This window comes from Bos indicus x Bos taurus, chromosome 16 (assembly GCF_003369695.1).
Source record: "Bos indicus x Bos taurus breed Angus x Brahman F1 hybrid chromosome 16, Bos_hybrid_MaternalHap_v2.0, whole genome shotgun sequence".
Lineage (NCBI taxonomy): Eukaryota > Metazoa > Chordata > Mammalia > Artiodactyla > Bovidae > Bos > Bos indicus x Bos taurus.
In genome coordinates, this window is record NC_040091.1 from 55,730,850 (window position 1) to 56,884,282 (window position 1,153,433).

Below are 1,153,433 nucleotides of genomic sequence, written 5' to 3' on the forward strand. Positions count from 1 at the left end.
ATTTGAAATAGCTCAGCTGGAATTCTATCACCTCCACTAGCTTTATTCATAGTGATGCTTCCTAAGGCCCACTTGACTTCACACTCTGGGATGTCTGGCTCTAGGTGAGTGATCACACCATCGTGGTCATCTGGGACAGTAAGATCTTTTTTGTATAGTTCTGTGTCTTCTTGCCATCTCTTCTTAATATCTTCTGCTTCTGTTAGGTCCATACCAGTTCTGTCCTTTATTGTGCCCATCTTTGCATGAAATGTTCCCTTGGTATCTCTAATTTTCTTGAAGATAGCTCTAGTCTTTTGCAAGATTCTCAGTGCTTAATTGATCATTTAGCTCCCTATTCTCAGTCTTTATCCATTATTATATAAAGATGTGGGTATATTACCATCCATATAACTCTAGGGCTTCTCAGGTGGCTCAGTGGTAAAGAATCCCACTGCCAATGCAGGAGCTGCAGGAGACATGGGTTAAATCCCTACATCGGGATGATCCCCTGGAGAAGGAAATAGCAACCCGCTTCTGGTAGTCTTGTAGTGGCTCAGAAGGTAAAGAATTTGCCTGCAATGTAGGAGACCCAGGTTCGATCCTGGATTGGGAAGATCCTCTGGAAAAGGGAATGGCAATCTACTCTAGTATTCTTGGCTGAAGAATCCCATGGACAGAGGAGGCTGCCTGGATACAGTCCATAGGGGCACAAAGAGTCAGACACAACTGAATGACTTTCACTTTCACTTTCCAGTGTCTTGCCTGGAGAATTCCAAGGACAGAGGAGCCTGGTGGGCTACAGTTCATGGGGTTGCAAAGAGTCAGACACAACTGAGTGACTGAGTGTGCACGCATGAATGCACATATGACTCTATCCATCTCCCCTTATGGCCCACCTAACTCTTAGGGCTTTACTTTTAGAATAGTCATAATTGCTAATATTTGTTGAGCATTTACTATGTGTTAGGCAGTCTGCCATACTCATTGCATGCTTCTGTTTTGTGTAATTTCCCACAATTCTATGTGGTAATTACCATTATTAAGTTTACATTTTGGATGAGGAAAATTCAGTTAAACTTAATTTCATCCAAGGTCACATGGCTAGGAAGTAGTGAACCCAGGACACAGATCTTTCTAACTCCAAATCCAGTGTTCTCATAACCACCTTGCCACACTGAGCCAGGAGATGTGGATAGCTGGTAAATATACAGACATTTTTCCAGGCAATGACTCCCTCCCTACTCCCTGTTTAAGCAAAGACGATTGTTCAAGTTCCAGAAATCAATCATCTACATCACTGATTGAATTTTTCCTACTTGTAGAGTTCTGTGCTTGATACAGTGGGCATGGAGAGGTTAAAAGAAAATTAACAGAGCACCAGAGTAAAAGCAGTCTAGCAGACCCGAGTTTCCACCCCAGCACCATCACAGAGTGGCTTGGCTACCCCATTAAACTTCTTTGGGCAGCAAATAATTTCTTTGTAAAGTGAGCGGGTGGGATCAGATGAACTCAGAGGCCTCTGCCAGTTGTCTGTCCCCCACCTTTGCACCAGACATGGCACATAGAATAAATGCCAGATGCCATCTCTGGCCTCAAGGATCACGAGACAGAAACCTTTAAACACGTGAAACAATTAGAGGACAGTGGAGATGGAAATTGTCTACCTTGGGCTATAAGTAATCACTGGATGTGCACTTACTTGAATCTCTTATGATGCATCAGTTTTAGGAATAAAAGACATAGGTCATAATTTGTGCCCTTAATAAGTGCACAAATTAGTTGGGAAACAGGACATAAGCACCTAGAGCAATGACTAGTACAAGAAATTAGGTAATTAAGTGCTAAATTGTGAGGTGCAGTCATCGTATGATGGTGGTTAAACCACATTTACTGAGTTCTTAGTTGAGTGGCAAGAGTTAAGGTATACCTCCCAAAGGTCCCTCAATAGTCAAGATAAATAATTATTTAATGCAATATTTAAAAAAATAAAAAAATGTGAAAAATTAATGCCCAACATAAAATATCAAGATTTTAAAAAAGACGGGCTCAGTAGTACTGATTTTTCCTTTTGCCTCAGGCTCAAGTACAGCTGTAGCTTCCCCGATGGCTCAGAGGGTAAAGAATCCCCCAGCAATGCAGGAGACACAGGAGACACGGGTTTGATCCTTGAGTTATTAAGATCCCCTGGAGGAAGAAATGACAACCGACTCCAATATTCTTTCCTGAAAAATCCTGTGAACAGAGGAGCCTGGTGGGCTATCATCCAAAGAGTCAGACATGACTGAGAGACTGAGCACACAAGGAGAACTCAGCAAAGCACTGCAAACTAGTGACTACTTATTGCTTTCTGTTCCTTGTTTTATTTAATGCTCACAATGATCTCTATGATTAGATTCTACTGTTAGCATCATGTTAAGGATGAGGAAGCTGAGGCTTGGAGAAGTGGTAAAGGGCAGGGATGGAACTTGAACCCAGGTCTCTGGCTTTATAATTCAGGCTTTGAAACACTGCCTATGTGTTCTTATAAATATGCAGACAGAGCTCACTGCCCCAGTAGAAGGCTGTACCCAGTGTTGCTGAGCTGAGGGGCAGGCTCTTCCTGGGGCAACTCTGTGGTCCTCCTGGCTGGGTGCCCAGTGCAGCTGCATTTCTCACACCTGTTGCCTACTGGCTGCTGGCACCCCTGTGTGCCTCCTCTTTCTCTACCTACTTTGAGGGTTCCTTCAGGCTGGAAAGCCCTTTGGAAGGTGGCACGCCACCTAATTTCATCCAGAAGTAGGAAATACAGAGTGAAGTCCATCCAAATTGTGCTTTCTGCCTGATCCCACCAAAAAAAAGTTTCTCTAGTGTTTAGCAAGATCTCAGCAAAGGAAGCCATGCTGAACTCAGAACCTATATCAGAAGTGTTTGTCATCTCAGGCCTCATCTGCAGCACCCAGCTCTGTTTCCGGGCAGGAAATGAAACCACAGAGGACAAGGCAAATATTGATTTTCAAGTCACTGCTCTAGGGACAGCAATCATTTTCTTACTGATTTACTTCTGGTGCACATTTGCCCAAAACGAGGGGCAAAAACACTGATCAGATGGTCCCATGGGGCATTTCATATGATCTGTGCTGTTTGGGTCAAGGATTCACCTGCGTGCCTTTGGGACTAGGGGTTAGACTTCTGCTGTCCAGGACAAGTGGTTATTAGTATAGATAGTGGCTTGGGATAACTGGATGTGGTAAAAAGAGAAGTCAGAATTGTGAACTGTCAGAATAGGACTTTGGAGGTTATTTGATCCAGATCTTCATTTTGCAAGGGAGGGATTAGAAACTTAAAAAAATTATGTGACCTTTGGAAAGGAGACATAACCCTTCTGTAGCAGACCTGGGACACAAAATTGGGTAGATAACATTTTGAAGTGACAATTTTAATGCAAGCATAGAGCCATTTTGATGGTGCCTAAAAGCACTATTTTTAACAGTACAAGGGATGCTTCAACCTCCCCTTATCTCAGGTTCAGTGGGAAAACATACTGAGATCACTTAGTGATGCCTGCTGTGGACATAGCAGCTCTTTCTGTAGCCTAAATAAGATGATCTGTAATGGCTCAAAACCCTAGGGTGCCAAGAGTCTCTCCACAAATTGGCACATCTTGTCTTCAAAAATTTTTTTCTTGATGGCAAACTTTTTATTTTTATATTGCAAAATAACCTAAGGCTTAGGTTTCACAATGTACAGGACTGATTCATGTACTACTCACAGTTCTAGCATATTTTTGACAATTCGAGAATGTTGATTTCTCCAGGATGTTGGGTTATTTTCTTGGGCCATTGAGATCTCCATGCTGGGAAGCTGTGTCCCTCGATCCTTCAGTCTCTCTTCCTTTGCATTCCTCCAGAATCTTCATCACTGTGGGTGGCCTATCTCATATAAATTTAGCAACCTATGAGGAGTAAGGCATAGGTGACTGAGGGCCATTTAACAACCTCCACATGTTTAGTTTAAAAATGTTAGGCAGACTGATGAATTCATGGCATAGGGAGTGTAAATTCATGGTACCTGTATCAACAAAATTGGAATAATTATTTGCTGCCAATTTCACAAGGATAGGAAGATATGTATATACTATGCATGTGAGATAGTATATATATGTACACTATGTATGACTTATAAAAGTCCCAATTCTCAGGAAACTGTTGCAATTCCCTGAGTTCACTTGCATCTTTAGTCTTTGGACCTTCATCCAGGGGTTTCCCTGCTCTGCTTGCCTTTACCATCAGTTGGCATGAAAAGCATATTATCTTTTAAGGTCTAGCTCAGTTGTTACCACCTCTGAGGAATAGTTCTTTAATCCTGCAGGTTAAATGGACCACTGCTTCTTTGTGCCTCCATGTGTCCTTGTATATACCCCAAGTATAGCCAGTCACTCTCCACTCGTGGTTCAGACAGTAAAGTGTCTGTCTACAGTGTGGGAGACCTGGGTTCGATCCCTGGGTTGGGAAGATCCCCTGGAGAAGGAAATGGCAATCCACTCCAGTACTCTTGCCTGGAAAATCCCATGGACAGAGGAGCCTGGTAGGCTATAGTCCATGGGGTAGCAAAGAGTCAGACACGACTGAGCGACTTCACTTTATGCCTACCCCTGCTCTTGAGGACAGGAATCTGGATCCGTCATCTTAGTGTCCCTGAGCCCGGCATGGTACCAGGAATGCAGTAAAACTCAATAAACATTTGTTATATAAACCATGTCTTTGAGATGATGATGTTCCAGGAAGTGTTTGTTTGAATCGGTGCTTCAGTCATGGGTGTGTATGATGTTTAGGTCTCCTGCTCCCTGGGTCATGTAGAAGAAGGTAGCCACAGTTGTGAATACACACACACCCGCCTAAATATGTGAAATATTTTTGCTTCCAGTTTAGCAATTTTGCCAATGAGATGCCAGCATTTTGGGTACTCTGCCTCTCGGTATTCATATAAACTTGTGGCTGTAAAAGAAAACCTGATTTTTTTCCTGAACGATTTCCAGTTTCCTTTACTGTAGCTTATAAAAATAAAATACTTATTGAAGTATAGTCATTATCCTGTGCTGATTCCAAATTACCTTTTTATGCTGTTATCTCTTTCCATCTCTGTGATTTTTATGATCTGACAATGCATTTGCCAGTCAACAAGTATTGACTGAGAGCCCTGCAGGGTTTCTAATGTAACATTTTTTACACGTATCATACTTTTCTTGGGTATTCTCTTGGCGTTATAACTTTAGTTTTTAATACAGTTTAAATGAGAAAAAATACTTCACCTGAAGGTATTTTGAAATTCATAATCCAGAGATTGGTGCCTTTGATGGGGAGAGAAATGGTCATAATTTATTGGCCTACTGTGTGCCAGGCATTGTGATCCACAATTTACATATAATATCTTATTTAATTCTCATTCCTGCCATGTGGCTAAGTGGTCTGATATTGCATTTTACAGCCATGGAAACAAATTAGGTGACAGACTCCTATAACTAACAAAGGGTCAAGCTAGGCTTGAACTCAGGCCTATTTGAAGCAACAACCCTTGCTCCTTCCTGTGCATTATTTCCTTACTACATTAAACTGCTTTAAAGGCAAGTGTTTGGAATGACTACAATGGAAAGTGGATTGTAAATTCCTTCAGGCTGGGGCTGTGCATAAAGCTGAAATGTGCTGTTTGATGATTTGATGTGTCTTTGTGTCTCTTCGTGACAGATAAGACTTACACTGGGATTCTTCTCTGAGTAGCTGGAAATGACGCGTTGATTTCTCACCGTTCCTTCTCCCATTGGTACTAAAGAACAATTCAAAGGACCTGACACTAAACTTATTAATAAAAGCTGTACAGTGATGTTCATGATTCCAACCACGTATTCGTTCTTCCCTGTGTGTGCTGCTGCTACACAGGGCTCTTCCTCCTAAGTTATAGGTTTTGTATATTTTTCTGTTCTTCTCTCTCTCTCTTTGTAAAAGGTCCTGGAGTGAAGCTAAAAAGTAACCTACGTTGTATAATTTACAAGGTATTTCAAGGTCATTCATTCATTTGTTCAGTCCATAGGTTGAATGCCTTGTTTATCAATCAACATGAACTCTGATGTGTCTAAAGCATGTGTGAAAAATGTACCATCCCCAACCTTGAGGCACTCTCAGGCAAGCATGCACACTGTCCTGTGAACAGAAGTCTAAGGGACTTTAGGAGAATAAGGAATGAATTATTTGGGCGTTGGGCGATGGGGGGGTGGGGGGGGGAAGGATGAGAAAAAAGGAGGACAAAAAGCCCCAAGAAAGCAGGAGTCATGTGAGCTGGATAGTCAGCTGTTCCACAAACATATTTTTTTAAATTGGGGTAGAGTGGCCTTACAATGTTGTGTTAGTTTCTGCTGTACAATGTACATACATATATCCCCTCCCTCTTAGCCCCTTCCGCTACTCCCCCATCTCGTGCCTATAGTTACCACAGAGTATCAAACCGAACTCCCTGTGCTATACAGCTGGTTCCCACTAGCTAGCTATCTTGTACATGGTGGTGTATATATGTCAGTCCTAATCTCCCAGTTTATCCCAACCCCTTTCCCCCCATCATGTCCACTTGACTATTCTCGACATCTGCATCTCTATTCCTGCTCTGCAAATAGGTTCACCTGTACCATTTTTCTAGATTCCACATGTATGTGTTAATATACAATATTTGTTTTGTCGACAGACATCTAGGTTGCTTCCACGTCCTGGCTACTGTACTAGTGCTGCAGTGAACATTTTCAATTATCAACCTAAAGTGTTTTTATACGATAGGCCTTTGGAAAACCATGGAAAGCTTTTTAAACAAGGGAATGACATCATCAAAATGGCATTTGAGTATATTTTTATCAATGTTATAAATGGAAGTAAATATTAGAGATATTACTTTGCTGACAAAGGTCCTCTAGTCAAAGCTATGGTTTTTTCAGTAGTCATGTATGGATGTGAGAGTTGGACTATAAAGAAAGCTGAGTGCCAAAGAACTAATGCTTTTGAACTGTGGTCTTGGAGAAGACTTTTGAGAGTCCCTTGGACTGCAAGGAGATCCAATCAGCCCATCCTAAGGAAATCAGTCCTGAATATTCATTGGAAGGAATGATGCTGAAGCTGAAACTGTAATACTTTGGCCGCCTGATTCGAAGAACTGAGTCATTGGAAAAGACCCTGATGCTGGAAAAGATTGAAGACAAGAGGAAAAGACAATGACAGAGGATGAGATGGTTGGATGGTATCACCAACTTGATGGATGTGAGTTTGAATAAGCTCGAGGAGTTGATGAAGGACAGGGAAGCCTGGTGTGCTGCAGTTCATGGGGTCGTAAAGAGTTGGACATGACTGAGCGACTGAACTGAAATATTAGAAAGTGAAAATTTGACATTATTTTTCATGTGTATTACTAAAGATGTTATAAAGCATTTATAATTATACAGTAAAATGAAAAAAATTATTGCAAATGAATAGAATTTTTAATTTTTAGATAATTATAGATTCACATAAGAAATAATACAGAGACTCCACATATCCTTTACCTGGTTTCTCCAATGATATTATCTTATAAAACTAGAACACATTTTCACAACCAGGGTATTGAAATTGATAGCTAAGATAAAGAACATTTCTACCACCACAAGAATCCCTCATGTTGCCCTTTTATAGCCACACACTTCTCTCTCCTGCTCACTTCTTAATCCCTGGAAATTTATCATTTTTTCCTATTTTGAGTGGTGCTTTTGATGTCAAGTCTAAAAATTCTTTGCCTAGCACTAGATTCTAAAGATTTTCTCCAATTTTTCTATAAGTTTATAGTTTTGTATTTTACATTTAAGTTTATGATCCATTTGGAGTTAAACTTGAGATGTAAAATTTAGGTCAAATTTCCCTTTTTTTTGCCTATGGAGACCATAAAGAAGGCTGAACACTGAAGAGTTGATCCTTTTGAGCTGTGGTGTTGGAGAAGACTCTTGAGAGTCTCTTGGACTGGGGGGAGATCAAACCAGTCAATCCTAAAGGAAACCAGTCCTAAATATTCATTGGAAGGACTGATGCTGAAGCTGAAGCTCCAATACTTTGGGCACCTGATGCAAAGAGCCAACTCATTAGAAAAGACCCCGATCCTGGGGAAGGTTGAAGGCAGGAGAAGAAGGGATGACAGAGGAGGAGATGGTTGGATGGCATCACTGACTCAATGGACATGAGTTTGAGCATGAGATGGTGAAGGACAGGGAAGTCTGGCTTGCTGCAGTCTATGGGGCCACAAAGAGTTGGACACAACTGAGTGACTGAACAACAGCAATAACAAACCAATTATGTCAGCATCCTTTATTGAAAAATTCCTCTGTTGAATTGCTTTTGCATATTTGTCAGAAATCAGTTGGGCATACTTGTGTGGGCCTGTATCTGGGTTCTCTATCCTATCCATCGATCTGAGAGTCTATCTCTCCACTGGTGTCACAGTCTTAGTAATTGTAGCTACATCATAAGTCTTGGAATAGAGTAGATTGGTTCCTTCTACTTTAATCCTTTATTTCAAAATGGTTTTAGTGGGACTTCACTTGTGGTCCAGTGGTTAAGACTCCATTCTCCCAATGCAGGAAGCCCTGGAGATCCCACATGCCACAGCTAAGACCCAGTGCTGCACCACCCTACACCTCCCCAAAAAAGTATCTTTAGCTATTCAAGTTGTTTTACCTTTCTAAATAAATTTGAGAAGAATCTTCATATCTATAAAAAGTCTTGCCCATATACTGACAGAAATTGTGTTAAACCTGTGTAACAATTTGGGGAGAATTGACATCTTTATTAGTTTGAGTCTTCTAATCCATGAACATGATATGTTTATTTAGATCTTCTTTGATTTTCTTAATTAGCATTGTGTAGTTTTCAGCATACAAGTCCTGTACATGTTTCGTTAGGTTTGCACCCATTTGTTTTCTATGTTGATTGTAAACAGTTTTGTATTTTTAATTAAGATGGCTATGCATTTAGTGCTGCTGCTGCTAAGTTGCTTCAGTTGTGTCCAACTCTGTGCGACCCCATAGACAGCAGCCCACCAGGCTCCCCCGTCCCTGGGATTCTCCAGGCAAGAACACTGGAGTGGGTTGCCATTTCCTTCTCCAAATGCATTTAGTGCTAGTCTATATAAAAACAATGGGTTTTTGCACATTTATCTTAAATCCTGTAACCTTTCTAAATTCACTTATTTGTTCTAGGAGTTTTGACTATACGGACTTTTGTCAGCAAAGTGATGTGTCTGCTTCTTAAAACATTGTATAAGTTTGTCATAGCTTTCCTTCCAAGCAACAAGTCTCTTTTAATTTCATGGCTGCAATCACCATCTGCAGTGATTTTGGAGCCCAAGAAAATAAAATCTATCACTGTTTCCATTGTTCCCCCTTCTATTTGTCATGAAGTGATGGGATGGGATGCCATGATCTTAGTTGTTTGAATGTTGAGTTTTAAGCCAGCTTTTTCATTCTCCTCTTTCACTTTCATCAAAAGGTTCTTTAGTTCCTTTTCACTTTCTGCCATAAGGGTGGTGTCATCTGCGTATCTGAGGTTATTAATGTTTCTCCCAGCAGCCTTGATTCCAGCTTGTGATTCATCCAGTTTGGCATTTGTCATGATGTTCTCTCCATATAAGTTAAATAAGCAGGGTGACAATATATAGCCTTGACATACTCCTTTCCCAATTTGGAACCAGTCTGTTGTTCCATGTCTGGTTCTAACGGTTGCTTCTTAACCAGCATACAGGTTTCACAGGAGGCAGGTAAGGTGGTCTGGTATTCCCATCTCTTTAAGAATTTTCCAGTTTATTGTCATCCACACAGTCAAAGGCTTTAGTGTAGTCAATGAAACAGAAAAAGATTTTTTTTTTTTTCTGGAATCCCCTTGCTTTCTCTATGACCCAATAAATGTAGGTAATTTGATCTTTGGTTCCTTTGTGTTTTCTAAATCCAGCTTGTACATCTGGAATTTCTTGGTTAACATACATGTCATCTAGAAATAGGGACAATTTTGTTTCATATTTTAATGTTTTCTCATCTGTATACCTTTTATTTCCTTTGCATTATTGCACTGGCTAAAAATTTTGGCCCTATGTTGAGTAAGAGTGGTGAGGGAAGACATCCTTGCCTTGTTTTAGATCTTAGGGGAAAACCATTTAGAGTTTCACCACTGAGTATAATGTTAGCTGTAGGTTTTTATAGATTCTTTTTATCACATTGGGGTAGTTCCTTCTATTCCTATTTTTCTGAGACTTTGTTTCATGAATGAATACTGAATTTTGTCAAAAGTGTTTTTAGCACCAGTTAATATAATCATGTGATTTTCTTTATTTGATTTGTAGACTAGTGGATTACAATTGCTTTTCAAGTACTGAACCAGCTTTGCATCCCTGAAATAAACCCCACTTGTGTCATGGTATATAATTCTTTTTTCATATGGGTGAATTCTACTTGTTAATATTTTGTTAAGTATTTTTGTGTCTAAATTCACAAGGGATATTGGTCTATAGCTTTCTTTTTAGGTACTGTTTTTGTCTGGTTTTGGTATCAAGTAATACTAGTTGCATAAAATAAGTGGGGGAAAGTTCCCTCTTCTATTTTCTGGAAGAGATTGTGTAGAATTGGTGTTAATTCTTCATTAAATATTTGATAGAATTCCCCAGTGAAACCATATGGTCCTAGAGATTTCTCTTTGGGGAGTTTTTAAGTTAAAAACCCAACTTCCTTAATAGTTATGTGGTTATTTAAATAACCTATTTAATATTGGGTGAATTGTGGTAGTTTTTATTTTGCAAGTGAAATTTCAAAATTTTTCAAAGAGAACTTCAAAATTTTTCAAGTTTTTGTTTTTATTTTTCATTATCCATTTGTCAAATGTAGGTCTGTAGGGTTGTTTGTAGTATTCACTTATATTCCTTTTAAGATCTGCAGAGGTTATAGCAATACCCACTGTTTATAGCAATACCATTCCCAATATTGGTAATTCATGTCCTCTCTGTCCTTCTTTCTCTCTCTCTTCCCCTTTTTGTCAGTCTTGATATGGTATTGCCAATTTTGTCTTTTCAAAGATTCTATTTTTTGTTTCATTGATTTTTCTATGTTATCAGTTTCATTGATTTCTGTTTGTATCATTGTTATTTCTTTCTTTTTACTTTGGGTTTGCTTTTCATTTTCTAGGTTCTTGATTATTTGGGAGCTTGGATTATTTATTTGAGACTTCTCATTTCTAACATATGCATTTAGTGTTATAAATTTACCTCTCAATCCTGATTTACCCATGTTTCACAAATTTTGATATGTTATATTTTTATTTTCTTCCTTTCTGATAAGTTTAAAAAATTTCCTTCAGACTTCTTTAACCATGGATTATTTAGAAGTGTGTTGTTTAAGTGTCCAAGAGTTTGGAGATATTCCTGTTATTGTTCTGTTATTGATTTTCAGTTTGAGTTCCCAAAACATATACTGCATAATTTAAATTATTTTACATTTGTTGAGATATGTTTTATGGCCCAGTCTATGGTGTTTCCTGGTATATGTTTTGTGGGCAATTGAAAGGAATATGTATTCTGCTGTTGTTAAGTGGAATATCCTATAAATGTTGATTATTACTGTTGGTTGATGATGGATTCCTCTGTATCTTTGGTGACTTTATGTCTGGTTATTCTAACAATCATTGAGGGCAGTGTAAAGTCTCCAACTATACTTGTAGATTTATCTATTTCTTCTTTCAATTCTATCTGTTTTGTCTTCACATATTTTGCAGCCCCATTGTTTGGTGCATACACATTTAGAATTACTATGTCTTCTTGGTGGATTGACCCTTCCCCTGTTATAGAACATCTCCCTCTGGGTCTGGTAATTTTCTTGCTTTGAAATCTACTTTATCTAATATTAATATAGTCATTCCTGCTTCCCTTTTATTAATGTTTGCATTATATATCTCTTTCTACCCTTTTACTTTTATCCTGCTTATACTGTCGTGTTTAAAGTGAATTTCTTATAGACAATATATCTTTGGGTCATGTTTTTTAATCCACTCTCCCAATACTGTCTTTTAATTGATGTATTTTGATCATATATATTTAATATAGGCTTCCTTGTGGCTCAGCTGGTAAAGAATTGCCTGATGTGGGAGACCTGGGTTCAATCCCTGGGTTAGGAAGATCCCCTGGAGAAGGGAAAGGCTACCCTCTCCAGTATTCTGGCTTGGAGAATTCCATGAACTGGAATGGGGTCGCAAAGAGTCGAACACAGCTGAGCGACTTTCGATTTCACATTTAATGTAATTATTGATGAGGTTGAAATATGCCATTTCCTTTTCCCCTTATTCTTCTCATTTTTTTTCATTTCTGTTTTATTTTTCTTGTCTTCCTGTGGGTTACTTAAATAGTCTTTAGAATTGCGTTTGGTTTATAGTATTTTTGAGTGTATTTCTTTGTATAGCTATTTAAATAGTTGTTCTGGGAATTACATAATAAAAGTTTTATTTACTTGTGTGTGTGTGTGTGTGTGTATAGATATATATAGATATAGATAGATATTGGAGAAGGCAATGGCACCCCACTCCAGTACTCTTGCCTGGAAAATCCCATGGACGGAGGAGCCTGGTAGGCTGCAGTCCATGGGGTCGCTAGGGGTTGGACACGACTGAGCGACTTCACTTTCTCTTTCCACTTTCATGCATTGGAGAAGGAAATGGCAACCCACTCCAGTGTTCTTGCCTGGAGAATCCCAGGGACGGGGGAGCCTGGTGGGCTGCCGTCTATGGGGTCGCACAGAGTCGAACACGACTGACCCGACTTAGCAGCAGCAGCAGCAGTAGCATATATATATATATATATATATATATATATATATATATATATCTTATCACAGTCTATTGGTATTATGAATTTACCAGCTTGAGTGAAATAATAAAAGCTTTACCTCCCTTAAATCCCATTACTTCCCCATTTATTATATAATAGTCTTTAATTTTCCTCTACATATACTTAGAATCATATCAGAAAGTGTTGTCATTTTTGCTTCAACCATTAAAAATAATTTAGAAACTCAAGAAGAGAAAGCCTATTGTATGTACCTATATTTTTGCATACATATTTCTTTTTTTCCCTCTTTTCTTTTATTTTTCCTTTTCTATTTAGAAAACTTCCTCTAGCTAGTCTCTTAGGGTAGGTCTTCTGGTGACAAATCATCTTGGTTTTCCTTCATTTGAAAATATCTTGATTTCTCCTTTATTCCTAGATAAAATTTTTGCTAGGTATAATTCTGGGTTTACAACTCTTTTCTTTCAGCACTTGAAAAATATTGTAAAATATTTTTACTTGAGAAAAAATTCTTCTGACCTCTCTGGTTTCTAAAGAGAAATCCACTGTCATTCAAATTGTTTTTCTCCTATAGGCAAGGTGTCTTTCCATGACTTTTTCAAGTTTTTTTCTCTTTGTCTTGATTTTCAGAAGTTTAATTATGATACATCTGAGCATGGATTTCTTTGTGTATAACCTGTTTGGGGTTTGCTGATGCTGTTGCTGCTACTTCGCTTCAGTCGTGTCCGACTCTGTGTGACCCCACAGACGGCAGCCCACCAGGCTCCCCTGTCCCTGGGATTCTCCAGGCAAGAACACTGGAGTGGGTTGCCATTTCCTCCTCCAAAGCATGAAAGTGAAAAGGGAAAGTGAAGTCGCTCAGTCGTTCCCGACTCTTAGCGACCCCATGGACCACAGCCTACCAGGCTCCTCCGTCCATGGGATTTTCCAGGCAAGAGTACTGTGGGGTTTGCTAAGCTTCTTTAATCTATATATATCTCTTGTCAAATTTGGGAGGTTTTCAGCTGTTATTTCTTTGAGTATTTCTTCAGCTCCACCTTCTCTCTCTTTTACAACTGCCTTAATGTGAATATTAGAACTCTTGTTATGGTTCCATAAGTCTCTGAGTCACCATTAATTTTTTAATTACAATTTGTATAATTAAAAATTTTTTAAATTAATTTATTTTTACTTTGTTTTTTACTTTGGGTGGCTGCTTGTCGGCTTTCTCTAGTCGTGGTGAGCAGGGGCTACTTTTCCTTGTGGTGCACAGGCTTCATTGCTTGACTTCTCAGGCTCTAGGGCTTCTATAGTTGTGGTGCATGGGCTTAGTTGCTCCAAGGCATGTGGAATCTTCCCAGACCAGGGATCAAACCCATGTGCCCTGCACTGGCAGGTGGATTCTTCTGCCAAGGGGAGTCCACCATTAATTTTTTTTCCAATCTATTTTCCCTGTTGTTCGGATTGAGCCATGCCTATTGTTCTATCATTCAGCTCACTGTTGAGTCCATCCACTGAGCGTTTATTTTGGTTATTGTTTTTTAGTTCTAGTTTCCATTTGGTTCTCTTTTATATCTTTGTTGGCACTTTCTACTTCTTTGCTGAAACTATGTTTTTTCTTTGTTTCATGCATGTTCTTAATTGTTCATTGAAGCACTTTTAACATGGCTGCTTTAAAATCTTTGTCAGATTATTCTAACGTCTTTTTTATCTCAATGTTGGCATCTATTAATTGTCTTTTCCCGTTCAGTTTGAGATTTTTCTGGTTGTTGGTATGAAAAGTGATTTTTAATTGACATTGTTTTTATTTATTTATTTTGTTGTGGATTTCCCAGGTGGCACAGTGGTAAAGAATCCACCTGCCAATGCAGGAGATGAGGGTTCAGTCCCTGAGTTGGAAAGGTCCCATGGAGGAAGAAATGGCATCCCACTCCAGTATTCTTGCCTGGACGATCCCATGGATGGAGAGGTGACTGGCGGGCCACAGTCGATGGGGTCACAAAGAGTGGGACACAATTGAGTGACTGAGCACACACGCACATTAATTTTTTTGTACCTCTCTGTCAGGAGAAGGGGAGGCATTGCTCCATCACTGCAAAATAGAAGCAGACATCCAAGTTATCCACTTGTTCTGACCCCGAGGGTCTGACCCCAAGTTATCCACTTGACAGCTGACCCCGAGGGAGTTGCTCGGGTGGAGGTGAGAGTTCCAGTTCCCCACGTGGTCTCCACTGACTCTGCATTTAGAGTGACCTTGCTGCCACTGGCCATTGGTGAAAGTCCTGACTCTCCAGTAGGCTGCCTCTGACAGAACCGGAGAGAGGATTGAGGGACAGAGGCTCTTCGTTATGGCTTCATGGGGTACAAGTTCGAGCTGTCAGTGTGTTCTCCACTGAACCGTGGCCTGGGGGGAGCTCATTACCAGTGGTGAGGATGAAAGTCTGGCCACCCTACATGACCTTCCCTGATACCACTGAGGGTGTTGAAGCACCTAATTACAGTCTTATGCACGCGGGGATGTCTAGGCTCCCACTTGAAATTTGCTGTGGGTGGCAAGGGTGGGAATGGGGCCACAGATGTTTTCTATGGGGTTTGGCTGGAGTAGAGTTGTTATAGTCTAAAAAGTATAGTATATAGTTGTTTCTGTCTGCTAGGCTGCCCTTGTCCTATTTCTTTGTCTAGAGAGAGAAGGCTTTCGTTGGGGCTTGTTTTGTGTGTCTGTCAGTGTTTCTAGGCTGCTGGGTTGTTCAGCTTTAAGTCTGGGATGCACGAGGCAAAAAGAAAACCCAGGAACTCATCACTCTGCCATTCCTTGGGTTCTGAAGTCTCTTGTCAGTCTGCCTTCTTCTCTTTGTTTCAGAGACTTATCTCTTTTTTTATGTATAATGTCCAGGATTTTTAGAGAAAGAAATAGCTATATCTAAATACATCTACTCAATCTTCCTTGAAAAAGTATTGACTGTATTTTAAATAAACCTGAAATGTAATATGATTTTTCTTGAACTTTAATTAAATATTTTAAAGTGTTTGTATGAAAACAAAACCATTTACAGTTTAGCATTCAGCATTCTTCTAGTTACCAGTAAAAATGCTGATACCATGCTTCAACCATATACACAAATTTAAGGGTGATATGGTTTGTTTAATATTGCATAATGTTCCTCAGCTGCTACCTGCATCTGTTGCAAATACTGTGATCATTTGTGATTACTTCTGGAACCTTAAATTAGAATACAAAGAGACAGAAGAAAGCAGACACCTGGCACTTGCTAGGAAACAATCATTTGGTATGCAAGAAGTATCTCGTTTATGCCAAGAGGAAGAGTTTGACAAGCTAATCTGTCTCTTCTCTTATACTTCAGTGCTTCTGTCGCTTGAATCCTCCCTATGGTTCAATATCTGCAGGACAAAACCTACAGACATTTGTGGCATCCAGACCCAGCCGCCTTCTGTTTTGAGGACATGGGCAGGAGATGTGAAGTATTCTCTAGGGCCATGAAGGGCGCTGGAAGCAAGAGTGGATCTTTGGGATTGTGGGTCACTCTGCACCACCTCTGAGCACCAGATGCCAAGTGACAGAACTGTTCACATGATCATCTCTGTGTGTGTGTGTTTACGTCTGCTGTGAGATATGTGCATGCATGCTAAGTTGCTTCAGTGGTGTCCAACTCTTTGTGACCCTGTGGACCATAGCCCACCAGGCTTCTCTGTCCATAGGATTTTCCAGGCATGGCTACTGGAGTGGGTTGACGTGCCCTCCTCAAGGTGACCTTCCCAACCCACGAATTGAACCCATGTCTCTTACGTCTCCTGCATTGGCAGGCAGGTTCTTTATCACTAGCGCTACCTGGGAAGAACTGTGAGATACGGGAGCCCTTCTAACACTTAAGTCCAGGCCAGGGGCCCTCTTGCCTGGAGCTTAAGTATAATATTGTCTTCCACAGGGCAAGTTCAGCTAAGACTTTTAAACCATTTGCCACATTCTAGACATCTTTTTTCTCATCTGTTTCCTCATAATCTAGTGTAAGACTATTAACAATGTAAATGAGACAAAACTAAACATTTCCACATTCATTTGAGTATTAATATGAGGTAAACACAGATCAGGAGATGGTGAGCATTCTTTCTCTATAATTTATGATATAATTTTAATGGCACTGCGCAGCTCTGTCTACATGTAGAGACACTATGTGGGCAGACATGATGTTTCTCTTTCTGAATTATGGGGGAAAGAGATGAAGGTTTCTTTCTTTTTTTTTTTTTACAGTCAATTTCATTTTTTTCTAACTAGAGTCACACACTTGATATGATAATTAAAAATACATCAAGTCATCCAGAACCGTAGCAGTTGTATGTTTGGTTAGATGGTGGGATAATTGCCAGCCCTTATCTTCAATTTTCAGACTTAAATCTCTTTCCTGTTTTGCTTTAATTGGCTCTAGGCTTCCATCCATCCTTAACTTTGGGTTCATTTGTTGCAGTTGTTTTATCTGTGCTAAGTTGTTCTCCAGTGAATACAATAAATCTATGTATCTGATTCATCTTTGTTTTTATGGTTAATATTTTAAGATTATAAAACCAGACTCTTCAGAATGTGAAATGCAGGAGTAAGTGTCTGCATTTCAGAATCACTTTATCGGTGTCTCTGAAAAGGCATTAGCTGTTAGGCACTAGCTTATTGAATCACATTTACAAAAATTCTCTGTAAAAAATAAGAATTTGTATTTTCATTTTCCCTGCTCTTAACTCCTGTTGATTTTTTTTTTTTACAACTCTCATAGCAGCTATTTAGGAAAAGTTACTTTAAAAAAAATAATGATTTATTCTCTTTCCCAAACTTCCAATTAAATAGTGACCTGGTTTAAGGCTTGCTTATCATCTGAGGCTGCATTGTTGCTACAGAGCTCTGCTCTCTAGGTACCTGATAAATGGCTAAAACCTTTGGGGGGAATATCTTATTAAAGTTATAAAGCCTCTCTTCAGAAAAAGGCATATAGTTCTAGGGATTCGTGGATGTTCTGAACTTCTGCCTAGCTTCCTAAGGGGTTCCTAGACCCCAGGTTAAGCCTTTTGATTTAGACCACTTGATGGCAAAGGCAACCGGTAAAGTCAAAACATCATTTATACAATTTACAGAGTGCTGATGCTGTTTAGGGTGGGGGAAGGGGTGGAAGTAAGGAGGGGGAGGGGTGCAAGATCCAAGGAAGTAAGTCTATTTCTTCAGCCATGAATGGAACTGGAAGCTCTCAGACCAAAAAATAGCCAGCCGCAAACGCTACAAATAATGGAGTGAGCTTGCAGAATGAAATGGAAGAAATTTCTTTTGCTTCCTTATGAATTACAATTTCATTGGCAAAACAGAGCAAAAGCACCATTTAAAGCAAGTGTCTTCTGAAGCTGGCCCTGCTAGAAGAGTCCAGTGGTTTTGCTTCCATGGCACACCTAGACTGGCTTTGGATGAGAAGCAGGGGAGGGAACTCCAGTTCTCTGAGCCGGGAGTTGGGGAATCCCTGGGGGAGCGAGGGAGAGAGGGAGCCAAGGCGATTCACATTCAGGCATGGCCTGTGAGAAATCCCTAGAGGATGTTCAAGAAATGGGACAGCTGGTATCAGATGTTAGGTCGTTTGCTGTGTGGTGAGAAAATGTAACCCATTCCTCATGACCTACAAACCATCAATAAACATTCAGTTAACGTCTGATGCTTGTAAAAATGATTGCTTTTGGGTGAGAGGACAGGGTTGGGAGAAAAAAGTGCAGAATTATGGAGAGCAGAAAATGAGAATTCAGTAAGGGCAGGAAATTGGAGCCAGAGGTGAGAGAAGGATATAGGTTCCCTTGCAATTTGCAGAAATCTCAAGGCAGGCAGTAGATTTTTTTCCCCCTAGGATATAAAATGGGGGTTTGAACCAAATAGATCTATATTTTAAGAAGCATAGTAACCCCCTTGACCTTTCAGTAACATCTATTTGGAGAGGTTATGTTTCTGTTAATAGAGCATCTTTAGATTCACATTGTCTGTTCCCTGATCCTGGGTTCACAGGTGCAATGGGGTTTCCTGCAGGGCTGGCAGGTGCGGGCCTTCTTAGTCTCCTGAGGCTGGCAGGTGCCTGAGAAGGAGGAAGGGACTGAGGGAAAGTGCGAGGAGTCTTTGAGTTCATCTGGGGAGGGAGGGATTACCACAGCTCTGAGAGTCAAAGCACAGTGCTGGTGGGCGCTTATCATTTGCAAAGCATTGGCAGAGCTTCGTTACAAGCTTCCCAGCTCAGTTATATCTAGTTCCCAGGGGTGAGGGGCCCAGGGGTGTCACTCTCCTCTTTTCTGGAGGAGAGGTCCTACAGGAGCCTGCTGGCCTGCTGGCCTGGTCTCTCACAGGACCTTGGGGCAGGGGAGGAGCCGGGGAGGGGCTGTGATCACCCCCTCTTTTTGTTCAGTTGTTGACTGACACTTCAGGCTCTGGGAAAAAAATCTGATATGCTGACTGGTACCATCTCAGAAAAGAAAATGAGTTCACCCACCTCCCTTGCTGATTAGTGTGCCTTGTGTTCTAATTGACTCTGCACAGGAATTCCTTCCTGAGGAAATCTTCCATGCTCAGTGAATGGACTCTGGGGCCTGGCGGGGAGAGGGGGCAGGAAGGGGGAAGGGGCAGGCTGCGTGGATGCCATAAAAGGGAGAGTCAGGGAAGCAGGGCCTGGAGGTAAGGCTGACTAGGGGCTGATTTGTTTCATTTGCTCACAGCGACCTGCATTCCCAGCCCTTTCCTCTAAGAATTTCAGATAATGTGGTCTCTGGAGACGCAGTATGTCTTCTTTTAGGGTGGGTGAGGCCGCACCTTTGGGTGGTGGTGATACTGCCTGAAATTGCATCAGGGGTGCTTGCAGGCCTGGAGAGGGGTGTGGAGGTGTGGGAGAGAGGAAGTGGGGGCCATGTTGATGATTCAGCACTGGCCCACGCACTGGGACATCATAAAGGGCTCATTTTACAGGCAGTGATTCATTCAACAAGTATTTGCTGGATACAGGTAATGTGTCAGGTGATGGGGAGGCAGGGATGAAAATATGTAGCCCTGCTATCGTGCAGCTTATCGTGGTTTCTATTGCAGCTTCTGCTGCTAAGTCGCTTCAGTCGTTTCCGACTCCATGTGACTCCACAGATGGCAGCCCACCAGGCCCTGCGATCCCTGGGATTCTCCAGGCAAGAACACTGGAGTGGGTTGCCATTGCCTTCTCCAATGCATGAAAGTGAAAAGTGAAAGTGAAGTCGCTCAGTTGTGTCTGACTCTTAGCAACCCCATGGACTGTACCCTACCAGGCTCCTCCGTCCATGGGATTTTCCAGGCAAGAGTACTGGAGTGGGGTGCCATTGGTGGGTCCCAAGTTCTAGCAGTGGCTTATAAGGCCCCACAGGACAGGCCCTGGTCATCCCTTTACTCTGTGCTCTCTCTCGATGGCCCAGCCATGCTTGGCTGTTCTTGCAGGCATCAGCCACACTCCCACGTTAGGCCCTTTGCGCTGTCTGTCCCCTCTGCTTGAAAGTTTCTCCTCCCTCACCTCTTTCATGTTCCACTTAATGTCACCACATTTGCACCACAGTATTAAAAGCGCCACAAGCCCTCTTCCCAGGACTCCCGACCTCCCTTCCCTTCTTCCACATTTCCTTTCTAAAGCATTTCTCTCTCTCCACCATACCATATGACTGAAGTATTTATTATGCTTTTATTATTTGTTACCTTTTCACCAGCTAGAATATAAACCCTGTGAGGACAGAAATTGCCGATGCCTCCCAATTCTATTGAATGAATTAATCAAATTACAATAGACTTATTGGAAGGCTTCCTTGGTGGCTCAGATGGTAAAGAATTTGCCTGCAATGTGGGAGATCTGAGTTCGATCCCTGAGTTGGAAAGATCCCCAGGAGGAGGGCACGACTACCCACTCCAGTATTCTTGCCTGGAGAATCCCCATGGACAGAGGAGCCTGGTAGGCTACAGTCCATGGGGTCACAGAGTTGGACACAATTGAGTTACTAAGCAGCAGCAGCAGCACCAGGCTTATTGGAAAGTCATCCTGCCCATCCCTCTACTTATGCCAGGCCTTTCTTGGCCTTTATGTGAGCGGAGTTCTCTACCCAGCTCTCCCATCTCACTCTTGGCATTGTGTCAGGAGATTCGTCAGGTCCTCTAAGCAAGCTTGGCCACGTGAGGTCCCTCCTTCTGGTGATGCCTGCTGCTGCTGGTGCTAAGTCGCTTCAGTCGTGTCTGACTCTGTGCGACCCCATAGACAACAGCCCACCAGTCTCCCCCGTCCGTGGGATTCTCCAGGCAAGAACACTGGAGTGGGTTGCCATTTCCTTCTCCAACTGGTGATGCCTGAGGAGGGGCAACATAGCCAAGTGGAAGAGGCGACACACTGCTGTTCTGGTAAGTGCTTCCAGAAACTTAATTGTTGCAGCTTTGAGATACTTTAACCAAGGAAGTTCTTGAGAGAAGGCTTTGCATTTTGTTTTGGAGATCCAAATCAGTTCTTCTAAGTATGATCTAAACCTCATCCATCCGTTCAGTTCTACTTCTCTTTTAAGAGATTTTCTGGCCATCAGCCATCACCACTGTTAATATCAGCTGTTATGGTCTGAGTCCCCACCCTGCATGTTTCAGTAATTCTGTCCTTTCCCCTAGTCAAGGAGTTCCCCACACATCCCTCAAGTAATCCAGGCTTCTCCCAGCTCTGTTTGACTTCAGCTTGCCCTGTTCATTACCTTGGGCTTGTTGCAACCACATCTATAGTGCTCCCCGTGATCTAGGCCCCCAAACAAGAACGCAGCCTGGACTTGATTGCTCTGAAACAGCTCATTGAAAGCTATAGCTATTTGATAGAATTTTCCAAAGGACCTGATGCTGCCACAAGAAAATTATAACCCAGAAAAGGGAAGCTTAATGCTCAAGGTCAATCATCAGTGCTTCTAGAGTCCATGGTCATGCTTCTTCATATTTGGAGGCTCCCTCATCACCACCTCCCTCTTTGGACTCCAGCCTGCTACGGTGTTCCAGGACTCACTTATCTCCTTTGCAAAAGCTTTTCCTCTTGACAGTCCTTCTTCTCCTGAATTTGAGTCCCTAACCCCAACTCTGAAGTCAGCTCAACTGTCCCACTGGCTTTTTATATGTAATTCCTAAGAGTCAAATGTGTACCCAACTTTGGGTCTTGTGTTTGGTGTCTTCCCACCTGGCAGGCTCTTCCATCACTCTCCATGTGCTGCACTCCTCGTCTTTCAGGCCTCAGCCCACAGGAGGACACGTTCATGGAGAAACTTCCCTGACCTCTCAGTCTCCAGAGTACTCTTACTCTTCCTCCTACCCCCTTGGTATATTTTCTTCCTGGTCCCTGGCATTGCCTGCAAGGATCCTTTTTACCCCTGCTCTGCACATGGTTACTTGCCCTCCTCAAGCCTGTTTCTATGTCTTCAACATAAAATAGAATGCAGTCTCCCCAGAAGCTGGATTCTCAACTGTCTTGTCCAAGATTTAACTTGTATCTGCAGGATTATTTGTCCTACCAGCTAGCAGCTTGAGGTGACTGCCTTCAACTCACACAGATTCTATCCAGGTTTTCTTGGAGGGAGGATCTGGGAAGACTAGGACCTTCAAGGGCAAAAAGGTGAGAGAGGAGAGATTCCTTTTCTCTGTTAAGGGAGGGATAGGAGGGTCAGAGAGCCTCTCAAAGAGGGAGAACCCCTACTTCTCTCCCTGATGGGAAGCTGGCAAGATTTTGAAGGGGGTGGTACTCCTAGGTGGGCAAGACCCTGGCTCCAGGGGGAATGGGCTTGCAGTCCCCCACAGTCCCCATCTAAAGCTGCAGGAAAGTCACAAGGAGGTTAGATTTCAAGGGGAGGTACAGTGCAGTCACCAGTGTGCACTGGAGGCGCCTCACCAATATTTTGAGCTCAAAAACATCCCTTGGGTCCTTTGCATAGCCTTAAGATATGGGAATGACTGGGTTGAATTTCCCACTAGACTGGAGGGTAGAGGACTCTGAGTCAAATTCAAAATACAAATCCATATGACATTTCCCGAACAATCAAGTTTGTGGACCAATACTCTTCTCTATTCCTTGATATTTTGTTTTTGCCAAAGTGGGGAAGGCAGGTGGGAAGGATTTAGGGGACAAATTTAACTCCCAGCTTCACACTAGCACAGGCTCCTCATCCTAGGGGTCCTTTGGAGGTTCTTGGGTGCCTTCTTGTCATCCTTTGACAGCATCTCCCAGATATGTGTCTTGGTTTCAGCCCCTGCACCCCCACACAGAGTGAGTTGCTCCCCAACTGTGTTCCCTAGGAATTTGCAATCACAGCGTTTGCCACATGTGTGGTTAAGGTGTCAGAGACCTCTTACCGTCTAGATGCGGGACAATCAGTGCTAAATTTATAGCATCCTTTGCCTGTTTCTTCAACACCACTGGCTTGCGAAGGGGAATCCCTCTGCTCTTCTGGCTCAGTCCTTTTTTGGAAGAGAGGAAAACCCTTCCTGAACCTTTTCATGCTGTAAACACCCTTCTCCTGCCCAATCTCCCTGTCCCTCAACCCTCCCTAGAGAATGACCTGCAGAGAAGGAAACCAGCTGGCTCGAGGCTGGAGGACAGGATGAGACTTAGTGTGGAAGAATGTTCCGCCAAGGGGAGCCAGCTGCTGGCGGTGGTATTGCTGTTACCCTCCAGGAAGCAGCATTTCTCTCTCACCATTTAAAGGGGCAGGTGCACCATCCATGTCACATGCTCTCCACCCTTCTGGTTCCGTCCACAGAAATCCCAGACCACCTGGGAGTTAAGGCTGCAGAACTTAGCATGGGTGTGGGGTCGCCCCTGTGCTGGAATGTTGCCTGCTTCCCGATGGAGGTGAGCGTACATAGCACAGGGCAAAAATTCCCAACTCTGTCTCTCTCTGAGGGCTGGCAAAATATAAAACACACAATCTGCTTGAGCAGCGGAGGGAAAATATCCCCAGGCTTATTCTTGTTTGTGCCTTCACCACAGCTCACCCTTCTTATCTCACCCCTTCTACTTGGACAAGTGAAGGAGACATGGAGAGAGGAAGGGAGGGAGCGGGAGAGAGAAAGAGGGAGGGGCGTTGGGGAGAGAGAGAGAAGCAAGGATTGGAGGGGAACCCAGAGGCTGGGTTTGAAAGTGGCTTGACCAGGAAATAGGCATGAGATTAGGAGGATGCTCTCAAGGGCACCTGTATAACTGCCGTAGGGAGACCTGAGGCCTGGTCATATCAGTCACGAATTATCATAAAGGGTGTACTGCATCCACCCCTGGAATTCAGACATGTTTGGGCATCTCTGGGAAATTGGTCCAGTGATCCAGCCGGGGGCTCAGGAGCCTCCCAGAAGGTTCCTTGGCCTGTGGAAGCTGGGACCAAGCACTGCCATCTTGGTCTGGTAACAGGGTACTGGGTTTCTAAGGAGTGAAGTGATGAAGTGAACCCAGCTCTGTCACGCAAACCTGTCCAAGCCCTGGGACAGGGCTACCCTAGGGGAGAGGGAACTGGCTGCAAGAAGACATGCAGAGGTCTTGTAAACACCACAAGACCCTGGGCAGGGGCGTCCTGCTTCAGGAGTCTGAGAAACTGGTTACCCTATGTAGGGGGGAGGGGAAATGCGCTCGTCCATATCTTGCCATTGGGCACTGATGTCTGGTGGGACGTGGAGGATGCTATGGGAAGTGCTTCACCAGAGCCACAAGGCAGCTGGTCCAAATGTTGGCAGAATACGTGTAAGACAGCCCCTCAGGGCGCCAGCAAACAGTCAGTGGAACTTGGCACGGTGGGCCCCTGGGATTTTACATCAACAGGATGACAACAGCTACAGAAATAATTCCACCTTGCATTTAAGTACTGGGATAGACTTCACAGAAAGTTTCACATGCATGTTCTGATTTGCTTCTCACAGCTTCCCACAGTTAGAAGCAAGTGTAATAATCCTCTTAAGTGCCAAGAGGGGTTGGACTCCCAAGCTCAAGGCCACTCCAGGGTCCTTAGGAGATATCCAAGGGCCCAGGGTGGGCTGTTCCTTGTGTAGACACTTCAGAAGCTAAGTCAAGATATGAGTATTGCCTGGGGGCCTCTTCACTGCTAAGGGTTCTAAACAGGAAACAAAAGAGTAAGAACGGAGAAAAAATTTTTTCTTTATTACTGATAGAGGCTAAGTTGGAAGATGCCGCTTATAATGAGAATCAACTGACCCTGCTAACAAGGGCAGAGTTGGACAGACTTAGCTACCCTGCCATAGTCGCAGCTGGACATTTTTTCAGGTAAGACTTAGAGCGTGAAAAGGTAGAGAGGAATGGGAAGAAGACAAAGAAGGTGGTTTTTCCATTTAACTCACCAACCAGCTGAGTGAGGCATGGTGGATTGAGGGTCAGCTGTCCCTCCATGTGGAAGAAATATTAAGGCTTGGAAAAAAGTGTTCCTGTATGAATAATTATACTTGAATAGACATGCCATATCCACTGGGGCCAGGCCTTCTGTACTAGCAAGAGTTGCTTAGTTTTCCAGCCTGTCCAGAGCTGATTGCTGTATTAGCGGAGGTTCTCTAGGGGCACTCTGAAATCAGTAGTGTGTGTGTAAGCGTACACGTGGGTTTCCCAGGTGGCTCAGTGGTAAAGAATCTGCCTGCAATGTAGAAGACGCAGTTTTGATCCCTGGGTCGGGAAGATCCCCTGGAGAAGGAAATCCTGACCCTCTCCAGTATTCTTGCCTGGGAGATCCCAGGGACAGAGGAGCCTGGCAGGCTGCAGTCCATGAGGTTGCAAAAGACTTGGCCAAACAACTCTATGACTAAACAAAAAGAAAACCATCTGACATCTGCGAAACCAACGCCTGAACCATGACACTTCTTAATTTTGTGTGTGTGTGTATTGAAAAGCATAAGAATGATTTTCATCTTGATTCAGTAAGTAGCAAACAAGTGTCGAGTGTCTGCTAGGTCCTGTATTTTGGGAGACACAAAGGGAATGACATGTAAGGTTTGTTTTCTAGGAGCTCAAGGTTAAGCGGAGAGTGGCAAAGCATAATATGCATGCAATTAAGAAGATATAGGCAAATTACTATTATGGTTCAAGGTAGGATTAATTCTGACTCAGGTCTGAAGAAGACTCTGCAGAAAAGGAGACGTTTAAATTGTACCCTGAAGAATAAACAGACTTTTGACAAGCAGAGATCAAGGCAAAGGATCTTCTAGGCTGTGATGTATTTGAGGAATGTTGCTAAGTCTGGTCTTGTTGGAGTATTCTGGATGTATATGTGTGTGGGCTGGGGTGGGGGAGAGGGTGGGAGGTGACTGTAGGGGGTTGCTAGGGGCTAGAGGGCAGGGAGAAAAAGGAAAGATAGGTTATGTTAGTAAAGGCACCAAATGCTAGAGATAAGACTTCATACAGAAGGTCGTAGGAGGTCATAGGAGGCTGTTGAATACTTTAAAGGAGAGAGGGGACTTTAGAAAAATCCTGGCAGTGCATTTGGATTGAAAGATGTTCTGCAGCTGGTGTGCGAGTCTTGGTGGGAGCTGGAGAGGGCAGAACCATCGCAGAGGTGATGGCAATGGGTGCGAGGGGACGCATCTGAGCCTGTTGAAGCAGGACCTGATGCCAGAAATAGGTTTGCCTGCTGTGGGAGGAAGTCAATCACGTGCTGACCCACGGGTCTCTGTTTTCACAGGACATTCTTCCTGGGTCAGAGGCTCTTCTGTGTCTCCTGCCTCCCTCTGGGCTGGAGGTTCTTTGGAAGCACAGAGTCAGGCTTCTCATCTTTGTCCCCCTCAGCCTGCAGCTCAGAGCTCTGACCACACGAAGGTAATATATAAATGTCTGTGGCAGTGAAGTGACCCCAGGAGGATAGGCTGCGGCATGCAAATTCACAGGAGAGGTTCTATTTGTTGCTCTGTGGGTGTGATGCCTGGTACCTGAAGTGAAACTCTCTCGTTAAAGAACACATGTGGCACCAGGGAACTTGTGTGGGAATCCCCGCCTGACATCCCTGAATGGTCACCTCATGGGGCCCCCTGAACAGTTGTGGGAGTCCTGATCAATAACAGGACGTGGAGGTGGGTCCCGCCACTGTCCTGTCCTGGGCAGGGGAAACACTTCAACTCAGAAGTCAGGCTGGTCGGGATGCCTGCTGTGGGGTTGGCAGGCCCTGGCTACTCACCAGCCTAGGAATCACCACCTATGACCATCACAGGAGCCACAAGAGCACCCAGAAGTTGTCTGTGGTTGTGGGTTCCCAGGGTCACCCACAGGGGCACTTGCTGGCAGGGTAAGAGATCTGGTGAGGGATGTGAATTTTCTTCAATTTACTTTTTTTATTTTTTGGAAAAAAAGTGATGCATGTTCATTGTAGGAAATATAAAGACAAGCAAATTGATAAATAAAATGACCCATTTATTCAACAGTAAAGGTAGCTGGTGCCACATTTTTATGATGTATGGCAGTCTATTCTCTCTTTATATGGAGTTATCTTACCACATATATGGTGTACCATGCACTATACCGTGTATGTATCCGTTCTCGAACATGTGATTCTCTTGATTTCCCCAGCTAATCACTAGGGTCCTTATCTGTCCTTATATTCCGGAAGTGCAGGAACTCATCTTAAGGCCCCTCCCTCTCCCACCGACCGTGAAGACCAAGGGCTCATTCAGTCCAAAGGGATCCAGAGATACCTTCAAACACCGGGAGATGATGAGGTGGTGTCTGATTGCTCCTGTGCAGCTTGTTTTTCTCGCTGCTGTGTGGCTCCACTGTTAACAACCATTTATAGCTCTGTGATGTCTTCACAGATGTAGACTCTTATCACTACCATTTCACTGAGGAGCCTCATGCTTGGGCTCTGAAGTCACAGCTCTCTAAGCCATGGGCCCTAGAACTGCAGTGTGAGGACTCACTTGTGCTCAGCCCCTGTTCTCCCAGAACTGGCCAAGCCCCATGAACCTCAGGCTCCTGGGGTGAGCCAGAGACCCCAGCGTGGCATCTTTGCCCTTCCTGTTTTGGGGACCTTTGGAATCTCCTCCTGCCAATAAAACAAGGTGAGGGCTACCAATTTTCCTCCTAATTTTAAATCTTGAAGGAAACATGTAGGGGTCCAGGTTACTTCCTTCTTAGAAGATCCTGGGGTTCCTTAGGCAAATTGATCCTTCTCTGCCCAGAAGCTAGTTCTACCTACCAAGGAATATTGATCAGGCTTCAAAAAATGTAATTACTTTGTTCTCCAAGGAACATGTCACAAAACTCAAATTTCCTTCAAGATGGCAAATATGAAAAACTCAGTGGATATCTGTATGATTGTTGTTTGATCTGGCTGCCTAGACAGAGAACCAACAGGCAACCCTGGCACATGGTTACATGAAGCTTTCCTTTGGGACCCAATTTTATTAAATCCACTCATCTCCCACCTGAGAGCTGTCCAATAGCTGTGGCAACCCTCCTACATCAGGGGGCACTGATGGAGTACCCTGATGGAATTCAAACTACCACACAACTGCACTCGTCTCACACACTAGCAAAGTAATGCTCAAAATTCTCCAAGCCAGGGTTCAATAGTACGTGAACCATGAACTTCCAGATGTTGAAGTTGGACTTAGAAAAGGCAGAGGAACCAGAGATCAAATTGCCAACATCTTCTGGATCATCAAAAAAAAACCAAAAACAAAAACAGGAGAGGTCCAGAAAAATATCTACTTCTGCTTTATTGACTATGCTAAAGCCTTTGACTGTGTGGATCACAATAAACTGCAGAAAATTCTGAAAGAGATGGGAATACCAGACCACCTGACCTACCTCTTGAGAAATCTGTATGCAGGTTAAGAAGCAACAATTAGAACTGGACATGGAACAACAGATTGGTTCCAAATTGGGAAAGGAGTATGTCAAGGTTGTATATTGTCACCCTGCTTCTTTAACTTATATGCAGAGTACATCATGCAAAATTCTGGGCCGGATGAAGCACAAGCTGGAATCAAGATTGCCGGGAGAAATATCAGTAACCTCAGATATGCAGATGACACCACCCTTATGGCAGAAAGTGAGGAAGAACTAAAGAGCCTTTTGATGAAAGTGAAAGAGGAGAGTGAAAAATCTGGCTTAAAACTCAACATTCAGAAAACTAAGATCATGGCAACAGGTCCCATCAGTTCATGGCAGATAGATGGGGAAACAGTGGAAACAGTGAGAGACTTTATGTTTTGTGGCTCCAAAATCACTGCAAATTGTGACTGCTGCCATGAAATTAAAAGACACTCCTTGGAAGAAAAGCTATGACCAACCTAGACAGCATTTTCAAAAGCAGAGACTTTACTTTACTGACAAAGGTCCATCTAGTCAAAGCTATGGTTTTTCCAGTAGTCATGTATGGAGGTGAGAGTTGGACTATAAAGAAAGTTGAATGCCGAAGAACTGATGCTTTTGAACTGTGGTGTTGGAGAAGACTCTTGAGAGTCCCTTGGATAGCAAGGAGATCCAACCAGTCCATCCTAAAGGAAATCAGTCCTGAATATTCTTTGGAAGGACTGATGCTGAAGCTGAAACTCCAATACTTTAGCCACCTGATGGGAAGAGCTGACTCATTGGAAAAGACCCTGATGCTGGGAAAGATTGAAAGCAGGAGGAGAAGAGGACGACAGAGGATGAGATGGTTGGATGGCACCACTGACTCAATGGACATGAGTTTGAGTAAACTCCGGGAGTTGTTGATGGACAGGAAAGCCTGGCGTGCTGCAGTCCGTGGGTTCACAAACAGTCACACATGACTGAGCAACTGAACTGAACTGATGGAGTACCCAGCTCAGCATTTTTAATCATCAGTTTAAAAAAATGAAAATGCTTCCAAATCTCAGAGCTGAGGAACTGGATCTGCATAATAATTATGTGTGTGTAATTGAGACACTCTACCTTCAAATCACATCCCATGTCTTATCACGTCCTCCCACTCAAGTTCGAGCTACTCTCACTGCTCTTCTAGACAGGTGTGGTCATCTCTCAACCCGTCTCTCTGCTTCCACGTGGTCCCCTCTAGAGTCTGTTTCTCACGTGGCAGGCCAGAGTGTGCTGCTCGCAGTCCCCCAGCACCTTCCCACAGCATGCTGGAACATCCACTCTCTCCACTTTGGTGTGAAGGCTCCACCCCGTGACCCCCGTGCACCTGCCCAGCCTCCCCTCCCCCTCCTCTCCAGCCACAGTGCCTTTCGCTCTACCGTGAATAGCCCTAACCTCTTTCTTCCTCAGGACCTTTACATGTGCTTTCTGTTCCTCCTGGAACATTCTTCCTCTGTTTCTCCATTCAGCCCCCTCCCTTGATTCATTCAAGTCTTTGCTCAAAAGTCACTTTTTCAGAGAGGTCTTTAAAAATAGACACTGCTCCCTACCACACCCCACCTCCCTTCATCCTGCTCCATCTCTGGATCTCATGTAGTTTTTCTTCATAATTCTTACTATGAAGCCCTCATTTTTATATCTTACTGATTTGTTTTCTTATTTCTTGCCTGGTTTCCTGGCCAAAGTTCCTTCAGAGCAGGCAGTCCCATGTCTGCCCTTTCTGTATGGAATCCATTGGCCCTAGAATAGCACTTGGCACACAAGAGATGCTTCATGGACATGTGTTTTACAAATGCCCAGAAACTAGTTCTTTGAGCGCAGGGAGGCTCAAAGCAACAGAATGGCTCTAGGGTGGGAAGATGAGATTTATGGAGATAGAACATAAGTAGTGAAATGGTTTGTCTGCATGGAGGATGCTAAGCCCAGGGATGCACATTTACAGACACAGACATGAGCAATGAAATGGTAGACAGAAATATACTTATATTTCTTTCCTGAAACTAAAAACTGATTTGGGTCTGTGCTCAGCAGAATCTGCTCTACCTTTGGGTGTTCTGGTCCTAACAGGGCTAAGTTATTCTTTGCCAACTGCACAGGCAGACTCTTTAGGAGAAATTAGTCTGTGAGAAAGAAGTCTTGTTTCTTTCTTTTCTTATTTTGATTTTGGAATAGAGTTGCTTTACACTGCTGTGTCAGTTTCTGCTATATAGCAAAGTGAATCAGCTATACGTGCGTGCGTGTGTGTGTGTATCTATATAGCGTTATTTTGCTAGTTGCTCAGTCATGTCTGACTCTTTGTGATCCCATGGACTGCAGCATGCCTGGCTTCCCCATCCTTCATTGTTTCCCGGAATATGCTCAAACTCATGTCTGTTGCGTCGATGGTGCCATCCAACCATCTCATCCTTTGTCGCCCCCTTTTCTTCCTGCCCTCAATCTCTCCCAGCATGAGGGTATATATCCCTTGTTTTTCTGGATCTCCTTCCCATTTAGATCACCACGGAGCACTGAGCAGAGTTAGTTCCCTGTGCTGTACAGCAGTCTCATTAGTCATCTATTTTATACATAGGAGTGTATATATGTCGATCCCACTCTCCCAATTCATCCCCAGTCTGGTTTCTGGGTGACCTACCTTGCTTAGTGGAGCCTCCTGAAGGGCTCTAACTTTTTGGATTTAAAAACAGGCTTGGTAAGAAATTTGCATAGGTTTTAACCAGATAATTTTGTCCAATGTGACACTGGCTGGGGTCATTCACTTGTCTGTAGCCAGCTGATATCTAACATGGGCTGGAAAGACTTTGAAGGCTTCACTCACATGCCTGGTTTCTTGATCCTGCTCTTCGTGTGGCTGCCTGGGCTTCCTCACAGCATGGTGGCCTCCAGCTATTTGGAGGGAGCAGCAGTCCCAGCACTGCATTCTAATTGTGACTCTGTTACTTACTAGCTTTGGAACCCTGGGCAAATCATTTCAATTCCCTCAGCTTAAACTTCCTCATCTGTGAAACGAGGATGATAATACATGTCTTAGAACATTGCTGTGGGGATTTAAAGTGACACACGTATCCCAGGAAAATAGAATCCCAGAACTCCAGGATCCAGGCATTTGTAAGGACACAGAGAGAATAGCTTTTCTTTTCCTTTCCTTTCTACTTATGGAACAGTGATCTTAGACCAGATGTGTGATCTGGTGCTCGTGCAAGAAAAATTGCTATTTCAAAGCTTTGATGATTCTTTGTGTTGTTTGGGAGTAGAGCCCAGGGCGGAAGCTCACATAAAGAGCCCTCTGTGGTTGTTGAAGGCAATGTACAGGGGAGTGAGGCAGAGCACCAAGGGGACCCGGAAATACCCTGTGTAATAACACAAGAGAACATGTCTGTTTCCCGGCCCTGGAATGCAGAGGAAAGAGATAAGGGAAGGCTCACAAGGGGAGGCTGAGATCACAGACGCGTGGAGGGTTAGCAAGAGAGGCTGTCTGGCCTGATGTGTGATATTCCACTTCAGTCTGCTCTCCGATCGGTGACTGCCTCCATGAACACAGACTTTCGGGAAAAGCTTTCTGTCAGTGCTGTGTGGAGGCCTAAGGAGAAGGGGCCATGTCCACTCAACACTGGAAAAGGAGAGAGGACAGCATCTCAGGAGGTGGATGGTGAAAGAGGCCAAGAAATGAGCGGATAACAGGAGTCTGAAGAGTTGCCTCCACCTGGGAAATTCTGGAAAAGATAACTAGATTTCTCTAACTTAGTATGGCTAGGTACAAGCTCAGATTGTTACACTGGGGGAAGCTGAGCCAGGAAGCTCGTAGAGTTGGGGATATTCTGGTTATGTACATAAAGAACTCGACCCACAGATGACTTCCCTTCATTGGTGACTTCTCTTACACGGCATTCTAGTAACTTGCTAAGGGAAATAAAGCTTGGCCTGACAACTGCCATTCATACCCAGGTCTAAGTCTAAGGTCTTCAGTTTTACACCATTCAGCCTTTCCTTCAAGTACTGTATATTTGTGACTTTTTTTTTTTTTTAGAATTCTAGAGCTAAATTAAAGACACAGTGGCAGCTTATAGCTAAGTTGAATGGTGACTCACTCTAGGTCACCAGAGGCAAGGCAGGGCATTCTTAGGGCTGGCTGAGGATTGCCCAAGTACACTTTCACTTGAGGTCAAGTCTCCAGTGATTAGCAGGCTCTAAAATCCTTCTCTGTTCCAGCTATTTTAAAATCTTGTTTATATGCTAATCTTACTCCATCCTTAACTGACCTTCTATCATCTGTCAGGTAAATAAGTGACCATAATGGGAAAATAACCCAGAAATGTAAATGAAAAAAGACAGAGTGTGAGTGAGCAGAAACCAGCTTAGCAGAAACATAAATTCCTGTTCAGAGCCACCTTGTCTAGTATCTAAGCTCACACCTTTATTTTTTATTTACTCTGGCATGAGAAGGTTTTCTTGCATTAGTAATGATACTGTTAATGTTTTATAGGATGTGTTAATAGAAGTCATGGTCACATTGAAATCTTTATTCATTAGATGGAGAACTCTTAGACTTATTGCCACGTCCCCTAAGTTTAAGCCAGACTACTTTCTACCCCTACCAAGGACTGGAGAATTCTCTGAGTGTGTTTAACTCCCTTCCTGCTGTTAACATACACTATTCTATGTCCCTAAAGAGGTTTCAGAAAAGTCCTCAACCTTCTTGTCTTAACTGACACCCGGGATCTCCTCAAAATCTCAACTTCCTCTGCAATCCCCACTCACAGAGGCTGCTCATCCTTCGATATTCCATGCTGCAACCTCCCAGGAAAATAGTTGCACTTCTCCTGACTTTTACCTCACATTTCAAGGTTAATTCCTTCACTTGTGCTCTTAATCCTGTTGCTTCCTGCCTTTTCTGGGACTTCATCACATCATTCATCCCCCTCCATCCTGTCTCTTCTACTTCTCTCTATCAACTTGCTCAAGTTATTTCTGATATCAGAAGCTTCTTTTGAATCCACATCTTCTTGCTCTCAACAACCTCTTCTTCCTTACTCATGCAAACTCTTTAGGGTAGGCTGGATTTTGTCTCTACTTCTTCATGTCCCCTCCCCCCTCCCCCCCCCTTTTTTTAACATCTTTCAACTTCCATCATTTCATTAAAATAATCAAGTTAAAATGATTGAACTATTTCAAATCCTAAAAGATGATGCTGTGAAAGTGCTGCACTCAATATGCCAGCAAATTTGGAAAACTCAGCAGTGGCCAGAGGACTGGCAAAGGTCAGTTTTCATTCCAATCTCAAAGAAAGGCAATGCCAAAGAATGCTCAAACTACCGCACAATGGCACTCATCTCACACGCTAGCAAAGTAATGCTCAAAATTGTCCAAGCCAGGCTTCAACAGTATGTGAACTGTGAACTTCCAGATGTTCAAGCTGGATTTAGAAAAGGCAGAGGAACAAGAGATCAAATTGCCAACATCCACTGGATTATCAAAAAAGCAAGAGAGTTCCAGAAAAGCATCTGCTTTATTGACTATGCTAAAGCCTTTGACTGTGTGGATCACAATAAACTGTGGAAAATTCTGAAAGAGATGGGAATACCAGACCACCTGACCTACATCCTGAGAAATCTGTGTGCAGGTCAAGAAGCAACAATTAGAACTGGACATAGAACAACAGATGGGTTCCAAATCAGGAAAGGAGTATGTCAAGGCTGTATATTGTCACCCTGCATCATGAGAAATACTGGGCTGGATGAAGTGCAAGCTGGAATCAAGATTGTTGGGAGAAATATCAATAACCTCAGATATGCAGATAATATCACCATTATAGCAGAAAACAAAGAACTAAAGAGCCTCTTGACAAAAGTGAAAGAGGAGAGTGAAAAGGTTGACTTAAAACTCAACTTTCAGAAAACTAAGATCATGGCCTCTGGTCCTATCTTCATGGCAAATAGATGGGGAAACAATGGAAACAGTGAGAGACTTTATTTATTTATTTTTTTTGGCTCCAACATCACTGCAGATGGTGACTGCTGCCATGAAATTAAAAGATACCTACTCCTTGGAAGAAAAGTTATGACCAACTTAGGCAGTGTATTCAAAAGCAGAGACATTACTTTGCTGACAAAGGTCTGTCTATTTAAAGCTATGGTTTTTCCAGTAGTCATGTATGGATGTAAGAGTTGGACTATAAAGAAAGCTGCTGCTGCTAAGTTGCTTCAGTCGTGTCTGACTCTGTGCGACACCAGAGACGGCAGCCCACCAGGCTCCCCCAACTCTGGGATTCTCCAGGCAAGAACACCGGAGTGGGTTGCCATTTCCTTCTCCAATGCATGAAAGTGAAAAGTGAAAGTGAAGTCGCTCAGTCATGTCCGACTCGTAGCGACCCCATGGACAGCAGCCTACCAGGCTCCTCCGTCCATGGGATTTTCCAGGCAAGAGTACTGGAGTGGGTTGCCATTGCCTTCTTCGAAAGAAAGCTGAGTGCTGAAGAATTGATTTTTGAAGGGACTCTTGAAAGTCCCTTGGACAGCAAAGAGATCCAACCAGTCCATCTTAAAGGAAATCAGTCCTGAATATTCACTGAAAGGACTGATGCTGAAGCTGAAACTCCAATACTTTGGCCACCTGATGCGAAGAACTGACTCACTGGAAAAGACCCTGATGCTGGGAAAGATCGAAAGTAAGAGTAAAAGGGGACGACAGAGGATGAGTTGGTTAGATGGCATCATCGACTCAATGGACATGAGTTTGGGTAAACTCTGGGAGTTGGTGATGCACAGGGAAGTCTGGCATGCTGCAGTCCATGGGGTCACAAAGAGTCGGACATGACTGAGCGACTGAACTGAAAATGACCAGTGGCCTCTTAACCACTATATTCAATGAGATGTTTAAGATCTTGTGTTTTGCTGTACTTCTATTGCATTTGATGTAGGCTTTTGAATTTCTTCCCTCTTTTGGCTTTCATGTAGTCTCACTCTTCTGGTTCTTCTTTGTGACACTTCCTCTAGATCTCCTGTGGATGGACACTCCTCTCTCTTCTTGCCCTTTGTATTTCAGTGTTCCTTAAAGGTTTCATCGCTAGTTCAGCTCCCTTTTCATTTTACATAGTTCTCAGAGTCAGTGCACCCATTTTATGGTTTACACTATCACCTTGCTGCTGATAATTCCTAAATCTCAGACTTCTTACCTGACTTTCAGATCCTTCTGTTGAATTGACTTGCTGGAAGCCTACACTGGGATGGTACTTAGACCCATTAAACCTAACACGGCTGTGCTGAAGTCATCATCTTTCTTACCAAACTTCCTCCTATGTTCTTTAGCTAGATTGGTGGCCCGACCATTTATTATACTAGTCACTTAAGTAAGACATTTTAGGGCCATCCTGAACATCTTCCTTTCTTTGCTTCTCATTCAATCTCCCTCCAAATGTGGCTTTGCCTCCCATAGAGTTCTCTTCCTGTCCCATCCCCCAGCCGCTTCCCGACTCTCTCCTAATCACAGCAATGATTCCTAACTGCTCTTCCTACAGCCATTGTTTACCTCCCCCAACTCATCTTCCAGACCTGGCAGATGATTGGACTTTATAATTAAGTTTGACGATAATATGCCCTTGACTGAATTCTGTCCGTGGTTCCCCAGTTTTTATTACAGGATGAAGTGCATATTCCTTAACATAGCACGCACTGTTCGTGAGCGACCCCTGCTGGCTTCTCCAGGCTTATTTGCTGGTGTCCTCCTCAACAATAAGTTGTTTTTGTTCCCTAGGCATGGCATGTTACTCCTGAACACACGCGCACACACACACACAAACACACCCACACCACCTTCTCTAAGTTGAATGCCATTTCTTTATTCTATCCGAAGACTGCCATCTCTACCATTACAGTGTGTGTGTGTGTGTGCGCGCGCGTGCGCGTGTGTGTGCACGCTTAGTTGTTCAGTCGTGTCAGACTCTGCGACCCCATGGACTGCAGCATACCAGGCTTCCCTGTCCTTCACTCAGAGTTTGCTCAAACTCATGTCTATTTAGTCGGGAGGCTATGAAACCATTTCATCCTCTGTCGCCCCCTTCTGGAGCAGGTTACCATTTCCTCCTCCAGAAAATCTTTTTGATAAAGGGATGGAAGAACCCAGGTCTCCTGCACTGGCTGGTGGATTCTTTACCACTGAGCTACTGGGAAGCCCACCACTACAGCTCACCACATCATGTTGTGATTTTCAGTTTTTTGACCGACAAGAGCAGTGTTTTAATACCTGCGTGGCCATGACCAGCCCCTAGTAGGTATTTCTAGCTTATACTACAGATTGCTTAGTATTTGTTGAATGAATGAAGGGATGAGTAAACATATTCTCTAAGGAGTTAGTCTTCTGGATCCTGGGCCTCTCTGTAGCTTCAATTCAGAACATGAAGAGTGAACTGACAACTGTGCCTGCAGATACCCCTGGGACCACCTTGTCACTGTTCCTGCATTTTACATCCTATTGTAATTCTCAAGTTGTTTTGTCGCTGCTTTGGTGTTTGAGTAATAGGAGGGTTTCTCCACGGATCTACATGCTGGAAACAGTAAAACCAACTTACATTTCTGGAATTACTTGCATAAAATTAACATATACATAAATAATACAGAAATAAATAAATCAATGTACAGGTTACCTCAGAACATATTGGTTGCTAATTTTCTTTCCTTTTTTTTTTTTTTTTTTTATACCTCCTTATTCTCCTACTCAGTTGCTGGGTGGGAAGAGAGGAAATTCCTTGTCAAGAGAGGAAATTCTTGGAGCTGGAGGAGGGTGAGAGGCACTGCAAACCTTTCTTCTTCCTGGATTTTATAGAGTATTGAGTTAGGAGGAGTATCTTCTAGTTTAGAAATGTTTGTCTCTCTGTGTCTCCTACTCTTCCACAACCATCCTCCTCCCTACAGCCCCCGATATCCACTTGGGACCCGCCCGGCCCTCCACCCACCTGAACATTAGTGAAAATTTTAGAGCAAAGTTAGTCCTGGGCAAACTGAGGGAGATGTGAATTTGGATGCACTGTCTGTGTTCTTTCCCTCCCTGCAACAAGAAAGGGAAACTAATTTCCCTCCCATCAGCAAAATTAGTAGCAGAATTTCAGGCCAGAGAGGGGAAAATGTACGAGGTAGGCAGACCTTTTGTTGATTAATGTCTTCAGACCACATTACAGAAGCAATTGCTTACTTGACCTATTAATCAAGAGAGGGAAACATTTGTCTTTGAGCACTAAGTTTTAAGATTCTTCAGACTTCCTGTATATTCCTTAGCTTCTTCCAATCACAAAGATTGCTCAAAGAAAACTGAGGGGCAGGGGCAGTAGTGATAAAATTATAGTTTTTTTGTTTGGTACCCAGGAAATTCTAAATGCAGGCTGGTCCTGAGGTTACGAGACAATTCTAAACTGAGAAATACAGCGTGTGAGGACAAGGACAGCAGGGACACTTGCTAATAAGTGGCAGGCTCTGTTCTTCCTCTTGTCATATGCTGTAGAAACATGAATCATGACCAGATCAGGGAGGGCCTCAGAGTGCCCCATAGATGCTCCCATGCCTGCTAACATACGCCTCGTCAGAAGGCCTGAGTGTGACTGTGAGCTGTCCAAATGCTCCTTCTCTATTTTGAGGGCACTGAAATGGAAAAAAAAGAAAAAAGAACACCAAGAATGTCCTGCAATGGAACCTAGGACTCTTAGGCTGCATTTCTTTAGCTACTTGATACAAAATAAAAGAAGTTGGAAGGATGCTAATGGACATTTCATGGATGCAGGTATTGAAAGACAAACATGGATTGTGGATACATGAGATTTTCTCTTATATTTCAGGGTAGGAGACAGTGAGGGATGGAGTGGGAAATCTGAGGGCATATTCCCCCTTCTCCGTTCTTCCATCTTATCCTCAGCCTGCTCAAAAGATACCAGAAAGATGCAAACATAGAGGTATATTTCATCTAAAAAAATTATTTTGTTTTTGGTTTTAGTTAGTTATGATCCTTCAAATAGGATGATCTTGTAAAAAGTGTTCAAAATATAGTGGAACCACAGAGTGTGACCCACAAAATTCTTCATTTAGGAGATCCACAGATTTTAAAATAATTGATCAAGCTTCCCAGTTCATTTTATGAAGCAATCATAATTTTAATCTCCAGATCTTCACTGAGAACTAAATTAAAACAAAAAGTTTAGATTGTCTGTATTTATAAATATAGGTATGTTAGGACTTTCCTGGTGGCTCAGAAGGTAAAGAATCTGCCTGCAGTGCAGGAGACCCAGGTTCGATCCCTGGATTGGGAAGATTCCCTGGAGTAGGAAATGGCAACACACTTCAGTATTCTTGCCAGGAGAATTCCATGACAGAGGAGCCTGGCAGGCTACAGTCCATGGGGTTGCAAAGAGTCAAACACAATAAATAAAAGTACAGGAATAAAATAAATAAATAAAAAATAAATATAGGTAGAGGAATTTTAAATAAAATATTATTAGTTAGAGAGACTAGTTTGCAAATTCAGCTGATGGAGTCGTAAAAGGGGGAGAAAAAGGAAGAGGTGAATAAAAGATCCTAAAGAGAAGCTCTATTCATGTCATTATTTGGACCAGAGAAAGTCCTGGTGAATTAATTACATCAAGGGATGAAAAATAAGAAGGCTGCAGAATACAATGAAGCTATATTGTCAAAATAATACATAGTAGTAGGTAACAGAAGTGAATTTGTAACCCAAATACTGATATATTTTTATGTCTACCATCCTATATGAAAATGAAAGCTGGTTGAACCAAGTATGAAAATGAATCAGTAGCATTTAAGGGTAGTGTGGTACAGCTTTAGTAATTAAAAGACTGGAGATCCAATCCAACTCAGTTACTAATTTGCCATGAGACCTTAGAGAAGTCACTTGACTTCATTGTGAAATGAGGTAGTTGATTTAAATCAGCACTTCTCAAACTTTGATATGCATATGAATCACCCAAGAATCTTGTTTAATGTGGACTCTGGTTCAGTAGGTCTAGGGCTGGCCTGAGAGCCTGCATTTCTAAAAAGCCTCTAGCAGCCAGTGTTGCTAATCTGCAGACCACGCTTTGAGTAGCAAGATGACCACTATGTCTCTTCCAGTTCAATTGGACATGGCTTTATGATATGCTCTCTAACAGGCAATTAGCTAAAAGCTTTCTGAATTATAGGAGCGAAGGTAAACCAGAACCAATGTAGTCAATAAGAACAAATTGAATGATGTGGGCATACCATTAGGATGAACCTAGCAGTGAAGTTTGACTTGGTGAGTAAGAGAGACACAGCCAAGTTATAATCAGAGAATGAATCCCAGTCTGAAAGATGTGACCAGAGAGAGAAAGAGCCCTGGAGAAAGGTAGCCAAGAATCTTGTGAGAGGTAAAAGTGCTTGATGAAACAGCTCTCATGTTGCAAAGAAACAAAAGTGGTCAAATCACTGTTAGTTCCCTCTGAGTCTCCTCACCTTCACTGGGATCACTGTGATCCCTGACACCCACTTCCTCATCCAATAGGTTCACTGAGATGAAAAGACAGACAGTGGGTTCAATGTGTGCGTTATAGTGAATTCTGAAAACACCCCCAGATGCTGGCTGACAGACATCCTGGTCCACGGCTCAGGGTCAGGCACCAGGAGGGGAGGACTCACAAAACATGTTTCAGGTTTGTTTGAGACCTGGGGAGGAGAGGGAAGTCATGGGGAGGACCCAGCAAGAGGAATACTCAACATGCCTTCAAAACCAGAAATCTTCCCTATTGTATTTATTCATTGGAAAATGACTTCAGCTTAATGGCAATAATGATTTAGTAAGCCATTTATAGTAAGAAAAATTCCAAGAAGTAGATAGAGGCAGGCATTGTTAATTGCTGCTGCTGCTGCTGCTAAGTCGCTTCAGTCGTGTCCGACTCTGTGCGACCCCATAGACAGCAGCCCACCAGGCTCCCCTGTCCCTGGGATTCTCCAGGCAAGAACACTGAAGTATGTTGCCATTTCCTTTTCCAATGCATGAAAGTGAAAGATGAAAGTGAAGCCGCTCAGTCGTATCCAACTCTTAGTGACCCCATGGACTGTAGCCCACCAGTCTCCTCCGTCTGTGGGATTTTCCAGGCAAGAATACTGGAGTGCGGTGCCATCGATTTCTCCCATTGTTAACTAGTATGACAAAGAAAGAAGTCAATATTAGAAACGTTACAACCATCCACTAGTTCATAGAACTCAGGTCTCTTTACTTCCAGTTAGTGGAGTTCCCTCTACAGTGTTGTATGTCTAGCACCACACATATTTAGTCATATTGGACTTTGACATTTCTCTCATACTCTGGGTGGAGAAGGCGATGGCACCCCACTCCAGTACTCTTGCCTGGAAAATGCCACGGACGGAGGAGTCTGGTAGGCTGCAGTCCATGGGGTCGCGAAGAGTTGGACGTGACTGAGTGGCTTCCCTTTCACTTTTCACTTTAATGCACTGGAGAAGGAAATGGCAACCCACTTCAGTGTTCTTGCCTGGAGAATCCCAGGGACGGAGGAGCCTGGTGGGCTGCTGTCTATGGGATCACACAGAGTCAGACACAACTGAAGTGACTTAGCAACATACTCTGGTAGCCTTATATATCAATTATAGTTAGAAAATTACCAGATGTTTTGTTTCAGTATTTGATAGCAGGATGTTTTAGAAAACGGTCTGCCATATTGATGGAGTGACACCTGGTCTCAACCCCAGAGCATTCTTCTGTTCTTCTTTGCTGACAAATTTTATTTACTTTTCTCTGAGAATCCATTTTGTTCAGCAGAGACTGGGCACTTTCCTAGCCTTACTGCACTGAATCTTGACTGGTAAGCCAATCAAGATGGTGCCACTTGGCAAGTGATAGGCAAGTTAAGATAGGGCATATGATGAAATTATGACCAATGAAGTGTGAAGGGCAGTTGCCTCTGCTTTTTAAAAAGGGACATGTAATAGAGATAGTCATTTTTCTGTGTCTGGATTTTGTCTAAACAGGTGATGCCTAGGATTGTGGTAGCATTTTAAAACCATGAGGGGAAGACATTTGACCTAATAGAGATAGTAAAGAAGAAAAGTGGAAAAATCTGGGTTCTTGATGTCACTGAAGCACTGAATCAATTGCCCTTTTTTTGGATTTTTAGCTGAGATTTCTTTTATTTTCAGCTATAAGCACTTTAATGCATATGGAGAGAATGGGGTAATTCTGTAACAATTGTCATCAAATGACCAGATGGGAAAACAATGGAAACAGTGACAGACTTCATTTTTATGGGCTCCAAAAATCAGTGCACATGGTGACTGCAGCCATGAAAAAAAAAAGACTCTTGCTCCTTGGAAGAAAAGTTATGACCAACCTAGACAGCATATTCAAAAGCAGAGACATTATTTTGCCAGCAAAGATCCGTCTGGTCAAAGCTATGGTTTTTCCAGTAGTCATGTATGGATGTGAGAGTTGGACTATAAAGAAAGCTGGGTGCTGAAGAATTGATGCTTTTGAACTGTGGTGGGGGAGAAGACTCTTGAGAGTCTCTTGGACTGCAAGGAGATCCAACCAGTCCATCCTAAAGGAAATCAGTCTTGAATATTCATTGGAAGGACTGATGCTGAAGCTGAAACTGTAATACTTTGGCCACCTGATGTGAAGAACTGGCTCATTGGAAAAGACTCTGATGCTGGGAAAGATTGAAGGTGGGAGAAGAAGGGGATGACAGAGGATGAGATGATTGGATGGCATCACCGACTGAATGGGCATGAGTTTGGGTAAACTCTGGGAGATGGTGATGGACAGGGAGGCCTGGTGTGCTGCATTCCATGGGGTTGCAAAGAGTCAGACACAACTGAGCAACTGAACTGAACTGAACTGACCAGAGTTGGAATTTCAGCTGTGTCACCAACTAGCTTTGTGGCCATGGACAATCACTTTCTCTACAAGAGCCTAACTCCATGTAAAAATGGAGATAATAAAATATTTCTCAGGTATTTCACAAGTTGTAATGTAAATTGTGAAAGCACCTGAAACTTGTTGCTGTTATTATTGCTGTCATCTTTATTAATGTTATGTGATGTAAATAATAACAGCATCATAATCAGACTCCATCATAAGCAATCTGCAATGAGAATGCGTAGAAGTGTTTCGCTCTTTTTAGAAAAATCACTGCATCCTGAGATATTTGTACTTTCCTTTTCTTCCCTTCTCTTAAGGGGAAAAAGCCAAGCTGTTCCTGTTAGGGGTAGGGGCCTTAATGGATTAGGAGGTTACATCTCAGGGTTAGCAAATGGATGCTTATCAGACTGCTTTGGAAGGAGCGCTCCATGAGCATGTTTCCAGTGATTTCAATGCATATGTGGGGCTACAACACACACCAGGTAATTTTTCTCTTCACTTTCCTTCTCATTAAGAAGTGAAAAGCTCCACAAATTTCAAGTGAAAGGTCATGTCTCTTATGTATGGAAGAGAAATAAATCTGGGATTTGTTTTGTATTATAAGAACACTAGTTACCCAAGTAGAAGTTTGCCTTCTTCCATTCCATTGTTTCCACCCTCCCCCAAATCTCTGCCCCAACAAAATCACTTTTTTGGTGATTTACTATGTTTATTTTAATTTCATATTAGTTACTGTACAATATTATAAAAGTTTCGCAATATGGTGATTCACAATTTTGAAAGGTTATACTTTATTTATAGTTATAAAATATTGGCTATATTCCCTGTGTTGTACAGTATATCCTTGTAGTTTATTTTGTACCTAATGGTTTGTGCCTCTTACTCCTCTACCCCTTTTTTGCCCCTCCTCTCTTCCCTCTCCCCGGGGGTAACCACTAGTTTGTCGTTTACATTGTATTTACTAGTTTGTTGTGGTTTCTAAGATTCCAAATATAAGTGACATCATATGGTATTTGACTTTCTTTGAATGACTTATTTTACTTAGCATAATGTCCTCCAAGTCCATCTATGTGCTACGAATGGCAACATTTTGTTCTTTTTATGGCTGAGTAGGATTCCATTGAGTGTGTGTGTGTATGTATATATATATATATATATATATATATATATATTGTAAGTAATGCTGCTATGAACACTGGGGTATGTGAATCTTCTAGAATTAGTGTTTTTGATTTTCTTCAGATATATACCCAGGAGTGGAATTGCTGGGTCATACGGTAGTTCTGTTTTTAATTTTTTGAGAAACTTTCATATTGTTTTCAACAGAATCTGTATCAATTCCACTCCAGTGTTCTTGCCTGGAGAATCCCAGGGATGGGGGAGCCTGGTGGGCTTCCATCTATGGGGTCGCACAGAATCGGACACGACTGATGTGACTTAGCAGCAGCAGCAGCAAGAGTGTACTAGGATTCCTTTTTCTCCACATCCTCGTTGACATTTGTTATTGACAAATATTGACAGGCGGATTCTTTACCATTGAGCCACCAGGGGAGCCCATTGGTAATGTTGTTGATATCATTGGTGATATTGGCCTGTAATTTTCTTTCTTGTGTGATATCTTTGTCTGCTTTTGGTATCAGAGTCATGGTGGCCTTGCAGAATGAGTTTGGAAGTTTTCCTTCCTCTGCAATTTTTTTTGAATAGTTTCAGAAGGAGGTGTTACCTCTTCTCTAAATGTTTGGTAGAACCCACCTGTGAAGCCACCTGGTCCTGGACTTTTGTTTGTTGGGAGTTTTAAAATTACTGGTTTAATTTCATTTTTGGTAAATTTTCTGTTTCTTCCTATTTCAGGCTTGGGAGATTGTACCTTTCTCAGAATTTGTCCATTTCTTCTAGGTTGTCCATTTTATCAGCATACCAACAAAATCATTTTTAAGCAGTCCTCAAACACTGAAAGAGCGGCTTGGTTTATAGCTTTAGTCATTTTATTCTCCTTTTTTTTTTTTTAACAAGAGTAAGGGCCAGAGAAGCTCTGCATTTTGTGTGTATTTATGTTGGAGATGACCTTTTGTTTCTGTTTGAAAATAGTAATGTGATTCTGATGAGTATGTCACCTGGGGGGACACTTTCAGAAATGTTTGCTATTGAAACTCTGGAGAGGAGAAGAACTAGGCTTGGATGCTTGTAATGAGGAGGAGTAACCCATGGGATGGTTGCTTGGCCCAGTTCCAGCCCAGAACCCACTATTTTTCATGGAAGGTCAAGAAATTAGGAGTTAAGCCTATGGACATCTGCCTGGAGTGGTATTTCCAAATTGGTGTTTCTCCTCTGGAGGTTCAGTTTCAAATTTAATTAGCTAGCTAATGATAGTAAATTACTATAATTAATTGATGAATGCTAAAGTGCTTTGACTAAAAAGCAGTATGCATAATTTTGAGGGCAGTTAATTTCTTGTCTAACTTTGAGAACTAATCTAGGAGAGAGACTTTTATAATAATAATAATAATATTTTTCATGGTTTGCACTGAAACTCCTGGTCTGGAACCCTGCCTTAGGGAAGCGTCTCATATAGTCTCTCATTTTCCACTTAGTTAAAAGAAATGTTCTTTTGCCAGAGGTATCCCTGGAGGAAGAAGGCCTTGTGAGAGACCCATTAGTATGTCTTTAAAGTCCAGTGGGTAAGAATGGAAAAGTAAATAAGCAGATATTATCCAGGAAGATAAATGCTGTGGTGAGCAGATATCCAGGGAGCTATAGGGTCACAGGAAAGTGTCTGAGAAGTGTGCTGGTGGAGGTGAGAGCTCCTAGTGAAGGATGAACAGGAGTTCCTTGGCAGAGGTAGGGGAAGGGAGAGTCAGAAAGCTAATCTAACAGGGAGAGTAACATGAAAATATGTGTATGTGTATGTGTATGTGTGAGAGAAAAAGCACATTTGAAGAACTACAAGTAGAGTGGCTTTGGAAGAGCAGCAAGAGGTATAATTAAAAGGCTAGGGGCTTTTATTTAAGGAAGGTAAATTGAACAGATATATTATATTTCCCCCTGACAAAATTAAAAGATGTTTTAAAAGATGACAATGGGATTTTTATAAATATGTAAACCATAAAACAACAGGGAAAACAAACAGGGAAAACACAAGTGTAACAAAACTTTAGAAGCTAGATAATAGATGGAAGAGTGGTAATTGATCAACATACTAGAGAAAGTGGAACCCTAGTGTTAAGTACGGAGAAGGCAATGGCACCCCACTCCAGTACTCTTGCCTGGAAAATCCCATGGATGGAGGAGCCTGGTAGGCTGCTGTCCATGGGGTTGCTACGAGTCGGACACGACTGAGCGACTTCACTTTCACTTTTCACTTTCATGCATTGGAGAAGGAAATGGCAACCCACTCAGTGTTCTTGCCTGGAGAATCCCAGGGAAGGGGGAGCCTGGTGGGCTGCCATCTATGGGGTCGCACAGAGTCGGACACGACTGAAGCAACTTAGCAGCAGCAGCAGTGTTAAGTAAGCAGTGGGGACAACTATGAATAAATAGGAAGCCAATCTGAATCAGAGATTGTCCCCCAAAGTCTCAGGAATCAAAGGTAACAGACACTCTGGAAGTAGAAGTAAAGGAGGATAGAAAATGAGGAGAAGTGGTTCAATTTACTTTAAAGAGTTAGACCCCCCACATCATCTCCCTGTCTATATAAGAAAATGACTTCCCACTTCCACTCTGACAGAAGACTAGAGAGTTGTTCTCTTTAGAGAATAAAATGGACACCACATTGAATCAAGTATGGGAATTTCATATTGAAAATACAGTGAGTTAGTAAAAGTTGACATACTGAGATTGAGACATCCTCAGTCTTCAGCTTTTACCAGGCTCTCAGAATTTTGAAAACCACATCTTTATCCTTCAAGAAAGAGATGAAAAGAGCCTTCTCTGGAAATATGACCAACTCAAGAAAAATGATCTAAAGACACTGACATAAGGGCTTCCACAGGGAGCCTGGTGAGATATCAACAATGAAGTTTATCTATAGGCAGTTTCTTTAAGGAAGTAAAATTGATAAGAGGCCTAATACATCAAGGATGTTTATATAATTGGACAAGAGTTTGGAGATGAATTAGTGATGATTACATGAAAAAAAGAATTAAGGTTTTGTTTACAGAAATCTAAGTGAATAAACAAACAAGCAAAAGACCACAATTATTTCCAGGGAAAACAGAAAATTGTTCAGGAAAGGAAAGGTCATTAGAGCATATTATATGGCTCAGTTATTAAATGTGTTTACATAGTTATAATAATATAAATAGAATATCCTACAAAAATTCTAAATTGTAAGTAAGATGGATGGAAAGTGTATGTTGGGAACAGGAGTGTGTGTGAGAGAGAACATCCCATCTTTATCTTGCATAGTAGTTAATGGATTATGTCTAAAGATAGAAAAATCAGGAAGCAGTAATATAGTGGTGGTCTTCATCAAACTAAGAAACACAGAAGAGGAATTATGAGAGAAGGCAACAGATTTGTTATTGACATGTGGTATCTGTGAAACAGCCACGTGGAGCTGTCTCCTAAGCAGCTGGCTCTAGGAGTCCAATGCTATCCAGCTTCAGTAAAGCTGAATAGCATTATTATTCATCATCATTATTATTATTACATTATTTAATGTAATATTAAATATTATTATTTAATATTTATTTAAATGTTCAAATATTTATTTAAAATTATTATTACATTATTATAACTATGTAAGCCTGACAGGATATGATTTGAGTAACTGTTTTCTCAGTTCTCATCCAGGATGGTTGTTACCTACTCCCATTCTAGATACATAGAAGTTAATTAATTATATACAATGGATGCACGAGAGCTTCATGCCCTTACAGAAGTCAACTGAGAAGGGCTGGGAGGTATGGTGGGAAATGAGAGTTTGGAGTCCTTGCGAGAAAAGTAGATTAAATTGGCAAAGGACCAAGATTACCACTAGAGGACATTAACAGGTTCAGGATGGACAGGGCAAGAGATGGCTGCTAGGAAACTAAGAAAGAGGAACTAGAATGGAAATAAGAAGAAATTCAGAAACTAAAAAAATAAGAGATTTGAAGAATCAGGTACATGGGAGGTGATAAAAGTTGTGGAAAGATTAAGTAAAATAAGGGTTATGAGGGGGCTGTTGATTTTACCCATAAGGAAGTTGTCAGTGACCTTAGTTGGAGCAGTTTTATTGGAGTAGGTGATGTTCAGAAGCCAGATTGCAGTGTGCTTGGAGCCTAGGAATCAGTCAGTGGAAACTAGTTATTTCTTAATGCCCATCTCTAACCCAAGCTAAAACTCCATTCATGCTCCAAGTCATATCCCCTAGGAGGGAGCTATGTGTTCACCCTGGAGACCACTTAGACACACAACATTGGGTTTCTACAATGACTTTGTGAGAATATTTCTAGGGATTCATGGGCCCTGCCCAATCCTGTTATCGCACTCTTTAGATATTTTTATGTTTTTAAAATGTGAAACCTTAAATGGGAGGAAGTACTGAAACTGACCAGGGGAAGAGTGTGTTGAATTACCTTGTCCTTCAAGTAATTTCCCAGCATGAGCCAAGAACTCTTCAACTGGAAAGGTATAAATTTTCCTGTAATATGAATGGGTTTGTCAGTGTGTCACTGAAATCTCTGGTGGTTTAGCATTTCTGCTCCAATATCCCCCCACCCTCTCTCTCTTGCCGGGGTCCAGCCCCGGTGGATCCAGGGAATTCGAAGCGAGGACAGCGTCGGCGAGGATCAGGAAACAATTGCTTAATCAAACGTTAATTAAGGATATAAAGAGTGGTTAAATAAGGATAGCTCAGTGAGGAAATTCAGTGGAGAAAAGAGGCTGAATAATTCAGCCAGAAGGTGAGAGAAAGAACAACATGGGGAGACCAAGTTTTGGTGAACAAGGCCCGCACTTTATTTTCCAAAGTAGTTTTTGTACCTTAAATTATGCATAGAGGATAATGGGGGAAGGGGTAGAGTCATGCAGTAAGCCAGGCTTTCTTTCTGCAAACTTATCATATGCAAAAGTTTAGGTGATTTGCATCATCTTCTGGCCCAGAGGCCTGTTAACATTTTAAGACCCTTTCTTCAGAATACATTTTTCTCTAAAGGTGATTAGTCAGGAGCCACCCTCCAAAAGTGTTAGATAAAGTTGGATTCCTACAGGGCAAAGGTGTGGTGGGCTATAACAAGAAAAAGAATTAACTCAAGGGTCCAAGGTTACAAACATTAAAGCTACTACTTACACCAATTATATTAATCAATACACTGCCAGGGACACAGCAGGTAAGGGATATGGAAACTTAGCAGCAAACATTGGCCCAACAAGTGAAAAACCCTTCACCAATACAATTTCTAATCAATCTTTTAACTGCTCAAAGGAATCTGTATTTAGACAGTTTAGAACATCTCATGCCTTTCACAGTGGGAGGCTCTGAGCAATCACATGTGGCCGGAAAAACCTATTCAGGCAGGCTAGAGGACTTCCAAAGGAGTTTGTAGGTTGAAACACTATCACACCCAGGAATTATTAACTGGAGCTGTAAGTTAATTCTTTTTTTTTTTTTTCAGAGAGAGGTAGTGGGGGACAGCCCCCTGTAAAATCAGAGGTGTAGGTGAGAGCACAAAGCAGAAAGTAGGCAGACTCTGGTTTTGGGGGTAGATGCCCGAGAATTTCCAGGGGAACTCCTGAGGCTCGATCCTGCCTTTGCGTATGCTGAGCCTCCTTCCTCATGTCCTTTGCCACGGCGGAGTGCCTCACGCTGGCTCCCAGCACTCTCTTCCTTACTTCCTCCCTCTCTCCCTCCCTTCTTCTCTCCTTCTCTCCCTCTCTCCCTCCCTACCAATATTTACCATTATCCTTGGAGTTACAGAGATAAAACCAGAGAGTGGATATGGATTGTGCTCTTAAGATTACAATAGCAGCAAAGGAATGATTTGTGCACCCAAATAGGACTGGTACAAGATCAGTTCAGTCACTCAGTCATGTCTGACTCTTTACAACCCCATGGACTACAGCACGCCAGGCTTCCCTGTCCATTACCAATTCCCAGAGCTTACTCAAACTCATGTCCATCGAGTCGGTGATGCCACCCAATCATCTCATCCTTTATCGTCCCTTCTCCTCCTGCCTTCAATCTTTCCCAGCATCAGGGTCTTTTCCAATGAGTCAGTTCTTCGCATCAGGTGGCCAAAGTATTGGAGTTTCAGCTTCAGCGTCAGTCCTTCCAATGAATATTCAGGACTGATTTCCATTAGGATTGACTGGTTTGATGTCGTGTATACAGCCAGATGGCCTATTGGCCTCTGGAACTCTTCTTCCTCTGGTCAGTTAGGAGATGCTCTTTCTCTTCTGACTAGCTCTTTCAGAAGAGTTTTGGACAGCAGAGCTATTGAACCTCAGTGATGTTGTCTTTCTTTGCCCCACAGCCCATGTTTTCCCTGAGTGGACAGTTCATCTAGGAGGGGTTTGGCTTCTGCCTGGTGTCAGGTTTCATATCATACTTTGCTTTTCCAAATCCCAGGCTCATTCCACCACTAACCTCCGTTTTCCCTTTGTTTTACTGTTGGACTCCCAGAATACCAGGGCTGTTCTTGGGCAGCTGTTTTAGGGTCATTGAATATTTCCTGGAAGTTGAAAATTTCCTTAAAAATGCTCAGGTCTCTCAAGAACTTCTTAGGGAAGACATAGCTTAACTTCACCACACTGAGCTGACCAGCTGAGTGCATTTCCCAGTTAGGGGAAGGGTAGGAGAAGGGATACATTTTCATTTCAGTATTGTGGAAACCAATAGAATTTTCTTTAAAAATACAAGCTGTACAGAGAAGTGTTGAAGGGCTACTTGGAGCTGGGGTGATGAGGTGGACATGCAAAAATACATGAGAGGTTTGGGTTGGAACATTCAAACCTGAGTCATTGCCAGAAGCTCCATAGGTGTGAGTGAGTTTGGCTCTTTAAATAACATGCTCTTATAGCTTGCTGCAGTCTCAGCTGTTTGTGGATAAGTCTCTGATACTCTTCATCTTGCTGTAAAATTTGTAATATGTAGAGGGGATGGTTGGAGAAAGCAATGGCACCCCACTCCAGTACTCTTGCCTGGAGAATCCCATGGACGGAGGAGCCTGCTGGGCTGCAGTCCACGGGGTCGTAAAGAGTAGGACATGACTGAGAGACTTCACTTTCACTTTTTACTTTCATGCATTGGAGAAGGCAATGGCAACCCACTCCGGTGTTCTTGCCTGGAGAATCCCAGGGACAGGGGAGCCTGGTGGGCTGCCGTCTATGGGGTCACACAGAGTCAGACATGACTGAAGTGACTTAGCAGCAGCAGCAGCAGCAGCAGCAGCAGCAGCAGCAGCAGCAGAGGGGATGGTAAGTGTAGATTGTGAGAAGATGGGAGAACAAAGTATAATTGAATGTGAAGCAAGAGAGGTGTAGGGGATGGAACCACTTGGGAGGAGAGGCCGTTTGTCATTAATTTTGGCTTCCTACCCACCCTCCCTCCCCACTTTAGCTTTGAGACATTCTCTACCTGGACAGAGCACAAAGTCTTGCACTCTGTAGAAGCCAGGTACTCACCATTCCAGCTTTCCTTATAGCTAGACCATGCTCTGGAGAAGGCAATGGCACCCCACTCCAGTACTCTTGCGTGGAAAATCCCATGGATGGAGGAGCCTGGTAGGCTGCTGTCCATGGGGTCGCCACGAGTCAGACACGACTGAGCAGCTTCACTTTCACTTTTCACTTTTATGCTTTGGAGAAGGCAGTGGCAACCCACTTCAGTGTTCTTGCCTGGAGAATCCCAGGGACGGGGGAGCCTGGTGGGCTGCCGTCTATGGGGTCGCACAGAGTTGGACACGACTGAAGCAACTTAGCAGCAGCAGGAGGAACAGACCACGGTCATATGGCTAACAATTCATGAGTCGGATTCACCCAGGGTGGACTTTGACTTGGAAGCTATGAATCCAAAAGACCATTGGCTGTGTAGACATCATCTTGGCGAGGCTAATGGTGCTAGTGGAAGCTAGATCCAGTTTCCAGAGTCCATGGTGGTAACAGTTTTAGCCCAGACACCAGTGTCCAGGATCAGGGTTGTCAGTGGAAGAAGCAATTGGTCTGTGTCCAGGAGAAGCAACAATTAAGTCTTCACAGGATCAGTTCTGCAAGAGAATTTTGGGTGCTTTTCTGGAATGGGTGACATTTAAGTCTGATTCTGATCCTCCTGGAGCCTCCATGGGCAACTCAATGCCTTTTTTGTTTTTAAACATTTTATTTTGTATTTGGATATAGCTGATTAACAATGCTATGATGGTTTCAGGTGAATTCAGTATTTTTTCAGTATCATTATTCCCTTTCTGCTTCAATCATCCAGCTTGCAACTATGAACCTTGACACCCAAACAAGCAAATAAACAAAATTTATTTTTTTTGAGGCAAAAATAGTTTATTATGATATAGTTTATGTTAAGTTAAAAGTTAAAGTGAAGTCACTCAGTCGTGTCTGACTCTTTGCAGCCCCATGGACTATAGCCCACCAGACTCTTCCCTCCATGGGATTCTCCAGGCAAGAATACTGGAGTGGGTTGCCATTTCCTTCTCCAGGGGATCTTCCCGACCCAGGGATTGAACCTGGGTCTCCTGCATTGCAGGCAGATGCTTTACCCTCTAAGCCACCAGGGAAGTCCTTAAGTTTAGAGCGCTGAAACCTGGCTTATATACATAAATATTTACAGTAGAAATGATTAGCTCAGTTCAGTTCAGTCACTCTATCGTGTCTGACTCTTTGTTACCCCATGGACTGCAGCACACCGGGCTTCCCTGTTCATCACCAACTCCTGGAGCCTACTCAAACTCAAGTGCATTGCATCAGTGATGCCATGGAAATCTAGCATGTCACACAAAGGAATAAACGTTTTAACAAAGTAACACTTCAGCTGTAGTGAACAGTTGATCAGAAATTTTTTACTGTTTAGTTTGAGGCTCTTTTTAAAAAACAAAACAAAATTTAGAGGACAGAAGATTTGAAAAGATGAAGAAAAGACACCTTAATCCTGTCACTTTAACACAACCATGATGATACCTAAATTCTCCTCGGGACACGTTCCCAGAGTGTTTCCATGGAACACTAGATAGGCAGGAAAAAAAAGTTTTCATCAAATGATTTTGGAAATTTGGAATATGTTTGGATAATACAGTTCTCTTTACTTCAATGTGTAACTCCTCAGAATATGCAAGTACAGTTACAGGTGATTCAAGAAAGAGACAGACAAGTATATTTCCCACTCCCTGTAACACTGCAAGGGTCTTGAGGAATATATGCTGCAAAATGCTGCCCTGTGCTTTTTCCTCACATGCAAGTGATACACACAGAGGTAGTCACAGGGTAATTTTGTGCCCTGCTTTCTTCTAAATTGTATCATAGAGGCTTGGAGGGCAAGACTTTGCATGGAAGAAGCTTCTCTCCTTTTGTCTCTGGGGTCTCTAAGTATGAACCTGAGATCATGCAGCACATTAAAAGATGGGAACCGCCTCCTCTAGCTTGCAGACCGTATCTTGTGACTTAATGTCTGCTCATGTGTATTCTGGTAGAATCAGTTTGTCAGCACTTGAAATTAGGGTGAAGACCGTCTAATCCTGAAATAAACTGGCTTTATTTGGGCATTTCCAACTCACTAAACTGCATATCCAACTTCCCATTCACTCCCCAGACCTAAGGGTGAGACCTGGCTCAGTGACTTGACATAGACTATAAAGGACAAAAGAAAATCTGATTTTCCTCAAAGGAAGAAACTCCAAGTGCAACGGACTGACTGCAGCAGGGTTTGTCATGCAAATGACTCAGTGTATCCTTGTTGCTCCCAATTATGCTCACTGTGGAAAGGGCTGAGATTTAAGAAAACTGAACTCAGAGGAAAGAAAAATAATGGCTCATCCATGCAGCAATGGCTGTTTAAGAAAAAAGGGGAAAAAAACCCTTCTTTTCACTTTATTATTTTTTTACACCTGCTGAGCTGGCCCCAGGAAATATGACACTCACTGATAGCTCTATCTCAACTGTGCTATATAACTCTGCTGGTTAGAACATGGTGCTGAGAAAGGCACAGGCATGAATCTCCATTTGAATTTATATTCAATGAGGGTGGAGACTTGGTTTTTTCACTTCTGTATCCTCAGGATGTAGATTAGTTGCACTATAAATATTTGTAGAATTAATGAAATCTGTCTCCTCATAGAAGAGCTAGTTCTGCTGGATCCACAGACAGAGGTTGAACCTCTAATCCCCACTAGCCTGAAACATCTAGTTTGGTATATATTATTAAAAAAGGCAATTATCATCATATTTCTCTAAGTTCCCTTTGAAAAATTGTCAAGGTACAGATCTCCACATTGTCCTGTTTAGTAGGAATTCACTCTGAATTATTTCCTTGCTATAGACCTGCACATTTAGAAAATATATAGCTCTGCTTCTGGTAATATAATGACTAGGTATCTGGAACAATCTTCCTGCTAATAACTATGAAAAATGTTAGTTAATGTATATTTTTAAAATCTTCTTAAAAGCATTGAAGAACTGGTAAAATATATCAGCAAGGATTTATCCATCCAACATCTAAGGGAAGGCAGGAAGCTAGAGAAGTAAGCAAAGTTTTTACCCCGAGGGCTGTTGCTGAACCTAATGAACTTGTGCTTCAACTTTCAGTTTTTTAGGACAAGTGCCTGGTATGCGTGTGTGTGTGAGAGAGAGAGAGAGAGAGAGAGAGACAGAGACAGAGAAAGAGAAAGAGAGAGAGAGAAAGAGAGAGAGAGTAGGGAGCAGGGAGAAAGCAAACTCCAGTGACTGTTCCCAATCCTGGAACCCCAATGGGTCACATGCTAAGTGTCAGTGTGAGCCAGAATGAAACCCAGCTATGCCCCTTCCACACACAGGAAATTTCAAGGTAACATGCCTAAGCATCAGACAAAGCAGGTAATAGTAGTTATGGTGGTGGAACAATGGAGTTTAGTTCCTAAGTCACGTCTGACTCTTGCAACCCCATGGCCTATGGACTGTAGCCTTCCAGTCTTCTCTGTCCCTGGGATTTCCCAGGCAAAATACTGGAGCGGGTTGCCATTTCCTTCTCCAGGGGATCTTCCCAACCCAGGGAAAAAAACCTGTGTCTCCTGCATTGCAAGCAGATTCTTTACCACTGAGCCACCCAGGAAGACCTCATAGTAGTAATAATAATATTAACAATTCTTCCTGATGATTAAAAATTTAAGCTGACATTTGTGTGGACATGTAAATCAAATTCATATGACCCAGGTGGTAAGAAAAACTTCACGTCAGATTTTAAGATATTTCCAGAATGGCAATGCCCCAACCATCTGGTAAAAATAAGCACAAAGCCTCTCTGAGGGAAACTGCTTCCATCCAAGACCTCAAGAATTCTCCTCCCTCCACAAAGGAAAAGGAGCAGCTAACAATGAATAATTACTAAATATGTGAACAGAAGAAATAGATCTGTATAGACATTAGTCAGTCAGTTCAGTCACTCAGTCATGTCCGACTCTTTGCCACCCCATAGACTTCAACACGCCAGGCTTCCCTGTCCATCATCAACTCCTGGAGCTTGCTCAAACTCATGTCCATCAAGTTGGTGATGCCATCCAACCATCTCATCCACAGTTGTCATCTTCTCCCGCCTTCAATCTTTCCCAGTATCAGGGTCTTTTCCAATGAGTCGGTTCTTTGCATCAGGTGGGCAAAGTATTGGAGTTTCAGCTTCAGCATCGGTTCTTCCAATGAATATTCAGGACTGATTTCCTTTAGGATGGACTGGTTGGATCTTCTTGCAGTCCAAGGGACCCTCAAGAGTCTTGTCCAACACCACAGTTCAAAAGCATCAATTCTTCGGTGCTCAGCTTTCTTTATAGTCCAACTCTCACATCCATACATGACCACTGGAAAAACTATAGCTTTGACCAGACGGACTTTTGTTGGCAAAGTAATGTCTCTGCTTTTGAATATGCTATCTAGGTTGGTCATAACTTTCCTTCCAAGGAGTAAGTGTCTTTTAATTTCATGGCTGCAGTCACCATCTGCAGTGATTTTGGAACCCCCAAAAATAAAATCTGTCACTGTTTCCATTGTTTCCCCATCTATTTGCCATGAAGTGATGGGACAAGATGCCATGATCTTAGTTTTCTGAATGTTGAGCTTTAAGCCAACTTTTTCACTCTCCTCTTTCACTTTCATCAAGAGGCTTTTTAGTTCCTCTTCACTTTCTGTCATAAGGGTGGTGTCATCTGCATATCTGAGGTTATTGATATTTCTCCCAGCAATCTTGATTTCAGCTTGTGCTTCTTCCAGCCCAGCATTTCTTATGATGTACTCTGCATATAAATTAAATAAGCAGGGTGACAATATACAGCCTTGATGTACTCCTTTCCCGATTTGGAACCAGCCTGTTGTTCCATGTCCAGTTCTAACTGTTGCTTCCTGAGCTGCATACAGATTTTTCAAGAGGCAGGTCAGGTGGTCTGGTATTCCTATCTCTTGAAGAATTTTCCACAGTTTGTTGTGATCCACACAGTCAAAGGCTTTGACGTAGTCAATAAAGCAAAAGTAGATGTTTTTTTTCTGGGACTCTCTTGCTTTTTCTATGATCCAGCAGATGTTGGCAATTTGATCTCTGGTTCCTCTGCCTTTTCTAAAACCAGCTTGAACACCTGGAAGTTCACGGTTCACGTACTGTTGAAGCCTGGCTTGGAGAATTTTGAGCATTATTTTGCTAGCGTGTGACATGAGTGCAATTGTGCAATAGTCTGAGCATTCTTTGGCATTGCCTTTCTTTGGGATTGGAATGAAAACTGACCTTTTTCAGTCCTGTGGCCACTGCTGAGTTTTCTAGATTTGCTGGCATATTTACTGCAGCACTTTCACGGCATCATCTTTTAGGATTTGAAATAGTTCAACTGGAATTCCATCACCTCCACTAGCTTTGTTCTTGGTGATGCTTCCTAAGGCCCACTTGACTTCACATTCCAGGATGTCTGAGTCTAGATGAGTGACCACACCATCATGGTTATCTGGGTCATGAAGATCTGTTTTGTATAGTTTTTCTGTGTATTCTTGCCACCTCTTCTTAATACCTTCTGCCTTTGTTAGGCCCATACCATTTCTGTCCTTTATTGTGCTCATCTTTGTATAAACTGTTCCCTTGTTATCTCTAATTTTCTTGAAGAGATCTCTAGTCTTTCCCATTCTATTGTTTTCCTTTATTTCTTTGCATTGATCACTGAGGAAGGCTTTCTTATCTCTCCTTACTATTCTTTGGAACTCTGCATACAAATGGATATATCTTTTCTTTTCTCCTTTGCCTTCAGCTTTGCTTCTTTTCACAGCTATTTGTAAGGCCTCACCAGAGGCCTAAATTTCTTTTTCTTGGGGATGGTCTTGATCACTACCTCCTGTACAATGTCAGCAACCTCTGTCCATAGTTCTTCAGGCACTCTGTCTGTCAGATCTAATACCTTGAATCTATTTCTCACGTCTACTGTATAATCATAAGGGATTTGATTTAGGTCATACCTGAATGGTCTGGTGGTTTTCCCTACTTTCTTCAATTTCAGTCTGAATTTGGCAATAAGGAGTTCATGATCTGAGCCACAATCAGCTCCCAGTCTTGTTTTTGCTGCCTGTATAGAGCTTCTCCATCTTTAGCTGCAAAGAATATAATCAGTCTGATTTTAGTATTGACCATCTGGTGATGTCCATGTGTAGAGTCTTCTCTTGTTGTTGGAAGAGGGTGTTTGCTATGACCAGTGTGTTCTCTTGGCAAAACTCTGTTAGCCTTTGACATGCTTCATTTTGTACTCCAAGGCCAAATCTGCCTGTTACTCCAGGTAGCTCTTGACTTCCTACTTTTGCGTTCCAGTCCCTTATAATGAAGAGGACATTTTTTGGGGGTGTTAGTTCTAGAAGGTCTTGTAGGTCTTCATAGAACTGTTCAACTTCAGCTTCTTCAGCATTACTGGTTGGGGCATAGATGGGGATTACTGTGATATTGAATGGTTTGCCTTGGAAATGAACAGAGATCATTCTGTCATTTTTGAGATTGCATAGACATCAGATACTGCAATTATCAATCTCGTGATCCAAAATAAATGATTATCTTACTTAAAGAATTAAAAGACAAGTTTAAAATGTCTGTAGAAAACACAAAACTAATGAGGGTCTAAGCAGATGTTAAAATCTAAATTGAGGCATATTATGAATTTAAGTGATTTATTTAAGCAAAAATCTACTCAAATAAGGCAGTGCCAAACTGGAAATGGTTAGGAGCATTCTGCCAAGAGGAGTAGGAAAAAGACTTCTACAGAGAAAGTGGGGAAAAAAAAAAGAAAATTATTTGATTGACTACAGCTTAAAGCCTAACTGGCTGTTTGTGACAGGTTGTTCTTAGTGTTTTGATTTCAGAACCTTGAGGCTTTTTACAGGTTTAGATTTTGGTTTGATTCCATAGGCTGCCATGTCATTAAAGCCACCTCAGTGTCATGAACTTCTTGTGTAATTAATTTAATGCAGATTTGAAGAAAAGCCAGATATGATTTATTGAAATGAAAATTATAATAATACAAATTGAAAACCAATGAATGAGTTTAACATAAAATTAGATGGAGGTGAAGAGAGAATGGGTGAACTAGAAGATAGGTCAGATAAGTTATTTAGAATGTAGAGACACACAAGATGGAAAATGTGCCAGAGATCTCCAGAGACTTAGAGCACAAAATGTAAAGAACTACCAAAAATGCTAATTGGCGTTCAGAGGAGTGGTGAGAATGGGACGGGGAAAATGTTCAGAGAGAGAGGAGCTGGGAATTTTTGATAACTGTTAAGGACATCAACTATATTTTTAAACTGAAGTGCAGTTGATTTACATTCCTGTATTTGTTTTGGGGTGTACAACACAGTGATTCAATATTTTTATGAAATAAACTCTATTTAAAGGTATCACACACACAAAAAAAGATGAAAATACACAGATTCAACAATTCTCACAAATCCTAGGAAGAGAAAAAATAAATGTGCATCTGGGCACATCACAGTGAAACTTCAGGACATGAACAACAAAGAGAAATCTGAAGAGGGTACATTTACCAGAAGGTAAAATATATGTTACCTTTAAAGAACAACAGAAAGTTGAGTTTTTCAGAAGAAATAATAGAAACCCAGAATCAGATCTTCAGGGTGCTGAGGAAAAAAAAAAAACAAAAAAAACACACTAACCTGGAATTCTGTACCCAGAGAAAATATATTTCAAGGATAAGAATAAAATTAAAAAACCCCAAAACCAAGAAAACTTGCTTCCAGGGGAACCACTCAAAAGGAAATTCTAAAGGATGAACTGCATGCAAAAAGAAAGCAATCCCAGATGGAAGGCTTACAGTCAAAGAAGAAATGAAGAGTGAAAGGATGGTAAATACATGGGTAAATTTAAATCCTCATAAACAATACCAATAACATCTTGTGTGGGGTTTTACTTTTTTAAATATGATGAAAGTATGGCACCCCACTCCAGTACTCTTGCCTGGAAAATCCCATGGATGGAGGAGCCTGGAAGGCTGCAGTCCATGGGGTCGCTGAGGGTCGGACATGACTGAGCGACTTCACTTTCACTTTTCACTTTCATGTATTGGAGAAGGAAATGGCAACCCACTCCAGCGTTCTTGCCTGGAGAATCCCAGGGACGGGGCATCCCGGTGGGCTGCCCTCTGTGGGGTCGCACAGAGTCGGACACGACTAAAGTGACTCAGCAGCAGCAAACTACTTTAATTGAAACGGTAAATCTAGAGGATGATAAATGGTATTAAGGTGTTATAAAATATTTGTATTGTCTAGATGAAGAGTAAAGATACTGTTTAAATTTAGACTTTGATGAGAGTTAGGGGAGAAACATAATACAACATGCAGAAAGCACAAAATAAAGTGGAGTGCATACAGAAATATATCAGTAATCTCATTAAATATAAAAGGAATAAGTGAAAATATACAAAGAACACTTAAAATTCAATGATAAGAAAAATAAGTTAAAAAATAGGCAAAAGATCTGAATGGATACCTAAACAATGAATTTAGTTGGCGAATAAGCATTTGAAAAAGATCCTCAATATTTTGTCATTCAGTTCAGTTCAGTTCAGTTGCTCAGTCGTGTCCGACTATGCGACCCCATGAATCGCAGCACACCAGGCCTCCCTGTCCATCACCAACTCCTGGAGTTCACTCAAACTCATGTCCATCGAGTCGTGATGCCATCCAGCCATCTCATCCTCTGTCGTCCCCTTCTCCTCCTGCCCCCAATCCCTCCCAGCATCAAAGTCTTTTCCAATGAGACAACTCTTCACACGAGGTGGCCAAAGTATTATAGTTTCAGCTTTACCATCATTCCTTCCAATGAACACCCAGGACTGATTTCCTTTAGAGTGTACTGGTTGGATCTCCTTGCAGTCCAAGGGACTCTCAAGAGTCTTCTCCAACACCACAGTTCAAAAGCATCAATTCTTCGGTGCTCAGCTTTCTTTATAGTCCAACTCTCACATCCATACATGACCACTGGAAAAACCATAGCCTTGACTAGATGGACCTTTGTTGGCAAAGTAATGTCTCTGCTTTTTAATATGCTGTCTAAGTTGATCATAACTTTCCTTTCAAGGGGTAAGTGTCTTTTAATTTCATGGCTGCAGTCACCATCTGCAGTGATTTTGGAGCCCAAAAAAATAAAGTCTGACACTGTTTCCATTGTTTCCCCATCTATTTGCCATGAAGTGATGGGACCAGATTCCATGATCTTCGTTTTCTGAATGTTGAGCTTTAAGCCAACTTTTTCACTCTCCTCTTTCACTTTCATCAAGAGGCTCTTTAGTTCCTCTTCACTTTCTGCCATAAGGGTGGTATCATCTGCATATCTGAGGTTATTGATATTTCTCCCAGCAATCTTGATTCCAGCTTGTGCTTTTTCTAGCCCTGCGTTTCTTATGATGTACTCTACATATAAGTTAAATAAGCAGGGTGACAATATACAGCCTTGATGTACTCCTTTTCCTATTTGGAACCAGCCTGTTGTACCATGTCCAGTTCTAACTGTTGCTTCCTCACCTGCATTTGGGTTTCTCAAGAGGCAGGTCAGGTGGTCTGGTATTCCCGTCTGTTTCAGAATTTTCCACAGTTTATTGTGATCAACACAGTCAAAGGCTTTGGCATAGTCAATAAAGCAGAAATAGATGTTTTTTCTGGAACTCTCTTGCTTTTTCAATTATCCAGCAGATGTTGGCAGTTTGATCTCTGGTTCCTCTGTCTTTTCTAAAATCAGCTTGAACATCTGGAAGTTCACTGTTCACATATTGCTGAAGCCTAGCTTGGAGAATTTTGAGCAAAGTATGTTTTAGGGGATTTCAAATTAGAGCAACAATGAGATATAACCACATATATCAATGAAAATGACCAAATCCAAAGAAATTGACAATATCATATACTAGCTAAGATGCAGAGGAACAGGAGCTCTCATTAACTGCTGGGAATGAAAATGGTACAGCCAATTTGGAAGACAGTTGGGCAGTTTCTAAAGAAGTTAAATATTTACCATATTATAGCAGTCACATTCCTATGTATTCACCAATTGAGTTAAAAACTTTTGTCTATTACCCAACAGTGAAAGCAACGGAAATGTGCCTCAGCAGGTGAATGTATAAAATGTACATATGGTACATCCATGCAATAGAATATTATTAATATTTAGTAATAAAAATAAATGAGCTATAAAGTCACAAAAGACAGAAAACTCTAAATGCACACTGCTACATAAAAGAACTCAGTCTTAAAAGGCTACATACTGTATGATTCTAAGTATATGACACCCTGCTTATTTAACTTATATGCAGAGTACATCATGAGAAATGCTGGTTTGGATGAAGCACAAGCTGCAATCAAGATTGCTGGGAGAAATATCAATCACCTCAGATATGCAGATGACACCACCCTTATGGCAGAAAATGAAGAAGAACTAAAAAGGCTCTTGATGAAAGTAAAGAGGAGAGTGAAAAAGTTGGCTTAAAGCTCAACATTCAGAAAACGAAGATCATGGCATCTTGTCCTATCACTTCATGGCAAATAGATGGGGAAACAGTGGAAACAGTGGCTAACTTTTGGAGAAGAAAATGGCAACCCACACCAGTATTCTTGCCTGGAGAATCCTGTGGACAGAGAAGCCTGGTGTGCTGCCGTCTATAGGGTCGCACAGAGTCGAACACGACTGAAGCGACTTAGCATGCATGCATGCATGCATTGGAGAAGGAAATGGCAACCCATTCCAGTGTTCTTGCCTGAAGAATCTCAGGGACAGAGGAACCTGGTGGGCTGCCAGAGTTGGACACGACTATGGGGTGGGTCGCACAGAGTTGGACACAACTGAAGCGACTTAGCAGCAGCAGTGGCTAACTTTTTTTGGGGGGGCTCCAAAATCACTGCAGATGGTGACTGCAGCCATGAAATTAAAAGGTGCTTACTCCATGGAAGGAAAGTTATGACCAACCTAGACAGCATATTCAAAAGCAGAGACATTACTTTGCCAACAAAGGTCCATCTGGTCAAAGGTATGGTTTTTCCAGTCGTCATGTATGGATGTGAGAATTGGACTATAAAGAAAGCTGAGCACTGAACAATTGATGCTTTTGAACTGTGGTGTTGGAGAAGACTCTTGAGAGTCCCTTGGACTGCAAGGAGGTCCAACCAACCTAACCTAAAGGAGATCAGTCCTGGGTGTTCACTGGAAGGAATGATGTTGAAGCTGAAACTCCAATACTTTGGCCACCCAATGCAAAGAGCTGACTCATTGGAAAAGACCCTGAATGCTGGGAAAGATTGAGGGCAGGAGAAGGGGGTGACAGAGCATGAGATGGTTGGATGGCATCACCAATTCAATGGACATGAGTTTGGATAAACTCCAGGAGTTGGTGATGGACAGGGAGGCCTGGGGTGCTGCAGCCCATGGGGTCGCAAAGAGTTGGACACAACTGAGCAACTGAACTGAACTGAACTATATGACTTTTGAAAAAGGTAGAACTCTTGAAACCAGTAAAAAGATCAGTGGTTGCCAAGGGATTAGGAGGAGAGTGAGGGAATAGGTGAAGCCCAGAGAATTTTTTAGGTAAGTAAAACTATCTGTATGACACTGAAATGGTGGATAAATAACCTTGTGCATTTATCCAAAACCGTAGAACTTAATAACATAAGAACTGAACTTCAATGCATGCAAATTAAAAAAAAATTATTTAGGAGTCTGGGGGATCCCAGGAAAGAATCCAAACTATGGCAATAGAATCTATATCACAGGGGTATTTAAAAAGATTTCATTGAACAGGATGGAGGGCTTCTCTGGTGGATCAGATGGTAAAGAATCTTCCCACAGTGCGGGAGACCTGGGATCAATTCTTGGGATGGGAAGATCCCTTGGAGGAGGAAATGGCAACCCACTCCAGTATTCTTGGCCAGAGAATCCCAAGGACAGAGGAGACAGGCGGGTTACAGTCCATGGGATTGCAGAGTCAGAAGTAACTTAGCACACACAGACGAGACACTGGAAAATGTGCTGACCTAGGTCACTTTGGAAATGAGTGCAATCTATAAGGCAAAAGCAACTGAACATAAGCATTGTGTTTTAGTTGATAAAGTTGCTTCCCATGGAGATACATGTTAGAAATTCCGATACTGCTCTATGTGCATGCTGGAATTGAAGAATTAAGTAAATGACAGCAGATGGTAGGAGCCTAGTTTCTCACTGTTGGAATGGGAATTTACCGGTAAGCTTAGGGACGAGGCTAGAATCATTCACTTGGTAATGAGTTGGAGACACGAAAAAGAACTCATTTCTAACCTAATATAAAAACAGCTGGTGACATACCATTAATACCGGTTGATATACACCCATATATGGTGTATTTCTTTGTTTTATCAGCTGAAAGGGCTTAAAAGAAGTGACACCTCAGTAGTAGTGAGCATACCTAGTGCCCAGATTTGGTTTGTAATGCTGTTAATCTGATAAAAGGAACCAGACCCCTTGGAGAAATGGCTGGGGCATGAAATACACAAGATCAGCCATGGACATCTTACAGTGCCATAAAGAAAGGAAATGCTAAAAAAGAAATGGACAAGCAAACAGACACCTCATACTGATGTAGGTAGATCAAAGGGGCCATTGAGTCAACCCAAAGAGTCCCCAGTGGCCAAAGCTGGAGCAATTCAAGCAAGAAATAAAGTCATATTGGTTTATATGCCAAACTAGAAACAAATATCCATGAGTCTGTATTGATATAAATAAATAAATGGAGTAGAAAGAGAGATTTCTCCTCTGCGGAAACATTTCAAGTATATTACATGCATAGTCTGCGCTCAAGGAGGTGACACATGAGTTTCTACTCCTTAAGCATGGGTGGCACATGGTGACTTCCTTCCAAAGACTAGAGTATGGGGGGTGGGGGTGGGGAAGACTAACTTTACAATAGAGAAACCTAATAAAAATGATCTCAGTCAAGTGATCAAGGTCAATATCAACGGTGATAATACATGTTGATAGCATGTACACTTGATCTGACGTGATGAAAATGGCACTTTATCTCTATGGTATTCCTCTCCAAAACATGTCAGTTAATAATGATGTATCAATATTGGTTCATCAAGTAGAGCAAGTGTCCTGTATGAATGTAAAAACGTTAACAGTAGGGGAAATTGGATGTGGGAAATATGAAAACTCTCTAAAGAATCTTTGCAATTTTTCTATAAATCTAAAACTGTTCTTAAAAATAAAGTCTATCAATAACAAAAAGGAATAAATGCCACAGTTAAGAGAAAGAAAGATGATCTGATTTGGTGAAATACAAAATTAACTATGTGCTATTAATAAAAGAAACATATAACAAGATGTAGAAAGAGTGCACAGAAGAAAATAAGTGAAAAAAGATGTATCAGAAAAAATCTAACCAAAAGGAAGCTGGTGCAATTACTTTTTCCCCAAATTTATTTATTTCTGGCTGTGCTCGGTCTTCAGAGTGGTGCATAGGCTTTCTCTAGGTGCAGAGCACAGGCTCTAGAACCAGTGGACTCGGTAATTGCAGTGTGCAGGTTCTCCGGTTGTGGTGCGTGTGTGGGCTCTAGAGCACGCAGGCTTAGTTGCTCTGTGGCATGTGGGATCTCAGTTCCCCGACAAGAGATCAAACCTTCACCATCTGCATTGGAAGGTGGGTTCTTAACCACTGGACCACCAGGAAAGTCCCCAAGTGCAATTATTTTAAGATCAGAAAATATAGACGTTAAGGCCAAATTTTTTCTAGTGACAGGGAGGACCACTTCAATAAAAAGTTAAATTCTCCAAAAGGATATAATTTAAAATCATATGTACCTTAGTAACAAAACTTCTAGATCTCTAGCCAAGTAATGATAACTACAAGGAGAAAAGAAAATCTACAGTCACAATGGGTCATTTTAATACTCTTTTCTCAGTAATTATTGAACAAGTAGATAAAAAACATCAGTAGGAATATAGAATATTTGAACAACATGATGAAAAAAACCTTGATTTAATGGATATGTATAATTGACTTGACTGGGAAATGCATTTTTTTCAAAATTCACAGAATATTTCCAAAGTTTTTCTGTATGCTGAGCCATAAAGCAAAACCTAACAAATTTTAAAAGGCTGAATAACATAGATTGGGTATTCTCAGCTCAATCCAATTAGGAAGGAATCAATGATAAAATGGTAATTTAAAAAGTATGTTTAGAATTGGAATGCACACTGCTAAATAATCAGTTCAAAGAAGAAGTGTTTAGAGAAATTACAGATTACTTTAAATGGAATGATAATAAAAAATACTGCCAATTAAAATGTGTGCAATGAGGTTAAAGCAGTACTTTGAGAGTTTATACTTCAAATGCCAACATAAGCATAAAGAAAGGCCAATCAAATTTAACAGTGTATAAAAATGACAAAGTCAAGTTTATCTCAATAAAACAAGGTTTTAACATTAGAAAATTAAATTTGTTTTAATATTACTAGATGAATGGAGGGAAATCATGCAATAATTTTATAGATACAGAAAAATGTGGTCCATTTATTATAATTGCTCAGAAACTTGGAAATAGAAAGGAATTTTTTAATTTAATAAAGGGTTTTGGCAGAAGTAGGGGAAGAGAACTAGAGAAAGCATGATCTAAAATGGTGAAACATCAAAAGCTTTGTCTTTGAGCTAAAGAATAAGAGTACCGTCATCTGTTGCCTCAGCATTACTCTAGTTTAGCCAGTGAAATAAAGCAGGGAAAAAAAGAATAAAAGATGCAAAGTTTGAATCAAAAGAAACATTTCATTACTCAAAATATCACTTTATTTATAAACTCCTATAACATCCAAGGAGAAGTTATTAGAATTAATGAATTTATTAAGATTATTAGAGGGCTTCCCTTATTGCTCAGTTGGTAAAGAATCTACCTGCAATGCAGGAGATCCAGGTTTGATTCCTGGGTCAGGATGATCCCCTTGAGAAGGAAATGGCAACCCATTCCCATATTCTTGCCTGGAGAATCCCGTGGACAGAGGAGTCTGGTGGGCTACAGTCCATGAGGGCGCAAGATTCAGCCATGACTTAGCACCTAAACTGCCAAGATTATTAGATAATAAATTAATGTGAAAAATTCAATGATATTTCTCTGTATCAGCAACAGACAAAAAAGCTTGACATTTTTACAAGGTTCTGGGAAATACTGTTGGGAGATCCTCCTCCAGGAGTCTTTCATATGCCTGCATGTTTTATTGGATATGTCAAGAGCTCATGGTCCTGACAACTCTTACATGACTCAGATCGTAAGGTTGTTTTGGCACTGAGAGTTCTTGAGGGATGAAATAATGTCTTCCTCTGGGACAAAGAGCAAGCTTGCTTATTGCTCGCGATAAAATAATCGGTTTCTCATGCTCAGTGATCCTTACCCATAAAGCAAACCCACTACGTGGACAGATTCGGTACATCTGGGCTCCTTTGTGGGACTCGAATCAAGGAAAACCAATGCATATGCTTCTTACTGGGAGTAATAAGAGTTTTCTTTTCTGCAGGAGTCTCCTGTCTTCTGCCAGCATTCGTGAAACAATAATAGGCCAACATTAGCTTGTAAATACAGTGAAATCAAATCTCAAAGCCAAAATGTAGCTGGCAGGAAATCTAGTGACAGATGTGTAAGACCTCTTAGAAGAAAATTATAATCCTGAGAGACATTAAAGAAGACACGGTAAATTGAGAGATATTCTGTGTTCACTGATGAGATGATTCAACCTGTGAGGAGGCCTGTTTTTCCAAATTAATGTGTAGGATCAATATAATGTCAAGAAAAATACCACATTTTTTTGGTGGAAATTAACAAACTGATTCTAAAATTTATTTGGAAGTTAAAAAAGACAGGAATAGTCAAACTCTATTGAAGAAAAGGAATAAGGTAAGAGGTCTTGCTCTACAGATATCAAGTTATTTTAAAGCCAGAATAATTGAGATGATGTGGTATTGGGTCTGGGATAGTAAAAAAGAAAGGTGGCATTGAAGATCAGTGGGCAAGGATAGATTTTTAAATACACAGTACTGGGAAGATTTTTATTCATATGGAAAAAAATGAAAATATGTCCCTGCCCATATCATACATTGTGTTGAGCTATAGAAAACTATTATCTTACAGGCCCAAAACAGTCAAATAAGGCAACTTCATATAATTCTACCTAATAAAAAATTCTAGGTAGGTTAAAAAGCTAAATGTAAAAGATAAAACCACAAATACCACAAGAGAATATATTCATGTCTCAAAAAACAAGACCAACAAACCCTGACCACTAAGGGAAAGATTGATAAACCCGATTACATTGAAATCAGAAACTCTCTTTATCAAAGACACCATAAAAGGGTGGAAAAACAAGCAACTGAGTGAAAAAAGATATTTGAAGTACACACATAACTGACAAATGCTTTCTATCTAGAATACATAAAAATAACTTCTAAGATCAATAGGAAAATGACATAGAAAACATAACTATAATAGAAAAACCATTCAATGAGTTATGTAGATATTTCAAATTTGATGTATTCTGTTACACAAAATCAAACAATCACATCTTTAAACATCACTACCGATCTCATCAGCAATTTTCTTAAGATTCTTGAAGCTGTCAAGCTTAGCATGGTGGATACAAGTTTTTCAAAATTCTAATTTTCTCTTGAGAGCTCAATTTTTTATCACTAGCTGCAAATACTGTCAATTGTTTTCCTCAAAATGACAGGCTCACTTGGCTCATTTTTAAGAAAAGTTCTACCAAAGTCTGAAAATCTGTAGTTAGTCTGTCAGTTGTTCTTTCAAGTAAAAATGGCATTCCATGAAAATAAAAAAACCAACTGGTTCAGCTGGTGACTCAAACAATTGCATAAATTCTTCTCTTTGAGATAATTATTGTACTTGGGTATGCCACAAAAGTCCTTTAAGAATTCTCCCCATTTAGCCACACAGAATTAAAAAGACATGCACTGAAGATCAAGATGCAATAAAATTAATAATTTTTATTTTTTTCATCAAGGACATTCTTAAGGGAAAATGACTTTTTTTTTTAGTGCTAGTTAAAAATACTGCTATGTGTCTAGTTAGTTGCCATTGCTTTGATTTGTCCTGAGGTGCCTGAAGTTTTACCATGATTGATGCAAATGTCAATGTAATGAAAAAGGTAAATTTTATCTTATTATCCTTATAAAGGTGTTTGGATTTTTAGGGTACCCTGAAAATGGACCCTGTGGACTACAGTTTTTGACAACAGCTGCGCTAGCTGGGTTAATTTCCCAGTGTCATCACAAAACAATAATATAAATGTCTAGATAGTATATTAAAAAGCTGAGACATCACTTTGCCTAAGAAGGTTCATATAGTCAAAGTTATGGCTTTTCCAGTAGTCATGTGTGGATGTGAGAGTTGGACCACAGAGAAGGCTGAGTGCCAAAGAATTAATGCTTATGAACCGTGGTGCTGGAGAAGACTCTTGAGAGTCCCTTGGACAGCAAGGAGATTAAACCAGTCAATCCTAAAGGAAATCAACCCTGAATATTCATTGGAAGGACTAATGATGAAGCTGAAGCTCCAGTACTCCAATACCTGATGCAAAGAATCGACTCATTGGAAAAAACCCTGACTGTGGGAAAGATTGAAGGCGAAAGGAGAAGGGGTGGCAGAGGATGAGATGGTTGAATGGTATCACCGACTCAATGGACTTGGGTTTGAGCAAACTCCAGAAGATATAGGAAAGCCTGGCATGCTTCAATCCATGGGGTAGTGATTAGTTGGAGATGACCGAGCTACTAAACAACAACAAACATCTAGAATTTAATTTCTGGTTAACTTTTCCTTTCTTCTATATATATAGGGTATCTTGGGACCATTCTGGATGAGCTAGGAATCGAGGATATGTTGATGGGGGATATCTGATGGAACTCTTTTGACATTATCCATTTAAGTATGCAACTGACATGACTTTGAGGATGGTTGTGGTGAAGGTCAAGGTTGGAAAGAGGCAATGTCAACTTCTCTTAATTTGTTTTTTTCAAAACTGGAAGTTATTGGTAGGTATTCTTTAGACTGAGTCAAAAATTTCCTGGGGCCTACATATCATGAACCTACTTACTGTATTTTATAGGTTAAGATTCTTTTAGTATCAAATAACAGAAAACCCAACTGAAACTGTCTGAAACAAAAAAAGAGGATGTTTTCACAAATCTAGGTCAGACTGGATTCTGAAGCTTAACTATGTAATCAGAACCCAGTTTCTTTCAGCATCTCTGTTTAGCCTCATGTGGTGTTAGGTTCATTTTGAACCTGACATTTTTCATGAAAAGAAATAGGGTACACTGGTTCTAAGTGTTTCACCCATAAACCCCAAAATTTAGAGGCAGTGGGAGTTTTATTCTTGGAACCTGCTAAAAAATGTTTGTCTCAATTTTCTGGAACTAATTTGGGACTTTGTTCACCTTGAACCACTAACTGTGGGCTGGGTTAGGATTTTCTTGCTTGGCTTAGGCCTGAACCACTGTGCCCTGTCCTCAGAGGGGTGGTTTTCAAAGGGCAGGGCATGATTTTTCCCCCAGGGGACAGTTTTGTTTGTCAAAACTCGGGTGCGTGTGCATGTGTGTGCAGCTGGTATCTGGTGGTAGAGGCCAGGGCTGGGCTTCCCAGGTGGTGCTCGTGGTTAAGAACCCATCTGCCAATGCAGGAGGCATAAGAGACATGAGTTCCATCCCTGGGTCAGGAAGATCCCCTGGAGGAGGATATGGCAACCCACTCCAGCATTCTTATCTGGAGAATCCCAATAGACAGAGGAGCCTGGCAGGCTACAGTCCATGGGGTGGCAAAGAGTCGGACACAACTGAATGACTAACACTTTCATTTTCACCATGATATAAAGTCCATGAGGGCAGATATTTTTGTCTCTTTTGTTCTCTGCTATATCCCCAGTGCATAGACCAATGCCTGAAACACACCAAGTTCTCCATATATTTGTGTGATGAACAAAACGAATCCATGTCTGCAGCTTCAGTTATTCTCAGTATCCTTCTTGATATCATATGTGTTCAGGACCAGCTCTACAATTTACTGGACTTTCTGAAAAATAAAAATGTGGATCACTTTATTCAGAATTTCAAGATAATAGCTGCAGAACATTAGACCAGTGGAGCTCTTCTAAGTGTGGGGCCTTGTGTGACTGTCCAGGTCACATGTCCATGAAACTCACTCTGTATGTGATCCCCAGGTGTCTCTGACTCATGCCCTTCCTTTAACTTCAGACCTGTACGTGCAACTGCCCTCTTACTTGGATATCTCAGAGTGCCTCTATCTGACATGTGAAATGGAGTTTCCTGCCTTTGGTTCTTACCTAGTGCCTGCGACTTCCTGCATGGCCACTGTCCATAGAGTCATGCGACCGAGAATCTTACAGGCCATCTTGTGACCACAGTGTTGCTCATCCACATGTTCGAGTTCTGTCGATTTACACCCTAAACATCTCTTGACTATGCTTATCTCCCCAACTCTGCTAAAACCACTTGATTTCTCATCTGAACCACTCCTGACTTGCCCCCCCAGCCACATCTTGTGCATCCCCTAGTCATTTGTATGAGAGCCAGAGTCAACTCTTTTAAATGCATGTATAATCATCTCGCTCCTTTTTAGAATCTGCTCACTCATCTCGTGGCTTCCCACTACTCTTAAATTGGGTCAGAATTCACATGTGTCTAGCAAGGCCCTGTCTGATGAGGTCCTGCCCTCCTTCATGGGTGCTTCTGTATTACCCACTCACCATCCATCTGCGCTCGAGTGGCCCTGGCTTTCTATCAGTTCTTTGCACAGTGAGGACAGACAGGGGGTGTTCAGTGACTCTTTGTTGAGTGAGTGAATGAATGAATGTACAAACAAATGAAAAATGAGTGAATGGATTCTCTAGGTCAGGAATACTTGAGGGGCTCAGATGAGAAGTTATATTGAAGGACGTCTTCCTCCCTGCCCTGTGGCGCCTTTTTGGCAGCGGGCTCTTTGTGCAGGGAGAAACGCTCTTGCTTTCAGTATTCAGTACTGTGCCTTGATGAGGCTTCCCTGCTGGCTCAGATGGTAAAGAATCTGCCTGCAATGTTGGAAACCTGGGTTCGATCCCTGGGTCAGGAAGATCCCCTGGAGAAGGGAAAGGCAACCCACTCCAGTATTCTTGCCTGGAGAATCCCAATAGACAGAGGAGCCTGGCAGGCTACAGTCCATGGGGTTGCAAAGAGCTGGACATGACTGAATGACTAACACTTTCATGTCACACTTTTACCATGCCTTGACGGGGGAAAACAGCACCAGAGGGGCTCTAGTGCCCAGCACATCTGTCCAGTCCATGTGACACTACCAGAGTGAAAACACTGGCTCGATGAACCGCAAATTTGTCTATGCCCCTGGGTGTAAGTGGGAGCTGAGGACTCATGTGAAGGTGATAATTTCTGTTCCTCTTCTTTTCTTAGGTCAGGACCTGGGACAGATGAATAGCTCTGAAGGTGGCTATGAGCCTTTTGCCCCCTGTAGCACCAGGCAGAATCAGAGCTGGGTTGTGCAAAGCTATGGTCCCAATGTCATAGCTGGAGGGGGACAGATGAGTGCTCAGCTCTGGAGTGGGATCAGGGCCTTCTCTGAGAGACCAAGCTTCTGTCAGTAGGAAGTTTGGGGTCCATTCTGAGGAGCAGAAAGGCTTCCCATGTGGCTCAGTGGTAAAGAATCTGCCTGCCAATGCAAGAGACACAGATTCCATTGCTGGGTCGGGAAAATCCCCTGGAGAAGGGAATGGCAACCACTCCAGCATTCTTCCCTGGAGAATCCCATGCACAAAGGAGCTTGGTGGGCTACAATCTATGGAGTCTCAGAGTCAGACACAACTGAGCGACTGAGCACATACACACTGAGGAGCAGAAAAAGACACTCTTATGTGGGGCTTAGCAAAGTTGGAGGGCAAGCCTGGGTTGAGACATGGGCATCCAGAACAATGGCCCTTTCAAATGAATATTCTTCCAACGTGTTTCATATTCATGTAGAAGTGAGGGTAAGGATCTGAGCCTCATATCGGGAGAATATAAGAGGGCTGATGGCAGTGTTTGGGCTCTCTGTCCCTTGAGCATCTGGGCTATAGCCCCAGATGCTGCACTTAACATAACTGAAGCCCACAGTTTCTCAGAAGCCAGATGGGAGCCCTCACAGTAGAAGTTGTCATCTGTGCTGGTGAAGCATGCCCTTTGGGGGCCTAAAGCCTGAGCCCAGCAGACTTCAACCACAACCAGGTGTGGTCTGTGAGGAGTTTTGATAAATACAGATCTAAGGGAGGATCTCATCCACGAATCTGAAAGAGGGCTGTTAAGAGTCTCTGGTGGCTGCCAGGGTCTCTCTGGTCCTGATTCAGTGTCCCAGGGAAGGGTCTGGTTGGGGGATGAGCTGGAACCAGGCTGTCCTTAGACAGTAGCTCTGGACCATATTGGATTGGCTTTCAACACTGCCTGTTCCCCTTCACCTCTCTTCACCAAAAGAGTCACTGGTGGGCAGACCTCCGCTGGGCCTGCTTTGTTCCACTCTTGTGTCCCCTGTTCCTTGTTCTCTGGCTTCTCATCTTTTTGCCCCCTCCTGTTCTCAGGTAGCCATTGGCTGACCCATGATAGCAAGCTGAGGCTCTTATTTTGCCCAGGGCATTTTTTAAGGCAGTAAGTTGCTTTAGGGAACTAGGTTGGTGAAATTTTAGCTCATAACACTGCTGGGAAGGTAGTTGCGGTTTAAGCATGATTTTCAACATTTTTATACCTTCAGCAGGTTAGCACATTTGCAGTAGTGAGAACACTTACTTGAAAACATTTTCTGCGCATTTTAATGTCTGCCTCTCACGGTAGTCTGTGAAGTAGGAAGTATGGCTACTCTTGTTCCCATTTTAGAGGTGAAGACGTTAAGCTTCAGAGAGGCAAAAGGACTTACCCTGGGGAGTGTTACCAGTAAGTGGTAGAAATGGTTCCATTACATATACCTCTGACCAAATAGCCAGGATTCTTTCCTCTCTTCCTCAAATAAGTCTCAGAGTGTGCTATTTTAGAGCTCTATTTGAACTTTAGCGTAATTAATGTTGTTTACTGAATCTCTTTTGTAGATGTGAAATAGGATTAATTTGATTCAGTTTACATCAATTCTGTATTGAGTCCCTACAGAGGGCTGGGTTGAATTTTAGGAATAGAAATGGAAAACCCAGCCTCATCCCCCAAGGAGCTCACAGATGAGGGGAATACTCTTCTCTCTGGTACTTTCCCAATCCCCCCCACCCAAGCCTTTGGAAAGAAAATACACCCTCTCCAGTCCACCAAACTGGAGGACTGACTCTTCCGAGGGGTTTAGTCTTGGAAGAGAAACAAATGGTCTAGAAATCTGATAAAGCCAGACCCCAATCAGAGAGGGTCGGCTCTCATTGATCTGGAAGAAAATTCTGTGGTGGAAAAGACCGTGATGGAAAGCACCACATCTCTTATGGCACCAAGTTGTGAATCCCACATTTTTCTCCCTTGCTGTGAGCTCTGTGACTGTGCACATCCCTACAGGAAAGGGATCTCATCAGAAGTTTTTGAGAGACTGAACCAGACCTGTCCCATCTGACCAAGAGAGCTGTCCGTCACACTGGCATGTGGATCCTCCCCTGATCCCAAATAACCTTTACAGGTAACATAACTTTACAGATGATCTACTATGGTAATGTATTTTTCTAAGGACAAAACTAGGCCAAGTGGCCCCACAGGCATGGCTGGGACACTAGGAAAGAAAAATCAGCCTGGTGACTCCTCTGAAAAATGGCATCTCTCCCTGCATCCCCCTTCCTGTTGTGGAAGAGCTTGTTTGGGCGGGTGAGCTGGGGAAAGGGGTTTAATGGTAGGTGTGCTTCTCTGTCACGTGTTGCAGTAGATTTCTTTCACGGACAGCTATCTATTTTCCCGTTTTGCTCCATTTCTATTTTTGTGACCCAATTAAAAAGTTCTCCCTGGTTGGGGGTCTGGTTAGCTTGTTGCTTTCCCCAGCATCACAGAGGACCCTCTTAGGCAAGTAACTTGGATGTGCACTTTCTCCTGGGGAACACAGGCACTGATGTTGGTTCTCCTTGCTTATTGGATCAGAATCCTGGACCTAAGTAGAGTTTTCTGGCTCCAGTCTTTGTTACCCAACTCTCCCTTGATTTCTCTTTTCTTGAGCAACCTTCAGGACATATGAAATTGTGCAGTATCTAGGGATCTTAGACAATCGATACCATTTATTATTGTCCATCAGATGAAGCAACAGAGCCAAAGGTCTAATTTCCCAGTGACCCTAGGTTTGAGACTTAATTGATTCCTGGAGAGCCATGACAAATGGAACCATTTGTAAGTCAAACTCTCATTTTCAGTAAGCACCATCTGATAAATTCTACTTTCTGCCTTGGAATCTAATCTTATATCGCAAAAGTACCCAGAGTAATTCCAACAAAATGAAACTAAAAAAAGCACAGATAGATTCTTTTCAAACTTTTATAAATTATATAAAAAGAAATTCAATAGAAAAGCTACAGCAGCGTTCAGTTTGGGCGACTCTTTTGTCTTTTGGACTGACAGGGACCGGCTGAAGCTTCTGAAAAGGTTGCTTCAGTGAGGTTGGTATTGAAGTCGTCTTCTTTAGTGATGTCTCCTTAGACGGTGGTTGTTATTTTGCTCCTTAGGGGGCATTTGGCAATGTCTGCAGGTATTTTTGACTGGTGAGGGGGTGATCCCACTGGAGTTTGGTGAGTAGAGACCAGTGACACTGCTAAATATTCTACAATGTGTAAGACAGTTTCCCGCAACAAAGAATTATCTTACCAAAATGTCCATCGTACTGCTGTATTGACACCCTGGCCTCTAGCAAGCATGGTAATTCAAACTCAGTTAAAATTCAATCATTTCTTGGGTGGAGGACAGAAATGGTGAAAAGTAGATTTACATAAATGTCTCAGAGTCTCTAAAGGGTACAGGGTGGGGTTGGGGGAGGGGGAGGGCAGGTGGTTGCACCTTGACCTCCCTGGTGATCCTTCTCTCATTTAAGTCAGTAAGTCAGCTGAGTTGCCTTTAAAAGCAATCCAGGCTGTCATTGCTGCTCATTGTTTCAGGGTAGCTTTGGTTGTAAATACGAGTTTTGGTTATTACTCTGTGGGTTTTATTTTTGTGGGGCAGAAAAGTCATAAAAAGTGAGTGTGGGTCACAAATCACACCAGGTATTGCTTGCACCCAGAGGTAATTTACGCATTCCCTCAGAGTTCTCTCTGTTTTCCTTGGATCTTTAAATTTCCTGTACAGCTAGCATATTGAATTTTCATAATTGCCACTGCATTTCTTGTAATTTATACTCATTTCCCAGAAACCTCTAAAGGGCTTATTGTTTGTCAGGAAGAGCAGACCCAAAGCTTTTACACAAGCTATGAATGTGTGTTTAGTGGTCATCTCTGGGCATAGCAATTCTTATGTAAGGCATTAAAGGCCATCCACATCCCAAAGCACCAGAACAACATCTTCTGATGCCATCCCCCCGACCCCCTGCCTCCCAAGAAAGATTGTATAGGAATCAGTCATTTGAGAAGGTTCTGTTAGCTTTTTGGATTCAAGTATTTCCCTGATTGCCACATTTCTTAGTGCCTGAAGTGTTTTAAATGTGTCTGAGTTAAAAAAGCAGACCAAAGAAACCAACTGTCGATATTGAAAGGACAACCCTTATCCTAGCTGATTGAATTCTTTTACTGTACATCTCTTTCCAGTTCCTCATGAACACATAAACACAAATTTGGAAAACTTGCTCTATTTAACTTTAAAAGTTTTGAAGCGAGGCTCTTTACTCACATATGTATGGAATATTAATTGGGGAATAGGGAGTTTGGTATCAGTGGATGGAAATAGAAAGAGGCAAAAAGAAGCTAAAGTTCTGCCGGTGGGAGGCAGCCCTTTAATCTCTGCACGTCCAGGGCCAGGTCTGGTCCATAGCAGGTGCTGTGTCAGCAAATTTGGAAAACTCAGCAGTGGCCACAGTTTTCATTCCAATCCCAAAGAAAGGCAATGCCAAAGAATGCTCAAACTACCGCACAATTGCACTCGTCTCACACGCTAGCAAAGTAATCCTCAAAATTCTCCAAGCCAGGCTTCAGCAATATGCGAACAGCGAACTTCCAGATGTTCAAGCTGGTTTTAGAAAAGACAGAGGAACCAGAGATCAAATTGCCAACATTCGCTGGATCATCAAAAAAACAAGAGAGTTCCAGAAAAACATCTATTTCTGCTTTATTGACTATGCCAAAGCCTTTGACTGTGTGGATCACAATAAACTGTGGAAAATTCTGAAACAGACGGGAATACCAGACCATCTGCCCTGCCTCTTGAGAAACCTGTATGCAGGTAAGGAAGCAACAGTTAGAACTGGACATGGAACAACAGACTGGTTTCAAATAGGAAAAGGAGTACGTCAAGGCTGTATACTGTCACCCTGCTTATTTAACTTATATGCAGAGTACATCATGAGAAATGCTGGGCTGGAAGAAGCACAAGCTGGAATCAAGATTTCCGGGAGAAATATCAATAACCTCAGATATGCAGATGACACCACCCTTATGGCAGAAAGTGAAGAGGAACTAAAAAGCCTCTTGATGAAAGTGAAAGAGGAGAGTGAAAAAGTTGGCTTAAAGCTCAACATTCAGAAAACTAACATCATGGCATCCGGTCCCATCACTTCATGGCAAATAGATGGGGAAACAGTGGAAACAGTGGCTGACTTTATTTTTTGGGGCTCCAAAATCACTGCAGAGCCATGAAATTAAAAGACGCTTACTCCTTGAAAGGAAAGTTGTGACCAACCTAGACATATTAAAAAGCAGAGATATTACTTTGTCAACAAAGGTCCGTCTAGTCAAGGCTATGGTTTTTCCAGTAGTCATGTATGGATGTGAGAGTTGGACTATAAAGAAAGCTGAGCACCGAAGAATTGATGCTTTTGAACTGTGGTGTTGGAGAAGACTCTTGAGAGTCCCTTGAACTGCAAGGAGATCCAATCAGTCCATCTTAAAGGAAATCAGTCCTGGGTGTTCATTGGAAGGACTGATGTCAAAGCTGAAACTGCAATATTTTGGCCACCTGATGCGAAGAGCTGACTCATTTGAAAAGACCCTGATGTTGGGAAAGATTGAAGGCAGGAGGAGAAGGGGACAACAGAAGATGAGATGGTTAGATGCCTTCAGTGACTCAATGGACATGAGTTTGGGTAAACTCCAGGAGTTGGTGATGGTCAGGGAGGCCTGGAGTGCTACAGTTAATGGGGTGGCAAAGAGTCGGACATGACTGAGCGACTGAACTGAACTGAACTGAACTGAAATCCTGGGCAATGGAGACTCTTGTACATTTCACACGTGAGGTGAGATACGGACCCCTTGGGCTCTTACTCCACCCTGATGTGCCTTACTGCTGCCTGGCAAAGAGATCACTGCTGGGATCATTAGCGGGGAGAAGATGCTACTGGCTTTAGGTCATGTTTTTGGTAATTGCACCGATTACTAATGTTGCCAACATTTCTCTTGCTTAATAACCCACTTTTAAATTTCACCCATGGCAGTTCTTCATTCCCACAACACAGCAGTGATTAAATCTGTGTTCAGATGGTTGTCAATGTACCCAGAGGTCTTAAGCAATCAGTGAATTATGCTCATTTAAGCTAGAACATAGCTTTGCATTCAGCCTCTTCAGGAATAAATACAAATTCTTGAGATGCCTTTGATTTCCACTGTATCCCTTTATCCCTATATCTCTTTGGTCTCTTTTTCCCAGATAACATTCAGAATGAGATTTCATGGATGGGTTTTATCCAAATACTATAAAGATCCCTCCTCTGGTAACATAATTCTGACATATGGATTTGGGGAGTGGCTTATTTAAAATAGGATCCAGAAATGTGGCTTATTTAAAAAGGGGCCTCTCTTGTCTGATATTACAGAAATCTGATTTTTAGGAAATGAGGCACAGGGAAAGGCTAAGAAAAGTGCTCTGTCCTCTCTGTAGGGTGTCTGCCTTCCTGCATCTGTGCTCAGTCGTGCCTAACTCTTTGGGACCCCTTCTGCCAATGGAATTTCCCAGGCAAGAATACTGGAGTGGGTTGCCACCATCCAGGGCAAATTGTCATGTGATTGGAAGCTGGGATTTTGTTCCTGTTTCTCACATGGCCCCAGGGTTGAGGACAGGCCTGCTGGTACCTGGAAAAGGCTAGGAGAAATAAACATTTAAAAAAAAATTATTATTATTTCCAAGGCTGGGAATCTGTCCCCCTTTTAACGTCCACTCTGTGTCTCCCTTTTAATATGGAGATGTGGAGAAAAGCCTCTGCCTGTTGGCCTTGGGATCTCACAGTGCTCTGTCTGTCCCTGTGAGCAACTCTGTCGCCACACCCCTGCCCAGAGCCCCAGGGAGCCAGGCCAACGTGACTGCTCACCACTCTTGGTCCTGTTCACACAGGTTGCGCTGTTTCATGCCCTCAGACTCTCCTTCTAACTGCTCCCTCCTTGTCTTTCCTTTAGCGAGTTCCTGTTGTCCTGAGACCCAGCCCTCCAGGTAGACCTCCCTGTCCAGCTGGGGAGGAACCTATCTGGGTTTATGGCACCTACACGCTGTCACAGTCCTCTCTGTATTTCCTGGCTCTGCGTGCCTGCAGAACTGAACTGGATGGAAGTTTTCGTCATGACCCTGCTCCTGGGGCTGTTACTTGTCTTGTTGTGGTTTAGTTGCTAAGTCGCGTCCAGCTCTTTTTCGACCCCATGGACTGCAGCCAGGCAGTCTGTCTATGTGATTTCCCAGGCAAGAATACTGGAGTGGGTTGCCTTCTCCAGGGGATCTTCCCCACCCAGGGATCAGACCCACATCTCCTGCATTGGCAGGAGGATTCTTTACCACAGAGCCACCAGGGGAAGCCCTGTTGCTCAGCCAGCTCTCACCTAATGTTACCTGGATATTAGAATTGATCTGACCCTGGGCACCGGGTCTGTTCTCAAGGGAGAGAAAGGGAAAATGTTATTCTAGGTGACAAGTCTGAGAAGCAGGAGCTGGAGACTGACTGAGCCTAAGGTAGGCAGCTTGGCAGGCTGTGCCTGTTAGACATTCTCCATTGGTGCCCATAGATGGCACTAGAGCCTCGGCGATCTGGCTACCACTGGGCACTCCAGGCTTGGAGGAACTGGACAATGAGTCAGTCTTTGTGGCTGATCAAGAACTCAAAATCATAGACAGGACCAGTCTGGGTGATGCTGGGGCATCCAGCAGAGGCTGTCACCCAGCAGTGACCTTTCCTGATGGTAAACACAAAAGGTGAGATGGAGAATTCAGAGAGAGTGGGAGATGCAGAAGGAAGAGAGAGAAAGATGAAGAAAGAAGAGAGGAGGAGAAGGAGGTGGAGAGAAGAAGGAGAGGATAGAAATAACGAGGACATGATGAGAGAATGGGGAAACAGGAGGCAAGGGACACAGATGCAGTAGCAAGGCACTGAGCGTGAGATCAGCCTGGCTATGTTACTGTGGTTTATAATAAATATATATTTGTCTCCATCCATCTGTCCTGCTTACCATTCCCCAAACCCTTGGGATTTCCTGAAAGTTGAGAAGTGATAAAGTTGTCTGGTTAGGTGAATGAGGTGACTTTTGGAAACACCTAAGGATGGGGGCTCGGAGAAGGCAATGGCAACCTACTCCAGTACTCTTGCCTCAAAAGTCCCATGGGTGGAGGAGTCTGGTAGGCTGCAGTCCATGGGGTCTCAAAGAGTCAGACACGACTGAGTGACTTCACTTTCACGTTTCACTTTCATGCACTGGAGAAGGAAATGGCAACCCACTCCAGTGTTCTTGCCTGGAGAATCCCAGGGACGGGGGAGCCTGGTGGGCTGCCGTCTATGGGGTCACATAGAGTTGGACACGACTGAAGCGACGCAGCAGCAGCAGCAAGGATGGGGGCTAGTTGCTAGGAGAACCAACCACCTGATTAGACTGTTAGAACTTTCAGCCCCACCCCCTGACCTCCAGGGAAGGAAGAGAGAGAGACTGGAGGTTGGAACAATCACCAAATGGCCAATGATTTAATCAATCACATAATACCTGATAAAAACCTATAAGGACAGGGTTCAGAGAGCTTCCAGGTTGATGAACAGGTGGAACTGTTCCTGAGGATATATATATATAGCCTCAGGATATATCCTGAGATATAGCCTGTTATGACAGACCAATGATCCACTGAGGAAAATGATTCTCTGAATTCTGTGAGCTATGCTGGCAAATCAGTCACTGGAACCTCCAGTTTGGAGCCCATTGGTCAGAAGCACGGGTAGCAATCTGGGCTTGTGACTGGGGTCTGAAGTGGAGGGTGGTCCTGTGAGACTGAGCCCTTTACCTGACTCTCTTTTTTCCCACACCAAGCAATCTGCAGGATCTTAGTTCCCTGACCAGGGATCGAACCTTGGAGCCCGGCAGTGGAAGCCTGACATCCTAACCACTGGCCCACCAGGGAAGGCACCTGTACTCACAGTGTTGGAGAATCATTTGTTGGTGTGGGGGAGCACCCCCCAACCCACACACGATGGAACTGGGTCTAGCAACCCTTCCACCACCCAAAACGGTGATTCTGGGAAGATGCTTTGGTGAAAGTGATGGGTGAGCCTGAGGGGTGGGGGATGGGGCCTGGGCAGAGGCAAAGCCAGCCTCCTGGGAAGAAAGATGCGTCTCCAGGATTCCCCACAGGACTCCACAAAAGCATGTCATTCCTTCAGGATCTTTTATTAACGTATAGAAAATGTGTTTTAAAAAAGGAACTATACAGAGGCTAAAAGCAACCAGGACTAAAAATACTAGTTAACAATGGTTAACAAGCAGAGATTCCAGTCTTTGAGCTACAGTGCCATGGAAGGATGGGGGAAGTTGGTTTGTCCTCTCCCTTCCTCTGTCTGTATTTATTTTTATTTTAGCTCACTTAACACCTGAGGAGTATGTACTCCATGTGTTCTTGTTTTTTTCCTTTCTTCCATCTAGTCTTTCTAGTCTTTAAGTAAATGCTTTTCCAGGCACAGTGTAGCTACAAAGTGAGTAAATCGATCTTTGTTATTTTTTACCTGAAAAGGCTGTTAAAGGTTAAAACAACAAACTCAAATTTGGAGGGACTGGAGGATTTGGTGTTTGTGATTTCTCAGAACAACAGTCTAGAGACCACTGGGGTGGGTTCCAGCTGCCGAGCCCCAGGTAACAGCTCCTTCAAGATCACGGTGACTTGCTTAGGGTAGCTGGGAATTCCTAGGGCCTGGAGTGTCTTTGAGGTTGGAATGATAGGAAAGGGAAGTCTGTGTGTTAACGGTAGCTCGTATGGATTCTAAACCTTGCTCTGTGTGGCCGTGGTGTGAGTTCAGCAACAGAGAGGGCACGGGTGGGGACAGAGGGTTGGCAGGGCAGCACTTCCCTGGCTGACATTTTTTGTAAGCCATGATGTCTGCTGCGTCTAACACAGAGATGTCACTGCTGCCCAAGCAGCCCCAACATGGGAGAGGACCAGGATGCAGAGATCTCTCCCAGGACATCTATTCCTTACATATGAATGTTGTTCAAATAAGAGAAAGGGGCTCATGTCTGGAGTTCGGGCCAGGCAGTGAAAAATACAAGTTGCCAAGTACTGATTTCCCTGTAAATCCCCCAAAGTAGCCAAGAGAGCTGAGATTATAGCCACAGTCCTCTGAGCCCCTCTGCCCACTGGGAGGGGAAAGCAGGTAGGGAGACGGGTAAAGAAATCAGGGAATAAACAAAAGTAATTTGTCTCCTGCCTTTTTCTAGCCTCATTCCTCAAAAATTTTCACTGATTTGTCCCTGCAAGGAACCATGAAGGTCCTAGTAACCCTGAGAGTTTGGAAGGAGGGAGCCCAAATCAGTGTTTAACTTACAGGCTTTAGCCTAAACATTTTCAGCATTTCTGCATTTGATACCAACTGCATTGGTTTGAATACATGAATAATACAGTCCTTCCTCTCCCAAATTCAAGAGTAAAGCTGACACTCTAGGAGCACGTGCCATGCTTATTCTGGGGTATCCCCCTTCTCAATCCTGGCTTTGTCTCCTGCCTCAGTTTGAGAAAAATGACCCTGGAATTGCCCCCTCTTCTAATGTTGGCTGAGACAGAGGCTTCATATTGTCCAAGGAGTGGGGTGGGCGAACCAGTGTTTGTGTTCTGGTTCTTATCTTCTCCTCCCAACCCACTGTGACCCTCTCCTTCATTTCCCAAATTTAAAAAAAAAGGAAAAAAGGAAAAAGTTGCCGGGATGTTTCTTAACTTCTGATGGTGAGGTTGAAGGTCCCCTGGAGTAGTGGCAAAAAAAAAAAAAAGCAAGAATTCCCTTTTCTTAAAAGACAGAGAGGAGAGAGGAAGTTGCCCCTTTGTGAGGACATTAGCAAATCCAAGATGGTGGCCACATGGCTAAATAAATATAAAGGGCAGCAGCCTCATGAAGCCGCAAAAGCATGGACTTTAGAATTAGAGAGCTTCCCGTTATGGTTCTCCTTGGCAGCTGTGTGACTTTGTGCGTGTTACTTAATCTTCCTGTTCTTCTATTCACTCATCTGTAAGATGATTAAACTTGAGTCAAGATGTGGTGAAAATTTAACAAAGTAATAGATGTCAAGCTTCTAACACAGTATCTGGAAAATAAAATGTTTATAACCAATACCGTTTCTCTTAGTCTTCATTTGGGGAGAGAAAAGTTTAAGAGCCTATGCCAGATCTAATCTCACCTCTGTTACTAATTAGCTGTGTGAACTTGGGCAAGTTGCCTAACCTCTCTGGGCCTCAGTTTCCTGGAAAATGAAATGAGAGGAATGGCTTAGATGAGCTTCAAAGACCCTTCCAGCTCTGAAGGTTCCCAACACTTGCTGTTTGGAAGCTGTGTTGAGCACATTACTGAACAACACAGGGTCTTCCTGGGGGCTGCCAAACCAGTGATGGGAAGAAAACAATGTGATCATCCATGCATTCGCCTCCTGGCCATGCATCTGGATCCAAACCCTCTCTCAAGGCTTCGGTGTTCCAGGCCTCCTGGGGTGTCTGCACCGCCTCCCATGAACCCTGGTGCCAACGAGCCAATGCGAGTACCTGGGAGAGTGGGACCTGTGAGACCAGAAGGGTTAAATGAATTGGAAATTTAGCACCAGCCCAGCCTCACTGCCGACAATGAGGAGCTGTTTTAGGAAATAAACAGCAGACAGGGGTTTTTCTGAGGAACAGGAGCTGTGATCTTTGGATGCTCTGCCGTAGCCTTATTAAGCTTGGGGAAGGAGCAAGAATTTCCGGTGGGGAGGAAGTGCAACTCTGTCCAAAGATGGCGAGGTTTGCCAAGGACATTTGGACAATGAAGTGCTGCAGGTGCAATGAAGTCATGCTTCAGGCAAGGGGTGACCTTGAAAAATTAATCAGAAATGCTGGGGATGGCAAATCGGGTTTGTGGCTGCTGTGAAGAAAAAGCAAAGTCCAGGCAGACAGGTGGAGCAAGCAAAGAAAGCCGCTTTGCTTCTCATTTCTGTGGTGTGAAGACCTCTGGTGCCTTCGCTCCTCCTCTTGTGAAGCGGGTGAACTGATGGGAGCTCTGGTGGGGGCCAGGACTCAAAGGACTAATGCTGGTCCCTTTTCCAGGCCTCCTCACTCGGGTCTCTGTTTTGTTTGTTTGTTTATTTGCTATTCTTACTGTGGGGCCATCTGTAAAAAGCTTGCTTTTAGTCTCCAATGACCCATCAGCTTCTTTTTTATGTTATTTTGTGTTTTGCATTTAATTTTTCCTTCCCAGTTGTTTCTCAAAGCTTGATGCGTCCAGAGTAGACCAGTAAATCCAGCCTGCATACAGTTAGGACGAACTCGAGCCATTCTTTCATATTGGGCCTATACCAGCACACCCATTTTCCTGGAGTTTTTTCCTTATTTGTTTTTAAGAGTTTTCCTTTAGCCTGTGGGTGCTCATTTGGCCTGGTAGTGACAGAATGCCCCAGAATTGCTGAGGAAAACTTTGTCCCATCTGTGTGGGGTTGGTGGTAGGAGCAACAAAGGTTTAGGGATGCATTTAGTCACAGATCTTCAGGGTCTTGGCCAAGGGACCCTGAGGTAGAACCAGAGGAAGGCTAGAGGCAGTGCGGCAGTGAGGCAGCTGGCCCCATAACTCGTCCTTAGAGCAAAGAACGTCTCTGTCACTGTTACTGGGAGGAAAACATGCCACCCAGGGAGGCTGAATCAGCAGCTCTCGGTATCTGGAGATTTGTGCAAGAAGCAAGACTCCTAAACTTCCCAGATTCTCTACAGGCCTCTGGGGTCCCAAGGCTCTTCTTACAGCTGTGGCAAGTTTGAGACAAGTGAAAGCAGATTACCCCACCCTCTTGGGATTATTGAAACTGAAGTGTGAATCTTTCTGAGGTTCCTTATCAATGTTTTAAGAATGGACAGTGAGATGCAAATATAGTTCTCCCTTTTGTTGCTGTTCAGTCACTCAGCCATGTCCGACTCTTTGCAACCCCATGGACTACAGCAAGCCAGGTTTCCCCTTCCTTCACTATCTCCCAGAGTTTGCTCAGACTCATGTCCATTGAGTCAATGATGCCATCCAACCAGCTCATCCTCTGTCGCCCCCATCTCCTCCTGCCCTCAATCTTTCCCAGCATCAGGGTCTTTTCCAATGAATTGGCTCTTCCCAGAAGCCCACTAGGCTCCTCTGTCCATGGAATTTCCCAGGCAAGAATACTGGAGTGGGTTGCCATTTCCTCCTCCAGTGGATCTTCCCAACCCAGGGATCAAACCCACGTCTCCTGCACTGGCAGGCAGATTCCTTACCACTGAGCCACCTGGGATGCCCTCGTGTCCCCCTTGGAGGGAAAGAAATGGAAGTAAGGGATTAGATTGAATAGGAGTCTGGTGATAAGAAAGCAAATCATAGAAAAGCACATATCCTGAGTAAGTGGTTCCACCTTCCCTGAAGTTCTGAGTGGATGGTAAAAAAAGAAAAAGAAAAATGTTTGCATGCCCCAGGAGTATTTGCAAATCCAAGCCACTAGCTAGTCTATTTCAACCCCCTCAGCTTGTTGTACCCACTGTTCTCACAGATCCCATTTATCCTCCAGAAGAGAGGACAAAGAGGAAGTCATAAACCCGCTCTCAAATGGTGCTTTTAAAAGGGCTCTTTGAGAAGATTCCATAATGACCTGTTGTCCCTTAATCTATGGCTCGGTTCTGGGACTGGATTTTGAAAGTATAAATGTGATTAAAGATTGCTTGGTTTGGCACTGAACTCATTGGCAACCTTGGTTCTTCACATTTGTCTTTGAAATAACAGCTTCACTGTGCAGAGAGCTGCTGGCTTCCCAGGTGGGAGGGCATAGGTGCTGGGTGTCTTACATACTCCATGAGTAGTGGAGTGGGGATCTGGTAGATGAAGGGTAGGGTGGATTAAACTATTACTGGGATTTTGCTTTGCATTTTCTTGCTACCATTTTTGTTGTTTCTTTTACAGATCAGTCAGCTAGTTTTCCTGGGTCCTGGTCTGGTATGAGTTCTGAAAACCTGGAGGCACTGTGTCCTCAACCCCATCATCAGAAAGTGACTGGGAGGTGTCAACGCCACCTTGTGGTCATGCTTAGCAAGTTTCCCGCCTCCAGTTGAAAGTGAAAGTTGCTCACTGGTTTCTGACTTTTTGCGACCCCATGTACTCTTGCCTGGAAAATCCCATGGACGGAGGAGCCCGGTGGGCTGAAGTCCATGGGGTAGCTAAGAGTCAGACACGACTGAGAGACTTCACTTTCACGCATTGGAGAAGGAAATGGCAACCCACTCCAGTGTTCTTGCCTGGAGAATCCCAGGGATGGGGGAGCCTGGTGGGCTGCCGTCTATGAGGTTGTAGAGTTGGACAAGACTGAAGTGAAGTACAGCAGCAGCAGTACTTACTATACAGTCCATGGAATTCTCCAGGCCAGAATATTGGAGTGGGGAGCCTTTTCCTTCTCCAGGGGATCTTCCCAACCCAGGGATCAAACCCAGGTCTCCTGCATTGCAGGTGGATTCTTTACCAGCAGAGCCACAAGGAAGTCTCAAGGCCGGCAGGAGTTTTCCACAAATTTGTCATCTCTTCGCTACCTCTGCCCCTTCACCTTCCAGAAATAAACCTGGAGAAAGTGTTTACTGCGTTCGAAGTTATCTGATGGGGAGATGCAAGAAGAAGAAACTGTTCGGGTCTCGGGTCTAGGCGGTGAGCCTATTGAGGTCATCGGTAGGGTGTTTTCTTTTCTTTTTCTATAAGCACATATCCTGATGTGTCTGCTGTTAAACTGCTTCTGAGCAGAGTCCACCTCTATTTCTTCTGAGTCCCTTGAATGAAACTGTGGTGTGTGAGGGTGAGCTCTTTGCGACTATTGTTTCCTGGATCCATCTTTGGAAAGAGCACAGGTGCTTGGAGGAACAGGATAAGCAGGAATCCATGAGTCATGTTATGATGCTTTGAGTCCAGTTGACCATGGGCCTTGGGGAGATATTGAGGTACAGTGTCTCTTAAAAATGGTGACTTGTGAGAAAATCACTCTACCTAATAAAAGGAATCTATAAATCCTTTTTTTAGGAAGTTAGGTGAGCTAGTGTTTGAAGTTCCTTTCTTTGCTTTGAAATTCTTTAACAGGAATCTAGGCAATGCTGCTGATATTATTTATAAAAATGTTCCACAGGGTAAAATGGTTCCAGTAGAAGACAGATTTTGATTCCCACTGATGTTTCTTGGCTTTCACCTGAATTGACAACATGAGGGCCCATCATCTTTTCCCGTCTCAGTTCCCTTGATGAGGTGGGCTGTATTCGTACCACCCAGGACCCCGGTTCTGCTTTTATGGATAAAATGAGTCCAGCCACTTCCTTGGCACAGTCTTCTCTGCAATGTTTTCGTGTGTGTGTGTGTGTCTATGTACATGTGTATATGTTTACTGATGACTCCAGAATCAGCTTTTCTTTTTCTCTGTCTTTCATAAAGCAGGGCTTCTAGTGAATTTTCATTACTTAGTTCTGCTCGCTCACCAATGCCAGTTTCCATGTTCAGATCAGAGACTAGCCTAACTGACCGTCAGAACCGAAAGGGAAGTTAGAAGCCATTTTAGTCTCATCCAACCAGATGAGGAAACTGAAACCCCAAGAGGTGAAACAACCTTCCCGAAGTCATAGCGCCAAAACGCGGCAGAGCTGGGCCCACCCCTGAGACCCCAGGTTCCTCATCTAACAAGCTTCCTGCTGTTCACTGGGCTCCCACTCTCTAGCTAAATCTTAATTAACGGGTTTCTTGAAAGACTTGTTTCTGTTTCTTCTTCCTTCCCCCTAGTTTTTTGAAGCCCATGGGGAACTGAGAAATGGGAATGTCACCTCCATTTCCGCCACTGGTCTGACAGTCACACGCACACCATGGCAGCGGGCAGTGAGCAAGACCTTGAAGATCTACTGAAGGGAGAGGGCAAGGGGCAGCTGACTCCATACTCGTTACATCAGAAACGTGGTTGCCAGCCTGACAGACTGTCCTTCCCTGCTTAATAGAGCTCAGTTACATTGGGCATGTTTCCTTTAGAAAACTGCCAGCTCTCAGGCTCGTCCAGTGATTGGCTAGGAAAGGCCCAGGATGCCTCAGTTTGACTAAAGGTGGATATTACAAAGAAAAAAACCCAAACCTGAGGCCTTAAGGAAAGAGAGAGAGGAGGAAACAAGTGGCTGGGGAGATGGGCATGAATTTTGGCAGACCCCACAGGAATGTTTGTAGCTGACATTTGGCTGGAGAAGTTGAAGGGTCATGGCTTTAGAGCCTCCAGCTCTCTTGGGTGTAAAAATCAAATCATGCTAGCGAAGAGAGCACATCTCATAAAACGGGAGGTAGGCCTATACTTCTCCCCTATTCACCTTTGGATTTTTAGATGTAATTTCCTCTGGCACTTTTCATTTTTCCTCTCAAAGGCAGAATAATAAAAGAAGATGGAGAAAGGCTTCTCATGAGCTCACCTCATTAAGGGGGTCATTCCTGTTTCTCACTGGACCAAAAGAAAGAGGAGAAAACTGAAACCCAAACCCTGAAATTCCACCTCTTCCCAGAGATTATCAGTCAGGGGAATGGCTGGCTGGTCATATAACTTCTCCTGACTCTTATTAAGCCACTTGCCTTAAGGAGACCCTGGCTGAAATGAGAGCCTCAGAACTGAGACTTTAGTTTGCAATTCAGGGAAAAAGAATCATGACAAATAGGAGCAGAAATAGAGAAAATGCAGCTGGGTGGGATCTATGCTCCCCAGGGCACCTGTGATCTCAATGGCAGGTTCCGAGGGGAGCCCAGATCTGCTGCTTCTGTCTTTCCCCTCAGTGTCTGACCCCAAAGTGCTGTGAACCATAGCTCTCTCCCTCTTCCAGCTTCAAAGAAAGTTGACCTGAGGGAGGGGGCAGGGATTTATGACCCTCAGGCACACGGCTGCTGTGCAGCCCAGGCCAGGTGCAAGCAACACCTTGGGAACTAGACTCCAAAACAGTGGCTGGGCTTGTGAGGCCACAGGGGATCTTAAGGTAGGATGGAAGTGGGCAAAGGATGGGTTGGCTGGAAAATAGGAGGTGACAGAGGACACTTGGCTGGTAAGACTAAGAATGTTTGATGAGAATCTTTGGCCCATTACAAAGGACTTGGGTTGCTGGGACAGGATGAGGTTAATCTGTTTCCTTTTAAGGGGACTTGTTGGCAAAGCTCTCTTGCTGGAGCTTCTCTCTCTCTTCTCGGGGCTGGTGTGAGAACCCGGCCACCGAAGGCAGTGACCAGAGCTCGGTTCCTGGAAGTTAAGGGTATCTCAGAAGGAGGGCAGGAAAGAAGGCACATGCCTGTCACCGATCTGACTCCACGATCTGGTTTTGAGTTGGTCTTTTAAGAAAATGTCTCACTGTTCCTCCTTGGTGGGAAAAAAGGGGATGGTTAAGGATGGCTGGGTAGGAGGGAGCATGGAGACTGAAGGGCAGGCACGGGGGCAGCAGAAACCATGAGCTGCTGATTCTCAACTGATTCCTGCTACATCCCGCTTCCTTCAAACACTCTTAACATGTTGCAAAGCACATTACTATGTCCCCCACCCCTTGTTTCATATTATAAAGTACAAACAAATGACAGAAAAGGTCAGTTGGCTCGCAGCCGCCCACTGCTTAGAACTGCAAGGACCGCCGTTTTCTCCCCGCCACGAGACGGTGGCTGTATGGGCGCATCTTCATCTCCACGAAGGGGATGGAGAACTCGTGGCCTTTCCAGTGGTACCAGTTGATCCCCTGGGAAGGAGAAAGATGAGCATGTCAGATCACCTTTCCCCACTCAAGTGAACTCCCAGCCTGAAAAGAAAGAGGGTGCTGAGAGCGGGGAATCCAAGATGAACATTTAGCCCTTTTCCATTAACTTGAAGCTTTGTGGCTGAGTTCCCTCCCCCCAAAAAAAGGGGCCAAAAAAACAGAGATTTTTTTTTTTTCCTAGCTTTTCTCTTTAGGCATGCTTGTGGTCTGGGCCTATAATAGGAATGTGTAGCAGGTCTTTCCTTATCACTGGCTTTCTGGTTTGGGCTTTCAGGATTTGCATGCACCAGTAAATTTGAATTTCAGATTCCCAACAGTATAGAAGCATTTTGAAGAGCGTAACTGTGTTTGACTGCTCACTCCTGATGGGAGTGTTAAGTGGTTTCCATCTATCACGTGACCAACCATCTTGGTTTGCCCAGGACTAAGGGGTGCCCCTGGCTGCTGGCCTTTCCTGTGCTAAAACCAGAGAGGTCCCAGTTGGTCACCCAATCGCCCGGCCCAGCTGATGGATGTGTAGTCTCCAATGGGGAGACATGGTCTCTTTTACACTGCTATTTCTGCTCTCTCCCTTCCTAGGATACTTCTTTGGATGAAGCCAAGCCGAACCTTCTTTGGATGAAGCTGTCCCTGAACTTGATAAGCTCTTCACGGGATATCCTAGAGGAGGAAATGAAATGGGACTTGACTGGTCATCAAGGTTTCTCTGGGTGAGTTCTAGCTCCCGGATCCGGGTGTGTTCCCCTTTTCTTCCTCTGGCTTTGACTCTGTCCTGTTCTTATCTCAGTGTCTGCATTATTTTCCTCTTTATAATAATCCGTTCTCAACACTCTGAGTGTATCTTTTTAAAAAGGAAATGCAAGGCCCACCTGTGCGCTTAGAAGGATGAAGCTAAGGCACGTGGGCTGCACGGCTCTGGCTCATCTATGCAGCGGCAGAGTTTCACCCACCTGACTGTGCCTGGACTCGCCGTATTTCCCGTTGAGGTTGGTCCGGTGGCAGTTCTTATACCACCAAGCCCCCTTGTACGACATGGCACAGTTGGTAACTGCTATGTCATTGTCTCTGTCCTCCGTGGAGAATGGGCGGCCCTGATGGTAGCTGAGAGAGTCCCCTGGGAAAAAAACACATGCTTGAAGCTGTCCAATTTGTCATTCTTTCGTCTCAACGTTCTGGACATTTGACCCAGGCCCAACAAACCTGGCTTCTGCTTCAGAGACCTTCCACTTACCTCTCTGTGTCTATTCAGCTTCGGCCTGGCTACACTGAGCTCTTTCTCCACGTGCTCCTGGGGTCCCCTACATTGTGCTGCTCTCTCCAACTCAGTTCCTCATTCCCTTGACCTTCTGCTCAGAATGTGTTCACTCAGCTCCCCCTCTCCACCATTGCCTGTTTCCTCCAGGCCAGCACTGGGACACAGGCACGGACGGCTCCTTGTGTCTCAGAGGAGACAGTGATGAGTCATGTTGCCCTGGGTAATCCGGGTCACCACTGTGCAGCCTGGCTTTCCCCACGGCTCATCAGGCCTTGGTCACGTCAATATCTGCTCGTTCAGAACTTGGGTCCACATGTGAAGAAGGACATTACCTAACTAGAGTTTCTGTCTGTAGGAAGCAAGATGATAAGAAAATCCTAATCATATTAGAGGAGAAGTGATTGGGAAAACCAGGGCTGTATCTTGGGGAAAAGCAGACTTGTAAGGGGAGACAAGGTTCTAGATCACTGACTCCAAATATTTGATGGGTTATTTAGTAAACAAACAGAACTCCACCAAACACTCTTTGGAGAAGAATGAAGATCAGTAGGTAGAGACTGTGAAGTTAGAGCTATTGATAAATGGGATAGACTACTTGGAAATATGGGGATATCTCTATTTTTAGAAGCTGGGGGTTTTCTTGTTGGCATATTGTGCAGGCCACACATATGAACTGAGTATTTAAGTAAGGTATTAAATCGTAATTAATTTATAACTATTGGCCAAACCTCTGGCCTCTGGCAGAACTTGTGGTTAGAGATGTTGTGAAGGGGCTCATGCTATTGAATGAGTGTTGTTTAAGATGTTTCCGAGGCCACTTTAAGCCGGGGAAACTCATGGCTCTGATCCTGTGGCTTCCTGAGTCCACACTCACAGTGGCCACTCAATGCCTCCAAGTGCTTCTGGTCACAATTTAATTCTTAGGAGGATGGTCTTTCTTTTATAGGGAAGCCTGGTCCATTCAGGCCAGCTTGGTCCCTAAGTCCATATGTTATTATTTCTATGCCATCGTTTTTATCTCCCTCTCTAAACAAACCAGGCTTTATCTCCACCCAGAGCTAATCCCACCGACCTACAACTCATTCTTTCTCATCTCTTCCAGGTCCTGGAGAAGGCAGAAAGAGTTCTTACTTTTTTTCCTTTTTTCATATAGATACAGATAGAGATAGATATATATTGATATTTTAGCATTTTCATCTCTTCTCACCCTAACTCATACTCAATCCCTGTGTCTTAAAAAATCCTGGCTTAATCCTACTTTCTAGAGACTCTTTCTTTACCATCAGTCCCCTATTTTGTCTCTACCCACGTTTCTATATTCTCATCTTCTGCTTATCTCTCTAACCTAGAAGCTGCCCTCCCTGGGAACTATTCCCTCCTGCTTCCACTTTGGATGTTGCCTGCTGCTGTCTCACATATGATCCTGATGTTGGTCTTTGTCTCCTCCCTAGATCCCGTTCCTAGTTCATAAATCCACCTCATACGTTCAGTCCATCTATTATCTAAGTCTTGGTTTTTCTCTCTCAAACTGCTGTTTGGATTTATGCTTTTCTCTTAACTCCTAAGATCAGCCAAGGCCCTTGTGACCTCCTACCAAGATTAATGCAGCAGCTCCAGCTGGTCTCTGGTCTTCACTCAGGTTTGCTTTATCCTATTTAAGGCTGACACTCGGATCTTCCTAAAACTCCACATCCACTATGTCACTCAGGACCCACCATGGCTCCCCACTGCCCACCGTATTAAGACAGAACTCCTCTGTCCCCTTGGCCTTAAGGCCCTTCAGGGTCTGACTCCACCCTACTCCACCTGCTTCCTTTCTATTCTTTCTGAACTCACACCTTGTCCTGGGCAGCCAGGTCCTCTGCACTTGCCCTCCCTCCACACTAACTGCTCCTTCTGTGATTTTCCCCCAGGATTTTCTTTCCCTGGAATGTTTCTTTCCCCCTGGGATCCCAGCCAAATGCTGCTGCTTTCATGAAGCCTTCTTCAACCTCTAAGACCCCCCTTCTCCAAACGCACATTAAACTGGAAGTGAGTACCCTTCATTGTGTGGTGAGTTGCTTCCAAACTGTTTCTTTTTCAGATAAAAGTTTAGTTCTTGCAGAGGTCATGCCTTATGCTCCTTATGAGTCCTCACAATTCACACGATGAACTTTTAGAGGTTGCTCAACAACCTTTTCGCCATAATTTGACTTGTAATGTTCAGCTCCAATTCAATTAAGAGTCCTGGTTAGAGACTTGGATTTTTGCAGGCTCGAGAACAATGGAGATGGGAGAAGGGACCAAACTTGGCATTGAAGGCCACAGAGGCCACTGTTCTAGTGGGGCCAATAAAGATGAGCAACATGCAAGATAAAGGCCAGGGGACTTGGGCAATAGTAAATGCCAGAGACAGGACGGCTCCTCCTCCCTGGAGACCTTCCAGTCTGGAAAGAACCACCATTGTGTGAAGTTGTCCAGAGAAGGGGCCTACATAAGCCTAGCTTCTCATCGTTTGAAGAAGATGAACTGAATATTTGACCTACGAGGTCAGACTGCAATTCATTTTTGATGATTGGCAAAACTGTTGGTGGGACTTGCCTCTGAATCATGAGAGTAGAGCTCAGTCCAACAGCTACGACCTTCACGGGGTCCAGCAGTGAGACAGAGCTACACAGAGACTGCGGAGGTTGGGCCCAAGTTCAACAGGCAAGAGCACAGCCTGGGGCCACTGAGGAGGAGGGAGGGGGCTCGGCCAGGTGAGGAAGTGGGAGGGCTTGCTTGTCTTTCTGTGGGAGAAATAAGGACGGATTTCTGCAGGCACGATTCTAATCTTAGGGAGTGGTTGGTATCAGGTTATTTCTGAAATGGTTTGGTCTGACATTTTGTGTAATACACTCCATTTCAAATGACTATTTTACATCCAAAGTGTGGGTAAATTGGATCTTTTATTGGGGCACTTCGGGCAGGTCTGACTGCCATGGGGCATGATCTCTCATGTGAACAACAAGGGAAAGCATGTCTTCTCTTTGGAGAAAAGACACCTGGCTGAGCAGAGAAACGGCTGAGCAGATGCAGTCATTGGAGAGGCAACACTTTGATGGTCTTAACTCCAAGAGCCTTGAACATGCTGCTAAATTTATACCCTCGCATTTAGCCATATAATTGGAGTTAATGAAAGGACCAATAACTCCATATACCAAATAGTGGAATATTTGGCAAAACAGGTTTTAGGATATGTACTGGAAGGGAACCTAGGAAATAGATTGGCAGAGCCTAAGAATCAGACTGGGATACGATATCCTGATAAAACTCTTAATGCAACAGAGCTTATAGAGACGCTTGTTGTACTTAGTGGAAGTGTCATAAAATCTACAGAAAACGTGCCTGTATGGGTTCTTGTGGAGGACTGAAAAGACATGTGGCCTGTGGGGGGACGTGTAGAGCTGTTGTTTGTTCCCTGATGGAGGTGTGATGAAGACTGCTGTTAGAGGAGGGCCAGCTCAGAATGGGGGCATCTGTCTTATTTTCATTAGTTCAAAGATGATTTTCCTAGCTGTCATTGCAGGGGAGATTTCTATCCAGACAATAGATGATTATGCTTTCACTGGATGAGAGCCCATATTGACTAATCTAGACAAGAAAAATAATCCTTCACCCTCGCATGGTACTTTTTTTTAACTTCAAAAAGCACTTTCACTCTATTTATCACATTATTTTTTCTGTCTCCTCTGCGAACTAGGGCAGGCATCGTTATTAAGATTTTCCAGATGAGGAAACTGAAGTCCTTGAGAAAGTGATTGCAGGTCACCTGAGTGGTGAGGAGCTTGCGTGCGTGCCAAAGTCCCTTCAGTCGTGTCTGACTCTTAGAAACCTTATGGACTGTAACCCGCCAGGTTCCTCTGTCCATGGGATGCTCCAGGCATGAATACTGGAGTGCGTTGTCATGCCCTCCTCCAGGGGACTGTTTCAACCCAGGTGGGGGGCAGCCTGGACCAGAGCCAGCGCTTCCAGCCCTCCACCCTCCTCCTTGGCCAGCAGGGACTTCACCAGCTCTGTGGGTGCTGCTGTCACTGCCCAGTGCAGCTCGGCCTGGAGTGTGGGCCCTACTGCACGTCCACCACCATCGGGGGCTTCTTGGGGGCCAGGGTACCTGCGGTGCCGTTGTAACCTCCTAGGCGGAGTTTGTACAGGCTTCTGTTGTCCTCAACAGAGAACCTGTCATAGGAGGCAAAGGCGGTCTCCTGCCCATCACGCATGTCCACGCGCAGCTCGTAGCGGCCCTGGGACGTGATCCTGTGTATGTTGTCCAGCCCTGTGAAGAAGAGGCAAGAAAGCAGTGAGCCTGGCTGCAGTGGCTTCAGACATGGGTGGCAGAATGCGACTATGGCCTCAAAACAGATGTTCTGGGAAAGAGGAGGAATACTGGGTTGCTTTAGCTTTTAGACCTTCCCAGCTGGTTATCTAACAGACCCTTGTTGTTGTTGTTGAGTTGCTAGGTCATGTCTGACTCTGTGACCCCATGGACTGTAGCCCACCAGGTTCCTCTGTCCACGGGATTTCCCAGGCAAGAATACTGGAATGGGTTGCCATTTCCTACTCCAGGGGATCTTCCTGACCCCAAGATTGAACTTGCATCTCTCCTGCACTGGCAGGCGGATTCCTTACCACTGAGCCACCAAGGAAGCCCAATCAGACCTTACCAGACCCCAGATTTCCTCCTACAAAAAAGCCACCCAGTTCTGCTGGTGAGTTCCCACTGCAGGTCAGCTCAGGGGTCCTGCCATCAAGTACTGACCCAGTAACTGACAAGCTCTGAGCCATAGGATTCCTGGCCTAGGCCTGCCCCCTGCCTCCCCTCCACCTCCCACTCCAAACCACAGTGTGGGTTGAAAATGATGAGCACCATCATGGTGTGACTCCTTTGGTGTGAGTGATAGGAAGCAGGAGGTAGGAGCATTGACCAGGGGAACTCAGAGTGGACCCTCAGGGTCCAGAGGATCTGGACATCCTACCCAATAGCCTGGGAGGGGGTTCCATCCACCTTTAATTACACTGCCTTTCCTGTTCTCTGCCTCAGCCCTCCTGAGGCTCCCATAACTGGGTCAGAGAATATTGTCCCCTGTCTCCTGACGCCAGCTCCTGTCTCTTGGATCTACCTGTTATATCTTTGCACTGCCACCTCTGCACTCATCTATCTGGTCAGTCATGTACCCTCACCCCCCGGCCCACCCTCTTGGCCCTCCCACCACTGTCTCCTTGGCCTCTAAGCTTCCTAGCCTTTGATCTAATAGGTGCAAACCCCAGAGGTCCAGAGTTAGGCAGAGCCCAGATCCTTCTTGGTGATATTTTCTCATATTTTATTGTCTCTTTGCTCTGGCTGGCTGTGCTCTGGATCTTTCTGATTCTGACCTCCCTGCCCAGACTTTGAACCGCCCCCACCCCCACATTGCTGGTGATCTTGGAGTCCTCCTGATTTCTACCTGCTTGCTGAACTGGGGTCCTCTTGCTTTGCTGTGACATTTGATATTTTTCAGAGTACACCATGATTTAGAATTGAAAATATTGCAGATAGAAGGGAATTTAGAGATTACTTAGGCTAGTTTCTTTGTTTTGTTGAAAACGTGGCTGAAGTCCAGAGAGGTGATATGGCTGATGGAGGGTCACCTGGATCTTTCTGTTTCCCTGTCCTGTTTGACAGTTAAAGCCTTATGTTAATTATATATTACATGTTATATAACTGTTTGCTGTTTGCTGGGTTACTGGTACCCTACACTTGGCTTGTGATGTGGTGGATCCTGGTGGTGCCCTACCCAGATGCCCTTTAACTGGTCAGTGGACATAACCTCAGCTGCTAACAACACACAGGTTTATTACTCAAACAGGAGTTGCTTCACTCTGGAAATTACCCTCTCCCTCCCCTATGCCTTGGGGCAGAGCCCCATCAATGCCTGATGTAGGGGGTGGGTAGTCCCAAATCCCAGCCCCCTTGCCCCACTGGGGACCAACTCTGAGGAGCAGTTCATGCTCCAGAGCTTCCCTGGGGATCAGACCAATGCTAATCTCCCACCAAGATCACACTGTTAAACTCCTCCCTGCTCTATCCTGTTTCCCCCACCCACTTCTGAGAGCACTCGCCCGATAAATGGCTTGAACAAGAATCCCAGTGTCAGACTTTGCTTCTAGGGAACCCAGCTGACAACATAAACCATGGTCAGAGTATTACCCCTCACCTGAGTACTGCTACCAGGCTGTGCTTCTACTTAAGAGCCCTCCCTGGCTCCCTATTACGTATGGCATTAAGTCAAAGCTTCCCTTCCTCACTTGAGGGATGTAACATGTCTTTGTTCAACCCACCTCACCTCATTTTCTTCTTTCCCTGAGCTGCATCTTTGCTCTAGTTGGATGGTTTTTCATTTTCCCATGTGCTCATGTCAACAGGATCCCTGCCTTCCCTCTTTTCTTATCCCCCTCCCTCCTTCATCCTTTTTACTCATCTCTCAATGCCTTCTGCAGGAAGCTGACTCTTCCTTCTCTGAATATCTGTGGCCTAGCTCATAGATGAGTACAGTGTTTCTGAGTGTGAGAGGGCATCTCTGATGATACGAGAAGTAATTGGGGAATGTGCTTAGTCATGTCTGACTCTTTGTGACCCCATGGACTATAGCCCGCCAGATTCCTCTGTCCATGGGATATTCCTGGCAAGAATACTGGGGTGGGTTGCCATTTCCTCCTCCAGGGGATTTGCCTGATCTAGGGATTGAATCCGTGTCTCCTGAACCTCCTGCATTGGCAGGTGGATTCTTTACCACTGAACCACCCAGGAAGCCATTTTTGGAGTAAGGACTAAATAACTTTATATGTGTAGGGAGAAAGGTATTTCCAAATTCTCCGTAGATGGAGGGGAAGTCTTAATCCTGATTCTAACTGTTCCTCTCAGTCTGGATCTAGTAGTCTGTGCGTATTCATTGGAAGGACTGATATTGAAGCTGAAGCTCCAATACTTTGGCCACCTGATGTGAAGAGCTGACTCATTGGAAAAGACCCTGATGCTGGGAAAGATGGAAGGCAGGAGGAGAAGGGGATGACAGAGGATGAGATGGTTGGATGGCATCATCAACTCGATGGACATGAACTTGAGCAGACTCCAGGAGATAGTGAAGGACAGGGGAGCCTGGCGTGCTGCAGTTCATGAAGTTTCGAAGAGTCAAACATGACTTAGCGGCTGAACAGCAGCAACAACAAAAACTTTGTGGTTTAACACTCAACACTTTCTAATCTCCATTTTTAACACCACCAGCACCAGCAACAACTGGCATTTAGTATTTTTGCTGTTTTCATTGCATTTATTTTTAAGATTCCCTTTTATTTATGGCACATGATGACTCGCTTTCTGTTTTTGGCAATGCTGTGATGTTTCTTTCACGAAAGAATAGATTTCATTTATTAAAAGTGATACATAGGGACTTTTCTGGCGGTCCAGTGGGCCAGACCCCAAGCTTCCAATGCAAGGGGCCAGGGTTCAGTCCCTCGTCAGGAAACTGGATCCCACATGCTACAACTGAGGATCCCATGCGCCACACCTGGGACCCAGCACAGCCAAATAAATAATTTTTTTGAAAAGTGATATATAGAAAATTCAAGCGTGCGACAGTTCAGATGTTTCCCAGAAGTGACTGTGGCGTCCAGTGGCTGAGGCTGGGGAAGCATGAGCACTGTCTGCTGTGGGCACATCGATTTCTGTGCTTTACACTTACCTCCCAAGCTGACTGCAAACTCTTAGAAGGCAAGGATACTTTCCTATTCACTTCTCTTTCCTTTTTTACCTTCTATTTTTATTACATTCATCAGCAAATACAGATCTGGGCATCTAGTAGGCATTCAATAAATTCTTATCAATTGAGTGATTGATTGGTATCTACACTTTAGGTACCTACTATCCTCAGCCACTGTGACAGGTAACGAGGTTGAAAATGAATATGGTTAGGTCCCAGGCCTGAAAGAAGTTTACATAGTATAGTCAAGAGAAACAGAAAGGAAAACAGACCCTGATTTCGGCCACAAAAGAGAGAGACTGCTCCTGCAGGCAAAATTAGAGAAAAATGGTTAGGACAGGTCCTACTGGGGAAGAGGAGGTGAGCTGAGGCTTTGAATATGCAGCGAAGCACAGCAAGGTGTATCGGGGTGGGGAGAGTTGATAGGCAGAGGTCCCTTGCAAAGGAAACAGTGATTCTAAGGCTTTGGAGTATGGGGAAAGGGAGGGATGAATTGGGAATTGGGAGTTAACAGATATACATTACTATATACAAATACTGTATTGGCTCAAAAGTTTGTTTGGGTTTTTCCATACTACCTTCCACAAAAATCCGAAAAAACATTTTGACCAACCCAATAGATAAACAATAGGACTTACTGTATATAGCACAGGGAACTATATTCAATATCTTATAATAACTGATAATGGAAAAGAATCTGAAAAAGGGTATATGTATTTATGTGTGTATGTATAACTGCATCATTTTGCAGTTATACATACTTGAAACTATGCCAATCAACTATGCCAATATGCAATTATACTTGAAACACTGCCAATCAACTATACTTCAATAAGAAAATATTTGGAGTTTGGTGTCGGTTGGAGGGTGCAGGGAAGGGGAATGGGGCTCTTGGTGGTGGGGAGCAGGCCCAAGAGGAGGGCCTTGTACCATAGCTAAGGTGCTGGTGATGGGGACTCATTTAAAAGTTCTACAAATGGGGCTAGCCATTGCTCAGATTTTGGCATGAGGGAGATAGTTCTAGTGGCCATGTAGACAATGGTTGATCCAGGAGGCAGGAAGGCCAGTTACGGGGTTCTAATAGGAACATCCAAGAGAAGGATGGTGAGGCTGAGCGGGAGATAGAGAGGAGACCACAGATATAGAAGACAATTATTGCCTTTCTTTGGCCTCCCTTCATGATCACTGTGAAAATCTAACAGGGAGATGCAGGGAATAATAAATGTACTGCTTTCTGGAACTGGCTCCTCTGCCATCTGCCTGGGTCGGGTTCTGTTTACCTTCTCACACCAGTTCGGTTCTCAATCTACACCTCCCGCTTGTGTTAGACCTCTAGGAAATTGCCGGTCACCTCTAATGTCATTTTCATTTTTTCCTTTTCCATCCCAAGTCAGGTAATAATATTCCTCCAAGGAACAAGGTCTGAGCGACTGTCTCATTTTCCTCCTGGCCTGCAGGCTGGCTGGCTGATGCCTGGCTTCTGAGAGATGACCCGCCAGCCTATTGCTCCCCCTGCCCCCTTCCCCCACCAGGCAGCTCACTCCCTTTGTAAAAGTTGCCTCACGTCAAGACCCATCAGCATAAGAGACTATTAATGAGGATGGGAAGAGACAGAGCAAAGAGGAAAACACCACCACAAGATAAAAACAGATCAATAGTGGAGCCAAACAGAGCAAGAGGTACTGAAAGCAATTCACGAGCTGTCAACTTCTCAACAGACCCAGGGTTTCTGATAATCCCAGATGGACACAGAACAGAGAGAGACGGACAAAAAGCCGGAGTAGCATTCCAAGGGAAACAAAAAAGGAGGCGTTACCCAGCCAAAACTCATCCTCCAGGTTCCCAAAGCCAACACGGTACTCAGCCCATTTCCGGAAAAAATCAGTTTGGCCATTCTGCCGCCTCTGGAATACCTGTGAAGAGAGAGGGGGACAAATGAAAAAAAATGAATAAAACTACTGTAACAGAGTTTTATATCTGCAGTGACAGAGACACTCAGGTAAGCACCACTGCAGTAGAGAGCTCGGTATGTGCACAGCGGTCATGGCAGGAGACGCTCGGAGCCCTTCTCTGAAGCCCAGGGGCCCTTGATGAATAGGCTGGGGTGTGATGTTGACACTAATTTGCACCCCTGCCATGTAGAAAGGATTCAGGATACATATCAAACCCCTGATAGTCAAGGGAAATAGGCTAGGCTCTCAAATTCATCTTTTCACACCATGGCATGCAGCAGAAAGCATTTTTCACCAAAAGAATGGGACCCATTTCAGATCAGCCAGTAACGTCATCATCTTGTTTCAGGCAAAGTAAGTGTGTATCATTCACTTTCTGAGCTGTTTAAGTGCTAATTTCATTTAACCTCCAATACATCAGCCTCGACTTCAACTTCCGATTATGCTTTAAGAAGAAGGCACAAATATCTCAGAAACATAAAAGAAGACATGTCCCAAGAGTTTGACTCCATTCAACAACTATCCATTTGGCACTGTGAAAAATCCAGCATGGTGTGTTGGTGCTGGAGGCGGGATCCTCAGGAGGAAGTAGGGTGAAGGGGTAGGGTTTCCATCTGCAACTGACTCAGCTAATGCTGGGCTGCTTTCGGGCCAGGCTGCCAGAACTCCCCCACCTGCATAGTGGCCTGCAGTGATGTGTGAGGCCATTCGCCAGGCTGCCCATTCTCTTCTCTCTGTACTGCCCTATTGGACATGGGAGGAGCGTGATAGGAAATGGAGTCTCTCTTTTCCCTACCACTTCTGCTCCCTGAAGACTATTGGGGAAGAACCGGAGAGGCCAGGAGAGGATGGAGACAGGGGTGGCCTTTGTACATAGAGGTGGCGATCCACTTTCTGCACCTTAACTGCTCCGCCATATGTGATTCTCCAACAGAAAGATACTGATCACTTCCCCATAGAGACTTCCCTCCTCCTGCGAGGGACTCACCTCCTCTACTCCTTATCATAGATGCAGTTTTCAGCAGGGAAGACCCCTGGGCCTCTCTGAGCTACTTCTCTCTTTTCCTGGCACCCTCCTGCATGAACTATCCCCCCAGAAGGAGCCATTTTCCTGGGTCCCCCTTTCTTGGCTGGACCACTACAGCCTCATATTCTTATTCCTTCCTCTGCCTGTTCAAACCTGTGATAGGGCTGCTGAACAAGGGCCCTGAGGACGATGCAGAGTTACAGAGTGGACCTGTGGGGTGAGGGTGGAGGGGTGGGGAGAGTGGATGGAAAAATGGCCAAAGGATGGTGAAGTATGGATGGATGGGTGCCGAGCCAGGTGGATGGAGGCACCAAGGTCGCTGGCGTGCCTGCAGAACAGCCATAGATACTTACAATCCAACCACCCCCATCGGTGGTCATGTCGCAGTACACCTGTAACTTCTGGCTTAGTTCTCCGTTGAGGAAGATGGTGTAAACCCCGCTCAGAGTGTCTCCATTCATCAAATGCTGGGCACAGTCTTGAGGATGAGGGAAGACCCGGCCCCCTGCACAGGAAAAGAGGCAGTTTCCATAGTGGGGTAGGGACCTCCCACTATGCATGAGAGCCCCTTGGACTGTAAAACATTTTAGAGAATCTGACAGTGCTTCATCAAGAGCGATAAGGAATCCTCAGTGAATCTTCAACTGATGTTGGGTTTATCAGACAGTATACAGCTTTATGGGATCTGAAGACCAAAGAGCTGGGTTCACTGTGTGACTCCCCCACTCCCCCACTTGTTTAGCTTAGGCAAATAGCCTGACTTCCTGGCATCCGTCTTCTCATCAGAAAGATGAGGATAATAAAAATATTCCTCTAGCAAGGGTGAAAGTATGTTAATACAGAGAGTGATGGGTTACTTAGGCGATGATTACAGATACATGGGCCACAATAAATCACCGCAGAGCCCACATCTCAAAAGAATGAGAGGGATTTAAGCATAGCCGTCCACCATTTTCACAGCAACCCGTAAGTAATGCCCCAAACAGGCTTAGTATTAGCAAGAAGATGGATATCTATTTCTCATGCAAAATAATTTCCTGATTGGACTAAACAATCAAATGGCCATGTTTTACAGTTCAGTTTAAGTTTAAGGAGAGGGCAGAGGAAATAAATTGCTGCTCATCTTTCAGAGAGAACAGCCCAATTTGTAGAACAATATCTAATTAGCTGAAAGAGAAGCTTAAATCATGTGTCTTGAAGAGCTTGGCTTCAGGGCAGATTTTAATGCTCAACAGGCAAGCCAGAAAGCAGAAGTCCCGAAGGAGGAGCTTTACTGGACTGCAGGAGCTTATGGGAGCTAGTTAAAGGCAGAGCTTTCCACGGGAGGAAAAGTGCCTTGGGTACCCTGTAAATATATGATCTCTGGGTTCAATGGAAAGGGTGGTGCGCTGCTGTGGTTCTGCATCCTGCGAACTGTAGCAGAATCATGAAGAGAGGTGAGGTAGGGACCTCATGGGAACCTATAGCGGCCCCTAGTGGCAGAACCGGTGCACTGCAGGTACAACAGAGGGCCACTTGAAGAGTCACCCAGTGGGCCGGAGCAAGCAGCAGCACAATGCCAGACAAGGGAGGTAACATAGCAACCTCAACGACGCATCTGTGCTAGTAAGAGCTTCTGGTGGTTTGGTAGGCTTTATGCAAGACCCCTATTGGAGATGTGTTAACTCCTCCTGCATAAGGCCTGTGCAGCGTGCTGCCACACCACGGATTAGGTTCCCTTCCATTTAAGGTAGTGTGGAACAAGCCACCACCTGCTTCAGGCATGTTCTGCCAGGGAATACAAAATAGTCCTATAGAACTAGTACTTTACCAAGTGTGCATTTATTTCCATGTAATTCTTGCAAGAAACATGAGAGGAAGACATTGTTATAGGTTGAAGACTTATTTTACAGAGAAGGAAACTAGCTCAGAAAGATCACGTGACTTCCTCCGTTCATTTGAACTTAGGTTTTCAGACTCCAGGTCAAGTGCTCCTTACACTACTAAAATGGGGACTATAACCTATGATACAGTTAACTGGATCTACATCTATTCAGACAGCAAATGATTAACGAACATCATATAGGTCTCCCAGGTGGCACAGTGGTAAAGAATCTGCCTGCCAAGCAGGAGACCCAGGTTCAATCCCTGGCGGGGAAGATCCCCTGGAGAAAGGGAGTGGCAACCCACTCCAGTATTCTTGTCTGGGAAATCCCACGGACAGAAGAACCTGGTGGGCTACAGTCCATGGGGTCGCAAGAGTCGTATGTGACTTAGAAAGTAAACCACAACAAATATTTATCTTATAAGCATATAAGGCCCCAAAGATTAAAGTTAGCTCAAAGTTCTTTGTTCACATTAAATATCTTAACCCTCCAAAATGTATTTCCTTGATAGCTATAGAAAAGCTCTCAACTTGCATCTCCGGCCTGTCCAAGAGCTCGTTAGAGTACCTGATCCCACCTGTTCCTAGAGGGTCCAGTTACATTTCAGGGACAAGTGTGAGTAAGCACCTCCCCCCCACCCCCCTTGCCACCTTGGGAGCACAGTGATTATTTCCTGGCTTCCAGGATATTCTCTAGCTGGTCTTTAGAGCAACTGGCTTGTCTGCCTTCCTTTTTCCTTTATTTTCTCACTGCTTGAGTTTCTCATTTTAGATCAACATAAAACATGCTTGTCTTCAGCTCACTTCTGCCTTATGCACTAATAACCCTTTCCCCTGAATCTGCCTCAGTTCCTTAAAGGGGCCAGAACCCCACATTTCTTCCCAATACACATATAACTCCAGGCCAAACTTTAGAACAGACAAATAAATGATCATATATAGGCTCCTTCACATTGATAATGTTGATTATTTAATATTTCTGTTTATATCCTTTCAAAAGGCTCAAAGATATTAGTTGTTTTAAAGGTAGAACTACCAAAAACAAATATAGGACAATGAGATAACTTGTTCTGGAGGAGAGAAGCTTTTACATATCTAAAGGCTGTCATATAAAAAAGGGATGCATTTTTATAAAGTCAGAAAACAGGGATAAAATCAAATTAAGAAAAAGTGGACCTAAGGAGTGTCCTGGGTCAGGAAGATCCCCTGGAGAAGGGACAGGCTACCCACTCCAATATTCTTGGGCTTCCCTTGTGGCTCAGCTGGTAAAGAATCCACCTGTAATGTGGGAGGCCTGGGTTTGATCCCTGAGTTGGGAAGATCCCCTGGAGAAAGGAAAGGCTACCCACTCCAGTATTCTGGCCTGGAAAACTCCATGGGCTGTATAGTCCACGGAGTTGCAAAGAATCAGACATGACTGAGTGACTTTCACTTTTACTTTCAAGGACTGTATAAGTTTGGATGGGATGAAGGTTCCAGACTGCACCCTGGGAGAGGAAGGAGCATGGTCTCCTCCTTCTGGGCCCCCACTGGTTAGTGGAGGACTGGTTAGTGGAGGACTGGTTAGTGGAGGCGCTCATCAAACATGTGCAGGGCTGATGCATAGTTGCCGGATGCACTTGCCTTACCTTTGACAAACGGCAAGTCCACCAGGTGGCTTAGAGATTCCACTTACTATAATTTAGTCTGTAGCATTAATGGAAAGAATCAAAAGCATTTTGCTTGTACAGACTATCTGGGGCAGCAATATTCACATCTTGGGAGCTTGAAGGAGACATTTACTATGAAACCACTCCTCTTTACCCTACTCCAGCTTTCAAGATTGTCAAAGTTTTACCTCCCACCACCAGTCCATGATCAAATTATTATTCTTTTTCAGCTGTGGAGAGGAAGCAGACTCATTAATTGTTCCCAAACCAGAGACTATTAAAATTGAGTTCCCTGGGTTTTGCAGCAGATCTGCTTAATCAGAATGCTGGGGCAGGGGTGGGGGGAGGGGGCTGGGTGTCAGGAATCAGTATTAAACCAAAGCTCTTCAGATGAGCCTGAAGACCAGCTGGATTTGAACTCCACAGTTCCTCTAGTATGTTCTCCTCTTCTTAAAGAGTCCAGAGGTGGAATTGGTTAGCTATACTGTGCTCTAAGGGGTGCAATGATCTGCTTTCTCTGTTGAGATCCACATGGCAGAGTGGATAAACACCTCCCCTCTTTCCTTCTTTTCTTTCCCATTTTCTCTTTCCTTCTCTCTCTCTTTCCCAGTGGGCATGTCTTGAGTAGGCTGGTCCCAAGATGTGTAGATTGAGCGAGAGGGATAAGAGACTCTGATTATCCTTGAGTTTAAGCCTTGTGTCCCAGTTTTTACCATTAAATTCTCCTGTGGGGTTATTGGGCCCTGGTTTAGTTAATAATATATAATACACTGGTTCCCAATGTGCTTTGTTCATTGAGTGTACACTGTGGCTTCATATGTTTTTAGGAGATGATCAGAGCATTTTGGGGGGCATCCTTAGGTCTCTGGATGTTATACATCTAAAATACCAAAAACTCACCTTTAATCCTAACGTAGATCATCACAGTAGTTTTTCCAAGGCAGAAATTTTAGAATGAAGACCAAAACTGGAAGGCTTTCCTTCTCTTCCCCTTCGATACAATTACTAGGACCTGGCCTGACAAAGAGGCTTTTTTTTTTCCATTTTCTTTCTTTTTTTTTTTAAAAGCACAGGCTGTTGTGATTACCAAGTTGAGAGGAAAGGAATGCCAAGCGATCGGTACACTGAAATGTCTTACGGCTAAGTGTTTCTAGATGTAATTGGGAGATCAACAGGATCGGGTCATTCACTGGAAGAATGGCTCAGAAATTGGTTTCTGTTGGGCATCTGGAGGCTGAATGCTGAGTAGAGGGAAGTGAGCTCTGTGATAAGCAGTGCAAACAGAGTGCCCCCAGTCGGCTGGGAGTGAGAGGAGAGACCCTGTCCCTGCTCTGTCCCTTACTTGCTTTGTGTTATTGAAGTGGTCTTTAAAATGGTCAGAGTTAACGGCTTTGGAGAGTGTCTGCCCAATCTAATGGCCTTAGCATCAGAACTGAACTATGATATCAGTATTTATCTCTGAGAACAACCTCAGAAAGTCTCTGCAACTGCAGACAAAAGGTGCCGTTTCATATTAGCACAGGTGAGACCACCTCTGGCCACCCACTCTTACACTTTTTTCTCAGAAGTGTGTTTGTGGGTAGCAAAGTTTGGGGAACCAGTCTGAGGCTGTGGACAGGGAAAAGTTATCTGTTTAGCCCACATGGGCTGTCAAACCTACCACCTTGGCCTCCTTCACAGTATCTTCCAATTGATTTATGTGTTTATTCTTTTGTGTATTCATTCAGCAAACATATAGGAAGTGTCTATTGGGTTCTAAATATTGGGATAGGAGATTGAAATATAGGGAAGCAAAAGACACAGTCTTATTTTTCAGGTTGCTCACACTCTGGTGGGAGAAAAAAAACAAATATAACCCCAAGTTCTGAGTACTCTGGAGAAGAGATAAACAGGAGTATGTTAAGGCTGTATATTGTCACCTTGTTTATTTAACCTATATGCAGAGTACATCATGCAAAATGCTGGACTGGATAAAGCACAAGCTGGAATCAAGATTCCAGGAGAAATAACAACCTCAGATATGCAGATGACACCACCCTTATGGCAGAAAGCAAAGAGGAAAGTGATGAAAATGAAAGAGGAGAGTGAAAAAGCTGGCTTAAAAATCAACATCCAGAAAACTAAGATCATGGCATCTGGTCCCATCACTTCATGGCAAACAGATGGGGAAACAGTGGAAAGAGTGGCTGACTTTATTTTCTTGGGCTCCAAAATCACTGCAGATGATGACTGTAGCCATGAAATTAAAAGATGCTTGCTCCTTGGAAGAAAAGCTATGACCAACCTAGACAGTGTATTAAAAAGCAAAGACATTACTTTGCTGACAGAGGTCCATCTAAGTCAGGGCTATGGCTTTTCCAGTGGTCATGCATGGGTATGAGAGTTGGACCATAAAGAAGGCTGAGCACCGAAGAATTGATGCTTTTGAACTGTGGTGTTGGAGAAGATTCTTGAGAGTCCCTTGCACTGCAAGGAGATCAAACCAATCTATCCTAAAGGATATCAGTCCTGAATATTCATTGGAAGGACTGATGCTGAAGCCGAAGCTCCAATACTTTGGCCACCTGATGCGAAGAACTGACTCATTTGAAAAGACTCTGATGCTGGGAAAGATTGAAGGCAGGAGGAGAAGGGTATGACAGAGGGTGAGATGGTTGGATGGTATCACTGACTCAATGGACAAGAGTTTGAGTAGGCTCTGGGAGTTGGTGATGGACAGGGACGCCTGGCATTCTGCAGTCCATGGGGGTCACGAAGAGTTGAACATGACTGAATGACTGAGCTGAACTGAACAAGGAGCTATCAAAACATGAAGTGCACATGTAGTGAATCCTGTGGCTGGTGAGGGTAGGGTGAGTGCTGGAGTATGGGACAGGGGTTAGCAAGTGCTAATCAGAAAGTGCTTCTTATTTTAGGAACCAAAGTAGAAATTAGTCACAAATTGATGGAAGAGGAATATTCTAGGTCTGTGCAAAATGTGGTCTATCTGGGAAACTGCAGGTTTCAGCCAGGAAACAAGAGAAAGAGCTGGATTGAGTGGGTGAAAGAAAGACTTGGGGAAATAAGAGGGACTGGATCATGACATTTAAGGAGTTGGAACTTCTCCTAAAGGAAATAAGATGAAGAGCTCATTAATGGACTTTAAGCTCAAGTTTTTAAAATAGCATTTTCCCTGTAGTGTGGAGAATGAATTAGATGGGGGTGAGAGTGGAGGTGAGACCTCATTTGGGAGGTGGCAGTAGGAATCAAGGTAGAGAGGTAACAAGAGCCTTCAAGGAGCCAATGGGAGCATAGAATTAACTGTGCAGTCAACAGCTTGGATGGCTTTATCTTAAGCAGAGTTTCTGAGGAAGGTCTTTAAGCTCTGAAGACCACTTGCCTTCTACCTACCAAGGGCTAACATAACAGGCTTCTAAATCTTCCCTTTGAAGATCAACTAAAGGCACCCTAACAGCAAAGAAATGTTCTGACATAATTTACTATTCCTTAGATTTACTAATATGAGGAGATCCCATTCTATGGCAGATTAATTGATCATAGACAGGCAGCTTCCAGCCTGGACCTTCTCTGTGGCTTTTGATTTAATATCGCAAGGAAAGGCCTCCTACCTAGTCTCTTCCTGCCATCCTGGCCCCACTTGCATCTATTCTCTATATTTTAACCAGGGTAATATTTTTTATAATGTAAAAGTGATACTATCTCATCCTTTCTCTCACTTGCTGAGACCTTCCAAAAGCTTCTCCAATCAGTGGCTCTGATTGTAATGGCTTCTTGCAATTAGAAAAAAATCTAAAATCCTTAACACATCCTATAAATTCCTGCATGCTCTGCCTCTGCCTTGTATCCTTCCCTGTTTCCATTGGCTTTCTTTTAATCTGAATATGCCAAACTTATTCCTCCCTCGAGGTGTAGTAATTACTCTTCTCTAGGCTTGGAATGCTCTTCTGTGTGATTCATTCTCATCATTCAAGTCCTGGCTCAAATGGCTCAGGTCAAAGAGAGGTCTTTCCTGACCACCCTTGTTGAGGCCAGAGTCTGGGATGTGGGAAATAGTGCAAGTGAGTTCCAGTGCAGAGGAGATAATTTGAAAGAAGCCTGGGTCAGACCCACTTGCTTATCTTGGAGAGCCCCTCAAAGAGGCAGAAGGTAACTGGGATGCCCCCTGGGGACACAGATGCTGGTGACAGTGATTTTCGGGAGTCTGTCCTACCACAAGGACACTGGTACTGGCAAGTGCTATTTTGAAATCCTTTCTCTATCCTATTAGCACAAAGCATTTACCCACTCATCCAGCATCAGCCTCAGACCCCCTGGACCACACAGCTAGCCTTGTCAGAATCTGGCACTGTCCATCATGGGCCAGCAGCTGCCACTTGGCTCAGAGCCTGGCAGCCAACCAGGCCAGGGGCCAGCACCACCTGCCAGCATACCCACAAGAGTCAGTCCCCTTACAACAGAAGGACCCACAGAGCCCACACAGGGAACACTCCTAGAGTATATTACTCTGTGAGCAGAGGCAAGTGTACTGCTCGGCTCCATAGGATGTTCCTACATAAGGCTACTAATCTGAGATGAGGAAACATAACTGACCTACTCAATACACAGAAATAAAAAGAGAATGAGACAGAATGAGAAGACATAGGAATATGTTCCAATGAAGAAATATGACAAAACTTCAAAAGAACTAAACAAAGTGGAGATAAGCAATCTATCCAATAGAGTTCAAGGTAACAGTCATAAGGATGCCTGATGAACTCAGGAGGAGAATGAATGAACACAGAGAGGAGTTTAACAAAGAGTTGGAAAATACAAAGAAGAACCAAACAGAGCTAAAGAAAACAATAACTTGTTAAAAAAAACTACATTAAGAGAAGTCAACAGTGGATTAGATGATACAGAGGAATAGATCAGAGAACTGGAAGACAGACTGGAAATTACCCAAACTGAACAGAAAAAAAAAAAAAAAGACTTGAAACTTGAGGATAGTTTAAGAGACCTCTTGAACAACATCAAGTGTACTAGCTTCCCATTATTGGGGTCCCAGAAGGAGAAGAGAGAGAAAAGAGGGCAAAGAACTCGTTTGAAGAAATAATAGCTGAAACTTTCCGTAACCTGGGAAAGGAAACAGACTTCCATGTCCAGGAAGCAGAGTCCCAAACAAGAGGCATCCAGAGGTCCGTGTCAAGATGCTTTATGATTAAAATGGCAAAAATTAAAGGTAAAGAGTCTTAAAGGACTTCCTTGGTGGTCCAGTGATTAAGAATCCACCTGCCATTGCAGGGGACATGGGTTTAATCGCTGGTCCAGGAAGATAAAGAAAGCTGAGTGCCGAAGAATGGATGCTTTTGCACCGTGGTGTTGGAGAAGACTTTTTTCTTTTTTTAAATTTATTTTAATTGGAGGCTAATTACTTTACAATGTTGTAGTGGTTTTTGCCATACATTCACATGAATCAGCCATGGGTGTACACGTGTTCCCCATCCTGATCCTCCCTTCCACCTCCCTCCCTATCCCATCCCTCAGGGTCATCCCAGTGCACCAGCCCTGAGCACCCTGTCTCATGCATCGAACCTGGACTGGCGAACTATTTCACATATGCTAATATACATGTTTCAATGCTATTCTCTCAAATCATCCCACTCTTGCCTTCTCCCATAGAATTCAAAAGTCTGTTCTTTATATCTGTGTCTCTTTTGCTGTCTCACATATAGGGTCATCATTACCATCTTTCTAAATTCCATATATATGTGTTAATATACTATATTGGTATTTTCCTTTCTGACTTACTTCACTCTGTATAACAGGTGGAGAAGACTCTTGAGAGTCCCTTGAATAGCAAGGAGATCAAACCAGTCCATCCTAAAGGATATCAGTCCTGAATATTCATTGGAAGGACTGATGCTGAAGCTGAAGCTCCAGTACTTTGCCCACCTGATGCAAAGAACTGACTCATTTGAAAAGACCCTGATGCTGGGAAAGATTGAAGGCAGGAGGAGAAGGGTATGACAGAGGGTGAGATGGTTGGATGACATCACTGACTTGATGGACCTAAGTTTGAGCAAGCTCTGGGAGTTGGTGATGGACAGGGAGGCCTGGCGTGCTGCAGTCCATGGGGTCACAAAGATTCGGACACGACTGAGTGACTGAACTGAACCGAGGGGCAACTAAGCCCATGTTGAAGTCTGAGTGCCTAGAACCCAAGCTCCATAACAAGAGAAGTCACTGCTATGAGAAGCCCCTCACAGTGTAACATAAAGTAGCCCCTGCCCCCTGCAACTAGAGAAAGCCTGCACACAGCAACAAAGACCCAGCACAGCCAAAATTAAATAGATTAATTAATTAAAAAAGAATCTTAAAAGCAGCAAGAAAAAAGCAACTAGTTTCATACAAGGGGACTCCCATAAGACTTTTCACTGACTTTTTAGCAGAAGCTTTGCAGGCCGGAGGGAATAGCATGATATATTCAAAGTGATAAAAGGAAAGAACCTACAACCATACTCCACCCAGAAAGCCTACCTTTCCAATTTGAAGGAGAGAGAAAGAATTTTACAGACAAAAAAGCTAAAAGGGTTCAGCACCACTAAATTGGCATTAGAGGAAACGGTAAAGAGACTTCTTCAAGCAGAAAAGACTATTATTAGAAACATGAAAATTACAAAAGGAACACTTGCATTGAGGCAAATGTGCAGTAAAGATAGTAGATCAACCAATTATAAAGCTGGTAGGGAGTTTAAAAGACAACAGCAGTAAAATCACCTATATCCACAATAAGTAGTTAAGGGATACACAAAGAAGAATGATGTCAAAAACATTAAATATGGTGGCAGGGGTGGTTAAAAAAACACAATGTAGTGTTTGGAAAAGAACAGATCAATAGAGCATGGAATAGAATAGGGAGTTCAGAGTTCAGAGACAAATCCATGTATATATGGGACTTAATAAACAATATAGCACCACGAATCAATTGGTTATTCAGTAAAAGAGGGGTTATTCAGTAAAAGATGGATTATTCAGTAAAAGATGGATTATTCAGTAAAAGATGCTGGGGAAATTGGCTCACTGTGTCCCTATCTAATTTGTTGTTATTGTTTAGTTGCTCAGTTGTGTCGACTTCTTTTGCAACCACATGGACTGTAGCCCCTGAGGCTCCTCTGTCCATAGGATTTCCCAGGCTAGAATACTGGAGTGGGTTGCCATTTCCTTCTCCAGGAAATCTTCCCAACACAGGGATTGAACCTGCATCTTCTACATTGGCAGGTAGATTCTTTACCACTGAGCCACCTGGGAAACCCATCCCTACCTTATACTGTAAATAAAATTGAGACTAGATATAACAATACATCCAGAAAGTTAATAGAAGAACATGTAGAAAAATACATTTGTGTTCTACAGGCAGGGTGAGATTTTTTAAAGAAAGACTTCCAAAGTTCAGATAAATATAGCTAATACTTAACTAGCACAGGAACCCGATGGAAAGACAGACAAACTATATGAACAGGTAATTTACAATAAAAGGAAACTCAAAAATCTAACAAGCATTTGAAGAGACATTTAAAAAAACAAACATTATTTAATGAAATTCAACTAGAACAGTGAGATATCAATCACGCCTATTAGACTGTCAAGAATTACAAAGCTGGATCATGTCAAGTAATTAGGAATGATGTATATCATTAGGAAATAGGATCCTTTGTGCACTGTTGGAGGCTGTGTAGACCAGTACAACCATTCAGGAGAGCAGTACTTAGTTAAACCATATAAACACATACCCTAAGACCCAACAATTCTCTTCTGGATACATATATCCCAAAGGTATTGCCTCAGTGATTTATATGTGGACATGTGAAACATCTATTTCTGCTTTATTGACTATGCCAAAGCCTTTGACTGTGTGGATCATAATAAACTGTGGAAAATTCTGAAAGAGATGGGAATCCCAGACCACCTGACCTGCCTCTTGAGAAACTCGTATGCAGGTCAGGAAGCAACATTTAGAACTGAATATGGAATAACTGACTAGTTCCAAATAGGAAAAGGAGTACATCAAGGCTGTATATTGTCACCCTGCTTATTTAACTTATATTCAGAGTACTTCATGAGAAACACTGGGCTAGAAGAAGCACAAGCTGGAATCAAGATTGCTGGGAGAAATATCAATAACCTCAGATATGCAGATGACACCACCCTTATGGCAGAAAGTGAAGAGGAACTAAAAAGCCTCTTGATGAAAGTGAAAGAGGAGAGTGAAAAAGTTGGCTTAAAGCTCAACATTCAGAAAACTAAGAATTTAGAAAGATGGTAACGATAACCCTGTAAGTGAGACAGCAAAAGAGACACAGATGTATAGAACAGTCTTTCAGACTCTGTGGGAGAGGGAGAGGGTGGGATGATTAGGGAGAATGGCATTGAAACATGTATAATATCATATATGAAACGAATCGCCAGTCCAGGTTTGATGCAGGATACTGGATGCTTGGGGCTGGTGCACTGGGATGACCCAGAGGGATGGTATGGGAAGGGTGGTGGGAGGGGGTTTGGGATGGGGAACACATGTACACCTGTGGCAGATTCATGTTGATGTATGGCAAAACCAATACAATATTGTAAAGTAATTAACCTCCAATTAAAATAAATAAATTTATTTTAAAAAATTTAAAAAAAACCAAAACAACAACAAAAAAAGAAAACTAAGATCATGGCATCTGGTCCCATCACTTTATGGCAAATAGATGGGGAAACAGTGGAAACAGTGGCTGACTTTATGTTTTTGAGCTCCAAAATTACTGTAAATGGTGATTGCAGCCATGAAATTAGAAGACATTTACTCCTTGGAAGGAAAGTTATGACCAACCTAGACAGGATATTAAAAAGCAGAGACATTACTTTGTCAACAAAGTTCTGTCTAGTCAAGGCTATGGTTTTTCCAGTAGTTATGTATGGATGTGAGAGTTGGACTATAAAGAAAGCTGAGCACCGAAGAATTAATGTTTTTGAACTGTGGTGTTGGAGGAGACTCTTGACAGTCCCTTGGAGTGCAAGGAGATCCAACCAGTCCATCCTAAAGGAGATCAGTCCTGGGTGTTCATTGGAAGGACTGATGTTGAAGCTGAAACTGTAATACTTTGGCCACCTCATGCGAGGAGCTGACTCATTGGAAAAGACCCTGATGCTGGGAAAGATTGAGGGCACGAGGAGAAGGGGATGACAGAGGATGAGATGGTTGGATGGCATCACCGACTCAACAGACATGAGTTTGGGTAAACTCCAGGAGTTGGTGATGGACAAGGAGGCCTCGTGTGCTGCCGTTCATGGGGTTGCAAAGAGTCGGACATGACTGAGTGACTGAACTGAACTGATGAGGTATTTACTATAGTATCATTTATGGTGGAGGGATACCGGAGACAAAGTGATGTTCATCTTCAGGAAAATGAAGACATAAAACGTGATGTGTGCACACCGTGCAATATTTTACAATGGTTGGAAGCAAATGATTTTATACATGTATAACAGTGTGTGCAAGACCAGGGTTAGTCATGTCCAACTCTCTGTGACCCCATGGACTGTAGCCCGGCAGGCTCCTCTGTCCATGGAATTCTCCAGGCAAGACTACTGGAGTGGGTTGCCATTTCCTTCTCCAGGGGATCTTCCCAACCCAGGAATTGAACCAGGGTCTCCTGCATTGCAGGCAGATTCTTTACCAGATGTCTGAGCCACCAGGGAAGCCATTATAACAACATAGATGGATCTTAAAAATGGTGCTGAGCAAAAAATAGAATAGGGAATGAGTTATGCAATCTAATAACATTTACATACACTTAAAGTATACTTAAGGCAACTTTTCAAAAATACATTTAAAAAAACACAACAAAAGTTTACAAATTTAGCACATCAAAATGGCTGCATATGGAAGGTGGAAGAAAAGATGGGAGGTAAACAGAAATAAATGAATAAACAGAGAGGGACCTTGTTGGAGACTGACACTGGGCATATGTGATAAACCGAGTGGTATGATTAATTCAGACCTCTCATCTGACACCCATCCATCTCCCATGGTGGGCAGGCATGGGAATGGCTTGTTCAGATGGGATGTTTAGAGCCCTACCACCTTCCTCAAATGCAGGTCCCAAAGAAAGGAGAATGTGGGCCTCTCCTTTTAGGGGTCTGCTCGTTTCAGCAGCAAGAAGTCAAGCTGTTTCTAAGTAGTGGAGAGGAGAGAAGCCCCTTCAGTGTCCTACTTAGGTGTGGGGAAATATGGCATAGATAGGAATAGATTGCAATCAATAGTGGTCATGCTCTCCTTCCCCACTGATAACGACGTGGACTTGCATGACCCACGGTCTGTTGTCCCAGAACCCAGGGTTTGCCCACCTTCCTTAATTTTCACAACCTCAGAAAATGAAGCTCATGTTAGATCACACTCTAGGAGTTTTCTTGAAAAGCCCCAGAGAGCAGCTCACTCTGGCTGCTGGGAGAGCAGGGACGGAGCAAAGGCAATAAAGAAAACTTCTCATTACCTATCTCTGGGTGCCTCCGAAAATGATTGTCTTCGCTTAACCTCAAGGTCAAGACAACCTATTTTATAGTGTTCACTGTCTCCGAGGACAAGCTTTAGTGAGCACCATGTTTGCTTCTTATAGTATTAAAATAGACAATGAAATCTGCTTCTCAGAAGATCATTTCACCAAGTCCCTGTTGCTCTGTGGGGAATATTTGTTTCCTCATTTATATTCATGTCTCTAAAAGACAAGTAGACCTTGGATGAAATTTCAGGCGACAGTAAATTATAAATAATGTATCCATATTTTTTTTTCTCTTCCATACTACTTGTATTTAATTCCCCCCAGAGTCTTGTGCAAACACCAGAGACAAGAGGACAGGAAGCTATTAACATGATGGAAACAATGAAATGGGCTTATATTATATAGCAGGAATGCAATGAGAAGAGACATCTTGATCAAAGGAATTTTTTGAGGTTTTGTGGGAGCCAGTTCTTTTCTTTTTTCCTCTCTCGTATTATTTTTTTAACATCTCAACTTTTTCCTAAACCATTAAATTGGCATCTGCATGTAATGAGTTCTCTTTGCTTGGCCCACCCAGGATAAGATGAGGGTTTGTCAGTGGATGGAGGCCACTCTGGGGTCCAGCCTTAGACTCTTTTGTTCCTTAAGACATGACATGATGCTGCTGCTGCTAAGTCGCTTAAGTTGTGTCCAACTCTGTGTGACCCCATAGACGGCAGCCCACCAGGCTCCCCCATCCCTGGGATTCTCCAGGCAAGAACACTGGAGTGGGTTGCCATTTCCTTCTCCAATGCATGAAAGTGAAAAGTGAAAGTGAAGTCACTCAGTCGTGTCTGACTCGTAGTGACCCCATGGACTGCAGCCCACCAGGCTCCTCCGTCCGTGGGATTTTCTAGGCAAGAGTACTGGAGTGGGGTGCCATCGCCTTCTCCAAAGACATGACATAAAAAACACTTAGAACAATCAGCTGAGATCAGTCTAAGAATAGGATACTGCTAAGTGGAAGTTCAGGTACTGTTAGTGAAGTCAGAAAGGGTGTCGGTTACTAGAATGAAATTGGCTTCTAAGTCCATCATCCCTGGTGTTCCTCAGATCTCTTGCTCAGCAGGAGTGATTCATGGGGTTCAGGAGGGCAGCCCTTCAATCTTTTGAGTAAGTGAAGATAACGCTGCTCTTTGTTTTTGTTTCTTTCTCTCCTCTCTCTTTCTCTCTCTCTTTTTTAAAGGATGCTGCAGATGGAAAATCCCATGGACGGAGGAGCCTGGTAGGCTGCAGTCCATGGGGTCACTAAGAGTAGGACACGACTAAGCGACTTCACTTTCACGCATCGAAGAAGGAAATGGCAACCCACTCCAGTGTTCTTGCTTGGAGAATCCCAGGGACGGGGGAGCCTGGTGGGCTGCCATCTCTGGGGTCGCACTGAGTTGGACATGACTGAAGCGACTTAGCAGCAGCAGCAGAAGCAGATGGAGCTTGCAGGGTGCTGCATGTGGCTTCAAGGGCGTGAGGGGAGTATGCTCTGGTCCTGAGGGAGGGGCAGGGAAAGGATGGATTAGAATGTGCTGAGTGTCGGCAGAGGGTGGGGAACTCAGAGAATTGCAGAATCAGGCCCGAGGCACTGCTGCTCCAACCACTTTTCCCTGAGGAAGCCCACTCTCAGGGGATGTCAGGAGATATCCAGGGCAGACAGGGAACTTCTGGGATGAGAAACACCTGGATGCCCAGGTGCCCAGTGAAAGTGAAAGTCACTCAGTCATGTCTGACTCTTTGCGACCCCATGGACTATACATTCCATGGAATTCTCCAGGCCAGAATACTGGAGTGGTTAGCTGTTCCCTTCTCCAGGGGATCTTTGGAGGTCTCTTTTTCTCCCCCAGACTCTTCCTCAGGAGTCTAGCTCATGTCATCTGTGAAGTAAACTCCAGTCCTTCTCTTCTTGATAACATCTGCACCCCTACACTCAGGAAGGTCATACACTTGTATTCTCTTCATCTCTAAGAAAATTTGCTTTTTTGGTGAGGGATTTAGGAGAAGGGAGAGGGCATGGCACAGGCAATGAGGACTCATTAATACTGACATGCATATTTTCAAATTATAGTTTTCTCCAGGTGGAAAGGTTCCTTTTCCCCGACACCCTCTTCAGCATTTATTGCTTGTATTTTTTGATGATTGCCATTCTGACCATGTGAGGTGATACCTCATTATAGTTTTGATTTGATTTGCACTTCTCTGATAAGTAGTGATGTTGAGCATCTTTTTATGTGCCTTTTGGCCATCTGTATATCTTCTTTGGAGAAATGTCTATTTAGATCTTCTGCCCATTTCTTGATTGGATTTTTTTAAAAAATATAATAAGCTGCATGAGCTGTTTGTATATTTTGGAGATTAATCCCTTGTTGGTTGCTTCATTTACAAATATTTTCTCCCATTCTGTGGGTTGTCTTTTCATTTTATTTATGGTTTATTTTTCTGTGCAAAAGCCTTTAAGTTTAATTAGGTCCCATTTCATGTACCCCAGTGTCCATTGCAGCACTGTTTACAATAGCCAGGCATGGAAGCAACCTAAATGTCCATCAGTGGAGGAATGGAGAAAGAAGGTGTGGGAGACATATATCTACCTCGAATGGAATATTATTAAGCCATAAAAAAGAACAAAATAATGCCATTTGCAGTGACATGGATGGGCTAGAGATTGTCATGTTGAGTGAAGTAAGTCAGACAAAGACAAATATCACATGATATCGCTTATATGTGGAATCCAAAAAAATGGTACCAATGAACATATTTACAAAACAGAAATAGAGTCACAGATATAGAAAACAAACTTATGGTTAACAAGGGGGAGAGAAGGGGAGGGATGAATTTGGAGATTGGGATTGACATATACACACTACGTGTGTTAGTCACTCAGTTGTGTCTGACTCTTTGCAATCCTATGGACTGTAGCCCACCAGGCTCCTCTGTCCATGGGGTTTCCCAGGCAAGAACACTGGAGTGGGTTAGAATACTGGAGTGGGTTGCCATTTGATAACTAATAAGAACTAACAATAATAGCACAGGGAACTCTACTCAATATTCTGTAATGACCTCTACGGGAAAAGAATCTAAGAGTAGATATATGTGTATGTATAAATGATTTGCTTTGCGGAAACTAACACAACATTGTAAATCAACTGCACTCCAATAAAAATTAATTAAAAATATTATCAAACCTTTATGGTCACTGTGTCCTTTGTGTTTGCATTTTGTTCAGAGCCTGTTGTTATGTAAACAATAAAATTTACTGTGTCAGTTGCTTTGAATCTTAAAAAAAGTATTGACATGCAAATGACTCTGTAAGCTCTGTGTAATTCATTTGAGGAAATCTGCATGTGAGGTGGCCGAAAGAGCCTGCAATCAGAGAGACACGTGCATCATACTCTGTATGCAGTCCCTCTTTGCATGGGCTGTCCCGGTAAAGGGTATTAAAAATCTTCTCCCCCTACAGCTTCTCATCAGAAACCCCTCTTCCCAGGCTCTGCACCTGGGGTTTAACTGCTCCTCTCAACCCCCATTTATTACGTCTGCGATGTGCCCAGCTTTGTGCGAGGTGATGTCTCGTGCATTGCTTCTGTCCCTGGATTGTCACTATGCCACTGGTCATTTCAGTGGGTTTGGGATGCATCAGTGATTGAGATTTAAATTTGAGCTTTCCAGGGAAACTCTGTGAAAACTTCTAGACATAGACCCCTCTTTGCCATGAACCACTGTAGTTGTAGTGGTAAGTCCGTCTCTGGTTCCCCAAACTGCATGGAACAACTTGGGTAGTAATCACACTGCTGTTACAGGCAAGTGGGCTCTTCAGTGCTCTCCTTTTCACGGGGGTTACTGGTCATGCTGCGGGGGCTCAGTGTCAACTGAAGTCTCACAAAAAGAACAAACACCTAAATACATCTTGATGGTCCCCCTGTGCTGTCCACGGAACAAAGCCACTACCCTGGGCTCCGTCCCAGATTTCCACAAATTGTCAACCCTCTGTTTACTGGACCTTACTGGGCCCCCAGCTGGATTTGGGATTCTAGACTCAAACTATTGCACACCCTTTGGGGGTGACTTCATCTAACAGAGGCCAGCGGAGGGCTCGGAATCTGGCATGCTGTTACAATCCAGGCGGATATGGAGCAAGGCACAGCTGCAAGATACTACAGAAACCCCAGGCATATTGTCATCCTGCCCACCACCACTAGCTGTGGTGTTACTAGGATGGGAATTGAAAGCTCATACTACACTGAGCAAGCAGTGAAACCCATGCATTTGGGGAATGAAATGAGTAGTTTAGACATAATAAATATGCAGATCAGGGGCTTTGTTTATGTTTCTGTCATCTGTGTCCTTTTTAGGGGAAGGAAAATTTTAATTCAGTGAAAAGCTCCAATCCCTGGGTCTTGGGTGGTGGCTTGAGAAGGGAAACCCTGGAGGACCTTTTAATTAACCTGTGAATGTGCAGGGAAGGGCTTGAGAAAGATGGTGACACCTTGGTTCTGAGGTGAGACACCTCTAGAAAGTCATGGAGCTTGAGCTTACTTGACTTCAGCCCTATAAAAGAGATCAAGTGTCCTCCAAATTCTACTTGTCAAAGACCCGTCTTGGATACATGTCTTCATTGAGTGACCAAAGTTTATTTTTATGTTTTAATTAAAAATCGTTTTTCTGATTATCATGCTCATTGTCAACACTTTGAAAGATATTGAAAAGTATAAAAAGGAAGGAAAAGGGAGACTCAGTCATAATTTCACTACTGTACGGAATCACTAGTGACATTTGGGTGTATTTGAGCCAGTGCCCTGCTTTGTCTATGGGGTCGCACAGAGTCGGACACGACTGAAGCGACTTAGCAGCAGCAGTGGGGGAGGCGGAGAAGGCAATGGCAACCCACTCTAGTACACGTGCCTGGAAAATCCCATGGGAGGAGCCTGGTAGGCTGCAGTCCATGGGGTCATTACGAGTCAGACACGACTGAGTGACTTCACTTTCACTTTTCACTTTCATGCATTGGAGAAGGAAATGGCAACCCACTCCTGTGTTCTTGCCTGGAGAATCCCAGAGACAGGGGAGCCTTGTGGGCTGCCATCTATGGGGTAGCACAGAGTCGGACACAACTGAAGCGACTTAGCAGCAGCAGCAGCAGCAGCAGTGGGGGAGGCACCTGGGTAGATGGGTGACTTTCTGTCACCTCTCTCCAGTGATAGGAGGATGGGCTCTGGGGGTGGACAGGAATCCAGTCACCCTGGTGCTCTGAGATGACAACAGAAGTGTGTCTACAGATAATGAACATGGCTTCACTTGCCCTGCTGGCTCAGATGATAAAGAATCAGTCTGCCAATGCAGGAGCTGCAAGAGCTATGGTTTTGATCCCTGGGTCAGCAAGATCCCCTGGAGAAGGAAATGGCAACCCACTCCAGTATTCTTGCCTGGAGAATCCCGTGGACAGAGGAGCCTGGTGGGCTACCATCCATGGGTTTGCAAAGAGTTGGACACGACTGAGCAACTAACAGTACACTTGCCCCACATGGCGTACAGCCACCCTCCTCTAAATATGGGGTGGGGAGAGGATACAGTCTGGACAGGGCAGCACCACGTTACAGATGGCAGAGAGGCACCTTGGAAAGTGGCGGGAAGGGTTGTTAACACAGACCACAGAGCTAGCACACCTGGGGTCAATCCAGCTGTCCTACCTGAGAGCTATGGGGTCTTGGGTGAGTTACCTCATCTCTCTTTGGCCCCGTTTCCATATCTGTAAATAAGGATACTAGAACATACCTCATAGACTGCCATGGGGATTAAGTTAGAATACATAATACTGTTGTAACAGTGCCTGTCAAACAGCCCTCAAATATCAGGTGTTAGTTTATTTCCTGTTGTACACATTAGACCAACCTTACCCCTTAAGGTGGGGTTCCCTGGTGACTCAGACAGTAATGATTCTGCCTGCGATGCAGGAGACTCAGGTTCTATCCCTGGATCAGGACGATCCCCTGGAGAAGGGAATGGCAACCCACTCCAGTCTTCCTGCCTGGAGAATTCCATGGACAGAGGAGTGTGTAGACTGCAGTCCATGGGGTCGCAAAGAGTCAGACATGACTGAATGACTAACAATTTCACTTCACTTTTCACCCTTTAAGGGTATTTCCAGTATCTTCTTCTGATATTGGGTTAGCCAAAAAGTTCATTTGGGTTTTTCTGTACAATTAGATGGAAAAACCTGAAGAAACTTTATGACCAACCCAATACTTAGATGAAGGAAGGCAGAAGGAATGCTGGATTTAGAAGTGGAAGACCTTGGTTCAAGTTCTGACCCAGAACTTACTACCATGTAAGTCATTTGATTTCCAGGCACCTAAGTTTCATCATCTGAGGTGAATGGGGATAATAACACCCTTCTCACCAGTTGTTGTAAAAGAATGGGTTGAGACCATAGAAATGCAGAAGTGCTTTGTGGATGGAGAACTGCAGACTTCATACTGGGGCTTTATTTGTGGGACTTTTACAGGCAGCAGAGGCAGGAAGGAGGGAAGGACAAACCGTGCTGGAAAAGCCCTTGCAGAAAATCTGCACAGGAGCCTGCTCTCTTACTTGGTGCACTTAGTTGGTGCAGGAGGACCAGGAATTTGTGTTGCTGGTTCCTATGGTTGCCTTGGTAGTGAAAGGTTCCTGACAGGGCCATGGCAGTTGGGGAAGGCAGGAGTAGGGGAAAATAATTATTTTTCTTTGCAAGAAGAGGCAATTGAGCTTCTCTGGTGGGCTCCTCCCTGGCCAAGTCTCAGCAGAGGCTGCTGAGGAGCCAAATGCCATGCAGGGGAGGAGGAGATGGCAGGGTGGAGGTACCTCTCTCACCTGTGACAAAGGCAGTGGAAGTGATGCTGCTCCGCTCCGTGTCCTGGGCCGCCTGCAGGAGCACCGTGTAGTCTGTGCTCTCCGACAGACCTTCCAGTCGGATCCACGTGTCCTCTGCATCCACAATCAGCTCCTGCAGGATGAACCAGGGGAGGGAAGTGGAGGTTGGTGAGCAGAGGGCTCACCATGGAGGAGAGCAGGGAAGGGGAAGTCCAGACCCCGTGGTCAGTATTACAGTGACCATTTTTATTCTCTCATCCCACATCACGTAAGGAGAAGATGTTCCAATAAGCAGAGAGAACATGTTCTATGTGGGACTGAGGCCTGCTCCCCTCCCATGGATGCACACTGGACAAGCTTAGCTGTGGGTTATTGAACTCTGTGGTTTTCAGATCACACGGGGTCTCCTGGAGGTGTGACGAAGGGGGAACTTAGGCCTCCCTCTTCCACACCCGCAGACTAGCTCTACTGAAACCTATTCTGTATATTTGGTTTCTGTATAAGATTTCACATTGTAAAAAAAAAAGGATTCCACTGTTAACAAACATTTGACAACCAGTGCTATAGGTAGCCTGTTTCAACTGTCCACCTAAAACATAAATTTGTGATGTCTTTGCTGTGGGCTGTATAGATGGAGCCTTTATTGTGCTTATCGAGAGGCACATGAGACTGTCGAATGTGGTATCCAGCTCATGTTTGCATGGCCCTGTTACCGAAAATTCATTCCAATACCATGTACTTATTAATTGGCTTGGAAGCTGGTATTGGCAGCATCAACCACAACTGAGTGAAGTTGCAGGGTAGATGCCCCTATTACCTAGAGAAGAAACTGAGACTCAGAGAGGTTGAGTGTTTTGCCTCAACTTGCACAGAGAGTAAGAGTAGAGGCAAGACTAACACAAATGTCTGGCTTGCAGATGAGTGCTCTTTCCTCAACAGCCTGCTATGTATCCGTAACGGCAAACCTAGCTTACTCCCTGTGGGTTGCTTCCAGAAAAATCTCACCTTGCGGCTTCCATCAGTGGATTTGTAGGTCAAGATGTAGTTTTCAATCTCTGCTCTGGGAGGCTGCCAGGAGATCAGGGCACTTTGTCTGGTGACTTCACTAGCTGTCAGATTTGCAGGGGCATCCAGGACTGCAAAGAAGAGAAAATGTGAGGAGTGGGCACCCCTCCAGCTCCTCCATCTTTGATGCCAGGCATGTGGACCAATTTGTCCACCTATGGGATCTCTGGGCTGCTCACATGGTGACCCCAGTTCTCACTTGGACAGGAGCATAAAGGACACTCCTGGGCAGAAGGTAATCATTCAGCATCACGATCATCCCTGAAGCTATTCCCTCTTCCCTCACCTGGTCCTCTGGGCCTGGATGTGGCATCGTCCAATCTGAAATCATGACCTTGTTAATCCTGCACGTCTGTGAGTTCACTCTTGAATTTACATCATTCCCACAAGTATACTTTTGTCTACTGTTCTCCTGGCCATGACTGCACCTGGCAATTCTCTCCCAGATAATAAGCCCTTTAGTATCCATCAGACTTTAATGGGCCAGATGCATTCCCAATACCAGCCTCTCTTGACCTGGTTCTACTGCTCTCAGCCAGACTCAGGAAGAGAGTTGCAGCCCACTTTCACTGGCGTTTGGGCTGCAGTTAACTAAAATAATACCTCGTAACTGCATTGTCCAAAACCTATAGAGTCTAATCTAGTCTAGCCCTTGGAAACTGATCATTTTCAGGATCCATAAAGGCCTCCCGGGATATTGACATGGAGCTGACCACTCAAGTACTCACGGGTAGAGAAGTTGGTACTGACGGTACCACTGGTGAGAGGCCCGCTGGTGGCATACATGGTGACCGTGTAGTGGGTCCTAGGAAGCAGGTCAACAAGCTGGAATTCCTCACTGTCTCCATCAACCAGGATGGTCTCTCCAGCAACTAAAATCAGATGGATATGGATAAGGATTGAACAAGACTATTCAACTTAGGAAAGACTTATCCAGTCCAACGATACTCCTTAAAAAAAAATGCACTATTAGAGTATTTTGGAAAAAGTCCTCTAGAGGTTATTTAACTTGGCATTATATTCCATACAAAGCTCCCCTCTCATCTTATTTTTCATCATAATTGAGAGATTATTTGGAGGCCAAATAGTCTTTCATATAACATCTATTTGGGTCTCTGGAGTTAGAATAAACCAAATCTGTTGTTTCATGACCCCTTCCTGCCCTTCACTCTTCCTAATCAGGTTTTCTCTCCTCTAGACTAAGAGCATTCAGCCCAACCCCCATTACATGTATGAAAGTGAAAGAAAGTGAAGTCTCTTAGTCATGTCCAACTCTTTTTGACCCCATGGACTGTAGCCTGCCAGGCTCCTCCGTCCGTGGGATTTTCCAGGCAAGAATACTGGAGTGCGTTGCCATTGCCTTCTCCAGAGGATCTTATGAGATGATTCTAAAACTGTCACATTCCTGGCCACCTTTCTCTAAACAAGGAATGGTTTATCAGTGTCGCTGCTGAAATGCAAAACTCAGAAGAGAATCGAGAATGATAATTGAGATGAGCTGACAATGAAAGAAATAGGGTAAGACTCTGCTTTTATTTGTGCCAAGTATGTATATTAATCCTGGTCCTAGGGTGGAAAATTCTGAAAGAGATGGGAATACCAGACCGCCTGATCTGCCTCTTGAGAAATTTGTATGCAGGTCAGGAAGCAACACTTAGAACCGGACATGGAACAACAGACTGGTTCCAAATAGGAAAAGGAGTTCGTCAAGGCTGTATATTGTCACCCTGTTTATTTAACTTATATGCAGAGTACATCATGAGAAACGCTGGACTGGAAGAAACACAAACTGGAATCAAGATCACTGGGAGAAATATCAATAACCTCAGATATGCAGATGACAGCACCCTTATGGCAGAAAGTGAAGAGGAACTGAAAAGCCTCTTGATGAAAGTGAAAGTGGAGGGTGAAAAAGTTGGCTTAAAGCTCAACATTCAGAAAACGAAGACCATGGCATCTGGTCCCACCACTTCATGGGAAATAGATGGGGAAACAGTGGAAACAGTGTCAGACTTTATTTTTCTGGGCTCCAAAATCACTACAGATGGTGACTGCAGCCATGAAATTAAAAGACGCTTACTCCTTGGAAGTAAAGTTATGACCAACCTAGATAGCATATTCAAAAGCAGAGACATTACTTTGCCAACAAAGGTTCGTCTAGTCAAGGCTATGGTTTTTCCTGTGGTCATGTATGGATGTGAGAGTTGGACTGTGAAGAAGGCTGAGCGCCGAAGAATTGATGCTTTTGAACTGTGGTGTTGGAGAAGACTCTTGAGAGTCCCTTGGACTGCAAGGAGATCCAACCAGTCCATTCTGAAGGAGATCAGCCCTGGGATTTCTTTGGAAGGAATGATGCTAAAGCTGAAACTCCAGTACTTTGGCCACCTCATGCAAAGAGTTGACTCATTGGAAAAGACTCTGATGCTGGGAGGGATTGGGGTCAGGAGGAGAAGGGGATGCCAGAGGATGAGATGACTGGGTGGCATCACTGACTCGATGGACGTGAGTCTGAGTGAACTCTGGGAGTTGGTGATGGACAGGGAGGCCTGGCGTGCTGCGATTCATGGGGTCGCAAAGAGTCGGACATGACTGAGCGGCTGATCTGATCTGAGGATATTGTTATCATAGGTTGAGATTAAAAATCATCAAAGATCATGTTTATTACCCCCTCCCAACCTTACCTTGTGTAGTTGATTTTTTGCACCCATGGGAAGGGATTTGCATTCATTTCTACTGCATTTTTCCTTGTTGACTAAGTGTGGGGCTACCGTTTCAGTTTACTAAAATATATCTGAATTTGGATTCTAATGATCACAGTTTTGTTTGAAACATAAATTTCGTATTCATATCTTTTCTATATTCATTCAAGCTGTTGATAAAACTGTTCATTAGATCAAGGCCAAGCCTCTTATTGTGTCTTGAGAATACTTCTGAGTCATTCAGCATTTAATAGAGTTTACTGGGCACTTCTCCAAACAATGGCAGGGCTGAAGTTTCCATTTTTTGTGGTCTAATGACATAGAAAAGCATGCAAACAAGTTAAAATATAAACTAGGCTTTTGAAAGAGCTCATATAATGGCTCTAGCTTTTTAATATCCTCCTTTACCACATGGTGCCAACAGTTAGTGCTCCAGCCACATCTATGGCAGTTCCTGAGACTCTCCAAGCTTTCTCTCTAAATGCACCACAGGCTGCTCTTTTTCTTGGAATTCACGTCTTTCTCCTATTCTCTTTTTCTTTTTCTCTTTTTCTCAGATCTAAGATCTGCCTTCTTTCTTCCCCTCCACACCCTCACTCCAAATCATAGTGGCCCATCAGGTGTGGCAGACTGGTGTTTTGTATTTGCTCACATCATGTATTTGCCCACATACTTGTCTGCATCTTTACTAGAAGTGAATTCTTCAAAGATAAGAACTCGTGTTTTGCTTTGAATCATTGTAGTCTCAGAGAGTGCATGGCACTTTGGAGGAAAAGCAAAAGTAGCTGTTGAATGAATGGAAATTGCTATGGTGGAACTCTGTGCTTCATATCCGTGAGCAGGTGCACCTAACTGCCTTAAGGGAATAATGAGAGCTTTGATCTAGGAGATTGTGTTGGAACTGAGACTTAAAGGATGAGTTTAGTAGGTAGATAAGTGGGGAAAGAGTTTCCTGGTACAGGAAAGAACATGTGCAAATGCATGTTGGCTTGAGAAGGCAGGTGAGAATTTAGAAATGCAGGGTCATAATGTGTAGGGAGGGGCGGTAGGGTTGACGTGGCTTGCGCATGCACATAGCAGGGTTAGGATGTATCCACAGTAATGATGTTCATTCTCTGGGGAGGGTAAGTCATTCAGTCAGCTATGTAACTCCAAATGTGATCCATCTTGCAGTTTTCCATCTAAATGGGAGGTGGGCCTTCTAATGCCTTGCTGAGATACTGATGTGCTAGCAGATTTTCTAGTGAAAAAAAGGGGGGCAAAAAGTGGTTTGGGCAAAACTCATACTTTGTGAACCTGTGCTGGTATGTAGTAATCATTAATTCCTTTCCAATTTATTTAATAGTCTGTTTTGGTTTCTTTCCCAAGCTTTGACAATCAGTTTACTTTGCAGCTTACAGAATTAACTTAATCTGTCATTTTTGAAAATCAAGACATCTGCCTGCCTTCTGTCTTCTGGTATCTTTGTTCTCTGGATTCCTGCCTATAACCCACAATGTTCTGTGAGTACATGTATAATTTAGGCAGATAAATAATTTCCTAGGCCTAGACACTTGAACTACTCAAAAGCATTCTGCTTTGGGCTTCTCTATTCAACTTCAAATAGCATTAAGGTGAGTAAGTATGGCAAAGAAGACATTAAAACTCAAGATCTCATGTTGGCTCAACCTTTGAGATATCGGTAGAGAAGATCAAAGCGACAGAAGAATTTAGTAGTTCTGAATCCTCTGTCACCTGTTATCATGGATGGTCCTTTAGTGTTTTCCTCACGTCGTAAAATATCTAGAAAAGTCAGCTTTCTTGCCCATAGCATTCTGGGGCAAGTTCTGAGTTTTGTCTTTCAAGTGCTACTTCTGTTTCTGTATTGGTTACATGCCCTTTTTGTACTTTTTAGATTTAACTTTCTCAACTCCCATAGTTGATACAGTTCACAGAGTTTGGGGGCTATCTTGAGGGCTTTATGGTGAAATTAAAGCAGGGAAATTTCTAATTTTCTTTCAGATTAAAAAGATTTTTAAAAAAAAATTTTCATACTAGTCTTCAGCCCCAATCCCCACCATTCCCACCTGCCTAATGCAATGACCTGCAGACACCCACCTGCAAAGTGGGTGAGAACAATGACATAGTTCTCTACTTCGCTCATGGGCGCCTTCCACTGCAGCAGGGCTTCGGTTGGGGTGATGTTGGTAGCAGTCAGGTCTGCAGGATTGTCCATGGCTGAAACAACATGGGAAAATACCAGGGAGAGGTAAGAGGAACTGCAGGATGGAAGAGGAGAGAACTGTCTCCTGTGGTTTCACCTAGAATGCATGTCTGCTGCTGTGTGACACAAAATAATGGAGTGAGTGAAGACCTCTTTTCTTTCTCCCCTTCTGATTCCATCAGCCCCTTCCTCTTCTCCCATTTCTCCTTCCTCTCAAGCACCCAGCACTCCCTTAATTACTCTCAGATCTTTTAAAAAATCGATTCATTAACTTCTTCTGTGCAGAGCAGTCGGGTATTATGGGGGAGTCCAAGGTATGACTCTTGTGCTTTAGACATTTAAACCTAGATAGAGAAACTTAAGAACATATCAAAACTGTTATATTTTTGTAGCTGATGAGCTAATATGCTTCCCAGGCTCTTTTTACTTGCATAAATGTTGATAGAAGGGGCATGCCATGTGAAACAGTCTCTGTTGAAGAACTGCAGGAAGTGTGGTGGGAGTTCCCTGAAGTCAGGGAGTAACCCCAGCACCTAGAACTTAGACGTTGCTCAGTAAATACTTGTGGAATGAGGAATGGGACTCAAGTTGGCTTTAAAGTCATATCTGCTCATTGAATGCTTGCTTTGCTACTCACAAGGCTGACTCTGTACTGAGTCCTGGGCTCTTTTTTGGCATAGAGAGTCAAGGGACTTGGTCCAGGCTTAAAGCCAGGAGTGCCTGTTGAGGAACAGAGTTTGTTCATCATAGCACCATATTCTTATTCTCTCTCGCCCATGTGATTTAGTTGCTTCAGTGGTGTCTGACTCTTTGCGACACTATGGACTGTAGCCCACCAGACTCCTCTGTCCATGGGATTCTCCAGGCAAGAATACTGGAGTGGGTGGTCATTTCCTTCTCCAAGGGACCTTTCCAACCCAGGGATCGAAGCCTCATCTCTTAAACTGCAGGTGGATTCTTTACTGCTCCTGTTCCCTGCCTCATTTCCTTACTGTACCTCTCTTTCATAAAGTTGGGATTTATCTTAGAAATGCAGGTTATTACAGTAGTTTAGGTATCAGCTCAACCTATGTGTCATGTAATTTAATTTTGGGGACCCAGATATACTATTGATCTCTCCCTCTTCTCTAACTGAAGGCTCTTATTGCTTGTCTATGTCCTTTATTTCAAAGAAACAACCATTTACAATTTTAACATCTGAATTGTGTCTATAATCTATGCCTTGAACAAGGTCTTCAAATGCAACCTTCCAAAAAGAAATAAAGAAGAAAAATCTTAAGAGACTACATTTAGCTTGACCTCTCTGAGACCTACCAGGAGACCTTGAGGAGTAATCAGTCAAAAGTTATAAAATCATAGACCTCACACTAAAGCAACAGCAACAGCAAAAGAACAAAATAAAACATTTCTGTGAGTAATCTAGTTGTTGGGAGTTGCTGAAATAGCTCTGCCTGAACTTGAAGAAGGGAAGCTGGGTCGGTGCATTACTGAATATATGCTTTAGAGATACTTGCTTATGACCAATGGAGAAGGAAATGGCAACCCACTCCAGTACTCTTGCCTGGAGAATCCCATGGATGGAAGAGCCTGGTAGGCTGCAGTCCACGGAGTTGCAAGGTGTCAGACAAAACTGAGCAACTTCACTTTCACTTTTCACTTTCATGCATTGGAGAAGGAAATGGCAAACCACTCCTGCCTGGAGAATCCCAGGGACGGGGGAGCCTGGTGGGCTGCCATCTAAAAGGGGTCGCACAGAGTCAGATACGACTGAAGCAACTTAGCAGCAGCAGCTTATGACCAAGAACCCAAGGAGTGAGTTTTTGACCTAAGTTGTTCTCTTATACTTTTGGGTTTGGAGGCTCGTGAAGTCCATTTTATTGTCCTCACTGAGAAAAACCCTAATTTCTTTAATGTGAATTTCTAAGACTTAGAGAAATGGACGAGGAGGGCTTCTTTATACTCACTGGGCATCCCTTCAGGTCAACATGTGTTGATACTTTAATGGTCATAGACATCTTGATAGGAAGGGTAAGACTGAACCAAAAACATGGCTGTGCTATATGTAGTCACAGGCATGGAAGGACAGTAGGGAAGATGGGAACATCCTATGATGTCCTCAGGCGAATAATTTTTTGAGTTTCTGAAGGAATATTTCTTTGGCCATGGCCTTAGAGATGCTCCTTCTGGGCTGGTGAGCGAATCTACAAGAGCAGTGAGGAATTCCAAGTTGCTCTCATTCATGAAGTACCGTTCATTCCCTGAGGGAAGTAAACAGCCTCAGGAAATCCAGGTGTTCTCTTAATGAGGCAAGCTGGATGTCTTCTTATGTGCTGGGTCAGTGCACTCCTGAATATATGCTTCAATATACAGGAACTATATTGTCACTGATAGTTGCGTCTGGGGTTGGAACCGAAAGCTTTCACTGTTCCCTCTCATGTTTTCTGTGGAAAACCTGTCTAGTTCTACATGATGAGCTGGCTGAGGAGTCGGAAAAGAAGAGCAGGTAGGGTCTGTCAGAGCCCTGTTCTCAAGCCCATCATTTTTTCCAGAGAAAAGCACCTCCTTCCTCCTCCCTGGATGATAAAGCAAAAGCAAATGTAGTTACTTGGTGGTTCTGGTCATGTAGAATGAGCGGTTTCATGATTCTAAGGGTCGTTACTGGAATAACAGACCCCTTTTGTTTTTTCTCTAAGGTAAAGCTTCCCTGTCAGAGTCTTTTAAAAAATTAGATGGGATGAATCACATGTCTGTTCTGGAATTCACTTCTGTCATGAGTCTTTGGAGGGTTACTTTTCATATTGGAAATGCCATGAAAATGTCTGACCTAAACCAGTAAGACTCTTAGAGGGTGACTCTCTAAACTCCTAGTGTTACAGAGGCGCTCCAAGGGAGGAACTTTGCAAACTGCTTCAAATTGTGAGTCCAAGGAACAACCTGGAGGGCAACCTCCCATCCCCAACCCAGAACCAGTGTCCTATGAGTTAGCCAGGATAACTTCTGTTGGTCCCAGGTCCTCAGCTGGGGTCCCACCTTGTCCCCTCACGGGGAGGCGTGCCCACCTGTGTGCACAAGAGTGCAGATCCGCTCACTCTCCTCCCTGCCCCGAACACTGTTGAGGCTGATTTCATATTCTGTAGCTGGGTACAGCTTGGTGATGGTGAATTCTGTCACCGTGTTGGGCACCACTGAGCTGTCCAGTCGTCCCACTAAGAAAGAGCAGAAGCCACAGGTCAAGTTCCATGGATCTCACATCAATGCAGCTCATGATACAGGATCTCCCAGGGGCACCTTGTCATGCAGCCTCGATAGATGAGCACAAGGGTCAGCACCCAGTTGGGAGAGAGGGGGCTGGGAATGTTGGACTTTGAAGATACCTTGCATGCTGATCCCACTCCCATACTGTATAGGATCCCAGGAACAAAGTGGGGGGGGGGGGCGACTATTTATTAGGTGGTTTTCTAACAAGCTGGTCTTCAAGTAGTATAGAAAGCATGGCTGCAGACCGGCCCATGCAGCCCAGAGATCCGGTAGTCTGGAAAATTATGCCCCCAGCTCACTGGAAGTAAGCGTACCCTCTACTTCCTTAATAATTCCACATGCAGCAGCAAGAGCTGGCAGGATGCAAGTGAGGTCTGGCCCTGTTTCTTCTGACTCATAACTTGGATGGAGCAGCAGTAACAGGACCACCATCACTGTAGTTTCCTCCATATGACTCTGTGGTATCTTCAGGCATCCCCCAGGGGTTTTAGTCTTGGACTTTAATTCTCTCAGTCGTGTCCAACTCTTTGCAACTTCCCTGGTGGCTAAGACGGTAAAGCGTCTGCCTGCAATGTGGGAGACGTGGGTTTGATCCCTGGGTCGGGAAGATCCCTGGAGAAGGAAATGGTAACCCACTCCAGTATCCTTGCCTGGAGAATCCCATGGACGGAGGAGCCTGGTAGGCTACATACAGTCCACGGGGGCCGCAAAGAGTAAGACACAATTGAGCTACTTCACTTTCACTTTAATTCTCTCAGAGAAGTGAGTGTGACCTTGGCTCTTGGCAGATTCTTTTAGAGTTCTTTGTTTCTCACTACGCTGTCTGGATAGTGGTGACTGATTATCATGGTTCACTCTACCTGTAAAGGGCCTGCTTCCTGTGTGAATATAATCAAGCCTTTTGTGGGAGGAGCTGGTATGTTCTGGGTTCCTTGGCTACTCCTCATTACCCACTCTCATTCTGATGCAGTGTGCTACAGAGAGGAGGAAATTACAGGCAGGGGGGTGATATCCCCTGGGATATGCTAATTCTGCCATAATAGTCTTCATCCAGTTCCAAATTCTATTCATCTTTGAGAAATCAAGTAACTTTATTACCTTGTGTTGGCCGATAGGATACTCGGTAGTAATCAAAAGATGCAACAGGAGGGCTCCAGGAGACCATAACTGAGTCCTTGGTCACATTGCTAATTGTGATGTCTTTGGGAGGATCAATTCCTACAAGGATGGTCGTGGGGAAAAGACAGAAAGCATAATATGAGAAACAATTTCCTATTTTTGGTTTTATGTGGACCAAGAGCTATTGGTGTTCCAGAGGCAATCAAGACCTTACACTTTATACTAAGGAAACCTTAAAACCATGATCAGGCTGAAGTCTCACTTGAAACCTCATAGATATGGCCAGAGCCATGCACCTAGAGAGTATTTTAACAACATGAAATCAAGCTGTCAAGGTCTATGCCTCTGTAGCGACTCTTACCTATCTGAAGGCCAATGGGAAAATATCCTTCAAGTTTGTTGTTTTGTTTTGAACTAGGAATAATGGTCATTTTCTTTGGGGCAGCTTCTTTTGAACAAACCCAACTCTCTCTCTCTCTCTCTCTCTCTTTTTTGTATCAACCACCTTTGGTCAATTTGGAAAAATTGCTATTGACTGTACAGGGATTTCAGAGTGCAAGTCCAGAACAAATCCACTTTCCTAAACTGTTTTTTTATTTATACTGTATGCTCTATTTATTTTTTTTTTTAGTACTAGCAGGTTACATGGCCAAAACCAGCTGAGTGTTTAATCCACTTCTTCATTTCTTGTAAGTATATAAGAAATCACCCAAACAGACGTCCTCACCCACATCACACTCATATTTGTGACTGTATGTAAGAAGGATGAGATGCAAGTGATTCAGTGCATCTCAGAGTAGCTGTGTTTTTCAGACAACATGCAGATCAACCTGATTCTCAGAGTACCAGGTCCCTATATGGTTGCATGCCAGTCTCATATGATTCTGGGGAAACATCATTCACAAATTGAACTGACTGGGCAGTCAAGAGATAGCTCTCCAGAAGAGGAACAGATGTCTCCTCACTGTAGAAGGGTCTCCTCTTGGACACTAGCTCTCTCCAGAGTTTTCTTCTAAGTTGATAGAAGGAGGACCTCTGGATCAATGCATTAAAGCCCTGGCCTCCTTAAGACATCAAGTCCATCCTATCTTCTAAGTGGAAGCTTCCTATCTTATACATTTTGTGCAGCCCTGGAAGAGGTGACTGTTTAAGAACAACTCATAGACCCTCTCTGGATAAACAAGGTGGTCCCCTACTCCTTGGGTGTTTCTCTTTGTAAATTTCATAAAGGTTACCATGGGAATCCCCATTATCACCTGCTGCCAAGTCCTCCAGCCCCACCTGTGGTGATGGAGCCCACGATGGGCTCAGAGGTCACTGTGCCATGGACTGCCACCAGATTCACAATGTACTCGGTAGCTGGCTGCAGGCCCATCAGGACAGCATGCCTCTTGGTGGCATCCAGGGAGACCTCCATCATTTCTTCCTCTTCATCCCGTGGGCTGTAGTTGAGAATGAGTCTGTCTGCCGGAGGGGATGGGTCACTCCAGGTGATGTTCACGCTGGAGGAGGTCACGTGAGAAAAGTGCAAATGGGAGATGGGGCGGAAGCCTGAAAACAGAGGAAATGAATGGTTCTGGAATCCACATAAAGTGGTGGGACCACTGGGGTAAAGGAGATATCTGACCAAAGAGGTCTGCTTTCCCTGCTAGTAAGGACTTACACCTGCACTTGTTAACCACCACGCTGCTATCTCATCCACTCTCCTTTCTCCAAGCCAGATACTGTAAAATGAATGCCCTCAGCAGCATAAAAACAGCATCACCTCTGTGAATTATTCATAATACTGATGGAGGATTTAAAACTTATATCCTGGAAGGAATTGAACACGATCCCATGGATCCTCTGAATGCCCACTGACTTAGTGAAGGCAGAAAATGAACGGAATTAACTACTCTGACCAGCCTATAGGAAACCGGACATAATTTCAGGCGTGCAGGTAGCCTTGTTCATCTCTCCCCTTCGCCTCCAGCCATTCTCTCTTAGGCTTCCCAGATGACTCAATGGTAAAGAGTCTGCCTGCCAATGCAGGAGACACACAGGAGATACAGGTTCAGTCCTTGGGTTGGAAAGATCCCCTGGGGTAGGAAATGGCAACCAACTCCAATATTTTTGCCTGTAAAATTTCATGAACAGAGGAGCCTGTTGGGCTACAATTCATGGGTTTGTAAAGAGTCAGACACAACTGAGTGACTAAGCACACACATACACATTCTTTCTTGAGGTATTTATTAATTTCTTCTCTGTCTCTTCTTTCTCTACCTTTCTCTAGAATTCTTCCTTTCTCTAGAGGCAACGGGGTTTTGGAAGAGTGGGTGGCCTAGATGATCTTCTCATCCTAAGATCCACTGATCCCTGAACCCAGCTGAGATTTCTGCTACCCGGGTACCTGTGAAGGCATCCACAGTGGACTCCAGGCTCTGCTGCCGGCCCCTCTCAGCTGTGATTGAAATGATGTACTCTGCCCCGGGCTCTAGATCTGTCAGTGTATACGAGGTCCTGTCCTTGGGCACAGTGACTTCAGAGGCGATCCCAGAGGACGGGGTAAAGGTAATTCGGTAGTGGTCAATGGGGCCGCTGGCCTTGGTCCAGATGAGGGAGATGGAGGTTTCCGAGGAGGCTGTCACCATGAGGTCTCGAGGACTGTCGAGTTCTGTGGATCAAAATAACCAGCCTATTTTACGTAAGTTCCACACGAGGGCCAGTATTTATTAGAATTAGGCCCCCAGTGGATTTCTAAGCTATCAGCAGGTCTGCTGACCATGAAGATTGGCTTGTCATTGCTGACACTAATCTCACACTTTGTTAAGCACCTTCCCTTTGAAAGATGTCTAGGGGCTTGGCATATAGATGAATAATCTGCAGGAAGGCATAAGTAACTCAAGACACTCACCTGTGGGACAAAGCTGGCTGCTGATTTTTAAGCTCTCCATTTTCTCCCAGCCATTCTCAGTAAGCCAACCAGGGCAAAACAGGTGTCACAAGCAAGTACAGATATGCTGCTCCTGGCAACCCTGACTACCTCTGTTCCTGCTGCCATTCTGACCGACCTGGCCACAGGTGTGTAGGCAATAAGATCTGAGGACTCCTGGGGACCCATGTCTTGAGGTTCTCTAGAGAGGTTGTCTATGCTCGACAACCTTGGGACAGGGATTGGTTCAGACCAGCCCAGCCCAGGCTGCTACCAGTTACTAAAGTGACTTTGGAATTTGCCTGGGATTTGAAACCAAAATTGTTGGATCCAGAATAGCAAGAATCTCAGTGGACTTCTCCTTTCTCCAAGCTCAAATGGATTGTTTCCAAGTCTAGACCTTCAGCCTGTGGCCTTTCTGAAGGTTCTGTCCTATGGGGTGAGAAGTATCACATTCTGCCTGCTGTGAGATGATTTAGAAGGAAATATGACTTGCTACAACACTGGCTTTTATGGGGTTTTACACCTCTGCTCTGCATAGCAGTGGGCAGCCCTTCAGACCATTGGGTGCCAAGTGTGCAGAGAGGGTGGGACTCCATCCTGCATGTCAGATGCCAGAGGGTAGGCACAGGGAATCAAAGAGCTACAGGTAGACGGTGTTCCTAGGCCAATAATCCTCACCCAGGGACCTGTTCGCTAGGGGGAATTGCCATCTGACCAGTCCTTGATGGCCCTCAGGTCAGAGTGTCCTGGTCTCTTTCCACACCAGTCTTCCTACTCACCAGTCCTGGCATTCATGGTGGCTGGTACGCTTTGCTGTGAGTTCATGATGGCAGATATTCCAATTCCATACTCAGTGCCAGGCACCAGATCTGTTGGTAGATGCAGAAACAAATGTTATCCCACGTATGTCAGGGATGGGGAAGGCTGAATTGGGATGGGGTGGAGCAAATGACCTTAAGATCCTGTTCAGATCTCGTGTTTAATTCCCTCCTAATTTTATCCATTTGCATTGCATGTGCGCACAGTCATGTCTGACTCCTTGTGACCCCATGGACTTAGCTTGCCAGGATCCTCTGTCCATACAATTTTCCGGGCAAGGATACTGGAGTGGGTTACCATTTCCTCATTTTACCTATTAGGAAATCCTAATTTCACCACATAGGAAATCCACACCAAGTCAAGAGGATGAACTGGTCAGTGTAGAGCTTCCTTTTTGCTGCCGGTCTCCTTGGGAGGGCAGTGGTGCTATCCTGGTCAGTGACATTCAGAACTGTGCTCTGCTGTGGAAGTCTTCTTGAGGCACTTAGAGTCTCAGGTTGGCTACAACTGGTGAGATTTCTTGCTTACACTGCATTGGGGAAGTGTGTAATTGAGGACCGTATGGACATAAGCCTGTAAAGCATTTGTTGAACGTTGTGGATGAAGAACAAGCTGCACCTATTATAGACAGGGACTGAGGCCGTATGGATGCCATATGTCTGCATCCTTTCTGGGGAGCAACTGTAGATGCACTGTCTCACTGAGCTCAAGGCTGTAGGGTCTTTAATGTAAGGGGATGTAGTGCCCTGTAGTAGCTACCAAGGGCACTTCAATGTGAGGATGACTTCTGGGGGACCCTAGGGAGCTGGAGAAAATGGAAAAAAACTTCCCAACTATCAAGGGAAATTCTTTAGGGTTCAATACAAAGGATCACTGGGGATCTCCTAGAATATCTAGAATTATCTGGGGTGTCTCCCTATCCTCTTACCCACATTCATTTTCAGTTCAACCAGTTTGACAGATATATTACTTTCCTATTTATGTTGCAGCAAATTACCACAGTTTAGTGGTTCAAAACAATACATCTATTATTTTACAGTTCAGGAGTTTGGCAGGGCAGTATTCTTTCTGGAGACTCTAGGAAAGAATTTATTTCTTTACCATTTCTAGCTTCTACAGGTCGCCGGCATCCCTTGGCTTGTGGTCTCATAATCCATCTTGAAAGTCAGAGGTATAACATTTTTTCAAATCTGTTTTTTTCTCTGAGCTCTTCTTCCATGATTCCATCTTCTACTCTGATCTCTCTGAATCCTTTTAAAAAGGATCCTTGAGATTACACTGGTCTTGATTAGCATGGGATAGTCTTCCCATCTTAAGATTCTTAACCTAATTACATCTATAACTTCCTTTTGTCAGTGTAAGACGACATAGTCACACATTCCAGGGATTACAATGCAGACATCTTTGGGGGCCTTTATTCTAGCACCAAACTAGCATCAAACTCACCCTCATTAATTAAGACTGAAATTGTAAAAAAAATACAACAAGATCAAATCATCATCTGTGGGTCCCTTGTTGTCAGTCTGAATCCTTTTGGGTATCTCTTTGTGTAGGCTCAACTAGAACCAAGATTGATGATCATGCTGTTCTGCATTTATATAATAACACTTGTTCTTTTCAAACTACCTGTTTTTTGAAAAAAAATTTTTTTTATAGGAATACAGTTGCTTTACAGTGTTGTATTAGTTTTTGTGTACAGCAAAGTGAATCAGCTATACATGTACATATATTCCATCTTTTTTGGATTTCCTTCCCATTTAGGTTCCTCAGTGCTCTGGTGATCTGACTGTGTTTTGACCTTTACCACAACCTCATGAGGAATGTGAGATGGGGAGTCTTTTCCCCATCTGCATTAGTTCCCCTCATGACCTAGTCATCTCCCAAAGGCTCCATCTCCTAATATCATCACGCTGGAATGAGGATTACAATAGATGAATTCTGGGGGGACACAAACATTTTGGGCTTCCCTGGTGGCTCAGTCAGTAAAGAATCCGCCTGCAATGTGGGAGACCTGGGTGGCTGCCACGACAAAGGATCACAAACTTGGTGGCTTAAAACAACAGAAATGTATTCTCTCCCAGTTCTGGTGTCTAGAGGGCCAAAATCAAGGTGTGGGTAGACCCATGCTCCTTCCAAAGGCTTTAAACAGGGAGTATTCTTGGCTCTTCCTAACTTCCAGTAGCTGCTGGGAATGCTTAGTAGCTGCTGGGAATGCTTGGTGGTATGCCTTGGCTTCCAGCTGCAGCACTCCAGTCTCCATCTCTGTTGGCCCATGGTGTCTTCGTCTGCTTAGGCTGCAATGGGCTGGTGACTCAAACAACAAACATGTGTTTCTCACAGTTATGGAGGCTAAGAAGTTCAAGATCAAGGCACCAGCAGATTTGATGTCTGGTGAGCTCCTGCTTCCTGGTTCATAGACCATCTTCTCACTGTGTTCTCATACAGCAAAAAACCAAGAAAACTCTCTGAGGTCTCTTTTACGAGATCACTAGTCCCATTCGTGAGGACTCTACCCTCATGACCTAGTCATCTCTCAAAGGCTCCTTCTTCTAATACCATCACACTGGAATGTGGCGGGGACACAAACATTTCAGACTTCCCTGGTGGCTCAGGTGGTAAAGAATCTGTCTGTAATGTGGGAGACCTGGGGTCAGTCCCTGGGTCGGGAAGATCCTCTGGAGGAGGCCATGGCAACCCACTTCAGTCTTCTTGCCTGGAGAATCCCATGGTCAGAGGAGCCTGGCGGGCTACAGTCCAAAGGGTCACAAAAGAGTCGGACATGACTGAGCGACTAAGCGCACACACAAGCCAAAGAGTAAGTCTGCAACCAGCTGGAGATGACCCTTGGCTTCTGGCCTCAGGGGTCAGGGTTTTTAGGACTGAATGCCTTACTCTTCCCTTCAGTTCCTCCCCTCCCCAGAGCAGTTGTGATCTCCCAGGAGCCTTGAAGGAAGAGGGACGATTTTGACAGGAAATGCATCAAGCAACCCTTCCTTAACAAGGGCTTGGTTTCAGGAAGGTGAATGATGTGTGGGAGCCAGAGGGTTCTGCACTGCCTCCTCAGTGTCATTTTAGTACAGCCTGTGCAGTGAGCCCCTCCATGCCCAGGTAAGGCAGAACCTACCAGGCCTTACTGACCAGGCTCTCAGGTCAGAAAGTGTTAGAATCAGCCCCTTTCTTCCTCTTCTCAAACCCGCTCCAGTCAGTTCCTTACCTTTAGTTCTTTCTTTCTCTAAAGTGTCAACATTGGGACTTCCTTAGTGGTCCATTGGTTAAGAATTGCCTTCCAATGCAGGAGATGTGGGTTCGATCCCTGGTTGGGGAACTAAGATTCCACATGTCAATGGGGAACTAAGCCTGTGAGTCACAGCTACTGAGCCCACACACTCCAGAGCCTGCGCACTGCCGACAGAAGATCCCACGTGAAGCAGCAGAGATCCTGCATGCTACAACTGAGACCTGGCTCAGTCAAACATAAAAAATGAACAAATACTAAAAAAAATAAAGTGTCAACACTGGTGGAGGTGAACTTTGAGGTCTGCTGGACATTAATATTTAGGTTCTGCCACTTTCTATTAGGTTGGTTCAAATGTAATTGTGGGGGTTTTGGACTGTAAATTTTAAATCACTGTAACTCATTTCAAACACATCTTGATTAATCAAAATAGGAACCATTACAATTAACACAGTTTTGCCAATGAGAAATAAGCTTGCTTATTCCTATAGTGTAAAAATCCATGCTTCGGAATTTAACAAACTCTTGGAAAGCATTTTCTGTCTCCTGGTGGTTGTGGAAGTGTTTTCCCTGAAAAAAGTTGTCCACATGCTTGAAGAAGTGGTAGATGGTTGGCAAGTAGTGACATGAATATGGTGGATGAGGCAAAACTTTGTAGCCCAATTTGTCCAACTTTTGAAGCGTTGGTTGTGTGGCCTGCGGTTGGGCATTGTTGTGGAGAAGAACTGGGCACTTTCTGTTGACCAGTGCCAGCTGCAGGCATTGTAGTTTTTGGTGCATCTCATTGATTTGCTGAGCATACTTCTCAGATGTAATGGTTTCCCTGGGATTCAGAATTGAATCCCACTGTAGTGGATCAGACGGGCAGTAGACTACCAAACAGTGGCCATGACCTTTCATTGGTGCTTTCAAGTTTTGCTCTGGGAAGTGCTTTAGAACTGCTTAGTCCAACCACTGAGCTGGTCATTGTCAGTTGTCATATAAAATCCACTTTTCATCACACATCACAATCCGATCAAGTAATGGTTTCTTGTTGCACAGAATAAGAGAAGATGACACTTCCAAATGACATTTTTTTTTTAACTTTTGGTCAGCTCACAAGGCATCCACTTATTGAACTTTTTCACCTTTTCAGTTTGTTTCAAATGTTGAACGACCATAAAATGGTCGATGTTGAGTTCTCCAGCAACTTCTCACATAGTTGTAAGAGGGTCAGCTTTGATGATTGCTCTCAATTGCTGTCAACTTCTGATGGCCAGCCACTATGCTCCTCATCTTCAAGGCTCTCATCTTTTTTGCAAAACTTCTTGAACCACCACTGCACTGTACGTTCATTAGCAGTTCCTGAGCCAAATGGGTTGTTGATTTGGAAGTTATCTCTGTTGCTTTACAACCCGTTTTGAACTCAAATAAGAAAATCACTCAAATTTGATTTTTGTCTAATATCACTTCCATAGTCTAAAATACATATAAAATACACAGCAAGTAATGTCATTAGCAAAAAACCTAAAGTGAGAAATATGCATTAAAATGATGTATAACATAACCACATTTATTTAAGAATGTATTCCAATATTGAATGGCAAAGTCCAACAGTGCAAAACCTCAATACTTTTGCGCCGACCAAACATACGTGTGTAACTCTGATTCCTTCGTATCTTTGAGCTTTATTCTCTGTAAAATGGTAAGAGTAATAGTGTCTATCTCAGAGGGTCCTGGAGATTAAATGAGCCAATGTAGAGAAAGCACAGTACCTGGTGCATCGTAAGAGTAGCCCATAGCATTATTACCTGGCTCAGAGAACTATTCCAGAATTTGGAGTCATTTTTTGGTGTGCCCCAGACAGATACAGGTTGGTCCTTGGCACACCTGTTGTCAGTTTGCTGAAGCTTAGCCCACTGATGAAACCAGGGATTTAGGGAGTCCAGGTGTCAGCAAGGAGCTGGCCCCTGGCTGGGCTGGTACCTGTCACTGGATTGAGTTGGGCTATTGCAACACCCCCAGATCTGTTCAAAGCACATATTTATCTCCACCAGTATGTTCGCAAGTCCCAGGTACATACTTGGCTGGAGAAATTAGATTACCTTTGGGACATAAACTACTCTCAGACAACTGATTGAGACCTTCAATTGCCTATAATGAAGTAGAAATTTTCCGACGTAGATGAAGGGTGACAGATTGAGGAAGGAAGACAGAAATTATATGTTGCCAAACGGATCCAACATGTACCGTTTTCATCTGAGTTTCTTATTTATGAAGCTTAAATGAAATGTTCAATAATTTACAACGGAATCATCTTCTCCCAGAAAAGTGTAGAGTAGAATTTAAAGTGCTCTTTTTCCAAGCTTTCTGTCTAGGGGATGGGGAAATGGGACTCGCTTATAGGTTCCTGCCTGCTGCTTTTCTTTGATTTTCAGCAGCTTTCTTCCTGTGCTGCAAGTGAATTGTTGCTCTTTGCCAGCAGGTAAAATACACTTTCTGCTGGAAAAGGAAATGCATACCCAAGGCATAGCAGGTACACTTATATATCAGCACTTGGAAGACTCCTAGGGATTTCTCACTTTTTAAAGACCCCATTGCTGTCTATCAATGCTCCCTTTATCTTTCTGTCCAACTCCTGCAAGTAGTAGCATATGAATGGCTCTGCTCTCTTTTTAACACTAGCTCAGAAAATTCATCCCATGGGAAACCACCACTCTTCCATCTCTTATAGAACTTCATTGGTTCAACTCAGGGGATGACACTTCCCTCAACTCTTTCCCTGCATATCCATTCTTCTTTGAACACTCAAAGCACACAGTTCATGCACTCAGCAAACATGACTGATGGTCTCCTTTGTGCTGGGCACAGGGTTGTGTACTTGATACAAGGGTGAGCTGAATGGAATCACCCTTGTCCTTAAAGAGATACAAAGAAATCTGTACTGAAAAGGATATTCATTACTTATTGAGCACCCATATATACCTTGAATATATCACTGGAAGGACTGATGCCGAACCTGAAGCTCCAATACTTTGGTCACCTGATGCAAAGAGCTGACTCATTGGAAAAGACCCTGATGCTGGGAAAGGTTGAAGGAGAGAAGAAGGGGAGGACAGAGGATGAAATGGTTGGATGGCATCATGGACTCAACAGAGTTTAACTCAATGAGTTTAAGCAAACTCCAGGAGATAGTAAAGGACAGAGAAGCCTGGTGCACTGCAGTCCATGGGGTCTCAAAGAGTTGGATATGACTTAGTGACTGAATAACAAGAATATACCAAGTACTGAGCTGCAGGCACTGGGTAATCTACAAGAATAATAAAAAAGAAAGAGAGGGAATAAAGGAGGGATAAAAATCAAGAGAACTTTGAGTGCCTGGTAGCCAAGAGGTCCATTATTGATTGACTAGTTTCTTAGAGATTCATACACGATATCTTATTTTCCACTCTGCTGGGAGGGCATTACTTATGGGTAAACAGAGGACTGGAGAAGTCCATTTCTCAAACCAAGGTCACAATGGTAATACGCAATGAAACAGGGTTTGGAATCCAGGTTCATTGTTCTTTCTGATACATCACTGCATGGTCCCTAAGAGTCTTACAGGCTGGGAGAGGAAAATGGAGTAAGCAAATTGGAATTTGAAGGTGATTTGGTACCACTCCATGGGAAGCTAACTAAGAAAACAATTTCAGAGTGGGGATGAAATCAGCATGGGCTGGGCTGGAGTAGCCAGAGAAGACTTTTCTAGAGAAGGGACTTGAATTGAATCTTGAAAGCTAGCCAAGATTAGGAAAGGTTGAGGGGTGGAGATATGGAATTCTCCAGTGGGCAGGATGGGACATGGTGAACAGGAAGAGATTAATTAGAGCCAGAGAGCAACTAGCTCTAATTGTGAGCTCAATGAGCCCAACTAGCTCAATGAGCAGATTCTCACCTGCACTGCAAGGACCGTGGGTGGGTGATAAAGGCAGGATGACTCACTTCCCTCTGTCTAGGAGGCCTGTTCTTCATGCTTCCTGCTGCTGGCAGGAAAGTAGTGGGAGAAGGAGGCCCAAGAAACTGAGATTGCTGTGTCTTGCCAGCAAAAGCATGAATAAGACTCCTGGGGTCTGCAGGCTTGGTTAGGTTCACATGGGCATTCAGAAATATGGAACCTTTCCATCTCTAAATCCCTGGGTTCATCTCCAGAATATCTGTGAAGTTCAAGCCTACCAAACTGGGGTTGGGGATTTAGTTCGCTGAAGCATCACTACAAACAAAGCTAATGGAGGTGATGGAATTCCAGTTGAGCTATTTCAAATCCTAAAAGATGATGCTGTGAAAGTGCTGCACTCATTATGCCAGCAAATTTGGAAAACTCAGCAGTGGCCACAGGAAAAGGTCAATTTTCATTCCAATCTTAAAGAAAGGCAATGCCAAAGAATGCTCAAACTACCACACAATTGCACTTATCTCACACGCTAGCAAAGTAATGCTCAAAATTCTCCAAGCCAGGCTTCAACAGTACGTGAACTGTGAACTTCCAGATGTTTAAATTGGATTTAGAAAAGGCAGAGGAACCAGAGATCAAATTGACAACATCAGTTAGATCATCAAAAAAGCAAGAGAATACCAGAAAAACATCTATTTCTGCTTTAGTGACTATGCCAAAGCCTTTGACTGTGTGGGTCACAACAAACTATGGAAAATTCTTAAAGAGATGGGAATACTAGACCACCTGACCTGCCTCCTGAGAAATCTGTATGTAGGTCAAGGAGCAACAGTTAGAACTGGACATGGTACAACAGACTGGTTCCAAATCGGGAAAGGAGTACGTCAAGGCTGTATATTGTCACTCTGCTTATTTAATTTATATGCAGAGTACATCATGAGAAATGCTGGGCTGGATGAAGCACAAGCTGGAATCAAGATTGCCAGGAGAAATATCAATAACCTCAGATATGCAGATGACACCACCCTTATGGCAGAAAGTGAAGAAGAACTCAAGAGCCTCTTGATGAAAGAGGAGAGTGAAAAAGTTGGCTTAAAGCTCAACATTCAGAAAACTAAGATCATGGCATCTGGTCCCATCACTTCATGGCAAATAGATGGGGAAACAATGGAAACAGTGAGAGACTATTTTTTTGGGCTCCAAAGTCACTGCAGATGGTGACTGCAACCATGAAATTAAAAGATGCTTGCTTCTTGGAGGAAAAGCTATCATCAACCTAGACAGCATATTAAAAAGCAGAGACATTACTTTGCCAACAAACGTCTGTCTAGTCAAAGCTATGGTTTTTCCAGTAGTCATGTATGGATGTGAGAGTTGGACTATAAAGAAAGCTGAGTGCCTAAGAATTGATGCTTCTGAACTGTGGTGTTGGAGAAGACTCTTGAGAGCCTTTGCACTGCAAGGAGATCCAACCAGTCCATCCTAAAGGAAATCAGTCCTGAATATTCATTGGAAGGACTGATGCTGAAGTTGAAACTGCAATACTTTGGCCGCCTGATGTGAAGAACTGACTCATTTGAAAAGACCCGGATGCTGGGAAAGATTGGGGGCAGGAGGAGAAGGGGACGACAAAGGATGAGATGGTTGGATGGCATCACCGACTCTATGGACAGACATGAGTCTGAGTAAGCTCTGGGAGTTGGTGATGGACAGGGTAGCCTGGTGTGCTGCAGTCCATGAGGTCGCAAAGAGTCTGACATGACTGAGGGACTGAACTGAACTGAGTGCATTAAAAGATGTCTGCCTTTGGACTTCCCTGGTGGTCCAGTGGTTAGGAATCCGCCTGCCAATACAGGGGATGCGGGTTTGATCCCTGACCCGGGAAGATCCAACATGCCCCGGGTACCACAACTACTGAAATAGCACCACTAAGCCCGTGTGCCACAACTACTGAAGCCCACGCACCTAGAGCAGGTGCTCCCACCAAGAGAAGCCACCACAGTGGGAAGCCTGCGTGCTGCAGCTCGAGAGTAGCCCCCTCACTGCAACGAGAGAAAGCCTGCACACAGCAACAAAGACCCAGTGCAGTAAAAAGTAAATAAATGTTAAAAATCAAAACCTTTAAAGGAAAAGAAAGACATCTGCCTTTAAAGGGAGGGGCAAACCAGGGACCCTCCCCAGGGAGTTCGCAGTTACTCTCTTAGTTTTCCTAACAACCATGCTGCTATGTTGTTATTGTTAGTTTTCTTGTTAGTCTCCTTACTATACTCTTAGGTCTTTGTGTCAAGCGACTTGATTTTTTTTTTTAATATTTTAATTCAGTATGTAGTATAGTGAAAAAAGGTATAATGCGTAGAAGCAGCATGGGAGGGGCAACAGTGATGCTGGGAAGACTTCTATGAGAGAATATCTGAGCTGAGTTTGAATGATCAGGTGATATTTGGTTGGGGAAAGGGCATTGCAGGCTGAGGGAATAACACAGGCAAATGTGTATCTGGTAAAAGAATTCATGAAAACCAAGGACCCAATATAGGGCTTCTCACAGGGAAATCTCCAGCAGGGGATTTCATAGATGGTTTCACGGATGGGGGGATATTTGGAGACAGAGGATCTTCTGGGAACCCCTGAAATCATGCCAGGTAGGCAACAATCTACTTTTTGCTGTTCTGGGCCTAACCTCTCAGGCTTCCCCCTTCTGATCTTGTTGAGGGGAATGGTAGATGCTTCTCCAGGGTTCCCTGAATGAGAAAGGCTTTGGAGGACACCTCCCTGATTTGAGGGTGTGGATGATGTTCAAGCATCAAGAGAAGACTCCATGCTGACTTAAGGAAGGGACTGGTCCTACAAACTTATGTTTGAAACAGAAAATCATCACCAAGGACTGTTCTCATATACAGCTTTTTTGTTGCCAGTGGGATTAATGAGGAACATGGGTCATCACCCTCTGTCCTACAAGAACATCCCACCTGTGGGTCTTTGCTGTAAACAAGCATTCCCTGCTGAAGAAGTCAAAGCAGAAACAGAAAAATTCCCACCTGGCTTGACTCCTGGTCCCCTCGTATCAGCCCCTTAGTGCAAATAGGGAGCAGAGGCCCAGAGGCGCCAGCTGTGAGGACCGCGTGGAAGCCTCCGCTCTTTCTGTCCTTTCTTCTGTTTGGGTCTCTGCAGCCCCTGGGAGTTGGAGCCATGCTCAGAGGGTGCCTTACCAAAGTGACCACTTGGGGTCACTGTGACTTCGCCCAAAGTAGGTTGAGCACCATCTGGCCCCGGCCCCAGGCCCATTGCCCAGCTCCTCCTCCCCAGAAGAGCCTGCAGGGTGTTGAAGGTCTGGCGCTGGGTCTGGGGCCTGTGCCCTGGCATGTCAGGGAGTGCAGACAGGATGAAGTGAACATCAAGTGCCTCCATCGGCACTGATTTGCCAGCTGGACTCCTTTAAGGGGGTCTTGGGTTTCTCCGTGGAAAGTCCTCCTGTGGACAAGCACCTCTAGGAGCCCTTCTTCTCACCACGAGACCTCCACTGGGGCCCCAAGGAAACAAAGTGGGCTCTGGTCGAGGCCTCGCTTTTCTTTCCCCAGCCACCAGAAGCCTGGAGGGCGGCAACTCGTAGGGCTGACTGGGGCATGCTTGTAGACATCAGCCCTGTACTGGTGTGTTTGTATGTGTGTGAGTGTGTGAGGATGTCGTGTGTGGCTGGCTGCAGGTCTTTGTTTTCTTGCGGTCTGGTGTTACACCATGAGGTCTGTAGGAATCTCTAAGCCCCTGGATTTCCTAACCCTGTGGATGATTTTTCTGATTAGCAGCTTGTGGACTGGAGATCCAGGTGGTTGCCATGCAGAGGCAGCTGGTGAGGAGGTGCCATCAAGAGGTGTTCAGGGGCTGCCCCATGGAGACGAGGTGACAGCCAGGTCCCCAGAGCTGGGTTACAGCCTAGGGCTCACTTGGCCCTACGGGCCAGCTCCTTTCGCCCTTCTCCTGACCACAGGGGTCCTCAAATGTGGGCTCCTGTTCCTGAGGGCGACCAGGCAAGACTCTTCATGGCTGAAGACACCCCCTTCCCCTGTCCACAGAACACTGCAGCCACAGGCTCTTCAGAGCGCAGGGTATAGAGTCCCCCTCAGACACAGGCCAGAGCAGTGTTTATAATCTGCATATAATCTGCATCGATCTCAGGCAGGGTTTTATTGTTGTTGTTTTGTTTTTTTAAACAAAGTCCATTCAAACAATGAGGATCTCCTTCCTTCCCCACCCCCACTTCCTCACTTCCTCCCACTCTCCCTCCACTAGGAGTTTTCTGTATGGTTTATGGTTTGTCACTGCTTTACAGAAAACAGTGGTGGTGCCAGTCCCTGGTACCTGCTGCCAGATCTAACCTAGAGGGAAGTCAGTGAGTGGTGAGCCTATATAACACTCAGGGACCCCTTTGGGACTCCAGGTATGGAACACAGGCCAAGCAGACGTGGCCCAGGCTGAGTGCGTGAGTGCTAAGTAGCCTCAGGTGTGTTTGACTCTTTGCGACCCCTTGGACTGTAGCCTGCCAGGCTCCTCTGTCCATGGGATTCTCTAGGCAAGAATACTAGAGTGGGTTGCCATGCCCTCCTCCAGGGGGTCTTCCCAACCCAGGGATCGAACCCCCATTTCTTATGTCTCCTGCACTGGCAGGCGGGTTCTTTATCACTAGTGCCACCTGGGAAGCCCCCAGGCTGAGAGGCTGAGCCTACAAAAAAAGACTTATCATTAAAGATATAGAAGCTACCAGAGCAGAGAGAAAAATCATTGTAGTCATGGAGTCTGTCGCTGAGAAACAAATCCATACTCCTGGGCATCGCCTGGAGAGACCAATGGAGAAGAAAGGTTTGGTATTCTGTGCCCCAGCCTGGCCTCTGCATTGCAAAGTGGGGGTGGGGGGAGGCGGTTATATGATGGGGGAGGTGGGGTGGGGTGGGGAGGTGCTGTGAGGTCTCTGTGTGACTTTGAGCCCTGGGGTCAGGAAGGGCCTGTGTTCCACAGTAAAGGGGTACGAGGTGGCTGCAGAGACCAGGGCTTCTGCAAAGAATATCCAGTACAGGTGCCATAGAACTTGAGGGACTTGGAGTCACCTAACTCTGAGAATAAAGGGCGTGTGAACTTGTGCCTGGCAGAGGCCAGGTTGCAAGGGACCCAGGCTGAGCTTTGTAGGGATTAAAAACTATAAAAGGTTAAATTACTACTGAATGTTTGTTATGTGCCAGTGCTCAGATACATAAATAAATATGATTTCATTGAATCCTCAAAACAACCTGTGAGGTAGACCTGATGTCCTTCGGGCCAGGAAGCAGAAACACAGAAATTGAAGCAATTTGCCAAAGACACACATCAATGAAGTTGGTCTCAAGCCTAAGTGGGCAATTTCAAAAGCCATGCTCTAGGTATTCCTTTTTATGGCTGAGTAATAGTCCATTGTTATATGCACCACATATTCTTTATCCATTCCTTTACATAAAGCTGGTTCACTTTGCTATACAGTAGAAAGTAACACAACATTATAAAGCAACTATACTCCAATAAAAATTAAAACATAAAAAGGCAGTGATGAAAATTTGGTAATCTAAAAAAAAAAAGAAGAAGCCATGCTCAAACTTGGTGCTTCTTGCCCATTAATGTGCACACAGATCCCCAAGGAGCTTTTAAAATGCAGACTCTGATTCTATAGATCTAGGTGGAGAGGATTCTGCCCATTGCCACAGGTCCCCCCACACACCCCACTTTGAGAAGCTGGGAATCTGCTCTGTTCCGTACTTATACAGGGTGTCAATTCAAACCATCTCTTAGCTCATAGACCTCCTCCTCTGTGTCCTTATTCATCATCATCATTGTCATCATCTGAGTATTGAGTACTTTGCTATGTTAGAAGAATGGCCTTAAATTCATTAAGTTCATGATCTCACTAAAGCCCCATCAAATGCTATGAGGCAGGTGGCAACATTCCCCTTTTACATATGATGAAACAGAAGCTTAGAAAGGTCATATCAATGGCTCCAAACCACACAGGATGTAGTTGAGCCTAGATGTAGAGTCTTAGGACTTCCCTGGTGGCTTAGATGGGAAAGAATTTGCCTGTAATGTAGGAGACCTGGGTTCAATCCCTGGGTTGGGAAGATCCACTGGAGAAGGGAATGGCTACCCACTTCAATATTCTTGGCTGGAGAATCCCATGGACGGAGGAGCCTGGTGGGCTACAGTCCATGGGTTGCGAAGAGTTGGATATGACTGTGCAACTAACACACACACAGAGTTTAGAGTCTTGGCTCTTAACGTGTCCCATGGGACTGAGCATTCAAATAAAATGGGGCAGGAGAGATGGTACCTTCTGTTATGGTTGCAGTTGTTTTTGACTAAGGGATAGGGAGGGTGGGGATAGGCAGAGCTGAAGTTTCTAGTCCTTCCTGCGCTTTCTGGCCAGGAAGGAATTGCTTCAGATGAGCCTGGAATTGTCCTTCCCACCGTGCCCAGAGTCCTGTTTTATATATACAAGCAAATAATTTGCTGGGAACCCAAAACAAACAAATTGAACAAGAACAACAACAAAAAAATCCCAAAACAAGTCTTGGGAGCTGAAAAACTCTCCTTTTTAGCATCCAGGTAGGACAGTGAGGGAGAAAACACAACTATTAAGAGCTGGGATCAAACTTCTCCCTCTTTTTGCCTTGCCTCCAGCAGGGTCCTTCCTTCTCTTTCCCTAGACACCACAGTAAGAGCGCCAGTGATCCTTGTAATCGGCATCTCAGCAAGTACAGACATACTTGATTTCCTTACATGCCTATAATCCCTTTTTAAATCACATAAGGCTATTTGCCTTTATAAATCTTCCCAGCAGTGAGCTCCCTGGGATAATTATATGTAATATATATTTATAGTTTTATTTCATAAGCCCAACTCAAATAAAAAAACCAATATCTCTGAGTTCACTCCTCGATAATAATCTTCCCATTCCTTGGAAGTCTGCAACATTTAAAATTTGACCCTTCCTTTGCTGTTGCTTCTTTAGTAAGAGCAGCTGTGAAAATGGATGGGAGCTTTTGACTAGGCTTCACAACTGCCTTTCATGGCTCCCTTGGTAGTTTTGGGGACACGGGCAAGTTTCCAAACTCTCTGAGCCTCAGTTTCCTTATCTGTAAAATGGGGATGATGACTGGGGTGGCTGTGATGCGATGGCTGATGGCACCTTAGTTGACTGATATGGCAGGCAATATTTTCGTTCTCATGTCCCTCGTGAGTCTTGTTGTTGTGAAGATGAAATAAGCTAAAACTATGTGAAGCTCCCTGGGATAACAGTTGACCAATGAATGTAGAATCTTCTTTTTTTCCACTAACGGGAAATAATAACTAGGATGTGAGTGAATTCTTCTCTATATCCCATGATTTTATAGCGTATCCTCCATCCGAACATCAAGCCATCATCTTTGTAAAGCTGGTAATTGCCAAAGCAGCCTGCGGCTCTGGGCAGGGATACGCTGTGCCTAGAACCAGTTCCCTCTTGTATCATTGCAGGTTTTTTTGTTTAGCTTAATTTTTGTGAATGTCTCCAGCTCTCTGGAAAGGCCCTATGCCAGCTGGTCTGTTCCTGCTATGTTTAATTCACCCCCATTAACCTGCTTGGTCAGCATATCTTTCCATCTCTTTTCTGTGTTTTCAGGAGTACGTCTGTCTGGAAAAAGCATTTATTATATTTACTTTAACTAGCCTCATTTGGCAAGGCAGTCTGGGATTTCAGTTCAGGAGGAAAACAGCTTTGATTATCCTGCCCTTGTTTACTCTACGCAGTCTTTGCTGTGGATCCCTGGTCTATCGAGATGACAAATGCTTTTGCGAGAAGCCAAGACACAGGATAAACAAAGTCTCTGTCAGCACACCACCGGCCTCTGGTCCATAGCTGTTTTGTACAGTCTCCATCTAAAAACTGTACCCCCATTTCCAGCCATCTACCTTTCAGCAAAGCCTAGAGGTAGGTTTTCCTGGATGGGTGTGTCTAAGGCCCAGGAAGAGCACTAGCTGGGCTCCACATCCACATGGGGACACAGAATGCTCCCCAGACAAGCACCATGGTGACCTGGAGCATCGTGTTAGTTCACTCCACCATTATCTCTCCCTGACTCCAAACAGCCTCCTGACCACTGTCTGCCTCTGACCTTGCCCGCCTCCTGTCTGATCTCCACTGTAGCTGTACAGATCTGCACTGCATCATCTATTTAAGACCTTTCAACAACTCCTCACTCACACGCTTTACAGGGTGCAGAAGGCATGACCAGGCTCTTAATTTATCAGCTTATCACTGGCTTCTTGTAGCTTGTGTGCAGTTGTTCTCATTCATTCATGCATGCATTTATCCATTCATTCACCACTTATCCAGGACCTAGGAAGTGCTAGATGTTGTGCTAGATGCTGGGGAATCATGGTGATCAAAACCAGACATGAGCCCCCTTTCACAGAGCTTCAGTCTAAGCTGGAGATCAACAACCCAATAATCATACCCACAAGCGCACAAGGATAACTTGAGAAGTGCTGTGAGGTGAGGGGTCATCAGCAAGATGACATTGCCAGGCAGGATGACCTGACCTCACCTAGGAACCAGCCAGGGTTCCAGAGAAGTGACAGGTGAACTGAGAGCTGGAAGGGAAGCTGCCATCATGAGGTGAAGCGAGTTGTGGGGGGAGAGAGCCTGATAAGCAGAGGGAATGGCATGTGCCAAGCCCTGGGGCAGGAGAGTGTTTGAGGAACTAAAAAAAAGTAGGCCTGTGGGCCTGGAACACTGGGAGCACCAGGAGATATGGGAGATGGAAAAGACTGGAGAAGATGGTAGGGAAACCAAGGCCATGGGAGGGTTTGGAGTTTATCACAAAAGCAATTGAAGTCCTTGAAATGGATGCACAATAGGATGGCATAGTTAGAAATGTACTTTGAAAAGATCACCGATGGAGTGAAGAGGACAGTGGAGGGGCCAGGAGAGAATGGGGGGTTATTGCAGTGGTGGAGACAAGAAGTGATAGTAGCTTACACCAGGGGATGGCAGTGCGATGGAGAACAGTAGATACATGCCATAGGTACTTGGTGGATTATATCAGAGGGATTTGGCAACGGTTGGATGTGGGCATGCAGCGCTGGGAAGAGGGCTGGGAGGAGCTCAGGAACTGCCGTGCCCCCAGGAGCCAGGGCTTACTCACCGGTGAGTGTGGCTCTGCTGGTTGGTCCGATGGTTTTGGGGACCAGCAGCTCATGGTACTGCTCGCCCGCCAAGGTGCTGTACTCAACCTTGTACTCCTGAACCTCTGCTTCACTGTTGTCCCACTCGAGCTCAAGGCTGGTTGCTGTGCGGGAACCAACCCGCAGGTTCTTGGGGGCATCAATCTCTTAAAAAAAAAAAGACATCACCAACATCACACAGGATAATGTGCATTTGCCATGCATCTTGAACTTGAATAGGCTTTGCAGTGACAGCCCACATCTCACCCTCTGCCTTTTGTTTGAGTGAACCCCAGGGGTTGCCCCTTAGCTTTTGGTCTGCCAGGTTGGCCATGACAGATTCCATGGGCAGGCTGGAGAGTTTTATTTGGTAGTTAGACATCAATACACTTTACACATTCCCCATTCCCATTCAGAAGTTCTAGTGGTGTTCTAGAAATTGAAAAATGAACTAGTTAGTATCTTAAGCCTGAGACTAAGGGAATTCCCGGAAGGAGGAAATCAGAGATGGCACTCAATTGAGATGAAAGAGTGTAATTTCAAATTTGATCACCAAGCAGCAAAACAGAGGATTGGTTGCAAGATTTTGAAGTATAAGATGTCTTCCCTTGGATTTACTTGCATAGACATGCTGAAAGGTTTGTACAGAGAGACGGGATGTGATATAGTGGAAATCAGTCAGCTCTGGAGTCAGGTCTCAGTTTGACCTCCACTTCTAATTCTAAATGTAATGGGGCCATAGGCAAGCCTTCTTCTGGCTGGGCCTTGATGGTTACATCTGTAAGATGGGCTAAGAATACTGCTTTTCTAGTTGTAAAGATGAGACAATGCATGTGGAAGTGTACAGTTTGGGGACTGGTACAAAATTAGGTGTCTAAACCCTGGGTTGACTTACTGGTGCTTCCACAATTCTCCCTGAGGTCTAACAACCTGGCACCCCCATGCCTGCTCCTTGGAGTTCCAAGAACTCCACAGTAATGAAAAGACCTCTGGCATTGGGGTCTCTCCCTCAACTGTGGGGGGCTGGTTCTCTCTCCCAGGACTGGTCATTCTGGCAGGCTTATTTGGGCAGAAACAACATAAAACAACTTACAGGGTAAAAAGGTGCTGTCTTGACAAACTGCCACTTAAAAAGTTCTAAATAGGTCTTGACTTTGAGACTTGAATTTAACTTTGGAGTGGACCAGCCATTTGTTCTGGGAAAACCTCAAGTGGACTGTTTTACTTTGTAAATGCCAGGCAAGTCTCCACCGATTGTTCTTTCGGAAGATGGGATGTTGTGAATCAGTCTGAGCGCAGCTGCTGCAGAGTGAGAAGTGTTCTGTTTAGGGATGTAAATTGGGTGAATCTCTTAGCAGATTTATGCCTCTGCAGCTTATTTTTCTGAGAAATGTTTCCTTACTCAGTGTGGGTTTGGCATGCGGGAAACCGTGCATTCTGCACGAGCTGTGTGTGTAATTTCTCCAGCAATTGTATGGTGAGAGGAGCTTAAGTAGAGGGGCATGTGGGAGGAATGCTCTGGACTACAGGTCTCTAAATCTCACATCCCTCAATCTTTCTGGCAATGGGGAGGGGTGTGGGGGAAGAGAGGCTGGCAAACGACTGGGTGGGGCTTGGGGGTGTGTTCTGAATGGAACTGGAGCAAAAAAAAAAAAAAAATCACTTAGGGTCCAGGTTGAGTCTCCTATTTACCTACTGCTCTTCACAACTAAAGACCTTGGAAATGGTAGACTGTAGTTTTTTTGGAAATGGTAAACTATGGTTTTCTTTTCTGCATTTTGGGGCCTTAGGGTCTACACCCTGTGGACAGGCAGCAGTGTTTCTTCTGAAGGGACCGGACATTTCCAATGTCAGTGATCCCCAAAGAGATAAATCCTGGGAATGAGAACTGGGTAAGGCAGGTGTCTTAGGACTAGGCTGGAGTGAAATGATTTGCTCCCTCTAGGTCTTGGAGCCTGACCTCCAGGACGGCCAGCTGAAGGGCCCCCTGGCAAGTGGGAGCTGGGCTAGTCTCTACAACACACCAGCAAGCCAGGAGCAAGGCAAAATCAGATGCCCAGTGGAGGCCCTGGGGAGGGGCTGGGACTGTGGACTCTCAACTTGAAACATAAATTAGATCAAGCACTTCGCCTGAAAATTTTCCATTGCTTCCTATTTCAAGCTCCTAATGGTAGCCCATCATTAGTTGGTGATGGACAGGGAAGCCTGGCATGCTGTAGTCCACGGGGTCGCAAAAAGCTGGACACGACTGAGTGACTGAACTGAACTTCAAGGTGGCCCACAGGGCTCGGCATGGTCTGGCCCTGCCTGCTTCTCCGGTGGCACCTGGGAGCATTCTTCCCTTATTCATTGTGCTCCAGCTGCACTGCCTTTTTCCTACTCCTGACTCATTCAAGCTTATTCTCACCTCTGGGCTCTGCACTGACTGCTTCTTTTGCAGAGAATGCTCTTCCCAGACCCTCACATGGCTGAGGTCACTTTGCTGTTGGTGTTTAGTCACTAAGTCATGTCTGACTCTTTGGCAACCCCATGGACTATAACCCACCAGGCTCCTCTGTCTATGGGATTTCCCAGGCAAGAATACCGGAGTGGGTTGCCGTTTCTTCCTCCAGGGGATTGAAGCCGAGTCTGTCAGGCAGATTCTTTACCACCGAGCCACCTGGGAAGCCCCCATGAGGTCACTTAGGTCTTGATTCAAACCTCAGCCCCTCAGAGAGACCTTTCTGACTACTCCCTCTGTATCATTAATTTCATTTTTTAGCATGGTCCTCGTAATTGAGACGGTCCCATATAGTCATATGTTCCTTTCTTTTTTCCTTGTCCAGTTCCCCTCACTGGAATACAACTCACATGAACTGGTATCTTGTCTATCTTGTTTATTCTGCAGCCTTACTACCTAGGACAGTGCTTGGCACCTCTAGGTATTCTTTAAACACAGGAGAAACAAATACTGTCCATTCTCTGTCTTGTCTGCTCCTTCAAAACCCTCGAGAAAGTCTTGTTAAATATTCTGGCTGGGGACTGTGAGGATGCTCAGAGTGAGGGGGTGCAGGAAGAACAACAGCTTTGACTGAGGGCAGCTGGTCCTGGCTGGCTGACAAGCACCATCAGGGTTGAACTTGTGGAGGCATTTCCTGGGGAATCCCAGAGCATACTCCCTGCCCAGCAGGTGGGAGCTCCAACTGTTGTGGGGCCTTTAAATGAGTTTCCAGGACTGCTGCAGCCAAGGGCCACAGACTGGTTGGGCTTACACAACAGAAACATTGTCTCACAAACTGGAAGTCTGAGATCAAGGTGTTGGCTCCCTTCTGAGGGCTGTGAGGGAGAATCTACCAGAAGAGGAGCTTCCCTGGTGGTCCAAGGGTTAAGAGTTCCCCTTCCAATACAGGGGTCGATCCCTGATCTGGAAGCTAAGTACATGTCTTGTGGCCAAAACACCAAAACATAAAACAGAAGCAATATTGCAATGCGCCTTCTCACTTAGTCGTGTCTGACTCTTTGAGACCCTTTGGGCTGTAGCCCGCCAGCCTCCTCTGTCCATGGGGTTTTCCCAGGCAACAATACTGGAGTGGGTTGCCATTTCCTTCTCCAGAGGATCTTCCTGACTCAGGGATCAAATCTGTGTCTCTTGTATTGCAGGCAGATCCTTTATCTGCTGAGCCTTCTGGGAATTCAATAAAAAAAAAAAAAATTCACCAGGAGAGTCCTAGGAATTCCCCTATGAGGGCAACTGCAACCAGAGCTACGTACGGAGAGTGGCGAAGTTTGTGAGACTGGCCTCCGGATCTTCCTGGACCCTTTCTCTCTAACCACTGGCTTTGGTGGGCTTCCATCAATGCCCTCCTTTTTCTGAGCGGCAATAAGACCCAGGCAGATACCCTGCTCACCACTCGGGAAGCAAATCTCTGTTTTAATTGCCTGTGCAATTAGTGCGCTCCTAGTGTCGAAGCCATCACCTGGAAAAGCACTTTGGCTAATTTGAATTTAAGCGGAGTTCTAAAATGACTGAAGGCCCTGCTGTGAGGGTCCAGGCACCTTCTCATCATTCAGCACAGCACCTGTCAACTCCGGGCCTTGAGAGCTGGTGAGCAAGTCTGTCCACAGCTCCCCGCCCCCATGGCCCCCTCACCCCTCACCTCCCACCCCCTCGAGCAGAGCAGGGCAGGTTGCAGGTACAGGCTGCTGCTGCGTGCAGGAAGCAGGCACCTAACAGCTGCCCATGCACGAAGCAACCAGAAACAGAGAATCACGCCAAGAACGGAAACTCATGGTGGGGAGTGGGGGCTTCTAGGAGGCAGAATGCAATTGTCTTGATTGAAATTTTCCTGGGCCACCAGCCAGTCCTGCTTCCATCTCGTCAACCTAAACATCAAGAATTCCCTTTTCGTGCTTCCACCTGAAAGCTCTCGTCTCCTTTTCAGCCTCTTCAAACTGCTTATCTGAGCACAGCCACAAAGAAACCACTTTTCACACAAAAACTATCTTGAAATTGAAAAAGAATGCAGGACTTGTGGCTCTCAGGAGGTCCCACCACCTGAGAAGGTCCTGCTGTGGGTGCTAAGGTTGGGGGTGGGCAGGACTGACCTTGAATTCACCAGGAAGGGACCTTGTGTGAGGCTCCGAGCAGCTTTGGCTGAGTGAGGGAAAAGAAGGCAAGAGAAATGGGCAGAATGTAGTTCCTTTGTTCTAAAGATACACAGTCACAGGGGAACCCAACATGTATTTAGTAGAAAATCAGACCAGGGACCCCAGGCTGGGCTAGAGTCTAGCACAGGGACAGGAGAGAAAGCCTGAGAGGGTCTCTTTCAGAATCAACTGTCTTCTCCATTTCCTCAGTGTTCACACTTGGTCTCTTCAATAGGGAAATCTTCTCCCTAACCCAATGTTTCCTTTGGGGTGGAGGGAAAGCTGTTATGAGATTCTCAGCCTTTTTCTTCCATGGGGAAGATGGACTCACCTCAATGGTAATTTTTGTAGTGAGACTGGGCACAACCATTCTGGTTCCCCTCTCAAGGGAGCCCTCTGACCATGGGGATCAGCCTCTGCTTGTTCCTCTGTGCTATAAGCCCTAACCTCAGTAGCCCCCAGCTTCTATGACATGGGAGTCTTGCCCAGACTCACAGGGGCCATCAGTTGGCAAGCCCATTCGATTCTAACACTAAGCTACCTGTTCTAATCTAGGGGATATTTTGGCCTCCATCTGTCTTACTCTTTGCTATATTTATCAGCTGATTTTAAACACAAGCAGAGGGTAATGGAGCCTCCCTGAAGCCCTTGGCTGACTTGCCCCATCCTGTAACAGGCTCGTAGGCCACCACTTAATGTGGGATGCTTTGATTAGTGATTCTCCTACTTCATTCTGATGGAAGATGCTGGTTCTTAGATCTTACAGATGCCTGCAGTTCCCTTTGACTGCTGTGCCACCTTGGGAGCTGGCAGAGACATTCCTTGACCTGTGACCTCCAGAGGGCAGATAGGCAGAGACACGGAGTCTGGATTAGATAGAGACTCACTCTTGGATCTCAGCACCCGCTGACCCAGGAAGAGCACTGGCGAGCCTGCATCTGCTTGTGACTGACCTACTTGTCCACTAGTTGGCCGGCCGGATGGGCTCCAAGAGAACCAGGGAGCAGGTCATGAGGTCTGGCTTTTCCCAAGGCTCTTTAAAAGTCCTGACTGCCTTGGGAAGTGGGTGGCCGGTCATCCCAGCTGGGGAGGAGGCATTGACATGGGCTTCATTCAGCCTGCCCTCCGTGGGAGCCAGGTCTATGTTAGCCCTCTTGCAAGTGCTCACAAGGACGAGTAAAACATTCTCAGGCAGAAGGCCTGCTTCGACACGGATGGGCTTTGCCCAACTCCAAGGTGCACCATGGTGCTGGTAAAGTCGCTGTGGATCTATGGAATCATTACCACTGTTTCCAGCAAATAGCAATGAAGTGTCACCAGGAAGGGTCACTGAACTCTCACAAAATTGCCCTTTGGGTTAGCAATGGGGATGTGTCAATGACTTCAGGACAAACGTTTCATTTTATAAAGGAAAGATGTGAGACCGGAGGGGAAGAGTTATGTCAGGTCACAGACCTGGCTGGCAGCAGAAGCAAGACAGGTACCCAGCTCTCCCCTCCACAGGTGGCCGGCGCTCCTCCATTCTGTGATGCAACCGCACCGGGAGGCCCGGAAACCTCTCGCTTCCCTCTGGCAGTGCACGGGATATTTGTGGATGCAGGCGCACACACCATCTCTCTCCCTGGATGCCCCCTGCCCCGACGATACCTGCTGGCGCCGCGCCCTCTCCCCTCCCCAGGCCCGCCCCCGCTCGCAGCCTCACCTGTTGTGAACTGGGTGGCGGTGGCCTCGCTCTCGTTGGTTCCGCGGACCGCGCTGACCCACACCTCGTATCGGGATCCCGGCCGCAGGGCCTGTACCGAGTACTGGCTCAGGGGAGGCTGCAGCCGGAAGGTGGTCTTCCCACCTTCCCCGCCCACCAGGCCGTACTTCAAGAGAATGAAATCGACTTTGGCTCGAGGTGGGGTCCACTCCACGAAGGCCACGGTGTCGGAGACATCTCGAACTAGGATATGCGTGGGCCCATCAATGACTAAATGAGGAAGAGCCGATAGAAAAAAAAAAAGTTTGAGAAGTGAGCCTTGGACTTTAGTAAGCGCTTTCCTTTCCTTTCCTCCTTACATTAGCCTGGTCTGTTAGAGAGAGGATGTGTATTGTTATCCCATTTTACAGATGGGGATAATGAGACAGTGAGATGGACTCTTTCCTGAGGACACATGGTTTGGCAATGGGTGAATGGACACTGGATCTCAGGTCCCCTGAGGCTGTGATTTTTTTCAGGACTGGCACTTCCCAGTTTGGGTGGAGGAAGGGCACTTAATGGCTTGAGAGGGCTAGCCCTGCTCTGTCAGGAGCTTATGAGACAAAGGACAGAGAACCGTGCTTCTTGTGTGTGCCCAGCTGTCCAGCCTTCACCTTCTTTGAGCCCCAAGGAAAGATCTATGAATTAGCATCCTGTCTAAACATCTGAGACTTCCAACTTGGTTGCCAGTGAGGGCATCATGAATATCCAAAAGGTGTCCCTGCTCAGCCATACCAACAGCTCAGTCAACCAGTTGCTAAGATGCTCAAAAACCCAACAGACATTTGTATTTGTGTATATGAAATATGCCTTCTGGGAAAACTTGCTCTTCTGTTGAAAAAAAAAAAAAGATATCAATCTTGGAACAGCCTCTTGTGAGCTATTTTTTCCCCACTGGTTCTTGCATATTCCTGAGCCAGAGGGCACTGCATCACACCCAGTCCTTCTGGGCTTCCAGATATTCAGCACGTATCCCTCACAAGTCCTGGCCCTGGCACTGAGCAGCCAGGGGAAACCACTGTGCAATGGCCTTATCTAGAAAAAACTGGTTGATTTCCTAGGGGGCCCACTATCAATGGTTCTGATATCCATCTAGGGTCCTGTTCATATTGAATTAAATGATGGTGGAGGTGGGGCAAGGTGAGAGAATGTAGAAGGGAACTAGAAAGGCCTTAGTGAGTAGAGTAGAAAATGGTGTTCTCAATTCCTCATGGCATGTCTACATGGCTAACATGCCCTCTTTTAATTACTCATTATCTTCTAGAAAGAGCTGACTCGGCTTCCATGTTTTTATTTATTACAGATGACACCCTTCTAGCTGGGGCTGATTAATGTTAATATTAATATTCTTCAAGGATTAGGAACTGGAACCACAGGCTCTGGCTCTCTGATTAGTTGGTGAGCCAGGACTAGGGTGGGCATTCTCTACCATCCTCACACATAAATAGAAAACATCTGATCTGGATGGAGCAGAGAGGGAGAGAGAGGGAAAGAGAGAGAGAGATAAAGGGGAAAAGGAGGGAGGGAGAGACAGAGAGGAAGGGGGAGGGAAGAGGGCAAAGGGAAAAATGTGATTTATAGTAAATACCTATTTGGACTTCCCTTCTTGGCACAGAGCTCCTAAAACCCTTGATATTTTCTAAGTCATCAAAGTGGTAAAGTTGTCTCTTGTTGAATGGACTTGTGGACAAAGCGGGGGATGAGAGGGTGGGACAAATTGAGAGGCTAGCATTGACATATATACACTACCATGTGTAAAACAGATAGCCACTGGGAGGCTGCTGTATCATACAGGGAGCCCAGGCTGGTGCTCTGTGATGACCTAGAGGGGCTAGAAGGGAGGTGCAAGAGGGATGGGATATATACATAGTTATGACTGATTCCCGTTTTTGTATGGCAGAAACCAGCACTACATTATAAAGCAATTATCCTCCAATTAAAAAAAAAAAAAAGAAACATGATCAAGCTTTCCCCATTTAAAAAAACAAAAAACACCACCAATTTCCTTTTCCTCTCTGTAAAAAAGTTGTCTGTCTCTTGTTATGTTAATGAATCGAGTTTGGAAGCCTGTTGTCAAGGGACCCAACTAGGTGATTAGAGGGTTGGAACTTGCAGTCTCACTCATGACATCTGGTCAGTCCACCACTCATGCTCAAGTAATGAAACTTCCATAAAACCCCAAAAGGATTGGGTTCAGAGAGCTCCCAGTTTAGGGAACCAGAATGCTTCCATGTACCGCTATGACAGGACCCCAGTTCCATGGGGGCAGAGGCTCCTTTGTTCAGGACCTCTCCTGTGTATCTCTTCATATGGCTGTTGATTTGTGTCCTTAAATATCCTTTGTGATAAACCAGTAATTTGGTGAGAACATGGGTTTCCCGAGTTCAGTGAGCTGCTCTAGCAAATTGCTGAAACCCAGAGAGGGAGTCGTAGAACCTGTAATCTGTAGCCGGTCAGTCAGAAGGACAGGTGACAACACCTGGGTTTGTTTTGGCCTCTGAAGTGGAGGATGGTCTTAAAGGAGGCTTCAACCTGCGGAGTCTGATGCTCTCAGATGGTAGATGGTGTCAGAACTGAGTTGAATGGTAGGATACGTAGCTGGGAAACAGAATTGCTTGGTGTGGGAGATCCCTCCCCCAAACACATACACACTGGACCTGGGTGCAGAATTTTAGGAGCAAACGAAGAGAGAGAAGCAGAAATGAGCGGCCGTGTGGCACTTCTAGAAAGATATAGAGAATAACTTGATTCTTGACTTTCCATTTCCTGGTTCAAGTCTTCTGTGAGACTCAGATGCATTTCAGGCCCTGGGGTTCCATGAGATACTCTGTGTCCTTCCAGTAAATTCTCTTTTTTGCTTCAGCTACTTTATGACCATTTTTCTTCCATATTACCAGAGTGTCTTGACTAAGATTGTGTTTTTTTTTTTAAACAGTCCTCACCGGATCACAGTCTCGATTGTCTCCAGGATGGTGTCCCCCTCAGGACTGTCTCAGCCTGACTTTGAGCCTCTCAGTCTTTCTGAGTTGGGCCTTTCCCTGGGCACCCCACCCTCTCTTTGTGGGTCTAGCCTAGTCCTGTTCTCTATTAAACAGCTTTGGATTTGGGGTCTGGCACCAGCCAAAATAAAAATCACCAGATCATTTGGTTTTGGTGCCACCTGGTTTGGAGTTAAAGTGTTCTGGTTTTCATATTTGGAGTAATAATGAGATCTAACAGAATACATCCAGATGTTTTCTTTCCTTCATGCTGTATTTCATGGTTTTAGATAATTTGGGCTTTTAAATTTCATTTAATTTAATAATGAGATGGGGGAGATGTTCTCCGAGCAGCTGAATAAGCATAATACTTGAAACATAGTAGACACTCAGTACATGGGTGCTGAGTAAATGAAATAAAGAGATGATTCTCAACAGTCATAAGAAAGAAAAGGAAGCATTTCAATAAACTGGAGCTTCTTGGGAAAAAAAAAAAAAAAGTCACAAAAACTCTAATGACCATGTCAGGCTTTTTCCATCAGCTCTTTAAATCCCCCAATCCTAGTCATAATGCTTGCTTGTATTAGAGTGTCATTGTGAGGCAAGCGCCAAGGCCTCTGGCTGCAGGAGGTCTTGTAATTTGAATTCCCAAAATGGCCCGACTGGAAGAAGCCAGCTTGCGTGCCCGACAAGGACTCAGAGCTTTGCAGGAGAGGGTTGGTGTGGATCAGACCTTAGCAGAAGGAATTAATTAAACAATGGTTTCTTAAAAACAGCAGATGGGGCTGAGAGCCAACCATCTTTTCTGCACCCACCCTTGGATTCGGCCCTTCAGTTGGCCACTGGGTAGCCATGTCCCATTCCGGTCAAGAAGGTATCAGTTTGCTTTCAATTTAGGCCCTAATTTTTAAACAAACACACATCCTCCTCAAAAGGTAAACTGGAATAAATATTTTTCTTTCCATTTCTTTGTGATTCTGTACACAATCTCAAAATATGAACTAGGACATTTTTTTCCTAATTGGAAAAAAAAAATTGGCCTGGCTTTACCACAGATGACAAGATCAGGAGCTTTTCATTTTAATCTTAAGAAAATTCCAAATTAAAAAAAAAAAAGACTGCCAATTTTGTCAAAATGTGGTGTAGGTAGAAGCCTAAAGCAGAGTCTGTCTCTTCTAAGCGTGTCAGTGTTTTGGAAGAAAGGCATCCTATGTCTGTAACGTTCTTCTCTGCGCTTTTATGTACCATCTTCTTCTAGCTTTTTGTTTTCTGCTAATACTTTCTTGGTATCAAATCTCAGAAATGATTTAGGGACCTGAAACATTCCAAATCAGAAGAGGAGAATGAATTACCTAACCAACTCTTAAGGGTTCAGCATAACCTTGGGAAGCAAAACTGGGGGATAACTCTGGCCACTGGAGAGAGTCCTACAGAGCACGTTTAGTTTTATGGCTATAGTTTTTTCTAAAACATATTTGGGTTTAAAGCCTTTTGGGGAGGAGGGGGGGGTCATATTCTTTTTTTAAAAGAAGAAAATCTTAAATGATTGTACAAAATATAAAAGAGATGAAAGGGGAACTAACTGCCTTGGTGGGAAGGTGGGAGGGACATGGGAGTGGGAGTAATAAGAGGCCGGGATCTCTACTTCCTCCTTGCCTTGAGGAGCTGTCACGGAACCCTGGGGCTCTAATGAAGCATAATCTGGTGCCACAATAGTTTTAAACCAATGTTTTCTTGACTGAGCACAAACCTCAGCACCTGAGGCTGTTTAGTTTGGATCCAGTTAACAAAGTATGAATCACTAATCCATAAACATGGGCTCATTATATAGTGTTGTCGTTCCCTTTTCTGGCCAACCTGGCCTTCGCCCTGGACTCATGACTGGTTTTCTTAGGTGTCAGTTTCTGTTTATAAAAAAATAAAGCTCTCCCAATATTCGCCTAACTCAGTCTCTGTTACAGGGAGTGTTGCTTAACCTTTGAGTCTCAGCTCCTCCATCAATAAAATGAGAACCAAAAGTGATACCAGAAGCTATTTATAACTTTTGAGAAATCCTTGGTTGAGGGCGCACACACACATTATATTTGTTAATTTACAGCTCTGAGGTTGAACATCCTTTTTTAGCTAAGGAAACAATAAAGCAAAATGTGATACAGTTAATGACTCAAACATAGAAATATAATGATCTTGCATGAGAGGAACTGTGGAGATGAAATAATAATCTACTTAAGTTGTCACCTTGAACAGTGACCCAACCTACACTTACTGGTTTGGAATGATGTGTTTCCTCCGGCTCTGTCACTTCGAAAGGTGTTCTCTGAGTGAATGTATAAACACTGTCATCAACTCAGTGCTAATCACTTTGTGTGCTTTATCTGATTTAATCCTCATGTCATTTCTTTGAAGAAGGTATTATCGTTCATCATTGTCAAATGGATCGAGGTTTGGGAAGCGTCTTAGGACTTTCTGCACGCCTCACAATAAGCAAGAGTGTATTAGCTCTTGCTGGTTCCAAAGCTCAAGATATTAGGGGCTGACAAATGAAGTCTCTTAATGAGTAAGATCAGAATACAGACACACTGGAGATCTGAACAAAGAATTTCTCATAGAATACTCTCCTGGGTTTCTGGGTTTGCAAGAATAAGGAAGATGTTCACCTAAGCATCTAGTGGAATAAGCTCCATCTCCAGGCACCAAAATTAATTTCAGCTGTGGGAGAAGTCCTAGCATCCCTTTGTCTCTCTTGATTGAGTCTGCAGTTCTTCCTGAGTGAACCTTGGGTTGTCAGAGGGAGAAAGGTTGGAGGCACTCACCAGTGGAGACGCTGGCTGAGGTAGGGGGGCTCCGGGCTTGCTCTTTCAAAGCCACCACATTGACAATGTATTCCTCCCCAGGCTTTAGTCCCGTCTGGTTGAAGGATGTGACGTCACTGGGGAGCTGGGCAATCACCCCTCCTTCATTGTTCTGGTGGAAGGAAGGGAGAAGCAGAGAAACCAGAAGAGGAAATCAATAGGAGGGGAAAGGATGGGACCCTGATTGTGAGTTAAAGATGAGAAATGCTTCTCTGCCCTCTAGGCTGACAGCTGAGTGTCTGGGGCCAGGAATGGCTCCCAGCAGGCTCAAGAAGAATGCCACCACTCTATGAGGATTTGGCAAAGGGAGAACCAATTTTCAAGAACATTTCTTTGGCTTCCCCTGCTTCTACTGAGTTTGCCAATAAAAATTAGTCATGAGGTGATGTAGACATTTTTGCCAAAAATGAAATGTTTGATACTTACCACCTATCAGATTTTTTTTTTTTTTTGGCATTTATCATGGTGAGCATGCCTTTGGCTATTTAGAAGAGTCTAGTTGTGTGTGTATGTGTGTAAACATCTTTATGTACATGACAACATATTTCAAACTGAGATGTTCTGAGTTTTTTAATGAGCTGGAGCTATTATTTTGCTGTGTCTGGAGTTTCTCATAGTGTTACCCTGGCTGCACATCTGTCATTGTCTTGTTTCCCTTTTACCCAGATGAGTTAGGAACCAGTGATACAACCATGGAGTACAAAGAAGAGGAAAAGCGTAGAACAAAGAATAATACAAAGGAGAGAAGAAAGAGACACACTGGTGAAAGAGGAAGCGAAAAAGATCAACATGATGTTGAGTCCAGGGTTTAGCGTCTCTCTGCCCACCTGTCTGTCTGTTGGCCTGTTCTTATACGTTTTCTCTTTGTGTCTCTGGAAGTGGAGGTGACAAGAGGGCTATTTTTTGTGGCACAGTCCTTTTCTTATAATCTTTGGTCTCTGTTCATGTCACCTGGAGTGCCCTATATGTATTTTATATCCATACTCTTATAAATCAATGTGACAAGTGCCTCCCACTAGCCACAACCTACAGAGCATACAGTTATTGTATGTGGCTGTATATTTGACCTAGGTAAGCCCTGGCTAGCCCCACTCTCATTTGGAATTTACATATTAGATGTAAAACAGGCAATCCTGGCATTGTTTTGTCTTGCCTGAGCAGCAGAGCGGCATGATTCTCTCTGCTCTGTTATGAATCCAATTGCCCACCATACTTCTTTGGCCATTTTAATGCAGATAAAACATATAAGAAACTACATATATAGAATATCTGCTTAGATGTAGTTCGCCTGGCATGTCATGACTATATCCCCACAAGAGAAAGAGGTATCTTGTCCAGTTCAGAGGACAGAGCCCTGGAATAAGAAGTGGAGATCAGGTTCTTGTTTTAAGCCTGCCACCAACCAGCTGTCTGATATCGTTTAAGTTCACTGAGTCTTATTCTCTATAAACTAAACAAACTAGATGTAAAATGAAGGGTCATTCTCTGTGAATCTGAAAGTCTTTTGTAGTTTCAACAATCCATGCCTCTAAGAATTTTGAAGTAAAAGGAATGGTAAAATCACAGTCTTATGAGCCAAAAATGTGTCATCTGTCATTAAGTCTGATGAATGATTTGAAAAAATGCCCTTTGATATTGAAAGATGAAGACAAAGGAAAGGAATGTGATTAAACATTTTATGTATATGTATGTATATATATATATATATATGCCCTCATGAGTGATATAGCTAGGGAAAACATCAGTCGCATTAATAACTCCTAGAAAATTAGAACTAGTCAGGCACCTCTGGCAACTTAGATACGTTAATTTTCAGATTAATAAAATAAAATACCACTTTGATGAATGGAAAGAAATCTTAAGATCCTTTTCAGCTCAAAATGTTTAAGGAACATTTTTCTCAATGACTAGGTTATGCATGGTGTTTTTGTGTTACATCTCTGACTTTCAGAGCCTGAAACCACGTAGGCCGACTTCTGGGGCCTCTGCCTGCACAGAATGAAGCTGTGGGTTGACTATGAGACTGATTGGCTTTAGCTTTTCTTGTGTCCTAGAGAGAAGCCCCAACTTTTTGAAAGTCTAGGTTTTCAGACTCACTGAAGTTGCAACTTGCTAAAAATGTAAAGCCTTTTGAGCAGAGAGCTGGGCCATGGCTGCTCCCTCATTCTCCTGTCATCCAAGGCCTGGGTACCAGGCTTGGGGCCATTCTTGTTAATCAGTCATTACCACGCCTTTGTGAAAGAAATGTTCTGTAGCCCGCCAAGTGCCCCCTTGTGTCCTTAATGGCATGGAGAGAGAGACAGAGATTGTGTGTGTGTGTGGGGGGAGGGTGGCTTTTTTGCTGCCCCAATCCTAAGTCGAGGGTGTGGGTATGCCACATCAGGCTGTTTGGCCATCTGACAGGTGGGGGTTACCTTTGGAATGAAGCTGATCTCCCACCCATCGAAGGAGAATGAGAAGGGCTCCCACTGCACCTCCACGGTGGTCTCTGTGATCGTCTTGAATCGGAGCCCTTGAGGCGTGGAGAGATCTGGAACACAGCAATGTGGGTGATGGTGTCATGGCTAGCCCTGGCAGGGGCAGAGAGCAGTACCTGGGCTCCCTCCACGCCATGGATGCCGTGGCGTGTGATGGGCTATCCCAACCTCATTACAGAAGCGCTGGATTCCAGGCAAGGGGTGGGCCCAGGCACTGTGGTGTCGGCGCTCAGTGTGAGCAAATAGAGGAGTAACCCTAATGAACACCTAAGAAGTACTTTTTATGCTTTCTGTTCCATAATAGGTTGATGTTAAAATCCAAAAGTCACACTTCCCTTTCCTTACTAAGGTGTTGAGTCTTGGCATTTAACATAATGCCTTTTTCAGAGAAACCAAAGGCCATCTTTGGAGGCTTTAAGGGTTTCCGAGAGGCGGTGTGAAGGTTAATGTCACTGTTCCTTCTCACACCCGGGAGAAGGGGGCACAGAGAGAATTAGCAAGCCAACTTCAGAACAGAGACTGGAACGCTTTTCTCCATCTCATACTGTGCACTAAGAATATCTTGTTTAGCTCAAATCGCCACCTCTAGGATGGCCTGAAATTTCCATTTTGTATAGCAAAATGTGTAGCCAAGCCAAGCAAGGGTGTAAATAAGGGACAGTAACAGATACTGGAGTTTCTGCTTTCGCTCCACGAGTTCCTGCTTTTCTTTCTCCAGCTTTTGCTTGGTTCTCTCTTCCCTCTCTCCCTCACTCACCTTCACCTCAATCTTGTTTTTAGTTCCTCTCCTGATTCCCTGTCTTTCCACTCCCCACACCCTCCCACCCCTCCCGCCCCCAAACACACACATGCGCACACAGGTGGAAGTAGACTGGTCCTAATGGAGTTCCAATTACCAGCCCTGAAATACGACGGCACGACTTTTCTCACTTCTCCAGGGAGCCTGATCCCATTTTTAGCTGCACCTCTCCTGGGACCCTCCCATTGGAAGATGGACAGATTCTCCTCCTTCCTGTTTGAAAGCTTCCTTCTTGGTGAAAGGCAGGGCGGCTCCTGAACCCACTTGAAGGTGCATCAGGTGAGTTTACATGATTCTGTCCTTGTCACCTGGGAGCTTGCCCGAGGGGATGCCCTGAATCGGCAGAATAAACGCCACGGGAGATGGAAACCTCACCACGGCGCGTGGTGCACGCGGATCAGAGCAGAGAGGCCTGGGAGTCGGGCCAGGCTCTCGCTGTGGTGACTCATCCCAGAGCAACGTGGGGAAAGTAGCAGATGGTGACCTGCCTCTCTACGCGATCACTGCAGATATTTTAAACTGGTTCTCAGGCACCAGAGGAATTGAAGAAGAAAAAAAAAAAAAAAAGGTCAGATATAAACAGAGATAATTATAGGCATATTTAAAAAAAGTCAGCATTCAGAGGGGGGAGTCCAATATTCTAACAGGATCTTTGTCACCTGAGAAGCAAGGGGACAAAATGACTTCTTAAATCCTTTCCCCTCTGCCTGCCCTATGCTTGCAGCACAACTCAAGACCCTGGCCTCCACGAAGCCTACCAAGCCAACTCTTTCTCCTTGGTGCGTGTGTGCTCAGTCGCTTCAGTCGCGTCTGACTCTTTTCGACCCTATGGACTGTAGCCCTCCAGGATTCTCCGATCATGGGATTTCCCAGGCAAGAATACTGGAGTGGGTTGCCATGAGCTCCTCCAGGGGATCTTCCTGACCCAGGGACCCAGCCCCCATCTCTTATGTCTCCTGCATTGACAGGCGGGTTCTTAACCATGAGCTGCTGCTGCTGCTAAGTCACGTCAGTTGTGTCCGACTCTGTGCGACCCCATAGACGGCAGCCCACCAGGCTCCCCCATCCCTGGGATTCTCCAGGCAAGAACACTGGAGTGGGTTGCCATTTCCTTCTCCAATGCATGAAAGTGAAAAGTGAAAGTGAAGTCGTTCAGTCGTGCCTGACTCTTAGCGACCCCATGGACTGCAGCCTACCAGGCTCCTCCGTCCATGGGATTTTCCAGGCTAGAGTACTGGAGTGGGTTGCCATTGCCTTCTCCAACCATCAACACCACCTTCCTACTTCAACCTCTTCTTATTCTGAACTTTCTTGGCATTTGTTACCCAAATACCATCTTGTCATTTGAGACCTACACCAAATGGACTTGGATCACTCATCCCATATTTGGTGATAAGTCTCATTTACCAACCCAGGGGCTGATATTTCATGGTCACATCTTGTTCTGGTTTCCTGCCACTACTAAAATCTCTGTGATGTAATAAAAAAAAAGTATTTGGTCTTTGTCCTAACACAACAGCTCCTAAAACCCTAGGAATCCCCAGAGGGAAAAGAGTATCTTTTGTATGATTATGAGATACCTGGTAGCCCGGGCCTCCTAGATAGCTGGTTTGAAGAAAAACCCAAGAGTGATTTAGGGAGAGGTTTGGAACTTCTGCCCCCAACCTCCAGTGAGGGGAAAGGGGCTGACTTGAGTTAATCACCAATGGCTAGGGGTTTTACCAATCATGCCTGCATAATGAAACCTCCATAAAGGCCCTAAGCAATGGGGTTCTGAGAGCTCCTGGGTTGGTGAACACGTGGAGTTACTGAGAGTTACTGTGCAGAGAGAACATGGAAACCCTACACGCCATACTTTGCCCTATGTATATCTTCCATTTGGCTGTTCTTGACTTGCATCCTTTCTAAGAAATTGGTTATAGAGAGCAAAGTGCTTTCTTGAGCTCTGTGAGTTCTAAGGAGTTACCAAATTAAGGAGGGGTTGTGGGAACCCCTTAAATGTAGAGCTGGCTATTCAGAGGACCTGTGACAACCTGGGACCCGTGGCTGAAAACCGATGTGGAAGCAGCCCTGAGAGACTGAGATTTTTAGCTTGTTGGATCTGATGCTAACTCCAGGTGGATAGATATTGAGTTGAATTGAATTGTACAATGCCCAGCTGGCATTTGAGAGCTGGAGAAGTGGGGTTGGAAAGACAATTGAAGAATTCCGAAGTATATAAAGAAAACTAAATAAAAGCCCTTTCCTATCTCTTTCTTATTCTGCTCTTTGATGTAACTAATGTTAATAGTTGATATGCAATCTTTTAAAACGTTTCTGTTCTTAAATAAGCATGCAAAATATAGATACATACCTATAGCAGTTCCTCTGTTATAAATAAAAAAGAGAAACTTCCATTTCTCATAGAAAAGGGTTTAGCATGCTCTGTGTCTCTCTTTTGCCCATTGACTCTTCCTAAATGATGCTTTAGAGATTCAATGTTTATAATCGAAATGGACCATCAGGGTATTTTACTAAACAAAAGATTACAAAGACATAATGCCACCTCTCTCTGAGGAGAAGTGGGTGTTTTCAGTTGTGGTTTTAAATAAGATTTTTTTTCCCACTGTGCTATACACTCGCCATCTGTGATATACCATTTAGCACTTGCTTATTATATGTCCTATTTCATATCTGCTGGTTTTGAATCTCTAACTAGATTCAAAGTCTGTGTAAGTCTCATACTTTCCTTGACTTCTAATCAGACTCAAGCTTATAACAAGTCAAAACTCAACAATTACAGTACTTTTTGTCCTTTTGGCTCTATAATAGATAGGGGCTGTCTGGGCTGTGGAAACTCTGCTCTTTTGGAAGTGTCTTTTTAATGATGTGCCCTTTCCTAAGTGGGTCACATTGGAAGCCCTTCCCCTTGAGAGCAATGATAACTGCAGGCATCCCTGAAGAATTAAGAAAAGACACTACCATCATGAATGCCCATGATCTCATGTAGGAGAAAAGAAAAATGAAGCAGGAGGGGGAAATGGTACGTACGGGTGGCCACCTTGGCAGTGATGGGAAGGCTGAGGATGTTGCTAATGACAGCGTAGACGCTGATGTTGTAGGTGAGACCTGGCTCCAGCTCTGAGATGGTGACGCCACTCCAATCTCCAGGCACCCGCTGCTGGAGCTGGAGGCCCCCCAGGGCCGTCGGCTGGTAAGAGATCACATATTCCGTCACTGCCATCGGCCCGTCCCATTCCAGCTCAATGGACCTGTCGCTGATACCAGCCACTCGCAAGTCCTCTGGAGGGGCAACTACCAGGAGGCAATACACAGATAGCATGAGCTCAGAGGTCTGCCTTCCCCACGCTGGACTCAACTTCCTCACCTCTCACCCCACGTGCCCTGTCTGTGTGCTCTCAGCCCACTGACTTGGAGTGATCAGGAAGTCCCTTGGCAGGCAGGTTCTTGTCTTTTCTGTGCTCAGTACTCTCATCTCTACAGGGCCCTGAGTTAGTAGTGGGCTGGAGCCTGCTCCTACTGGCTTGGAAAAGTTAGTTGTCAAATTTTGCAAGACATTTTTAAATAGTCATTGTGAAACATGAAATTGTCTAAACTTAGAATTAGATAATTACCTTAAGAACAAAAGTAATAAATACTCCAGACTCATCACTGGCAAACGACTTCACTGCATTATACTATTATCTGTGCCCTTAAGGCAATTCACCTGTGTTGTATGTCTTTGGTAGAAATAGTGCATGCATGCTCAGTTGCTAAGTCGTGTCCGACTTTTTGCGATCCCATAGACTGTAGCCAATCAGGCTCCTCTGCCCATGGGACTTCCAGGCAACAATACTGGAACAGGTTGCTGTTTCCTCCTCCAGGAGATCTTCCTAACCCAGGGATCGAACCCATGTCTTCTGCATTACAGGCGGGTTCTTTACCACTGAGCCACTGGGGAAGAAATATTTGGCCAAAAATTTCGTTCGGGTTTTCCATGAACTGGGTGGACAACCCAAATGAATTTTTTCGCCAACCCAGTACTATTTGATTGTATTCTAGTGCACAGCTGTTCCCAGCTCAACATTTAGTGACTTCATGCTGGTACTTTGAAACTGGCTATGGTGGGAGTATTTATACCATGGGAGCTGGCAAATGCTACAAAGTGGAGCTTGTTATTTTTTCCCTCAGAGAGCTAGTTGTTAGATATTTAACAGCATATGTTAGCTAATATTTTTGGTAGTTTAATACATAATTGTTATCAGATTACTCTGGAAATGTAACTTGTGTTACACAAATTTTTATTAACCTTGACATAGGGGATGATGACAAAGGAGCATTCCTGTTCTACTTCTCAAAGACTATTCAATAGCCTTCATGTATGGTTCCCTGGGGAAGTGAAGATTCAGTGGTAGTGGGGGTATGAAACAATTGAAACTTAAAGACCAATTAGGAAGTTAATACCAGTGTGCCTGTAATTGGACCTGCCTGTAGATGAAATCAAAGATCAGGCCAGTATTTAAGTAGTCATAATTAACTTATAAAGTTATATGTAGTGGAGGCTTTGTTTAGCTTAAGTGTTGTCATTGGTGTTGAATTTTCTGAGAATTCTCACTCTTTTCCCTTTACACAAGCAGAGGACTGAGGACTGCTAGTCACGGGGCCATGTGAGTGGAAAGTGCCTGCTCTCTATGCTGCTCAACCTCAAATCCTCATCAGAGGCAGAAATGAAGACTCATATGATGGGCATTTGGAACATATATTTGCAGTACTGGGCATTTGCTTCAGGAACTATTCATGGTTTGAAACAGTCTAGATAGCAGAACTTCTTGTGATTTAAGAAGTCATATGTTGACCAAAACAAACAAAATTAACATTATTTTTAACAATTTATATAGCTAGATGGATGTAAATGAAATTTAAATAAAGTTTCAAATAGCTTGTAAGCTTGTATTGTTTCTAACTCTGACATGATTGAGCTATGAATTCCACTAAGATCTTTGGGTTAGCCTGTATAATGTATACCGAATGACTCTTGGACCAAAGAAGGAACAGTTGATATATAGAACCAACAGTATTTTGCATGATTATATTAATTATTTATTATGCACCAAGCACTAGGCTAAACATTCTGACATGGATTTTCTCATCTCATCCTCTCACCAACACTATGGGATCAGTATTATTTTTACCCCTGTTTTACAGAGAAGAAAACTGGGTCACACAATCGAATACAGAAGCTAGGATTTGAACCCAGGTGCAATGATTTTAGGAACTCTAAGTCAGTGTGCAATACAACTTACATTTGCATAGCATCTTGGTCTATGAAGCACCATCTAACTAGAATTTTTTTTTAAAAATCTTTTAATAGCAGCTTTATGAGGTAGATTGGGAAGATATAATTATTTCAACTTTACAAATGCAGAAACAGACCCCGGCAAAAGGACTTGCCCAAAGTAAGGGAGTTGGGTCATAGCTGAACTGATCATCAAGCGAAGGTCTTCTACACTCAGTCTACACTTTTCTACCCTGGATGTTCTTCCCCCTACAATTTGTAGGATGGGTTATGGATTGTGCCAAATGCTTTCTTTCATTTGTACAGAGCCTCAAAAATAAACTACATCAGCAAATAATTCAGACTATCTTTTAGGATGGAAATTCCAGACTGGTGCTTATCCTAGTGGTCAGAAACCTCTTTTAAGAAGGATTCTCTAGTGCCTGCCTTTTGTGATTCAACACATTAATTCCAAGTTTCCAATGTGGGACTCCTCCTGTCATGGTGACAGAAATGGCCATTCCAAATTCCGTCACCAACAATTCTTAGGCATTCAGAACAAGTCGGTGAATTCATTTTTTGTTCCTTTCTCCAGAAAATAAAGCTAATCATGACAATAGAAAATGATCCAAACAGCACATTTGAGGATTTTAAAGTTTAAAAGGCTGCAGAAAGATTTTCTCATCTTGACAACTTAGCTTGGCAAATTTTTAATCTTGAGACCTGAGCCTGGATGGTGGGAAAAACAACCTTCATGCCTGATGAGAAAGAAGCAATAATGTCCATGGTGGAAGAAGCATTCTTGAGAGCAGTGGCTCAGCAGAAGAGACCATCAACACTCACCCTATAATTTAGCAGATGCTGTATACACTGGGTGTCAATAATTCTTATAAAATTAAATGATATTGAACTAGAAAGCAAACTATAAAAGAGCCGTATGCCTTGATTCAAGGAATTTAGTGGGGCTAATGCAAAATATTCTTTTATTTATTTATTCTTGGCTGCACTGGTTCTTCTTTGCTGCATGAAGGCTTTCTCTAGTTGCTGTGGACGGGGGCTTCTCTTTGTTGCAGTGGGCAGGCTTCTCATTGCGGTGGCTTCCCTTGTTGCAGAGCATGGGCCCTGGGCACATGGGCTTCAGTAGTTGTGGCACACTGGCTTAGTTGCCCCACGGCATATGGAATCTTCCCAGAGCAGGGATCTCACCTGTATGCCCTGCATTGGCAGGCAGATTCTTAACCATTGGACCAAAGGAAAACCACACAAAGTATTTTTAGTCTTGCTTTATTTGGGGCTCCAACTTGGAAACTTATGGATGAGCAGGCAGTTAAAAAGAATTAACTGTAGCTTGAGGAACTGGAGTTGCTTATCTGCAAAGATGCCATGCTGTTTACTTTTTAGATCTGGCATCAATTTTGCATATATGTGGTGAGAGCAGTTGGAATTAGTTCCATGAAGTGTCTTGCTCAGAGGAGTGAGTGAGGTTGGGTGCCAAAGTTGGGACTGGCTGCAGTGCTGGCCAACACAGAGGCTGATGGTGATGAATCTCTGCATGTCTGACCAAAGTCCAAGGAATGGCTTTCTAGATTGTTTCAAGCCCCAACTCTGGTGGTTCTTTCACCCTGCTTCTTCACAGGGACTTGTGACCAGTTCACTGGCCTCCTCCCACACTAACCTCCTTCACTGGGGGCACATGCGTACAAATGGTTGAACAAGCACCCCTATCCTGTCTCCAACACTTAATATTTTTTTATCACCTGACAGAGCTCAGCTTTCATATCAAAAGACTATTTCTTTATGCATGTGGCTTTTACCATTTTTATTTTCCAATTCCACTCTACTTAGCATCCTAGGGAGGATTCAAGAGTGCTAGAAGTTGGTAGGAGACCAGAGTTCTTATTCTTGTTCTGCCATTAATTAGCTGTCTGGCTCTGGAAAAATCTTCCTGTCTCCCAGGACTGCTGCTTTTTCAGTTTGTAAAATGAGAAGCCCCGAGTAGCTTCTTTCTAAGGCCTGGTTTAAGTGTTCATATTCTTTTTGTTGTTCTATTATCTTTACCCGGCCAGAGAGTAGAGGCAGAAAGGTTGAGATCTGGTCTCATGGCCCACTGTGAGAAAGACCAAGGCTGGGAGTCAAGTAGAGTGGTCTTGTCAACTCTATTCAATTGCATTCAAGCTCTAGCAGGCTAAGGGATCTCAGAATGAAGTCCGCACAATGGGCCTCCATTCTCCATACCCTTGCCAGAGAGAAAGGAAAGTCAGGAAGTGTGTTATGGCTCTCCTCGGTTTCACCTTCCCACTCTCCTCTCTCCTCCTCTTCCTGCTGTTGGTGAGACGAATAGTAATACTGGCTTGTGCGCATCTGGCCAGAAATGTCAAACAGCCGGTAAACAGCCCCTCTCCTGGAGCCTTCTCACCAAGAGCAGGCGAAGTAGCACTTTAGATAATGACCTAGATACTTCTCTGGAAGAGACCCATGGCATTTGGTTTAAAAGACAAGCATTGAGAGCAGCACCTCCAGCAATGAGTGGTGGCTCCATGGTTGCTATAGAAACAGATGGAAATTATGCAACTGTCCCTCCTCACGTGCTTTGGGAACCTATAAAGTAATTTATCTGGTTGTCCAAAAGTCTTCCGCAATCAAACGGCACAGAGGTAACGTGTTGGAGGTAACATGTGGCTCATGGATTGAGTTCAGCCTAGTTGTAGTTACGCTAGCAGCTGCTGAGTCTTCCCCACGTGACCAGAAGGGTCATCTCCAGCTCAGTTTGTACTCTGGATCCGATTAAGTTTCCATTTGCAAATGAACCCATCCTGGTGGAAAAGGAGGGTCAGGAAGAACATGACAGGTATGTACAACCCAACAGAGATAAGTTTTATTAAGAAGAATGTGAACTATGCAGCAGCCACACATAAAGAAGGGCCCAGAAGAACCCTTAGTGTCCTCTGATGGGGCCTCATAGAGCCTTGTCCTGTGAGTGAGAGCTGGGATCATGCTTCAGCGTCCCCTTTCCAGCAATTACTAGTGACCTTGGGTTTGTAAATGATGCAGCTTAATTTCTGCTTGAATTTTCCTTCTGAACAATTGGTATAATGACTATATTTTCAGAAAGATATTCAGTAAACAAAAGTGTGAGGCTGCATGAAACCATTGACTATGGGGAAAATGGAGAAACATTTTTTTCCTAAGCAGTGAATTGTTTTTTTTTCTTTACCTTGTTGCATTCATCTTTCAAAAGAAATTTAAGTTGCAGGTGCAGAAGACGTGTCTGACTGCTCTGGTACGTAGGTGGGAATCACTGCTGATGCTCAAGAATAAAAGACCTGACCTCCCAGAATCTCCCGCTTAAACTGAGGTCAGAAATCTGATCAGAAAAATTCCTAGAATCAACTCATCAGAAGATTTAATAATGTTTGTTTCTTGTTATTTTTTATTTTAAATCTTCCCAATGAGCCCTCTGAGCCGACTGTTACAGATTGTACTATGAATGAGAAGGATGAAGATCAATCACTCAATCTGTATTGTTTAAAATACAAATTTATCAGAGACAGTCACTGATTTAGAAGATGACGAGCAGTCACAGTGAGATAATGAAAAATAATCTGATTTTAGGCAAAAGAAAATGATCTCCAATGAAATATTGGTATGTTCTCACTGATGGACTTGGGGCCTCCTTTCGGGACATCACCCTTGTGTTGGTTTCATGATGTAGACACATGTGGGATTGATTCCAGTTTGTTATATGTCTTTTGGAACAAACTGAATCATAGCGTTCTAGTTAGACTGTGAGTTCTTGCTTAATGGAGGTCTTTAGTAATTTATTCCTGTTTACACGTAATTCCTTGCCTGTAAATACTTTCATCCATGTGGATTCTAGATCATTTCATAAATTAATAACTTTGCCATATGGAAGCTCCCAAAATAACCAGAGTGCCCAGTGAGTCTGATTATCACAGACTATGCCCCATCTCATAAACTAGCATTGTGAAAGGAGTGTCCTCAGAATATGGCAACAGGAAAGGGGAATATTTCAGAGTGGGTGGAGCTCTGGGAAGTCCGCTGAGTTAGAGAGGGGTCCCTTGCCTAAGGGGTCCCTTGACTCTTCGCTTTCTTCCATCTTAAGGACAGTGAAATGCTGTCTCCATTATTACCATTGACTTTGTTCCAGCCTCGGGGTAAGATTCAGCTTTCATCCCAAACTTGACCTTTTCTGGTTTCCACTCTTCTCCCCGTAAACCCATGTTGTCAACTGTGATCGACTCAAGACATCACCTCTCTCGGAAAGCAGAGGAGCACGACCCATTTGGCAATTCTTTGGCCTAAATTCACTTTCCCTCCTATATCTCTTCCCGCCTCCTGCTAGCTGGCTGGACCGCCCTTGCCAACGGCCCCGCGGAGCCCCCCTCCCTACCTGCTGAGCAGTCAGGGCCCTGGAAGCCCTCTTCACAGAGGCACAGCCCCTCCTGGCAGTGTCCTCGGCCGCTGCAGGCATTTGGACACCGCCGCTGGCCGCAGTCCTCACCGACGTAGCCTTCCTGGCACAGGCAGGTACCGTTGGCACAGATCCCCTTCCCCGAACAGTCCCCGGGACACCTCAGCTCGCTGCAGTCCTCGCCCGTGTAGGCCTCTTCGCAGACGCATTCCCCGTCCACGCACAGCCCCCGGGAGCTGCAGTCGGTTGGGCACCGGAGTTCTGAGCAGTCGTCCCCGCTGTACTCGCTGTCACAGACGCACTGGCCGTCCACACACACGCCCCGACTGGAGCAGCCCAGGGGGCAGTAGGGCTCCGAGCAGTTCTTGCCAAACCAGCCTTGATCGCAGATGCAGCCACAGGACTCCAGGCTAAAGTTGCCATGGCCACTGCATTGAGGGATATAGTCCAGTTGTCCTGGAATGGCCAAGGAGAAGGTCAAAGGGCAGCTGTGAAACCTCCTGGCAGTGGGGTACGGGGAGGGGGGCAGGCCAAGACCTCGGCTTGCTCACTGACCAAATTTGTGTTGCTGAGAGAGAAGCTCAAGCTAGCTTGGCATGTCAACAGCTTCATGAATCTTTTTACCTAATGTGGGTTGTGTATGTCTGGCATAGTGTTGAGGGTAAGGATGAGTGAGATTGGGTCCCTTGTCCTTTAGGAGCTCACCTGCAGTGTGTCTTGGCTTGGATTCCCTAGTGACTAATTGGGAGGTGCTCCCAGGAAAAAACTGGTTGGGGAGAAGGGGAGACCAGGGAGGGAGGAGCCCAAGCCAAGCATATTATCAGGCAAAGGCCCAGGGAGGGTGACTTGGGTTCAGTCCTGCAGGGTCTTCTGGCCACAGGGCAAGCCACACCTCAACTGGGTTGAAGGGCTGTCCCTGGAGGGTGTCGATCCTTAGGCTCGTCCGTTCTCTACCCTGAGCAGGTCAAGGAGGTTCTCAGAGCCTGGGAGCAGTCCCTGACCAACACGCCCAGGTGCTGGCACTGGGGACTGAAGGGGACCAAGGGGATGGAGGCTGAGAATCAGGCCTGTGAGGCAGGTCAAGATCACATGTGCTGCAGATGCTTCCTATTCCTCTCCTTCCCACCATCTAACTAACTGCTCATCCTTCACAGCTCAGCTCCAGGGTCACTTCAAAGGTTTCCCAGAATTTGTCTCATTTGGTGACTGTTTGCTGTGATCTTTTTAGGATTCTACGCGTATCTCCGGCCCTAGGCTTTATCATGCAATAACTAGAGTGGTTAATTTATCTGTCCAGCATGAATCAAACAAACTTATTAAACGAACACCATAGCAGTACTTGCTTGGCATCCTTCTCGGCACTTGGCCTTGGGGATAGGAAGTCAAGTAAGTTATGTCCTTGTTTAATTTTGCCACTTCATGCACCCCCTCCCCCCATGGCCTGAAAGGATACTATACTGACATTGGTTAACATAGATCTTCCTTATAGATCTTTTCACATCTTCCCAGGGAACCTGGTGGGAAGCTGGTTAAAAAAAAAAAAAAAAAAAGCCCACTTACAGAAGCCACCAGCTTCCCAGGCATTGAAGACCCATGTCCATGGACACCTGTGTCTTTCCTGTATTCCCCAACTCCACTGAAAAAGTGAACTCACTGAGGAAGGAGAGTTTGAACACCTGGACTTTGTCCTCAGTTTCAGATTGTTTATAGTTTTGGTTATAAGGAGGAAGAGGTGAGAAAACCCCAGAAATATTTCTCTTCTCAAAGACTACCCCCAGTCTTGGTGTCTCAGAATGAATGTGTTGGACATCTCTCTGGACATGTGGGCCATTTCTCCCTATTAAAATGCCATTCCTGACACCTCTTTCATCCTTGGGCAAGGCTTGAGATATTAGACCCTAGAGAGGTAAGAGCTTGAACCCAAGATAGTAAGACATAGTCCTTTTCTCATTACAGACTGAATCAAATGGGTAGAAGGTACTGTTTTGGGTGAGAGAAGCTGGGCACAAAAGGGAACACACTTTCTGCTCATGGGGATCTGCTGATAATAACTACTGAATATGAAGTGCCTACCAGAGGCCGGGCTTTCATCTGAGTGGAGGTTTTTATATTTAATAGCTCCTTGTTGTTCTAGTCTGTCGAGGGGAAAAGGAACGCATGGGTTAAGCAACTTGTTCAAGTCACAGGCTAGCAAATAGCAGAGATAGGACATGAAGTCAGGAAGTCTGGCCCTGAAGATGAGCTGACTTCTCCCAGAGAGGTCAAGAGTCATTCATAAGTGTTAGTAGTTAGGATGTGGGTGAGGCTAGATATCCAAGTTCCGGATTGGATTGGGGAGAGGCTTGTAAGAAGCTCTGTGAGTGCGTGTGCACGCACATGCATGCACAGACCCGTGTTTTGGTGGAGGGGGCAGGGGCTGAAACTTCCAGCTTGCCGGAGAAGATGGGGCCAGGTCCTCTGAGGTTTTAATGACTGTAATTTTCTCAGACTGGAGAAAGGCTGAGATGGAGTGAACAGAGCGCCTGCATTCTTTAGTCCCTCCGGTTAACATGGATAGATATCAATTCAACAGCCTGTGAAAACCAAAGATGAATGAAGACAGACATCAAATTCCCTGCTTGCCACAGCAGTTGCTGTGCTGAACCGATGTACCATTCCCTGACTCATCCCCCCCAAATTAGGTTAATGTATTTCAGACTGGCTAAGCGCTGTAGAGAGTCCCTATGCCGAATCCCCTGGGGAAGGACCATACTTAGATCTTAGAGGCATATTAACAGACAGCTGCAGACCAGGGCACTTTTTTTTTTCCCCTCTGTGTGAAGAGGTGCCAGATTTCTCAGGCACTGGTGTAATCACCCAGATTCCCTCTCCCCGTCTGCTCAGCACCCTCCCTCCCCTGCGGAGACTGGCTGTAAGCTCCAGAACTCTACCTGTGGCCGCACTCTCTGGGCAGCAGTTGCTGGTACATTGGTCCCGCAGCACAGACACCTCCCTCTCCAGCATCTCAATTCGGCTCAGCAGCTCCTGTAGCACCTGGGCCGAGCTGGCACACGGGCAGGCCTTCTTGGGGAGGTTGATCCTGTGCGTGAAGGTGACCTGGCTCTCGTGGTCTGAGGTCTGGCCCGTGTACTCCGTCAGCACCTCGTCTTCGGTGCTCACCTCATGCTCGGCCGAGGCCTCCAGCCCTGAGGAGCAGAGGCTATCCAGGGGCACATTGATGTTGTACACGTGGTTGAAGACCACCGGCTGCTCCTTGCCAGATGCGTTGTAGCTGGCAGCGCCTCCTTCCTCCTCCACCGCTGGTCTCTGGACCCTTCCCATGGTGACCTCCAGCTGACACTCCGAGGGCTTGAGCAAGGAGCCCAGAAGGATCAGGTTGATGCCAATGAGCACGTTCTTCAAGACCACTGTCTCCCTGTCTGCCCCCATCCTCTCAGTAGAGCTCCGGGTTCAAGACTAGCCTGCAGCAGAAAGCATGGAATATGCAAGAGAAACCAGGGGATGAAAGAGATGGCCTCTGAGACCTGCCCCTGGGCACAGTGCAGTGCACAGTCCCACAAAACTAAAGGATAGCAGTGAAGCTTTTTAAGGGGATGTTTGGGAAGTGACTACCAGGGTCATGAAAGCCCAGGGCCTTTTGTCTTCTAGAGAAATCCCTGAGAATGGACGCTGCTTCTGCAGTAAGGCATTTTGATTTTCCAAAAGGTTTATCTAGAACGTATGAGTCTGGCCCCTCATTGGGCAGGTGGTTCCAACAAAGAGGACCTGCAAGGACTCGAGACAGGGGCTCTGTGGTTAGGAGAACTCAGAGCTTCATTTCACTTCTGGGTGAGAATTAGGATGCTGGGTACCATGAAGACAGGCATACCCTCATATTTCCCCAGATGTGTATTAGGATGGGGCCCCGCCAGCCACTTCAAAATAACTTGTAAACTCAAATACAAGTTGACTTTAGAATAACCAAGCAGGCAGATAATCTTGTTCCAGGTAATTGTGGTTGTTAATAATCCTTGGGTACATTTGTGATTATCTGGAACTGTGTAAGCTGAACTTTTTTTTAATCTTCTCATTAGTACAGTCCCAGCGCTTCGTGACCGCAGGGTGCCTTTCTTCCGAGGTCCTGTTTGAATTGCTAAAATAATGAATTAGCTCCTCTGCTGGTTACCTAGTCACCAAGAACCAGGAAGCATGATAAATTTACTACAATGCAAATCAGTTTTACAGAAATTATATTTCTTTTGTACTCCCTATGTAACAGAGAAAAGAGGCTTACAGACTTCGGTTCTAAAGGTAACGTTAGAGCTAAGAAGATTAAGGACAAAGGAGCAGAGTGAAAGTATATATATGAGTTTGGGAAGAAGGCAATGAATGACAGCTAACATCAACTGAATGTATACTGCGTACAGACTGTGCTGTGCACCTCACGTGGGATCTTACTGGACCCTCAAAACAACCTTATGATTGAATGTTATGATTGTCTCCATCTTGTAATGGAGTGAATTCTGCCTAGAAAGCTTAAGATTTGAATGCAGATCTGACTCCAAAACCTGTGTTCTTAATGGCTATGCTCCAGTGCTTTTCCTGAAAAGAATGTTCAGTTTTCTCTAGTCTCTGATGGAAATTGCGTTAGTTCTGGGATCTTCCCGAGAACATTGAGATTAGAAAGTTTTGCTAGGACTAGAGCCAGTTTCTTCCTCCACGAAGCATTCTGCTCTCACCTTTTTATTCCTGTTCCATTAGGAAGCTAAGGAGCATCCCCAGCACCGGCTAAGTTCATCCCCAACTCCTTAGAAACCCTCTCTGAGAGCATTTACCACACTAGACCATGAGTTTCCTTTGCTTCTGCCCCTGCCAGCCCCACCTCCTACCTCCTCCCACTGGACCCAAACTGCTTAGTCAATTTAGGTCAGACCACATCTTATCCATAGACTTCCCAGGTGACTCAGTGGATAAAAAATCCATCTGCCAATGCAGGAGACACAGGAGACGGGGTTTGATCCCTGGGTCAGGAAGATCTCCTGGAGAAGGAAATGGTAATCCACTCCAGTACTCTTGCCTGGAGAATCCCATGGAGAAAGGAGCCTGGCAGGCTGCAGTCCATGGGGTCACATGACTGAGTGAGCACGCAGCACACATTTTAGCCACAGTATTTAATATGTGTGTAAGACAGCAAAAGTGCTTAATGCCATGGTTGTTGAATGAATAAGTGGGTGGATACATGGATGGATGGATAAACAGGTGAATTAGTGAGTAAATGCCCGGTGAGAAAAGGCTGAATCATTCTCCAAGTCACTTGATATCTTTGCATTATCCTCAAGTTATTCACTATTCTCTTCAATTTCGGTTCAACTGGACAATTTCTGAGGGTTGATTTTATTAAGAGTAATCTATATTAGTGACAATTATGAAAACCATTTCCAATATTACATTTCCTATGTTACATATTAGACTAAAATCTTCATTTCCAATATGAAGAGGAAGCAGAGCAGAGTAGAGCTATTACCATTCCAGACTCTAGAGCCAGACGGCCCGGTTCTTCCCCTATCCAAGGACTCCCTTGAAATCACTGGAACATGTGAGAAATCCCCTCCATCATTTGACAGCAGAAAGTTCAACCTTACCATGCCCTGGTTCAAAGAAGTGTGAGGTTCCTGGAATGATGGGAGAGGTGGCTATCCCCTGGTTACATCAGATGAGGTGAGTTAACCTTAAGGATAGATGGAGTGACATGTCTGAACCAAACTGCCCTCATGACTCAAAGCTCTTTCCAAGCCCTTCTATCTGAGGCATTACTAGGCTTCCCATTTTCAGATGCTCTAGGCATTGCATCCTTGGAGTGGCATCTGCCCTTATATCATTGAAAGCTTCTGATAAAAGTAATTTAACTTACATTTACACTTACATTTACACGTAAGGCTAAGAGTCTTAGCTACCTCATTTGCTAAACTAGAGTTGGATTGTCTGATCCATGTTGATATAGCTGAACAGCTTTTTTTCCTAAGAATTGTAATTATCATGTAACACCCATAGCACTTAACATAGCTTTTTGCACAGAGCAGACACTCAATAAGTAAGTGAAAGAAATGAAAAGGAAGATCAGTGACAGGAAAATTAAAAGGGAAAAACGTTAGGTGCCACACCTAAGTCTAAAGCAACAGCTACAAAATTATATGTAGAGAGAAAAGTATAGCTTTAACTGTGAAAAACGCAAGACTTTCATCAATAACCAAACTGACTATGAATTAGTCAACAGTGTGATTTTTTGTTACTTCCAAAACCTTATTTAGACTCAGGCTTTATTTATTTATTTGTGTATATATTTATTTACTTACTTATTGAGGTATAGTTGATTTATAGAGTCAGGCTTCATTAATTGCAATACAGACTATGGGACTTTCTTGATGCCTAAGTGGGTAAAGAATTTGCTTGCAGTGCAGGAGACACGGGAGACACAAGAACCCGGTTCTATCCCTGGTCAGGAAGATCCCCTGGAGGAGGAAAGTGGCAACCCACTCTGGGATTCTTGCCTGAAAATCCCAAGGACAGAGGAGCCTGGCAGGCTGCAGTCAAAGGGTTGCAAAGAGTCCAGTGAGCAAGCACAGATGGACTAGGCTGTTGTTGTTTAGTCATTAGGTTGTGTCTGACTCTTTTGCCACTCTATGGACTATAGCCCACCAGGCTCCTTTGTTCATGGGATTTTCCAGGTAAGAATACTGGAGTGGGTTGCCATTTCCTTCCCCAAGTGATCTTCCCAACCCAGGGATCGAACTTGCATCTCCTGCTTGGCAGGTAGATTCTTTACCACTTAGCCTCCTGGGAAGGCCAGACTAGGCCGAGCAGGGGGCTGTTTTGTTCTGTCCTGCACTCACTGTTGATGACTTCTGGGTGGTGAGGTTGCTCAGTTCAGTTTAGTTCAGTCGCTCAGTCGTGTCCGACTCTTTGCGACCCCATGAATCGCAGCACGCCAGGCCTCCCTGTCCATCACCAACTCCCGGAGTTCACCCAGACTCACGTCCATCGAGTCAGTGATGCCATCCAGCCATCTCATCCTCTGTCGTCCCCTTCTCCTCCTGCCCCCAATCCCTCCCAGCATCAGAGTCTTTTCCAATGAGTCAACTCTTCGCATGAGGTGAGGTTGCTGAAGGTACTCAAATTCCTGTCATAGGAGAGGGAGGAGTTTAGCATTCTTGTCCAGGGAAGTGATAGCTCCGGAGATATTGTTCTTTTATCATTCATTCCTTTGACAGATATTTATTGAGGACCTACTATTGCACTGGTTCTTTATTCACAGAAGTTATATTTAAGTGTGTGTGTAGGGGGAAGGAGTGGTAGGGGGAGGGCAAACAACACATAAATACCTACAGTTATATTGTGTATTGTATGTAATATATGATACAGTGCATATTATATGATACTTTAATACATGATGATGTAACATTCATCATGACACTGTGCTATGTCAGCAAGTGGTAACTGCAGTGGAGGAAAAGGAGAGAAGAAGGCAGAGGAGGCACCAGGGCAGTAGAGCCACATGGATATCTTATAACGCCTGGCCAGGGAAGGCTGGTCCCAGGAGGTGACTGCTCAGCAGAGACCTGAAGGAAGCGAGTAATGAGCTTAGCAGACGGCTGAGGAAGAGCGTTCCAGGCAAAGGGAATATCAAGGATGAGGGCTCTGATGCAGGAGCTGGCCTGGTGAGTTTGAGTGACAGTGAAACTGGAGGCCAGTGAATGAGCAAGCAGCTGGGGGGTGGGGTCAGAGAAGGAGTCGGGGCCAGATCAGAGAAGGCCTTGTGAACCATCGCAAGGACCTGGGCTCTTACTGTGGGGATATATGGTCGTTGTTCTCAAATGCATTTACATACCAGTGTTCTGATGACCTAGTCCCTGTCTTTGAGAAACAACTGGCCTTGTGAAAGAGATGGAAAGACAAGAAAATATAATGCCAAGGCAGTGTGATCATTATCATGACCAACAAACACACAAAATGCCCCTGAGAAGGCTGGAAGTGACACAGCAACTCTGCCTGGGGCTTAGGGGGAAGCTGAGCAGAGGGTGGTGGGTGACAGGCAGCGACAGTTGCCAAGTACTTCTGGCCTGCCTTTTCCAGACACGTGGTAGGACTAATCCTTCCAGGCCTGTGTTTTCCCGCCCCCTGTTGGTAAGGTGAGGCCATGTCACTAGTACTGGCCAATGGTTGTGAGAGGAGCTCACGGGGATCACTTCTTTGGCAGGGGGTCATTAATTGCTGACCTGTGGCTTCCCAGGTGGCTCTGTGGTGAAGAATCCACCTGTGAGTGTAGGAGACACAAGAGACTTGGGTTCAATCTCTGGGTCATGAAGATCCCCTGGAGAAGGAAATGACAACCCACTCCAGTATTCTTGCCTGGGAAATCACATGAACAGAGGAGCCTGGTCAGCTATAGTCCATGGAATCATGGCAAAGAGTTGGACATGACTAAGCAACTGACCGCTACCCTCTAGAGCTTTCTTCTTTGCATTGATGATGCCTGGCAATGTTCAAGATGGTGACTGCTTTCTCCATCTGAATGACTATGATAAAGGGTGTCCTGGCTGGGCACAGTGGATATTCAGTGCATAAGAGAGAAATACACCTTTGGTTTCTGAAGCACAGATTTTGGTATGACTTTTCCTTACAGCATAACTTGGTCTATCAGATGATAATGTGGAACTGGAATTTAATAGCTGACTCTTTAGGTGGGGAAGACAGAAATTCATTATAGACAAAAGAAATTGCATTTGCCGAAACTGATAAGTGCACAAATATGACTTATTCAAGAAACGCAAATATTTGAAGGGCTGTTCAATGCTTCAGCATTGGGCTTTTACAAAGCAAAAGGTCCAAGGGAGGTAACTTCCCCCAGATGGGAGAATCTACAGGAAAAAGATTTGGGCTCCATGTAAAGAACAATTTTTCTAATACTTGGAGCTATTGGGTTTTCAGGAGAGGGAGTGAGTCCCTGGTCACTGGAGGTGTTCTAATACAAGCCCCAAGACTGCTCAGTGAGAATGCTGAAGATGAGCTTTCAAGCATCACATGAGCGATTGGACTAAAATGAATGTTAAAGACTTCTGTTTCCTGATGTTTTATGAATTCATGGTCTTATCATCCTTTGAGAAGTCTACCCATGATAATACTGTATTAGTTTCTTAGCTGTCATAACAAATCACCACAAACTTGGTAGCCTGAAGCCATAGAACTTCGTTCTCTCACAGTTCTGGAGACTAGAAGGCCAGAATGAAGATGTCATCAGGGTTAGTCCCCTCTGAGGCTCCGAGGGAAAGTCTATTTCATGCCTCTCTCCTAGCTTCTGGTGATGGCGGGCAGTGCTTGGCATTCCTCAGGGAGTAGATACATCACTCCAGTCTCTGCCTCCATCCTCACTTTGCTGTCTGCCTGCATCTCTGTGTCATCATGGGGCCATCTTCTTTCAAGGACATCAGTCATCTTGGATTAGGGACTCATCACTCCAGTATAACCTCATCCTAACTAATTACATCCCCAATGACCCTATTTCCAGCTAAGGTCACATTCTGAGGTACTGGGGTCAGAACTGCAACATTATCTTATTTGTGGGACACATTTCAACCCATAATACATACCAGTAATGAACTGAGCATTTACCAGGCACTAACTTAATCATTTTCCTTATATTATGTCATTCATTCCTTACAACAACCCTATATGCTAAGAGGGGTGACATTTAGGAGTTATTTAGCAACTGGCATGGCTCAGGCTTCCCAGGAGGTGCTAGTGGTAAAGAATCCACCTGCCAATTCAGGAGATGCAAAAGATGAGGGCTTGATCCCTGGATCAGGAAGATCCCCTGGAGTAGGAAATAGCAACACACTCCAGTAATCTTGCCTGGAAAATTCCATGGGCAGAGGAGCCTGGCAGGCTACAGTGCAAGGGGTTGCAGAGAGTCAGACACAACTGACGCAGAGCCCATGGCTCAGGCAACAACCCATCCAAAGGGGGCACCCATCATCAGACCCGCTCTAAACGGGTTGCAGAGCAGGGCACTGTGTTGATTTCAGCATGGTGGTAGGTCCTCTTTCAAGTTCCATTATTGGAGATGAGGAAAATGAGCTTCAGGAAAGGCCAAAGAATGTGACCAAGATTTCACAGCTAATGAGCACAGGAGCCAAGGCTGAACCCAGATCTTGCTGACCATGGTTTGTACTCTTAGCTGCTGTTTCTTTCAGGCAGCTTTAATTAGCAGCCGCATAGCACTCTCATGAAAAGACTGAGAGCTCTTACAAATCAACACTCTCTTCTCCCAGGATCAGATTTAGGACTTACTGACAGCGATGACTTTTCGCTTAATGTTTTCTCCACCCAGTCCAGGCTACTACCCCCAGAAATTGCCTTAGCTTCTCCCCCTGGAGGGAAAGCTTGTCTGCTGGCTCTTTATTTAAAAGAGCCCAGCCTCCGTACTGTCTCAAAGAATCAAGAGCACTGCTAGCTAAGCCAGTAAACCTTGATCCTAGAGGGGTCGGGAGACATTTTTTGCACTCACCCTTTCCCAGGACAGTTCCCACCAGCCATCAGTTACAGAAACCCAGGGCTTGCCCTGGCCCCCTCTGGCTTTACTCACTTCTCTGAGCTCTCTCTGGCTGGTCCCCAGCCCGCTCAGTCACAAGCTATTGTTAACTACCCTGAGGACCTCTCTGCTTCCTCTTGTGTCTCTATTTGCATTTGACTGAGAATGCTTTCTGAGGGCAGGCAGAGAGAGGGGGTGGGATGGATGGAATGGGAAGCTTCACTTTTTCTCATTTCTTCTGAAGCCTGCTGGAGGTGGGAGGGGAATGAATCTTATGCTTATATAAAGCTTACTTAATAAATGTGCCCTAAGTTTTGCTAAGCTCATTTCACTTAATAATTATTTCAAAGTGGCTTTCCTTTCTTGTGTCCCTGAAAGCTTCCCTTTCTGGCTTCCTTCTCTACCTTCATCTCCGTTTCCTCTGGAGCACAAGGAAAGTTGACCGTTCTGCACGTGGTCTCTTTCCATAGCACTCCTTAGCGATGCTGCTGGGCAGATTTTTGCAACTAACTTCCTACGAGGAAGGCCTGGCCTAATCCTGTGGTGTATCCAAGAATGCCACGTTCCATGTGTTGGTCTCATTTAGAGGGGTTCTGCCTGCTCTCCTGTGGTCTGGCTTTGGTGTGAGGTGGTGGCTGTACCTCTAAGCTAGATGCAGAATCTCTGTCACCACAAGCAGCTGAGGAGACTGGAGGCAACCAGCAGAGCCCCTCAGGGGCTCCCTCACTCTCTTCCTATCTCTCAGGTGAGTCATCCCACTACAGCTGTAAGACTCCAGGATACAAGCAAAACCAGTCAGAGGATGAAGTGGTGGGAGTGGCGGGGAGGGGAAGAGGTGGAAAGCAGAGAAGATGGGGAAGACGAAATAGCAGAGTGCCAAGCTGGAGAGAGAAGCAGAGAGAGTTCTACAGGTAGCGGGAGAAAATGTCAACCTGAGGGACAAGATAATACATTTGGGGTTCGAAGATGCGCTAACACTTGTAAGCAAGACAGGTAGCTAAGGACTCCCCAGATGAGAGTGCAAGCGAGTATTGCAGCTATTCAATAGCTCCACACCCAAGAAATCCATGTGATGCCATTGATTTATTTCCTCCACTCCAGCCTCCTTATCAGTATAATTATCATGGAGCACCAGAGGTGTTTCTGGGTCATGTGTAAGAGGTGATATGGTCCTGGATGGTCCTCTAGGCCCAGGGGATACCATGTTACTGGGGTGTGCCCTCCTCTCTGGGTGGCATGTAGGGAGAGCTTGGGTCACCCGGGCTTGGCTAACTCTTACCCTAGCTAAAATTTTTCTTAAGTAGCTTTTCTTTCCCTTGGCCTCCTCCAATGCCTTCTCCCGGCTTTACTTCTTCACATTGAAGAACTTTGCTACTGTTACAGAAAAATATTCCAGGAGCCATCACCTTTACTCAGGCTCAGAGGAGAAAACCGGTCTCAAGAAGGTGGGATGTAGGGTGGGAGGAAGGTGGAGGAGGTGATGACGAGGGAGAGAAAAAGCCACAAGTCACTCACGTGGAAGCTATGCCTTTGAGTTTTTTCATTTTTATTTCCTTCTAGAACCACAGAGGAAGTGAAAGAGACAAACTCAGGTTGAGAAACTTCAGAAAAAATAGGAGTGTGTAGGTTGTTGGGCAGGTAAGGAGAAGTGATCTTCTGGGGATTGGCGGCCAGTGCTCTGTTTAGATTTTCTAGCTTCCTCCAACGTTAGTCTCCATGCTGTCCCTGGGAGTGATTTATAAACCAGAACCATATCTGTGAAAAAATGACAGTCTTTTTTGTGCTCTTTTTTTTTTTTTAGTTAGTTAGAATTAGTTTAAAAATAGTTTCCTGCCTGCCTTTGGGATGTTCTGTCACTTGGAGGAAGAGGGTAATTATGAAAGACGAGGGTGTAATGTGATTACAGCCGGCCCCATTGTGTCAGTGGAGGAAGCGTCAGGGCTGCTGGGAGGACCGGGCCCGCTTGTCTCCATCAGCACCGGGCCTTTACTGGGCTTGTCAGCTTTCTGAAAAGAACCTGAGGGCAGAAAATTCCCCGCAGACAGGACTCTGTGGCTGGCCCAGAGCTGTCAGGAAGGACAGGTGCAAGGCCAGGTGTGGGTGTCGTCTCCCACCAGCACTGGCCACCCCACCCCAGCTCCTGAACCACTTTCCCTGATGGACCCCCTTGAGGGGTCTGCAGGATGGGTCCTTGGTTCAGAATGTGATACAGCCACATTCGTTTTCTGGCACAAATGGACAGTCTAGCATATTTGTGTATGTGCGTCCCTGGGGGATAGAGAAACTGCACTGCTGGATTGAGAAATCTGGCTTCTAGTCTTGTCCTCAGCTCTGTCTTATACCATCTGTGATCATTCCAAGTGACCTGGCCTCTCAGAGTGGTTCCTTCTTCATCTGGAAAATGGGGTCCTGAATATCCAGGAAGATAGTGACAAAGTCCACCGACCGGAAGCGAATGTGAGGCCATCCTGGTTTGAATCCCTGCTTTACAATGCAAGGGGCAAGGCTGGGTGAGTTTTACCCCTGGGGGAGCCCCTGGTCAGCTGCTCCCAAAAGGAAACAGGGGCTCCCCCAGGGGTAAAACTTTCCCAGCCTTGCCCCTTGCATTGTAAAGCAGGGATTCAAACCAGGATGGCCTCACATTCGCTGATGGTGGAGAAGGCAATGACACCCCACTCCAGTACTCTTGCCTGGAGAATCCCATGGATGGAGGAGCCTGGTAGGCTGCAGACCATGGGGTCGCTAAGAGTCAGAAATGACTGAGCGACTTCACTTTCACTTTTCACTTTCATGCATTGGAGAAGGAAATGGCAACCCACTCCAGTGTTCTTGCCTGGAGAATCCCAGGGACGGCGGAGCCTGGTGGGCTGCCGTCTATGGGGTCACACAGGGTCAGACATGACTGAAGCGACTTAGCAGCAGCAAGGCTGATGGTATGCCTTCCAGGTTTTCCCATGATTTTTGGTAAATAGAGATCCCATTTAGGTGAAAATTTATTCAATTTTTATGGATCTCAGAGAATTCTAAGCATCTGTAGAACATTCAACTACATACATACATACATATATATATTCACACACACACACACACACACACACACACACACACATATGGAGAAGGGCAAGGCAACCCACTCCAGTATTCTTGCCTGGAAAATTCCACAGACAGAGGAGCCTGATGGGCTACAGTCCATAGGATCACAAGGAGTCAGACATGACTGAAGTGACTCAGCATGCATGCACAGGTGTATACACACACACACATCTATATACATATGGCTTCCCATGTGGCTCAGTGGTAAAGAATCCACCTGCTAATGCAGGAGATGCAGGGGTTGAGGGTTTGATCCCTGGGTCAGGAAGATCCCCTGGAGAAGGAAATGGCAACCCACTCCAGTATTCTTACCTGGAAAATCCCATGGACAGAGGAGCCTGGTGGGCTACAGTCCATGGAGTAGCAAAGAGTCAGACACAACTGAGCATGTGTGTGTGTGTGTGTGTGTGTATATATATATATATATTTATATATGTAAAATAGTGTCCCATTTAATCCTCAAGACAAGCAATAGGATTATTCCAGTTTTATAGACCAGCTCAAAGTATGGGAGTGATTTGCCCAGTTACACACAATGAGTTAGAACCGAGTTAAATGCTGAGTCACATTTCCAGACTCTCAGTTCAGTCATAGATGCCACAGTCTCCCTCCGCCAGCCACCTTTGTCCTTTGGAAATAGGTAGGATATAAATAATGAATTCCCAATTAATCTCCACCATTTTGGTTTGGAAATTCTTCCAAGAGCCTGACCTTTTGCTATCATTAATATCTATTTTTCATTTGTGTTTCTCGAGCTGGGAGAACAGCATGTCACCATTTGCTGATCAATTATTCTTCTTGAACAGTCATCATCCTGCTTTTCATCTTTCTCTTCTTTCCATTTAATAAAACTGCAACGCAAAGTCTCGTGTAAGAAAGATGACCACTCAGACTGCAGCCCAAACCGATACTTTTTTTTTTCTTGCCCAAGATACCCCTTAAAACAGATGGAGAAATTGGTTTAGAATATAAAAAGTGGTCTCTGGCCTCATGGGGTTTATAATCTAGTTGAGAAGACTAGGCTTATACATGTGAAACTGAAGAACAAGGCAAGGCTGTTCACTGGTACTGTTGGTCACTTACAGTTTAATATATGCTCCTCACAGTGTGGGAGAGGCAGTGGCCCAGGCTGCACAGAAGGGTGGTGTTGGAAAGTGGATGAGTTGTGGGGAGTGAGTGGGGAAGGGAGCAAAGTGCACAGCACAAGCAGAGTTGATTGAAGTCTCAAGGCTAAATGTAAGGAAGTTCTACCTCTGAAGGGACTATCTTCAGTCTGCAGGAAGGTTTAAAATCAATTAAAACTATATTTTGAAAACGTATGACAATAATCCTTCCATGTTCTGTGTGTGCCTGAGAATGAGGGAGTGCACATGTCCCCTGTCTCAGTAGTGCTTCCAGGGCCAGATATTCAGGTGGTCAATTCAGGGCCAGGCTAATTTATGAACGTGTGCTCAGAACATCTTTTTTCCCCCCCTATTAAACGTTTTATTTTGTATTAGGGTATAGCCAATTAACAATGTTGTGATAGTTTCACAGGTGAACAGTGAAGAGATTTAGCCACACATATACGTGTATCCTTTCTCCCATGAACTCCCCTCCCATCCAGGCTGCCATATAACACTGAGCAGAGTTCCATGTGCTATACTGTGGATCCTTATTGGTTATCCATTTTAAATATAGCTGTGTGGGCACATCCATCCAAAACTCCCTCACTACCCCTTCTTCCCAGCCTTCCTCCCCGGCAACCATAAGTTCGTCCTCTAAGTCTGTGAGTCTCTTTTACTCTTTTGTAAGTTCATTTGTATCACTTCTTTTTAGATTCCACATATAAGGGATGTCATGCAATATTTTTCTTCTCTGTCTGACTTACTTCACTCAATATGACACTCTCTAGGGCCAACCATGTTGCTGCAAATGGTATTATTTCTTTCTTTTTAATGGCCGAGTAATATTCCATTGTATATATGTACCACATCTTCTTTATCCATTCCTCTGTTGATGGGCATTTAGGTTGCTTCCATGTCTTGGCTATTGTAAACAGTGCTGCAATGAACATTGGGGTGCCTGTTTCCTTTCAGATCATGTTTTTCTCTGGATATATGCCCAGGAGTGGAATTGCTGGATCACATGGTAACTCTATATTTAGTTTTTAAGGAACCTCCATACTGTTCTCCGTCGTAGCTGTACCAATTTACATTCCCACAAACAGTGTTGGATGGTTCCCTTCTCTTCACACCTTCTCTGGCATTTATTGTTTGTGAATTTCTTGACACTAGCCATTCTGGCTGATATGAGGTGATATCTCATTGTAGTTTTGATTTGCATTCCTTCAATAATTAGTCATGTCGAACATCTGTTCGTGTGCCTCCTGGCCATTTGTATGTCTTCTTTGGAGAAACGTCTGTTTAGGTCTTCTGCCCATTTGTTGATTGGGTTGTTTGTTTAGATGCTGTTAAGTGTCAAGATTGCTGGGAGAAATATCAATAACCTCAGATACGCAGATGACACCACCCTTATGACAGAAAACGAAGAAGAACTAAAGAACCTCTTAATGAAAGTGAAAGAGGAGAGTGAAAAAGTTGGCTTAAAACTCAACATTCAGAAAACTAAGATCATGGCATCCAGTCCCATCACTTCATGGCAAATAGATGGGGAAACAGTGGAAACAGTGACAGACTTTATTTTGGGGGGCTCCAAAATCACTGCAAATGGTGACTTCAGCCATGAAATTAAAAGATGCTTGCTCCTTGGAAGAAAAGCTATGACCAACTTAGACAGCATATTCAAAAGCAGAGACATTACTTTGCCAACAAAGGTCCATCTAGTCAAAGCTATGATTTTTCCAGTAGTCATGTATGGATGTGAGAGTTGGACTATAAAGAAAGCTGAGCGTCAACGAATTGATGTTTTTGAATGTGGTATTGGAGAAGACTCTTGAGAGTCCCTTGCACTGCAAGGAGATCCAACCAGTAAATCCTAAAGGAAATAAGTCCTGAATATTCATCAGAAGGACTGATGCTGAAGCTGAAACTGCAATACTTGCCACCTGATGCAAAGAGCTGACTCATTTGAAAAGACCCTGATGCTGGGATAGATTGAAGGCAGGAGGAGAGGTGGACGACAGAAGATGAGATGGTTGGTTGGCATCACTGACTCGATGGACATGAGTTTGAGCAAGGTCTGAGAGTTGGTGATGGACAGGAACCCCGGTCTGCTGCAGTCCATAGGGTTGCAAAGAGTTGGACACGACTGAGAGACTGAAGTGAAGTGTCATGAGCTGTTTGTAAGAATTATAATTATAAATGTAAGAGTTATTTGTTTTAATGCTTGGACATTGAAACCACTTAGAAACAAGCAGATCTTAGGAGTAGTTACTTGGAGAAGTTATACTCACCCACATCCAAAAAGACCAGATAATTCATCTCCTCAAAAAATACCTAATGACAGATTCAAATATCAAATCATGCTGTTTCCAATTATATGACATAACTACACTGGAACTGATCCTTCTATCAGGAACTGAATATTGCTTAAAGCTTAGATATCCATTAATTTATCCAGATGACATGTGTGTTGAAGGTGGCAGCTTATTAAAGTTTAGCTCTAGAGGTCTGAAGGAGTTACTTACTTTTAGTGTGCAAATTATATATTTTCGACCATGAAAAAGCACCATTCTGACCCAAAGACTACACACAGGTGAATTCTGTCTTCTAGTGCATGAAATAACATTTTCTAACTGAAATTCGAGGAAACTCTGAGGGTACTAGTATATGGAGCACAACCTACTTAATTAAATTCAGTTGCACACTGATTGCATGCCAGAAACTGGGCTAGGTTTCATCCAAGACATCAGGGGTGAGTTAGAGAAACTTCAGGTAATTCCCTGTGTAACTAGGATGAAGGTATTTATATAACAAGAATAAATAGCAAACCATAATAAGCACCATATCTGAGATATGAAGAAATACTTCTGGGAGCCCAGCAGAAGGAACCATTTCAACTGAAAGACTAGAGAAATCTCAATGGAAAAGGCATCCTTTTAGCTGGATCTTGAAGAATTAGAAAGATTTTGAAAGCATAAGCCAGGGGCAAGGGCAGAAGAGGGCATAGTTCCTAGGGTGGTGGTATAGGGAGTGCTTGTGTATGTTCAGAGTTGAGGGGACTAAGAAGATGTCACAGAGCCTGGATTGGCATCTTAGGATATTTCCTCTGTATTCTGTAGGCTGGTTGAGCCTCAGTGTTTTTTAAGCAGTGCATGACATGATTAAAGAAATCCTTTCACCTCTTCTGTTGCAATTGGCTCCAGAGATGAATTCTAATCTGAAAAACTCAAAAAAGATTTTTTTTTTTGGCTTGTCGTTTATCTTATTTTGCAGCTATTTAGTTGGTAAGGCCTGGATTAGCCTTGCTCATTACTTTAGAGAGTGGTTTTTCAGGGTACATAATTTCTTAAATTCCTTTTCTCTCATTCTCTGTCTTGACAAAATGCATTTTGCTCTCCATTAAGTTAGACTGCATCATCTTTGTTCATTACAGTTAAAAGGGGGCTCCAATGGAATTCACACGTTGTTTTATTAACTGCTAAATCCAGGATATGCATTGCAAGATATTGGACTTTTAAAATGTTTTCAATTTGAATAAAGATAAGAATTGAGCATTTAGCTCCAAGCAGCTGCCTTTCTGACAAATTAAGAATGCAGATGGCATGGAGTTGGCTCTGAGTGTAGCCAGGCTTTGGTAAGCAAAACACAGTTTTGTGGGTTCCCAAAGTCTGTGTATGGACTTCCCTGGTGGCTCAGTGGTAAAGAATCCACTTACCAATGCAGGAGACACTGATTCGATCTCTGGGTCTGGAAGATCCCCTGCAGAAGGAAACGGCAACCCACTCTAGTATTCTTGCCAGGGAAATCCCATGGACAGAGGAGCCTGGCAGGCTACCATCCATAGGGTCACAAAAGAGTCAGACAGAACTTATCGACTAAACAACGGCAACAAAGTCCATGTATGATCCACTTAAGGTACAGAAAAATCTCATAAGAAGATGCAGAATGTCCCTGGTGGGCTGGGGTTGATGACAGAAATAATTTGTGCATGGTGTCCCTTTCTCTTTAATGGGAGTTCTCCTTCCCCAGAGCAACTTCCCTTTCCCCCCAGCCTCTGTGCACATGCCTGGGCCTGCCTTCCTCTTCTGCACACATAATTCTGGCATTCTCTCGTTTGCCCCTCCAGACCATCTCTCCACTGTTCTCTTCCTGGATCTGATCTTTTTTCCTATAGAGCTTCCCGTTCAGCTAAAGGGGCTCCCCAGTAGGGAGCCTCCACTAAAGCCAGGGGTGCAGGAAGTGCGGTCCTGACTTCCTCCCTGGGAGGGCGTGCGTGCATGTGTCCTAAGTCACTTCAGTCGTGTCTGATTCTTTGTGACCCTATGGACTATAGCCTGCCAGGCTCCTCTGTCCATGGGATTCTCCAGGCAAGAATACTGGAGTGGATTGCCGTTTCGGGAAGTCACCTGCTGACCATGTCCCTCAGCTGAAGGGCATTGGGTCTCTCAAGGTGACCTTCTCTGTGGGACTGACTCTCTTTCCAGGTCCTGGTAACCTCTTTGCCAAGTTCACTCACCTCTTTGGGGACTTAAGGAGGCTAAGAGTTCAGCTTCTACTAATCCCAGATGGTCTGGGTATAGTGTCCTCACTGAGTGACCTGTGGTTATCTGATGCTTGTCTCTCCAGGTCCCCACAGAGTCCTGCCTTCCTGGGAAGGGCTATTTACCCCAGGCATTTCCTCCTGGCTCCAAACCTGCTTAAAACTTACCTGTCCTCTGCGCCTCATTCCCTCAGTAGTCAAATGCCAAAGTAATACAAGATACAGTGTTGGCAATAAATTAATACCTTCTAGAAACCTATTTGGAAGCACGTAGGCCTTAAACCATAAATAACAGTGACATTTTCATTTTAACAACAGCCTTCAACTAACCTAACAGTGGACATGGTTCAGTGTGGTTTCATACTGTAGCAGAGAATAAGATTCATTGCCTGTAAAAGGTTTCAACATTTTTTTTTCTCACACTGATCTTTCTACCTTTCCTCTGTTGAAAAGCACTAAAATGAGTCAGAATGGAACACCTGGCATCTGTGGAGCTCATTACAGTTTTCAAGATGCTTTCATAAGCATCAAACTATGTTTTCAGTTGATCGCTCTATGAATTTTATATGTAAGGTGGGTATGCTGTCCCATGTTACAGATGAGAAAACTAATGCTTATTCCTATGAATAACATGCCATAAGGCTGATATTAAGAAATTATGTTTTCTGAGGAAAACTTGACAAATTTACCTCTGACAACTTTACAGTGTGAAAAGAAATTTGACTCCCATCTTCTTGGGTTTGTTTTCCTGCTGGGGAAACTGGAAAAGTATAGTGATGTTGCGTGCATGCGTGCTCAGTCACTCAGTCGTGTCCGACTCTTTGCGACACCGTGGCCTGCCAGGCTCCTTTGTCCATGGGGATTTTCCAGGCAAGAACACTGGAGTGGGTTGCCATGCCCTCCTCCAGGGGATCTTTCCGACCCAGGGATAGGACCCATGTCTCCTGCATCTCCTGCTTTGGCAGGCTAATTAATAATAATAATAAAGTCACGGGTTTATTTATTCCTCAGAGAGAATATATTCTCTGAGTTAAAAAGTAGTTCCAGCCTTATACCTTTTCAACTCTTTGTCCATTTATAGGTGCTGTAGTGAGCAGTTGCCTTGAGTAGGGGTCTTGGGGTGGGAGGTGGGTTGTCATTGATTTTTGGCTGCATGGCTGGGGCAGTGGGGAGGGCCTGGCAGCCAAGGGTGAGAAGAGAATGAGTGGAGGAGCCCACAATGGTTGGGGCAGAGGAAACCTGTTTCTCTCTGGATTTACTCAACAACTCTCCTACTTGAGGGCTGGAGGACTATACCATGAGAGGCTCTTAGATTCCTTAGTGACAACTCAAAAGTGGATCCATTCTCTGGAGTTTGTGATGGGAAAAACCTACCCCTTTGATCCTACTTTGCATTATCACACAGGCTTCCTGCAGGGAAATCATTGTGAAGGAGATCCCCCTGCTGAGCCAAGCGCCAGCCTGATTCAATGGGAAGCCCAGCATTGGCGCACTGTTTCCTAAGCCAGCTCTGAGGATTTTCTATGCTTTATTCCTGTGTGTGAAGATAATGATGAAGTAGGCATTGGCATGCCTTTCTACCATTCTGTAATATTATATTTTCATTAGTCTAGACTCATAAATGTGTCTAGAATGATCCAAACTTTTGATTAACACGATGAGTCCACAGTATTTAAATCATTGATAGGTATTGTCTTTCTGGACTTTTCCAAACGTTTGATCAGCACGATGGGTCCAGAGTATTTAAATCAGTGATGGATATTTATTGCCTTTCTGGACTTTTCTTTGAAGACCGAGGATGTGGGACTGGTGGCTGGGTTTGTCCAAACCAGCTGCTTTTGGTTAGGAAGGGAAAATCCTCACTACCCTCACCTTCACATATAAATGCACAACATCAACCCAGGATGTGTGCCTTCAACTGCACTGGGATATATGGGCAGAACTGTTATGAAAAGAAAGGGAGGGCTTTCTCTAACTGGCACCTACATATTTCAGACATATGCCAGGTATTCACGCAAGGGCATTACATATTAACTCCCTTAACCCTCACACCAACCATACAAACTACCATGATTGTCCCCATTTTACAGATGAGGAAACTGAGTCAGAGAGAGTTTAAAGTGACTTGTCGAAAACCACAAAGCATTTTAAAAAAGGCACCAAGATTCAATTTTTTTTTTTTTTTTTTTTGTCGAGGGATGTATCCAGTGGGTCTGGAAGCCTTTGCGTGAGAGGGAATTTGTGACAATTAATCTCCCTTTCTGAGCTCAAGCAGAACTTATTGTTATACCTATCACAATAGTTACCTGCAAAGTTGTTCCCCTCCCTCCCCTCCACTCCTTGCCTCCAGCCAACAGAGGGTTGGAGGGCAGGTCTATAAACTAGTTCTCTTTGGTCCCAGCATATAGCATGATTCCTGGAGTCTAGTAGATTCTCTCTCTCTCTCTCTCTCTCAATACCTATATACACAAACACATGATGTGGTTCCAGCCATCCTTACCCACTCAGGTGTCTGCATGTCCCTACAATCTGGTTTTTCCTACTGCCAAAGTTTCTAACATGTTCCTCTCTGCAGTGTCAGCCAGAAGAACTGCTACTGGGAGTGTGTGAGATGACCCCGAGGGGGCCAAGGACACGTTTGCTGCTGGCCATCAGCAGTTTATTGTTCAGGTAATAAATGTGCTGCCCTCCCCTTCCAGGCTCCCTCGCTGATAGCTCCAGGATTGTAGGGCTTCCCCTCACACTTATTTTGATTACTGCTGCCTGTCACATTGTTTCTTATTATTGACCTTGGTGCCTGTCAGACCATTCACACCCCCTAATTGTCTTTACCTGCCACTTGTCCGTCTTCACTGAAAGCCTGGTTTCTCTGATTACTCAGGCCCTAACAGCTTCTCGTGGAGTTACTTGACTCTTCTCAGAAGTGAAGGAGTGCTGTGTGGCCTTCTTAGCCATTGGACTTGATGAAGGTTGTCGGCTGTGAGTCGGATCATAGACGGTCCTCTCCAGAGGGCCACCTTAGGGAGCTTTTAGAGAGGGGTCATGGCCTAAGTGGGGGGGAAGCTGCCTTGAAGACAACATCTTTCTGACTTTCCTGCATTTTCATTTACTGGCTTTCTGAGCTTGAGCAAGCCATGTGGCTGCTCTCAGTCTCAGTGTTCTTATCTGTTAAGTGGGAATTATTTATAGTAAGAATCAAGTCTATGTGGAAATACTGCTATGTCCAAACGAATCTTCTAGGTAGAGCTCTCAACTTTTTAGAGGGGTTTAAGAATTGTGTGCTGGCCTCCCCGGTGGCTCAGCGGTAAAGAATCCACCTGCAATGCAGGAGCCACAGGAGATGTGGGTTTAATCCCTGGATCAGGAAGATCCCCTGGAGAAGGGAATGGCAACCCACTCCAGGATTCTTGCCTGGAAAACCCCATGGACAGAGAAGTCTGGTGGGCTACAGTTCATAGGGTTGCAAAGAGTCGGATACAACTGAAGTGACTTAGCACACATGCAAGAATTGTGTGCTACATAGAGAACACACCTGTGGCTGCCAAGGGGGAAGAGAAGCAGGGGAGGGATGGATTGGGAGTTTGGCATTAGCAGATGCAAACTATTATATATATAAGGGATAAATAACCAAGTCCTACTATATAGCACAGGAAATTATATTCAATATCCTGTGATAAACCATAATGGAAAGAATATGAAAAAGAATGTATGTGAATCACAAAAGAATATATCTGACTCACTTTGCTATACAGCAGAAATTAACACAACATTGTAACTCAACTATACTTCAATTAAAAAAAAATTGTGTCCTGGGTTGGAGAAGTATTGTATCAACTCTGAAGTAAACAGTGGGAAGCTGTTAGCATCAATAACATACAACAAATAAAAAAGCACCTGGTCACCATTTCTGCACAGACCAGAGATTCATTATTGACCTACAGCCATGGAATTGTGTTTCGTCCTCAGTTGTCCCTCAGCCCCAGCATTTAGAAGGGGCACCAGCAGGATAGTGGGTCCTCCCCAGGTGCTCAATTAGTCATTGCTGGATTGAGTGGAACTGAGGATGCTCAGATGGCAGCGAGTGATAAATCCCCTGGCAGCATGCATGGTGCATCTTCTTGACCCACAAGTATAGAGAAGGACCATCACTTCATGAAGATGATCAACAACCTCCAGGGAACGGTCTGCTCTCCAGAGTGGGCTTAATTAGGATGTAAAAAGAGAACTCAATTGCCTAGGAATTATAAGGATTCCTGGATGATTCCATGGCTATTCCTGGGCTAAATTTCATCCCTGAAACTGGACTTTAAGAAACCAGAGGGACACCAGAGGTCAGAAGCTATTCACCCGGTTACAGCAACCAGACAGGAGGCCTGGGAGGCCAACTTTGGGGGCCGAGGCCAAGGTGGGGCTGTCTTGAGATGGAAAAGCCTGGGGTAGACAAGATGGTGTATCCAGGACATAGTTAGGGTCAACTGAAAGTCACAGAGTTGGATCAAAGCCACTAGAATCAGAAACTAAAGGAGAGGAGATGCATCAACAGAACTAGGTTACAAATTCTAGGTGTCACAGGGCTAGAGTGGGGTATATGCCAGCTAGACACCATAAGCCTTGGGAGTTACAATACCCACACTGATGGCCTAAAGCTAAGCAACGAGTCTGTACTAAAGAAAATTTTTTTCTGATTAAAAGGAAATTGCATATTCATTATAAACTAATCAGAACAGATAATAAGGTTGAATTTTTAATAACTCCACCCAGTAAAAGTCACTAGTATTTTTAGAATATTTTTCCCTAATTTTTTTCTCTGCATGTATTTATATAATTGAAATTGCGTACTATTTGAATAGACACTTTAAGCCAATATATGTCTTGGGCTTGCTATCTTTAGGGATGCACCCCCTGCTGACAGTTCAGGCAGGCCAAGAAGGTAGGTCTAAGGCTGACCAGGGTCCATATCAGCTGCCAAGCTGCAGGGTCATGCAGGTAAGGCAGGTGCCAGGCATGGCCAGGTAGTGGGGGGACTGAGCAGATCCCATCCAGGGGGCAACTACTGTGTTTTTTCCTCCTCCCCGGCACAGAGCACGTTTCTCTGTCTACTGGGAGACTGGGCAAGTGTTGATGGGGTGACTAGCTTCCTCTGCACACTTCTCATTAACATGTGTGTGTCTGAATGCGTGGCTGTTGTGAGGGACATTGCATTTTGGTCCTGATTAGAGTGATGAACAAGGTCTCTTTGAGAGTCTTGAGAAAGATCAGGGTCAGCCCACTCCCAACACTGATTTCTGCTCAATCTGAACAGTAGAGCTCACGGGAGGTGGACCTGAAGCCCTGGAAAAGTTTCAGCAGGGGTGGGCACGCTGGGAGCACAGAGCAGGCACGATGGGTGGGGGTGAAGTCATGAAGTCCTTGGGTTCCCACATGCCACCCTGCACCACTCCCACTATTGGAGGGAGCTAGGAAGGGCCAGTGGCCAAGTTTGAGCGGAAGACAGAAGCTGCTAGCCAAGACAGAAGTGTGCTCAGAGACAGCTTCGGGTGCTTTACTGAAACCTGTGATGTCAGTTCTGGAAGCAGGGTCCTGATTGGCTATGAGAATAGCCTTTGGTGACAATCACTGGGCAGGATAAAGAGCAGATAGTAGCAGCTAGATGTGTCTGCATCCTTTCTGCTTATACATTGCCCACAGCCACTGCCTGTGAATTTGCAGATAAGCTTTTCATCAGCACCCCCTTGGACTGGGGCCTGGGAACACAGGACCCCTCTGACTCTTGGAGCGGAGCTGGGGTCAAGCAGCTGTTATGATGCAAGGAGCTACAGCTTACAAAGGTTCTGTGGCTTTGCAGCACTGGGGTGAGGTCAGGACAGCCCCGGGGTGGACCCCAGTGTCGGCCACCAATGAGGTTGTTCCAACCACAGCTCATCACTGAGCTGTTGTGGGGTCTTCAATCAACCTGATGCTGGTCTTTGACCCCCCAGAAAGTGCTGCCTAGGGAGCCGGCTGAGATGACCGAGGCCCAGCCTCTGGAAAGTGCAGGGGGCTGCATTTTCTGATTTATTTACCTGGAGGGAAGAGGTCTTTGTGTTTTGGATTCCCTGACTAGCCTGGAGAGGAAACCTCCCCCATCATGCAGGGATGGGCTGAAGGAAAGAGCAGACCTCGCTGGATAAATTAGTAACACGAGGTCTAATTCGCCTTTGAGTGGGCATTGCTTCCTGCTCCTCGGGGCCCTGTTTGCCTCCTGCCTTCATCTGCCTGGACCCCAGGAACCCTTGGAGTCGCCGGGCAGCACTTAGCTGCTTTCTCCTCAGGGCTCTGTATACTTACATGACTCACAGAGATGGTTAAAGAACAGTGTAGGTGCCCTTCTCTAGCTTTACAACAGCATCAAGAGAGGCTGCCAGGTTCCCATGTGCAGAACTTAAAAGCCGTAGCACTGACCTGACTCATCTCTGAATCTCCCTGGTTGGATACAAATTGTATAGCCTTTGTTTTTATACTGGAACATTCTGACCCGAGGAAGTACTGTCTCATCATGGGCAATTCAGAAAAGGGGTGTTGAAACACTTTTTTACTCTATTGGCAGTAAAAAAAATATTTCTAACCTTGTAACTCAATACATCATATGTAAATCCTATATATGTATAGAACTGAAACCAAATTTCACAAAACAATACTTCTATTTTGACTATGTTTCCATCTACTCTATTATAGAATATATATTCTATCCTTCTTCATTAAGGAAGAATAGGTTGTAACCCACTAAACTGGTTTCATGCTCTATTAATACATCACAACCCACAATTTTGAAATTACTGCTTTACAGCAGCACCGTCCAATAACGGTATAGGGCAAGTCACTAATGCAAGGGTTGTATGTAATTTAAAATTTTCTAGTTAGCCACACTAAAAAGGCAAAGATAAACAGGTGAAATTAATTTTAATAATATGTTTATATAGCTAAAATATTATGATTTCAACATGTAATCAGTATTAAAAATGATGAATGAGCTATTTTCCTTTTTTATACCAAGCTTTTGAAATCTATAGGTATTTTACACTCACAGCACGTCTCAGATTGGACTAGGCACATCTCAACAAGTGCTCAATAAGGAGTCATATGGGGCCGGTGACTCCCCTTTTGGCCAAGTTTAGAGGATACTTCAGGGAGGAAGAATCAAGTGCTTATCCTGGTGTTTCTACAGATGTGTGTGATCCTGGCAATACGTTTATCTTGCTGAGGCTGCATTTTCTTGGCACCTCTGCTCCAGCACCAAGAGATACGTTAGAGCAAAATGGACTTGGAGTTGGTATCTGGATTTGTTGTTAGAAAGCCTATCTTTTCTGTAGCTTTGGGGGAACATTCAAGGAGAATGGTAAGGGGAACATTATTCTACCTCCTAAGTAAACCTTAAGATGTAGAAGTTGGCTGAATTCACCAAACTGTCATTGAACAGTTACTGTGTATCGACTGTAAACCAAGGTCTCAACATCTAAGTGATTTTGGTGGGGGGCTGTTTTCCTCTGAGCCAGAGGGTGATTTGCTTAGGGATTTCCCCTGCTTTGTCCCTAATGGCCTTTCTTTGAACTCTTTCTGTACTGGGGGTTTTTTCCTCCCTATAAGTCTGCTATTGACCAGCATTTCCTACTCCGGGCATGACTGGGGTGAAGACCTGGCCAAGAGATCCGGTGTAAGCTGGAAGACTGGGCTTCAGATCCAACGAAGTTAATTATTGTTGGTGATGACAGCATCTCCAGCTGACGTTGATATCAGCCTTTAAGATGAACGCTCACAACTACACCATCTGATTTAATTTTCACAGCCACCCTGGAAACTGAAATCATTATTATCAGCTCCATTTGATATATGAGCAAACCAAGGCTCAGGCAGGCTAAGCAAAGAGGGGGGAAATGTATCTGTTGGGGGCTTCTTGTGTCAGATTACTTTAGAAATCGCTTAATTAAACAGAGTTAAATAGACTTCTTTACAGAAGAAATTTTAAGAGCCTTTAATATGCTAATGTGATTTGTGAGTCATGAAGATAGGTATAGATTTACAGTACATGTGTAAAGATACACATTATAAAGATAGATATAGAAATTGGAGGCAGCATGATGTAATGGTTAAAAGAATGTATTCTAGATTTGGATTGCCAGATGGAAATTTGGCTCCTCTTGTTGTATGACCTCTCTTGCCTCAGTTTTCCTCATCTGTAGAATGGGCATCATGAGAAGGTCACTGTGAGGATTAACTTAACTGATACATGCAAAGCTGTTAGAGCAAAATTTCTGACATGATGAATGCTCGAGAACTCCTCAATGAAAACGTTAGCTATATTTAGCATGCAGCATTTCCCAAATGTCAGATATACAGGGATACTCTTCGTAAAATGCATCTCAAGGACTTAGAGCACAGGTTGGAACTGGAGAAACTTGGTAGGATGTAGCTATGTTGTAGAATGTGGAATGAGACTGCTGTATGATATTGCTGGTTGAGAGAGATGTTGTCACTGGAGGAATGGGGTCCTCTCCATTGTAGTTTCATTTTCATGAAGGCACAGGTTGGTCATCCAAGAGCCTGGCACACAGGCTCAGCAAATAAGTGCCATGTATGTCATTACTTCTGCCATCTCCCCTCATGGAGACATTGCTAATGACCATGAAGCTCTCTCCTGCCAACTTTCTCAACTCAGCCCTTCATGCAACTCTACAAGAAGGGTGGAAACTGCATGTGAGATAAAACCTGCTTTCTAGCCCTGAGTCAGTCATCATTTGGTGATGAGGAAAGTAGCAGTTCTTCAACACCTCAGCAACACAAACATTGCTAAAACCCTTGATATGTGGGTCAAACAACTAATTCTACTGAGACACGAACTTTTCAGCCAACTTTGTTTAAAGTTGGCTCTGAACAGAGGCTGAGGAAGTTAACGAACAACCAAAGTCATGGTAGTCATGAAAGTGAAAGTGTTAGTCACTCAGTCATGTCTGACTCTACAACCCCGCAGACTGTGAGCCCCCAGGCTCCTCTGTCCGTGGGGATTCTCCAGGCAAGAATACTGGAATGGGTTGCCATGCCCTCCTCCAGGAAATCTTCCCAACGTGGGACTGAGCCTGGGTCTCCCGCATTGCAGGCAAATTCTTTACGATCTGAGTCGCCAAGGAAGCCTCTTACATGAGAGTTGTTTATCTACTATGAAATACCATGGAAGAGGAACCTGGCAGGCTACAGTTTATGGGGTCCTGACGGGTTGGACACAACTTAGTGACTAAACAGCAACAAAAGCAACAGAGAAGAGGACCCAGTGAGATCTCATTATTAAAGGAAATTTTTACTGCAATAATGAGTTCTTTCGTACTTTGGAGTAAAACACATTTTTTTTCAATGAAGAGAAGGAAAGTTTTGCTTTGGTGCTACTCCAAGTATTTTGGAGTCTCTCTTGGGCCCAATGTGGGCATCTTGTTTTGCAGGTTCATTTGTAGGAATGAACTGGGGGAGATATTTGACCTCATCATCTGCCTTTCCTCATATGAGTACCTATTCCAGGAATGGAATCTTTCACAGCTCCCCACAGAGTCTGGGGAGCAGCCTGCATTTTTGCATAATCATCTGCATGACATTCAGCCTCGGACATCCTCAAAACTGCCTTTTCACTTGGGGGCTGTACCAAATGGACATGTAGGGAGGAATGAATCAGTTGGGAGAAAAAAATGGAACCTGAACCCTTTCCAAGGAAGTTTTTCATATTAACTAGTTCTTTGGAAAAAAATTTAAAGTGTGTGTCTCAGCACATGGAGCTGAGAAAATAGACATGTTCTCATATAATTATTTGGAGAAGGCAATGGCACCCAACTCCAGTACTCTTGCCTGGAAAATCCCATGGATGGAGGAGCCTGGTGGGCTGCAGTCCATGGGGTTGCTAAGAGTTGGACACGACTGAATGACTTCACTTTCATGCATTGGAGAAGGAAATGGCAACCCACTCCAGTGTTCTTGCCTGGAGAATCCCAGGGACGGGGGAGCCTGGTGGGCTGCTGTCTATGGGGTTGCACAGAGTTGGACACGACTGACGCGACTTAGCAGCAGCAGCAGGGTCCTCTCTTCCTCATGTGATTACAGCCTAACTGCCACCGAGACTGCTGGACTCCACCCAGTTTTCATTACCCTCTTTTAGTGAAAAACATGGTGTTATATGGGGCCACATTGCATCCAACCAAAAGACTACATTTCCCAGTCTTTCCTGCTAGAGTGGCCAGGTAAGCAGGTAGGGTAGTGAGACGTAAGCAGAGTGTTATGTGGGGGATTCTGGGAAAGTTGCCCACAGGAAGCTGACCCACTGAGAGCTGCAGCCTTCTTGCCCTTTTACATTCCTCCTCCCATTGATTGGAGCATGGACATAATGGCTGGAGCTCCTGAAATCATTTTGGACCATGCAATGAACTTGAGGATAGAATCTACACAATAAGAAGAGTAGAGAAAAGATATAAGGAGTCTGGGTTCATGATGGCACTGTGCATCTACTATACCAGCCTTGGACTGAATGTCTCTGGACTTTTTACATTTGAGAGAGAAATACATTTTTAAGTTGTTTAAGTCATTGTTATTTCCAGTCTCTCTCCTACAGCTGAAATCAATCCTAAATGATCCACTAACCTCACCCAAAACTGTTTCCCATACTCCACTATCCCTTCCTGGGTCATTGGCCCTCTGTCTTCACTATCAGGTAGGACAGGAGGCTTTGAGGAGCAGTCTGGTCATCCTCGCATTAGATGACTCATCACAGGGAACGGAGTATCCCTGGCTCAGTGCTCCATCCAACAAAGCCTTCATAGGCACAATGTAGAACTTCAAGGAGTGTGGAGTGTGGAGCTGCAGCAGCTGAAGGCTTGAGTCCCTTGTACCCACGGCATAGTGTCCTAGAGAAATGTCTCATGGAGAAGCAAAGGCAATCTGTCTGAGGCTGTCAGCTGTCCAAGATCCCGGACAGGGCAACAATTTATGAGGTGCCATAAGACACTGAATGTAAGAGAGGGCTTCATCAAGCAGATTTTGCTGGCTGTGTTGTATATACATTCACAAAGTAATTTACAGTTCCCTTGGAAACATGAAATAGTTTGGATCTAAATTTAGAGTGTTCATTCTGAGCTGTTGTAATGAGCTCAAAGAATATTCAGAGTGAAGGAACAGAAGGAAGAGATGTGGGACAATTCACCCATCAGTCTAAGCGCCAGCCCATCCACTGGGTCACAGGGGCCGGGGTTGCTCCCGCAGTAGGCCAGTGCCCCTCCCATCCCTCCCAGCCAAGGGGCAGAGGGGAGGTGACCACTTCCTTGTCTGCTCTAGGAACTCTGGTCCTAGCGCTTTGTTTCCTGGTTTACTCCCTTGCCTTCTCTGTTGTGTGAGGCCCCACGACATTTGCCATCTGTTTTCTGTTAAATTTTCTTGCAAAGTGTCTCAGTGTGTGGTCCTAGAGAATCAGCATGTGAAACTCCCAGGATGCAACCAGATTGAATTTTCAAGATTTATCTACATGCTGGGTTCCCAGGAAGGTTCTGGCAGCCTGCGAGGGTAGCACACATCCATTTCCAGAGAGCAGGTGTGACATGAAGCCCTGGGAGAGGAGTGAAGACTCTGGATAAGCTCTACCTTTTATGATCACGACATATGGGTGTCGGCCGTCTCTGGGAACACTGTTCCTTCCCTGGGCTCAATAATTTATCATCTCATGCCTAAATTGGAATATGAGTCCTCCAGCTGATCTTTCACTGCTTCCTGTGTGTCTCCCTCCCACCCATCCTCCATCCTGCCTGGGAGGTGATCCAACTTGGATTGTACTCCACTCCTCCATGCACTATAGCTGCCCACTGACCTCCCTGCTGGGCCGTAACTGTGGCTGCGGAACCATTTGCCCAACAGTTGGCACATTGCCTATATTAATTCCAAAGAATTTTATTGAGTTCCTGAGTGAATAGCACCATATACCTTTGCATATAACCTTGAAATATCTCCCTGTCATCTACGTCCCAAGCTTATTAACTTGGCTTTGAAGTGCTTCATGATATGACTCTCTTTAGGTCTTCAGCCTCATCTCTAACCAATCCTGGTTTCTTGGTTTATGCTTAGGAATGTGTTTCTACTATTCTGGTTCCGAACATGTACTGACATGCACCCCGGAGAAGGAAATGGTTACCCACTCCAGTATTCTTTCCTGGGGATCCAATGGACAAAGGAGACTGGTAGGCTACAGTCGATGGGGTTGCAAAGAGTCACACATCAGACTGGCTTGCAGCACATTTTCTGAATTCTCTGAATTTGCTCCAACTGACCCTCTGCTTAAAACCTCTTGACAGTTCTCCCTATTCCTTGCTCTCTCTCTCTCCACCAATGCATCTCACCTAGCTGACTCCTCCTTAATTTTAAGATTCTGATTATCACCTCGTCCAAGAAGTTTTCTATAATCTTTCTCAATTTGGAGTAGTAATTGTATCTCATTTTTGCTTCCAGAGTTTTCTGTCATTGTCTTTCTACATTGCCTGTGAGTGAATTTTTATATCTCTGTCTGTTCTGCTGGACTATGAGCTCTTTAAGGGCACGGTGTGTGTGTGTGTGTGTGCTAAGTCACTTCAGTCATGTCCAACTCTGTGCGATCCTATGGACTATAGCTTGCCAGGTTCCTCTGTCCATGGTATTCTCCAGTCAAGAATACTGGAGTGGGTTGCCATTTCATCCTCCAGGGGATCTTCCCAATCCAGAGATTGAACTCTTGTCTCCTATGTCTCCTGCTTTGGCAGGTGGATTCTTTACCACTAGTTCCACCTAGGAAGCAAGGCCAAGGACCAAGCTTTTAATTCTGTTCACTAATATGTATTTATTGAGTATCTAGTATATTTTAAGTAATAAGGATATTGCAATGAACAAAATAGCTACCAAGGAACTTACAGCTTAGTGGTGGAAGAGAGATAATAGGCATATAAACAGAATATAGCAAGTAGATGAGTGCCATAAAGAAAGCTCAAACAGAATAAACATGGCTAGCAAAGTGATGCTTGGGGGTCTAAGGACACCTCTGATGAGAAATATTTAAGCCGAGACTTGGAGGAAGTGGGAGAACAAGCCATGCAGATATCTAGAGGAGAAACATTCTAGTCAGAGAGACCAGCAAGTGCAAAGGCCCTGAGGTTGGATTATATTTGAGATTTTCCGAGAATAGTACGAAGGCATGTGAGAGGAAGGGTGACGTGAGGTAAAGTCAGAGGCGCTGAAGGCAGTGTCCATTATGCAGGGCCTTGGAAGCCTTGATTAGGACTGCAGTTATTTTTCTGAGTAGGATGGGGAACCATTGGAGGTTTATGAGCAGAGGTGTGACATGATGTGACTTATGTGACATTATGAAGGAGGAAATGATGAAGTTTGCTGATGGATTGACTATGGTAGGTGAGAGAAATAAAGAATGAAAGATAACACCAAGATCTTTGGTCTAAGCAAATAGAAGAAAGGCAATGCAATTAACAAGATGGGAAAGACCAGGGAGGACCAGGTTTTTGAGCACAGAGGTTTCAAATGGGGATGAATAAAGTTTATGGTAACTATTAGAACTCCAAGAGGTCATATTGAGGAGGAAGTTGGACATAAGGATCTATGATTCAAGGAAGATGTTGGGCTAGAGATATATTTTTTGAAAGTTATTGGTGAATAACTTTCATGGAAATGGATGGAGTGAGTGTAGGAGGAGGACAGAAGGATTCCAAGAATTAACTTATATGAGGAACCAGAATAGATGAATGAGAATGGAGCACCTACTGAGTCATGAAGAGAATCAAGAGAGAGTGGATTCATCAATACCAACAGAAGACAGTATTTCAAGGAGGAGAGAGGATTTAATTGTATTAGAAGCAGTGAATCAGTCCACTAAGATGAGGACTGAGAATTGACCATTGGATTTGGGAATGTGGAAGTCATAAGTGACTTTAGAGCAAAGGAAAATAGGTGATGCAGAATAGAGAGGATGTTCAGTGAGTAGGTGTCCTTAAGTGGTCAAGAGAGGTTGGGATCCAGTATTCAAATGGAGAGTAAAAGTGAAGTTTCTCGGTCGTGTCTGACTCTTTTCGACCACATGGATTGTAGCCTACCAGGCTCGTTCATCCACGGGATTTTCCAGGCAAGGATACTGGAGTGGATTGCCATTTCCTTCTCCAGGAGGTCTTCCTGACCCAGGGATTGAGCCCAGTCTCCGCATTGTAGGCAGACGCTTTACCATCTGAGCCACTATTCAAATGGAGAGGGGTAGCTTAAATAAGAGCCTAGTCACTGAAGGGAAGGCAGAGTAAAAGCCAAGTGGGTTGGCAAATGGGAAAGTGGGAGTGGATAGAATTTCTCTTCTGATTGCTTCCATTTCTCAAAGTGAGAAGCCAGGTCATCAGCTGAGAATGAAGGTAAGGGCATGTGTCTTATTCACTTCTGGGTCCCCAGCAATGAACATGCTGCCTGGCACATGGTTGGTATTACCACATGGTGGATTAATTAACCTCATCCAGTGGCTTGGCATTTTCTGCTTGTTTAGGAAATGAAACATCACTCTAGATTTGTGTTGTTTGCTCAGAACTCTTGCTGTATTAGTACAAGATGAGAAGATAGAATACTATGGGAGAAAAAAATGCTTTGTGATAAAAAAAATTAGCGTGCATATTCATCTACTATATATAAATATATATATGTTACATTTATGTTACAATACAAACTTAAACCAATTCAAACAGATATTATCAATTACAATGTATTAGATAAACCCATCTTAGATCATTGTTCTTCCTTGTAAGGGACATGAGCAACATTCTGCCAGCTGTAGAAATACACTGACTTTCAAAAGATTATGGGAAGGCTAGCAGAGGAGCTATGGTGGGAGAAAGGAGCCTTGAGGTAGCCCTTTGAGCTATACTAGAGGGCTTCCCAGGTGACACAGTGGTAAAGAATCCACCTGCTGATTCAGGAGATGCGAGAGACGCAGATTTGATCCCTGGGTCAGAAAGATGCCCTGGAGGAGGAAGTGAGAACCCACTCCAGTATTCTTGCCTGGAAAATTCCATGGACAGAGGAGCCTGGCAAACCACAGTCCATGGGGTTGCAAAGAGTCAGACATGACTGAGCGCACACACACACACACACATACACACGCAAATCACTACATCTCATCCACCAGCCCTAACCCTGGCTGGGGGAGGACCTGGCCTCCCATCCTAGCTGATGATTGCCAGCCAGCTACTTCTTAGTGACTTGGTCCAGATACTCCCAACACACTATCATCCTGCCAAAGAAGAATATAAAGAAGCTCTTTTAAAAAGAATTGAAAAACCAAGGTGGGGGTTAGATAAGTGAGGAAAGGGAGTGTGAATGACTAAAAGAACAGAATTGAAAAGTTATGTCTAAATGTGACATGCTTTGCATTTGGAAACCTTCCCAGTCCAGAACTAACTAAGGTGGGAACAGAGGGGCACAGCCTGACATCTGTTGCTGACGGTGGTTCCTCAGGGATGCTGTGACTTCAGCCGACAGAGAGGTAGCATGTCTTTGCTCTCCAGAGTGGGAGCTCTGGAGGAATCTATGAGGTAAAGCCGTGGGGTAACTTTTCATTTGCCTCACTGACCTACCTTTTTTTGCATCTTATTTTTCTCTTGTTAACCCCCCCACCACCTTCTCCAACCAGTTCACAGAATTCACTGTGAATAGCAAGCAGCTAGCATCATAAATTAGGACAGGAGGACTCACATCAGCTTGACTGAGAACCACAGAAGTGACAGGAGACTTAAGCAGAAACAAGATGAAGGTGAATGAAGATAGACTAGCTCAGGGGTCACGCCTGATGAGAGGCTGTCAGATGGGAGAGAGCTGGGTTGAAACATTGATTTTGAATCCCAAACTCCGAAATTATATTGGCTGGATCATTAGCACATTCAAAGTGAGAGGGTGGTCTCAGAGATGACTCCAGAAGTGAAGAGAGATTGCATTTGGAATCCCTGGACCATAACTCAATGTATCGTCGCCTATCAAGAGAGACACATACCGAAGGAACTGAGAGAAGACACAAAAGCTTTCACCCACCTGCTTCCAGACATAACTCAGCCATTAGCTCTTCTGTTTCCAAGTGTTAAACTACAATAAATATGAAAAGTCCTCTCAACTGCCCCAAACCACATTTATTCAAATCAGCCCAAAGAAGCTTTCAAAAGTAAATGTCAACATAACAGAAAGATGCAGGGGATCTGGGAAAAAGAAGTCCTTAAAAAAAAAAAAAAAAAAAAAAAAACCTCCCAAATACATTCTCACACTCTGACAATTGGTTTAATTCCAGGATCAACAAATTTACACTGTATACTTTGTTGTAAAATACCCATACCTTTCCAAGTACTCAGTGATCCTTTGGTTTCAGAAGGCTGAAGGAAGTGGGAAATGAGTTGTAAAGATAGTAACATATTCACCCATGTATATTTACAACACATTCCTTCCGGCAACTTGTAGCTCAATGCAGCATTTACTCTGTAGCATAATCATTCAAAAATATTACATGCATTAATAAAGGTAATTTAGAAAAAGCCTCATAAAGTCATTTGACTTTTTTGCCAATTGCCACAGTAATAAAATGCCTTAACATTATGCTGCCGTAGAAAAGCTCTGCCCTTTTGCCTGATTAAGTCCCTTCCACATTTACAACTGGATATTTGTGTGTCACGTTATTGCCATCTTATTTTAATCTGAACTATGGGTTTCCTGGCTCTGGGTGACACTGCCCTTCTAGTTTTGGAGAAGGGAACTCTCACTCCACACACTAGGGGCATCGAGGTCATGAATGCTAGCTTAGAATGTTCTATCACCGTCAAGGGTCCATGATATTTATACCTTACCCCCAGGATTCCCAGGTCAACCAGGGCCTCCAGTCAATGCTCAGCAAGTGTTTACTCTCACTGACGAAGTGCTCAGCACGTTGAAAGAGACGATGGAGGATGTTGAGGCAAAATCATAAGCTGAAGGAAGACATTTTAAAAAGGCTTTGCCTCCTTGAGCCTGGAGTGGAGGCTGAGACACCCCTAATACATACACATTCAGATTCCATGCACAATCACCACATTTCTCTGCCAGAGTCAAGGAGAATTGTTTTGGCTCCAAGAAAGTGGGGTGGGGGGTGGCGAGGAAGGAGAGACAGGAATTAAAAGAAGGGAGGACAGAGTCTGGATGGAGTAGTCGGGAAGGACTCGAGCAGAAGGGAATGCAAAAAGATGGGTTCTGAGATTGATTGCTCCAGGAACTGAAATATGATTTCCTTCTTTGTAGCTTCCAAAACCCTTGGGAGATTTTACCATCCTGACAAATGTTCTGTTTGGGGTTTGATGTTTTGAGGGAAGGGCCTCTTCAAAGCATCTGCATTGGATAGCTGAATCGCAGCGTGAGGCAGAAGGAGTCATGAAACGACAAGCCCATGGGAGAGCAACTGGGATTCATCTGGCCATGAACTTGGCAGGGGTAGGGATGGGGTCTGTGTCCACTAAATCAGTACAGAGAGGCACCAGAATCACAGACTCTGCTCGAAATACTCACAATCTGATAGGAGAATCACAACCAGCATGCAAAGCCAAGGTGCCTGATAGAGACAGAACACAGTTAAATGGCGAATTGAGAGGGCCGTGGTTGTTAGAGGGAGAGGAAGGAGCCCTGTAACATGAAGAAGGTTTTTAAGGAATCTCTTGATATTCCGGCCAAGGAACCTAGGACATTTTTAAAGGAGGAAGTGAACTTAATGGGCTTAGAGGAGCTAACAATGGGCAGAAGGGAATTTGGGTGCATGCCAAAAGAGGGGCCCACATAGACAGGTGCAGTGGGGGAACAGGAAGTGCAGCTGGTCCCCCCATGTGCCTCCCCTGTTGGTCTGTGGGCAGAGCTTCCCGGCCCCTCATCCCTGTCACTGTGTCATAGGTCCCGACTCAAATACACCCTTTTATACATTATATCCAAAAAATAACGGACAGCAACAAATTGCATGGTTAACCCACCCATCTGTTCATTCAGTCATTAAGTGCATGGAAGATAGTATTCTTGTTGCTAGGATTACAGTGGTAAATAATACAGACACAATCTCTGCCACTCTGTCCCCTGGGAGAGACAGAGGCCTGGCGCATAAACCCACAACCAAATGATTCTAAATTATGAACAGTGACCTGGAGGACATCAACAGGGTGCTGAGATGAATATTGTTGGGCAAGCAGAAACTACTTGAGAAAAGACATTTAGGGAACACCTTGCTGAAAAGGTGATATATTTCTCTCCACCCCCCCTTTCCCCCCCCCCTTTTTTTTAGCAAAAAAAACTAATTTTTTTAATTGACAAAAGATTCTAACAGACACGTCACCCCTACTGTGCAGCACAGGGAACTCTGCTTAATATTATGTAACAACCTAATTGGGAAAAGAATTTGAAAAAGAATAGACACCTGTATATGAATAACTGAATCGCTTTGTTGTAGACCTGAAACCAACACAACATTGTTAATCAACTATGTGCCAGTATAAAATATAAAGTTAAAAAAAGAAGATATGCAAATAGCTTATAATCATATAAAAAGGTGTTCAATATCATTAGTAAAATACAAATGATATTGCAAGAGAGCCTATTACAAAGGCTGAAAATTTAAAACCCAACAGTAACCAGTGATCACAATGATACATGGAACAGCTGAACTCTGATACAGTGCTGGTTGGAAGGGAGGATGGTACAACCAACTTGAAAAACAGTTTGGCAGTTTCTTATACATTTAAACATGGATTTGTCTTATGACCCAGCAATCCCAAGGAGGTGATAGTTAAATTGGAACTTGTAGAATGAGAGAAAGTCAGGCAGAGAGTGTGGGGGTGGAGACAAATGACTCAGGGGGAGGGAAAGCATGTGCAAAGGTCCTGAGTTGGAAAAGAACTTAGCACCTTCAAAGATTCCTGAAGCAGAAGATACCTGATGTGGTTAGTCAGGAAGTGATGGACACGACCCAGAGTTGGGGAGCCAATTCAACCAGACCACGGGAGGCCTTATAAACCCAACAAAAGAGTCTACATTCTCTTCTGATTTCAATGAGAACTCATCAAAAGATTTTGAGCAGATGTTTTAAACCCATTTAAGGCTGTTTTCATTTCTTGGTCTTTGTAAACACTTTCAATAACAAATTCTCAATACTTTACTGGGGCAGATATGACCCACTCTCTGTGCTATAGAAGGTGGCATGAACCTCCTGAGGTTTACTCATTACAGGTCTCTGAACAACCAACGGATGGATAATAACATTTAGTCACTGTGGACCAGTAATTACAGTATATATTTAAAGAAGAAATAGCTACATTTCCTGCTTCAAGCTCTCTCTTATGAAGTGGAGAACCAATATCTTCCAAATTGTATACCAGAGACACAATCCATAGTTCTCAGGACTGATTGAAACCTCCCCAAGGTTAATAATTCATGCATGACCTGTGATTGCAGTGCTCCATTTTATCTGTTTTCATTAGATGTTCTCCTTTATTGAGTTTTCACAGCGTACATCAGTCGCCTCTGTGTGCCCCTGTTTGAAATAAGCTGCCTGCTTTTAAAATGTTCTGGACAATATAATTTCATCTGAACCATTATGGGGAACACATGGTTCCTGTGTGTCTGGCTTTCTAAATCTTTTCACATGGGTCTCTAAGACTGTAGTGGGTTGTTGATCTCAAGCTTGTGCGGGTCTAAAGAGTTGTGGCTCTCACTGTCTTAGGGATCAAGGTGCCCCTCCTGCTACCCAAGGCAGAGCTCTCTGATCCTGAGAGGAGGGTTTCTAACTCAGGGCATTTTGCAAAAGGCACTGCAATACTTGGAAATGAACAAAGTCTTGGGTCTGCAAGCAGCAGGGAGAGGATGACATCTCGGCTCTCCTGGGCCTGACATTGGCACCCCACCGCAGCATCAGAACCAGAGCTCACAGTCTGGCCTGGTCTACATGACATCCTTGGGTCAGAAGCTGGGCTTCATCCCTTCTTTACCCCAAGGCACATTCTTCCAGTCACAAGGTGGCTATGAATTTTCCTTTATTTTTCTGGGACTATACAGAAATTCCTGAATTAATGTTAGCTTTGTAATTACTTGTGACATAGTGTAACTTATGGCTATAGTCCTTCTCAATCTAATTGTAAAGTGAAAAGAAAGTGAAAGTTGCTCAGTCATGTCTGACTCTTTGTGACTCCATGGACTATATAGTTCATGGAATTCTCCAGGCCAGAATACTAGAGTGGGTAGCCATTCCCTTCTCCAGGGGATCTTCCCGACCCAGGGATTGAACCCAGGTCTCCCACATTCCAAGCGGATTCTTTACCAGCTGAACCCCAGGGAAGCCCAAGAATATTGGAGTGGGTAGCCTATCCCTTCACCAACTGGAAACTATTTTGCTATAAAAATATACCTAATTTGTATAGATCTATATATAGACATGTGCATACACACCAGTTATTAATAGTGGCCATCTCTGGATGGCAGGATTTTAACTTTTTCCTTTTGCTCATCTGTATTTTCTTTTTTGCCATGGAAAGGTTATTCAGGTTACATTATCTTGAATTATTTATCCAATAAAAAAGTATAGAAAGAAAAAACACTTGCTGGGTCTTGGTGCCCAGAACAAGAGACCTGGCCATCACATTGAGCCAGGGGAAGGAGAGAAATGACAGCCCCTAAGACATCCTGCAGGACCACCCCCCACCCAGGCACTCAAGGTGTGTGGGTGCCCCCGACATCTGCCATGTGTCTGTGTGCTGTGCGTGTGTGCCTGTCCCAGAGACTCAGAGCCTCCCTCTGCTGCTCCCTGCAATGTAAACCCAGGAAACACTTGGCTCAAGTTTCTTGCATCTTCTGGAGGTAGTGGTGGCATGGAGGGGGTCCAGAGAGGTGCTGAGAGGGTGGGGAAGAGAGAGTCCTGGCTTCTCTAGGAGACCCATACCAACAGTGAACCTGGCTCCTCTCCTTTCTGGTCTTCCCCTGCTTCTCTGTAGATTGTCCTCTTCTACTCCCTCCTCCCCCTTCCATATCTCCCCCTCCTTTTATTTTTATTCTTGCTCCTTTTTTTTTTTTTTTCTTTTTTTGACTGGGTCTGGAGAAGGTGTAGTTCTTAAACCATTCATCATCTGCCTTCTCCCCAGTCCCTGTTGTTGGCGGACACTTTTAGTATCCAGTCCCTCCCTACTCTGACTCTTCATAATCAAAGTCAAAGTTCTGGAATGTAGAAAATATCTTCTCTATGAAACACCAAATCAAAAAGCCCCAGTTCTTTTGTCCATCAAAACCCCTGGGACTTCAAGACCATGGTCTCTGATGTGACTCTTATAATGCTTATTTGGAGACACAATCAATTTCTGTGTTTTCTCTGTTTTTTTTTTTTTTCCTGTTGTTATTGTTGCTATTCATTGGTTGCTTTTTGTTTTTGATTTTTGTATTCATCCCCAATATTTGTGGGCAAGACATAGCTTCTGAGGCAATGAAGGCTTTGACTTCACATGGGGAGGGAGGTATGTCGTGCTCAACAAGGGAAAATTTCTTAGTTAACATCACCAAATTTTATTTCAACACACATAATGTGGGACCAATTATGTACCTCTCTCTTAAAGTTGTTATGAGGAGTTATCAAGCTAATCCATGAGAACTTTCAACACACTGGCTGGTAGTAAGGCATAGGAAGGGCTCAATTAATGTCATCTATTATTATTATTGCTGATACTATCAGCTGCTAATTACTTCCCATTGGGAAAAGACAGCAGATGCCTGCATCGCTTTCCCCAAGGTATGAATGGGGTGGTTTGGAGCCACATAGGAGCTCCAGTGAACCACACCTGGCTTCCCCGCCCCAGGTAGGCTCCTGAGTCCTGGCACAGAGGCTCTACCTTTATCTCCCACATCCTGCTCTAAGGGGCTTTGGGGGGGTCTTGCTGGCTTCCCATTCTGGTGTCAATGGCCCACTGCACTACCTTGTCTGCCCCTGAGGCCAAGGTGGACCCTGGGTGGGTTTTTTTTTTTTTTTTTTTCTGAAAGAGTAGAGACCACTTGAAGTAGGAAACACTGTGGCAACTGCTGCCTCCCAGGCAGCCTGACTGCATGGCACCTCTAGACTGCCGCAGACCTGGCTGGTGGAACCACCAGTTCCCCAGGGAGCCCTGCTACTGCCTTCTCACACATGGGAGCACATTCAGCCACACACCTGCACACACAATGCACAGGCACATGCACACATACAGAAGCACACACACATGCAGGCACGCACACACAAAGGCATGCGTGCACACACACACGGACACACACATGGCCACAGCAATGTCCAGGGCGCTTGCACATCCCCAATACCTCAGGAGCGGGCTGGTCCTGCAGGATGTCTTAAGGGACATCACTTCTCCCCACTTCCCCTTCTTTGCTCCTCTGCAAATGCTAGATTCTTGAAAATATTGAGTGGTTGTGCAGGCCAGTTAGGAGACATTTACATTTTGTGCTGGGCCAGTTGTTAAATGAAAGGCCCTGGAGATCAGATACTTGTGGATGCCATCTGTCCTGACATGGCATTTGTGAAGATTAAGGTGAAGAATAGACAAAAAAGATGGCACTCTAAGCAAATGCTGAGGATTTACTAATGTCTCAGAGGAGATTGGGTCTCCACTGACCTGGGCTGAATTTGGAGGGATTCTCTCTCATCTGCACACATAGAAAAGGGGCCTTTGAGTTCTGGGGCCCATGGAAACTCTGCCACTTTTCATCAGAGATTTGGAAGCCTCCCTCCTCAAGGCTTCCTTCTTTTATAGCCCAGAGAGCCTTCACGTTTCTGCCCGACACAGGTCAGCTTCACTGCAGTCTCATTGCCTACCTTCAGCACACTCGTGCTTTGCTTCTGCAACACTGGTTTGCCCTCCCATGCTGACTCACTGGTCCCTCATGCCCCCATTTTCTCCTGGGCCTGCCCCCTCCTGGTGCTCCTTCCTTCTCTCCATCTGATTCCTGACCTGTCACATAGACCTCTCTATTGGCAAGTCCAGCTCTCTTACTCTCTTGTCCATCTACTGCAACTCCTGGAATAATCTCAAACACTCCATTGATGGAACCCTCCACCTTGCCAGGGAGAAAACCTATCTCCCAACCTTGTCACTTCGTGTCATTAAAGATTTATGACCAAGCGAGTCTTCATCATCCCTCTCTCTGTCCCTCCATCAGACCCTCAACTCCTCTTCCCAAGCCCCCTGGTACCACTGTCACTCCACAGTCCCTTGCAACTTTGAGCTGCTTTTAACCTTTAGCAAGACAAAAATAGAAACATTTAGGTAGAATCTTCCAAGATAAGCTCAGGTGTCACCTCCTCCAGGGAGACCTCCCTGATAGCAGAGTACTCCTCCCAACTCTGGGTTAAGTTCTCCGCTCTGGGCTCCTATAGCAGCTTGTGCTTCTCTTCTCCACAGCACTTATCACATCTGAGTGCTGTGGCTTGTTCGTGCTGTTTACTTGCCTCTCTGAATGGGGAGCTCCTGGAGAACAAGGACCTTATCCTGCATCTCTATATCTAGAGTGCCTGGCACAAAGTAAGTGCTCAAGACACTTTTGTTTGATGAATGAATAAATGAATGAATGAAGCCTACCCTTCACAGAAACGTGGACCCTGACCAGGCAGATTGCATGGTACAGAGTAGTCAAGGCCAGGGGTTCCCCCTCAAAGGGACCTGTGGAAATCCAAGGGGTACCAAGAAACCGTCTGCAGCATGGAGATCTGAAAGCACAGCCAGTTGCATCCTCATAATAATGAGAAAGCTGTTTTCATCAACTGGCATTCTGTCGATTTTTAGCTGATCATTTTCAGGGGCAGGGGAGTAATTTATTTTCCTGCTCTTCTTTTCCTCAAAGATAAATTCAGCCTTGGCTTAGAGTCCTGAAGTAGACTGTGAGCTGGGGCAAGGCAGAATGTGAAGAGGATACAAGCAGCATTTGGTCACGCCCTCCCATCGAGAGATGTCCCAGAGAGACGTCGTCACATCTCTCTGCAGCTTCTTGCTGCACCTGGCTTACAATGTCCATGGCCCTGTAGACCATCTGGCTCAATTATTTGCTTTTGCACTTTGTGGAACTGGGGCCCAAAGGGGTTAGTTCAAAGACTTGTCAACGCCACCTAGTTAGTAAAATAGGTGGATCTGGGAGCCAGGCCTCCAAGCTTCCAGCCTGTGTCTGAGTTCCCACGCAACATCCTTCTAGCAGGTCTTGGTTATGTCGTCTCTCCAGTGGCAGACATTATCCCTGCAGTGCTAGGATAGGCCATCCGGCTGTAGCCCCCACCACCCAAGGATGGGAGCCTCTGATAGCTCCTAAGAGCAGCTGTGTGGGACCCACCAAGCGCAGGATGGTGGCTGGCAGCCTCTGCACCTTTGACGGAGCCACCTATCTCAGCAGCAGGTAGAGCTATCTGTTCCTGGCTTGGCAGGACTGTAGCTCTTAGTGATGGAAGAGGAAGCAAGCCAAGCCTGAAAAATGACTTAGCAGTCTAACGTTGAGGAGACACAGACTAATGGGTCTCTCCTTGTCTATATTAGGTGGTACGGTGACGTAGGGGCACGCCTATGAAGAATGGCACTGGCCGGACCCAGCCAGATTTCCCCTGTCACCTCCGAGGAGTGGACATGTGCCCGGGGTTTACTGTGCCAAGTGTGCCCTGCCATGCCATATGCTCGTCTGACCAGGGCTCCCACTTGGAGGCAGCCAAAGCAGCCCCTGAAGGAAGAGTTCGCAGCAGAGGTGGGATGTAACAGGAACCAGCATTGTGTGCCCCAAGTCCTCCTTCTGTCAGCACTGTTCAGAGTCCTGTGACTCCTCTGTACCCCTATACTTCCATGCAGCACTGTCAGATCCGACTTTTGGGTATATTCATTCCACAAAAAAGGAGTACTCTCTGTGTGCCAGGCCCTGTCTGGGCTCTGGGGTTCAGCAGTGAGTGAGACAGCCTGCTCTATGGTCTAGAGTGGGGAGAAGGCAGGATGTTATGTGGTGTCAGGGTGCAACTGTTTGGGAGCAAACAAGCTAGAAGCAGGGCCTGGTGACTGGATGGGCACTGGGCTACTGCAACTCACCTGCCCAAGGAAGAGGAAGGCCTGAATGAAAAGAAGGAGCTGGCCTCTCTTGAGTCTGGGGGAAGCGTTCCATGTAGGGGGAAGAACATGTGCAAAGGGCCACATGAGGACAGGCTTGCTGAGGTTCAGAAATGAACTGAACAGAAGGCTGGTACAGGACTTCCCTGGCAGTCCAGTGGTTAAGACTCCGTGCCTCCAATGCAGAGGGCACAGGTTCGATCCCTGGTAAGGAAGATCCCCCATGCTGTATGGCATGGCCAAAAAGTTTTAAAAAAAAGAAGAAGACTTACGACTGGAGCCTGGTGAGCTCGGAGAAGAGAGAACAGGGGGTGAACCTACAGGAAATAGTGGACAAAGAAAAGAAGTTTGGATTTCATTCTTAGCATAAAGCTTTGGAGAACTTGAAGGGAGTGGAGAGTGACAGGAACTGATTTGTGTTTTGAAAAAGATGATCCTCTCCGCCAGCCTTTATAGCAACATTAGTCTCAATAGCCAAAAGGAGGGAAACAACTCACATGTCCATCTACTAATGAGTAAATAAACAAAGTATGGCCTATCCATGCAGTGGAATATCATTCAGCGTTAAAAGGAAAGGAGTTCCACATGTAACAGGATGCATAAACCTTGAAGACACTGCCACAGGAAATAAGCCAGACACAAAGGACAGACACCATATGGTTTCATTTACGTGAGGGGCCTGGAGAGAGATACCTATGGTCCCAGAGAGCTCAGATTCAGAGACAGAAAGTAGAATGGTGGTCCCCAGAGGCTGGCGTGGAGGGGAGGATGGGTAGTCATTGTTCAATGGGTAGAGAGTTTCAATTTGATGAAAAATTTCTGGGGATGGATGCTGGTGATGGTTACATGACAATGTGAATGTCCTTCATATTACTGAATTGTACACAAGGTAACAGTTTAAATGATAGATGTTACATTATGCATGTCTTATTAAAATTAAGAAAAAGACAAAAAAGAACAAACAAAACCCAAATAAAGACCACCGGGCTTGCACAAGCATTGAAGCAGAAAACAAACAATAAATAATAGCTGAGGCAAATGTAACAACCCAGATGATGGTGATATGGATGGAAGTGGATATTTTGGAAGGAATGGAGGGAAAAAAAAAAAGGAGGAAGGTAACTTCAGACTTAGAAAAAAGGGGCAAAAAATAGGACAGAAATTCCAAGTAACTCTTTACCTAGGTGATCAGTGGAGTAGCTTGGAAATTAAGTTGAGTCAGACTTGACGATGGACCAGCCTGAGGGCTGGAAAGAGAGAAACTTATAGCCCATTGCTGCACTTCAGGAAGTTAGGTGTGAGGGGCAGAAATCAAGTCATAGACCATTAAGTACCAGCCAACAAAGGCAGGGCCCAGAGAAGGGAGGCAAGCTCTCCTGGGACACGTGGCCAATACACGGCAGAGCCAGGATGTGAGCTCAGGTCTTCGATCTGCAGTTTTGAATCAAGGGTGAAAGCACTTTCATTATAGCCACGTTTCACCTTTATGAAAAGGTCAGGGAGGAGTGCGCAGAGTCAGATTCTTAGAGATGGACCCTGACTCCCTGCTCTCAGGCTCCTGTTATCCTTACAGGGAGAGGAAGGTGAGCTGAGGCCTGTTAACTACTGAAGCTACCAGACCGTTGCACAGTTCCTGCATCTTCTAAATGAGTCTAGCAATCTGTCTGTTGGGGCTGGGTATGGGAGTACAAGAACATTTCTTTCTGTTAAAAGGGTTTTAGTAGACAGAGTTCTACCCGAAATCTCTCCCCGCACCCCTGAGTGTCTTCCATATCTCTTGCCATGGGGACTGAACTCCCAGTGGTAAAGCCATTCCTTGGGATTGCAAGGAGAGGTCAGAAAACACTCAGAAGCAGCTGGTCATGCAGCATTCATTCATTCATAATGTGTCCAACTATGCCAAGCACAGATGGACAGCACTGAGACGTTCTCTTTTCCCCACCATGGGCATCTGGTATTGTGGAAAGAACATGTGCTTTGCAGACAGACAGCGCACTTGGAGTACCAGCTCCATGGTGCTTTAGCTATGTGATATTGAACAAGTAGGCCTCACTCTGAGTCTTGGTTCCTTCATCTGCACCATCGGAACCATGGCAGTTGTAAAACATGGCTGAGTCCCCATAGATGATAGCTTTTTGGAGTTTGTTTCTTATTTTGATCCATAGTCCACTTCCTAAATCTGTCTTCTAAATTATGCTTTCTATTAGACGTTGGTCAGGGTGGATAACTCCCTTCACAGAGGATAGCTAACCAGAGACAGTTTCTTTCTTTGATGTCATAGACTGTCTATATAAGATGTTGCTTTGGGAATGTGTGTTAGTTGCTCAGTTGTGTCCAATTCTTTGTGATCCCATGGACTATAACCCCCAAGGTTCCTCTGTCTGTGGGATTTCCCAGGCAAGAATACTGGAGTGGGTAGTCATTTCCTTCTCCAGGGGATCTTCCAGCCCAGAGACTGAACCCAGGTCTCCTGCATTGCAGGCAGATTCTTTACCATCTAAGCCGCCAGGGAAATCCTGACTACAACTTTGGGAATAGCTGTTGTCATTTGAGGGACCTTTGTTGTGTGCATGAGACTTTGGCCATCAGGGATTCAGGTAGGAATGAAAACAGTCAAGGAGGCACTGAGGGAGAAAGAAGTCTTACCACCCTGTGGCTCACCGTTACCAGAATATTCTAAAAGTCGTGTTCACAGGCTAGTTTGTGACTTACAAAGCAACAGCAGTTAAGGTGCATCAGGACCTGGGTTCTCTTTCTTTAATATCTGTCCCCCTGACATCCGTGAAATGGTGTGAAGTTGAAGACAGGCCTGTAGTGTGCCCATCTGGGAGAATGGAGCAGCTGTCAGCGTCGAGATGCTGGCTCACCCTGGACTCAGGTCTCTGGCCGGGTCTGACTCTGAAACCTCAGTGCCCTCTCCTTGGCCTCCATGCTCAGTCCCGTGTATTGAGAGGTGGGCTTTCCAGGTGGCTCTGTGGTAAACAACCCTCTTGCCAAGGCAGGAGACACAAGAGATGTGGGTTCAATCCCTGGGTCAGGAAGATCCCGTAGAGTAGGAAATGGCAACCCGCTCCAGTATTCTTGCCTGGAGAATCCCATGGGCAGAGGAGCCTGGTGGGCTACAGTCTATGGAGCCGCAAAGAGTTGGACATGAGTGGGTGACTGAGCACAGCACAGCAGCACATTGAGAGGTAGGGTCTGTGGCTCCTCCCCTTGAATCTGGTCAGACTGTGAATAGGATATGGTGGGAGTGATGCTATGTGAGGCCTGAGCCTAGGTCATAAAGGCCAGGAAGCCTTCTCCCCGTTCTCCAGAACACTGAGCCACCATATAAGCCACCATCCCAGAGAGACCGTAAGTAGCCAGTCCAGCCTGTGAGTCACCCCAGAGCCTGGGCCAGACAAGCAAGTGATAAAACCATCTGGCAGATGGATCGTCCAGCCCTGGCTCTTCTAGCCTCTGACCATTCGACTCTAATCAGAGACTGGCGGTGCCCACTATGCTTTGTGCCAGTTCCTGGCCCACAGAATCCATGGGCATGATGAAATGGCTGTTATTTTGTAGCCCTAGGTTTGGGATGGTTTGTTAGGTAGAAAACCAGAGCTGTTCTACATCCCTGAGGATTACTGTCTTCTTTAAATGGAAAATAAAGAAAGTGTACAAAGTCAGTGCCCTACCTTAGTGCCCTTCCATTTAGGATGTGTAACAAAACACCATGGGCCTGGGTGGCTTATTTATTCCTCAGTTCTGGAGACTAGAAGTCTGAGGTCAGGCTGATGGCATGGTCAGCTGAAGGCCTTCTTCCAGGTACCAGATTTCTCGTTACATCTTCCTGTGATGGAAGGGGCTAGGAAGCTCTATGGGGTTCCTTTTTTTGGGGGGGTCTTCTTTTATAAGAGCACTAATCCCATTTCATGACCTCATCACCTCTCAAAGACCCCACCCTCTAAAGCCATCACCTTGGGGGTTATGATTCAACACATAAACTCTAGCAGGGACAGAAACATCCACAGATCATAGCAAGAGGGTGCTTCCCAGAGCTTCCCATGAAGGGCTTCCCTGGTGTCTCAGATGGTAAAGTCTACCTGCAATGCAGGAGAACCGGGTTCAATCCCTGGGTCAGGAAGATCCCCTGGAGAAGGGAATGGCAACCCATTCTAGTATTCTTGCCTGGAAAATCCTGTGGACGAAGGAGCCTGGTGGGCTACACCCCATGGGGCAGCAGAGTCAGACACGACTGAGCGACTAACACACACGTAGCACAAGGGCCCCAATAAATATGTTTCCCTTTTCAAATGAAAGATCCTCACTCTTTAGCAATAAAAATCAACTAATAACTAAATAGGCTGTGTAAACATTGTAATAGGTATGAAAACAAAGCGCAGAAAAAGCAATCAAGGAGCTATTTAACTTTGTGAGGGGGCCTTGGGGCTGTGTCGGGGATAACTTCAGAAGGAGGAGACATTGCAGTCAGTCTAGAACGACAGGCAGGTTGTTTGAGGCTCACCGACCAGACTAAGTGTGAGAGGGACGTTCTAAGAAGAGAGGTTATTCCCTTTTCTGCCCATCATTGGCCTGCTCCAAACAGCCAGTGAGTCCTTGGCGATGTAAGTCAGGTTCTGTCCCTTTACCACCTGCCTTGGGTTCTATTTGGATCAAAGTCCTAATGGTTGCCCATAAGGAGAGTGACCATCTGATTTATCATCTAAACTGGGGCACTTTGAGAAGGAACAGGGACATTATTAATAATTCTGCCAAGGCAGGGGGGTGGGAGGAAGGCTCGGGAAGGGAGGGATATGTGCATACGTATAGCTGACTCACTTTCTTATACAGTAGAAACTAACACAACATTGTAAAGCAATTATCCTCCCAAACAAAAAGTAATCATAAAAAATAGTAATTCTTCCAGGACAACAGGTAGAATACAAGACTGTTCCAGGAAATTGGGATATGTAGTCACCCTGCCTACTTCTCTAGCCCTGCTGCTCACCCCAGGCCAGCCATGCTAGCTTTCCTAATGATCCTCAAATGCACAGGAAAAATTCCAGCCTCAGCCTCACTGCATCTCCTGGTCTCTGCCTACAATGCTCTTCTTCCTCTGGATGGTTACATGGCTCATTCTCCCACTTCAAGCCTTTGCTCAAATGTCACCTCTTAAAAGGCCTGTCCCTGCCTACCCTATTGAAAACGGACTCTCTCGATAGCCTTTTCGTCTTCCTTGCTTTATTACATAGCACTCATCACTTTCTAATATACCATGAAAAGTGAAAGTGTTAGTCACTCAATCATGTCCAACTCTTTGCAACCCTATAGACTGTAGCCCATCAGGCTCCCCTGTTCACGGGATTCTCTAGGCAAGAATACTGGAGTGGGTTGCCATGCCCTCCTCCAGGGGATCTTCCTGACCCAGGGATCAAACCCAGGTGTCCTGCAGGCAGATTGCAGGCAGACTCTTTATCATCTGAGCCACCAGGGAAGCCTATATAACAATATTTATTTTGTTAGCATTTTTGTCTTCCCTCATCAGAATGCAAGTTCCAGAAAGCCAAGGTTATCTGGCTGTTTCATCTGCTCCTGCACCCCTAAATGTCTAGAACAATACCTGACACTTAGTAGACACATGATAAATATCCAGGAAAAGATTTCCTAAGCAAAAGCAGTTGACTGGTCTCCTTAAAGAAATACAGTCTAACCACGGATAATTCAGGCTATTTGATCTGAGGATACCGAAGAATGTTTTGCATGAGAGATGTTTTTTTAAAGTTAATAGCTTTTGAAAACTAGCCAAGAGCCACATCTAAAACAAAATGTATGGCCCACATTCAGCACGATTTTCTGTTATAAAGTTTCCCTCCACATCTCTTAGTATCATAAATTATTATAGCTGGGAGAAATCAGCTCTAAAATTCTATGTTTCTAAGTGAAAAACTCTATTACAACTCAAAAAAAATTGAAATGATATTTTTTTTCTGGATAGTAAAGAAAGCTGAAGGTCAGGGTAATAAGGGGAAACTGAGGATCTGAGCAATTTATGAGTCAATGTCTTGGGTTGGCAGACCATTGGGATTTCTCCCAGTTGCTGTGGGGGTATTTCAATCCTGTCTCTAGCTGCTGGAATAGAATTTCCTCTATTTCTCTAGCTCCCCATGAAAGTCTGCAGATTCTGGTAGATAAATTGTCAGCAGTTCTTCCCATTTCTGAGGCATTAAGTTTAAATCCTGTTAAGGTTCCTCATATATTAAAAATAAAACTTCTATTAACTTTTCCCCTGTCAGTGCAATCAGAGTTAAATTAATTTTTAACACTTGGGTAAAGCAGCACAAGAGAGATATGTCCCCAGAGCTGCTGCACGTGGGCTGCTGGGAGTGTGGGTCAGGAGGCCTGGACGGGCTGACTCCCCGTGGAAGCTGCCCCATGGTACCAACTGGTTGAATTGAGAGGGGCTCCGTCTCCATAGACAGTGTTCCTGGCAGTATAATAAGATGTTAATGGGATCCCGGGTCATTGACTTACGATGTCTTACAAAGACATTGACTTTGTAAGACAGGCGCTAGACCCCTGAGACGGCCCATCCAACTGACCTGACTGACTTTTCACTGATTTCATCAGGTGGCGTCATCACCCTTGGAGATCCCCCATGAGTCACCTTCAGTGCCCAGAGAAAGCTCATTTTTGAGGCTGATCATATGATACATGAGAGCATGGGCTTTTATGTAGTTGATGTATAACCATAGATAAAGTTGAACCCCTGATTTCATCACTTGAAAACTATAAGACCTGAAGCTGAAAGATAAAGGAAGGAAAGAAAAAGAGAGACCACAGATTGAACACCTACTTTGTTTTGGGCCCTGAGCAAAGGTGTGTGTGTGTAAAACTTATGATAGTATCATATTAACTACATAGTACATACGTTATCACATCTATTAAATATATATTATATGTATTGCAAGAAAAGTCATTTAACTGTTAAATGAAAGAGTTCTTATTTGAACCTAGGTCTATTGAAACCCAAAGCTAGGACTTTTACAGTTTTAGTATAAATTATTGAAACTCCCTGTTCCTCAGTTTCCCTTCTGTAAAATGGGGAAATAGTACCCACTCCATATGCTCACTGTGAAGATTAAAGGAGATAATGTGTGTGGAAAGCTTAACACAGAGCCTGGTATAATGCTCAGCATGCTATCTACTACTGCAGTAGTAATAGTAGTAATTAAATTTCCTCTTTCTTGCAAAGGCAGAAAAGATCCTTATGCTCAAATTAATTTCTTGACTGTTGTATGCACCATTATGCTATGTATTTGGTGGGGAAAATGATAAAACCTTCATTCACTCATTCATTCATTTGTTCAACGTATGTCTACTTAAAAGATATGGGATTTAAGAAACACAAGTCTTACCCCATCTTCAAGGAAGTTCACAATCTGGTTGAGATGGACAGACATATACACAAGGTCAAATAAATAATAAAGGCAATAAGTGAGCTAAGCCAGAGAAGTAAGGTTTGAGGAGCAGAGTCACTGTGGGCTACACGAAATTGGACAGGATTCAGAGAAGGGGTGTTATGGATACTTGAAACAGGAGCAAACTCTTTGAAATGAAGTATCCTGTTTCTTAATGAAAATTCTTTTGAATATGGAGATTATATCATCACACTCTACCATAATCCCCAGACTGCCACCGCCACCGCCACCTTACCCGTCGTCATGATTATCGTCACCTCTGCGTATCCCTCGACTATTATCATCCGCTCTGCCACCACCACCCTCATCACCTGCATCACGTAAACAGCACCACACCATCCCCATGACCACCACCACGGTCACCAATGTTATCACCTCCACCATCACCTCCACCATCACCTCCACCACCTCCATCATTGCTTCCCCTATCACTACTGCCACTCTTACCACCACCACCCCACCAGGCGAACCGCCCAACTCCGAGCCAAGAGATTAGGAAAATGAGGGGACTTCACTAAAGGTTCACATCGGTCTAAATGGAGTGAGAGGTTTTGTCTTCTGTTCCCTCATATGAGACAAGGGAGGGACTGATCCTGGCCCCAGACAGAACTTTCCACCTCGCTATCATTTGGTAAAGCTGATGTTACAAAGCAAATGCACCGAAAAGTTACTTGCCTTACTCTGAACCGAGCTAAGAGTAACTCCTCCAAGTGTGCCTGGAGAGCTGAAGAGAGATCCAGTTGTTCACAGTTCCAGGAGGTGGGGAGATGGTGGCGGCCATGGAGAGGGGAGCCTGAGAAAGCCTGGCAGACAGGAAGAGTTTCCTTCCCACTTGAAGCAGCCCACCCCCTTCAGGCAATAGACAGGTCTGACTTCAAACCCTAGTCGGGGATACTGCTGCATGAGTAATGCCCAGAAAGATTCTATAAATGGTTTCTTTCATCTCCTATTGAAATGAAAGAACAAGAGAGAGCGAGAGTTGAAATGAATTGTATTCCTGCTGCAGAGAGCTCATTTGATAAATAATGCATACAGAGTTTGCAGTAATAACTGCTCTTTTCCGATTCAGCATGTGCGGGTGAGTTTTGACATATATTCTCTGTATTTCTAACAGACAGTGAATGACTGGTGTCTGGATTGGCATTATGAAAGGCAGGGCAGACTGTTAACATTTGCTGTGGTGTCAGAAAGGTTAATCTGGCTTTTTCCCTTGAGCCAGGGGCAAGGCATCTTCGCCTCTCAGTGGAGATGTAGGAGAAGAAGCAGGAGACAGATGGAGAATTCTTCCCCTGGGCTCCTGGGAAGTGGCGGCAAGGAGGTGATACATGCCACCAAGGTGGAAAGGATCCAGGATCCAGGTGGACAGGGAGATAAGTATCTTGAGAGTTTTGCTCTGCTGCCTCCTGTGAGCTTCTTTCTGTTAGCATCCAAGAGACACACTGGGTGCTGGCGAGGCTGCGGAGACACACAGCCGAGCTTTCCCTGTGGACTTCCCTGGAGGCTGGGGTGGGTGGGGGCCTTGCTCCTACCAAGACAGAAGACGCACTGGGATATTGAAAAAGTCCCCAATTCTGCCAGCCCTTGGATTTCCAGGAGACAAACACCGGACTCAAGGTGAAAAATTAGTCATTTGATCATCATTATATTATCTTCCATTTTGCCTCTAAACAAGTTAGAATCCATGTTTTCATGATGTGTTTTGCCTTACAAAGTATCCTCACATATCTTATCTCATTTGGTCCTCACAACAGTGGGGCAGGAATTATTACTCCCATTTTATGATGAAGAAACTAAGGCTGCTGCTGCTGCTAAGTCGCTTCAGTCGTGTCCGACTCTGTGCAGCCCCATAGACAGCAGCCCACTAGGCTCCCCCGTCCCTAGGATTGGGTTCGGTAACTTGTTCACGGTGGCAAAGCAGGTAAGAGGAGAATTACTCAAAATATTCTCCGAGTTAGGTTTTCTGACTCTAAGCTCAGTGATTTTATTACTCAAGGTTTTCTCTCTAGAGTCATTTCTGCAGTGACTTTACTGTGCTTTGTATGTGTGTATGTGGGGGGAGCACACGTGTGGCACATGTGTGCATGTGTATATACGTGCTCAGGTGCACACGCATAACTGCATACACACATGCCTTGTGTGCACAAAGGACACACATACACACACACCATATATGTGCACACACATACACACTCAGATGTATACACATGTGCAGGTACACACACACACCACACATGTGCACGCTTGGGTGCGTGTGCACACACATACACACTTAGATGTATACACATGTGCAGGCTCACACACACACACACACACACACACGCACTCACATGTGTGAAACACATGATTTCACAGCTGAAGCCACAGGAGCGTTCCCAGCAGGGCAGGCTTTCTACTATTCAGCTTATTTCCCTTCCCTTCAGTGAGAAATCACTCAAAACCTCAAGAATCACTCTTCACAACCCCAGATGGATGGGTGGAGCACCCTAGGAGCCCCAGAAATAGTTCGCACCCTGCAGGGGTCTGCAATTCTGTAGAATCATGATCCACGGCTTCTTTTACTGACCTCTGGTCGGGGTTTGTAGCAGCTGGTGGCTGCAATTTGCTGGGACTAAGATTTATAATGCTCAGTGTTCAAGAAGATGTAATTTACCTCCCAGGAGGGACAACTTTTGCTCCCAAGAAAATGTTTTCCCTCCCCTGGCTCACCTTTACATTTAAGAAATAACTCTGAGAGGTGAAAGAGTGCCTAAAATTTTAAATATTAGTTTCCTTTCCACAAAGATTAGATAACATTAATGTCAGAGCTGACTTGTTTTTCCTCAAAGGTTCTTTTCTCGATTTTCCACTCAAGTAACCTACAAGTGACTTTGCATGAAATAGCAGGAAACAAACTCTCTACATCTACCATGTTTCCCCCTATAATGCTTCTTTCTTCCCATCTTTTGCTTTGATTTCTTTCTGCAACATCTCTTGGGAAATCTTCTTATTTTCAAGAGTTTGCTGCTTCTGCTCATACTTTTTTTTCCTGTCAGTTTTTAGGTTTCTCTTTTTCCAGTGAGACTGTTTCCTTCCACTCCCATGAATTCTTAATGGTTTCCTTCACATGGTCACTTATTTCTGCAGTTCTTTAGCTTTTCCCTTCCTTGTGCCCTGGGTCTTGTCCTCAACTTCGCCTTATGTTTCCTCCTCCATCTTTGCAGGGAGGGGGTCATAGGCAGAGTGATGCTTTGGGATTGGGATGGGCATAAGTTTGACACCAGACTCTTCCCCTTCAATAGCCTCATGAACTTGGTCAGCCACTTTTCCAGTTCTCAGAGGCTTGGCTTCTATATTTGAAATGTAGGGTATTGATATCTATAATGCAGAGTTGTTTTGAGAATTAAGTGAGATCTTAAGGGAAGTACCTCTCCCAGGACCTGATACATAACAGGTAGCCCCAGAATATCCAGCTCTTTGATTCCTTAGCTAACCTGGATTAAGTTACATGGGTTAACCGGACACATCAAGGTAGAAATGTCCTTAATTTGGTGTATGTGAATGATCCCAAATAAGACAGGTTTGTTTTGAAGCCAATAAAAATGAAAACGCAGAAGCAAAGCAAACAGTGAAGGAAATTGTGAGGCTGAAATGCATCAAAGGGTCGGTTCCCTCACTCTATGTTTGCACTGAGAACATTTTGATAAATGAGGAAGAAGAAAAATCAAAAAAAGTGCTCTTTGGTTCAAACGGGCTGTCACGGCTTGCAAGATAAAGATGTACTCGTCCAGGGACGTCAGTTTCTAGACACACACCATCATTATGCACAGTTTAATAATATACACAGACATTCTCCCGAGTTCTTATTTGGCAGTGGCCGACACTCTAAAAGCTGATCTTACTAATTTTGTGTATTTGGATTCTGCAGTAAAACAAGCAGTCTCAATATTTGGGTTCACTGGGAACGGGTTCTGCAATTGTAATGATGATTAAGTAGGGGAACGTCTCTTAAAACGTAGTTAATTCACACTGACATGATGAGCTTGAGAATCTGTGTAAATAGCACCACCCCTACTGAGAATAACAACACGCCTCCACCACCTCAAACAATAACAACGGCCAGCAAGACAAGGATAACTGGTCAAAGAATGTGCACAGTGGTTGAAAGGTAGGAGAGGGGCAAAAATTTGCACCCTGGAGGGGTAGGGTTGTGTGTATGTGTGAATAATGAACTTTGCCAACAAGACAGTTTTCATTCTTTTGACAGAGTGATAGACCATTTTAGAAACTGTTTCTGTAAAAATGTAGAATTGTATTACTGTACTTTTATTAGAGGTGGAAACAGGCCAACAATATAACTTTCTAGAAGTCAGGGGCCAGAGCAGAAGGGCAAGTTTTCTGTGAATCACAGTGAAGAAGCTCTGCCTTAAAAGATTTTGTATCTGTTTTCATCTTTAAAGAGCCTAGAGTCCAAAGCAAGAGTCCTGGAGGGAGCAGGCAGCCTTTAGGTAGGGCTTCCTTAAATTCACTTATATCACCTGCTTGAAGGTTTCAACAGGAGCTTCTAATTCCGCTATGTTTCCCAAAGATTTCAGCCCTTTCCTGCTTCTATTTCAGAAACTCCATTATGTGAGCTCTAGTCAGCACCCCTAGTCTTTCCTCTTTTACCATCCTTTCAGTGTATACACTTGTCCAAAGCCAAAGCATGAGCAAAGCCAGCTTACTTAGTAGCTCAATTTATCATCAAGGAATTAGGTTATTTCTGCTTTCTTGCACTGATGTTCCCATCATGTTGGCTTTTGTTGGCAGGCTAGACTCCTCTTGATCTCAAAATAGTTGCCTCAGCTCCAGTTATCACATCCTTACCCAGAAACGTCCAAAGTTTGGAAGTGGGTAAGAGGGACATTCCCATTCTTGTACCTCTGTTTTAAAGTGAGAAAAATCCTTTAAAGCTGTCTCACAGTTCATTGGCCAGAATTGTGCATGTACCCATTTACATGACAGTTCCTTGCAAGGAAGAACTGAATTACCTTCGTTGATCAAGACCCACTCTCCTCTCCGGGGGGTTAGAGAAGGAACAATCCTAAACTGATTGTTATCAGACACTTGAATGAAATTAGGATGATGCTTACAAAGAAGAAAGGCCTTCCCAGGAGGCACTAGTTGTAAAGAAGCCCTCTGCCAATGCAGGAGACTTAAAAGACGTGATTTTGATCTCTGGGTTGGGAAGACGCCCTGGAGTAGGAAATGGCAACCCACTCCAGTATTCTTGCCTGGAGAATCCCACGGATAGAGGAGCCTGGAGGGCTATGGTCCATAGGGTTGCAAGAAATCAGACTGAAGTGACTTTGCATGAGCACAACGAATAAATGAGAGAAGGCTGCGAGGTAGATACCCATAGAATATATACTTCCCAGTGGAGTTGGTAACATAATCCAGGAGTATACAAAGCAGAGGGCTTCCAAGGAATGACATTCCCTTCTTCTCTGGTCTGACTTGCCTGAGGGCTTGTGAATCTGAAGCACAGGTACACTGAAGGAAAGGATGTGTAGCTATCACATAGGCCTCTTCACTCTGAATAACTGGTCTCTTGATCTCCCTTCACAAGATCTAAGCCACAAATCTGCTCTCCCCAGCGCTTGATAGAAAGCCTTGAGCTCAAAAGGGAATAATCAAAGAAAAGAATTATTTAATAATAAGACAAATCCCAACTGCATTGAACTCAGCACTTTGGAGTGAGGGGCAAATCCGTTTTGCTCACCAGGTTAAACAGATGTGGGTTAACCTTTGCCAAGGAGCCCTAAGACTTCAGAAATCCAATATCCAGATTTCAAGTATTTAACAAAATGTAAGCAATCCTGAAAAAGAGCAAGACTCCCATTAATAAAGACTATAGATGGTACCGAGCTGGAAGACATTGCCAGTATCAAGGAAGATGAGAGGTTAGCCAAAGGGACTAGACACGGAGAACCAGGGAACACGGAGAACCAGGGACAAGCAATGAGAAGGTCAGGAGTTGCTGGGAAAGCCACACACTTCAGACATAATAGCACCCAGAATGCAGGCATTCAAGCACCTGGGAAATTTCTGGATTGTACACTGGATCATTCCCCATCAATGGGCTGAGCAAATGTTACAAACTGAAAGGATACATGGGAACAACAGTTCATGTGAGCTAAGGTCATTTTCTAAAGCAAGAAAGCAGCCCTTTTGAGACTTTCCACTGTCATCTTACATTCAGAGAGGCTAGAAAATGCTCATTGTGCTAGATATCATTTATTTTTTCATTGTCTTCTACCCTATCAATTGACTTTTATAAATTTCCCTGTTTAAATAGTATAGACAGGGCACTAAAAATGAGGACAATTATTCAGATACAGGGTTTGAGAAACCTAGCCACCAGGTTGCTGCTGGAGAGTGGGCTTTGCCTCCTAGAGGGCTCTGCCTCTCCTGAAGCAGGGAGAGGGCAGAGGGCTGTTAGCCTTCAAGGCACTGGATTTGCCCTGCTCCTACCCAGGTGGGACCTGAGTCTGGCCAGACCTGGAAAGCCAGTATGCAGATTAGACCTTTTGTTTCTTCTTTAAAAATAATTATTTATTTATTTTTGGCTGTAGTGGGGACTCTAGTTGTGGTGAGCGGGGGCTACTCTCCGGTTGCAGTGCGGGGGCTTCTCATTGCTGTGGCTTCTCTTGTTTCAGAGCATGGGCTCTAGGGCCCACGGGCTTTAGTAATTGGGGCACGTGGTCTCAGTAGTTTTGGCTCCCAGGCTTTAGACCACAGGCTTAATAGTTTTGGTGCATGGGCTTAGTTGCTGCTCCACACCATGTGGGATCTTCCCGGACCAGGGATCAAACCCATGTCTCCTGCATTGACAGGCTTTACCTGAGCCACCAGGGAAGCCCCTTGACCATTTGTTTCTAGTCTTCCACAGACCGATAGGAGAGACATCAATGCATTGCAGGCCCACACGCCAGGTGGCAGTCAGATATCCTGGAGGAATGAGCAAGGGCCCTCTTGGCCTTGGACGGTGGATACTATGACAGGCTGCTGCTGCTGCTGCTAAGTCGCTTCAGTCATGTCCGACTCTGTGCGACCCCAGAGACGGCAGCCCACTAGGCTCCTCTGTCCCTGGGATTCTCCAGGCAAGAATACTGGAGTGGGGTGCCATTGCCTTCTCCGGGATACTATGACGTATGACTGTTCAAAAACGAGCTGGCCTTAATGGAAATCCCAGCTTTCCTCCTCTCTTACTGTAAGACCCTGGGCCAGTTTTTTTCCTTCTTTTAGCCTCTATTTCCTGATCTATAAAAGAGGGCTAGTAGTCCTGCTGAAGCTCCTAGATCAGGGTGTTTAAAATAAATAATCCGTCTAAACTTTTTAGCAGGCGTGTCATAAAAAATTTTTTTATTTGGTTAGTCTGACTCTTTGCCACCCCATCAACTGTAGTCCTCCAGGCTCCTTTATTTATGGGATTTCTCACCAAGAATACTGGAGTGGGTTGCCATTCCCTTCTCCAGGGTCTCTTCTTGACCTAGGGATCAAACATGGGTCTCTAGCATTGCAGGCAGATTCTTTACCCTGTGAGCCACCAGTGAAGCTCTAAGTACTGGATAAATGCCAGCTGTTATTTTGTATAAGTCAGTGTAATAAAATGAGACTTGATGACAAATGCTTAAGTAGATTTCAAAGCATATTGATTACACATCAGCTCAGTGCCCTTATGTGATTTTTTAAAAGAGCTTTTTAAAAAACTTAGACCGCACTGGCTTTCCCCTCGGTGTGGGTATAGTCTAGTTGCTGGTCTATGTACCCCTGTAGGTTCAGCTCTGTGTGAGGTCCTAGGCTCAAGCTTCCAATGCCTGGCACATAGTAGGGGACACAGAAATAGATATTTAAAGAAAGAAGCAGGGATGAAGAAGTAAAGAAGCAGCCAAGAGCTGCACCTTGTACTTGCTCTGAAGCAGCCATGTTCATGGCCCAGACCAACCTCTGGAGCGGGCACTGCCCCCCTGAACTGGTTGCTCACATCTCTCCACTGCTGATCCCTTGAGGCCTCCCAATAAGCAGACCTGCTGGCTGTGGGGTGGCTTAAGACAACTCTATCTTGGTCCCCACCTTTTCATACTCCTGTTTCACCAACTTGGACTCTGCCTCTGCAACCTTGACCTCAGCTCTGCCCCTGGTCTCTTAAACATGCTGTGTGGAAGTGGCCTTTCCACCATTACAGCATTTTTATTACTTAAGCCCTTACTTGTCACCTATGGCATCATATTGGACCTTGGCACCCCACTCCAGTACTCTCGCCTGGCAAATCCCATGGACGGAGGAGCCTGGTAGGCTACAGTCCACGGGATCATGAAGAGTCGGACACGGCTGAACTACTTCACCTTCACTTTTCACTTTCATGCCCTGGAGAAGGAAATTGCAACCCTCTCCAGTATTCTTGCCTAGAGAATCCCAGGGATGGGAGCCTGGTGGGCTGCTGTCTATGGGGTCACACAGAGTTGGACACGACTGATGTGACTTAGCAGCAGCAGCATGCCCTTTAATCATAAAAAAAAAAAAAAAAATCCTGGGAGTTAAATTCTTTAAACCTTATGCGATAGATTGGGAAATTGAGGTTCAGAGAGGTGAAGAACCTAGCTCAGGGACACACAGCTAATAATCAAATACCAGTCTCTGGCTTCAAAGCTCATTAAGCCATTCAAAGGTGATTCTTCAGCCTTGGCTCTCCTAGTGGATGCCAGCTTGGCTCTCTGAGTTTTGAGGCCTCAGAAAAGACTCCCATGGAACCCAGCTGGTCACCTGGCTGCTGTCTCAGCTAGATTCCTTTCACAGTTCCTCAATCTCCCAGGAAGTACACTCCTGACCTCATCTTTCCAGGCTTGGACTACAGGATGTGAGTCCTCTCCTGAAGATCTGCCCAGTGACAAGGCCCTGCCACCACAACCATGTCTTCCTGAGCTAGGCAGGGCATCTCCCAGCTTCTTGTGTGGGGCTCCCATCTTTGATCTGCTGTGTCAGGAAATCTTGTTTCTTATCCCAGATGACTGGTGCCCACCACTTGTTGTAACAACAGTCATTGTCTGGCCCTTGGATAACTTGTTCAATATGACAGAGTGCCCATTTAGCTCCTACAACTGTATCTACATGTCACCATCCCACCCAAATGGTCCACACTCAGCAGACAAAAAGCTGGGTTAGGGGTCTCAGCTATCCTTCCATACTGGGTTCCCCGGCCATATACAAGCTGCCAAGACCCACACTGGGGACAGGGCACAGTACCCAAACTCCTTGGCCTTTGGTCTCTGGGGTGGGAGAAATAGGTCCTAACCCCTGAATCCTCAGAAGAAGGAGGCTGGAATTCCAGGGCCTGGAAGATGATTAATAGGCCTGCCATATTAGATTCGACCCATCCGGGCAACATTAAATGTGATTTATGACTTTGGTTTTAATTGAGATTTTACTGAATTATTATTCGATGCAGAGAGCAGACCTGGACCCATATTCCTAAGTGTGCCAGGCGTCCTGTGCTCATAGCTGGGCAAATATGTTCTGCCCAAGGGTGATGTCCATGCTCCCCCAGAGTGGGGCTCCAACCCTCCGCCTCCCAGCTAGAGAGGCTCCATCTTGGAAGAGCCACAGAGGCAGAGTACTTTGTCTCTGCCCCTTCCTGCTTCATCCATAATGCTTTCAAACCCAAGGTCAAACTACAGAATGAACTGGTTCACAAAATGAAACCATGAACTCCATGAAGTGAAGGTGTAAATGACTTCATGGAGCATTTCCATTCTAAAAGAGAACAGAAGAGCTGGGCAATGTTTACCTCAGAGGGATGACCTTTCCAGGGGTGGAGTTTCAGGCCACTGGGGAGAAGCTTGAAGGTCTTGTCCACAGGCAGATATCAAGGGACAGCCACGAGCTTTGGAGGCAGGGGGGACAATGACATGGCGGCCTTGGGGCCCCCTTGACCCACAGTGCTTGTAACTGTGGCTGTCATGCTGGCCGGTAGCGATGGCCATTCTGAGCATACCACTATCTGTGGGCATGATGGATGGTAAGGGCAGGGAGGAGAGCCAGGAAATATGTGGGAACTTTCTCCCCACCCCCATGAGGCTGCTTTCTGACCTACAAGTGGGAAAATTGGGCTTAAACGACATTTATTGAATTTTGAACTGCATAGGGCCAAGAAAATTACTCGTTAATATATAAAGCACTGCATTTCCCATAATGTGAGTTCCAGTGAAAAATGGATTCATGCTTGCTTCATAGAGAGAAGCTTGCCTTTAAAGTAGTAACGTAAATGTGTCCTTAGGGAGAGAGGGAACAGCAAATTAGATAGAAGCTTGCAATATGATATGGCAGCGAGGAAGCTTGTGCACGGCTCTGCGCCTGCAGACATCAGAGCTCAAGGAGGAGGTAGGTAGTGTAGCAGGAGCAGTATCTTGATCTCCAGGAAGTTGGGCCCCTACTTTCCTTCCCGAACACCTTCTGAAGGAGAGAGAGCTTGCAGTTGCGGGTCAAGTAATGGAGCTTGCACAGTGTGGAGGGAAGGGCATGGTTACAGAGGAGTAGGTGTGGGTTGGAATCTCTCATGGTCGTCTCTGGGCAAGTTGCTTACCCTCTCTGAACTTTAGCTTCCTCGATGGTATACAGATGGAGGCAAAATACTTGCCAAGTGGAGTTCATGTGAGACTTCCTTTAGATACTGCACACAGAGTATCTGGCTTCTAACAGCAGTCCTTTCCTTTACCTTTAGACATTCCTTTGGCAAAATATTCTCATTTATGCCACATTTGTTGAGTTCCTAACCTGCACAACATGGCTGGTGACTCCAAGGAGTGTGGGATATTGTGGTAGGTGCAATGAATGACATGCAGAAAGAAGTATGAAAATATGGAGGAGGTGAAATTAATCCAATGTGAGGATGTGGGGGGAAATCTGAGACAGGTGCCGGCTTTGGTCTTAAGTATGAGCAGGAACAGCCAAGGAAAGGGGCATTCTGGGCAGAGGGTGAGCAGGGGCCAAGGCATGGTGGTGGGAATGGCATGGTTCATTTAGGGCTTCAGTGTGGCCAGAGCATGAGGTGTAGTCAGGGACAGAAGCAGGTGACTCTGGAGGGTCCATACTGAGCAGGTGGACTTTTTTTGAGTGATGAAAGGTAACCATTGAAGCGCTGTCATCAAGGAGGGGACTGTGAATCTGGCAGTCTGTGCAGCCTGGCCTGGGGTGACTGGGGCAGAGTGGCTGATTGGGAGGTTCTTGCTGCAGCCAATAAAGTTGATAGTCACTGAAGGTCAGAAATGGAGTGTTGGAGTTGGAGTTGGGGATGGGCAGAGGGCAGAAACGAGACATTTTTAGGAGGTAAAATGGGCAGAAAACAGGCTTGAGGAAAGAGTCACAGTGGTCTTTGGTTTGGAGATTGCTACCAACTGAGAGAGAATTCAGAAAGAGGAGCAGATGGTGAAGAAATCACTGAGCTGGGTTTCAGACTTGTTGAGTTGGATGGACCTATGGGGCTGCTGGTTGGAGATGACCAGCAAGTGTGCGGCCACAGAGGGCAGGATGGTGGATATACCCTGGCTTTCTGCTAGATGTTCTGGGTCTTCTGCAGCAAAGAAGGCATGGTCTCCGCCACTGAGGAGTTCGTGGTCCTTACAGGAGGGTTCACTGCCAAGAGAACACAGCTCAAAGGGCAATTGACTATGTGTGGTTGAGTCAGAGGAAGTTCAGAGAGCAAGAGAGTTTTGAGATGGACCCTAAAGGATGAGTAGAAATGTACCAAGTCAGGGGTTGAGGTTGGCATGGGGGCTGGGGCTTCCCCATTGACAGGAAAAATACATAAAGACATAGAGGAGCCTGAATGATGGGGATGAGGAGGGTTGCAAGGCCTCTTCCAGCTGGACTGGGGCTTACATTGGTAAGAGAGGGAGCAGGAGCTGAGAGAGTGAAGAAATTCTAGATTGTGAGAGTGCCTGGAGGGCAGGCTCAGGGGCCTCCAGCGGCGTGACTCTAGAAGTGGGATCTGACAGTTTTAAGAATAGCAGACCTGGGCTTTGGACAAATTTCAGTATGCTGCATAAACTGGAGTGTAGAGACACCAAGGATGAAAATGTGGAGACCAGCCTAGAGACAACTGTCGTGATCCAGGTAGAACATGTTGAGGGCATCACACAGGGCAAACGAGCAGGACATAAAGGGCAATAACATGAGCCCCTTCAGAGGGCAAATGTGCAGTGACAACCCCTAGGCTGGGGTGGGGCAGGCGGGGAAGAGGCAAGGATGCCTGTGAGACTTCTATCTGGGATGATGGTGTGGAATAATTGACTGTGAAAAGGAATTGTAACAAGAGTAGAATATGGAGAGGTGGGTGTACAGAGAATGAGTTCAGATTTGGAAAGGTTGCATTTTAGGGATCATCTACGTAGAAATCAAATAAGCAGCTGCTATGTGGATCTAGAGCTCAGGAGAAAGATTCAGATTTAAGACTCACCAGCGTAAACATGATAGCTGCCTCCTTGGGAATGGGAATGGATTGGATCATTCGAAGAAAAGGAGCAGGGTGAAAAGAAAAGAAGACAGAAGATGAAGCAGGGGGAGCCTCAACATGGAACGGGCTGGCAGAGGAGGATGTCTGTAGAGAGAGCAGAGTCACAGTGATGAATCTCCCCAAAGAGAATCAACCTAAAGTCAAGGCTCAGCTCTCGGAGAGAAGAAACGCGCCTCCTTTAGGCTCCCCTCCACCCCAGTATTCCTAGTCCCCTTTGAACACAGCCTGTATCTCTGTACTTTGTAACTGTTTACTCACTTGCTTTTTCATTAGCCCTTTGGTGAGGTTGTCCAGCATCACTGGCAGCTGAACACTTGGCACAGGGCTGGCGCTAGGTGGGGATGCGCCAAATCTTTGAGTAAGAGGTCAATGCTACCAAACAAGTGGCAAGTCAGATAAAATGAAGAAATGCAGGTAACTAGATGGCACTAGCAACTTGAGCAGTTTCCATGTGGTCGTGGGATGGATGGACCACTGGGGTGGGGTTGAGGGGCGGAAGCCAGTGTGCACTGTCAAGACCAGGAATCTCATAGCTAATGAACATCTGAATCAGACACTGCAGAGAGAAGAGCAATAAGTGCACTGCAATTAGTGAAACACAAGGAATGTCTTACGAGTCATCATAAGACGGAAGTTGATACATCGGTCTGAGTAATAAATTCACTCATGTCCTTCCCCTCTTGTCTCTGTACTTGTTGCATCCCAGCTTGTCAACATCTTTATTTGTGATCCTGGACAGAACCAGTGATCGTGTCAGTCTGTGCCTGTTGCAGTATTAATAATCTGGGCTGTGTGTTGATTTGCAAGGATTGGTAGAGCTGTTAAGTTGGGAAGGGATGATGTTTTAGAGGAAGTGAGTATCTGGTTGTTTGTGTCCTTTTGGGTCACTTGAGTCTCTCTTGACTCTTCTAACCTTTACCACCATCAGTTAAACCAATGATGAGTCATGCTGTCATCTGCTCTTCTAAACCAGTACCTGATGGACACCCCTGGAGTCCATGTCACAGACCATCTTCATGCTGAAGATTAAGAACCTCTAGATTTTGAGAGTTATACCCAGGTACAGGTTAAGCCAGGGTATAAGAAGTACGGGTGGGAGGGTCTGGAGTTGGGTGGGAGATAGAAGAGTGATAAGAGAGGTGACTGTTTTAAAATAAGTGGTGGTCCTGGAAGAAGTTATTTTTCTGGCAGTATTAGCTCTTAGCTCCTAAGTAAGCCCTACTCACTCCTCTTGAATTATTACATTTTAGCAGACAGAAGTCATAGTAAGGATTATCCAACTCTGCAGACAAGTACTAACTCCATCTCTGGGTCTAGTAAACCCAAGACATATGATTTCTTCCTAACACTTCTTTCCCAGCTGCCAAACACATTTTCCTCCTCTTTTCTTTAAACATCTGGTTTCTGTCCACGTCAATAAGGTAACACAAACATGTGTGTACACACTCGTTAATCACTAGCAGACCTCAAAGGTACCCCTGGCCCTCATCTCGAATTACACTGTCCCCTTGATGAAGAAAGAAACATGATTTTGGACATGCCTCCAGCCAAACTATTGTTTCTAAAACATGAAACAACTCAGACCTCTCCTGGGGATCAGAAGCTCCAGGTTGGAAAGAGAATCTAGTAAACCAGCAGTGACCTCCCAAGCCTGGGGTACAGCCAGTTGGGTGGGCAGAGCAGATGGCCATGTCCCATATGTCTAAAAAGCTTTGGAAACGAGATTTGGGTTGTCTCCTACTCCTCGCCTGATTCTGCCCACTCGACCCCTATGGGTAGCCATAGTGACGCTGGAAGGATAAGGCTGAAGCACTTTACCTTTATTCTTGCTTCCCTTTTATGTATGAGCAGCTAACAGACTGAGAAAGTACACTCTTTAATGTACAATCTACCCAGAAAGATCAATGGCAGCTTAACATGCATTTCTGTCTAATATTCACTTTGGCAGGTCTTTGTAATAAAATGCTGGTTTTAATGAAGTGCATTAAAATGAGAAGATTCATGGCTAGCCTCTGTGCTTTTATCACCACTGCCTCCCCTTGAGCTGTCAGAGCACCAGCCACTCTGTGGGAAGGAGGGAAAGGGATGTCATTTTAGGAATCACAGACACAAAAAATTCCCTGCTTCTGGAACGATCCATGTTACATGCATACATTTTAACTTAATTCACTTTATTTCTATAATATGAAAGTGAAAGTGTTAGTTGCTCAGTCGTGTCTGACTGTTTGTGACCCCATGGACTGTAACTCACCAGGCTGTTCTGTCAATGAGACCCTTCAGGCAAGAACACTGGAGTGGGTAGCCATTCCCCTCTCTGTGGATCTTCCTGATCCAGGGACCAAACCTAGGTCTCCTGCATTGCAGGCAGATTCTTTACCATCTGAGCCATCAGGGAGGTGGCTCTATAATATGAGCCACCTATGTATTATAGCCATCTATAATATGATGTCTTTCCAAAGATGTGTCTTTGGGAGGACGTTGAGCTGTGGGCCAGGCAGCCAGAGGTGATGGGGAGGAGAGTCATATTATGGGCTATGTTGTTTCCATCCAAAATTCGTATGAAGTCCTAACCCCTAGAACTTCAGAATATGACCATGTTTAGAGAAAAGATCATTAAAGGGGTGATCAAGTTAAAATGAGACTGATATACGTGCACTTATTCAATGTGGCTAGTGTCCTTGAAAGAAGAGATTAGGACACAGAGCTACCGGGGCAGAGAAAAGACTACATGAAGCAACAGCAAGAAGGTCACCATCTACAAGCTAAGGAGAGAGGCTCAGAGGAACCCAAGCCTTCTGGCCCCTTAACCTTGGGCTTCCAGACTCCACACTGGGAGAAAATAGATTTCTGCTGTTTGAGCTGCCCAGTTCATGATATTTTATTATGGCAGCTGTAGCAACTAATATAAGACCCACAGCTTGGGACTGGAGCACTGGGCTATGAGTTTATTCTTCAGAAGAAGAAAGTGATCCAAGGACGTGAGAGGATAGCCCATAGCCAGGTATTCCCTGGAGTGTCAATGGGAACATCTGGAAACTTCTGGAAACCACAGAATGATGGTTTCAGTAGTAGTGTCAATCTCTGTCTCTGAATGCCTGTGAGGCTGCCCCTGGTGAAAAAGAATACACTTAGAGCAAGCAGCACAAGGGTAGTGTGCTTACAATAGCGGGTAAAGAGTTTCAGATATACGGGGGTAGACAGGTGTTCAATATTTATTGAACATTATAGAATTAACTGAGAGAGGGCACAGCAGAGGTGCTAGAAGCAAGACACTGAGACCACATCTCCACCACACACCAGCTACGTGACTGCTCCACGCTTCGACTTTTCTGTCTGTGAAGTGAGAGTAACAGTGGTTCCTACCTCATGGGCTGCTGCTGCTGCTGCTGCAAGTCGCTTCAGTCGTGTCCGACTCTGTGCGACCCCAGAGATGGCAGCTCACCAGGCTCCCCCGTCCCTGGGATTCTCGGAGGATGGAATTAGTTAATACTTTTTAACATGCTTAGAGCAATGCCAGTCACCTGGACAGTGTGCCATCTTTGTTAAGTGAGTGAGTGATTTGGGCACAACTTGAGAAGGTCCATACAACAGTCACTCTCATAACAGGATGCCCGGGGGTGTGAGCTCTTTATCTCCAAGTCACCAAATCCCATCTGCAGCCTCAGAGTCCCCAAACCCCTCATCTCCATTCCCCTCTCCACTTTCCTTCAAGTTCTCACTGACACATCTATTAGTAGACTCCCCCTAACCTCTTCTATCAACTTTCCTTGCCCAAACCATCTTCTCCTCCCATTTCCCTTCCACTATTCTGCCGAAAGTGAAAATGAAGTCACTCAGTCATGTCCAACTCTTTGTGGCCCCACGGGCTGTGGCCTACGAGGTTCCTCCATCCATGGAATTTTATAGGCAAGAGTACTGAAGGGTGTTGCCATTTGCTTCTCCAGGGGATCTTCCCAACCCAGGGATTGAACTCAGGTCTCCCACATTGCAAGCAGATGCTTTTACCGTCTGAGCCACCAGGGACACTTTATTCTGCCAAAGCAGAAGTTTAAAAAAATCATGGCACCTTTTATATCTTTATCTGCTTATCTCCATCACCTAAGGGCTTGGGGAGAAGGTATGGGGAGGCTGGTATGAGTTGGTTAAGGAACTGAAGGAAGTGATGTTAACTATTGTGGATATACTACCTTTTCAGGGGTGAGAGGGATAAAATCAAGCTCTTTGGCACAAAAAGGGTCTTCTCTGGTATGATCTTTGGTATACTCCTCTGGCTTTATTTCCTGTTCAGTTCAGTTGCTCAGTCATGTCCAGCTCTTTGCGACCCTACGGACTGCAGCACACCAGGCTTCCCTGTCCATCACCAGCTCCTGGAGCTTGCTCAAACTCATGTCCATTGAGTTGGTGATGCTGTCCAACAATCTCATCCTCTGTTGTCCCCTCCTCCTGCCTTCAATCTTTCCCAGCATCAGGGTATTTCCCAATGAGTCAGTTCTTCGCATCAGGTGGCCAGAGTATTGGAGTTTCAGCTTCAGCATCAGCATATCTCCTGTTACTCACCGTTTATGCTACACAAATGCAGAATACTTACTGTCCTAGGAATACATGGTTCTGGGTTAACGCTTCTGTGCCTTGGCACATGCTCTGCCCTGTGTATTCTATGTGCCCTGGAATACCCTTTTCCTCCCCCGCCCCAATATCTATTGAATTATGTTCATCCTTCCAAGTACAGATGGCCTCCTTCAGAAAAGTGCCCCTGATTACTGTCCAAATAGAATCCAGAGCTCCTGAATCATCCTGCTCTTATCCTGGATAAGAAAAGAAAAATTGTTTCTTTCCAGTGTATTTAGTATCAATAAATAAATATCAGGAGGAGAATTCAAGAAGTAATTAGGAATTTGAAATCATCTGGCATTTCTTCCAGAGTATCTGGCTGCATCTCAAAACTTCGACAGTCCTATGATATTGAATAAAATGGCATTTTAAGAAGCAAGCCAGCTCTGCAGTGAAGGGGGCGAGGCATTAGAGTCAGAAGAGTAAAGAGTAAAGCTCTACGGTGATAAAAGAGAGCCGGACAGGAAGACCCCATGTAGCCCAAGTGGGCAAGTGAAAGGAATGTCATGTTGGTTGCCATCCTAAAGGCCACGAATCTATCGACACACCTATACCTGCGGTCCTGGTCTCACTCCACTCCATCTTGGGACACCTGAAACAACAGGAGAGATCCTTGGTGACCATAGGACTATCTCCCAGGTCTTAGAATGAAGCTTGCATATGCCATGATGACAAGACAGGGAGACCTCATGAAAACCACCGTCTCTCTGAGCCATCAGTTTATACCTCTCTACAATAGTCTGACTTAGAAAACCGCCCAGAGGAGATGATGATGAACGTCAAAAGGATTTTCTAGCTCAGAACACTGTACAGATTAGGTTTTGCTTTGGGTAGAACTGCTTAACAGTGGTTTGGGTGTTCCCTGTTCCCTGGATCCACAGTCCCCTGTGTCCCAAGGCCTGCCTCTGAGGCCCTCTGGGCCTCCCCTCTTTGGAGATGGCTGAAACAATGCACTCCACATCCCCTCTCTAGTTCCCCAAGGGCACATCTCTCAAGGAAAAAAACAGTGGTCTCTACTTAACAATCCTTTCTGGGTTCACTGGAAAGTGGATTAATGAATCTACTAAGTAATTTTTGCAAATGCATTAGCAGATAATAACAACTTGGTGTGCAACTCAGAGTAATAGAAGCCTATCATCTAATATTCTCCTTGGACCCCAGATGGTGACCCTGGGGAGCTGGAACTGCATGGAAGCTCAGGATGGAGTTTGGGGGAAGCAAACGCAGGACCTGAGACTCATAGCGCTAAGGGGGCACCCAATCTCTAGGCTGATGAATAAACTGCCAGATCCCATAATGGGGTTAGCACTTCTTCCCCTAAGTACATTTTAAGAGTGTAATGGAAAGGTAGGCCTGCGTGGGAAAGGAGAGCCAAAGAACTGACTCTTAAATGTGTCTATATTTTGGTAATATGCTAGGAAAATATAAGTGAAAAAAAAAACTGCAAGGATAAATGAGATAATAATAACCATGGATCACTTTTAGTTCCTGGGAAGAAAAACACCATATAGATTTGAGGTGTTATTATTTTGCATATAATATATATATATAGACACTGTATATTTATTCACAGTGAAGCTCACATATGTCATTCCCACTAATAACATTTTCTTTTCTAGCTCCGGCGTAAAAGGGGATATGCCATTTTCATATGTTCCACACATACTCAGAGGAACCTGCTTAGAATATTTTGGCTGATGAAATTTTCTGGATTGTAACATTTATCTTTTTGAAGAGCTCGCTTCCCACAACCCCACGTGGAGGGTTGTGCTTTTACCTCTCATTGCAATGCCATCTACATGGGGATTTTTGTGTCAACTGCTTATCTCAGGCATTAACCAATTTCGTGTCTGTTTGTATTGTTTATAAAGTGCCGGACATTCTCAGTGCATCTCCGAAGCGTGGGGACCCGGCTCCCTGCCCTGTGGCGAGCAGCATCTAATGAAAACAGACAAGCCCAGCATACTGGAAATCATACAAATACAAGACCCAGAAAGATGCTGCTGGCTTGGGAGTTGGAAAAGGCTAGCTGGGGCTTAGAGGATCTAGAGAAAGAGACAGAAGTATTTGCAGGAAGATTAGGCGAAGGTTGAGTTCACTGTGGCACACACACCTAGCACACACAGTGAGTTCTTACACCAACACGGAGTTGGAAAGAACCTTCAGAAATTATCTGTCCCCTCTCCTGTTTCTCTCCCTCTTCCTGTGTGTCCCTTGGCCATCTGTAGTGGTGGGGATGGGCCATTTAAGTGCAGATCTCTGCAGAACAAGTGTTTAATCTCCAACTGGCTTCTTCTGCCACCCAGCATGCTTCTGGGTGGCCCGCTGCCTCTGCTGTCACTGGCTGGGTGCTCAAAGAATGCAGATTCATTTGAATATTAGTGAGAGCAAGGCGCAATAGAGAAATGTGTTGCAAAGAGAAAAAAACTTTCACGCTCACATGAAAAATAAACCATTTGGGGTTATGTGTAATTGCTCTCTTGGACTTTTCACTTCATTGGGAATTCTCTTTGGAGCGGATAATTGGAAACTCCCAGTTTAATTTATACACACAGTCCTACACAGTTTCGGGTGAGAAAACTTGTACCAGCTTTCAAGATGTGTACATGTTTTGCCCACATGGAGCGACATGTGTATGAGTGGATGAGAGGAAGAGAAGGATGGGGAATGGAGCAGGCAGGATCTGGCTATGTAAATTTAGAAAGAATGCAGAGTGCAACAGTGAGCAGAAGTGGGGTCCCCTGCAAACACTGATTCCTGGTCACACCTTGTGCAAGTCTCTTGATGTCTCTGTGCTTGATGTCTGTCCATCTGCTTCTGCACTTTGTAAGCACTAGAATCCCTTTCTGGTGTGGCTCCAGAGGTGGAGTAGAGCTAACCCTGGGGCTCATCTTGGTATCTGTGAATTAATTCTATCCAGACCAGCATCCTTCGGGAACACCTATCTACCCTCCATCAAACAGACAGCAAACAAACAGAAAACTCTACTATCTGCACTTTTCCTTCAAGGAGCCACCAGAGCAGATGACGTAAGAAAGGGTGGAGGGAGATCAGCACGCAGCTCGAAGTGCCCTCCACTCCACTGGGGAAAAGGACATCGAGGGACTGTATTTGTACGGGGTTATGTGGCCACCTCCCTATAGTAGGACCTGCTCTTGTTTCTCCAGAAATTGTGCTTAAGCTGTCAGTTTCCTCTTGTTAAATTCTCCTTATGACTGTTGGCAATTAGGCCACTGGGGCTCATACTGTACAAATGCAGGCATTAAAAGGAAATAGGACTCTACACTATGGTTACAGGCTGGTAAATCCTAGGGCATATGGGTTATATTAGCCTTACCCTTCGAGCATTTATCTTGTGCCAAGCCTTTTATGAATGTTATTTCATTCTATCTTAATTGTAACTTGACATTATGATCCTCATTTGACAGGTGAGAAAATTAAGATTCAAAAGAGTTTTAAAAAATTGTTCAAGATTATACACACTGTAGAGCAGGGATTCAAACTCCAGACAATCAACCACTGGCAAGAGTTCACCCCATGTTGACTCTCTGATTCACCAACTGGCTGCCCAACCGCCCCTGTTTGCAGTAGAAAGGACCCCCCTCTCCATGGATGGTACAGTCATTCATTGGTATAGGAGGGGAGTTGGTTCCAGGTCACCCTTGGACTCAGAACCCAGAGATATGGAGGGTTGACTGGATAACTCTTTGGTTTTCTTGACAAATTCGGGGCCACTATTTTTCTAGCACTGGACTGGAATATATGCAGAAGGCCCCTCCAGGGAATACCCACTGAAGAAGTTCCCCCTCTACTAACAAGTCAGTATCCCCAAGGTGGAACCCATTTTGTTTCAATCTCTTCTAAGTCCAGTGATTAGGCTACTCAGGTGGGGACTCTTCAAGTCGGTAAAACGCTCATCTTCTTCTCCCTAAAACTTTTAAAAAATTAATGAATTTATTTATTTTTGGCTGTGCTGGGTCTTTGATGCTATACGAAGGCTTCCTCTAGTTGCAGCGAGTTGGGGCTGCTCTTCGTTGCGGTGCACAGGCTTCTCATTGCCGTGGCTTCTCTTGTTGCAGAGCACTGGCTCTAGGCGCATGGACTTCAGTAATTGCAACATGTGGGCTTAGTAGCTGCGGCTCCCAGGCCCTAGAGCATGCAGGCTTCAGGAGTTGTGGCCTACGGACTCAATAGTTGGGTGCATGGCTTAGCTGCTCCATGGTATGTGGAAGCTTCCCAGAACAGGGATCAAACCCATGTCCCCTGCATTGGCAGGAGAATTCTTATCCACTGTACCACCAGGGAAGTCCCTCCATAAAACTTTTAATCCTGGTGATCTGGTAACCTCAGGCTCAGCCCTCTAATTTCTCTAAGCTCTCTGTGGGCCCATCGGCTCCTGTCATACATGGGTCTGTTGGTTGGACATGGCAGCCAGAGTCCTGAGGTTGGTGTTCAGTTTCACCCCATATACCATCCTTAATGCCAGACTAAAATAACAACAGGCCTTGGCTCCTCATGGCTTACTGCCTCATCAAGATCTGAGCCCCGGATCTGAGATGTGGATTTTAAAGGACCTCATGGCATCCTTCTGTTATGCTTTGTGGCCAGTTGGTTCCTTTGAAAACCCTCCCAGCTGCTGTGGATAGCTGCATTTTCCTGTTACTTCTGAGCCAAGCTAATGAGGCATGCTAATTTTGGAAGATGCATAACCATGGACAAATCTACTTCAAATCTGATTTTAGAAAAAAGTTAAGGCCTTTGAGACCTCCAGGAAGTGGCTCCTGTGTTCATGTTGCTCAGAAGGGTCATTGATGAGTAGTGACACTAGCCAAGTAGGAGAAGGGGCAGAGGGGGACAGGCCAGCCCTGGCCACAGAGACCCGTCTGCACATGTGTGCAAAGTTCCATAGCGTCTCCACCAAGCCTTTTCCTCAGCCTACTCACGGCAGCTGCGGGCCTGACAGCAACCCCAGGGCTCCTTCTGCCAGTCTCTGGGCTGATGATCCTTGGAGCCCTGTCCAGCGGTGAGGTCAGATGCTGAGACTCACCCAGGGCTGCTCACTGAAAGAGATCTGCCCAGAGGAGGTGATGGGCAGAGGGAAGGGCTGGACTTAGTCACTCTGTGAGTAGTAGTTTGTCCCCTCTGCCTCCACAGCCTCCTCCTTCCTCCCCTCTAGTCATAATGATAAATGTTTACTGAACACTTATTCAGTGCTTGGCACTGTGCTAAGTACTTTACATGAAAACAACTTAATTCCTACCACTGTTATGTGAGGAATTGGGAGGGAGGTGTAGAGAGGTTAAGAAGCCCACCAGAGGGGAGTTCCCTGGTGGCCTAGTGGTTAGGATTCCAGGATTTCACTGCTGTGATCTGGGTTCAATCCCTGGTTGGGGAACTGAGATCCTACAAGCTCTGCAGTGCAGCAAAAAAGAAAAAAAGACAAACCAATGACAACAAGAACAAAAGCTCAAACAGTGAAAACAAAAACAAACTGAAAAGCCCACCTGAAATCCAAAGCTAGTAAATGAGAGAGGATTTGAACGGAGAACTCGTCCCCCAAAGGCATTAGTTACGCTACTTTTCTCTGACTTCCCTCTTTTCTCAAGATGCCTAATGTCTTCAATTCTCTTTCTCAAACCTTTTGAGTCTCATTTCACTACTCTATCTAGTCGCATATCCTAGACCACTTCTCATTCTTTTATTAATCCACACATATTGGTATTTATTCACCTCAAGTATTCTTTCTGATAGAATAACCTAATTTCTGCTAAAGTGTTAATGACTACCAAGGAGTAATATGTTACCTTAAACAGAAAACCTACTGCATTGTCACAGTGGAGTATGATGCCTAAATACCAAGGGGAGAGGAATTTGTAAATCTCTGGCTCCGCATCTGGACCAGTGAGAGAAAATTCTAGGTTAGGGGAAGGAGAGGGGGGCATTCATTCTTGCACCCTTTGAGTCACATTGTCTTACTGGCTTAACATATAGTACATTCAATAAGTGTTTACTGAAAAATGACTGGATGAATGAATGAGTGAACAAATGAATGAATGAATGAAAATACCTAGACAAGATTTAAGTATGTGGTAATACTAGGTCTGGACAGTAGAGGCCACTGTTAACATTTTTCCAACATCTGTGCTGGTACTAATCATTGAAGGGAAAGCCCCAGGCATGAAAAATTCTGGTTCCCTAAATGATTCTGGGGATAAGAATCTCAGATGAATTTTAAGGTGCTCCCTTCCCTCACTAAGCCCTTCGTCAGATGGATTTTAGGTATGAACAAGGGATTGTTCTGTTTCTTGGAGAGAAGGTAAGGCCCTTCCCCAGCCCTAGGGTGACCCATGCTGTTAGGGTGTCCCCCTGAGACACAGCCCCACTAGGATGATCAGAGAAAATACCTATCCTATCAGACTTTTCTCTTGTGGGTGGCTCTGGGGAAGAGGATGATGGTTGGGGATGGACCACTGGCTAAATATTACTTTCTGGTTTTTGGTGTATCATTCCAATTGGAGCACTACCAGAAGCCGATTTTCCAGATGACTCTCTAGTTCACTCTGGTAACCCAGATAGGAGTCTGGGGAATCTTGTGGACCCAGAACTTTTCTCTAGGAACAGACATATTCTTCTGTGCAGAAAGCCTTGACCCAGTGTGTCCTGTTGGAGTATGTGTTAGTTGCTCAGTTGTGTCTGACTCTTTGCGACCCCATGGACTGTAGACCCCACCAGACTCCTCTGTCCATGGAATTCTCCAGGTTAGAATACTGGAGTGGGTAGCCATTCCCTTTTCCAGGGGATCTTCCCAATTCAGGGATTGAACCTGGGTCTCCTGCATTGTAGGCAGATTCTTTACTGTCTAAGGCATCAGGGAAGGCCCCTATTGTGAGTGGCGGTTGGGATTCCTCTGTACCAGAGCCATCGGAATAATGCCCAGGGGTCACCTCCTCTGCAGGGCCTCCCTGATAAGCTCTGCCTCCCCAGCCACAGCCCTGCCCACTAGATGTACCAATATCTAGTGGTAAGTTCACTGTCGTTTTCCAGGTATGACCCTATGAATTCTTTAAAGGCAGAAACAGTTTTCATTCATCGTTAGATTCTAAAAGAGTGAATGACTGAAGTCCACTAGACTGCACTGTGCTGATCCAAATCAGCTACTAGGATGACCAGCTTCACTACTTTAACTGTCATGTTATTTATGTCGCATGGACACAGGAAGGGGAAGGAAATGGAACTACCTCTTCCTGACTTTGCCTTTGCGGCCCTTACTATGATGACTGCAAGGGATAACACTTTTCTTGCTGAACATAATGAACCAGAGTTAATTTTATCCATGTTTATTTTCAGTTCTGCATGCACAACAGGAGACCCTTAATGACCATCCAACTTGTGTCTTATTAAATTTAAAAAGATAAAATGAATTGCATGAACCATAAGCTTATATGCTACTGTAATCTAATGAGGAAATAACTGATTAAAGTTTACTCAGTGCAGAACAGTAACAGTCTGTATCCTGAGCATATCAAAATAAACATACCAAGAGGATATGCTCAGAAGGTAAATATCTAGCCCTGTTGTTGTTGTTTAGTCACTCAGTCGTGTCCAAGTCTTTTGCAACCCCACAGACTGTAGCCTGCCTGGCTCCTCTGTCCATGGAATTTCCCAGGCAAGTATGCGGGAGTGGGTGGCCATTCCCTTCTCCAGGGGACCTTTGCGACCTAGGGCCCTATGTTTTATAATAATTAGTTGAATGTATGAATGAATTAACCAGTAAGAACAATGCAATAAATGAAGAAGTTCAGAGCTCTCTTTTCCCTTCATGATTGATTATAGGAGCCAAACCCACTGAAACTCCTCTAGGATTCTCTAAAATGGGAAGTTAGCATCAAGAGCTGAAATTCAATCCTGCACTTTCCCCAGGCCATGTTGGTGCCCTCACACAAGGTCTCACCAGATGGAGACCCCAGTTAATGAACGGTCTCCCATGGGGCACCCCAAAGTTCTGTTTTGCAGATGAAAACTTGTCTCAAGTGAGAGGAAAGGTTGACCAATCATTCCAAACTGAATTAGGGGCCATTTGCAGCTCATTTCACTGGGGACTTCTTTCAAGTCAGCTCCCCAAATTTCTTTCAAGTCAGCTCCCCAGCTCTACCAGATTTTGTGTAGGTAAGAATCTATGCCAGGTACCAGTAGTAAAGATGAATGAGCAGGCTACCATCCCTGCCTTGCCGTCTCCCAGAGGAGACAGACATGTCAAGAGATGATTAAAACATTGTGGTCAGTTCCACCAGAAAGCTGCAGTGGGAGCCTAAGGGAGGGGACACCTGGTCACACTGCTTAGAGGGAAAGTTAGAGGGCCAGTGATCTTTAAGAGGGGGAAGAACCTGGGCTGAGTCTTGGGATGAGTTCAATATGAGGTCAAGCACAGTAAGGTTGGGGGCTGGGCAAATACAGGGAACAAGCCCCAGGAAAAGGAGGCTTATCTGTAAAAGAATGAAGGCCCATTCACGCAACTTCAGGTACTTCACTGAGGCCGGAACACAGTGGGAATAAGAGAGATGGAGCATAAACAGGCCAGATGGAGGAGGGAATGGAGGCCTGGATGCTAGGAGTTTGGATTTGATCCTGAAGGGACTATTGAGCCACTGAAGGATTTCCTAATACATATGAAAGGAGGCTGCTATTGGCTTTGAACCTCTGCACTTAGCTTAGAGATGAGTTGTCAGAATGTGGGAGTTTGATGGAGGTGAAATCAGACCCAGAAGCAGCTGGATGCAGGGGGCTGGAAACCAGGAGCTTGGGCCCCCAGTTCAGGCTCTGTCACTGAACCCCTCTGAAGCTGGAGGCTCTTGGTGGCCAGCCTCTGGGCTTGCATTACCCTACCTGGTCCACAAGGCTGTCACGAGCCTCTTGTGCTGGCTCCCATGACCCCTGAATGTTGTAACTCTCATCCCCCGAGGCCGCCCTTGTTGGTTCACTTGTCCACATGCCCCCACGGACTGTGAGCTCCTAGAGAGCAAGGACCTTGTTCGGTTCAACATGGTGTCCCTAGTGCCCAGCACAGAACAGCCACATAGAAGGTGCTTAACAAATACTGTTCAGTGACCTAATGAGTGAATGAATGCACGGATAAACTGTCATAACCTCTCTGAGCCTTTACCTTATATAGTGTGAAAGTGTTAGTCGCTCAGTCGTGTCCGACTCTTTGCGACCCCATGGACTGTAGCCCACCAAGTTCCTCCGTCCATGGGATTCTCCAGGTAAGAATCCTGGAGTGGGTAAACATTCCCTTCTTCGGGGGATCATCCCTTGACCCAGGGATGGAACCTGGGTCTCCTGCATTGCAGGCAGATCCTTTACCATTTGAGCCACCAAGGAAGCCCCCATTTATTTTATATCAGTTCAGTTCAGTTCAGTCACTCAGTCGTGTCCGACTCTTTGTGACCCCATGAACTGCAGCATGCCAGGCCTCCCTGTCCATCACCAACTCCCGGAGTTCACTCAAACTCACGTCCATCGAGTTGGTGATGTCATCCAGCCATCTGTCGTCCCCTTTTCCTCCTGCCCCCAATCCCTCCCAGCATCAGAGTCTTTTCCAATGAGTCAACTCTTCACATGAGGGGGCCAAAGTACTGGAGTTTCAGCTTTAGCATCATTCCTTCCAAAGAACACCGAGGACTGATCTCCTTTAGAATGGACTGGTTGGATCTCCTTGCAGTCCAAGGGACTCTCAAGAGTCTTCTCCAAAACCAGAGTTCAAAAGCATCAATTCTTCAGCACTCAGCTTTCTTCACAGTCCAACTCTCACATCCATACGTGACCACAGGAAAAACCATAGCCTTGACTAGACAGACCTTTGTTGGCAAAGTAATGTCTCTGCTTTTGAATATGCTATCTAGATTGGTCATAACTTTCCTTCCAAGGAGTAAGCGTCTTTTAATTTCACGGCTGCAGTCACCATCTGCAGTGATTTTGGAGCCCAGAAAAATAAAGTCTGGCACTGTTTCCACTGTTTCCCCATCTATTTGCCATGAACTGGTGGGACCAGATGCCATGATCTTCGTTTTCTGAATGTTGAGCTTTAAGCCAACTTTTTCACTCTCCGCTTGCACTTTTTCAAGAGGCTTTTGAGTTCCTCTTCACTTTCTGCCATAAGGGTGGTGTCATCTGCATATCTGAGGTTATTGGTATTCTCCCGGCAATCTTGATTCCAGCTTGTGCTTCTTCCAGCCCAGCATTTCTCATGATGTATTCTGCATATAAGTTAAGTAAGCAGGATGACAATATACAGCCTTTTCCTATTTGGAACCAGTCTGTTGTTCCACGTCCAGTTCTAACTGTTGCTTCCTGACCTGCATATAGATTTCTCAAGAGGCAGGTCAGGTGGTCTCATATTCCCATCTCTTTCAGAATTTTCCATAGTTTATTGTGATACACACTTTATATACTTATTGGCAAAATTAAAGCTATCTCAGAGGAATTCCCTGATTAGGGCTCTGCTCACTCTGGGGAGGGCCTGGGTTTAATCTCTGGGTGGGGGGTGGGGTCTTAAGATCCCACAAACCATGCAGTCAAAAAAACAGGAAACCATCTCTGTGCTCCCGTGAATCCCTTCATTCTAACCACCTCTAATCTCTGCATTCACTGCTTTTGCTGTCTCCCACGGTCTTCCACCTTCTTGCTCCCTTCTTCCTGGCATTGGCTCTTGCCAGTTTCTCTTCTAGGAGTCCTGGGGGCACCGTGTGTGTTCCTGTGTCCTGTGCTCAGGTGTGGTGCTCCAGTCCTTCACTTGACCTTGGCTTCTGTATTCGATCTGTCCCCTCCTTTGTCCTCCCCACTCTCTGCCTCTGCAGCCCACATACCCCTTGCCTACTCTGCTTTCCTCTCTCTCTCCCTCTCTGACCCTTGCCTGTTTATTTCCACTGAGTCCTCCTTTGCTTCCCCAGTAGTTCTCATCCTCATGAAATTTCTACTAACCCAATTTCCTGTTTGGCTTCTGCTCCTGGCACTTGGTTCTAACTGACCTCCAGACTCTTTTCTCCATTTATTCTGAGCAGAACAAATTGGTGATGATAATGGTACAGATGCTATTTCAAGAAAGGAATAAAGAAGGGGAAGATGTCTTTGAAGGGACTGGCAGGTCAGCTGTGGAAGGAAGGAGGACCACCACTGGCTCCATCACTGAGCATACCTTGTCCTTGGATGGAGCTTCAGAGAATCTGGGAGCATATCATGAGCATCTGGAACTGTTCCTTCCACAAAATAATCTATCAGAATGCAGAAAAATAATTGTTTCCCTCAATGATCCCGGCAAAGATGTTTGCTCTCCTGAAGGACCTCGAGGCACTCATAAAACTAGGAAAACTGAGTTAAGTGCTTTTTATTAAACCATTAAGAGTTTTTATTCAGCTAAGACAAATGTCTTCACTGAAGGATACAGAGTTTGATAGTATAGAAAATACCCAGATGAAAACTTGTCTGAATAAATTAGACTGATGCATGTGGCATTTCGGGCTCTGACTGTCTGATTCCCTCCTTCATTTGATTCCCTTCTTCAGCCCTAACCTGCCAACCAAGAAAATATTCTCTAATGATGGACTCACGGAGTCTGGGGAGGAGGAGGGGAGCAGGCATGAGAGAGAGGTCTTGACTGCATGGAAGAGTCCCAAACTGCAAACGGCTTTGTAAGAGCCTTACCTCTAAGACAGAGGTAGCAAGGAACCCATTTTCCTTCCTCCATAGCCAAGGGCTCCCAGACCTTTGTGGCCTCATCCACTTTGCCAGCTCCAGGGAGGCTGAATGGCAGACCAAGGAGACTGGAACTTTGGAAATGAGGAAGGGCAGGCAGAAATGCAGAACTCACATCCAGTTTCAGGGCACTCAAATCTTTCGTCTGCCATGAAATATATGAGGGTGTAGACTCAGAGAAAGTGAAAGTGTTAGTGGCTCGGTTGTGTCCGACTCTTTGCGACTCCATGGACTGTAGCCTGCCAGGCTCCTCTGCACATGGAATTCTCCAGGCAAAAATATTAGAGTGGGTTGCCATGCCCTGCTCCAGGGGATCTTCCCAACCCAGGGATGGAACCTGGGTTTCCTGCATTGCAGGCGGATTCTTTTACCATTTTTGAGGCTCAGCGAAGACACATTTAAAGATTCTTACTCCCAGCTTTCCTGTCGCACCTGCCAGATCCTTTGTGACCCTAGAACAGATTCTTTGGGGGGACCTCATATCTCTGCCTTCAGCTGTTTTCCCACTTTTCCAAAATGGAAAAAGTACTGGTGATGAGCATCTTGTGTGCCAAGAGATTTAGTACAATAATGTTTATTTATAAGGAGTAAAACTGAGCCCGCACTGTGAGTTTGCAATGGCTCAGAGTTAATAATAGTAATAGCTAATATTTATTGGGTATTGACCATGTCCCAGGCACCAAGCCAAGCGTTTTACATACAACGTCTTCTTTTGTCCTCACAACAGCTCTCGGGGGAATATGCTGTCATCCCCATCCTTTTGATGATGTACCCAGGGTTCAAAAGGTGCTTTAACTTACTCAAGGCCACTGTAAGACTCATCCAGTTGAAGGTCTTCCCAGCATCCTTTTCCCTGTGGAACTGACTAGCTTCCTTCCTTCCTCTTCCCCTTGCCCTCCATCTACTCACGTGGCTACTGAGGGAGCTGCTATGGTTTCCTGTGATCCTCCCCTGCCAGTCATTCCTTCCCCAAAGCATTTTTGAAGCTGGGAAGAGTGACTGTGATCAATCTGAAGTTCTCATGTGTGATGGTAGCCACATTACCTGGCATGTGACCTGGGAGAGGAAGCAGAGAGTCAGGAATGACCACACACACTCCCAGGCACACTGATGATCTTTAAGTCCTTGGCCCCAGTTGCTCCTGAGGCCCAATTTGCATTCTTGGGTTCCACCAGCCACCCTTGGGGTGCTTATAAGAAAGACTCTCCTTTGCTTTAGCTACTTCAAATTGGTCTCAGGAAAGCAGTGTCATGCAGTGGAGACATGCATGGCCTTTGGCATCAGGCAACCTAAGCATAAACCCAAGTTCATCAATTTCTGGTTGTGTGATCTTGAGCAAATGGCTCACTACCTCTTGCCTCAACTTCCTCTGAAAAATGGGAATAATAATAGTACCTACTGCAGAAGGTTTTGGGGGGATTATAATGCAGGTACGTACTTAGCGCCATACCTGATATAGGATGAGGTTCCAAAAAAAAAAAAAAGTGACCTTTATTTAATACAAATTTTAATTGTAATTTGAGTTATTATCATAAACATTATTTCTCCTGATGATCTGTAGAGTCACAGTGTTCTAGTTAAGGTTTTCTGGTGGTATTGGGGATTTTGAGCTGACCACCCAAATTTCCAAAATTGCTCTGTGCAGAGAGGGTGGAGTTGGGTGTGTGGATGGCTGTGAATATTCCTGTGAGGGTCTTAGCTGAGGGCATTGAGCTGGTGCTTTCCTGCAGGACTGGGGGCAGTTCCAAAAATAAGAGTTAATAATATCTTCAGGAGACTGCCCTTCTGTGCAAATCATGAGGTGGGGGTGCAGGAAAGCAGAGAGTCAGATTGATTTTTAAAAGGCTGAACTTCCAGGCTGTTGTAAGAAGCAGCCAGCAAATGAGAGATCTATAGACTCTGTGAACACACAGCGCATCACCGCGAGTGGTCTGGGAGATGGATTAGGCATTGAGGAGGAGTATCTGCAGAACAAAAGTTTTTATATGATGTCAGAATGTGAAAGTTCCCAGAACTGCTTTTTTTTTTTTTTTTTTTTTATGGGCAAAGTTGGGTGGGGAGAGAAGAGTGGAGAAGGAAATTAAATTTCTTAAAATGATCACTGCTGAGGATTAAATGCTGGTTGGAAGAAAGTGCTAGAAGCCAGATGTGATTTGGGAATGCACTGAAGGGCAATGGAGGGGAATAGATTCAATACAATCCTGCCTGGTTTTTCTGCTGGACTGGGAAATTGATTTAAGGTGAGCTGGGCAGAGCATCCTCAGAGACCCTGTAAAGTTGGGCAGATTTGTTACTGGGTCCAGCTTTACAGGCTTTCTGGGCAACTCTCTCCAAGAAAGTCACTTGGGTGAGAGCACTCGTTATCCATCCCCAGCTGCCACCAAAGTTTGAGCATGGTCCAGTGCAGATGCCACTCACGGAAATGTGAGAAGATGAAACTCCCAGGATCCTCCTACCACCACGAAAACCTGACAGATCGCGTGAGGGACGGGAGACGAGAAGCAAAGATTATTTGCTGGTCCCAGAAGGATGGATGGGGTAAGGGTTGTGTAGGGTAGTTGGGGAGGGAAGGGTGCTTGCTCTCCAAGGAACACCCAGAAAGGATGGAAATTTGGGGGTAAAGGAATAGGAATCTGAGCACAAAAGAATGTTGAGAGTTGAAGGGATTTGAACCTGCAAGTGATTTGAAAGTTTTCCAGGGATGGTCAGACAAAAGTCACGGTATGCAGTAGTGAATATGTCACAGCCCTAGAACTTCAATTCCCTGAGCAACTTATGCATTTATTTGTTGCCATTTTCACACACATTTACTTTATCTTTTCATTGACTATATTTCTTGTGCTGTACATTACATCCCTGCAATGTACTTATTTTATAACTGGGAAATGTGTGCCCTTTAATCCCCTTTACCTATTTTATTCAATCCCCCTCCCCTTCTAGTGAGCACAAGTTTGTTAGGAATGAGGCTTTACATATGTGAATTTTCTATGTAATTATATCATTCCTTTGAGTATCAACACTTTTAAAAATGTTATTCACACACATTTTAGATCCCTGTCAACACAATAAGGATGAAAGGAGGTGATATGGTTATCCTGAATCTATGGGCAAATGGAGCCACCCCAGAAAAGCTGAGTGATCCAAGGATACGCAGGATGAGCCAGAAACAGCCCAGATTCACCTGAATTCCGGCTCAATGTCCTTCCCTTCTGCCTTCCTCACAAAGGCCAGGTCTACTTCTCAGTGGTGCATGTGGTCCCCAGGGAGTCTGCCATCCCACATAAAGAGGCCTATTGCACCCCACAGATGGAGATCACATGGGGGTCACAGCTGCCTTCCTTGCTGGGGAAAAGTTGGGGATGTCTAGTCCCCTTCAGAGTTTGTGCAGAGTATTCTTGTCCCAGCTTCATGTAAATCATGTTTGCTGAGTGGAGCTGAACGGTATCTTGGCACTTATTTTGGAGGGGCTAAGATGGAAGTCAATGGCACCCCACTCCAGTATTTTTGCTTAGAAAATCCCGTGGACTGAGGAGCCTGGTAGGCTGCAGTCCATGGGGTCGCTAGAGTCGGACATGACTGAGCGACTTCCCTTTCACTTTTCACTTTCATGCATTGGAGAAGGAAATGGCAACCCACTCCAGTGTTCTTGCCTGGAGAATCCCAGGGACGGGGGAGCCTGGTGGGCTGCCGTCTATGGGGTAGCATGGAGTCAGACACGACTGAAGCAACTTAGCAACAGCAAGATGGAAGTAAGGGCTTCCCTAGTGGCTCAGATGGTAAAGAATCTGCCTACAATGCAGAAGACCTGGGTTCGGTCACTAGGTTTGGAAGATCCCCTGGAGGAGGGGGTGGCAACCCACTCCAATGTTATTGCCTGGAGAATCCCCATGGACAGAGAAGCCTGGTGGGCTATGGTCCATGGGGTTGCAAAGAGTCGGACACCATTGACCGACTAAGCACAGCACAGCACAGGGGCTTCCCAAGTGGTGCAGTGGTAAAGAATTTGCCTGTCAATGTATGAGACACAGGTTCGATCCTTGGGTTGGTAAGATCCCCTGGAGGAGGAAATGACAACCTGCTCCAGTTATTCTTGTCTGGAAAATTCCATGGACAGAGGAGCCGGCAGGCTACAGTCCATCGGGTTGCAAAAGAGTCAGACATGACTGAGTGACTGAGTACATACATACACACACACACAGAGAAGATGGAGGAGAGATAGTACCTTCTTGGGGAGACCAGGTAACCTCATCGTCCCTGTAGTCTCATCTCCCTGGGAGACCTGAATGCACAGAAGCTCAGAGTAACATTAATTATTTGATGTTGTGAACATTCATATGAGACCATTGATCATGGGTGAGTGGCCTCTGTGCTTGGCAATATTTGCTTTTTAACAATGCTCACCATTCAGAGTCTGATCATTCTATTTCTCCAAGAGCTTTATATCTATCATCACTTGTGTTTTATAAAAAGTTGAAATTCAAAAAGTTGAATATATATTTTCTAACTTTAACCAAAAGAACTACACACTTTCAGTCTGAATATGAGTTCCTTATAAACATAATACATTCAAATATTAATTTATTTCTTATTCTTTTCACAACGCTATTCTAGCATTTCATCTCCTGAATTCTTTGCCTACTTACCAGTGAGGGAGACTGAACTATGATAATGTACTCTCATCCACAAATGAGAAATCAGAATCCCAGAGTGGTGAAGTAATTGCTTCAGGATCATATAAGTTAGAGGAAGCATCCAGACCTCCTGAGTTTAAATAATAGATTTCATACTATGGCATAAAAATTGATGTAATTATTTCTATTTCTAAATTCCCAGGTCCAGGTTTTTAGCCATAAACTTTTTCATTGCTGGTTCCACAGATTACTTAAAAGTTGCACAGAAAAAGGTCACTCACTGTGGGCCAATGGCCATTGATGGCAATCATATGATGGGTCCAAATTCAGGCCTCCCAGTAACCATTTTCAGAACCAAGTTGGTTTCCTTGCTCAGTGAACAGATTTAATCAAATTGGGGGTCGGGAGGGTATTATTTGAGGGGTTAGTCTCTGGAGAAAGCCCAGGTTTGTTTTGTCTGTTGCTGTTGAATACTGCATGTGGTACCATCACTTAACAAGAGTCATTTGATGATCAGATTGCCTGTCTCCCTCGTTTAGATGGCTCTGCAGATGGATCGGCATTTGCTCACACACAGCTGTGCGCATCTGGCATGCAGGTGTGTTTTCTGATAGGTGACTTGCTTACAAAATGATTTCTTCTGGGAACGAAGACAAGAAATCGCCCAAGGCCTTAGACAAAACTGTCCATGAGTTGGGGCACTGATTTGTTTCTAACAACGGCTTTCTGAGATGGATCATCTGGCCTAGAGCATGAAATACCCATGCTAAAACACTGAGCTGGGTCACAGGATCTCCATCCTCAAAGGCAGGCGTGTGCCAAGGCCTGAGCTGCTTTCTGAGGCTTGACACAGTCTGGAAGGTTAGCGGTTGAGTCCAACTACTCCCATGAAGATTTATGGATGAAATTACATGAACGATTAGAATTTCTTTAAAAAAAAAAAAAAATCCCACGTGGGTGTGGGGGTGTGGGGAGTGAGGGTTATGGATGGAACAAGAGAGGTGGAGAGTTGGTGATTTTTATAGCTGAGTGATTGGTACATAGAGCTCTTTATTTTGACAACTCTTTTTATTTTTATGAATTTAAAAAATTTTCTGTAATAAAAAGTTAAAAAACAAAATCTGTTCCTACATATGGGCCCTCAGAAGTCCAATTCATATTATGAGGCTTTTTATGAAGTTCAGGGAGCAGATGACTGTTGGAGTGCAGGAATGGACATAGGCCGTTGGAGCAGCAGGGGTGGGTTGATGGTCACTCCCAGAGCAAGGAGGACAGGAGGACAAGAGAGAGGCTGAGATGGAGAAGAAAGTGACAATGGACGGAGAGAGGGAGAATGAACTTGACATGTTATTCTCCACCAGCAACACCCACCCCCCATAGAAAGCAGGAGCCTCATCCTCATCCCGGTGGCTGTGCCCTCCCTCCGTCCCCCCAGACTTGCCAGTATCTCCAAGGAAGGGAGCTTGGGGCTCCTTAGGGCCTACAAATATGACCAGTAAAAGGGCTGGTAGAAATTAATGTGTATTGGAGCTACATTCAGTCAAAGATCCAACCCTGATCTCTAAGGTGTAACCTAAGAAGAGGAGAAAGGTGAAAGACACACGTGACAGAGTAAACAGAAAACCAAGGCTGTATTAGGAGGAGTGTTCCTTTTCTGGGGAAGGCTTCCCCAGCCAGCCAGCAGCCTGCTTATTCAAGAGGCAGGCGCCTGGAAGGGTGAGCCTGTGTGATTCAGGCATCCGAGGAGGCCTGGCCCCTCTGATCAGCTGGCTCTGTCCTCACCAGGTGAAGGCCATGGCTGACTTTTACAGTCTTAACAGAAGAAGTGATGGCTACCCTTTCAGCCAGGACAGCCCCCTTTCTGAGCCTTCTAAAGTCACAAATACTCTGAACTAACCTTGTGGATGACCCTTATCCCATTGTCAGCTCCCAGTCGGGTTCCAGGGCTGCCCTCCCTCCTGTCTACTTAAGAAGACAGGCTTGGGGTTGAAGCCCTGGTGTCGGGCGGGCCTGGGGACCAAGCCATGGGGGGCGGGGGGCCAGTGCCTGGCAGGAGCTGAGATCATGTTGTCCTCCGAGGGGTCCATATGGCTGCGTGGCCACAAATAGCTGCACCAACTTGCAGGAGACACCCACTCCTCTGAAACCGGCTCCGCATGCTAGAGTCAGACACATGCTGTCTGTTTCTCCATCCTGACAGGATGATGTTCAGTCCAGCCCAGGGGACCTACAGCCTCTCTTCTGGGAGGTTTGCCTGCTAACCTCAGTTTCTCTTGGTCCCCAGGCTCTCTTCCTGACTCTTCCTCCCTCCTTCCTCTGGGTCTGGGCCTCCCCCTCCTAATTCCTTCTCCTCCACCCCTCCCTCCAGCCCGCCCCTCCTCCCTCCATCCATCCGCAGCTGGACTCTCCCCCAGGGGAGGCGCTTGCTTGTTTGGGCCGCAGTTCTCTGGCCAGGTGGCACTGGCAGATGCGAGTTCTTTCCATTCATGCGGGTAAACAGTAAACACTATGTTAAAATATTCATCACGGGGCCTCTGCTTGAATGTTAATCTGGGGTGGGAGCTAATTCCTCATCCTCAGCTGGCTGGACAGTGTTGCTGGAACTGGGTGGAGGGAACTGGGTGCTGGAACTGCTGGAGCAGGGTGGTCAGAAAAGGTCGACCCCAGTGGAAAAGTGTGGATTTTGCATTGGCTCTGGGGGAGGACAGACGGTGGAGCTTTCTGGCCTGTGGGCCTGGGAAGAACACTTTGGATAGGGCATCATTGCCGCTGAGCAACGGCTGGCTGCCACCCATCCCCAGACCTGCAGAACAAGCCTGTATCTGACACTGGTCTCCTGGCGCCTGTTTATCACCTTTGTATTTATCTGTCTGGCTCTGTACTGAATGCTAACAAGTCCTGGGGCTCTTTACACACCTGCTGGTGATCCATTTGGTCTCTGCTGTTAAGGATTACACGCCATGTATCTGCTCTACCTTTGCTGTTGAAGCCACGGTATCCTAATGGGTCTGGACAATGCCTCAGTGGCTTCAGACAGAGGGAAACCTAGCCTCTTTCTAAAGGATAAATTATTAGAGGATTGGACACACTGTTCCCAGTGTCTAAACATTTCAGCAAGTTCCTGCTTGTAATGTATCTAAATCCTCCTACTTTGGAGGACTAAAAACCAGTGGGACATGAGGCTCCAGGTGCGTATCTTCATGGCTTTGACACTCTTAGGTCACAATCATTTCTGCGGGCACGGCTACATGCGTCCTTGCACCCTTCCTTTCTTCTGAACCCTTGCGTGCATTTGCTCATCTCTGCAGTGTCTGTTTATGGATTGCCTGCTTGGTGACACACACTGGGCCAGGCTGGGGGGAAGATGAGTCGTCTTCCCTGCCTGCCCTTGACAATTCACAGACCAGTGCAGAGAGAGACAACTACAGCATGTACTATGCTAATTAGTCTGGTCAGAGAGCTATCGGAACGCAGAGGAGGGAGTGACAACATCGCCGAGAACAGATGACGTTCTAAGTGATATTTGAGTGGAAATAACATTTCATAAGATGCAATACTTATCCAGCACTTACCAAATACAAAGTACTCTTTGAAACACTTTCCAGACGTTAATGTAATTATTGCACATGGCTGCTCTATTTGGTTCGTACTATTATTATCCCCATTTTATAAAGGGAAGAATTGAGGCACAGGATAAATGACTTGGCTAAGAATCGCACTAGTAAGTGTCTGAACTTGGATTTGAGTGCGGGCAGGCTGGCTTTTAACCATGTGCCTCTGGATTCCCATGGTATAACTGGGGGCCCCACGAATGACTCAGTATAGCTGGGGTCTATTGATTATGTGTAAGAGTGGTTGTCAAGCTGGAGATGGAGTGGGGCCAGATTATAAATATCTCAACATTATATCACATGTTGAGATCTCATCCTATAGGAAATGGGGAGCCAATGGGGACTATTTTCTTCCAAATAGCTCTACGCCCTGCAGACTCAGCACTGTTCTTAATCGTCAGTTCTCAGTGGCTCTTGGCTGAGTCCTCTGTACACTTTCCACACTCCTCGCTGGGGAAAGTGCCTATGATGTGTGACTCTAGAGAAGGACTCTCGACAATGCTGACCGCCTAAAGAGAGAACAACATTCTCCCTGTTCCCAGAGTCTACTCTTTTCCATGCACCCAGGAATGGCACTCATCCTTTGTAGCAGTCAGCCTGTGCTGCCAGAACCAAATATCACAGACTCAGTGGCTTAAATAACAGAAATTGATTTTCTCCCAGTGCTGGAGGTTCAAGATCAAGGTTCCAGTCTGGTTGGTTTCTGGTGAGAGCTCTCTCTTAGAGTTGTAGATGGCTGCCTGCTTGATATGTGTGCATGTGACTTCTCTGTGTGAACAGGGAAGGGAGTGTGGTACACATGCCTGTCTAGTATCTCTTCTCATAAGGGCACTAATCCCATCATGAGGACCCCATCCCCATGACCTCGTCTAACCCTGGTCATATCCCAAAGGCCCCATCTAATGTCATTGCATTGGAGGCTGGTGCTTCAATATATAAATTTTGAGAAGACACATTAAGTCCATTACAGACCCATTACCTGTATCAGCCAGTTGAAGAAAAGCTCTACATTGCTGAAGCAAAGGCTAGCAAATTCCTGAATGGCCTGCAGTTTCCCAGTTTATCAATCACTCCTCCCATTCTTCCTCTGCTCCCCCTCCTACTCCTCCTCTTCCTTCTCTCTCGACCACCACCCCCATCTCTCACACACATATAAGGACATTTGATTTCAAGAAAACGATCATACAAGCAAACTTCCTTTCATCAGTCTTTATACAGGTCAAGGTAATCTCATTATTTAGTGCTTCTGAACCTACCTTCTGTTTAACCCCTCAGCACACACAAAACATTACTGAATATGTGTCTTTTGTCTGCCTTTCTGGCTGGACTATGAGCTTCTCAAGGGCAAAGATCCCATCATACTCATATTTTTAAATATAGAGCCTGCACAGTGCCTGGCTCATCGCTAAGTGCTGTTGAGATATTTATTGAGTGAATGAGTGAAGTTATTCTTAGGCCACAAATATGTGAAAGATGATTCCTGCTATCCAGGAGCTTAGACTCATTGTAAGTAAAATATAGAGAACATAAAACTATGGAGTCACTGAGGATGCTCCTCAACACTGAATCAGGACCGGTCTGCTGCCACCTCCATGACACACTCCATGACCTCTACATGCTGGCTAACTGAACTCAGATATAGAGACCATGTAATGATCAAAATGTGGGTCTCCAGGTGGTGCAGTGGTAAAGAAACCACCTGCCAATGCAGGAGACGCAGGAGATGATCCCTGGGTCAGGAAGATTCCCTGGAGGAGGAAATGGCAACCCATTCCACTATTCTTGCCTGGAAAATTCCATGGACAGAAGAGCCTGGTGGGCTACAGTCAATGGGGTTGCACTGAATTGAACGCGACTGAGCGCGAGCACGAATGAGCACAATAGCGTGTGCGCCATTATGCCGACCGCGACCCGGGTCCAGCCTCAGGCATTTTATGTAGTAGTGATGTTAATCCTCACACACCTAAACTGCCTTTGTAAAACACATTCAGGAAGAGGAACAGAATCAAGAAATCTTGCTACAGTCCCTGAGTATTACCTATGTCACTTCCCCGGATCCCATCGATGTACCGCAGAGAGACACTGGATTATACTTCGGGGAGAGTGGAGGGTTGATTGATAGGATGCTGGCTGGTGTCTAACATCCTACCCTCTCGAGGCATTTGGGAATTGATTTCAGGAAGTCCTTTCATTGTTTTTCTGCATGGAGAACTTCACGTTCTTGTGTATTTTCCTCTTATTAAACTAGAAAGGCTCATCACTCTTATTTTCTAAGTGCCTGACTCACAGATTCCTATGTCTCTGTGCTGTTTTAATTCTCTGGTCTATTTGCCACTGAGTCTGCTGGAGCCAGATCCATCTCACTTGTTTAAATACCTTTCACTAGGTATTCCCTCACTTCTCCTTGTTTTCCCACCCTGCCAATCTGTGTGGATGTGCTGCGTATGTCTCTCTAATAACCTGGGTGGGAGCTCAGCGTGCACATGGCTCCTTATTCTGTGAAATCAGGAAAAATTAAAGTGCTGGCTGGCACACACTTTTCTCGGTGACTCGGGGCTGCCGTATGCAACGGGAGCTTCCCTGGCACTGTTTACCGACGTCTCTCATTTTCTGTCTTGCTGGGACCTGGGAATACTTTAAACACTCAGCCCGAGGTAGCACTTAGCATTTATTAACTGCCAGTTCTGTGCCAGGCGCCCGTCAAGCACATCCACAGTGCCATCTCAGCTAATCTCGCCACCTGTGAGATGCTTTTGTGAGGCCATGAAACGAGCCTCATTTTACCAACAAGAAACGGAGGTTCAGGATTTAAACGAAGGGGCTCAAGGTCTCCTATTTAAGAGGGGAACAGAGCTTTTCACTGAGCTTTTAAATTTTATTCACATCTGCGCAGGGCTTACTGTGTTCTAGGTGCCACTCTAAACATCTTATAAAGGGTAATGTATTTAATCCTCACCACATCCCTTCAGGTAGCTACTGACATTAAAATGTAAGGAAACTGAGGCACAGAGGGGCTAAGTAAAGTGCCTGCATTTATCCCACTGGTAAGCAATGGACCCACAGCATCTGCTGCCTCACAGAGCTCTTGGACTTCAGGTCAAGCTTGATCAAGTTCAGGGTTTTAGGTGGGAAACTCTAATAGAGTCAAGTCCACCAGAAGGACTTCCCTCCCTCGACTTCTTAATTGTGACCCTAATTACACATTGCCTAGGCTTTCTCCTTTTCCTCCTTGGTTCCTTTCAATAGAACTTCAGGGGAAAATATAGTGGTTAAAATCAAATTTTCAGGCCACACACTTGACAGCCAGCCCTCCATCTCCTCTCCCTCTGCCTCGCCTCATTTTGGGCCTGTGAGAACTGAAGGCACTAACTCCTGGAACCATGGACTCCTCCACTTGCCAGCTCACCCTCTCTCTCACCATCAATTTCAGTGAATGTCATTAATTTGAAAGGCAAGGAACCAGGAAGAATGGATTTTGAATTTACTAGTTCAGATAATCTGATGTTTCCACTGGAGCATGACAGGGTATCCAGTTAGCTGGGGAACAATTGCTTCCAATTGTGTGTTCTCTTGGATAAACCAATATCTGCTTAGCAAGGTTTTGATGTAAAGAACGATCAAATAGGCATGGACTGAGATTCTGAAGCTGGATCCGGCTTCCTCAGGGTGCTGCTGCTGAAGGGGGTGGCGGGGGGGGGGGGGCACGTCTTATGGAGAAATAGACTTCCTCTTTATGTAAGAGTGAGAATACATGCTTCTGGAGCTCACGTGTGTTCTCTGCCCGAGTTCCTGGTCAGTACCATTAGCTCATCCCTCTGAATCTTCAGTGCTTGTGTTAGGGAATAATCACTAGTGCTTAAATCAGACAGATCCCACTTGAGTCCTGCCAAATGCTTTGTAACAGAGATGCATGCCTCATATGCATGCATCATAAGTCGCTTCAGCTGTGTCCGACTCTTTGTGACCCTATGGTCTCTGGATCCCCAGGCTTCTCTGTCCATGGGGATTCTCCAGGCAAGAATACTAGAGTGGGTTGCCATGCCCTCCTCCAGGGGATCTTCCTGGCCCAGGGATTGAACCCGAATCTCTTATGCCTCTTGCATTGGGAGGAGGTTCTTTACCACTAGCACCACCTGGGAAGCCCAACAGAGATGCCAACTACCCACCAAAAACATACACAACCCTTGTGAGGAGCAGCTGCCTTTCCTTCTCCCTCACCCGTGATGAGTTCTCAATGACGGGATATGAGCCTGAGTCACGTCTGTTGCTTCTAGACCTAAGAGGGTGTGTAGGTGTGTCTTCCCCTCGTCTTCTCTCTCTGGGTCCAGAGAACCCTGAGGACCAAAGGATGATGGAGCGGTGAGATGAAGGATCCTCAGTCACCCAAGGAGGAAAACTTTCCCCTGATGAGGAACTGGCTGCTAAGAGAGTATGAAATAGACTTCTATTGTGGGGTGTCTGTTTCAGCAGCTCATGTCACCCTGACTTGTGTATCCTATTCAGTCCTTCTTAAGTTTTTCTCCCTCATTAAGGCAGAGAAGTTGCATGCCCTCATTTGCATCTAGGCAGAGAGGGGAGATGATCTCAGAGAAATCACCACAGAGGGGGGTGTATAGATGCTGGTGGGCCAGCAGAGTGCGGGAGGAAGGGACTGAAATGCCAGCTACATTCAAGTCATCCTCTGAGTAGTAATCTAAGTTCACTGCCTATCTGGTGGTGACCATGTAGCACCTATAATTCATAGCAGCAGCATCTATCAATAATATGGGCTATAAGAACGTGGCCATAGGTTGCATTTGATTACAGCATTAAAATCTGTTTGCCCAACCTTCCACTGCTCTGTTTGAGCCACACTTTATACAACAAGATCATTTGATCATAACTGAGAAGAAAAACAACAGCAGAGGAAACACAAACCAGAAACAAAGCCAGCATTCCGCTGGCCCATGCCTAGGACTCTGGCTCCTTGGAGGTTTGAACTGTGTCGAATCTCTCCAAGCACAGGTTTCATTTCTGTATTTTTGTTTCATTTTGGGGGGCTGATTTTTCCTTTCCAAATATATACAATAGAGGCAGAAAAATGATTTCACTGGAGTAGAAATGGGGAATGACACTGTCCTCCCCTCCAATTAAAAATAACAAAGAAAAGCATGTCTCATGAGTAGTAACAATAATTACGGTAACAATAACTGACATTTTGGAGTGGTTAATAGGGGCCTGGCATAGCTTTGAGAGCTACACTTGTCAAATGCAGGTTGGTGGAGGCGTGCTATTCCTGCCGGGACCATGGAAGCTGAAGGGTGATGCTGACCCATCGTCTCCCTGATCCCTGGCCTGTCTCCTGTGTTTCCTCTGTTCCCCTAGCTGATATTAAAACCTGGTCTGTTTTGTATTCGATGCCCCCGTTTGCCTCCCTTCACACACTCCCTTCTGGGAGCCCTCAAGCCCAGTGCCCTAGTCTCAGCTGGCATGGTTAGCTTCCCTCACATCCCCGTGGCCTGTGCCCTGAGGGGCTTCCTCCATGCTAAGCTCTTCTGGGGAGAAATGAGCTAGTCAACTAATCCCTCTCCCCCACAGTTGGTTACTCCAAGTGTTTCCTCTTCCTGCATGCATCACATGGCTTCAGTGTCCTGGTTAATGTGCTCTCAGAGTCCTTGGAAGTGGGGGGATAAAGATGTGGAGTTAGGGTGAAGGAGGAACCCACATCTTTTTGTAAGCATGCCTATGTTACTTCCCACCTCCCACTTCCACTACAAAGCTATTGTGACCATATTTTTTTTTTTTTTTTTAAGTAGGTATTGATTTTTGGCTGTACCAGGTCTTAGTTGCAGCATGTGGGAACATTTTTTTTATTTTTTAGTTATGGCATGTGAATTCTTAGTTGTGGCATGTAGAATCTAGTTCCCCGATCAGGGATCAAACCTGGGCCTCCTGCCATGGGAGCATGGAGTCTTAGCCACTAGACCACCAGAGAAGTCCCTGTGACCATATTTTTAGAACTAAGGTTGCATTGGTTTGACAAATACAATTATGGTACAACACAAAAGAATGATTGAAAGTGAAAACATCACAGAAAATACATAATACCGATGGTCATGGTCACCATGAGGCAACCAGAACCTTTTCTACCATCTGCAGAGAGGTTTGACTGCACAAATGACTCAGCACATTTCTCTCCTGCCCCCCACATGGTGATGATGTTTGCTCCATGATAGCCTCAATCTTACTGAGACTTGAACCCAATGGGAACAACAGCAGAATCAGAACAACAGCCCTGGTGGAGCTCAAAGGCTGAGTTCTCAACACTGGGGCCACATGAAGGAGTCAATACTTCCTGGAGGATTGGGGAGGGGGTTGCAGTTTAGTTTTTGAGACACACCAGTCACTTGGGTTTCTGGACATGGAATATTGAGCCCGAGGAGTTGCAGGCAGGTTCTTCACTTGCCAGGGAGAAAGCTGAAAAGTAGAGCTCAAGCCTCACAAGTCACATTCTCCTTTTCTGTTTCTGTTTTCTTGAGATGGATGTAGAATTTCTGAGTTGATCTGGGGTTTAGAGGGCCTCCGAAGCCCAGTGGCCCTGACCTAGCTGTAGATTCCATAAGCCCGGGAACCTGTAATAGGCCCAGGTGAATTGAAATTGTGTATTGGCAACAAAGGATTCTGGGAGGAGGCAGGAGAGAACCAAGCCCGTGCTGTTGCCAGGTGACCTTGGGGACAAGCATGCATTTGACTTCTATGCTTCTCTGCCAGAGTTTGTTTTAAAACCAGAACCAGATGCTGCCTCTGAGATCAGCTTCAGGGCTGAAAATAAATTAGGAAAAGAGGGTTCCATGCAGGGAGACAGCAGGGCAAGGAAGACAGCATGGCCTAGAAAAGCCTGATTAAGACCATGGCGCAGAAAGGGAGTCGCCTTATTCAAAGGGGTTGGACAGAAGAGGCATGGGGCAGAAGGCTCTCTAGCCCCTTACCTGGCTTTCCCCTTTTAGCAGTCGTGCTGCTAGTTAAATGAGGTCTTGGCGAAGAAATAGTTGTCCAGTCCTGATGGGCAAGGAAGAAAAGCAGGGCCAGGCAGGCTGGAGATGGCTTGTGTTCCAGTGTACTAGGCAGGGTTCCAAAGTAGCCTTCAGCCTCCCCATCCTCTGGTGCAATGCACACTGGGAACTGCTGGTATAGGGAATTCTGGGATACCCTGTTCAGATATCCTTCTTCAGGGCAGACACATTGAACTCCCACACTGGGAGTATTGGTTGCTGAAGGCTCACACCTGTATCCCTCACTGAGAATTGCCCTGGCCCCCAGGGAACTTCCATACCCGAGGGATCCTGTTATCAGGGAGAGAAAGGCCTGGCCTCAACTTGGGACAACTCTCAGGGATCACCCCAGCTCTAGAGCTCCCAGGAGGTTTGATTGGAAGTCTCAGTTAGAACCACACTGTCAGTCACCTGCTCCCACTGCTCAAGCCTACCTTCCTCACCCCCTGATAGATCTACTTCCCAAGAGCTCTCCCTGGTGAACCTTCCCCATGCAACTCCCCTGCCCTTACTCCCAGTCAGTTTACTCTCTGGTTCAGAGACTTTTTTGGTAAGACTAATCTAAAGCCATGGATGTGCTGTGCTGTGCTTAGTCTCTCAGTTGTGTCCAATTCTTTGTAACCCCATGGACTATATAGCCTGCCAGGCTCCTCTGTTCATGGGGATTCCCCAGGCAAGAATACTGGAGTGGGTTGCCATGCCCTTCTCCAAGGGATCTTCCTGACCCAGGGATCAAACCCAGGTCTCTCACATTTAAGGTGGATTCTTTACCATTTGAGCCACCAGGGAAGCCCAAGAATACTGGAGTGGGTAGCCTATCCTTTCTCCAGGGAATCCTCCTGACCCAGGAGTCGAACCAGGGTCTCCTGCATTGCAGCCAGATTCTTTATCAGCTGAGCTACCAGGGAAGCCCAAAGCCACAGATGACAGCACAACAGGCGTTCTGCATCACCGATCATCAGCGAAACACAAATCGAAACCATGAAGTATCACCTCACATCTCTTAGGATGGCTATTACCAAAAAGACAGGAGATAACAAGTGCTGGCAAAGACTTTGAAGAGTTGAAGGTGGCAAAGGGTAAAAGAGGGGAATGGAAGACATGATCAAAGATACCCTTGATGAAGATTACTGAGGCTCAGGATGCATTGGACCTACTGGACCTACTTACTGGATGAGTCATCCCACTCATCCATGGGGTAGAGTGACCGCCTGAGAGGGTTAGAGAGAGCAGGGTGCCCTTCCACAGCTGTGCATGAGTGAACACGGGGCCCTTAGGAGCAGGCTCAGTCACTTTGCTCAGGATGACTGGGAGACCAGAGCCCTGGACAGAGACACTGGGTCCATGGCTGAAGAAATGGATGGCTCTCCAAGAGGAGAAGAGATAGCTCAAGGGGCATCAGCAGGCTGCTTTCCAACAGTACGGGCCACAAGGACAGATCCCAACCAAATACAGGGCCTATGCCTACAGCACTCAATGTGTAAGGAACTGGCCCACCCATGCTCTTTCTCTGTAATGGATTGTAATAGCTCTGTTCATATGGAAGGAGTCAATATATTCCTAGAGCATTATATTATCATATATTATCTATAAATTAGGTAATATATATGAGAGCACTTGGTAAATGGAAAAAGAGCTGTACAGATGAAAGGTATTCTGTCTTCTTCTGTGGTATTTATGTAAATGAGCTGACAGGGATGACTGTGTTCTGGAAACTGTAAATCCCTCTACAGTCAAGGAGCCGCGCCATGTGTCTCACGGGGTACGCGTGGGCCTGGGGCAGGCGTGCCCTGGCTTCCCTCCTGCAAGGGCAGCTCTCCCACAGTGGAACGCCCGCAAGCGTGCAGAGCGAGTGGGCCGAGGTCTCATGACGCTCCGTTCACAGAGCCCTGGAATAACAGTCTTCAAGCTGAGCAATTTGCAGAGAGTAAATTAAGGGGAATAAAATTCCTGTAACAGATCCTAAGAGGAGGGAGGAGACGAGAAGGAAGGAGGAGGCAGAAATTTTTAGCGATGCCTGCCATTTGCTATAGTTCATGCATGATGAAAGGCTTATTGGAAATCGGAACCAGGTAGAATCGGGCCCATGCAGAGTGCCCTTCTGGATGGTGTGTCAGAGTGCCAAATTGACAAGGGGCTTCTAGTTTCAAAAGAGCCTTATCCTAAGGTGTAGCCCTAATGGCCAATGCTGTGATGGGCCAGAGGTAGCATGTACTGAGAGGGCTGATGCCCAGAAACTCTTTAAACATTCATGCTTGCTTTGCCCAGGGTGAGGCTGGTCCTGGAAGACTTTGGGGTTTGAAGGGGGTCTCTTGCTGGGGTGAAAAATCTCCCTTGGGTTGGTGATTCAACAGGTGCCTTTAACATCTCATATTATTATTATTGTGATTATGGCTGTCACTTTCCATTTGACCAGTGCTGCATAACTGGCCCTTTAACAGGCCCTGTGCTAGATACTGTACATGCATCGCCTCTTTATCTCTTCCTCACTAAAGTAGGTGCTGCTGATACCTGTTTTATAGATGCAGGCACTGAGGCTTCAAGGGAGTGGGTAACTTGTCCAACCAAGAGGATACAGCTCAGGTCTGCTGTGAACACAGCTCATCAGAATCAACACCGTATACAGCTGCCACCGTCTTGCAGCCCCTGATCCTACCTGCTGGCCCCTCTGCTGTGACTCCAGTGCTCACTCATGCCTCACTCTGAGTTTGAGCACCGGCTCTGGCCTTGGCTACTGGTCTGCAAGTCTATTCAAGATCTGGAGAGTACAGCATGGATGCAGACAGTGGAACCCCAGGTCCTGTGGGTCAGGCCCTACTCCCCCCAGCCAGGTCAAGTGAGCCAGACCTGGGGACTCCCACTCCTTAGAAAGGAGAAGGTTCTGTCAGGGGAGTTTTCAAGCTTCTCTGAAGCTGTCAGGGTTGTGGGGACTGACCTGTGTCCTTCCAAGAATTCATATGGAGGGGGTGCATTGAAGTTCACAGCCCACCGCCTCAGAATGTGACTGTTATTGGAGATAAGATCGTCAAAGAAATGACCAAATTCAAATGAGGTCAGGGTGCATGCTCAGTCACTTCAGTCATGTCCAACTCTTTGCAACCCCATGGACTATTGCCAGCCAGGCTCCTCTGTCCATGGAATTCTTCAGGCAAGAATACTGGAGTGGGTGGCCATGTCCTTCTCCAGGGGATCTTCCCAACTCAGGGATCAAACCCGCATCTCCTGCATTGCAGGCAGATTCTTTACTGCTGAGCCGCTGGAGAAGTCAAATGAGGAAATTAAAATGAGGTCAGGAGCTGGACTCTAATCCAATATGGCTGGTGTCCTTAGAAGAAGAAGATGTTCGAACACAGACCTGTACAAAGGAAGACAGTATGGAGACCCAGGGAGAAAACGGCCGTCCGTAAGCTGAGGAGAGAGGCCTGGAGCAGACCCTTTCCTCAGACGCCTCAGAAAGAATCGACCCCGCTGACATCTTGGTCTTGGAGCTCCAGCCTGCAGGACAGTGAGAAGATGAATCTCTGCGTTGAAGCCACGCAGAGTGTGGTGTTCTGTTTCAGAGGCCCCAGCTGACTAATACCAGCGTCACCGCCAGCCCGCCCCCACTGTTCTGCCATCCCCACCGCAACTCACATTCCCTCTCTGCCTCTGCACCTTTGGCTGATGGGCTGGATCCTTGCTCCCTGTCACAGAGGAGTCTCCCCCTCCAGAAGTCTTGCCTGCTGTGTTACATCTAGTGTCTCCAGGCAAGAGGAGGGACTGACTGACAGGCAGCTGAGTGGTCCCAAATGCAAAGAGGTGTCAGGGCATTCTTGGGCTGCCACAGAAATTTAGATACAGTAAAGGTGACACCCACACCAGGGTGGGCAGTGTGCTGTGGTGAAAATGCCTGGGTTTGAATCGGGCTCTGCCATTAATAGGCTGTGTGAGTTTAGGTGAGTTACTTAACTTCTCTGGACCCAGTTTTTCCCATCTGTAAAAATTCCAATTTCTGCCTAATAGGATTGTTGTGGAGAGCATGTTAAGAAACAACAGGCGAAATGTGTCCTGTAAACGATGGGTGAGATAACCAGCTCCTGGTAAGATGGGATGGAGGCTGTGCTTACTGAAGCCAGGCTTCCCTGGAAGGATGGTCCTACGCAGGGATACTGAGTGATGAAACTTTTTCTGACTTTCTGAATAAGCCTCAAAACTCCAAAAACTTTTTAAAAAGGAGCTGAGTCTAGAGTGTCCATCTGTAAGATTGGTTCAGAAACCAACACTTAGTTTTCTCCATGTTCCTTCCAAACCATGGATGGTGACCCTGAGCACTTCAGTGGCATTCTATTCTAGGAAACATTCTAAATACTCGTATTAGCTCATTTAATCCTGAATGGACTGAATTGTGTCCTCACCTTCAAATTTGTAGGTTGAAGCCCTAAGCCCCAGTGCCTCAGAATGTGACTGTATTTGGAGAATTGGCCATGAAAAAGCTAAGTTAAAATGAAGACACTGGGGCGGATTCTAATCCAATCTGACTGGTGTCCTTATAAAGAAAGGAGATAAGGATGCACACAGAGACACCAGGAGTGCATGTGGACATAGAGAAGACCGTAGGAGACAGTGAGAATGTGGCCATCTGCAAGCCAAGGAGAGAGGCCTCTGAGGACACCAGCCTGCCAACACCTTGATCTTGGGCCTCCAGCTTTCCAAAGTGTGAGAAAATAGAGTTCTTTTGTTCGAGTCACCCAAGGTGTGGTCACTTGTTACGGCAGCCCTGGCGAACCAATGCAATCCTCACAACAATCAATGAGCTAGGAAATATCATCAGCCTCACTGTCATTCACTTGCTTATTTGATGCAGATCTTCCAATTGCCCACTCTGCCCAGGACGGGTTAGGTGCCATAGGTGCAGTAGAGAATGAGACACAGTCTCTGACCTTGGAAAGCTTAAGGACAGGTGGACCTGTCTGAGAAAGAGACAGACAAGTCAGCAAACCATCACAGCACATCGGGGGTGTATGTGTCGCAAGATGGGGTATGTGTAGCCCATAGGACCCTCATGGTACTAATGGGGTTGGAGCCAAGTCTGAATGGGATAAATGTAAAGTCTCCATGTAGATCCACTACTCTGTGGCTGCAAAGACCTCACCAGGGCTTCGTGGACAAGGACAGCCACGTGAGCTGAGCAGTGGCCTCCTCTGCAGTGGCAGGGGTGCCCTAGTGAGAGAGGGTAGGGCCGGTGTGTGGGAACGCAAGCCAGTGAGGATGGACATGCTAAGGCTGATGTCCATGTGTCCAAGTGTCACAGGAGCTTCAGTGGGTTGCCTGGGAATCCTGCTTTCAAGGATTCTGAAAATTAACTCACCTGCAGGCCAGATGAAAGGTGATCCTCACCCTTTCTGTTTTCTAAGATATGAAGTCCTCCACATTGCCACCAGACTTTCTAAAATGGAACCACAACTGGTGGTATCTGAGCACTGCTATGTGCCAGGAAGGCTAGGTGAGTTATCGTATATCAGCACCTAATGGAATCTGAGAGTATCTTCTGAGAGTAACTTCTTACAGAATCTGAGGTCACTGGCAGTCTTTCTCTGCCTGTCTGTCCAGCCTCATGTCTGGCCCCTACCTTTTCTCTTTTGGACCCCTTTTTCCCCTCACTTATACACATCCCATGCCTCAGGCCTGTACAACTTCCACCTGGCCCACGCCCTTTCTTGCCTCTATACTGTTCCTTAGTCTCAAATGTTTTCTCCACCTATCCAGCATAATGAACTCCTACACATCCTTCAAGACCCAATTCCTGGCCTTTGTTCTCCTGTAGTACTAGGTCCGTACCTCTATTAAAATACATATCACAGTGTGTCACCTCTAATGTGTCTGCCTGTCTCTCCATCATCAGCCTGAGTGATAAGGAGGGACCATGTATTCATTTTGTATCCCCAGCACTTAGCATATCAGTGATGCAAAGTGGGTGCTGAACAAATGTCCATGTAGATTTCTTTTTCAATTCTGGTATACTTGTTGGATAAACGATTATAGTCTGATCCTTTATTTTAAATAAAAGATTCTGTATCTTGAAATAAGATGAGCTAAAACTATATTTTCTCCACTGCCTCAAGGCTAAGTGTTGCTCTCTATACATTCTCTTCACAGGAAATATATGGCTGTGTTCCAGATCAGATCATTTCAGATCAGTCGCTCAGTCGTGTCCAACTCTTTGCGACCCCATGAATCACAGCATGCCAGGCCTCCCTGTCCATCACCAACTCCCGGAGTTCACTGAGACTCATGTCCATCAACTCAGCGATGCCATCCAGCCATCTCATCCTCTGTCGTCCCCTTCTCTTCCTGCCCCCAATCCCTCCCAGCATCACAGTCTTTTCCAATGAGTCAACTCTTCGCATGAGGTGGCCAAAGAACTGGAGTTTCAGCTTTAGCATCATTCCTTCCAAAGAAATCCCAGGGCTGATCTCCTTCAGAATGGACTGGTTGGATCTCCTTGCAGTCCAAGGGACTCTCAAGAGTCTTCTCCAACACCACAGTTCAAAAGCATCAATTCTTCCGCACTCAGCCTTCTTCACAGTCCAACTCTCACATCCATACATGACCACAGGAAAAACCATAGCCTTGACTAGATGAACCTTTGCTGACAAAGTAATGTCTCTGCTTTTGAATATGCTATCTAGGTTGGTCATAATTTTCCTTCCAAGGAGTAAGCATCTTTTAATTTCATGGCTGCAGTCACCATCTGTAGTGATTTTGGAGCCAGAAAAATAAAGTCTGACACTGTTTCCACTGTTTCCCCATCTATTTGCCATGAAGTGGTGGGACCAGATGCCATGGTCTTCGTTTTCTGAATGTTGAGCTTTAAGCCAACTTTTACACTCTCCACTTTCACTTTCATCAAGAGGCTTTTGAGTTCCTCTTCACTTTCTGCCATAAGGGTGGTGTCATCTGCATATCTGAGGTTATTGATATTTATCCCGGCAATCTTGATTCCAGTTTGTGTTTCTTCCAGTCCAGTGTTTCTCATGATGTACTCTGCATATAAGTTAAATAAACAGGGTGACAATATACAGCCTTGACTAACTCCTTTTCCTATTTGGAACCAGTCTGTTGTTCCATGTCCAGTTCTAACTGTTGCTTCCTGACCTGCATACAGATTTCTCAAGAGGCAGATCAAGTGGTCTGGGATTCCCATCTCTTTCAGAATTTTCCACAGTTTATTGTGATCCACACAGTCAAAGGCTTTGGCATAGTCAATAAAGCAGAAATAGATGTTTTTCTGGACTTCTCTTGCTTTTTCTATGATCCAGCGGATGTTGGCAATTTGATCTCTGGTTCCTCTGCCTTTTCTAAAACCAGCTTGAACATCATGAAGTTCACAGTTCACATATTACTGAAGTCTGGCTTGGAGAATTTTGAGCATTACTTTACTAGCCTGTGAGATGAGTGCAATTGTGCAGTAGTTTGAGCATTCTTTGGAATTGCCTTTCTTTGGGATTGGAATGAAAACTGACCTTTTCCAGTCCTAGCCTGATCTTATTCTTATCCCCAAAGCCATGGCTTTTTCCTTTCTCATCTTTTCTCATGCCATTTCCCCCTAGTTGGAAGGTCCTCCACACCTACCCAAAACCTTCTCATCTCTCAAGGTTCATAAGCTTTGCTATTCAAAGTGTGCTCTGTGGTTAGCATCAGCATCACTTGGGAGCTTGTTAGAAATGCAGAGCCCCAAGCCCCACTCAGAAACCACATTTTGAATCAGAAACCACATTTTAACAAGATCTTCCGATGATTCATGTGTATATCAGTCACTCAGTCGTGTCCAGCTCTTTGTGACCCCATAGACTATAGCCCGCCAGACTCCTCTATCCACGGAATTCTCCAGGCAAGAATACTAGAATGGGTTGCCATGCCCTTCTCCAGGAGATCTTCCCAACCCACGGACTGAACCCAGGTATCCTGCATTGCAGGCAGATTCTTTACCACCTGAACCACTAGGGAAGCCCTGTGATGATTCATACGCACATGCATTTTGAGAAGTACTCATTTAGAGTAGGGCTCAGCAGAACTTTTCTGTAAAGGTTCAGACAGTGAATACTCTAAGCCTGCAGACTATAGGGTCTTTGTCCCAACGACTCAACTCTGCAATTGGTGGCACAAACGCAGCCAGAGACCATAGGTAAACAAATGGGTATGTTGTGGGCCAATGCTACTGCTAAGTCACTTCAGTCATGTCCGACTCTGTGCGACCCCATAGACGGCAGCCCACCGGGCTCCCCCATCCCTGGGATTCTCCAGGCAAGAACACTGGAGTGGGTTGCCATTTCCTTCTCCAGTGCATGAAAGGGAAAAATGAAAGTGAAGTCGCTCAGTCATATCCGACTCTTAGCGATCCCATGACTGCAGCCTACCAGGCTCCTCCATCCATGGGATTTTCCAGGCAAGAGTACTGGAGTGGGGTGCCATTGCCTAAAACTTTATTTACAAAAGTTTGTGACAGGCCCTCTAGTTGTAGTTTATTGAAACCCTTCTAGAGTTCAACACCTTGGCTTACTGTAGTGGAAAGCCTTTGGGTAGCCACCTGTGACGCCACCTCCTGGTGTTCACACCCTTGGGTAATTCCCTCCCCTGGAATACGCACTGGATTTCTTGACCCACTTGTAGCAAACAGAATATGGCAGTAGTGATGGTGTGTCGGCTCCAAGGTTAGGTCATAAAAAGTCTGTGGCTTTTGTCTTGGGGCTTTCTCTCTCTTTCTCTCTTGCTCTGTCTCTCATATTGCTAGCTCTGGCAGAGCCAGCTGCCACGTTGGAAAGCACCCCGTGGAGAGGCCCACATGACTTCCGATGACCACGTGGTAAACAGAAGCATGTCCTCCAGTGAGACCTTGAGCTGACTGTGCCAAAGCTGAAAGCTCAATTGCAACCTCACAAGAGACCCTGAATGTAAACCAAGAAACTAAGCTGATTCCAGATTCCAGACCCTCAGCAACTATGAGACAATAAACGATTCTGTGTTCAGTCCCTACATTTGGGGTAACCTGTTATCAGCAATAGATAATTAGCACTGTTTATGTGTTCCTGGAAAATCCCATGGACAGAGAAGCCTGGTAGAGTACAGTCCATGAGATTGCAAAGAGTCGGACATGACTGAGCGACTTCACTCACTTAATGTGTTCCAAACTGCTCTCTCGTATCTCTCCCTTCTAAGTCCTACAGCATCATTTTGGTGAGTCCTTGAGGAGAAATCATCTTATATTGTTTCCTAATGACATGAGTCAGTCCAGAAGTAGATTACAGATTCTTTAAAGGTAGGGACTGTATCTTTTAAAGTAACTAGACATTTTTCACAGAGTATTTATTGAACTAACTTCATAGAGTTTTTCTTGTTTTCTGTTGGAAAGGCAGGAGCCATTACTTGTTGGAGCAGTTGTTTCTGTTCCCTGACATCTAGTTTTCTTTGACCCTGCATAGGAACTATGATTTTTCCTTCTACTAGTACAGTTTTTATTTGACAACAGTAAAAAAAAAAAAAAATTAAAAAAGTTAACCAAACACCTGAAAGCTTTTTTCAATTACCCAGTAAGTTTACTTAAGCTGAACTTTGCTGTAGAACTGATCCTTTTCACTTTTTAAATTCCTGGATGGAAGAGGAAATGGTCTTTGGACGATAAAGCCTGTTCCCAGGTTATCTTTGAGAAAAATGTAATCCACTGTATTCTTTTGCTTTCAGTTTTTCTCCTACCTCTTGATTTTGTTGGCTCTTATCTCCTTTTTGTTATTTCACAGTTTCCTGGGCACTTAAAGAACTTCTGCCCCCATCACTCCCATTTTCAAAAGCCTGTTCATGGTACCTCCACACTGCCTCACCTCTGCTGACTGACTTTGGGAGTAAGAAAATGGTGGGCACAGAGGGCAAGCTTTTAGAAAGGGATCTTTTCCAGTTGATTCAATGACTTGGCCCAACAGTAACCTCAAAGAGCAAATAATTCAATGTCTAATGTTGGCTTGAAAAAACTCTGGATCAATGTAGAGATCCCTGGATCAGGGCCCATCTTATACTGCATTTTTTAATTTTCTAATTTTTCCTATGAATGGAATTAAAGCTTTCCAAATAGGGGACACAGGCTCTATGATGTGTATGCATGTATGTGTGAAATTTCTTTTGAAAATGTGTTTAGCTTTTCTCCCCTAAGTCCACTTTCTTTATTTTATCTATAAATTGTATCCTCATCTCCAAAATGCACTTTATCCTAACAACTCTGAAGACCTTTGTCACAAAACTAAAAAGATACAAGTTACCATCCATACATGCAAGTCAGATATTATTATTTTTGGTCATGATCCATAACCTGTTCACAACATCTGTCCTGTGATAACTTTTACCTGCCCATGGTGGTCATCCACATCACCAAATCCCCATTCTGGCATAGAGGTCATTGTGCTAGGTTAGTGGTCATAGAAAGCAAGCAATAACTGTAGTCACATACAGTTTCTATAACTATAAACTGATGGGAAACTCTTAATTGGATCTACAAATTACTGATCCAGGAAGCTGTAAAAAGAGGAAATTGGTTTAATATCTAGGACTCCAAATTAAAACCCATATTATTTGGTCATTCCAAGTCATTTATTCTATAAATCTAGGGGTTGGCACGCTTTTCATCAATGGCCAGATAGTAACTTAATAAACATTATCTATGACTTAGTTTCCCCCCTGAACTGTTAGTATTAGCATCTGAGAACTAGAAGACCAATTTTCTAGAAAGTTTAGGAAGGGATGGTGTTTACAATGCACTCAAAAAATTGTTCAGCTTAGAATTTATATAGAATGAACATTGAGACTGATTTAGGATTACTAAAAGTAACTTTCTATGGCAAAAATGTCACCAGGGTAGAGGTGAATATCTCACCCTTGCTTTGCAAGAGCAAATATGTAGGCTTCCCCGGTGGTCCAGTGGTTAAGAATCTGCCTTGCAATGCGGGGGATGCTGGTTTGATCCCTGGTCTGGGAAGATCTCGCATGCTGCTGAGCAAATAAGCCCAAGTGCCACAACTACTGAAGCCTGTGTGCCTAGAGTCTATGCTCTACAACAAGAGAAGCCACCGCAGTGAGAAGCCAGTGCACTGCGACAAGGAGTAGCCCCCGCTCGCCACAGCTAGAGAAGCCCACACACAGCAACAAAGGCCCACCACAGCCAAAACATAAAATAAATAAGTGAGTCTTTAAAAAAATGAAAGAGTGAATATGAGACTTTTGTTAAAACAACTTTCTACCCAAACCCAGCCAATTTTTAGTGCCAGTGGAACCAGAGTGTGGGCCTGTGGGACCCTTAGAATTGGGTCCCCTTGGATCCCACAACTTCTGTTTCTTCACCAGCAAGTCTCAGAGCCCAGTACAGTTGACATATAATGTGGCAAAGCTCGCCTGCTATCAAAACAGAGCACGCAGAGAAAATTAATTTAAATAAAGTATGACAAATATTTGCTTCAATTTAAATTCATAAAATGCCATTTCATTACATCGTGTTTTCATGTATGTCGTGCCAAAGCTATTTTTTTAATTACTTTAGAAGTTAGAACATGTAGGAAAATACATTTTTTAAATAAACTACACTGTCATGATATAGATATTTGAAGCTTGTAATATGGATTTCATGGCAGAATGATGAATCTGAAGTCTAAGAATTTTTTAAACTGCAATTAAAGTAAACATTCATGAGGGGTACCTACGCCCTCCCCCCTGTGATGACCCTACAACTGCCAGGTGGCACTTCTGAGAAGTAACACTTCTTGTTCTCATGACTCAAGCACATCTTGGAGTGAAGGGTATGGATTTGAATAGACTGACACAGAGAAGGAAAGCCATGCCCTTAGAAGGAAAAGAAGGTGCCTTTCTCCTAAGGGAAAGGAGGCCTGGGGGAAAACTTATCTTGTGAGCCATGGGGCCACCAGCCCTGACTCCTGGGCCTGCTTCTCACACAGTTCTCTGACAGTTTCCCTTTCCTTCCTCACAACTCCCATTGATGTGATCATGAACTCTCCTCCCAGAAGAGCACAGCAAACCTGACTTTTGGAGGTGTCTCCTGGCATCATTTCCTGGCATATGTTGCTATCTCTTTAAGCATGATATTTTTATATTACTCTTTGAAGAATGATGACTCTCATTCATTCCTAAAGTCAATAAAGACATATTGAGTAGTCACTCTGAGCCAGGCACTGTAATAGACTCTACAGATAGAGGATAAAGAAGATGAAATCATAACACTGAAGATTTTGTGGTCTGGTAGGTAGACATGTTCATAGGCAATAATGACAACATAAGTGGATCTGGAAGTCCCTCCTAGAAAAGGTCTTCTGGGAGAAGAACCCTCTTCACAAGAAGGGAGCTTGAGGAAGGGCTCTGAACTATCTGGGGAAGTGCACTCACTTAGAATGAGAAGCATCCTCTCCAAAGGAGTTAAGATCTCTGACCATTTCCAGTAAGAGGGGAGTCATCATCCTGAGGATTTCATTGGAAGTGAACATGTTAGTCACTCAGTCATGTCTGACTCTTTGTAACCCCATGGACTGTAGCCCACCAGGCTCCTCTGTCCATGAATTCTCCAGGCAAGAATACTGGGGTGGGTAGCCATTCCCTTCTCCAGGGGATCTTCCCAACCCAGGGATCAAACCTGGGTCTCTTGCATTGCAGGCAGAGATTCTTTATCATCTGAGCCACCAAGGAAGCCCTGGTGGATTTCACTAGTACTGGCTGTATATTGTCACCCTGTTTATTTAACTTATACACAGAGTACATCATGAGAAATGCTGGACTGAAAGAAACACAAGCTGGAATCAAGATTGCTGGGAGAAATATCAATAACCTCAGATATGCAGATGACATCACCCTTATGGCAGAAAGTGAAGAGGAACTTGATGAAAGCCTCTTGATGAAAGTGAAAGTGGGGAGTGAAAAAGTTGGCTTAAAGCTCAACATTCAGAAAACAAAGATCACGGCATCTGGTCCCATCACTTCATGGGAAATAGATGGGGAAACAGTGGAAACAGTGTCAGACTTTATTTTTCTGGGCTCCAAAATCACTACAGATGGTGACTGCAGCCATGAAATTAAAAGACGCTTACTCCTTGGAAGGAAAATTATGACCAACCTAGATAGCATATTCAAAAGCAGAGACATTACTTTGTCAGCAAAGGTTCATCTAGTCAAGGCTATGGTTTTTCCTGTGGTCATGTATGGATGTGAGAGTTGGACTGTGAAGAAGGCTGAGTGTGGAAGAATTGATGCTTTTGAACTGTGGTGTTGGAGAAGACTCTTGAGAGTCCCTTGGACTGCAAGGAGATCCACCTGTCCATTCTGAAGGAGATCAGCCCTGGGATTTCTTTGGAAGGAATGATGCTAAAGCTGAAACTCCAGTACTTTGGCCACCTCATGCGAAGAGTTGACTCATTGGAAAACACTGTGATGCTGGGAGGGATTGGGGGCAGGAAGAGAAGGGGATGACAGAGGATGAGATGGCTGGATGGCATCACTGACTCGATGGACGTGAGTTTGAGTGAACTCCGGGAGTTGGTGATGGACAGGGAGGCCTGGCGTGCTGCGATTCATGGGGTCGCAAAGAGTCGGACACGACTGAGCGACTGATCTGATCTGATCTGATCTGATATTTCCGTGAGGTTGACTCTAAATATAAATTCAAAATATTGTTAAAAAAATTATCAGACACCCAAATCAAAAAGGTTTTCTATTTTTTTATTGGGCTGACCAAAAGGTTTGTTCAGGTTTTTCCTGAAAGATCTTATGGAAAAAGTGAACAAACCTTTTGGCTAACCCAGTATTTGAGGGAGGGATTATTGAGGGACTACAAAAAAAAAAAAAAAAAGATATGGGATAGCAGCTTTCTGTAGATTCTACTGTGTATCTACGAAGCTTGCAATGACTTCTTCTGTCTGAGAATTGTCCTCCCTCCACAGTATCCCTACAAAAATGGAGAGATGAGCCCTATGACTTCAAGCTGCTGTACCCAGTGTGGGTAGCTGACCTGACTTGAGTCAGTCAGATTCTCTCTCCTAGGGATTTATCACTGGGACTAAAAGAGAGCCAATTGGTCTGCAGTGTCCAGGGACAAAGGACTTTCAGGAGTTGTGGGGAGTCTGTCTTCTGCTCGCCTGATACATACTTGCAAACACAGAGAGAAGATGCCATTTGTCACAGAGAGAAGCAGAAATGAGGAAGGAAAAGAAAGCACTAACAGGTGCCTGAAGGTGTCTAGTTCCTGGGCCTTTTTCTCTTGAGTTCAATAAGACACCATGGTCCTGAGACACATTCCCTCTTCTGGGTAAGCCAGCTCAAGTTGGTTTCTGTAACCCATAACCAAAGGGGTCTTGCCTACACTTATTCTCTCTGGTTTAGGTAGAGTCCTGCCTAAGTGACTGAAAGCTTCTCTTGCTTATGTGCTGTGAGGATTCCAGGTTTGTGACTCCCAAGCCCCACATTATACCCATTGAATCTTGTCCTCTAGGGTGAGATCCAGGAATCTACACTTTATAACAGACTATTATGCCATTCTGATGGGTTACCAGGTTGTGAAACTGTGGGATAACATGATGCTCCTTGTAACTGAACTGTGTTGTACCACATATGCTATAGCACTTTCCTCACCATGACCCTGTGACATAGGCATTATTTATTATGGGGAATATTGAGTCCCTCTTCTAATGTTTCCTTCCATGTGGGGGCAGCTCTACTGGCTGGAACACTTCTGTCTAATCCCTAGCCCCTTACTCACTGGTGACCTAGCTGGATGCTGAGTGTTTAGAAGGAGAAAACAGACATGTGTAGCCCAGCTTCTTGCTTTTTCTTGTTTTGGGGTGCTGGCCTGCCTGCAGAGAGCATGTGCTCTCAGATGCCTGCTCCTTGCTGAAGATCCTCCTACATAAGCTCTGCCCCTGCAACAGGGGCTGTGGTGAGGGAGACCCTCCCCAGTCTAATGCAGCCGTGATGGGGTGGGAAATTCTCCTCATCATTATGAGATTCAATGCTCTATCTGCAGATAAAACTCTATGACCAGATTCTGGCTTACCAATGTGCTGTTTTGGCTCCCATCTGGCCCCACTTTTATGTCTTATGTGTCTGTTCATTCAGAGCTCTATCTAACAGGGAAGGGGAGTTTTTAATGGGATCCTCAAGATTCCTCTATAATTACATACATGGTTCCAGATAAAACCAACTGTCTGTCCAACCCCAAGTCCAAGTGCCTCTCTCGGCCTCATGGGGAACTTCTGGAGTGATGCCTCTCAGTATAGATAAGCTATATATTCCCCTGGGAGTTGGTGAAAAATGTAGATTATTTTTCTGAAGGTCTTAGGATAGGGCTTGTGAGTCTGCATTTCTAACAAGCTTTCAGGTGACACCAATGCTCTTGGTGGGAAGTTCACACTGGATCCACACAATTATATAAAGGATAATTTCCGGAGGCCCAGAGCCATACAAATGTAGCAGGCAGTATGACAACCCTCCCCGCCCCCCAACCTCCAAAGATATCATGCCTGAATCCTTGGAACCTGAGTATATGTTACTTTATATAGCAAAGGGAAATTAAGGTTACAGATGAAGGGAAGGTTGCTGATGAACTGTCCTTAAAATAGGGAGATTATCCTGGACTTGTGAGATGAGCCTAGTATTATCATGAGGGTCTGTAAAACTGGAAGAGGGAACCTGAAGAGGAGGCCAGAGGGATATGATATGAGAAGGACTCTACCAGCTATGGCTGCCTTATAAGATGGAGGGAGGGAGCATGAACCAAGGGGTGTGGGCAGCCTCTAGGAGGTGGAAAAAACAAGGAAACAGATTCTCTGCTCAAACTTCCAAAAGGAATACAACTCTGCTGCCTCTTTGATTTTAGCCCAATAAAACGCATGTCAGACTTCTGACCAACAGAACTGTAAGATAATAAACGTACTGTTTTAAGCTTCCAAGTCTGCTGTCATTCATCATGGCATCCATAGGAAACGAATGCACAGATAGTTCCTTCATGGCAGTCTCATCCCTAAGGCTGAGGTATTCCAACCAGGGAACCAGCCTGAGAGGTTTATAAGAGATGCTTGTTAAAAATATATATATACATGTCCCTTGATGACAAATTCTAAACTTTTAAATGCCAAAACTACCAGACTGAGTGAATAGGACTGACTAATGCTCTGAACAGGCTTGATTTTAAGTTAAGTGAGCATGACGAGCACGATGTTAAAAACTCAAACCTGATTAAATCTCTGATGAAGCACAGCTTGATAAATGCCAGGCGACCACAGCTCTGTGAAAGCAAACGCAGAGTGCAGAGCCAGGAGATTTCCTGTGGGGGCTGGAAGCCTGGGCCCAGAGAAGGCGGCGTGGGTCACCACGAGGTTCGTCCCGACGGTGCTGTCCTGCCACAGGGAGGCGTCCTACCCACGCCGTGGAGTCTCTTTTTTTCAGGTATTTACTGAAGAGTGGGAGGATGAAGAAGTTGTGATGGGATCACTCGCTGTAGGGAAACTCACTTGTTCTGGGCCAAATCTTCACTGACTGAATTTCAGATTACAAAAATAAACTTTTCAAACACTTCTGCCCAGAGTTGGTAAATGGAAGTGTGGCTTCTAGAACTCGTATAAATCGTGTCATTGGGTTTATTCATTTGTTCAGCCATGAAGTCATTTATTTTATCACTGGTCCATTCATTCACCAAATATTTATTCTATATCTACCATATGCCCCGCCTTGAAAATGCAAGGTTAAATACTATGGAGTCACGATGTAGGTCTAGTTGGAGAGACAGACTTGTGCTTTCAACTATTATTGTGATGCCATGTTCATCAAGCTGTGCTCCCGGGTGCTAAGGAAACATGGGGGAAGGGCACTTAACTTAGTCTGGGACTGGACCAGAGAAGGACTGAGGAGGTGGCACCACTCAAGATAAATTGTAAAAGGTGAGGATTAGGTTGGAGGAGAAACTCTGATGGGAGAAACAGCATGGTGCTATGAAAGGGCATAGAACTTTCAGAAGCGGTGAGAACTTGGGTGCTGGAATTCAGGATGTGTTCCTATAGGGAACAACAGGAGAAGAGCTGGAAAGATAGCCAGGGGCCTGGTTATGAAGTCTCATGTAACGTGCTGAGAAGAGGAGGATGGTGAAAATGAGTGGAGGATGAGACGCAGGAATATGACGTAGTCAGATTTGCATTTAGGGAAGAGCGCCTGGCAGCTCTGAGGAGAGTGTCCTGGAGGGGACGCAGGCTAGATGCAGATGGGACGGGAGGAAGCCAGAGAAGATGAGCTTAACATCTGAATGGGGCTATGGACAAAGATGCTCTTTTTCTTTTCATTTTTTAAATCGAAGTGTGGTTGCTGCGGGCTTCCCTGGTGGCTCAGGGGTAAAGAATCTGCCTGCAGTGCAGAAGACGCACATTCAATCCCTCAGTCAGGAAGATCCTCAGGAGAAGGAAATAGCAACCCACTCCAGTATTCTTGCTTGGAAAATCCCATGGAGAGAGGAGCCTGGTGAGGTTGCAAAAGAGTCACACAACTTAGTGACTAAACAACAACAATAGTTGCTGTACGATATTATGTGTTACAGGGGGACAATATATTGATACACAGTTTTAAAGTTTATACTCCATTTATCATTATAAAATATGGGCTATATTCCCCATGTTGCACAATATAACCTTGAACCTTACTTTCTACCTAGAAGTTTGTACCTCTTAATCCCCTACCTCTATATTGCCTTTCCCCGCTCTTCTCTCCTGACTTGGCCACCACTGGTTTGTTGTCTATGAAAGATGCTCTTTTGAAGAACAGACTAGCTTTGGGGAAAAACTAAGGTTGATTTTAAGTTGCGTGACAGCATTTCATAAATTCAGAATTTATTCAGTTCACCTGAAAAAAGTGTTAAGGAAATATTAGGAAAGCAGCAAACGTGGAAGGCTGTTGGTGGTGGCCGCAACATGTTCTCCTGGCTCCAAAAGAGTTTGTGGACTGAGAATAGATGGAGGCTAAGACTGCATTTAATATGCAGTTTTGTATTGTTGTCATCTGCTGTGATTATAGGCTTGGCTCCTGGTTTTTCATTCAGAGCCATTTATTCAGAAAATCTCTTATTCAGAATTTGAGTTCATTCCTCGTTAATTCACTGGCAATTTTCTGTAGCCCAGTGATTGAATTACCTAATCGCACCTGCCTGAATGATTAACATAAGAGGAAGCCATGGGGTTGTATTTGATATAAATGATTTGTGTCCTGAAGTTGTAATTTTATTAAAGGGGGACCCAGTGAACCACCTTTTCAAACAAAGGCGAGGTCCTGGCTTCTGGGAGGTTAATGAATGATTAGCAGCTGACAAATGGCAATATGAGGGGGTATGGAGGTGAGGCTTAAGGAGGATGGAGGCAATCCTCAGGTGGTAGATCAGCAGCCCTAGGAAAGTGGATAAGGGAGAGAGAGAGAGAAGTGTGGAGAAGACCCACGTGGGGCTCAGGAACTCATATTCCAACTCAGCCTCAATCCTACTGCTTGGGTTATTCCCAAGTTGATCTAGTAGTGGTGAAAGTGAAAGTCGCTCAGTTGTGTCCAACTGTTTGCAACCCCATGGACTATACAGTTCATTGGATTCTCCAGGCCAGAATACTGGAGTGGGTAGCCTTTCCCTTCTCCAGGGGATCTTCCTAACCCAGGGATCAAACCCAGGTCTCCCGCATTGCAGGTGGATTCTTTATCAGCTGAGCCACAAGGGAAGCCCAAGAATACTGGAGTGGGTAGCCTATCCCTTCTCCAGTGGATCTTCCAACCCAGGAATCAAACCAGGGTCTCCTGCATTGCATGTGGATTCTTTACCAGCTGAGCTATCAGGGAAGCCTTAGTAGAGGGGAAACTCCACTAACTCCCCTAAGGGGAGTTGGGATGATGCTCTCGGTTTCTGAGACAGTCAGGCAAGGTGGTGCTAACAGGACCTGAGGTTTTCTTCTCAAGTGAACTGTGGCCTTTGTACTAGGATCTTTCAGTAACTTTAAGAGTTACTGGTCTCTTTAAGAGCCAAACAGGAAGAAGGAGGAGATGGACTACTGTGAAATATCATTTCGTTTTGTTCAGCAATTGGGGAAAAAGCGCATGTTCTTTATCAGTCATTGTTTACTCGTTATACCCACTTTCTAATGTAGGTTTAGTGAAGACAAGTATACACTCACAATTTACATGCCATTTAAGGACAGAAATAATTTGTCCTTCTCCAAATATAAGTTGAATATTTTCATGGTATTGATGCTTTTTAATCCCAGAGAATCCTGGGATGGTCTACCGAGGGCCGGTGAGGGCAGACCTTCAAAAGACAGCACGGTGGTGCCAACCCTCATCCCTAGATCACACTTATTCCCATAGAAACATCTTTTCTGGACATTTTCCTTTCTCCTTCCTTCTGCTTCCCTCACAAATACTTCAGTTCCTGTGCTGCTTTATTCCTTCTGAAGTGAAAGTGAAAGTGTTAGTCTCTCAGTCATATACAACTCTTTGGACGATAATCCACCAGGCTTCTCTGTCTGTAGAATTCTCCAAGCAAGAATACTGGAGTGGGTGGCCATTCCCTTCTCCAGGGGAATCTTCCCAGCCCAGGGATTGAACCCACATCTCCTGCATTGCAGGCAGATTGTTTACCGTCTGACACATCAGGGAAACCCTGCTTTATGCCTTCTATTCTAGAGGAAATTGGGTTTCGGTGGCTCAATGCTGCCCGTCACCAGACTGCCATTCTAGGAGTCCTCTCCTGGGACACTCATAAGTCACTTATGTGACTGCTCATTGAGAGACAGGTACATGTGCAGGTAGAGGGGCAGGCAGGTGAAGGATAATTTTCTATTGAGAAGAAAAGGCTTCTAAGTGCTACTCAAATCCCACTGTTAGGACAAGTGTACTGAAAAGAATGGTTTGGTCTCCACTCATGAAATAAGCTTTCCCCACCTCTGACCTAACCTTCTCCATATAAGGTCGGTTGGCTGACACTAAGGGTGCCTACACCAGACACATGGGAGACTTTCTGGGGAGTTTCTACAGTACAGATTCACTGGCTCCACCCCTCGCCAACAGAAGTCCATTCCCCATGAGGCTGTAGGAGATTCCCAGTGGTTTGGATGTAGTTGGTCTGAGAGGTGGTCCCTCCCCTTTCCTTCTGCCCCCACCCCCCCACCGCCTCCCTTCTGACCTTCTGGGCTGAAGGAAGTTCACCCTGGCCCCGCAGCCCTGGCCACTAGAGCCCAGACTTGCACCCTGCGTGCCTCCATACCCACGGTTCCTTGGAGGGAACCCCACTGCAGTTCTGCGTGTGCAGGCTCTGGGTCAGAGCAGAGAACTGGGCAAGGCCTGGGAAGGGGGTTCAGCTTCCACCCAAAGCCCTTCAGAGACCTGCCCTGTTGGCCTCTACCTTGGGACCCTTGGAGTCACTTTGCTAAGCTGACTGGTGGGGGCAGGGATGTCATAAGAGGACGCATTTCATGAACAGAGAATATTCTAGAGAGCAGAGGTCTATTCAGGGACCTGTGGGACTTCTACTTCTGGTGAGATCCTGGGCTGAGTCAAGTGGGTACCAGAGGCAGAGCAGAGAGACCCGTGTCTGTGGGTTTCCTTGTATAGACGATGAGTCCACGTGTCTGTCTCTGCTCTGCTCAGGGGCTCCACATCTTGGCCAGGTCCCCTAATCCTTAATGGGTCTGGGACCATCTGTTTGTTTTCAGGTACACTGTCTGCACTCTGCGTACATCTCAAGGCTGCTTGATGCGGAAATAATAGCAGCATTGGGAGGCCTTTGGCCAGTTCCCAGGTTCCTTCGCAGAGCCCATGTCAGGACCTTCCTGATCAGAACATCAGTACAAGTGACTTTAGACTCTCTTCCCGACTAAAGGTCCCTAAAGTTAAACAGTGAGCTCAGAGGATTAATTTCCCACTTCCCCACTTGGAAGCAGCATCCATGGCTACAAATGTAAAAAAGAAATAAGTAATCCTCTGTATAAATTCACTTCTGCTGCAAACTCATGCGTTTCCCAGACATTTTGTTTACACATCTGCTCATGGAACTACTATATCAGAGCTAGGGTGCTGGCATGCCTAATTTAAGAACAAAATTTAGATTGTAAGCTGGAATTGTTGCTGCAGCCATATCTGTTCATCCTGAACTTGCTTCACACACACGACAAATGCCTTGTACAAGCAGGAGCAGCTGCACTAAAGCCAAATAACCCACAGGGACATTCTAGTGAATAGCCCTCAGTAACCTCAGTCTAGGGACATACAGGTATGTACGTGTACCCTGGGCCACCCTGAGTCCCACCCCGCTTCCTCCTCTGGTCTCTCTCACTAAATAGATCATTTAAAATACCATCACAAGGCTCCTGATTTTCCTGGCCATCATCATTTTTTCCATTAACATCATTATCCTATTCCAGGGCCCATTAGAACTCCTACTGTAATGAGAACTTTGGGTGTAGCTGTTCATTACGTCCCTGGTCACCCACAGCTCCCTCCAGCTGCCGTGATGAATGCGCTGCATACAATTCTCACCTGTTTCACATTGTCCCTCTTGCTTCCATTAAGATGATCATCTTCTCCCCCTCCCCACTCTGTAGTCATCACCTCATTACAACTCCATTACCTTTTAGCATCATCTACATTATAACTCCATTACCTTTCCCATCACCACCATTACCTGCCTTATCACCCCCTCCACATTTCGGTTGCCCTCACCTTCTCCTTTACAGCCACCAGCTTTTCAATTACAGGTCCATTATCTTTATTATTACCTCGGTTACAATCATAATTGTCCCCATAACAATTTCCATGTCTTTCGCCACCCTTCTGCAATGCAAGACCCTGGCCACCTTTGAAAAAGCTATTACATACTAGACACTCCAACATCTCCACAAATGTTAGAAGCCCCTTCCTTTCCTCCATCAGATCGCCTGTGATAATGTTAAACACAAAAGATCTGCTCCTTTTCCATGGCGATCTCACTAGTGCCTTTGTCCCTCTTATTTACAGCTCACAGCTCCATCCTCATTTCTCTTTTGGGAACTGCCAAATGGTAATAATCCTCCTCTGAAAGAGACACCAACATCTCATCTGTTCAGCCCTCAGTTACATTGCTTCTCTCCCATCAAAGTACTAACCAGGCCTGACCCTGCTTAGCTTCTGAGATCAGATGAGATCCGGCACATTCAGGGTGGTAGGGCTGTAGACTGTAGTTGCCTCTCTGACTCCACGGATCCTAACTACCAATTTCTTCTTCAAAGTAATTCGAGGCACTATTAACATAACCAGCCAGGCATATTGCATTTCTGATATCCCAGTGTGTGTATTTGGGGGCGGTCAAGTTGTTTACTTTTGTTTTATCCATTCAATGGTAAGCTCACAGTGGACTAGACCTCATTTCCTTTCCGGAGCACACAGCAGCTGGTCAGAGGTAGCATTCAAGAGAGCGTGGTTGATCGAATGGCTCTTCTTTTATCTTTACACCCAGAGTCTATTGCTGTCACATTGATCACTATCAAAACCTCATCAATACACTCCTTATGGTTTCATTACCTCAAGCTCCTCCTCTTTGAGAACAACTACATTTGCTCTTCCAGATCTGGCCATTATCTCAGTAATTATCATGGCTTCAATGGCAGTAGCTCCATTACAACTCCATTACCTCTTCTTGATCGTGGAGAGATAGGTCACTCCACCACGGTGCCCTGTGCCCCTTCTAGAACAGCCCTCAGCCCCTCAAGAAATTACCGAGTCTGTGCAGCCTGTCTCCCCAGTAGTCATCCATCACTGCACAAGCTATACAGTCTTGCCTGAATGTGCCAAGGTTTAAATGACAGAAGGTGGCTTTTCCTTCCTGGTGTCTTGCTGTGTGATTTCAGACACATCTTTCAGGGTAGTGCTTATGTGAGGAACTCTGGATTCAGACTCCCTGGGTTCAAACCCCTAGTCTGCCACTTACTAAGTTGTTTGACCTTGTGTGTGTGTTAGTCTCTCAGTGGTGTCCGACTCTGGGACCCCATGGACTATAGCCTGGCTGTCCATGGAATTCTCCAGGCAAGAATACTGGAGTGGGTTGCCATTTCCTTCTCCAGGGGATTTTCCCGACCCAGGGATCAAACACATGTCTCCCGCACTGCAGGCAGATTCTTTACCGTCCTAGCCACCAGGGAAGCCCTATTGTTTGACCCTGGGTAACTTAATTTAGCTTTCCTGTAGCTCAATTTCCTTATTTGTAGAATGGAGTTACTAACAATACCACAAGAACTGTGGTGCTGGAGAAGATTCTTGATAGTCCCTTGGACAGCAAGGAGATCAAACCAGTCAATCTTAAAGGAAATCAACCCTGAATACTCATTGGAAGGACTGATGCTGAAGCTGAAGCTCCAATACTTTGGCCACGTGATGCCAAGAGCCGACTCACTGGAAAAGTCCTCGATGCTGGAAAAGATTGAGGGCAGGAGGAGAAGGGGGCGACAGAGGATGAGATGGTTGGATGGTATCATCAGCTCAATGGACATGAGTCTGAGCAAACTCCAGGAGATTATGAAGGACAGGGAAGCCTGGCATGCTGCAGCCCATGGTGTCACCAAGAGTTGGATACAACTGAGCAACTCAGCATAAATAGCAACAACAATGCCTATTATTACTGGCTGTTAGTAACAATACCTATTTATTAGGAGTAAATGAGTTAATGCCTAGAAAGTAATCAAAACAGCACTTAGCAGATAGAAAGCACTTCATAAATCTTAATTCTTCTCAGGGCTCCATTTTCTCCTCGCCAGAAGAAGAAGGTTAGACTACAATAATCTCTAAAGTCCTATACTGAACATTTGATGTGTCTGTGTTTCTGGTACCAGATCATCAGAGTCCTTGCAGAGTTTCAGCATCATGGTTCTTCAATCATTTCCCAGCTTTGCTGTTATCTGCTGACTCGTCTGGGGAGCGTGGCGCTCCCTTGGCCCACGGCCACAGTTGCTCTGCAAGTGGAGTGATCTCTAGGCATTTTCTTCTCTGTGCTTAATGAAAGACTTGTTGCGGTTTTGCTGTGGCTGAACTAGACTTAGCTGCACACACATAGGTTCAGCTACATGGCCTCCCAAGCCGCCCTGCCTGCTAGTCTTGTCCTCCTGTCTGTCTCTCTCCTCTTTAATCTCCTAAGCAATGGTGAGAGTTCACAGATGGTACCTGGATGCACCCGTCTTTTGCGTGGGAACTCTCTAATTAGCATGGGCTTCTCCAGGCCACACCACGAAGGAGACAAAGTTTGCTTCTAGCTTTGTTCCATCATGATTTTCTCTCTGTCTCTCTCCTTCTGGCTCGATTCTCTCCCCCTCCTCTGCTCATCAGCTAGCCAGACCATCTGCTGCTTGCATGGGATACCCTCCTCAATCCTGCCTTTCCTAGCAGGGCCCTGTGTTCTAAAATTATTTTTTCATCTTCTTCCACCATCATTTCTCCTTCTCTGCTCTGTACTTCCCTCCTTTAGTGACTTTTAGATAGAACACATGCCTTGGGACACATGCCTTTCAGAAGGGACATTTGAGAAATGCTGTGCCTTAAGACTATATCTTAGATGGTAGAATTTCAGACACATGGCAGAACTGAGGATTTTATATTTCATTTTATATTCTTAAAATCTGAGATGGGGTGAAGGTAGGGTTGGAGAGTGATTTTCATGGCAAGGAGATTTCACAGTGCCAGTTAAAATAAATTTTGTGGGCAATTTCTGCTCTCTCTCTCAAACCCACTTGAAATGCATCCAATAAATTATACTTAATTTACCAAGCTCTTTATTTCTCAGAGCCTACTGGAACATTCAGCTAATGAAGCCATCTTGTCTCTCATGAAGTTCGGTGGGTTCTTTACACCCTATTGTTAGTAATGTGAGAATTCAGTTGTCAAGGATCAGTCTGAAGTGTGAGAGGCTTTCTGTGTAAACAACATTCCTCTCAAGCAAACACAGGGAAAAAGATGCTTCACTTTGTGATTACAGAGACAACAAAAATTGGCTGGCTCTAGTCCAATTCTATAGAGACGTCTGGGATTACATAAACGTGTTCTGCCTCTAAATCATTGGTCTTTGGCCAAGGCAATCCAAAGGTTGGCGCAGGTACCCAGAGAGATGTGAAACAGCTGTGATAGCTCTGCCGTCACCATCAGCAGCAACTTTCACTTCTCCTGTTCTCTTTTTCCCTCTTCTCTTGGTCTGACTTTTTTCCCTAGTCCAAGGAGTCACGTTTATTCTGACTCCTGGCTTTGAACCACCTTTACTTAAGACTAAACTTAAGGACTTCCTGGTGGTACAGTGGATAAGAATCCACTTGCCAATGCAGGGGATGTGGGTTCACTCCCTGGTCCAAGAAGATTCCACATGACTTGGGACAACTAATCCTATGAGCCTCAACTACTGAGCTTGTGCCCCAGGGCCTGCGCTGTGCAGCTGGAGAAGCACCATAATGAGAAGCCCAAGCACCACAGCTGGAGAGTAGCTTACATTCACTGCAATTAGAGAAAAGCCCAGTTTGCATTCCCACCAACAGTGCAAGAGGGCTCTCTTTTCTCCACACCCTCTTGGGCATTTATTGTTGGTAGATATTTTGGTGATGGCCATGGGGACTTCTGTGAGGTGATACCTCATTGTAGTTTTGATTTGGATTTCTCTAACAATGAGTGATGTTGAGCAGTTTTCCATGTGTTTATCAGCCATCTGTATGTCTTCTTTGGAGAAATGTCTGTTGAGGTCTTCTGCTCATTTTTTGATTGGGCTGTTTGTTTTTTCTGATAGTGAGCTGTATGAGCCCACACACAGCAAAGAAAACCCAGTACAGCCAAAAAAAAATAAAAGTAAAATTTGCTTAAAAAGACAGCCCAAAGCCCGCTACCTCTTCCATGAGGTCTTCTTTGGCCATCTCCACTTGCCTGAGTGCTGTGACACTCATTCTCTCTTGGTTCTCAGTAACTAATACAGTCGATGCCAGGGTGTTCTATTTAGCACTTGCTTATATTGCTGTGCCTTGGTGTTTCACTGGTTTTCTGAGTTTAGAACTGTCCTCCTGACTCAATCCCAAAGAGCTGGAGGGTGGGAACCAGTATAGCTGCTTTTGTGTGGCCCTTCTGCATATTTTTATACTTGACACACACACACACAGATTACTCAGTAAAAAATCACTAACTGGGTCTTCTGACCCTTTCTCTTTTTTCCTTATCTTCCTGGCTTGTCCTCTTAGCCACCGCATTTCACTTCTGTTTTTCCCAACTGCCTAAGTGCCCCAGGCTGGTGGTGCTTGCACCACTGTGTAAGTATGTTGGATATATCCAGGTTTGGGAGATTTCTGATTCCTAGTTTCCTAGGAGCTGTGTGTGCTCTGTGCTCAGTAGCTTCAGTCGTGTCCAACTCTTTGTGACCCTCGTGGACCATAACCCACCAGGCTCCTCTGTCCATGGGATTCTCCAAGCCAGAATACTGGAGTAGGTTGCCATGCCCTCCTCCAGGGGATCTTCCTGACCTTGGAATCGAACTCATGTCTCCTGCATTGCAGGCATATTCTTTACTGCTGAGTCACTAGGGAAGCCCTCCTAGGAGCCAGGAATTTACTGGGTGACCATCTGGATACCATACCTGATAGCACTAACTCTGGGCCAGTCTGAATCCTTTGGTTTGATGTGAGATGGCAAGAAAGAGGAGCTAATCTCTGGGTTATAAAAAGTTGCCCCAGCAAAAGCTGCTATGGGGCCAATCAGATCCACACATAAAAAATTCAATCACAAAATCCTAAGTGCTGGTTAACTTCCTACAACATAGCTGTTAACAGTACTGTTGATGCTTTCATTTGGGGAGAAATCTGAACCATTTAAATGTGCTTTGATGACATACCAAAGGGTAACTTTACATAAATGTTTTCACTATAAATATGGGTCCTGCTTAGGATCAATTCTCATCAGTATGTTGGAAAGCAATCTCAGTAAGTACTTTGCTTAATCAATTCCTATCTACTCATTGACCTTCGGGATTCTGTGCAGGTCTCTTCATGCAGTGTGCTCTGCAATTCTCTGTCTCTTCAGATGGCATATTTCACCATATTTGTTCATGGCTTTGATACTCAATCAGTGCAATCATCTGTTCCCTCCTTTCAACTGCTTCCCTTGCCTGGGGAGGTGAGGGCCGAGTGGCACCTCTGCCACATGTGTGTTAGAGAACACTTGTTTACTATATCCCTAAAAATCCAGAGAACGAAGAAGACAGCGGGCATTCTGGGATAATAAAAATAATGAGGAAAAAAATTATCAGCTTGTTTATACAATTATGTAAATGATGGGCACTTATACATGGCTGATTCCTCAATTATTCATGGTTTGAAGCTCTTGAAAATTCAATTAAACTAAATAACCTTTTCTTCAGCAGTTATTCTGGGCAAGGTAGTGTAATTTGAGGAAGGGGAGACAAAGGCACAATTTGAAAAGGAAAAGCAGAGAAATACACGGATGACTGTAGCAGAAGTTGAGTGAGGACAATAAGAAAAGCACAGTAGGTGCCCTGAGGGTTTTAAGCAGGAAGAGCGAACATCTGTTTGGGTGGATCCAAAATGGGATTCGTGGAGGACGGAGGACCTTGTGCTAGCATCTCTCCTCCATCCCCAGAGCCGCTCTTTAAGTTCAGGTCTCTCTCCTGCTTCTCTGGATGATGAGAGCAGCTTCATGTCTGATTTTCCCCTTCTAATTGCTGCTTCCAGTGATCTTCCTAAAGGGCAGTCTGAGTCTACATCACTCCCTGGCTTCCACCCCAGCATGGTCCACAAGAAAGGGTTGCAGTTTCTCAGGATCGCACATCTAAGACTAAGTGTCTGTCACGCTCTGTAGCCTCAACACAGAGCGTGTCTGGCTGCTGTCTACCTGTCGCACTGCCTCAGTGGCTTCAGTGACCTTGCCCATGGTACTCCTTCTATCCGGACGGTCCCCCACTTTTCTCATTTTCTCTTCTCCCTGCCTGGACTCCTCATTTGTCTAGAGAGCTCCTATGGCACACTCTTTTCCACTCCCTGCCCCCAAGACCTGGCTGATGATTCCCATCCCGCCTGACTGTGGTACCCAGCACTTTTACACACTTTGTGATTTGGCAGGGAGGGTTAGCCTGTTTGCCTGCCTTGTAAGAGTGTGTCCTTCTTGTGGTCAGGATCCAGACTGGGTGTGGCACATAGTATGTGCTCCATGCTCATTTACTGAATTCACTTGAATCTGTTGCATGGGTGGGTAGGATGCACCAGTTTCCATGAGATTAAAGAGTGACAGTATGGTGAGATGTGAAGGTAGAACATTTTTTTCACAGAGTGTGGGATAAAAGAAAAAGATAATCATGGAATCAAGGAAGAGCTGCCTTTGTTTGTTTGTTTGCTGGTTTGACTGCAGACCAAGTCTGGTTTATAAGCAGAAGGGGAAGAACTGGCAGAAAGTGAGAGGGAATATGATTGATATGATTGAGGCAATGACTGGATGAAGGCTCTGGAGGAGGTGGTGGAAGGGGACTAAGTGTTCCATGGAAGAGTTAGCCTTGGCAAGGAGCAAGGACACTCTCTGTCCAGAGACACAGGACAAAGCAAGTCAGGGAGGATGACCTGCAGAGGCCTTCTAGGAAGGAGAGGAGCAAAAGCAAGTGATGCTCTTTTTATGTGGCCCCAGGATTAACATGGGTCCACATGTATGGATGTGAGAGTTGGACCATAAAGAAGACTAAGCACCGAAGAATTGATGCTTTTGAACTGTGTTGCTGAAGAAGACTCTTGAGAGTCCCCCTGGACAGTAAGGAGATCAAACCGGTCAGTCCTAAAGGATATCAACTCTGAATATTCATTGGATGGACTGATGCTGAAGCTGATGCTCCAATATTTTGGCCATGTGATGAGAAGAGCCGACTCATTGGAAAAGACCCTGGTGCTGGGAAAGATTGAGAGCAAGAAGACAAGGGGGCAGCAGAAGATGAGATGTTTGGATGGCATCACTGATATGATGGACATGAGTTCGAGCAAACTCCGGGAGATGGTGAAGGATAGAGAAACCTGGCGTGGTACAGTCCATGAGGTTGCAAAGAACTGGACATGACTCAGCAGCTGAACAACAACAGGACCCTTAGCAAAAGGAGAGGTGAGCTGGAGGGTAAACAGCCAGTGGACACACCCAACATCAGTACATTTTGCCCAAGTAAACTGCAAGACTTTGAGAGAAAACACAAGTATTCAAAGTACGTTAATGAACAGTGGCCTTTTAGATACTATGCTCTTTATGAAAGTTTATCACCATTGGATGGGGTGCTTAGTTTGCTCTGGAGCAGGACTGAAGTGGAGGCTCAGTGGTGACTCCTCTGACATGACACTCTGCCCTCTCCTAGGTAGAGAGCATGGAAGCCCAGGTGAGCTCTGTCCTGCATGAGGTTGATCCAAGGTTTAGAGAGAAATACATGCCTGGAGCTCTACTTAGCTGCTCCTTTTCATCTGCATTTTGATGAGGCAGTTGGAGCAGCCATTTGTGTTCAAACTGGAGTTTCTGTTTGAATCCATTCAAGCCACAGTTTACATGGATTACAGATCTTTTCCTCCTGAAACTCCCTCATGGCCCCTAAAGGCTGGGTGAGTTTGGGATTCTTAGGACCTGAGCTGGAGAAGTGGGTGAACCCACGGCTGTGGCTGGGCACAGGTTCTTGCATCCACTCTTAGCTGGCCCTTTGAAATTCTTAGCTTCACTTGGGAAATGTGTGTGTCTGTGCTAAGTTGCTTCAGTCATGTCCAACTCTTTGCAACCCCATGGACTATATAGCCCACCAGGCTCCTCTGTCCATGGAATTCTCCAGCCAAGAATACTGGAGTGGGTTGCCATGCCCTCCTCCAGGGGATCTTCCCAACTCAGGGATCAAACCCACATCTCTTATGTGTCCTGCATTGGCAGGTGGATTCTTTACCACTAGCACCACCAGGGAAGCCCTCAGGGAAACATGGAAGAAGGTTTTTTCCCACTGGAATGCAAATGCAAGGTTTAAGCTCAAGGTTTGGCTTCTTTAGAAAGGCCATAAGAACAGAAGGAAGCTTACATTCAGGCACTTCTGGGTTGACTACCTCTATTAAAAGTGCAAGCTGTGATTTTAAGAGCCTCCAGCTTTTATCCTAAGGCCACCCATGGGTCTGGTTTGGTTGGGGAAAGATGAGTGGGAGAAGACAACTCAGTTGTTGTTTATCTGTTTGTAAGAATACATTTATCTCAGGACTTCCCTAGTGGGCCAATGGCAGGGACTCCAATCTCCCAGTGCAGGGGGCCCAGGGTTTGATCCCTGCTCAGGGAAATAAGAGCTAACATGTCGCAGCTAAAGATCCTGTATGCCACAACTAAAAAGAAAGAAAGAAAGAAAAAGATCCCTAGTGCTGCAGTTAAGACCCTGCACAACCACCTAAATAAATAAATATTTTTTTTAAAAAAAGAAGAATACAATTATTTCAACACAGAGCCATCTGTTCCTGTTCACCTTGGGTTGGTTTCCCACTTCACCCGCTCCCATTCTGTTTTTAACTTTTTCTGTAACTTACAAAAGAGTGTTAAATTGGAAGGCAATCATATCCTTCCCAGAGCTAAACCCACTTAAGAGAGTTACGGGGACATGAGAACCAAGATGAAATACTTATACCTCTGACCATTTTATGTTAGTCTCAGCAGAAAGTCAGGTATTAACATCAGTATTGAATTAAATGGCCAAATAGTATTTCCTCAATAAAGCTTTGTTACCTGGAATTGGAAGCTGTCAAAGATCCCATGGAAGAGGGCATGGCAACTCACTCGAGTATTCTGGCCTGGAGAATCCCCACGGACAGAGGAGCCTGGCGGGCTACGGTCCATAGGGTCACACAGAGTCAGACTAATCACAGCACAAGTCCCTAACTCTCCTTTCCTTGAAAATGCACAATCATGGACACGCATCTGCACACAGAATCCTAGACTTTTAGAGATGAAAGAGACCTCACAGATGCATGTGGACATGTGGGATCTTAGTTCCCTGGACAGGGATTGAACCTGAGTCCCCTGAATTGGAAGGCGGGTTTCTTAACCACTGGACCACCAGGGAAGTCCCCCATTTATACAGCTGACCTCACAGGAGAGCATGGATTGTCCAGATTAGCCTCACAACCCAAGATCAGTTTGCCAGAAAACAGGGGAGAATGTGGTTCTTCAAATCCCGACTGCGGTCGGGAGCCGTCATGAAGCTGGAAGCTCAGTTCCCCAAATATCACATTTATCTCAATTTGGTGAGAAGCTGAAAGCCTATCTGGGGCCATTTAAATTCTAATGTTATTAAGGGCTCATCTAATCAGCTTTTAAAATAAGCTTCTTTCAAATGCATGGGGAATGAAGGTGGGGCAGCCGTAGGCTGAGTAAGACAGTTCTCATCAGCCTGGTGAAGGCACCTCTGTTCCAGCTGACCTTCCTGCTTGGTAACTTCAGCAATTCCAACACCAAACCGTGCTGGTGAGCAGCTATTTGGAAGTATATGGGGGAGGGGGCTAATCTGGACAATCCATGCTCTCCTGTGAGGTCAGTCGTATAAATGGGGGACTTCCCTGGTGGTCCAGTGGTTAAGAAATCCAATGCAGGGGACTCAGGTTCGATCCCTGTTCAGGGAACTAAGATCCCACACGCCCATATGGGGGCCACTAAGCCCTTGGGTACCACTGAGCCCACACACCACAACTAGAGAGAAGCCTGGGTGCCGCAACAAAAATTCTGCGTGCTGCGACTAAGACCCGATTCAGCCAAATAAATGCATAAATAAATATTTTAAAACTCAAATACATGTAACAAGTCTTGGCAGAGAGAGACTGGCCTCTGTGTCAGGAGACCACTTTCAGATTTAATCAACAGAGCAGCCGGTCTTCTGAGAACTACCTCTGGATACTGCTTCCCGTAGACTTCTGAGAAGTCCCACCCTCAGGGTCCAGTAGGATCCAACTCCTCTGCCTGGAACCATTGCACTTAGTTGGCCCTCACACCCAGCTGTGGCTTGACTCTCCCTGAACCTGGGAGAAACTGGGTTTAACCCTGCATGTTTATGGCTCTGATGTAGTTTGGGATTACAGTTCTGATTCTGACACCAATTGTGATGTGTGGTTTCTCTCCCCACCCCCATACACCAAGGAGTTCTCTGTGACACCAGCTGGGTGTCCTTCTATTCAACTCAATTCCCACTCCATCTATTCAGAGAGAGCATCAGAGTCCACAGCATGAGGGCTCAGTTCCACAGGACTACCCTCCACTTCAGATGCTAATCACAAATCCAGGTTGTCATCTGTGCTTCTGACCTACTGCTACAAATTGGAGATTCCCACACATCCTCCTCCGGTTCTATTAACTTGCTATTAGAATGACTCATGGAACTTGGGAAACCACTTGACTCACTAGATTACTGGTTTATTATGAAGGATATTGAAGGATACAAATGCATCAACAGCCAGATGAAGGGATACACAGGGGAGGTTCTGAACAAAGAGTTTCAAAGGAGCTTCTTCCCTAGCATGGTGGCACATGGAAGCATCCTAGTTCACCAACCCAGAAGATCCCAGACCCGCTCCTGGTGGGTTTTTATGGAGGCTTCTTTACACAGGCTTGACTGAATCATTGGCCATTGGTGACTGAACTCAGTCTCCAGTCCCTCTCCTCTCCCCTCCCCAGAGGTTGTGCAGGGTGGGACTGAAAGTTCCAACCCTCTAATCACATGATTGGTTGCCCTGGCAACCAGCCCCCATCCTTAGAAGATTTTCAAAAATCACCTCTTTTAACAAACTCGAGTGTGACTGAAACCAAGAAACACGTATTTCACTCTTAGAGCCTGGGAAAGTTTTAGGAGTTTTGTGCCAGAAGTGGCATGAAAACCAAATATATATTAATATTTCTTGTTATAAATCACACTATTACAGGAATCATCCCCAGGCCCTGCTTTAAACTTCAGTCTTATCCTTGCTTTTCCTGAATATTCTCTGATTTCGTAGAGTTCTCCTTGCTGCAGTAAGGCTGCCTCCAGACAGGATGTTTGTCTCCGTTCCCTCTCCCACAATCCTGCACACAGGCTTCTCAGATCCCCCACAGAGTCTCATTCAGGCTGGTAAGATCCTGGGCTCCCTCTTTCACCCCTCCAACCCTTCCATCAGATATCATCATCAGATATCAGGAATGAATGAAAATATGTGCCTGTTCTTGCCAAGCTCATAATTTGTCTCACCTTTAAACCAATATTCTTTCAAAATTTATTCAACATCGATTTAGAGGAGGACACCATCCCAGATTCTACTGAAGCCACGTTATTCAGAAGTCAGTTCAGAGACCACCTATTTTGATTTAAGCAATTTTCTTTGACAGAGGATGGGGGTTGGGAGAGTTTAATCTTTAATTGCAAATAGTTCATCAAATGTTCTATACAAAAACTGTCTCCAAATAGAGAGCTGGTAATTTTTAAAGTCTTCATCTTAATAGTTGCCCCTCTTTGCTGTCCAGATGGTCCACCTATTCCAGCTCTGCTTAGTTGCAGAGAACTTGATCTCAACCAGCCGTTAGCCTAAGAGCATCAAATTAACCAGTTCACTCTTAAGTGTGAATGGCTGATAGCCCGCTTAGTGCAATGATGTCTCTTGTGAGTTTGTACATCCAAAGGTGTTTTAAATGGCCTGAGGTACTTTGTGGTCAAGTGTGCCCTAATAAGGCAAGATGTCACTGAGGATATGCTGGGTTAATTCTAATGCAGGGCTTCATAAAAGATGTGTCTTGCCACTGTAGAGTCCCATGATAGATAATGAGAGCATCATGAATCTGAGGAATGAAATGAGTTTTTCCTGAACAAACCTTAGCAGTTTTGTGAACGAATAGAGAAGAGAAGGCAAGTGGGTATATTGTCATTATTTTGTATAATAAAAAAAAAAAAAACAGCCACCCCTCTTTGAAAAGTTCCCAGTTCGGAGTACCAAGTCTGAGTGCCAAGAAAAGTTATTAAAGGAGCGAAATATTCATCGTGCCTGTCAACTCGGTGAATCCTGAGAGCCTTCTCCCATGGACCATTTTTTAGAGGTTATTATTTCAACCTGAAAATTCTTTAGACATATATATGTGGTATGAAAAAGGAATTAGGAAAGCTTTTAAATTAAAAGAAATAAAACGACAGATTTTTCCTCTAAGCTATATAAATAGTTATGGATAGAGATAAAGAGATGGATATTCTTTCATAATACTTTATTAGAGGTTTTGGAACTCCAAAATTTTAGAGTCAGGCTGGTGAATAATTTAGCACTGATTCCTGCAGGCTTAGAGTATGCATGGCTAGGTTGGGGAGCAAGTCTAGCCTCTTGGAGGGGCTGTGTGCAGTCGCACACTTTTATGACCAACTGTGTTTGAAATGCATTTCTGAAATATTTTATAAGATGTCAAAACCTTGGTGCCCAGTTTCTCCAGCTTTTTCTGAGGTAGCATAAAGCCCAGGGGAGCTGGTGCTCTTGACCACCTCATGGCAGGGAGTCTGTCCCTGAGGCTGTTGTTGCAGTGACAAAGAGTCTCAAATCCCGGGAATACACATACGCAGTCACAACTGAAAGCCTCAGACTGGCCATTGCAATGATGGATGGTTAAAGGTTCACAGAAAACGGTACCTTTAGTGATGGCGTCCTCGGTGTTTTCTCTTTTCCACACGTTCTTTAATCCTAATGCCCAAAGAGACCTGGTCTGTGCAGTAATGATGATACGGCCACCTGAAACAGAGACGGGGAAGGAAGAAATATGTTTATGGCTTTAAAATAAGGAATTTGTGTTTCCCTTTCCATCTCAACTGCCACATCTCCATTTCAAAAAACTTGGAGGTATAATGTGGATTTCTAAAGAAAACTGTTATTTATTGTTATTTTTTTCCTCTTCAGAGAGTTCGCTTTACATCATTAGTTTTCTTTCTTTCTTTTTTTTTTTTCATTAGTTTTCTTTCATTCAATCTCAGAGCTTTGCAAGGAAGTAGCGAATATTTAAGGTCAAAATTCTACAGAAGGATTATATATCCAGCTCAAACTACCACACAATTGTACTCATCTCACACGCTAGTAAAGTAATGCTCAAAATTCTCCAAGCCAGGCTTCAGCAATATGTGAACCGTGAACTTCCTGATGTTCAAGCTGGTTTTAGAAAAGGCAGAGGAACCAGAGACCAAATTGCCAACATCCACTGGATCATGGAAAAAGCAAGAGAGTTCCAGAAAAACATCTACCTCTGCTTTATTGACTATGCCAAAGCCTTTGACTGTGTGGATCACCAGAAACTGTGGAAAATTCTGAAAGAGATGGGAATACCAGACCACCTGATCTGCCTCTTGAGAAATCTGTATACAGGTCAGGAAGCAACAGTAAGAACTGGACATGGAACAACAGACTGGTTCCAAATAGGAAAAGGAGTTCGTCAAGGCTGTATATTGTCACCCTGCTTATGTAACTTATATGCAGAGTACATCATGAGAAACGCTCGACTGGAAGAAGCACAAGCTGGAATCAAGACTGCTGGGAGAAATATCAATAACCTCAGATATGCAGATGACACCACCCTTATGGCAGAAAGTGAAGAGGAACTCAAAAGCCTCTTGATGAAAGTGAAAGTGGAGAGTGAAAATGTTGGCTTAAAGCTGAACATTCAGAAAACGAAGATCATGGCATCCGGTCCCACCACTTCATGGCAAATAGATGGGGAAACAGTGTCAGACTTTATTTTTCTGGACTCCAAAATCACTGCAGATGGTGACTGCAGCCATGAAATTAAAAGACGCTTACTCCTTGGAAGGAAAGTTATGACCAACCTAGATAGCACATTCAAAAGCAGAGACATTACTTTGCCAACAAAGGTCCCTCTAATCCAGGCTATGGTTTTTCCTGTGGTCATGTATGGATGTGAGAGTTGGACTGTGAAGAAGGCTGAGCACTGAAGAATTGATGCTTTTGAACTGTGGTATTGGAGAAGACTCTTGAGAGTCCCTTGCACTGCAAGGAGATCCAACCAGTCCATTCTGAAGGAGATCAGCCCTGGGACTTCTTTGGAAGGAATGATGCTAAAGCTGAAACTCCAGTACTTTGGCCACCTCATGCGAAGAGTTGACTCATTGGAAAAGACTCTGAAGCTGGGAGGGATTGGGGGCAGGAGGAGAAGGGGACAACAGAGGATGAGATGGCTGGATGGCATCACTGACTCGATGGATGTGAGTCTCAGTGAACTCTGGGAGTTGGTGATGGATAGGGAGGCCTGGCGTGCTGCGATTCATGGGGTCACAAAGAGTCTGATCTGATGTGTTTTATTTAGCAAATCCCTTCTGAGATCTTTAAAGGTGGCTGTGGTTACATACTTAGATGATCTGATTATGACAAATGTTTGACACTTCCTCTAGAAAACCTCTCATCCCCCCTAAGCCGGAGCCCCTCTCATGTTCTTCAAGTCCAGGACACTCAGCGTCTTGCTAGGTCACAGAAGTCACCCATCATTAATTTGTGTTGTTCTCACTCTGAACTCTCAAATCCTCAAGGGCAAATTCTCTGTCCCTATCACAAAGCTAGCACACACTTTCAATAAGTACTCTTTAAGGAAATGAATGCATAACAGCCATTTTCTCAGGCTGGAACCACAACCAATAGAGCAGCAACACCTCTTGCAAGTGGGAAGCTTCTGTGTCAGCAATTTGTCAGTTTCTTTCAACAGGGTTGGGGGAATTCCCTAGGGGTCCAGTGGTTAAGACTGTGCTCTCACTGCCAGGGGCCTGGGTTCAATTCTTGGTTGGAGAATTAAAGTCCCACAAGTTGTATTGCACAGTCAAAATTTTTTTTTTAATTTAATTAAAAAAATAAACAGATTCCCTCTGCAAAACTTAGAGCAGTCACTCCCTGCCCCCTACACAGTCCCAGCATCATCCCGCAGTCTGTCAGTTCAGTTCATTTGCTCAGTCACGTCCGGCTCTTTGTGATCCTATGGACGGCAGCACGCCAGGCTTCCCTGTCCATTGCCAACTCCCGGAGTTCACTCAAACTCATGTTCATTGAGTCAGTGATGCCATCCAGCAATCTCATCCTCTGTCATCCCCTTCTCCGCCCACCCTCAATCTTTCCCAGCATCAGGGTCTTTTCCAGTGAGTCAACTCTTCACATGAGGTAGCCAAAGTATTGGAGTTTCAGCTTCAGCATCAGTCCTTCCAATGAATATTCAGGACTGATTTCCTTTAGGATGGACTGGTTGGATCTCCTTGCAGTCCAAGGGACTCTCAAGAGTCTCCTCCAACACCACAGTTCAAAAGCATCAATTCTTCAGCACTCAGCTTTCTTTATAGTCCAACTCTCACATCCGTGCATGACTACTGGAAAAACCGTAGCTTCGACTAGGTGGACCTTTGTCGGCAAAGTAATGTCTCTGCTTTTTAATATGCTACCTAGGTTGGTCATAACTTTCCTTCCAAGGAGCAAGCGTCTTTTAATTTCATGGCTGCTGTCACTATCTGCAGTGATTTTGGAGCCCCCAAAATAAAGTCTGTCACTGTTCCTATTGTTTCCCCACCTATTTGCCATGAAGTTATGGGACTGGATGCCATGATCTTCGTTTTCTGAATGTTGAGTTTTAAGCCAATTTTTAGGGTGGTGTCATCTGCATATCTGAGGTTACTGATGTTTCTCACAGCAATCTTGATTCCAGCTTGTGCTTCATCCAGTCCAGTGTTTCTCTGCATATACTTATGTACCCCGCATAGAAGTTAAATAAGCAGGGTGACAATATACAGCCTTGACATAATCCTTTCCCAATTTGGAACCAGTCTGTTGTTCCATGTCCAGTTCTAACTGTTGCTTCCTGACCTGCATATAGGTTTCTCAAGAGGCAGGTCAGGTGGTCTGGTATTACCATCTCTTCAAGAATTTGTCACAGTTTGTTGTGATCCACACAGTCAAAGGCTTTGGCATAGTCAATGAAGCAGAATTAGATGTATTTCTGGAATTCTCTTGCTTTTTTGATGATCTGAGGGATGTTGGCAATTTGATCTCTGGTTCTTCTGCCTTTTCTAAATCCAGCTTGAACATCTGGAAGCTCATGGTTCATGTACTGTTGAAGCCTAGCTTGCAGAATTTTGAGCATTACTTTGCTAGTGTGTGAAATGAGTGCAATTGTGTGGTAGTTTGAGCATTCTTTGGCATTGCCTTTCTTTGGAATTGAAATGAAAACTAATCTTTTCCTGTGGCCACCACTGAGTTTTCCAAATTTGATGGCATATTGAGTGCAGCACTTTCACAGCATCGTCTTTCAGGATTTGAAATAGCTCAACTGGAATTCCATCACATCTACTAGCTTTGTTCATAGTGATGCTTCCTAAGACCCACTTGACTTTGCATTCCAGGATGTCTAGCTCTAGGTGAGTGATCACACCATCATGGTTATCTGAGTCATGAAATATTTTTTGTATAATTCTTCTGTGTATTCTTGCCACCTCTTCTTAATATTTTCTGCTTCTGTTAGGTCCATACCATTTCTGTCCTTTATCAAGCTCATCTTTGCATGAAATGTTCCCTTGGTATCTCTAATTTTCTTGAAGAGATCTCTAGTCTTTCCCATTCTATTGTTTTTCTCTATTTCTTTGCACTGATTGCTGAGGAAGGCTTTCTTACCTCTCCTTGCTATTCTTTCAAACTCTGCATTCACATGTTTATATCTTTCCTTTTCTCCTTTGCTTTTCGCTTCTCTTCCTTTCACAGCTATTTGTAAGGCCTCCTCAGACAGCCATTTTGCTTTTTTGCATTTCTTTTTCTTGGGGATGGTCTTGATCCCTGCCTCCTGTACAACGTCAGGAACCTTCATCCATAGTTCATCAGGCACTCTGTCTATCAGATCTAGTCCCTTAAATCTATTTCTCACTTCCACTGTTTAATCATAAGGGATTTGATTTAGGTCATACCTGAATGGTCTAGTGGTTTTCCCTACTTTCTTCAATTTCAGCCTGGTTTTGGTAATAAGAAGTTCATGATCTGAGCCACATTCAGCTCCTAGTCTTGTTTTTGCTGACTGTATAGAGCCTTTCCATCTTTCGCTGCAAAGAATATAATCAATCTGATTTCAGTATTGACCATCTGGTGATGTCCATGTGTAGAGTCATCTCTACACATGGTTGGAAGAGGGTGTTTGCTATGACCAGTGCGTTCTCTTGGCAAAACTCTATTAGCCTTAGTCCTGCTTCATTCCGCACTCCAAGGCCAAATTTGCCTATTACTCCAGGTAATTCTTGACTTCCTACTTTTGCATTCCAGTCCTCTATTATGAAAAGGACATCTTTTTTGGGTGTTAGTTCTAGAAGGTCTTGTAGCCACAGTCCATAGCCAGATGATTATGCCTTCAAGGACATGCTTCCCACAAAACCCTTCTGAGCCTTCTCCAAAATGGACACTGAGCTTCCAGGATTTCATTTACAGGCACTTAAAGAGACTACTTCTGCAGTCCATGGGGTCGCTAGGAGTCGGACATGACTGAGCGACTTCACTTTCACTTTTCACTTTCATGCATTGGAGAAGGAAATGGCAACCCACTCCAGTGTTCTTGCCTGGAGAATCTCAGGGATGGGGAGCCTGGTGGGCTGCCGTCTATGGGGTCATGCAGAGTCCAACACGACTGAAGTGACTTAGCAGCAGCAACAGCAGAGACTAATTAAAAATCAAGTAGCACTGGGGGAGGAAGGAGCAGACCTTTGACTAAGGTGTAGGCTTGCTCATCCAAGTTGCTCCTGAATGAATGAACCTTCTCTGGATGACCCCGTGAAGCTTTAGAATTGGAGGAAAGATCATTTAGCTCTGGAAGGCCAGAAAGGTTTCATCTCTGGAGAATCCTCCAGAATATCAGCAGGGAAGTGGCTGCCTGGAGAGTGGAGCTGGGATGGATTCTGAGCTGCATCACTGGGAAAAATAGTGGTCATCAAGAGATCACCAGTGCCCAGGGTGGGGAACTCTTGGAGGTGACATGAATACCAGGTACTTTTCTTCCTCTGATTCAAATTAGCTGCTCACCAAATGGAAGCATTGCAGATCCTTAGGACAGGGTAATTTGGACAGTGACTGTTCTAAATCCTAAAGGAGATCAGTCCTAGGTGTTCATTGGAAGGACTGATGTTGAAGCTGAAACTCCAATACTTTGGCCACCTGATGCGAAGAGCTGACTCATTTGAAAAGACCCTGATGTTGGGAAAGATTGAGGGCAGGAGAAGAAGGGGATGACAGAGAATGAGATGGTTGGATGGCATCACCAATTCAATGGACATGAGTTTGGGTAAACTCTGGGAGTTGGTGATGTACAGGGAGGCCTGGTGTGCTGTGGTTCACAGAATCGCAAAGAGTCAAACATGACTGAGTGACTGAACTGTCCCATATGTGCAGGCTATTTCATTGGCAGATAGCTCTGATGTTAAAAAAATCTCTGCTTCCATGGAATTAAACTCTCTCTCCTTTTTACTTCTACCCTTTGACTCTTTATTTCTCATCCTATCTGTGAGGTGGTGATGTCACTCTCAGAAGGAATACAGTCTCTTTTGAACCAACTGTGTCAAAAGTCATGATAAGTGTTGGCGAAATCCTCTTCAGTCTGCTTCATTTACCTTGATATCTTCAATTCAGCTTCCATTTTATCAATATTATTATTTCTCGACTAGATACAGGCACATTCATTCATACAACTCACATATATTTGTTTATTGTATTTTAAATATCTTTATTTGTGATTCTTGAAATTATGAAGATGGTAATTGCTCATTGTAATAAGTGAATCCATATAAAGATGTATACAGAGAAAGTTAATAATTTACCCCTAGCTTCAGCCCCCTAATGTAACATATTATTTTATTTTTTTTAAGTTTTTTCTTTTTAAAAAAATTTATTTTTTAATTAAAGGATAATTGCTTTACAGAATTTTGTTGTTTTCTGCCAAATCTCAACATGAATCAGCCATAGGTATACATATATCCCCTCCCTTTTGAACCTCCTTCCCATCTCCCTCCCCATCCCACCCCTCTAGGTTGATACAGAGCCCCTGTTTGAGTTTCCTGAGCCACACAGCAAATTCCCATCTTCTATTGAAGTTCATTTGACTTACCATGTTTCAGGTGTATAGCAAAGTAATTCAATTATACATATATGTGTGTATATATATAGATATATATCTTTCAGATTATTTTTCATTATAGGTTATTACATGATATTAAATATAGTTCCCTGTGCTAAAAGTAGGTCATTGTTTTTTATCTACTTTATATATAGTAGTATGTATCTATTAATCCCAAATTCCAAGTCTATCTCTCCCTCATTTTTCCCCTTTGATAACCATGTTTGTTTTCTATGTCTGTGAGCCAGTTTCTGTTTTGTAAATAAGTGCATTTGTATCATCGCTTTAGATTCCACGAATAAGTGATATCATATGATATCTGTCTTTGTCTGACTTACTTCACTTAGTATGGTCCTCTCTAGGTCTACCCGTGTGGCTACAAATGGCACCATTTCTTGATGTAACCTTTTAATAGACTAGCACATATCCTTCCGCACTGTCATTAGTCCAGTTTCCAGAAAACAGGCTGAGACAGGATAAACACTCTGCAGTTTTATCGGGGCAACTCTTATGGGGAGCACAGGAAGTCGAATTGGCCAGAGGGACCTCTGGAGCTGTCCTGTATTGAGAAGGAACAGGCCTTTGGGCCCAACGGGTCTTTGGAGGGGGACGGCTCCCAGGGAGAGGGCAGGCACAACCTTGGGCAGAGCAGCTCCCTTTGGGGGAGGTCACGGCTGGAGAGGAACTCAGCTGTGAGCCGTCAGCAGCCAAGGCTCCCATCAGCTGCTGGGCTGAGTGTTTCAGCTGGGTGATGCCTCGCAGCACCCACAATATACATCTTCCCTGTGCTTATTTAATCACAATTATGCATATTCATACAGACAGATGGGATGCTTTTGTTTATAGTTTTTAACTGAAATACTCTGCAACTTGTTTTGACTTAAGAAGATCATCAGTTCCCCCCTAATTTATGCACACATATAGGTCCCTGGTGGCTCAGACAGTAAAAGTATCTGCCTACAACTCAGGAGACCTGGGTTTGATCCCTGGGTCAGGAGGATCCCTGGGAGAAGGAAATGGCAACCCATTCTAATACTCTTGCCTTGAAAATCCCATGGACGGAGGAGCCTGGTAGGCTACAGTCCATGGAGTCGTAAAGAGTCAGACACGACTGAGCGACTCCACTTCACTTTATAGGTACTTCTACAAAAAGTTCTTAGTCTACATCTAGCTTTTTAGTGCAGTCCCCTTAGTTTTTCCCTCAGTTCTTTACCTCTCTCCACCTCTTTTTCTTCCCCCACTGTCCATACTACCTCACCCCCTAGGCTGACAGCGTGGAATGTAGACTTTTGTGCTTTTCTTCATGTGTGTAACCACATGTACACATGTGTGAATAGGGACAGATGGGCTGATGTGGTGTTTTGGTCATTGGCAGCAACTATTTATTAAGAGCCTTCTGGGAACTTCCCCGGTGGTCCAGTGGTTAAGAATCTTCCTGCCAGTGCAGGGTACATGGGTTTGATCCCTAGTCCAGAAAGATCCCACATGCCTCAGGGTTACTAAGCTCATGTGCTTTAGTAATCATGAGTACTGAAGCCCACGCACCTACAGCCCACGCTTCAAAGCAAGAGAAGCCATTGCGATGAGATGCCTTTGCACTGCAACGAAGAGCAGCAACTAAGACCCAGAGCAGCCAAAACTAAATTTAAAAAAAACAAAAACAAAAAAAAACGGAGCCTTCTGAATGCCTGGGCCTGCACCAGGCCCTGGAGATATAAGGGGACAGATCCTCTGCTCTCAAAAAGGTCCTGCCCATCGGGGACAGAGACCCAGAACTGTCGGTTACAACAAAGGAGAGTTCACTTATGGAGACAGGCACTAATCACACAGAGTTATCTGGAGAATTAGAACTAGAAGGTGGGGCTCCTATGTTCTAGTCCCATGTTCTTTTCCTTTTAAAAAATGGCACTTAAAAAAAAATGTTTTAAACTGTGGGCTGAGCAATGGCCACATTGAATTCCAGCCAGTGAGTGCTGATCTTCCTGAAGTCGTGTCAAAACCTGCTCTGTTGAAGAAGCTCTAGTGAGCCTAACATATTGGCTCCTTTGATGGAATTATATATGACCTCACAAATAGATCCATTTAATTTGATTGACGAGTGGTACAGCCCTGAAGAGATCGAACAAAGACCTTACTTTGGAGTAGATTTTCATATAACTGGGGATAAGAAAAAGGATTCTTATAACAGAAATACATGCTGGCGTGTCGCCACGTGGACCATCATTCCTGTGCTCACAGGTTGCAGAGACAAAGCTGTGAACAGAGACAATTATCCAGCACAGGGTTCATGGTCCCAGTTCCTTTGTCTACACACTTCCAAGAAGGCCTGAGGACAGAGGTGGTGGAACCACAGGAGACGCATGGAAGACAAAAGAGCACGATGACCTGCCCGTGCTGGGAGCACTGCACTGGGAGCACGGTGGCCATGGGGACAGCCACTTCAGCAAACTGATGTGTTCTTCTTGCCCATTCTCTCTGCCCATCATTCACCTGCACTTACCCTCTTAGCACCCAGCATTTCTCCCACAGCCATTCTCTGAGGTCAACTTGTAACAGCTCATCTTTGAAAAAACAACAACAAATTTTTCCTATGAAATATGTCCCAAACTGTGCATTATATAGAATTTTCCTCCTCAAATTCTGACCCCTCTGACACTCAATGTGAGTCCAGGAACCCAAGAAGCTAGGCTTTGACTTTATCTCGTGGGCTCCAGCCCCTGATGGTACAGTCAGGACCTGTGGGCCAGACAGTCCAGAGAGTGCAGCTAGGAGACCCTGTTGACCCCAATCACAGACTTTTCCCAAAGCCCCGTGTTTTTCCCCTTTTGGCAGAGGTGAATCACGGGCAGAAGGAAGATATCACCAAGCCAGGTGAGACAGAGTTCCAAAACCTGCAGAGGTTTCAGACTTCACAGCAAAAGTCCATTTTGTTTTATTTATTTATTTGTTTGACTGTGCCGGGTCTTAGTTGCAGCATGTGGGATCTAGTTCCCTGACCAGGGATTGAACCAGGACCCCCTGCACTGGAGTCTTAACCACTGGACGACCAGGGAAATCCCCAAAAGTCCATTTTGATATTCAGCATAAACCCTCTTACTTGAATGGTTTTGGTTTGTTTATTGCAGATTGCTGGAGATGTTCCAGGAATAGCCACGAAATTACAAGGATGCTGATCAGCTCTAGACAGACTGTCCAATATGCTAAAGCACTGTTAGTTCATGTCTTTTCTCAATTCTCACAACAGTCAGTTGCTGAAAATGGATCAGATTATGACAGACCAACAAACTGTTCTTAGTCATTTTAATGAGAAAATGGGAAATTTGGGCAACTAATGGTGATCTGTGTGTGTGCTAAGTCACTTCAGTTGAGTCCGACTTTTTGCGGCTTCATGGACCGTGGATTGCCAGGCTCCTCTGTCCATGGGCTTCTCCAGGTAAGAATAATGGAGTGGGTTGCCATGCCTTCCAGGAGGGGATCCTCCCAACCCAAGGATCGAACCCACATCTCTGGTATTGAAGGTAGACTCTTTACTGCTGAGCCACCAAGAAGCCCATTGGCAATCTGAACTATATTTAACTCTTAAACTCACAAGGTCCCCTAACAGAAGGCACCTTGAATGACTATAATTTGGGGCTCTTACATTCAGGCATACAAATGTGAATATTTCTTAGAAGGACTTTTCTGGCCCATTGTTAATGGCAAATTCAGTGAGATGTGAAAAGTTCATGCATGCTTAATTCATTGTCTATTACTGCATAACAAATTACCCCAAATTCAGTGGCTGAAAAACAATAAACATTTACTATCTTTTGGTTTCAGTGGATCAGGAACTCAGAAGTGATTTATCTGGCTTGTTCTGGCCCAGAGTCTTCATGAAGCTTCCTTTAGGATGTTGACCAGGGCTGTAGTCATCTGAAGACTCGCTGGGGCTAGAGGACTGGATTCTAAGATGGTTCACATATGTGATCTGCTTGTTGCAGAAGGCCTCCCTACTGAAGCATCTGCTGGGCTGCTTGAGTATCCTCACAACATGGTGGCTAGCTTCCCCCAGACCAAGCTACCCGAGAGAAAGCCAAGTGGGAGGAGCAGGGTCTTTGATGACCTGCCTTATTAGCATTTCTGCAACATCCCACTATTTACATGGATCAGCCCTATTTAATGTGGGAGGAGACAACACATGGGTTATGAATGCTAGAAAGCAAGGATTAATTGGGGGCCATCCTGAAGATTAGCAACCACAAATGCCTTTTGCCTTCATTATGGTAAAGACCTGGAAGCAAACAATTCTGTTTCTTAGGACTTCCCTGGTGGTACAGTGGTTAGGAATGCACCTGCCAATGCAGAAGATATGGGTTTGGTCCCTGGTCTGGGAAGACTGCACATGCCTTGGGGCAACTAACTCCATTTGCTACAACGACTGAATCCACGTGCCACAACTCTACTGAAGCCCTTGAGCCCGTTCTCTGCAGCAAGAGAAGCCACGCCAATGAGAAGTCAGCTTACTACAGCAAAGAGCCCTGCTCTCTGCAACTAGAGAAAGTCCGCTCACAGCAACAAAGACCCAGCACAGCCAAAAATAAATACATACATTTTTTTTTTAAAGCATTACAATTTTTTTGTATGTCTTGTATCTCCACAGAACAACAAATGAAAGGGCATGAAATTCAGCTTAAATTCTAGCTCTCACCTGCTCCACACTTTTGGAAAAGATATGTGTATAATCCCTCTAAGCACACTTTTTCTGATCTGTAAAATGGGAATAATGATATTCCCCGCTGTGAGGATTAACATAGATAATATGTGTCAAGGGCTGAGCTTGGAGGAATTCAAAACTTATTCTCATTCTTGCTTTCCCCCTTATCCTCTCTCCCAGGGCTCTCATGTACCACCTGAACGATGTGATTAAATGATTCCATCTCAGAGTCAGCCGTCTCGCCCCCAACCCCCTTGCATCCATGGTTTCCAAACCAAAGAAGGGGCTGGAGGTTTCTTCTTCCCGGAGGAAGATTTGCTGAGGTTTCATAAAGTCAGGATGTATGAGAGACACTGCAGTTCTTTCATATCTTAATTAGCAATTAATTAAGTGGAGGTGCGGGTGTCTGGAATATCTGACAGACAGGCTCCATAATTATCTTTTATCATTATTACTAATGGAAAATATGGTCAGGGTGGTTCAAGTTTCCCCAGAATTTCAGGTTTAATTGAATGACCCAGTGGAGAATCGAAATGAACAAGCTGCCCTTTCCACATTGTTTTATTAAGAACATTTTGAAATTTGGCAGTGCCTTGCACTCAGGAGCTTTGCTGGCCTGTTATCTTGGGCTGTGATCTTTAACTAGGCTTAGAGGAAGGAGGGTGTGCCCCCTCAGGGTTGCAGGGTCCCTGCAGGGAAGCACACAATCGCATTCTCAAAACTATGCAGGTAGCCTTTCGTTAAGACCCTCCTCTCCTCCCGTAGGGAAGGTCTCTGTTTGAAAGTCAGAAAAGGATGCTGGTCTAAGGACTGAGCTGGAGAAGAGAAGAGAGATGCTTTTCTAAGAGAACCTCTAGAGATATTGACCCCAGGGTCCCAAAGGCTCCACCTAAGAGGGACTGCAAGACCCTAATTTGGTGATGCTGTCACAACCTCATGGTCACATAGGAGGGCTGGCAAGTCGGGCAACCAGAAACTGGTCACTGCTTGGAGGGCTCATGGGGCTGAGTTCTCTGGGAGACCTTGGAAAAAGTAAGCTAAGGCCTGGCTTCCTCTGTGTTCTGACCCCACACATGGTTGATTCTCCATGGGTATAGTTTTCACCAAGTCTAGGCAAGCCATTCCAAGGCTTCAGTCTTCTAGGGTTAACCTGGGACAGCTGGACGTGTGTCAGGCTATTCTTTCACCCCAGAGAGAGCTGGGCGGCATTGCTACAGGGCATCATCTGAGGCGACAGAACATCCTTCTCTGGCCACACGTGTGTGTTTCTGTGGATTGTGTAATATCTCCTAGATTCAGTGCCATCTCATTATCATTATTTCTCAATAAGCTGTTTGGTTGAGCCCTTGAGCTCTGCCTGCATGTGTCAGGGATCTGATCTGAACATCTGGCAGCTTTTGAGTAGAGTCGGTTGGTATCCTTCATCAAGTGGGTAATTTCCATTACAATTCACGGTTCTGACGTGAGATAATTCATCAGGTCTAACAAGAGATCTGAGATCAGTGGGACAGCTCCTCTGAGTGGGGCTGGAAGGTTCTAGCATGTCCTCTTAGCTCCCAGGGCCCCCAGCTCTGTTTCTTGATACGTCGCTCTATCTTTGGGTGATTGTGCTGCAGAGATCAAGGGCTCCTTTGCCATCACTGGGCTTCATATAGTTTCTGGACTGCAACTGTGATGCTTTGGGTTGTTTCTTTACTGACCATTCAGTTATTAGACTGAGTGAAATAGCAGTCTAGTAACTCTAGGTGGGGCAGATTCAGCTCTCGAAACATGGATTAGCAATGAGTTCCACTGTCTTGAAAGTCAAATTACTGGGACTTTCCTGGTGGTCCAGTGGTTGAGAATCCACCTTTCAATATAGGGGATGTGGGTTTGATCCCTGATTGGGGAGCTGAGATTCCACATGTCTTGGGGCAACTAAGCCTGGGCATCTCAAGCACTGAGCCCACGCACCACAAATAGAGAGAGAAGCCCAGGCTCTTCAACGAAGCTTCTGTGTGCCACAACCAAGACCCACTGCAGCCAAAATAAAATAATTAATTAATTTGAAAAAAAACAAAAAAAGTCAAACTACTACATCAAGTATTTGATCTCTGGGTCATATTTTTAAATGTCCTCTGTCTTTTTGCATTTTATCTATATTTCTTAACTTCTCAACTATGGTTACATTTTTCTTTGGTAATGAGAAAAGCAATGTTATTTCAAAATTTTAGAAAGTATGCATATAACTTACTTGATCAAGTGTTACAGGAATGGTTCTTAGCCTGGGGTCCACAGAGAGTCCATGTAACTTAGATGGAAAGAAATTACCTCTTTATTTCCACCAACTGCTAGCAAAAATGTAATGATTCCTCTAATTTTGAATGTAGGCAACCAGTCACAGCAGCACTAACAGTAGCTGTAGTTTTGTCACCAATAGAAATCACAGACTTTTTTGTATCTCATTACAGTTGTTGCAGATATGTTGAAATATTGTTTAGGCTTCTTACTACTTCAAAATTACAATAGTTATTTGACTTGCCAGCAGATCTTGTTATTTACTGTGTTAATAAAGATGCACATATATTACCATACAGCAAATTTGTTTTTTTAGTATTTTGATAACTGCATTTCAATAAAAATGCAGTTTCCTCCATAATCCTATGTATTTTATCTTCTACAGTTAGACCATAATTCTGAGAAGGAGTTCATATGCATCACCAGACTGCCAAGGAGGTCTATGACCAAAAAATAGAAAATAAAAAAGATGTTAATTAGCCCAGGCTTAGAAGCAGAACTGGGAAACTGGTTTGCATTGAGATCACTGTGGTCCAGGCCTAGGGCTTTCTGTGCATTGCCTACTGAATTTTCCCTAAAAGCCTATGATACCCATTTTACAGACAGGAAATTGCGAAATTAAGAGGTAACTGACTTGCTTAAGGTCTCTCAGCTTTTAAGTGGCAGAGCCGATTTGAGTTCAGAAAAGCAGGATGTACCTGACCGTCTTTACCTTGCCTCAGTTGCCCCAGTGGGTCCATATTGAAGGCACTACCTCCTGTGTTTGTGTGCCCTTCCCCCCACAACCGAGCCAAATGGAAATTTGTTGCCTGGAAGGTTGATAAGGTGTGTTTGATCTTCCCTACTACAGTGCAAATACCTCAAGGGCAGGGGCAGGGTCACTTTATTTATTCCTCCAAAGTCCCCAGGGTAATGGAATTAAAGAATAATATTCCAGGGACTTCTCTGGTGTTCCAGTGATTAAGACTCTGTACTTCCACTGTAGGGGGCCCTCCTGGTCAAAAAATTGAAAAAAAAAAAAAAAATTCCAAGCAGTGAATTGATTAGCAAATACAAATATTATAGAATTACAGCCATTGAAGGCAACCAGTGCCCCTCAACTCATGTTGCAACCTCACTCGGTAGTTGTTGTTTAGTTGCTAAGTTGTGTCTGACTCTTCTGTGACCCCATGTACTGTAACCAACCAGGTTCCTCTGTCCATGGAATTTCCCAGGCAAGAATACTGGAGTGGGTTGCCATTTCCTTCTCCAGGGGATCTTCCTGACCCAGGGATAAAACTCACATCTTCTACCTTGGCAGGTGGATTCTTTACCATGGAGCCGCCAGGGAAGCCCATAACCATGGCATGTCCTTGGCCAAGCTGGCTGTTCTTGTTCTGAGGTCCCCTCTCCAGCATATGCTCTGCCTCTTCCCTGCTCTACCTTCCATCCCCACCTCTTCTGCATCATAAGGGCACTGGAAGTTCCGTTGCTCAAAGCCTGACAGAGACAAATGCTTCATTACCCGGAGGACCCAAATGCATGGTCATTAAGTGATCACCAAACTTGGAATGCCACACTGGAAGGGTGCCCCTTGGAGAATGCTTAACTAGGACCTAATTGCATTTTCTAGACATCAATCACCAGGGTAATTTCCTGTCTTAAGACATGTGCTCTCCTCCGCAAAAGAAACCAAAAATGGGGTCAATAAAGGAAAGAGAAAGTTTTAGATCTAAGGGGAGCCCTGGCCCTTTCTTCACCTGATAGATAGCACTGCCTAGCCTGGGTATGAAAAGAGGTGAATATTTCTTCTCTCCTCTAAATGGCTCCTGTGGGACAGGTAATTGGCTATGCTGGTGCTTGGCAGGCAAAGGCCGAACACTCAGGGCCAGAGGCTGAGTGTATTTTTTCTGATGGCGGGCAGCTCTCAGGTCATCCTCAAAGATCACCAGTTTCCTCTCAAAGGACCTGACCCCAGGGACACATCTTCACATCCAGCCCAGGAATCCCTGTCTTCTCTGTACGTGTTCAGTTTTAATTTGGTCGATACCATCATCTCCCTTGGATCTGCAGTTAAGGGGGATTGGTTGCTAGAGCTATAAAAGATCAATTTCACAGGCATTTGATGAAGGGCTCTCCTCTAGGTCTGGTTGGGCTGCAAGCCAAACCCCAGAGGCTTCCCCATCAGCCAACACGAGTGAGGAGGGCACAGACTCAGACTCTGAGTAGAAGACACAGCTGGTACCCAAGTCTCTCTCCCAGGGCAGGGACACAGTCAGGCATCTCAGTGGACAAGGGCCAGCTGCTACAGCCTGTGTAATGGGCAGGGGAGCAGCTGGGGAATCACCCAGTCAGACAGGAAGTGGATTAAACCAAGGGTCAGTGTAAATCCGGTAAAGACATCATTGTCATTTGGGGTGGGATAATCGTTTTGGCTGGGGCAAGGGGTGAAACTGTCCAAGGTCACAATCTGGAGAAGTAGAATATTTAAGAAATCTGTGCCAGAGCGAAATAGGGGAGGCAAAGCCAGAGGTCAACAGCTTAGCACATGCAGAAACAACCCAGGAGGTGGGTACAAGGCCAGAACAATGCAAATGGGACCCATGGGGCCACATGGGGCAGGAGTGTCCAATCTTGCCGTGCTCAGATGCTGGTCCTGTGGGAACTGGAAAGAGGGCTATAGAATTGGAGCAGTGTGTGTGATGACTAGGCCACTGTCCCTTGTAGCTTGCATAGAATCTCCACCTTAGCATGACCTGTAGAGGTAATGTGGTTTAAACCAGTATAGAGGAATCTTAATGGTGGGTTAACATGAGGTGGTGGTGGTTTAGTCTCTAAGTCATGTCCAACCCTTTGCGACCCCATGGACTGTAGCCTGCCAGGCTCCTCTGTCCATGGGATTCTTCAGGCAAGAATACTGGAGTGGGTTGCCATTTCCTTCTCCAGGGAATCTTCCTAACCCAGGGATTGAACCCAGATCTCCTGTACTGCAGGCAGACTCTTTACCAACTGAGCTACAAGGGAAGCCCTGGAAAATGAAGGTTTCTTTCCTTTCATTGGCATCTGAGTCTTCAAAACATAAACTTCTATCCTGGTACAACCAAAGGTCATTGTCTAGTTGGAGCACACTGCTACCATTTTGGATTAGTGGATTCTTCTTTGGGTGAGACTGTCCATGGTACTGCAGCCTCCGTGCAACCCCAGCCTCCATGCACCCCCAGCCTCTCTGCACCCCCAGCCTCCATGCACCCTAAGTTGGCATGCCCTCCACCCAGAACTGTGACCACCAGACACACAGTTCCAAAAATCCCTGAGATAGAAGGGATAGGAAGCAGGAAAGCATAGGCAGGACCACTTCTGGTTAACCCAGTTTCTCTGGGCCAGCAGGGAGGTTACCGATCTCTGAGATGTTGGACTTATACTCAAAAGCCTGAGGCAAAGTCTTGGGAGCCTCCTCGAACCCTCAGATTTCAGCTTCGTCAGAGCTGGCCCATCCCAAGTTGTGTTTTTCAAGGCAAGGCCATTTTCATGGGCTAAGAGAAAGGAATGTTTTCATCATGGTCAGCCACTAACATCTATGTTCGAACTGACACTGAGATCCTTGAAGGCACAAAGAGTGGCTTCTTCATCTCATCTCCCAAAGGAGGGCCTAGGAATATGATGGTCTAGCTTTAAGAAAGCGAGGGAAATGCTCCCAAACAAAATCCCATTTAGCTTTCCACATTGTACTCATCTTGCACCCTGCCTTGTGAAAAGAAAAAAAAAGAATTACTGATCATTTATTATCTGCCAGAATTAAAAGTCACTGAATAAGAAATGGTTCCTGCTTTCCAGAAAGGGGCTCACAGTCCATGGGGGAGACACACTCGTGCATATAAAGAGATATTCCCACAGGGCTTCCGTGTCTGGAGTCTAAAGGAGGCATGCACCGGAGCAAAGCACCCAGGTACCGCAAGCACCAAGTCAGAGGAGGCTCACAGCCAAGAGGAATCAGATGAAGATGGGAGCACCAAGCCTCAGAAATGGGAAAGAGCATCCCTTTCTGGAAACGGAGAACCAGTCGTTTGGAGACCCGGTGCCTCCTAAATCTTTGCGTGAGATCCATTTCCTCAGAGTGAGGCTGAAGAGAAACACAGGTCCTCTCAAACTCACACCACTGAAGTCTTATAGAAACCTCACAGTTCTTTCAGAATGTGTCAGAGCCAAAAAGGCCCATCCTTAGGCTGGGCAGTTGTTTATTAAATATGATTGGGAAGTCTTCACAAAACCCTCCCTATTTCCCAAACTCAGATTTCCACCACTAGATTGATACCATTGTGTTATGATTTGCTCTTCCTCAGAGATATCAGCACTTCAAATGAGAGCATAAGTCACTCACATTATAGTATGGTCCAGGACACCAACAGAAGAAAGACCTAAAGATTGCCATGCGTGCCAGGTACTTAGTTGTCAGTCACGTCCGACTCTTTGTGACTCCATGAACTGTAGCCTGCCAGGCTCCTCTGACAATGGGGATTCTCCAGGCAAGAATATTGGAATGGGTTGCCATGCCCTCCTCCAGGGGATCTTCCCAACCCAGGGATTGAACCCAGGTCTCCTGCACTGCATGCAGATTCTTTACCACCTGAGCCACCAGGGAAGCCCAAAGATTACCACAGAGGACATTAAAAGGATAACAGGAGTATGTCAAGGCCATCAAAGGCAGAGACAAAGGACAGAAATGACATCTACTTTGCACTTTCTGTGCTTTGATAAAAAGGACAGCAAAGGAGGCACCATCTGGTGAATGGATCTCTTACACAGAGTGGGGAAGGAGCAGGACCTGCTTGGTTTTTGTTTTTTGCTTTTGTGGTCAGAGCACATTATTGCCATGGCAATTTCCTCATCATCTAGGCCTCCTCCTCATCACACTGAGCAGTGCCACCTTGATAACAGAGGCTCCGTGTGGCCTTACTCATGCAGAAGGTGGGGGCCATTCCAGACAGTCTGTGGAAGAAATCTCAGGTGGTCTTCACCTCTCCCTGCACAGGGGTTGCCCTTCTGAGGCATCATGAATCACATCCCTGTATTGCAGGAAGGAGGACCCCTTCCAGGGTCTGAGAGTGGGCTCTTGTCTGACCCTCGGAAACGCATTGTCTGAGGAGACACACGTGGTGACAAAGCCAGAGCTTTTATTAGGAAGGGGTGGAGAGTAGTAGGTTACTGGAAACCAGAGGACTGCTCTGCCATGTCACTCACAGCCTCACGTTTTACGGTGATGGGCTTAGTTTCCAGGTTGTCTCTGGTCAATCATTCTGACTCGGAGACCTTCCTGTTGGCATGTGCATCTCTCAGCCAAGATGGAGTCCAGTGCAAGGGTTTCTGGGAGGTTGGCAGGACATATTGTCTCTCCTCCTTCCTCCTTTTGGCCCCTTCCAAATTCTGCTGGGTTCGTTTTAGTCATACAATGGACTGGCACGTCCTCACTCCTTCTGGGCCCTCCCAAATTCTCCCGGTTTGTTTTTGGTGAAAGTACCACATTCTTTATTGGTACTTCCCTCCTATTGTGAGGCAACTCAGACAAGCGATTATCATCATGCCTGGCCAAGGTGGGTGGTTTTTTTTTTTCACCAGTAGTTCTCTAATTGGAGAAGGCAATGGCACCCCACTCCAGTACTCTGGAAAATCCCATGGACGGAGGAGCCTGGTGGGCTACAGTCCATGGGGTCACGAAGAGTCCGACACCACTGAGTGACTTCACTTTCACTTTACACTTTCATGTACTGGAGAAGGAAAGGGCAACCCACTTCAGTGTTCTTGCCTGTAGAATCCAGGGATGGCAGAGCCTGGTGGGCTGCTGTCTATGGCGTTGCACAGAGTCAGACATGACGGAAGCGACTTAGCAGCAGCAGCAGCAGCAGCAGCAGCAGCAGCAGTTCTCCAACACTTGGACAAAATTAATGGGAATGGTAATCTTTTAGAATCATTCAGCTCCAGGGGTTGACTGAAATCTTTGAATGGTGATGCCAGAATCTAGGGGTAAAAGATGTTCAGTTTCTTACAGTGGTCCAGATCACTGTCAAATTACCCAAAGCAGGTCGTACTGGCCTCAAGAGAGCTGATGGCTCAGAACAGAGCCTAGCTCTTAGCACTGTCTGCTGGGATAGCTGATCCTGCCTGCCAATGGCACCAGCGTGGAGTCACAGCGTTTAGTCTCTTTGGATGACAAGCAAGTGCCTCAGCCTAGCCCTGAAAATGCGAAACTGGAAATTCATCTTCTGTACCTTTCTTTACCACATCTTCGTTCTGGTCCAGCAATCACTTCGATCCACTGTTTCTCCCCGTCCCCATAGCTACTCACTTTGCCCAGGGTCCTAGCATCATTTGCATTTTTTCCCTCCTTCCTCTTCTCCTCTCCTCCTCCTTCTCCATCCTCTTCCTCCAACACTTTCTCCCCTCCCCTTCACCCTTTCTTCATCATCATTTGGTTTCCTGCCACCGCTCTCAGCCTGCTTCCAATCCATTCTTCATTCTGTTCTTAGGATGTTTCTGCATGCATGCTAAGTCCTTTCAGTCACGTCTGACTCTTTGTGACCCCGTGGACTGTAGCCCACCAGCCTCCTCTGTCCATAGAATTCTCCAGGCAAGAATACTGAAGATCCTCTGCCCTCCTCCAGGGGATCTTCTCAACCCAGGGATTGAACCCACATCTCTTAGATTTCCTGTAGTGGCAGGTGGGTTCTTTACCACTAGAGCGACCTGGGAAGCCCCAGGATGTTTCTAAAGTAAAACTACCCAGGTTTTTTCCCTTGTTAAACTTTTCAAGGTTTAAGGTATGCCCAGGGTGTTTCACGGAGAAGGCAATGGCACCCCACTCCAGTACTCTTGCCTGGAAAATCCCATGGATGGAGGAGCCTGGTAGGCTGCAGTCCCTGCGGTCACGAAGAGTCGGACACAACTGAGCGACTTCACTGTCACTTTTCACTTTCATTCATTGGAGAAGGAAATGGCAACTCACTCCAGTGTTCTTGCCTGGAGAATCCCAGGGATGGCGGAGCCTGGTAGGCTGCCTTCTATGGGGTCGCACAGAATTGGACACGACTGAAGTGACTTAGCAGCAGCAGCAGCAGCAGCAAGGTGTTTCATGATCTGATCCCGCCCTGACCTCTACTCTTGTTACCACCCTCCTCTGCCTGCTCCCTGTCCTCCAACCAAGCTCGACTACTTGCACTCTCCCAATTTCCAAGCTCTCACTCTCTGGGCCTTTGCATCTATTCGTCCACCTGCATGGTTAATAGTTATCTTCCTGGATCATCTCCTCCAGGAAGACCTCCCGACACTCCAGGGATGGTTTAGGTAACATTCCATCCATCTCCTCTCCCCTATACCATGAACGCGCATAATAATCTTTACATATAAGTTGGCATGTTCTCAGCACCTGGCTTTGTGCTTGGTGTGCAGAGGAGGATCAGTTAGCATCAAACCACAGTGTGAACCCTCAGAGGTCCCTACACCTACAGCTGTAGCTCCCTGCACCTACAGCTTGGAGAGCTCGATTCACTAAGTAAAGGGGAAATGCCCATGTTAAACACTGCTGTATGCTGCTAGAAACTGCATGCAGAGGGAAAACAAACAAGTGATTAAGTAGTGGCAGGCAAGTGTTTCACTAAGAGTCCTATCCAAATAAAATAACAGGAAAAGTGCTTTTCAGTACCGATTAACCGCAGCTGAGAATTAAAGATCATTTGTAACAAATCATTACAGTCAACTGATTAAAAATGAATGAGTTTGTACAACGAACCATTACTGAATCTGAAAACAAAACAAAACAAAACAAAACACACAGTTAAAGCACATTAACTCAAGACTTCCAACCTGTGTGTTGCTGCCCAAGGCTGATTTGCTATTTACACCAAAGTGGCACCAAACGTGGAGAAAGAGCAGGAATCTGAGTGTGAGTTCACAAACCCCACACCTGGCTCTGTGAGGTCGGTAAAATCTCTCTGAACTTCTGGTTTGGCTACTGAGGAAATGGAGATGATTAGACCATAGCGTGTGCTGTGAAACTGAACCATATGAAATTGCCAATAGCTGGCTGTATTTAACCCACGGAAAGGGCAATTTCATAAGGTTCAACCTATTACTTTTGTGAGGATCAAAATGAAATAAATGGGAAGATGGTCTACACATGCAAGGTTTGCTGGAAGGGTCTCCCAGCTCTAGTGCAGGACTGTGAGAGCTGGCAGTAGCGTGATGTTCACCTGGAGCAAATCCCAGAAACAGGGAGCCTGCTTGTTTGCATTAATAGCATTAGGTTGGAGAAAGAGGGAAGAGAAAGACTGAAAGAGATGAAAAAACTCCTCCAACTCCCAACCCAGGCCTTCCCTTCCTCCCACAAGGACACTATGCCCCATCCCTGCTATTATTTTATTTGGAAGTGTAAGCTTTATTTCACTGTAAGTTTACAGTGAGTGCAGAGAAGGCTGCTGTGTGATATTTGATGCGGCTAGCTGTCAGTCTCCAAAGCTAATCCCCTGTTTCCCAGGTGGCGCTAGCGGTAAAGAACCCGCCTACCAATGTAGGAGACATAGGAGATGTGGATTTGGTCCCTGGGTCATGAAGATCCCCTGGAGGAAGGCACGGCAAACCCACTCCAGTGTTCTCCCCTGGGGAATCCCATGGACAGAAAAGTCTGGCAGGATACAGTCCATAGGGTCGCAAAGAGTTAGACATGACTGAAGCGAATTAGTATGCAGGTCCTTGTATTGGGGAAACCTCTGTACCTAAGTCATGGACAAGAAAAGGGTCCTAACAGATGTTTAGTTGAGTAAACAGTTGAACAAATGAATGAGTTCTCAAAGCCCACCAGGCCTATTGCCTGTCCGTCTGTCATCTCTGGCAGAGCCCTAGTGGAAGGTGTGAAATAAAATTCATATTTTATGGTGAGACAAGAAAACTTTCTCTGCCCTTTGGTCTGCTCTCTCCCCACGCTGTGCATTGTGTATCTGCAGGATGCATTGATCCAACCACCCCCATGAGCAGGAAAACCTGCTCAATCATAAACAGCAGCATTCTCCTAGCATCAAGAAGACAACTCCTTCAAGATAACATTCCTTCTTGATCTTGTATGGGGTCACGTAACCTACCATGATGACCCTTAAATCTGGATCATGTAGACTGTCAGTAATACGTCATTTGATGTACAGTCCTGTCTCAAAAAAGATTTATATAACTGTGCTTTGACTTCTAATGAGAAAAACAGTTTTCTGAGATGCTCTTTCTTTCAGGGTTGTAATCCTTAAATTTGGCTCAAATAAAATTTCCCATTTCTTCCTTAGATGGACTGATTAATTTTTTGTCGACTAAGATAAAGGCACTCAGTGCTCACACCCCAAAGCCAAGGAATTAACATCACTCTACATCTCCTGAATTGATGCAAACAATGACAAGCAATTTCTTCATAATTACAAAGTGCTTCTAATGAGATAGCTTATTCTTACTTTTAAAAATAACTTCTACATGGCATTGGGCCAAACCCTTTACTTAACCAAATCATCATATATATTAATCACACACACACACATACACGATTTTTAAAATGCCCTTTTTCAACTGCATTAATTAAAGGCCTTATTCAGAATTAATTTATCTTACCAGATTGTGTCTAATGCTTTTGTCCTCATGCAGGCAAAAATGCATTCTCTCTTCACCCTTGCTAATTCATTTTCCTAAAGAATTGGTATGTTCCTACCTTGACCTCTGACATGTGACTTCTGCTTGGACTGGGATGTATTGCTGAAGTCCAGCTTCCTGAACATGAGAACCATGTGAGTGCTTAGAAGGCACCAGTGCTTGACTTACTGCTATGCTGTCACCATTGTGAATTCCTTAATCACGTTGGGACAAGGAATCCCACATATTCATTTTGCATTGGGTCCTGCAAAGTCCTTAGCTAGTCTTGGTGGGGATGCACAGGCAGCAGTGAGGAAACACCGGAGACAGGAAGAATGACAACGTAATCCAGGTGTGGAGGCTCCCGGAAAGTCTCAGGAGTGCCTAAACTGGCCAGAGGGGGCGTTTCTCCGTGGAAAGCTGGAGACCAGGGGGTTCACCTGCAGAGGAGCCTTGTTAGATGGAGAGACAGGCTCTGAGAAGGGGAGGTTTGCTAAGGAATTCTCTGGGGTTAGAACAATCAGATTCATGCTAGGGAAACTGCCTGAGAGACCATATTTAACACAAAGGCAGCAACGAGGCAATAACACTGGACTGGATTGCCATTTCCTACTCCAGGGGATCTTCCCAACTCAGGGATTGAACCCAGGTCTTCCACATTGCGGGCAGACTCTTTAACCACTGAATCACCATGGAAGTCCAGAAGATCATTGGCCCTGCTCATTTCAAGTGGGAAGAGTGGACTCCTTTGATTTCTTGATATCAGGCTTGGACCACATGACTCACTTTGGCCAATGGCACATGAGGAAAGGTGAGGCACACAACATCCAAGCAGAGGATTTAGGAGTCACTATGTGGTTTGTCTGTTCCCTCCACCTGGACCCCCGAAGGAAGAATAAACAAGAGCAGGGTTACATTCAACCCTCAGCTGCTGCAGGCTGTGAGCAGAAAGGAGACATTTATGAGTGTAAACTACTGAGATTTGGGCATTATTACCTTAGTGTAACATAGCAAAAGCTGACTGTTAAAACCAGAAAAGAAGAGTGTCTCAGAAATGAAAGAAACACTTCAAGAAAAAGTGAGTGGTCAAGATGGTCAAAAGTGACAGAGAGGTAATTAGAAATAACAAGAGGGAGGTTATGGGTGATCTTGGTGAGAACACTGTTAGTGGTGTGGCAGGAGCTGAAGCCAGATGGCTATGGATTGATCCCTGAACGGGAGGTGAGGAGGTGAAGATTCTAAGTGTAGATTACTCAGTTAATGATGTTGACTAAAGGGAAGGAAAGAGAGAGAGAAACAGCTTAAGGTAGAGACAGAGTGGGAGGAGAGTTTTATTTAGGATAGAGGGGATTTGAAACTGTTTGCAGACTGAGGAGGAAGATTTGCTGGAAATGGAGAGATTGAGGATGTAAGTATAGCCAGCTGTCTGGATACACAGGTTCTGCGTCTGAGTATTCAACCAACTGCAGGTCAAAATTATTTAGGAAAAAAATTCCAGATGTTCCCCAAAGAAAAATTGAATTTGCTGCTCATCAGCAACTACTTACAAAGCATTTACATTGTATTAAATAAGTAGTCGGAGAAGGCAATGGCAACCCACTCTAGTACTCTAGCCTGGAAAATCCCATGGACAGAGGAGCCTGGTAGGCTGCAGTCCATGGGGTCGCTAAGAGTCGGACACGACTGAGTGACTTCACTTTCACTTTTCACTTTCACGCATTGGAGAAGGAAAGGACAACCCACTCCAGTGTTCTTGCCTGGAGAATCCCAGGGACAGGGGAGCCTGGTGGGTCGCACAGAGTCGGACACAACTGAAGTGACTTAGCAGCAGCAGCAGCAAATAAGTAGTCTAGAGATTATATAAAGTGTATGGGAGGGTGTACTTAGGATATATTCAAACACCAGGGCATTTTATATAATGGAATTGAGGTTCTGAAACAACCCTCCTTCCCCCGAGTCATGGATACTGATGGGCAACTGTATTAAGGCTATATGCCTAAAAATATATGTATCTGTGACTACCCCATAGTATTAAAAACAATAATAACAAACACTTAGATGGTGCTCACCAAGTGCTCAGCACAGTTTTGAATGTCTTGTATGTATTAATCTGCAAGGCAACTCTATGAGGGAGGTAGTGTTATTATCATTCCCATTATATAGTTGAGTAAACTGAGGCATGAAGATTTTTATTAACTCACTGCAGTTAGCATAGCTAATAAAGTGGCAGAGCCAGGGTTCAAACTAAGGCCATCCATCTCCAGGAGGGAGGGTCCTTAACCCCCATGCTGTATCGTCTCTCATGGAGGAACAGAAGGATTTTAAGCTGTAAGCTCTGCTGGGAAGATGATGTGCCAGAGAGGGCCATATATATCGTGAATGAGGGATACGGCAGAGACATATACAGGAGAGGGGCTGAAAAGGAGAAAACTCTGGTTTCTCAGAGAGTAGAATTGGAAAGTTATGGGCACCAGTTGAGTGGGGGTACCAGCCTGGTCTTTTTACAGGCTCTGCCAGCCTGACTGTGATTGGGTTGTGAGAAAAGATGAAAAAGAAGAGGGAAAATTAGGTAAAAGAAGAGCAGAAGCGTCAAGAGAAGGAGAGGAAGCCAAGTTCTCTTTTGTGGTGCACTCAGTACTATGTGCCAAGCTCTGTTTTGGGCTGGGGTTTCCAAAAGGAAGACATGGTCCTTTCTCCAAGGAACTCCCCCAGATAATGGAAGGACAGACATTAGAGGTTTCTCTGACTCTGGGGTGAGGCTCAGTGTGATGTGTGCAAAAAGCTAAAGAAGAGCAGGCTATGAGGGACAGAATCCCTGGGCACAGACTCCATCAAGCAGGAAGCAGAATTGCTAGTCATCTCTCATCCTAAGGATACCCGTCCTTTAGTGGGCTCTTTGTGAATATCAGGGCATGGCTGGCTAATGGAATGTGGAACTCCCCTCCAACCTGGACTAAAGGCATAAAGGCCACAAGGGCAGTGTTGCTATCAGAGTTCAAAGTTGGAGAAATCTAAAACGGTACCCCACATCTAAGTACCCCAGCTCAGCGGGCCTTTTAGGAGGCATTTCAAAGTGTGAGTGGCCTTTCATCACTATGGAGTTGGCAGGATGTGTTGTGAGTTGTCAGGTCACGCTGTGTCACCTCAGTGTGTGGCGGATGCTCTGAACTGGAGAGGATTCCTCTGGACTCTTGGGAAGTCTGGAGTCTTTCCTCGGTAAGTGCGCACAGGGAAGCAAGTGAGTTTCCCAAGATGGCAGTGTGGGCAAATGGGCAGGGGTTCATTTCAAGTCATGGCATGTTTCCCAAATCAGTGAAATTGACCTGCAGTGACATGGGAAACTGGCTCTGCTCTGCAAAGTTTGCCCTTCTCTCCCTTCCTTCCATTGCACTGTACTTTGTCTTCCTAGTTCATCCCTGATTCTTTTTAAGAGCAACTACTATCCAAATAGACACACCACAAATATTAGCTGTCTTATGTGTGCCAGGAGACTTCTGTCTCCCAGGTAAGTCAACCTGCCTTCTACAAATCTGCTTTGCAGAGTCCTGACCCTGGAGCACCTCATACAGCCCATTTGAGCATCTCTGATACCAGTTCTACCCGGCATCCTCTCCAACAGACTGACACTTCCCACAGGAATCATGTTAAAGTCACCTGTCCCTGAATTTTTTTCATGTGGGTTTCATCATCTTTGAGGGAGTCCACAATTCTGCCAACCCCTCACCTGCAACTTTGAGCCTACATAATCTTTACTTCTCCTTTAAAATTGTTTATTACATTTTAATGAATTTTTATTGGAGTATAGTTTCTTTATAATGTTGTGTTAGTTTCTGCTGTACAGCAAAATGCATCAGCCCTGCATATACACACATCCTCTCCCTTTTGGACTTCCTTTCCATTCAGGTCACCCCAGTGCATTAAGAAGAGTTCCTTGCGCTATACAGTGTATTCTCATTAGTTATGTTTATACATAGTATCAATGGTGGACATGTGCCAAGCCATCTCCCAATTCCTTCCACCTACCTGTTTCCCCCTTGGTATCCATATATTTGCTCACTATGTCTCTATTTCTGCTTTGCAAATAAGATAATCTATATCATATTTGGGGCTTCCCTGGTGACTCAGACAGTAAAGGAGCTGCCTGCAATGCAAGAGAACCAGGTTCAATCCCTGGTTTCAGAAGATCCCCTGAAGAACAGAATGGCAACTCACCCCAGTATTCTTGTCTGCAGAATCCCCATGGACAGAGGAGACTGGTGGGCTATAGTCCATGGGGGTCACAAAGAGTCAAACATGACTGAAGTGACTTAGCAGCACGCATGCATTTTTCTAGATTCCACATATAGGCATTAAATACAATATTTGTTTTTCCCTTTCTGACTTACTTCACTCTGCATGAGACTTCCTAGGTCCATCCACGTTTCTAAAATTGACCCATTCCATTCCTTTTTATGGCTGAGTAATATTCCACTGTACATATGTACCACTTTATCCCTTCCTGTGGATGGAAATTTACGTTGCTTTCATGTCTTGGCGAAGGTAAACAGTGCTGCAGTGAACACTGGGGAGCATGCATCTTTTTGAATTATGGTTTCCTCTGGGTGTATGCCCAGTAATAGGATTACTGGGTCAGATGCTAGGTCTAGTTTCAGTTTTTGAAAGAACCTCCATACTGTTTTCTAAAGTGGCTGTATCAATTTACACTTCTACCAACAGGTCATGAGGGTTTACTTCTCCTTAATTAAATGGTTAGCTTCTTAATTAACTCTCCTGATCCTTGTGTCCCTTGAAGTGGAAAAGATGAAGTACAAATCAGTGGTAAGAACTTCAGAGAAAGTGAAATTGGGGCTGGTACTTTAAGGACAATTAACAGCCTCTTTGGACAAATAGATACAGAAGGGGAGTGTGCTCTAGGTAGAAAGAACAGAGGATATGCAGAAGCCCCAAAGTGGGACAGGACAGAGTGAGTTCAGGGAAAGGGGCAGTTCAGTGGGGTTAAAGTGCATACATATGTGTGGAGTGCGGCAGCTACAGATGACACTATTGAAACATGTAAAGAGCATTGACTATACTGCTAAGAAATCTGGCTTTGGGCTTGGCTCTGTAGATAACTGAAGTCCACCAAGAGTTTTTTAGCAGAAGACACGTATTTGATTCCTGGGTTGGGAAGATCCCTTGGAGAAGGAAATGACAACCCACTCCAGTATTCTTGCCTGGGTAATCCCAAGGACAGAAAAGCCTGGGAAGGCTACAGTCCATGGGGTCACAAAGACTTAAACAGCAACAACAACGGATTTTTAAGTAGGGAATCCAACATGGTTAGACTGGGGTTTTAGAAATCTGAGAGTAGCTATTTGAAAGGTCAATCTGAGGGGCAAAGACTTGAGACAGAGAGACTTTCCCATCTGTAGCCACTAAACCTCTACCACCCGAGGGGCACCACGCCAGGCACCACAGGCCAGGTTCTCAGCATTGATCTCCATAGTAGACCAGGCACAACCAAGGCAGGGACTCAGCCTTTTTGCAGGGTGCCATCTCATATCCTCTGTGGGTTATAGTCTCAGAGCCGTGTCTCTCTACCCCTCCCTTCCACATGAAGGTAGAGAATGTAGATTTTCTGAAAGGGAAGCCCAGAGACCCTTGCTAGGAATGAAGCCTGGCTGAATGGGTAGAGAGCAAGGTCTGTCTTGCTGTCACTACGTTCAGTAGCAGCAAGGGAAGCATCTCTGTAAATTTCCTCCAAACATTGCACACATCTTCCTGGCTTGCTGATGCCCAGTTGGCTATAATGAGAAATGCAGCACGTCAGGAAGATACTGAAATCAGACTATTTTTCACCTTGTCAATCGCTCTATCTATTTCTGCTTCCTCACTTTCTCTCTTCTTTCCCTTTAGTCTAAGATCAAATTGTGTGTGACCTTTTCATCCTTTTTGGGCCCCTTCTCCCTGCTGGTTACCTGCCAGGGGCTCTCCCACCAATTTCACTCTAAGCTAAAATTAAGGGGAAAAAAAAGAAAAAGTGAGATGAGAGGTGAGCCTCTTCATGAGGGAGTGCCTGACAGTGAAGGTTAGGAGACATGAGGCTAATGAACTACAGAATATTGGTTACATCTCACTTGATTACACTCAGAAAATGTAAAACCATCTTTTAGTCATGACTGGTCATTTATCTGCTGAAATGTTCACAGCAACACCCCCACTCACATTTATCTCCTCCTTCCACTTCTAGTCAAGGTTTCTAGAAATCAGTGATTCATCACTGAATACAACAACTACCATGGGATCTACCAGGCCAGGAAAAATCACCTCTTCCCTGTGCCAAGGTGCCAACCTCTCATTGGTAATATCTTCATGCAGTTGGGTACTCCTGGGGCACAGCGAAGCACGTGTCAGAACAGCACCCTCATCCTAGTGTGCATATCTGGACCACTGAGGATAGATCAGAACCACAGCTCTTAGGCTGCCTTCCAGGGTCCTGATTAGCTTCACTTTGAAATGGAGGGTGGGAGTCCACTCAGAGTCAGCTTTGGGTTCCTAGGCACATGAGGCTCGTTCATTCGGATGAAAGGAGAAAGGCTCACTCTTCCTGAGCCATAACTCAAGAGGGCACCATTCACATGTGAAAAGCTAGGGGTCAAGTCTGCTGTTGGCTCTAGAACATGGATATTAGCCTTTATACAGTAACAATGTGTTAATGGAGACATACAAGACTTCTAATTAAACTTACATAATAAAAAACGTACATAATTATTTCTGTTCCCTCCTAAAAAGTCTCACCACAGTAGGCAGAATTCTAATATGGCTCCCAAGATTTCCAATCCCTGGTATATATGCCTTGCCTGATTTCTGGGACTGTGCACATGAGATTTTACTCTTGTTTCTAGGTATGTTATATGGAACAGTTGAACTTATGATAGGGAAATTGTCTAGATGAGCCTGTCCTGAGAACATGAGCCATTTAAAGGCTTTGCGGGTGGAAGTGGGTGGGTGGGGGAGCTGATTACAAAAAGGGAAGGCAGAGAGATTTGAAACACAAGAGGAATTCAATGCAAGTGAGATTCCCTACTGCTGCATTGGAGGAGGTCCCATGGCAAGGACCTGAGACTCGTCAACAGCCAGAGAAACAATGCAGACCTCAGACCTGCAATGGCAAAGAGATAAATTCTGCCAACAACCTCATACTACTTGGAAGTGGGTCTTTTCCTGGTCAAGGTTCCAGATGAGGATGAAGCTGTCCAACATTGCTATTTCAGCATTATGGGATCCTGGACCAAAGACTCAGCCAAAATATGTTGAATACCTGAGACACAAAAACTGTGAGATAATAAATTTGTGTTGTTTTTAGCAGCTACATTTGTGGTAGTTCATTATGTAACAATGGAAAACTAATACACTCTCTTAAAGGAATAAAGATTTAAACCCATCAACGGGGCACTTGGAGAAGGCAATGGCAACCCACTCCAGTACTCTTGCCTGGAAAATCCCATGGACGGAGGAGCCTGGTAGGCTGCAGTCCACGGGGTCGACTGAAGCCACTTAGCAGCAGCAGCAGCAGCAGGGGGCACTTAGAGCAAGGAAGTGGCAAGCAAGTTGTGAAAGGCCAGAAGCAGGTGGACTTAGGTCACCAATTTAGAAGAGCAGAGAAAGTATTAATACCTGCAGAAGAGGAAGCCCAAAAGTCGTAATCTGATTTGGAACTCAGGAAGGACTCTGAAAGTAGATATACAGGTGTCTTTGAAGACTGAAGTACAAGAAGCACAGCAAACATGAAGACTGGGTGAGAGCCCACATAAGGAGCTGACAGACATCCCCAGATTCTCTCTCCTCCCCCACCAATCAGACAGCTCTCCTACTTTCAACTCTATCGAAGGAAGGCAAGAGGTTTAATTTCTGCAGACACTGAACCATGTAGGCTGTGAACTTGACACTAGTCACAACTGATAGCAGATGAAAGTGAAGGTATTAAGATTCATATACTGAACCGTAAGACTGTCCCTACTCCCTAGTTCTTTCCCTGTATCACTTAAGCATGTATTACTCTCAGCCGCTGAAAAGGAGACAGGAAACATGTTCCTGGAGGAATGAAATGTCTCTTAATTAAGTGACTCAGACTAACTGACTGCTCTAATTAGTCCATAGTCATATAGGCACCCCTCCCACAGTATATGTGCACATACATATGTGGATGCTTATAACATCTAATTAGGTTTCTAGTGGCTCATTTGTATTTCAGATATGAATAGACGAAAAAGAATTAGCAGACATTTGAGAAAAGACTCGAGTATAGAAAAGATAAAAACAAGAAATAGAGATTCAAATGGAATAGAAAATGCAAGGAACAAAAAGAAAAAAACCTGATGAAACAATATTTCAACCATGAAGCAACAAGATAATATCCTATTTACAAAGAGACATTCAGAAAATAAGAAAAAATACTCACGCATATTGAAGATTAAGAAAACAGAAAATAATTTAAAAATCAAAAGAATATGTAGAAGGTTAAAAAGTGAGGCAATCTCCCAGACAATAGTACCCAAAAAGTTGGATTAAAGCTCAACATTCAGAAAATGAAGATCATGGCATCCAGTCCCATCACTTAATGGCAAATAGATGGGGAAACAGTGGCTAACTTTATTTTGTGGGGCTCCAAAATCACTGCAGATGATGACAGCAGCCATGAAATTAAAAGATGCTTACTCCTTGGAAGGAAAGTTATGACCAACCTAGACAGCATATTAAAAAACAGAGACATTACTTTGTCAACAAAGGTCTGTCTAGTCAAGGCTATGGTTTCTCCAGTGGTCATGTATGGATGTGAGAGTTGGACTATAAAGAAAGCTGAGCACTGAAGAATTGATGCTTTTGAATTGTGATGTTGGAGAAGACTTTTGAGAGTCCCTTGGACTGCAAGGAGATCCAACCATTTCATCCTAAAGGAGATCAGTCCTTTGTGTTCACTGAAAGGACTGATGTTGAAGCTGAAACTCCAATACTTTGGCCACGTTATACAAAGAGCTAACTCATTTGAAAAGACCCTGATGCTGCAAAAGATTGAGGTCAGGAGGAGAAGGGGATGATGAGATGGTTGGATGGTATCACCGACTCAATGGACATGAGTTTGGGTGAACTCCGGGAGTTGGTGATGGACAGGGAGGCCTGGTGTGCTGAGGTTCATGGGGTCACAAAGAGTCAGAGACAACTGAGTGACTGAACTGAAATGATAGAAACTAGGAAAGAAAATATAAGAAAATTAGGTGATTCATTCCTGGATGTACAACTTCTAACTGACAGGAGTCAGGCAAAGAGAGAACAAGGAAAATAGAGGAATGAAAATTACTATGGAAGTATATAAGAAACATTTCTTCTTTTGAAAGACATAACTTTACAGATTGAAAGGACTTATTAAGTGCTTAGTACAGCAAAGGAAAATAAGGACCACATCAAGGCATGCTGTCGTAAAATTTCACATCAGGGAGAAGGAGATCTTAATATCTCTTTTAAAAGAATTTAGAGATAAAAAGGCAAGTGACATGCAAGATATCAGAAATCAGAATGGCATCAGCTTTCTAAGAGCAAAACCAGATTCTAAAAGACAATGGAGTTGTTTCTTCAGAATTTCAGGGTAAAAATCATTCTCAACCCAAAATTTTATACCAAGTCAAATTGCCAACCAAGTATGAGGGAAGAACAAATGCATTTTCATACATCTAAATTTTCAGTCTCAATTTATCTCTGATGCACTGTTTCTTAGGAAAGTAGTAAAAGACATATGCCACAAAACAAAGGAGTAAGTCAAAAAAGCAGAAGATATTGCATTGGGTGCAGGAAACAGAGGATCTTACAGAGAAGTGAGTAAAAAGGAATTCCTAAGATCCAAGTGAAGGAAGATCCATGAGGACCAGTCTGTTGAAGAGCTGGAGGCCACCAGTCAATAGGGCAAGAAGACTGAAGCCTCTAGAAGGAGTACCTCCCAGGAAAACATAGAAATGACACCACATTTGATGTGCCTGTCTGTTTTATGTCTTATGGATCTGTCAAAGAGTTTGCTAAGAATTGTAATTAGTCACAAAGATGAAAAGTTGAACTCAATGGACAACTAAGATGTGCAAGAGATTGGCTGTGATAATCCTATACTTACACCAGCTGTGTTGTGAATAATATTTACAAAGGCAAAATAATGTAAATACTAAATATTGTGATTTTAGTGATTGTGATATGTGATTACATATGCAAAATAATGTAAATACTAAACAACAATTGTGATAAACTACATTGGAAGGATGGGTTGAGGACATGTTTGTGTGCGTATATAGTAGGTGGAATGGGGCCAGGGCTGTACAAGAGCTAAATCCTTAACTTCCATGAGAGTAAATCAATATATGATTTCTAAAATTTCAAATAAAAAATAGTCCCAAGAAATAGTGCTCTAAATGTGTGGTCTAAATTTATTGAGGTAAATACAAAAATAAATGGCTAAAAGTAGTTTCCTCTGAAGAAGAGCCCCAGTGTTGGGACGAAGTAGCCAAGAAATTGCTTTTTTTGTGATAAGTCTCATAGTATTGTTTGAGTTTTTAAGCTCTGTGTCAGCAAGCAAAAGCCCATAGAAAACCTCTTTTAGCTTACATAGTACCTGGGCAATATAAATATTCTTTTATGCCATGATTGGGGTGAGAGGTGGAAAAGGATTATTTCTGATAACTTTAACCTGGCTTGAAAACCAGGTTTTTGTATATGAGGATATATTCCTGTACAAACCTGAGTTTTGAATGACAAAGTCTATCTGTCTAGTGTTGAGACTGAAATATAACCATGCCTATTAACAATACAGTGTTGTTGAGTCTACAAAGCCACGGCACACCTATACCTTTGCTTGATCCTAGTAGCAATCTCGTGAGGTAGTCAGGGCAGGGAACAGTATACAGGCAAGGGAACTGAAATTCAGAGACGTTGGGTGACTTTCCATGGTCACACAGCCTAGATTCGAAAGCAGCTTTCTCTGCAGCCCTGCTGAAGCCATTCATCTAAAGCAAGGGGAAATATAGCATAATTTTGGAATAAGTCATTATCTATCTCTGGTCCTTTGTCTGTCTTCGGACTCCTAATTTAGGGACGTTGAGTCATTCTATTCTTTACTTTCCCTGTCTTTCCACCATGCCAGTTCCTAATTTTTTCCTTCCCATTCCTGAGTTGCTCATTTTTTGTTTGTTTTTCTTTTTTAAAGATTTCTTTTTTATTTATTTTTGGCTGTGCTGGGGCTCCATTGCTGCATGTGGGCTTTCTCTAGTTGCAGTGAACGGGGGCTACTCTTCATTGGGGTGTGTAGGCTTCTCATTGCTGTGGCTTCTCTCGTTGCAGAGCACGGGCTCTAGGTGTACAGATTTCAGTAGTTGTGCTCTAAGGCTCTGGAGCACAGGATCAGTAGTTGCTGTGCACGGGGTTAGTTGCTTCAGGGCTTTTGGGATCTTCCCAGACCAACGACTAAACCCATGTCCCCTGCACTGGCAGGTGGATTCTTAATCACTAGACCACCAGGGAAGCCCCCTGAGTTGCTCTTATTCAATTGCTTGGATCTTCAATTGCCCTGCTCCTTTCTTTTTGCCTCCAGATTTAATTCTTGGCTTTGGGAATCGAAACATCTGAAACACTGAGAGTGACTAGATACATCATGATCGTCATCATACTACCTTCATGGTTAAAGGTAGCCAGGAGAGCCTGTCCCAGCCTTGGAATCTGGATTAAACCTGGAGTTCATCTGATGAAAACCACAAGGCACCCAGCTCATCACATGTTATCTCCTCCACACTCTGCTCATCTAAAGGTTCAGCTTTCCACAAACACAGTGGTCTTGACATATGGATTAGACCTCAAAAGATGGTCTTTCAGTCTTTTGATTTATTTCTCAAGCACGCACGCAGTTCGAGGCTAAAGAAATGGTGAAAAAAATGAGAGAGAGAAAGTGGCAGGGGTAGAAGAAAGATTTGCATGTCTCTGCCCACTATCAATGTCAGCTGAGTTATGATAAGGTAGTTGAAGAGGTGCCTGTTTAAGCCACCAATACTTTTTCTGCCCTCAGATTCCTTGGAGATCTCTTGATCCTGTTTTGTGTTTGAGGTAGATAGGATCACAGCTTCCAGTGTTATGGCTGCAGGCGTAATTCCAACATCTGAGAGCATTTTCCTCCCAGATATTTAATTTCCCCTTCCAGCCGTTTTTACCACTGGGGCCCTAGACATACTTCACAACTCTATCTACCACATCATCTTAGCCTCTTTTGCAAGTCTTTTAATATCCATCAGAAAATAATGCTGTCTTTGATTCTGAGGCAAATCCCTAACACTTCTTCCCTTGTTTCTAATTAGCAAGATTTCTGTGGTAATTAAGACAAGAGCAATTCCTCACTTCTGCAGCATTTTTGATTCAGAGAGAAAGAAAAATACAACAATAACACAGAGTGGGTTTAAGACTGACTCCATTAGCTGACTTGACTATTTTAAATAATTTCAGCACCTTGGTGCATGTGTGTGTGGACGCACACAAACATACATGTCTATAAACACACATGCACAGTCTGTGGTATGCATGCATCTACACATACTTGCTCACATGCATACACACACATACACACACACACTCATGTACAAACAGGAACATTAACCCATTTCAAAAAGAAACAGAATCTGGACTTCATGGCACAGTGGATGAAAATCTGCCCGCCAAGTCAGAGGACACAGAGTCAATCCCTGGTCTGGGAAGATTCCACATGGACCGGAGCAGCTAAGCCCCTGAGCCACAACTACTGAGCCTGTGTGCTGCAACTACTGAATCCCAAGCACCCTAGAGCCTGTGATCTGCAACAAGAGAAGCCACTGCAGTGAGAAGCCCATGCAGCAAACTCAAAAGTAGCCCCCAACTCGCTGCAACTGGAGAAAGACTGTGCAGCAACAAAGACCCAGCACAGCCAAAAATAAAATAAGGAAATAAGTTTAAAAAAAAAAAAGAGAAGAGAAAGAAACAGGATCCACATGCACTAATGGAAATGCTGTCATTCTGTGGGCAGAAAAAATGCCCCATCTTAAACCCTGGGCATCCCACAAAATGAGGGATCTCAATGGACAGAATGCTGGATGGCTGAAGATGGGCACATTTCCTCTCTGGTCAAACACCCAGGAACTTGGCATTTGCAAGACTCTACAAATGCCCGTTGCATATGTTTGCCCTACGTTAGCTTTTGCTCTTGCTTAGTAGAGACAGTAGGTTGAAACTGCATTGCTGGACAAAATCTAGTTTTGTCGGCTGAGCCCAGAAAACTAACAGTGCTGTAATTTCCATTTTAGAGATGGTATTCAAAATGGGTCCAAATTCTGGGTTTGTGGATGTGGGCACAAACATGTACTGCTATGTACTCCTAAGGGGTTAACAAAAAGGTGCTCTGCATCTCGAAAGCTAAAGGAAAATATTCTCTCTGCATTTATGACTTTTTAAAACCAAGGCTCTTTACAGCATTGGACCTTGCTTCTATCACGAGTCACATCGACAACTGGATGTTGTTTTTGCTTTGGTTCATTCCTTCATTCTTTCTGGAGTTATTTCTCCACTGATCTCCAGTAGATATGGGCACCTTTCGATGGGGGAGTTCATCTTTCAGTGTCCTATCTTTTTGCCTTTTTATGCTGTACATGGGGTTCTCAAGGCAAGAATACTGAAATAACTCCAGAAAGAATGAAGGGATGGCGCCAAAGCAAAAACAACACCCAGTTGTGGAAGTGACTGGTGATAGAAGCAAGGTCTGACACTGTAAAGAGCAATATTGCATAGGAACCTGGAATGTCAGGTCCATGAATCAAGGCAAACTGGAAGTGGTCAAACAGGAGATGGCAAGAGTGAACATCGACATTCTAGGAATCAGCGAACTAAGATGGACTGGAATGGGTGAATTTAACTCAGATGACCATTATATCTATGACTGTGGGCAGGAATCCCTTAGAAGAAATGGAGTAACCATCACAGTCAACAAAAAAGTCTGAAATGCAGTACTTGGATGCAGTCTCAAAAATGACAGAATGATCTCTGTTCGTTTCCAAGGCAAACCATTCAATATCACAGTAATCCAAGTCTATGCCCCAACCAGTAATGCTAAAGAAGCTGAAGTTGAACGGTTCTATGAAGACCTACAAGACCTTTTAGAACTAACACTAAACAAAGATGTCCTTTTCATTATAGGGGACTGGAATGCAAAAGTAGGAAGTCAAGAAATACCTAGAGTAACAGGCAAATTTGGCTTGGAGTACAAAATGAAGCAGGGCAAAGGCTAATAGAGTTTTGCCAACAGAACACACTGGTCACAGCAAACACCCTCTTCCAACAACACAAGAGAAGACTCTACACATGGACATCACCAGGTGGCCAACACCGAAATCAGATTGATTATATTCTTTGCAGCCAAAGATGGAGAAGCTCTATACAGTCAGCAAAAACAAGACCGGGAGCTGACTGTGGCTCAGATCATGAACTCCTTACTGCCAAAATCAGACTGAAATTGAAGAAGGTAGGGAAATCCACTAGACCATTCAAGTATGACCTAAATCAAATCCCTTATAATTATACAGTGGAAGGGAGAAATAGATTTAAGGGACTAGATATGACAGAGTGCCTGATGAACTATGGAATGAAGTTCATGACAATGTACAGAAGACAAGGATCAAGACCATCCCCAAGAAAAAGAAATCAAAAAGGCAAAATGGTTGTCTGAGGAGGCCTTACAAATAGCTGTGAAAAGAAGAGAAGTGAAAAGCAAAGGAGAAAAGGAAAGACATAAGCATCTGAATGCAGAGTTCCCAAGAACAGCAAGGAGAGATAAGAAAGCCTTCCTCAGTGATCAGTGCAAAGAAATAGAGGAAAACAATAGAATGGTAAAGACTAGAGATTTCTTCAAGAAAATTAGAAATACCAAGGGAATATTTCATGCAAGGATGGGCTCAATAAAGGGCAGAGATGGCATGGACCTAACAGAAGCAGAAGATATTAGGAGGAGGTGGCAAGAATACACAGAGCAACTGTACAAAAAGGGTCTCTGTGACCTGGATGATCATGATGGTGTGATCACTCACCTGGAGCCGGACATCCTGAAATGTGAAGTTAAGTGGGCCTTAAGAAGCATCACTACGGACAAAGCTAGTGGAGGTGATGGAATTCCAGTTGAACTATTTCAAATACTAAAAGATGATGCTGTGAAAGTACTGCACTCAATATGTCAGCAAATCTAGAAAACTCAGCAGTGGCCACAGGACTGGTAAAGGTCAGTTTTCATTTCAATCCCAAAGAAAAGCAATGCCAAAAAATGCTCAAACTACTGCACAATTGTACTCATCTCACATGCTAGCAAAGTAATGCTCAAAATTCTCCAAGCCAGGCTTCAACAGTACATGAACTGTGAACTTCCAGGTGTTCAAGCTGGTTTTAGAAAAGGCAGAAGAACCAGATATCAAATTGCCAACATGTTCTGGATCACCGAAAAAGCAAGAGAGTTCCAGAAAAACATCTATTTCTGCGTTATTGACTATGCCAAAGCCTTTTATTGTGTGGATCACAACAAACTGTGGAAAAATCTTCAAGAGATGGGAATACCAGACCATCTGACCTGCCTCTTGAGAAACCTGTATGCAAGTTAGGAAGCAATAGTTAGAACTGAGCATGGAATAACAGACTGGTTCCAAATATGAAAAGGAGTACATCAAGGCTGTATATTGTCACCTTGCTTACTTATGCAGAGTACATCATGAGAAACACTGGGCTGGAAGAAGCACAAGCTGGAATCAAGGTTGCTGGGAGTAATATCAATAACCTCAGATATGCAGATGACACCACCCTTATGCAGAAAGTGAAGAAGAACTAAAGAGCCTCTTGATGAAAGTGAGAGGAGAGTGAAAAAGTTGGCTTAAAGCTCAACATTCAGAAAACTAAGATCATGGCATCCAGTTCTATTACTTCATGGCAAATAGATGGGGAAACAGTAGAAACAGTGGCTGACTTTACTGTTTTGGGCTCCAAAATCACTGCAGATGGTGACTCCAGCCATGAAATTAAAAGACGCTTACTCCTTGGAAGGAAAGTTATGACCAACCTAGACAGTATATTAAAAAGCAGAGACATTACTTTGTCAACAAAGGTCTGTCTAGTCAAGGCTATTGTTTTTCCAGTAGTCATGTAAAGATGTGAGAGTTGGACTATAAAGAAAGCCGAGTGCAAAAGAATCGATGCTTTTGAACTGTGGTGTTGGAGAAGACTCTTGAGAGTCCCTTGGTCTGCAAGGAGATCCAACCAGTCCATCCTAAAGGAGATCAGTCCTGGGTGTTCACTGGAAGGACTGATATTGAAGCTGAAACTCCAGTACTTTGGCCACCTGATGCAAAGAGCTGACTCATTTGAAAAGACCCTGATGCTGGAAAAGATTGAAGGCAGGAGGAGAAGGGGACAACAGAGGATGAGATGGTTGGATAGCATCACTGACTCAATGGACATGAGTTGGGTGAACTCCTGGAGTTGGTGATGGACAGGGAGGCCTGGCGTGCTGCGGTTCATGGGGTCACAAAGAGTCGGACACGACTGAGTGAACTGAACTGAAAACCAAGGCATATTTTGAGGCTGGTGCTCATCAGAGTTCATGTAAAGAGCTCTTGTAGTTGTTTATATGTATGTGTGTGTGTTTGTGTATGTGTGTGTGCGTATTTCAAGGCAATGACACGTACCAAGGGGCGTTGTTTGGAAATTGTAATTTTTTCAGACAGTTTCATAATTCAGTTCAGCTCAGTTCAGTTGCTCAGTGGTGTCCGACTCTTTGTGACCCCATGAACTGCAGCACACCAGGCCTCCGTGTCCATCACCAACTCCCAGAGTCCACCCAAACCCATGTCCATTGAGTTGGTGATGCCATCAAACCATCTCACCCTCTGTTGTCCCCTTCTCCTCCTGCCCTCAATCTTTCCCAGCATCAGGGTCTTTTCCAATGAGTCAGCTGTTCACATCAGGTGGCCAAAGTATTGGAGTTTCAGCTTCAATATCAGTCCTTCCAGTGAACACCCAGGACTGATCTCCTTTAGGATGGACTGGTTGGATCTCCTTGCAGACCAAGGGACTCTCAAGAATCTTCTCCAACACCACAGTTCAAAGCATCGATTCTTTTGCGCTGGGCTTTCTTTATAGTCCAACTTTCATATCCATACATGACCACTGGAAAAACCATAGCCTTGACTAGACGGACCTTTGTTGACAAAGTAATATCTCTGCTTTTTAATACGCTGTCTAGTTTGGTCATAATTATTTCTCCCATAGTTAGTTCCTTTGTTTCTTCAGGCTGAACTGTGCTTGCCGAGAGCTTGTGCTGTGCACTTTTGGGATAGCTAAGGTTGTGGGCATGGCCCATGGGGTCTGCAGGCCGCGCTGAAGACAGCCTCCTGGCTCTGTATGTCTCCAGCCCCACCCTGAGCAAGCTCATATCTGGGGAAGCTGAGCTAATGAGCAGGATGCCTCTTTGTGTTGGTTCTTTCCCTTCACTGTGAAATCCAATATCCTTCCATTCTGTGCCAGTCAAATCATTAGGCCACAGGGACTTGGCATTAGTTGGGCCTCATGGATACCTTTTTCAAACTTCTCATTTTGTAGGCTTAGAGTGAAAGGTTAGCCCAAGGTCACACAGCAGCTGGGCACACAGGTCCTCTTACTCTGAAGCTAGTGCTCCATCCACCTCCTTATAGTGATTTAATTTCTTTAATTGATCAACTATTATTGAATTCCTAGTAGGAATTCACACTAGGTGCTGCAAGTTCAAAGGAGCCACAAAACAGAGGATACAACAGATGTCAAATGTGACAACATACAGAGGGAAGCTCACACAGTGCCTGGCTCAGAGGAGATATTCAAGGTCCCCCTTTCCTTTCCCTTTGCCCCTTTTTTCCCTAACAAGGCACCTAGAAAGGGAGAAATCTCAGGTATTTGAATTTGTCAAGTTCTTGCAGGTTTTGATTGAGAAGCTGATGAGCAACTCCTATTACCCCTTCAAAAGCACATTTTCTTGTTCTATGATGAAGTCTCCTAGACCAAGTCCACACCTGGAAGAACTTTAGGTGTTTTATAAAGGCTTTGGTGCCTCCCGCTGCCCCTCTATTCCAGGGTGTTGGGTGAATACATGGCTCACCTACGCTGGTCTGACTCACAGATACAGTCGTGCTGACTCACTGACACCTACAGAGCAGGAAAAGCCATCTCCTTAGGTTTTGACCAGAGATGGAGACCTTCACAGGATGCAAAAATCAGCTCATCTCAGGGAAGGATCACTGAAGGACACTATGGGCCGGTTGCCTGGGAAAAATATTGTCAAAGCCGTTTGGCCTGGAACCCAACTCATAACAGACTCTCACATGCCAGAGATTAAAAGTCCCTTTGCTTTACACTTACCCAGAAAACAAGAGGCATAAAACTATGAAAAGTCTGTAATAGCTGAGCCAAGTCATCTCTGCTTCGAGCCTTGAATGGGAGGATTCTAGGTTCCTTTCAACCCTAGCATTGTATCTAAGACCACCACAGTCACCACGCTATAGGCTTTATTAATCAAGACTGCATCTGGAGTTTCTGGGTCCCTTTGCAAATAGACTTCCCTTGCTGGCATGTGATGAGATCCAGGGCCATCTTTCAGGTAGGTTCCCTGGCCAATGTAGCCACCATCCTGGGGCTTTATCCTCAGCTCCTTGCCCTTTGCTTCTTTTCTGCCTCCTCTTCAGAGGGCCAGTGATCTATAGCACAAAGCTGAACACACCCAGATTGGTGGCAGGCAGCCTTATTAGTCACAGATAGCAAAGCACAGAATAACTAATTCCCAAGGAGGATGAAGTGGACACCAGCGAACAAAGAACTGATATCCTGCCTGGTAGAGAACCAAGCTGAATTTTAGCACACATCTTTTCTTTTTTTATAAATCTACCTTGTACCTAAACACAAAAACTGTCTATGTTCTGTGGAAACCAGGCCTTTTCTGGCAAGACTTCCAGGCACAACCTGTCCTCACCACAGTATTTGTTTTGCTTGGCCAAAATGCTAGCTATATCAGCCTGGGGATCCTCACATACACTCCCCTCCTGAGTTCTGCTTTGCTGGCTGTTTAGCCCATCAGCTTTCCTGACTATCTCCCTCTTGTTCTTTCTTGATCTTGTTCAGCCTTTCCTGTGCTCACACGTTGGTGTCTGCCTTCAGAGGGAGGCACTGGTACTCTCGTTTCCTCACTTAGTTCCCTGCCTATGGCAGAAAGACTCCAAAACGACCCTCAGTTATCCTTGCCTCACAAAGTCACACCCTTGTGTAATCCCCTCACTTTTGCCATGGGCAGGATATGTGATGCATTTCTAACTAACAGAACATGCCGGAAATGACGGGCTGTCACTTCCATGATGATGTTACATGAGACTGTAGAATCTTCTTGTTGGCAGACTCCTTCCCTTACTAGTTTCGTTGGAGCAAGCTGCTGTGTTGGGTAGGCTTGTGTGACAAAGAGTTGAGGATGGGTCCCCAGCAATCCCAGGAGCTCCCAACAATCACCAGAAACTGAGGATGACTTTCAGCAAGATGCTGTAGAGAAATTGAGGCCTCTATCCAAAGTCTAGAAGGGGCTGAATTCTACTAATAAGTATGTGAGATTGGGAACAGATCAAGCCTTGAGAAGAGACCACAGCCTTGGTCAGCAACTTGATTGCACCTCTCAGATCAGACCGTTGGTAGGGGATCCAGCTAATCATGAACCACAGAAACTATTAGATGTTAAGTGTGTTGTTCTAAGCTAGAATACTACTCACAGGAATAAAAATATATATATAAGACACTTTTCTCTTAGAAGCACCTACTAATATGACTCCCCTTTGAAACAAAGACTTTTTAGACGCAACAGTGTGTGAGAAGGACAATAAGGAGCATTTCCTGTAGCCTCCCTGGATAAGTCCCCCTCTCCAGCGCTTGGACAGTTCATCATCCAGCCCCCTAACCTGAACTCTGATACACCAGGGAATCTCAGTGTCTTACCAGATAATCATTCTATCTATGGACAGTTCTTTATTTTTCATAATTATTTTTTTATATATGCAGCACTAATTTTGTGCTTTTTAGTATGCTCTTATCTATATACGTTACTTAAATTATTCCTTATAATGATTGTCAACACTATTATCTACTTTATAAATATTAGGAAATGAAAACCCAGAGAAATCAAGCAGTTTTCTCAAGACTCATAAGCATCAAACAGACTTTAACCTAAGTCTATCTAACTCAAAGTCCATATTCTGAACCACTGTGGTTTACTACTTCAATCTTCTTAGAAATCTCTTACTTATGCTAAACCAAACACTTCCTTCTTCTGATAGCCACTTCATTGATCTCTTGGGAGCTTTACAAGACAGAAATTGGATTTCTCTTCTCCGGGAAAAAATTTAAGATAGTTAAAGATTGTCATCATGTATCCCTTGTCTTTCTATGGAGTTTTTTTTTTTTTAAGCACACTCTTTAAAATGTATTATGAATAGGAATGAATACTGGAGCTCAGAGAAATTTTAGGGCAGTGAAACTACCCTGTATGATACTATCATGATGGACATAAGTCATTATACATCTGTCTGAGCCCCTAGGATGTACAAAACCATGAATGAACCCTCCTGTAAACTATGGCAATAGTGATGTTTCAATGTTTTTTAATCATTGTAACAAATCCACTACTCTGATGAGGGATAATGGTGAGAGAGACAATGCATACATGAGGGCAGGGGCATATGGGAAACTTCTGTTCCTTCCTTTTAATTTTGTTATGAACCTAAAATGTCTCTGAAAAACAGAGACTATATTTTTTTTTAAGTTCTCCCTATCCAAAAAAAAAAAAAACCAGAAAAAACTTTCAGTGGGAAATGGGCAGACATTGCTTAATGGATATGGAGTTTTATTTGGAGGGATGGAAATATTTTGGAAATAAATAAAGGCAACCCTGGGGCTTCCCCAGGGGCTCAGTGGAAAGGAATCTGCCTGCCAATGAGGAGACACAGGTTCAATCCCTGGGTCAGAAAGATGGAGGAGGGCATGGCAGCCCACTCCAGTATTCTTGCCTGGAGTATTCCATGGACAGAGAAGACTGGCAGGCTACTGTCCATAGGGTTGCAAAGAGTCAGACACGACTTACCCGACTTAGCACACTGGAATGCAACAATAGCATGACATTGTAAATGTTCTAAATTCCCCTGACTTGTTGACTTTAAACTGGTTAATTTTATGTTATGTGAATTTCACCTAAGTAAATTTTTAAAAATAAATAAAATATATTTTGAATGTTTTAGTGATAGAAATGGGATAAAAATTAAAATATTATAGACCCAGGACTTTCCTGGCAGTCCAGGGGGTGGTCCAAGTTGCATTGGTTGCCCTCCAATGCAGGGGGTGCAGGTTTGATCGTTGGTTGGGGAGCTAAGATTTCACATGTCTCATGACCAAAAAACCCAAAAATCACTAAATAAAAACAATATTGTAAAAAATTCAGTAAAGACTTTAAAAATAGTCCACATCAAAAAAATTCTTTAAAAATTAATGTAGAGCCTTTAATCAATATCCAGTTTAAAAATGAAATAGTATGAATGGAAGTAAGGCTCTTGTTTTCCCACTACCTCCTTGCCCTCCCTTTTCACTGAGAAGTAAGCACTATTCTGGATTTTGTAGTCCTCACTGCCATGTATTTCTTTATTGTTTTATTTCATATGTCTGTATCATTGAACGATAAATAGCACTGTTGTGCACATTTCAAAATGTAAATAAAGGCTCTAATTCTATAGGAATTCTTATTTAACTTCCTTTTCCCATTCTGATTATGTTTGTGAGATTTATGAATGCAGCATTTTTTCTTTAGCCATTCTCCTGTTGATGGACAGTTAGGTTATTTCTATTTTTAGCCATCATGATCAATTCTGTTAGGAAAGTTCTCATAATATGTCTTTTTGTGTACAGATGCAAGAACATTTCTAGGTATATCTAGGAATATCTTTAGTTCCACCAGCTATCACAAGTGACTCTCATAGTAAGGTTTTGAGATGCCTCACCGTTGTATGTGTGCCCTTCCTGGAGATGCTCTGGTTTGTTAGGAACACTTCTCCAGTACAATGGGACATTTGCCTCCTTCATCTTGGACAGAATACCTCTACCAGGGATCTGAGATTGCAGGAAACATTTCATAAGCTTTATATACTGTAACTTGCTATTGATATTTTATAGTTAGACAGTAATCCCTAAGTATTTTTTTTTCCATAAGAATTACTTTCAAATCAAGTATCCCCATTTGTAACTGTACAGCCAATGTTTATTTTAAGCCTAATTCAGTTCAGTTCAGTCACTCAGTTGTGTCCAACTCTTTGCGACCCCATGAACTGCAGCACGCCAGGCCTCCCTGTCCATCACCAACTCCCAGAGTTCACTCAGACTCACGTCCATCAAGTCAGTGATGCCATTCAGCCATCTCATCGTCTGTCATCTCCTTCTCCTCCTGCCCCCAATCCCTCCCAGCATCACAGTCTTTTCCAATGAGTCAACTCTTCGCATGAGGTGGCCAAAGTACTGGAGTTTCAGCTTTAGCATCATTCCTTCCAAAGAAATCCCAGGGCTGATCTCCTTCAGAATGGACTGGTTGGATCTCCTTGCAGTCCAAGGGACTCTCAAGAGTCTTCTCCAACACCACAGTTCAAAAGCATCAATTCTTTGGCGCTCAGCTTTCTTCACAGTCCAACTCTCACATCCATACATGACTACAGGAAAAACCATAGCCTTGACTAGACGGACCTTTGTTGGCAAAGTAATGTCTCTGCTTTTGAATATGCTGTCTAGGTTGGTCATAACTTTCCTTCCAAGGAGTAAGCGTCTTTTAACTTCATGGCTGCAGTCACCATCTGTAGTGATTTTGGAGCACAGAAAAATAAAGTCTGACACTGTTTCCACTGGTTCCCCATCTATTTCCCATGAAGTGATGGGACCAGATGCCATGATCTTCATTTTCTGAATGTTGAGCTTTAAGCCAACTTTTTCACTCACCTCTTTCACTTTCATCAAGAGGCTTTTGAGTTCCTCTTCACTTTCTGCCATAAGGGTGGTGTCATCTGCCTATCTGAGGTTATTGATATTTCTCCCGGCAATCTTGATTCCAGCTTGTGCTTCTTCCAGCCCAGTGTTTCTCATGATGTACTCTGCATATAAGTTAAATAAGCAGGGTGACAATATACAGCCTGACGTACTCCTTTTCCTATTTGGAACCAGTCTGTTGTTCCATGTCCAGTTCTAACTGTTGCTTCCTGACCTGCATACAGGTTTCTCAAGAGGCAGGTCAGGTGGTCTGGTATTCCCATCTCTTGAAGGTTTTTCCACAGTTTATTGTGATCCACACAGTCAAAGGCTTTGGCATAGTCAATAAAGCAGAAATAAATGCTTTTCTGGAACTCTCTTGCTTTTTCGATGATCCAGCAGATGTTGGCTATTTGATCTCTGGTTCCTCTGCCTTTTCTAAAACCAGCTTGAACATCTGGAAGTTCATGGTTCACATATTGCTGAAGCCTGGCTTGGAGAATTTTGAGCATTACTTTGCTAGCATGTGAGATGAGTGCAATTGTGCGGTAGTTTGAGCATTCTTTGGCATTGCCTTTCTTTGGGATTGGAATGAAAACTGACCTTTTCCAGTCCTGTGGCCACTGCTGAGTTTTCCAGATTTGCTGACATATTGAGCGCAGCACTTTCACAGCATCATCTTTCAGGATTTGAAATAGCTCAACTGGAATTCCATCACCTCCACTAGTTTTGTTCATAGTGATCCTTTCTAAGCCCACTTGACTTCATATTCCAGCATGTCTGGCTCTAGGTGAGTGATCACACCATCGTGATTATCTTGGTCATGAAGATCTTTTTTGTATAGTTCTTCTGTGTATTCCTGCCACCTCTTCTTAATAGCTCTGTTTCTGTTAGGTCCATACCATTTCTTTTCTTTATTCAGCCCATCTTTGCATGAAATGTTCCCTTGATATCTCTGCTTTTCTTGAAGAGATCTCTAGTCTTTCCCATTTTGTTGTTTTCCTCTATTTCTTTGCATTGATCACTGACGAAGGCTTTCTCTTCTTTAAGCCTAATTACAGGATTTTAATTCTATCCCTATTGAATTTCTCTTTGTTAGTTTTAGCCATTCCTAGAATGTATAGCAGAGAAGGCAATGGCACCCCACTCCAGTACTTTTACCTGGAAAATCCCATGGATGGAGGAGGCTGGTGGGCTACAGTCCATGGGGTCGCTAAGAGTCAGACACAACTGAGCAGCTTCACTTTCATTTTTCACTTTCATGCATTGGAGAAGGAAATGGCAACCCACTCCAGTATTCTTGCCTGGAGAATCCCAGGGACAGGGGAGCCTGGTGGGCTGCCATCTATGGGGTCACACAGAGTTGGACACAACTGAAGCAACTTAGCAGCAGCAGCAGCACACTGTATAGAGATAGTTTGAGTCCTGGTTCTGCTATTTTGTCTATAAACTTGATAAGCAAGCTTTCTGCATCTTTATCTAAGTCTTGATAAAATAGATACAATAGAGCCAAAGATGAAAACCTTCAACATACTACAAGATGTTTTCACAATATTGATATAATCCGATCTTACGTATGGTTGGCCAACTCACCAGGATGATAGCTAAAAATATTATGCTGTCCTCAATTTTCCATTCAATCCACAAGAGTATCAAGGCAAATGTTGTCTAGGACCTTGCTCTATCTACAGTATTGATCTGACTAATGTTACCTTACCATTTGGAAATTGAAGAAGGAAATGGCAACCCACTCTGGTATTCTTACCAGAAAAATCCCATGGACAGAGGATCCTGGTGGGCTATGGTCCATGGGGTCACAAAAGAGTCAGATACGACTTCACAATTAAACAACAACCACCATCTGGAAACAGGACTCTACTTAACATGCTTTGTTCTCATGCTAGCTTCCAGTAATTTCTACCTCCCATCTGAGACCTCATGGAAGATTTGAATGGCAAATGATCTTAGAATTTCTATGGTAATCAGTATCAAATTCCCCAGACTATACAAACTGGAACCCACATTCTTCTATGAAAATCCAGATTTTTCTCATCTCTAATTTTCTGGTTTCTCCCCTTAATCATTTTTAAATTGTAGTTTTTATGAACATTTCTAAAAGTTTCTTCAAAATCCTGGGTGTGAAGTATGTCAGGTTTGGAAACTTTTAAAGCCTCCAAGTGACTGCTTACTTTTTGTTTGTTCAGTGTGAGTCTCAGGATCATTTTAACAATATTGATTCTATTCTCTTCTACTGAAAGATCTTGTCTTTTTGGTAAAGAAACAAAATACTTCAGTGGTTCTCTTTTCTTTTCTCGTCTTTAACCTTGCACAAAGTTCCTCAAGCAGTGAGCCTGTCTTTTTAATTCTGAGCATAGCTGCTAAAAGCTTTTGTGTTGTCTCTGGCATTTTTCTGAAGCCTCTGCTCATTCTGAGCTTTAGTCTTCCTGGCACTTTTCCTACAGGTTTGTGATACTCTTCTGTATTTGTCCTTGGCTTGTTTTTCTCCTTTCATCTTTTATACATGATCTTTTAATAAATGAGTTAATCGAAGAGCTTTCTGGGCAGCCTCACTGCTACTTCAGGGTACCACTTCATTTTCCTCTTCTTTCCTCAGAAACAATGCTGTCGCTTGTCCACTTCTGGAGAGGAAGAATGAGGTCCACAGACAAGCACAAAGCAGTGAAATCATCACCTTAGCAAAAATCTCCTTCCATGCCAGCTCCATTTCCTGTGGTTTGTTTCTGCTTCTTCTCTTCTATTCCCTTCATCTTTGGGGAGGCAGGATGTTCCAGAGAATAGAAGGAAACTGAACTCACAGATGCAAAGGACTTTCCAGCTTCCTTCAGCATTTCGGTCCTATGATTTGCAGGGTTTTATGGGACTAAAGGGGAGAAGGAAATGGCAATCCACTCCAATGTTCTTGCCTGGAGAATCCCAGGGACGGGGGAGCCTGGTGGGCTACGATTTATGGGGTTGCACAGAATCAGACATGACTGACACAACTTAGCAGCATGAGACTAAAGATACTTACTGGATCCTAGACGGGGAAACCATAGAAGCCATCAAATCGCTGCATTCAGACCTTAGAGAGATGACAAAACCTGAATTCCAAAATGTGTGTGTGTTGCGGGTGGGTAGGGGGGAACTGGTTGAAACTGTCTGTTTTTCATTTCCTCCCATGTTAAACCTGGGATTTTTTTATGATGGCTTGGCTTGCAGAATGGCACAGTTTAGAGTAACCTCACTCTGGAGACCCTCATCCTAAGTGTCTGTTTTTTCTGTTTTTCAATGACTGTGATCCATTGTGCAAGTGATCCATTGGCAGGAAAATGAGAATAGACCAGCTGAGTTGCATGCTATGCCTAGCATACTGGAAGTTCTTTTGCTCTCCTGAGCCACTCTTCAAACGCTGAAATGTGAGAAAACTCTTACGACTTCCTGCCATCAACAGTGGGAGGGCAACCAGAGAGCTAATGACATAGTACACTGTAAATCTCTTGGATAAAGAAAAGGCGGCATTATATTTTGTATGTCTAGCAGTGCTCATATCCAGTAGGTACTTGCAATATGCTAGCTGTTCTTTTACTCAAAGGCTATATTGTTATTTCTATTTCTCTAAATAATATCTCTAGTCCATTTCCCCTTAGTACGGAGGAAGCCTGATGGAGATTTTATAAATTCAGTGGCTACCAGGCTCCCACCCAAGATGACTGCCTTCACCATCATTAAAGCATGCCCCATTTAGACACATTTATATGCCCAGGCCCCTCATATAGCCAGTGAACCCTAAGTGCTAAACAGATTTGTCCTGGACTTGGAGCCTGAGCCTGTGGAGTGAGGCTCAGATAATTTAAGTGCCTCTTGTAACAGAAGGCAACTAGAATTCAATAGAGATAAATGTAAAATATTGAACTAGGGAGTTGAACCATCAGCAGGGCAGGATTCTAAATGGAAAGGTTATGGCTGAATGACTAAGCAGAAGAGAACACACAACACACCCAAGGATTCTTGCAGAAATACAAGTCCCTGGTGGATCCTGCAGAGAAGAAGAGAGAAGATGCTGCAGAATAGCACAGCCAAAGGAGAGCCACCTGGACTCAATGGGTGCTGTGGCTGGGGAGTATCCTTCTTGGTGTACACTGGCTGCCGGGGGCTGGACGAATTTGGCTGGTGATGTGAATCTGCCAGTTTTTAGTTGTTATTGTGAAGAGTCAATATTGCTTTTTTCTCTGCCAGGCCCTAAACACCAGAAGTAAAATGTCTAATGGTAGCCTGAGGCGTTGGTTGTGTCTACTTAAAAAGACAGCCACTCAGGTTGGTTAATTCAATCAAATGTCTGGCCAAGTTCCACAAAGAGGTCGATAGAATTCATTGTTTGACCAAATGGACAGGCCAAATCAGGGAGCATGATAGATCCCACTGCCCCACAGAGCATCAGCCCAACAAGGCACTGTATTAGAGCACGAAGGGTTGTCCTGGGTGTCTGTGAATTTTCCTTGTGAGAGCCTGTTTCATTGTCCATGAGCCTCATATACATCCAACATGGCTTCCCCTTTCCCCTCCTTTAAAGTATGTTTTCATAGAATTCACTGAAGGACAGGGACTTGCTCTTTTTCGACTGGCCACACCAGGAAAAGAAAGATGGAATGGGGAAAACCAGTTAAAAGGCATGGATGAACATAAGCTGGGATTAAAAAATTTTTTGAGTTGGCCCCCAAACCTCTTGGGACCCCAAAATCACTTGCACTGCTTTCTAACCAAGGTCCCCCAACTCTTAACATATTAGCGGATCCTTTAGTAAGTACTTCAGGCCTTATCTAATATCTGTTTAAGGCTCCTCAAGTAGCTCACCAAAGGATATTGTAGACATACCAGTTATTAACCTTGATGGTAAAAGGGGCTACATGTCCATTTCTCCCTTTGTCAGCCTCCTCTGACCCCATTTTGAGAGCTTCCAGTTCCCAATGAAGAGAGAATCCATCAGTGAAAGGAGGGCAGCTTTACAAAGCTCTGCACAGTATTGACATATATACTAAGCCCTGTTGGCCCAATTTCCAGATTCATTGCTTGGTTTTGGCAGGAAACAACATGCAGGCTTCTGCTAGGAGGATGCTTTGCTGCCTGAATGTGTGAGAAAGAGGAGCCAAGGCTCCGGCACCGTCCACAAGAACTCTGCCCTGCCCACTCACAGGAAAGGATCGCTTGTTTTCTAATAATCAAGAGCAAGGGGACCCTTTCTGATGTGTTGACCAGGCTGTAGAGTGTTTCTCTTACATCTGTGTATTGCAGCAAAGGGTTTTCTTTAAGTCTCATGTCATCCAAGGTCCACAAAACCTTCTGAAAGAACTGGGCTCATCTGCTTTCTTCTGTCACTTTAGAGGCAGGTGTGCACCAAATACTCATTCTTTAGACCAGAGTCACATAAACCTTTCTAACTAAAGAACCAGTTGTTGATTTAGACAAAGATTAGCAAAAGCACAGCTTCCCCAGTGGCTCAGCTGGTAAAGAACCTGCCTGCCAGTGCAGGAGATGCAGGAGAGATGGGTTGGATCCCTAGGTCTAGAAGAGCCACTGGAGGAGGGCACAGCAACCCACTCCAGTATTCTTGCCAGGAAAATCCCACAGACAGAGTAGCCTAGCAGGCTATGATCCACAGGGTCACCAAGAGTCAGACATAACAATGAGCACACATGTAGCAAAAGTACGGTTATTATCTTTAAAGGAACCGCAAGAAGACCTGTAAATAATAAGGGATGGAGCAGGAATCTGACTGCTCACTGAGGTCCTGACTTCCTCAAGGCATTTGAAAGGTACCTATGACTTCCCCATCAGAGACCCTTTGTCTCCCTCCTGCCCTGCCTCCCGGCTCATGGCTCATCTTCCCACTGCAGGAGGGGGTGGGTGGCTGGCTGGCTGAGAAGGGCATCCCTGGATTCAAACCCGGGAGACCAGGGGCTTTCCCATCAGCATTCAGCTGTTAGACTTTCTTGAGCTGTTCTGTGCTTGACAGGAGTAAAGAGAAACGTCATTTTCAAGAGCTTTAGAAAATCTCAAAAATCTCTAGAGTAGTGGTTCTTTATTAATTCGCTTAATCAGTAAATTGCATAATTAATATATTAAATGGTACCTAGAGGCCCAGAATATTTAAAAGGAATTTTTTCTTGGTTGGATATTTTGCTGGTGATTTTAGATACCACTGGTAACAGCTCTAGAATTTCTGTGTAGGAGGGGCTTAACGTTGCAGTTAGGCTTGAAGGAGAGGTTTAGGGAACAAAACTGAGACTGAATGTTTATTTGGGGTGGTTTGTGGCTCAGACGGTAAAGAACCTGCCTGCAGTAAGGGAGACCTAGGTTGATCCCTGGGTTGGGAAGATCCCCTGGAGAAGGGAATGGCAACCCACTCCAGGATTCTTACCTGGAGAATCCTATGGACAGAAGAGCCTTACAGGCTATAGTCCACGGGGTCGCAAAGAGTCAGACGCGACTGAGCAACTAACACTTTGAGAGGGGAAACAGGATGAGATTGAGGTCACTCCCAAATATCCCTGTGGTCTGAGCCCTCCTGCATCCATGCTGCTCTGCATCACACCTGTAAGTCCAGATGGCTTTGTGAGAGCACCCATCTCTCCCCTTCTTCCCCACGGCCCCCATCCTTCTCTTCTTTCTCTCTTGATTCCCCGTGTGGCATTTTGCCTCTTCAGCTCTACACCTGCAACTTTGCCCTTTCCCTCATCACTAACTTCATTTCAAAATCTGTCTTCTCTTGATCTCAATCTAGTAATGACCAGCCAGAAGGCAGAAATGCCCAGGGGACTGCCATAAAACCAGAATTACGATGTAAGAGCCTAGGCTAAAAGCTGAGATCACTTTTCTATTTTGAGAGCCTTTGTTTTAGGTGGTTCAGCTCATAAAGAATTCTGGACCTTAAAGGAATCACAAAAGTTTTCATTTCTTTTCTTTTTCACAAGCAGGAAGAAACAGGGTGATGCTGTGAAACCAGACATTGTGTTTCTGAGGTCCCTGCCTTTCTAAGGAGCTGGGACCTCTTACATTTTTCTGGAACTCTCTTGACTTGTTAGTTTTCCTTTCCCCAGTAGAGGTGGAAATGGTGAGTCTGCAACCAAGGTCAGACACACCAGTGGAAGATGAAAACGGTAGACTGATCTTTATAAATACACAGTATTGGATTTGAAAGGGCTCGAACTCGGTCAGCAGTCACAAAGGGTAAAGGCACTGAATGGTAATGCAACTCCATGAAGTAGTTTTTCCCTGTTATGTGACACTGGAAAATTTTCTCCCCGGAACCACTGAGTGAGGGAATAAAAACTCTCATGTGCTGCTTGTACAATGTTTCTGGAGTGTAATTTGGTATCATGTGTCAAAGCACACATCCCCTTGACCCAGCCTTTTCTTCCAGGATTTTACCTTTGTAAAGCAATTTTTAAAATGCACAAGGTTTATTTATAAAGCTTTGGTAGAGATACTGAAAAATAAAAATAATCTAAGTGTTTATAGAGTCCAGTTAAGTAGATGATGGTGCCACATACAATGGAATACTGCTTTGCTGCTCTGTATCACACCTGCAAATCCAGATGGCTTTGTGAGAGCACCCAGCCCTTCCCTTCTTCTTTTAAATGCTTATCCATTTAAGATATAGCAGTTTGTACATGTCGATTTCCCCATCCTTCCCCTCAGCAACCATAAGTTCATTCTCTAAGTCTGTTTCTGTTTTGTAAAGAGGTTCACTGGTACCGTCTCTTTTTAGATTCTGCACATAAGGAATACCATAGGTATTTCTCCTCTAACTTACCTCACTCAGTATGACAATCTCTAGGTCCATCCATCTTGCTGCAAATGGCATTATTTCATTCTTTTTAGTGCCTGAGTAATAGTTACAATGGAATACTGTTAAATCATTGGAACGAATTGTATATGTTGACATGAAAAAATGCATAAGAAATTGTTGAGCAGGGTCAGAAGGCAGAAAAGATATGACTATAAACTCAATCTTGGTCCTCAAAAAGGATGCATTTTAATCACAGATGGTTGACAAGGAGAATCTTGAATAGGCTTTGAAAATGAAATAAAATTAGAGCATGGTTGGTTGTTTTGTTTTTTATCCTCCAAGAATCCTTGTTGTTTGATACAAGTTCCAAATTACTCAGCATCAAGCAGAGCAAGAAGAAAATAAAGAAGACTATATTAGGTTGGGATCATCTCCCTGAATAATCGAGAGTTCATTATGGACTCTGAGTACATCAAAATCCAATTAATTCATTAGCTCGGCACTTGCATTTTCCTTCTTCCCCCCCACCTCGGCTGCCAGCCTTTTACCCTATGATGTAGTTTATTAACAACCCCAACATGGAGGTGACAGGGGAAATAAAAAGGAGATAAAATCCCAGTAAATCCATTTTGTTGCTTATTAACCAGAGACTCAGGTGGGTGGTGAAGGCAGGTGGCACTCAAAACACCGTGTCTGGGTGGCTCTAATTAGATGAGCAGTGTCTGGCACACAGTAGGGCCTCTGTGATGGGCATCCCATGGATTCTGAATGAGGGAATCTGCTCTTAGACTTTGGAGCCATAGGCCCCCAAACAACATGCTCTATTCTGCTGATTACCTGGGATTTCCAATAAGAAAGACAGTTCAGCCAGAAGGGGTTCATGCTCTACGGCCCTCCTCCTCCAGACTTCTCTCCAGGGACAGGACTCCTCCTGTCCCTTTGGGGTCTCTGAATGACATTAAGGCTCCATGTAAATGGCCTGATGCAGGCGTTTGAAGGGAGTGTTCTCATGATCCGATTCCCCCAAACCAACACTGCACCTACTGTCTATGCTATTCCTCCATAATCCTTTTCCTGCTTGAATATCATAAATCGAAATATTTTTGTTGTCCACAAGGAGAAAACAACTCTGATAACTGTGGTCTCTAAAATGGCCATTTTTCAAAGTATTTTTAGAGAATAAAAATACGAAAGGAGACATCATGCATCACACCGTGAAATCATATTTGCAACTACAGTCCCTATTTGAAATGTGGTACATCTTGTCTGCCATCAGCACCCATGGTCTTATTTTCTTTCCCACACAACCATTACATAAGTTTTTATTTTCTGTCCTGTTTCTCTCAGCCAGAGCTGCATTCTTTTAAGATCTTTCAAGATCTTTAAGATAGCCACATATATCCTGCTACTTTTCCTGTCCAACAAATAATGTGAAAAATGTAAAACCACAGATCTCCCAGCAATTGTGCGTGTAATGATGTTTAATTATGTTTAGAACAATATTAAGTTGAAATTCCTTCAGAGGAAAGAAGAGACTTACATGTGTGTTGTAGAATGGGAAAGGTGTCCTAGGATGAAATAATTATCTATTGGATAATTCACCATATGAGCAACTCAGTGATGACTGGACTGCTGGCTGATGTGCACAGTCAAAGTGCCCGTAGACAGGAACTTGCCTCTCAGGAGGTCACGCAGGGCTGTAACCCTCACCCGGGAGCTCTCCCCATCATTTACCTACAAGGGATATTGTGCCATTCCTCAGAGCTGTCGGGGCCTATGTATCGAAAAAGCACCTCAGAGCACAGCAAGGAGAAACAATGCTTGAAGAATCGGCCAGCTTCAACCAGGGTCTACAACAGCCTTGTGGAAACACACCTGTGTGATGTTTACATCATACCGAGAGCTCTTCCGTCAAAGGGGTGGAAAGTGTGATCTCATGAAGGAAGGGTGGTTCCTTCATTTCCTGGGACCTAGATCCCCGTGTGCCTTGCATGAACACCTCTGACTCAGGGACTCCTTTGCCCCCATTATAAATAACAGTGGAACGAGGGCCCTTCCAGCTGATCTTTTGAGGGCCCTTCGATTCTTTCATCTAAATGAAACGGGGTAGGTATTCTTGTTGGGTTGTTTTCAGTCCCATAGTTCTTGTATTCCTATGATTTAACTAAAAATAATAATTGAAATGAAATGTGAGTATTTTGTCCATATGCCCTAAACCAGGGATGATAACAAGTTAGCAGATATATTTACAATAAGAGGCAAGCATGCATCCTTAGTTGCTCAGTCGTGTCCGACTCTTTGTGACCCCATGGACTGTAGCCCATAAGACTCCTCTGTCCATGGGATTCTCCAGACAAGAATACTGGAGTGGGTTGCCATTTCCTTCTCCATTACAATAACATGAGCCTATCCTAAACTTGTGTGAACTAACTGGAGGTGACCTAAGACTCCACACCTGACCTGTGCTTTTGAGGTCAAGGCTCAGTGGCCCAGAGCCAAGTCCCACCAAAGTCCAGCTACAGAGAGAGATGCCTTCTCAAGGATGATTTATAGATTCTGTTGCACATACTGTTACCCTCAGTTTGTAAATGTTTATCTAGCCGTGATGATGAATTTATTTAGTATGATGATGAATCACTATTGCTCTCTCTTTAAACAAACAAGCCTGACTTCAGGTTTTCTTTTCCTTGTTAATAGCTAGTTTCTACCTATTTTGTATAATTGTCTGAAGAGCTTTGGGTCTATGGAACTAGCTTGGTGGGTCTTGCTCAGCAATCAATTCATCCTTTTAATAGCTCCCATCTTTCCCACAGAGCTAATGCCTTCATGTTACTGAAGGGGCTGGGGTTTGAAACAGTTCCTATCTCTCTCCATCATCCATCAGCCTTATTTATGCCGTTTGTCTCTGGTTCATGTACTTAAATATGCCTTCCTTTCTCATTGGTCCTTTGGCTTTGATTTTCACCATCTGAGCGTCTGGAACTGGTTATCTGATGTATCCAGCCCTCTGCTTCCTGCCTGGTCCTGGATCAATTGCCAGAGCCCCTACTAAGTTAACCGCATTTTCGATCCATTTCCACTGAGAAGCACAATGCAGAGAAGAGCAGCGCGTAGGGGATGGAGTTCGTGGCAACACTCTTCCTGGGAACTTGAGGCTCTTGAAAGAAGCCATAAAGGCCTCTCTGTAATGAAACGAGGGAGGGCGATTCCACTTTCCTCAGGGCTGGCCTCACAGAGAAGAAAGGGCTTGCCTTCATTTTGATCCTGGGACTAAGTAAAAGTTCCTTTTAAAGGTTCTCTCTCTTGCCCTAGCTGCTCAGTTACTTTTTTTTTTTTTTTTAGTAAAAGGCTTTTCCCCCCATCTCGGTATTTTTCTTCTAATTCCAGGCCAAGGACTGCCCAATGAAGGGCTCTTAGCTGGCCAGGAAGGAGAGAACGCACAGCACTTAGAAGGGGGAGAAGAGAAGTCAGGGCCAGACACTTAGTCCTCTCAGGAGATAGTGAAACATCACCCAGAAGGCTTAGAGAAAATTGCAGCTTAGGGGCTTTCCTGGTGGACAAGTGGTTAGGACTCCATGCTCCCAATGCAGGGCACGGATTTGATCCCTGGTCAGGGAACAAAGACCCCACATGTTGTAGGGTGCAACCTAAAACAATTTTAAAAAAGAAAAAAAATTGCAGCTTAATTTGACTTGTAGATAACATCTCTTTTTTCTCTTATTTAATTCCTTGCACACTGTATTGATATGAGAGATGAAGACTACAGAGGTCTGCAAGAATACCCCCCAGCTAGCTCTGCCTCTCCCCACTCTCTGGTCTATCCAGCAGATAGTTGTCCCATAAATGTGCATGCTCACAGCATCCCAAATCCAGTCCCAGAAAGATTCAAGCCCCCTGTATCACCAATGTCAGCCATCACACCTCGCTGGTGCTGGGCAAACTACATGTGACCAGATCTCTGCATTCAAGCAGCTTACTGTATAATTGCAGGGACAAGACAGAGACAAATGAAACAAAGAAAACCAGTATAAAGCTATATATCACTCATTGATGAAATTCGTGGTTTTTGCAGTTCCGTTTTGACCAGTACTCAAAGACCTGTCATCAATCGATAAAATACTTGCTAGTGATATCATTATGTCATCAAAATTAATAGCACACCCTGACTGAGTGTCATTTACTTGTTCATTCAACAAGTACTTATTATGTACTTATTCTAAGTCTGTTTTGCATTTGTAAAGAACTTTACAGTTTGCAAAACACTTTCACACATACCTACTCATTCGATTTTTATTAGGCAGACAGGTTTGTAGGAGATAGACATTGAGGCACAGGAAGGGTACATGGTTTTCCCAAGCTCACTGGGTTATTAAACCTGGGACCCAGAATTGTAATTTCCTCTGTCATCCATGTGCCCTCCACCAGCCCACCTTAATAGCCATAGACAATGAACATGAGTGTGAGTCTGTGGTTAGTGAGTGTCAAGGTGGGGGCAGCTACGACTTTATGCATCCTACCCACCCCAGCCTCACGCTCAGTGATGGATCAAGAGGCTCTTCTGCAAGTACTAAAAATAAGAATCTTAGAAATTCCCTGAATTTCATATAGATCTGCACATACACTCTACTAGCCCTTAAATTCATCTTCTTTCAGCTCTGACCCTTTGGTGTGGAGAAGACCAAACTCCTGATCTGTGATCTTTGTGAGTCTCCAGAGGCCTGGGATGAACTTTGCAAAGTCACCTCAATTTCAGACTGAGGGTTTTGGTTGTCTATACAACTTTCCTCATCATCCTCAAACCGTGATTAAAATGATGATTGAGGGCAGCTGGGGTGGGAGGAGAAAGAAGAAAGTGCTGGGCTTCATACAGGACATTAGAGGAGGGTCAGTGTGTGTGTGTGTGTTTAGGGTATGGCAGACATGCTGACTTCATTCTATCTTGCAGCTGACTGCACAGAAAGGACTAAGCTCTAGAGACTTATGTATAACAATTCCTCTCCCCATCCCTAAAATCAGGAAGTCTAAAGTCAACATCACTTTACCTGAATGTCTTCAGAGGCCAAGTTGCAAAGAAAAGCATCAAGCAGAAGACGCATCATCAAAGATAACCCTGACACAATATGGGAGTCCAAGAGATAGCAGTACACTGCTTATGGTATCTGCTGGAACATCCATGCCTTCCACTGAATATTTCTGATTAAAAACAAACAAAACCTGCAAATGAATGCCCTGAGGTGAGCTGTGAATTGGGTGGGAGATCTTGCTGAGCATGCAGCCCTAATACGGAAAATGCCCTCGCTGTCTGCCACGTGTACTGTATCCACACTATCCCCACCCTGACTGGACACGGCACATCCTGTGGCCACTGCTACCCCCGACACTGAGGCTAATGAGCTTGTACTAGAACAGCAAAATGACCTCAGTGTGAACATACTGCCTCAGTTGCCTGTGTGCAGGCAAAGTTGCTTCAGTTGTGTCCAACTTTTTGCAGTCCCATAGATAGCAGCCTGCCAGACTCCTCTGTCCATGGGATTCTCCAGACAAGAATACTGGAGGGAGTTGCCATGCCCTCCTTCAGGGGGTCTTCCTGACCCAGGAATCAAACCCATATCTCTTATGTCTCCTACACTGGCAGGCAATCTTTACCACTAGTGCTGCCTGGGAAGCCCATATTGCCTCGGTTGGCTTGTTCCAAATGAACAGCAGCCTCTGTCACTTCATTCATTCTGTCAGTCAACAAGCATTGCTCAAGTCCCCGGAGCTAATCAAAGTATACCATAAAGAATATGGCATTTGAATCAGAAAATAAATTATTCAGTAATCAAGAGTTCCTTCCTATATTTACTGTCAGAAAATAGAATATGAAACCAGAATAGGTTCGGGGTACTGTAGAGAATGGATCCAAGGGAAAGAAATGGGAAGGTAATGCTCCTCCTGATCTTCTCTTGGTCCTAGGAGTGTACAGGAGAGGGATGAATAACTTTGATGTGAGTCGTAACAATCAATAGGTCAATCAAAATGAACATTGTCATTTATTTGTGATGTTTGTGTTTATTCCAAGTATAAAGCAGCATGCCCATTGTAAGAAATTTATAAAATATGGAAAAGTAAGAAATCGAGATATGTGTATAATATGTACAAATCATATACAATAAATATAGCATGAGTGTGCATGCTAAGTTGCTTCTTTGCAACCCTATGGACTGTAGCCCACCAGGCTCCTCTGTCCATGGGATTCTCCAGGCAAGAATACCGGAGTGGGTTGCTGTGCCCTCCTCCAGGGGATCTTTCTGACTCAGGGATCGAACCTGCACCTCCTGCGACTCTTGCATTGCAGGTGGATTCTTTACCGCTGAGCCATCAGGGAATATGTGTAGGTAATTGTATGTACGTATGTGTATGTGTGTGAGTCTGTATATCTCTCCCAATATCTGAAGTTCACCTTTTTATCATTTGGCATATTCTTTTCCAGCATGTCTCACCCCATCTTTCTCCAGCCAGCACATGAAACAAGTTTTTAGATTCATCCATATATAGATGCCTTATGATCACAGTCCATATCCTTTCACCACACCTGCACTTCCGCACATAATTTAGAATTTCTCAAGCACCTCCTCTTTTACCAGGCAAGGAGCGGGTGGGAGGATATATATACCTTAAGAACAGGAGACTTAATTTTAATGCTGAAATAGCTAAACTTAAAAGCGTTGGCTGTAAGATACCATGTGATTCATCCTGGAGCCAAACGCATTTATGTGGCATTGTGTTTGCCTTTGTTGGAGATTTTCAATGGTCCAGACTGATTGTTTCATTAGCGTGTCTAAGCCAGGATTGACGACAGAAGTATTTCCTACCCCCTGTACTTGTGTATAAGTGTGTACATGCACCCTTGGGACACACTCCCTCCAGTCCCTCAGTGACATTGAATGAGGAGGATTAAGTCCATGTTGCCTGGGACCCACTCTCTCTTGTATAGCAGTGCAAGGTTCTGGTTTTGCTGGGACTGTAAGCCCACCCCACCATCAGCATCCCCAATGCCTTCCAGAGAGTGAGCATGTTAGGTACAGAGCTGGAGCAGTAACAGAGGAGAGCAGAGCAGTAGTGGAGTAATGAAGATCCTTGCTGTTATTTTCTGGAGGGAGAAAGCCTGGCTCCCCTAAGCAAAGTAAGATGGAAAGAAGTTACTAAAGAGTAGCTTGTCTCACCCACCCAGCCTGACAGCCAGACAGGTGAGTTAGCAAATGCTACATTGTAAGGAATTGCAAGCTATTTTCTGCAAAGTGGGCAAAGACTCTGGGATTAACAACTCTACAGCGTGATAGATGTTGCTAAAGAAGGCCATAAATTACCAGCCATAAACCTGGCAAAGCTTATCTGATTGTATGATGCAGTTGGGTGCTGGCAGATTCCCAGCACAGGCTGGGGGTGGGGGATTGGGGGCGGGGGCTGATGCAGGAGCTGGCGATGCTTACCACCGGCCGGAGGCTACAGATGGTGAGCTTGGCAGACGACCAGCGCTGGAGGCTGTGGAGGCAGCCAACTGCTGGACCGGCTTTGCCTTCTCTGAACCCCAGTCCCCCATCAGAGATGCTGGAAAAGCCCAGACAAGCTTGGACATGATCAGTGCAAGACCCTAGGCTCCTGCCCCTCCCCTAGTTGGGAGACAGATGGCTAAGGGGGGCTTTCCCTGGACATGATCTCAATTGTGTTTCATCTTAGCCCTTGAGGAGGAGGAGGAGGGATGGTGGGGAGAGGGGTGGAGAGAGGACCTCAAATGACTTCTGCTCCCGACTTTCTCTGCCACGGCTCCCACATCTAATCAAGCATATCTAAAACTGCGACTGTGACAGGGACGTTCAGACCATGACCGGGGCCTCGAATGCCGATCAGTTTGCAGTCAGACCCCAGTCCTGTGCTCATATGCCTGACCCAAGGCTGGTCTTCTCCCCATCCTCTTTTCTCATCTGCCTTTGAGATTTTGAAGAAAGGAGGAAGACAATCAAAGCAGAGGAGAAAACAGAAGAGAGGGGAGGAAAACGAGGATAAAATGGAAGAAAAGATGTGAGTATGAGTGAAACAGACAGTGCTGCCAAAGGAAGGATGACACCCGCCCTTCAGAGGTTCTGTCTCCCCGGAGCCCCACCACCAAGTACTGTGTCAAACACAAAGTTGATTAACTACTGGTGGGAGATATGCAGTGATAAAATATGGAGCTACAACCTGCCTTCTTCCCCTTCGGTGTTAACCTGTTATTCATACACACACACAGACCTTTATACACACATTTCAAAAAGTATCTGCTTGCCAATTAATAAAGAACAGTCTCAGTGGGAAGCCAGTGTACAGCCCAGGGAGCTCGGCTCAGCACTGTGTGATGACCTAGAGGGGTGGGATGAGGGGAGGAAGATCTAAGAGGGAGGGGGTATATGTATACACAGAGCAGGTTCACGTTGTTTTACAGCAGAAACAAATACAACATTGTAAAGCAATTATACTGCAAGAGAAAAAAGGAAGAAAGGAAGGAAGAAAGAAAGAACAGTCTAAACAGGTAACGGTGCCCTGCCCTCCCTGCCTCTCCTATGGTGCAGAGAAGATTGTCCAAGCAACACTACCTCTTGTGTGTAAGGCCTACAAAGCTGCCCCTCCTGACGGCTTGGGGTCTAGAGGCCCAGAAGGCAGATTCAAGGCCAATAAAGCACAAAGCTCAACTCTGGATTGAGATAAAGGGTGAGAGCCAATGCTCTCCATCAACGTAAGTATTTATTGAGTCTCTATCAGGTACCAAGCACCATGCCAGCCACCAGGGGTTTAGTGTTGGATAGATCAGACACAACTCACTCCCCATGAAATTTAGTAGCTAAGCCCTTTAGAGAAGGCACTGGAGCGAGTCACCAAGTATTTCTAGCTCTCTGCCTTCTGGACACATGGCAGGACCACAGTTTCCGGCCCCTTTGTGTTTCGTGGGGCCATGTGACTTGTGAGCAGAGACAGTCTGGGTCACCTTCAAAAGAGAGCTTTATTTCCTTGCCAAATGTAAGATGCTCCTGGGCAGTGATCAAGGTTCAAGTTTCAATGGCAGCTGCTATTACCATTCTGGATCACTGAGTGACTTCAATGAGCATATCTGCTAGCTGACCATAGTGGACATGCAACACGAACTAGAAAGAAACTTCTGTTGCTTTGAGTCACTGAGATTTGGGGGTCCTTTGTTGCTTTAGCATAATGTAGCCTATCCTGGTTGATACTTGCCTCTTAGCAACCAACACATTGATTGAGAATCTACTCTGTGCTTAGAGTGATGGTTGATTTCTTCATGTGCATAACTTCGCTCCTCAAGGAGGTGGTGAGCAGGCGGAGGGTAGAGACTGTGACCCATGAGACAGGGGCCTGGCTCATAGAAGACTCCACAGCAGAAGCCAACCATCACTGGGAGCATGATGCCAAAAATTCAGCTTCTCTGTGCACTGGTGCCGAATCATATTTCAGAGACAGCATCTTGAGTGAAGTAGAAAAGAGTAGCTTTATTGCTTTGCCAGGCAACGGGGGAGATAGTGGGCTAATGCCCTCAAAACCAAGTGTCCCAATCTGGGGAAGAGAGTGACAAAGTATATAGTAAAAGAGGGTGTGATCAGCTCACAGACATTCTTCTGATGTGCTGGTGAGGTAAGTAGGAAGCAACATCATCAACTTTCAGGCTTAACTGTTCTGGGGTCTACGCACTTGTGGATAGCATACCATAAGTTTATCCCACCTGGAGGGGGTTTCAGGTGGGAAATATGGAAAATATCTCAAAGATATTGTTGTGTGTATCCACTGATGGGGAAGCTGGACCTTGCCCCAAGGCTGCTCTTAACTGTTTCTCCCTGGTCTCACATCCCCTCCCTTCCCTAATTAACCACAGCTTGACTGCCCATTGGAACTCAGGGAAGTTCATGGAGGCTGAATGAAAGCTGTTTCCTGTAATCAAAGAAATGAGGGACATGGAAAGTCTCTGTGTCCAGCGGCCCCACAGGGCCCTGCACAGTATAGACCACATGGTTGATTTTCAATCAGTGTGTTGGTAGCTGGTTGGAGTGTACAAATCAGGCTAGGCTGGGTGATGGGACAAAGGTGCAGGATGAACAAAACTCAAAGGAGAGAGAGTGCCTCTGGCTGGCAGGCGAGGAAAGACTTTATGGGGGTTTTGGGCTTAAGTTGAGCTTGAAGGATAAATTAAATTCAGCAAGGAGAACAGAAGCACATAGAGGGTTCTGGGTATGAGAGGGTCCATGCCACAGTGCACCAGAGGGCTAAGCCATGCTTGGGCACAGTTGGTCTAGAAGATGCCCCCATGCAAGCTGTGAGAAAGCGTAGCACCAGAGACAGTGCTGCTAGCTGGGACCAGCTGGGAGAGGGCAGATGCTGGTGGAAAAGCCCATGGAAGCTGCGGGGATGGAGGAAGGAGGTGGGGGAAAGGGCAGGTGACACTGGCTGGCACAGCTGTAGGCTGCTATTGGAAACATCCTCATCTGGGGACCCGTGTCTTCAGCCAACAGCCATTTTTTCCCCCTCCGTTCCCTGCTGAAGGTAATAACCTGTCACCAGAGCAAATAAAGTCTGATTTACATGAAATTTAATGCTAAGCTTTTTCCTTTATTCCCAGGCACTGCGGTGGCAGGATGGTAGTGCTGGCACGGCACAGCCTGCTGTGTGCAGCAGCGGGGTTTCACCGGAAAGAAGTTTAAGAAGAAATTACTTTCCTGTGACAGGGTCTATCACTCTGGGCAGGGGGTCCCAGTCAGCTTGGCAACTTCCCACCTGTTTTTCCAGCAAAAGAAGCAAAGTCAGATGGAGAGAGCTGGAGGAGGAATGGGGGAGGGAGGAAGAGCAGGGAGAAACAAACTCAGCTTTCCCAAACTCTGGTTTCTGACCCCCAGCCTCGAAGTGACAGTGGCTTGAGTCCCTAGACAGCGTCACGGTGACACACACCATCGCCATTGGCATCACACCACCCATGACTAGAGATACCTCTTGAGCATCAGACGTGACCGTGCCAGACACAGAGCTACAGAAGCATGGCCACTACCCCACAGGATTTGCAGTCCACAAGCAGCCAGATCTTTATAGAAAAGCATCATTTTCTCTTGACCTCCATCAACACCCCACCTGATCACCCCATGCTTGTAAACACTCCATGAATTTTCCTGCTCCTTGCTAATTGGAATCTTTCCACTTAAAATATCTGCATGAATTCTTTCAAGACTCAGCTTAAATGCCACCTCTTCCATGAAGACTTCCTCAATTCACCATATCAGAATGTCTCCCCTTCCTCTGTGCTCCCAGTTCACACTAATTACCTTCATTTGGGGCTTCCCTGGTGGTTCAGTTGGTCAAGAATCCACCTGCCTAAGCAAGACACCTGGGTTTGACCCCTGGGTCAGAAAGACCCCCTGGAGAAGGGAATGGCAAACCCATCTAGTATGCTTGCCTGGAGAATTCCATGGACAGAGGAGCCTAGGGGGTTACAGTCCATGGGGTTGCAAAGAGCTGGACAAGACTGAACAACTAACACATTCCCTCACCTTTATTTTAGTGCTCAACACCTCTCTACTATAGATACGGTGATCAGTTTGCATGTTCTCCACCACTGGATGCTATAAAATCCTTAAGGGCCAGTTATTTCAAAACTTAGTAATTAGCTAAAGAAGAGGCCACCCGTCCTTTCTCAAGCACGCCTCCTAGGGGTCTCAATTCATTTCCCCACACTAAACATCTCAGGTGAGGACCTTGTGTTCTGCTAACGTGGCAGGCAGGAAACTACACGCAGAGAGGTAGGAGTAGATAAAGTATAAGTGAAACAGAGCAGGAGCCTAAGTTCCTTCCTCCCCTTTCCCTTAGCTTGCCTTTTGTCTGTGAAAAATGTTAGCCAAAGAATTGTTTAATCAGAGAAGTGAGAAAATATGGAAGCAAAGAGAAGCTGTTCAACAAGATTAAATAATAGTGGTTTTGTCAGTAAGCAAAGTTAAGGACCTTTAGTATCTCTTCATGGGCTATAGATAATATTCTGAGCCTTATCCTGTGAGCTGTCTTGTAGATGCTGAAACCCCCACCAGGTGGAAGAAGTTAACTATGTGATGAACAGACTGTAGCCATGACATAAACTGCCACAATTCCAAGAACCAGTCTTAAGGAAATGGAAGCAAACCAACTATGGTACTGAAGATTGAAATGATCAAGATGGTGTTGGTCAAGCCACCACATGACCAATTTCAAGATGACTGTCAGAGCTGACTGTGCCCTCTCCTTCCATCTATAAAAGATTTTGCCCACTGATTGTCAGTGGGAAGGAGTCAGCTTTTAGACACCTGCCCCTCGTTGCCAGCATCTGAAAAGCAAACTCCTTTCCACCAACCTCGCCTCTTTAATGGCTTTTGAGTGGCTCAGATACCACTTTTGCTTACACAAGAGGTAGACTAGGGAGTATGGGTTGACTTTAGAGGCAAGAAGGACCCAGGAAAGAATTCGAGGCAGCTGCCTTGATGGAGTTTAATAATGTTCCCTACAGTTCGCCTGGCTCCAAGATCACTGCAGTTGGTGACTGCAGCCATGAAATTAAAAGACGCTTACTCCTTGGAAGAAAAGTTATGCCCAACCTAGACAGCATATTAAAAAGCAGAGATATTACTTTGCCAACAAAGGTCTGTCTAGTCAAGGCTATGGTTTTTCCAATAGTCATGTATGGATGTGATAAGTTGGACTATAAAGAAAGCTGAGGGCTGAAGAATTGGTGCTTTTGAACTGTGGTGTTGGAGAAGACTCTTGAGAGTCCCTTGGACTGCAAGGAGATCCAACAAGTCCATCCTAAAGATCAGTCCTGGGTGTTCATTGGAAGGACTGATGTTGAAGCTGAAACTCCAATACTTTGGCCACCTGATGCAAAGAACTGACTCATTGGAAAAGACCCTGATGCTGGGAAAGATTGAAGGCGGGAGGAGAAGGGGACCACAGAGGATGCGGTGGTTGTGAGAGGGTAACAAGCAGGAAGGCCAGGGATCTCCAAATGGAGGAAATAGCCTGCAAGTGTCAGACATTTTTATCTCTCTTAAGCGGCAGGAGGAAACAAACTAGTGATATTTTTTCCTTCTCTACACAAATTTAAAAGGCGGTTTCTCTTAAAATACTGTGTTGCCATAATGACACCTGTTTTGCAGAAGTTAACTATTCTCAAACCTAGAGATAACCAATGCCTTTTTCTTATGGAAATGTTTGTCTTAAGCTGTGCTAATATGCTATGCATTTACCCCCAAACTCTGTCTTCAAGTCGGTTCTGCCTCACGGCTCAGAACCTATTTGACAAACCAGTATGTTATACTCAGATATTGTTCCCCTAATCTATGTAAATGAAACTATTTGTGTCGTGGTCTGCCCTTCTTCAAGATTCAAGTTAATCATTTTATGGTCCAGGATAAACCATTTGGTGTCAAGATTATCCCAAAATATATCTTATGGGTGAGGGGCCTGGTGCCATTCTGAATTTTAAGACATTCCTTTCTTTCATTAACAGACTGCTAGTGATTATATAGCATCCAGCTGAAGACTAGCAGGGGGGTACTCTTCTGCCCCCTTCTGATGCCTATGTCAGAAGCTTTCTCTATCTCCTTTATACTTTAATAAAACTTTATTACACAAAAGCTCTGAGTGATCAAGCCTCGTCTCTGGCCCCAGATTGAATTCTTCTCCTCCCGGGGCCAAGAATCCCGAAGTCTTTGCGTGATTCAACAACAACCTTTCAGTTGGATGGCATCACGGACTCAATGGACATGAGTTTGAGTAAACTCCAGGAGTTGGTGGTGGACAGGGAGGCCTGGCATGCAGCAGTTCGTGGGGTTGCAAAGAGTTGGACTGAGTGACTGAACTGAACTGAGCTGAACGAGAGAGGGTTGGGGGATGGTGGTGGGGAGTGGGGATTCTGTTTGGTTGTTGCTTTTCTTTGAACTTGGAATTCCTATTTTAGGACTTCACCCGACTGGGAGTCAAGTCACTTCTTTTTTCTTGAGCAAGAGGCTTGAGGCTTCACTTGTTTCCATCTTATCCCCAGGTGGCTCTATTTCAGGGATGTTCCTATTGCTTAACTCTCTGGGAGCAATTGGTTACTCTCTCCATCGTGTACCCCAGACCATCCTGGAAGCTGGGGTGGCTTTCCTTTGGTTTCCACTAGGCATCTGACACCACTCCACAAAACCCTTGGTCAGTATGGGTGAGTGGGGAGCAGAAATGGCTTATCGGGCAGGGACGAGGGGTTGGGAGTGAGGGTCTGGGGACGGGGGTGGCAGCCAAGACACTGGCTTTCTCCATTACAGAGGACAGTGCCGCCTTTACATTGTCACTCCTGTGGGGACTCTGCAGCATAGTCCCATTCCATCAGTTGGCCTTTCCTGCACTGTACTTTGACTATCAGCCACAGCAGAACTGCACCTGGAGGGAAATCTGCCACCCCAAACTCAATATTCCAGAGCCTGTTAGAAATGAGGTCTCCATTTTTCTGTAGGGGGAGATTATCCACGCCATTGCTCATGCAGATAACTAAGGGTAGGTTGTCAATATTCCACATATTAACTGTGTGACCTTGAGCAAGTGGCTTTACCTCCCTGAGCCTCAGCTTCCTCACCTAATATGAAGGGAAATCGCCTTGAAAAGTTGTAAAAGCAAGTGAGGAATGAGCACCTATCTCAGGGCGGCCACAGGCTGGATGCTCTGTATACCTCATCTCTGTCGGAGAGGACCTCATGGGCACATGTGGGAGCCTGGCTGCACTAGTCTGGCCCCAGAGGAGAGCTGCATTGGGCTCCCTTGTCAAGTGCAGGAAGTCAGAGTGGGAGTGGTGCCGGCAGCATTGCCTGAGTGCCTGGAGTGGATTCAGGTAAAAGCTGAAACAGAGAGCAAGGGGCCCGGGCCACTTAACTAAATAGATAACTAGGTAATAGCAAGATGAAGGGGTAATGGAGAAGGTAAACAAGATTGATGAAAGAGATTAAAAAGGAGGGGGGAGCTTGAGCACCACAAGGGGATATAAATAGATCAGAATATCAACAGGATAGATGCTATGGATGAAAAGAAGCCAGAAAACAGAAGAGACAGGAAATATAAACAGAGTAAATAGCACAGCAGATAGAATTTGAAAATGACATGGGCAGATAGACGGGAAGCATTACTAGACAGATGCCACAGAATGGCAGGAAGGAAAGAGATGAACGCTCACCGTGGGGCAGCGGATGAATGAAAAGAGGAAGTGTGGTATCGTGGTGGGAGTGAGGAGGGAGACCCTGGCCCCCAATTCCACCTGGGTTTGCGAAATCTGGCTCTGGCCCCTAAGGGTTTCAGTGATACAGCTTAATGAGGAGATCCCTGGAGCTGAATTGGAATTAAAACCAACGAAAATTCTATTGGGATTTTGTCACCTTTTCTGCACTTACGATTGAGGGGAATTTAAATGAGAGCCTGCCTGGCCATTGGTGTGTCAGCTTGTGGCTGGCTGCAAGGAGAAAGGGCTTCTGAGGGCTCTGTTCTTGAGCCAGGTGGTGGGGATCCCCTCTCAGAAGAGTTGGGGTCTGTCTGGGCAGGTCCCCCCTCTTCCTCTTCTGCCAGGAACCGCTGCTGACACCTGAGGCTCTGGCTCAGCTCACCCTAAGGTCAGGTAGCCTTTGCCTTTACCAAGTAGGACGACCAAGTGTCAAGGAGCAGCCCCCTCACCACCACCATGAGCTTGGTCCACGTAAATCTCTCAAATAAGCGAAAATAACTGACTCGGAACCCTGTACATTTCCCATCATGATGCTGTAGTTATCTAATCGCTGTCATGTCCGACTCTTTTTGTGACCCCACAGACTGTAGCCCACCAGGCTCCTCTGTCCATGGGATTTCTCTGTCCATGGGATTTCCCAGGCAAGAATACTGGAGTGGGTTACCATTTCCCTCTCCAAGGGGATCTTCCCAGCCCAGGCTCAAACCCGCATCTCCTGCATTGGCTGGTGGATTCTTTACCACTGAGCCACCAGGAAAGCCCATTTCCCATCATGCTGCTGCTGTTGCTGCTAAGTTGCTTCAGTCGTGTCCGACTCTGTGCGACCCCATACACGGCAGCCCACCAGGCTCCGCTGTCCCTGGGATTCTCCAGGCAAGAACACTGGAGTGGGTTGCCATTTCCTTCTCCAATGCATGACAGTGAAAAGTGAAAGTGAAGTCGCTCAGTTGTGTCCGACTCTTAGCGACCCAATGGATCACAGCCTATCAGTCTTCTCCGTCCATGGGATTTTCCAGGCAAGAGTACTAGAGTGGGGTGCCATTGCCTTCTCCATCATAAGTCCTGTTTATTCAAGTCAAAGGATGAAAGGAATCTTTCCTCCCTCCCTTCTTTCTTTTCTTCCTTCCTCCCTCCTTCCCTCCCTTCCATTCCCCTGTCCTGGATTTAAGATACATTAACCATAGGGCCATCATTCTCTAACACAAGACATCAGATGAGACTACGGAGTGCTTCAGGCAGCAGGAATGATGAGGATTCAAAGGCAGGCAGGGACACTTCTAAATGAGCTGATGAGCTTTGAAGGTGGCCTAAAGGATGTGTAGGTTCAAGACGTCAAGGAGGGGAGAAGGCATTCCAGGCAGAGGGAGAAGTCTGAGCTAGAAAACACCCTGTGTGTTTGGGCAATGACAGGTAGTTCAATGTGGCAGAAGCAAAGGATTCTGGGAAAGAATGGTGGGAATGTGGCTTGGATTGATGAGTTGTCCGAGTAAGGAATTTGGACTTCCTCCAGCATCAGTGAAAATCCAGGGAAGATTTTGAGGGAGTAGAAACAAAGTCAGAGTTTTGGGTGGTGTTGGATAAAATGACAGGGGAGACATGGGGGAGGGGACAGAGAGGCCACTGCAGGGATCCACCTCAAAATAGAGAGGTGAGGGTCAGAGGAAATGCCACTCACGCTTCCTTCTTGCCAACAGGAGCCTCCAAGTCCTCTTCTTCCCAACAGTCCTTTCTCCTTGGGTTGTTCAACTTGTATTCTTATCCCCCTGCATGCCCTGCCTTTTAATTTTCCATTCCTTTCCTCCCCACCCTCCCCCCACCCCCCATGAAGTCACTTCAGTGTTTTAAGAGGATATTTGTCCCCATGGCAACTCAGACATCAGAAATCTGTTAAAGATACTGACAACAACCTAAGGAAAGGAAAGGACAACTGTTCCAGGAAGGGGGACCACTTCCAGGGCCTGAGAATGGGCTCTTGTTTAACACTTGGAAGTGAATTATCCGAGAAGACATGTATACTGACAAAGCAAGAGACTTCATTGTGGAGGGGTGCCTGGGCAGAGAGCAGGGGGGTAAAGGAAACCGGGAAAACTGTCACGTGAGTGGCAGTCTTGGGTTTTATGGTGATGCGTTTCGTTTCCAGGTTGTCTCTGGCCAATCATTCTCACTCAAGGTCCTTCTTGGTGGTGTGTGCCTCTCTCAGCCAAGATGGATCCCTGTAAGAAGGATTTTGGAGGCTGGTCATCTCCTCCCTCCTTTCAGGCTCTCCCGAATTTTCCTGGTTAGTTTTTGACAGCAGCACTTTGTTCTTTATTGGGACCTCCTGTTGTGAGATAACTCAGGCAAGCGGGTATCATCACCTGGCCAAGGTGGGTGGTTTTTGTAATGGTTCCCTAACCTTGGAGAAGGGAATGGCTACCCACTTCAGTATACTGGCCTGGAGAATTCCATGGACAGAGGAGCCTGGCAGGCTACAGTCCATGGGGTTGCAAAGCATTGGACACGATTGAGTGGCTTTCACTTTCACTTTTCACTAACAAAAGTAGAAACCAAGATCCCACTGTCAAGGCTTCCGCTCAGAGTTGACCCCAAGAACTCCACCCACTTGGCATTTAGACATTGGTTCAAGGATGAGCTTCTGGGGAGGAAGCATGGGGTGGTGTTTCTAGCAGCTGACGCAAGACAGTTAATGCTTTCATTGGAGATGTGATCAATTAATTTTGACAATTCTGTCGTGCCATGGCAGTTAAACATTTCGTTCTGTGTGACCTAACTTCTCCCCAGGGAGAGTGTGGGTAGAAGAGCCAGGCCTACCTTTTCTGTTTGCCCCTCAGCACCTGGCACAGTGCTGCACCCAAGGTAACCCACTCAGAAATGCACTGAATAAAAGAAGGAAGCCCAACCCTACACCTGTGTGTGTGGTGGGGGGTTATATATTTGCATATGAAATGTGATTAACTTTTCCAGAGCTCCAAGGGAGGGCTGTCATTCAAAGTAATGCCTTCACTGATTCTCCCACAGCTCAAAATATCCTTTGAACTTCTCTTAGAATTATCTTTAAGGCTAGCTAACGAGCCACACAAGAATAGCAGTCTTATTACATTATAATCACCCTGCATGCATGGAATAAATATTCCCTCCTCCCAGGACTTTCAGCAACGGAAAGCTGTGGGTCTCTTTTTACCCTCTTTTGAAGAAGCCCTTTTGTGAGTTTCTTTTTTACTTTCAAGACTATCTAGGAAGTTTATTTTCACCTGATCTTGTTTGCATAAGGGGAGGAGGGGAGTGCTCTGTGCGTGTGTGGCATGTATGTTTGGATATCATAACAAGGAGATCTCGCTCACATTGTCCCAGCACCCCATCGTTTTATGGCACATGGATCTCTTTGCTCCAATTGCTTTTACATTCTCACTACTGTCTTTCCATGGTGAGGTAGGGAGCTCTGAGTATGTTCTTACAGAAAGAAGAATGGAGAGTTTCAAGTCCTAAGGAGGTCTTTGCTCTGAAAATGAAAATCCAGCTAAAAGAGACACAGTTATGATTGATGGTAACTCTGTTTTCCTTCCAGGGTTTCCATGTCAGAACCCTGCCAGTCTAGCCACCAGGACTGAAAGCTCAGTAAGGCAAGCTTGAGCTGACAGCTGCTTTTTAAAAATCCATGGAAATGTCTGCGTGGTGTTGTGATTGAGTCAGGTTTTGCAGAGCCGGCCGCCTACTGCGGTGGCGGTGACTGAAGACTGGAGATGAGGACCCCTGGTTCACCATCTGTCTATGTCTGTCCAGGGCCTCCTCTTCTAGATGAGGGGCCGTGGATGCATCAGGAGCATCCTCCACTGTAATCTCCACGCCCCCAGACTGGCTTCATCTGAGCAGAGAACTGATCCTTCCTTGGCAAGCCGGCTGAAGTCTTTTGGCAAAGAAACCAAGATTCCAGCTCATCAGTAGTTCTGTCATCAGTGGCCACTGGCAGATGGATGGGGGCTTCTCAGGGTCAAGCATTTGCACTTGTCCACCTCCACCTCCAAAATGGATATTTATCATTGAAAAACAATCTGCAAGTTGGGAAGAGTAAGGAAACCTCATGGCAGCATGAGATGGAGGAAAGAAATTGCATGAGTTTGTATCTCCACAGAGCTCATGTGCACACAGGTCTCCTCATCTTCCCTTCACTCCAACAAAGTTTTGGAATCCTTGGGGCAATTTTTCTTACCTTTCTAGAGTTCCAGTTCTACATTTGCGAAATGACAGAGACTGGACAAGATGGTCAGGTTTATAGCATGGATGGCAGATGTATAGTGGCAGGTCTCAGTGACAAGTCACTATATTCCATCAAATACTAGCCATAGACAATCTTGTACTAATCCATCTACATCCACTTTTGGCGGACTGACAGCATGTGTTTGGAGTGTGAAGAGTCAGAATGAGAGAGAGATTATCTCTGGCCCTGGACTAGAGCAAACCCAATCAACTCCTACAGGCTAGAATCTCAGACTCATTAAAAGGATAGGTCAACCAACTGAACTCACAAATTCTGAGAGGTGCCAGAAAACGTATGCTCTTCTCAGCTGCACAATCTCGATGCTAAAACAAAAGTAGGGCAGTGTTCTAAAATGTCAGCTAGTGGATTTTCCTTGATAGGTCATTCCTTTCTATGTTACAACTCTTTTACCTTTTAAACTAGACCATGAGGCTGAAGCCAATTGCCCCTCGACACCCTGGAACCACTTGAGAACCAGGACTTGGATTGTTTAGCCTTGCATTCTTGGAAGCCTAGGCTTGCTATTGTAGGAGTCGGAACTCATTGTGACAGTTTTACACTGTTGTTTTAATATCAAATGTCTAGCTTTGATTGTCAAGTGAAAAGAATTTATGCCACAGTCCAGAGAAGGAGGGAATGTGTAAAGTGGTAGAGGCAGTTTTCCCATCACAGAGAGGTGAGAGAACTTTTTTCAGTCTGTGGGCAGGAAGGATTGGTACTTAAGAAAAAGAAAAGTATAAAAAGTTCCAGCATGAATGAGCTGGAGTGAGCTATGCTCCATGGTTTACCTTGAAGCTGAAACTCTGGGAGACAGGGTAGTAGGGAACCCCACATAGCAGGCAGAGGGCTTTACCACGCTTCTGTTAGGGGAAGCATTGAACACCAACTGAAACACCACCCTTGCTAGCCAGACAAGACAGCAGACACTTTCATGAACTGTCTTAAGAATAGGAGGTCCTGGTAAGTAATGAGAAACTAACAGGCTACCATGAACTGGAAAAATTCAGGAAAGGTCAAAGGGGGAGAGCAAGCACGAGTCCATATGTCCTACCAACCTCCCAGAATCCTCATTGGAATCCATCTTGACTGAGTGATGTGTGTGCCACTGGGAAGGACCCTGAGTCAAATGATTGGCCAGAGACAACCCAGAAACAAACCCTATTACCATGAAACATGAGACTGTGAGCCACATGGCAGAGCAGTTCTCCTGGGTTTCCTTACCCTGCTGCTCTCCACCAGCACCCCTTTCCAATAAAGTCTCTTGCTTTGTCAGCATGTGTCTCCTTGGACAACTCATTCCTGAGTGTTAGACAAGAGCCACTCTTGGGCTGTACAAGCATTCTCCCTTTCTTCAATGCTTGCTTCTTAAACCACTGGACACAGAGGCTCACACCATCATGGGGGTGGATTGTGTAGATGGAAGGGATGGCAGGATACGTCTGGATATGGAGAGGTCCTCCCCAACCCACCACCCGCTCTGAGAGACTCAGGTGGCTCCCATAGGGCAAGGAGGAGATCCCACATGCCTGAGTGGGACTCGGAAGGTTGCTTCAACATGAGAGCCAGGACCTGCTAGAGCCTGCAGGAGCAAGAGAGCCCAGGCAGGAGCTGAGCCACAAAGAAACCTGAGAAAGTCCTGAGCCTGGAGGTGGGGGCCCAAGCTGGCTGAAGAGGGGCCCCCACTGAGCCAGCCCAGAGCAATAACAGACATGTTCCAAGAGGAGCACAATGATAAGTAGAGGAGAGACCCTGGGCCGTAAGTGCCTCCCCTAATGCCAAGACCACACAAAATCCCCACCCCTGCCCACACCCAGTAGTCTAGGGCACCCTGAGGAGGGTGAGAAGGGGACCAATGGAGCCTTGTTGGTCAGGACACAAGGAGATTGTATGAACTGGATGGTGGTGGAGGATGGTCAGCTAAGAACACACAGAAGAGACGGAAGCTAATGTTCATTGATCAGGAGGAACAAGCAAACCCTGATGGAAACAAGCCCTCTACCCATCTATTCCTTCCCACTCATTCCCACAACATTTCAGGGTGTCCTCGGTCTGTACCTGTGCTGCCATACTGAGGACCTGTTGCAGATCCAGAAAGTGGGGAGGGACATCTCCGACAACAACAACCAGAATCTAAAAGAGGCAAGGAAGACTCTCCCCTAGAGATGTTAGGGAGCACGTGGGCCTGCTGACACCCTGGTTATGAACTTCTGACTTCCAGAACTGTTGCTGTAAGCCATCCAGGTTTTGGTACTTTGTTACAGCAGCCCTAGAAAATGAATACAGATGGCTTGCAAAAGTTTGAATGCATGATGTATGGAAAGTGTCTGCCACACAGCAGACTCAAAAAACCCAGAAAGTTACAATAGTAAATGTGTGTGTGCTAAGTCACACACATTACTTAGTCATGTCTGACTCTTTGCGACCACGTGGACTGTAGCCCACCATGCTCCTCGGGCCTTGGGATTCCCCAGGCAAGAATGCTGTAGCGGATTGCCATTTCCTTTCCAACAGTAAATGCTTGCTATCTTACCCTCACACCCCAAAAGATACTTGCTGTCTTATCTGACAGGGTGTCTCTGATGGTTCGGATGGCAAAGAATCTGCCTGCAATGCGGGAGACCCAGGTTCACACCCTGGGTTGGGAAGATCCCCTGAAGAAGAGAATGGCAACCTACTCCAGAAGAGAAGGGCAACCTACTCCAGTATTCAACATTTTAGGAATCAGCGAACTAAAATGGACTGGAATGGGTGAATTTAACTCAGATCACCATTATATCTACCACTGTGGGCAAGAATCCCTTAGAAGAAATGGAGTAGCCATCATAATGAACAAAGAGTTCAAAATGCAGTACTTGGGTAAAATCTCAAAAATAACAGAATGATCTGTGTTCATTTCCAAGGCAAACCATTAAATATCACAGTAATCCAAGTCTATACCCTGACTAGTAATGCAGAAGAAGCTGATGTTTAACCATTCTATGAAGACCTATAAGACTTCCTAGAACTAACACCCAAAAAAACATGTCCTTTTCATTATGGGGGACTGGAATGCAAAAGTAGGAAGTCAAGAAATACCTGGAGTAACAGGCAACAACACAAGAGAAGATTCTACGCATGGACATCACCAGATGGTCAATATCAAAATCAGATTGATTATATTCTTTGCAGCCAAAGATGGAGAAGCTCTATACAGTCAGCAAAAACGAGACCAGGAGCTGACTGTGGCTCAGATCATGAACTCCTTATTGCCAAATTCAGACTTAAATTTAAGAAATTAGGGAAAATCACCAGACCATTCAGGTATGACCTAAATCAAATCCCTTATGATTATACAGTAGAAGTGACAAATAGATTCAAGGGATTAGATCTGATAGACAGAGTGCCTGAAGAACTATGGATGGAAGTTCATGACATTGTGCAGGAGACAGGGATCAAACCATCCCTGTGGAAAAGAAATGCAAAAAAGCAAAATGGCTGTCTGGAAAGGCCTTACAAATAGCTGTGAAAAGAAGAGAAGTTAAAGGCAAAGGAGAAAAGGAAAGATATACTCATTTGAATGCAGAGTTCCAAAGAATAATAGGAGAGATAAGAAAGCCTTCCTCTGTGATCAATGCAAAGAAATAGAGGAAAACAACAGAATGGGAAAGACTAGAGATGTCTTCAAGAAAACTAGAGATACCAAGGGAACATTTCATGAAAAGATAGGCACAATAAAGGACAGAAGTGGTAAGGACCTAACAGAAGCAAAAGATATTAAGAGGTGGGAAGAATACACAGAAGAACTATCCAAAAAAGATTTTCATGGCCTAGATAATCACTATTGTGTGACCAATCACCTAGAGCCAGTCATCCTGAAATGTGAAGTCAAGTGGACCTTAGGAAGCATCTTTAGGAACAAAGCTAGTGGAGGTTTAGGAACTCCAGTTGAGCTATTTCAAATCCTAAAAGATGATGCTGTGAAAGTGCTGCACTCAATATGCCAGCAAATCTGGAAAACTCAGCAGTGGCCACAGGACTGGAAAAGGTCAGTTTTCATTCCAATCCCAAAGAAAGGCAATGCCAAAGAATGCTCAAACTACTGCACAATTGCACTCAGGTCACACGCTAGCAAAGTAATGTTCAAAATTCTCCAAGCCAGGCTTCAACAGTACGTGAACTGTGAACTTCCAGATGTTCAAGCTGGATTTAGAAAAACCAGAGGAACCAGAGATCAAATTACCAACATCCACTGGATCATGGAAAAAGCAAGAGAGTTCCAGAAAAACATCTATTTCTGCTTTATTGACTATGCCAAAGCCTTTGACTGTGTGGATCACAATGGAAAAATCTTCAAGAGATGGGAATATCAGATCACCTAACCTGCCTCTTGAGAAATCTGTATGCAGGTCAAGAAGCAACAGTTAGAATTGGACATGGAACAAGAGACTGGTTCCAAATTGGGAAAGGAGTATGTCAAGGCTGTATATTATCACCCTGCTTATTTAACTTAGATGCAGAGTACATCATGAAAAATGCTGGGTTGGATGAAACACAAGCTGGGATCAAGATTGCCAGGAGAAATATCAATAACATCAGATATGCAGATGACACCACCCTTATGGCAGAAAACAAAGAGGAACTAAAGAGCCTCTTGATGAAAGTGAAAGAGGAGAGTGAAAAAATTGGCTTAAAAGTCAACATTCAGAAAACTAAGATCATGGCATCTGGTCCCATTACTTCATGGCGAATAGATGCAGGAACAATAGAAACAGTGAGTTACTTTATTTTGGGGGCTCCAAAATCACTGCAGATGGTGACTGCAGCCATGAAATTAAAAGCTACTTACTCCTTGGAAGAAAAGTTATGACCAACCTAGACAGCATATTAAAAAGCAGAGATGTTACTTTGCCAACAAAGGTCTGTCTAGTCAAGGCTATGGTTTTTCCAGTGGTCATGTATGGATGTGAGAGCTAGACTACAAAGAAAGCTGAGTACGGAAGAATTGATGCTTCTGAACTGTGGTGTTGGAGAAGACTCTTGAGAGTCCCTTGGACTGCAAGGAGATCCAACCAGTCCATCCTAATGGGGATCAATCCTGGGTGTTCATTGGAAGGACTGATGTTAAAGCTGAAACTCCAATACTTTGGCCATCTGATGGGAAGAGCTGACTCATTGGAAAAGACCCTGATGCTGGGAAAGACTGAAGGCAGAAGGAGAAGGGCACCACAGAGGATGAGTTGGCTGGATGGCATCACTGACTCAATGGACATGAGCTTGAGTAAGCTCAGGGAGTTGATGATGGACAGGGAAGTCTGATGTGCTGCAGTCCACGGGGTCGCAAAGAGTTGGACATGACTGAGCCACTGAACTGAACTGATCTTATCTGGACACAGGGACCTGGGGTCGTCTGGTTCACAGACAACCTAAGACTATATCAACATTTTCACTCTTAGAACAATTGTTGCTGTTTAGTTGATAAGTCATGTCCTACTCTTTTGCAACTCCATGGACTGTAGCCCCCAGGCTCCTCTGTCCATGTGATTTCCTAGGCAGGAATACTGGAGTGGGTTGCAGTTTCCTTCTCCAGGGGATCCTCCTGATCCAGGGATTGAACCCTCATTTCCTGCATTGGCAGATGGGTTCTTTACCAAGAGCCACTGTGGAAGCCTTATAACAGTTAGGACAATAATAATAAAAGGAAATTCTCAGCATTCTTACTAGTCTACAGCCTCATTTTTAAAAGACTTGCTTAATTTATTTGAGGGTTTGGGGCTGTGCTAATTAGTGCCATTGAATATATATTAACTACAAGTGAACCTTCCTTCATCTTCCGCCCTGGTGTCAGACCAAGGCTCCAGTTGTAGATGTTTTGGTATTTCTTCCCTGGTGGCTCAGACGGAAAAGCTTCTGTCTGCAATGCAGGAGACTGGGTTCAATCCCTGGATCAGGAAGATCCCCTGGAGAAGGAAACGGCAGCCCACTCCAGTACTCTTGCCTGGAAAATCCCATGGACGGAGGAGCCTGGTAAGCTACAGTCCATGGGGTTGCAAAGAGTCAGACATGCCTGAGCAATGTCACTTTCTTTGCACAATTGCAGTCCCAGTCTGGCTCCAGGCGCATCTGCCCATGTCATCAGTTTCCTGGCTACCTTTAGCCACCTTCCACTGGGTAATATTGATAAGAGCAAAAAGAAACATGAGTTTTTATGATGTGCAGGCATGTTTTGTGGACTTTTTGCTCTGTAATCCCCTGAACAAAAAATGGTGAGATAGGTGCCGTTATCCACATTTTACAGATTAAAAAAACAGAAGCCCAGAAGCTGAGGGAGGGTTAAGTCATTTGCCTGAGGTCATATAACTACTAAACATAGAACAAGGATTTGAATTCACCGACTTAAACCTAAGCACTAAGCCATGTGAACTATCATTGCCGCAAACGTTGTTTCTCAAATGGTTCTGAAACCACATTTTTTAAAATCTTAGGGAAAACATTGCATGTCTACTGAAGGCCAAGAATATTGCAAAGATATTGCTTCATTAGTTCTCATAATAGCATAGAAACAAAACTGTTATTATTCCCACTTTATGAATGAGAAAGCTGAAGTGGAGAGAAATTAAAGAACTTGAGCAAGATCTTATAGATTGTGTCCAGAGCTGGGATTCAAACTTATATCTTTCTGATTCCAAAGTGCATGTCCTTCCCACCAGGTCAGTCTGGCTCAAAAGACACGCGAGACCATAAATGTCCTGTATTATAACCTCTTACCTATAGAGAAACTACTTGCAAAATGATCTGTTAAGGATGGTTCTTGAGTATCTTGGATTGCCTGTATCCCCTCCCTCCCTCTCTTCCTTCCTTCTTTCTCACTCCCTCCCTTCCTCCCTCCTTTCCTGTTACTTATGAAGCAATCTAGAATAGTGTATTCTAACACAGTCAATATCAAGGCACACAAAGAATAGTTTTGCCACAAATGGCTGAACAGGCTAGGCTGTTCAGGCTTCTGAAAGCCTTGATGCTGTAAGTGCTGAGGTGGGTTAATGCTTCCCTGGTGGCTCAGGTGGTAAAGAATCTGCCTGCAATGCAGGAGACCCGGGTTCTATCCCTGGGTCCGGAAGGTCTCCTGGAGGAGGGGACGGCTACCCATTCTAGTATTCTTGCCTGGAGAATTTCATGGACAGAAGAGTCTGATAGGCTACAGTCCACGGGGTCACAAAGAGTCAGACACTACTGAAGCAACTTAGCATGCACACATGTGTAAAAGCCTGGGTATACCTGTAACATGACTGGAGGTCAAAAGTAAGAAGTTATTCTTCACTGAACCTCTTAACATATTAGATCTGAAAGAGGAGACCACTGTGTGTCCCAGGAAGAGTAAGGACAAAACTGGGAAGACAAGGGAGGGATAGGGACCCAGTCAGTCTTAGGTAGGCAGAGACAAGGGGCTTTCTTGGCTAGCATCTGAAGGACAGGTTGATTTCACCCTGGGAAAGAGACGTCTATTGGGCAAGAGGGCGTTTATGGCTGGGGGCTGGGGGTTGGGGGATCCCCTCTCGAGTTGTTGGGGCTCCATACACACCTCTGTCTTATTACTTCTCTGTTCTCCATTTCACTTTCATTTCTTCTATCTCCTTCTGTCTGGAACACGTTCTTCATTCTTCCCAGGCAAGTCCCTTCAGCCTATAAATAGCCCCCACAAATGTCCCTACAGAGTCAATCTAAAGTGAAAAAAGTAACCAACATCTTCATTAGAGTATGTTTCAGAAATTTTGGTGAAAAGAGTTACAGAGCCTCTGGTCACTAGTCTGTCACTCAACTGAATTCCATGGTCTTTAAAGTCTGGGATAAACTTTGTGACTAAAACAATGTGAAGCAGCTCTTGGGTCACTCCTGGCAGACAGTCCTACCCCAGGGAACAGCAGCCTCTGGGGTACAGCAGCACCTTCCTTGGGTACCAAAGTTACCTTAAATAATGAAATGTCAGCAACGGTCCATCAGTATTCTATTGCTCCGTAGGTAGTGATTTCATATACAGCTCTTTATTTTCTCAAACATTTTATTCTGACATTTATTTTACAACCAAATACCAAAGACTTATTTCTCTACAAAGCCTACATTACACCAACATGATTTTTCCTTCAAGAAAACATACCCATAAACAAATCATTGAATAAGGAGAGAAAATGTTCTGTGTCCTAGCACAGCTTGGCAGATTACCACAAAAACTCCAGCTTACAACAGTTGCTGGCCTAGAACAGGTCTAGTCTATGGTAGGTCCTGATTCTTCATAAAGAATTGTTAAATTAATTGAATGGAGGAAAGCAAAGTGACATGATAAAAGGAAGGTGGGCTCAAACAGATCTGGGTTGGAGTCTCAGTTTGGCCACTGTCTAGCTGAGTGACTTTGAGTGAATTGGTAAGTCTTACTGATCCTCAGTTTTCTACTTTGTAAAACTGGGGCAAAAACACCTGACTCGAAGATGAAGATTAAGGAATAATGTACTTAAAGGTCTATCTCAGTACTTGAGTGTGTGCTCTGTGCTTAGTCACTCAGTCGTGTCCAACTTTCTATGACCCCCGAAGACTATAGCCCACCGGGCTCCTCTGTCCATGGGGATTCTCCAAGAAAGAATACTGGAGTGGGTTGCCATGCCCTCCTCCAGGGAATCTTCCCAACCCAGGGTTCAAACCCAAGTCTCGAACATCACAGGCGGATTCTTTACCATCTGAGCTACCAGGGAAGCACGTGTATGAAAGATCCTCAAACATTAGTTCTTTCTACCTCTTCCCTCAAATTCAGTTCCCAATGATATGTACAGTGCCTTCCAATAGATCACTTACCAATCAGCGCAAACATCAAGGCTATCCGTACTGAGTGTCAAAAGCAGTGGTTCTTAATTCTAGACACAGAAAAGAATTACTTGAACATTCTTTTTTAATGTTTCAGTACTTGCATTACGTATTATTATTCTACAAGCTATAGCCTTTAAAATTAACTTTGGCTGCATACGGTCTTAGTTGCAGCACACAAGATCTTTGCAGCAGCACATTGACTCTCTAATTGTGGTTCACCTGCCTATTTACTCTGAGATACAAGCAGGGATGTTAGTTCCCTGATCATGGATTGAACCTGTATCCTCTGAATTGCAAGGCAGATTCTTTAAACACTGGGCCACCAGGGAAGTCCCCATTTGGATTTAAAAAAAAAAAGTGTTTGAGTCAAGAGCAGAGGAGCCAGAGATCAAATTGTTGTCATTCATTGGATCATCAAAAAAGCAAGAGAGTTCCAGAAAAACATCTATTTCTGCTTTATTGACTATACCAAAGCCTTTAACTGCATGCATCACAACAAACAGTGGAAAATTATTAAAGAGATGGGGATACCACCACCTTACCTGCCTCCTGAGAAATCTGTATGCAGGTCAAGAAGCAACAGTTAGAACTGGACATGGAACCACAGACTGGTTCCAAATCGGGAAAGGAGAATGTCAAGGCTATATATTGTCACCTTGCTTATTTAGCTTACAAGCAGAGTACATCATGCGAAATGCCAGGCTGCATGAAACACAAGCTGGAATCAAGATTGCCGGGAGAAATATCAATAACCTCAGATATGCAGATAATACCATCCTTATGGCAGAAAGAGAAGAAGAACTAAAGAACATCTTAAAAGTGAAAGGGAGGAGATACATGTATACGTACAGCCAATTCATTTTGCTATACCGTAGAGACTAACAGAACATTGTACAGCAACTATATTCCAATAAAAATTAAAAATAAAAAAAGAAGAGAGTGAAAAAGTTGGCTTAAAACTCAACATTCAGAAAACTAAGATCATGACATCCAGTCGCATCACTTCATGGCAAATAGATGGGAAACAATGGAAATAGTGAGAGACTTTATTTTTTTGGCTCCAAAATCACTGCAGATGGTGATTTCAGCCATGAAATTAAAAGATACTTGCTCCTTGGAAGAAAAGCTATGACCAACCTAGACAGCATATTGAAAAGCAGAGACATTACTTTGTCAACAAAGATCCATCTAGTCAAAGCTATGGTTTTTCCAGTGGTCATGTATGGATGTGAGAATTGGACCATAAAGAAAGTTGAACGATGAAAAAAATGATACTTTTGAAATGTGGTGTTGGAGAATACTCTTGAGAGTCCCTTGGACTGCAAGGAGATCCAACTTGTCAATCCTAAAGGAAATCTTTAGTCCTGAATATTCATTGGAAGGACTGATACTGAAGCTGAAACTCCAATACTTTGGCCACCTGATGCAAAGAACTGACTCATTGGAAAAGACCCTGATGCTGGGAAAGATAGAAGGCAGGAAGAGAAGGGGATGACAGAGAAGGAGACGTTTGAATGGCTTCACCAACTCGATGGACACGAGTTTGAGTAAGCTCCAGGAGTTGGTGATGGACAAGGAAGCCTGGTGTGCTGCAGTCCATGGAGTCGCAAAGAGTCAGACACAACTGAGTGACTGAACTGAACTGAGCCAAGAGCCCAACCCCAGAGTTTCTGATTTAATTGTGCAGGGATGAAGCCTGGAAAGCAATGTTTTTTCAAAAGCTGCCCATGTTGATTCTATTGTACAAGAGGGTTGAAAAGCACTGGACTGAAAAAAGAAAACTGTTAACTCTCCTTACTCTGATTAGCAGAGTGGGATGTTGCAGTCCATCCTGGTGCATCTCCTCTAAGAGCAGAAACACAAATGGGAGGACCACTGGCCTGGGGAAAGGAATTAAACCTATATCATAAAGAAAGAAGCTCAATGGTGCAATGATTAGCCTGACTAATCAAAGACAGTGAGGAGCCAACAGTCAGTCTCTTCTATTATCTGAAGGGTTTTTCTGTGAAGAGGGATTGTGCCTGTCTTGCATGGCCCCAAGAGATGAAGCTCTATGAATCAGGAGTTCAAGTCAGATATGACCACAGACAGTGAGTTCACAGTCACTGTGGGAATTCAAGACATTGCATGACCGCTTAATGGGGATGGAGAGAAGGGGATTCAAGTGTTGAATAAGCGGTCTGCTTCTTAATGGCCTCTATCAACACTTTGTGGCAATAGCTATAATGAATTTTGAGTGATTTCGTAGGACAAAGAAGTTTGTAAAGTGAAAGGGTGAAAATATCAAGACACCATGTTTTGTGCAACACTTGAGTCTTCCTATTCCATGGGCTTAAGTGTTCTCAGACACAGCTGAAGCAGACTCAGTACTCCTGAAAGTTGTGGGGAGAGAATTACATGGTACAGCCGGTGGAATCACCCAGTCCAAGGCTTTGCTTCATTTTTAACATTATTTATTGATTTTTGGCTGCATCAGGAATAGTTGTGGCATGCAGGCACAAGAGCATGAAGGATCATCGTTGAGGCACTCAGGCTCAGTAGTTGTGGTGTGTAGGCTTAGTTGCCGCAAGGCGTGTGAGATTTTAGTTCACCAACCAGGAATGGAACCTGTGTCCCCTGCATTGGAAGGTGGATTCTTATATCTCCAATTTTTTATTTTATTTTATTTATTTATTTTTGTCTAGTTGCATTTTATTCTTATCTATACTCCAATTTTTTTTAATTTTATTTTTAAACTTTACATAATTGTATTAGTTTTGCCAAATATCAAAATGAATCCGCCACAGGCATACATGTGTTCCCCATCCTGAACCCTCCTCCCTCCTCCCTCCCCACACCATCCCTCTGGGTCGTTCCAGTGCACCAGCCCCAAGCATCCAGTATCGCGCATCGAACCTGGACTGGCAACTCGTTTCTTACATGATATTCTACATGTTTCAATGTCACTCTCCCAAATCTTCCCACCCTCTCCCTCTCCCACAGAGTCCATAAGACTGTTCTATACATCAGTGTCTCTTTTGCTGTCTCGTACACCAGGTTATTGTTACCATCTTTCTAAATTCCATATATATGCGTTAGTATACTGTATTGATGTTTTTCCTTCTGGCTTACTTCACTCTGTATAATAGGCTCCTTAACCACTGGACCACCAGGGGAGTCCTTATATCATTTTTTAAGATATTGGAACCCCTCACCTTCTTTAAAAAAAAAATTCTACATGGGACTCTAATAAATGACAAAGGTGGAGCTCTCTGCGTGAAGTGGGGTGGCTGTCTCAGTCTCCCTCAGTGGCTGCCAAGAAACCTGCTCACAGCCCTGGGGCTCCACAGCGTGAGTGTGTTAGTCGCTCAGTTGTGTCTGACTCTTTGCAAACCCATGGACCGTAGCTTCTGTCCATGGAATACTGGAGTGGGTTAGCATTACCTTCTCCAGGGGATCTTCCTGACGCCGGTAGAGAACCCAGGTCTCCCACATTGCAAGCAGAGTCGTTACCATCTGAGCCATCAGGGAAACCCCAGGCCTCCATAGTACAGGGGTTGAAAGCCATATCAATCCTCTCTTTTTACACACGAATAAACTGAAGCTCAGAGTGACTGTGACTTGGTCAGGGTCATACCCTGAGAAAATGAGAGCAGAGCTGGACCCAAACTTAAGCTCTTCATTCTTGGACCTGGGGTCTGTTCCACTTGCCTACACTAATGCCTTTAACTGCGGATGAGAATGTCTCCAGACCAGGCTGTCTGACCCATTCTTTGGCATTTGTCTATAACAACAATGATGCATAAAAGACTCAAGAACTCATTTCAACTAAAAAGTCAATCTTTTCCCTAGGGCTGCCCATTCTGTGTGGCTGGTGGTGGAGATGGATTTAGTCAAGTAGCTGGCTTCTTACTCAGTGCCCCAGAAACCAAGGCTTTCTATTTGCATAGCGACCAGATTGGACTGGGGTGGGGGAAGGCGGCACCGTCACTGCACCCAAGCGAGCCCCTGGCCCATGCAGATGCGATCTCCAATCTTGGTCCCATCACAAGGGTGCTTCAACTAACGGAGTAAAGCACATATAACTGACTTAAATTTGGATGTTGTATTTCTTTTCTTTCCTTTCTCTAAATTTGGAAAAGGATTTAGAGAACTTACACCAAAAGGCAAGTAACAGAATGAAAAGGGAATTGGGGAGGACACAGGGGTAATTCTAAAAGCAAATACTAATAAACTAGGAGATTGGGATTGACACATACACAGTACTGTATATAAAGCAGATAACTAAAAGGACCTACTGTATAACACAAGGAGCTCTACTCAGTGCTCTGCCTTGACTTATATGGGAAAATATTCTAAAAAAGAGTGGGTATATGTATATGTATAACTGATTCACTTTGCTGTACATTTGAAACTAACGGGCCTCCTTGGTAGTTCAGCTGGTAAAGGATCTATCTGCAATGCAGGAGACCCTGGTTCAATTCCTGGGTGGGAAAGATCCACTGGAGAATGGATGGGCTACCCACTCCAGTATTCTTGGGCTTCCCTGGTGGCTCAAGTGGTAAAGAATCTGCCTGCAATGCGGGACACCTGGATTCAAGCCCTTGTTTTGGAAGATCCCCTGAAGAAGGGAAAGGATACCCACTCCAGAATTCCGAACTGGAAATTTCCATGGACTATCCGTGGAGTCGCAAAGAGTCAGACACGACTGAGGGACTTGCACTTTCACTTTGAAACTAACATAGCATTGTAAATGAACTATACTTCAATAAAAATTAAAAAAAAAAAACAAAAAAACAAAATGTTGGATAGTTGGAGGTTCAGTCGTAAAGTCTTTCAAGCCATTCACTCACATAATCAATCACTTACTGACTCCCTCATTCAGTACATAGTTATAGAGCACCTATCAGTTCTAGACAATATTTCTAAGAATAAACATTAATGTAAAATTGATGCAAAAAATTAGTGCTAAAAATCAGATGAACAAAATATCAAAATTTTAAATAAAAACAAAATAAATATTTTAAAAAATTTTTCCCTTCTGCCTCAGGCTCCAGTAAACAGCGTGGCACTGTTACAGAACTCATTTTTATTTAAAATTTTGATGTTTTGTTTATCTTGGATTCTTCTGCATTAATTTTGATTTTTAAAAACATTACATTAAATAGTATCTATTTTGATTATTGCATTTGTTTGGTACCCTCTTAAATTTTGTGCCCCAGGCAAGTGCCTCCTGGTAATTCTTCCTGTCCAGGCTTTGTAAAAGCAAAGAATACAAAAAATAAATAAGATCTGTATGTATTTTCAAGGAGTTCTCAGCCTAGTGGGGAAGATAGACAGGGAAACACGTAATTGAAATATAATTATTTCTGTAATGGAAATATGTGCAAGAGACAGTGTTGGCACAAAGAAGGGAGGAATCCTCCTTGTTGGGATGGATAGTTGGCATCAAGAAAGGGTGAAGAAATCGTGTGCTCAGGCAAAGAGGAGTGCGGTGGCAAGATGAGCCATTCATTCCAACTGGCAGGAGTGCAAAGCAAAAGCTTGGGATGACAGCATGGTAGAAGGGGAACTTGGATGGGTAGGCAGGAGCCAGGGGCTGCAAACACTGACTGAATCCTTGGCATGTGCTTGGTGCTCTGAGAACCCCACAAAGCATTATGATCTTTGTTATAGTGTGAGCTCTGAGGAACTCACTTTAATTACAGCAGACAGAACACGTCATAAGGAAAAAGAAACAATAAAAGCAGGTAATTAATAAGGGGTGCAGGGACAGACTGCAAGAAGACAGGGGCTTCCAGGAAGGTGCAGTCAGTCACTCTGGACTAGGGAGGACACAGAGGAAGTGGCCCTTCAGTTTAGAACTGAGGGGTTTAGCCAAGTGCCAAGACTTCACATCTTCCCAGCTATCTCCTCTCTGTCGTGATGCTCTGTCTGCACCTCTCTGACTGAACAGCTTCCATTCATTCTTCTTTGTGAATGCAGCCTAGGAGCCTTCTGGCTGAGAAGGAAGCACCCTCCATAGCCCTGGTTTGGAAGGCAGCCAGAGCTCTGTGTCCCTGGAACATAATCCCAGCTGACTCCCCTTGCTGGATGAGCACTGCAAAAGGTATAAATAACAGCAGCAGTGAACCCCTCCCAGGACTGCTGTGGGATTAATAAACCCTTGAGACCCTGGCAATCCAAGTCCTGCAGAAACTAGTGCTTCAATTGCTATTATGAGCAGGCTCCCAGCCATGACTCCTTCAGCACATGCTGTTAGATAATCTCTCCTGACTATTGCTGGGAGCCATCAATCACTCAGTGTCTGTCTCCTAACTCAGGCACTGGAAAGAGAAGGCAAGGAACTCTGCAAGGATAATGTGGGATAGGACATGAAGGGGGCAACAGTCCCCAGCTGGGTGACTTTCTCAGGAATAAAGTGAGTACAGATCACAGGCACAGGCAACTTGGTTTCCCCACATACTGGGTGGCCCAATTGGGCTGTTGATAAATATCCCCATTCTCTAACTGGGCACAGTGTGGAATTGCATTTCTCTTCCTCTTTTGGGGGCTTCCCAGGTTTCGCTAGTGCTAAAGAACCTGACCCAGCAATCCCACTGCTGGGCATACACACGGAGGAAACCAGAATTGAAAGAGACACGTGTACCCCAATGTTCATTGCAGCACTGTCTACAATAGCCAGGACATGGAAGCAACCTAGATGTCCATCAGCAGATGAATGGATAAGAAAGCTGCAGTACATATACACAATGGGGTATTACTCAGCCATTAAAAAGAATACATTTGAATCAGTTCTAATGAGGTGGATGAAACTGGAGCCGATTATACAGAGTGAAGTAAGCCAGAAAGAAAAAGACCAATACAGTATACTAATGCATATATATGGAATTTAGAAAGATGGTTATGATAACCCTGTATGCGAGACAGCAAAAGAGACACAGATATATAGAACAGTCTTTTGGACTCTGTGGGAGAGAGAGGGGGGGAATGATTTGGGAGAATGGCATCGAAACATGTATAATATCATATAAGAAACGAATCGCCAGTCCAGGTTCGATGCAGGATGCAGGAAGCTTGGGGCTGGTGCACTGGGATGACCCAGAGGGATGGTATGGGGAGGGAGGTGGGAGGGGGGTTCAGGATTGGGAACACGTGTACATCCGTGGCGGATTCATGTTGATGTATGGCAAAACCAATACAATATTGTAAAGTAAAGAACCAATCTGCCAATGCAGGAGACGTAAGACGTGAGTTCAATCCCAGGGTCGGGAAGATCCCCTGGAGGAGGGCATGGCAACCCACTCCAGTATTCTTGCCTGGAGAATCCCATAGTCAGAGGAGACAGGCGGGCTACAGTCCACAAGGTTGCAAAGAGTTGGACACGATCAAATGGACTTAGCACACACACACCCTCTTTGGAATCAAGTATAGCCATGTGCCTCACTTTAGCCATGAGTTTGAGTGGAAGCTTGGGAGAGGGGTGGTTAAAACCTAGTGCAAAATTCACCATTTTTCCTGCTGTATAATAATTGAGGAAGAATATGTCAATACAGATTTAGCTTGGGAATCTAAATGACCAGGAAAAGCAGAGATCCCCCTGATCTGCCTTCCACATGAATGAGAAATAAACTCCTGTTCTTCTAAGTTACTGAGACTTGGGAGATTTTTGTTACTGCAGCCTAGCATAGGTGAGCCTGATTGGGTCAGGACAAGCTATCCAACCTCTTGAAGGCTCTGTTCCCTCACTTGCAAAATGGGGATAATCATATCTATCTATAGAGTTGGAGTAAGATTTACAAGAGATAATTCATGTAAATTCATTAGCAAGTTCTCAGCCCATTATAAGTACTCAATCACTTTAGCTCAGAGGTTATTATTATTATTGTCATAGTATTCTCACATTTGGTTTTATATCTCTCTTCTTAGCTGCTACCCCTCAGTTTCTATACCGCTTTACCATCCCTGATGGAGGTATTTGTCCTCCATGTGTAGACTGAATCCTACTCTCAGGCTCTAAGATCAGGTCCAGCTGAGGTGGGAAGGTTTGAAGCTGCTCTAATCCAACTGCCTGGAGGTGGTACCAAGTTATTCCTCCACACAGAATTGCCCTTGTATGCCTGAGTTCCAATGGCTGGGCCTCTGCCAACTGCCTTCTCCCATATCATCATACCCCGGGAAATGGTAACTAAAATTTCATGTCGTTTCCAAGGTCTAGTGTCTGGTTCTTGGTATCTTACATTTACATCCTTGGTATCTTACTCCACACCCTTAGCTGTGGATTCTGACCTTGAAACCTGCTGAAGCTTCGTCTTCTGCAGACATGCTTGTTCAGAGTCCTTGTCACGCTTTGGTCACTCTATGGCCATGCACTGACCCCTGGCTGCTGAGCCTCTGATAAACTGTGACTGCAACATCTTTGCTTTGCTTCCCAGAGCAGTTTTTACTTCCCACCCCCCACCCCCCAGCATCTGCAGCTGTATTTTTTATCGGCTATCTTTTCTAAAGTGTGTGAATGAACTATGACTTGTTCATGCTTGTAATTCCAAAGCTGGGCATGCAGTATGTGCTTAGAAGATATCTGTTGAATGGTGAAAGAATGACAAATGAATGAATGGAATGATGGAATCACAGACCCTGAATACCAGGAATGACATTAAAGCCTTTTTAGACTCTTCTATTTTTCAGATTTAAAAACTGAAATCCAGAACCACATAACCCACTTGGAGGCAAACTGGACTCAGTAACCATGCATTCCACCCAGGGAAAACGAAGGGAACACACACCCTCCCTCAGATTCCCCATGCCAGGGTGGACATAAAATCCCTTACTGTTCTCCCAGACCAGGAGTAAATGTAATCTACTAATAGGTGACTATACAATAAGCCTTCTCTTCTCTTAAAAAAAAAAAAAAAAAAAGGCAAAACAAAAATAGAAAATCAGTCAGTATGACAATAGGGAGAATTATCTAGGGAAATATTTTTCTTTTTTTCCCCTCAATTTATTACAGTACACAAAAGGGAGATATGTTTGAATAAACAAGGCAGATACTGAGTAGGAGAAGAGGGAAATGACCTTTACTTCCTTCACGCTGACCAGTGTGCAAGCCCCAGAGCTGCAGCTGGCCTCCAGGCCTTTGCTCTGCTGGGGTGCCCTGTGCACCTGCCTTCTGCACCTCCCCAGGCCTCACTCATGCAAGATTCTGTGGCAGTCTTGCCTTCTCCAGGGCACCCAACAACTCCTTCGGTGCCCATGAACTGCTCTGTCCTCTGACATCTATGTGAGAGCCCCTAAGCGCACACCACGTGCTGTTGTGTGTGAATGTACAGTACACAGCTATTTCAAATTCCCTGGCCACTGATGTCCACAAGTGCCCTCAACTCCAACCTTTCTAATTCCTGGCCCCCATTGTTTGCCACTTGAAGGCAGAGACTCTTTACAAATGCTTCCGCTGTAGACCCTCAGAGTCTGGGCCATGCAATATCCATCATCAGTATGGAGATTTGGTTGAGAGAGGAGACTCAGAAGCACAGGGCTCTGTCTCCCAGGAAAAGAGATGATGAGCAAAAAAGTGAGAAAGAGAGTACCTCTGCTTCAGGGTTTTCTAACTTCTGCTAGAATGATGAGCTCAGGAACGAGGCTGGAGCAGGAAGGAGCTGCTCATCCTTCCAGATGTCTACATACAAGATAAGGCCTCAGCTTGCAGATATACTCTTGGCTCAGCTCTGGTCCAAACCCTAACTTTGGTTGGACTCTCCTCCAGGGCACAGGGTACCTCCCTGACTCAAGTCCTCCCAGTTCATAGTGGTAGACAGCTAAGAAGCTCCATTATCTCAGTTTTCTGGGAGCGGTGCCACTATATGTCTGTTGCTGGCATGATTGTTAATGGCACCCCCTGGATGACCCTCCATGTGGACAACCTGAGGGATGCAGGGCTGGAAGAGCTGATGGCTCTCTCCCTTTCCTGCTGGGGCTATGTCAGGTGGTCTTCGTGCTCACTCATCTCTCATCTGGGCAGCACTTTCCTGAGGGTCAATCACTTTTCCCTTTACATCCCCGTTTCACTTGGCTATTAACCATCACTCAGTCGAGAGCATCACCTGTGTTACAGATAAGGCAATTGAAGTTACCAAGGTTAAGTGACTCCCTCAAGGTCACACAGCTTGGGGCTAGATCCTGAAGAGAATCCAGCCTTTTTTTTCTCTTGTGCTTTGTCTCTAAGATTGGGGGGGTGGGGGGGGGTCGGGAATTTCCTGTTCTTTTCTGGCTGAGAGTGATTTTAAAAGCCCAACATTTTCCTTCTCTTCTATCTGTTCCACATTAATGGCCAAACAAACAATTCTTGTGCGGGTTGGGGGGGGCAGAGTTGGAGGCCATTGTTTCTTCTTCTGGGAACTTCTGGCTGCTGTTTAGCCAGTATCTACCTACATATGGTGCTGAAAGATGTATCAGTGTTCTCCTTGGCCACGGCAAAAAGGACACATTTATACATTGTACCTCTCCAACTGCGGGTTCTCCTTTGATTCCCCCTATTGAACCTCTTCTAAAGAATATCAGAAGGGGCAGAATTTCTCTACAGGAGAGAATTAAAGGTGGCAGTCTGATGGTAAGGCAGCAATCTTGAGAAGAGAGAGACCTTTCTCATGCCAGGACCTCCTGAGATCTACCAAGTGGCTTTATGGGCAAGTAACTGCCATGGAAATGGAGACTAATGGAAGAAATTCTGCACCTCTGTCAGCTCAAATTTCAAAAGCTACAAGTTTTAGGAACTAGCATTGTTTGATCTGTTCTCAATTCCCTTATCATCACAAGCTTCCTTTACTGGCTGAATGGAAATCAATAAAATTACATTTTCAAAGAGCCTGTTTCATGGGTCCGGTCCATGGGAAGCCCAGGGACTTCCTTGGACTCCATCTCCTCTTCCTCTGTCTGCACAGAGGACATGTGTGTGGACATCTTCTGCATGGCAAGTAGGGCTCACAATCCTTTTTTTCCTCTGTGCTAGAGAAATGTCTCTGAGTCCCCCCCCCCGTCCCCCCCCACCCCCGCCCTCTACCCAGCACCAAGAGTCCTCCCAGAAAGATGAAGTACAGACAGCATACGGATGACTCCAGAACTTGGGGCTGGCAGTGGTGCTGAATTTCTTTTATTAAACTTTATTTCTGTAGTAATTATTTACTCAGTAAGTCACATGGTAGATTTGGGGGAAGGCCCAGCATAAAAGAGGTATATGTTTGTTCACATATCTCCCATCCGTGTTGCCTCAGCATCTGTTAGGAGGTTCCTGTTTCCGGATATGAACTTTTAAATTTATATGTATTATTTATTTTTTGCTACCCTGGGTCTTCATTGCTTTTGCACAGACTTTCTCTAGTTGTGGTGAATGGGGCTTATACTTCCTTGCAGTGTGAGGGCTTCTCACTGGGGCGCCCTCTCTTCTTGGGGAGCACAGGCTCTAGGCGTGCATTCTGGCTTCAGTAGTTGAAGCTCACGGACACTAGTGCACGGGCTCAGCAGTTGTGGCAGGCTTAGTTGCTCCGCAGCATGTAAGATCTTCCTGGACCCGGGATCAAACCAGTGTCCCTGCATCTCATCCACTGCACCACCAGGGAAGTCTGATGTGAATTTTTTTGAATCTTCCCAGAGTTCTTGAGCCCCATGTCTCACTTTCTAAAGGGACAGGGAAAAGCTGAGTGTGTCAATTAAATAATGTAATTTTCTAGAGTCTTCCTGGTGGTGATAGGAAATATTATTCCGGGGCTTGTAGAAAGTATGCCTCTTTGATTTTTTGTGTCATTCCTCTGATTTTAAATATCGATCTGTAGAGAAAAATCAGATGTCCAAAATCAAAAATGTCCAGAGGCTTCCTGGACATTTAGAAATACTCTTTTCACCTTTTAGCCTTTGCTCTTGCTATTATTTCCTCTTGGAATTCCCTCTCTCTTCCCCCCTTCTCTCTTGATCATCAGAAACCCACCCATTCTTCAGTCTTTCCCTTATTATTCCTTTATTACTGGTCTAATTTATGATTCCTTTTCTCCTAAAGCATTTCTTTGTTCCACATATTCTTATTTAATCATACTATCATGTACTGTTATCTGTTTCAGTTCAATTCAGTTCAGTTGCTCAGTCATGTCTGACTCTCTGTGATCCCATGGACTGCAACACGCCAGGCTTCCCTGTCCATCACCAACTCCAGGAGCATGCTCAAACTCATGTCCATCGAGTTGGTGATGTCATCCAACCATCTCATCCTCCTGCCTTCAATCTTTCCCAGCATCATGGTCTTTTCCAGTGAGTCAGTTCTTTGCGTCAGGTGGCCAAAGTATTGGAGATTCAGTTTCAGTATCAGTCCTTCCAATGAATATTCAGGACTGATTTCCTTTAGGATTGACTGGTTTGATCTACTTGCAGTCCAAGGGACTCTCAAGAGTCTTCTCCAACACCACAGTTCAGAAGCATCAATTCTTTGGCACTCAGCTTTCTTTATGGTCCAACTCTCATATCCATACATAATTACTGGAAGAACCATAGGTTTGACTAGATGGACCTTTGTTGGCAAAGTAATGTCTCTGCTTTTTAATATGCTGCCTAGGTTGGTCATAGCTTTTCTTCCAAGGAGCAAGCGTCTTTTAATTTCATTGTTATCTGATTCAGGTATATAATATTATCTTTCTAAGTGAGATACAAACTCTCTCAGGATAAGAACTATTATCAACAATAGATATTTGGATTACCTAGTATTGATACAAAACCTGTTAGGTGGAAGAAGATAGAAAGAGAAAATGAAGACTCAGAAAAATAAAGCTGAGTTTGTTCAGGCTAACTTGTTCATTTTATAAATGAGATTTGAAAGCAAATACAGAAGGAATCTTTCACATTCCCAAGCGTATACCTAAACTGAAATCCAGATTTAACCTCATTTCAGAAATTTCTCCTCTATCTCATGCTTCCCACTCCATAGGAGTTTAGCATCAAAGATTATATTCTGGAAAGAAATAGATGGCTGGAGAAGCTGAACTTCCCAGGTTTCTTTTAGAAGCTGACTGTAAGGGTAAAATTGAAATATTTTGCATGAATTCAGTTGACTTTGTTATTATTTCCCATTTTCCAACACCCAAGAGTGCTGGCTTTCAAAAACCTGTGCCATATTTTTTAAGTCCACGGTAGGCATGAAATATTATTGGGTTGAATTGGACTGAGGTGAATTAGGCAATGGTGACAGCATTTGTTAAGGAAGGAAGGGCAGTGTACTTGATTCCCAGGTCATAGTCTAGCTAGTTACAAAATGAACCAATGATAATGGTGGTTGAATGCCAGTGAGCTAACATTTCATATACATTCTCTCATTTATTACTCACAGCATCCCTATGATGCACATGGGATTATTATGCTGATGTTATAAATGAGGAGACCGAGGCACAGAGAAAGAAATTAAACAAAATGTGATGGAGGACAGGGAGCACCAAGATGGAGAAGGAGAAGCTGTCAGGATTCTACGAGTCTTCTGCTATTGGAAGACTCTATTGGTCTCATAGAGAAAGAAAACATATTTTCCTCCACTATAGTTGCATCAGAAAATTCACATTAGTTTAAATATAAGGTTGAAAATAATATCCCATGGGCCAGATATCTGGTTTGGCTACACAGTGTTAAAAAAAAGAATTTGTGAATAACATTTAAAATTGGGAGATGGTATATAGAATTATTGATTTTTGGCTTCCCTTGAAAAACTGGAAGAATTATGTTTTTGTGCCGCACAAGTGGTAGCTGGAGCTGAAGACTGACAGATTGCTCTGGCAGATTCTCCAGTTCCTGGTGACCCCTCTCTACTTCCTACCACTCCCCAACATGGAGGTGAAGGGGTTTAGAGTATACTGCACCAAAATATGCCACTCAGACATAAGGACTGTTCTGAGCTGAACGTGCTTAAGAAAAAGACACAGGAGGCGCTCACTGCCTTCCCCCGCCAGCCTGAAGGCAGAACAGAAGTCCCCCTTGTAAAGGTGTCTCCATCTCCCTCACTTCCCCCACCAGGAAGGAGGGAGCAACCTTATCGCTAGAGACTAGATGTCATCATCAGACTAGGTGGCACCAAGAAGGAGTCTACGAAAACAGCTTACTAACCAAACCTTATCTTCCATTTCCTCCTCTCAACGTTTTCTCCTAATGTGCTCAGTTGTGCCCATGGGATTTTCCAGGCAAGAATACTAGAGTGAGGAGACACCTGGGGAGACACCATTTCCTACTCCAGGGGATCATCCCGACCTAGGGATCAAACCTGCGTCTGTTGCATCTCCTGCATTGGCAGGCAGATTCTATACCAAAGGCACCACCTGGGAAGCCCTATCTTCCGTAAGTTTCCTCCATACGTTTAGCTTCCCACAGTTTGCTGCCCTGAAAAACCTAAATCTTTTTTTTTCCTTTTTTTTGTGGTGTTGTCATTTCTCTAAAAAATTATTGTTCTTCTTTCAGATGCTATATAAACCTGAAGTTTTAGCCACTTTTTTGAGTTTCTCATCAGTGAAAGTGAAAGTGTTGGTAGCATCGTTGTGTCTGACTGTGATTCCATGGATTGTAGCCCACCAGGCTCCTCTGTCCATGGAATTCTTCAGGCAAGAATACTGGAGGAGGTTGCCATTTCCTTCTCCAGGGGATCTTCCCCACCTAGAGATGGAACCTGCTGCTGCTGCTAAGTCGCTTCAGTCATGTCCGACTCTGTGAACCTAGGTCTCCCAAATTGGAGGTAGATTCTTTACCATCTGAGCCACCAGGGAAGTCCTTTCATCAGTGAGTCCTCCCATAAAGTGAAAGTGAAGTCGCTCAGTCGTGTCCGACTCTTTGTGACCCCGTGGACTGTAGCCCACCAGGCTCCTCCATCCATGGGATTCTCCAGGCAAGAATACTGGAGTGAGTTGCCATTTCCTTCTCCAGGGGATCTTCCCGACCCAGGGATTGAACCCAGGTCTCCCGCATTAGAGGCAGCCGCTTTAACCTCTGAGCCACCTATATATGCACTATTAATAGACTTTTGTCTTGTTAATCCGTCTTTTGTGAGTCTAATTTACAGGCCCCAGCCAAGAACCTAGGAGGTAAAACCAAGCAGTGCCCCCACCCTGAAATAGGATCCTGTGGGCCTCCTGGCAACAAAAGCCTTTCCTTGTCCTCTGTTTCTAGTTTGAGGGGAACAGACTTCAACCTCCATGACCTCCCCTGAGTTTCAAAGAGCTGATTCCAACCCTTGCTAATCAGGGGAAGGAGCAGATGCAGAGGCAAAGGAGAGACAGTCAGGAAAGGATAGTGCAGCCTTGGGGCATGGCCTTGGTTCTGCCTCAAAGGGTACAAATATCTGTGAGCTCTTTGTAGAACTGTTAGGTAGAATAGGGAAAAGGAGTCCAAAATGGCAGTGGCTAAAAGACAAGGAAGGTCGGAGGACCAGAGTGAAGACTTCAGGCAGAACAAACAGCACTCCTGGCTAAGCCCAATTTGCACAGCGCAGGCCCAGGTGGAGGAAAAAACATATAAAAGGAGGAGCCAAAGTGCTTTCTCACGGACTCTCTCTCCCGGGTGCGTGCACTCTTTTCTCTCTCTCTCTCACACACTCTCTCTCCTGCTATCTTCTAAATAAAATAGAGCTGTAACACTGATTTGCCTAAGAGCTGTAGCACGGTTTGTCCAAGACCCGAGAGCCGTGATGCGCCAAGGACTTTAATGTCCATTGCTCCAAATCTTTGTTGTGATGAGACAAAGAACCAGGGAACATAACACTCGTGTGACATCTATGGTGCCGTGACTCAGATATAACCTGGCTGAAACAACCTCTGCGTGGAAGAGGCCAAGCACAGCAGGAGCACTCAGGGAAGCTCCCGCGCTAGAAGCGGAAGGCAAAGAAACCCAGGGCAAGGGAAGGCCCATCATGCTGGAAACTGGGACAGCGAAAAATGAACTCAGCAGAAAGCTCACGCGGCCCAGTCTCAGATTCCAGAAGACCTCCGGTTAAGGTAAGAGGTCCTCGCTCCTATGGCTGGAGGGACCTTTACAATCTCTCGTTTCTTGTTTCCTCGAACCTCCCGCAAACAGGCGGGCGGCAGGGGCACAACTGAGGGACTCTGGAGAGGCTGCTCCTCAGTATGTCCCAAAGGCACTATCTGCTGAGCCCCAGTAGCTGTTACACAAGCCGGTGGAGGTTCTTCTGTCCTTTCTCTTCTCTGTGCCAAAGATCAGACCAATGAAACTGTGAGCACCGGTCAGATATTTAGCAAATCTTCCAGTGGGCTATGAAGGGGATTCCTTGGCATGTTTTTCCCACTGCTTTTTCCTCCTGTCCTTCAGCCCTCTCCTGGGACTCAAGCCCAGCCAAAACTAATGAAACTCAGGCTCTGATGTCTCATTGCAAAAATTCATTGAGAGACAAAGCGATAAGAGGTAGATTTGTTAGGATCCAGAGAGAAGCCACCCTTCAGAGTGTGAACCATTGCCGAGGGCAAGGGCTGCCACCCTGGAATTAGGCCTGGCTAGGTTTTGTGAGGGGATGGAATTCATATGCTAATGAGTGAGAGGAACATCCCAACTGTTGGGGAACCACCCACTTCTCCCTCTTCTGACCTTGTGCCTTGGAGCTGTCTTGCCACCTCTGGCTGTGTCTGTTGGCTTATAGATTGGGGATTAAGGTTTACTTGAATTTGACTTGTCAATCTTGGACCCAATTGATTTTAATTGGTTTACATTATACACTTGTGCTATGTCATTCTTTCAAAGGTTGTGCTCTGCCCCCTTCCCTCCTGTTTCATGCTCTTTTCCTGAGCCCCATCCAGATCCACAAGACTGCCTCTATAATCTTCTGGAGAGACAACCAGAAAATAGCTGGCCTTGGGAGGGAAATACTCTATAATATCCAACCCCCTAATCCTACCCAATACTGATCACACTGGAGATCTTGGGGACGCCCAAACTCCAGTCCGGGGGGTCCCAGGAGGTCATCACTCCTTGACCTGCCTAGGGATCAGTCTTCAAAAGGTTGTCACGCCTCAACCTGCCCGGGGATTCGATCTCTGGGAGGCTGTCACGCCTCAGCCTGCCTCGGGATCTGCACCCTGACCCGGGGACGCCTGGCTCTCAGGTTGCAATAGTTCTGGGTAGGATAAACTTACATCATATCTATTCCCATCAAATCTCTTAATTCTACCCAGTACTGATCACACTGGAGATCTTGGGGATGCCCAAACTCCAGTCCGGGGGGTCCCAGGAGGTCATCACACCTTGACCTGCCTAGGGATCGGTCTTTGAAAGGTTGTCATGCCTCAACCTGTTCAGGGATCCTCTAGTCCCAGGGGTCCCAGGAGATCGTCACGCCTCGACCTGCCCAGGGACCCAATCCTCGGGAGGCTGTCACGCCTCGACCTGCCCGGGGATTTGATCTCTAGGAGGCTGTCACACCTCAGTCTGCCTGGGGATCTGCACCCTGACCTGGGGACACCTGGTTCTCAGGTTGCAACAGTTGTGGGTAAGATGAACTTATATCGTATCTATTCCTGTCCACAGTGGGCAAAGTAGCAATGAGTTACAAATCTCTTAATTCTACCCAGCATTGGTAACACTGGAGATCTTGGGGATGCCCAAACTCCAGTCCGGGGGGTCCCAGGAGGTCATCACACCTTGACCTGTCTAGGGATCGGTCTTCAAAAGGTTGTCACGCCTCAACCTGTTCGGGGATCCTTTAGTCCCAGGGGTCCCAGAAGGTCGTCACACTTCGACCTGCCCAGGGACCCAATCCTCAGGAGGCCGTCATGCCTCGACCTGCCCGGGAGTTAGATCTCTAGGAGGCTGTCACTCCTCAGCCTGCCTGGGGATCTGCACCCTGACCCGGGGACGCCTGGTTCTCAGGTTGCAACAGTTCTGGGTAGGATAAGCTTCAGAAAGACTCACCCCTAAGGAAGTCCACCCATGGACACATAAAGAAGCCTATTACTTGTGGGACTGTGCCCAGTCTCAGCAATAACTCAGGAGCCCAATGAGAACCCCATTGCCTTTCTGGAAAGGCTAAAAGAGGCACTCCAAAAGTTTACCAACCTGGACTTAGACTCTTACGAGGGATGGGTGATTTTAAAGGACAAATTCCTGTCCCAATGTGCATCAGATATCAGAATTAAGTTACAGCAGCTACAACAGCAGGACCCTGCTACCTCTTTAGATGAGATGGTCCAGACAGCCACCAATACCTTTTATAACAGAGAACAGGAGAAGGAGGCCAAGACCCAGGAGAAGGAGAGAAAGAAAGAGACAAGGCATGCCCAGATGCTGGCTGCCCTCCAGAGAAGCCCTATGGCAAACCGCGAGTCCTTGAGGGACAAGGCACAAGACAGATGCCTGATCTGTAGACAGGCGGGGCATTGGGCCAAAGAGTGTCTAAACCGTGACAAATGTCCTAGAACATTGTCCTAGAACAAATGCCATCAACTGGGACATTGGGCGTCACTCTGCCCTCGGGACCCAAGAGCCTCAAGGTCAAGTGCCAAGCCTACCCTCACGATGGTTCAAGAGGACTGAAGTGGCCTGCTCCAGCCAGCCCGCCTGTCACAGACAACCATCACGGGGCTGGAGCCAAGGGTGCAACTGGATGTGGCAGGTAGGTCCGAGAATTTCTTGGTTGACACAGGGGCTACCTACTCTGTCTTGATCTCCTACTCCAGAGCCTTCTCCTCCCAAACCTGTACCATTTTGGGTGCTACAGGAAAAGCAACTACTAAAAGATTCACCCGAGCACTTCTTTGTTGCTGGGATGGACAAATATTTTCCCACCAGTTTCTGGTGGTCCCTGAGTGTCCTACCCCCTTACTGGGAAGAGAAATACTCACTAAACTGGGGACCACCCTTGTGATGGGAAGTTTCTCAGCCCCTAGAGCTCTACAGCTCCTGGTTACTACTGAAGAACCCATTACACCTCCAATAGAGAGGGACCAAAAACTATGGGAAGACAAAATTAACCCCCAGGTGTGGGACCAGGGGATTCCTGGACGAGCCCACCAAGCTGAACCGGTCATCATTGTCCTCCGAGATCCCACTCGGTTTCCTAACCAGAAACAATATCCTCTCAAAAGAGAGGCTCGGGAGGGACTACAGCCTTTAATAAATAAATTCCTTGCTTGTGGGCTATTGGTCCCCACCAGTTTGCCATGTAACACCCCAATCCTCTCAGTAAAGAAAAAAGATGGAACCTGGCGAATGGTTCAAGATCTCCGGATCATAAATGAAGCTGTAGTCCCCCTCCATCCCACAGTACCCAATCCCTATGTAATCTTGGGAGAAATCCCACCCAGTGCCAAATGGTTTACAGTCTTGGATCTCAAAGATGCATTTTTTTGCATACCACTGGCTAAAGAATCCCAATACCTTTTTGCCTTTGAGTGGGAGACCCCAGGAGAAAAACACCAACAGATGACTTGGACAGTATTACCTCAGGGGTTCAGAGATAGCCCCCACATGTTTGGATAGGCCCTTAGCTGGGATCTCCTAGATCTGGATCTGGGACCTAATGGGAAAATATTACAATACGTAGATGACCTACTAATCTGTTCTCCAGATGAGAAAAGTGCCCAACAACATGCAATTCAGGTTCTAAACTTCTTGGCAGAAAGGGGATACAAAGTCTCCCATGCTAAGGCACAGATGGTCAAGACAAAGGTCACTTACCTGGGAGTTCAGATTACACATGGGTCCAGGAGGCTGTCCTCTGATCGGGTACAAGGAATTCTCCAGTTGCCCTCCCCCACGACATGAAAACAATTGCGAGCTTTCCTGGGGCTAACTGGTTATTGTAGAATCTGGATACCCAACTATGGTCTAATTGCCCAGCCCTTATACGAAAGCTTAAAGGGACAAGACGATTAAATCCCACTGATGTGAGGAACTCCTTAAAAGGAGGCAGAGGCGACACTAAAACAGGCCTTAACTCAGGCACCTGCCTTGAGGTTGCCAGACCCAGAAAAAGCATTCCAACTTTATGTCCATGAAAGAGAGGGAATAGCCTTGGGAGTGTTAACTCAAAGGTTGGGATCTGAGCCCCAGCCTGTAGCTTACTTATCCAAGAGGCTCAATCCAACTTCCCGAGGTTGGCCCCCCTGCCTTCGAAATCTTGTAGCTATTGCAATCATGATAGAAGGTGCTTTAAAATTCTCCTTTGGGGGCAAACTAACTATTTTACCAGCCACCAAGTAAAACAACTCAAATGGGAGAGGCCATTTATGTATGTCTGATCAAAGAATCCTCAGATATCAAGTAATGCTGATGGAAAATCCAGGCCTTACTATATCTCCTTGTGAGGTTCTTAACCCAGCCACCCTCCTCCCTACCCCCGAGTGCTGTCTCCCCTTTCACTCTTGTCTAGAAACTTGGACCACTGGACAAAACCCCAAGAGGGATTGTCAGAAGATCCTCTGACCAATCCTGAGGAAATCTGGTACACTGATGGGAGCAGCTTTGTCTTGGATGGAAAAAGAAGAGCCGGGTATGCAGTAGTCTCCAATTTTGAGACCATAGAGGCTAAGCCTCTGCCACCAGGTACTTCAGCCCAATTAGCTGAGCTCGTAGCCCTGACTCGAGCTTTAGAGCTGGGAAAAGGAAAAAGAATAGCCATTTACACTGACTCTAAGTATGCCTTTCTGGTGCTACATGCACATGCGGCTGTTTGGAAAGAAAGGGACCACTTGACCACCTGAGGGTCCCCAATCAAATATGGTGATCAGATTCTTCGACTCTTGGAAGCAGTCCACCTGCCCACTGAGGTTTCAGTCTCCCACTGTAAAGGACACCAAAAAGCCAAGCAGCTGATCAGGCAGCTAGGAGAGCAGCATTACAGAACCATGACCTAATAGGGCCTGCCACCTTTGTTCCACAGACTAATTTGCCAGAAACTCCTTCATATACTGAAGGTGAGACTCTTAAAGCTAAGAGCCAGGGCTTTCAAGAAGATCATATGGGGTGGTTCCAAAAGGAGGGACTCCTTTTTCTGCCTGGAAACCTCCAATGGAAGTTGGTGAACTCCTTACATGCCACTACTCATTTAGGAGAAAAGGCCCTCCAAAGATTACTAGAAAGGTCCTTCAGAGGAACAGGCCTCCAAACAACTATAAGACAGGTGGTCTCCTCTTGTCCCACTTGCCAATTAAACAACCCTCAAGGAGCTCGAAGACCCCACCTGGCCCAGCCCATCCAATGACATGGGGCCTACCCAGGAGAGGACTGGCAGATGGACTTCACCCAGATGCCAGTTTCTCAAGGGTATAAATACCTATTAGTTATGATAGATACATTCACAAGATGGATTGAAGGCTTTCCCACCCGGACCGAGAAGGCCGAGGCTGCCCAGGTCATTACAAAGTGACAATGGGACATCATTTATTTCTAAGGTCACCCAAAGAGTCCCGAGAGCATTGGGCATTACTTATTATCTCCATTGTTCCTGGAGGCCTCAATCTTCAGGAAAAGTAGAAAGAGCCAATCAATTCTTAAAATCAGTGATAAAAAAGATAACCCAGGAGACCTCCCTGGGATGGAAGAAGGCTTTACCAATAGCTCTCCTCCACACCCGCATTCCCCTAAGGAACAGGTTGGTCTTAGTCCTTATGAGATGCTATATGGGAGACCTTTTGTTTATGTCAATGACCTCTTCCTAGATCCAGAGATTCAGACCCTCCAGTCTTATACCATGGCCATTGGGCAATTCCAACAGGATATACGCTTGTGGGGTATGAACCAGGACCCAAAAGATTCTAAAGAGTCACCACTCTCCAGGGACTCAAGTCCTAATTAGTCTGGAAAGATGGGTCCCCAAAGGCTCAACTCCAGCCCACATGGAAGGGCCCCTACCCTGTAATACTTTCTACCCCCACAGCAGTCAACGTATCAGGACATGACTCCTGGATTCACTACTCATGAGTCAAGCCATGGAAGAAAACAAAAGAGGACACTCAATACACCTGTGAGCCCCTGGGAGATCTCAGATACCTATTCAGAACTACCAATGAGTGTCATTCTAATGAACACCCCCAAAATCTGGTTTCTGGGGATAAGATTTCTCAGGATAACTCTAAGGAGCCAACACAGCTTGACAGAGACTGTACTCCAAAACAGACAGGAGATAGATCTTCTGATCCCTGAACAAGGAGGGACTTGAGCCATCCTGGCGATGTGAATTTAAAATTTACCAATGTCCCTACTAGTCCTCGTTATGCTAAATTGATGATGCCTATGATTATTCCATGTACTGTCAATTGTCTATTCTGTTTTGTCTCTGCCCAGGTCAACCAGCTACAACATGCAGTGCCAGTTCAACAAAGATATAAAACTACAGCTGACCACGGAAAATATCACACACCCTTGGACACCGCTATAAGGACTCTGAGGATTGAGACTAGCAAGAGGGGGAGGCCCAATACACCTTGCCACCCCAGTTCAGCAGGAAGTAGCCAGAAAGACCACGATGCCCCTATTCCCAAAGAATTGGGCCTCCCATCTCTTGAGGGGGGAATGTTAGGTAGGTAGAATAGGGAAAAGGAGTCCAAAATGGTGGTGGCTAAAAGACAAGGAAGGTCCGAGGACCAGAGTGAAGACTTCAGGCAGAACAAACAGAACAAACAGCACTCCTGGCTAAGCCCAATTTACATAGGGCAGGACCAGGTGGAGGAAAAAACATATAAAAGGAGGAGCCAAAGCGCTTTCTTGGGGACTCTCTTCTGCGTGCGCGTGCTCTTTTCTCTCTCTCTCTCCCTGTCTCTCTCTCTCCCTCCTTCCCTCCCTCCCTCCCCTATCTTCTAAATAAAATAGAGCTGTAACACTGATTTGCTTAAGAGCTGTAGCACGGTTTGTCCAAGACCCAAGAGCTGTGACGCGCTGAGGGCTTTAATGTCCGTCACTCCAAATCTTTGTTGTGACAAGACAAAGAACTGGGGAACATACCCTCGCGTGACAGAACTAAAACCCCCAACAAATGGAAAATGTCAGCATTCTTCATTCCAGATTAAAGGAACCAGAGAAGTTCTTCCAGAAGATCACTTGGGGCCAGATTAAAGGAACCACAGAAACTCATCAGATTACCTGAGACCAGATGAAAGGAGTGCAGGTTCTCCACTCAACCTAATCCTCTCAGCAACCCCACCCTTGAACTGTTGCTGTTAAAGTGAAGTGAAGTTGCTCAGTCATGTCAGACTCTTTGTGACCCCATGGAATGTTGCCTACCACGCTCCTCTGTCCATCGGATTTTCCAGGCAAAAATACTGGAGTGGGTTTCCATATCCTTCTACAGAGGATCTTCCTGACCCAGGGATCGAACCTGGGTCTCCCACATTGTAGGCACAGACACTTTAACGTCTGAGCCATACGGAGGAACCTCCTATTAAACAGTTTAATTGCTACTAAACTCCTCATTAAATCCTCTCAGGTTGGGACACAGTTTTTCAGAGGCAAAAAGCTGCTGTGTCCCCCTTTGTCTGGCAAAGCAACCTGTGTGCATGCTAAGCCACTTCAGACTCTTTGTGACCCCATGGAAGTAACACACTAAGTTCCTCTGTCCATGGGGATTCTGTAGGTAAAGATACCAGAGTGGGTGCCATTTCCTCCTCCAGGGGATCTTCCCAACCCAGGGATCGAACCCATCTCTTATGTCTCCTGCATTGATAGGCAGGTTCTTTACCACTAGTGCCACCTGGGAAACCCGCCAAAGCAATAAATCTATTCGAATACTTCCACCCAACACTCTGTCTCTGAGATTCCATTCAGCACTAGCACACAGAGGTTGAGATTCGGCATCAGCCTGTAGAAGGAAAAAGTTTCCCCTCCTCTCCAGAGGCCACAATGGGTTGTCATGATTCCTGACCTACTTCCCTCCCTTTCTGCCTGGCCCTCAGAATCGTTTCAGTTCGAGATACCTACAGTGTGCACCTACATTGTATTTACCTACAGTGGTCTCTCTGCTACTCAGGGACTGCTTCTACGTAAGAAAAAGTACTTTAAGAGTCTTGTGAAAATCAATGATCTTTCTAAATTGGAAGAATGAATTATTGTCAAAATAACAAGCCTCATTTTCCAGTGTGGGAAAATCACTGGAATAATTTCTCTAGAAAGAAACAATTTCGTTATATGGAAAAATCAGCCTCTGTTCAGCAACCCTTGAATGGCAGCTTCAAACATTAGAACCTTGCCAAACCAATTTTTCCCCTTTCAGATTTAACACTGCTCCATTTATCTCAGTGGGGACTAAGGACCAGCTAAATTTGAAGTCATAAAGCTCAGCCTTTTTGAATGATTTTGGTCAAAACAGCTCTTTTGTAAGCAGGCGAAGTGTGCTTATTTAATGTTCTCCCTTCTCAAAGAGACTAAAGAGAAATTTCTAAAATTTTCCCCAAACATTTCACCTTTGAGCTGATTATAAAGGTAGAGAATTTCAGTTGGAAAAGGGACACATATTTCAGCAGTGTTATCAGTTGGCAGAAAATAGGAGATTATAAGGGAATCAGTTCCTCCCCCCTTGCCTTTAACTAGAGTGAATGCTTCTGTGATCACTGTAATAATGACGTTTTGCATTTATATAGCACCATTCATTCTTCTGAGGAGCTCAAAAAGCTTTATAAACATTATCTCATTAAATCCTCTCAACCTCCCTGTGAGGCAGGTAATGACAAGAGAGATTATCCCTGAGGTACAAGGTTCCCTCGGTGGTGGGTAGGAGGTGGGGGAAGAGGTGAGATGAGCCTCCTCCCATAACCCCAGGTCCAGTCCCCACCAGGCTGGAAATAAAGCCCTGGTCTGCAGAATGCTGATGGGGCCTCATGTGAGGAACACTGTTTCCTGGGGGCCGTCAGGAGGGACTCCGTTCCCCACGTGTCCTTGCACGGCTTCCAGAGCCTCACACACAGGGAAACCATGTCTGGGTCCTCCCATCTGGAAACTGGGGACACAGTGGACAGAGGAGGCATTCAGCAAGTATTACTGAATGCATGAATGCCACGTTAGTCTCAAGACATCCAGCTGCACTTGGTTGTGCTCAAGTTCAAATTGTACCCAAGAGCTGAATCTTCAGAGATTGTCCTTTACTTTTGAGACACTGGGGCCCATTTTCAAAGGAGCGTGTGTACTAAGTCTCTTCAGTTGTGTCTGACTTCGTGACCCCATGGACTGTGGCCCACCAGGCTCCTCTGTCCATGGGATTCTTCAGGCAAGAATACTGGAGTGGGTTGCTATGCTCCAGTGGATCTTCCTGACCCGGGGATCAAACTTGAGTCTCTTATGTCTCCTGCATTGGCAGGCAGGTTCTTTACCACTAGCGCCACCACTAGTAGAATATCTATACCTGGTGGTGATTTTATTTTATTTTTTTTAATTTGTTTTTAATTAGAGGATAATTGCTTTACAGTGTTGTATTGGTTTTTGCTGTACAACAATATGAATCAGCTACATCATGCCCGACCCTGTGCAACCCCATGAACTGTAGCCCTCCAGGTTCCTCTGTCCATGGGATTTCCCAGGCAAGAATACTGGAGTGAGTTGCCATTTCCTTCTCCAGGGGATCTTCCCAAACCAAGGATCAAACCCAGTTCTCTGCACTGCAGGCAGATGCTGAGCCACCTGGTAAGCTGGGAAGTGCTATAGTGCCAAGTAGCTTCAGTCATGTCCGACTCTTTGTAACCCCATGGACTGTAGTCTGCCAGGCTCCTCTGTCCTTGGAATTCTCCAGGAAAGAATACTGGAGAGGGGTTGCCATGTCCTTCTCCAGGGGATCTTCCCAACCCAGGGATTGAACCCACGTCTTTAATGTCTCCTGCATTGGTAGGTGGGTTCTTTACCACTAGTGCTACCCGGGAAGGAGGGTAGTTAACTGGACCAGTCCCATAAATTAGCAATGAGCAACTGGCCCGGACCTAAAGGACAGCAGATGGCAGTGGATGGGAGGAAAAATTTAATAAGAATGCAAACTACTGACTCTTCTGCAGTAGAATTATTCTTCTAGACTCAGAATCCTCATTTCCACTCTAAGTGTCCTCACTAGAGAAGAGAAAGAAGATTTAGTTAAAACCAAACAGGACATTGGGCTCACCAGTGTCTTCATACTCATCTTCTCAAGGAATTCTCGAGGAACCGATAATCTTTGGTCATCTCTTCTGGATCTCACATTTATCCATCTGGACAGAGGAACCTGGTGGGCTATAGTTCACGGAGTTGCAAAGAGTCTGACATGACTTAGCTGATTCACATTGTTGTACAACAGAAACCAATACAACCAATACATTGAATCTCATTTAATGTATTAATGAAGTTCAGTGCCTTACTACAGTTCAATTTAATTATTATTTTAAACTATTCTGTATATTGCAGTATAGTTGCTTTAAAATGCTGTGTTAGTTTCTGCTGTACAACAAAGTGAATCAGCTATATGTATACATATATCCCCTTCCTCTTGGGCCTACCCCCTGCCTCCATCCCACCCATCTAGGTCACCACAGAGCACTGAACTGAGCTCCCTATGCTTTACAGCAGTTTTCCACTAGCTAGTTTACAATATGTCAATGATACTCTCAATTCATCCCGCTCGCCCCTTCTCCCTGTGTCCACAAGTATATTTTCTACATCTGTATCTTTATTCCTGCTCTGCAAACAGGTAGAACATCTATCAAAACCAAAAGCCAAACAGGTTAAATTACTTGGTCAAGATCACATCATCAGTTATATCATTGAAAAAATAAGAACAAATCAATTCAGCGGAATTAAGCTGCTATTTTTCATGGGACACAAATAAAGGTTATATTAAGCACTGCATGCATTCATGCTAATGAAATACAGTTATGGTTTTTAGGAAGCATGTTTTCTTTGTCTTCAAAGCCTTGGGCATGAGCATAATAAAATATATGCTGGAAACAGGGCATGGTGGCTGTTAGAACTGAAATTTTAAAGAATCATGAGAGTCTAATAATATAGGTTAAATGAATAAAGATACATTTTAAAAGAAGCATAGACTGCATTTTGTTACTAGGTCAGTTGTACAAAGACAGATATGGGTTTCATATGACCCATATGACATTGGATTTCAATACAGTGTATCATTCACCCTAAGGAAGATATTCAAGCAGTCAAGGCCCTAATAAGACTACATTAATCCAGGAAACCAACTGCTCAGTGGTGTGTGTGAATCACTGTCACTCTGTAAAATCCCAAGGTCCTCAAAACTTCACATTTTCTGGAATGTATTAATGAACTGGAAGTTCCAGGAAGGCAGACACGCAGCACAGGAAGTGCTGTTGGGCAGAAAGGAGACGCTTCTTCAGACCCAATGCTCTCTACACACCCAGCTCTAGAGGACCTAAATGCCTTCCCTGGATTTCCCAGGTGGCTCAGTGGGTAAAGAATCTACCTGCAAAGTAGGAGACGCAGGAGACACAGGTTCAGTCCCTAGGTCGAGAAGATTCCCTGGAGAAGGGAATGGCTACCCACTCTAGTATTCTTGCCTGGAGAATCCCATGGACAGAAGAGCCTGACAGGCTACCGTCCATGGGGTGGCAAAGAGTCAGACATGACTGACGCGACTGAACACACACACAAAGGCCTTCCCTAAGGTGACACATTAGGAAGTAGGGAGACAGGACCAGCCTCCAGATTCCACCCTAGGACCCTTTTCTTGACCTGGAGGGAACCCTCTCTTCCCCTGGAGATGAGAGAGGACCAGGGGATCATGGAGCAGGAAGTGGGGGAGCAGCCGCTCCCCAGGCCATGCACTACAGCCTGGTAGCAGGTGCATCAGACAACAGGAAGAGGCTCAATTTGGCCAGCTGGAGCCCCGGGGATTTGCACAGCCTTAGACCAGCCCATCACAGCAAAGCCAACATGGCCAGACCCGCCGAGGCAAACATGTCCCTTTTGCTTTCACCTCAGGTCCTTAGAGGGCTCCGTGGAGCTGTGTCAGTATTGCCATGGCAACAGAAGCAGGCCATTAGAGCATTATGGAGAAATGTGAAAACTTGGGGGCCTGTAATTCATCTGTGAGGCTGAGCGGCTAAGAGATGGATTAATAGGGGTCTCAGCCCACGGCTGGCTGGCCCAGTGTTGTGCTTTAGTGGTAACGGGACCTCGCCACCTGTGTGCTGGTAGGGGCAAGTGCAGGTGATGATGGCCATGTCTAGAGGCCTGTGGCTGGCTCTTCACGGGAACCAGGATGGGACCCTGGTGGGGAGATTGAGGAGGGGTCTGCAGACAACCCAGGCTTCCTCAAAGTCCCTGTTGGCAGGTTCTCTGCCATCCTGTGTGGGTCTCACAACTGTTTTCCATCTTACTTGAAACCAGGAAATGCTCTTCCCAGGTAGCAAGGGAGATCTGGATTTATGGTGAGAAGATGGTACTTGTGAAAGAAGCACCCCTTTAGCCTGGAGAGGTTGACCCAGCCTGGGTGTGTGCTAAGTCGCTTAAGTTGTATCCAATTCTTTGCAACCCTGTCAACCGTAGCCTGCCAGGCTCCTCTGTCCATGGGATTCTCCAGGCAAGAATCCTGGAGTGGGTTGCCATGCATTTCTCCAAGACATCTCCTGACCCAGGGATCGAACTCTTGTCTCTTTTATCTCTTGCATTGACAGATGGGTTCTTTACCACTAGCGCCACCTGGGAAGCCCAGGCTGGGTGATTAGGATGCTTCTCCAGGAGGGTGAGGGTTAGCCAGTTGAGAGAGTAGGACTTTGGTTTGGCTGCATACCTGCCTACCCTGGCCTCCTTTACGTCTCTAGCATTTTACACAAGCATCTCAGGGCTTAATAGCACAGACTCTGGAGCTGGAGTTGGGTAGGAATCACAGCTTTACTACTAAAGGCTGATAATAATAACTACCTTATAGAGGTGCTATGAGGATTACATGAGTTAATACATGCGGTATTTAGACTAATGCCTGGCATTTGGTAAGCATTAAATATATGTTGGCTAGCTTTGGTAGTATCATTAATGTTATTAATATCACTATGGATTTGTCTAATAAGATGTCTTACAATAGAGAAGGAAATGGCAACCCACTACAATATTCTTGCCTGGAAAAATCCCACGTACAAAGAACCCTGGCGGGCTACAGTCATGGGAATGCAAAGGGTTGGGCATGACTGAGTGACTGAACACATCTTAAAACAAGGGAGTTGGAGGAAGTTGATAATTCAGCAAACACGCTATCATACATCACTCTTGGCTACCAATATCTATTTGATTTAAAGGTGGTTTGGTTTAGCAGAAAGCAAAGTTGCTGTTAACGCCCCATGTGAGCTGTACCCCAAATGCTAACCTCATTGGATTGGATGGCCCCACAGCTGTAAAGACAGGGGCCATGTCTTGCTCATGAAGACAGGGCGGCCCTGTATAGTTGCCTTGGTTGTGCCCTGAGCAAGAGAGTGGCCAGCTGACCAGTGAGTAAGAATTGGAGTTCATTCCATGCACCATTCTCCAAGCCACACTCCCAAGTTAGGGCTAAGTCTGACTGAACAAAGGACGGCCTTTTCTTATTTTTCACCAAGGTACCCTGTGGGCTATCAGCAGCCTTGTGCCCTTTGGGAAGGTCATGGGAAATGCTAACCTGAACCCTACCTCCACCTCCTCAAAGAAAACCATTTCACTCAGGTGCAGGTAGTGAATTAAAAACTTAGGCTAAGGAAACCTCTGAGTCTGTGTTTATGGTCTTGGATGACAGTTTCTTGTACTTCTTCAGTCTGACATATTGCCTTCCTATTTCTTCTACCTAATGTAGCATTTGGTTAGATTTATTTTGCTGAGGAGATCATGTCACTTTGCCTTGATGAGAAATGACATGCAGTCCCTTCATATTTACCCATATTTGTATGTGTGCAGAAATATGGCCACAAATGTAGAAACATAAAAATGTGAAAATGCCTTTTTATCCTTTATCTTCATTTGTGTCCAGCTGATTTGGATAGTCCAGTAGCTACACCTTTCAGAGAAGTCTGGTAACAACCACCTCTCCCTGAATTAGGTCTGCCGCAGGTGGAGTTTTGGTGAGGTCACACCACCAGCCCCGACTCAGAGGCACAGGTGTGGGGAAGCTATCTTGAGTCCTGAAGAAGCCAGCCCTTGGACTTGCCTTTGTCTCCTGGAGTTAACTGGCATTGGCCATGGCCTGTATTACATAGAAGTGAGCCATTTGGTTTGATACATGTCTAGATACCTTTACAGAGGAGAGGGCACCATTGGTGCCCCAGCACCATTCTGGGCCCTATGGGGAGATGGCACATGGTGGAAGGAAAAGACTAAAATGTCAAAAGTGAAGTGTCCTGGATTCCAGCCTGGATGTGTAATATTACAAGCGATGAAATTTTAATAAGCATCCAACTGCTCAAACTCTTGATTCTTCATCCCAAAATGGGTATGATAATACTTAACAAGTGTTAGTGGGGAGAAAATGCTACAAGGCATGTGAAAATTATGAAACATGACTTAGTAGAGTCAACTAAGAGTCACCAAGAATGTTATGTGCCAGGTATTGAGCAAAGCAATGCACACCGGGAAATTGTTCGTGCTCACGACTCGCTTCTGATCTGCAACATGAGGAGGTTGTATTACATTATCTCTATAATCCCTTTCAGCTTTAGGGCTCTTTTTTATTCTACTCTTATCTAATGGACTAATCGTAGAAATTTAGAGCTGGGAGGGACAGTGGGGAAGAAAGAAGAAATAGGCATGCGACACAGATAAAAACAATTTAAAAGAAGCCAGAAAGAAATGCACACAGCATCGCAAGGGCATCTTTGAAGGCAACATCCACCCCACCTCCATCATCCCACTGCCCCCGCCACTGGCTTCTTCTGATACCTCTCTGTACAGAGCAGGGAGGTCAGAGGACCTCTGGGGAGACTCAGCATGGAAAAGAGGGAGGAAGTCAACCAGATTTCCCTTTGAGTGCTTTTGAAAGTTTATGGATCTGCTTTTATTTGTAAATGAATTTATTATTTATTTATATTCGGCCGGCAGGGTCTTCATCGCTGTGCGGACTTTCTCCATTTGTGGTAAGCGGGGGCTACCCTTTGTTGAGCTCTCTGGCATCTCATTGCGGTGGCTTCTCTTGTTGCACAGCATGGGCTCTAGGGCACGTGGTATTCAGTAGTTGCGTCTTGCGGGCTCTAGAGCTTGGGCTCAGTTGTGGCACACGGGCTTCATGTTCCATGGCATGTGGGAACTTCTGGGACCAGGAATCGAACCTGTGTCCCCTGCATTGGAAGTGGATTCTTACCCACTGTGCCACCAGGGAAGTCCATGAATCTAGTTTTAATTGATAACATAAATATGTGCTCTTTGGGCTCTTGCCAAAAATGTGTATCCTCAAACTACTTGCTGCCCAACACTAATCAATGGATCAGAGGCAAAAAAAAAAAAAAAAGTGTTCCTACAGTTGTGAGAAGGTCATGCAGTCCACTCTTGTTCTGTGTCACTGGTCCTCAAATTGCATAAAGGTTTGTTAAAACCTGGATTCCCTGGCCCCAGCCTTAGAGTTTCTGATTCAGTTTCTGATTCTGGAAGAACCTCAAAAATTTGTGTGTCTAATAAGTTCTCAGGTGATATACTGATGCCACAGGGTTACACTGTGAGAAAAACTAGTCTAAATAATCTTAAATTTATCAACAGGTTACACCTAAAGCAGTGTGATGCATACTTGTACCAAACTGTTTTATAAAGATTTTTTTCTTTGACGTGGACCATGTTTTAAACTCTTCATTGAATATGTTACAATACTGCTTCTGTTTTTATTTATTTATTTTATATTTCTTTTTTCTTTTTTTTTTTTTGGCCATGAGGCATGTGGCACCTTAGCTCCCTGACCAGGGATCTAACACATGCCCCCTACATGGGAAGGCAAAGTCTTAACCACTGGACTGCCAGGGAAGTCCTTAGCATGCTGTTTTGATTCCTGACTTACAGGGTATCTTTTACTGAATTCCCTGCTGACCCTAAGTCATTCTTTAACACTGAAGAATAACACAAGTAACAGCCTGAAGAAATTACCGGTGTCTTCACTTTTATGAAGACGTTGAGGATGTCAGCTACTATGTCTCCCAGTGTTCTTTTATTAGGATTGAAGAAAAAGATCTGTTAGTTCTCAGAAGCAGGAGAAATTGCTAAGCGGTTTTTACAGACCAGTTGGGATGCTTTCCCTTTTCAGGTTCTATGACTTCATTTGACCACAGCAAGCTCTGAGATCAACATACAGCCTTTTTCTTATACATGGAACCTATGACACGTATTTCAGAGTACTAATTTTCCCTGTCATGTATTTTTATTCAACCTCTTCTTCCTTTTTCTTTTTTTTTCTCTAGTAAGCTTTCTCAAATCCTTCCTGGAATTGTGGGAGAAATAAATATATACATAAATAATGAAATAAAGAAATGGCAAAAATTATGTGCCCTGGCTCCGAGGGAACAAGAAATAGTGCAGTAATAGAAGTAGGTGTCACTAAATGTGTGTTGTCTGTCTGTTTTAGTGCAGTAGGTAACAAAAGTGATTTACCCAAGATCCACCGGCTCTACGCTAGAGACCTAGCACTAAAGGATAAATCTTCTTGCTCCAGTGACAGAGATCTTTTTCTAGCCTTCCTTGCTTCCTGTACATAAAGCATTGAGATAACTGGGCTCCTGCCTCGGTGCTTGGTGTCAAGTTAGCTGGCCCGAGAAATCAATGAAATGAGTTCACTTCAAGCCCAGTCACTCCCACTCCCAAGGGGTCAGCAAGAATTTATAAAAACTTTAAAAGATGCCCTAATCATTAACAAAGAGCTTATCCAATGTGAGAGAGGGTTGGTCACTCCTACCGCTTTTCAGCAGACCCTGGAGCCATGATTACATTGACACCAGGAGGGGCAAAAAGTATTAGATCTTTACAGAATTCGAAAAATGATGCTTGGAAGAATTCAGACTAAAAATCACAGGGGTGATGAAGAGTGAGTCTAATGATTAAGTGACAGCCATTTGCGGACGTAGCCCGCATGACAGGGGTTAAAATGGCTGGGACGTCTGTGTGGACCACTCTGGACTCAGCATCCGTGAGTGCCAAGGTATGGGGAACCCTCTAACCAACCCAGCGTCTACCTCTTCACCTTTGGTATGAGCTGCTCATCTGGCCTCCCACTGCATTCCGTGCCCCACACTCACGCACTGTACATGCATGTGTGCCAAGTCACTTCAGTTGTGCCCAACTCTGTGTGATTCCATGGACTGTGGCCCACCAGGCTTCTCTGTCCATGGTGTTCTCCAGGCAAGAATACTGGAGTGGGTTGCCATGCCTTCCTCCAGGGGATCTTTCCAACCCAGGGATGGAACCCACATCTCTTGCATCTCCTGCAAGCAGGTTCTTATCACTAGCATGACCTGAGAAGCCCCCAAGCACTCATAACTCAAGTTATCTATTCTGGTGTCTGCGTCTAGACTATAGATTCCTTCAGGGGACCGACAGCCAGAGAAGATTCCAGCAGGGTCAGCACAGAGGACCAAGCCCCCTTTTATTCTTATGTAAACAGATTAAAGGAGCATATTCCAAACCTTGCCGTGTGGTTTGGAGGATGATACACAGAGCACTGATCATCTCTTGCTCCCACCTTGAGGACCTAGGGAACCCTGATCAACCTTGACTGTCTTGGTTGCAGAAGCCAAACTGGGCAGGGGAGAGGAGATTAGAATGGTGCAACTCCCCTTCCGCCTTCCCTGCTGCCTTCTCCTAATGAATTCTTCAAACAACATCCAGAGGAGGAGGTGGACCGGGGAGGGCCAGACCACTAACCAGCTGCATTAATCATGCTCCACACCCGCAGCCCGGCTGAGATGGATTGCCCTTCAAGCCAGCCAGTGTTCAGGAGTGGTTCTCTAGTCATAAACTTAATCCAGCACTTCTTGATCTTCACAGGAGTTCTCTTCCCTCGTGAGTTGCCCTGTGAGGTCACAGTTACAACAGAGTCCTGACAGAGGGTTCCCAGGAGCTCTGGGTTGGAGCCTGGCACCCCTATTACAGTCAGGAAGTCTCAGGCTGGAAAAGGTCACTCAGGATCACAGGCGGAAGGCAGGGAAGTAACAACAACAACAAAAAACCACGCTTCCATGCCCGATGCTATCTGGCTGCCTGGAGGGGACAGGGTGTTAGAGACAGACTGGCTGACTCCACTGGGCTCCAATTTTTTTGAGAACCTGTATTTATGCATCCTCTTCTCTCCTCTCCCTTTAAGTCCTGTCCGCCCTTTGAGAACTAGTCTGCTTTGTGCACCCTGATAGATGGATTCTGCTTTCAGTGGGGCTTTCAAAGGCAGTTCCCAGGCACTTCCTGTTTATGTACCACAACCCTGCTCCCCTAAGTCCCTGTCACCCTCATTTTGTCACCTTCTTCTGTGACACCAAACAGGTGGACGTGGCCACCTTTAACCCACATCATACCTACAAGTGCCTAGAGGAGGAGCAGCCAGAGACCTACGAGACGTGGCTTCTTCCCCCCCAAAGGAGTGTGCAGCTAGAGGGGAGAAGAAACATACTCAAATGAAACATCCAGAGGGAAGAGCCTGACAAGGTGTAATTAATGGGTTGGCTTGGATTTCGCCTCTTTTCTTTCTCTGGTGTACCAAAAGGAGGAAGTGTAGGCGAAGGGGAGAATGACAAAACAGAGGGCCGAACAGGGAGGAGGATAACCGCTCATTCTCAGATGGAACAGCCAGACCTCACATCCTAAAGAACTGTCTGGACATACATAGTAAATCCAACAAACATCGTCAACTTCAGAGTCACATAGTCCTTGCCCTGAATCCCAGTTCTTCCATTTATTAGCTGTCTGGCCTCAGGAAAGTTATTTAACCTCTCTGAATTTCCACATTCTTATCTGCAAAATGCCTATGATAATATCTATCTCAGGGCTGAAAGATTTAGATGAGTCAAGGAGGTCAAGTGTCTAGAACTGTGCTTAGGTCAATAGTGACCCTTCAAAAAACACCAGATCCTTCATTTAGTTCTTAGTCATTCAAGAAATATAGAAAGAACATATTATGTACTAGACATTTTGCTGGGCCTGGCATACATCAAGGGTGAACAAAAAAGACAGAGTCCTTATCATCAGGAAGATGGCACTGAGGCCAGGGAGACAGACAAGCAAGTGGGCAATGATAATTCAGTCTGCTTAATACAAGGATGAAGGAAGCACAGATGGTGTCATGGGAGATCAAAGAAAACATCCCTATTTTATTCTTAAAATTTCCTTCCCTGTCCCTTTAGTCACTTGCATTATTTTTCTCTCTTTCCTTCTTCTAAGATTATCGGGCCAACTGACTATTTCTTTTCATTTTGCTGATAAATCTTTCATGCTCTAAGGAATTGCTGGTCACTTCATGTGCCCAACCAGCAAGCATGACAGCTTTCTCATCTTTCAGCAGTTCTTTCCTCCCTGCCTGGCTATCTTCACCATTTTTCAAAAGTAGACTTAACCCCTTGACTGCTCTCCACTGTCTGGTCCAGATGTCTATCAGGAGGGCTGGCAGGAAAGATCTGGTGTTGGGAAGAGTTACCCAGAGCTCTGATATTGAGCTGAGGGGAAGAAGAGGCAGAAGCAGATTGTGAGTTCTTTGCTTCCTCCAGTCTTTCGTTTTTAAACAGACAATAATTTATTTGATGCAGGCAGAGATTTATTTCATGACTTACAGGACTGGAGATTTGGGGGCAATAAAAATTTGTCAGACTATTCAGACCTGTCATCTTCTGAGTGCCTTCTTCAGGCACCAAGGTTTCCTTAACTATGCAGATAAGTCTTCCAGAGGACTGCTGGGTCCTCTGTCAAGGGAATAGTCTGTTTTCTACTGGGCTGCCAAGCAGGGCTCCGTGGGCCAGCAGGGGCCTGCAAGGATGGATGTTGAGCTTAGAAGAAGGCAGAGGCTAGGCAGAGAATGGTGTATATAAAATGAAAAATCTGATCTACTATGTTGGCACGTGTTCCTTCAAGCTCAAAGGGCTGTGATCATCACAAGGAAGCCAAGTGGTGAGATGCACTTGAAAGAAACCTGGACTTGAATTTAGAAGCCCCCAAATTGAAATTCTTTGGGCAAGTACTTTAACTTATCTATGCCTCAGTTTTCTCTTCTGCAAACTGAGGGGCCTCCTAGGTGCCCTGGGAATGGCGACAAGCTGGCAGAATTTCTGAACTTGATTTAGAGGCATGTTGCAGACCCTTGTTCATAGCGGCAGTATAGATGCTTTTTGCCTGGGCTCCGCTGCGAGCCTTCACTTCTCAGTGCTCAGTCCTCTTCTGAGGATGGCCCTTGGACCACTGGAGCTACCCCGGAGTTCACTTTCATCACCGCATATCCCTCTGGCCCTTAGACAATGCCTGGTTTATGTTGGAGGGTGGAAGCTCCAGCAACATTGACTCAAGTCTGAACAGACTCTGAGATGTCTGCACACACCAGAGCTTCCCTGCAGGATCAGGCTGAGCCCAACACTGTGCCTGGAACATCACTTTTGCTTGGCTTCATCCTTCCCCGGTCCTGCTTTTCTCTCTCACGCACTAGCTTTCCCTTAACTACTTTCACATGAATACTCTTCCTGGCTTCTGCCTCTAGGGTACTACCCAATGACACTTTTCAAAACTGAAAAGTTAGTAGAGTTTATTCTGTTAATAAAATATCTACCTATCCTTTTCCTTCCTGTCCCGTCCTTTCTACATCTCCTATATTGCCGACCTATAAGTAAACTTTCCTTTGGCCAATGATGGAGAATCGTTGAGATGAGAGGCTTTAGGTGGTAGGGGAAGTACCAAACTTGCAATGGTTCCAGTTAGAGGGACATTTCTTGCAAAATCATCTTTAATTCCTAAAAGCCTAGAATGACTCTCTGTCACTACAGTTTTGCTAAGTATTTATTCAATCTGATAGTTAACATCCAAACTTGCTGTGACTACAAGATGCATGGAAGTCTAATGGGATAAGTACTTTTGCTTTTTTAAGTAAGTTTAGAACTCAAATCGTTGTTTGTGCTATAAAGGGGAAGAAAAATGATTAGTAATCACATATGTGATGCATTAAGACTGGTTCTTACAACACACAGCAACATATAAGTACTTTTGTGCTATCTAGTTTTATAATTTCAATTTCACAAAGGCATACCTGAGCAATTTCCCCCAATACAAGCATGACTAGTATTCTTGAAATTCCAACCAAAGACAGTAACTGTACCACGCTGAAGTGAGATGGGTACTTCTTTTAAAAAAAAAGTGGAAGAGGGAGGATTGGAAACATCCCTGCAAATTCTGAGCAACTATAGAACTCAGTGGTCCCCTAAGGCACCACTTCTTTTCCAAACTGTATTGTACTTGTTATGGACACATGTTATCTTCCGGACTAGACTGAATGTTTCTTGTGGACAGAATTCTCATCAGATGAATCTTTTGGCACCCAGCACACTGTCTTACAATTCTTACAGAACTCAGGAGACATTGTCTGAAAGAACAGGAATTGATGTGAAGAACAGTATAACATGGAAGGGTCATCAGTGATGGAGTTAAGGTTCAAACTGAACTCCAGGACTTGTATCTGCTAGGCAGACAAGCATAAGTTAACCTCTTTGCAACCCTCTTTTCTCATCTGTAAAATTGAAATAGTACTAATTAACAATTTTGTGAGATTTTCCTAAGGTAAGTGAGGTATTATACTTAGAGGGATTGTGAACATTTCAAACACACTGCAGCCAATTATGGAGAAGGCAATGGCACCCCACTCCAGTACTCGTGCCTGGCAAATCCTATGGATGGAAGAGCCTGGTAGGCTGCAGTCCATGGGCTCACTAAGATTCAGACATGACTGAGCGACTTCACTTTCACCTCTCACTTTCATGCATTGGAGAAGGAAATGGCAACCCACTCCAGTGTTCTTGCCTGGAGAATCCCAGGGATGGGGGAGCCTGGTGGGCTGCCGTCTCTGGGGTCGCACAGAGTCGGCCACGACTGAAGTGACTTAGCAGCAGCAGCAGCCAATTAACTAAAACTGATTGCTGTAGAGCTCAGTCAGCTCTATAGTCAGAGAAAAGATGGCAGAAGCCCTCATCCCAGCCACGATGCCTCCCTGGGAAGTGCCAAGGAGCTTTGCTGTCTGCACAAGCTTTCCCTTAGGTAACAGCTCACTCTGAAGTTTTAGAAGCCTTTGTCATTCCTATTTTCAAGAAATCTTCTGAAGTCTTATTACTCTCTTACAAGTGAATCTAATCAGTAAACTTTCTGAGAGTACACAGTGCTATGGAAATGTACTGTATGATAAAGATGACACTAGAGATCAGTGGGGAGATGGTAGATTGCTTAGAAGATGGTGCTGAAAAACCAGCCAATTTCAGGAACTTATTTAACTCAGACATTTGCTGCAGATATCTTTCTGGAGAAAAACACAACCGGGTTCCTTTAAGTGAGCATCACATACATAGCACAATGTGCACAGATTAAAGAAGCAAATGCTGTGATTGACAGAAGGTTAGTAGAAGAAGATGCAAGAGAATCACTTTGTGACCTTGGGGTGGGGAGAGACTGCTTAAATGAAACTTCAAAAGCCTAAAGCATAATGTAAAAAAAGTTGAATTTGATTGAAAACTAAGGATTTATGGACAATGTGGATAAATTTGACAGATGATATTGGAAGGAAATATTTGTAATATCAAAAGTTGGCAACAAACTGATATATAGAATGTATAAGGAGTGCCTATAAATCAACAGCAAAAAGGCAGATAATCTAACAGAAAAATGGGCAAAGGATCAGAATAGAAGATAAAAAGACTAAACTCCGAAGCATAATAACATAAGAGCTGCTCAAACACATTAGTAATCAGAAATGGGCAAAATAAAATAATGAGGCATCAGTTTAACCTGTGAGCTTCCCTGGTGGCTCAGACAGTAAATAGTCTGACTGCAGTGCAGGAGATCCAGGTTTGATCCCTGGGTCAGGAAGAGCCCCTGCAGAAGGGAATGGTTACCCACTCCAGTATTCTTGACTGGAGAATTCCATAGACGGAGGAGCCTGGCAGGCTACTGTCTACAGGTTTGAAAGAGTCAAACATGACTTAGAGACTATACCACCACCAACAACCACATCAAACATGTTGGAATCATAGGCTAAGCGGTAAGAGAATGGGAGTGGGGAATGAGAATAAAAGGTAATAATAAATCAACAACAAGAAGGGGAAGAAATCCCTTTGAGAGTGGGGTCCATGTTTCCTCTTTTTCAGTGGCTGCTGTGGTCCAGCTGATCTGGGGGATAGATCTATCAGTTGCCTTTGGTTGAAGAGATCTGAGGGTTTTAGAAAGTGGTAGATGGACATAGTTGGAGTATGACCCAAGGTGTCATCCTTAGAGGACATCCTGCAGATGTTCCCACACTCTTGGCTTTGGCTTTTACTTTGCAGGCTTAGAGACGGTCTCTGTCATTGGTCAAGTGACACTGGGTCCTGGGGGCTGGCAACTGAGATTACATGTGAGACAGAGTTAAAATCAGAAAGCCAAATGATTACATTACAACGAGAGGTAATGTTATACAACCAAAGCGCTAGATGCCACATGATTAGTGCATTCTCTCCATAGTCAAATGACAGGAGAAACCAAATCCTAATCAGAAGGTTTCTTTGATAGCAACAGAGATACAGTAAAAGAAATTTAAATGATCTTATTAAAAGTCACTCAACTGAGAGTTTGAGGGATTATCCCATGACAGGGATAGTTCTGCTAATGGAAACGTGTAATTTGGGTACATATATTAATATGTAATTAGATGCTGGAGATTGAGACCTAAACAGTTTTGAACCTAAGCAGAAGCTTGACTCCAGACAAATAGTATAGCCAACCACCTTAGGCTATAGTTGTAGCATCATCCAAGGTATCATCCTCAGGGGACATCCTGAAGATGTCCCCAAACTCTTGGATTTGGCTTTTGCTTTGCAGACTTAAAGACAGTCTCTGTCATTGGTCAAACTACAGCATAATTGCACTCATCTCACACGCTAGACAAGTGATGCTCAAAATTCTCCAAGCAAGGCTTCAACAGTACGTGAACCAGGAACTTCCAGATGTTGAACCTATATTTAGAAAAGGCAGAGGAACCTGAGATCAAATTGCCAATATCTGTTGGATCATAGAAAAAGCGAGAATTCTGGGAAAATACCTACTTCTGCTTTATTGACAACACCAAAACCTTTGACTGTGTGGATCACAATAAATTGTGGAAAATTCTGAAAGAGAATTTTCAGAATTCTAACCACCTGACCACCTAACCACCTGACCTGCCTCTTGAGAAACCTGTATGCAGATCAGGAAGCAACAGTTAGAACTGGACATGGAACAACAGACTGGTTCCAAAGCAGGAAAGGAGTACATCAAGGCTGTATAATGTCACCCTGCCTTTTTAACTTATATTCAGAGTACATCATGCAAAATGCTGGGTTAAATGAAGCACAAGCTGGAATCAAGGTTGCAGGGAGAGATATCAGTAATCTGAGATATGCAGATGACACCACCTTATAGCAGAAAGCAAGGGGAACTGAAGAGCCTTGTGATAAAATGGAAAGAGGAGAGTGAAAAAGCTGGTTTAAAACTCAACATTCAAAAAACTAAGATCATGACATCCAGTACCATCACTTCATGGCAAATAGATGGGGAAACAATGGAAACGGTGACAGACTTCATTTTCTTGGGCTCTAAAACCACTGTAGATGGTGATTACAGCCATGAAATTAAAAGACGCTTGTTCCTTGGAAGAAAAGTTATGACCAACCTAGACAGCATGTTAAAAAGCAGAGACACTACTTTGCCAACAAAGGTCCATCTAGTCAAAGCTATGGATTTTCCAGTAGTCATGTATGGATATGAAATTTGGACCTTAAAGAAAGCTGAACTATAAAGAATTGACTCTTTTGAACTGTAATGTTGGAGAAGACTCTTGAGAGTCCCTTGGACTGCAAGGAAATACAACCAGTTAATCCTAGGAAATCAGTCCTGAATATTTATTGGAAGGACTGATGTTGAAGCTGAAGCTCCAATACTTAGGCCACCTGATGCAAAGAACCGACTCATTGGAAAAGACCCTGATGCTGGGAAAGATTGAAAGCGGGAGGAGAAGGAGACGACGAAGGATGAGATGGTTGGATGGCATCACTGACTCGATGGACATGAGTTTGAGCAAGCTCTGGGAGTTGGTGATAGACAAGGAAGCCTGGCGTGCTGCAGTCCATGGGGTTGCAAAGAGTCGGAGGCAACTGAGCAACTGAACTGAACCACCTTAGGAAAAACCTTTCTGTGATAACAAAACTGCCCTGGTCTCTGAAAACTGGAATAAAAGCAAAGAAAGCATCTCACGCTGGGCAATGTCGATTTTTTACCTGAGCCCCATGATCCTGGAAAAGAGTGAACGTAAGGAATGCCTGCATCCCTTCCTGTCCTGAGAAAGACCCACCTTCTCCAGATTACTGAGATATGAATCAAGGCTGCTTCCCCCACCACCCACGCCTGTTCACCTATGACAAGCTACATGTGGTCAAAAGAAAAAAAGAAAAGAAAGCTTCTTCTTGCTGCTATTAGGGTGCTTGCAGGTGTACAGTCACAGCGCTCTCCCTGTTTCAATAGTCCCTGTCTGCATCCTTGAAATAATCCTACTAACAAAGTCCAGTTAGGATAGTTTAAATTTTCCCTATTTCATAGACAATCCCCTCCAGCTCCTCTGAATGCCCTGGAGGAGATGCCACCCTCACCACTCTAAGTCTGGCAGAATAGGAGAGGAGGAGGGGCAAAGGACGAGATTCCTGAATACTTTCTATGAGTTGGATGCCTCAATGGAATTTTCCCTTTTTGTGGACAATATGATTACACTACTTTGTCACCTAGTCTGTCTGCTCAATGTTCCTAGTATGGAGGTTCCTTAAAAACTAAAAATGGGGACTTCTCTGGTGGTCTAAGACCCCTCCCTGATCCCAATGCAGGAGGCCTGGGTTCGATCCCTGGTCAGGGAACTAGATCCCACATGTTGCAACTAAAAGTCCGCATGCCACAACTAAAGATGCCGGGTACCCCTATTAAGACCTGGGGCAGCCAAATAAATACAGTTTTTAAGAACTGATTTAAATATAGCTACCGTGTGATCCAGCAATCCTACTCTTCAGCATGTATCTAGAAAAAAATAAATATTTATTCAAAAAGATACATGCAATCTAATGTTCATAGCAGCACTATTTACAAAAGCCGAGATATAGAAGCAACCTACATATCCATCGACAGGTGAATGGATAAAGAAGATGTGGTATACATACACAGTGGAATACTAATCAGCCATAGAAAGGAATGAAATAGTGCCATTTACAGCACCATGGATGGGCCTAGAGAATATCACACGAAGTGAAATAAGTCAGAGAAAGACAAGTATCATGTGATATCACTTATATGTGGACTCTAAAAAATAATACAAATGATTTTATTTACAAAACAGAAACCGACTCACAGATGTAGAAAACAGACTTACAGTTACCAAAGGGAAAAGGTGAGGGCAGAGATAAATTAGGGGTAATGGGACTAACAGAATATATATATACACAATAAATAAACAACAATAATTTTTTGTTTAGCACAGAGAACTATATTCAATATCTTATAATAACCTATAATGGAGAAGAATCTGAAATACATTTATATAACTATATATAGATACATGTATAACTGAATCACTTTGTGGAAACCTCACAAATAATACACTATTGTAGAGCAACTGTAATTCAATTTTTTAAAGTCACCGTTTAACATTTCTGTCAAAAATTTCTCTTCCCTCCTTTCCCTTTGCTTGGTTCTTCACTTACACTCTTCTTTTAAACTTAAAAAGTTGCAGAGTAGCTTAACTGGGTCCTGCATTTGGGAAGAAAGAGCCTTGTGGTCGTCTGGGGATTGGTCTTTATTTTTTCATGTGGTGTGGACTGATGTCCACCCAGGGCCCTTCTCTAAGGTGTATTTTTTTTTTTTTTTTTTGCTCTTTAAGCACCTATCCTGGTCTCCATTCCCTTCCCTTCTTTGTCTTTGCCCTGACCCATTAACAAATGAATTAACTGGTTCACTGACTACACAGGCATATGCAGGACACGGTCTGTATCTCAGGATTGTTCCGGGCACTGGAAATGAGACTCACAGGCTCTGCCACTGAGAAGCTGGCAGAGAGCAGGGGAGACAGACAAAATAAAGTAATATAGCACAACACGACTCATCCCATAATAGAGATATGAAAAAATAATAAACTGCTGTATATTGAGTTTAAATCAATGTGGCAGGGGTGGGGAGAATGACAAAGAACAGACAAGTAACAACTGAAATTGTTTCGTATTTTATATCTAATATGCAACCTTCCTTGAGGCCCTTTAGATGATTCTTTCCTTAGACGTCACAGACTGGATAATGTAGTTCTTTACTTGTTAGGCATTGGCTACAGAATCCTTGCTAGGAAGGAGCTTGTAAACCCACCCAATGTTGACTGTGGAGAAGGGGCTCACAGTGGGTTTTTGAGGGAAGTAGGGGGATCTCTGGGGCTTCCCAGATGGTAAAGAATCCTCCTGCCAATGCAGGAGACCCAGGTTCGATCCATGGGTCAGGAGGATCCCATGGCGACGGAAATGGCAACCCACTCCAGTGTTCTTGCGTGGACAGAGGAGCTTGGCGGCCTACCGTCCATGGGGTCACAGAGTCAGACACAACTTAAGGACTAAACCACCACCAGGGGGAGCTCTGGCCTGGATGCCCTGACCACACCCCCTAGCCCTTCCTAACTAGATTTCAGAAAGCTGGGTGAGCAGAGTCACCTTAGGGCCCCGTCCCACCAGTCATTGTCTTGTACATAGCCTTGGACTAAGGGGTGTTCCAGCAAAGGCAGCCCTACAGGCTTTTCAATGATCCACGAGGTTTTGCACTGAGATCTGAGTATCTGTCTTCCACGTCCTATCTTTGCACATCTGGTGACTTTTATAGAAACGTCACTCAACTGCAGAGGCAATTCAGTTTGTAGGCAGTGGCCTCTTTCATCAGAACTTTGCTCTGTTATTCAAAGCCTGGGCCCACAGGCAGAGCTAAATGTTAGGGTTTTCCACCCCTCTGAGCCTTGCACTGCTGGCACTGGTAGGGTTTTTTTTTTTCCAACTAGAAAAAAAAGTCGACTTTTCAAAATATATAAAATAATTCAGCTGCTTTACAAGTGAATTAAGGACCTTCTAACCTTGACAAATGTACCCTTAATCTTTTTGTGATATCTTTAAAGTCCCAATCCACTTAGGAGATGAGAAAAGAGCTGAGTAAGAGAGAATCAGATAGTGCGAAAATGATATAAACTCTTCCTAGTTTTCTGAAGATATGTTGTTTTCCTTTAAAATGTTTTTTTTTTTCCATGAAGGAGCTGGATTCCAATCATTTACTCAACAGACATACACATTGTGTGAACACGCCTGGCACAGTGCTCTGTGCTGGGGTGTGAGGCTGACTGCTTTTCTCAAGATAGCCAAGAGAGACAAGAGACTTTATGGGCCCAGCACAGGGCCTGACACTTTGGAAGTCAAAACTGTATTTGACAAATGAATGGATTGATCAATAATTTGTGTCTAGGCATTCAGTTCAGATACCTAGACTTGTATGTTCATGAGAGTTGGAAACAAGTAAAAGGATTGTCAGGTGAGACCTTGTTGGAAGGGACTCTCCTCTGGGGTTGTTTAAACCAGAGCTGTTTTTCTAGCATGATGCTCAATCAGGAAGTACCATCATGCAAGGGCATGAGTCCTCCAATTTCCTGTGAACCCCTCCAGACAGCTGAGTCTCTGTTGTTGTTATTGTTTAGTTGCTAAGTTGTGCCTGACTCTGCAATCCCATGGACTGTGGTCCACCAGGCTCCTCTGTCCTTGGGATTCTCCAGGCAAGAATACTGGAGTGGGTTGCCATTCCCTTTTCCAGGGGATCTTCCCGAATGAGGGATCCAACCTGTGGCTCCTGCTTTGGCAGGTGGCTTCTTTACCACTGAACCACCAAGGAAGGTCTGTCATGAGGGCTTACTCAGGAAAATCTGGTCTCATCCTGGCTGGGCAAGAGCACAGACAGGTATTCAGCATGCAGTTTCTCCTGCACAACTGCAAGTTATGTGTGCAGTGATAACAGGGCAATGAGCAAAAGTGTATTGATGCGAATTAGCAAAAGTTGATCAAAGAGCAAAAGTTGATCATATCGGAAGAATTGACTCATTAGAAAAGACTCTGATGCTGGGAAAGATTGAAGGCAGGAGAGGAAGGGGAGGACAGAAAATCAGGTGGTTGAATGGCATCACGGACTCGATGGACATGAGTTTGAGCAAGCTCTGGGAGTTGGTGATGGACAGGGAAGCCTGGAGCACTGGCGTCCATGGGGTTGCAAAGAGTGACTGAACTGAACTGAGCAAAAGTATTGCAAAGAAAGGGGCCACGGGGCTCCCTTTCTTTAGCAGACAGCCTGAAGTATGGTTGCTACAAGCCATCTGGTCTCATTGGAGATCCTGCCACCTAGCCAGTGAAAATAGTCTCCTTCCTGACCCCGAAGGAGAAGAAGGATGGGAAATGGCTTAATTACATTCATGGAGATAAGGAAAGGACAGAAGGGGTCAATATGGGCCAAGAGAGCACCTTATCAAATTGTGAACCTTTCATCTCCAGATGAGGCCAGTGTGACCTGGAGCCTAAATGGACCGCAGCCAAATTCTATTTCCATCTGGTTGACATCTCCCAGCTGAACAGGAGAGGGAATTCTGGGACATTCCTTCCTTTGATAAGTTTGCTCTATGAGCTTCCACTCAAAGAAACCTATGCACCAAGCCTGGACATCAGGCCTGGGCAGGTGATTAAACAGTAAGTGACCTTTACTCAGAATATCTGCTTTTAAATCTTGAGCCTGGGACAGGAGAGGCTGGACTTAGTCTGCAGGCCTGGAGACATCCTGGTGGTGTTTAGGTCACCAAGTCCTGCCCACTAATGCAGGCAGGAACCCCACACCTGGAGGGGGTCACCTCTGAGGTCCACATCAGGCCCCGACTGCTGCTGTAAACTGAGAGGTTTGTGAGCTCTGGGCCAGGACAACTCTTAACTGAGTCTTACTGTCTTACTGAGTCACCCCAGGCAGCTTCCTGATCTGCCTGATCACCAGCATCTTCCTATGTGAGCAGTTGACAGTGAAGCTGGTGTAGAGAGAGGAGCTTGAAGATAAAAGAGTTGGCTTTCTCCATAATGACATGTTTGGTGGGGCTGAATAGAAATAAGAAACAAACTTGAAACTTTAAACACTCTTATTTACAGTCTATACTACAATCAAAGTATGCACCCTTCAGTTAGGCTTCTAAAATATCCACAGTTATGTATATTTATATTTTCTTCTACATAGTCATTAGGGATCTCACCAGAGTCTTTGCAAAAAGGATATTTAATGACTTTCCATGCGCAACACCAGGAGTTTCAAAAGTAATGTTGTAATATGAGCTTCTATTAGATTTGCTCATCTATTGCACATATTATAGGATATAGATTAAGGTTATTTTTTAAAATGCCTTAAACAATGGATGTGGAAATGCTCTGCTGTGCTCTGCTCCACCACAGGGTCCCTGACTCTTCCTACATAGAATGAGGAGCTCCTCAGAGGCGAGTCACAGGCCAAGCTGGCATCCCAGTCCATATCCTGGAAGAGGTGGTCCATCCCCATGCCATCCTGAAAGGCATTTCTGAATTCTAAGGGTTCTGCTCAGAAGTGTTCTCTGAGAGCTGCAGCTTTTATCCGGTCACTTTGTCCTTCACTGTGACCACACCCTCAAGTTCACTGCCAAATCACTCCTTCTCCTGGTTTGCCTGTGCATCCCACCACCTGGCACGGATGCCTTGCCAGAGACATGCTACAGCACTTCAGGGACAGACAGATGTCTCCTTGAGAAAGTGGCACTGTGTCTCATCCCTCTCCGTGAGCCCACACCTCCGGCTGCTGGCAGGTGATGCTAGTGCTCTGAGGGGCCCAGGCATGTGAAAGGCAGCACCAATCTAAGCAGAACTTTGAGGGTGTGGGGCTCAGGGATGGCCAGCTTCTCTCTTCTGTAAGATGGGGCCAGAAGGAGCACAATACCTTCCCTCAGAAATCAAATTGGTGGTGTTCAGAGCTGAAGAGACTTAGCAGGGAGGCAAGGAGGGGAGTGGTCCTGGGTGGTCCCAACTGCACTCCAGCTGCCATTCTTTCTACGTTTTTGGTGTGTATGGTCATTCCATGAAGGAAGTTTCATTTGTTCGGGATGAGAAGCGTGAGAAATAAGACAGGGTTGAAAACTGGGAAAATGGGGATCTAGTCCCAGCTTGACCACCAACTCCCTGTGCGACAGCAGGAAGAAGCACTTAGTGCTTGGGGCTGAAATGAAATGTTGAAAGAGATGACTTCAAAGACAGCTGTCAGCTTCAACCATCCATAATTCTGGGGTTTGCGGTGCTGACCATTAACAGAAGTATGAAGTAGGCAAAGTCTGTTCTTTCCACTGCTCCAAAAATAATTGCCTTCCTCCATCTCTCCCCTCTTCCTCTTTTCCACCCTCTTTCCTTCCTTCTCTTCCTCTTCTACAGAGTAACTTGCACGGTCAGACTCTGAGGATGGAGTGGTCCCTCTGGAGCCCCTGGCCAAGATCACCATGCCATCTCATCCACTGAGAGTTTTCTGATATGGGGACACCTTTGCCAGTCATCAGCCATCTTTCCTTCAGAACCTTCTCGGTGTCCTCTCTCCATGGAGATTTACCCTTTCAGACGCAGGGCCCCTGACACTGAGGATCTGACCCCGGGTCAGGTGTGAGTGCTGGGGTCCTGCATGTGCTGATTTTCTGAGACAACACTACTGGCCTCACCAAGAAGAGAGGCCACTGTGGGTGCTAGCTCCCACCAGGAACTGTTCGATCACTCTGCCCTCCCTTTCATGGTCCACAGCTGGTTGCTTGACTCAGGATGGCTTGGAGCTTCTACTCAAAGTGTGGTTCACAGACCAACAGCATAAAGACCACTCAGGAGCTCGTAGGATGAGGAATCTTAGCACCGCCCCCACCCCGCCCCAGACCAGCTGCATCAGAATCCAAGATTCCCCAGAAGGTTTGCACGCACATTAAAGTCTGAGAAGCACCAGCTGAAGGTTTCAAAATAATGGCTTCACATTCTTACCTTATCAAAAAATGTTCCTCACCCTGGAAATAATAGTAACAATTAACACAACGTTTTTTTTTTTTTAATTTCACAGATCTTTGTCACAAATATAATCTTTTTTCTTCTTTATCTTTGCAAGGTAGTTTTTGCTTATTTTACCCATCTTAGATCAGGAAATTGATACCCAGAAAGATTTAGTGCTTGTCAAAGATCACAGGTGGCTCAGACAGTAAAGAAGCTGCCTGCCATGCAGGAGACCTGGGTTCTATCCATGGGTGCGGAAGATCCCCTAGAGAAGGGAATGGCTACCCACTCCAGTATCCTTGCCTTCTTGTTTTTACCATGGTTTCCAGATGCAACTGGATGCTATTGGGGGCCTGCTTAGTTGTTTTGTTCCATGTCATTAAACCACACCTCTGTGTTGAAAGGGGTCTCAGTCTTAGCTGGCTAAGAGGAAGCCATTTATTTGTTCCTGCCACCATATGGGGACAATTTTTCTCAAGCCCTGGAGCTCTGCCTTGGGCAAGAATTCCGTAGACAGAGGAACCTGGCGGGCTATGGTCCACAAAGAGTCCGACCGACATGACTGAGCAATGAACACTTTGCAAAGATCACAGAGCCTGTGACTAAGAGTTAGAATCTGAATTCAAGACTCTGGGCTCCAAAGCTCAACTTTCTGCATTATCATTCAAACGTTCTTTACAATAATTATCGGGGCAGACTCCCCGCAGTCATCCTATTCATATGTTTGCATTCCTTCTCCTAAGCTGCAGTAGGCTTTATGGAAATAGATCTTGGACCCTGTTTGTGCATGTTTATTGCCCACTAATCAGAAGTGAGTTGCAATTTGACTGGAGTTAGAAAGTAATGGCCTGGTAGTTACCATGTAATTAAGGAGTAATGGCAGGCGATTATATCTCTGGCCTGGAGATTGAAAATGATATGAGAGCCCACCTCCTCCTCTACAGAGAAACCACGAATACAAATGCGGCATCCAGGCAGACACTATGCATCAACCAGGCAGGGCTGGTTATTTTTCCCCTTGCCTCCTTTTTTTTTTTAACCGTGGTTTCCAGATGCAATTGGCAGCTAGCTTAGCTGCTTTTGTTTCATGTCATTAAACCACAGCTCTGTGTCACAAGGGGTCTCGGTTCCAGCTGGCTAAAAGGAAGCCATTTATTCGCTCTTGCCCACCCTGTAGGGACAGCTTCCTCAAGCCAGGGAGCTCTACTTGGGGAGAACTCTCACAGAAAGCCACGGGGTCATTGCCTTCTGCAGGAAATGGGAACCTCCAACCTGGTTGTCCTGAATGCACCTGCTTTGTTATCTACTGAGGATCCCAAAGCTGCTTGTCACCTTCAGGGACTTACTGCCTGGGGGATAGGGGGAGGTGGTGGAGGAACAGCTGACCTGGGTACAAAGACTATTTGAGGTTTCGTGTTGGGCATTCATCAAACACTGCCCTCACCTTCTGCCTGGGAGCACCTGGCACACAAGTGGTGATTGATTTCAGAGAGCTGAGGATTCTGTTGGGCACCAATGTGCCTATTTGGTTTTCCATCTGGCCGATCATTATTGCACAGTTGTGCCTCTCTAGCCTCGTTGCCCAGCTGGCTTAGGCTGGAAGGGCAACTTCTCTGGCAACTAGGGAGAAGTGAACTCCATGAAAAGAGACCTTGCTGCCCTGGGATGCTGTGAGGGGCTGTTCATGACCAAGGGCCCATTTCCTTCAGTCCCCTCCTCCATCATAGACTACTACTCCACATCTCTCCTGGGCCATCTCAGGCTGTCCAGCTTCCTAGTGGAAGATGATACAATGCTCAGGCATGAGAGCATCCCCACTGGCAGCCTCTGCTCTTGTTCCCACCATCCTTTTCTGCTCAAAGGTCCAAAGGGAACATCTAGTATTTGTAAAGCTTTTACCAATTTGCAGAACACAAAATGCTGTGAAGTGTCCTAGCCCAGGAATGGCCTTTAAGGACTTTGTCTAGAACAGCAAGTACATCATAAGGTCCTATTACTACACCACCATTTTTAATTTCAAGAGACCAGAAAAGTGTCACAGATAACCCATGTACTGGCTAAAGCAGAGCTAACTGGGTTCATCAGTCTATTGTGTGCTGGCCTGACTGGAGAGAAAACAAGTATTGCCTACAGCTAGCTTTGGATCTAAAAGGAATGAACCAATGCAAACCATGGAAGCATACACTTTAGAACCTGAAGAGTCTTGGGAAATGATCCAGTTCAAAGCCACCATCCTACAGATGAGGAAACAGAGCCCCAGAGATGTGATGCTGTGAGACTTGCTCTCAGGATCCCACTTGAGATCTTGAGATCTAGCTGGGGCTGCACCCGGAAGAGTACCCAGGACTGTGATGCTCGGGTAAGTGGTGGTAGTCAGTATATGTCCCTGTTCTTCGCCTTGAGAGAAAACATAATAACAAAGCCAATCACCACTAAAATAGGACAAACATGAAGTCTGTGTATTAGAATGGAAACAACGGTGGCTTTGGAATAAGAAAACATTAACTTATTTCTACCCTTGTAGCTCAGTTGTCTTGCATAAGTCATTGAACTGCAACTTGCCCATCTAAAAAATGGGAATAATAAATCCTCACCAATTAAATAGTAAGGGAAATTAAATGGAAAGTAAAGTGCTCTCTGGGCTTCCCTGGTAGTTCAGTGGTAAAGAATCCACCTGCAATGCTGGTGATGCAGGAGACACCGGTTCAATCCCTGAATTGGGAAGATCCCCTGGAGAAGGAAATGTCAACCCACTCCAGTATGCTTGCCTGGTAAATCCCGTGGACAGAGGAGCCTGGTAGGCAATAGTCCATAGGGTTGCTAAAGAGTCAGACACAAATTAGTGGCCAAACAACAACAATGAAGTGATACCTAATTTCACATAGATAGAGTCATCTTTGCTAATAAGTCTTCCTTTGGTTATATGAGCATGGAAGTCCAATGATTTCAGGGCCCCAGAGTGTAAGTTCTGGCATAGAGCCCTTCCCCTGGCTTGCAAGAGAGTACTAAGTAAATGCATACAAATAGCCTAGGAATCTCAGGGCAATGAGTATGAAATTGCAACTCGAAGGACAACTGACTCTCAGCTTCACCAATCCCACAGTTATAGAGCCTCTGCTGGATGGGAGCTGGGCTCTCTAAACTCTGATACAATTGGGGTAGGCAGGGAGAGCTGGGCGGAGGATATAAAATACCCAGATCGGATTAATGATGGGGAAAAGTTGACCCAGGAACTTCACTCCATCCCATCCTCTTCCTCCCACCTGGCTTTCATCAGAGAGAGGCTGAGTTCTGCTGTCTTTCTCTTCCCCCACCCCACCTCCAGCAGAGCAGCCAATGAGCAGAAATGCAGCCCAAAGTTCACAGTAGGCAGAGGGGCTGAATGAGCCAAACTCGCACGATCAGACAGAGAGCGAGGGTGAGTACATGGCTCCAAGACTAAGTGCTCAGAATGTGCTCATAAAATTTGATCACACATGTCATGCAACGCACGAGACTGGCCTCTGGTGTCCAGTGCTCCCTTGTGGTAGAGCCCCTTGCCGAGGTGGACAGGTGTGTGAGCTTCCCTTTCACGGAAGCTCAACCTCACACAAATGTGAGTAAAAGAACATACTGTCTAAACTCCAACTTGCTTTATCAGTTGAATTGTTTTTAGTCTCTTTCTAGTGGCATTGGCCCATAACCCACAGGCAAATTCATTTTTCCAACTGCTGAGAGCAGTCTGAATATCTCAGTTGCTGTGTCTTGCTTATTCTAAGTATGAAATACTGTCATGACCCACCTTTTTCCCTCTGCCATTGCTCTGCCTTGCTTCAGTCCTTCATCGCCATTGTCCTTGATTGTCAACTGTCAGGAGGCAGAGAACTGGCTGACCCTCCATTCTGGCCCACTGTAGCTACTCAATATATATTGTGGGTCAAATGGTGAGTATGATTTACCTTAACAGGCTCCTTACTGGATTCGCCGTCTACATCTGTGCCTGTCCTCGCTTCAGCCTGAATTCTGCTGCCAGAGTAATCTTCCTGATTAAAATTTTCTAATGCCTCCTCACGGCCTACGGAATTAAATTCAAACCCTCAGCTTGAAATTCCTTTTGGCCATAATCTGGCCCCATCTGACTTTTCTTGTTTCCCTTCACGGATCTGACACTTACACCAACCTTCGCTACTACTGCTCTCAAACTCACCCTTGAGGTTCCCACTTCTGTGCATTTAGGGATGTTTTCTCCCTCCGGCCATTGCCTCCAGCCTCTTCTCAGATGCATCTATCGAAACAATACTCAACGTTTCTGTGCTTTCAGTTTCCTCATCTAGTGAATGAGTTAGCAATAGTCATAAGGCTGTGATATAAAACACTGACTCAATATGTGATACATGGAGAGCGTTTGATAAGCTTCTGTGAATAAGTATTACCTACTCTTCAACATCCGGTTCAAATCTGACCTCATTCAAAACTTCCCTTCTCTTTTGTTGCTCCCCACATTATATCCGGGCTCAGTGGTAAAGAATCCACCTACAATGCAGGAGACGCAGGAGATGCAGGAGACCTGGGTTCGATCCCTGGGTTGGGAGGATCCCCAGAGGAGGAAATGGCAACCCACTCCAGTATTCTTGCCTGGGAAAATCCCATGGAGGGAGGAGCCCAGCGGGCTAGGGTCCATGGGATAGCAAAGAGTTGGACACAACTAAAGCAACTGAGCATGCGCACAAGAAACATATCCAATCCACCTTATGTTTTCTCTAAGCATTTAGAAACTCTGACATACTCTGAGTCATGGTAGTCCTATGTTTCCTGCTAGATCATAAGCACCTTGGAGACACGGATTTGTATGACCCAGAGGTTAAGGGTGTGGTCCTGGACTGAGTCCACCCTGGTTCAAATCCCAGATCCACAACTTCCTGGATGAAACACTTCGGGCAAGTTATTTAGTCTCTTCAGGCTTGGATTCCTTCTCCGTGAAATAGGGATAATAATGTTATTCAGGCCCCGAAGTTGTTAAGAGCATTGAGTGAGATAATCCATGTAAAACACTAAGCACAGTGCTTTGTACATAATGTGTGTTGGGTAAATGTTAAGAATTATTGTTACTATACATTTCTGTAGCTTACATACCTAGTGGAGAACTTTGAGCACTAAACAAATATTTGGAGAATAAATGAGTCTTGGAGACTCTGTCAGGAAGGAGAAGGTTAGGCAGACAAGCTTTCCACACTCTCGGTTGTTTGCCGAATGCTCGCCTGTAGCCATGGAACAGGTGTTTGCAGGTGTATGGCCCAACTGGGACAGGGGGCATCCTCAGGACTCATTCATGTTTAGGAGACCCTCCTAGACAGGAGAGCGGCTGGTGGGGTAAGCAGGGGTCAGATCTTTGCGACCTCAGCCACAGGAAACTCACACAGAAAGCTGAAGGGTAGGTTTCTGGGGTGGGAGGTGGGGAGCCACCAAGAGGCACATGGGGAAAATAACAAAGGAGATAGCATTCAAAGACACGTGTGTGCCATTTCACAGTCATAGTGTGGAGCCTCCTGCTTTAGCATCCCAAAGAGGAGAGCAGCGTTCAGCTGAGCACTTCCTGTCTCCTAGTTATCCCCAGCTCCAGGAACTGTGGGGCTTCTCCCTGATGGCTCAGTGATAAAGAACCCACCTGCCAATGCAGGAGACTCAGGTTCAATCCTTGGGTCAGGAAGATCTCCTGGAGTAGGAAATGGCAAGCCACTCCAGTATTCTTGCCTGGAAAATTCTGTGGACAGAGGAGCCTGGCAGACAACAGTCCATGGGTCTTTTCCAACAAGTCTGTTCTTTGCATCAGGTAGCCAAAGTATTGTAGTTTCAGCTTCAGCATCAGTTCTTCCAATGAATATTCAGGGTTGATTTCCTTTAGGGTTGATGGCTTTGATCTCTTTGCTGTCTAAGGGACTCTCAAGAGTCTTCTCTAGCACCACAGTTCGAAAACATCAATTCTTTGGCACTCAGCCTTCTTTATGGCCCAACTCTCACATCCGTACATGACTACTGGAAAAACCATAGCTTTGAGTATACAGCCCTTGTCAGCGAAGAGATGTCTCTGCTTTTTAATGAACTGTCTCTGTTTGTCATAGCTTTCCTGGAGCTAAAAAGAGCAAGCATCTTTTAATTTTATGGTTGCAATCACCTTCCACAGTGATTTTGGACCCCCCCAAAAATAAAATCTTTTTTTCCTGTTCCATTTGCCATGAAGTGAAGGAACCGGAATCCATGATCTTAGTTTTATTTAATGTTGGGCTTTAAGCCAGCTTTTTCACTCCCTTTAGGGAACATATAAATGCTGATAAAGGAGGACACAGGGTGACCCATCTCTGGAGATGGGTAGGGAATGCTCTCTGTGGAGGCTCTAACTGCATCTGCCAGTCTCATTGGGGAGGGGGGAAAGTTTTCTTGGCCCATAGGTCATCCTCATTCCTTGCAAGAGACCAGAGTAGGGAGTTCCCAGAGGCCCCAGCACTGCCCTCCCCAGCCAGGCTCACCAGTTCCTCTGATTAGAGCCTCCCCAAGGGAGTGGCTGCAAGGAGATCCAACCAGTCCATTCTGAAGAAGATCAGCCCTGGGATTTCTTTGGAAGGAATGATGCTAAAGCTGAAACTCCAAAGCTGGCCACCTCATGCAAAAAGTTGACTCATTGGAAAAGACTCTGATGCTGGGAGGGATTGGGGGCAGGAGGAGAAGGGGACGACAGAGGATGAGATGGCTGGATGGCATCACTGACTCGATGGACATGAGTCTGAGTGAACTCCGGGAGTTGGTGATGGACAGGGAGGCCTGGCGTGCTGCAGTTCATGGGGTTGCAAAGAGTCAGACATGACTGAGCGACTGAACTGAACGGAACTGAAGGGAGTGGCAATCCCACACTCCCCCAGAGAATGTTCCCACTGCTGTGAAGGGGCTCTCCACCACTTCCAGCCTTCCCACCTTCCCAGAGTGGGTGTCAGAGGAGTCACAGGAGACTCTGAACAGCTCTCAGCTGAATGTCTGCCCTCTGCAGAAAGCCTGGCTCTGTGGTCAGCGCAGGCTGCTGGGGGTTTCTACCTTCTTGACATCACCCTTACTCCTGGGACATCCCCTGTGGGATGCTGTGATCTGAAACTGGAACAAGAGTAAGATGGTGGCATTTGTCTTCTCGCCATTCCATCCTCCTCCAGTCCAGACATAGACCTCACTAACCAGAGCTGTGTGAAAGGCCCCAGAATCCGGGCATGGCAGTGAGCTAGCCCATCCTGCCCACGCCCAGCTCCCTCTCTACTGCTCTGTCAGCACTGAGATAGCACCACCTCTCCTCTGCCTTCTAGTTGGGCTCTGACCTTTTGAGCCACCTACCCAAGTTGCTCTAACCTTAAGACTCTTTTGTGCCAAAAAAATCTTTCCCTGTTCCCAAAGCTCATCAACAATCATTCTCCAGGGACTTCCCTAGTGGTCCAGTGGTTAAGAATCAGCCTTACAATGCAGGGGATGTGGGTTCAATCCCTGGTCAGGCAACTGGGATCCCACATGCTGCGGGGCAAAGTCCATTCACCGTAGCTACCAAAGCTTGCATGCCCTAGAGCCCACACACCAAAACTAGAGAGTTCCTGCCCCCCAACAAAGTTCCCAAGTGACACAAGTGAGACACGACGAAGCCAAATAAACAAATACATATATTTTCAATTGTTCTCCATGGCAGCCCTCACTTGGCACTTGGGAAGAAAACTGACAGATGAATCAAAATGAAGAACTGTATATGCTTTTAATCAGCTCAGCATATTCATGCTTCCTAGAGTCCATGTGCCGTAGAATATTAATTACTTGTAGTAGAATGAATGGTGGCCCTCCAAAAAACATGTCCATGTCTGAAACCCTGAAACCTATGAGTGCGACCTTATTTAGAAAAGAGTGTCTTTTCAGATGTAATTAAGGATCTTGAGATGAGATTATCCTGGACTATCCAGGTGGACCCTAAATCTAATGACAAGTGTCCTTGTAAGAGAGATGAGAAGGGAAAACACAAACTCAGAGGAGGAGAGAGCCATGTGAAGGCAGAGGCAGAGCCTGGAGTTACGCAGCACAAACCAGGCCAGGCCCGGAGCCCACAGAAGCTGGAGGAGCCGAGGAAGGATTCTTCTCTAGAGTCTTCAGAGAAAACAGAATCCGTCGCTTTGATTCTGGGACTTCTGGCCTCCGGAGCTGGGAGAAAATTAAATTCTGTTGTTTTAAGCCACAGAGTTTGTGGTGATTTGTTATGACAGCCCAGGGAAACTCACACATTTGATAATCGAAAGCAATAGTATTGCTGTCTCTTTGATGTAACTTGAGATGCATGAGGCAGGAGAACAGAGAAGAATATCAGGAAAGAAAAGACCCTGAATGGAGAGTTAATGCCCTGAGTTCAAATTCCAACCATGCTTCTTACCAGTACCTGGCCAGGAATGATTGAACTCCTCCAATCCCCAGCTTTCCCACTTGTAAAACTTTCTGTCTGCTTTCCAGGCTTGGCATAAAGCTCAAAACAGGAATGTGTACAAGAAAGGACTTTGGCTCTATACATTTGTGTACGCTTAGAAAGGATTATTGTATTCAGACAGAGCTGAGTTGATGCCTTTGAACTGTGGTATTGGAGAAGACTCTTGACAGTCCCTTGGACAGCAAGGAGATCCAACCAGTCAATCCTAAAGGAAATCAGTCCTGAATATTTATTGGAAGGACTGATACTGAAGCTGAAGCTCCAATACTTTGTTCACCTGATGCGAAGAACTGACTCACTGGAAAAGACCCTGATGCTGGGAAAGATTGAAGACAGGAAGAGAAGGGGATGAGATGGTTGGATGGCATCACCGACTTGATGGACATGAGTTTGAGCAAGCTCTGGGAGTTGGTAATGGACAGGTAAGCCTGGTGTGCTGCAGTCCATGGGATCACAAAGGGTCAGACACGACTGAGCGACTGAACTGAACTGAGTTCAAATTCTACTGTGCGCAGTCACTAGGTATGTGACTTTGAGCCACAATTTCCTCATCTGTAAAAGAAAGACATAAAGCATGATAATACTATGTAAGAACATCATGAGAATTAAATGAAGTTATAACTATGAATAGACTTCCCTGGTGGCTCAGATGGTAAAGAATCCACCCGCAAGGTGGGAGACCTGGGTTCGATCCCTGGGTTGGGAAGATCTCCTGGAGGAGGGCATGGCAACCCACTCCAGTATTCTTTCCTGGAGAATTGCTATGGACAAAGGAACCTAGCAGGCTGCAGTCCATGGAGTTACAAGGAGTCAGACATAACTGAGTGACTAAACACATCACTATGAATGGTCTGTACATGGCCTAGAACTTGATAGGCCTTAAATAAATAGTCATTGTAGGGACTTCCCTGGTGGTCCAGTGGCTGAGACTCCACGCTCCCAATGCAGGAGGACCAGTTTCGGTCTCTGGTCAGGGAGCTAGATCCCATGTTCTACAGCTAAAGATCCTGCATGCCTCAATGAAGAAAAGACACCCCCTCCCCAAACCAGTGCCTCAGTTAAGACCTGGCAAAGCCAAAAAAGTAAATAAAATGAAATGAAAATATAATTATAAAAAATGGTCATTGTAATTGTATCATCAGCACTGCCCACCTATAAATAAGATCAGTCCTATATTTCAACTTAACCTGCTCTCCTAACATTTTTACACATCTAGTTACATTCTCTGGAAAGACTCAATTTCTACTCTTGGAGAGAGTCTCAAAAGACTGGTTGAGTGGAAACTGCAGGCTTCTAAGAAGTCCCTGGCCCTTTCCATATTAGCCACTGGGAATAATGGGAGGTCTCTTAGGACCAAAGGAGCAGGCTATCTGACACTCTTGAAATAACTCATTATATAGGTGATGGTCTGAAAGAGCCAATGGACTTCCCTGCTGACTCAGATGGTTAGGAATCTGCCTGTAATGTAGGAGACTTGGGGTTGATCCCTGGGTGGGGAAGATCCCATGAAGAAGAGAACGGCAACCTACTCCAGTATTCTTGGGAAATCCCATGGACGGAGGAGCCTGGTGGCTACCGTCTATAGGGTTGCAAAGAGTTGGACATAACTGAGTGACTAACACTACCGCTACTACTGAAAGACTCAGATCACTGGGAGAAGTGCCTCCAGCTCTACAGCCAGTGACTCTCGACACATGCCTCAGAATCTCACGGATGACAGATTTAAAAGGGTACTGTCTTGAAAGCCACGGCTGAGATTCTGAATTACTCTGGGCAGGGGACAGAAAATATGCACCTTACCAGCATCGCAGGAGCCTCTGATGCAGCTTGCCTGTAGCCCACACTCAGAAAGGAAAGCATGCATTCAGGGCTTATCTCTCCCCCCAGAGGAGGGGGCTCAAGTGTTGCGACTTGGGGTGAGGGAAACCTCTCCCACTGGTTCCTAGAATTTTGTCAGGATCTTTGAAATTTGTGACTTAGATATCCCTTGCTTGAAGGCCTCTTAAAAAGACTTACAGTGAAGAGGTAAAGAGCTAACCCTTTTTTTAATGCCACTGTTAATGTTTTTGCTCGAATGACCTGAGCTGATACAGTCACGTCTAGCTGAAAGCTAGTGAAAAGGAGCCCTGGGATTGGAGCGTGCAGCTGCCATTTGGTCGCTGAGGAGCAGGGCTTGACAAGGGAGGAAGGAGGAGCCACAGAGAAGGGATAGAGACAAATGTCCTCTGTAGTTCTTTGCAATTTTGCCCAGATCTGGCCTAGAGGGAGATGGAAAGAGAAAGCCGTTGTCCCCAGTGGTAGTGCTAAGCATGTGAGCAAAGGAATCACCAATTCATTCCATTTGTCTATCAGATCCCTCTGGGCCTGCAACACGGCTTCTGCAGCCATCAAGGTCAAGTCATGGAGAACACTTATCTACGGGACTCTGCAGAAAACAAAAGGAATCTCATTTTCTCTCAAATTTAATTTTACCCTGTGCTGTGTGAATGTGATCCTATCAGGGCTGGAGTGTAATAGCCCCGTTGGAGTGGATCAGATTGGATTTTCGATAGCACCCACAAGCTCCTGCATGGTGCATACATCTGGCCCCAGCTGTGCGCGCAGCTTGGGGACTCTGAGACCGGAGATGCTTTGCCTCTCCTCCCTCTCCAGCAGCTGATCTTGTGGTCCTGCAGCTTTAGTGTGTGGTCAGCTGGACCGAGGCACCAGAAGGGTCCTATAGACCCAGGCTAAGATGTTTCTCTTACTGATTCTCAGGGGTAACTGGGTTGTTTCCAAGTTTCTAACTGCTGGAAACGATGCCAGGCTTACAGCCCTCATCCCTGGGCTTCCAGAAGCAGACAGGATGTCAGGTCATGATGGTGCCAGTAAAAGATCCCTGGCAAACAGTCCATGGACACAGGAAATGCAGAAATATGGAGGAAGGATGGCAGAGACAAAATGGAGCGACCTGGCCAATGCATTTTATTGCTGAGAAAAATTTTCCTTCCTCTAAACAGATGGCAGTGTGTCACGAGGCTGGGCTCAGGCACTGAGCATCAGAGGGTTAGGGCTAAGGGGCAGCAAGGGGCTACAGGAGCCTGGGGGCCTGGGAAAACTTCACTGTCTGCACTGAGAGGCCGAAGCCAACACTATGGTTAAAGGGCCAGTATTGAGATTGGGAAGCCAAGACATTTTATGGGTTGAAAATAAAATTAGAAGCAAGAGCCAGATGATTGCTGAAAAATAGCTTTGGAGTGCTGGAAGCTCACCTTTATTCTTGCAGGGTCCTAAAAGCTAAATCAGAGCAGATGCAATTATTAGTAGGGTAAGTGAATGGAAATGTACACACTATATGTATATAGAAAGTTTAAAAGGGTGTATAGAAAATAAAAATGGCAATTGTTGAGCACATGGTTCCTCACTGTGTAGATAAGTTATCAGCTCTTTGGAATGAACTTCAGGTGCATAGTAAGTCCTGGGTGGGACTTTCTGATAGGACCTCTGCCCAGGGGTCATTCCCCAGGACACCCTGAATATACAGAGCGCTTCGGGTCCTGGTGGCATCATTGCTGAGGCTGCCGAACAGCATGCCCGTCTCAGAACAAGGGTCTTTCAGCTAGAAGAACTAGGGATTCTGTGGCTAAACATAATAATAGTAATAATCAGGAGTGAAAGGAAACATGGACTTGGAGGACAGATCTGACAAGTGGCAAGATCCCCTTCTGCTTAAAAGAGGCTTTGGTTGAGGCATGCAGAAAAGAGAGACAGACTCTTAGCCTGTCTCTAGAAACCACAAATCAATAAAACCTTTTAATAGAAACTGTCCTGAAATTGTAGCTGATTGAGGAAGTGTCTATGAGTAGCAAATCACAAACTGAAAATGTTATGTTGTTTTTATTATTTAGTAATAATAACAGCCATCACAATTTACAAAGTGTTGACCATGTAGCAGGCCTGGAAAGTGAAAGTCGCTCAGTCGTGTCCGACTCTTTGTGACTACCACCCCGCCTCCCCCTCACCCAGGACTATACAGTCCATGGAATTCTCCAGGCCAGAATACTGGAGTGGGTAACCTTTCCCTTCTCCAGGGGATCTTCCCAACCCAGGGATGGAACCCAGGTCTCCTGCACTGCAGGCAGATTCTTTATCAGCTGAGCCACCAGAAAAGCCCTAGCAGGCCTGGACTTAGGTGATTTTTATGGCACTGAGGGTCCAATAACAACCCTACAAGGGCTCAGGACAGGATTTCACACTCATCAGTTCTCTCTCCCTCCTCCTCTCTTTCTTTCTCTTTCATCTTCAGCAGATAAGAGGCTTTGGCAGATAAGAGAGTTTTGGCCTCTGTTTCAAATATCTCCTCAGGTGTTTAGGGAATCCTTCCCTACCACGGTATTTAGCTTCACTGTTAGGCCTCCTTTTAATGAATAAAACACAACCTTTTAGAGCTGTCAGGGCTATTTCACACTAAATGTACTTGTGCTTCTAACTCTTCCTGAGAACTCAGCTGAGCCCTGCCAGCAAAGCAAAGGTGAGCTGAACAGCTTGTGAATAACAGGGTGAATTCTCGTCAAGCAAGAGAGTCAGGACAGGACCCGGCTTATGCATGATCTACTGACACTCAGACATGGTCATCTGACTACCCTGGAGGGCGGAGAGTGGGGGAAAGAAGATTAATTTCATGAATGTCTAGTTCTGCTGATTTTCAAAAAATAAAAAACTGATACTATCCAGGACCAGGAAGGAAGCGGGGCAAGGGGTCTTCTCAAATGTTGATGGTACAGTCTTTGTGGAACAGGACCTGGGATGTCCTGTACAAATTGCACAGCAACCCCTCATTATGAATCCCTATCCCAGAAATATCTGTGAATATAATATATAGTATATATAGCCCTATGAGTTATAACTATAGGGCTATAGCTTGGGGGCAAATTGTAGGGTTATGTGTAGTGAATTATCCTACTAACCAAATCAAACAAATAGGAAAAAGTGTGTGTGTTTGTGTGCATGAGTGTGTGTGTTAGTGAACACAGAGAGAGAGATGGAAGGACACAGGCATTGAACTATGATCTCAGCTGAGTGGAACCAGAAAGATCAGAAGGATATTAAGTTTCTCTTTATATAGCTCTACACTGTTTTACACATTATGAAAAGCACAGAATGCTTTTTGATTAAAAATGAAATTTTAAAATTGTGCTTAAACCTATTTAGAAAAGCCAGGAGGCATGTATGGCCTTTACTGCCCCATCTCTGCTAACCGTATCAATACATGATCTGCACTGTTACAATTTTGCTCTAGAAGAAACAGGGGTGGGATGACATAAATAATACTGTGAGGAGGAATCTCAGGTTTGTGAAAGTTTCTCAGCCTGGACCTCCAAGGGTAACATCACCTGAACTCAACAAAGCCCTTGGAGAGCTGGCTGGTTAGCAAACATACTCATGCAGCTTCATCATCAATGGAGCCTCTTCACTTGATAAACTCTGCAAACAAAAGAAAAGCAGACTTCGCAACAAGGCACGAGCAGCTTTGGCAAAAATGCTCAGCAAATCACATCCTTATAGATGACGTGAGCAGAGCTGGTTTCTCTGTTTCCAAGACTCATCAGTTCACTGTGAAGGACACCGCCACTTGGGTGGGTTGAGAAAGTGGGAGATTCAGGCTCTCACAACATGATCATCGATGTTGCCCCCACTCTAACACAAATTACTATTTCAACATTAAATTGTTTGATTTCACTTGGGAAATAGGGTCCGTAGGATTACACAAGGTCAAACCACAAAACTAGCTAAAATCTAAAAATGCTGATACCCATGAATTTAGGGTTGACATTTGGCAAGATTGTGCAGAGATTATGCAGTTCTTTATAGTGCTGAAGCACTTAATTGTTCACAAAGGTTTTATTAAAAATAAAGGTAACTTTAATATTAACTTTGGTTAAATGCTATTTAGTGCCATGCGTCTTATCTCATTTAGTCCCGAGAATAGCTCTGCAAGATCAGATTGGTCTGTTGTATAAGTGACAAAAATGAGATGGGAAATTTGAGCATACAGATGGTACATGGCGAAGCTAGAATTCAAACCCAGAGCATCTGGTGTCTGCAACACAAATCCAGAACTTTTAATACTAAATTGGGACTTGTCACTGTTCCATGCTGCTTTTCCCATACAAGGTTATGATGACCCTCTCCTCAGAGAGACAAATAGTCTTGGATCTAGTTCTTGGCCATATAACTCCTTTTAGGGAAAAAACTCCCACCCCTCCCCAAGCTCCTGTCACCATGCCTTTGCACAAGCTGTTCCTTCTATCTAGAATGTTCAGTTCCTCTTCTCTGCTTTACACTAATGTATTACTCATCTCAAGACTTGGCTCTGCTCCCCAGCCTGAGTTAGACATATCTTCCGTGGAACTTAGCTTACCCTGAGTTGCGTGATTTTTTTCACATGTGGTAAACTCCATTTATCTCCCAAGACTTTGAGAACAGAACCATGTATTCATTTATGTCCCACAAAGCCCAACACAGTACCTGACACACAGAAGCTGCTTGACACATGGTTTATGGACAAAGGAATGGATAAATGAAATAAAGCAACGATAGTCACCACACTCAGGTCCTCGTTTAGAATGAAACCAGAATTCCTTCTGATAGGGGGATGTAGAGAGGAAATCAGAAAAATATAGATGCCCCAGAGCCAATTCTGAGTCTGCCTTTGAGATGAGGTTCATGCCAGATAACATACGATGTCAAGTCTTAGCATTCCAGACAAAGCACCTCAGGGAGTCTCCCAAGGTCCTGGAACATCAGAGCCCAAGGAAGATGCTCAGTTAGCAGAGTAGAAGAAAGCCTGGGGACCCACTCGGTAGGTTTCCCCTCTTGTGGTCCTTATACAGTTGTAAGCTAAGCCACATTCCTTAGGCAGGATTCTGCCTCAGTCAGGTGAGGACACGCCCATGACAATCACCGCTGGCAATGGACAACTCACCTGGCTGGAATGGCAGGGGGCTTGGAGGCACTGGGCCTGCCAGAGACTCCTGGAGAGCAGGGCATGGCTGGGCTATACCCATCGAGCTCAGATGGGAAGACCCAGAGCATGGCCCGGAGTTTCCTTGGGTTCAAGACAGACATTTTAGTGACCACTGTCTGGTCACTCATTTGTTGAGTGAATGAGTAAGTGAATCAGTGAAGAGGAGGGTAAAGAGAAAAGAAATACAAATCATAAATTATAAATCAAAACCCTCCTCTTCCTAGGAACTACTGCTCCTATTTCTGTCTATCTGTACAAATGCTACACACATCTCAAAGGAGGTTCAAAACCACCTCCACCTTCTTCAGCACACTGGACATGGAATTATCATCCATGGGGCCCTTTGTATTCTTCACATTTTTATGCATTTATGGATTGTGTCCTCCATTGGATCATATGCATCTGGTAGGCCAAGATTATGACTTAAGTTCTTTTGTGGTTTCCATTACCCCTTGTATGCAGAACTTGGGTATGACTGGTACCCTTTGACTGCCTGTGTCTCCAAATACAAGGAAAGAAGAAAGTAAAGACTTCAGGGTTAAGAGGAATAGTAAGAAAGATGGGAAGAAACAGACAGGTTTTGGTAGAAAAAAAGAAAAAAAAAAAACATGTTTTGTACAATCCAGTTTGTGCTAAAATTAAAATAGAAATGAATTTCAAGATGGCATGTGTAATTGCAATTAATTAAATATTCTGTTATCCAAATTATTTAACTATCAAAGCTTCCCACAGCCTCTGAGTTGATTTAATCACAATTGCCAGAAAAATTAGGGAAGTGGTGAATGGATGTTTTCTTGGTACATTCTATGTTATAAATGGGACCCTCGGCCAGAAAAGGGAAGGAGGGAGGCAGAGAAGAAGAGGAAAAAGTTAAGCAAAGATCTCCTTATGCTCCAATCTGCTGGGACCTGTGTCTCAGAAAAGGGGAGAAAAGGAAGAGAGAGAGAGACAGGGGAATGCACCAGAGCTCACATGCCATAGACCGGAAGTGTGCTGGTTGCAGGAGGGGCAGTGAGAAGCACATGGGCTTAAGAGTCAGCCAAGCTCAGTTCGGGGGATTTTCCTGGAAGCCCAGTGGTTAAGAATTTGCCTTCCAATTCAGGGGACTCAGGTTTAATCCCTGACCAGGGAGCAAAGATCCCACATACCACAGGCTAACTAAGCCTGTGTGCCACAGCTATGACCCAATGAAGTAAAAAACAAATTGAGCCCAGTAACAGCAGTTACTAGCTGAGTGGAGCTTCCTATTTTTTTTTCCATTCCTAGAACTGGAATAATGATAATAATAGAAATAAGGCCAACCCATGAGGTCACTGGGAAGATGAAATAGCTAATAGATGTAAACCACTTGACACAGTGAACAACGGTACCCTCAGTGATTGGCAATGCCCCATTTTGATTTTGAAAACCGCCTGCTGTTTCAATTGGGGGCAGGGAAGAAGCCAGGGAGGAGGGCAGGGCTATATGCTCCTGTGTTCCGATTGCCCTGAATGACTGTCTCTCTGTGTAAGATGATACCGGTGCTGATGATACCCATGTTCCACTTGTCACTGCTGTGCTTCCTTCCTCCACTCCATCCATCTACCCTCCCAACACCTCTTATCTGCTTCCCCATCAGCCTTGCCCTCTGTCTCACCTGTGGGTCTCTCTGCCTTGTGTGCAGAGCCATCTGTTCTGCTGATGGGTCTTCATCTTCTTTCCCATTTCGTTTTCTTGGCTAAATGATTGTCTATCTCAGGCAAGTGTTTTATCTCCATGGCTCAAGTGCATGTGAAAAATAGAACGTATTAGAGGAAATCTAAGTGTTCTGTGGAGTGAAAAGTCGGGTGTTGTTGGGACTTTATATATGGGACAAGGGACAGGATGCAGGGACTTGAGCTGTTAGAGTCAGAATGGTCCTGACACGTCCTCTGCTCCTCCCCATCTCCACTGCTCCAAGGTGCACGTGTAGAAACTGAGGCAGAGAGATGGAAAGTGCCTCACTTGTGCTCAATGACTCCTCCAGCACCAGGAGTCAGTCCAACATTTTCTCTTGTGATAAACCACTGCTTTTTCAGGGCAGGTTATAATTTTATACAGTATTTATTGTTGTTCATTCATTCAGTATTCATTCATTAGTTGCCGAGTCATATTCGAGTCTTCTGTGACCCCATGGACTGTAGCCCACCAGGCTCCTCTGTCCATGGGATTTCCCCGACAAGAATACTGGAGTGGGTTGTCATTTCCTTCTCAAGGGGATCTACCCAACCCAGGGATTGAACCTGCATCTCCTGCATTGGCAGGCAGATTCTGTTCTTTCTTTACCCCTGAGTCACCAGGGAGTGGTACTTATTACCAAAAAAATTCCCAAGACAAAAACACTCAAAAAGAGGTTCCTGGGCTTTTCTGGTAGCCCAGTGGTAAAGAATCCACCTGCCAACGCAGGAGACGCAGGTTTGATTCCTGGTCCGGGAAGATCCCACATGCCTCAGAGCAACCAAGCCCGTGCTCCACGACTATTGAGCCTATGCTCTGGAGCCTGGAAAGCACAACTCCCAAGCTCATGTGCCACAACTACTGAATTCCCCGAGCCCTAGAGCCCGTGCTCCACAGCTAGAGAAGCCACCACAATGAGAAGCCTGCCCATCACAACTACAGAGTAGCCCCAGCTCACTGCAACTAGAGAAAAGCCCTCACAGCAACCAAGACCCAGCTTGGCCAAAAAAACAGTTTAATAAAAATAAATGAATAAATGAAAAGATTGCCACAGCTGTTCTAGGTTGCCCAGCCCTCCTCACTCTCTCAAAGGCAAATGAACGCTCCCCTGCCGATCCCCTATAGTCACTACTCTTAGCACAGTCACTACTTCCTGCTCAGTTACTCCTCTGCCCTTCTGAAGGTGCTGGCGTGGCTGGCTAGGATCCTAGCCTTATTCTTCAGTTGACACGACGTATCCACAGAAAACAAGAGATCACCTGCCTGCTGAAGCTAAAGGTATGCAAGAAGGTTCATCCTGCAGGAAGCCCATCCTAGCTCAAGGGGGCTGATTCAGAGGCCAGCGCCAACTCAGAGGTCTTGATTAGACCTGACATATTTGGAAGTCATCCAATTTTGAGCAGCCTGGGTTCACCAGCACGTGGGTAAAACTGAAGTGTCTCTCATTTTCCCCTTCAAACTTTGCCCCAAGACGCAGGATGACCTCTAACAGTTTGAAAATTCTCCAGTGGAGATTTGTCCCGGTTTTCACGTTTGCCGGCCGCATCAGCCAGATAATTCCAATATTCAGCAGGAGTGAGTCTTCTTATCATGACTTCTTATCTACATTTGTAGAACACATTTTATCAAGTACTTGGCAGGAGATATGGAGTGGTAAGGAGGTAATTCTCTTGTACAGAACTGATTTGAGAATTTTTAATAAAAACTCCCCCAAACCCAGTTGCACCGATACAGATGGAACTGATCATGTGCGCTTCAGACTGAATTAACTCTATAGAGCCGGAATTAACCACAGGAGTCCTCAGTAATCATCCCATTGTTCCTGCTCCCATGTGACGCTGTGCCCACCCAGGCTGCAGGAGAGCGTCAATCAAACAATAGATCTATTCATTTTGAACCATTACAGTCCACGGAGGCCTGTAGATTACTGGGAAGAGAGTTAGCATTATCCACATTTGAATCCCTGAACGTTTATTTTAGAAAAACAAAAAAATCAATTTCGATACAAAAAGATTTATGTTTCCCCACACAGAAATCAAGCATGCTCTGTGTTTGAGAGCTGCTCATTACATGGTATTGCCTGGGAGTCATCCATTTAGGCCAGTCTCAGTCCACCTCATGGGTGCCAGCCCTGCCTCTTACCTATCGATCCAGTTTCCCACAAGCTGACCTCCTGTTCCCTCCACCTGATGGATCATTCTTATTCCAAATCCTAGATCAGCACAGAGATGGGGAAGGCAGGAGCTAAAGAGCCACACACACACCAGCTGGGGTTAGCATTCCATCGCCCAGTACTGAACTGAAATCTAGGTACTTATTATTAACCACTGCCTCCTCTGGATGTGGCATTCCTGGCATAGTTGCATGAAAATAATAATGGTTGTGATACTAATACTTTATTATGTATTGCTGCTGCTCAGTCACTCAGTCGTGTCCGATTCTTTGCAACCCCATGGACTGTAGCCCACTAGGCTCCTCTGTTCATGGGGATTCTCCAGGCAAGAATACTGGAGTGCGTTGCCATGCCCTTCTCCAGGGGATCTTCCCCACCCAGGAATCAAACCGGGGTCTCCCACATTACAGGCGAATTCTCTACCAGCTGAGCCACCAGAAATGCCTTATTACTAACACGTTATTGCTGTGTTCTAAGTACTTTATCTCCCAGGTGGCTCAGCAGTAAAGAATTCACCTGCAATGTAGCAGACATGGGTTCAATTCCTGGGTCAGGAAGATCCCCTGGAGAAGGAAATTGTAACCCTCTCTAGTATTCTTGCCTGGAGAATCCCATGGACAGAGGAGCCTGGCAGGTTATAGTACATGGAGTTGCTCAGAGCTGGACGTGACTGAGCTCGCAAGCATGCACACGAGCACCTGATACTTAGAGGCACATTTAAACTCTTCCACTAACAGCTGAGTCGCAGTTTAGGTCTGAGAGCTCCTGCTCTCTTGCCCAGGCTCCAGGTCCCAGCACTGAATGCCAGTTTAATTTTTGCCAACTGCCCAATTCCCTTGCTGTTTCTTATCCTCTTCTAGGACTAGAAATCTGCCCCTGAACCCCAATTTCAAGGCCAGGACAAGTCGCCCATAGACAGGATTCCCACATAATAATTATGCTGTCTTCTGCCTGATTTCTAAAACTTCTTCATGCGAGGTCTTTTCTGGAGCCCTGCCCTCTGTTTTTGGAACCACAACACTTTGTGCTGTGTGACTCTTCACTGGGGTGGCCTCTCTGGACTCTGAGCCTCATGAGCCCTGACAAACCCACATTTGCTTGGAACAGGTCTCACCTGATGCTTCAGACCAGGGTCTGGAAAAAGTAATCACAAGATGGCAAGGCTGTCCAACAATGAACTCCTTCTGGAACTTCCATAGCTAACAGGCACTGTTGCTGTTCAGTCGCTCAGTTGCGTCTGACTCTGTGACCCCCTGCATCGAGTATAGCTTGAAAAACCAACCTGATTTACTTCAATCTGAAGAGGGTGAAAGTGTGGTTCCATAGTGGATCTTACAGATTGGATTCTGAACTTTCAAAAGAAAGAGGAGACCTAGTCTGCATGGAGTCAGTTTTTAAGAAAATGGTAATGAAAAATGGCTGGGACATTTAAGATAGCACTCTGAGCTTGTCTTTAGTTTATTTCTGCTTCTCCCCAGCATTCTGAGTTCTAATGGTCCCTGATAAATGGCACGCTGGAATATGATTACAGAGCAGACATCGTGATTACATGCTGCAGTTATCAACTGTGCAGCCGTTACTGTAACGTTCAGGGATCCATAATAATGAAAGCAGAGATAACATGGATAATTAAAACTTAAAGAGAATCCAATATCATTTTTAAGCCATTTAGTTTCTGCCACACCAAATCCTTTCTCCTAACTCCCAAACACAGGGACTATGCATTGAGCTGTACCTCTTCTTTCAACTCATACTCACCCTGTGGTGGAGGAAGGTTAGACTGATTTATAAAATCATCAAAGACAGAGAAAAACAAAAAAAGAAATAGAGAAGCCCTGGAGAATCCACTGCCTGATTAATCATGCTCGAGAGGCAATGAGTGAGAAACAATGCAATTGTATTTTCGTGATAGGTTCATCTTTAGGGGCCAGAGGAAGCCGGGTATCAGTTAATCAGTGCCTGGATAATGAAGTATTGGATGAACTTTGGTGTGGCTCCAAGACGAAATCTTCCACTAAGGGGGAAATGTCAAATCTAATGTCGTCTGGGCTCCTTTGCATCGTCTAAAGCTTGTCTCAGCTGTGACTTTGGATTAGATCTCTTTGCGGAGGTTTCTTATCTGTACATGTGGTCTCATGATCACCATCAGAAACTGCTCTGCAGAGGAGATGCTGACTATAATGAGGGGGAAATGAGTGGCATTCCCCCAGAGGTGACAAGCTCCTTTCCCCACCCCCATCTCCAAAGAATCTCAGAAGAGACTCTTGGATTTCCAGGGTTCCTCTGTCACTTGTCAGGTTGCATGCAAGCATCTAATTGCTCTTCTCCGTGGAAGCAGAACTCTTGCAGCCAGGGTGCTATGAGTCAGGTTCTGGTGAAACAGGGAGAGCAGACCTTTTGGTAATGTACCTGGGTCCCTGATGCTGAGATCTTGCGACATGGTAGAGACAGAACAAACTTCCTTTTATGCAGAGTCCTGCTGGAAGATATGCCTCACAGAACTGCTCTTGTTCAACTGGACAGGATAATGAACTACACAGGGTCTCTCAGTCATTAACAAAAGTAACAATTGTGACACTCTTGGTCAGGGACACTCCTCAATGACTTCCAGAGAAGGTCCAACCCCCTTCCTGGGGTTATGTCAAGCTCTCTCTCTCTCTCTTGTTCTTGTATTAAGACCCCCAAAGCCACTTGGACCAACTCTGCTTCAGATGGCTTCACATTGAATCAGCTATTATTCATGTGGCCTCAGGCTAGCTCTTAGCACAGAAGGACCACTCAGAAAACTCCCAGCTCTGTACCTCAGCCCCGGGGCTGGCAGAGAGACAAAAACTGTCATTGAGCTAGTTGGTAGCAGGTCACAAAAGCCCACACACTGAAATGTTGGAAGAAGGGAAAATTAGGGCATTAAAACCCTCTAGCTGAGATTAGAGTGTAACCCTATCATCTTGTATATTTTAGCAGGATCCCACCTTTGATTGGAAGGGTAACAAACAATTATGACTGAGTCCATCTTCCAACAAAGCACTCACTCACAAGGCTGAACTAGGCATAACCCCTACTAGTTTGCATCTAGAATATTGTTTTTCTAAACAGAAGTATCAGTTCTCCTTATGTTGTTTTCTTTTAACTCTTACTCTTTCTATGGGAACATAGAGTTTTATTAAAGGAAATATTTTCTTCTTGACTTCTTTCTCTCAACACCTGTATCTAATCCATCAGCAAATGCTACCAACTTTACCTTCAATATACATCCAGAACCTGATCACTCCTCCACCTCCACTGCACATACTCGGGCCTGAGCCACTAGCATCTCTCCTGGAAACTGACGTCCTTGTTTGCAACTTTGCCTTATGATCATCTATTCTCTCTTTAGCAGCCGGAGTGATTGTTTTAAATCCCAAGTCATACCCTGTTACTCCTCTACTGGCTTTCCAGCTCATACAAAGGAAAAACCAAGGACTTCAGAATGACCCGCAAGACCTTTTGTGATCTCATTTCAGTTAACTAACCTTCCAGGCCGGGACCCCACCCCAGCTACGCTGGCCTCCAGGTTCACTCTCATCTCAGGAATACTAAACTTGCTTTTCTTTCAGCCAGGAGTGTTCTTCTACTAGCTTCTACTTCTACTAGCTGTTCACATAGTTCCCTTCCTCATTTTATTTTGGTCTCTGTTCAAATGTCCTCTATCAGAGAAAGGGACCCAGAAACAGAAACACATGCATATTTTTGGCCCTTCACCTGTAAGGAGACTATTTTTTAGATAGATATTGGCCCTTGGTATTCAATTCCATAATCACTCTTGACATCCTGGAGATATACTCTAAGTTTTGACAGGAATGATGTCCCACCACATCATCCTGTAGTCAGACAGCAGTGCTACTGAGTGGGAAGTGTTTGGCAGTAAGAGTTCTCGGTCTCCCCTATCACTGAGTAATAATGATATTAGTCACCATAAGTCACCAGCATCCTGTGCCTTAGTGTTTTTCATACATAAATAAATGTTTGATAAGCCCACTCATTTTACAGTAAAGACCGAACACCATACTTGACTGGGTGACCTTTTTGAAATACGCGTACTACGCAAAATATTATTATTATTAAAGGGGAAAACAAAACAAAGAATGAGAAGAAAGATATAAAAATGCAAGGGCGATTCCACAGAACCCAGGGAACTTTAACCATTTTCCTCCTTCTTTTCATTTTCTTTTCAGTTGGCAATGAAAAATACATCGAAATATGACTGCAGAAGTGCTGCCAAATTCAATACTCATAATATCTATTCAATATTCAGCTGTACACACGCAATATTGCAGATGGTTGTGGGATGTGATGGTCTCTTTCCGATAGTTCCAAAGGGGAAAACAAAATGTTACAAGACAACAGTCAGTCGTTGGATGCATCCTGATTGTTTAAGTGATATGAGAGTCAGCAATCATGTGCAAATTAAAACATAATTATGCACACAGACCACCCAAGATTAAGTAACATTTCACAGATGTATGCTAAATGACTCAACACCCTCTGAAATAAATTGTGACCATCATTTGCTTTTTTCCCGAGAATATTATTACTAAAAAAAAAATCAAAGTCAGAGATGTGTATTGCCTAGTGAGTTAATAGCATCCATGTTATAAGAGATTGTTACCGCAAATTTGGGGGTGTGTTAGCAACTAGGCAGTCATGGCACTCCACAGGGTCAGGAAACAATTTATGTAAATGGGCACTAAAAGACACACTGCCCAAGAAAATAGTGTTCCTCCCTCGGCAATGCAGGCTGTTTAGCTTTGAGGTAGCTGGTGAGTTTATTGCACATCTAATCAGTGCCTCGTCATCATAATCCCCAGCTCCAAGTGAGCATACAATCCTCCGTCTCTGGTGTGAGCTGTGCCTCTCCTCAGCCCAGCGAGATCATGGCTGTAGGCAGAAGGGTCCGAAATACGGCAGGGTTGGACTTACTGGTCCAACAACTGGAAGATGGAGAGAGCCTGAGCTGCATGTGGACATTCACTGTAAAGTAGACTGGTGGTTGGTTCTCCGTCACCATTACTCTGCATCTGTCTCCCGGTTCCACGAAGCTAGGCGAGTCCAAGAGAGAGATAATCCTAATGGCAGTGTTCTGGGTCTATTCTGTGAATTGTGGCCCTGAGGTCTGTGTTCTTCTGAGCAACCCCAGGGACTAAGCCATCTCTAGTCCCCCTCATCTCTGCCTTCCTCCAACTGGGATGGTACCAGGCACAGGGTAAATACTCAATGCATGTTTGCAAAATACGGGAAAATCTTGTTTTATTATTATTTTTTTTAATTTATCTTTGGCTGTACTGGGTCTTCGTCACTGCACTTGGCTTTCTCTAATTATGGTGAGTGGGCTCTACTCTCAGCTGCGGTGTGCGGGCTTCTCATTGCAGTGGCTTCTCTTGTTTCAGAGCACAGGTTCAGTAGTTATGGCACACGGGTTTAGCTGCCCTGGGCCATGTGGAATCTTCCCAAACCGGGGATCCAACCCATGTTCCCTGCATTAGCAGGCAGATTCTTAACCACTGTACCACCAGGGAAGTCCAGGAAATCTTTATGTAAGTAGGAGGTCATTCTCTGATCTTGAAGTACTCTTGCCCATTGGGAATCCCTACCAGAATCCAGGCCTTCTCTGGGTAAGACACTTGTTGCTGTGTCAGATGCCCTACTCATTTGCAGAGGAGGGAGAAAATGTATGAAACCTGTCTTTTCTCTCACTTCACATTGATGAATAAACTTTCATTCTTTACATGATATAAGCTTTCTTCCTTCTTTCAGTGGCTTGGGAATGAGTCATTAGTCAAGGGTGAAGTGAACAAATTAGCAAGTATTTATTGAGTGCTAACTGAGTGTGAAGCTCTGTGTTAAATACAATTGAAAGATTTTGTACAAAAAAAAAAAGAAATTCCAATTCCAGCTGAGAAGATTAAAGAGATACAAGTGAACTAATTTGGAAACAATAATAAAATAATATATGTTTTTAAGTGATCATGAAATGTATGAATAAGTTATGTACTGCTTACTTCCAAAACTACATTAATCAACATATAATAAAACACATATATGCAGAAAACAAGTAAAACAAAAATCGGTCAACACCAAGAAAATGAAGCAGTAAGATAATTCTGCGCCCAATTTGGAAACTTATGGTCGCTGCCAGCATAAATGCAGGCTTTAAGATTCCCAGCAGCCAAGGCAATAAAGGAAAGGGAGTCCTAACATCCAACAGTTTCATGATTGCTTAGGAAGAAGCATTCTATGGTGCCAAGAGAAGTAAACATTTGCCTGATATTAGATTCTAAGAGGGATTTATGATGTGGATCATCGTGTCAGGAACATTGAGCAACATAATGGACAATATCTTCCGCAATAGTTTTTAGAGAAAATGGGAAAATGTACTTCATTTGGCTGATTCTTAAAATGGCCTTCCATAAAAGTCATGGGCATGATAACCAACACGACTCAGTGAAGATATTTCTGCAGGGAACAAAGTTAATGTGGTCCAGGAATACAGCTTCCTGAACAAGCCAACAAGAGTCAGGGAGAGAGCTTAATAAACATTAAACAATAAACGACTGGTGTATACTTTGATCTAATTTAAAAGTTATCAGTTATTTCAACTTGGCTTTTGTCTGGAACTAAAAGGCAGTCGTTTTCATACTGAAGACTGGCAAATACTAGAATGTTGAATGAATAGAATCCTATGTCTTAGACATCAGACATGAATATATGCCAAAGTTGATATTGTTACGAAAGTTAAGAAACCTAACATTATTCTTATCTGGACTAAATAAAGGCTACAAGAAGCTCCTTGGGCAGAGCTGAATTTTCCCTAATTCCCGAGTGCCAAGGCAAGAAGGTGAGTTTTCAGCAGTATATGGAATGGTGAATAGGTTTGGGACAGGGAGTTAAAATGAAGATATGCTAGGTTGGGTACAATTATGTAGTCAAAGACTCACCCTACAGTTGTCCCCTCATAACTCAGATCTCTATGAACTCCCCATTTCATGGCCACTAAGGGGGCTCCCATCTGATTCAGACAGTTATTCTGTTAAAACCTTACTCTGGACTTAAAAGCCAACTCTGCATGTGGACTTGATTGCACTGACTGGATCACTTTTTACACATAAATAGTGCTGGTCTTATGTGTGGGCAGAGAACCAAACTGCCAAGATGGCATAATCTGTTAGGGGAACAGGCACAGACCTGCAAATAATCTTCCCAATGACCCGTCATAAAACATCCAGCCCCAACATTAGGATACTCACCCTCAGGGCTTTCTTAGTGTAAGAGGTTGCAGTTCAGATACTCAGTAGAAACAGCAGAACCTTTCTCCCAATTACCCACGGAGCCAGAAATATCTCCACTGATAGAGACTACTAGCTCAATGATCACACATCTAGCACTGCAGGCCAGATACAGCCTGGAGATGTATTTTTTGCTTTGTTTTGCCTTATTTTACTGGAGTATAGTTGATTTACAATGTTAATTTTAGGCATATAGCAAAGTGATTCAGTTACACATATACATATATTCATTCTTTTTCAGATTCTTTTCTCATATAGATTAACAGAATATTGAGTAGAACTCCCTGTTCTACACAGTAGGTCCTTGTTGGTTATCTATTTTATATATAATAGTGTGTTATGTTAATACCAAGCTCCTGATTTAGCCCTCCCTCTCCACATTCCCCTTTGGTAACTCTAAGTTTGTTTCATATGTCTATGTGTCTATTTCTGTTTTGTAAATAAGCTCATTTGTATCATTTTTTAATTAGATTCCACATATGAGTGATATCATATGATATTTGTTTTTCTCTGACTGACTTACTTCACTTAGTGTGATAATTGCTAGGTCCATCCATGTTGGTGCAAATGGTACTATTTTTTATGGCTGAGTAATATTCCATTATATATAAAATAATATTTTATGTATGTGTATATATATATATATATATATATATATATATGCCAATGCATAGCAAAGTAGATGGGCTTCCCTTGTGGCTCAGCAGTAAAGAATCTGCCTTCAATGCTGGAGAGCCGGGTTCGATCCCTGGGTTGGGAAGATCCCCTGGAGAAGGAAATGGCAAACCATTCCAGTATTCTTGCCTGGAAAATCCCACGGATGGAAGAACCTGGCGGGCTATAGTCCATGGGGTCACAAGAGTCGGACACAACAGAGATGTGGGTTTGATCCCTGGGTTGGGACAATTCCCTGGAGAAGGAAATGACAACCCATTCCAATGTTCTTACCTGGGAAATCCCATGGACAGAGGAGCTTGGTGGGCTACAGCCCATAGGGTCACAAAGAGTCAGACACAACTGAAGAAATTTAACATATATATCTATGTGTGTGTATATATATACACACACACCCCACATATATATATATACACACACATATATACCACATCTTCTTTATCCATTCCTCTGTTGATGGACCTTTAGGATGCTTTCATACCCTGACTATTGTAAATAGTGCTGCAAAGAACATTGGGGTGCATGTATCTTTTTGGATAATGGTTTTCTGGTCTGGAGATATATTTTGTGTGGGCTGAAGAGTGGTTTGATGTGAAACTCTTACATAAAATTCATATTTTTGGTTCTCTTGAAAAATGAGAGGTTCTGACAACACCAGGCTTGCCTACCTATGGCAACAATTGGCTGGAGTGAGCCAGCCCTTGGCCTTACATCACGGCAGGTTTTCTCTACTCGGCCCCAGTCTCTACCATTTCCTAGTGTCTTCTGCCAGGACTGCTTCCTCCATTTACACGACCTCCTTTGTCCTGGGGTTATTTGACTTTTTAATCCTTTGTGATCCAAAACCCTCATTTTATGTCCCAAAGAGGGGAAGGGACTTGCTCAAGGTTGTAGTTGGTTAGGGGATGAGCCAGGGGTGACCCCACCTTCCCAGACTCCAGGTCCTCTCCATCACAGATCTGAACCCTATCCGGGCAGGATAGGACCAGTGCTGATGGAGGTCAGCCTCTGAACAGAGAAGAGGAGTCAGGAAAACACCAAAGTCAAGCTTCCCTCAGTTCACACTGTTTTGCCCCAGGCAGGCTCTGCCTGCAATATTATTTTTACAGCATCCTCCAAAAAAATCAATTTGTTTAAAATAGCAACTGATTTTGCCCTGGGTGAAAATGTTTGGCATATGCAAAAAAGGGAGCATTGTGTGTCTGTGTGTTTTTCTAAAGCTCTTTCTAACTTACGAACAAGTAGAATTGTTCCTCACACACACACACAAAATTGCTCAAGTGTATTTCCTCGGGGAGGGATTGATTTAAAATTTAGGAATGTGGGATCTTATCTAATCCTTTAAGAGCCTTCCATTCAGCCACATAATGCCTTTCTTTGTTATAATATTCGCAAATATGCTTACCATTATTTTGTGCTAAATTAAAAAAAAAGTTTGTGGTCGTGAGCTGCCTTTTAGGAGAAAGCAGCAAAGTATAGGCAGGAGGGGAAGTTGGAGTAAATGGTTCTGCCTAGATGAAAAAATCACCGGCAGAACATTTCCAAGCTGCTAAATACCAGAAGGAGATAACAGGCAGTGTGTGAAATGCCAATTATTATGGTAACAATAACGAAAACAGTTCAACCTGTAGTGCCCACTGCACTGTGGAAAGCCTCAAGTCCTAGACAGACCGGAGTTCTCCAGTGTTCAGCTGTTCTCAGCAGTGAGATCACCCTTGCCTAGAAGTTGTGTGATCTCAGGGGCGTGGGACAGGAACTGGAAGCCCCAAGTTGGCCCCCCAAGAGATCGTGCCCCATCCGTCCTTTGCATGGCTTCTTTTCTAAGAAGCTTCTTTTCAAGTCAGGACACTTGGTTTTCCTGCCTTTTGCACTTGAATCCCTGGCAGTTTCCCCTCCCCAGCAGTGTGCAGTGAGGATGGCCTGTGGAGTCAGCTTTTGCTCACCTTGTTCTCCCTCCTACCATGCCTCGCCCCATCTTTCACCTCTAGGCAACATTCCAGTGACCTTCTCCTCTCCCCAAGTCCACCCTCTGCCCATGGGAATTAAATGTAACTTCCCTTCCTGTTAGCTGTTCCTTATAATTCCTACTTAGCTTTTTTTTCCCCCTGCCTGGTTTTAGAGTTTTCATTCAGTTATCACATTCCTAACTAGGTCGTGAACTGGAATAATACCTCGGCTATGTTTGTATACTCCAACCTTCAGAGTTCTTGGTCTATAGTAAGCACTCAAAGATATTTAATGAATGGGAGGCTCCACTTTGAAAAAACTGAGCTACTTTGCTGGAACGAGAAAGCCCCGCGTGGCACCAAGTAGGATGTAAGGTGATCATGGGAATGTAGGCTCGGTTACCCAATCATTTTCAAACAACTTAAAGGAGTAAATTGGTCTTCTCTACAATCTCTCACTCCATCACATGACAGCAAATGGCTTGGCATCCTAAGAAGACTGGGCACAATTTCAGTTCTCACTCTCACAAATAGCCTCCCATTCCTTCTCTTTCACAGCTCACTTCCCAGTCCAAGCACCCTGTGTTCCCCTTGGCCAGTAGCTCTCCCCTCTCATACTTGTCTGTTCAACTTGGCTTGTCCAGTGGTCCTTTCTCCTCCTATTGCAAGCAAACTCTCTCTTCTCTGTCATAATAAAACAACGTTCCTCTTCCTTAAAGTCATTCTCTCCTCTTTACCACCAGCAGGTTCTTCTGCCCATCTGTCTTCCCCCAACCCTGCTCCATCCTTAACCTTCCCATCTCGGTAAAGGCTGCTTCATCTACCCAGTTGCTCAACCTAAAGCCTCAGGAGTCATCCTTGATTTCTCCCTTTCCTTCCTGTCTGTCCAAGTCCCATGCTGGGCCATCCTTGTCATCTCCACCTCCAGAACACCTCCCCAGTCTGCCCACTTCTCTCCCCATCATCTCCTGCCTGGAGAACCACAGCAGCATGCAAACTGGGCTCCAGCTTCTACTCATACCCCATGGCTTCCAATCCTCCTCATTGACAGAAGGAGTGTGAAGCATGCTTAGAGGTCTTCCTCCTTGCTTGAAGCCCTCCCAGGGCTCCCCACCATGCCAAGATGAATCTGAGCACCCCCCACCCTATGGTCAGCAACCCCTAGACCATACACACATTTTTCCAGCTCTTTGCGCCTCCCTGCTTTCCCTTGAGCATGCCCATCAACTCTCCCTCTCAGAATTTTTTTTGCTTTGCTGTTCCTTCTACCTCAAAAGTTCTTTCCTAAGCCTTCCCTCTCTGTTTCCAGTCTCAGCTAAGAGTCACCTCTCAAAACAGTTTCTTTGACACCCTTGAAAAGGACCTGCATCTGCAGTTAGAATCATGACACCCCTCTGCTTCTTCCTTCCTCAGCACTCCAAGCTTATTTGTCACAATCATGATTATGTCATGATTATCTCACTGCACTGCTTGCTTATGCAATGTCCAGCCCACCATTAGGCCATAAGCTCCATGAGGGCAGACATTGTCTTCCATGTGGTGCTAGTGGTAAAGCAACCGCCTACCAAGGCAGGAGATACGGGTTCCATCCCTGGGTGGGGAAGATCTCTTGGAGGAGGAAATGGCAACCTGTTCCAGTGTTCTTGCCTGGAGAATCCTATGGACAGAGAAGCCTGGTGGGCTACAGTCCATAGGGTCACAAAGAATCAGTCACAACTGAACATGCATGCAGGTAGGAGGCAGCTACAGCATTGGCGCAGAGTCCAGCAGGCAGATGGGATCAAAACAAAAATGACCACCCAGAAGGAAGCATTCCACCCCAGGTGTCTCTTCTCTACCACCCAGCCCTCAGTTGCATGCAGACAGACCTCCCAGCTCCAACCCTATTCTCCTGATACTGCTCCTAACTGGCCATCCAGTGACTCTGCTATAGCCCTCATCTTCTATGTCTCTGGAGCCCTTCATTCATTCACAACTCCGTTTTCCACCCTTGCTGCCCACTTTTCATGCACTTGTGTTCTAGAAACCTCCATGAGCTGTTCCTCATGTTCACCCCTGCCCTTTCTTGCTTCCATATTTTGGCAAGTGTCATCTTCTCTGCCTGGATAACCTTCCTGCTTTTTTTCAAACTGGTAAAATATGATTAGATTAGCATGTGCTAAGATGATAAAGGATGAATATTAAAAATAAGTAGAGGAAAGCATACATACAAGTGGAAATTCTTTAAGACAGCTTTTCAAACCTAGGTCAACAGAACCCTAGGGAATTTCAAAATGTTGTCTCTTTCACTTTGAAATTAACCTTTAAAAGGTAGTCAATTGAAGCATAATCTGGATTATCATGTTAGTCGCTTCATAACCAAGTGCTCGAATGTGACTACAATGCCTGTGTTTGCACTGTTGTTTGCAACAGTAATTGTTGTTTGCAGTTACCTTGGCAGCAAGGAGGGCTGGCTTAACTGACACAGATTGATGAGAAACTAACTGTGGGGACATAGCAGCAATCACTCCTCCCCCACTTGGCTACCGCCCCTCCCTCTCCTCAGGACTAACTTCTCCCTCAGCATCATCTTCACAAAGACCAGGGGTAGGCCCTTGAAAGCAAAAGATAAAGCCACTGGAAAAGAGCCTTGTTCAGCACATTTTCTGGCGGGAAGAATCACACCGGGGTGAGAGAAAGAGTGAATAGTGAATGTGGAAGGTCAAACCCAGAGAGGAACATTCATCCTGCTTTTTGCCCAAGCAGGATGAATGAATGAATGAAGTAAATAATTTTTGGAGAAAAATTTAATCACAACAGATAGTTTAAAAAATAACACAAAAATATCATAACTAGCTATGTTTCAATAAAACTGAAAAACTGAAAGAGATAAACCTTAAAATACATAAAATACAGTATTTCACACAGATATTGAAAAGGTCATTCAAGAAATCTGTCCAAAGAATCCCAGGCCAGGTCATTGATATAGGTGCATTCTGATAAGTGGTCCGGCAATAGATAATGTCTACATTATATACATTGTTCCAGAAAACTAGAAAAAGAAAGATGTCCACCTTATTTCATAAGGCTAATATTACTGTAAGTCTAGTGACAGATTTTATTTTCTTGGGCTCCAAAATTACTGTGGACAGTGACTGCAGCCACAAAACTGAAATATGCTTGTTCCATGGAAGGAAAAGTATGACAAGCCTAGAGAGCATACTAAAAAGCAAAGATATCACTTTGTTGACAAAGGTCCTTATAGTCAAAGCTGTGGTTTTTCCAATAGGCATGTACGGATGTGAGAGTTGGACCATAAGGAATGCTGAGTGCCAAAGAATTGATGTTTTTGAACTGTGGTGCTGGAGAAGACTCTTGAGGGTAAATTTGGACTGTGAGGAGATCAAAGCAATCAATCCTAAAGGAAATAAACCCAGAACATTCATTGAAAGGACTGATGTTGAAGCTGAAGCTCCAATCCTTTGGCCACCTGATATGAAGAACTGACTCACTGAAAAAGACCCTGATGCCAGGAAAGATTGAAGGCGGGAGGAGAAGGAGACGACAAAGGATGAGATGACTGGATGGCATCATTGACTCGATGGACATTACTTTGAGCAAACTCTGGGAGATGGTGAAGGACAGGCAAGCCTGGCTTGCTACAGATTATGGAGTTGGAAAGAGTCGAACATGACTGAGTGCGTGAATGACAACAAGAACTGCATAAGAACAGAATAAGAACAAAAATCTTTTGTTTTACTTATGCACTGAAAAACACAAGTTCTAAATAAAATGTTACCTACCTGAACATAAAAGTGAGTTAAAATACAAAAGATTATAGTCAAGTAAGATTTATCCCAGGAAATAAAAGCTAGTTTAACATGGAAATTTATTCTAAATCACTATGTTCATGTAGTGATTATTATTCTGATACACTCAGAAAAAGCATTTAATCAAGTACAAACCTATATATGACTTAAAATAACTTTCAAAAAGCAAAGAAAGAACTTTATTAATCTGATAAAGGTTATATACTAAAAGCCTCATACCTTTAATGATATGTTTTTTAAAATATAAGAATATATTTGTCACTTTGAGTTGGGACATTTTTAAAATAACACTTAAGAAGCACAAATAACAAAGTAAAAAATTAATAGATTTAACTACATCAAAATGAAAGATTAAAAATCAATGGTGATTCCATAGAACAAAATTAACTGATAAATCACAGACGCGGAGGTGATGTCTCAAAGTATAAAACCAATAAGAAATTAATATCTATGATATAAAAGAATCCTGCAAATCTACAAGAAAGAAAACAGTTTAAAAGTGGGTAAAAGTTACAGATAGAAAATTCATAGCAGAGGAAAGCAAACTAGCTTAGAAATATTTAAAGAGATGATTAAGTCACTGTTAATTAGAAAAAGTATTAATTAAAACAATGATATATTACTTTATACCTATCAGTTGGCAAACATTAAATTCAGACACTATCAAGGACTGACAAGTAAGAAGAGAAATCTAATACATTCCCACTGGGATATAAACTGGCACATTCACTGTAGAGAATCATCTTATTAAAATTATCTCTGTACAAGTATTTTATCATCCCCTAGGCCCATTCCTAGAGATACACTCTAGAGGAACTTTCCCATGAATAGATGAGATTTACTGCAACTTTTTTTGTGGCTGCTGGAAATTAAAGGGGATCTAGGTATTTTCCCTAGGCAACAAGCTGATGAAAATGTAGCAACCACAAAACACAGTGCTGTATGTACTGTTTGAAGGTCTATTTTGAAGTTCACTCAGCAGCATGGCTGGGAGAAATATCAATCACCTCAGATATGCAGATGACACCACCCTTATGGCAGAAAGTGAAGAAGAACTCAATAGCCTCTTGATGAAGGTGAAAGTGGAGAGTGAAAAAGTTGGCTTAAAGCTCAACATTCAGAAAATGAAGATCATGGCATCCGGTCCCACCACTTCATGGGAAATAGATGGGGAAACAGTGGAAACAGTGTCAGACTTTATTTTTCTGGGCTCCAAAATCACTGCAGATGGTGACTGCAGCCATGAAATTAAAAGACGCTTACTCCTTGGAAGGAAAGTTATGACCAACCTAGATAGCATATTCAAAAGCAGAGACATTACTTTGCCAACAAAGGTCCGTCTAGTCAAGGCTATGGTTTTTCCAGTGGTCATGTATGGATGTGAGAGTTGGACTGTGAAGAAAGCTGAGCGCCGAAGAATTGATGCTTTTGAACTGTGGTGTTGGAGAAGACTCTTGAGAGTCCCTTGGACTGCAAGGAGATCCAACCAGTCCATTCTGAAGGAGATCAGCCCTGGGATTTCTTTGGAAGGAATGATGCTAAAGCTGAAACTCCATTACTTTGGCCACCTCATGCGAAGAGTTGACTCATTGGAAAAGACTCTGATGCTGGGAGGGATTGGGGGCAGGAGGAGAAGGGGACGACAGAGGATGAGATGGCTGGATGGCATCACTGACTCAATGGACGTGAGTCTGAGTGAACTCCAGGAGTTTGTGATGGACAGGGAGGCCTGGTGTGCTGCGAATCATGGGGTTGCAAAGAGTCAGACACAACTGAGTGACTGAACTGAACTGAACAGCAGCATGGGTAGTTCATAAAAACATGCAGTAAATGAAAAAAGTAGGAAATGGAACTAAGCTTATTGTTCAATCTGTTGTTGTACAAGTACTAAGTCATGTCTGACTCTTTGCAACCCCATGTACTGCTGCACACCAGGCTTCCCTGTCCTTCACCATCTCCCAGAGCTTGCTCAAGCTCGTGTCCATTGAGTCGGTGATACTATTTAACCATCTCATCCTCTGCTGGCTCCTTCTCCTTTTGCATTCAATCTTTCTCAGCAACAGGATCTGTTCCAATGAGTTGGCTCTTTACATCAGGTGGCCAAAGGATTGGAGCTTCAGCTTCAGCATCAGTCCTTCCAATGAATACTCGGGGTTGATTTTAGAATTGACTGGTTTGATCTCCTTGCTGTCCAAGGTTGTTACTCTTGAGAGTCTTCTCCAGCACCACAGTTTGAAGCCATCAATTCTTCAGCACTCAGCCTTCTTTATGGTCCAACTCTCACATCTGTACATGATTACTGGAAAAACCATAGCTTTGACTATATGGACTTTTGTCCACAAAGTGATGCCTCTGCTTTTTAATATACTGTCTCATTTACATAAATTAAAACCAAACCACAAAGCAACTATATATTTTGCAAGCAAACAGATATACAAGGACACACACCACATACATTCAAAATACCCACTTGATTACGGGCATGGGAAGGGACTAAAAGGTAGGAGGAAGGAAGAAGAAATTGGAATAATACAAACTTCTCTCTATGAAAAGTTATGCTATTTTGCTATAGCTTCATGGATGTAATTAATTCGGCTTTCTGTGTCTTGAGTTTAACAACAACCAAAAAGAGACAAGTGTGGAAACACTGGCTATTATACAATATATACAGATACCTTCAAGTCAGAAGAATTGGCACTGTATCACAGTAGTCAGACTTGCTCTTTATTCTGAGCAAAACAACAGCATATCATATCAAATCAATGTGATTCATTTGAAATTGGATTCTTTTTAGTTTTCATAGGTTTATAAATTTATTTTTATTTTATAATTATGTAAGGTTTCCAAGTGTTGAGAATCTATAGTTAGTTTTATGTTTGTATAAGTTTAAGTACCATTCTAATAGAAAGAATTTAACATTATAGAGTCCTTGAGAACATGTATCTCTACAAGACAATATTTTCCTCTTTAGTATGTGAAATACTGCTTGAAGGGTGTGACTCTTCCCTGTCCCAGAAGATTTATTCTCTTTCCCTTTCTCTTTTCTGTCTTAATTTGACCATGCAGCACAGCTTGCAAGATCTAAGTTTCGCCACAAAGGGATCGAACTTGGGTCCCAGCAATGAAAGCGCTGAGTCCTAACCACTGGACTGCTGGGGAATTCCCAGAAAGTTTATTATCTTCAGGCACAATGGCGTGATGACCCGACACAGCTAGATATTCCTTTTGTACCTTCCCTAACTGCTTTAGAGCCTTTCTGTGAAGTCCCCCAAATCCTTCTAGCTTATTGCCTTTTGTAGCACTGAGGTCCCCAACTCCCCCCCGATGTGAGCTGTAAAAGATGTTTTAAGTGAAACTATTCAGGAGCAAGACCCTGATTTTAGCGCCAGAAAGTCTTTGATGTTTGAGAAGTACCTAAAACTGATAAATATAAAAATGGATATTATAGAGAAAGCATGAATACAGAAAAAGGTGAGCCCCACTCTGTCTTGGAGAGAAGGGGATTCAGGGGTCTATATGGTCTATATTAATATAAACTAAATCAGAATGTTGTTGTTTGTTGTCATCTTGAGAGGGAACTATGCCCTCTCCAACATAGTCTCTTATGAGGACCTCACAGTTTCCAGGTCACTGACTTGAGGGCCATGATTTGGTGTTTGCATCCCAAGGGTTCCTTCACTCCTCCACATTTGGTACTTGCGTCAGAGTTCTACCTTCTTCTTGCAGTGCTACCTCCTTCCTTTCATCCAGTCTCCATCTGTCAAACACTTTTAAGATTTATCTCGATCAGTCTCTTCTACCGTTTCCAACAGAAGTTTCCAGCCGGTGGCTGTGGTCTCTTCCTGCTCTGGTTCCATGCCTCTGTTTAGATGCTGATGACTGGCTCTGGGTTAGAGTTCATTGGGATTGTCATCACTAAAACCCTGCAGGGCAGGCAAGGTAGCTTGCCCAGTGTTGTAGCCCATGCCTGACACAGTGCTTGATGGGCAGCCTGTGCCTCACAGATGTTCCATGAAGTGAATCACAGCACAATTCAGCCTCTTTTAGACCCACCCTGGTATATCTCTGCTTCTTCCAGTAAGTAAATTCATCATCTGGGCTCCAAAATTTTTCTTATTAATTTATCTTATGTCCAATCCCAGCAGCAAAAAATTTTTATTTCATTTTCCCCATAAGCCTATAAAGCAAGTTGCATTGTGCCCATTTTGCAATTAAACTAAGACTCAGAGAAGCTATTAAACTGTCACTTAGGTTGTAATAAGCAAAAGTTGGGATTCAAACCCAGATCATCCTGATTTTTAACTCCATTCTCACTATCACACTAGGCTGCCCCTCAAAACAGAAAGATGCCAGGGAAGGCTATGAGATATCTGCTCATTATTATGGTTCCTCTCAAGGAGGATGGGACATGTGTGCAAAAGCACTTTGGAAATCCAGACAGGTTTTTTGCTATTTAACTATTGTGAGGACTGTTGTTACTGCTGCTCCTTCCATTGGTGTTAGCACAGAGCCATCTGTAACCTTACATGAGTGTATCACTCTGGTCATTCCCTGAGTTAGGGACACCTTGGGCATCCCATTCCAATCCCTAAGAAAGGCAATGCCAAAGAATGCTCAAACTACCGCACAATTGCACTCATCTCACACGCTAGTAAAGTAATGCTCAAAATTCTCCAAGCCAGGCTTCAGCAATATGTGAACCGTGAACTTCCTGATGTTCAAGCTAGTTTTAGAAAAGGCAGAGGAACCAGAGATCAAATTGCCAACATCCGCTGGATCATGGAAAAAGCGAGAGAGTTCCAGAAAAACATCTATTTCTGCTTTATTGATTATGCCAAAGCCTTTGATTGTGTGGATCACAATAAACTGTGGAAAATTTTGAAAGAGATGGGAATACCAGACCACCTGATCTGCCTCTTGAGAAATCTGTACGCAGGTCAAGAAGCAACAGTTAGAACTGGACATGGAACAACAGACTGGTTCCAAATAGGAAAAGGAGTTCGTCAAGGCTGTATATTGTCACCCTGTTTATTTAACTTATATGCAGAGTACATCATGAGAAACGCTGGACTGGAAGAAACACAAATTGAAATCAAGATTGCCGGGAGAAATATCAATCACCTCAGATATGCAGATGACACCACCCTTATGGCAGAAAGTGAAGAGGAACTCAAAAGCCTCTTGATGAAAGTGAAAGAGGAGAGTGAAAAAGTTGGCTTAAAGCTCAACATTCAGAAAACGAAGATCATGGCATCCAGTCCCACCACTTCATGGGAAATAGATGGGGAAACAGTGGAAACAGTGTCAGACTTTATTTTTCTGGGCTCCAAAATCACTGCAGATGGTGACTGCAGCCATGAAATTAAAAGACACTTACTCCTTGGAAGGAAAGTTACGACCAACCTAGATAGCATATTCAAAAGCAGAGACATTACTTTGCCAACAAAGGTTCGTCTAGTTAAGGCTATGGTTTTTCCTGTGGTCATGTATGGATGTGAGAGTTGGACTGTGAAGAAGGCTGAGCGCCGAAGAATTGATGCTTTTGAACTGTGGTGTTGGAGAAGACTCTTGAGAGTCCCTTGGACTGCAAGGAGATCCAACCAGTCCATTCTGAAGGAGATCAGCCCTGGGATTTCTTTGGAAGGAATGATGCTAAAGCTGAAACTCCATTACTTTGGCCACCTCATGCGAAGAGTTGACTCATTGGAAAAGACTCTGATGCTGGGAGGGATTGGGGGCAGGAGGAGAAGGGGACGACAGAGGATGAGATGGCTGGATGGCATCACTGACTCAATGGACGTGAGTCTGAGTGAACTCCGGGAGTTGATGATGGACAGGGAGGCCTGGTGTGCTGTGATTCATAGGGTCACAAAGAGTCGGACACGACTGAGCAACTGATCTGATCTGATCTGATCTGGGCATCCCACCTCACCAATGTCCTCACCTGGGAGTAGAAAGTAACAGAAAAGTCTAGGAGAGGTTTGTCCCCTCTGGTTCTGAGCTGTCATTGGAAAGCACAGTGATGAGGCTCTTTGGGCTAGGTGAGAGATGGTATGGGGGTTCCGGCTCAGGGCTGCCATGTATTGGTCTGCAAGCTGTGTTGCCCATTTTGCCAGCCTCAGGGATCAAAGATGCTGGGATCCAGCCAGTGTTCTGTGCACCAACCCACGTGTCCTGTGCAGGAGGGTGACTCCCAGAGACAGATGTAGAATCATATTAAAACATGAAGCTGTGAGGAATCTGCCCAGATAGGGCACCTTTTAAAAATTGGTTCTTACAGGGGGAGGGGAGGAAGAAGGTTACAGTGCATGAGTGTGCATGTGTGTGTATCTTTTTCTAATTTCTCCCAGGCCTCCATCAGCTCACCAAGCTCCAAGCCAGTCCTGCACCAGCCCCAAGGTGCCACACAGACAATCCAACGGTGACTTTGCCTGCACGGTGGGGCAGGCCAGGTACCCCTCTCCAGCTAATGCAGGAAGGCCATCAGCTGTCAGATAACACCATTTTTCAGTTCCTGCCGACCACAGCTGAGTCTGAACCAGTGACCTCTCAATAAAAATCTCTCAACTCCATTAACTCAGCCACCCAAGAGCCCAGCTCCTGATTACAGTTTAGTCCTGAACTTGGAGTCGCTGTTCGAGGGTCCTGTATTCACCGAGGTACTCAGTTCAAACGTCCACCTGGGTGGGCCTCAAGTTGACTCAGGTGTGCAAGTTAGCCCACTCTGGAGTGGAGGGGTCACTGGAAGAGAGGTGACTGACCCTCCGACAGTGACAGCCCCTCAGAGCAGAGCTGTTTGTCATGTCAGCCGGAAGCGAGGAGATATGACTCTGTGGGTGTGGGGGCATTTGTGAGGGAGGGTGTACGTGATTGCTTCTGTGAGCCTGAAGTTGTGTGTGTGGTGCGTGAATGTAGTCATGTGTGAAAGGATGTGAATGAGCTTATGGATTAATGTAACTGCAAAGGAGGATGTGTGTGTGCGCTTGTGTGTATTGTGTTTGTTGTCGGAGGCTGCACATACTGAATGCAAGGATGAGACAGAGAGAGAGAGAGCCTTTGAGGAAGGCGATGAGAAGGAGGAAGATACAGGAGCGGCGGGGGGGGGAAGAAAGAAGAAAAGATGAAGATGAGAGAGATGGAGGGCTTGGGAAGAAGGAGAAGAGACTGCCCTGTAGCATGGCTGGTTCTCAAAAGCAGAGGGCTGGACCATCCTTATCAGATGCATGGTCTCAGGTCCCAGGATCACGAGGGGATGGAGAGAAGCAGAGCAACAGCCAAGCAACTGCCTCCCCTCGTGTCCCCGCAGCTTGCAGATGGCTGACCTTCGATGACTGACTCACGTCACAAGCCCCCAGGGTCCGAGGCCCCCGGCACCCTGCTCCAGGGCTCCGGCTCTCAATCAGCATCCCCACACTTCCAGGTTTGGAGCCAAGGCCACTGCATTCTCACCGGCAAAGTGGCCGGTGATGGCTCTCATCTCCCCACAGCCTGCCTCTGCCCCTCCAGGCTCAGCTCTTAGCTGTCGTGAAGACGAGGCAAGGAGATGCAACTTGCCTCCAACCTTCCAGAAGGGGAACTGAGACAAGGAGCCATGAAACCAGTCCCCCAGTGTCCATTCACGCCTCCTCCTCCCTGAGGACACGAGAGGATGAGAGGGGCTGGAGCTCAGACTTTTATGGTGGAGACAGCCCTGAGAGTGGGTCAGTCGGTGCTGTGTGCTCTGTGGGGACCTTCAGGAGGGACCAGAGTGACCCGAGCTGAGAACAGAGTAAAACCCACCTCTGCCCCCTGGGAGCACAGCTGTTAAATCCCCAGCAGGAAAGACCTGGCTTAGAAATGGCCATTTGTGTTGGGAGGTGCCTTCCATCAGGTAAAGACAACATTCTCAAGTGGTCTCAGCGGTTAGGACATTTTTGGAACCTATGCCAGGATCTGACCAGACCACTTTCTTTTCCTTCCTCCTCCAATGGTTTCCATCACTCAAACCCTGCCTGGGTCAGGCTGATTTTCTTTTCTTTTCCTTTCATTTCTGTTCTTTTAAGTAACCTTACTTTATACTATTATATATGTTTCATGTGTATGACATTGTATCTGGACTTCTGTATACAGTACAGCGTCCTTACCACCTCCAGTATAGGGGCAGCCCTGGTGAGCGTAGCTGACTTCCAACTCTGATAAATACATTTCCAGTGATTCCTTGAAAGCAGAGGCTCACAAATAGGGAATTCTCTTTAGTCCAAAATCGATAACAGGAGACGGAATTTCTTCTTCACACTCCTGCCAGTCCCTGGAGCCCATTTCAAGAAACAGACTAAACTGAGGAAGAGAGGGAAGAGCAACAAGTCTAAAGCACCAACTATGCGTAGGGTGCTGTGCTGGGTGCTTGCAAATGCATTTTCCAGGCACCGTGAGCTGAGCTGGACCAGAGGAAGCCGGCAAATGTTCAGTGAGGGATTCTCAATCTAAGTGATGTTTGTTAAGTTGGGAAAGAGGCTTTTTTTTTTATTCTTTATCACCACTCTAAATTTTTTTTTTTCTAAGTATAAATTTTGAAGCTAGACCTGGAGTCCCATCTTACTAGGAGAGAAAGCTAGAAAACTGGTAACTCCTGACCCAAATGCATAGTGTGTGGGGGACCTGAGTACCTCTAAATCAGTGCTGTCCCCTCTCTGGACTCAATTTCCACATCACCAAAATGAGGGGGTTGAACAAGCAAGGAGCTCTGATGAAGAGCCATGTGAGATGTGAATCAGACCTCCTGATCAGCTTGGGGAGTAAAGCATGATTGGGAGACAGGCATACAGTGAAACAAATCAATGGTCTGTCATTTGGTGGTGAGCTGTTTGATCAGCTCCCACAGTGCCCCAGCCAGCACCGTGAACAGGGAACAGCTCCCGAGGCAGCCCTGAGCCCTGTGGGAAGGTCACCCACTCCGCCAGCCTACGTGGTATCTCACCACAGATCGATCTCCTTAGTGTCATTGACCTTATGGTTGTGTAACCTTGAGCAAATCCTTTCACCTTTCTGTGTGCCTTGGTCTCTCCATTAGTAAAGTGCCCTGTATCCCTCCCAGACTTAGATCAAGGAGGATTAAGTGGTTATGAAAGAACTTTAAATACCAAATGCCAAGTTTCTGTTCATTCAATATTTACGGGGATCTTTAAAAAAAAAACAAAAAACAGTATTATCATAGCCATCAAGAAGGTAGTTAGAGGTAGGTGAGAAAGAAGCCGAAGAACATAGCTCCTTGAGTTCATGGAAGTGCGGGAGAGTTCATTCCCTTCTCTGCTGACTCAGTGGTGGCTTCTAGAAGAAACAGAACCAGAGACGAGGCCTGGAGATAGGGGAGGAGACTCCAAGTGACTCAAGGCACCTGGTGTGAGAGGCAGGCTCCCGGGAGCGGCCTTGATGCTGGTCACTCCACGGCTTGCCCCAAAGACACTGGGCTTCCTCTCCTCATGCCCAGTCAGAGGCCAGCTGGCAGAGCCTGTGCCAGGGTGTGCTGGCATTCTCACAACGCTCAGAGCCCTTGGATCTGGGTGTTACCTTACATAGTCAGCATTCTTTCAATCCATTCTTTTTTTTTTTTTTTTTTAAGTCTTTATTGAATTTGTTACAATATTGTTTCTGTTTTGGTGTTTTGGCCAGGAGGCATGTGGGGTCTTAGATCCCTGATCAGGGATTGAACCTGCGCCCCTTGCATTGGAAGGTGAAGTGTTAGCCACTGGACCACCAGGGAAGCCCCTCAGTTCATTCTTTAGTCATATACTCATTCCTGCAGCATTCATTTCCTGAGCTCCTGCTACCCCGCTGACAGCCTGGAGGGGAGCCAGGGAAGGAGTCAACAGTGTGAATGAAGTTCCAACAAAAACAGCCCAGAGGGGCCATCCTCATCGGAGCCCTAAGCATGCCAATGAAGAAGCTCCTCGGGCATTCCAACGCCCTCTGACATCAAGAGGAACAGACATGAGCCATCCCACCAACCTGTCTGAATTCGCAATCCTAGGACTCTTGAGAATTGATCAAGTTGTCATTCTTTCAAGCTACTACATTTTGGAAATTATAGAGATAACCAGATATTGAAATGGGAGCTTGGAGCAGGGTAGCGGCACTGGAGGAGCACTTTCTTTCAGGACAGCAAGGGAGGCTTCCCTGTTGAGGTCGATTGGGGTGTATTGGGCGAGAAGGAGGGTTCTAAGACCTCCTCCTCATCCTGCTTTGTCCGCACAGCCAGCCCCACCCAGAGAGCGGCCTCCCTCATCTGACAGCAGAGCAGGAGTAAAGCAAATGTCTTCCCAGAGAGAGGGATTTTGCTGCAAATCCCTAATCAATGAGGGAAAATTTGAAGAGATTAAGGTAGCTGCCACTCTGCACACGTCTTCCTTCCCTTCCCACTACATCTGCTTCCTCTGACTTTATCTTTCTCCCCCTCTATTTCTGCCCCTTCTGCACGCACACACCTACCTGTTCTTTCTGTTCCTTCCTCCCCTGCCCATCCTTCCCCTCTTCCCTCCAGGTACCCCTCCTTTCCTGTGTCTCTTTGCCCCTCTCTTGCTCCCGCTTGTCTGTCTTCCCTGCCAGCCTCTTTCCCACCCCCACACTCCACCTGCTGCCGAGGCTTTTTTTTTTCTCGACAGCCACTCTCTGGTCTTGAGGGGATGCTTTCACTGTGTATAAATTTAGGAGCAGAAAAAGTATCCTTTTGGCAAGCCCAGAGGGAGACGTGTCTGCTTCCATCCCCAGCCCCGATCCCACCCACCCCTGGAAGTAAATGTCCTGAAGAACTTGGTCTCCTGAGATCAACTCTCTCCATGTTTTAGGAGCAGGAGAGCCTGTTTCAAGCAGAGGGGTGGGATCAGAAAGCACGGGTGAGTGAGTAGGGGTGGTGGGCTCAGGATCATGTATATTAGGGTGGTTGTCAGAGATCCAGATTTGGATAAGAATAACCATGATATTGAGTTGGACACGACTTAGAGACCGAACAACAGCAACTATGATATTATGTAACATTTAAGAACACCTTGCACTTGCCGCGCGTGACTCTTTAGGCTTCCAAAGCACGCTTACATATGTCTTGTTTCCCTCTTTCTGCAGACTCTCCTCCCAGTTGCGGGCCTCATGTCATAACCCATCCACCCATGAGGACCTCCTGTGAGTCCCACCTATTGCACAAAACCTGGAGAACTAATTCCTATAGTACTGAGCATTCACTTCTCAGAATTTGGCTCCTGATTATTCATGGTCCTATTTCTTTCTTTTTCTGTTTCTGGTGTGTAAGTCTTTTCCCCCTACTAGGGCCCTGCAGGGCTCAGAGCAGACCTGATGCTTCTGCTACATGGTTCAGGGGCTGACTTGGTGCTGAGTATCTGGTAGGGGGTCAATAGTATATGATTGATGAATTGACTATGTCTCATACAATTTATCATATCTCATACAAACCTGTGAAGCAGGCAGGAATGCCCATTCTTGTTTCTCTCACTATGATGTCTAATGGTATTGGGTTGGAGAGTATATCTTATCTGTCCTCTGGATCCAAGGAATGCATTTATTCCATTAATTCTGCAAGGCTTGCCACAGTCTGGGTGTAGGGGGCAAGGGAGAGAGAACCGAGAGGGTCTATGATGGGCTTCTTATAGTGTGCTTGTACACCTCAGGGTCTCACCTTGCTCAGCTGCTTAGAACAGAGCTCATACCTACAAAGTGAACACTTTCAGTGTTCCAAGTAGAATGGCTAAGGTTTGAGGTTTGCTTTCAGACAGAACTGTGTTCAAATCCCAGCTAGACTAGCACTATCTTCAAAGCTCACTTTTCTCATCTGTGAAGTGGGTTTAATTTTTGCCTAGTTGATTTGTAAAAAGGATTAAATGATTTAGCTTATGGAAAGCCATGAGCGTAGTATCCCGGCCTTGGTTACTGCTCAGAAAATGACAGTCTTATTCTTTGACATCACAGGCTCCATGTTGCCTGGACCTTCTTGTCAAGGAGATAAGAGAATCCAGGAGTCAGAGGGGCCTCCTTGGCTGCCCAAACAGCCATCTTCACAGAGGCTATGTCTACCTGAACTCTGGCTCCTCACTCAGGGCATTATCCTGTTCCTTCACCCTAGAGAATCAAAAGTGAGACTCCAGTGCCAATGAGACCAGTTCATAGCTAGGGCTTGCTCCAAAAAGGAGTATGGAGAAGAGAAAACCACAGAAGCAAGGGCTGAGGGGAATCCACTAATGAAGCCTCTTGTAGCACATGCACAGGCTGCCCCGAACAGATAATTTACTAGCAATACAGAAAAGGTGAAGCAAACTCTTCAAGTGAAAGAACAGGGAGGTTAGAAAAGGAACAAGGATTTACTGTATAGCACAGGAAAATATATTCAATATTTTCTAATAACCTATAATGGAAAAGAATCTGAAAAAGTATTTCTATATTCATATATGTGTATATATATATGAATCACTTTGCTAAATACCAGAAACTAACACAGCACTGTAAATCAACTACCTCAGTAAGAAAGAAAAATTAACAGCAAAAATACAGATAAGGGAGGGATGGCTTGTTGGCAGTGCATATAGAAAACGCATAAGGGTTTTCACTGACTATAAGTTCACTATAAACCAATGATGTGACGACAAACACACACACGAGTCAGGAAAAAGCTTGAATGGGTTCTAGATTGGACATTATATAGTAGCTAAAAGAAGGGATGTGACAATTCTACACAATTTGCTGTTGGACTGTGGTTTTCAAGCCTGGACCGCACTCTTAAACGGCACAGGAGACAAAAGGTATGTTCAGAAAAGAATGCCCAGGATGGCAAAAAATTGGGAACTGTGAATTACAGGGACCAGCTGAAAGAATAAAATGCTTTTAGTCTAAGGAACTGAAGACTCAAAGTTCAAGGGTACCCAAGCTAAATAATTGAAGGTAAGCCTTGCGAGAGGGATTTTGTTCTTCTGTGGGATCCCAGGGGACATGCTGACTTCAGGAGGTGTGTCTGTATGGAGATGGACTCCTGTCGCAAGTAAAGATTAACTCATGCTTGCTTAAAACTGTCCAAGGATGGGCCTCTGAGGAAGTGGGTGGGCTCATGTGGGTGGCATGTGAGTCGACACTGAATCTCACTGGATGAGGATGGAGCTGTGGTCAGTCTTGTATTTGGAAGAAGGTTTTGTTTTTTAAACTTTGTTTTGTGTTGGGGTATAGCCGATTAACAATGTTGCAGTAGTTTCGGGTGAGCAGTGCAGGGACTCAGCCACATGTATACACATGTATCCGTTCTCCTCCAAACCTATCTAAGCAGCCACATGACACTGAGTAGAGTTCCCTCTGTGAGTCCTTGTTGGTTATCCATTTTGAATACAGCACAGGGTACATGACCTTCCCAAACTCTAAATATCCCTCACGGCCTGGCAACTGTAAGTTCATTTTCTAAGTCTGTGAGTCTCTTTCTATTTTGTATCTTCGTTTGTATCATTTATTTTTAGATTCCGCATATGAGGAATGTCATTCGGTATCTCTCCTTCTCTGTCTGACCAACTTCACTCAGTATTAGACTCTCTAGGTCCATGCATGTCGCTGCAAATGGCATTATTTCATTTGACAACGTGGGCCGAGAGGTCCCTCCGTAGCTAGGTGTTAAATAGTTCATTCTTTCTGTTTTTCTCCTTGACCAATCGCAGCCAGTCTGCCTCTGGGCAAAAGCCTGAACCTAGACTTCCAGCATGTGTGGGGTGGCCAGGCTGGCTCTGGGACAAGAGCCTGGCTTGGTCATACTCTCCCGTGGGGTGAGCTCCCATCAGAAAGGGGCAGGGAGGGGGAGGTGCCATGTCCAGGAGGAGGCTGGCGGGGCCTCTCTGTCAAACACCCACAGTAGCAGCTATAACATTACTGGTTGGAGTGTGGATGGAAGAGAGGAAGGCGGGAGTGGCAGGAGTAGGCTGATTTAACAGTTGATGTGAGCATTTCTGAGACAGGGAGGTAGGGAGAGGGGTAGGTGAAGTGGTTAGGGCAGAATGCCTTTGACCCGTGGCAGGCTGTTCTGAGGAAATAGAAGCCTTCAGAATTTCTAAGACCATCTGCTGCCTTCGTGAGTCTTCTATTTCCTACAATTACCAAGGCTCCCTATAATCGAGTGAATTTTTCCCCAGCAAATTGTCTATTCTAATGAGCACAGGAGACGGTGTCCACATTGCAGTGAACAACCAATGAGAAGATTCAGGCTACCCTAAATCTCTGTCCTCTGTTTATTGCATCCAGAATATAATTTTGTACATTTGGTTGGTACAGACCACCAGGAAGCAAAGGCGAAAGCAAAGAAGCTGGAGTGTGAGGTTGGCAGGCGCAAGCCCTAAAGTCTCAAAACCAAGAGAATGTAACAAGAAGGAAGATACTTCAGCCATGGCCCAAAGATAACATACTTGAGCAGGTTTGCTCAGTGAAGGTAAATGAAACTTCTCAACAGAAACACAAAACTGTTAAAAGGATAGAATTTGAAGAGGATGGATAAAACTTCCTCTGCACCTAAGAGTGTGAATGACATAGCTAATAGTCACACTAGCAGAAACATTAGCCAGTTTGATCTGCTAAATGCTGGAGGTCGCTTTCAAACAAAGAAAACATTGTGATTTGGTTATTCCTCCTGACGCTGGGAAGCAACCCCAGTGCTGCTACATTTGCCCTCTGAGGCTTCAGTTTAACACTAGGATGTTAACATGGGGCTGGGGAAACAATGGAAACAGTGTCAGGCTTTATCTTTTTGGGCTCCAAAATCACTGCAGATGGTGACTGCAGCCATGAAATTAAAAGACGCTTACTCCTTGGAAGGAAAGTTATGACCAAACTAGACAGCATATTAAAAAGCAGAGATATTACTTTGCCAACAAAGGTCCGTCTAGTCAAGGCTATGGTTTTTCCAGTGGTCATGTATGGATGTGAGAGTTGGACTGTGAAGAACGCTGAGTGCCAAAGAATTGATGCTTTTGAACTGTGGTGTTGGAGAAGATTCTTTGAGAGTCCCTTGGACTGCAAGGAGATCCAACCAGTCCATCCTAAAGGAAATCAGTCCTGGGTGTTCATTGGAAGGACTGATGCTAAAGCTGAAACTCCAGTACTTTGGCCACCTCTTGCGAAGAGTTGACTCATTGGAAAAGACCCTGATGCTGGGAGGGATTGGGGGCAGGAGGAGAAGAGGACGACAGAAGATGAGATGGTTGGATGGCATCACCAACTCGATGGACGTGAGTTTGAGTAAACTCTGGGAGTTGGTGATGGACAGGGAGGCCTGGTGTGCTGCAATTCATGGGGTCACAAAGAGTCGGACACGACCGAGTGACTGAACTGAACTGACTTGACTTCTATAGGCTTCCCAGGTGACTCAGTGGTTAAAGAATCCACCTGCAAATGCAGGAGGCGCGAAAGACACGGATTTGATCCTTGGGTTGGGATAATCCCCTGGAGTAGGAAATTACAACCCACTCCAGTATTCTTGCCTGGAAAATTCCATGGACAGAGGAGCCTAACAGGCTATAGTCCATGGGGTCACAAAGAGTCGGACATGACTGAGCGCACACACACACGCACACACATACACTTGACCTCTATAGTTTGAGTTCCGGTGTTCTAATTCTATGACCCAAACCTCAGCTCTCTGTTAGCTGGTTCCCTCTGTCTGTAAGACACCACTGTCTTTGGGTGGGGAACTCCAGGACTGCTGTGCTGTTCTTTGGGATCCAGGTGGCAGGTGGAGTGTGTGAAGACGAGGAAGAAGCTGGCACTTCCCCCACCTTGTCTGTTCATGTCCTGGAAGGTCCTTCAGAGAACTGCTACTGGAGAACAAGGAACCCAGAAGGGCGCCCTTCTCTCCAGCCAGGTGGGAATGAGGTTAACTCAGAGTTTTGATGTCACATCATGTTTGGAAGCAACGAGAATGATTCTATTGGTGAAAAGAAAAAGAATATCTCACTCGTTTATTTCTTCATCAAGCATGTATTGAGTGTCTCCTGTGTGCCAGGTGCTGCGTCAGTCACTGGACAGGGCAGGTAAAGTGTTCCCTTCGCCTCTTTCTGTCATAAGCACTTTATAGACCAGGGGGAAAGCAGATTGTGAATGGAAGCGCCCAGTCATCATTACCCTGATGGTGCAATGGAACCAGGAGATGGGTGCCTAAGCCTGCAGAAGAAAGCCCAGATAGTTAACCTTAGACTCTCCTGTTCACCCACTACCTACCACTTCCCAGAACCCCACTATTGACAATGATCGTTTCTCCCTCTGGGAAAGTACCAGTCTTTTGGGACCGGGTTTACCAGGAGTGGATAAAAATAATTTAAATGGTCAGATATTAAATTTCTATGGAATTCCTGTCCTATCTTAAGGCTTTACAGGGATAATTGAACTCAAGCTTCATACATCCATATATCATAAACATATGATAATATTTATCATACCCATTTACAGATAAGGACAGTAAGACTCAGAGAGGCTATGTGACTTGCCCAAAGTAGACTGGGGCAATTCTTGTCCGCAGTGCCCCTTGTAAGGTGGGGCATTGAAAAATTCCACCTGTCTTTCTGACCAATAGTCCAAAGAAGCTGGTTCTTTGCCTTCCTGCTTCTTTTTTCCTAGGCACCTGCCAGAAGTGGCCAGGAATGCTGCCAAGGGCAGCTGGTCTTGCACAGCTGTATGGAGGAGCTTTTGAGATGTGCTGTCAAGGAACTAGGGTCCCTTCCTCCCCTAGGCTCCTCCCAGCTTCCAAACCCCAGTGCCCTAGGTCAACCTTGGGTCCCTGAAGGAGGTCCACAGCACGAGACCAGTCATGCTTCTCATTCCCCTCCATCCTCACCTCTGGTCCTGATGGCTCCAGAGAATGCCTCATGGCTGCTTCCTGGTATTCCATCTAATGTCCCCGGGAAGTAGGACATCAAGGTGCTTGCTGTTAAGTATGTCATCAGTAAATCCCGCTTCCTCACTCCTAGCAGGATGGGGGTCTGGCTGGCTGAGCCTGAGGTTGCCCTTAACAGAATACAGTAAGTCCCCTACATATGAATCTTCAAGTTGCAAACTTTCAAAGATGCGAGCCTGCATCTGATTCCAGCAGGGAACCGGAACCTGTGCCATTAACATCAGGCCTGAATGAAACTGCAGCTTGCCCTCCATCTCCTATTGCTGACGATCCTTCAGCTCTGGCATCTCCCACTTTGTCTCCCTCCTCCAGCCAGTAACTCTTGTCTGTTCACGTGATGCCAGCCCCTATATGCCAGCTGCTGTACTGTGCTACTCTACTTTTCAAGGTACTGTACTGCAAGATTAAAACTGTTTTCTCATTTTTTGTTTTTGTTTGTTTGTTACGTATTATTTGTTTGAAAAGTATTATAAACCTGTTACAGTACAGTGATATATAGCCAATTATGTTTGTTGGGTACCTAGGCTAACTCTGTTGGACTTATGAACTTGCTTTCAGAAATGAACTCATTCATATGTTAGGGGCTTACTATATTCACTTCTCACACCTTTGGAAGTCCACCCTGGATACTTCAGGACCCTGCTTTTGAATCATGTTTTACCACATTGTTCCTGCTTCTTCACCATTGAAAACCTCCCTATCCTTCAAGGCCTAGACTGGACACCACCTTCTCCATGCCGTCTTCCCCACTCCTCAAGCCAGATCTTGCCTCTCCATCCTCTGCGTTCTCCCAAGATAAGGCTCCCACAAAACAACGCAGCACGGTCTGCACTGTGACCTCTCATGACAGACAGCAGGTCTCCCTTTGAGCCTGGAAACTCTGTGACAGCAAGGATCATGTGTTAGCCTTTACTTTATTCCCCAGCCCACAAATATTGCTTTCTAAAAGTTTACAAAATATAAGTGCATGAAGAGCCAGACAGCGAACCTCATCCCGCTTGTATGTGGATAAGTCATCTAGGATTAATCCATGGACATTTCTTAAGTGCCTACTATGTGCCAAGCATTATGTCATGTGCTAAGAATACAAAGTTAAATAAGGTCCTTTGAGAGTATTCAGTCTACTTGGTGAGACGTACAAGTGAACAGAAAATTCCAGTACAGAGGCACTGAGGAGGCAAACCTAACTCAAAGTGGGAGATGAGGCGGAGAGAGAAGAGAACGGTGCTGAGGGGACCGTTCAGAGCAGATGCTGTGAGAGCTGCTCCAGCAGAGTGCTCTGGGTCCCGCCTGTCCCCCTGACACCCCTGCCTGACTGTCCCTGTAGCCTGCTTGCCTCTCTCCCCCTGTTCACATACTCTTGACCAGACACCTTTTTTGTGTATTGCAGAGGGATCTGGCCACCCTTCGCTACTGGGAATGGAAAGACAAACTGGAGGAATTTGTGAGAGAGCATCAGTCAGCAGAAGGTCAGCCAAATCGACCCAGTCCACCCTCCCCCAGCCACTCAAAGTATGGTCATGGGTCGGTATCATCAGCATCACCAGGGAGATTATTAAAAATGCAGAATCTCAGGCTCCGCCTTGAACATACTGGATCCAGAAGTCTCCTTTTAAACAAGAGTCCCAAGTGATTCATAAAAGACTAAAAGTGGCTCAGAGGGTAAAGAATTTGCCTGCAATGCAGGAGACTCGGATTCAATCCTTGGGTTAGGATCCCCTGGAGAAGGAAATGGCAACTCACTCCAGTAGTCTTGCTTGGAAAATCCCGTAGACCGAGGAGCTGGACAGGCTACAGTCCATGGGGGTTATTATTGACACTTGAAAGACAGTGGTGTAATCCACACCTTTATTTGTTTATCTATTTGGCCACACAGCACAGCATTCTTTCGAGATTTTAATTCCCTCAGAGCAGGAATCAAACCTGTGCCCCCTGCAGTAGAAGGGAGGAGTCTTAACCACAGAACTGCCAGGAAGTCCCTAACCCATAGCTTTAAATTAGCCTTCTCTGGACCAGATTCAGGGTCCTTCTTCATAGGAATGGGGGCTGGAGACCTCTCTTGTGTACTGGCTACTGAAGAAGTTTGTATAAGTGAAATTGACATGTAAAGCTTCCTATCAGAGAAGAATGAGAGGGAGAGACACACAGGAGGAAAGCGGGAGCGCCCACCCTTAGCTGGACCTCAGTTTACGTGATCTGATGAATTTCAGGTTAGTTGTTGGAGGAGAGACGTCTCCTGTCACCCTCGGCCCCAGTGTCTGCCTCCTGCTGACGGCTGCATCTCAGCACTGCATCCTTGCCTGCAGGGCCGCGACCCCCAGGAGGGCTGGGACTTTTGCTGTGCCAAGACTTGCCTACTGGGTCTGGGGATACCATTCACCCTGGAGGAGTGACTTAACTGCCTGGGACAGGGTGAACAGGAGAAGCAAGCCTCACGGTCAGTCACAGATGCTGCCACCTGGCATCTCAGAAAAAGTCAGGGACTGACAGTGGACACAGCTGTAATAAGCATGATAATTGCATTTATTGAACACTTCCCGTGACCAGCACCGTGCTAACATTACACACATTCTCTCTAATGACCTCAAAGACTCTTCAAAGCAAGCGGCATCCCTCCCTTTTAAAATAGAACAAAGGAGGCCAAAAGAAACAAGTAACTTACGCAAGCTCCCACAGATGGCAAGAGATAGGCTGGAATTGGAACTCAGAGCTGTTTACACCAGAGCCTGCAGTCTTTCCACTGCCCCAGCTTCCTTGGCACAGTGAGCATCGCCTCCCAGGGATGGCAAGTCCTTTTTCTGAGCCCCTGACTGTTGGGTGTCTACAGTGGAGGTGGTACCTAGGACTGAGTGAGACCCGCATGGGAGCCATCACCTCACAGGAGCTGCCCATCAATTCCCATGGCTTCCTCCTCAGTCAGAAGCCAGCACACCAGCTTCTACCTCAGTTTCCCTATATTTTCGAAGCAGGCCGCTATACATGATAATTAATTATCTCACCAGTGCTGAAGGGATAATAACAGTATAGTACTTGCGAGACAAAATGCAGTATCCACTATTATTTCTTCTGCTATAAATCCCTTCTTCCCTGTAATGGAGAGTAGGAAACGTTCTCTGGGAAGGTGTATCACCAAGTGCTGTGTTTGGCACTAGGCATGCTTCCTGAATGAACACGTGAATGAAAACTCCAGAGCTTGTTTGACTCCACTCCAAGTTGCCTTCCGTATGCACACTCTGTCACTCACATAAAATAGGGCAGCCATGCAGTGAAAACCACTGAGGGATCACTTCCCACTCCTCCACAGAGCACACTGTGCTCCCGTTCAGGGATAAAACAATTCATCATTTTTTTTTTTTAAGTAAAACAGTAGGTGTGTCTGTTGTAGGACATGTAATTACCCAGTTGGATTTTTATCAACTAGAAACTCAAGTCAAGTTTTTGAAAAAAGTCTCTATAAGAGTGTTAATGACATCAACTGAGCTGGGGTTTCCAGAGGGCATAACCTGTGAAGGTGGAGAGGAAACCTCTTCAAGATCTTCCACGTGGAGTCTTTGAGTACATGGAGTCTTTGAGTTGGTTTCCAGGAGGCAACTCTGGGTGCTGGATGGGAAAAGAGGAGGAAGGGCTGGACCCCTTAGAACAGAGATATGAGTCTGGGGGCTTTATGCCCCCAGAAATGAATACCTTTGGCTCTCACCTGTCTGACGTTTGAGCATCTCAACTCAGGAACTCAGGGGCAGGGACTCTCCCAGCATCTGTCTTCTTCCAGCACTTGGCAGAGAGAGACTCTCAGAGGCTGAATCGGACCCTCGGTCCTCCTGTGCGCGTGTCATTATGCGGCTCACGTGCCTCCTGGTCCCTCCAGCCCAACCCACAGCCCCACCTCCTCTTTTATCCTCTCCTCTCTCCTGAGCCCAGTCAGCCAACTGTAATAGCATCAGGCGACTCACAGTGTGTGGAGTACAGGGAAATCTACATAGGTGCCAGATGGAGGTCAAGAAGTTCAGCTCATTGATACTGTGACCTCTGCCCCAGCAATATTTCCTGTCTCCAGGGGCACAAAATTGGTTACTTCATTAATCCCTGAGAACTGTCACAGCCCATTTGGGAATTTCTTTTTTTTAATTATAAAAATATGATAACTCATTTACAGGAGACTTGGAAAGTACAGAACAAATTGACATACGTGCTGCATGCTGTGCTTAGCTGCTCAGTTGTGTCTGACTCTTTGCAACCCCATGGACTGTAGCCCACCAGGCTGCTCTGTCCATGGAGATTCTCCAGGTAAGAATACTGGAGTGGGTTGACACGCCCTCTTCCACAGTATATTCCCAGCCCAGGGATTGAACCCAGGTTTCTCACATTGCAGGCAGATTCTTTACCATCTGAGCCACCAGGGAAGCCCCACTGTATATTACAATTGCTTGTTTTAAGTAGATAAGTTAAGACTTTTAGTTGGAGTTTCAATATCAAACTCTCAGAAATTAACTGAATATACAGAGAACTAGAAGAATATAGTAGACCTAAAAAGCATTATGAACCAGTTTGATGTAATTAAGATTTCTCCATTTTTACACAACAGTAGAATACAAATTCTATTCAAGTCCCCGTAGACTATAAACTAGGAGACATTGCAACACACCCAGAGACATAAGACCGGGTGCAGAAATTTAATGGTCTAGAGGTATTGAAATCATACAGAGTCTGTTATCTTATTATGCCCACCAGGACCCAGGAGAAAGGAGCAGTGACCTCACAAGAGACTCAGCCAGACTTACCTGTGAGTGGGAGTCTGTGGCAGGGGTGTGGGTTGACAGTGGCCTGCCACATGGTCAGGGGCACTGGCAGCTGCAGTCCTGGGAGATGTGGTGGTGGTTTGGTCTCTCTAAGTCGTGCTCAACTCTTGCAATCCCATGAATTGTAGCCTGCCAGGCTCCTCTGTCCATGGGATTCTCCAGGCAAGAATAGTGGTAGCCATTTCCTTCTCCAGAGGATCTTTCCGACCCAGGAATCAAACTCGGGCCTCCTGCATTGCAGGCATATTTTTACTGACTGAGGGAAGACCTTAAAAGTTTAAAAAAGTAAAGAGGAATTGAAATCATACAGAGTCTTTTATTTTATTATGGGGATTTCCGTAACTTTAGGATCTTGCTATTCCAGGTCCAAGAGTCTCAAATCCAGGACATGAAGCCTGGCATGTGCAGCTGATCCTACCATCTCATACAGAAGGGAGAGAAAGAAGTGAGAGAGGGCTTGCATCTGAACAAATGGAGGGAAATGGAAGTGGTTTTAGCCTAGGTTGGCATTTTGTGAACCCAGAGAGTTGGTAAAGAAATAAATTTTCAATCTTGTAATTGTTTATTATTCAGTTATGGTTTATTGAGCACCTACTATGTCCAGATACAGTGCTTCCTACAAAAGTAAACAGTCAAATACAAAAGTGTGATAAGTGATTATCTGAGCATTCCCAGAGTGTTGGGGAAACCCAGAGAAACATCTGTGTAATCTCTGAACCAGGGAAGACTTCCTGGAGGAGATGACAGTTGAGTCAAATTTTGAACGACAAAATCAGGAAAGAGCATGATAAGTTCAGAAAGTGCAATGGTTTCAGATGGATGGAGAGAGGGATGAAGATGGGAGAAGAAGGGGATGGGTCTAAAGATGTAGAGAGGGTGCAAATCATTAGAGGCTCATATACAAAGCCAAGGGTGTTAACATGATTTTAATAGGGGACCAGTGACAATCTGAATATGGGCAAGTATACAGTCAGGTTTATATCTTGCAAAAATCACCCTGAGCATGTGCCATGAAAGCTGGATCGGAAAAAGAATGAATTAAAAGTTACTCAAATAATTCAGATGAAGATTGAAGATGGATGGAACTTAGGTAATGACCTGGAAATGAGGACAGGAGGACAGAATGGAAAGAAGTGGAAAGGGAAAGAGATAGCACATGGTTACTGAATAACTGGGGTGTTTCTAGAAAGAGAGAGTGGCTGAGAGAAGTTTCCAGTTTCAGTGACCCATTCACCACTATAAGAAACAAGGTGAGAGGTGCGAATGTGAGGAAAAGACGGCAGGTCAGGACCTACTGAGTCTGCAGTTTGAGGCGTCTGGCCATCCAGATGGAGGCGTCCACCAAGCTCCCCCATCATCCCGTGCCCAGTTCTCAGGAGCCATGAGAAGCAGAAACAGAGCCCCTCCCAGGAGCTGACACTGTACAGCTGGACAGATTTGCTGTCTTGTGTGTGGCAAAGCTGGCCATGCTGAGGGGTATGGGACCACTCTGACTCCTGCAGAGTGGGCAGAGGCTGTTTATTACCCAAGGCACTTCTGCCCCCTTGCCTGGACTCCTGAATGAATATGGAGATTCTGTCCTTCACTCAGCACTGTGGCAATGACAAGTGGCAAGGAGGTAAGATTGCTGGATAAAAGAACATCCAGTTACATTTGAGTCTCAGATAAACAGCAATTTTTGTTTAGAATATGTGTCCCAAATGGGCTTCCTGGGTGGCTCAGTGGTAAAGAATCTACCTGCCAGTGTAGGAGATGTGTGTTCAATCCCTGGGTCGGGAAGATCGCCTGGAATAGGAAATGGCAATCCATTCTAATAGTCTCACCTGGAGAATCCCATGAACAGAGGAGCCTGGTGGGTTACAGTCCATGGGGTCACAAAGAGTCAGGCATGACTGAACGGCTGTGTATGCACACATGTCCTAAATTTTGCATGGGATTTACTAATACTAAAATTTTCTTCATTGTCTATCTGAACTTCAAATTTAACTGGGGATCCTGTGTTTTTATTTGCTAAACCTGGCAGCCCTGCAGGCAGAACTCATGTCCACATTCTGATCCTACTAGGCTCAGAAACTTAGACTTGTCCTAGTAGCAAAATAAGCACTCGGGGTAGCCCTGGCCAGATCTGCTGGCCCCATCGTGTGCCCTCCTCACCCAAGGAAGCCTGAGGGCTGTGCCTTTGCTTGTGCGTGGTGGGGGATATTGACCTTCCACTAAAGGGCATCAGTACAATACAGCATGGCTGAGGGCTCCTAGAGGATCCTCAGTATATATCTGAAGAAAGAGATGGATGGAAAGATCCACACACAGTCACCTTGGGCAAGTTACTTGTCTCACCACTTCAATTTCCTCATTAGGAAAATAGAGATAATAAAAACCTTGCAGACTTGTTGTGAAGACCCAATGCGATGACTCAGGTAGAGTGTCAAGTGCAAAGTCAAAGTTGCTCAGTCATGTCCGACTCTGTGACTCCAGAGATTGTAGCCACCCAGGCTCCTCTGTCCATGGAATTCTCCAGGCAAGAATACTGGATGGGTTGCCATTTCCTTCTTCAGGACATCTTCCCGACCCAGGGATCAAACCCCCGTCTCTTGCATTGCAGGCGGATTTTTTTTACCATCTGAGCCACAAGTACAGGTCCTCCACAAATGTTCCTCGCCTGCCCCGCCCACCTGGTCTGCAGGTGGCCGTCCCCACCCAGCCTTATCTACCTGTGGCCGACATGGACAGGGAGGAGACTCTGGGTTTGGCATCCTTACTCAGCAGTCACCCTGACTTTGACCTCTGAGTCAGCACAGAGACCGGTGCTGCAATAGCAAAAGAGACGTGCTGACTTCAATAACTGATTTTGTGTTTTTAGAGCTGTGAGTCAAAGGAGGGGCTGTCCTAAGTGTCGCTCTTCTCCCTGAGTGAGGACAAGCTTTGTCGCTTAATATCCATTGGCTTATCAGCCTGTCACTCACCCACAAAAGGAAGTTTCTACACACCTTCTCAGTGAGGCCAGTGGGTATCCAGGCCAAAACCCCATGAATTCAGAGACGTGGATTCTAACCAAATCAGAAGACACCCCACAAATCCTTTTGCTGGTAGCACCTGAGAACCTTTTGAACGTCTCCCTGTGCCAAGTGACCCTTGGCTCCCAGCTGGCTTGGGGCTTTGCGACAGAGGAGGAAGCAGATGCATCCTGCAGAGTTTGGTTTGATTTGTCATTGTCATCAGTTCCCATTCATATTCCCTTTCAGTTCTGAAATGCTGCTTCCCACCAGGCTAGTCACCACTCTTTTCCTGCAATCAACACGCTTACTTCTGATTCCATGTCTGCATATCTCCTGCAGGGCCTCCCATCTCCTGAGAGCCAGCTCAGGCTGTGAGGCATCCTCTGAGGCTTGGTACCCTGAGGCCCTCACCTGTCTGAATTCCTGAAGCCCCGTATCATCCACCAGGAGCCCTTAAGTAAAATCTGCCTTGACTTGCTACTTCACTATTTCTCGCAAATGTCTTATTCCCGGATTGTGAGCTCTTGGAAGGAAAGTCAGGATGTGACATTTCTTTCCAGTTCTCTTTAAGCCTGTACTTGTTCTGGCTCAGGATGTTAGCACATGACAGATGATTAAAGAACAAATGAAAGAATAAAGAGTCAGTACCAAGGATTTCCATTTGTCCAGAGACTTCATGGGGCAACAATTTAGCATATAGGAGTCCTGCTCTGTGTGATTTATATGCTGAGACAGACAAGGTGAGTCTCATAGGGACAGTAGACGCTTTCAGAAGGATGAGTAGGTGCTGGACCAATGTTTAAATGTTTGCTTTATGCGGAAGCAGAGGGGCAAGCATATTTGAGACCCTGGAAGAATAAATAAAGAAGAGAGTCTTGAATGTGAGCTTGCTCGTTTAGTCGGTCAACAAACACTTTTAATTGCCTCCTATGAACCTCCTTTCCAGGCCCAGAGCTGAGGGCGTTCAGACAGATGAGTCATGCTTCCTGCCCCACAGGGCCTCACAACTGAGTGAGTAAAGACTTTTCCTTGGCGGGATTAATCTAGACGGTCTTCCCAGGAGGTTAAATGTCAAGATCTGCTGGTATAGGAGAGGGGAGTGGAAATGGAAAGAATGGGGAGTGGAACTGGGAAGAACTGAGAGCGAAAAGCTGTTTTGGGCATGCTAGTCATAAGAAGCACCAACTATATAGTTGTCATTGGTTAACAGAGTTACAAAAGAGGCACCCAAAGAACAAGAAACCCAGAAAATGCATCAGGAGATTTGACGTTGCAAAGCACGAGGCATGATTAAGTCTGGGAAGTGCAGAGGCACCTCACCCCTCTCACTATGTCACCCTGGGGCCCAGCTCTGTGGATTAGCAATGCTGTTTGCATCCTCTCTTCTCTATCCTGGCTCCAGGAGGGAGTGGGAGGGGTGGTGTGATGTGTGGGACCGAAGGGATGCTAAAACAGGCCCTCTATTCAATGGCCAGGGAGCTGGGAGATCTGTGTGTCCAGCCTGGCCAGGGAGAAGGTGGAGAGGGAGGGCTCCCACCTGGAGAACATTTAAGGAAAAGGAGAAAGGGTCAAGGAAGAAAGGCTGCGGACCCAGGGATGAAGGCTCATTTTCTTTTCTTTCTACCACCAGACAGCTCTCCTCCTGAGTGTGTCTCTTTAAAATGGAACAGATGGCATAGTTCTGAACGGCAGCTCTAGCCTAGAGCTGGACCCCTGGAAACCACATCCCCAGCTCCATCAGATTCCATTCTTTATGCTTGAGCCAGAAGCCTTCCCATAAGACTTAAGCCATCAATCTTGCCTTTCTCCATCACAGTGCACCCAATTCCCATACGTGGGTCATGCATACACACACACACACACACCACTGGCCTTACCCCATTGCCCTTGAAATTAGGGGAAGCTGTGATGCTGCAGATCAGGTGACCAACCAGCCCCTTTGAGACAGTCCTATGCAACCTGGCATGGCTGATCCCCCTAAATCTGATCACCCTAAGGCTGAGTACTCCACGCACTGGGGATGCTCAGACTGTGATGTCCTTGCATGACAGCAGGCAGCCTCTCTGAGCAGCCCTTCCTGTGGCTGTCCCTGCCTTGTGAGGCTGCCTGCCGCTCTGGCTTTCTGGGTCCTGCTTCTCTTACCTACCCCCTAGCAGGGAGGAAAGCACCTGGACACCCGGCATCGCTTTGCTGGGCCTTGGAGAACCTGTCCTACTGTGATGGATTTTTTAATTGGATTGTGACAAACATTTAATACCTAATAGAGCTCTTACCAGCACAGTTAATTAAGAATGTGACTAATCTAATTCAGTCGGAGCTCAGAAAGAGAGAAAAGAAGGAAACAGGAGAATGGGGAGCAGGATGTGGGGAGACGGGGGTGGAAAAGGACTACTGAGCCTGCTTTTCCTTCTGCTGGGTGAGGGGATTCTAGATACACAGCACAGGGAGATTGCATCAAGTTTGCCAAGGAGAAGCGAAGCATCATCCAGAGTGGCCAGAAGAACAAGGACCCTCTTCTCAGCTTCTTGCTCTGTCCCACTACGCACGTTGGCTTGTCACCACAGACTTGTTAGCAACCCCTGAGCAAATGGACCTCTGTGGATCCCCTAAAGTGGTACGGGCAACTACAGAGTGTTCCAAGCCTCCTTCCTGAACATGCCTCATTGAGGGTGGCCCAGCTTGGCACCACCCACCCAGAGTCATGGACCCTTCACCCTTCCTGAACCCCAGTGTCACGCAAATAGCAGTTGGAACACTAAGACTGTGTTCATAACTCCTTTGAACTACACTGGTACACTCATAAATGTGCAGCATACCCATGCTCCCACACGCATGCTGTCTGCACAGGCACGCAGGTGTCACTGTGAGTCTACACAGCAGAGATGCACACACACACACACACACACACACACACACACGGCACAGGTGAAATCGCCAGCGCTGATGTGCAAACACAGCACAACCACAAACACCCGGGGGAGCAGGACCGGCACGTGGGTGCCCTCCTGTCTAAAGCAGAAGCTCGTCTCCTGCCGGGCCTTGCTGCTATCTGAGCGGTGACATCCCACCATCCTCCCGAGGTCTAAGTGCCTGCTTCCTTGAGAAGACCCGGCCATAGCTGTTAGACAGCTGTCACTTGCATTCTGGCAGGTGGCCTCATGCACGGGAGTGTGGAGGGGGGCCGGGTTCCTGGGTGAGTGGTGTCACTCCGGGGGATGACAGGAGTCCTGGAAACCGTAGATGCTGTCGACATCACACCCGATTGTGGGCGGATGCAAAAGGAAGGCTGAATGTCAGGGTTAATGCTCAAGGGTGGTGTGGGGGTATTCATCTCGAAGTGCGTGGTACCATAGTAACTGCTGGGAAGGAGAACTATTTCCAGTGTCTCTGCAGCAGCACAGAGCAGGTACCATGCTGGACTTTACAAACGTGAGCCTTTCATATTCTGGTCTTTAATGGCAGGTGATAAGATTAGGGTAAGAGAGCTGTGATTTAGCCATACTTGATATCTCACTGAGGGCTCAGCATCGTCGTCTGCATTAATCCCCACGGAAAACCTGCAAGGAGAGTGAGCTAGGCTGAACTACCTTTGACTCCAGAGAGAAAGCCAAGCCTCTTAAACATCAACCCCGGAGGGCAGGACGCAGAACTCACCCCTCCACGCTCAGCTGCAGCCTGCTTGATGACCGCTGATGGAGACTCCTGGGCAGCTCCTAACTAACCTGGTGAGTGGCCAGACCATACACACCTGACTCTATGCAGAGGGTGGGACAGCTGGCAGGTCACTCTCTTTGGGACTGAAACAATGATGAGTCCCCTAATAGCACTCTAAAGACACTGATGATGAGAATCACAATTGGAAAGGCCAGAGGAGGCATCAGCCATAAAAAAAAATAAATAGTAGAAGAAGCCACCAAGAAGTGAAAGGAAGCTCTCTCTCCCTTTCTCCTTCACTTGTCTACTCTTTATATATATGAATCATTCCTTATATTTTTATGGCATTTTCCATTCTCAGAAACTCTCATCCAGATAGAGCTATTCAGTGCTCATATCTGAAGGAACCTGGGATTTCCCTGCACAAGGAGTTATGCAATAGTTAGAGATGGAGCCCCAAGGAGGACTCAGATCTCCTAGATCTTTATCAAGCGCCAGTCCCTCTGCACACAATCTCACTACAGCCACCACAGCACTGGGAGGCGTCTACCACTGTCCCTATTTTACAGGTGAGGTGACTGAGGTTCTGCAAGTAAGTGTACACTTATGCCTGAAGTCACTCAGGTAACAAGGAGCAGAGGCAGACCTTAGGGTTAGGCATGTGGATTCCCAGTGGCACGATTTCCCACTTCCGCACCTTGTGCTTTTTCATTAAAAAGCACACTTGCTTTCTTTCTGGAAACCCAGAAAGAAGAGCTGAAATGTGGATGGAAATCTAACAGCATTGATCCATCAACTGCCAGAAGGCATATGGAGCTGGAATGCAAAGTCAGAGGGACAGTGCCCACAATGTGGCCAGAGGACATTCAGTGAGGCTCTCTTGTGGGTTTTTTTCTACTCACTCTTGGGCTTCTGGGTGCCTTTCTTTCTTTCTTTTAATGTTAGCAATATTCAGATTTTAATAATTTTATATAATAACATTTAGCTGTACAGTATAACCCCAGAAGGTTTATCATCACTCATTTGACAATGTTTACCATGTAACATAACATACTAAATAAGCCTAATTAGTTTAATATCTCTCTTTGAGTTGTTTCATGGGCCCTCAGAAGCATTCCAGAGTTAGCTAGAGGTCAAAAAAACTTCATACGGGGTATCATTAGAGAAAGATTTTCAAAGCTATTAAAAGATTTAAACATATTTTGTCAAATAGGATCATAGTCACTGTGGAACAATACTTAACCAAAGTGACAATAGAAGATTTTTAAAGCAAATAATCATTATAACAGATTGCTAAAAAAGGTAAAGAAACATTAAGATCTATTATCAAAAGCAGACCAATAAATATTTCAAGAAAGGTTGTCCTTTCTTTTTAAAAAGTATTGATTGATTGATTTTTGGCTGTGCCGCACGGGCTTTTCTCTAGTTGTGGGGAGCGGGGGCTACCCTTTGCCGCAGTGCAAGGGATTCTCATTGTGGTGGCTTCTCTTGTTGCAGAGAACGGGTTCTAGGGTGCTTGAGCTTCAGTAGCTGCAGCTCCTGAGCTCAATAGTTGTGGCTCACAGGCTTAGTTGCTGCGAGGCATGTGGGATCTTCCTGGACCAGGGATCAAACCCATGTCTCCTACCTTAGAAGGAGGAGATTCTTTACTACTGAACCACCAGGGAAACCCTGTCCTTCTCTCTTGATTTGCCTCTATTGTCCCACCGTGCTCCTGCCCTGGGTAACACCATTCCTCTGTAGCTGGGCAGGCGAGTGGCCCTCTGCCATCATGGTCTTAGTTCTTTGCAGCAGCACCAGGAGAAACATCCCCTTGAGAGGAGGAGGGTGTGTCAGAGCTCATCCCTCCTTCCCAGCTCTGGGGCACCGAGGGAGACCTTTCCACCACAGCGCTCACAGGCCTTTCAGTGCAGCAGACAACCTCTGACCAATTGTTTGTCTGACAACTTTATCCTGGGAGGAAAAGCCAAGGCAGCAGGGAAGGGGTGGAGTTCCAGGAAAAGGCAGCACCCAGGCAGCGGGCTGAGCCTCGGTCAAGGAGAACACAATCCATATTTACTACTTACTGCTAAAGCGACCTTACCTGAGTCATTGAATGTTTTTGAACTTCATCTATTAACTGGGAATTAAAAATCTCTGCGCGCCTCGCTGGATTCTTGTTGGGGAGAAATAATACATAGGAAAGAGGTTTGAAAGCTGTAAAGGGCTACAGAAATGAAAGGTAAATGAAAGGTGTTTTCTATTAAGTAGAATAAGGAGGATCAAGAGTGAGAGAAAGAGGAGGGAAGAAGTCAGAACGTGCCAGCGGAAATGAATGCTTTCCCACAGAGAAATGCATTAGGCACCTTCAAATGTTCGTTCTTTTCTAGAAGATTATAAAGAAAGAGCTATTCCTAATGGGCATCAATTATACAACTTAAGAGTTGGCTCATGGCACCTGTGATTCATTGCTAGCTATCATGGTGACTCTTTCAATTATTTCCCCAATCCAGTCTGATACATAAAATCTCTTCTTTCCTACCCTCGGCCATTCTAGAAAGGACAGTACTAAGGGCGAGGGAAGTAGAAATGAGGGAGGAACAAAGTGATGCCCATCTCCCTTCTCCAGGGAGATGAACTGGGGTAGACCACTGTGCCTTGCAGACTTGGGTCAACCTGGTGGTGGGAGACTTTGGACCTTTTAAATATCAGGTTTCCTTTCCTTACCTTGAATCTGTTGTTGCTTAGTCACTAAGTTGTGTGCAACTCTTTTGCAACCCCATGGACTGTAGCCTGCCAGGCTCCTCTGTCCTTGGGGTTTCCCAGGCCAGAATACTTTAGTGGGTTGCCATTTCCTTCTCCAGGAGATCTTCCCAACCCAGGGATTGAACCTGCGTCTCCTGCATTGCAGGTGGATTCTTTACTGCTCAGCCACCAGGGAAGCTATACCTTGGATCTACAGAATTAAAATCCCCAAGGTGGGGTCCTGGCATCTGTATTTTTTTAAATAGGCCCCAAGTCATTCTTATTTACGGCCAGGTTTGAAAACCACCGTTCTGTCTCCTGCCCTCCCAGCCACAGAAACCAATCTACAGGCTTGGCCACCTTCCTGCCACTCTTCAGTTCACACTGGGGTCCCTTCTGGGGATGTGGTATTGGAATGATCTTGCCTCCCTGCCTGCCTACCTCTTTCGCTGCTTTCTTCTTTATACTTAATTTTATTTATTTGTTTGTTTTGGGCTGAACTGGGTCTTCACTGCTGCATGAGATTTCTTTGGTTGTGGCAAGAGGGGGCTACTCTCTGGTTGAGCAGGTGGGTTTCTCACTGTGGTGGCTTCTCCTGCTGTGGAGTATGGGCTCTAGGGCATGCACGCTTCAGTAGTTGTGGCCCGTGGGCTTAGTTGCCCCACAACATGTGGGATCCTCCTGGACCAGGGCTTGAACTCATGTCTACTGCGTTGGCAAGCAGATTCTTTACCCCTGAGCCACCGGGGAAGCCTCTCGTGCTGCTTTCTCTCTTTCTCCATTCTTCTCCCAGCCCAGAGACAGTCCTGGAAGAAGCACCTGGGAATGGGCTAGCTTGCAGCTGCAGGGCACTGAGCAAAGGGTGATCTCAAAGACAGCATCCAGGGGGCAAAGATGGCACTGATGATCAAATAAATGCAATTAAACACAATCAGCCTGCAACCTAGGGCCTGGCAGAGACAGGGAGACCATGTAGGACACCACAGTGGTTTGGGTTGGAGAGACAGAGAGGAAATCCTTGCGGGTCCATGGCCTTGCCCTTCTGGGAAGGTAGAAAGACTAGGAAGCACTGTTCAGACAAGACCACCCACACAGCACCTGAATGTGCTGGAAAGCTGTGGTCGGCCAGGGTGACTGGCTGTGCCGTCTCCTGTTTCCAGAGTAGCTAGGTGACCCCCTTCTCCCCATGACTGTGTCTGTCCATGTTCCCAACGAATATTCAAGTAAGGTGGGCAGTGATCTGGTGCTCAAGAAAAGAGAATTCTTCCAGCTCATTCTGTTTATTTTGCTATTGATAAAATGTATCCTTAAGGGTCAGGGTCAAATAAGGCGGCCCTTCTGGCAGTCTCGCTTAAACAGCCCCAGCCTCCATTGCTAGTGTCTGGGAACCAAGCTGCAGCACTACTGAGGCTGGGCTGAAGCTTGCTGGACATCACGCATCCTCCCTGCCCTGTGGGACAGCGTGGTGGACCTGTCAGCGGGGACACTGGCCAGAGGTCTCCAAATTTCAGCCAGGTGCCAGCCATCTGGACCATTACCTGTGTTCACTGAACATCTACTGGGTGCTGGATGCTAGGCCAACTGCAGGGGAAGAGGGAGGGACCACAGTAACAGAAGACATGGTCCCACCATAAAAATACCCAAGTCCAATTATGCTGGGCCACATGCCCAGTTATAGGAGCATTCTATCACAAGGTGCTGTCCCCAGCCCTGAAGGCAATGTCACAGACTGTTATTGACAAGACATGGACTAAAACAAAGGACTGCGTGGGGGTAGAGGGTGGTACTGAGGAAAGGAGGGATTGGAGTGAGGCTGGAAGAGCTGAAGTTTCTTTGGAATGGGCCAGGGTCGAGCAAGTAACTGTGAATGAGTTCCATGGAAGGCTGAAGGACATCCCTATGAGGGCTGGGAGGAAACAAGCAGAGAAGCAGAGAATTTTTCAGAGGGAGGAGCAAGGCCTGGATTCTGTTTCCAGCTTGAGTTGTTTCTTGCTCCGGCTTCAGTGCTTGCCTGCAAGGTGTAGGGGGATTTGGGTACCAGTCACTGCCCCTCCATTAAATCTGTAGCTCCTCCACCATCCTGCCTGTGGGCACAGAGCGGGAGATGAAACTCCCCCGGACTGTGTAGCCTCCTCCTAAACACAGCCTGGCCTTGGCTTTGAGAGGAAGTCCTAGCCGAGAACCACGTAGGCCCCCAACTGAAACCCATTGCCAGCCAGCCAGCTGCTCCATCTGAATGCAGGCCACTCCTCAGCCCCAGAGTTTATAAATAAACCAAGAGAAGTCATTTTGTCCCAGGAGACCGGGATGTCTCTTGAAATACAGAGATGTCCTGTCTTGTGCCTCCATGCTTCCTGAGCTGTGATTCTTTGGCGAGGAACAGGGCTTGGATTGAAGCTGGTTCCCGTCTACAGCTGAGAGTCTCAGCGGGGGCAAAGAGGGTGGAGCAGGCGAGGCAGAGACACGGACAGAAACGCTTTTAGTTGTGCCCTGATGTAATAAATGGGACGGCTAAATGAACAAGAGGGGAAGACAGAAGAGAAGCATGACAGAGAAAGCAGGAGGGTGTTGAGATGGGAAAGGGGCAGTGAGAGAAAGAGATATTGACAGAGATGTAGAGGAGAGATGCTGGCAGACTGTCAACTGAAATGTCCATGCCGAGACAGGAGACAGAGATGGGAAGATTAGGAGAAATGCACAAAGGCAGACAGCTTGCAGCAAAGCGCTCTGACTCCTTGCCTCCATCCCTTTTGTATTTCCATAGCCAGCGCGCACACTGAGACACAGAGAGTTGCAGTGAAGGAGCACGGAGGAGGGGAGGGGGCAGGCACAGGGAGGACCGGGTGGGAGGAGGAGTGGAATAAAGGGACACTGTGTGCACGTGGAGTCTGAGTGTGCGGACTAAATACCAGCGCGTGCCTAAAAACAAAATAGCAGCATTATCTGTCTCGTCTGCATCCTTGGGTAGATAAATGGCTTTGAGTGGACCCTGGGACAAGACTGTCTGGGTCTAAATGCTGGTGATACCGGCTTCCGGTGGTACGAATTTTGGCAAATTAGGGAACTGATCTGAACTTCTCTCTGGGATGGGGATCATGTTAGGACTTCCTCATGGGGCTGTCATGAAGATTGAAGCTTCATAGATAGTACGGTATGCACTTAGTGCAGTGCACAGAGCAAGACCTCCGGGGGCTCTGGTGCGGCTGGGGCGCTGCAGCTGTGGACAGAGTAGGGGTGTGCACAGACAAAGGGGTACAGGAAGGATGGGGGCAGGGAGAAGCAATGGCTAAGGTGAGCCCTCCTTTTTTAGTACAAATCTCTTATTTTGTTGTGAGCAATGGGGCTGAGGAGTGAAGAATGCCTTCCAGCAATGGATCAGCCCAGCAGACAGCATCTAAGCCAAGAAAGAAGAGGAGAAAGGAGACACCGGCCAGTATCAAATGAGACTCTGAAGCTGCAAGTGAGTGAGTGGCTGGCTGGGGATGCCACAGGACCCAGAGGAGGCTGAAGCCAAAGACAGCCAAGGTCAAGCCAGCTCTCCTGGTGGGCTGTACAGTAAGAGGGAGCAGGAGGGGTGAGGTGCAGGGGAACAGTCAAAGCACGACCTGTGAGGAAACCTGAGGAAACACTGCAGGTCACCCCATGGCTCATCCATCAGAAAGCCCAGGAAGGGGAGTTGGGTGAAATCTGCCATCTCTCAGGCAGCATGCTCCTCTCTCTGGCCATCCAGATGAGGGCTTTTTAAATTCCTCCTATGATGATGTGAAGGCTTCCCTGGTGGCTGAGTGGTAAAGAATCTGCCTGCCAGTGCAAGAGACTTAGGAGACGCAGGTTCAATCCCTGGGTCAGGAAGATCCCTGGAGAAGGAAATGACAACCCACTCTAGAATTCTTGCCTGGGAAATCCCACGGACAGAGAAGAGCCCGGCAGGCTACAGTCCATGGAGTCACAGAGTCGGACACCACTCAGTGATTAAATAACAACAAAAGAGACTTAAGATTGAGATGTGAGAGTTAAGAAATGACCTCCTCTGGAAAAGACGTCACACTCCACTAACTGGATTCAGGAAAGTCACTGGGGCAGAGTCACTGACCGGAAATACTTTTTCTGGGAGGAAAGGCAAGGATATAAGAAGCATGGTGAAAGAGACTGAAGCTTGCTCTGCTGCAGGGCCCTGCCCTCAACCTGAGGCTGGCTCTCCTGAGCTCAGGGTGGGCCAGGGTTAGGGAACCTTCTTCCATGCTCCCTCACTGACCATAACTAGCACTAACGCGAAGGTCCCAGCACACCTGAGCATACTCTTTGCTCTCAGTAGGTGCCGCTCACTGAGTGGGTTTTGGTCACCAGAGATGGCTCCTGAATCACACAAGACCCTCAAAGATGGTTTTAACCCTGAAGGGGAAGAAATGCAGGAATTCAGGATCTTAAATCCCCACTTTGCTAAACTAGGCTCTTGGTGCTGGAATTAAGCCTGCAGCAACAAACAGAAAAACACTTCGAAAAAGTTAAAACATATTACTGCCAACGCTCGTTTGTGATTATGAATATTATAATCATAGCTATCACTTACTGCGAGCCTCCCCAGGGGCCAGTTGCTTCTACACATAAGCTCGTAAATCCTCACAATGACCCTACAGAGTGAAGATTAGAATTCCCTGTTCTAGACAAAGACACAGGCTCGTAGAGGTGAGGAATGCTCGCCCTCGGAGTGGCTCGAAGCCTCCACTCTTCCCACATCTAAATCTACCTCGAGTGTCCTTAAGGAGAGGGGATTTCCTTTAATTTCAGATTCTACTTTAAATGTACTTTCACTGGGAAGCAGTACTGCCCTCTCCTGATTCCCACCATCTTCTGTGTAGGATGGAGTGAGAGGCTCCATGGAAAGTGTCTCTGTGAACCAGACGTGACCCCAGAACTCTAGCAGAGAGGCTAACCCTTCCGAAAGGTGCTCGCCCAGAGACGGATGGCAGTTCTCCTCCCATGCAGACTGCTGGGACTGCTGAGGGGAGCAGGAAGGGGGTGTAGCAGGGAACCATCCTTTCAAACTCTTGTGCAATACGAGGGGTGTAGAGCCTGCTGCCGTCCGCCTCTGGAGACCTGCACATTCTATGAGGGTAATACAATGATACAGTTTCCCTCTTCTAATTGTCCAAAAGTTTAAAACCTTATTGCTCCAAGAAGCATTCTCTGTGTAGCTAGAGCTATGAAAGCCCACAAAATAACAAGGCCACCGTTTCTCTGTTTGCAACAAGATTCAGGCTACTCCAAACTCCTGTTCCCAGAAACAATGGATGGGTTTGTGGTTGGCACCACGTGGGCAGGGGTCTATGGGCCTGTGATCTGACCCTACTTCTCCTTTTCTCCGTTCACTTGAGTGACTTCTTATAGTGCTCATAGCATCCAGAAGAAAGTGTCTTAGTCTCTGCAGGCTGCTGTAACAGGATCCCATAGTTGAGGTGCCTTTTATAGACAGATTTACTTTGCACAGTTTTGGAGGCTGGGAAGTCCAAGATCAAGGTGCTGGCAGATTCAGTTTCTAGTGGGAGCTGGCTTCCTGATTCATGGATGACCATTTTCTCACTGTGTCTTTGCATGATAGAAGGGGTGAGGGAGGTCTCTGGAGTCTCTTTCATAAGGGCAGTAATCTCACATAGTAGAGTTCTATCCTGATGACAAAACCAACTCCCTAAGGCCCCACCTCCTACTATAATCACCTTGGGAATTAGTATTCAACGTACGAATTTTAGGACGTGAACATTCAGTGTGCGGATGGTTTGCTAGAGAACAAGCTTCCATGCTCTTCTGTCCTTATCTCCTTACTAATCACACACACACACAGAGCTTATTCCCATAAGAGAGCAAGGAGCCCACAGAGGTCTAATCGAGAAAGATAATAAAGTCTTGTCCTAGAAAAATCAGGTTAATACCCAGCTCCTTATAGGCAATAAGTGGCAATGTGCTACCAATACTGATCAAATTCGGTCCAGATGAGACCAACCCCACAATCTCCAGGGCAGAGTGGCTTTCAGTGGAACAATTTTCCTAACGGAGTGACTCTGCTGCCACCACCCTTCTCCAGAAAAGACCCCAAAGACACTTAAATTGGCCAAAGGTGAGCCAGTGGAAGCAGCTGAGCTGCCCTTGTCTGTCCAAATCCCTCCAGCACGAGGCAGGCAGTCACACCCCATCGTCTGGACATTCACACAGAGACCGGTGCGGGTGCTGGGCCAGCACCTCTCTGCCCATCTCCCCCCTCAGCCCAAATGCCTGCAGAGGGAGGGCAAGTGTGGGGGTTGGGAGGCAAAGAGGGAAGGGAGGAGGGGGCATGGAAAGGACAGACCAGACCGAGTGAGAGCGGTGTGAGAATGTATGGGTGTGGGTTTGGGGAAACCCCAGGAGATCAGCTTCCAACGGTGATTAATTTAGCGAGAGAAAATAGATTCTCACTGCCAGCCACCAAGTCTGCAGAAGCTGACAATGAAGCGATCAGCTCCACGTTCAGACAGCTCCGGTCTTGTGAGAAGGCAATCTGTGAGCTTCAAGCTGCTGCACCAACAGGAGAGTGACTGTGGGGAAGAAGCCACCCTGCTCCTGGAAAGGAAGATGCTAACTCTTTCTACAGCCTGCCTCTGGACTCTGTGGGACGCAGGAACCCAGAGATGTTCACCCCAGAAGGGTGCCCATAGAGATACTGATGCCTTGCCAGCCCTATCCAGAAGAGTGTCCATGTGGCATCTCTCTGCTGGATGTGTGTGTCAGCCTGACTGCTATTGGAGGAAGGCTGAAAATCCATCTTCCTTTCTGATAGACATGACATGAGGGCTCCCAAAATATGAAGCCACTCATTCATTCATTCAACCAAATGTACTTCTACTGTGTTTCCATCCCGTGTTAGGCACTACGGCTCCAACAGTGCGGATAAAACAGAAGCAGACCCTGCCTTTCCAGAACTTACAGTTTAGGGAGGGAGACAGAAAATCAATCAAGTGATGAATGGATTTCACCCATCCATCGCTTTAGACACTCATGGTTCCAAATAATCAAAGGGAACTGATTAGAACGATAAAGCCTGAGACGGCATAAGACTTCAGTGTCATCTAGAGCATCTTCATTAGACATATGAGGGAGCCCAGAGGGGTTGCATAACGTCCAAAGTCACACAGGTAGCAATTGGCAAGGACAAGGACCAAAACTTTAATTAAACATTTAGCTTAATGTTTTTCTTGTCACAACACACACCACAGTCCAAAGAGACCCAACATAAATGAAGCATGTTCAGCATTTTCTGATGTTCTTCAAATACCCACTCTGTCAAATGAAAGTGAAAGTTGCTCAGACGTGTCCAACTTTTGCCACCCCATCCATGGAATTCTCCAGGCCAGAATACTGAAGTGGGTAGCCATTCCCTTCTCCAGGGGATCTTTCCAACCCAGGGATTAAACCCAGATCTCCCACTTTGCAGGTGGTTTCTTTACCGACCAAGCTATCAGGGAAATCCTCCTCTGTCTAATGCTCTGAGAAAAAAGTGTTCTATCATCAACTAAGTTTGGGAAATGCCAGCACTGTGTCTTCCTTATAGAGGCTGACAGTGTACATGATCGTATTAAAGGCTCTGAGGTCTGTGGATTCATCATTGTCTAACTCAGTGTTTCAAAAACTGCTTTGACCACAGAAGCCCTTTTATCTATGTAGCACGTCTTAACTGCACACTGGGATTCCTCAGGAGTTTTGCAAATCCCACATAAATTAAGGTTCTGTGGATTTTAGATAGTTGACCTTCCTTTGCTGGCTTTCCCCGCTGTTTTCTTGTGTCAAACAGCCTTGGTTCCTTCCCTCTAAGTTACATTACATCTGAGTCTTCATTCTCCATCAGCTCTCTGAGACTCCACATTTCTGAATATCCTTTTCCCCCTAGAATTCTGGAGTTCATCTTTTCTTGAATTTCTTCAATTTGCTCTCACTGACAAGTTTCTTCTTTCTGTCCCTTGGTAATTGATATTCAATCTACTACAAACTTGCTTTTTTCCTAGGTGATCAAGGAAAGCACTTGAAACATCACCACTCATCTTCTTATGCATAAATCACAAATCCAATAACTGACCTGCGACCTTTCTCCACCACAGTGTTCTTCTCCACCTAACAGTTCATTCGTCTATTTGAACAATACTTATTGAATGCTGATCACAGGTCACACTAAAGGCTACTTGCCCAGCAATTTCTGTCTAGTTAATTCCACTGGTTAGGGAACTTTGGACCATAAAGAAGGCTAAGCTTTTGATGCTTTCGAGCTGTGGTGTTTGAGAAAACTCTTGAGAGTCCCTGGGACTGCAAGGAGATCAAACCAGTCAATCCCAAAGAAATCAACCCTGAATATTCATTGGAAGGACTGATGCTGAAGCTGAAGTTCCAATACTTCAGCCACCTGATGCAAAGGGCTGACTCATTAGAAAAGACCCTGATGCTGAGAAAGATTGAAGGCAGGAGGAGAAGGGAGTGACATGACAAGACGGTTGGATGGCATCACGGACTCAATGGACATGAGTTTGAGCAAGTTCTGAGAGATGGTGAAGGACAGAGAATCCTGGCATGCTGCAGTTCATGGGGTCCCAAAAAGCCAGACACAACTGAGTGACTGAACAACAACAAAAGGCAACTTTGGGAATAAGGTTAAGTTCATAAGTTGACCACTTTGGGGCCCATGAGTTTCATTCTGCCCATGACCTTGAATCGGGGCCAATATTCTCTTAGATGGGTGTCCTTGGACATGAAGAGAACAGGAAAAGATAGTGTAGCTGGCCCAGTTCAATTTTTGACCTCTGCAGGGAAGACAAAACAAATCCAAAAGCCCATGCCCTGGGACTGGAGGCATCACCACATAAGTGTGTCTAAGTATCAGTTCCTCCCAATATCAGCCATCCACTCAGTTCTCCCAGGTTCCCAAGCATCTCTGAAGCCACCTTCCTCTCCTAAATCATGTCATTAATTCATCAGGAAATAGCTAACATGTATCTTTGATTTCTTTTTACTCAAACAAACCTAATGTTTGTTTCTATTAACGGACTTATCTCTATTTTCCTGGACACCGTGGTTCATTTGTGTTGCTTGGAGATTTCATTTGGACCCGAAAGAATGAGGCAAGTGGCCTTAAAAAATACTCATTGTTTGGCAGTAGGATTATAAGCAATATGATCCCTTTTGTGAGAAACGGGCTACTACCAGCTGTGTGACGGGGTCTGAATTTTGACAGCGTACAGGCATGCACATACCACATACACACGAGTGTTTTACCACAGGAAGAAAAAACCTAGAAATTGATTTTTTTTTATGCACTTAAGCTTTCATGGAATCCTTTGGGGATTATTTTCATGGAATACAGTGTATTACTCCTGCTTTCCCAATATACTCAGGAATATCTAAAATATAAGACCAATAACACTATTATCATACAGTCAAGAAGTGTCATAGAAAGCACTACCCATACTTACACACAATCATTAATTTAAAAGACCGTGTATAGACACAGAGACTTCCTAGCCAATCTTAGATCACAAAGCTCACGGCCTTCACCTACCACCAGGGTTCTTGATTCTTTACCCTGAGTGGGTGGCAGAGACTACTGGTGCTCAGCCCTGCCTGCCCTGGTCACTCTCTCCTCTCCACCACACCCTTCTCTTGCCTCTGGCAGCCCCATTCAAACTCTGAGTCCTTCCAGAACCCCTCTGCCCACTCTGGCCTCCACCACCCTGCCTCCATCCCTGTATTATCATCTTGTTACAAACACTTGTTTTTCCAAAAGCTTCATCTACGTTAGTCTTGTCAATTCCTTACACCCACCGGAAAGGAAGCATGCTGTAATAGGAAGAACATAGCATCCAAAATAAATCAACATGTTCTTTCTCTTGCTTTCTTTTATTTCCCTTGTTTTCTCCCAGGCAACTTCCAGCTCGCCTCCTCCCCCAACTCGGAATCTGTCTCAACACTGGCAGGTCATGGTTAAGCCCCAGGTGAACAAGACACAAGACGCGCCGAGATTCGTCCTTCCCAGGCATCTCTTTCATGCCCTTCCTTTCTTTTCAGAAGCCAACAGTGAGGACTGAATCCCTGATCAAGTCCCTGTTCCCCGCACCGAGAAAATGTGAGCCACAGACAATGAGAGAGAGATGCCCCTGTCAGAATCCCATGCTTCAGGCGAGATGTAGCCCAGATGGCTCAGGCTAAGGACTCCCTGGCCCTCCCCATCTTCTGCTGTCAGTCCCCGCCCCAACACAGATTCCCCTCCCCCAGAAGACTCAAACCTTTCAACAAGTCGGGTGTGCATACACTAGCCATCTCAAGCACCCAGGGATTTGGGCAAAGTTTTAAGAAGGAATGTAAACAATACGTACTAATTGCTGCTGTGACCTAAGTTATAAATTAAATTAGATGGGCCAGGGTGCTGAGCTGTCCTCCCCCAGCTTCCACAGTGAGCATCATGGTAGACCAGGCATCTCAGAGAGCGGAAGCCAATTTCTCATGAGCATCTTTTGATGGGTTTCCCTGGTAGTGCTAGTGATAAAGAACCTGCCTGCCTGGAGACCCTGGTTTGATCTCTGGGCCAGGAAGACCCCCTGGAGGAGGGCATGCCAACCCACTCCAGTATTCTTGCCTGGAGAATCCCATGGACAGAACATCCTGGTAGGCTAAAGCCCACAGGGTCACAAAGAGTCAGATATGACTGAAGCGACTTAGCATGCACATGCACACCTTTTGATATTTCAGTAACTGGACCCCAGGATGCTTTGGGCCAAGGTCATCCCAAGCTCTGCTATGTTCCAGGTATGCTGGGGTTCCAGGCATCCTGGGTTGGTGCAGAGAGGAGCCCTCATGCAGGGGTGGACAAGCACCCCTGCAGCTCCCATACTTTCCATTGGAGTTGCAGCCTCAAAGATCAAGCACTTCAGAATCAGCCCTGCCTTGTAAGAGCGGCCTGGGGGAAAAGCTCTCTAAGTACCTATGACAGGCTTGCTGTTCCCTCTTGTGGGACTGCTTGGGAAATCCCTGGGCCTGAAGCAAAGCAGATGCTAAAGGAAGATTAGTTGAGTAGATGAATGTGAACAATGAATAAGAGAATGAGTGAATCTATTGGAGACCCCAAACACCTTTGCTTTACTCACCCACGTTTTGTTCAGTTTTGTTCCCTGAGTAGAGGGAGGTGGGACCAGTTGAAGGGGGAGGAAATGGCAGCCCATTGGATGAGCCTGGAAGCCCTTGCCTTTGGCACGGACAATGCTTAAAGCTGGCTCAATTCAAAAAAATCCAGAAGCAGCCATGAGGGTTTGCTGTTCTGTTAAATCACAATGGGGTGGGGACTGGGCCTTGGATTCTATTAGTTTTTTTCCAAAAATTCCCCGCCCACAGGACAGTGCTCTCCATGTTGCTGGCATCCTTGCTTTTTGCCCCTCAGAGAGTGATCTCCATGCTACAAGGCCAAGTCTGCATCTTCTCTACAGAAGCCAGAGAGGATATGGTCAAAGTCTATGCATTTAGCCAACAAACATCTACCAGCGACATGTGGGTGCCTGGCACCATGCTGGGCTCTGAGGATCCAGAGATGAATGAAACACAGTTGCTGACCTCAGGGGTCTCACAGTCAAGTAGAGATCTGGCAGCCAAACAGATAACAACAGTTCTGGGCCCTGTGGGCCGCATGGTCTGGGACGTCTCCATGATATGTCAGGTACCTTGTTACTGATGGGAGATAAAGCCCAGAGACAACCAGAGGCTTGAGCTGGGTTCACTGCTTTTCTGGTTCCCTCCTGGGGCTCTTTGCCCTCCACCAGATGACGCAGCAGCTTGTCCACCCAGAGCACACCGGGCAGCACTCCAGCGCCTTTCTGTACATCCCCTCAATGGGAAGCTTGTCACAAAGAGCCCTTGTTTCCCCAGGGACACCTGGAGCATAGCCAAATACCTTTCCTACCTCGGTCTTTCTTCCATTGTTTTTGTCAGTAGAAATCCCAAGCGCCAACTACCTTTTAGATTGGAGGCCTGCAGGCTGGCAGGGAGAGACACACATTGGGAAATAGTTCTGTTTGTGTGCTTTCGTTAAAGCAGGCAGTTGCTTGCCAGACTGCCGGTGCCCCTGAAAACGTGTCTTCCTGGGGCGATAGAGAATCAATTGGCTTGATGCAACTTTTGGATCCTTGCTAAAACCCTGGCTTGGGTCCCATGGAGGCCCTGAGACAGACATCAATAACCTTGTCTCTCATTGCCTTTATCAACCACCATCCAATGCCATTAGAATGCACCGATATTTATATACAGTTGAACAGCACTGCCAGCAGCTGCATTATAACAGAGTGGCTAGCCATGGGGAGTAAAGGAAGGCTGCAGGTTGAGTTTTCACTCCCTCACTCTGCTTTTGTTCAGTCTTGGGCCAGAGGGCTTGTCTCTTCCCAAGTCCTTCTCTCCATCACCTGGGGCCAGTTTCCATTGCCACCCAGAGGCTCAACATTAATAAAAATAGGTAGTATTTGTTGGTATATAGTGGTCAAAGCATACTATTTTACATGCTTTCACTATCTCATGCAATAATCTCAAAATTCATCATAGTAAGTGGCATTGCTATGGAAGCAATGAACAAATCAAGGCTCAGAATGGCTGAGAAGGAAGCGCAAGGTCACACAGCTGTAAACAGGGTTGCAGGCAGGCTAACAAGTTCACACTGAATCAAGTTTTAGCTTATATCTGGGCCCGACCACTATGTGCTTTTACTCAATTATACTGCCTTGTGTTTTTTAAATTCAATAAATATATAATTATTGAGTACCTACTATGTGCTAGATACTGTCATAGGTGGATATTGAAGCGAATAAGATAGATGAGGTCTCTGTTCTAGTGTGGGGACATTGTAAAACAATAAACACACCCACAAGAAAATATTGCCTGGTGATAAGTGTGTGCAGAGAGTTAAAACAGGCTGATGTGAGAGTGAATGATTGGATGGCTACTTTCAGATGGAGTGACTGGAAGTCCTCTTGAGGAGGTGACATTCAGAATGAGTCATGAAAGGAAATGAGGAGCTGGCCACATGACCTTCAGGGGCACAGCTAGTAATCCCAGGGTGGGTTTGAGGGAAGGAAGAAGGACCTTCCACCAGTGTGGAAGAAACTCAGCAGGTGAGTAGGAGAGAGGTGGGAGAGGTAGGCAGAACTGGCTTCTCCTGGCTTATATGCCAGAGGAAGCCATGTGTATTTAAGTTTGTTAGTGATAAGAAGTTTGATAGTGATAAGACTCTATCAGATGTAATTAAGTTTCCCTCTGCTTTTGTGTGGAGAAGGGTTGGTGGTGGTGGTTTAGTCGCTATGTTGTGTCTGACTCTTGCGACCCCGTGGACTGTAGCCTGCAGGCTCCTCTGTCCATGGGATTCTCCAGGCAAGAATACCGGAGTGGATTGCCATCTCCTTAGAGTAGAACAAAAGGAGAAACAGGAGTTAGGAGACTGCTGTGGTGGTGGCTAAAGGAGGGGTGGAGTCACCGAGGGAATGAGACACCTGAACACACACTGGATATGTTTCAGGAGTAGGTGAACTGGACTGGCTGATGGACTGCATACGAGGCGTAAGGGAGAGAGAAGCAAGAATGTCTTCAGGAGCAACCTGAAACAGAGCGACTTGGTGAATCATGATGCTATTTATGGAAAGGGGGAGGGTTGGATGAGGAATTGGCTTGGGGTTAAGAAAATCAAGAGTTTGTGTTTGGGCCATTTTAAAGTTCTAGATGTTAATTAAATAGCTACATAAAAAAAAAAAAACTAGATATCATCTTGGAGAATGTACAGATATTGATAAGGAAGAAGTCCAGGACTATCCTTGGCACATGTTAACATTTAGAGGTAGAGCAGAGGAAGAGAAAGCCAAGAAAGATCAGTAAAGCAAGAAAAAACCTGGGGGATGTGATGTCCAGGAAACATAGAGATGAAAAGTTTTCAGAATAATCATAATGATAATGATGATAATGATAATGGTGGTGACGATGATTGAAGGAGAAGAAGGAGGAAAAGAAAGGGAAGAAGGAATAGAAGAAGAGGAAGAATAAGAAGGGAAAAGGGAAGGAGAAGAAGACAAAGAAAAGAGGGAGACACTGTCATTCTCCCTGTTTCATAGACGAGACCACCAAGGCCCAGAGAGGCTACTTAACGTGAAATCACCGGTCTTCCGTCCCTGCATTCACTGAATAAGTGATGCCCAGTTCTTTCTTTTCACACCCTACAAATCAGCTTCTGAGCCTCAAACAGGTCCTGACTGAGTTCTCCGGAGGTCCTGTCCTTTTGCAGCTCTGAACTTGGTTTATTAATCTCTATGTTGGTTTTAATGTCCAGATCAGGGGAAATCTGATAGCTTAGTTGACAGACAAGCAGACTGCAGCTGTGGAGAGTAATCAGGTTTCCTATGGCTCTGTCCTCCAACAGAAACCTTTTTTTCGGTCTTATCCCCTTGCTATCCCAAACTGCTCCAAATCCTTTCTCAAGACCTCATCCAACTCTTATCTCCTCTGAGAGGGCTTCCCTGAGACAGCTACCCTATTCCTCTCTACAGTCCCTTAGAAATTATTTCATATATAATTAATTTTCATTTCTAATTAGGCTCAATTTTGCACTTCTTGTTGGCAAAGCAGTTGGGTTCCCGTGACATACTTCACAGTTGAAAATGTTATTATCAGAGGTGAAAATAACATTGAAGGGAGAGAAATGTATCCCTGGGTGTTAGAAAAAGGGCTCAGAGAGAAAAACTATTCTGAGATGCCAATTAACCTTGGAGAAAAGGCATGCGAGAGCAGGGGGCACCAAGGAGGGTCTACAGGAAGGGGTGAGGGTGAACGTGGTCTGGGGCAGGACATTCAAGTCCCTAGAAAAAACCTGGGCTCTCTGCTACCAGAAGCGCTCAGAACGTGACCCTGTGCAGCTAGACATGGCCCTGGCTGGCCCTGCAGGGAGCAGGGCCATCTGGGAACTGAGTCTGGTTGCAGTATCCCTTCTGATGTGGCTCTTATCACATCCACCTTAAATGGACCAAATATGTCTGCACATGGAATGTGCCCTAGCAATGGTCAGTATAATTGAAGAGTGCTCCAAGTTCCTTCCCCCAATATTTTTATCTGCTTAGAGTGTGAAATTTGTACGTTTGAAGAACAAAGCTTTGAATTTTTCAGCTATAATAATAAGGAGGCTCCTTTGCAAGAGCACAGCTGAGGGAACACAGAGGGGAGAGTTGAGTCACCCAAGGGATAGACAGGTGTGGAAATGAGATTCTGCCCTAAATGGGGTCATCAGTGAAGGAGTGAAGATGTTCTCATTAAAAGGGCAGTGTGAGGCATGGGGAAAATAGTCATGAATTTCATAAGCCCCTAGGATAGGCCCTATTTTCCTCCAAGATATGCAGACAAATAAGACAAATAGGGTAAAGAGAGACACTTATCATGCAACCTTCTGTGCACAAGTGAGGCCCTGCAGTGCTATCCCCACATGCAGGGAGACCCACCTCGGTCCTGCTTCACGGAAGTCCAAAGAATGCTCATTCAGTTGTTCCACTTATGTTCACTGAACACCTATTAAGTGCAGGCCCCATTCTAGGTGCTTGCAATATGTCATTGAACAAAACAGACACAGACCCCTGCATTTGTGAAGGAAATGTTCAAATGATGAGACTCAGAAAATAAGCTATAAACATGATAAATGGTAACGTAAATGGGATGCTAGAGTTGCTGCAAGTCAGATCTTTGAAATAGCCCATTTCTCCCAAAGCTTGGGCTCTCCTAAATACTACATTCTCCTGTACAACATTGTTCTCTGTTATCTCATCAGAAACCTCTGAGGCCAAATTCGCCACACTTCCCACTTCTCTCTTCTTTCCTCAAGTACCCTCTCCTACCCAGACCTTGTCCTAACACACACAGTAGACACAGAGAGGGTGCTCAATCCCATGTGCGAAATTGAATCAGTCATCCTTGTCTGGGAGCACAGATTCTATCCCCTGGCAGAAACCCTCTTTTAACATGATCTGTTTACCCTAGAGACCCTTTTCTACAGACCTTTCCCTGTGACACATATGGTTATCCAAGGAGGGTAGATCTAATTTGAGGAAAAAGAGAAAAATCTCATTCCTAACATGATTGATTTCCCTTCCTCTCCAGCTTAGGTCTCCTAGGATCTCCGTCTCCACTTGTCACCCACAACTCCTCCCCTCCTGTGTAATTCCTGACCCAGAGGAGAGATGGGGATGAGGCAAATGCTGTATCCTCACCTGTGGGCCACAGGTGACTGTTCAAAAATTTTCCACAGTGAAGACCTAAGAACACTTTGACTTCATCTCATTTTTAGCACATATGCGTACCTGCATGAAAAGGAGAAAATGGCATCCTTCCATGTGCCCAGCACTAGGAGAGATGGGCACAAACATTCTTGGGTAATAGATCATAGTAATAGGACATCCCAACTGCTCTCTTCTCGGGCTTCCCTGGTGGTCCAGTGGTTAAGAATCTGCCCTGCAATGAAGGGGACATCGGTTCAATCCCTGGTCCAGGAAGAACCCTCATGCCGTGGGGCAACTGAGCCTGTGCACCACAACTACTGAAGCCCATGTGCCCTAGAGCCCACGCTCCATCCACAGCAAGAGGAGTCACCACAATAGGAGGTGGAGTCACACAGTAACTTCCCCGACAGTTCAGTTGTAAAGAATCTGCCTGCAATGCAGGAGACCCCGGTTCAGTTTCTGGGTCGGGAAGGTCCCCTGGAGAAGGGGAAGGCTACCCATTCCAGTATTCTGGCCTGGAGAATTCCATGGGCTGTATAGTCCATGGGGTCACAAAGAGTCAGATATGCCTGAGCGACTTTCACTTTCACACTGCAGCTAGAGACTAGCCCCCTTCACCACAACTAGAAAAAGCCCAAGCAGCAGTGAAGAACCAGCACCGTCAAATAAAGTGAATAATTCAATTTAAATTACTCTGGTCCTTCACCTCTTCTCCTATGTATCATACCAAGTTCCATAAAGACACGGTTAAGCTGTACTTTCAAATTCAGGGTATGTGAAAAATAGAAAAATAAGACCTAAAAATGCAGTGCTTGGATGCACCAGAGTTCTTTGAGATCAGTCCTAGTCCCTTTTCTCTTCTCACTCATACTTTAGTCCTGTCTGGCCTCATCCATGTCGTTTCTTCAGATACCACCTCTCTGCCTATGACTTACAGGCTTATATTTGCAGTCAGATGTCTCTGACTCTTAGAACCAAACAGCTCACACATCCCAAGGGATATTTCTTCTTGGTTCACTACCAGGTTCCTCAACTACACAGTCATCACAAACTCATAATCTTCCTACCATCACCTCCAAGCCTGGACCTCTTCCATGGTCTCTTAAGTCAGCAATAGCTTCACCAGCATCTAGGGGTAGAAGCCAAAACTCCAAGAATCACTGTTGACTCTCCCTAGCTCTAGCTCTCATGTTCATAGTCAGTCTAGCCACAATCCTAACAATTTTGCCTCCTAAGCATCTCTTTAATCTATCTACCTCCCTTTGTCTCTGTTGTCACCACCTTCATCCCCAAACTCATCCCCTCTCATCTGGATCACTTTAAGGTTTCCAGTCAATCTGCACCTGACTCTGTCTCTAATCAGATCTTCATGCTGCAACCTGAGGAATTTCTAAATGCAAATCTGAAAGAGACTCCACCCTCACCACAGCTTCATTTGCAATGGGTGTTCAGTCATGTCTAACTCTTTGCGACCCCATGGACTGTAGCCTGTCATGCTCCTCTGTCTGTAAGATAATACAGGCAAGAATACCGGAGTAGATTTTCATTTCCCTTCTCCAGGGGATCTTCCCAATCCAGGGATCAAACAAACATTTCCCACATTTCCTGCACTGGCAGGCAGATTCTTTACCACTGAGCCAACTGGGAAGCCTGTCCATGGAATTTTCCAGGCAAGAATACTGGAGTGGGTTGCCATGTCCTCCAGACACCTACAGTTACTTCAACGATTTCCTGTTGCTCCAAGAAAAGATAAAAAAAAAAATCTTTGTGTTGAGCTTCCCTTGTGGCTCAGTGGTAAAGAATCTGCCTGCCAATGCAGGAGATGCGGGTTCAATCCCTTGTCTAGGAAGATCCCACATGCAGCAGGGCAACTAAGCCTGTGTGGCACAACTACTGAGCCTGTGCTCTAGAGCCTGGGAGCCACAGCTACTGAGTCCGCCTGCCCCAACTACTGAAGCCTGTGCGCCCGAGAGCCCACGCTCAGGAACAAGCGAAGCCACTGCAATGAGAAGCCCGTGCATGGCAACTAGAGAGTAGCCTCTACTCGCTGCAACTGGAAAAAAGCCCATGCAGCATGAAGACCCAGCACAGCCAAGAATAAGTAAATAAATTATTCTTAAAAATCCTTGTGTTGTGACCTGAAATGTGTCCTCCTGCAAAATTCACATGCTCAAGTCGTACCCCCCCTGGTACCTGAGAACGTGACTGTCTTTGGACATAGAGTCTTTAAAGAAGTATTTCAGTTAAAATGAGGTCTTAGGGTGGATCCTAAGTCAATATGACTTGTGTCCTTATAACAAGAGGAAATTTGGACCCAGACAGGCAGAGGGCCAACCAGGGAGAAGACTCAGGGAGAAGAGGACCATCTATTAGCCAAGGAAAGTCTCAGAAGATGTGAACCCTGCTGACACCTTGATCTCAGACTTCTAGCCTCCAAAACTGTGAGACAAAACATTTCTACTGTTTAAGCCACAGAATCTGTGGTGCTTTTGTTATGGCAGACCTAGCAAATGAATGCATCTTAATAGGGCTGCAAAGTCCTCCATGGTTCATAGATGATTTTAAAACAAGCCACAGAATTTTTGATCATCTCCCTTCCAAAGGCAGCACCTAATTCTCCTCCTTTTAGGTATGGGCTGCATTTAGTGGGTCACCTATAATAAATAGAACAGAATGGAAGTGGCAGTGAGTGACTTCCCAGATTAGAACTTAAAAGGCATCATGGCTTCCTTCTTGCTCTCTGGCTCTTGAATCACTGTTCTGCAGGAAGCCAGCTGCCATGTCATGGGGACCCTCAGGGAGACCTATGGGGAGGTCACTCAAGGAAGTCTGAGGTCTTCTGCCAATAGCTATGTACATGAGCTATCTTACAAGCAGATTCCACAGTCCAGACAGGCTTTCTGATGACTGCAGCGCTTGTGATATCTTGACTGTGACTTCATGAGAGACCAGAAGCAATAAGCTAAGCTGCTCCAGAATTCCAGTCCCAGTGAAGCTGAGATAATAAATGTTTGTTGTTTTCAGATGCTGTTTTGGGGCCATTTGTTATGGATCTTCCTGACCCAGGGATTGAACCTGGGTCTCCTGCATTGCAGGCAGATTCTTTATTGTCTGAGCCACCAAAGAAGCCCTATTTGTTATGCAGCAGTAGACAACAAGAACAGCTTGACTTGAACTCCTTTCCACTAGGCTTGCCTCTTACCACTCTTGCCTAGTCTCTGAGCCTCAGCCCCACTGGCTTGCTTGCTAGGTCTCAGAATTCCCATGCTTTCCAAGCCCCTTTTTCTAGAATGCACTCCTACATTCTTCCTTAGTTGAGTTCTATTACTCCTTTGGATCACATTTCAAGCATTAATTTTTCATGGAAAACTTTCCTGACTTCCTAGTCTAGGAATATGCTTTCATTAAACCATATTCCTCTCTTTCAGAACACTTTCCTCTTATTATAATTTGTTCATTGGGGTGATTATTGAATTGATGTCTATCAAAGAATTTGTCTGCAACGTGGGAGACCTGGGTTTGATCCCTGAGTCAGGAAGATCTTCTGGAGAAGGGAATGGCAACCTACTCCAGTATTCTTGCCTGGAGAATCCCATGGACAGAGGAGCCTGGTGGTTTATGGGTTCACAAAGAGTCCAACATGACTGTTTAAATCCAACACTTTCACTTTCACTTTTTTTTACTAGACTTCAAGCACCATGAGGCCAGAGATGGTGGTATTTTTGCTTACCTCTATGTCCTATGCAAGTTATTCAGTCAATACATATCAATAATTATTGGATGGATGGATGGAGGTAAGCCAGTATCTGCAGACGCGTAAGTCTTACATTTCAGAATTGTCCTCTGTTAGGTGTCCCAGTTACAGAAACATCTGTGAACCTACAAACAAATTAGTCAACCTGTAGCTACATATGAGTTAACTAGAGCTCAGATATTATACGTTGTTTGCTTATTCATTTGATGCCATTAAAAATTCTTTTGCCTTCCTTTAGTATCTTTATGAAATTTCTTTTCAAAATCCCATTCCTGTATGTCACTATTTATGAGTGAGGAGAGAACAAGGATTCTCTTCCAAATCTGGAGCAGATAAAGGGGAGAAGCCCCCACAGGTACATGGGTGGGGACAGCTGGGGTGGTTGGCATTCCTCCTCTTTACAGCTGTGGGACGTGATTAAAGAGGTGTAATATGGGGGTGGACTGGGCAAGGCCAGGTCTTCTAGAGTAAAGATACAGCAGCTCTGCAAATGGTGCAGTGCACAATTTGTCTTAATTGATGAGCCCTGGGGGAAGAAAGCCAAGGAGAAGTGTTCATTGGTTATGAATTGGGTAATCCTTCCTGGTATAGACAATAACATGAGCAGCTCAGTACCTGACTGATATAGTGACCCTACAGGAGCAAGTTCCAACCCATTTTTATAAGTAAATACCATCATTTTCAATAAAAATACATGCTTTTAAATCCAAGAGCTTTATTAAATCAAACTATTTAGCTGCACTTAGGCTGCTTTGCCCTAGTTCGTATCTGTGTTGTTTGTAAGTGTATTTTATGAATGACACTTCTTTAAAAGAAAAAAAAAAAACAACCCACCAGAAACCTATTTATCTTGAGCCTCTTTATCTCAGGCTACTTTGCATGTATATATATGTACATATATCTGTAATTTCTCCGGAGCACCAGGAAGGCCAGACTTGGGAAGAGCTTTTATTCATTATTTAATCAAGGAAAGAGCTTTAACTCAAACAAGAGCAGGGAAGGAGGCGGGGGGGGGGGGGGGGGGGGGCTGGGGAGAATGTCCAGGCAGGAGCAAAAGAGTCTGGGCAAGAGAGAACATTTTTATAAACAGACTCTCAAGATAAAAACCTGAACAAAGAGCAACAAACAGCTCCTTTCTACATCTTTTTTTTTTTTTTTTCCCTTTTCTTGAAGCTTCTGACAGACTCAATTCTCTTCCTGCATAATCTCCTCTCATTTCTTTCTGGAGCAATGTCAGTGTTCTGAATACAGAAACACATCACCATTTGTTTCCCTTAAGGTGGGTCCTTCCTCTGGCTACAAACAGAGGAGGGAAAGGCCCAGCCCAGCTCCCAGGTCATTCTCTGCTACAGTGATTTCAGATCCTGCAATCCTCTCCACCTTGGGGACTCTTCCCCTCACCCAAGAAGGTTTTCCCTGGTTTCATTAACTTTGCAAGAAGCAGGTGATAGCTGATGGTCAGCCTCAGTTCCACCTTGGGTAGGTCAAGGGGACTTGGCCCACAATAACCCAGAGAGGTAGGTTTCTTCCTCTCACTTCTTGCAGATAAGGGGACTGAGGTTTAGAAAGACAGTTTCATGCTCATAACAAGAATCGTGACTTTGGAGTCCATGATGAAATCTGACTCTTTATCCTCATGTTTCTTGCTTTCCCCATCAAAATGTTTTCCTAGGAGATATTTCTTTGTGGTCTAAGTCTCCCTTCTCTTGTATTTCTCCTATCAGCTAGATCCCTTTATCTTGTTCAGCTTTCACTAATTTATTATTTCAACCATGGAGCATCTCCCATGTGAAACAATCAAACTACTCTCGTGGAGTCTACATTCTAGTTAAGGAAGACAGATAGCAAACGAGAAAACATGTCCCATGTCAACGGTGATCTGTGCCAAATAAGAAGAAAAGACCACGTAGGATATAGGGGGTGGAGGTGGCAGGGAGGGAGGGAGGGGACTTGGCCTTCTATAACAGGTGGTCAAGGAGGCCTCACAGAAAGGTGACCCTTAAGAGCAGACACAAAGGAATGGAGAGATTCGGTTTGAGTGAGAGAGGGTTTCTGAGAGGAGGGAACAAGGAGCCCAAAGATGTGACTCTTTTGGTGTGTCTAAGGAAGAGTGAGGAGGCCAGTGTGGTTAGAGTGAAGGGTCAAGGAGGCATGGCAGATGAAGCTAGAGGAGAAAGGACAAAGTGGACCAGGAGCAAGAGATGAGGTCAGTGACCTGGGGAGGAGAGCACGAGGGCGTTCTGCTGTAACAGCGTTGCTTTTTCACTCGAAGTGAGCTAGAAAGTTATTGGAGGATTGTCAGCAGGAGATCTAACTTGACCACTCTGCTCAATGTGCTAAGAATAGACCGGGGGTGGGAAGGCAAGGTTGGAGGGAGGAATTAGACCCATTAGGAGGCGCTGCAGGAATCCAAGTGCAAGTTGATGGAGACAGACAAAGAGATGAGACTAGAGTTTGGAGACATGTAGAAGGTGGAACCAATGGGGTTTGCCAATAGCTTGATGGAGGATGTGGACAAAGAGAGAAATCAAGGATGACTTCAAGGTTTGGCCACAGTAACTAGAAGAATGGAGCTGACAAAACTGAGAAAGAGAAGACTGTGAGAGGAGAAAAATCAGATGACAGTAAAGAGGAAGGAGGGAGTTTTGCAAGAAGAGAAGTTAAGAGATTGCCATGCAGGAGAGGAGAGTGAATGGACTAGGAAAATGCAGTAGTATTGCCCAGCAGAGCTAAGGGCTAACTTGAGTTGGTGGCCATGAATGTAAAGTGACATTATGGTTAGGTTTGGGTTTTTTTTTTTTTTTTTTCTCAGCCATTTTCAGCTGTATATATGTAAACATGGAATAGGCAAAGAGTTGGATCTAACCAAGGTTAGGGATTTGCCACCCAGGACACTGGGAGGACAAGATGTGGGAGGGAATCAATGAAGATCGTGCATGGACAAAATGAAGACCAAAGGCACCCAAGCAGGATAGGAGTAGGGTAGGGCAGGATGGGGGAGCACAGTACAAAGTTGGCAAGATCAATGGGTTTTGTGTTTTGGAAAGGTGGAAGAATTGTTAGGGTAGGGATGAAAAAGGCACTGAGCTGGGAAGTCAGGAGGTGGTAGTCAGAGATGGGAAGCCTTAAAATGGAGATTTTGGGTGGGGGTAGAAATCAGAGTTTCCAGGAAATAAGAATGGGAGTGGGTAACCCAGAATCATCTCCCTTGATATCTCCCATGTCTTGGGCTCCCCTTCTTCTCTTCCACTTGTGTGCTTTCCCAAGAACCCTTTCTGATATTTATAGCATTAACAGATACAAACCTGACTCATTTCCTCTGCCCTTCTTGGTCCCTTCTTGTGTATTAGTGTGGGTCCTCAGAAAAGCAGAAGTCACTGGACTAAGCACAGAAGAATTTCACCCGAGAGAGGGAATGGGGAAGGAAGTGGGTGAGGCTGGGAGAATTGTCCAACCACCATGAAAGAGAGCAGGTTGGGTGGAAGCATCTAGATAGCTGGGCAACTGAACAAGATTTAAAGTCGGCAATGCTCTTAGGGAGTCCTCTAGCTGGAGACACCCATCAGAGACCTGAAGGAACTGGAGCTGGTCTGCCTTGGTGTCCCCAGCATAGTCATTGGCTGGGAGCAGTCCATGGGAAGTATAGGATCCAGCTAATGCAGCCATAGATTTCAGAACACATCATCTGGGGCCCTCAGTCAATTTCACTGCCCATAATTCGGATTCTGTGAAGCACATTCCCACCAATAGTTCCCCAATCCAGCATCAGAACCAAGCTCAGGAGTGAAGTCACTGCTTTTTAATTCAATGTCCTGTACCTTTGAGCCTTTGCTAAGATCTGGGTGCTGCCAGCTTCCCAAGAAGTGCATGTGGGCAAAGTGCAGGTTCCTTGTTTCCTCCACACATAGGGACCTTCCAGAGAAGGGCCTCAGCTCCAGAGAAGCTTCCATGCCCTCAGGAAGGCTGTACTGTGGGGCTAGCAAGAGCTGGGCTTGGAGAGCACTGGGGAGAGCAGACCACTGAGGTGGAAGCTGGATCTCCTTGGATCCCATTCATTGCTCCTCTTCTGACCCCAGCAGGCTCTGCATCGCCGCCAAAGGGCCTCCCCTTTTTTTCCCCTATCCATTTGGCTTCCTCACATCCTGCCTGATTCTCTGCCCCACTCATTGATACCTGAAAATTCAGCCCTTACGAAATATCACCTCAAAGGCTTTGTCCTCCTCTCCCTGCCCGAATTCTTAGGCCTTCCGCCCAAATAAACACCATCTTCAGCCCCTGAGTTTGCTCTTTTGATTTCTCTTTTTCCCTCTACAGTTCCTTTCACTCCGCATCACTTGGTAAAACCCGATACGTCATCCGTGCGCTTTCTCTGCTGTCTATTCCTATACTTCTCTGCTTCTGCCAAAACACTGGCTCATGCTCCAGTTATCATCTCCCTGAACCCCCAAAAGCTTTTACTTTCTGCTCTTGCAGCTCCTTTTTTCCCATCTTTCCCCTTGTTCCTTCCTCTCTCTGTGCTCTTGCCTCATCCCTGTCTGACAGCTCCCCCTCCCTGTTCCTCTCTCCACCAGGAAGATGGACCGCCCAGATCCACTCACCCCACCCACACTTCTTCTCACCCTGGTCTTGAGCGCTCACCCAATGCCTACTTTTCGAAATGGTTTCTCCTAAAATAGAAATTAAAAACAAAACAAAAATACTCCTACCAACAGTGGGAACATTTAGAGAAAAGCCTTTCTGCAAGCAGTCCAGCATCCCCAGTCCCCAGCTGGCTAGCAGGTACCCCACTGGATGGACTCACAAGAACTGAGGATTTATTCATTTTTTTTTTTGGCTGTTGGAGCCAGCATGTGCGTTGCCTGACCAGGGATACAACCAGCGCCCCCTGAAGTAGAAGCCCGGAGTCTTAACCACCAGGGAAATCCCAAGGTGGGGATTTTAGAGGGAAGAGTTGAGGCTGGAGTTAGAGTAATAATGAAGCTTAGAGCAGGGTTTCTCCAGATGGTCTCCTTAAGGTTACTCACTAGTGAGTGGCAAAGCTAGAACGCTTGTACAGTGACCCTCAATCTAATATTCTTTCAACTTTATCTTAATGGCTTTCCCAACTAAGAAGAAATTTTAACATGGAGTGAGAGCCTGGACTCCTCATGCACCAGTGGGAGAACAGTAGTGCAGGGCTTAGGAGGGAGGTTGTTGGGCAAAAATGCAGAATCTGGGCCCCATAGACCCATGGAGTTACTCTGCACTTTCACGGGATCCCCAAGTGACTCCTCTACATATTAAAGTAGGAGAAGCACTGATCCCAGGACCTTCAGGCCTGTCTCCCAATTCCAAGACTGTGACTTCACTTGCCAGACTAGAGGCTCCAGAACACAGGTATCTGGCAGTCAATCTACAGTGCAGCACAGTGAGCTCTCTGTAACACAAAAGATGTGAAATCAATTTTGTTTACTGACAGCCTGATTAAACACTCCTACCCCTTAATTATTTTTGTCTTCTAAAAATGGCAAGTCAAGCGGCTCACCTTCCAGGGAAATTTTCAAAGGAAGACACACTAGGGGTGACTCCAAATCACCCTTTGCGGCTATTACATCTTCCATGTGCGCTAAATGGCCCGGCACTGGGACCCCACGGTGCAGGTCAGGAGGCGCCCGCGGTGAGAAGAATAAATACAGGCGCCTCACAGACCCTGTTCTCAGCGCCACTCCACCCACTGACGCCAGCACAGTGGCTCAGGCGATTCTCAGACTGACGTGCCACCTCTGGGGTGTCACCCAGCCAGCTTTCTTTGTACTCTAAAGAAAGGGAGTCCCTGGAAACACTGATTTGAGGACCCTTGAGCACCATCCTTCCTCCAGATCAGCAGACTGGAAGAAGGGCATCTTTGGCAAAAGACCGGGCAGCCTGGACCGAGCCTCTTGGTAGATGAGGGGGGCGGGAAACGAAAACAGAGAGGGAGGCGGTGTCTGGCTAGCTCATGCTGAATTGAGGTAAAGGGTCAGAAATACACTTGCTATAATCCTACCTCTAGGCACAGCAGGTGCGTGCGCACGCAGAGTGCTTACTGAAAAAGAGCTTCCAGGAAAAAAAAAAAAATCCTATATGAATGGCAGCGTGTGCGCCGCAGTCCCGGAAGATTTCGGGTTTGAATTTGGATGCACCTGCCCAATACACACAGATAAACATCTGGAGCCGTTAAATGTTCTGCATTTCAGGGCTGTTCTGGATCAATCCCAAATGAGGGTGTCGCTTTTTTCTTTCTTCTTGGGAGTAAAAACACGCTTGAAAGATGTAGACTCCTTTGGATCTGCTCTCATTTAAAAAGCACAGTTATCCCTAAAGTGTTCAGTTCTCTACCACAGACAGTTTCCTGCTCAAATATAGTAATTCAAAATATACATCCAGAATTCTTAGCATCTGCTCTGTACAGAGCAACATATTTTGACATTCCAGGAAAGTTTTTTTTAAAAAAATAAGGCAGGAAAGGAAAAAAAAAAAGGAAAAAGGAAGGAAAGAAGAGAGGATTAAAATATATATTCTCTGAGAATAATTTCCTCTCTGAAAGGCTAATAATATATCAACTTTAATATTTACATTGACAGGTTCTTATTTGGCTAATTGACAGTCTCTGTATTTTTAGTAGAGGGCCATTGGCAAAAGTAGGTGAAAACAATTAGTAATGCATTCATTATAGATCAACTTACTGAAAAAGGTTAATAGCTCCTTGTTTTGAATGAGATGTCTACTAAAGCTTCTGTGATATGTGTTTTTCCTTTGTACAGTGCAATTTAAAAAGTTAGTCAATGAAAGAATAATTGAATGTTCACGTTTGTATGGAAATTTCTTGAGTGTCTACAGGAATGTTTGAATTTCATTTACCCTGCCTTTCACTCAGGTTGATAATGTCTAGGCTCAGTTAACACTTGGCTTTCTGATCATTTTAATTAAGGTACAAATAATAATCCTTCACCAAAGATATCGGACAGAACCATTTCTTAAACTACAATAAACCACCCAATAGAAAAAAGCAACAGATAGGAACAGGCAACACACAAAAAGAGAAAATTCAGCTGGCTAATAAACATATGAAAAGACAGTCCCTCTCGCGTCCGATTCTGTGCGACCCCATAGACAGCAGCCCACCAGGCTCCCCCGTCTCTGGGATTCTCCAGGCAAGAACACTGGAGTGGGCTGCCATTTCCTTCTCCAAATGAGCAATCAGGAAGGTGCAAATAAAAGCACCCAGGAGATGCCATGTCTAATCTATCAGATGGGCAGCAATCAGGTAAAATGACATCATGGGTAAGGGCATGGGCTCAGAAGGCAGGCTCTACCACTTGCCAGTGTGTGCCCCAGGACTAGATTCTTAGCTTCTCTGGGTCTCTAAAAGGGTAATAATATCAACATCTATCTCACTGGGTTGTTGTAAACATCAAACGATTTCGCACACATAAAGCATTCAAAACTATGCCTGGCAGAAAGTATCCACTTGACACATATATCTATTTTTGGCATCAAGTGTTGAAGAATGTGGGGAAGCCAATACTTCTGTATATTGTTGGTTGGAGCATAAATGATCACAGCCACTTTGGAAGGCAATCCAGTGGCTTCTATAAAAAGTAAGGGTATGTAAATCCTATGATCCTGCTGTTGTTTCTGTGGATCTGCTCTTAAGAAACAAAAATATCTGCTTCATTCTCATGTTCACTGCAACATTATATGTAATGAACAATATCTGGAAACAGTTGCTCAGTTGTGCAAATGAACAATATCTGGAAACAAATAGTTGCCCACTTGTGCCCAACTCTTTGCGACCCTATGGACTGTAGCCCACCAGGCTCCTCTGTCCATGGGATTCTCCAGCGAGAATACTGGAGTGATAGCCATTCCCTTCTCCAAGGGATCTTCTTGACCCGGGGATCGAACCCAGTTCTCTTGAGTTGGAGGCAGATTTCTTTACCATCTGAGCCACCAGGGAAACAAATAGGGAAATGGCTAATTATGGTATAACTCTAATTACTATGTAGCTGTTAAAAATAATGAAGTAGGTTTCCAGGTACTGACATGGAATGATCTCCAAGGTTTGGCTGAATGGAAATAGCAAGTATCAGAACAGTGGTATCACTGTGAATAGCATTGCTATGATATGATGTGACATTTGTGTATATATCACTTGTATAAAAGCTACATACAAAACCTTGATTATATTAATGTGTTTAGGTCAGTGTAGTCATTAACTCTAAGGGAGCTATTGGCATGGGCTGTGATAGTCAAAAGAGGATTTACTGTATTTGTACTATTTTTAGTACAAACACTATTTTTGTATTTATTTTAACAGTGCGTTCCTCTACTATTTATATAATTAAAATTTAGAGAGGGGGGAATAAGGAGTCATTGTTTAACAGGTGCAGGGTTTCAGTTTGGGGTGATGAAAATGTTCTATAGGTGAATAAAGGTGATGGTTGCACACCAGTCTGAATGTGCTAATGTCTCAGAGCCATATGTTAAAAATAGTAAATTGCCTGTTATGTCTATTCTACTGCAACGACAAGTTTAATTTAATTTAAAAGGTCTTTATACTGTAACATGACGCAACAGGATGGCTCTAGTCAAGGAAAGTAGTGTGTGTGCTCCAGTGTACAGAAGTTGAGCCTCTCAAGAACCCTGGGACACGGTGGGGGTGAGGTGGAGAGTGGCAGAGACTTGGAAAGGAGAGGCAATGGGGAGGCCAGTCCTCCTGGAGAAGGAAAGTCTTAAATTCGACATTCAGTGGAAAGTCAAGCAGTGCCCAATTGATGGAACTTAGCCTTGATCTGCTGGGAAGAAGAGAATTCATTCCCCTAGTTCCCTGTTTCCCTCTCTCTCCAGTCAAAAGCCCTCCAGAGATAGATTCACAGATGGGAAGGGGCAGGGAAGGTGGCAGAAAAGGAAGAAAAGAAAGGGGTCATAAAAAGCAGAATTTCATAATGGCTTGTATTTTTGCTGCAGCAGCTCCTCTTTCAAAGAGCTTCCACGCACCTGGAGGGAACTTGTTTTCCTTCTGAGAATATGCCTTTCAAGTAGATTAAAAACTATTTTCATGAGTTGCGGCTGTTTACATGCAAACCTGTCATTCAGATGATATGTGCTTTCACAGATGCCCATGCAGGCTTATCAACAGCTCCCTTCTGTTTTGGGATAATTTTCTGTATGCAGTGTGTCTGGGCAAAAGGAGGAAGGTGAAGGGACCTGAGGGTATTTTATTTCCTTGACAAGGTAAAAACAAAAATGCCAAGAGCTGAAGGAGGGTGGGGCTGGAGCCAGAGTCCAGAGTCTCCTCCAGTTGGAATGAGGGCTGGATGGTGTTGGAAGCTGGTCATTCAGTGCTGAGCTCGTCCAGTGTTTGAGATGGACAAGGTCCACACTTGTCTACTGATTTAGCAATTCCCTACCCATCTAACTCCCAGCTTTTAAGGTTTTTGCCAGCCATTCCCCAGTAGAGCCTAATACCAAGGCCACACACTAGGAGAGAGAAGGTGTACCTGATGAAGGGCGCATTGACTTTGGGAAATATGAAGAAGCACAATTAAGCCTTGACCTCAACTATTGTAGATTCCCAAATTCTAGGACAAAGCTTAAAACATATTCTGAATTGAATTTATGCTTACTTATTTGCCAAATTTTTAAAAACAATTATTAAGCCATTTTAATGAAGAATCTACAGTGTTTTTTTTTTTTTAATTCTCCACACTGAGAATCAATCTAAATTCTAGAAGGAGACAATGGTGGCTTGTGAGCCTTTGGTAACAAAAAGTTGATCCACCCAAGCCAACATAAGACAAAACAGATAACAAACCAGTGCACATGTGTGGATCCGTATGTGTGTATGTGTGTGTGTGTATGTGTCTTTTTGAAGGATTGGCAAGATTTTTAATAATGTTTCAAGGATAAGGTGAAAAAAATGGCCAAGATATTAACAAATATAGGTTGATGTAACTGACCAAACAACATTGTCCTAAGATTCTTCATTTTACAAATCTAGATTTTTTTAATCTGCAAAAGAAAAAAGTTGAAATATGCATCCACCAAGGTTTCCTCCAACTCTTCAGTCTGAAGTGTTTTACTTGGAGGAAGGTCCCAAGAGAGGTTTCACAAGATTTGCCGAACCTTGTCCTAGCTTGGGATGAAAATGTAGGAACATGCTTACGAAATCAGAGAAGGCACAAGGGAAAGAGCATTTGTTGCCTTCGGGGACAGAATCAGCATTGACCTTACCCATTGCCCTCTCCCAAGCCAATGAGATCATAGTTTGAAGTCTGAAGGTAACATCATAGTTTGAGATAAAATATAACTCTATAAACATATGATTTTTAAAAATCTACTCTACAAGGTCAATAATTTTGGAGCAGCTCAGTTAAGGAAATTGCAGGAATCTGGTAGATTTTAAATTCAGTATCAAACATCAGAATGGCATATTTAAGGCCTGGGTGCAATGAAGGACTTAGTATGGACTAAGCTCTACATAAACTCTGGGGTCCAAATCAAAAGGCAGCATTACCTACTCAATACTGTGCCCTGAACCTGGAGAACCGAGTGCAGTACTGGGCACCATCCATTAAGAAGGACATGAAAGCAACAAGGACCTGCTGTGTAGCACAGAGTTCTCACAATGCTATGTGCGAGCCTGGATGGGAGGGGAGTTGGGGAGAGAATGGATACACGTGTACGTATGGCTGAGTCCTGCCACTACTCACCTGAAACTATCACAACATTGTTAATCAGCTATGCCCCAGTACAAAATCAAAAGTTTAAAAAAAGAAAGAAGGACATGAACAAGCAGTAAGACATTTTAAAGGGTGTGGTAATGGCAACCTACTCCAGTATTCTTGCCTAGAGAATCCCCTGGACAGAGGAGCCTGGTGGGCTGCTGTCCATAGGGTCGCACAGCGTCAGACACGACTGAAGCAACTTAGCAGCAGCAGCAGCAAGGACCGGAGGGCTCCTCTAGCTCCCCCACTCCCTGACGACCTCGCCATCACCCCGCCACGCCTGACTTCGCTCTGTAGTAGCACGGTTGCGCTGTAGTTGTCAGTCCTTGCTTGAACGTGTTTCCATGAGAACACGCCATTTCCTAGTGCGCTAAGAAACTTCATCCTTACCTTTAGTGGAGATCTCATTATCTACGAATCTTCCACTCACTGCTCCAGATTCTGGAACCCTGGGCCCACGCAGGTCAATTTTGATCCCTATTCTACATACACAGTCCTTCACAAGAGTCAAGAAGATGACTGGTCACCTCCAAGAAACTTTTTAAAGTAAAGCTACGCTGTTTTCAAAGATTAACCCTTAAGATCCTTTTTGTGGCTATTTGTCCCCAGGGTTAAAAGGTTGTCTATTCCAGAGATGAAGCCTCTAGTCCTATTCTTTCTTCCTTGCAGTGTTCAGAAGCAAACACAAGTAGTGAGGCGTTTCTGTTGGCTTCACCTCACTAGTATGGCTTCCAGCTAATGCCTGCTGCTGCTGCTGCTGCTAAGTCACTTCAGTCGTGTCCGACTCTGTGCGACCCCATGGACTGCAGCCTACCAGGCTCCTCAGTCCATGGGATTCTCCAGGCAAGAGTACTGGAGTGGGTTGCCATTACCTTCTCCAATACATGAAAGTGGAAAGTGAAAGTGAAGTCGCTCAGTCGTGTCCGACTCTGTGTGACCCCATTGACTTCAGCCTACCAGGCTCCTCCGTCCATGGGATTCTCCAGACAAGAGTACTGGAGTGGGGTGCCATTGCCTTCTCCAAGCTAATGCCTAGACATGCTCAAAAAGTTGTGACTTTTCAATACTTGAGGGTATTTGTGGTTTACACAAAATTCATAGAACACTTGTAGCTCACATTAATTGTAAAAATAAACATGCTCTAGGGCATTGTAGGAACACACAAAATTCCAGGTTGCGATTCCAGACAAGTTGAAAATCACTGGCTAATTTAGACATTTGTCTTCTACTTCCCAAATACTTTAGTTACCTTGCCTTTAAAAAAAAATTCTCTGAATGCTATTGATTTCTATTCTGTATTTGACAGACATGGTTTTGTTTTATTTATTTTTTTAGACAATATGGTGCAGAATACTGAATCTTAGTTCCTTAACTAGGGATTGAATCCAGCCCCCATCCCTGCCACCCCCGCATTGGGAGAATGAAGTCTTAACCACTAGGCCACCAGGGAAGCCCTCAGACATGAATATTTTGGTAAGTGCTGCTGATGACATCGCTGACACAGCACACATGAGTTTGAGCAAACTCAGAGAGACAGTGATGGACAGAGAAGCCTGGCGTGCTGCAGTTCATGGGGTCACAAAGAATAGGACACGACTTGGTGACTAAACAACAACAACAGGTATTGCTACACATTTCCATTTATCTCTTATTCACTTGAGTGCCTGCTGTGTATGTGACACCTAAAAGCATGTGGCAAACAAGAACCAAACCAAAAAACAGGAGATCACCTTGTCCATACCACAGGATGGAACAAAATCCCTCGTGTATGAAGGAACACTAAGATACAGGACAGTGTGGGTGACTTGTCTTCAGAGGCGGGCAGAATTGGAACCCCATCCCCCACATTCACAGACCTGAAAAAGACCACCGATAGTTTAAAACCTCATTTTGCAACCCAACTTGTTCAAAGTAAATAAAATGTTGTTTGTGTAAGTAATTAATCAAGAATTACATGGAAGGTTTATTATGAGGCCAATAGCAAGCAGTCTCCTGAGGCATTCAGCAACTCTCTCTTTCAGTAAATAATTACTTAAGTTAAAATTATTTACTAAATTAAGTCATTCCTTTTGTGATATCTCGAAGACTTCAAGTAATTGGTTGGATTCACTTTAGTTTGGTGTTTTATAAAGGAAAAAAATAGTGCTAAATAATGAATTAATGGTGCAATTAACTATAAATTTAGCACTTCAGAAACACATTTTTAATGACTAAGAACAGGTACAAAGAGCCCTGCATGGTTTCTTTGGTTGATTTTTTTTAAAACCTAGGCATCATTTTCCATCTTGTTTAATGCAGCAATGCTGGGGAAGCGTTAGCACAGCATAACATTATTTTCCATTTACCAAGAGTCAGCAACATGAAAAGCCCATTTCAAGCAGAGCGATAGCCACAGGTCCCTGCCCAGGGATCACTGTGGGAACCACTTTGGCCTCAAGGCAAGTCCAACTCTGTCTTTTCTCTACTCTGCTCCCACTGTAAGGACAGGGTCTCCTGGCAGTAGCACCTGCCCTGCGCCCTCCTGGGGTAGGCAAGAAGAGTAATGATCAGCCTCCTAGGGCTTCCTCCCTACAAGCCACACATCCCTGTTCTAATGATGAGAAAATAGCAAAGAGTAAAACCCGGGCTAACTAACACCTTTAATGAACTATTTTGTGGTGTTCTTAATTTTTAGGAATAAAATGCAAATCATTGGGTTTTAAGAGCAAGAAAGAAAACCACATTCTCCTCATTAAACATCACTGACACAACGGACATGAGTTTGAGCAGACTTCGGGAGATAGGGAAGGACAGGGAAGCCTGGTGTGCGGCAGTCGTGGGGTCACAAAGAGTCAGACGTGACTTAGAGACTGAACAGCAGCGATAGAACATTGATATCCTGCAAGGATAGATCCTATCACCGTATTTTCCCCCACATTTGGGGGTTCCTAGCCACAGAACAGGAAGTGAGCATCCATCACATGCCAGGCTGTGGGGTCTGTCAAAGATGTTATCTCACTCCATTCTCATGACTACTCCATGATGTTGGTGTGGTAAGTGTCAGCTCACCACTGCTTTTCCAATACCATGCAGCTTCTTTGCAACACATCCAAAATGGTACCCCCTCCCTCACCTTCACCCACAACACATACTCTCTCCAAGAAGAGATCAATAATTTCTTTTTTTTTTTTTAATGTGAACCATTTTTAAAGTCTTTATTGAATTTGTTACAATAGTTTCTGCTTTATGCTTTGGTTTTTTTGGCTGTGAAGCATGTGAGATCTTAGCTCCCCAACCAGGGGTTGAAACTGCACTCCCTGCATTGGAAGTGCAGAGTCTTAATCACTGGACTGTCAGAGAAGTCCCAAGAATTTCTTTTAAATACTCTCTAGGATACATCCTCCACCTTTGCTTCAAACATAATGACCAAAGTCCAAATGACCCTAAAACTCAAGAAAATCCATTATTTGTTACTTAGTTGGATTTCTGTAGTTAGTATAGTTTCTAAAGGCAGGAAAGTAAACATATTTGTTGTAGAACGAAATAATTTTACCAGTAAGCATTGAAAAAAAAATGTACTTGGAACTTTACCATCAGTAAACATAATATTCATCAATCTGTCTCCTATTGGTTCTATTTCTCTGGAGAACAATGACTAATACACCCTCCCCCTATGTTTGCTATCCAGACGTGACCCCCACTTTCAGAGAGCTCAAGAGTTATTGGGTGACATCAACATCTCTGCAATTCACTCTAATGCAAAATAAGGAAGAGATAGAGGTGGGTTGAGATGCCTTGAATCCATATTAAAGATCTAGCAGATTATTCTAAGTACAATGGAAACTATTGATGCATTTTAGTAGGAAAAAAGGGTATGGCTAGGTTTGCTTTGTTCAAAGATCATATTAAAAAATTATATTAAAAAACACATAAATAAGGACTTCCTTGGTGGTCCAGTGGTTAAGAATCTGCCTGCCAATGCAGGGGACAGAGGTTCAATCCCAGGTCCAGGAAAATTCCAGATGCCTTGGAGCAACTGAGCTTGTGCCCCACAACTACTGAGCCCATGCTCTACGGCCCATGAGTCCGTGCACCTAGAGCCTGTGCTCTGAAACAAGAGAAGCCACAGCAATGAGGAGGCCACACACAACAACGAAAGAAAGCCTGCGTACAGCATCAACCCAGCACAACCAAAAATAAATTTAAAAAAATTTTTTAAAGAAACAGATACTTAAAAAAAATACAAAAATAGCACATCACTAGAGTGAATGGATTGGAGGATGTCAAGAGTAGGAAGATCATGAAGGTGGTTACTGCAATTGTCTAGTGAAGAGGGAGTGGTTGCAGGCCTCCAGTGGTGGCAGGAGAGACAAAGAAGTGGGTAGATGGCATAGACTGGCAGGACTTGGCGAGTGAACGGAGGTAGGAAGGGAAGGCCATAGGATGACTTCCTAGATCCTGGCTGGACAACTTTCCCTGAGACATAGGGCTGAAAGGGGTGGAGATGGCATGTTCTGTCCTGCACATGCTGAGCACGAGGTCCCTATGAGGTCTCCCAGGGAGCTGCTTACAAAATGTCTATGGGTCCAGGGGGCAGATCAGAGCTAAAGTGACAGACGTGAGAGTTGTGGCAATATGGCTGCTGGCCAAAGTCATAGGAGTGGCTGAGATCCTGCTGGGAGAATGTGCAGTGATAAATGAAGAGGCCTTAGTGCAGAGCACTCCAGATAGCCTTCCTCAGACTCGCTGATTACCCAGCCCTCTCAGTGATCATGAGCTAGAGCAGGGCCCTCACCCTCCCCTCTTTGCATTCCTTCACTCCAACTTCAGGCCCTAACCACTTCTCAGAAACCACGGCAATAACCTGGTCTCATACTCTCTTCCTTTAGTTTACTTTTCTTTTTTTTTTTTTTTTTTTTTGGCCATGCCACACGGCTTTCACAGCTTAGTTACCTGACCAGGGATTGAACCCGGCTTCACTGCAGTGGAAGCATGGAGTCTGAAACACTGGACCGCCAGGGAAGTCCCTGATTTACCCTTCTTATCTTTGCCACACTAATTTTCATAAGGCATGGACTCCTGTTTTCAGTGTTTCCCCATTCTCTGCCAAATAAGGTATAATCACTTCCTCCCGAGACCCAGGGTGCTGTACGATGCTCTCGGATGACCCAGGCATAGCTTTGCTGCTGTTGTCTATTTTCTCTGCTCTCCATCAAAGGTGATACACAGTACGTGACCTTGCATAAGTCATTTAACCTTCTTCTCCTCCACTTTTCCATCTTTTGCATCCTATGGGGGATGACAAAGGGATTCACAGCCCTGAACAAAAAGGGCATGCCTCAGGGCTCAGAGACAGATGTCTACCTCTGACATTGGTTTCCCCCAGGCTTCAGGATCTCTTGCTGTGACATCAGTAGGCAAATGAACTGTAGACTTGGTGGGGAGGGAATAGGGGAAGCCCTTCAGCCCTTGAGAGGGAAGCATCTCTCTGGCCAGCTAACCATTTCAGACAAATGGAGCCTTAGTCCATTCGGAGGGAACTTTAGGAAGGAAAATTCTATTTGCATCTTTAATTGCATGAGTTACTTACAACAATGCATCAATATATGTGGGTTTCCCTGGTGGCTCAGACAGTAAATAATCTGCCTGCAGGGCAGGAAACCTGCGTTCGATTCCTGTGTCAGGATCTATAGTAGTGTGAGCCAGCCCTGGATGGGGAATGGAACTTGCCCTCTTAGAGAAACAGATATAAACAAAGATCCCAAGGTGCATGAAAGAGTGTTCCTTGGAATAGACCTCTTCTGCTGGAGCATGGTATGAATGGCAGAAGAGTCCTTTGACGAGATTTGTTGAGCATCTACTATGTGCTAGACACTGTTATATATGCTGAGCAAAACAGTGAACAAACTAGACAAAAATCAAGGCTCTCATGGAACTTACCCTAAAGGAAGGAGATAGATTTTTTAAAATAGTAACTAAGTAGATTGTTTACTATGTTAGAAGGTGTGTTAAGTGCTGTGTAGAAAAGAGAACCAAGTAAGAGAGATGGAGAGTGATGGAAGGGGTTGAAGTTTTTTATAAGGCCCCCAGAGCAGGCATCACAGAGAAGGTGTCATTTGGGCCAAAGAGTTGAAGGAGATGAGAATGAGGCATGTGGACATCTGGGGAAAGAGTGTTTCAGGCAGAAGGAGGAATGACCAGTGCAGAACCCTAGGCGGGAGCTTGCCTGACACATTGGAGAAAGAGGAAGGAGACCAGTTTGGCTGGAACAGAGGGACCAGGGGGCAGAAGCAGTAGGAGATGAAGATAGGGGTGAAGAGTTACAATGAGAAGTGCCTTGGAATGGCCCCACTGGAAGCTTTCGGGGCAGAGGAATGATTCCACTTCTGTTGTAAAAGCAGCCTTCTGATAGCTGGGAAGAGACTACATACATCATGAAGGGGGTGGGACCAGAACAGCAGTGCTAGGCGGAAGACCATTGCCACCATCCAGGCAGGAAGATGGTGCCTGGGACCAGACTGTCAGTGGTAGAGGGGATGAGAGGGAAAGGACTCCAGACAGACTCTAAAGATACACATGTGCGCTAGGTCACTTCAGTCGTGTCCGACTCTTTACAACCCCATTCACTGTAGCCCGCCAGGTTCCTCTCTCCATGGGATTCTCCAGGCAAGCATACTGGAGTGGATTGCCATGCCCTCCTGCAGAGTATCTTTCCTCTGAAGATATACACAAGATTTACTGATGGGCTGGATATGGAGGATGAGAGAAAGACTGCCATCAAGGCTTTTGCTCTGAACTACTAGAAGGAAGGAATTGTCATTTTCTAAGTCAGAAAAAACTGAGGATAGAGTCTGGGGAGTAGACTCTAAGGAGTTACACACACACACACACACACACACACACATCTAAATCTGGAGTTCAGGAAGAAAAGTCAAAGCTGAAAAAGTAGATTGGGGTCCAGATCATAAAGACTTTCCTCCACGATAATAACAGTGAAAACCAGCCCCTCTTCTTCTCTCCGTCACCACCATCTCCTCCTCCCACTGTTGGGAATTTCCATGTGCCCAGCTGTGTGCTCACATCATTCACATCATCTCTTTTACTTCTCACAGTGGCCCCGGGAGGCAACAGGACAATCTCCATTTTGCAGATGGGGAATCCTAGGCTTAGGCTCACACAGCTGGAAAGAACTTCATTCTGTAGGCAGTGAGGAGCCATTAAAAATGGAGAATAACATGGTCAGATATTTATTTTGGATACATTGCTCAGAGGATAGCACAGAAGGTAAAACAGGATGGGACAAGAGCAGTGGGGCTTGGGGGGCACTACAACAACTCAAGAGTCCAAAAAAGATGATGTGGGAGTGAGGGTCTAAGAGTGACCAGGTAGCATGACAAAGGTTGGGCAACCCGTTGAGCTGGGGATGTGAGGGGAAGATCCATGATGTCAGTGGGCTTCTGGTGGGGCTTCTGGAGGAAGGGTGGTGCCACTTGCTCAAGTGGGGAACAGAGGGGGATGATTGGGACCTGGCAGGTGGATGCAGAAGCAGCATACCAGGAGTTAGGGAGGGGGATGCTGGGACAGCTGGGATCAACCAGGATAGGTCTTCCCTGGGAGGCTTTGGAGCTTAACTCTACAGACTAGAGAGCCATTGAGATTTGAGTCGGATAAATGTGGTCACATTTAGCACCGTCCTCTGTGCTTTGCGAGGGCTGGACTGGAGCCTCTGTGTGCAGCACACTGTTACAACCATCTGCACACAGCAGCTACTTAACACAAGGAACCAGACTCTCGCCCCCTTCCCACCCACCTCTTTTGGCTAATTTATTGGGCATACTCGCAGATTTTTGTTTTCAATGCAAGCACATTGTGCAAAGAGGTTGAATATGCTGAATAAATCCGTTCAGTATTTCTATAGAATTTTTTTTAATCCAACTCATAACAAGTAACAGCCCACTTACTTCTCCACAACTCACGACTCCCCACCACCCCATTGTCTGCCCTTACTGGGATAATGGGTAATTGTATTCCAACATGCATTAGGCTAAAACGCTTCTCTTCACCCAGCTTCAATCATTCTCAAAACCCAGATCCTAATCTAACTTCATCATCATTAAGCAGCCAAAGCAGCTGCAGCAGTGAAGACGGGGGAAAGGGACAGGCTGGGGAGAAGAGCAACGTTTCTCGTTTCTTGGAGAAACAAAAGAATCTCTTCTCTGATCAAGGGACCCGGCGCGAGAGGAGGAAGGGAGTGCGCGCGGAGCTGACTAAAATAAAATTGCCAGTTGGGCCTTCTTCTCATTAGTTTCTCTTTCACATTTCACATTAGCACAGTGAAAGGAAGATGAATTAAGAGTTAAATGCCCCCAAATAACTGAAGCAATCTTTAAATAATACTTAAATGTGCTCTGCATTTCCACCAAAACCCCTCTGCTTCATGTGCCCCTTTAGCTCCCTTTGACCTCTGGGCCTCTCTTTCTTTCTTTTTTTAAACTGTTATTGGAGTATATGCTTTACAATGTTGTGTTAGTTCCTGCTGTACAACAAGGAGAATCAGCTATACGTATACACACATCACCTCTTTTTTGAGGGGCTGTATTTCCTTCCCATTTCGGTCACCATAGAGCCCTGGATAGAGTTCCCTGTGTCACACAGCAGGTTCTCATTCGTATCTGTTTTATGCATGGGAGTGTATATATGTCAATCTCAATCTCCCAACTCATGTCACCTCCTCTTTTTCCTCCCCCCACTTGGGGTTCATACATTTGTTCTCTACGTCTGAGCCTCTATTTCTGCCTTGCAAACAGTTTCATCTGTACCTCAGTGCTGTTTACAATATCCAGGATATGGAAGCAACCTAAATGTCCATCAACAGAGGAATGGATAAAGATGCGGTACATGTACACTGTGGAGTATTACTTGGCCATAAAAAAGAATGAAATAATGCCACTTGCAGAGACATGGATGGACCTAGAGACTGTCATACAGAGTGGAGTTTTTACTTTTTGAGGCAAGCACATTCTGCAAAGAGATCGAATGCCTCTTTTTCTTTCTCTCATGGCCCTTTTCTCTCATCTTCTCTCTAGGTTCTGCCATGTCCTCTGCCTGTACACTTTCTTTTCCCCAATGTCTGGCTTGATCCTCTCTTTGAGACTCCTCCCACCTCTGGAGCTGGTCAGCCTCCGGGACCCTCTTTGTATCCAGGCCCTTTCCAGCTTCCAGTCCTGGACCCCAGAACTTCATCTGTGACCTTCCTTCCCCATCTTCCCCCCATCCCAAGCTTTCTGGTGTCTGGCCTCAGAGGCCACCAGAAACCAGATTTCTAGCAATAGAAAGCCTATTGTTGTCAGATGGAAATAGATGATATAAATGAAACAAATGCTTCAACTCATAATTAAAATAAGCCGAATGAAGCAGCAAAACAAGACAGATTCATGGTTTGGAGAGATGAGGATGAAGACCCCCTCCTCCCACTTCTCTGCTGGCACAACGCCCCAGAAGTATATTGACTGGCTGATCAATTCTCAGATTCTACGTAGATGGGCTGGTGATAAATGAGTAGTCCACGGTTCCTCCTTGGAGGCTGCAGGCCTGGCTAATGCACCCTGAACAGTCCCCCGTTTCCAAATACCTTGCCCGGATTGTTTATCTCGCTTCCCTCCCGACTTTTGTTTCCAGCTACAGGGAACTCCTAAGTAGAAAATCAATAGGCACTTTAATTACTGCCCCCCAATTCATCAGGGCCTCAACTGTAATTACTCTGCCTGAGCCGGGAGCCGCAGGAGGCAATAAACTGAGACGGCCAAGCACTGGGTGTATGATGACGAGAGGCTGAAGACTGTGACTCAGCCTGGGTGGAGCCTCCTTAGACCACCTGCCCACCTTCCCACTGCCCTCTTCCCAGGTCCCTTTCCCTGGTGGGGACTGGGGGGAGGGAGGCAGTTCCCAAAAGGGCAGGTGGGGTTCAGAGCTGGTGGGGGACATGGTTGCGCACAATGACAATTCTTTTTCTCTCTCTCTGTCTTTTATCCCATCAACTTCCTCTAAGACCTTGCTACTCAAAGTGTAGCCCATGGACCAATGTCTTCAGCATCCTCTGGGAAAATGTTAGTAGTATAGATGCTTAAGCCCCACTTAGATGTATTGACTCTGTAGTAGTAGTACCGTTAGTCGCTTAGTCGAGTCCAACTCTTTACAACCCCTGCCAGGCTCCTCTGTCCATGGAATTCTCCAGGCAAGAATTCTGGAGTGGGTTGCCATTCCCTTCTCCAGGGGCTCTTCCCAACCCAGGGATTGAACCCAGGTCTCCTGCTCTGGAGGCAGATTCTTTACCATCGAACTCACCAGGGAAACCCTAAATACTGAATCAGATGTTGTGCTTAACAAGATGCCCACATTAAAGGATAGGATACACTGCTTCAGAATCACACTGGTCGTGTGTTTGCTTGGCTAGGGCTGGTGGGGAGGTTGGGCAGTACTCTCAGTACCCATTCCATGGCCTATCAGACTTCATGCCACCCATAAAGTCTTCCTCAAGCTCTTTTTAGGTTACAAGGGGCTCATAGATGCTATAAATTCTTTTTCCCTTCATTCTTTTCCTTCTACCTCTTCCCAAAGGCAGGTAATCTGAGGGTCTGAGATTGGAAGTCTGCCTGGGAATCCTTCCTCTGTTGTCCCCTAAAGGAAGCTTGAAACACCATCTGCCTAGACTTAGGGTCCTGTTCCCTGGCCCCAAGCTCCCTAGAGCTGACATGCTCCTGACTAGTCTTTGCTGCCAAGGTTCATTTATCCTCAAAGGATGGATCTCAGGGACATCCTCGGGATTCCTTCCAGGGACTATGCTGTTCCCATAGGATGATGCTGGAAAAAGAATTGATCTCATGGGATCCCTTTAAAACAGGCAGGGCTGATGAATTGCCTCCCCCAGGAAAACAGGAATTCATCTTTGGGACAGCTCAGAATGAAAGATTTCCTTGTGATGGGTGAATTCATAATCCGCGTGGGTCAGGAATTGATTTGTCTTTCATGCTACTCTGGCTTAGAGGCCAATTATGGTGGCAAAGAGAGCCAGATACCTGAGCAGGCTGTGTTTCTCATGAGAAAAAGCTGGACTGTACCTCCCCTATTTCCTGCACACACATCAGCCAGGGCTTTGAGTCTGAGCACGGAGCCTATTGACTCAACTGATCAATTTTTCCAGTCGCAGGCAGCCAGGCCGATGAAAAATGACTTTGTTGCCCATCACCCCGCCCCACCCAGACACTGGCTCATGCAAATGGAATGGTTCTCCTTTGAGGAATGGCTTCTAAGCTTCTCTCTGTCCTTCTGCCTCCCAGCTGAGCCCTCTGCTCTTCTCTCTCTGCTTTCTCTCCAAGCTGGTACACTCCCTCCATCTCAACCATCACTTCCACAGAGGGGCATTCTCAAGACGCCCCATATCTGGGTCTGTGCCCAAGCTTTATACTCACATGGCTCTAGCCAGATGTTCCTATCAGATAGCTCAGTAATTAGTATCCTTAAACTTGAGGAATCTCAAAGTAAAACTATCTTCCTCCCACGTTCTGTCCATGCCAATCTCAATTTCCACCCAATAACTATCATTCTTGTGACTGGTGCCCAGGCTCCCACCTCATCCATCATGACTTACACAATCCCTTGGACAATCAATCCCAGAGACACTCAACTCAATGCCTTTCAAGGGACTCTCCCCTCTCTATCCCATTCTTTTCCCATTGTCACCACCTTTATTCAAAACCTGTTCATATTGAACCTGGGTGCTTGCAATAGCCCCAGTTTGGAAGCCCCAAGTCCTTCCCCAGTGCTCGTGGGTCTCAATCCATGCTACACAATAGAATCACCCGGGGAGTTTTTAGAGAATACTAGTGAAGAGACCAAAGACTAATGGATGGGGGGCCCAGGTGCTCGCCATTTGAAAGGCTACTACAGTGACTCTAATACAGAGCCAAGGTTGAGGACCATTCCTTCAGCCAACCTCAACTACTTGCTTTGTACAACCACCCTGTCTAGTCTTTCCTCTGTTATTAAGTCCCACCCTTCCACCTACCTAAGGTGACCTCAATTTTTCCCTCCAGTGATGGAAACCCTATCTTTTGAGACTCAGTCCAAATGCAACTTACATGGAATTTCTCTGGACCCCTCCCCAGAACTCCTACAGCATTTACTCACATACTATTCATGATATACAACCTGGTATTCCCTGTGCTGTGGTCTGCAGTCTTTGCATCCTTTATCTAATTGTCAGCTCCTTGAAAGACAGAAACCATTCCTTGGAGAATCTGACTTGGAGCCAGGAGAGCTAAGTTTGCATTCTGACACCTCTTGAATAAAATTTTGGCTATTAAATTTGGATAGGTTATTTAAAATCTCAGTTTTCTATTCTGCAGAATGGCAACCTATTTCATGAAAGTGCTAATTATTATTATTATTAGTCTAACAATTTTTACCCTTCATGTTACTCATGTGGCTTGGAATAATTAGCTACTTAATAAGTGAATGTTGAATAAAGGACTGAGTATATCAAGATTTTTATCATAGGCTATTTTTTACTACTCCTAAAAATACTTCCAAATTAAAAAATCAATTCACTAAGAAGTGTGACACTTAGGGTCATGGGCCCAGCGCCTCCTACGGTGTAGTCAAACACAGAGACATCTGTTTTCCTAACTACCCTTGTCACAGGCCCTTGCTGTGACATTTAAACCATGTCCCTTTTGTCGGGTGTTAAAGCCAAGAGCATGGATGTCACAGTTTCACTGTCTTCATACAGCTGGCCTCATGGGTGCACATGAGTGCTCATGTGTGCACATGTGTATGCATGTGAGCACACGTGCACACACACACATACACACACACACATGTACACAGAGCTAATGAAGCGTGCTGCCCTCTCATGGTCACCTGCATAGTCAAGAAAACCAGAGTCCCCAGTGAACATTCTCAGAACCCGCACTCCAAGGACAGCCAGGGCCTAGAAATCCTCTCTACACCCCTCTGTAATACCCGGCAGAGGACGATGTCCCTTAAGTACCAAAGGTTTCTATTGTCTGAGTGTAGCAGCTGGTCTCTTCTAGGACAGCCACCTAATGAATTAAAATATATTTTGCAAAAGAGGAGATGAACCTGGGGAATTTTAGAGCAAAAAAAAAGGGACAGGGGAGAAGTTCAAGGATTCTTAGGTCATGTGTCAAAAAGGCATCTTTTTGCCTGTGTAGACCAGAAGGCATCTGCCAAGCTCCCCCGCTCCCCAGAAAAGAGACTTTTCTTCTCTCTTTGATAGGGGCATTAACACTCTTGCCCCATCTTGAATAAGATGATACATTGAGATTCCAGTACTCACGGGGTCAAACAAGCCCAGAACCTTGTAAGAGTTAGAAGGGGCTAACTCTGCCCCAGCCCCTCCCCAACCACCCCTCTGCTAGAGCCTTCTCTGGCCTGAATCCCCCAGCCTCTGTGCTCATCTAAATGCTCATTTCTGTTTCTGGATGAATAATCTCTGAAAGCAACTAAAATAGACGAGTCCTTTATCCTGACTCACAGCACTTGCACTCCAAGGAGCCCTAAGTAATTAGAAACATTATCCTGTTCATCCCATAAAACCCCCAGGAGAGTAAGGCAGGTGGCAAAGACTACCACTGCCCCTTTGAAGTGCAGAAACTAAAGGCTTGGATAGGGGATGAGGTGGCCAAGGTCACAGGCAAAAGCAAGGGGCAGAGCAGACGGAACCTGCGGTGCTGGTCAGTTTTTCAAATCTGGGCAGTTTAGTAAGCTGAGTTGGCCTGGGAGCTTGGCAAAGTCTTGGAGACTTTTCTTCTCTCTTTGATGGGTGCAATAACACTCTCACCCCATCCTGCATAAGATGATAAACTGAGATTTCAGTACTTGAAAGGTCAAACAAACCCAGAACCTTATAAGAGTTAGACAATCTACCAGGCTTCCCTGGTAGCTCAGAATCCACCTGCAATGCAGGAGACCCTGGCTCGATTCCTGAGTTGGAAAGATCCCCTGGAGAAGGGATAGGCTGCCTACTCCAGTATTCAGTATTCTTGGGCTTCCCTGGTGGCTCAGTCATTAAAGAATTCTCCTGCAATGTGGGAGACCTAGGTTTAATCCCTGGGTTGGGAAGATCCCCTGTAGAAGGGAACAGCAACCCGCTCCAGTATTCTTGCCTGGAGAATTCCATGGACAGAGGAGCCTGACGGGCTACAGTCCATGGGGTCACAAAGAGTTGGACACGACCGAGTGACTGTCATTTTCACTTTCACTTAGAGATCTGTCACTTGGCTGCTTCATTTAAACTGAAGCCCAGAAACATTATGATTTATCCAAGGCTACATTGGTTGTTCAAGGCCAAGGTAGGTCTAGAATTCAGGTCTCCTGAGTCTATCCAGTGTGTCTTCAGGATGTAAACATCACCCTACAACAGAGTCCATGTCTCCATTTCCATCACCATCTCAGAGTGCTAGGCAGGAAGAATATTACTGACCAAGGGCTTCCTTGAATTTTACTATCAGGGACATGTATTTGCCCCTCCCATCAAGGCCTGCAACCTGCTCAATTGCAGATAAGGAGGTCACAGGAGTCCATGGTTGTTTGTTGCTGAGGTCACCCAGGCCTTTCTGTGGCCTCATTTCCCTGTCCTCCCTCTCCCTGTGTGTCTCTCTCCATTCTCCTCCAGTCCCTTCTTGTCTCCAGCCTTCACCCTACAAAAGCTTGGGTGAGGAAAAGCCCAAAGGAGAGCAGGTGGTGCAGACACCAGCCCACCTGCCCAGCACCCCCAGCATCAGAAAAGGGGGCAGCACTGTGCAGGCTGTGGCCTACCTCTTGAGTTGTAGACAGGGGTAGACAGGGGAGTTGAGGTACGATCTAAAAAGACCAGGCTACACTCCCATGGGAGGGTCTGCTTAATAGCAGATGCCCGAACCCAAGGCAGCATGGCACAGTGGTCAGGGTCTTGCCTGCAAAATTCCAATCTGAGATTCACAGCTGTCATTACCAGCTGTGAGAATGAAGATGGATTACTTTACCTCCCTTAGTTTTCCCATCAACATGAGGCAACCTATATGAGGATGCAATATGGTAATATACAGAAAGTACATAGACTAGTCCTGCAACACAGCAAGTGTTTTAAAATGTGTTCATTAATTTTGCTGTTCTTCTTGCCTGGCCCCTGGCAGCTTATCTGGAATGACTAGCCTTGCAGTAAAGATGTCCAAGCCCCAGCCTCCCTCATTAGAAAAGCTGTGATTGGAATGAATGGCCCCAGGAGCCCTGCTGGAAGATAGACTGACTTTTCCTTCCTCTCCCATCTCCCAACACCCTCCCTATCACTGCAGCCAGTGCTCAGACCAGGTCCATGGTGGACCCCAATGGAGTCAAATGTGGTTTCCTCCTAGGTCTTTTCATTTTTACAAGGTCATAGGGGAAAAAACAAACAAAACCACTGCTGAAAATGCCCCAGCCCTAACAAAGGGGAATAGCACACGGAGAGGAAGGGCTTGTCCAGTAAGTGAGGTCCTTTCCAGGACCACTCTGCTCATTTCTACCCCAAAAGGGAGAGTTGGGCTTTTTCTAGAATTTTCTCACCTACAGTTTTGAACCAAATTGTGTCATCTTCAAATTCATGTTGAAGCCCCCAGTTGACTCTGTTGGAGCCTGGGCCCTTATGGAGTTAATTAGGGATCAGTGAAGTCATAGTCCATGGACAGAGGAGCCTGGTGAGCTACAGTCAATGGGGTTGCAAAGAGTCCGACACAACTGAATGATACTTTTTTCAAGGTAGTCATAAGGGTGGGTCTTGATCCATAAGATCAGTGTCCTTGTAAGAGGAAAAGAGACCAGAGCTATCTTTATCACTCTTCCCACCAATGTGCAAGAAGATAGCCATCTATAAGTAGGAAAAGAATCTTCACCAGGAATAAAACCAGCCAACCCCCTGATGTTGGACACGCAACCTCTGAACTGTGATATAAATTCTTATTGGTTAGGCTACCAGTCTGTGGTATTTAGTCTGCAGCCTAGGCAGATGAACTCATCTCCCATCCACAAGCTATTGTCTTTCAGCCCCCATGGGACACCTGCCCAAGCCAGACACTATGCTCCAGGCTCAGACCTTGCCAAGGTATTTACAAATAAATAAAGGAAGTAGGCATATAAATGGAGCTTCCCAGGTGACTCAGTGGTAAAGAATCTGCTTGCCAATACAAGAGACACTAGAGACAGATTCAATCCCTGAGTCGGGAAGATTTCCTAGAGTAGGAAATGACAATGCACTCCAGTATTCTTGCCTGGAAAATTCCATGGACAGAGGAGCCTTGGAGGACTACAATCCATAGAGTTGCAAAGAATCGGACAAGACTGAGTACTCACAGGCAATCACGCAGATGTATTAATAGGCTGGTAGCTCATTAATGATCTCAAAAGGCATAAAGAAGTAAGTGGCCAAATCGAGGTATTGTAATGAAAGCAGGAAGTGGTAGATTTTAGTTTCCACAAAGCTTCTGGAAGCAGTGGGCTTTGAGCATGGCCTGGAGGAAGGAGGACAGTGTGTCAATCAGAGGGAAAGCAGACATTCTTGTTTGGTCTCAATAGAGGTTTCGGAAAACTATAAACCTCTGTTACTGGTTTAAATGATCTTACTAGTGCTTTCAGACCCCTTCTTCAAGATCCAGGTCAAGTTTCTCCTTTTCCATGAAAATTTCCCAAGAAACTTTCCAAGACCCCATGCTACACTGTGTTGGACTTGGCCATCCACCCGTCCGACCCTCTCAGTTTACAGATTGAGGAAACCAGGGCTCAGGGAGGCATGGGAGCTGGAGTTTGAATTGTCTTCTTGGTTGCATGTATCTTCTTTGCTGGGCAACATTCTGAGCCCCTTGCTTTATACTTCTCTTGGACATGTACACACCTGACTCCTGCTCAGCCTTCAAGGCTCAACTCAAATGTCACCTCTTGGAGACAGTCGCCCCTCTCTGCCTCCCTACACGCCAGTTGTCTTTAACACCTGATCCTATTTCATTGTCTTCATAGATAGCACTTTTCAGTCTCTAGAATAATCTTATGTAATTATTTGTTTACATGTTTATTATCTGTCTCCTTGAATGAGAGTGTAAGCTCCTTGAGAGTAGACCTATTCTTGCGCACCCAGCCTGGCACATAGTAAGCACTCAGTAAATACTTGAGACACACTGAGCTGTGCTCTTAGTGACTTGGACTGGCTGTGTTTGCCCCACCCAGGTCTCAAAACCAGGTGGAGCTGCCCACTCACCACCTGGCTGCCTCTCGGTTGACTCTCCCTTAAAGCAATTTAACTGTAGTCCTTATTCCTGAATGAAGATAGCTTGGCTTCTTGCTCATTCCACTCCTGCATTTACTGGGCTCCTGATGCTCAGCTTCACTTTGTCCTCCAGATCTCTTACTCGTGGTGGACTCTGCCCCACTTCAGCACAGCCCTGAATTTTGCTTTTTGTTGAGGAACAAGCCTTGTCTTTCTACCTCATACATCCACACACAGCCAAAGGGAAAAGCAGCGCTTCCCAGAGGGGCACCCCTCCCCCTCCTCACCTCTCTGGACCCCTATTCTCACCCCCCACCCCATATCCCCACTTTGCCTAGCGGGCTGCCTTTCCCTTTCTTTGTAATTATAGGAGAGCCGTGGGACTGGTACCCGATTTTATGTTCAAACTCAACCATGGGTGCCAGGCTGCCATGCCCCGACTTCCAGAGACTCTCTTACAGTTCACCCACTCCAGGATTATAAAGCCACCTTCACACCGGCCAGGTGTTCTTGGCTCACCTGAGGGACAAGTTGCCTTCCTCCTCTGTCACTCTGGGTTCAGCCCTCGTGTAAGGCTGCTCCCGCTGCCACCCTCCTGGCTTCTCCCTGGCCGTGGAGAGTATCATGTATTTGATGTGTGTTTCCTGGTCATTCCCTCCCCCTTTTTCCCCTTAGCCAGTTTGAATTGTGAATAATTCATGGGTTTCCATGATCCTGCCATGGTGTTTCTCCTTCATGAATCAAATCCCTGAGACACAGTTTATTTTCTCGCCATCTTTTGGTCAGGGACAGGGTTTACTCCTGTAGGTCATGAATGGAGGCTAATATTTATGCCTGCTTATGAGACAGGTATGTTTTTTCCCATTTTGTTCTTCTATGATGGCCTATATTTCTAGTATGTTTTAATGGGTATATATTTGTATAATATTACATGCTTGGATAGATGGATTAATAAATGGATAGTTAAATAAATAGATAGATGTGCAAATAGACAGACTGATATAATTCCTTCCCCAGATAGCTTACTCGGTCACCTTTCTTATTTATTTAAAGTTTCTGGTAGCAGAGTGGTGGATGCTTTTGAACATGTTCCTCATAAGCAGTGGATGCCCTAACCCTCAATTTGTAGCTCTGCTTCTAAAAAGCAGTCCTCATAAGGACCCTCATAATAGCTCAGCTCTTATCCAGAGTCCACTTGGGGGTCATCTCCATTCACTTAGTCTCCAAGTATCTACTGAGGACTTACTGTGCACCAGGGATTGGGCAAGACTCTGGGAATAGAAGGTGAACAAAATAGACACTACATGTGAATCTGCAGCTTGCCAACTGCTGGGAAACTAGATATTAATTAAATAATTCTATGTACATGTACCAGTATATATGCACGTATGTATTTCTAAACTGATAGACTTGATGTGCTCACCTGAAACTGATATTTTTAATATTTTGATGAAATTTGATAAAATTGACATTAGATATATAAATTATGAATATAGATAAAGATTTCTAAGCTAATAAATTCTTTAACCTTTTAAAAAATTTATTGGACTAAGTATAGTTGTCAGGCATACTAAGATGGCTGATAAATTCTAAACCTGCTAAAAGTAAGTAAATTATGACCATAAAGTCAGGAAAAACAGTGAAAGCAGCTATTTCTGGAGGAGGGTGGTATTTGTGATCAGAAAGAGACATATAAGGGTGTCCTTGAAGTTCTAGGATAGTGATGTTCTATTGTTTCACCTGGAAGGTTGTTACAGGGAACTTGAATAATTATTACTCAATTATTATTATTGATTAAATTTTACTTTCAGGTTTTATGTACACCTGTGTGTATATGTTACGTCTTACAACTTAACAATTTTAAATAATAAAGAGAAATCCAGAGTTTCCTATGAGAGCACATTACAAGGTCATCTGGCTCCCTGGAGGAAGGGGCATCTGACCTGAAATTTACAGATGAGATAAATTAGGCACAGAAAGGAAGATGTGGAGAGAGAGGATGGAGGAAAGGGAAGGAGGCAGAGAGGGAAGATCATAGCACAGAACAGAGCCCAGAGAGCCTGGGGGACCCTGAAAGCAGTCTAGTAGCTAGAGCCCAGAGAGGGAGGAAGAGCAATGCTAGAGAGAGAGGCAGGAAGGGGGCCATGCCGAGCCTTGTTAAGGATTTCTGTTCATGTCTTAAGATCAGTGGAAAGCGCTCGAAGGTGTTAAGTGGGAGAACGACATGATCAGATATACATATTGATGAAATCTCTGACTAAAAGTGTACAGAATACATTAGAATAAGGCAAGAGAAGATGAGGGAAGATTATTGAGGGGCTCATGTTAGCCATAAAAGAAAAAGATGATGTTAGTTTGAATAAAGTAGTAACTGGTTAGAGATGGAAAGTAACAGACAGATGTAAGAGATATTGAGAAAGTAAAGTCAACAGAACTTGGCGATGGATTTGTTGCCTGTCTCCCCTCAAATGCATGTTTCATGAGCTCCGAGTCACCATCTCCGGTGGATGTTCAGAACCTAGGACAGTTCCTGGATCTGTCAGGCTCTCCTCGAAGACTCTTCACCGTGGTTGTTTCTGTGTGCAGAATGTGTCATATAATGGAAGTGGAGTGATGGGAGAAAGCTTCTGGGGTTCCCAGTACATAAAAAACGCAACGAGGACAAACAGCTTAGAGCATTTAGGAGCCACCCTGGGGATTCCAGCACTTCCTTCACAGAACAGGGAAGTAAATTAAACAGAAAATGCATTATTTCAATGGTAGTAAACATGATGAAAGAAGAAAATACAGTTACTAGTGCTATTGGGTATGCTAAAACACTAATCTTCACAAACATCTCAAAGATCGCCCAGACAAGGAATAAACGGCCAAACTAACACCAGCCAACTACCCTTTACTCAAACAGATTGTCTGGTCACCCACTCCGTGTTACATCCTGCAGAAGGCCAAGAAATAGAGAGCAGCTATGTAACTGGTAGACTCTTTAAAGCTATGGAATGAAGCTCAGATTGGTGCTATTTAGTATACTTTTAAGTTTAAAAATGTGGCTGGAGAGATTCTCCACAATTTTCAACATGAAAATAAAATGACACCCCAGCTACCCCAACCCCGCCCATCTCCTAAAGTGCATGTAGGCAGCTAAGAGTTGGAAGCTGTTGTTCAGGCAGTTTGCACAAGGAAGGAGAATTCTCCTCCCACTCTGTGGTCAAAGAAAGTGGCATAAACGAAGCTGAATATGTTCTAGGACTAAGTAAACACCCTTTTTGTTGATGGTAAGTCAGCAAATGCCTAGGCAAGGTCTGCATTTGAGGTGTAGACTTTTAAAGCCCAAAGTCAGGCCAGTTATTTAAGAGGAGAAGCAGAAACTGAAAAAATGTAATCATAAATTATGACAAAGCCTGAGCGTTTTTAAAAGTCTTATTTTTTTCAGAATAATTTGTATGACTGCATGACATGAAACTCTTCACATCAGTGTCTGTTTTTCAGTGGAGTAAATCTGATATACAAATAACGTTTGATTATAGGCAAATCAAAAGAGAGGTGGAAGGGGGTGGGACTGGGGAAATCTGCTTGAATGAGCCCCAATGTGGCATGTAAAGAGTGACAGCCAAGCAAAAACAAGGGCATGAAGAGGCCACAGATCTATACTAGACTGAAATGAGGATCCTCTTTACCAAAATACTTGAGGATGACTGCAGAGAAAGGAGCCAAGCTATAATAAGGGACTTGCTTAAGGAATGACAAGGGAACTCTAATGACAGCTTGGCCTGGTAGTCTATTGAGCAGTCTATGGTGGGGCCAAAAAATGATGACTCTTTTCCCAAGGAATCATCTATTGCCCAGAAAATTTGGAATTTATGAGGTCTTAGTTTAAAAACCTCAAAATCTTTCTATGGAAACTTTCAAGGACTATAATTCCAACAATAGTGTTTAAGGTCAACCTGCTTAAAATCACAACCAGAACTGAACCAAATCCAAGATCCATGTTTCTACCAGGGTGAAGGTCTCTGCTGCTCACAAGATGAGACCCTGAGGAAGCATTCAGACAGCAGCCATCACCCAGCACACTCTAGTGGGAAGAGCATCAGGCTGGCAATCAAGAGACTGGTCCTGGCTTTGCCACTGATTTTCTATGAGATTTCCTTTCTCTGTCCTGAGTCTCCTTGTTTATAAAATAAGAGAACTGAATTAGATGTTTCTTTCTAAGGAACAAGTGCAGCAAAAGTCCTGAAGGGCTGAAATTGACATTTTTGATAAGCCAATACAAATGTAACAGAGTGAATAGTAGAGAGAGAAATGAAACAGAGGTCAAAAAAAATATGGAAGATTTTGTTGATGATGTAAGACATTTGAGTTTTATTTTTAACTGAAAGGAAAAATCACTGGATTATTTTAAGAAGTATGATCACTTTAGTGTTAGGTATAGATTGGCTCCGGGGGGAGAGTGGAATCAGGGATAATAGCTGGGGGCTTTGGCACTGGTCCAGGTGAGACCTCGGGGCATTCATAGTAGAGGAAGGATCTGAAAAGTACTTAAAGGTAGAGCCAACTTGCTGATTGATTGATATGGAGTGGTATGTGAGGAAAAGAGGAATTAATAATGACTTGAGTGACTAGGTAGATATAGTACCTTCTACCGAGAAGAGAAACAGTAAAAGAGGAGCAAGTTTAGGACATCGATGAGCCAGAAATTCTCTTCAGACACATTACGTTGAAAGACTTTATTAAATATCAAAGTAGAGACGCTAGGTAGAATGTTGGATTCTCTAAGCTGGGTTCCAGAAAGACGTTCAGAGCTAGAGGCATGGGCTTGGTAGTCGCTGATGTACAAGTGGTATGTGGTCCCTAGGTGAAGTTAGACCCTTTTCCCTAGCCTCATGACTGAATTCAAGAGTATTCTAAGTTTTAAAGTGTAAAAAGAGAAGCCAGGAAAGTAGCGGTCCCTGAGACAGAAGGAAAACCTAAAAAGTGCATGTCACCAAAGCCAAGGGAAGGTAGTGGTCTAAGGAAACAGGTAACTGCCCAGTGATGCTGAGACATCAAGTACAAAGGCAGCAGAGAAATGACCATGAGATCTGGCCACATGAGACTGCTCTTGAGCAGTGTCTAAGGAGCTGTCAGGATAGACTGGGTGAAGAGAGAATGGAAGGGAGAATCGGGAACAGTGACACGTTCCATGAGATTTGCCGTTGAGAAAGCTGAGAAATAGAGTAGAAATTAGAAAGAGAGGAGAATCAGGAGAGTCTGAGTGAACTCCGGGAGTCGGTGATGGACAGGGAGGCCTGGCGTGCTGCGATTCATGGGGTCGCAAAGAGTCGGACACGACTGAGTGACTGAACTGACTGACTGACTGAGAATCAGGAGAGGCTTTCATGTATTTTAAGGCAGGAGATATCAGAGAACATGTATATATTAATAGGAAAATAAGGTGGTGAGGGAGAAATTGAAGATTCAAGAGAGGAGTGTTGAGGGACTTCCCTGGAGGACCAGTGGTTAAGAATTTGCCTTCCGATGCAGGGGACATGGGTTCTATGCCTGGCTGGGGAACTAAGATCCCACGTGCTGTGGAGAAACTAAGCCTTCATGCCATAACTAGGGAGCCCATGTGCCCCAATTACTGAAGCTCAAGTGCTCTAGAGTCTGTCCTCTGCAACAAGAGAAGCCCCGGCGATGAGAAGCCTGCCCACTGCAATGATAAAGCCACACACCACACTGAAGACCCAGAACAGCCAAAATAAGAAAATCAAGGAAAAGGAGTGGTGATAACTGCAGGAATGAAGTCCTTAGGAAGTGTGAGAGTCTAAGGTCACAACACAAGAGGAGAGGTTAGCCCTAGGGAGGAGCAGGGGCCCAGCACCCCTGAATAAGGAGGGAAGACAGAGAGGATGGGCTCTGCGACAGTGAAAGGTGTGGCGTTAGTAGCAGGAGGGCAAGGGAGAATCTGTCTGCTAAAACACCAAGTAAGGTCATCCAGGGGAAGAAATTAAAAAGGGAGGGTCGGTAGTCTTTGGGGAAAGGAGAGGTAAAATTGTGATTTTGGAGAGTGGAAAGTAAAGGTGCTAAAGAAGTGTCATGGAATTGCCAGACTGTTTCCAGTACTCACTTGGGTCATAACTGTAATGCAATAACAGTCCACACAGCTATCTATTTCTCTCTAGTAGTGTATACTTGTTCAGAGGTAAGCATGACCCAGAGTTTAACAAGGTGGGGTTCTGCCAGGTGAATAAGGACAAGAAGGCCTCAGAGGCTTTGTGAGGGATTAATGCTATAGACGGAGGACAGAATCTAAAGCCTGGTAAAGCCAAGCAATGGAGAGTGAAGAAAAAGAAAAAGGCCAGGGGCTTGAAGAAGTCAGTGCAATTGTGTAAGTGGTGGAGCTGAAGCACGAGAGTGGAAGAGAAAGAATAATGGCCAGAATTGGGAAGCTAGACCTCAGGACTGTGAGGAAGGTGCAGTTAACAGCACTGTTGAGGGGCAAGGATATGCTCATGGGAGGAGGTGAACCCTCTGGTGCTGTCATTAAAGTCTGAGAGACCCACACTCTGCTTTCCTGACCTGCGTGTCTCCTGTCCTTATGGTTGACCAGAGAGGGACTTTCCTAATAAGCATGGTTTAAAGGATGCTGTGGGAGCCTCACAGCCCTACAGAGGCTTGCAACTGGTTTCTAACATTCTCCTATTAAAGCTTCCTTCACTTCTTTCCTTCTGCTTTCCATTAGTGCCACCACCTAACTTATTAATTCATTATCAATCATTTATACATAGGTGTGATTTAGTGACTCCCAGTCTTTCAAGTGAGAAGGGGTTGGCTGCATCAGCTTTTAATAGGCTACAGGGCATGATTTTTAAGGAAGAATCTGAATTAAGGAGGGGATCCCCCAAAGGGGGAAAGGGGTTAGGATATAAACACTTGTTGAGCACCTACTATGTGCCAGGCTCTGCTCCAAGGGTTTTGAATATGAGTTATCATTTGAGACACCATTGCTTCCCCTTATTTATGCAACAGGATGGCTCAGAAAGAAACATCTGTCCTTTGCCTAAGCACCACAGCCAATGAGTGATGAAGCCAGGGTCTGAGGTCAGAGCTACAGAGCCTAGAAGGTGTTCAGATGGGAGGGAGAGGCATTTAAAAGGAGAAATACAACCAGTCTGAGGCACTTCTTGGCAAACCTCACAATCCTAGTCTCCGGCTCCCTTCCTGAGGACCTCGAATCTGTGTGTGGCTTTTTTTTTTTCCACTTTCTTTATGAGGTTGTTCCTTGATGAGTTTTTTCCTCCCTTCCTTTTTTTTTTTTTTAAACAATAATTTAAATTTTTATTAGGTGCTCAGCCGCAGCATAAATACCCCTATTTGAATTGCTGACACACAAATCAATAGGAAAGCACTTTCCTGGACTGGAGCCTTGGCATGCGAACCTCCCAGCCGCATCCTCTTTCCAGATGAGAAGGAGTTGAAGAAACAGAACGAGCCATTTTCTTAAACAAGCCACAGTTAAAGGAAACAGAATGAGCCATTCAAAGTTTCTGGTCTCAGGGCTTTTCTTTCATTCTCTATCCCTCATTCTCACTAAGCAGTCTCGCCTTTAACCTCTGTATTACCAATCCGAGCGGTGTCATTTCTACAGGAGGAAGTGAAGAAAGCAGTGTGGGTGGCTGAGAAGTGGCCTCACGTTTTTTCAAATGAGAGCAAACCAGCGTCCCCCAGTATTCCGTCAGAGAGGAAAGATCTGGAGTTTCTGCAGGTCCTACCCACCCACCTCTGAGACCCCACCATCACTCTCTGGCTTGGAGAACTTGCAGTAGGAGATATGCTTAATATAATGGAATGTCTCAATAGCAAATAAAATTCAGTTAGGCTGTGCTTTTAATACCCTGATGAAAAAGGCAACAAGCTTGTATCCTGCTACATAGCTTAGGATTCCACACCTAAAAACCCAAGTGGTTGATAATTCTCCCCATGGGTATCCTAAAACGAAGGTCCAAATGCTAATCTTCTTCTTGTGTATTATCTCCCACCGTTCTTACCACTCCACCACCACGACTCAGTGATCCTGTGTTTCAGCTATACCACGTTTCTCAGTTACCTTCTGACGTGCCCTTTCTTTCTGACTCTGAGTCTTTGTATATACTGTTTTCTCTCTGAATAACAGAGTGACCAAGCAATGTGAGTCACCTTGCCCCTCACCCCACCCCCAAGCAGTTGGTTTCTAGACATTAACACTTCCTTATGTTGTGGGGTAGTTACCTACCTGTATGAATACATACAGATGGTCAACAGGCACATGAAAAGGTGCTCAGCATCACCAATAATTAGGAAAATGCAAACTCAAAACCACAAGGAGATATCACCTCACATCTGTCTGAATGGCTATTATCAAAAAGTATGTGTGTGCTCAGTGGTGTTTGACTCTTTGGGACCCCATGGACCCCGCCGGGCTCCTCTGTCCATGCAATTTTCCAGACAAGAATACTGGATTGGGTTGCTATTTCCTTTTCCTGGGAATCTTCTCGACCCGGAGATCGAACCCATGTGTCTTTCATCTCCTGCATTGGTAGGCAGATTCTTTTACCACTGCACCTCCTGAGAAGCCCCACTATCAAAAAGAGAAGATAACAAGTGCTGAGGGGTGGTGGAGAAAAGGGAACTCTTGTGGACTGTTGGGAATGCAAAACTGGTGCAGCCACTTGGTGGCTTTGTGGCTTCTCCTCTACCACAAACAGATTGCTGCTAAGTTGCTTCACTCGTGTCCGACTCTGTGTGACCCCATAGACGGCAGCCCACCAGGCTCCTCCATCCATGGGATTTTCCAGGCAAGAGTACTGGAGTGGGGTGCCACTGCCTTCTCCACAAATAGATTGGGAGATCCTCAAAGCAGGGAGCCATGTCTCATTCAATCCCATATCCATTAACAGTATGCCTCCCAGTAGGTCTTTAGTAACAATTTGTTGAAATAGAGGATACTGGCTGAAGATTCATTCATTCATTCATTCATTCACCCAACCAGAATTTACTAAATACAGTATGCCAGTTTAGAAATCCAACTGTGAATAAAACAAAGTCCTTACTATTGGGGAGTTTATGTTCTATATATACATATACATATATATATATATATATACACACACACATATATAATATTAGTTGATGATAAATGAGATAAATAAAAATAAAATGGGAGAGTGACAAGGAAAGCTATTTTATTTACTATTTAACCTCTCTCTATTTCCCCTATACCCCTAGTCCCTGACATCTACCTTCTACTCTGTTTCTATGATCTCAGCTTGATACCATGCAATATTTATTTTTTTCTGTCTGGCTTACTTCACTTAACATAATGCCCTCCATGTTCCATGTTGTCACAAAAGACAGGATTTCCCTTTTTTATAGCTGAATGATATTCTATTGTTTACACATGTATGCTACATCTTCTCTAGCCTTTCATCCACTGATGGACACTTAGGTTGTTTCGATACCTTGGTTATTGTGAATAATGTTGCTATGAACATGAGAATGCAGATATCTCTTCAAGATGGTAATTTCATTTCCTTTGGATACATATCCAGAAATGGGATTGCTGGATCATATGTGAGAGTTGGACCATAAAGAAAGCTGAGCACCGAAGAATTGATGCTTTTGAACTGTGGTATTGGAGAAGACTCTTGAGAGTCCCTTGCACTGCAAGGAGATCCAACCAGTCCATCCTAAAGGAAATCAGAAGGACTGATGCTGAAGCTGAAGCTCCAATACTTTGGCCACCTGATGCAAAGAACTGACCTGTTGGAAAAGACCGGGATGCTGAGAAAGCCTGAAGGCAGGAAGAGAAACGGATGACAGAGGATGAGATGGTTGGATGGCATCACCGACTTGATAGACATGAGATTGTTGGATCATATGGTAGTTCTAGTTTTAGTTTTTTGAGGAACGATAATAGCTGCACCAGTTTGCATTTCCCATCAACAGGGCACAGGGGTTCTCTTCTCCACACCCTCCCCAACACATGTTATCTTTTTGATAACAGCCATTCTGGCAGGTGTGAGGTGAAATCTCTCCATTGTTCTGATTTGCATTTCCTGATTATTGGTGATGATGAATATCTTTTCATGCCCCTGTTGGCCATTTGTATCTTCTTTGAAAAAATGTCTATTCAGGTCCTTTGCCCATTATTAATTATTTAGGTTTTGGAACATTTATTGTTATTGAGTTGTGTGAGTTCTTCATATATTTTGCATATTAACCTTTTATCATCTATGCGGTTTGCAAATACCTTCTCCCATTCCGTAGGTTGCCTTTTCATTTCATGGATGGTCTCCTTTTCTGTGCAAAAGTTTTTCAGTTTGTTTCAGTCCCACTTGTTTATTTTTGCTTTTGTTGCCTTTACTTTTAGTGTCAAGGAGAGCCATTAAAGATAAGATTAATAGGGTGGGCTTCTCTGTGGAGTTTACATTTAAGGCTGCTGGCCTGCTGGACACAGACTCTATGTTCTTTAGCTGCTTGTGGAATGAGGTGGGAGCTGTCCCTGTGTAGTGGCTGTGATGAGTGGCTCAGGTTCCCAAGATGGCTGACTGGGGGAGACAGGAAAGCCAAGACTATCTGACCATAGGAAACTTGGCTGCTGCAGCATTCAGCACTGATCTACTGAGGGAGCTATTTTGAAAAATATGGTGGAAATGAAAGAGCTTGAGATCCTTATGCCAGAGGCCTTAAAGGAAACCCTGGGCTCTGCCCATCCCCCCACATATGCTGCAGCAGCCACAGGAGCTGATCCTGTCTTCTGGACTTCTGGGCAGAGGATCTTCTTAACCTTTGTGATTTCAACCATCAGCCCAATCCCAGCACAACAATAAGGGCTATAAAATGAATAAGCCCAAAGCTGCAAGATCTTGATCTCAGTTTTGTGACTTACTACCTATGCTGCCTTGGACAAGCCACAGAAACTCTATAGTAATTCCCCCGTCTATAAAATGGGAGCAATTAACGTGTCGTTTTGCCCACCTTCACACATAGTTTTGCAGATCAAACGTGATATATGTAATAGTACTATGAATATTATGAAACACAACAAAAATGCAAGAAATTATTATTGCCAACAATCAGGGAATCAACATTCATTGACTATTAAGTGCTAGAAACCCCATAGAATACTGCTGCTGCTGCTGCTGCTAAGTCGCTTCAGTCATGTCCTACTCTGTGCGACCCCATAGACATCAGCCCACCAGGCTTCCCCGTCCCTGGGATTCTCCAAGCAAGAACACTGGAGTGGGTTGCCATTTCCTTCTTCAATGCATAAAAGTGAAAAGTGAAAGGGAAGTCGCTCAGTCGTGTCCGTCTTTAGCGACCCCATGGACTGCAGCCTATCAGGCTCCTTTCCAGGCAAGAGTACTGGAGTGGGGTACCATTGCCTTCTCCCCATGGATACTACCTTTCTCAATTTTCACAAAATGTTAAAAGCTACCATGTTCCTCATCTTAGAGTCAGGGAAACAGAGATTCAGGAAGGTTAAGTGAGCTCACCAAGAGTGTAGAGCTGGGCAGAACCAGGATCAAAGCTCAAGTCCACTGTCTTCAGAACTGATACAATTTCTCCCTGACTCTGTGTCCTCCTGCCTATGAGTGGTTGGCTCAAGCTTGGGATGGATTCTCATCCCTGAATAACCTCATTCAGAGCTGGGGTTCGCATTTCCCCTGAGTTGCGCCTCTCAGCCCCAATGCAAGAACTAAATACACCTCTAACCAAGCCTGCATTGGGGTGCCCAGGTCTCCTGGTGTCCAGTCCCCCTACCCTGGGATAAACCTGTCTCTTGGCTTGGTGGGCCACTGTGTCAGGAACATCGAGGGTCGGTTCTAAGGCACTGCACAGCCCTCTTGCTCCTTTGGCTGATATTCTGCCACTGTCTCCATCTCTGACCTCACAGCAGGGTAGGCTTAAGCTACACTGAACTTCCCTTTGGCCCCAGCCAATACTACTGCATCCCTTGAAATCTTCTGGTGGTCCTGGCTGCCCCGGTGTTCAATTTATGTCCTCACAGCTGAACAAGAACCCTAAGTAGGAGCAAATTGAGCTTTACTGCATTTTCCTACCATATTCCTCCCAGCTGGACCAAGCATTTGAGAATCCATCACAGGAATTTTATTTTGCATGGTGGCAGATTCGAGTTAAAAGAAGTGGCCCACAAGTGAATGGGTAGTTTTAACTGTGGCCCAGATAATCCACAAAGTGGATAAACCACAAAGTGAATGAGGCTTTTGTGGGTACATGAGAATTGACACCACCTTGTGAGATCGGATGAAGGAAAATCCATTTAAGAAAACTCACTTGCATGGAGCTGGATTCTTTTCTCATCCTGAAAGAGTTAGATGTGGCTTTGTTGAAAATACAGAAGAACTCCCCAAAGGAGTGGTAGTGGAAGAAGTGACAGCACTAAGCCCCCGAGAGAAATGGTGACTGATCTGATCTTATTTTTAAACTCGTCTTTGTGATTCAAACCAACCTTGTGAGAGCTATGATTCTCCAGTCTTTGCATCTCTCTAGCCACCAGGAACTTTCGTAGTTTCTGAGTGATGCTCAGCACAACATGGTAATTTAATACACAGAGTTCCTGGGTATGAATCTTGGCTCTGCCATTTATTATGTGTCTTCTGGCACTTTAAACAATCTCTTTGTGCCTTAATTTTTTCATCTGTAAAATGGGGACAATAATAGTACCTCCCTCAAAAGGTAGTTGTATAGATTTAGTAAGTTTCTGTGTGTGGAGTACTTAGATCAATTGCCTGGCAATCATGTTTATAAAGTAGATGTTAGTGATTATCATGCTACAAAAAAATAGACATGAAACTATTTTTGGCTCTATCTGGTGACTTAGGAAACTCAGGCTGTTAGAGCCTAACATGCTGGTAGCCGATTTCCAGTAACCACTCCATGGTTGCTACTTGGCAGGCTTGGTCAGGCCAGTGGCTGAGCTTAACTCCAGGGAGGAGACCTAGTGCTTCAAAAATGAAAGAGCTGTTTACCCTTTCTAGCAGGCTTTTGCCTTTGGCAAATAGTCCCCTTAGCAACATTTGACCTTAAGAACTTAGCAGGAAAAGGGCAAAACATTTCAAGGAACAGGAGCTGGGTCTCCTCCCAGGTGTCATGTCACAGCAGGGCAAGGGGATGTCAGGTGGGACTCCCTGGCCACTCTGTCAAATGTAGCTGCCTAAGGTCCCCAGGAACCTGCCTGGGAAGTGTGGAAGCTGTAGAAGGACGTGTGTGTGTGCAGAGAGAGAGAGAAAACTCTGAACTGGTCCAGTCTCCTCCACTCCAGCTGCAGTGAAGAGGTACTGGTGGAGCAGAGAGAGCTGGGAGGTGACCCCTATGGAGTTGGAGGGAAGACACTGCCAGGGAATCCCCCTGGCCCTCTCGGGTGGTGTCATTCCTTTTTCCTCCTAGGTCTCCAAGGATGGCTGCCTGAGCTTTCCACTCTCACTAAATTAAGCTGATAAAATACAAATGAAAAAGGAACGGGGGAGGGGAAGAGGATAAGGCACACTCTTCCTTTGCATTTTAATATGAGCCTCAGACCATTTTCAATAAGAGATTGACAGAACGTGGTCAGCTCCCCACCCCCACTCATTACATACCAAGATCCAGATCAATAGCATCCTTTCCTCTCCTCTGGAATATTCCACTTGTCCCCTCCATGGATGGAGGATGGGCACAGGATGCCACACCCTTGACATGATTGGCTGACCTCTTGAATGTCGGGTCTGGAAGGGCATCCCTTCCAGACATACTCCCCTGGGACCTGTGCTCCAAGTGGGCAGCACTGAGTCCCTGATCTTTCCAGGGAGCCAGGTGTGGGGATACAGCCAGGACTCACCACAGGGGCAATCCCACGGGGATAACAGCCATCTTGTTTGGTTAGTCTGCCTTCCCTTGAGTAGCTGTCCCAGGTGCTGCCCAGAGGCTCTTGTAGGACTGAGGAGTGCTGGTAGTAAGATGAAAAGAAGGCAGGGTTCAAGTCCACTGCCTGTCCCCTGAATAGACTTGCTCCAGCAGCCAGTCTCAGGCCACAGGGGGCACCCCCAACCCATGGGGGAAATATATGGCAAAGTATCCATGTGACCTAACCTCCACCCTTAAAATGCCCTCCTTCCACCTTAGACATTGCCATCAAGAGAGAACTCCACTAACTGAAGACCCTGTAAGTGCTACAGGCCATTCGGAGTCTTCGTTACGAAAATGATATCTCATTGAACCCACAACAGCAATTTCCAGAGGTAGAAGCTATTTATTAATACTTCATTTCATAGGTGAGGCGACTGAGGCTCAGAAAAGTCAAGTGACTTTCCCAAGGCCACACAGCCAGTAAGTGGCAGAGCCAGAATTCAAACCCTTGCTGGGCAGGGTTTCGCCAGAGCATTTCTGCAGGCCCCAGCAGGGGCCGGAGGGGAGACCAGGAGGGCGTGGGGGCTGGTCAGCACCGGCTCTGCAGTCTCATTGCCGGATCCCATCTGGAGCCAGGAGGCGCAGAAACCTGGCGGCTTCCGAAGCAGATGAAAAGCCAACCTCCCTCAAATTGTTTTATTTAAAGCCAGATTCCTGACTGTTTGAAGCCGCTTGATTTTGGCAGTCCTTGTTTCTTTTCCTTTTAAACAGCCCTCGGAGATGAGGGGAACGTATCGCTGCCGGCGCCTCACTTGCAGATGCTCAGAAGACCTTCGGCCTCCCCCGCCCCTACCGGCTGCTCCCCGCTGCAGCTGAGCGGTGAGTGTAAGTGCGTGTGAGCACGTGGGCGCGTGCACGCGACTGGGTTGGAGAGAGGCAGGGAGCCCGGAACCCATTAGCACCCCAAGTATAGATACAGATGAAGTCTTCTGATTTTATACAGAATCTCACCAGCGTTAAACTTCATTTATATCTCTATAAATGCATACGGCTTTGAACACGAGACTTTACGGCTGGGTTTGTAAGTTTTGTCTCCCTGCAGGCACAGCCTGGGTCACCGGGAGGAGATGCCCCAACCTTGTGCAGGGCTCTCATCTGGTCCTCGGGGTCTTGTCCTTTCTGCTGCCTGGCCTCCCTGGGTCCTGCCCTCTCCCTGTCTGCACTGAGCCCTCTCACCCCTGGCTCACAGCTGGCTGGACTGTGGGGAGGACGGGGGAGGACCTCGGGGCTGTCACCTGACTACCACTCCACATCTGTCCCTGGACCGGAGCCCCACTGCTGACCTTGGTATTAACAAGTTCACTGGAGATGGCAGGACAGGCTGGCAAAACCTGGTTTATGAACGTATCTGCTTTACAGAATCCATTTAGACAAACAGAACATCCACACAGATGTCGGTGCGCAGTGGCTACAGGGTTTACAATAATTCAGGAGGCAGGCAGCTGCTTCTCTCCTGATGTGCTTATGGAGATAAATTCAAGGTAATCTATATAAACCCAAGCCTTTGAAATTGCACACCGTCAAAAAATTCCCACAATTACTCTAGCCCAGCCAGGAGGTGGCTGTTATGTTCTTCTTATGGAAAACATAATTATAAAGGAAGAGAAAACATTTCATAAATAAAACTCAGAGTGGCAGAAGAACCCGGAGGGAGGGGAAGGCCAGAGAAAAGAAACCCAAAGGGGCTGCAAAACCCAGTGTCCCCTTTAAGGTTCAGATTAATTTCAGTCCAGGACAATTTCCAGGGAATTAATTGGCAAGAGGCATCTTTCAGATATTTTTAAATATCAGCCTTCCAGGCTCTAGGTGCTAAAAGAGAAGAAAAAATAGCCAACACATGCTCCTAAAATCAAGGTGATGTAAAACAAGGGCCTGCCCAGCCCATTAGCCCTTGAGGAGAATATAAAATCCAGGTCAGCCCAGATAATTGTTAGCTTGTGAAAATGCCAAGTCCCCTCGTCTGTCCCCAGTCCCCAGGCCGCAGGAAATGGCTAGTGGCACATTGGTTCACGCTTCATGCAGATGCTGTCCTGGGCACGGTGTACTTGTGTCCCCATTTGATTCTCATAAAAACCCTTTAAAGACGTGGTGATCTTTATAGGCTTTTGGGGAGCAGTGAAGAAGCCCTGATAAGGAACCTCAGATTCAGACAGGTAAGTCATGGCCCCAGGGCACAAGGTCAGGATGTGGTAGAGAGGGAATCTGAAGCCAAGCTTCCTGTAATTAAGCCCCAGTCCTCGCTTCTTGCTGCACACGGCCCCAGGATGGGAAAGGGAACCGCAGAGAGGAGTGAAAGAACTTGGGCTCTGTTTCAGACAGATAGAGATCAAAAACAGCCCTGCCACCTACAGGCTGTGCTGCCCTGGGCAAGTTATTTAGCCTCTCTGAATTCAGGAGCTTTGGTTCTGTCCTCTGTGGTCTTCATAAGAAAAAGCAACCATTTCAGTTCAAGTTGCACCATGACCAGAGTTTTCCCTTTTTGTTGGACTGGAGAAGGTTTTCCTTGCAAAGCCTTGCTTCTGGGTTGTCATAAGGATTAAACACCTAGCTTAGCACCTTCTACCTAGCTACTTCCAGTAAATGAGAGCTCCTTCTACTATAGTGAAAATCAAGTGCAATACTCTGTTGCCCAGCCTGGTATAATGCCTGATGCATCAAGAACATAGCATAAATAATATCCATCATCATCATCATCATCATAACAAGGGAAACAAGTTAGGAACTCCTGTACTTAAGTTGAGCAGAATGTTAATCGCTCAGTTGTGTCTGACTCTTTGCCACCCCATGGACTATAGCTTGCCAGGCTCCTCTGTCTATGGGATTCTTCAGACAAGAATACTGGAGTGGGTTGCCATTCCCTTCTCCAAGGGATCGTCCCCAGCCAGGGATTGAACCTGGGTCTTCTGCATTACAAGCAGATTCTTTACCATCTGAGCTACCAGGGAAGCCCAGGTTGAGCAGAACCAACAGCAAAATGAGAACATTTTTCTTAGGCCCTCCTGTGGGCCAGGCCCTGTGCTGGACTCTCCCAGCCTTCGTAGGATTGGTTATCTAGGCAGAGATTTTCACATATAAGATTAATAATAATGCAAGATATAAAATTCCTCCAAAGATACGTAAAAGAATCACAGTAGAGCCATCATTAATCGCCAAATGGGTGATACAAGCAAGAAAAGAAGGCAGTTAAGGCACAGGCTTCAAACCTGGGTTTGAATTTCTGTTGTATCACTGAAGTGAAGTGAAGTCACTCAGTCGTGTTCGATTCTCTGTGACCCCATGGACTGTAGCCTACTACACTCCTCCGTCCATGGGATTTTCCAGGCAAGAGTACTGGAGTGGGGTGCCATTGCCTTCTCCAGAGAATCTTCCTGACCCAGGGATCGAACCCAGGTCTCCCGCACTGTAGGCAGACGCTTTACTGTCTGAGCCACCAGGGAAGTCCCTGTTGTATCACTACTTAGCTGTAAAAAGTTGAACAAATCACATAAGTCATAATGCGTCTGTTTTGTCACCTGTAAAATGGACATACTAATATATGTCATGTGTTTTAGACCCTAAATGACATAAAGCATTTATTAACAGTGACAAAAGCAAATGTTTGTTAAGGGCATTCTATGTACTGTGCACTTGGCTAAAGCCCATAGCAAGCGCTGTCAATGTAAGCTGGTATTATCACTAGACAACAGAAAGATCCAAGCTACCAGGGCCCAGGCATGTGAATTTCTTGGGTGGATTCAGATTAAAGACTAAATTCCAGCCCACAGATATTGCTAAGCTGTTGTCAAATATTGGTTGTCATGAATCGACACTGTCCTAGGATCAATGTTCCAGGCTTTTTCCTCTTGTATGATGAGAATTCATCCAGATTAAATAAATTCCTCCCGGGTCCTGCTAATAACTTGTTATTGAATTGTCTACAGCCAGAGAATAAGATGTTTTTATAGCAGCCAAGTGGAGGTGAGCTTGGCAATGCCTGCTCTAAGGACAGAGGTCCCAGGGTTGTAAAACTGTAATGAGTCTGTTGGCTTATTTGCCCCTGGCCCCAGGACTCCATTTCTCATTATGTAATCTCACCTTAAAATGCATAAGCCAGGAGGGACCCAGAGATGTGCCCACCAAGGGTGAGGGCTGACCTCTCTGTCTCCTGGTAACTCTCCGAGCTAAGCAGGAATAGAAGAGTTTAAGATATCAGTTCACTGGAACTGTGTCTATTGTACACTTACCAATGAGGGTCAGACTACAGGAAGCAGACCTAGCTCATTGGGTTGGTGGGGAATGCATCACCCCCACTTCTTCTCTTTGATTTGCCTCCAGGAAGCCACCTGCCTGGTTTTCATAGGGAAAGGGAAGAATTTCAACCCACTGAGACCTATGACCAGAGAGTCTCCCTTTTCCATTTGGTTGGAAGTAGAAGGAACTTGCCAAAATTAAAGAAGTCGAGACAAAGCAACCCAAGTGTGTCCATCAGCAGATGAATAAACAAAATGTGAGCCATGCATACAAAGGAATATTACTCAACCTTGAAAGGGAATGAAATCCTGACACACGCTACAATACGGAAGAACCTTAAAGACATGACGCCAAATGAAATAAACCAGACACCAAAGGACAAATATGGTGTGATTTCACACACAGGAGGTGCCAAGGTTATTCAAGTTCATGGAGATGGGAAGTAAAATGGTGGTTGCCAGGGGCTGGGGCGGTGGGGGAATGGAGAGTTGTTTAAAACTACAGAGACTCAGTTTGGGAAAATGGAAACATTCTGAACATGGATGGTGGTGATGGTTCCATTGACCATGTGAATGTACTTAATGTCACTGAACTATACACTTCAAAATGGCTAAAGTGGTACATTTTATGTAATGTATGCTTTATCACAAGAAAACAAAAGAGTAAAAGGAAAGAGGCAAAACTGCTTAAATTCCCTTTGCCAACTGACCTTTTGGTTACTTGCTATGTTCAAAAATATGTCAATATAGTCCTAGTCCAAAATCATATTCCTAGGTAAAGATGTGGTGATTCTTATACACAGTTGGAAACAGCACTTAAACACCTGAATTCCATTTTTCTCCTCTCAGTGGCCCTGCTTTTAAGATGAGACTCCAGTTAGGTGGGGAATCTCATCCGATCTTTATTAATATCGCTGTAATTGAGATGAGGCAAAGGTGTGTCTCTGCACTTTCCCCATCATTTACTGGGATTGGCGTTGTGGAGATCATTCAAATTTTTTGTTTCCACACAAACCTAGACCTTGGGGAATCCTCATCGTGACTGTCTTCTAACTTGTCATGTCGCAAGGGCTTAGCAATCTACGTTCCATTCCGTGGGATCTCAGCTGGGGGTGCTGATTGAGGAAGAAGCCTTCTCAAAATTGAGCTGACTGGTGCCTTCTCTGATATAGGCCCACCGAAAACAGGCAGAGCCTGGGAAGAAGGTGCTTAGTGAAGTCTCTGAGTGGAGGAAGGCAAAGGACATGTTTTCCCACCAAGCATGTAAACAGCTCTGTGACTCACTTGGCCCCGTTTTGAGATCTCCTAAAGACGTATCCACGTATTCTACTTGGGCTTGATTGTTGCCTGCTACACACACCCCTTGATTTTCCAACACCATGACTATAAACTTGGACAAGGAGGACACTCCTCCCCCACCTTTGTGTTACCCACCCAGTAACAGTAGCATCAAACCTCCAAAATGTTCTCGAGAAGTCTAGTGTCTATATGAAACACTAAGCAATACATTTTCTCTGCAAAATGTAGCAATCAAAGCTATGGTGATAAACTTCAGAAAGTGAAGAAAGTGATGGGGTTGAAGGAGGGAAATATTGATTGGAAAGAAGAACAAGGGAACTTTTGTGTACCCTGTTTGGGGGAGTGATTAAACAGGTGTACACAGGTGTCATCAAGACTCACTAATCTTGACACTTAAGACAAGGATAGTTTTATTATATGTGAATTATTCCTAAAAAAAATTTTTTTTAAGTAATAGTGGAGGTCTCTGGGTAAAAAAGGGTAACCCATGACTGGGATCACTGACTCAATGGACGTGAGTCTGAGTGAACTCCGGGAGTTGGTGATGAACAGGGAGGCCTGGTGTGCTGCGATTCATGGGGTCGCAAAGAGTCGGACACAACTGAGCGACTGAACTGAACTGACTGATGACTGTAGCAACCTTTTCCTTCTCTCCACCTTTTCCTATATCTCTCATCCCCCCAGATCTCAGAGACAGCCCAGTTGAGTCTCTACCGCTCAGTGAATGAGGCCTGGGTATGAAAATAGGCTGACTTTCCTTCCAAAATGCTGGCCTGATGTGAGAGCTAGAGCTGCTGCAGGAGTGGAGGTCTTATTAAGGAGTGGATTTGTGTCCAGTTCCCTACTCCTCTCCACAGGTTTCTGTAGGTGCTCAGAGCCCAGACTTCTCCTGCTTCTTAGTCATCCTCCCACATTTTGAGCCACAGAGAAATCAGTGGAGGTGTTCCCAGAGGAGGCTCATAGGAGAGAAAAGTCATCAAACACTTTGGTGGTGTCATTACCAAGACACTCACGGTAATCTTGGAAGGGTGCCTTCAGCTGGGATTTCTGGGGCAAGGCGAGCATGGCAATCGGGTGCAAGATATCATTTCAGCCTTGAGTCCACCAGTCTGGGGTTCCCTCTTCACAGTAAGTCCAGAGAACTCCTCACCTTTCTGGCCATGGGTCATGACCATCTTTTTGGCTGAGAACTAAAGACCAGCAACACCTTGAGACTCCTAGTCGATTCTCATTCTTTGCCAGGGAGGAGCCATCACGCCACACTGAATTCACTAAAAGGCTCTGGTTGAAAAATATGTCCACTGGGAAGCAATTCATCCCTGCTCTCTGCCACATGTGAGCATTTCTGCATTTCACAGGAGATGAGATATTAGGAGACCCAAAGTTCTCTTTCTGCTTTTGCTACCCTCTGGCTTAGCACTTTAAACTCCTATGTCTCCCCATTTATTAAATGGATCCAGTAACGGCACCAAGTACTTCTTTCAGAGAGAATTTGAGGTCATTAGTAAAATAATGATCACTAAGTACAGTGATTTCAGTAACAAATGGTGGCTTTGGATAGGGTCCACTGCAAGGGCATGAATTTTTTTGAACCTTCAGGGACTTGTCATGCAGAAATCCATCTACTCTCTTGTTCAAGCTGGGAGAGTTTGAGAATGGAGGGAGTTGGGAGAGTTGAAATATGAATGAGTCAGTGTTGGTTTCTGATACTCTGCTTTGTCTATTTCAATCTTTTTTTCCCTATCCTTACAGGCTCTGACTACTCTTTCCTCATTGCATTCTACTTCCAGACATTCTAAGGAGATGCTGAGGTTTCTGGATCTAATGATAAGAATAGTTTAAAAAAATAATGATACCATTTCACTCAGGGCTATGTCTTTCACCCAGGAGCCTCTCAAAGCAGAAGCAGAGAGTATTTTGTTCAGCTTGGAGGAGGGACTCAGCATACTGAATTAAAAGCAAGACAGAGAGTCATCACCCTAGAGTTTATCGGCAACTGGAAGGAGTAAAACCTCTCCCCACCTCTGACTCTCTTCTGCTTCAGCATACTTGAAAAAAATGACCAGAACTTTATACAGATAGGGGTTAATTCAAGGCAAGATTTGCTCTTACAAGAAACCACATATGTTTAAAAATACTCCCTTGGGCTGCTCTCCATGGAGATTCAGATGATTGAAAGAAGTCCCTGGTGCCACTTGTTGAATGGCCCCACCCAAGCAGGTGTGGGTAAGACTGAAGGGCAGGGACCAGCAGATAGTGTCTCCAAGGCAAAGCCAAAGCAGCTTCGGGAAATTAACTGAACATATTTCAGAGGGGCAGAAAGCAGAGGAGGCAGAGCAGTACCTTGCAAAAAAAGTCTTAGCAATGAAGTCTAAAGTAATGATGATTCCATTTGTGGAATGTTTCAGTGCTGGGAGACATACATTACTTCAAGCCTTCCTGAGTTAGGACCTGCAGCAGATTCGCTTCTGCTTCCCCAGACATATGGAGACAAACCTTTCTCCTGGGCTGTCTCTCAGTGACAGAAGTCAAAGCAGAACAGACTTTGTCCTCTTTGCAACCATACATAGTCAAGTATGACAGAAAAGTGGAGGGCAGGTCCTGCCTCCTTGCAAATATAGTTTGATCTGCATGGGCCAACCTCTGCAGAGCTCAAGCTACTGACACTTCCTTATCACCATGAAGGCAGGGGGACCCTGGCCCCCAAACCACCCAGCCTGATGCCCACCTGTTGCCCCTGCCCACTTGCCATGGATTCTCACCAGGAGAGAAAGTAATAAAAGGTCAGATTGGGCTCTCTTCACAGCAAGAACCCAGATATTCCTGGGGAAATTGACATTTTTAAAAACCACATCCTCCAACCTCTCTCAGAGGAGCATAACTTTTAACTCTAGCTCCACTCTCAACCCCCTCCCAGCTTCCTTTGTAGCACTTTCCCTCAATGGATGGCTTGTCAGGCAAGAGTTAAAGAAGGTGCACAACTAATTCCCCAAACCCTCCCTCTTATCTACATAAAAGAAAAAAGAAAAAACAGCCCTACCCAGAGACAGACACGAAGGAACCTGCTGGCAATTTAGCTCAGACCTCACCTGTCTTATGCAACAGCCTGCAGACACACACACACACACACACACACACACACACACACCCTCAGAAGACCAGAGTCCACATCCCCCTTTAATTTGGTAGACATAGTTTTGCCCCCTTTTTTCCCCCTACCCAAAACCCGGCTTGACTGGCAGCAGGGAGATAGATGTAACCTTACTGCCAAACGCCTTGTAGGAACATAGGGAGACACACAGGAACCAAAAATGCATCTCATAGCTCTCCGTGGTGCTGAAATCACTCTGGCGAGGAAATCGAAAGGAGCGAGTGCGCTGGACTTACCCGGGCTGGGGGTGGGCAGCAGGGGAGCTAGAGGAGCTTCCTGTGAAGAGAATTCTTGAATGTGCTGGAGCCAGTTGCTGCGCTCACCTAGAGAGCCCACCTTTCTCTTCTCTTCTCTTCTCTTCCCTTCCTCCTTTCCCAGGAGGACCAGAGGAGGCTCCGCGAAAGAAATGAAACCCGAGCTGGCAGGGCTAGAGTGGAAGGAGAAAGAGGAGGCAACCAAAATAAGCTGGAAAAGTCAGGTGGCTTTACTCCACTAGTGGTAATTCCTCGGGTCAGGGAGGACCCCTCTTCTCTCACTGCGTGTCTGAGCCCTTCTCCGTCTCTGCGTGCTGAGCAAACAGCCTGAGTACAGTCGGTTCCTGCCTCTGACGTGAAAGAGACGAGGAAGCCTGGGACTGCTTTGCTGTCTCTCTCTCTCACGCACTCTCTCTTTTCCCCTCTTGCTGAAATTTCAGCTGCATGATATATTTTTTTAAGCCTCTGTTTTTTCCATCCCCCTCGAAGCAGCCCCCTAGTGGACAGAAAAGGAAATCATCCTGAGTCCTCTTTTCAGACACAGGAACACTTGCTCTACCCACACAAACTCTTAGGTGATGCTTTCATACAGACAAGGTCCTGTAGAGCCAGGTTCTGCCCTCTGGTCAAGCCGGATAGGAAGGGAAGGGGAGGTGGAGGGAGACAGAGAGGACAGGAGCTTTTGCAGATCCTCTACCCATGTTATTATTCAGTCACTCAATCGAAGCTGACTCTTTGCGACCCCATGGACTGCAGCACACCAGTCTTCCCTGTCCGTCACCATCTCCCTGAGTTTGCTCAAACTCACGTCCATTGAGTTAGTGATGCCATCCAGCCATCTCATCCGCTGTCGTCCCCTTCTCCTCCTGCCTTCAATCTTTCCCTGCATCAGGGTCTTATCCAACGAGTCAGCTCTTCACATCGGGTGGCCAAAGTACTGCAGCTTCAGCATCAGTCCTTCCAATGAATCATGGGATTCCAGTGAATCCCATGGTTGCAGAAATTAAAAAAGTGAAATGGGTTGGGGGGAGGTGGCTGGGGAATGATGTTTTGAGGAAAATCAGTTTTGAGATTCCCAAGTAGTTTAAGGTCCTGACTCAGCAGAAAGACACTCTCCAAAGAGTGAGGGTCTGCAGCCAACTGAGCTATGTCTGTACACAGGACTCCTGAGAATTGAGTGTCTAAAGAGTCAGGGGATACAGGAAACCAAAGAGAAAGTATCTAGCCAGCACCTCATTTAATGCCCTAGTATGACTTATTTGAAAGCAGGTAAGGAAAATATCTGAAAAGGCATGGCCTGAGATCAACTCAGAGATGGAGAGAGAATTGACCTTGTTAAGCATCCATGGAGAACCACTGCACAGAAAAGTCATCAAGGGGGCCACTGCTCCCAGGCTCCCAGGGATGTCTTATACTCCTTTTTAAATGTACAGTCTCACTGTCTTCTGGAAAGAGCCCCAGTACTTACATTGAGAAAGTTGAATCCTGGGTTCATGCTGCCACTCACTTACTGGACATCTTGCTTCTTTATGGCTCAATTTTAGTGTTTGTAAAATGTGGATAATGCTGCCCCCTCCCTACTGAATAGGAATGCTGAGGAACTAGAATGATACAGAGACATGGAACTGCGGTGTTGGCAGGGAATTTAAAAGTATCATATCCAAACACTTCCTTATGTTAGATTCTCCCCTAGCAAATAATAATAGCTAGCACTTATGGAGTATTTGGCAGGTATTAGCACTGTTATAGGGCTTCCCTGGTGGCTCAGTTGGTAAGGCAAGGCAGGAGGAAAAGTGAAAGTGAAAGTGAAGTCACTCAGTCGTGTCTGACTCTTGGCGACCCCATGGACTGTAGCCTACAACACTCCTCCATCCATGGGATTTTCCAGGCAAGAGTACTGGAGTGGGTTGCCATTTCCTTCTCCAGAGGATCTTCCCAACCCAGGGATCGAACCCGGGTCTCCCACATTGTAGGCAGATGCTTTACCATCTGAGCCACCAAGGCAGGAGACCAGGGTTCAATCCCTGGATCAGAAAGATCTCCTGAAGAAGGAAATGGCAACCCACGCCAGTACTCTTGCCTGGAAAATCCCATGGACGGAGGAGCCTGGTGGGCTACTGTTCATGACATCACAAAGAGTCGGAAACAACTGAGCGACTAACAATTAACTTAACAAGGCACTGTTATAAGCCCTTACAGGTATTAGCTCATTCAATGCCTACAATAACCATATAAGGCAGATACTACTCTTGCTGTCTCACAGACCAGGAAACTGGGGTGCAAAGGGATGAAATGACTTCTCCAAGATCACATAGCTAGTGAATAGTGGGGGTGGTTTTGGAATGAAAGCCATCTGACTCCAGAGCTTGTGTTATTTACCAATATATTTACAATATATATACACTTCAGAAGCAACAGCATCTGAAATAAACAGAAGATAGCACATAGCTCTCATTATTTTTGTTTATGATATAGTGTTTAGATTGTTATAATAATTTTATATGTGGCTCGAGTTTTTCAAATTATTTACAACTAGGGATGCCAAACTGGAAATTATTATTACTGATGAGAATCCTCTAAGAAAACTAATTCTCTTGGTGATTTGAATAGTTTCACATATACAAAACTAACTGTAAATCTCAAAATTGGCAACTGTTTGGCTTCAATATCAGTTTAGAGGACACTTTATTCTATTTCTGTACAAAAAGCAGACCGTTGCCTAGTGTCTAAATCAGGGCTAAGAGGCAGCCAGCAATCTGATGACCTGAACTGTCATAATGCACTCAGCTAATAAAAACTCAGGAAGCTGTTGACATTTTCTTCAGAATTACAAAATTTCTTACCTAACGTGGCTTACTTTTTTCTGACTTTGGATCAAAAGTGAATGGAGCAAGACCAAGACGGGATGTGAAGGTTAACAGAGAATGGTTTCTGTCCTTGTGGAGTTTCTGGTTCCTCAAAGTGAGGGGGAGGGAGAGGAAAGACCATCCAGTTCCGGGGTCGGGGAGGGAGGAGTAAGTGCTGAGACCTGGGTAGATGCAGAGTAATAAATAAGCACATTAAAAAAGACAGTCACCTGATCTTTGAGAACTGGAGTACTTCTTGAGGAATGTGGCTTCTAAGCTGAGGCTTGAAGAATGAGCAGTTATTTCAGCAAAGGGGAGGGAGGGGAAATTAAGCAGAAGGCACAGCATGTGCAAGCTGGGAGGTGAGAGCACCATGTGAAACTTTCAAGGTAAGCGTTACCCTTCTATTTATAAATGGGGAAACTGCACCTAAGGACACATATCTAGTAGGTGTAAAACCCAGATTAAATGTGCATCTGTTGGACTCTTTGTGAAGCTCCACGTTGTCTTCTGTCATTCCGGGGAAGCGCACACACAATTTCACTAAGATGCTTATAGTAACTGAGTACTGTGGTGGCATCTATAAGGAAGCTGGAAGTGTGATCCATTACTATTCAATGAGAAGGCCACAAGAAGGCACTAGTCAGTACTGAAAAAGGAGGAAATTCAGAATGACAGAACTGTTTCTGGTGGATGTGAGATTACTAAATGTATAGATAAGTAGGAATATTTCATAGACACAGAGACATTAGAAACTTGTGTTTGAAAGAGAGGAGAAAAGCAGGAATGCAGGCAGCAGCAGATGAGATGGTTAGATAGCAACACCAGCTCAGTGAACATGAATTTGAGCAAATTCTAGGAGGTAACGGAGGACAGGGAAGCCTGGCATGCTATAGGCCATGGAGCCACAAAGAGTCAGACACAACTAAGCCACTGAAAAATAACAAGGAATACAGAAAGGACTAAAAGAGAGGTTTAGATTAAGTACTATGGGAGCCCAGAGAAGGGAGAAGTCCTTCTTGGCAGGGATTAGGAGAGACTTCACATGGAAAGTGGATTTTCATCAGGACCTTAAAGATTGGGGGTTCTGGAAACAGAGCCTGGCCAGACCATGCTGTGCTTGATGGCACTCAGGCATTTCATACATAGAAAACAGAAGAGTTGCTTGCAGAATAGGAGGGCATAGGGAGAGGAGAGTAGGAGATCCCTGTAGGTAGAAGAACCTCAAACTCTGGGAAATGAACAGGTTTGTGAGGGGTGGAGGGGAAGGGAGGTTGATAGATACATTTGGTTCTGGACATGTCAAGCTTAGGGAGGATGTTAGTATATATCATAATGGATATGTTAAGGCAGTGGTTGGAGTATGTCTCTGGAGTTCAGATTCGAGACTCTGGGTTGGTAATGTAGATCTGGAGCTATTTGCATGAACATGACAGTTGCTAAACTGAGACCATCTACAGGAGATGGAGGACAGAATCCCAACTCTATTTCTTTGTCCCTGGAGCAAGTTTTGTAGTCTTAGGGCTTGTGGTTAAACTGCTTGGTATCTAGTAGATACATAAAACACTTAACTCATAGCAACCCAAATCAGGTGTTAGTTGAAGATGATAAGGGGACTGAGATCAGTCGTTGGTTCTTTAGCTTCTGATCCTCTCTTAGAGACAAAACCACTCCATCACAGTCTCCTCCTCCGGAAGCTGGTAACCACTGGCCCCTGGAGTCTATTTTCTACCCAGAACTCCAGCTCACAAGTCCTCCTTCATTATTGGTGGTAGCTCTTCATCCATCACAGAGTTCTGCTTCCCTGCTTGTGGAGTACCCACCTGGGTAAGAATGGCAATCCCTGACAGGTACACACTGCTATCTCTAAAATAGATATCTAATAAGGACCTACTGTAGAGCTCAGAGAACTCTACTCAACACTCTAAAATGACCTATATATGGGAAAGGAATCTAAAATAGATTGGTGGTGGTGGTTCAGTCCCTAAGTCGAGTCCGACTCTTGCAACCCCGTGGACTGTAACCTGCCAGGCTCCTCTGTCCATGGAATTCTCCAGGCAAGAATACTAGAGTGGGTTGCCACTTCCTTCTCCAGGGAATCTTCCTGACCCAGGAATCGAACCCAGGTCTCCTGCATTTCAAGCAGATATTTTACCAACTGAGCTATGAGGGAAGCCTAAAATACACTGGGGACACACACACACACACACACACACACACACACACACACACACATGTATTAAACGCTTCAGTTGTGTCCAACTCTTTGTGACCCCATGGACTCCGGACCCACCAGGCTCCTCTGTCCATGGGATTTCCCAGGCGAGAATACTGGAGTGGGTTTCCATGCAGTCCTCCAGGGAATCTTTCCAACTGGGGGGTTGAACCCAAGTCTCTTACATCTCCTTCATCTTTGGCAGGTGGGTTCTTTACCACTACAACCACTTCACTTTGTTGTACACCTGAAGCTAATATACCATTGTAAATCAACTATATGCCAATAAAATTTTTTTAAATTAAAAAATGTAATTTAAAAAATAAGAATGGCAATGCCAAGGCCCATGTCCATCCTTGACAAATCTGCTCTTCCCCTCACCTCCTCATGTCCTACCCGCCAGACCACCAGCCTGGAACGTTTTCTTCAAACACCTCCCACTCCCTTGGCTCCCGTCTGGGCACAGCTGAGTCCTCCAACATTGAGAGGCTGCAGCCCCGAGCCTGTGGGAGGTGGGAACCCTGCCCACCCTCCTGCCTGATGCCTCGACTTTTGCGTCTAGGGTGCCTGGCCCCCTGCCGCCTGCCTGGGTGATGCAATGCCAGCCAAGGAGGGAGGCGGCTAGGCCCCGGGATCTGCAGCAGCCTGCCTGCCAGCCAGCGGGGATGTTATCTACACCCCAGAACGAGCCAGGCTTCCCGAACTAAATTAGCAAGAGTGGAGCAGATGTCTCCTTTCAGTGCAGCAAAGGATTAGATGGTAGAGAGCCAGCCTCTCTCCCTCCCTTAGAGACAGGGGCGGGTTCAGGGATCCAGGGCAGGTGCCTTCCTTGCTTCAGGACCACTGTGTCTGCCCTCGTGGGGCAGCCTGAGGTCAAAACCACCTCCCAGCCCATCACCTAACTCTTCCCCACCACTGTACTTACTCAGTCGTGTCCAGCTCTGTGACCTCATGGACTGTAGCCCACCGGGCTCCTCTGTCCACGGGATTCTCCAGGCAGGATTACTAGAGCGGGTTCCATTCCCTTCTCTGGGGGATCTTCCCAACCCAGGGATCAAACCCAGGCCTCCTGCATCACAGGCGTATTCTTTGCCGTCTTGAGCCACCAGGGAAGCCCACCACCGGCTGCCCGGATTTCCTTCCTCACCAACTTCTCTCTCTCATTTTGTTCTCAGAGCCCTGGTATTCATTTCTTTTGGACTCCGAATAGGAACACGAAAGCCTCATTTTAGGTTTCATCTTCTTTCATGCTGGCCGTATTAGAAACTTCACATCCTTGGCCCCTATGTTCCCTGCCCCCTTCCTCCCTGAGTCATCTACCTGGTGGGAAAGCTCCAGCCTGAGGGTAGGCCTGCCTTCTCCCAATGCCCGCTGCCTGCTCTGTTGCACCCGGGTTCCCTCTGCCCCGTTGTCCTCCACCCTCCTCTGGCTTGGAAGCAGCTGAAACCTTCCCACCTCTGATGACCCAGCTCACACCTCCCTCTCGGCAGCCTTCCCTGCTCTGGAGGCTGTGGAAAGTAACAGTGAAAGCTGCTTCCCACCCTGGCCTGCCTGGGCTTGAATCCTTGCTCCAGCACTTCTGCTCTCTCTATTGGACTCTCTCAGGTGTAAGCCGGGGATCATCCTTCTGCCTTCATCCCAGGGTGACTATACAGGTGTGTGGGTTAATTCATGGAAAGCACTAGAACAGCACTTGCTGTCCAGTGAGCACTCCATCATGCTAGCTATTATTTAGCAAACATTTTTGAATACACACATAAAAGAAAAAAAAAATCCCCCGAGGTCTTTGCTTTGGTGGGTCCTGGCTTTAGGGACAAATACCCTTTCCGGGTTTAGCACCTGCCCCTGGGCTCCTGCTTGGTTGAATGTTGATGGGCTCCTATGGGGTTGGTTCTGGAAGCCTTGTCAGGTTCTGTCTTGAGATGGGGAAGCCTCTGTGATCTGAAGGTGAGAGCCGAGACTTAGGGTCAGACACCTACTTCTTTTTTTTCTTTTAAGATTTATTTCATTTATGTGGTTGTGTCAGGTATTAGTGGGGGCACGTAGGGATTTGTTGCATCATGCAGGATTCTCTAACTGTGGCATGAGAGTCAGTAGTTGCACACATGGGCTTAGTTGCTCCACAGTATGTGAGATCTTAGATCCCCGATGAAGGATTGAACTCATGTTCCCTGCATTGCAAGGTGGATTCTTAACTACTAGACCACCAGGGAGGGAAGTGCCCAGATGGACCTACTTCTGCTAAACTGCTTATAAGGTGTGTGGCCTCTGGCTGGTCACTTAACTCTCCACATTTCAATTCCCTCATTAAAAAAAAAAAAAAAGGCATAATGACAGCTTCCTCCCCACGGTATTGTAGGTATTGATCAGATGAAATAATGGATGAAAGTTTCCCGGGCAGCATCTGAAAGCACGGCAGAAACTCAACAGCTGTCCCACCTGCCCAGCTGGTCCTGCCCCTCCCAGCTCACAGCCCGCCACTCAGAGACGCTTCCCTGATGCCACCTCTAAATGGCCAGTGGTGTTGCCTCCTTCCCCTGCCCCCTCCCAGCATTACATGCTTCATACCCCATAATACCAGCTGGCACTTTAAAAAATTCCTCCTATTCTTTTTTTGTTTTTTTAATAATTTATGTATTTGGCTGTGCCGGGTCTTTGTGACAGGCAGGATTTTTAGTTACAGCATTCAAACTCTTGGTTGTAGATGTAGGGTCTAGTTCCTTAACCAGGATTGAACCCTGGGCCCCCTGCACTGGGAGCTTGGAGTCTTAGCCATTGGACAACCAGGGAAGCCCCCAGTTGACGTTTTATAATCCATGTTTCTGTTTGCTTATTGTCTGATCCCCTACTATACCTGCCAGTCTCCTGGAGGGCAGGGCCTCTGCCAACTTCATTGTATCCCCAAAGCCTAGAATAGTACCTGGTTCTTGCAAATGTGTTCAATAAATATTGCCACTTTAGATCATATTTTATATCCTAGTCATTTAACTCCCTCGTAGCATGTTTTATTGCGAGCAGTAAGGTTTTGAATCAGGCAGAACAAAATTTAAACCTTCCCTTTTCTGCCTTCAGGAATGTACACCGAGCTCCTGTTTTTTCATCTGTAAAGTAGAGAAAATAATATTTGTACTATAGGGTTATAGTGAAGACGGGGTGAGGTAATGGGACCTAAAACAGTGATTGACATACGGAGGGAGCTCATCAAATCCTTGGCGAAGGAGTCAATGAAGGAAAGACTGCACGAACCAGCCTTTGATCTGATCTCCCGACTTCCAACCCTTCTTTCCCCCCGCTTTTGCCCCTCCCAGAGGCTGGCATGCTAGGACTTCTGCTAATCCCTCAGCCACAGAGCATCTGTCTCCAAAGCCCCTCTGGCAGAAACAGTCTGGATGAGCCTTAGAAGTTATTACCCTTTAAAGCAAGAGTCAGCCACTAGTTTAGTTCAAGTGCCACAAATATGGAACAGATTTTGCCAGAGGCACCAGACTTGCCAATAGGACATTTTCCAATTTTCAGAAAGCACCCATTGGTGCTTCAACTTCCTGCCTGGTTTTTCTGTAGGGTCTTTCATATTCATTGTCCATATTTCTTTTCATTTTTCTTATCTATCAGTCACTCTTAAGTAAAGAGCCATCCTCTTCTCTGCTGATCGGTTTTGACCTCTCCTTTCAGTGGCTCTTGTCCTCTTCGTTCTGCTTTAGGGAGCAGGCCCCCCCCCCCGCCCCCCACCTTGGGCTATTTCCAGTTCTGTTCATTCAGTGTTTCCCCACCTTCTCCCCCACTCTGCTTTCTTTGACTTCCTCTCTCCAAGTGGCCAGAGTATGAGAAGATTCCAAGATACAGATGGGGAGGACGGAGAAAGTCCTTGTCTTAGGGGTGGTGGACTCTTTCCCCCCTCATCCCTCCCTGGGTCTGCCCTGCCATGGCGTTTTCTAGATGCTTATGTTAATATGCAGAAAAGCTGCCATGGTGAGAAGAAACACAAAGGCAGTGTGCTCTCTTTGTGGGGTTTCTGAAGAAAGGGGCCAGGCTGGTTGTGTCCAGGCTGGTTTATTTCATAGTCTTTCTACCCCTTCCAGGAGTCAGTCTGTAAGACCCTTGTAGGTCACACACAGGCGGCTCACGGGGCATGACTTCTGATCTTGGTCCACCCAGGGACCTGCCATTCTCCCCAAGGCAAGTCGCCTTCCCCTTCACCATCTGTTTATAGCTTCTTGAGTCTACATTTCCTCTTCCAAAAAATGAGAACAATAATCTTTCCTCTGGGCTCTGCACCCCTTAGAATGTGTTCTGAGGATTGAAAGTGAGGCTGCAGAGAAGGGTCTGAGCATTTAGGGAGGAAAGGCCCTTAGTTCAATTCAGTCACTCAGTTGGGCCCAACTCTTTGCAACCCCATTAACTGCAGCACACCAGGCTTCCCTGTTCATCACCAACTCCTGGAGCCTACTCAAACTCACATCCCTTGAGTCAGTGATGCCATCCAACCATCTCATCCTCTGTCATGCCCCTCTCCTCCTGCCTTCAATCCTTCCCAGCATCCGGGTCTTTTCCAATGAGTCAGTTCTTCGCATCAGGTGGCCAAAGTATTGGAGTTTTAGCTTCAGCATCATTCCTTCCAATGCATATTCAGGACTGATTTCCTTTAGGATGGATTAGTTGAATCTCCTTGCAGTCCAAGGAACTCTCAAGAGTCTTCTCCAACACCACGGTTCAAAAGCATCAATTCCTGGACTCTCAACTTTGTTTATGGTCCAAATCTCACATCCTTTTATGACTAGTGGAAAAACCATAGCCTTGACTAGACGGACCTTTGTTGGTAAAGTAATGTCTCTGCTTTTCAATATGCTTCACAATATGTGAACCTCTTTGGAACCTCAGAGTCAACTTTGTTGACTGTGATGGCTACTCCATTTCTTCTAAGGGATTCTTGCCCCTAGTAGTTCACTGATTCCTAAAATGTTGACATTCACTCTTGCTGTCTCCTGTTTGACCACTTCCAATTTGCCTTGATTCATGGACCTAACATTCCAGGTCCCTATACAATATTGCTCTTTATAGCATCGGACTTTACTTCCATCACCAGTCACATCCACAGCTGGGTGTTGTTTTTGCTTTGGTTCTGTCTCTTCATTCTTTCTGGAGTTATTTCTCCACTGATCTCCAGTAGCATACTGGGCACCTACCAACCTGGGAAGTTCAACTTTCAGTGTTCTATCTTTCTGCCTTTTCATACTGTTTATGGGGTTCTCAAGGCAAGAATACTGAAGTGGTTTGCTATTCCTTTCTCCAGAAGGGCCTCAGAAATAGTCTATAATGGTATCTTGCTTTTCTCACTGTTCATATGGGTGAACTGAAGTCCAGATCTTTGGGGAGGGGGTTATTTTTTTATTTTGCACATTTGAGGGTAGAATCCCAGGGACAGGGGAGCCTGGTGGGCTGCCGTCTATGGGGTCACACAGAATCAGACACAACTGAAGCGACTTAGCAGCAGCAGCAGCAGCAGAATCAGAGAAGCTAGCTTAAGCCCCATCTGAGATGGAGTTATATTTTCTCACTTGGACTAATCTTATTGGAAAGCATTCACTCAACAGCTCAAAGTCAGATTCTGAGTTTCTCTGGCCTCACAGGCAGGCCACTCCTTCCTGTATCAGCATCCCTACTTCACACATTTCACCTAAACTGAGCCAGGGCTACGTCTCCAGAAAGCATGTGCTTTTGGAAACTTTGTCAGATCTGAAGACAGGGCCTTGCCTTTGTCAGGATTGGACCCAGTCCTGGGCACCTGGAAGCAACTGGGACCCACCGTGCTGTGAACGTAGATGTAGAAGCTGCTTTCAAAAGAGACCTTTTGATTGCAAGGAACAAGCTAAATAGACTGAGTTTTAAAAAATATTTTAAATGACACAGATATTTAGGTTAGCGGAAAAAGAGGAAGACATGTATTAGGAGAATCTACATATGTACATACATATGAATACATTGTTATGAACTAAGGCATTGTGTTAAGCACTTTGCATACTAGATTTCATTTATTTAAATGCTTAAGAATAAAAACGGAGGAGAAGAGTTTTCTAAGTAGTTAAAAGCATGCATTTATCCTGTAGCAGAGAATGAAGATGAATGAAAAGGCTGGTTAAGAAAGTAGGTAAAAAAAAAATTCTACACAGAGACCAGCTTTAGTCTGGGCTGCCAGCCAGAGGTATCTAGAAGAAAGGAAATAATGAACTTGTAGGTTGTCAGAGCTGGAAAGAGCCTCAGGACTGATCTTTCCAACCAGTCATTGTTCCATTTTACAGATGGGAGAAGTGACAAGAAGGGAAGTGACACAGCCATCCTGACACATCTGGTCATATCATGTCCTCTCCTTGGCCAGGAATCTCTCAGGGAAATCTAACACCATTTCCCCATACCCCAGTGAGACTAAGTCACTGTATTCCGTGGACGGTCATCATTAACCCTTTTGTGGTCCTTGTGGTCCACTGCCTGGCAAGGGCTCTGGCTGAACACCAGGCTATCCATCCAGCCCTCAGAGGACATGCTTGCCCCAGTTTCCACGTGCATCTTCTCATGCAGCCAGGGGGCTTCATCCTGGCTTATAGCCTCCGGGTCATTATTAAGGACTAGTCCCCAGATTCAGCATCTGACCTTTGAATCTGTTTGTGCTCTTTGGAACCTCAGAGTCACAGAATATTTGAGCTGGCAGAGCCCACGTGTCACCTGGTTCAACCCCACCGACTAGAGAGTAGTTAGAAGACTTACCCAACGTGATGCAACTAAATGAACATTGCTGATGCCGATGTCTCTCCTCACTTCCCGTAGGAGAGCACTGGTGTTGATGGCAGTAGTGACCAGTTCTCATAGGTTCCTGGCCCTGATGGGTCCTGGAGGAGTGCCACTGCCAGGACAGAGGGGCATGGGGCAGATGGGAGGCCTGGTGTGGGAACGTGCTACGTCCACACAGCCAATGTGTGTCCCCCACACACCTGCTGGGAGCCGTGCTACCTGCATCTGTCCAGACCCTCACTTTGTTGCACACACATAGACATCACATGTGACCCTGGGAAGAATGCGGGCAGCCGCCTTCCACCCCACTTCCTGGGAAGAGTGTGTGGGCTGAGATACAACCTAACTGATAATAAGGAATAATGTGGTAAAAATACAAGTTTAATACAGATAATAAATGATAGCAAAATAGTATTAAATAATGGGCTATGCTATGCTATGCTAAGTCACTTCAGTCATGTCCGACTCTGTGTGACCCCATAGACAGCAACCCACCAGGCTCCCCCGTCCCTGGGATTCTCCAGGCAAGAACACTGGAGTGGGTTGCCATTTCCTTCTCCAATACATGAAAGTGAAAAGTGAAAGTGAAGTCGCTCAGTCGTGTCCGACTCTCAGCGACCCCATGGACTGCAGCCTACCAGGCTCCTCCGTCCATGGGATTTTCCAGGCAAGAGTACTGGAGTGGGGTGCCATTGCCTTCTCCAAATAATAATGGGCTATATTCACACAAAAAATAAGTTACGGAACCTGAGGACCTATGTCTCTATGGCCATATTTCCTATGCAATCAGAGTCAGGATGATAAATGCTTTTGTTTAGCATTTACCAGATACTGTTTTTCATGTATATATGTAGAGAGAAAAAGTCCAAAAAAGTATATATCTATATATGTGTATTCATATACGTGGGCTTTCCTGGTAGCTCAGCTGGTGAAGAATCTGCCTGCAATGCAGGAGACCTCGGTTTGATTCCTGGGTAGGGAAGATCCCCTGGAGAAGGGAATGGCAACCCACTCCAGTATTCTTGGACTTCCCTGGTGTTTCAGATGGTAAAGAATCCGCCTGCAATGAGGGAGACCTGGGTTTGATCCCGGGTCAGAAATATCCCCTGGAGCAGGGCATGGCAACCCATTCCAGTATTCTTGCCTGGAGAATCCCCGTGGACAGAGGAGCTGGTGGGCTACAGTCCATAGGGTCTCAAAGAGTCAGACATGACTGACTAAGCACAGCGTACATATACATACATACATACATACATATATATATATACGTATACATATATACGTGTATATACATATATATTCTCATTCATTCTTCATAACAACCTCATTAGGCACTAGTATCCCCATTTCATAGATCAAAATACTGATGGATAGAGAGGCTGAAACACAGCTCAGAACAAAACCATATTTAATTAGCAATACTTTGTTCTGGGTTTTCATATCATGGAGTCTGACCACAGCTCGGTTTATCAAGTGACTTCATCCAATGATAAGCAGAAGGCTCCTTCCCTCACCACATCCCCACCGCCCCCACCCCCAACCACCCACACACATATACTTTCTTTATTCCAAAGGGGAGCTGGACCAAAGCCCAGAAGAGGTTCCATGAACCTTTTTTTTAATTCTCCTGAGTCATCCAGCATATCTCTTCTTAAGCTTAATAATAAGAAGAGGAAAGAAAATTCAGCTTGAGGAAGGAGCAAACCATCAGCGGGAGGCAGTGCTTATTTCCCGTGCCATGGAGGTGAGCAGGCAGCAGCCTAGCACTCTGGATGAAATGCCTGAAGTGACTGCGGGGCAGGCAGCCCCAAGGGCGCCCCCAGAAGACAAGTGGGGAAGTGTCAGGGCCCAAGGTTCCCATAGGCCAGGCGGAAAGGGATAGTGCCCTTAAACAACAGTGGTATTAAGAGGGTTTGACTGCAATCTAGAAAGCAGTGAAAAGATATCTTTAAAATCCATCTTATGCCCTACCATCAAAAACCAAATTATCTGGTATCAAGAGCAACTAATTAGATAGAAAGTACAGACAAGCAAAGGGGTGGGCGGTAGAGTGAGAAATCCAGGGCAGAAAGAACATGCCAGTCAACAGGTGGGACAGAGAAAGAGCAGGTTAAACAGAATGTACAAAAAGGGCCCAGGAGAGAAAACAAGGTGTTTGAACAGAGCTGGGCTGCGGGATGGGGGTGGAAACAGCACTGGCTTCCTTAGCAAGCGTGGCTGGGGGCGTCAGCTCTCCTGGCAGATCAGCTGACAGGGACCCCCGAGCCTTCAGGATGATGGACTGTGTCCTCTGTTTCTCCAGCTCTGGGACTCTGTGCCTTGGGGAAGGGCTGTCTCAGGGCCACAGTATCCCGTGATGGGAGACACGAGTGTGACACTCCCGACACTCCCCTTGGGAATGGAAGTAGAAATGACAGTTATAAAAAATGAAAAAAAAATTATTTTTGTTTCTCTCCCACCCCAAGTCCCTATGTCTAACAATTGGATCACCCATTTCTCAAACATGCTGGAAGCCAGGTGTCTGCTCAGTTCTGAGGCTTGGAGAGTGGACGAAATATGCAACCTGAAGCTAGATTTTTAAGTCTTCTCCTCCAAAGAGCTCACATTCCAAATCTGTCACTAACTATTTTTTGTCTTATAAATTGCTTATGTTGTAAGAGGCTCAGGGCTCCAAACAAGTGAAGAGAGCACTGCGTATGTAATTCAGGCAGAGCCCCAAGCCAGGAGCTTGCCACTCTTAACTGAGAGAACACAGGGGCTCTGAGCATTACTATGTGTACGTTTCTCATGGGTGTATGTGTGTACTAAGGCATTTCAGTCATGTCCAACTCTTTGCACCCCCATGGACTGTAGTGCACCAGGTCCCCCTCTGTCCATGGTATTCTCCAGGCAAGAATACTGGAGTGGGTTGCCATGCCCTCCTCCAGGGGATCTTCCTGACCCAGGGATTGAACTCAAGTTACAGGTGGATCCTTTACCGTCTCAGCCACCAGGGAAGCCCATTTGAGAGGGAAATGATCCGTGTGTGTGCGTGTGTGTGGTTGACATGAATGCACTCGTCTTATTCCACCTCCATCCCCATAGATATTATGAACCTCTTGGGAACAAGAATAGTGTCTGGCTCCTACGTGTATCTTCTGCATCCCCAAGACTGCTTCACTCAATAAATATTTGTCGACTGAACTGAGTGGAACAAAATTGAGTTGTGGGGGAAAATCATATCAATACTATTTTGGCCTTGAAAGTGAAAGGAAAGGAATTTGTTAAGAGAAGAGCAAGGACTTGGGGTGAAGAGAAAGCAACTCCCCTGTTTTCTGATAAGGCCACCAGTTGGGAATTGAGGGGACATGCTCAGCCCTTCTTCTAGGACATTATTATCTTTGCAAGGGCCCCACAGCTCCTTGTCCTCTTAATAAGGATATACAGCCTGCACCTTCTTTATATTTTCAGAAGTATTTGGCCTTTTTAAAAGGCATCTCTGGGACTTCCCTGGTGATCCAGTGGCTAATACTGTGGGCTCCCAGGGCAGGCAGCCTGGGTTCGATCCCTGGTCAGGAAACTAGATCTCATATGCCACAACTAAAAAATATCCCACATGCCACAGTGAAGACCTGGCACAGCCCAATAAATTTGAAAAAAAAAATTTTATTTGAAATTCTTGGCATCTGGTTTGGTTGAAACCTGTCTCTGTCCACTCAAACTGAGTGCTGAAATGCTCCAGTTCTGCAGAGTATACCACCAGCCTTCACGGGTAACACAGCAGCCACAGGCATAAACAGGGCTCTCTTCACCCCACTCCCTTCCACCCCTCCATTCATGGGAATTCTGGTTCCCTTTATCCTCCATCCAAGCATCACCAGATGGTGTCTCACGGATTCAGAGAAAACATCTTAGCTGTATGTACCAATGCCATTTCCCTAGGCTTCACATTTGGCTCATTGACGTGGTGTCTCTAGTTGCCCCGAAATGCCAGCAGTGTCACTGATGCCCACTCTGTCACCCTGTGATGCCTGGCATCCTGAGGGATGCATCTGTCAGTCTGGGACTAGAGAGCCAACGAGCTGCTACTGACACTGGACCCACCCTCTGCTGCACTACTGACCCTGACAGGCAGGGCTGCCCCAGCCAAGCCACAATGCCAAGGTCATGACCGCTGTCACTAGCGGTGCTTTCTACAGAGCCAGCACCTCGCTGCAGGCCTCCAACTTTGCCAGCAAAGCTTCTGCCAAAGCAGCCGTCACCAGCCCCGAGGCTAGTATCAGGCTGGGCTCTTCGTGCCACTTGGAGGATCTAGAAATAACTCTGGGTGTTTGCAGTGCTGGCTTGGCAGCCTCATCCCCCTGAGTTGCAGGTGTGAGACCATGGGGGCCGAATGATGTGATCTGAGTGGAAGAACACTGCTATTTTTCAAGTGGCCTCTCCTTTCTGGGGACGGATCACCGTGCTTGAACCTAGTGCAGGTGTCTACATTCTTTCTCTGCTCAGTGTCAGTCCCCAGCCTTCCTGCCTCGGGGCCCTCAGGGCTCGGCTTTACTGGACATCCCAACAGGCCTGAGTACCAGCCCAAACTCACATAAAACAGAGGTTGCAAACACAGATGCAGACATAGAGGATGGGCTTGTGGAAACAGTTGGGGAAGGAGAGGGAAGGGTATGAATTGAGAGATTAGGGTTGACGTACATATACTACCATGTGTAAAATAGCTAGCTAGTGGGAAAGTGCTGTATAGCACAGGGAGCTCAGTTTGGGGCTCTGTGATGACCTAGAGGGCTGGGATGGAGGCGGGGGAGGGAGGTCCAACAGGGAGGGGATGTATGTATACTATGGCTGATTCACTTTGTTGTACAGCAGAAACTCACGCAACAGTGTAAAGCAAGTACACCCCAATTTTTAATTGATAAATTAATTTTTAAATTGCAAAATAGATAACTGAAAAAGACATAGTGTATAGCACAGGGAACACTAGTAAATACTTAGTAATGACCTATATGGGAAAAGAATATGAAAGAGAGTGTGTGTGTGTGTATATATACAAAACTGATTCACTTTGCTGTGCTGCAGAAACTAACACTAAATTTATGAATCAACTATACACCAATAAAAATTTTTTTAGAAAATAAAAAAGACACCTAAGGCTACAAATTCAAATATGCCAATTAAAACTTAATTTTTGCCTCAAATGTATTTTTGTGGGAACGAAAGTAAAGCATAATGGCAGGGCCTAAAGCAAATGGGACAGAGTCACACGGCAGGTCTAACAAAGACCAAGCAAAGGGCAAAAAAAGAAACCCTGTGGCTCCCTTTTCTTCTCCTCACTCAGCTTTTCCAGGAATTCTAAATGTGTTTGCTACAGCTTTCTGAATGTGTTTACTCTGAATGTATCTCCTTGCTTTGGGAAATTGTTTAAGAACAACAGCCTCGGCTTTGATAAAATCAGAAATGCCCCAAATGGTATGGGATAAGATAAAGTTTATAGTGCAGGTAGCCTGCTAGCTTTGTCAAAACCATTCCCAAAGCAGAATAAAATTGGCTGTATCAGATTCTATCTATTTACTTTTTTCCCCATGAGGAAGCTCCAATATCCTACAAGTCCCCACCCCACTTCCGTTTATGATCTCAAGGCCACACCAGGTCCTTGGATGAAAGCAAACCTCTTCTGGGATGTCCTTGCCTGGAACTCACTGAGGACTGATGAGGATTCTGATAACCACCCAGGGTTCCTGGCCTTCCCCAGTCAATAGAAATTGACTAGAGGCCAGACGAGAAATTCAGGCGAGGCTTTATTGGGGTCTGTGCTACAGCTTCCCTGATAGCTCAGATGCTAAAGAATGTGCCCGCAATGGAGGAGACCTCGGTTCAATTCCTGGGTCTGGAAGATCCCCTGGAGAAGGGATAGGCTACCTGCTCCAGTATTCTTGGGCTTCCCTTGTGGCTCAGCTGGTAAAGAATCTGCCTGCAATGTGGGAGACCTGGGTTCGATCCCTGGGTTGGGAAGATCCCCTGGAAATGTTACCCACTCCAGTATTCTGGCCTGGAGAATTCCACTGTATAGTCCATGGGGTCGCAGAGTCGGACGTGACTGAGCGACTTCCACTTTCTGCTACAGCAGGAGAGAGTGAAAACGAGTAACAGGTCTCCTTGCTCTTCTTGAGGTGGGCCAAGCTGCTTTCTTATATGGGATGAGGGTAGGGGAGGGTTCAAGGACAGGGCTGGAGGAGTGGCTTAAGTGTCTTGCCCGCTCCTTTTGTGGTGTTTAGGGCAGGGGGCATGAACAGTACACTTTTTTGCTCCCTACACTCAGTTTTTTGCCCCTGGCTCTTCAGAAGTAGCAATCGGGTGGGGTTTTTATACTCTTTTTGTATCTTTTTGTCCAGAATATGCCCCAAGTGCACATGCTTGCAGTTATTTTTAGTCCCCATATAGTTTCTTTGTATTTTGTTGCGAGATGAGAGGTTTGTCCAGGTGTAAGCACTGCAGCAAAGGGTCCCAGGTCCCAGCCTATCAGAGACCGAGCACAACATGAATGATGGGCCATCAGGAGATCTGAAGAACAGGCAACTTTACTCACTACTCTGTAATGACCCTATATGGGGAAAGAGTATCAAAAAGAGTGGATATATGTATATGTATAACTGATTCACTTTGCTGTACAGCAGAAACTAAAATGACATTGTAAATCAACTATATGCCAATAAAAATTTTTAGAAAAAAGAAAAAAAAAACCCTGAGGCTACAAATTCAAATATGTCAAGTAAAATTTATTTTTTGCCTCAAATATATACTTTCTGAGGCATTTGAGGAGTGCAGCATCATATTAATAATGGGACCAGATTCAAACCATCCCCTCCCATAGCTCCCCTTGACCCAGGGGTCATGCACAGGAAGGCCCTAGATGTGGTTTGAAGACTCCAGAACCTTTATCCTTCAGGCAGAGAGAAGAGAATGACTCCATAGGCACAATGGGAACAGGAGTGGAAAGAATTGAAAATAAATCTATCCTTTCACAGGCATGGAGAATCCACTCTGTGTCTATCTAGCTCTAGGTTATGTATGTGCTTCAGAAATGCAGGTAATTTGAGACTTGGCTCTTGTCTTCAGGGACCAGATTCTTTTTGAGTAAATGTCATGACCAAAAGTGAGCCATGGAACACCAGAGAGAATGAAGGAAAAAATGGACATATAGAAGAACCAGCCACTCACCTTTCAGTTCTTACTCATGAGAATTTTCTTCAGCAAACAACAACAACCAGGAGAGTAGCTTCCTCTCTGACTTTTCTAGCTCCTGTTCATTTTGAATGACTCCTTGAGGAAAGAGATATGAAGAGCTGTCACCAGGAAATTGTTTGCTATTAACACCTATGTGAAATAAAAGATCAGCCGGTTAGGTTCCACCTTATTCAAAGGATTTAACTGGTGAGAACCCTACTTAAGTAGGCACCTTCTTACTTAAGTGAATGTGGATTGAATTGTATCCCCATCCCCAAATATATTTCAATCCTGACCCTTGCTACCTGTGAATGTGGCCTTTTTTGGAAGTAGGATCTTTGCAGATATAACCAAGTTAAGATGATTGGAAATTACAGGATTAGTGTGGGTGGTCTCTAATCTAATGACTAGAGTCCTTATCGGAGAAGGCAATGGCAACCCACTCCAGTACTGTTGCCTGGAAAATCCCATGGACGGAGGAGCCTGGTAGGCTGCAGTCCATGGGGTCTCACAGAGTCGGACACGACTGAAGCGACTTAGCAGCAGCAGCAGAGTCCTTATAAAAAGAGGGAAAATTAAACATAGGCCCATCACAGCATGTGAAGATGGGGGCAGAGATTGGTGTGACATGTCTGCAAGCCAAGAACACCAAGGAATGCTGGCAACCACCAAAGGACTAGAAGGATCCTCCCCTACAGCCTTCAGAGAAAGCGCTCCCTGCCAAGCCCTTCATTTTGGATGTCCAGCCTCCAGCACTGTGAGAGAATACATGTCTATTGTACCCAGCTTGTGGTACTTTATCACAGTAGCCCTAGAGAAAGAATACACTTCCCTGACCTCTGCTTCTCCCGGCTGCCACTGCTCTTCTCACGCCCCTGCTTCCCAGTACATACACACACACATATACTTCTAAAATCAGAAAATTATTTTAAAGCCTAGACTTGGGTTGCTTCCTGCCTGACCAAGATTCACACATTCTTAGCCTTTAATCCCACAGCAAAATCTCCTGTGGCAGAATAACCCTAAAACTGACAAAGAAGCCGGAAGAGACACCCCAACAGTGCCTGAGGATAAACACAGTAAGACAATGCTGAGGGGAGAAGCCCTGAGAGAACAAACTGCTACTGGCTGGGAGGGGGGGAGACGCAGAAGGCAAAGACTCTTGAGAGAACAGCAGTTTCTTTGCTTCAGGCTGGCACAGTCCCAGGATGGGCCTCCCAGGACCATTTCAGCCCCTTGTGTCTCGGGAGATGTGAGGGGTGGTGACCTGGGAAGGTGGATGGCATTAAAGTGGGAGACTTTTCGATTCCTTCTCAGCTCCTGTACCCATCCTAACTCAACAGCAGAGGCCTCTCGGCTCTCTCCCATCCATCCGTGCCGGTTCCTGAAAGCACAGGCTCAGTTGCAGTAAGGATGCCTTAGAGCACAAAAAACTCAGCAATCAAAACCTCAGCCACCTGCAGACTTGATTAGACCCAGAAGGTTTGGTTTTTCCTTGTGGAATTTATTTACATCATTATCCCTCACCCCCTAAATTGGCATATTCATAAATACCAATCCATTTCCTAACCCATTAAGGCACAATTAGGCGTCAAGAGATTCACATCCAATTCAAGCTCTTCTAAGACAAAGTTGCCTCCCTCTTCTGCAATTCCTCAGGTGCCCAGGGGGAAAGCTCAGGAATGCCGCCAAATGGAAGGTTTGGGGACCCAAGTTCTGGGGTAGCATGGATCATTGCATCCAAGGAGGTACTGCACAGAACCAGGTGCCTGCCTATTTACCTCCCTGGGACAGAGTTCTGCATTATGTTTAGAAATCCATCTTGGCAGAATGATAGAATGGGAAGGAAAAAATCACTGAGCATCCATCTGGCCCAGCACCTTCATGTTACAGCTCAGAGATGTGAAAACACTCCCTCCAGCCATACAATCACTGTGACAGAACAAGGACTTGACCCCAGTTTCCCTGACTCCCAGTCCAGTCCTCTTTCTGTAACTGTGATCAAAGAAGCAAAAATAATATGCATAGGGAATCCTAGGCCGTTGAGGAGCTGGCACATTCTAAAGCATCGCCTTGATGGCCCTGACCAGTGGCCCCTTTTCACCCTCTTGGGGTCAACCCCAAGTTGTCAAATCAAATGAATGAATTGCTGATATTCTTGCTTGCCTAAGACATGCACCTCTTGGAGGGTTAATAAAAGCTGTCTGGGCTTCCCTGGTGGTCCAGTGGTTAAGAATCCGCTTGCTAATGCAGGGGGCATAGGTTTGATCCCTGGTCCTGGGACATCCCATATGCCTTGCACTAACCCCATGTGCCACAACTACTGAGCCAGAGCCAGTGTCTAGAGCCTGCAAACCGCAAGTACTGAAGCCCTTGCACCTAGAGTCTGTGCTCCGTAAAGAGAGAAGCCACTGCTGTGAGAAGACTGTGCTTCGCAACGAGACGGTAGCCCCACTCACCACAACTAGAGAAAGCCCGTGCATAGCAGTGAAGACCCAGAACAGCCAAAAATAAATAAATAAGCACGTCTTTTAAATATACATATACATATATATATGTTTTTAAAATTAAAGCTGTCTCAACCATTCTACAGGAGGCCACCTTACCTTCAGAGAGCACTGCTTCACTCTGACAATTGGTGTTATGATGCCCAAGTTCAGTTCAGTTCAGTTAAGTCACTCAGTCGTGTCCGACTCTTTGTGACCCCATGAATCGCAGCACACCAGGCCTCCCTGTCCATCACCAACTCCCGGAGTTCACTCAAACTCACGTCCATCGAGTCGGTGATGCCATCCAGCCATCTCATCCTCTGTCATCCCCTTCTCCTCCTGCCCCCAATCCCTCCCAGCATCAGAGTCTTTTTCCAATGAGTCAACTCTTCACATGAAATTCTTAGGCTTATCATTGGATATCTAGGCCTTCAAGGCCTTCTACAGTCTGATTGATATCAATCAGATTTATAGACTGATAGACTTATCAATCAATCAACCACACTTATAGACCTTGCTTCTCTTCCAGGTGGAGATGCATAAATTGTTTTACTGTCTGACTTCCATCTTTCTTCCTAATAGCACCCTACGTTCATTTAAAGTAATATCAGCTACAACAGTGAAACCTCAAAACTTCAATGACTTAACATAATGAACATGCTTCTTTTCCACCTAACAGTCATTATAGGCACCTCTCCTCCAGAAGGTAATTCAGAGATCTAAGCTCCTTTCCTCTTATGATCTGCTGTCTCTAATGTATGGCTCTCAAGATGACATTGGGTGACCTTCACTGTGGCCACCAGATGGGAAAGGAAGAAGCACATGCCTGGAAGTGATAAATGCAGAATAGCATCACTCCCCTCTCATATTCACTGGTTAGAACTCAGTCACATGGCTGCACCCAACTGCAAAGGAGGCTGGAAAACACAGTCCAATTCTGCCCAGGAATAAGAGGAAAGAATTTTGTTGATTAGCTAGTGTTTTCTGCTGCATGTCCCAAATGACGTAGGTGGACTTTCCTTTTCCTTATCTTGTGAAATCATAACAGAGGATAATGTTTAAGTTCCCTTTTCACTGGCCACCTCCCAAGGAAAGCCAAGGGGCTGAGTCCTTGGTTGTAGACTACCTGCACAGACATTAACTTAAACTCAGCCTATCATGTATTTTCCATCAGGATTTTGAGTCTTGAATGAGACAAAAAGATGCAACAAGAGAGGGAGAAAGTGCTTGGAGGTCATTTTTATTGCACTGTGGTGGGACTCGGTGGTGGTGATGACCTCTGGTGGGCATTCAGATGTCCAGTTAAGCAGAGCTCAGGCTGATGTCTTCATTTCCACCTCTCACGCCCACTCCACTGATCCTTCTTTTCCCAGTGCCAGAGGGTTACCTCCCACATCTCAATATCACCACCATACTCTAGAGTGGAAAGATGATTGAGAACAGCTGCACAGGAAATAAAGAGATTATCCTTAGAAGTCATCTAACACTCCTCAGGCTTCCATGGTAGCTCAGACGCGAGAGTCCGCCTACAGTTCAGGAGACCTGGGTTCAATCCCTGGCTCAAGAAGATCCCCTGGAGAAGGGAATGGCAACCCACTCCAGTATTCTTGCCTGAAAAATCCCATGGACAGAGGAGCCAGTGGGCTATAGTCCATGAGGTCACAAAGAGTCAGACATGACTTAGCGACTAAACAACAATGAAAGCTCCTCTAGAGTAAGGAAAGCGTATCCTGTGATGTTCCCTCAGCATTCCTCTCGTTCCTGCTGAAATACACCCCCTTCACCTTCATGTGCGCAAAGGGATGCTGAGCATCTGGAGTTAAAGACCATACGAGGCTCCCCATAAAGAGGGTCCCCAACTCTAGATGCAGAGGTGGGTGGGTCCTTCAGAAGTGAGACTCAATGCCCCTAAAAAAGGCATGGCATCTGAGAAGTCTCCGCCCCACTGTCAGAATATCTCCTTGCTATTTAAAAAGAAGCTTTCAGTTTCTCAGGAAATTCTCAGAAGCCCAATTTCCTTACTGTTTGGCTGTGAGGCACTGCATTAAGTAGCCCAGGGCTGCCTGCTTAGCTCTCAGCCCCCTCCATAAAGCATTACCTTTATATCTCACTGTTTGCCTCCCAGGAAGATGAACAGATACTTTACTAGCCCAGAGCTTTAATTAGCACCAGATGGGAGCAGCTCTGTAAGCATCAGCCCTCCGCTTCTTGGGGATGGGGGCTGCAGGGAGAGGGGAGGCACCTTCCTGGTGGAGAGGAGTGAGCTCTGAACACTGTGGTCTCGGCCTCCTTCACATATCTGGTGATGAGGTCATCTCAGAGGGTCCAGGTGCTTTATTGGATACCTCCCACCTTCAGCTCCAGAGACTCCCAAGCAAGAGAGGGACAGAGAGGGGGGCAGGGGTTCAGAAGATGACATTGAAACTGTCCAATCAAGCCCATTGTCCCAGCAGCCCACACCATGTGGGTTGCCCTACCTGAACACTAGCCTTCTATAGGCACATTCTGGATCCATCAAATTCCAGTGAGAAGCATGCAGCAAGAGTATTATCAGTTCCCCAACACATGAGCAAAAGATGCTGACCAAGGATAAGGCTTTGACCTGCATGGCACATGGGGATTTTGGCAGACATGCTAATAGGTGGCACTAGTGGTAAAGAACCTGCCTGCCAAGGCAGGAGATGTGAGAGACGGAGTTCAGTCCCTGGGCAGGGAAGAATCCCTGAAGGAGGAAGTGGCAACCCACTCCAATATTCTTACCTGGAAAATTCCATGGACAGAGGAGCCTGGCCGGCTATAGTCTATAGGGTTGCAAAGAGTAGGACACGACTGAAGCAACTGAGCGTGCACACAAGTGCTAACTGGGGCTTCAGCACCCTAATTTAGGCAGCTAATCGACCTAATGGAATCCTGCTCCCTCCTCACTCTGAAGGGACACTGCAGGCACACTCATCTGACACTGCAAAGAGCTCTGCTGAGAAGCCAAGCGTGGGATGAGAGAATTGGGAGAGGGTTCAGGGGCTCTTAGAGGCACTAAGCCAGGGTTTCCCACACCAGCTATGCTTGACACATTCTAGTGAATCAGAGACAAGCATCAGATTCAACAGAGTAGAAAGGAGGTTACATTGAGGGTCTCAGCTCTAGACTTCCCTGAAACTGTGAAGAGGTAGCACTCACTGGGAAGATTAAATATCCATGCTAGAGAACATGCTTACATCACATTGGGGAGGATTTAGGCTAGATAGAAGAAAGAATTTCAAACATCAAATATTTCAAAATGGTGTCCAAATCTTTAAGGCTTGATAATTTCTCTCAAATGTTTGTTTAATCGGCCCTCTCTTCTCTAAGGTCAAGGACACATTGGCTTTCACCTACACAACGGAGTTAGTCCTCACTGCTTCTTGTGTTACTTACTTCTAAACCATTTTCCACTCGTCCACATTGTAGACAGAAGTATCTGTGAGCAAAGTCTGACCATGACACTCCCTTCCCCAGATAAAGGCCAGGACGCTTGCATGTGGGCTCACACTTTACCTTCCAGCAACATCAGTCTAGTCTCATTTTCTGCCTCATGCCAGGCTGTTTGCAGCTCTGTGACTTTGCATATTTCTAGTCCCCTTGCCTTGAATGCCTTTCTGTCCTCTGCTTCACTCCATCCTCTTCCTCACCGGGAAACTCTTCCTCTCCCTCCAACACTCAGTCCACCTCTAGAAAGTCTGTTCCAGCCATAGTGGATTCCGTGCCTGCCTCCTGGCAGCCTGGGCCCATCTTTAGCCTTGCCTGGACCATTCTCTATCATCATGGTCTGTATTATCTGTCTTTCCAACTCTTCAGTGTTCCTTGAGGACAGCAGACCATATCTGGCCCACTCATCATTGTATGCACAAGGAAAGGCATGAAAGGGGTGTAGTAAATCCTGGTTGATCTAACTGGAACTGAATTTGCCTAGTTTGGGGTAGTCCTGGGCTTAAAAAAAGCCAAAATGATGTTTCTAGGTGAGAGCTCACTCATCAGAGCTTTGAAAGAAGAAATAAATACACTTGTCTGTGATCAAGGTTGCCGGTGGCCTTCAGTCTGGCTCCATCCTGGGCCAGGTGAGTTCTCTGTGCAGCACACAGGACACGACTCTGCCCGCAGCCTCCCTGGCTCTCCACCAGCAGCCAGGGACTTTCTGATGGGCTTGACCTGAGGCTCTGAGGCCATGGAGGTTGTGCAGGGGCTTGGAGGTACACCAATAAGTTAGATATCTTGTTCTTTGCTTTCTGATCAAGATGGGAAGAGCTGGGCTTCCCTGGTAGCTCAGTGGTGAAGAATCCACCTGCCAATGCGGGGGACACAGGTTCGAGCCCTGGTCTGAGCAGATCCCACATGCCACTGAGCATCTAAGCGCATACCCCACAATGATTGAGCCTGTGTTCTAGAGCCCGGGAGCTGCAACTACTGAAGCCCCCGTGTCCCAGAGCCCCTGCTCTGCAAAAAGAGAAGCCACCATAGTGAGACGTCCGCTCAGTGCAACAAAGAGTCGCCTCCACTTGCTACAACGAGAGAAAAGCCCGCGCAGCTTCGAAGATACAGCACAGCCAAAAATAAATAGATAATTTATTTAAAAAAGAAAGATGTGAGGGGGCTCTTGCTTCAAGTCTACTGTAGCACAGCTGATTCATCTGGAGAGAAGACTTGAGGGCAAGGACTCCAGAGGGTCTGGCCTCTGTGCTCACTTCCTCTCTGTACGTGGGGTCTGTGTGCCCGTCGGCCGCCTTGTCCCAGTCATGAACCAGCCCCCAATGGGAATGACCTAACTACCCCTATCCCCAGAGAAGTAGCCACAAGAAAGGAGCTCCCAGGTTCACATTTAAGAGGGACTGCTCTGCCTCGGCCGCACAGGAGAACTCACTCTCCTCAAAACTCCGGGTGTAATTTTAGGGTAAAATATCATGGTTTGGTTTTGCTCTTGGAAAAAGACAGAGGACTAAAATTAGCAGCCTGTCTGGAATACACTCCCTGGGGAGTCTCTACCCTTTAGAAAGAACTGGAGAGAAATGTCTCCCAAGCAGGAGCAATCCACTCATGAGGGATACAGGCCTCAGGGTTCATTCCTCTCTTTCTCAGAGAGGAGCTCTCTCCTCAAGGTTTTGACATCCCGTCCATTCCTGCTCTGGGTCCTGCAATGACTCCCCACTGCCTTTAGGATAAAACTCAACCTACTTCAAAGGGTCCTCTAGGGCTCTGTAATCTGACCTCCACCGATACATTCATTGAACAAGTAGTAACTGAGTGCCTGCCTGGTGGCAGCTTGATGCCAGGCCTGTGAGTGAGAGATGGCATCATGGCCCCTGCCTTCAGGAATTCGCAGTTTTGTGGATATGACAGTTGGTTTTATGTGTCACACTTGGCTAGACAACAATATCCAGTTATTCACTCAAACACTAGACTGTGTGTTGCTGCAAAGACATTTTGTAAATGAGATTGAAGTCCACAATCAGCTAACTTTGAGCAATGAAGGATCACCTCGATGATCTGGGTGGCCCTGATTCTATCATTTGAAAGGCCTGAAAAGCAGACCTGGGACTTCCTGGTTGAAGACATTCCATCTGTGGCCAGAACTCCAACCCATGTCTAAGAGTTCTGGCCTGCCCACCAGACAGCCCACCCTGTGGATTTCTCACTCAAGTGGCCAGTCCCCATGGAATTGCACAAGCCAATTCTATGCAATAAATTTCTGATACAGTAGCAGTGCTCTGGCTTCCTTGGTAGCTCACCAAGGAATCCACCTGCAATTCAGGAGGTACTGGTTCAATCCCTGGGTCAGGAAGATCTCCTTCTTCAGAGAGGAATGAGGTCCTTCTTCTTATACCTGGAAATTAAATGGCATCAGACTCTAAGGAAGGGGAGGCTGCTCTGAGGATGGAAGTGGGGCTAGGAGGCCTCAGAGACAGGGGGTGAGATGGGGAGTGGGAAAGTTGGGGGAGAAAAAGGGAGCCTAGAAATGGCAGGTCTGTTTTGCCCAGTGACACTGTCCAAGGTCTGTAGAACAACCCACCCAAAGCACAGTAATTAGAAAGAGTGATTTTTTTTTTTTAAGCTGGAGGGAAAGGACTTTAAAATGATCCAAGTTTCACATTGGCATTAACATGGAGAGAGACGGAGATGTCCTTCAAGGAAAATAGAATCCAAGAGGCAAAGGAAGTGAGGACGATACAGATTTCGCTTTGCCAAAAGTCTATCTATCCACTGCTTTAGAGATTAGTCAGAATCTTGGCAAAATCTTTCACTTTAATAATCCATGGAATTAGGAGCCTTTTCAAAGCAATTTCATCTACACGTCAAGGGGCTTGAAGGCCTTAAACCGACAGCTGGTTGACAGAAGTGAAGTACTGTGATCCAGGGGTCATCTGCATCCTTCATGCCAGAGCTGGCTCCACCCCCAGGCACTCAAGTGCTGATGGCAGCTCACCCCCGTGTAGGGTTCGTGGCCTATTGGATTTTGTTGGATTTTGTCTATTAGCGAGTCTGACTGGTCTTTTCCGGCAGGCTGAATATTCCTGAGTTGCTGACGTAAGGATGAAATCTCATGCTTCTCGGTGGCCCCCAGGATCCCTGACTCAGAGTCTGGCTCATGGACAGAGGGAATCCTGCATCTGTAGGTTGACTCCTGCCCTGCGTTCCTAAGGAGAAGGACAGGGGTCGGTAGCAGGGACTAAAGAGTACTGTCCTCGGTGGTGATCTGGATCCTGAGCCCAGAGAGCCACTGCTGGGACCAGGGGCCCCACCTCAGCAGTTGGAGCAGAGCGTACAGTAGGATCGTGCTCAGGACCAGGTGTCCAACCACTGCAGCCCCTCCAGGGAACATGTTCCTACACCAGGGAACTCAAGTCCTGACCAGGGAACAAGGATTCGGCAGTCCTGTGGCTGGCGAAGGATCCCTGACCATCCCCCAAATAATGCAGGTAGGAGAAATCCAGCATCAGAAGGAGGAAATAGGGTTTCCCTGGTGGTCCAGCGGTTAAGAATTCACCTGCCAATACAGGAGACACAAGCTCAATCCCTGATCCGAGAAGATCCCACATGCCACGGGGCAGCTAAACCCACGCGCCACAACTACTGAGCCTTCGCTCTAGAGCCTTCAAGCTGCAACTACTGAAGCCCAAATGCCTAGAGCCCGTGCTCTGAAACAGGAGAAACCACCGCAACGAGAAGCCCTCACACTGCAACTAGAGAGCAGCCCCTGCTCGCCGCAGCTAGTGAAAGCCCGTGAGCAGCAGCGAAGACCCAGCACGGTCAAAAATAAATAAATAAATATTTTTAAAAAGAAGGAGGAGGAAGTAACCTCGAGTGTCCTCTGTGTGGGGTCACACGCCCAGGACCCCCAAGAGAAATGAAAATCCCCCTGATCTTTCTAGACCCTGCGATGACCACATGGTCAGTCACAGACCTGACACCTCCTGCCCTTGCAGAATCCCTGCCTCTTGTCTAAACCGTCTCCACCAGCCTTCAGAGCTGTCATTTCAGGAGCAGAGGGAAGGCAGCCCTCCTGTATTCTACTTTAGGGGAAGGCTGTTTTGGAAACCTCTGGAGCTGCCACGTGCCTCACTGCTGACACAGTTAACCTTGACCTTTTCCCCTTCTGCCTGCTGTTCCTTCTCTAGTGACAACTGTGTAATTTGCTGATGAGAGCAAGAGATGCAGAGAAAGTCCACCTGGAAGGCAAGGGAGAGAAAGAGCAAAGGGCTCTAGGAAGACAGGACTGGTCAGACACAGACATAAACGGATGAGATCTCTCCTTCCCCGTGTCAGTGATGCACTTCGTCAACAGCAATGAGCTCAGGTGACAGAGCCACTGACCCCACGCTTGATTGCACAGACTTTTCTGATTATAGAGCTGACACAGGACCCCACATCTCATCAATGTGTTCTGGCTCCCTGATGGGCTCACTGGACACAGAGGCAGGAGAAGAAGTGAGAAGGGGAAGGGAAGACTGGAAGGAAGATTTGTACAGAATCATCTCTGGCCTTCTCACTCTCTGTCTTTTTACCTATTTCTGCTTACTGCTTCCATGACTCCTCAAATGCTTTCCCTTCCTTTGAATCAAAACTGTTCTCCTGTCCAATTTAGCTGCTGACTCCATTTGGGCTCTCCTCCTCTCACCAGGATTTTCAGCCCCTTCAAGACTCGCCTTCTCCTCTTGCTCCTTGGCATTCAACATGTTGGCCACGAACCAACTGTCCGGGCTGGGCATCACCTTGGAGCTTGTTAGAGATGCATGGTCTCAGGCTCAACTCAGACCTACTGAGTCAGAATCCTCATCACAGCAAGATGCCCAGATGATCTGTGCACCCATCAAAAATTGTTACTCCCCTCTAAATTAGAAGACACATTCTTGGGAATCCCCTGGTGGTTCAGCAGTTAGGACTCAGACCTTTCACTGCCCAGACCTGGGTTCAGCCCCTGGTTGGGGAACTAAGATCCTGAAAGTCATGTGGCTTGGCCAAAAAACAAACAAACAAACAAAAAGACAAATTCTTGACAGCAGGATTGTTTTTGCCCCATTATATTCCCAGAGCTGACCACAATGTCTGGCAAAAGGTAGATCCTCAATAAATATTGACTGAATGGGTAGATTTCTGGGCCTTTTCTCTCTGACCTCGTGTACCTTGTCCTCTTCTAAGAAGGCTTCTGACTCATTTGTACCCCCCGCACCACCCTTCCCCTTTCCCCTCCACACTCACATTTTTTCCTCCTCCTCTGCCACAGGGGACAGGAGCAGCTGACATACAGGAGAAATGTTTGCTGAAGGTGGCTCAGAGGCCCTGCAGAAGATGGTAACAGGTTTTGCTGGTGTGTGAGCCGCAGAGAGGAGCCACACGTGGAACAGGAAGGGTGTCACACTCCTATCGCTGACTTCTTTGCTCATCAACCAGCAAAACCTCTGACATGATGAGGGGCCCAAGAATGACTTAGAGACAGTGCTCTTAGGGACAACAAATGCAGGTTCTGAATGACACAAAACCCTAGCTCTGGTTTGCTTCTGTGTTCACCCTTTCATTAAATGCACACATTTGAAATATTAATACTAGTAACGGGAGGGGATGAAGAAAATATAAAAAGTACTAAAAAATATAACATGCCCTCAAGGAGCTTGCAGAAGCCCAGGCAATGCGTCCTAAGATAACTCAGTTGTTTCTGATGCTTTTCTTTCATCATAGCGTAACCTCTCACAGGAACGGCAGGAAATCAAATTGAACTCCTGGCCAGATTACACAAGGATCCTAGGATTGTCAAAGTGTAATTAAAAGGAGGAGGAAGGGAGAGAAAGCTCAGAAATGGAAGCTGACTGCACTGTCAAAAGAAGAGGATAAAATGTAAAAATAAGGGAGAAGAGAGAGAAGAACCAAGAAAAAAGAATGTTTTTTACAGCTATAAAATAGTCACACTGTAAACCTTTTATATATATTTTTTTTTTAATTGAGGTATAATTGCTTTACGATGTTGTACTAGTTTCTGCTGTACAAAGAAGTGAATCAGCTAAATATATAAATGCTTTTGAATTGTACTGTTAGAGAAGGCTCTTGTGAGTCCCTTGGACTGCAAGGAGATCAGACCAGTCCATCCTAAAGGAAATCAGTCCTTCATTGAAGGACTGATGCTGAAGCTGAAGCTCCAGTACTTCAGAAGAACTGACTCACTGGAAAAGACCCTGATGCTGGGAAAGATTGAAGGCGGGAGGAGAAGGAGACGACAGAGGGTGAGATGGTTGGATGGCATCACCGACTCGATGGACATGAGTTTGGGTAAACTCCGGGAGTTGGTGATGGACAGGGAGGCTTACCATGCTGCAGTCCATGGGGTGGCAAAGAGTGGGACATGACTGAGCAACTGATACATACATCCCCTCCCTCCTAAGCCTCCTTCCCACGCCACGCCTCATCCCACCCTTCTAGGTCATCACAGTGCACCGAACCAACCTCCCTGGGTTATACAGCAGCTTCCCACTAGCTCTCTATATTACACACTGGAGCATATGTACATGAGCGCTACTCTCCCAGTTCATCCCACCCCACCCCACCCTGCTTTGTCCCTTCTCTATGTCTGTGTCTCTATTCCACATATATGCCTTAGTGAACGATATTTGTTTTTCTCTGACTTACTTCACTGTGTATGATAGACTCTAGGTTCATCCACATCACTACAAATGACCTGATTTCATTCCTTTTTATGGCTGATATTTCGCTACACCACATCTCCTTTATCCAATCATCTGTCAGTGGACATTGAGGTTGCTTCCACGTCCTGGTTATTAAAGCCACCTTGCAGTTACTTAGTAAGCAGGTGAGAAATTTCAGCTGTGAACTTGCAGACCGTGTGTTCAACCGTCTTCTGAATATCCTGGGTAGAAGGCTAGTAAGTCTTCTCCCAGGGGCCTACTCTCAGTTGGTACCATATATTCTCCAGTGCTTCATTCCCAAGAGTGAGTTCTGTAAGGAGATACCAATGCGAGCCCTACATGCTGAACTCCTCCTGGATGAAAACAGGAGACAGCTGTCCCTACCCCCACATCCAGTGGGTACAAGCAGATCATGACAAAATCTACAAAGCTTGCCTTCCTGTGAAAAAGCTTTAGGTCACAGTCATCCTGGCTGGGCCAGACAGGGGAGCTGCATCTGAGGGTGCTTTGCTTGAGCTGGCTGCAAAGCCAGGGGTTTCTAGGCAATCAGTGTATGCGCTGGGCGACATTCTGACTAGAAGGCATAGAGCCAAAGATCGAGGGACTTTTGCCAGCTGAAACTGTGAATAATCACTGAGAAAAAGCTGATTGCTTAATTACGAGGTGGAGTATAAACACAGAGACAGGAAGACAACAAACAGGAGTGGGAGGGCGGGGGAGCATGGGAAGCTGAGGGTCCCTGGATCCCCTCTCCATGGTTGCCATGGCTTTCCAGCCCACTGCTGCCACACACCAAGCCCTGCACCATTTCTCCATCACACAGGCAACCACTGGGTTAATCAGCTCATCTTTCCAGGAGGCAGGAAAGAGATGTGAGCGGTTGACCTGGAATTACAGCAGAGAGACCAGGAACCCCAGAAAGACAGGTGTCCTGGTTGGCATTACAGAGGGACTTGAGTCAGGAACAGTTACTTGAAAGTTCCTTAACCTTGTTGATCATCATCTGTGAAGTGGGGTAATAATATAGATGTCATGAGTCCTCAGAAGAGAATAAAACGGTAATTTTTCTAAGCCAAGGAAGTTGAGTTAGGAGGGAAGAAAGGCCATCCTGAAAAATATGGAAATGCAGAAGCAATGAGAATTCCTTTTTTCTTCCCCTTCTAGCTCCGGGTTTATGCTCAACTTCCCCAGCCTCCAGCCAGCTCTGCTACACCTGACTCTGTGACCAAAGGTAACCTCTTGGTTGTCCCATCTAGAAATAAGAACTATGTCCTCTCTACTATGAGTAACAAAAACTGATCATGGCCACCTCTTCAGGCTTGTCTTTTGCCGCCATCTAAACTCTTATGCTTCCAAACTTTCATATTGCAATGACTCCTGCCATTGCTTCTTGGCGATGAAAGTACTGCTCATAAAACTCAGCTCAAGCATCAGCTCATCAGGAAGCCTTCATTGAATGCTTGGTTTCATTTGGATGCTCCTCCCCACACACAGTTTCTCATAGCACCCATTATAGGACCTGTCGTTCTCTTCTTTTAAAAATTCATTCATTAATTAGGCTGAGCCAGGTCTTAGTTGTGGCATGTAGGGATCCTTTAATAGTTCTCTGTCTAAGGACAGAGCCTGGGTCTCCTACATTGGGAGTGTGGAGTCTTAGCCACTGGGCCACCAGGGAAGTCCCCTAGTCTCTGTCTTCTGTATCTGTTGTCTTTTCTGTCTCCCATGAGAGTCTGAGTAAGGACTGCCATATTCACCTCTTAGCACAATACCTGGCCCATTACAGGCTTTCCTGGTGGCGCTAGTGGTAAATAATCCACCTGCCAATGCAAGAGATGTAGGTTTGATCCCTGGATGGGGATATCGCCTGGGGGAGGAAATGGCAACCCACTCCGGTGTTCTTGCCTGAAAAATCCCATGAGCAGAGGAGCCTGGTGGGCTACAGTCCATGGGGTCACAAAGATTCAAACACAACTGAACTACTGAGCTCACCTGCTGGCCCATTACAGATTATCAACAAGTGCTCAAATAATTAATTAACTAATTGGAAATAAAATGGATGGGCAGTAAGCTTCCTGGATATGTGGAGGGCAGGGGGAGTGAGAGGCAAAAACAAGATATACAACTGCCCAAGGTTGTAATACACTCGAGCTTTAACTCCTGGAAAAAGGAAAGTGAAATAAATGACCAAGTGCACTAGAAAGATTTTTAACAGCCCTGCTCTGTGGCCCTAATAAGAAAGTGAGTTAGAAAAGGATGTAGGGCATCTTTCCTGGATAGATTTAGAATAGAAATGAAATATCTTTATGCAGCTACAGGCAAAAGTCAATACCAAAACAATAAGTGAGAAAAAGGAAATTTCCAGTCAGAAAACTCCTTAAAGGGAGGATTTGGGTTACAAGATCCCGATGGGAGTTTAAGCCAAGATTTCTTCAACTGTAGGCGTGCCCTGTTGAACTTACTTCCCAGTGAAATGCAAGCAGGCCTGGCCTGGCAGAGCTAAAAAGTCCTTGGATGTGACATCAGGGAAATTGCCTTACACATTGAACTATATACTTGTTCCTCTTTAATAGTTTCCTGGGTATAAATTGCCCTAAGAAAACTGTGGGTTATTGAGGGAAGGGCCTGTGCCTTTAAATTGATCTGTTTCGCCTCCTCCTTACACACACACACACACACACACCCCATCTAAAATGGGTCCAGGCAGCTACATGGGCTGGGCGAATACTCAGTTAAAACAGATTTGAGTAAATAACGACCCATCTCCTTGGGTTTAGATTGTTGACAAACATTTACAGATTATTTACCACATGTCCTTCTCTGTACTAATAGCTTCATATGCTTTATTTCACAAAATTTACACAATTAGTTACTGAGGCTGGAATATCTCTATCCTCCTTTCACTGATAAGGAAACTTGAGGCCAAAGAGGTTAAGAAACATGCCCATGTTTATGCAGAAATTAAGGGGTGAAGCTGGGATACAAACCCAGGCAATCTGACCTCAGAGTTCCCACTCTTAACCATGACTTTTTTTTTTACTGTACCACAAGGCATGTGGAATCTAGCTCCCTGACAAGGGATCAGAATCACACCTGCACTTCTGCATTGGAAGCACAGAGTTTTAACCACTGGACCGCCAGGAAAGTACACCACTGCTTTCTGTCTGAAGAGGTAAAGCACACGTAGATGCTGACTGCTGATCTGTCTCTGGCACCACCAGGTGTGATGGGCTGAATGTCTGTGTCCCCCTAAATGTGTATGCTGAAACCCTAAGGCCCCATGTGACTGTGCTTGGAGACAGGGTCTTTAAGGAGTTACATGTGTGCTCACACGTGCTCAGTAGCTTCAGTCATGTCCACTCTTTGTGACCCCATGGACTGTAGCCCGCCAGGCTCCTCTGTCCATGAGATTCTCCAGGCAAGAATACTGGAGTGGATTGCATGTCCTCCTCCTGGGGATCTTCCCGACCCAGGGATCGAACCCACGTCTCTTATGTCTCCTGCATTGGCAGGCAGGTTATTTACCACTAGTGCCGCCTGGGAAGCCTGATCCAATAGGACAGGAGTCCTCATAAGAAGAGATGCAAAGAAGAAAAGTGGTATCAGGACTCAGTGAGACAGCAGCCATCTGCAAGCCAGGAAGAGAATCCCACCAGAAACCAACACTGCCTGTACCTTGATCTTGAACTTCTGACCTCCAGAGTGTGAAAAAAAGGTATGCTGTTTCTAAATGGGAAAATACATAATGGAATCACTCTGCTGTCCACCTGAAACTATCACAACATTGTTAACCGACTATACTCCAATATAAAATAAAAAGTTAAAAAATAAAAGTGTGCTGTTCGAGCCACCCAACCATGGTATTTTGCTATGGCAGTCAGAGAAGATTGATAAACCAAGCCAGCATCTTCTGACACAGGCCAAGTACACACTGAGTGTCTCCTCAGAGCCCAGCTGGGCACAGCCTCCTCCTCCAATTCCCACCCTCTTCTCCGGGGTCTTGGAGCTGACCCCAGAACCCCAGGCTCCAGTGGCAACTCATCTTATGACCACTATCAGAGTTTTCCCATCTCATGTTCCACTCTAATGGTGCAAAAGCTAGCTGGGTTTGCTGTAGTTTTGCAGGCACTATATTGGTCTTAGCATTGCAGACTTTAATCCCCATCACTGCCCAGGGAAACCAGTGCTGTGGTATCTACCCAGTTGGTTGTTTTGAGGATGAAATGCAATGGTTTGTGTACAGGGCTTTGAACAGTGGTCATCACCTGGTCAGTGTTCACTTGGGAGGATTATTAACTCTCCCTGCATCCCAGCTGGTAATTTGGTAAAAGCTGGACTTTGACCCTTGATCTTTCTGCCTCCAAAGACCAAGCTATAAGCTTTCCAAGGTGACAACCAGCTCATGTGATAACTCAATTTGACATCATACCAGTATGACTCTCTCCACTATTCATTAAGCAGAATTTCTTTCTAGTTCTATTCATTTTGGTTGAGGAAAAAAAAAAGAATGTGTGTGTCTGTTGTATGCATGTGTGTGTATGCACACATATATTTTTCAACTAAAAGTCAAGTCATGCTGTCACAGAAGGGAGTGGCCTAAGTGAAGTCTGGTGGAATAAAGCTTTTTACCTTTACCCTCGGGAACAAGCTGCAAATAGTGCAGATCAACCAGAGATGGACTGGAGTGGCCAAGGCTTGTTTTCTCATCTACACAAAGGTCTCCAAAACATTCCCAAAGTTACATTTATAGTAATCCCTATGCATACGAAAGGGTCACAAAGGAGGGAGGGGTGGATGCAGAAACTCAGGTATCCTGGGCCTGTCATGGGACCTTCAGAAAGAATCTAGTCAGAGTGGGGACTGTGGTAGAAGTGTGCTGGTCATAAATCTATACTCAATTCCAGACCTACTTGTCAGATCTTCTGATTTTTCAAGAAAAGTTAGATACACCTGAAACTACCACAGCGTTGTAAATCAACTATACTCCAATAAAAATTAGAAAAAAAAGTCATGCCCCAGGCCCTCAAAACCGTACTCTGTCAGTGCTCCAGGCTGTGAAATGAAGGGCAGAGTCTGGTGGACTTGACGTTCAGTGCTTCTGACGGCTGACTCTATTTCTTAAAACGCAAAAATGAGATGCACATTTTTAGCACCAGCCCACGACACATAGTGGGTTCTTAGTATACTCTTGTTCTTTACTGAATTCTGTTGAATTGCTCTGGGGGTAAAGGGAGGCAGGTACGGGGAGGAGCTGGCGTGGAGCACACAGAGGTCCAATCCGGTGTAAAAAGCCAAGAACCAGGGTTGTCCCTTTGTTCCAAGCAGGCCTCTAGCTCATATCTTGGACCTACTGATTAAGCACTCAGCAGAATAGCTGTGTAAGTGTTAGGATGGGAGCAGAACTTTAAGAAGCCATTCAAAATAAGCACAGCCCGTGACATCATTGACTGTTTCACAGTGACGTTGAGAGAGCCTCAGTGGCCAACCAGGAACTGGGTCACAAAGACAGCAGGAACAAAATATGGATCCACGTGTGTGGGACTGGGAGAAAAGGGCCTCCATCCTGTTCCTAGTGTGGGGAGCCTGGGAAGACAACAGACTAAGTGTGCGCACGACTGCTATTCATTAGGCTTCCCACCAGCAGTCATGAGCCAAGGAAGACGAAGAAAGGGCTCCGAGTCCCCATCACTGGCTCCCAGTTAAGTGCAGAGGCCGTGATCTGCCTGCAGCTAGTAAGCTAGACTTCCAGTTTATGCTCTGCTGTGCAATTTGTAAGCCCCAACTTTGCAAAACCAGCACCAGTTTCTAAATTTAAGCAGCTAGAAATGTTCATTTTAAGGCCAAGGATCTGGAGTTGGTGTAAGCAGGGAAAATACCACAGTCCCCATTGGCTCCCTCTCTGTCACTGTGACAGTGTCAGCAATGAATGGTAAAGCTGCAGCTTGCCTTCCAAACTGTGGCAGTCATTTTTTAAATGAGATCATCCAAATAAATGGCTATTTTAAGTCCAAGGCAAAGACGTACACTTATGTCATAGGAACACTCTGAAAGAAGCCAGTCCACCAAGTTCCCAGGTCCCCAAAGAGCTTAATTCACTGGGTCTTGCTGGGGACGTCACTGCCAGGGACTCAGAGGTGAGAGCCCATGTTCTAAGCCCATTGCCAGGGATACAAGCATGTCAAGTGCCAGAGGCAGGAAGCCAAATTGCTCTCAACCTTCATGAAACTAATCTAGGGGAGCTCTGCCTGCAGATTGGGAGGAATGCTTCCCTCCACCAGCCAGCTTGCCTCAGAAGGATGCAGGGCCCCAGAGCAGGTCCAGATTAGGGAGGCCAAATTCCCAGATCTACACAGAATATTTGAACTTGAAGAACATTCTGACAGTTGATGGCAGCAGATAATTCTCAGAACCATAGTGGCAGCCAGCCTGGAATGATCAGGAATGGGATTAGCAGGGAAGGGGCTAGAAGGATCAGTGAAAGTGGTAGCCCCTCAGTTGTGTTCGACTCTTTGAGACCCCGTGAGCTGTAGCCCACCAGCCTCCTCTGTCCATGGGATTCTCCAGGCAAGAATACTGGAGTGGATAGCCATTCCCTTTTCCAGGGGATATTCTGACCCAGATATCAAACCCAGGTCTCCAACATTGCAGGCAGATTCTTTACTGTCTGAGCCACCAGGGAAGCCCCAGAAGGAGCAGAGTAAACTTCAAATCGGGGAAAGAACTGAGGTATGGCAGTGAGAGGATGGAGGGAGAATTAAACCACAGCAGCTTTCCAAGGAGGGTATGTGTGTTTAAATAAAAGCTCGTTTTGCTGAGCCTTTGATGGATATGGATAAACCAAGGACAAGCCTTTCTTCTCTAGCATCTTCTATTAGCCTCTGTGTAAACAGAGCGAGAAGAGTTCAAGGTCCAGGGGCCCAGCCTGGAGTAAGGGTTGATGATGGGTGCCCTGGCGAGGCAAAGAAACTTGCAAAAATGCCTGAGGGACAGATGGCCAACCAGCTTTTCAGAACAGGAAATATCTACTGTTTCATTTGAAGATGTGAATGCTGCCGTGTAAATAAGCACCTTCCAAATCGACATCGAAGTCTGTTCTACACTCACAGATCATGAATCAAAGAAAATAGATGCGTTTCCCAGTGGGGTCAACGTGAAGCAGAGAGAAGCAGCTGATGCCACGGGACGACGTGACGATTCATAAAATGAGCTCATTCAGTAGAGGCGGGCACTCAGGGCGAGGCAGTGATGAGAGCATACACATTCTGGGAAGGAGGGCCATCTTGATGCAGGCATTGCAATTCCACAGGGCCTGCGGTGGCAGCCAGAAGAAATAGGAGCTAGATCTTAAGGGCTGGGGTGATCCACCCCTCATGCAGGCAGATTATGGGGAAAGGGAGAAGTTAGACCAGAACACAGACAAAGTGGGACACATGGGGGACCTGCATGAAGGAACCTCACTATCAGAGAAGGAGGCACAGAGGGCAGAGGTCTGCGGCTCAGAGGTCACCACTGAGACCCTCATTGTGGGATTTGGATTCCAGGGTTAGTTTAATAGGATGAAAGCTTCAGAATCTGACCTCGTGTAAAGGAGGAGCCGGGCAGCTTACATATTTAGGCATCTCCCTCTCCCAAGTGGGGAACCCCAATAGCTTAGTTCTGAATAGCTCTCCAAGGAAGTGTCCTGGCATATCCAGTGGAGAAAGAAAAATAGGTGCCATGGAAGGTTTTGAAGAAGAAGGATGATACAATGAAACAGATGTTCCAGGAGGATAATTTGGCCGGGATGTCAGGGTGAGATGCTGGTGAAGAGATGAGATGTAGAGAGAGGAGATGGATGGCCCCTATGATGGCTGGCCCAGAAATTATAACCTTCCGAATGAGCAAGGTGGCTGGGCTGATGGTGGACAAAACAAAACTGAGCGCATCCACGAAGACTACACAGACTGTGTGCGGAAATCAAAGACTTCCAGCTTGTCTGAGACGGAAAATGATAGTGAAAGTGGTACAAATATAGAAGGGGCTGTAGCTTTAAAAGGAGAAAGCAAGAGCATCTCAGAAATGCTGAGTCTGAAGCGACAGCCAGACAGCCAAGTGAAAGTGTCTAATTAGACCTTTAAAATTATAGGATGGAAATTAAGGCCAGGGCTTGAGATTGTGTTTGTGAGTCATTTGCCTAAAGTAAATGAAACTGCAAGAGGGAAGCATGTGATGGAAAATTGGAGATGTCTGCAGTTACAGAAATGGGAAGAAAGAGGGTGGTCAGAGAAGGCCTCACTCAGGATGAAGGGTGAAGGACAGGAGAGGGCCTTGCAGCGGAGACTGTGGATGTGAGACAATGGCCGCAGAGAGGCCTTCAAACCTGGACTCTGAAAGTGACCTTGATTGGTGCTCTGGAGAGAAAGTGGCCTGGTCAGTGGCCCCTGGGGGCCCATTTTGAGGGACAACCTCAAAGGAAGACACTGAGGAGGGAGACCACTCTGCTAGAGATCAGAAGAAATCACCACCTTCTCACAAAATCTGGCAGAAGGAAGGCAGAAGTTGGGAAGAGGTGGTGTGGTGTGCTCTCCCCCGAGGCACACAAAGAGGAGGCAGCCAGTAGGGAAAAGGCTCTTGGAAAAAGGAGCAGTAAAGGAGCCAGAATCTTCCAGAAATGGAAAAGGAGGAGACTGGGAACAGATTAGGCCCATAAAGGAAATTCTTCTCTGTATCAGTTAGCTCTTGCTGCATAACAAGCATCTAAAAACTCAGTAACTTAAAATGTTCATCTGTTTCATCTGTATCAGTGGGCTACATGTAGTTTGGTCAGTTCTGTTTTCTGGACCAGGCCTGACTGGTATCAGCTAAGTTTTCTCAGACACAGGTGGTCAGCTACTGAGTTGGCTAGGAGCTTGGCTGGTCCGAGATTACTCTGCTGGGACACCTTCGCTTTCCTTCTTCCTGCTTCCCCATCTTCCAGCAGGCTCTCCTGGGCTTATTCTCACTGCAGTAGAGGGATTCTGAGAGAGCGAGTTGAGGCCCATGAGAGTTCTTCAGGCCTCATCCTCAAACTAGCATGAGATCCAAGCAAGTCACAAAACCATTCCCGATTCAAGGGGAGCAGGGGCGGTTCCACAAAGTCACATTGCAAGAGGCACAGATATCAGATAAAAGACTTCAGGCCATTTTTGCAATCAATATCATCCCAGGACCTCCTCGCCTTCATCGTCTCTGAATCATGGAGATGAGATGCATCAGTAAGGAGGCAAAAAGATAAATAAAGTCTTTTTTTTTTCAAGGTCTTTTTTTTTTTTTTAAAAAAAAAGAACAAGGTCTTGGTTTGCCCAAGTTCCACAGAAACAGAATAGACCTGGAGGTTATGAAGAATGAGAAAAACTTGTAAAACTTGTGGAGGGAGCTTGCATTTAAAAGAGGAAGGGTTGCCAAGGAATACAGTGAGGACCAGCTGAGAGCAGGAAGCAGGGACTGCAATGCCATCACAGCCACCCAGAGCCACCCAGGGCCACCCAGGGCCACCTAGAGCCTGGGCATGGGAAAAAAACATGCACAGGGGAGGCTTAAGGGGAGATAATGAGACACAGCAGCAGCAGCAGCAGCAAAGCCAAAGCTGGGGCAGAAGCCAGTGGTTCCATGTCTATGGCTCCCGCTCACAAGGGCAGAGTGGCGGGCTTTTGGCCAGCATACCCACTTGCCTGGTTAGCCACTGGAGCCTTGTCTGGGGAGAAGTCCTAGGCCCCTTGTGTCTCTGAGGTGCCCTCCATGTTGATGGGACTCCCCATGAGGAGCCCCAAAAAATGTAAAAAGTAACTGAGTGAGTGGATGTGACTCTGAAGGGCAACAAAATCAATGAATGGAAAATAGTTCATTTCTGTCCCATTGATTTTTTTTTTTTTTTTAATGCTCATTGAGGACACGGCTACCCATTGTCATTAAACTAACCACTTTTCAGTGAAATACTTTAATTCTCTCTAAGTTCAACTCCTGCATAACCAATTCCTAAAATAAATCATTTATAACGCAGCTCATTCTCAAAAGAGTGCATTTTTAGATTGCATAACCACAGTGAGGCAATCAATCCAAAGGTTTTTTTCCCACCTAACATAGCCTCACCCCCTCGCCCTGTCCAGGTGTCGCTATTTCAGCCCCCACCCTCAAATGTGAGACTCCCCTGCCCTCTGCCTCCATCCCAAACCAGGGCTTTCCCTCCCAGACCCTGAGCCCTTGGTTCCTCCTGCTCTGAACCCTTGAATAGCTCTTCATCACTCATTGCTCAGCCTCTAAGCCTCCAGCAGTTGAAACCTTGAACCCATCCAGCACATCAGACAGCCCATGCCCTCAGTTCAGTAGCCTTAAGCTCACCTTGGGAGGGGCATAAGTGTTGATCTTTAAATCCCCCCAGTCTGTGGTTCGAACAAGCATCTCCCTCCCCTGAATCCTTGTTAAGATTCCAGCTTCCCGCCCACCTCTCTGGTCTCTGTGAGAATGCTTGTCCTCATAGAGCCTGGGAGTGGAATAAGTCTCCTGTTTGCCAGGAAATCTGACCACCCACCTAGCAGGCTGGCTCTCCTCTGCCGGACCCTGCAGAGGGGTACAGATAGCCCTAGCAGTGGTGAAGAGGTGAGCGTGGTAACTCTCAAAAGGGCCTGGAGTTGTTTAGCTTTTATTTTGAACTGATCTAGAAATCACTTGATATACAAAATAACTTTTAAAATCTTCCCCTTGGGCCTGGTCCCATGGTCCTGTGGTTAAGATAATGTGCAATGCGGGGGATGTGAGTTTGAGCCCTGTTCCAGAGAACTAGGATCCCACATACCCACTGTGTAGCAACAAAGCCTGCATGCTGTGATTCACACCTGACGCAGCCAAGTTAATAAAAATAAAATAAATAAATATTTAAATAAAACAAAATATTTCCCTTGGAATTTTTTTTTAAGGTGGTGATGATTTTCAGACTTTCACAGGTAGAAAGCACACTTGTTCCCATAAATCCATCACCTTCCTGAAGGATCCTGCCCACTGTCCATTTTCAAGATTAATCTTTCTCCTGAGTGTTTTACCTCCCACCACCTATGAGACTCTTTCAGTGGGGTCCAATATTAAAACTCAAAATGCCTCATTTTGTATTTTATGACTTGCTCCCCAAAATCCAGGCTGCCTGGTTTCTAGAAATTAGAAACTCCCTGGTTTCTATTAATGAACCATTAGTAGAGGTTAAAAAAAATATTTTGTCGAAAGAACAGACTGATGGTTTGCCCAGGCCCCTGGGTCCACCATCATCCAGGGAGTAGGATGGGGAAGAAATTGGAGCACTGCTGGGCTCCTGACACAGCAGAAAAAGCGCTGGCTGGTGGGGAGGTGAGGATACAATCTCGATGCTGCTTTTTATTAGCCCTATGACTTGGTAAATTCTCCCAAATGGTAGGAAAGTTGCAGCTGAGACCCAAGGGGTAAACAATGAAAATAAACATAGTTTTACTAACACTAAAAAAAATTGTCTTCAGATTTTTCAAATAAAGAATCACAGATTATTATTACTAAATTAACCTGATTTCACCTGCATAGTCATGTACAGAGTGGTAATGGGGTTCAGTAACACTATCTGTATGTACAGCGGCATATTAAATATCTTAAGCTGAAAACATTTAAGAAAACAGCAGATTCAAGTCGTTCTAGCACATACTCAACCCTTCTTTTCTGAAACATATTATTAAATTCCCATATGGAAAGTACTCTCCCTGTCCCAGGAGGAAGGAAGATGCTCTTACGACCAGAAATGGGGAATTGAGGTCTGAGAAACCTGTACAAACAAGCCTTGCCAAACTAACTCTTATCTTCCTGGTTACTTCTTCACCACCTACTAACCCTACCCAAACCCCTCTGTCTTGTCAATACTTCACAAATTTATTGTTTCTTTGTCTAAAAGGTATAAAAGCTTCTTACTCTGATCACTTATTCAGGTCTTCATTTTCTTGTGACAGCTCCCATGTACCTGTAAAAATTCACTAAAATGTGTATACTTTTCTCACATTAATCTGTCTTAGTTTAACTTTCAGACCCAGCCAGGGACCCTGAAAGAATTAAAGAAAGCCCTTTTCTCCCCTGCAGTGGACTAAGGGAAAATGGATTTCCACAGTGGGGTTTTTCATGGCTTCTGATTCCCTTAGATTACCTGCCCATAGGGTTACCTGAAATAATAACCTGAAGAAACATCCCAGTGTTGTTACTTCATTCATTCAGGAAACATTTCTAACTACTCTACCCCAGGCATGTTGTAGGGATATGGCAGTAAATATAACAAAGACCCTGCCCTCTTGGAACTTACCTCCAGTAAGGGAACCTGATCCACCCCCACTAAATTAACAACAACCAAGAAAATGCCACACACATAAAATGTCAGGTGAATAAAGTCAAGTAAGAAGGAGAGGGAGTCCCTGGAAGTGGACAAGGAGTTGATCTTTATACGATAGAGTCAGTGTGGGCTTAGAAAGCTGACACTGAGGGGAGACCCGGAAGAAGTGAGGACTGACTTCAAATGAGCAGTCTGCAGCTGGCCTGCCCTGGTTTGGAATGGTTCAGATTTGGCCACTGTGCCAGGGGAGGGGTTCTCAGAGGTGGTGTGGTTGGTCTCAGCAAGAGTCAACTGAAGGACCTCTGGGCCCCACTGAATACACCGTCTTGTTTTCCTGCTCCAGCTGGTGAAGTTGTAAAGGGGGAACCTCATACTTGGGTGAACCCAAATCCTCTCATCCCCTTTCTGCCCCTCTTGAGATACACCAAAAACAAGCACATCAGTGATACAGGAAGGTCCAGAGAAAAGGGGCTAGCAGAGGAATGACTGCTCTGATTGACAGGAGCGTCTCTATTGTTTTAACCTGGCTTGGTACCTCCAAATACCATTTGCCACCAATGCAGCTCCAACCAAGCTAGATGAGAGAAGAAAAGTTCAGTGGACCATCTGAGGGGAAGCCTGTCAACAGTTCAGAAGCAAGAAAGTTGGATCTGATGGGTTTAAGATTTCCACCAGCAAAATGTTCTGTTAACACTTCAGAATTACTACTCTTGCACATAAATATGCATTCTCCCTGTCCCTATTCCTCTGCCAGGGCTCACAGTTACAGTCAAAAGGAAGCTTTATGTTATATTTTAAATTTAACTGTAGGTAGTATTTAGCCTTTCCCTTTCTTTCTCTTCTGTTAGGTCCATACCATTTCTGTCCTTTATTGAGCCCATCTTTGCATGTAATCTTCCCTCGGTATCTCTAATTTTCTTGAAGAGATCTCTAGTCTTTCCCATTCTGTTGTTTTCCTCTATTTCTTTCCATTGATCACTGAGAAAGGCTTTCTTATCTCTTCTTGCTATTCTTTGGAACTCTGCATTCAGATGCTTATATCTTTCCTTTTCTCCTTTGCTTTTGGCTTCTCTTCTTTTCACAGCTATTTGTAAGGCCTCCCCAGACAGCCATTTTGCTTTTTTGCATTTCTTTTCCATGGGGATGGTCTTGATCCCTGTCTCCTGTACAATGTCACAAACCTCCGTCCATAGTTCATCAGGGTGATTGCAGCCATGAAATTAAAAGACACTCCTTGGAAGGAAAGTTATGACCAACCTAGATAGCATATTCAAAAGCAGAGACATTACTTTGCCAACAAAGGTCCTTCTAGTCAAGGCTATGGTTTTTCCAGTAGTCATGTATGGATGTGAGAGTTAGACTGTGAAGAAAGCTGAGCGCCGAAGAATTGATGCTTTTGAACTGTGGTGTTGGAGAAGACTCTTGAGAGTCCCTTGGACTGCAAGAAGATCCAACCAGTGCATTCTGAAGGAGATCAGCCCTGGAATTTCTTTGGAAGGAATGATGCTGAAGCTGAAACTCCAGTACTTTGGCCATCTCATGCGAAGAGTTGACTCATTGGAAAAGACTGATGCTGGGAGGGATTGGGGGCAAGAGGAGAAGGGGACGACAGAGGATGAGATGGCTGGATGGCATCACTGACTCGATGGACATAAGTTGGGTGAACTCCGGGAGTTGGTGATGGACAGGGAGGCCTGGCGTGCTGCGATTCATGGGGTTGCAAAGAGTCAGACACGACTGAGTGACTGAACTGAACTGGACTTTCTTTCTCTTATTGCTTTATTTCTTCCTTTTCTTTCTTTCCTTTTTTTTTTTTAAATTTACTCTGACTCATGAATAATAGATCAGTTTTCTGAATCTCTGAGTCAACATATATGCTGACTGCTGCTGCTAAGTCACTTCAGTCGTGTCTGACTCTGTGTGACCCCAAAGACAGAAGTCCACCAGGCTCCCCCGTCCCTGGGATTCTCCAGGCAAGAACACTGGAGTGGGTTTCCATTTCCTTCTCCGATGCATGAAAGTGAAAAGTGAAAGTGAAGTCGTTCAGTCATGTCCAACTCTTAGCGACCCCATGGACTGCAGCCTACCAGGCTCCTCCAACCATGGGGTTTTCCAGGCAAGAGTACTGCATTGGGGTGCCATTGCCTTCTCCACAACACGTATACTCCAATATCAAAGTAGAAACATTGGTAATAAAAAGGAGAGAGTGGCAAAAGAAGAAATAGCAGGAGACAGGAAAGAAGAAAAGTTACTATAACAAAGAAAAGACTACAAACAGAGCAGTAATGGATAGCTTGATGCTCCTCAGTTTCACCAACCCCTCCAGGTCCCCACAACCTCAACTCTTGTATTAGTCTGCTTGGGCTGCCAGAACAAAGGACCACAGGCTGGGCAACTTAAACAACAGAAATTTATTGCTTCACATTTCTGGAAACTAGAAGTATGAGATCAAGGTGTCAACAGGGCTGGTTTCTCCTGAGTCCTTTCTCTTGTGCTTGTATATGATGGCCATCTTCTCCCTGAATCTCCACATGGTCTTCTCTGTGTGTACGTGAGTGCTTGGTTGGTCGGTTGTGTCTGACTCTTTGCAACCCCATGGACTGTCACCCTCCAGGCTCCTCTGTCCATGGGATTTCCCAGGCAAGAGTACTGGAGTGGGTTGCCATTTTCTTCTCCAGGGGATCTTCCTGATCCAGGGATTGAAACCACGTCTCCTATATCTCCTGCATTGCAGGCGGATTCTTCACTCTCTGAGCCGTCATTTTGCCTGTATACAAATTTCCTCTTCTCATCAGTATACCAGTCACTGCATTAGGCCCCACTTTAATGACTTGGTGCATGCGACTCCATGGACTGTATCCCACCAGGCTCCTCTGTCCATGGAGATTCTCCAGTCAAGAATACTGGAGTGGGTTGCCATGCCCTTCTCCAGGGGATCTTCCCCACTCAGGGATCAAACCCAGGTCTCCTGCATCTGATCCATCACAGAAGATTCTTTACCACTGAGCCACTGGGTAAAACTTCATTTCACATTAATTACCTCCTTAAAGACCCAGTTTCCAAATGAGTCATATTCTGAGGTTCTAGATATTAGAACTTCAATGATGGATTTTGGAAGAACACAACTCAGCCTGTTCCAGCCCTGAAGCTTCAGATCTCTGGACTTCTGTTTCCTTTGCATTCTTTCTTCCTCCTTTCTGATATGTATTCTGGAATGGAGGAGTAAGGAAGAGGGCATTCAGAGCCAATGCCACCGGCAGACTGGCTCCACCACAGTGGTGGCCATGGCGTGGAGACCCTGTCAGCTCCTCCCACTCAGGACTGGCCCCAACAAGCAGGGGCTACACATCCCCACCTCAGTCCCAGTGAGCAGAGCAGCAGCCCAAGTCTCCTGGAACAAGGGACTAGAATTTCACTCTAACAAAAGATGAGCGAGATGGGTTTCCTTGTGATGAACCACTAGGAAAATGAATTTCTTCTTCTCTAGGGGGTAGTCATGAGTCCACGAACAGAAGTTAAGCTTCTAACCATCCTTGTTCCCTTCATCCACACCCTTATCTGTCCCTGCTCCCCAGATCTGAACATTCTGGAAAAGAACCTCCATCCCGTAGTCCTCAGAAGTGAAGACAAGTTCTTAGTTCCATCAGCCATCAACTAGCCATGCCCTCCAGACTTCTAAGAAGTTCTCAGGTCTCGTCCTAAGACCCTAATCCTCACGGCTTGCACTTTTGCCTGAATCTCCCTGTGGGGGTAAAGTTGAGAACACTAAGGAAGCTTCAAGCTCACAGCCCAGGGAAGCAACTGGTTGTCATGCCAAAGACAGGACTGTTTCCTCATTTGTCTCCCTCAGACTCACCCAGCTTTGTGGAGAAGCCAGACTTGAGCACCAACACTGAGCCTGGAAGACACAGTTACACACCTGGAGGACACAGTTACACAAAGGCTTTCTCCTCAGACAACGGAAGGCTCGCCCTGGGCTAGAGCGCATGGCGCTGTGCTGACAAGTTGGATTCCGACACAGAGCTGTCAAAGGATGGCAGCGCTTTTGGCTGCGCTTTAACGATTTTGCAGAAATGGGCCCTCAGGCTTCCCATCTCACCAAGGACACAAGCAAAAGCTCCAGATATTGGCTCAGCCCTGAGTCCCTGCTGTGTGCTCCTCCCAACCTAACCCCACCCCACTTCCACTTCTCAAGAATCCAGGAGAAATGGGCTGTTTACAGGGGTGTCAAGTGCCCCTCAGGGCCCATCAGACAAAAATGTTGAACAAAGAGTTATTATTTCAGAAAGAACAGCACCATCTTTCAGGGTCTTAGCAGCGTTCCAAAAGAGGGGCAATCGAGAGGAGTATTTCTAGCATTTGGGGTCTAGGCTTAAAGAATTTAAGGTGGATGCTTGAAGGGAATGACTTAGACAAAATTAGGCAGAGTTCCTGACCTAATAAAGTTAGTGGACATAGTAAAAATAGGGCCTTGCTGTGAATCTTGGTAGGCACACTCTTGTTTGATAAGCAAGTTCTTTATTTAGGTGAACAAATTATTAGTATAATAAAAGAGCTGTTTGTGCACATAAGAAAACCATTGCTGCATAAATTGGGCTTCCCTGGTGGCTCAGTGGTAAAGAATCCGCCTGCCAGTGCAGGAGACACAGAAGACACGAGTTCGATCCCTGGGTCAGGAAAATCCCTTGGCATAGGAAATGGCAACACACTCCAGTATTCTTGCCTGGAAAATTCCATGGACAGAGGAGCTTGGCAGGATATGGTCTATGGGGTCACAAACAGCCGGACATGACTGAGCATGCACGCACGCACGCTGTATAAACCGGTTTGCAGTGAGCTTGTGGTCATGGATGTCTCAATTCTTAGTCATCCCTCATGGCCATTTTCCAGTCTAAGGTGGAAAATAAACCATTACCTTCTAAGGTTGTGATCAACCCAGATCTGCAGTGCTGTTTAAGGTGTCATGGTCATGTCAAATTCTGACTGTAGCTATTTCTACCTCTGTAAGTATCAGGTTTTCCTGTTTCTGGTAGGCAGAATAATGGCTTTCCAATGCATGGCCATACCCTAATTCCTGGAACCTGTATGTTATATCATGTGGCAAGGGAAGCTTTGCAACTATAGTTAAGGTTACTGATATCAAAGAAGGAAGATTATCAGGGATTATGTAGTGGGCCTGGTCTAATCACAAGAGCCCTAAAAAGCTAAAAACTCTCTCCAGCTGGAAGCAGAAGAGATGCAGCAGCAGGCGAAATAAGAAAGATTACAAATGTGAGAAGGGTTTGACATGCCTATGCTGGCTCTGAGATGTAGGGCCCCATGTTCAAGGACCAAAGAGAGGCCCATAGGAGTTCAGGGTAGTCTCTAGGGACAGTTAGAAAGAAAACGGTACCTTCTGGTTTATAGCTATAAGGAATTAGATTTTGGCAACAACTTGAATGTTCTTAGAAGCAGGTTCTTCCAAAAGCCTCAAATAAGAGTCCAGACAGCCAATACCTTGATTTCAGTCTTTTGAAAACTGAGCAGGAGAAACAATCAGAGCACCCCAGGCTTCTGACCTACACAATAGTGACATGATAAAGTTGGCTTGTTTTGACCCACTGAATGAGTGGCGATTTGTTATGGTGGTGGTGCTGGAAAACTGATACACTGCTTTTTGCTGGCTGCTCACCTGTTGGGTCTTTTGATGGAATGGCAAGTGCACACCGGTATTTGAGTGTTGCAGCAAGACTAGTAAAAAGAAAGGAATTACGATCAGCGTTTGCAGTCCATTCCTAAGTGAGGAGCCGAGTGTGTCCAACAGAAAAACTTCCATTCTGAAAGGAACAGCTTACAAAACCATGTATTAGTTAAGTTATCTACTTTCCTATTTTTTATGCTTGTTTCCCAAATCTCTAGAAATTTAAATACAACATTTTTAGCCCATAATAGTCCATGTTTCACCTTGAAAGGCCAATATTATATCTGGGGCTTCTCCATTGTGAATTACCATCTGTCCAAACTTACAGCCTTCTTGGGTCAGGACTTCTATGTCTTTAGCAGATTATCCAGCTTCCTCAACAATGAATGAATGAATTTCCAGAATTTGAGGGCCTTTATTTAAGACATGAAATAAGGAGGCTGGAAGAAAAAAAGGAAATAGTTCAGAATTTTCCTTAATGATTACGATTTGGGCTATCAAACCAAGGCTTGGTTTTTTGAGTTATCTAAATGTCTCTTTTTCCAAGAAGGAAAATGGATGGGCAGATGCAAATTCTGGGTGATAGCAGAGACTATTGGAAGGCAGGCAACAGTTTTTCAGGATAACAAATCCCCATCTGGTTTGTGAGTTGTAGGCTTTTTGCTCACAAATCCAATCCTAGCTATTGGGAGCCTCCCAATGATCAGAAATCAGCCAAAATATCCCTATGAAATTATTGAATTTTGTTTTGGCAGTACTTGACAAGAGTGATTTGGCATGAGCCAGTGAGATTTATAGAAAAGAGATCATTAGGTTGATTTGAAACAGAAAAGCAAGAAACTGGGCTTAAGTCATGAGCCTTTCTGGAAGGGTCTACAAATGTAAGGCAGCTCCCAAATGCTTATGGTACCCTGGCCCATATGTTTCATAGTCCATTTCCAATGTCTGTTTCTGGGAACATTCCGTTACATAGGCCAGTTCCCATAGAAAGTTCCCAGGTCTTGTTTCCATGGAAATAGAAAATTTCCTTCCAAGGTATGATATGACAGCAAGTCTTAGATTTTTAGCTCTTTGGCCATGTTTGATGTTTGCCATCTAAAACGTCAAAAAATGATTGAGGAAACAAAATGATTCATTACAAAGGGCTGGTGCTGAAGAAAGATGGATGGTAACCAAAGAAAAATGAGTATAAAGTCAACTGTTGATTTTATTGTATATTTTGGCAAATCTTGAGCCAGATATTAGACTATAAAATGCAAAGAGCAGTATGAAGACAGGGGTCTATGAGCATCACAATTAAACTGTGAGCAGATTTTTAAATTAGTTAAGAGGAAAGAATAAGGTGCTAAGAAAAAAAAATAAGAAATACAAATTAAAACCTGATCACGTGTGGCTCTAGAAATCCAGATTTTGTTCTGTGGATGTTGGGTGGAAGTTTGCAGGAACACTGCATGCTACTTGACCCAAATATTGGTTGATGCTGTCTCCTCCTTTCTGAAGATTGTCAGAAAAGTGTAAAGCCCCCAGTTGGGGCAGTCTTCCAGTGATCTTTATTCGAGAGAGATAAATCCAGGGGTCAACCCTTCAGAGTTTTGCTGCTGTTCTAGTTATTTCCTGACAGTTTTGTTTTTTTTCTACCCCAGAAAACCATGTTAGCATGATATATCTGTCTTCATCCATTTACTTTGAATTAAATATTTATTCATTTGGCTGCATTGTGTCTCAGTCGCGATTCAAAGGCGTCTCCATTGCCATTGCGGGCTTAGTTGCCCCGCAGCATGTGGGATCTAATTTCCCCAACCAGGATTCAAACTTGCATCCCTTGCATTGGAAGGCAGGTTCTTAGCCACTTAACCACCGGGGAAGTCCCTTCATCTGTTTACCTTTAATCTGTATGTGTCATTATATATAAAGTGGATTTCTTATACACAATATGTAGTGGGATCTTGCTTTTTGATCCACTCTAACAATTTCTGATTTTCAGTTGTGCATTTAGACCACTGATGTTCAAAGTGATTATTAATATAACTACCACGTTTTTACCATTTTCTACTTGTTGCCCTTGTTGAATTTTTTTCTTTGTATTTTTGTCTTCCACTTTCTATCTGCCTTTCATGGTTTTAATTGAGCATTTGATATAATGCTACTTTCTCTCCTCTCTTAGCATATTTAGTAGAGAAATGATCTGGTTTTCTCAACAAATAAATAACATAATAAAAACACAAGTGGGAGAGATGGTACAGTTTTAAAGAGGTATCAACCAAATGCAATGTATGAACCTTGATTGGATTCTGAAACAAACAGAAAAGAAAATTTTTGAGGTAACTAGGGATATTTGAACACAGTCTGGGCACTAGTTATATTATTGGATTATTGTTAATTTTGTTAGTTGGGATAATAGTTTTGGTGTTTAATTACATTAAAAAATGACAAGAGGACAGGCAGATAGATGAAACCAGCTTGGTAAATGTTAGCAAGCTAGGTAATGAACACATAGGATCTCCTTATATTTTTCTTTCTACTTTGTTTTCTGCCAAATTTTCCACTATAAAGACTTTTTAAGCTGATAAAAGTGATCTTTATAAGATTGGAGCATATAAGGAATATTACTTGGCCATTAAAAAGAATGAAATAATGCCATTTGCAGCAACATGGATGAACCTAGAGATTATCACACTAAGTAAAGTCAGACAGAGAAAGACAAATATCATATGATGTAACTTATATGCAGAATCTAAAAATATGGTACAAATAAACTTATTTACAAAACAGAAACAAATTCACAGACTTAGAAAACAAACTTACCAGGAGGGAAGTACTGGGGGGAGGAATAGATTGGGAGTTTGGGATTGACATGTACACACTGCTATATTTAACATAAATAACCAACCAGGACCTACTGTATAGCACAGGGAAGGCTGCTCAATATTTTGTAATAACCCACATGGGAAAAGAATTTGAAAAAGAGAATAAATACATGCACATGTAATTTTTAAAGTAGTCTGTATTTGAAAAAGTCAGCAATCACTTTCATAGAAATGACCCAAATAAGTAATTCACAACTCTTTGCTACCACATGGACTGTAGTCTGCCAAGCTCCTCTGTCCATGGAATTCTCCAGCAGGAATACTAGAGTGGGTGGCCATTCCCTTCTTCAGGGAATCCTCCTGACCCAGGAAACCCAGATCTCCTGCCTTATAGGCAGATTCTTTACCATTTGGGCAACCAGGGAAACCCCACATTAGGTGACAGAATGCTAAAAACCTATCTCCAATTCATCAGCGTGGTGTGATTCCTTTGCTTATAGCTTATTCACGTTGTACACATTTCTGCTGTTTTGTGGAACAGAAGAAACCAACACAAAAACTGTAAAGCAATTATCCACCAACTAAACATAAATAATTTTTTAAACAATGAAAAAAGAAGGAGAAAAAAGAAATAAAACCAAAATAAGGAACCATAAAACATGGCTTCCAATATTAACTGGAATACTCACTTTAACCTTCCTGGATCTCAAATGATTCCTGCTCCGTGAAGCAGAATAATGACTTCCCACTTATTCAAATTAAATAGGCATTTAAAAACCTATAACATTAAATAAGATAATTCACATTTAAACTATCTAAAATATGTAATGCTACATAAATGGATGGGATTGTTATTTTTGTGGTTATTTTCATCAGCATAGTCATCATTAATGAAATGTATTTAGTTATAGGAGAGCAAAGGTGAATAGATCAGGATATTTCCTATGAGGGTAAGTCTGTGTAATGGACCTGAGTGCTTGATAGAGAGATTATGAAATAGACCAGAACAAGGTGGATTCTCCATACCTGGCTTGAGAGATCTAGATATGGCCAAGAAGGTGGGGCCTCTTAGATCAAGACAGCTTTTTATTTATTTGTTCATTTACTCATTCAACAGACACATATCAGGTACTTGCTACTACATACCAGGCACTGTGCTGGATGCTGAGGGACAGCTATCTAAGAAGATGATCATAACAGAATGTGGGATTGCAGGAACATGGAATAGAGACACCAACGCAGCCTTGGAGTGGGAAGGAGAGACCCTAGGTAGGCTTCTTCGAGCCACGTTGGTCAAATAGAAAGAGGAGGAAGGAATGTTCCAGCAGAGGGATAGCATGACCAAAGACAAGGAAGATGTGCTTTAGGAAACCACAGAGCGGCCGCAGTGGTGGTTTTCTGCCAGAGGCAGGAAGATGTGAAATTGAAGAGCTGCGACGGGACAGGATGGCAGAGGCAAGAAGCTAGGCATGCGGAGTGCAATCCTGAAGCCAGAAGATCTGTGGGCCTGGGGACCAGACTGCAGTGGCAACAGGAGGCCCCTGGGAGCTGGAAGAGGTAGGGAGGGAGCTGTGGGCTTTTTCTTGCATTCTGGCTCAGTTCTGCTTACAGGGCCTTCAAAGTGGTGCACCCGACCTTAGGCTGAGGAAGCCGAGGGCACTTCTCAGGCGTGAGCAAGCACTGGGTAGGGGGTGGTATAAACAGCAGCTAACTTTAATCAGAGATGCCACAGAGGAATGCGTGGTGCTGAGTGCACGTTAATTAGGGCCTCCCAGGTGATCAAACAGAAGGACCACTTCCAGCTCAGTTAAGAAAAATGTTAATTTAAAAAAAGCAAATACAATAAAGTTCAGATGCCTCTATGCTGCCTCTTCAAGTCGAAACTCGATCTGTTCTTTGATTTGGGGGTGGTGAGTGAAGATACCCTTCTCGTCTGTGCAGCTGCAGAGCAAATGGTATCCTTTGACATTTGGGTCCGTTAGATGCACCCTGGAGATGCTGCCAGCCTTCATCTCCCAGCTCCTGTCTGACTCACATAGCACTCCTCCTGGCTTCCTTATCCAGGGGTGAAACTCAGTGTTGCTGCTCTCCCAGTAAAGGAGATAGAGGTAGAGTACGTAGATACAGAAGCTTTTTCTCATCTCTTTCCACTGAGCTGGGTTCAGTCCATCATTCAGAAAGCTAACACTCCAGGGAACAGTATGAACTACATGCTTCTCAAACCAGAATCGTAGGATATCTAGGTGTGGGGCTGTCCCTGGATGTTTGTTCCCAGTATTTCCCCCAAATCTCTACATTACTTTTTAAATTCTGTGTTAATCCATAACCTTAAAAATAATGAAATCACATCCCAGAATCATTTTACAAGTGGCATAGCGAGACTCAATGCTCAGGTTTACCTTCGTGCCATCAGAAGGCCAAATTGTTTCAAGCCACACCGTATGAACAAAGGTTTCCAAACAGTTTACATCAAAACAGTTCTTGGACTTCCCTAGTGGTCCAGTGGTTAAGACTCCAAACTCTCAATGCAAAGGGCCCAGGTTCGATCCCTGGTCAGGGAACTAGATCCCACATGCTGCAACTAAGTGTTTGTATGCTGTAACTAAGGCCCCACACAGCCAAATAAAAAATCGTTGTTGTCTCCAATCCCTTAGTGTCAACCCCTCCCTAAGTAGTATACGTGTCAGAATTTGCAGCATTAATGATTGCAGGTAACTTGTATATGAAGGATAAGCGGTAACAAATTCTGGTCAGAAAGCAGGGAATTCAATTTTCACATTAGAGCTGCAATGCCACACTCACAGTATTTTGCTATCACTGTAATCCGTTGATGCCAAAAGAATGGTTTTATAATAAAAAAAAGTATAGATATATCCTAAAAAACAAAAAAAAATTTGTCATAAGAACACAGTCATCATATCTACTCTCTCACAATAGTGTATTTAGTTTGTATTTAATTTCTGCATTAAATAAAATCTTTAATATGAATACTTCCTTCAAGCAAATAGGATACCTTTGAAGAATTTTTAAATAACATCTCACTAGAACTGGCATTTGAGATTGACATGCTGGCCATCTTCATCAATTTTTAGATTTGATTGTCCTGAAATGGCATACACAGCCCTGAATTTATCCAACATTGTAAATATATTTATAAGCATTTAAGACCCAATATATTTTAAAGCATTCTTGTCATTATTATTACTGAAGTCAAAATAAGGAAATAATGTAAAAGTGAATGTGATGTTGCAAATTTCTCCTCTTTTGTTGTTGGGTTTTTTTTTTGGCACATGGTGTATGGGATCTTAGTACCCCCCACCCAGGATTAATCCCACGCCTCTGGCATTGGAAGCATAGGGTCTTAACCACAGATTTCTCATCTTAAGCCAAACAAGTTGCCTTCAGGAAGCCCCATCATCTGTCAGTGTGGACTCATGGTTCTGCGGACAGGCTTTGGAGGTAGTCTACAGGGGTAGATACAGGGTAAGTCCCTGCTCTGTCGCCGCCCAGCTATGTGTCTTCTCTATCTTTGCCCCTTCAGCTCTAAAATGGGAATAATAATGGTAATACCTGTTAAACAAAGTTGTTTCAAGAACTAAATGAGTAAGTGCGTGCGTGCTAAGTCGCTTCAGTCTTGTCAGACTCTGCAACCCCATGGACTATAGCCCACCAGGCTTCTCCGTCCATGGGACTCTCCAGGTAAGAATACTGGAGTGGGTTGCCATCTCCTTCCCCAAGGGATCTTCCCAACCTGAGTACCATATTGTGATCCTGAGTACTGGGGATACTGTGGCTCCTGTATTACAGGCAGATTCTTTACTGCTCATCCAGCTCAGAAGACCTAAATGAGTGATTAAATAAATGTAAAGTTACTGAAGCAGTGCCTGGCACTTAGAGAGGGATTTTAAAAATTCAGTCATGAAACAGCAATGTTTTCAGTATAGCTACGGGCAACTTCTTCAAATCAAGGTGGGGGCAATTGAATGGTTATTCATGACTACCCTTTGTGTGCCCTCACTGGCTTCAGAGCTGTGCACGTTGGAAGAGAGGGGTCTTTGTGGACCAAGTGGCCTGCACACATTTCAGGGGGGTTTCCACCTGTGCTCCTTAGAACCCAAGGGCATCCTGAGTTGAATGACATATTTTGGGTTCCACGAATGTTCTGATTCAAATTTATAATACGAATTTTTTTAACTCTAGTAAGACTCAGTGAAAGTGAAAGTTGCTCAGTTGTGGCCAACTCTTTGCCACCCCATGGACTGTACAGTCCATGGAATACTCCAGGCCAGAATACTGGAATGGGCGGCCTTTCTCTTCTTCAGGGGATCTTCCCAACCCAGGGATCGAACCCAGGTCTCCCACATTGCAGGCAAATTCTTTACCAACTGAGCTATGAGGGAAGCTGCTAATAAGACTCAACACAATCTCAAACATGCTCTGTGCTAATTTTATAGTGAGGACAGCCAACCAATGGGTTAACTTTGTTCTGTCACATTGACTTGTTTTCATGCAGACCTTGGAGAAAATTGTCTACTGACAGATCTGGGGATATATTTGAAGGACTTGTCAATGAGTCATTGATTACGATGTCTGTAGCTCTGTACTGATCTTTTTAAAACTCAAATATGCACAAATGAAAAATCAAAAAGTAAAAATAAAAATGTATATATAATCCAGTACTCTGTGAGAGATCAAGCAAGTTCAGTTTGGTCATTCATTCATTCAACAAACATTGATTTTTGTGTCTGCTAGGTGGTTGGTTCTTCTCTGAGCTCTTTCATATAGCTATGAACAAGGTTCAGACACATTTATTCAACCTGTTCTGAGTCATAATTAATATGCAATAACAAGAAAATCAGAACACTTTTTTGTCTCATTACTGTCGTAAAATTTATAGACTAAGCATTTATTGTTAAATGTGGAATGTCTACTGAATGACTTTTATATTGACAATAAGGAAGTGAGTTTGTTGTCAGTTGTTGGTAATTTAACTTTGAAACAAAAAAGTCCTACAAATCCTCCCTAATGCTTTTGGATCAGTTTGATTGAAGAGAATCTTGAGATAGCAAGGTAAGCTACTTGTCTGTTTGAATCAGGATTTTCTTGATACTGTATATCCAAAATGGATTACAGAAATCAATTGGACGCTGAGTCTTGTATAACACTGCAAACATCAACCAGTATTGTTATTTTCAAATTCCGTGTTCATCAGAATAGATTCGATGTCCTTTTCGACTGACTTTGTAATAATTAAGAAAAGGTATAAGTATGAATTTATTAAATAAGCTTATACCCATAAAATGCTGCCATTGTATATTTTATATATTAGGATACTGAGCAAAATTTTGTCTGGAAAAAATATACCTCTGACATTTTTAAGTTGCTGGTGTAAAAATTCAGTGGACTGAAGGAGAGAGAAGGTTTGATGAGGTCTGCCTTCATACACGGAAAATTAGAGCAGAGAACTATCAGGCCTTCCAGTTACTAACACAAGAGAAGAGGCAAAAACAGGATAATTCCCTGAAGAATGCTGTAAGTTTCCAGAATCTTGATATTTCTTACAGTTTTGGTGTTGTCTTTTTTAATGCCTCCAACCTCTTAAGTATTGGCAATAGAACCCGTCAAGCATAAAGGCTCTGTAGTTCTGTTTTAAAGCACCACAAAGAAAAGAGCCACTAGGGAGACTGGTCCCATAACATTCTAGAAATATGGCCAGCCTTGAAAGCTCTGATTTGGAAAGCTCCATTGCTCTACCAGCCCCAGCTCTCCAGCCTCTCCTGTGCTCTCAGTGTGGATAGCAATCTTTTCCCATTTCCCTAGTGAACTTTCTCTGTCTCCTTACTTAGAGCAGTTATTCCAAACATTCAACATCTTCTCAAGTTGCCTGCTGTACCCTAGCCCAGGCTCTACGGTTAGAGGGGTAATCTGTGTAGTGGTTAAGAACATGTACTCTTGAGCCAGAATAACTGGGTTTGAATCTCAACTCCATCTCTCAGTAGCTGCTTAAGCTTGAGTTGAGTTAATTAACCCCTCATGTGCCTTGGTTTCCTCATCTCTAAAATAAGATAAAAATGTGCTGGTTAATTCTATGTGTCTACATGCCTGGGCCACAGGGTGCCCAGCTCTATGGTCAAATACTATTCTGTGTGTTTCTGTGAGTGTATTTTTGAGCAGGATTAACATTTGAATTATGGGGAATTATTGAATTATTTCCCCAAATAGTTGGGGAAACAACAGAAATAGTGACAGACAGACTTTATTTTCTTCCCTGGTGGCTCAGATAGTAAAGCGTCTGCCCACAATACGGAGACCCAGGGTTCAATCCCTAGGTTAGGAAGATCCCCTGGAGAAGGAAATGGCAACCCACTCCAGTACTTTTGCCTGGAAAATCCCATGGACAGAGGACCCTGGTAGGCTACAGTCCATGGGGTCGCAAAGAGTCGGACATGACTGAGCGACTTCACTTCACTCATTTTCTTGGGCTCCAAAATCACTGCAGATTAAATTAATAGACTGCAGCCATGAAATTAATAGATGCTTGCTCCTTGGAAGAAAAGCTATGACCAACATAGACAGCATATTAAAAATCAGTGACATTACTTTGCCAACAAAGTTCCGTCTAGTCAAGGCTATGGTTTTTCCAGTAGTCGTGTATGGATGTGAGAGTTGGACTATAAGAAAAGCTGAGCATTGAAGAATTGATGCTTTTGAACCGTGGTGTTGGATAAGACTCTTGAGAGTCCCTTGGACAGCAAGGAGATCAAACCAGTCAATCCTGAAGGAAATCAGTCCTGAATATTCATTGGAAGGACTGATGCTGAAGCTGAAACTCCAATGCTTTGGCCACCTGATGCAAAGAACTGACTCATTGGAAAAGGCCCTGATTCTGGGAAAGAGTGAAGTCAGGAGGAGAAGGGGACAGTAGAGTATGAGATAGTTGGATGGCACCACTGACTCAATGGACATGAATTTGAGCAAGCTCTGGGAGTTGGCGATGGACAGGGAAGCCTAGCATGCTACAGTCCATGGGGTTGCAAAGAGTTGGACACGAGTGAGCAATTGAACTGAACTGAATATTTGAATTGGTAGACTGACTAAACCAAATGGCCCTCCTTAATGTTGGGTGGGCCTCATTCCCTGGTGGCTCAGATGGTAAATAATCCACAAGCAATGCAGGAGACCCAGGTTTGATCCCTGGGTCAGGAGGATTCCCTCAAGAAGGGAATGGCTACTCACTCCAGTATTCTTGCCTGGAGAACCCCCAAAACAGTGGAGCTTGGCGGGCTACGGTCTATGAGAGTAGATCATACTGTCTCAAAGTCAAGACAGTAATGAGCGACTAAGCATCCTTCCAATTGGTTGAAGGCCTGAGTAGAACAAAAGGGCTGACTCAACCTTGAGTAGGAGAGAATGCCTCCTGCCTCACTGCCTCTGAACTGGAACATTACTTTTCTTGCCTTAGAACTCAGATTGAAACATTGGCTCTTCCTGGTCTCAAGCCTGCTGGCTTTTGGACTGGAACTTAGGCTATTTGGCTGTCTTGGTTTGGGCCTTTATACTTGGGCTAGAACTATATCATCAGTTCTGGATTATTCTGCTGGGTCTCCAGCTCACCAATGGCAAAGCTTGGGATTTGTCAGCCCCCATAGTCCTTTGAGCCAATTCTTTACAATAAATCTTTTCTCTATTGGCTCTGTTTCTCTGGAGAATGCTGAGAATACAAATAATGACACCTTTCCTCACAAGTTAAGCTAGTGCTCTGATAGATGTAGGGCTCTGAGGAAAGAAGATGGCACCTAGTAAGTGCTCAGTAAGTGTTAATTGACTGAACACAGAACATTGCCTCCCTTCTCTTCCATAATCATGTAATGACAAAAGAAATAGAAAAACACATCCATAGCAGCACTGGAAAGTCAAGAGAGAAGCAACTAGTAGCCCACACCAGAAGAATCTTCTGAAAAGTAAAATGGAAAAGATTGACAACAAAGCCCACGAAATAGAAGAAGTCACAAATCCAACAGGTGAAAAAAGGAAAGCTTAAAAAGAAAAAGTGAATTTTCCACTAGTCCTCCAGAGAACCCTCAGAATCACAGGCACCAGAGGATAAAGTAAGGGAAATTAATCAATCACTGAGTGACGGAACAGCTGTTCTAATTTCTCACTTTCAGAACAACTCATTCTGGAGTTTATCTCAGTTGACTTTTAAATACTGCTCTCTAAAATGGGAGCTCTAACATTAAAGTTTTAACTACCAGTAGGGCTGGAGTACTGGGGTACTGTCCCAGATAATTTAAGGCTACAGTGACATTTAGATAGCCCTCTCCCAGAAAACTAGCTACATTCTTACCCTAAAGCCATGGTTCTCAAACTTGGCCACAAATTGGAATCATCAGTGGCACTTTTGAAAGCTGAGTTAAACTTCCAGTGGGTCTCATCTAATTGCTCTAAGGAGAACCTGAGTGTCATGATTTTTCAAATCTCACCATGGTGACTCCAGTTTGCAGGCAAGTTTGAGAGCATGCTAAATAGAAGCCAACTGTCAGTAACCCCTCCCACTTGAAACTCTAACTGAAGTGAGGTAGCTATTAGATCAACGATATGAAATTTCCAACATTCAACCTTTCTTTTTTTTTTTTTTTTTTTGACCTATAAACATGGCAGTTTCACATAGTTCATTGAGCATTGCAAACTGGAGGAAAGGGAATCTTTGTCATGATAGAAAGTTTAGCAATACCGTCATTTGCAGTGATGTGGACAATAAAAATATATATACCCAATGAATTGGATAATTTAGCTGGAGACGTTTATAGGCAAAATGTCTATAGTGTTGATAGGAAATGTAAAAACTGAAAGATATACTAAAGAAAAGACTGTTATACATGAAGGAACTGGACATTTATGGTTTTGAAAACTCTCAGCCTCTCTAGACAACAAAGGATGTCAAAAGTAAGAAATGGATCCTAAGCACAGATCAAGTTCAGGGCATTACCAGGAATTTAAAGATGAGCTGAGGGCATGGCTATAATATTCTTTGTTAAAGCTTCAGATATATTGAAGATGTTACCTCAGCATAGCATTCCTTTTTTAAAAACAGCAGTCCCCAACTTTTTAGCACCAGGGACTGATTTTGTGGAAGACACATGTCCCACGGACCCGGGCTAGAGGGGAGGTTTCAGGATGAATCAAGCACATTACATGTATTGTGGACTTTATTTCTAATCTAAAGCTGCCACTGATCTGACAGGAGGTGTCAGTCCCTGGCCCAGAGGTCAGGGACCCCTGTTTTAAAAGATTCTTTAAAAATTTCAAGAGTATGCCTAACAGTAATAGGGCTTCTAGGAAACTTAAAGGTGTTGTCCCTTAGCAAATTTCCAAGATAGAGAAGGGTGTATCTGAAAAAATTTTTGTGGGAGTAGTTTTTGTCTAATGGAGTTGGCCTCAATAAGATTCCCAGGAGGTGTACAAAGCTTTCAAAAGAATTACACCAAGAGAAAAACACTACCAGCTTCAAGGAGAAAGATATAATACAAAATGAAAACAGGGATCTTTGGATTCTTAAAATTCTACTGAAAGGAAGCAGGCTAAGATAACTACTTAGCTAAACACACATGCTACTGTTTATAACAAAGGCCCAGAAAGAAAATCTGTGAACCACAGAGAATAAGTTTCAGAATGAGTAAGACTGAGTCCTGACCAAGGAACTTCCAACATTCTCTTGGCTGACTATATGAAGTTTAAGAACAGAAAAAGTTATTGTAAAGCAATAGGAATCAGAACAGTAGTTGTGAGTGGTGGAATGGATGGTGGAAATTGACTGGAAGGCTGGAAATTCCCTATATATACATGTCTGCAGGCATTTATCAAAACCTATCAAAGTGTACCCTAAAGATCTTTTAATTTCACTGTATGTACATTTTACTTGAGTTAATAAAACATAAAAAGAAATTTAAAAATTAAATATAGGCTGCTGAGCTAAGGCTAAAAGTTAAATGAAAAATCTAATTCAAATTAAATAATGAGAGAGCTAGAAGCTCAAAAAGAGCAAAATAATTTTTAATAGAAGGAAGGACTTAATAAAGATAATTGAAAAATAATGAATTATTTAAAATAGACCTAATAAATTCTGGTTCCTTAAAAAAAGACAACTTTTGACATAATGGTCAATAAAGATAAGAAAACATAAATGAGGTTAAATATATGATTGCAGCTATTTAGGAAATTTTAAAGATTATAACAGTTTATTATGTACAACATTTACCACTAAATTTGAAAGTCTAGGTCAAAATATTATTTGCTAAGAAAATATATAAACTACTAAAAAAACTTTTTTAAAGAATGTTAACCCAGCTTAGATCAATAGTCATGGAAGAAACAGAAAAATAATGTTGAAAAAAAAAATCTCCCTTCTGAGAAAATCAATACAATCAGATCAATTTAAAGATGAATTCTACAAAATCTAAAGACAGTTTCTTTAACAGTTGAGTGCTTTAAGGGCTGTAAAGAGATGTGATGCCATCCAGTTCACTTCATAAAGCAAGAATACTTATGATACTAAAGGCAGACATGGTACCCATAAAAAAGGGAAATCTTAAACTATAGATAAATATGACTTTTGATAGAATTTTAATGAATTAAAATAATAAAATATTTAACCCATTATATTCATACACAGTGCCAATTATGATTATGTTGACTTTATTTGAAATCACAAAGATGGCTGAAACTGGAAATTTAGTAATGAAAATTATTGCATTAATAAAGAGTAGCACACGTCATTCTGATAGTAAAAGGCATTAATAATATTCCACACTCATTTTTTAATGTAAATAATCTTTGAAAAGTGGAAATGTAAGTAAACTTCTTTGTTATATGAAGTATATCTACCAGAAATCTACCCAAACATCAAACTTACTGGTAAACCTTTGAAGATTTCCCACTCAAGTCAAGAACAGTATCAGTCTCATTAGGAATGTTCTTATTCAACACTAGATTGATAAGAATAACTTCCATTCTTACACGCTTGCCAGTGCAGTAAGAAGATTTGAGTATAAACGCTGACCAACCTGACACTAAATTCTAATTACCCAAGGGTAATATGATTCTTTATCTAAAAAATCCAAAGGAATTAACTGAAAAACTTTTATAGCTAGTAAAAAAGAAATTCAGTAAATTGTCCAGATAAAACTTATATCAAAAACTAAAGAGTATTAATCAGAACTCTTTCAACTTCCAGTTCATACCACATCTACAAACTTTTTAAAACTTCCCTACCACACCTTCATTCTTCTTGTAGCTCCTGTGTCTCCTATATTTACTTAATTGCCTCAGAAACTTTGAAATCTCCTTCAATTACTTCTTCCAGTTTATTAGTCACCAGGCTCTGATTACTTGACTTACTAAGTACCTTTCTGAACCATCTCCTCCTCTCCAAACCCACTACTACACCCCTGTTTCAAGCCTTCATTGTCTCTCCTATGGTTTTATGACACCATTTTGTCTGATCTCCCTGTATTTAGTCTAACGTAGTCAGTTTCTGGACAGAAATCTCTCAGTTGGTAATTATCATTTCCTTCTTCTTCCTATAGACCAGTGATTGGTTCTCCCAAGTAAGTAGCACCAGCGTTGCTGTTTTGTTAACCACTCAGTCATGTCCAACTCTTTGTGACCCCATGGACCATAGCCTGCCAGATTCTTCTGTTCATGGTATTCTCCAGGCAAGAATAATGGAGTGGGTTGCCATGCCCTCTTCCAGGGGATCTTTCTGACCCAGGAACTGAACACAGGTCTCCCTCATTGCAGGCATATTCTTTACCATATGAGCCACCAGGGAAGCCCAAGTAGCTCCAGCTCCACATTCAAAGTCACCATAAAAGAAAATAGCCGCATGAGAACTATGTACCCCAGGTAGTGCAATGTAATGAGAATCTGGAAACAAGAAGACTTGAAGCACTGCTGATGCCAAAGAAGGATGAAGCATTACTTCTAGGCCAGAAAAGGCACTTGGGAAAGTTCCCCAGACTGATATCTCTTTATTCTAGTTATCTTTTGCATTGGCAAACCATAATGATAGCCATTCCTAATTAAATCCTCATTTCCCATTTACACTTTGGGACTCAATGACACTAATTCAGTAGATCCTTGGTATCCAAGAAGCTAACATCACCTACCATTTACCAGCAGACCCAAGGAACTCTGATATGTGGAAATGTGTGATTTTGCAGAGGCACAAATCTCAACCTCACAGGCTATGAGACTGCTGTTTGTGAGTGAATCATTTAGTAGTGAGAGAGCCAGCCATCCTGGGGTTTGTTGAGTCATACACTCAAGAATGGAAACCAAAGGCCAAGGCTCTGGATTTGTAGTACATGGTTTGGGGCAAAGGGGACCTGGGTATTTGTCATCTGGAGGCAGAAAGGAGGGAGAAAGCTGAGATGCCCTTTACAACGAACCTCAGCAGGGGAAGAACCCCAAGAGCAGAGTGGCTGATGGTAGAAAGCTGAGTTCCTGGGAACTTTGACAAAGAGAAAAGTATGAGACAAGTTGGTCTGAGCCTGAGATGGAGACCCAGAGCTGGGCTGAGTTCAGCAAGGGCCGTATGCAGCTTACAACAAGAACCAACCGAAAGAGACAATCTAACATTCTTTCTTCCCCATCAGCATGAAGAGTCATCACTTTTATTATCCTAAGTAGAAATGACTTAGAGCACCGCATGTCAGCCAGGATGAGATAGCTGGAAGAGGCTGGTATGTAAGGCACAAGTAGGAGTGACACAGAATCCTCAGCTACCTTGCCCAGAAGGGCAATCCTTCAGAAAAATGAGTCTGATTTGGGCAAAGATGTCAGACTCCAGTACCCATTTATATGACTTGTTTCTGCTCCATCTTGCACTCAGAGATGTCTGGATAACTCTACCCAGTGAATAATAAGACCATCTTATCTCCTTAGGGGATTCTGTACCTTTGGGGGATACATCATCCTGGAAATCAAATTAAATCCCCTTTCATATTGAGCTCATCTGCTTGTCGCCCAGGGCCAGGTACATCAGCCCAGGGAAACAATGTTGCCGGGAAATGGGTTTAAGCATCTAGTTCAGTTTCAACACTTGGAAATCGTCCATCTTGATGAGGAAATGAAATCAGATGATCTTTTCCTTTGCTTATTTGAAGGCAACGAGACATTTCTCTACATCAGAAAATGGGCTTGTGACCCTGAAGGACACTTGTTCTCTTTCCTTTGCTTTGGCAGCTGTAAGCTCTGAGCAGCAGACGTGAGCATGAAGGAAAGGGGCTTCCTTAAGGAGCACAGTCAAAGATGGATAGTCTGAGCCAAGAGTGAGGTCAGGGATACAGGGAACCCCAAATGACAGTTAATTTTCATTTTAATTGGTCTTGGTATACCATAAATGACTTCCTGCACAATAAATCCATCTTTTTAATTATTATCTTAATTAACCTAATTATTGGTTGAGCTAATATTTAAGTTAGTTGGTATTCTCAAAGTCACTCACAGTGCACAAGGGTGCAGAACCATGCAGAACCAGGCGGACTGGGTTGAGACAACACTGTTGGGTAATTGGAAATTGACAGCCACTCCCACTGGGGATATCAGGCACACTGTTGACCCAGTGAAAACCAGTTATACAGTGCTCTGGGCCAGCCAGGCTCCCCAAACTTTTTAGTCATTCTTTGGGGTGATTTCTCACAATGGTATTGACATTACACAGGGTGCTGAGACGGGAAAAGTGGCCCCAAATCACCATGTTGGTGCTCACCTCCATGCCTGATGCACCCCACCAGTAGTACCCTAATCTTAAATTTCCCTGGACATGCTCCTCCTCAAACTTTATGATCAAGCTCAACGACACTGCCTCCTGGCAGTCTTCTCAAAGGGCTTCCTAATCACTGTTTCTGTATCAATAGCATCGAGCACATTGTCTTGTGGGGAAAGGCACTCAATAAATGTTTGATGAAGAAAGGAATCAATTACCCTGTGCTTAGCACTTTTTACACTCTACAGCTATTGCCTGTTTTCTTATTTATAGCTCCAAGTACTGTGAACCCCTTGAGGACAAGAAACCTATTTTATTCATTTGTATGTCCCCACTCCTAATAATTTATGGCACCAAAAAGGCACTTAACAAACAAGAAAAGAGCCCATCTTGGGAAGCTGACTTTTCTGTTTAGAGAATATACTTCAATAAGCTAACTTTCACATAAACTTTCTGGAATTAGAAAATGTTTTCGATGTCTTATTAATGCTTGCCTTCATAAAGGATGGGGGCAGGGCAAACCATGAATTAAATACTTGTATCATTCCCATTGGACAGATGGGAAAACTAAGGCCCACGAGGTCACATAACTTGCCTGTGACCACACAGCTTGTATATGAAGCAAGAACTCAAGAAGTTTGTCTGACTTGAGTCTATATTCAGTTATTTTCTAATCAAGAGCAAAAGTTTGTTCCCATCTCCTACTCACAAGTTCTGTCTCCCTGGAGCACCTTCCTCTCAGGCTATGAATTAATGTTCATTCAGAGGTTAGCTCAATGCAGTTTAAGGGTTAAGATAAAAACAAGTTCAGAGGTTTTTGCTTTTTAAGATGACACTCTTGAAAATTGATGTCCAGAAGAGAATGACTTTCAAGTGCAAGAATTTCAGACACAACACCAGACAAGCGGAAGGTGGTGAATAACTGTAGGCAGTAACCTGGGTGACCCAATAGTCATTTATTATGTATGGTATGTAAAGTGATGATATTAGTCATTTATTGCTGCATAACAAATTGCTCCCAAACTTGGCGACTTACAACAACATAAATATTTACTCTCACACACAATTTTTTAATGTCAGGAATCTGGAAGTGGCTTCACTCAATGATTTTTGCTCTGGAGGCCCTGCAAGGTTGCTGTAAAGCTGTCAGGTGGAGCTACAGTCAATTGCAGGCTAGACTGGGGCTGGAGGGTCCACTTCCAAAATGGTGCACTCACATCATGCTAGTTATTGGTAGGAGGCCTCAGATCATCCCCCATTGGGCTTCCATTTCCATGGGCTACTTGAGTGTTCTTGGAATACAGGGGCTGGCTTCAATCAGAATGAGGACTCCAAGAGCAAGCAAGACAGAAGTCACAATGTCTTCACCAACCCAGCTTTGGCAGTCATACTTCCTCCTATCCATAATACCCATAGGTAGCACAGACTGTCCTCCTCAAAGTAGGAGGGTCAGTAGGAGGTGAGGATCGCTGGGGACCTCTTGGAGGTGATTCCCACCAGCCAGTAGGTTGCTGTGGCCAGGATCTTTACTCTGACCCCTTAGGTTTGCTTCACTGATGGCTCCAGCATGAAATAAAAGGTTTTGTCTTTTTTTATGTGTTTTAAACAGGCAGACCTTTAGTACTATATTTAATCAAAGAAAGCCAAAAACACGAAGTTAAGTCTCCTAACCTGATGAAGATGAGGTGGTCAAGATCGGCCAGGTAGTTTCCAGAAGAACTCAGAAGAGACAAGAGGACAGGAGAGCTGGTTGGGGTCTACACTGACCATGCCCTAATATTAAACTTTTGACGTTCTCTCAAATTTATGCTGCTGCTGCTGCTGCTGCTGCAAAGTTATGCACACAGTCCTAAAGATATGCAGATGGAACTGAAGGAAGAAGACGCTCACCATTCAACCTTAGACTTGCTTTTGTGACCATACAGCACTGCTTATAGCAGGATGAATTCATATTTTTCTAGATTTTTTGACTATTAAATTATATTGCATTGATTTTTTTCTATAAAGATCTTTAATTTATAAAATATAATAAACAGTTGAGATATTCTACAATTTTTACAACTTTTGTTTTTGTTTATTTTATTTTAATATAAAAGGATCCTTGAAAAGTTGAAGTGCCCTAGGTCTTTCTTAACGTCTAAGAGGCTCTGCTCTCAATACCCTCCATTTTTGTTCCATTTGAGAAAGCACAGGGGTTGAGTAAATGGTCACTAAGTTTCTTCTAGGTCTCGAAGTTCTTTAGGCCACTAGACCCACAGTTGTCAAAGTGTATCTGTCAGTGTCCCTGGATGATAGTTTAGTAAAAAGGAGGAAGCAGGAAAGGAAATGTAAAGGATAAATTCTGGCCATCACACTGGTACTCTCTTCCCAACATAGTGAGCAATGAGAGAGGTAGGGCTATGAGGTGGGAGGAAAACATAGGGATCAGTTTACAGGGTTTTTCCCTGATTCATAAAGTCGCATTGAGATTGGCTGTTGGTTTGAAATAAAATGGGAGTCCAGAATATTCCGCTGAGAGTTCATCTCTCCTCTGTGGTCTGGGTTGGCCAGGGCCTCCGACTGCCCCTGCAGCAAACCTGCTCTGGAAGGGCTATATATAGATGTTCTGCCTCAGAAACTGGGCCACAGGAGGGCTGGCCATTTGTTTCTGTTTGCTTCTTGTCCCCACTCACATCTCTGAAAAGAATAATGATTGCAGCCATAGGCCAGGGCACAGGGCTGGGATAGTGTGGGGAGGCAGGTAACACAGCAAGGATTCCTGGTGCCCACAGGTGGTCAGGCTGCCAATGTTGCTGCTGGTGTGCTGCTAAAAAAAACATTCTGGATGTGTAGGACTGATAAATGGACTTCTTTGGATTGGGGAGGTAGATATGGCTGGGTGAATGAATGAGGAAGGAAACCTCTGCTCACCCGCCACCCACTTCTGAGCCATTTCCTGACCTTGGGAAAGGCCAGTAACCTTGACTTGGTTTGATCAGTACCCTTTCCCCTCCTCTTCCTTTCCAATGATCCCTCATTGACAAAATGTCCCTGTCCCATAGCAAGGACGCTCTGCTCTCCTCTTCTCCTGGCATTCAGCAAAATCCCCAGGAGGATACAAGCATCTCCCCTAAACTTCCCATCATGCCTGACACCAGGTAGAGCTATAGAGTCCAATCCCCCAAGAACTTGCCATATCTCTGAACAGTTAAGGTGCAGAGAGTAAATTCAGCTCTTCTTTTAAATGCCATTGCAGCTGAGGTCTTTTGCCCTGGGGTGACTTCCCTCAAACTCTAAGGCGATACTCTTCTGGCCCCTGCTTTTCCTTTGGTCTTTCCTTTTGGAGGAGTATCTGCGTAAGAAGAAAGAGAATCAGCTGGTTTTCAGGGATGGAGATGTTCTCTTGTGGATTATCTATTGACACTGTGATGCCACCAGAAACCAGCTGGAGGGATGGGATTCAGTGGAACTTTTTAATGTTACTGTCTGATTGGGGAAAAAGAAAACCAGAACATCACTGTAGAAACAAGCAAAGAGCTGCCGCAAAGAAGAGAGGATTAGGCTATTCATTAATTCCACAGGAAGGGCTAAGACCTTGGGAGAGGTTAGTGAGAGGCAGATTCTAGCCCCAAGTAGCATATCCTGCCTCAAGACATGGTGAGCTCCGTCACTGGAGGTGTTCAAGAAACAACCTTTCTAAAATATCAGACAAATTTCAAAATGAAAAATAAATTTGAGGAGACTCCAAATCCAATTGAGATTTTTTTAATGGAGTTGAAGGAATGGATGGATAAGTGTGGAAACGGAGGGAGACTTGAGCACAGGGATTTCTTGTTATTTTTTCAGAGTTCCAAGTCTCTGTCCTCTGGTTCTTCCCAACTTTCAGAAAGCATGGGGCTCCAGAAGGATTAAGACAGTGTGCCCATGCCAGGGCCCTGAGGGAAGATGAACTGAGGGAAGACTGGGGCCTCTTAAGCATCTGTGAATCTGTCAAGAAAAAAAAAAAGGTCACCCAAGAGATAAGAAAAATACTCCAAATCATTCCCAGACTGAATATTTAACAAAATTGGGTTTTGATTTTTTTTAATAAGGCATCAGTGGCTCTTTTTAAGCAACAAAGAGACTGTTTTATGCAAATTTCCCCTCAGGGCTTTCATTAAGATGTTAACATCTTTCTTGTCACAATATCTACTTTAGTACAATGAATCATAGGACTTCTCTATTCTCTTGCTGAGATATCTTTGTAAGATAAACTCTCTGGACTGAGAGCAAGGCCTTTTTCTTTTTTTAAGTGAAAAAGTTGAGAGTTCTAAGGAAAGGGTTGGGAGACAGAAGATTAAATGTAAAAAAAAAAAAAAGAAAAAATGGCCTCTGGTGTGGGCGACACTCCTCTAGTGTGGGCTACTGGGCACAAAAGCTGTTTTGTCCTCCATATCTTGTAGGCAAGACTCCAGCATCCATGACCTTCCCTGACTTCCAAAGGGCAGATTTGAATAGTTCCTAGTCAAGGAAGGAGCAGCCAAGAAACCACCTGAACCAAGATTTAAAAGGACCAGAGAAGATCATCAAGGTCAGGAAAGGAGATGAGCGTGCTCTGCACACATCCTATCTTGTCATCAGCCTCACCCTTGAACTATTGCTATAAAAGTAAACTTAGTGAAAGTGTCCGTCACTCAGTCCTGTAAGGCTGTTTGTGACCCCATGGACTGTAGCCCACCAGGCTCCTGTGTCCCTGGAATCAGGAAAGAATACTGGAGTGGGTAGCCATTCCCTTCTCCAGGGATCCTCCCCACCCAGGGATTGAACTCGGTCTCGTGCATTGCAGGCAGATTCTTTATCGTCTTAGCCACCAGGGAGGGCCTCATCAAATCCTTCCAAGAGAGGACACAGAGTTTTCGAGGGTGGAAGTCAGCTATGTCCCCCTTTGCCTGGCAAAGCTATAAAGCTATTTTTTTATGTTTCACCCGAAACTCTGTCTCTGAGATTCAATTCAGCACCGGTGCACAGAGGTGAAGCTTTTGACATCAAGACCAGTGGGGAAATCTGGACACCATTCTGATGAAGAAAATGGGCTGGCTTGCACTGATGGTCATGGTTCAACTCCCACTGGACATCAAGCTTGTGTCTCTTGAGCTGGAATGTTTGAATCATTCTGCTTCTACCAGCAAGGCAACATCTAAGCTCTTTGAGGACAGCCTTCACCTCCCCATCCAAGCCCCCTCTCTGGGCCATGGGTAAGTGGCTATTTGGTCACAGATATTATTTTTCCTCTGCAGGGACTCATTCCATGGCTCTAGAATTAAAAAAAAAAGAGGTCACAGAGAAAAAAATGCCATATAGAGGATTTCCCTGGTGGTCCAGTGGTTAAGATTCCGACTTCCAATGCAGGGGACAGATATGGGTTCGATCCCTGGCCGGGAAACTGAAATCCACCATGACATGGAGTAACTAAGCCCGTGCACCACAACTAGAGAAGCCCCATATGCCACAACGAAGACCCAGGGCAGCCAAATAAATAAATATTAAAAATAAAAACAATAAAGGGCTGTCCTGTATTCTAAAAGAAAAAGAAAAAAGAAAGAAAATAAATGCCGTATATAACTCCATGGTTATGTGGGTGGGAAGTCTTTTGAATCATAAGGTCCCAAAGAAAGAGAATGGGAGTGCTTTCCATTGAGACTTAGACAGGAGAGCTGAGACCAGAGGCACAAGCTCTCGGGCTCCTTCTGCCCTACATAGGCAGAAGCTGAGCGGGCAGGTCAGGGGCAGCCTTCAAGGAGAACACACATTCCTACAGACTGAGAGTTGGCAAAGGTCTGTGAATGGACAGAGAGTAAACATCCTAGGATTTGAGGGCCATGTAGACCATATGGGCCCAGAGAGAGTGTGGCCATGTTCACAATTAGGCTTTATTTATGGATACTGAATTTGAATTTCATATTAGTTTCAGGTCAGAGACAAAAACATATTCATTTTGCTTTTTTCCCCCAACTATTTAAAAAACATGGACTTCCCTGGTAGCTCAGCTGGTAAAGAATCTGCCTGCAATGCAGGAGACCTGGGTTCAATCCCTGGGGTGGGATGATCCCCTGGAGAAGGGAACAGCTACCTACACCAGTATTCTGGCCTGGAGAATTCCATGGACTGTATAGTCCATGAGGTCGCAAAGAGTAGGACACAACTGAGCGACTTTCACTTTCACTTTCATTTAGAAACATAAAAGCTGTCATAGCTCGCAGATTGTATAAAAACAGGTGGAAGGCCTTCATTTTCAACCCCTGATGTCGTCTGAACGCTTTCATGATGGAGTCTCTCCCACACTTGCGTATGAGGCCCAGATGTGCATCACAGCAGGACAGGCGCTCCCCAAACCCTGGAGCGGGACAGCTGGCTCCCAGTTCGTGCTTCCTTTGCCATCTGACCTCAAACAGGATATTCCTGTGAGGAAACCTTGTCTATGGGTTCAAAAGCACTTCTATTCTGGCATTGGAATGTGATTAAAGTGTGCAAGAGGCAAGCAGAGGCCAAGGACCTTCCAGGAGACGTTTGGTTCAGAGAGCCTGATTATAAAGAGTTCTTTTAGAATCATTTTAAAGAAGGTTGGTGCTAAATATCAGGAAAGAGGAGGTTGTGTGAAAGTGAGTTAGAAGAGAAGGCCATGGAGCCCAATCTTTTGGAAATGGCTTTGCTGGAAAATTGGGTTACAGGAAAGTAAAGACAACAGACAGTTCTAGGGAAAGGGGGCTGGGGACTTGTCTATATGAAAGGAGAGGGGCAGGACTGATAGTCTATGTGGTCTAAACCATAGGGCTGAGGGGGAGTTAGAAGAGCAGGTTCCCTGTGAGGATGATTCTCCAGGCCTTTAGCTGAGGAAACCCCCACACTCACCCCACTCCCCTGGGCAAGTTACTTAACCTTGCACGGTGGCTCTGGAAGGCATACCCACTGCAGATGACATAAACAAGGGTCAATGAAAGCTGGTCCTTATTATCATCACAACCATCACCACTTCTTAGCGTCTCTCCCATAGGTTTCAGTAAATATATCTAATTTCAAATTTGTTACGCTCAGTGGATCTTATGTTCTGTACTTTGTTCTTAAAATTTTTGTATATGCTTTTCCCATGTATCTCAATAACTTTTAATTTGTGGCCAATGGTTTCATAATATTTCTTTGAATTAATAAAGTTCCAGTCACTTAACCTCTTGCCAGTTTGTAAGGAATTTGGTCTTCACTATTACAAGCAGTGAAAAAAAAAGTGAAAGTGTTAGTCGCTCAGTCATCTCCGACTCTTTGAGACTCCATGGACTGTAGCCCGCCAGGCTTCCCTGTCCATGGGATTCTCCAGGTAAGAATACTGGAGTCGGTTGCCATGCCCTCCACCAGGGGATCTTCCCAACTCAGAGTCTGAGCCAGCAGGGAGGCAACACTCCCATGAATAACAAGCTTGACTTTCTCAGAGGGTGAAACACAGCCCAAAGATGGACTCATATGTGGGTTACTTACGGTCTGTCCTCCAGAATATTAACATTGACTCTGATAATAGGAGAGAACCGCTGTCTGCAGAGAGCTGCACCAGCCTTGGGTTTTATTATTTTAGTTTATTTTTGCTAATAAATGTGAAGTGGGAGCTCACAATTGCTTTATTGTTCTTTTTTTAAAATGATTTACATATGAGATGGGTCACCTCCCTTGTTTACTTTATTAACTGCAATTGATATTTGTTTACATTTACCAGCTACAGGGTCAATAGACATGTGGTTTTGTCCTTGTAGACAGGTGTAGGCTCTTTGTTTACATTGAATGTAAAACTTTTCCACAGATTTTTTTCTACATTGTTATCTGTTACCCATTTCCTATTTGTTTCCTCCATATATGGTTTTTCATTGTTTTTTATGAAGCTTTAAATCTGTATGGGTCTTAACCTGTCAACCTTATTAATGAAAATGTTATGAGTCAAGCAAAGAAGAAATCAGCTTCCTTCACAGTAAGGAAGGGTAAGATTCTGTTTTATTCTCTTTTTTTTTCAACATTGTGTCTCTAATCCATTCAGACATACAATGCTATAGGCTATAAGTTATGGACCTGGATTTTTCTCCATGTTGCTTTTAGTGATCCCAACAAAATATACAATTATGTGTTTCTCCATGGTTCTTTATACTTCTCTTGTCACATATTTTTAAAATATTTCCTCTTTAGAGTCTATTTCTAGAATCTGTTATCGCCCAATGAAGTGACCTATATTCTGTTCTTAAGTCAGTGCTATAGCATCTTAATAATTGTCACTGTGAAATAAAAAATACCTGTAAGAGCAAGTTTCTAGCAAACAGCATGACATACAGTAGAAGCTCATTAAATGTTTATGGAAGATATGAACAAAGTTTTCCAAATTATTTTTATTGTTAAGCATCATCATTTACAGTAGTTTCCATTTATTTCTATGAAGTATCTTCACTATTTAATAGGATCAAACCTGTAAGTTAACTTGGAGAATACTGTCACACTGTACTTGTCTTGTCATTCAAGAGTAGCTTTGAGTGAAGCTATATGAGATTGTAATTAAGAATCTTATATGCCTTCCTATTTTCTGTTGATGGGTGGAGGTGTGTTCCCTCCCTGCTATTTACCTGGGGCCAAACTATGGTGCAGGTAATGAAGATAATGGTGACCTCCTTCAAAAGATCCCACGTATGTACTGCTACACTCAGTGCCCCCAACCCTGCAGCAGGCAACCACCGACCCACGCCTCTGCTGGAGACTCCTGGACACTCACAAGCTAGTCGGGGTCAGTCTCTGGTGGGGTCACTGCTCCTTTCTCCTGAGTCCTGATGCACAAGGTTCTGTTTGTGCCCTCCAAGAGTCTGTTTCCCAGTCCTGTGCAAGTTCTGGCAGCTCTATAGTTGGGTTAATGGACACCTCCTCCAAGAGGGCTTATGCCATACCCAGGCCTGCTGCACCCAGAGCCCCTGTCCCTGTAGCAGTCCACTGCTGACCGCTACTTCCACAAGAGATGCTGAAACACAGTTCTGTCTCTGTCTCTGTGAGGTCCCTGGGTCCTGGTGTGCACAAAGTTTGTTTGAGCCCTCTGAGCATCTCTGGCGGGAATGGGATTTGAATCAAAAAGCAAATTTGCCCCTCCTGCCATTTTGCTGGGGCTTCTCCTTTGTGCTTGGACATGCAGTATCTCCTCACAGCCACTCCAGTGCTTACCTTCTTACTCTGATCTTGCTCCTGACATTGGACACACCCATCAAAGGAAAATTGGATTAAAGATTTATTGAGCATGGCCCTGCCCATCAGAACAAGACCCAGTTTCCCCCTCAGTCAGTCTCTCCCATCAGGAAGCTTCCATAAGCTTCTTATCCTTCTCCATCAGAGGGTAGACAAACTGAAAACCACAATCACAGAAAACAAACCAATCTAATCACATGGACCACAGCCTTTTCTAACTCAATGAAACTATGAGCCATGCCATGTAGGGCCACCCAAGACAAGGTCATGATGGAGAAATCTCACAAAATGTGGCCCACTGGAGAAGGGAATGGCAAACCACTTCACTATTCTTGCCTTGAGAACCCCATAAACAGTATGAAAAGGCAAAAAGATAGGACACTGAAAGATGAACTCCCCAGGTTGGTAGGTGGCCAATATGCTACTGGAGATCAGTGGAGAAATAACTCCAGAAAGAATGAAGGGATGGAGCCCAAGCAAAAACAACACCCAGCTGTGGATCTGACTGGTGATGGAAGAAAGGTCTGACGCGGTAAAGAGCAATATTGCATAGGAACCTGGAATGTCAGGCCCATGAATCAAGGCAAATTGGAAGTGGTCAAACAGGAGATGGCAAGAGTGAACGTCGACATTCTAGGAATCAGTGAACTAAAATGGACTGGAATGGGTGAATTTAACTCAGATGACCATTATATCTACTACTGTGGGCAGGAATCCCTTAGAAGAAATGGAGTGGCCATCATGGTCAACAAAAGAGTCCGAAGCAGTATTTGGATGCAATCTCAAAAATGACAGAATGATCTCTGTTCATTTCCAAGGCAAGCCATTCAATATCACAGTAATCCAAGTCCATGCCTTGATCAGTAATGCTGAAGAAGCTGAAGTTGAATGGTTCTATGGAGACCTATAAGATCTTTTAGAACTAAAACCTAAAAAAGATGTTCTTTTCATTATAGGGGACTGAAATGCAAAAGTAGGAAGTCAAGAAACACCTGGAGTAACAGGCAAACTTGGCCTTGGAGTACAGAATGATGCAGGTCAAAGGCTAATAAAGTTTTGCCAAGAGAACACACTGGTCATAGCAAACACCCTTTTCCAACAACATGAGAGAAGACTCTACACATGGACATCACAGATGGTCAACACCAAAATCAGATTGATTATATTCTTTGCAGCCAAAGGTGGAGAAGCTCTATACAATCTGCAAAAACAAGACCGGGAACTGACTGTGGCTCAGATCATGAACTACTTATTGCCAAATTCTGACTTAAATTGAAGAAAGTGGGGAAAACCACTAGACCATTCAGGTATGACCTAAATCAAATCTTTTACAATTATACAGTGGAAGTGAGAAATAGATTTAAGGGACTACGTCTGATAGAGTACCTGATGAACTATGAATGGAGGTTCATGACACTGTACAGGAGACAGGGATCAAGACCACGCCCAAGAAAAAGAAATGCCAAAAAACAAAATGGCTGTCTGAGGAAGCCTTACAAATAGCTGTGAAAAGAAGAGAAGCAAAAAGCAAAGGAGAAAAGGAAAGATATATCCATTTGAATGCAGAGTTCCAAAGAATACCAAGGAGAGATAAGAAAGCCTTCCTCAATGATCAGTGCAAAGAAATAGAGGAAAACAATAGAATGGGAAAGACTAGATGTCTCTTCAAGAAAATTAGAGATACCAAGGGAACATTTCATGCAAAGATGGGCTCAATAAAGGACAGAATGGTATGGACCTAACAGAAGCATAAGATATTAAGAAGAGGTGGCAAGAATACACAGAAGAACTGTACAAAAAAGCTCTTTGACCTAGATAATCACAATGGTGTGATCACTCACCTAGAGCCAGACATCCTGGAATGTGATGTCAAGTGAGTCTTAGAAAGCATCACTACGAACAAAGCAAGTGGAGGTGATGGAATTCCAGTTGAGCTATTCCAAATCCTGAAAGATGATGCTGTGAAATTGCTGCACTCAATACACCAGCAAATTTGGAAAACTCAGCAGTGGCCACAGGACTGGAAAAGGTCAGTTTTCATTCCAATCCCAAAGAAAGGCAATGCCAAAGAATGCTCAAACTACCGCACAATTGCACTCATCTCACACGCTAATAAAGTAGTACTCAACACTCTCCCAGCCAGGCTTCAGCAATATGTGAACCATGAACTTCCTGATGGTCAAGCTGGTTTTAGAGAAGGCAGAGGAACCAGAGATCAAATTACCAGCATCCACTGGATCATGAAAAAAGCAAAAGAGTTCCAGAAAAACATCTATTTCTGCTTTATTGACTATGCCAAAGGCTTTGACTGTGTGGATCACAATAAACTGTGGAACATTCTGAAAGAGATGGGAATACCAGACCACCTGACCTGCCTCTTGAGAAACCTTTATGCAGGTCAGGAAGCAACAGTTAGAACTGGACATGGAACAACAGACTGGTTCCAAATAAGAAAAGGAGTACATCAAGGCTGTATATTGTCACCCTGCTTATTTAACTTATATGCAGACTACATCTTGAGAAATGCTGGGTTGGAAGAAGCACAGCTGGAATCAAGATTGCCGGGAGAAATATCAGTAACCTCAGATATGCAGATGACACCACCCTTATGGCAGAAAGTGAAGAAGAACTGAAGAGCCTCTTGATGAAAGTGAAAGTGGAGAGTGGAAAATTTGGCTTAAAGCTCAACATTCAGAAAACTAAGATCATAGCATCCAGTCACATCACTTCATGGCAAATAGATGGGGAAACAGTGTCAGACTTTATTTTTCTGGGCTCCAAAATCACTGCAGATGGTGACTGCATCCATGAAATTAAAAGATGCTTACTCCTTGGAAGGAAAGTTATGACCAACCTAGATAGCATATTCAAAAGCAGAGACATTACTTTGCCAACAAAGGTCCGTCTAGTCAAGGCTATGGTTTTTCCAGTGGTCATGTATGGATGTGAGAGTTGGACTGTGAAGAAATCTGAGTGCCAAAGAATTGATGCTTTTGAACTGTGGTGTTGGAGAAGACTCTTGAGAGTCCCTTGTACTGCAAGGATATCCAACCAGTCCATTCTGAAGGAGATCAGCCTTGTGATTTCTTTGGAAGGAATGATGCTAAAGCTGAAACTCCAGTACTTTGGCCACCTGATTGGAAGAGCTGACTCATTTGAAAAGACCCTGATGCTGAGACAGATTTTAGGCAGGAGGAGAAGGAGATGACACAGGATGAGATGTTTTGATGGTCTCACTGACTCAATAGACAGGAGTTTGAGTAAACAGTTAGAACTTGACATGGAACAACAGACTGGTTCCAAATAGGAAAAGGAGTTCGTCAAGGCTGTATATTGTCACCCTGCTTATTTAACTTATATGCAGAGTACATCATGAGAAACGCTGGGCTGGAAGAAGCACAAGGTAGAATCAAGATTGCCGGGAGAAATATCAATAACCTCAGATATGCAGATGACACCACCCTTATGGCAGAAAGTGAAGAGGAACTACAAAGCCTCTTGATGAAAGTGAAAGAGGAGAGTGAAAAAGTTGGCTTAAAGCTCAACATTCAGAAAACAAAGATCATGGCATCCGGTCCCATCACTTCATGGGAAATAGATGGGGAAACAGTGGAAACAGTGTCAGACTTTATTCTTCTGGGCTCCAACATCACTGCAGATGGTGACTGCAGCCATGAAATTAAAAGACGCTTACTCCTTGGAAGGAAAGTTATGGCCAACCTAGATAGCATATTCAAAAGCAAAGACATTACTTTGCCAACAAAGTTTCGTCTAGTCAAGGCTATGGTTTTCCCTGTGGTCATGTATGGATGTGAGAGTGGACTGTGAAGAAGGCTGAGCGCCGAAGAATTGATGCTTTTGAACTGTGGTGTTGGAGAAGACTCTTGAGAGTCCCTTGTACTGCAAGGAAATCCAACCAGTCCATTCTGAAGGAGATCAGCCCTGGGATTTCTTTGGAAGGAATGATGCTAAAGCTGAAACTCCAATACTTTGGCCACCTCATGCGAAGGGTTGAGTCATTGGAAAATACTCTGATGCTGGGAGGGATTGGGGGCAGAAGGAGAAGGGGATGACAGAGGATGAGATGGCTGGATGGCATCACTGACTAGATGGACGTGAGTCTGAGTGAACTCCGGGAGTTGATGATGGACAGGGAGGCCTGGCGTGCTGCGATTCATGGGGTCGAAAAGAGTCGGACACGACTGAGTGACTGATCTGAATCTGAATCTGAATCTGAGTAAACTCCAGGAGTTTGTGGTGGACAGGGAGTCCTGGCCTGCTGCAGTCCATGGGGTGGCAAAGAGTCAGACACAACTGAGCAACTGAACTGAACTGATGCCTTCCTAATTGCTTTTGCTTCTATCGTTTAGGTTGCAAGTTCCCAGAGACTTTTATTCTGTTTCTCTCCTTTTTATGTACTTGATATATCCTTTATCTTTGAAGATATACAGTAATATTTTCTGATCATCTTTCTCTGGTAATTAATCCTAAAAGGGACTCTGTACAGGTTCATTCCTTTACTAAAACACCCTGGGAAAGTTTCGACTATTATGTCTTTATTTACTGTTTTCTTATTTGTTAAACTTTCCTAATTCCTATCTTCTATAGAGTTAAACTTATTTAACTCTAATAAGTTTATTTAACTTATTAGAGTTATTTAACTCTAAGTTAAAGTTTATTTAACAAATAAACTTTTCTTATTTGTTAAACTTTCCTAATTCCTATCTTCCTATCTTCTTCCTATACAGCTAATCCTATTTTGTGTGTGTGTGTGTGTGTGTGTGTGTGTTGTACTTATTTATTTAATCATTCTATTTTTTGGTTTAATTTTCCAACTTATCCTGTATCTCACACTTCTGTCATCCAGAGTCAATTCTAGTATTTTTTTCATTTCTAAGAACATTCCATTTTTTATATCTATTATGAAACTATAGTCTCCACCTCCGCACAAGGTGGAGACTATATTATTCATTTATTTATTATAATCATTTATAATTATTATTATTAAGCCTTAAATTTTCTTTTATTTTTTTTTCTAGTCATATTTTCCCTGTTTCCTGATCCCTGGGGGCATGTTAGTTTCATTAATGTTTTTTCCTGAGCTTTTACAGCTTTATTTATTTCTGCTGCAAACCTTGTATTAATGTTTGGATGGGACTTCGCTGGTGGTCCAGTGTTTAAGCCCGGCACCACAACTAGAGAGTCCACGCACCACAGTGAAAGAGCCCCCGTGCTAAAACTAGGACCTGACACAGCCAAATAAATAAATATTTTTAACATTATTTTTAAAAATAAGTTCGGGTTACTTTAGGAGAGAGTAGGACACAGGATCCTTTGAATAAGGTTGAAATACGTCATTGCCCAGCTGAGGAAAGGTCCAAGCAATGAGAGTCATAGGAGGAGAAAGGTTCATTGACTGAGAGATGCTTGAAGAAGAGGAAACCAGCAGAATGATTCCAGCAGTAAATTGATGGGACACAGGGGAGACTGGGAGCATCTCCAGATTGGGCAAGAGGAAGAGAGAAGAGCAGACTCACATGCTCTGTGCTTGTAGTTCAGGAAGTCAGGCTTCAAACAGACTTGCAAGACAAACAGGAAAATAATTGGCTCCAGAGAAAGAGGCGGAAATTGGAGAAGTTTCTGGAAGACTGATGAGCTGAATTTATGGTGCTATGTAAACATGAAAGCTTAATGGGAAGAGTTTAGTAAGAGGTCATGATCTCACACTACTGTACAACCAATTAAAAGTTAGAATTGGAGCCTAACTGCTGCTTGTATCTGAGCCGATAAATCAGATAATTAGATCGGTTGCAGAATTTTAATGCAGAGAACAGCCCTGCAGCTCTCAGATCTCATGGGCTCACCCCTCACCCGCCAATAGGAGGGAGCAGTCCACAGGAACAAACAAGGTCCTGGTAGATTGTTTTGTCCATCACAGGGTGCAGAGGATGGGAGATACTGGGTGTGAAATCCAGAAATCCAGGAGTTTAGAGTGTGCAATGTTTCATTAAAGCGTCTCCTTCACTCCCCAGATGACAAGAGCCCACACCCAGCAATAGGGGTGGCTCAGTCAAGTGACTGCTGTTAGAAGGTGACCCAGCCACCCTCCAAACATCTGCTATTTGATGCTTGACACATGGTTGCACTCATATTCTTCTCCCAAGTAGATATGGTTCTGGGAGGAGAACTCACTGTCCATTAGGAGCTTTCCAATCTGCTGTGTGTTCTGTTTTACTTGTTTTTTGTGACCTCCAAACTGGAACTAACAATAATTGGGCAGAATCTGCTTGGAGACTGATTTGGGTATAGTTTTAGAAGGAAGCTCTCAGATGATAGAGTGGGCAGCCAAGGAGGTGTAAGTGAGAAGATTGCAGATGGGGTTGGAATTATGTAAACTGTTGCAGGAGACCACCTTTAAGACCACCTTCCAGTCCTGAGTTTCTGTGAGGTTAGGTACCATGAGGCAACCTCCGAGTCTTCATCTGCAGGGAGAGACAGCCTCTTCCAAATGGTGAAAAGAATCCTCAGAGGAAAGCCAAGGAGCGAAGTTGTATATTGATCTGCCAGCTCTTACAGGCTTCAGGACCTGACACAGGTCCTCGAACTTTCTCTTAAGAGAAGGGGCTTAAACTTGTTTTATCCCCAACCTTTAAGTCCAACTGACGGTACCTTCAAAACATACCTCGTATACCCTCTCCATACCTAGTGCCTCAGCCTCTGCTGGACCCTAGTCCTCTCTCAACCAGGATATTACCAGAGTTTTCTAATGAAGTCTCTGGTGTCCTCTGGTATCCCACTCCCAATGTCTCCTCCTCCTGGCCTCCAGAGTGATCTAAAATGCAAGTTGGATCACATCACTCCCCTACTTAAAACTGTTCAGAAGCTCCCTGGCACCTTCATAATAAAGGTCAGCTTCCTTAGTAAGGCGAACCCCAGGCTTCCCAGTCAGCCAGCTGTAGGGACCACATGCAGCTCATTCCAGCCTCCCCAGGACCTAGCTCCGTGCCTGGCACATGAAAGAGCTCCACAAACATTAGTATACGTGATGCATGCTCAGTCATGTCCAACACTTTGGGACCCTATGGACTGCAGCCCACCAGGCTCCTCTGTCCATGGGATTATCCAGGCAAAAATACTGGAGTGAGTTGTCATGCTTTCTCCAGGGAATCTTCCCAACCCAGGGATCGAAATCCGGTCTCCTGTATTGCAGGCAGATTCTTTACCATCTGAGCCACCAGGGAAGCCCATTGTTAGTAGAGTGAATGAATAAACAAATGTCCTGCCAACCCTGTTATTAATCCCCTACATCAGCCCCAACTGACAATGTCTCTAAAGTTCAAGCCTAGCACATCTCTGTATTCTCAAGTGTTCACTATCATCTCCCCCGCCCCAGTCATTCCCCTACTTATCCCTCAATATCCCACCCTGCTTTTTCTAGAGGTTTCAGAACACAGAAGTATCCAGAATGAAGCTTGGCTTTTGAAAGTGCACACTGACTGTATCTGCAAAAAAGCCTCAGGATACCCCCAAGGAGACAAAGGTCACTACACCGATAGGAAGCAATTAAAGCCTACCAGTGCCCTTGTAGTCTCAGAGCCCTAGGTCTTGAGAAACAGTGAGAGGCCAGCTTTTCTTAGTGGGGAGGAATCAGAACCTACTCAAGCCTCACTCTCCCCCTCATACACCCATCAGAAAAGAATATATAAGATGAAAAGGGGGAAAGGGTGGGGAGAGCACATTATAAGCCAAGGTCAGCCCGAGGGGTTGGCTCTGCTCTTAATGAGCAAGGAAAGCCCCACCAGGTAGGCAGCGGGGAGAGGAAGGCAGCATGAAGCTGGTAATTTTCAGCAGGCTGGGAAACCGCTGAATTTGACTCTGGTGAAGGGGAGATGTCAGTTGGACATCCGTTCCCGACACCGCAGCAACTAATTATTTCTCTGTGCTGCGGTCGGTTGGGGTGGAAAAGACCAGAGGCTGGCTGAGTCCTGTCAATAAACTGGAGTTTGACTGGCAAAATAAACCAGTAAATAAATAAACACAACCCATGGCCACCGGAAACAATAACACCCAAGCAGCCTTCCTTGCCTGTAGGAGCAATTGACCTTTGTGCCTGGCGGGGCAGGCGTGGGCAAGACTGAGGGCATCACATCCCCATCTACCCCACCATCATCTGGTGTTCTCGGGCTCTCTCCCCCTCCCTGGCCTCAAGGAGCAATGGCCCCCATTTCTGAGCCTCTTATTCCATGGCTGCTGAAAATTTCATCCTCCGTCAGCCCACATCTTCCTTGTTATCACAATCTGGGGGACTGGAAGGACTAAGAACATTTTTTAAGAGGATTTTCTTATGCAGTGTCTCCTATTGGATTAGATTTCAGCCAAGTTGCAAGTTTCTTTTTATTTCATTTACTTTTATTTACTTTTTGACCTTGCAGTGTAGTATGCGGGATCTTAGTTCCCTGACTAGGGATCGAACCCACATCCTCTGCAAGGAAACAAAGATTCTTAACCACTGGACCACAGGGAAGTCCCCAAGTTGCAAGCTTTTTGGGGAAGCTCTTCCTGCATCCTTTCCCTCTTTTGGCCCAATCCTGCCTCTCTCCACAGCTCTAACCTTCCCTTGGGTCTCTGACAAGAGAAATACCTGGCCAACTTATTCACACACCATTAACAATTTAATCTGTGTCACCTGGTTTTCATAGCTTTTTCTCCAACCTGGACAAGAATTATTTCTGTAAACCTGATGCCCGGTGCATAGACAGAGTCCACTAAAAGTCTGAGGGAGAAAGAAAGTGAAAGCGAGACAGATGATGTTAGCAGGAATGATTGAATGTTGGTAACAGTATGTTGCCCCTGCTGAACTCCATGAAAAAAAAAAAAAAAACTTCATTCCAATACAAATTGGGGCAGGAAAATGAAGACCACACCTGCATCCTTGGAATTTTCCAGTACAGAGAAAGAAGTCAAAGCCCTGAAAAGACAGAAAGGGAGATAGTGCTGCCCAGTCTGAGAAGGAACAGGCAGAAATAACCATGATTGTCACTACTGAGTGCTTGGGCCAAGGGTGGGGGTGATGCTGTGGAGGGGAGTAAAGGTAAATGGGTACAAAGGGCTGCGGCTCTGGACCCCAGAGTCAGCCATCTTGTTGTGGGCCCCAACAAGTGCCATCAACTATCTGAGACTCAGTTTTCTTGTCTGTAAAATGGGTATAGGAGAACCTTCATCAGGGGATGAATGTCAGTAAAACAAATTGAGCTTCTTTCATCCTACAATTGGAAACTTTTCCAAGACACACATTTGACCAGGATGCTTCTGCTGAAATTCCTCCTGTGACTTCTGACAACCCTTAGAAAAAAGACCAAGGTCCTGCAAGAGGCTCGCACAGTCCCACGAGGTCTGTTCTGCCCATCTTTCCAGCCTCCCCTCCCCTCTCATCTTTGCCTAGGCAGCCAGATCTCCTTTCAATGCCTCAACCTTGACTTTCTCCCCCACAGGGTATGCATATTTATGTTCTGGAATATTCTGTCCTTTTATCTTCACTTGAGGAAATGGCAACCCACTCCAGTATCCTTGTTTGGAGGATCCTGGAGGGTTACCATCTATAGTGTTGCAAAGAGTTGGACACGACTGAAGCGACTTAGCATAGCACAGCACAGCTACTTCTACTCAGCACAAATGTTGCTTCTTCTGAAATCATAGAAGATTCCACCTCCCTAACCAGGTGGAATCCCTTTATGATAGAGGAAATTCCTAAACCCACACCATCTCGCCTCCTCCCCGCCCACCACCAACCCAGCCCAAGCACCATCATTTCCCTCGGGGCTCCTGCCGTGCAGCCTCCTGCTGACCACCTCCCACCACCGCTGCCTGCCTATAGTCTGTTTCCATTTGCAGCCAATGTCCTTCCAGCCTCAGGACCTTTGTATATGCTGCTCTCTCTACCTGGAACAATCTTCCTCCAGATTTCTGTGGGAGTCTTTGTCAGCTCTTCTGTTTCACTGCTCAAGAGTCATCCTTTCAGAGGGGCTCCTCAGTACCATCCTGCCTAAAGCCACACTCTAACCTCTTCCTCTGCTTTGTTTTTATTATGGCACTTACACATCATCACACTGAACTTCCATTATATGTTTATTTTTACATTTTATGTTCAGTAGTCTCCTGTTGTTGTTATTCAGTCGCTCAGTTGTGTCTGACTCTTTGCAACCCCATGGACTGCAGTGCTCCAGGCTTCCCTGTCCTTCACTGTCTCCCAGAGTTTGCTCAGGTTCATGTCCACTGAGTCGGTGATGCTGTCCCAACCATCTCATCCTCCACTGCCCTCTTCTCCTTTTGCCTTCAATCTTTCCCAGCATCAAGGTCTTTTCCAACGAGTCCTCTTTTGTCTTGTCTCCTGTTCAGTTCAGTTCAGTTCAGTTCAGTCACTCAGTCGTGTCCGACTCTTCGAGACCCCATTAATTGCAGCACGCCAGGCCTCCCTGTCCATCACCAACTCCCGGAGTTCACTCACACTCACGTCCATCGAGTCAGTGATGCCATCCAGCCATCTCATCCTCTGTTGTCCCCTTCTCCTCCTGCCCCCAATCCCTCCCAGTGTCAGAGTCTTTTCCAATGAGTCAACTTTTCGCACGAGGTGGCCAAAGTACTGGAGTTTCAGCTTTAGTATCATTCCTTCCAAAGAAATCCCAGGGCTGATCTCCTTCAGAATGGACTAGTTGGATCTCCTTGCAGTCCAAGGGACTCTCAAGAGTCTTCTCCAACACCACAGTTCAAAAGCATCAATACTTCGGCGCTCAGCTTTCTGCACAGTCCAACTCTCACATCTCCTGTACTAGGACATAAAATTTAAGGGGGAAGGATTTTACTGTTTACTGACATATTCTCAGCTCTTAGAACAGTTCCTGACACATAGAAAAGACCTTCACAATACCATGAACTCTTGGTAGTAATCTCACGGTGGCTTTTGACTGCTTTAACGTCTGCCTCTTCTGCTGATTTATAAGGTTCGTTAGGGTGGGGACAGTATCAGTGTTTCCTTGTCATAGTCTCCACAGTCTCAGTAGCCTGCCTGATACATAGTAGGCACTCAATAAACACTTACTGAATAAATGCGTGCATAAGAGGAAGAGTGCAGGGAAATGGAAAATTATAAACACAAACATCAGGTCCTATGATTAGCTTCAGTTGTATCTCCTAATCATACTTGCTAATACTGGGAAGCACTGAGGTGGAGAATTTAAGTCTGTACTGTCTTGGCTGACTTCCCTCTATTGCTTTTCTCAAGGCTTTTTGGAAGGAGGGGCAGGTTCCTGGGAACGTATTCTCTGCCTCTCTGATTTCTCCTATATTTGAAAAAAGTTCAGGCCCACAAACTTAGTTATAAGATTTTCCAACTTGCTTCCACCACATTTTATGCCTTTCTCCAATTCAGTGCTCAGAGTAACTGCACATAAATATCATCTTCTACATCAAGAACACTTGTGAAATCTCCATCTTCCTTGTGGGCAGCCTGCAAGCTCAACTTACAGCAAATACTCTCCCTGTCTTATACCCTCTGTTCTATGGGAGAGGCCGATAAAGCAGCAGAAAAGAGCTGTGGTTGCCTACAGGTTGGTGGTGTGTGATGGCATGAACTCCATTGCCACATATTTGCAGAGACAGAAATAAGTTGCTGTATCTCTGCCACTCAGATGAAACATAGTTATTCCCAACTCAGGAATATAAACTTTATAGCACCCAGCTCTCTCAGAGAATAACTCACATTCCAAGTGAATTCATCAAAATCCAGTTTATTTCAGTGCACATTTCATTGACCTGCTTTCTCTTGTATATGTGAGCAGTGTTAATCTTACATGCTATACAAATAATTGAAGGTTAATTAGTAGTAAAACTAAATAGAAATGCTGCCAGTCTCCTTCAGACAAATAAAAAATCCACTTTATTTCACAACAGCATTTAGTGTGGCGATTCAAATTACTATAAGCTCTGCAGAAATAGTCTAGCTACCCTATAGCTCATGGAAGTTAGGGATAGACATCAAGACAGACTAACAAAAATGTCAACAGTCATAGTTCTGAACTCTTTTCCTATTATAAGACCTTGATCAATATCTTTTGCTCCATCTACTGTCTCTTAGAAAGTACAGGAAAAAAACTGATGGAAAATGTTGCAGTGTAGTCCTTTTAGAGTAAAATTGCTGCAATGTTTTTATAAATTTGCACTTTGTTTTAAAATGTGACCTATATTATTTGACCTCCCTCTGCAACATTTCCCAGCACTAACTAACCAGCACTGGTCTATGGTTTAGTAAAATGTGTGTGGAATTAGAAGACTATTGATTAATCCTGTGATACAGGGCAAGACATCTAATTATTCTGAGCCTCAATTTCCTTCTCAGTCATTCCTCCAAATCAAGATGACCAGTCCTGCTTCATAAAACTGTAATGAGAATTAAATGAAGTCATCAAGGGGGCTTATGACAGATGCCCAGTAAATACTGGTTTCTTGTGTGGAACACCATCTCAATCCATTTTCCCCAGTATCAGACTCAGCCTAATTGGTCAGCCCTGACTCCTAATTCTGCTTGAAAATTCCCTCCTATTTTTTTTCCTTGTGTTTTTTCTGACTTCAAACTAGATTGTAAACTCTTTGGGGATAGGAACGGCCTCTTCTCTTTCCTTTGTAAATCACAGTTTCACAACATCTAACTATCTTGACCTGTGTACAAGACAATGTTCTATTGACTGGGTGATGAGCATGGTAACATCAGAGAGAAGGAGAAGGAGAGCTGAGGAAGGGCTGAGGCTTGAGCACTGGTCTTTTACATGTTCTAAGCAGCAGAAAGTTCTCACCAGAGAAGAGCAAATTCTCATTTCTCATGTAGCAAGAATTTTCTCTGTGGTTCTGAAAAGGCAGCTGTTTTGTTTTATTTATTAATTTTTGATGACCTAAATATCATATGGGGGGTAGCCAAAATCCCGGTAATAAAATCTGGTTCTGGATAGGGGTATAGAATGACAGGAATAAGGTTGCCAGATATAGCAGCACAGAGACTTTGCTGATGGTCTGTGACTAAGACTCCACACTCCCAATGCAGGGGGCCCAGGATGGATCCCTGGTCAGGGAACTAGATCCCACATGCTGCAACTAAGACCCAGTGCAGCCAAATAAATAATTTTTTTTAATGCACCATACCCAATTAGATTTAAATTTCAGTTAAGCAAAAAAATTTATGATATTTTTGATTCAATATTTGAGACATCCTTACACTAAAAAACTATCTGTTATTTATCTGAAATTCAAATTTAATGGGACATCCTATATTTCACCTGACAGCTCTAGTCAGATAAAGGCAACTGTAAAACATCTGGGTAAAGAAGGCTAAGAGGAAGAGAGGAAAAATAAAAAACCAAAACTTCCCACTCAAAATGAACGTTCAAACCAAAATTCCAATATACATTAAGAAAGTAAAAGCTAATACATGTACAGCAGCTATCAGTTCAGTTCAGTGGCTCAGTCGTGTCTGACTCCTTGTGACCCCATGAATCACAGCACTCCAGGCCTCCCTGTCCATCACCATCTCCCGGAGTTCACCCAAATTCATGTGCATTGAGTCGGTGATGCCATCCAGCCATCTCATCCTCTGTCGTCCCCTTCTCCTCCTGCCCCCAATCCCTCCCAGCATCAGAGTCTTTTCCAATGAGTCAACTCTTCACATGAGGTGGCCAAAGTATTGCGGTTTCAGCCTCAGCATCAGTCTTTCCAATGAACACCCAGGACTAATCTCCTTTAGGATGGACTGGTTGGATCTCCTTGCAGTACAAGGGACTCTCAAGAGTCTTCTCCAACACCACAGTTCAAAAGCATCAATTCTTTGGCACTCAGCTTTCTTCACAGTCCAACTCTCACATCCATACATGACCACTGGAAAAACCATAGCCTTGACTAGACGGACTTTTGTTGGCAAAGTAATGTCTCTGCTTTTCAATATGCTATCTAAGTTGGTCATAACTTTCCTGCCAAGGAGTAAGCGTCTTTTAATTTCATGGCTGCAGTCACCATCTGCAGTGATTTTGGAGCCCAGAAAAATAAAGTCTGACACTGTTTCCCCATCTATTTGCCATGAAGTGATGGGACTGGATGCCATGATCTTCGTTTTCTGAATGTTGAGCTTTAAGCCAACTTTTTCACTCTCCACTTTCACTTTCACCAAGAGGCTCTTTAGTTCTTCTTCACTTTCTGACAAAAGGGTGGTGTCATCTGCACATCTGAGGTTATTGATATTTCTCCTGGCAATCTTGATTACAGCTTGTGCTTCTTCCAGACCAGTGTTTCTCATGATGTACTCTGCATATAAGTTAAATAAGCAGGGTGACAATATACAGCCTTGATGTACTCCTTTTCTTATTTGGAACCAGTCTGTTGTTCCATGTCCAGTTCTAACTGTTGCTTCCTGACCTGCATATAGGTTTCTCGAGAGGCAGGTCAGGTGGTCTGGTATTCCCATCTCTTTCAGAATTTTCCACAGTTTATTGTGATCCACACAGTCAAAGCCTTTGGCATAATCAATAAAGCAGAAATAGATGTTTTTCTGGAGCTCTCTTGCTTTTTCCATGATCCAGTGGATGTTGGCAATTTGATCTCTGATTCCTCTGCCCTTTCTAAAACCAGCTTGAACATCTGGAAGTTCACGGTTCACATATTGCTGAAGCCTGGCTTGGAGAATTTTGAGCATTACTTTACTAGCATGTGAGATGAGTGCAATTGTGTGGCAGTTTGAGCATTCTTTGGCATTGCCTTTCTTTGGGATTGGAATGAAAACTGACCTTTTCCAGTCCTGTAGCCACTGCTGAGTTTTCCAAATTTGCTGGCATATTGAGTGCAGCACATTCACAGCATCATCTTTCAGGATTTGAAATAGCTCAACTGGGATTCCATCACCTCCAGTAGCTTTGTTCGTAGTGATGCTTTCTAAGGCCCACTTGACTTCACATTCCAGGATGTCTGGCTCTAGGTGAATGATTACACCATCATGATTATCTGGGTCATGAAGATATGTTTTGTACAGTTCTTCTGTGTATTTTTGCCACCTCTTCTTAATATCTTCTGCTTCTTTTAGGTCCATACCATATCTGTCCTTTATCGAGCCCGTCTTTGAGTGAAATGTTCCCTTGGTATCTCTAATTTTCTTGAAGAAATCTCTAGTCTTTCCCATTCTGTTGTCTTCCTCTAGTTCTTTGCATTGATCACTGAGGAAGGCTTTCTTTATCTCTCCTTGCGATTCTTTGGAACTCTGCATTCAAATGGGAATATCTTTTCTTTTCTCCTTTGCTTTTCACTTCTCTTTTTTTCACAGCTATTTGTAAGGCCTCCTCAGACAGCCATTTTGCTTTTTTGTATTTCTTTTCCATGCGGATGGTCTTGATCCCTGTCTCCTGTACAATGTCACGAACCTCTGTTCATTGTTCATCAGGCACTCTGTCTATAAGATCTAGTCCCTTAAATCTATTTCTCACTTATTCTGACAGAATATGATCCACTAGAAAAGGGAATGGCAAACCACTTCAGTATTCTTGCCTTGAGAACCCCATGAACAGTATGAAAAGGCAAAATGATAGGACACTGAAAGAGGAACTCCCCAGGTTGGTAAGTGCCCAATATGTTAGAGGAGATCAGTGGAGAAATAACTCCATAAAGAATGAAGAGATGGAGCCAAGCAAAAACAATACCCAGTTGTGGATGTGACTGGTGATAGAAGCAAGGTCCGATGCTGTAAAGAGCAATATTGCATAGGAACCCGGAATGTTAGGTCCATGAATCAAGGCAAATTGGAAGTGGTCAAACAGGAGATGGCAAGAGTGAACGTCGACATTCTAGGAATCAGCGAACTAAAATGGACTGGAATGGGTGAATTTAACTCAGATGACCATTATATCTACTACTGTGGGCAGGAATCCCTTAGAAGAAATGGAGTAGCCATCACGGTCAACAAGAGTCCGACATGCAGTACTTGGATGCAATCTCAAAAATGACAGAATGATCTCTGTTCGTTTCCAAGGCAAACCATTCAATATCACGGTAATCCAAGTCTATGTCCCAACCAGTAATGTTGAAGAAGCTAAAGTTGAATGGTTCTATGAAGACCTACAAGACCTTTTAGAACTAACACACAAAAAAGATGTCCTTTTCATTATAGGGGACTGGAATGCAAAAGTAGGAAGTCACGGAACACCTGGATTAACAGGCAAATTTGGCCTTGGAGTACGGAATGAAGCAGGGCAAAGGCTAATAGAGTTTTGCCAAGAGAACGCACTGGTCATAGCAAACACTCTCTTCCAACAACATGAGAGAAGACTCTACACATGGACATCACCAGACGGGCAACACCAAAATCTTATTATATTCTTTGCAGCCAAAGATGGAGAAGCTCTATACAGTCAGCAAAAACAAGACCAGGAGCTGACTGTGGCTCAGATCATGAACTTCTTATTGCCAAATTCAGACTGAAATTGAAGAAAGCAGGGAAAACCACTAGACCATTCAGGTATGACCTAAATCAAATCCCTTATGATTATACAGCAACTGTACTTTAATTTAAAAAGAGAAAAAGTTAATGCAGTCAGCCAGATAAGCAGCACAAATCCACTGTAGATGAAATTATCATTTTTTAAATAAATAGCATTAGGGAGAACTGTAGTATCAATATTTTATTCCTTCCTATGTATACTAGCATACTAAAGATTAAAATAATTTGTGTCTTTCTTCCTTTTTAAAACATAATATATGAAGTAAAATAAATAAAAAGGAAATATAAATAAATTATATCAAATTCTACCATGTAGAGATAATCACTGCTCTCATTTTGGTGTTTTTAATTAAGACATAAAGGATGAAAAAAGCCAGTCTTGTCAAGTACTGGGAAGAAAGAAAGGCACGCACAAAGACCCTGAGGTAGGCAAGTCTTGTGTTTATGGAACTAAATATGGGCCTATATGGTCGGAGTGAAGAGGATATCGCTGAGATTGTATAGTAACCACTGGCCAGTTCATGCAAACCTAGCTTAGGTGTATAATTTTTGTGTGTGTACAGCAAAAAGCTATAGTTTTAAGCAAAAGTAGATGTTTATATTTGGCACCCCACTCCAGTACTCTTGCCTGGAAAATCCATAGACAGAGGAGCCTGGTGGGCTGTAGTCCATGGGGTTGCTAAGAGTCGGGAACGACTGAGCGACTTCACTTTCACTTTTCACTTTCATGCAAGTGAAATGGCAACCCTCTCCAGTGTTCTTGCCTGGAGAATCCCAGGGACGGGGAAGCCTGGTGGGCTGTTGTCTCTGGGGTCGCACAGAGTCGGACACGACTGAAGCGACTTAGCAGCAGCAGCAGCAGCAGCAGCAAATGTTTGTATTCAGTAATTATCCTTCTAGTTGTATTTTTCCAATAGTATTTTATTAGCTGTGGTTTTTCTTTCTCTGGTACAGCTTTTTAAAAATTGAGATATAATTGACATATAGCATTGTACTAGTTTCAAAAGTACAGTATGTAGATTGATATATGTAGATATTGTGAAGTTATTACAACAGTAAGTCTTGTTAACATCCGTCACCACACATAGTTACAATTTTTTATTTTTTTACAAATAAAAGTTTATTGTACAAAATTAAGGCCTTCACAATTCATAATTCATTAAGGCAATTCAGCTGGTAAAGAATTCACCTGCAATGCTAGAGACCAGGGTTCAGTCCCTGGGTTGTGAAGATGCCCTGGAGAAGGGAATGGCTACTCACTCCAGTATTCTGGCCTGGAGAATTCCATGGACTGTATACTCCATGGGGTCACAAAGAGTCAGACGTGACTGAGCAGCTTTCACTTTCACAAACACAGTCTAGGTACTTTTTTTAAATCCTTCATGAAAATTTCACAAACACTTCCCCTCTCCCCCCAACTGTTAAAGTGGCCTGACCAAATGTTATTAAAGTGAAACTGTAAACAACACCAGGAGAAATATCAAAAACCTCAGATATGCAGATGACACCACCCTTATGGCAGAAAGTGAAGAAGAACTACAAAGCCTCTTGATGAAAGTGAAAGTGGAGGGTGAAAAAGTTGGCTTAAAGCTCAACATTCAGAAAACGAAGATCATGGCATCCAGTCCCATTATTTCATGGGAAATAGATGGGGAAACTGGAAACAGTGTCAGACTTTGTTTTTCTGGGCTCCAAAATCACTGCAGATGCTGACTGTAGCCATGAAATTAAAAGACACTTACTCCTTGGAAGGAAAGTTACGACCAACCTAGATAGCATATTCAAAAGCAGAGACATTACTTTGCCAACAAAGGTTCGTCTATTCAAGGCTATGGTTTTTCCTGTGGTCATGTATGGATGTGAGAGTTGAACTGTGAAGAAGGCTGAGCACCGAAGAATTGATCTTTTGAACTGTGGTGTTGGAGAAGACTCTTGAGAGTCCCTTGGACTGCAAGGAGATCCAACCAGTCCATTCTGAAGGAGATCAGCCCTGGGATTTCTTTGGAAGGAATGATACTAAAGCTGAAACTCCAGTACTTTGGCCACCTCATGCGAAGAGTTGACTCATTGGAAAAGACTCTGATGCTGGGAGGGATTGGGGGCAGGAGGAGAAGGGGACGACAGAGGATGAGATGGCTGGATGGCATCACTGACTCTATGGACATGAGTTTGAGTGAACTCCAGGAGTTGGGGATGGACAGGGAGGCCTGGCGTGCTGCGATTCATGGGGTTGCAAAGAGTCAGACACAACTGAGTGACTGATCTGATCTGATAAACAAAACCAAGTATTTTAAAGACAGTTATCCTAGGGACTTTAGCTGGTGGTCCAGTGATTAAGAATCTGCCTGCCAACAGAGGGAATGGGGACTCAATCCCTGGTCAGGGAACTATGATCCCACATGCAACGGGCAACTAAGACCCAACACAGCCAAATAAATAAAAAAAAATTTTTTTTTTTAAAGACAGCTATCCTAAATGTTACTTCTTTGATTAGGTGATCTTCATGGATAGGATAGTATCCTATTTCCCTATAAAGCATCCCTGGTAGCTTCAGCCTGTCTATCATCTTCAAATTCAACTAAAGCAATGTCATGCCTCCCGAAAGTACTCCCAAAAGTACCAGAGATGCTTCTTTGAAACCAGGAAACTGATTAAACAACATGGTCAACATCATTTCGCTAGTCTCTTCCAGTAAATTATTAAGGAATAAAATATAGTTTGGAGGATGATCAAGGACCTGAGAACTTGGTATTGCATTTCCTTGGTATCAGCTTAATTTGGTGTTCCCTGACCAGGCTTTTTGTTCACGATTGTTGCCATTTGTTACACAGTTTTATCTTCTTTTCTTTTCTTTGTCAGAAAAAGTGCCATGCATTTTAGATATTATACCACAATCTGTTCTGACATACTGAATTTGCTTCTTTTTTAATGTTGTCATTCATATGGTTGATATAAATTGTATGATTTGGTCTGATATCCATGTTCTGGGTTAAATTTTGTTCAAATAGATGGAGGCATCTGCCACATCCTCAGTTTTTTGTGGTTTGAGTGTTTTAGATGAAATTAATTTTGTATAATTGGACAGACTTTTAATTACAGTATCTTTAGTATGTTCTTAGAGAAAAGTGAAACTGTAACTTCCATATTGAAAAGAGTAAGATATCATTAAGCAAAACTAGGCAGCAATAAAGTGAGGATAGTAAAATAAGAGAGAACTCATTAGAAATCCTTGAAATTGAAGAAAAATGTCAGTAAATTTTACAAGTTTAATAGATGATAAAAATTTCATAGTCTAAATTATGGAACTGAGGAATTCACCCAGAAACACACACACACACACACACTATATAATGCAGTTAAGCAACAAGAAGGAACAACTGAGAGAGAAGTCTTAACATTCATCTAACTCCAGAAAAAAGAGAGAATGAAAAGAATGACAGAGACTCAATATTTTAAGAGATAATTATTAAAAATCTTTCCAAAATTGGATAAAGGCATGAGTCATTAAACAGAAAGCACATTCTAAGAATCTAGTGAGATAAATACAAATAAATCCAGCCACAGATGCATTAAAAAAAATAATAAGGGCCATGGGGAAATCTTTAAAAGGATCAGAAAAGAAGATAGAACAATTAGACTAACATCAGATCTCTGATTCCAGACAATAGATTGCTAAGTACAATAATACAGCATCCTCAAAGGCTGAGAGGAAAACAAACATCACCCTAAAATTGAATTTTGCTGTTAGCGTCAGAGACCTAAAGAGAGGCTTACACAAATTAAATGAGGGTTTCATTGTGTTATATCAAAGGAACCCAAATCCATTCCTGAGCTTCTCCTCTACTTTCCTAAGCTTGTGGCTTCTCTCTTCATTGTCCAAGGAAGGCTCCTGTGTTCCACAAAAAAAGGACAAGGATGAAAGGGTGCTCCTCTTGGCTAAGGCAGCTCTCTTTAGGACGTTCTCCCCCGACTCAGTGTTTGCTGCTTACATCTAATTAGTCACTCATGGCTATGAGCGTCTAGAAAATATAGGCTTTCTGCTGAGCATACAGCAGCCCTAAATAAAATGTGTTCCAATTCTGTTTCCAAGGAAGGAGGAAGACAAGTTGTGGGCTGGGCAGCTAGCAATCTCTACCCCAGCTACTATTTAGGAGTTCAGACAGAATAAAGACACATTACTAACCATAAAAAATACTAAAGGAACTTAACACCCACAGCCTCTCACTAAAGGCACTATCAAAGATGCACTTCATTTAGAAATAAAGTAAACCCAAAGGGACGATCTGGACCACAAGAAGCTATGAGGAGCACAGAAATTTATAAAATATGTCAGTAAATGCAATTGCAATTTATTGGAAAAATAAATATTATTTTTTGCTTTTTTAAAAAGGATAAAACTGCAAATGAAATTACAAGATGCTGGGGATATTTAAATGTTGTTGTTCTGTCACTAAGTCATGTTCGACACTTTGCAACTCCATGGATTGCAGCTTGCCAGGCTTCCCTGTCCTTCACTATCTCCTCAAATTTGCTCACACTCATGTCCATTGAGTCAGTGATGTTATCTAACCACCTCATCCTCTGCTACACCCTTATCCTTTTGTCGTCAACCTTTCCTAGCTTTGGGGTCTTTTCCAATGAGTCAGCTCTTCCCATCAGGTGGCCAAAGCATTGGAGCTTCAGCTTCAGCATCAGTCCTTCCAGTGAATATTCAGAACTGATTTCCTTTAGGATGGACTGGTTGGATCTCCTTGCAGTCCAAGGAACTTCAAGACCCTTTGTCAACACCACAGTTCAAAAGCATCAATTCTTAGGCACTCAGCTTTCTTTATAGTCCAACTCTCACATCCATACATGAGCACTGGAAAAACCATAGCTTTGACTAGACAGACGTTTGCTGGCAAAGTAATGTCTCTGCTTTTTAATATGCTGTCCAGGTTGGTCATAACTTTCCTCCCAAGGAGTAAGCATCTTTTAATTTCATGGCTGCAGTCACCATCTACAGTGATTTTGGAGCCCCCCAAAATAAAGTCTCTCACTGTTTCCACTGTTGCCCTATCTATTTGCCATGAAGTGATGGGACCAGATGCCATGATCTTCATTTTTTGAACATTGAGTTTTAAGCCAGCTTTTTCACTCTCCTCTTTCACTGTCATCAAGAGGCTCTTTAGTTCTTCTTCCCTTTCCTCCATAAAAGTGGAGTTGTCTACGTATCTGAGGTTATTGATGTTTCTCCTGGCAATCTTGACTCCAGCTTGTGCTTCATCCAGCCCAGCATTTTGAATGATGGACACTGTGTATAAGTTAAATAAGCAGGGTGACAATATACAGCCTTGTACTCCTTTCCCAATTTGAAATCTGTCTGCTGCTCCATGTCTAGTTCTAACTGTTGCTTCTTGACCTGAATACAGGTTTCTCAGGAGGCAGTTTAGATAGTCTGGTATTCCCATCTCTCAGAATTTTCCACAGCCCGCCATGATCCTCGGTCCTTAGAGATTCTCCAGGCAAGAATACTGGAGTGGGTTGCCATGTCCTCCTCCAGGGGATCTTCCCAACCCAGGGATCAAATCCAGGTGTCCTGAATTGCAGGTGGATTCTTTACAGTCTGAGCTACCAGGGAAGCCCGAGAATACTAGAGTGGGTAGCCTATCCCTTCTCTAGCAGATCTCCCCGACACAGGAATCGAACTGGGGTCTCCTGCATTGCAGGTGGATTCTTTACCAGCTGAGCTACCAGGGAAGCCCACAACTGCTGTGTCAGTTGCCTAAGATATCAGCAGCACTGTGGAAGCCTGAGAAATGATCATGCTGTTTTAAAATTGCATTCGATAGCACATATCAACCCTTAGTTAAACTTTAAAAAACAAAACAGGTTGAAAAACAGCTTAAAGGAGGCAAACACAGCATCTGCTGTATCAACTCAGAATAGTCCTAGCCTCACTCTCACACTCACTAATTCCACAACTGCTTTTTTTTAACCTTAACATTTTTATTTAGCCTGCAACCAGAGAGTGTGTATCTCTTTATAATTCTGCCGTTTTCATAAAGTACCATTTTCTTACATTTCTGCAATCTTCCCAAGTATCATTACGATGACCGCACAGCACAGCATCTTTTATCCTGAGTTCAAATCCCCGCCTTAGCCAGCCTGCTGTGGGTGCTTGCAGGCCACTGCTCCTATCCTATTCCCTGATCATGTCTCCATGCGCCCAATCCTTATATCTGGTCCTTTGTACTGTTCTCCAGCTCTTGTGCTCTTAACCATGCTGCATCCCTGCCACTTGGGGCAGCGATAGGATGTGACACCCTTTATGACCCCATCCATGGGGGCCCCCAAGGACAGCTATTTGAGTGTTACCTTTACCAATAACCACCATTGCTTATGGAGCTAGGCTACCAGGGGCCAGCCAGGGGCTGGGCACCTCGTTTCCATTATTGCAGGCAATTCTCAAGGCAACCATGAGCTAGCCATGCATAGCTCTACTTTACAGATGAGAGAAGTGGGGCTCAGGGAGGTTTAGCAGTGATTTTGAAACCCAAGAAAATAAAATCTGTCACTGTTTCCACTTTTCCCCTTCTATTTGCCAGGAAGTCATGGGACCAAATGCCATGATCTTAGTTTTTTGAATGTTGAGTTTTAAGTCAGCTTTTTCACTCTCCTCTTTCATTCTTATCAAGAAGCTCTTTAGTTCCTCTTCTCTTTCTGCCACTAGAGTGGTATCATCTGCATATCTGAAGTTGTTGATATTGCTCCCGGCAATGTTGATTCCAACTTATGATTCATCCATCATACATTTCACATGATGTACTCTCATTTAAGTTAAATAAACAGGTAACAATATACCGCCTTCAAGTACTCCTTTCCCAATTTTGAACAAGTCCTCTGTTCCATGTCTGGTTCTAACTGATGCTTCTTGAACCACATATAAGGTTTCTCAGGAGGGTGGTAAGGTGGTCTGGTATTCCCATCTTTTTAAGAATTTTCCTCAGTTTGGCATAGTCAATGAAGCAAAAGTAGATGTTTTTCTGAAATTCCCTTGTTTTCTCTATGATCCAAGGAAGCTTGGCAATTTGATCTCTGGTTCCTCTGTCTTTTCCAACTTGTATATCTGGAAGTTCTCAGTTCATGTACTACTGAAGCTGACTTAAAGGATTTTCAGCATAACCTTGTTATTGTGTGAAATGAGCACAACTGTATGGTTGTTTGAACACTCTCTGGCATTGCCCTTCTTTGGGACTGGAATTTAAATGTACCAAGATGTTAAGTACAAAACTGATGTTGAGTATATAGATTGTACGTTATCCTTTATATTTGTCTATGAGCTTGGAACATCGCATAATTTGAAAAATTGAGAGGTAATACATACACAGAATTTTAAAACATCTTTGCATCAAAAGACATCACAAAGTTAAAGACAAGCAAGAGACGCTAGAGGGGAAATGCTTGCAATATATGCAGCAACAATAAAAAAATCAATGTCTAGAAGATAGAGCATTACTTTGCATCAGTAGAGAAAAGCCAAAATCCAGTGGAAGAAGAGGGAGAGAATACAAAGGAGATTTTATAGAAGAAATACAAATGGCTAATAAGTATATTAAAAAGATATTCAACCTTGTAATCGGGGAAATTCAATTTAAAACAATAGGGTATTATTTTTCACCCACTAGAGAAGTAAAAACTTAAAAAATTGAAAATACTCAGCTTTGACAAAAGAATAAAGAATGACTACTCTAGGACCCTGTATGAACATGTCATTTGGCAAAACTTGTTTGATTTAATTATTTGGTAGAACTTAAATTTTTAAAATATTCATACCATTAGACCCAGAGTTACACCTCTAGAAATTCATTTTACAAAAACCACATGGTATAGTCAAGCTGCCTTCTCAGAGGTCCTGTATGTTCAGTGTTAAGTGGTTTTTAAAAATCACTGTTTCTGGATGGACCTAGAGTCTCTCATACTTTCCTGGTGGCTCAGCAGTAAAGGGTCCACCTGCCAATGCAGGAGACACAGGTTCGATCCCTGGGTCAGGAAGATCCCCTGGAGAAGGAAAGGGCAACCCACTCCAGTATTCTTGCCTGGAAAATTCCATGGATAGAGGAGCCTGGTGGGCAACAGTCCATGGGCCACAGAAGAGTCAGACACGACTAAACAACAAGAACAAAAGTCTGTCTTACAGAGTGAAGTCAGAAAGAGAAGAACAAATATCGTATAATTCATGTATGTGGAATTTAGAAAAATGGTACAGATGAACCCATTTTCAGGGCAGGAATAAAATGTAGATGTAAAGAGTAGACTTGTGAACACAGTGGGAAAGAGGAGGGTGGGATAAACTGGGAGATAAGGTTGACATACATACACTACCATGTGTAAATAGTTAGCTAGTGGGAGCCTGTTATACAGCGCAGGGAGCTCGGCCGGCTGCTCTGTGATGACCTAGAGGGGTGGGATGGGAGTGGGCTGGGAGGAAGGTTCAAGATGGAGGGGGCATATATACATAGCTGATTTACTTCATTCTATAGCAGAAACTAACACTACATTGCAAAGCAATTATATTCCAATATAAAATTAAAATAACCTATTTTTGGGCTAGCTTAAAGATGAATTTGAAAATGGTTTTGGATGCAATTAAGTTATGCTATTTAAACTGTAAACTCATCTTGACCTAAACAAACAAACAAACAAACAAAAAACACATGAACACCAAAATGTATAAGTAAGAATAATCATTATAGCGTTTACTATAATCATAAAAATTGGGACTAACCAAAATGACCAATTTAGGTTAGGCCAATAGGAGAGGGGATAAATAAGCGATAATACATCTATGCTGTAGAATATCATGGTGCCATTTTTAAAATGGAGCAGAACTTTGGTCTTGGTTTGTGAGGTGCACAAACCAAGCAATGACTACCGCATGACCATAGGTACACTCCTTCAAAATCATTCATGAGTATGCTCTGCACTTAGAAAAAAAGGCTGAAATGATACTAAAATACCAATAGATGTGAATTCTAAGGAAGAGTATGGGAAAGCTGCTCAACTCGATTCATACTGTTTAAATCATTTAAAAGATTTGATGTTTAAAAGGCAAGAAAGAGACATAGGAGAATGTTCTCAAAGTAGTTCAGGAAATATGATAGGCTTCATTTCTCTCACATATAAAGTGAGGATAATTGCATCTGAGCCTGCTCTTTCACTGGAGATTGTGAGGGTCAAATGAAGGGGTAATGAACACCTGTTTGGAAAAGAAAAGCAAGACCATATTCAAAAGTAATGAATTATCATTAAATAAGTGGGGTCAGGCATTTTACATAAGAACTAGATTTTAACATTTTAATTATCTTAATGATAAAACCAGTCTAGTGAGGGACAAAGCAAGCGAGGGATTGAACCAAAGTGATTCTGCCTCCTTGCTTTCCCAGAACCGCAAAGTTCAGCATCTTTTGAGAAGCAGTGCTGGTCATGGGTAAGAACACAAATTGTTCTCCTCCCTGTGACTTTGGGCAAGTTACTAAACTTTCTCTGTTCCTCACTGTTGTCTTTTATTAAATGGGTATACAGAGCCTACTACAGACAGTTACTAAATGAGTTAACACATGTGAAACACACCGGTGCCTGACACAGCAGGTGGTCTGTAAGGGCCGGCTACTGTTCCTACTGGCTTGAATTGCCCGGTTAATCACTGGGAAAAAGAAGCATTTTCCCCTGCTTCTCTGATTTGGGGTTGAAAGAAGAGTGAAAAACTCAATAGGAACCTCCTTTCTCCCTTCAGAAATCTTTGTATAAAAGTAAAGAAATATCTTTATTATATTCTAAGTTCCCCGTTCTTGAGGACATCTCCACCACTCTCTCCCTGCCACGTGGCAACTCAAATCCTGACCAGGTCCAAGAATGGGACTTGCCCCTAGCATGTTGTAGACTCCAGCTGCTCTCCTGGGGGCTCTCTTAGGTTGCCCCTGTCTGACTAAGCACTCTGGAATCCATCCTGCCCAAACAAAGACCAACATGCAAAGTTTTCTGAAATCCATGGATGGATCAGAGATGTCAAAAACCACATATCCATTTCAAAGCCTCATTTTTTTATTATTTTTAACTTTTTATTTTGTACTGGGGTATAGCTGATTAACAGACAACGCTGTGATAGTTTCAGAACAGCGAAGGGACTCAGCCATCCTGGACATGTACATACTGCACTGCCGTATTTAAAGTGGATAAGCAACAAGGACCTACTGTATAGCACAGGGAACTCTGTTCATAACTTGGAGAGATATTAGAGAAATCTGGCATTTCCGTCTTAAACGGTGCATTTTTCCCAGGAAAGTTTACTCTTCTTTCTGCCACAAAGGACCAGGGTCCTGACTGACCCCAGTTCATTTTCCTGTGCCAGGCTATCTGCCATCCTACTGCCAACTTCCTATGGACTTCCAAGAAGTTCATGCCTATGTGTCCACTCCTTCTACATGCACGCAAATGGGAGAAGTTGATTGAAGACAGGAAGACAAGTCCTCTACTGCCCGCAACGCTGGGGAATGAGGGCTGTGAAACCCCAGAAGGAGCTCCAAGGAGGGGCTGGCTCTGCCTCCCTTCTACAAGGGACACATGAAGGCAGGGGCTGTCACTGTCCTCTACTGCACATGCTCATTCCGGGGCCCTGGGTTGCCCAACAGTCTCCCACTGGTAGGTAGAAGACTTTGGGAAGTGCTGAACAGCAGAAGGACTAAGGGCAAAGAGGAAGGAGAAGTAAAAAGGAAAGCCAGGGAGATGAAAAGAGCCCTCGGGAAATGGCAGCTCCAAAAAACAGCAAGATGTTTCAACCTTCAGGCCAAAGAAGAACATCATCTGATTCTTCACTGTTTTGTTCGTGAATCTTTGCCAACTGAAAATCATTTGGGAACGTTCTCTTTCAGGATATGTGACTGTAGCCCATTCAACTTAAAGAGGTGGCTTTGAGCAAGTCCCTTAACTTTGCTCAGCAGCAGTCTCCCCCTTTGAAAGACAGGATAAGCATACCTACCAGGAGAAGATGCATTGCACTGATTTAAATAAGACAGAGGTTTATAATCCTCTCATGTAACAAAAATCTAGAGGAGAACATTCCATTGTCCTATGGCAGTTTCATAGTTATTGGAGGCTCCAGGCTCTTTCTGTCTTCCTTTATCACCATCTATAGTTGGTATATGGCTTCCAACTCCAAGTTCATGTCATATTCCAGGAAGGCTATCAGAGCACCATACATCATGTCTGAAATCTAGGTAGAAATTAGAAAGAAGAAGGGATGGACATAATCCCAGCTGAGTCAGTCTCCTAAAGCAGGGGTCCCTAACCTCTGGGATGTAATGCCTGATGATCTGAGGTGGAGCTGCTGCAACAATAACAGAAAAACAGTGCACAATACTTGTATTGCACTTGAATCATCCTGAAACCATCTCCCCACCCATCCCATTCCATGGAAAAACTGTCTTCTGGTCCCTTGGTACCAAAAAGGATGGGGACCACTGCCCTAAAGAGTTTTCCCAGGACCCTCAGCCCCTGCAACAACTTTTGCTTACATCTCATTGACCATCCGTAGCTGTAAGGAAAGCTGGGGCATGTCTTTTAACTGTGCACATGGCCCCCAGGAGTTAAAGGAGGGGAAGTAGATGAGCAGAGATACCAGGCGGGTAGTGTCTGCTGTAAAACCTCAGAGAGGTCTTAAAGAACTGCAGGAAATAATGCATGCAAGTTCCAGTGGTCATGTATGCATGTGAGAGTTGGACTGTGAAGAAAGCTGAGTGCTGAAGAATTGATGCTTTTGAACTGTGGTGTTGGAGAAAACTCTTGAGAGTCCCTTGGACTGCAAAGAGATCCAACCAGTCAATTCTAAAGGAGATCAGTCCTGGGTGTTCATTGGAAGGACTGATGCTGAGGCTGAAACTCCAAAACTTTGGCCACCTCATGCGAAGAGTTGACTCATTGGAAAAGACTCTGATGCTGGGAGGGATTGGGGGCAGGAGGAGAAGGGGATGACAGAGGATGAGATGGCTGGATGGCATCACTGACTCGATGGACGTGAGTCTGAGTGAACTCCAAGAGTTGGTGATGGACAGGGAGGCCTGGCATGCTGCAATTCATGGGGTCGCAAAGAGTTGGACACGACTGAGCGACTAAACTGAACTTAACTGAAGCACTTTGTAAATTCAAACTAAGGGCTTGGCAGCTATTCTCAGTCATCTTCACTGCAACACTATAAAGTGGAAACTGAGGTGCAGAGAGACCTCCAAGGTCAATAGGCATTAAACGACAGACCTGGGATTCCAAGGGAGGACTGGCTGGGACTTTCCTGGACTTCCTCTTCCCATAGGAGAGGGTTTATCTTAGGAGTCTGTTGTGAGTCTGTGGAGGGGTCTTGGCAGTCATGTGTATATGACTGACCTCTCATTCTGCTTAGTCTGGGTACTGAGGGTAGGGGGCAGTTCTTCTGCAAGTTGAGAGCCTGGGCTGCTGTCCACTAATGTGGAGCACCAGAGGACCCCAGTAATCTTCAGCCTCCATGAACTCTGGTCACGTTGTCTTCTTTGAGATTATGGATGCTTTTAATTTTGCCTTTTACCAAGGGCCTTGGGACCAGAGGCCTTCAGGCATGAGTGCCTGTAAATTGCATCTTATTACATTATTAATTACCATGTTATCTGGAGTCAAATAACTGATTAATTCTTTGGCAGGCAATGCTGTGAAATAGAAATTCTTCCTATTCCCTTCCTCCCTGCCCCTCCCCAGTTCTCAGGGAGGAGGTAAGGGGTCAGATTTCTATCTGTTTTGAACTCTTTGAAAGAACCACCTGTGAACATGAGAGGCAGCTATGCAGCCGGTGTCTGGAGTACCGTGAAAAACAAGGAAGAAGTTAACCCACTGGAAACAGAATGATAGAAACAGACATCCTTGGACTTCCCTGGTGGCTCAGTGGTAAAGAATCCATCTGCCAGTGCAAGAGACACAAGTTCTATCTCTGATCCGGGAAGATCTCACATGCCAAGCAGCAACTAAGCCCGTGTACCACAACTACTAAGCCCACATGTCTCAACTACTGAAGCCCGAGACCCCTAGAGCCCATCCTCTGCAATAAGAGAAGCCACCACAAGGAGAAGCCAGCTCATCACAACTGGTAAGGCCCCACTCACCACAACTAGAGAAAGCCCATGTTCAGCAAAGAGGACCCAGCACAGCCAAAAATAAACAAACAAATCAATATATAATTTTTTAAAAGAGAAATAGACGTCCTGGGACACCTGAAATTCAAGATAACATGGGGCTGGGACCAAGAGGAGATGAATCAGCCTGATGTTTGGATGCAGCTAATGGAGGAGATGGGAAGTAAAAAAGATACATGTTAGTGCTGTCTAGCTCAGGGACCTGCTATGCAGAAAGGGACCCGTCTTTGCTTCTTGGTCCACCAGTGCATGGAACCTCTTAATTAGAGCCAGGATCCTCTGGTTTCGTGGCAACCTGGAAGTTTCTCACAAGCTTTTATATTCCAGGACAATAAGGTAGGGCTACCAGTGGGTGGCAGATTTTTAAGGAGCTGTGACCTTCTGGGGTTTCCCAGGTGGCTCAATGGGTAAAGAATCTACCTGCCAATGCAGGAGACGCGGGTTCCATTCCTGGGTCGGGAAGATCCCCTAGAGAAGGAAATGGCAACCCACTCCTGTACTCTTCCTGTGCCTGGGAAATCCCATGGACAGAGGAGCCTGGCAGGCTACAGTCCACAGGGTAGCAAAGACTCGGACACAACTTAGTGACTGAGCACATGCGCATGACCTTCCTAAGCTGCAGGGGATAGCTGATAGAAGCACCCTCTTCTCAGCTCCTGCCATCTCACACGTGGTCAGACACACTGCATCGGTGAGAGTCTTGATGGGCTCTTCAGGTGGGAGGCGCATTCTTGGCATCTTCCAGCTGCATCTGTGCAGTTGGCAAAACCCCTGCCTGCAGAACTGCTGAGAGGGTTAAGTCCCATCAGTCAAACCCTCACTCCAGGCCCGATGCAGAATCGCTGCTGAACAAATCTGAGTGACATATCATGGCACAGGGCCCTCCCCTACATACTGCAACTGAGAACACAAATAGGAGGGCAGGTGCAGGCAGGTCAGGGCTCCGGGGAGGAGGGGTTCTGATGTCCTAAGAGGGTGGCTCCCGGGATAGGGTCATCACCCACAGCGAAAGTTTCCTCTGTCTTTCCAGCTTGGGAAACTGCAGACTTCAAAGGGAGGCAACCCATCACACAGGGTTTAGCCCGAGTCAAACTCAGGTTTGGTCCAGACTCTGCTATGTACGGGGCTTCCCTGATGGCTCAAATGGTAAAGTATCTTCCTGCAGTGCAGGAGACCCAGGTTCAACCCTGGATCAGGAAGATCCCCTGGAGGACAGAATGGCAACCCACTCCAGTATTCTTGCCTGGGAAATCCCATGGACAGAGGAGCCTGGGAGTGCTACAGTCCATGGGGTCACAAAGAGTCAGACACGACTGAGCGACTAACACACACACACACTGCTCCGTACTAGTTAGATGTTCTAGGCCAAGCTGCCTAACCCCTCTGAGACTTAGGAGATTCATCACACCCCCCTCAGAAGGCCGACGGTCTCTGAGGAAACCAAGCCGCTCCACCACCGCAGCTGGACCGGAAGACGTAGGTGGTCAGGGAGACTGGGCCACACACCCCTGTGGCCTCCACGAGGTGTCTCCCAGACCCTCCGCCAGAGAAAGGTCAAAGCAGAAGCAGCTGGAAGATTTCTCCTCCCTGGGAGAAAATGAGCCTGCAGAAGACTACCAGGATTACGAAACCATCTGTGGGCTTTTCACCCTGATTCTGAGGAACCTAGCTACCAGCAGTAGACACGACCCCACCCAGCTTCCCAGCCCTCTGAAAGCAGAGAAAGGGGACAGGAAACTCAGGTCCAGAGAAAGAGAGGCTGGAAGGAATCGCAGGCCGAGGAAGAGTGAGGACTCAGGCCTCTCGCCCTCGGATTGCTCAGCCTCTCTCTCTGCTACACGTATGCACATGGATTCCCACAAATTCAGACTTTCAAAACTGGACATACACTTTAAAAACCGTGTGAAACTCGTGCATGAAGTCGATGGAAAATAGAGCCACTTCATGTAGGAAGCGAGCACCTGACGTCTTCCCCACTGCATCTGTGATGGGGCAGCGGCTGTTTGTCCAGTTGGTACGAGGATCAAGTCACGTACGTAAACTCCTTACCAGGTGTTCGACACAGGGTGGCTGCTTGACACGTGTTAGCTTTATGTTACTGCCTTTGGACCCCTCCCAGGTCCACTCGCACACTCGGGTTGTGCACTGTCCAACTCCAGGAGACACCGTTCCTGTAGACTACGCTGTGTGCAGTCCTTCTGGATTTGGGCAGTGCGCATCCTGCACCACTGTGCGTGGTATGCCTGCTGAGGGCCCGCCCCTTCCTCAGAACAGACACACAGCACCCTAGGACATCCCTGCTGACTTTAACTCTTGGCTGGCCTTCCTAGCCTTTCACTCGCTCTTTCCTCAGCTTTGAATCCCTCAGCTGATGGAGAACCAAAGTGGGGTAGCCACCAGGAAGGCAGTGTGGGCAAAACTGAGGGCAGTCTGAATTTCTTTCCTTCTTTTCTCAAGGTTTACCTAGATCTTGAGTCTCTTATCTTTTAGGGCCAGTGGATGATTTTTAGACTAAGTGTGTTGCGTTCCCTGATCCTAGGCCTGGCTCTCTAGCCTGGGTCCTCGGGCAGGGGGGCCTGGCTGGGCTACAGCAGTCACCCGGTAGAAAAAGGGTATTGGGGGATCATGAGGTATTTTACTCACAGCAAACGTGGAGCAGGAAAGCTGGGAGGCTGCAGCTGCTGCTGCTATTTCCATTTAACTGTTGTTGAGTCCCAATCCCCAAGTCATTTATCCGGTGAACCAGCCAGGCAAGGACAGAGCCTGACTCTCAAGGCCAGCCTGGTTCCCAATGCACTAATGACACTTGACAGACACCAAATCCTAGCAATTTCCAAACAAAACCTTGAAGCTCCAGTCCCAGGGCCCCGGGGAAACACTCCATTGCTTCCCCAGGCTTTGCTCAGCAATCCCCAGCTGAGAAGTCCCCTGCTCTCCAGCCCCTCCCTGCCCTCCAGCCCCTCCCTCCCTTCCCAGCTCTTCCCTGCCCACTCCCCGTCCACCCCCCTGTCCCTGCTTGAGCAGGGGAAGCCGAGTTAAGCTCCAAGAGCCCTCTGAGAAGGTGGCCAGACAGTGCAGCAGGCCGTGATTTACGTTGCTTATAAGAGCATCACCTGTTTGCAAGAGCTTTATCCAGTTGCTGAAATGACGCTACCCGTGGACCTGGCTGGGATGTTCAGATCCACCGTGTGAATATTGCAGAGTTCTAGGGCTACTGCAGATACTGTCTGCCAAATAGCAGATGCCAGAGCTTTTCACTCAAAAAAGACTTTACATAAGACACAAGACCAGACAGACTTTCAACTGGATTTGAATCCTTTTTTACTCTGCTTCAGTTCTTGTTCATTAAACACAGAGAATTTTTTAAATTGTGTTATTATTTTAATGCTGGGATAATTCACTTGAAAAATATCAAATATGTCATAAACAGCCACTCCACATAAAGAAGGAAATAAGTGTGTTGAAAACTACACATGTAAACCTATCCCACCCTCTTGCCTTCTGCTCAGTTGTCACCATTCTAAATTAGGTCTTTACTATCTCCCTGTGTCTTTATATATTGCATTCTTTTTTTAACTTTGAGATACTTGTGGATTCACATGCAGTGGTTAAGATAATAGAGACAGAGTCTGTATACTCCTCATCCATTCCCTACTGTGGTAGCACCTTAAAAAACTATGGCACAATATCACAACCAGCTAAGTGACATTGAAACAACCCACTGACCCTGTTCAGATTTCATCAGTGTGACATACACCTGTGTGTATGTGTGTGTAGCTATTCATGTGTATGTGTGTGCATTTAGTTACATGCAGTTTTCCCTCCTGTGAGGATTTGCATGACCACAACCATGGTCAAATATAGAACAGTTCTATCACAAGGACACCTGTCACAACCAACTTCTCTCTTCCCCTGGCAACTACCAATCTCTTCTCCACTTCTATTATTTTACCATTTATCATATAAATGGAACTATACTGTATGTAATCATATATAAGATTGCCTTGTTTCCCCACTAAATGAAATGCCCTTAAAATCCATCCACATTGTTGCATCTATCACTAATCTGTTCCTTGTTATTACTGAGTACTATTCCATTGAATGGACATAACATAGTGTTTAACCATTCGCCTACTGAAGGTTACTTCAAGGGATGTTACAAATAAAGCTGCTGTGAGCATTTTTGTAGAAACTTCTATGTAAACTTAAGTATTCATTTTTCTGATGCAAATGGCTAAGACTGCACTTGCTGAGTTGTATGATAAGCACATACTATTCTGTGGAACTGACTCCTTTCTTTTAAATACATATTGGTATCACACTTTGTGGTTATTTTTCTGCAACTCACCTCCCTCTCAACATATGTTCCCTCAAACTTATCCACATTTATACATGTAGTTGTAGCTTATTTGTACTGATATATAGTATTCCACTGGCTTCCCTGGTGGCTCAAATGGTAAAGAATCTGCCTGCAATGCAGATTTGGGTTTGATCCCTGGGTTGGGAAGATCCCCGGAGGAGGGCATGGCAACCCACTCCAGTACTCTAGCCTGAATAATCCCCACGGACAGAGGATCCTGGAGGACCACAGTCCGTGGGGTCACAAAGAGTCTGACACAACTGAGAGACTAAGCACACAGCACATAGCATTCCATAGTGTGAATACACTACTATTTACTATCTTTTCTAACTCCAATTCTGGAAGGCATAAAATTGTTACAAGAGAATGGATTTGGTACATATGCAGGTAATTTATCTTCCCAGTTTTAGAATGGGGTGATATGAAATAAGCCTTAACTAGCCAAGAAGACAAGCCTTGATGATTTAGCCTTGGTTCTGCCCACTAGATTACCTTGGTAAAGTCACTTAACCTTTCTGAGCTGAGTTTTGTCATCTGTAAAATAGGAATCTCAATAATAATACCTGCCTTAATATTTGTGGGAATTAAATAAAAATATAATATATAAACTAAAATAAAGCATGCAGAATTAATGGTAAATACATTTATTGATACATATAATTAAGTGCCTATTCTCACCAAAGGAAAGAATAACCAAACTATGCATTCCAGATTTTTCATGGAAAATCCAGTTTCAAATCATCTCCCCCACTGTTCTAAGTTGCTTGTCAGGCCTGACCTGCTTTGGGGATCCAAAGATGCCGTCAGTAGCAAGGCCAGGGTGACCATGGAGATGCTAGTCCTGATCTCCCTTTAAGATTGTTATCCCATTTTATAGATGAGGAAACAGAGGCTCCGAGGTTGAGTAGCTGGCCTAGACTCACACGAGAGCTGGACTCCACTGTCTTTAGTTTTGGATTCAACTTCCTCACTGACCTGAAGGGTCTCTGCCCACACTTTGTGTCCAGACTGAGAGTGGAGGGCGTGGGCTTCAGTCCTGCTCAGAGGTGGCAGAGGCTCTTCCCTGTTCGTAGCAACCTTGAGAACCACTCACTCTCTCTCTTTCTCACACACACACACACACACACTCCTCCAGAGGCCAGCCCATCCACTTGGCCGCTCCCACCGCCCAGGCTTCTGGAGCGGGAGGTCTGAGATCAGCTGGGCCACCCCAGGATGGGAGGAAGGGAAAAGGGAGGAGAGAACGCTGCATCAGACCCAAAATCAAGTCTTTAAATATACACTGCTGAATAGCTGGGCTAAGCATCAGCCAGGGTGACATGACAACACTCTCCAAATATTTAGAATGTGTGAGTCCTCAGGAAGGGGAATTGTTTTTTTTTTGTCTGAAATGAGGAGGTGGGGCTGGGGGAGCGGCTGCTGACGAGCAATGGCACAGGATTCAGAAGGAGAAGGAACTCGAATGTCGGCCCAGAACCCTTTTCTCTGGCTCTGCCTCAGTTTCTCCCTCGTAAAGTCGGGGCTGAATGTTCTCTGAGGTCAGCCCAACTCTGGAAAAAAATTAAGGCTTTTACATCTGACATCCAGGTGCCACCTGTCCCTCAGGGGAAACAGAGAAAAGAATGGTCCCTGAGGAATCCCCATTGCCCCGAGGGTTCCAGACCTCAGGTGTCACAGCCACCACTGAAGTGTTTCCTGTTTTTCCTGGCTCTCCTACGGCACAGGCTGTGTGAGCTGGAATGTTACCTAGGACTGCAGGTGAGGGAATTCACCTAAAGAGGGAGCAGGTAGGATGGGGAGATGGTGAGAGCTTTCCGTAAGGGTTTCGTCCTGGTTCTGGAAAGGCCATTGCCTAAAGCCCAGTTTTCCGAACTGAGACCCACTGATCGCAAGCCCAGGGCCCCAGCCTCTGTGACTCCCCAAGGAGTGAGGGCCTGAGGGCTCCTCTGTCCTGATTCTGATGTATTTTCTTCACACCCTCACTCAGGGAGCATCCCTATCGCACCAGAGAGAGACCAAGAAGAGGCTTGCACAGGGCACCCTAGATGCAGACCAGCCATCCCGAGCTCTCATTCAACATTCAGGACCCTTGCAGCTCTGCCAAAGCCTCTTCTCCTACAGTCTAAGCCTGCTTTCACAGGGGAGACAGCCCATCCTGGCAGCCCCCTTCTTACGAGTTTCTAGTAGAAAAATATCTAATATCACCATCCCAAGAAGAAATAGGAAGGACCTCCCGCCTCCACTCTCTGGTGATCCACTGAGCTCTGCTCTCCACCCTTCATCTCCCCACGTGGTCCACCCCATCCTCTCACTCCCTGGCCAACCAGGCCTCCTTCAAAATGCTGCCCTACACATCCCTGTCCCTGTGTGCCCAGCGCCACCGCCTCGTGCCCACAGCGTGCTCTTGCATACATCACAGGCCCACACCCCTCATCCCAAGCCCAGGGGACCTGATGTGCTTCAGAATTCAGGTTTCTGATTTTAAGGAGGTGACATGATGCTTATCCCCTCTGGTGTCTCACATCCCTGCAAGGTCTGGACCAACTCTCTGCAATCAGACTCGTTAATACTTCCGCTGGGAGACCCATGAATATTCACGCCAAGCGGGGATAAATAAAAGACTATAAATAGCTTTTCAGGACAGCTTTTGCCTTCAAATGAGTTCCATGAAGACTCCTCTGTTTTCTGGCTTCTGGAGATAAGAGAGTGAGAGCCTGACTTTAACCTGAGCTGTTCCCCGCTCACCTCCTGGTTGTCACCTCACTACTTTGTCTAGGTGGTCTCCTGTAGTCCCCTGGTCTTATGGATTTCCAATGGCCTCAGCCTGCAGTGGCTTGAAGAAAAATTTCACTTCCCCAGCCAGAGACTGAAGGCAGGGCATGGCAGTGAGAACGCTGAATCCTAGCTACTACACCATCAGGGGCCAGTGGTCAGTAACAAGGCTCTGGTCCATCAGCTGTGTAGAAATGAATTTCCACAGAAAGATGGAAAGTAGTGAAAAAAGTAAAGTGTTTATTAGAGGAAAAATGTCCATGTGGATATACACAAGGCCTGTTCCCTGATAGCTCAGTTGGTAAAGAATCTGCCTGCAATGCAGGAGACCTGGGTTCGATCCCTGGGTTGGGAAGATCCCCTGGAGAAGGGAAAGGCCACTCATTCCAGTATTCTGTCCTGGAGAATTCCATGGACTATATATCACTTTCACTTTTCTTCCAGGTTTCTTTGAGCCAATCATCTTGCTTTACCTGGTTCTGAGTCTGTATTTGGTTTGTCTCAGGGAGAAGGAAATGGCAACCCACTCCAGTGTTCTTGCCTGGAGAATCCCAGGGACGGGGCAGCCTGGTGGGCTGCCGGCTGTGGGGTCTCACAGAGTCGGACACAACTGAAGCGACTTAGCAGCAGCAGCAGCAGGGTCCTCCCATGCGTGTGCACACATCTCTCAGCCAAGAGGATTCTAGCAAAGAGGCCTATGGGTAGGTTGACACTGCTCCCTTTTAGACCTTAAAGGAGCCTTTCTTCCCACATGCAACCAGGAACATCTCCTTGACCTCAAGAGTGAAAAATATGTGATCGCTCACCTAGGCAGGGCTTAGCTCCTCATCCTCTTCATCTTAGAGAGTCTGTCCACAGAGGACACACTCCAACTGTTCACCCTGGGCCCATCTGCCTCCTGCCTCACCATCCTGCAGCTCATCTGCTCCAGATCTTCCAGACTGCCCTTGAGAACAAGAGTCCCTTCCTCTCCCTGGGCTGCTCTTTCCCCGATCAGCCCTAAGCTCATGGGCCTCCCTGACCAGCAGAGCAACCTCTTATTTCACAAGTTCTTCTGAGATGCAGGTGGGTGATTACTTGTCTTGTTGCACAAGGGGTTTATACTGATGGTGCAAAGGGCATAGACGGGGTACTGGTTAAGATGAAGGAAACACTAAAGGAGACAGAGTGGAGATGTTGGGGTGGTATTTGCCTGGGCACCGCCTGCTCAGTGGACAAGAGTCTGCAGCCTTAGCCCGAAGCCTGAGGGTGGGTGCTGAAGGAGTGACTTCCCCAACGGATGCTCTGAGCCACGAGCACTGGCAAGGCAGCCATGGGGCCCAGGACACAGTTTGCAAACTAGAATGGGGCTGAGGGCAGCGCCAAGCCTGCCCTTATGATGCTTTTATGCAAATTATAGAAGGTTTCCCTTCTAGACAGGCACCACCAGAGGCTCATGGTCCAGCCCATCCCCTGCTCAGCAACTAACTCTGTGCAGGTCACCAAGGGTATAATTGTACACAAGAGCCCCAAGGATTGGTCTTCCCAACTTTCACCTAGAACACTGTGGGGCTTTGAGGAGGGCAGGCTGAGGACATGGCTGGGGGTGGGAGTTGAGGGGGAGCAGTGAATGCGATTCCAGAGGTACCTCTCTCAGGCTAGACAGCGGGAGTCCTCTTCCAGTGGCCTTGATGGGCAGCCAACACTGGGGATCCTGATGAACTGATGGTGAGCTTGCCAGACTCCCTAGAAGGACTGGTGGGTGTATTTTGCAGGGAGGTGTCCTTTGATGCTATGCAGATGAGGCGCATCACCCAAAACAGTGAACTCTTAATTATCACTTCCTTCAACGGAGGGACAGGGGACATCTGGGGTTTAAAGACTCCTTGGGGCCCTTGGGTAGTCAGACTTAGTTTTCTAGAACTGGCTGGCCCCTGAGGAGTCAGAAATCTTCATGCTGCTATAAAGAGAGGGACCACTCTTCCAGGTCAGGAAGGAAAGAGGAGAGAGAGACCTGGGGGGACTGCCTCCCACCTCCCTCCTGGATTCTGCAGTGGCCCTTCTTGCTCCCTGGGTGGAACACAAGACACACTAAGGAAGTATGGGGGTCAGAGAGCAGTAAGCAGGAGAAAAAAAAAAGAATGACAAATAAAGACAAATGGAGAAGAACAAACTATGAGAAGCGCTCGCTTCAGCTCACCTACCCCCTCCCCACTTTCCCTAGAAGATCAAATTATGACCTGAAATCACTGGATACATATTTTATTATGTGGATAATTTAAAAGATTAGAGTGAGACAAAGAATTCATAAGCTGTAGTCACATTAGAAGACAAATTGTTTCCATTAATCTCTGAAGAAGGGAGGGAAAGTGAGATATGAGAAAATGTACGTGAGCGGGAGAAAGGCAGGGGGAGAAAGCAGAGTTGGGGGGTGAGGGGGAGGGGACAATGAGGCTTCTTTTCTCCCTGTCTCTGGCAGCACCCCCAACCCCCCCCCCCAAAACAGGCTGAGGCTCTGCTCCAGAGAAGGCTGATTTGCATTGCAGATTTGTCTCAGCTGCTTTTTGCTTCTGTTGCCAACCAGAGATGGTTTAAATAACATGTATTGTTCTGCGTGATTCCTTATGCAAATGTTTCTGGCCTGTTTGTTATTCCTGAATAATTTCCAATGCCTGCTGTCTGGGCAGAAGAAGCAGCTCACTCTCCCAGCTGCGCTAGGAGTCACCTGCTAGTGGCAGGGTTTTAATGGCCCCAGCCCCACTCCGGAAGTCCAGCAATGGTGTTCCAGGCAGCCCAGTAGGCAAGTCCCAGCCCTAGACTGGAGAATATCATAGCTGGGAGAACTGCCAAGAATCTGGTCTAACAGCAGGATTTTATGTAGAGGAAATCAAGGTCCAGAGGAGGGAAGTCACCTCTGTGACTGGGCCCACCCTGTCTCTCTCTGAGGAGGAGGCTTGCTGAGTGCTGGTGACATGGAGCTGTCCGCAAACACAGGCTATGAAGTTGAGGACCAGCCTTCCATGAGCAAGCTAGTGAATAAAATGAATGACCCTCGATTTAATGAATGAATTGTGTGGGTACCTACTTTTTTTTCTAGGAATGGGGTTTAGAAAAATAAGAATGTTATTGAATCAACCCTGGGTCCACTCCCAATGTGCAACAAAGCCTTCACATGGGTTGTAGTGAAGCAAAGTCCAGGGCTCCATGCAAGGAGAATGGGCCACTTATCCTCAAAAGACCAGAAGTCATCACTGTCTTTTAGTGTTGGGTTTTCTAGTGTAAGGGAGAGGATTGTAGGGTATAGATCAGCTAGAGCACAATTCTCAGATTGGTTCGTGGAGAGTCCCTTGGACTGCAAGGAAATCAAACCAGTCAATCCTAAAGGAAATTAGTCCTGAATACTCATTGGAAGCGGAGAAGGCAATGGCACACCACTCCAGTACTCTTGCCTGGAAAATCCCATGGATGGAGGAGCCTGGTAGGCTGCAGTCCATGGGGTCTCGAACAGTCGGACACAACTGAGCGACTTCACTTTCACTTTTCACTTTCATGCGTTGGAGAAGGAAATGGCAACCCACTCCAGTGTTCTTGCCTGGAGAATCCCAGGGACGGGGGAGCCTGGTGGGCTGCCATCTCTGGGGTCACACAGAGTCGGACATGACTGAAGTGACTTAGTAGCAGCAGCACTCATTGGAAGGACTGATGCTGAAGCTGAAGTTCTTGATTTGGCCACCTGATGCGAAGAACTGACTCATCGGAAAATACTCTGATGCTGAGAAAAATTGAAGGCAGAAGGAGAAGGGGATGGCAGAAGATGAGATGGTTAGATGGCATCACTGACTCAATGGACATGAATTTGAGCAGGCTCCAGGAGTTGATGATGGACAGAGAAGCCTGGTGTGCTACAGTCCATGGGGTCACAAAGAGTCGGACATGACTGAGTGACTGAACTGACTGACTAAAGGTAGCAGCTTCACTGATGGCTCAGATGGTCAAGAATCCACCTGCAATGCAGTAGACCTGGGTTCGATTCCTGGGTTGAGACGATTCCGTGGAGAAGGGCATGGCAATCCACTCCAGTATACTTGCCTGGAGAATCCATGGACAGAGGAGCCTGGCAGGCTGCTGTCCATGGGATTGTAAAGAGTTGGATACAAATGAGTTAACACTTGAGGTTACACAGTGATATTTCAGAAATCTCAATCATCAACTTCAGTTCCAACCAGTCTGGGTCTGTGTGCTTGTGGTCAGCATGCAGTTAACTTCTTCCACCTGATAAGGGTTTTAGTATCTGGAAAACAACTCAAGGATATGGATCAGGATATGATCTAGAACCCTTGAGGAAGAACTAAAGGTCCTTGACTTTTTGTTACGGCTACTCATTATTATTATTATTTTCTCTTGCATGGCTGTTTTCCTTTATTTCTTCAATTTCTCATTTCTCTGAAAACATTTTCTCTTTGGAACTAGGGAAGACCTCTACAGAAAAGAGGCAGGGGACATGGGGGCTATCCCTAGAAAGGTCGCATGGGATCTTGCTCAGTGTCAAAAATAGAAAGAGATCCTTCTCTCAAGAAGCTCCAGGGCCCAGGCTGGAGTTGGTACGTGGAGTGACGACACCTTCAAGGTTTAGCTCCTTCTTGCTTCTACCGGATCACACTTTGCCAAGGTTGTTCTGGTGTTGTTTGGGAAAGAGAAGACCTGGAGGGTCTCTGAGAATTCTCTTCCAGAACCTGGAGGCTGCCCAGGGACCAAGTCCAGAGGCCAGGTGTCAGTACCAGACACCAGAGATATTTTTCTACTCAAAGAGAGGAAAAATGTTAAAATGCTTAGGGCTGTCTCATCAAGGAATGGGCAGCCCTGAGGGGTAAAGAATCAAGCAGAGGATGGAAGGATGGACTCTGCAGGATGATGGAGAATGACTTCCAGAGCTGGCTGGGAGAGTGGACATTGCTCTGCAAAGTTCATTGACCTTATAGTTCCAGAATATGTAGCGCACACAACATAGAGAAAGAGAAAGGGAGAAAGAAGGAATTTTCCAGGAAAAGGGGCCTCAGACAGGCCCTTGAGGATAAGTGGAGTGTGGTCCTCAGAAAGCACAGATTATAGAACATTCTCACTAGGGAAGCTGAAGGACCAATTCCCTTTCTCATGGGTGGTCCTTCCACCCTGGCCTCCTGCTCCTGACTTCCCAGAAGCACCAAGATAGCATATGGAGGTCAAGCACTCAAAGCCTCAAGAAGAGCTCCCAGGCCTGGAGAGGGGCAGGCCTCCAGCCACCCACGGTAGCAGCCCTGGCCACTCAGCTGCATATTCAGACTCCAAGGAGTCTGATGTCCCCTCAGGCCTGAGCTGGAGGACATCATGTGCTTGGGATGGGGACGAGTAGACTGCAGCTCAGTTGAGTGGGGGTCACCTTAACCATCCAATCCCATTACCCACTACGCAGGCGATGCTGTCAGGCAGGAACCGGTCGATCAGGAAGCAGTGAAAACTGGCTCTGCTGGATGTGACTGCCGTGCCCACATGCTGCTGGAGCCAGGAAATCAATGGACCCTAACTGGGGCAGATGGTCCACAGGTGGGCATCCCAGCTGGGCTTCTTACCATCTGTGGGGACACTGAGCAAGTGACCCTACCTCTCCAAGCCCTAATTTCTTCATCTACCTCTAAAGAGAAAACAGTTATGTCACAGGGTTGCCAGGAGAACAGGAGCAGATGGATCAATATGTGTTCTCTTGGGACAGAGATGGTGTCTAGCACACAGGGCAAAAAGAGTGAAAGTGTTAGTAACTCAGTTGTGTCCGACCCTTTGTGACCCTGTGGACTGTAGGCCCCCCAGGCTCCTCTGTCCACAGAATTCTCCAGGCAAGAATACTGGAGTGGGTTGACATTCCCTTCTCCAGGGGATCTTCCCAATCCAGGAATCAAACCCCAGTCTCCCTCATGGCAGGCAGATTCTTTACCATCTGAGCCACCAGGGAAGTGGGTGCTCAACAAATATCCATCCATTTGTTTTATATCCTCATTTTTTTCAATGATGATGGACAGGTAGTGGGATGCGGGCTTTTTATATGATACCTGAAAGTGCCCCATCTGGGATAAGAGGAGGATCTGTCACCCCGAGAAGCTGTGCTCCACCAGGCTTGGTTCGTCCTCAATTTAGGGCAAAAGATGAGAGAGAAGAGCAGTCACACAATACAGCCTTGAAGCCCGCTAGCTTTGGGGATAAGGATTCCAAGTGCACATCTGAAACATGTAAACAACTGACACTGTATTCTCCTCCCTTCCTCCCCAGGGTCCTAGGCTGAGTGGGGTGCATCTTAACCCCACCAATTCAGAGCGATTTCAAGCAGTCCTTACTTTGAGCCTTACATATTTCTCCATTTGTAAAATGGGTGTTAGAACACCTACTGCACAGAGATGGTGCAACGATTAGATGTCATAGTGCATGCAACACCCAGCACAGTGCTCGCAAGGAACAACAAAGAAATGTGAGTTGCCCTCCCCTTTCATCCCCTACTGCTGATTTTAGCCCTGGGCTAGCATCACCATCCTAAGCAAGGCACTCACACCTGTCAACCCTCAGTCTCCCTGACAGCGGACCATCATCTACGGATGAACGGGACTAGCGGCAGGACCAAGCCGAGGGGCAGGGGGAGAAGGGAGAAGCAGCATTGAGAAAAGTGGTCAGCATTTATTAGAAAATTCTTGGTGGACTTACAAGGAATTAGTGTACCTTGTCTCATACCAGATGCCACACGGCTCTATCTTTAGAAACCTCAGGGTGAGGGAAGGTTCCAGGCCTGTGAGCATCCTGGCTGTCCAAGGCTGGCTCTATAAATACCCACCCAACCGGACTCAGCAGCTCTGTTCTCCGATCCAGAAACAGCCCCTCCTGGCAGCAGCCCTGGAAGCCAGCAGCCCAGAGTGCAGAGCAGCCCTGGACACGGAGCATGTCCACCAGGTGCCCACCACCCGCTGTGTCCCAAAGGGCCATGCCACAGCCCACAAGCTTTCTCTGGTGCCCAATGGCCAGGAAGGAAGGAGGTAAAGACAGAAGATAAGACGGCTGGCCCTGAGATTTGGGGCGAGAAGGCGGGGGGCACACGGCGGGGAGGGCAGAGGATGCCAAGTGAGGGCTCAAGTTCCTTCTCCCTGAAATGTGTTCTGAGCTTCTGCTCCAGCAGGGCAGGGCACCAGGCCAGGAGGAATGCAGAGAGGACAGACTCAGGCCTCCCTCGGGGAGCTCAGAGTCTGCTAAGCACTAGAAACAGGAAGCCAGCCATCACTCAGAACCCCTCTGCCTGAATGAAGAATAGAAACCGAATACTTGAAAGGCTTGGGGAAATGAAGCCTAAGGAGAGAAGGGACTCTACTTAATACTCTGTAAAGGCCGATATGGGAAAAGAATCTAAACAAGAGTGGAGGGATGTCCTTGGTGGTCCAGTGGCCAAGACTCCAAACACTCCCAATGCAGGGGTCCCAGGGTCAGTCCCTGGTCAGGGAGCTAGATCCAGTATGCTGTAGCTAAGACCCAGTGCAACCGAATAAATAAAAGTACATAAAAAAATAAAAAGGAGTGGATATATGTATAACTGATTCATTTTGCTGTACACCTGAAACTAACACAAGATTGTAAATCATCATATATATATATATGATATGTTAGTCACTCAGTCATATCTGACTCTGCAACCCCATGGACTGTAGCCCGCTGGTCTCCTTTATCCGTGGGATTTCCCAGGCAACAAGAATACTGAAGTGGGTAGCCATCTCCTTTCCCATTGGATCTGGGAACCAGATCTCTTGCATTGCAGGTGAATTATTTACCATCTGAGCCATCAGGGAAGCCCCAATAAAAACTATACTCCAATAAAAATTAAAAACTAAAAAAAAAATTTTTTTTTTAAAGAGAGAAGTGGGAAGGAATCCACAGAAAAGCAAGGAAACCAAGGTAGCTCCTCAGCTGTCTCCTCCTGCAGGTGCCTCCCCAGTACCTTTGCACATGTGTGTATAGGCAGAATGTCCATCATTTGAGTGGAGTGGATTATTGAAGGATAGTTGTTCACAATATTAATTTCAGGTGTACAGCAAAGTGATTCGGTATTTTTGCAGATCCTTTTCCATTATAAGTTATTAGAAGATACTGAATATAGTTTTCTGTGTTATGCAGTAAATCCTTGTTTCTCTTTATATACAGTAGTTTATATCTGTTACTTCCATTCTCCTAATTTATCCCTCCTCTTCTTCCCCTTTGGTAATCATAAGTGTGTTTTCTAGGTCTGTGAGTTTCTGTTTTGCACATACATCCATTTGTATTGTTTTTTAGATTCCACATATAAGTAATATCATACAGTATTTGTCTTTGTCTGGCTTATTTAACTGAGCATAATATTCTCTAAGTCCATCCAAGTCGCTCCAAATGGAAGAATTCCCTTCTTCTTTAAGACTGAGTGATATTCCACTGTGTATGTATATATCATATCTTCTTAATCTAATCACTTGAGTCTTGTTTTAAATGCACCAGTGGCTCCATATTTAAGGTCACCCACAAGAAGTTGTCTGCGGTGGAGCTAACTTGCCCCCTGTACACACATGCACACAAACACACTCATGGAGGCATCACACTTTGCCTGCTTCGTCAGCCTGAAAGATTCTCGGCGAGTTTCTAGAAGCTGGCCTCCCAGGCCTGGATGTCTTTGAAGACGGGAGCCCCCTCCTCAGCACATCCCAGGTGACTTCTGCCCCCTGTGTGCTGGCCGCAGAGATGTGTCTTCATACCTTTCTAACTGCTGTCGGGCAGGGGCTGGAGGGGCAGCAGCTAGGGACGGAGAGGAGGTGAGGGGGGAAGGTGAGGGGAGGGGAGAGGGAGGTCTGAGACAAGGAGTCAAGAATTGGGACTCAAGGGAGATGGACGGGGAAGGAGGGAGGTAAGTGGTCCTCACTTCTCTTCCCTTCCATCTGCTTCCTCAGTCCCCTCTCCTCTCTTCCTGCTCTTTACCCCAGAGCCCCAGCTCTCTCTCTCTCTCTCTCTCTCTCTCTCTCTCTCTCTCTCTCTCTCTCTCTCTCACACACACACACACACACACACACTCTACTCTCCATCCCCACATCCCAGAATCCAAGTTCCCCAACACAGATGTAAAAACAAATTTGGGTCATTTGTAGAGATGTGGATGGAGCTAGAGCGTGTCATACAGTGTGAAGTCAAAAAGAGAAAGACAAATATATATTAACGCATGTATGGGGAATCTAGAAAAATGGTACAGATGATCCCTGTTGCAGAGCAGGAATAGAGACTCGATGCAGAGAACAGATGTATGGACACAGAGTGGGGTGGGATGAACTGGGAGACTGGGATTGACGTACGTGCACTTGCTGTTGTTAAGTTGCTAAAGTCATGTCTGACTCTTTGTAACCCCGTGGACCGAAGTCCGCCAGGCTCCTCTGTCCATGGGATTTCCCAGGCAAGGATACTGGAGTGGGTTGCCATTCCCTTCTACAGGGGATCTTTCCAACCCAGGGATCAATTCCATGTCTCCTGCATTGCAGCCAGATTCTTTACCACTGAGCCACCAGGGAAGCCCTTCACAGTACATTACCATGTGTAAAACAGATAGTAAGTGGGAAGCTGCTGCATAGCTCAGGGAGCTCAGCTCAGTGCTCTGTGATGACCTAGAAGGGTGGGATGGGGGAAGAGAGATCTAAGAGGGAGGGGATATATGTATAAATATAGCTGATCCACTTTGTTGTACAGCAGAAACTAGTACAATATTGTAAAAGCAACTATACCTCATTAAAAAAAAAAAGTAAAACCAAAAATATAAAGGCACATGGACCAGGCTCTCCAGTGGTCACAGGTGGGGTCTTATATCTCCAGTGAACTAATTCCTAGGACTAGAGTCACAGGTGGATGGAGAAGCACGTGGCCTAAGCCTAAGCCTGCCTTTACCTCAGTGTTGGCCTTGTTAGTGGGGCTCACAGGACAGCTCCACACCGCTGTGAGCCTCAGGATTTTGCTCTGATGGTACAGGGCAACCGTTCAATAAAGGATGCTATGCAATTGCACAGAATAACCTTGGAGACACCCTGGGTTTCATTTGCGCCTGGAAACTGGCATGGGGACACAGCTTCCATCACAGACTCATCTTCCCGGGAGAGGCCTTCCAAGTACCCAGTGCCAGACTGACATGGGAGTTATGAAGGTGATTCCTGTAGGGGCCGGGTCACCCACATACCCATGGCTGATGACCTTCCTTCTCTAACTGGGTTTATTTTGTGACTGGCACCAGCAGACCTGAGCCACTCTTTGGCAAAGTAGATGGTTTGCTTTGAAACCCCTGTGTCACGCTGAAGCAATCACAAGCTTGTTCCTGAGCCACTGCAGGTAGAATTCAATTGTCAGCAAGACTGCAGGGTTAAAAGTCAGGAAAGCAATTTTTTAAAAAACCGACCTCAACTCATTCTGTAATATTTCCTATTTACATTGAAGAAATGTCAATTCTTGGCTTTAGGCCTCACAAGAGACCAAGGATTTAAAAATACCTATGAGACAGATATAAATCTTTGATAAGACAATAACCGCAGAGAGAGATATGCCTGGAAATGTTAAGTGGGTTGGATTCAGTCACTGCTCTTTCCAGGTTCCTCGGCATGACTTACACACATCTGGATGCTCCACTTACTCCTGTTTGCTGTATCTAGTGCAGAGTGTGTGTGTGTAACTCGGGCACTTGGTGCCTGGGCCTGTTGTTCACAGGGGGGAAGAGCAATTAGAAATGTGCTAATTATCCTTTTATTTGGACTGTGGTCCCCAAAGCTTAAATGTACAGCTTGCATCTATCTTGGTCTGATGCAGCTGTGATGGTTCCTGGTGGGGGCGGGGGCAGTTGGCTGCCTACAGCTCCCCTGCCAGCAAGGCCAGGTGCAAAGCAGAACAGGTCACCTGGCAAGCATCTGGGCAGAGTTTAGCAATCAGGGCAAGAGCCTGGAGCAGGAGCTGGACATCAGGAAGGATTCTGAAGCCTTGACTGGACTCTTTCTTTTTTTTTTTTAATGTGTCTTTTAAATTGTGTAAAAGTCACCTAATCTAAAAAATACTATTTTAACTATATTTAACTGTACAGGTCAGTGGCACTGAGTATATTCACAGGGTTGTGCAACTCACCATCATCCATATCCCGAATTTCTCACTTTCCTAAACTGAAACTCTGTCCCCATTAAACACGAACTCCCCATCTCCCCTTCTTACTCCATCCCAACCCCCTGGCCCTTGGCATCTACCAATGTACTTTCTGACTCTAGGAATTTGACTAGTCTAGATATCTCACAGAAGTGGAATCAAACAATATTTGCTGGACTCTTTGTTTCTTGAACCACACATCAAGTTTCAAGAAATAGCATGCCCAATATCCCAGAACTGTGATGGGCCGGGCGGGGTGGGAGCCCAGGCTGCCCTGCTCCTAAGGTTCATGCCTCCACTTGACTTGTCTACCTGGAGGCCTGCCCCAGGCTAGCGTCCTCCACAGCTGCCTGTAACCCTGCGCCTTCCCGGCTCCCTGCCCAGCCTGGCCGCCTCTCCCAGGCTCAGTTCAGCTGGCGGTCTTGCACAGGTTGAGCCGCTTCATGCTTCGGTTGGATTCTCCACCCATAAGAGGCTGGGCTTGTCCATCTGGCTTTCCTGGCTCTCACAGCAGCCGCACGCTCACCCCTGAGGTGTTTGGCAGTCCCGGATCGTCTGTCACCAGGGGCCCCTCCCGCGGCTGCCCCTGACCTCTTGGCCCAGCAGCCAGTGTTGACAGACGCTTCAGAGGTCATCCCATCCATGGCCCGACCTCCCATTGACACAGCACACACACGATTCTAGTCCCTGGCAGGCACCTGGCTAAGGTGAGCCTGAAGGGAGACTGCGATTCATCTCGTTCATGCCACCTGGAAGCTCCTGTCTTCCTCGGGAAGCAGAGACTCCCACACTCACTGTCCAACCCAGGGCTTTCCTGCAAAAGGAGGAACCCGGCCATTTAAAAATTCCGCCTGTGAGTCCTTCCCTCACGGCGACCAGAGCAGAGGTTCCTCGGGGACCTCAGAGCCACTGGGTGGTTTCTCATCCAGAAGCACTGCCTGCAGGCCATGTGGTCCACCTTGCAGAGACCCTGCCCGCCCACAGCAGGCGTGAGGTGCCTGCTCTCTGACTGAACAACATACGGGTCCCCTGTCTCCTTCTGCCCCAACTCCCAGGAGAAAGACGCTCCAAGAACCCTGGGCTCAGCCGGATAAAGGGAGTCTCCTTCAGTCTCTTTGACTCTGGCTACTAAGGGATAAGAACGAATGGGAGACACCCGCAGGGGCTCTAAATGAAGGCCCACAGAAGCCGCCCTTGCAGGGTCAATCATTCCTTCTGCTTCACTGCAGATTAGGAATGAGGGGCTTGGGGCTTTCCTCCCTCGGAAGGTCTGGAGGTCATGGCCTGGTGGGCGGGTGGGATGGGGCCTAAGAGGATTCCCTGGCTCAGCCTGAGGTGATCCTGTGTTTGGGAAACAGGAGGATAAGGGGGAGGTGGGTGTCGGGAGAAGCTGGGGGCCTCTTCTCAGCTGTGCTGTAAAAACTATCAGGAACCACCACCCACTTCAGTAAAGCAGAGGGGCAGCCAGGATCCTGGGACTTAGCTTGCATCCACCCCTTTGAAAATCTCCTAAACACTAGGGACCATTTGCACAAAGGTTTGCCCACAGTTTTGGGGATGTGGTGGAACTCCCAGGCCACGTGGACCTAGATCTGCCTGGTGGGCCGCCCCAGTTCCCTTTGGCTTTGTCACCTTCTCTCTGGCTGCACAGTGCAGCCTGGGTGGGCATGGGTCCCCTCCCTCCTTCTGCCCCAACTCCCAGGAACAGGACACTCCAAGAACCCTGGGCTCAGCCAGACAAAGGGGAGTTTCCTTCAGTCTCTCTGACTCTGCTACCAAGGGAAAAGAATGGGCGGGAGACATCACTTCTGTGGTTGCTGTTTTAGAGCTTACTGAAAGATCTGCTCTTTTGTGCTACTGTAGAAGAAAAACAGCGCTGTGACTGGTGTTTCCAGGATTTGGAGCTAAAGTCACGCACTTTGGAGGGTCTGTCGTGTTTCTCACAGCTGCGCACTCGTTCTTTCTCAGCGGGTTGTGGGTGGAGGGGACCCAGCCCTCCCCACAGTCTAGCTACATCTCTTGGGGGAGCTCTTGGAGTCTTGCCCAGGAGAGAGAATACAGGATGGGGGGCCCCTCTGGAAAGGCTGGAGGGACCCCGATAATCAATAGCACAGCCCTCATCCATCTCAGATCCTCATTGGTCTGTGGCCTATTAAACGCTCCCGGTCTGTCGATAACCCAGTATTTTTGCTCTCTCACTGAGCCCGCCAAGGCCAGCTTCCATTTGGCCAGAGAAAAATAATGATTGTTTGTTTATTAGTTGGGAAAAAATGTTCAGCCACAAACGTGCCTTTGGGCCACAGCCAGATTCCATCAAACCGTCCCTGGGCCGGTCTCTACCTTCTAGGTCGCCTGTGCGAGTGGATCTAAGGGCCGGAGTCGTCTGTCATGTATAGGTGGCCCAGGGACTACAGGGGTCCCTGTGGAAGTCTCCACACAGCCAAGAACACTCGAGGACCTTGGTTCATTCTTGGCTGCTGCATGGGAAGTGGGGGCCTGGCCGGGGAAGACTCTGATCAAGCCACACAGGCTAATGTGACTCAGGAGTCCAGGCTGCTCCAGCCATGGGTTTGAGCCCCTCCAGGTGAGCTGCAGGGTTTCTCAGCTGGAGGCTGCTGGCTGAAAGCTCAGACAGCTGTTCTGAGCTGGGGCTATCTCACCCTCCTTTGACCACCTTTCTTCAGTAGGATCTTCGGATCATAGTGGCCTCGTTTCAAACCCCAGCTTTGCCACTCATGAACTCTGAGATCCTGGTGAATTATTTAACTTCCCTGAGCCTCAAATGACTCCTATAATTATTGGGAATCTTCTGACTGTGTGAGATGAAATACAGTAAGTGCGTGACCCAAGGCCTATGGGTTCCAGGCCCTCAACACCAGCTCACTGAGTTGCCTTTCCTCCTGGAGAGCCCACACCTTAGATGTGCTTGGTTGCTGGAGCCAGTTGCCTATCCCCCTAATCTGTCTCCCCAGAATTTCCCTTTCCCAGTGGACTGGGGGACCCCAATTTCCAGCTCCCACCTCCCTTGTCCTTCAAATCAAATGACTTGCCCTTTTCTTTGGAAAGAATCTGCCTGAAATACAGAAGACCTGGGTTCAATCTCCCGATTGGGAGGATGCCCTGGAGAAGGAAATGGCAACCCACTCCAGTATTCTTGCCTGGAGAATTCGATGGACAGAGGGCTATAGTCCATGAGGTTGCAAAGAGTCAGACACGACTGAGAGACTAACACTTACGGATTTCCTTTCTTTGGAAAAGTTTCACTGTTAATCACTAAAGAGAAACCAGAAAGATGCAATCAGAACGAGACTGATCAGACTCCAGCCCAAGTCCCAGCTCCGATAGCCACTCACACAGTGTGACCTGGGACAAGCCATCCAGTCCCCTAGGTCTTCAGTCTTCTCACCTGTCAAACAAGAGAACAGTCCTAAACAAGCTAAGTTCCCCCTACCTTCAAAATACTGTTTCCTCTTAGAAATAAGAGAAATATTTTGCAACATCCTCCTAAGTGCTCTCTCATCTCTTTTCTGTGTTTGCTGACCTCACACCCTCTTACTATATTGCTCCATTGATCCTGGGATGTGGCGTCCCTTCCCACCCTCAGCGCTCTCTGTCTGTCCCACAGTCTTTGGACACCCTGTTCTGGGAGATCAGTGGGAGTTCAGGTGACTGAGTGAGCCATTTACATCCCAGAGGAAGCCCTAGGCACTTCCCTTCCCTCCATGGCTCCCAAGTTTTCTCAAGCAACGTCAGAGTCAGTCAGTCCCCAGGCCACTGGCCTCCCTTTCCTCCTGCTTTCCTCGTGTAATCACTGTAGTTAAGCTAAGTCCAGCAATGGTGACAAACGGCCCCAGACCTCAGTGGCTCGAGCAGCCGGGAGTTCTTCCGTGTGCACACTCATGTTCCTGGTGGGTCTGCAGAGCTCAGCTCCACACCCTCTCCCTGCCAGGACCAGGGCTGATGCAGAGCAGCCCCACCGGGCCAAGAAAGAAGCACTGATGCCATGTGCAATGGCTCTCCAGGCTTCTGCTTTGACCTGGTCACCGTGACTTCCATTAATATTTCATGGCCTTACAGATGGCTAACAAACACATGAAAAGAGGCTCAACATCGGTCATTATTAGAGGAACTGAAAATCAAAACTACAATGAGGTATCACCTCACACCGGTCAGGATAGCCATCATCAAAAAGTCTTTTATCTATTTGTTTATTACGTAAATACATTTATTATTTTATTTATTTATTACAAACAATAAATGCTGGAGAGGGTGTGGAGAAAAGGGAACCCTCTTGTACTGTTAGTGGAAATGTAAATTGTCACTGTGGAAGACCATATAGAGATTCCTTTAAAAATTAAGAATAAAACTACAATATGACCCAGCAATCCCATTCCTAGGCAAGTACCTTAAGGAAACCAAAATTGAAAAAGACACATGTACCCCAATGTTCATTACAGCACTATTTACAATAGCTAGAACATGGAAACAACCTAGATGCCCACTGACAGATGACTGGATAAAGAAGCAGTGGTATATATGCACAATGGAATATTACTCAGCCATAAAAAGGAATGCATTTGAGTCAGTTCTGATGAGGTGGGTGAACCTAAAGCCTATTACACAGAGTGAAGTAAGTAAGAAAGAGAAAGAGGAATATCGTATACTAATCCATATATATGGAATCTAGAAAGATAGCACCAATGAACTTATCTGCAGGGCAACAATGGAGAAACAGACAACGAGAACAGACTTATGGACACAGGAGAGAGGGGAGGAGAGGATGAGATGTATGGAGAGAGTAACATGGCAACTTACATTACCGTATGTAAAATAGATAGTCAATGGGAATTTTCTGTATGACTCAGGGAACTCAAATAGTGGCTCTGTAACAATCTAGAGGGGTGGGATGGGGAGGGAGATGGGAGGGAGGTTCAGGAGGGAGGGGACAAGGGTTTACCCATGGCTGATTCACGTTGATGTTTAACAGAAAACAACAAAATTCTGTAAAGCAATTATCCTTCAATTAAAAAATACAATAATATATATAAATATATATTTCATAGGTTAAAGCAAGTCACATGGTCAAGGCTGCCTCAGCAGGGGGGAGTCATAATCTTTCCACAGGGTCAGACAGTGAGTATCATGACAGTAGCACAGTCCTCATTGTAAAGCCTTACAGGGGTCCTCTAGCCCACTCCCCTCATTTTACAGGTGTAGGGAGGAAAGCTCAGAGACCTGAGGCGATATACCTGAGGACATACAGCAGTGAGTGAGTGAGGAGGGGTTAGAATCCAGGTGTGCTGATGACCTTTCAGTTCAGATGTGGGAGACAGGTTTGAATCAAATCCCACCTTCGTATTTCTGGACAAGGTATTTCAGCTCTGAGCCTTGGCTTGCCTCTGTGGACTATGGGGAAAGGCTGTCAGTCTCTCTACAGGGAGGTTGGGCGCTCAAGTGAGGTTTAATAAAGCATCACGCTCTAAACACACGTTTGTTCTGGTCCCATTGTTTTCCTGTCATCAGCCCCCAAACTCCTTCATTTCATTCCCCTCCTCTCTTTCTTTTTTTAATATTTATTTATTTACTTGGCTGTGTTGGGTATTAGCTGAGGCACACCGGATCTTGTTGCATCATATGGGATCTTTCATTTCAGCGCACAGACACTATAGCTGTGGTGTGAGGGCTTAGCTGCCCCGCAGCGTGCAGGACTTTAGTTCCCTGAACAGGGATCAAACCTGCATCCCCTGAATTGCAAGGTGGATTCTTAACCATTGGACCTCCAGGAAAGCCCCCCATTCCCTTCCACTCTTTTTCCTTACCTGCCTCCAAGCCTACCTTTTTTTTTTTTTTTGTCAAAAATTTGAGCCAGAAAAACCTCTGACTGCAAAGCCTCCTCGTGTTGCCTCCAAGTTTAGGAAGCAAAAGATCCTCACACCAAAGTCCTTCTCAAGGATCTGATGACTCATGGCCCCTTTACACCCACTGCTTCTCAAAGCCTCATCTTAGCCCTGGGCATCATTCCCATTACACAGATGAGAAGGCTGAGGCTCAAGAAAGTTAGGGAAGAGTTTGCCTGCCCTGTAGGAACCAGGACTTTCAGTCACTGCTCTACAGGTCTACACTCTTCTACAGCACCTGACATTGGACCCGTCCCCACAATTGCCTCCCCCTCCTCCTCCCCCTCATCCCTAGTAATGAGAAGAATGCCTTTGAGCTTCCAGAAGAGCCATGGTGGCTTTGGGCATGAGAGAAATGTGGCTGGTGTTTAAAAAAAAAAAAAAAAGTCTTCAAGAACAATTGTCACCTGTTCTGTTTGGCTTCGCCTTATAAAAATTCTGTTTTCAACAGTCATGAAATGAAGGTCCGGGGAAGTCTGTTCAAGCAGAGCCATTTCCTGAGAGCTGACAGTTAACATTTCAGGGATGTGTGTATGTATCTGTGTGTGTATATATATATATATATTTCCAACATCCCTTCCAAAGATAGCTCTGGAGCCTGTTTGGAATATGTTTTTATGATTAGATGAGGGGGGTGTGTGTGTGTATAGGTTGTTTGCTGCCGTGTTTGTGTTTCTCTCTCTCCTCTCTCTAAAGAGCTGTTCCCTTTGTTCTGGGAATCGGGCTTTTCTCAGAATGTCGAACAACGGCACAGATGGTCCCAATTTATTGCCACCTAACCTGTCTGGGGAGACATCATGCCCTGTCCTGCCTCCCCACACCTGTCTCCCTGAGTATCCCAGGAGGCCCCTATTGCAGCCGGCCTCAGCTTCCTCCCCCAGGCCACCCTCTCAAGAGCCCTCCCACTCAGACCCGGCAGCTCAGGCCGCCCCTACCCTCAGGGGGATGCCCCTGCCCTGGGGCACAGACATCTCCTCTCTGAGCTCCAACCGAACTAGGAAAACGCCCTGGTCTCTCAAATCTCCAGCCTCCACCAAGGGTGCAGAGCTGCCCAGCCTGGAGAGAGGCCTCCTTTGCAGGGTTTGCCCAAAGCAACAGGGCTCTTACAGAGAGCAAGACAGAGATGCTGTTTTACTGATTTCGAACTGACTGTGCTGGAAGGGGAGGATGAGATGGAAGGCTCAGGGTTTCAGAAGCAGCAGGCTGTGTCTTCCCTGTAGCAGGGGCCTCCCTCCCTGTGCTGCAGGGTATACTTATCGCCCCTTCACAAACACACACACACACCACCCCCTCGAACACTCACACACACTACACCACCCCCCTCCCCGGCCCGGCTGGGGTGAGGGAGGGGCTCAGTCACTCATTCATCCAGCTTTTTCTGAGAGCCTACCACATCTGGACACTGTTCTAAAAATCAGGGATATGGCAGGGGGTAAAAAAAAGAAATTCTTAACCAATGTTGGGTGGGGCAGGAGTTGGATGGAAAGGAAAGAAAGAAGTTATATATGGTTTGGGAAGTGTCCAGTGTTCTGAGGAAAAGTAAAGCAGACGGAGAGGCTGGGAGTCCTGGGACTGGAGTTTGTGTGAAAGTCTAAGTATGACTTGAAGGCGGTGAACACTCAAGTGGTGCAGGTGTCTGGGGACAGAGCAATGCAGGAAGAGTGACCAGCACGCGTGAAGCCGGAAGTGGGGTGTTTCAGGAGTAATGGCGGAGAGAGTGTCTGAGGGGAGACAGGCCAAGGGGTAGGAGGTGAGGTGAGGACGTGCTGGGGGACTGGATTGTAGCCGAGGGCCTGGCCATTATCTGAGGGCAATGGGGGCCGTGGGGTCATCCGAGGAGGTTCAGGATCTGATGTGTTTTGAACACCCCGCTGCTGTGTGGACTATGGGAGATTCAGGATCTGACGTGTTTGAACATCCCGCTGCTGTGCAGACTATGGATGCAAGGACGCGAGGCTAGGAGCCGAGAGGTGAACCGGGAAACTACACCAGGATCCTAGGGAGGACTGCCCGGGCAGCTCAGACCACGGTGGCAGCAGTGGTTGCTTCTGAGTGTATTTTGAAGGTAGGGGCCAGTAGGATTTGTTAGTGGGTCAGCAAGGGGGTGAGAATTCCAGAGACCTGGCTTCAGCAACTAGAAAGTGGGAACAGGTTTGGAGGCGACCCTCAGGGTTTAATTTTGGGTACATTATGTTAAGTTTCACATGCCTGGGACTTCTCTGGTGGTGCAGTGTCTAAAAGTCCGTGATCCCAATGCAGGGGACCCGGGCTCAAACCCTGGCCAAGGGAGCTAGATCTCACATGCTGCAACTAAGAGTTTGCATGCCGCAACTAAGATCTGGCACAGCCAAATAAATAAATAAAAATAAATATGTGTTTAAAAGATGCCTGTTAGATAGCAAGGCCAGAGAAACACATTTGGGAGTGGATAGTCTCTGTTCCCATTCACTGCGTCCTCCGGTCTTCACCGAAGCATGTAGAGTTGGGGGGACACACAGTCCAGTCCAGCAAGTTTCCTGAGCTCACACAGCCGGTCAGAGGGCTAGAAAATAACTCATCTTCTTGGAGGTCTTGACTCTTGACCCTGGGCATGTTACTCCCTGAATCCTCAGTGTTCCTCTCCCATGACTGATCAGTCATCACACATCAAGCAATAACATCCGCCGTCACTGTCCTCTCAGGATCACAAGAGGCAAGGGGCTCTAAAGAGATGCCTCTCCTCTTCTCTCCAGACTCTACTTCCTGGCTTTCTCCAGCGCCTGCCTTCCAGTTAAGATGCTTCCTAATCACCCAGGGCCCCCAGGCTGTGTGTTTATTTTGATGATTTTCTTACAGAGACTCATTTAAGATGCTTCAACGTCACCCTGACTAAGAAACAAGCTGCTGGGTTTTTCCATTTCTTTAACCTGTTAACTTCCGGAACAGTGTTTAGATTTTGTAGATGGCAACCAGACGGATTGGAGAACCAGAAATGTGTTTTTTTGGACCCATTTTCCTTGCTTCCGCCCATCCACCCACTCATTGTTCTCTCCCTATAGGTCAAGGCCAGGCTCCATGCAGTCCTTTAATTCCTGTGACCTTGCTCAAGGGGCAGAGAGATGGGATAAAGTCTATAACAGCACACCTTCCCCTCAGCCAGTCAGCCTCCCAGGGGCCACAGGGTCTGAGCAGCAGTGTCCAACAAAACTATCCTGTGAGCCACTTATGCACTTTCCAGTAAAAAGATAAATAATGAAAAGAAGTGAAAGCAATTTTAACAATATATTTTATTTACCTCTATATAACCCAGGTGGTGCTAATGGTAGAGAACTTGCTTGCTAATGCAGGAGATGTAAGAGACATGGGTTCAGTCCCTGGGTAAGGAAGATCCCTTGGAGGAGGAAATGGCAACTCACTCCCGTATTCTTGTCTGGAGAATCCCGTGGCTACAGGAGCCTGGAGAGCTACAGTCCATAGGGTCACAAAGAGTCAGACAAGACTACAGTGACTTAGCATAGTGCTGCAACTTAAATTGCTACATATAATATAAAAGTAATGATGAAATACGGTACTTTGTTTCATACCAAATCTTTGAAATCTGGCATATATTTTACACTTAAAACACATAATCAATTCTAAAACCACATTCCAAGGACTGAGTTAGCTAGGAGCTACATGTAATCACAGGCTACTATGCTGGATCCTGAAGGTGTTGGGGTCGGGTATCTTTCCTAGTTCATCAGCTGTTTCCAGGTCTTAGCTGGTCCTGATTCCCTGGGCATCTCACTTGGCTATCCATCTCCTGGGGCAGGAGAGAGGCTCCTCCAGGGCCCCTCCTTCTCCTTTCAAGTCCTCGCTCTCTTTTTAACCCCTTCTTTTCCTCTTCAAGGTCCCGTCTGCCCCTGTCCAGCCCCTGGCACATCGTTGCAGTTCCTATCTGCTGGCCTGGTTAGGTGGCTGCATTTGGGGAAGGGGAAACAGGGCATTTCCAATCCTGGGGGCCATGGAGGGCAGAGGGGGAAGGAGGTGACAGGCTGGTCTGAGTGCTGTGAGGGTATCTGAAAAGGCCGCAGATGACCTTCTATCCCGTGCAACTCTGACACCTGATTAGGCTGCAGGAACGCCCTTCTTGCCACGAATACTGTGACAGTGGCCCTTCCGGGCCTTGTCTGTAGGAGGCTCTGGGTTTCAAAAGGGATACGTGTGGAAAAAACGGTCTCTGGCCACCTGTCTCTCATTTCACTCTCCCTGGAACATTGTGACCCAACTTCGGATTGCTCCTCTCGTCCCTGGTCAAGCTTATCTCAAGCAAATGCATTGATCTTGGAGTCTGATAAAGCCTGGGACATTCCCCACTGTCACCCTTTACTACATATACCAGACCTGGAACCTGGAAACTGCTAAGGAGCATTCAGACATCACCCCTCACCCAGTCCCTGCTGCCATCCACTGCTCCTTCCAAATATCTCTTCCCCGCCAACACCCAGACACCCACAGGCATGGAAACACATCCTGCACCGTTATTCTTGCTAGGCCTCCGCTGTGTTAAGCTTGCTAAGCGCCCCTGCTATGCTCCTTCTGCCCCCTTACACTGAACGTCTTTGTGTAAAATGGAAACAATAACAGAATCCACTTCATAAGCGTTACTGTGAAGATGAAAGGGGCTGTGTTCGTAAGGCTCTTAGAAGGCACAGAGTGCTAGTGGGTTTGTTTCAGTATTCTCGTAACAAGAGCATGAGATAGGCACTTTCAGACCATCATAGAGATGAAGAAACTGAGGCGGAGAGAAGTGAAGTAAGTCTCCAGGCTTCCAGACAGGAGAGGCAGAACCCAGACCCCAGGCTGGGACTCTTTTCCCTACTTTCAGAGTCCGTCACATCACGTTTCACAGTCTCAGTGAGAAGAAAATGAATGGAGCCTGCCCAGAGGAAATGTAACGCAGTCCAGGAGACTGTAAGAGCATGGAAAATTCCCGAGACTGTTTCGTAACAGAGGCATCCGGAGGGGAGGAGACTGAGGGGCACAAGGGGCTGTCTAGCTCTCTCAGAAGCTGCTATCAGGAGTGTCCTGACTCTGTGCCTCCATCGCCCTCTCAGTGAGGATCCCAGCTCACCCCCTCAGTGTGGGTCTCCAGCGTCTCCTCCTGGTTTGATTGACTGCCGGGAAATAAACAACCAAAAAGCCCGACTAGATTAGCAAGGCAGCATATGCTGCTCATGGGAACTTAAACAATTGCGCTTCTAAATAACAGCTCAACACAGGATAGAAGAGATGTTGCAAGGCAGGATATGATTAATTGCCAAATGAATTATTGAAATTATAATTGCAGAGGAGTTCAGAGGAGCGTGTGATTGCTGTGGGTGGGTTGGGTCAGGAGAAGACGGGGCGGAGGGCTGTGTGAGCTGGGCCTGCAGAGGGGTCGGTGATGGGTGGGGTCCAGCCCAAGTGGAGGGCATTCCTGACACAGGGCAGGAAGAGGACAATTTGACTCTGGTGCCTAGAGTGCCCAGGGGCTGAACCGCAGACAGGCCTGCCCACCGTCGGCATCCTCTCCCCAATGACCCCATGCTCACCTTGACCTTCCACCTGTTCTCTGGGCCTGTGGGGTCTGAGTGCTGGTCTTCAACTCCTCTCTGGTCTATCAGCTTCCTGTGTCTGTGCCTCAACAGTTCCATCTGTACGGTGGGTTGGGAGGAATGTCTTTCACACACCATAAGAGGAAAAACACACGTCTCTAAGCCTGGAAGGGAGAGGTACAAAGTCAGCAAGGTCTGCTGCAGCTCTGTTTTACTGAGGTTCATTTTCACAAGTGCTCAAATATCCAGTGAGCCAGATCACGTCTCCTGGAACATGCTCCGTAGAGCACTGGCAGAGGCATAAACTTAGAAGTGATCAAACCTGCATTTCAAGCCCTGCTCTGTCTTGTAATGGCTGTGTCATCGTGGATAACTTGCTGAACCTTTCTGGGCTCCACTTTTCTCATCTGTAAAGTAGAGCTATGTGTGGCTATCGCATGGTTGTCTTGAGAATTCCCTGCAATAACGTAAACCAGGTGCCCAGCCCCTGGATGACTCATGGTAGCCTTGCTCCATGAGCAGTGGTGGTTGTTGGCAAAGGTAACATCTCAAACAGCTGTTCTTGGGGTCCCCCATGGACAGTGTCATAAAGGCTATGACACCCTGTCTCTGCCCCAAGAGGCAGGGATGAAGTATGGTTAAGAGCACAGGTGCCAGAAGACAGAACAAGGGACGAGATATAAGGGTCAGTCACATGGAGATGTGATCAGGGAATAGGACAGGAGCGGTGGCCTGCAGGCACCCACAGCAGGCTGGCTAAGGCAGGGATTTGAACTCAGGCTAAAAGATGCTGTGCTGTGTGGTCACTGTAATGATAATTAGGAAGACTCTGCAGAGATGTAAGAAAATGGTACTTTATGAAAATGGCAGAATCATAAAGCAGTACATACACAGTGGTTGCAATTAAATAAAATGTTAAGGTAAAAAAAAAGCAACTGTGGAATTAGCGAGTGTGAGAGAGGCTAGGACTATTCTGAGTTAATACAGCAGATGCTGTGTTTGCCTCCTTTAAGCTGTTTTTCAACTCCCCACCCCCTTTTTTTTTTAAGGCTTCACTAAGGGTTGATATGTGCTATCGTATGGGGCAGTTTTAAGTCAACATGATCATTTCCCAGACTTCCATGGTGCTGTTGACATCTTAGGCAACTGATACAGCAGTTGTGATCAATAGGACATTTCATCTAGGAAAAAAAGTTTTATTAGCTTTTCAACTTTAAAGGGGCCTCATCGGAAGGGTGATGTCTGTACAGGGATTTCTGCCACTTCTCTTGACCAGACCCTTTGGAGGGCAAGGCTCCCGTTTGGCTGCAGGTGTATTTTACAGGGATGGAAAGAAATATGTCCAGTGAACAGATCCCCCAAGTGGTAGTCTGGGAGTGCCTGCGGGAGGCGGTGACCCGCATTGGTCCTCCCAGGTAAAGAGTTGTCAGGGGAAAAGGTGCTAGAAGGCAGCGCAGCCTGGCCCTCAAAAGTCGGGATCAGGGTGGGGGAAGATATGTGGGGTGTCAAAAGGAGGCCAAGAAGGAACTTTCGAGTATTCAGAACCTCCCATGAAGCAATGGATGGATAACCTGCAGTCAGAGGGCTGGGACTGGGGAGGACTGGAAGGAGCTGGCAGGAGGCAGGCCTGGATCTCTGGCTCATCAGAATCAATAAGGAGTGAGGTTGGAAAACAGATTCCTGGAGCTCTGCCCCAGGCCCAGTGATTGAGAATCTCCCTCCAGCCTTGTATCAGAATCTGTATGTTCTAAAAAAATCCCCTTGGGATTCTCAGGCAGGGAGTGAGGCTGGCCCTGGGAACCGCAGGCTGACGTCGCCCCTAGTGGCCTTGAGGACCCGGTGCTCAGAGCCCTTTTGGGGAGAAGCAGCGTTAGGCCCTGGACTCTGCTGGGTATGTGTGTGTGGGCTCAGTTCTGTCTGACTCTATGCGAGCCCATGGACTATAGCCCCCTAGGCTCCTCTATCCATGGGATTTTCCAGGCAGGAAAACTGGAGTAGGTTGTCATTTCCCCCTCCAGGGGATCTTCCTGACCTAGGAATCGAACCCGTGTCTTCTGTGTCTCCTGCACTGGCGGGTGGATTTTTTACCACTAGAGCCACCTGGGTGCTTGCCTGTGAGCAGCTGCTCCCCTCTCCCTACACCAGCACCACCCCCTTCTCCCCCCTCTCCCACCCAGGATGCTCTGGTGGAGAACCCCTTCCAGCAACCCTTTCTGGGGAGGGTGGAAGAAGCAATCCTGAGGCTCCAGAATTCTCCCTCCTAGCACTTGCCGTGGCAGATCAGACCCAGACCAAGCAGGAGTCAAAAACGCATAATCATGATGAATGTACACAGAGATTGGAATTTCAGCTGACGAACAGAACACGACTTTTTTTTCTTTTCTTAAATAGAATGACGTTCAAGTCTCCATTTCCTCCAGCTTGAATAAATTTACCCTCAGTCACCATAGAAGCTGCTCATCTCGCCCAGGATCGCGCACAAGCTGAGGCTTCAGAAAAGACCTTCTGGTGGTTCCTAAGTGGGACAGCCCCCTCCTCAGCTTCCTCGTGGGAGCAGAAGAAGCTGCTGTGAGGAGACAGTGAATTAGTATCTGTAAGGCATGGAAAACCAGGCCAGGTACAGAGCAGTCAGTAGCCATGGTCGTTGTGGTTGAGCTGTCTGTGCTGTTTACTACTGAAACACCCATTTCCCTGCCCTTATGCTCCCTCCAGGCCCACATCATTCTCAGGGTCCAGGAACCTTCCAGAAGAAGCCAGAAAGCTCCTCTAAGCTCTTGTTATGTTCCCAGTTTTCTTTAACCAAATAGTCCCCAGCTCCTCATGCTGCCCTGGGCCATTCGAGGGGAGCCCCTATCCCTCCCCTCCCCCAGCGCCCTGCATGGTATTTGGCATAAGCTCATGTTTAGTCTTGAATCAGGCGTGCAGCAACTTTGGAGGCTGCCAGGCTGAAACGGGAGATGGGAAAAGAGGAAGAATTACCAGTGAGTGGAGCTGGGGTTTACATCCATGAGGCTGGAGGGTCTGGACTTAAATCTCTGACCCAGATCCCTGAAAGCTCCCCCCACCCTCCTCAGCTAGCTACACCCCTCGAGGCTCACAGAACCTGCCTATGTGGTGCTGGCTGATTGTGGCTTGGTAGGCGTGTGCAGGGCCACCCTCCAGTGCTGCTTCACTTTGAAGGAGGCTCCTAGGGACAGAAAGACTGGTCCTCTGGTAGAAAGTCTGCAGATCTCCAGGGAAACGTGAGCTGGAAAAGTTGGGGAATACAGCTTTCCATCCTAAGTCACTTCAGTCAAGTCTGACTCTTTGCGACTCTATGGCCATAGCCCACCAGACTCCTCTGTCCATGGAGTTCTCTAGGTAAGAATACTGGAGTGGGTTGCCACTTCCTCCTCCAAGGGATCATCCCTGGGATCAAAGATCAAAGATCGAAGACAGAGGGGTCGAACCTCCATCTCTTATGCCTCCTGCATTACCAGGCAGGTTCTTTACCACTAGCATCACCTGGGAAGAGCCTTCCAAGGCCCCCCAAATCACACCCACAAGCCTCAGCTCACTGCATCATTTGTCAGTCAGTCAAGGAATCCATCAGAGCACTGAGGGGACACAGTGAGGCATCCTGGCCAAGGCCTGAGGCCATGAGAGGACATCAGGCCATTAGACTCCGGGATGGGCCATGAGGTTTTACACTCCTGTCTCTTCCTCCACTTGGGTGTCACCACAGGCCATCAGGTTCAGAGAGCAAGGCCCTGAGAAAACCCTGCCCTCTGTGCTGCTTTTTCAGTACAAATATATCCCAAATATTGCATGGACATATGTGTACTAAAAAATTAGTTGCCACTTGTCTGAAATTAAAATCTAACTACGTACCCTGCATGTTTACTCGCTCCATCTGGCAGCCCTGCCCCCCAGGGGCACCCATCTCTAATCCACGGCCCCTGGGAAACCATCAGGTTGGGTTTTTCAGACCCTGTAAGGAGTGTTCACACATGTACAGGGAGAATCACAAATGCCCCACATCACAGAGTGGAGAAAGCACAGTCACAGCTAACACGTGGTGCTTTCTAGGTCTTTCTATGGGCTGGGCACTGCTGTCAGTGCAGACCTGTATTAATTACCCCTATTAATTCATTTCATGCTCACACCAAGCTGATATGGGAAATGCTATTGCTACACGTCCTTCTACAGGTGAGGGGCCCCGAGGCTCAGAGAATTAAGATGACACAGCTAGGAAGAGCAAAGCTAGGCTGATCTGGAATGTGAACGTAGCTCCGCAGCCTGTCACACGGATTTTATTTTGGATAAAAAGGGGCGCGGAGAAGAAGCTAGCACGAGTGCGTTTGCTGATGCTGGAGCTGCCAGATGGGCTGTGCCATCAGGCAGGTCCCTTCTCGGGTGTCACATAGAAGTGTCGAGTCGTGTATTTATCATACAAACACAGCTCCATCTACATTCAGAATACTGACGGAGCATTAACCAGCTGCCGGCGCTGTCTGTCCCGGGGAACGTTTGGTGCACTGCCACCAACTGGCGGCTTCGCAGACACGTGGGGCCGTCACTGCCAGAGCAGGAACAGGCTGGGCTGCTGCACTGGGGCCGCTCCCCTGCCCGCCCCAGGCCTGTGTAAGATCCGCACCACTTGGCCATTCTACACTTATTCATAATGGCGCGTGTACCGCTTGCCTCTTCCAATAAAAGGCGAGCCCCTAAAGCAGAGAGCGGGCCTTCCACTGATCCCTGTACTGAATGTTTTTTGAGCACTTACTGCATGCCAGGAGCAGGGCTAGGGACTGCCCAGTGATGGCAGGGCTGGGTGGACGGCGCAATGAAAGAAACTGGTATCACAGACTATGATGTATTCTAGGGGGCATGTGGATACAGTGAGGAGGCCCCAGGGGTGGGGTTGGGGTGAGGTGGGGAAGGGTGTGCAGGCAGCTGAGCCATGTCAGGAAGAGCTTTCCAGAAGGTCAGAGGCTGGGGAGGCGAGCCTGCTAGGGATCTGGTAGATGTGACCACATCGTTCCGCTGCCCATGCTGCCTGTGGCCAGGTTTGCAGGGGGCGGGAGTGTCGTACAGGGGACAGGCGACATTTCCCCTGTTCCTCTCTTCCCATGGGGGAAGGGAAATAGAACAGAGGCTAAAAGTGCAGTGATTCTGTTATTGCTTTGCTTTTCTGGGTGAGAGACGTTTAAGGAGAATTAAATACAGAGGGAAAGGATGCTGTGCAGATGACCAGAGGGAGGACTGAGGAGGGAGGAGGGAGAGTGAACAGGATTGGGGGATGGAGGGGAGCTGCAGGCATGGGGCGGGGAGGGGAGGACTCACCCTCACTACTTGGAAGGAGCGAGGGATGTGAACTGACGCAGCTAGAGGGTCTCAGCCATCCACTTCTGTCTTCCCTGGGATGGAGACAGTAACCTCCCCCATGGGTGCTGACTCAGGCAGAAGCCGAGGGCAGAGAGGTTCATGGCCCTGCTTCTAGCTCAGATCATGGCCCAAGACTGGTGCCCAAAAATGTTTGCTGACCTTGACTGCACTGACTCCGGGACCCCTCCCGCCCTCTGCCTCCCCCACAGGGTTCCCACCAACCTAGCCCAAGTCTCACTATGGTCTGCAAGGAGCTGCCCACACCCCCTCATCAGCAAGGCTCCCCCTGCTCCCAGGCCTGCTGGGGCCCTCTCTGTGTCCTTCCTGCTCTGCCCTGCTGGGGGAAAGCCATTTTATCTGCCTGTCATCTGGTTCTGTGCAGTGGCTCCGGCAGGCTCATTCCTGCCCTGGCACCTGCCCTTTCCTCTGCCTGGAAAGCTCTTCCCCTAGGTCTCCCCAAGCCCACTCTTCTCTTTCAGCTCTGGTTCCTCCAGGCATCATCCTCAGAAAAGCCTGGCCTCTTAAGTAGCTGGAGCTTCCCACGCCTATCTACCCGAACGTCACCAATGACTGCCTCATGGCATGTACAACTGAGGGTATTGGCACCTGTCATTTACTTAGTGTTTCCTCTCTGGAGGATGTGACCTCTGTGAGGATTTAAACCAGTCTGCCTTGTCCCTGTCTGGTACCTCGAAAGCACCTAATGACTGTGGAATGAATGAATGAGTGAGTGAATGAATGAATGAACGAGTGAATGAATGAATGAACCTACAGACCCTGTCCCGGGCACTGCTGACCTCAGTTGTCACAGAGAGAGCAGCTGAGGCTCCCGGAAACCCCCTTGGTCCTCCTCTTCCTGTCTGTTATTTTCCTACTAAATCGTCTTCTGGGAATTGTGACGAGCTGGATTAGATAGCATAATCAAGATAAACTGGTTATTTACACAAGGCCCCCATGGATCACCCTATGGCTTTTCTGAAATGCTTTTTCATCAGGCATTTTCTTTTCAAGGGATTAGGGCTTGTGCGGCAGGCCTTTAAAATGTGTTTTGTTTTTTAAAAGCGATTTCCTATCCCTGGCCTGTCAGATGCACACAGCCCACTTTATCCGTATTGAGTAGACCACTTCTCAGTCCTGTGGCTCATGGAGACTGTGGAAGGCCCAGCATCTTTCCTCCTCTCCAGAGAAGCTGCTGGGGACCCGTGAGCCCCAGCCCCCAGGCGGAGCGGGGAGGACAACATCCGCTGATAATCCCTGGACCTGGGGCACTGAGAGAGGTTGACTGAGCGCCCAACACTGCTCTCCACGCTTTTCCACGTCACATTCCACAAGAATGCCACCAGATAGGCGTGTCTCGATTTTATAATGACGATGATGATGATGGCTGAAGCACAGAGACGCTAAGGAACTTGCCCTAAAGTCCACGCAGTGAGTGGAGGGGCTAGGACTTGGCTCCACGGAGTCCAGCAATAAGGCCAGCACCATACCACCTCTTTCACTTTCCCCAGCCTGTCCTAAGAACTGTGGACAGGATGAACAAGTGAGTGCAGGCACGGCCCTCTCTACCCCTCGCTCCCTCCCTCACAGGCCAACAAACAGGGTGGTGCCCTGAAGAGGGCGCGAGAGCCCACTGGGAACCAGAAGCAGCAGGATGCAGCGGAGCAGCCCAGCTGCTGGCGGCAGACAACCCGGCTCCGATCCCAGCTCAGCCGCCTTCTCCCCGCTCTCCGTTTCCGGGGATAATGCCCTGTGCTTCTCAAGGATACACTTCGTGTATGGCTTTGGGATTCTTTGGAGATGCTAAAAAGCCAAAAGAGATGCTAAAAAGCCAGACACTGAAACGTCAGAAAGGGCCCTCAGACAGGAACCTGGCTAAACACCAGGTTTTAGGGGTAGGAGATAGAGGCCCGAAGTGGGGAGCGGGCTCAGGATGTCAATGGAAGAGCAGAGCCCACTCCCTCCTCCCCTTCTCCTCTCTTGGCTCCCTTTCCTTGTAGATCATGAGTGGAGGTGTGCTCCAGGCCACACAGAGTATTTCTCTTCCTCCCTTGGAGAAAGGTCAACCCTGCCTGGCAGCTGGGACATGGAGAAGAGGGACCTCACGCTCAGGGGTCACTGTTCCTTTGCCCCTTGAGAGATAAGGACATGAGAATATGAACCAGATTGATTCATATTGATTCATATTCTCACATGATTGCTGAGGGAATCAGTTATGAGAGGAAAGGAAGGTCTTTCAGAATTTTTGCTGTGGTCTACCTATCTCCCTACAAGACAGTCAAGAAAAGTTCTAAGTGACACACCAGTTGTTAAATAGGGTGCTACTTGGGTCATAAACAGTTTGTCTTTGAGCACGAACTATGTTCTAGCACTCAGAACACCAAGCTGTCCTGGAAATCATGACTCAAAGTAGGGATCTGAGTCACTCAGGATCCTGCTCTTTATCCAACAGGTCTGAAGCTAGAAACTACTCTAGGAACGACTATTTCCAGTCCCTATAGAATCATGGCTATGGTAGTGGTCCCCCCCATCGCCCCCCACTTTCCACGTGTCTCTGTATATTTGTCAAAGAGCTTTGGCTGAAAATAATGGAGAACACAAGGCAGAGACTGAAAGAGGGATTTATTCTTCTCACTTTACAAGAAGTCTGGAGGCAGATCATTGCTGCTGGTGCTAATTAGGTGGCTCCATTCAGTCAGGGTCAATGTCTCTAAGGGTCTTTTGATCATTCCCTCATGATTGCAATATAGCTGCTGAAGCACCAACCATCAAATTCTCATTCACAACAGGAAGAATGGAGAAAGGATCAGCAACCTTACAGTAGAGTTCCATCTATGTCTTATTAGCTAGAATTGTGCCTCATGGCTACACCATAGGAAAGGACACTGGCAGGAAATAGGTTGGGAATGGGGTTTAGGTCAGGCAACTTATATTATCTGTCATACTCTCCTAGGCCACTTTTACTTCTGCCAAAGTCAGCAGAAGTTACTGTTATCTAAAGTGTAAGTCGACAAGAGCTTAACGGCCTGACCGTTTAGGAGGAGACTTCAGTGGTCTAGAATCTTCAAGACACAAAGATACAAAGCCACAAATATTATGAAAGCAGGTTGGTGGACAAAGACATTGAATCCAGTCCTGCCTCAAATTGTACTCAGTGGGACTTCCCTCGTGGTCCAGTTGTTAAGACTCCATGCTTCACTGCAGGAGGTGTGGGTTTGGTCGCTGGTCTGGGAACTAAGATCCTGCATGCCACACAGCACAGCCAAGAAAAAAGAAATTGTGCTCAGTGGTGAGCCCAGCCATGTCATCCCTTGATGTGCCAATCCAGCAAATGTGCCAGTGAGTGGTGAGCATGTCTGTAACTGCCCACTCTTTCAGGTCCCCTCAGTACTTCCAGAGATGAGAAAAAAGTGATTTCAGATGGGAAAGGGGTTTCTCAGACCATTTCCCCTCCAGTATCAATATAATCACCCAGGAACAGTTAGTTCGGCTCTATTCACAGAGACGTAGGAAGCACACGGTACATGCCAGGTCCTGGGCAAAGACACCTGGGATATTGCCACCCCTGTCTTGCCCTTGGGAAGCCCACAGTCTAGATCAGCACTGGATTAACCATCAAAGAAGACAAGACGTGTATCTAGGAAAGCCAGAGCTCCAATCCAGGAAGCTGTTTGATTTTTAGCATAGAAATATGTTTCTGATGTTTGTTGTTTTCAGATGTAGCATCGCTTAACTTGAATTGTCTATTATCGGAGGTGGGAGATACCTCTCACCACACATCCCCTCAGTGGGGCACTCCCCAAGGGCAGCCACTGTATTTATTCTCTTTTAGTCACCAGCACCTCGTATGTGAATGTTAGGGCTCAAACATTTTTTTTTAATAGATATTTATTAGTTTGTTTAGAAGCTACCTATAGATGGCTGCGGGCTTCCCAGGTACTAGTAGTAAAGAATCCACCTGCCAGTGCAGGAGACGTAAGAGAGGCAGATTCGATCCCTGGGTCAGGGAGATCCCCTGGAGGAGGGCATGGCAACCCGTTCCAGTATTCTTGCCTAGAGAATCCCATGGACAGAGGAGCCTGGTAGGCTACAGTCCCTAGGGTCGCAAAGAGTTGGACATGACTAAAGCAACTTAGCACGCATGCATGTATAGCTGGAGGAATACAGGAAGGAAGGCTATCTTAGAGGCTCAGAGAGTTTTTATTTTTTATTTTTTGTAGCTACACTTTATGGCATGCAGGATCTTAGCTCGTAGACCAGGAATTGAATCCATACCCACTGTAGTAAAAGCAAAAATTCTTAACCACTGGACTGCCAGGGAAGCCCCAAAGGCTCAAACATCTTAATGCAGCCCTGCAACATCTTGTCTGTCCTCCGGACACAGAAACGCTTTACACATCTTTCTCAACAAGTTGTGAGATATCAGGTTTGCCTATTGTGTCACAGATGAGCAGCTATGAAAAACGGTTTCAGAACCTAAGTTAGCAATGAGGTTTTAAAAATGATCAAATGGTTCAGACATACACATATTGAGACATTAGAGCCCATTCGGGCTGGTCTGTGTAATAAGGTCACGTTCACCACTCTTGCCTGATACATTTTCGAGGCCAGACAGAGGGAAGGAGCTCCAGGGCATGTGGGGAGAGGCTGTAAGTCACAGGCTTTGTCCAGGGAAGAGGCCGAGTCCCCTGTGATTTGAGACCATGGGCATATGGGGAGGGGTGGATCAAGAGGGCTGTGATTGGAAGTGCTGGAATTACAAGCAGAGGGGCTCCAGGTGAGTCCCCAGGAGCCTGCTCAGGGCTCTGGTGAAAGGTGGGAAGTGGGCAGCAGAGAGCCTCGAGATGCAGAGAGAAATGGACCTCTCCCAGTATGGCTTCTGTGCTCCTAACAAGAGCCAGAAACAGTGATGGTTCTCCAAGGCAGTCATGCATTCCTGGATATAATGGCCCTAACGATGGGTCTGTGTCCAAAGCGTGTAAACTATGCTGCTCCCAGACACCCTGAGAACTGCAAATTTAGCCAGACCTAAATAAATATTAATCGTCTGAGCTAGGAGTGGCTTATGCTTTGTTTTGCTTTCAGATGCCTCTTTCTCTGCTTTGAAGTCCTGAATACAAGCTCTACTCACAGAGATCCTGGCCAGGCAGGTGCTCTGAGCCTCTCTTCCTCATCTCTAGGGCAGGAAGGAGGGTGGGAGCAGACATGGTAAGGAGCGGGCCTAGGACCCAGAGGACATGGGCAGGTCTGGGCTGGAGTCTGCCCTCTGCCTTTTCTGCAGAAAGAAGGAAAGGAGAGTAAGCCAGTCCCCGTGGAACAGGTCGCTGGGCAGTCATGGCCACTGATGGTTCATCTCCATTCTAACCCTCACCCCCAACCACAGGTGACTGAAGCAGGGTGGGCAGCTGGCTCAAGGGGAATCAAACCACAGTTTGGTTGGTGACCTGAACAAGGACGTAGAGGTTAGTTTTTAATCAGGTCAGTAATTCTCCCACTTCAAACTTGAACTCAGAAATTCTCTCTCTAACCACTTAAAAAGAAAAAAGGTTAGTGAGCAGCGTATGCATGCGTGCACACTCATTTGCTTCAGTTGTGCCTGACTCTGTGTGACCCCATGGACTGTAGCCTGCCAGGCTCCTCTGTCCATGGGATTTCCCAGGCAAGAATTTGGAGTGAGTAGCACTTCCTTCTACAGGGGATCTTCCCGACCCAGGGATCAAACCCACATCTCTGCATCTCCTGCACTTCAGGTGGATTCTTTACCACTGAGCCACCAGGGAATCCCAGCGAGCAGGGTAAGCTGCAGCCTAAAGGACGGCTACTTGAGAGTGTGGCCAGCTGGGTCCTGAGCATGCTGTCCAACCTCCTTTCTCCCACCGTCACCATCGTGGAAGTCCTGAGACCTCTAGGTAGATGGAGGGCTGAGGATTGGGGAGAGAGGAGGCCACATGCTTCTCACTTCATCCTGCTGGGCTGTCCAAGGAACTGCCCTCACCAGACGTGAACTACTTCACAGCTCTCTTTCCAGGAAGCTGAGAGAAGCCAAAGAGGAGGTCTGAAGGTGTGCAGGAAGGAGACTCTCCTGGCAGGCAGGTTTTCAACTTCTCCCTCCTCTGCCAGCAGCCAGCTGTCATTTGGAGGCAAATGAACGTTAACCTGCCCTGGTTTTATCTGCGAAATGGACTAGCTGATCTTGAAGATCTTATTTGACAATCTCAATAGGTGAAAGGCATTCTGAGAGAATAACCAGGAGAAAGGAGTGTGTGTGTGTGTGTGTGTGTGTTGGTGGGTAAGCAGTTCCTTTGGTGGCTGGTTGAGGGGACCCTCCTGAGGAATGCCACATTTGTGCCGCAAGCAGGTGAGAGAGGAGAGAGTGGTGAGTCTTTGGGGCTCCATCAATCTGGCAGGAACACATCTTTCTTTCTTTCTTTCTTTTTTTTTTAGGAACACGTCTTTTGATGTGTGGGTACGAGGAGAGTTGGTTCCCAGTCGCAAAGTTGTCTTATGTGCCAAGGACCACAGTAGGTACTGGGGCTGAAAACAAAACAAAACTATAAACACAGTGCCTGCCTGTAGGGGGCGCTCTACTGACAGTGTGAAATAACGGCAGGAAGACTGCGGGTGTTTCTCAGAGCTGGTGCCTCCCCGACTGAGGTGGAATCAGGCGCTGACACCTTCCATCTTTTCCTTTATGGAAACGGGCAGCGCCTCTGACTTCCCAAGGAGGACACGACATAAAGAGGATGATGCTGACAGACCAGGTGGGGACAGGTACCTGTGAGAACAGGACAGGTGGAGTTCTGGACAAGAAAAACCTATCTTGGAAGCAACTATTTCTTCAACACATTTTACGGAACACCTGCTATTGCCTTGGTCCTGTTCTGAATCCAGGAGGGCTGGGACGTGGTGACTGGCCAGGTGAGGTGACATGGACCCGCGACCCCCAGATAAACCTCAGGCTCTGCAGACCCCCCGCAGCCTCACAAGCATCTCAAGTGCCCAAGACTCAGAGCCAGAGAGGTCAGCACCACAGGTGGAGTTTGTCCACAGCCTCCCTGCTTGTTTGGGGACCCCGAAGGTGTGAGGGCTCCTTGGCTGCCTTGCACCGTGTGGCGAAAGGGAGGAAAACGGAGGCAGAATTGTCAGGCTCCTCTGGTCTATAAACAAGCCCAGCCTGTAAACACACGTGCCTCAGTGCTGTGACACTGTCGTCTCTCGCTTCCCTCCGTCTGAAGAATAGCTGTGGCAGGGCCGGAGGAGAGAGGGGTGCGAGGAGGAGATACTGAGGGACTCAGAGGACTCTGCATGTTCCTCTCCTGCAGAAAGGGCAGATTCCGCACTTTAGGTCAAACACGCCCCCATTGCCTGCTACACACAGGCAGACGGAGATTTAAGAGGAAATCAGCGGCAGGTGGAGCCCTTGTGACGCTCCCCATGTGGAGGGGACACGTGTGCCTACCTAAATCACAGATTCAGGCTAGCGACACCTTACTCGTGGCACCCATCACAGAGCACTGGGGATGCACGCAGCAGAGGTTGGTTTGCTCAGTGGATGGGATGGGGGTGGGGATGGAGGGGGCAGGGGCAGGGAGAGGGGACTGGGAAGTCATGGAAGGTTTCCACAGGGACAGGGCATTCCTGATAGAGGGCTTAGCTTGTGAGCAGGCTGAGTAATAGGAGATTCAAGGGTGGTAAATACAGAGGCTAGCAATCCTTTATTTATTCAGCAAATATCTGCATGCCCCTTATGTGTCACTGCCGGGTGCTAGAAGCTTAAATGTCAGGGCCGGGGAGGAAGTAGAATCAGGCAGAAAGGTAGGGCTGGTTCATTTTATGAGGGCTTTGAAAATCAAGCTGAGAAAGCCAGTGGGAAATTCTCTGGTGGTCCAGTGGTTAAGACTTCATGCTTTCACTGCAAGGAACACAGGTTCAATCCCTGGTTGGGGAATTAAGATCCTGTGTGCAGTGCAGCCAAAAGGAAAAAAAAAAAAAAGGAAAAAAAGCTAAGAAAGCAAGTATCTTTGAAAAAACTGGGAAGGATAGGGCAAAGATCATCAGCGGGGGATGACTAAGGTCATGACCCTTTCTTTCCTGCAGAGTCCTTAGCCTGATCCTTTGAAGAAAAGTCCCTAAATGAGGAAAGGAAGTGGACACTCACATACAGAGTTTCACTGCAGTTGGAGCCATTACAGTTCTATGAAAACCCAACTTAGTGGAAGGCAAAGGACATTGGGGCTGCAGCAGTGCTCAGAGGAGGCGTAGGGAGCCTGTCACCTGTCAAGTCTTTGGGGATCTGGTATTGCTGCAGGAAAGATACATGCCTCACACTTAAGGCTGGTGGGAGTAGCTGGACAAGTCTCTTCTTGTCCAGCTTAACAGAATCTGAACATACAGAGAGAGAAAGAGAATAATGGCAACAGCCCAGCACCCCCTTGCTTTAAAGTCACCTGAAGGCTGGGAGGTGGTGGGGTTGGTGGTTGTTAAAGCCACACCACCATAGGGCTGTTTGGAGTGGAATTCACGCCTTTTCTGCAAGAAAATGTAAGAATATAGTGATACCACCAGTAACGTTTGGTGATGCTTTTGGCAAGTGTTGGAGAAATAGAATTATAACACAATATAGTATAATTAAAAACAAGATGCCCTGGATTTCCCTGGTGGTGCAGTGGATAAGAATCCATCTGCCAATGCAGGGCACACGGGTTCGATCCTTGGACTGAGAAGATCCCACCTGCCATGGAGCAACTGAATCTGTGCTCCACAATTGCTGAGCCTGTGTGCCACAACTACAGAAGCCTGTGCCTAGAGCTGTGCTCTGCAATGAGAGGCCACCACCAAGAGAAACCCAAGCACCGCAATGAAGAGTAGCCCCTTCTTGTGGCAACTAGACAAAGCCTACGGACGGCAACAGAGACACAGAGCAACAGGAAAAATGAAAAAACAAACAGTATGTACCAACTCAGATATCCTCTCCACAAAGGGAGTAGAGAAAGAAACCCCTGTGATGAGTGAACGAGCATGAAGCCAGAATATGATGTGGATCACAGGCAATCACTAAGAGACTGCAGAGACAGAAAGGAATCTCCCCCTTATCTAGCCAAGCAGACACAGGCCATTACGTGCATGTTCCCAAGGTGATCAATCACTAGTCTTCAAGGGAGAGGACTTGACAACACCTCTGTCATGCATGGTTTCTCCTAACTTTATCTTGGTAACTTGGGAGACCACTTGTGTTCACCTGATCCAGAGGCGAAAGAAACTTCTCATATTGTTAGAACAAAAGGTAGTTTTGCAAACTGGAGCATGGTGCCCATGAAAGGCTATTACCCTCCGACATGAAGTGCGAGATGGGGGAGCTGGCTCCCTGGATGTTTGTGTTTCAAAAAATGTCTTCCAGGAAGTCCCAGGTCCAGGAGAAAACATTTCTGAATTGGGACGCTGGCAAGAGGCTTATTTAGCCATTATGAAGATTTAAACACATTTGAAAAGGACAGAAAAGAAATTCTGAAAGAAAAAGGGAGCTGTCTTTTCCCTTAGTTTCAACATGAAGACTTAAGTCTCATTTTAATTTCTGTTTGTCCTTACAATCTCCTCCCTGTGTTACTACAACATAATAACCTTATAATCTTCTAGTTATTTCCTTTGTTGGTGTCTACCTTTCTCTGGGCATCTTACAGTTGTCTAAATATCCAGTAAGTTCATGGTAAGATAGGAACAAAGCAATTACCAGAATTACAATTTAACATAAGGATGAATCTAAATAATCAGTGTGACATATACAGAATAACCCAGTGTTAACCTGGTGACATCAGACCAGTCTCTCGCAGTCATTCTGTTTGTCTATTAATTAGATGCTCCTCTTTCCCACAGTATCTTTCTAAACAAAGCAGTTAACATTTTTTGTGTGTCAAATTTAGAGCTTGAGCACCTGGGTACATACTGCTTATTTTCACTTTGTTATCATCAAAACCTCTAGTGAAGATGGTCCTAATTGTATTCTGCTAATAATTGGGTTGCTGGACTAAAGTCCAGCCCATATCCATCCCGAGAGCACAATATAGAGCTGATGAGAAATATTTGGTTGTGGGGACCATTACTGGGAGTACAGAAAGAGAGAGTAGGGTGACAATATTGTTTGTTTTCTCATAAATGTGATTTTCAAAGGAAGTAGAATAATCATGGCTGTGAATGGGACAGCTAGGCAGCCTGAGAGAGTAGTAATACATTTTCCAGAATATTTCTTTACAGTTGAGGTCAATGCCAGTTGCTTCCTCTGGAAAAGTTAAGTGTTAGGTCCTTTGAAGCACCCACAGTCCAGTCTCCCATGGTACTAGCTTCACATGGGAAGCATGTCCTTCACTTTGGTGGCATATGGCTGGACAGCAGCAGAAAGCATCCCTCCCCACTCAGTGAGAGCCATCTTTCTTCTGTAGACGTAGATGAAGTCTCCCAGTTGACAGGGGTGGTCGACTTCATCTGGCAGATACTTCCAGGTGTTTGTAACTTTAACTATCAAGGTTTCTGGAAAAAGACAAGTCTTGAGCACAGTTTTAAGTATTGAACATATGCTGCTGCTGCTGCTGCTGCTGCTAAGTTGCTTTAGTTGTGTCCAACTCTGTGCGACCCTATGGACAGCAGCCCACCAGGCTCCTCTGTCCACAGGATTCTCTAGGCAAGAATACTGGAGTGGGTTGCCATTTCCTTCTCTATTGAACATATGAGTGGATTCCATTAAATTGGACACAGGACATGGCCTCAGACCCCAATTCATAGGCCTGACAAACGTAATTTCAAAAGAAGACAATCCATGCTTGCTTGTAGGGGCCATTCTAATTTCTAACAAGACTAGTGATAAAGCTCTAGGCCACTGTTGACCTGCCAGATGCTGAACCTTATTCAAAGCATGGTGGCACCAGTGGTAAAGAACCTGCCTGCCAATGCAAGAAGACATAAGAGACGTGGGTTCCATCCCTTGGTTGGGAAGATCCCCTGGAGGAGGGCGTGGCAACCCACTCCAGTATTCTTGCCTGGAGAATCCCATGGACAGAGGAGCTTGGCAGGTTACAGTCCATAAGGTCGCAAAGAGTTGGACACGACTGAAGCGACTTAGCACCCACACAAAGTTTGATTCACTTGTTCTCCTTGCCCAGAGGACTGGGGCTTATGGCAATCTGTAAACATTTGCGTAATTTCTGGAGAACAGTAGAACTAAAGTGACTTTCTCTGATTCAGTATAGTGAGAGAGCCTCTACCACTGCCTGGGCATCAGCTTTTGAAAAGGAGATGACTTCAGGACCCCAGAACATGGTACACAACGTAAGGAGACACAATCTACCCACCCTTCCTCACATTACTTCTATGATATCCAGTGGCTTTCCGGTTCCTGGTAAAGCTGGTCAGGGAGAACTTTCTGAACTTGCTCTCAGAATGGCCTGTAAAGAATTCTGTCAACAAATAACACATCTCTTCTTCACACGTTTTGAATTTATTTTGCCTTTTTGGTAAGTGTCGTATGAGCTTAGTGTATTTAAATTCTTCTTTTACTCCGCTGACTTTGTTGATGACATAGCATCAACCAAGCCAAAAGGCACGAGTTCGGGTTAGGTAATTACCATGCTCCATTTTCTTTTGCAAAGCATGGCATTACTGTTGGTAGGAATGTAAATTGATACAGCCACTATGGAGACCAGTCTGGAGGTTCCTTAAAAAACTAAAAATAGAACTACAATATGACCTAGCAATCTTACTCCTAAACATATATCCAGAGAAAAACATGGCCCAAAAGGATAAATGCACCCCAGTATTCATCGCAGCACTGTTTACAATAGCCAAGACATGGAAGCAACCCAATTGTCCACCAACAGAGGACTGGATAAAGAAGATGTGGTACATATATACAATGGAATAGAACTCAGCCATAGATAAGATCAAAATTGTGCCATTTGCAGAGATATGGATGGACCTAGAGACTGCCATACAGAGTGAAGTAAGTCAGAAAGAGAAAAACACATATTATATATTTATGCATTTATGTGGAATCTAGAAAAATGGTACAGATGAACCTATTTGCAGAGCAGAATTAGAGATTTAGACATAGAGAACAAACATATGAATACCTGGGGTGGGAGGGTGGTGGAATAAACTGGGAGATTGGGACTGACATATACATACTTCTATGTATAAAATAAATAACTAATGCATAGTATAGGGGAAAAAAAGAAGGTATAATCTGTTTATGGGACATATATTAAGTTAATCTTAAAAATGCATTCTAATATACACTCAGTTCAGTTCAGTTCAGTCGCTCAGTCATGTCCGACTCTGCGACCCCATGAATCGCAGCACGCCAGGCCTCCCTGTCCATCACCAACTCCCGGAGTTCACTCAGACTCACGTCCATCAAATCAGTGATGCCATGCAGCCATCTCATCCTCTGTTGTCCCCTTCTCCTCCTGCCCTCAATCCCTCCCAGCATCAGAGTCTTTTCCAATGAGTCAACTCTTCCCATGAGGTGGCCAAAGTACTGGAGTTTCAGCTGTAGCATCATTCCTTCCAAAGAAATCCCAGGGCTGATCTCCTTCAGAATGGTCTGGTTGGATCTCCTTGCAGTCCAAGGGACTCTCAAGAGTCTTCTCCAACACCACAGTTCAAAAGCATCAATTCTTCCGTGCTCAGCCTTCTTCACAGTCCAACTTTCACATCCATACATGACCACAGGAAAAACCATAGCCTTGACTAGACAGATCTTTGTTGACAAAGTGATGTCTCTGCTTTTGAATATGCTATCTAGGTTGGACATAACTTTCCTTCCAAGGAGTAAGTGTCTTTTAATTTCATGGCTGCAGTAACCATCTGCAGTGATTTTGGAGCCCCCCAAAATAAAGTGTGACACTGTTTCCACTGTTTCCCCATCTATTTCCCATGAAGTGGTGGGACCGGATGCCATGATCTTCGTTTTCTGAATGTTGAGCTTTAAGCCAACTTTTTCACTCTCCACTTTCACCTTCATCAAGAGGCTTTTTAGTTCCTCTTCACTTTCTGCCATAAGGGTGGTGTCATCTGCATATCTGAGGTTATTGATATTTCTCCTGGCAATCTTGATTCCAGCTTGTGTTTCTTCCAGTCCAGCGTTTCTCATGATGTACTCTGCATATAAGTTAAATAAGCAGGGTGACCATATACAGCCTTGACGTACTCCTTTTCCTATTTGGTGCAGACAAATAATGTTTGATTCCACTTATGTGAGGTACTTAGAATAGTCAAATTCAGAGCCAGAAAGTACACTGGTAGTTACCAAAGGCCCTGGGGCCGGGACAGGGGGGCTGGTAGGGAGGGGTGATGGACAGTGAGTATTTGGTGGGGACAGAGTTTCTGTTCAGGAAGGCGAAAGATTTGGGAGACGGATGACGGTGAGAATTGCACGACGATGTGAATGTCCTTAGTGCCACTGAACTGTACAGTTAGATATGGTTAAACAGTATGTTTTATATTATGTGACTTTAACCACAATAAAGTTTTTTTAAAAAATGAACAAACATTTCTTGTTGTCTTGAAAGTAGAGCTCTGCCATGTTTTGACAGCAGCTTTTGCAGTTCTGTCAGCAAAGTGAATTGCTGACATGTGAGCTGGCAGTCGTAAGGCACTTAACAGATCAGCTTTCAATTTGACAGGAGATTTTTTTCATTCTCATTGAAGTCAAAAGTCCTCTATTTTTTAAAAATTTTGCATGACAGACACCAAACACATATTTACTGCAAATACATATTTTTCATTGTAAGTCCAGAACCAAAAATTGCAGCTCTAGTAACCATTAACTCAGCAGCTTGTGCCAATTTAATTTTAGATACAACATAAGCCTCCAAGATTTCATGAGAAGTAATGACAGCATAGGAAACCTTAAAGTTGGCCTCTGGGTACACGACCCATCAGCAAATATTATCAAATCTGCTTTTTGATCTGAGACACCTGATAAATCACATCGAGGCCTAGTATCTTCTTTTATTACTATTGTATAATCACAATCATCTACTTGATCAGGATCTTAGAAGAGGGTAGTAGTTTAGGAGACTGTACCTCCCAAGCACAGTATGAGGACTGGATATCAATGCCTGCTCATGGTTGGCTTGAAGGCACGCTGACACATGCTGGGCTTATGCACTTGTAAGATTGCTGCCATAGCAGATGGGCAGGCATGTACGTCAGATGACCCAAGGTAAGAGACGGGGCCTTTTCAATAACAGTGGCTGTGGCCCCTGCCCCTGCTCTGAGGCACCCAGGCATTACCAGTGCTCCAACATCCAGAAAATCTGAGAAATAAGCTACTGGTCTATGGCCTAGTCCCAGTTTTGGGTTAATACTTTCCTAAGTAGTAGTTCATCATCAAACAAGTGGGAGGGTTTTTTTTTTGTTTTTTGTTTTTGTTTTTGTTTTTTTTCAAAATCTGGAATCCCCAAAGCTGAGGGAGAGGCTACAGCCAATTTCGGTACTGCAAAACTTCTTAGATTCTAAGGAGCAGACGAGGGGGTCTGGAGAGTTATGGAATTGATCTGCCAGAGGTTATGCACATTTGGCAAAAGCTGGGATCCATTATTGATAGCACCTAGTCAATGGCACCCTACTCCAGTACTCTTGCCTGGAAAATCCCATGGGCGGAGGAGCCTGGAAGGCTGTAGTCCATGGGGTCACTAAGAGTCAGACACGACTGAGCGACTTCACTTTCACTTTTCACGTTCATGCATTGGAGGAGGAAATGGCAACCCATTCCAGTGTTCTTGCCTGGGGAATCCCAGGGACCGCGGAACCTGATGGGCTGCCATCTATGGGGTCGCACAGAGTCAGACACGACTGAAGCGACTTAGTAGCAGCAGCAGCAGTCCCCCATACTGCCTATGTTTCTTCGTAGCAGGCTGCTTTACATGCAAATTTGGCTGCCTCCCAGACTGTGACACTTTTTGGCCTCGGCTGACAACCGAGGTTGTTGTTCAGTCACTACATCGTGCCTGACTTGATCTTGAGTTAAATTAATTCCTTCGGCCCAAAGTGATGCTTCAATTTGTTCCGGGGTGCTTTTCCAGCATGGTATGAGATTGCAGAGCCATCCCCTTTTTCTTCTGGAGGGCACATAGCAAACAATTCAAGTGTTTTTTTCTATTTTAGGGAGCTCCAAGAACACTCCGTCCAGGGTACAGAATAAAGTGGCCTTCGATCGGTAGAGCAGGTCTCTACCAAATAGGTTTACAGGAGAATCAAGGGAAAGTAAAGCACATGTGAGCCTCAGTGAGGGCAACTGCCTGTATGGGAATCACAGAGGAAAAGGAACAAGAAGGCTGACCCCAAATACCAACAGCTTGTACTATCTTTTGTCACATGGAAAGCAAGAAATTTCTGAGGAAACTGCATGATAAGTAGCACCCCGCTCTACCAGAAAAGGCAAGAACAAATTAACCTGAATAAAATTTATCAACATATTTGGTTCCCCACATTCCACCTCTGAGAGTCCCGCAATCTGTTCATCCTGAGCCATTTGCCAAATATTTCCTAGCAAAGGTTTTTTCCTGCTAGACCTTCCTGATTCACCCACCTCTGCAACCTCCTCATGTTCCCATCTCTCTTCACGGTCCTTCCATGGCTTGGTGTTTTGCAGAGTCTTCCTTTGCTCTCTTCATAGGTTGGCCAGAGTTGGCATTATTCCCTTTAGTGAAGAGTTCTAAGTAGCCAACACAGCAGTCTTTAATCTCTCCTTTTCTTTGTCCTCTGGATTATCCCAACTGAATAGCAGCTGCTAAGGTTTGAACACTAGTCTGTGCTTGCCATCCTGCCACCTCCTCCTTAATCTTGGTTTGGAGAATAGGCAAGAGAGCTGAGAGAAAGGTTGCTAGGACTGGAGTGTGGATTTGATCTGACCCTGAGTCCATTCCCATAACGTTAGAGAAAGCCTCAACAAACTGAGCACAGAAATCAACAGTGAACTCCCTGTCTTCCGCATACACTGCCCATGACTTTTCCCAGCTCGCCTTTATTGGAAAGGCATCCAGTCCTGCCATGAACAAACCCTCTCCATGGGTCTTTAAGGCCATCAGTTCTTCTGTGGTTGCAGGGAGTGGTGGAGTATCGCCCTCTCTCAGCACAACGTCCTCCTGTAGGCGATCCTTTCCTGGTCCATGATGAGGTTGCTCCATCAAATACTTGAAATCTGCTGGTTCCCAAAGTCCCCGCAGCATCTAGTGCATACCTGGGGCTGTAAACTGAAAATATGCTGAGAAGCATTGCTGCCAACTTCTGTGGATCTTCCCGAAGTGTGTGTGTGTGGGAGCCTTTAGATGAATGACACTCGCGGGGGAGAAGGGCATGGTCAACTCAGTATTCCCTTTGTGCCTGAGGGGCTTGGGTGGCTTTTCAGCTGCACTAGCTTTGCTAGAGATCCGAATAGGAGGGCTGGTTTTCCTCACATTCAAACAGGAAACAGGATTATATGACACATTGGTTTCTCTTCCCATATTTGTATTTATCAGTGTAACTCCTTTCTCGTTCATCTTTCCAAGCATCTAGTCCAAACACTGTCCACCCTGCAGCTTTCATATAAGGACCCAGTTCTCAGTCACCCTAGGATCCTGATCATTTCTCATGTCAGCCTTTCTAGCTACATGCTGTGTGTATGAAAAGGGACTCTAGGAGGTGGAGTCTGGTCTAGGACATGAAGAAGACTCAGGGCTAGTCCAGCAGGCACACCGTTCTGCATCCTCCATCAGCAGGTAACACATTACCAGCTAGCAAAGTCCCATCTTTCTCAGGGAAACCCCCTCCTCGAGGGAATCACCGGCTACAGCGTCATCATCGTCATCATCTACTCATCCCCAGGAGTCAGTGTAAGACAGTGAGACAGCAGGAGCAGAGGGGTGAGACAGCAGACGCAGGTGGAGGAGAAAGAGAAAGCACCTCTGACTCCCACATCCCTGAGTTGTAAGACTAGGGATTTCCCTGGTGGTCCAGTGGTGAAGAACCTGCCTTTCGGCCGCTGAGCCCAAGCGCTCTGGAGCCTACTCACGACTACCAGAGATGACTTTCTGCTGTGATGAAGGCTAAGCACAGCCAAAACAATCAAACAAAAACAAAACAAAAAATATCACTTCCCTGAGCTGTGAGGCTGGTAAGAGGCTTATTTAGCCATGATGAAGACTTATTTGTATGTATTTGAAAAGGAAAGAAGTTCTGAAAGAAAAAGGAGAGGAAGTCTTTCCCCTTAATTTCAACAGGAAGAATTAAGCCTCTTCTTTTAAATTTGTAGTTGCCCCTGCAGTAGGCAGACAAGTATTCCACCCTGCTTTCCTTGCCCTCTGCGTCAATGAATAAGGATCATATTTTCAGATTTGAAACAGGTCTGAAAGGATGATTCCAAAGGATGATTCCAGGCCTCTGCCTTCTGGCTGCTGAGTGTCTGAATCATTTAGGACCAATAGTTGTGATCACCTCTGATGGACAGGTCACCCACTAATGTTGCTAGAGGCTTTTGGTGTTTCCGCAATCTGATAGGTACAGTTTTATTTTGCCTGTTTGAAGTCCTTTCTGCTACACATTAATGATCAGATAAACATCACTAGATGATTAATTTATCATCAAACTAGAAGATTCCTCGCTATCTTGACAGTCATGTGTACCTGGTCTCATCTTCGAAGATAACTCTCACACATGTCATTTGGCAGCTCTTTGGTCAGAAGCAAACTGGACATATGATTCAATATTTTTAGAATGTCACTGAAATCCTATATCCTCTATGGTTGGTTTAGTCCCTAAGTTGTATCTGACTCTTTGTGACCCCATGGACTGTAGCCCACTGGGCTCCTCTGTCCATAGGATTTTCCAGGCAAGAATACTGCAGTGGGTTGCCATTTCCTTCTCCAGGGGATCTTCCTAACCTGGGGATAGAACCTGGGTCTCCTGCACTGCTGGCAGATTCTTTCTGACTGAGCTACCAGGGAAGCTATATCCTCTATACAATCCATTTTAACACTCTAATCTGCCCTTTTAACTATCTTTCCACTATAACACATGCAGTAAATAATTTAACCCTTCTGAATATGCTTTAAAAATAATGCTGACTTCACAGGATTACTGTTACATAGAAATTATTTTCACATGTGTGTATCTTATCTGCCTAGGGCTCCAGGAAGGGGTCACGCCCTGTACTACTGGGTATCTTCCAGCATGCCTGGCAGTAAGATCTAGGCCTAGTGGGGTGGGTAAGGGGTATTCCACGGAGATAGAATTAAGCTCAATTCAGGGAAAAAAAACCCACCTAGCAATTAGAACCATCCAGGCAGGATGTTTCAGCAAACACTGAGCTCTCTCAAGTGCTAGATGTACTTCAGTAGACACTACAAGACTACTAATCACGGTGCCCTATGAAGAATTCCAACACTGAATAGGGTGTTCAGTTCACTGGTTGCTTTGGAGAGAGGGCTGGCTTTTTGACCCTGAGAGCAAAAAAGAAGGGATTACTTAACGAAATGTACTGAGATTGTATGGTCAGAAGGGCTAGATTTCTGCTCAAATGGCCTTCCCTCCCCATCCCTCAGCTCAGGAAGGTGAAAACTAATGTCAAGGTTCTGTGCAGATTCCCAGATAATGTAGAAACAAGAGTAAATAGTTAAAAATACTTGGTGTCACTAGACTGCTTACCCTCATATACCAGGGAGAGGTGAGGAGAGGGAGAGACAGAGACATTCCTCTCCTGTCCTAAAGATTTGTTATGACCAGAAAGGGTGTCTAGATGCTAGGAAGTAAGAACACTTCCAGGGAAAAGAAACCTGGGGGAACATCTTTGGCCTCCACTTGCGGCACCACGGATATCACTCTTCTCCACGATAACCAATCTCTTCTCTTGCCTGTGGTCACGATTCCCCCTCCTTCCCTCTGGTTGCCTGTGCAGAGCAAGACCCCAGCAAAGGTGTTCCAAGTTTGTAGCCTGTAGTCACCTAAATCCTACTCTAAATCTTCTCTAAGGAGAGAATGCACTGGGCATGTAGTAGGAAAAGGGACATTTCAGAAATTTCCCTGTGGGCACTTGCCTAACTTTTCAGGGCAGATACGATGGTGGACTTTTGGCAGGTCATCTCAGAAGTAGACGTCATGTTCAGAAAGTACAGGGATAAAGCCATTATATAGACATACTGAAGCTTCCAGAACAGCTAATCAACTTTGGCTATTACATTCTTCTGTGTCTGATGGCAATTTTTATAATTTATACTTCATTATTCTTCATAATGGAAAGAAACTGAAAAGTAACTATAATTTTAATATGCATATGCTAATATTACCCTGTATACAAGGAATGCTTTTTAATTTCCAAAAGTGCCAGAGGCCTTTCCAGAGAAGATATGTTATTGAAACTGCAAAGCTTTGCAATTCAGAAACACAGGAATACCACATCCCATTTCTAAGAATAGCAGGGTGCCCTTCCCAAGAGAACCACAGAGCTCATGAGAAGTTTCTCCTGGGACTGGTCAAAGAGAATTCAAACAGTGGAAATGAGGACTCTTTCTTATAGTACAACAGTGGTCAGAATTTGCTTTTTAAACATGAAAAATATTGAAAAAATATAAAGTGCTTGCTAACTGGGCTGGCATTTAACAGTGGTTAATTTGCTTAATTTAGGAAAAAAGTCATTTTGTTGCATTTTTCAAAATTTAACCTTTGAAACTGAATTCTTCTAAGAGACTCAGTCATTCCCAGAAAATATCTGTCAGGTTCCAATTCTCCATGAAAGTGCTATGAGCTGGCAAAGCTTTTATATTCAGAAAAGAAATTTCAATAGCACAGGAATGAAAGCCCCAGAAAGGAAAGGAAAGGGGCGGGAGAGCCAGCTTTGCAAAATACCCTTGGCTTTCACACAGAAAACAGGCTGCCTTCTGCAAAAATCTTTCAGAGTATTCAGTGAAAATAATCTCAACCCTAGGCCTCTCAGCCCTCTCTGTTCAAGGCATGCTGCTGCTGCTGCTGCTAAGTCACTTCAGTCGTGTCCGACTCTGTATGACTCCATCGTCGGCAGCCCACCAGGCTCCTCTGTCCCTGGGATTCTCCAGGCAAGAACACTGGAGTGGGTTGCCATTTCCTTCTCCAATGCATGAAAGTGAAAAGTGAAAGTGAAGTCGCTCAGTCGTGTCTGACTCTTAGCGATCCCATGGACTGCAGCCCACCAGGGTCCTCCGTCCATGGGATTTTCCAGGCAAGAGTGCTGGAGTGGGGTGCCATTGCCTTCTCTGGGTTCAAGGCATAGTTCAAGGCATAGAGATCTTCATATTCCATTCCAACAGTAAATGTCTAAAGTGTCTTACTGTTTATTGAGCTTTGACGGAGAAGAGTGTCCCTTGGTTCTGTGCAAATGCAATACCAAGGTGCATGCACACTACTTGTGTGCACTCCTGTGGAACTGCCATCAATACAGCAACAAAAAGCTTTAGTCATGTTGTGTGCCCTCCAAAACCGCGTCCCGGGTTCCTGCGCTAGAGACACACCATTATGGCAAGAGAATCCCATTACCGAAGAAATACTTTTATCCTCTTGAATGCAAGCTCCAGATTGATTGGATTTTTCACGGTTTTCCTTTTTCTCTGTCACTGCTGTTTGGTGGCACTTTAGAACACAGGTCACCAAATCTGGGCCTGCAGGCCAAATTCAGCTGGTGGAATTTTGGATGGCTCATGAACAACACATGGTTACTACATTTCAAAATGCTTGGAAAATAATTTTGAAAAATATTGTTGACACTTGATAGTTAAATTAAATTCAGGACCACCACTTCCCTGGTGGTCCAATGGCTAAGAGTCCATGCTCCCAATGCAGGGGGCCTGGGTTCGATCCTTGGTCAGGGAACTAGATCCCACATGCCGCAACTAAGAGTATGCATCTGCAATTAAAGATCCCGCATGCTGCATCGAAGACACCATGTTCCTCAAGGGAGACAGATCCTGGATGCCACAAACAATACCTACCCGGTGCAGGCAAAGAGTCACATCTCAGTGTCCATGCATAAAGTTTCATTAACACCAGGCACACTCACTTGTTTACACTTTGTCTGAGGCTGCCTTCACATGCTAAAATGGCAGAGTGAAGTCATGACAGAGACAATACGGCCCACAAAGCCTAAATTATTTATAATCTGACCCTTTACAGAAAAGAATTCTGCTCACCCCTAGCATGGAAGAGACTACCTCATAAAAGGGACTTCAATTTTTGTTGAATGAATAGAGTGGCCATCGGACCTTACTCATCTCTTTTGAGCAATAGCCCATATCCATTAATGGACCACTAGCTGAGGATACCAAACCCCAGAGTAAACTGAGTTATTGCTTATGTGCTCAGCCTTGTCCGACTCTTCTGTGACCCCAGAGACTGTAGGCTCTCTTTTCATGGAATTTTCCAGGCAAGAATACTGGAGTGGGTTGCCATTTCCTCTTCCAGAGGATCTTGCCCCCCCAGGGACTGAACCCACGTTTCCTGCATTGCAGGTGGATTCTTTACCACTGAGGCACCGGGGCAGTCCAAACTGAGTTGCTATTAGGTTGCAATTTCACTGAAGCTCACTTACAAACAGATTCTGGAATAGAATGGATTCTTTCAGGTGTATAAAACTAAAGGTAAATCTTTATACAAGTAATTAATTGTGTTTGCCTTGGTTCTTCCTCTGGAAAATCCTGAAGACTATTTTTATATGTTTTTCTCCAGAAAGCTCCTAAACCTCTGGTCACAGATTAGTACTGACAGTAGGGCAAAAGTAGGAAAATCCGTAAACTCACTTTCAGAGAGATTGCAAAATATACTATACAATAGTTGATTAACCCAGACTACTACCATTGTCTGGAATTTTAACGTAGAATTCATGAGCCTCCCTACCCAGTTCCAATGCAAGACCTCCTTCAGAACTTGGGCACTAGGGAGTTTGATTTGAAAACTGGTCAAGGACAAATGACTCACAGAGAAACAGGAAGACATTAAAACCACAAACAAATGGGAAGATTTCTTCATTCTCATATCGAGAAGCTGCAGTGATCTCAGACGAAAAGAAGAAACAGATGATTGTAGGCACTCAGATATCTTAGTGACTAAGTCACAAGAATGACAATGGACTTTCTATACTATAATCTATTATCAGAGATGAGCGTATTACTCTCAGTAAGTAGAATCTAGAGATAAATATGGAGTGTAGATGTCTACTTTTGCAAAACTCTACAGTTGTTAGTGATGAAGTTGAGACTTCACTTAGATCTCCTCTAAATGCCACGTTTGCCACCATTTTTGTTTTCATTCCCGTGGTAGCTGTGACAGATCACTGTGGTTTATCATATGCTCCTCCAGCTTTAAACCACACTGCTGTCTTGCATTTCATTTTGAAACTATCTTCATAGCTTTTGTTTTTGACAAACTTACCTTAGAACAGTACTTTTACATTTACAGAAAAATTGTGAAGAGTTCTTCATATAGCCTATACTCAATTGCCCTATGATTAACATCTTACATTAGCATGATACATTTTTTACAATTAATGAATTAACATCAACTAAAGCCCATACTTTGTTTAGATTTCCTTAGCTTTTATGTAACATCCTTTTTTGTTTCAGGATCCTGTTCAGGACATCACATTACATTCAGTCATGTCTCCTTAGGCTGTGAGCTTCCCATTTTCCTTGTTTTGATGACCTTGACAGTTTTGAGGAATACTGATAGTTTAGTAGAATGCCATTCAATAGGGATTAATATATTTTTATCATTCAGACTGGATTTATGAATTTCGAGGAAGATCACAGAGTTAAAGTGTCATTTTTATTATGTCATATCCAGGATACATAGTATCAACAAGACATAACTTTTGATGTTGACCCGGATCACTTGGCTGAGGTAGTTACTTGCCAGGTTTCTCCACTGTAATTTTTTTTTTTTTCTCTCTTTCCACATTGGACTCTTTGGAAGGAAGTCACTACACACAGCCCATACTTAAGGAGCAGGGAATTATGTTTCATCTCCTTGAGGGTTGAATAGCTATATAATGTTGAATTCTGCATGGGAAACTTTTCATTTCTTCAATTATTTATATAAGCATGGACTCAAAGATACTTAAATTTTGAGTTATAATCTATATTCCAACACTAATTTATTTTGTTGCTCAAATTGTTCCAATTTTGGCTACTAGAAACTACTCGAGCCGTTTTCTTTGCTTCCCTTGGCCTTGAATGTTTAGTCTTCAGCTGAGATGAAAAAAATTCCTGATATAACCCCTACCCTGATCCTTAATCCCTAAATGTATTTTCCAGTACATCTAAAATTTACGGCTACTAGGGTACTTACATATTTTTACTTATCTGTTTCTCCCAGTGGATGATAAACTTTTTGAGGTAGGGATTACATCTTTTTAAAATTTTATTTACTTATTCATGGCTGTGCTAGGACTGTGTTGCTGCCCAAAGGCTTTTCTCTAGCTGTGGTGAGCGGGGCCTACTCTCGACCAGTGGTGCTCTGGCTTCTCACTTTATTTATGGCTGTGCTGGGACTGTGTTGCTGCCCAAAGGCTTTTCTCTAGCTGTGGTGAGCGGGGCCTACTCTCGACCAGTGGTGCTCTGGCTTCTCACTTTATTTATGGCTGTGCTGGGACTGTGTTGCTGCCCAAAGGCTTTTCTCTAGCTGTGGTGAGCGGGGCCTACTCTCGACCAGTGGTGCTCTGGCTTCTCACTTTGGTGGCTCCCCTTGTTATGGAGCGCAAGCTCCAGAGTGTGCAGGTTTCAGCAGCTGTGGCACACGGGCTCAGTTAGTCCTCAGCAAGTGGGACTAAGGAGAGAACCCATGTCCCCTGCATTAGCAGGTGGATTCTTTTTCTCTCATTTGTGGCTTCGCTGCTGTGTACAGATGTTCTCCAGCTGTGGTGAGCAGGGGCTACTCTTTGTTGAGGGCTGCCCCCTGTGGTGGCTTCTCATCCTTGGGAGCACAGGCTGTGAAGAGGCCGGGCTTCTGTAGTTACGGCACATGGGCACAGCTGCTCTGCGGTATGTGGGATCTTCCTGGACCAGGGATTGAACCAATGCCCCTTGCATTGCAAGGGGGCCTCTTAACCACTGGACCACCAGGGAAGTCTCAGGGATTACATCTTATTTATTTAACACATCTAGTATACAGTATCAATACATAATGCCTCGCTCGTACAAAGAAGGAACTCAACAAATATTTCTAGAATGATCACTAATGGTTTTCTCTTTAGTCCAAGAATCCAGGGTACCTAATATGTTAACCAGAAGCCATACAGGAGTTGGTTATTAACTGTTCTGGTAGGAGCTACAAAGTGCTACTATTACAAGTGTCAAAGTCAGTCATGTAACGCAATAAGCTTGGGATCTAAGTTAGCACTTCCTCATGTCTCATTTCTAAGTAAGACTTTTCCTGACTATTAATTTCAGTTATACGTGCACAATTACATTAAGGGTAATGACCAATTACCTTTCTATTTAGAACCAAAGCTAGGCAGCTTCTAGTTCTGCTTAGCTTAGACAAGTGGTGTTCCCAAAACAGGACACAGGAATTTCAGTCACAAAGTTCCCAAGAGACTGACTGCTGGGTGAGGACTGCATGGTCACTGAAGGAAAAAAATGTGCTGAGCTGCACTCGTTGTCCGTACTTATGAGAAAATGACTTTAAAATTAATCAAGAATCTTCCAAGATATAGGAATAAGATGAACTCTTATAAGATGAAACAGATTTTTAGGTTGGATCATGCTACCACTCTAGTCCAAGCCACCATTAACTCTTGACAGATCACCTTTCCTAAATGCACTCATGCCTCCATCTACCCATTTACCATAAATGAGATCACGTCATTCCATTTAACATAACCACTTAACTGCTTTTATAACAAAATTCAAAATTTTACACATGCCCTAGAAGGTTCCACACTTTTTGGGCTCCTTTGTCTCTGCAGACATTCCACACTCATTCTTCCTTAACTAGTAATGGTCTAGCTACGCTTATCTTTCTAAGGTCATGGCATGGGCCCATAAATTTTTTGATGTCTACTAGCTCAATCTTCTTATAAGAACTTTTCAAAGTTTTTCAATCCTTAATGTTTCTTGTGCATGAGTTGTGTACCTAAGAACAAAGGCAACTTGTCTAAGAAACCCTCACAAACACATTGAAATAAAGACTAGATTAAAACATAAAAACTCATATTCTTCTCGAGTTAGAAGCTTTTCTGGTGTTAAAAATGTACATCATCTTTGAGCTTTAATTAACTGATGTTATTTTTCTGAGAAATAGTAATATTTGTTTGATTCTGACATCCTGCAGAGACTAATTCAAATTTTAAAATGTTTCCTATTTACAAGAAAGAGTTAAATACAAATTTAAAGAAAACCACCTTCTTAATAAGTTATTAAAGAACTGAGTTCCTTGGATAACTAATGGTACCCTACTGCAATTTTCCAAATGTATGGAAATTAACATAATCTTATAATGCTGACAGCTTAATAGTCAGACCAAATAAAAATCTTAATAGCCTGCTTCTATTTAAATGCATTCAAAGAGGCATTAACTCTCTGCTTCCTACTATGATGACTTTCTGGACATATGTGATTGAGGAAAGTTCTTTAAGTGAAGAATCTACACGTGAATCTTCTTTCTCTATTTTTGCAAAAGGTCATTCATTAATCTCAGAAAAGAATCCCAACCAACATTGTTCTGGTTGATAACAGGTGTAACTTTTGAATGACAATGATCCTTCCTCTCAGAATTGCGTCTAAAAATTTATCAGGTTTTTAACTCCCAGAAGTTGTTAGTTAAGACAAAATTGTCTTGAAGCTTTAAAAACTGAAAAATTTCACTTAGGTTTCAGGCTTACTCATTTGGCAGTAAAAACTGACCTGAACCGATCAAGACTATTTTTAGTCTTTATTAATCTCACATAACATGAACATTGATACATTTTGCTGCAGAAATATTAATGTGTTTAAAAACCTTCAGACTCTGTCAGAGGGTGTTATATAATACATAATATATGTACTCTAGGGCTTCTCTAGTGGCTCAGCAGTAATGAATCCACCGAGATGCAGGAGACTCAAGTTCAATCCCTGGGTCAGGAAGATGCCCAGGAGAAGGAAATGGCAACCCACTCCAGTATTTTTGCCTGGGAAATCCCATGGACAGAGGAGCCTGGCGGGCTACAGTCCATGGGGTTTCAAGAGTCGGACACAACTTAGTGACTAAACCACCACCACCACTCTATTGCTTTCCTAAAAGTCAAAAAGTTCTAAATCCCAAAACACATTTGGCCCAAGGGTTTCAGATAATAAAATGTGGACCTGTAGTAGTTTCAATAATTTTAAATAGAGGGATACATGGAATAGTCTGATCACCTTTATCAACTACTTATTTATACTGAACTATTCCAGGTGTCTATTTCTATAAAATACATGTGGTATATAATTCTGATTATCTTTATCTAAAACGTGTTCAGACTTAAAGTACCTCAAATAGAAAGCTTCTGTTTTTTTTTTTTTTACTTTTGCTTAACCTGCTACTCTTTTTCCCTTTTACAAACTGAAATTAATGTGCAAAATTAACCAGACAGTCTAAGAGATTATATGGCTTGAACATTTGGGAAATAGAGCTTCAATTTCTTTTCTTCTAAGTGAGAGGCTGGCAAATGATGGTCTGTGGGCTTCCGCCTATTGCACAGCTATGCCCACTTATTTATATATGGTCTGTGGCTGCTTTTCAGCCACAGTGGCAGAGCTGTGTAGCTGTGGCAGAGACCATATGACCTGCAAAGCCTAAAATATTTACTATCTGGCCCTTTATTGAAAAAAGGTTTGCTGAGCTTTGATCCAAGTCGATCACCCCATAAGGGTACTAATACCTATGACTACTTTATAGCCATGACTTTATAAAATAAGTTGGTTTGTCTGCATTAGTACTTATTTAGGGCTTCCCTGGTAGCTCAGCTGGTAAAGAATCTGCCTGCAATGCAGGAGATCCTGGTTCATTTGCTTCCTGGGTTGGGAAGATCCGCTGGAGAAGGAATAGGCTATCCACTCCAGTATTCTTGGGCTTCCTTGGTGGCTCAGCTTGTAAAGAATCTGCCTGAAATGTGGGAGACCTGGGTTTGATCTCTGAGTTGAGAAGATACCCTGGACAAGAGAACGGCTACCCACTCCGGTATTCTGGCCTGGAGAATTCCATTGACTGTATAGTCCATGGGGTTGCAAAGAGTCAGACATGACTGAGTGACTTTCACTTTCACTTTAAGGCCTTATGGGTGACACTTCAAAGGCAAAGACAGAGACAGCTGTCACAGACTGATATCCCCTTTCTGTCTGAATGTGGCCTCAATAGGTCAACGTGGTAGACCCTTGGCCAGATCCAGAGGAACTGAGGAATATACTACTTGCTGATGATACAACTGGTCAGAGGATGAAGACAAAACTTCATAAGGTGAAGTTAATAATGTCCCCATTGATTGTAAACATTAAATTTACTGAAAAGAATCCATATGCTTTACATTTATGTTGATATGCATAATTCCAAAGAGGTAGGAAATATGGATCTTACAAATTATTCACCAGTATATTGTAATTCAGGTGTGCTATGCTTCTTAAAAAGACAAAATTATCTTTTGCCACATTTGACAAAAAGTTTCCCAGCTCAGCTGTGGCTCAATAAACTTTTATTATTTTTTTGTTATTTATTTTTATTCAAAAGAATTTGTTTCCCTATCACAAAAATTAGATAAGCATACCACCAACAGCAGCAAAGTCCGTAGAGTTACATTGATGGTGGAGAGTTCACTGGGTATTCCCAATGTCCCGAAGGTCAAAAGGAGGAAAAACAGGGGGAAAAAAATACTCAAAACAAATCCAAAACCCATGGTGACTTTGGGGAGAGACACTGCAGGATCTGTCTTCTCTTATTGTCGGCTGCAGATGTATTTCAGCAGGATCTAGTACAATTTAACTTGAGCAAACCCTTCATACCAACTCTAGCACCTAATAGGGAGAAAAAAGAATCAGTATAAAAAAACAGTTTTACAATATAGAAAAAGTTTAATCAGTCTTTATTAAATTGTAAATAAAGAACCAAACCCAGTAATGGTTTCCCAATTGCTAAAATGCCAAACAATTTGAAGGGTTTAGACATTAATCCATTCTTACTTTCAATCTGATAGCTGCATGAACTCTTTCAGGTTAGTTATCTCTACAGTTAGCTAGGGTGCCTTTGAGATAAACTACATAAAAAATAAAGATAAATGACTGACTGATGCACAGCGTGAATATGATGTTTTTGGAATATTATGTTGGTATCTTTCCACAATCATAAGAAAAAATTTAACTATTACTGTTTAGAATTTTAATCTATTTCTTGCATTAACAAGTATCTCAAAATGATCAAGGTATTCAAGACCTAAAATTTAATCTTTCCCTATTGCTTCTTTTATTTTCTAGTCAACTGTCTGGGTGTCAAGATATTTTGTCAGCTATTAGAGTAGCACCTTATCATACAAAAAAAAATTGTGATATTGCTAAAACTAAAAATAAGAAAAAGCAATGATCAGTTATAAAAAGAGTAGAAGAAATGACTGTGAAAGGACACTGAATGTGAAGACAATTATGAGTACTGTCAAAAAGGATCATGTTAGGTAGAGACTGTAATTCTAGGTGGCTAAGAATTAAAGGAGCAACTTATAGCCTGCTGTGCTAAGGCTTGAGTTATACCTGTGTTTCCCTAATGTCTTTACATTTGGCAAGCACGTTACTTTACATAAGAGGTCAGGGCTGCTGAACAGAAATCTTAGATTTATCACTGAGATTCTATAAGTATGTATGTAGCTTTGAGCTTTCTGTAGATACATTAGCGATCCCAATTGCCTCAAAGGCCAAACATGTAGAAGAATAAAGTACAGCTTTTTCAATACAAGCCTTGCCATGAGAATAAAGAGAAACTGAGAGACTATAGAATCACTTAAAATGGAGAGTCTAAGATCTTCTACCATCTTGTATGAGGCTTCCATAACATAGCACTGGCTTTTGTCCATGACTCTCTAATAAGGCTTCCCAAATAAAAGAAAGCAGATACATAAAAGAAGTATGCCATGTACATTCATTTGACCAGCTGATGGTGCTGTCCTGCTTTGCGTTTGCTCCTTTCATCTCTGCAGGACAGTGTGTGAGGCTTGGATTTGCTCTCTTGATTACTGGGTCATTCTCCACTCAGGGTGAGTGGAAGGAAGCCATGGCAAAATTAATGTTAAGTGGCAGGGAAATAGATACATCTTATTTAAAAAAATGCATTTGGATACTTCTATATCAGCAGAGATTATGTGGAAAGAACTGGTACCCACAGACTAAGTGCTAGTCAAACCCATGTAGTAAAAACCCTTCTCCAAGACGACGTTTTGTTTAAAAGCTCGCTGCTTAGCTCAGGGTTTATTTATCCAATGTACTGGGCCTACGTGCTGAGCATCCAATGGTGCAACTAGATAAACTTTTTTATTTCCTTGAGCCCCTAACTACCAAGAAAAGTATGTGGAATACTGTATCTGAATTTGGGAATGAGACGTGAGTGAAGAGACTAAACGTGAAGAGGCTAAATCAAAGTTTTCAGATTATACCAATGGCATGATCACATGATCAATCAACTTTCAACAGAAAAGAAGAATTCCTTTTCTTCCCCTAGCAATTGAGGAAAAATCTACTTGTCAAGATAGAAAAGGGAGAAAAACTCGAGGAAGAGAAGAATACAATAAGAGTTAAAGACATTTTAACATTTGCCAAGTGTCTAAGCATCTGTTGCTGTATCCTGGATCCTGTCCCCTGAATATCCAGCGGGATAGCTGCACTGGGATAACAGAAGCTGAACAGTGAGCGGCCCATGGTGAGTGCTTAGTAGTCTTCATCTGGTTGTCATTCTGACCGCCTTTCAGGCCCTTCAGCATTTGTATAACATCTAACAAGTACTATCATCTTCTCCAAAGTTGCAAGCTACCTATTCTTTTCCCCTTCAATCAAAGCCATTTCCAAGCAGACAGACTCATGATTTGGCATGCTCTCTAAGGCTTAGTACAACTCTATATTTCCATGTTATAGTTACAGTCTGCTATAGCCTAAAAATGGAGATGTATAAAATAGCTTACCTTAATTGTACCCTGACTGTTAGCAGCAATCAGCACATTGGACTCCTGGAAAAGAACAAGAACTTTTAGAGTACAGAGAAGATTTCCTGCAGGGCAGCCCAGGAGAATAATTTCCTCTTCATCCTTCTTTCTTTCACTATACCCAAAGACACCAATACAATCTAAACTGGAGAACCAACTTTAACATGTTTTTAACTATGAATTATAAAATCAAAATCCCATATTGTGAGGATTAGATTTAATAAAAAAAAAAATACAGTTGGAAGCAGCATAGGAAACTTTCAAATGTAAAGAAAAATAAAAGAGAAACAGACTGTCACTAGGAGGAAAGCCAAGAGAAACAAAGACTGAAACAAAGCACAAATAATAACTTGAGAAAAACAAAGTACACGATTCTTTTCATAGACAACTTCCCCTTCATTCATTTTATCCTTAAGAAACCAGTAATTGGTATACATCTCTATGTACAGCTATTTGCTATTAGGAAAACAAAATAAAACAGAATGTGAATATTCATCTGGAGACAGATGGCTGTCTTTCTTTTCAACTATTCTATCACTCACTATATGCATTTTAAAAACCTTGGTGATTGCTTCAAACAGAATGCATGTGGCAACATATTGTTTAAATATTCTAAGCCTTAAGAAAAAACTATTTCTCTGGAAAGCAGAAAGGATGGAAAAGGAAATAGACACGACTGGGTTTACCAGAGAGAATCTCACTGAGTAGGAAGAGCTGGGACATGCCTTCTGTTGTAAAGAGTCTAATAGGCTTTGAGCTTTGGAGTGTATACAGGTCTTTTTGTTTTTCAGAGCAGGCAGTCAGAAGGAAGTAAACAGATTCAAAACTGCCATAGAGACCATTTGACTGATGTGAAGTCCAAGTCCAAATAATAGCTCTCAGAAACAGATAAAGTGGTCAAACGTCACTGAAGGATGGGATCTGCCTGAATATCCTACAGGTTTCATCAGAAAGTGATGAAAAGAAAGAACACTTTTGATTTGTATTCTGGGAAAGTTACTGCAACCAATCTTGAGTTAAACCTTAGTTTCTTTGATGCAAAGCATCTGTGCTCTACCAACATCTCTATTTCTATCATTTAACTTTCTCCTGGCTTGCAAGTAAAGTTACCTTTGAAAACTGTTCACCTGGTTGCTACTGGTATAGGAGGAAAAAAATCATCTCTTCCGCTAATCCCAAATTTGGGGATCAGACTATTTCTTGGATGCAGTCAGTGGTGACAGCATCAATGGTCAGCAGTATCAGGAAGGAATAGAGAGGACTTCCCTTGGATAGGAATCTGCCTGCCAGTGCAGGGGACGTGGGTTCAATGCCCGGTCCAGGAAGATTTCACATACCTCGGAGCAACTAAGCCCATGAGCCACAACTCCTGAGCCCACATGCTGCCACTCCTGCACTCTGTGCACCTAGGGCCTGCGTTCCACAACAAGAGGAGCCACGGCAATGAGAAGCCACGGCACGACCACCAGAGCATAGTCCCCACTGCCGTAACTAGAGAAGGCCCGAGCAGCGGTGAAGACCCAGCGCAGCCAAAAATAAACAAATAAGACATAAAAAGGAAGGACTGAAGCCATGCTTTTTCTGCAAGTGGGCACGGGCATTGCTGATGACAGGGTTTGGAACACAGAACCCTCAAATATGGCACATTGGCATATTGGATATTTCAAGCTAAAGGATTTCAAGAAAATGGCAGAAGCAGGAAGGCTACTCTGCACTTCCACACCTCCTTCCCTTCTCCCCTAAAACAAAATTCTCATGTGGGAAGTGTCCTCCCTATACCAAGGAAAGGAACATCCTTATCTCCAACAACAAAGGAATGCTAAGAACAATCAGAGTTTCCTGCGGCTTACTACTCCTGAGTACAATTACCTCATACTCCCTAACCTATCACATTGCTTCATGACCCCTCACTCTTCAAAAAAACACAGCAGAGAATACACAGGTCTACTTCCCTGGGTCTTCATTTCCTTATGGAGGCTTTCATGTCATGTAAAACATATTAAATAAATCTATATGCTTTCCCCCTGTTAACTTGTCTGTCAGCATTTACAGACCCAGTTTAGGACCCTAAGAGAGTAATGAAAAACCTTTTCTTCCCTGTTGTTCAATTGCTAAGTGGTGTCTGACTCTTTATGACCCCATGGACTGCTGCACGCCAGGCTTCCCTGTCCTTCATTATCTCCTGGAGTTTGCTCAAATTCATGTCCACTGAGTCGGTGATGCTATCTAACCATCTCATCCTCTGTCACCCCCTTCTCCTCCTGCCCTCAATCTTTCTCAGCATCAGGGTCTTTTCCAATGAATTGGCTCTTCACATCAGGTGGCCAAAGGACTGGAGCTTGGGCTTATTTCCTAGCTGAGCATTTCCCTTAAATCAGCACATAAGAGTTGGACCATAAAGAAAGCCGAGTGCTGAAGAATTGATGCTTTTGAACTGTGGTGTTGGAGAAGACTCTTGAGAGTCCCTTGGACTGCAAGGAGATCCAACCAGTCAATCCTAAAGGAAATCAGTCCTGAGTATTCATTGGAAGGACTGATGCTGAAGCTCCAATCATTTAGTCACCTGATGCGAAGAACTGACTCATTGGAAAAGACCCTGAGGCTGGGAAAGATTGAAAACAGGAAGAGAAGAGGACAACAGAGAATGAGGTGGTTGAATGGCATCACCAAATCAATGGACATGAGTTTGAGCAAGCTCTAGGAGTTGGTGATGGACAGGGAAGCCTGGCGTGCTGCAGTCCATGGGGTGACAAAGAGTCAGACATGACTGAGTGACTGAACTGAACTGAACAGCACATATATTCTTGAAAACAGTAACATAGGAAAATAGCATTCACTATCAGAATTATTTCAATATCCACTTTGGGGAATTATCGGCTATCACTGGGACTGAACATGCACAGAGTTAATACATCCATATGGGGGGCGGTGGTTGCGATAGGGGGTATTCCCAAATCCCTCTTATTTATCTACTCTTTTAGTAAACTAAGTTCAGAAATTGGTTGGAGTGAGTTTTAGGCATCTTTAGGGAATACAATAAGTCACTGTGAGCTTCTCAAGAGGCGGAATTTCTGTATGTGCAGCAGAAAACAACAAAAAGAGGCACTGTAGTATAATGTGATTTCTTCCTAGCAAGAACTTTAAACAAGCTGCTTAAAGCTAGATGCGGCAGTCACCAAGAATTGCTCATAACATCAGGATAATGAAAAATTTATGGCCCAAAGCTACCTCTCTTTCTGCCATTTTGGTTCGAGTCATCTTTCAATACAGAAGAAAGTAGAAAAACCTGGTGGAGATGAAGACTCATCCTGAGGGAAATCCACCTCCGCCAATTACAGAGATTATTAATTATACAACATAAATTTGTAATTCTTCAAAGGCTGGAAGAACCTCTGAAAAAACATGGTATATTACCATACAGTATGAAATTGTATGCTCAATATAAGAAAGTTAACTTGAAACACTTTTTCCTGTGGAGACAGATGAAATATCTCATTTACAAATAAGCTAACACAGAGAGTGACTGCCCAGTTGCAACTGTCTTTCAGGACTAGTATATAGGTAACTGAGTCCTAAGAACTTTTAGAAACACTCAAAACTATTAAACATGACAAAAAATAAAAGAAAAATAATAGGTTCACTTCTCAGTATGCCCCTCCCTCCAAAGCAAACAAATGTATTAAAAAGGGATTTAGGATTAAACTGCGGAGAAGGCAATGGCAACCCACTCCAGTACTCTTGCCTGGCAAATCCCATGGACAGAGGAGCCTGGTAGGCTGTAGTCCATGGGGTCGCTGGGAGTCGGACACGACTGAGCGACTTCACTTTCACTTTTCACTTTCATGCATTGGAGAAGGAAATGGCAACCCACTCCAGTATTCTTGCCTGGAGAATCCCAGGGACGGGTAGCCTGGTGGGCTGCTGTCTCGGGTCGCACAGAGTCAGACACGACTGAAGCGACTTAGCAGCAGCAGCAGGAGTAAACTGTCTTTTAGAAAGGCAGATAATAGCTTAAGATAAATGAATTTTTACATGCAAAAGAAAAATAAAACCAGGTATTTTACTTCAGCGTAGAGGTACAGAGGTGATAAGTACAAGGTTATTACTTAGCTTCTGAGTAATTCTTGTTTGCATTTTGAATGACTAGTAATTCTTGGCTGTAGCCTACCAGAGCGCTAATGTAAATAAATAAGTTCTGGCTCAATGTGTTGTTTTTACTCGCTAAATAAAATAAAAATGCCAGTCAGTAGTTCTCATTATTTTCTCCCTCTTAAAAACTGGCAGTTTTCCTATAAAGACTTCCTCAAGGTTAAGATAATAACGCTTCTACTATTTTCTTCTTAAGATAAAGAGATTAAAAAAGACAATGGAAAAATCAGCAGCAAGTCTTTTACAAAAGTAGAAGACAAATACATAAGCATATACCAACTTACTGAGAAAGCCGGAGATAGATACCACAGTAACTTACACTGCAACAAAACTAGCATCCACTGGAACTGTTTCTTCTTGGCCAGCTTGCCTACGAAAGAGCTACTAGCTACTACATTAAAATCCTGAGCAATTGAGAATTGACAATTACTTATTTAGCTTGAAACTGGAGGATATAGTCCTAGAGATAGTCATAATTGATTTTAAATGTGAAGTTGCTTACTAGATATATAAATATGTGATTAAGAAACTTCTATTTCTGGCTGGTAACAGAATAAATGGAAGGGATTTGCCCTCCTACCTTAAACAGGCAGAAAACTGAACAAAATATAAAAGACAGCACTGGACAACAGGCAGAACAGGACTGTGATTACAAGAGGAAAAACGAAAAAGGTCATCCTCCAGTCACCTCAGCTTTCTGCCTGGAGGCCATTTCTGGACCACAGAGCAAGGGAGGGGGATCCAAATAGAACAGAGAGGAATCTGAGAAGACCACAGCAGAGTAAGGTGAGGAGACAGAGGTGTAAGCATGGGGTATCTGTGAACAGCTGGAATTTGTAGGGCACAGTACCACAGAGGAGAAAGCTACTTAAAAGTACAGTTCCAGGAATCTGTATTGGGTGCCCTTGATTGTACATCAGAATGTGAGCACTGTGTGCTCACAGGGTGAAACTACACAAAGCCAGAAAAATAACAATGGAAAGCGAAAGTACAACTACTGAGAATATGCTAGAATTCACACAGGGTTAGATGTCGGAGTTTAGACAAACCAGAGTGAAGACAACATTCAATGCCCCCACTTAATAGAGTCCTCAGAGGGTCAGGCCTTATCAGTAGGGCTAACCTAGCCTTAAAACAAATGTTCCTCTAGACCAGAGATTAGCAAACTGACCCTATGGACTAAATCCAGCCCAAAGTGCCTGCGTTTTAAGCTTCACTTTTAGTAGAACCCAGCCGTAGGCATCAGTTTACAGTTGACTCTGGTTCCACATCTGAGGATTTAACCAACAGTGGATCAGAAATATTTTTGGGAAAAAAAATCTAGATAGATCCAAAATGCTAAACTGAATTTGCTATTTGTGGCATCATTTGATTTACAAGTATTTACAAAGCATTTACATTGAATTAGATACTATAAATGATACAGAGATGACAAAGTATACAGGAGGACGTGCTAGATTACATGTAAATACTATGCCATTTTATACAAAGACTTGAGTGTCTATGGATTTTGGTATCTGTTGGAGGTCTTGGAAGCAGTCCCCTGTGAATACCAAGGACTGTAGGTAAGTACTGTCTATAGCTGTTCTGGCACTACAGTAGCAGAATTGAGGAAGTGCAACAGAGACCATATGGCCTGTAAAGGCTAGAATCTTTGTGATGTGGTCCTTTAAGAAAGAGTTTTGCTAACTGCTACTTTAGTTATCCTGCTGCTGCTGCTGCTGCTAAGTCGCTTCAGTCATGTCTGACTCTGTGCGACCCCATAGACGGCAGCCCACCAGGCACCCCTGTCCCTGGGATTCTCAAGGCAAGAACACTGGAGTGGGTTGCCATTTCCTTCTCCAATGCATGAAAGTGAAAGTGAAGTCGCTCAGTCGTGTCTGCGACCCCACGGACTGCAGCCTACCAGGCTCCTCCATCCATGGGATTTTCCAGGCAAGGGTACTGGAGTGGGGTGCCATTGCCTTCTCCGTTATCCTAATAAAGTTTAAAAACCAAGTGTCAAAAGAATCAACTTTGTCTCCAAAAACTCAACTTTCTGTCAAAACAAACTTCAATACTCTTAAAAGAATTAAACAAAATCTAGACACTCAACAATAAAGCATTCACAATATATAGCATTTCAGAGGCAAAAATAGTCAGGAAAAAATTTCAATGAGTAGAACCAGATGTAGAAATGAAAATATAATAGAAGTAACAAATGAAGACTTTAAAGTAAGTATAATTATATTCAAATATTTAAAGGAAACAATGGTCTTAATGACAAAAGAAATGAAAGATATAATATAAAAATCAAATGGAATTTCTTCACTTGAAAAGGATAGTATCTGAAATGAAAAATTAATTGGATGGGCATAACAATAGATAAGACAGTGAAGATTAAAGTAACAATAAATGTGGCAACACAGGAAAAAAGAATCAAAACTGACACAAAGGCTGGAAAGAAAGAAAGAAAAAAATATTAGTATTTACGTAAACCATAGGACAATATGCAATCTAATAAAAGTGTAATTGGAGTTTCAAACAAAGGAGAAGGGACTGAAAAGGTATATGATGATATAAAACTAAAATTTTTCCAAATGTGAAAACCCATAATCTTGGAAGCTTAATATTCAAGTAGAAAAAGGCACAACACTAATATATTAAGATACATCATAAACTACTAAAAATGAGTAAGAAAATCTTGAAAACTGCCAGAGGAAAAAAAGGACATGTTGTATAAAATAAACAGAGTAGGAGAAGGCAATGGCACCCCACTCCAGTACTCTTGCCTGGAAAATCCCATGGACGGAGGGGCCTGGTGGGCTGCAGTCCATGGGGTCGCACAGAGTCAGACACGACTGAAGTGACTTAGCAGCAGTAGCAGCAGCAGAGAGATCAGAAAGGGGAGTGTCCACATCCTATCAAGATTCACACAGATCCCTTGGAGCCTCTTCCTCATATTAAAATGATGACAGCATTCTGACTCGTGTGAGGTGTGACAGCTCATCGTAGTTTTGATTTGCATTTCTCTAATAATGAGCAATGTTGAGCATCTTCTCATGTGTTTGTTAGCCATCTGTATGTCTTCTTTGGAGAAATGTCTGTTTAGGTCTTTTTCCCACTTTTTGATTGGGTTGTTTCTTTTTCTGGCATTGAGTTGTATGAGCTGCTTGTATATACTGGAAACTAATCCTCTGTCAGTTGTTTCATTTGCTGTTATTTTCTCCCATTCTGAAGGCTGTATTTTCACCTTGTTTATAGTTTCCTTTGCTGTGAAAAAGCATTTAAGTTTAATCAGGTCCCACCTGTTTACTTTGTTTTTATTTCCATTACTCTAGGAGGTGGGTCATAGAGGGTCTTGCTTTGATTTATGTCATCAAGTGTTCTGCCTATGTTTTCCTCAAAGAGTTTTATAGTTTCTGGTCTTACATTCAGGTCTTAAATCCATTTCTAGTTTATCTTTGTGTATAGTGTTAGGAAGGGGTCTAATTTCATTCTTTTATATGTAGCTGTCCAGTTTTCCCAGCACCATTTATTGAAGAGGCTGTCTTTGCTCCATTGTATATTCTTGCCTCCTTTGTCAAAAATAAGGTACCCATAAGTGCATGGGTTTATTTCTGGGCTTTCTATCTTGTTCCACTGGTCTATATTTCTGTTTTTGTGCCAGTACCACGTCTTGATGACTGTAGCTTTGTAGTAAAATCTGAAGTCAGGAAGGTTGATTCCTCCAGCTCCATTCTTCTTTTTCAAGACTGCTTTGGCTATTCAGGGTCTTTTGTGTTTCCATAAGAATGGACACTGGTCAGAATGGCCATTAATAAAAAGTTTACAAACAATAAATGCTGGAGATGGTGTGGAGAAAAGGGAACACTCTTGCACTGTTGCTAGGAATGTAAATTGATACAGCTACTGTGGAAGATGGTACGGCGATTCCTTAAAAAAAACTAGGAATAAAGCCACCATAAGGCCCAGCAATCCCACTCCTAGGCATATATCCCAAGGAAACCAAAATTGAAAAAGACACACGTATCCCATTGTTCACTGCAGCACTATTTACAAAAGCTAGAACATGGAAGCAACCTAGATGTCCATCGACAGATGAATGGATAAAGAAATTGTGGTACATATACACAATGGAATATTACTTAGCCATAAAAGGGAATGCATTTGAGTCAGTTCTGATGAGGTGGATGAACCTAGGACCTATTATACAGAGTGAAGTGAGTCAGAATGAGAAAGATAAATACTGTATTCTAATGAAAATATACAGACTCTAGAAAAATGGTACTGAAGAATTTATTTACAGGACAGCAATGAAGAAACTGTGTGGGTCACAATAAACTGTGCAAAATTCTGAAAGAGATGGGAATACAAGACCACCTGACCTGCCTCTTGAGAAATCTGTATGCAGGTCAGGAAGCAACAGTTAGAACAGACATGGAACAACAGAGTGGTTGCAAATAGGAAAAGGAGTATGTCAAGGCTGTATATGGTCACCCTGCTTATTTAACTTATATGCAGAGGACATCATGAGAAACACTGGGCTGGAAGAAGCACAAGCTGGAATCAAGATTGCCGGGAGAAATATCAATAACCTCAGATATGCAGATGACACCACTGTTATGGCAGAAAGTGAAGAGGAACTAAAAAGCCTCTTGATGAAAGTGAAAGAGGAGAGGGAAGAAGTTGGCTTAAAGCTCAACATTCAGAAAACAAAGATCATGGCATCCGGTCCCATCACTTCATGGCAAATAGATGGGGAAACAGTGAAAATAAATAAACAGACTTTATTTTGGGGGGCTCCAAAATCACTGCAGATGGTAACTGCAGCCATGAAATTAAAAGACACTTAATCCTTGGAAGGAAAGTTATGACCAACCTAGATAGCATATTCAAAAGCAGAGATATTATATTACTTTGCCAACAAAGGTCCGTCTAGTCAAGGCTATGGTTTTTCCTGTGGTCATGTATGGATGTGAGAGTTGGACTGTGAAGAAAGCTGGGCGCCGAAGAATTGATGCTTTTGAACTGTGGTGTTGGAGAAGACTCTTGAGAGTCCCTTGGACTGCAAGGAGATCCAACCAGTCCATTCTGAAGGAGATCAGTCCTGGGGGTTCATTGGAAGGACTGATGCTAAAGCTGAAACTCCAATACTTTGGCCACCTCATGCGAAGAGTTGACTCATTGGAAAAGACTCTGATGCTGGGAGGGATTGGGGGCAGGAGGAGAAGGGGACGACAGAGGATGAGATGACTGGATGGCATCACTGACTCGATGGACATGAGTTTGAGTGAACTCTGGGAGTTAGTGATGGACAGGGAGGCCTAGCGTGCTTCAATTTATGGGGTCGGAAAGAGTCAGACACGACTGACTGAACTGAACTGAACTGAATGAAGAAACAGACATAGAGAATAGACTTATGGACATCAGGAGAGGGGAGGAAAGGGTGAGATGTATGAAAAGAGTAACATGGAAACTTACATTACCATATGTAAAATAGACAGCCAACGGGAATTTGCTGTATGGCTCAGGAAACTCAAACAGGGGCTCTGTATCATCCAGAGGGGTGGGATGGGGTGGGAGATGGGAGGGAGGTTCGAAAGGTGGGGACATATGTATACCTATGGCTGATTCATGTTGAGGTTTGGCAGAAAACAACAAAATTCTGTACAGCAATTATCCTTCAATAAAAAAATAAATTAAAAAAAAAAAGAATGACGACAGCAAAGCCACAGGAAGACACCCTCTTCTTCCCTGGTAAGAGCTCAGCCAATGAGAGACAGGCACAACTCAGCTAAGAAAAAGTCATGGACTCTTGTCTACTGCAGCTCTCTCAGCTTCCTCTCCCCTCTCCAAGAGTTCTCCTCTCCATTTTGCTGGACACTTGCACATGACTCAACATAGCTGCAGACGCTAAATTGCAATTCTTTGATGATCCTGAAAAACTCATTTTTGCTGGAGAAATAGCTGTTTTATGTTAACAATTACATATAGAAGAACAAGGGCACCAACTGTCATCAGAGGTAATTTAAGCCAATAAGACATAGCTTTTTTAAGAGGATGAGGAAAAAACCTATCAACCTAGAAATATTATATAAAAAGAAAGATATTTTGACAACAACTAAAGCTAAGGGAGCAGCATAGATGCACTGTAAAAACTGTTTCAGGAAGTTCTTATAAAACATGAAACCTTAAATCTAAACAAAATGATGGAGAGTGCTAGAAATGATCGATATGTGATAAACATAAAAGATGTTTGCTTTCTTGTTTTTTAATTTTAACAGATAATCACCAATTAAAGCATAAATAATAACAATATATTATGCTATTAAAAATAGAAGCAACATGTCAGCAAAAGTACACAGGATAAAAGGGGTAAAAAACAGAAGTACACTGGAATGGTTTTCTGTAATATAAGTGGTATATCTGATGACAGATTGCGGTAAGTTAAACATGAATATTGTAAACCTTAGAGAAACCACTAGAAAAGGAAAAGAAACAGTACAGCTAATAAACTTCTAAAGGAGATAAAATGAATTATAAAATATTCAATTAAAAAATGAGAAACATGGGCACAAAGAACAGATAGGCCAAACAGACAACAAATAGCAAGATGGTAGACAATACCTAACTAGACTGGCAAGTAAATGCAGATGGTTTAAATACTACAATTAAAAGGCAGAGATGATAAGACTTGATAAAAGAGCGAGTTTATGTTGCCCACAAGAAACACACTTTAAAGAAAAACAGATATTTTTAAAAAGAGAAAAAATATACCATGTAAACATTAATCATAAGAAAGTCGGGATGGTTCTACTAATATCAGAAGTAGACTTCTGGGAATTTCCTGGTGGTTCAGCGGTTAGAATTCAGTGCTTTCATTGCCATGGCCCACGTTCAACCCCTGGTCAGGGAACTAAGATCCTGCAAGTCACAATGCACAGCCAAAAGGAGAGGGAAAAAAAACAACCAAGCAAAAAACGCATAGAAAGTAGACTTCAGGACACGAATATGACCAGGAATTAGAGAAACATTCTATAATTAAATAAGAGTCCATTAAAAAAACCCTCAATATGACATATAAATAAAACGCAGCTTCAAGACATATGAAGCAAAAACGGATAGAACCAAATTGAAACGGGTAGCTCCACACTGGCGTGTGCAGATTTCAACACTCATCTGTCAATAATTCAAAGAGCAAGGAGATGGAAAATAAAAAAATATATAAAAGACTTGAATAATACTATCAGAAACAAATTGAACAAATTAATATTTACATAAAATCTTAAATGGTAAAAATACACATTCTTAAGCTACCTAAAAAGTATATACCAAGACAGACCATGAGCCCAGACTATTAAACATATCTCGGCTCATTTAAAAGAATGAAACCATATAAGTGTGGACTCTGACCAAACAGACCTAAAGCAGAAATCAGTAACAAGAGACACCTGGAATATTTGGAGATTTTTAAACACTCTTATATGACATAGGGATCAAAAAAGAAATCACAAGGAAATAAGAAGCAATATACTGAAAGATACTGAGAAAACAATATGTTAAAATTTGTGTAATACACTTAAGGGCTTCCCTGGTGGCTCAGTGGTAAAGAACCTGCCCACAGTGCAGGAAACGCAGGTTCAATCCCTGGATCAGGAAGATCCCCTGGAGAAGGAAACAGCAACTCGCTCCAGTATTCTTGACTTAGCGACCAAACAATAACAAATACACCTAAAACAGTGCTTACATAGAATTATATCTCTTTATCCTTGTATTGGTAAAGCAGAAAGTTTAATATAAATGATGTAACAGCTTTTGGCTTAAGAAGCTAGGAAAAAAGCAAATTACATACAACAGAAGTATAAATATGGTAGTAATAAAAAGCAGAAACCAAATAAAATAAAAAGACAAAAATGGGCAAAAATTATTAAAAACAAAAGTTCTGGAAATAAAATTGAAAAATTTCTCCAAAAGGAGAGAAAGGGTAAGGTAATAATATCTGGAATGAGGGGATATCACTGGATATCCTACCGATATTTAAAGAAAAAGACAGTATGAGTAGAAAAAACTTAATGCTAATAAAGTTGACACACAATAAAATAAATGAATTACATGAAAGACAATTCAATTCCAAAATATGACAGAAGACCAAGTCAGAAAACAGAGGAGGAAGGAACACTTCCAAATTCAGTTTGAGTCAAACAAAGCAAAAGATATTATTAAAAAATTACAGACCGATTATCTTTATAAATAGATGTTAAAAACTCTTTAAAAATTCCAGTAAAGAGAATTCAGTCATGTATAAAAAGAATAATACACCATGCCCAAGTGGTTTTAATCCAGATATTCTAGGAGGCTTAAATTTTTTTTTTAAGACAATGAATGTAATTAACATTTTTAACAGAAGAGAAAAATCATATAATTACAATAGACATGGAAAATGCATTCAACAGAATTCAATACATATTCATAATAAAAACTCTTAGAAAATTAAGAATAGAAAAGAATTCCTCAAGGTGATAAGGAATACCTATGAAAATCTTCCAGCTAATGTCATACTTAATGGTGAAATGTTGAACTAATTCTCAGACTGGGAGCAAGGGCAGGATGCTTGCTATCATCACTTGCATCTAACCCTGCATCAGAGGTCCTACCCAATGGGCAACAGTCAAAGAAAAGAAAGGAAAAGCATACAGATCAGAAATAAAGAAGTAGAGCTGTCTTTATTTGTAAATGACATGGCTGCCTATGTAGAAAGTCTTTAAAAATCTTTAAAACAGCTGCTAGAACAATATTTTGACCTAGTAGGGCTATCAGCTCCAAGGTCATTATATTAAAATTTATTTCTATAAACCAGCAATGAATACTTAGCAAAGGGATTTTTCTAAAAATATCACTTATAATAACTGCTTAGAGACAACTAAAATATATGTAAGATCTACATGTTGAAAATTATAAACTAACACTGAGAGATATTAAGGAACACCTAAATAAACTGACAGAGATACCATGTTCATGGAGAGATACTCCCATAACATAAGGATGGATTTATGTGCAAGTCTTGGTACACAGGATGACAAACAATTTCTTTTTAACCCGAAGACATAGGTCCCTATTAAACAAAATCAGAATATATCCCTTTCCTTATTTAGTCTCCAAATGTTAAGCATGTTAAACTGATTTCTCCTTCGCTCAGAATAATAATTTTGCAGAAAAAATAGAAGATTTTATATTAACAAATCAAATATATAAACCAAGTGGAAAAGTTCCTATTAAAACTTGACCAAGAAGAAATAGAAAACATGAATCATCCTGTAATGTAAAACAGGCATTACATTAAAAGAAAAAAAAAGAAACTGAATCAACTGTCAAAAATTTTTTCTACCTCAGGCTCATATGATTTCACCTACACGTTCAATCAAATATTCAAGAAAGAGCAATTCCAATCTTACACATTTTTTTCCATAGGAAGGAACATTCCTTAACTTGTATTATGAAGCTAATATAACTATGAAATCAAAATTTGACAAGTACGATGCAAGAAAGAAAAATTATAAGCCTATGTTATTCATGAAAATAGATGGAAAAATGCTAAACAAAATAGCAGAAGTCAATTTTAACAATATATTGATATAAGGATACTATATCTTGAACAAGTTGGGCTTATTCCAACAACAAAAGATTGGTTTAACAGTAGGAAAAAAAAATGTTACCTGTTACATCAATATTTCAAAAAGAAATATTACATCAATAGGTACAAAAGAAAGCAATAATACACTTTAGCACTCATTAGTGACAAGAAAACTTGACAACTGAAAATGAAACTTCTTCATAAGGGTATCTACAAAAATCCTAAAGTAGAAATCATATATAATAGTGACATAATCAAGTTTTCCTCCTGGCAAGTAACAGGATAAGGATGCCATATATCAAAACCTCTATTTAATATTCTACTAAAGTACCTGGCCATTGGAATAAGTCTAAATGAACAAAATGTACCAAGGTATCAAAATTGGGAAGGTAGATTAAACTTTCTTTACTTGTGGATCATATTGTTGTATACATAAAAAAATCTGTAACATGAAGAAGTGCATAATTAAAATTGATAAGAGAGTCTAGCGAGTCTGCTGGATTGAGAAATGGGAACAATAATGTGCTATTCTTTAGGCACTGTTGATTCTCTCTTAAAATAAGAAATTAGTTTAGTTGAATAGGTAGAATGTGTGGTAAGAATCGAGAGGAAAAGTGAGTGTCTCCCACCTCTCTGTTCTGAGTTCCTGGAGCAATTACTATGATTGGAAATGATTAGATGTGAAATCTTTCCAGATAAATTAGCACCATTACTGTGAATTTCCATTGTATGGCAAAGCTTTCTTAAGATGTAAGGAAATGTGAGTTTTCTATCAGCTGATTCTTTTCTTGTTTGATTTCAGGATATCAAACAACTCTACCCCCAATTTGGGATCTCACGTTTGTAAAAGTGACAAACTGCATTTTATACTCAATTTTAAGTCCCCTGATCACCTCAGAGAGGTCTTTCAGCTTCTCTTACAAAATGAAGCACCTCCACAGAATTCACTTCTGAGTTCTGGGACATGTTAGTAATTGGCCTTCTGAGTGAAATGGACCTAAATCTCTATCTCTAAAATCAAATTGACAAAATATGCAGGCAAATTATGCTACATAGAGTGAAAGTCGCAGAGTGAAATAAACAGTCATTGTGGTCGGAAACACTTGAATTCAAAGCTCTAACATTTCCAAACTATGTCATCCTGGACAAGTTACCAACCTCTCTGACTCTCAGTCTCTTCAAATATCAAATAAAACTAAGCTAATGAAAACTGAGCTCACAGAGCTAAAGGAAGGAAAAAGGAAGGGGACGGATGGGGTGGGAAGAAAACTGAGCTAAGTGAGTTGTCTTTATGAACAGAGACACTTAATGTATCTGGCATATAGTATACATCCTATAAGGAACTGTTTCTAAGTGAGCAAGGTTTTTTTTCCCAAATAGAAAAGTCAGAAGTGTCCAAAATCATGAGAAAATGAATAAATTGTTTAATAGTATGTTATTAGATTTGGGCATTAGATGGTATTGGTGAATTCTTGCTTCTCAGGTGGCTCAGTGGTAACGAATCTGCCTGCCAAAGCAGAAGACTTGGGTTTGATCTCTGGGTCAGGAAGATTCCGTGGAGGAGGAAATGGCAATCTACTCCAGGATTCTTGCCTGGAAAATCCCATGGACAGGGGAGCCTGGTGGGCTACAGTCCATGGGGTCCCAAAGATTGGGAAAGGAGTACAACAAGGCTGTATGCTGTCACCCTGCTTATTTAACTTATATGCAGAGTACATCATACAAAATGCCATTCTGGATGAATCACAAGCTGGAATCAAGATGGCTGGGAGAAATACCAACAACCTTAGATATGCAGATGATATCACTCTAAAGGGAGACAGTGAAGAGGAACTAACAGCCTCTTGATGAGGGTGAAAGAGCAGAGTGAAAAAGCTGGCTTGAAGCTTAATACTGAGAAAACTAAGATCATGGCATCGGGTCCCATCACTTCATGGCAAACAGAAGTGGAAAAGTGCAAGCAGTGCAAGATTTTATTTTCTTGGGCTCCAAAAATCACTGCGGACGGTGACTGCAGTCATGAAATGAAAAGACACCTGCTCCAATGCAAACTAGTCCAGCCACTACGGAGAACAGTGTGGAGATTCCTTCAAAAACTGGAAATAGAACTGCCTTATGATCCAGCAATCCCACTGCTGGGCATACACACTGAGGAAACCAGAAGGGAAAGAGACACGTGTACCCCAATATTCATCGCAGCACTGTTTATAATAGCCAGGACATGGAAGCAACCTAGATGTCCATCAGCAGATGAATGGATAAGAAAGCTGTGGTACATATACACAATGGAGTATTACTCAGCCATTCAAAAGAATACATTTGAATCAGTTCTAATGAGGTGGATGAAACTGGAGCCTATTATACAAAGCGAAGTAAGCCAGAAGGAAAAACATAAATACAGTATACTAACACATATATATGGAATTTAGAAAGATGGTAACAATAACCCGGTGTACAAGACAGCAAAAGAGACACTGATGTATAGAACAGTCTTATGGACTCTGTGGGAGAGGGAGAGGGTGGGAAGATTTGGGAGAATGACATTGAAACATGTAAAATATTATGTAAGAAACGAGTTGCCAGTCCAGGTTCAATACACGATACTGGATGCTTGGGGCTAGTGCACTGGGACGACCCAGAGGGATGGTATGGGGAGGGAGGAGGCAGGAGGGTTCAGGATGGGGAACACATGTATACCTGTGGTGGATTCATTTTGATATTTCGCAAAACTAATACAATTATGTAAAGTTTAAAAATAAAATAAAGTTTAAAAAAAAAAAAAAAGAAAGCTATGACAAACCTAGACAGTGTATTTAAAAGCAGAGACATCACTTTGCCCACAAAGGTCTGTATACTCAAAGCTATGGTTTTATCAGTTGTCATGTATGGATGCGAGAATTGGACTGCAAAGAAGGCTGAGCACCAAAAAATTGATGCTTTCGAATTGTGGTGCTGGAGAAGACTCTTGAGAGTCCCTTGGGCTTGAAAGGAGATCAAACCAGTCAATCCCAAAGGAAATCAATCCTGAATATTCACTGGAAGGACTGTTGCTGAAGTTCTAATACTTTGACCACTTGATGTGAAGAGCCGATTCACTGGAACAGACCCTGAGGCTGGGAAGTTTGGAGGCAAAAGGAGAAGGAGGGAGCAGAGGATGAGACGGTTAGATAGCATCACTTACTTAATGCACACGAAAATGAGCAAACTCATGTCTGTTGAGTTGGTGAGGCCATCCAACTGTCTCATCCTTTGTCATCCCCTTCTCCTGTCCTGGGGTTACATAGAGTTGGACCCAACTTAGCGATTGAACAACAACGGTACTGGTGACCTCAGAAACAGCTCTACCTAATGTTCAAAACCTTTGCAAAAGTCCCTGGAGCTAACTCAGCTTCTAGAACTTCATTTTGACAGAAGCTTCTGGAAAAAGTTTTTCCTTATCTCCTAGGTGACAGGGACCTCACCAAATTGCTTCCATAGAGAGAATAAATGTCCATTATCCCACTTTCAGAAAGTGGCTTCACCATAATGTTTATTATTTTCATGCCATTTATAGTCATCTATCACTATCCATTTATCATCTTTAGGTGGGAGATAATAACTGTATCTTCAAAACAGCTCTAAAGATTTTTTTGAAGTGAATTATATTGAAATACCTTTAAATAAACAAGCTTATAATATGTGAGGGCAACTTTATCATTTTTAAAAGGAAATATAGAAAAATACTGATTAAATTATTTAATAATCTAACTGAACTCTCTACTTCTAATCTCCTCTCATTATAATGCATTCTATACACTGCTACAAAAATATTCTCATGGGATAAGCTCATCTCCTGGTACACTGGGCTTTAGGAGCTTACTAATTCCTACAGAATAGAGCCCAAACTTCTTTTCCTTGGATTATTCTAGACTGTATACTCTGGTACCTCTCTGGCCTCATTCCCCAAAAGAGTTTCTAATTCCATGGACAGAGGAGACTGAAGGGTTATAGTCCATGGAGTCGCAAGAGTCAGATACGATTTAGAGACTAAACCATAACCACCACCCACCTTTTTACGTGTACCACTCTATTAAAAGTGTTCCACACTTGCATTACAGTTTCCCTCATCAACATCTTTGTTCACACTTTCCTCTAACTACACAGAAGGCAGTGTAGCAGAAAGAATATGCATTTTGGAGTCAGGTAGACCTGGGTTCAATTTCCAACTCTATTTCTCCTTATTTGGTTGTGTTGTCTTGGGTAAATCAGTTAACCTCTCTGAACCTCAATTTCACTTTAAACAGACATCAGACAGACCTCAAAAGTATGTAACTTAAAAAGATTTCTAGTGATGATTTTGAATTCAGATAAAACTTACTGTATAATGCCTGGGTGGTAGTAACCAGATGCTGGTTTACAGTCTTCTGTCCAGGTATGGTCTTTCCACTGCCTTAAGCTTTCTGAAACTCTTTTAGTATTTATGAAGACCAGCACAGAAGCCAATATTCTCATAAAGTCTTTTAAAATTCTCCCTATTAGAAGTAATCTCTCCCCTCCAGGGCCAATATTTCCTGGGATAATTCTTTTTTAAGGATGTCTTTCATTCAAGCTTATACCACAGTTATTTGTTTATAAATATTTTGTGTTTACTAGGTTATAAATCATTTAAATGCAGAGAATATGTTTTGCATGCTGCAAAATTAATATCTGATCAATGAAAAACAAATAGTTGTCTAGCTATGTCAATTAATGTATACCATATTGAAGATGACAGAACACTTATTATTTATTGATTAATCATTTACCTTGAGTTTCCCACTTATCTCAATACTTTCTATGTATTTTCTAATTTTATTCCTAAATATTATGTAGAAGATACCATATTCTGATTTCATAGAAGAGGAAACTGAGGCATAAAAAGTTAGTAACCGCCCCCTCCCAACCCAAAGCTTTGGGGCTTCCTTCACAGCTCAGTTGGTAAAGAATATGCCTACAATGCAGGAGACCCTGGTTCAATTCCTGGGTTGGGAAGATCCCCTGGAGAAGGAAATGGCAACTCACTCCCGTATTCTTGCCTAGAGAATCCCATGGACAGAGGAGCCTGGCAGGCAGTCTATGAGGTCACAAGAGTTGGATACAACTTAGTGACTAAACCAACCAACCAACAAATCTTTGCAGCTAATATTTACAGTCTCAAGGAAGGAAACCTAGCAACCATATTCCAGTAATCTTAATCACAACACTACCCTAAGACAGAAGTTAGAAATGACACACACTGCCACTCACCCTTTAGATGTTTAAATTAAAAGCACAACCTTGCCAAATTAAGGATCTAAAAATTTCAGAAACATTTTCTCCCCACAAACAACTTTATGGTCTGTGTTGTAAAACTAAGGAAAGAAAGTTCCTCAAAGATCTTTTCTAGGGGCGAAAAATGCCCAGACATGGGATCCTTAAAATTGAGTCTCGTTAGAACACTATTAGTGACACAGCAAGTGTGAAGTGCACTGAAATACTAATCACATCTGTCCTCCAAAACAAGAGCTGCCCTTGAGGTCACCAGCAACAAGTAATGTAAGTGGTCTGTCCTACACACACTGAATTTTCTTACTGCAGTGTTCACTAAGTTAAAACTGAACATTCATTTCAGTCCTTCAGATAAGAACCTGACATAATGACAAAGATAAATCACTATGTACAACGTACAGTACCTGCAAATACAGTTCCCTAGGGGACACACAATAGTGGGGAGGATGGCTGAATTTAATAGTCTACCTTAAAGATATATATATATATATATATATATACACAAATATATATCTTTAAAGACAAATATTAACTATATATACAAAGAAATAAGTATATAAAAATTTGAGATAGTTAGGCTTTAAACAACCACAAAACAATAAAAACAATCTGCTACATTACAATCTTCATTTTATCTGTCAATTCCTTAATATTCTTTCCACAGAGGCTTGTGTCTTATTTGGTGTTTTCTTTTTTATAAACAGAGATATCTTTTTTCAGTTCAGTTCAGTCGCTCAGTCATGTCCAACTCTTTGCGAACCCTTGGACTGCAGCACGCCAGGCTTCCCTGTCCATCACCAACTCCCAGAGCTTACTCAAACTCATGTCCATTGAGTCAGTGATGCCATCCAACCATCTCATCCTCTGTCATCCCCTTCTCCCCCCGCCTTCAATCTTTCCCAGCATCAGAGTCTTTTCCAGTGAGTCAGTTCTTCGCATCAGGTGGCCAAAATATTGGAGTTTCAGCTTCAGCATCAGTCCTTCCAATGAATATTTAGAACTGATTTCCTTTAGGACAGACTGGTTGGATCTCCTTGCTGTTCAAGGGACTCTCAAGAGTCATCTCCAACACCACAGTTCAAAAGCATCAATTCTTTGGTGCTCAGCTTTCTTTATAGTCCAACTCTTACATCCATCCATGACCACTGGAAAAACCATAGCTTTGACAAGACGGACCTTTGTTGGCAAAGTAATGCCTCTGCTTTTTATCTTGTTTGCTTGTTGCTCAAAGAGTGTTAATTTCGAGTATGACTGCAGTGTCACGGCAAATAAAAGACCACTCACACTTTAGGTTCTTTTCATACCAAGCTTATAAACACAGAAATAAAAGTTAGGGGCTTTTGCCTCATTTTTTTTCTTTCTTTGAGGTGGGGTGAGAGGGTGGGTAACATCCTATTCAAAATGCATCTTGAAAATTAAAATGGCTTTCCCTGGTCAGGGAACTGAGAACCCACATGCTGTAGGTGCAGCCAAAATAAATTAAAAAAAAAAAAAAAAATTAAAATGGCTTTTGTCCTCAGGTAGGAGTTCATGGACTCTGTGTGGCTGAATTTGGTTTTCCTTCAGGATCCTACAGCCCATGTGCAGTATGGACGAGTATCTCACGTTAAGGTAAATGATCACTCTGGGTAAACTGCAAGACTCTCGATGAATCAGATCCAAACAAAAGTGAAATGGATATAACTCTGAGATCCCAAAACAATAGAAACTCGATAAAAGAGAACCTCTATAAGTGGGTTTAATAGAAAAATACTTTCAAATGAATTTGCCCTTTCAGTTTTTCTGTTTAAGCATGACCCACAGTTGCCTTATGAACATCCCCTTCCTTTCCCGTGAGATGAAATGCAAATATGATGATATGCAGAGATTCTGAGGAGGCTCTCTCCCATCAATGTTCTGTTAAGTGGTATTATTCAATTCTCCAATTTTTGCACTCTTTTATATTTCCTTCATATCATCCCAAGGCAGTTATATACTTTCCTATGGTAGCCTCTGATTTATATACAGAGAGAGAAAATACTCAAAGTGCTAACATTTCATTGCTTTGTCTTATTGAGCTGTAGTGGATTTCCTGACAGGCACAATCATTCTTCCATTAAAACCCATTTATAGAGGTTCTCTTTTATCAAGTTTCTGTTGCTTTTGGATTTTGGAGTTATATCCATTTCACTTTTGTTTGGATCTGATTCATCAAGACAGTCTCCCAATTTGCCCAGAGTGATCACTTACCTTAATATAGACTTTTGTCTATGCTGCATGTGGGTAGCATGTGAGAGCCCACACAAATACAGGCAAACACTGGCTCCAAGATGATCTCCAGTGGTTTTTAAATAAGTGCCATTGGTAAACCAGTTTCTTTTGACCCTGACCTTCCTTTCAGCATGTGGTTTTTCAGAAATGACTTAGTAAAAAATATGTAAATATGTCTGAGAGAATGAATACAAAAACACAATCTATCAATAAGAGGTCCTGCTCTTTAAATGAAAATGTTAACAGTCAGCCTTCCCTGCATTCTATGAAGGATCTAAAACTGAGTGAATTAATTGTTAGAACTGTATTTTCAAGACAGACAATTAATAAAATTTGTTTTCTTAGACTCTAAAGTTCTCATTTTACAACTGTCTCACTTTCTCATTTTACTATCTTATAGAGACAATGAAAAAAAAATTCTATCATCATCACATAACTAATTGTTGAGAACTACAGGCCAGTTACTGTGCTAAGGACTATATATTTCACTTAATCCACATACCTTCCACAGAGGAAGATAAGAGATAATATTTTTATCTTCAATTTAAAAAGAATAAAACATGGTCTTAAAGACACTTAATAACTTGTTCAAAGCCATACACACAATTATGAAATAGCGAAGCCATGAATCAATACGTGGAGACTGATAGAATATGTTAAATTTTGGTTTTAGGCATATTGCTTTGTTAAGTTTATTACATGACTGGCCGTGACTTGAATCTATTAACTTAGAAGGAGAAAGGGGTCTTAGGTGAGCATTTGATATGTATGGGAGAACCTCAGCTCTCAGACATTATATATGGATATTACACCTCAAATCTCATATGCCTAGATTCCTAACCATAAGTATGATTTCAAGTATAATACTATATAAAATTATTATATATTTTATATTTATTTATATATTTTTTAATAATATACAAAATTTCAAGTAAAATACCATCTGAGAGAAGGACTTGGCCACAAAAATAAGGCAGAAGGAAGTATACCATAGTCAGTATATGCAGTGGCTGTGCCAGGCTAATAGCCACCCCGCCAACCCAATTTAAGATCTTGGAGATTAGAGTTTATCTATCATAGGGAATGCTTTCAAGACTACTCAGTTAAACACAAATCCTCTCTTTCCCCCGCACTGGTACCCTTGCGTAGGATGATACTGGGTCCCTTTTTAATCCCAAACTATAAGGACTATTATGAACAGAAAAATATAGTCATAATGTATGATTAACAGAATAAAGGGTTATTGCTTTAATATGTTACCTTCATCACACTTTAACTTTTTTTGATTCAGTCAAATACCTACTCTTACAACTAATTTACCTAGCAGGAGGAAATGAATTACACTGCTAATTGAAAGAACTTCTACATTGGTTGGCTTATTACATTTTCAAATCTAAAATTCTTAAGCTTTATAAATGAGTTTCCTAAATAAATAATGAAAATATCCATTAATGTTGAAAATTCTTTACTATCATTCTAAGACAAGGTGTACCAGATATTTTTAGGGCAAAGAAATGGTATTCTAGGTGCTAGATATCTCCTATACTTCATGATTAGATTTAAGAAAAAGTAGCATTAATCACAGTGAGAGTAGCATCAGACATAAGTGTGTATGAAATTCAAATTTTATCTAATGATAAAAGAGCCTAAGGTGATCATGAATATAAATACAAAATAGTAGCTCACTAAATTTTTACCACTGGAATCTGTCTCTACCAAACAAGAAAATTAGCATTCTTTAAACATCATTTGGTATAATATGCTTCTCTCTCTGGGAATATGGCCATGCACACATATATATATTGGTCTAGTAGTATAATTTCTTGGTAGGGCTTCTTTTAAGATGTTTTACCATTTTGAAAGTCTAACTTAATACAGTAAGAAATTACTCAAATTTCCAAGTAGTAAAAAGTCATGTCTCAAGTCTGTTTGGAAAAATATGTGTGTATAGATAGAAACACAAACACATCAGGGAGGAATCACCTAACCACCTATACCAGAGTCACCAGATTATCGTATATCCTCCCTACCTTCAACTTACTTGCTTTCTGTTAAGACCTAATCTTTATATTATATAACTCAACATTGAAAAAAATACCAAACCTGATTAAGAAATGGGCAGCATACTTGATATTACATTTTTCCAAAGATGGCATAAAAATGGCAAACAGACACATAAAAAGATATAAACACTAGTCATCAAGAAACTAAAAATAAAAATCACAGTGAAATATCACCTCATACCTATCAGAATAGCTATTATTAAAAAGAGAGCAAATAACAGGACTTCCCTGGTGGGCCAATGGCTAAGATTCTGTTCTTCCAATACAGGGGACCCATGTTCAATCCTGGTCAGGGAACTAGATCCCACTTGCCACAAGTAAGAGCCAGTGCAGAACAAATAACAATTGTTGGCAAGGATGTGATAGATGCCAACTGTGTAGATGGCAATTCTACACAGTTGATGGGGATGTAAATTGGTCCAGCTACTATGGAAAACAGTACAGAGGTTCCTCAAAAAAAATTTAACAATTTAATTACCATATGATTTAGCAATTCCACTTCTAAGTATATTCCTGAAGGACAAAAAAAACACATATGACCACCCCCCCCCGCCATGTTCACTGCAGCATTATTGACAATAGTCAAGATATGGAAGCAACCTAAGTGTCCATCAAGAGATGAATGAATGAAGAAGATGTGACATACACACACTCACACGCATACACAACGGCCTTGGCTGAGATGTCCTAGAAAGTAAATAAAGAGTGGTGGGGATACCTCTCAAATATATGTGTAAACATATGTTTAGACAGGGTCAGTCAAAAGGCATTCTTTTCCCTTTCGAATTAGATCTGAATAATATTTGTGTTCATGATTCTTAGTTACAGACTATTTTAGTGAAGGGTCTTGAATCTAGATTTGAATTTATCATGCAAAGAAACAGAGCAAAAATAAGTGAGTAAAAAACCATGAAATGGTTCATTACACTGTAGACCAAGGACTTCTAAAGAGCCTAGAAAAATAAGACTACTTATTCAATAACGGTCTGATACAAGAATCAGTCAGAATAACAGATTTGGGATTTCAGAACCACAAACAAGGATTCTCACACAATTAGTTACAAATAAACCCAGCAGTGGCTTGCATACCCTGGTGCTATACACCACACCTCAATGTATTAGAAATGCCACCACAGTTCTTTCCCCTGTTACCATACCCCTCCCCACAACTTACTGCAGAACACACACAATGAAAAATTTAGTACTAAAAATTTAGATTTCAAATTTAGTACTAAGCTAATAGTAGCAAGCTTTTCCATGAAACAGTCATTCCTGAAATTTAGTTATAGACTTACAAGATTACATAAACTATATTTTGGAAAAATCACTTTCTTAATGACAATCAATTCTTAATGATGCATGGAAGCTAACTCTGAATAGCTTCTTCATATCCAAAATATTGACTGACCTTTACTGATAACCCTGGATTAGTTAAGCCGATGTGGTCCCTCAGAAAAATCACATTTCTGTGTTCATTCTACTTCCTGGTTGTGGTTTCCTTAATCAAACAAAAAAGAATCTATTTTTAAAAACTGTAATATACCTCAATCACTGGTTAAGACGGATGCAGAAGTAATCTCACCTGGCAGTCTATTAATAATCTAGTACACTTAATTAGCAGAGATAGTAAACAAAATGGCCAGGAAAGCAGTACTCAGGAGTGCTGGTTTTAAAGGCTGTATGGAGGGGAACGATCAGACTTAGCCAGCTGTCCTAAGCCAGACAGAGACCTCCATGTTAATGTAGGATCACTGCAATTTGTAGACAAAAGGCATTCTTTCATTTGTCCACATGGTTGGTTGCTGCAGGTTCCATTTTTACTGTGTTTCATTATTAAGAAGCGTTTTGTTATCCAGCCTTTTCTATACCAACTTCCAACTGCATCAAATCCTCATTTAAATACACTTCAATACATTCAAATGAGTTATAGAACAAACAACCATGATTCAGAGAACAGAAAAAGAACAATTAAGAAGGTACACTTAGCACAGAAGCTCAAAATGACCCTTACTCAGCAAGAAAAGGTATAAAAAACACGTACAAGGGAGAGAGAATTGAGATACACAAAAATATCACATCATTTTCACCACCCTTCCTTCATTCCAAATGCTTTCCAAAGTCTTCTCCCTTCTCGCCAAGCAAGCCACACCAGACAACTTCTCTCACGTATCAATACCTCTTGAGACAGCTCTTCTGAATAAAGTCTGAGAACAATGTGCTTACAGTGGCATATCTGACAGGGAAAAATGACTCTTTATTGCTGATTAACATAAAGGAGGGCTTCCGAGTATGGAACTGTTCATTTCTAACGGTGCTATTGGATAAATTCCTCCAGGGTACTCTGGCAAAGCTGTTTCAAGAGTTCTGTATTATTTTAGGGATACCATGTAACGAAGTAGAAACAGCAGTTAATTTAAGACAAGGAGAACTAGACCTGCATTTTGGTTCTGCCATAGTACTGGTCAATCCTCCTAGAAACTCAATTTCTTCAAGTATAAAACAGATAATCTTAAGAATTTCAGAGAATTTTTATGATGATTCAAAGAAAACACAGCAACGTATCTAACCAAAAAAGAACTTGCATATTTCAGGCACCAAAAAAATAAGTGGTAGTTATTCTCATTGAAACACTATAACTGGGACTTCTCAGGTGGTCCAGTGGTTAAGACTCTGAACTTCAAATGCAGGGGCCAAGGGTTCAATCCCTGGTCAGGGAACTAAGATCCCATATGCTGTGTGCAGTGTGCCCAAGAAAACAGAAAAAGACACTGTAACCTAAATTTCTTTACAATTAAAGGGCAGTTTTCTCAAATATGAGTATATTACTGTATTATTTTCAGCATCAGATTTATGATCTTATAAAACTGATTAAAAACATAATGCAGGCTTTTCAGATTAAGACTAAATTTTACCTTAACTATAACTTCCCCAGAAAATGAAGTAGCTTTTATCATGGCAGTTGCTGGTGTTGATACTTTTTGCTCTCAAACTAGAAGCAAGAAATATAACTAAGGCAACACTAACGAAATACAACCTTGGAGAAAAATATACTTTTTCACTGGTACAGTGACACCACCTTTATGGCAGAAAGTGAAGAAGAACTAAAGAGCCTCTTGGTGAAAGAGGAGAGTGAGAAAGTTGGCTTAAAGCTCAACATTCAGAAAACGAAGATCATGGCATCCGGTCCCATCAGTTCATGGCAAATAGATGGGGATACAGTGGAAACAGTGTCAGACTTTATTTTGGGGGGCTCCAAAATCACTACAGATGGTGACTGCAGCCATGAAATTGAAAGATGCTTACTCCTTGGAAGGAAAGTTATGACCAACCTGGACAGCATATTAAAAGCAGAGACATTACTTTGCCAGCAAAGGTCCGTCTAGTTAAGGCTATGGTTTTTCCAGTGGTCATGTATGGATTTGAGAGTTGGACTATAAAGAAAGCTGAGCGCCGAAGAATAGATGCTTTTGAACTGTGGTGTTGGAGAAGACTCTTGAGAGTCCCTTGGACTGCAAGGAGACCCAACCAGTCCATCCTAAAGGAGACCAGTCCTGGGTATTCATTGGAAGGACTGATGTTGAAGTGGAAACTCCAATACTTTGGCCACCTGATGCGAAGAGCTGACTCATTGGAAAAGGCCCTGATGTTGGGAAAGATTGAGGGCAGGAGAAGAAGGAGACGACAGAGGATGAGATGGTTGGATGGCATCACCGACTCGATGGACACGGGTCTGGGTAGACTCCGGGAGTTAGTGATGGACAGGGAGGCCTGGTGTGCTGCGGTTCATGGGGTCACAAAGAGTTGGACACGACTGAGTGACTGAACTGAACTGAACTGAACAGTGCCTTCAGTATGGACCATCACAGAAACCAGAAACCAGGGAGATGAAATGGGTAGGAGAGGGATAGAAAAACAGGGTTTGGAGCTGGGACAGGATGAAAGGATTTAGACAAATGGCAGAGGCAATATAGAAGACAAGGCAATATAGACACTTAAGGAACAGCATCAGCACAAGTCTAGAGGTAAAAATGGAAATAGTCTGGGACAATGAAGAAACCTTCCCAATAGATGCTTTGTGCTACAAAACAAGCAAACAAAACAAAAACAACAACAGAAATAAGGTTGGACAAACAGAATTATCCTAGATTCTTGAAAACCTTGAACACAAATAACAGTTTAGATAGGATGCCTAAGATCAAACACTTGAGGAAATAAGAGTCATTAAAGGAGCAGAAAGAGGAGTAACAATTAAAAACTATGTCTACCATTCCTCTATACTATTTTAAAGGCTGACTTCCTAACTAATTACTACTAAATTTGGTTTTGAGCTACCTTTGAATCAGTTCCTCTACTATATTTTTTCTATAATTAGAATCGGATTTTTTTTTTAAGGATCATATCTAATAGTGAGGGTAAAATATAATCTTTAAATTAGATAAAGGTATTTGAAGTGAAAAAGATTAAAAAAATGAACATGTTCAGATAATATATTTATCAAATTTTCCTCTAATTTTTAATGATGGCCAAATATACAAGCTGAGTTACACACAAATACTGAGTTTGAAAGAAACTTTTCTGGGTTAATTAAAGGTAACAAGCAATGTTTAACTCCATCTGAATTAAAATAGAGAAATGATTATAAAGATACAATGGGATCAGAAGTAATCTATGGTGGGGGTGGTGGGGGGGAGTGAGAAGAAACAGGAATGAGGAGACTAAATGCACAAATGAATGAGACAAATATATGACACCAAAAGACAGCTTTTCTTTGATGAATAATTGGAACAAAAAAGATTAGACACAATTTAATTTGTGAAATTCAACAAATACTTACAAGGAAAATAAACAAAGAGAAACAAAGCTCAAAACTTGGTATCTCACAGCACTCAGACGCTTGCCCAGAGAGGGTATGGAGGAAGCCCCTTGCCCCACCACTCCGGCCTATGCCTTTCCCTATGCCTTTTTCCCATTTGGCTGTTCCTGAGTTGTATCCTTCATAATAAATTGGTAAACACCGAGTCAAACCAGGCTGATTAAACATAAGGATGCCTTTGGGAGTCAGATCTTTGACTCCAACTTTAAGACTCTGATTTACCACAAGCAATACAAGAATGTTGTAGCCTTTATTTTTGCAGTGAGAGATCAACTAGAACCTCAATACCCAATGCTTCCCTCACAGTTGGTCTTTATAGTTTCTGAAGTAACCAACTTCCAAAGGAATCCCAGAAGGCCTCCTAATGTGGCTCTTGGAAGGGTGTGAGATGTACCTACTTACTCCTGGGAGATGAACAAGAGGTATCTGGTGGCCACTGTCAGAAACACTTTAAAAACACTTTTTCCCCCTTTCCCAGATGAGAACACTGTTGGAGCTCTATAAATTTCCACAGGTGAGAACAAGACTGATTAAAAGAGGGAATGAAAAATGTTTCTCCCTATAATTCTAGGTTTTTTTTAATAAAATGAAAGAGAATTATGCATTCCATAAGAAAAAACAACAGCAAGTAATGGAGGTTCCTGGGTCTCTCTCCCTCAAATTCTGGCTTAATAAGTCTGGGGTTTAGAAATTTGCATGTTAAATACATACACCAGGTTATTAGTAATTCTGAAGTAGATGATCAGTAGACCATACCTTGAAAAACACTAGTACAGATACTAGAAACTGTCTATACATGTTGAACTCAAGAGAAAGAAGAAATCTGCATCTTTCTATTTTTGGTCAGGGGGCTGGGGAGAGGGGAGTAGAGAGGAAAGATTTACTTGTTTGTCTGTCTCTTTTCATTTACTGAGTGTAAGGCCAACGTAATACCAAGATAAACAGGACAAGACTTTTTTAACCTATGGAAGCTTTTGAGTTCAATAAGAATGATTATACATGTAAAGGTTATTGGTAATATTTTTTACCCATATTATATACATTTATTTGGTTGAAAGATATATTCCATACTGGTATTTGAATTACACTAGTGGCTCACAGAAATTTAGTTAGTTTTAAGTTCACTTCACAAGTGGAAATCTATAAGAATTTAAAATAAGTAAAATGTAATGGGAAACTGAATATGTAAAATACTAGTGTAGTTTATGTATACTAGTAATTGCCTTATTCTTCTCTTTTCAGTCTCCTATTCCCATATTTTAAACTAGTTCATGAAAGTGTAAGTAGCACATGAAATCAGCAGTTTTGAACTGTCTACAAATTCAAGTAACATTATACCCCCAGAGGATTCAAGTAAGTCGGAAGTAAAGAGCAAGTTAGCACAACGAAAATTAATACAGAAAATGCTGATCTTTGCTATAAGCAGAGCCACAAGTTCTTGAACATTACACACTTAGAGATATTTACTGTTTATGAGGTGATGGGGAAAAAAGAGCTGTTCTTTTACCAAAGTTGCTCTTTTACCAAGTTTTACCAAAGTCAACTTGGTAAGATTTTGAGTTAAGGAAAAATATAATAGACTTCCTTGTGAATCATAAGCTCTCTGTCATCAAATGTTCAAAAAGCCTGAAGGATATTAAATATGATATAAATCATTTCACCAATGGGCAAAAGGTAGGGCTAGGCAGTTATCACTCCACTACTTTTGTGATTACAAAACCCAGCACTTTAGTAAAAGGACCTCCAGTCTAATGACATTATAAGATGGAATAAAAAGAGGTATATGAAAGAATAACTGGGCTCAGTGAACTGCAAGGTCAAAGGCACAAAGGTTAAATGCAGAGAAATAAACGTAAAAACCCATCAGAAGTGTTGGAGGATTTATAAGCAATTTGGTGTTGCTGAAGTATAAAATATGCCTATGCAAGTGGTAGGTGACCATACTGGAAAGGTAGGTGGGAAGTCTGAAGAAGGAGGGTGTTGTTAGACATCACATCAAGCTTAGATTTTATTTTATAACCACTGGGACACTACTGAAGGATTTCAAGCAGCACAGGTACTACTGAGAGCTAATTGCAGGGAATGATGAAAACTTGAACTAGTGATAAGTGGAAGAGTAGTAGGAGTAGAAATGGATGATGGATTCAAGATGCACTGAAAAGAAAATGAGATCATATTTGTGCTGAGATTACATACCGAAACTTATTTTACATTTGTAAGACTCCAGTTTTAATGGTTAAAACTTTATATGTGAATAAATTTGATTTTAAATTTACAAAATGCCAAAGAATAGAACTGTGCTTAATAAAACTTAAAAATTGATCCAACATTTTCTATGATATAGTAAATCATAGCAATAGCCTATATTATCGGAATTTCTACAGCAATTCATAAGTAGAATGCCAAATTGGCATGTCTTCATACCTGTCAGCTACATATAAGAAATCTGGCAAAATTTTAGAAAAACTCAATATTTGAGACTAAATAATTAGAAAGTCCCTAACTGTTAAGATCAGGTAATGTCACAATTTCTGGATAGCCTAAATATTTTACTCACACTTTTAAAATTCCTGCCCTTGGCTAAATTTATACTGAGACTTTTATTAGAAACTAATTTCAAACAGATGATTCCATTGCCACTACCGATTCAGATACTAAATCATCTTTTTTAATTGAGATACTTAAAGTCAGATTGACTTTCTATACAAAATCTATCCCTAAAGCTTCCTATTTTCATTAGAATCAAAGATCTTGAAGACAAATACAAACATAACTAACTACCTATTCAATTCTCAACAATATGTACATACTCTGTCATTAAAAACAAATGATTTATTTTCTGCCTTGTCTTCATTTTTGGCTTGGCTATCACAGTTCAAACAAAAAATCTATTTTCATCAAAGCTGATCTTCTTATATACAGTTAAAAAAAAAAAAAGACTAGTATAAACAGGCACAAAATTACACGGCTTCTTTACAGCAATTATAATGAATGACTTTTCTACATAATCAAATTATTCCTATGTTCAGCAGTTAATTATTTTTCTACCATCCTGGGACTAGCCAATGTCAACTTCTGATAGCTTTACTTGGAAGAAATGTTGCATAAAATGGGATTTAAGATATAATAGAGTAAGAGATATGGAAGGCACAAACCTCCACAAGGATCACATCAGTATGGAAGACTATTCCAAGAACAATGGAAATTAACGTGGGACTGTGGAAGTAAGATATAAAATCACATATCTTTTCCTCGGATAAACTGCAGGAAACACTTTCTCTCAAACAGTTGCTGTCTTTGGTTAACACTGCTTTAAGTAATTGTTAAATATATTTTTATTCAGTTAGAAAAGAATAATCTTTTTTTTATACTGTCTACACTTCAGCATATTAAACCAATTCAAGCAGTATTTGTTAAAAATGTTTAAGTCAAGGAAATGCTATCCAACATTCACTCTCTTTCCTTCTACTAGTGTTATAAAAATTTATAGGAAATAAAAGATAAACATTCAGAAACCCAAGTTAAATTTTTTCCCATCTTAAAATATTTTTGACACTTTAAAACATGGTGGGGTAATAATGAAAATTATTACTAGGCTAACAGCATCATTCAGAATGCACTCTCAAATTAACATTAATAAATTTCTTTTAAAAAAGCAAAACAAAACCCATAATCAAGTCGCTTAAAAATCTGTGTGATTCTACTCTTCAAAACTGGCATATTTTAGAAGGAAAACCACTATTTTTAAAGAAGCATTTAATGAGAAAAAGAAATTATAAGAATCATTCTAATATAGGTCAAATTCCATTACAGTACATATAAAAAGGAAAATAAAATATTTAAAATATCACCATAGAGACCCACCACATTATTTTGTTGATTTCATTACATTTTCATCATGAAATACCTAATGCAACAAATGTTTTCATAGAAACTGTCCATACAGTAGTGGACACTAAGGTTAAGGAATACTGACACTTAATATAATTTAGAGAAGAAATAAACTACAGGTTTGCTTCCATTTTCCACAGCCTTCTGGTCTCTATTTTCTACTTTCCCACCCAAATCTAGTCTGAACACTAAGGGATGAGTTGGGCACTTAGGAGAGACGGAAGCCACAGTCTTCCTGGAAGGCAGGGTCCCTGCTCAGAATCTCCTTTCCTTCCATGCCCAAGACAGACAAGGATCATTCAGATTGGCCCTCTTCCAGTCAGGAAAAAATTTTAAAGTGTTATAAACCATCCGGCTAGAAGGAAGAAGAAAGGAAAGATAAAACGGAAGGAAAGAAACAGAGATGAAGAAAGGAAAGAAGAAAGAAAAGAAAGATCCCATGTTGTCTTCTCAGTGTTCATTGAAGAATTTAGGATGAGAAATAGTTTGTAAAGTTGGGAAATCAATATATATTAAAGGTAGCTTTTTAAAATTGAATAAAAGAAAAAAGACCACATCTTATTCTTTTGAGTGTTTCTTCCTGAGAAGCATAAGAAGTAGCAAAATCTAACAGACATCAGGTATTCATAATTATAATTATTCCCTCTTTAACAGATGCTTGAGAACCATTAATGCCTCCTGGTTACTATGCATACAAACCTTCAGTGGTAACATACATCATCTGTTTCCAAACCTGACTGTTCATATAATTTTCTATAGAGACCTGGGGAACTTTCCAGAATACGAATCTTTACTCTCTTTCCCACCTCCCCCAAGGTACAGACTCAGGGGTCTAAGAGGAGAGCTGTTCTGTTACATACATTTTTTGAAAAGATTCCAAGGTGATTCTGATGATCAGTCAGGTCTGAGAATCACTGTGATAAATAAATTTTTATCATAGATGCCTTCTGCATTTTAATGGACATAGACTGGCTTTTCATACATGCTTTAGCTTCCCAAGTTTAGTGGAATTTGGTGCTCTATACATAGTGTTTACTAAATCGGAGAGGGAATGCCTATCTCTTGGATAAAAGCATATATAAACTGGAAAATAGATATATTATGTAAGGCTTTTTTAGAGAAGACTGAGTTGTGAAACACTACAAATGCAGTGGAGAAAGGGAAGGACGAATAATAAATACCAATTCCTCCATAGCTGCACGCACTCTAATGTTTTCATTGTTTTTGAAAATGTGCAAGAGCCTGGAGATTATATCCCAAGGACAACATGGTAACTATGAAATAATTATATAGGTATCCAAAATGTTAATGTCGAGAAAACTATTTTTCTTAAACTGATACAGTCTTCATACTACCATTGAGTTTTAAGTATTAGAAATATCTCTCCCCTTTACTCCAGTATCTCCTTGGTTTCAAAAAACAGTATTTAATTAATTATGCAACAAACAAGTGAAAGGACAAGGCTGAAGAACTGTATCATTCATTACAAAAATTATATATTAATTATACATTATGTGCACACCATCTGTTCAGTGCTAGTGGTTTAAAAAAAATTTAATTGGAGGATAACTGCTTTACAATGTTGTGCTGGCTTCTGCTATACATCAACAGGAATCAGCCATAAGTATACATATATCCTCTTCCTCTTAAGCCTCCCTCTCACTCTGCCCCTCATCCCATCCCTCCCCTCTAGGTTATCACAGGACACTCTCAAGCTGAGCTTATGTGCTATACAGCAACTTTCTACTAGCTAGCTACTTTACACACGCGAGTGAATATACGTCAGTGCTACTCTCTCGGTTGGCTCCACCCTCTCCCTCCCCTCCTGTGTCCACAAGTCCCTTCTCTCTCTCTATTCCAGCCCTGTGAATGGGTTCACCAGTACCATTTTTCTAGACTCCACATATATGCCTTAATAAATGATATTTGTTTTTCTGACTCACTTCACTTTGTATAACAGGCTCTAGATTCATCCACCTCACTAGAACTGAATCAGGTAAATTCCTTTTTATGGCTAAGTAATATTTCATTGCACATATGTACCACAACTTCATCCATTCATCCGTCAATGGACATGTTAGTGATATTTTAGAAAACAAAAGCTACCACTAGCAAACATTCATATAATTTGCACTATTTAAAACCCTTTATATACATTAACTTATTTTAACATTATAATGACCCTAGTTGAGTTCAGTTCAGTCGTTCAGTCATATCTGACTCTTTGCGATCTCATCAACTACAGCACACCAGGCCTCCCTGTCCATCACCAACTCCCAGAGCTTACCCAAACCGATGTCCATTGAGTCGGTGATACCATCCAACCATCTCATTCTCAGTTGTCCCCTTCTCTTCCTGCCCTTAATCTTTCCAGCATCAGGGTCTTTTCAAATGAGTCAGCTCTTTGCATCAGGTGGCCAAAGTATTGGAGTTTCAGCTTCAACATCAGTCCTTCCAATGAATACACAGGACTGGTCTCCTTTAGGATGGACTGGTTGGGTCTCCTTGCAGTCCAAGGGATTCTCAAGAGTCTTCTCCAACACCACAGTTCAAAAGCATCAATTCTTCGGCGCTCAGCCCTCTTTATAGTCCAATTCTCACATCCATACATGACCACTGGAAAAACCATAGCCTTGTCTAGACAGATCTTTGTTGACAAGGTAATGTCTCTGCTTTTTAATATGCTGTACAGGTTGGTCATAACTTTACCACAAGGAGTAAGCATCTTTTAATTTCATGGTTGCAGTCACCATCTGCAGTGATTTTGGAGCCTAGGAAAATAAAGTCAGCCACTGTTTCCACTGTTTCCCCATCTATCTGCCATGCAGTGATGGGACCAGATGCCATGATCTTAGTTTTCTGAATGTTGAGCTTTAAGCCAACTTTTTCACTCTCCTCTTTCACTTTCATCAAGAGGCTTTTTAGTTCCTCTTCACTTTCTGCCATAAGGGTGGTGTTATCTACATATCTGAGGTTACTGAAATTTCTCCAAGAACACTTGATTCCAGCTTGTGCTTCTTCCAGACCAGCATTTCACATGATGTACTCTGCATATAAGTTAAATAAGCAGGGTGACAATATATAGCCTTGACATACTCCTTTTCCTATTTGGAACCAGTCTGTTGTTCCATGTCCAGTTCTAACTGTTGCTTCCTGACCTGCATATAGGTTTCTCAAGAGGCAGGTCAGGTGGTCTGGGATTCCCATCTCTTGAAGAATGTTTCACAGTTTATTGTGATCCACACAGTCAAAGCCTTTGGCATAGTCAATCAAGCAGAAATAGATGTTTTTCTGGAACTCTCTTCCTTTTTCAATGATCCAGCAGATGTTGGCAATTTGATCTCTAGTTCCTCCGCCTTTTCTAAAACCAGCTTGAACATCTGGAAGTTCACGGTTCATGTCTTGCTGAAGCCTGGCTTGGGGAATTTTGAGCATTACTTTACTAGCATGTGAGATGAGTGCAATTGTGTGGTAGTTTGAGCATTCTTTGGCATTGCCTTTCTTTGGGATTGGAATGAAAACTGACCTTTTCCTGTCCTATGGCCACTGCTGAGTTTTCCACATTTGCTGGCATATTAAGTGCAGCACTTTCACAGCATCATCTTTCAGGATTTGAAATAGCTCAACTGGAATTCCATCACCTCCACTAGCTTTGTTCGTAGTGATGTTTCCTAAGGCCCACTTGACTTCACATTCCAGGATGTCTTGCTCTAGATGAGTGATCACACCATCGTTATTATCTGGGTTGTGAAGATCTTTTTTGTACAGTTCTTCTGTGTATTCTTGCCACCTCTTCTTAATATCTTCTGCTTCTGTTAGGTCCATACCATTTCTGTCCTTTATTGAGCCCATCTTTGCACGAAATGTTCCCTTGGTATCTCTAATTTTCTTGAAGAGATCTCTAGTCTTTCCCCATTCTGTTGTTTTCTCTATTTCTTTGCATTGATTGCTGAGGAAGGCTTTCTTATCTCTCCTTGCTGTTCTTTGGAACTCTGCATTCAAATGGGTATATTCTTCTTTTTCTCCTTTGCTTTTTGCTTCTCTTCTTTTCACAGCTATTTCTAAGGCCTCCTCAGACAGCGATTTTGCCTTTTTGCATTTCTTTTTCTTGGGGATGGTCTTGATCCCTGTCTCCTGTACAATGTCACGAACCTCTGTCCATAGTTCATCAGGCACTCTATCAGATCAAGTCCCTTAAATCTATTTCTCACTTCCGCTATATAATTATAAGGGATTTGATTTAAGTCATACCTGAATGGTCTAGTGGTTTTCCTCACTTTTTTCAATTTAAGTGTAAAGGTAGTCATTATTATCATTAGCACTTTAAAGATGAAGAAATTGAAGCACAATGAATTAAGGCACTTGAGCAAGGTCAAAGATCTAGTAAGTGGAAAATCTGATTTGAACCTTAGTCGTTGACTCCATGGTCTTTGCCCTTGTTCTGTACACTATGTTTGTTTCCAAAAACGTTACAGACTAGCAGGGGACAGGAGACATGAACACAAATAATAGTACAAAGCAGTGTATTTATTCATTCAGGAAATATTTTAATGGAGAGCAATTATGACAGATTTAGGTAAAGAAAAGATTTCCATAAGAACACAAAGTTTCAGTTAAAAACATTTTATAATAAATGTCTCATTATATAAAGTTTTATTTGTAAGAAGTAAGAATATATTTTATTATATAACTAAAAAAAGACGCCTCTTCCTAATATAGTTATAACTTTGCATAGTATGGGTGATTAACACTGTTAACAAATTTCCATGCCAAGTCTTGCTGGACTTGGTTTCAGGAAGGGAAATTAGGGATATCATTAGTCTGACATCCTTTACTACTGAGTTATAAAAACTTTCAATATGACTCCTGGTGTTTTAAGCTGCAAGAGGAAAATCCACCCTTAATAACCCTTCAATAACTAACTAAAGCTTTTTCTGAGGATATAGTATATACATACATTTGTCACTTTTGAAGACCTATGAGAGTCTTTAAGTATCCTTTACAAGCTTTGTCTTTCATTAGTAGATATCTATTTATAACTGGTGACTCAAGACTAGATAATTATATATGACGTACAGCCTCAGCAGGAGTCACCGCGGACTCAAGGTCTGCCAAGGTCAACAAAAATATAGTGTCCCTTTACACAGATACGATTATTTAACAGAAAATAATTTGCCTTTTGTTAAATTATATTCAACATAAATTTGAAACAATTTATATTTCATACCAATTGTTTCAGATAAGAGATATGCCACAGAATTGATCCACAGATATAGAACATATATAGTCTCCTTTACCTAACTTTCAGTGTCTGAATAAAGCAGTGATGATAAAAAAAAGATACAACAGAAATAAAGAATAAGACTATCATTCCAAATTTACTTTCACTCTATAGCATTAGTTTTAAGGTAGATGTGGGATGTAGAGGATAATGGAATAGATATAAATTACTAACATCAAATTGCCACAGGACTATAATTATAAAATATCTCAGTTGTATTGAATTTCCTGTTCAAGCAAGAATTTCTTAAAAAAAAAAAGAAAACTTTTCAGTACATAAACGTGAAATTTGTAAAAAATCAAAAGCTAATGTTTTAGAAAACTGTTTATGGAAACAACTAATAAACATTCTTTTACTAAGAAGATTATTTTCTAACTGGCAAAGATACTGGCATTACAGTCCATGTTTTATGGGTATGGTCAAACGCAACACCTGGACTTTCTCTGTGTAAGACCAAACGAAACTGACGGTACTATAAGGCAATCTACTAATTTTAATCAAAAGCCTTAAAGCTATTCATTTCCTTCAAATTAATAAATCCCTAAAGTTCGCTCCTAAAGAATTAATTAGAAATTTAAAGATTTACTAAAAAATATTCAGAAGCATTATTCACAGTAGTAAAAAGTAAAGTATCTTCAGCAAAACAATAGTATACCAGTTATGGTAAATCCTTAGAATAATATGGAACCACTGAAAACTCTCTTTTCAAAATATATTTAGATTTGGGAACTGTTCATGACAAAGGCAAAAGGTAAAGAATACATGATAATATATAAAATATTCACTGCTATTGGGGGAAAAAGTTCCTATGAATGGAAAAAATTACATGTTAATTATATTAAAATGCCCATATTAGTTATTTCTGGATAAAGTGATAACAGATATTTTCTCTTTTGTTGTTATTCTAAATTCTCTAAAATATACATGTATTCATTACTAACGGTTTCTTTCAATAATAAGCTACTGTAACTATTTGGGGAAGAAAACAAAAATCAAAACCTATGCACAGTTTCAAGATGGTGACAGTATTCTCTGATGATGCGCTTGCCAAGGAAATTCACTGACTTCACACTCTCCTAATATTCAGCTGCAAAAGAACTTTCTTTGGAATCAACTCTAAATTAGTTTAAGGATAATTATTTAAACTAATCATATCACTACTGCCTTTTGGGCTTCCCTAGTGGCGCCTTTTAGGAGGAAGGGAACAAAGAAATAAATGTTATGTTAGTCCATATGAATACTTACTAGAAATTGTGAGTAAATAGAATATTTTAGAAGAAAAGGCTGAAACTAGAACTAACATGAACAGATCCAGGTAATGGCTTGTCCAATAAGTATCAGACAGCAAAAATTACTACACTGGGATACAAGAGGTTAAAATAAATTATGCGATACTTTTCAAGGAAGAGTCACAAAATGAAATTATAGTCCACTAGCCCACCATTCTCTATAATCAAAAGTACATAGCTGACTGCTATACATGGAAATAAAGCAAACCACACTATTTCATAGATTGTGTAATTATTCAATGGAATGTATTCAGATGTTCAATCATATATGGATATACTACATTCAAGTACACAGTTTTAGACTTTACAATTGTTTTTTCAAATAAATGGATAGTAATTTTTTTTATTACAGCAAGTTAAACATATGATCAAGCTCACTTCATTTATATTTAAAAACCAACCAATGGGGAAATTAAATTTCAAAGTCTAAATAAAAGTAGAGTGGTAAGTGGTAGTCCAAGCAGTTATTTCATACAAATTCCCTCCTTTAAAAAAAATCACGACATTAATACTGAAATAGGCAATACAAATAAGATTAACTCTTGGGGGTTAAAATCCTAAGAATCTGGCAATAACAGAATATTCATATGTCAATAATTCTAAATTACTAAAGTTTAATTAAAATATCTTCAAATGAATTAAAATAATAAAGTAAAAACAAAATATAAAATGAAGACTTCTGCATTCTTTATTAGTATAGAATAAATATTACCATTTCTAAGTATCCTAGAGAGGACCTATGTTGTATAATAAAAAAATTCTTCTTCTAAAAAAAAGAAAAAAGTATTTTTGATACAGTTCAAACTTATCTTAAAACTCTTGAAAATTTAATGTGGTACAAGAGGTTGTGGCACTCTAACAGTAGAAATGCTAAAGCCACTAACAGAAGAACAAAGGACAGAAGACTCTGACGTGCTTTTAGACATGCTAAGTCACTTCAGTCGTGTCCGATTCTGCGTGACCACATAGACGGCAGCCCACCAGGCTCCCCTGTCCCTGGGATTCTCCAGGCAAGAACACTGGAGTGGGTTGCCATTTCCTTCTCCAATGCATGAAAGTGAAAAGTGAAAGTGAAGTCGCTCAGTCGTGTCCGACCCTCAGCGACCCCATGGACTGCAGCCCTCCAGGCTCCCCGATCCATGGGATTTTCCAGGCAAGAGTACTGGAGTGGGGTGCCATTGCCTTCTCCAACTTTTAGACACAGGGAAGGTATTAGGAAGATAGAAAAAGAGAAAGGACAAAGTACTGTCCCTCAGATGAAAATAAACAATTTTAGACATTTTCTGACTTTAAATGGAAGGAATTAAAAAGCAAATATTATAAGCCTAGAAGAAAAAGTGGACTTTAAGAACCTACTTTGGAGGTTATCCTATGAACTATAATATGCACCCTTTCTGTCTAATATTAATTAGTTCTTTTGCCACCTTCCTTGACAAAGCAAGGGCTTGAGACAGTTTAACCACATTTATTCTTCTGACTTATTATTGTCAAGTACTTAATTCTATGTGTGTATTATGTCCAACAGACATCATTGCTTTAGATTTACTGCATATTTACCATTTCTATTGCTTCCCATTCGTTTCTGCAACTATGACCTTCCATCTTCTGCATTTTTTTTCCCTTCTGTCTTAAGAATATCCTTTAAGATTTTCTTTAGTGTAGAAAATTTTCTACTGGTGGCAAATGCTTCATCTTATTTATCTAAAAAAGTCTTCATTTACTGGATACAGAATGCTAGATTGGCAGGTATTTTTCCTTTACACACTTTAGATCTGGCTCCATTATCTTTTGATTTCTATTGTTTCATTGAGATGTTGTCAGTCCAATTACCCTTTCTTTGAAGACAGCTTTTCTTTGCTTTCTTTTAAGAATCTCCCATTGTATTTTTTCAGCAGTTTTAATGATGTGTCCCACCACCAGCAAGGGTCACAGGAGCAGACACAATTAGTTTTAAATCTAGCACTTCGTTAGCTTTATAAAAGGATATAAGATAGGATATTCAGTATGCACAGCATCTTCAAAACCATGCATAGCTTCTTGGATCTCTCCCCAAACCACAGAAAGTGAGCACAATTGCCAAGGACAGCTGAGATGCAGGTGGTTCACTTCAGCAAGAGAGGTGCCTTGGTTTCCTGCCAGTCTTATATTGTTCACACTGCACAGATGTAAGGCCAGTATGTCAACTCACAGTTCTCTCAGTTCAGAAGCAATGTAACAGATGAGGTTTCAGAGTAAAATTAAGAGATAACTAGCTCCTAACACATAACATTCCCTATTTGTCTCAATACAGCTTATTTCCACAGCAAAGTGCTATGAGAAGGTGGACCCAAGGTCAGATTTTCATGTAGGTCTATGTATGTTCAGGGTCCAGATCTGATATTAAATCTCTACTCACAATGTAGGTTTCAAGTCATTTATTCTCTGGGGTATGAAAGTTTACTGAATCTCTGCCTTAATGTCTTTCATCAATGATGTAAAGCTTTATCAACAATAATCCTTTCTAATATCTGCTTTGGGGCTTCCCAAGTAGCACAGTGGTAAATAGTCCACCTGTCAATGTAGGAGGTGCAAGAGATGTGGGTTTGAATTCTGGGTGGGGAAGATCCCCTGGAGGAGGAAACGGCAACCCACTCCAGTATTCTTGTCTGGAAAATTCCATGGGCAGGAGCCTAGCAGGCTGCAGTCAATGAGGTCACAGAGTCCAACGTGACTGAGCGTCAACTTTCTTACTTCAACTTCCACCTCCTTTTTTCATCATTTTTTGTCTCTCCATGCTTACTTTTGTATATTTTCTTCTAACTATACTACAAGTTCATTACTTCTCTTTTCAACTGTGCCTCATCTTCCACTCAACCCATTCACTAAGTTCCTAATTTTGGTAATTATATTTTCTTAGTTCTAGAATTTTCATTTTAAAACTACTTTTTATTTCCCAATTGAAATTTTCAACCTTGCCTTTCATTTTGTCAGTATGGTTATTTCCAGGCTATGTCTGATAATACCCAGAGTTGCTGTGATTTTGTTTCTATTGTCCAATTTTTACACTAAATTTATTCATGTCATCTTGCCTTTCCTATGTCTGTTTACATTTTATTGTGCCTAGTTATTACATTTGCAATTTTGAAAAAGAATAAAATTCTTAGGTGATCTTCTTTTGAAGGCCTTCTTGCATAGAGGATTTCATTTTACATCCTGTGAACCCTAGAAATCCATGATAACCTCAATTTACTCAGGATTGATGTGACCTGAAATAGAGTCAGGGGGGCTTATCTTCGACTGGTTTACTCTAGACTAGAGCCCTTTGGGTACCAAGACCAAAGTGAGTTCACCCATATGGTGGCGAGCACTAGACTGCATTCCTTGTGATCCCATGAAGCTACCATAAGTATTCTCAGACATTCCACCAAAACTGGCAAACGTGCCCAGCGGAGAAAGAATATTCAAAAGCCAGGCTCACATTCCTAGACTGCTAATTCTTTTCTATCTTGTTCATTTTCCAATGACTTAAAATAGGTTTTGGTTTTAAAATACATATACTTCATCTAACTTTCTAGTTATACTCAGAGGAAGTATATACTCCAAATCATCTTGAGGAAATACATACTCCAAATCATCGTGTCTGCCACTACCAAAACTGAAGCTGAGTAACAGAACTTTAAACAAGATAGCCTGAATACATCTATTTAAACTGTATAAGAACTCAGAAGTCTTAAAGTACCTATCAAGTAGAATTTTTTTTTGTTAAAAATAAAACTAAGTAAATACCTAAAAAGTTATTTAAAAAAAAGAGACATTAACAGATGACTAACATTTACAAAATCAAGATAATAAAAACAATCACTTCTTCATATAACTTAGGAGAAAGCTTGTACTTTAAAATGCATAACTGAATGATAAGTTTGAGGAAACTTTTTTGGGCAACCTGGAAATAAAACTTTGTTTAGAAATCAAATGTGTTGAAATATTCTCATATAAATGTATTTTGTATAGAGAAATTCTGCCCTGAAATAGTACTTAACTAGGTATGCATATAGGCCACTCTCCTTTATCCACATCAAACTTTTTCCTCCTAATATAATACCAGGTTCAGCTGAATGTTTATTTAGCCTATACTGCAAGTGATTAAAAAGGGAAATGAGACACAGTATGTTTCCTGGATAAATTTCCAGTCCTGTAGGAGAGATACAGAGATAATCTGATAATGATGTAACAGAGGTATGCATATGATGCTATGGGTACACAGGAGAGACATCATGTCAGCATGATGTAACATTTCAATTACTGTTCCTTTAGTGACAATTCAATTACTACTTTCTAAAATGTCTATTTCCTTTGGTGATGTAATACTAAGCAAAAAAGAAAATATATGCAACAATTTATATCTTAAACTTACAAGGCTCACCTGTGTATATATAAACACAGTGCATCATATGAGACACCAAGGTGGAAAAACTGATACAAAAACTCACCCCATCTGGAAGTGCCCTCCAGCACACAGCACTAACAAATTCATTTGTGTCATCTTCCTTTCGGTCTTTGTCCAGAACACTTTTGACTGTGTCGAACTTAAAAGTTAGCAAAGTCTTAGAAAGTCCTTTATAGTACAGGTAAAGAGAGTTGTTCTCACTTCCTAAAACAAAAAAATCCAATAATTATTTTAAAATATCTTTTTTTGTTTAGAATGGAAGAACTTAGTATTAGGACTTCATATTCATAAGTTAACTATTACTCAACATTTAAGTTCAGAGACTAATAATCTTTTATAGTAAAATATGAAAGACCAGAGCACAGGACTTCTTGGGAATCATGTGAAAAAAGGATTCCTAGGAAAAAAATGTATATTTTCCTAACCTAAAGACATTATCATTGTCAAATGATTTAACAATATTGATATAAAAATCATTTTTAGCAGAGGACACGACTTAAGTGACTTCACAGCAGCAGCAGAGAAGAACCAGAAATTTGTTATTACAGTATAATCTTAAAGTACATTTAAAAAGATTTCTGCCTAGAGGGGGAAAAAAAAGTTGTAGCACTTATAAACACAGATTTTAATAATCTACAAAACTCATTTCCCATTTCCTAACAAAAGCTAAGTGGTCTACAAACCTATAGTTTGAACAATCTGTCAAAGTAAGAGATTTGCTTTGACAAGGTTTAGGTTCATACACATGTTCAGTTCAGTCACTCAGTCATGTTCGACTCTTCACGACTCCATGAATCGCAGCACGCCAGGCCTCCCTGTCCATCACCATCTCCTGGAGTTTACTCAAACTCATGTCCACCAAGTCGGTGATGCCATCCAGTCATCTCATCCTCTGTCGTCCCCTTCTCCTCCTGCCGCCAATCCCTCCCAGCATCAGGGTCTTTTCCAATGAGTCAACTCTTCACATGAGGTGGCCAATGTATTAGAGTTTCAGCTTTAGCATCAGTCCTTCCAATGATCTCCTTCAGAATGGACTGGTTGGATCTCCTTGCATTCCAAGGGACTCTCAAGAGTCTTCTCCAACACCACAGTTCAAAAGCATCAATTTTTCGGTGCTCAGCTTTCTTCCCAGTCCAGCTCTCACATCCATACATGACCACTGGAAAAACCGTAGCCTTGACTAGATGGACCTTTGTTGGCAAAGTAATGTCTCTGTTTTTCAACATGCTATCTAGGTTGGTCATAACTTTCCTTCCAAGGAGTAAGTGTCTTTTAATTTCATGGCTGCAGTCACCATCTGCAGTGATTTTGGAGCCCCAAAAAATAAAGTCTGGCACTGTTTCCACTACTTCCCCATCTATTTGCCATGAAGTGCTAAGACCAGATGCCATGATCTTCGTTTTCTGAATGTTGACCTTTAAGCCAACTTTTTCACTCTCCACTTTCACTTTCATCAAGAGGCTTTTTAGTTCCTTTTCACTTTCTGCCATAAGGGTGGTGTTATCTGCATATCTGTGGTTATTGATATTTCTCCCGGCAATCTTGATTCCAGCTTGTGCTTTTTCCAGCCCAGAGTTTCTCGTGATGTACTTTGCGTATAAGTTAAATAAGCAGGGTGACAATATACAGCCTTGACGTACTCCTTTTCCTATTTGGAACCAGTCTGTTGTTCCATATCCAGTTCTAACTGTTGCTTCATGACCTGCATATAGGTTTCTCAACAGGCAGGTTAGGTGGTCTGGTATTCCCATCTCTTGAAGAATGTTCCACAGTTTATTGTGATCCACACAGTCAAAGGCTTTGGCATAGTCAATAAAGCAGAAATAGATGTTTTTCTGGAACTCTCTTGCTTTTTCCATGATCCAGCAGATGTTGGCAATTTGATCTCTGGTTCCTCTGCCTTTTCTAAAACCAGCTTGAACATCTGGAAGTTCATAGTTCACGTATATATATGTAGAGATAGTTAATTTTACTGAATAAAGGCCAAATCATTTAAAAATACTAACGGAAGTTCATATACTCAGGAATCAAATGTATTAAAGCACTTCAACAGTACCAAATTTGATTTTCATATTTATAATTTAAATTTGTACAGATTATCAACAATGAGAGTCCTAGAATAACAGATCGAGACTACCCAAACAGACTGTTTATTGAAGGGAACATTATACAGGGGGAAATGAACATCAGACTTAAGAACACAACTGTCTCCAAAATTAAGATATCAGCAGAAATGTCTTCTTATAATACAGTTAACAATCTTATGCTGTTTCACATGGTTGGGGCTTGTGCTCAGTGATGGAGAGAAGGACTAATGCTTTTCTAATCCAAAGAAAATTCAGCAGGCTACCTTCTGAATGTACAGATCATTTCCTGAGTTGGTATGTCATCTATTCCACTGAATGCAATTTTGGTGAAAGATACCTATTTAAAAGTTCCAGGAGAAAGTAGTTTCACTTACCACAAGCTATATAATCTCCATTGGAAGCAAGGCCTACGAAGTTTTTTTCATTGATATGGCCCTTGAAGGAGCGTAGGCAGTATGGCTTCCCTACATTCCACAGCTTTAGCTGGCTGTCTGTTGAACTGAGAGAAACACAAGAAGTTAGAACACCTCTAAGATTTCATGACATGAAACGCATCACTACTACTAATCAGAGGCAATCCAGTTTGGTGGTAGGGAATGCAGACTCTGGAGCCAGATTGTCTGAGTCAGAATGCTCAGTATGCTATTATTTGCTTTTGACCTTAGGAAAGTTAATACAAACTCTTTTGCCTCAATATTTTCATCAGTTAAATATGAAATATAGTTTTTCCTATTTTACATGATTAGACGAATCCTAGAAGAGATTGAAAAAAAATTACATTAATTTATTTAAATGCTTTCAATAGTCCCTGGGCACGTAGGAAGTATAACCATTAGCCATCAATAACACCATATGACCACCATCAAACAATAAGAAAGCTCTATTGGGAGTTGTGTTCCCAATTTCAGTTGATTTATTTTTTCAACTGTTCAATTATATTAGTACATTAAATATAAACTATCTTCACAGCTGAGTTGTACCTACAGGCAAGGAATACTATGAGTGTTTGGTCTATACAGTTTACCTTACTATTATGCAAATGCAGCTGTTAATCAAAAAATAATTGAATATAAAAATCAACACTAATCCTATCATGCAAAGACAGTCTGAGGATTTGAATAAAATACTCAATACTCCTGACTTTTTATTATAAAAATTGAATCATACAGCACATTATTTTTGCAAAGTGCTTCTTCCTCATCCAACAATTTGTTTTACATTTTGTGTGAAATAAACACATTTCTCTATTAATGACTATATAATAAATCATCTTTTCTCTAACAGTCACAGACTAGGGCACCATGCTAAATGTTTGACATACAATGTTTTATTCAAAGAATCACAGCATATAAGTAGTATTCTCAGTTCCATTTCAGAGGTGAGGGAACAGATATTGAAGGTTAAGAATATTTTTAAGGTAACACTGCTAGTAAATAGTAGAGCCAAGATTGAAACTCTTATTTCACAGGCCACATTCCAAATTTCCAAAACTCTATTGCTTCTCATTATTTTTCAACATAGATTTATTCTCAGACATTTATGCTGTTTTTTGGTTTTGGGGGTTTTTTGGCCATGCCATGCAGCTTGCGTAGTTCCCCGACCAGCGTTCGAACCTGGACCCTGGCAGTGGAACTGCAGAGCTATAACCACTGGACCGCCAGGGAATTTCTGACATTTATGTTGTTTTAAATTTTTTTTTCTGCTAGTCAAAGAATTCAGAGGCTGCAGCAACATGTATGCGTAGGATTGTTTTAATATTACTTTTTTCATATTTCCAAATATACTTGTGGGTAAACTTGTCTCACATACTTTTAAACACCAAATATGTTCAAGAGGAAAATCATCATGATTTATAAACACCAAAAAGGAAAAAAGACTGGTGAATATATATACCACAAATCTACATTAAAAAAGGTCGACTAAGATTTCGAATTTATACAGTTAAGCATACATATACTTCAACTTCCTGGCTTCCCTGGTGGCTCAGACAGTAAAGAATCTGCCAATCTGCCTGCAATGAAGAGACCTGGGTTCAATCCCTGGGTAGGGAAGATCCCCTGGAGAAGGAAATGGCTACCCACTCCAGTATTTTCGCTTGCCTGGAAAATCAGACAGAGGAGCCTGGGGGGCTATGGCCCTTTGGGTTGCAAAGAGCTGCACACAACTGAGCAACTAACACTTCACTTCTTACTTCAACTAGTTGAAATCAAACTAACTGATTCAACACTTATAAGTCTGAAATTTAAGAAAGAACATTTTTGCCATGTATCGTTCATATTTGAATCTGAATAAAGTTTTCGTTATTTACTGCCCATTATTACTTCTAAAGAAGGAGACTTTTTGACTGGTCATCATTTTAATATACATTTGTGAACTAATTTTCTGTTAACTCCCCTTAGAAATTCAGCTCTCATTTTCTTTTTTCCCTTTTTTCTTTTTTTTAAATAACAATCAAATTACCTTGTTAAATCAACTCAAATTACCAAGTTCTTATCTAGAGCAACCAGTATGGAGACAGATGTGGTGGGAGATCCCAAGTATAAGGCCCTGGTGTTAATAATCTCCTAGGATATATTAGAAACTATGTGAAAGAAAGAAAACAATGTATGATTAAGCTTGAGAAGAAATAATATATATGAAAAAAGGAGACTGAGAATGGGCTTTTACTAGGGTAATATAAAGAGAACAATAAAATGGATAACAGAAGGGACTGTCCCTGTTGGTAGAAAAGCTTAATCAACACTATTTTAGCAACTGAGATGTACTTTTCTGGTTGACACCTTTTTTACCTTCAACAAAATAAAAGATAACTAAAAGCTTATTTATGGCTCTCTAGTTCAGAAGGCGTCTTAAAGAATATTTGTCAGGTATAAGCAGTCATATTTAGAAAGTTCTCTTCAAAATATAGGTAAAACTCACCATGAAATCATAGGGAGATCAAGTAACATGGAATCATAAAATACTGATTCCAAGTTTAAAACAATATTCAATCAAATATTGCTTTAAACCCCAAATTATACTACTGTGCCACAATACAAATATATAAAAACATACAGTGCTCTTTAGTAAATGAAACTCTTCTCATTATTATATTGTAGCAACTGTTGTTTCTCTGTTTTTTAAGGAGCAGGGGCTGAAATTCAATCTGAAGTTCAAATGTTTAAGGGGGCAACTTTAAAAAATATAGCATCATCTGGATTTTCTTCACAAATAACATATAAAAGAGAGCAATACAGATGAAAATACACATGTATTTTAATTAAATAAGTTATAAAATTCTACTATTTTAAGAAAAAGTACATATACCACAGTGTTACTCTTCAGAAAACCCATGGTGACATTACAAACCAGTACACGATGACATGTTAAACTCAATTTCTGAAAAGAGTAATACTCACGCAGAGACGATTTCCTCACCACTCACAAACTTCGCGTAAGAGACAGCTTTTCGGTGTCCTTTGAATACCATGATTGGCTGTTTAGTGTTACGAAGATCATAGTAGTGAACACAGTGATCTAAAAGAAAAACAAACAGAAAAGAAGAAAAAAATGCAGTAAATGAAGAAATGGAAAGCAAAGCTAATTTTAACTTTGAGGGTTATTTTTGAGGGTATTTCATCAATGTTTCAGAAACAATATCCAACCTATAATACTCAGAAAACTAAGGGTAACGACTCATTTTCAAAGATAAGCAAATAGAGTAAGTTTTGTTTCGCAGCTAGGAGAATACGGTTAGTACAAAACAGTGTATACACATATGCCAATGTGAGTGTGAAAGGGAGTCCCACTGATATTTCTTGAGATCCTGGCCCCAGAAATAGTATTAAGAGTTCCAAAACACTGGAAAAATTTTAATGTATCCTTACGTTCTGATGGCTTTAGAAAAGTAATGTAAACATTTTGGGCTTCAAGTTAAACAAAATGCAATACAATTTTGCTTCCCACATTTGCTTTTTAAAATATACTTTCTTGAGATACATTTTCCATATCGTAAAAATCTACTCACTGCAAGTACATGGTTCAATGATTTTTATTAACTTTACCCAGTGGTGCAAGCATCATCATAAATCAGTTTTAGAACATTTTCTTCATTCCAATAAGACCCCTCACGCATATTTACCACCCACTACCCTAGGCAACTGCTATATTTTACCTCTATAAATTTGCCTTTTTCTGAAAACTTTTATACAAATGGAATCATACTATATGTAACTTTTATGTATGGATGGCTTCTTTACCTAATGTTTCTACAGTCCATCCACAGGTTTAACTGTGTTAGCAGTTCATTCTTTTCTGTTGCTAAATAGTATCCACTGTGTGGATATACCACATCTTGTCCACCCACTCACCAGTTTATGGATATTTGTTTCAATTTTTTGATTATTGTGAATAATGTTGCTATTAAACACTCACATTCAAATCTTTGTATAGACATTTATTTAGGTCTTATGCAAATACCTGAAAAGTGCAAACTCTGTATCATGTTACAATCTTGTGTTTAACTCTGAGAAACTGACAAACTGCAGGATATCATTTCACACTCCCACCAACACATGACAGTTCCAATCCCATTATTGAGTTCTTTGAAACTCTTGTATACACATCGGAAATGCGTTTTGCAAATATTTTCAACCATTCTGTTGCTTATCTTTTCAGATAAGTACAGAAGCTTTTGTACTTTGATAAGTTTTTAACTTTATAAGGTTCATTTTAACTTTTTTTATAGAACACTCGGTATTGTAAATATAAAAACTGACTAACCCAAGTTCTTAAAGATTTTTCTATTTTTTTTCCCTAAGTTTTATTGTTTTGGTTCTTACATTTAAGTCTGTGATCAATTTTAAGTTAATTTCTGTGTATGGTGTGAAGTAAAGGCCTTAGTAAATATTTTTGCATGTGGATGGATATGAATCCAGTTGTCCCAGTATCATTTGAGACAGACTACTTTTTCCCCAATGAATTGCTTGGCACCTTTACTGAAAATGAATGGACTATAAATAAGGATTTGTTTCTGGATTCTTAATTCTTAATCAATTGATCCATGCATATCTAATCTTCTGCTAGTACAACAATGTCTTAATAAATAGAGCTTTATAATTCTGAAATAGGGAAGAAAAAGTCCTCAAACCTTATTCCTTCTCAAAATTGTTTTGGTAGTTCCTGGTCTTTTCCATTTTGAGTTTATTTTAATTTGAGTTCGTTGAGCTTCCTGGATGTGTAAAGTGATGTTTATTAAACAATTGGGAAAGATCTAGGCTATTCTTTCCTCAAATTTTTCCTGGCTCTTCTCTCTCACCTTACCCTCTGTGAGTCTGCACTGTATGTACTGGTATGTCCGATAGTGTCTCACAGGTTTCCGACGCTTCATTCATTTTTCTCTTCATTCTTTTTTCTCCCTGTTACTTAGACTGAATAATCACTATTGATCTGCCTTTTGAGTTCACTGATTCTTTTGCCAGCTCAAATTTGCTCATGAGTCCCTCCAGTTATTTCTTCTTTTCAGTTACTACACTTTTCAACTACAGAGTTCTGATTTGATTTTTATTTCTATTTTTAATACTATTTGAAAAGATATATTTGTCATATTTCCCCTTAACTCCTTAATTATGGTTTAATTCATTGAATATTATCTATAAAAGCTGACTAGTCTCTATCTAGTAAGCCCAACATATGGAATGGAGAAGGCAACGGCAACCCACTCCAGTACTCTTGCCTGGAAAATCCCATGGACGGAGGAGCTTGGTAGGCTGCAGTCCATGGGGTCCCTAAGAGTCAGACATGACTGAGCGACTTCACTTTCACGCATTGGAGAAGGAAATGGCAACCCACTCCAGTGTTCTTGCTTGGAGAATCCCAGGGACAGAGGAGCCTGGTGGGCTGCCGTCTATGGGGGTCGCACAGAGTCGGACACGACTGAAGTGACTTAGCAGCAGCAGCAGCAGCAGCAACATATGGGATAGTTTTTATCGATTGAATTTTTCCTGCTTCTTGGTATATATCATAAACTTTTTTCTCAAAAACTAGACATTTCAGAGAAATGGATAAAGAAGATGTGGTACAAATACACAATGGAATATTCCTCAAGCCATTAAAAAGAATGAAATAATGCCAATTCAGCAATATGGATGGACCTAGAGACTGTCATACTGAGTGAGGTCCAGTCAGAGAAGGAGAAGAATTCTATGACATCCTTTATATGTGGAATCTAAAAAGAAATGATACAAATGATCAGATCAGATCAGATCAGTCACTCAGTCATGTCCGACTCTTTGCGACCCCATGAATCGCAGCACACCAGGCCTCTCTGTCCATCACCAACTCCCGGAGTTCACCCAGACTCACGTCCATCGAGTCAGTGACGCCATCCAGCCATCTCATCCTCTGTCGTCCCCTTCTCCTCCTGCCCCCAATCCCTCCCACCATCAGAGTCTTTTCCAATGAGTCAACTCTTTGCATGAGGTGGCCAAAGTACTGGAGTTCCAGCTTTAGCATCATTCCTTCCAAAGAAATCCCAGGGCTGATCTCCTTCAGAATGGACTGCTTGGATCTCCTTGCAGTCCAAGGGACTCTCAAGAGTCTTCTCCAACACCACAGTTCAAAAGCATCAATTCTTCGGCGTTCAGCCTTCTTCACAGTCCAACTCTCATATCCATACATGACCACAGGAAAAACCATAGCCTTGACTAGACGAAGCTTTGTTGGCAAAGTAATGTCTCTGCTTTTTAATATGCTATCTAGGTTGGTCATAGCTTTCCTTCCAAGGAGTAAGCGTCTTTTAATTTCATGGTTGCAGTCACCATCTGTAGTGATTTTGGAGCCCAGAAAAATAAAAGTCTAACACTGTTTCCACTGTTTCCCCATCTATTTCCCATGAAGTGATGGGACTGGATGCCATGATCTTCGTTTTCTGAATGTTGAGCTTTAAGCCAACTTTTTCACTCTCCACTTTCACTTTCATCAAGAGGCTTTTTAGTTCCTCTTCACTTTCTGCCATAAGGGTGGTGTCATCTGCATATCTGAGGTTATTGATATTTCTCCCGGCAATCTTGATTCCAGCTTGTGTTTCTTCCAGTCCAGCATTTCTCATGAGGTACTCTGCATGTAAGTTAAATAAACAGGGTGACAATATACAGTCTTGACGAACTCCTTTTCCTATTTGGAACCAGTCTGTTGTTCCATGTCCAGTTCTAACGGTTGCTTCCTGACCTGCATACAAATTTCTCAAGAGGCAGGTCAGGTGGTCTGGTATTCCCATTTCTTTCAGAATTTTCCACAGTTTATTGTGATCCACACAGTCAAAAGCTTTGGCATAGTCAAGAAAGCAGAAATAGATGCTTTTCTGGAACTCTCTTGCTTTTTCCATGATCCAGTGAATGTTGGAAACTTGATCTCTGGTTCCTCTGCCTTTTCTAAAACCAGCTTGAACATCAGAAGTTCACGGTTCAATATTGCTGAAGCCTGGCTTGGAGAATTTTGAGCGTTACTTTACTAGCGTGTGAGATGAGTGCAATTGTGCGGTAGTTTGAGCATTCTTTGGCATTGCCTTTCTTTGGCATTGGAATGAAAACTGCCCTTTTCCAGTCCTGTGGCCACTGCTGAGTTTTCCAAATTTGCTGGCATATTGAGTGCAGCACTTTCACAGCGAACTTACTTATAAAACAGACTCACAGACTTAGAGACTTATGATTGCTGGGGGGAATAACGCGGAGATGGGATAGTTAGGGAGTTTGGGATGGACATGGATACACTGCTATATTGAAAATGAGTAACAAGGACCTACTGAATAGCACAGGGAACTCTGCTCAATGTTATGTGGCAGCCTGGATGGGAGGGGACCTGGGGGAACTATGGCTTCACTGTGAATGATGACTGCAGCCATGAAACTAAAAGGCACTTGCTCGTTGGAAGGAAAGCTATGACAAAACTAGACAGTATATTAAAAAGTAGAGACATCACTTTGCCAACAGAGGTCCACATAGTCAAAGCTATGGTTTTTCCGGTAGTCAGATATGGATGTGACAGTTAGACCATAAAGAAGGCTGAGCACCAAAGAACTGATGTTTTCTAACTGTGGTGCTGGAGAAGACTCTTGAGAGACCCTTAGACTGCAAGGAGATCAAACCAGTTAATCTTAAAGGAAATCAACCCTAAATATTAATTGGAAGGACTGGTACTGAAGCTGAAGCTCTAATATTTTGGCCACCTGATGTGAAGAGCTGACTCACTGGAAAAGACCCCAATGCTGGGAAAGATCGAGGGTAGGAGGAGAAGGGGATGACAGAGGAAGAGATGGTTGGATGGCATCACTGAATCAATGGATGTGAGTCTGAGCAAACCCCAGGAGATAGTGTAGGGCAGGACCCCAGCACCCTGGAGTCCATGGGGCTGCAAAGTCAGACAGGACCAAGCAACTGAATAACAACAACAACATGACTTGTTGGTTTTAATTACCTCTGGTGGGAGAAATGTGTTTTCCTTAAACTCTTTCCCTTAAAAGTGTTTCTCAGACTGGAAATAGGGAAAATAGTGTTTAAATTTTCATACTCAGTAATAGGACCTAGTACATGTTCTATGCATAGATATTAGCGGCTAAACAATGATAACACTGTTAAGTTTTATCATTGAAAACAAACAAATTTGTATCAAATATAGAAAAGTTTTAAAATTTGTTTCTGGTATTTGAATTCACTTGAAAGTATACACAACAAATTACTTGTGGAATATATAGTTTTATTATCATACTACTGTAATATGGCACAACACACAATCTAGAATATTCAGTGGCTTATAAAATACTAAATAAGCACAAAATGCTAGCAAAATTTCCTGGTTTCACAGTTTACCTGCTTTGGAATCAGTTCCTGTGCAATAAACTGTGTGTTAATCACCAGGGAAATTCAAGGATCTGTTTTCCTCTTCAACTTAGTAGGTGACTTTTTTTACATTAAACTTTTATAAAATTATTCAATCATAAATATAAATTCAGAGGCAATGCTCTGCAAATCTTAATGGCTTTAGAAATACAAAATCAGCATTGCCACAAGAGAAATAAAATGGAGTAGTAATCTATTTCCTAGATTGCTAAGTTTACACACAGGCAAATAAACACCTGCAAAAATATGTGTTTATTCTTTGAGAATGAATTTGCTTCCATCTTCACTGATCTGCTTTACTTCAATCTCTTTTCAAACACTTTTGCTTTAAGGAATCAATGTAAACAATGCTTAAGTAATAACTAATAAACACTGGGGATACTTTAAACTATTTTCATTACTAGAAAGGCAATAAAGCCAAAGTAAAAATAAACCATATGGACAAGTAAAGATTGTAAATAAATCTACTGATTTATTTCAAATATCTAGAAAATAGTTGTCTAAATTAGTGATAGTAGGAAAGAACCAAAAAAGCTTAGACAGGGTTCTTATACATACAGCATTTAGCTGATCATTTTTAAATTTTTAGTAAAATAACCCAATCAGGGGATTTGGTTTTTCAAATGGTAAATTCAATCTGTTTAAATTTACTGTGATCAGATTAGTCAAATGTTTGGATTAACTCTCATCATTATTTAGTTTTTTACTTTTTTTATCCTGGCGTTTTCTGTGGTTCTTCATTTCCTGCCTTGTAGCTGCTGCTGCTAAGTCGCTTCAGTTGTGTCCGACTCTGTGCGACCCCATAGACGGCAGCCCACTAGGCTCCTCTGTCCTTGGGATTCTCCAGGCAAGAATACTGGAGTGGGTTGCCATTACAAACTGAGTTTTCTCTCTTATTGTAGGTTTGAAAGTAGAGTTTCTACTTCTATTCTTTAATGATTTAAAATTTGAGAATGCAGGCATGACTTTAAGGACAAAGTTAATTAATAGTTATACAGACTATATAAAAACCTTACATTGTTTCCATTTCATGAATACTCCTCCAAAACCTAGGTTACATTTTAATTGTCCAAATTTTTACTTCCACCTTTAAAAAATCCCCAAAAATGGCACCCCACTCCAGTACTCTTGCCTGGGAAATCCCATGGACAGAGGAGCCTGGCAGGCTACAGTCCATGGGGTTGCAAAGAGTTGGACATAACTTAGTGACTAAACAACAACAACAACAATAGATGTTAACTTCGGAGAAGGCAATGGCACCCCACTCCAGTACTCTTGCCTGGAAAATCCCATGGACGGAGGAGCCTGGTGGGCTGCAGTCCATGGGGTTGCGAAGAGTCGGACACGACTGAGCGACTTCACTTTCCCTTTTCACTTTCATGCACTGGAGAAGGAAATGGCAACCCGCTCCAGTGTTGTTGCCTGGAGAATCCCAGGGACGGGGGGGCCTGATGGGCTGCCGTCTATGGGGTCACGACTGAAGCAACTTAGCAGCAGTCTTATTTTTCTATTATTGTTGTTTTATAGACTCAATACTAGCTAAGATTTACCCACATATATGAATCTCTTTGCTCACAGGATTTCATTCCTTACATTTTATTCAATTCTTGATATAATTCTCTTCTTTTGTTTATTTCTCTGTGATGGGGTAGGAAGAAGAAGCATCCCATACCATGAAGGCAGTGGTTAGAATTCTCAGAGTCAAATCCTCTACACCATTCAGAGCCCAGGCTAAGATGAAGTTTCCAGAACTGTCACCTTGCAAATAAGCAATTACAACACTCTAGGTACACAGTTCCCAGGTCCACACCATCTGTTCCCTCCCTACTAACTCTTCAACATCCAGAGCCCTGGATTACTGAGGCCAGCAACTTCCCATCACCAGCAGGGAACAGAACTTCAGCTCACATGTCTAATTCTCTGGTTTTTATATTCTGCTTTGTTTGTGACCCTTCACTATTTCAATACTCTGTAAGCTATGTATCTAAAAGAGTATTTTATATATTTTACCTAAAGTAGTGTTTAGCTAAAATATAAATGTTCACTGACAGAGGATTTTCGGTTTATCTAGTCTATCACACGCTGGGCTGGAAGAAGCACAAGCTGGAATCAAGATTTGCCAGGAGAAATATCAATAACCGCAGATATGCAGATGGCACCACCCTTATGGCAGAAAGTGAAGAGGAACTAAGAAGTCTCTTGATGAAAGTGAAAGTGGAGAGTGAAAAAGTTGGCTTAAAGCTCAACATTCAGAAAACGAAGATCATGGCATTCAGTCCCATCACTTCATGGGAAATAGATGGGGAAACAGTGGAAACAGTGTCAGACTTTATGTTTTTGGGCTCCAAAATCATTGCAGATGGTGACTGCAGCCATGAAATTAAAAGACACTTACTCCTTGGAAGGAAAGTTATGACCAACCTAGATAGCATATTCAAAAGCAGAGACATTTGCCAACAAAAGTCCGTCTAGTCAAGGCTATGGTTTTTCCTGTGGTCATGTATGGATGTGAGAGATGGACTGTGAAGAAGGCTGAGTGCCGAAGAATTGATGCTTTTGAACTGTGGTGTTGGAGAAGACTCTTGAGAGTCCCTTGGACTGCAAGGAGATCCAACCAGTCCATTCTGAAGGAGATCAGCCCTAGGATTTCTTTGGAAGGAATGATGCTGAAGCTGAAACTCCAGTACTTTGGCCACCTTATGCAAAGAGTTGACTCATTGGAAAAGACCCTGATGCTGGGAGGGGTTGGGGGCAGGAGGAGAAGGGGACGACAGAGGATGAGATGGCTAGATGGCATCACCAACTCAATGGATGTGAGTTTGAGTGAACTCCAGGAGTTGGTGATGGACAGGGAGGCCTGGCGTGCTGCGATTCATGGGGTCGCAAAGAGTTGGACACGACTGAGCAACTGAACTGATGCTGTTTTTAAAGAGTCATAATGAATCATAATATCTCAATAATAATAGTTCATTAAAAATACTAGTTCATAAGAAAAAACAATTTGGCTTTTCTATTTTACTAGACAGATTTGGTCCTTATGTTTTGCTAAACGATATTAAAACAAAGACAATACTTTAATGCAATGAAGTTCATCAAACAAAGATTTCTATGACATATAAAATATCTTCATTATTTAGCCTTTATCTGCATTTCCATATTCTTGTTTCACCAATTCAGTAACCAGTAAATACTTTTAGCAAGAATAGTTATTCCTGTCCCAGGAGAAGTCAGAGGGGTACACATGAAAACAATCTGAGGAGCAATTCTGAAATGCAAATGCTTGGTCTCCTCTCTTAAGAGTCCAATTCAGTAGGTCTATAATAGGGCCCAGACGTAAATAATGCTTCAGCTTTTTAAAAAAGACTGATACATTTCAGATTTTTAAAAACACTATTTTATTACTATTTTTTTTACAACATATTATATAACTTACTTACTTGTCTACCTTTCTGTGATTTCCTGAATTTTAGGATTATTTTTTATTTTACTTTAATTTTTTATTTTATAGATGGTAACAAATACAAAGTTATTTTAAAAATAAGTGTTCCCCTGCCTTGTGACCTCAGCTCTCTGAGGGGATCAGGAAAAGTTATAATTTTGTTTCTCATAAAGTGTTTTTTGCTTTTAAGATGAAGGTAACATTTTTTTCGGTAGCTTTCTATAAACTAAGCCAAAGTGCTATGTTTTGACAACATTTCCTCATCACATCTATAGAGCACACATTCTTGCACACTTGTAAGAAAACTACACTGACCTGGCCTGGTGTAGTGTTTCTTCTCATTCACACCAGCCTACCAGAGTAACAGCTCAGTCTTTCCTTATTCACTTTGCAGTAGCATCTATAAGTATCTTGGCTAGAAAATTTTAATATGTAGAACAATTTAATATATTTAATAAAAAATTAATATAATTTAATATATTGGCAATCCTGGTCTCACAATCAGTTGTCTCTGTGACATAAGTATCACTATATACCCAGTTAGAAATAAAGTCTGACAAAATGACTCATAAAAGGAATAAACATAGGGAAGTCAATTCTAAGCTAATAGAAGACAAATAATTTATTATTTTGTCAGCAAAATCTCAGATTTCTGCTTGATTAGTAGTCTGAAAAAGGCATTTACTCAATTTTTCTGGCATGGCAGAAGAACTGTAAAACAAAGAGATAACAAGAATTGAAGAATGAACTGGTGGCAATGAAAGGAAATCAGGAAATGTATATGTAAGAGACTCAAGCACGGGCTTGAGAGCCACTGGTAAAGGGGGCATAACACATAAGACTAGAGGAAAACAGGAGAAGGAAGAGGAACAGGACGCAGGGGAGAAGAAGAAGGGCACTGATAGAAGAAACGGAGGCTGGTAAGGGAGGAGAGAGGAAAGGAGAATCACAAGAGTGAAAGATCAGGGAAGAAGGGCAGAACGGAAAAGGGAAAGATGGAGGGGAAGAAGACAGAGGAAGGAGAGAAGGAAACAAAAGAGAGGGAGAGAAAAGGAAGGAAGAGAAGGAAGGGCAGCTGAGAGAGAGCACTAGAGAACATGAACAAGCAAGAGGCAACACATCTATAGGCAAGAAAAAATTTTCTCTGATTCTGAACTACAACCACAGACAGTTCTATAATGGCAGTGTTCTTTTCACACTCATGTGTGAACTTATGAAAAAACCCACATCTTACTAAAACTTCTTCATTTATATCATAAAAATACATATTTCTTAATAACTACAAATGTTCTTTTCATTTAACGTTGTGTGATAACTCATTTAAAGACTAACCAAAGTTAGATTCACTGGTGGTTCAGAGTGGAAAGAATCTGCCTGCAATGCAGGAGACCTGGGTTTGATCCCTGGGTTGGGAAGATTCTTGCCAGGAGAATTCCATGGAGTGAGGAGCCTGGCGGGCTACAGTGCATGGGGTCACAAAGAGTTGGACACAACTGAGTGACTTCCATTTCACTTTTCAATCTAACAATTTTAAAGCATTTAGCACCTGTTTTTTGACAGGTAATAGCTATGAGTAATAGCTACTCATTGATTCTTTGCTGACTACAACTATCTACCTACATCTGTCCCCAAATTAACTAACCAAGTAGACTTCTATGTTTCCTAAATGAATACTGAAAACTATAGCCTCATAAATTTTAAAATCAAAGTCTAAAATTTTTCATCATAAACTTTCAAGAGCTGCCGTCTACAACATATTTAAATAATAACATTTTAAAATATGAATTAAGTATATCTAATGAAATCTAAACATCACAATAGTTTGATGTTGAACATCACCCATTAAAAATACACATAAATTATTATTTAATAATGGAAAACTTTGTGTAATCTTTTCTTTGAATTTTGTTTCATTTCCTTTGCAAAATAAAATGTATCCAGTCGATTTTATACTGTCTTTTTAGACTGTCTTACTTAGCATTCTCTCCTTTGAAAAAGAAAAATGTACACAATACAAACATTAATTTTCTGTGACCAAAATGCTCTAATTGTAAGACATTTTTTCCACTTGAGTTACGATTAAAGTTATCAGTAAACAATTGATAAAAACCAATAAATTTTGATAATTATTAAACAAAAGTAGTATTTTATCAGGGCTTCCCAGGTGGCACAGTGGTAAGAAACCTGCTAATGCAGGCGACACAAGACATGTGGGTTGGGTCCCTGGTTTGGAAAGATCCCCAGGAGTGGGAAATGGCAACCTGCTCCAGTTTTCTTGCCTGGAAAATTCCACGGACTGAGGAGCCTCGTGGGCTACAGTCCATGGGTTCACAAAAGAATTGCACACGACTGAGTAACTAAGCACACAGCACACAATATTTTATTAGAAATACATGTCTTCGTAAGACGGTTGTAGCACAGCCTCTCCCTCTGCTTTTTGTCTTGGTAACTACAAATGAGTTTACCTACTCTTAGAATTCCATTTTTATTGTTGGTATTAATTTTATTCCTATAGTTTCATTTATAAATTTATACAGATACAGTCATAAAAGATGGAAAATGTCATAGTAATGTCATTCAATTTTTTAAATCCCATGTCTGTGCCCCAAATCACAGTCACCTATTGTTAAAAATATTTTTAATGATTTGACATCTTGATTGGACTGTGCCTTAATTTTTTATTTAACACGAGGAACTACAATCATCTACCTTGTTACCTAGTAATTGAGAGTATTTTACAAATCACAATTTTTGCAAAGTAATAAAATGGTTTTAACAACATCAAACCAATGTGCAGAAATACAATACCTTATCCCAAGCACTTGGGACAGATAAGCTTCATAATTCTAAACTTTTCACTTTTTGAAAGGAAATATGAAACACTCCAAATAAGGGTTGTGTCTGCACTCTGTAACCAAATACATTCATGTTTCTACTGGAAAACTTGTGAACAATTACACGAAGTGGGATATATAAAGATAAGCAGATATCTAATCATGCCATCAAATGAAATGAATTTTTGGTATTCAGAACTTCCAAGATTTTCAAATTGCAGATAATGGACCACTGACCAGTATTAATTGTATCTGTTTATTATCCAACTGAAGTAAGAAGATCTACATCAATACTTAGTGCTAAAGGCTACTTTGATTTGCTCCCATGGAACTTGAAAATAAGGAACAATGTATACACTTTTTGACAAAACTGAAGAAAGAAGTCCTTTAAAGAAAAAAATAAATTTCACACACTTTCACTGTTTCAAGAAATATCTAAAGTAAAAGAACTAAAACAAAGTACAAAATATACTTTTTCTAACACAATGTTTCACTCTTAACAGAAATATTTTTAAGACAAAGGATGACAGCAAGTTACTCAGTAACATTTAGGAAAAAAGAGTTCTTTGTTAGGTAATCCTGAGGTTTTTACAACCTGGCAAAATGTATCATCTTAAGACTCATAATAATGAGTATGCCTTTCTTCTGTAAAACAGAAAAAAGCTATTATAGAAGCTGAAGAAGACAAGGAGGCACTGGCATGGTATCTTAGGCTTCACTGCCAGGCATACCAACTTATATATGAACTTTGAGGATCTACATAAATTCTGAATGCCTTCTACAGAAACCCTGAATACCTCCAGTGTTCCATCAGGGTTTTCTTACTTCAGTTTGGAGACCTTTGCTTCAGATTACATGTCATGTATTTAAGTATGCATTTTTACATGTGAAGATTATAAAGCATACACACAAAGGTAGTAGAGTATTTTTATGTAAAATTTCCCCTGTGATTTCACACAAGGGGAAGCCAGTGAAGGTAATATAATTAGCTAACGTACATTGACACTCAATAATTAACAATTCTTTCATAAACAGAAGATGATTAGAGCCTTGATAATTATGTAGCCTTTATTCACTCAGTATCATAAAATTTCTAAGAACAGAGCATTAATTAGTCATTACCACAAAATTGTGGTATAACAAACTATTCTAAAATTTAATAGCTTAGAGCCATCATTTATTTTCACAGATCTGAGAGACAGCTTAGTGTTGGCTAATTTCAGTAGCACTTCTTTATGAGGCTGAAGGTTGAATGATTTGGCTGGGGCAAATCAGCGCCACTCCAAGTGGCTTTCCTCCTCTCACTGGGACCAGCAGCTGGTTGATCATGTTCTCTTCCTGGTGATGGCAAAGGGGCAAAAGTAAGCAAGCCCAACTGGGAAAGTGCATTTCAAACTTTCTGTCAATTTTATATCTAACATAACTGGAGCCAAAGCAAGTCTCATGGACAAGTTCAAGGTCAGGGTGGGGTTGGTTCTGACAGTGGGAAAAAACTGTTTCATATCAAAGCACATAAGTACACAGAGGAGTAAAGAGCTAAGACCAATAATGCAATTTAATATAAATATTAAAATCTGAAACAAATCTTTCAGCATTAACAATAGCTTAATATTTAAACAGGCCAATTTAATTGGCTCTGCTTTTAATGTAAAATTCGTAGAGTTTAAAACACAGTTTATACAGCTTAAGAGTAATTCAGAACCACTAGAGGAAGAAATAACACTTGAAATATTAAGAGGTACAAGCACTACACATTCATATGTTGAATGGTCACAAAAAGATGAAATAATAATCACTAAACAGAAAGAAAGCTAGCTTAGTGAAACTTTGGAGCTCATGGCTTGTAATACTGACATGGCAACCTATATATGTTTCAAACTAAGATCTCTAGGGGGAAAAAAGAACAATCACATTTTATGTAATTCAATTATGTCCTTTAAGATAATATGTTAACCATGGTCTCTGTCTAATGATATCTGGAACTAAGATACTACTAGCTAAATTTTATTGTCTAGAGCAGTCTTTTGTAATATAGCCTCTTCTCCAATACTTATCCAAATTTTCCCACTAAAGAAATAATATGTAAATTACATGATTCATTACTCTACTGTATTTAGTATATCTAAAAAAACTAACCTTACAAACAAAATGTAAAAACACCAAATAAATGTTCAAGTTCAGAAAAATGATTTCAACTTTTAATGTAAGTATTTCAAAAATATTTAAAGTATTTCATTTGACAGATTTACAATAATCTGCAACAGTAAGCCCTATTCAGAAATAACTTAAAAAAAACAAACAAACAACAACTTCAGGAAAACACACTTTCTGGAACCCATTAAGTAAATCACAAATAACAGGAAGTAAAAATCTTTCTTATTGAGTGAATATTTGAATAAACAATGATACTCATATTTAATCTGGAATTGTTGCTGTTTAGTCACTAAGTTGTGTCTGACCCTTTGCAACGCCATGAACTGTAGCCCACCAGGCTTCTTTGTACATGGGATTTCCCAGGCAAGATTATTGAAGTGAGTTGCTACTTCCTTCTCCAGGGGATCTACCCAACTCAGGGATGAAACCTGTGTCTCCTTCTTGGCAGACAGATTGTTTACCATTGAGCCACCTGGGAAGCCCCATTCTTGCATTAAGCTTATTCTAACAATTCCCTTAAACATAAATGATCATGTCTTTGATGGCGGTTTAGTCACTAAGTCATGTCCGACTCTTGTGACTCCATGGACTATAGTCTGCAAGGCTCCTCTATCCATGGGATTCTCCAGGTAAGAATACTGGAGTGGGCTGCCATTCCCTTCTCCAGGAGATTTTTCGGACCCAGGGATTGAACCAGGTCTTTCTAGTCAAGACAGTAACAGGTAAATTTGGCCTTGAAGTACAAAACGAAGCAGGTCAAAGGCTAACAGAGTTTTACCAAGAGAACGCACTGGTCATGACAGCAAACATCCTCTTCCAATAACACAAAAGAAGACCCTACACGTGGACATCACCAGATGGTCAATCTGAAATCAGACTGATTATATTCTTTGCAGCCAAAGGTGGAGAAGATCTATACAGCTAGCAAAAACAAGACTGGGAGCTGACTGTGGCTCAGATCATGAACTCCTTATTGTCAAATTCAGACTGAAATTGAAGAAAGTAGGGAAAACCACTAGACCATTCAGGTATGACTAAATCAAATCCCTTAGGATTATACAGTGGAAGTGACAAATAGATTCAAGGGATTAGATCTAATAGAGTGCCTGAAGAACTATGGATGGAGGTTCATGACATTGTACAAGAGGCAGTGATTAAGACAATCCCCAAGAAAAAGAACTGTAAAAAGGGAAAATAGTTGTCTGACGAGGCCTTACAAATAGCTGAGAAAAGAGGAGAAGCTAAAGGCAAAGGAGAAAAGGAAAGATACATGTAGTTGAATGCAGAGTTCCAAAGAATAGCAAGGAGAGATAAGAAAGCCTTTCTCAGTGATCAGTGCAAAGAAATAGAGGAAAACGATAGAATGGGAAAGACTAGAGATCTCTTCAAGAAAATTAGATACTAAAGGAACGTTTCATGCAAAGATGGGCACAATTAATGACAGAAATGGTATGGACCTAACAGAAGCAGAAGATATTAAGAGGTGGTAAAAATACACAGAAGAACTATACAAAAAAGATCTTCATGACCCAGATAACCACGATGCTGTGATCACTCACCTAGAGCCAGATATCTCAGAATGTGAAGTCAAGTGGGCTTTAGGAAGCCCACAAAGCTAGTGGAGCTGATGGAATTCCAGGTGAGCTATTTCAAATCCCGAAATATGATGCTGTGAAAGTGCTGCACTCAATATGCCAACAAATTTGGAAAACTCAGCAGTGGCCACAGGACTGGAAACGGTCAGTTTTCATTCCAACCCCAAAGAATGGCAATGCAAAAGAATGTTCAAACTATTGCACAATTGCACTCATCTCACATGCTAGCAAAGTAATGCTCAAAATTCTCCAAGCCAGGCTTCAACAGTACCTGAACTGTGAAGTTAGAGATGTTCAAGCTGGGTTTAGAAAAGGCAGAGGAATCAGAGATCAAATTGCCAACATCTGCTGGATCATTGAAAAAGCAAGAGAGTTTCAGAAAAACATCTACTTCTGCTTTATGGACTATGCCAAAGCCTTTGACTGTGTGGATTACAACAAACTATGGAAAATTGTTCAAGAGATGGAAATACCAGACCACCTTACCTGCCTCCTGAGAAATCTGTATGCCGGTCAAGAAGCAACAGACAGAACCGGACATGGAACAACAGACAGGTTCCAAATCGGGAAAGGAGTATGTCAAGGCTGTATATTGTCACCCTGCTTATTTAACTTGTATGCAGAGTACATCATGCGATATGCCAGGTTGGATGAGGCACAAGCTGGAATCAAGACTGCTGGGAGAAATATCAATAACATCAGATATACAGATGATACCACCCTTATGGCTGAATTAAAGAGCCTCTTAATGAAAGTGAAAGAGAAGAGTGAAAAAGTTGGCTTAACACTCAAGATTCAGGAAACTACGATCATGGCATCTGGTCCCATCACTTCACAGATGGGGAAATAATGGAAACAGAAACTTCATTTTGGGGGGCTCCAAAATCACTGCAGATGGTGACTGCAGCCATGAAATTAAAAGACCCTTGCTCCTTGGAAGAAAAGCTATGACAGACCTAGACAGCATATTAAAAAGCAGAGACATTACTTTGCCAACAAAAGTCCATCTAGTCAAAGCTATGGTTTTTCCAGTAGTCATGGATGGATGTGAGAATTGAACTGTAAAGAAAGCTGAGTGCTGAAGAACTGATGCTTTTGAATTGTGTTGTTGGAGAAGACTCTTGAGAGTCCCTTGGACTGCAAGGAGATCCAACTAGTCCATCCTAAAGAAAGTCAGTCCTTAATATTCATTGGAAGTACTGATGCTGAAGTTGAAACTCCAATACTTTGGTCACCTGATGTGAAGAACTGACTCATCTGAAAAGACCCTGATGCTGGGGAAAATTGAAGGAAGGAGGAAAAGGGGATAACAGAGGATGCGGTGGTTGGAATGGCCTCACCAATTCAATGCACATGAGTTTGAGTAAGCTCTGGGAGTTGGTAATGGACAGGGAAGCCTGGAGTGCTGCAGTCCATGGGGTTGCAAAGAGTCGGACATGACTGAGCGACTGAATTGAACTCCCTTTTTTAATGGTCTGCTCACATTTCCTATGGTCAATGTACATATTCCTAAACAGTGCAGTCTGTTTTGCATGCTCATAAATAGAACTGCAGTGTGTTTTTCTGACACTCTTTCATTCAACATTTATGCTCATTATTCATCCGCATCATTTCATGGAGATGCAGTTCCTTCATTTTCAGTGCTGAAAATGTTCTACAATGTGAATATGCAAACAATACAACTATGTACATTAATTAAATACATGTTTCCCTGGGGTGAGGTTTCTCAAACTTCAATGTGAATAAAAATTATATGGGGAGCCTGTTAAAATAGCTGTTTCCTGTGTCTACCTCTGGAAACTGATTCAGTAGGTGTAGGTCAGGGTGTTAGAATTTGCATTTCTTACAAGCTCCTAGGTGATGCTAATGTTTATGCTTTGAGAAGTAAAGCTGTAGGATATATTTATTATTTCCTTATTTATTTGAAGAGTTTTTCATGTAATATAGACATGAAGATTTTATCACTTATATGTGTTCTAAATATCTTCTCCCAATTAATAACTTTTAAAGAAATTATGTTTTAGGTATTATTTGGTAAATAGAAGTTTTTAATTTTGCTGCAGCCAAATTTATCCACCAAACATTTCATACTTCTCAGTGTTTGCAGTGATTGCTCAATTAGTTTCAAAAAATGAATGATCATGTGCATTATATTAGTAACAGCTGAATAATAAATGCCTGACTTTAAAATATTTCTGCATTTAATGTGAATATAAAATTTCTTGTGAAGTGTATTTTTAATAAAAACCTAGCTAAATGCCACTTACAGGCTGGAAGGCAAGACAGATATAAATAGGTGAAAGATTTACTAGGTGCCTCAAAGTTGCTCTTAAATTCTAGACTATCAAAGGTAGATTTTATGACAAAATAACAGTTTGTTCTTGAATATTGGTGTTAATGCATGCTACTTCCATTTGCATTCACAGAAATTACTTAGAAACTTGAAAACAAAATGTCCTTGACATAGTATAAATAACTGAAACACATGTTTATGAATGCTGTGATGCTAATTAAGATTAAGTAAATATTCAGACACTTAATTTATTTAAATGTGAAGGAAAAGACATTCCCACTGGCAACCACTATATAAAATAAAACACAGACTCTTAGTCTTCAAAAGAAAAAATAACCTTTTTGTTATTTTGTCCAAATCACAAAAATTAGAAAATACTGAAAATGGGGAAACAAATGGTGCATGTTTATATGTATGAAGTGTTTAGTTTGCTGACAGTAACATTGTTTACAGCAACCAAAACTGAAAAGTCTGTTGAAAACACAGTTTAACTAGAATATTTCAGAATTGCTATTTGTTCTAGAAACATTACTCTTTCCCAGTGAATATGTTTATGAGTATAAATATCACTCTTGAATCAGAATAATATGAATTTTACCTTTGACTTACATTAATACCAGTAATTTCTTGGGGTAGGGGACGACACAACTTTAAAGAGTATTACTCAGGAGTACCCAAATTTCCTACCTGTTATCATAATTACAGCTTTAAAATTTGCAAAATGCTTCAAGTTAGTAGTAAGCAAGCAGGTCTACCATTCTATTAAAACCACAGAGTGTTAAGAGTTCTATTTACTTTAGGGTAACAGTGCTCTCTCAAACTGGCTTTAGAGAGGATGAACCGGAGGAAAAATAGTTTTCCTTTTTCTACTCAATAAGAAAACACCATGTAGTAATCTAGTAAAAAGACAACTAATAAATGCCTTTACCCTTATGTCAAAAATTGTGTTCTCTCCTCTGGCAAATGCTTCAGAAAATCTCAGGGCTTAAAAACAGATTTTAAATGGTTTAAAATAAAATCTAAAGCCTTTTTCTCAATATTTAATACAAAAAATATAGTTTAAAACTCTGTAGTCTACTTTTTTCAAGGGGACCATGACCTAGAATTCAATATTTTAAAAGAAGTACTTGCAAACATTTAGTCCACCTTAAGAAATTTTTCATGCTCTAAGTTCTAGTAAAAAAAAAAAAGAAAAAAAAAACTAACCAACCAATCAATGCCCCCCAAAAGCCATCTTTTTATATTATGTTAAAAGGTGAAAGAGCAAAATGATGAGCACAAAGAGAGAGATGAACTCGTTATCAAATGGAAATATAAGATCTAAAAAGCTTAGAATTAGCATTAGGCATCATTACCCAAGTAGGATCCACAGTGCCCTTTCAACCAGGAGTCAATCTGTAATTGGTGGGGAGTTCACATACTAATTATGTATTATCATAACTTCAAAAGCAATGTTTAAAAATGTACAGCCCGTTCCCAACGTCGAATTCATCATCACAAATGATATTTAATAAGCAACCTCATGATAATGATTCTCTAAGTCTCTCAGGGGCAAAATAAATGGTACAGCTGAAGAGAGGCTGATGTTTTATAGTTTAAGGAGAAACATCTAGGTAATAGCCTGCATTCTAAGAAATATTTCAATTCTAAATGAAGATGATTCAGTATCAGTCACTGTCTTCCAGTAATAGTTTGTTTTTGTTTTTTTTTTACTATGATTAAAGGCATTGATTCTAACCCCTATTTCAAAGCCAGGAAAAGTAAGTCCTTAACTCACATCAACTATTCAGCATTATGAAGGATGGGGCAGATGACATTTAGTATCCGTTCCCAGCACCTTATAGAATTTACAGCCAATGGAAGATGGAAAGTAAAAACTATATTGCCCAGATTCTCATGTAGCTATGCTTCTAGATGTGAATCAGATTTCACAATGGGATGCACTTATGTATGATTTGAAAGGTTGGAATTCTGTGGTCATTCTGCGTTGGAAATATCTGTTGCAAGCATCACTGTAAAGATGTGGATGTTCTCTGGAACAGATGCAATACTGTGGCAATTACAGTGTCTGCTACAGAGTCTGCGGCTCTGTGGCAATTACAGTGAATTTTTGATCCTTTGGTTACAGCCATGGCATCACATTCTCGATCTCAACAAACGTTGATCACAACAGTTCCAATGGCCAAGAAAGAAAGAACAGTTCTCCTAGCTTACGTATACTGAGAGTGAGTTAAGAGTCATTCTAGAAGGTTCAGTTTGCATATCTCCAACTCTTCTAATAATCAAATTTGCATAAGAACATTAAAAACAGTGGGAATGTGTGGTGTTCTGGCCCCTGAAGCACCACCCACCACACACAACCCAACATAAACACACACACATACATGCACTTTGAAGAAGGTAACAAATATTTAGCTAGAACAACGAAGAAGAAAAAAGACAGAAGACAGAAATGACCAATCAAGAATGAAAGAAGGAATATTACAACTGAAACTACAGAACACTAAAGGAAGAGGAAATTTAAAGGAATTAGATCACAAGAGAATGTTATGAACAACTTTACGCCCACTAATTAGAAAAATTAAATTTACAAGTTCCTAGAAAGGCAATGACTACCAAAAAGAACTTCAAGAAGAAATAGACAATCTGAATAGACTTATAAAAAGTAAAGAAACTGAACTAGGTAATATAAAATTTTTCCACAAAGAAAAGTCCAAGTCCAGAGGGTTTCACTGATACACTCTGCCAAGTATTTAAAGAAGAAATAATAATAATCCTTAACAAACTCATTCAGTAAGCAAATGAGGAAACAATTTCCAAGTCATTCTATGAGGCCAATAGTACTTTAGCAAACTAAATCCAGCAACAAGTAAAAAGAATTTCACAATGTGATCAAGACGGATTTTTCCCAGGAATGGAAAGTTGCTTTAACATTAAAACAACAACTCCCCCACTTCATATTATTATAATAAATAACATAAAAAACAACACCCCCCCCACCTCATATTATTATAATAAATAACATAAATCACAAGATCATCTCAATATAGGTAGAAAAACCTTAGACAATATCTAATAATATAATAATACATACTTTTCACAACTAGGAATAGAAGGAAACTTAACCTGATAAAGGGTATCTACAAAAACTCACAGCTAACATCACACTTCATTGTGAATGAATACTTTCCCCCAAGATAAAGAAATCCTTTCTGCCAGTTTCATTCAGTATTATATAAGAGCTTTTAATTCATACAATAAAGCAAAAAAGCATTAACATAGTAAAAGAAGAATTAAAATTATTCTTATTCACAGATGATACAATCCTAAATATAGAAAATCTCAAGAAATTCACCTTAAAACTATGAAAAAACAAAACAAAACATGAGTACCAAGATTACAGGATGCAAAATCAATATGCAAAAAACTGATTGTATTTCTGAAGCCTCGCAACAAACAATCCAAAAATAAAATTAAGACAACAATGCCATTCAGTAATAAAACATTTAGGAGTAAATTTAACAAAAGAAGTTCAAGACTTACATACTGAAAGTTATAAAATACAGATGTTAAAAATGGTTAAAAAGGAGACAGAGGATTATAGACCAATTTATGTTTACAGGTATTAAAAATATAAGCCAAAAAGTCTAGCAATTTATCAAAAGAATTCCACATTAATGCTAAACCTAAATTTTAGGTTTACTCTAGAAACACAAATAAGGTATCAGAAAATGTATAAGCATATCTCAACAAATTAAACCATATGATTATATAACATGATGCTGAAAAGGCACCTGATAATATACTGAATTTGCTCTTAACTAAGAAACAGTTAAATAAATGATTTGAATTTAATGAATGCTATTCTTCAGGGAATTCCCTGGCAGTCCAATGGTTAGGACTCTGCACTTCTACTGTCAAAGGCCTGGGTTCAATTCCTGCTCAGGGAAGTAAGATCCTGCAAGGCATGTAGCAAGGCCAAAAAACTTTTAAAAACCCACAAAACTATTCTTCAAAAGGGGATATCATGAACAGAAAACCACTAAAGCTGATTCAACTAAAGGAAATACATGGGAAAAGTACCTATAATTGTATCATATAACATGCCTTTTAACAAAAGAGAATGTAAAAAATCATTACAAAAGAAAAAAATACAACCATCATTTTTGGCTACTACCAAATATAAACAGATAGCCCAAAGGCTATCTGGTAATAAAAAGTTACCAGATTTAATAAGAACAATGCCTAGATATAATACAAATATTCAAATATCAACAGTTTTTTGTTTTTTACTCTCAGCAAACAGTAGTTAAAGGAATGGAAAAAAATAACAACAAAATTATAGAAACAGAAAAAAATTAACCAGAAAGACCTAAAACCTAAGCAAAAAAAACTAAAACTAAAAATCTCTTTGAAAGATAGAAAATAATCCAAACAAACAAAAAGATATCCCATGTAACTATAGTAAGATGAACTATCTTAATAGCACTGGTTCCAAAATTAACTAATAAATATAGGGTAATTCAGATGAGAATACCAGAAGAATTTTTCTAGAACTGGAAAAATATAAATCTTAAAGCTTACATGGAAATGTAAAAATTAACTAAGAAATCCATGATAATTTAACACAGTGAGGACAAAACTGCCTGCCAGACAGTTGAGGCATTTTTAAAGTAGATCCTTTCCAGGAAGGAGAAATTTTAAAGATGTTCATGTCTGGCATTTGTACATATTTTATATTGATTATAAATATGATCATCATTTTTCTATTAAAAATGATGACTAATAGTGTGTTTATAACATTAAAAAACTCAAAAAACTACTTTATCTAAATGACTGATAAGTATTAATTAATGAAAATACCTTAGCAATTATTGAGCATCATATTCTAAGAGCTTTACAAATAGCATCTTCCTTTCATAATCCTCATAAGAGTCCCAAAAGATGTATCTCTATTTTAAGGATAAGGAACTTGGGGAGAGAATTTAATCAACTTGCCCAAAGTAACATTTCTAGTCAGTGAAAAAGAAGGATTTAAATAGAGAATACTAGTTCCCAATGGAAAAGAGCAGCATACTGGGGGGAAAAGGTATCTGCTAATGAAAAGGAATTCTACCCACATATACATGTTCTCCTGGAATTTAACTATGAAAGTATGTTAGTATCCAAGTGAAATACACAGTAAGTTGGAATAAGGAAAAGATGTAATGACAAATTAAGATTTAAATTTACCTTTTAAAAAAGTAATTACTGTGTTCATGATATTGTGCTGCTGCTAAGTTGCTTCAGTCGTGTCCGACTCTGTGTGACCCCACAGACGGCAGCCCACCAGGCTTCCCCGTCCTTGGGATTCTCCAGGCAAGAACACTGGAGTGGGTTTCCATTTCCTTCTCCGATGCATGAAAGTGAAAAGTGAAAGTAAAGTCTCTCAGTCGTGTCCGACTGTAGCGACTCCATGGACTGCAGCCTACCAGGCTCCTCCGTCCATGGGATTTTCCAGGCAAGAGTACTGGAGTGGGGTGCCATTGCCTTCTCCGTGATATTGTGCTAGATTATGTTTATTTTTTTAACCGAGATTATCAATAAAAAAAAAAATGAATCAAGAATCAAGGAGATTTAGCAAAGCAAAAGTTAAAATACAAGTGTTCACAGAATCTCACCAATTCCTCAATAGTATTGATAAATTGGAGTTTATCAATTTATCACAAAATGCTAACATGATTTATTAATAGAGCTGCCAAACAAAACTACAAGATGCCTAGTTAAATTTGAATTTCATGTAAATAGTAACATTTTTAGATCAGCATGTTCCAATATTGCATGGGATATAGTTTTACTAAAAAGTATTTGCTGTTTAATCTGAAATTAAACTTAACTGGATGTTTCTGTATTCTTATTTGCTCAATCTTAGCACCCTATTATCTAAGAAAATACACAGATTTTCCAAATTAAAAAAAAAAAAAAATACAAGTGTTCACTGTTTCAGTAAACACTCAAGGTAGGAAATCAGATAAGAAGACAAAGGAATTAAGAGTAGAGTGATCACATAATTAACCATTCAACCCAGAACAGTTTTGAGAATGAAAGAAGGGCCTAACAGTTATTATAATGGTAAGACAAATATAAACTAGGACTTCCCCAGGCAAACGCAGACATTTGGTCATCCTAGTTAAGAAAAATACTTTTAACAAAAAATTCTTTGGTATGACTTTTTTTTAGTACTTACTATGTTAGCATGTACTCCACAATATAAGATTTAATCTATCTTATTCACTGTCCCTAGATGGGTGCTTTGTACACAGTAGGCACTCAATAACTGTTCAAGGTTTTATAGTAGGTTTCCTTTCATTTAAAAACAAAAGGTTTCCTGTGTCTATACAATATTTTAAGCATCATTATGACCTAAATTTGTAAACAAGCATAAATCCAGGTATGCAAAGACTTAGAGGAACAAAAATAATCAACAAACACATCTTTATGTATTAAACATGGGAGATGCAATGCTAAAATTAAAGCACAGCAATTAATGAGTAAAAATGGTATACTACATACTTCTAATTTAGAGTGCAATAATGAAAACAAAGTTTAAACCTACAAAGAAAGGCAAAACTAATACAATATTGTAAAGTTTAAAAATAAAATCAAATTAAAAAAATAATAAATAAAGTTAGTCATGAAAACTGACACCAAAAGAAGACAAATCTTTCATTTCTTACCTGCACAGCCGAAAGCCAAATGGTATCTAGAAGAAGGACTGAATTTAACACAGCACACATTAGCCTTCGCCTCAATGCTTGCCACTGAGTTATCCAGGTTGGTAGACCATAGCTTCACTAAGAATAAGTAACAATAAAAACGAAAATAAACAATACATTAGCCAATACTTCTACAAACTTCCTGCTACAGCTGTCTTTTCATGGTAATCTAAGTATTTTGATTTAGTAGGATCAAAAATATTCAAACTAAATGAATAATGTTCAATAAAACAGTATATTTAAGCCAACAGAGCTTAGTTTCAAAGTCAGAAAACCACATAGATAATATATAATGAGAGAAAATATGATCTATTAACTAAAGCATACAAGACAGGTTAAAAAAAAAAAAAGTAGTCTGGAAACACGTGTATATTTGTTTTAGCATTCTTTAAGTTGTGTACATGTATGAGCAGGGAAACTAGATGGCTTATCTTCCAACCTATCTAACTTTTGAGAACTTCACACACACATTTTCACATGTATGATATATATATATACGTGTGTGTGTGCATATATATATATATATCACATTGTATATATGATATACACAAATGTCACTTAAAGTACCTAGAAGCAGTTCTTATTTTATCTTTCACTTAAGAATTCCATGATTTTAAAATTTTATGTGGGAAACAGAAAGAGACTCACAGACTTAGAGAATGAACTTATGGTTGCTGGGAGGAAGGGAAACTTAGGGAGTTTGGGATGGACATGTACATACTGCTATATTTGAAATGGATAACCAATAAGGGCCTACAGTATAGCATATGGAACTCTGCTCAATGTTATGTGACCGCCTGAATGGAGAGGAGTTAGGGGAAGAATGGATACACGTATATGTATGACTGAGTCCCTTTGCTGTACACCTGAAACTATCACAACATTGTTAATTGGTTATGTGTGTGTGCTCAGTTGCTCAGGCATGTCCGACTCTTTACAATCTCATGGACTGCAGCCTGTCAGTCTCCTCTGTCCATGGGATTTTCCAGGCAAGAATACTGGAGTGGGTTGCCATTTCCTCTTCCAGGGAATCTTCCCGATCCAGGGATTGAACCTGTGTCTCCTGCATTGTCTGGTGGATTCTTTACCACTGAGCCATCTGAGAAGCTTTTAAAGTCAGTACTATCTCAATCAATATCCCAGCAGAATTTTCTATAGATACTAGTAACTTGATCCTAAAATGTTTGTGGAAAAACAGAAACTGAAGAGTTAAAATAATTTTCAAGAATAAAGATGAAGGGCTCACACTAAATGATTCCAAGACTTAAGCTACAAAGCAAGACAATGCAGTACAGTAAAGAAGAAATACAAAGATCAATGTAGAATCAAAAAAGTGTCATACTCCTGTATCAGAAATGGACAGATCCAGGAAGCAGAAAATCATAAGAATGTAGTTGAACTCAATAATAAATCAAACTGGATATAACTGATATCTACATATTACTTTAACAACAGTAGGATACACATTCTTCCCAAACTCACATGGATAATTCATTAAGACAGATCACACTCTGGGCCATAAAACACCTTCACACACACACACACACACACACACACACAAGAAACCATGTATTGCTCAGACTACAACGGATTATATTTGGAGATCAAACAACATACTTCTAAGTAATACATAAGTCAAATAAGAAACCTAAAGCAAAAATTAAGAATATTTTGAACTAAATGAGAATGAAAATATAATTTAAAAAAGAAATCTGTGGGATGCATCACTCAGAGGAAAATCTATAGCACTGAATGCATATATTAGCAAGAAAAATGATCTAAAATCAATAATCTTCCAATTAAGGGAACTAGAAAAAGAAGAGCAAATTAAATCCAAAGTAAGCAGAAGAGAAGTAATACAAATCTGAAGAAAAATCAGTAAGTTAAATCAGAAAGTCAATAGAGAAAATCAATGAAACCAAAAGCTCATTTAAAAAGCCTAAACTGACAAGCCTCAAGGTAATCCTTAACAAAATCTCAATGAAGTTTTTTGCAGAAATAGAATAAAACACATTCTAAAATTCATATGGAATCTCAGTAGGCCTAAAAGAGCCAAAACAATCTTGAAAAAGAAGAAAAAATAATGGAAGACTCACTTCCCAACTTCAACACAAAGCTACAGTAATCAAAACAGTGTGGCAGTGGCAGAAAGACAAACAATGGAAGAGAAGAAAGTTCAAAAATAAACCCTCACAGATATGATCAAATGATTTTTAACAAAGGTGCTAAGATCTTTCAATGGGGAAAGGATAATCTTTTCAACAAGTGGTGTTGGGAAGACTGGATATTAGCACGTAAAAAATGAAGTCAGACCATTACTTTATACCTTATACAAAAGTTAACCCCAAATGGATCAAGGCCACAAATGTCAGAGCTAAAACTATAAAACCATTAAAGAAAAAGCTTTATTGCATTGGATTCAGCAGTGCCTTTTGAACATGATGCGAAAAGCATAGGCAATAAAAGAAAAAATAGGCAATCTGCATTTCATCAATATGAAAAAGCTGTGTAGATCAGAGCACACTATCAACAAATAATATATCTGATAAGGAATTAATATCTAAGATACTGAGAGTATGCTTGAAATTCAATAGCAGTGAGAAAAAATACAATCAAAATGGGCACAGGGCTTCAATAAACTTTTCTTCCCTGGTGGCTCAGATGGTAAAAGCATCTGCCTACAATGTGGGAGACCCAGGTTCGATCCCTGGGTTGGGAAGATCCCCTGGAGAAGGAAATGGCAGCCCACTCCAGTATTGTTGCCTGGAAAATCCCATGGACAGAGGAGCCTGGCAGGCTGCAGTCCATGGGGTCGCAAAGAGTCGGACACGACTTCACTTTCACTTTCTCAGAAGACATACAAATAGCCAATAAGCACATGAAAAAATGCTTGACATCACTATCATTGAAGAAATGAAAGCGAAACAAAACCACAATAAAGTACCACTTCACATCCATTAAAATCATTTTTAAAAAAGAGGGGAAAGAACAGGTATTGGCAAGGAAGTGGAGAAACAGAAATAGTTGGGTGCTGTTGGTGGGGATATAAAATGGTGCAGCCATTTTGGGAAACAGAATGGCAGTTTCTAAAAAATTAAGTATATATATCATATGACCCAGTAATTTCATTTCTGAGAATATGCCCAGAAGAACTTAATACAGGGATATGAAGAGATATTTTGCCATTCATATTCATAGCAACGTTATTTATAATACCCCAAAAGTGGAAGCAACCCAAGATCCATCCACCAATCAACAAATGAAACAAAATGTGATATATCTATACAAGAGATTATTTTTCAGTCTTATTAAAGATGGAAATTCTAACATAAGCTACAACATGGAAAATTCTAGAAGACATTATGCTGAGTAAAATACAACAGTCACAAAGGACAAATGCTCACATACGACACTGAAGAGTGCTAGTAAATTTCACAGAGACGGAAAGGAGAAGGGAGACTGCCAGGAGCTGGTGAAGGGGGAAGGAGGAGTTACTGCTTCAGTAAAACAGAAACAGTTTCTGAAACAGAGTTTCAGGTTTGCAACATGAAAAAAGTTCTACAGATTGACAATGATGAAGACAAATTGAAGATAATTAATGCCACTGAATAGTATACTTAAAATGGTTAATTATATGTGTATTTTAAAACAATTTAAAATCAATAAGTAATTAAAAAAAATCTCTTCCTAATTAAAATTGTTCTGCTAAAATTACTTATATTTTCCTGAGGAAACTAGCCAGTCACCACCTTTGAACAAATATTAATCTTCAGTACAAAAACACAGTACTCTCAATAAAGGCTACCCCATTACATTATTTTTAAAAAGTATTTAACATTGATTAGTGAAGCTCTGTATTACAACATTAAAAAAAAAATCAATTATAACACAATGCTCTATTTTAGAAATTCAAAGATAATTTCTTACAGCAATCATGAAGGAAAATGTTACAATCCATATATACTGTGGATAAACAACTTGTTACCTCTCTTTGATCCAAAACTTTCTGAAGGGCAGTCCAGTCACGTCATTTCTCTTTTACAGAATAGGACAGCTCTATCATTCAAACTACTGCACAATTGCACTCATTTCACATGCTAGCAAAAGTAATGCTCAAAATTTTCCATGCTAGGCTTCAATAGTACCTGAACTGAGAATTCTGAAATGTTCAAGCTGGATTTAGAAAGGGCAGAGGAACCAGAGATCAAATTGCCAACACTGCTGGATCATAGAAAAAGCAAGAGAATTGCAGAAAAACATCTACTTCTGCTTCACTGACTATGCTAAAGCCTTTGACTGTGTAGATCAGAACAAACCATGGAAAATTCTTAAACAGATGGGAATACCAGACCATCTCATCTGCCTTCTGAGAAACCTGTATGCAGGTCAAGAAGCAACAGTTAAAACCGGACATAGAACAAAGGATTGGTTCCAAACTGGGAAAGGAGTACGTCAAGGCTGTAGACTGTCACCCTGCTTATTTAACTTACATGCAGAGTACATCATGTGAAATGCTGGGTTTGATGAAGCACAAGCTGGAATCAAGATTGCGGGGAGAAATACCAATAACCTCAGATATGCAGGTGACACCATCCTTATGGCAGAAAGTGAAGAGGAACTAAAGAGTCTCTTAATGAAGGTGAAACAAGAGAGTGAAAAAGCTGACTTAAAACTCAACACTCCTAAAACAAAGATCATGGCATCCAGTCATAGATGGGTAAACAATGCAAACAGTGACAGATTTTTATTTTCTTGGACCCCAAAATCACTGCAGATGGTGACTTCAGCCATGAAATTAAAAGACCCTTGCTCCCTAGAAGAAAAGCTATGACAAACTTAGACAGCATATTAAAAAGCAGAGATATTACTTTGCCAACAAAGGTCTGTCTAGTAAAAGCTATGGTTTTTCCAGTAGTAGTTTATGGATGTGAGAGTTGGACCATAAAGAAAGCAGAGCTGAAGAATTGATGCTTTTGAAATGTGGTGTTGAAAAAGACTCCTGAGAGTCTGTTGGGCTGCAAGATCAAACCAGTCAATCCTAAAGGCAATGAGTCCTGAATGTTCAATGGAAGGACTCATGCTGAAGCTGAAGCTCCAATACTTGGGCCACATGATGTGAAGAGCAGACTCATTAGAAAAGACCCTGATACTGGGAAAGATTGAAGGCAGGAGGAGAAGGGGACAACTGTGAATGAGATGGTTGGATGGCATCACCAACCCAATGGACATGAGTTTGGGCAAACTCCAGGAGATGATGAAGCACAGGGAAGCCTGGTGTGCCGCAGTCCAAGGGGTCACAAAGAGTCGGACACAACTGAGAGACTGAACAACAAAAACAACAATCATTGTGAAATAAAGTTTTAAATGCTAGAACTACCCCTGCCTATGTATTCACTAGTCTGCAAGTTACATATTGAAAAGAAGGAAAGGGCCAAGATAAAAGAAATCTGTTACCAGGGCTTTATAAATCTAATCTTGAGAAGAAACAGGCCAAAACAAGACAATAACAGAAAAGAATGAACAGTAAAGACAGATATACACACACATACATACACAAAAATAGAAAGATCAATTAAATGGCAGAAAGAAATATAGAATTTCTGCCTTGAAACATGATGAACTTCATTAAAAGATTTTGGTATACACTCAGAATTTAATACAATTCAGAATGCAGTGATGTCTAAATATTTCAACGAAAAAGTTCACTTCACAGTATATATAAAGGAACTGGTTATAAATACATCACAGTGTGGCATGAATTCAGAAAAAATTATTATAATGAAGATGCAAAATATTCATTTTTCTTTCACTCCAAGAAACATAGGTTTTTGTGCTTATTAGACTATTTTTAGAATAATCAGTAATTGCAAAGGATCACTATGGGTTTCAATAAATATCTGTATTTCTGTTAGGTTTTAAAAGGAATTAAGTCAGGGGAGGAGACCCAAATAGTACCTTTTGCATCATCAGAACCTGAAGCCAAGAGTTTAGGATCCATCAAATTAAAGTCAACACTCCAACATCTCTTCTCATGCTCCTAGATGTAGAAGGAAGACAAAGTAGTCTCAGAATATAGATCTTAAATAAAGCAAAATAAATAAACATAGTTGATACCAATTTATCACTATGGTGGGAGGGAAAAAGAACTGGCTATGAAAATAAAGGAGATGCAAAGTAGCTCATAAACTTTTTAAATATACATTTATATAATTACCACTTTTGGAAATTTATTTGATATATCCTACTGCAAAGAGTCTGAAGAGATGCATCAGAAAAGCATTACTGGAATTACATAGGTAGATGTTGGATAGCATTCCTGACTAGATGGACATGAGTTTGAGCAAGCTCTGGGAGTTGGTGACAGACAGGGAAGCCTGGCGTGCTGCAGTCCATGGGGTCGCAAAGAGCAGCTGAACTGAGGAACTGAGGAAATGCTAAATAATGATTTTAAATTTGTAATTATAAAATGCATGAAGCTCTATAATTATTAAAAAGTACAAATGTGATTCTTGCAACAAGCTCCAATATTTTGGCCACCTGATGCAAAGAGTCACTGGAAAAGACCCTGATGCTGGGAAAGATTGAGGGCAGAAGGAAAACAGGATGACAGAGGATAAGATTGTTGGATGTCATCATCGACTCAATGGACATGACTTTGAACAAACTCTGGAGATAGTGATGGACAGGGAATCTGGTGTGCTGCAGTCCATGGGATTGCAAAGAGTTGGATACAACTGAGCGACTGAACAGTAACAACAACAACAGGTAAGTAGTATTCTTATTTACCTGATAGACCTTTGACCTCTGTCCTGTGAATCCATCCCATAGAATGACGGTGCCTTCATAATCACTGCTGGCTAATAGATTCTTATGATAACTACTCCAACTGATACAGCTGAAAGAAAGGGATATTAAGTTAAGCCTTATTTTACATAAAAATAAACAGCAATGGATACAAAGAATTTGGATGTGGTCAGAAAGATTAGAACCCTTTCAAAATGGTCTACATGAGTTCACAATAATTATTCTGCCCACAATCCATCAAGGAAGAAGGCATCAAATAATTCCCAGATTTTTCAATTGAAACTACCCAGTTACAAACCATAACCACTCTTCACTCTCATCACCAGTTAGAAGACAGATATGGTGTGCCTAAAGTTGCTACTGGCCATCCTTGACACATGAAGAATACATGTGTCGATACGGTAGGTGGAGATAACAGAGGCCAGGGGGGCACACATGTCACGGCAGAGACCAAATCAGACCCTTCAGGCCCCTACATCCAGTTGTGTCAGATCATACAAGCCAGTAAACTAGTCTGAATTGAGTCTCTGTGTTTACAGACAAATGTTGACTAATGTAAGTGTATGACTCAAATTTCAATAAAATGCATTTAACAGAATTAAACTTCTAACACTTATGGTTTCGGCTATTCTCAAATGTTCCAACATTGAGAATGCAACATCTAAAAATATATGCTTTTGGTTAGATATATATGTGCATCACACATACAGTAAAGCTAATGTATATTAAAGGAAAAAGTCACTTAGAAAGCAAAGCAGCTGGCCTAGGTGATTTCCAAGCACATGAACACAAAGCCTTTTTGCTGTCTTCTAGCTGTACTCGTGCTACATTTTAGGCTTTGAAGAGTTTATTTGCAACTTTAGATGTACTTATTAGAATTTCTGGGAGAAATTACATGGAACAGTCAAGAGCCTTGGATTTAGTCAGACCTGAGCTTAAATTCCAGATCTGCAACTTACTAGTTGTGGCTTTGGGTAATTCAGTTCACTTTCACAACTGGTGTGCTCCAAATGGGTTTCAGGGAAGCTTACATATTGACCCTTTCAGCCCCAAGTCCATTGTTTCCAGATTTGAACAGTTTCCTTCTCTTTATTCCAAGGTGCATAAAATACTACCACATTGCTTTATATCTGTCAAGACAGACAAGGTAAACCCTCTAATCCATATTTTCATTATGGTAACATTTATTATGAATTCTTGATATGGGTCAAGTATTGTGCTGAGTGCATCATGTGGATTTATTTTAAGTATAATCCTATGAAATAGGTATTACTATTAGAGCCTCTATTTTACAAATTAGTAGCATGATACGGTTAAGAGCAAGATTCTGTTTGAATCTTGGCTACTCCAGAGACGAGCTGTACAACCATCAACAAGTTAATGAACCCTTTCTGTGCTTCAGCTTTCTTGTGTATAAAACAGGGTAATGATGGTCTGCATAAGACACAGAACTTATGATAATGCCTGCCACTGAAGAATTCAATAAAATTATGTCTCACTCATGCTGCATTCTTTTCACTTAGGAATAAAGTATATAAACTAAGTAGATAACCATTATACATTCTCAATGATGAGCACCAGTTATATCAGTCTACCATTTTTATATGAATTAGGAAACAGAAAAGAAAGTTATACAAATAAAGACTACAGTACTTGCTATATTATTAACATTATTAAAGTGACCATATATATTATGTGTCATTCATCCAAATAAAAAAGGGATAAGAATGACTAGAAAATGTTCGAAGTTTTAAACAAATTTACTATTAGTTTCTTGATGTCACTCCCTTTGAAGCCAGTGCCTATGAAAATACCTTAGGAAGTTTGTTTTAAACATGAAGATTCTAGCATTCCTTTTAGATTTTGTGGGGGCAGATCAGAAGTTGGGTCTAGTTTCTGCAGTTTGAACAGTACTCCAGGTTTAAAAAGCACTCGTTATAAACTCTAACCCTTAATACATGAAACTTAAACATTATGCCCTCACAAAAAGACACATACCATTCTTGTGAAAAGAATTCTTAAAATTATAAACAATTATAATAGTTAGAGATATGTGCATGCTAGAGGAAAAATTCCAGACTTTGAGATACTATTCACTGGGCATATAGTAATCCATGAAACATCATCTACAGTAGAGACATTTATTTGATTGAATGAAAGAAGATTTTCATTTGGCAAATAGAAAAATAGAAAAACTACTAACCCCCACAGGGAAAAAGTGATCAATATCTATAAAAAAGATATTCTGATGTATCTTCTATATATAATTAATAATGTTTATCTCGAACGAATAAGATGTCACATGAAAAGGTAAAAATAACAAACAAACTAATCACAGATACTGCTACATACACACTACATTATGCCAAGTAAATAATGTAAATACCTGATTTTGGAATTGCAGGTCATTTCATTTTCAGGGTAATGAATATCCACCGCATCCTGAATGACTGTGCCATACTCATAGACTTTGATCTTCTTTGTAACTCCAGCAATTGCAAAGTAGTCACAATCCCGGTCAAATTCAATACTAAGGAACGAAGTACATACTTGGGTCAGTAAGACTATTTACCTATCCTTGTGATGTTACGATGAAAACATTTCAAATTTGGTTTTTTCCTCCCCAATTTCTAAAGTGATTCTATCTACAATGATACTAGATCTACTTGAAATGCCTTCAAACTGTATTAGGCTTATGGAGATTAAGTCATTATCAAGACATGTAAAATTAAGAGTGGCGGAGAACTGCATAGCTATACAATTCTGAACCACAGATGGTTTTTTGGTTCGTAGAAACTTGACATGATTTTCAATTCATCTTTAGTAACCATATTACAACATACCAAACTGTCAAGGCTAACAAGCTACACTGTAAAAGTAGTGAGGGAAGATTTAATGGTTTGGTATATTAAAAATACATCAAAAGAGAAGAGTCAATAAGCCTTTTCCTTAATTTTAGCTTTTTCTCTATCTACCATTCTGTGTAGATGACAGAATTTCACAATATTTAATGTTGTTTTAATAAATTAATGAGTACACAAGCTGAATTATGACACAACTAAGAAGGTATAACAATAAAGGATAAAATATACATATGAATGGAATCATTAAATAATCATTATGTTTCCTCCAATCATTTCTCACCTTCCAATCTCTGACTTATGAACCACAAACAAACAGAGGAAAACTTAAGTAAAAATTTTTCCTTCTTTTCAAGTTACTTAAGAGAATTCACCTCTCTTACTGACTTTTTATACAAGTTTCAAAATAAGTAACTCCAAAGCACAACACAAGGTTTTATTCATCTTTAAAGACCATAACTTGGAGTCCTAAAAAAGTTATTATATAATCGACAAGAATGTTAAGTAAACCTAATGGAATTAAGAGTAAAATGAATCATCACACACATTATTTCTCAAAGAGTTAAATATCCTTTCTAGAAGCTCAGTCATAAAGTTAGAGAATACATAAGAATTATTGATCTTTAACTAATTACATAATAATACCAATAATAGATAATATTCATTGATCACTCACTCACTATAATCACTATACAAACTAACTCCTTAAATTCTCATAATAACCCTATGAAATAGGTATTAATCTATCCACATTTTATATATGAGAAAACTAAGGACTGGAGTTGAGTAACTTGCCCAAAGCATCTTATAAGTTGCTAAAATGATATGGTAGTGCTCTGCATATTTTAAGCATTCACCAAGGGCATACAAATAACTACATGACATATTTTTCTTTATAGATTAACTGTGACATCTTTTTACCAAAAAGTATATGGTTAATTAATAATATAGTAAGAAGCTTTGCTAAGCTGACAATGAATAAGGAAAATAAGTACACATCAAGAATAGTTCCCATAAAAATACATGTTGAGATGCTCACTTTTCATTACAACTTTAAATCCTTGCTCAATTTTATGCAATTTTTAAAGACATTTCATGAAATGTCATTGACTATTGCGGCTCAGACGGTAAAGCGTCTGTCTACAATGCAGGAGACCTGGGTTCGATCCCTGGGTCGGGAAGATTCCCTGGAGAAGAAAATGGCAACCCACTCCAGTACTCTTGCCTGGAAAATCCCATGGACGGAGGAACTTGGTGCAGGCTACTGTCCATGGGGTCGCAAAGAGTCGGGCACGACTGAGGGACTTCACTTTCATTGCAAAATTCAGCAAACATTCCCTTCAGTACAGTATGACTGTGTAGCAAAGCAATAAACTGACTTGCACAACCATTTCAACCTAACTGCTGTCTCAGCTAATGTTATCTGCCCTGTGGACCCTAATGCAATATAACTGTATCGATGGCCACTATTCATCTATCCCAACTCAATTTATACTCACAACCTCACACCACTGAAGAAGAAATATTACTGTGTCTGGTAAAGGACAGAGTTATTGGAACTGAAATTCTGTCCTTAACTTAGGAAATTTTGTTATGGCTGAGAAGTCAAGGGAAAACCAGTTATATTATCTCTAAATATTTTTTCTTCATCTACAAAAACACATGGCTAGTAAATCAAAAATATTCCAAAGGTTGTACTAGTAAAAGTTAACACACTACTTCCAGAACTATTTGTTTTTAATATAAAAAAGTTTAAACACTAACTTATTAAAGACACTACAGGAAGAAAACTGGCACATAAATTAAAATACTGTCAAAAGAATGGATTTGATGATATAAACAAGTAATTAAATCTATTTCCTCTGCTGCTACCCTGTTATTCGACCCAGCTCTCTTTTTTCAACAAAGGTTATTTTTTATCTATATCAGATCATTATTAACTCTTATACATTTTGTTTTGTATAAAAGTTGTTAACTTTTTGTTAATAAAAGTTTCATCTCATTATTAACTTTTTGTTTTGACTTTACTGCTATTGTTTTCTTACATTCTGGTTATGTTTTCTTCTTAATACATTAGTATAACAAGGACCTAGATAGTATCTTTATTTTAATATTCTAAGATATAGAGCCTCTAGTTTAAAAACAAGATTTTAATAGAAATACTGATCAAAAAATATAAAGAATAGCATTATTTCTGATTAAAAGGGAAAGGAAGAAAAACAGCTACCTTAAAAAAAAAATGCAAGCACTTTCACATAATTAAGACTCAGAATTTAAGTAGTTCCAAACATGAGTCATTTGTTCCCAATTTCAAACAGATTTAATCATATCTGTTCCCAAAGACAAACAAAGTCAGACTCTAGAAACCAATCATGGAATAACTCAAAAGAATAATGTAGTTTTCAGACAGAGAGCTTTTCAGAGCTAATTCAAAATAGATGGTCTCTCATTTCACAATACAATATTTCAGCTGCCTTAATTTTTGAAATCTGATAAAACAAACAAAAGTAATAAACAATGACTAGTTAGGCTGAAATAAAAACAAAATAAAAGGTAAACAAATTAAAACACATTTGACGGTGCAATTAAATTCAAAAAAGAACTGCAAGAAGTCTTGTGATACAAAATTCATTTCTGCTATCCACTATCACCAGTAAGAAAACAAGTAGTTTATGAAAGTTAATCAGTTTCACAGAATTTTTTAAATTTAAAAAATAAACATTGAAAAATTATCTGAATGGGGACTTACATGAAAATAAACTGCATTTTTCTTTCACACTTCGAACGTTTCAACTGTTTTTTAAAAGTGATTTATTTAAGCAGCTGTAAAATGAAACTCAGCTGTTTGAAACTGGCTATATTCTTTGTCAAAAGGGCCATCAGTCAAGTGATGAAGCATCAAGGCAACAGACCACACAGGACACCTGATTAATGCACACATCTAGCTCAGAGTAGCACAGAGCAACGTCAACACATCAGTATCTCAAGAGGGGAATTTTGTCAGGGTTCCCACTGTCTGTCATATTTTTTTGTAATTATAAAATGTATTAGTGAACAAGGTGGATTAACATCCCTGAACAACAGAATCCAATTTATCAAAAGAAAATATAAAGTAAACAAAATTGTTAAAGGTCCAATTCATTACCATGTTAGTTTGCCCCAGGAGACAGGGGCTGCTATAATTTCAAGGAAACAAAGAAAGGCTCAGAAATGGCCTTTTTTTAAAAATGAAAACAGAAGAGTAGAGCTTTACATAATACAAAAAGGATAAGTAAATGATAACTGAAGATATTCAACTGTGACTTATTTTCAACTCGATCAACAGTATTGGCAAAAACTTCCATAACATACTAAACACTCACTATGTGTCAAGCATTGTTTTAAGCACTTTACATTAAATATATTTAATCTTCAAATCTCCACTGCATAGATAAAGAAACCGAGGTATACTAATGTTAAGTAATTTGCTCAAGGTTTACTGGAAAATTCCAAGTCATCAAGTTTCAGAGTCTGTGCTCTCAATCACTATGCAGAAGTCTTATTTTAATGAGAACAGAAGGGTTAGTCTATAAGAAACACATACAAAGGCAAAATAAACAATAATCATAACATAAAAATGGTATCTCATGGCATACATATGACAGTAGTAGTAATAACATCATAATTCATCCTGTACAACAATTCAAACAGAGAGAGAAAAAAGTAGCCTGGCAGGGTTTATAATTAGTGGGCAAGGTCATTTATTACTAAAATAAGCAAATGCCAAACAATAGGAACAAAACACAACACAGGAATTCAAGAGTCAATGATTACTAAGACTCACTGGGAGAAAATGTACGATGCTTGGATATTCTCATCCATATGAGAATATTCGTATGGGTGTGCCTGCTATCTGCTGAACATTGACCAAGCTGATGGAAAACCAGGATGTTGAACCAAAACACATTTGAGAAATGTGCATTAATACAAACCTGGGCTACTGCAACAGCCTCCTTACAAGTCCACCAGTCCTGACTTTTATCTTTTCTAATCCATTTGAAGGATGGCTATTAGGGAAAATTTCCAAAAACACAGCTCTGTTCACATAATTATCATTACTTTGTTGTTGATGTTGTTGTTCAGTGGCTAAGTCATTTCTGACTCTTTGTGCTGCCATGAACTGTAGCACGCCAACACTTACTACCATATAAAATTCAAACTTCAACCATTAAGAAAGGTTTGTCACAATCTGGCTTGAAGCTTTTCTTAAAACTTATTTTACTTTTTAAAACTACGTATATAGGCAGTGGTTCAAAAACTGTACAGACAAAAGCAAGTCTCCCCCCCAATTTTACCAAATAAGCACCTGACTGGCCTCCCTAGAGACAATCAATAGTTACAGGTCGTGCATCCTACTAGACGTGAACAAACAGGTGGGTATTCACGGTCTTTTTTTTTTTTTTTAAACACATGGGATGATATAATAGTATCTTGTCAATCATGCTATATCAGTACATATTAGGGATACCTCATTTTTTTCTCAGTGGTTGTACAGAATTCCAACATATGGGTATATCATAAATTATTTAATAAGTCTAATGAGGAACACTTACTTTCTAGTTTTTTTTTTCCTACTGTTAACAACAATACTACAATGAAATAAATACCTTTCTATGCATGTCATTTTTCACATATGCCAGAATATCCCTAAATATACCTGGATTATGAAGGGCTATGTCAAAAATCATACCTTGTTAATATAGTTAAATAAAGCTAAACCTCTCTCCATCCAGATCAACACCACTAATAATTTTGTCTCCAAATGTTTCATTATCTTCTAAATCTAACTAAAACCCAGCTCTTCTCTGAAAATGCTGATTCCTCTGAGGTCCTCTCACGTTCCACATTAAAACACACTTAGATAGAAAGTCAGAGTCCTCCTTGCTATGCACAACTTCCCCAGGTATTCTTCCTCCTCCCTAAAGCCTCCCAGGTCAAAACATCCTGTTAACTTTTATCACATAATACTGCTCCTTATTACTCCTTCTACCAGTCCATGAGTTCTTGGAAATTTTAACTTTTAGCTCAATATCACTCTCTCCAAATCTACCCTTGTCATAATTCTTAATAATTTCAACAATCCCACAGATTCTAATATCCTGGTCTATCAGTTGGACTTTCCTTTCTCCAAAGATCTTTTATTGTGCTCACCTCCACCTCACACAACCATGATTATGCTTTTTCATTACCAATAATGTCATTTCTCCATAATCGCATTTTCACTTTCTGACATATTGCTTTCTGACAACCACTTCCATTCGCTCCAGCTAACTCACTGTTAGCAACAATCCTTCAGGCCTTCAGGCCCATGAGGAATCTAAAAATTCACCACTGTCCCTCCCCTGCCTTGTATATTCCCTTTTCCTTTACCCACCATAGGTTACACAGTGAATAATTAAGATGCCCTCACATATAACTCTACTCCTTTAACATTTTTACATCTCTTTTTCCTTATACCTAACTTCCTTGGTAAAACTCGAGTTAATCTAACTCTCTACTCACTCTACACTTGAAATGGCATGGCTGAACATGGCTAGAGAAAAAAAAATGTTCTGATTATGACCACTATCCTCAAGTGGAGCTCTCACACTGCTCAAGTTTATGATAAATATTCCCGGTCCCATAAAATTTGCTAAAAATTTGTCCCACACTATTTGCTTTAAAAAAAAGGTACATAATTTCTCTATTCTTCTCAAACTTCCCATATCTCTTTCCTCTTAATAACTCTCAGCAGATTATTTTGCTCTCTACAGTTTATCATACACACACACACACACACACACACACACACACAAAGAAGAAGCAGGTAACTTACAATGGCTACCACCATCACATCCTCCACTTACCAGTATATACCCACATACTTTGATATACTGTGCCACCTCTCTGGTCACTGAGTGAAGGATCCACACCCCTAGATGGATCCAACAGGTCTACTTGTACACTGGATCCCAGCTTTGCTTGCCTACTCTAGGACTGCTTCCTAGATTGACCTCCACTGCTCTCCTATATCATTCATTTCTTCCATTCTCCTGGATCTTTTCCACGAGCCTCTCAATTTCAACGTTTTCTTCCTTTAAGTGAAACACAAACAAAACAAAACACCTCTTAGAACCCTAATTCTGTTTTAGCTATCATGCTATTCCTTTCCATTCTGATCACAGAACTTCACCAAAAAAGTGGTCCAAACACATCAATTCCTAATTCCTCTCCTCCCTTTCTCTTTAACCCAATGGAATCAAGCTTTCACCTTCACCACTGAAAATGCTGTACTAAGGTCAACAATGACCTGCTGTCCACTAAATCTGAATTTTTATCTTACCCAAATATCAACAAGAGCTGGTTTAAGCTCATATAGCTCAGTATCAGCAAAACAAACAACCCAATCAAAAAATGGGTGGAAGACCTAAACAAACACTTTTTTTCCAAAGAAGACATATAGATGGCCAACAAACACATGAAAAGATGCTCAACATTGCTTATTATTAGAGAAATGCAAATCGAAACTACAATGAGGTATCACCTTACACCAGTCAGAATGGACATCATGAAAAAATCTATACAATAAATGCTGGAGGGGATGTGGAGAAAAGGGAACTCTCTTGCACTGTTGGTGGGACTGTAAACTGATACAGCCTCTATGGAGAACAGTATGGAGATTCCTTAAAAAACTAGGAATAAAACTACCATATCATGCAGCAATCCCACTACTGAGCATATACCCTAAGAGAACCATAATGCAAAAAGACAGATGTACACCAATGTTCACTGCAGTACCATTTACAATAGTCAGGACATGGAAGTAATCTGGATGTCTATTAATAGATGAATGGATAAAGAAGTTGTGGTACATATATACAATGGAATATTACTCAGCCATTAAAAGGAACAAATTTGAGTTAGTTGAACGGAGACAGCTAAACCTAGAGCCTGATATACACAGTGAACTAAGTCAGAAAGAGAAAAACAGATATTATATATTAACAAGCACATATGGAATCTGGGTTTCCCAGGTGCACTATGCAGCTCACCCAAGAGACTTGGGTTTGATCCCTGGGTTGGCAAGATCCCCTGGAGAAGAGAATTGCAACCCAATCCAGTATTCTTGCCTGGAAAACCCCATGGACAGAGGAGCATGGTGGGCCACAGTCCATGGGGGTTGAAAAGAATGGGACACAATTGAGTACTTACGTGCTTGTGCATGTGTACACACACACACACACACACACACACACACACACACACAGAATCTAGAAAAATGGTACTGATGAACCTGTTTCCAGGGCAGGAATACAGATGCAGACATAGAGAACGGACTTATGGACACAGTGAGGCAAGGGGGAGGGTACAAATTGGCAGAACAGCATTGACATACATATACACAGCTGCTGCTGCTGCTGCTGCTAAGTCCCTTCAGTTGTGTCCGACTCTGTGCAACCCCATAGATGGCAGCCCACCAGGCTCCGCCATCCCTGGGATTCTCCAGGCAAGAACACTGGAGTGGGTTGCCATTTCCTTCTCCAATGCATGAAAGTGAAAAGTGAGTGTGAAGTCGCTCAGTCGTGTCCGACTCTTTGTGACTGCATGGACTGCAGCCTAACAGGCTCCTCTGTCCATGGGATTTTCCAGGCGAGAGTACTAGAGTGGGGTGCCACTGCCTTCTCCCATGTATACACTACTATGTGTAAAACAGATAGCTAGCAGGAAGCAGTTGTATAGCACAGGGAACACAGCTCAGTGCTCTGTGATGACCTACAGATATGGGATGGCGGGGTGGGAGGAAGGCTCATGAGGGAGGCTCACAGGGAAGAGGACATACATATACTTAGAGCTGATCCATGCTGGTGTACAGCAGAAACCAACACAGCATTGTAAAGCAATTATCTTCTGATTAAAAATAAATTAAAAAAAAAAAAAAAAAAAAAACCACCAAGAGCTGACTTAAATGATCACTCCCTCCTCCTCAACACTTTATTTTTCTCCGACCTCACTAGCAGCTCCATCTTAGCATACACTGTTCATCCCTCCTCCTGTGTCCACTTTCATACTCGTATCCCCTAGTTCAGTTCTGGCCCCTCATCTCCTTTGAATCTCCATGGACTTCTTTGGGAATCTCATCTAATCTTTAGGTTTTAATCTATACACTAATGATTACCAAATGTTATCTCACGTATCAGATCCCTCTGTACTACTGGCTCATGCCTATTTGACAGCTCAATTTTAATCTAACAGGCATCTTAATTCATACTAAACTGAGTTTCTGAATCCCCTATCAAGCACTTCCCTCATCTTATTTACTAACCTCGTTTCTCTTTTAATTAACTTTAACGTCAACTCTTTCAGCTCAACCTTCAAAATACATATAGACTGTAACCACTTTTCACTAGCTCACTGCCACCACTCTCATCCAAGCTACCATTATCCCATGTCTATATTATCAAACAGGCTCCTTACTGGCTCCCCTGCTTCCATATTGGGCCTGTACAGTCTGTTTGCAAACAGGTCAAATCACCATTCCTTTGGATCAAAATTCTTTAATGGCTTCTGATTTGGTCTCATGAAAAAGGCAAAGTGAATATAAAACAGTGTAAGTGATTTCCTCTCCTTCTCCCTTGTTTTGGTTACACTGGCCTCAGGTAAAACTAGGAAATTCCAAACCTACTCCCACGTCAGAGGCAGTGCACCTGACAAGCCTCTGATCCTGAAGTGGCCGAATATTTTCCAAATGGAAGCTTTCTACTCTCTATCCCTTACTTCCCTGAATTATCTCCCTCTCTATTTTGCTTTCATAGGATTTACAGAACTTATATCCTATACTTTCTTCTAATATGTTATCAGTTTCTTTTCTTTTTATTTAAATATTCATCCCACCTGGAATTTATTTAAAACCATGAGAAGAAATGTAAATTTGTATTTTTCTACATCATTACTAAGGAAACCCATTTATTTAATAATCTCTTTCCCACATTTATTAGAAGTGCAGAAAATGAAGAGGAACTAAAGAGCCTCTTGATGAAGTCTGTCATGAACTGAGATCTGATCTAATTTAAAGTCTCATACAACTTGTGTTTTTATTTTGTCTTACAGCTAACTAAGGAATTTTCCAATGTATAATGATATTGATAACTACTTAAACGTCATCATGGACTGAACCCTCATCATTATGAAGTGCCAGGGCAGGAGGAAATATGAAGAGAAAATGAAATTTAATGCATCTAGCCTGAATTAAACCTTATTTTCAACATTTACAGCTCCAAGTTTTTAGAACTCTTATATACAGAACAAATCTATGCTTCATACTGTGATCTAATGTGAAAATATCTCCCTTTTGATGGGAGGTTTAGCCTATTTACAGTTATTTATCAAGGACACATTTGCTTTCAATTCTCTTTTATGTTGTGGTATGTATTTTTAACTGCATTTTTAATTAAAAATATTTTTCACTATTTGATTTCTTTCTGCTTTCTATGTGCTAGTTTCATAAATGAGAACTGTAGTATTTCTGTCTAGTGTCTATTTTTATGACTTGAAGAGTTACCATAGAAAGAAATAAAGGATTGAATGCATCTATTAAGTCTCTAGAGGAAAACAACAGAATGGGAAAGACTAGAGATCTCTTCAAGAGAATTAGAGATACCAAGGGAACATTTCATGCAAAGATGGGCTCGATAAAGGACAGAAATGGTATGGACCTAACAGAAGCAGAAGATATTAAGAAGAGGCGACAAGAATACACAGAAGAACTGTACAAAAAAGATCTTCACGACCCAGATCATCACGATGGTGTGATCACTCACCTAGAGCCAGACATCCTGGAATGTGAAGTCAAGTGGGCCTTGGAAAGCATCACTACAAACAAAGCTAGTGAAGGTGATGGAATTCCAGTTGAGCTATTCCAAATCCTGAAAGATGATGCTGTGAAAGTGCTGCACCCAATATTGCAGCACATTTGGAAAACTCAGCAGTGGCCACAGGACTGCAAAAGGTCAGTTTTCATTCCAACTCCAAAGAAAGGCAATGCCAAAGAATGTTCAAACTACCACACAATTGCACTCATCTCACATGCTAGTAAAGTAACGCTCAAAATCCTCCAAGCCAGGCTTCAGCAATACGTGAACTGTGAACTTTCAGATATTCAAGCTGGTTTTAGAAAAGGCAGAGGAACCAGAGATCAAATTGCCAACATCCACTGGATCATGGGAAAGGAAGAGAGTTCCAGAAAAACATCTATTTCTGCTTTATTGACTATGCCAAAGCCTTTGACTGTGTGGATCACAATAAACTGCGGAAAATTCTGAAAGAGATGGGAATACCAGACCACCTGACCTGCCTCTTGAGAAACCTATATGCAGGTCAGGAAGCAACAGTTAGAACTGGACATGGAACAACAGACTGGTTCCAAACTGGGAAAGGAGTACATCAAGGCTGTATATTGTCACCCTGCTTATTTAACTTATATGTAGAGTACATCATGAGAAACACTGGTCTGGAAGAAGCACAAGCTGGAATCAAGATTGCCAGGAGAAATATCAATAACCTCAGATATGCAGATGACACCACCCTTATGGCAGAAAGTGAAGAGGAACTAAAGAGCCTCTTGATGAAAGTGAAAGAGGAGAGTGAAAAGGTTGGCTTAAAGCTCAACATTCAGAAAACGAAAATCATGGCATCTGGTCTCATCACTTCATGGGAAATAGATGGGGAAACAGTGGAAACAGTGTCAGACTTTATTTTTTGGGGCTCCAAAATCACAGCAGATGGTGATTGCAGCCATGAAATTAAAAGATGCTTACTCCTTGGAAGGAAAGTTATGACCAACCTAGATAGCATATTCAAAAGCAGAGACATTACTTTGCCAACAAAGGTCCATCTAGTCAAGGCTACGGTTTTTCCAGTGGTCATGTATGGATGTGAGAATTGGACTATAAAGAGGGCTGAGTGCCAAAGAATTGATGCTTTTGAACTGTGGTGTTGGTGAAGACTCTTGAGGGTCCCTTGGACTGCAAGGAGATTCAACCAGTCCATTCTAAAGGAGATTAGTCCTGGGTGTTCTTTGGAAGGACTTATGCTAAAGCTGAAACTCCAATACTTCAACCACCTCATGTGAAGAGTTAACTCATTGGAAAAGACTCTGATGCTGGGAGGGATTGGGGGCAGGAAGAGAAGGGGACGACAGAGGATGAGATGGCTGGATGGCATCACCAACTCGATGGATCTGAGTTTGTGTGAACTCCGGGAGTTGGTGATGGACAGGGAGGCCTGGCGTGCTGCAGTTCATTGGATCACAAAGAGTTGGACACGACTAAGCGACTGAACTCATTAAGTCTCTAATCTGAGCAAAGAACAAAATTGCTTTTGCCTTTCTTCTTCCTAGTCTATTGATTACATTGATTATCTTAAAATTTACTTTATACATTCAAAGATATTTTTACCACTCATTTCTGTGCAAGTAAAAAACCTACAAATAATTATCTGAGCATAGAAATGAATCTCATTATACATATAAAGACAAACTAGCCATGGCATTTCTGACTGCTCTACTTATTCATTATAAGTAGGTTCAAGTATCTGACTACTTCATTATATCATCTAATGCAGCCATATCAAATAATTTACATACTAAATATACATTACATTTAAAATTATTTTCCTTTTATCTCTCTCATATTATAGCTAGGGCACTATAATTTTTTAATGTGTATATAGGTTGTAATAACTATTACTTTTACTTCAAAATAGCATCAATGTTCAGTTGAAGTTTATTTGTGGATGCTGAACTTTGAATTTCATATAATTTTTGTCATAAAATGTTATTCTTTATATTTTTTCAATATTATTTATTTATATTTTTTATATTTTCTTTTTAAAAATATACAGACTATTCTTAGCTTTTTGGTGTACAAAATTAGACAATGAGTCAGAACTGGCTTGCAGGTCTTAATTTACTGACCCTTGTCTTGAATGAATGGATAAACTTGATTCTACAGGCACTAAAGTGAAGCCACATTTAAATTCTGTGTGTATATTTGTATGATTATTTATATTAACCGGCCTTTTTGGGTTTTAATTCCACAAAGCTATAAGATGTTGCTTTAAAACAACTACTTTAAAATTTTTTCTTTTTCTGTTCCCTCTGGCTATCACAGAATAGCTAGGACAAATATGTATACTATCTGACATATATTCTGTAACACTTGTGTGAATGCCAAGTGTTTCACACTGTGATAACATCTTTCTGGGCTTCCCAGGTGGCACAGTTGTAGAGAATCTGCCTGCTAATGCAGGAGATGCAAGTTTGATTCCTGGGTCAGGAGATTCGATCAAACCCAGTTTGATTCCTGGGTCATTCCCTAGAGTAGGAAATGGCAACTCACTCCAGTATTCCTGCCTAGAAAATTCCATGGACAGAGGAGCCTGGCAGGTTACAGTCCATGGGGTTGCAAAGAGTCTGACATGAATGAACACAAAAATACCTTTCTATTCAAAGTATTTAAAATTAAAGACACAACTGGAGGCCCTTTAAGATCAATGTACCGATTATTAAATTTTTCTCATTTAAGTCTATAGCAAGTTATAACTTATACTCACTTAAATTAACTTAGTTATAGATTCTTCATCTATCTTAAAACACCTTTCTATGTACAATATAACAATATCTTATAATCGATGGTGTTTATTAGAGAACTTTGGAAAACTAAGAATAACTTCTGAAACAAGGATTAACAGAAAGATAGTATAAAAACATCTACTAGAGAAAAAAAACCAAGAGTTAAAAAGCGAAATATCTTTTTGTTCCAAAAGTTACTATGATACTGTGTCCTCTTTGGAATGTGTCTGTATTTAGGAAAGTGGAGGGAACCATAGGCAAAGAAAAAGTTTCAATTCTTTACTTTTGAAATTGAAGTAGAAGATACATCTAACCGTTTAGTATCCTCAGGTAGCATTTACAAGCAACCAATAAGAATACAATATTAAATCATTAATTTTATTAATGCTGTGATGCTTCATCAGAAAACAACACAAGTATCATACAAAGAAACTATTCAACACTGCTGCTGCTACTGCTAAGTCGCTTCAGTCATGTCCGACTCTGTGCAACCCCATAGACGGCAGCCCACCAGGCCCCACCGTCCCTGGGATTCTCCAGGCAAGAACACTGGAGTGGGTTGCCATTTCCTTCTCCAATGCATGAAAGTGAAAAGTGAAAGTGAAGTCGATCAGTCGTGTCTGACTCTTTGCAACCCCATGGACTGCAGCCCACCAGGCTCCTCTGTCCATGAGATTCTCCAGGCAAGAGTATTGGAGTGGGGCGCCATTGCCTTCAACACTACAGACGGGTAATCTAAAGTGAAAATGTATAATCTAGGAAAATTTTCACATATAAAATATATGAAAGTATGTTCCCAAAATAAGTTAGCCAGATAGACTTCAATAAATCAGAAATCTACCTATTTCTTACAGAAACAAGTGGACAAAACTACTGAGAAAAAACTAAGAGAAAATGTTTATGAAATGTGACTTTTATTAGATTAATCCTTTCAATTAAAGAAAATGTGACTTTTATTAGATTAATCCTTTCAATTAAAGGGAGGTGGGGGGAGTCAGCCTGCCTTTGGACAGATGTCCACCACCCTCCCCCTCAGTTGCCAGCATCTGAAAATAAAGCAAACCTTCCTTTCCCCCAACCTGGCCTGCTTATTAGCTTCTGAGCAGCAAGCAGGTGGACCTCCCATGCATACCTTTTGGTAACAGATTCGGCACCCAACATGGGGCTGGCCACTGCTGGGTCTCCTGGCTGGCTCTCCTGGGTCTTCCAGGAGAGAGCTGTGGCTATGATAGTGTATTAGCCTGCTGCTTATGGCTAGCTAGCTGTAGGCAGGGGATCTGGGGACATTCCTACTGCTGCTGCTAAATCACTTCAGTCGTGTCCAACTCTGTTCGACCCCATAGACAGCCTCCTACCAGGCTCCTCTGTCCCTGGGATTCTCCAGGCAAGAATACTGGAGTGGGTTGCCATTTCCATCTCCAATCCACAACTAAGACGCTCAGTCGTGTCCAACTCTTAGCGACCTCATGGACTGCAGCCTACCAGGCTCCTCTGTCCATGGAATTTTCCAGGTCTTCCAAAGGAGAGCTGTGGCTATGATAGTGTATTAGCCTGCTGCTTATGGCTAGCTAGCTGCAGGCAGGGGATTTGGGGACATTCCTAGCAGCTGCCAAAACCATCTGAGGATCCTTCCTGTTTCTCCCCTGCTCAGCACTGGCTGCCAACTTACGCTTTTTCTTGGCGGGATGGAAACTTGCATTTGGGACGAACCGATGAGCTCCAAGACTGGGTAAGTCCACCGGTGTGCATATAGGCAACTTTCCCATTTGTGAGTGGCTAGTGTTATATGGGCATTTTGCCAATGGGTTCTGAGTGCAGCTGAATACTGTTTGTGAGTGCTCATGCTATTTGGGTATTTTTGCCAGTTGGTTCTGATGTTGAGAACTGTTTGGGAAACGGGGTGCTTCCCTGGTGGCTCAGATGGTAAAGAATCTGCCTGCAATGTGGGAGACCTGGGTTCAATCCTTGGGTTAGGAAGATCCCCTGGAGAAAGGAATGGCTACCCACTCCAGTATTACTGCCTGGACAATTATATGGATAGAGGAGCCATGCACAGAATGTTGGGGGGTCGGGGAGAGGGAAGAAAAAGAGAGAGAGTTCTTGTTCTAAAATTTTTATAGAAATGCAAAGAATTTAGAATAACAAACAACTATGAAAAAGTGTATCAAAGTTGTAGGATTTACATTACCTGATTTGAAGGCTTATTATGAAACTACAAAAAATAATCAAGAAGAGTGTAGAACCAGTCAAAGAGCAGACATACAGATTAACACAACAGAACAGAGAGTCAAGAAGCACATTTATACATACTTGCTCAATTGGTTCTAAAGACAGAAGCCAATGGGAAAGGTTCACCTTTTAAACAAATAATGCTTGGAATAAGTGGATATCCATACTGGGGGAAAAACTGATTTTAACTTTTACTTCAAAATCTAAACAAAAATTAACTTGAAATGGATTACAGATTTATACATAAAAGCTAAAACTATTAAAATTATAGAAGAAAACAGGGGATAAAAATCTTCATACTTTGGGACAGGCAAACATTTCTAAAGGAAAGAGCCTAAATCATTTAAAAAAACTAACTGGAATTCATAAAAATTAAATACTTATGTTATTTGAAAGACAGCATTAATTAAAAGGCAAATCACAGACTGGGAGAAAATACTACCAAGACATATTCCTAGTACATAAAAAATTCTCACTACTCAGTGATAGTAAAGGCTGATTTTTAAAAAATGGGCAAAAAATTTGAATAGGTGCTTCATAAAAGATACACAAAATGGTCAATATGCACATTAAAAAGCATTAGTCACAAGGGAAACACATAATAAAACAAGCAAATATCTATATATCCACAAATCAAAAGACTGACAATGCCAAGAGTTATTGAGGGTTTGAGACAAATGGAACTTTCCTACACTGCTGACTGGAATGTTAAAATAACTCAATCACTTTGGAAAATAGTTTGGCAGTTTCTTAAAATGTTAAGCACAAACTAATCATACAACCCAGCAATTTCAATCCCAGGTATTTACCCCAGAGAAATAAATATGAAAATGATATCCAAATAACTAGTATGTGAATATTCATAGGAGCTTTATTCATAATAGTCAAAAATTAGAAAGAACTCAGATGTCCATCAACACATGAAGGATAAACCAACTGTGGAATATTCATTAAATGGAATACTGCTAAATAATTAACTAACTAACAACTGATGCAGAAAACATGGATGAATCTCAAAACATGCTGAGCTAAACAAGCTAGACACAAAGGAGTACATTCTGCATGGTTCTATTTATAATAAACTCCAGAATGACTAAACTACTCTATGATGACAGAAAGCAGATAGCCAGTGGCCTGGGACAGGAGTCTGGAGAATTAAAAGCAAAGTGGCAGTAAATAAAATCTTTTGAAATGTTCTCTATTTATTTATTTATTTTTTTGAAATGTTCTCTATTTAGATTGTGGTTTATACAACTGCCAAAATTAAACACTTTATTGTAAATTGTACTTCAACAAAGGTGATTTTTAAAACTACCCAGTTTGTGATCCTACATATATTAAACTTAAATTATGTAAATAATAGAACAACAAATTTAGTCCTCTCAAGGATGGATCAAAGAACAATGTTTTATAACTTCAAGTGCTATCAACAAAAATTACCTATGCATGTGCGAGAGGAAAGGGGGAGAGAGAGACAACTACTACCAGCAGTGGGAAAGCAGCCGTGTAAAGCCGAGTGTGATACAGCTAGTCAGAGCGCAGGCCTGGGTCTTATTTCAGGGCATTTTCCAGCTCCACTCAATAAATCATTTTTAAAAGACACAAACAGGAAACCTGCTGCTGAACCAGTTAGAATTGGTTATTACAAGACTACTAAAAACCGGTGAGGAAGCAACAGTTAGAACTGGATATGGAACAGACAGGTTCCAAATAGGAAAAGGAGTACATCAAGGCTGTATATTGTCACCCTGCTTATTTAACTTATATGCAGAGTACATCATGAGAAATGCTGGGCTGGAAGAAGCACAAGCCGGAATCAAGATCGCTGGGAGAAATATCAATAACCTCAGATATGCAGATGACACCACCCTTGTGGCAGAAAGTGAAGAGGAACTAAAAAGCCTCTTGATGAAACTGAAAGAGGAGAGTGAAGAAGTTGGCTTAAAGCTCAACATTCAGAAAACTAAGATCATGGCATCCAGTCCGATCACTTCATGGCAGATAGATGGGGAAACAGTGGAAACAGTGGCTGGTTTTATTTTTCTGGGCTCCAAAATCACTGCAGATGGCAACTGCAGCAATGAAATTAAAAGATGCTTACTCCTTGGAAGGAAAATTATGACCAACCTAGATAGCATATTAAAAAGCAGAGACATTACTTTGCCAATAAAGGTCCGTCTAGCCAAGGCTATGGTCTTTCCAGTGGTCATGTATGGATGTGAGAGTTGGACTATAAACAAAGCTGAGCACCGAAGAATTGATGCTTTTGAACTGTGGTGTTGGAGAAGACTCTTGAGAGTCCCTTGGACTGCAGGGAGATCCAACCAGTCCATTCTAAAGGAGATCAGTCCTGGGTGTTCATTGGAAGGGCTGATGTTGAAGCTGAAGCTCCAATACTTTGGCCACCTGATGCGAAGCGCTAACTCATTTGAAAAGACCCTGATGCTGGGAAAGATTGAAGGCGGGAGGAGAAGGGGACATCAGAGAATGAGATGGTTGGATGGCATCACCGACTCGATGGACGTGGGTTTGGGTGGACTCCGGGAGTTGGTGATGGACAGGGAGGCCTGGTGTGCTGTGGGTCATGGGGTCGCAAAGAGTCGGACACAACTGAGCGACTGAACTGAACTGAACTGAACTGAAAAACTATAGTTATCACTCAACCAATGATGGAGTGCTTACAGGCTGAGTGATAGGTCATTTAGGTTAAGTAACGATGAAGCATATAAAATAGTCAGCCAGTCACCCCTAGGAGATCAGAAAATCTGACACAAACCCCCTTTTCTTTCATAGACACTAAGGCCCCCAAAAGATGACAGAGCTTTAATAAAGTGGAGTAGTACATCTTTAGAGCCTAAGCAAACCCACTAGTTCAAGAGTCAGCAAAACTGTTCTGTAAAAGGGTCAGAGAAGCTGTGTGGGTCTCTCTTCAAACTACTCAACTCTGCTGCTGCAGTTCAAAATCAGCCAGAGACAATATGGAAAGGAATGAGCAAGACTGTGTTCCAATTAAACCTACTTATGGACACTGAATTTAAATGTCATATAATTTTTATGTCATTATTCTACGTCATGTTACTGTACATCACTATGTTATTATTTTCCTTTTGTTTTTTTCAACCAATTAAAAATATAAACACCATGCTTAGTTCCTGGGTCATTCAAAAATAGATGATGGCCACTGCTATATCTAAAATGGATAACCAACAAGGACCTACCTACAAGGACCTTTGCCTTGCCATGGGAAGGAAACTTCCCATTGAAGTTTCTACAGAAACTGTGAAAGGAAACTCTCCCCGACGTTATGAGGCAGAATGGATGGAAGGGGAGTTTGCAGAAGAATGGATACATGTATATATGGCTGAGTCCCTTTGATGTTCACCTAAAATTATCACAGTATTGTTAATTGGCTATTCCCCAATACAAAATAAAAAGTTAAAAAAGAAAATAGGTGAAGGACCAAATGTGAGTCCCATGGGTCATAGTTGGCTGATTCCTGTACTAAGCATAAAAGTCCGTATTTTTCTTATTCATAACATCTTCTTTTATATAAATAAAATCAATAAAATCAAAGCTTGAAACTAAAATTTTTAAAGCCATTACAAAGAAATATGAAATTTCATATTACACTTATGCAAATGGCAGTATGTATATTTAAAATTATTTTTAAAAGATAACAGAATAGTATTATCTGGACATATCAGTCTATTGCTCTAAGTCAGAGTACGTGCCCAATAAACATTAGTTAAATAAATTTTAGAACCAACTTTTGATCCTTTATGAATACAATCTATCAAATATAATATACTCCTTACTATCTTTATATGAACACACTGAGCATAGTAAGGTGAACAGCCCTGATGACATTAGCTACCACATTCTATTACACCTCAGTGATCTCTCATATGGCAAACCACGTAACCTCATATTAAATAGAAAACAACCTGCTTTACTTTTTAGCTCCTATTTGCAGTTTCATCGTTTCTTCCCCTTGTCAAGCTAGGTAGCTATCACTTCTTGCTGCTATCACTGAACCTATCTGGAGAAGCTGCAAACCAAGCTTTATTTTCCCCCAAACTTAAGCAAGTACAATGACAACCAGACTTCAACAATTACCATTTCCATCGCAGACTGCAGCAACACATTACAAAAGAGGGGATTTTGAACACAGTGAAGAAAATAGAAGTATATTAATGTCACTTCCTATCTTAAAGACCAAGTAGAGAAAGAATAATCTACAGAAATTCAGAAGAAAAAAATTAAAAGAACCACCTCCAATACCTTCAGGAACCTGAAGTTCAGCCTAAAGTGAACTTCATCTTTAGCATTTTATCAGATTCCTACAAGCATTTATTATTTACTTTTTACCTTGCATTTTAGTTTATTCTACGATTGGGTCAACAAACAGGACAGCCCATTAGATATCAGGCAAATTACCCAGTGTTACGAGCACAGAGATGAAAAAGAATTTCCTGCCAAAAATGCAAATAATTCTCAACCACAATCTCCATACCAACACTCCCTGACTTGCTGTCTATTCTCACAATCCTTTATTTTCAGCCTCCATACAGCTGATTCCACCACTTTGCCTCTTTCTCAACACCTTGCCTATCTTTATTTCCCTCAGTATGCCTTTTAAGTTCCATGGTCCATAAATTTAATCATTTTAGTCATATAATATCTTTTTCTTTTACAGCCAAACATATACGCTAACCACCCTTTCAATGTGTCACTCTGAGATGACATGGAAAAAATATAAACTCTTAAGAGAAGAACTCTCTTTCTCTCCTTGTCACTAAATACACAAGCATACCTGTCTTTGAACCCATTCTCTTCTTTCCCTACTATTATGGAGGAAGTGTCCTCCCTTTAAATGAAGGCAAAGTCTCACTTTGCTTTGGATGCAATCCTGCACATGATCTAATCCTACAAATTATCTCACCGTTCCTCATTCATTAGTTTGCATGGCAATAACCTCTCTTAGTTTTTGTTTTCACCTAAAAACCTCCTTGATCTGCTTTACTGGTTCCTCTTCGTCTACCTGAGCTTTAAATGTTGGAGCTCTATGAGTTTACAACCACAATTACCAACTGTACAAATCCCCATATTCACGGATCTCGTCTCTGTATAATAGAGCCTAAGCATAAGATCCCATGTGCCTCATTACCTTTAAACCTACCCTTCTTCCAGGATCCCTGTCTCTGTAAATGCACCCAAATTTTTCTGCCCAGCTACTGAAGCCTAAAACCTGGAAGTTATCATCCTCTGCTTCAAAGACAACATCATCCATCAATCATCAAGTTCTGTCTACCCTAGGGCCCACATATTTTTAAAACACTTCTTCACCCAAGCCTCACTGACCTCACCCACATAAGCAAGCATCATGTACTATGCCTGGCCAATTTCAACAACTATCTACATATTAGATCTCCCTACTTCCTACTCTTGCTTCTTTCAAATCCATTCTCCATACTGTACCCAGTAAAGCTTTCCTAGCATTTACTACACTTTATTCTATATATTTGCTTATAAGTTTGCCACTATGTTGTATATCACTCTTATCTGTACTCTCAACATGACAGTATTCATTATAAATACATACAATTAAAAGTAAAACAAAAACAATACCATAAAAAATACAGATAAATATGTATGACTGATCTAAGGATTGTAGAAAAATTTTCTAGATTAAAAAAAAAAAAACCTAGAGCTTAGTTTTTAAAAAATTCAGAAGAGCAAATCTTCCCTGTATTAATATTAAAATGACTAAAATGTGGCTTCCAGTGGGTTATAGCGCACTGGGTCGCAAAGAGTCAGGACCGAATGACTAACCCTTTCACTTTCACTTTCTGGCCATTAGTCCTACTTTTGTCTCTTGGTACCAAACAGAATCATTCTAATTCCTTATCTACTTTGATAATTTGAAAACAGTCATTAGTTTAACAAACTCTATCTAGTCTTTTCCAGGTAAGTAATTTTATCATGAATAGAAGGTAGGATTCTTTGTTGCTGGCTTTTTGTTGATTAGTGACAAAGTTTCACTAGCCTATTAAAATCTCAAATGCTAGCCTAATCAATACTTTATGGTAATAAGCATAAAATGATTTGAGTGTATTGCTTCACTGTACTATTGACAAGCCTCAGCCTAAGCAAGGGCAAAAGAAAATAAACAGGAAAACCAAGAGGAATTGAGATGAAGAGGAAAAAGTTAGGACAGAGGCTTATGGGGTAGGGAGGGTATGTAGCAATTTCTAAAGCTTAAATGTAGACTGTTCCTTATTTCGTCTTTAGACTGTGTCTTGAATTATCACAGAACTAAAACTCATTAACACTTGCTGACAAGCTTGGATGTCTCTATTTTAAGTTGTTAACATTAACTTATTTTTCTGTCAAGTGTCATTGGTGATTTAAAGACTTCTTTTTTAGCCTAGAGATACTTTATTCAAAGGAATACTTATCAGCAAGCAAATATATAAAAGCAGGTGAAGGTTGACAACGGCTGGATCCTTGCCTGCTCTGAGCCCTTCTAGGGCCTGCAGACAGTTTTCCATTCATGCATGCATTCATTCAACAACTATTTACTAATGAGTACCTACCATGTGCCAGACATGGAGATGCAGCAGGGAATAAGGCAGATAAGATCCCTTCCCTGATGAAGCTTCTAGCCTAGAATACAATGTTTTAAATTACTGCTTCAAAAAACTGGCCCCGGGCCAAATTCTGAAGGGAAAAAAAAAAAAATCCTTTGCTCTGCATTTCCACTCCTCTCATTTCTCACCAACCCCAGATGGCCCACTAACTCTTAAGACAGTAACAGAAATATGGTCTGAAAAACAGAGGAATGCATAAGCAGCCCTAAAAATCATACTTCTTCCCCAGGAAACAAGTCACTAATTACCTGGAGACAACCTATTTTTAAGCACAAATTTAAAACTCACAGTATTCTGCAATAAAGAATATATTAAAAGGTATCTTAAATCTGGATCAGCACTGACTGTCATTAAAAACAGAAGTTAAAGCAATCCTTATAACTGGCTACTACAAAAAAAATAAGTATTTAATTTGAATATTTTCAAACTAGGGCAAAAGTGACATTGGAACATCATATCTACATTAAATTAAAAATAAATTTTCATTATTAAAGCCAAGTTAGATGTAATTGGGATACAAAGTATCAGAAGCTCACAAGAACTACTTCTTTTGGCTGTCTCAAAAGTAAAGCGCTTTCAGAAACTTGCCCAAGGTTTCAGCAGATCTTGAAGGGACACTAGAACAGCAGAACCAAGGGCCCCGAACGTCTTAGTTCAAATCTTAGTTCCGTCATTTCGTAGCACTGTGTTGACCTTGGACAAGTTAGGAAATTTCTATCTCAATTCCTCCAGTGTAGAATGAGATTAATGACAATGCCTTACTCCAGAGGGCTGATATAAAGATTAAAAGAATTAGTGAAACACTTACAATGTCATGTAAAATACTATAATGGTGTCTGAAGAAAAGTAATCAAACACTACATCGCCAGCAACAAAAAAATGCCACGATATATAACCATTTTCTTATGAATTTACTAATGCCTCATGTAATTCTATTTCAAGAATTTGAGAAAATATAAACAAAAATGTTAAAATAATCTCTAAACTACAGATGGAGAATATAACAATTTTAACCAAAACAATCTAGGTATGCATAATTCAAACCACGAATTCAACAAAGAGCCACTGCCACCAAGTATTCAGTAAGTTTAAACAATGCAGCATCAAAGCATTTCCTCTCGGGGCCGCTGAATACCTAATTTAAGAAAAAATGCAAAATGTACCATTATTGCTGTGTGTCAGAAAAGTTCTCTGTCCTTTATATTAACTGTTGATGGTAACCGAGGACTATCTAGTATTCATGAGAATGAACTTCACTTATAAGTCACTAATTTCCATACCTTGTCCATTGTCTAATAGTTGAGATATTGTCAAAGTAAACAAATGCTGCCACCTTCTGGACTAATGAACATGGTGTTACTTTATTTATTTATTTATTTTTTTGGTGTTACTTTAAATAACCCAATGTGATCCATAAGCAAAGGACGACAAATTTTAAAAGCAAAAGTTTTGGTTCAGCTTTTATTCTCAGTGAGATTTTCACTGCAATAAATGACCAAACACTGGACGCATTTCATGTAATTTCACAGAAAGAATAATTTCTTCTGTAATGCAATGAATTAATGTACCAAATTAACATTATTCGTCATCTCTAACATGTCTCACCTCTCTTTCCCAAAGAAATTCATTAAATGTCCTAATTAGCAAGGAACTGAAAGCTTTTAAAATGAATCTGTTATCAGAATGAATCTTATCAATGATGTGTTTGAATGTGAGAAACTAGAAAAAAACAAAAACTACCAGTGTTGTGAAAGTTTCAAAACCCCTTGATACTATGGATTGTATGTTTCTTTGTATGGATTGTATGTTTCTTGTACGGATTGTTTTATAGTATTTATCAGTTCTGCCTTATGCACTTTTGAAATTGGAAATTTTTCCTTCAGAAAATTAATTCAATGTAAATATGAGAAAAAAATGGACATTTACATGCAAGATGAAACAAAAGCAGCTTTAAGCTTTTTGCTTGAAATATTTTGATTGAAATATTCTGATACAACTAATCTCACTTTTAGTGAGATATTTCCAAACTGAAATCTTAAATTTTCCTATGTAAATGTCTGCCTCAGAAAACACAGCATTCTATGTAAGTGTCTTTCTATGATCAAGGTTTACTTATTTTTTAAAAAACAGAATTACATTAAATCAAGCTAAAATGGCTTTCAGGAAAGAACAGCTTTTATTCTTTTTTGAATACCTATGCAGGTTCAATCCCGGGGTCGGGAAGATGCCCAAGATGCACTGGAGGAAGGCATGGCAACCCACTCCAGCATTCTTGCCTGGAGAATCCCATGGACAGAGAAGCCTGACGGGCTATATAATCCATAAGGTCACAAAGAGTTGGACACAACCGAAGCGATTTAGCATGCATGCATGCAGAAGTGAATAACCAATCCTACATTTTCTAACTAGAAATGCTGCTTTTGTAATATGAAGTTAAGAAGGAAATTTTTATTTTGTTTTTGGTTTTTTGTTCATTTTTAAATGGAGAAGAAAATATAATTCAGGATGAATTCACGATGGTCTGGGACACTAATCAATATTACAACAGATTTCTAACCTGCATTACATTTCAGTTGGGTAGAGCCATATAATTATAGGTAAATGTATACACAACAGGTCAATATGATTTATTGTATAAAAGCACTGAAATAAAACTGAGAGTTCTGAATCCAAGCATCAAAGCTGACCTGTTCATGGCTATATGCCTAGCCTCGCCTATACTAGGTGGTCAATGAATTTTTGTTAAATAGGTTAATTACTATTTTAATTAATTAGTTAAGCAAAACCCACAAACTTCTACATTTTTAAACTTTAATCATTCCAGGGCATGAAAAGGAATGCTTCTATTTTCAACCTATAGAAAAATAAATAAATGTATGATTTTTGTCTTATTTGTTACCAAGTTAAACAAGCTTGAATACAGTAAGATTTAATGTAATCATCTTTTTAGCTATTGGCCTGAATTTCAAGATGAATATTCATTACATAAATAAAAATCTGAGTCATGTAAATGAAAAAGCACATGTAGTTTTACTAATTTCTAAAAAGTTAAAACTTATCAAATTCCTGAACTGAATCAAAAATATCTTTTTTAAGTCTTGTCTATTCTATGAAGAAAATTTGAACGTACACTAGCAATTTGATACTTCCAAGGGGCTACTGCTAATTGTGTTAGATGAAATACAGCCCTGTAGTTATATAATGTCCATATTTTAAGACACAGATATTCTTAGGACTGTATTGTTGAAATGACAAGATACCTGGCATTTGCTTCAAAATACTTAAGCCAAGAGAGTAAGAATAAAGAGTATAAACAAAGAAGGTAGAGCAAAATTTGGATCACTGATGAGTCTGGGAGGTGACTGTTACAAAGGATTCCATTCTCTCCCATCTTATGTATATTAGAAAATTTTGCTGAAAAAAATTTAAAGAATGGTCATCAAGATGATGACAACAAAAATAATATAATAACAAAAAGATAACTAGAAAAACCCAATATTTGAAAACTATTAAGTCTCACCACCCTTATGGCAGAAAGTGAAGAGGAGCTGAAAAACCTCTTGATGACAGTGAAAGAGGGGAGTGAAAAAGTTGGCTTAAAGCTCAACATTCAGAAAACGAAAATCATGGCATCTGGTCCCATCACTTCATGGGTAATAGATGGGGAAACAGTGTCAGACTTTATTTTTTTGGGTTCCAAAATCACTGCAGATGATGACTGCAGCCATGAAATCAAAAGATGCTTACTCCTTGGAAGGAAAGTTATGACCAACCTATATTGAAAAGCAGAGACATTACTTTGCCAACAAAGGTCTGTCTAGTCAAGGCTATGGTTTTTCCTGTGGTCATGTATGGATGCGAGAGTTGGACTGTGAAGAAAGCTGAGCGCCGAAGAATTGATGCTTTTGAACTGTGGTGTTGGAGAAGACTCTTGAGAGTCCCTTGGACTGCAAGGAGATCCAACAAGTCCATTCTAAAGGAGATCAGCCCTGGGTGTTCTTTGGAAAGAATGATGCTAAAGCTGAAACTCTAGTACTTTGGCCACCTCATGCGAAGAGTTGACTCATTGGAAAAGACTCTGATGCTGGGAGGGATTGGGGGCAGGAGGAGAAGGGGACGACAGAGGATGAGATGGCTGGATGGTATCACCGACTTGATTGATGTGAGTTTGAGTGAACTTCAGGAGTTGGTGATAGACAGGGAGGCCTGGTGTGCTGTAGTTCATGGAGTCGCAAAGAGTCGGACACGACTGAGCGACTGAACTGAACTGAACTGAGTAAGTCTCAATAATCCATGAGTCAAAATAAAATCAAGTTTGAAATTCAAATGTGTTTTGAACTGAGTAAAAATAAAAAATATCATATCTTTGATACAATTACAATGAACAATCTAATAAGAAAAACACCAGCAACAAAAAAATATTTAGCAATTAACAAAGGTGATGACTGTACAACAGTACTACTAAACATTGCTGAAAGAAACGAAAAAAGATATAAATGAAAACACATCCCATGTTCATGGATAGGAAGGTTGAATATTGTTATGATGTCAGTACTACCCAAAGTGATGTTCAGATTTAATGCAATTCCTATCAAAATCCCAATAACATTTTTTACAGATATATAAAAACCCATCCTAAAATTCACATGGATTTCCAAAGGACCTGAAGTAGCTAGAGAACTCACACTTCCTGATATCAAAACTTACTGCAAGTCTATAGGAGTCAAAAAACATAGATCAAAACAGAGATATGCACTAGTGGAACAGAAGAGAGAATATAGAAATAAACCTTTGCATATATGATCAAAGGATTTTTGACAAGAGTACCAAGCCCATTCAATGGAGAAAGGACAATTTTTTCAACATATGATCCTGAGAAAACTAGATATTCACATGCAAAAGAATGAATTTAGATCCTTCCTTAAAACTATATATAAAAATTAACTCAAAATGGATCAAAAACTGAAATCTAAAACCATAAAATTCTCTTTACAACTTTAGATTGGCAATGATTTCTTGTATGCCACCACAGGCACAAGCAACACAAAAGAAAAAATATGACAAATAAGACTGTAAAATTTTTAAAATTATGTGTATCAACAGACAATATCAACAGAGTAAAAAGGCAACTCACAGAATGAGAGAAAATATTTACAAATCTGAGAAAGGATTAATATTCAGATTAGACTGATTTGTGCTGCTCTACAGCAGAAACCAATACAACACTGGAAAGCAATTATCCTCTAAAAATTCAGAATGTATCAGAAATTCCTGAAACTCAACAACAAAAAAACAAATTCAATTCAAAAATGGAAGAAGCACTTGAACAGACATTTCCTCGAAGAAGATATACAAATGACTAGTGAAAGTGAAAAGTGTTAAGTGAAGTTGCTCAGTTGTATCTGACTCTTTGCAGCCCCATGGACTGTAGCCTACCAGGCTCCTCTGTCTGCGGGATTTTCCAGGCAAGAATGACTAGTAGGCATATGAAAAGACCATCACTAATCATCAGGGAATTCAAATTAAATCTAATCTCAAACTCAATAAATAGCTATGATCAAAAAAACAGAAAACAAGTCCTAGCAAGAATGTGGAGCTAAGTGGTATAGCCCCAGTAGAAAATAGTACGGCAGTTCTTCGAAAAATTAAAAATAAAACTACCATGTGATCCAGCAATTCCATTTCTGAGTATATGCACAAAAGAACTGCATGCAAGGTCTCAAAGAGATATTTTTACACCCATGTTCATAGTAGCATCTTCACAGTAGCTGAAACATGGAAGCAACACAAGCATTCATTGACAGACAGATAAATGTGTGGTGTATATATATATATATATATATACACACACACACACACATACACATACAACAGAACAATATTCATCTATAAAAAGGGAATTCTGTAAGATGGATGTACACTGATGACATCACCCTAAATGAAATAAGCCAGTCACAAAAAGAAATGTATTGCACCATTCCACTTATATGAGATACCTGAAGTAATCAAAATCACAGACAAAGAAAGCAGAATGGTGCTTACCAGGACTGGGGGGCAAGAAAAAACAATGAGTTATTTGTTTAATGGGTACTGAGTTTCAGTTTTATAAGATGTCAAGTGTCAAGGAGATAGACAGTGATGATAGGTGCACAGTATTATGAATGTATTTAATACCAGTGAACAGTTCACTTGTTAAGATGGTAAATTTTATGTCCTGTGTATTTCCCCAGAATAAAAGAATTTGGGGAAAAAAGAAAAGATACCACACAAAATATTGTGGGATGTACTTAATACAATGCTTAGAGGGAAATTTACAATACAAATTATATTAGAAAAGAAGAAATGTTTCAACTCAGTCACTTTAGTTTCTACCTTAAGAGACTAGAAAGATAAGAGCAAAGTACACATAAAGAAAGAAGAAAATGGGAAATAATAAAGTTAAGAGTAGAAAATCAATGAAATAGAGAACAGAAAAATAGAGAGTATCAATAAACCAGAAGCTGGTTCTTTGAGAAGATAAAAATTGCTAAGCCTGACTATTAGGTTGGAAAAAAAAAAGAAACAAATTTCTAAAACCAAGGATGAAAAAAGGAAAATCACTATGGAATATAAAGATATTAAAAGGATAATAAAGAATACTATGAATACTAGTATGCCAATAAACTAAACAACCTAGATGAAATGGACAAATTTCTTGAAAGGCACAAACTAATGTTCAATCCAAAAGAAATGGATAACTTGATTAGCCTTAAATCTCTTTTAAAAATTAGATTTGTATTTAAAAATCTTCCCTCATAGAAAACTCTAGACCAAGACAGCTTCAATGGAGAACTGCACCAAATATGTAAAGAAGAAATAATACTAATTCTTTACAAATTTTTCTAAAAAACTGAAAAATAGAAATATATATATATACATATGTATATTCTTATATATTCTTATAAGGATATAAGCTTATATAAGAATTATAAGATAAATTATAATATTATAAGACTATAAGAACTATATTCTTATAAGAATTTAAGAGTTCTTATATCCTTGTATTTATCTTAATTCTTATATCTTAAGAATATAAGAATTTTTATATAATAATTATAGGCTTATAATATATAAGAATATACCTTGTTATCAAAACCAGACAAAAGAATTATAAGAAAACAAACTGCAGCCCTATGAGGTGGATACTAACAAACATTCCATTTTACAGATAAATCAAGGACTAAAGAGATTCAGAAATCGCCAAAGACCACAGAGAGAAAAATTGGCAGGCAACCTGGATTTCAGAACATAGGCTCTTAACCATAACACTACTGCTTCTCAAATTCAATTAAATTCTAGATACTTCTGCAAAAGAAAATAATACAGAGTGCTGCCCAATACTTACCTAGAAACTATGCTGGAACCATTATAGAGATCACTAGCATATGACAATGTAGCCAAAGGTCGTACTGAATTATATCGAGTGAACTTGGACAAGCATTCCTGAAATTCATCCAACTGGCTTGCAGTTCGACTGTCATCTATATGAAGAAAACAAAATAAACAAATAGAACTGCAACGTAAGTCAAAGAGCAATAACCACAGATTAACAATTATATTCTAAATATAAACAACAACTCATATTTAGAGAGGACTAATGTATTAAAAAGCAGGGACATTACTTTGCCAACAAAGGTCCGTCTAGTCAAGGCTATGGTTTTTCCAGTGGTCATGTATGGATGTGAGAGTTGGACCTTGAGGAAGGCTGAGCACCGAAGAATTGATGCTTTTGAACTGTAGTGTTGGAGAAGACTCTTGAGAGTCCCTTGAACTGCAAGGAGATCCAACAAGTCCATCCTAAAGGAGAACAGTCCTGGGTGTTCATTGGAAGGACTGATGCTGAAGCTGAAACTCCAATACTTTGGCCACCTCATTCAAAAAGTTGACTCATTGGAAAAGAACCTGATGCTGGGAGGGATTGGGGGCAGGAGGAAAAGGGGACGACAGAGGATGAGATGGCTGGATGGCATCACCGACTCGATGGACATGAGTTTGGGTGGACTCCGGGAGTTGGTGAGGGAGGCCTGGCGTGCTGCAATTCATGGGGTCGCAAAGAGTTGGACACGACTGAGCGACTGAACTGAACTGAATGTACACAAATTAATTAGCTGATCTTTCAGTTTTCATAAAAATTTCTTAGTGGTTCTTGAAAGACACTGTCTCTTTGAACACCAATAAGACCATACTATGAATTCTCTTTCTTTTTTAAGCAATCATTTCTTGCAAAACAAAGGAAAAAAAGTACCTATGATCAAGAAAGGTTAAATTATTTATTAAAATAAAATCCCTTATCAATGGAGAAAGTGAGAGTTTTGTTAGTTTGAAGGAACATATTTACAGGGATACATTATCATGCTCCTGTTTACTAGTCAAAACACAATTTAGATTAAAAAATGAATTTTTAAATAAAAAGCAAATGAAGTATTTGTTCACATAATACATTGAAGTGTTTCAAAACCAATTATGGGATGGGAGTAAAACTGCAACGTATTAATCCTTAATTTTCAAAGTCAAATTTAAAATAGGTTCATGCAAATATCTTGGTGGAACATGGAAAACAGTAATTCCATCCAACAGAACTCTACAAATACTTTGAGTAAAATCCATTTCAGTAAGCTATTCATAATTAAATGACGTAGAATTTAAATCACAAAGTCAGGTTATGAAAGATCTAATCTACTCTTCTAATGAAGAGAGCTAATCTACTCTCCAATGTAGAAACAGGCCTACAACGAAAAAGCATAAATAAAGAACATTGTTTTCTAAAATTGATTAAAGTTTGGACTTGCATTTTCCTTCCCAAAGAAAGAAAAGTAAAGCACACAATTACGTTAGTTAGCCTCCTATATGGAAACTTGAAATAAGCCTGTTACAACAATGTTTTTTTTCATAACTTCCTCCTTATTCTTAGCTCATATACATACATAAACACACACACAATCTTTTAAAGTTTTGTGATTTTCCTTCTCAAATGTTCTCTGAAAAAACAGTAGGCTAAAAGAAATTACACTGTAAGTATCATTAAGCGAAAAGAATTATTTTACTTTTACTATACTATGTGATATATAATTAAGAATTTATTTATCTGGAGATTTCCAGTTATCTTAAATTCTTGACATGAAGAAATTTATCTAACAATTATTATAAAGGAAAATAATTGAGGAAACTAAGCTTCTGTCTGCAATATTTTAAATGTTAAAGATTTAAAAGCTAACTTCACACAGTCATCTAATGACCTACATTAAAAGGGTTCAATTTTGTAGTGTTTCCATTCTGGGAAAAGTAAAAGGAACAAACCTAATTAGCATGCAATATCAAAATGTTATTGGGCTGAAGCTCTTAGTTGACAAAAATTATTCTCAGGAAGTTCAACAAATTATAAATAAAACATAGGTTATTACAGGGAAAAATCAGCAGGGGGGGAAGATATCAACTGTACTACAAAGTAGTTTGGATACAATAGCTAACTGGTTCTTTTTCTAAATTGCTGCTGCTAAGTCGCTTCAGTTGTGTCCAACTCTGTGTGACCCCACAGACGGCAGCCCACCAGGCTCCCCCGTACCTGGGATTCTCCAGGAAAGAGCTCTGGAGTGGGTTGCCATTTCCTTCTCCAATGCGTGAAAGGGAAAAGTGAAAGTGAAGTCGCTCAGTCGTGTCCGACTCTTCGTGACCCCATGGACTGCAGCCTACCAGGCTCCTCTGTCCATGGGATTTTCCAGGCAAGAGTACTGGAGTGGGGTGCCACTGCCTTCTCCATTTCTAAATTAAGACAACCCTATTACTGTGAGCTACTTAATATAATACTAAAAAGACAGTTACTTTAGATATCCATTTAAAATTTGGTTTAATGTTAATCTATTCTTTCAACCTTTTGACATCAATCTCTAAGTACATAAAATCCACAAGCATTCAAAAATGTATATTCTGTAGAAGATTATAATCTTTTTCTAAGGTAGCTGAACTTCTGGCCATCATACCAATTATATTGAAATAATTGTTTTTAAATTTTTTTTTATAACTTCTGTTGAAAGTTGGTGTTAAACTATTGGGTATGATGGCCAGAAGTTCAGCTACCTTAGAAAAAGATGGTTCAATGCAGGATACAGGATGCTTGGGGCTGGTCCACTGGGATGACCAAGAGGGATGGTATGGGGAGGGAGGTGGGAGAGTGGGTTCAGAATGGGGAACACGTGTACACCCATGGTGGATTCATGTTGATGTATGGCAAAACCAATACAATACTGTAAAGTAATTAGCCTCCAATTAAAATAAATAAATTTAAATTTAAAAAAACAATTATTTCAGTATCTGAAAGCATAGATTTCACTTATCTGGTTGTGAAAAGGTAGGATTCTGTTTGCTTGGTTGGTTTTTGATCAACATCCATATATATCTTCTGGCAAATCACCTCTCCTATTCTAATTACAGATTATTCTGTAAAAGTGTATTCAGTGTCTCTTTTCTGTCTTCTAATGCTTCATAATTTAGCTTCTTTTCCAATTACAATTAAGAATTCAAGATATTAATTTCTTAGTTATCTCTCATTTTCATAGATGAAAATAGAAGCGGGGATGGGGAGTGGGTTCTCAGTTGAACATAGACAAAAGGACAATCAAACTCTTAGGTACCCATTACAAAGAAGTTTCAAGGTCTTCTTCACAGCCAAGAAAACTAGGAGAAACTTCATATTCAGCAATATGTGTCATCAGTGTACAAATTTGATAAGTTAAATTCGAGATTCCTAAAAACTAAGACAACCATGTGTGGAGTACAATACAACCATATCTATTAAGTATAAAACTAAATTAATCTTCCTCCTGATTTTAACTTACTAGTCTATCTTCCTATAAAGCTATATCGCCAAAATAAATTAGTTTGTGATTACCTTTACTATCCCATAGCATGCCTATGTTATAGTTACTTAAAATTATGAATCACTAGCCTTTTCCAATCTCTCTTTACTATCTCTCTCTTTTTAATGTCTGCCATTTACCTGTGGTTGTATTTCAACATCATACCAACAAATAAAATCTGGAAGGCTTAACATGTACCCTCTGCCAGCCAGAATGTAGGTCTCAGACCACTTTCAAATTTACAGCTTCATACTATAGTTTATAGATTATTACAGAAGTTTAATAAGAGGCTTAATTCTCAGACAATACACAGAAAACTTTCCATCTGAATGAAAACTATTGACTACTGACTATGAATTTCAAACACACTTATAAACAAAGCTTGGCTTTCTTCTAGTCTTCACAGGAAAAACGCCATGTTGAATCTATATATTTTGCTTTTGTCCACCTCTAAACCTGAGGCAAATGTGTCCAAAGGTTCTCTCTCTATAATGTGTAGATTATAATACAACCATGCTTATTCAAGAGAAATTCAAGGCCAAATTTTTAACAATTAATAAAATATCATACATTTCTTTCCTTGGTAATGCTCATTTTGAGCAGGTGTATTAAAAATAACATCAACTAATTGAGAATCTTATACAAAGCACTATATTTTATGTGCATCATAAAAAAAAAAAAAAAAAAGACAAAAATTGTGCAGGGTTGGTATAAATGTCCCCTCCTCAATGGTGAGCAGAGACACCAAGAAAGGCTAAAGATCAGAGAACTAACAAAAAGGGCACAAAACTATCCTACAGCAGTAAAACTATTCTATCCTACTGTATACAAATCTGCGCATAAGTTATTTCCTCTACTTTGAATATGTTTCTATTATCCTTTTTTAGTTAATTAATACTAGCTTTGATGAAATACAACTTCTCTGAAATCCCTACAGGAATCTTTCTCTTACATTTCCCCATTTTCAACTTGGCATGGCTTTTTCACCTCCAGTTATATTAGTCAATTATTCTTCTCTATTCCCTTAATGCCCTTGGCATATTTATATAAGACCATGTAGCATTAGGTAAATAACCTATTAGGCTATTAGCAAATTACCTGTTGCTTCCCTTCAATAAATTTATAATACTCCTGGACAGTAAAACAAGTTCTTTCATCTTTTTATTCTTAGCACAGATGATAGTGCTTAGAACTTAACAAACATTGAAAAATAGAAGGCAACTGAATGGAATTTATTTTTGCTAGCTACATATTCATGGCTGATTTGTTTTTAACTTTATATAGCTAAGTATATACAGATTAAAAATTCCCAAATAGAGAAAGAGAACAAAAATAGTTATAGAAGAGCAAAGTAATCCAAGATGTCTAAGAACCTCCAAAATGCTGTGCTAGACTATGTTGAAAATAGACAGTTTTGCTTTATGAATAGAACTTTTCATAAATCCAGCATAAGAAGCTAGACATGGACATGAAACATGAACTTGAGATATTTTAAGAATTCTTGAATATGTACCTGAGATACGAGACATCCTTGTAGAAAAGTAACATTGCTCTAAGTCTTCAAAATGAGCAGTGAGTCGTTTTCGTCTTGATGCTAATGTGCTGTTATACCAGGGCTGTTTCTTTGTCTAAGGTGATAACAAGAAAAAGACACGTGTAATTCTGAACGAAGCATACTATTTTTTCTGCGGAGAATATCTAGATGCTTGAATATTTAATTTCAAAAGTTCACATTAAAATAATTACAAATGGCAAAATCCTGTAGTTCCTAAGACCATATTTTCGAATTCTTATTTTAAAAGGAAAATAGGCCCATTTTACAAGAATAAAATGAGAAGCATCTTTCAACTCTCCAAATTAATGAAGATAGAATCCATTATAAATGCCAAACTTAGAATTTTAAGAATTTGAATATGCATCAACTGTTAGGAAACAATTACCAAAAGGAAACTAATTACTTTTCAGAATTATAGTGCAGCCCTATATATTTTGAGTAATAGGAATAGTGCTTAATTATATAGAATAGATATTTAAATTAGTATTTATTATTAGGTTAAGGGATAGTCAACATGTATATACTAAATAGTTTGATATATACATTAGAAAACCAAAATAACTAAATCTTGTATATATATTTAGACAACAAAAGCAAATCTGAAATATACTAGCATATGAACTCTATTAAAGTCTATAATCCTAAATATATATCCCAGCACTATGTTAACTAAAAGGGTATGAAAACTCTTCTACAAATGGTTTCTATCAATTATGTGTGCGGCACATTAAGAGACAGAAATAAGCTACATACTGAGATCTTTGGATGATACAAGTTAACCAATAAGAATAAAACAACTGCTAATGTATTAAGAAATACTAAGTTACTACCATGAACAAGACACTTATCTAGAGTGAACTCCTGCTACAAGTAGATGGCTATTGTCCTCCAACTAAAAATAAATACTTTTTTTTAAAGAAGAAGTACATTTTAAAGCAGTGTTTGGATCACAAGAAAAAAAGGCTATTTTACTAAAAGATTAACAACCAAACAGGAAGCCAAACTCAGAGAAGTAAAGGTAAACAACACAGAACAATGTAGAAAGGGGGAAAGAAGAGGACAGTCTGAGGACAAATATGAACGAAAGGGCAAATACTAGATCTGGAAAATAAAAAGAGAATTTGAAAACTGGAAGACAAATCTAAAATAATTACCCAAAATGAAGGATAAAAGTCAGGAAGACAGAAAAACTTGAAAGAAAAGAAACATGAAAGAATAATAAGGTTTAAACATGGGCACCCAGAGACCCAGAAGAGAGTAACAGACAGAAGAACACATATTTGAAGAGCTAATGTTGACAATTTTCCAAAACTGAAAACATACATGAATATAGACAGGGAAATTATTCCTATCAAGGAAAAATAAAAAGAAATCCACAATTACATATACTAAAGCAAAACTGTGTTTCTGTCCAAGAGAGAAAGATTTTAAAATCACAAAAACAGAAAAGATAATTCACTTAATAGGAACAATCAAAGATGCAAAACACTTCTCAAAAACAGTAACAGCAGCTAGAACATCCTAAGCTTTGGTTATACTTAAAAAGTTGAAAGAAAATAACCTCAAACTAAAATTCACATCCAACAAAACTATCCTACAACAACAGAATGCTGAGCAAAATGCTTTTTCATCTGAATGAAAGCAAGGATTATCATCAATAAGCCATTTCTTTAAAAATGTCTGAAATTTTATAATTGAAAAGTTCAGTAAAACAAACTAGAAGACTGGAGACACAGAATGAAAGAGAAGCAAGGATACAGTAACCAAGCAAGTGATTTCAAATACTGTTTGTATACATCAGCTATAATATCTCATTTATGGGATTTAAGAATAAGACAGAATAAGTACACCAAAACCCAGCATATAACTCTAAAGAGAGGGCCCGGATACTTTTATTTGAAAATCCTACCAAATATTCATGGAAGATATAACATCAATCTTGCACAAACCTTTCAGAAAACACCTCCCCATTTGTTTCATGAGGCCAGCATAACTGTAATACCCACACCCAATGAGGATACTGGAGGAAGGGAAGGAAAAAAGAAGGGGAATAAGAACCTTCATGAAAACAAGCATCTACAGCAAAATAGCAAATCAATTCCCAAAACATGTAAAAAAAGTAACTCATCATGACTAAATGGAGTTTAGTCCAAGAATGCAGGGTTGTTTTCATATTTGAAAATCAATCAATGCAATTCACCAAATGGCCAAAATAAAGGAAAATAACCATATAATAATTCCAAGAGATGCAGGAAAGACAAAATTCAACACCTATACATGTTATAATTTCTCAAAAAATTAGGAATAGAAGGATACTTCCTCAAGGGCATCTACCAAAATGTAGAGCTAACATATAAGTTGAAGTATTGGGAAAGGGAGGGTAAAAGGAAAAAGAGAGAAGAGACGGGAAGGAAAGGATAAGAAGGGAGAAGGAGAGGAGGGGAGAAGAAGTGAGGGAAGGAAAAGAGAAGAGAACACAAAAAGATTAGAAAAGGCAAAAATAGTTTTGCTGATCACATGATTTTACACAGAATTTCATAAGAATCTACAAAACAACTAGAATTAGTAAGTTTAGCAAGGACTTCCCTGGTGGTCCAGTGGTTAAGAATCTACCTGTCAGTGCAGGGGACATGAATTTGATCCCTGATCCAGGAAGGTTCCACGGGCCAGGGAGCAACTAAGCCTGTGCACCCTAGAGCCCAAGCTCTGCAACAAGAGAAGCCATCACAGTAAGAAACCCATGCGCCGCAACTAAAGAATGGCCCCCACTTGCCTCAACAAGAGAAAGCCCAGTGGGAAAGCCCAGAAGACCCAGTGCAGCCAAAAATAAATAAATGAAAATGTTTTCAAAAATTTAGCAAGATAATAAGAAATAAGGTTAACATACAAAAATCAATCATATGTTTATATATTCACAACAAAGTAGAAAATTTTAAAACTGGATCAATAATAGCATCAAAAAAGAATTAGAAATTAATTTAACAGAAGCATGGAAGACCTCTATATTACAAACACAAACACTGCCAAGAGAAATTTTTAAAAGACCAAAATAAATGGAAAGATATTCATGGACTAGAAAGTTCATTATTATTAAGGTGTTATCACTAGGGTTACTGGGCAAATAGGCTCTCTGATTTTGTTTGTTTATGCTTGTTTTGTTCTGACTTTACCACCTAGCTTTTGAGATCTTAGTTCCCTGACCAGGAATTGAACCCAAGCCCCCATCAATGCGAGCACAGAGTCCTAACCACTGTACCACCAGGGTATTCTCATGCGCTATCTCTGAATTATTTTTTTAAAACTGCATGTGAATCTACAATTACCTTGAAATTTAAAAATCTTTACAACTGTAAAAAAAACTTAGGAATAAACTTACACAGAAGTAAATAAAACCTAGACTCAACTCAATATCATCAACATATCAGTTCTCCATAAGGCAATTTATGAGTTAAAGGCAGTTTGAATAAAGATACCAAGAAGCTTTTTTATGCAGCTATAAAAACTGATACTAAAGTTCATGTGAAGAAACAAAACAGGAAAGAATTTCTGTAAAACACTGAAAAAGAGAAGCTAGGGGGTTGGGGGAATTAATTTCTATCAGACATTAAAACATAAAGAGGTGACAGTGAAAGATGAAAGAGAAATATGTCAGTAGACAGAAGAGAAAGACCAGAAATAAATCCATATACACACAGAATTTTTGATATAAGAAAGGCTGCATCTCAAAACACTTGATCAAAGAAAGACTTTTTAAGAGCACAGGGGACTTCCCTTGTGGTACAGTGGATAAGAATCTACCTGCCAATGCTGGGGACACAGGTTCAATCTCTTGTCCAGGAAGATTCCACATGCCTAGAGCAACTAAGCCTGTGCCCCACAGCTGTTGAGGCCATGCTCCAGAGGCGAATACTGAGCCCATGTGCTGCAACAGTGTAGCCCCTGGTTGCCACAACTAGAGAAAGCCCACGGGCAGCAACAGAGACCCAGTGCAGCCGAAAATAAAAATAAATAAATAAATAAATAAAAAGTGAGCTAGGACAACTAACTAGACATTTGGATAAAGATAAAATTAGGTCCACACCTCAAAACATATACCAGAATAAACTCCAAAGAGAACAAGAGTCCAAACGTAATAAATGAAATGAAACAAGAAAATGTGGATAAATTTCTCTACATCCTAGTTAGAGGTAGACGTTTAGAACTATGACTCAAAACCCAGAGGCAACAAAAGATTGCTAACTTTAAATAATGATTTAGAAATTTTGAACAGTTTAAACAAAAACAGAAGAAAATATAGGCAACATTTATCACAGATAAAGTGCTAATTTTCCTCATATACGAACTACCAAGTCTTAAAAACTGAACAAAACAAATAAAAAACTTTATAGAAAAAAATAGGCCAGAAATATGAATACATAATCTACTAATAAGTATATTAATATACCAGCAGTCATATGATATTTGTTCAATCTAACTCATAATTACAGAAACACAAAACTATTCTGAGATACATTTCTCTCTTGACAGATAAGCAAAATTTTTAAAGTAAAACTCATTCTATTAGAGAAGCTCTGAGAAAGATTCTAGGAGAGCAGACACATTCATCTACTGCTGGGGAAAGTATTCTGAGATATATTTCTCTCTTGACAGATTAGCAAAATTTTTAAGAAAACTCATTCTATTAGAGAAGCTCTGAGAAAGATTCTAGGAGAGCAGACACATTCATATATACTGCTGGGGAAAGTGCAAACTGGTACAATCCTTTGGGGGAGGGAGATGATTTGGCAATATCAATCTCTCTGTCTGTCCATCTATCTATCCATCCACCCATCCATTCATCCGTCTTTGACCCAGAAATCCCACATCTAGGAATTTACCCTGAAGATACTACATCCAATGATATGAAAATATGTATGTACAAATTAATCACTGCAGCACTACTTTGTAATTACAAAATAATGTAAACTATCTCTCTTTAACAAATTGATTAAATAATCCTATGCAGCTATAAAAATAAGGAAGAATTCTATGCACTTCTATAGATTTGTCTTCATGATAAACTGTTAAATAAAAGAGCAAAGCACAGAAGAGAATCACTAGGAAACCCACCCTTTGTGTAAAAAAGAAATAAGAATATGCATATGTATCATGATATACTGGTTACCAACAAAGGGTAAGAAACAACGTAGTGGGAAAAGATAAAGGATACGGAAATTGGTAGAAAGGTTAGAGGGGTGGTATTTATTGAATATGACTTTCTGTAAAGCTCTGACCTTCAAAATCAGGTTAATATTTCATATTTTCAGAAAAAGTTTCTATGTAATAAAGGTAAGGGTTGGTGATGGCACACAAACGGAAGCAAATGAACTCAACTGTATTTCAAAGAAATATTACAGCTAATACTGATGAAAAATTAACAAATCAAATCCAAGTAATTTTTGAACACACTGAATTTTTGTAACTGTATTCTCAGACTAAAGATATAAAGGAATTTAAATAAATATTCACCACTAGTTAGTAGATCTGCTTTCTTAGTAATTTCCATACTAGTTTATGTGCATATATATATACACACACACTAATAAGACTATGACAATAAGTAAAATGTATATTTTGATATGAGAACTAGGTTTCTGTCAGAATAGGGAATTAAAGATATGGAAAGGTTCACTAAAGCTACAATGAACCCTGTGATAGTAAACTGTAATGGGAGGTCATGAGCATGAATCCATAGCTTTTATGACAGATACAGAAACACAGATATGTTACATACATAGATGATTATATACATGATGTTCATCAACTGAATAGTAGAGAGTAATCTCAGTTGGTCTGGGTTGCCCACATGGTTATTTACAGAGCTACTGACTCTTAACCTACACTGCAAAATGTATTGAAATAAAGATAAATGGTATTCCATAACCACAGGCCTGAGAGTTGTTTGGAAAGAGATTGCATCACTCTGTCAGTATTGTTTAGTAATAATAATTGAATTTATGATTCACCTATTTCAGTGAAGTCTGTGAGTTAATAATTGGTCACATAACTAGAATGCACTGCCCATGGGACTAGCTTAAAATAAGAGATCTGACTATAAGCCAAATCTGCACTTCCCATTACTAAGGTGCTTGAGAATGTAAGCAAGTAGTCATTCTGAACCTGGAGACAAAGCAGTTCCTCTGTGACTCAGTGGTACCAGGACAAAGAAGACTGCCTGAAATCTCCACATCCTTTTCAATGAGTGCCCTTCTTCTGCTTGGTTGTACTGTATCCACTGCCTATAATCAAGTTCCACAAGTATAAACTCCTTGATTCCTGTGAGTCCTTTCATCAAACACTTAAGGTGATTAACATGTAATTAATAAATATATAATATGTTATATATACAGATAAGCGTGCTTCCTAGCTCTGTCGACCAAGAAGGCCTACAAGCAATGACACTCTACGAGCAATGAGCATACTTAAAACCCAGGTCTCTGTTTTGAAGTATCATTCTCCATTAAAAGAAAACAGGACTTCTTGGATACATGGCTGATTACAGAACTTGGGCAAGATAAGTACAAGATGATACTGGTACATCTTATTATCTAAGAATGTAAGAAGGTACTTAAAAAATGATAAGAACTTGAAGATCAGCTTGGGGGAATTCCAACTAGCCAAACAGGGAACAGACTGAGCTTCAAAATGATTAACAGAAAAACTTTTAAATCCATGATTCCATAACCATATAAACAAAGAGACAGAAGGAAAGATCTCTCTTAGAATGGAAATCCTAACTAGTAAATGAGGAATTATTACTCAGGCATTAAAAAAAATGAAATAATGCAATTTGAAGCAACATGGACGGATCAAGAGATTATTTTAAGTAAATTAGAGAAAGAAAAATATCATATGACATCACTTACATATGGAATTTAAAAAATGGCACAAATGAACATATTTACAAAAGAGAAACAGATCCCAGACTAGAAAGCAAACTTACAGTTACCAAAGAGGACAGCATAGATGTGGGGGGGCGGATAAATTAAAAGTTCGGGACTATCATATACACATTACTGTACATAAAAAAGGCAAACTACAAGGACATACTGTATAGCACAAGGAACTATGCTCAAAATATTCAAAATAACCTATAATACAAATATATATATACATATATATGAATCATTTTGCTATACACTTGAAACAAAAACACTGTAAATTAAACTTCAATAAAAAATTTAAAAATTAATGTAGAAAAGAAATGAAAAATTATCATTTGGGCAAAAAAATTTATTATTATTTCAAGTAAAATTCATTAATAAATGCTCATATGGGAGAAAAATGATAAATTTATAGCAAACAAATCTGGCAGGCACCACCTTAATCAAATGATCAGAGGTAACATCACCAAAATTGAGCAGATACACCATATCCAGATGTGACAGACTAACAAAGGATACCACACTGGGGGCTGTAGCATTTGTGATAAAAATGGGTAATCAGAATCCAGTTACAACGAAATATCAGACAAAATCATACTGAGGAATGGTCTACAAAATTAATAACTGACACTTCAAAAATGTCAACCTCATGTACAACTGAGGAACTAAAACAATTTAGAGGAGATTAAAGAAACATGACAACTAAATATAACCAGTGATTCTGGATTCACTCTGGACAAAGAAAATTTTCCTTTTGTTATAAAAGAATATCAGTGGCAAACCCGCTGAAATTTAAATACATTGTCTCAGATAATCATATTATATTAACATTAACTTCCTGATTTTTTACTAATTGTACTGCTGCTGCTGCTGCTAAGTCACTTCAGTCGTGTCCGACTCTGTGCGACCCCATAGACGGCAGCCCACTAGGCTCCCCCGTCCCTGGGATTCTCCAGGCAAGAACACTGGAGTGGGTTGCCACTGCCTTCTCCAATGCATGAAAGTGAAAAGGGAAAGTGAAGTCGCTCAGTTGTGTCCGACTCCCAGTGACCTCATGGACTGCAGCCTACTAGGCTCCTCCGTCCATGGGATTTTCAGGCAAGAGTACTGGAGTGGGGTGCCATTGTTATATATAAAGACTCTAAGACAAAAACAGGCAATTATAAAAATTCAGGGGTATAAAATAATTACTTCTGGCTTCACCTACATTATATTAACTTTTTATCAATTCCATTTCAACTATAAACATTATTTTTAAGAGTAGCAAAATAGTATACTCAACAGCTGTACCAGTCTCTGAAGCTGTTCTACTATGACTGGGCATATTTATTTTTCCAGAATTTTTGCTTGTATAAATAATATTGGTATATAACTTTTAGATAGTACTTTGAATCATTTCTTATAAGAAATTTCTATGTTTGTCACTACCAAATCACACAGTAGAGTATTATTTTACATGTGAGTGGGCCATTTGGATTTATCTTTTTCCCCATGTTCTTCATCTACTTTTTGCCTGCTGGTGCTTTCATCAAAAACATGGAATTGGTATAAGAAACCTTATTTATTTTGAAGCAATTAAACCATTTGCCTATCAAACTGATAATACCTTTCCCAGTCTGGGTATAAAATTTTGTTTGTGGTACTTTCTTATATACTGTCTCTTTCTTAATTTCAACAGTTCTATCATTATCTAAATCATTATTTAGCTGATCTGAACTCTTACAGTAAAAGATAAAATAGAAAGCCAATTTCCAGCAAATGGTTTCCTGGGTATCGCAACATTTACTTAATCTTCCCTTTTACCACTGATCTGCATAACCACCTTCACCATAGGGTAAACTCTTAATTACCTTTCAGTTAGATTTAAAATTTTTATTGTGCCCCATTTGTTAGAGCAGTGTTAGAATACATTAAAATAACCTGTTGGGTAAATGCCCTTGTAATATACTTCTGAAGCATTCATTCTACAAATAACCATTTAAAGTCAGTTGGTCACACTCTCTACAAACCCTTAAAAAATATTCTTGAGGTTTGTTTTTTTTTTAATTGGAATCACAACCAATTATGGTTACTGGTCTATTCAAATTGTTCAATTTATTAAGAGTTCTATTTTTATTAGTATGTACCAGCACCAAGTTTTTTAATCTACTCAATACTATAACAGTCCATTTCAATTATATATTGAAACATCTTATATATAATCTTCCTTTTTTAATCTCTCTACATTTACCATCTTAAGTTTTTCCCAGTTTCTTGAGTTCAATGCCTGGTTCATTTTGTTTTATTCTCATCTAAAAATGAATCCATTTACTAATATAATTTTTAGGATACTTCTGACCAAAATTTCACAAATTTTGACATATAACATTTTCAAAGCAGGAGTTTTTTAAGTTGTTTGTAGCAACATTTGTATACTCTTTGACACAAAGGTATTCAGAGGAGTCTGGTTACTCTCTTCCAGATTGTCAAAGTAGCTGTTTACTCGAGGTTCTGATTCTGACAATGTAGATGGTGTAATTTATCTTGTTTTAGAATCAATCCAGTTTTCTCGGTGCTCCAAGATTACTAATAATATGTATATCCCTTGATACAAAGTATAAAGTAAGGCAAGTACCCATTAAGCTAAGTTTGACTCATTCAACCAAAGAATAAAAATCCAGAGTCTTTATAATGACTAAGAAAGTTACACACTAAGTGACCTCTGTTATTTACATTTCTTACCTCATTTCTATTTTTCTCCCCCTTGCTCATTCCTCTCCAGTTATAACAGATATCTGGGCTATGTCAGGCAGGCTTCTAGCGCACAGCTTATGTACTTTCTTTCACTCAGCTTAGATCTGCCCAGAGATATTCACATAGCTTGCTCCCTTACCTCCTCTTTGCCAAAGATAATCTGTCTTTATTACTATTAGTATACCTCCAACTAGACTGAAAGCTGGAGAAGGCAATGGCAACCACTCCAGTACTCTTGCCTGGAAAATCCCATGGACGGAGAAGCCTGGTAGGCTGCGGTCCATGGAGTCGCTAAGAGTTGGACACGACTGAGCGACTTCACTTTCACTTTTCATTTTTCACTTTCACGCACTGGAGAAGGAAATGGCAACCCACTTCAGTGTTCTTGCCTGGAAAATCCCAGGGACGGTGGAGCCTGGTGGGCTGCCGTTTATGGGGTTGCACAGAGTTGGACACGACTGAAGTGACTTAGCAGCAGCAGACTGAAAGCTGGGTTATAGCAGTAATTTTTGTCTGCCTTGTTTTTATTCAATAACCCGAGCCCATCATAGTGTCTGGTAAATAGAAAGTACTGGGGAAAAAAAGCCAAAACTGTTGGCTTTATAAGTTAATATTTAAAAGCACAGGTCCTGAAGCCATAATGCCTGGGTTAGAATATCTTAACTTCTGCTTAACTTCTTTGCCCTAGTTTCCTCCTTGGTAAAATAGAAAATAATAATAATAGTACGTATCTCAAGTCCTAAGAATTAAAGTAGTTAATGCTTGTAAAGCACATTGAGCAATGTACATGCAATGCATAGTAGGTAGAAAATAAATGTTCCTAAATACCAATATTACTACTTTAATTATTTCTTGAGCTATACAGTCGGAGAAGGCAATGGCACCCCACTCCAGTACTTTGGCCTAGAAAATCCCATGGATGGAGGAGCCTGGCGGGCTGCAGTCCATGGGGTCGCTAAGAGTTGGACACGACTGAGCGACTTCACTGTCACTTTTCACTTTCATGCACTGGAGAAGGAAATGGCAACCCACTCCAGTGTTCTTGCCTGGAGAATCCCAGGGACGGGGGAGCCTGGTGAGCTGCCGTCTGTGGGGTCGCACAGAGTCGGACACAACTGAAGTGACTTAGCAGCAGGAGTGAACTATACAGTAGGCCTTCCATATCCACAGGTTCTATAAATACAAATTTAATCAAACACAGAAAATATCCACCCCCACCAAAGGAAGAAATTCTGGAAAATTCCAAAATGCAAAATGAATTTGCAGCTGCACTGGCAACTATTTACATAGTATTCACATTGTATTTAAATTTTTTTACATAGCATTTATGTTATACTAGTTATTATAAATAATCATAAAGATGACAAAGTATACAGGAGGATGTGCTGCAGAGGTTTTATGCAATTATACCACAATTCATGTAAGGAACCTGAGCATCTTTGGACCCTGGCATCTGCCACAGCTCTTGGAACCAATCCCTCATAGATACTGAGGGATGAGTATACTTTAAAATCTCCTACCATGTTAAAGTTTTAATCAATTTTTTAAAATTTCTAATAAAGTTTTGCTTTATATAAATATCAATCCTTTATTTATGTCACACAAATTACTACTAGCTTGTGGGATTATATGTTTTATTATGTGAAAACATGTATCTGTCTTCTAATGATTTTTCCCTTGAGTTCTATTTTGATCTGTACTTTACTTTGCCGTTGTTTTTGTCATCTTCCTTACCATTCTTGCATTTGCCAGGCTTATCCTCATCTACTCCTTTGTTTTCAATTATTTTTATGTCAATTTGTTTTAAGTCTGTGTTTTATAAAGAGTATTCCTAGAAACGAAGGGTAAGGACTTCCGCACAATATGTCATATTAGTTCTGTCCCAGAAGCCCTAGCAGGTTTTCCTCAACAACTTCCCCCTCCTCCGGCAGATGCTAAGGTTGGAGTCTCCTGGGAGACCCAGACGACTTCACCAAAACACTCTTTTACTCTGCACATGGTGACTCACGTTAGGCAGACTTCTTCAGTATTCTTTTTATCATCTATAAAGTCTTTTTAAGTTTTCCGTACGAGGACAGCTATACGTCAATGGGATTTCTAGTGGGTGGAGGTTGGAGAGACCACAGGCTTATTGTACCATCTCAAACTAAGTCTCCTTTATTACATGCAAAGAGTAAAAACTAAAAAATGAAAAACAAAAACAAAAAACCCACACACAGACAAAAACACTATTCTGAATGTTTTTTTTTCCCACCTAGGTTCAGTTTCTATAATTTCTAACTCATGGAATTTGCTAGAAATTCCAAATCAACGTCCTATAAATGACAATAGGAAAAAGGCTTTCCTTGTTCCTCTATGTAGAATTTGTGAAAGCCCTGCAACCAAAGACCAATAGGAATACACCTGTAGCTGAATAAGTTTTATTACTGCTCATTGCAATGAAGAATACAGCATACTATGGGTTAAGGTAGGAAGATGTTATGTACTACTTATAGGATACAGGCTCATGTTAAGTGATTTGGGGGAGGGTTCAAGGAAGTAAGGCTATGCTCTGGATTGGATACTGTCAAGAAGGGGGAAAATCCTGTGATGGGGTATCTTAATGAATCGTACCTGGGCAAACAGAAAACTACAGTGAGATTAAAGCCGTAACTAGTAGAGATGCAGCAACTGCGTGCATTAGTCAGGACACGGGTGTGTTTGGTATTTTACGTATTTGGCATAGTGACTTTTTCAAATGTGCTCAGTTAAGTTTATGAACTGATCTTGATTTTTGTTTCATTTCTTCCTAGGCCCAGAGTGACTGTGTCCGATGCGGATGTTCTGTGAGATTACATTTGAAAGGAGAACACCAAGGCCTAGCTATGAGTGCCAAGCCTATTTCCAGATTCTGCTTTCCCTCTTCAAGTTCTTAAAAATGTTTCCATTCAATTCTTAAAAATTTCTCCTGAGGGACTTCCCTGGTGGTCCGGTGATTAAGAATTCTTGCAATGCAGGGGACATGGGTTCCATCCTTGGTTGGGGAACTAAGAGCCCATAGGCCACAGGGCAACTAAGTCCATGCACTGCAACTAGAGAAATCTGTGCACCACAGGAGACAGGAGTTTGCTCCCTGGTCGGGGAACTAAGAACCCACAGGCCAGTTGGCAACTAAGTCTGTGTACTGCAACTAGAAAATCCGTGCACCACAACTGCAACTAGAAAATCCGTGCACCACAACAGAAGACTCCACATGACACAAAGAAGACCCGACACAGCCAAATAAATAAATATTAAAATAAGAGAGAGAGAATGAGAAGCCCATACACCACAACGAAGAGTAGCCCCTGCTCATCATGACTAGAGAAAGCCTGTATGCAGCAACAAAGATCCACCACAGTCAAAAAATAAAATAAATAAAACTTAAAAAAAATTTTCTCCTGATATATCTCATTACGTCTGACAAAAACACCTAGATCTAGTGCATTTGTGGCTCTTCAGGAAGAGATACAAACAAATCTATGAACTTGCCAAATCTAAGCACGCAAATGAAGATAACACGGGATATGTAGAGGCGTTATGCAATCTAATCATAACAGTCATAGAGGCAGTCATCTAAGCAGTTGGAAAAGAAAAACACAAATAAAAGCTGTATGATATGAAAGATTTTCTTTCCACTTTGATAAAAATAACTGCACTATCACATAAATGAATATACAAAAATTGCCTTATTATTTCCTGTTATGAAAAAAAGGAGGTAAAGGATAATTGTAAGAACAGTTTGTAAAATCTGAATAAGATATAGAAATTATATAAAGCATACCAACATTAACTTCTTGAATTTTAAAATTATCTTGTGATTACACAGGACAATATTTTTGTTTTTAAGGAAACACAAATTGAAGTACATAAAGGAACATTATGTCTGTACCTTCTTAAACAATCCAAAGGAAAAATTTTATGTGCATATATGTAAAAGAGAGAATGAGAATGATAAAGCAAATATGATCAAATGTGAACACCTAGATTACCTGCATACAGAATGTAAAGGAATTATTTTTAACATTCTCATAACTTTTCTCTAAGTCTGAAGTTATTTCAAAGTGAAAATTTAAAAAAAACACAGTCTGGCCTCAAAATTAGACTTGACAAATACCAGCATCCCCAAGTCCTAGATGAAGAGAGTAAAAATCAAAATAATCATACAATTAATTAAAGAAAAGGAGAGGCCAGAGTCGATTTTAATAAAGCCTGTAGTTTACCTCCCAGAAAAAAGCTTCATGTTTCAACATAATAACAGGCAATTCATCAATAAATTATAACTTTATCTCCGAGAGAAACAATGTCCTGATTACTCATAATTTGCTCTTACAGTATTTCCTTCCTCTCAAGGCCTAATGTTACTAGCATGCTAAAAAAAATTTTTTGACTCAATCAGTAATGAGCAGATATACAGCTGATTGATTATTCACCAGAGCTATTCAAGCACTAATCAATGCTACAGCACACCAACAGCTGTCTCTAGGATAGGACTCATCTGTGATTTTATAACTCAGGTGATTAGATTTATGGCACCACTAGAACAGATCGTTAGATACATCATTTACCTGAGAACTGCCACTGAAACCTGGAGGTTGGCTGTATTCTGTGGAATCAATAATACTACTGCAAAATGAAGAAAAAAAAATGTGATTTCAGTTTTTACATTCTCTTTAGCAACAGAAAAAGTAAATGTAAAATATATCATATATAAATCCAATATTTGTCAATAATTTATAAGTCAAACAAATACATATTCCATAAATTAAAAAATTAGGAAATAAACAATCTACCCCTTCATCCCACCACCTTAAATATACCCATCTTGAAAACATGTCAATAGGGAATAATCACAAGACAGGCATATACAATTGAAGTACTTGCTACAACTTCATTTTCAGACAGTTGTTTCATTTTCAGTTAAGTTGTTTGAACTCTAAGGAAAAGAGTACTTAGAATACTATAAAAAGAGCACAAGTATGCAATCAAAAGCTATGATGAACAGATCGTGTCATGACACTAGAGCTATGTGCCCTTGGACAAACAGCTTATAATCACTCTGTTTCCTTATCTGCAAAACGAGAAGACTGGAGTAACTAGCTCTATCTATAGTCACTTCAAGCTCTAAAATGCTATGATAACCATCTCATGTGAAAGAAAACTATCAAAGGAATGGAACAAAAAATGGTAGAATTCCAATAATCTTTCTTTTATAACCCAAAATCTATATTCTAATTTCCTCTGCTCTAGTCAAACATAATTTGCTTTCTCTATTGGTTGTTTCTATTTGATTATATTTTCTGTGCATTCTCCTACTTATCTTAGTAAACCTTTTTTAAGTACAGACTACCTTTTCTTCCTAAGAGTTCTACCTTACCATGTCTATCTTTTCACTTCACTCTTCTCCCCCTCCCATCTTTAAATAAATTAGCCTGAGGACTACTAACATCTGAAAATGGTATTAACATATACATCAACAATGACAGATCAACAGCTACTACATTTTTAAAAATTCTTCCCTATTTCTACTATAGAAATGTCTGTATTTGTCCACCTTAATGAAATTTAAGCAATTGAGAGCACCAATTTCAGTGTATCTCTTTACATAAATACACAAAATCATTATTCACTTTAGTCCAATAATCACAAAGGTTATAATATAAGAGGTACTCTTAAAGAGTACAGAGAGGGTGTGAATTTCACCTGTTAGCAGCTAAATGACTCTGGGCAGCTATGGATATTATCTGGCCTCTACCTTCTCCATCTATTAAGTGAGCAAGATATTTGAGAGAGGTGTAAGATTTATTGAGTTAATATTCCTCAGTACAAGGCCAAAAAATGGTAGGTATTCAATAAATTTTATTCTATTAATAAAATTTGTCAATAACATACAAACTTAAATTTTCAAAAAGTTAATGAATCAGAAGGAACTGTTCTCACAGTACTCCAACACATAATAATAGACACTAATTTGTTGTGTTCTTAACCATTCCTATAAGACTCACATAAGACCCTCAAAGCAGCTGCACCATAAATTAAAGAATTAACAGGATCTGGTAATTAATTTCTTCTGATGAAATATTACCAATGCCTACTTTCCTTGAACAGGGTCATGAACTGATATGACAAGATCACATGCTATTTTCAGAATACTCTACACAGGGACTAATACGGCTAAAAATGAGGAGATGCCAGGTATTTAAAATCTGTGCTCCTTCCACTAATGAAACCCAATCCCCTATTTGTATAAACATTAACGAAATTATAAAGCTTCACATTTAGAGGTTGATAGAACAGAACTTTTTCATTTTATGGGAATGTAATTCAGACTTCTTTGATTGCAAGCTGGAACATGATACTGATATCTTAATGTACATAGTGAAATAACACTACATTTCAAATACATGTCTAAAACTAGTACTGATCAGGGTTTCCCTGGTGTCTCAGAGATAAAGAATCTGCCTGCAAATGCAGAAGACACGGGTTCAATCCCTGATCCAGGAGGAAAGAAGTAACTAGGTCCATGTGCCACAGCTACTGAGCCTGTGCTCTAGAGCCCAGGAACCACAACGACTGAGCCCATGTGCCACAGCTATTGAAATCCATGTGCCCTAGAGCCCATGCTCCGCAACAAGAAAAGCCATGCAATGAGAAGGCCACGCACCACAACTAGAGAGGAGCCCCCACTCGCTGCAAGTGGAGGAAAGCCCACAGAGCAATGAAGACCTAACACAGCCAAAAACAAATAAGTAAAGTGAAAAAAAAAATAGTACTGATCAGAAAGCATTGAAATTACAGGTTTTAAGTGAAAAGTTGGTAACAATCATTGCAGAATTTGAAATTTAATTTATATTTATATTAATTTATATTAGATCTTAACTTTATTCACTAAGAAAAATTTATTAATGCATACACAACTGCAACAGAAGCAATCTGAAGAAATAAATCCCTTTAATTTTGCTTTTTAAATGTGTCTGTGTATACGTGTGTATAAAGTAAAAGTGATTAGACGACAATATCAGAAAGCATTGACCGGGCTGGTTCCTCTTGATTTTGGTGCTCTTCTACTTCTTATCTCTGAGTTAGCCATAATCTACAGATGGTGATAAAAACAACAAGATTTCAAATCCCTTATGATTATACAGTGGAAGTGAGAAATAGATTTAAGAGACTACATCTGATAGATAGAGTGCCTGATGAACTATGGATGGAGGTTCCTGACACTGTACAGGAGAAAGGGATCAAGACCATCCCCATGGAAAAGAAATGCAAAAAAGTAAAACGGCTGTCTGAGAAGGCCTTACAAATAGCTGTGAAAAGAAGAGAAGCCAAATGCAAAGCAGAAAAGAAAAGATACTCCATTTGAATGCAGAGTTCCAAAGAATAGAAAGGAGAGATAAGAAAGCCTTCCTCAGCAATCAATGCAAAGAAATAGAGGAAAACAACAGAATGGGAAAGAATAGATATCTCTTCAAGAAAATTAGAGATACCAAGGGAACACTTCATGCAAAGATGGGCTCGATAAAGGACAGAAATGGTATGGACCTAACAGAAGCAGAAGATATTAAGAAGAGATGGCAAGAATACACGGAAGAACTATATAAAAAAGATCTTCACGACCAAGATAATCACGATGGTGTGATCATTCACCTAGAGCCAGACATCATGGAATGTGAAGTCAAGTGGGCCTTAGAAAGCATCAGTACGAACAAAGCTAGTGGAGGTGATGGAATTCCAGTTGAGCTATTTCAAATCCTGGAAGATGATGCTGTGAAAGTGCTGCACTCAATATACCAGACAATTTGGAAAGCTCAGCAGTGGCCACAGGACTGGAAAAGGTCAGTTTTCATTCTAATCCCAAAGAAAAGCAATGCCAAAGAATGCTCAAACTACCGCACAATGGCACTCATCTCACATGCTAGTAAAGTAATGCTTAAAATTCTCCAAGCCAGGCTTCAGCAATACGTGAACCATGAACGTCCAGATGTTGAAGCTCGTTTTAGAAAAGGCAGAGGAACCAGAGACCAAATTGCCAACATCCGCTGGATCATAGAAAAAGCAAGAGAGTTCCAGAAAAGCATCTATTTCTGCTTTATTGACTATGCCAAAGCCTTTGACTGTGTGGATCACAATAAACTGTCGAACATTCTTCAAGACATGGGAATACCAGACCACCTGACCTGCCTCTTGAGAAATCTGTATGCAGGTCAGGAAGCAATAGTTAGAACTGGACATGGAACAACAGAGTGTTTCTAAATAGGAAAAGGAGTACATCCAGGCTGTATATTGTCACCCTGCTTATTTAACTTATATGCAGAGTACATCATGAGAAACGCTGGGCTGGAAGAAGCACAAGGTGGAATCAAGATTGCCAGGAGAAATATCAATAACCTCAGATGTGCAGATGACACCACCCTTTTGGCAGAAAGTAAAGAACTAAAGAGCCTCTTGATGAAAGTGAAAGAGGAGAGTGAAAAAGCTGGCTTACAGCTCAACATTAAGAAAACTAAGATCATGGCATCCAGTCCCATCACTTCATGGCAAATAGATGGGAAACAGTGGAACAGTGGCTGACTTTACTTTTCTGGGCTCCAAAATCACTGCAGCCATGATTTTAAAAGACAGATGGTGATTGCAGCCATGAAATTAAAAGACGTTTACTCCTTGGAAGGAAAGTTATGACCAACCTAAATAGCATATTAAAAAGCAGAGACATTACTTTGCCAACAAAGGTCCGTCTAGTCAAGGCTATGGTTTTTCCAATGGTCATGTAAGGATGTGAGAGTCGAACTATAAAGAAAGCTGAGTGCCGAAGAACTGATGCTTTTGAACTGTGGTGTTGGAGAAGACTCTTGAGAGTCCCTTGGACTGCAAGGAGATCCAACCAGTCCATTCTAAAGGAGATCAGTCCTGGGTGTTCACTGGAAGAACTGATGCTGAAGCTGAAACTCCAATACTTTGGCAACCTGATGTGAAGAGCTGACTCATTTGAAAAGACCCTGATGCTAGGAAAGATTGAGGGCAGAGGAGAAGGGGACGACAGAGGATGAGATGGCTGGGTGGCATCACCGACTCGATAGACATGGGTTTGAGGGAACTCCAGGAGTTGGTAATGGACAGGGAGGCCTGGCGTGCTGTGGTTCATGGGGTTGCAAAGAGTCAGACACGACTGAGCGCTGAACTGAACTGAACACACGCTAGCAAAGTAATGCTCAAAATTCTCGAAGCTAGGCTACAATAGTACCTGAATCAAGAACTTCCAGATGTTCAAACTGGATTTAGAAAAGGTAGAGAAATCAGAGATCAATTTGCCACCATCCACTGGAACATAGAAAAAGCAAGAGAATTCCAGAAAAACATCTACTTCTGCTTTATTGACTACACGAAAGCCTTTGACTGTGAGGATCACCTGTGGAAAATTCTTAAAGAGATGGGAATACCAGACCACCTTATCTAAATCCTGAGAAGGATTTATTTAGATAGAAGCAACAGTTAGAACCAGAAATGGAACAACAGACTGGTTCCAAATTGAGAAAGTAGTATGTCAAGGCTGTATAATGTCACCTTGCTTATTTAATTTATATGCAGAGTACATCATGAGAAACGCTGGGCTGGATGAAGCACAAGCTGGAATCAAGATTGCCGGGAGAAATATCAATAACCTCAGACATGCAGATGACACCACCCTTACAGCAGAAAGCAAAGAACTAAAGAGCCTCTTGATGAAGTGAAAGAGGAGAGTGAAAAACCTGGCTTAAAACACAACATTCAAAAAACAAAGATCATGGCATCCGGTCCATCACTTCATGGCAAATAGATGGGGAAACAATGGAAACAGTGACAGATTTTATTTTCTTGATCTCCAAACTCACTGCAGATGGTGACTGCAGCCATGAAATTAAAAGATGCTTGCCCCTTGGAAGAAAAGCTATGACAAACCTAGACAGCATATTAAAAAGCAGAGACATTACTTTGCCAACAAATGTCCGTAAAATCAGTTACAGTTTTTTCAATAGTCTTGTATGGATGTGAGAGTTGGGCCATAAAGAAAGCTGAATGCTGATGAACTGATGCTTTTGAACTATGGTGTTGGAGAAGACTCTTGAGAGTCCCTTGGATTGCAAGGAGATCAAACCAGTCAATCCTAAAAGAAATCAGTTCTGAATATTCATAAGAAGGACTGATGCTGAAGCTGAAGCTCCAATACTTTGACCACCTGATGCAAAGAAATGACTCACTGGAAAAGACCTTGATGCTGGGAAAGACTAACGTCAGGAGGAAAAGGGGACGACGGAGGATGAGATGGTTGGATGGCATCACCAATTCAATGGACATGAATTTGAGCAAGCTCTGGAAGCTGGTGATAGACAGCAAAGCCTGGCATGCTGCAGTGTGTGGGGTCACTAAGAGTTGGACACAGCTGAGGACTGAACTGAACTAAACTAAAACCAGGTTAGAAATAATACTCATGATGAGGAAAATAAGATGATAAAAAAAAAATTTAATGTTCTTGCTGATGACAAGGAGGAGCTCAGCTAAAAACATATGAAAACTAAACTGCTGTTAATTCAAGTTACAAAGGAAATTCAGTTATGCAAGCAGATGTCACAAAACTACTCTCACTTAAAATTGTTTGCTTCTAAAAACAAGGATATACTTTGTAATTAAAAGACATACTGTTACAAATGAACTTATACACAAAACAGAAACAGGCTCACAGACATAGAAAACAAATTTATGGTGCCAAAGGGGAAATGGGGCAGAGGGATAAATTACAAGTTTGGGAATTAACATATACACACTATATATATAAAACAGATAAGCAACAAGGACCTACTATATAAGTACAGGGAACTATACCCTGTATTTTGTAATAACCTGTAAGGAAAAAGAATCTGGAAAAGAGCATATGTATATGCATTTATGTATGTATTTATGTCTATATGTATATGTATGGATGATGTGTATATATGTGTGTGTGTGTATATAGAAACTGAATCACTGTGCTGTACACCTGAAATTAACACAGCATTGCAAATCAATTGTCCTTCAATTTAAAAAAGAAATTTTTAAAAATCTAAATAATAAAAAATAATAGACTGTTAAGTCAATTTCACATGTAAGATACACATATAATAAATAGGAAGCTAAGAGAAAACAGTGATTCACCCTTGGCAAAAATACTAAGTAACTAGTTTTAGACAGCTTTTTTTGAAAAAGGAGGATTCACATTTAAATTACCAGTAGGTACAAAATCAACTAATTAAATTATAGAGAATTTTAATATGTAAGCAAAATAAAGTATATTAAGATCATTTAAGGGTGAACATAAAGAAAATAAACTAAATAAATGTTTAAATTAGTAAATTGAATGAATAAAAAAAACAAAAAAAGCTGCACACACGTATGAAATTAGACTAAGTGCTGTCACTAATTTGTTTTTTCATTAGTATAAACTTAAGACAGAAGAAAATAAACTCTACATTTAGTAAACAATATGGGCCTACAGCCAAACCCTGTTCCTTTTCCAGTATAGTTTTCCTGGTAAAATTATTGAATCTGTTTTCTCAAAACAAACACATACTGACCAACATGTAACATGAACATAATCTGACTTATTTTAATAATGATTAATTAAAACAGAATATGTTTTTAATGTTTTTCAATAGCAAAGTCTGTTACTATTTTATTTCCTTCCTACCAACGCAGTAATCCCTAGTATTATAAACAGATCAAAAGCTAAACAACTTGCTTTCTTCAAAATAATGGTCTTCTGTCAGTTATTTAAAACAGATGCACTGAATTTCAAATTAAGGGTAAATCCCATTTACTAACAACCCAAATTTTCACGGCCCTAATTTTTCAGGCACCTTAGGAGATACTAGAAATCGCTCTTCATTTTTGAGTTTTCCTTTCTAATTTCACATACTCCTACATTTGATACAACTATTCAGACAAATCACAGAAAATCAACATGACTAATCTACTGAGTGCCACCATCTACTGAGTGCTTAGTATGTGTCAGGTGTTATCTCTCATTTCTTTAAATGTACTATTACATTGTATTAGTCAAGATAGGTATTATTATCCTTATTTTACTAATGAGAAAACTGCAGTGTACAGAAGTTAACAATAAACTTGCCTAAGGTCAAACTGCTAATAAGGTGTGGAGCTGAAATTTGAACCCAGGCAGTATAATTACAGAATCCTCACCAAAGACTGCCGAAGTAACATGTTTTCTCTTCTTGCAAACTCACTACCCTGTCATTTTTGAACTGTAAGTTTCTACTGATTTTCTTTTTTGACCTTTATTATCAACTCGATGATCTCTAAAACTCTTTTACCTCCCAAGGCTTTATAGGCTCTAGAGTAAGGATGCCCGCTTTAGAATACTGATTACGCTACTATAACTGTGTGATGCAGCACAAATGCTTCATCTCTATGATTCAATTTCCTCATTTGTCAAAGGAAAAGGATATATGGCATCTATTCTGAGGGCTGTATGAGATAATACATAAAATTATAAAACAGTACCTAATACACATATGCTCTACTACTCTGACAGTTACAACTTTTGCAAGTACAAGTCTCCTCTAGGGCAGAAATAATTTCCTGATTTTGCTGCAAATTCAACTGAAAAATAACATGAGATATTTTCTTCTACAGTGTCTTGGATTATTAGAATAGGCAGTACTACTACTACTCATTCATGGCATTTATAAGAATTTCAACAAGGTATTTTACAACAGATTTTATATAAACAAACACTGGTGATTACAATGGCCTTTTCAGCAATATATAGTCTGGATTTTTTAAAATATTGGGCTTAAAAAGATTACATAAAACTTCAATTCCTAAAACCCAGAACTATGAAAATCAAATACTTTGTGTTACTTTTTTGAAGTGAAAACCTGATCAGACTACATTTCATACCATTTACCTCACTGTTAACGTGTATGTTTCAATGGGGAAATTTTAATTTGCTTAAGGAACTGCCTATTCCTCCTCCATCAGTATATGTGATATATGGCATACATACTGTGTTACCTTTCTAAAACTGGTGAAGGTATACGGGCACAGACACAACATTATATACTGAAAGACATCTGACTTCAAAGGGCTCCCCAAAACTCATACAAGCTTTGGATTTACTTGAGGAACACAAAGGTAGTTCGATAATAAAAAACACTGGGCTCCAGAATGCACATCTATAATCTTTAGGGAACAGAGATTCAATTTACTCTTCAAAGAACAGAAGTTATCAGAGTATTTCAGATATACAGGAAAAACTTTTCCCAACACCCTCTGTTCCCTTTTAATTGTAGATGGTTAGAAAGAGTTGTAGTTATACAGTGCATAGGAGGACTGCATGAATCTAATATTATGTTGCCTTTTAAAAGGTCTGTAATTCCACAATATCGCTAAAGTTTAAAAAGAAAAGCAAAGGGGAAATTCACTTTAAAGTTTTCCTTACAAGAGCTTTCTCAGAGAGAAACTTATTGCTGCGGATGTAAAAAGCAAATGTGAAGGAAAATTTCTGAAAGATGGAATAGGTATGAATCTACTGCATTACTGCCTTTGAAAGTAAATAACTTCTTTGGAAATTTTTCAAAAACAGTATAATAAGCTCAAAAGAAAAAGACTGACAAGACAGATCTGCCTCCAATGAAACTAGCAGAAGTCCCAGTTCGTTAGGCTAAGTGCTGCATTTGATTTCTTTATATTCTATTACCACTTATCAAAGAGTGGGAATAGATTACAATTTAGTTGTAATTCATAGGGGAGAGATTTGTAATTATCAGATGATATAGTTACCACAAATCTTAATGTTACAAAAACCCAGTTCTCTGAAATAATCTCAGAAAAAAGTTTTAAAAGCAAAGAAAGTAGAGGAAGCGTTCCAGAAACAGCAACAAAAGATTCACGGGTGGAGGATCTGGAGAATGGGAAAATACACTGGAACTTGGGGACGGGAGAGACAGGTAATGCAGAAACAGAACATGGGGACAGCACATGAAATTCTCTCCTTGCTTCCAGTGATACTTACATCTAAGACACTGTTACAATGTATACTTTGGTTTTCCCAGCCTCTCCCATCCGTGACCTTCCAGAATCAAGGAAAACCCATAATAAGCAAAGGGGTGCAAAGTTCCCTATATGACTCTAACCTGAAAGGGCAAAAAGCCATCAGCAAGAGGCTCTAATCAGAGTAAAATCAGGAATGCCAATAGAACAATTTGCTTCCAATTTTTAAACTTTTCTGGTTTGCTCAAGCCAGGAACATAACTTGAGGCATTTTTGAGACATTATAGAAAGATATGTAACCTAACAAAGTAGACACTAAAATAAACAGAAATCTTTACTCTTTCTCAAGGATGAAATAAGCTTAAGATAATTTAAAAAAATTAAAAAAAGAAAAAAATTCAGTGTTGGACAACAGAGATTTCTTTTATGAAAAAGAAAATAAGCATATCTTACTTAGAGATTTTTAAAACATATCAGTAATACAGAGATATTCACTGCCCACTAACCATACCTTTTAAAGTATAATCCTCCAGGCTAGCATTTGAAATTCTGGAACTCACCTCAGACCTAATGATCAGATTTCAAGGGCATGGTTCAAAAAACTACATGTCAAACAGGAGTCTTGGTTGATACTCAAGCACATGGAAATCTGTCCTATTCACACCTCAGCTTTCAGAATTAGAAAGAACTGCTAGTATCTTCACTAAGCAGTGGCAATTAGTTTATAACAAGAAGCCAAAGATTTTTTTTTAAAGTCCTGACATACCTACTCTACTAATGGTCCTTAGGAAGCATCACTACAGACAAAGCTAGTGGACGTGATGGAATTTCAGTTGAGCTATTTCCAATCCTAAAAGATGATGCAGTGAAAGTGCTGCACTCAATGCCAGCAAATTTGGAAAACTCAGCAGTGGCCACAGGACTGGAAAAGGTCAGTTTCATTCCAATCCTAAAGAAAGGCAATTCCTAAGAATGTTGAAACTACCACACAATTGCACTCATCTCACATGCTAGCAAAGGAATGCTCAAAATCCTCCAAGCCAGTCTTCAACAGTACGTGAACCATGAACTTTCATATGTTCAAGCTGGATTTAGAAAAGGCAGAGGAACTAGAGATCAAATTGCCAACATGTGTTGGATCATAGAAAGAGCAAGAGAGTTCCAGAGGAACATCTACTTCTGCTTTATTGACAACGCCACAGCCTTTGACTGTGTGAATCACAACAAACTGTGGAAAATTCTTGAAAGAGATGGGAATACCAGACCACCTTACCTGCAAAATCTGTATGCAGATCAAGACAGAACAGTCAGAACTAGATATGGAACAGACTGGTTCCAAATCAGGAAAGGAGTACATCAAGGCTGTACATTGTCACCCTGCTTATTTAACTTATATGCAGAGTACATCATGTGAATCACTGGTGATTACAACAATAAACGCCAAGTATAGCAGAGATTTCTTAAGATCTGTTCATAACCATCTAACTTTGGAGATACGGAAAATAGTGTCAGGCTGTGTATGGAGAATTTTCTATATTGTAGAATTCTCCTCCTGGATAAACGGAAATGTTACGTTAAAAACTCTTTAGATGCAGCTGGAAAAGCTGCTGCCCCCTCACTTGTCACACGCCGCATGTTCATGGGGAACCTGGTGCTAAACCACCCACAGACGACCTGCTTCGGTCAGGCTTTCGTATATAGTACAGCAGCTCCCTAGCTGTGATCTGCTCAAAGTCAGCCTTCAACACAAGGGTTCGTAAAAGAAAAAAAAAAAAGAAAATTTTTTTAAGAAAAAAAGGAAAAATAAGAAGAAATACAAAAAATTAAAACAAAAGAAACTTCTAGGTTTATGTAGAAGAGTTGTTTAAAATATATAATAAATTAGCGACCAATCTGTAAGGCACTGAGTTAGACTTGACCATAAAAACATTTTAACTCCTACATTTTAATAAAAAGTTTTCTTGGGGAATTCCCTGGCAGTTTAGTGGTTAGGAATCCATGCGTTCACTGCCAAGGGCCCAGATTCGAACCTATCTGGGGAACTATTTATATCTCACAAGCTCTGTGGCACAGCCAAAATAAATAAATAAAAATTAAAGTAAATAAAATTTTAAAAAGTTACCACCCCAAGTAAAATAAAAGCAGTTGAACCAATAATAATTGCAAAAAAGTACCAAAAATGTAAGCATTATTATGTGAATAATAATACCATTGATACTACTCTGGTTGTGGGTCATCTTCCAGTCAAAGACCCAATATGCAGTAATACAGAAGATGAGATCATTTTCATTCATTACACCAAAGAGCCATTATAACCACCATCCACCCTTTCCCCACCACACACACATTTTTTTTTAATGACCCTGGAGAAGGCAGGGTGTCACTGGGGTAAGCAAAACTACATAGAGTTCTGTGTGAGTTAAAGAGTAATTTCTTATCCTGGTCCAGGAGCCATTACATAATACCAAATTCCTTGAACTTTATCAGTTTATTCAATCAAATTATGAAATTTACAAATTCATAAGGTACTGACCCACAAGTGTATGTCTGTGTGTGTGTATCTATCCATCTATATATATATATACACACACATGTAAGAATATTCTTAATAATAGTTCAATAATTCTAGCATCTCTAAAGTGACCCCTGGCTTTTCCCTTCATTTTGATTTATCTGGACCTTTGTCAAAAATGACAGACAAATGAAAGTTTAAGTCTTAAAAATATCTAATTAAAGTAGTTAAATAAAAACAAAAGTGTCTTATATAAAAGTCTTACCTATAAATTTTATTCTGTTCTATACTACAGAAAACTTAAATAAGCAATTCACAATTTAAACTTACGAATGTGTCTTTAAAAAATGAATTAAATATGATCAATAGCAAGTCTATTACTGGCAAAAGCATTTGAAAGATCAGAGATTCTAGATAAATCTTATTTACTATTTGTTTTGTATTTATTTACTATTTTACCACAAGAAATCAAGAGTTATCCTGCAAATTTAACTCTAGTAACTATCTGGATCATATTAAAGCATATATTCACCTCCAAGCAAACAGAGAAGCTTCAACTAATACATTATCTTTAAACCAGGTTCTTTGGAGTTCTAAAACCAGAGGTTAGCGAATAATAAACAACAGTTCTGAAATACTTGCTTGATTAAAGACAAAGAATGAAGCAATTATGAGACAATTATTTCTAAGACAGAAATCACGTCATTGAGACGCATTTTAAAAATTACAAGCAAAACCACTGGCAATAAATGGCTTTGAAGAAGACTAAAATCTAAACTTTAGACTTTAGGTTTTTTCAGTCTAAGAATATTTTAATCTAAACCAAATTATCACTGTCATTGTTGAGAAGAAGATTTGACTAAAATATTTCATACTCTCGGATTAAAAAAAAATGTCATTTGGCAAAAGCTAAACAGGACTGTGCTTGCCTATCACTCTCTAATTTACTCATAATTTAATACAAAGAGCCACGTAACAAAGAAATATAAGCTATAGTTTATCCTCTGAATTGTGAAGACTTCTTTCCTCAGAATCTAAAGAACTAAAAATGCCCTAAAGGCAGCAATCTTCAGGTTTGAACTAATTCTAATAAGAAAAATTTGCAATGAATGAAGGCTTAAAAGTTTTACTAAATTTAAACTGATTTTATTAAGGAAATAATCACATACTCACCTCCAACTTCACTCACCCCAATGAAGCCTGAGTTTTTTTTTTTAAAGATTAATTAGTTTACTTATTAAGTATACTAAAGATCATGCTTCAATCAAGTTTTCACAAGCTATGAAAATTAAACTACATTCTAGGTGACACATACACTTACTCAAAAACCTATTTTAAGTTCTATTATGTATAAATGCTCATATAAAAATGTGGGAGTGTAAGAAAATCCCAGTGTTAACAGCATTATAGTACAGCACGGAAAATCTACCCAAACTAGCACACACAGTGCAGAACAGGAACAAAGTAAATAGAAAATGTTTTTAAAAACTGGTAGTTAATTCTACCTTGCACTTCCTTCCTCCACTTCATTTTCTAAGGGAACTGGTGTATCAAAAAAGAATAAAGCTCATCCTTGGCTGGATTGTTGGGGATGGCTAGAGGATGAGGAGCTACTTAAGAGAGGAACAGAGGAGTTTCTCAGCAAAAAAATAATATATAAGTAAAGTTACCCTAATAGCCCACTTGGGGAGTTAAATTCAATTCTAAAGCACAAAAATAGTAGGCAAGGTAAAGGGGATTATGGAAGGCCATACAAAAGCGATCTAAGCCAATTTAAATACAATGGAAAGTCACTTAATGATTTTAAGGAAAGTAACATGATGCGATTCCTCACAATACACTGTAGGAGTACAGTTAAAAGACTATTGCATGACTCTGTGAGATACCTGGGGTCTAAACAAGGCAGCTGGAAGAGAATAGACAGGATATGACAATTAAGGTATACAGAAGACAAATTCCTGGGGAGGGAGGTGTAACATCAATACTTATATGTCTTCTGTTTCTCTTTACATTAAATACATAACCCTCACCATAAACCCAAAATCAATGTAAGGGATTTACCCTGAATCCACAAAAAATGAATGAATCCACAAAAACTCTTTTTTAAAGTAAACCTCTTAAAAAGAGACCAAAACATTACAATGAGGAATAAGAACAAAATCTGGCATTTATATAATGATGATAATAATTATTGGGGGGGATTATATTTCAATTGTATACTATTTCTTAAAAATAAAACAAACTTCAATATTGATAGCATAACATTCTTCCCATGTTTAATTCCACATCTTAAGGGTCATTTCCCAAGAATATTCAAAGCTACCATCGTTTTCCCAAGTGTCTCTCTCAAATCTTGTGATAAAGAATGTATTTTAAGAAAAAATCAAAACACTCTTTTGAAGAAAATCATGTTTGCCTGTTTTTCCATCTTTAACTGTGAACCAGTCTAACTGACCACATCATCTGACAATAGTGTTCCATACGATTTTAGTAATTCAACAAAGTTTTCACAGACATCATGAATTCCTACATCTCTCATGGGACTGGCCACTTTATAATACAACCACTTCTCTTCTCTTCCACCAATAAAATCCTATAAAATCCAATAAAAAGTCCACCATTTCCTCTTTACGGATTCTTGCAATATTCCTAACATTCCTCCTAGCTTCCAATTGCAGGGGATTGGGAGAGACAGAAAGTCTAGTCTCTGTCCTCTACATGTGAACCCCATAAGTATTTTATAATCTAAAACAGACCCTACTCAAAACTACCCCGTGACTTTTTATTATCTCTTCTCTTCACTTCATTCATGTGTCAGCTTTCTAATACGTCTAACTTCCTTCCTAGGATACTACTTATATGTCATGTACAAATATTATATTTTAGTTTTTCTTATTTAGCATCTCCCTCAACCTCCACACACACACAGACACACACACACCCAAAGGGAAGTTCCATAAAGGGAGGGACTTTCCAGCTACATTCAACACTTAAAACAGTGCCCAGTGCATCAGAGGCATTAAATTTTAAAAAGCCAGTTAAATGAACATAATACTATATTGTTAATATGTTATTAAATGTCACCAGTGAGAGATTAACAAAGATCAGTGAGAGATTAACAAAGACCAGGGGCTTCCCTCATAGCTCAGATGGTAACAAAGACCTGGCCACAACAGATAGAAAGAAATAAAGTGATATTTATATAGAAATAAAGTGACAGACTTAGTCATAGACATAGTCATAGACAGAGAGTGATATGATAATGAGAATTATCAGTTTATTAGAGAAGACATTGTGATGTGACAACTTTTATTTGCCTGGATGCACTATAATAAATATTCCTTTTACACAGATCCCACGTATGTCAGGAAGTGAATGCTAAGCTAAACTGAATCATTCCCAAGTGTAAAGAAAATAAAATATGGACAAAAACAAACTGAATTACACAGGTAAAGTGACCCCAGAATCACTCAGCACTCATGCGGATTCTCTATAAAACAGTTCATGAAATATATTAAACACACCAGGAATGTTATTTTACTAGAATATTCCTTGTGTCCCTTCCCCATTATCACCCCAAACTAGATGTAAAATGGCTTTCCTGATCTGGCACCGGCCGTGAAGTTAGTGTTATCTCCTGTACTGTCACTGGACTGCTTGAAAATCCATGTGTTATCCTAAAACTATCTGTCTAAAAAGCTTCTGTTGGACCACAATCGTGAATGGATTAGCAGTGGATTAAAAACACGTAAAATTTCTCTTGCTCTGAACACAACAAAAAAATTCAAATTCAAATGTTAGGCAGTAGATATTTCATAAATAGAACTTTAAATTTACATAGAGACCATAGACATTTACCATATTTTACAAAAACATACTGAAGGAGGCCAGTCACTACCACTACTTAAAATCTAGGGAAACAGTCATGAGCAAGATATACGTAATTCCTGCTCTATAGAGAATACAGAAGGGAAGACTTAATTAAATTAATAATGGGGAGTTATAAAGAAACTAGCAGAGATGTCTAAACAAACAGATCTACCTAATTCAACAGGAACAGTGGCAAAGACAAAGGTATTAGTTTAACTAACTTTTCCCTAATATTACCATTTCATTTTCTCAAATTATAGATTTTCAATGTCATCTGATTTTAATTCACAATATTATTCAAAGCTACCATTATTTTGAGAAATCCACCAAACTATTAATTCATTACTGAATTCACAGTATTATAATATTCTACTAACTATCCCTGGCATGAAATTTAAAGCATAAAGGAAATAGATGGGCCATCTGAATCTCATTTCTACATCATGACCAAAAGTAATTTCTCAGGAGTTGTGTTCATTACATGGAAAAGGCTACCAAGGACTAATACCATATCTGCACTTTATAATATAAATCCAAAGCAATTACAGGTTTCAAGCTTTGTACCTGTGTGATGGAGAAGGAGCTTCAAATTGAGGCACTGTGCTATCCTCACTGACAGGAGAATATAAGCCGCTCATTTCCTGGAAGCACAATTATTAGAGTTATAGCCACTCCAAAGAGACGATGTATAAGTCAAAAGGAGCTATTTATTTCTTTCCAATCCCAGGTTTTATCAGTTCCTTTTTGTCTCAACATCCAAATTTCTCAAGGTTTCCTCTCCATAGAGTACAAAAGCAAGGATATCTGAAACTTACGAGACAAGTCTTTTTCATGACATACATACTTAAAGAACTAGAAATTCTTTAATAAATATTATTCATTACTAATGAAGCCATCAAATGCAGAAAAAGACAAATGTAAATATTTTTAATGAGACACACTGTACATTATGTGAACAGTGAACTAGCTAATCATTTTTAATCTAGGTGAGAACCTACTGATAAATATTAAGATAAGTATGGCAACTGACTAAACAGACCTTTGTTGGCAAAGGAATGACTCTGCTTTTTAATACGCTGTCTAGGTGTGTGTTAGTCAATCAGTCATGTCCAACTCTTGGCAACCCCACAAACTGTAGCCCTCTAAGCAAGAAGAGTGGAGGGGATTGCCATTCCCTTCTGCAGAGGATCTTCCCAACCCAGGGATTGAACCTGGGTTAGTCATAGCTTTTCTTCCAGGAGCAAGCATCTTTTCATTTCATGGCTGCAATCACCATCTGCAGAGAGTTTGGAGCCCAAGTAAATAAAATCTGTCACTGTTTCCATTTTTTCTCCATCTATTTGCCATGAAGTGATGGGACTAGATAGCATGATCTTCGTTTTTTGAGCTGAGTTTTAAACCAGCTTTTTCACTCTATTTCACCTTCATCAAGAGGTTCTTTAGTTCCTCTTTGCTTTCTGCCATAAAGGTGCTGTCATCTGCCTATCTGAGGTCATTGATATTTCTCCTGGCAATCTTGATTCCAGCTTGTGCTTCATCCAGCCCAGCATTTCGCATGATGTACTCTACACATAAGTTAAATAAGCAGGGTGATAATATGCAGCCTTGACGTACTCCTTTCCCAATTTTAAACCAGTCCATTGTTCCATGTCCAGTTCTAATTGTTCTGTCTTGACCTGCATAGAGGTTTCGCAGGAGGCAGGTAAGGTGGTCTGGTATTCCCATCTCGAAGAATTTTCCACAGTTTTTCGTGATCCACACAAAGGCTTTAGAGTAGTCAATGAAACAGAAGGAGATGTTTTTCTGGAATTCTCTTCCTTTTGCTATAATCCAATGCATGTTGGTAATTTGATCTCTGGTTCCTCTGCCTTTTCTAAATCCAGCTTGAACATCTGGAAGTTCTTGGTTCACGTACTGTTGTAGCCTAGCTTGGAGAATTTTGAGCATTCCTTTGCTAGCATGTGAAATGAGGGCCACTGTATAGTAGTCTGAACGTTCATTGGCATTGCTCTTCCCGGGGACTGGAATGAAAACTGAACTTTTCCAGTTTTGTGGCCCCTGCTGAGTTTTCCAAATTTGTTGACATATTGAGTGTAGCATTTTCACAGCATCATCTTTCAGGATTTGAAATAGCTCAGCTGGAATTCATCATCTCCACTAGCTTTGTAGTGATACTTCCTAAGGCCCACTTGACTTCACACTCTGAGATGTCTAGGTCTAGGTGAGTGATCCATTGTGGTTATCCGGGTCATTAAGATCCTTTTTGTATAGTTCTTCTGTGTATTCTTGCCGCCTTTTCTTAATGGCTTCTGCTTCTGTTAGGTCCCTACTATTTCTGTCCTTTATTGAGCCCATCTTTGCATGAAATGTTCCCTCAGTGTCTCTAATTTTCTTGAAGAGATCTCTAGTCTTTCCCATTCTACTGTTTTCCTCTATTTCTTTGCATTGATCACTTAGGAAGGGTTTCTTATCTCTCCTTGCTATTCTTTGGAACTCTGCATGCAGATGGGTGTATCTTTCCTTTTCTCCCTTGCCTTTCGCTTCTCTTTTCTCAGCTATTTGTAAGACCTCGCCAGAAAACCATTTTGCCTTTCTGCATTTCTTTTTCTTGAGGATGGTTTTGATTACCACCTCATGTACAATATTATGAAATTCCGTCCACAGTTCTTCAGGCACTCTGTCAGATCTAATCCATTGAATATATTCATTACTTCCACTGTATAATTGTAAGAGATTTGATTTAGGTCATACCTGAATGGTCTAATGGTTTTCCCTGCTTTCTTCAGTTTAAGTATGAATTTTGCAATAAGGAGTTTGTGATCTGAGCCACAGTCAGTACCCAGTCTTGTTTCTGCTGACTGTATAGAGCTTCTCCATTTTTGGCTGCAAAGAATATAATCAATCTGATTTCGGTGTTGACCATCTGGTGATGTCCATGTGTAGAGTATTCTCGTGTTGTTGGAAAAGGGTGTTTGCTATGACAAGTGCATTCTTTTGGCAAAACTCTGTTAGCCTTTGCCCTGCTTCATTTTGTACTACAAGTTCTTCATTTTGTACTACAAGGTGAAACTTGCCTGTTACTCCAGGTATCTCTTGATTTCCTGCTTTTCATTCCAGTCCCCTATGACGAAAAGGACATCTTTTTCGGGTTCTATAAAGTTCTATAAAGTCTTGTAGGTCTTCACAGAATTGTTCTACTTCACCTTCTTTGGCATTAGTCAAAGTTACGGTTTCTCTAGCAGTCATGTACTAATGTGAGAGTTGGACCATAAAGAAGGCTAAGCACTGAAGAATTGATGCTTTTGAACTGTGGTGTTGGAGAAGACTCTTGAGAGTCCCTTGGACTGCAAGGGGATCAAACCACTCAATCCTAAGGAAATCAATCTTGAATACTCACTGGAGGGACTGATGCTGACGCTAAAACTCCAATACTTCGGCCACCTGATACAAAGAGCCGATTCACTGGAAAAGACCCTGATGCTGGGAAAGATTGAAAGCAGGAGGAGAAGCAGAAGACAAAGGACAAGATGGTTGGATGGTATCACCAACTCAATACATATGAGTCTGGGCAAGCTTTGGGAGATGGTGAAGGACAGGGAAGCCTGGTGTGCTGTAGTCCATGGGGTGACAAAGAGCTGGACACGACTGAGTGACTGAATGGCAACTGGATCATTACTGTTCAACTCACCAAAGTATAGAAAAACAGGACATATCAGTCTCTACTTTGAAAATATTCTTTGCAAACATTAAGAAAAGTAGCTTTGTTTACTAACTGCTTAAACTCTAACTTTTGATCATTAACTCAGAGGAAAAGGGCTCCTAATAAATTATTGCAGAAATTATGCCTGTTACTTTCTATGTAGCGGAGACCAATCCCATTAACTTAATGCAGCAATTTAAAGGAAAAGCAAAATTTTCATGAAATTGAAAAGCTACTCGAGATGTAAGAAATTCTTGATCTTACTTCCACTCTTTTGATATCCTCTTCCAAAACACTTAACTCCTTCTGAATCTGCTCCAGTTGCTGTAGATTAGAGAGGGGGGAAAAAAAAAAAAGCCTAAACCAAACCACACTGGCATCACCACAATCATAAAGTAATTTTACATTTGGAATATGATTTTTAGGAAATTGTGCACTAATGGTAAACTGTAGGGGTGAAAAACTGCAGATAAAAAGCAGTTTTTATGTTTAAAAAAAAAAAAGCAGTTTTTATGCAAGTTCCTATGTTAAAAAGTAAATGTAAAGACTTAATATTTAAGAAAATCGTTCTTTGTTTAATAGAATAATTGGCTTTATAATAAAAATATTAAAGATGAACAATAACAATATGATTTAATAAAAACAGATATCCAAAGAACTTTCAAATCACCTCATTTAACTGTCAGCAATTAATATCAGCATGTCAGTTGTTAACCTCATTTTTAAAATAAAAATAAGTCTTGAAGATTAAATTCTACCACCCAAAAGCAATCACAAGTTACCCTCTTATGCATTTTTTAAAACATATTTAAGATTATGCCTCATCTTTGACATTTTGCCTATTGCACCATAACTTTTCTCCATGCCTTTAAAATGCAAACATTTTAATTATTATATTTAATGATATACTTGACAATCGTAAGTAATTCTGAACCATGAGTCTGCATTTTAGATTATGAGTCTGCATTCCAAATTTTATTGAGATTATTAAAATGAAATCATTTGATCAAGAGAAATAGCAACTCTTCACTACATGAAACAAAACTGCTTTCCAGAAACACTATCAGATTTAAATTTCTATAATTATTATATATATGTGGCTGTCTTAATCTAAGCCAAATATATTGAGGCCAATTTTATTTTTTGGCCATTTATTTTTTGTGCAGCATGCAGGATCTCAGTTCCCCAAACAGGAATCAAACCCATGTTCCCCTGTGTTGGGAGCTGAGTCTTAACCACTGAACTTTCAGGGAAAACCCCTGAGCCAGTTTTTAGAATATAAAATAATGATAATGAATATATTTATATAATACTTATTGCTAGGTGTGCAACAGGAAGTATTATACAGGAAAATAAATCACAGAAAGATTAAGTGACTTGCCCAAGATCGCAGTAAGTACACAGCAGAACTGGAGTTGAAATCAAGGCAGCTCCACAATTCATGCCGTTAACTACTATGTTATAACACTACTACTTGAAAATAGGACCTTATTATTTACCTTTATTTTACCTGATAACTAGTAGGGATAAACAGATTTTTAAGCATGTTTTCTTCTGAGGCAATATATAGACAGTTGATAATATATTAACTCAAATATTGACCAATCTTAAACATTTTGCTAAGTACTGTGAAGAACGGGATTTAGAAAACTGTAGCCCTTGGCCTCATGGAATTCAGTCTAGGGAAGAGCTTCTGGGTTGGTGAACATGTAGGTTGGGGAGTATATGAGGATGCTGGGAGAACGGCACACCTGGAGAGGGTATGGACGCTCCATGCCCCTTCCCACATATCTCAGTTCTATCCTTTTACAATAAACTGATGATGCAGTAAGTAAACTATTTTCCTGTTATGTGACCCATTTTAGCAAATTATCACATTCTTGGAGGGGGACATGGGAACCGCCAATTTATAGCCAGTAGGTTAAATATACAAGTGACTTCTTGGACATGCAATTATAATCTGAAGGGGCAGCTCAGTCTTATGGGACTGAGTCCTCAACCAGTGGAATCTGGGGCCAACTCCAAGTAAACAGTGCTAGATAGAATTGACCTGAATTGATTTCCAGGACACTCTGCTTTATCTACAGAGAACTGGAGAACTAGCTGGTGTAAAAAATCACCTACACATTTGGTGGCCAGAAATATGGAGAGAGGTAATGAATAAAGGAAACAAGTGTTGTCCTTTCAGGCATCAATATAAGACATTATAGTATGAGGAAATAGAAGATAAAGGATAACTGTTTTAAAAAGCAAAAGGAACAACTAGGCTAAATTCACTCTGCAAATGTGTTTCATAAACCAGAGAGGCAGAATCTAGAATAAAAGCATAAAGCAGAGACCAAGAATGTTTTGGAAACACATGAAGAAAGTTCATAAAGCTGAACTGTCATTATCTAAATGAAAACAGACCACAAACGGGAATGAAAACTGACAAATTTCTGGATCAAATCTGCCTTAACATTATAGTGACTTTTGGGGGTACTAAAAATAATAATAATAATAAATACAGAAGATGGAGAAATGCTACTTGAGAGCACAGTCCAAGTCATCAATAGCAAGCACTCTCAATACAGTATACTGTATTACAACCCAAAGAAATTATTTAAAAATTTGAAAAGGGAAGAACAGAAGTCTCTGAATCCCTTAAGACTAAAACATAAAAGAATTCAAAAATAGAACCCCCTTTAATTGACATTAGCTTTGGTGCAGTTAGGTATCATTGGCACTCATTTATTTGACCTTCACTATGACTGAATAAGTACTCCTGCCTGGAAAATCCCATGGACGGAGGAGCCTGGTAGGCTGCAGTCCATGGGGTCGCGAAGAGTCAGACACGACTGAGCGACTTCACTTTCACTTTTCACTTTCATGCACTGGAGAAGGAAATGGCAACCTACTCCAATGTGCTTGCCTGGAGAATCCCAGGGACGGGGGAGCCTGGTAGGCTGCCTGTCTATGGGGTCGCACAGAGTTGGACATGACTAAAGCAACTTAGCAGCAGCAGCAGCAGCATGATTGAATAAAAACATGCTGAAGTATTAAATTCAGTATCTTAATTTTGTTTTTTAGAGCTAATTAGTAAATTACAGTTGCCAAGACCTCGTCAATTATCTGAAATATTCAAAACTGAACAAAAGAATACTGATAAACTTCCAGAAAAAAGAAAAGCTGGTTTAAAAAAAAAGCAGTAAGATTAATAATACTATATATATATAAACAAAAAAGCACTAACAATAAATTAAAAAAAAAAGCACTGTATACTAATTAGAATAGCCAACATCCAGAACACTGACAACACCAAAAGCTGAAAAAGATGTGTAGCAACAAGAACTCTCATTTATTCTTGGTAGGAATGAAAAATTGTACAGCCACTCTGAAAGGCAGTTTGGCAGTTTCTTTAAAAATTATACATATTCTTATAGAAGCCAGTAATCACACTCCTTGGTATATACCCAAGCGAGTTGAAAACTTCAATTCCAAAAAAACACATTGATAGCAGTTTTAGTCATAATTAACAATACTTGAAACAACCAAGATGTCCTTCAGATGAATGGATAAACAGTGGTTCATAAAGACAATGGAATAATATTCAGTCCTAAGAAGAAATGAGCTTTCAAGTCATAAAAAAAACAATGAGGAAATTTAAATGTGTATTACTATGAGGTATATGGAAAATCTCTGTACCATCTTTTCAATTCTTCTGTGAACTTAAAACTGCTCTAAAAAATGTCTTTAAAAAAATAGAAATACAATGAAGTAACTCCTAAAGAAAAAACATAATAACAAAAAATCAAAAGAGAAAAGAAACAACAACATAATAAAATGGCAGGCTTAAACTCTTTTACATTAAATGTAAATGGTTTAAATACAAAATTATAAGACTGAGTCCGGCAGGGTGAATGAAAAACCTCTGCTGTATACAAGAAATTCACCTCAAATAAGTTAGTGATACAACAAAGAACCAAAGATTCAACAGGATGCAAAACATTCTTACCATACTGCAACTGCAGGAAACACATTCTTTACAAGCACAAATATTTCAAAATTTAATGAACTAACATGTGACAGTGCAAATATCATACTATAAAAACCAAATTATTTTCTGATAACAATGCAATTATAACAGAAATCCATAATTTTTTTAAAAAAAAGGTCTCCATTGGTAGTACAGTAGATAAGAATCCACCTCCAAATGCAGGGGATGTGGGTTTGATCCCTGGTCCAGGAAGATTCCACATGCCACGGGGCAATTAAGTCCATGTACTATAACTACAGAGCCTGCTCTCTAGAGCCCATGAGCCACAATTACTGAAGCCTGTGTGCCTAGAACCTGTGCTCAGCAACAAGAGCAGCCACCACAATGAGAAGCCTGTGCACAGCAACCAAGAGTAGCCCCCACTTGACACAACTAGAGAAAGCCCACAGGCAGCAATGAAGACCCAACACAATCAAAAATAAAATAAGTAACCTCTTTTTAAATGAAAGAATCCCAATACCCAAGTAACAAGTTTATCTATAAATAACCCACATGCCTAAGAAAAAGTATAACGAAAATTAGAGACTACATTGAACTAAGGAATAACAAACAAAATGCCATACCAAAATTATTAGATGCAACTAAAAGAACTATGGCCTGAAATGTGTCTATTATTAAAAATAAAGTCTGCCTACTAATATGTATATCCAAGTTAACAAATTAGAAGAGAAACAACAAAATAAAACCAAAAGAAGTAGAAGGATGGACAATGTAATTCTAAGGAGGGTAATTAAGAAAATGGAAAACAAAAATAAAATAGAGAACATAAACAAAGCGAAAAAGCTGGTTCCTGGATAAAACTCATAAAAGTGATACATCCCTGAATCCCTGACATGACCTGATCAAAACAAACAAACAGAAAAATGTACAGCACCAATGAGCAGAGTCAGGAATGAAAGACATCACTAAAAACTCTAGCATATTAAAAGCTTAGTATTAAGACCAATCTAATACTAAAAAATTTGAAAACTCAGAAGAAACAGACAACTCTTAGAAAAAATATAACATGTCAAAAATGATATCTAAAACAAAAATCTGAATAAGCAGTAAATGAATCAACAAAGTTTCTGCAAACAACAGGTCCATATAGCTTTTCCAGCAAAATCTTTAAATATTCAGCAAAGATATTCATCCTAGATTATACAAATTCTTCCAGAAAACAGAAAAAGAGGAAACATTCTCCAACCAATTTGATAAAACCAACTTTATAACAAAACCGGACAAGATCAGTGTATAAAAAGTTAAAGAACCACCTTATTAGTGAATATAGATGCAATAAGGGAGCCAAAGAGGGCAAACAACTGTCCTACTTATCTAGAATACAGAACATTCAGTGATAAAACTAGAACACTCCTGGGCAAATCAGGACAGCTGGTCACCCTAGGTGCAAAGCTGATAGAGTTTTTAATGTTAAACAAATAATGATCCATTTTAATATAATGAAAAAAAATTATATCATCTCAACTGCACAAAAATTTTGGAGAATATTCAACCCCCACTTATAATTATAAAAAAAATTCTCTTAGGAAACTGGGAATAGAACTTAGCTCCTTGAATGATTAAAAAAATACCTACCAAAAACCTACAGAAAACATCATACCTAATGGTGACACGTCGAAAGCTTTCACTTTGAGATCAGCACCAAGACTAGGATGCCCCGCTATCACCACTTCTATTCATCACTGTACCGGATATCCTAGCCAGCAGAGTAAGACAAGAAAAATAAATAAAGGATATAAGGATCATAAAGAAAGAAACTAAACTGTTATTATTTGCAGATGATGATGTGTGCAAAGAAAATACAAAATAATCTACAAATAAATTATTAGAATCAATGAGTTTAACAAAGTTGCTGGATACAAAAAAAAAGTATGTGTCAAAATCAATTGCATTTCTATATGCCAGCAATAAATAGTAAGAAACTGAAATTAAAGACACAGACATCACTTAGAGTAGCATAAAAACGATTGAAGACCTAAGGACAACTCTAAAATAGATATGTAAGAATAATATCCTGAAAAATATCAAAATTTTGGAGGCCATTTTTAAGGAACTATATATACAGAGAGAAATACCATGTTCAACGGCTAGAGGGCTCAGTATTGTAAAGAGAGCCTCCAAAATTGATCTATGGAGTCAAAGTAATCCCAATAAAAATCACAGCAGGTATACCATGGAAATGTATCAGCTGGTTTTAAAATTTATAGAGAAATACAAAGAGCCATGAATAGCTGCAACTTTCCTAAAAAAGAATAGTAACTTACTTCAAAGTTCTAGTATTTAATACAATGTGGTATTGCCAGAAAGACAGACAAACAGACCAGTGGAGCAAGAGAGATCCTGGAAATAGACCCATGTATGTATGGACACATGATGTATGAGAGACGTGGTATTTCAAAGCAATGGGAAAAGGATGAATTTTTTAATCAAGGATGCTTAGACATCTGGATATTCATATGAAAAATTCCCAAGTAGATTATAGATATATGTATGGAAAAAAAAATAAAAGATTCAAGCAGACTTCAGGTGGAGAAGAATTCTTTACCTAATAGAAAAGGCACTAATTATAACAGGCAAGACTAATAAATTTGACTCCACTATAGACAGAAACTTCTCTTCATCAAATAACATCATTAACACAATGAAAAAAGCAGCCCAATTAGAGGGGGAGAAAGATCTGCTATAGATAAGTAGATAGATAGATAGAACAAAGAACTTTTATCTAGAATATATAAGCAAACCAGAAGGAAAATCAATGAAATAGAAAAGATGCACAAAGCTTAAACCAAGTACTTCATACATACACAAAAATCCAAATGGCCAATTTATAGTACTGAGTACTCAACCTCATTATCCATCAGGGAAATGCAACTTAAAACCACAAAGAGATACCAATACATATCCCAAGATGAGCTAAACTGGAAAAAGTCTACTGATAACAAGTACTGGCAAGAATATAGTACAACAGGAACATTCCTACAATTCCTGCAGGAAGAGTAACCAATTCAACCACTCAGGCATTGTTTGGCATTATCTACTAAATTTGAAGATGTACATACCCTATGACTTAATAATTTCATTTCTACATATGAAGCATTGAGATATACATTCTAATATATACCTTGATAAGATATATATATAAGATAGTAACATTGTTTACAATAACAAAAATGGTGTGTATTCAATTAATAGAATACTATACAACAACAAAAGGGAATCAATTATAGCCATATACAACACTAGGGATGAATCTTAACACTGAGCCAAAGAGAAGAACAAAACATTACATAAGGCAGAAGTGCATTTATATTAATTCAAAAGAAGAGACTTATAAATTAAAAATACTTAGACTTTAAAACAATAAAGAAAAACAGAGACGTCAGAATACTGACTACCTAAAGGCAAGGGAAAAGACTATCATCTGGAAAGGGTAGGCAGAGAGTTTTACGAGTCCTAGCAAAAATCTATCACTGGATCAGGATGGTGGTTACATGGATGATCGCGCTATGAATCTTTAAACTGTAATTTGTTTTACAAACTTTTCTATGCTTTATTTCGTATAAAAATATTAAAATGCAATATATTTATATTCAAAATAAAACTTCAAACAAAACCAAAAGGAAACCAAGGTCCCTCAAAACTGTCCTATTACAAGGAATTAAAAAGGTACTACAAATGACCAAAAGTATATTTTAAAATTAAATTGAATGAAATGTAAGGCAAATTGTTCAAATGCTGGTACAAATTTGCGCCAAGGAGACTGGTTTTTACATAGAAACTGGAGCCCTCTTGTTCAATCTAACTTTGAAGAAAGAATAGCATGTTCATTTAAAAACATATATTTGTTGAGTGCTGTGGCAGGCTGGCTCTAAGACAGCCTCCAAAGAGTCCTACCTCAGAATCCATAACCTGTGTAATTCCCTATTTGTGTGGGCTAGACCCAAAAATTTGCTTCTAATAGAAAAAACAAAACATTTCTTGAGATGTAACTTTCAAGATTAAGCTACAGAAAGCATGTGACTGCTGGCTTTCTCACTCTGAGGAAGTCAGCTGCCAGGGAGTAAGTTATCCTATGGAGAAGCCCATGTGGTAAGAATTTGGTATCTCTTCCCAACAGCCAATGAGTTAATTTGGATGCATTCCTATCCCCATAGAACCTTAAGATAACTGCTACCCTGGCCAACACCTGGATTGCTTCACTTGGTGAGAAACCCTGAGCCAAGGCACTCAGTTATTCTACACCAGGATTCTTGACACTAGATAGTAAATGTTTGCTGTTTTTAAGCCATTCATTTTGAGGGTAACTTGTTACACAGAAATAAATAATTAATGAAAATGCCTACTCTGTGCCTTGCATATTCCCTTCTCTTAATACTCAAAAGAGAGTCAATAGAAAAAAAATTTTTTTAAATTAAATCTACAATTCTAAAAGCAAGATGTGACACCTGAACAAGTAAGTATGTTAACTCTGAAAAGCAGATTCAACTGCCCTATTGGAAGTTCTGCATAAAATCACAAAGCTAATTTCCAGAGTCTGCAAACTAATCTTGAGGGAAAAAAATCAAAAGCAGTAACTGACCTTCTGGTCAATCTGTATTATTTTATAGTTATATGCTATATCCTTCTTGCCTGAAACAATTTCAAATCTAAATATGTTGCAAGCATCAAGACACTCTAGAGAAGTGTAAAAAATCTCAGAGAGAAAAGAAAACCTTAATAATTCAGATCATAGATAATAATCGGCCATTTCATTTAATCCCCAGTTATCCTTATGCAATGGCACTCCACTCCAGTACTCTTGCCTGGAGAATCCCACGGATGGAGGAGCCTGGTAGGCTACAGTCCATGGAGTCGCTAAGAGTCGGACACGACTGAGCGACTTCACTTTCACTTTATCCTTATGTTTGGACTGTTCACTTAACTGATTCATTATCAAGTAATTTCCTATGTCTTAATTTCATTCAATGAGTTCAAAGTCTAATATAAAAAGAACCACATAAAACTACTGCAAAACAATCTGATGTTGTTTTAGGAGGGCAGAAAGTATATATGAAATAGAAAAAACTATCACTTTTCCAAAGAATTTGCTATAGCAATGATGGCTGGGTACTGAATTAATCATTTTGCTTCCATATGTCATAAAATGTTCAACTTTATTACTTAAACTATGGTTCAAGGACCAAGAGCATCATCATCTGGAGCTCGCTAGAAATGCAGATTTTTAGGCTTCCAACACACACCCTCTTCATCAGAACTTGGATTCTAAGAAGATCTTCAGGTGATTCTTAAACAAATTGAAGTTGAAGATAAAGTACCCACCAAAAAAATAAATTAAAAGTCTTTAAGTATATATAAATCTTGAATTCACAATGAAAATAATTTTAATAGATATTAAAACATATTAAAATCACAACTACTACTTCAGCAAAAGTTAAAGGAAAATACAATCATAAACCATGTGAACAACATTTAGCTATAAAGAGAAGCATAATGTGGAAAAATCCAATCTGAACAAAGTAAAAAAAAAAGCTAAAAATAGACATCATGAATAGTCAAAAAGAAGTGGAAATATCGAACTAAGATAATATAAAGTTCTGGCAATGCACAGTTATCAAAATAAGTTCTCATCTTTTTATTTTCAAAAAATAATAAAGACTGCCTGAAGCCTAAAATACATGGTTATATTTTTTTGAGTGAAAATGACCTAATTAGACAACTGAAAGTAAAAATGTAAGATTTGAGTCAGTTAGGAATTTAAATATAAAACCATTTTCAAAGTTATTTTAGCATGCTACTGAGAATATAGGATTTTGTCTTTGGTTTTCCCATATTTCGTACTATTATGAAATGACTTTGACATGTTAAAATGCTTAGTTAGCATACTATGGTTCTAAAATTGCTAATAAAAAGTTATTTTTTAGTTATCCTGCATGGCTTACACTTTCCAAGTTCTAAATAGGTAGCTATATTTTTACTTGTTTTTCCTCTCCAGCATGCATTTTAATCATAGGAAAACTGTAACTCCTATGTTTTCTTTTAAGGGTAAAAGTTTGAGCCTAACTGTCATTTGAGCCTAACTTTCATTCTTTGTAGCTATTCTTTATAGCTGTGAGGTAATGTCATTATTTTCAAATCTACAGAAAATGTTTTAACTCATGTCTAAAAAGGGATTTTTAACATATCAAGTTGCAAAGGTAAAAGAAGTTAAATAACAAAGCTTAAAAAAAAAACAAACACAACTCCTGAAAACTCAAATGCTTTCAAATATTTAAATAAAATTTTAAGCCTGATGTGCTTTCACAAAAATGGGGACAAAAATGTCAAGAATCAATAACAGTAAAGAAACATTATGTAAAACACACAAAATAATATACCTCTCTCTTATTTCTTCTTGCAACCTTGAGGAATTCCATAAGGATCTGTAGTTGGGCTGCATGTGATTCCTATAATAGAAAATTATAATTGTTCTTTTAAAATACAACTTTGAATTCAAAGTCTTCTTTAACACCACAGCATAATCAGTATGAAGCAACTTTATTCATCCATTTAAGTTAGTCTCATTTCTATTTTGTCAGTTTCCTACTTGCTAATTGGTATTTTTAAAAGCAAGCCATTACAGGCTTCCCTAGTCACTCAGTGGTAAAGAATCCTCCTGCCAATGCCAGAGACACGGGTTCAATTCCTGGTCCAGGAAGATCCCACATGCCATGGAGCCACTAAGCCTGAGCATCACAGCTACTGAGCCACAACTATTTAGCCCACACACAATAGAGCCCATCACCGTGACAAGAAAAGTCACCATAATGAGAAGCCCTCAGACCACAACTAGAGGTAGCCCTTACTAGCCAGTCAAAATTTGAAGCATCACTGAGGTATCATACATACTACAAAAAAGCATGGCCAGTTTGGCTTGCAGGATCTTAGTGCCCAGACCAGGGACTACTCAGCCCCTTGGCAGTGAAAGCAGAGTCCTAACCACTGACAGGCAGGAATTCCCCACTTCACTCTGAATGAACTGAAACTAGCTCAAGCAACAAGTGAGCTCCAACTCAGCTAAATTCCTGATCAGACCAAAGACGTCAACCTCTTATCCTTGCTTCCTGACAAATGAAAAGACAAGACCATTCAGGAAGAAAGTATTAACCAGTTTAGTCTATATATACTGCTCTGGAATATAGAACATCTAAGACATAATTTTAAAATTACAAGACATGAAAAGAAGTAGGAAAGTCAAGAGACATAAACAGGCTAAAAGAATATATTATTCTTTAATATTATTTAATATTTTTATATTATTTAATATATTATTAAAGAAAAGAAAAATGGACATGAGTAAAAAAACAGACAATTAGAAAATAACTGAAAAATCAAAGTGCAAAGAAATGAAGAATACAGTCTGAAATAAAAAAATTAAAACAAAATAACTTCAGATAAAGTTAGGAACAGATGGACAGAGCAGACGAAAGAAGTAACGAATTCAGACAGGTCAAAAAAAAAAAAAAAAAAAGCAGCACCAGAAAAATGTGGGATAATATGAAAAATAAAACATATAATTGAAACCCTAAGGAAAAGCAGAGAGTACAGGGCTGAATAATGTTCACATGTTCAACAAACAGATCCTCTTGTTCTGTGAAACACAACCAGAATAAATATTTTTTAAATGAAACCAAGGAATACCATAGTCAAACTATTGAAAACCAATGTCAAAAAGAACATCTTAAGAGCAGCTAAAAAGGATACACTATCTTAAGGGGAAGAACAGTAAGAATGACTGAAAACTTCATCAGAATCAAAGAAGCAAACAGAAAATGAAAATATATCAATAAGGTGCTAAAAGAAAAACAAAAAACTAGACTTCTATGAAGATCAAACCTATCAGCTCTACAAGAAACAGAAAAGAAATCATACAGACAAAAGGAAAATGACTCAGACGGAACCTCAGGTTTACAAGAGAAAATAAAGACATCTCAAAGGGTAAACATATTGGTTCAAAAGGGTCCTTTTCTATCCTTTTTTGCAACATATCTTCAAAAGACTAGTGACTTTTCAAAGCAAACATAGGTGGAGTTTATAACATTTATAATTTGAATCACAAAAGGCAGGAGCTTGGTAAATTGAAATACTATGAGATCTTATATTTTCCAGAAAATGACATATAGTTGACCCTTAAACAACACAGGTTAGAACTACACGGGTCCATTTATGCACAGCATTTTTTCAATAAATACAAACTATAGTACCACATGATCCACAGTTGGCTGAATGCACAGATGGTGAACTATGGATGTGGTGGGCAGATTATAAAGTTAGATTCAGATTTTCAAATTCACAGGGGTCAGCATGTCTACTTACTGCATTGCTTAAACATCAACCGTGTATTTAATGTTGATTTGAATAACAATGTCCTGGAACTGTTATACTATAAATTCAAGGTTGATTGTGAAAAGTAAAAGAGGAATTCTATAATCTTTAGAGAAACCACTAGAAATATAATAATTGTAAGCAACATGCAAAAAGCAGAGAGGATAATATGCTAAAATGAAATCCTGGAAACACAATGCTCTCTAAAGAAAGCAAGAAAGAAGAAACAGGAAATAAGGAAAATATGGAAAACCAGAAAAATACAAATGTGGTGAGCTCAAACCTAGCCACACCAATGATCATATCACATTTAAATGAACTTAAACACTTGAATTAATGAGCTTATTCAGTTCAGTCGCTCAGTCGTGTCCGACTCTTTGCGACCCCATGAATCGCAGCATGCCAGGCCTCCCTGTCCATCACCAACTCCCGGAGTTCACTCAAACTCACGTCCATCGAGTCGGTGATGCCATGCATCCATCTCATCCTCTGTCGTCCCCTTCTCCTCCTGCCCCCAATCCCTCCCAGCATCAGACTCTTTTCCAGTGAGTCAACTCTTCGCATGAGGTGGCCAAAGTACTGGAGTTTCAGTCCTTCCAAAGAAATCCCAGGGTTGATCTCCTTCAGAATGGACTGGCTGGATCTCCTTGCAGTCCAAGGGACTCTCAAGAGTCTTCTCCAACACCACAGTTGAAAAGCATCAATTCTTCGGTGCTCAGCTTTCTTCACAGTCCAACTCTCATATCCATACATGACCACTGGAAAAACCATAGCCGTGACTTAGACGGACCTTTGTTGGCAAAATAATGTCTCTGCTTTTCAATATGCTATCTAGGTTGGTCATAACTTTCCTTCCAAGGAGTAGGCGTCTTTTAATTTGATGGCTGCAGTCACCATCTGCAGTGATTTTGGAGCTCCAAAAAATAAAGTCTGACACTGTTTCCACTGTTTCCCCATCTCTTTCCCATGAAGTGATGGGACCGGATGCCATGATCTTAGTTTTCTGAATGTTGAGCTTTAAGCCAACTTTTTCACTCTCCTCTTTCATTTTCATCAAGAGGCTTTTTAGTTCCTCTTCACTTTCTGCCATAAGGGTGGTGTCATCTGCATATCTGAGGTTATTGATATTTCTCCTGGCAATCTTGATTCCAGCTTGTGCTTCTTCCAGCTCAGCATTTCTCATGATGTACTCTGCATATAAGTTAAATAATTCAACTACATACAGTAAAGAGACACACTTTTATTTTTGTATTTTTTTTACTATATAAAAAGCTTTTTTAGAATACAAATTTATTTTAATTGGAGGCTAATTACTTTACAATATTGTATTGGTTTCGCATACATTAACATGAATCCGCCATGAGTGTACCTGTGTTCCCCATCCTGAACCCCCCTCCCACGTCCCTCCCCATCCCATCCATCTGGTTCATCCCAGTGCACCAGCCCCGAGCACCCTGTATCATGCATCAATCCTGGACTGGTGATTAGTTTCACATATGATAATATACATGTTTCAATGCCATTCTCCCAAATCATGCCACCCTCGTCCTCTCCCAAGAGTCCAAAAGACTGTTCTATACATCTGAAGAGACACATTTTTAAAACATTAAGGCAACAATAAAACAGAGGTACAAAGATACAGAAGAATATATCACAGAAATGCTAGTCATAACTAAACTACTTAAGCTATATTATCAATAACATAAGAAAATATAAAAACAGACTTCAGAACAAGGTGTATTTCCAGCATTAAATGTATACAATCCATAGTAACAAAGGAGATGATACATCCAGAAAACATCACAATCCTAAACATGTATGTACCTAATAATGAGCTTCAAAATACATGATCCAAGAATCATAGAAACCAATGAAAAATAAATAATCAAAAATACTTCTAAAAAATCCCTGGCAACCCACTCCAGTATTATTGCCTGGAGAATCCCACCGACAGAGGAGCCTAGTGGGCTACAGTCCACAGGGTTGCAGAGTTGGACACGACTGAAATGACTTAGCACACATCAATAACCAATGCAGCAAGGAAAAAATAAATATCTGAATAAGAGTTCCAAAGAATAGCAAAGAGAGATTAGAAAGCCTTCTTCAGCGATCAATACAAAAAAATAGAAGAAAATAATAGAACACGAAAGACTAGAGATCTCTTCAAGAAAATTAGGGATACCAAGGGAACATTTCATGCAAAGATGGGCTCAATAAAGGACAGAAATAGTGTGGACCTAACAGAAGCAGAAGATACTAAGGAGAGGTGGCAAGAATACATAGAAGAACTATATAAAAAAAACCTTCACAACCCAGATAATCACGATGGTGTGATCACTCACCTAGAGCCAGACATCCAGGAATGGGAAGTCAAGTGGGCCTTAGAAAGCATCACTACGAACAAAGCTAGTGGAGGTGATGGAATTCCAGGTGAGCTATTTCAAATCCTAAAAGATGATGATGTCAAGGTTCTGCACTCAATATGCCAGCAAATTTGGAAAACTCAGCAGTGGCCACAGGACTGGAAAAGGTCAGTTTTCATTCCAATCCCAAAGAAAGGCAATGCCAAAGAATGCTCAAACTACCGCACAATTGCACTCATCTCATATACCCGTAAAGTAATGCTCAAAATTCTCCAAGCCAGGCTTCAGCAGTACGTGAACCATGAACTTCCAGATGTTCAAGCTGGTTTTAGAAAAGGCAGAGGAACCAGAGATCAAATTGCCAACATCTGCTGGATCATTAAAACAGCAAGAGAGTTCCAGAAAAACATCTATTTCTGCTTTATTAACTATACCAAAGCCTTCAACTGTGTGGATCACAATAAACTGTGGAACATTCTTCAAGAGATGGGAATACCAGACCACCTGACCTGCCTCTCAAGAAACCTGTATGCAGGTCAGGAAGCAATAGTTAGAACTGGACATGGAACAACAGACTGGCTCCAAATAGGAAAAGGAGTATTTCAAGGCTGTATACTGTCATCCTGTTTATTTAACTTATATGCACAGTACATCAAGAGAAACACTGGGTTGCATGAAGCACAAACTGGAATCAAGACTGCCAGGAGAAATATCAAAAACTTGAGATGTGCAGATGACACCATCGTTATAGCAGAAAGTGAAGAAGAACTAAAGAGCCTCTTGGTGAAAGTGAAAGAGGAGAGTGAAAAAGCTGGCTTAAAGCTCAACATTCAGAAAACTAAGATCATGGCATCTGGCTCCATCACTTCATGGCAAACAGATGGGAAACAGTGGAAACAGTGGCTGACTTTATTTTTTGGAGCTCCAAAATCACTGCAGATGGTGATTGCAGCCATGAAATTAAAAGACGCTTACTCCTTAGAAGCAAAGTTATGACCAACCTAGACAGCATATTAAAAAGCAGAGACATTACTTTGTCAACAAAGGTCTGTCTAGTCAAGGCTATGGTTTTTCCAGTAGTCATGTATGGACGTGAGAGTTGGACTATAAAGAAAGCTGAGCACAGAAGAATTGACGCTTTCAAACTGTGGTGTTGGAAAAGAGTCTTGAGAGTGCCTTGGACTGGAAAGAGATCCAACCAGTCCATCCTAAAGGAGATCAGTCCTGGGTGTTCATTGGAGGGACTGATGTTGAAGCTGAAACTCCAATACTTTGGCCACCTGATGCGAAGAACTGACTCATTTGAAAAGACCCTGATGTTGGGAAAGACTGAAGGCAGAAGGGGATGACAGAGGATGAGATGGCTAGATGGAATCACCAACTCAATGGACATGAGTTTGGGTAAACTCCAGGAGTTGGTGATGGACAGGGAGACCTGGCATGCTGCGGTTCATGGGGTCGCAAAGAGTCAGACACGACTGAGCGACTGAACTGAACTGAATATTAACAAACGCTACATTCACAAAGCACAACAGGTAACACACTGTTTTTAAATGAAGGTGAACATTTAACAAAACATAGACCTTATACTGAGCTATAATAAAATCCCAATAAATTTCAATGGACCAAAAGCAAGCGAATTGAACTTACAGGCCTAAAATGCAGTGAGAAAGATAAGAATTCCTATTTCAAACAACAAAACATCAGGCTAGTTATATGAATGGAAGCATTTCAGACAAAGGACCAGAAATAATACATTATCCCAGGAGCTAGGTGGAAAAAACCTCGAAATACACAGGCATCAGGAGGAATACTCTGAAAAAGACTGCCTCGCAGTGAGGCAAAATTAGCTAGACAAAAATCTATTATAGGTCTCCCTACTACTACTACTACTAAGTCACTTCAGTCATGTCCGACTCTGTGTGACCCCATAGACGGCGGGCCCACCAGGCTCCCCTGTCCCTGGGATTCTCCAGGCAAGAACACTGGAGTGGGTTGCCATTTCCTTCTCCAATGCATGAAAGTGAAAAGTGAAAGTGAAGTCGCTCAGTCGTGTCCAACCCTCAGCGACCCCATGGACTGCAGCCCACCAGGCTCCTCCGTCCATGGGATTTTCCAGGCAAGAGTACTGGAGTGGGGTGCCATTGCCTTCTCCGATAGTTCTCCCTAACAGAACTTAAAACACAAGCTTTAAGAGAATCAAGCTATTTTGAAAATACTTAACTACATGCCAGAACAAAGCTTAGGAATGTGTAAAGGAATACAAAATTAACAATATTAAACATGGTAAAATGTACAATTTCTGGCATCCAATCACAAAATTAGTAAGCATGCAAATAAGGAAATGCTGCCCAAAATAAGGCAGGGGGTGGGGTAGAGGGAGGAGGGTGGAATCCATCACTTAAAACAGAAACAACAATGTCACAAATAATAGAATAAGGAAACACAGTCATAAAAAAGTCCTACAAGTTAGGACAAAGCATAAGGAGAGACAATGGAATATAGAAAAAAGCAGTGAACTTGACAACAGAAATAGAAACTATACAAGATGAACGAGATGGGGTAAAAGATAAAACATAAGCAAGCAGAGCTCTTTAGCCATGAGCTGTGACACAACTTCAGTCAGCCTAAGAGATGCGTAATGGGAGTTCCCAAAGTAGAAAAGGTGACAGAAAAGTATTTGAAGAAATAATAACTGAAATTTTTCCAAATCTGGTGGAAACTATATCACCATCCAAGAATCTCAAAGAACCTCAAGAAGAAGAAACATGAAGGTAAAAAAAAAAAACTATACTAAGGTATATACCAAAGTCAAAATACTTAAAACTATAAAAAGAGCATACACTGAGAGAAATACAGTTCATTTCGAGGATTAAGACTTCTCATCTGAAACAATGCAAGACACTGGATGATGGAACAACATCCCTAAAATACTGAAAGAAAAATATTAAATCTATAATTCTATACTTATTTGGAAGTCCCTTTCAGATACAAAGGATAAATAAAGACATTCTCAGATATAAATGGTGAAAGAATTTATCACCAGCAGATCTACACTAAAGAAAGAATAAAGGCTGTCTTCCAGGCAGAAGGAAAAGTTACTGATGGAATTCAAAAGAATGAATGAAAGAGTGAAGTGAATGGAAAACAAAAGAATGAAGTACACCTGAAATGATCAATATATGGGCATATATAGAACTTTTAAAATATATCCATAGAGTATAATTTACTATTCAAATTAATAAATTTATTAGGGAGTTATGACATACACAGAAGTAAAACAATTGACAAAAACAGTACAAAGGCTGAGAGACAAGAAATTTAAGTATATTGGTGTAAGGTTCTTATACTACCAATGAAGTCAGATAATATTACTTAAAGGTACAACATAATGTAATGTAATATAATGTATAATTATCTTAAAAACCCAAAAGCAATCACTAAGAAACCAAACAAAATGTTATATCTGACAAATAAAAGTCAACAAGGCAAAATAAAATCATAAAAAATACTAAATCTAAAATCATATAAACCACTGTCTGACCATGATACAATTCAAATGAAATTCAATTATCAAAATACCATTTGACAAAGTAGCAATATTCAAAACACACACACACACTTCTTACAAATCAATAAAAAAAGACAATCTATTAGAAAAACTGGTATAGGCTATGAATAAGCAATTCAAATAAGAAACCAAGACAGTCAAACAAATGAAGAAACTGTCCTCACTAGTAATTAAAGAAATACAAAATATACAAAACAACAGAACACACACACACACACACACACACAAGCATTTGGCAACTATCAAACCAGCAGAAACTAAAAAACAGTATCAAAGGTTGATATGGTACAAACTCACAGAAGAGCAATTCGGCAACATTTAATACAGTTAAAATGTACATGTAAACCCTATGAATAGCAATTACACTTCTGAAATCACTTTAGTATTTATATATGAGCACAAGAAGACATGAATAACAACACTCAATGCATTGCTGACAATCATAAATACAGAATAACTTAAATGTCCATCAACAGGGGAATAGAAATGTTCATGCAATGGATAACTATAGAGAAGTTAAACAAACTAGATCTATATTCATCAGTGGAAACCTCAAAAAGTAAACAAAAAAGGCATATGTCAAAGGATAAACACAGTCTGAAACTTCTAAATCATACAAACAACACTATATATGATTGTAGATACAAGTATATATTTTATTAAAAAAGGGTTATACACACTTCAGAAGGATCCTTGCAAACTTCATATGGTGATTACTCTGGGAGAACAGAATGAGAAGAGAGGGTGTTAAGTATTAAAAAAAAAAAAACGTAATTCTCAAAAGGCAGATCTAATAAAAAGTGTTACTATTTATTAAAACTAAAAAAGGATAAGTTAAAAGTTGCATTATTTACTGCATTTTTCTGTATGTTGGAAACATTCATCAAGTTTCAGTTCAGTTGCTGAGTTGTGTCCGATTCTCTGCGACACCATGGACTACAGCATCCCAGGCTTTCCTGCCCATCACCAACTCCCGGAGCTTGCTTAAACTCATGTCCATTGAGTCGGTGATGCTATCCAACCATCTCATCCTCTGTCATCCCCTTCTCCTCCTGCCTTCACATCTTTCCTAGCAACAGGGTCTTTCCTAAGGAGGCACTTCTTCGCATCAGGTGGCCAAAGTATGGGAAATTTACTATCACCATCAGTCCTTCCAATGAATATTCAGGATTGATTTCCTTTAGGATTGACTGGTTTGATCTCCTTGCTGTCCAAGGGACTCAAAAGTCTTCTCCAGCACCACAATTCAAAAGCATCAATTCTTTGGCACTCAGCTTTCTTTATGGTCCAACTCTCACATTCATACATGACTACTGGAAAAACCATAGCTTTGACTACACAGACCTTTGTCGATAAAGCAATGTCTATGCTTTTTAATATGCTCTCGAGGCTGGTCATAGCTTTTCTTCTCTCTTAAATGAGCAAGTGTCTTTTAATTTCATACCTGCAGACACCGTTTGCAGTGATTTTGGAGCCCAAGAAAATAAAATCTCACTGTTTTCATTATTTCCCCATCTATCTACCAGGACGTGATGGGACTGGATGCCATGATCTTAGTTCTCTGAATGAGTTTTAAGCCAGCTTTTTCACTCTCCTCTTTCACTTTCATCAAGAGGCTCTTCAGTTCCTCTTCACTTTCTACAATAACAGTGGTATCATCTGCATATCTGAGGTTATTGATATTTCTCCCAGCAATCTTGATTCCAGCTTGTGGTTCATCCAGCCCGGCATTTCACATGATGTACTCTGCGTGTAAGTTAAATAAGCAGGGTGATGAAACAGCCTTGACGTACTCCTTTCCCAATTTGGAAACAGTTTGTTGTTCCATGTCTGGTTCTACTGTTGTTTCTTGACCTGCATACAGATTTCTCAGGAGGTAGGTAAGATGGTCTGGCATTCCCATCTCTTTAAGAGTGTTCCACAGATTGTCATGATCCACATAGTCAAAGGCTTTGGCATAGTCAGTAAAGAAGTAGATGTTTTTCTGGAATTCTCTTGCTTTTCTATGATCCAACGGATGTTGGCAATTTGATCTCTGGTTTCTTTGCCGTTTCTAAATCCAGCTTGAACATCTGCAAGTTCTCAGTTCATGTACTGTTAAGCCCAGCTTGGAGAATTTTGAGCATTAATTTGCTGGCATATGGAGATTATTGCAATTGTGCAGTAGTTCGAACATGCTTTGGCACTGCCTTGGGATTGAAATGAAAACTGACCTTTTCCAGTCCTGGGGCCACTGTTGAGCTTTTCAAATTTGCTGGCATATTGGGTGCAGCATTTTCACAGCATCATCTTTTAGGATTTGAAATAGCTCAAGTGGAATTCCATCACCTCCACTAGCTTTGTTTGTAGTGATGCTTCCTAAGGTCCATTTGACTTCACACTCCAGGATATCTGGCTCTAGTGAGTGATCACACCATCATAGTTATATGGGTCATTAAGATCCTTTTTGTGTGACAGCACACAAGCACAGTGGCTGCGTTTGTATAGTTCTTCTGTATATTCTTGCCACCTCTGCTTAATATCTTCTGCTTCTGTTAGGTCCCTACCATTTCTGTCCTTTACTGAGCCCATCTTTGCATGAAATGTTCCCTTGGTATCTCTAATTTTCTTGAAGAGATCTCTAGTCTTTCGTGTTCTATTGTTTTCCTCTATTTCTTTGCACTGATCACTGAGGAAGGCTTTCTTATCTCTCCATGCCCTTCTTTGGAACTCTGCATTCAGATAAACATAGCTTTCCTTTTCTCCTTTGCCTTTTGCTTCTCTTCTTTTCTCAGCTATTTGTAAGGCCTCCTCAGACAAGTCTGCCTTTCTGCGTTTATTTTTCTTGGAGATGGTTTTGATCACCACCTCCTATACAAATCACAGAACTCCATCCATAGTTCTTCAGGCACTCCATCAGATTTAATACCTTTAATCTATTCGCCACTTCCACTGTATAATCATAAGGCATCTGATTTAGGTCATACCTGAATGGCCTAGTGGTTTTCCCACTTTCTTCAATTTAAGTCTGAATTGGCAACAAGGAGTTCATGATCTGAGCCACAGTCAGCTCCTAGTCTTGTTTTTGCTGACTGTATAGAGCTTCTCCAATTTTGGCTGCAAAGAATATAATCAATCTGATTTTGGTATTGACCATATGGTGATGTCTGTGTGTAGAGTCGTCTCTTGTGTTATTGGAAGAGGGTGTTTGCTATGACCAGTGCGTTCTCTTGGCAAAACTGTATTAGCCTTTGCCCTGCTTCATCTTGTATACTGAGGTCAAACTTGCCTGTTAATCTTGGTATCTCTTGACTTCCTACTTTTGCATTCTAATCCCCTATAATGAAAAAGACATGTTTTTTTTGGTGTTAGTTCTAGAAGGTCATGTAGGTCTTCATAGAACCATTCAACCTCAGATTCTTCAGCATTAGTGGTTGGGGCAAAGACTTGGTTACTGTGCTATTGAATAGTTTGCCTTGGAAACAAATAGAGATCATTCTGTCATTTTTGAGATTGCACCCAAGTACTACATTTTGGACTCTTTTGTTGACTATGAGAGCTACTCCATTTCTTCTAAGGAATTCTTGCCCACAGTAGTAGATATAAAGGTCATCTGAATTAAATTCCCCCATTCCGGTCCATTTTAGTTCACAGATTCCTAAAATGTCGATGTTCACTCTTGCCATCTCCTGTTTAACCACTTTGCTTTTACCTTGATTCATGGACCTAACATTCTAGGTTCCTATGCAAATATTATTCTTTATAGCACTGGACTTTACTTCTATGACCAGTCACATCTATAGGTGGGAGTTGTTTTTGCTTTGGCTTCGTCTCTTCATTCCTTCTGGAACTATTTCTCCACTCTTCTCCAGTAGCATATTGAGCACCTACCGACCTGGGAAGTTCATCTTTCAGTATCATACCTTTTCACCTTTTCCTACTGTTCATGGGGTTCTCAAGGCAAGAATACTGAAGTGGTTTGTCATTCCCTTCTCCAGGGGACCACATTTTGTCAGACCTCTCCACCATGACCTGTCCATCTTGGGTGGCCCTACACGGCAAAGCTCACAGTTTTACTGAGTTAGACAAGGCTGTGATCCATGTGATCAGTTTGGTTAGTTTTCTGTGATTGTTAGAATGCAAAGTAAAACAAGAAAACAATAATGTAAAAATGCTGTAATACCTATGATACCTTTGTTTCTGAACTGCCTCCCTCTTCAAAAAGATCTGAGTTCTAAAACTAAGATACCAGTATTTCTTCAGTTCTAAGAGACGAAAGAACACAAAGATTAATACTGACAAGTCAAATGGGGAATAAGGTTAACAGTTCTCACATTCAGTATGAAACTTGTCTATCTTCAGTACAGAAGCCCCCACACACCCTTAAATGTGCCTGTAACTTCTAGTGTTCTCTTAGGTCAATGGCTATAATTATACACAAAGGGATCAGAGATTCCAATTGCTCCTTAGTCAGATTCTGAACAAATTACTCTGCTTCCAACCTTTACTCTATGAGGTATTTCGTGCTCCCAAACCCAAGGAAGGCCTTTTTTCCATAATCTAAATAGGGTTGGTTCCTACCAATTCCCTACCGCCGGCTCAATTTTCTCAGATCTAATCTATCACTTTTCATCCATCTACTTTATAGCTTAAAAAAGTATACTGTCTCTTCTCCCATTCTTTTGCCTTTTAAAAATCACTTTACTGTCATTTTAATGACATTAAGGGGGCAAGATAACTATATATATTCAGTCTATCATTAAAAAGTATTTTTATATCATTTACCACTATGTGAAAATATTTATTAATTTAGTTTATCTCCTCAGCTATTGTGCCCTGTTCCCCTCAACACAACATACAGAGCAGAATTCTGTCTTTTCCACTACCTTTAACACAGCATCTAGCACACAGTAGATGCTAATAGAAAACTATGTTAAAAAGCACAGAAGAGTTTTGGCAACAATTTCTGGGATATGACACCTAAAGCAAAAGCAACAAAACAAAAAACAAGTACAACTATATCAAATGTACAAGCTTCTGCAAACCAAAGACATGGTCAACAAAATGAAAAGGCAACCAAGAGAATGGGTGAAAATACTTACAGATCATATATCTGATAAGAGGTTAATATAAAAAATACTGTACATAAAGAATTAATATAATTCAATAGCAATTAAAAAAAAAAACCCAAATAATAAAATTTTTAAATGGGCAAGGGATTTTCCAAAGAAGATATTCAAATAATCAACAAGTATATGAAAAGGCGTTCAACATCACAAATCATTAGGGAAATACAGGTCAAAACCACAAGAAGACGTCACTTCACACTAGTCAGAATGGTCACCGTCAGAAGGACAAGAAAGAACACATGCGGGTGAGGATGTGGAGAAAAAGGAACCCTTGTGCCCTGCTGGTAGGAAAGTAAACTGGTATAGCCACTATGGAAAACAGAATGGAGGTTCCTCAAAAAAATTAAGAATGAAACTATCACGTGATCCAACAATCCCACTTCTGGGTATATATCCAAAGGAAATTAAACCACTATGTCAGAGAAACACCTACACTGTCATGTCCAATGCAGCATTACTTATAACTGCCAGGATATGTTGATAACCTAAGTGTCCATCAGCGCATGACTGGATAAAGATGTGGTGTGAAAGTGAAGGTCGCTCAGTCGTGTTAGACTCTCTGAGACCCCATGAACTATACAGTCCATGGAATTCTCCAGGCCAGAATACTGGAGTGGGTAGCCCTTCCCTTTTCCAGGGGATCTTCCCAATCCAGGGATTGAAACCAGATCTCCTGCATTACAGGCAGATTCTTCATCAGCTGAGCCACAAGGATGGTATATGTACATATAACAAAATGCTATTCAGCCACAAAAAGGAAGGTAATTCTGCCATTTGTGACAACATGGATAGACCTCATGAGCAGTATAATGAAATAAGTCAGAAAGAGAGACAAGCACCATATGATCTCACATACATATGAATCTTAAAAGAACACACAAAAAACACCAAGCTTACAGAAAAAGATCAGATGTGTGGTTACCAAAAGCAGGGAACAGGGGAAATTGAATAAAGGTCAAAAAGTACAATTTCCACAACCTAAATGTCCACTAACAGAGCAATGGATAAAGAAGAGGTGATAATACACACAATGGAATATTACCCGGCCACAAAAAGGAACAAGATGGAGTCATTTGTGGAGACATGGATGGACCTAGGATGTCATACAAAGTGAAGTTTAAGTCAGAAAGAGAAAAGCAAATATCGAATATTAAAACATATACATGGAATCTGGAAAAATAGTATAGATGATCTTATTTGCAAAGCAGAAATAAAGACATAGATGTAGGGAACAAATATATGGATACCAAGGGTGAAGGGAGAGGGGGAGAAATTGGGAGAATGGAATTGACACATATACACTATTGATACTATGTTTAAAACAGGTAACTAGAACTTCCTTAATGGCTTAGAGATAAAGAATCCATCAACCAATGCAGGAGACATGGGTTTGATCCCTGATCCAGGAGGATCCCACATGCTGCAGAGCAACTTGGCCACAACTATTGAGCCTGTGCTCCGGAGTCCAGGAACCGTGACTTCTAAAGTCCGTGTGCCCCACAGTCCATGCTCCACGAGAGAAGCCATCACAATGAGAAGCCCTCTCACTGCAAGGCCCCACTCACCACAACTAGAGAAAAGCCTGGGCAGCAATGAAGACCCAGCACAGCCAAAAGCAGATAAATGAAATTATATTAAAAATGTTTAAATAAATAAAACAAATAACTGTGAGAATGTACTGTATAGTACAGGCAACTCTACTTAATGCGCTATGGTGACCGGAATGGGAATGAAGTCCAAAAGGGAGGGGTTATATGAATATGTGTAGCTGATTCATTTTGCTGTACAGCAGAAACGAATACAACATTATAAAGCAACTATACTCCAATAAAAATAGTTTTAAAAAAATAAAAAGGGAAAAAACAAACAAAAAAGTACAAACTTAAAATTTTAAGATAAGTAACGAGGATACAATGTATAACAAGATAACTATAGCTAACACTGCTGCTGCTAAGTCGCTTCAGTTGCGGGACCCCATAGGTGGAAGCCCACCAGGTTTCCCCGTCCCTGGGATTCTCCAGGCAAGAACACTGGAGTGGGCTGCCATTTCCTTCTCCAATGCATGAAAGTGAAAAGTGAAAGGGAAGTCGCTCAGTCGTGTCTGACTCTTAGCGACCCCATGGACTACAGCCTACCAGGCTCCTCTATCCATGGGATTTTCCGGGCTAGAGTACTGGAGTGGGGTGCCATTGCCTTCTCCAATAGTTAACAGTAGTGGATGGTATATCTGAAAGTTGCTAAGCAAGTAAATCCTAAAAAAGCTCTCATCATGAAAAAAAAAAAAACCTTTTCTTTTATCTATATGAGATGATGTTAACTAAATTTATTGTGATAATCATTTTACAATATATGTGTGTCAAGTCATTATGCTATACACCTTAAACTTATGCAGTGCTATACATCAATTTTGGCTTCCCAGGTGGCACCAGTGGTAAAGAATCCTCCTGCCAATGCAGGAGACACAAGAGACACGGGTTCAACCTCTGGGTAGGGAAGATCCCCTGAAGACAGGAATGGCAACCCACTCTGGTATTTCTCACCTATAAAATCCCATGGACAAAGGAGCCTGACAGGCTACAGTCCATGGGGTCCCAAAGAATCAGACACGACTGAACAACTAAGCAATGAGCAATGATATATCAGTTACATCTCAACAAATCTGAAAGAAAGAAAAGCAAATAAAAGATAAAGCCATCCCACTCTCCCCGCCCCCACAGAAAAAAACCACCGGAGAAACTCCCACCATGAAAAAAGACACAACAGGGAGCCTCGTTTTAGTCGGCTCAACCTCAACTACTCCTTTCTTCCACTAAGAGATTCCCATTCTACTCAGTTTCATCCAGATCTAAGCTATGTTAATCAGAATCAATCCACAGAATTTCTTAAAAATCAAGTTGAGAGGCTCTTTTTCTTCTTTTATCAAAAAACATAAATTCACAAGTACAGGTAACCACATTATCTCCCATGGGATAAAAATCCAATAAAAGAAAATCAAACCTGTCCCAAAGAAACAGTCATGAGAAGTAAAACAGAAACTCTCCTGACAACATTCAAATGCCTGATTTCATTTCCTTATATTCACCAAAGAAGTGATGGTTCCAATGTTCCTAACGCTTGCTTGTTAAGCTCTTCCTTTTTATGTGTGTGAGCTTCTCACTCCCTTATTCTGTCCATTTATATCCCCTTTGTGTTCAAAGTAGTTAAGGGTGGCTATCTGCTTATATTAATGTATACAGTCTTTATTCAAATGGAGCATACTCAATTCCTAATTAATACATACAAATTCTCATTTTATATGTTTTACCTTTATTTACCTGAAATAAATGTAACTTTTCACTTATTTAGATTCCATTACATGAAAACAGGACATAATTTTGTTTCAGTTCCCATCTTTCTAAATGCCCTTAGCTAAGCCATCGACTACTGACTGCTACTGTTAACCCACACCCACTGGAAGGATTTTATGTAAATTAAAATAATCCCTATTTTCTCCTCCAAATCCCACATGTGAAGAGGTGAAGATTCATTAGAAGAAAAAAGATCAATAATAATTGTTCCCTGTTAAAATGAAGCTGTACTTTCTCATGATCTGAACACTCAGCTTTTGTTAATAAAAACTGGACACTGCAAGTAAGTTGTATTATAAGAATTTGTTCTTTCTTTCAATTGAAAAAGGGATATAAGTGATAGTTTACAGATAACTCCTACTGAATAAAACTGGACTGACTAACACTACCCTATTATTTTAAATATTTTTATATCTTTTTAAAACAAAAATTTTCAAGTTCAGGGGCCACTTACTGCTTCCAGTTGTTTCTTCTTCTGCACTAGTAACTCCAGCATGAGGTTGACATTGGCCAAATCAAGGTTATCTTGGTCAGTTCCCAACAAATCCTGAAATATTTGCCACCTGTGGCCATTCTAAAAACAAAGAAGAAACCCAACTTAACAAAACTGTTTTAGAGAGTCAAAAACAAATGCTTGCTATTTTCTAATGTTTACTACATATCAAAAATAAACTATAATGTTCCAACCTATTCCTTCCCAGCTAGTGGCTCCCCAATGCCTTCTAATTATAATTTAATCACTATTTCTCCCTTAAATACATTTAAATAACATGAAAGGCACATTCAAGATACGTCAAGTCATCTTCTCCAAAGGTATAATTCCCTTCAAAACAAGTGCCCAGATTTTAATTACCTGTCTAACCATCTTTTCCACTTTGTATTTGGTAAGGTAATAATTTAAGTTCATTTGCTTCAGTAATTTGGGGTTAATCCTCTTAAATTGAGAATTTTCTCAAATGACCACCCATAGTTTCATCCTGCCATATAATTCTTTAAATGCAATGTGTTACAAGCCAACTGACTCAGTATTACCCCACCAGACCTTTCAAAAGGGTAAATTCTAGACAATTCAGACCAAAGAAAGCTGTTTATTGAATAGGATAATCCTAGATCTCCTTTAAGAAAAAGCAGTAATATGCTAAGCTTGCATACCCAATTAGTATTAAACCAATGAACAAAGCAAAATGAAATGTATTAAAAATAGTAATAAAAGAGTTGAAACATACGGTGCTACTCACTGAGTGGTCCAATTTGAACCTCTTTTCCTCAAATCTTTGCTTCTGTTTGAGAATGAGCTCATTCACTGAAAACAAAAACAAAACAAAAAGCACAAATAATCTGTATTTTTATTATTTATATTTATCCATCTAACTTCTATTTAAATGGATTCTATTTAACTTTAAAAAGTCTCAAATCTCAGGAAAAAAAAATGCTAAGCAGAATATGCTTTTTTTTTTTTTGAAATTAACAGTTTTGCCACAGCTACTACTACAACTTCCACTATTATTACCATTACTATTACTGCAGAAGGAAAATTCTTCAGAATATGTACTTTCTCTTACATGTGTCAGTGATGACACTATAGCATTTGGAAACAGTTCTTGACTCTAAGAGACCATTCCACACTCTACAGGGTAACTGGCAGATTCTATGAGGGAGGCACTAAAGGTTTTCATTTGTTGTTCTTTTTGCTTGTGACTTTTCTATCTAAAAGCCATTCTAACCCTTTTTAAAAAAATAAGAACATGAGGGGCTTCCCTGGCCCTCCGGTGGTTAAAACTCCGCACTTTCCCCGCAGGGGGCGCCAGCCTGATCCCCGATTGGGGAACTAAGATTCCACACAGAGCTCAGTGTGGTCAAAAAATTAATACAAATAAATAAAAATAATAAATAAAGAATAATAAGAATATTATTTTCTCCCAAATGTCAGAATGCCAACTGTCATATACTTTCAGAGAGGCTAGATCCCTCCCTGGCCCTACAGAATGATGCTTGACTTAACCTAAATCCATCTAGTCATATCCTCTTGACAGTGACTGACAAAATGGTTAACTACTGAGACCTCGTTTTGCCCAATAAGGGTATGCTGTCTTTCAGAAGAGAAGGCTTGAACGAGTTCTCTGTCCGCCTTCGTCTAGGGATGGTACCTGGAATCACGCTGAGCCACCCTGCACCTCTCGTGAGGGGAGCTAGCCAAAGGCCCAACACACCGCTGGGGAAGGCAGGCCGGAAAGACGGAAGGAACTGATCATACCACTGAGATGTCAAATTAACTCAATCTAGAGATTCTTTCTGTGTAAATCAATACATTTCCCTTGATGTTCCAGCCACTTTTAATAGATTTTTCATCTTTAACACACAACTGATTAAAAAAAAAAAAAACTGATAAAAGAAAAGAGCAACTAGCACTAAGCTAGTTTAATGTACTAGTCTTTAATTTATAGACATTATCCTATGGGTTATTCTTTGCATTCTAGAGATGAGGAAATACTAGAAAGAGCACAAGACAGTTACTCATGGTGACATATAATACCAGACAAAGCTAGGATATAAACCTATCTAATACTTCCCACCATACCACAATTTACTAAAAATATTTTCTAAAAAATCAGATACCAGGCCCACACTAGAAACAAAGGTTTAAAGATAAGACTCAACCTAAGTAAGACTTAGAGACACAAGCAACTAAGAACAAGCAGACAAACCCATACAATGCATCAGTTATGATATGACCATCAGGACCATCACTGATGTGGATTTAAAAAGAACACAGGACAAGGAGTTATTAAAATGTTAACGAGTAGACTTCCACAAAGAAGGTAACATTAGAACTGGACAATAATAAGCACACAGAGACTCACTACACAGGAAAAGAAGTGGAAAAGAATTCAAATAAGGGTGTGTGAGAAACTCCCTGGTGATCCAGTGGTTAGGACCCACTGCCATGGGTCTGCACTCAATCCCTAGTCAGGGAACCAATGTCCACCAAGCCACATGGTGTGCCCCCAAAATGGGGTAGGGTGGGGGTGGGAGGGAGTAGAAGGGTAAAATCTCAAGAAATCTCATTTAACACTGGCCATGAATGTTCCAAACCCTTAATTGTAATTCTCTGGATCCTTATAATAACCATAGTACTAAGAACAAATAATGCCTTTCTCAGACGTCCTTGGTAGTCCAGTAGTTAAGAGTCCACTGTGCAGTGCAGGGGACACAGGTTTGATCCTTGGTCAGGGAGCTAAGTTCCCACATGCCATGGGGCAATTGAGCCCACATGCCACAACCAGAAAAGACTACATGTTGCAATGAAGAGCCCACACTCCATCACAAGGACAGCACAGCCAAAAACAAACAAACAAAACGCCTTTCTACTGCTAAAGATTTCATTCTAGCAACTGTCATTTTAGAGGCAAGATAGCAAAGTAAAAGCACGTAATTGAGTCAGGACCGAATCCCAATTCCACCGTTTACTGGGGCTGTTGAACTTTACACAAGTTACTTGCCTTCTCTGTGCCTTAGTTCCCCCACGGAAAGAATGCAGATGACAACTACTACCTGTGTCATAGGACTGAGAATGTATCAAGTGCCTGGAAAAGTACTTGGCAGTAGTAAAGACATTACATGTGTTGGTGACTTTTTTAAAGCAGAGATTTTAAATTTTGCATGTATGTTGTCTTTTACATTAAAGAGTAAGAAGGTCATTCATTAGAGAGGTAAGACCATTCAATTTACAAATTTTATCCACAGAGAACACTAGAAAACAGATTGCTGGTGGGGGGGGGGGGGCGGTGGTAGGGGCAGAGGGGTGCTGGAGGTGGATCACGCATCATGGAAGGACAAGGAGAGCTGGAGTAAGCCCTCGTAGGAGTGCAGGAGAGCCACTGCAGAGGTTGGAGGAGACACACCCCCTGGCCCTGCATGAGCCTCCCAGCAACAGGAGTGAAAGACAGCCCAGTTCCCGCAATCCCCAGACTCACTTGCCCACAGGCCCGCTCTGTAATTTCATGTTCTCAGTCACAAGCTTCAACACTGCTTCCCAGTCCTCGCTGGTGGCCTGGAACAGCTTCAGGCTAAACAGGGGACCTAACAGGTCCCCATTCCTGAACACACTGGGACAAAGAGCAGCCTGGTAAGGGGAAGGGTCCCCAGAACTCCCTACATGTGAGAGGAAGAAGCTTCTTGATGAAAGTGAAAGAGGAGAGTAAAAAAGCTGGCTTAAAACTCAACATTCAAAAATGAAGACCATGGCATCTGGCCCTATCACCTCATGGCAAATAGATGGGGAAACAATGGAAACAGTGACAGACTGTATTTTCCTGGGCTCCAAAATCACTGCAGATGGTGACCACAGCCATGAAATTAAAAGACGCTTGCTCCTTGGAAGAAAAGCTATGACAAACCTAGACAGAATATTAAAAATCAGAGACGTTACTTTGCCAACAAAGGTCCATCTAGTCAAAGGTATGGTTTTTCCAGTAGTCATGGATGGATGTGAGAGTTGGACCATAAAGAAGGCTGAGTGCCAAAGAATTGATGCTTTTGAACTGTGGTGCTGGAGAAGACTCTTGAGAGTCCCTTGGACTGCAAGGAGATCAAACCAGTCCATCCTAAAGGAAATCGGTCCTGAATATTCATCAGAAGGACTAATGCTGAAGTTGAAGCTCCAATACTTTGGCCACCTGATGCGAAGAACTAACTCACTGGAAAACCCCCTGATGCTGGGAAAGATTGAAGGCAGGAGGAGAAGGGGATGACAGAGGATGAGATGGTTGGATGGCATCACTGACTCGATGGACATGAGTTTGAGCAAACTCCAGGAGCTGGTGATGGACAGGGAAACCTGGCATGCTACAGTCCATGGGGTCACAAAGAGCCAGGACACAACTGAGCAACTGACCTGAACTAAAGAGCAAAGAGGATAGAAAGGCAAAAAGTGAGAGTTATGCCCCTTTTGGGGGAAGGGGGAAGGAAAGAAGAAAGATAGAGGAAGAAGAAAAAGGAGGAACTGTAGTGTAGGGCTCAGGGCATGCAAGGAAAAAATCGAAATACCTGTCTTGACAAAAAAATGCATGAGTCTAAAGACCAGAAAACCAAATCCGCTTGTGTTTGGAGTGTATGACTTCCAATTCTTTGCTCTCATTAAAAGTGAAGAAAGAAGTGGATTTGTTCATGATTATGGCAGGTAAAAAAAATTTTGTTTTTTTTACTAAATGAGTGCTTCTGTTTTTGAAGCATGTAATTCAGAAGGAGGTCAAAGAAATAAGTGACAGTGCTGGAACAAAGTTCCTTCCATCCCCATCAGAGTATTTACGTAAGCCGAGTTTCTCATGACTTACCCTTTTCAAAATAAAAAGGAAAAGTCTTAAACTTACACAATGTTATATGTCAATTATATCCCAATTTTTTTAAAAAACTGTGATGATCCTAAATAAATTAAGAAAATATACATGAAACGGAATCCCTGTCCTAGTAATAACTATCAGTGGCAATGGAACTGATTGAGAAGAACATCATCACACATTAAGCACTTTCAATAAATTTTTGTCTAATATTTTACAAAATTTGTAGATATTTATTTGATCAAATGCATGTCAAATAATTACAAATCAGGAAAACCACACTCAAAAGTTCAAAAGAATCTTCAAAGTCTGTAATTTCTATTTTCTGTTACAGAAAAGTACGACAGATAAATCAGTAAGAATTTCAAGCATGTGTGTATATGTGTGTGTGTGTATTTTTTTGGCCACTTTGCGCAGCATGTGGGATCCTAATTTCCCAACCAATGATTGAACCTGTGCCCCCTGCATTGGAAGCATGGAGTCTTAACCAGGGAACTGCCAGGGAAGTCCCAAAAATACATAATGACAAAATTATGTGGGCAATTTTCAATTTGTGCCCATAACTGCCCACTTCTCTTAAGCAGAAGTTCAAAGGGACAAAATACAAAATTTCTCATTGTTTTTTTGAAACTATGGTAAGTATCAAATCACTATACTATTCAGTTTCCACTAGATACATTTTAAAAAGAGATAAAAGCTTATTTTTAAATAACCATATTTATAATACTTTTTAAACTATATTCTTTACAAGCACTAAAACTTACAAAGAAAAAATTTGGATGCTAATTTAAATATGGCATCAATGCGGGAAGTACATCATTTTTCAGAATTTTTATGTGTCATCCAAGCAAAAAGGTTTGAAGATCTTTTTGAAAATGTGTAGCCCTCTAGCCCTCTAGCCATGACTCAAGTAAATGCAAAGCATTAAAAGCGAAGGATCCTTATCTATCAATAAAAATATTAGAATACTTCAGAATCATATAACTTACACTTATTTTACAATGCTCAAGAAGAAATCTCATATTACTTTTAGAAGGCTCAACATTTTTCTAGTCCAGCGAAGAACTACAGGCATTATACAAATCATGTAATCTCAAACTAAATCAATGGGAATAAATTGTGTTTTTTTCAGTACAGAAAAAACAAGTGATATATCACTTTCAGAAACAGATCTCAGTAGCTTCCTGAGTGCACAGGAACCTAAGGATTTGACTGTCACTGTATAAAGGTAAAGACTGGAAAGGGTGACAGGCAGTGAAACAGAATAAATGTATCAGGATGACATGTTATTTCTACGGCTGACATAAATACTCATATGGAAGCTGCATTATATCCAAGACTTCAAATCTGGGCATAAAATACTTAATGCTTAAATTACCTAAAACCAAAATTCTTTACCCATATAAAGAGAAGATTAAAAACTAGATCATAATGAAGATAATGTCTAGCTAAGGAAAACAGTAATTATGACTTCACTATTCACTGAATGTATACATTTGAGAATATATAAACTATGAAATTACATCTTAGTGTTAATATTTTCACACTCCTTCTGTATGGTATTCTCACTCTATTTAGAAATTTACGTAAGAGAATTTCTAACTTATAGTTTCATTAAGGAATACTGCCTGAAATTTTTGGTAAATACCAAAATCTTAAGATCACTGATTTCCTTGCTGTACTTAACCATTCCAAAAGAAGGAGTAGCTTTCTGAAGTTATAAGAATTCAAAGAGAAGTGATTCTAAAACTCACAAACTAGCATCAATCCATGTTCATAAGTTCAAGGACAAAGGCGTCTGCTTTGCAGGACTTCAGTTTCCCTAACTCAGCTCATGAAGTCCAGTCCCACAGAGCATCATATCAATTAGTATTTCTTCTTTTCCTAAGTTCATTCTCCTAGTTTGTTATAAGATTTTATCTATCTAGAAGAGCTTGGTATTTCAACAGAAAATCATCAAAATATTTTCTTCAGGGTTCCTTTCTGCTATGCAATCATCCAATGATTTATTTTCCTTTATGAAAAGACATTGGAGTGCAATGAAGAATGAAAGAGAAGAAAGGGTTGAAGTCAATGGAATTTTAGAACAGAAATAAAAAAGGAAAGCCATGGCTAAACAGGTTCCATGTCATGATTTAGTATTATAAAACACCAAACAAATCAAAGTGCAACTGAAGCACAGGGAGGTCAGAATCTATATATCCTTACCTCCAAGTATGTTACACTTTAGAAAGAATTATCCTCTCTGATATACATAACCAATAGTGCCCTACTTCCTGCCGATCCACACCTGAAAATTAATCTTCATTCACAAAAACTCAAGCTGAAGACTTTCCACACTACCTAAGGCTTTTCAACAAGCAGAATTTCTAGATTTTTCATAACTGGTCTCTGACTAGGTATTATTCCCAACTACTTACCATTTACCTTAAGGTTCCCTATTTGTATCTGTCTTTTCCAGTCACCATTCCTCCCTTAAATGTTCCATATTCACGTCTTGCTTTTCCCAGCTTTACTTTTCAGTTGCCCCTCAGGCCATAACCTCTTGTTCTCTCATCCAGGAGTGCTCATACCCAACTTTTTCCCCCCTTGCCATTCTCCATTAACTTTTCCCTCCACTGCTGCTGCCCCAAAACAGAAACAAGAATGCACAACAAGATACAGAGACAGGGATCTGAGACTCTGGTATTCTCCTACAGCCTCACATTCTACCTAGCTATCAGTGTAAGAACCTAAGAATTGTACCAATGTTTTTTTAATGAAACAGATATAATATGATATATGGTATATATAGTACAGAATCAATGTCATAACCCAAGGAAGACAGGGGAAAGGACTCTGGTGACTAGGACAGAGAGACATGCTTAACTCTAAGTTATGCTCTCTAAATAAATTAGTGCTAGCACAACCTTTTGTGGACTGAATATTTTTAAAAATTAAAAATCATTCCAAAGACTCACCCAAGAAATTAGGATACAGATGGTCAATATTATCCACAACATAGTTACACTTGGGACATCTATTATTATCCTCCAAACTCTGATGAATACACTTGTAGCTATTAACAAAGAAAAAATAAAATAGGCTTCATTAAATCAGTGACTAATTAGCAAACTGGTCACAAAATAATGCCTATTAGTTTTCTATTCCTCATTTTCAACATAAGTAATCTAGCAGTTATCAACTTTATTACAGCTTATACTTCTGTATCATAAAAAAAGTACATAGGACATTTATTAGATAATAGTATATGAAAGTTATTTAAAAATAAACTCAAGTAACAAGCCTACAGGATATAAAATTTAAAATGTAAGTTTATGCAATTTAAACGGTACATAACAATAGGAAGAAAAACAAAAGCCTACAATTTAGTTAAGCAAACAAACTGTGTTCTTGGAGTGCTGATAGCCTTAATATAACAAGAGCTCATTCAAATAAAAAGAAAATCAGAGAAGAACAGAAAAATCAACAAACCAAAAATTAGTCAATAAGCATAGGAAATACCATCTTCACTAGGATGATAAAGTGATTTAAAATTATATACTTCCTTTTACCAATCAGAATAGAAAAATAAACAAAAGGCTATCAGAGTTAGGAGTACATGTACAAATGAATACCTTCATATGCTATTGCAGGAAATTTAACTACCATAACTTTCTAGAAGACAAATTGTATGGAAAATTCTTAAGGCTGTGAAACCTCTTTGATGCAGTGATATTACTTCCTGGAATTTATCTTTAGGAAATAAGCAAATATATATAAGTATAAAAATGTTCAATTCAAAGTTATTTGTAAACAGCAAAATAAGTTAGAAGCAACCAAAACATTAGGAAATTGACTACATAAATTTGTAAACATCAATCCAATGTATAGAGCCAATAAAATTCATATCATAATATGTAACTATAAGCCATGAAAAATAATAACTATTATAGGCCTAGCTAGAGAAATAAGATTATGATAATTTTTCCCTTTTCAGATTATTTCTTTCTATAATGCTTGGCTTTTGACAATTGTATATTGCCTTATAATAAAAACTTTGAAAATGTCATTCAACTAAATAGAAAAGAAATATCAGATTGATATTATGAAAATAATCATTACATTACTAGGGCTTCCCTGATAGCTCAGTTGATAAAGAATCCACCTGCAATGCAGGAGACCCCAGATCGACTCCTGGGTCAGAAGATCCACTGGAAAAGGGTAGGCTACTCACTTCACTATTCTTCGGCTTTCCTTGTGGCTCAGCTGGTAAAGAATCCGTCTGCAATATAGCAGACCTGGGTTCGATTTCTGGGTTGGAAAGAACCCCTGAAGAAGGGAACACTACCCACTCTAGCATTCTGGCCTGGAGAATTCCATGGACTATATAGTCCATGGTGTTGCAAAGAGTCTAACATGACTGAGCGACTTTCACTATGTTACTGAATAAAAATAATCTTTAACACAGTGGATACAATTCCACTGTTTTAAAAAATTGTGTATGTGTACATTTTTTAAAATTTGTTAATTAAATTGTAGTTAATTTACAATGTTTTGTTAGTTTCACACGAGCAGCTTCAGATTCTTTTCCATTACAGGTTATTACAAGGTACTGAATATAGTTCCGTAAACTAAACAATGGTAAATCCTTGTTGCCTATTTCATATACAATGCTGTGTATCTATTAATCCCACACTCAATTTATCCCTCCCAGCCCTTTTCCCTTTTGGTAACCCTAAGTTGTTTTCTAGGTCTGTCAGCCTGTTTCTGTCTTATAAATAAGTTGTGTTATTTTTCTAGATTCTGCTTCTAAGTGGTATTTGTCTTCCTCTGCCTGACTTACTTCACTTCGTAGGATGATCTCTAGGTCCACCCATGTTGCTAAAATGCCAATGCTTTACTTTTAATGGCTGAGTAATATTCCACTGAATACATACCACATCTTCTTTATCCACTTATCATTGGTTGATGGATATTTCGGGTGCTTCCCTGTCTTAGCTACTGTAAATAGTGCTGCTGTGCACATTTGAGTGCATGTATCTTTTTGAAGTAGCATTTTCTCAGGATATGTGCCTAGAAGTATGATTGTAGGGTCATGTGGTAACTCTGTTTTTAGTGTTTTCAGGAATCTCCAGACTGCTTTCCACAAGGGCCGCACCCATTTACCTTTCTACCAATAATGTAGGAGGGTTCCTTTTTCTCCACACCCTCTCCAGCAATTACGTATTTGTAGACTTTTTGATGATGGCCATTCTGACCAATGTGAGATGATACTTACTGTAGTTCTGATTTTCATTTCTCTACGAATTAGCAATGTGGAGCATTTTATCACCCAATTGATGGCCCTCTGTATGTCTTCTCTGGAGAAATGTTTATTCAGGTATTCTGCCCATTTTTTAATTGGGCTGTTTTTGTTTTTTTGTTTGTTTGTTTGTTTTACACTGAGATTCATGACCTACCTGTTTATTTTGGAAGTTAAGCCCTTGCTGGTCACATCATTTGCAAATATTTTCTCCCAGTCTGTATGTTATTTTTTCATTTTGTTTATGGTTTCCTTTGCTGTGCAAAAGCATGTTTGATTAGGTCCCATCTATTTATGTTTGCTTTTATTTTTTTATCTTTTGCCTTGGTAGACTGAACTAAGATAACATTGGTGTAACTTATGTCAAAGAATGTTTGCCTATGCTTTCCTCTACAACTTTTATGGTACCATCTCTTATATTTAAGTTTGTAAGTCATTTTGAGTTTATTTTTGTGTATGGTATAAGCGAGTGTTCTAATTTCATAGATTTATATGCAGCTGTCCAGCTTTCCCAACACCACCTGCTGAAGAGACTGTCTTTTCTCCATTGTATATTCTTGCTTCCTTTGTTGGGATTAATTGACCATATGCATGTGGGTTTATTTCTGGGCTCTCTATGCTGTTCCATTGATCCATGCATCTGTTTTTATGCCAACACCATGCTGTTTTGATTACCGTAACTTTGTAGTACTGTCCAAAGCCTGGGAGGGTTATGCTTCCAGCTTTGCTATTTTTCCTCAGAATTGCTTGCCAACACCATGCTGTTTTGATTACTGTAACTTTGTAGTACTGTCCAAAGCCTGGGAGGGTTATGCTTCCAGCTTTGCTATTTTTCCTCAGAATTGCTTTGGCAAGTCTAGGTCTTTATGGTTCCATATAAATTTTAGGATTATCTGTCCTAGCTCTGTGAAAAATGCCATGGATAATTTGATAGGGATCACATTAAATATGTAGATTGCTTTGGGCAGTGTGGCCATTTTAACAGTATTAATTCTTCCAATCCAAAAGCCGGGAATACCTTTCCACTTCTTTGTATCATCTTTCCTTTATCAATGTTTTATCATTCTCAGCATACAGATCTTTCATTATCCTTTGTTGTTGCTGTTCAGTCATGTCCGACTCTCTATGACCCCATGGACTGCAGTTTGGTTAAGTTTATTCCTAGGTATTTTAATTTCTTTAATGCAATTTTAAATGGGATTGTCTTGTTTTTACTTTCTCTTTCTGACATTTCATTGTTAGTGTAAAGAAACACAACAGATTCCTGCATACTGATCTTCTACCCTGCTACTTTGCTGAATTCATTCATTAGTTCTAGTAGTTTTGGTCATAGCAATCAGACAAGAAAAAGAAATAAAAGGTAAAAGTAAAGGAAGAGGTAAAACTATAATTGTATGCAGATGACATGATACTCTGTTAAAAAAAAAATCCTGAAGACTCCACACCAAAACTGTGTGCATTTAAATGTGTACATTTAAAATAAATCAAAAAAGACATTCACCATAATGTTAACAGTATGTGCCCCTGGGTCATATAATTATGGGAAACTTTTTCTTTGGCAGTGTCTACAAGTTTCTATAGTAAACATGTACTGCTCCTAATAATCAGGAAAAAAAGTTACTTCTAAATTTTTATTAGAGTGATTTATGTATAAAGATGATTCCTAAAAAAAAGACAATATCTCTTTTTTTTAACATTTTATTTTACGTTGGAGTATAGTTGATTAACACTATTGTGTTAGTTTCTGGTGAACAACAAAGTAATTCAATTACACATATATATGTATCTACTCTTCTTCAAATTCTTTTCCCATTTGGGTTGTTATATAACATTAAGCAGAGTTCCCTCTGCTGTATGGTAGGTCCCTGTTGGCTATCCACTGACAGTACCTGTTTTATTCTGGGTCCAAGTTGCTATAAATTGACTTCACCTTCATAAACTGAAGGAGATTTTTGTGTCTGCCTACTTTCTTCCACCTTATCAAAACAAAAACCTACAACTATCAGGTCGCTCTGTTCTCGTTATTATCTACTTTCTCACCTCACATGTGTTACTGGAAGACAAGCAAAAGAGGAGGATGTGACAGAGAATCACTGTAACGGTGGTCTCTGGCATTTAATAGGTACTCACACACTGAACAAATGCCTTGCACAGTGTTCCAGAAACAATATCATCACCCTCCTTGCAACTATGACCAGGCTAGGAACACCATATTACCACAAGATAGATTCCATACAGGAAAAAAATTCCTACATGGAAGTTTCAATGAAAGAAATAGTATTTTTTTCATTTTAATGTTAAATTGTTTTTATTTTTATTGCAAGGGAAAAGCATAAAGAAGATATGCAAATACAATAGATTAAAAGTTCCAACATGGAAACATTTATAGTCTGCTTAGGGGAAAAGGAAATGAATTAATATTACCGGAATACTTGCCCACATGACAAGATTTAATCCTTACCAAAAAAATAACAAAACTGCAGGGAATTCCCTGGAGGTCCAGTGATTAAGAACTCTGCACTTTACTGCTATGTCCCAGGTTAGATCCCTGGTTGGGGAACTAAGATCCCACAGGCCACTCTGTGTGACCATGAGGAAATAAAAGACACCTGCATGTTCAAATAAAGCAAGTCAAGAAGGAGAGAATCTGAGAAGGTTATTAAAGGTGGGAGACAGGGGCTAACAGATAAGCAGAAGAAGGACATTAGGGGTTATAGCAAATAGCTTTTGAAAAGAAATGCTAGTTGGAAAATGAGCAAATAAAATGATGAGAATAAACTAAATTGTTTATTTAGTTTATCAATAAAGAGAGTTTGTCAATATACAAATTTAGAGAGTTTGTCAATATACAAATTATTCCTGAATCCAGTAGAATATTCTCCTCTCCTTTCTTCAACCCCCAAATCATATCTCTTGTTATTAAGCTTATTACCATACCATCCTCTCCCAGAAGGAAAAGAAAGAAGTCTAGGACACAACCAGAAACAGAAGCTCAAATGACTTTTCTGCACTGTATTTGATAATACCCATCTAAACTGTAAAATTTAAATGTATCAAATTACATCCCACCATACAAAAGCGGAGTGATAACAAAATGAATCAATTTCATTTTATAACATCTACTACCTGACTACCACCTCAGGTAGTTCCTCTCTAGTTTGAGAAATAGTAACTGTCTTATTCTGTACTTAATCTGTGTATATGTCTCAGCAGCTCTATTTGCTAATTAAAAGCAGAGATTTGTTTCATTTATCTCTCTACCCTCAATATCTAGCCTAATATCCCACTGAAGAGTTGGAACTCAATAAATGCTGAATACATGAAAAAACAGATATAAACAAAAAAGAGACATACTTCTGTTGCCTTCCGGGTCATATAAAATACTTCAAGAAAGTTTGCACGCATTCATGCTAAGTCGCTTCAGTCGTGTTCAACTCTTTGCAACCCTATGGACTGTAGGTGCTGGGCTTCTCTGATCATGGGGATTCTCCAGGCAAGAATACTGGAGTGGGTAGCCATGCCCTCCTCCTGGGAATCTTCCCAACCCAGAGGCTGAACCTGCGACTGGTATCTACTGCACTGGCAGGCAGGGTCTTTACCACTAGCATTGCCTGAGAAGCCCTATCACAGTGACTCTGATTCATTCTCATTCATCTATCTACCTGACCAACACAAGTCCAAATGCAGTGTTGTGGATTCCAAAAGAAGAGCAAGTACCTAAACTAGCAATCGAAATAGGTGAGCATAAAGAGATAAGAAGGATATATATATTTGGGGTCCACCTGAGAAGTTTTCAATAGCTACTCACACTGCAACTCTTAAAAAAGACTTAGTACCACAGTGTGCTGACATAAATGGTCACCTGTGTTCCCTAACAAGTGTAGATCTGGTCACAAAGAATGACCATTTCTCCACAGATGTATATAGTTGTTCTGTTTCTCCTATTAAGTACTTACCTACCTACAAAATATAATAGATTTTTCTGTCTGAATCAACAGGGATAAACAGATAAAGAAAACTGAGTAATTAGAAAATTCTCAAAAAAAGGGGGTACAGAAAGAACAGATTAGTACCAGCGCTTGTATATAACAACCTGGTACTAGTAAAGTACAAAATGGTCGATTAGTCAAAAGTCCCAACAGACAAACTGACCCTCAGGCTTGATCACAGGTATGCTGTGATGACAACACTGAGGGACCCTATTAATTATAACTAATTTGTAATAAAGCAAAATAGTAAATCAGCCACTGGTATACATGAGGTCAGAGAAGCAGGGGACAGGGGACAACCTGGAGACAGCAAGAGGGAAAGAAAGAACAAGCCTTATCTCTATACCATACAGAAGCCAGTTTTTTAAAATGATATCACTGAGTTTAAGTTAGACTATAGCTAACATTAATAGCAGGTTCACTGTGAAGTGGCAATGAATAAAGAGAAAGAACTTCCTGCTTTATGGTCTCCAACGTGTTACTAGGAAAGACTTATCATTTATAAGTGGGACCAGGGATAAACAGTTAATGTGACTCAATTTGATTTAGTGTTAATACTCTGGATTGAGCCTTCAGTTGGCATACAACTTGACTCCAGGTTACCAGCCCCAGGGTTCAAGTTAGCAAAGAGTTGATATAACAGGCTACTGTTCATGACTAAAGTTCCATAGGCCTCACATAATAGATAAGGTAAATAATTATGAGCTTTTGCTTTAAACAAAAGTTCAAAATATTTAGGGGCTTCCCTTGTAGCTCAGTTGGTAAAGAATCTGCCTACAATGCAGGATACCCAGGTTCAATCTCTGGGTTGGGAAGATCCCCTGGAGAAGAAAATGGTAACCCACTCTAGTATTCTTGCCTGGAGAATCCCATGGACTGTAGCCTGCTAGGCTCCTCTGTCCATGGTGTTGCAAGAGGTGGACATGACCTAGCAACTAAACCACCACCACCACAAAATATTTCATAGTTTATCAAGCCTGGGGGTGGGATTGTCAGACTCCAAGTTTATTGGTTCCTGTCAATGTTATTATCTCTATCCTACCAAAAACTGCTCTCTGGTAGGTATTTTAAAACATAATCACATCAGAGTGTAACACAGTAACTTGAACTGTAACAAGGATCTAAACTTTATTTTTATTTGAAAGAAAAAAAGGGTATTTAAGAAACTAATGGGGCTTCCCAACAATGACCTAAAGACATATCATGAAGACTACAGGACTCACTGAAAAGACTAGGACTGTCTAGTTATAAAGTCAATCAGTAATTTATTATATTTCACAACTCAGTGAAACAAGATCTCTGAACTGATTTAGCACACTCTTAAGCTTTTTTTAAATGCCACAGTAAATTATAAGTTAGAGAAGGGCAGTTAGGAAAAATGAAAACCTCACCTTACAATCTGTTTTCACACTTTCCTTTCAAATCTGTGAAAGAAGAAGAGGTGACAAGACACGAAGACAATGGGGGTTGAGAGTTGGAGAGCAGCAGCAGAAGATAGGCTGAATGACTTGACAAAGGTAAATTTTAGACCCAGAACCCAGAACTAGATTCCTGGTCCATCAACTTCAAGACCGTGCTCTTTCAGCTTTACATCAGGATGCTCAACTAAGGGCAATTTTGTCTCCTAAGGGATATCTGGAGAAGGCAATGGCACCCTACTCCAGTACTCTTGCCTGGAATATCCCATGGACTGAGGAGCCTGGTAGGCTGCAGTCCATGGGGTCGCTAGAGTCAGACATGACTGAACGACTTCACTTTCGCTTTTCACTTTCATGCATTGGAGAAGGAAATGGCAACCCACTCCAGTGTTCTTGCCTGGAGAATCCCAGGGACAGGAAGCCTGGTGGGCTGCCGTCTGTGGGGTCGCACAGAGTCGGACACGACTGAAGCAACTTAGCAGCAGCAGCAAGGGATATCTGGCAATGGCTGCAGACATTTTTGCTTGCTACAACTGGGAGCAAAACGATTGCTACTGAGTTGTTAAAGAAGCAGGTATGCCTGTTGGGTATAACACAACAGAAATATTAAATAAACAGTGTAAATAATTTAGGGAGTTGGTTGGAAGTAGAATATATCATCTTGAATCAAACAGATAAATAAATAAACTAAAGGAATTAAACATACAGAAATTACATACTCATTAGGATGACCATTATTTAAAAAAAAAAAAAAAAAGAATCAAACCAGAAATAACAAGTACTGGAGAGGACACGGACAAACTGGAACCCTTGTGCACTGTTGAGGGGATGCAAAATTGTACTGCAGGCAGGAAAAACAGTATGGCGGTTCCACAGAAGATTAAACACAGATTCACCACATGATCCAGTAATTTTACTTCCAGGTAAACACTTGAAAGAACTGAAAGCAGGATTTCAAAAAGCTAGTTATACATCAGTGTTCAAAGCAGCATTATTAACCGTAGTTTCAACAGATGAAAGCAACGCCAGTGTCCACAGAGAGATGAACGCACAAAGTGTGATACATGCGGTCATCCCTTGGTATCCACAGGGAATTGCTTCCAGGGCCTCCAAGGATCCAAAATCCAAGAATGCTCAAGTCCCTTATACAAAATAGTACAGTATTAGCATATAGCTTACTGCACATCCTCCTGTATACTTTAAAGCATCTCTAGACCACTTATAATATCTAATATGATGTAAATACTATGGAAATAGTTGCCAATGAGCTGCAAATTCAAGTTTCTCTTTTTAGAATTTTCTGGAATTTTTTTTCAAATACTTCTGAGCCCTAGTTGGTTGAACCCACAGATGCTGAACCTGCAGATATGTAGGGCCAACTGTACATGCAATTAAATGTCATTCAGCCTCAGAAAGGAAGGAAACTGTGACACACGCTACAACATGGATGAAACCGGAGCACACTATGCTGAGTGAAATGAGACAGTCACAAAAAACAGATACTGGTTGATTTACTTATATGAGGTATCCAGGGTAGTCAAAAGTCACAGCAAGTAGAATGGTGACTAGCAGAGGTTGGGGAAGAGGGATATGGGGACTTGTTTAATAAGGACAGTTTCTGTTTTACAAGATGAAAACATTCTGGAGACTGACTGCACAACAATGTGAACAACACTCAACATTACTCACTTAAAAATGACTAAGATGGTACATTTTACGATATGTGTATTTCATCACAACTGAAATGCTTTCAAAATACACAAATTTATGTGACATATAACCTAAAGACAGCACTGAGTAGTGTTAAAGGACCAGAAATTTTTAATCCTCTAATATCCTTTTTCAATGACCTGCTAGCCTGCTTTAACGACCCTCACATTTGACCCCCAGGAGTGAGTTAAAGGTATTTCATGCTTCATTCTGATACCCAGCACCCTCCAGTTTCCTAAAACAGCAGTCAAAGCTCTTTAAACAATTAATAAACCCAGAAGTTTATTAATTATAATTTCATATTTGATTTCATGGTAAATCAAAGTATTTCACAGAAACTACACCATTAACCACATTTGCCTTGAGACGTCAAACCTATAAAGTCATATCAGTCAAGGAAATATGATTCAAAATAACCAACAGCAACTATAAAAATGCAACTTCTCACTGGCTACATTTACACACAAGTTAAAAACTGCCAGAAGACAATTTCACTAAATAAAATCATCTTACCAAAAGCTGTGACCACACTTCGTCATGTATGCTTCCTCGATCATATCAAAGCAGATGGGGCTAAAAACAAATAGAAAAATAATTAATACATTTTTTAATTAGACTAATTACAAATTGGAAAAAGTCATAACAGTATCAACAAAATCATATTTCAGTACACAGGTAAGTCTTCAAATTTTTTACTGATGAGAGATGAAATTTCTATTGGGCTGAATGAACTTCAGTGGATTGCTGGTAAAATAATAATCTGTGGGCCATCAAGTTCTAACATGAATGAAATGAATAATTTAACTGACCCCAATATTTTAACTTGCCCGTAACTTTTTTCAGTGTGGTGCAATCACAAAAGTAATTAAGTTCTACCATCTTTTCGATCATCCCTGGTACCAGAGACAACACCTACTCATCTAAATGCTCTTCTATTTTCTATTTCAAAGAAAACTAATTTCCTGAGTGATAAATTTACAGTTACAATTTCAATAACTCTTCCAGGTGGTGAAGATGCTAATGATAACTAATACTTAACACAAGCTATGCATGTCCACTTAAATAATGACATATATTAACTCAATCCTTTATAGATAAGGAAATCAACACAAGTGATGTTAAAAGTCACAGAGCTAGCCAAATTTTCAAACTCAAGTGCATGTTCTCAACCACTATTCTATACTACTTTCACATACGATAAGTTAAATATCAAGTCACGCCAACTATGCCACATGTTCTGGCCAAGGAAAGGTGGTTATCAATCTCTTGAGAGGATACAGTCTATCAAAAATATGCAAAGCCTTACAAAAAGCAATTTCCCTTTATCCTTCCCCATTCTTCCTTCCAAAAACTCCATGAAGTCTCCAGAGATACAACAGCCACCTTGTGATCATAAAGACAACAACTATAGGCTAAGAACACAGGATATGAGTTCCTTGGTAACATTCTTCAGCAGTTGCATCAGCCATGAATTGTCTCTCTCTGGACTTCACATTACATGAGAAAAGCAAATCCTCATTTGCTCAAGCCAGTATTTATTGAGTTTTCTGTCACTGGTATACAAATCCAGTCCTTACTGATGATACATGACAATTAAACTGCAAATGAAAATTCTTCCACTCCCTTCAAGCAAAGTTTCCTGGGCATAAGTACCATCATAGAATGTGAGATTTGAAGTAAGTTATAAAGTCTCAATGTCACACAAGCTCGGCATTTCATCACCTATAGTATCCTGGCAAAGACTGCACTGGATTTGTCAAGTCTTTACTGTTCCAGACTCAGAAGAAGGAGAAATCTTTTAAATGTGGGGATTCGGTAGTTCTTCTTTTGGAACGAAGTCTATCTTGCTCCGTCTGATGAAGAAGGAAGAGGGGTGGGAGTCCCTCCTGAGGACACATGGATGAGCTGCCCAGGGTGCTCTGTGATCCCAGTCTGTGACTGAAGGATGCTGAAGAGCAGATCCGGGATAGACAAATTTTATTTTACACTGGTACAGCTGGTCACTGGGTGCTCAAGCAGGTATCTTAAGGCCAATGTTTGTTTTTGTTTTTTTTTTACAGATAGACATATTTACTCAACTGTATATGAACAGTATATAGCTTTCAAATTTTCAACATTTTTTAATTAATTAATTTGGGTCTTCATGGCTGCACACAGACTTCTCATTGTGGTGGCTTCTCTTCTTGCAGAGCACAGGCTCTGGAGTGCAGGCTCGGCAGTTGTGACAGGCAGGCCCAGCAGCTCCACAGTATGCGGAATCTTCCTGGACTAGGGATCAAACCCATGTCTCCGGCATTGGGAGGCTGACACTTACCCACTGTACCACAAGGAAAGTCCTGAAATTTCAAAATTTTGAATACTTCAAACCTATTATGATTACCTATTATGAATCATATTCTACTTTGTAATCTTCCAGTTTTCTAAGCCCATCTCTTAGCATTCAAACTCCAAAAAGAGTGAAAATTATCTTTCTTGAGTGGACTATATATAGTTTTATGAGTAAGAAAAAGGAAGAGTTGCAAGTAATTCTCTTAATCTTAGAAAAGGCTGAGTCAAAGCATTATAGGCTGATTTTGAAGAGCAAATCTTCCTTTGTGTATACAGATCTCTTCAGGTCTACTTCAGCCCGCAAATCTTCCTTTGTGTATACAGATCTCTTCAGGTCTACTTCAGCCCCTAAGCCTGGAATCTTCAAATCACTTGTGTTCTACCCTTTCTCACAACTACCACTTACTCCTTGATTTCTCTGGTCACTAAGTCATACCTTTTCTTTTCTCCTTTTTTCTTTCTTTGATTTTTCTTTTTGTTTCTTTTCCCCAATTTTTTTTTTCTTTTCTCCTGGTCATGCTATGTGGCAAGCGGGATCTTAGTTCCCTGACCAGAGAGCAAAACTGTGGCTCCTGCAATGGAAGCATAGAGTCCTAACCACTGGACTGCCAGGGAATTCCCAACTCTCAGCTCTTCCCAATTTCAATGGGCAAAAACGTACTAAGGGTAGGTTTTGGGGAAAACTGTAAACAAACAGCATAGAACTCCTTCCACTCTGCCTATCAAGAGCCTCCAAAGACAATGAGCTGGAAGACCTAAGCGTAAGTACAAACACAGAAAGTATATGAACTGGCAGACAAGCTAAACACTATACCGATATCTGAAACTTCATGCGCCCCCAAATTTTTATACAGACCCCCCAAAATGTTTAGGGACCATCTCAAACTTTTAATGGACATCTGACACAGTGGCAACATCAAAAACAAGGAAGAAATCACAAATGGATTAAAGCCACTGCTGTGACCACTCATGCCTCCTGCACCACCATAAACCAGCAATTCTTGTAAATCAAGACAGAAATTCCAACAGAAAAAATGGGAAAGGATATCAATTCCTAGTTCACAAGAAGGGAAGACACACTACTTTTCAAGTATATAGAAAGATGTTCTGACTCAGTAGTAATCAAAATATGCAAATTAAGATGATAAAATAACATTACCTCCATTAAATCATTAGAAAATTAGAATACCAAGTATATTAGGGAGGATATGGAAAAACAAGAATTTTCATGAAGAAACATCTGGCAAAGCAACCTACATTGAATTTTCATATACTTATTACCCAGTAATCCCACTCCTGTAATTTGTACATAGGTAAAATGCAGTACTTGGATGCAATCTCAAAAACGACAGAATGATCTCTGTTTGTTTCCAAGGCAAACCATTCAATATCACAGTAATCCAAACCTATGCCCCAACCAGTAACGCTGAAGAAGCTGACGTTGAATGGTTCTATGAAGACCTACAAGATCTTTTAGAATTAACACCCAAAAAAGATGTCCTTTTCATTATAGGGGACTAGAATGCAAAAGGAGGAAGTCAAGAAACACCTGGAGTAACAGGCAAATTTGGCCTTGGAATACGGAACGAAGCAGGGCAAAGACTAATAGAGTTTTGCCAAGAGAATGTACTGATCGTAGCAAACACCCTCTTCCAACAACACAAGAGAAGACTCTATACATGGACATCACCAGATGGTCAACACCTAAATCAGACTGATTTTATTCTTTGCAGCCAAAGATGGAGAAGCTCTATATGGTCAGCAAAAACAAGACAAGGAGCTGACTGGCTCAGATCATGAACTCCTTATTGCCAAATTCAGACTTAAATTGAAGAAAGTGGGGAAAACCACTAGACCATTCAGGTATGACCTAAATCAAATCCCTTATGATTATTCAGTGGAAGTGAGAAATAGATTTAAGGGACTAGATCTGAAAGATAGAGTGCCTGATGAACTATGGACAGAGGTTTGTGACATTGTACAGGAGACAGGGATTAAGACCATCCCCATGGAAAAGAAATGCAAAAAAAGCAAAATGGCTGTCTGGGGAGCCCTTACAAATAGCTGTGAAAAGAAGAAAAGCGAAAAGCAAAGGAGAAAAGGAAAGATATTCCCACCTGAATGCAGAGTTCCAAAGAATAGCAAGGAGAGATAAGAAAGCCTTCCTCAGTGATGAATGCAAAGAAATAGAGGAAAACAACAGAATGGGAAAGACTAGAGATGTCTTCAAGAAAATCAGCGATACCAAGGGAACATTTCATGCAAAGATGGGGTCGATAAAGGACAGAAATGGTAAGGACCTAACAGAAGCAGAAGATATTAAGAAGAGGTGGCAAGAATACACAGAACAACTGTACAAAAAAGATCTTCACGACCCAGAGAATCACGATTGTGTGATCACTGGCCTACAGCCAGACATCCCGGAATGTGAAGTCAAGTGGGCCTTAGAAAGCATCACCACAAACAAAGCTAGTGGAGGTGATGGAATTCCAGGTGAGCTATTTCAAATTATGAAAGATGATGCTGTGAAAGTGCTGCACTCAATATGTCAGCAAGTTTGGAAAAGTCAGCAGTGGCCACAGGAATGGAAAAGGTCAGTTTTCATTCCAATGCCAAAGAAAGGCAATGCCAAAGAATGCTCAAACTACCGCACAGTTGCACTCATCTCACACGCTAGTAAAGCAAAGCTCAAAATTCTCCAAGCCAGGCTTCAGCAATACATGAACCGTGAACTTCCAAATGTTCAAGCTGATTTTAGAAAAGGCAGAGAAACCAGAGATCAAATTGCCAACATTCGCTGGATCATCGAAAAAGCAAGAGAGTTCCAGAAAAACATATATTTCTGCTTTATTGACTATGCCAAAGCCTTTGACTTTGCCTTTGACTTTCCACAATAAACTGTGGAAAATTCTGAAAGAGATGGGAATTCCAAACCACCTGACCTGCCTCTTGAGAAACCTATATGCAGGTCAGGAAGCAACAGTTAGAACTGGACATGGAACAACAGACTGGTTCCCAATAGGAAAAGGAGTACGTCAAGGCTGTATATTGTCATCCTGCTTATTTAACTGCTATGCAGAGTACATCATGAGAAACGCTGGGCTGGAAGAAGCACAAGCTGGAATCAAGATTGCCGGGAGAAATATCAATAACCTCAGATATGCAGATGACACCACCCTTATGGCAGAAAGTGAAGAGGAACTCAAAAGCCTCTTGATGAAAGTGAAAGAGGAGAGTGAAAAAGTTGGCTTAAAGCTCAATGTTCAGAAAACGAAGATCATGGCATCTGGTCCCATCACTTCATGGGAAAGAGATGGGGAAAAAGTGGAAACAGTGTCAGACTTTAATTTTTTGGGCTCCAAAATCACTGCAGATGGTGACTGCAGGCATGAAATTAAAAGACGCTTACTCTTTGGAAGGAAAGTTATGACCAACTTAGATAGCATATTGAAAAGCAGAGACATTACTTTGCCAACAAAGGTTCATCTAGTCAAGGCTATGGTTTTTCTAGTGGTCATGTATGGATGTTAGAGTTGGACTGTGAAGAAAGCTGAGCACCGAAGAATTGATGCTTTTGAATTGTGGTGTTGGAGAAGACTCTTGAGAGTCCTTTGGACTGCAAGGAGATACATCCAGTCCATTCTGAAGGAGATCAGCCCTGGTGCTCACTGGAAGGACTGATGGTGAAGCTGAAACTCCAGTACTTTGGCCACCTCACACGAAGAGTTGACTCACTGGAAAAGACCCTGATGCTGGGAGGGATTGGGGGCAGGGGGAGAAGGGGACGACAGAGGATGAGATGGCTGGACGGCATCACTGACTCGATGGACGTGAGTCTGAGTGAACTCGGGAGTTGGTGATGGACAGGGAGGCCTGGTGTGCTGCGATTCATGGGGTCGCAAAGACACAGACACGACTGAGCGACTGAACTGAACTGAACCCAACATAAAAATATACACATCAGCATTTGTGTACATATATGTAAATATATATATACATGTTTACATTTGTGTGTGTATGTGTGTATATGTGTATACACAGCTAAGAGAAAAACACCCACATCTGTCAATAGGGAATACCTTTGAGGATACTGGCAACAAACTGGATACTTCTTACAGTAGGGAACTACAGGCAGCCTTAATGATCAAAATTACTAGAATGGAGAAGTAAAAATGTGCTTAGATATATATATATAGATACTGGAAAACATCTATATAGTATAGATTCTAGTCAGGGAGCACCATGACTGGATATTTTGTCAAGTGAAAACAGAAATGAAAATAAGATCTGTGACACAATAGGATTCACATAAAATTAAAACACTAAAAATATGTTTCACATGTATCGGTTCACAGGTACACATATAATCAAAAACACATATAAATTACAATAGAAAACCAAGAGAAGAGGTTAGGAAAATAAGAAAAAGTAGGGAGAGGAATATAATACCTTATTCAATAGAATCTAAAAAGGACATCAATAGTAAAACGTACCATTACACGCAACTAAAAAAGAAACAACTCTGCTAATTAAACTAAACACTTCTTTATCAGTTAGGAATTTTACCTTTTCTAAAAAAGCTCTTTTAGATTTAAGTTTTATCATACATCACTCTTGTGGAAAACACATACACACACTTATAATTATGTTTTCCAACAAATTCTCATTCTTCAGGGTTTAACTTTTCTGAATCACTTGTTGACTAAGTCACTGATTTCCAGATTTTTCCACATAATACTTTCTGTGGTGAAGTATCATTTACTAGGAGAATTCATAATGGAACTAAAAGCTGTTGTTTCTGGGACTGTAAGCCAAGTTTACATTCAGTCAGATCATCTGCATCTGACTCCAGCTTTAGGAATGTTGCTAAACATGTCTAATTCACCAAATTCTAATCTGTTGAGGCAGGCATTTTCTCTGTTGACATATCCGTGTGAAATGACAGCTACCTCCAAGAATTTTTTTTTAATGCCATTATCTACAATCCAATTTTCAAATTTGCCAAAGAATAAATGAAGGAAAAACTAGAATCAAAGAACATGACAAAGTGAAACAAAGCAAAAGAGGAGCCCTGCGCTGGTTAATGAACAAGGTGAAACACGATTAGTTCACTCTGGACTTGAGGTCAAAATTTAAATGAAGCAGACTTACCCTCTTACTATGCACACTTAGGAACTGGCTGGCGGTCGGGGGGTTGCAGGGTGGCGGCGGGGCTTGGGCAGCAGGGAGAATAAATAAACCAACTGCTTTTAGACACTGGACACTAAGCAACACAGTACTGAGATCTCTGAGGAAAGCAGACAAATGAAACGAAGCTATCATAGATTCAGCTTGTTGCCTTCAAGAGAAAGCTTCCCAGGCCCAAGGAGGGAGAACACAGGCAGAGCACCACAATCTTGCTGGAACAAGAAAGAGGAAAGAATTTACAGCAGGACACCCAAGAAGGAGCTACAAGAAGAAAATCCGAAAAAAATCTACATAGCATTCTCATCAGATTCACTGCCGAATACTAGTCACATGTGCCCAAGGTGAACACTCCACAAGATCATAACATTAGAGACAAAGGATAATTTCCATGGGCTGATTAGTACGTGAAATACAAGTTGAGAAAAGAAGCAGAAAATCAGATCTCAACAGACACTACCCAAGTTAAAACACACAGAGAAAAAGAAAACACAGCATCTATGGGCTGTGGGTCAGTATCAAATCAATCAAAATAAATATATGAAGACACTGGCTGAAGTGCATTTTAAAATAACAATTAACAAAAAACAAACAAAAAAAAGGACACCTCACCACATATCCAAGAAGTTCAGAAAACTCCAAGTAGAATTAAAAAAAAAAAAAAAAACCACCCTGATACATACACTGCATTTAAACCGATAACAGCAAAAATGAAGAGAAAATCTTGACGGCAGTCTCAGAAAAAAGACACACCACATACAGAGGAAGAAAACTAAGAGTACAGCAGAGTTCTCATCAGAAACTGCAGCAGCCAAGAGAGTCTGGAGAGCTTCTGGACTGGTGGGGACCTGGGGAGAATCGCACACGTGGAGAGGCACGGAAGCTCTGTGCCCTTTCCCTGTACCTTGTTCTATGCATCTTTCCCATCTGGCTGTTTCTGAGTTATATCCTTTAATATTAAACCAATAATATGGTCATTATTCCAACTTCTAGAGGTGATGGATCATCTACATAGTGGGAACTGGTTGGTTGCTGCAGTACTCCATACAGGAAGCATCTGTTCAAGTCTTTTGCCCAATTAAAACACTGGGTTGGGGAAAACGGCCAAGATGGTGGAGTAGAAAGATATTGAGCTCACCTCATCACACGTGCACACCAAAATCACAACAATATGCAGAACAATTATCACTGAAAATGAGTGAAATCTACCAGATTAAAAAAAAAAAAATCTACAACTACAGACATAAAGAAGTAACCACATCAAGACCATTAAGAGGGACAGACTTGCAATATAATCAAATCCCATACCTCCCAGGTGGGTGACCCACAAACTGGAGACTAATTATATAACAGAGGTTCTCCCACAGGAGGAGTGAGAGTTCTGAGCCCCATGTCAGCCCCTGCAGCTCAGGGGTCCAGCACCAGGAAAAAGAGCCCCCAGAGGATTTGGCTTTGAAGGCCAGCAGGGCTTGACTGCAGGAGCTCCACAAGACTGGGGAAAACAGAGACATCACTCTTAGAGTGAAGTGTAGTGAAGTCGCTCAGTTGTGTCCGACTCTTTGTGATCCCATTGACTGTAGCCCGTAAGGCTCCTCCGTCCATGGGATTTTCCAGGCAAGAATACTGGAGTGGGTTGCCATTTCCTTCTCCAGGGGGAACTCTTAAAAGGATGCACACAAAATCATACACCCAACAGGACCAAGGGTAAAAGCAATCATCTGACAGGAGCCTGGGCCAGACCAACCTGCTGATCTCAGACGGTCTTCAGGAGAAAGAGGGGGCCACGGCAGCCCACCCTTGGGGCTCTGGAGACATTCTGGCATCAAGACCTTGCCCTGCTTAACATCTGTAAGCTCCAGTGCTGGGATTCCTCAGGCCAAACAGCAAACTGGGTAGGGACACAGGCCCACCATTCAGCAGACAAGCTGCCTAAGACTTCCTGCCTCGACATACCCCTAGACACTGCACTGCTAACAGAGGGCCAAGTCCCAGTTCTACCCATGAGAGGTCAGGCATCGGACCCTCCCGCCATAATGGGGCACAAGCCTTTAGACCAGCCTCACCCTTCAGCGGGCAGACACCATAAACAAGAAAACTATAGTTCCACAAACCAAGTCTGCAAAGGCAGGTCAGACACTACCTGGGACCCAGTGACAAGAAGGGAGGGCACAAGACATTTCCTACAAAGAGCCACTTCTCCAAGATGGAGAACATGGTTAAAATGACCATACTACTCAAGATAATCTAGATTCAATGCAAACCCCTATTAAATTATCAATGATATTTTTCATAGAAAAAAATGCATATTTGTATGGAAACACAAAAGACCCTAAATAGCCAAAACAATCTTGAGAAAGGAGAACAGAGCTGGAGGACTCACGCTCTCTGACTTCAGGCTGTACTATATAGCGACAGTAATCAAAACAGTATGGTCCGGGCACTAAAACAGACATACAGATCAATGAAACAGGACAGAAGGCCCAGGAATAGACCCACAACCTTATGATCATTCAATCCACGACAAAGGAGGGAAGAACATGCAATGGAAAAAATGCAGTCTCTGCAATAACTTGCTAGGAAAACTGTACATGTGAAAGAATGAAAGCAGAACATTCTCTAACACTATAAACAAAAATAAACTCAAAATGGATTAAAGACCTAAATGTGAGACAGAATACTAAAAAACTCTTAAAGGAAAACACTCTTTAAGCAAAACACTCTTTGACATAAACTGTAGCAAGATTTTTTTTGGATCTGTCTCTGAGGAAAATTGAAAATCAAAACAAGAATAAAGAAATTGGACTTAAGTCAAACCTATATGGTTGTGCACAGCAAAGAAAACCACACAAAACGAAAAGATAACCTACAGACTGGAAGAAAATATTTGCAAAGGATGCTATCAACAGGGGATTAACTTCCAAAACAGACAACTCATGCAATTCAATATTTTTAAAAAAATTTAAAAATGGGCAGAAGACCTAAATAGACATTTCTCCAAAGAAGATATACAGGTGGCCAAGAGGCCCATGAAAAGATGCTCAATACTGCTAATTATTAAGAAAAATGCAAATCAGAACTATTATGAGGTATCACACCAGTCAGAATGGCCATCATTAAACAGTCCACAGATAACAAATGCTGCAGAGAAAAAGGAACCCTCCTACACTGTGGGTGGGAGTGTAAACTGTACAGCCACCACGGTAAACAGTCTGAAAGTTGCTTAAAAACTAAAAGCAGTTACTACATGATCCTGTAATCCCACTCCTGGGCATATATTCAGATAAAACTCTAATTCAAAAAGACATATACACCCCAATTTTTACAGTAGTACTATTTACAATAGCCAAGTCACGGAAACAACCCAAATGTCCATTAACAGATGAATGGATAAAGACGTGGTGTGTGTGTGTGTATATATACACAATGGAATATTACTCAGCCATAAAAAAGAATGAAATAATGCCATTTGCAGCAACATGGACATACCCAAATATCCTATGAGAACACTTACATGTGGAATCTAAAAAAAAAATGCTACAAATAAACTTATTTACAAAGCATAAAACAGACTCACAGACATAGAAAACAAACTTACAATTATTAAAGAGGATAGCAGGGAAGGGGCTGGGGCAAACCAGGGTGAGATAAACTAGGAGTCTGGAATTAGCAGATACAAACTACTATATATAAAATAGGTAAACAACAAGAACACTTAGTATAGCACAGGGAACTATAATCCATACCTTATAATAACCTAATATGGGAAAGAACCTGAAAAAGGATACATATATGTATAAGCGAATCACTTTGCTGTACACCTGATACTAAAACATTATAAATTTACTATATTTCAACTTTTTAATGGTTTAAAAAAAAACTATATAGCAAAAGACAATCGACTGATATCTTCAAAATAACTAAAAGAAAAAAAAACTTTAAACTTAAAATTTTATATCCAGCAAAAATAAAAAATTCAAATATAAAGACAAAACAAGTAATTTCCAAAATAAACAAATAAATAACTTAGAGAATTCATTGCATACAGACTTCACTATCTGATATATTCACGTAAGTTCTATGAGGCACAAGCTGGAATCTAGATTGCCGGGAGAAATATCAATAACCTCAGATATGCAGATGACACCACACTTACCGCAGAAAGTGAAGAGGAACTAAAGAGCCTCTTGATGAAAGTGAAAGCAGAGAGTGAAAAGGCTGGCTTAAAACTCAACATTCAAAAAACTAAAATCATGGCATTCGGTCCCATTGCTTCATGGCAAATAGATGGGGAAACAATGGAAACAGTGACAGACTTTATTTTCCTGGGCTCCAAAATCACTGCAGATGGTGACTGCAGCCATGAAATTAAAAGACGCTTGCTCCTTGGAAGAAAAGCTATGACAAACCTAGCTGCTGCTGCTGCTAAGTTGCTTCAGTCGTGTCCGACTCTGTGCGACCCCACAGACGGCAGCCCACCAGGCTCTGCCGTCCCTGGGATTCTCCAGGCAAGAACACTGGAGTGGGTTGCCATTGCCTTCTCCATTGTGTAAAAGTGAAAAGTGAAAGTGAAGTCTTTCAGTCGCGTCCGACTTGTAGCGACCCCATGGACTGCAGCCTACCAGGCTCTTCCATCCATGGGATTTTCTAGGCAAGAGTACTGGAGTGGCTTGCCATTGCCTTCTCCGTGACAAACCTAGACAGCATATTAAAAAGCAGAGACATTACTTTGTTGACAAAGGTCTATATACAGTCAAAGCTGTGGTTTTTCCAGTAGTCATGTATGGATGTGAGAGTGGGACCATAAAGAAAGCTGAGCACTGAAGAACTGATGCTTTTGAACTGTGGTGTTGGAGAAGATTCTTGAGAGTCTGCAAGGAGATCAAATCAATCAATCCTAAAGGAAATCAGTCCTGAATATTCATTGGAAGGACTGATTCTGCAGATGAAGCTCCAATACTTTGGCCTCCTGATGTGACGAACTGACTCACTGGAAAATATCCTGATGCTGGCAAAGACTGAAGGCAGGAGGAGATGGTGACGATAGAGGACGAAAGATTGGATGGCATCACCGAATCAATGGACATGAGTTTGAGCAAGCTCCAGGAGTTGGTGATGGACAGGGAAGCCTGGCGTGCTGCAGTCCATGGGATCGCAAAGAGTCCGACACAACTAAGCAACTGAACTGAACTGGAATAAGGAATACAAAGACAGCAAATATACACAAAGACAGAAAGAGCTCTAAAAGTGGTAACAATGAATATAAATATGAAACATTTTATGTTTAATCACTCTAAACTATAAGCAGCAGGAAGAGTTCACAATTGAATATAGAGCATAATACCATGCCTAGAAACAAGGCAAGCACAAGAGGAAAACAGTAAGACAAATGGAAATTATAACCTAGTATTTTAAGATGGACTAAAAAAAATAAAATTACAAAGCATTGAAAGATAAAGAAAATTCTCAATTAGGCAACCTCAGAAATTAATTATTGGGAAGAAAAACTTATTTTAAAAGAAGTTAAAGAACTCAGGAAAACTTAGAAATAAAGAAAAAGACATAAGAGCAAAGAAGCATAACGGATACTGATTTAAGAGAAAACCAGATGGCTATTTTAGGTATCTGATTTTGCAACCTTACCACAAAACTTTTGATAGACCATGGAGTGAACCACACTAGTAGTGATTATCTGATCTTTTCATCTTACCATTGTTTAGTAAAATAATGATCTTCAGTTGAATCTCGTGAAGAAGATAAATTCATAGCAGCTGTCAAAACTAAAGGTAGATATTATACTGCACAATCCTTAAGCTTGCCAAAAGGTTATGTGCGTCATTTAACCACGTTAAGAACCAACAGAGCAGAACAGATATAGATACAGAAAATTATTTTTTAGTTCACTATTTTGTATTTAAGTTAATACATCATCTCAGTTAAGCAAGGGTTTCATAACAACTGGCCTGACACTCAAGTTAAATTTTCAATCAGTGCCTTATTTATACTCTTCCTTTTATATGTATTATCTGCTTCAAAACCAGCATCCAAACTTACCAAACGATAATAAATGGTACAATAAGGCCACTGCTCAATCCATACATATTTTGATAGCAACACTAATTCTATTATGCTTCCACAAAATGTGTCAACTGATTCTAGTAGCACTGATTCTAACTAACCAAGCATTCAATTTTTCAAATTTTAAGTATTATACAAAAAAACATTATCAAGATAATCAGGACCAGGCACAATTAAGAATCATTTAGGAAAATAAGGACTGGTTACACCTTATCTTACCTAACAGGATCAAAGAACCACTTTCGTATTTTGGTACCAAACGTGAAATCCTGGCAAACACCACCTGATCCCTTTCAGTGATTTGTATGTTCCAGTGTCTTCATACGTGTATTATATAATCTGAACCTCACAATCCTTTAATGGGATACCACTACATCTCAATTTATAAATGAAAATAAAAAAACACACTCAAACATTCATTTGCCCTGAGTTAAATCTCAGGGCTTTTAATTCCAAGTCCAGTGCCCTCTGCATCAGAAGATAAAGGAAACAAATACATGTATCACTGTGACCATGAAATTTCAAATCACTATCAGCATTGAGAAAACCTTGGAAAAATTATTTTGAATATGCTGAAATTTATATACATCTTTCAAGAGTGAAAGACACCCAACAAAAGTCAGCCACAGAAGTGTTTCTTCCTTCCCCTCAAAATGTCCAAAACTTGACACTTCCCTAGCTTCCTCCTTCCCCTTAAACCAGCTGCTTTGTGACTATTCCCAAGCTACCCTTCATTTTCAATTGGCCCTAAGTGGATTCAGGACTGAAAGACAAGGAAATAAATGAAAAGGAAAATAATACTAACTTCAAATCATTTTAACACCTATACAGATAACACTAGATCCCAAGCACCAATTTCCACAGACAGCAGTTAAGTTCTAGCCTCTGTCCATTCATCTCACTCCTTCCTAACTTCATTTGATATGATAAAAGCCCTAGAAAACTTAAATGTCCCTTTTAATAGAGATTAAATTTATCCTGTATTTTATAAAAGAGATTCCTTTCGTATCTCCAGGTTTAACTTTGTCTTATATCACAGGATTATCTAAATAAGGACAGGAAAGGTAAAGAAGAAAAGAAAGAGAAGGCAAAATTTTTAGACTCTAATTTAACAATGAAATCTTAAAAAAAAAAAAAATAGAGGCAGGTAGGGCATTCAAAATAGCTCTGGTAGAGTCTCAGGAGCAGAGTTTTTATTTTTTTGCCTTTTTTTTTTTTTAATGAGACCATGTAGGCTGAGGGGAAAAAGGACACCGTGATTAACACAAGAAATGATAGGCATGAAAACATAAGCAAGGGAGCCAAGCTCGGGTGTTCCGTCCACCGCAATCCCCTAAAAAAAGCAGACGGATCAGGAAAGCAAATATGGCCAGAGTGTCACTATTGATTCCTCCCAGTATGAAATCACCCCAATACACTCTCAATTTCCTCCTGGATCTTATTTTATTCACACATTCCCAAGATTCCACTTCTCAGGGTAGCAGTTCTAACCAGGAAAGGCTTACAGTTAGAGAAGAATTTCAATTAGGCTTGTGAATTATAAGTGGAACAATTAAGAGAATTGTCTCATAGCAAACAGCATCACCAGGGCTCACAGGATCTGGTGTTAGATTCAAGGTGGATCTAGGGACTTCAGTGCACTTACATGGAATACAGATCTTCACCAGAGCTCTGCTATTAATGTGACTAATGTTTCTTTTTCTGCGTATCAAGGATATCTCAGCTTGCAATATACAACTGACTCTTGAACAACACAGGTTTGAATTATGTGGGTCCACTTACACACAGATTTTTTTCAATAATAAATACTTACAGTACAACACAATCTCCATTTGGTTGAACACACAGATGTGGAGGGACTGTGGATATGAAGGGTTGACTTAAGTTAAAGTGGATTTTCAACTGGGCAGAGGGTGGGCATCCCAACTGCTGTGCTGTTTAAGTCAACTGTATAGCCCTTCAAGCATCAGAACTACTTTAAGAACTTTAATATTTTTAAAAAGTAGGCCAATTCAAGTGTTTTTCTTTTTAAATTTCAAATTCCTGAGACAGAAAATATGATTGATACAAAATAAATACTGTTTCATGCCAATACCAACAAAATGCAACTGTTATATTTTAGTCATTAATTCAGAAAAGCAACCATCACAGACCAATGAGCTAGGAAAGACAGCAAGTTCACACATTAGAAAAACACGGATGCATATGCAGGAGGGGCTACAAAAGTATGGACAGGGGAGATACCATACCTAATATGTTTCATTAGACAATGAAGGAAAGTGAAAATGATTCAGTCCTGTCCCACTCTTTGCAACCCCATGGACAATATAAGCCATGGAATTCTCCAGGCCAGAATACTGGAGTGGGTAGCCTTTCCCTTCTCCAGGGGATCTTCCCAACCCAGGGATTGAAACCACATCTCCCATATTGCAGGTGGATTCTTTACCAGTTGAGCCACAAGGGAAGCCCAAGAATACTGAAGTGAGTAGCCTATCCCTTCCCTGGTGGATCTTCCCAACCCAGGGATTGAACCCACATCCCCTGCATCACAGGCAGATTCTATACCAGCTGAGCCACCAGAGAAGCCCTGATACCGTCAGTCCCATCATCGGGAGAAAGAAACACCCATCCACGTGGAAGATGTATTCCTTATAGCCATGTAGAAGATGTCCTCCTTGTATTTCCACCTGGAGTTTTTAAAGTAACTTTTGAAAAAATATTGCTTTGGGGACTTCCATGGTGGTCCAGTGGCTGAAAATCTGCCTTCAAGGCAGGGAACGCAGGTTTGATCTCTGGTCAGGGAACTAAATCCCACGTGCCGCAGGGCAATGACTAGTGGTGATGGCTGCACAGCACTGTAAATGCACTGAACTGTACACTTTAAGTAGTGAATCCTATATGGCACGCATTTTACTTCATTTTTTTTTTCTTTTAGAAAAGGAAATCAGAACTTATGACTTCCCAGGCGGTGCAGTGGTAAAGAATCTGCCTGCCAATGCAGGAGACACAAGAGATGCGGGTTCTACCCCTGGGTCAGGAAGATGCCCTGGGGGAGGAAATGGAAACCCACTCCAGTATTCTTGCCTGAAAAAATTTCACAGAGGAGCTTGGTGGGCTACAGTCCATGGAATCACAAAGAGTCGGACACAACTGAGCACGCGTGCACGCACACACACACGTAGAACTTACACTTCTGGCCATGAGGGAGTAACTGGGGTGGATCCTACAGAATGGAGGCATACTATTACAAAATTCTTACACTGTTTATGAAGTGACATTAAGTTGTTTGAAGGCAGACTATAAAAAATTAAAAATGAGTATTATAAACCCTAGGGCAAGCACTTCCCCCAAAACACACACACACACACACACACACATCCCATACAAGTATTACTAATAAGTCAACAGTAGCAACAAAAGAGAAATCTTAAAAATACACAATTAATCCAAAAGAAGAGAGGGAAATAAGGGGAAAAAAGAGAGAAAAGGAATAGAAGAAGAGAAAGGACAAATAGAAAACAAAGAGCAAGCAAGATGTATACATAAAACCAAGCATATAATTATGTTAAAATGCAAAAAGTCTAACCAAGCCAATTAAAAGGCAAATTGTCGTAGTAAGTAAAAAAGACTCAACCATAAGCCATCTACAAGAACCCTACTTTGAAACAGACATAGAGGTAGTGAAGGACAAAAACACATACCATGTAAACATTTAAGAAAATAAAGTTGGAGAATCTATGTTAACAGACTAAATGGATTTCAGACCAACAAACATTCCCAGTAATAAGCAAGGACATTTCAAAATGATAAGGGGATCAACCTACCAACTCTAAATGTGTGTGCCCTACTACTAAAGTTTCAAAATACATGAAACACAAATTGACAGAATTGCAAGGAAACATAGTAAAACCCACAATTACACCTGGCATGGTTAAAGATTTTAACACCTCTTTCAGTAACTGACAGAACAAGTATACAGAAAATCAGTATGGGTATACAGAGCTTAACACATCAACAAACTTGACACTTATAGAATATACCAGTCTACACACAGGAGAATACTCTTTTTTTTTTTCAAATGCATATGGAACATTAACCAAGATAAAGCCTATGGGAGAAAATGAAAGAAGTCGGTAAATTTAAAAGGACTGAATTCATACAAATCCTATTCCCTGAACAAAGCTACATTGCATCAAGAGTCAATAACAAAATGATATCCAGAGAATTCTCATTTAGAAATTAAAATACATCTAAGTAACCCATTCTTCCAATCACAATGGAAAGGATAAAAAAAATATATGGAACTGGGTGAAAATTAGTGCAATATTAGTAAGGGAAACTACTAGAATTAAATTTTTCTCAGAAAAAAATGTAAGCTTCTGTATTCAAAGCTAGAAAAAGAAGATAAAACTCAAAGTAGAATTAAAAAAACAAAGCCAAATATCAGTGAAATAGAGTTATTTGAAAAGATTAATAAAACTGACAGTCCTCTGGCTAAACAGTTCAAGGCAAAAAAAAAAAAAAGAGAGAGAGAGAGAAAACAAATGATCAGCATCAGGAATGAAAGAAAGAAGGGACATCCTTCCAAATCCTACAAACATTTAAAGCATAAAGAAGTGCTAATATTTATGAACCTTATGCCAACAAACTCAATAGCTTGGGTGAAATGGAGAAATCCCTTAGCAGACAAACTAACAAAACTCACTTGCTCACTTAAATAAAAAACCTGAACAGTCCTTTATCAGTTAAAGAAACTGGTAGTAAATAAAACCTTTCCACAAAAACTATGGCTTCACTGATGAATTCTACCAGACACCTAAGAAGAAATATACCAATTTCATAAACTCTTTCAGAAAATAGACATTTCTCATCCCCTTTTAGAAATCCAGTATTATTCTATGTGATGGGCTAGACTGTGTCCTCTCCCAAATCCATACATTGAAATCCTGACCCTCGGTACCTCAGAGTACTCCAGACTGTATCTGGAGGTTGGACATGAAAGAGGTAATTACAGTAAAGGTCGGTCATATATGCAGGACCTAAACCCACTATGACTGGTGTTCTTACCAAGATACAGACAACACACAGACCAAAGCACAACTGTGTGAAGACACAACAAGAGGTGGCCATCAGCAAGCCCACAGGGAAGAACCCAAATCTGACAACACCTCGGTCTTGAACTTCTAGCCTCTAAAACTGAGAAAGTAACTTTCTGCTTTTTAAGCCACCCAGTCTGTGATTATGTTTCAACAGCCCTAGAAACTAATAACCCTGATACCAAAACTTATATATAAATACATAAAGTAAATATATGTGTACATTATATGAAAACAACAGATCAATGTCACTCATAAATAAAAATGAGAAATATAGCTTTAAAAAATTCGTGTATGAAAATTGCTCAGTCATGTCCAACTCTTTGTGAGGCCATGGACTGCCAGGTTCCTCTGTCCATGGAACTCTCCAGGCTAGAACACTGGAGTGGGTAGACGTTCCTTCTCCAGGGGATCTTCCCAATCCAGGGATCAAACTCAGGTCTCCCACATTGCAGGTGGATTCTTTACTGTCTGATCTACCAGGGAAGCCAAAGAATACTGCAGTGGGCAGTCTAACCCTTCTCCAGCAGATCTTCCCAAACCAGGAATCGAACCAGGGTCTCCTGCATTGTGGGTGGATTCTTCACCCTCTGAGCCACCAGGGAAGATCCCAAAATAAGACATAAAATTCAAAAAGAAAGAAGTAAAACTATATTGATTTTCAGATGACATGACTGTCATCTTAGACAATCATATGGTTCTACCAAAAAACTGTTACAAGTAATAAGTGAACTTAACAATTAAAAAAAAAAGTCAATACACAAAAATAATTTGTATTTCTACGTATTAGCAACATTAGGAAACTGAAATTAACACAAGAGCATCAAAAACATGAGCCACTCAGGAGTAAGTTTAACAAAATATGCGCAAGATCCAAACATGGAGAACTATAAACTCTGCTAAGAGATGTTCAGGACCTAAATAACTGCAGAAACATATTATGTTTATGGCTCAAAGATTCAATATTGTTAAGATGTCAAATCTCCCCAAATTGAGTCCGAGATTCAAAGTAACCCAAATTAAAATCCTAGAAATCTTTTTTTTAAGAATTGGTAAGCTAAAATATATGTGGAAATGCAAACTTCCTAAATAACTAAAAATAGAGGAACAAAACTACACTATCTGATTTCAAGATTTACAACAATGATACAGAAATTAAGACTGTGGTATACACATAAAGATAAACACTTAGATCAATGGAACAGAATAAAGATTTCAGAAATAAACTTAAATATATTAATTTTTGAGAAATACTCCAAGAAAACTTAATGAAAAAAGATGGTCTTTTCAACAAATGGGTGCTTCAATAACTGGACATCTACAGTGGAGGGGGAAAATCTTCAAATCTTACCACAAACAGTATATACAAACTAACATAAAATGATTGTACCTAAGTACAAAAAAGCTATAGTTTCTAGAATATACAAGAAGATTTAGACAACAATTTCAGTAGAACATAAAAGTCACAGACCACAAAAGAAAAAAGTCCAATAAACTGGACTTAAATTTTAAACTTTTGCACTTCAAAAGACTGCTCAGAAAACTAAAAAGTAAACAATAGACTGGGAGAAAACATCACAATATACAGACTAACAAAAGACTTGCAGCCATAAGCCTTACAACTTAACACAAACATGAGAAATATACGCGAGAGATTAGAAGACACACTGTGAAAGATATGCAAGTGGAAATAAGCACATGGAAGTATGCTCAACATCATCAGTCATTAAGAAAATGCAAATTATGACAATAAGATACTACTAAACATACCACTAGAATGACTGAAATTTGAAAGACTGAAAGCAGGCGTTGGCAAGAATGTGGAACTGAAACTCAAACATTGCTGGTAGAAATGCAAAATGATAGTCACTTTAGAAAACCATTCTGCAGTTTCTTATCATGTTAAACATACAGTTGGCCACACAACCCAAGAATACACTCCTATACATTTACCCAAGAGATGTGAAGATGGGTCTACACAGAAACCTGAATATGAATGTTTACAACAGCTTTCTTTACAATCACTGGAAACTTCAGAAACAAAGAAACTCAGTCTCTCTCAACAATGCATATATAAAGAAGTCATGTTATATACCTGGTGGCTCAGATGGTAAAGTGTCTGCCTGTAGTGCGGAAGACCAGGGTTCAATCCATGGGTTGGGAAGATCCCCTGGAGAAGGAAATGGCAACCCACTCCAGTACTCTTCCCTGGAAAATTCCATGGACTGAGGAGCCCGGTAGGCTACAGTCCATGAGGTCCCAAAGAGTCGGACATGACTGAGTAACTTCACTTTCACGTTATATCCATGTAATAGAATACTACTCAGAAGTTAAAAGAAGAAAATTAGTGAAACATTCATCATTATTAAGGGCTTCCCTGGTAGCTCAGCTGGTAAAAGAATCTGCCTGCAATGCAGGAGAACCCAGTTCAATCCCTGCATCGTTAAGATCCCCTGGAGAAGGGCATGGCAACAACCCACACCAGTATTCTTACCTGTAGAATCCCCATGGACAGAGGAGCCTGGCGGGCTACAGTCCATGGGGTCGCAGAGTCGGACACAACTGAGTGACTAAGCACACACAGCACAGCACTTACCATTACTAAATCTCAAAAACATTACTCCAAGTGAAAGAAGTCAGCCACAAAAGACTGCAGACTGAATGACTCTATTTACATAAAATCCTAGAAAAGGCAAAACTACATTGAAGGAAAACAGACTGCCAGGTTATCAGAGGTGAGAGAAGACTGAGTGCAAAGCTGTGGCACAGTAAACTCATGAGCGTGATGGAAACGTTCTGTACCTTAATTAGGGTGGTAACACAGATATATTCATTTGTCAGGCTCGCTGAACTATACACTTAAAACTGGTGACCTTTATTGCATGCAAATTCTATCTTAATAAGGTTGATTGTAAACAAAATCACTGGTCTCTGAAAGGCAAGGTAATATAGTGGTTAAGAACTTGAGCTTTGAGCCAAAACATCTGGATATAAACACTGTTACCACCATTACTAACTATATGAATTGAGACAAGTTACATAACCTCTCTGACCTTCACTTCCTCATCTATAAAACGGGAATTAGGGACTTTCTGCTGGTACAGTGGACAAGAATCTGCCTGCCAATGCAGGGGACATGGGTTCAGTTTCTGGTCTGAAGATTCTACATGCAGTGGAGAAACAAAAGCCCATGCACTACAACTACTGAACCTGTGTGCTACAATTACTGAAGCCTGTGCACTAAAACAAGTGAACTGCAATTAATTTTTTTCAATGGGAAGTATCTGCATCAAATAGTTGTTGTAAAGATTAAGTCATGTCAAACCTTTAGGATAGTGCCTGGCAAATAATAATAATTTATATTGGAACTCAGTCAGTAAAGAATCTGCCTGCAGTGCAGGAGACCCGGGTTCGATCCCTGGGTTGGGAAGGTCCCCTGGAGAAGGAAATGGCAACCCACTCCAGTATCCTTGCCTGGAAAATCTCAAGGACAGAGGAGCCTGGTGGGCTGCAGTCCATGGGGTCGCAAAGAGTCAGGCACGACTGAGCGACTAACACTTACTTACTTATATTGCAACACATATTATTATGTGGGCACCTCTAATAGATCAGTTGGTAAAGAATCCACCTGCAACGCAGGAGACTCCAGTTCAATTCCTGGGTCAGGAAGATCTTCTGGAGAAGGGATAGGCTACCCACTCCAGTATTCCTGGGCTTCCCTTGTGGCTCAGCTAGTAAAGAATCAGCCTGCAATGTGGGAGACCTGGGCTGGGAAGATCCCCTGGAGAAGGGAACAGCTACCCACTCCGGTATTCTGGCCTGGAGAATTCCATGGAATGTACAGTAGTGCATGGGGTCGCAAAGAGTGAGACACGACTGAGCGACTTTCACATTATTATTATGTATACCGAACCAACTGTTAGTACTTTTTAGTGAACTTGGCATTTATGAACTTTGAGTTTCAAGCATGTACATGAGCCTGTAACACAGTTATCTGAAATTTTCACTAAACCCATTTTGCTTCATTATCTCTATCTGAGCCAAAAGCCCATCCTTAAACTAAACTGAGGTCTCATACTCAGTAAGACATGGGCAACAGGTCTCATCTTTAGCGCTAAATATGATTAATAGGTAGTGGCTGCCCAGACTGCTATGTTGAGGACTGTGAGACAACATTTGAATTCCAAAAGAGTGCTTAACATCTGTCATGACACTAAGAGAAGCAGTGATGCTAGGGTGTGATATTATAATTATGTGATTAAAAGTTTTTCTTCCCATAATCGTGAACTCCTTCAGGACAGTCTGTTATTAACAGTTTGACACAAGAGGCTGTCTGTCACATTTATTAAACAGTAGATGGACTTAACATAGATTCAACCTACATCTGATCAGGCAAAGTAAATTTTCCCATAAGGGCTTACTGCTGCTGCTGCTGCTAAGTCGCTTCAGTCGTGTCCGACACTGTGCGACCCCACAGACAGCAGCCCACCAGGCTCTGCTGTCCCTGGGATTCTCCAGGCAAGAACACTGGAGTGGGTTGCCATTGCCTTCTCCATTGTGTGAAAGTGAAAAGTGAAAGTGAAGTCACTCAGTCATGTCCGACTTGTAGCGACCCCATGGACTGCAGCCTACCAAGCTCCTCCATCCATGGGATTTTCTAGGCAAGAGTACTGGAGTGGGATGCCATTGCCTTCTCTGAAGGGCTTACTATCGACTTAAAAATACTTATTTCTGCTACAACTTAGAGAATATCTGGGACTTAAAGAGGTAGAAAAGGTCATTTCAGGGAGCTGGAAAGGCTAACACAGAGACAGTCATAATGTGACAGTGTAAAAGAAAGATATTGTCTTCCAAACAGAGGATAGACTCATAATTTAACAGACCATGTCAGAAAATTTTGAAAAGTAAGGCAACACAGACTTCCTTTAAATGTCAGAGACTCATCCAACTTCAAGCTATATATACCACTCTCTACTGTACTACAGACTCTTCATCTATAAAACCAGAATTTACAACTTGATGGTACTTTCAATCCTTTGAAAGAATTATTAAAGTCAAAACTATAAATCCCTAAAATGTCCATCAATTCTACAATAAGATATAAGCTTACTTTGAAATATAAGTAAGGAGAGACCAATACATGTTACTGACAATTCAGCATTTGACTTTAAATCAACTGTTCTCAAACAGGGTGAAAGGACAAGTCATTATCACCAAGGGAGCTTTTGCAAACTACACTGCCCACTCCAGCCCTCAATTCTGTTAAGTCCTCTTAGGATGTGGGCAGATAGACAGGCAAGGGGAGGGAGTAAGAATAAAAACACGTGTCTCCTGGACTTCCCTGGTGGTCCAGTGGTTAAGACTCTGAGCTTCCACTGCAGAGACCTCAGGTTGGATTCCTGGTCAGAGAAATTCCGCATGCCACAGGGTGTGGTCAAAAGAAAAAAAGAGTTATCTCCTGTGATTATGAAACAGCTGTTTTCCTCCAATCCACCACATTTAAGAACCATGAGGCTAAATGCATATAATTGATCTTATAGATCTGAAATTTTAAAATTCCATAAAAGAAAGCACTAAACTGAGAATCGGGAGATGTGAGTTGTAATTTTGTTTCTGAACAGTCCAATCTGAAACAGTTACTTAACTTCTCTCTACCTCTATGAGAATACAATTATATTAGCATTACATTAAAATTGGAAGTTCTATACAACTTAACAGTTGTTCTAGGATAAAATGAAACATGAAACATAAACATCTTTAAAATGTGAATGAGGAATTATTATCATTATTCAAACGTAAGCCTCATTAAGATGTAATAGCTTAGAATAATTTGGACTGGTTCACAGTTTAACCTTGAAGCGACAAGACCAACCACCCAGGGCCAATTAGAAATGAAAAGGATTCCTTGGGCTTTGCCTAGTGCTTTATCTTCCTACCCTAAACACTTGGCCAAATCAAATCTAGCTTGAGACTCAGGAAAATTGATTCCCATTAATGAATTCTTCTGAAAAGTCAACCTCACCAGCAAGAGACCAAGGACTATCACATTCTTAGAAAGTGAAATATTCAGAATTTTTAACTAAAGACTCTCACTGGACACTTCCACTTAGAATATAAAAGAAAACAAACAAACAAAAAAACCTAAGCAACATGGTTAAGATTCAGAGACTGGATTTAAATATTTTTTTTTAAGTTAGGTGACAGACTAACAAAAATTTTAATAATTTTACCCCTAAAAAATAAAAATTAGTGCCAGTGGCTTATATTCCCCTATCCCTCTCCAATTCTCTATAAAATGGCTTACAGTAAGTATAATAAGTAAGTATAAGTGCATACAGTGCCTGGCAGACAGTGAGTGTCAAATATCTGTTGGATGAATGATGAATTCCCTTCTTTCACCTTGTATTTTAGTGCACCTACATGGATGCTAGCAAGTTTGTTTCCTTTAACCTACTTATAAGTGAAATGGAAATGGTGGCCAAAAAGACAAGTTCTAAAAATCCTCACTTTTGTTTCATTACTTTCTACTTTTATCACATTGCATTCTCTACCAGGTACAAACACTTAGACCTAAACATAAACTGCTTAAGTTATTTATTTAAAAAAAATTACAATTCTAGTCCAGCTTCAGTGAAAAATGAATCAATTCTCAATCCAGAATAATGTATGACAAAAGCAAAAATATAAAGCCATTTTCACTGCAAGAACTAGAAACTGTAATCAATAACTTTCTTATACTCCCAACTTCTAGCCCTACTGTATTTAATGACAACTTACCATCTGCAACCCTGAAGTGAATCAACTTACTCTCTAATGATAGTGTAAGCCAATTTCCCGTATCACTAATACACTAAGTCTGTCAACAATTTCCTCCAGAAGAAAAGCACAAGATCCTACCAGTTCGCACTCAGCTAACAGCAATTCCTTTCTTCTAATCTTACCATCTGAATTGGACAAAACCCAGTGAAAACTCAAAACACTCTCAAGCAAGACAATCAACTCCATCTTTCACTTAATATGAATAAGCCCCTTATGCCAAATGTCATAACTGAGTACTGCTGTATACTATCCACGATGACACGTCTAACTCCAAGCGTTTCTCAAATCAGAAGTTCTAAAAAACTCTGATGTGTTAACACAAGTGCCAAGTGCAGTGCAATTACATCTGACCCACGGATGGTATTTAAAAATGTGGCCCCCCCTTTCAAGACATTCAACTGAGAGGTGCAATTTTTTTGCGAACAGACTTTCTTGACTACAGGAGCCTCAACAGCAGATTTAAAAGTAAATGACCTAGCCTTTGAAGTAGGAGGCGATATTTACACGTACACACAACGGATATTTACCTCAGAGCACACACGACGGATATTTACAGCAAATACTACTTCTCCTTAAAACAGCCATACCCATGTTTAGAGTACCATCTACCACACTTTCAATAAACAAACTGTGACCAACAACTCCCTCCCTCAGCATACCAGGAAGCTTAATTCTCTCCTTTTACAAGTTTAATTCACCTCCAAGAGCAATGCGGACTGACAGGGTACCTAATTCACCAGACGGCCAGAAAATTCAAGGCCCAACCTCCGTGCCCACCTTTTCCCTTTTATGCACAGCCACTTATTTGACCTTCCATCTCGTCCTCTTATTATTGCCTAAACTCCCTTCACATCTCCCCCGCAACACTGTCCTCTCTAGTACCCTCACCCTGCGTCGGGATGCCAACATTTCCCCATCCCACCCCACCAACCCCTGCAAACGCTCGAATCCCTCTGCAGACACCGCTACAGCGCCCTACAGACCGCCCTCACCCCGGAGCCCAACAGCCCCAACAGCAGAAACTCCTAATGCAGAGACTTGGCTGGGGGGGGCGGGGGGGGGGGGGGGGGACTGCTGGAGGCTGCTCGTCCAACCCACCAGACGAAGTCGTTGCTTTTGTCCTCGTAGGAGTTGATGAGCCCGTTGCACAAGGGGGCGAGCGGAGGTCGCTTCCTGCTGCCGCTGCTTAGGCTGGAACTGCTCCCTCCTACGCCGGCGCTGGGCCTGGCCGCGCAGCTGAGCCGGGACAGGCCCGCGGACACCGCCCCGCCGCCGCTCCCGCCGCCGCTGCCGGACACCGCGGCCGCCACCAGCACAGGCCGCGCCGGGCCCCCGAGACCGCCGGAGCCCGCGGCCTGGGCCGCCCCGCCGGACCCCAGCGCCGCCGCCGAAGCCGCTACGGAAGGGGGCGACGGGGAAGAGGATAAGGACGAGGAGGCGGAAGTCACCGAGGAGGCCGCAGAGGAGCCCGGGCTGGTGCCGGCGGAGCCCGATCCGGCCTGGCGGCTCCCAGACATCGTGACTCCCTCCCCTCCGGCTGGGAGCTCGGAGGAGAGGGACCGCGACCGCGACCGCGACCCGCCGCCGCCGCCGCCGCCGCCTCCCTCCCCTCTGCCTTCAGTGCATCCTGAGGACGCGCGCCGCGTCGGGAGGTGGGGCTGAGGAACAATAAAGTTGATTTTTGTAAAGGCAAAACCACACAGCAGCGTCCGACGGGAGGGGGCGGAGGGAACTATTAAAGCAAAGCAGGAACCACTGCCGCTCTCGGGACCGCCGCCGCCGCGATCGCCGCAGCAACCAACCCGAGCGCGCCGTGGGCCGGCCGTGCGCGCGCGCGAGCGGCGGAAGGGGCGGGAGCGGCGGGGGATACAACTTCAGACGCGGCCCGGGCGGCGCTCAGACGCGCCGAGCGCGCCCTGGGAGACGGCGGCGGCCTAGCAACGACACCGCCCTACTGGAGAGCCGGTTTTCTTTCGTAACGTGCCCGAGGGTAGGGCCGTGTGAGGGAACGAAAGGGCAGCGGAGAGAGAAATGGATGGTGGCGGAGGGCTTGGGGCAGGGGGACGGGGGAGAAAAAGTGCTGTGAAAGCAATTGCGCACGCGCGCCCGGGGCGCAGACCCTCCTGCTTTACCTAGGGTCCCGGCTCCTGGCGGAGGGGAGCGGCGCCGGCGCGGGGGCTGCCGCACCGCGCATGCGTGGGGGTGAGCCGCATTCCTGAACATGAACTGGGAGCGGCGGCTGGTGGCTTGGGAGGCAGGCAGTTTGACCCGGTGGCCAGGGTACGACAGGTACTTCGGTTCGGATATTGAAGGCTGGGACACAGGGAAAGAACCTGGAAGCCCCGAGCCGCTGAGAAGAGTTCTGGACTGACAGGACTCCAGGCGCCGCTGCTGTTAGCCATTCCACAGTACTGAAGTCAGTGAACAGTGCTTTGTACAGTGTAAGCGTGGTAGCAGGTGTTTCCAATTGTACGTGCTCCACCGTGATCTCACTCCTTTGAAAAGTAATTTACCAAGTTAAGCATCATAATAATGAGAAAACAAGTTACATTTAATCGGAACATAGCTCAGTTAAAACCTCCGTCTGATGTGTGTCTGATACGATTTTTAGCACAAAACAAGGAAAATCTGACAGTTAATGCTACCAGAAGTTGCAGTTTCTGGTAGGCTTTTTGAAATACGGAAATTTGTTTACAGATTTTCATTTGCCATTTTGAGACCCCCCCCCTCCCCCAGATTCTGGGTGATGTAAATTAGAAACAACTAACTCTGATTGTCGGTATACTTTCCCATACTCATGCTATGATTCTTAGAGGGAAGGATCTCAGTTAATTCTCTTAGGTGCAATTAGAGGGCCTTTCTCTAAGAATACCTGTCCATGCTGAGGGGACAGGGCCAGGCGAGGGCCTCGATGCAGGCCCAGCAGCAATACCTAGCCATTCACCTGGCCGTGAACCACCCATCCATCTTAAGTCTGCCTTAGCTGCTCACCCTCATATTCCTAGCTCAGGTTTCTGCTCAGAATAATGATACAAGGATGGGCATATCAGATTTCTAACAACCCTCTTCTTTTCCTGATTATTCTGTTATACAACCCTTTGTTTAAATTTATTTTCCAGACCCAATTAAAATATCAAGCCTTACTGACTTCTCAGCATAGAGAGTTGCACTCTCATTTGTGTCCCTAGAATATTGTGTTTGCACTTACAACATTGTATTTTATACTTTATAATTCTCCTCCATTAACCTATCAGCTTCAGCTTTATATTCCCAGCCAATTCATGTAACCCAATACCTGGCCTATGATCGGTGCTTATTAAGTATTTCTGGGCAAACAAAGCAATTGATCTCATTTTTATTTTAATTATTTGCTTAAAGTCTGTCTTTCCAACTAAAATTTAAGCTCCATGAAAGAAAGGACCAGACGAGTTCTCAGTGGGCATTCAAATAATTTTTTATGAAGGAATCCATAAGTAAATGAATGTAAATAATTTGATGAATATTCCCCCCCTTTATTTAATTGTTTGACAATATTATGTTGGTTTCTGCCACACATCAGTGTGAATCAGCCATAGGTATAGGTATGTCCCCTCCCTCTCAAACCTCCCTCCCACCTCCCTCCCCATCCCACCTCTCTAGGTTGTCACAGAGCCCCAGTTTGAGTTCCCTGAGTCATACAGCAAATTCCCACTGGCTATCTATTTTACACATAGTAGTGTATATGTTTCCATGCTACTTTCTCCACTCATCCCACCCTCTCCTTCCCACCCTACCCATCTTGTCCATAAGTCTGTTCTCTGTCTGCATCTCCATTGTTGTTCAGTCTCCCAGTTGTGTCTGACTCTTTTTGATCCAATGGACTGCAGCATGCTGTGCCTCCCTACCCCTCACCATCTGTCAGAGTTTGCCGAAGTTCATGTCCATTGCAATCCATGCTGCCCTGTAAATAGGATCATCAGTACCACCTTTCTAGATTCCATATATATGCATTAATGTACGACATCTGTTTTTCTCTTTCTGACTTACTTCATTCTGTATAATAGACTCTAGGTTCATCCACCTCGTTAGCACTGGCTCAAATGTGTTCCTTTTTATGGCTAAGTAATATTCCATTGTATATATGTACCACAGCTTTATCCATTCAGCCATCAAGGGATATCTAGGCTACTTCCATTTCCTAGCTAAAGTGAATAGTGCTGCAGTGAACATTGAAGTACATGTGTGTTTTTGAATTATGGTTTTCTCAGGATACATGCCCAGTAGTGGGATTATGGGTCATATGGTAATTTTATTCCTAATTTTCTTAAGGAATCTCCATACTGTCTTCTATAGTGGCTGTATCAATTTACATTCCCACTAACAGTGCAAGAGGGTTCGCTTTTCTCCACACCCTCTCTAGCATTTATTGTTCGTAGATTTTTTGATGATGGCCATTCTCACTCGTGTGAAGTGATATCTCATTGTAGTTTTGAGTTGCAGTTCTCTAATAATGAGTGATGTAGAGCATCTTTTCATGTGTTTATTAGCCAAGGAATCTGATGAATATTTATTGAACATTTATTACACATAGCCCTTGACTAGGCAAGGAAGAGATAAATATATGTTCATGGAATAATTGAAGAGTTAGAAAAATATGTAAAAATAAGTAATGTTACCAAGGTGTACATTCAGTTCAGTTCAATCACTCAGTCATGTCCAGCTCTTTGTGACCCCATGGACTGCAGCACGCCAGGCCTGCCTGACCATCACCAACTCCCTAAGCTTACTCAAACTCATGTCCATTGAGTCAGTATTGCCATCCAACCATCTCATCCTCTGTCATCCCCTTCTCCTCCTGCCTTCAATCTTTCCAGCATAAGAGTGTTTTCCAATGAGTCAGTTCTTCGCATCAGGTGGCCAAGGTATTGGAGCTTCAGCATCAGTCCTTCCAATGAACACTCAGGACTGATTTCCTTTAGGATGGACTGGTTGATCTCCTTGCAGTCCAAGGGACTCTCAAGAGCCTTCTCCAACACCACAGTTCAAAAGCATCAATTCTTCAGTGCTCAGCTTTCTTTATAGTCCAACTCTCACATCCATACATGACTACTGATGTACGTGCTAAATGCTTAATCAGTAAAGCAGAGAATCAACATAGGAACTGGAGCAAGTGCTTAGGGCCAGCCATGCTGATTGTGGTGGGGGTGGGGGTGGGGGTGGGGGGCAGGGGTAGGGAGTTGTTAGGCCGGAAGAGAAAAGCATGTCTTGGTCAGTTAAAGTATAATTAAACTCATGAGCCCAGAAAATAAATAAGTAAAAATGCTTACATCAAGTTCAGATATCTATTTGATAGAGTTCAAAGAGTTCATTTGACAAAAATTCATTTGGGGGCCATATTGTAAAGAGCCTTGATTCTACTTTGAAAAATAGGCTACAAGCAGTTGGAAATAATGAAGAGATTAAGTAGGGGTAAAATATATTTGAAGTGGTGTTTTGAAGATTACATTTTCAGCAGATTAATCTTTGAGGAGAGGTGGGAGATTAGGAGCAAAGAGACTAATTGGAAAAACATTAGAGCAGTCCAAGCATAAGTGATGAGAGGTTAGGATGTGTGTGTGTGTGCACACTCAGTCATATCTGACTCTTTGTAGACCAGGCACTCTGTAGACCAGGCACCAGGCTCCTCTGTCTGTGGGATTCTCTAGCCAAGAATACTGGAGTGGGTTGCCGTTTCCTAGTTCAGGGGATCTTCCTGAATGAGGGATCAAACCCGAGTCTCCTGCATTGGCAGGCAGATTCTTTATCACATAGCCACCAGGGTAGCCCTCTAGGTTAGTATACTGATAAGGAAAGTAAAAGGGTATTCTGAAACACACACACACACACACAAGAATCTACAGGATTTAGTTACTCTCTGTAAAAGAGTCTTCATTGGACTTCCCTGGTGGCACAATGGATCGGAATCTGCCTTGTAACAGGAGCCATGAGTTTGATCCCTAATCTGGGAAGATTCCCCATGCTGCAGGGCAGCTAAGCCTGTGTACCACAACTATGGAGCCAGAGCTCTAGAGCTCATGAGCCGCAATTAACGAGCCCGAGCCCTACAACTACTGAAGCCGGCTCACCTAGAGCCCATGCTCCACAGCAAGAGAAGCCACCACGATGAGAAGCCCAGGTACTGCCATGGAGAGTAGCCCCCATCACCGCAACTAGAGGAAGCGCGCTTGCAGCAACGAAGACTTGGCACAACCAAAGAACAGAATCGTCAAGATCCTTGAGGCATGACCTGTGTCTGTCTTAAGGTCATCACTGTCTTTCCCTGTGCTTGGCACAAAGGCCAATTAGACGATTAAGTAAAAATTAGGAAACACAAGGATGAAGGACTCTAATGATGACTTCAGGTATACCAGCATGACAGAATTAGATAGTGAATGATTTGATTGTGGATATGTTAAGTGTTCATGAGGTGAAAATACATTCAAGTAAGCATATCTAGCCAGTAACTGAAAATTCAGGCAAGACACAGGAGAAGATTCAGCACATAACGAAAATAAAACTGCTGATTTCCTGAGCTCTCTCTCCAGAGATTCGGAACGTATGGTTCTAGGCTAGGACCTATGAATATGCATTCTTATCCTCACCCAGCTGAACTTGACGCAGGTAACCTTTTAAGAAATACTGTGATTAATATTATAGGCAGTTCAGGAGAATATGTAAAACAGTCTCTTCCTTTCAGGTATCTTATTCAGAGGACAGAAAGTGCTATGACCCTGGCTGAGAAATCTCCTGGGGGAAAAAAATCATCAGCTCTTAGTATTATCTCTTTGAAACCTATCTTCAGTATAATCTGAACTCACAAAAGGAAGCTGAGGCGATGTGATGCAATAGAATTTCCCTTTAATACCAGATAAATGTATGAAGACTATTCTGAAAGTACACAGTTCTTTCTAGTTTCTGGTGGCAAGATCTTCTGGGAAAGCAGAAGAGAAAAGAGGAAGAATGGCAAACACACAGACAGGAAGTCAGCCGATTCAGAAGTAGCTAATAGGAAAAGAGAACATTAATGAAAAATAAAAGTAAACATGAAATAAAAATTAAAAATAATGTTATCATGTTTGAAAATATTAGTCCTGACAAAAGTGGATGACAAAAGTGACAAAATGAAACCCCAAGTCTTCCACAAAAACACTTCTGAAGTAAAATCTCATGTACGTGCACAAGCTAAGTCGGGCGTGTCTGACTCTTTGCAACCCCATGAACTACAGCCCTCCAAGGCTCCTCTGTCCGTGGGATTCTCCAGGCAAGAAAACTGGAATGGGTGGCCATGCTCTCCTCTAGGGGCTCTTCCTCCAGGGGATCTTCCCAACCCAGAGGTCTAAACTGTGTCTTTTGTGGTTCTGCATTACAGGCAGATTCTTTACTGCTGACTCAGGGAAGCCCAAAATCTCATGTAGTTAAAATGGAATGGAATTGTCAACAGGACTCAACTTCCCAAATATATTTCTAAGGTGTCTTAGCTAAATATGACATTTTAGGGAAATAAGGCCAGTGGTTTCCATCTTCCACTAACCCTGCCCTTTGGTAACCAATCTCCCCAAAAGATTCTCCCTGAAAAACTTTTCTGCCTGACTCACCTGGTGGGTTTGCTTCCCTTTAGCCCTGTCTGCTGTCTCAATCAAACCTGTGGGTGAATGGCTGTTTTCTGTTAATTTTTTTTTTAATGTGGTTGCCCTGTTATAACAACATAAGGAATGTGAAATAAACACACTACTGAAAAGCTAAATTGAGAAGGAAAAGGAGTCAAATATTTTCGGTCCAAGTGAATGGACAGGAAAAAGTAGAAAAATTTTTGAAACTCAATAGCATCATAATACATGTAGCAGAAAATAATCCATAATCTACTGGTAAAATTAAAAGCTCCAATTTATACGTTAAAACCAGAGGTAGTTACCTGTGGAGCACTGTAATTTCTTATAATTTGCGGGCAACTCTTTTCTGAAAATGTCTACCATGCTGTTTTCATTGCTAGAATTGCATCATTAGCTTTTATTCCCTTCTAGTCTTTCTATATGAAATTACAAGAATTTTTTAGAGAAGGTAAACTAAGAGTATTAATACCTTAGTAGGTCACTCATCCTATTAAGAGGAGTTAATTTCCTTTTCAACCTACTGCTAGCAATTTCAGTCAAAGTCCTTGTAAAATATCGCCCAAGCCAATAGAAACATTATTAACAATGAAGAATTATAGGTGTGGCTGTATGAATGTGAATGCAAGTTACTGAGTAGGGTTAGTCAGCTTAATAAAAAGAAACCCAAGTGCTTCCCTGGTGGTTCGGTGGTTAAGAATTTGCTTTGCAATACAAGGAACACCGACTTGACCCCTGGTTCCGAAAGATCCCACATGCCTTGGAGCAACTAAGCCCGTAGGTCACAATGGCTGAGCCCATGCTCTAGGACCCACAAGCCGCACCTCCTGAAACCAGCATGCTCTAGAGCCTGTGCTCTGCATCAAGAGAAGCCACCACAGTGAGAAACCCACACACCACAACTAGAGAGCAGCCCTGACTCGCTGCAGCTAGAGAAAGCTCAGGCTCAGCAATGAAAACCCAGCACAGCCAAAAATAAACACATACAATTTAAAAGATCCAATGCAGACAAATAAACAAATATTAAAAAAAAGAAAAGAAACCAAACATTAGGAAAAGCTGACGTTGACTAGAGAAACATATACTTGTTTTATATGTGGTGAATGTGTACAGATTTTATGTATATATGGGTAGATTTAGATCTACTTAAAGACCATAAACCAAAATAAGATGAGGTATAAAGCATTCTACAAAAACAGAACAATTGTGGTCATCAAGAGATGGAGACCAGGTAGTATTAAAGATCCAGCGAAAAACACTTGACCCTGAAATGGAAGCAGGTAGCGCTGCAAGTCATTTGCCCCTTGGAACTTGACCAGCCATGCATGTGGTGTCGCATACCTAAGTGATCTGGGAGAGTGTGTACGGCCAGGATCAAGAAACGTTTAAAACAGTACATTGTCCATTGTAATTTGCATCGTCTCTTCCTAGATCATGAGTGATATTTCTTTCTGCCTGGTACCCTGAGTGTACTAGGATGTAATTACTGGCAAATCATGCTACCATATTGTCTCCAATACCTATTCCTGTCATCCATTGAATTCTGTAAGAATTTAAAATTCTTACAGAATTCTGGGACTGCTAAAGTAGCACTAAATTATGAATTTGTGTAACAACCTAGAATGAAGGAGGAAGAACATTTGGATATAATCATTATAATTAGACTTACATCAGGTTGGAAGAGAAGTTAGTTTGGGAGCCTATTCTTAACATTTGAAGAGGATATCAAGTAAAACAAATATTCCATCTGCCAATATGTTTCCTCTTTTTCCTGAGTTTGTATGGTAATTTTTGTATTCTAAATGTGAATACTCTGCTCAGATAGAGCGGGTTTTTCCTTTCTCACCCCACACTGAGTCCTCCCACACAGAGCCCTGGGCATCTCCCATTGAAAGCAATTTATCAACTGCATTTGCACTTATCAATTTATTGTAAAATAGTAGAAACTGATACTATCTCACCTTCTGTTTAGAAAAATTAGGTCAAAGCAATAAAGCTGCTGGCCAAAATCTCAGGACTCCACCCTATGTTTAACAGCTAAGGTTTGCTAAATCTGGATTATCTCTGTCTGACAATAGTTTACCCAATACAAGAGCATATAATGGTTTTGAGTTAGTTAAATCCAAGTTGTAAAGTAAAACTAACTATCATGTGCTAGTCTTCATTCTTCCTTTGCTGTGTGCTAATACTTAACTCTCAAACTCTTGGTTGGTACCAAGATGAACCAGTGTTAATAATTTGTTGTTCATTTGCTCAGTTGTGTCCGCTTCTTTGCGATCCCATGGACTGCAGCAAGCCAGGCTCCCCCTTCTCCTCCTGCCCTCAATCTTTCCCAGCATCAGGGTCTTTTCCAATGAATCAGTTCTTCGCATTAGGTGGTCAAAGTATTGGAGCTTCAGCTTCAGTAGCAGTCCTTCCAGTGAATATTCAGTTTTGATTTCCTTTAGGATTGACTAGTTTGATCTCCTCACTGTCCAGGGGACTCTCAAGAGTCTTCACCAACACCACAGTTCGAAAGCATCAAGTCTTCAGTGCTCAGCCTTCTTTATGGTCCAACTCACATCTGTACATGACTACTAGGAAAACCATAGCTTTGACTAGACAGACCATTATCAGCAAAGCGATGTCTCTGTCTTTTAATACACTGTCTAGGTTTGTGGTAGTTTTTCTTCCAAGGAGCAATCATCTTTTAATATGGATTAACATGAAGCAAGTCCTTCCACATGAAAGAACTGAAAAAATGGGCACACTAAATGAAACAACACTTTTAGATACTGGATGTCAGGTGGCACAGAACAGTGACCCCTGAGAAAGGGGAAAGAAATGAGGCAAGCCCTACAACTGCCCCAGCTTAATACCTGAAGAACATCTGCAAGCCACACTACAGGGAGGAGGACCTAGGCCTCAGATAAGGAAACATATGTGAGAGGCTGAGAAGAGGCTGAGGATCCAGTGGCTAGAGTTTTCAGGGTAGAGTTGTAGAGAGGAAAGAGGTCTACAAAGAGAACTCCATAGATCTCAAGAGCTTTTTCCTCAAGTCCTCAGCTCAACACTGAACAGGGCATGATGAGTGTGACGAAACTGCCTGAGGATCGTCTGCCTGCATTGCAAGAGACTGGGTTTGATTCCTGGGTCAGGAAGATCCCCTGGAGAAGGAAATGGCAACCCACTCCAGTATTCTTGCCTGGAGAATTTCATGGACAGAGGAGCCTGGCAGGTTACAGTCCGTGAGGTCGCAAGAGTTGGACACAACTTAGCAACGAAACCACCACCACATAGTTAGGGAAAGAACCACCCAAAGTTGCACGTGTGGGGAGGTGAGAGTAACCACTCCCAAAGCTCATGCAAAACTAGAAGAGTTATTGATATGTGAAAATTTGTTTGTTGCAGCAGCTAGTGCATATTACTCTAGCTAATAATTCTCAAGAATTTCAACATCCTTTTCAAATTCTTAGCAAGCACTGAAAAAAAAAAAAAGATATATAAATATTAGAAACAGTACTAATATTATTCAATAAATCATGCTGGGGATATTGTCCATTTAGAAAGATTATAAATCAAATCCTTACTTGACACCATGCAAAAAATTTTCCACATAAATTTAAGTTTAAATATAATTATCAAAAATATCAATTATATTTTTGATATATCACATTGAGTGTACTGTAGCCTTTTTCATAACCTTATGGTATCAGTATACATTTAGGTCATAATGAATGGGATTCAGACTTTTTAGAATAAAACTGCCTGCATTTGCATCATTCTTACCTTCCTCTCAGGGAATCTTAGTTCCCTGACCAGGGATTGAACCTGGGCCCTGGTAGTGAAAAGTGCCAAGTCCTAAACACTGGACCACCAGGGAATTTCCTCTCACCCTATTTTAGTATTTAAATCTGAGATCACATCCTTTTTTCTTATCTCTTTGTTTGCCACTCAGTGGACCTTATCAGTGTGCGTTATTTTATTTTTCCTTAATTCTGGGAAATTAATCATTGCATATTTCATCATATTATTTCACCATGTATTTCCTCCTTTTCTCTCCTGAGATTTCACTTAGTTGAAATTTCAATTAAATACTTTAATTTCTATCCTTTCTACATCTACATCATATATATATATATATATATATATATAATTTTATATTCTCTTACTTCATTTTTTACCTCCTAGTAGAGTTTCTCCCTGGAGAAGGCAATGGCAACCCACTCCAGTTCTTGCCTGGAAAATCCCATGGACGGAGGAGCCTGGTATGTCATCCATGGGGTCACTGAGAGTCGGACACGACTGAGCGACTTCACTTTCACTTTTCAGTTTCATGCACTAGAGAAGGAAATGGCAACCCACTCCAGTCTTCTTGCCTGGAGAATCCCAGGGACAGGGGAGCTGATGGGCTGCCGTCTATGAGATCACACAGAGTCGGACACGACTGAAGCGACTTAGCAGCAGCAGCAGAGTTTCTCCCGGAGAAGGCAATGGCACCCCACTCCAGTACTCTTGCCTGGAATATCCCATGGACGGAGGAACCTGGTGGGCTGTGGTCCATAGGGTCTCTAAGAGTTGGACATAACTGAGCGACTTCACTTTCATTTTTCACTTTCATGCATTGGAGAAGGAAATGGCAATCCACTCTAGTGTTCTTGCCTGGAGAATCCCAAGCATGGGGGAGCCTGGTGGGCTGCCATCCATGGGGTCGCACAGAGTCTTACACGACTGAAGTGACTTAGCAGCAGCAGCAGAGTTTCTCTAACTCATCTCACTAATATGCTTTATGGCTTCATCCATCTGCTGCTATCCTGTCAATTATTATACTTTTCCTACCAAATATTTTCTTGGTTCTCTTTTTTTTTTTTTTTTTACAACTTTTAGTCCCTGAGATGGATATAATTAGAAGATAACATCTGATCATAAATTAATTACTCATTTGTAGGAGGTCAGTGGATCAGTCTCTTGATATTGATATTCTTCGGTAGTTACATACGTTCATTCAATAGACATTCACTGGACACTTGCCATGTATCAACAACTGTTCTGAAGATGCAGTACATACACAAGCTTCCTTCTTCATTTGTTTTATGTGCTAATAGGAAAAGAATGTTCAAGTCAGTAGGTAAGTTCTTAAGGCTTCCCAGATCATTCAAGAATCTGCCTGTCAAGCAGGAGATGCTGGTTTGATCCCTGGTTCAGGAAGATCCCCTGGAGAAGGAAATGGCAACCCACTCCAGTATTCTTGCCTGGGAAATCCCATGAACCGAGGAGCCTGGAGGACTACAGTCCCTGGGATTGCAAAAGAATCAGACGCTCTGACACGAATTAGCGACTAAACAAAAACAGCAGCAAGTTCTATGAAACAAAGTTGACAATAGAGGTTGCTATTTTGATTGAGTTGGTCAAACCATCTCTGAGACTATTGTTAGAGCAGAGACCTGAATGAAAGGAGAAGTGGGCCAGAGCAGGAGGATCATTCTAGGCAGAGTATCAGAGCATGTGCAAAGGTTCTGATCAGGGAAAATGGTTAGTATTTGAAGCTCAAAAGTCAGTATGCTGAAGCAGCATGTTAGGGTGGAAAAAGAGAGTGTGTGTGGGAGAAAGAAAGGGAAGAAAGGAGGTCAGAAAGGAAATATTATAGGCTACATTGTATTCCTCCCCAGTCCAATTCATATGTTGAATCCCTAATCTATCAAAATATGACATTCGGAGACAGCGTCTTCAAAGAGGTAATTAAGTTAAGATGAGGCCTTGAGGGTGTATCCCAATCCAATTTGACTAGTGTTCTTATGATGTGGTGAGAATTATGAAGAATCTGCCTGAAGGTCCTAGATCCTCTGTAATCTATATTGATTATGTTTTAAATTCCACCACTGATTTGCCCTGGTGGCTCAGTCAGTAAAGAATCCGCCTTCAATGTGAGAGACTGTGTTTTATCCCTGGGTTGGGAAGATCCCCTGGAAGAAAGCATGGCAACCCACTCCAGTAGAATTGCCTGGAGAATCCCCGTGGACAGAGGAGCCTGGTGGGCTACGGTGCATGGGATCGCAGAGTCCGACATGACTGAGAGACTTAAGCACACACATCCCTTTGCCCTACCTCTGGTGACATGTGGGGATCTGTGCCCTTTCTCCTCTTCAGTCCAAAGGAGACTCCATGGGGGAGAACCAAACCTCAAAACTTCAGCAACTTTAGCATGTAACCCAGACTTAAATCAGTGAATCATATTCTCAGTGCCTCCCGCACCCTTCCCACCAGAGTTATCGGTTCAGGAATGGACAGATTATTCAAAAAAAGGGGCTTTTCCTGGGACATTTAGGAAGGAGAGCTTGTTTGTTTGTCTTCCCCCCTTTGGATCTGAAAGCAAAGAAGTCATAGCTATTACCACCATGTTGGTACCATCTTGCTGCCATGTAGAATACAAGAATGAGACCAACTTAGAGGAAAGTAGAATTAATACATAGAAAGGAAATTCTAACCACATCATTTCAGCCCTAAATCTTACCATTTTTGATATCAGCTGCTGCTGCTGCTGCTAAGTCGCTTCAGTTGTGTCTGACTCTGTGCGACCCCATAGACGGCAGCCCACCAGGCCCCGCCGTCCCTGGGATTGTCCAGGCAAGAACACTGGAGTGGGTTGCCATTTCCTCCTCCAATGCGTGAAAGTGAAGTCGCTCAGTTGTGTCCAACTCTACGCGACCCCATGGACTGCAGCCGACCAGGCTCCTCAGTCCATGGGATTTTCCAGGCAAGAGTACTGGAGTGGGGTGCCATTACCTTCTCCACTAACCCAAAATATTTAGTTACACAGGCAATAAATTTCATACTGCTCTTATTGCACTTAACATTGTAATCATCAGTATCTTTTGACTAGACTGACATTGATCGCAGTGACTATATCTTCTCTGGTCTATTCCCAGCATCTGGCAAAATGCTTGGTATACAGAGTTGCTGCTGCTGCTAAGTCACTTCAGTCGTGTCCAACTCTGTGTGACCCCAGAGATGGCAGCCCACCAGGCTCCCCCGTCCCTGGGATTCTCCAGGCAAGAACACTGGAGTGGGTTGCCATTTCCTTCTCCATACAGATATGGGGTTCATATATTTTTATTAAATAGATATTGAATTAAGATGCTCCCATATTTCAAAGATGCCTTAAAGATTAATCCAACTTCCTTTGTGATTTTGAGTTTTTATAAAATCATGAAGATATTTTCTAGTCTAGGGTGAATGCATGACTCACAGAGAACTCACTAATATCCTCCTAGTACTGTCACTCCATATTTTTGGTGGGTGATGTATTTGATATACTTCCAAACACCCCCATAGTAACTGAAGTTTCAAAAATACACTCAGATAATATTTTCATCCTTGCCAGTTCATATACCGTATATCATCTCAGACCAGAAGCCCCAGTTGCAATCTGTTTGGGAAGTCCTTGTTTGCCTTCTGCCTACTTAGGAAGAAAATCAATCTCCAGAATGACGTTATTCATTTGTTTGTTCATTCTTCCATTCATGTGTTCAGCCAACCTATCATCAATCTACTACTGCATAACAAATGCCTACAAACTTAGAGGCTTGAAGCAATACCACTGATAGTCACTCGAGTCCGTGACTCTTCGGTTGGCAATTTCTACTGAGCTCCACTGGGAAGCTCTTTGGATCTCACTCAGACTCTCTGTGGCTGCTGGATTGGCTGGAGGCTAGATGGTCTATGATGCCCTTAGCTGGGACAGCAACAATCTTCTCTACCCCATGAGGTATGTCATTATTTTATACCAAGCATTAACTCAAAGTTAACCCTAAAACGTAAAGCCATATGTTTGGGATGTCATAGGGTAGGCAATACCAAGAGAAATCACTGACCAGACTAGAATAAAAATCAGATCTGGATTTAGTGAAGTTGAGACTGCATTCAAAAGGATTATTGCAAGAGAGGGAAATGAACTATTGCAAGTTAGGGAGGAAGGTTATTGCTACAGGAAGAATGCTTTGACCACAAGGTCTGTAGCAACAACTCCAGAGTTAGGCAAAAAGAGTAAACAAAGCTAGAAAGAACTAGGTGTGGGGGAGGGGTTGTGTGTGAATGGGTGGCACATTCAAATAGTAGACCAGAGAACATTTTATTTTACACTGTGGCCTGTTTACTCTCAGAAGGGGGTCTATGCTGGCTTATACTGAGGGTGAGCCAAAGTTTGGGGTGGGGGCTGGAGTAAGGCGACAGGTTAACAGGAGGAAAAATAATGATCTTAATAATATACTTATGGGACTCCCTCAGAAATATGAGAATCAAAAGTCAGCCAGAGGATGGAGGTTTATAAACCATCATAAGCTCAGGAAAGTTTTTGGGAGGGATCTGGGGCTTCAACTATGGGGCTTGATCAGTTCCAGAGATTTTTATCCTGTGACCCTGGTACACAGCTCCACACCTGTGACCTTGGTGTAGGGCTCCACAATAATCAGTTCAAAATAATCCTTATGCCAAAGAGATATATTTGGGGATGGCATATTCTGCTACCCTTCAAAATATTAACTTGCTTTTATGGTAATAAATCTCAGAAAGTCCTAGTATTGTCAAACACAAGTGCGTAAGTCCAACACACAGTGAGGCCAAACAAATGGAAACACCAGAGTTTGGATTATTGTAAAAGCCAGACAAGGAGAATGAATGGCATGTGTGCAAAGACCTGAACTCCCAAATAGATTTCACAGAAGAGTTTTTAAAGGCAAAATTTGGGGTGAGGGCTACTGAATGTCTGGCTTTCTTCTCATTGGTTGATGATGAAGTAACAGGGTGGTGTTCCAGAAATGTTGTCCTTGGCCTGAAGTTAACAACCTTCGTTTGGGTGGAGGCCTCAAAGATCCATTGTTGTGTATATTCCTTGAGGAGGAACTAGCATTCTCTTTCATTGCCGCACTATTTTTTCTCGACAGCTTTTCCTTTGTTTCTGCATTCTCTCACTTACCTAATGAGTAACTGTTTGAATCTGCCCTTCAGAACTCAGGGAGAGTTTAGGAGGCTGAAGCCTATAAGCAAGAAACCTGGGGACATGGAAAAGCTTTTGTATCCAGGAGGGCCCCACAGGGTCCTGCTCAGTTTCACCCTCTTTTAACAATGGGTAAGTATAATAGAGTCTGGGGAGAAAGTGATCTGTCATTCTGATAAGAAGTCTTTCATGTCATAGAAGATTATTTCATACTTTCTGATGGAAATGTTGGGGCAGTGTGTAATTTCTTCAATTCTGTCTCACCGCAGTAAAAATTTGAAGTGACAGACAGACCAGTGTTACAGCTCCATGTGACAGCTCAGTTTTATTAGAAAGCAAAGGAAAATACATTCTTGAGGCGTGAGGGTGGGCTGACCCAAAAGATGCAAAGAGAAGAGAAGCCCCAGTCCTCTAGGCTTCCTCCTTTTATATATTTGTCTCCTCCCCCTGAGTCTGCCCTATGTAAACTGGGCTAGCCCGGAGGGCTGTTTGTTTTACCTGAGGTCCTCACTTGGGTCCTTGGGCCTTCCTTTTTTCTATATTCATGGGCTTTCCCCTTCTTTGTCTTTTAGCCACCACCATTCTGGACTCCTTTTCCCTATTCTAACTACCTAACAGAAAGAATGGAGAAGGCAATGGCACCCCACTCCAGTACTCTTGCCTGGAAAATCCCATGGACGGAGGAGCCTGGCAGGCTGCAGTCCAGGGGGTCGCTAAGAGTCGGACACGACTAAGCGACTTCACTTTCACTTTTCACTTTCATGCATTGGAGAAAGAAATGGCAACCCACTCCAGTGTTCTTGCCTGGAGAATCCCAGGGACAGGGGAGCCTGGTGGGCTGCCGTCTATGGGGTCGCACAGAGTCGGACACGACTGAAGTGACTTAGCAGCAGCAGCAACAGAAAGAAGCAGGAAAGACAACTTCCCACAATTTACACTAACTTAACTGAAGAATTTTTGGTTGTTAGGAGGGAAAAAATTTATAAATGTGGACATCCTGATGGCAGTAGGCAGAAAGAGAATGATCTGAGATATTCTATTAATATCAAAGGAACATGTGTAGGTGTCTATGGTATGCTTGCCAATGACGTATTAATGACTTAAATGACTGCTGACTTAGGAAGTAGGGGCTATTGTGTGAGTTAAGAGCAATCCAGGACCTTGGTCACAGCATGCTGAGAAGACTGGGGACCAATTGTCCTTGCCACAGCTTGGGAGCAATGGTTCCATGCCAAGCGAGGCAAGCTGAGAGAACCAGGCTGCTGCCTTCTCTACCCCCCCCCCCCCCCCACCACTTCACTGAGTATTCAGCTTTTACAGCTGGGGTGTCACTCAGAGAGAAACTTGCCATTGTTCCTGAGGCCGAAGACAGATGGGCCCCCTGAGCAAATAGTTGGAGCTCTTTCTCTGTGGACCTGTAGACAAGACAAAAATAGCAGGACAATGGAGGGAGGAGGCTGAGTCCTGCAAAGACAGAAGATAAAAGACTACCTATTTTTCATTCTCAAAGTCTGGAGACCTCCTCAACTACACGTGCACAGTGTAGAGAGAATCCTTAGAGGTCAAAAGGCAAGTGATGCTAACTATCCATAGGCCTCTTAGGTAAAACCTGTGTTCGCTAAGATACATGTGCACACATGGGAGGATCCTGAGATATACCAAATGTGGATTCACAGCCAGGTAAATAAAAATGATTGGCCAAAGGAAACCTGGAAGAAATGTTCCATAGAAGTCATTCAAACTACTGCGATTCTGAAACACTCTCTCTCTCTGAGTCTGCCCTTGTGTTTTATACTCTTTTTTCCTCCTAATAAATACTTTACTTGTTTTACTACTTTCTGTCTTTGTGAAAATTCTTCTTCTGCAAAGTCAAGGAGTCAGGGCTTGTCATCCACCACTGGTCTAGCAGTTAGGAGTTGGTACTCTCACCCTGAGACCCAACCTCAATCTCTGGCTGAGAGCCAAAGCCCTGCTTCAAGCCACTGCAGGCAGAGGCCACCCAAGATCATTCCCAACCCCAGCTCCAGAGCTTGGGCTCAGAAACTTTTCTTGGAAAGAGAAGTGGGCTATACAAAAGATAATTTCTAATCTTTTCCCAAAGGACTGGCCTCATGGGTAAAGAGTTTGGAGAAGTTCAAGCCAAAGGGCCTGAACAGTAGACACTGTGGTGAGAGGCAACAAGAAAGAGTTTTGTGGATTTAATAAAGATATGGACTAGACTGCAGGCTGGATAGTTTGTGAGAGAGGACTGAGGAATAGGATACCTGGGAGGATTCTTTATGGAGTCAGAAAAATACACAGAACACTAAGTTAAGAAACTATTTTTTAAGGGAGGTATAGTTTGACTGGATTATCTTATAGAGCAATTAGGCACCAGGACGCTGATGAAAAAAAATAAAGCAACTGACCAGCAGTTAGTGAAGTTGAGCATCTGGGTGTGGTTAGGGAAAGAGGAAGAGAGCACTGTCATCTCAGGGTGACTGTGGACATACCCGAAACTGTCACTTCTTATGGAGCAATATGATGTGAGTGTGTCTGTGTATGTGTGTGTGCACGCATGCATGTCTGTTCACGTGTGAGCTGGCAAGGAGGCTGCTGCTGCTGCTGCTAAATCGCTTCAGTCGTGTCCGACTTTGTGCAACCCCATAGACGGCAGCCCACCAGGCTTCGCCGTCCCTGGGATTCTCCAGGCAAGAACACTGGAGTGGGTTGCCATTTCCTTCTCCAATGCATGAAAGTGAAAGTGAAGTCACTCAGTCGTGTCCAACTCCTAGCGACCCCATGGACTGCAGCCCACCAGGCTCCTCCATCCATGGGATTTTCCAGGCAAGAGTACTGGAGTGGGTTGCCATTGCCTTCTCCAGGCAAGGAGACTTGACTTCACTAAAATAATCCAACCAATCATGAACAAATTGAGGGGGATGCACTTACGAGACTACTGTCGCTGCTAGCAATCTGGACCGGCGCAGTGACCGAACTTAATGTCCCTTCCAAATGTGGAAAAGTTCGGGTAAAAATAAACGACAGATGAGAGGAGAAATAATAGAGTATAAAGGATTGTATGGGTAGGTTATGCGATGAAAGAAATCCAACCTTAGGAGAGGTTTAGAGCAAGGGAATAATATTATCTCTTAGTATAGTTATACCAGGTGCCCAGAAGGGGCAAAACTGTTTGCCAAGACCACTTCTGTTTTTGTTACCTGAAGTGCTACCAGTTTGTTTGGGCAAACTTCAGCATTTGCTACGATGTTTATGCCTTCCTTCTGAAGACTCCTCTCTCAATTTCCTTATCTGTAACATGAGGTTAATAATAATGTGTACCTTCAGAAGTTGTATGAGGAGTTAATGTATGTGAAGCTCTCAGAAGAACACAAAATTGCCTCACTCTCCACCCCCAGCCATAACGGTTGGTCTAAGGATGGTCAGTTGGCCCGAGCATGGCCAATTACAGTCCTTCCCTGGACATTCTGGAGTTTGAAATGAGAGGGACCAGCCTTTCTTTGAGAACTTGGACTGTGAGGCGTAACATGCAAGTTGTTTCGGCAGCCATGTTTCCCCTCATTTGGAGCAGAGAACAGGGAATTGATATGCAGGGAGAAAAGCAAGCATTTATATTTATAATCCTTTTTTTGCTTAAACTAGTTTGAGTTGTTTTCTGAGAACTGCTTCCTACTGGGATTTAGGCCAGTGGTGGGTGGCTCCCAGCAGACCGATTGCCATGTAGCTATAAACCTTGACAAGCAAATGCTTAGAAAGGTTGCTGGTTATAGTGGACAGAGTACAATGGCAGCATGCCCAACATGCCACAGTGTGCTATGTGCAAACACAATCACCCTGGCCTTTGTGGATGGAAAGCTATAAGCAGAATGGGAAAAGAGAGTGGCTTCCTGTTGGGATTAAAGCAGTAGGCATCATGTGATGGATTTGAGATTCCCTGGGGAATAGCCCCATCCTTAAAGAGGAAGGCTGTGAGAGGTCTTATGAAATACTTAACCTAAATTACAGCTGACTTTGACCAACCAACCCTAGTAGAAGGTGCCTAACATTTTTGGGTACAAACTATGTACCCTAACTGCACTCAGGCTGTTAGTCCATGATGGCAACAACATGTACAGTGGATTAAACAACAGTGACTCACAAGACAGAAAAGGGCCTGAGGGGAAATAGATGCCAGTAGGTATTCTGGGACAAGTGGCATTTGCTTTTAATGAGGAGCAGCATTCAGAGGAAGAAGACATATTCACTAGAACAGACAGATTAGAGGGAGTTCTCTTCCTAGACGAAGGTGAAGGATAAGAGGCGGCTTGGAGAGATAAAGAAGCACTAGCAAACTGGAGCAGGCAGATTCAACAATTACTGCTGCACAATGCTAGAACCCAGAGTTGGGAAAAGTCTGCACCCTGACCTGAGAGGTTCTCTGGAAATTTTAATGCACATGGAGGCTAAAGTGTATGGAAAGCAATGACCCTCTATCCTATTCCTGAGGCTTAAGAGAACACACCTATGGAAATCTTAAGGCCTCCAAGCTTATGGAAGTTCTCTGTGGGTACTTGTAATTTACACCAAGATCATGAACTCCTTATTGCCAAATTTAGACTTAAATCAAAGAAAGTAGGAAAAACCACTAGACCATTCAGGTATGACCTAAATCAAATTCCTTATGATTATTCAGTGGAAGTGAGAAATATATTTAAGAGACTACATCTGATAGACAGAGTGCCTGATGAACTATGGACAGAGGTTCGTGACATTGTACAGGAAACAGGGATCAAGACCATCCCCAAGAAAAAGAAATGCAAAAAAAGGCAAAATGCCTGTCTGAGGAGGCCTTACAAATAGCTGTGAAAAGAAGAGAAGTGAAAAGCAAAGGAGAAAAGGAAAGATATTCCCATCTGAATGCAGAGTTCCAAAGAATAGCAAGAGGGGTTAAGAAAGCCTTCTTCAGTGAGCAATGCAAAGAAATAGAGGAAAATAGCAGAAGGAAAGACTAGGGCTCTCTTCAAGAAAATCAGCGATACCAAGGGAACATTTCATGCAAAGATGGGCTCGATAAAGGACAGAAATGGTATAGACTTAACAGAAGCAGAAGATATTAAGAAGTGGTGGCAAAAATACACGGAAGAACTGTACAAAAAAAATCTTCACAGCCCAGATAATCACGATGGTGTGATCACTGACCTAGAGCCAAACATCCTGGAATGTGAAGTCAAGTGGGCCTTAGAAAGCATCACTACCAACAAAGCTAGTGGAGGTGATGGAATTCCAGTTGAGCTATTTCAAATCTTGGAAGATGATGCTGTGAAAGTGCTGCACTCAAGATGCCAGCAAATTTGGAAATCTCAGCAGTGGCCACAGGACTTGAAAAGGTCAGTTTTTATTCCAAACCCAAAGAAAGGCAATGCCAAAAATGCTTAAACTACCGCACATTTGCACTCATCTCACACGCTAATAAAGTAATGCTTAAATTCTCTAAGCCAGGCTTCAGTGGTACGTGAACCATGAACTTCCTGATGTTCAAGCTGGTTTTAGAAAAGGCAAAGAAACCAGAGATCAAATTGCCAACATCCACTGGATCATGGACAAAGCAAGAGAGTTCCAGAAAAACATCTATTTCTGCTTTATTGACTATGCCAAAGCCTTTGACTGTGTGGATCACAATAAACTGTGGAAAATTCTGAAAGAGATGGGAATTCCAGACCACCTGACCTGCCTCTTGAGAAACCTATATGCAGGTCAGGAAGCAACAGTTAGAAATAGACATGGAACAACAGACTGGTTCCAAATAGGAAAAGGAGTACGTCAAGGCTATATACTGTCACCCTGCTTATTTAACTTCTTTGCAGAATACATCATGAGAAAAGCCGGGCTGAAAGAAGCACAAGCTGGATTCAAGATTGCCGGGAGAAATATCAATAATCTCAGATATGCAGATGACACCACCCTTATGGCAAAAAGTGAAGAAGAACTAAAGAGCCTCTTGATGAAAGTGAAAGAGGAGAGTGAAAATTTGGCCTAAAGCTCAACATTCAGAAAATGAAGATCATGGCATCTGGTCCCATCACTTCATGGGAAATAGATGGGGAAAGAGTGGAAACAGTGTCAGACTTTATATTTTGGGCTCCAAAATCACTGCAGATGGTGATTGCAGCCATGAAATTAAAAGATGCTTACTCCTTGGAAGGAAAGTTATGACCAACCTAGATAGCATATTCAAAAGCAGAGACATTACTTTGCCAACAAAGGTCTGTCTGGTCAAGGCTATGGTTTTTCCTGTGGTCATGTATGGGTGTGAGAGTTGGACTGTGAAGAAAGCTGAGCACCGAAGAATTGATGCTTTTGAACTGTGGTGTTGGAGAAGACTCTTGAGAGTCCCTTGGACTGCAAGGAAATCCAACCAGTCCATTCTGAAGGAGATCAGACCTGGGTGTTCTTTGGAGGGACTGATGCTAAAGCTGAAACTCCAGTACTTTGGCCACCTCTGCGAAGAGTTGATTCATTGGAAAAAATCCTGATGCTGGGAGGGATTAGGGGCAGGAGGAGAAGGGGACAACAGAGGATGAGATGGCTGGATGGCATCACCGACTCAATGTACATGGGTTTAAGTAAACTCCGGGAGTTGGTGATGGACAGGGAGGCCTGGCGTGTTGCGATTCATGGAGTCGCAAAGAGTCGGACACGACTGAGCGACTTCACTTTCACTTTTCACTTTCATGCATTGGAAAAGGAAATGGCAACCCACTCCAGTGTTCTTGCCTGGAGAATCCCAGGGATGGAGGAGTCTGGTGGCCTGCCGTCTATGGAGTCGCAGAGAGTTGGACATGACTGAAGCAACTTAGCAGCAACAGCAGCAGAACACAGATCATATATGTGTGCTTGTAGTTGCTCAGTTTTGTTTGACTCTTTGAGACCCCATGGACTGTAGCTTGCCAGGCACCTCTGTTCATGGAATTCTCCAGGCAAGAATAGTGGAATAGGTTGCCATTTCCTATTCCAGGGGATCTTCCTGACCCAGAGATTGTCTCTTGCGTCTCCTTCATTGGCAGGCAGATTCTTTACTATTGTGCCACCTAGGAAGCCTATATATATGAGTCCATCATTCAAAAAATAAAAATACCATGGAGAAAGGTGTCTAATAGGCCATTCCAGAGGGATGTTGAGAGCACATCTGGGAGGTTTCAACCTCAGTCCTGCCTCCAACCAGCAAGTGACTGATTTGTCCTGTAATGAAGCTGTATCGCACTGACAATGACGATGTGGTATTGTTGGAAAGATTCAACTGCCTCATGTCAAGGAGTTCTATAATACTATAATACACTGATGATCAAGTGTATTGGGAGATTGAGTTATAGCCTCCTCAGGATGTAATATCTAAGGAAAGTGACTGGCCTGAGGAGGATCTGGATCTAGCAAACCATCAGTTGATTTCTGAGCTAAATAGTTATCATAAGGTATAAATAGTAGTAGATCAAGGGGGAAAAAAGAATAATCAAACTAGTGCCAGAATATGAAAATATCTGTAATGGCTTTATAGGACAAATTAGTTGTTTCTTTAAATCTGTCCCTACCCCACACTGGCTTCTTCAAATGTTAGGCATATTTGTGTTGGTTCTGTTCCAAAATGGAGTCACTTGTGTTAGGCCACACATCAGCAAACCAAGACTTAATACCTAACCTAACTGCAGCTACAGCCTCCCCCAGGGATGTAACCTTTCATGAGTCAACCAGGAATTACCTGGTTAGCACTGAGATACTTGGCTGGTAGGCTCCTTCTGTTCCCATTAGGAGAGTGGCCTTACCTAAAACAATGCAATTCTTCACTAATAACTTTCTTTCTCCTGCTTACTCTCTGCTTTAAAAATACTAATATCCAAGACTTCCCTGGTGGTCCAGTGGCTAAGACTGCATGCTCCCAATGCAGGGGGCCCGGGTTCGATCCCTGGTCAGGGAGCTAAGATCCCATATGCTGCAACTAAGACCTGGCACAGCCAAATAAATTCATGAAATAAATGAAAAGATTTTCTAAAAATACAAAAATCTTTTCCTTTTTTGCAGCTAGAAAGTGAAGTTGCTCAGTCGTGTCTGACTCTTTGCAACCCAATGGACTATAGCCTACCAGGCTCCTCCGTCCATGGAATTTTCCAGGCAAGAGTACTGGAGTGGGTTGCCATTTCTTCCTCCAGAGGATCTTCCCAAGCCAGGGATGGAACCCAGGTCTCCTGCATTGTGTCTCCCTCAGATGCTTTACCATCTGAGTCACCAGGGAAGCACTAGACAAAGCTCTTTTCATTCACTAGGTTGGATGCTGCTCATTTCATGAGTCACTTAATGAAGCCAACTAGATCTTCACATTTCCTCATTTGAACTTTTGTTATTTAACAGTATTATTTCCAGATCTGTTCCATAAATGCTACACAAAATGTATGTACTTTGATAGGTATTATCATTTTGCTGTAAGGGTTCTATGTTCAAAAAACAGAGGGTGGCCTGTGATAGAATACAAAATTTGGTCTCATTTATCGGTTCCTGCTTCTTGGCTCTCAAAACCCTTTTTGTTTCCTATGTGATTAGAGTAGTAGGGGCATCTTTTATGTTTGCTTTTTTGTTTTTGATTCCTGCAATAGTTTTAGAGTGATAAAGGCAAAATGGGTGTGTTTGGTTATTTACAGCAAACCCTTTCAATCACACCTGAGTTCATATTAGTGAGGAAATTTTTGGAAAACCTCTAGATCAGGAGCCCCCAACCTCCAGGATCTAATGCCTATTGAGTATGTGTTTGTAGTCTCTCAGTTGTGTCTGACTCTTTGTGACCCTATGGACTATATAGCCTACCAGGCTCCTCTGTCCATGGGATTTTCCAGGCAAGAATACTGGAGTGGGTTGCCATTTCCTTCTCCAGGGGATCTTCCAGACCCACGGATTGAACTTGGGTCTCCTGCATGGCAGGCAGACTCTTTACCCTCTGAGCCACCAATAATAGAAATAAAGTGCACACAATAAATGTAATTAACTTGAATCATCCTGAAACCATTCACCCAACCTTGGTCCGTAGAAAAACTGTCTTCCATGAAATTGGTCCCTTGGGCCAAAAAGGTTAGGGACTATTCCTCTAGATAAGTAGAGCATCACCTAAGGATGGGGGCTGGTTGCCAGGGGAACCAACTAGGGTGATTAGAGGGTTGGAAAGCAGGTTGATAAACAAGAACCCCTCCATGTGTCACATATTCTATGAGTAGTGAGAAAAGGAAAGAAGACTTCTCTTTATGTCTTCACTTATTTATTCATTTGACTGCACAGGGTCTTATTTGCAGCATCCGGGCCTTCAATCTTCCTTGTTGCCTGTCAGATCTTTAATCCTGGCATTGGGGTCCAGTTCCCTGACCAGGGATTGAATCCAGGACCCCTGCATTGGGAGCCCCAAGTCTTAGCCACTGGAAGTCCCCAAAAGACTTTTCTTTGCATAAATTAAAAAAACAAATTACAGTCTTCCCTGGACAGGCACCTTGATTTCCTACTTCAACAGTGCTTGAAGGGAACCTACCTCCTCAAATTCACTCCAGCACCATGCGGCCCCAGGTCTTAACTCATCGTGAAGATAGTGGCCATCACGCTGGTGTACCAGAACTACCACAGGGACTCAGAGACTGCCATCAACCACCAGCCTGGAGCTGTTCACCTTCTATGGCTACCTGTCAGTGTCATACGACTTTGACCTTGATGATGCGCCTTTGAAGAACTTTGTCAAATACATTCCTCTCCAATTTCATGATGCAAGGGCACTTACTGAGAAGCTGGAGAAGCTTGATATTCTTCAGGATATCAAGAAACCCAGTCACGAAGAGTGGGCTAAATGCAATGGAATGTGCGCTACTCTTCGGAAAAATTGTAGATCCATCTCAACTGGAACGGGCACAAAATGCCCACTGACAATAATGACACCATCCCCCACCCCACCATTTGACTTCTCTGGTGGCACAAATGGTAAAGAATCTGCCTGCAATGCAGGAGAACCAAGTTTGATCCTTGGATTGGGAAGATCCCCTGGAGAAGGGCATGGCAATCCACCCCAGTGTTCTTGCCTGGAGGATTCCAGAGACAAAGGAGCTTGGCAGGCTGCAGTCCATGGGGTCACAAAGAATCAGACATGACTGAGTGACTAACATGTTTCTGTGTGACTTGCCTGAACGAGTAGATGAAATCCATCAAAGATTTGAGTGACTATGTAACCAACTTGTGCCAAGATAGGGGCTCCATGAATCTAGCATGACTGACGAAGTATCTCTTTGACAAGCATGTCCTGGGGATCAGTGACAACAGGCTAGCCTTAGGCTGGCTTCCTGTAGCCATGAGGATGACTTCCTTGGTGACCAAGGCAGGCTGGGCATGTTTGGCTTATCTCTGCCTTTTCTATAAGTTGTACCAAAACATCTACTTAAGTTCTTTCTTGGTACCATTCATTCAAATAAAGTAATTTGATACCCCCTCCCCTCCTCAAAAAAAAAAAAAAAAAACCAGATAGCAAAAACATCCTTGGAAAGTGGGTAGGAGGATCAGTATACCAGTTGCTGCAATATACAGGAAAAATGTCTATTTTCTAACAAAAAACTTTGAGGCTTGCACAGAAACAGGAAAGTGTGACCTATACATATGACTGAAACTGTGAGAGTAAGTAAATAGATGTCAGATTTAAGAGAAAAAGACTTCAAAGTAGCCATTATAAGTATGCTCACAGAACTAAAGGAAAGCCTGATTAAAGATGTAAAAGAGATAGTATGACAGTGTGGCATCAGATAGAATATCAACGAAGAGATAGAAATACAAAGAAAAGTCAATATGCAAATTCTGTGGAAGTTGAACGTGTTGATGGAAAAACACACATGCAAAATCTAAAAGTTTAGAATTATGTTTTATTTGGCTGACTTGCTGAGGACTTAACTCCTCTGAGGGACTATTCCAAAGAGATAAGGGAGGCGCCAGGATATATAGGAGTTCAAACAAACCTGGTAGTCCGACATCAAAAGATTACTGCTAATTAAAGAAAAGCAGACACTGGAAGTGAATGAATTTTGTACTTTTCTGTGTATCGGAAGGTACAAAAGTCTGGGCTTATTAAAATCATCCCTTTGATACGCACCTTAATTATTAGGGCCAGTATCCTGTTTTTCTCCATCCTGAATCCCCTCAAGAGTGCACAGAGCAGGGCAGCTGCCTTGGCTAACAGCAACAACATCCTTTGTTTACTGACGTGGAAAGTTCAGTTCAGTTCAGTCGCTCAGTCATGTCCGACTCTTTGCGACCCCATGGACTGCAGCACGCCAGGCTTCCCTGTCCATCACCAACTCCAGGAGCTTGCTTAAACTCATGTCCATCGAGTCTGAGATGCCATCCAACCATCTTACCCTCTGATGTGGCGAGTATAACGTGAGTATAAAAAGTATAACAACTAGAATTTAAAAATTCACTGGAGGGACTTGATAGTAGATTTGAATGGCAGAGTATAAAGAATTAGCAGACCTTGAAGACAGATTGATAAACTTTCTCTAAGTACACATTACCTCCCTCCAAAATATTTTGATGTATTTTTATTTAGTGTTAAGTATTTATTAATTTTTAATGGTTTCTTTGGTTATTTAGAAGTTTAATTGTTTGAGGCTTTTCTAAATATCTAATTGTTATTGATTCCTGATTTAATTTTGTTGTAGAAATATGTAGAAAACATATTCTATAGAATTTAAAATTTTAAGTAGAAATTTGTTTTATGCCCCAGCATAAGATCTGTCTTTTTAAATGCTCTATATGAACATGGAAAGAGTGTGAATGCTGCAGTTTATTGGATAAATTGTTCTATAAAGGTCAGGTTAGGTTAAAGTGGTTCATATTTTTAGATCTTCCACATCCTTATTGATTTTTATCTAGTTATTAAAGAGGAGATTGATATTTCTACTTGTAAATTTGTCTATTTGTCTCTTTATTTCAGTCAGCCTTTGCTTCATCTATTTTTAAAACCAGTTATTAACCACCTACATTTTAGGTTTGCTATGTCTTCTTCATGGATTGACCCATTTATCATTATAAATGTCTCTTTCTATCTGTGATAATTCTTCTTGTCTTGAGGTTCATTAAGTCTAATATTAATAAAACTCTTTCAGCTTTCTTTTGCATTCACATGGTGTATGTTTTTCATTCTTTTCTTGTCAACCAATTTTTCGAAATTTAAAGAAGTTAGTGTTACGGTTGAATTTAGCTCTGTCCTTTCTGTTACTTGCTTTTCTTAGATTGAAGTATAGCAGATCCACAATATTGTGTTCGTTGTGGTGTACAGCAAAGTGATTGATATGTGTGTACATATATGTATCTATATTATTTTTTAATGATTTTTTCAACTACCTTAAAGTCTTCTTTAATTTACTCTTGGCTGCACTGGATCTTTGTTGTGTGCGGGCTCTCTCAAGTTGTGGTGCTGGGGCTTCTCCCTGCAGTGGCTTCTCTTGCAAGTCTTTTCCAATGAGTCAACTCTTAGCATGAGGTGGCCAAAGTATTGGCCTTTCACCTTCAGCATCAGTCCTTCCAATGAATATTCAGGACTGATTTCCTTTAGGATGGACTGGTTGGATCTCCTTGCAGTCCAAGGGACCCTCAAGAGTCTTCTCCAACACCACAGTTCAAAAGCATCAATTCTTCGGTGCTCAGCCTTCTTCACAGTCCAACTCTCATATCCATACATGACCACAGGAAAAACCATAGCCTTGACTAGATGGACCTTTGTTGGCAAAGTAATGTCTCTGCTTTTGAATATGCTATCTAGGTTGGTCTTAACTTTTCTTCCAAGGAGTAAACATCTTTTAATTTCTTTGCTGCAATCACCATCTGCAGTGATTTTGGAGCCCCCCAAAATAAAGTCTGACACTGTTCAGGTGATAACAAACTATATCACCTACATATAGGTGATATCACACGATACTAGATTTTATCTGATTTAGTTCCTTTAGTACACTAATCTCTAGGTCCATCCACGTTTCTGTAAATGGCATTATTCATTCTTTTTTATGGCTTTGTGGTATTCCATTGTGTGTGTGAATGTGTGGGTTCCCTGGTGGCTCAGACAGCAAAGAATCTGCCTGCAATGAAAGAGACCCAGGTTCGATCCCTCTGTCGGGAAGATTCCCCTAGGGAAGGGGAATGACTACCTCCTCCAGTATTCTTGCCTGGAGAATTCCATTGACAGAGGAGCCTGGCAGGCTACAGTCCATGGGGTCACAAAGAGTTGAACACAACTGAGTGACAGTACACACACACAAACATATATATACATATACATATACATATACATATACATATACATATACATATATATATGAATGGACATTTAGGTTGCTTCCATGTCTGGGCTATTGTAAATAGAGCTACTATGAACATTGGGGTGCATGTATGTTTTTAAATTAGAGTTTTCTTAGGACATTTGCCCAGGAGTGGGATTGTAGGGTCGCATGGTAACTCTGGTTTTTTAAGGAACCTCCCTACTGTTTTCCAAAGCTGCTGCACCAGTTTACATTCTTATCAATAGTGTAGGTAGGAAGGAAGATTCCTTTTTCCCCACACTCTCTCCAGCATTATTGCTTGTGGACTTTTTAATGATAGCCATTCTGACTGGTGTGAGGTGGTACTTCCAGGTACTTTTGATTTGCATTTATCTCATAGTTACTGATGCTGAGCATCTTTTCATGTGCCTATTAGCCACCTGCCTATCTTCTTTGGAAAAATGCCTATTTAGGTCTTCTGTCCATTTTTTGTTTGGGTTGTTTGATTTTTCTGATGAACTGTTTGTATATTTTAGAAATTAAGCCTTGTCAGTTCTACTGCTTGCAATTTTTTTCTCTCAGTCCATAGATTGTCTGTGTTTTGTTTATGGATTCCTTTGCTGTGCAAAAGCTTGTAAGTTTGATTAGATCTCGTGTGTTTATTTTTGCTTTTATTTCTTTTACCTTGGGACACTGATCTAAGAAAATATTACTAGGATTTATGTCAAAGAGTTTTGCCCATGATCTCTTCTGGGGTTTTTATGATGTCATGTCTTATATTAAGTCTTTAAACCATTTTGGGTTTATTTTTGTTTATACGTGAGGAAGTATTCTAACTAGCTGATTTATATGTAGCTGTCCAGCTTTCAAAAACCACTTGCTGAAGAGATAACATACTCTCTTGACTGTTACTAGCGTGTGAGATGAGTGCAATTGTGCAGTAGTTTGAGCATTCTTTGGCATTGCCTTTCTTGGGATTGGAATGAAAACTGACCTTTTCCAGTCCTGTGGCCACTGCTGAGTTTTCCAAATGTGCTGGCATATTGAGTGCAGCACTTTCACAGCATCATCTTTCAGGATTTGGAATAGCTCAACTGGAATTCTATCACCTCCACTAGCTTTGTTCATAGTGATTGATGCTTTCTAAGGCCCACTTGACTTCACATTCCAGGATGTCTGGCTCTAGGTGAGTGATCACACCATCGTGATTATCTGTGTCATGAAGATCTTTTTTGTACAGTTCTTCTGTGTATTCTTGCCATCTCTTCTTAATATCTTCTGCTTCTGTTAGGTCCATACCATTTCTGTCCTTTATCGAGCCCATCTTTGCATGAAATGTTCCTTTGGTATCTCTGATTTTCTTGAAGAGATATCTAGTCTTTCCCATTCTGTTGTTTTCCTCTATTTCTTTGCATTGATCACTGAAGAAGGCTTTCTTATCTCTTCTTGCTATTCTTTGGAACTCTGCATTCAGATGTTTATATCTTTTCTTTTATCCTTTGCTTTTCGCTTCTCTTCTTTTCACAGCTATTTGTAAGGCCTCCCCTGACAGCCAGTTTACTTTTTTGCATTTCTTTTCCATGGGGATGGTCTTGATCCCTGTCTCCTGTACAATGTCACAGACTTCATTCCATAGTTCATCAGGCACTCTATCTATCAGATCTAGGCCCTTAAATCTATTTCTTACTTCCACTGTATAATCATAAGGGATTTGATTTAGGTCATACCTGAATGGTCTAGTGGTTTTCCCTACTTTCTTAAATTTAAGTCTGAATTTGGCAATAAGGAGTTCATGGTCTGAGCCACAGTCATAATTCTCCAAGCCAGGCTTCAGTAATATGTGAACCGTGAACTTCCTGATGTTCAAGCTGGTTTTAGAAAAGGCAGAGGAACCAGAGATCAAATTGCCAACATCTGCTGGATCATGGAAAAGGCAAGAGAGTTCCAGAAAAACATCTATTTCTGCTTTATTGACTATGCCAAAGCCTTTGACTGTGTGGATCACAATAAACTGTGGAAAATTCTCAAAGAAATGGGAATACCAGATCATCTGATCTACCTCTTGAGAAATCTGTATGCAGGTAAGGAAGCAACAGTTAGAACTGGTCATGGAACAACAGACCGGTTCCAAATAGGAAAAGGAGTACATCAAGGCTGTATATTGTCACCCTGCTTATTTAACTTATATGCAGAGTACATCATAAGAAACACTGGACTGGAAGAAACACAAGCTGAAATCAAGATTGCTGGGAGAAATCTCAATAACCTCAGATATGCAGATGACACCACCCTTATGGCAGAAAGTGAAGAGGAACTCAAAAGCCTCTTGATGAAAGTGAAAGAGGAGAGTGAAAAAGTTGGCTTAAAGCTCAACGTTCAGAAAATGAAGATCATGGCATCTGGTCCCATCACTTTATGGGAAATAGATGGAGAAACAGTGGAAACAGTGTCAGATTTTAATTTTTTGGGCTCCAAAATCACTGCAGATGGTGACTGCAGCCGTGAAATCAAAAGACACTTATTCCTTGGAAGGAAAGTTATGACCAACCTAGATAGCATATTCAAAAGCAGAGACATTACTTTGCCAACAAAGGTCCGTCTAGTCAAGGCTATGGTTTTTCCAGTAGTCATGTATGGATGTGAGAGTTAGACTGTGAAGAAGGCTGAGCGCCAAAGAATTGATGCTTTTGAACTGTGGTGTTGGAGAAGACTCTTGAGAGTCCCTTGGACTGCAAGGAGATCCAACCAGTCCATTCTGAAGGAGATCAGCCCTGGGATTTCTTTGGAAGGAATGATGCTAAAGCTGAAACTCCAGTACTTTGGCCACCTCATGTGAAGAGTTGACTCATTGGAAAAGACTCTGATGCTGGGAGGGATTGGGGGCAAGAGGAGAAGGGGACGACAGAGGATGAGATGGCTGGATGGCATTACTGACTCGATGGACGTGAGTCTGAGTGAACTCCAGGAGTCAGTGATGGACAGGGAGGCCTGGCGTGCTGCGATTCATGGGGTCGCAAAAAGTTGGACATGACTGAGCGACTGATCCGATCTGATCTGATCTGACTGTTACAGCTTTATACTAAGTTTTGAAACTGGGTAATGGGAGTCTTCCAACTTTGTTTCACAGTATTATGTTGGCTCTTCTAGGTGCTTTGTCTTCTTTGTATGTTTTATAATCATTTTGCCAGTATCTACAAAATAATTTGGGGCTTCCCAGGTGGTGCTATGGTAAAGAACCTCCCTGCTAAAGCAGGAGATATATGAGGAGTGAGTTTGATCCTGAATCGGAAAGATCCCCTGGAGGACAGCATGGCAACCCACTCCAGTATTCTTGCCTGGAGAATCCCATGGACAAAGGAGCCTGGTGGGCTACAGTTCATAGGGTTTCAGGATCAGATACAACTGAAGCAACTTAGTGTGCACACACAAAATAGCTTACAGGGATTTTAATTGGGATTACATGGAATCTATAGATCATGATGGGGAGAGCTGACATCTTAATATTGAGTCTTATAATACATGGACATGGAATATCTCTCTGTTTAGAGCCTCTTTCAATTGTTTTAAAGTAAGATTAGTTTTAATTAATTGATTCTTGGCCAAGCACGGGCTTTCTCTAGCTGTGGTGAGCAGGGTCCACCCTCTAGTTGTGCCGCATGGACTTCTCACTGTGGTGGCTTCTCTTGTTGCAGAGCATGGACTCTAGGTCCACAGACTTCAGTAGTTGCAGCATGCAGGTTCAGTAGTCGTGGCTCTGGGGCTTAGAGCACAGGCATAGTAGTTGTGGCACATGGGCTTAATTGCCCTGCAGCATGTGCAATCTTCCCAGACCAGGAATTAAACCATGTCGCCTGCATTGGCAGGCTGATTCTTACCCACTGTACCACCAGGGAAGACCAAGCCTCTGTGATTTTTTCATTAGAATTTTGTTGTTTCTACGTATAGATTTTGAGCATATTTTGTTAGATTTATATCCAAGAATTTTATTTTGGGGTGGGTGTTATATGTGGTTTAATTTTTTAAAAAAATTCCAGTTGTTGATTGCTGATGTATAAGAAAGCTATTGACTTTTGTATATTAGCAGGTTATTATATATCCTGCATCTTTGCTGTGATTGCTTTCTAATTCCAGAAATATTTTTTGTCAGTTTTTTTTTTAATTTTTTTTTGTAGGCAATCATGTCATTTGCAAACAAAAATGGTTCTATTTCTTTCCTTCCAATCTTGTGCCTTTTGTTCCTTCTCTGGTCTTATCGTAGTAGCTAGAACCTCCAATATAATATTGCTAAGGAATGAATATTTGTGCTACTCCCAAATTTGTATGTTGAGACCCTTATCCTCAATGTAATGGTATTTGGAGGTAAAGGCTTTGAGAAATAATAAGGTTGTATTAGATTATGAGAATGGAGCCCTCATGATAGGATTAACGTTCTTATAATGAGGAAAAGACAGAAGATGTCTCTTTCTGCCTGCTTACACCAAGGAAATTAAGATAAATCAAATTAATATTGAACGCTGATGTTGGAAAAATAATTAAGTAAACCTAACAAAAGCAGAAGGAACAAATAAAAGTACTAATTGCTAAATTAGAAACAACAGAGTAAATATATAATCCAAGAGCTATTTTCTTGAAAACAACCTTTATGAACCGGAAAGCTCACTGGTTTAGCCTGTCAAGTTATGAGGGTGAAAATGCAAATGATAAAACTCATATGAAGATGGAGAAATGATAGATGTGGGGAAAAAATGAAATTATAGGCAAATACTTTGTAACTTAATAAATTTGAAAAATGTGGAATGATTATAATTTATATACTGTGCTTCAAGTTTTATAAAACTTGGAAATTATAGTTTCTTTATTTTCTGTAAGTGGTCTGAGCATTTTCATGAACTCATATACCAGTGAGTGATGGAAAAATAAAATGTATATTTGCATTTAGAAATATCTTAATAGCTTCAAGAGTCTCTTTTCTTTAAAACTGTCCATTTCGGATAAAGACTGAGTCTTCCCAAGTTTCTTACCTCTCTTCTTCTCAAAGGCAGTGCCTAGATATAGTGGACTGGAAAACTGTGCTTCGTGATGGTGGAGCAGGGAGGGCCCTGCCCTGGCTCTTCAAGGGACTCTGCTGTTGAGCTCTGCTTCTGGTGAAACTCTGTCAGTGTGAGGATTATTTGTGGGGATTTCTTCAGGCCTTTTTTCAGCCTTTACTGGTGCTGCTGGCCCTCTGAGATCTGGCTAGGACTTTCATGTGATTCCTCTTGGAATCTGCCTGCAGGTTCTCAACCACATTTGTTGCTCATCTTTTCCATTAGCAATCCCTTGTCAACTTCACTATCAGCTACATTTTAAAACTTTCTACAGGGCACATAGCATCTCTGGATTCTTTAGGATATTAGCACTGTCTCTGGCTTTCTATCGATATGGTGAATTCACTCTGCAGATTTCACTCTGAACTGGCTGTCCCATTTTGATGTGGAAACATCTGAAAACATATCCCATCTGCTACTGCACTGCTTGAGGACAATTCAGCTTTCCACTGAATCCAGAGCTGATGTTTTGGGAGGAGGAGCAGAAAAAGGTAAATGACATGTTTAAGCTGAAAGAAAAAATGTTAAGGGAGTTCTCTGGTGGCTTAGTGGTTAGGACTCTGGGCTTTCCTTGCCAAGGCCTGGGTTCAGTCCCTGACTGGGGAACTGAGATGCCACAGCCATGCGGTGCAGCCAAAAAAAACTTAAAAGAGAATGAACTACTCTAAGCTGGCTAGTTTATCTTCTCTCTGCTTTCCTGTACCGCTCAGCAGAATGGGTACCCAAGAGCAACATTGGATTAGTTACGGAAAATAAAAGAAACTTGCATGTTTTGCACATCTCAGTGGTAATTATTCCATTTTTTTGAGGTTACTACATTTGAGGTATTTTCAGATGTAATCTTACTGATTGTAAACCTTGTTGCTCAGAAACTGTTTCTGTTCAGAAACAAGGAAGTTCCATCTAAAACGAAGTCAATCAGCTTGAAGATCCAGAGCTGGGTTTTTTTTTTTTTTTTTTTTTTTTAGTCTCTGGAAAAACACTAATCTGATGGCAAGAATTTATTGTGTCGAAAGAGATTTCTAAACAAACAAGCAAACACTTCTCTTTTTATATCAAAAGGAAAGCTTGGAGCACTGGGTAGAAAGTCTTATCAAAAGGGTAAGATGGAAAAAAGGATTTAAGGCTAGAAGCATACAACAGTCAGGAAGAGGAGGAATGTTTCCACTTAAGAGATTTGGAGAGGAAAAAAAGGCTGAGTGAGGCCAGAAGTTAGCATCGTCATATATCCTTTCAGGTCAAATCTTGGGAATCAGAAAACAGGGTGGTACATCTAGGTGGGCATAGGGAAATCAGAAGACATCAGAGTGACTAGCTTTTCTAGTCATATCCAGTAGATGAGGGATATGTCTTCACTTTGACCCACAGTCACATAAGGGCCACACCTGAATCGATTCAGGAGCAAGAGAGCAGCACTGAAAAAGACAGGGGCTCCATGACTTGTGTATAGTACAGAAGTGTGAGAAAACCCAGTGTACTTCATGTAGGAAATACAGAAGATAGCCAAGTAGGGGACAGGTGGCCCTGCTATGGGGCTGTCTTGACAAGGAACAGGGTAATGTTACAGCGGAGGCTCTGGTTTAGTGATCGAATCTGAGGGCAAGATGGAGGATGTGGCTGAGAACCAAGAGCATCTGCAGCCCCCAAAAGAGCTAAGGTGGGGCCATCAGACCCCAACTATGTCTAGAAAAGACACCAACTGATTCATTACCCAGGGATTACAGTAAGTTTCGGAATCTAACTGAAAAGTCACACATGTCAACTTAAGGCCCTTCCCTCATTTCTTTTATAAGGATTTATAATCTTCCAAACATACCTGACTACATCTTGGGTACAAAGGGTGATGAGAAATCTTAAGGCATTCAATATTTACCCCCCAAGACAAATTTTTTTCTAAAAGAGACTGAATTTACTGTTTTAAAGCCAGAAACTAAGATGCCTTTAGCTGGAAAGTTTAAATTACTTCCCCTCACTACCTAGTATGACAAAGGCTCAAAATCAAGATGAGTTTAATCACAGGCAAGAAAGGCCAATAATGCTAGACTAGATAATTTGGACAAACCCTCCCATTGAAGACGACTAAAATATATATAGGATATATGCATATATGAATAAAAGCATCATCTAAAAATATAAAACTAGCAACTATGAAAAGTGACATTTTGTAACTTCTCTGTGAAAAGTCTAGATGTGTATTTCTTTATTAGCTAGCATGGGATTCATTGAACTTCTGTGTATTCACGTCTTTCATCAGTTCTAGAAAATCTCAGCCATTATCTTTTCAAATATTTGTGTTAAACAGAAAATCTTCTAAGGCAGTTAGAGAAAAGAGAGATTAACTGAAGGCATAACAGAATTGTAGCTAATTTCTCAAAAGCAAAAACAGAGACCAGAAATAGTGGGAGGATATCTTCAAGGTGATGAAAAATATGACACCCAACCTAGAAGACTCTACAGAGTGAAGGAATTCTTTGGATCTGAGGAAAAAATATAGAAAATTTTGAATAAACAGAACTGAGTTAATCATGCACAAAGGAAATTCTAATGGGTATTCTTCAGACTGAAGGGAAATGACCATGGATGGAAGGTCAGAGGTTTAGAAAGAAAGAAAGTATGTGTTAGTCTCTCAGTTGTGTCCAACTCTTTGCCACCTCATGGATTGTAGCCCACCAGGCTCCTCTGTCCATGGAATTCTCCAGGCAAGAATACTGGAGTGGGTTGCCATTTCCTCCTCTAGGGGATCTTCCCAATCCAGGGATCAAACCCACATCTCTTATATCTGCTGCATTGGCAGGGGAGTTCTTTACCACTAGCACCACCTGAAATGAAGAGCGATAACATGTTCATTAAATGAACATTGCATAAAATAATAATAAAGCTATCTTGTTTTTTGGTTTGAGTGAGCTATCTAGAGAAATGAAATATATGCAGAAATAAGCTGATACATTGAACTGAAGATAAATATAGTTATATAGTTAAAGCGTTCTCAGGTCTTTGCCTTGTCCTGGAAGAGGTTAAAATGATGAATTAAGGAGGCATGTGGTAACCTCCGCTGTAACTATTAAATATTAACAAATACAGAAGCAATATATAATTTCCAAACTAATTGGGAGGATGGAATGATAAAAAAACTGAATAATGTTCAAAAGAAGGATACACCTTTTGAAGTTTGTGTTATCCTTAGATACAAACTTTTATTATTAACATATACCTACATTCCTTGATTACACCAACGGAAGGGTGTGTTACATGAGCACAAAGGAAAAAGTCTTCAAAAACATTGAGAAGTAAGGAGAACATGAATTCTACATATGGTTTAGGGGATTGTGGGGGTGTTACAAGCACCCATTTGGGAAAGATTCAAGAGAAGAAATGTCCACGAGGAACATTCACTGTTTATAATGTAAAAAAGGTTGTTTTCCATGGTGTGGAGATTTCAGAGGGCACCATTGAAAGGATAGCAACAGGCATTGGATTAGCGGAGAGCAGTATAGTAGGAAGGCATAGATGACCAGAGCAGCTTCAAGACAGAATAAGAATAACAATAGAAGGCATGCTGAATTTGGCTAACTGATAGATTTTCTAGTTAATCAGTCTCATAAATCTTCTGGCATTTCTAAGGCCTGTCAGAGGCATCAGCCATGGGTAGGGTGATCAAGTTTCTGAAAGATCCCTGATCTTGAAAAAATGACCTTCAGATGGTCTAGTTGGTTCCCATGACTCACACTGAGAAAAGGACAGCAACTGTTTGATGTTCAGGTGACTTCAATAATATCTGCCTTGAAAGTTCGCAAAATTGTAATTATTTTCTAAAACTATGTCTGTTAAATTGAATTTACCCTTTCTCAAAAGCTACATATTTTGGGGCCATGTAAATTCAAAAACTCAAGGTCATCTTTTCAAAAAGAACAGAAGAGTTCAGTAACCAACCAGCTGAATTATGTGGCTCAGGACAGCCATATAAATCAATACAGAATCCTAAAAGTAGGCATGCAGAGTAGTAAGTATCTTATCATCTCTTTCTTCCTCTTGAAATTCTGGTTTGTGCTCTGTGTTCAGTAATGATGGACTTACCCTGACTTCCCACAAGTCATCTAATAATGCAGTATTTTAATAAATTCATCAACATGGTTCATTTTAGAACATACATATTCAATTCTGTATGTATTCTATATTCTATCAGTGGCAAAAAGTAGACTGTGAACTTTATTCCTTTCAAGTTTGACTCTCTATTGCAATAAACGGTAAGACTCTAAGGTAGTAAGGGAAACAAGAAACTTGCTCCTCTAGTCATTAAATGAATTGGATGTGGCGGGAGTGTTGCCTTGGGAGTAATGGCTCTTATTTCAATGATCAGTCATTATCACCAGCTCTGCAGTGAAAACCTCTGAAGAATTTTAATGGTTTAAAATCATTATTCTATGATAGAAAATCTAATTTGAATTCTAGAATCAGAAATTGCTTTGGAAATACTTGATAAAATATTAAGGGTCTGGTTTATCCTGGTGTATTACATCTTCTAAGTAGAAATGGAGCCAAGAGGTGATGCATGGGAAAATCATTGATCATACTGCTCCTTTCGGAGAAGGCAATGGCACCCCACTCCAGTACTCTTGCCTGGACAATCCCATGGATGGAGGAGCCTGGTGGGCTGCAGTCCATGGGGTCGCTAAGGGTTGGACACGACAGAGCGACTTCACTTTCACTTTTCACTTTCATGCATTGGAGAAGGAAACGGCAACCCACTCCAGTGTCTTGCCTGGAGAATCCCAGGGATGGGGGAGCCTGGTGGGCTGCCATCTATGGGGTTTCACAGAGTCGGACATGACTGAAGCAACTTAGCAGCAGCAGCAGCAACTGCTCCTTTAATGCAGTTTTTATTTTCTGCCTTTTGTGAATCCTAAAACAGGGGCTTTCCAAAGGCAAAAAATCATGGGTTAGGGAAAGGATTTATCTAAAATTAGGAAAAAGGTTATGTATGCATAAAAGAAGCATATACTTGTTCTGTCTATCTCTATACTTACACCTATGTATTTATCTATTGATCTGTAATTTTTGGAATGGCTCAGTAAATTAATCTAATTCCAGTGTCTGGATCAATGGAAGAGAAAACACACAAGCAGGTAGCTGTTAATCCATAAACCGGCGCGTGGTGAAGAGATGTTTCTATTTGAAGGCAAAGATTTACTCTCTCAGGTAACTTGTTTCACTCTGAGCTGCTTTTCTGGCTCTATTGGTCTAACGAGCTTGAATTATTTCCTCATCCTTCTTTAATATTAAAAATTATTTTGTAGAATATTAAAAATAATACATCATAGAAAATTGCAAAAGTACATAAAAATATATAATGCATTGGAATGGATATAACTATCTTAACATTTAATTATAGCTTTCTTAACATTTTAGTGTTCTTATATGTTAAAACACAAACACACACGCATACACACACAGACGCACACACACCCCTATGTAGTATACTGATAATTCTCAGTCCTGGCTTCACATTAAACATTATCATCAATACCACTATATATGTAATGATAATAATGAAAGTTAAAAAAAATATCAGTTTGTTCTATGAAAGAGGAATTGAAGCTCCAGTCATTTGAACAGTGCTTAAAGAAGGATCTTTACCCCTACCTCAAAAGATTGATTAATAATATACACTTATTTTTAAGTTAAATTTTAAAGGTTGTATATATGTAAACATATGTTTCTAATTTTTGTTATTTCACTTAATATTATAATTATTTCTATGCCATCAAAATTCTTAGTAGTTGTCGTCCTTAATGACCAGAAAAATTCCGTCTTGAGAAAACATCAAAATTGTTTATTATTTTTCTTTATTCTCCAGTAATTAAACATTAAGGTTATTTCCAAAAAAATATACAACGATGAACAATATGAGCTAAATCTTTATATATACATATGATTATTTCCTTAGGATAGACTCCCTAGATATGGACTCACTAGATTGAAGAAAGGAAAGTGACACCACTTGGACTAAGAAAACAATTCATTGGAATCCCACAACAGATTTCCAGTAGCTAGAACAGTGTCAAATGGCCACTCCCAACTAGAAGTCAGGAAGAGAAAAAGTCTGCTGAGCCAACAAATGGAGTCCATTCCTATGGTTTTACAATTTTTGTACACACCTTTTATTCTTTTCCATGGAACATAGTCATCTTTTCTCCAAGTTCAACAACCCCAAAGTCTTATGCAAGTATTACTTCCAGCCTGAAAACATTAATCTCTGGGTGATAAACAGTTTTTTTCTATCTGGAATATGGTTCTCAGGGGTTCAGCAACATATAAACAAAAGCAATGGCTGTTAATCTTTCACGTTCATCTGAATCAGCTAAGAGCTTATTAAAACAACTTGGTTGCTCCCACACCAGTGTTTTTGATTCAGTAGCTCTAGCTGCTGCTGCTGCTGCTGCTGCTGTTAAGTCACTTCAGAGTTGAGCCCAGACTTTGCGTTTTTGACAAATTGTTGATAATGCTACTAGTCCAAGGGTCACATGTATTACCTATAGTATGATATCACAACCAGAAAGCTGACATTAATATAATCTATCTCATTTAGATTTCACCAATTTAATATGCAGTCATTTGTATGCATATGTGTGTGTCATGAGATATGCAGTTTTATTACATGTGTAGACTTGTGTGATTACTACCCACAGTCAAGATACAAAATAGTTCCATCCATGAATCCTTTGTATATCCTTTATAGTCACCTACACCTCTTTCCTTCACTTGATCATTCAAAATCTGGCAACTGCTAATCTGTTCTCCATCTCTGTAATTTTGTCATTTCAAAATATTTTGTAAATGATAGCCTTTTGAGATTGGCTTCTTTCACTCAGAAAAATTCCTTTGCGATCCATCCAAATCACTGTGTATATATCAATAGTTAACTCTTTTTTATTGCTCAATAAAGGTCAGTTTTCATTCCAATCCCAAAGAAACGCAATGCCGAAGAATGCTCAAACTACCGCACAATTGCACTCATCTCACATGCTAGTAAAGTAATGTTCAAAATTCTCCAGCCAGGCTTCAGCAATATGTGAACCGTGAACTTCCTGATGTTCAAGCTGGTTTTAGAAAAGGCAGAGGAACCAGAGATCAAATTGCCAACATCCGCTGGATCATAGAAAAAGCAAGAGAGTTCCAGAAAAACATCTATTTCTGCTTTATTGACTATGCTAAAGCTTTTGACTGTGTAGATCACAATAAACTGTGGAAAATTCTGAAAGAGATGGGAATACCAGACCACCTGACCTGCCTCTTGAGAAATCTGTATGCAGGTAAGGAAGCAACAGTTAGAATTGGACATGGAACAAAAGACTGGTTCCAAATAGGAAAAGGAGTACATCAAGGTTGTATATTATCACCCTGCTTATTTAACTTATATGCAGAGTACATCATGAGAAACGCTGGACTGGAAGAAACACAAGCTGGAATCAAGATTGCCAGGAGAAATAACAATAAGCTCAGATATGCAGATGACACCACCCTTATGGCAGAAAGTGAAGAGGAACTAAAGAGCCTCTTGACAAAAGTGAAAGAGGAGAGTGAAAAATTTGGCTTAAAGCTCAACATTCAGAAAACGAAGATCATGGCATCTGGTCCCATCACTTCATGGGAAATAGATGGGGAAATAGTGGAAACAGTGTCAGACTTTATTTTTTGGGCTCCAAAATCACTGCAGATGGTGACTGCAGCCATGAAATTAAAAGACGCTTACTCCTTGGAAGGAAAGTTATGACCAACCTAGATAGCATATTCAAAAGCAGAGACATTACTTTGCCAACAAAGGTCCGTCTAGTCAAGGCTATGGTTTTTCCTGCGGTCATGTGTGGATGTGAGAGTTGGCCTGTGAAGAAAGCTGAGCACCAAAGAATTGATGCTTTTGAACTGTGGTGTTGGAGAAGACTCTTGAGAGTCCCTTGGACTGCAAGGAGATCCAACCAGTCCATTCTGAAGGAGATCAGCCCTGGGATTTCTTTGGAAGGAATGATGCTGAAGCTGAAACTCCAGTACTTTGGCCACCTCATGCTAAGAGTTGACTCGTTGGAAAAGACTCTGATGCTGGGAGGGATTGGGGGCAAGAGGAGAAGGGGACGACAGAGGATGAGATGGCTGGATGGCATCATTGACTAGATGGACATGAGTCTGAGGGAACTCCGGGAGTTGGTGATGGACAGGGAGGCCTGGTTTGCTGCGATTCATGGGGTCGCGAAGAGTTGGACACGACTGAGTGACTGAACTGAACTGAACTGGATATTCCTTAGCATAGATGTACCAGGATTTGTCTAACTGCACGTGTTATAGAACAGTTGGGTTTTTTTCAGCTTTGAACTTTTACAAGTAAAACTACTATAAACATCCATGTACAATATATGTCTGTGAATATAATTTTATGTTTACTTAGGATCCATTCCTGAGAGAGAAATTTCTGGAGTATACAATAATCGTGTATTTAGTTTTATAAGAAACCTATAAAATTTTTTCCAGAGTGGCTTTACCATCTTACAGTCTCACCAGCTATGTATGAGTGACCCAGGTTTTTCACATCCCTACTATCATTTGGTGTTGTGACTCTTTAATATTTTCATTTTTCTGGTACATAATACAAGATATCTCATTGTGCCTTTAATTTTCATTTCTTTTATACCTAAGGTGTTATCAAACGTAAGATTTATTAATATTTTCTCCCATTCTATGGATTGCTTTTTCAGTCTTGATAGTATCCTTTAATGCACATAAGTATTAAAATTTTAATTTATTTAAATAAATTTTTATGTGATCATTTTTATATGTTTTTATTGAATTTGTTATGGTATTTTTTCTGTATTATGTTTTGGTTTTTTGGCTGTGAGGCATGTAGGATTTTAGTTCCCTGATCAGGGATCAAACCTACACTCCCTGGCAGGTTTTAACCACTGAACTGCAAGAGAAATCCCCAGAAATTTAAATTCTGACAAAGTTAATTTATCTATTTCTTTCTTTTGTTGTTTATTTTTTTGGTGTCATATCTAAGAAATCATTGCCATTCAAGCTCATGAAGATTTATCTCCATGGTTTCTTCTAAGAGTTTTATAATTTTGACTTTTATGTCTAAATTTTTAGTCTATCATTTGGTATGTTTGAACCTAGTTTTTGTGTGTTCAAAAATTGTTTTCATTATCTTAAAATACAGATAACATAAAATTTCCCATCTTAATCTTTTTAAAGAGTAAAGTTCAATAGTGTTAAATATATTTGCATAGTTGTACAACCAATTCCTGGAATTCTCTTCATCTTGTAAAACCAACATTTATATGCTTATTAAACAACTCTTCATTTCCCCCTTCTCCCAACCCCTGGTATCTGCCACTATAATTCTTGTTTCTGTGAATTTGACTATAAATATTTCATATAAATGGCATCATATTTGCCATTTTGTAATCAGTTTAGTTCTCTTAGTATGATGTCCTTTCATTTCACCTACATTGTAGTATCAATATATGTCAGAATTTCTTTCCTTTTTAGAGTTGAATAATATTCCACTGTATTATAACCACATTTTGTTTGTCTATCTGTATGTCAACAGACAATTTGGTTCCTCCATGTCCTGGCTATTGTGAATAATGCTGCTGTGAACATGTGTGTTAGTCGCTCAGTTGTGTCTGACTCTTTGCGAACCCATGGACTGTAGCCTACCAGGCTCCTCGGTCCATGGGATTTTCCAGGCAAGAATACTGGAGTAGGTTGCCATTTCCTTCTCCAGGGGATCCTTCCAACCCAGGGATCGAACCTGGGTTTCCCACATTGTAGGCAGACGCTTTACCATCTGAACTATAGGTGTACAAATAATCTCTTTGAGACTCTGGTTTCATGGCTTTGGGGACATACATGCAGAAGTTGAATTGTCAGGTCATATGGTAATTCTATTTTTAATTTTTTGAGGAAACACCATAGTGGCTGCATCATTCATTCCCACTAACTGTGAACAGGGTTCCAGTTTCTGCACATCCTCATCAACACTTGATAGTTTCTGGGTTTGTTGTTGCTATTGTTTTGTTTTTTGAAAGTAGCCATTCTAATAGGTATGAGATGGTATCTCACTGTAGCTTTGATTTAGATTTTCCTAATAATTATCATATGAAAAAGAAGAGATATTACTTTGCCAACAAAGGTCCGTCTAGTCAAGGCTATGGTTTTTCCAGTGGTCATGTATGGATGTGAGAGCTGGACTGTGAAGAAAGCTGAGCACCGAAGAATTGATGCTTTTGAACTGTGTTGTTGGAGAAGACTCTTGAGAGTCCCTTAGACTGCAAGGAGATCTAACCAGTCCATTCTAAAGGAGACCAGTCCTGGGTGTTCATTGGAAGGACTGATGCTGAGGCTGAAACTCCAATACTTTGGCCACCTCATGCAAAGAACTGACTCATTGGAAAAGACCCTAATGCTGGGAGGGATTGGGGACAGGAGGAGAAGGGGATGACAGAGGGTGAGATGGCTGGATGGTATCACCGACTCGATGGACATGTGTTTGGGTAATCTCCGGGAGTTGGTGATGGACAGGGAGCCCTGGTGTGCTGCAATTCATGGGGTCGCAAAGAGTTAGACACGACTGAGCGACTGAACTGAATGATTAGTGATGTTCACATTTTTTTCATATGCTTGTTAGCTATTTATATATCTTCTTTGGAGAAATGTTTATTCAAATCCTTCAACAATTTAAAAATCAGATTGTTTTTTTGTTGTTGTTAAGTTGTATGAGTTCTCTATATATTCTGGATCTTAATCCTTTTTGAGATAGATAATCTGCAAATATTCTCTCCCATTTCATAGGTTGCCTTTTTTACTCTATTGATTTTATCTTTCACTGCACAGCAATTTTTAATTTTGATGCAGTCCAATTTATTTTTACTTTTGTTGTGTGTGTTTCTGCTATCCTATCTAAGAAAACATTGCCAAATTCAATATTATGAAGATTTCCCCCTATGGTTCTTTCTAAGAATGTTAATGTTTTAGCTCTTACATTTAGGTTCTTTGATCCTTCATATAGTATCTTTGATATGTGAATGTATCACCTCTAAAAAAGTCAAACAAGGAAACTAATAAATTAACAACTTTAAGGCTTTTATTGGGTTAGAATTAAACTCATACAGTTATTTGGGGAAAACTGACAGCTTTGTAATATTCAAACTTCAAATATAGGACATTATTTTGTAAAGTCATTTATTTACAGAATTTTTAATGTCTGATTTAATATTGGACATTTTCTTCAGTATGCTTTTCAGGTTTCATGTATTATTTCTGGGTACATTATATTTTAATGCTTACTCTAAATATCATATGTTCCTACTATTATTTTTTCACTTTATTATTGACTTTGAAGAAAACTGGATTAATTGTATATTTCACTTTGTTCTTTTGTATGGCATTTGCCTTTCCATAAGAAAGGGAGAAATAAGAATACATATTTTTATTTTCTTTAGAAAACAATGGAAGATTTTCACTTAAACAATGGATGATTTCACTTAAATTCCCTTTTTGTTATACTAGTTCTAATGCATTTTCTAGTTGTTTCTCTAGAACTGTCTGTGTGGGGAAAAAATGCATGCATTCATCTCTATTTCTAGATGTTTTTATCTATCATTATAATCCTAGAACATCAGCTTAAAATTATTGGAGACATCAGTAAGATGGTTATCTCTAAATTAAAAATACATTGTTTTCCTTCATGTCTAGAAAATACATGAGAAAAACTCCCTTCAAGTTGCCAAAAAAAAAGTGTAATAACCAAAAATAAAATATTGTCCCTCTAATGGAAGGAATGTAATGCAAGAAAGATTAATGATTTTATTCACTTATCTTACCTGCATTAAAAGTACAAAGAAAATGTATTTTAACACAGACCTGACATTTACTAGTCATGCAACTTTGGGCAATTAACAACTACTGTAAGCTTCAGTTTCTACATGTGAAGAGTATTATAGTCCCTACTTCCTGAGCTTGTTACAATAATCCAGATGAAATGCTTGGAACAATCCCGGTGAAATACCTAGTGTCATGCATGATACATAATAAGTATTTAATTACTGACATTATTGTTACTTTTTGGATAAGATATCTAGGGCAAAGTTATCATGCCTGTTTTTACCTAATTGAGCACTAAAGATTTTAGTTTTTGAATAGATACAGACAAAGAGGAAATAATAAAGTAGAGAAATAAAAGAACATGGCTATTTGTGATTTTGGCTTTGGCTGATATCACTGAGGAATGATCATTAGTTTTGCCACTTATCATATTCACTGTGTCTCGGAATTGGAGATAAATAGAAGGGAGAGGTGAAGTTTTGTCTCCCTTTTGGCGGGGGAGGGGGTGGTTTCTCTGCCATTTTATTTTGGTTGTAGAAATGTGATTTGTAGTCTAAAAATGTTTCTTAATCCCTTTTGATTGACAATGCAGGTGTTGGAAATCTTCCTTGGGTTTGTCATACGGCCTTCTCATTTGACAAAGTTGTAACTAATTTTTGTCATCTTGTATATTGTCATAGATTTTTAATGGTGAGATGGGTGTGAGTTGAGTTGTATTAGGCAATGCTGTTATGTTGCTATGCAGAGAAGCATCCCAAGGTTTGTAGAGCAACTCATATAAAGTCACAGGGCATGTAAATGTGAACATTTGTATTTAAATTTAGATTTGTTTACTTTAGTGTGTAAGTTTCAAAAGTCATAATGAAGTTTAAGAAAGGGGTCAGTAAAAGTGAGGGAATAGAAGCCATATAGAGGAAACCAGATTTTATGAACTTGGAGGTGGAGCATTGCTGTATGATAAAATCCAAAGTGTGCCTGTATCATCTTGTAACTCAAGTGAAGTGTTAGTAGATGTCATTGGAATTGAGGAATTCTATGGCCAGGGTACTAGGTGTTAAGTCAATAAGCATGGGAATGGGATTGGGTAGGGGACTGGATGAATAGGAAGATTAGCTCATTGACTGAAGTCATCAAGAATGGTGGCATGATCTGCAAGTGTAGTGACCTGTAGTAAGAGTGGTAAAAAGCTGTCTTGAATTAATAGAGGAGTTTGGAGCAAGGAGCATTAAGAACTATATAACTCCTTATGCCCAATTAATGAGAGGGACTTCCACTGGTTGAAAAGATTCATGATGTAGTTGTATTATCACAGCAAAGCCATGTTTCAGTTGAGGCAACAGCTGTGGAAAATTCTGAGATGATATAGACTAGTTTGTCTCACAGTTTGAGTATTCTCTTGTGGTGTCTTCGGTCTTTGTGGGAGTGTACCCCCTTGGCTTCAGATTAAAGCTGTCTCTGTGTCAATGGAATTCAGCACTCATTTCCTGTCCTCACATGATTCTGTCAACACAGATTAAATTTCTTTCCATTTCCTTGATATGAAAAAGCTTAGATCCCAAGAATTCCTCTATTTTTGTTCACTCTGCTTTTGGTTTTCCCCAGCTAGTTTTCTTTTTCTGAATTATCTTGAAATTCTCTCATTTTATCTTGGGAGCAATTTTCCCTAGCCTTTGATTCTTTTTAGATTAATGTAGCATAAAATATATCCATCTGCAAAGTCAATTACAGATAGATATTACAGACTTTGAATACTGTGAATTTACAGTCTTCATTCTGCAAGAGGAGAAAGTGCATTTTCTCTCCTTCCAGAATGAATAATACCCTCCCAATTTACAAAAAGTTGGTGGAGGTTTTTTTTTTTTTTTAAATTCTTATATATTTAATTAAAACTTAACCATACCTCTTGTCTTCTCTCCAGGAAAGAAAAGAGGGGAATAAAAATCCATCTGTTCTACTTTCTAATTAGTTGAGAATTCACATAGTGATATACTTTGAAAATATTTTTCCAGCTTTATTTATGAGTATGTCCTTTAACACCAGGATTAAAGTCTTTTTCTACCTTTCTAGCAATAATGCCTGGCATTCTGTCATGGAATGATATTACATAGGTCAAACTGATTTATCCTTCCCAAAGTCCTGCTTACAATTCTCTGGTATCTTGTGATCTTTTAGTATTTTATAAATGGAATGATTGATTAATTTGGTATATTCAGGTATTGAAGTTAAGGTGACCAGGTTATAATTTTTAGGGCTATCACTTTATTTTCTACTTTAGAAGTAGGCCCTACCCATGTTCTTTCTGTGTTTTTAAGCTTCATAGCTGTCCACCATGTGTTCAGAAAGATTGTTTATATGATAAATTCAGGACAGGCCTTAAATATTCCTGGATCTACCTACCAGGGCATGCTGATCTGAAAACATCCACTATATTTAATCTCTGACTCATTTATCTCCTATTGTGGATGAACTTTGTATCCTATTGCAAAGGTGGTAGAAACTTGTTTATCTGACCACAACTGAACCTTTTTACAAGCTTCCTACTCAAGTTCAGCTTTAGAAAAAAATAAAAACAATTATCCACACGGGAACTCTATAGTTCACAGGTCACAATCTCCCTGTCCTGAGATTAAATGATAGAAAAAAATTAGTGGTATATGGAAAAACTCAGGAAGATGCCCAATAGTGGAGTACATATAATTACTTTCCTATGAATCTCTATCTTTTGTTGCTGTAGAGTATTTGGAAATTGGCCAAGGAGGCTTTGTTTAGCTTCACTTTTCATATCAAAAGAGTTCACAGTTACGTTACTTTGTTCTCCCAGTAAGTCTAACTCAGAAGTTTTCCTAACTGGGATTTCTCCCTAATATGACAAGTTATACTTATTTAATTGGTTTACTAAATGAGCTGCACTCAGTAGAATGAAGCAGAAAGCACCTTTATTTTTTTCCCTTGTTCTTTGGGTTATAACACATATTTCTAGCCCCTGGAATAAAATCGCAGGCAGGTCCCAAGTTTTTTCCATCTCACTAAATGATTAACATCACAGTATAGTCAAATATCGAAAGTTCAAAATCCCATTCCGTTTAAAATCTTTTCTTCCTCAGTTTAGGTGTACATCAGGCTTGGAGGAGGGCTTCCCTGATAGCTCTGTCAGTAAAGAATCCGCCTGCAATGCAGGTAGACAGGGTTCAATCTCCAGGGAAGACCCCCCAGAGAAGGAAACAGAACCCACTCCAATATTCTTGCCTGGGAAATCTCATGGACAAAGGAGCCTGGTGGGGTACAGTTCATGTGTTTGCAAAGAGTTGAACACAAACAGTGACCAAACCCCCACCACCACCAAGCTTAGAGGACTGAAGGGATGGGAAAGGGAAGGGCTTTCACCTTTTTCCTTTCCTTACTTCATTGCATTCTCCACTTAATAGTTGCTATTTTGAGGCTCTTTAATATTAAAATAGGGGAAAGAAAAGGGGTTAAAGTCCTTAACTTTTAACAAAGTGATGCTGCTTCTCTGTGGCCAGTTTCATCCCTCCTCCACTTCTACATCCATGAGGCACCTTTATCCTCTCATTGTTGAGGCTGCCTCATTCTAGCAGTGGATTTTGGTAGGACTCCTGGCCAGCTAATCAACTTGACCTTGTCACTCCACTTCGTGGGGTTTGTATCTGATCCAAGGAAGACAGACCCCCTGCCCTGCTGTCAGTAGATGTGTAGCTTACAATTAATACATTTTTTTTCTTCTTTAGGCAACTCCAGTTGCCAGCAAAGTCCCATGGACAGAGGAACCTAGCCTGCTACAGTCCATGGGGTTGCAAGGAGTCGGACACGACTGAGTGACTGAGAACATGCAAACACACACACACAATAATAATCACAAATTGCTTTAATTACCTTTTAGACAAGGTAAATTAATAATTCACCCAAGGGCACATAACCAGTAAGAACAGAGCCTGGATTTGAACCTAGACAGGGTGGCTCAGCAGTAAAGAATTCACCTGCCAATGTAGGAGACATGAGTTCAATTCCTGGGTGGGGAATATCCTCTGGACAAGGAAATGGCAACCCACTCCAGTATTCTTACCTGGAGAATCCCATGGACAGAGCAGCTTGGTAGGCTAGAGCCTAGGGGGTCACAAAAAGTCAGACATGACTTAGTGACTAAGCAACAACAGGCGTTTTATGCAGAGACCACTTCAGCCTGTTCTGCTGCAGACAGCCAAGCTTCCTAGTCTTCCTCATGTTCTGGTTCACAGAGAAACTGAAAAGTATTTTTATGGCATGATGGGAAATCGAAACAAGGCTGCTTGCAGAGCAGCAGACTGAGGGCTGCATCAGTCTTGACTAAGGTGCCCCAGGGACTGAGGGGACTAATCTTTTGGTACATCTGTAACTCGTGAAGGTCTGCCTACCCTATATTACCTCTAGACAAGAGTACAGTCTGCATATAGATTTTTTTAATAATATGGGAATTTGATGGGTGCTAAAGGTAACATTTCAAATCAGTGAAGAATATATTATTTACTAATGATATAATATTAAAATATTTTATTTTATAAAATTTATGTTTCACATAACTATAAATATGTATTTTAATATATATTTTATAAATAATAAAAAATAAATTATTTATTGATGTATTGAAACAACTGAATTTCCCTTTGGGGAAAAATATAGTCATGTACAGATGTGAGAGTTGGACCATAGAGAAGACTGAGTGCCAAAGAATTGATACTTCTGAACTGCGGTGCTGGAGAAGACTCTTGAGAGTCCATTGGACTGCAAGGAGATCAAACCAGTCAATTCTAAAGGAAATCAACCCTGAACATTCATTGAAAGGACTGATGCTGAAGCTGAGGCTTCAACTTTGGCCAACTGATGTGAAGAGCCAACTCAATGGAAAAGACCCTGATGCTGGGAAAGATTGAAGGCAGGAGGAGAAGGGGGTGACAGACAATGAGATGGTTAGATGGCATCACTGACTCAATGGACATGAGTTTGAGCAAGCTCTGGGAGATAGTGAAGGACAGGGAAGCCTAGTGTACTGCAATCCGTGGAGTCACGAAGAGTTAGACACAACTTAGCAACTGAACAACAACAACAACACTTCCTCCCCACACCCACCACGTCGTTAACCTGAATTTTCTAAAGAAGATACAAAAACAAACATAGAAAGAAAAATACTGATAAATGCCTATAGATCAAAGAGAAGAAGCTTTCCGAACAACAACAAATATTCTAAACAAATTCAAAAGACAATTGGAAGATTGTCTATCAAATATATATATATAACATGTCAGGCAAAATACTCATTTTCTTAGTACACAACTATTATAACAAGAATTAACAAGAAAAATGCAAGCTTATAAACAAAAAGAAAAAATAATTATCAAATAATATAAATAGGTATTTTACAGAAAAATAAATACAGATAGATTATAAACATATCAAAATATGGTCTACCTCATTTATAAATGAAAAAAAAATGTACATTGAGTGAATTCCCTAGGATTCTAATGGCTGGGACTTGGTGTTTTCACTGCCATGGCCTGGGTTTACTCCCTGATCAGGAAACAAAGATCCTGCCAGCCACATGGCATGGGCCTCCCCCTACCACCTCCCCCAAACTTATTGGAACAAGCAAAGAAAAGAACACAAAAGAGGTTATTTTCTACCTATCAGCTTATTAAAAAAGATTAAAATTGGATAATATAATACACACAAATTTGTACAAATTACCCTGTGGAGGACATTTTAGCAATATCCATTAAAATTCAATATACACAAAGCTTCTCATCCAGGTATTCCACTTCTAGGAATTTATCCAGTTTTATACAGGTCTGAAAAGATGCATATGCATGTTGTTGCAGCATTATTTATAAGGAGGGGGAAATTGGGTGGGGGACAACCTAACCATATAACAATGGGGAAATGTTACACACTTCTTAAAAAGATAGATATATTGTTAACAAATACAGGATAAATCATATTCCTCCATTTGTGTACAACAGTAGAATTAGATATATTGCTATTAAAGCACATATATATATATAAATACATGGAAACTCTGCAAAGGTAAGTAAGAAACTCCAGATGGAGGAAATGTTGTGTTGCAGAACTGGCCAAGGCCTGGAGTAAAAAGGAGCTTCCTTTTGTTCTGTTTGAAGTTATTTCTCCCTGCATGTGTGCTAGTTTATTTTTTTTAAGGACTGATAACAAATTATTCTTTTCATTAAATTTTACTTATTTATTTATGGCTGTGCTGGGTCTTCGTCGCTGTGCACAGGATTTTCTCTATTGTGGTGAATGGGTGGGGGGCTCCTTTCTAGTTGCAGTGCGTTGGCTTCTCCAAGTCACCATGTGGCTCAGATGGTGAAGAATCTGCTTGCAATGCAGGGAACCTGGGTTTGATTCCTGGGTTGGGTTCATCCCCTGGAGAAAAGAATGGCTGCCCACTCCAGTATTCTTGCCTGGGAAATCCCACAGACAGAGGAGCTTGGCGGACTACAGTCTATGGGCTTGCACAGAGTCCAGGATAGGACTGAGTGACTTTCACTTTCATCCTACCCTAGAATTATTTACACAGAGGAGATTATTTGGAGTGAAGTCATAGCGTAGAGTTTGGAGTTGAAAATCCCAGGCACACTCTTTGTTCATTTTGTGGCTTTAGGTGGGGTAGGAACCAGCTAGAACTAGTATCTCCTTGAAGCCCAAAGGTGGCTACACCTAGGAGGGTAGGGTTGATCCACAGATGTGAAGCTAAATAATCTCTATCAAGGTGCTTTTACCTCAGTAGGGGGCTAGGAATGGGCAGGAAGCATTATTGGAGCTGGATGGAGTTATTGCAAATGGAGGACTTATTAGCAGGTTTCAGAGAAATGAGGGGATTAGCCTGCTTACCATCTACAGAGGCAGTAGAGCTTACTCTGTGTCTTTGCTGTCCCAGAGGAAAGGTGGAGTAGCCATCACAGCCTACTGTGGGATTGGGCAACCAGGAGATGATTTTGGACAGGTTCCCTTTTTTAACCAGGCCAAGGATGGAAATGATCAGGTAAAGTTCACCACTGTGAGGATTCAGAAGAGAGCACTCCAGGGCTAGTTGATGAACTGCATCTTAGAAAGAAACAAGGACCTTCTCAACTTGCATCAACAGGAAGAAGTTCCCTGGGTACTGACTGTGCCATAGCACTGAAGCAGACGAGAATGGCCAGTCACAGTATAATCTCAGCAAAAAGGAGAGTTCCTTTTTGGATGTGCAAGACTTTGGTGCAGAGAGGCTCTGCAAATCCGTCTTAGTGCTGGGAATGCGAGGCATCCGCTGGCTTGCTCAAGGTTCAGAGTCTTGCCAGTCTGGCAGCAGGGCTCACATTCTGACCGGGATGTCTGTGTCTCTATCTCTGTTCACATCTGCCTCTATGCTTTTCGTCTTTCTTATCTATCTACCACTCTGACTGTCTATCTGTCTATCTGTCTGCCATAATTTGGGCCATTGTTCATGCGCACATAGCAAACTATCATGGGCGCTTGCTCTCAGTGGTGTCTGACTCTTTGCGACCCCATGGACTGTAGACCAGCCAGGCTTCTCTGTCCATGGGATTTTCCAGGCAAGAACACTGGAATAGGTTGCCATTCCCTTCTCTAGGGGATCTTCTCAACCCAGGGATCGAACCCGTGTCTTCTATGTCTCCTGCATGGCAGGTGGATTCTTTACCACTGAGTTACGTGGGAAGCAACAAACTATATTGGGATGTAAAATGCTTAGAACATCTTCCCAATTACCAAATAACTAATGGTGTTGTTAAAAAAAAAACTTGCTTTGTTTACATGCTCTACCATAAACTTTATAGTCACAACAAATACTACACAACTATAAACTGGTTACAAAATGCAGACATAGTGAAAAACAAGGCAGTTTTTTATAATGAACTGCTACATTTCAAGTAGATATCTGATTGTAAAAAGTGAGAAGATGAAATGGAAGGAGAGTTGAAATAGTCATTATTTGTCCCTGGTCACAGAAGGTGATGATGTGAATGTATTTAGTGACAAAGGGACAATTGCAAGCAAATTGCACCGATGCGGTAAAGTCAATCTATTCTTGGAGGCATTATTTTTCCTCCTCCTGCTGGATAAACATACAGGATCATATGTGCTTCCAAAATAACCCAGTCTCATCTCATTTCTTTGAAAATTGTTTTAGTGAAATAGCTTCCTTAACCCACAATTTTATGGATGAGATGGATGAGTTGACAGATTCGAGATTGTATGCCTTTAAAATAACAGGGGAGAATGCATACACGTATATGTGTAGCTGATTCCCTTTGCTATATACCTGAAACTATCACAATATTGTTAATCGTCCATGTATGCGTGCTACATCACTTTAGTTGTGTCTGACTCTGTGCAACCCTATGGACTGTAGCCCCTCAGAATCCTCTGTCCATGGGGATTCTCCAGGCAAGAATACTGGAGTGGGTTACATGCCCTCTGTCTCCTGCATTGACGGGTGGCGTTGGCAGGTGGGTTCTTTACCATTAGCACCATCTGGGAAGCCCATTAATTGGCCATACTTCGATAGAAAATAAAAAGTTTAATAAAAAAGAAAAAAATAACAGGGAAATGAGCACAGTAATAGAAAACCCACAACTTCTTTTTAAAAATGTAGCTAAGGTATTTCATCACACTGTCTAGGACTTCCAATACAGTGTTGAACAGAAGAGATGAGAGATGTCTTTGTCTTATTCCTGAGCTTATGAGGAAAGCATTTAACATATCCTTATTGGATTTTAGCCAATGTCCTTTTTTCAGACTGGGACAATTATTTTTGATTCCTAGTTTCTGCAATTTTTATCAGGGATGAGTATTGAATTTGTCAAATGCTGGTCTGCTTTTTATTGAGAATATTATCCTTTTTTCCTTTCTTATTATTGTGTCAATGTGGTAAATTACATTGATTGATTTTCTCATGTTGACCTAACTTGCATTCCTAAGACAAAACCCCACTTGGTCACGGTTATGTTGTCCTTGTTCTATGTTTTTGGATTCCATTGGCCAGTACCTTGTGAGGATTTTTGAATCTGTGTTCATGAAAAATATTGGCCTATAATTTTCTTGTTTTTAAAGTTTGATTTCAGGTTTTGGTATCAGAGTTAAGCTGGCCTCATAAAGCAAGATGGTAAGTGTTTCTTCCTCCCATGAAAGAGTTTATGCAAGATTGGTATTCCTTTTTCCTTGAATATTTGGTAGAATTCAAGAGAGTTCAGCCATCTGAATCTAGAGTATGTGTGTTTTTGTGTGGGGGGGACAGTTTTAAATTACATATTTAATTTCTTTCCAAGAGTTCTGCCTCTACTTCTTACTCTCTGCTCTACATGGACCTTATTTGTTTATTCAGCATTTATCTTTTCTGGGGGAATCACCTTTCTTATTCTCTGGGGTCATAGAAGAACTGTCAATCACTGTGCTTTAGACCTCTACTTTCTTGGAGGTCGTCAGTATGTTAGCCAAACTGACATAGCAAATTGAGACCTTTTTGCTAGAAAAAGCAGGCAAAGACTCTTTCCTTTACTGTAAAGGTGCTAGGATACTGTGAGTTTAGGGCTGCCAGTGGCCATTTTCCCCAGTCACAGGGAGGAAGAGTGTCTGTAGTTAGAAGAGAGGACCAATTCATGGAAGGAAGCAGAGTTAAAGATGGAAAGAAGCCTGATTGCATCACTTAGATGCCCAGGGCAAATCATGTCTAAAACTAGATCTATTTTTAGACTTTTCAGAAACATAAGCAAGTAGATTCTTAAATTTTTTAAATTATAAATTAAGTTAATTTGAGTTGGGTGTCTACATTTGTAATGAAAAGAAACTAGACTAAAACAGTCATAAGAATCTGCACTCTTGGGCTTTCAATCTTAATCTGTGGTTTGGTGTTAAGGCACTTCCTTCTGTTTTTGCTCATTAGGTAGGAGGTGAAAAAAGGAGGAGCAGGTGTACAGATGGTTGAGAAATATTCCTTAAAATAAAGTGCATTGAAAGACTGACTCTGATCTTATTTTGGAGGTCAGTGGGGAAACATGTGACCTCAAAATACTAAATGATTGCTAAGAATGTATTTTACATGAAATAGGCCACTTTCACCTTCTGAGATGGCCCACACTCTGTGGAGTGTGTTTCTCTGTAAATAAATTCACTTCCTACATGTCACTTTGTCTGTCACCGATTTTTTTCTGAAGTGAGACATCAAGAACCAGAGCTTCATTAAGTCCTTAAATTAGGTGTGTGATTTCAGTTAAAAAACTGTGGGTTCAAGTTCTGATCTGGGTTTTGGCTGGGTTCAAGTCCCAGTTTCAGTATCTTTTCACACCAGTGGACTACACTCTAGCCACTCTGATCTACCTGGGTCTTGTGGGGCTTAAGGATATTTCCTCCCAGGGGTCTTGGGATTCTTGAATAAACTGGTCAGCTTCTCTTGAGTGCTACATACAAAGGGGTCTAACCTGGAAGGACCTTTATAAAGCTTCACCAGTTTCCCCCAGGACTTGGCTGCCTGCCTACTTTTTACTTGCATACATAAAAAAGGCTACCATTCAAATGATAACCCACTTAACAAGAGTGTGCTCCTAGATAAGTTATGCCTCAATCTTGGATGAGGAGGCGGCTGCCATAATTTAAATTTTTCCTCATCTGAGGCACCAAACACCTTGGCCATGTGCTACCACTAATAGGGGATTTGAGGGCATACAAAAGGAGGTATGAACTTTTGTTCATGATTCTGTGTCTTCATGTCGAGTAGGATTTTCTCCCAGTTCACCCCAAAGCAAATTGGACCTCTGTCCTCTGCCCACTCCTGTTTATTTCTGAAGATGTTCAAATCAAACTGACAAGCAACACATCAGCAAAAGAAAAAAAAAAAATGCATACTTACTCATAGGAGTGCTCAGAATGAATAACAGAAATGGGTAGTTAGAAATTGAGGCTTATATACCATGTTGATAGGGGAAGGGAAAAAAAAGAAAAAATATTGTAGTAGAGCAACTAGATTTACTAGAAGCATTTGCTCTTGGCTTCAGGAATGCTGCGACCGGCGCGCTAAGCGCAGGCGAGAAGAGCTACCCCACTTCCGAGGTCAGGGGCAGAAGCCGGGAGGACCCCATGCCCGAAGGGTGGCGGCCAAGAGGAGTTACCCCACATCCGAGGTCAGGGGCAGCAGCCGAGAGTGCCAGACTGCCACGGTGCAGGAACGGCTGAGAGGAGCTACCCTGCATCCAAGGTCTGGGCGGGGGTGGGGGTGGGGGTGGGGCGGCCGAGAGGAGATATCCAGCGTCCGAGGTCAGAGGCGGCGGCTGGGAGGAGATATTCCAGGCCCCTAAGCCCGAGGCCAGGGGCGGTGGCCGGGAGGACCAACCCCATGTCCAAGGAGCCGTGGCTGTGTGGGCGCAGGAGGGCCTAGAGGAGCTATCCCACGTTGAAGGTCAGGAGGGCGGCGGTGAGGAGATACCCCTCGTCCAAGGTAAGGAGCAGTGGCTGCGCTTTGCTGGAGCAGCCGTGAAGAGACACCTCATGCCCAAGGTAAGAGAAACCCAAGTAAGACGGTAGGAGTTGCAAGAGGGCATCAGAGGGCAGACACACTGAAACCATACTCACAGAAAACTAGTCAATCTAATCACACTAGGACCACAGCCTTGTCTAACTCAATGAAACTAAGCCATGCCCATGGGGCAACCCAAGATGGGTGGGTCATGGTGGAGAGATCTGACAGAATGTGGTCCACTGGAGAAGGGAATGGCAAACCACTTCAGTATTCTTGCCTTGAGAACCCCATGAACAGTATGAAAAGGCAAAATGATAGGATACTGAAAGAGGAACTCCCCAGGTCGGTAGGTGCCCAATATGCTACTGGAGATCAGTGGAGAAATCACTTCAGAAAGAATGAAGGGACGGAGCCAAAGCAAAAACAATACCCAGCTGTGGATGTGACTGGTGATAGAAGCAAGGTCTGATGCTATAAAGAGCAATATTGCATAGGAACCTGGAATGTCAGGTCCATGAATCAAGGCAAATTGGAAGTGGTCAAACAGGGGATGGCAAGAGTGAACGTCAACATTCTAGGAATCAGCGAACTGAAATGGACTGGAATGGGTGAATTTAACTCAGATGACCATTATATCTACTAATGTGGGTAGGAATCCCTCAGAAGAAATGGAGTAGCCATCATGGTCAACAAAAGAGTCCGAAATGCAGTACTTGGATGCAATCTCAAAAATGACACAATGATCTCTGTTCGTTTCCAAGGCAAACCATTCAATATCACAGTAATCCAAGTCTATGCCCCAACGAGTAACACTGAAAAAGCTGAAGTTGAACGGTTCTATGAAGACCTACAAGACCTTTAAGAACTAACACTCAAAAAAGATGTCCTTTTCATTACAGGGGACTGGAATGCAAAAGTAGGAAGTCAAGAAACACCTGGAGTAACAGGCAAATTTGGCCTTGGAATACGGAATGAAGCAGGGCAAAGACTAATAGAGTTTTGCCAAGAAAACACACTAGTCATAACAAACACCATCTTCCAAAAACACAAGAGAAGACTCTATACATGGACATCACCAGATGGTCAACACCGAAATCAGATTGATTATATTCTTTTCAGCCAAAGATGGAGAAGCTCTATACAGTCAGCAAAAACAAGACCAGGAGCTGACTGTGGCTCAGACCATGAACTCCTTATTGCCAAATTCAGACTTAAATTTAAGAAAGTAGGGAAAACCACTAGACCATTCAGGTATGACCTAAATCAAATCCCTTATGATTATACAGTGGAAGTGAGAAATAGATTTAAGGGCCTAGATCTGATAGATAGAGTGCCTGATGAACTATGGAATGAGGTTCGTGACATTGCACAGGAGACAGGGATCAAGACCATCCCCATGGAAAAGAAATGCAAAAAAGCAAAATGGCTCTCAGGGGAGGCCTTACAAATAGCTGTGAAAAGAAGAGAAGCAAAAAGCAAAGGAGAAAAGGAAAGATATAAACATCTGAATGCAGAGCTCCAAAGAATAGCAAGAAGAGATAAGAAAGCCTTCTTCAGTGATCAATGCAAAGAAATAGAGGAAAACAACAGAATGGGAAACACTAGAGATCTCTTCAAGAAAATCAGAGATACCAAAGGAACATTTCATGCAAAGATGGGCTTGATAAAGGCCAGAAATGGTATGGACCTAACAGAAGCAGAAGATATTAAGAAGAGATGGAAAGAATACACAGAAGAACTGTACAAAAAAAGATCTTCATGACCCAGAGAATCACGATGGTGTGATCACTGGCCTAGAGCCAGACATCCCGGAATGTGAAGTCAAGTGGGCCTTAAAAAGCATCACTACGAACAAAGCTAGTGGAGGTGATAGAATTCCAGTTGAGTTATTCCAAATCCTGAAAGATGATGCTGTGAAAGTGCTGCACTCAATATGCCAGCACATTTGGAAAACTCAGCAGTGGCCACAGGACTGGAAAAGGTCAGTTTTCATTCCAATCCCAAAGAAAGGCAATGCCAAAGAATGCTCAAACTACCGCACAATAGCACTCATCTCACACGCTAGTAAAGTAATGCTCAAAATTCTCCAAGCCAGGCTTCAGCAATATGTGAACCATGAACTTCCTCATGTTCAAGCTGGTTTTAGAAAAGGCAGAGGAACCAGAGATCAAATTGCCAATATCTGCTGGATCATGGAAAAAGCAAGAGAGTTCCAGAAAAACATCTATTTCTGCTTTATTGACTATGCCAAAGCCTTTGACTGTGTGAATCACAACAAACTGTGGAATATTCTGAAAGAGATGGGAATACCAGAACACCTGATCTGCCTCTTGAGAAATCTGTATGCAGGTCAGGGAGCAACAGTTAGAACTGGACATGGAACAACAGACTGGTTCCAAATAGGAAAAGGAGTACATCAAGGCTGTATATTGTCACCCTACTTATTTAACTTATATGCAGAGTACATCATGAGAAACGCTGGACTGGAAGAAACACAAGCTGGAATCAAGATTGCCGGGAGAAATATCAATCACCTCAGATATGCAGATTACACCACCCTTATGGCAGAAAGTGAAGAGGAACTAAAAAGCCTCTTGATGAAACTGAAAGTGGAGAGTGGAAAATTTGGCCTAAAGCTCAACATTCAGAAAACGAAGATCATGGCATCTGGTCCCACCACTTCATGGGAAATAGATGAGGAAACAGTGGAAACAGTGTCAGACTTTATTTTTCTGGGCTCCAAAATCACTGCAGATGGTGACTGCAGCCATGAAATTAAAAGATGCTTACTCCTTGGAAGGAAAGTTATGACCAACCTAGATAGCATATTCAAAAGCAGAGATATTACTTTGCCAACAAAGGTCCGTCTAGTCAAGGCTATGGTTTTTCCTGTAGTCATGTATGGATGTGAGAGTTGGACTGTGAAGAAGGCTGAGTGCCGAAGAATTGATGCTTTTGAACTGTGGTGTTGGAGAAGACTCTTGAGAGTCCCTTGGACTGCAAGGAGATCCAACCAGTCCATTCTGAAGGAGGTCAGCCCTGGGATTTCTTTGGAAGGAATGATGCTAAAGCTGAAACTCCAGTACTTTGGCCACCTCATGCGAAGAGTTGACTCGTTGGAAAAGACTCTGATGCTGGGAGGGATTGCGGGCAAGAGGAGAAGGGGATGACAGAGGATGAGATGGCTGTATGGCATCACTGACTTGATGGACGTGAGTCTGAGTGAACTCCAGGAGTTGATGATGGACAGGGAGGCCTGGCGTGCTGTGATTCATGGGGTCGCAAAGAGTCAGACCCAACTGAGCGACTGATCTGATCTGATCTGATCAGTAATGTTATGTATTTCCCACGTAGCATTTTTGGACTGACTTGTCCTGTTATGGATCTCATTCTTATCTAAAAGAGCATTTCAGATTCCAAAATACTGACTTGGCTGTGACTTTTTTTTTTTTATGGCTACTTTAAGAGGGAACTTAAAGTTAAGTTGGTACATTGGACGTCTCAGCCTGAGAGTGGATGATAGTACTGAGAAAGGACAGAGAGTGAGGAGAAAAAAGGGCCTCATTCAGATTCGTGAGGAACATAAATATTTGAAAGATGAAGAAAGGAGGAGTCTGCAAAGGTGGCTGATATAGAGCAGCTAAAAATGTAAAAAGAAAACAATTTCTGGGAAAAAGAAAAGTTATCTTTATGAAATGATTGAGTGAACCAATCATGTAAAAACTGAAAAGTGTCTATTAGATCAAAGCAAAAGAATGGTTCTGGTGGTTTAATGAGAATCTTTTTTTTTTTAATATAAATTTATTTATTTTAATTGGTGGCTAATTACTTTACAATATTGTATTGGTTTTGCCATACAATAACATGAATCCTCCACGGGTGTACACGTGTTCCCCATCCTGAACCCCTCTCCCACCTCCCTCCCCTTACCATCCCTCTGGGTCATCCCAGTGCACCAGCCCCAAGCATCCTGTATCATGCATCGAACCTGGACTGGCGATTTGTTTCATATATGATATTATACATGTTTCAATGCCATTCTCCCAAATCATCCCATTCTCTCCCTCTCCCACAGAGGCCAAAAGACTCTTCTATACATCTGTTTGATTATGCTCACATAGCTAGTTAGCCGCAGACCTGAGATCTGAAGCCAGGTCTGTCTGTCTTTAAAACTGACATTTGTAGTGCCTGGGAGGGAACATCTCATTGTACTTGACTTTCAAATTCAATCAGCAAATGTCATCAGACCTTCAAGAGATTTTTTAACAAAAGTAATATTCTTTAATATTAAGATGAAAATAGTTTTCAAACCAGTAAATGTCACTATGTTTGAAAATAGAATCTTTATTCATGTATAAGGATGAGTAATGCTGTAATTTGTTTCAGGATCCATGTCATGGAGACATCGTAATGCTGAGTCTATTACACATGAATTTCTTTTTGTTATTTGAAGCACAGAGGTCCAAAGCAGATTCAAGTAACAGTCTACTGCAGCCGGGAAAAGGATGGAGAGTGATGGGAGGAAGGTACTGCCAGAGGAGATGATGTTTGAGCCAGGACCTGAGTGCAGTGAGGATCAAAGCCATGGACATAATCATGGATTTCTAGCAGTGGGAATGCAAGCACAAAGGCCCCGAAGTGGAAAGGGATTTATCAAGTGGAAGGCAGAGCAAGAAGCTTAGAGCCTCAAGACTTGATACTATAGTAAAACTACTTCAAGGTCTCAAAGAATGCAATCTCTAGCCTGTTTTTTATCCTTTATCCATATTTTTAAAAAATCTATTTTGCAAAAGAAATCCCACAGAGAAAAGTTCAAGTATAGCATGGTAATTTTTTCCTTTGAAACATTTGGGAGCAAGGAAATTGATGTGGCCCATTGCCCTGAATTTTTTTTTCCACACTGTGTGGCTTGCAGTTCCCCGATGAAGGATCAAACCTGGACGGTTGGCGGTGAAAGCCCAGTCTTAACCACTGGACCATCAGGGAATTCCTACCTCAAATTTTTTAATGTGTATTTTTACAAAGAAAAATTGCTCCCAGAGACATTTTGAGAGAACTATATGGAATTTTTTCAGAGTTTCATAATGGAATTTATTAAATATATCCAAGAAGAACAATGTTTATCATACTTGTAGTAGACTATATGCATAAAAATACAATAAATTAACATTAATACTCATCAAAAGTTGATAGTATAACATATTTTACTTTTATAGGTACTCAATTTAAATATTTGTAGAGTAGGGCTTCTCTGGTGATCAGACAGTAAATATCGGTTGAATGAATGAAATGCATTTATTTCCTCAGAAAGATTTTATAACATTTTAGTTCAGGCAGTTTAATCTAGATGCACTGTCCCTCCTGTCCTAATTGTAATATCCTATAATTCAGCATTATTATTACCTTTAAATTATTTTTAGAAAGAACTGTATGTTGGAATAATGGCATATAATCTTAATAAATTGTAATAATAAAATATTATTGTTTAATACTTTCATTAGTTTATATAATCACTGACATGAGCAACTTAGTAAATTCTGCATACTGCAGCTGAAGCTTTATTAAAAATAATAAAGAAATGTAATTAAAATATTTTTATTGAAGTATAGTTGATTTATAATGTGTTAATGTCGAGCTATACATGAAAGTGACTTAGTTTTACATATATCCTTTTTCATATTTCTTTCCATTAGGGTTTATCGTGGAATATTAACTATAGTTCCCTGTGCTATATAGTTCAAAAGCATCAATTCTTTGGTGCTCAGCTTTCTTCACAGTCCAGCTCTCACATCCATACATGACCACTGGAAAAAACATAGCCTTGACTAGATGGACCTTTGTTGGCAAAGTAATGTCTCTGTTTTTTAATGTGCTATCTAGGTTGGTCATAACTTTCCTTCCAAGGAGTAAGCATCTTTTAATTTGATGGCTGCAGTCACCATCTGCAGTGATTTGGAGCCCAGAAAAATAAAGTCTGACACTGTTTCCCCATCTATTTCCCATGAAGTGGTGGGACCAGATGCCATGATCTTCGTTTTCTGAATGTTGAGCTTTAAGTCAACTTTTTCACTATCCTCTTTCACTTTAATCAAGAGGCTTTTTAGTTCCTCTTCACTTTCTGCCATAAGGGTGGTGTCATCTGCATATCTGAGATTATTGATATTTCTCCCAGCAATCTTGATTCCAGCTTGTGCTTCCTCCAATCCAGCGTTTCTCATGATGTACTCTGCATATAAGTTAAATAAGCAGGGTGACAATATACAGCCTTGACATACTCCTTTTCCTATTTGGAACCAGTCTGTTGTTCCATGTCCAGTTCTAACTGTTGCTTCCTGACCTGCATACAGGTTTCTCAAGAGGCAGGTCAGGTGGTCTGGGATTCCCATCTCTTGAAGAATGTTCCACAGTTTATTGTGATCCACACAGTCAAAGGCTTTGGCATAGTCAATAAAGCAGGAATAGATGTTTTTCTGGAACTCTCTTGCTTTATCCATGATCCAGCATATGTTGGCAATTTGATCTCTGGTTCCTCTGCCTTTCCTAAAACCAGCTTGACCATCTGGAAGTTCACAGTTCATGTACTACTGAAGCCTGGCTTGCAGAATTTTGAGCGTTACATTACTAGAGTGTGAGATGAATGCAATTGTTCAGTAGTTTGAACATTATTTGGCACCTTTCTTTGGGATTGGAATGAAAACTGACCTTTTCCAGTCCTGTGACCACTGCTGAGTTTCCAAGTGTGCTGGCATATTGAGTGCAGCACTTTCACAGCATCATCTTTCAGGATTTGAAATAGCTCAACTGGAATTCCATCACCTCCACTAGCTTTGTTCCTAGTGATGCTTTCTAAGGCCCACTTGACTTCACATTCCAGGATGTCTGGCTCTAGGTGAGTGATCACACCATCATGCTTATCTTGGTCATGAAGATCTTTTTTTGTACAGTTCTTCTGTGTATTCTTGCCACCTCTTCTTAATATCTTCTGCTTCTGCTAGGTCCATACCATTTCTGTCCTTTATCAAGACCATCTTTGCATGAAATGTTCCCTTGGTATATCTAATTTTCTTGAAAAGATCTCTAGTCTTTCCCATTCTGTTGTTTTCCTCTATTTCTTTGCATTGATTGATGAGGAAGGCTTTCTTATCTCTTCTTGCTATTCTTTGGAGCTCTGCATTCAGATGCTTATATCTTTCCTTTTCTCCTTTGGTTTTCGCTTCTCTTCTTTTCACAGCTATTTGTAAGGCCTCCTCAGACAGCCATTTTGCCTTTTTGCATTTCTTTTCCATGGGGATGGTCTTGATCCCTGTTTCCTGTGCAATGTCATGAACCTCCGTCCATAGTTCATCAGGCACTCTGTCTATCAGATCTAGTCCCTTAAATCTATTTCTCACTTCCACTGTATAATCATAAGGGATTTGATTTAGGTCATACCTGAATGGTCTAGTGGTTTTCCCCACTTTCTTCAATTTATGTCTGAATTTGGCAATAAGGAGTTCATGGTCTGAGCCATAGTCATCTACTGGTCTTGTTTTTGCTGACTGTACAGAGCTTCTCCATCTTTGGCTGCAAAGAATATAACCAGTCTGATTTTGGTGTTGACCATCTGGTGATGTCCATGTGTAGTCTTCTCTTGTGTTGTTGGAAGAGGGTGTTTGCTATGACAAGTGTTCTCTTGGCAAAACTCTATTAGACTTTACCCTGCTTCATTCCGTATTCCAAGGCCAAATTTGCCTGTTACTCCAGGTGTTTCTTGACTTCCTACTTTTGCATTCCAGTCCCGCATAATGAAAAGGACATCTTTTTTGAGTGTTAGTTCTTAAAGGTCTTGTAGGTCTTCATCGAACCATTCAACTTCAGCTTCTTCAGCGTTAATGGTTGGGTCCTAGACTTAAATAACCGTGATATTGAATGGTTTGCCTTGGAAATGAACAGAGATCATTGTGTCGCTTTTGAGATTGCATCCAAGTACTGCATTTCGGACTCTTTTGTTGACCATGATAGCTACTCCATTTCTTCTGAGGGATTCCTGCCCACAGTAGTAGATATAATGGTCATCTGAGTTAAATTCACCCATTCCAGTCCATTTCAGTTCACTGATTCCTAGAATGTCGACATTCACTCTTGCCATCCCCTCTTTGACCACTTCCAATTTGCCTTGATTCATGGACCTGACATTCCAGGTTCCTATGCAATATTGCTCTTTATAGCATCAGACCTTGCTTCTATCACCAGTCACATCCGCAACTGGGTATTGTTTTTGCTTTGGCTCCATCCCTTCATTCTTTTTGGAGTTATTTCTCCACTGATCTCCAGTAGCATATTGGGCACCTACCGACCTGGGGAGTTCCTCTTTCAGTATCCTATCATTTTGCCTTTTCATACTGTTCATGGGGTTCTCAAGGCAAGAATACTGAAGTGGTTTGCCATTCCCTTCTCCAGTGGACCACATTCTGTCAGACCTCTCCACCATGACACGCCCGTCTTGGGTGGCCCCACATGGCATAGCTTAGTTTCATTGAATTAGACAAGGCTGTGGTCCGTGTGATTAGATTGACTAGTTTTCTGTGACTGTGGTTTCAGTTTGTCTGTCCTCTGATGCCCTCTCGCAACACCTACCATCTTACTTGGGTTTCTCTTACCTTGGGCATGAGGTGTCTCTTCATGGCTGCTCCAGCAAAGCGCAGCCGCTACTCCTTACCTTGGACGAGGGGTATCTCCTCATGGCCACCCCTCCTGACCTTGAATGTGGAGTAGCTCCTCTCGGCCCTCCTGCGCCCGCGCAGGCACTGCTCCTTGGATGTTGGGTAGCTCCTCCCGGCCACCGCCCCTGACCTCGGAGGTGGGTGTAGCTCCTCTCTGCCTCTCCTAAGCCGTCACGGCCTGGCAATCTCGGCCGCCGCCCCTGACCTTGGACGTGGGGTAGCTCCTCTTGGCCACGCTTCTGCAAGGTCCTTCACAGCCGGCGCTCTTAAAAACGGTGCTGCGGTTCATGGGGTCACAGAGAGTCAGACACGACTGAGCGACTGAATTGAACCGAACTGTGCTATACAGCAGCACCTAGTCCTTATGATTATAAATATAATAGTTTGCATCTACTAATCACAAACTTCCAGTCCTTCCCTCCTCCACCTCTCATCCCCCTGGGCAACCACAAGTCTGTTCTCTATATCTGTGAGTCAGTCTCTGTTTTATAGATGTGTTCATTTGTGTTATATTTTAGATTCCACATATAAATGATATCATCTATTTGTCTTTATCGTTCTGATGTTGCTTAGTATGGTAACCTCTAGGTCCATCCATGTTCCTGCAAATGGTATTATTTCATTCTTTTTTAGGATGAATAATATTCCATTGTAAATATGCATATATATATGCAAAGGCAGATGTCATTTTCATCATAGGGGAGTGGAATGCAAAAGTAGGAAGCCAAGAGATACCAGGAGTAACAGGCAAGTTTGGCCTTGAAATACAAAGTGAAACAGGGCAAAGGCTAACAGAGTTTTGTCAAGAGAACGAAGTGGTCATAGCAAACATCCTCTTCCAAAAACACAAGAGACAACTATACACATGGGCATAACCAACTGGTCAATACCAAAATCAGATTGATAATATTCTTTGCAGCCAAAGATGAAGAAGCTCTATTCAGTCAGCAAAAACAAGACCAGGAGCTGACTGTGGCTCAGATCATGAACTCTTTATTGCAAAATTCATACTTAAACTGAAGAAAGTAGGGAAAAGCACTAGACCATTCAGGTATGACCTAAATCAAATCCCTTACTATTATACAGTGAAAGTGAGAAATAGATTTAAGGGCCTAGATCTGATCGATAGAGTGCCTGATGAACTATGGGTGGAGGTTTGTAACATTGTATAGGAGGATGTGATCAAAACCATCCCCAAGGGGAAAAAATGCAAAAAAGCAAAATGGCTGTCTGGGGAGGCCTTACAAATAGCTGTGAAAAGAAGAGAAGCAAAAGGCAAAGGAGAAAAGGAAAGATATACCAATTTGATTGCAGAGTTCCAAAGAATAGCAAGGAGAGAGAAGATCCTAAGTAATCAATGCAAAGAAATAGAGGAAAACAATAGAATGGGAAAGACTAGAGATGTCTTCAAGAAAATTAGAGATACCAAGGGAACATTTCATACTAAGATGGGCTCAATAAAGGACAGAAACGAATAAGCCTAACAAAAGCAGAAGATATTAGAAAGAGGTGGCAAGAATACACAGAAGAACTATACAAAAAAGATCTTAATGATCCAGATTAACACTATGGTGTGATCACTCACCTAGAACCAGATATCCTGGAATGCGAACGCAGGTGGGCCTTAGGAAGCATCCCTATGAACAAAGCTAGTGGAGGTGATGGAATTCCAGTGATCTATTTCAAATCTAAAAGATGATGCTCTTAAAGTACTGCACTCAATACACTAGCAAATTTGGAAAACTCAGCAGTGGCCACAGGACTGGAAAAGGTCAGTTTTCATTCCAATCCCAAAGAAAGTCAATGCCAAAGAATGCTCAGACTACCAAACAATTGCAGTCATTTCACACGCTAGCAAAGTAATGTTCAAAATTATCCAAGCTAGACTTCAACAGTATGTGAACCGAGAACTTCCAGGTGTTCAAGCTGGATTTAGAAAAGGCAGAGGAACCAGAGTTCAAATTGCCAACACTTGATGGATTGTTGAAAAAGCAAGAGAGTTCCAAAAAAACATCTATTTCTGCTTCATTGACTATGCTAATGCCTTTGATTGTGTGGATCACAACAAACTGTGGACCATTCTTCAAGAGATGGGAATACTAGACCACCTGATCTGCCTCCTGTTAAATCTGTATGCCAGTCAAGAAGAAACAGTTAGAACTGGACATGGAACATTGGACTGGTACAAAATTGGAAAGGAGAACATCAAGTCTGTATATTGTCACCCTGCTTATTTTACTTATATGCAGAGTACATCATGCGAAACACAGGGCTGGATGAAGCACAAGCTGGAATCAAGATTGCTGGGAGAAATATCAATAGCCTCAGATATGACACCACCCTTATGGCAGAAAGTGAAGAGGGACTGAAAAGCCTCTTGATAAAAGTGAAAGAGGATAGTGAAAAAGTTGGTTTATCAAAAACTAAGATCATGGCATCTGGTCCCATCACTTCATGGCAAATAGATGGGAAAACAGTGGAAACAGTGAGAGACTATTTTCTTGGGCTCCAAAATCACTGCAGATGGTGACTGCAGCCATGAAATTAAAAGACACTTGCTCCTTGGAAGAAAAGCTATAAAAGTCCTAGGCAGCATATCACAAAGCAGAGATATTACTTTGCTGAGAAACATCCATATAGTCAAGATATTGTTTTTCCAGTAGTCATGCATGGATGTGAGAGTTGGACCATAAAGAAGGCTGAGCATGGAAAAATTGGCACTTTTGAACTGTGATGTTGGAGAACACTCTTGAGAGTCTCTTAGTTTGCAAGAAGATCAAACCAGTCAATCCTAAAGGATATCAGTCCTGAATATTCATTGGAAAGACTGATGCTGAAGCTGAAGCTCCAATACTTTGGCCACGTGATGCGAAGTGCCAACTCATTAGGAAATGTCCTGATGTTGAAATGATTGAAGATAGGAGTAGAAGGGGACAACAGAGGACAAGATGGTTAGATGACATCACTGTCTCAATGGATATGAGTTTGAGCAAATTCCAGGAGATGGTGAAGGACAGGGAAGTCTGGTGTACTGTAGTCCATGGGATCACAAAGAGTCAGACATGACTGAATGGCTGAACAAAGCAACAATATAATATGTAGGATAGACAACCCACTCCAGTTTTCTTGCCTGTAATATTCCATGGACAGAGGAGCTTGGCAGTCTACAGTCTATGGGATCACAAACAGTTGGATATAACTGGGGAACTGAGCACACACGTACACACGTACACACACATATATATGTATGTATGTGGCTATAGTCCATGAGGTTGCAAAAGAGTTGGACGTGACTTAGCAACTAAACAAACATGCATCTTTATCCATTAATATTTTGATGAAAAATTTTTGAAACGTAATTTTTATTTGCAACTCATGGGCCATGGGCAAGAAAGTTATTTGAAATTATTACTAAATGTTCTCTATATCTCCAGGTGTCATAGTACTGCTTCTAGATGAATAAATATGTTTATATCATTTATTTTCTCATTTGCAGGTTTACTTCAATTTTTACTTTTGTGTTTTTTTTAATAAAAATAAATCAATATTAATGATATACTTGTAGTTCTTAGATGCCAGAATTTTAATTAAGGCTATGTAATTGTCCAAGTGATCTGCTAAGTAATTGAATAGATTAGAAATGATGCCTTTTATATGATCTTTTCATTGACCACAATATCAAATCTGTATCTCATCAGGCAAGCATTTCATTTCATTCATTTTACTTGACACAGTACAAAAACAAAGAATGTAATTAACTAGTAACAGAGCCTTACTCTTCCTTATAGCCTCTCACATTGACTGACAGAGGTTTTGTGGTGGACTTGTGGTAGGACTTTATTCTTAAGAAATAAATGACTTTGAAGGAGTAATGAAGATACTTCGAAAGACCTCTGTTGCCTTCATGATCATTGTGACATTTGTTCAGTGATGCCTAATGGTAATACTTGACATTTGTTCATTTTCTTTCTAGCATACTTGTTTGCAGCTGACATGCTGAGAAAGGTGTATCTAACTCCCCCTTATATATAACTGATGAAAATTCATCATTATAGTATTTACCAAGCTTCTTAGTAATTTGATTTGTCCACAACAAATGCATGTTTTTTTCTGCGTGGTTTTATATGGCTTCTTATTTTGGTAATTGTGGAATGTCTTCCCTCAGTGATGATGCAGGTATTGTACTCTTCGTGCTAACGTTAGTTTGGTCTAGATTAGTCTCCTGCAGCTTTGAGGCTGTTAGCAAAAATGCAACCTCTCATGTATAGGGGCAAGTTGCTTATTCTTTTTGTGTCTGTTTCTTTACTTGTAAAATGTTGAAAGCAATAAAAGTAGCCTAGCCCCTACTATCTGCTGGGAGACTTAAAGGATTAACATGTTAAATGACTTTAACAATTTCTGGCACATGCTAAGTACTGAATAAATACTAAGTAATAAGTTCTAAATATCATCACTCAACAATCTCAGATATGCAGATGATACCACTCTAATGACAGAAAGTGAAGAGGAACTAAAGAGCCTCTTGATGAGGGTGAAAGAGGAGAGTAAAAAAGCTGGCTTAAAACTCAGCATTAAAAAACTAAGATCATGGCATCTGGTCCCATCACTTCATGGCAAATAGAAAGGTAAAAATGGAAGCAGTGACAGATTTTTTTTTTCCTTGGGCTCCAAAATCTCTGCAAATGATAACTGCAGCCATGAAATTAAAAGATGTTTGCTCCTTGGAAGAAAAGCTATGACAAACCTAGACAGCATGTTAAAAAGCAGAGATACCACTTTGCCGACAAAGGTCTGTGTAGTCAAAGCTATGGTTTTTCCAGTAGTGATGTATCAATGGATGTGAGAGTTGGACCATAAAGAAGGCTTGAGTGCCAAAGAATTGATGCTTTCAAACTTGGTGCTGGAGAAGACTCTTGAGATTTCCTTGGACAGCAAGGAGATCTAACCAGTCAATCTTAAAGGAAATCAACCCTGAATATTCATTGGAAGGACTGATGCTAAAGCTCTAGTACTTTGGCCACCTGATGTGAAAAGCTGATTCATTGGAAAAGACTCTGATGCTGGGAAGGATTGAGGGCAGGAGGAGAAAGGGGTGACTGATGATGAGATGGTTAGATAGCATCACTGACTCAATAGATGTGAATGTGAGCAAACTCCGGGACATAGTGAAGAACGGGAGCCTGGAGTGCCTAAAGTTCATGGGGTCACAAAGAGTCAGACATGACTTAGCAACTGAATAACAACAACAGCAAGTGTTATTTGTGTTGAGTGTACTGGTACCAAGCAAAATACTTCCCAACTCTATGCATGTACATGTGGGACTGAGGCTGTGCAAATAACCTTTCCCTCTCTCGTCCTCTTGTTTCTAATTCATGTCCCAATTTGTATAGGATGTTTTCAACCATGTTTAAAGACAGTCTTCTGAGTAAGCCATAGTCATGTCTCACTCTCACCAGCATGAGTAAAATCGATTGGTTTCAATAAATATGTATCTCTCTATCTTGACTACAAGGTAATTCTTGTACTGTTTTTTAATGTTAGAAAGCCAGCTTAAAGCCCAGGAGTAACTTGGTGCAACTCCTAATCATTGTCCATGTAGCCTTCCCACACACATCAGGTTTCTAATTCCAAAGTCTTAAAGATGAGTAAATATTTTTATGTAAAAAGACTTTGAATGCAACAAACATGAATTCAGTAATTATCATCAGAACACATCTAAACTTTGTGCTTAGTAACCAATATTCATGAAGTGAACTGAATCTGTCTCTGAGAACAATAAATAGTTCTGAATCTGTTTGGAGATAGAACAACTTTGTTATGTTTTGTGTCAAGAAATGCTATTGTTCCATATTTACTTCAGAAATTTAATGGTAAATCCAAATTAATTTAGTTTTGAGAATTTTATGATACCTTTTGGGATATTACAACTGGGATATCACAAAATGAATCTTGGGAATCATTGGCAATTTGTAACACACACGTCAAAAACCAAAATATACTATGTTATCATCTGCAGATTACATTTACCTCTATACCCAGCCAGAGATCTTACACAGCAAATAAATAAAAAGGACATATTTCTGTGTTATAAGGCAAAGAATGAGCATAGAGGTAAGAGAAAAAGATGAGATTAAACATTGACTTTCTCATAGTCAGAGTACTCACTGTCATTGTAAGTCCTGATAGTTCTTAGAGTGTAGTTGAAAAAACATATTATTGAATAGGCTGTTAGACTGTGTGTGAAGAAAGAGGAATGAGAAAAGAGAATCTGGTGGTTGGAAAAATGAGTGGGACTAGCATGGCCGACCTGGTAAGATCCTTCAGTCCAAGAGATGAACACATGTGTTTCTCTTTCTGCCTTTGTAAATCACGACTGACCTATTCAAGCTGGATTCTCTAAGCAGGGCAAAACAGAGGTCAGCCTGACATAAACCCATGACAGTAGACCCCTGAAGATTTATGTAGATTTGGGAAGATTCTGGTTTTTCTTCTTTCCAAACTCACATGCAATGCCATGGGAAATCCTGGATACATCCCACAAGCTGGGCAGGGGACAACTGAGCAAAGGTTTATTAACTGATGACCTAAATTTAAGTCAGACTTTTGCCAGCCGTGCTGTTTCTGTGTGGATCAAGCATATATAATTGATATATTTCTCCTGCCGTGCCACAGCACTAACCAAATGATGGCTTCACTTTTCTTGTTCTATTTCTAGCTAAGATAAAATCGCATTCAGAATTTGAATGTTACATTTGTCTCATTAATTAATGTAATGAATGCTTCCTAAGCTGAGTGCTGAAGAATTGATGCTTTTGAACTTGGAGATCCAACTAGTCCATTCTAAAGGAGATCAGTCCTGGGTGTTCTTTGGAAGGAATGATGCTAAAGCTGAAACTCCAGTACTTTGGCCACCTCATGCGAAGAGTTGACTCATTGGAAAAGACTCTGATGCTGGGAGGGATTGAGGGCAGGAGGAAAAGGGGACAACAGAGGATGAGATGGCTGGATGGCATCACTGACTCGATGGACGTGAGTCTGGGTGAACTCCGGGAGTTGGTGATGGACAGGGAGGCCTGGTGTGCTGCGATTCATGGGGTTGCAAAGAGTCAGACATGACTGAACGACTGAACTGAACTGAACTGAAGTGATGCTGTGCTAGTTGTGTGTGTGTGTGTGTGTGTGTGTGTGTGTGTGTGTGTGTGTATGTGTGTGCATGTGTGCTGCTGGGTCTGTGCATGTGAAAAGAACACATCAATTGGTGATTCCTTAAATATCTTCCATTCTTTGAAGAGAGCTGAAGCTTGCACACTGTCACCTCCCACACAGGCCTGAGTGCTATAAAACTTTAATTGGACCATGAAAATGTATAGTGGAAGGAAAGTACAGGCATTCTTGATGGAGGAAGTTTTACATGCTAAGACACAGAGGCAATGAAGTTCAGATGTTTATAAGAAGTATTTCATTCATTCATTCCATAAATATTTATAGAGTACATACTGTGTGACAAACACTGTCCTAGTCCCTGGATACTCAGCGCTAAACAAGGAAAAATCCTTCTTCTCATGTGACTTTCATTCTGAGAGACAAGGGACAGATCATAAATAAATTAGGTAATTTCCGACAGTGTTAAGTATTATGAAGGAAACAGGATAATATAAGGCATAAATTGAGTGGAAGACATTAGACAGTGTGGTCAAGGAGAGGTTTAGTTTTGCTGGAGAGTAGGTTCTGTGATAGGATTGTGAGATAGTAAACTAGCAAGATCTGTATGTGGGAGTCCTTGGAACACCATGCGTGTCAGGCCTGGTAAGTTCTTTCAAGGCATTTCTAGAAAACACTAAGTACTTTAATTCTTCAAGAAGTGAGATCTGTGCTCACTCTCCTGAACAATAGTCTTTTTAGTACCCCATTTGCATGCTAAATCACTTCAGTCCTGTCTGTTTGCAACCCTGTTGACTGTAGCCCACCAGGTTCCACTGTCCATGGGATTCTCCAGGCAAGAATGCCGGAATTGGTCGCCATGCCCTCCTGCAGGGGATCTACCTGACCCAGGGATCAAACTTGCATCTCTTATGTCTCCTGCATTGGCAGGCCGGTTCTTTACCATTGGCACCACCTAGGAAGCCCAGTACCCTGTATAGAGGAACACTTAATATCCATGCTTGGCAGCTAAGTGGAAATGGTCATTCTCTAGTTAGTCAGTATTACATCTTGAGTCAATTAACTTTATTCAATGTCTAAATGCCCAGGAGGTTAATCTTGACAAGTGTATCTGAGAGAGCTGTAAGAATTTTTCTTAGTTGCTCATAAAATATTTCCAAATCACATTTAACTTCAGCTTATTATTTTTCCTGTTTTTCATTAAAATTATCTCACACTGAAGTCTACCCACACAGAAATCAACAAAGTTCCACCACTTTTGTAAAAATGACCAAATACAATTTTGAACACATAAATGTTATTTCTTTACTTCGTCACCTAAGGAAGAAAAAATGTCTAAGTGGATTTTCCTCAAATATTCCAGTAATACAAATTTTTATTCAGTACAAATACAAAATATTTTAACTTATAGAGATAATGAAAAAATTTTTTTTTCTTTATTTAGTTTTGGCTCTGCTCAGTCTTGATTGCTGCTTGGACTTTCCTCTAGTTGTGAGTGGGGGCTATTCTCTAGTCGCAATGCACAGGCTTCTCATTGTGGTGGCTTCTCTTGTTGCAGAGCACAGGCTCTAGTGTGCTCAGGCTTCAGCAATTGCAGTTCCACGGCTCTAGAGCACAGGTTCAGTAGTTGTGGCACTTGGGCTTAATTGCCTTGAAGCATGTGGGATCTTCCCAGATCAGGGATTGAACCCATATTTCCTACGTTGGAGGCAGATTCTTTACCACTGAGCCAACAGGGAAGCCCTAAGGAGAATTTTCAAAGAAAGTTTTAAGCATGTGAGCTGTAGTGGAAACTTGTTATCTTAATGATTGTATTTTTTTGGCACAAAAACTATTAGTTGAATACTACTAGCCTTGCTATGCTCTAAACATGTGTACTTCCCTTAGAAGATTGCAGTTCATAAGGCTTACAGGCTATCTGGAGTATGTCTTAGGAGAAGAAGACAGTTTTCACAGATTAAGTTGAATGATATCAAAGATACAGGCAATGCTGATATCATTTGCTGACTTTGTTAGGAGGGAAAATCTTGAGAATGGTGGAGTGGGGCTAGGTGGTGGATCATATTAAAAATTAGGAAAAAAAAAAGAAGCACAGGAAAACATGAAAAGAAAATAGGATAGGAGTAACACACCATCCCATGAGATCAAGCCATAGTATCATACTTGTCAATTTTGCTAGTTTTACACAAACATTACTTATAAAACTGGACACTATAAGAAAAAAAAAGGTCATATTGCTTTTTGCAAAGTTATAGAAGGACTCTAGAAAAATAATAAACAAGGTTGATTTTAAGTTTGCGAGTATGGTTTGTGGGTAGACCCCAAATTACTGTGCTGAGTTACTATCCTTAATTTCATTCAGTTTATGAAATATTTTTTTTTTCCAAGTTTTCATGACTGGTAGATGGATGATGGGAGATGCAGCCCAGCAGAGTTTATGGTGACCAGGAATGAGAGACAGGGTTCCAGGTAAACAGTGAAGAGTCAGATAAAAAGAGAATCAGTTCAGTTCAGTCTCTCAGTCATGTCCGACTCTTTGTGACCCCATAAATCGCAGCACGCCAGGCCTCCCTGTCCATCACCAACTCCCGGAGTTCACTCAGACTCACGTCCATCGAGTCAGTGATGCCATCCAGCCATCTCATCCTCTGTCCTCCCCTTCTCCTTCTGCCCCCAATCCCTCCCAGCATCAGAGTCTTTTCCAATGAGTCAACTCTTCGCATGAGGTGGCCAAAGTACTGGAGTTTCAGCTTTAGCATCGTCCCTTCCAAAGAAATCCCAGGGCTGATCTCCTTCAGAATGGTCTGGTTGGATCTCCTTGCAGTCCAAGGGACTCTCAAGAGTCTTCTCCAACATCACAGTTCAAAAGCATCAATTCTTCGGTGCTCAGCCTTCTTCACAGTCCAACTCTCACATCCATACATGACCACTGGAAAAACCATAGCCTTGACTTCACAGACCTTTGTTGGCAAAGTAATGTCTCTGCTTTTCAATATGCTATCTAGGTTGGTCATAACTTTTCTTCCAAGGACTAAGCGTCTTTTAATTTCATGGCTGCAGTCACCATGCAGGCATCGCAGACATAATAGTCATCTTGAGTATACTGTAGACTAGGTGGCTTAATCAACAGAAATTTTCTTATGGTTCTAGAGGCTGGAAGTCCATGATCAGGGTTCTAGCTCATTTGGTTTCTGGTGAGAGTTCTCTTTCTGGCTGGCTTCTTACAGTGTTCTCATATAGCTTTTTCTTGCTGTGTGTGCAGAGAGAGTTATAAAGGGAAGGAGAGTAGCCATCTCTCTAGTGTCTCTTCTTGTAAGGACACTGATCCTATAGGATCAGGGCCCCACCCTTATATCATGTGACCTTAATTACAACAAGGGACATGCATCCGGGCCCATCACTTCATGGCAAATAGATGGGGAAACAATAGAAACAGTGACAGACTTTATTTTCTTGGGATCCAAAAATCACTGCAGATGGTGACTGTAGCCATGAAATTAAAAGACGCTTGGTCCTTGGAAGAAAAGCTATGACTAACCTAGATAGCAAATTAAAAAGCAGAGATATTACTTTGCTGACAAAGGTCTATCTAGTCAAAGCAATGGTTTTTCCAGTAGTCATGTATGGATGTGAGAATTGGACCATAAAGAAGGCTGAGTGCTGAAGAACAGATGCTTTTGAACTGTGGTGTTGGAGAAGACTCTTGAGAATCCCTTGGACTGCAGAAAGTTCAAACAAATCCATCCTAAAGAAAATCAGTCCTGAGTATTCACTGGATGGACTGATGCTAAAGCTGAAGCTCCAATACTTTGGCCACCTGATGTGAAGAACCAATTCATTAGAAAAGACCCTGATACTTGGAAAATTGAAGGCAGGAGGGGAGGGAGATGATAGAGAATGAGATGGTTGGATGGCATCATTGACTCGATGGACATGAGTTTGAGGAAGCTCTGGGAATTGGTGATGGACAGGGAAGCCTGGCATACTGCAGTCCATGGGGTTGCAGAGTTGGACATGACTGAGTGGCTGAACTGAACTGAACTGAACCTTAATTATATCCTTAGAGCACCCTATTTCCAAATACAGACACACTGGGGGATTAGGACTTCAACATGTGACACTGGGGAGCCACATATTGTCCTTAAAATTTTGAAAAAGGGATGGGCCTTCTAACTGAAGCAGGAAGCAGAAAAGTCTTCAGTTAAGTTCAGTCGCTCAGTTGTGTCCGACTCTTTGCAACCCCATGAACTACAGCACGCCAGGTCTCCCTGTCCATCACCAACTCCCGGTGTTCACCCAAACTCATGTCCATTGAGTTGATGATGCCATCCAAGCATCTCATCCTCTGTTGTCCCCTTCTCCTCCTGCCTTCAATCTTTCCCAGCATCGGGGTCTTTTCAAATGAGTCAGCTCTTCGCATCAGGTGGCCAAAGTATTGGAGTTTCAGCTTCAACATCAGTCCTTCCAATGAACACCCAGGACTGATAATACTACAACTGAATAATAAATTTGACTCTGAGCTTCCTGGCAAATAAGGCACAAAGGGAAACATAATGCTGCTGCTAAGTCGCTTCAGTCATGTCCGACTCTGTGCGACCCCATAGACGGCCGCCCACCAGGCTCCCCACTCCCTGGGATTCTCCAGGCAAGAACACTGGAGTGGGTTGCCATTTCCTTCTCCAATGCATGAAAATGAAAAGTGAAAGTGAAGTCTCTCAGTTGTGTCCAACTCTTTGTGACCCCATGGACTGCAGCCTACCAGGCTCCTCCATCCATGGGATTTTCCAGGCAAGAGTACTGGAGTGGGGTGCCATTGCCTTCTCCGAAACATAATAGGCAGAGTGAATTTAAATCAGTGGATAATTCCCTTTGACATCCTAAGACTATTCTCTCTTGTTACGTGTTTCTGTTTGATATAGCAGTTTCAGATATTTACTGATAAGGGCAGGGGGTGGGAAGGGAAGCATTTTGGGGGTTAGAGATTCTGTTGCACTTCATATCACACTATAGACTTTCTTCTTCTACATAGAAGGCTAAATTTCAAGCACTGTTTTTATCTCTTGGAGACTGGATGGAAGATGTCAGGAAATACAAATTCAGACTAAAGTTGAATTTATTGCCACTGGAATTAAAGACTGGGCTTTTGAACCATCAATATACATGCAGGAATGAAGGAAAACAAATGGAAAAGTCACAAATCCTGCAAACAGATTGTTTCAAATCTGAGGGGGATTTGTAAACCCTCTGGCTAGTTCAAGTTAATAAAATACTTTTTACCAAAAATTCTAAAGAAGATCACTTATGTTAAATGTTTTGTATTGAAGTGAGTTTAAAATAATTTTATCCTGAAAGTTTATGGAATAATTAAAGGCTCTTTACTGGTTACAAACTAAAGTTGGCATCTTTATTTTAGATGCTTGGGGTGGTCAATATAATATACACACTGAAAAGGGTCACAAAATCATTTGAATGATGATTGTATTAATAATTAGTCACGCCACATTATCTTTTTTGAAGTCCCAACTTTTTATTTTGTATTGGAGTAGAGTTTATTAACAATGCTGTGTTAGTTTCAGCTGTACAACAAAGTGATTCAGTTATACATATACATGTATCTATTCTCTTTCAAATTCTTTCCCCATTTAGGTTGTTATATAATACTGAACAGAATTCCCCTTGCCACACAGCATGTCCCTGCTGGTTCTCCATTTTATTTTATTTTTAATTTTTTTTAATTGTGAAAATGTGGTAACACATTTACAGGAGACTTGGAAAATGCAGGACAAGGTTACATATAGTTCCACTATATAGTACAATTAATTTTTAAGTAGATAAATTTTTAGTTTTAGTTTCAATATCAAACTCAAAAATTAATAGAATAAATATACAGAGAAGTAGAAGGATATAGTAGACCTGAAAAGAACCAATTCAACATAACTAAGATTTATACAACTTTCACACAACAGCAGGATACAAATTCTATTCAAGTTTCCATAGACTGTAAGCTGGGAGACATATCCAGAGACATAAAACAAGGTGCAAAAATTTCATGGTCTAAAGGTATTGTAGTCATATAGAGTCTCTTCTCTTTCCACTGTGGAATTATGTTAAAAATCAATTATCCAAAGACATTTGAAAATAACCCACATATTTTCAAATCATGCCATATTACCTTCAATTAAGTATAAAGATCTTTCCAATCACATAACCTAGAGATCACTTCACTGTTGACTGCCAGTCTGTTATTTCTCTCATCCAGCAATGGTGGGATGGATGCCTTTTCCTTGGGGAAGAGATGTCTGTGGTTTGTTGCCTTTGCCAATAACAAAAATGTTAGTGAACCGGATGGCAAAGCTGTTGCCTTTGGCGTCTTTCACATGAACCATATCAAAGGAACCAGGAGGTCTCTTTCTGTTGGTGATCACACCAATTCTTCCCAGGTTAGCACCTCTGGTCACCATATACTGGTGGAATGGGTAAATCTTGTTTGTCTCCAAATCAGTCTGAACGGTGTTATTCACTTTGATGAGGAATCAGGGAGGTAGGTGGTATGAGCATCATGAGTTGCCAGATGAGGGATTCCTTTTGTGTCCACAAAGGTCTTTCTCACTTTGCGCAACTTGTACTTGGCTTCCTCAGGTGGACTACAATGAACAGCAAAGTGACCCTTGGTGTCACAGAAGAGAGGGGAATTCTCTCTGGTCTTGTTAAGGCTGATGACATCTATTAATCCAGCAGGGTAGGTTAGGTTACATCACTTTGGATCTCTGCCATCAGTCTTTTTTTTCTTTCTCTCTTGTATTTATTTATTTATTTGGTTGCACTGGGTTTTAGCTGTAGCATGTGGGATCTAGTTCCCTGACCAGGGATAGAACCAGGGCCCCATGTGTTGGGAGCATGGAGTCTTAGCCACTGGACCACCAGGGGAGTCCCTGCCATCAGTCTTAATAAACTGTCGCACAAGCAGATCTTCATCTCCTGTCAGAGCATACTTAAGTCTGTTCCTTAGAAAATGATGAGGGGGAGACTTTCCCTCAGGCATGTGGGGACTGGTAGATGGGCAAGGAACAAGCACATTGATCAGTTTTTCAGTGTCCAGTGCTTTGGAGTTGCTACATGCTTCAGATGCTTCCTGAGACATTGAGTCATGGCGGTGCTAACCATGAAAAGAGCATTCTTTAACCCTTTTCAGCTCACCTAAACTTTCTTTGGGGTCAACTTGGTTCTTAAATTTACTTTGTTTTCTCAAACTGTAAAAATGAAAAATAATTTCTGATAATTGAGATCCATTCAAAATAGCAAATTCAAGATTTCAGTGTCTCCAAGTATAACCAGAAAAACAAGTGTAATGTAAACCCCTAAATTGTATTCCTTCATTCATCCTTTTGCTCATAATTTGATCAGTTTTCATTGACTACCATCTACCTGCTGGGATATTTGTTAAACTCAGGATAAACTGTGGTCTCTTGGGACTTCCATGTCATTAAAATGCAGTGCTGTGTGCTAGCTGTCGGTCATCCTGAAGATATGAGCAAGTGTTACTAAAACTCTTTTGGAGGTCACCCTTGCTGGGCGAGAAAATTTGCGTTGGTTTTTGGAGAAAGTGGCCTATGAGTTGTAAGCTGAGTAGGAGCAAGCCATGGAAAGAGCAGGGAGTTACTGTAGTGACATTATATGTTTGGGAGCAGCTGGTTCAATGGTAGAGAGGCACAGCTGAGTGAAAATTCAGGCGAGTAACATGTATACAGTGGAATATTGAGTAAGAATAGTGTGCGGCAAATGGAAGACTAGGAAAGAGCTTTGTATGCCACACTAATTTGGCATTCTCTCCTAAAAGTATTCCTAAAGCCTTTGAAGGGTTTTAACCATTGGATTGGCGTGATCAGATTTGTTTTTTGAATGACAGTGCCAGTAGGAGTGTGGCAAATAGATTGAGAATAGGGTATGATAACTGTGATGTAGAATCAAGTTAGAATTGTTATAGTAATCCAGGCAAGAAGTGATGAGGTCCTGAGCTATACTGTTAACTATTTCACAAAGACATAAAAATAATTTTTTTAAAGAATAGCAAGAAGAGATAAGAAAGCCTTCCTCAGCGATCAATGCAAAGAAATAGAGGAAAACAACAGAATGGGAAAGACTAGAGATATCTTCAAGAAAATTAGAGATACCAAGGGAACATTTCATGCGAAGATGGGCTCGATAAAGGCCAGAAATGGTATGGACCTAACAGAAGCAGAAGATATTAAGAAGAGGTGGCAAGAATACATAGAAGAACTGTACAAAAAAGATAGTGATTATCTGGGTGAATGACCCAGATAATCACAATGGTGTGATCACTGACCTAGAGCCAGACATCCTGGAATGTGAAGTCAAGTGGGTCTAGAAAGCATCACTATGAACAAAGCTAGTGGAGGTGATGGAATTCCAGTTGAGCTATTTCAAATCCTGAAAGATGATGCTGTGAAAGTGCTGCACTCAATATGCCAGCAAATTTGGAAAATTCAGCAGTGGCCACAGGACTAGAAAAGGTCAGTTTTCATTCCAATCCCAAAGAAAGGCAATGCCAAAGAATGCTCAAACTACTGCACAATTGCACTCATCTCACACACTAGTAAAGTAATGCTCAAAATTCTCCAAGCCAGGCTTCAGCAATAAAAAAAAAAAAAATAAATAAATAAATAAATAAAATTTTTTTTACTCAATTCTGGGCCAGATATTTTAAACTGTTACTTAGAGGAAAGCAGAATACCTATTTATAGGCAAGGCTAGTTCTTTTCATTTTCTTTCTCATTAAAAAAAAATTAGCCCATCAATGCAATTTCAAAGCCATATGGTATATTAGAACTTCCTAAGGAAAAAAAAAAATGGACAAGTCGATATTAAATCATCCATGCTTACAAATGGACTACTCTTTTTTCATGCAACCCTCTGTAGTTTACAGTGAAATGGCTTCCCTGTAGCTCAGCTGGTACAGAATCCGCCTGCAATGCAGGAGACCCTGGTTTGATTCCTGGCTCAGGAAGATCCACTGGAGAAGGGATAGGCTACCCACTCTAGTATTCTGGCCTGGAGAATCCCATGGACACTGGCAGACTACAGTCCATAGGGCCGCAAAGGGTCGGACGTGACTGAAGCGACTTAGCAGAGCAATCTGTAGATTAACTAGAACCAAACCTATACATTTCAATAGTAACATATGTTCTGTTATCTGCCAATCTATTTTCAAGTCTATATGAGTATGACTGTATGCCACCATGAACGAATGAACAGGAAAGATCAAAGTCATTTGATCTGGTTCTGTGGTTTATAAAATTCAAATCAATATGAAGAGAAAATGGCGGGCATCAGACATCCGTCTCTGCTTGTACCAGGTCACACACTGTAATTCTATCCAAGTACAAGTTTCCATGGTAAACAGGGCAAGACTTGCCAACACTTCACAGGCTTCCAAAAAGAAGCTACGTCCTCCTGGGGGAACTTTGTAACTGGAAAAGAAAATCTTCACAGATGAAATCTGCAGCAAAATCAAGTCAAAGACGGTATTTCTGCAGCAGGCCTTTTGCCAAATGTCTCATCAACAAATATGGCACTGGCAGTGACCCGTCCTAGGGTAAAGGTGGTTTATAAAATGCTCCTGCCAAACCTTGTTTTTATTTGCGCACAGCTTCCTAGGGGGGAAAAAAAAACAAATATCTGACTTTGAGTTGAAATTTTCCACGTTTCATCCCAATCCAAAGGTTACTTAAAAAGTTTTTTTTTTGGAAAGTTGAAGTAAAGTCAAGTGAAATTTGTAAAGTTTAGTCATCTGAGGAGGTATGTGTACACAAAGATCTCAGTGAGTAACACAAAAAAATTACATTTTCCTTTTGCTTGTGACTTTTGAAAGACTAAATCCTTTTGGCTTTTTCTTTTGAAACCCTGTCTCAGTTACAAGGACAGGAAATCAACCATTTTTCTTTTTCAATTTATTCCAACAGTTTTTCTCCTAGGAAGAACTAATAAATTTGTTGTTGTTTGTCGTGCTCAGACCCTCAGTCGTGTCTGACTCTTTGTGACCCCATTGACTGTAGCTGCCAGGCTCCTCTGTCCACGGGGTTTCCCAGGCAAGAATACTGGAGTTGGGTGCCATTTCCTCCTCCAGGGATCTTCCTGACCCAGGGATCGAACTCTTATGTCTCTAACATCTTACATCTCTTATGTCTCCTGCATTGGCAAGCAGATTCTTTACCACTAGGGACACCTGAGAAGCCCCATTAAAATAAGACTTTACATATTAAATCCACTAGTAGCAAAAAAAAAAAATTTAGAATGTCCTCACATACACATACATTTGAGAGAAAAATGTATTTTCAAATCATGAGCATAATTCAAATGAATTCGATAAATCTGCTAAGTACCAGGCACTGAGAGTTCAGTGTTCCAGGTATATAAAGCTGAATAAGGCAAGTCCTGCCCTCCAGAAATATATTATTTGGTAGTGGAGATAAAAGTAATAACAATGGCAATAATGCAAGGCAGAATATAGTAAGCGTAGAGGTATAAGCAAAGTGATATAGGACCACAAAAATGGAGAAATTAATGTTGATTGGAGGATGGGGATGGTTTATTCTGAGTTTTGAAGGACTGAGAATGACAAAGATCAGTGAGTCAGGAAGGACATTTCAGACTAGAGACCAGTGTGAGCACATGAATGGAGGTTAGAGATGGGACTAGTCAAGGTGGCTGCCAAGTTGGATATGACAGAGGATGGAGTAGAAAATCAAGTTACGAAAAGTTGAAAAGTTAGGTTCAAAGTTTCTCAGTGGGTGTGCTACTGGTTTTAGGGGGTGAATGGGTCTTTGCTTTCTTAGGGAGTGTGTGTCTTCTAAAAGTCATCAGTGCTCCATGGCATTTTGACCAATAAAAAGAATTCTCAAACATTTTCAAACCCATCCTGGGGACAGGCAGTATCAACCCTGCAGAAAATGACTGAAGGTGGCTTGGATTCCAAATCTGGGGGCAGTCCTTAGCCCTGTATGTAGGTGCTGAGTATCTACTAAACCAGTTCTGACTAGAGCAAGGGCCTGAGCAGGCCTGGGATTCAGGACAATGATCTCTGGAGATTGAATCAAAGAAGAGAAAGAATGGGATAATCAAGTCAGTCTATTGCAATAGTCTAGAGAAGAGTCAATGTGGACTTGAAGTTAAGACTCTCATCACTTTCATGCTTGAAAACATTAATATACATCAGTATTATTATTATTAAAATCTTCATTGAATTTGTTACAACATTGCTCCTGTTTTATGTTTTGTTTTTTTTAGCCACAAGGCACTTGGGATCTTAGCTTCCTGACCAGGGATGGAACCCACATCCTCTGGATTGGAAGGTGAAGTCTTAACCACTGGACCACCAGGGAAGTCCCTATTACTATTTTTGCCTCTGCTACTCCATAGCACTGCCTTGTAGAATTCTCGGTGCTATAGCTGCTTTCCTGTTATTTCTCTTTCCCCAAATTAATATCATATGGTAAAGTCAGTATTTCATAAACAAGATTTTTAGAGGGTGATCAAAACACCCTCTCTACAACACACTTTCTAATTATAGCATAAACACGTGGGGGTGTGGAAAGCTCTATTTAAAAAACAAGACAGAAAGAATGCTGTTTCTCTGTTTTGTTTTAGATAGTGTTTGGATTCTTTCACTTCTTGAGAGGTTTTTTTTTTTTCTTCTTCTTCTTTCCCTCTCTCTTTTTAAAAGAAAGGCTCTGTTGACAGTAGACTGAAAAGTTTTGAATCCCAGATGTCAGTCCAATGGAAACTCAAAGTGGATAGGCAGATGGAGTCTCTCAGAAGCACCACCAGTTGCCAGAACAGAAGACCGTGCCCAAGGCAAGGGAGGCAAGTGGGTCATGTTGCTGCTTGGATGTGTGCAGGTGATGGCGAGGGGTGGAGAGCACGGCTGCCCCCACGGAAGCCCAGTCTGCATGTCTCTAAAGGGCGTCCTGAGTCAGCAAAGCGGCTGAAATCACACCCTCTAACAGGTCCTCTCTCATCTACATTGCTGCCTTCTTGTTTCCCCAAGGGACTTTGGAAGGGACCCACTCCAGTATTCTTGCCTAGGAAGTCCCATGGACAGAGGAGCCTGGTGGGCTATACAGTCCATGGGGTTGCAAAGAGTTGGACACAACTTATGGACTAAATAACAACAACAAATATTTACAGAAGATCACCCACAGATATGTTATGCTTAACTTTTTTTTTTTTTTGTAAAAAACCCTCTTCAGGAAACTTTCAGGTGTTTTTTCGTGGGAAACAAAATGGGATTTCAGGCCTCATTAAGCAACTGAAAACTTGTACCAAATCTACGAGAGGCTTGAGGACTTGAAATCACAAATTCGAATCTGATCCGAGTCATTAGTGAGGCTCTCATTCTCCAAACCTCATCTGAACTTTCAACTAGGTTCCTGTTAAGGGTCTCTGAAATGGGCTTGGGCCCCCACTCATGTTTTCCAGGGCTCTATTCCCTTCAGTTTTTTTCTTGTGCAAAATTGTTAATTTTTCTCTTCATTGAAGAACATACTGAAAAAAAATGATTATAACGTTTTTTTAATCTCCTGATACTTTCTATGTTATAAAGCATTTATATATATATTAACCAAGGAATGATGCTAAAGCTGAAACTCCAGTACTTTGGCCACCTCATGTGAAGAGTTGACTCATTGGAAAAGACTCTGATGCTAGGAGGGATTGGGGGCAGGAGGAGAAGGGGACGACAGAGGATGAGATGGCTGGATGGCATCACCGACTCGATGGACCCGAGTTTGAGTGAACTCCAGGAGTTGGTGATGGACAGGGAGGCCTGGCGTGCTGCGATTCATAGGGTCGTGAAGAGTCGGACACGACTGAGCGACTGAACTGAACTGAACTGAACTGAACCCATTAAATACTTTGAAGCTCAGAGGATTAAGGGACTTACCCAAGGTCACAGAATGGAAATCCCAGAACTCACATCCAGGTCTTTTTGACTCTGAGCTCATGTGTTCCCCTCAACAGTTTGCTACTCAGTTACCAGCACTTTGATCCCTGAACTGATGCTAAGGAGGGCCACAGTTTCTGAGCAGTATGATCTCCCAGTTCTGACCCAGGAATCAGTTGCTTCGAATAATGAGAATTGGTTCCATTGGCAGTTTCCAAAACTGTCTTTTAGAAATTGCTATTATGGCAACAGCTTTTGTGGTTCCTGACCCTCAGTGGCAGAAAAGGCCAGTGGCCCAGCTCCAGGTGCCCCTTCCTCCCTACATGGCTGCATTCAGTGACTCCCAGCAGCATGTTCTCCTGGCTGTGGTAAACTCCCACTTGCTCCTGTTAGCAGCTTTTGAAAGGTCCTCTGGGTCATTCCAGAGTTTCTTGCTTCCTGGCATAGCTCCTTGGCAAGTAGACAGTGCAGCGTCACCACCTCAGCACCACCTCTAAGAGCAGACCTCAGTTCCGGTGTTCGACAGCAACTTGTGTCTTCAACTAAGCCCCCGAAGTGACTTAGGGGAAGCAAGGCTCCATAAAGGTCCACAATGTCATGCTGGGATTTGCTGGACTCTGAAACAGATTTAGGTCTCCTGAGTCTCCACTGGTTCGGAGTGAGTGCCTTGACATTCTTCTTTCAGAAGTCACATGTGTTGCCTGTAAAATTTTTCTCTACATGATCAGTCCTCCCTTATTGTGTGGTGAAATGAGCCCCGGAAACCGCCCTAGGCATCTCCAAACGGTTTAGCTCTCATAATTTTCTAACAGTGACCCTGGGTTATGTAGAAACTCAAAATTTCTCTTCATAACCAGTTAGCAATAAGAGTAGGGTGAGGTTTATTTAGGGCTTGCACCATGCCAAACCCTAAAGAAAGTTAGTTTAATTTAGTCACTCAGTCGTGTCCGACTCTTTGCAAGCCTATGGACTGTAGCCTACCAGGCTCCTCCATCCATGGGATTTTCCAGGCAAGAGTACTGAAGTGTGTAGCCATTTCCTTCTACAGAGGATCTTCCCAACCCAGGGATCAAACCCAGGTCTCCCACACTGTAGGCAGATGCTTTACCGTCTGATCCACTAGGGACGTCCCTAAAGAGCTGGACCACAAAGAAGGCAGAGTGCCGAAGAATTGATACATTCAAATTGTGGTGTTGGAGAAGACTCTTGAGAGGCCCTTGGACTGCAAGGAGATCAAACCAGTCCATCCTAAAGGAAATCAACCCTGAATATTCATTGGAAGGACTGATGCTGAAGCTGAAGCTACAGTACTTTGGCCACCTGATGCAATAAAGCCAACTCTTTAGAAAAAGACCCTGATACTGGGAAAGACTGAAGGCAATAGGAGAAGGGGGCTGCAGAAGATGAGATGGTTAGATAGCATCACTGACTCAATGGACATGAATCTGAGCAAACTCTGGGAGATAGTGGAGGACAGAGGAGCCTGGCAGCCTACAGTCTATGGAGTTGTAAAGAGTCTTGCTAGGACACAACCTAGCAAATGAACAACAACAAATCCACGCCAAGCACGTAAGTGCTTTCTATTAACTTTTAAAATCCTCATAGCACATTCCTGATGAAAGTCCTGTTTTAAGCCCCATTCATTTACTATATTTTAATTTATTAAAAAGACTTATTTTTGTATTTGGCTGAATGGGGCCGTGTTTGTGGCATGTAGGATCTTTGATCTTTGCTGTGGTATGTGGGGTCGCTTGGCTGCAGAATGTGACTTCTTAGTTGCAGCAAGTGGCATCTAGTTCCCTGACCAGGGATGGAACCTGGGCCTTCTGCTTTGGGAGTGTGGAGTCTTAGCCACTGGACCACCAGGGAAGTCCCACCCCTTTTAAAAACAGGGAAAAGGAGACTTACAAAGTTAAAAAAAAATGTGCTCAGGAGGTAATAGATGGGAGATCTGCCTTCTGGTTCTTTCTGAATTCCAGAAATTTTTTGTGGATAAAGAAGAGTATATCACATTAAAGAATTTGAGTGCCTCCTTTATCCTTGCAGAATGTCACATTTTCCCCAAGGACAGATATCTTTAAGCCTCACATGGTCTGAGCAGAAGATGTCTGTGGCAGATACGTCTTTTCTCACCTAACAGTCCTTCCTGGTTCTTCCGTGTCAAAATGAAAAGTTAGTCGCTCAGTCATGTCTGACTCTTTGTGTTCCCTCCTCTGTCCATGGGATCTCCAGGCAAGAATACTGGAGTGGGTATTCCAGTATTCCCAGGTTCCCCTTCTCTAGGGGATCTTCTCAACCCAGGGATTGAACCTGGGTCTCCTGCATTGTGAGCAGATTCCTTAACTTAAGGCACCAGGGAAACCCCCTCCTTGCCAAAGTCTCTGGTTTTGTTCAAATGGCAATGTGCTCTGGAGCTTCAAGGGATTGGATCCTTGTTGGCCTCATTCAACCACAGAGCTCCCATTCTTCTTTGCATATTGGGTATAAGAGCAGGTCTGAATGAGTTGGGGGATCTTTGGGGCTCTTCTAGACAAGACATTCCTGTTTGAGTGAATACAGAGCCAGGTGAGGAGAAAGCACTTTTGTCCTTATTCTTCCCTTCCTGCTTTGGATAACGTTGGGCGATGAGGTGATGCCTGGGGCTCAGAGAGCTTGCGGCCATTAGACAAGCCTGAGGATAGAGACCAATGACCTGTGGCTGGCAAAATGGGATAATATAATAATAATAAAAGCCTGGTTCTTTTTAAATGACATGGAGCCTTCAAATTGATCCTGGAATCACTTTTGATTTTCTCATGAAGTTGACAGTAAATATCCTTTTATTTGTGCCGAGGCTTCACAAAATGTGAGAAGTATGTGCCAGTCTGCAAACTGTTTCTTACTGCTCTGTAAAGAGATAAGAACAGAAAATTGAGAATAAGGGCTTCAGTGCTACTATAGTACGTTGCTGTTACACTGGTGACGGTAGACTTGTTGAACAAGGTATTGACCAGTCCAAGGTGGATTGGAAATTAAAACAACAGCAATGCCGCAGGTCACTTAGTTACCTGATAATTCAGTGGACTTTTTTTTTTTTTTTTCTTAGCTAAGAAAATTCGCTTAGCTAAGAGTATTCTTAACTCTTAAGAAAAGAAGTCTGTGCTCACATGACTGATATACTCTCAAATTTAAACAGATTTATGTCACACGGTAGAGACCTAGATACAACTGAACTTTTTGCTTCAGTTCAGTTCAATTCAGTTCAGTTGCTTGGTCATGTCCGACTCTCTGTGACCCCATGAATCGCAGCACGCCAGGCCTCCGTGTCCATCACCATCTCCCGGAGTTCACTCAGACTCACGTCCATTGAGCCGGTGATGGCATCCAGCCATCTCATCCTCTGTGGTCCCCTCTTCCTTCTGCCCCCAATCCCTCCCAGCATCAGAGTCTCCTCCAATGAGTCAACTCTTCGCATGAGGTGCCCAAAGTACTGGAGTTTCAGCTGTAGCATCATTCCTTCCAAAGAACACCCAGGGCTGATCTCAATCAGAATGGACTGGTTGGATCTCCTTGCAGTCCAAGGGACTCTCAAGAGTCTTCTCCAACACCATAGCTCAAAAGCATCAATTCTTCGGCACTCAGCCTTCTTCACAGTCCAACTCTCACATCCATATATGACCACTGGAAAAACCATAGTTTAGGGGCTGTCTTAACAAATGTGTTGTTCTGTGTGATCTAATTCTTCTGTGGTCATCATGCTTTGAGAGAAAACCAAGCTACTTCAGGTAAAGCAGGGTGGTATAGACTGGTCACTTATAAGTATAGCAAAAGTATAATGTTGACAACATTTAGTTCGGGGCTCTGTCATGCGGTCCTTCAGGGTCCCTCCCAACCAGCCAGTCTGTCATTCCTCCTCTTCTCTTTCCTATTCTTGTTTTTACTCTCAGCTTGACATGAAGTCATCTTTAAGAAGTTTTCAAAATATTTTTATTTTTTCCTGAAGTATAATTGATTTATAATATTACATTATTTTCAGGTAATCACTACAGCATACTAATCCAGTATTTTTACCTGAGGTCATATCCATGAAATATAGTCTAAAATTAATTATACGGATGTTAAATCAACTCTAAGATTTAATGCTCAACCATTGTGTAAAAGAAGTTAGAAAATAAAGAATTTCCATATAAAAAAGTTATTACAAGATAATGTCTATAATTCCCCATGCTATACCATGTTTTCTCATTGCTTATGTATTTTGTACATAGTAGTTTGTGTCTCTTAATCCCTTACCCCTGATTTGTTCCTCCCTCATCCTTCTCCCCTTTGGCAACCACTAGTTTGTTTTCTTTGTGTGTGAATCTATTTCTGTTTTGCATTTATATTCATTTGTATTTTTATTTTAGAAACATATTTATTTATTTCTTTGACTGCTTTGGGTCTTAGTTGCAGCATGCAGGATCTTTCATTGTGGCAATCAGGCTCTCTAGTTGTGGCTCACAGGCTTCGTTGTCTTGCGGTATGTGGGGTCTTAGTTCCTCAACCAGGGATTGAACCCACATCGCTTGCATTGCAAAGTGGGTTCTTAACCACTGGACCATCAGAGATGTCTCTATATTGTTCTTGTTTTTTAATTCTTATTTTAAAATCTTTATTTGTATAATTTAAACAAAATTTTATGCAATTTTAAAGGTAACTTTCCATTTAGTTCTTACAAAATATGGATTATATTCCCTGCATTGTACAATACATCCTTGAATCTATCTTATATACAATAGTTTAAACCTCCCATTCTATCTCCTCTCTGTTCCCCACTGCCCTGCAGCTGGTAACCAGTAATTTTTCCTCTATATCTGTGAGTCTACTTTGTTTTTGTTTTATTCACTAGTTTGTTGTATTTTTTAGATTCCACATACAAGTGATATTGTGATATTATATAGTATTTGTCATTCTCTGTCTGGCATTTCATTAAGCATGATATTCTTTAGGCCCATCCATGTTGCTACAAATGGCAGGATCTCATTTTTCATGGCTGCATAATATTCCACTATATATATATATATATAAAAAAATATATATATATATAAATATATATATAAAAAAAAGTCACTCAGTCATGTCTGACTCTTTAAGACTCCATGGACTGTAGCCTGCCAGGTTCCTCAACCCATGGAATTATCCAGGTAAGAATACTGGAGTGGATGCCATTCCCTTCTCCAGGGGATTGTCCCCATCCAGGGATTGAACCTGGGTCTCCTGCATTTCAGGCAGATTCTTTACCGTCTGAGCCACCAGGGAAGCCCCTTATACATATACACCACAATCTTTATCCATTTGTCTGTTCATGGGCCCTTGGGTTGCTTCCTTATCTTGGCCATTGTAAATAGTGCTGCTATGAACATTGGGGTGCCTGTATCTTTTCAAATTAGAGTTTAATGAGATTTTAGCAAATAAATTTCCATGAAGCCACTTAAAACTTTGCAACTTTAGGAAAATCACTGACCTCTTTGAATCTCAGTTTGTAAAATGAGAATAATATGACACCCCTATTATATAAATAACAATAATAATACCTAGCACTTATCGTGTGCTTGGTACAATTTCAAGCCCTATATAGGTATTACCACATTTAGTTCTCTTAATGACTTTACGATGTATGTGCTACAACTTTATCTCACTACACAGAGGAGAACTGACGAGGTGACAGGGCCATGGTTTGAATCCTGATGTGCCCACGAGAGCCCTCTTGCGTGACCACTATGCCCTAGCTCCTTATTGTAAGAAATTTTAATATTATCTGATGAAAATATTTGGATCAAAAAATAGCTTATCTAGTGATTTTGTCTGTGTGAACCACCCATTCATGTAATTGCATATTAATATGATTGAATGTTTAGAAATGAACCGTTTCAGAGAATCCAAAAAGGAAAAGAAAAAAGAAAAAAAAGAATCAGCTGGAATATCTGGTTTCTGATTGATTTCCTGTTCAGAAGTTTCCTAAAAGTAAACTTAATTATAGTGTTGATCTTGGTAGATTAGAACGTGAATATCTTGGAGTATTTTGCCAACTGGACCAACCTTTTTCAGGTTGATCCCTCAGCTGCCAGAGGCAGTGGAAAGATCTACTTCATTCCTTGGTAATCAGCCTGTTTGATGGAAGGCAGGGCTAAGTCCAGGAAACATATAAGACCTGGATCAGAGGAGTTGGCCTCCAAAGCTGACTCTTTCACTGCCTGGCTAAGTGACATTGGGTAAATCATTTCACCCTTTCAAATCTTTCTTTGCAGTGAAGTTCAATTTGAAATAATAGAGGTGTAAGTTGCTTGTCAACCATAAAGCCTTGAGAACATATTTTTATATTTTCTATTTATAGCGGTGCATAATCCCTCATATTGACACTGTGGTATATATGGAAGCAGTAGTATTCTTCATTGAAAATTGCACTCTCTCCAAGACAAGTGATCTGGGTTCCAGTCTTACTCTATACCCAACCTTCTGCAGCAATATTTTCTTACCTGGAAAATGAGGGATGTGTGTGGATGGAGGGTTTCTAAATGATCTTGGGGACCTTGTGCCATTTCATCATCAAAAGTACTGAGATATTTTCTCTTCCTTCTTTTTTTTATAATTTTATTTATTTTTTGGCTGCACTGGGTCTTGGTTGCTGTGCACAGGCTTTCTGTAGTTGTGGAGGGCAGTGGCTTCTCTTCTTTGCGGTGCCTGGTTGTCTCATTGTGGTGGCTCCTCTTGTCACAGTGCCTGGACTCCAGGCACATGGGCTCAGTAATTGTGGACGCCTGCCTCTAAAGCACAGGCTCAGCAGTTGTGTCGCCCAGGCTTGGGTGCTCCTCAGCATGTGGGGTCTTCCTGGACTAGGGATCAAACCTGTAACTCCTGCATTGACAGGTGGATTCTTCAGCACTGAGCCACCAAGGAAGCCCTGAGACATTTTCTTCAGTTATTTATTAACAGAGGTTGCTACTGTTGCATTTCCACGTAGCTGACACACATCTACAAAAGACACCAGAAACTGTTCTTTTGACTCATAGGAACAGACAGCACAGCTATGGATCAAAAGGGTACCACACAGACACCCTTCAGATGTAGTCTACCAAGGGAAGGAGCTTGTGTGTGTGTGTGTGTGTGTGTGTGTGTGTGTACTTGGAGAACACCCCAAATGCCTCACTGGGGTGGACGCTGCATGAACACAGAGCTGTGAAGAGATGTTCAAATCCCAGGATGCAACTAAGGTTGGCAAAATCTGCCCTGCTTAGACTATCAGAGCTACAAAGGTCAGCATGGACAAGGAGGAAACTGACATTCAGAAGGAACACATCAATTGCCTAAGGCTCCAGAGAAGATCAGCAGTTAGCAGGCTGGAACCCACCTCACCTAATTCTCAGGCCAGGGGTCTTTCTATTGTCCCATGTGGCCTTATTTACAAAGATGCCATTGACAAAATTATCCTAAGGAATCACTCAAAGAAATCATCGCAAAACACCAAAAGAAGACAAAACCCTTGACACACTCAGATGATTTATGTTTTCACTCTTCTGAGACATGTGGACATTTTAGCAACACCTTTTTTTTAACTGACTTAAAATATGCACACATAATCAATAACATTCCCTGCATCATTGCTGAGAGTTACACATTATTGTAAAGAAAATATTGTGATATCAAGCTGATGAAACTTTATATTTGAAAGATTTCTCTTTTTGATGTTCTGATTCATAGACATCTGCAGCAGTTCTCTAAAAGAAGTCTTTTATTTTGTGTGAAACATAATGTAAACATTTATTCCAGATCAACCAGAAGGAAAGGCGTAGTGGTAAAAAAAAATAATTGAAGGGTAATGGCATGTTTAGACCCAGTGAGACATGAGGGTCATGATGAGCTATTAGCCAAATATGAGTCTACAATAGTTTATTATAAAAGCGAGTATTATACTTGGACATTTCCAATGGAATAAGCTGTATTATAGCCAGAATTATAGTATTATACTCAAGAGTATAATAGGACTGTTATAATACTGCTATTATACTCCTAGTATATCCAGTGTTTGTCAGTCCTTTAATTTAGCATTGAGTCTACTTTTGTACTTCTCTTCAAGTAAATTCAATAAATGGCAAAGGAACAGTAGAAAAGAAGAAGCTCAGTGATTAAAGCATTGAGAATAAAACCTTTGAATTATGTGATAGATTATTAGGGAAGATGTTATTCACTGCAAGAAGAAGAGGGACAGTCATAGGAGGTATCAGAAAGAATACCTAATTACAAGATTCAGTGAGAATTAGATGGTAAACCAGTAGCTAACATTTATTGGGTACTTAAGTTTCAGACACCGTGCTAAATACCATTCATGAACAATCCCATTTAATCCTCATAAAAACGTAAGTGGGAGTATTGCCCAGAAGTATGATGAGTTTTAATTATAGAATTTGTCTTTATGACCAGTCATAGAGATAAGAGGATTAGAAACTTCAGGATTTTGTTTTAGCTCTTTAAATAAAGCGAAAATCTGGTTGTATTTCAATTTCTTAGGAGCTTGCCAATGGCATTGGATGCTGGAGGTATAATTTCTTCCTCTACCAAGTGGCCAAACTGGACTTCTTTACAAAGAACCTTTCAGCTGAAGGACTTTTATTCTTTATTGTAATGTTTTCAAAGCAAGGATTCCTTACTTTTGAAGGATGCACAAAAACTTCGTGAAAATGAACGGTTGACTAGGAACTCAAGTTTATTATTATTATTCTTCTTAAACTTTTTATTTGATACTGGAGTTTAGCCAATTAGGAATGTGTGACAGTTTCAGGGGCACAGTAGAGGGACTCAGCCTTACATACACTGTATCCACTCTAACCTGACCTCCCCTCCCATCTAGGCTGCTGCTGCTAAGTTGCTTCAACTTAGTAGTTGAAGTCGTGTCCGACTCTGTGCGACCCCAGAGACGGCAGCCCACCAGGCTCCCCTGTCCCTGGGATTCTCCAGGCAAGAACACTGGAGTGGGTTGCCAATTCCTTCTCCAGTGCGTGAAAGTGAAGTCTCTCAGTTGTGTCCAACTCTTAGTGACCCCATGGACTGCAGCCCACCAGACTCCTCTGTCCATGGGATTTTCCAGGCAAGAGTACTGGAGTGGGGTGCCATTGCCTTCTCCACCCATCTAGGCTAGGCACTCCTAAATTGAGAGAACAGGATATAAATTATTTAGGGCCTCACAGCTGGCAGAAGAAAATGCAAAACCTCTCTGGAGATACACTTCTTCAACCTAGGGTACACAAGATTTCCATAGATAAATCCACAATGAAGAGAAGTTCACAACCCAAAATTATAAAATACTAGAAATCCTTATGAGTGACAGTGCATCAATTAATAAAGCTATCAGGTGGAGACTATCAAATCTGTACGCTTAAAGTGACACAAAAGAAAGGATAATATCATAAAGCATAAGATTCTGAAAAAAGAATCAGTTCAGTTCAGTTCAGTCACTCAGTCGTGTCCGACTCTTTGTGACTCCATGAATTGCAGCACGCCAGGCCTCCCTGTCCATCACCAACTCCCGGAGTTCACTTAAACTCATGTCCATCGAGTCAGTGATGCCATCCAGCCATCTCATTCTCTGTCGTCCCCTTCTCCTCTTGCCCCCAATCCCTCCCAGCATCACAGTCTTTTCCAATGAGTCAATTCTTCACATGAGGTGGCCAAAGTACTGGAGTTTCAGCTTTAGCATCATTCCTTCCAAAGAAATCCCAGGGCTGATCTCCTTCAGAATGGACTGGTTGGATCTCCTTGCAGTCCAAGGGACTCTCAAGAGTCTTCTCCAACACCACAGTTCAAAAGCATCAATTCTTCGGCACTCAGCCTTCTTCACAGTCCAACTCTCACATCCACACATGACCACAGGAAAAACCATAGCCTTGACTTCACAGACCTTTGTTGGCAAAGTAATGTCTCTGCTTTTTAATATGCTATCTAGGGTGGTCATAACTTTTCTTCCAAGGAGTAAGCGTCTTTTAATTTCATGGCTGCAGTCACCATCTGCAGTGATTTTGGAGCCCAGAAAAATAAAGTCTGACACTGTTTCCACTGTTTCCCCATCTATTTCCCATGAAGTGATGGGACTGGATGCCATGATCTTCATTTTCTGAATGTTGAGCTTTAAGCCAACTTTTTCACTCTCCACTTTCACTTTTATCAAGAGTCTTTTGAGTTCCTCTTCACTTTCTGCCATAAGAGTGGTGTCATCTGCATATCTGAGGTTATTGATATTTCTCCCGGCAATCTTGATTCCAGCTTGTGCTTCTTCCAGCCCAGCATTTCTCATGATGTACTCTGCATATAAGTTAAATAAGCAGGGTGACAATATACAGCCTTGATGTACTCCTTTTCCTATTTGGAACCAGTCTGTTGTTCCATGTCCAGTTCTAACTGTTGCTTCCTGACCTGCATACAGATTTCTCCAGAGGCATATCTTAAAATAAAACTATTAGAGATAGAAGCATATAGACGCTGAAGTTAGTTGATAGGTTAACAATGCTGGCTTATAACTGAAAAGAGAATTAGTATACCAAAAGATAAATCTGAGGAAATTTAAAAAAAAAAGAAAATGTTGGAAAATATGAGACATCAAGAGACCTTGATGATACAAAAAGATGAAACATATATCTACTAGGGGTTTCAATAATAAAGAATAAAGAGAATGGGGTAGAGGTAGTATTCAAAGATAGAGAAATTAAGAATTTTTTCATTGATTTTTTTTTGTTGTTGTTGTGGTTGATTAAAAACATTAGTCCTAAGACTCAAGAAGCTTAACAAAATTCTTGACAAAATAAGTAAAATAAATCCACATCGAGACCCATCTTAATGAAATTACAGAATATAAAAGACAGAAAAATATAAAGGCAAATTTAGGAAAAAACCCAAATTAATAAAGGAAAGATAGTTTAACTAGCTGGAGATTTCTCAACAGGCAACGATGGAAGTCAAAGGACAGTGGAAAAATATCCTCAAAGTCTTAAGAGAAAATAAATATTAACTTAAATTATATAGCAAATTAAACTTTAAGAATAAAATCTCCTCTCCCTCTAAAACAATATTTTCAGACAAAGTAAAGCTGAAAGAATTTAGCACCAAAGAACCTCGCCGAAGGAACTACTGAGAGATGTAATTCAGAAGAAATAAAATTAAATTAAAAAGTGTAAGGAACAGTAAGCAAATGATTCTGTGTCCTCTAACTGCTGCTGGATGTCCAGTGGCTTCCATAGGGTTATTGGCAGCACCTGAGTGTGAAGATAAGGAGATAGGTTGCTATTGCTGAGCGTGTATTTTTGTGTATGTGTAACACATTTTCCTGTAGGCACAGCATTGCAGATAGTGATGAGGTTCCCATGCGGGCCTTTCAAAGCCTATTGAACTCAAATGCTACCAACACGGAACACTATCTGAAGAAATACTTGAGTCCAGAAGGAATCAAGCAAAGAGCTTAATATCCCTAAATTACCAAGTCTAAAGCCCTAGAGTGATGGCAGTCAGTCATGGGGATAGGAGCGGTGAGTCCATGAATATCGGATTCCTAATGGAAATTCTAGATTCTTTCCATGAGGAAACATGCATTCTTCTCTGGACTCTAATTAGAATTTGCTTTTTATTTAGTGTTTACAGACAATAAAAATGGAGGAACAAGAACTTTGGGGGAAAAAAAAAACAAACACATCACCAAGGGTGACATGATTGCTAATAAGCCTTTGGATTTCACATAAAGGGTCCTTTTAGGCAAATACTTCTTTAAAGGCCTAGCTGAGTTGCCTGAAACACGCTTTAGTGCCCAATCGTTTCTCTGGAAAGAAACTCACCCTTGGACTGATGATTGGGTGATTATGCAAATACGCAAAGCCCAGAAACCCTCTGGATGGAAGGAATGCCTGAGCCCAGCAGGAGGTGGGCACTGACAGTCTCGAGAAAGGCAAGGAAACAACAGGTGTTCTTGGTTGGCACCAAGGGTCGCTGCTGACAGTCTCATAAAACATTTACAAGTTTGGCCAGTGCTGGGGTATTGCCCAGAGCCAGGGCAGGTGCAGTGAAAAGGCAAATTCCAGGGCAGCTGAAAATGGAGAGATTGTAGCAAAGAGACAGCCAAGTAGGAAAACTAAAGTTATCCTGTACCCGCCTCCACATAGACATGAAATACGGGGCTCAGGGTTCTGCAGGGCAAAATGGAAGTCTGAGAGCAGTAAGTTAACCTGTTTGGTGTGAAAAAGACCAGAAAACAGCAAAGGAACACAGAACCAAGAGCTATAATGTTAGTGTAGTTCTAACAGAAGCTTTTAACAGAAATGCAGTTACTTGACTGTAGAAAAATTAACTTTTTGATCAGATTAAAGCTATTGTTTAGTATGGTGTCATCAAATGGAATGAGAGATCAAGAAATCATTAGAGAGAATTCCCAGTGGTTAGGAGTCCACACTACGGGCTCCATCCCTGGTCGGGGATCTAAGATTCCACAAGCTGCATGACTGGGCCAAAAAAAAAAAAAATCATTACAGCATGCTTTTCCATAAAGGATTTCAATTTAAAAAAGCCTAGCTTTCTAACGAATAAAATAGTTAATATTCTAGAAAGATGTCGACAAGCCTAATAAGCCTTTAATTGAGAAATAGAATAAGGATATTATAACTAAGGAGCATAGCAGAATGAGAGCTGAAATTCTGGCTAGAAGGGTTATGTTAACTTGAAAAGTAATTTATGCCACATGATAATCTTACCTACTGAACTCCTTATTTTCTTTTTGTTTCTTTTTGGCTCAGAAAATGTGGACAATAGACTACTATCCCGTCTTTTTTCCTCCTTCCTATCTTTATCATCACAACTATCACATGAATATAGTTTAATTATTTTCCCCACTCGGAGTCCTTCATTCCAGCAGGAATGTTTGCCTGAAAATCCAGGGAGCTACATCAATTCAGTTTGACAAATATTTACTGAATGTCTGTCATGCCCAGTGAGGTCCCAGAGACTGCAGCTATAAAGACAGGATGCTATAAAGGTGAAGGACAGAGGCAGGCAGGTAATTATTATGAGCTGGATGATGGACGTGGCTGAAGCGAGTACTGTGTGCAGCCTGGGATTCATTATTAACAGGGGTCTAGTGCTTAGGACTCGGAGAAGGCAATGGCAGCCCACTCCAGTACTCTTGCCTGGCAAATCCCATGGACGGAGGAGCCTGGTAGGCTGCAGTCCATGCGGTCGCTAGGAGTCATATACGACTGAGTGGCTTCACTTTCACTTTAAACTTTCATGAATTGGAGAAGGCAATGGCAACCCACTCCAGTGTTCTTGCCTGGAGAATCCCAAGGATGGGGGAGCCTGGTGGGCTGCCGTCTCTGGGGTCGCACAGAGTCGGACACGACTGAAGCGACTTAGCAGCAGCAGCAGCAGCAGTGCTTAGGATGGGAGTTTTCAATACTGACTGTTTTCTAACATTTCTAATGTTCAAACCACCTGAGGATATTTAAAAAAAAAATGTGTTCTCCAGTTCTTACTACCTTAATAATGGGCTAATTATCTGGGTGAGGCTCAGGCCTAGTCCTTTCCAAAGGTTTCTCAGCTTAACAGCTATTGATTTAACAATGGGCAGTCTTGGGAATTCTCTGGAGGTCCAATGATTAGGACTTTGCACTCCCACCGCAGGGGCTGTGGGCTCGATCCTTGGACAGGGAACTAAGATCCCATATTTCAAGGGGCAGGGCCAACCCCTCTTCCCCCGTCCCCCCTCACCTGAACCAAAACAAAACAACAAAAAGGGCAGTCTTACTCCCAAAGCCTGGTATCAGATTGAACCAGCCAAGGCCTCAATTTTCTCATTGCCAAATAGGGATAATGTTAGTTTTTACCAATGGTGAACATGTGCCGGGCAGCTTGCTTTCCACTGGGAATGGCCCTCCCTGACTCATAAGGTGCCCGTGGGGCTGCCAATCCCATTACCTGCTGACCTCTGATGGAAAGGGATGTCTACAGGACTCTAGGCCCTTGCAGCATTTGGTCTGCGTGTTGTGCACGTGATCCACTGGGGCCATCCAAAGCCTTCCATGATGGAAAGCAAGAGAGGGAGAGGCAGGGAGAGCAAGAGAGGAGCGAGCAAGCCAGGAAGATCTGTTCCTTTGGACCTCTGAGTATACACACGGAGGCAGTTAATCTCCCCAGGTATACCGAGAGTGTCCGGCTGCAGACGAAGCCTACCGTCAGAGTGAAACAGAGCTGAGAAACGAGAACAGTGACAGAATCCCAGTAACATCACCTGGTCCTCTGGATTCGCCTATTTCTGAAGCTAGGAATATCTGTCCCTGGGCTTTCCAGTTGTGCCAGACAATTATTCTCTAGCGCTCAGCTATTTGGGGTCAGTTTTACGTTATTTGTTACCAAAAATATGTCATGAGGCTTCTGTGAGGATAAAGTGAAATAATGTAGGGAAAACACAAATCCTAAGATATTATAAACACTTCTCATCCTCGTAACCATGGCAACATTGTCCTCGTTGCTACCATCACCTGTTGTTCTTCTTAAGTGGACTATAGAATGGGCTGCAGTTATGATATTTTTTGACTTCTGTACTGTTTATTAGAAAGAACTCAGAAAATTTTGACATGCTCTATAATTTTTTTTTAGGTTATCCTAGCCATTGCTCTCAGTTCCATGAAGGAATGACGATGCTTCAAGCTTTGTGGCCTTTGAATATACCCAACCTTCAGAGTTTCATGCTGTAATATGCAGAGGAATAGATGCTACTTGGAAGACATCTGTTCTTTATTTTTTAATATTTATTTTCTTTTTTGGCTGTGCCAGGTCTCAGTTGTGGCACTCGGGGGAGTTTTGATCTTTGTTTCATTTTTTTTTTTTTTAATATGCTATCTTTTAATTGCGGCATGCAAACTCTTACTTGCAGCATGTGGGATTGAACCCAAGTCCCCTGCATTGGGAGAAGGCGATGGCACCCCACTCCAGTACTCTTGCCTAGAAAATCCCATGGTCAGAGAAGCCCAGTAGGCTGCAGTCCATGGGGTCGCTCAGAGTCAGACAGGACTGAGCGGCTTCACGTTCACTTTTCGCCTTCATGCATTGGAGAAGGAAATGGCAACCCACTCCAGTGTTCTTGCCTGGAGAATCCCAGGGATGGGGGAGCCTGGTGGGCTGCCGTCTATGGGGTCGCACAGAGTCAGACACGACTGAAGCGACTTAGCAGCAGCAGCAGCAGACCCTGCATTGGGAGTATGGAGTCTTAGCCACTGGACTACCAGGGAAATTCCCAACTGTTCTTTACATTTTCACCATTAGAAAAATAAGCCTCACTGTCCACTCTGAGGTTTATTTAATGCTCCTCACGTGCCCACGGCATGTTCCACTTCTGCAAGTTTTGCGCTTCCACTTCTGCGCCAATTCAATTCAAAGTCCTTCCTCACCTTTACTTTGTCCATATAATCCAGTTGCCCCACAAGACCCAGGTCAGGTTCCTTGGGGCTTATCTTGAACACTGTCTCTGAATTCACTCCCCTTTCCTTAAATTTTTAATGTCATATTTTGGTTTGTTTTAGATGTATATTGCTTTATCTCCTCAACAAGATGGTGTTTTCTTTGAAAACAAGGGAATTCTCTGTACTTTTCTGAGTTTCCCTGCACATACCAGATTCCTTATGACTGCTGTTCAAAGAGCATACTTCAGATTAGGCAATTCTTTCAGAGGCAGATGAGGACTTGCATTGGTTGGTTGTAATGCTGCTTAGTAGACTGACATGCAAAAAAGTCGTAGCAGTCTTTATAAGCCATAGTTCCAACTGTAGGGAATTCTAGGTGCCAATTCCTAACTGCCTTTGCAGTTTGAAGTCAAGTCAATATTTCTTTCCCTATTGTCTTTTCTTCTACTTCTGGCACAATTCTGCCTTGGAGACTGGCATGGAAATTTAAGCTCCATTGAGTTAAACATGAAATCTCGCCATTTATACTATAATCTGGTCATATTCTAAGAGTCTTTGTCAATTTAAGAAAAAAAAGAAGTTTTCTCCTGGCCTTTTTCTTTATTGTTATGCTGAGCAGCTACACGTGCTGTCCAGTGAGGTCATCACACCCTTCTTGTGTGTGATGAGATTCCTCTTGCTTTAGACTAATACTGATGATTATTTAATAAATAAATGAACATATCTGGCTCTTCTCCCAGCATAATTAGACTTGCTTTGTTAAAGCCATGGTTGAAATGGATAACCAGTCCCACTCTTTCCTTCTATTTTGAATTCTTAGTATTGGCTTTTGTGTTCTTCTGGCAGCTCTTCTACTAACATGCTGGAACATGCTACTACAGGCTGCTGCACCTTGAATTCAAGATTATACATTGGCCAGTGTCCACCAGAAGATGCAATGCATTTAAAAGCCCTTTGAAAATTGTAAAACCCGGTAAAAGCAAGGGCTGCTCTTACAATGAGAAGGTTCTTGATTCTGGCAGCCGCAGAAGAGATGTGTTTAACTTTAGTTCATCAGCTTAGCTTTCTCAGGAATTTGATTAACAACATCACAGCATGCCAACATGGAAACGGCTTACTGCACATTCAGATCTGGATTCTTTACTGATTAAAGAAAAAAGCAAAAGAAACCCTAACACACACACACACATGCATATACCCCTATATGTACAATTCAAGGAAAATACTGAACGCATGAAGAAAAATTGCAAAAAAGCAACTCTACCAGGAAACTAACTATATATTACCACATTACATAAAAACTACGAAATAAGTGATTATTATTCAATAATCTTAGCCACCTACAAAGAAAGGGCTGTTTACTTTGAGGACCATTAAAACGAGCACAAATGGATATGTTTTCAGTTATATCCAGTGAATCGAACCTTAAGCATGGGGAATCAAGAGTATTTTGTCATGTAGAATTAACACATATTATAAAATACATGGTATTAATAAATAAATAATTAATAAAATTCATAAGGAATGGACCCACCAACCTTGAAAAGAACAGCTTTATTGACTAGACAGTAAAGCCCTCTCTCTCTATCATTACATGCATAAGTGTCAATTATGAAATCAGAAAAGAAGTTGTATCTTTTCTTAATTAAGACTTTCCAGCACAGCAGCATACCACTGAGATCCAATTATAAGTGAGTGTCAACAAATCACAACTTTCTGATGTTTCTCATAATTACTGGTACTGTTTAAAGTTGTAAAAATCTCTGCCGGGTATTTGAAAAATTGTGCAGATAGTTTAATAATAAAACAAAGCTCTTCTCACCCAGAGATTACATCCAAAGGGACACAGGCCAATGTTGTTGTCGCCAAGTCGTGTCCGACTCTTTGCGACTCCATGGACGGCAGCATGCTAGACTTCCCTGTCCTTCACTATCTCCCAGAGTTTGTTCAAGTTCATGTCCATTGAGTCAGTGATGCTATATAACCGTTTTATCTTCTGCTACCCTCTTCTCCTTTTGCCTTCCATCTTTCCCAGAGCCAGGGTCAGATGCACACAGAATAATCTCAGTAGACATGGTGTTCCATAAACTTCAGTTCAGTTCAGTTGCTCAGTCGTGTCTGACTCCTTGTGACCCCTTGGACTGCAGCACGCCAGGCTTCCCTGTTCATCACCAACTCCCAGAGCTTACTCAAACTCATGTCCATTGAGTCAGTGATGCCATCCAACCATCTCATTCTCTGTTGTCCCCTTCTCCTCCTGCCTTCAATCTTTCCCAGCATCAGTGTCTTTTCCAATGAGTCAGTTCTTTGCATCAGGTGGCCAAATTATTGGGAGCTTCAGCTTCAGCATCAGTCCTTCCAATGAATATTCAGGATTGATTTCCTTTAGGAAGGACTGGTTGGATCTCCTTGCAGTCCAAGGGACTCTCAAGAGTCTTCTCTAACACCTCAGTTCAAAAGCATCAATTCTTTGGCACTCAGCTTTCTTTATTGTCCAAACCTGTGTCTCTTACATCTCCTGCACTGGCAGGCAGGTTCTTTACCACTAGTGTCATCTGGGAAGCCCCAGTGAATGCTAAAACTAGTGGAGTGAAAAGTGAGATTTTACAGTGTCTCAACTTATTTTCTCATCTGTCAAAGCTAAAAAGTAACTTTCCTATAAACTTGGAAAGCACCATCTCCATCAATTGATCAAAATTAGCACCACCATCTGTTTGCATTTTGACTTGAACATCTGGGTGGATGCAGGGGCCATGTACTGAAATCAGAAAGTTTGAGACAAAAGTCAGTTGGGAGTAGAGACTGGAAATTGAGAGTTCTGTTCAGACCACATTGACTTTAAGATCTATATGTAGTAAAATTTATTGAAGCTATCTAATAGGCATTTGGATATATGAGCATAGAGTTGCTGGGAAAGGTAAGAGCTGGAGACACACAGCCTAGTGGTCACCAACATATTGGTGGAATAAAATAGGTCACCTGGGGAAAGAATGAATTCAGAAAAGAATGGGGGCTCAAGGCAAAGCGCTGGATACTCCAGCATATGGGATGCCAGTGGAGGAGTCTGAGCGGGGAGAAAACCAGAAGGATTTGGTATCATAAGATTCAAGAGAAGAAGTAGGGTAGTCAGCCAGTGCTGTTGTGAGAACGAGTAAGATTAGAACAAAGAATTGGAGATAAAACCAGTCAATCTTAAAGGAACTCAACCCTGAATATTCATTGCAATGACTGATGCTGATGCTGAAGCTCCAATACTTTGGCTACCTGATTGGAAAAGACCCTCATGCTGGGAAAATTTGAGGGCAAGAGGAGAAGGAGACAGCAGAGGATGAGATGATTAGATAGTATCACTGACTCAATGGACATGAGTTTGAGCAAACTCTGGGAGATAGTGAAGGACAGGAAAGCCTGCTGTGCTGCAGTTCACGGAGTTGCAAAGAAGTGAAATGAAGTGAAAGTCATTCAGTTGTGTCCCACTCTTTGCGACCTCAAGGACTGCATAGTCCATGGAATTCTCCAGGCCAGAATACTGGAGTGGGTAGCCTTTCCCTTCTCCAGGGGTTCTTCCCAACCCAGGGATTGAACCCAGGTCTCCCGTGTTGCAGGTGGCTTCTTTACCAACTGAGCCACAAGGGAAGCCTGGGATTGCAAAGAGTCAGACATGATTTAGTGACTGAACAAGAACATTCACCAAATTATACCAACTTTCTATTGAATGCCAAGCATTATGCTTGGCCAAAGGAGAAGAAACACAAGTAAGAGACAATTAGTATATGGTGTGATGAGTACTATGATAATAGCAACCACAGGGACCCATAGGGGAGATGGAGGTAAGGAGTGAATGGAGGCCTTCAGGAGGAATACATGCTGGTGTTAAGCACTGATGTGTGGGTAAGGATTAACCAGAAGTGTGATGAATTCGCTTAGGCAAAGGAAACCCATGTACAAAGTTATGGAAGCAATCAGAGAACTACAGGTAAATTGATTTGAATGGACTGAATGTATATATACATACATATATTGTTTAGTTGCTAAGTCATGTCCAACTCTTTGTGACCCTATGGACTGTAGCCCACCAGGCTCCTCGGTCCATGGGATTTCCCAGGCAAGAATACTGGAGTGGATTGTCATTTCCTTCTCCAGGGGATCTTCCCAACCCAGGGATCAAACTCTTATCTCCTGCATTTGCAAATGGATTCTTTACCACTGGGCTGCCATAGGGCTTCCATACACACACACACACACACACACATACACAAATATGAAGGAGCAAAGTCAGACGTGGCAAGAGAGGTAGCCAAGGGCCAGATGATGAAAGCCCCAGGTCCCTTACCAGGAACTACCTGGTAGCCTACAGAAAAGGACAGGAAGTATCCTGTCATATCAGAGACGCCAGGGAGATGCCAGGCTGATTCCAGCCATGTTGTGGAAGGTCTATTCGAGTGCTTCAGGCTCTTGCAGATCCCTGCTGGAGGCCATGGGAAATTGTCCTTGGTTTCAAAGTTGGGAAGTGACCTGATGAACATAGCTGTTGGGATTAACAGGAGAGCAGGTGGCAAACATAAGAATGTACTATTGAGAACTTTTATTGGGGTATAAGATCTGCATATATCTGGTAAACCATAATGGCTTCTCTTAATTATATAGTACTTTACTGAGTTCCCTGGTAGCTCAGCTGGTAAGAATCCCCCTGCAATGCAGGAGACTCCGATTCGATTTCTGGGTCAGGAAGATCCCCTGAAGAAGGGATAGGCTACCCATTCCAGTATTCTTGGGCTTCCCTGGTGGCTCAGATGGTAAAGAATCTGCCTGCAATGTGGGAGACCTGGCTTCGATCCCTGGGTCAGGAAGATGCACTGGAGGAGGGCATGGGAACCCACTCCAATATTCTTGCCTGGAGAATCCCCATGGACAGAGGAGCCTGGTGGGCTACAGTCTATGGGGTCACAAATGGTCAGACACGACTGAACAACTACGCACAGCACAAGCATTTTCATCTGATCCTCGTGTTGGCACTGTTTTCCTACTGTTAGTAGTGGAAGTGAGACTGAGATAGGTGACTAGGCCAGAATTGCACACTAGGAATAATAGTGTAAGGCCCTGGACCAAGACCTTATAACTATGATAACTTGAGTTGTTATGCTATCAAAAGAGATCTTGGGACACCTTCCATCTGGAAGAATTTATGGTTGAGCCCCGTTAGCAGACAGTGTACCTCCAGAGATCAGAGTGGCTTGGCCACAATACAGATATTTACCACCAGAGGGTGCTCTTGCCCAAGAGAAAATTGGCAGTTCTTGCAGTTTAAGGACATTTGCTAACGTGTTTCTTTTCTGAGGTTCTTCAGAAAGGGCAGTATGAAGACTCTGACAGTAGTAGCCTGTGAACTGAAGGGCTGACCTGCAGCCTTCCATAGCTTGTGTCAAGAGAGATTGGTAGAAAAATGCTTAATTCTTTCTAAGAGAATTCTATACCTTATTTGTGTGGAAGGGAGGAACAGATAGTTCATAAATAAAGCTGTTACAGTGACTGAAGATGGATGGAGTACTTCCTGCTGTTCTAATGCAGGATTTAGTTCCTCAAGCTGTACTGTGCTTCCCAGGGATGATTCCTAGTTAAGGGGTTGTAAGTACTTTGATATGATGAAGCTATACAGGTGACCCATCATTTTCCTTTCTGTGCCCAGGAAGGCTTGGGGCATGTTATGGGTTGAATTGTTCCCTCCTCCCCGACAAAAAAAGATAGGTTGATGTCCAAACTCCTCATACCTGTGAATGTGACCATATTTGGAAATGAGTTGTTTTCAGATGTAATCAAATTATGATGAGGTCTTACGGAATTAGAACGGGCCCTAATCTAAAGGCTGGTGTCCTTATAAGAAGAGGGAATTTGGACACGGAGACACACAAGAACAACATGTGATGACAAAAGCAGAGATTAGAGTGATGCATCTTCAAGCCAAGGAATGCCAAGAATTACTGGCAGGCACCAGAAGCTAGGAGAAAGGCATGGAACAGGCTCTCCCTCAGACGGAACCTTCCCGACACCTTGATTTTGGAATGTTGACCTCCACGCTGTGAGAGAGTAAATTTCTGTTGTGCTAAGGCACCCAGTCTGTGGCAGTTTCTTATGGCAAGCCTAAGACTCTAGTACAGAGGTCAAGGGTCTGTCCTTGGAAAAGAGTGAAAAATGTTGGCACTTCGGCTTTAGCATCAGTCCTTCCAATGAGTATTCAGGGTTGATTTCCTTTATACTAAAATCCAAATCCTCCAGTGGCGTGCCATAGTTTGTCCACAATAGAAGCAGACCTACAAAGCACTGCCAGACATGGACTCTGTCCAGCTTTATAGCCCTTTCTTGTCTCACTCATTGTACTCGTGTGTGTGTGTGTGTGTGTGTGGTGTTAAGATGCTAAGTCATCTTGTCTCATTCATTGTACTCGTGTGTGTGTGTGTGTGTGGTGTTAAGATGCTAAGTCATGTCTGAGTCTTTGTGACCCTGTGGACTGTAGTCTGACAGGCTCCTCTCTCCATAGGATTCTCTAGGTGAGAAAATTGGAGTGGGTTGCCATGCCCTCCTCCAGGGAATCTTCCCAGCCCAGGGATCGAACCCTCATCTCTTATGTCATTAGCAGACAGGTTCTTTACCACTAGTGCCAGCTGGGAAGCCACAGTGTACTGATAGTCCCTTACAACTGCACTTCTTTTTCACCCCTTGGTGATTTCATGCAGATGTGTCTTTGTCAATGTAAAGATTCAACTCAAATATCACCTCTCTAGGAAGCCTTCCTTCACCTCTGTAAGTGAAGAATTTGTCTGATTTCAGCACAGAGCCTCAAAACTCTTGGACTTTCCTGAGTGACAGAAGTGTCTTTGTTATGCTAATATTGTGATTCTAGGTAGGTCCCCAGATAGCTCCAGGTCAGCAGAAGGTTGGAACTTTTAGTCACCAGATCTTCAGGGAGTGAAGCAGGACTGGAGATTGAGTTCAGTCATGTGGCCAATGACTTAATCGTGCCTATGTAACCCCAATAAAAATGCTGGGTACAGGACTTCCTCATTGGCCCAGTGGTTAAGAATCTGCCATCCAATGCAGAGGATGTGGGTTGGATTCCTGGGTGGGGAACTAAGATCTCACATGCCACAGGGCAACTACAGAGCCCTTGAGATTTAGAGCCCATGCTGTGCCACAACAGAAGCTGGTGCACCCAAACAAGAAGCCCTTACACCATAACAAATGCCCACGCACCACAGCTAGAGAATCTCCCACACACCGAAAATATAGAAAGCCCATCACCACAACAAAGACCCAGCGCAGCCAAAAAATAAACAAAAACCAAAACCTTGGATCCCAAGCTCAGGGAGTTCCCTGGTTGGTGAAGACACTGATGTGCTGGAAGGAGATGTACCCTGACTCCCGCAGGACAGGGTGTGGAACCTCTGTACCACCTCCTAGGACCCATCTCCTGTGTGTATTGTGTGTGTGTGTGTGTGTAATAAAACTACAATCAGTATAGCACTTTGATGAGTTCTATCAAATTCTCATACCTGATGGGATGGATAATGGAGACCCATGAATTTATAGCCAGTCAAAAGATCAGGTGAGCTGCTACTGCTGCTGCTAAGTCACTTAAGTAGTGTCCGACTCTGTGAGACTCCAGAGATGGCAGCCCACCAGGCTCCCCAGTCCCTGGGATTCTCCAGGCAATAATACTGGAGTGGGTTGCCATTTCCTTCTCCAATGTATGAAAGTGAAAAGTGAAAGTGAAGTCGCTCACTCGTGTCCGACTCTTAGCGACCTCATGGACTGCAGCCTACCAGGCTCCTCAGTCCATGGAATTTTCCAGGCAAGAGTACTGGAGTAGGGTGCCCTTGCCTTTTCCATCAGGTGAGCTGGAACCCCTCAAAATGCAGCTTGCATGTGAAGCAGGCAGTCTTGTAGAAGACTGACCCTTTAACTTGTAGAGTCTGACACTGCCTCCTAGTGGTTGGTTTCAGAATTGCATTGTAGTATGCCTGGTCAGTCAGTTCAGTGGCTCAGTCCTGTCCGACTCTTTGTGACACCATGGACTGCAGCACACCAGGCTTCCCTGTCCATCACCAATTCCTGGAGCTTGCTCAAACTCATGTACATGAAGTCGGTGATGCCATCCAACCATCTCATCCTCTGTAGTCCCCTTCTCCTCCTGCCTTCAATCTTTCCCAGCATCAGAGTCTTTTCCAATGAGTCATTTCTTTGCATCAGGTGGCCAAAGTATTGAAGTTTCAGCTTCAGCATCAGCCCTTCCAATGAATATTCAGGACTGATTTCCTTTAGGATGGACTGGTTGGATCTCCTTGCAGTCCAAGGCACTCTTGGAGAGCCTTCTGCAACACCATAGTTCAAAAGCATCAATTTTTTGGTGCTCAGCTTTCTTTATGGTTCAACTCTCACATCCACCCGTGAATACTGGAAAAACCATAGCTTTGACTTGATGGACTTTTGTTGGTAAAGTAATGTCTCTGCTTTTTAATACATTGTCTAGATTGGTCATAGCTTTTCTTCCAAGGAGAAAACATCTGTTAATTTCATGGCTCCAGTCACCATCTACAGTGATTTAGAACCCCCTTAAAATAAAGTCTCTCACTGTTTCCATCTATTTGCCATGAAGTGATGGGACTGGATGCCATGATCTTAGTTTTCTGAATGTTGAGTTTTAAGCCAACTTTTCCACTCTCCTCTTTCATTTTCATCAACAGGCTCTTTAGTTCTTCTTCACTTTCTGCCATAAGGGTGATGCCATCTGCATATCTGAGGTTATTGATATTTCTCCTGACAATCTTGATTCCAGCTTGTGCTTCATCCATCCTGGCATTTTGTATGATGCATATAAGTTAAATAAGCAGGGTGACAATATACAGCTTTGTTGTACTCCTTTTCCTATTTGGAACCAGTCTGTTGTTCCATGTCCAGTTCTGACTGTTGCGTTGCTTCCTGACCTGCATACAGATTTTTCAAGAGGCAGGTCAGGTGCTCTGGTATTCCCATCTCTTTCAGAATTTTCCACAGTTTTTTGTGATCCACACAGTCAAAGGCTTTGGCGTAGTCAGTAAAGCAAAAGTAGATGTTTTTCTGTAACTCTCTTGCTTTTTTGATGATCCTGCAGATGTTGGCAATTTGATATCTGGTTCCTCTGTCTTTTCTAAATCCAACTTGAACATCTGGAAGTTCATGGTTCATGTACTATTGAAGCCTGGCTTGGAGAATTTTGAGCATTACTTTACTAGCATGTGAGATGAGTGCAATTGTGCAGTAGTTTGAACATTCATTGGGATTGCCTTTCTTTGGGATTGGAATGAAAACTGACCTTTTCCAGTCCTGTGGCCACTGCTGAGTTTTCCAAATGTGCTGGCATATTGAGTGCAGCACTTTCACAGCATCATCTTTTAGGATTTGAAATAGCTCACCTGGAATTCCATCACCTCCACTAGCTTTGTTCGTACTGATGCTTCCTAAGGCCCACTTGACTTCCCATTCCTGGATGTCTGGCTCTAGGTGAGTGATCACACCATCGTGATTATCTGGGTCATGAAGATCTTTTTTGTACAGTTCCTCTGTGTATTCTTGCCACCTCTTCTTAATATCTTCTGCTTCTTTTGGTCCGTACCATTTCTGTCCTTTATTGAGCCCATCTTTCCATGAAATGTTCCCTTGGTATCTCTAATTTTCTTGAAGAGATCTCTAGTCTTTCCCATTCTATTGTTTTCCTCTATCTTTTTGCATTGACTGCTGAGGAAGTCTTTCTTATCTCTCCTTGGTATTCTTTGGAACTCTGCATTCAAATGGGTATATCTTTCCTTTTCTCCTTTGCCTTTTGCTTCTCTTCTTTTCTCAGATATTTGTAAGGCCTCATGAGACAACCATTTTGCCTTTCGTTTTCTTGGGATGGTCTTAATCACTGCCTCCTGTACAATGTCACGAACCTCCACCCATAGTTCTTCAGGCAGTCTGTCTATCAGATCTAATCCCTTGAATCTATTTGTCACTTCCACTGTATAATTGTAAGGGATTTGATTTACGTCATACCAGAATGGTCTAGTGGTTTTGCCTACTTTCTTCAATTTAAGGCAATTAAATTCTTCAATTTTAGGCGATAAGGAGTTTATGATCTGAGCCACAGTAAGCTCCTAGTCTTGTTTTTGCTGACTGCATAGAACTTCTCCATCTTCAGCTGCAAAGAATATAATCAATCTGATTTTGATTTTGCCCATCTGGTGATGTCCATGTGTAGAGTCTTCTTTTGTGGGTTTTAAAGACAGTCTCGTAGAGGTCTTTCCTGGTGGCTCAGTTGGTGAAGAATCCACCTGCAACGAGCGAGACCTGGGTTTCATCCCTGGGTTGGGAAGATCCCCTGGAGAAGGCAAAGGCTACCCTCTCCAGTATTCTGGCCTGGAGAATTCCATGGACTGTATAGGCCATGGAGTTGCAGAGAGTCCGACCGACTGAGTGACTTTCATTTTGTAGAGGACTGACCACTTAACTTGTAGAGTCCGACAGGCAATGGCACCCAACTCCAGTACTGTTGCCTGGGAAATCCCATGGAAGGAGGAGCCTGGTAGGCTACAGTCCATGGAGCCGCTAAGAGTCAGACACCACTGAGCAACTTCACTTTCACTTACATGCATTGGAGAAGAAAATGGCAACCCACTCCAGTGTTCTTGCCTGGAGAATCCCAGGGACAGAGGAGCCTGGTGGGGTTCCCTCTATGGGGTCGCACAGACTCGGACACGACTGGCGGACTTAGCAGATAGCAGCAGCAGCAGACCACTTAACTTGTAGAGTCCGACACTGTCACCTAGTGGTTGGTGTCAGAACTGCATGGTAGTATGCCCAGTTGGGTTTTGACAGCACAACCTCCTAGTCCTCTTCTCCACCTCTTTTCCAGTTGGTGTTAGAACCTGTGTTGTTTTTGCCTGTCCGCAAGAAACCGTTCTCCACAATTAATCTATGTTGTCTGAGAGGAGCTAATCTCAATTCTTCGGCTCTAGAATAAGCATTTGATCCATTTCTGGCTGATAAGTGTACTCTGTTTCACCTTGTTGCTTTAGACTAGGCATGGAACCCAAGTCAACCCCGTAAGATCAGTTTGACAGAGGAAAACTCTCTTTCCATCAGGGTTGTTAAGCTGATAATAAGCAAGACCAGAGCTTCTTAATCCATCCTTGGCACCGTTTGCAGAGAATCTGCCTGAGAATGATGTCAACACACATGAAAAAGAAAAGTTAAGAGACGATTGTCCTAATAGATTTTTTGAAACCCTGAAATGTGGCTGCGTTTGAAACCAGAAATAACCTTCTGAGCCTCCTAGTTATGTTAATCAGTAAATTCTCGCTCTCTTATGTTTTTTTTTTTAATAATAATAAAGCCATTGGATTGTAAGATTTTTATTTATTTATATTTGGCTGCATCATGTCTTAGTCGTGGCACATGGAACCTTTGTTGCATCTTGCAGGAACTTTTGCCATGGTGCACAGACTCTCTAGTTGTGGTACACAGGCTTAGTGGCTCCACAGCATGGGGGATCTTAGTTCCCTGACCAGGGGTTTAACTCAAGTTCCCTGCATTGCAGGGCAGATTGTTAACCACTGGACCACCAAGCAAGGCCATAGTAAATTCTTTTATTCAAGCTATTTTCAGGTAAGCTTTCTGTCACTTGCAACCAAAAGAACTAACGATAGACAGTCCTTCCAGAGCCACCTGTGACTCTCATTTCTGCCATAACACTCCTTATAATTGTTTGTCTGTCTAGATCAAGAGAAGAGTGATGTTTTGTTTGTTTTCAAAGTCTACAATACCTACCTCAATGCCTAGAATTTGCTCAATCACTCTGTTGTGTCTGACTCTTTGCCTGCCAGACTCCTGTCCATAGGATTTCCCAGGCAAGAATATTGGAGTGGGTTGCCATTTCTTTCTCCAGGGGATCTTCCCTACCCAGGGATCAATTCTGTGTCTCCTGCACTGCCAAGAGGATTCTTTACCACTGAGCCACCTGGGGAGCTCAATGCCTAGAATGGTAATGCCCAACACATATTTTTTAAATGAAAGTTGGGTAACTAACCACCTCTTTCACAAGTGCTCATTTCCTCCCTACTGGCGTTCCTCTCTCCCTCTCACCTTCACCCCCAGTGTAGTCTCCTTCACAAAATAACAGAGGGGAAAAAAGGCACCACTCTAGACATGGAAAGAATTGAATCATAGCACTAGTTCTTCTTTTTCGAGACATGTAACCTTAGCTAATAATAGATAACTAGTGGGAACCTACTGTGTAGCACAAGGGGCTCAGAGTGGTGCTCTCGGATAACGAAGAGGGGTGGGAAGTGGGTGAGTGTGAGGGAGGTCTAAGAGGGAGGGTAGATATGTACACATATAGGTGATTCACCTCACTGCACAGCAGAAACTAACACAACAGTGTAAAGAAGCTATACTCCAATAAAAAAAGTAAATTAAAAAAACGATTCTCATTTCTCAGTCTAGCTTCAATAAAGTGAGTGATATATGAAGATTCTCTGAGAGGAAACTTGCATGACTCCAGTATCTGCTAAACTATTAATAAGAAGTCAGGCAAAACCTGGCTTCCATGGTGGCTCAGATGGTAAAGAATCTGCCTGCAATGTGGGAGACCTAGGTTCAATCCCTGGGTCAGAAAGAGCCCCTGGAGAAGGGAATGGCAACCCACTTCAATATTCTTGCTTGGAGAATCCCATGGACAGAGGAGCCAGGTGGGCTACAGTCCGTGGAATCACAAAGAGTCAGACACAACTGAGCAACTAACACAAGACAAAAGCTGTTAAGGACTAAGCTATGAGCTTTTGCTGGAATTGCTTATTTTAATAGACGATTCCTGAAGATTGAGAAATTTTAAAGGATTTAAGAGGTGAAACTGCCAAGGTGGAATGGTAAGTTACAGATAAAATGATCTGATAGGTGTGCCCAGCTCAATGGCCCTGTACATCACATCTTTCTTGGGTTTTGCTATTGAAACCACTATTGGAAAGATACAGGACAGGACTAACAGCAAGAGATGGAACCTGGCCAAATCTCTTCAATATATGCACTGTCTCACTTGCAACTCAAATCATCAGAACCAGATCATAATCCAGAACTTGCCCCAAACCCACCAACACGATAAATGTCTCATTCTATGACATTGACACCATGTCCCCAATCTCAAAAGGAAAACATCTGCTATGAGAGAAAGATAGAAGGACTCAATGAAGAAAACAGGCTAAATAAATCTCTCAACTCTTACCAAACAAGAATAGGAGAGACTGGGAGACAGTCCTAGCCTCTGGGCTTTTATGGACAGCAATGTCTTTTTCTCCTGTGGGTATGAACTTACATGTCTTTATTTGGGGCCCAATTCCCCTCAAGGGGAAAGCGAGAAGAGTTTCAAGAGAAGAGCCATTGAAAAGGACATATGCAATGAATCTGGTGTTCCCCACCCCCACCTGCCCACAGACTGAGTCTTGACAAGGCATTAAGAAAGAGAGCTTTGACTGGACGGAGTCCACTTTTGTTCCCACCAAGCCCGAGGCCATGCCTGGAAGAACAGAAGCAAGTGGAGGCAAAGAGGATCATCTCAATTATTCAGAAAGGCCCTAGATTATTCCCAATACCTTCCTCAGGGTTGAAAGAGAATAGCTATCGTAAGTGTCTTCTCTGGTATCTCAGCTGGTAATCTGCCTGCAGTACAGAAGACCGAAGTTCAATTCCTGGGTCAGGAAGATCCCCTGAAAGAGAGCATGGAGACCCACTCCAGTATTCTCACCTGGAGAATCCCCATGGACAGAAGAGCCTGGTGGGCTACATTCCATGGGGTAGAAAAGTCGGCTGAGCAACCGAGCATAGCACAGCTATTGTACAGGAAGGGGGAGGGTGATGGGGGGCAGACACAAAGGAAAGAAGATGTTATCAAATTGTCCAGACCAGATTACTACACACTTCTTACTCTCCTCCTGAACAGAAAACAAATGACTCTACTAGGAGATTCCCAGGGATAACTGTAAGGTATGGGCTTTGGGCTTATATATCCTGAACAACCAGGAAGTGAAGATCTTAAAGATCCCTTGGAGAAGGGATAGGCTACCCACTCCAGTATTCATGGGCTTCCCTGGTGGCTCAGATGCTAAAGAACCTGCCTGCTATAAGGGAGACCTGGGTTCGACTCCTGGGTTGGGAAGATCCCCTGGAGGAGGGCATGGCAACCCACTCCAGTATTCTTGCCTGGAGAATCCCCATGGACAGAGGAGCCTGGCCGGCTACAGTCCATGGGGTTGCAAAGAATTGGACATGGCTGAGTGACTAAGCAACAGCATAGCACATGGGCCAAATACAAGACTGATCATGAAAAAAAATGACTTTTAAAACTCCAGGGAGAAATTACTATCTACTTATTACACCTCTGCAAAAAAACAAAAAACTTTCCCAACCTGCTCCATGTATCTTTAAAGCTTCAATTCCCTTGGGTTAAGACCTTAATCTCTGTTATAATGCATGTTCTCCTAGGAAGATAACATTTTAAGTCAGTCAGTTCAGTTCAGTTGCTCAGTCATGTCCGATTCTTTGCAGTCCCAAGGACTTCAGCATGCCAGGCTTCCCTGTCCATCACCAACTCCTGGCATTTGCTCAAACTCAAGTCCATCAAGTCCGTGATGCCATCCAACCAGCTCATCCTCTGTTGTCCCCTTTTCCTCCTGCCTTCAATCTTTCTCAGCATCAGGGTATTTTCCAATGAGTCAGTTCTTTGCATCAGGTGGCCAGAGTACCGGAGCTTCATCTTCAGCATCAGTCCTTCTAATGAATATTCAGTACTGATTTCCCTTTAGGATTGACAGGTTTGATCTCCTTGCAGTCCAAGGGACTCTCAAGAGTCTTCTCCCAACACCACAGTTCAAAAGCATCAATTTTTCAGTGTTTAGATTTCTTTATGGTCCAACTCTCACATCCACCCATGACTATTGGAAAAACCATAGCTTTGACTAGATGGACCTTTGTCAGCAAATTAATGTCTCTGCTTTTTAATATGCTGCCAAGATTTGTCATAGTTTATCTTCCAAGGAGCAAGCATCTTTTAATTTCATGGCTGCAGTCACCATCTGCAGCCCAAGAAAATAAAATCTGTCACTGTTTCCATTATTTCCCCATCTATTTGCCATGAAGTGATGGGACTGGATGCCATGACCTTAGTTTTTTGAATGCTGAGTTTTAAGCCAGCTTTTTCACTCTTCTCTTTCACTTTTATCAAGAGGCTCTTTAGTTTCTCTTTGCTTTCTGCCATAAGGATGGTGTCATCTACATATATGAGTTTGTTGATATTTCTGCTGGCAACCTTGATTCCAGCTTGTGCTTCCTCCAGCCCAGCATTTTACATAATGTATACTGCATATAAGTTAAATAACCGGGGTGACAATACACCAACTACCTTAACCTTAAGCTGAATGAGTTCCTGGTTGCTCAATATTTGTTAAACTAGGTTCTTTCAGTGTGTAAGCTATTATATATCCTGGGATCACTAGAAACCTTTAGGGAGTCAATTTGTTAAATGGTACCCTATTGCTTCAAAGAGGCCCGGTGTACCACAGGGAGAAACTAAGTTTTTAAGATCATGAACATTGATGTGTTTTATCAAAGGTGACAAATTTCCTGTGTCTCTGAGCCAATGCTCTGGGATCAGATATAAATGACATCTCTGTATTCTTTTTGAAAGATTTCATGCATTTTCCCCCTCCTATTGGATATGGATTACTGTGAATTAAAGCAAAAAAGTTAAAATTTAAAATTATTTTTAGAGTTGGTAGAAATGAGTTCTATGTAGATGAAGTGAATTTCCCAGACTCACTGCATATAGTGGCTAACTCCTCCTGGTTTGCCCTGGATTTTCCTGATTATAAAAGTCAAGGTGTTAAACTAAAAATCCTAAACTAAACCTGAATCCTTTCAGTCATCCTACCTTTTAAACAAGACCACAGATTCCTCAATGGCAGAGATTGGTTTACCTGTCCTATGTATCCACTGTCTTCCCTCTTCTTTTCCCGCATCACAATATCCAGTATAAACTGTACCAAATATCTGCAGTCCAAAGGAATGTCATCTAAGAAGCCAGAACTAAAAGCAGCAAAGGAAGATCACCCAGTTTTCTAGTACTTGGCTTTATTTTCTTAACGTCCTGAATACTGGAGGGACTGAGAAGACCAGGAGAGAGAAAGGAAGATGGAGGATACAAAGTTAGAATGCTATTTATGGTCTAGGAAGAAGCTTTGGTTAAGTTATTGGCTTTTCCCCAAGGGTCAAACAGCTCCAAATTTCCAGAGGAAGCCCCTGGAAGGAACTTTTCCAGGAGAAATCACCATGTAAGTTTCCTCAATGAGATCAAAGCAAGTGTCCATCTGGTGATTTCCTGTTCCATCTCCCTTCACTTCTGGGGATCATCTCTATGATGCGATTTACGGACTGTGATCAACCAAATACTTGTCACAGTTTCAAAGCTAAAGTATATTCACATGCTTATTGTTATAGTAACCATCAATAATATTAATAAAATCCTGTCTGGTTGAACCAGATGAATGGGACATGTAAACACAGACAAGAATAGCCATATCAGATGTCAACACAGAACAACGTAAGCATAACTGTCTGTATGTTGGTTATCATATTCCACCCCACCCCAGCAGCTACATCTGTCTTGCTTGTGCTCGAAACACCAATTGACTTCTGTGTAAGGGCTATATAAATAGGTAGACAGCAGAAAAACAGTCTTCTTTGACCTCCAAAATAAGACAAAGAGAAAGAATTTACCACGAGTTTAGTATTCCATGAAACTAGGAGTTCCCTGTGTAATATTCGTACATTGTTCACCAATTATTGTCATCATAAAACACATTGTCCATGAAGCTTGTTCTTATTAAATATTCACTTTGCACATGTAAGTTACTGAAATAGTGGTTGATTTTAGCTGGAGGGTCAATAGACAATAACTTGATGATTAGTGCATTCTTGTTTTGCAAAATGGCATTAATATAATCAAACCTTATTGGCTGTTGTGGTAATCTAATGAGATGAGGTAAGCAAAGCTTGTAGCACAGCGATAGCATATACCTACTTGGCAAATGAAATATCATGGGGGGCTATCTAACATAGTGGTCATGGGCTTTGAAGTTTGTTCAAATTCCAGGCTTTTCACTTTCCAGCTGTGCATCTTTCGACAAGTTTCGTAAATCTCCTTCAGCCTTAGATGACTTTCTTCATTTACTGAATGGAGAACTTAATAGTACCTACATTATAGGTGGTTACGAGAATTAGGTGATATTATGTACCAAAGGTCGGAGAAGGCAATGGCACCCCACTCCAGTACTCTTGCCTGGAAAATCCCACGGACAGAGGAGCCTGGTGGGCTGCAGTCCATGGGTTCGCTAAGAGTCGAACACGACTGAGCGACTTCACTTTCACTTCTCACTTTCATGCATTGGAGAAGGAAATGGCAACCCACTCCAGTGTTCTTGCCTGGAGAATCCCAGGGACGGGGGAGCCTGGTGGGCTGCTGTCTATGGGGTCGCACAGAGTCAGACACGAGTGAAGCGACTTAGCAGCAGCAGCAGCAGCAGCATGTACCAAAGGTACTTCATTGGTTAAGACTTGGCCAGTACTCAATAAATAGTAGCAATTGCTGACATTACTAGTAATGGTGGTATTATAACTGTGAGTTGCTTAATAATGTGACAGAACAGTGTTGCCACAAAGACTTGGGGAAAAAAAGTTCTTGGTTGTGGTTGGGGAGACAGGATGGGATTATGCAGCTAACGATTACAATCTTTTGCTGTCCCTGTTTACCTTGATACATACTGGAAACGCTACTCTTTGAACTTCTATTTCTAACTTTTAAATTTCACTTTCAAAATCCTAGGTATAAATTAGTGCTATAAATATGCTCTCTATTGTTTCTCTATTATGTTCTCTATTGGTTCTAGATTTAAAGCCCGTTTCTGACCTATTTCTAGGTTTCTTTTCTCCCACCTTTCTGTACTGTCATTCCTCATCTTTGCTAGTTCCCTTCTGATTTTTGTAGTCTATGAGACCAGAATTTTGGTAATATATAGTCTTTATCACTTGGAAGACTTTGGTATCAGGAATAAGAATGAGAAGTTCATTTCCTGACATCATCCAACCATGGTGTTTCTGGTCTCAGAGAGATATTTAGCCCTTAATAATCCTCTTTCCAACATCTTTTTTTTTCTTCTGTTTTTCTTGTTCAGTCATAACAAGACATCTATTTTTAAGAAGATTCATTGGAGCAGTCATGCCATGTAGAGCAGTAACATTTTAGAGATTTTCTTTCAATCAAAGAGGAGTATTTGTTTGCTAGTATGATGCTTAGTTTCCTCCTTTTCTTTTTATGTCAGCAAACAATACAATAAATTGATTGTTTTCTCAGCACTCTGCTCAACAACTAGCTTAATGGATTAAAAAAAAACCAAAAACTAGCAAACAAAGTAATTCTAGTAACAGAACTTCCTGGTTGTCTTAGAGTCACGTTAGGCAAAGCCCTAGACTTTTTGTTTGAGGCGACAGGGACTTGAGGCCTGTAGTTAATCTTTTATTGTCCTCAGTAGTCTTTGTTTACTGCAACTGTTTCATCTTCCTAACTAGATGTGGATTTCCTTTACAGAGAAGCTTTTTCCTAGTTTGCTTTCTTTTCTCTAAGAACTGATCTCTACTCATAGTACCAAAACTCTGTGGCTATAATTGTACCAAACAACTTTATTTTCTCCATGGCCATAGCAGTTTGTACCAATGGTAGGCAGCCAAACCAGTCTCTGCCGATCAGAATCTTTCTCTTGGGAATTTGGAAACCAGATTCTGGGACACTTATTAGTTGATGGTGCCAGAGCAACAGGTTCAGGGCTACAGGGCTGGGCCACTGTGTTATTTATTTCTGTACAACAAATCACCCCAAAGTTGACATTTTTAAACAAGAAACATTGATTATCTCATGGTTTCTGTGGGTCAGAAATCTAAAGGCTTAGATATCACCTCTACCGTATTATCTCTCACAAGTCTGCAATCCAAGTCTGTGTATTGATATGTTGATTGACCAGGGCTGTGGTCTTATCTGAAGGATTGACTGTGGTACAATCTGTTTCCATTATTAATCATATGGTTGTTGGTAGGATTCAGTTCCTCATGGACTGTTGGACAGGTGGTCTCAATTCCTTCCTGGTTGTTGATTAGGGGCTTCCTTAAGTTCCTTGCTTGATGGGGCTCTCCATAGGGAAGCTGGCTTTCACCAGAGGACAAGAGAATGAAAGAGAGAGAAGCACAAAACGGAAGCCACAATCTCTTTGTAACCTAATGTTGGAAATGCCATTTCATAACTTTTGTCATATTCTACCCATTAGAAGGAGGTGACTAGCTCTGTTCCAGACCCAAGGGTAGATGATTACACAAGGATGTACATATTAGGAGGCAGACATTGCCGATCATCTTGGACTTTGCCTGCCTCTAAGACGTAGGGTCATCTATGTCAGAGCATAGCCTGACGTAGGGTCAGTCTATGCTCTGACCCCCAGGGACTCTTGTCTCTCCTATGTGCAAAATAGACTTATGCCTAACCGGAAGTATGGCATTACCACATCAGTTCAAAGTCTAGAACCTCACTAAGTCAGTTCCAGGTTTGGATGAGGAACCTTAAGAATTGTTCCTTAAATACTGCTCTTTGAGTATGTTTTCTCTCAATCAGTAGACATGTAAGGCTAAAAAGAAATTATCTGCCCTCAGTATGTATAATACATAATTATGATACAGGCATGGATTAACTAGTCCATTTCTATTCAAAAAGACATGAGAAGCCACAGAAGATTTACTAGTTAACAATGACTCTGAAATTTGGACAATCAAATGTTGGAAATTCCTTGATTGTGTCTCAAGGCCTGAGAAGAATATTTTATGGCTCTTGGCTCTGCTCTCTGGGTATCTTGGAGGCGACCTGTGAATCATCCTTTTTTTTTTAATATATGAAAGGTAACAAGTTTCAGCTGAGTAGTTTTCTCAGCCTAATTCCTACTTGTTAAATTTTGGGGTCAAACTCCCTCTTTTCATTTGTACTGCCTCTGCTCTGTTTAGATGGCAGTGTTTCTGCTGATTTAATTCTCTCAGAAATATCACGCACTTTTTATGAATGTCATTGGAGTTAGGATTGCCGTTAGATAAAAGTCCATACTCATAAATCTCTTTGGGAAAAGCCCTTCTTCACATTGAGCTGGTGCTTAAATAAATAAGGGATGATGCATTTAAGCTTTTAGAGCACCTGTTGTTTGAGAGACTCCTTAATCTCTGTAAAGGGACTTTTGTGTGACTGAATAATACTATTAGGCATCACCTATTTTTTTTTTTTCCTGAGGTCTGAACAAAAAGTTTTACAGTCATACCCTGAACTTTATCTTTCAACCAAATTCTCCCAGCCAATCTCTTTATTTGCTCCTTACTTGAAAACCATTTTTTAATTTTAGAATTGTTTGCCATTTGAAGTGGCTATGAATTTTTTAAAAAGCTGTTGATTCCTGGTTTCTTTTTGTTAAACAGTCCTATTTATTTCTCTTCTTTCACATTTGTAAGAAGAAAACCAGGAAGCACCTTCAGCATTCTACTTGGAAATATTCTTAACCAGATCATGCATTTTATTAGGAACATTTTCTGCTTTCCACACAACTACAGATGACAGTGTTACTGAGCTTTCTGCCCATACATAATAAAGATCCTCCTTTTTTCAGTTTTTGATAACTTGCACCTACATTCTTTTTTTGAGCCCTCACTGGCAGCATCCCCAAAGTCCAGATTTTGACTAGAAATGTGCTCAAGGCAATTTAGGCTTTCTCTAAGCATTGCTCCTTATAACCCTGTAACCTTCATTCACCTTCTGGCCCTAAAGACATTCCTATATTTTTAGGTATTTGTTATGGTACCAAAATCTATATTACTTACCTGTATGCAAACATACCCCACCACCCCTGCAATTTAATGGCTTTTAACAATCAGCATTTATTATTTCCATTTTTGTGGGTCAGGAATCTCTGAGTTATTTAGATGTCTCTGCCTTATGATCCCTCACAAGGTTTCCATTGGAGTTTTGGCTGTGGCTGCAATCTCATCTGAAAGCTTGCCTGAGGTCAAATCCATTTCCAATCACTGTCACTTGCGTTGTCCTTGACAGGCTTCTCTTCCTCATGAGCTGTTGGACAGAAGTTCTCATGTTCTTAGGGGTTGTTATTTGGAGGCCTCCCTCAATTCCTTTCTCTGTGGGACCCTTCGTGAATCAAATCATAAAATAGCAGCTGGTGCCACTCACAAAGAGTGAAAGTTTGCAGGTTAGATCTCTTTAACTTAATCTTGGAAGTGACATGCTATTGTTTAGGTTGTATTCTATATTGGAAAAGAGTTACAGGGTCCAATCCACACTCAGGTATAATAGATTACAAAAGAGTGTCAAGGTGAAGATGTGATCACTGAGGGTCATTTTGGAGGTCACCTATCACAAGCTGCCATCTTATGCTATAAGCAGGGACAGAGAAGAAACAAAATATACAAGAAAGGTGGAGATAAGGACCACATTCTGCCTTGACTCTAATATCTTTCCAGTTCCTAACTATAGCCTTCACGAGGACCAATTGCATTACTTGCTCTTGGCTTCCATAATATATCCCTATAATCTGTGCAGCAAATTCTCATTTTTTTTCTTCCCCTTAAGATAGTTTAAATGACTTCTGTTACTTGACACTGAAAAAGCCTTGAGTAAGGCAGGATTGTACTTCATCAGTATGGGTCTAGACCCTTATTAGGTTTTCAAACCACATTTGCACTAATTAAACAAAATGTTCATCTTTTCTAGAATGTTCCCTGTGGGACTCTGGTGTCCTCTTAAACATAAACCGTCACCAGCAAGAATAACTCCTATTTCAGTGTTTGGTGTCAAGCATAACTTCTAAGGGATAGAATTTCACACAGACTGAGGGGTTAGATCAGGGCCTGGTGGGGTGCGTTGTTTGTCATAGCTGTTTTTATTCAGTTTTACAATATTTGTGTGAGGATCAAACTTCCTGTCATATGCCCTTGCATTCCATGCATAGACAATAGTGCTGAGGGGAGATGCCAAGACTGTAATAACTGGGAAAGGAGAATCGAAAGTTGCCCACAATACATTCCTTGCTCCAAATAGTCTGAGGCAGGGACCTTTATCATTAGTCTTCGCGTGGTCCAATGTGTTTGAGAGTTTCATTCTTTCAGCTTTTCACCAGTAACCCCATGCAAAGGGCTTGGCTCTGTGGTAACGTGGACTGACCGTGAAGTGCTCAAAATGTCATGTTTTGGCAAAACGTGGAAATTCCTTTGAGGACGACTGTGGCTCATTGTCAGAGATAATCCTTTTAGGAATTCCATGTCTGGCAAATGTGGCCTTCAATTTGTGGACTCGTGTGGTAAACTGGTATTGTTCAAGCTTTCCAGTCCCGAGATTCTTGTTGTCGTTGTGCTCTTTAATGATATATTCTCTGTTACTTTTTCTTCCAGATAAACATATTGGTGCCAATGTTCTGCTGTGGTCTGGTTGAAACTGGGATATCATTAATTAACAAAAGAAAAAAATATATATACATATATACTATACACCTTTCAATTGAGATTGGACTTTGCTCATGAGTCAGTTTATTTACTATTGAAACTACTGGACTGAAAGAATAGGCTCTTGATGGCATTTCATATTTTTGCTGGGACCGTGACAGAATTTGAAAACTTCAAGAGACCAAAGAGGTTGTCTGCTTCACAACTCTCGGTTCAGAATCAACCTTAACTGATCCTGGGCTTGAAACCAGAGTTCTTGACTCTTTCCTTTCACTGTGCTATTTTTAACTTGATCAAGTCCCTTATTGTTCAGCAGCTTTATACAGCCAAGAGAAATGGAGCTTAACTTTTTAATGAACATCTTATGTCGTTATCTCTTTCTTTCTACGGTTATTCTACTTTTAGAAAACTTCCAAAGATAGTAAACTCACATTTACCTAGAAGCCAAATGTAATTTAACATTCCTAAGTTTTCTAGACTCTGCAATCTTTGGATTTCTTTGACACTGAATGACAATAATTGGATACTCAGAGTTATGTGGCTGTAGGAAGTCCAATTCTCTCTCTAAGTATTCTGAGAATGCTCGGTTTGCAACAGGAATGATAGAATATCGTATGGTTACTCATTTGCTTTATCCCACAATACACACACACAACAGTCTTGGAATAATAATACCAGTCCTTTCACCAACAATGTGATTTGGAGTCTGTTTTTAAAGTTCCTTTGGTCTTTCTCTCCATGTGGTTATGTGACCAGCTGGATACACATTTAGGTTCTTTAGTTTCATTTTAACTTTTTTTGGAATGAATTTTTTAATTTAACTTTTTACAGCCATGTAAAATATGTGCACAAGTTCAAAGTTAAATTTATAAAACAAAATATAGAGAAGTCTTGAATTTTTCTGTGCATTCCACAATAGTCTTGACTTACAGTTAACTATTTTTTAAAATTATGACTTATCTTTTCATTTTATGTTTTCTATACAAATCTTTTATATAAATAATATTTCACTATGTGGTCTTTTATTTTTAATCTCTCTTTTTTCTTATAGTGTACATATATGTTAATATTTGATATTTAGAAATGTTTGCTTTTCATTGTAATCATGAATAAATGCATTTCATATTTTCCTTTTCAATATAAATATTGTTTCTTATCTAATTATAGTGGCCAGAACTTTCAATACAATATTGAATAAAAGTGAGAATATACATGATGTTCTTATTCCTAATCTTAAGGAGAGCTTATTTAGGGTTTTCCATAGATGCCCTGTATCAGGTTGAGGGAATTCCTTTCTATTCCTAGTTTGTTGAATTTTTGTGGTTTTTTTTTTTTTTTGGTCAGAAAAGAACTTTGGTGTTTGTTAAGTATTTTTATGCTTTCATTGAACTAATATATGGTTTTACAATTTTAGAATGTTAATGTGATATCAATAATATGCTACTGATTTTAAAATGCTAAAAACATTACATTCTGGGTTATGCTATAATATCATTTTTATATACTGTAAGATTCAATTTGCTAAAGTTTTGTTTAGTCTTTAGGCATCCATGTTCATAACAGATATTTGTTTGCAATTTACTTTTCTTTTAATATCTCAGTCTAGGCATTTGGAATTGGGAAAATCTTGGCTTTTATAGAGTATGTTGGGAAGTATTCTCTTCTCTTCAGCTTTCTGTAATGGTTTGTGTAAAATTGGTGTTATTTCTTTCTTAAATATTTGGTAGAACTCACCAGTGAAGCTATGTGGATTGAAGTTTTCTTTGTGGAAAGGCTATAAATTCAATTTAAAAAGAGCTACAGGGATATTCAGTTTTCCTACATCTTCTCTTTTAAAATTTATTTATTTTTAATTGGAGGAGAAGTGCTTTATAATATTGTGTTGGTTTCTGACATATATCGACATGAGTCAGCCATATGCATTCATATGTCCCCTCCCTTTTGAAGTTCCCTCACACTTCCCACCCCCAGCCCACCCCACCCCACCCCTCGAGGTTGTCAATTTGCAGGGCAGCAGTGGAGATGCTGGTGGCTGAGATGGTAAAGAATCAGCATGGGATGCGGAGACCTGGGTTCGATCCCTGGATTGGGAAGATCTCCTGGAGAAGGAAACGGTTACCCACTCCAGTATTCTCACCTGGAGAATTTCATAGACAGAGGAGCCTGGCAGGCTATAGTCTACGGGGTCGCAAAGGGTTGGACACGACTGGGCGAGTTTCACTTCACAATGGAGACACAGACACAGAGGAGAGACCTGTGGACACAGTGGGGAAAGGAGAGTATGGGACAAATAGAGAGAGTAGCAGTGAAACACGTACATTACCATATGTAAAACAGATAGCTGGTGGGAAGGCTATCTACATCTTTTGTAGAGAACTTCGAGTTTGTGTCTTTCACAAAATTAGCCCATTTCATCTAACTTGTCAAACTTACCGGCAGAAAAGTTATTTGTGCGTGTGTGTGCTCAGTTGTGTCAGACTCTTTGCAAACCTATGGGCTGGAGCCCACCAGGGTCCTCTGTCCACTGGATTCTCCAGATAAGAATAGTGGAGCGGGTTGCCATGCCCTCCTCCAGGGAATCCTTCCAACCAAGGACCAAACCTGTGTCTCCTGTGGCTTCTGCACTGTAGGCAGATTCTTTACTGCTGAGGCACCCGGGAAGCCCAAAAGTTGCTTGTAATATTTCTTTATTATTCTTTTAATATTTATCAATTTTGGAATGATGTTACCTCTCTCATTCCTGATACTAATCATTTTTTCCTTTTCTCCTTTTCTCTAATCAGTTTGGCTAGAAGGTTATCAGTTTTATTTATTTTCTCAAATAAATTGCTTTTCATTTAATTGAATTTCTGTGTTGTTTTTCTTCTGTTTCACTGGTTTTCATTCTAATCTCTATTATTTATTTTATTTTGTATACAATGGGTTTAGTTAATTTCTTTTTTTCCAGTTCCTTCAGGTGGGAAAGTGAAAGTCGTTCAGTTGTGTCTGACTCTTTGTGACCCCATGGACTATATAGTCCATGGAATTCTCTGGGCCAGAATACTGGAGTGGATAGACATTCCCTTCTCCAGGGTATCTTCCCAACCCAGGGATTGAACCCAGATCTCCAACATTGCAGGCAGATTCTTTACCAACTGAACCACCAAGAAACCACCAAGGAAGCCCAAGAATACTGAGTGGTAGCCTATCCTTTCTCCGGCAGATCTTCCTGACCCAGGAGTCTAACCCAGGTCTCCCTCATTTCAGGTGGATTCTTTACCAGCTGAGCCACCAGCTGAGACAGTGGGAGGTGTCATTTAATTGAAACCTTTATTACTTTTTAGTAAAGGAATTTTATTATAAAGCAGAGACATTGCTTTGCCAACAAAGGTCCATCTAGTCAAGGCTATGGTTTTTCCAGTGGTCATGTATGGATGTGACAGTTGGACTGTGAAGAAAGCTGAGCTTTGAAGAATTGATGCTTTTGAACTGTGGTGTTGGAGAAGATTCTTGAGAGTCCCTTGGACTGCAAGGAGATCCAACTAGTCCATTCTAAAGGAGATCAGTCCTGGGTGTTCATTGGAGGGACTGATGCTAAAGCTGAAGCTCCAATACTTTGGCCACCTCATGGGAAGAGTTGGCTCATTGGAAAAGACCCTGATTCTGGGAGGGATTGGGGGCAGGAGGAGAAGGGGATGACAGAGGATGAGATGGCTGGATGGCATCAATGACTCGATGGATGTGAGTCTGAGTGAACTCCGGGAGTTGGTGATGGACAGGGAGGCCTGGCATGCTGCAATTCATGGGGTCGCAAAGAGTCAGACACGACTGAGCGACTGAACTGAACTGAAAGGAAATTATTACTATAAATTTCCCTCCAATTCCTGTTTGGCTGCAACTTACAGACTTTGGGATATTTTTTCATTGCCATACAGTTTAAATACTTCTTAACCTCCCTTTTGATTTCTTCTTTTACCCATAGGTTACTTGGATAGTTTCTGTTGTATATTTTCTGTGTTTTACTTATAATATAGCTCCATTGTTGTTTGAAAAAATACTTTGAGTAGTTTTAAATTTATTGAGATTAGTTTAGTAGCTTAGAATATGATTTATACAATCTGTTTTTTTTTTCCCTTTCCCTGACATCTTTTGGACTGATTATTTTTTATAATTCTGTTTAATCTTTTTTTGTTGTTGATTTCTCATCCGTTGTTCTTTGTTTTCTTTCTTGTTATTTTGGAGATTAATTTAGAGTTCATAGTACTTATTTTTAAATTATAACTGTTTACCTTCAAGTCATTTTATGTATTTTAAGTATACTATAAGAAACTCATATACAGCTCCATTTCTTTAGCGTCAGTCATTAGTTTCCTTCGGTGGTGTCATGTTTCCTTGACTTTTCCTGATCTTTATGGTCTTGGACTTGTTTCTGTGCATTTGGAGAAGTAGGTACCTCTTCTAGGCTTTGCAGACTCCTTTGGAAGGCAAAGTCCTTCACCGGTCGGCCCCTCCAGAGATTCTGGGTAGGCTAGCTGGTGGTGTCTGTGGGCCAGTGGTGTCTAGGGACTGCTGGAGTCCACAGGTGGGCAGATCTAGTGCTTTGGTCAACAGGTGAGCCAGCCTGGTGCTTGGGTCCATGGGGACCCCCCTTGTGCTCAAGTCCTCAGGGGGAGTCCTGGAGCCTGGGTTCCCTAAAGTGGGCCTGGGACTTGAATTTGAGGGAATGGGCCTGGGACCTGGGTCTTTGTGAGTACAGCTGGCTCCTGGCTCCATACGAGCCATTCAGATGCTGGGGACCACTAGGGTGGGCCCCAGTGTCTTAGTCTGTGGGAGTTGGTCTGGTCCTAGCACAGTCTTGTGCCGGGGTCCAGCCCCGGCTGATCCAGGGTATTCGAAGCGGGGACGGCATCGGCGAGGGTCAGGATACAGTAGCTTCAATTAGATATTAATTAAAGATGTAAAGAGTAATAGAATGAGGATAGCTCAGTAGGAAAATTCAGTGGAGAAAAGAGGCTGAGTAGCTTGGTTTACGTGGGAGACCAATAAAACTTCAAGACAAGAAGCTTGCACCACTTATGTAGGCCGCAGGCGTCCTTCCGTTTTCCCGAAGGAGAGGAGACACTGAGGCCTCCCCAGTCGGATCTTAGAAGCCCAGGCATAATTAGTAAGCATGGCAGGTTCCGCGCTCCAGATGGAGACTCAGCTTGAGTGAGAGAGAGAGCGACATGGGGAGACCAGTATTTCGAGAAACTGATCCCAATTCTTTATTTTCCAGAGTCTGTTTTTATACACTGAGATGTTATACAAAAGTCACGTGGGGACAGCAGTCCTGACTTTTATTAAAGTCAGGTGCTTCACACAAATGTATACAGAGGTCTTAGGGGTGTTACATCATCTTCTGGCCAGGGGGGCTGCTGACAGTTTACAACCCTCTCCTTGTGACAGTGGTCAGTCAACCAGAACACTTTTTTCTCCAAGGGTGATTATTCTTAAAACAGATGCCACCCAAATAAAGTTACATTCCTATAGGGTGAGGGTGTAGTGGGTTTTAGTTAAGGAAAGAATTTACTTAGCCTAAGGTCTAACGTGATTAATATCAAAGGTTAATACTTATTTCTTCTATATATTCATTAATGTGTGTAAGGGCAGGGGATATGGAGACTTAGCAACAAACATTGGCTCAACAAATGAAAAACCCTTCACCAACACAATTTCTAATCAGCCCATTGTACTTATACTAATAGTTTTCTAACTTTTCTAAGGAACCTGTTTTTAGAAGGTTTAAAGCATCTCGTGCCTCTCACGGTTGGGAGGCTGTGAGCAATCACATGTGGCCAGACAAGCCTGTCAGGCAGGCCAGAGAACCTTCAGAGGAGTTTATAGGTTAAAACACTCTTGTCACACCCAGGAGTTTTGATTAACTGGAGCTCTAGGTTAACTCCTTCTCCGAAAGAGGTGGTGGGGGACAGCCCCCCGTAAGGTCAGAGGTGTAGGTGAGAGCACAAAGTAGTAAAGTAGGCAGGCTCTGGTTATGGGGGTAGATGCTTGAGGATTTCCAGGGGGACTCCTGAGGCTCGATCCCGCCTTTGCATATGTTGAGCCTCCTTCCTCATGACCTTTGCCACGGGCGGAGTACCTCACTCTGGCCCCCAACAGTCTTGGGAGCCGGGTTTCACTGGAGTTGGCCTGGAAGCTGGTGCCATGTGAGGTGACCAGGCACTAGGACAAGCCTGGAGTTTGGAGTCAGCCTGTAACCTGGTGTTTGAGCATAGCAGGATATTAGCCTGGAGGTTGAGTCTCGGGGGCTGGCCTGCTAGGGTTGGTTTGAAATTTGGGTCTATGGGACCCTGTCTGGAGTTAGGGGCCAGCTTGGCACTGGGATGGGCTGGGGACTTGTGCTCCTGGGAATCCACTGGGAGCTGTCTAGGACTGCAGGTGGGGGCCTGCTGCTCTGGTAGCCATGGTGAAGGGTGCTTATTTCACTCTCTTTTTCCCTCAGGGACAGTGCCTCTCTCTGTGCAGACTCGCTGGGAAAGGGACAGTGGGAGTAATGTGAATCTATCTTTCCTACTCTCTCCAATGCCTCTTGGCTTCTTTCTGTGCTTCATCCATGTTCCCTAACCCCTCACCTGGAATCCTTAGCTATTGTGAAGGTATTTTGACATGTGAATAGTTGTTCAAGCTGGTATTTTCTTTTGGGAAGGAGAGCAAGAAATTCCTATGGCACCATTTTCTGATGTCACTCCAAAGTCTCTTCCTTTGAAAGATATTTCTACTCACTAAGAGAATTCTAGGTTGAAAGGTTTCTTCCCTCAGTTACATTGCTCCATTGTCATTTGAGCTGCATTATTTCTGACAAGACTCTCTTCCTCTGTATATAATGTGCCAATCCTCTTTGACCACTTTTAAGATTTTACTGTTATCATGAGATTGAAGCATTGATCATGATGTCCTTTGCTGCCTTTTTCTTTATGTTTTATGTACTCATGGTTCTGTGAGGTTCTCTGGCCTCTGAGTTTCAGTTTATATCAAATGCGGACAATACTTTGGCCACTATTTCTTTAAAAATTGTTTCTTTCCTTTATGCCCCTTTAAGAGTTGAATCACACATACATTAGGTCACTTGAAGTTGTCCTTTAGCTTACTGATGATGTACTTATTTATTTATTTAAAACTCTCTTTTTCTCTATGCGTTCTATTTTTGATAGGTTATATTGTTCTTTTCCAGATCACTAATCTTTTCTTCTTCAAAATCTAATCTAATCAACTTCTATTTTTATCCGGTATGATTTTTATCTCTCAAATATCTGTATTTTATCTATCTATCTGTCTTATCTTTACATATTCTGTGTCTCTACTGAACATGTTCCATATTTTCTCTAGCCTCTTTAACATAGGGTATACAGTTAAAATTTATATGTGGTGGCAAATATTTAACAACTGGCTTTTTGGCCAAAACAAAAAACAAAAACCTCACAACATCTCAGACTTTATTTGTCAATTTGTAAATTTTTGTGCTTTAAATTATCCCACTCTGGCTAATTTCAAACTGCTGCTGCTGCTAAGTCGCTTCAGTCGTGTCCGACTCTGTGAGACCCCATAGACAGCAGCCCACCAGGCTCCCCACTCCCTGGGATTCTCCAGGCAAGAACACTGGAGTGGGTTGCCATTTCCTTCTCCAATGCAGGAAAGTGAAAGTGAAAGTGAAGTCACTCAGTCGTGTCTGACTCTTAGAGACCCCATGAACTGCATCCCACCAGGCTCCTCCATCCATGGTATTTTCCAGGCAAGAGTACTGGAGTGGGGTGCCATTGCCTTCTCCAAACTACCAACATGTAATCATTGAATGTAGAGTTGAGGAGAGATGCAAAATAAGAACACAGTATTTCATAATATCTTTACCACATGAATATAATAATCTTAACCTCAGAAGCATAGATCATATTAAAATGTAAGAAAATAATTAGCAAGATGAGTTTTGGTATTTGCTACCTTTGCTTTGACTATAAATTATTTAATTGTGAGTCTATATAATTTTAACAATGGTCATATTTAACAACTGACTTGTAAAATTCCCAGTAATTGAGAATAATTGAAAAATTGGCTCTCCTGAGCCAGTATGACCTGATTTCAGTACACCATTGGATAATAATTTTCTTAATCTCTTTATCTATTAATTCTATCTGTGTCATTGCTGGGTCAGTTTGTTTGAGTTTTCCCCTCACTATGGGTCATACTTTCTTTTGTTGTTTGATGTCTGGTAATTTTTAATTGTAAATTTTACCTTGTTGGATACTGGATATTTTTGTACTATTATAAATATTAATACCTTTTTTGGTGACACCATTTGATTTCTTGGAAACAGTTTCATACTATATGCTTGATTTTAAATTTTTGTTTGTTTTTGGTGGGACATAGCAGTGTTTAGCATAGGGTTACTTTTTCTACAATACTGTGGCAAAAACTGTTTTAAAGAGTACTGTACCCCATGCCCTGTGTTGAATTCTGCACTCTGACTGGTGGGAATAGAAACCATTTCCCAAGAGCCCCCAAGAACTGTTTCTTCTAATCTTTTCAGGCATCTCTTTCCCTGCTTATGTAGTTTTCTTACATGGAGGAATTGATCAATATTCAGACGAAGACTCAAGAAGGACACTTTACTGATCTCTGTCTCTCTTCCTCTTTCCCTCTTCATCCTCTTTCTCTCCCTGTCTCTCTCCCCTACCACTCACTCCACCTCTCTCCCTCTCTTTCCCTCCCTCCTGTCTAGCATGTCCCCCTGTGAACTCTGGCTGCCTTGACCTCCCTAGATTTCCAGCTCTTATCTACCCAACCCCCCGAGAAAAACTCTGGGATCTTCCTGAGTCCTCCCCACCTGCCCTGTGGTCTGGATCCTGTCCCTGGGCAGTACACTGGGACAGTAGTAGGGCTACTGTTGGTTCTCTCTTTTTCAGAGAATAAAGATGCTAGATGTCTTTCATTGCTAGATGTCAATGCCCTTCATTGCTAGATGTCTAATGTCTTGATAATCATTGTTTTATGTATTTTGTCTTTTTCTTTTACCTGTTCATATGACATGGTACATTTGGCCTCTGTTAATCCATCTAGGCTGGCATTGAAATTTCTAAACTTTTTTTTTAGTTTAAAAAGTTCACTCTTTTAATTTTCTATTTATCTTAAGGCATTATCTATTTTATCTATTCATTTGCCCCTTCTCGTTTAGTTGTAATTACTGATATTATATATTATTTTATTTATATTCTTTTCTGAGTTCTATTTTTTCCTAAGGATTCTACTTATGATGTATGTGTTCTTTCAATACTTTGATAATTTTCTTAATTGATTTTTAGCTTATTTTGAAACATTAGGTTACAGTTTTTATGTTTTGTACCCATAACCTTTTGGAGCACTTTATTGTTTAAAAGGATGGTATTCTGCTCTTTATTTCTTTTTAAAATAATCTTACATGGGTTTTGATTATGATCCTTGCTTGGGCCTTATTTTAAGTAAAATGAATATTTCTCTGTTTTCAGGATCATAGGATGGGCCAAGATAACTTCTCAAATTTCATGACTCGAGCTTCCACATCTGTTTTTTCACAAAGAAATTGACAAATAGACTCATGTTTTCTGTTATTGTCTTTCCCTAACCCCTCTCTCCTTTTGCTTTTGTTTCTCCTTCATTCTGTATTTGAATAGTCTTAGGAATTTCTCCTTTCTGTTGAGATTTATCCTGGGTAAGTATTTTAGATTGTTAATTTCAAGATTTCACGCAGCTTAGATGGATCCAGGTTCTTCATACTTTACTGTGTACTCCCTGTACTCTGAACAGTGGACCTCTCCCAGTTCAGCTACTGACCTTAAGTTGGCCCATCGCCCTTTCCAGCGAGCATCTATTGGGGATTTTGGAGTTCTCATATTCTCAAGTGCACTAGACACTCTGCTGTTTTCCTCTGTGTAGATCCTGATGCCATGCAGACTTTGTAGTTGTTAGTTCTCTCTCTCTCATTTCTTATTTAGTGATTTGTGGTGTTCCCTAACTTCTAGTTTTGTGATGGATTTATCCAGAGACCCATTTGCACTCTCCCCACCCCTAAGATATCTCCATCCTAATCCTGGAACCTGTGAATCTGTTACTTTACATGGTAAAAGGTGCTTCACAGATGAAGTTAAGGATCCTGAGATAGGGAGGTTATACTTTATTATCTGGATGGGCCCAGTGAAATCATACAAGTACTTGAAAGTTAAAGAGGGAAGTAGAAGAGTCAGAAAAGGAAACATTGGTAGAAGCTGGGGTTTAGAGCAATGTGATATAAAAAAGACTTGACTGCTGGTTCTGATGATGGAGGAAGGGGATTGTCCTGGGTAGAAAGGAAAGGAAGACTTGAATCTTTGAAACTCACCTAATCCAATGCTAAACTGATATATTAGCTTCAACTGGCTACTGCAAAAAATTATCACAAACTTAGTGGTTTAAAACAATAGAAATTGATTCTCTAACATTTTTGCAGCCTGGATGTCTGAAATCCAGGTGTTGGGAGGGTTGTGCCCCTTCCAAAGCTCTAGGGAAGAATCCTTCCTGACCTCTCCCAGTTTCTGATCACTCCAGATGTTCCTTGGTTTGTGGCTGCATAATTCCAACCTCTGCCTCTGTCTTCACCTGGCATTTTCATCTGTGTCTTCTCCTCTTTTGTCTCTTATAAGGATACCTGTCATTGGATTTAGGGCTCATCTGGATAATCTAGTGTGAACTCCACTTGAGATCATTAACTTAGTTTTATCTGCAAAAACCCTTTCCCTAAATAAATTTACATTTAAAAGTTCCATAGTTTAGAATGTGGAAATTTAATACATATATGATATATAATTTTATTTATTTTAAAAATAGACTTTATTTTTTAGAGTAGTTTTGGGTTCACAGCAAAACTAAACAGATACCAGACATTTCTCATGTATCTCCTGCTTCACATACACATAGCCTCCCCTATTATCAACATTCCCCACGATAGACAGACATTTGTTACAACTGATGAACCTATGTTGGCACATCTTTATCACCTAAAGTCTATGGTTTACATTAGGGTTCATCCTTGGTGTTATATATTATATGGATTTGGATCAATTTATAGTAATGTAGCCACCATTATAGTGATACAGAGTGGTTTTCATTGCCCTAAAAATCCTCTGTGTTCCACCTATTCATCCTTCTTTTCCCCCTAATGATTGGGAACTACATATCTTTTTATGGTCTCCATAGGTCTGCCTTTTCCAGAATGTCATGAAGTTAGAGTCCTATAGTAGCCTTTTCTGATTGGCATCTCTCACTTAGTAATATACATTTCTATTTCTTCCATATCTTTTCATGGCTTGATAGTTCACTTCTTTTATATATGATCTTTTTAAAAAATTATTTATTTATTTTTGGTTGCACTGGCTCTTCATTGCTGTATATGGGCTTTCTCTAGTTGTGGCCAGTGAGGGCTAGTCTTCGTTGCAGCGCGCAGGCCTCTCATTTAAGTGACTTCTCTTGTTGCAGGGCACAGGCTCTAGAGCACATGGGCTTCAGGAGTTGTGGCCCAAGGCCTCAGTAGTTGTGGCTTGTGGGCTCTAGAGTGAGGGCTCTGTAGTCGTGGCTCATGGGCTTAGATGCTCCACAACACTTGGAATCTTCCTGGACCAGCGTTTGAACCCATGTCCTCTACATTGTCAGGTGAATTCTCATCCACTGCACCACAAGGGAAGTCCTCATTTGTTTTTTTTGTTTTTTTTGGTACTAAATAACATCTCATTGTGTGATACACCACAATTTACTTATCCATTCACCTACCAAGGGACATCTTGATTGCTTCCAAATTTTGGCAGTTATGAGTCAAGTGCTATAAACATCTGTATACAGGCTTTTTTTTTTTTTTGTGGACATGAGTTTTCAATTCCTTTAGACAAATATCAAGGAGTGTGACTGCTGGACTCTATGGTAAGAGTATGTTTAGTTTTATAAGAAACCACCGAATGACCAAACTGTCTTCCAAAGTGACTGTGCCAATTAGTATTCTTTCCAGCAACAAATGAGAGTTTTTGTCACTGTATATTCTTCTCACTATTTAGTGCCACTTGGTTGTAATAATTTATTAGTTCCAGGAGTCTATTATTTTTTTTGGTTAATTCTTCTGGATTTTTTACATATATAAATGTTCTCGTCATCTGTGTGAAAAAAGATAGTTTTCTTTCTTTCTTCCTAAAGTGTTACTTTTATTTCCCTCCTAATATATGTTCTATTTTTGGTCTTATTTCATTAGCCAGGACTCCACTATGATGTTGAGAAGCACTGGTGAGGGAGGGCATCCTTGCTTTGTTCCTGATATCAGTGGGAAAACTTCAAGTTTTGCACCATTAAATATGATGCTAGCTGTAAGATTTTTGTAGATATTCTTTATCAAGTTGAGGAAGTTACTCTTGATTCCTGTTAGTGGTATATCCTTTGAGGGTCCACAAAAACTGAGCACAATTGTATAAAATAGTTTTGTGGAAGAAGGAAATCCCTTTTGTCAGATTGTAATTCTTCTACTCTGTAAGAAGATAATTTATTAGAAATCCAGGTTCCTCTTTTATGGTTATTGCTAAAGATGATGAACTTGGGCCTTTATTTGTATATTTTTTATAGGTTACTTGTATAACACATGGGTTTTGATTAATTAATTAACAAAGCTATTTATCCTACTTTGGGAGCAGTGTAAGAAAAATCAGTATCAGTTCAGTTCAGTTCAGTTCAGTCGCTCAGTCGTGTCTGACTCCTTGCGACCCCTCAGCAGTGGCCACAGGATTGGAAAAGGTCAGTTTTCATTCCAATCCCAAAGAAAGGCAATGCCAAAGAATGCTCAAACTACCACACAATTGCACTCATCTCACACGCTAATAAAGTAATGCTCAAAATTCTCCAAGCCAGGCTTCAGCAATATGTGAACTGTGAACTTCCTGATGTGCAAGCTGGTTTTAGAAAAGTCAGAGGAACCAGAGATCAAATTGCCAACATCTGCTGGATCATGGAAAAAGGAAGAGAGTTCCAGAAAAATATCCATTTCTGCTTTATTGACTATGCCAAAGTCTTTGAGTGTGTGGATCACAGTAAACTGTGGAAAAATCAGTATAAACTAGCAACATTGGTGGCAGCCTGGGTGGGAGGGGAGTTTGGGGGAGAATGGATACATGTATATGTATGGCTGAGTCCCTTTGCTTTTCACCTGAAACCATCACAGCATTGCTTGTTAATTGGCTATACTCCAACACAAAAAGATAAAAAAAATAAACTAGCTATATTGTTCCTCTTGGGTTGAGGGAAAAAATTAAAAATTTGGAGGTCTTTGAATAAAATATTATAGCTCTTCACTTTCTATACAGCTAAGTGGTCCAGAAAAATAATGACTCACCTTAAAAATAAAAAAATCTGGCATCAGGCTGAAACTCTGTTGTGTTGCTATTGTTCAGTCGTGTCCAACTCTTTGCCACCCTATGGACTGCAGCACGCCAGGCTTCTCTGTCCTTCACCATTTCCTGGAGTTGCTCAAATTCATATCCATTGAGTTGGTGATGCCATCCAACCATCTTGTCCTTTGTCGTCCCCCTCTCCTCCTGCCTTCAATATTCCCCAGCATCAGGGTCTTTTCCAACGAGTTGGCTCTTCACATCAGGTGGCCAAAGTATTGGAGCTTCAGCCTCAGCATCAGTCCCTCCAATGAATATTCAGGATTGATTTCCTTTATGACGGACTGGTTTGATCTCCTTGCAGTCCAAGGGACTCTCAAGAATCTTCTCCAACACCACAGTTCAAAAACATCAATTCTTCGACATTCAGCCTTCTCTCTAATCACAGGCATCTAGGATCAGAATGAAAAATATACCTTGTAGATGACTGCAATTATTTCCCAAGTGGTGCTAGTATTAAAGAACCCTCCTGCCAATGCAGAAGACTTAAAAGAAACAGGTTCAATCCTTGTGTCGGGAAGATCCCTGAAAGAGGACATGGCAACCCACTTCAGTATTCTTGCCTGGCGAATCCCATGGACAGAGGAATCTGGCAGGAGAAAATCCATAGGGTTACAAAGAGTTGGACACGACTGAAGTGACTTAGCATGGCACAACATAACTGCAATTATGGTGCTTCAAGAAGAAGAAGACAGTAAGAAAATACAACCAAAACCTATCTAAGTTTTTGTGTCTTCTTTTGGTTCATTGCTGTCTAATCTTTTGGTTACCAAATAGGAATCTCACACTCTTCATAGTTAACTTCTTTGTGACAGTGAACTCTTTAGAAAATGAACTTCTCCTGGGAATTATGCTTGCTTTTTGCACTGTTACAATAGATTATTTATTTCAAAAAATGATTTATTTATTTACTTTTGGTTGCACTGGGTCTTTGTTGCTGCGCTCGGTCTTTCTCTAGTTGCAGCTCCTGGGGGCTTCTCTTCCTTGCGGTGCATGGGCTTTGCATTGTGGTGACTTCTCTTGTTGTGGAGCAGAGGCTCTAGGTACATGGGCTCAGTAGTTGCAGCGTACGGGCTTTGGGACATGTGGGCTTCAGTACTTGTGGTGGGCAGGCTCAGTAATTGTGGCCCATAGGCTTTAGTTGCTCTGCAACATGTGGGATCTTCCCAGAACAGGGATCAAACCCATGCCCCCCTGCACTGGCAGGCAGATTCTTAGCCATTGTACCACTGGGGAAGTCCTAGATTATTAATGGAGCTTGTTGAAAGTAGGCTAGACTCTGTGCAGATCTTTATAAATGAGTAATAGAGAGCCAGGCATATAACACTAGATTGTATCATCCTGTGGTTTTTCTTTTATATTAAGATATCTTTGTTAAATATATGACATAATTTGATTTTATTTGCCCTTATAAATTAAAAAAAAAATCTCAGAGCAAAGATGAAATGAAACATGAATCTGGTTGTTTTTCAGAAGAAAGGACTAAATTGCTTTTTAAATGCCTGCCCATCTGTGAGAACTTAAGTGGATTTAATTTCTGGTAGCCACATGTCTTTATTGGTCTGCCCTCTGAAGCTCAGCGCCTCTGTGTGGTTTAATCTCCTGGGAGCTTCTCTGAGGACTCGGAAATGGCCTTCTCAAACAGCTGCTGGTCCTAATGCTTAGAGTTCCTCCTTTCTGCCTGATGGCTCCTCTGCTTTTCAACTTGGCATCTGCAAAGTTAGTCTTTTTCTCACGCACATCACCAAACAAAAGATCATCCTATCACAAAGGACCTGAAAGGGTAGCATGAAGATTGAAAAAATGGAATTTGGAAGCAAGAAATATATTAAAAGATTATTCGATTGTTTAAAAGTAGGTGAGGCAATGTTAATACAGGATATTAACAGAGGATAATACAGACCTGCCTAAGTCTTATTTTCTTCATTTTTCTCTTTTAAAGAAAAGGATTAACAAATTGAAAGATAGAATGAAGAATTCAAGAATGAGATGAATTCAAAAGGGCATCTGACTACTTTAGGCCAAGAGGAGATAAAACATGAACTTGGAAATGTGTGCCTGTAACTGCTCCTAATGATCTTTGAGAAAAAAAATGGCAAAGCAGAGCATTGCCAGACACTTGAGGGAGGCAAACATTTTAACTTTTATAATGGAGCATATAGACATCAGAAATTACAATGGGAGGCTTTGATGTCAATTCACATGATTACCTATGCTGAGATCTGTCCATGCTCGTATTCAGGGCTTGGCAGGTAAGCGGCCCCATGCCTATGCCAACTCCCAGAATTCTTGAACTTCAGTCCAATATCAGAGTCTCTTGATTTCCATTTGCCACTGAGAGGAGATAGGACTGCAAGCAAATAGCTTTCGGAACTTAGGAAAGTATGGTGTTTTCACTGGAAACCAGTAGAAGTGTGCTGGCAACAAGTAATGCCAAAGCAATATCTTTTACTTTCTGAGGGTTTACTAGTGTTGAAAGCAGTATATTTTACCGAGATACCAGGAATTGTTGAGTTGTAGAGCTAGTAGGGATCTTAGAGATCACTTAGTTCAAGTTCCTCATTTGTTTGAATGGATAAAGACCAGAAAGAAAGACTGTATTGCCTAATTTCACACAGTAAGTTCAAGGCAGCTAGAACTTGGAACAAACTCAAATTTCTCAGGCTGAGTTCTTTCTAGAACATCAGGTTCTTCTCGTTGTATCTTGTTGACAAGAAGTAAGGACTGAATGAAACACAGTTACGTGGATTTATAATTGGTATAATAGCCATAACTCAAAAACAATGTTTAAGAGCTTTGTGTCATTTGAAGAGAAGTCTCTAATGACATACTTCAGGTCTCTGGCTCTGTCACTGTTATTTTTAATATTTTATTTATTAAAATTGGAGATGAAGACACAGAAAAATCTCTTACTAAATTTTCAGATGACAAAGTTGGGAGGAATATCTAATACACTGGATGATAGAATCAAGATTCATGAGGCTTTTGACAGACTGGAACAATGAGCTGAAAATAATAAGATGAAGTTTAATACTAGTAGGAGAAAAGTACTACGATTCATTTAAAAACTCAACTGCTTCTATTCAAGGCAGGGTGGTTTGTAGATGTTTTAGATGAACGTAAGTGCAGTGTAGGCCAACCCGTGACTGTCTTCGAAGCATTCTCATATTCTGCTCAAGGGAGGTAGCTGTTCCCTGCACCGACCACACGTGGAAGATGAACTGGACTTCAGAGACCACGTTAAAAATTTATTCATTTATTTTTGGCCATGTTGGGTCTTCTTTGCTGTATGCAGGCTTTCTTTCTAGTTGCGGTGCACAGGCTTCTCAATGCAGTGGCTTGTCTTGTAGAGCAGGGCTCTAGACAAAAATATTGACCACTGTAGTGCGTTAGAGGAGAGTGACAGAATTATGAAGGGTCTGTTGTAAAGAAAACTAGATGCATTGATTCTGAAAAGGGAAAGACCTACAGATAATTTGTCAATGATAGCTATCTTTAAAATTTTTCATTCACTTTTTTTTCATGTTCAGTTTTTTCATTCATTCAATAAAGGTTTATTCAGAACCCGCTACTAAGTGCTAGAGATGCACAAGCAAATATGAAAAGATCTCTACTCTTAAGAACCTCATAGTCTAAGCCTGTGTTTCTAGAAGTAAGTTCTTTGGACACCTGGATATCTGTCAAATAGAGTCCTAGACTTCACATCAGATCTACTGAATCAACCCATGGAGTGAGGTCTAGAAAACAACGTTTTTAGAACCACACATATTAGCAACATAATCAGATAGATATTGTCATGGACATTTATCCAATGTGCTTAGGCAGTGTATGGGAAGGAGAATCAGAGTCTGTTTGGTAGAGACTGCTAGATAGTAGAGGGAACACAGATACTCTCAGATATCCTAGACAGCAGAATTGGCACAAGTGAGAAGTAGAAACTAAATGGGACCAATTTGCAACTCAGAATGATGAAGAACTTTCTAACAATAAGGGACGTCAGTAACAAAATAGGTTTCTTACTGAACTGTGCACCTCTCATTCTGGAGATGATTAAAAAGTGGCTTGACAAGCAACTGTCCTGGGGTTTGGGGAAGTCCATGCCTCCCATCTATGACCCATGTTAGAATAAAGAGGGACATTTCTACCAATACTTCTATCCCCTTTCTCTTAATTTGCTTACCTCTCCTCATGGAAGAGACCAGTCTGCTTTGTTTGAGTCTAGGGTAGCAATGGCACCCCACTCCAGTACTTTTGCCTGGAAAATCCCATGGATGGAGGAGCCTGGTAGGCTGCAGTCCATGGGGTTGCTAAGAGTCGGACACGACTGAGCGACTTCACTTTCACTTTTCACTTTCATGCATTGGAGAAGGAAATGGCAACCCACTCCAGTGTTCTTGCCTGGAGAATCCCAGGGATGGGGGAACCTGGTGGCTGCCGTCTATGGGGTCACACAGAGTCGGACACGACTGAAGTGACTTAGCATAGCATAGCATAGGGTATTTTTGAGGCCTTGCTTTACTAGGGGCAGGTCATCATGTAAAACTTTTTGAAAGAGGCTGGTGATTACCATATGTGTCAGACATTCAGGCTCTTTGTCCAGATGGGTGTGGGACTCCAGGGTCTGCTCTGTGGGATCCCATGGCACACGTGAGTGTGTAGATTCTAAGGTATATATTGAAGATGGAAAATACAGGCCCCAGTTAGCCTCAGGAATAAGCTATCCTCTCTGGCACAGTTATCAAGACCCCTGCTTTGCAAATCATTGAAATGCTTTCCAGGCCATTAAGAAGCTGATATTTGGATCTCTGTTAGGTTAAAATTTCCATTATCAGGCAGAGTTCTGAGATGGAGAGCAGGTGAGTCATAGGCCCATGAATCCATACTTTTTTTTTCTTCACGGAATGATGTAAGAAAACTAGCAGTTGGGCTCTTCTGGCACTCAGACATCTAGTCTCTAGAGGTGGAAGGTTGGACTAAATGACTCTTTTAACCTTTCAGAGTCTTAATGGAGCCTGGATGCTTTAAGTCCCCATTTGTTTATAGACTCTAGCTTATACTACTTGAACAATTTGTCCCACTAGTGTCAGCTGGGAAGCTCATAAAGGCCCACCCCTTGCCCCAATTCGGGATCACTCAGTGGGCCATCCTAGTTCCAAAGCTCCCCATGCAATCAGCTGAGGATTTTGTTGTGACTTCCCACAAGCTCATTTTTCTCTCTGTTCAATGTTGCTATCATCATCTGCTCCTGTAGATATCTACAATCCCAAGAGGGCTCCGCAGCAAAGATCTCTCACACAACTTGCTGTCACAGAAGTCTTCTTCCTCCTAGAGAACCCAACCTGCAACGTTAACAATAGCTGTCTTATTTTAAGCATCAAGCAAGTGCTAAGTGTGTGGAATACGGCAGCGAGAACGCTTACAATTAAGTAGTGTATCTGCTCCAGCTACTGTTGTTCCCTGATCTGGGCTATGACTCGGTTAAAACATCTTGCTGCTCTCACAGGTCAGCCTTGCTGCTAATATGGACAGAGTGCTGCTGCTGCCCATCTCTTAACCCCTGTAGTTTGGGTGTGTCTAATCACTGCCTCTGGCTGTGCCACTAGCCACTTTGATGCTATCAGCTTGGCTCTGCCACAACAGCTATGCTAGATGCCAGCTATGCACTTCGCACAGTTATGACCTGTTCTCAACCTCCACTTCCCTCGAAATGTCTATTCTTTTTACTGCTGTCTGATGGGAGCTTCTCTCCATCTCTGCTCATGTTTGTTCTCTGAGTCTTTTGCTGGTGAGGAAACCTGTTTCCCTTCTTGTGTCTTTCCCCTTTAGAGGGGTCTTTCCCTCATGGTAAAATCTTGTATTTTCATCATCCAGCCCTCCGGGGAGGTCATTTTCTTGTCAGAAACGCAGATGCCTTTGAGTGATTGATTTCTTTTGTGTATTTGTTTTCCTGTAGTTCTCTTCTGCCTTATAGACATCCCAGGGGGCTGGTTGGGGTTAGATGGAGAGTGTTTTAAGGATAGTCTCATATTGTACCCAGAATAACAGCTCCCTTTTCTACACTCAGGCCTTGATACTAAGTCTGTCCCTCCCGAGACTCCTCCTCACTTATGGTAACTTTTCCTTCAGTGGCCTGGTTGTCCCTGTTTGGAGCATAGCTTCCCCTGGGACCTCCCCAATCTATCAGAAATGTCTGTATTTGTCTGGACCTCAATTATGAACACAGTTCAAGTTCTTTCCCATGGGGGTCCTAGGCCCATACCAGTAAAAGGATGCAGCAAGATTCTTATCTAAGTGTCCACAAACATTCCATGACAGTTACCCTTAATAGCCTGGTGCACATAGATGACCTCTGGACAGGAGGGCGCCTAGTTCCACATGCTAGCATATCTGAAACTCGGCCAGAATGCATTGCTATGTACAGCTTTGGGATCCCATGAAGTGATAATGTGCAATAGGAAGAGAACTGAGCCTGGAGCCAGGAGATCTGAAGTCTTGTTAGTGCTACCGATCCAGGGCTTTTTTGCCTTTTTCTTTTTTAGCTCTTTCAGTCTCAGTTTCCACCATTAAAAATGAAGGCATTAGACTAGATCATGTCTAATCACTCTTTCAGTTCTAACACTTTGTGATTTTTTTTTCTGACCATTTGTGTCATCTTTCCACCCTTCATTATGATGAGTTTAATTGGCTCTGGCATGAAATCCTCTGAGGGATGACATTTCCAAAACAGTTTGCTGCTGGAATGCAGATGATACTTCTGCAGGGTTGACACATATGCATTTCTTTGCATGACCTCCAAAACTCGGCACAGAATTTTCCATCACAGTCTGCCTGGGATTAATCAAAGGCTTCAGGAGAGGCCCATCCAGGATAACTCCTTTGTACCAGATTTTTGGATAAAAATTATTAGGTTCACTTTGTGACCAGATAATATTGAAGGCTGGAAGGAAAAATCAATTGGTTGGAAGTTTTTTAAACATGTATTTACTCCCCTAATATGAAATCCCCGAATTTGGTATGCAATAAAAAGTAAGGAGTAATGAGAAAGTCAATGATGAGAATGGCCATAAACCAGTTCTACAGGATCAAATGCTGTCAGTACATAATGTGAATGTTGTAATGTAGGGTGTAAATCCCAAAGACAAAAATCAAGACTAGAAAAAACTGTGTGAAGTTACGTACATTTCCTTTTCTGAAGGGTAAGTGGGCCCCAATTAAGCCAACTTCAGTGAAAGATCATCAGTGTTGCACCTAATCCAAAGCCAGCAGAGAATCTACAGCCCTCAGAAAGAAACAATGTCTCTTCTTCTTCATAGTAATTCAGTGTCTGGAAAGCCTTCCCTTCACCACTGTTTCCATTTAACGCAGGTATTAGGCAGGCGGCTTCCCAGGTAATGCGGCGGTAAAGAATCTGCCTGTTAATGCAGGAGATGCAGAGATATGGGTTTGATCCCTGGCTCGGGAAGATCCCTGGAGGAAGGAATGGCAACAGTATTCTTACCTGGAGAATCCCATGGAAGGGGGAGCCTGGCAGGCTACAGTCCATAGCGTCACACAGAGTCAGACATGACTGAGCAGTCATGCACTGCTGATCCATTAGGCAGGTGGTATCTACAGTCAGCCTTCTTCTTCAGTTTCTGTTACCCATGAGTTTTGCCAATTCTTTCCTTAAAATGCCACTTTAATCTGTTCTCTGTCTTTGTCACACCTAATCTGCCTTGATTTAGGCTCTTGTTTCTAATTTGGATTCCTGTAGTTGTCTCTTCATTCAGTAAACTCCAGATCCACGATAAAAGTAGAAAAATGGGATCCAATGCAAGACAGATGTTCTTGAAACTACACAATTTCACATTCTCTTGTAAGCATAGGAGGTAAGATTGACCAGCAATGATCTAGCAGACACCTACAAATTGAGAGTAGGGGTGGGAATGTATAGTCTTGGGCATATCTGTACCAAAGACTTGAAGGAAGATACCTAGGTACTGTGAATGATATAGTTTCTGTATTCCTGGGCACTTGTATGGACTTACCGGAATGTGTGAAGTTAACTGGGTTCTGATCAGAGGCTGTGACCCATCTTGCTGGCTCCTACACTGGCCAGGTGCTGCTGCTTCCTTTTCCTGTCTATTTTTCAGGATTTTGCCTTGGCTCTGGGCTTGACCTCACACAGTCCTGCCATACTTCTCTACATCAGACGCGTTAGAAGCTTAGTTTTTCTACTACTACAGTCTCACACTCCTTTAGTCCAGCCTTTATGTTATTGTTGAAGCCATTTCTTTTTTTCTGACATGCAAACATTTTCAAGTATTCTTCCACTCAGCATCCTTCGGTGGTTCCCCACTGTCCTCACAGTACCATCCAATCTTCTTGTTGGAAGGGACATGGCCTTTTATTATCTAATTCTTGCGTATTTCTCCTGTTCTTCCTTCCTTATGCCTTCTTGCCCTTGTGCTTGGTGGCATCTCTGCCTTGTATACCTGTTAACCTCCTAGGATTGACTCAGTTCCTCCCAAGAGTCTCCTGTACTGGAAATCCATTTCTAATCTCACTTCTTACTCGTAAGTATGCTGATCTCAGTGAGGTTCCATTCTTTACTGCTGTGAGTTCCCACAGAGTCCTGCACTTATTTCTATCACAACATTCATCACACAGTGTTATAATTATTTGTCTCATGTCTATCCCTGGCCTGATTGGAAGCTTCTTGAGGCCTAGATATTTGGCTCACTTTTATAGTTCCTGCTATAGCACTAAACCTGGCCCATAGAGGATGATCAATAAGTGTGGGTTGGATAAATGAGGTCAAAGAGCTTCCTAAAGAAGGGTGATCTACAGATTTCTTCTTCTTCTTCTTTTTTTTTTTTTTTACTGGGTATGGGTTTAACTAGACAACCTCTGAAATTCTTCTGAGCTCCTATATACATGATTTTATGTTATACTGGGACATCGAGATTAAAATGCTCAGGACATAGCTGCTTCTACATAACACACATTTCCCATGTTTGGATGTTAAATTTGGTGATTTTGACCTTTTATGTGGTTCAGTTCACAGCATGGATCCTTTTTTCAAAAGAGGATCCTCAGTCATTTAACTGACAAATAATTTAATTATCTCTGCTCAAATAACTTGGTTAGATTTATTGCTCAGTGATTTATTCTGTACCTCCAAGATCCTACCAACGTACCTGAAGTGTCAAAGAGTTTGACAGGGAGCAGGAATTAGGTGTGGGTTGAAAAGACATAGGCAGACTTAGGTGTAAACCAGATCTAAGGATCCAGTGTCAAGGGCCAGAATCCAGATAAGCATGTTATCATATGTCACAGACAATGTTATCATATGTTGTAACCTAGCAATGGAATAAACCTGGGCAGAGGAACAGAAGTCAAGAGGTCATAGAACCAACAGTGTAGAGTGAAGCAGGACCAATAGCCTAAAGTCTCGGCAGGTAGAGAGAAAGAGAGGAGGGCCTGGGAAAGGGCCAGAGGCAAGAAGGAGGACCAAAGCAGGAGGGGGAACAGGCTCAAAGAAGAGAACCTTGATTCTGAGGTAGAATCTGACCGAGTCAGAAGACTCTTGGTGCTCCTTTTTAGAGTAGAAATTAACATCAACTTTTTTGGAGGTAATCTGAGGGTAGAAAAGAGGAGCAGAAATTGACTGTTGGAGTCCTGTGACATTTCTTGTGGTACTTTGATTTGTTTTATAGTCTCTTAGAAGCATATCTGCTGTCTCTTGTTACACAGTGAACTCCTTGAGAGCAGGGACCGTGGTTTTCTCTCTATTACACTTAGTGTAGCACTTTGCATGTATCTGGTGCTCAGTAGTATGTAATGAATTAAATTACAGCAGTTAGGAATTATGTTATTAATGCCCTCTGGAGAATATTGAGTGGCTCTAGCAATTCCCAGAATGTTCATTTAAGCCATCTGTAGATTCAGTGTTTCTAATGCCAGTTTCTGTGTTGTTGTTGTTGTTTTTTTTTCTGGTAATTGAATATTTAAGGTCTGTGTGACCCTGGAAAATAAGTAATGCTCTTAGGAGAGGTATTGAGATCTCTAATGAGTCAAAAAAAAAAAAAAAAAAAAGAGCAAGTTTTCTTGGGACAAGATTCCTGTCAGAGTGCCTCCCTTTTGAGTGAGAATATCAGATTGTTTGTTCATAAATGGATCAACAGCTGACACCAATGGAGTAAGTTTAAGATTCAAATTTATCTCAATGTCTCACAATTGAAAAAGAGTCAAGTGTTGAAAACTTTGTAAAATTCAGGAATTCAATATGGTGCATTGGTTTCTGCTTTCTTGATAAAGTATCCTTCTGCTTTTAGGACTGTATACCTCTGTAGCCAGAAAGATATTCTAGAAGGAACCACCATCTTGGGAACTCTGAGTTTTCAGAATCTTATGTAATACACACTTAGGATCTGATATCAAATTTAACCCTGACAAATGAATACTGGAGCCTCACAAGGGAGGGCTCACATCTTCTGATTTTTTTTCTGCATCTATTTCTACACCAGCTGGAGTCAAAACATCCTTCTACTTGCTTGACCTTTTTATTGTTTTTAGTTTTTTTTCCTCCTTGCTAAGTGATGAAAATGATCCAGCTCTACAGTTTCCCAAGGTCAATATGGTAGCCCTATATGGAGAGTGAGTTTGAGATTAAGAATTCAGTTTTAACTCTGGGAGCTTGACACAAAAATGATTTAGCAATCTATTTGATTCCAGTAGTTTCCTCCTAAAGGAAATTTAATTTTCATCTGCTGGATTTTGCTGATTATCCTTTGCCCTTCCTTGTGCTAGACAAGATTCCAAATGGATTTAGAACCCAAAGTGTTGGATTGGAGTCTCAGTTCCACCATTCATTAGCTGTGCAAGTGTGAGTATCATCAGAAGCTTAGTATTCTCACTTGTAAAATAAGAATTAAAAACTCCTTGCCTTAGGTGGATTAGATGAAAGACTGTATGTCAAGATATTTTGACCTAACTTTTTGCTTTATTTCTTTATAAATGAAAACTCTCAGAAAGTTAGTTCCTCTACTGTCTTAACATTTAACCTGCAATCCTTAAGGTAAAATTCAATATCAACTAAAGACAAATAGAAAATAAAAATCAGCAGCAGCATCACCACCATCAATATCATAGTACAAGGAATACAGGGATGAAAACAGTATCAGGCCAGAGAAAGGCCCTCTACCGCTTGGAAGAACAAGTAAGATGCAGTGTTTTTTGCTATGCAGAATTGATTCAGTAGAAAACCACCTACTTTGGTATGATTTGAGGGGCAGTGAAAAGCATTTCTGTCCTAAAATAGAATCCTGTTGATGATCCACAGTGGAAAGTGGAAAAAACATGGAAACTGGGCTAGTTTCACATACTTTGTAGGACTTCCAATTGTCAGGGATCTATGGGGTCTGGGGACAATGTCAGAGGTGAGTTTCAATGATCAGCAACATTTTGAAAATGAGATTTAAAATTTCTGGTTGTTCTCTTTTTTTGCATTTACATGGAGGTGGTGAAAAATGTGGGGGAAAGCTACAGGAAGAAAACAGAACTTTAGAAACTGTGTGATCAAAACACTCTTTTCTACATGTTCTGTTGATTAGGGATTGACTGTAGATGAGTAATATGATAAGACAGAGAGTAACCTGGCCTGGGGTCAAGAGATCTGGGTTCCAAGCTTGTGTTTATCATAGAAAAATTTTGTTTTGTCTTTTAGTCCTTCATAACTCTGAGGCTCAGTTTCCATATTTTAAAATAAAGGGTTTGAATAAATAACTTCTCAGTTTCTTCCTTCAGAAAACTTATTGAGCTCTTGTTCCTTGCTTAGTAGTATAAATGAGTAAGTGAAGTAAGTAAGTGAAGTTGCTCAGTCGTGTCTGACTCTTTGCGACCCCGTGGACTGTAGCCCACCAGGTTCCTCCATCCATAGGATTCTTCAGGCAAGAATATTGGAATGGGTTGCTATTTCCTTCTCCAGGGGATCTTCCCAACCCAGGGATCGAACCCAGGTTTCCCTCATTGCGGGCAGATGTTTTAACCTCTGAGCCACCAGGGAAGTGCTTAGTACTGTGATTCAAAATAAATAAGACACAGGCCTTAATCTCAAAGAGCTTAAAGACTAATAGGGAAGATAGAAGGGTAGACAAGTATGCATAGTAAAGGAATGCTAATATTAAGTTAGATGTTTGTCTTGTCATTGTTTAGTCACTTAGTCGTGTCCAGTTGTTTTGTGACCCCTTGGACTATAGCTTGCCCGTCTCCTCTGTCCATGGATTCTCCAGGCAAGAATACTGGAGTGGGTTGCCATTTCCTTTCTCCAGGGGATCTTCCTGACCCAGGGATCGAACATATGTCTCCCATGTTGCAGGTGGATTCTTTACCACTGAGCCACCAGGGAAGCCCAGATGTCTGTCTATATCCCTTCTAATTCTAATGTTTTAATTATTTTAAATTCTCTTATAAAATACCACACACACTCCCTGAAAGAGTCAATTATTCACAATTACCAGCACAGTTTGACTTTCTTGTAATTTTTTCAGGAATTCTGTTGTCCGGTGATCTTCCTGTTCATTGAAAATCATTTTTGACAATTCTTTACTGCCTGTTTTAGGTATTTTTACATAATGCAATGAATTTTCTAACCTAAAAAGGGAGTATTTTAATGTATTTGACCCATATTATTCATACCATTATGTGTCAACCCAGATTCACCAGGGTACAACAGAACAATAATGATTATTGCTAATGTCACATTAATTATTCATGTTAGTGTCATCCGCTAAAGTCACTCCAGAGTTCCCCAAGCAGATTTAGGCAGTTTCTTTTCCACTACCATTTCCTTCTTTATCTTCCTCTTCCTTCTTTCCTTCCTTCCTTCTGTCTTTGAAATTTTATTACATTTATTTATTATCTTATCTCCTCCACTAAAATATAAGCTCCTCCAGGGTGCAGGCTTCTAACCTATGTGAACATCCTGGCCTTTAGCACAGTCTCTGGGCACAGAGTAGATATTCAATGCAGGTCAGTTGAATGAAAGAATGAATTTTATTATCTTAACTATAGCTCAATAACAATGCAATGGCCTTAAGAAGCATCACTACAAACAAAGCTAGTGGAGGTGATGGAATTCCAGTTGAGCTATTTCAAATCCTAAAAGATGATGCTGTGAAAGTGCTGCACTCAATATGCCAGCACATTTGGAAAACTCAGCAGTGGCCACAGGACTGGAAAAGGTCAGTTTTCATTCCAGTCCCAAAGAAAGGCAATGCCAAAGAATGCTCAAACTACCACACAATTGCACTCATCTCACACGCTAATAAAGTAATGCTCAAAATTCTCCAAGCCAGGCTTCAGCAATACGTGAACCGTGAACTTCCAGCTGTTCAAGCTGGTTTTAGAAAAGGCAGAGGAACCAGGGACCAAATTGCCAACATCCACTGGATCATCAAAAAAGCAAGAGAGTTCCAGAAGAACATCTATTTCTGCTTTATTGACTATGCCAAAGCCTTTGACTGTGTGGATCACAATAAACTGTGGAAAATTCTGAAAGAGATGGGAATACCAGACCACCTGACCTGCCTCTTGAGAACCTGTATACAGGTCAGGAAGCAACAGTTAGAACTGGACATGGAACAACAGACTGGTTCCAAAGGAGTACGTCAAGGAAAAGGAGTATGTTAAGCTGTATATTGTCACCCTACTTATTTAATTTATATGCAGAGTATATCATGAGAAACACTGGGCTGGAGGAAGCACAAGCTGGAATCAGGATTGCCGGAAGAAATATCAATAACCTCAGATATGCAGATGACACCACCCTTGTGGCAGAGAGTGAAGAAGAACTAAAGAGCCTCTTGATGAAAGTGAAAGTGGAGAGTGAAAACATTGGCTTAAAGCTCAACGTTCAGAAAACTAAGATCATGGCATCCGGTCCCATCACTTCATGGCAAATAGATGGGGAAATAGTGGAAACAATGGCTGACTTTATTTTTTTGGGCTCCAAAATCACTGCGGATGGTGATTGCAGCCATGAAATTAAAAGACACTTGCTCCTTGGAAGAAAAGTTATGACCAACCTAGACAGCATATTCAAAAGCAGAGACATTACTTTGCCAACAAAGGTCCATCTAGTCAAGGCTATGGTTTTTCCAGTGGTCATGTATGGATGTGAGAGTTGGACTGTGAAGAAAGCTGTGCGCCGAAGAATTGATGCTTTTGAACTGTGGTGTTGGAGAAGACTCTTGAGAGTCCCTTGGACTGCAAGGAGATCCAACCAGTCCATTCTGAAGGAGATCAGTCCTGGGTGTTCATTGGAGGGACTGATGTTGAAGCTGAAACTCCAATACTTTGGCCACCTGACGCGAAAAGCTAACTCATTGGAAAAGACCCTGATGCTGGGAAAGATTGAGGGCCGGAGGAGAAGGGGATGACAGAGGATTAGATGGTTGGATGGCATCACTGACACAATGGACATGGGTCTGGGTAGACTCTGGGAGTTGGTGATGGAAAGGGAGGCCTGGCGTGTTGCGGTCCATGGGGTCTCAAAGAGTTGGACACGACTGAGTGACTGAACTGAACTGAATGTTTAAAATCATAATTTCTCATTGGATATCCAGCCACATTCTGCCTTTAGGTACTTAGGCATTATTCCATTGGAGGATTTGCGGACATTATGCATCTGTTTATGTTTAAAGAAAGGGACTTCAGTTGAATGTCATTTAACAGAGCTGGCTTTTTTTTTTTTTTTTTTAAGTATTTCTTTCTCTTTTTGAAAGAACCCATTGTCTCCATAACCTGAACCATCCACCCTGAACTCTCCTCTTTCCCACCCTCACCCTCCTTCACCAGCACACATGTGAGGCAGCACCATTTTAGGGCAGAATTTTGTAAAGAGGAGGGATACTGGATCTATTTGGGTGGTAGAAAGGTGGAAGAAGAGCTCATGTATTCCTTTATTTTCTGTCATTTCCCTGTTAAGGACTGTAAAGACAGCTCTTATGAAAGAATCTGAAGGCTAAATATGACACCATGGCATACCCAAGTAGTGATGCAGTGGCAGGGAAGGGGCTGGATGTGAAAATGTGAGGAAACAATTTGGATCCAGAACCAGCTTCCGCTCAGTTGCCAACTGATCACATGTCCCTTTCATTCCCTGAACTTACCCATGAAATTTGTACCTTGGAAAAACTGCATTTGAAGGTGGCAGGACACAAGTTTTATGTTTACCAGAGTTGAGTTTTAAGTGTTTTGTGTTCTCTTTCCCCTAGTGTGCCATGTGTTCTGAATAATCCTACCTTCTCCCCAATCCACAGTAGTGAAGAAATGCTACTTGGAGTATGAAAAGATCAAAAAACATTCACTTTCAGAACTTGTCTAATTTTTGCTCCGTTGGCCAGGGGCAGTGCCAGATTTCCCATCCATTCTGGACACCGACGAGCTAGTAACATCCACATTAATCTAGATTATGTTGACTTCGTCCTGTTCTGACAACATGTAATATGATGTGTCTTGTTTAATCACACAATAGAAGGACACTTCTCACTGAGTTATTCACTTACCATATTCCAACTGCAGAACATTTGATCACGCTCTTAATATTTATTTGGTGCTATGAATGTACATGGCAGGGAAATCACACTTGGAGGAAAAAAAAAAAAAAAAGGCTGTGCTCTCAGGAGACTATTGTGAAGGAAGGAACTCTCTCAAGCAAGTAGAAAAGTTTTAGATCAACTCAGAAGAGTGAGTAGGCAAATTTAAAATTCACCCTGGGGCAAGGTGTAGTTGAGATTCATTAAATCATGCAAAACATATTTATTAACTGTCTATCTTTGTGGGAACTGTGCTATGGTCTGGGGCATAAATTCTATGCCCTTATAGAACTTAAGGGAAATAGTGAACAAGTGACTATGAGTGTGAAAAGGGTCATAAAATACATGATATATAGGAAGCATATGGGATATAGAAGTATAGATTAGGAAGAGCTAACCTCCACCATGAGGTTAGTATCTTTCTGGAAGTGATATTTAAACTGAACCCTGAAGGGCAAATAGGACTTATCCAAGGTTTGAGGGCACGATGTGTGCATGTGTGTGTGTGTGTGTGTGTGCTTGCCTACCTGCGTGTGTGTTAATGCAGGGGAGTGGTTCTGGAGAGGGGTTTTTAGGCAACAAAGTTTAGAGGTTGCAAATGACTTGAAGAAATGAGAATGGCTTATTTGAGGAACTAGAGTCCAATTTAGCTGAAGTACAGCAAGTGAGAAGAGATAGGTAAAATGATGGGCAGTGCTTCTTTTTTTTTAAGATAGAGAGCAGTTTTCCACTGACTAAGAAACTGTTTCCAGTGCAAGAAAGAAATCTTATGCCTGAGAGCAAGGTCATGGTAGTAATAAATAGGGTGGGCAGAACAGGACTTCTGGTAGAAAGGAAATGAACTCATATGGTTGGAAGATTTCAATGAGCATTTTCATTGCTTTAGGTATCAGGACAAGGTTTTGAGAAGCCATCAAGAAGTACCCTAGAAAGTATGTGATTGGGGTAAGTTATTTCCCATATTCATGGAAACTAGACAATAAAGCTCCCTGAAGGAAGAATCAGGTCTTTCTGCTAACCCACAAAGCCCCCAAGCTTACTGAGTACGTACGTCATATTTGACTTTTAATAAGAGGATGAATGATTATCCTGAAAATTATCTTGGCTGTGCCTTGGCCAGATTTGCTTTGCCATTCCCCCAAAAGTTGCTTGGAGACCCTTGGAAGCTCTGTAAGTAGCCCTGCTTGGCTCAGCTTGGTCCTAGAAGTGATCTGAAGCAGTTCTGAACTTCCTGAGTCTGTTTCCATTCTGACCCAAGTCTTTGGAACACACTGAGTGCAGATGTCTAATCATGGAATAGCAAAAAGTTCTGTTTAGGGCTTAATGTGATAGCAGTGAAGAGATCTGCCATCATGATTGGTCCCTTGTGAATTCTCTAAATTTTATTTCCAAGGGTGACCTTTTAAATACTATAGATCTTCTTAGATTATAAAGACTCATTCTTTCAAGGGGGTCATGATGGTGTATCTCATTATGATGGTGAGAACTAACATTTTTGTGGAAACTTTCCCTTTTCAGACTGTACTAATATACAGTTTAAATACTTTGTTTCCTTTTGGTATTGTTACTTTGTCTCTTGGACTGGTAAGGAAACTGATGTTCAGAGGTAATTTGCCCAAGATCTGTTGTGGATGCTAAGTCACTTCAATTGTGTCTGACTCTTTGGGACCCTATGAACTATAGAACTGCCAGGCTCCTTTGTACATGGGATTCTCCAGTCAGGAATACTGGAGTGGGTTGCCATGCCCTCCTCCAGGGGATCCTCCCAAACCAGGGATCGAACTCACGTCTTTTATGTCTCCTGCATTGGCAGGCAGGTTCTTTACCACTAGTCCACCGGGGAAGCCCTTGCCCAAGATCACGAAGTAGCAAGTCATGAAGACAGGACACACACTTTGTTCTTCAAGGACCTTTTCTTCCCCACAACTAGTGTTTAAACAAACTTCTACTTTGGGACCTCAGGTGATTTACATCTGAATCTTAAGCTTTCTTGTTTGTAGCTACTCAAAGATAACAATCAGCCACGTTAGAACTATTTCTGATGATTATGCCTTTATGTTTTATTTCTGGTGACATAATACTTAAATTTAAAGAAATGGATAATTCTACCATAGCATAATTTCAGGTGTTACAGTACAGTTCTTAAAGGAATGTCCTTGTGCAAGGGTTCTTTCATGCTCCTCAAGTTCTATGAGAACATAATACAGTGGAAAAAACCAACTAGAAACCCAGAACAATCCTGAACTTTCTGAGTGTTTTCCTTCATAAAATAAACTCACCATTGTCCCATTTCATCACAGGGTGGTTATAAGGATTAAGTGCAGAAGGTTTTCTGAAAGTAAATACTTTATAATACAATGCATATTACAATGCCATACTATCATACCCTAGGGTTGTTTAAGTAGTATAAAAATGCATTAAAATGTGTCAACCTACCTTAGTAAACATTTGTTTTGAGAATAAAGAGTTTAATTCAGAAGTATTAACATGATTTCTCATTTTCCTGCTGGCTAACTGATCATGTTATCCAAACTGTTCTTCTCTCTGTCTACATACATGGTTAACAAGAAATGATCCCTGTAACTTTCATGCACAATATATGGACAAATGAGAACACAAGCTGGAAAAGGCTTTGAGGAAGTCTGTGCTGTGGGATTATGACTGGTCTTTCCAGGTTCCTTTTGGTGTTCACAACATAATTCTGCAAAATTTAAGGAAACTTTTCTACCTTCTTTCCAAGGACAAGGGGCAATGAATCTAGTCCCTTTTCTTCTAGGGTTCAGAAAGGTAAATAGGATAGATATTCTAGAAGACGACATTCCTAAGGAGGGACAGAAAGTACGTGGATATAGGGAGGTGGCATTTAGAGAATAGACAGTTTGGTCTTCCTACAGGCCAGGATGGTAGAATATAAGGATTAAAGCAGAAAGGAGAATGAAAACATAGTTACATAGGAGAGGAAGTTGGGACAATAAAGGAAATGCAGTTAGAAACTAAGTGGTGTAGGGCCTTCACAGGGAGGGTAAGTAGTTTAAATTGTTTCCGGAAAACACTGAGGAGCCAGGGAAGGGGCTGATTCAATTAGCATAATAGAATAAGAGTATAATAAGCATAATAGAATGTCGCTATGGTAAAGGGTGGGGAGCAGCAAGTGTTAAGTGTAACACAGTCTTATAAAGCTTCAATTTGGTGTCTTTGTTTTATAAAGAACTTATTTTTCTTCTCCCCGCTCTCTTTGACTAAACCTCCTTGAAGAACAAAACTCACAAATACACCACCAAGACGGAATTTAGAAAAACTGGACATGAGGGACCAGATGTTATTAATAAGTCCTGTCGTAGGTACTTTTGTTATTGTTGTTGTTGTTGTTTTTTAAATCAGATTAATGTCAAACGAAATGATATCCTTATAACTGCAACTTTGATCTGTCAAAGAGTGTTTTCTCAGTGCCTGCCCACCACACGTCCAGTTGAAAACCAACCCAGAGCTGAAATAGAGGCTGTTTGGGAGGCAGGGACTGAATGTAAAGTTCGGTTCCTGTGACCTTGGGCCTCCAGGAGGTGTTGAGAGCTACTTGTCTACACGTCCGCGGAAGCCTTCCCTGTTAGGTCCTATGTGTCAGTGCTGGCCACCAACTCTGGGCCCCCCTCCTTCTTCCTGGGAAGCAGATCCTGGCGGGCGGCACCTTGCTGAGGCCACAGGCGAGCTTCGCTGCACCCGCCCCACCCTTCCCTGCTGCGGTGGGAAGCCCTTTAGAAGAATGCTGAGGTTTGGGGCCTCCACCCCGAGGTACCCAACAGTAACTTCAAGGAACTAATGAGTAATATACGGTAACAAGAATAAATCCCAAAGAGCTTATTAAAAAAAAAACAAAAAAACAAAAACAAAACGAACCACAACTTTGGCAAGGGCAGGGACTATTGTTTGTTGATTTGGAAAGTGCTGCATGCCTTCATATATCCCTCCCCCAACCCTTTCAGAAAGGAGAGATTAGCAACAAAAGATAGATCTTCAAAGCGCCACACAGCTCTGATTTATGCTCCACTTTGGAGACCTTAGGAAGGCTTCTCATTGGGATTGAAAAGGGTTCCAACCAATCTCTGTTCCAGTGGTCCTCCCGGGACTTCTGCTGTGGTGTATGTGGAAAGCGGAAGCGCTGTGATCCAACCCCCATCTCTTTTGCAAAAGCTTCTTCGTAATTACTTTGGAGTTTATGAAACTCTCCCCTCACCAAAAGCAACAAAACAAAAAACAAAATGGTTTCAAGAGCTGTAACTCTTGTATCGTGGGAATATCTATCACAAACAACATGGGATTACTGTCAAATTGCCTTTTTCCCTCCCTGGGGGAAAACCGTGTTTTCAGAGCTCTCCAGGGGTTAAGGTAACTTTGAGAATGCTGAAGTATTCATGCTCTTCAGGGGCTACCCTCAGGAGGGGTCGTAGTGCAGTCCTTTTAACTGGCGGGTTCTGGTCAAGTGCCCTGTTAATGAGGCCAGTGTTGGAGGGTGAAAAATCACAGGCGAAAAATACATAGAAGAAAATCACAGATGAAATACCCTCTTGGAGAAATGTTTGGTGGTATCTCCTGAAGCTGGATACATGCCCACAGTGTGATCCAGCAGCTGCTCTTTCCGGTGGTACCCAACAAAAAAAGCACCAAAAGTCTTATTTGAGAATATTCACAGCAGCATTAGTCATAACAGCCAAATCCTGGAAACTACACAAATGCCCGTTGACAGTAGAAAGGGTAAATAAATTATGGCATTTTTTACACAATGGAATTAATATACAGCAATTAGAATAAATGATCTACAACTAAATGCAATAACATGGATGAATCTCAACAAGTAATGTTGAGTAAAAGAAACAGCACAAAAGAATACACACTGTAGGATTCCAGTTATGTAAAGTATAAAACAGGCTAGACTGATCAATGGTTTTTACACACTCCCCCACCCCAGGTGTAAATTTATTATAATTCCACAAAAGGTAAAATAAATGACTGGGCTGGTTAGTTTCACTCTGTTATAGGATCCCTTGGTTAAACCCCAACCTTGAAGGTACACTAGGTAAGGCAGTGCTGTTGATTGCAAGAGAGAATGGAATTGGGCATTATCTCACAGCAAATCTGGAGCACAGTTCAAGATGAACAAACACCCAAAAACTAAAACAGAAGGTTTTGAAGTCCCTATTGATTGGTATCTGTATCCGCCTCACCCGACCCATCTGGTCTCCAGACCTTTTACCTGTGTGTAATCAGAGGGCTTCAAGTGTATTCCAGTGACCCAGGAGAAAGATTATTTGTGGTGTTTGCTCAACATGGCATCACAGGTGCATCAATGAAACCAAATGAAGATATCTGTACTTTTGCACAAAAAGGCTTGTTGGCTGAATTTGGTGATCTCCATATATCCTCTCCATCATCACCTTTGATAAAACCTAATTCTCACCTTCTCTTTAAACCCAAAGTGCTTTCCCTGGAATTGTCTCTACAAATTCACTTGAGTTCTATTGAAAGGAGAAATAAGCCTAAAAGCTTTTGGTTTGGGTTTTTTCCACACTTCTGTGGAACAATAAGCAGATATTCCATCATGGAAAGCATTTTATTGGACCACTCCAGAGCAGACATAAAATTTCTTTTATTCCTATCTTTTCAGCATCTTGGGACTTAGATTTGTTTGCACCCAATCTATAAATCCCCATTATGGATCACAGCCTTCTTGTGGTGAAAGGGCTTGCATAACTCAGTAAAGCTATGAACCATGCTGTGAACCATGTTGAGATAACCATGATATCAAACATCAGATATCTAGGTTCTATTCACCTAGAACCAGACAACCTGGAGTGTGAAGTTAAGTGGGCCTTAAGAAGCATTACTACAAACAAAGCTAGTGGAGGTGAGCTATTTAAAATCATAAAAGGTGATGCTGTTAAAGTCCTGCACTTAATATGTCAGCGAATGTGAAAAACTCAGCAGTGTCCATAGGACTGGAAAAAGTCAGTTTTCATTCCAATCTCAAAGAAGGGCAGTGCCAAAGAATGTTCAAACTGACAATCAATTGTGCTGATTTTGCCTGTTAGTAAGGTTATGCTCAAAATCCTTCAAGCTAGGCTTCAGCGGTTCGTAAACTGAGAACTTTCAGATGTACAAGCTGGGTATAGAAAAGGCAGAGGAACCGGAGATCAAATTCACTGGATCATAGAGAATGCAAGGGAATTCCAGAAAAATATGTACTTCTGCTTCACTGACTATGTGAAAGCCTTTGACTGTGTGGATCACAACAAACTGTGGAAAATTCTTAAAGAGATGGGAATATGAGACCACCTTACCTGTCTCTTGAGAAACCTGTATGCAGGTTAAGAAGGAACAGTAGGAACATTACTTGGAACAACTGACTGGTTCAAGATTTGGAAAGGAGTATGACAAGCCTGTATATTGTCATCCTGTTTATTTAACTTCTGTGCAGAGCACATCATGCAAAATACCAGGCTGGATGAATCACAAGCTGGAATCAAGATTGTCAGGAGAAATATCAACAATCTCAGATATGCAGATGATACCACTCTAATGGCAGAAAGTGAAGAGGAACTAAAGAGCCTCTTGATGAAGGTGAAAGAGGAGAGTGAAAAAGCTGGCTTAAAACTCAACATTCAGAAAACCAAGATCATGACATCTGGTCCCATCACTTCATGTCAAATAGAAGGAGAAGAAGTGGAAGCAGTGACAGATTTTATTTTCTTGGGCTCAGAAATCATGCAGATGGAGACTGCAGCCATGAAATTAAGAAACCCTTGCTCCCTGGAAGGAAAACTATGACAAACCTAGATAGCATATAAAAAAGCAGAGACATCACTCTGCCGACAGATGTCCGTATAGGCAAAGTTATGGTTTTTCCAGTAATCATGTATGGATGTGAGAGTTGAACCATAAAAAGGCTGAGTGCCAGAGAACAGATGCTTTTGAATTGTGGTGCTGGAGAAGACTCTTGAGAGTCCCTCGGACAGCAAGGAGATCAAACCAGTCCACCCTAAAGGAAGGAAATCAACCCTGAATATTCACTGGAAGGACTGATGCTGAAGGTGAAGCTCCAACACTTTGGCCACCTAATGTGAAGAGCCGACTCATTGGAAAAGATCCTGATGCTGGGAAAGATTGAAGGCAAAAGAAGAGGGCAGCAGAGGCTGAGATGGTTAGAGAGGATCACTGACTCAATGGACATGAGTTTGAGCAAACTCTGGGAGATGGTAAAGGATAGGGAAGCCTGGCATGCTGCAGTCTGTGGGGTTGCAAATAGTCGGACATGACTTAGTGACTGAACAACAACAACACATCTATGAATATCTTAAGACTGCTGTATGGAGAAGGCCCCTGCATTATAGTCACTTCTTCACTTATTAAATGGATATTTACTGAGTATCTACAATGCTAGAGGCACGAAGGGGATGAGTACACTTGGGCAATCAATTCCCTTTCTATCAATGTCTGTCTGTTTAGCCTAGTCTCTTCTCCATGATGCTAGTAAAATTAAAAGAATAAATATGTATTGACTTATAGAATAGCATTCAGAAGCTTAGACTCTGAGAAAGATAAACCAGAGTTTGAATCCTGGCTCACACACTTAAAAGCCGTGTGTTCTTGGGCAAGTCCCATAATTTCTTTAAGCTTTGGTTAAGATTGGAATAATAGTTGCAACTACCTCACATGTTTTTTTGGGCAAGGATTAAATGTGATCAGATGACAGTTTCATCTCATCCTAAATTAGAGGCATGGCTGGATTTGAAGAAGCCAGAGGCTTTTTAAATTTTATTTTTGAAAATAATTATTTATTTCCTCATTTGGCCATGCTGGATCTTAATTGCAGCACATGGTATCTTTAATTGCAGCATGTGGGATTTTTTTAGCTGCAGCATAGACACTTGTAGTTGCGGCATGTGGGATCTAGTTCCCTGACCAGTGATCAAATCCCAGGCTTCCTGCATTGGGAGCACAGAGTCTTAGCCACTGGACCACCAGGGAAGTCCCTACATTTAAAAAAAAATTTACTTATCTTTAATTGGAGTATAATGGCTTTACAATGTTGTGCTGCTTTTTGCCATACATCAACATGATCAGCCATAGGAATACATGGGTCTCCTCCCTCTTGAACCTCCTTCCCACTTCCTACCTCATCCAGCCCCTCTAGACTGTCACAGAGGAGAGTTGAGCTCCCTGCATCATACAACAAATTCCCACTGGCTCTCTAGTTTACATATGGTGATGTGTATGTTTCAGTGCTACTCTCTCAGTTTGTCCCAGTCTCTCTTCCCCCACTGTGTCCACAAATATGTGATGGTATTGCTGCAGAGGCTTGTTTCTTAACTGTACATGCAGTGAAACCAGCGTTTCTTCAGAATCTCAGGTCTTCCTACTGATTCTTTGTGGCCTGTGTACCACAAAAAATGACTAATGACTCACAGATCCACCTCCTTTAGAGGACTGTCCTTGGCTTTCTAGAGCTTCTTGGTCTATATACCAGTTAGCCAATGGCTGACTTCATGGAGTATGAAAGCCGAGATTTCTGGTCTTGAGGAGAGACAAACTTTGAAGTTGTAATTCATGCTCCTAATTTCCCTTTGGGTTTAGATCGAGGCTGGGACTTTTCCTGGTTACACTCTGCTTAACTACTGTTGATTCTCTTTTCATACAGAAAAGAAATTTGCAATGGTTCTCAAGAAGGATTAGTTAATATAACTTTCACAATTATAAAGACATATTATTAATGGCCATTAACTCCAATTATGCTCTATAGGGTAACCCTTTTTCCTCTTAAGAAAACCTTTATTGGTATTTCCAAAAACATATAGTCCTTGATTTCCAAACTGTCAGTGTGTTTTATTTGGTCTTAGAAGATTCATCAAGGACCTGGCATAGTCAAATAATGCTGTGGTCTAGATCTGGAGAGCATTTGAAAGAAATAACTGATGTTAACTATAAATTCAGATCAAAGGAATTAGAAAAATAATGAAGAGATCTATGAATAGAGTTAAGCATCTTGCCCGAACAGCCAACTCATTGGAAAAGACCCTAATGGGAAAGATTGAAGGCAGAAGGAGAAGAGGGTGCCAGAGGATGAGATGGTTGGATAGCATCATGAATTCAATGGACATGAACTCTGGCAAACTCCGGGAGATAGTAAGGGACAGGGAGGCCTGGAATGCTTCAATCCATGGGGTTACAAAATGTCAGACCCGACTTGGCGACAACAACAACAACCCTGCCTGACACTTAATAGGTGATTGAAAAATCTGTTGCAGCTGTGTTGGAGGAGGTCATTGAAAGGAGATAACCTCTCGTTGGCCTGTGAGCTGGACCTGGGTAAGCAGAGGCTCCTCATCCCTTCCTCTGTCCTTAAACTATATGTCCACTTACTGTTCTCACACTAGCATTGTCTCAAGGACAGCCTTAAGAGAGTAAGATGTTGTTGAAACCATCTGGACAGAATATGTAACTGACTCCAGCGAAGGCCTCTGTATAAACTTTTGAGATTCTGGCAGGTGGGGGCCAAGATCTGCTTGTCTTGCAGCCACCCAAGATAAGCTTCATATGTATGTCCCCTTGGTCATTAAAACTTCCATGTACCAATCTGGAGTGGTATACCTCTTTGGTCTCTCTTTGCCCTCAGTGTATGGGGACCAGTTTTGAATCTTGCCCAGGGAACTCCCAAGGTTGCACACCAGAAGGGAAAGATTTTCTTATAGCCCACTGCAGATACTGGTTGAGGTCCTTACATAATTCTCTTTGAAAATATCATAACAACTCTCCAGTGTACCTATTAGTCCCATTGTGCAGAAAAGAAATTGTGGCCCCAAATGGCTAAATGAATCAAGTTTTAATAAGTCGCAGAATTAGGATGGGAATCAGGACTGTCACTCTCTAATTAAAACTTTGAACCACTGCCTTAGACTTCCTCTTACAAGACGTATCAGGTCACTGGGAAAGTTGGTGGAATTAACTGTTAGATTTTATATCTATGTGACAAGAGGAGCCATGATCCCATTTCTGAGGTTGACCTCTTGGCTTTTTAAATCCTAATTTAAAGGGTTTGATGCAGTCACTGTTGTTTCTTCTCTCTGCTTAAGATGCAGCCTAGCCCTAACTACTGTTCCTGGCATCCTTTCATTCATTCACTTTCTCAAATTCCGTAGATGTTTGTTGAGTGCCCACTATATAAAGACTCTTGACTAGGTACTCAGGCCTCTAAGGTGAAGAGACACATGACATGCCCTCAAGGAGCTTATGTTCTGGCAGGAGGAGTCAGGTAGGAAAAAAAAAAAAAATTCCGTGCGATGGATTGTCACAGTGGATAGTTAGCCTTCATAGGTTTTACCAGCCCTTGTGGGGCGCATTTCAGCTTTTGTTCATGGAAATACTCTTTCCCTTCTACTTCACTTGTGTCATATGGGGCTGATCCAGTGGTTGGCAGGCAAAAGACATGGGCCTGGCCAAACAGAACCTTCTAAAGTCTGGTTACATCAGTTGTTTGAGGATGGAGCATGTTTCAGGACAGGGAAGGATGGGGCATGAGAACCCCATCCAAAACTCTGATGAAACTCTCAGGGAGGAACCATCTTCTTTCTGCTTGGGTGGCTAGCAAAGTAAGATGTAGCTAGGGACCTACTCCTGGAGAACTTTTGTCTGTGATGGAAGCCAACTAAGAAGAAAGTAGAGTCAAGAGGCAGAAGAAAAGACAAAGTCCTGATGATATTGTTTGAACACTTACTGCATTATTATTATTGACTTAAATTGCTTTCAGTTGGGTTTTTATTAACTGCACGACATAAAGGGCTAGAGTGGAGGAAGTGAAAGCTCATGTGGTCTTTCAAGACAACAGAAATGACTTGGAGCTTATTGTACAGTTTGTATAGATTGACAAATGTCCATGGGATGCAAAGTCAAATTTGAAAAGAAGAGCAAAGAAGATTTATTCCACCAGACAGGGAAACATATTAAGCCATAGTAGTAAAATCAATAAGTAGTAAAAGCAAGAAAAAGCAAAAATTGTGTGAGAAAAAGCATAGGACAATAAATCCATGTTAAAGGAAACAAGAATTAAAAGTAGACTCATGTTTCCAAATGATTTGACATACAAAAGATAGGGCCCTACAAATGTGTAATATACATCATTGGATTGTTAAATATATGATACTAAGGAAATAAAGTCATTATATGGAAACCATTAAGACAGATTCCTATATGATACTAAAAATTAATCTTCTAGAAGGATTAAAGACCTAAATGTGAATGGAATTATAAAACTAGTGGAAAAGTATGTCTTTGTGAATTTGGAGTGAGGGAGGCCTTTTAAAATAAGACCAGCAAAGCATAATTCATAAGGCAAATTGTTGATGTATTTGACTACAAAACATTAGAGGAGTTCTCTTCAATGAATGTACATGGATCAAGTTAATAGACTGATAATGACTGGGAGAAGATATTTTCATTCACCAATATAACAATAAGGGATAGATATCTAGGGTAGAACAGGAATTCTTACAATTCAGTAAGACAGATTGGGGAACTCAATGAACAGGAGTAGGTAATTTACCCAAAGGGTGATCTGAATAGTTAATAAGTATATAATGATTTGCTCAAACTCTGAAATCAGAGATATGATAATGAAATACAATTTTACATTCAACTAGAATAGCAAAAATTAGAAGTTATTGGTGAGGACCTGGGGACACTAGAACTCTTGTGCTGGTGAAATGTACATTGGTATAGTCATTCTAGAGAATAACCTGGAAGCCACTAGCTAAAGTGATGTTTATGGGTTCACCTTATGACCCAGGAATCCCAGGCCTGAGCATACACCCCAGAGAAGCTTTCACACATTACTAGGAAGGGGAATATGCAAAGATAGTCATAAAGGATCTTTGTTTGTGAAGGCAGAGAGCCATAGACGTGAAAGAGAAGAATGAAAGAAAATAAGAAGCACAATGAAATTTCCAGCAAATACCACCTATGTCAATTTAAAACACATATACACACCTCATAATGTACATTTTCAAAGATAACCCTCCACATATGTATACATTCAGAACATATACACATATATATACACACATATATATACCCTAACTGTAACATATATATACACACACACACAAATGCATGTGCATATGCACACGTATCTATCTCTGCCTATCTAGATCAAACACATCAATGTGGGTGCCTTTAGGGTTGGGGAGGGGCTAAGAAGTAAGAGAAAGAGAGAGAAATGTGACTGAAATCAGGTATAAAAGAAGAATAATAAAATAAAATAAAATATGACAGAAGCTCTGCACGTGCTGATAATGATAGTGTGCTATGAACTGGAGAGTATAATCAACTCACCTGTCTATCAAGTTGAAAATAAAATTATAATTAAAATTAAAAAGTTAAAATGCCTTAGGTTAGGAGAGGGTCAAGAATATTTCATATGAGCTCTAGTCTCATCCTACCTTAGAGTATCATGTGGCCTTAACTGTTCTTAAAGGGACATGGAGTAGATACTGTACTCTTCCACTTTTGTGTGGCAAGAATGAAATTAGATCTCAGTTACAAATCATTTTCCCTGCTTTAAAAAGTAACATAATATGAACTTGGGGTTTTTGCTACTAAGATTAGATAGAAAGCAATTTCTGTTAGAGAAATGTAAGTTAAAACCACAATGAAGTATCATCTCACGCTGGTCAGAATAGCTATCATCAAAAATCTACAAACAATAAATGCTGGAGAGGGTGTGGAGAAAAGGGAATCCTCTTACACTTTTGGTGGGAAGGAATGCAAACTGGTACAGCCACTATAGAGAACAGTGTGGAGATTCCTTAAAAAACTGGGAATATTTTTGAGATTAGTTGTTTAGCAAATGAAGCAACGGACAAACAACTAATCTCAAAAATATACAAGCAACTCCTACAGCTCAACTCCAGAAAAATAAATGACCCAATCAAAAAATGGGCCAAAGAACTAAATAGACATTTCTCCAAAGAAGACATACAGATGGCTAACAAACACATGAAAACATGCTCAACATCACTCATTATCAGAGAAATGCAAATCAAAACCACTATGAGGTACCATTTCACGCCAGTCAGAATAGCTGCGATCCAAAAGTCTACAAGCATTAAATGCTGGAGAGGGTGTGGAGAAAAGGGAACTCTCTTACACTGTTGGTGGGAATGCAAACTAGTACAGCCACTATGGAGAACAGTGTGGAGATTCCTTAAAAAACTGGAAATAGAACTGCCTTATGATCCAGCAATCCCACTGCTGGGCATACACACTGAGGAAACCAGAAGGGAAAGAGACACATGTACCCCAGTGTTCATCGCAGCACTGTTTATAATAGCCAGGACATGGAAGCAACCTACACGTCCATCAGCAGATGAATGGATAGGAAAGCTGTGGTACATATACACAATGGAGTATTACTCAGCCATTAAAAAGAATACATTTGAATCAGTTCTAATGAGGTGGATGAAACTGGAGCCTATTATACAGAGTGAAGTAAGCCAGAAAGAAAAACACCAATACAGTGTACTAACACATATATATGGAATTTAGAAAGATGGTAACAATAACCCTGTGTACGAGACTGCAAAAGAGACACCGATGTATAGATCAGTCTTATGGACTCTGTGGGAGAGGGAGAGGGTGGGATGATTTGGGAGAATGACATTGAAACATGTATAATATCATGTATGAAATGAGTCGCCAGTCCAGGTTCAATGTACGGTACTGGATGCTTGGGGCTGGTGCACTGGGACGACCCAGAGGGAGGGTAGGGGAGGGAGGAGGGAGGAGGGTTCAGGATGGGGAACGCGGGTATACCTGTGGCGGATTCATTTCAATATTTGGCAAAACTAATACAATATTGTTAAGTTAAAAAATAAAATAAAAAAAAAAATTGGGAATAGAACTGCCATATGACCCAGCAATGCCACTGTGGGGTATGCATCCTGAGGAAACCAGAATTGAAAGAGAAACATGAACCCCAATGTTCACTGCAGCACTATTTATAATAGCTAGAACATGAAAGCAACCTAGATGTCCATCTGCAGACGAATGAATAAGGAAGCTGTGGTACATATACACAATGGAATATTACTCAGCTATAAAAAAGAACACATTTGAGTCAGTTCTAATGAGGTGGATGAACCTGGAGCCCATTATACAGAGTGAAGTAAGTCAGAAAGAGAAAGACAAATACCAATTATTAACTTATTTATAAGGAATTTAGAAAGATGATACTTATGATCCAATATGCAGGGTAGCAAAGGAGACACAGATGTAAGAAAGATGTAAAGAATAAAGCTTTGGACTCAGTGGGGAAAGGTAAGGGTGGGATAATTTAAGAAAACAGCACTGAAACATGTTCGTTACCATATGTAAAATAGATGGCCAGTGCGAGCTTGATGCATGAGACAGGGCACCCAAAGCCAGTGCTCTCGGACAATCCAGAGGAATGGGGTGGGGAGGGAGGTGGGAGGGGCGTTCAGGATGGGAGAGGACACATGTATACCTGTGGCCAATTCATGTTGATGTATGGCAAAACCATCACAATATTGTCAAGTAATTATCCCCCAATTAAATTAATTAAATTTAAAAAGAAGGGGACATATGTTCACCTATGGCTAATTCTTATTGATGTGTTGCAAAGCAATCATCGATCAATTATAAATAAATATAATTAAAAAAATAAAAAAGCAAACAACTTGTTGGAAATCATTATGTTTATTGTCTAAAATCTTTGGCCTGAAATCAATACTTCTGATTTAGTAGTAACCTGCAGTTTGGGGTTTCCTAAAATATTCAGTTCAGTTCAGTCACTCAGTCGTGTCCAACTCTTTGCAACCCCATGAATTGCAGCATGCCAGGCCTCCTGGTCCATCACCAACTCCCGGAGTTCACCCAAACTCATGTGCATTGAGTCAGTGATGCCATCCATTCATCTCATCCTCTGTCGTCCCCTTCTCCTCCTGTCCCCAATCCCTCCCAACATCAGAGTCTTTTCTAATGAGTTAGCTCTTCATATGAGGTTGCCAAAGTATTGGAGTTTCAGTTTCAGCATCAGTCCTTCCAAAGAACACCCAGGACTGATCTCCTTTAGGATGGACTGGTTGGATCTCCTTGCAGTCCAAGGGACCCTGAAGAGTCTTCTCCAACACCACAGTTCAAAAGCATCAATTCTTCAGCGCTCAGCTTTCTTCACAGTCCAGCTTTCACAATTTTCAGTGATATGCAAATTTTGACTGTCCCTATTAGCATATGTAAATTGCACTGTTTTCCTCCAGGTTTGAGATAAAAGTCACACATCATGAAGGAAAGTATCGGGTTCTAAATTACATCTAACATTCTTTTCTGGTTTTTGTAACCTGAATCTAAGTCAAACATATTCTCAAAGGACACATACACGTTTTCTTTACATGAAACAAAGCCAAACACAGCATCCCTTTTTAGCCACTAAATAAACTTTACAAACACACAAACAGTATGAGGCTCAAGGACCTGGCAAAACTATATTGAATGAAGTCCTTGGACTTCCCTGGTGTTCCAGTGGTTAAGAGTCCACCTGCCAGTGCAGGGGACATGGGTTCTATCCCTGGTCTGGGAAGATTCCACATGCTAAGGGATGACTGAACCTGTGCGCCACAACTACTGAAGCCCAAGCGACTAGAGCCTGTGCTCTGCAAAAAGAGAAGCCGCTGCAATGAGAAGCCCACACACCACAATTAGACAGCAGCTCACACACAGCAACAAAGACCCAGCACAGCCGAAAACAAAATAATGTAAAGAAGTCCCAAGGAAGCGTTGTTCTGGGAGCTCAAGGACTTTTATTTTTCTTGTTCTTTGCTGTATCCCTATGCCTATCACAACACCTGGAACGTAGTAGGTGTTCAACAGATACTTATGGAATGAGTGAATATACAAATGAACTCACACCCATATGCAAACATACACCTCTTTGTCTTTGTTCTATCACAGTTCACTTTTTCTTTTGTTTCTCCCTTTGAAAAAATTATCCAGTCAACCAGCTCTTTACAAAAACATCTTAATGTACTGATATCTGTGAGAGTTGATGGGGAGAATAAAAAGGAATTACAGAATATAGTTCTTATGGCTGAGAAACTTATGATCTAATAGGGTGAATACATACGAGAAACCATGAGAATAAGAACAGGAAGTGTTTTAGCACTATGGAACCCTGTTGGAAATTTATGAGAAAGAGACAGAGCGGGTGGAGGGCTGGGAATTGGGAAACCACCTCCCAGCTGGCCTATACAAAGCGCTGGCCTCCCAGCACAGTCTGGGGCTTTTCTAGGGAGAGCTGGCCTGGGGCAGAATCTTCACAGAGGTTTCTTGGAGAACCAGAGTTTGAGCAAGTCACTGGTGGAGGCCTTGCTGTTCTAACCAGCTGCTAATGAGAAGCTGACTCTCTGATGCCAGGAGAGGCTGCTGAGGAGGCATAAGTACTTAACAGGTTTCGAGAGCTTCTGCAGATACATCCTCTAAGGAGTGGAAAACTCCATTCCAGACCTGAGGGAGGCCGACATGGTGCCCATATATGTGAACAGGAAAATTGTGGCAGAAAAAGCCAATAACTCAAGGATGGAAATCCTCAGCTTTGCGTCCAGGGAAAGCTTGGTTTAGCAATCATTGTGAGCGAGTGGAACCAGCTCAACCAACGTCAGCAATTTGAAGACATCTGGTCTTTATTTTTGGACTTTTGTACACAGAGGAGGATTATGGTTATATGATGTAGAGGCCATTTAGTTTTGTCAATCTACAGAATTTCTTAGAATAGGAATCCCTCATACTTAGAATAGAAACTCGATGTTCTCCAAAGTCTCCTTGAGATTTTCAAATATTAACTCTTCATCCCCCAGAAGGATGTTCTGAGGGGCATTATTTGAAAGAGATGCTTTTTAATCAGGAAATTGAATCATGGAGTAGACATGTATTTTGCCAAAGGGTAACTCATAGTCAGTGGAGCCCCCAGTAACTTCAGCATCCCACGACTGCCAAAAATAATGCTTCTATCTCATTGGCCTTCATTTCTTCTGTCTCTGCTTTGCCTTCTTATCTGACTCTTGTGTATCTTTAATCATCCCCTAGCTGGACCTGGTCTAGAAAGAGTTATTAATGTGAAAAGTTGATGGTCCAGTATTCACTTTCCACCCATTGTCCTTCATATCTTTTGGCCAAGCCCAGTGAGGTCTCTCCTCCTCCTCCACTTCTTCCACCCTCCTGCCCCCAACATTCCTGACCTTCCTTACTTCTGAGATTAGTACCTGTGTTGAGTTCCATTGCCCCTGGCTGTAATGGGTGATTGGCTATTTTAGACAATTTACAGCAAAGCTGCTAATGGCCTAAAAATGGCTCAGAGGCTTCCTCTACCAGATAACATTTATATTTTCATTGGGGATTTCAATGTCAAAGAAGTCATGGAGCATTGCTGCACCTTGGCAGTCTTCTCTCCTGATTTTCTCCCTTCTGGCTTCCCCCTGAACCCAACTGCCGCACGCTGGTACCTGCTCTCAGACTGGTGGCTCCTGCAAGCTGGTTGGGCTTCTCTTTTTCTCATTCCAGTGTTTTCAGTTTAAGGGGTGTTTTTCAATATCCTAGGAGCAAAGGACACAAGAAAAGCCAGATAGCCTCAAGCAGGAGAAGGAATGTCCCACGTTGAATAAAGGGCCAGGCCCCTGGGCTGAGGTATTTTGTCTATGGAAAGGCCCATTGGCTTCCAATGATATTGTTGTCCATTAAAAAAAATCCATAGGCCTTTTAAAATGCATTTTCAACTTAATATAGCAGGAGCAGCCACTCTGCCGTGCAATTCCTGAGGATTTATGGCTGGTTGGGGTTAATGGTTTGAGGTGTTATTCCTTTCTGTGCCTCATTAATCCCCAGGAAGTGCCTGTGCTGAGGTAGCTGTTTGGCTCAGGCTGGCCGCAGAGGCGCCCCAGTGCCCTCTCCAGCTCTGCGATGGTAGCCAGCTCTCAGCCCGTGCTCAGCTTGTTGTCCTTTCTAGCCTGGACTATTGACCCCCACAAAGGCGGGCTCTAGACTACTTCTGGGACAGATGGCAGACATCCTTCTTAGATACTGGCTTCCCTGGTATGATTCAATCTTGGCCTCACCATCCTCCTACATTGCAGAAAGTTTGAAAAAGACAAATTATCCCCGTCTGAAAAAGAGGAGGGTGAACATGGCCTTCCTCATGTTGTCAGTGACGGAGGATCAATGGTCAATGGAGGGGACAGAACTGGGAACAGGGCAGAGTCTCTCAGCAACACAACATGCTTTCTGATGACCAGAACTTACTATACTTCAGGGAAAAAAACATCATATCTTTTCAGTCAAAGGTCATGTGTTTATAAAATATTGTGTATACTTCAGTCTCAGGCTTCCCTGGTGGCTCAGTGGTAAAGAATCTGCCTGCCAATGCAGGAGACCCAGGTTCGATCCCTGGGTTGGGAAGATCCCCTGGAGAAAGGAATAGCAACCCACTCCAGTATTCTTGCCTGGAGAATCCCATGGACAGGGAAGCCTGGCAGGCTACAGTCCTTGGGGTCATAAGAAGTCAGACATGACTTGGTGATTAGCAACAACACCAACAATCCTCTGTCCCATCTCTCTTCCTTCTACCAGTGCTAACTGGACACTTCCTTACTGAGCTACTAATGTAGATATTGGGGATACACCAGGAACAAGAGTGACTGGGCTCCTGTCTGCGGGTTTTCTACATTTTAGTGTGTGTTTAGGTGTTGTGTAAGAGGGCCTGACAACGAAACAAACATTTGGTCATTTTACAACCTTGTGATTCAGTCAGGACAGGTGTGCCTACACCTATTTTCACAAATGGGACAGCTGAACCTTGGAAGAGGTCATGGGACCTGTTTCAGATGAACTGGTTTATGCATTCATTTGCTCATCTATCAGATAGATTTATTGAGGGGCTTCTATGTTCCAGATCATCTCCTAGATTTTTGAGATGTAAAGTTGACTAGGCAATGAGCCTTGCTTTCTGGGAGTCATAATATAATGGGGAAAGAACCCAGAAACAGCTTGGAATCTAGTGACTGCTCTGATGAAGCCTGCACTTGCAAAGTTGGGGGCTTTGTGTGAAGAAGCCCCAGGTCTGCCTGAGGAAGTCAGGGAAGCAAGAGACAGAACTGGGCTCAGAGACAGTTAAGGGCCCCTTCCTGGTGGCAGCCTGAAGAGAATATGTGCAATAACACTTGTGGCACTGAATTGAGCCAGCTCCTCAAGGTCTAGCTACACTCCCTGGTTTAGAGAGTCCCAGGCCAGTGGACACAGAGGGGGAAAGGGAGGGTGGGATGAACTGAGAGAGTAGCATTGAAATATATATACAGTACCATGTGTAAAATAGCTAGCTAGTGGGGAGCTGCTGTACAGCACAGGGAGCTCAGCCTGATGTTCTGTGATGACCTAGACAGGTGGGATGTGGGGAGTCGGGAGGAGATGGGAGGGGATATATGTATACATATAGCTGATTCACTTTGTTATACAGCAGAAAAGAATACAACATGGTAAAGCAATTAAAATTAAAAGGGCCCCAGGCCATTGGAAATCCTATATTCACATTTAGCAAAATGCCCTCTTCTCGTTCTAAACTGAAACAGAAATTCCTCATTCTACTTTTGATCAGGCTTCCTGCTTTTATGAGATTAATTAAAAGCTGAGTAGCTGCTAAGTTGCCAGACAAATGGCACAGTATTTCTATCTTATTTATCAAGGCAAAATGTTCAGAAATTCCAGTGAGAATCTGCTGCACCCTCCCTTGTCTTCCCCGTGTCCCTCCCCTGTCTCTGCTAGACTGGTCTCTGTTAAAAGGATGTCTACCCAACCCCCACCATAGCAGTCCAGAAGGAGCTAGACAGCAAACACAGGAAACCAGGACTTGAGTTCTGGCCCCACCATTAGCTAAAATTCTGAGCATGGGTAGATCATTTAATCTCTTGGTGTCTCAGTTTCCTAAGCCAAAAGTGGTCATATAATACCTGTCCTACCTCATACATGAGTTCTTCTGAGGATCAAAATGGATTCCAACACGTGGCAGTGATTAAGAAGGAACAAGAACACTTAGAGCATTTAAAGGGACAGCAATACTATTACTACAGCATGTCTGTTGATGGAGGAGACGCTAGACATTTGCAAACTCGGCTTGTTTTCTGATGTGAGCGAAGGGGTGTTAGACTTCTCATATTTCTTTAATGTTCGAGGGCTGGAATGGGGCCCTGGCAACAGAGGCCAGGCATCCTTCTTTAGCACTGTCCCTGCGCAAAGGTCAGGTTCCCACTCAAGCAGCTCAGTTTCCCCAGTCTAATCAGCTGTAACAAATTGTCTCATTTCTCCTTGATAAGTGACAACCCCTGGCTGCCATGACTCCTTTTAGGCTGCAGCTGCTTCCATGAGCTGGCAGCTCCAGTTCTCCTGGGCTTGGGCCAGGCCTGGGCAGGAAGACCGTGGAGGAGATTAGGAGCGGGTTATCCACACCCTCTGCAGACACCCTCTCAGGCTCACTGTCTGCTTGGATGGCATTAAAAGCAGAGGGAGCGCTGAGGATCAGTGTGTAGGGGGTGCAGGAAGGAAAAGATGGGTCGGGAGAGTTCTGTTGCCAAGCTTAAAGGGTTATGAGAGGAAAAGTGGGTTGAGGGGAAAAACAGTGAGGGAAGTTGTAATAGCCAGAGCCAAATATCTTATTTGAACAGATAAAAGAGAGACTATTCATTTCTTTTGTAGACAGAGTGATCGTGTCATCCAAATACAAAATTGTGACTACAGATTACCATCAAACAGTTATATTTACAACAAGAGGAAGCGTAGTTCAAATATAGGCTGTCTGGGAAAATTCTGAAAGACTGCTTCCTTCTTTCTATGACTTCATACCCTCCTATAACTTCAAAATCTTATTGTTTGTAGTTTTGCCATGAGGCACCTTCGAGAAGTTTGTATTTGGGATCCTCCTAGCTTTACTTTCAACAAAATTTATTGAGTACCTACAGTGCATGGTGTGGGACCAGCTTCATGAATTTTGAGATTTAGTTGCACAGGGCCTCCACTTAGGAAGCTTCTGTGCTTGGTTTAATGTACCACTGATGTTGGTTTGAAATTTGTAGTATTTCTTGAACAAGTGGTCCTCGTGCAAGGAATTTTCATTTTGCACTGTTCCCATAGAGTGCCATATTATGTGCTGGAGAAGCAAAGATGAAAAGATACAGGCTTTCCCCCAAATTTCTCCCTGGCTGTGACCAGCTCCCTACCTAAGCAACACCTCAGGTGTTAAAGATGGCTTTTCATATGGTCATCAGCTAAATACTGTCTTAGCTAACTGTGACTTTGAAAAGCTCCTTCATAACTAATTCACTATAAAACATTATTAACAACATAAACATTTTTCTTGATATAACAGTGGTTGAAATCACTGTATAGAATTTGAACTCTGCAGAAATATATAAGGAAGAAAACATAAAATAATCCACAGCTTATCACCCATTAAGCAAAGGTCATCTCTGGGTGGTGGATATTAGATACTTTCAATTTTAATTATTCCTATTTATATTTTTAAATGTAAGTAGGAGCCTACTCGGAGAAAGCAATGGCACCCCACTCCAGTACTCTCGCCTGGAAAATCCCATGGACGGAGGAGTCTGGTAGGCTGCAGAGGTCGCTAAGAGTCGGACACGACTGAGCAACTTCACTTTCACTTTCCACTTTCATGCATTGGAGAAGGAAATGGCAACCCACTCCAGTGTTCTTGCATGGAGAATCCCAGGGACGGAGAAGCCTTGTGACCTGCAGCCCATGGGGTCCCACAGAGTCGGACACGACTGAAGTGACTTAGCAGCAGCAGGAGCCTACTGCACTTGCATTTTTATAATCCTGTTCTTTCCACTTGAAATTTCATTTTTGCCATTTCCCATGTTATTAAATAATTTAATTTTCCAAAATTATTAAATTTAAATAATTTCCCAAAATAATTTATGTTTTATGGGCTTCCCTGGTGGCTCAGTGGTAAAGAATCCTTTGCCAGTTTAGGAGATGTGGGTTTGATCCCTGGGTCAGGAAGATGCCCTGGAGAAGGAAATAACAACCTACTCCAATATTCTTGCCTGGGAAATCCCACGGACAGAGGAGTTTGGTGGGCTACAGTCCATAGGGTTGAAAAGAGCCAGACACAAATTAGTGACTACACAATAACAATACAAATTGTTTTTTTATGTTGGTAGCATTCTGTCACACGGATGTGTCATGACATATTTTCTTGCTTTTTGGGGATACGTAGGTTGTTTCCAGTTTTTTGCCAAGGTGCAGTATCACGTGGATGAACATCCTTGCATATAAATCTTTGTCTGCTTCTTTGGTTATTTTCTTGGGATAAATTTCAAAAAGCAGAATTACTGGTTAAAAGGTATGGAGAGTCACATATGCAAATTATTGGCAATTTTCACTCTCACCAGTAAGTGACTGAGAGAACTTATTTCACAAATCTCCCTATATTGGCTGTTTTTATTTTCTAAAACTTTATTTGTCCAAGTTTGCAGGTAAATGCATTTCTTTGATTACTCATTAGACTGAATGTATTTTTCATATATTTATTGTACACATATATATCTTTTATAAATTATCTAATCACATCTTTATTTGCTGTTTTATCAAAGTGCGCTTTTCCCCCTGGTATCTGTAAGTTAGTTATCTATTAACTATCTTAGTTTTTTTAAAAAAATATATGAGAGAACATGCAGAATTAGATACAAGTGGCTGATGAATGCATATTTAACATGTTATCTCTGCTAAAGTTACCTTTAATAATCCTTTGGACTTTATTGTTTTCTCTCTAAAAACTTCAGTAATGTTCTTAATGAGAATGAGTTACTGCAAAGGAAATGAAATTCTTATAATTGCAAGAATTTCTGCAAAGGCTGAATGAACATCCAGCAAGAGTGATGTGGAGGGGATTCCTGTACTAAGGTGAGAGGTTGGACTGATTAGGTGACGACCAATCATTTTTTATTTTTTTCCTCTAATTTTAATGGTAAAATTTTTAGGATCATTGCCTGTCAGCTAGAGCCCTTCTAATTCTAATCTATGTGTAGTTGCCTCTAGGTACCTTCAGGCTTTCCTGGATCAAATAAGTTATCTCAGTAAATAACAGTATACTATCTGAGATAAAGTGAGATTAAGTTCCCAATAGTATGATCAAGAGGACCACACTTTACTATTATGAGGTGTCAAAAAGGACTCCTTATTGCACTATAGAAATCAGGGAAGTCCCCGTGGAGGGAGGCAGTCTTGAATGAACCAGTCTGCAGCAGTAGACAGGGATGTGATGGTTTTCCAGGCTCAGAAAAAAGCAATGTGGGTTAAAGGTTATGAACCTGGCCTAGGAGTGGCCCTGTATGTTTATCACCAGTCAAGCCATGACAAAAGGGGATTGGTCACCTTGGGAACATGAACTGAGAATATTTTTTCCCCCAGAGCTAAGGGCAACTCTAGTTGTGGATTCCACCATAAAATTCTGGTGTTAGGTTCAATGTTTTGTTTAGAAATTCTAGGTTAAATCTTGTAGCTCTGAGGCCTTGGAGGTCTCATCATTCTGGAATAAGTCCAAGAGGGCTGAGGGTTTTTTTATTCTTTTCCTTTCCCAGTTGTTTCCTCCTAGTCTTCTATTCACGTTTTTAAAACTGCTGGCTGATTCGAGACTGCAAATGGAGAGTAGCAGTTGCCTTGTAGGAGATGATCTTCAGCTTCTCCATCTGAACTTTGAGAAGCTGCTCGTACAGTTGGAGAACTATCTCACCATCACAAAGATGGGTGCTGTTGCAAAAGGAGGGAGGCTTGGCATGGGGGCTACCTGGTGAATCAGGGGCAGCCTGTACCTTGCTAACTCAACTGAGTTAACAATGGAGCAAGGTGCTGGGTTCAATTCTCACTCAAGCCAGTTGACTTCAGTCTGTTCCACAAGTGGTCCTAATTTATCCTCCCCAATCAGATCTGTCAGTTTACAAAGTCACTAGTTCATGGGGAGAGGTGTAGGTGCTTCAACACACACCACTTTCTCAGTTGTGCTTCATATAGTTGATGTACCATGAGTCTATCAGGTGAGTATTTATGGAGCCACTACAATGTACCAGGAACTATGCTAAATGCTGAAAAGGCAAGCTTGATTAAGGTGCTCTCTATCTAATTGTTATTTAGTCACTAAGTCATGTCTGACTCTTTGGTGACCCGATGGACTGTAGTCCACCAGGCTCCACTGACTATGGGATTTCCCAAGCAAGAATTCTGGAGTGGGTTGCCATTTCTGGCTCAAAGGGATCTTCCCCACCTAGGGATTGCACCCATGTCTCCTGCACTGGCAGGCATTGGCAGGTGGATTCTTTACCACTGAGCCACCAGTGAGGCCCTTGCTGTCCAGTGGATTTGACAAATTTGTGAAAGACAGCATTATACATGAATGGCGGCTGGGAAGGATAAGCGGCAGAAAAGGGTGTGAGATAAAAGGTAGCCATTTTAAAGTGGACAAAAAGCAATAGATAGGGATGATCTGAAAGGTCCAAACTCCATTTATCTCAAGGTTTGTGAATTCAGGTGACTTCTGAATTAGTTTCGCTGACTTAACTTAAAGTGATGTTTAAGATAAGCCTCTGAGATTTTCCCACCCTGAAAATCTCTGGGCCATCACATTCCTCCTTGTATGCAGACCTTCAGGCTAAGTTTTTCCATTGCACTCAGAGTTAGTTTTTTTTTTTAATTTTATTAAATAACTTTTATTTTTTTAAATTGAAGTATAGTTGATTTACAATGTTATGTTAGTTTCTAGTGCACACCAAAGTGATACAGTTATGCATGTATATATATTCTTTTTCATATTACTTTCCATTATCAGATCAGATCAGATCAGTTGCTCAGTCATGTCTGACTCTTTGAGACCCCATGAATCGCAGCACGCCAGGCCTCCCTGTCCATCACCAACTCCTGGAGTTCACCCAGACTCACATCCATCGAGTCAGTGATGCCATCCAGCCATCTCATCCTCTGTTGTCCCCTTCTCCTCCTGCCCCCAATCCCTCCCAGCATCAGAGTCTTTTCCAATGAGTCAGCTCTTCGCATGAGGTGGCCAAAGTACTGGAGTTTCAGCTTTAGCATCATTCCTTCCAAAGAAATCCCAGGGCTGATCTCCTTCAGAATGGACTGGTTGGATCTCCTTGCAGTCCAAGGGACTCTCAAGAGTCTTCTCCAACACCACACTTCAAAAGCATCAATTTTTTGGCTCTCAGCCTTCTTCACAGTCCAACTCTCACATCCATACATGACCACAGGAAAAACCATAGCCTTGACTAGACGAACCTTTATTGGCAAAGTAATGTCTCTGCTTTTGAATATGCTATCTAGGTTGGTCATAACTTTCCTTCCAAGGAGTAAGCATCTTTTAATTTCATGGCTGCAGTCACCATCTGCAATGATTTTGGAGCCCAGAAAAATAAAGTCTGACACTGTTTCCACTGTTTCCCCATCTATTTCCCATGAAGTGGTGGGACCGGATGCCATGATCTTTGTTTTCTGAATGTTGAGCTTTAAGCCAACTTTTTCACTCTCCACTTTCACTTTCATCAAGAGGCTTTTGAGTTCCTCTTCACTTTCTGCCATAAGGGTGGTGCCATCTGCATATCTGAGGTTCTTGATATTTCTCCCGGCAATCTTGATTCCAGCTTGCGTTTCTTCCAGTCCAGCGTTTCTCATGATGTACTCTGCATATAAGTTAAATAAGCAGGGTGACAATATGCAGCCTTGACGAACTCCTTTTCCGATTTGGAACCAGTCTGTGGTTCCATGTCCAGTTCTAACTGTTGCTTCCTGACCTGCATACAAATTTCTCAAGAGGCAGATCCGGTGGTCTGGTATTCCCATCTCTTTCAGAATTTTCCACAGTTTATTGTGATCCACACAGTCAAAGGCTTTGGCATAGTCAATAAAGCAGAAATAGATGTTTTTCTGGAACTCTCTTGCTTTTTCTATGATCCAGCAGATGTTGGCAATTTGATCTCTGGTTCCTCTGCCTTTTCTAAAACTAGCTTGAACATCAGGAAGTTCACAGTTCACACATTGCTGAAGCCTGGCTTGGAGAATTTTGAGCATTACTTTACTAGCGTGTGAGATGAGTGCAATTGTGTGGTAGTTTGAGCATTCTTTGGCATTGCCTTTCTTTGGGATTGGAATGAAAACTGACCTTTTCCATGGATATTACTTTCCATTATACTTTCAATGGATATTACTTTTAATGGATATTACTTTCCATTATAATTTATTACAATATATTGAATATAAGTCCATGGATTATATGGTAGATCCTTGTCAATTATCTATTTTATGTATAGTAGTTTGTAGGTGCTAATCCCAAACTTCTATTTAGCCCTATCCTGCTTTCCTCTTTGGTAACCATAAATTTGTCTTCTATGTCTGTGAGTCTGTTTCTATTTTATAAATAAGTTCTCTTGTATTATATTTTAGATTCCACATATAAGTGATATCATGATATTTGCCTTTCTCTGGCTTACTTTACTTAGTATCACAATCTCTAGGTACATCCATATTGCTGCAAATGTCATTTCATTCTTTTTTATGGTTGAGTAGTATTCCACTCTGTGTGTGTGTGTGTATGCCACATCTTCTTTATCCACTCATCTGTCGGTGGGCATTTAGATTGCTTCCATGTCTTGGCTATTGTAAATAGTGCTTCTATGAACATTGGAGTGCATTTATCTTTTTGAGTTAGAGTTTTGGCTTCCCTGGTTGCTTCACCAGTAAATAGTCCATCTGCCCACGCAGGAGATGTGGGTTCAGTCCCTGGCTGGGGAAGATCTCCTGGAAAAGGAAATCGCCACCCATTCCTGGAAAATCTCATGGACAGAAGAGTTTGGCAGTCTACAGTCCTTGGGGTTGCAAAGACTCAGATATGACTTAGTGACTAAACAACAAACCAGATATATACCCAGGAGCAGGACTGCTGGATCACATGCTAACTCTCAGTTTTTAAAGGAACCTCTGTACTGTTTTTCATAGTGACTGCACCACTTTACATTCCTCAGGGACTTTGTTGATGCAGGAAGAACATTTGGGTGTTTCACCAGCACCAGAAAAAGCAAATCTCCTTGTTAGTCCCTATGGTTTCTAGGTCTGGCTTAAAACTCAACATTCAAAAAACTAAGATCATGGCATCTTGTCCCATCACTTCATGCTGAATAGATGGGAGGGGGGGGGGGAATGACAGATTTTATCTTCTTGGGCTCCAGAATCACTGCAGCTGTGAAATTAAAAGATGCTTGGTCCTTGGAAGAAAAGCTGTGACAAACCTAGACAGTGTATTAAAAAACCAGAGACATCACTTTACTGACAAAGGTCCATATAGTCAAAGCTATGGTTTTTCTAGTAGTAATGGATTGGAGAAGGCGAGGGCACCCCACTCCAGTACTCTTGCCTGGAAAATCCCATGGACGGAGGAGCCTGGTGGGCTGCAGTCCATGGGGTCGCTAAGAGTTGGACACGACTGAGTGACTTCACTTTCACTTTTCACTTTCATGCATTGGAGAAGGAAATGGCAACCCACTCCAGTGTTCTTGCCTGGAGAATCCCAGGGATGGGGGAACCTGGTGGGCTGCCGTCTCTGGGGTCACACAGAGTCGGACACGACTGAAGCAACTTAGCAGCAGCAGCAGTAATAATGGATAAATGTGAGAATTGAACCATAAAGAGAGCTGAGTGCCGAAGGATTGATGTTTTCAAACTGTGGTCCTGGAGAAGACTCTTGAGAGTCCCTCAGAGATCAAACCAGTCAATCCTAAAAGAAATCAACCCTGAATATTCATTGGAAGGACTCATGATGAAGGTGAAACTCCAATACTTTGGTCACCTGATGCAAAGAGCCGACTCATTGGAAGATTCTGATGCTGGAAAAGATTGAAGGCAGGAGGAGAAGGGGGCGACAGAGGATGAGATGATTGGATGGCATCACTGACTCAATGGACATGAGTTTGGCCAAACTCTTGAAGGACAGGGAAGCCTGGTGTGCTGCAGGCCATGGGGTTGCAAGGAGTTAGACATGACTTCATGTCTGTGTAGGTTAAGTGGGATTAGAAAGAATTAGGAGTTTCAGCAGCAATATCTTCTGCATAGGGCCCTTTCCATGTTCTCTTGTCCCTTCTCATCCTTTATGCCTCATAAAAAGGTAAACTGATTTTAAAATCTGTTACCCATCATATTCATTGAGTCGATGGAATCACCAACTCAATGGACATGAGTTTGACCAAACTCTTGGAGATAATAAAGGACAGGGAAGCTTGGTGTGTTGCAGTCTGTGGAGTTGCAAGGAGTCAGACATGACTGAGCAACTGAACAACAATAACACCCATTCATCACAAGGGTTTAGTTGACCACTTTCATGCCTGTTTCTCTTTTTCTCTCCTGCTTTCAGGTATGACCTGGAAGGAAAAGTTTCCCTGATGGTGGGATATATGAAGAATGTGGATCTCCAGCTAATGCTTCTCTTTATCACTCATGGGGACATATGTTCTTTGAAAAGCTTTACCCTAGTAAATAATAATAATGATAACATTGTATTTATGGAACATAAGCCACCTATTAGGTACTCTGCTTGGTAATTTAAGCACATCATCTCATTAAAACTCACCAGTCCCACAAAGTAGGAACAGTTATAAATATTATCCTGTTTGTCTCTGTGCTTTGCGTTCAGTCATGTCTGACTCTTTGCAACCCCTTGGACTGTAGCCCACCAGGATCCTCTGTCCAGGGGATTTTCCTGGCAAGAATACTAGAGTGAGTTGCCATTTCCTCCTCTAGGGGATCGTTCCAACCAGGAATCAAACCCATGTCTCCTGTGTCCCCTGCATTGCAGGCAGATTTTTTTTACCGCTGAGCCTTTGGGGAGGTGAGTAAAGTGAATTCTAAAGAAATTAATAACTTTTAGTAGCTGGTAAGTGAAACAATCCAGATTTAAGTTTGGGTTTTTCCCTTCAAACTCTGTTTCTAACCACTATGCCATCCCACCTGCAAATACTTTCAAACGTTATATGTACTCAGCAGCTTTCTGGGCAGCACAGTCTGGAAAGAACAGTGTTGGTCTCAAGGGCAAATATTTCTGCTTTAATTTCCGTGATAAATCCAGATCCTTCTGACCAGAAAATGCTTCTCTTTCCTCAACTCCCTGTGACTTTTTAAAGAAACACCCCAACTACTGAAAGAGTTCTTTTCTATTAGAAAAGTAGTTTGTTACTTCCTTCTGACGTCCGGCAAATGTGCTAGTTCCCTCCTCTTTTTCTCTCTCTTCTCTTTTATTTCTCTGAGTGTGAGTGTTAAGCCCTTGGGGCATCCAAGCACACACTATAACTCCCACATCCCTCTAGCACCCCTATGAACACATCTCTGATGATAAGTGGAGGACGGAAGACCCAAGATTAATTGCCTAGTGGGAACAAGTGGATAGAGCAGCTATCCACTTCTGGACTGGGCTCTTACTGTGGGTGGCACCTTGGGGAGTGCTGTCTTTTCAGGATTACGTTAGCAGTTGCGTACTTCCTGCTGAGTCTGGGAGAACAGCTCCCACTATTAGAGGAAATGAAAAGCTGACTATTGAAATTTCTTGGGAACTGGCCCCAGCGTGACTGCTGGTGACAACATGCATTGGGCCAAAGGTCCTGAACTGTTTCATGGCGAGACTCTGCTCTCTCCCCCTCCCCAGCTCTGGAGGGCCCCCCAGACACTTCAGGCATCCCCCAGAGCCTGAAATCCCGGGGTGCGTCAGAGGCCTCGCCACCACAGCCCGCAGTATGCATTCCCCCGCCACAGACACGTGCTCTGGGCACTCCCTGCTGTTCTCTCCAGTTAGTCCTGGTTTGAGTCCATATACTTTACATACCTTTGCAGGGGAAGCTGCCAATTACTTGAAAGAGTTTTATGTGCTGGAGAAAGAAGGGACTTTACCCTCCAAACTGCCTTCCAGAAAACACGATGGAATTTCTCTAAGGAGAAGCACAGCTTTCAGATTAAATTCCCAGATACAAGTGCTAAGCGAAATTCACAATAACCGTGTCATTGAGAACCACCCCACTCCAACACCACCCAGGACGGTTCTGGATTTCGGAGGTTGGGGTGCAAGTGTAGGGGGCTGCTGAGTGGGGCTGGCTCACATCACCACGACTTTAAGGGAGAGACCCAGCACACAGAATTAACTTGCACTGACTTCTCTTCTTGTCCCACGGTGGACATCTGTTTCCATCTCTTTCCTCTGCTTACCAAGTGGCCCCAGTGAATTTGTTGTTGTTCTGTCGCTCAGTCGTGTCTGACTCTTTGCAACCCCATGGACTGCAGCACTCCAGGCTTCCCTGTCCTTCACTATCTCCTGGAGTTTGCTCAAACTTGTGTCCATTGAGTTGGTGATGCCATCCAATGATCTCATTCCTTTCTCCTCCTGCCTTCAATCTTTCCTGGCATCAGGATATTTTCTAATGAGTTGGCTCTTCACATCAGGTGACTAAAGTGTTGGGAGTTTCAGCTTCAGCATCAGTCCTTCCAATGAATATTCGGGACTTATTTCCTTTAGGATTGACTGGTTTGATCTCCTTGCAGTCCAAGGACTCTCAAGAGTCTTCTCCAACACCAGAGTTCAAAAGCGTCAATTCTTTGGTACTCAGTGAATTAGGGATAAGAATCCTCACTTAGGTCCTCCCTTCAATGGACATCGGTATAGAAGTCGCCTTTTATACTTTCCTAATGAAGGTATCTAGACATCTATGATTTTCACCTGGCCTTTTCTAGACCTGAAAGCAGGAGAGACAAACCAGAGCAACAGGTTCTAGATCCAGAAGGGTGATCAGGTGGAAGACAGTCAACAGAAATGAGATTGGCTCAGGCTACATGGAATACTTGGAGAGAAGGAAAAGAGAATTGAATTGAGGAACGAATGCGTTCCTGAAAGAAGACTTGATGTCCCTGACAAAACAGAAAATCCAGAGAAATATTCAACCCCTAATGAAAATGGCCCAGAAGCAACAAAAAATGTGAAATGAAAACACAATCATTTTAAAAAAAGCACAACAATTCCAAGAATACTTTATGCTTATCAGCTTAGCGCCAGCCTTCCTCATGTGGCGTCTCCCCTAATCTTGGCTGGATCTGATTTCTAATCTGGAGACCACTACTTTGGGTCAGTGAATTAAAAAAAAAAAAGTTAAAGATTTTTTTTTTCCAGCTTTGGGTTGAAAGAAAGAAGAGCTGCTCCCCTGGTTTCTCTCTGGTCAAATGACATACCCTCAGAATGTGAGGGAGCTGTTGATTCTAGCATCCCAGGTTTGTCTTCTCTAGCTTTTACAGATAGTTGGCTATAGCTGATGAATGTACCTATTTGGGTGGAGTTTATGCCTAAGCCAAGAAGAACATAGGAAGGGAGGTGTTTTTTTACTTGGCACAATAAGAACCATGTGGGGCAGTGAAAATGTGCAACACTTAGGAAGGAGGATTATGCCTGGTTCCAAGCTTGCTTGGTTTGGGTTTGAGGGATTTGAGGTGTTCCCCTCAAAGGGATGAGGAGCTCAAGCAGTATTCTGGGAGATTTATTTTCTTCTAAGCCAATTAGATTTTCTTTTTTTTTTTTTTTTCCTTTTTTAAAAATTTTATTTTTTAACTTAACAATATTGTATTGGTTTTGCCATATATCAACATGAATCCACCACAGGTATACACGTGTTCCCCATCCTGAACCCTCCTCCCTCCTCCCTCCCCATACCATCCCTCTGGGTCATCCCAGTGCACCAGCCCCAAGCATCCAGTATTGTGCATCGAACCTGGACTGGTGACTCATTTCATATATGATATTATACATGTTTCAATGCCATTCTCCCAAATCATCCCACCCTCTCCCTCTCCCACAGAGTCCAAAAGACTGTTCTATACATCAGTGACTCTTTTGCTGTCTCGTATACAGGGTTATTGTTACCATCTTTCTAAATTCCATATATATGCGTTAGTATACTGTATTGGTGTTTTTCTTTCTGGCTTACTTCACTCTGTATAATAGGCTCCGGTTTCATCCACCTCATTAGAACTGATTCAGATGCATTCTTTTTAATGGCTGAGTAATACTCCATTGTGTATATGTACCACAGCTTTCCTATCCATTCATCTGCTGATGGACGTGTAGGTTGCTTCCATGTCCTGGCTATTATAAACAGTGCTGCGATGAACACTGGGGTACATGTATCTCTTTCCCTTCTGGTTTCCTCAGTGTGTATGCCCAGCAGTGGGATTGCTGGGTCATAAGGCAGTTCTATTTCCAGTTTTTTTATGGAATCTCCACACTGTTCTCCATAGTGGCTGTACTAGTTTGCATTCCCACCAACAGTGTAAGAGAGTTCCCTTTTCTCCACACCCTCTCCAGCATTTATTGCTTGTAGACTTTTGGATCGCAGCCATTCTGACTGGCGTGAAATGGTACCTCATAGTGGTTTTGATTTGCATTTCTCTGATAATGAGAGATGTTGAGCATGTTTTCATGTGTTTGTTAGCCATCTGTATGTCTTCTTTGGAGAAATGTCTATTTAGTTCTTTGGCCCATTTTTTGATTGGGTCATTTATTTTTCTGGAGTTGAGCTGTAGGAGTTGCTTGTATATTTTTGAGATTAGTTGTTTGTCAGTTGCTTCATTTGCTATTATTTTCTCCCATTCTGAAGGCTGTCTTTTCACCTTGCTTATAGTTTCCTTTGTTGTGCAGAAACTTTTAAGTTTAATTTGGTCCCATTTGTTTATTTTTGCTTTGATTTCCAATATTCTGAGAGGTGGGTCATAGAAGATCCTGCTGTGATGTATGTCGGAGAGTGTTTTGCCTATGTTCTCCTCTAGGAGTTTTATAGTTTCTGGTCTTACGTTTAGATCTTTAATCCATTTTGAGTTTATTTTCCTAACTTGCATTTGCCTTGTCTTCTAAGACTTAGTTCAAGATATCTTAACCTCTGGAATGCCTTCTCCAGATACCTCAGCTCATTGTGTGTGTGTGTTTGTGTATGTGTGTTAAAGTCTTTTTAAAATCATAAAATAAAACACAAATGCAAAAAACCAAACCAAACAAATTCAAGGCTTAGTGGATTGTTAAGCACCTACTTACTTGTCACCAGATAAAGAAAGAGCACATTGTCAGTCATGTCAGAAGCCCTCCAAGGGCTCTGTCCTGGGTCTCCCTGCCCCTGAAAGTAACTACTGTACCAACTTCTATAGGAATCACTTTCTTCTGTTGTGGTTGTTGTTTTTTGGGGGGCGGGGTGGGGGGCGGAATTGGTGGTTACCAACAAAGTAGATCTTTAAACACTATAGTTTTGTCCATGAAGAAAAATGTCTATATGTGTTTTAAATCTCTTTAGTTCTCCAGGTCAAAGTTTCCTCTTTTATACCATTGATCTGTTGAAGAACCCAAGTCATTTCACCTGCAAAAATTCCTGGGGTCCATTTTCATTGCATACTCCTGAT

At 42.7% G+C, this 1,153,433-nt stretch overlaps 2 protein-coding genes, 1 long non-coding RNA gene, 3 other non-coding genes and 2 pseudogenes across 11 annotated transcripts; 2 read left to right on the forward strand and 6 right to left on the reverse strand.

The window, feature by feature from the left end:
* Positions 1-87,180: 87,180 nt before the first annotated feature.
* Positions 87,181-574,868, reverse strand: TNR (tenascin R). Of its 3 annotated transcripts, XM_027565404.1 has the most exons (23): positions 574,422-574,868; positions 308,812-308,910; positions 180,988-181,518; positions 178,037-178,513; positions 171,402-171,665; positions 167,510-167,625; positions 165,057-165,207; positions 159,227-159,496; positions 152,880-153,065; positions 136,495-136,584; positions 135,191-135,454; positions 134,083-134,352; positions 132,781-132,900; positions 131,484-131,630; positions 128,319-128,438; positions 124,251-124,394; positions 123,463-123,593; positions 122,458-122,590; positions 101,905-102,056; positions 100,389-100,485; positions 94,951-95,112; positions 90,514-90,677; positions 87,181-89,545 (listed from the first exon to the last, which is right to left on the reverse strand). In XM_027565404.1, the coding sequence occupies exons 3-23, from the start codon at positions 181,484-181,486 to the stop codon at positions 89,426-89,428; spliced, it is 4,077 nt and encodes a 1,358-aa protein (XP_027421205.1). In that variant the 5' UTR covers positions 181,487-181,518; positions 308,812-308,910; positions 574,422-574,868; the 3' UTR covers positions 87,181-89,425. The 3 variants fall into 3 exon arrangements, with proteins under 3 accessions (XP_027421205.1, XP_027421206.1, XP_027421207.1); XM_027565405.1 differs by lacking the exon at positions 178,037-178,513; XM_027565406.1 differs by lacking the exons at positions 180,988-181,518; positions 308,812-308,910; positions 574,422-574,868 and having other exon boundaries at positions 171,402-171,561; positions 178,037-178,208.
* On the reverse strand, positions 568,380-568,451 carry TRNAY-GUA. The gene has a single exon. It is a non-coding gene; the product is annotated as a tRNA-Tyr (tRNA).
* Positions 574,869-661,740: 86,872 nt separating the features above from the next.
* On the forward strand, positions 661,741-661,869 carry LOC113907092. Its single transcript, XR_003515086.1, has one exon. It is a non-coding gene; the product is annotated as a small nucleolar RNA SNORA19 (small nucleolar RNA).
* Positions 661,870-668,946: 7,077 nt separating this feature from the next.
* Positions 668,947-669,449, reverse strand: LOC113907014 (annotated as a pseudogene).
* Positions 669,450-741,284: 71,835 nt separating this feature from the next.
* On the reverse strand, positions 741,285-967,329 carry COP1 (COP1, E3 ubiquitin ligase). Of its 4 annotated transcripts, none has more exons than XM_027565409.1 (20): positions 966,640-967,325; positions 940,553-940,612; positions 930,599-930,696; positions 923,541-923,605; positions 922,757-922,876; positions 905,927-905,995; positions 895,781-895,840; positions 892,381-892,457; positions 875,978-876,035; positions 861,694-861,808; positions 856,673-856,808; positions 827,289-827,432; positions 824,885-824,993; positions 824,054-824,135; positions 818,060-818,176; positions 793,554-793,671; positions 790,530-790,654; positions 788,112-788,272; positions 744,927-744,971; positions 741,285-742,782 (listed from the first exon to the last, which is right to left on the reverse strand). In XM_027565409.1, exons 1-20 carry the CDS (start codon positions 967,056-967,058, stop codon positions 742,765-742,767), a joined length of 2,196 nt encoding a protein of 731 aa, XP_027421210.1. In that variant the 5' UTR covers positions 967,059-967,325; the 3' UTR covers positions 741,285-742,764. The 4 variants fall into 4 exon arrangements, with proteins under 4 accessions (XP_027421210.1, XP_027421209.1, XP_027421211.1 ...); XM_027565408.1 differs by having other exon boundaries at positions 923,529-923,605; positions 966,640-967,324; XM_027565410.1 differs by lacking the exon at positions 905,927-905,995 and having other exon boundaries at positions 923,529-923,605.
* On the reverse strand, positions 769,984-770,124 carry LOC113907095. Its single transcript, XR_003515089.1, has one exon.
* Positions 967,330-980,343: 13,014 nt separating the features above from the next.
* On the forward strand, positions 980,344-1,005,710 carry LOC113906782. The gene is made up of 3 exons (XR_003514976.1): positions 980,344-980,910; positions 1,000,873-1,001,010; positions 1,005,608-1,005,710. It is a non-coding gene; the product is annotated as an uncharacterized LOC113906782 (long non-coding RNA).
* A 40,242-nt stretch (positions 1,005,711-1,045,952) lies between these two features.
* LOC113906238 lies at positions 1,045,953-1,046,923 on the reverse strand (annotated as a pseudogene).
* Positions 1,046,924-1,153,433: the final 106,510 nt, after the last annotated feature.

Excerpts from the sequence above, each read along its gene's own strand:
- TNR (XM_027565404.1), bottom strand. The coding sequence starts at position 181,486 with ATGGGGGCAGACAGGGAGACAGTGGTCTTGAAGAACGTGCTCATTGGC. Across the intron at positions 95,113-100,388 it reads GGAGGATGAGTTTTGGCTGG|GGCTGGACAACATACACAGG; the intron begins GTAACGCCTCCT and ends TCTTCTTCACAG. Across the intron at positions 89,546-90,513 it reads GCGAGTCCAGGCACAGTCAG|GGGATCAACTGGTACCACTG; the intron begins GTGGGTGAAACT and ends TCTCCTTCCCAG.
- COP1 (XM_027565408.1), bottom strand. The coding sequence starts at position 967,058 with ATGTCTGGGAGCCGCCAGGCCGGATCGGGCTCCGCCGGCACCAGCCCG. Across the intron at positions 895,841-905,926 it reads CAAGAAGAAATAAGAGAGAG|CAACTGGAGCAGATTCAGAA; the intron begins GTATATTATTTT and ends TCTAATCTACAG. Across the intron at positions 876,036-892,380 it reads GCTCCTTCTCCATCACACAG|TAGTATTATTGATTCCACAG; the intron begins GTACAAAGCTTG and ends TTCATTTTGCAG.